This window comes from Eurosta solidaginis, chromosome 4, assembly GCF_040869045.1.
Source record: "Eurosta solidaginis isolate ZX-2024a chromosome 4, ASM4086904v1, whole genome shotgun sequence".
In the NCBI taxonomy this organism is placed as follows: domain Eukaryota; kingdom Metazoa; phylum Arthropoda; class Insecta; order Diptera; family Tephritidae; genus Eurosta; species Eurosta solidaginis.
The window spans coordinates 49549920-50626044 of NC_090322.1; the positions used below are offsets into that span (position 1 = coordinate 49549920).

The window sequence follows — 1076125 nt, forward strand, 5'->3', positions numbered from 1 at the left end:
CCAGTTGTACTCTTCCATCAAAGTGTCACTAAAAATTTCTTTTACTACTCGGGGTATGTCCTCTGAAATGCCCTTAATTTTGAACATATGAGCCTTCTAAAGTATGAAAGCGAAATTAAATTAGGGTAAAACATAACTTTTTGGGTCAAATTACCATTGCTACAGCATACTCCTCTACCTTCAATCTTTCTTCCACCCTTAGAATATCTAATACATTCTGGAGAGGCAATGCGCTGGCAACTTCATCCATCTACTTGTCTCTGACTTCCCCAGTAATTTTGCACACAGAGATTTCCACCTTCTACAGCGTCACCTTGCACTCTCGCATTAAGTGCTGTTGCGCCAAAACTTCACTCTTCGGTACCGCCTGTTTAAAATGAAGGTTTATTGTTGAAGTATATATATTAACAAAAAACGAGTTGAAAATCGGTGTTACAAAATATTATATACTCAGATGTGAGCTTTAGCAACAAAGTAGTTTGGTTGAGATATGGTCGGTACCTTTTTTCGTTATCAGCCTAATTCTCAATGTTTTTCCCGGAGAGATTTTTCCCGTTCTCCATACAAAAATGGTTGAGAATGAAAAATTTTTGTATGGAGAACGGGAGAAATCTCCCCGGGAAAAGGATTGAGAATTGGGCCGTATATTTAAGATAATAATATATCGTTGTTGGACGGCCATAACCGTTTAGACGGTTAAGCGCCAATTAAGTAAGAAGTAAGTAATCTATCGTTAGGCGAATGAATCCAATATTCTGCATAGCTAAGATTAGTATATACACAAAAAAGCCGAAGCCATTAGAGAATAATTGAAGCGAAAAGTAAAATTAATTAAATAAAAACAATACTTTCATCTTGCTTTATTTCCTCCACCATTTTCATTAGTACGCTTTGATTATAGCTGTGTGTACGTTGCTAAGTTTAAAGAATACAAAAAGTACTTTGCATGAATATTGTAAAATGCAAATATCTAGTTAAATACAATATCATTGTGAATTTTAATGCTATTTTTCCTCCGTCTCCTATTACCCTACTTCTTACATTCTGTTCAATTTGATCCATCTTATAAATAATCTCCATCAAAACTCTCAGCACATCTATAAAAAGAATAGTATACGTTTAATATCGTATACAAAACAATGAGGCGTATTCATAGTCAAAACTTAGTTAAGAATTAAAAGTTAGTTACAGCTTTTTGACATAATATTCTATTGGCTATCTGTCAAAAAAGCTTCAACTGACTTTAAGTACCAACTAAATTCCGTCTATGAATATGCCCCAATATGTAATATACAACACAGCTATCTAACCGATAGCTTTCTTGTTGGGCATTGAAAACGATAGAAGTCAGCTGATCAAGCTAATTTTGTTGCACATATCTACCTTTGGCTAAAATATTCGTGCAACTTTAAGAGACATTTAGGAATAATTAAATAACTCTAACCGATATCAAACTGGATGTGAGACAGTTCTCAAGCCCAAAAAAAGAGAACCACTTTTGTTGTAATGCAAAATATATAAATTGTGCAGTGAATTGTTAGCGAGGGGGGTTATTCTTTACTTTAGCTCACAACTGCTAAAACTCGTCCAAAAATATCAGGTGTCAAAAGACGCACTTTGGACCCAGGATAACGAATCCGAAAGCGGAAATGGTAATAGTCTAGTTGAGGGGTCGACTGCTAATACGCTACCAAAAATATCGAGAGAGGTGTCAAACGACGCGTCTTGACATCAGTATTAATAATCCGAAGGCGGAAAAATTTTAACGCGTTCAAAAGATATTAACGAAAAACCGAAAAAAGACCCGCGGGTACCTCCGAAACCGGGGGTCGGATCCATAGTATTTTTGCGCAGAACACCTTTTTGTGTTGGCGGCATTCGGCCGCGCTTATAAAAAATAACCCTGGGCTACGCCATGCCAAGTTCGGGTGTGTGGTATAACCGTGGCTACCGCCACGGTGATGCACAATTTTGTTTGTGGGTACGAACACAACAACAACCACATGGAAATCGCCAACTTCAACTGCAAATATCTCCGGACAGAGATAAAATTTTTCTTTTCCGCCATTGGATTATTGTTCTCGAGATTAATACGCGTCTTTTGACACCTCTCTCGATATTTTTGGTAGCGTATTAGCAGTCGACCCCTCAACTAGACTTTTACCTTCTTTTGCTAAACCAGAGGGCCCTTTATTCAATCCTGCGCTATTAAATTTAATTGTGATGTTACACCTGGATATTATACCCGTCTTTGTATTAAAGGGTGCATCTATACTTGTAAATGTAACTTCTGGCATGATATTACATGGAGCTTTCATCTTGGCAATCATTTCTTTGCTTGGACAATGGAAAAATATAGAAATATTACATCTGGATTATCTGTTTTCTAAAAAATAAGTCTGAAATAGGTCGGTGTGCAATCCCATTCTGCGATAGGGCAGCAATCGATGTGCAAATGTATTAGGGCGGACTGAATAAATATAAAGCTTTCTCTTTTGGTATAGTAAAAATATGGTTAAGGACATTCAAAGAGATGGTCTATCAACATTTAAGCTTTTAATTTTAAAGTTAAGTGGTGTTTATCACGATTTTTGTTTTCACCTACAAATAACATGGAGATATTTGATTTTTAACTATATCTGGGCAAATGATTTGTGTATAAACGAAAGGTAGTACTCTAGAAGGGGGGTTTAAAACAACCAAATGAAAATTTAAAAAATTTACCTCCATTGGGTCCTGCCATGTTGACTTCAATTTGGTTGGTTCCAACATTTTCAGCCTGATCTCCTTGTAGCAGTCCTTCAGCCTGATCGACTCCCATTCCTGCTGAGGAAATGGCAGCACCTTCGGCTTCAGATGTAGCCTCATTAAAACGTCTATTCGTTGCAAACACTATATTGAAAGAATTCGCTGAAAATTATTGAAAGTTAACTTATGTACAAATCATGTACAAGAGATTTTCTTACCATTATTTGTAGATTCCATAACTGCACTTCTTCTTGTAACTGGACTCTTCAAAAATTTTAGAATCAAAAGCTAAAGGATACGTTTTAATTATATTTTTAAGATTTATTTATTCGAAAGTGTGGAAAGTCTTACTTTATTGAAAGTTTATGAAACAAGGGTTAGGAAAAAGTGGCTTAATTGGAAAACTCATGGAATAGGTGGTGAAGAAGGGGTATAAGCAAAAATTTGCTTTCCTGAGGGATACAGAAGTACTTGTAATCAAGATCTTCTCTCTTTAAATCAACCAAATTTCAGCTTGGCTCACTTGCAACACCAATACCTAAACTATCGGAGGAGCTAACAGGTACATCGAAAAAATTTTGCGTTTTCCGAAAAAGAGTACATTGAACTATTTCCAATTCTCCTGACCCTATAAGTTCTACTACCTTCATAGGGCCGACTTTTTTGCTATAACAAAAACAGTCTTTATCCTTCTTTAAATCAATATCGAAAGAGCCTAGCTTGGAAGGCTTGTGAATCGATGAACTTACATCCTGCCTTTCTTTCAACCTTAAAAACAGCTGTTGCAATATTTGATTTGGTTTTCTTACTATCTTTTTTAAAAATTGCATAAAAATTTCAAACCTGTAAGCAGAAAAGGAATCTAAAGGACCAAGATCTTTGACACATTCTGACAAGTGTAATAAGCCATGAATGTTGAAAGTAACGCTTTCCTTCCCAAACATTACACTGAACTGCGTGACGAAATGCTCTAATATATCTTGGGCAACATCAGCCTCAGACCTAAACGACCCTTCACTTGTAAGAAGTCGAATGGCGGTATGTAGTAGTAGGAAAAGGAAGTACAACTCACTACTTATGCAGTCTTTTAAAACAAAAATGCCTGTGTATAGCAGGAACTGTCTGAATTCCGTTGCTTTCCACCGACTAACTTCATCTAAACTTCTCGCAGTACGACAGAATTCAGACGGAAAGTAATTCGAAATAAATTTAATATTTTCATTTATCTTTCGGATATTTGTATCGCTATTCAAATTTTTTAAAAACCTTTTTACGACACCTAAATCTACCAAATGCATACAGTCTAGTGGAAACTGAGAAACCATTTTAAAGCCGGCATCTTCTAGAACGGTTTTCTGTTGCCTGAATTGAGGACTGTGGTGAGACACATGATCTCTTTTCTCAAAACTTATATCCGTCCTGGGTATACCAGACGTTGTGGGTAAATATACTTTCCCAACCAGGTCACTCCCTATATGACACCTGGGGCATCCATGTTGGGCATTAAATGACATAACACCACTAACAAACGCCCTAGCTGGGGAGTCGCAAATGAACAACAACACTTTATTGGGACCGACAACAATACCGTTTTCTCGCAGGGATTTTGCCTCTGAAGCGAACTTAGCCATAAAATCATTAATATTTTCAGGCTTTTTAAAACCTGAGAAGCTAGCTATAACAAAAGGATCAACACTAGGAAAATGTACTAGTGCTCCAAGAATAGGCCATAAAACTCGACTTGAACTTTTAAAAAGTTTGAGACCATCTACTCCCACATCAATTAAAACCTCTTCTTGTGCCTCTAAAAATGAAAACTGTTTAGAAACTAACTGGTCTTGTATACCAAAGTACAAAAATTCACCATTTGGCATAGATTCTACACTGGCTTTTTGTCGAAAGGTGTCTAAAAGAGTTTTGGCACACAACGGCACATCCTTTATCCCACCCTTTTGGAGTGCCTGAAGAAGTCCGTCTACAATATTATGAGGAACTTTAAAATCTATTGCCCAACTTATTAGCAAGACGTTCAGATCCGTACCTGCACCCTCTTCTACATAATACCTTTGGGCACCTAAACACTCTTCTACGCTTTCATCACTATCACTTCGAACACTATCTACTGGCAAACACTGACTGCAAAATCTCACTACTCAAAGGATTAGCCTCACTTTCAAAGGATTAGCAACACTTTCCAAAGCATTAGCAACACTTTGCACTTTATCTTGAGAGGACTTCTTAAGTTCTTTAAACATTTTAACGTTATCGTCAAAGAGCTTTTTCTCTTTCGATAAGCAATTAGCAAAATGCCTTCTTTTCATATTTTTTTTTTTATTATATTAACCTTTATTTTATTTATTAATTAATTTAAAAATCCCGTCGCGCTCTGAAATTTTTAAGTCTTTTGAGTTTTAGTGTTCTGATATTCTCCAAATATCGTCCTCGTGTTCCCAAAACTGACCGAAAATAATGCAAGGGAACACAAATTGAGTTATTTATGGACAGGTACGCACAGTTTCCGGCAAACATGAAAAAAAATTAACAACACCAAGTTTGTATGTATTAGTAATCGCAATACTTTTGTGTGAATGTGTTGGTGAACACATCAGTGTTCTGCTCACGCGTCTTGTAGGGATGTGAGCTATATTTATGTTTATTTAAATAAACAGAATACTTTATTCTATAGACTCCAAAAAACGAATAATTTTGGGCGTTATATTAAACATTGCTTTATATACTCAAATTATGGAAATGAGTTCCAGGTATGTATATTATGCAGCTTGTAACCGAAAAATTGGTTTTATTAAGAAATTCCAACAACAAAAGTGGCCATACTAAATTCGTCACCTTCTTACCCATACCTGCTCAGCCGCTTATTTATACCCAAGGTTGCTTCACTTAATTTGACGTAAAAAGTGAAATCGCAGCTGGACGCAGGTGGACCTTATGAATTCAGGTACTGAATATTTAGCAAATACCTACTGTAAATTTCACGGAGACCTTTTTGGTCCTTTTTTTATTTTCCATCAAAGTTCGAAAAAGGTCCTAAAATTAGGCTTTTCGAAAAACAGGTAGATCTGAGAACTTTTATAAAAAAAAATTTATGTTTTGCTTCAACCTATATTATAATACAAGAAAGCAGTAGCAGGCCGTTTTATTTAGAGACAAAACAATTTTTAACACAACAAAAAGAACAAAAACCACAAATTTTTGTAAGTGTTGAAAATTAATCAACTTTGAGTGGCTCTACCTCCTAAAATATCATCTGTTTAATAAGAGTTATATATTCGTAATCCCTGGAAAATTCTCTATTAGATACACGTATTAGGTTTATCGAACGCTTTATTGAAATTTTTGATTTTTGTCAGGCTTTTCGGGCAGAGGCGTCATAGTGCGTCGGCAGCAATTATGGCGCATTAGGAATTTTTCAGCCCTCCAGCACAATGAAAGTTGGCGTTTGACGATATCGTATAGAAATTGGTGTGCCTAGGAGAGTGACTCCCTACTAGGATTTATTTAAATTTTTCTCATCAATGTTTCATCGACTGAGTTGAAAAGAGCTCAGCGCGGATACCGGTTAGTAAACGTCTTATCTTAGAAATTACCATTTATTAAAGTACTTACTACACTTACATAAATTTACAATATCTTGTACCGCTATCCTACAAAGGATTGCCTTACGTACCTACAAAGGAATGTGACCTTCAGATTTAACTTTAAGAAATATATAACGAAAAGCACTGCATCAAGTACGTCTCTTTTACAACAACAAGTTCATTTTGATTGCAGCCGGGTGGAGGCGTTTATATATAGATACTTGAATGTATATGTATGTAAAATGATTCAAGGACACTTACCTGCTGACGCGATTGTGATGACGTTTTTTTTAGAATAATCTTAATATGTGTTACTGATTATGGAAGGAAGGATGGATGGATATGTTGTAGTTGGTTGGTATTTTGAATTCACTTTAAATTTAAGGGTTTTCCAAAAAAATGTTATTCGTAGTACCACTTTTGTTTAATTATTTTACTTTAAGAGATACCACACAAACACATTAGCAATTTGAAGGCGCGTTATATAAAGTTGAACTATAATCACTTCCAAGAATTTCGAGTTTTATCCGGCTTTTAAACCTCACCGCTTCTCAATATTACGTTCATTTCCTTGGTACGTCCGCGCGTAACTGAGCCAACAAGCTGCGCTATCAACCACGGAGTTCTCCTGTAGATACAATTCATTGCCTGTTTTCGGCTGCTGCACGCACACACACCTCCTCATATATTTGTACGCTTCTACCAGCAGCTGTTGGCAATGATTGTAGATATATCACTTGAGGGACGAACAACTCGCAAAGCCTCTTAACTTGGCTTTAACACAGTGACAAGTATTTCCTTTTTTTCGCTTTTGTGAACAAAGTTTCTTTTTTCATGCGCTGGCTGCTCACTGCGTTACGCAAAAGCTCTTCCGTTTCTTTAGATATCTCTTCATTCTGTTTATTGTAGTTTTGTTTTGCTCTCGTCATTCGTTTGGCTACTTATAGTAGCTTTTTTTTTGCCATTTTTCACGGCCAACATAAAACCTCTGCAAAAGCGCGCATCGTGAGCTTTTTTGCTGCTTAAATGGCATGTGCAGAACGAAAGCTGATTTGCGAGCTAAAGCAACAGTGCCACTTAATTGTAGTTGGATACGCGGGATACGTCTTTAGGTTAGGTTAGGTTGAACTGACCGATCAATAAACACCTCACATAGACTGAATGTGTCCATAGTGTTACAAGAATTTATTTGATGAACGAAACGAAAACCCCCCATTAGGTACCAGAACTTATATTACGAAATAACTCCATCCTCTTGTGAAATACTAGAAATTTTCTAGAACCTAGCTTTATTGCTGTCTCTAGATTTCGCAACTCTGACGCCCCTGATAGTGCGAGCGCAAGACACGAATAGGGAACAGAGAACAGAAGCACTTCCTATAAGTGATTTTACTGACGAGGCCTAAAGCAGTGTCCAGTTAGTATGCCCAGCGTACGCCTTAAAGTTTCTCTTTTTAGAGATATGCGCAACCCTGTGCTTTCTCCCCAGTGTATTGGGACGTCTACCATAGGTAAATCGAGGGCAGCCCCTTCTTTGCTCACTAATGCGCCGTGTTACCTTCTATCCCTATTTGACCGGGAGCTCAGTTTAAAGCGTAGACTCCCCAATGTTTGTTTGCATTCCAGGACATTTCTTGATGAAGTATGTGTGAGATTATGGCCTTATTGGGCGCCTGGCTATCAATATATATATTGATGCAGCTTAAGGCTTCCTCCAGAGCTTTTGCTCTTTCTTCACGGCTACACATTCCAAGATCTCTTTCGAAGTTCAGGTATGGGGCCATGTAGTCTATATCGCCCTATATTAGATGACGCTATGCTGTTATGGCCATACGACCTGAGCTCAAGCTGTACCGAGGCCTTAAGCCTTGTTGCAGTTGTAAGCGCTGTATATTGGTCATTAGGTCTGCAGGAGGAATGTGCAGAATGGTCGCTGTCGGTGTAGTTTTTAGGGCTGCCGCTGCAGAAGGCGCAGGTAGCGGAACAAGCCGGTTTTATATCTGTCAAAAGACTGCCCACTCTCGCGAAACTCGCTTAAACCTTCTTGGTGTTTTTGCGGTTACAACAACAAAATTCGGGAACCATATTTTTCTTCTTCTTGTAGCGATAAGGTGACTGCCCGAAGGTGTTGAGGTGCTTTTTTAATGTCGATAGTCCTTTGACGGATGCACAACGTTCCGGGGAGTAACATCATTTCGGGAGCAACTTGGGATCGTAAGTGCCTTGCCTGAGGTTGAAAATTGGTTTGGCAACCCCTTGAATATGTTGCACTACACAACACCTTGAGCGCTCACACTCTTCGGGTGCGAGCTGCAGTTCTTGCAGCAGTGCTAGTTTTCATGGCAGAGCAACACGTTGTTTGACAAAATTTTAAACAGCTGTGGCAACGTACTGATATACCCAATGTATGTTCTGGAGTGTCCGTGTTCGACATAAACCCTCCAACCTACAACTTATTCGTCTAGCAGCAAATCTCAATTTGGTCCAATGGAAGAAACATTTCCGCTGAAAGAGAAAACTTGCCTAAGATCAAAAAACCTGGCCTAGGGACCGAAAATATTCGAAAATAATATAACGAATTTTTTTTTAATTTTAATATGCTCATTTATTTATTTTCTATTTTTATCAATAAAAACCATCATTATCATTTTTTAATTTTTTTCTCATATACGTTTTTTTGTTGTTTATATATATCATTTATATATGTATATATAATTATAAAATAAAAAGCAAAATAATAATTGTAATTTTAATAATTAAAACTGTTGATAATAATTCACACAATTGCTAACTAAATTAATTAATTAATTAAATCGATTTAAATTAAATTACACAAAAAATAATGAATTACTTATATTTTTTGTTTTATATAAGTTTTGCATTTAATAGCGTTTCTTTTAACATTTAATATATATTTATATATATATATATATATGTGTGTATAATTATACATTTTATAATTAATTTTTAAATATTTTTAGACGCTTGTATTTTATGTATATTTTTTACCATTTTTCACATTTTTTTAAATTTAGTTATTTAGTTTGCTTGTTTTTTTTTTTTTGTTGGAGAATTGTTTATTACTTTTGTTGTTATTATTAGACGTAATTGTAGTTGGTACAAAAAAAAAGAGAAAAATATATAAAAAAAAAACCAAAATCTACGCAGATATTCCGTTGTAATTAAATTCTAAACACTCTTTCACACATACATACACTCTACTATATATATACGTTGTATTTATACATATGTGTTTATAAAGTAATTCTTAAAGGTGTAAGTAAAAAAAATATATTTGAATTAAATTAGCGTGTAAGAGACACAACAGCAGCTGGGCATTGTATGTAGATTTTAGGGATCCGTTTGTTTTGAAATCCGTTAAAATAATGCAAATTTAGATCATGTAAAGAACTTTGTGTTATATTATGAAAAGTTATATTGTGATAGAATTTTCGAAAACAATTGGATGGAGAAGGTACTGAAATCAATTTAGAACAAAAATTCGAAAAATATTTGAAAAAAAGTTTGAATTGAGGAATTTGAAATGAAAACATTATATTAAAAATTTATATCGAAAAATTATATAGAAATTCGAAAAACATTTAAAAAAAAGTTTAAAGTAAAGAATTTGAATAAAAAATAGAATCTAAAAATCTTTTAAAAAAATTAAATCAATAAATTTTTGTTCGAATATAATACAAGAAAAAAATTTCGAAACATTTTTCAAGCCAGTTTTTAGAAAAATGTTTCGGGGAGATGTGAACTGAAAGATTTTAACATAAAAAGTTTAAAAACATATTTTAAAAAAAGTTTAATTAATTTCGCAGTGTTCAAACGAGGATTGAATTTGTTTCCAAAAAAATTTAATTGTTAAAAAATCTGTGCTGAAAAATTATAATAAAATTATACTGAACAAATTATATAAAAATTAAAAAAAAAAATTGAAAATGTTTGAATTCAAGAATTTTAATTAGAAAAAATTTGAATGAAAGGTCAATAAGAAAAATCATAAGAATAAATTTATATAATTTTTAGAAAAATGTATACGGGAGATTTGAATTTTACAATGTTAGCTAAAAATGTTTATAAACATATTAAAAATAAATTTTTTTAATTAACTTCGAAATGTTTCAATGGAAATTGAATAATTTTACAAATTTAAAAAAAAATCATTTTTGGAAAAAATGATTTAAAAATGTTTTAGCTAATTTTTGGAAAAATGCTTAAAATAATTTGAATTAAAAAAAAATATTATAGAGCAGTTGTGAAAAATGTTTTGAAATTTTTTTTAATAAGTTTCTGTTTTGATAGCTTAGACATTTAAAAAAAAATAGGGTTTTAACGTTTTCAAAAAGTTAAAATTTCTACACCAATAACATAGCAGTGAAAAGCTGTGAAGGTTTTGGATTAAATTTATAATAAACTTGATACAAAAAAGTTTAAAAACATGAACATTTTTGAAATAAGTTAGGTTAGGTTGAGTTGGTCGGTCCGTGACGGCCTCACATAGACTGAAATAACAGTTTTTCCAGAGTTTTGAATGAAAAAGAAAATGCGAGATAAAATTAGATTATTACACAATTTTTAATAAAATATAAATTGAAGGCAAAGTTAACAGCGTAATAAATTTTTAAACGATTCAAAATTTTGTTTATTTAAAAAAATAAAATTTTATTTTTGTTAAATATTTGGAAAAAACTTTTTTTGAATAAATTTTTTTTTTTTGTTTAATATTAAACAATAATTATGCAAGATAATAGCAAAATATTTGAAAACAAAATTACTGTTTAAAAAAAAAAAAATAAAAAAAAAATTGCAAAAACAAAAAAAAAACGAAACTTTAGTTTCAGAAAAATGGGTTTTGTTTTTCAAATATTCATTCCCAAATAATAACAAAACTATTTTATATCATAAATAATAACAAATACGTGCTTTTTCCGAAAAATGAAAATTTGTTTAGTACGTTAAGATTTTTTTTAATATTGCAAAATATTTTATAATAGCTATTCTTGCCAGTCAAAAACTTTTTGATTTTTTATTTATTAAAAAGTTTTTTATTGAATAAAAAGTAGCAACATATGTTAAAAATTAGCAAAAAGTAGTTTCATTAGAAAAAACCATTATTTAATATATTAATGTATTTCTTTTAAACAAAATTTATAAAATTTATTTGAGATAGGAAAAATAAGGTGTTTTTCAAAAAACAAAAACTATAATAATTTTTGTTCGCAACAGCTTAAATTTGAAAACCCAATTTTATTAAAAACAAAAAAATATTTCAAATCAAAACTCGAACAATTTTTAAAAAAATTTCAGATTTTTTTTTTGTTCAAAAATGTTTCAGGCAATCTTCACTGATTTGCAAAAGTCGCCAATAAATATTAATTAAGAGTCGTTTTTGTTTTAACGGCCTATTGATAAAGTATTGTTCTGACCTTGAGCTCGAATCAATCAATTATTTTTGGATTTAAAATTTACAGAAAAAAGTTCTTTTCAAATTGTGTGTGTGTTTGATAGCAACGAAAAAGAAACCAAACAAAAACAACACTTCGTTTTAACGCACAAACTAGAAATGCGCTAAGTAATTGAACACTTCAACATAAAGTAAACGAAAACTTAACATGTTGTGCAAAAGTTTAAATACTGTATGTAAAATCTAACAAAATTCTTTTTTTTTCAAAAAAAAAATAATAATAATAAAAAAAAAGTTTCGGGTTTGCTTTAAAATGTGAAAACGCGAGGGCGTGGCCATTATGTATGTATAAGTGCATTATTTTTTTGCATTTCTTATTTGTATTTAATGCTGTTGTTTTTTATGCAAATATGGAATTTTTAGCAGTTTTTTTTTCGTTTAAAAATTAAATAATTCATTACGCGTTTGAAATCAATGTTATGTATGGGTGTGTTGTGTATTTGTTCCTTTTGTGTTTGTGTGTATGTATGCATGTAAGGGAGGCGTGTCTCATATTTACACGCTTTTTATCAGTTTATATATTTTTATTTAATTCTTTTTTGTATTTTTGCGCTTTTTCCTTTTCTTTTACTTTATTAGTTTTACACATTTTATTTTTTTTTTATTATTTTTAATAATAATATTTATATAGCTTTACATTTATGGTTTAATAATATATATATATATACCACTTTTTGTTATTTAAATTTATTTTTAAATATATTTTTAGTACATATTTAAATTTACCCTTTTAAATAACATATTCGTGTAGCATATTTTCAATTTTTTATGTTTTTAATTTATCATTGTTTAATTTTACACGTTCGGCTAGCTTGTTTGTTTGTTTTTTTTTTTTTTTTTTTTGTATATTTATATTCAGTTTATTTTGTTGCCACAAGCTTATGTAACTAAAGGCATATAATTACAAAGTAAATATAAGTTAATTACTATATACATTTATATATTTAAGTTTATTTTTATTTTTTAATTTTTATTAATTTTTTTTCCACTTTTTTGTGGCTGATTTTCATTATTTCTTGCTTAATCGCACCGCTGCGCTGCGCATCAACAACAAATCTCCTCTGTTGTTGTTTGTTGACTTTTTACTGATTTTCTTAACTCAGCGCTCATAAATTCATCAGCATCATTGTTCACCCTGCTCTCCTTTCTCCAATCCTCCACCAGCTTATTGGCTCCTCCAAAAGCCAAAAAGCTGTTCTTTAAACAACACTATCAATATATTCAACCTTTACAGCATATAATTTGTTCTTCCTTCCTCTTAAAATTTTATGTTTTTGTAAACTAAAATTTTTTTATAAATAAAAATTTTTTACATATTCATTTTTTCCTAAATTTTATCAACTTTCAAATTCTATATTTGCATGCCTTATTTCTTGCTCACTTGCTTTTCACTACTCTCTTTTTTAAACCCCTCTCTCTCTCTTTCATCATTTCTTCTTGTTTCTATATATATATTTTTACATTTACATATCATTTATATGCAACTTTCATTTTCAATTTTCTTTAACTAAGTAGTGTATGCTGTTGTAAATATTCAAATATGTTTATTGTTTGTTTGTATGTTTTTTAGTTTTTATTTAAATTTTTTTTAATATGATTAGCAAAAACAAGCGTTTCGTCGTCTCTCTTTTTTACCACTTTATTATCAATATATATTTATACATTTGTTAATATGTAATTTTTAAATTAAATTTTTTATGTTTGTATACTTACGTTTTATTTAAATTTAATTATAGTATAGAAAAGCTGAAATGTTTTTTTTTTTTAATTAATAACTATTGAAATTTTTTCTGCGCCAAACAGCAGCTTCTTGCTTTTAGTCCAAAACTTCAGTTTTAAAATTAGATATTAAAATAAGTTTAAATATTTATAGTTGCATACTTTAAGCTTATACATAAATGTATTTACTTTTTTTATTTGTTAAATCAGCATATTTTATAAATAAAATGTTTAATATTTCTTTTCTCCATTTTTTTGTTTTTTGTTGCAATAAGTCTTAGCGTTTTTTTTTTTTTTTCTCTATAAATAATTTCCATGTACCGGTCTAGAAAATAACACACACAGTTTTTGGCTACCCCTGAAATTAGTAGGTTCTCTTCTTATTGTAAAAAAATACTAAAACATTTTTAAAAGATTTTTTTTTTTAATTAAGAAACTTTTTTTCTAAATTTAAAATTAAAAAAATTAAAAAAAAAATTATAGAAAAGCGTATTTTTAAACAAGATCGAAACTTCTATAAATAGTTTACTATACAACTTTACAAAATAAAATTTATAAGACTTCTTTATATTACAATTAAGCAAAAAAAAAACTGGACAAAAAAATAAAAACGAATAAAATAAATTTTTAATATATTTTCCGTAAGTTTTCAAAATAAAAGCAAACAAAACAAAGTTTATTGGTTTTTTTTTCAATAATGAAAATAATTTAGTAAACAATTTTTTTATGTCTTAATTTTTTTTTTCAAACATCTTTACAAAAAAATATATATAAACCTGCTTAAAAAAAAGACTTTTATTTGGTTTGATTAAATTCTTCGCATCAGGTTTAAAGGCTTTCAAATTTTTTGTGTATATCAACATATTTGCTTTTCACAACAAAAAAAATTTTAAATTTTTTATTAAAATTTTTTGCCAAAAAAAAAAATTTTTTTTCCAGCGTAGTTTTTTTTTTTTTGGTAATACAAGTTCTATTAAACACTTTGGGTGTTTTTGAAACAAATATGAAATAAAGTGTTTCTGGAAGATATTCTCAGATGGAGGCGTTGATGGTAGGCGAGATAGGTTGATATTCCACACAGCCGTCGATTTGCTGTAATATGTTGCAACCAAAACTTATCTGTATTATTTTCTGTCCATTTTTTCTCATTTTTCTTAAGTTTGGCTTATGTGCCTATATTTGTATGTGTTTGCGTTATTGATTGTTTTAATGCATTTTCACATTGTAACTGGTATTTTATTTTAATGTATTTTCGGTTTGAAAAAAACAAAAAATCGCACATCTGCTGTATTTTGTTGCCCGGATATTATTGCATGCTGGTTGTAAGGGAAATTTTCCAAATAAATTTGTTACTTTTCGATGTGCACTGTTTGAAAAAAAAAATTATAAAATAAAAATAATTTTAGGTTGATTAAAATTTAAAAAAAAATATTTTCGAAAATTTAGGAATGTTATTGAAACAAGTTTCATTTTAGCACGAAAGTCTGAATTATACGCGAAAAAGCTTTCCAAACTCATTGAAACAATGTTAGGTTTAAAAAAAAATCTTATTTTTGTGTGAAAGTTTTATTCGTGCAGATTTTTTTGCAGCACAAACTTATAGTATCGCACGACACAGTTTGTTCTCATCTGCACTTTGCGACCATTCCTGCTTTCTAAGTACCACATGATTTTTTTTATGAAAATAAGCAGGGCTAAGTAAATCATATCAACAAACATAAACTTTCTCGAAGATGGCAATTTTTCGAACACTGAGCTTTTTTTGAAAATCCTTTCTTCCAACATAAAAGATAGTGCCTGCTTCGATAACTTTGAGCAAATTTGAATATTTTAAGCTTTTTTTTTACTAATTTTATAATAAGTTCGAATATTTTTCTAAGTATAACGCTTGCTAGTGTAGTGATAGCCAAATTGTGTCAAAAAATAAGAAGCATACGAGAATCCCAACACGAAACATAAATAAAATTTCAGCTCCTTCAAGACAAAAAAAAGAGGTATAACTTCGAAAAAATATAATTTCTAAAAAATTTCGAACTTCGAAAAATTATCAAATTGCATATTTATTTATCGTTGTCTGCCAATAAAGAAAATGTTTTCACAAAAAACTTTTTGTCGAAGAAATTTTGTACACTGGAGTAGCGCATTTTACTTTAGAAATAAGTTAAAATATAAAAACTATCGAAATTCCCTTAAAAATTAACCAGCTTGCATTTTATTGCCTATATGTGGCGTTTTTGTATTGCACACGCAGTGGTACGAGTTTATTGTGTACATTGGTAAATGCCTACTATGCAGATGAATATTTTTCCATGTTTCCAATTTTTTTCGTATAATTTACCAATATTTTGTTGCTGTTTGAGTTTCGATTATTTTTATCAAAAAATGTATGCACATGTAGGTAGGTAGGTTAATGAGTGTATATCGAATGCTCTATATAGATCACAGCGCTAACTCATATTTTTGGCAAATCACAACTCGAATGTATTTTGCTGTTTATAAAATTGCATACATACGCACAAAACTTTATTGCATTACTATAGCAAACTACGATAATATAAGTTTCATATAACTTATCGCTGTTACTGTACAATTTGCATGAAATAATTTTGTGCAGCTGCCAAATTTCAAAAATATGTAATAGAGCATTTTCATATTTCGGTGACGATAATAAGGTTTAGGTGTATATTGCCAATACAAGTGGTTTATAAAGTTGTTTTTATTGTTAGGTGCTGTCAGATTTTCTTCAAATAAGCAAAAGCTGTAAGAAATTTGAAACTCAACTTAAAAACGCGCACATGACGGTTTATGTTTTGAAACATAGAGAAAAGCTTTTGCTCTTCAATAAGGTATTACAGTTATTTTCTTATATAGCTATTTAAGATAAAAATATAATTCCATTCCAATGTATGAGTGGGCTGACTATTTTGGGTGTGTGTATGTGTCTATTGATTTGTTGATATATTCAGATTTTTTGTTACTGCAGGCGTACACTGGACTATTATAAGAAATGCATACACATTTTAAGACGGCAGCTGCGCTAAGGTAATTATTAACAGCACCATTGTTTTAGAAGTAGTTATTGCTATTGTTACTACTATTGCCATTGCTATTATTGTAATTTCGATTTGCTTGCAGCTGATAATGTTGCTGTTGTTGCAACTTTTGTTGCTGTATATGCTTTTGTTGTTGTTGTTGCTGCTGGTGTTGCATACGTTCGCGCTCACAATGCCACATTTGTGGGGCCGTTTGCTGTTGCTGCATGTGATGTTGCTGCTGCTGCTGTTGCTGTGTCGGTAGCTGTTGTTGTTTTTGTGGCGTGCATCCAGACGCCTGCAGTCATAACTAATCTTCGTCACTCAATGCCTCATATTGTGCTGACAACAATGGTTTTGGCTCTACCGCAGTCGCTCCACCTGATTGTGACGCTGCCGATACTCCACCAGTCGCTGACATACTCACGCCGCCACCAACGGCGCCACCCATTGTATGACCACCAGATGCTTGTTTACCCATGTGCGAGGCAGGTGCTTGATGTGCCAACGACACCAACTGTGCCGATGTCATTTGTGATGGTGGTGGCAGACCGGCCACTGAACTGGGCACATTTAATGCGCTATAAGGATACGCATATGTCGTAGGCGCGAAAGTAGTCACAGGCGCTTGATGTTGATAGGCGCCCAATTGTGGTGGTTGTGAAGAGACTATGTTGTGGTGGTTATCGTTGTTGCTATTGCTGTTATTGCCACCACCGCTGGATGTTGCCGCAGACAGACGTCGATTATCACGCCCATCGTCATATTGATTTGGTGTTTTACGCATTGTGCTACCAATTGAACCGCTACCATCATGCATATCCTTGCCGCCGCCGCCGACCCCCACACGATGATCATTATGCGCGTGCTGATGCTGCATTTCTTCATCCTCAGTACGCATTACTTCAACAATGCGATTTTTAACATATTTCATTGTATCGAATGGATGGTTTTGTGTCACTGAGCCACTTGAAGGCATAACTACACCGCCGCTGGCACCCGCATTCCCACTGCCACCGCCTGGCATACGTTGGTCATGCGGGGATGGTATCGATGAAGATCCCGCACTGCCAGCGCTACCACTACGCGCATGCATACCTAAAGGAGGTGCACCGCTTGATGGTAGCGGTGGCCCATGCGGATGATAATAATGACTAGCAGCAACAGCTGCTGCTGCCGCAGCTGCTGCCTGATCATGTGGTGGTTGCATCATTAACTCATATTTACGTGGACTCACTGTCTGTTGCATGCGTATGATATTACGCTCATCGGCTGGTGTATTCGCACGTCCTCCACCACTACCGCCAACAGGAGCGCCACTATTTCCAGGCTGACCCGTATTGCCGCCGCCACTAGTGCTAGCATTGACGCCAGCTCCAGCATTTTGTTGTGCCTTATTACGTTCAGCTGCTGCAGATACAGCGGCTGCTTCGGCCTCCTTCTGTTGCATGCGACGATTATATTTAGTCCAATGATCGGTCATAACGATGGGTTGCTGCTCTTGTAGATAGGGCATATAGTTGACATGTGGTCGCAATTGCATCGGATTTGGACAGTAATCATTCGCTATTATCGAATCGGCTAGCTCACCAAATGTGATGTTGGTTTTAAGCATTTGCTGTTGCTTTTGCGCTTGTGAGTTTGGTGGCAGAAGTGTGCCACCAGCTTGCGTGCCAAGCCCACTTGGTGGACCGCCCTGAGAGCCAACGCGGCTACTATGCGCAACATTACTGCCACGTGAGCTCACCATACTTGGCATATTATCATGCTGATTGCTACCACCGCTTGCACGATCGTTATCCAAATCGATATTGATGACATTGGGTGAATTTGTTTTGACATTATTCTCAGCAGCAGCCAGAGAAGCAGCACTTGGATGCTGACGTGCTGATGGTGGCAATTCACGTGAGTTATACTGTAAATAAATGAATGAATACATTATTTTAACTGCATATGGCTTAACTTGCAAATACTCACATAAGGTGGTCGATTCATACTCGCTGGATTCGGCTCTGAGCTCCCCTGTATAATCGATTGTTTTATGATGGCATCGATTAAGACCTGCGCCGACAATGTACTATCCGGTGGTGCCCTGTGATAGCTGCGCGTTAATAGGAATACAAGCACGTACACAAACATATAGATAAGAAAATATGATCAACGCAAAAATGGGTGGTGATCATAACATTCATGCCGATCATGCGGTCGACGACGTACAATGACCAACGATGGTGATGTTGGTTGATGATTAATGTGTAGCGTAATATTTCATGAGTGACGTTGATTATGGTGAAGGCATTGGTCGTCGTTGGTCATATCACAGACATTGTTGTAGAATACAAAAAAAGAAAAAGAGAGACAAGAGAACATAGTTAGTATGAATGAATGTACCATGAAATGTGGTTTAGAACAAATAATACAATTGATTTCCTAAAACTAGATAAGCTGAATCCTTAGATAAATATATCTGTATGTAAAAAAAGACGTGGGAGAAATGCTGACGAGAAGGCAGAACTTTTTTAATAGTTTGGCAAAATGAGTCTCTAATAAGAAAATATTCATAACATAAAAACATATTTGTAGTTCAAAATCTCTACTGACTGTTAGTAAATTTCCACACTTCTCTAAGAAGAAACTCTTATAATCCACTTCTCTACAGTCCTATTTAAAGTAGATTTCATTTTTCGTTAGCATAAAATAAATTAAAATACCATAGCTATTACTTTTAGAAGAACCTTTCCTCATCATTTCGAACTTTACCCCCGAACCAAATCGAAAATATGTTTTAAAAATATTCCTTGTTCTCTTTGTATACGTTGGTTGATTTGTTAGTGTATTTTGTGATGTGCTATTTTATTTCATGGTTGCCGCTCTTATTATCGTTCACTTACAGATCTCTTTCCCGATCGGGTATTGCACGCGGCGGTCCTGTCTCGGGTCCACCACGCATGTAATGTTGGGCCGCTGCCACCGCACTCATACGCTCCGTCATACGTCGCCCGGCTGCATCACGCTCATTTGCCGCTATACATTCTACCATGCGTTCACGTTCACGCTCACGTTCGCGCTCCCGCTCTCGCTCACGTTCACGTTCTCTTTCGCGTTCACGTTCTCGTTCACGCTCACGTTCCCGCTCTCGTTCGCGTTCCTTCTCACGTTCACGCTCACGATCACGCTCTTGTCGCTTTTGTTGCAAATCACGATCACGTTCAATCGCGTGCATACGCCGTTGTAAATCTGCATTGGCTGCTGCACTTGCTGCAGCTTGTTGCCGATATTGATGATGCTGTTGTGCTGCAGCAGCTGCTACAGCAGCTGCTCGCTGATGTTGATGATAGTTTAATTGCATCATTTGATAGCGTATTTCAGGCGGCGGTTGTGTAGGTGGAGCGTGTTGTTGATGTGGTGGCGGTGGTGCTTCGTGTCGCAGCTGCTTCTCTTCTTTCTGCTGTGAGGGTACCGGCAGTTGTGGTTGCTGTACGGCCACATCGACGAACGATGAGAAGGCGTCATGACCGGCTAAAGGATTGAATAGAAAACAATATAATTAGTGAATTTGATCAATATTAAAATGGCTTTGTTCGAATACTGACCTGGCGGATAATTATGCTGCATGACATGTAGACGGTTTTGTGGTATCGTGGCAGGCGAAGGCGGCTTCGAACCAGTATTATGGCGCTGTATTACGCCCTGGCGTGGTGGTGGTGGTGTACGATGTGGACTTGGCGTGCTGTTGACATATGAAAAAAATAAATAAATAAATAAATGTAAGGCGCGATAACCTCCGAAGAGATCTAAGGCCGAGCTTCTCTTCCAATTTGCGTCGTGCTCCTCTTGATTTTCCCTACAAATTGGCCGGAGGGGACCTACATGTTTTATGCCGACTCCGAACGGCATCTGCAAGGCAGATGAGTTTTCACTGAGAGATTTTCATGGCAGAAATACACCCGGAGCGCTTGCCAAAACACTGCCGAGGGGCGACCCCACTTCGAAAAATTTTCTTCTAATTGAAAAACCTTATTTCTAAAATTTTGATGTTGCTTTGCCCGGAAGTTGAACCCAGGGCATACGGTGTGATAGGCGGAACACGCTACCATCACACCACGGTGGCCGCCACGAAAACGACATATGAAGCATAGTTAAAAAATAGGAAACTAATGAGTTATTCTAAAATTTTCATTTTATTCTATATTCGAATTTAAATTCGTAACTCGAAGTTCTTAAATATGTTTTTATAAACAAAGAAAATGGTTTCTTATTGACACGTACATATATGTATATCTATCGAACATGAATACTTTATCGAGCACGCATTACCGAATTCGAAGATGCAACTAAAAACATTAATTTTAGAAGAAACTCGAATTTTGTAATGTATTAGCCAGAAAAAGATTCCTTGACATATACATAAATTACAACCATTAATTCTGGACTTCGGATTTCGCAACTCCAAAACAAATTTTTTACTCTGAAAGTTTAAAATTAAAAAGTTTCTGTCCACCTGTTAGTGTGAATGTGACGTCACATGGAATCGGAACAAGGCAGTATCTCTTACATCGAATTTCGCAAATCAATACAAACAAACGGCTTTGAAAAAGTAAGTCTCGTTAAAATTTCATTATATGCTTTTTTTGCGAAATTCTCTTGAATTCGAAAACCGGAACATGGCAGTATATCTTATTTCGAAATTCGAAAATAAAGTCAATCCAAGAGCTCTGAATTACATACTGTCTGAATAAAATTTCACTATATGATTTTTTTGTCACTATATTGTTTTTTTCAGCTTACCTGTTCACATGTTCTGCGGGCGATGCTCGACTCGAGTATTCTGTTCGTCCGCGCTCCTTGTCATAAAATACCAATGCGCTAGCTGAGCCGCTAACACTATTGCGTGGCGATGGCGACTCCTTATCCGAACCGCCACCTCCGCCTCCAGTGCTATTACTACTGCCACGTGATACATTTCGCTGTTGGCCCTGCATCTGCTGTGACGTTATGTAATCGTGCAATACAATTTGACGCGTGCTCAAAACAGGCGACTGATCCACAGAATAGGGTGAACGTGCATAGGGTGAACTTGCGCCATAACCCTGTGGTGGTGGTGCTTGTGGTGAGGACTGTTGCGGTGGTGGTAAGACACCTGGATGACCGACCACTGGCATTTGTTGCTGCTGTGCTGGACTTTGACGCTGCGATGTTTTATAATATTCATATGATCGCTTGCTTTCCAAATGATGTGAAGGCAGGTGTATCGGTGTGCCCTGTGTAATGGAGCCAAGTTTGTTGCTCGCATCGCTACCGGACGGTGGAGTTTGACGTAAAAGATTATCGTATTTAGGACTCAATGTTGTGGGCGATGAGTGTACAATAATCTGTTGGGCATTATTCACAGGTGTACCATGTGTTATGGAACCTTTTGGACCCACCATCATTTGTTGTTGCTGCTGTTGTTGAGATGGTGATGCCGTTGCTGCATGTGAAGGCGCACCATGTATCAATTGTGGGCTGAGTTTAGGTGCCATTTTGGCACCACCTACTTTACTACTATTGCTCACAGCGCCCGGTGGCAATTGCATATGCGCCTGGTGTGTTGATGGTGGCGGTTGTTGCGGTGGCGGTTGTCCGCCAGCCGCTTGAGATCGTGCGCCCACACCAGATTGCGTTATGGGAATGGGTACAGCTTGCGGCATATACACAGAACCGTGAGGTCCCTTGCCAACAGTTGCTGGATGTGGATGATACATATATGTTGGATTTGAAGAACCTACTAATTCCGGCCCACGGTACATTGACGCGGCATTGCCAACATGCTTCACAGAGCCTGGAGGTGGTTGATGACGAGGGCCATTATCATTATTCGAAGAATTCGCCCCACTGGATGAGGAATGTGGCGAAGGACCATCGCGTGATGGTTTCTTGATGGAGAGGTCAAGTGTTTGTGGTTCGGGTTCATTGTTGCGCTGCTGTGACACAGCTGAGTAACGCATTGCATCCGGTGGCGGTGCAGTCGTCTTACCAGATTTTACCACTGGTGTTATAGTGGCCTTGATCTCATGCTGATGCAACATACCATGCGGTGGAAGATGCTGATGTGGCAGATGGGAATTTACAACAGATATTGTAGCCAAATTGTCGGGATGTACCACAGCGCCAGGTGGTCCTTGACTACCAGGTGGACCTTGTACAGCATTGATGGCAGATGTATTTGATTGTCGTGCACTTAAACCGATTGGCTGACCATGCGCCTGCTGCTTTACAATGGAACCGTCATTGCGGAATTCACCAACTATTGTTACATCATTATTTGAATTGTTGTTTATGCTGTTGCTGAGATCAACACGACTGCGTATCGGTTCCATGCTGCTAGATTTAACGCCATGCATAGGCGACGCATTCGGCATTTGTGTTGGCATTTTTACCGGTGGTTGGCCCTTCGTCTTAAGCGACAATTCAATTACAGAATACAGGACATCCTGCACATTTGCGCCAGTTTGTTCACGTGGTGGCATAGACATTACTTGTTGTGGTGGTCCATTTTGCTGTGCAGTATGGAGTTGTTGTTGGGCGGCATTCGTTGGTGGTGGTGCAAGACCAATGTTACCCGTTACACCAATACCACCACCACTATTCAGTATTACTTTTGGACTTTGACGATTCGCTGGTGAATTTTCGTTCTCTTCATCTGCTGTTTCAGTGGCTGACGAATCATACTCCTCTGAGGTTTTTTGTTTCTTCGGCGCTTGTCCCAGTGGTGGCAAAAGCCTTTCATCGGCTTTAATTCCAGAGGATGTTATTGTTATCGTAGTCGTATCAGCTGCATTCGTAGCCACACTTGCCACAATTGGTACTTGTGGTTTTTGTACATCCTTTGTCATTGAGTTGTGTCTTTGCGATTCGGGACTTTCCACCGAAGCAGTATCACTGCCGCCCACTTCACGTTCATCACACGATGAAGTGCTCACATCAGACTCATCGCAATCCATACGACGATCTTCATCTGTTAAGTTTATATGTGGATCAAGATCCAATTTACGTCGTATACGCATAAGGCAAGCCGAACAACAACGTGTCGCTTGCGGTGGTATTTGAAACTCTTGAAAGATCGGATCTCGTATATCGGGCGCGAGTTCAAGTAGACGTGGCGGAATGTTGTGTAGACGTTTGGCGCGATCTTTCGGATTCGGGCACGTTGGAATGGGGCAATTTGTGTAGCGATTACGTACCGATTTGCATTGGCATGAATTGCAGACGCGCGCCCCCGCCGGTATTGTGTCATCTGGAATGCCGTACTGTTGGCCGCGACCCTTTTTGAGTGGACGTGTGCGCGGGCAGGCCTCTGCTTTGCAAACGAAACATGTGGCCAGTTTATCTGAAAGAGAAGAAAAGTACAAAATTTGCTTTGAATAAATAATATTTATAAGAAATAGAAAAAAATTTTATCCTAGAAATATGAAAAGTTGATGCAGTTCTAAGCGTATGACGTTGCATTAAGCTCGCTGCAGAAATTTGCTCCCATGAGATCATTGTGTATATCGGAGATCTTTTTAGATAAAGTTATCCGGCCTATCCTCTAATTTAATATACACTATCTGCATTGGGAAGATGGGTTTAGAATCAAGATACCTATCGTGGATTGGTTAAGTTCAGGTAAGAATGAGGTTGAGTTGAATATAAGTTCAAGTTACACTCGGTTGAGTTTAAATTGAAGTAAGTAAGGGATATTGTGTAAAAAGCGCCCAACCGACGGGCGCTAATTAAGTATCTTTAGATTTTAAAGAAAATTTAGAAGAAGCCGTAGGCTGGAAACTAAGAAGACTTGAAAAATTAAAGGATAGACTACAAGCATGAGTACGTATCTGCCTTTAATATAGATTTTTCTGCTGTATATTAAATAAACGACTTGCTGTTGAGTAGATCAAGCTCTGGTAATAATGGAAGCAATTGAGTTGAGGATAAGATCAATGTTGGTTTGCGTAAAGCGTGAGATTTCATGTGGAAAGCGCCCAACTTGCGGTATTAGCAGTAGTTTTGTATGACAACTAGCGAGTAAGCCGTAAGCTGGCCACTAAGAAGAGAAGTAGAATACAAAGGTATTGTAGAAGAACAAGCACGTCTCCTAGGCATAGCTGTGATTTAAGGGGATGTGGTATTAGGAATGAAGAAAACAACCTGGATTAGGTAGGTTAAATTTAGGTAATGTTCGGTTAAGGATAAGTTCTAACAGGATATAGTTGAGGGTAAGTCTCATCAGAAGCTCGACCATCCTATGAGAGAAATTGAAATTAGAGAACCTAGGACAAACATTACTTTATGACAGTGTGTAGTTTCTTGTACAACTCATAATACAATTCAATTCAGCTTGTTAGCCTCAAAGTACACAAAACATCTTTTAAATTTCTAAAAAATTTTAATGGTATGCAAACATCAGCAATGTGAAGGAAGAAAATAAAAATGTGTAATTAAATGAAATAATAAGAGCTTTTTAGGCAGACTATACTAAGGAAATCCGTAAGCGAATATGGGAAGCACATCGCCGTTCCAAACTGGTGAGGGCAATTAAATACTCGCAAATGCACTTCAGCAGTAAACCGAAAAGAGGGGGGGCCACTTCAAGTACAAATGCGTCAATGAGCCAAATAAAGGCGGAAAAGTAAGGTATAGGAAAAACCAACAAAATAAATGAGTGTATGTGGACGAAATGTGTGTAATGGGAGTTGAAAATTCACGTAATTAAAATTTTCAAGGATATATGGAACAAAGAAATAATGAAAAAAAAAAAATAATAATAATAATAATAAGTTGCACTGAGTGTGGTTTATTTATTAACAAAAAAACAATGGGAAGAAAAAAGGAAGCAGTGTAAATTTCATTATATGCATATGAGGAAAACAAACCAAAATCACATTCACAAAAGAAAAAAGGAAAACAACAGCAATACCCTTTAGAAAAATAAACAGACAAAAAAACTTGAAAGTTTAAGTTAATTATTTATATGCAAAGTGCTTTCTTCCAGCGTTCCTTAAATAACAGAAGGGCGGCTGCTTGCAACATACTGACCCTATGCGCTTGCTATTTACCATTTTTATTTGTTTTTTTTTTTTTTTCTTCAAAGTAATTTTTAATTTTTTTATTTTTGTGTAAGGAAGGGAAGCTCGGCCTAAAATCTCTTCGGTGGTTACTTCTATTTATTTATTTTATATATTTTTTTTTTATTTAAATTTTTATTCAAATTTTTCTTTTTTATATTTCTATTATTTTTCTATTTATATTTTTCAATACATTTTTTTATTTTAATATTTTTTATTACAACTTTTTATTCAAATGTTTCCTTTTTTATTTAAATTTTTATTCAAATTTTTCCTTTTTATGTATGAATTAAGCGGGAAAACATTTATTTGAAGCAATTTTTGATTTATAATTTATTTAATAATTTGGGAAAATGATGATGTCACGTTGTTTAAATTTTTTCCTTTTTATATTATTATTTTTTCAAAATTTTCATTAACTAAATTTTTTTTATTATTTTAATATTTTTTTATTACAAGTTTTTATTCAAGTTTTTCTTTTCAATATTTTTTTATTTAAATTTTGTATTCAAATTTTTCCATTAAATATTTTTTTAAATTAAAATTTCTTTATTATAATTCTTCTTTTTGTGGTTTTTATATATATTTTTACTTAAATTCTGTATCCAAATATTACCTTTTTATATTTTTTATACATATAAGTTTTTATCTAAATTCTTCGTCAAATTGTTCTTTTTTTATTAAAAAATTTCTTTCACTGTTAATCGCTGTTAATTTTTTGTTATTCATATTTTTAATTTATGTATCAGCTTTTATTTAAATTTTTATATTGTTATAATGTTCTAAAATTAACTCTTCTCTTTTTCATTTACATAAATCAATTTTTGGTTTATACTTACAATAAAATTTGTTTTATTTCTATTTTTTACAAACAATTTTTTTAACGATACGTCAAGGTAGGTTAGGTTAGGTTGAACTGGGTGGTCCATGAGGACCTCACATAGACTGAGTAAGTCCGTAGTGTTACCAGAAGTTTGTTTTAACGACCAAACTGAAAAACCCTATCAAAAATCAGGCCCTATGTTATAAAATAACTCCGTCCTCTTGGCAAATACTAGAAGCTTACTAGGATTTAAGCCACTTGCTGCTTCTAGATCTGACAGCTGTATCATTCCTAAAGCTGGAGTCTTAGCCTGGCAAGCGCAGGGCAAGAGTACAGAACGTGCTCGATCGTTTCCTCCTCCACCCCGCACTTCCTACATATGCTATCACTGGCCAAGCCTAATTTAAAAGCATGTGACGCCAGAAGGCAGTGTCCAGTCAGAATACCCGTCATGAGTCTACAGTCCTCTCTTTTTAATGATAGAAGCAACATTGTTAGTCTAAGGTTGTAAGACCTGCACATAATCTTCGACACTTTACAGCCCCGCGCTTGAGCCGACGCCTTTCCTGCTTGGTCGATCATGTGCACCTCTCGCCTTCGCTTAATTTCGCCCAGTCTAATTGGTACGTCTACGGAGCAAGCTTCAAGGGATGCGCCCTTTTTAGCTAGTTCATCCGCTTTTTCATTCCCATCTATTCCCATATGCCCTGGGACCCAACATAGATGTATGCTTCTCCCTGTCCCGATTCTCTCCAGGGACTGCTTACACTCTAACACGTATTTAGATGCTGTGCTATACGAAATTATTGCCTTAATTGCTGCTTGACTGTCAATACAAAAATTAACACGATTGCAGCTTGGGCTATTTTCTTCAAGGGTTTCTACTGCTTTGGTTACGGCTACTATTTCCGCTTGGAAAACGCTACAGTAATCAGCCTGTACGAACTGTTTATTTCCGGATCAGCACAGTATACCGCAGACCCTACTCCTTCCGCCTCGTCCGCCATTTGAGTACCCTTGCGCCTCTATTGTGGCCTTAAGATCGCCCTTGAAGCACAGATAGGAAATCAGGTAGTCTATTCGTCTTGTGATTGATGACGCTATACTACTATGGCCGTATGGTCGGTGCTCAAGCTGTCCCGAGGCCTGAGCCTGGTTACAGTTGTTAACGCTATGTTTTTTGCTACCAGGTCTACAGGTGGAATGTGCAGAATGGCATACAGTGCAGCTGTCGGGGTTGTTTTCAGGGCTCCCGTAATGCTAAGCATTGATAGTCTGCATACCCCCTCTAATTGTTTGAGGTAGGTTGCTTTTTGGGTGGCTTTCCACCAAACAAGAACTCCATAGTATAGGATAGGGCTTACAATCGCTGTAAAAACCCAATGAGAAAAAGAGGGCGATAAGCCCCACGTACACCCCAGCATTCTTTTACATGCATAAAGTGCCGTTGAAGCCTTCTTCACCCTCTCCTCCACGTTGAGCTTCCATGACAGCTTACTGTCTAGGATGATTCCTAGATACTTTGTGCAAGGTTTCTCCTGTAGGGTCACCCCTCCTAACTTAGGTCTGATACAATTTGGGACCTTGCACCTCTTTGTAAACAAGACCATGTCACTCTTATTCGCGTTGACTTTCAACCCGACATTTGATGCCCAGGTATGAATATCCCGAAGCGCCCGATCCATCAAAGAGCTAATCGTTGGAAGGCACTTTCCACTTATGACAATTGCAACGTCATCCGCGTAAGCCGTAAGTTTTATCAAAAATTCATCATCATTCATCAAATCGCCTGAGCAGTTGGTTGATGACCAGCGTCCACAGCAGAGGTGATAGCACCCCTCCCTGCGGCGTTCCCCTGTCCACTGATTTCGTGGCCTCGTACAATCCCTATTGTGATGTAATCTTCCTACAATTTAACATGCAGCCAATCCATCTGGTTAAGGCTGGATGTACTTTGATGTAATAATCGCCCATTTAAAAATGGCTAAGAAGACTCCTAGAGCATATTCCTTATATTCCAGGGCTTTCTCTACGCTTATTACCACCCTATGCAATGCGGTGTCTACCGACATGCCTTTGGTGTACGCATGTTGTTGTGTGGAGAGCAGCTTTTCATCCACGTTGGACTTTATGTGGGATACACGTGACCGATCTTCCCCGCCTTTGGTAGGAAAGCTACACGAGCAGTTCTCCAAGAGTGCGGTACATGATTCAGTCTTATGCACCCATTGAATATTATTTTAAGCCATTCCACGACCGCCCTATTGAAACTTGTAGCATGGCCGGGAATATACATATCTGGACCCGGCGATTTAAACTTAGAAAATGTCTTCACTGCCCATTCGATCTTGGTATCGGTCACCAAGCCCGGCACTACCCGCTCCGTGATAAAAGTGTGAGTGCTGCCTGCTGGCTCTTCTAAACCATGTATCGAGAAGCACCTCAAGGGATTCCTCATTATCATTTATCATCATTCCTCGTTCTCTTTCTTTATTAGTCCCTGGACTATATTTCCTCTTGCTAGGACTCTTCTCAACCGTGCTGTTTCGCTGGAGCACTCTATGTCCGTACAGAAACTTTTGCATGAGATTCTCTTCGCCCTGGAAATTTTGCGCTTGTAGACGTACGTCAAGGTAAATCTTTACAAGATGGCAAAGCGAATTCAGCCCAATTCGCCGTGAAGAAGGAAGTCAAGTCAAAAGAAAATTAGCATCGATTTCGATTAACTGCCATTTTGTGGTACTAAGGCGTTGCTTAGAAATCATCAAGAAAAATCAATCAGCTGATGGGATAACACGACTTGCAAGGAGAATTCAGTATATATGTACATACAACGCTTTGGGACAACAAAATGTTATTTAATCGAAATCAAAACAAATTTACATACCAGGTGGTGGCAAAGGGAATTCAACCAATTCGCCGTGCAGAAGAATGTCAAGTCAAAAGAAAATTTTAATTGATTTGATTTCGATTAACTGACATATTAAAGTAGAAGGCGCTGTATGAAAAATAATCAAGGAGAAGAAAGCAGCTGTTGGGATAACAACAGCTGGTACCGTATTCGCCTTGGTTTGACTTGGCATTCTTCTTCACGGCGAATTGGGTTGAATTCGCCTTGTATAGATTTGCCTTGACCACCTGGTGCTGAATCTTCGTCCCACACGTTTTTTTTTACTTATTTATTTTTATGTTTCTTCCATTCTTCCCAAGCATCGCCTTAGTAATCGAAATCGATGATAATTTTCTTTTGACTTGACTTTCTTCTTCACGGCGAATTGGGTTGAATTCGCCTTGTATAGATTTGCTTTGGCCAACTGATGCTGAATCTTCGTCCCACACGTTTTTTTTTATTTACATATTTATTTTTATGTTTCTTTCCTTATGCGATTTTCAATTTCTTGCACATGCTAAGTAAAAATCACAAATTATACGCCCAATTAAGAATATCAAAGCAAAATAGTTATTTTTACTAGTACCAGCACATGCAGCGGTCAATCAAAGCATTATACTTAACAATAAACATCAGGGATATTTTGTTATGTTTTTTGCTTTTGCATCATAACAAATTGCTGTTTGAAGTCAACCATAATAATTATAAAGAAGACGCAAAAACACGCACTGCGAACAATGAGTTTTGAAAAATGTAAAAAATGAAACGCTTCAAAGGGTCTTGACCAAAATCGTGGGATTAAGCGATGTAGGTAAAGGTCTTCGGCTTGAGATAAACGGTTTTTGGCATTTATTTAAGCTTCAAAGGAGGACAAGTGGAAATGGCAAAAGTGTTTGGACAAAAGAAAACAAAAAAATTTGTGAGACTGAATTTTTGTTCAAAGAATAATTAGGAAGAGAGCACACTTTCAAGCCCTTTTGGGTATTTTTTTTTTTTGTGCTCTGTCAATAATTATTTCAGTTGTAGATTTCCAAGTAAGGAAAGTATTTATGTAATGACAAAGTTAGTATTTTAACTAACCAATAGTAAACAATTTTAATGATAACCCATCTACTCTGCTTTACCCTACGTACTTACTTTTTCATATCTCATACGCAGTACACCCAACACACAAACATACACTATACCCACAAAAAGCCACTTTAGCATCCTTTCCATCGTTCATTTATTATTAAAAATTCAACGCCCTCACTTACAATGAATAAACGCAATCAGCATTTCTCTTAAATGCAATTAAAATTTTCACCCTCTTCACTTGCCATCAATGGCACCAACAGCAAACAGCACACCAACGTACCGCTGCACACACCACATACCTACTTACGCTTTTCTTTACATTTCATTAAAATAATTGTACATAATTTGTGCTGTAATGTAAAATAAAAAAATAAAAACAAGGAAGCTCATAAAAAAAAGTACAAATTAAAAAAAAGTTTTAAGCAAAAACTTTTCAACACTCAACTTCGCAACAATATTGTCAGTTCATTTGTGTGCCGCTCTTTGTGTGTGTGTGTGTGGGTGCGTGCGCTGTGTAAAAGTGGACTACCCCAAAGGCTATCACTCCGTTCTTCATAAGGTTTGCTTATTAAAATTTAACCACCAAATTAGCAAATTAACTGACACTTGGGTGAATGCGCACACCCGCAAATAAACAGACATAAAGTGGTATCTGATTTTTTTCCATGCCCATACAAAGAGCTCATGAATGCAATAAGAACAGGAGTGAGTTTGTGTAAAATACATATTTTCCTTGCGTGGCGTGGGAAGTTGATCCTTTAAATGTCAGTTAAATGAGAGTTGAAGTGGGACGCACAGCGACGAATTCTCCTTTTTATGATGCGTTTGGTTTTAGATATTTTGAGTACCAACAGGTGGTTGCTTAGTTGAATTTAATAAAATAATTAGACAAGCGATGAAGAGTATAACAGACAAAAACTAGTCAAAAGTAATTATAAATTTGGAAGAAAAAAACGTAAAAACATTTAATTTCGTTTTGAAATTTGGAGGGCGTCTCGATGAGCTATCAGCAACCGATTCAGTTGTAGGACTGCCGGAAATTTTTACATCAAAATTTTCATATGGAAATGAGAACACACTTTCTAGGAAGATTTATTTAGAACAAGCGCACCCGCCAGACTTTTGTGCTGTTTGAACTTTGGTTTCATAACGCGTTCTCTCTCATTCTATTTCTCCCTCATTCTCTCTTCCAATCTACCTTTTCTCACACTAAGATTCTGGCCACATCGCGTTAGCGTGATAAAGAAGTTTCCTGAAACGTCACGTGATGCAAATTCATTTTGATAACAAGTCACAAGGCAAGAATTCCCAAGTTAAACTCATCTGAAATGTAGCACAGCCACATTACAAGGAGTTAGTTTGATACAAAGTCAATTAATGGCATCACTTCATGAGTTGATCATTTATTAAAAGTCACATATAAAGAAATTTCCTGAAACGTCATGTGATGTAAACTCCTTTTGATAAAAAGTCACATGACAAGAAGCCGTAAATTAAATTTATTTCATTAGCAGCACAGCCACATTACAAGGAGTTAGTTTGATACAGAGTCAATTAATGGCGTCACTTCATCAGTCGATCGTTTATTAAAAGTCACATGGTAAAGAAATTTCCTGTAACGTCATGTGATGCAAACACATTTTCATAAAAAGTCACATGACAAGAAGCTGCAAATTAAATTTATTTCAATTGCAGCACAGCCGCATTACAAGAAGTTAGTTTGCTACAAAGTCAATGATTATATCACTTGATCAATCGATTGTTTATTAAAAGTCACATGATAAAGTAATTTCCTCAAACGTCACGTGATGCAAACGCATTTTGATAAAAAGTCACATGACAAGAAGTCGGAAGTTAAATTCATTTGAATTAATTCAATTTATTTGTTCTTTGTAGTCAAAACGGATGGCAAACGCATTTGACGTTGTATGTATATATGACAAGCCGTATTCATGATATGATCAACTCTGTGTTCGAATTTAACTTGGAAAAGCAAGCATTAGTTGGATACAAGTTTAATTTATTCCCTCATTTGATCGCTCGGTCATTTATTAAGAGTTACAATATAAAGAAATTTCCTGCAACGTCACGTGATACAAATTCACTTACGAAAAAGTCATATGACTCGCAAAGTAAATTCATCTGAATTGTAGAGCAACCACATTACAAAAAGTTAGTTTGATTAATACGAAGTCACATAATAAATAAGTTTCCTGAAAAGTCGCGTACTTCAAATTCCACAACATTACAACGTTTTAGTTTGATACACAGTCACATCATAGTGTCCTTTGATCAAGAACGTTTGATGCAAAGTTGCACCAATGGAATTTGCTGAAGCCATTTGATTCACATTATACGCGGGGAAGTTAATTGACAAAAAGTCTATTTTATTAGATATCACAAGAAAATTCACTTCATAAGGTATAACTTCAACGAAGAAAGAAAAAGCGGCGCTCAGTACCTTATTCTTATGACTATCGTGCCACACATATATCGTTCATATCAACAGCAACTGTAGTATTGAGGGACATTTTTTTGTTTTAACTGTTTTCATTGGTATTCTTAGGGTAACGTTAATGATTTTTAGTTAACACAGCAGAGCCAGGCGGCCTCTTTGGTGTATTTCATGAACTTTTGTTTTGTTGATTTGACTAATTAAACGCTCAATACAGACTGAACAATTTATGCAAAATTGATTTAACCGCTATTTGCGATGGATAAAAATGTACAGAAATATTTATTTCAGTGTATGTACATACATATGTATATGGAAAAATTCTTGTTTATAAAAAGCCATAAATTAAATAACAAAATTTGTAATAACATTTAAATTACAGAAAGTGTGTTAGTGTTTGAGCATTTTTTATGTATTAACAAACTGCAGCATAGGCATTTTTGTGCAAATGACATGCTCGTCATATGCTTTGTAGTATTTGTTATGTTTGTTGTATTACAACATTGAAGTCTCACATACGCACCAACCATTTTCCCGCTCTCCAATTAACAACAGAAGCCATTACCGTTACCATTTACCCATCATTTACCATACACTGCACATATATCACATGCACTTCCCATACTCGCGCATAATCGCTTAATCCCATCAATCATATATATATATATAAGGCATTTGTACAATTATCATTTGAATTGTTTGCATATATTGGGCGCAACACTTTTGTATGTATGTATGAATTAAGTGCTGATATCGGCACAATTGTTTATTCGAATGAATTTACAAAAATTAACTCATGTGCAATTAATTCGTATTAATGGAAAATTGTGTTAATTAAATGATGTTAAAATGTATAAAAAAAAATATATAAAAATACTATAATGAATGTGTATACAATATCCAAATAAAACAAAAAAAAAGTTACATACAAACAATATATGTACATATATGCATTGAAAACATTATTACCACATGCATATTAAACTGAAAATAAATTGTAAAAACAACACACACGCAAAGAGCATATTAAAATGACCGAATATAGCGCTATCCTGCTCCTGCTGCTGCTCCTACGTCCTACACTTATCTCTCTGCATCATATATTCATCAATGCCGCCATCGTCACCGCATTTGCCGCGCAATTGTAATTAATTACATGATTTTATTTTAATTCATTACAATTTTCACTCAGCGGAAATTTTTCGTTTTTGGCATTTTTGTTGTTATTTTTATTTTCGATTTCATGGTATTGATATTCGATGATACTCACTTTAGCCATTAACTCTTCATCAATATTATTGGCTGTGTATGCGGAAATGTATATACACATAGTTTGTTGACAAAAATATAAGATCATTATAAATTTAGTTTTTAAAAAAATATTATTAAAATGCAAAAAAAAAATTAATAGTTCAACTCCGAAAGGTTAAGTGATTGTTTGCTCTAGTTTCTAAAACGGCAGAAACAGCTCCAGCCGGCAAACAAGTATTATTATACTCAGTTGAGCAGAGCTCACAGAGTATATTAACTTTGATTGGATAACGGTTGGTTGTACAGGTATAAAGGAATCGAGATAGATATAGACTTCCATATATCAAAATCATCAGTATCGAAAAAAAATTTGATTGAGCCATGTCCGTCCGTCCGTCCGTCTGTCCGTTAACACGATAACTTGAGTAAATTTTGAGGTATCTTGATGAAATTTGATATGTAGATTCCTGGGCACTCATCTCAGATCGCTATTTAAAATGAACGATATCGGACTATAACCACGCCCACTTTTTCGATATCGAAAATTTCGAAAAACCGAAAAAATGCGATAATTCATTGCCAAAGGCGGTTAAAGCGATGAAACTTGGTAGATGGGTTGCCGTTATGACGCAGAACAGAAAATTAGTAAGATTTTGGACAATGGGCGTGGCACCGCTCACTTTTACAAGAAGGTAATTTAAAAGTTTTCCAAGCTGTAATTTGGCAGTCGTTGAAGATATCATGATGAAATTTGGCAGGAACGTTACTACTATTACTATATATGTGCTAAATAAAAATTAGCAAAATTGGATGAAGAACACGCCCACTTTTTAAAAAAAATTTTTTTTAAATTCAAATTTTAACAAAAAATTTAATATCTTTACTGTATATAAGTAAATTAAGTCAAAATTCAACTCCAGTAATGATATGATGCAACAAAATACAAAAATAAAAGAAAATTTCAAAATGGGCGTGGCTCCGCCCATTTTCATTTAGTTTGTCTAGAATACTTTTAATGCCATAAGTCGGACAAAAATTTACCAATCCTTCTCAAATTTGGTAGGGGCATAGATTCTATGACGGTAACTGTTCTCTGTGAAAATGGGCGAAATCGGTGGAAGACACGCCCAGTTTTTATACACAGTCCACCGTCTGTCCTTCCGCTCGGCCGTTAACACAATAACTTGAGCAAAAACCGATATATCTTTACTAAACTTAGCCCACGTACTTATCTGAACTCACTTTATTTTGGTATAAAAATGGCCGAAATCCGACCATAACCACGCCCACTTTATCCATATCGAAAATTACGCAAAATGAAAAAAATGCCATAATTCTATACCAAATACGAAAAAAGGGATGAAACATTGTAACTGGATTGGTTTATTGACGCAAAATATAACTTTGGAAAAAACTTTGTAAAATGGGTGTGACACCTACCATATTAGGTAGAAGAAAATGAAAAAGTTCTACAAGGCGAAATCAACAGCCCTTGGAATCTATCTTGGCAGGAATACTGTTAGTGGTGTTGCATATATAAATAAATTAGCAGTACCCGACAGATGATTTTCTGGATCACCTGGTCCACATTTTGGTCGATATCGCGAGAACGCCTTCACATATACATCTAAGGGCCACTCGCTTTTAAAACCCTCATTAATACCTTTAATTTGATATCCATATCGTACAAACACATTCTAGAGTCACCCCTGGCCCACCCTAATGGCGATATCTCGAAAAGGCGTCCACCTATAGACCTAATGCCCACTCCCTCTTAAAATGCTCAGTAACACCTTTCGTTTGATACCCATATCGAACAAACATTCTAGAATCACCCCTGGCCCACCCTAATGGCGATATCTCGAAAAGGCGTCCACCTATAGACCTAATGTCCACTCCCTCTTAAAATGCTCAGTAACACCTTTCGTTTGATACCCATATCGTACAAACATCCTAGAGTCACCCCTGGCCCACCCTAATGGCGATATCTCGAAAGGCGTCCACCTATAGACCTAATGCCCACTCCCTCTTAAAATGCTCAGTAACACCTTTCATTTGATACCCATATCGTACAAACATTCTAGAGTCACCCCTGGCCCACCCTAATGGCGATATCTCGAAAAGGCGTCCACCTATAGACCTAATGCCCACTCCCTCTTGAAATGCTCAGTAACACCTTTCGTTTGATACCCATATCGTACAAACACATTATAGAGTCACCCCTGGCCCACCCTAATGACGATATCTCGAAAAGGCGTCCACCTATAGACCTCATGCCCACTCCCTCTTAAAATGCTCAGTAATACCTTTCGTTTGATACCCATATCGTACAAACATTCTAGAGTCACCCTTGGTCCACCTTTATGGCGATATCTCAAAAGGCGTCCACCTATAGCACTAAGGATTACTCCCTTTTAAAATACTCATTACCATCTTTCATTTGATACCCAAATCATACAAACACATTCTAGAGTCACCCCTGGCCCACCCTAATGGCGACATTTCGAAAAGGCGTCCACCTATAGACCTAATGCCCACTCCCTCTTAAAATGCTCAGTAACACTTTTCGTTTGATACCCATATCGTACAAACATTCTAGTCACCCCTGGTCTACCCTAATGGCGATATCTCGAAAAGGCGTCCACCTATAGACCTAATGCCCACTCCCTCTTAAAATGCTCAGTAACACCTTTCATTTGATTCCCATATCGTACAAACACATTCTAGAGACACCCCTGGTCCACCTTTATGGCGATATCTCGAAACGGCGTCCACCGATTGACCTAAGGCCCACTCCCTCTTAAAATGCTCAGTAACACATTTCATTTGATACCCATATCGTACGAACAAATTCTAGAGTCAGCCCTGGTCCACCTTTATGGCGATATCCCTAAATGGCGTCCATCCATAGAACTATGGCCTACTCTCTCTTAAAATACTCTTTAATACCTTCCATTTGATACACATGTCATACAACCACATTCCAGGGTTACCCTAGGTTCATTTTCTACATGGTGATTTTCCTTATTTTGTCTCCATAGCTCTCAACTGAGTATGTAATGTTCGGTTACACCCGAACTTAGCCTTCCTTACATGTTTTTTTCTGTTTTCGATCATGTCTTTTATTTTTATTGCTATAGTTCCATTTCTTCTTGTTTTTTTTTTTTTTGTTTATGTGTATATATTTTTCAATTTTGAATGATGGTTTGATTTTTGAAATTTATTTTAATTTTGGTTTTTTAATAAATCTTTTTTTATTAAGTTTTTCTATTTTAATTTTTTTTTTATTATACATTTTTTATTAAATTGTTATTGTTTGTTATTTAATTTTTTTTATTTTTAGTATATTTTAATTACTTTGTTACTTTTCATTGCTTTTTTAATTTTTTTGTTAGTTTTTTCCTTCATGTGTTTTTAGTTAAATTTTTTTTATTTTTTGTTACTTTTTTGTTATACTCACCTTCGTATGATGGTTTAAACTTTATTATTATTTTTTTTTTAATAAATCTTTTTTTTTTTATTATTTTCAAATTTTTTCTATTGTTGTTGTTGTTTTATCGGCCTTCATGGTTAATGTTTAAATAATAGTCAAGCTCTAGGACAGATCATCAAATATATATAAATTTAAACCACAAAATGATTATGTGTAAACATATATTTGTCAATTTTTATTTATGCCGATATTTCGACTTCATTCTGAAGTCATCTTCAGGACTGAAAATATTAATAATATTAAAAACAAGAAACATATAATATTTCCAAAGCACACACTTACACCGTGGAATGCACCTGGTCGACTAACTTAACAATTTAAAAAATATACATAAGTACAAAGGAAGAGTGTTTAAGGAACTAATAAACAGTAATGTAAACAAAATATTACACAAACAACAAAACGTTAATTTATAAGTAGGCGACGCCAAACATGATGAAATGTTCGAACGGACAAACTCTCACGGACCATTGTTATTGCTGCTTATTAAATTCCTGTAGGCAGAGGTGCACTTCTCTGTGTCCGCTTTAAAGCGTAGCTTAAGATTTCTGAGGATGACTTCAGACTGAATTCGAAATATTGAAAAATAAAAACAAAATAAAATACTCATCCAAGTGTTTTATTTAAGAAAACCCGGCCTTGAGCTCAACCAAAAATTTCAGTTTTTCTAAGCACTAACGGCCAATAACGAAACAACATAATTTTAAATTAAGTTTCTATCGAATTATTTTATTTATAAAAGTTAAAGCAAACTTTTTATGCGGTTTCTATAATTTTTGTTTTTAAATTTAAAATTTTAAAGTGGTACGAAAATTGTTCATATTTTATAAAAAACTTGATATTATCATAGGTTTTAGTTATTTTTTATTTGTAATTTTTTTTATACAATTTTTTGTTTTTCCTGCTCTTATTTTTATTTTAAAAGCTGTATAAAATTGAATGCTGCTTATGAGCTTAAGTCGCTTGGCGCATCAGCAGCAAAGTATAACGGGATTCCATTGTTGTCAGAAATATTTTTTGCTGCCGTCCATTCAAACATGCTCACAACAAAACGTATACAGCCAGATCGTTGCTTTTATTTTATTTTATAATCAAGCTATATTAACTGTGTGGCAGAAGTGGTGAGGATGCAGCAGCACCACCATATGAGAAATGTTAAGTCAAATTATTTTAAATTACATTGTATGTGATTTTATCACGCTCTTAACTGGCACATGAAAATCGCCAGCAGCAGCAGAGAGCAGGCTAAAGACAAAATGGCAATTGACAATGAGAATTGATTGGTTTGGTTTTGTTTGAAATATAGATTGATACAAATTGTATGGCTGTGATGTATTTTGATAAATTTTAGCTATTCATAACCAAACCCACATTTTATTTATTTATTATTTAAAGTCGACGACAAACTATGGTCGACTGCATAATATAAAAGATATATAAATATACAACTCAAAAGATAAAATTTAAGATATATCGAGATTTCAACAATGTTATATTACAAACAAAGAAATATTAATGAACATTACTATTTAATTTCAAAATATAATAATAATAAGAAATATGAGTAGAAATAAGATCTTATGCCGAAATCTTATACTGGCGGAATGCATCAGATTCCGCTCAGCATGATTTCGGAATGCAGTGGATTCCAATCTCCCTGTTGGAATGCAACAAGATTCCAATCAGCATGTCATGGGAATCCGGCAGTGCTGAGAGTAGTGTAATGAGGATACGCCATCACAAGGCGTAAAAAAGTAACATGACCTGTGTTGTTGGAATGCACCGGATTCCAATCAGCTCGATGCCTGACCCATAAGATTATACTGCCGGAATGCATACGATTCCGGTCAGTGACTCATGAAAAAGCATGTTTTTTACGTTGTTGGAATGCACCAGATTCCAATCAACACAGTACTGTCTTGTTCCTTCTTAATGATACATGTTGATAAATGTTTCTCCATCCTTAAGCGAGATAGTTCCTGTTTTTTATCGAAGGAATAAAATGCCGGCAAATTAAATTAGCTTGTATCTCTTAAATTAGATAGGCAAGTATTGCATTACGTATAGTGGCAAAAGTACATTCAAGACTGATGCAGCTATACAAGTCATTGTAGTGCGCGCACCAGGTAAGAAGAGGATTATTTTTAACAAAGTTTCGTCGACAAAGGGGTAAATAGAAAGGAACGTAGTGTGTGGATACTCTAGGGGGAACCGCAAAAAACAAGCGGCTGTGGAGGTCCTCGGAATCAATTTCTCCAATAATGAGCTTATGGATGAACAATACCCCCAGTAATATTCTCCGATTTTCCAGAGTGGGTAAGTTAATAAGAAGTCTACTTCTGTATGGAGGAAGGTGGAGACTTGAGTCCCAATTAAGGCCGCGCAATGCAAATATCAAAAATTGCTTTTGAACTGACTCAAGACGCTTTATATGCTTTTGAGAAACAGGGGACCAAACGCATGAGCAATACTCGAGTATTGGACGAACCAGCGATGTGTAAAGAACCTTAGTGAGGTACGGATCATCGAACTCTTTATCCCATCTTTTAACAAATCCAAGTAAACCCAACGCTTTGTTGGCTATAGATGAAATATGCATGTTAAAATTCAATTTCGGATCAAAAAGGACACCTAGATCATTTGCAATAGATATACGCTCCAAAGGCGTACCATCTATTACATAAGATTTCAATGCTGGCTTCACTCGGTGAATTGTCATATGTTTACATTTAGAGCAATTTAAAGCTAGTAAATTTGTTGTGCACCAACATTGGAACGAGTCCAAGTCGGCCTGAAGAAGATCCAAGGAACTCAAATCGGTAGGACAGTAAGTGTAGCAAAGTTTTACATCATCCGCATACATTATAGTATGGGAATATAATATTGTCTGTGGCAAGTCATTAATGAAAAGGGCAAAGAGCAAAGGGCCTAGATGACTTCCCTGGGGTACGCCGGAGGAAACTCCGAACGATTCCGACAGATTGCACTTGAACAGGACTTTTTGGGTCCGGTTAGAAAGATAGCTTTTCAGCCACATTAATAGGTGAAACGGAAAGCCCAGTAAATCAAGCTTATGAATAAGCAACTCATGGTTGACGGTATCAAATGCTTTGCTGAAGTCCGTGTAGATGACATCCGTTTGCTTGTTCGCTAAAAATCCTTCCATAACTATAGAGGTGAATACAAGCAAATTTGTAGTGGTTGACCTTTGACGAATAAAACCGTGTTGGCATGCAGATAAAAGACTAGAACACTGATATTGCAGTTGACTGGTGACAATCTGTTCAAAGACTTTAGGAATGACTGAAAGTTTAGCAACACCCCTGTAGTTTTCAACTTTTGACCTACTACCTTTTTTATGCAGGGGTATAATAAAAGACTGTTTCCAAAGTGCCGGGAATGACGCAGATCCCAGAGATAGCTCAAATAATTTTAAAATAGGCTCATACATGTTTTCGGCGCAGTACCTAAGCACGCAACTAGGAACACCGTCCGGTCCCGGAGAAAAGGTGGGCTTCAAAGATTGAAGACTCTGAAGAACAATATTACCATCAATAGCAGGATTCCTAATGTAATTTGAGCTATCCAAGTGATAGGGATATTGACCGGAATGAAAACCACTGGATGGATACGTGGGCTTAAAGAACTCAGATAATAGTTCAGCAACGTCGTCATCAGTGCAAGCTTTTTTACCTCCAAAGGTTAATGAGGAAGGATACCCAGAAGTTTTCCGCTTTGAATTTACGAAACTGTAAAACTTTTTTGGATTTCTAAAAAATTGGGCTTTACAACAACTCAAGTAATTTTTATAACAAAGCTGATTAAGACGGTGAAATTTAGAACGAGCTATTAGATATTTAGAGAGGTCTGCAGATGCTCCAGATTTCTTGAACCTCTTATAAAGCCTAGATTTAATGTTATTAAGTCTGATAAGTTGCCTTGAAAACCAAGGGGGCTTATTCGAACATAGGGTATAGCGAGTAGGAATGCAGGTATCAAAGAAGCCATCAAGCGTACTGTAAAATATAGAGATAGCCGAATCGACATCAGTGCAAGCATAGAGATCCGACCAATCATGGGAAGCCAACAGATCATTGAGCATAATGAAATTCGCTTTGTAGAAGCATCTAGATCGGGGACGAGACTGTACTTGAATCCTACAGAGTAGGCTGATATCAAGTGATATCTCTAGCGTAGGGTGAAGAGGGTCTTCTGGAAGGGATAAAGGAGGTATTCGCGTAAGGGCAGTACCCACCGAGCATTCCACAAATACTAAATCCAGCATTTTATTTCCACTATTTGGAACATTGTTAATCTGTAAAAGAGATGAGTCTAACAAGCAATTGAGAAACTCATGTTGAGCAGTGGGAGTTAAAAAGTTTGAATCACTTATATTAAACCAACTAACTGTTGGCAAGTTAAAGTCACCAACAACAACAAGTCGATCGTTATCTCCCAACTGCGAATGCAAATCACAGATGGCCGAGCTATGACTAGCATAAACATCCATATCCGAACGAGGTGGTATATACGAACAGCAAACAATTACGCTATAGCTACCGAATGAAAGCCTAACTGCTATGACCCTGCAAAAATCGTTGGACCATGTGGTCCACTGCAGTACTTACCATTCTACTCCACTGTAATGCAGCGATGGACCAACTCATGTTTCTACACACCTGCAAAAATCGCGAGTACTCCATGCATGCATGTATGTTGTAAGCCGATCATTCCTCGTTTTTAACGATTGTAATCACTACACAATGTTTATTGGACTGTGGGTACTCCATGGATTACTCTGATGTAATGCGGAGCTGGAGTATATGGTCCGGTCCTAGGACATCGCAATGTTAATTGGACCATATTTTTTGTATGAATTGTGGTTAATTTTGGAGCACTCGCTTGGTCCATAGTGAGTACTCCATACATGCATGCATGGAGTAATCGCGATTTTTGCAGGGGAATTCGATACGAGAGATATTGTCCAGCGAAATCAACTCAGACGATAGGTTAGATTCAACAGCAATAAGGACACCTCCCACTCTAGAGATGCGATCACGCCGATAAACAGCATATTTATTTGAAAAAACCTCAGAATTGTAATTATCAGGCTTTAGCCAGGTCTCCGTAAAAGCTACAACTTGTGCAGAAAAGTTGAAAGAATTAAGGAAGAATGGAACAAGTTTTGATCGTAAACATGAGAGGATGAAATCATATGATAGAGTATTTTATGTGATATGAGTCCAATTTTGAGACATGAGGTGGTCTTTGCAAAGCTGTATTTCATTTGGTAGAATTATATATATTGAGCATAAAATAAAGGTAAAGTGATAATAGCTCGTTAATCGATAAGATCACATGCGATAGTTGTATGGAAACTATAGTGAACATCACATGATTACCTGCTATGGTGATGTGATATTTTTATAATTTCCTACCATTGTCTTTATTCTACTATTTTCAATCTAAACACATCTATAGAGCTTATTGGTAAATCTTATTTTCTATAAATACCGTTATTATTCAATATATTTTTCATGATTACAAATATCGCTTGCATATCACCTCTAATTGATTTGTATATACGCTATGCACAAAATTAAGCCAATTTATAAAATACTTTAATTAGTGACTCAAATCGACGTTGATTGCTTTATAACATACACAACCACATATGCATGTAGGGCCAGAACAAGGTAAACACACACTAGATTGTATGATAACGAAAAAAGGGCAAATATGGGTTGTACCAACTGCTTTTTTGTTTCGCTAACAACAATAACAACAACACCAGAAACCTGCAATGTTTGATTGACTGCAGATCAGATTGATAAATATTTATATAAAATACGTACATAAACGTGAGTGCTAGCAATACAAGTTGCATATGTGTGCACTCAGCACAATTACAACCATACAAATAATTGTGTACATACAAAATATGAAATGTAAATATTATAGAACATTTTGTATCAGTTAACTATAGGTAATTCAATTTAACACGTTGCCGCATATGTTTGTATGTGTTTTAGCACCAGCATGCAATTAAACCGTACAACACCTTTAAATATACTCGATGCGTTTGTGTGTAATTTATGATGAGTGGGTCGTTCTATTGACCAAATCAAATGCGTTAAAATATTTGTTCCATTACTTTCAGGGTTATTCATACATCTCATAGGAGCACTAATGCATTTATATGAAAAAATTTAAATGAATAAAATAAAATAGTTCTAAACGAGATACTATTTGAACTCGATAGAAATGGAGTAAAGGTAGTGGCTTATGCCGACGACGTAGCTAAGCGAAACTATAAAAGATGCGCTAAGCAGGTTACACACCTTGGCTGCAGGGAACCGCCTCAATATCAACCCATGTAAGATAGAATAGAATACTCTTCAGTAACAACCAAAATACCTCATGTTCGTTGTCCTCACTTAACGGCAGTGAACTTTTCCTCCAACGGCACTGAACTTTTCCTACAAACTAGATTAAAGTACCTTGGCGTCGAAAACGATAACAAACTAAACTAAAAAGTCAATATTGATAGAAGAGTATTGAAGGCATACGTTGCATACTACTCGTGTAAGAGAATAATTGACAGGAACTGGGGCCTTAGGCCAAAGCTTATAATATGGCTCTACATACCGGTAAGAAGACGCATCCTGGCGTACGGCGCGTTAGTATGGAGGCCAGCACTGGTCAAGCAATACAACGTCAAGAAACTAAACAAGATGCAGCGGGAAGCATGCGCTCCGAAGTCAGGTTTCCCTCAAGATCGGATTGGTCAGCGACAAAGGTTACAAAGAGAGCGTAACCACACTCTACACTGACGAATCCAAAATGACCTGCGTTATTGGTGCGGTGGGTTTCTCCGAACAGGTAAAAGTCGCAGCATCCATCCGTCTTCCCAACTCAACTAGTATCTTCCAAACAGAGATACTAGGTATAGAGAGAACCTGTATTTTCCTGTTAGAGCATTGGATAAGCGACGGTGAGATGCGCACATAATCAGACAGCCAAGCATCGCTCAAAGCATTAGATTTACCATATACGTTCCCTTAGCCTGTAGAAAATTCTTAGAGTACGTTACGCGAAACAGCAAACCTTGCGTCCATCATGCTCACTTGTGTATCCGAACACAGGAACATTGACGACAATGAAAAAGCGTTTGAACTTACAAAGGACAGTGCCTTATTAGACACCTATATGGCAGTCACAATGCACCGGCCACTTTCATCAATAAAGAGTGGCATTCTTATCAATCTCAAGAGAACCTCGATTTGCAATGCAAATTTACCAAGCAAACATGGCCTATTTTCAACCAGAGAAGAACAGAGTCGTTACTGAATATGTCTAGGGCAGAGGTATTGAGATATTCAGCATCACATCCACCATTACAGGACACTGGCCAGTTGGCTCACACGCATTACCTGCGCGTGTACGAAATCGTACGATTGCTTATAAGTAGTGAGATTCAGGCGCAAAAATAAAAGCCATTTGGTATATTTCGGCTTATTTAACACTATGCCTGTAATAAATTAATGCTGCACAACTACAAGAGCAATCTAAACAGATGAGACAACAAACAGCGCACACAAGAAGAAAGCAGCTAAGAGCGTAGACGACATGACACACACGTGTAAAGAACAAAAAAAGAGCGCATACAGATGAGAGAAATATAAATAGGCGAAAAAAAGAAACTGAGAGTATAAAAGCAGCGAAATCTAAGGAATAGCCAAGCAGTGCATGGAATACTAGCGATTTTTGCAGGGTCTTGATAAAATAATCGAAATCAGTTAGAATTTAATAACTAAGACTGCCTAATGATAAGTGCGACACTTCAAATATATATGTGAGTTAATTAAAATTTTACTAACAGTTGGCCTTAAAAAACCATTAGCAAAAATATAATCATTTCACTTTCATACTTCACTTGCTCATCAAAATCGTCTATGCAGCAATCACCAACCAAATTAAATTTATGCTAATAAAATGAATAATTAATTTATGACAAGAAAATGGACACACAATTGCCCATTAGCATAAGATAGAGCCATTAAACGTTAAATAATCATCGTCCTCATTGCCCGAGAATGTATACGTAAAGCGAGAGAAACAAGAAAACCAAAAGTAACAGACCAATCAATATTTTAAAAAGAAATTTGTGATCAATATTGGCCAAAAGATGCACCCACAGTATGCCTCCTTATTTGGATTAAAATGTCATGAGCTTTATAAAAAAAAAAATAGCAAAGAAAAAAATATTGTTCGTAGCAATATTTTGATTAACTGTGATACAAAATTGAAAATAACTTCAATAGAATGATAGAGAAAGGAACTAAGATGAACTGTGGCATCATACCTGTTCTCTAACTACGCTCCACTTGCGACGACTTTTTCGCGCTGCATATTATTTATATTGACTCTGCGGTTGAAGTTATTTTCATCCATCAATTGCAATCACAAAAACTAACGCAGCCTCTTATTATTTTATTTTTTATCAATTTTATTAATAATTCAATCAGAGAAAATCATAGCATATTATGCGACAACAGTTGGCAGCAAAGAAAAACAAGAACAAAAATGATTTCTTTTACTTTTACTTTGAAATTCTTAGAAGGTGCGGTTTTCCTGCTGCACCAGCCTCCATGACTTTGACGCGCGTGCTCTTTTTTTCCTGATTAATTTTTTTGCCAGCGACGTGGCAGCAATGCATATTTACTCAAGGGAAAAAATTATATAATTCCAGTAGTGCGATTTCTTTTTCATCATCGACAAAGAGTAAATATTAAATACCTAGCGTCGCGCAAATAATCGCCCCGCTGCAGCTGCTGCTATGCATGGTATGGCAAAGCAAACCTATGGAGAATTCGAGCGCCAAAAATCATGAAAAAAAAATAGAAAAAACGATTTTTTTTTTTATCTACTTAATAAGTGATGTATAGTAGGGTGAGTCAAAACACTAAGGCATGCTTATAGCATGGGAAGTCGGTTTGTCGCTTATTAAAATATCTTAAAATAAAATTACAGAAAAATCTAAATTCTTTAAAATGTTTTTCATAAAGAAAAAATAAATTTTTGATGGCAAAAAAAGGGAAATTTAGATTCAAAATTTAATCTTGAGAAAACGTTTAGGAAAACAAAAATATTAAATTTATTGGAGATAAAGAACAACAAACAGAATTAAAAAAAAGCACTTTTTGAAAAAGCAATAAAAGCAATTATAAAAAATATAAAAACAATTTTAAAAGAAAATTTTATTAAAAATATCTCAAAAAATCACAAAGTACGAAAATAAAAAAAATATCACTTACAAACGCAATTTTAAAAAACACGAATTAAACATTTTCTTTTAAAAAAATACAGTTTTTCAATAGTCCATGAAAAAAGGTTTAAATTCATTTTAACAACATTTTAAATAAAATAATTTTTTTTATTTCCTAAAAAACGTATAACAATATAACAAATTAGGAAAATGTAAGCTTTCAAACAACGTTTTTATTTCAAATAAAAAAATTACAAAAAACAAATAAATAACTTTTTAAAAACAAGAAATAAAACATTAATTTTTGGAAAAATTATCTTTTTTATCCGTTTATTTCTTCTTGATTAAGATTTAAAAATTAGTTTAAGGGAAAATAATTTAAAGTAAATTTGAGCAAAATTTAAGAAAGGACTTTTTTAAATCTAAAAGAAAATGTATAACAATATAACATAGTAAGAGCAAGTAAGGAAATCTAAGTTCGGGTGAAACCGAATATTACATACCCAGCTGTACACTTGTTCTTTGTTTTGTGTGCTTAATAGTGTTACAAGGCTGCGAAATAATACATATGGTTCTATTCTGAACTAATTTTCGTTTAAAAGAAGCAAAAGGAATACAGAGGCTAACACCAATAACCTTGACGGGTAATGATGCAGTTTTCCTTCAGATATGGGGATTTCCCTATTGTTTACTAGTAAGTATATACAAAAAAAAGTATATAAACGGCAGGGTTATTAACGAAATTTTCCAAATTTTACTAGAAATAGCTTATTACCTGCATCTACGCACTTTTACAAAATCTTTTATATAAAAGAAGGCGATTTCACCGATTTAGTCCATTTTTACTGAAAATATTTCCTGCATACATGTGCACCAAATTTTTTGTCGAGTTATGGCTTCAGAAACGTTGGGAAGTGCATTGTAAGAAAGGGGCAGTGCCACGCCCAATTTTCAAGATTTGAATTTTTTCCCATTTCTTGTTATAATTCAATTTAGAAAGTAAAATTCTATTGATACGAAGCTCTTTTTCGCTAAGATATAGCTCATTGTTTTCGTCTACGACCCTTTTAAAAATCTTTTATATAAAATTGGGCGTGGTCTTTAACCGAACTCGTCCATTTTTTCTAGACATATTTCCTGCTATAGGGAAAATTTGTGTACCCAATTTTATTACGATCCGTTAATTTTTCTTCGAGTTATGGCTCCCGAAACATAGAAAATTTCTTTGTCATAAAAGGGGCGGTGCCACGCCCATTTTTCTAAATTTGAATTTTTTCCTACTTATTGTCATAAATCCACTTGGGCAATGAAATACCATTGATATAAAACTCTTTTTTGCAAAGATATAGCTTATTTTATTCGTCCACCCCTTTAAAAATCTTTTATATAAAAGTGGGCGTGGTCCTTAACCGATTTCGTTAATTTTTCATTTCTACAAAGCATTTCTTATAGGCAACCTCTCTGCCAAATTTTGTTACGAGAGGTTTAACGATTTTTGATTTATGATTAATAATATTTGTAAAATTGATTTTATCACAAGTGGGCGGTGCCACTTCCATTTTAAAAAATGTTTTCAAATTTTTATGAAGAGTCTCAATATCAGTCCACACGCCAAATTTCAACATTCTAGGTGTATTATTTACTAAATAATCAGGTTTTTTGTGTTTTCCAAAATATTATATATATAAAAAGTGGGTGTGGTTATCATCCAATTTCGCTCGTTTTCACTACCAATCTATTCTGGGTCCAGATTCGTGTACCAAATTTGGTGAAGATATCTCAATTATACTAAAGTTATCGTGTTAAGGGACAGACGGACGGATGGACATGGCTCAATCAAATTTTTTTTCGATACTGATGATTTTGGTATGGAAGTCTATATCTATCTCGATTCCTTTATAACTGTACAACCAACCGTTATCCAATCAAATTTATAATAGCCTGTGTACAAGTACAGCTGGGTAAAAAAATAGAATTTTTTGAACAAATTTTAACATGGACGGTTAATGATCTTGATTGAAAATTAATTATTTTTTATACCAAAACAGAGAATTTGTTTTTCAAAAATTTAAAAAACATATAGTATGGAAAAAAATCCTCAAAAGCAATCAGGAAAAAATTTTAAATTTATTTTCACAAAATTAAAAAAAAAATTCTGCAAATTTTCTAGAGTAGTAAAATGAATTAAAAGAAGTTATTTATTTCTTTTGGAACCAAAAACAAGAAAAAAAGATTCTGAAAAAGCAGTCAAGAAAAAATTTTGCATCTTTCTCCAAAATAAAAAAAATAATAATTCAAAACATTTTGCAAAGTAAATCAGATTAAGAATTAAAAAAATTGAGAACAAAATTTAAGGTAGCAAACGCATTTTAAACATTTATGAAAAAAGTTTTTTTTTTAATTTTCTCATTTTTTTTTATTAAAACTTTCCTAAAAATGGGCGTTCATGGAATGAAAAATAATTGATTCAAAATTTAAAAAAATGTTTTGGGAAAATATTTCAACCTATTAAACAAAATTTTAACGATTTTTTTATTTTAAATTCTGGATAAGCATATAACAATAAAAAAAAAAACATCCTAAAAAAGCATTTTTTATGTATTGCAACAAAGTTCAAAATAAAAAAATTCATTCTAAAAGTTCTACGAATTTTTTAAAAACAATAAAAGAAATAGAATAACAAATTTAAGAAAAAAATTGAAAAGCGAATGCAAACAAAAATTGCCAAAAAACGTTTTTGAAAATTCGTTTAAAATTCAAAATAATAAAAATTTACTAAAAAAAAATATTAAAACTTTATTAAACATTTACTTCCGTAGAATGAAGATGACATTATTGAATAAAAAGATTTTTTGATTTGTAAGATTCAAGGGAAATTTTTGCAATAGTTGTCAAATTCATAACATTTCGTTCGAATAAAAAAGTAAAAAAACAGTTAAGAAAAACTAAAGAATTTAATTATTTAATTAAAATTTTTTAAACAGTTTAAAATTAAAAAGCTTCCAAAAAAATTTAGTAAAAACTTTCTTAAAAATTTACTTTTGTAGAAATAAAAATTGGAAATTTTTTAACAAACGGTATTTCTGATTAAAAAAAAAATTAATTAATGTTAATGTCTTAAGCTGACAAAACTGTACGTTTTTTATAAGACAAAACCCTGGACTCAGAGGAAATTGTCGCTATTGTAGGCAATATTTATTTTTAATTCATAACAATTAGAGAACGACAAATGACACTGAAGATGGCACAACGCCGAAACCTGGTTGTATCCAAACCAAATTCGACAAGACATGGCGGAAAATCATTCGTATGTTATCAACAAACCAAATTGAATCATAACATTTCGTTGGATCGAAAGCGAAAAAAGCATTTTGTCTTATGGCTACTTTTGGAAGTCAATCATCAAAATGTCTTATATTTAATTTCGCTCCACCCTAATGTACACAAGAAGACATGGGGTAGGTGGAGCAGTGGCTAACAGCTTGTAGACGCTTCATTTCGTCAATGCCTATGTTTTCGTGAAATTCTGAGATCTTCATCGTTTTTTCTTTCAAGGTTCCGCGTTCACACAAGCCAGCGCAAGATACTTCCTACCAATTTTGGTACAAGTGTACAAAAAAACGTAAAAAGTTTAAAAAAATATATAAAACTACTTAAATAAAAATCAATGCAAATATTGAAGGTGAACAAATATCGTAGAATATAACGAGCGTGTGTGTGTGGAGTAGTTTGAGAAGTAAATATGGCCTCAAGGTAGAGTTGCATTGTAATGATTACTATAGGCACGAAATTATTCTCGATTACGAATTACATTACAGAGATTGTAGTTTTCAAAATGTGACTTTGGTCTATATAACAAAGGAATTGATACCGCACAATTAATTTCAGAAGCATTGTTTAATAATTGGGGAAAAGTTTTAAGAACGTGACATCAGCACGGGTAAGACAACAGGTGTTTCGATTATACTTTGTAATTCTCTTCAAAGCCTTTCCTACCGGGATTGGTATTGGAACTTGCACGCCTGCGATGGTTGAACATTCAGCCAACCCAATGCCTTTGTTGTTGTGCAGCTTTTCCCCAATTGCGTTATTTGCATAGTTTTATTCTTTGGACAGTACATACTTTTGTTGTCAAAGCTACGCTTTGTTGTTGGCGAGTTCTTTTTTATGAACTGATTTCACTAACTTTCAATTTACTTTAATTAAGCCAAATTAACTAAGCAGCACAATTTACATACATAAAAATATATAGCCATGCTTTAATATGCATGTTTATTGAATTTTTCTTTTCTTTTCAAAAGAAAAAAAAAAATAAATTACACAAACCACTGACTTTTCTTTTAACTTCATAGCCAATTAAATTTAAATTCCATAACGTTTGCATAAATAAGACTAATTAGCACCGTTGGGAATTGTTTGTCGAGTTTTTGAAAGGTGGTGTGTTGTTGTTCGTTAGCAAATGAAGACACAAGTGCCAAAGGGGACTAGGGCAAACGGAGAGTCAAATGCGGTTAAGTTTTCAAATAGCGCGTGGCAAGCATGTGTAAAAACTAAAATGCTGGTGGTATAGAGTAGTTGAAGCGCTTACAAGTAAGTGAAAGTTTGAGTTGAATTGTGCATCATTCTTGGGAGCGAATAATTTAAGACGTTTGATGAGTTCAGATATCAATGTGTTGACACTGATTGAACTAGATGTTGTATGAGACGATTGAAAAGTAAAATATTGTAACGGATGTTGGGGGATTCCTGATTATTTACACACCTTCTACTAACGTTCGAATCGCTGACCTGTCGAATAAATAACTCCAATATTTATTATTGCAAAATTGTTTTTATTTAGACTACTTTGGGAGTAGTACAATTATACTTCACAATTATACTTAACTTCACAACTAATAAGGTGTTTAAATAAAACTGATTCCTCAGCTTGCGCTGCTTTTATACTCTCTGTTGCGACGTTTTCATATTTCTCCTAAGCTCTAGACTTTTCACGAAGATGGAACCGTTCTATCGAATACTTGGTTATTTAGAATGGTTCTTGGAATATTCTTCGTTGCCTTGTACATAAGTGTGGCTGCTTGCCGTTTTTGTTGTCGTGATTCTTTACTAACAGCATAGTATTGTGAACATTCGCCACAATATTGATATTCACGTTTAAAGCTTTGAGCATAAATTTTACACCATACATTTAGGGCATTTTTCAAACTTTTTGTACTAAATTGAAAACTTCGAAATTATAAATAAAAAAATTAAATCTCGTAGCACCACTGGTTTTAAAACAAAACCGAAAAGTTTAAACTCACTCTTGAAAGCATTTTGTTATACACATTAAGTGTTGTAATCAGAGATTGCATTTAACGGTTAACCAGAAAAAAACAATGCAGTTTATCACGGATAACAATATATCAAAAAACAAAAATGGTCTTTCTCATCACTGAGATCGTAGAGTAGAATTTATTGTCTAGTGTTATTTTAAAACTGTTATTTTGCGACCGAAATAGGTTTCGGAAATAGTAAATCTCTCTTCTGCTCTCTTAAAATTAACATAATGTAAACTCAACACTAGATTATTATAAGGGTCTGGTCAGGGACCACTTCAAGAACGTACTTTACATCATTTCTGGTCTGTTTGGGTATAATTTTCGGCTCATTACAAGACTTTTTTGTAGTAAACTTGGGATCATTGCGGGACTATTTGGAGATCATTTAGAGTTTGTTTTGGATTTTTTTCAGTATCAGGTACTCTTTCGAAATGGTTATGGGAGGGCGTTTCGAAAATTTTCAGGATTATGATTAGACTATTTTGCGATCGTTATGGGATCATCTTTGAATCATTTCGGAGCCATTTCAAAATAATTTAGCTGGGTTAGAAAAAATTCATTTATGAATATGAAAAGTGTGGGGCTGTATAATAATCGGATTTTCATCGACAAATTATCGACTTGACATCGTCTTGTTATCGATAACAACTCTTATCGAAGAGTTTTCGGCATACTAATGGTCAATTATCGACGTGTTATCGGTCTACTATCAAAAAGTTATACATATTGTGGCGAATGTTGACATCACAATGCTGTTAGTAAATAATCACAACAACAATAACAGCAAGCAGCCACACTTATGAACGAGGCAACCAAGAACATCCCACACACATAACCAGTAGCTCGAAGTGAGGAGATATCCCACATACACATATGTAGTCATCAGCTAAAAAAACAAGTGGTTACTCACACATACACACGTGTATGGCTAGTAGAAACGCATAAACTACAAATGTACATGTACATATATAGCTGGTAACCAAGCATGAGATACAACTGGAATTACTAGACCTTATGACAAATGTGTGAACGAGAAAACCGAGAGTATAAAAGCAGCTGAGGAATTAGTAATCAGTTTGATTTAAACACGCTTTTGTGAATTACGTGATATTGAAGTATAATACTACTCCCAAAGTAGACTAAATAAAGACCATATTGCACTACTGAATATTGGAGTTATTTATTCGACAGTTCAGCAATACGAACGTTAGCGGATAATTATCAGAAATCCCCAGAATTCGGTACAATATGTTATCAAAAAAATCTCGGTTTTTTATCGAAAAAATATCGATGTTTTTTTCGGTAATTGCCATTTCCCTCAGTCTATGCAAAAAAAATTTAAAAACACAAGTATTCACTTATCAGAAAATATTAAAGCAGGATTCTAAAATAGATCTATGCTTGGCGAACTTAGGCCAAATCGGAGCACAGAATTTGTTCCTCATGTTTTCCAATAACTATACAAAAAAACCAAATTATAAATGTTATTTGAAGCTTATAAAAGGGCATGCGTCTTCAAGACTAATACATATATGTAGATAGTCAACAAATTGAAATTGAAAACTACTTTTACTCATACCTCATCTACTTGAAGTATTTGCCATGCAAACAAAAGCAGCTTCAATTCACTCACCTTTCTACATATTTGCAAAATAATAAAGCATCCTCCACACTTCTGTAATTATTATTCATTAAAGTTGAGGCATATTTACATTTCATCATTTCAAAAATGCTTTCTTTATTATTTTACAAATTAGCTTTATTTTGTTAGCAGCGTTAAATTTTTGATGACCCACCACCAAATGAAGATCAACAGAAAATCTAAAAATAAACTAAAAAAGGAAAAACAACGCGATGAAAAATTTGCGCCAACATAACTGACTTTTTCAACTATCAACAGTCAAAACTGCGCAAAGCACGTACGTAATTGTTATAGTTACAACGAGTTGGGGTTGTTGTTGTAAAACCCGTATTGTTTTTATTTTTATTGTTGGCATTTTTCGTAGAGCACAGCGATAATCAAAAGGGTGTGCAATTTTAATTGGCCAATTTAATTACCAGTGCAAGCAATGTGGCGCAACGAAATGCCGCTTAAACAGGCGGAGAAGGGAAGAAGTATTAGCAAAGAGAGGAGCACATAGGAGCGAAGAATAGAGGAGAATGATAGCATGAATAATAGCAAGAGAACGATATATAGTGAGAGCCACTTACAGAGGCAACAACGAACCAGCATATATTGCTGACTTCAGGGACCGTAATGGTTATAAACTTTATAAAAAAAGTCAAGCAAGAACTTTTAGAAGTGGACTTTTACTTCTCAGGTTGAAATTTAACTTACATTTTTTGCATAGCAACAAACAACTTTTTTTTCTTTTTAGTCAAATAATTGAGCAAATTTTACTTCAATGCTTCAATAGAAAAAGTTAAATTTTCAAAATTTGTAAAATCAAAATTTTATTTAAAATTGTCAAAATCAAAATTGAAAATCAGACTTTGGTTTTTTCGTTGGCAAAATATAAAATAATTTGAATGTCTTTCGTAAATACTTTAAAGTTAATGTTTCGCTTTATTTTTAAGTTAAATTTTGGCTTTGATTTTTTTTAATAAAAAATTTAATTTTAATTCAATTTTTTTAAATACAATTTTAACTGTTTTTCATAAAAAATAAAATTTTTACTTTATTTTTTAATTAAATTTTAATTTGTGTTTTTTTCTTTTATTTTTTTAAGTCAAAATTAACTTTAATCACAAAAAATTATGAAAGTGCAAATAAAACTTTTATTTTTCTTTTTTTTTCAGCTAAAAACAATATATTTGACTTGTTTTTGAACTCTAAAGTGACTCAATAGTTACAATTTTCAATTTTTCTAAACCTTCTTGTGGTCAAAAATATTACGTAACAATTTTAGTTTTATGTTTCAAGTCAAAAGTAACTTTCATAAAAAAAAAAAACAAAAATAAAAGAGTCAAACTAAATACACAAATTTTTCAGTCAAAGACAAAAAAATCCGACTTTAAATTTCAGGTCCAAATCGATTTACGTAGCTCCAAACAAACTTAAAAAATAATTCTTAAAAATCTTGTCATCGTGTTTTTTGTCGACTTGTAATCTAATCGATGGGTTATACGTGCATCATCGAATTTATATTGAAGTTTTATCGACATCTGTTTCATAATATACCGAAGATTTGTAGTTAACATATCGCTAATAGTATGATAAAAAATTGGTAGTACTTCGATAAGAAATCAATAACTTTTCGACAAGTCTATAAGTTTTCTCGTAGTTAACCGATAACCTTTTGATAACAAATCGATAATTTTGTTATAACACTCCGACAGGAAATTGGCAAAATTTTGATATCTATAACTGTTCGTTGATAAATAGATAACTTTTCGATAACAAGCCGATAACTTGTCGATTAACAATCGATTTTATTTTATTTAATGTAATTTTATTTTAATTATTTCATTAAATTTTATTTTATTTAATTTCATTATTTTTTTTCATTTCATGTGATTTTATTCAATTCATTTCACTTTATTTTATTTTTTTATTTTATTTTACTATATTTCATTTTATTTCATTTCATTTTATTTTACTTATTTTTTTTTAATAAATTTAATTTAATTTAATTTGACTTTATTTTATTCTATTTTTGTTTTTAAATTTAACTTTTTTTATTATATTTTATTATAGTTTAATTTAATTTTAATTTATTTTATTCTATTTTCGTTTTTAAATTAAATTTTTTTCTTTTATTTTATTTTAGTTTAATTTAATTTGAATTTTTATTTTATTTTTTTTAATCATAACGGATTGCCCAGTGAACCCTGTTTTTAAATAGCCTAAGCTCGCAGTTAGGGAAAGCAGCTTCCCCAGAAAGACGCACGTCACTCTATCTCTGGCTCTTTATTTCCAACAAAACAGCAATGTATACACCTCTTCGTGCACTTGCATGCATAAAAATAAGCATGTGCTCATTAGATGTGTTTGCATTGAGTCGCTGTGTGATTTCGCTTATATCAACCCTACCACGTACCTTGTTCCCACATTACGCTACAGTGTAGTGATGACACTTACGCAGTAAACTAACAACCCACACTACGTCTGCATACATATATCCCCCATATAGCACACCACTTACAAACGACTACGCTTACACTTTGCACTTTACGCTTACTTTCTAGATTCCCCCATACCGTGAGCAAAGATGTTTACACATCAAAAGTAAAAGTAAATATTTTAAAACTAAATGTTAAATTGCGTCCCTGATTGAATTGATGAGAAGTGCGCCAGAAAAATTCTACCAACTATGTATGTATTTGTTGTAGGATGCGATGCTACAGAGATGAAGGAACACAACACGTATGTGTGTTAAGTTATTTGTGGAGCAGCGATAGTAATAACATTGATGCCACAAACACTGCGTATTTTGCCAGCATTGGTAACTAAGTAAAATTTCAAATATTTTCACAAGGATTAATGGAATGAACAAACGTGCACACAATTATGCATATAAATAAACACAAACAAACAAAAGTAACGATACAGCTGCCATTTGCACCAGCGTTAAATTATGAGAGGAATATGTATGTACATATATGTATGTATGCTTAACTCACATTTATATACATACATACATACATACATACATATGTGAATATCTGAGTGTGTGTATCTGTTGTTCACTTGTTGGTTTAACTGTAATATTTTTAATTGCTTAACTTATTTGAGATTTGATTGAGCATAAGCGTAGAGTTTGTTATGCATATGCATTTTTCCTTACAAATGAGCAATACTGCAAAACACACATACATGTACATAATATACATACTTGCAATATGCAGGATTCAATTTTTAAGTAAATTGAGAGTAAAGACTAACGTTTGCTTAAGGCAAAAGTATGTTTTGTGATTTTAATTAATTTGACGAAAGTTTACTTTTCAATTGTACTAGTTTTAATGCTATTGAGAGGTGAGTAAGCCATAAGAGGCTAGCTGTAACATAATTATAGTTGAATTTACTACGAGGTTATACAGGGCGTATGTGTAACTTTTGATTTTTATACCCAGCCGTAGTTGTACACAGGGTATTAGAACTTTGATTGGATAACGGTCGGTTGTACAGGTATAAAGAAATCAAGATAGATATAGACTTCCGTATATCAAAATCATCAGTATCGAAAAAAAATTTGATTGAGCCATGTCCGTCCATCCGTCCGTCCGCCTGCCCGTTAACACGATAACTTGAGTAAATATTGAGATACACAAATTTGGTACACTAGCTTATCTGGACCCAGAATAGATTGGTATTGAAAATGAGCGAAATCGGATGATAACCACGCCCACTTTTTATATATATAACATTTTGGAAAACACAAAAAGCCTAATTATTTAGTAAATAATACACCTAGAATGTTGAAATTTGACGTGTGGACTGATATTGAGACTCTTCATAAAAATTTGAAAACATTTTTTAAAATGGGAGTGGCACCGCCCACTTGTGATAAAAGCAATTTTACAAATATTATTAATCATAAATCAAAAATCGTTAAACCTATCGTCACAAAATTCGGCAGAAAGGTTGCCTTTACTATAAGGAATGCTTTGAAGATTTTTAAAAGGGTCGTGGAAAAATAAAATAAGCTATATCTTTGCAAAAAAGAGCTGTATAACAATGTTATTTCATTTCCCAAGTGGATTTATAATAATAAATAGGAAAAACTTCACATTTTAAAAAATGGGCGTGGCACCGCCCCTTTTATGTCTAAGCAATTTTCTATGTTTCGGGAGCCATAACTCGAAGAAAAATTAGTTCAGAATCGAACCATATGTATATGTATTATTGCGCAGCCTTGTAACACTACTAAGCACACAAAACAAACAACATCAAAATTTCAAGGTTTCACCCGAACTTAGACTTCCTTGCTTGTTTAAATTAAATAAAAACGAAATTATGAATGACTAAAACTCAAGGAGCAGACAACTAGCCGACCAAACGAATGTTCTATTCTTAGCATTATTTTACATGTCTTTAATTTGAAATTTTTCTAAGAGCAAATATGTTGTTGCCATATTTATACTCAGTTGAGCAGAGCTCACAGAGTATATTAACTTTGATTGGATAACGGTTGGTTGTACAGGTATAAAGGAATCGAGATAGATATAGACTTCCATATATCAAAATCATCAGTATCGAAAAAAAATTCGATTGAGCCATGTCCGTCCGTCCGTCTGTCCGTTAACAAGATAGCTTGAGTAAATTTTGAGGTATCTTGATGAAATTTGGTACGTAGGTTCCTGGGCACTCATCTCAGATCGCTATTTAAAATGAACGATATCGGACAATAACCACGCCCACTTTTTCGATATTGAAAATTTCGAAAAATCGAAAAAGTGCGATAATTCATTACCAAATACGGATTAAGCGATGAAACTTGGTAGGTGAGTTGAACTTATGACGCAGAATAGAAAACTAGTAAAATTTTGGACAATGGGCGTGGCACCGCCCACTTTTAAAAGAAGGTAATTTAGAAGTTTTGCAAGCTGTAATTTGGCAGTTGTTGAAGATATCATGATGAAATTTGGAAGGAACGTTACTCTTATTACTATATGTCTGCTTAATAAAAATTAGCAAAATCGGAGAACGACCACGCCCACTTTTTAAAAAAAAATTTTTTTTAATTCAAATTTTAAAAGAAAAGTTAATATCTTTACAGTATATAAGTAAATTATGTCAACATTCAACTCCAGTAATGATATGTTGCAACAAAATACAAAAATAAAAGAATATTTCAAAATGGGCGTGGCTCCGCCCATTTTCATTTAGTTTGTCTACAATAATTTTAATGCCATAAGTCGAAAAAAAATTTACCAATCCTTCTCAAATTTGGTAGGGGCATAGATTCTATGACGGTAACTGTTCTCTGTAAAAATGGGCGAAATCGGTTGAATCCACGCTCAGTTTTTATACACAGTCGGCCGTCTGTCCTTCCGCTCGGCCGTTAACACGATAACTTGAGCAAAAATCGATCGATACTAAACTCAGTTCACGTACTTATCTGAACTCACTTTTTATTGGTATAAAAAATGGCCGAAATCGGACTATGACCACGCCCACTTTTTCGATAACGAAAATTACGAAAAACGAAAAAATGCCAATTCTATACCAAATACGAAAAAAAGGGATGAAACATGGTATTTGGATTAGTTTATTGACACAAAATATAACTTTAGAAAAAAACTTTGTAAAATGGGTGTGACACCTACCATATTAAGTAGAATGAAATGAAAAAGTTCTGCAGGACGAAATAAAAAACCCTTGAAATCTTGGCAGGAATACTGTTCGTGGTATTATATGTATATATAAATAAATTAGCGGTATCCAACAGATGATGTTCTGGGTCACCCTGGTCCACATTTTGGTCGATATCTGGAAAACGCCTTCACATATACAACTACCGCCACTCCCTTTTAAAAGCCTCATTAATACCTTTAATTTGATACCCATATCGTAGAAACACATTCTAGGGTCCCCCTGGTCCACCTTTATGGCGATATCTCAAAAAGGCGTCCACCTATAGAACTAAGCCCCACGCCCTTTTAAAATACTCATTAACAACTTTCGTTTGATACCCATATTGTACAAACGCATTCTAGAGTCACCCCTGGTCCACCTTTATGGCGATATCTCGAAAAGGCGACCACCTATACAACTACCACCACTCCCTTTTAAAACCTTCATTAATACCTTTAATTTGATACCCATATCGTACAAACACATTCTAGAGTCACCCCTGGTCCACCTTTATGGCGATATGTCGAAAAGGCGTCCACCTATAGAACTAAGCCCCACGCCCTTTTAAAATACTCATTAACAACTTTCGTTTGATACCCATATTGTACAAATGCATTCTAGAGTCACCCCTGGTCCACCTTTATGGCGATATCTCGAAAAGGCGTCCCCCTATAGAACTAAGGCCCACTCCCACTTAAAATGTTCATTAACCCCTTTCATTTGATACCCATATCGTACAAACAAATTCTAGAGTCAACCTTGATCCACCTTTATGGCGATATCCCTAAATGGCGTCCACCTATAGAACTATGACCCACTCCCTCTTAAAATACTCTTTAATACCTTTCATTTGATACACATGTCATACAAACACATTCCAGGGTTACCCTCGGTTCATTTTCCTACATGGTTATTTTCCCTTATGTTGCCACCATAGCTCTCAACTGAGTATGTAATGTTCGGTTACACCCGAAATTAACCTTCCTTACTTGTTTTAAATAATAAATAAATGTAAGGCGCGATAGACTCCGAAGAGATTTTAGACCGAACTTTTCTTCGAATTTGCGTCGTGCTCCTTTTAATTTTTCCTACAAATTGGCGGGACAGGACCTACTTGTTTTATGCGGACTCCGAACGGTATCTGTAAGGCAGATGAGATTTTACTGACAGCTTTCCATGGCAGAAATACACTCGGAGTGCTTGCCAAACACTGCCGGGGGTGGCCCCGCTTAGAAAAATTTTCTTCTAATTGAAAAAACTTGTCTCTAAAATTTTGATGTTACTTTTCCCGGGACTTGAACCCAGGATCTTCGGTGTGGATGGCGGATCACGCTACCATCGCACCACGGTCGCCATATTCTTAGATCTGTGTAAAAACAGTCACTAGTTCCAAGTATGTAGTCGGAGAGTTTGTCGTGAGACAGGTTATTTTAAATTAAATGGCCTTAGCACTAACGCTATAACTAAACGTAACCAAAACCGCAATAGCTCAACCGTAAGTTTAGTCCCATAACCGTACCCGTAACAGAAGGAAGTGGCATAATCCTGAGCATAATTATAACTATAACCGTTACCATAATAGCACCAGAATCGTAATTATAACTGTTAACGTGACATTAACAGTAACTGGAATACAAGCCATAACTGTATGACAAACCGTTACATAGCCGCAGCCTGAACTATAGTAATAGGAACTGTAACCATTACCGTACTCGTGAATGTGACTCTTAAGCTAAGAACACACTGAGCGGCGCTTCACTTTTTTTCTTATTTGATCAGCATTGCAGCTCATGACCGCGCCGCGCAGTGCTGCTGCCGCTTAGTGTGAATTGCTCCATAAGAATACATGCAAAGTATATTTTGCCGCGTAGTGCAGTACTGCTCAATGTGTCCATACCTTTGCTGTGAGTGTAACTGTAAAGAGAGTTAACGGCACACCAATTAATTTTCGACATCACATGCAACTCTTTGTTATTCCTTCGCCTTCTGCATCCTCATATTAACTTTCGTCGTCTTGCGTTCCTTTCTTCTTCCTCATTTTCGTTATTTTTCCGCTTTCTGTTCTTCTTCCACTTTTGCTCCTTTTTAATTCTTCTTTTTATTTTTCTTCTTATTCTTATACCTCTTCTTATTTATTTTCTTCTTATTACTGCTCCTTTTCTTCTTACTCTTGTTCCTTTTCTTAATCTTCCTCTTATTCATTTCCATCTTCTAAATGCTTTTTACTCATCTTCATTTTATTCCTCGTCTTCTTATTTCTTAATTGCTCTTCATATTTTATTCCTTTCCTTTCTAATTTTACTCCTCTTATTTTATTAAAACTTATTTTCTTCTCTTCTTATTTCTCTTTTTCTTATTCCTCTTCTTCTTAATACTTCTGCTTCTTCTTATTACTTCTCTTCTGCTTCTTCTTTTTCTTCATATTTCTGCTTCTTCTTATTTCTCTTCTTATTACTTCTCTTCTGCTTCTTTTTCTTCATATTTCTCCTCTTTTTATTTCTGCTTCTTCTTATTTCTCTTATTATCACTCCTCTTCTGCTTCTCCTTTTTCTTCATATTTCTCTTCTCCTTTTTATTTCTGCTTCTTCTTATTTCTCTTATTATCACTTCTCTTCTGCTTCTTCTTTTTCTTCATATTTCTCTTCTTTTTATTTCTGCTTCTACTTATTTCTCTTCTTATTCCTCGTCTTCTGCTTCTTCTTTTTCTTCATATTTCTCTTCTTTTTATTTCTGCTTCTTGTTATTTCTCTTATTATTACTTCTCTTCTGCTTCTTTTTCTTCATATTTCTCGCCTTTTTATTTCTGCTCTTCTTCTCTTTTCTTATTGCTGTTAGTCGTCTTCTTAATCCTCTTCTTATTTTTTTCTTTTTATTCATTTTCTTTATTTTACTCCTCTTCTGCTTTCTGCCTTTTTCTTATTTCTCTTCTTCTTAATACGTCTGCTTATTTATTAATTCTCTTCTGCTTCTTCTTTTTCTTCATATTTCCCTTCTTCTTTTTATTTCTGCTCTTCTTCTTCTATTTCTCTTCTTATTGCTGTTAGTCTTCTTCTTAATCCACTTCTTATTCATTTTCGTTTTATTCAATTTTTTTTTATTTTACTTCTTCTGATTTCTGCCTTTTCTTATTCCTCTTCTTTTTTTCTCGTCTTTTTCTTATTCCTGTTCTTTGCTATAATCGACTTTCACATTTCCGCTCTCTTTCCCTTCTCCTTACCTCTACCCATTTTCTTTTCATTACTTCTCTGCTTCATTCGATTTCATGTCCACTATCTGGGGCGCACTTTCGTGAGAGGCCCTCGCACATAGTAGAAAGTCGACTGCATAAGGTCATTGAGGGTGGAAAACATATTTGATGCTGCACGACCTCAAAATAAACTAGGCTGCTCCTCACTGTATTATGAGGGATCTTATGCGAAAGAACTAATAGAGAAGATGTGGAGCTTGTGCGCTGCCTAACCAAGATTTTCTTTAACACAAATTATTTCTAAACGTTAAAAGCATCGCGTGACAGAAAGTTGCCATCACCTTCAGCATTTTTTGCAAATTAAACGAATGAGTGCCTGCCAAAATGTGTACAAAATTTACGACTAATATTGTTGTAGTTGTTGTAATACTGTTGCTGTTTTTTTGTCATCTTATGTTGATTGTAATAGCGTATCGTATACATATATACATACGAAGCACACAAAGGACCTGTGCCACTAATCCGTTGAGTGCCTAATTTCGTTGATGTTGTTTTACAAAATGACCTTTTCCAACTCAAACGGCTGTGTATGACAACTTTTTGCGTACTAAATTTGCACGATAAAACATACTATTTTTGCCAAATTTTCAATCGGGCCCAACAACAATGGTGGAGGGTGGTGGTAGGCGATGTACCGATAACCGCATAGCAAGCGGCTGCGAAATTAGTGCGCAGTTAGCACAAATAAGCTAGAATACGCTACATGATTCTGATTATGGGTGGTAGAGCAAAGGACCATCAATATCGATAACACTCCCAAAACTTTCGGGGAGTGTCTTTGTCGTTAATACAACAACAACAATAATAGCAATCACACCTTCATACATAGCTCTCGTCACAGGAACAATTTGCTGATATACTATGAAACAATGAGAAAATTACTTGAAGTCTCAGAAAATGATACAGAGGCGGTTATGCAAACGCCCTTGCGAATAGCCGATATACACTGTTAAATCAATGGTCACAGTAACTGTAATGTTACGTACATATCTGCCGTTAGTGGGAGGCTAGCTGTTCTGTAGAATTTTACTGCGAGATCTGCTGCTACTTAGTCGCAACATAATTAGCAGGAAAATATAATGAATTGATTCCAATTTTCGTAGTATTTTCATTGACTCATTCGGCCATGGATAAAAGCTGCTGTGACGGAGAGATTACAAATTACGCTGTTCTTCACAAATTACGGTATCAGCCAACATTACTTGAAAGCTGCATTCGCATAAACTCATTTCCTTATTCGTAACAACCCTACTTTGAACGTTTGTGTGCGTCGGTGTTGCAAACAATTAACGTAATTTCAATGTTGCTAAAAATTTCATAAACCACACAACAACCAAGCCACCAAACAAACGAAATTTATACACATGAATACACATCTCTCACTCTCCCTCAGTCTCTTGCGCACTCACTCTACCTTTTTTTTCTCCTAACACAGACATATTAACATTATTTGAAATCAAAACAGGGGTATGAGAGAAAAATTTCGATTTTTGCGCCAGATATGATGATGTATCAAACGGCATAAAAGCGAAAAGATGATGTTGAAAATATAAGTATTACATTTGTGTTATCGATGTATTTGTGACTGTGTATGTGTTGAAATGCATATTTGCGCTTGCGATTAGCGATAATTCTCTGTATTGTTAGGAAAGATTTTCGGTAGTAATAGAAGCACTTTGTTTCATGACATTTGTTCAAATAAGAACAGTCCATATTTTCGTCGCTTCATAGCCGCGATTTGATGCCTAGTTTTAGCTGGCATTATGCAATCAACTTAAAATGCAATAAAGAAATTAGTTCAGCGGCAAGAATGATATATCTTTCTAAATAGAAAATTTGCCAATGACGCGAAGGTGTGTTTAAAAACATATATTCGCATTGCTTTGTGCTTCGACTTACATATGTACATACATAAAAACACTTTGTTTTGGTTAATTTGAATTGCTTGTAACGAAAGGTAAATGCAAAATCTAACAACAATGCATGGATATAAAAAAGCACAAAGTGGAAAGAGGAAACAATACTACACCACACTATGGTAATACTAATAGCACTTTTATGTTGTTGTTGTATTAGGACGAGTATTCACTGATTCTAAGAATCCAAATAGAATTTTTGAGTGGCCTAAATGGATGACATTTTCGCTCAAGCTAGGTTTTTTTTTACATCTTTTTACAATTTACATGTGCAGGTTAATGTATGTAGATTATAAGCCGATATTTCGATAATGGATTTATTTTTTTGTGAAAGTTAAAATAACAAAATAAGAAAAAAAGCAAAGTTTACAAACCGCAATTAAGTTAATCTATTAAAGTTTGCAAAAAGTGACATTTTTTTTTTTTAATAATTTGGGAAAAATTTAAACAACGTGACATCAGGACGGACAAGGCGACAGCTGTTTCGATTATACCTTGTAAATCTCTTCAAAGCCTTTTCTCCCGGGAGTGGGAGTCGAACTCGCACCCCTACGATAGTTGAAATGGTTGTAAACGCATTCAGCTACGTCATGCCTGTTGTGAAGTCACATTGTGACATTTTTTGTTTCACACACACGTTGCAAAAATACGTGCATATTAGTTAAATATATTTCATTTCTATTTCAAAGAACAAGTTTGTCATAATAACACATAAAATTTAGGGAAATAGCTGTGAATGAATGAAGTTCGAAATATCCAGACCCAATGTACCCCTCGATACCTTGTCGTGATCGAAAATTGGTTTGCCTTTTCTCTGTATACCATTCTCGTCTACTTTATCCTACGTTTTTCCTCTTACTCTTGTCCATCCCTTATTCCATTTATCTCACTCCCACTACAATTCTCAATTCTGCTCTCACCTCCACTCCAGCTCCAACTCTCACTTCCACCCAAACTTTCACTCCCACTTTCGCTTCAACTCCCACTCCAACTGTCACTACTACCACCACTCTAAGTTCCACTCCCACTTCAGCTCTCACTCCCTATTTTCATACTGGCAAAAGGGTTTTCATCATTTATCAACACCTTGTAACAAAATTTTATAACAAAACAGTCGACCTAAAATGTAACGTATACATTTATTTATACAAGTCTCTCTAATGATTTAATACGAAATTTCTCTTCTTATTTCCACTTCTATTTCAGCATGAGGAATAAGTTACTCATACGCCGTGTGTAACAAATGCATAGATTCAGACATTTTTATTTATTTTTGGTATTTTATTTCAGGTTTTATTTAATTGTAGTTCGTTGTAGCTGTTTTTATTCTTTTATCATTTTTTTTGTTAATTTCCTTTAAAAAAAATTTTTGTTTTTCAATTTAATTTTTAATTTCTTTTTTTTTTTTGTAACTTAGTTTTGTTTCATTTTATTGCTATTTTATTCATAAAGCATTCATTAACTTCACATTAGTTTCCTTTATTTTTGTTAATTTACTAGCATTAAAATTTTTTTTTTTCATTTCATTTTCTTTTATTTTACTTATTTCATAAGGCATTTACTTTTAATTTGTTTTTCATGCAACTTTTTTGTGTTATTTAATTTTTTTATATTTTATCTTTATTATTTTATCTTTAAAATTCTAATATTGGTTTATTTTATTTAAGTTCGTTTTGTTGTATTTTATTTATTTAACTTCGGTTTTTAATTTTTGTAATATATTTTTTTATAAATTTTTTTAAAATATTGTTCAATAAAATTTAATTTTGTATGAATTAAGCGGGGATTCTCCTCATTGCTTTTTTTATTTCAAATGTATGAAAACATTTATAACATATAACATATATTTATAATTTATAATTTGGGAATAATTTAAACAACGTCACACCAGGACGGACAAGCTGTTTAGATTAGAGCTGCAAAAGTATCGATATTCGTCATACTCGATATTTTCGATATTTAAGAGGGAGGGTATCGATATATCGCGATATATATAAAATTTTTTGTTATAGTGAAAAGCGATTAATCAATCTAAAAGCAATATCAAGTATATATCAGACATTTATGTAAATATAATATATACATGGATATGGGGTATTCCATCCCATTTCGACCAATTTTGAACCCGACCCCTTTAGAATTGGCCGAAAGTTTTTCTACTTTTTCTAGCTTACGAAAGACGTTTTTCAGAATTTTTTCAAATTTTTTCATCCAACTCAAAAAAAGTTATGAATTAAAAAAAAAACACCGTTTTTGTTTTCAAAATGCTATAACTTTTTCAAAAATTGACCGTTTTTTTTTTGTTTTTTCCTATTTGTTTTATCTATTTTTTCACACTTTATTTAGTTTTTATTTAATATTATTTTTAAATTTTATGTTATGCTTGATTTTATTTGTTTAGATTTTACATTACTTAATTTCTAGTTTTTTAAATTAAATTTAAACCATTTTTTTACATTTCTTTTATTTTGTTTCAAAACATTTCAATTTTTAATTTTTTTTATTTTATTCAGTTCGAAAAAAAAACATTATTATTATACCAATTTTGGTTTACTTTATTTCAGTTCGTTTAGTTGTACTTTATTTATTTAACTTCGTTTTTTTAATTTTTTTATAATACTATTCAATAAAATTTGACTTTGTTTTTTTATTTTATTTTTAATTTTATTGTTATCTTATTTCATAAGTCATTCCTTTGGTATTTTTTTTCAGGCCTTTTTTTCGGTTTTATTAAACTCTTTAGGTATACTTTGTTTTTAAGTTTCTAATTTTGTTTATTTTACTACAGTTCGTTTTATTTTAATTATTTTACGTCATTTCTAAAATTAATTTGTTTAATATTCTTTTTACAAATTTTTTTTAATCTTTTTTTTTAGTTTTTGTTTGCTTTTTATTTTTATATTTTTTCCTTTTTTTTATTTTTTTATCTATTTTCTCACACTTTATTTAGTTTTTATTTAATATTATTTTTAAATTTTATTTTATTCTTGATTCTATTGCTTAGATTTTACATTACCTAATTTCTAGTTTTTTAAATTAAATTTAAATAATTTTTTTTTAATTTCTTTAATTTTATTCAATTTAAAAAAAAAACACCAATTTATTTCGATTTAAAAAATGTTACTCATACGACCTGCTCATCATTTTACAATTTCTCGCTATATGTAGTACATACATACATGCATACATATGTACATACATACACAATTGCTGGCTCTATTTCTGTTATTAAATAAACAGTTTTCCCTTTAGTTAAGCTTACCTCATCTGACTTCCTCTCCCGCGCCCTGCTACAAATCATTCCAGAAACACTCACATACATTCGCCAAATATCATGAAAGATTATAACACTACCAATGTCCTGCAGTCTATTTAAAGTTGCATATACATTTATATTTGTTAATATATGTATATATGTATGTATATTCATGCTAAACATATGCAAATTGCATATGTGTTTTGTATGTACATATATGTAGGGATAAAAGAAAACCTCGTACACAATGTTGATTATTAATGTTGACCGTCAATTTTGTTTTAATTGTCCTAAAAGCTTTCACCCCGCTGGCATACACACATATACATACAATAATTTATAGTATGATGTTTATACAAATTTGCCACTTATATCCATTTATATGTGGATTTTACACATACGGGGGCATATAAAAACAAAAAAAGGTGCACTAATGGCAGCAGTTGGGTCCAGCATTACTTTTGTCTGCGAAAAATTCGCCTCCCTCTGGGTGCACACCCGAACTCGAATGCTGTGCCCTCCTTCTCCACCAACTACAAACGTTTGCCATTTCTGTTGAGCTTTTTTTGACATTGACAAGGGGACTTGCATTTGTGGGGCGTTGCAAGAGTATGAGTGCATGGTTTTTCTTGTAAGCGGAAAGTGCAAACAATTAAATCCAATGGGATAAACCAATTGAGTTGAGGGGTAGCCTGAAGGCTGTGTCCAAATAAGAATGTGTGGAATGTGTATATATATGTTTGTAAATATGTGTGTACGTATGGTATATTTATATGGTGTAGGAAGTTAAAACTACCATATCGCAACAAAAAAAGATAAAAGTAATAAGATTTTGCAACATTCAGCGATAAACCGAGCAGTAAAAATCAAATGCAATTTCCTACGAAACGCATAAATGAAAACATCAAAAACTGAGCATGAAAAAATAATATTCTCAGATTAGATAAAAAAATGTTGAGCTCAATTGTCCAAGACGCATGTTATTGAAGAGTAGTATCTATCCAGCATTCATGAAGGTTTAATAACTAAAAGTTGATAATTAATAGTTAACAGTTAATAGTTAATTGAAAGCAGTTGACTGGAGTACAACCGAAGCCATTATTTTTGTCTTCGCTCACAGAAATACCGTTTCATTTGTTGTGTGTTTGGTCCATTATTACTCTTATTTTTAATTTTAACACGCTTTTATTAGCTTCACTCTCTAGGCTAGGCGCTCAAATGAGAGTTAGACCCATCTAGCGGCATATATTGAAGTCGTTAAATAACTCGCTACAAAACGAGTTGTGCTTAAAGCGGAGACACGAACCTCTGTGCTACGGTGCTATCAACATCAAATCTCTAAGCGGATTGTAGATACTATAACTATATTTATATTCGAAAGCATACGATACCGTCCACCATGAGTTACTTATTCATAAGCTTGATTTACTGGGCTTTCCGTTTGACCTATTAATGTGGCTGAAAAGCTATCTTTCTAACCGGACCCAAAAAGTCCTGTTCAAGTGCAATCTCTCGGCATCGTTTGGAGTTTCCTCCGGTGTACCTCAGGGAAGTCATCTAGGCCCTTTGCTCTTTACTCTATTCATAAACGACTTGCCACAGATAATATTACATTCTCTTATTATAATGTATGCGGATGATGTAAAACTTTGCTACACTTACTGTCCTACCGATTTGAGTGCCTTGGATCTTCTTCAGACCGATTTAGACTGTTCCATTGTTGGTGCACATCAAATTTACTAGCTTTAAATGGGTCTAAATGTAAGCATGCGACATTTCACCGAATGAAACCAGTTTTGAAACCCTATGTAATATATGTTACCCCTTTGGAGCGTATATCTATTGTAAATGATCTGGTCGTTCTTTTTGATCCGAAACTGAGTTTCAACATGCATATTTCATCTATTGCCAACAAAGCGTTGGGTGTACTTGGGTTCGTTAAAAGATGGGCTAAAGAGTTCAAAGATCCGTACCTCACTAAGATTCTTTACACATCGCTGATCCGTCCAATACTCACGTATTGGTAATGCGTTTGGTGCACTGTTTCTCAAAATCATATAAAGCGTCTTGAATCAGTTCAAAGGCAATTTTTGATAAACGCATTACTTGGCCTTAACTGGGACTCAAGTCTCCACCATCCACCATACAGAAATAGACTTCTTATTAGCTTACCCACTCTGGAAAACCGGAGAATATTACTGGTGGTATTGTTCATCCATAAGTTCATTATTGGAGAAATTGATTCTGCTGACCTTCTCAGCCGATTGTTTTTGCAGTTCCTCCTAGGGTTTCCAGACACTACGTTCCTTTTTATTTACCCCTTTGTCGTCGAAACTTTGCTAAAAATAATCCTCTGCTTATCTGGTGCTCGCACTACAATGACCCGCCACTGGGGACACTTATATAAATCCTTAAATAACATTACTTTCTGTATAATAGAAATTGTAATGCCTATAATTATATACAACTTACTTCAAATTTTTAGCAGTCGACCGCTTTGTTTTTGAGTGGACTATAATTTTAAATAAATAAATATTATTTATTGACGCATTTGTGATTTTTTTATTTCTGTTCATTAAGTTTGTTATTCTTTTAATTTTATTTTTTCCATTTACTTTTTTTTGCATTTCCTTAATTCAATTACCTGGTTTAACTTTTTCTTCGTTTTACTTTTTATTTTAATTTTTAATAAATTTTTTTTTATTTGTCTTTCATTGCTTTATTTTAACGTTTCACTGTGCAATTTCATTGTTTTCATTTAAATTTATTTATTTTTCTTTACAATACTTTTACCATTATAATTGGATATTTGTTTCCTTTTATTAGTTTATTCCTTTTGTTTTGCATTCAACTATATTGGTATTGTTTTTTATTATTATTTTTTAATATCAGTCCAATTTATTTTTCGGTTTGTTTTATTCTATTAAATTTTTTTTAGTTTTATATTTCATTGAATTTTTAATTTGAAAAATTTTGTACAAAATCTCTCGACGTTACAAAATCTCTCTTTACTGCTTTAGTGAGACCTATATTGGAGTATGCATCAATCGTTTGGAACCCGCGGTATCAAATCTATCGTGACAAGCTTGAATCGGTTCAAAAACAATTCCTACTTTTTGCTTTGAGTCATTTGGCTTGGGATCCAACAAGAAAACTTCCCTCTTACCACAGTCGGTTAAAGCTTATAAACCTCCCTTCTCTCGAGAGTCGCAAGGAAATGCTTGGTGTGTTGTTTATGGTGAAATTATTGAGTGGAACGGTGAATTGCCCGTTTTTACTTAGCGAGATCAAATTTAATGTTCCCATGAGGCTATCAAAGCATTTCATCCGCTTTTTTTGAGCACATGTAGGTCGAATTTCGAAATGCACGAAGCTCTTCGTTGTTTGTGCCTGGATTTTAAAAAGCATTATAGTAATTTTGATACGTCGGACTCGCTTTTCAAAATAAAGGTGTATTTTATTTGAGTTAAATTAGTATATATGTATACATATTTCAAATAACTAACTATAACTTACTGTTACTCCATTTTATGTATATATAATATAGCAGCTCTTTCTGAGCAATTCGCGCCAGCGCCCTTCTGAGCACCTTCGTCTGCCCCTACTGGGCATACGTATACAAAACTCATACCCTCTTGTAAAGTTAAGTTATTTATTTAAATTATCGCGCATATAATTATACATGTCACCTCTTAATATCAAATATGTAACTATAACTCTTAAGATCGTTTACTTAATGTTTTACACTGCACATTCCTTTTGTATAAGACATACTATTTGTAAATGTACTGCTATTTGCTATTTAGGCTGTTTAAATTGCTCAATTTGTAGACTATTAAATAAATAAATAAATATATATATATTTCTCATTTTTGAATCCATATTTATATTGTTTTGCATTCAACTGTACTAGATTTTTTTTAATTTTGTTTCACATCAATTAAATTTATTTTTTATTTTTTTCTGTTGTTTTGTTTTTTGTTTTAATATTGCATTTTTTTAAGTTTTGCATTTTATTAAATTTTTTTACATTTAATTTTTTCAACACATATTATTTTTCATAATTATTATTATTTTTAATATTATTCATTGTTTTTAGTACCTTTTTTATTTTGCTTTTAACTTTTTTGATTTTTTATATTTAATTTTTTTGTTATTGATATTAGAGATAATTCTTTTTATTTATTTATATTTTTTACTTTTTGTATTTTTTTTTTCAATTTATTTTTTTCTCAAAATATATTTTCTTTGTTTTCATTAAATTTTTTTGTTTTGTTTTGTATTTAATTTTATTTATATTTTATTTTTTATCATATCAATTCCCTTAATTTTTTTGGCTTTTTTTAGTTTTGCATTTTACTGAATTTGAATTTTACTTTCATTTTCGATGCTTTATTATTTTATTTTACTTAAAATTTTTTAATTTTTTTGATTTAATCGTCTTCATAGACTTTTTATTTTTTTCATTTTTTTCGTTTTTGTTTTATCGGCCTATTGATGAAGGTTCGATTCGAAACAATAATATTTATGATAATTATTGTTTTTTTCAATTTTTCTTTTTAATTCGAAGCGAACCTTGGAACAATTTTTTTTTTTTTTATACTTTTTTATTGACTTTTGTCTTGGAATTTTGGCCTAGTAAAAATAATTATCACAATTGTTTTTTTATTTAATTTTTCTATAATTAAAATATAATTTTTTCTTTAATTTGGAATAGAAGAAAGAAATTTTCAGACACCTGCCATAGCTTCGTAGCTGATGCATTTGAACAACATTGGCAGTAGTTCGCTCTTGAAACGATCAATGAAATCACTTTTTTTTTTTTTTTTACAGAAAAATCATTAAGATTAATCGAGAATCTGCAATTTCTACAGAATATTCTTAACTTGAGACCAAAAGTGTTTCTTCTGTTGAAGTTACTTAACAAAATTTTTTATTGACAAAAAACTCGGTTGAATTAAACTCGGTGGGATAAATTTTACTGAATGTATGTTAATACAAAAACTAAACACCTGATTTGTTGATTGTTTGAATAAATCAATTACTACCTTTTTAGTATTTACCGCATGGAAATAATGAAAATCGGAAACTAGGTATAGAAACCATAGAGAAAGGCACAGTCTCGTTGTTTTTATAGAGTACGGAAAATTTATTTTTTATATTTTTTGGACTCGTCATAAGGTAAGTGTTCTATACATCGTGATACGCTTGTTGACGCAGTTGATTTTAGCGCAATCTTAAATGTCACATCACTAAAATGAAAGGATTAAATATGGCATACGAAGCGAAGTGACCCCTTATGCCACAATGACGGCAACACAAAAAAGTCAAAAAACAGTGGCGGCAGGGAGGCCAAAAGGTAAAGCCAAAACCATGCTGACCAAGTAGAGAAGATGTGGAAACATATGCGCTCACGCCACCGAACATTGAAACAGCAAACGTGCGATTTGCACCCAAACTCAATTCCATATGCAGGGTGTGTTCCACTCCACTCCTCTCAATGCACTAGTTGCTCTACTGGTTTTTGGTTATATGTACACATATCGATGTATGTACATATGATGGAGCATAAGCCCTCGCGAATTGTTGCACTGCAGGTGCATTGTTTTTTTTTTTTTTTGCGAATTTTGTATGAGCGCTAATTATTTATTGAAAATGGTTGTAAGCGATATAACAATAAAAAAAAAAAGGTTGGTGATGGCGCACTACAATTCACTTGAGTGCTGTGACAGCGGCAAAAAGAGACACTCACCCACTTCTTCGCCCGCCGTGAATTCAAAGGCTGCAAACGCATGGCAATTGTAAAATATTAAAATTTGTATGCAATTTATAATTTACGAATATTTGCCATTTTAATTAATTTTTACACATGATTGAAATTGAATTAAATAAAAAGACAACAGCAACAACGCACAAAAAAACATATTGGATATGCAGTCTGGCACAGCAGCGTACGAAGGACAAGCAAACAAAATACAGCAGACTAAAAACTCAAATGGATAGAGTGAAAAAAGGAAGTGAAATGTAAATAATAAAATGAATGCAGCTCTAGGTAACAGTGGAGCAGCGGCGGAGAGGAAACAATGCGAATTTAATTGGAAATCGTTTTTCCTGCGCTGCAACTTCACTGACAACTGCAATGTGGGCGACGTATTTTTTTTTTTTTTTGGTAATAAATTTTATCATTTTAATAATCGGGGATTGCCCATATAGCTTTTTTAAATGTATGAAAACATTTATTTGAAGCAAATTTTTAATTTTTATAATTTATTTAATAATTTGGGAAAAATTTAAACAACGTGACATCAGGACGGACAAGGCGACAGCTGTTTCGATTATACCTTGTAAATCTCTTCAAAACCTTTTCTCCCAGTTCGACTCCCACTCCCGGGAGAAAAGGCTTTGAAGAGATTTACAAGGTATAATCGAAACAGCTGTCGCCTTGTCCGTCCTGATGTCACGTTGTTTAAAAATTTTTCCCAAATTATTAAATAAAATAAATTTTATCATTGTAGCGTATCAAAGTGTTAATGGAATTTTGATTTTTGAGGTTTTATGCCCAGAAGCAAACTGTTGTGAATTCGCATATAACTGCACTGCATACATACATACATATGTGCATTTGTGTTTTTAAGCTGAATACTAAATTTATCTAATTACTGCGTCATAATTGCATTATTTAAGGAACAGTCTGTGTTTAAGAAGGATTTAAAAAAAAACTAAATATTGTTTGCATTTTATTATTAATCGATATAACTGAAGCCGATTGAGAATGATAAGTCATTAAAAATACACAATTGTAAAAATCAGATAAAAAGAAGCGGATTATTAATGTAAACTGATTAAATAAGTTTTAAATTAAGCGCATACACCGGTGTTCCCAAAAATAGAACCAACTAAAACTTATCACTAATTTTGTTTATTTATTTACTAGTGTATCGGCAGATTTTGTCCTGCATGAAAATTGGTTTGCCTATATTCAAAAAGTTGGCCTCGTTTCCCCTCTTTCCTCTTCATACCTCTTCTCACCAACTTTATCGTAGTTTTTTCTTATTCTTGTACATTCCTTACTCCATATAGTATCGCCCTCTCTCACTCCCACTCACACTTTCACTTCCATCTGTAGCCTCACTCCCACTCGCAGTCAAACTCTCACTCCCACTCTCACTTCCGCTCTCAGTCCTATTCGCAACCTCACTCCGACTTTCAGTCCAACTCTGACTCTCACATTCATTATCACTCCCACTCTCATTCTCACTCCCACTCAAATGTGGAATCTCCATAGTAAATTTTGGATACCTCCTTCAAACAATTGCGGGGATAAGACGAACTTAAATTTTTGCCAATAGGGGCGTGGCACAGTCCACTTTTTCTAACAATTTTTTTCAAAACCGTCATTGAACCATAACGAACAAAACAAACAAAAAATTATCGAAATCTTTAAAAAAATTAAACTTTTCACTTGAAATTTTCAAAATTTATCTAACAACAAATTGTAAAAAGAAAACTCTGTAAATCAATTTCAAACACTTTTTCGAAAAGATTATAAAATTCGGGTCATTGAAAATCTTCAAACGAATGCAAGTCTTTTACTTCGAGTTTTCAGAAATATCTTTAAGCAATTTTATAGTTCAATTAATTTTAGTCTAACAAAATACTACATTGGTTTTTGACAATTGCCTATCCGAAAGGTGTTTCATATTTTCTACGTACACAGTAAACCAAACGCAAAATTTACATATAGGCATGTCCCGGTTTTCATAATAAAATTGGAATATATTCCTCCACAACTTCCGAATGTGAAATTGACATATAAGCCTGTTGCAATGGTCTAATTAAAATCCACTACTTATGATTTATATTCGTAAACAAAAAAAAAACAAGTAAGAACGGGACTGTCTTCGGCAGTGCCGAAGACTTCATACCTTTCATGAATGGGGCTGAACAATAATCTTATCCCGTTCGTAATCTCCGAATAATCGGATGTATAAGATAAGAAATATATAGTGAACAGATTTGCATACCTTAACGATTTTTAAGATAAATATAAAATAAAAACAGGTAGGTACTTTGTGTGAGGATGCAAAGTTTCTGGTTTTTTGTGGTCTGGGTGTAAAAACTATGACTGCGAATCACGTATTTCAACAATATATGACGTAAACGTAACTATTTGATGAAATTTGATGAATTTTGAAGCTTCTAGCCGTAAAAAGGGGGGCAAAAAATTTAGTTTATATGGGGTATATAATATATATACCACCGATCTCTATGATTTTTTCAGACAACAATATATGCTATATACGTAAGCATATGGTGAAATTTGAAGCATCTAGCTGTTAAAAAGGGGCAGAAATTGCGCAAAGTTTCTTATCTGAACAATCGGTTGTATGGGATATATACTATATATACCACCGGTGTCTATGATTTTCGCAGACAACAATATATGCTATACACGTAAGCATTTAGTGAAATTTGAACATATCTAAACGATTTTTAAGATAAATATAAAATAAAAAATAGGTAGGTAATCTGTGTGAGGATGCAAAGCTTCACGTTTTTTGTGGTCTGCATGTAAAAACTATGACTACGAATCACGTATTTCAAAAATATATGACGTAAACGTAACTATTTGATGAAATTTGATGAATTTTGAAGCTTCTAGCCGTAAAAAAGGGGCAAAAATGACAGTTTATATGAAGTATATAATATATATACCACCGATCTCTATGATTTTTTCAGACAACAATATATTCTATATACGTAAGCATATGGTGAAATTTGAAGCATCTAGCTGTTAAAAAGGGGCAGAAATTGCGCAAAGTTTCTTATCTGAACAATCGGTTGTATGAGATATATACTATATATACAACCGATTTCTATGATTTTTTCAGACAACAATATATGCTATACACGTAAGCATTTGGTGAAAGTTGAAGCTTCTAGCTGTTAAAATGGGGAAGAAATTGCGCAAAGTTTCTTATCTGAACAATCGGTTGTATGGGATATATACTATATATACCACCGGTATCTATGATTTTCTCAGACAACAATATATGCTATACACGTAAGCATTTAGTGAAATTTTAACATATCTAAACGATTTTTAAGATAAATATAAAATAAAAAATAGGTAGGTAATCTGTGTGAGGATGCAAAGCTTCACGTTTTTTGTGGTCTGCATGTAAAAACTATGACTACGAATCACGTATTTCAAAAATATATGACGTAAACGAACTATTTGATGAAATTTGATGAATTTTGAAGCTTCTAGCCGTAAAAAAGGGGCAAAAATGAGAGTTTATATGAAGTATATAATATATATACCACCGATCTCTATGATTTTTTCAGACAACAATATATGCTATATACGTAAGCATTTTGTGAAATTTGAAGCTTCTAGCTGTTAAAACGGGGTAGAAATTGCGAAAAGTTTCTTATCTGAACAATCGGTTGTATGAGATATATACTATATATACAACCGATCTCTATGATTTTTTCAGACAACAATATATGCTATATGCTTAAGCATTTGGTGAAAGTTGAAGCTTCTAGCTGTTAAAATGGGGTAGAAATTGCGAAAAGTTTCTTATCTGAACAATCGGTTGTATGAGATATATACTATATATACAACCGATCTCTATGATTTTTTCAGACAACAATATATGCTATATACGTAAGCAATCGGTGAAATTTGAAGCTTATAGCTGTTAAAATGGGGTAGAAATTGCGAAAAGCTTCTTATCTGAACAATCGGTTGTATGATATATATACTATATATACAACCGATCTCTATGATTTTTTCAGACAACAATATATGCTATATACGTAAGCAATCGGTGAAATTTGAAGCTTATAGCTGTTAAAATGGGGTAGAAATTGCGAAAAGTTTCTTATCTGAACAATCGGTTGTATGAGATATATACTATATATACAACCGATCTCTATGATTTTTTCAGACAACAATATATGCTATATGCGTAAGTATTCGGTGAAATTTGAAGCTTCTAGCTGTTAAAATGGGGCCAAAATTTGCGAAAATATATATATATATATATATACTATATATATATACTATATATACCACCATATATATACTATATATACCACCGATCTTTATGATTTTTTCAGACAACAATATATGCTATATACCTAAGCATTCGTTGAAATTTGAAGCCTCTAGCTCTTAAAATGGGGCAGTAATTACGAAAAGTTCCTTATCTGAACAATCGGTTGTGGGTGATATATACTATATATACGACCGATCTCATCAATTTTTCCAGGCAACAATATGTGCAATATACGAAAGTATATGGTGAAGTTTGAAGCTTCAATCTGTTAAATTGGGTAAGATATTACAAAAATCCTCTTTTTCTGAAAAATCGGTTGTATGGAGGATATATGCTATAGTGGTCCGATCCGGTCGGTTCCGACAAATGTCTAATCGGACACCCAAATACACCCGCTCACCAAATTTTATCAAGATATCTCAAAAATTGAGGGACTAGTTTGCATACAAACAGACAGACGGACAGACGGACAGACGGACATGGCTAAATCAACTCAGCTCTTCAACCTGATTATTTCGGTATACTTAATGGTGGGTCTATCTATTTTCCTTTAAGGACTTACAATTTTCGGTTTCGTGACGAAATTAATATACCATTTCATTTTCATGAAAGGTATAAAAATAGGTAGGTAATCTGTGTGAGGATGCAAAGCTTCACGTTTTTTGTGGTCTGCATGTAAAAACTATGACTACGAATCACGTATTTCAAAAATATATGACGTAAACGTAACTATTTGATGAAATTTGATGAATTTTGAAGCTTCTAGCCGTAAAAAAGGGGCAAAAATGAGAGTTTATATGAAGTATATAATATATATACCACCGATCTCTATGATTTTTTCAGACAACAATATATGCTATATACGTAAGCATTTTGTGAAATTTGAAGCTTCTAGCTGTTAAAACGGGGCAGAAATTGCGCAAAGTTTCTTATCTGAACAATCGGTTGTATGAGATATATACTATATATACAACCGATCTCTATGATTTTTTCAGACAACAATATATGCTATATACTTAAGCATTTGGTGAAAGTTGAAGCTTCTAGCTGTTAAAATGGGGTAGAAATTGCGAAAAGTTTCTTATCTGAACAATCGGTTGTATGAGATATATACTATATATACAACCGATCTCTATGATTTTTTCAGACAACAATATATGCTATATACGTAAGCAATCGGTGAAATTTGAAGCTTATAGCTGTTAAAATGGGGTAGAAATTGCGAAAAGTTTCTTATCTGAACAATCGGTTGTATGATATATATACTATATATACAACCGATCTCTATGATTTTTTCAGACAACAATATATGCTATATACGTAAGCAATCGGTGAAATTTGAAGCTTATAGCTGTTAAAATGGGGCCAAAATTTGCGAAAATATATATATATATACTATATATATATACTATATATACCACCATATATATACTATATATACCACCGATCTTTATGATTTTTTCAGACAACAATATATGCTATATACCTAAGCATTCGTTGAAATTTGAAGCCTCTAGCTCTTAAAATGGGGCAGTAATTACGAAAAGTTCCTTATCTGAACAATCGGTTGTGGGTGATATATACTATATATACGACCGATCTCATCAATTTTTCCAGGCAACAATATGTGCAATATACGAAAGTATATGGTGAAGTTTGAAGCTTCAATCTGTTAAATTGGGTAAGATATTACAAAAATCCTCTTTTTCTGAAAAATCGGTTGTATGGAGGATATATGCTATAGTGGTCCGATCCGGTCGGTTCCGACAAATGTCTAATCGGACACCCAAATACACCCGCTCACCAAATTTTATCAAGATATCTCAAAAATTGAGGGACTAGTTTGCATACAAACAGACAGACGGACAGACGGACAGACGGACAGACGGACATGGCTAAATCAACTCAGCTCTTCAACCTGATTATTTCGGTATACTTAATGGTGGGTCTATCTATTTTCCTTTAAGGACTTACAATTTTCGGTTTCGTGACGAAATTAATATACCATTTCATTTTCATGAAAGGTATAAAAATAGGTAGGTAATCTGTGTGAGGATGCAAAGCTTCACGTTTTTTGTGGTCTGCATGTAAAAACTATGACTACGAATCGGGTATTTCAAAAATATATGACGTAAACGTAACTATTTGATGAAATTTGATGAATTTTGAAGCTTCTAGCCGTAAAAAAGGGGCAAAAATGAGAGTTTATATGAAGTATATAATATATATACCACCGATCTCTATGATTTTTTCAGACAACAATATATGCTATATACGTAAGCATTTTGTGAAATTTGAAGCTTCTAGCTGTTAAAACGGGGCAGAAATTGCGCAATGTTTCTTATCTGAACAATCGGTTGTATGAGATATATACTATATATACAACCGATCTCTATGATTTTTTCAGACAACAATATATGCTATATACTTAAGCATTTGGTGAAAGTTGAAGCTTCTAGCTGTTAAAATGGGGTAGAAATTGCGAAGTTTCTTATCTGAACAATCGGTTGTATGAGATATATACTATATACAACCGATCTCTATGATTTTTTCAGACAACAATATATGCTATATACGTAAGCAATCGGTGAAATTTGAAGCTTATAGCTGTTAAAATGGGGTAGAAATTGCGAAAAGTTTCTTATCTGAACAATCGGTTGTATGATATATATACTATATATACAACCGATCTCTATGATTTTTTCAGACAACAATATATGCTATATACGTAAGCAATCGGTGAAATTTGAAGCTTATAGCTGTTAAAATGGGGTAGAAATTGCGAAAAGTTTCTTATCTGAACAATCGGTTGTATGAGATATATACTATATATACAACCGATCTCTATGATTTTTTCAGACAACAATATATGCTATATGCGTAAGTATTCGGTGAAATTTGAAGCTTCTAGCTGTTAAAATGGGGCCAAAATTTGCGAATATATATATATATATATATACTATATATATATACTATATATACCACCATATATATACTATATATACCACCGATCTTTATGATTTTTTCAGACAACAATATATGCTATATACCTAAGCATTCGTTGAAATTTGAAGCCTCTAGCTCTTAAAATGGGGCAGTAATTACGAAAAGTTCCTTATCTGAACAATCGGTTGTGGGTGATATATACTATATATACGACCGATCTCATCAATTTTTCCAGGCAACAATATGTGCAATATACGAAAGTATATGGTGAAGTTTGAAGCTTCAATCTGTTAAATTGGGTAAGATATTACAAAAATCCTCTTTTTCTGAAAAATCGGTTGTATGGAGGATATATGCTATAGTGGTCCGATCCGGTCGGTTCCGACAAATGTCTAATCGGACACCCAAATACACCCGCTCACCAAATTTTATCAAGATATCTCACAAATTGAGGGACTAGTTTGCATACAAACAGACAGACGGACAGACGGACAGACGGACAGACGGACATGGCTAAATCAACTCAGCTCTTCAACCTGATTATTTCGGTATACTTAATGGTGGGTCTATCTATTTTCCTTTAAGGACTTACAATTTTCGGTTTTGTGACGAAATTAATATACCATTTCATTTTCATGAAAGGTATAAAAAACAATGTTAAATTTACAGTAAAGAAAATGTTAATTTTACATATAGGCCTGTAAATTTACATAACGCACTGCTAAAAATTTAATGTTACTGATCAAGTTCTGTTGAGCACGCCTGAAAATATTCCACACAATTTGGATTAAAAACATATAATATGACCCTAATTGTGTATAAAAGGAATAGCAACAGAAAAAGCAATACATAGAGGCATGCTACAAAGCGTCCAGCGGAGCATTCATATGATTGAGAGGATGGAGACATCTGCCTCAATAACAACAAAAAAAAGTTGTATAAAGCAATATAAGCATGTTTCGCTAATTAAATACATGTAAATCTTTTTCTTTAAATTGCCTTCGAGCGAAAATAGGTGTCTATATATAGAGATGGTTTGTTGACTAACAAAATAAATAAACCTAACATAATAAAGCTAAAAATAAAATTGTCAAGGATATGTAATCAAACCAAATCTACTCCTTCTTCTTGAAGTGAGTACTCCATTCTTTACAAATACGTATTTGGTTACCAATTCAAACGATCTAAGATAGCTCAAGCGATAATACTATTTGAGCTGTCAAAAAGGGCATGTAAACACACGTACTAATTTACAAAAATAGGCAAATAAAAAGTGTACGATAAAAACATACAAGTATAACCGTTATCATAATCAAGAAACCAACCATGGCTAAAGCGCAAACAAACATGAATAAGGACACATGAAGAAAAATACTAAGTACGTCATGTCCAAATGAAACCTCAAGCCACAGCAAAGAGTAATTAAAATCAACTCAAGCTGACACAAATCGATTATGAAAAGTGACAAGAAATGGGAAAGGGAAAAAGTAAAGAAAAAGTATTGAAAAAGTATAAAGAAATAAAAAAATGGAAGTTGGCTTACCAATTTTGCATATGAGACTAAAGTAGATACTATGCAAGGAACACAAAAACCTCACACAGAGCAGTTAAAGAACTAAACATATCCAAGCTAAGAAATAAATGGTAAAACACAATCCTGTAACAGAAAAGAAAAAAGTGCATAAAAGTCAACCACACAAGGCAGTCAGAAACCCCAGAAAAGAAATAAGAATTCAAAGAACAAATATATTTGACAACAAGAAAGGTTTTCGATAGCACAAACAAAATGAGCGTACAACAAATCAATTAAGGCAATTGAAAGCGAATTCTGTCCAATAACACCATCCAACAACAAAAGTCCACCAACAAATAAAGAAGATAAAATTCGAAAATCAAAGTAGCAAAAACGGCAGTAAAAATTCTTTGTAAATTTGACAACTGAACACAAAAAGTGTGCACACTCTCGCACACACACACACACACATAATAGCCAACGGATAGAGTACAGCAAAGCAGCGAAGAACAGGCAGCACGCAAAGGCAGCAAATCAAGAACACGGTTGCGCCGTTGCTACAACGTGGCATATAAGTTAAGGCGTTTAACACTAGCAATAGAAAAAAATATGATAAAAATATTGCGCGCTCATGTTAATTGGCTCATGGCTCATGTTAATATGAGGAGGGTGGTGTGATGCAAACAAACAAGACATTTGTATGTAAGAAATAACAAGCAGTAGCAAGAGCGCGTGTTCCTCGTTTGATCCCAAGAAAAAATTTTGAAAATGCGGCACGCTTAAAAAAAAGAAGAAAAAGCAACTGTTGACGCACGCGACGACCCAGGGTTTTACAAAAAAAACGTACGTATGTGTGTATATGTTAAATTTTATAAACGTAAATAGTTGAGGGTGATATTACAATTCAACACACACACACATACACTTGCAACATGCAGTAGAACGATTTGTATGCAAATTGGATTAATTTGATGCAGTTATTTAAGGCAATTAAAAGTAAACAAACTAACACTGCAGCTATTGCAGCAAATTGATGGTTTAGTGAGAAGTTTTTGTTATAACGAGTGAAAATGTAAGAGAAGAACGTGCGCCCGAGTATTTAATGTGCTCGGATGCTGGAGAAAGTGTTTGAGAGTGGAATAAACAAGAGTTAAGGTGGTGAACATTTTATTTTTTTATTTTACTTTAAAGGTTTTTATTAAACTTGCAGTTTTCATATTTTTTTTTTGCAATTTTTTCACAAATTTTTTGGGGTTTCATTTCATTTTAGTAAAATTTTTTTAATAATTTTGTATTTAAGAATTTTTATATATGGTAAGATTTTTTGAAGATCTTTGAGTAAATTATTTTAATTTTTAAATATTTTATTTATTTTTATTCTTTACTATTTTTTATACTCAGCGTGCTTTGCACACAGAGTATATTAACTTTGATTGGATAACGGTTGGTTGTACAGGTATAAAGGAATTGAGATAGATATAGACTTCCATATATCAAAATCATCAGTGTCGAAAAAAAAAATTTGATTGAGCCATGTCCGTCCGTCCGTCTGTCCGTTAACACGATAACTTGAGTAAATATTGAGATATCTTCACCAAATTTGGCACACGAGCTTATCTGGACCCAGAATAGAAAATGAGCGAAATCGGATGATAACCACGCCCACTTTTTATATATATAACATTTTGGAAAACACAAAAAACCTGATTATTTAGTAAATAATACACGTAGAATGTTGAAATCTGACGTGTGGACTGATATTGAGACTTTTGATAAAAATTTAAAAAAAATTTGTAAAATGGGCGTGACACCGCCCACTTGTGATAAAATCAATTTTACAAATATTATTAATCATAAATCAAAAATCGTTAAACCTATCGTAACAAAATTATGCAGAGAGGTTGCCTTTACTAAAAGGAATGCTTTGAAGAAAAATTAACGAAATCGGTTAAGGACCACGCCTACTTTTATATAAAATATTTTTAAAAGGGTCGTGGACGAATAAAATAAGCTATATCTTTGCAAAAAAAACGCTTTATATCAATGGTATTTCATTCCCCAAGTGGATTTATGTATAACAATAAATAGGAAAAACTTCAAATTTAAAAAATGGGCGTGGCACCGCCCCTTTTATGACTAAGCATTTTTCTATGTTTCGGGAGCCATAACTCGAAGAAAAATTAACATATCGCAATGAAATTGTGTACACAAATTTTCCCTATAGCAGAAAATATTTCTGAAAAAATGGACGGGATCGGAATAACTTAGCAAAAAATAGTTTTCAAGCAATGATATTTCACTTATCAAGTTTTATTGTAAGAGGAAATGGGGATACATTTTTTTTAAACCGGCGGTGCCACGTGTTATGTAGAAAAGTAATTTATCTGAAATGAAATGTGCAATTGAAGCTCACGCTGAGTATATAATGTTCGGTTACACCCGAACTTAGGCACCTTTACTTGTTTATATATAAAATTGGGTTTTTCGTTTTTGTTAAATTTTTGTTAGTTTTTATTGTTTTTTATCTTATATTTTTATCTTTTTCAAGGTATAGGTTTTACAAGGCCTACATAAATGTACTTTGACTGAATCCAAACTGTTTTTTCATGTTTAGCTTAAAATAATTTATTTTATTGCATTACGTTTTTTAGTTTTATTTCTTTATTAATTTATTTTTTTTTTTATTTTAACTTTTAAGTTTTTTTTAGTTTAATTTTATTTTTTTCTTTTTCTCTACAATACTATATAAATTTTCTTTGTCTGAATCCAAAAATTTCTTTAAATGCTATTTTTTATTTCTATTTCAGTGTTTTGCGATTGGTTTTAAATTATTTTGTTTATTCTTTAGCTTAGATAAATTTCTTTTTCGTTGTAGTAGGTTGTTGTTTTTTTTTTTTTTGTTTATTTATTTTTATTTCTTTGTTAATTTTTTTCTTTATTTCAACTTCTATTTTTTTTTTTTAGTTTTTTTTCATTTGGTTTATTTTTTAGGTTTCTTGGTTCGAATCTTAGGTTTAGGTTTTGCAGAATCATATGTCCATATGTGTAAATTATGTTAATAATTTTTTTATTTTCAATATTTTGAGTAAAAAAATTTTATTTATTTTTTTAATATTTTTTTCTTTAGTTCTAATTTGTTTCTTTTTTATTATTTTTTTATTCTTCAGTTTTCATAATTTTAATTTTTTTTTGCAATTTTTTTAATTTTTTTCTTTAATAAAATTGTTTCGTTTAATTTTTTTTTTTTTTACGTTTTGTTCTTTTACCTATATTTTTTTTCTCACTTAATTTGTTTTCTAATTATTCCTAATCTTTTTATTTTTACTTCAAGAGTTTTTCCATTATTTTTTCTTTTTTATATTTTGTACAAGTATTTTTTATTGATACTTATATTTTTATGGTGTTTACATTTTTGCCTGAAATTTTCTTTTTTTGTACCATATTGAGGATAGCAAATATTTTTATAATTAAAGTTTTTTTATTAATAACTTTATTTTATTTATTATTTTGTTATTTTAATATAGTTTTTATACTCAGTTGAGCAGAGCTCACAGAGTATATTAAGTTTAATTGGATAACGGTTGGTTGTACAGGTATAAAGGAATCGAGATAGATATAGACTTCCATATATCAAAATAATCAGGATCGAAAAAAAATTTGATTGAGCCATGTCCGTCCGTCCGTCCGTCCGTCCGTTAACACGATAACTTGAGTAAATTTTGAGGTAAATTGATGAAATTTGGTATGTAGGTTCCTGAGCACTCATCTCAGATCGCTATTTAAAATGAACGAAATCGGACCATAACCACGCCCACTTTTTCGATATCGAAAATTTCGAAAAACCGAAAAAGTGCGATAATTCATTACCAAAGAAAGCTAAAACGATGAAACTTGGTAGATGGGTTGAACTTATGGCACAGAATAGAAAACTAGCAAAATTTTGGACAATGGGCGTGGCACCGCCCACTTTTAAAAGAAGGTAATTTAAAACTTCTGCAAGCTGTAATTTGGCAGTCGTTGAAGATATCATGATGAAATTTGGCAGGAACGTTACTCTTATTACTATATGTACGCTTAATAAAAATTAGCAAAATCGGAGAAGGACCAAGCCCACTTTAAAAAAAATTTTTTTTTTAAGTAAAATTTTAACAAAAAATTTAATATCTTTACAGTATATAAGTAAATTATGTCAACATTCAACTCCAGTAATGATACGGTGCAACAAAATACACAAGTAAAACAAAATTTCAAAATGGGTGTGGCTCCGCCCTTTTTCATTTAATTTGTCTAGGATACTTTTAATGCCATAAGTCGAACAAAAATTAACCAATCCTTTTGAAATTTGGTAGGGGAATAGATTTTATGACGTTTCTGTGAAAATGGGCGAAATCGGTTGATGCCACGCCCATTTTTTATACACAGTCGTCCGTCTGTCCTTCCGTATGGCCGATAACATGATAACTTGAGCAAAAATCGACATATCTTTACTGAACTTAGTTCACGTACTTATCTGAACTCACTTTATCTTGGTATAAAAAATGAACGAAATCCGACTATGACCACGGCCACTTTTTCGATATCGAAAATTACGAAAAATGAAAAAAATGCCATAATTCTATACCAAATACGAAAAGAGGGATCAAACATGGTAATTGGATTGGTTTATTGACGCGAGTCACCCCTGGTCCACCTTTATGGCGATATCTCGAAAAGGCGACCACCTATACAACTACCACCACTCACTTTTAAACCCCTCATTAATACCTTAAATTTGATATCCATATCGTACAAACACATTCTAGAGTCACCCCTGGTGCACCTTTATGGCGATATTTCGAGACGGCGTCCACCTATAGAACTAAGGCCCACTCTCTTTTAAAAGACTCATATTAACACCTTTCGTTTGATACCCATATTGTACAAACAAATTCTAGGTCCACCTTTATGGAGATATCTCGAAACGGCGTCCACCTATGGAACTAAGGATTACTCCCTTTTAAAATACTCAGTAACACCTTTCATTTGATACCCATATCGTACAAACAAATTCTAGAGTCAACCCTGATCCACCTTTATGGCGATATCCCTAAATGGCGTCCACCTATAGAACTATGGCCCACTCCCTCATAAAATACTCTTTAATGCCTTTCATTTGATACACATGTCATACAAACAAATTCCACGGTTACCCTAGGTTCCTTTTACAACATGGTGATTTCCCTTACTTTGTCTCCACAGCTCTCAACTGAGTATGTAATGTTCGGTTACACCCGAACTTAGCCTTCCTTACTAGTTTTTTATTATTGTAGACTGTGTAGTTTTAGTTTAAAAAAATTGAATTTTTAGGCTTTGTTGTAATATTTGGTATATAAGTAAATGATTGTTATTTTTTTATGTTATTTTGTTTAATTTAAGCAACTTAATAATATTTTTCTTGTTAATATTTTTCTCTATTTTCTCTATTTTTTAATTTTTAATTTTCTTAGGTTTTTGCTTTTCAGATTTTCAGAGCAACTTTTTTTTCTACCAGTTTAAAGTCACATTATTTTTTCGAACAATTCTTTTGCTGTCATAATAAAAAATCACATTCTTATAGCCGAGCGAAAAGGTTTTGCTCGCTTTACTATTCTCTCTCATTGCTCACATTTCCTCTCTGTTTACATTGGAGAACATATAATATTGCTCACCTGCAAATATTAAAATCCTTTCACATACACACATAGCCAACCAAATACAGACTATAGTTAATCCTACAAATTGGTCGAAAATATGAAAATTTACACTCGACAGTTGCGACTATTGGGAATGAAATTGGGGCTGAAGTGCAGGAGGCACATACTTCTTAAATATGTGTTTGTAAACGTGTTTGTTCCTGTGTCTGTGCTCGTTTACATTGTGAAAGCCAAAAGGGACACCAATTAAAGCAGTAAAATATGCGTACACAACCAACATACACATGACGCGCGCTCATAATAGCTATGATATGAAAGGACGACAGACAGCACGAATGTCGATGGCCGAAGATGTAGCTATTGAAACGCTGCTTTTTGCCTGCTGCTGCTGTCTGATGGTAGTGATGATGTTAAACTTATACAGCAAGGCTGTACGCCTGAATGTATGCCACACTAAAGTTCTGCTATAAATAAACCCGCGCAATTATGGTCATAAATCAGTACAGAAAGAATTTCGAACGCGTGCGGTACATAGTAGAACGCATCAGAGCGAGGGTATTACGACAAAAGAGGGGCGCGTTTAACTGAAAACTAATTGGCCAATTAAAATTGCACATTGAATAAAGCGGATATTAAAGTTTAATTTGCGCATAAATGTTTTTGTGAAAATTTTCCACGCGCACTCTTTTATTGAGTTTTGATTCGAAGAATTAGCGCGCATACAAAAAGATTAGTGTGCTGATTATTACGCGTGAGGAAAAAATATGTTCACCAATTGGCTAACAGGCACCACTGGCGGTAGCGCAAGCGGAGGTGCTTCTAGCAACGGAAACTGTAATGACGTTAACTCAGGTGGTGGTAATAGCAACGGCGCTGCCACGGCGCCAAATTATACCGAATCCACAGTGATGCCGCCTACTGTGGCCGCTGCGGGGTCGGTAGCGTCCAGCGTTATGTCAACACCGCCTGATGTGGTGCTAGAAGTTGGTCCCGCAGGACCAGCTAGTGTACGTTTTGTGGCGCATAGCATTGTGCTGGGTATGCATAGTGGTTATTTGCGCTCAGCGATACGCCTGGATGATAGCGCTGCAATGATTGGCGCCGATAATGCCCTCGTGTTGTATTTGAGTAACGTGACCGCGGAACAATTTGCGCCGCTACTTACCTACATGTATACTGGCTACTTGGGTTTAAATGTTGAAAATATATTTGGAGTGCTGTTGGCGACGCATGTGCTGCATATGTCGCGTGCATTGGAAATTTGTCGGTAAGTAGAATTGTTGACGCGGCGCATTTATTTAAAAAAAAAATATTCCGCAAAACAAAATCTCCTAATAAACAGCACGCGCTTTTTTCAATTTTACGTAGGTCATTTTTGGCGCGCGCACAAACCGAAGGATATTTGGCCGGTAGTGGTCCACTTAGCGTTACAGCTAATTGCAGTACAAAAATTATACGTCCCATACCAAGCAAAGCTACAGTTCCCAATTTTGGCTTTTTACCGCTTACAGCAACGCATCAGTTACCGCTGCCACATACTGCTATTGCAACGCCGCCCAGTAATATTGACGCCTTCAAACAACTGCAGCAGGCCTACGGTGCAAGCGTCGCCTTAGTCGCGCATAACCGCTGTGGCAACGCCAGCGAAGAGCGACCACCAACCACCATTGATATCGAAATCGAACGTGCACCTTCAACAGTGCGTAATACACACGCGGCAGTTGATGAAGATGACGAGGATGTAGAAGTTTTCATCGATAACAATACAGAATCAAACGATGTAGATGGCGATTTAGACTGCGCAATTTCGGTAACTTCACATTCATCGCATCGTGATAAAGATGTTGGTGCGCGCAGCAGTAGGCAGCACCTTGAAAACAGCGCGGAGCGTGAAATACTGGTTACAGTTGCCGAGCCGCCCATGCCCTTTGAAAAAGCGCGCGCTGCGCGTGATAAAGAAATTGAACGTGCAGAGCGGCATAAGACAAAAACTGTCATAGGCGACAGAGGTAACGCTATTAATACAACAAGTAAGCGCGAACGTCGCAGGCAAACGCGAACGCAATACAAATCTGGTAGTTCACGCATTTCTGGTTTACAAATCGCGAAAGCGCCTATACCAGCTTCACAGCTAGATAATAATGAAAGCTCTAAAGTGATCATAGATGTGGCAAGTTGTGACGGTCCAGTACGTTTTAGGCGCATATTAAATACAGCATATGGTCACAAGCCAGAAGATTACGCAGTCATGCCAGAACGCACGCAACAAAGCGTTTCACTATCATTTCATCAACAAATGGCAAAAGCGATTAGTCAGCAGCGGCAGCTAGCCACAGCTAATGAAGAATCGGAAAATAGTGAATCTAGTGGTGGCGGAGGCGGTGGAGGAGGCTTGTCAGCTGGTGGCGTTGGTAAGCACAGCAAGAGCGCCAACAGTGAAATTTATGTTTGCGTTTATTGTAAGCATACTTTTAAATCACAATATTGCTATCAAAAACATGCCAAGCGTCATCTAAACCCGCTGAGTCTTAATTGTGCAGCAGCAGCGGCAATGTTGGAAGTTAATCAAGCTAGTGCAGCATCAGATGGTGATGACAAAACAGCAGGTGCAACAAGATCAGCACACAACGGTGCTACAAATAGTGGTTATAATTTAACGCGCGACAACAGCGCTAGCCTAGCGCTGCCTATTGTAACAAACAAACAGAGCGCGAACGAACTGCTGCGTCGTGAAGTGCGTCCACTAGATATGAATGTACAGTATTATCCGTGCAAAACTTGTGGCAGTAAATTCCCTAGCTATTACTTTGTGCACAAACACCGGAAAATGTGTCATGCAGACGAGGAAGCGGCTGCAGCGGCAGATGCGGCAAATAAGCGTGAAAATAGTGGTGGTGAAAGTAAGCGCGAAAAAACGTCAGAAAAGAACGTGGATTAGTGTAAGGGGAACAAAAAAAGTATAGGTTAAGAAAACGTAAAAAAAAAACAAGAGCACTGTGCAGTGCAAAGTGTTTCATAGGAGGAAACAAAGTTTTCTAAGCTCAAGTTTACAAATTCACAAAATAATGTGTTGATTTAGTTCTTAAGTATAATGGCAGTTGCTAATCTCAGAATCAATAAATTGAACCAAAAATATAACAGAGCAAAACCAGTTCTTAAAATGAAGCTAGCATACAAAGAAAGTAAGATCCAAAGAATAAACTATGCAAAGAAGACAATTGGCAGAAGTTGCATAACAACAAAGACATGGCTTTGGCTGAATGTGGTTGAGTTAATAGTTGAGCCATTACAGGAGTGCAGGTTCGAGTCCTACTCAGGGGGGAAAAGGCTTTGAAGAGATTTACAATTTCAACTAGCTGTACCCTTTGCCGTCCCAATGTCACATTGCTTAAATTTTTCCCAAATTATTAAATTAAACAAAAAATGTTGAGCAAGAAAATATTAGTGCTTGAAAATGCACGAATTTAATAGCAATTTAAATAATAAATTAAAAAACAATTGTACATAATTAAATCTAGCACTGAAGTAATAAAAAACAGAAAAGTGTAGAGAATTATAAAAAATGTGAAGTAAGCAAATTAAATAAAAATTCATATTGTGCTATAAAAGATTGCACTGAATATTTTGAACTTTCAGAGGGCAGACTTTGATTCAATGTTTGTAAGTATAAAACATGGGTCTCGAAAAATAGAAAGTGACTACCCTTTTGCTTACGCAATGGGAGCACAACTGAGCTATGAAATGAAGACCCCAGGTAAAAAAACAGAAAAACCTTTGCAAAATTGTATAAACAAATCGGAAATAAGTTGATATAACACCGCGCTGCTGTCTGTACACACAGTGGTCTGGATTTGCCCTTCAGTGGACTTAAGGAAATGAAAAAAATATTAGTAAATAACACAAAAACTTTGATGGGGATCGATTTTAAGTTTCATTACATGACGTTTTTTAATATGAGTATTTTTTCATAAAGTCTTAAACAAAAAAGTTATATCAAATAAAAAAATTTTATGTATGGGATAAATAAATCACATTTTACCGTTAACTCATTTTCCTCACATTTCCTCAAAACTTGATTAATTTATTTATATAGTTAGGGTTATATACTATGCAATGTACTCAGTTTCATGGTTCGACAAGGATCGCGTTTTTATTTTTATTTTTTTTTTTATTATTTGTTTTTTGTTTTTTTTTTTAGTATTACGAATCACTTTTTAATTTAGGGTAGAATTTAAAAACAAAAATATTTTTTTGTCTTTTGTTTTTATATTTATATTGCGAACCACTTTTTAATTCTGGGTAATATTTAAAAAAAATATTTGATAAATAATATTATACATTTAATTTTTTTGTATTGAATTTACATTTAACAATCCAAAAAAGGTTCAAATCAAAAATTTAGCTATTCCAGCTTGTTAGTTAATTTTTTTTTTTTTGTTTATATGATGCTGATCCAGCTTGTTCGTTAGTACCAAAAGAGTAATTAAAAGCAAAAATTATTCGATCGGTCAATAGTCCATGAAATCTCCAAATATACATATTATGACCAAAAAAAAACAGCAAAAAAAAACTATTTTTATTATTTTAAGTAAAGGTTGCGTTTCATATGTAGTATGTATATTCGTACCCAATTAAAATTATATCCTCTAAGATTGGGCGAGTTTTCGCGAATGTTGAACACATTTTTAAAATAAAATTGAAAGCTTCTGGGTTAGACTTTGATACATATTTTTATTGAGAAATAATAAAAATTATTTTAGTGAAGCCAAAATTGCTGGAAATTGGAAAAAACACCTAGATGTACACATATGCTCGTTAGGGTATGTCGATATGAAACCCGGTTACTATAAGTGTCATAACTTTTTTAAAAAAATATTATATAACAATAAATTATGGAAAAATATCACAGAATATGAAAATGTACATTTAAAGTCCTAAGTCCCAACTTTTCAATTTCGGTCCACTGTGCATCGGTTTGGTCGTCTACTTTAACCTCACTTTAGAGCAGTAATCACCAAAATTGATACTGTGACTATATTGGTAAGAGTATTACCATCGTAGTGGTGATAGTGTAGTCGTTGATTAGCGAGCAACAGGCAAGACATATGCACGCATATTTGTTAACTCGCAACTGAAATAAACAACAGACTCCTCCAATGTAAATGCAAGAGAACTATAACATGTTTGAAGTAAACGCGAATAATTATTTCACTAGCTGCCGACCTCTGCTTTACATATATATATATATTTGAAATTCCGTCTTCTAATAAAATAATAGTTACTTGTAGAAACCGGCTAGATCGTTACACTGAGACTTATTGAGTAAGCTAGCAACTTACCCAACATTGCAACGCTCGACACCTACCGTCGCATTATTTCTAATTCTTATGTTTACAATTTGCTTCTCAAGTAAAAAATATTCCTGTAAAATTTGGTAAACTAAGTGAAAAGTTTATGCTGTCAAACAGTTTTGTTAATAAAGTTTTGTGATAATTGGGTACATTTTACACAGTAAAATCCACCTAGACAGCAGTGCTCGGCTTTGAAGATGCCTTCAACAACGTTCAAACGAAGGCCATCTGTATGGCACTTATACTACATAAAACTCAAGACCCTATAGGTGCATATATCGATTCTATGCTCATAATTAGGGTCGCCAATGCATCTTTAGGAGATGTCTCAGTTTGTAAAATTGCTACCAGGGGTACACCTCAGGGCGGCGTGACATCACCTGTTATTTGGATACTGGTAGTTAATAAAATTTTAGAAATCTTTAGGGCGAAAGAAAAGAGGGTAGTCGCCGACAACATAGTGATTCTGATCACGGTCGAACTTCTGCCAATGATTGGCGAGCTCTTGGATACGGTACTTTGCAGTATTTCACGATGGCCAGGGCAAAACGGGTTGGGGGTAAAACTAATAAAAACGGAACTTGTCATCAAAAAAACAAAAATTCCCTTCTTTACTGAGACTAAAAGGCAGTGTTTGGCAAGCGCTCCGAATGTATTTCTGCCATGAAAAGCTCTCACTGAAAACTCATCTGCCTTGCAATGCCGTTCGGAGTCGGCATAAAACATGTAGGTCCCGTCCGGCCAATTTGTAGGAAAAATCAAGAGGAGCACGACGCAAATTGGAAGAGAAGCTCGGCCTAAAATCTCTTCGGAGGTTATCGCGCCTTACATTTTTTTTTTTTAAGGCACAACGATAAATCTCTCACCTGAAGCCAAATATCTTAGCATGATACTCGATTCCAAATTAAGCTGGAAAAGGAACCTTGAGGTGAGATCAAAGAACGCACTGGCAGCATACTACACCGGCAAAAAGGCTTTGGGGAGAAACCGGGGGCTGCCACCGCATATCATCAATGGCATGTACAACATAGTCCATTCGACTGATACCAATGTACGGAGCTCTTGTCTGGTGGGAGGCGCTAGACAAAAAGAGCAATGAACAAAGGTTTGGGAAGGTGCAAAGGCTAGCATGTCTAGGTATATGAGGCGCAGTGAGCAGCGCACTTCAGGAAGGGTTAAACGTAATTTTTCACTTGATGCCTCTGCAAGTATTCGTGCAGGGATTTGCCACAAAAGGTACTCTACGTTTAAAAGAATTCAACATGTGGTAATCAACTAAATACGGACACGCGACGATATTAGATTATATGACAAGGGGTTAATTAAACGGAATCACAACTGACTTAACGTAGGACACCGACCATATCACAGCAGTTTTTGACTTTCAGGTGTAGAACATACACAACAGATATTCTTCAAGGGAGGAATGGGAGGAAGGCCTAGCCAATGGTAGGGACATTACAATCTAGACCGAAAATCTAGACAGACACGCTCGAAAATGGAAAATCGAGCTGCAGCAGGAATATATTCAGTAGTACCGACTTTCTGACTCATGCAGTGTCTTACAAGTATTTGCGAAATAGCACCGATGCTCCGACGGTGGCATATGCCAACAAGCTCTCTCTGCAGAAACTGTCAGAATGAGGAGGAACGGGAGTTGATTCATTTTTCTCCGCCGATGTTCAGGACTGCAAACAAAAGATGACTCAGATTTCCGGGGGCACGTTTTTTCGACAGTCTGGCAGCGGTTGGGAAGGGGGATATTTCACTCCTTATTAAGTTCATCAGGGGAAGCAAGTGGTACGTTGAGGGCCATCAGGAAGTAATCTTTTTGGACGAATTTGCCGCCATCTGGCACTCACTGGGGGCACACGCAATGGATAAAAGTTTCTCAGAGTGGAAGTGCCGGAAATTCCCATGCACACACTCTTAAACTTAACCTAATCTTAAAAAAAAAATACTTGACGCGATTTACCTTCGAAGAGATTTAGGCTGAGCTTCTCTTTCAATTTGTGCCGTTCTTCTTTTCAGTTCTTCTACAAATGGACTGCACGTAGTTCCCACATATTTAATGCCGACTCCGAGCAGATGAAAGGAGATGAATTTTCACTGAGATCGTTTGCCAAACCACTGCCGAGGGGCGACTCCCCTTAGAAAATTTGTTTCTAAGTGAAAAAAACGTGTTTCTTAATTTTTGATCTTGCTTTGCCTGGGACTTGAACCCATAAACTTCCGTGTGGTATGCGAAGCACGCTACCAACACACCATTTTGTTTTGTTGATATTCCGTAGGCTTGATTATTAATATTTTTTGGAAAGATTTTCCACCAACCCTAATTAAATTTTCTTTAAAGACAAACTGTCTTCGGCGTTTTACCATCTTTCTGTAAGAACGAAAAATTACACTGAAGATGGCACAAAGCTGAAACTGGTCTGCCTCCAAACAAAATTTGACAAGGGTATACGGAAAATCGTTCCAATATACATAGAGCTTCCTCTGCTCCTGCTCTGCTAAAGTAAAACGTCTACAGGCGCCTAAAAATATGCTACACGCAAAAGCTTTTCAGATCGATTAGAAATGCACGGAAATCCCAGTTTATTCTGGGTTCATTTCATGACTTATCATCAAGTTTACAAAGAGAAGTTACTTATTAGGATTACATCTTATCAGTCCTACTTGTTATTATTAAAAATGTTTTCTACAAATCATTTATTTTTCGCACATTACTTTTTTTTCACATCTCATAGCCTCTCAGCCTAAAAATGCATATAAAGCATGGAGCGTCACTTCTTAGAATGCGTACGTTCACAACAAAAATAATATTTGAAATAATTATAGGCTTATTTGCGCCTAACAAACGTAAACAAGTGCACCGAGGAGAGTTGAAGGAGGAATGCGACAAGAAATAAAAAAACAAAATAAAAAACTAACTAAGCCACAACGGATTTGAGGACACTTCAAATATGGTGGGTGGACTAACCAAAAGTTATCCACAGGAAAATGCCACAAGTGCAGCTCAACATTTTACTATAAAATTTTAATTGAATACAGTCTAATTAACGCATACGAAGAAAAGAAGACAAAGCGACGTAAAAAGTGCCAACAAAAACCAAATTAGGGGGTTGGTTCGTAATAAATGAATATCGTGAGAAACGAAAAGGCAGGGATGGAGAAAAAGTAAAAGAGCAGAACAGGTTGAAATAGAAATAGTGGGGTGGGAGGAAGAAGGCAACGCAACTATTTGCAGTATAACAACATAATTCAAATTTAGAGGAGCTTGCTTTTGAAATTATTTAAATTTCAGAATTGCATTGCAGAAATTTAAGTTAAAAAAACAAACCGGCAAACTGTTTTAAAATTAATTTTAAATTTAGAAAACCCTGCCATACAAAGCTTTTTGCGGGAAAGCTTTTTATATAGAAGTGAAAACTCTAAGCTGAACAGATGGCGCTACGGCCAGGTTATCACTGTACATAGAAATAAAAAACATCATTGTATTATTAGGCACGCCATAAGGTAAATAAACGAATAATGCCCAAAAGCACTTCATAAAATCCATCCTTCACTGGAAAGCTGATTTATTTGTAGTCTGCACTAATTTTGCATGCGCCTAAAAGTATATTTCCGATTTTCAAATAAAAATGCAGCGCTAATATAAAATTAAAGAGGAACACACCTGCTCATTGAGCAACTGAATGTATTACAATCTTTAGATCTCCCTACAGTCCTTTACTATCCTCCAATGAGGCTAAGAGGCCAATACCGCTAATACAAAAACTGTTTCATAAATTATGGCATTTAAAAAAATATTTCCTTTCATGGAAGATAATTGAGCCGTTTAATGAAAAATGTTCCACGGAGAATTGGTTACATATCAAATTATTTGGCAATGACAAAAGCCAACCAAGGAAATCTGTATTTTTATTATACTAAGCATATGCTTATAAGCATATAGCCCTAGCAGTTATTGTTGATGAGCTTGTGTGTCAAAAATATGCTACTAAGGCTTGTAATTAATTCGATTTATGTATATAAATAAATAAATGCAAGACGCGATAATTTCCGGAGAGATTTTAAGCAGAGCTTCTCTTCCAATTTGCGCCGTGCTTTTTTAATTTTCTCTACAAATTGGCCGGCCGGGACCTACATGTTTTATATCGACTCCAAACGTCATCTGCAAGGCAGATGAATTTTCACTGAGAAGCTCTTCATGGCAGAAATACACTTTGTTTGCCAAATCACTTCCGAGGAGCGACCCGCTTAGAAAAACTTTCTTCTATTTGATTTATATACGATAGTGTAACTTAAGGAAAGTCGCACAGCTTCAAAAAGGGAGGAATCAGCTGAGAAATTGCGGATGTTATAGCTAAAAAGATGAGCAAGAAGCTTTGCGTATGGTGTTTGAATTTAAAAGTTTAACTCAGGGGTTGTCAAAATTGAAACTGTGGCTGTGTTGGTAAGAGTAAAATCATCGTAGTGGCAGTGATTAGTCGATGAATAACGAGCAACGAGGCAAGATGTATGCACGTATGTTTGCTGACACTCCAAAAATAATTTGAAACAATTAAAACATTCTGCGCATGAGCGTTTGTTTGCAAAATATGTTCTTTGAAATACGGAAATAAACAACAACCTCGATATTGCTACTCTGCTTCTTAAGCGACTACTAAAGGAAAGAGACAATAAATTCGAAGTGAGCGCGATTAATTAGTTCACCAGCTGGCGACCTCTGGCTTAATTAGAAATAGTGATAGCTCGCACTGTGGACTAATTAATTGTATGCTTTGTTCTTTGAAACATTGGTAGAAATCTAAACTGAAACAAAGAACACATATTACGTTATTTCAGCGGGTTGAGGGACTTAGAATAATCTCGCGGTAGGCATGTCTATTGTGGAAGGCGACTAAAATCCACAGATCTAAAAGGTTCAATGTAATCATATCAAGATCCCGAGATGGTTCAGCTAGTACTTTAATGGTACTCATATCACGAACGTACCATATTGATATTTTGCGAAGGATCATCGTTATGGATAATTCTCCCAAAACTTTCGGGGTGTGTCTTCGTCGCTAAAAAAAGAAAACAATTATATATTTTTCCTTGTTACTGCCTGGCGAAGCCTCATACAACGACGAGCATCTAGTTATAAATATTTTCAGAAAATAAATCTACAACGAGAGGTAATTTTGTCTGTCATAAATAAAAAATATTAATAAATGAGTTGTAGAATTTTAAGCGAAATAACAAAAGAACCAAGAACTAAATTTAAAAAAATAAACATATCTACTTAAAACGCAACTTTTTTAAATTAATTATACTTAACAACTAAGTCAACAAAAAAAACTGGTTTAAAAATTAATTAAACACACGCAAGTGAACTAATTTTATAAAAAAAACTACAGTTTACTAATTCAAAGGTGACAACAAAGCAGGCAAAAAAAACGACAATTTAGAAATATGAAATTAGAAACAAAAAAATTATAACATTTGCACTTGATGTCGCAAAAAAATGTATATATGCGCCAAAATGTTATCAAAAAGTCATTAACATCAATTAAAAAGCATTAAACGTGTAGTGTGAGAAAAAAAATTAATATTGGAAATTCAATTGAGAGGGAGTTTGTGGCAACACAAAAAACCAATCAGTGAATTATTTATGAGACGTATTGTGTAGAAGAGGGGTGCAATACGTTGATGCATACATGTACATATATGAGAATGGCATAAAAATCCGTATTTGAGTATGTTGCAAATATATGTATTTCAATGCGCCTAAAATGCGACTAACAAGCAACACTAACTGCATGTGAAAGCAGAAGCGGCAGCGCTTGAGGCCCATTTCAATGCAATTTCAACGATGCGAACAATGTGGGGCATTCTCTATAAAAAATTGAAAAATTCAAAAGCTTTTAAATATACATACAAAACTAATTTGAAATTCTTGTTTTCATTTTAAGAAGTGGCTTCGTGCGGAAAAAAATTATTCTAAATATATCGTCTACACTTTTCCAACTGTATTTGAGAAAAAGGACAAATTAATTTGAGAAAAGGGCAAATGTATTTCAGAAATATGCAAATTAAATTGAAAAGGCCAAATGTATTTTAGAAATAGGCAAATTAAATTGAACAAGGGCAAACCGTTTAATCGACATTTTCTATATGTTTAAATAATTGAAACGAAAAAATTTACGAAAAAGTTATTTTGAAATACGAAATTGATAAAAAATATAAAGCAAATATTTTTTTTCAATCTAAAGGTATTTGAAAAAATAAAAAAACTTCCTAGACAACAGCTTCAATGTAAACAAAAATTTAATTGTATTGTTAATTTCAATATTCAATCAAATCAATACTCTCAACAAACAAACTATGAAATAAAATATTCGTATAAAAATAATACAAGAAATAAGAATTAACATTTTTTGTATTCAAAATTTTCAATATAAGAATTAAAGTATAAAAATGTATGGAAAACAAATTTTATCTGCATTAACTAAAATTTTTTTGAAATTTTATTTGTAAATAAAAACATTAATTTTGATACATTTTTCTTCGACTTTTTAAACTTGAGAGTCTGCGAATGCATTTCTAACTAGTGATACGTATCGATAAATGAACGAAATCATTATTCTCATCAAACAAATTTTAAAAAATAAAAAATTTTAAAAATTAATTAAAACTTTTTAATTTGTTTTTTTTTTCATTTTAAAATTTAAATATTAAAAATAAAGCACATTTTTTAAAGCAAATTTTGCGAACATATGAACATATTTACTAAAAAAAATAAAAATTTTTAAATTTGTTTTTTTTTTAATATGCATTTGCAAAAAATAACACAAAACTTGAAAGCTAGAGGCTTTTTAAATCAATTTTTTAGTAAAATATGTAAATAGTTAACTATTTTTTTAATTTTATTTTAACACTTGCAAAACAAAAAAAGCTAATAACTTTCAAATGCAGTTGGTCTACTTAAAAAAATTAAAATCAAAAAATTTCAGATAGAACTTTTTTTTTGATTATTTTTAAATATTTTGTAAATAAAATTGTAAGTGTTTACCGAAGTTGATATTCGTGCGGAATGAAATATAACGAATAGCAAAACCGAATAAAATTAAAAACAAAAAAAATTATTCAGAAGCTTTCGTACTGAGATTTTTGAAAACTTAGAAACAGACAAATTTGAAAATTAAAAAAAGATATTTTAATTAAAAATAAATAATTGAATTTTTTGTGTCAATATTAACAAAGAAAAAGTACGCACAACCGTTATTATCAGCAAAAATGCAGGAAAAAAATTGTAAAAAATTGCTAATGCCCTTTAAATATTATAGAAATAAAGTTTTTTCTATTTAAATATTTGAAGTAATATTAATACAAAAACTGAAAATATGCGCAATCTTTACTCATTTTTGACGTACGAAAAAACACAATGAAAATAAAGCACTGCTTAGAATACTTCTCCTATTAAACATACAAAACAATCCACAAAAATATGTTAACTGCTGAACAGAATCAATATTTCAATTGTTAGCAAATTCTTCTCGACAACAAAAATAAAACAGCAGCTATGTGTGCTTGCGACAGCAATTAAATTTTACTACATAGTAAAAAATATTTGCTTTTTTTTATTTAACATTTTTTTTGCATTTTGTAGTTTATTTGTAGCACACATTTTTTTTTTTTTTTTTTGTTTTTTGTTAGATTTTTTCATTTCACTGCAGTAAAATTCAGTTAATTAAAACATTTTTGCTAGCATGCGCAATGAATTTTGTCGCTTTAAAAACGGAGCAAATAAAAATTGGTGCAGAAATTTCATTTTGAATTGCGCCAAAAAGTATGCAACGTTTCTTTCAGCTAAACTGCCGCCCACGCCAGCTGCAAGGGGATTATGTATGTATGCATTCATGAATTTTTTTATTTTATTTAAAGAGACAATTTAAATTTACCATTTCCGCTGTTGCATTTTGGCACTGCACAGCGGTAGAGCAGGACGTATGCGGGAAGCTAACGTGAGTGGGGAACGCACAGGCGCAAAGTGCAAAAAGCAACAGTCGATGCCATATTTTTTATTTTTTTGCCTCAATATTGCAGCAAATGTGGAAAGTGAGTTAATTGCTTGTTGTACCGGGCATACATACATATGCACATAGAATTTCTTGTTGCATGTGCATGGGTGTGCAAATGTTGTACCGAAGGGGGCTTGAGTTGTGCATGAGTGCATAGCACGGTAAATCGTTTCGATGTCAACTGGATTTCTTCTACCTTAACATATATTTTTTCCACATTTTTTTCGAACTTCATCTGCACACAGACACATACATGAAAACGCATACATTAAAAAAGCGCTGTACATGCATGCTAATGGAGGAAATGCATAAATGCAAGCAATTGCCGTTGGACAATTGATGCGTGGACCGAAGATTGTAGCTTGCTACAGGTGATGCATGAGAGGCATACTTATATTCACATGTTTGTAGGAAACTAAACCCAGCAGCAAATCAAACCAACTAAAAACAAAAACTTTTGTATACTTAGAATTATTGAAATCGTCATTTTCGTTCAAGCACTGTCACTCCTGCAGTTGAATTCCACCACTGAAACTGAAACTTCTAGGCTATATTATCTATCTCATTTAAAAATGCTTGAGATCAACTACAACTATAAATTTCTCAAAATGAATGAGATGTTGAAGAATAGTTGAAAAGTGATGTTGAAGATGAACTTGAAAACTTTAGCTTTCTTAAAGTTTGAAGATACGATTCTCGAATGATGGTGGATGTTACCTTGAGATCTTTAAATTCTTCAAAGGATCTGAGAAAGAATAATTTGAGAACGATGGTGGATATTAACTTTCCTGTTTCTAGTGCACTCGGAATCATTAGTAGTACGCCTTCAATGTCTTCTACATGCATTAAACGGGCGACTTTAAAATGGCGATGTCCTAGGCACTGGAAATTGTCCCCCGCTACATAATAAAATAAATGTAAGGCGCGATAACCTCCGAAGAGATTTTAGGCCGAGCTTATCTTCTCTTACAATTTGGGTCGTGCCCCTTTTAATTTTTCCTACAAATTGGCGGGACGGGACGTTCTTGTTTTAGCAAGGCAGATGAGTTTTCACTGAGAGCTTTTCATGACAGAAATACACTCGAATTGTTTGCCAAACACTGCCGAGGGACGACCCCGCTTAGAAAAATGTTCTTCTAATTGAAAAACCTTGTTTCTAAAATTTTGATGTTGCTTTGCCCGGGGCGAGAGCCCAGGATCTTCGGTGTGGTAGGCGGAGCACGATACCATCACACCACGTCGGCCGCCGAACTAAAGACAATCTAGTTACTATCGAATTAGTTCTTATTTGGAACTTTAATTCTGAACCAGAAATTTTTATCACTAGTTACTGCTTTCCCATCAGTGTTTGAACTATAAATTTCTTTGATGTTTGTTTTGAACTCTCCACTGGGCCGAAGTCCAAAAATATATGTATCGTTCGGTTGGAAACTTAACGGTTGGATGTCGAGATGAGCAGAAGATATATATATATATACTCGCGCCCATTTTCATTTTGTTTTTCGAACATGGAGAAAGGATTGTTGATCGACTAGTTATAGGAAAACACAAGATTTTCTTATTGCGAGATAATTTGCAACTAATATGTAAAAGTGTATACCTACATATTGTTCACTGAAAACGGCGGCTGGGTTTGCAGCAGCCAAACCATTTCAACAATATTCAATAATAACTGAACTCGATACAGGGTTTCGATTTTTAAAACAAAAATAAAATAAGAATTATAAACAAAAAGATAAAATGAAGAAAAACGCGCACGAAAATGTCCGCGCTTTCCGCTAGCCGTTACGTTAACAAACAAAAGAAATCGCATAAAAAATATGCAACAAAAAGAAACAATGGTTTGTGGCGACAGCGCTGCATACAAACAGGCGGAAGTGGTGCGTTATGGGTAAAAGAAAAGAAAATAAAAAAATAAATATATATATTCAGTTAAGTTATGCAATAAATGAACTCTGTGAATATATGTATCCGTAATATTTGTTATTTAAAAAAAAGCGGGAAAAAAGCGACATAACAAGCAAAAGGCAACTTAATCGTTGCATACTTTTAGGTGCAGATGAGCAAATAACAGGGTAACACTGAGAAAGATTTTTTCTAGGGAATTTTGCCTTTCATATACTATCACAGTCTTTCTTATAGAAATGTGAGCTTTTGTAATCGTAGAAGGAGCATGAGGACGTGTGAAGCATTCCAGAGATCGATCAAACACTGAACCTTGCGTTGCTCTACCTTCAATCTTTTCCTAGTACTAGTGCTTCCAGAGTGTAGTCTCTAGTGGGCGTGTAAAATGTAATTTTGAGGTTCAATACGGTCAATTAAACTACTATCAGTTCTGCTCAGATGTGCTCTTATCGGAAAACATGTTCACAATGAGACAGTTCTTGCACATATTCTACGCCTGGCGAGAGGCGCTTGCTTTAGAATGCTACCCTTAATTTTTTCTGCATACCTATCATGCGCCGTTGGCTGAAAGACGATGGGGAGCTGTAGTTTCCTTTACCGCATTACGAGCATTCTCTCTGGAGCATTTTAAGTTTTCTGCTGTTCTTCTGTGAATTTGGCCTTGAGAAACCGTGTCTCCTTCGTTCATTACTCAGAATTTGGCATCATTGGTACGTCACTATAGCGTAGAACTGCAATCAGTCTCATGCAATTACAATCTTACCGCACAGGCTTGGATGCGGGGGAAATTACATTGGAATTAAGCACTCCTGTCCAACCAGCAGTTTGTGCTGCCTTTCCTGTGAAGACCACGATATCATTATGCCTCAGAATTAGGTGTGCCTTACAATCGCTGTGGACAACTCGGGCACTATCTGTGGCTGCAGGCCTCATATTTAGTTAACTGTTAAGCATTTGCATTTTACTGATTTCGCGCATAATTCTTTTATTACAATACAATAATTTCGGTATTTCAAGTAGAAGTATGTTTTCGGGGATTCTTAACTTTTTGTGACACTCAGCTCACTAAAAACGGCAGTAAGTACGTGAATTAGTGAATTTTATTCATCAAAATGATGAATGGCACTACACGACTAACAAAAGTCAAAACCTTTTTCTAAGATGCACCCCAGCTCAAAAAAAGGGTGCATAACTGTTGTTCATCATTTCAATCGGCGAAACCAACAAAGGCCACTTGCAGGACAGAAAAATATCTTTTTAACTCATAGTTAACCTGACAAGAGGGGCTAACTCATACATGTTTGACCAATTTTTCAAATTAACTCTGAGTTAAAAGAGATAACTTGCCATTCTACAAGTTTGCCTAAGTTGCCAAAAGAAGGAGTTACCTCTGTATATTAAGGGAACCAAATTACGTTGCAAATTTTTGATTTTTAAGCTCTCGCCTACAACACTTTTAACTTGATATTTAGTGACGACCGTTTTCCATTTCTTCAGATATATTTTTGCAGATTGGTATAATAACAACTTGGCACGATATTTTTACCTCCAAGGAGTTTTGAGACGTAGTTTTAACTTGTCTTCCAATACTTTCAATACTTTGTGTGAACTACTTTCGATATTTTCCTACAAAGTAAGCCTAATTAGCAGCATGTGAGATGCGCCTTTAATTGATATCTAAACTGTAATTTGGCCATTTACGTTTCTCCTAGACATACTGTAAATACTTGTGAGGTGAGTACGTAACATTATTTTAGGCGCGGACAAACTACATATGCTGTAAGCACGCAGTCACCGGAAGTATTACAGATTCTACACGAAGGACTCAGTAAAGTTAAGGACTATCTACACAAAAACATTCAAACCTTAGTTGTTCAGAAGTACATACAGGAGCAGGGAGAATAGACGGCAAAGCAGTAAAGGAGACCAAAAAAGCCATTAGCAGCAAAAAAGTGCGGAAACAATGTGAATATGATAGCTTAAAGGTGAACGAGGTAAAAAGGGACTTATTGGTTGGTCGGCCTGCTGTCAAAAAGTGTCAATTTAATTAAAAATGTTAAGTTTGCCGCAAGAAGCAGAAATGAGCATACACTAAAGCGCACGTTAATACAGCAACTAGGAACACTGACCTTTTAGGAAGTTAAATTGTATATGTTAAATGTGGAAAATGACCTTAAAATAGTCAGAATTGCTCCGATTTTTAAGGAAATAGTGGGTTTTAAAACTTTCCTCTTGCATTTGTTGGAGCTTTTAGGCCGATTAGTAGAAGCAAAAGTAAAAGTTCTTACTTTTTCCTCCCACGCGTTTCGGTGTTATTTTCTATCTTCTTCAGGGAGTCTTCTACAATTAAAACTAAGCTAAGATTTCATGGGAAAACTGTGAAGGATCCAATAATAAATAACTCAAATAAAAGTTCTACCTTCTTTGTTTTTTTTTTTTTTTTTGACAAGTCGACTCAAATAGATTTGAAATCCTTTAGTTGGCGCCCGAGCAGAAACCGTAAATTGGTAGTAGAGTGAAATTGAATGAAACATCTAAATTAATTCAGCAACAATTCCTTCTCAGTGATTAAAAAAAAAACTATAAAATATAATTAACTCCTCTAATACACAAGAATAAGGCCCCTATTACCATTCGCGGCGTATAAAATTTGCGACTAGACTTGTCTGGTCTTCGACAAAATTTCAATTCTAAATTATGCTTTGCGACAAATTTTGTTTTCCTTTGGAGGTAAGGACGCAGATTGACAAGACTACTCGCTAGCGATAATACAAGGGTAGTAAATTTCGAATCTTTCTTAGACTATAAGGAGCAATTTCTCAGAAGATTAGCCAAAATATACATAGCGTAGAAAAATAAAGCACTTAAGCGTATAATAAATTCAAACGTCGCAGTACTTAAGCGGTTTTACTGTATGTGGACAGGCCTTTTGATAAAATCCAAAGAAAGTAAACTGCTTTGCAAATATGTGCTTTTTCCTGAATCTCTTAATGCATATTTATACAAATCTCCACTCATTGCAGTTAATCATACATAAAATGCATTATCGGCTGAAGAAATATGCTCTGGCGGTTTTTTACCCAATCAATCGTTTCACGGTATTTACCGTTGCATTTTCATTTATTAACGCCGCTCATTATAAGGTATTTTACTTTTGCAATTGTCTTCATTAAAAAAAAAAAAACAGTTGAATAAAAATTACCGCATCAACTTTTCATTAGCACAAGAAAATTAACAATTTTATCGTTGAAGCGGGAGCATAAATAAGTGATTATATTTTTGTTGTTGTTATCAATTTTAATTTTGTTCAACTTACCTTTAACATCGATAGCATTATTGCCTTCAGTCGTTGTAATTGTTGTTGGTGCTGTTGCTGTTGCTACAGCAGCTGGCGTCGCTGCACATTTTGTTGTTGATGTTGTTGTCAGCGATACACCAACATATGATGTTGCTATTGCACCTGTGGTTGTTGTTGTTGCCGGCGCCTTGCCAGCACCAATTAACATATCCATTGCGTTGCTATTGTTGTTATTGTTGCTGTTGGCAGTATTACCGCTAAGCGTATGAGGACTTATAACGGAGTTTGATAATATGGAGGAGGAAGAAGAGTTGCTGCTGTTGCTACTGTTGATTGTTGTATTTGTGTTGGAGGAGATGGAGGTGATAGCTGAAGAGAAATTTGTCGAAGAAGCATTTGAGTTTGTTGTAACGTCAAGACGCTTCCGTTTTGGATCACTGTGAAAAAGAGAGTGAATAATAAAAAATTATTATATATTTCATATAGTTTTCGGTATACGTTATTTTTTTCAATTAAAATTTTATATTTTCTAGAGCTTCAGTAATATGCTTTTTTAATTACTTTATAGTTTTTTTTTATTTATTCTTTTTATTTTTTTTTTTTAGTTATTTTTTTGTTTTGTTTTGTTTTTTTTTTTTAACACTCGAAAACCATTTCCGCAATACAAAGCGCTTTTTGATTTTTTTATTTGTTTTAAATATTTTTATATTTTTTTTTCTTTTTTTTTTATTTAAAATTTTTTTTATTTTATATAGAATTTGATGGCTTTCGAATTTATCAACCGGTATAATGTGATTTTTTTTTGTTGTAATTGACTATTCGACTTCACGGAGATGGTTCGTTCATCAGATAGTTTTTTCCTTATTCCGCTATTTGCACAAAGTGACAATAATCCGTCAGTTTTGCCCTTGTGAGTGTTGGACTATTATGTTGCTTTTGACACTTGTCATTTTTGACATTGTATTTGAAAGCCATGTAGCTAAGTTTTTCGATTATATTTTTTGTCATACTTTTTTATTATTAATACTTTTTATATATATTTTTTTAGGTTTAGTTTAGTTTTCAGTTTTTATATTTTTTATATTTATTTAATTTTATCTTTATTATTTGTTTTTTTCAATTTTTTAGTTCTATTTTTGTTTAAATTTTATTTTTTCTTTTCTTAAATTTTTATTTTATACTTATATTTAAGAATTCATGAGCTTAACACCGGCTTATAATAATTGAATTTTAATTATATGTTTTTTCTAAGAGACACTGAAAAGAAAGAAACATTTACTGGCATATTGCGATGGACCATTTCGAAAACCGCCAACGTAATCATCATCAGGCAATTTTTTAATGTTATCAAAGGTTTCACCGGGATTCGAACCGTGAATCACATGGTGAAACTGCAGTAGCTTTTAACCACAGTTTCTCTTAGAAAAAACATATAATTGAAATTCAATTATTATAAGCCGGTGTTAAGCTCATGAATTCTTAAATATAAGTATAAACTGAACACACCATTAAACAAACATACATTTTTATTTTATTTTATTTTTCTTACTTTTGTTGTTTTTTTTTCTATACTTCAGTTTTATTTTCTTATATTTTTAATTTTTATTTTATTTTATTTTTATCTTTTCTCTATACTTTTGTTTTTGTTTTATTTTTTTCTTTTTATATACGTTTGTTCTATTTTATACTTTTGTTTTATTTTGTTTTTTCTTTTTTCTATATGTAGGTACTTTGGTTTTATAATTTTTTCTTTTTTCTATACTTTTTTTTGATTTTTACTACTTTTTATTCTTATGCCATATGATTTTTCATTTTTTATCTTTTTTTTTCATGATATTTTTTTGTTTCTGACACATACATGACTCTCTATTTAATACTTTTTTATTTTGAATACTTATTTTTTATTAGTTTTAAATTTTTAATATTTTTTATTTTTATAATACATTGTATTTTTTATTAATTACTTGAGTTTTATGCGTTTTTATATTTTACATTTTTGAATACTCTCAAATTTAAATTTCTTTTTGTTAAAAACTTTTTTTTTAATATTTTCATTATTATAATTTTTTTTTTTGCTTCTAGTTTACTCCTTTGGGATTATTTCTCTATTTTAGTTTTGTTCTTTTATTGAATGTTTCTTTTGTTCTTCAATTCCCCTTTTTTTCCTTTCATTTATTGTTTTCTTTTTATAACTTTGAACCTAACTAAACTTTTCTATTTTATTACTATTTTCTTCTACTTTTTTCTTTATTTTATTTTCTTCAAATATGTGTTTTTTGACTTAAATTCGGGTTTTTATTTGATTACAATCATTTTAAGTTAAATATTTTTTTCTGTTTACTTTAAGGTTTAGTTATATCCTATATTTTTTTTATTTTTCGGTAGCTTTAAGGTAATCATTGTGAATTCATTCAAGTGGCGAATGTTTGATAAAAAACTTCACAATAGTAAACAGCCTCGATCACCTGTTCAGTCGCTGTTCGATTACTTAAATCATTTGCTCAATAATGTTTTTCAAAAAAATTGTTTAGACGACTGGTATATTGCATTATTTACATATTTTAAAATGTTTACATAACTAGCTGCTCAAATTTAATCTATTAACTTGATTTTAGAAATGAATATTAATATGTAGTCTGATTTTCTGTATACACATTTAAAAGAAAAGCAGATTTGTAACACAAATGTGGAATTCATTGCACTTCAATTTAATAACCGCGAGCAAACAACAAACCTTTCTTCCATTCTCTGGCCATTCGCGGCAGCCGTTCTCCCTGTCAGCTATTATTTGACAGGTAGGTATGGCAATGGAGGAATAGAAAGGTTTTTCACTTGTATGAATTCACAATGAAGTTTATACTCTTTTATTTTCGGTTTTTTTTTCAAATACGTAAACCTTTTTTTGGCATTTTTACATTCATAGACTTTAATGTTTTTCAAATTTTGTACTCACCTAACATCTGAGTTGCCATCATTGCCGGCGCCAATGCCTTCCACTTGCGCCGCCTTGAGCTTCTGCCCAAGAAAATTGCCAGCAGTTGTTGAGGTAGTGGGGGTGGCCACACTATTACCGCTACTCAATTTACCAGCATCTACACCGCTGCTAGTCGCATGTATCACCGCATTCATACCCGTACCAGCTGCCGCTCCTGCTGCGCCGACTTTGTCGTCTACAGCAATCATTTTCACATCTTCATTATTGGATGCTGCCACTGCAGCCACAGCCTGTGCCATTGAGGCCGCATAAATTGTTTTGATGCCGTTCGGTGTTGTGCCGGGCAAATGGTGCGTAATGCCACCTGCAGATGTGACGGCATTTGTTGTGGCGGTCGCTGGTGGAGCAGATGTGGAGGAGTTGTTATTATTGTTATTAGTACTACTACTAACGGCATTCTTTTCGTCTATTAACAGCTTCTTACTGCTATCCACATCCATCATTTCGCTATTATTCGCCACCACTGTTGTGCTTGCAAGCTTTTTACAACTTTCCTCGGCATTCGCAATCGCGACACTACTTGTTGTGGTTGTTGTACCGGCTGTTGCTTCAATTGTGCTTGTAGCATTCACTTTAGGTGCATCGTCGGTTTTCGCCTTTGCTGCAATACCACTTTGTGCGGCATCTGTCGCCGCACTTGTCGCTGTTGTTTTCTGTTCAGCAGCGGCGCCTGTGGCTGTAGAGCTTTTAGAAGTTTTATCAATTTCGTTAGCTTTTGCTGTTGGTGACACTGTGGTAGTGCTGCCAGTTGTTGTTGTGGTGGTACTGTTGTTACTATTGGACGTATTATTAGATTTCTGTGTAGCATTTGTAGACGCAGCTGCTGTAGCTTTGGCTTTGGCTGCTGCTTCAGTCGTATCTGCAGCGGTCGGTGCCGATGCTGTTGTCGCCTCTCCTGTTGCCGCCGCATTAGAATTATTCGTACCTTCTGCTTTGCTTGAGGATGTCGACTTACCGGCTTGTGCACTGGCTGCCGCTTTTGCTGCATCTGCTGCTGCACGTTCCGCCGCACGCTCTGCACGTTCAGCTCGCTCCCGTTCTGCGGCAGCCGAACGGCCACCCGTCTTCTGCTGCTGTTCACGCTGCAAACGCGTCGTCACACCTGTTGTTAGCGAATCGATAATGCATTGCGTTTGCTGTTGTTGGGCCTTCTGTGGGTTACGTGATGAGCGCGTACGTTGACGTGATTTACGCAATAGTTGCTTATAATTCTCCGTCTTCTTACTGAGGTAGTAGTAGCGTACGCAATCCTGTGCCGATTTACGATCCAAACTAGCGGCTATAGCGCCGAAGTTTTTCGGATGTTGCAAGAATTTCTCCTTAAAAATCTCTTTCTCGCCTGCCGTCCACACATTCAATGTTTGACGCTCTTTATGCACTGCCACCATATCCTCAATGTAGCCATTTTCGTTGTGATAGACGACTCGTCGTTGACGCGCATCAAACATTAGCGGCGGTATGACAGCGTATGACCGCATTTTCTTATCCTCCATAGCTTGTTCCTGCAAACCGTCCATGATTTCTTCTAAATCTGCCTCAGACTTAATGCGTGAGCCAACGCGATTAAAACGTTCTTTGTCCTCACGCTGTTTACGCAGCTCCGTAAACACTTTTTCGAAGAATTCACGATTCTTAGCTTCACGCGCCTTCCGCTTTGCACTACCCTCAGACTTTTCGACACGCTTCTGCCATTCACTCGACATTTGGGCATATGTCTCCACCAGACCTGTGTTGTGTTGCCAGCGCTCCTGCTTCAGCTTACATATATGCTCTAAAAGTGGTACGCGTACTGTCGTCTGATGTAGTTTTAACAGCATCGTCAGCTTTTCCACATCCAAGGGTTGATTGTACAGTGGTAGAATTGTGTGTCTACCGCAAGGGCTAAGAATGGAATGTTGCGCGGCGGCCGTTTCACGGTTCGCCTCATATATCTTTTGCGCCAATGTTTGCAATCGCCATGTGTGCTCCATCTTCGCAGCGTCATCATTTTCGGCATTAAGCAGTTCTTTTTCACGCTGTTTCTTGCTTGACGCCACTTTATCTTTTAAGCCTTTCTCTTCTTTACGCAGTGTTTCCATTGTGTTTTCAGCGCTTTGTATTTCTGCGTCAACTTTTTGTATTTGTGTTAGCAGATCTTCTGTGACAGCGCTGCCGCGCTCTTCAACATTATCGCTTGGCAGTGTGGGTGAGATGGCTTCGACTTGCGGATGATAACCTTCGGATGAGGATGATGATTTCGTTGGTGGCTGTGGTGGTGGTGCCACTGCAGGTGCTGCTGGACCACTTGTCAGCAAAGTGGCAGATGTATTTGCCGCTGCATTAATTACACCTACAACGCCAAGTCCAACACCAGGACCAGCACCACCCACAACGTTGTTGCTACTACTGCTGTTGCTTCCGCTACTTCCGCTACCAATTACAGAACTATTGGGCAGCCCGCGATTCGTTGGTGGTGTTGCCGACTTTTGCAATAAGGGTGATTGCGTTTCAACTTTCAATTGCGTCATAGCTACCGGCGCTGGCTGAGCGTGCACCACGTGACTACTGGACACAACAGTTAAATGCGAATGTGGTACGTTTTGTGGTAGAATTTGGGACGCACCGCTATTACGTAGACCTCCGCTATTAGCGAGCAGTTGTTGTTGATGCTGCTGCTGTTGATGGTGCTGTTGCGCGGTAGCTAGCGTAGCAGCCACTGGTGAAGGCTGACGTGGCTGTTGTTGCGCCGCATTCGCTACTTTAGGTGGCAGGTGATTAGTGTTGCTTACTGCTGAGTTCGACGTCACATCGGTCAGACGAAGCTTTTTGTATGGCTGTCCTCCGGGATCTGGTGGCGCTTGCGGCAGCTGCGTATGCTGCTGTTGCTGCTGCAGCTGTTGTTGCTGTTGCTGGTGCTGTAACTGTTGATGCTGCTGTTGTTGTTGCTGCTGATGTTGCTGGTTTCGAGCATTCGCAACAGCAACAACATTAGCATTCGTCAGATACTCACTCGGGTAGTGCGGGTGTGCTGGGAGTATTATGCGCTGACGTATTAAATTCGCATTAGTCGCCGCGGTACTCGCATTAAGAGGTGCAGGCGCCCCTCCTCCGCTGCTGCTACCTCCTGCCGCATTAGCAGTGCTATGCGCGTGCGCTGCATTAACGGCGGCATGTTGTCCGCCCGATGTTGGCTGCTGATGCGCAAAATGCAAAGCATCAAGGTGGGCTGCGCTTCCAATATTCGTGGGTGGAGGTGGTTGCAGTCCGCCGCCCGGCACTTGTACAACGCCGGCTGGTACCTGTGTGCTACCCGCACCGCCACTACTGCCGCTTGATACCGCAGCTGCTGCAGCAGCAGCCGCGGCTCGCTGAAAATCAGGGGCCATTTGAGGTATTCGCGTGTAGGGATTTTCGCGGTACTGCGGGCCAATGCCATACGTATTTTGTTGGATGTAGGGATGTGGTGCTTCGCGTACCGTATTGAGTTCTGCGTATTTGGCGTACGTATTGGCGGCGGCCACTGAGCCAGGACCGGGTCGTGGTGGAGATAAGGGACTAGCTGCCGAACGCGCGTTCTGTTGTTGTTGCTGTTGCTGTTGCTGCTGCTGTTGTTGTTGTTGCTGCTGATGATGGTGCAGATGATGTTGAGCTGCTTGTTGCTGCTGCTGTTGTTGTTGTTGTTGTTGTTGTTGTTGTTGTTGTTGTTGTTGTTGTTGCTGCTGCTGCTGATGCTGTTGTGCGGCTTGTTGCTGCGCTGCTTGTTGCTGATGTTTTTGATGCTGGTGCTGTTGTTGTTGGTGCTGCTGGTGCATTTGATGCATTTGATGATGCAGCTGTTGTTGGGCGGCGGCAGCGGCAGCAGCAGCTGCTGCGGCGGAGTGAGAAGATGGTGGTCCAAGAGCGCCGCCGCCCTTCGTGTACGTTTGGGACCCATCGATTGGCCTGTAAAATCAAAAGTGGGAGGAAAACCAACCGATTATTAGATTTGTATGTAATGAAAGTGGAATAGAGGACAAACAATTATTTATTTAAAAACAAGATATCGAATTGGAGGCGATTGGTTAACCTAAAAATAAAAAGAAAAGGTTCGCATCACCTAGGCGGCGACTAGAAGTGAAACTTTTTTGGAAAATTTACAAACAATTATACACATCTTATCCTATATACCTTTAATGTTACTACATAGATATCTTTTTTTAAAATCCTAACTAGACCCGTGCTAGAACCAAACAAGTCAGCAGTATGCTAGATATGGCGGGCTTAGGTGCTATTTTTTCTCTCACACAGGCCTAGTTAGTGATCCTAGTGGTTGTTGTATTAACAGTTCTTCGCCCCTGCAACAAGCAAAGAAATTCTCTGCCAAGAGTCCGACGAAACTGGCAGTTTGGACTATAGGAATGTTGGTGTTAGCAGCATTGATTTCACATTGGAAACACCGCATGCAGGGCATACACACATCACGTATGATTCTGGATAAGACTTTAACCTGTTACAGTACCAAGATAAAAGTTGAGTTCAGTGTGACGCGGACTCTCGGAGATGTCTTTTTTATTTTGGGCAAAAATTAGATATTTTACCATGATAACAGGGTCCGGGGCTTGATTTTAGTCTACAACCAAAGCATGGAAAGTAGGGCCGAGATATTTTAAAGCAAGTCCGATCTAATCTGAACACTGTCCCTGTAGAGTTGTACAGAAACATAGCTACAACCAGAGCAGCATTTTCACTCCATATTGTTTTGTTTGAATTCCATCATTTGAGAGGGATCTTGTTAAAACTAAACTTCTTTAGGTCCGCTGTAAGAAAGAAATTTCTTCGGATTTGAAAAGGTATGCATATTATTTGACAGCTTTCGAATCGCAATTCCTTTTGTAACTAAACTTCTTTAGGTCCCCTGTAAGAAAGAAATTTCTTCGGATTTGAAAAGGTATGCATATTATCTGACAGCTTTCGAATCGCAATTCCTTTTGTATCGAGTTACAGAATAAGGCCACAGATTCGCCTTCCACTAGCTCTGAATGGAGAAAGAAAATCCATAGTAATTTTGACTCGCGGGAAACATAACCAGAAGTTAAACTACTACTTTTCTAGGGGGAGCATGCCAATTGGCGCTTTCTGCAATACGCGAAATCTTGCCTCCAACACGTTACCACTTGAAACCATAGCACAGATGGTGGAACCGCCATCACAAGCGGAAAAGGGTGAGGCATTCGTTTCGTTCAGTGAGTGTATCCGTTTCGTTCAGCAGCTTAGACCAATTGCGGTGACAACGCTGCTCTTCTCTTCGGCCCTTTCTGTAAACGCGCCCTTCTGCTGTCAATAGTAAATAGGTCAATGGTGACCCATTTAAGACGTTTGTAGCTTCTTCTTCTTAAAGCATTGCTACACAAAATGCCACGAACGTTTTAAACAATTTTCGGGCCGATGAATGGTTGAATGTAGCCTGAAATACTTTGTTTGGTAAAACATTGGCAAGTATTTTTCCGCCAGCGTGTCTAGATATTTACATATTACCAAGAATTATTTTCTTATTTATAAAACTGTTTTATTTTTTTTTTTTATTATTTATTAAAGTTTGTTTTTAATAACTTAAGTTATAATAACGAAGGAATACAAAAATGCTCTTATAAACTATACATTTTTATATAATTACAGAAAACGCTCCAGATAAATTATTGTATCTCGATACGAAAATAAATTTGGAACAATGTATAAACATTTTTTTCTGTTTTTAGGCTTTGAGAGTAACTTTCAAATTGAATTATATATATTCAATGATCTTTCCAAATCAATCTCTTATCAACCTCACCTTCGAGCGGCGAATCCCGTTTCACTAACAGACGAGGCTCTGGCGATCCCAAGCTCCTCATGGAATTTGGGGGTGGGGAGGGAGGGATGGCATGAAGGTTTAATGTGGCCATATAAATCGTTCCCGAGATGGTCGGGCCAGCAGCTTAATGGTGCTGTGTTAACGGAGCGTATCGGATCTGTATCCGACAAAGGACCATCAGATCGATAACACTCCCCAAAGCCTTCGGGGAGTAACCTAATCGCTACAACAACAACAATAACATGGAGAACTATGCCTATTTCGGACGAAGCTTAACCGATTATTTTATTAATATCATATAACAAACAATCAATGAATTTTATTGAATGAAAATTTATTCAAAAGTTCAGCTTGTAACAAATAGACAAGTTCGATCGTTCATGCTAACTTCGTTATACAAAAAAACTATTTTCTATGTAGTAAAATGTTCACAGACCATGATTCAATAAGGAGGTTCTGCAATCAAATAGCTATACTACACTGTCATAAAGAATTGTTTTGATTCTAAATGTAATTTTCTTAAATGTAAAAATATTTATTTGAAATAGTACCTCAAAAACGTTTGAATTTCAAATGCAAAATGCAATTATGTTATATTAAAAAAAGTTTACGCCAAGAGACCACAATCAGGCAAAAGCATTGAGGTGCTGTAATTCAAAGGGTTGTTAAGTGCAATAGAAAGCGCTTATCCAACCCTGTTGTCAAGACATTAGGCAAGGTCCTTGCGTCCCAAGTTCCTCGCGTAATTATGGATGAATGGATGAGCTAGAAGTCTGAACGTGGACATTCAAAATCGTTCCCGAGATAGTCGTGCTAGTACCAGATCAATATCAAAAAATGACCATCACCTTCAGGTGACACTTCTATAAGTACCCCAACATTGTGGTGCTGTCCAATGCCTCACTGTTTTTTTTTAGATGTGAACCCTAGATTATGACGTCATCTGACATTCCATGTCAATTCGATCACTTGGCCTTAAAGGCAGAAATAGTTCGTATATTGCTAGAGCTTGGCCAAAACAGAACGCAATATATTCTCTATCAAAAAATGTATGTTCAATATTTAAAAATAAAAATTGGATTATTTTTAATAATTTCTAATTAACATTGTCAAATTGACAGAGCAGCTTAAACCCCAAAAGTGCAGGGTTAAATATTTAATTTTATAACCCTGGGTTAACTGTTAACTTGTCATTGTGCAAGGCAATAAATTTTTAACCCCTCATGTCAGGTTAACTCTCGAGTTTAAAAGATAAACTGCCCTTCTGCAAGTGGGCCTCCTAAGCCACTTAACTGGGGTAAAATGTCGTTCACACTTTAGTTTTAAGTTATACAAAATTGGTCAAAAAAATTCACTTCCTAATATTACTTTTGTCTATCAAAAGTAATAAAAGTTACTTGCCCAGATAAAATTGAAAGTATAACAATTGTTACTTATAAAATTAGTGTGTTTTGTTAATATGCATTAATTGAAGTGTAAACGCACAGCTCTTTCAGATTACAAATCCTTTCATTATTCAATCATAGTCTTAGTCATAAAATCACCAACACATCTTATAAATTTAACGTTCAAAATTTTATGAACAGCCTAGTTGGATGGTGTAATGTAAACCTCATGTCACTAAACCTTCCGAAGTGTAAGTTCATGTGTTTTAAACGGAAAACCTTTAAATCCCATCAGTATGTGATTGGAGATTATGTTATTAAGCAAGTCACCAACTTCACTGACCTAGGTCTTACAATGGACCCTAAGCTTGATTTAAGATTACATATAGAAAATTGCGTAATAGGGCTAAAGGTACTTTGGCGTTCGTGAAAAGGTGGTCTAAGGAATTTAATGATCCGTACGTTACTAAAACTCTGGTGAGACCAATATTGGAATATGCTTCGATAATCTGGAGCCCACGTTATCAGATTCACTGCGATAAGCTGGAATCGGTCCAAAACCAGTTTTTGCTTTGAAACACTTGCCACAAACACTATTACAGTTGCCTACATTACAGAGCCGTAGGGAGATGCTTAATGTCTTATTTATAGCAAAACTCTTAAGAGCGATGATAGCTAGCCCATTTCTGCTTGCGAAATTAGGTTCAATGTGCCAGGCAGACCGTTTAGATATTTTCAACTGCATATAATTACATGCAGATCGATTTTCGAAGTGCATGACTCACTTCGTGGCATTTGTCATGATTTCAATAATCACTGCAAAAACTTATATGCTTGCGACCCGATTTTCAGAATTAAAAAGTACCTGCTTACTACATTAAATATATAAGGGATTCAAGGGGTTGTGTAGCGCAATATATAGCTTCTCCAACCCAATTGTCAACCTCACCTTCGAGCGGCGAATCCCGTTTCACTAACAGACGAGGCTCTGGCGACCCCAAGCTCCTCATGGAACTTGGGGGTGGGGAGGGAGGGATGGCCTGAAGGTTTAATGTGGCCATATAAATCGTTCCCGAGATGGTCGGGCCAGCACCTTAATGGTGCTGTGTTACCGGAGCGTATCGGATCTGTATCCGACAAAGGACCATCACATCGATAACACTCCCCAAAGCCTTCGGGGAGTAACTAATCGCTTCAACAACAACAACAACATTAAATAAATAAGGTGAAACCCCCTATACCTCTGTGCCCCTTTTCGACTTTGAATTTGAATGATTTAATAACTATACAGTATATTTTTGTAATTATTATTTAAATGTATTTAAGTCGCCAAGACTTTTTGTTTGTTTTTTTTTTTTTTTACTCAACACATTGTATTGTGTAATTATTATTTTATTTTGTTTTTATGTATTGTGCCTATCTGTGGGGACTATGTCCTGCAGATATATATAAATAAATAAATAAGGACAACTAAACTTCGCTAGAGTTGTGGAGAGGGCTGACAGTGACAGGCCTTCGTGGGTTATAAATCCAATACTTTCTTCTTGTAGCGATAAGGAGACTCCCTGAAGACTTTGGAGGGTTTCTTTGACTTTGATGGCTATTTTTCGCCGGGTATTGATCCAGCACGTCCCTATTAGTACTAACCCGATAGTGCCGGGAATGATTTGATATTTTTACATAATTATTTTTTATATTATTGATATGGAATTACATAATTATTATTCCATCTAATAATTAATGCCAGTTTTGCCATATTCTTTTAGAATTCGACTGATAATAGCCTAACCAACAAAAGAAGATGGATTCAAAAGCAAAATCCACACGGACCACTACTACCGTGCAGGAGATTGGATTTGAAATCAAGCAACCTGCCATAACTGGTCAGGGATCTAGACAGAACTGAACTGCCAACTTCCGTTTAATGAAGAACAAGGAAACTCAAGGGCATATAATAGCAGGTTCTCCAAAGGCTTAAAATAAAAGAACCTAGGAATATAAGCCAGGATAATACTGTATTCTGAGCTATGATTTTTGTTGAAATATACCAAACAATACAACCCTGTTATGTCTACACTCACTTATGTAAATTATCATACATGAAATAAACTCATTCCTTTTTTTACATTCAACCGCATAACCACGTTTTTATTATAGGTTATGGGCCCAGAACGCAATAACAAATTTTAGTTAAATGAAATAAGTTGTGAACATATTCTACAATTTTAAAAGAATCATAAAGTCGTGGACTGCAATTTTTTCGCAGAATAATTTTTTCACTTAAACATGGCGACTACCTATTTGTTGAACGTGCCAAAATTAAAAGGGCGAGAAAATTATGGCGAATGGTGTTTCGCAGCAGAAAATTTCCTAATCCTTGAGGGATGAAACATTGCATCAAACCAGATTCGGTAAATGGAGTAGAAGCTGCAGACGACGAGAAGACAAAAGCGAAATTGATCATGACAATTGATCCATCATTGTTCGTCCGTGAAAGGGGTTACATCATCAAAAGAATTGTGGGAAAAGCTGAAGAATTTGTTTGACGACAGCGGATTTTCTAGAAGAATCAATTTATTGCGTAATTTGATATCGATACGTCTCGAAAATTGTAGCTCGATGACATCGTATGTAACACAAATAATTGATAATGCACAGAGGTTGAATGGAACTGGTTTCAATATCAACGAAGAATGGATTGGTTCATTATTACTAGCGGAATTACCTGAACGTTTTTCACCTATGATCATGGGGACCGAGCATTCAGGTATACAAATTACGTCAGACTCAATAAAAAGCGAATTAATAGATATGTAAACAACAAATGTACAAGGGAACGATATTGAAGGTGCATTCGCAGTACACTCAAAGGGCGACAAAATCCCCAACATCAGCGGAACAGAGCACAAGTCGAAGAAGATAATAAAATGCTATCGCTGTAAAAAAACTGGCGAGAAAATAAGTCTTGTAAAAAAAATAAAATAAATGTAAGGCGCGATAACCTCCGAAGAGATCTAAGGCCGAGCTTCTCTTCCAATTTGCGTCGTGCTCCTCTTGATTTTCCCTACAAATTGGCCGGATGGGACCTACATGATTTTATGCCGACTCCGAACGGCATCTGCAAAGCAGATGAGTTTTCACTGAGATCTTTTCATGGCAGAAATACACCCGGAGCGCTTGCCAAAAACTGCCGAGAGGCGACCCCGCTTAGAAAAATTTTCTTCTAATTGAAAAACCTTATTTCTAAAATTTTTGATGTTGCTTTACCCGGCGTTTGAACCCAGGGCATCCGGTGTGGTAGGCGGAGCACGCCACCATCACACCACGGTCTTGTGTTCAGGTAAAATACAAATAACGACAAATACAAATAAATGCAATTACGAAATAGAAGTTGAGAACGTACTTTGTGTCCCGAGTTTAACAACAAACCTTCTTTCTGTGAATCAACTTATAAAAAGGGTAAAAATGTGAAATTCACTGGCAACGGCTGTCTAGTATTTAACAAAACAGCGATTTAGTAGCAACGGCTACATTAATAAATGGGGTATACAAAATAAATTTAGCGCAGAAAATGGAGATAGCGGCTCAAGTTGTTTCGGGTGTAACATGGCATCGCAGGTTAGGTCAAGTTAATAAAGATTATCTAAATCAAACAAAAGATGCCGTATATCGTATGGACCTAAATGAGAAGATTGATGTAAGCAAGTCATCGTGCGAAGTATGCTGTGAAGGTAAGCAGTGTCGCCTACCATTCAAAAGCGCAGAACACAGAAGTGAGCAATTGCGAGACATAATTCATACAGACGTATGTGGACCTATGGAAAATGCTTCTATAGGAGGATCCAAATAGTTTTTGTTGTTTGTTGATAATCACAGTCGAATGGCTTTCGTTTACTTTATGAAGCAGAAAAGCGGAGCACTAAAATACTTTAAAGAATTTAAGGCCCAGGTAGAAAACCAAACAAAGAAATCCATTAAGGTCATAAGAAGTGACAATGGTCTCGAGTTCTGTAATCTGCAATTCGAAAATTTTCTGAAAAATCAAGGAATAGTTCACCACAAAACCACGCCTTACACACCTCAACAAAACGGATTATGCGAGAGGTTCAATCGCACCATAGTAGAAAACGCTAGATGCTTACTCTTCGATGCAAATCTAGGTAAACGTTTTTGGCGTGAAGCTACAAATACAGCAACATATTTGCAGAATCGTACTGTGGCACCGGCACTTGGCGGAAAAACGCTTTACGAAATTTGATATGGTTACAAGCCAGACCTTACTCATATAGTAAAGGTCCACATACCGAAAGAAAAAAGAAGAAAATTGGATAAAAAATCACAGAAATGTATACTTGTTGGTTACTCGGAAGTCACTAAAGGATATAGAGTTTATAACCCAGTACATAAAACTGTCTTTACTAGCCGAGACGTAATTATAATAGAACCAGATATGAAGAGTGTGTAGTTCAAATTAACAATAAATGCGAAAACAATCTCGATTTAGAATCGAAATCGGAATGCACTATTGAAGTTAAAGAAAATTTCGATTCAGTGGGGGATGCTGCTAAAGAAAACACCTTGGTAGAAGAAGAATCGTCCGAATCAGAAAACACCTTGGTAGAAGAAGAATCCTCCGAATCAGAAGTTACGTTGAATGATGACAAAATAAGCTACATTGGAGATTTTGAAGGTTTCTCAAACCTGTGCGTTAATGACGTCGCTAATCATGATGCCACTGGTTTAACACTACAAGAGGCTTTAGCCGGACCTGAAAGCCACAAATGGAAAACAGCGATTCAAGAAGAGTTGCAGAGTTTTGAGGAAAATAACGCGTGGGAGTTTACCGAAAGGCCGCCAACAGGTACTAAATGGGTATTGAAGAAAAAATACGATTGCAATAATGATGTTCGTTTCCGGGCACGATTGGTAGCCAACGGCTATTCGCAAAAACAGAAGGCATAGATTTTTTTGAAACTTTTTCGCCAGTGGTTAGGCACACTACATTAAGAATGCTTTTTCTCTGTCAGTCCAACTTGGACTTAACACGACTCATCTCGATGTAACAACTGCTTTTTTGAATGGAGAAAACAATTTACATGACAATTTCAGAAATGTTTTCTAATACTGATAAAAATAACAAGGTGTTAAAATTAAAAAAGGCAATATATGGCCTCAAGAGCTTGGCACAAAAAGGTAGATCAGTGTTTATTGGAAATTGGTTATCTAAGATCTGAATTAAAACCATGCATGTATACAAAAATAGCAGATGAATCAAAAACCATTGTTACACTTTATGTAGACGATTTTTTTGTTTTTTCAAATGATACAGTTGAAACTAAGTTGTTAACGAAAATATTATCAAGTAAGTTCAAAATTAAAGATTTAAGCGAAATCAAAAAATGTCTTGGAATGCATGTATTTACGAACAAATCTGAAAGAACAATGTCTTTATGTTAAGCAGCCTATGTTGATCAACTATTACAAAAATTTAATATGATTCGATTGTAAAACAGCAGTTATCCAATTGAGAGTAAATTATCTTTAAATCAAGAAAAATATTGTAAAACTAATTTTCCGTGTCAACAATTAATAGGAAGTCTTATGACAAGACCAGATATTGCCTACGCAGTAGGATTCCTTAGCCAATTTAACCAGTCATTCTCAAAAGAGCATTGTACATATGCTAAGCGAATTTTAAGATATTTAAATCGAACCAAAACTTATGGTATAAAATATGCATATCAAAAAGACTCAAAAATTTAAGGGTTTGTTGACGCTGACTGGGCAAGTAATACTGTAGATAGGAGATCGTATAGTGGGATATGCTTCACATTGTCCAAAGGTATAATTTCTTGGGAGACCAAGAAACAAAAAACAGTAGCTTTATCAAGTTGTGAAGCCGAATATATGGCAATATCAGATGCTTGCAAAGAGGCTTAGTATTTAAGAAATTTACAATATGAAATTACAAAGAATATGTACACGATTAGTCTATACAATGATAATCAGAGCGCACAGAAGCTAGCGGCAAATCCTATACTTCATAAAAGTAGCAAGCACATCCATATTCGATACCATTTCAGTCGAGAATCTGTAAACAATAAAATAGTTAAAATAAAGTATTTGCCTACAGCTGAAATGCCTGCTGATCTATTCATAAAAGGCTTATGAAAAATTAAACATTACAAATTTTTAAGTAAGCTGGGAGTTCAGCAAATCGAAACATTGTAAATAAATATATATTGTTTGCTATAGTGGGGGTGTTGAAATATACGAAACAATACAACCCTGTTATGTCTACACTCAATTATGTAAATTATCATACATGAAATAACTCATTCCTTTTTTACATTCAACCGCATAACCACGTTTTTATTATAATTTTGAGCTATGCCACTAACATGTCATAGCCAATAGCAATGTACCTAGGAAGTATCTGATGGACGTATGTTAAACGAGTTCCCTACGCAACGCAGACACCTCAACCAATTAATGATGCCGCCTAAGTAATGCATTTGAGCTGCTAGGTGCGTCAACTGATTTCTGGCTCAACGAACAGGACCTTAAAGTCAACGTCGTTTATTGTGTTAAGAGACTTCAAATATCTACAAATCGAATGACGCAATCATAGAGTTTGTTGTACCAGTAAAACCCACTAGCAGAACAGCGAGTTATCTTTTTAACTTGAGTTAATGTTCAACTTTGTCAAAAATTTGAAATTAACTTCACATGAGAAGCTAATTCTGAGTTAAAGAGATAATTTGCAGTTCTGCAAAATGTTTTAATGGTGTACCAAATGAAATTTTATCCTAGGCATTTTGTAAATGGGATAGAGGATTAAATTTTGACAAGTTTAAGGAATAGAGCAGTGTCAGTCGAATCGGTTGTCGTGGAAGCAATGAAGGGCAGCAAAGAAAATCAATAAGTTGGATTTTTTTCTCTTTGCAACACGCGACTCAGTAAACCTTCACACAATCTTGAAGCTACTTTCTTAAACTAATTCTTAGAAGTATGTTAAGCAACTAATTTAAACGCTGTCGTTTCGAAGCAATGGCTGTACGTTGATGTTGTGGTGTCGACGTTTGTTGAACCGCATTCTGAGCTGTAGAATTCATTGGCATAGCCTCGGCCAGCATAGCAACAGTGCGACGTAGCTCAGCCAATTCGGCTTGCATTTTATCAATGTGGTTCCTGTGTGATAAAAGTAAAAAATATGTTTTAAGAAAATGTACGTACAAAGATATAACAATGCTAAAATAAAAACTTACTTATCTCCACCAACAGGAGTTGAAACACCAACAGCTACCGACGGAGGTACAACTGGTGAACTCTGCAAATTCGCTAGTGGAACTGGCGTGATTAATGGCAACGTTGGTACTACAGGTGCTGCTATTTGAAGTGGCTGTTGTGAGGGAATTTGTGCGACAGATGACGTTGAAATATTCGTTTCCACAAGCTGACCAATTGTATCTCTACTTGCTACTGCTGTTATCTTTAAATTAGGATGCATGCGTAATGGTAATTGTATAGCTGGTGATTTTGTTGCAGATGTTGATATGCTATTACCGACGTTAGCTGTAGTAATAGCACCTGGTGTGGAGCTATTCAAACGCGCAGTTATATTTGAGGTGTTTAGCTGTGCAGCGTTTGGTGTGTTTGTAGCACTTGAGGTATTTGTAAGTGCACGTACATTTGGTGATGTTGCCGTTGATATGGTGTTCACGCCAACTGGTGTCGGTGCGTTACTACAAATTATAGGTACACTAGGGCCATGACCGGCCATTAGCTTTTTGAGCATTTGATCGGCGCTTACTTTTTGTGATTCGAGCAGCTTACGCATTGTTGCTGGATCCCCTTCATTGATTTTACGCAGCGAATCACCATCAGCATCTACGACGACATAATTTACAATGTGAGCATGCGTATTTGGAACAATGCGAAATATGGTTTTTGGTTGTACACTTGTAGCAGGATTTGGATTTTTCAAATCGCTCAACTTAGCGGAACTGCCCTCTACTTGAAAGACAGTTGTGAAGCCATTTATAAGCATGGGCTTTTCCATAACTGTTGGTTCAGTGACAAACTGTGTAATTTTACGTTTCGGCACCATCGAGACAAGCTTGATCACATTACAATCCGCGTTCTCGCAACGGCGCTCAACATTATTGCCCCCGCCCCCGGTGCCACCAGTAGCCGAGTCACCGATAGCGGGATTTGATAATGTTGCTACTGCGGACATGATTATAAATTTAATATAGCAAATGTTGTTCCCGTATTTGGTGCTGTGAAAAAGCGAATGACAAACGGAGACCCTTCTTGAATTCGAGTTTATGATCCACTAATGAGTTGATACTAGAATTAATATTTATTATTCAGTTATGAGTATATTCAAAAGTGTATGGTATCATTTTACAAGTGTGAGTAATTGGAAATTGGCGCATTAATCATGCTAGTATTAAAAAATTCTTGGTCCACTTGCAGACCTCGCCGATATTTTGGACGCTTTAGCAGTTGTAAAGTAAATAATTACCAAATAATTGTGTATTAGTACTTTGAAGGCCTTAACCCCACGACCGGTGTAAACCGCTATACGTTGAGGTTTGTAGCATTGCTTCGCCCCATCCAGAAGGAGGACTTCAGAGTGTCTTTAATTTCCTCTAACAGGAAGAAAACTTGCAGTTTCAACAGTGGTGCACCAGAGTGAGAGGGATGTTAAGAGGCATTGTGTCCACTTTGCAATTAAAGGGATGGTTGGTGTCATGTGGGGTCATGGATGATGAGCAAGCAGGACATACACTATGAAAGTCGGATTTGATTCTGAACAGGTAAGTGTTTAACCTGTTGCAGTATCCAGATCAATGTTGAGCTAGATAGGCGCGAGTTTCCCTCGGGAGAATGCGTTACTTGCATACCCCCAATAGGCTTGAGCTAGTATATTGTGCTGTTATCGCCTTTGTTGCTGGTTGACCGTCAGAAAAGTTAGTTACTTTGCCAGTTTTTCTAAGCCTCGAGTGTTTTGCAGGCCTGACAAATTGCGAGGAGCTCTGCTTGCCAATAGTTTCCATCTACCACACCTTAATAATTTTCCTGCGTTGGGAGTAGTTTAGGATGCCGTTATTAGTTAGAACCGTGTCCCTCTTCCAATCATTCCTACTTTGATGATAAAAATTAACACCGCCCTGAAAATGTTGGGCGAGCTGTCAAAACACGCTCTTTGAGCATATGATCACGAATACGGGTTGTTGTTGTAGCGACAAGGAGACAACCCGATGTCCTTGGGGAGTGTTATCGATGTTAATGGTCCTTTGCTGGATGCAGATCCGCTACGTTCCGGTAACAAGCACCATTAATGTATTAGTCCGACTATCTCGGGAATGATTTTGTACTACCACATGAAGCCTTCTAGGTCATCCCGGCCTCCCACATGAAACCTTCTAGGTCATCCCAATGGTATTTTTGTCGCCTCTTACGACAGGAATCCCTAACGACTGTATTCTAGGCCCCCTAACCCGCTGGGTGACGAATACGGGTAATTGTTTATTTTGCTCACAACTGCTAAAAACACATGCAACAATATAGCAAGAGATGTAAAAGATGCGCCTAGGACCCAGGACCACGAGTCCGAAGCGGAAACTTAAATATTTCAGTTTAGGAATTGTGAGCTAAAATAAAGTTACCGAGGTGCCACCATCTTGTAAAATAAAACCACATTTTTGTAAAATAAACAAACATATTTTAAACAATTCTCACTTACCTTCTACTACCGAAGTGAACGAGTGCTCGTTGTTAGTTTGAAACTCTCTGTAGTATTCTTATGGACGACAATTAGTTTGAAGGCAAATGTAGCTTTGTTGTAGCCCAAGAGAAAAACGTGCAGTTTTCTCAAATACACAGCCACCCTTCTTTACGAGCAATAAGAAATAAATTCTTTATTTAAATTAAAGCATACAAGACACATTTCAGATTTAAACTTTCTTTTTTCTTGAAAAAAATAAAATAATTTGAACTTTGCACCAAATTGCGGAGTTAGTTTTCTACAACCGCATTAGGGGCATCTCCTTACACAAGTGAATTGCAGTTATTTTCCACAATATTTCCAACTCCAATATGCGAAAACTGTGTCGCTTTTGTGGCACTGTCTTTCTTTATATAAGTTTTTTTATTTATTTAAATCTTTTCAGCTAAAGAAGCTTTTGCAAAGCGGCAGCACCCAATTTACGCAACCGAACTACACGCAAATTTTTTAAGAAATGCCAAATAACGCGACAAAGTAACGAATTACTCGCTACGAGCGAGTTTTCCAGTATATAGACATCTTGCTTTGATCGTGGTGAGTTTTTGCTTGTACTATTTAAATACTACTAGAGAGAGGAGCACAACTAATATTTCTGTATTATTGTGGGAATTAAAACCGTTTCGTAAAAATACATGATGGCCGCCTGGCGCGTGTGCCTGCTATTGGGGAGCGTACGCTCGAATGAGATAGCCATGTATATTCGCATATATTTGGCCCACTCAATTTCGTGTTCTACGTAAAAGCGTGTTGGTAATTTCATGATGGCCGCCAATAACTCCATGACAACGAAACGGTTTAATTATGTTTAACGAACATGTTGGCGTTGTAATCAATATGCGTGCAGCATGTTGCATGTTGCTTGTTTTTGCGCCAACATGTTGCATGTTGCAAGTGTATTTTTAGAAATGTTGCCAGCACACATGTTTGATTACTCCGGTTTATATTTTATTTATGTTTTATGAAGAAGAAAACTAACACTGCTAAGGATAACATTTATTGTTATGCCATCAACTACTTTAAAGTTTAAACATGGAATACATAGCATCCCGGCAGGTAGCCCCAAAGTGGCGGCCCTACCGCGCAAGACATCCACGTTACAGCCCATAAACCCCATATATGTAATACTCCTATATTGCTACAAAAGGCTAGGTATCGGCTTCAGAGTGCCGATATATTGCTGTTTAAACGTTTTTGTTTTTGTATTCAATAATCGAAAGTACATAAATTTGAATTTTTTCTTGTTACACTTACATATGCTGCTACAATGACAAAAATTTTATAGGCGGTCTTGATTTCGAATTCAAAACACATTGCATGGTTCAATTATATGGTTGGCTCATCTCATCAGCTGATTTTATTTATTTCATTGCATGGCCGAAGGGATTGTCAAAAGGAGATGGCAAACTCAAAATGAAACCAACACATTGGCAACATTTTCTTACACATACAAAAACTGCTAAGTTTTATGTTTCCATTCCATATAATTCGCACCAACACCAATACACAGATTTTGACAATTTGAACAGACATATTTTGTTGCTTTACAGATGAGCCAACCATATAATTGAACCATGACACAGTGCGAGCATTTTCTATTAGCAATATAGGAGTATTACATACATACATATATGATAAACCCCATATTATCTAGGAAGATGTTTGTAGTTATTAATTCGCCCGCAGTCCCCCTACAATGACTACTTTCGATGGGTATTCGAAGGATTGTGTAGCATAAACCTTTGAAGGGGTTGCAAGCGCAATTTATAGCTCCTCTAACCCAATTTTGAACCCACCTACCCGTGGCGAATTGTGTTTACTTAGCAGGCGAGGCCCTAGCGGCCCAAGTTCCTCACGGAAGTAGAAGATAAAAGACCAATAAGATTCGTTCCCGGTATGGTTTGCCTAGTAGCTTAATAGTGCTAGTTTCGGAAACCTACCGGCAAAGAACTATCAGCATCGCTACAAGAAGAAGAAGAGCCACAGATCCGAAGTTTCAAGGGGTAAGCAAAACGGAAGACGATAGTTTCGCAGGGTCCAGGATTCATATTCGGCAAAGCTTTGCAAACATCCCGAAACCTTCGGGGAGTGTTTTTGCGATTATAACAACAACGAGCAACCAGGCAACATTGACAGTTTAAACTTCGGCTGTTTTAAAATCAGTCGCCTGAAGGCATTCACTTTGTGGTCGCTTTCACGTGCAATAGCCCACTTTTAGCTCCCGTTAAAGTCCCTTCTAGTTTCAGAAGTACGGTATTGACAATTAGAGAGTACCTCTATATGCATACAGGATGATGCGCGAACCTTCCATATTTGATTTCATACTATCGTCAACGGACTGGACCAAATTTCAGAAACATTTGTAATAAAACTGCGGCAATAGAAGGAGGTAGCCACTATAGAAGAACTGGAGCAATCCAATAACATCCAATCAAAGATGCTTTCGACTGGGTACAACAGAGAATGCCCCCTAAGACGATTCAGAGGAAACGCAAAGCTGCCATAGTGGAGCAAGGCGCTGGATGTTCTTAGAGGATAGGTAGAATAAATGTTTAAGCTGGGAAAAGTCGTGGAAAGCGAAGCGTGCAGGGACGAGTCTAGGGATCCCCAGCGGGTTAGGGGGTTTAGAATATGCCCGCGGCAGGTATGACTGTCGCAAGAGGCGACTAAAAATCCAAATTTATTTAAAGAGGTTGTGTAGCGCAACCCTTGCAAGTGTTTGCCAGCGCAATATATAGCTTCTCCAGCCCAATTTTCAACCACACCTACCCGTGGTGAATCCTGTTTCTTTAACATCCGAGGCTCTGGCGACCCCAAGTCCTTCATGGAATCCAGGATAAGGAGAACAATACATCTATTGGGTCCCAGAACATATATGAATGAAAAAGCGGATAAGCTAGCTAAAAAGGACGCATCGCTCCAAGTTTGTACCGCCCCATTAATATGGGGGAGATTAAGAAAAGGGAGAGAGCTGCACATGATCGACCAAGCAGAAAAGGCGTGAACCCATGCGCGGGACTGTAAAGTGTCGAAGATCATAAGCAGGGCACTGTAGGCTCGTGGCGGGTATTCTGACTGGACACTGTTCTTCTGGCATCACATAATTTTCAAATAATGTGAAACTTTATCAAGATTGGTTTGAAGAACGCCCTCTCTCAGAATTTTATATTCGGCTAAAAAGCGGCCCATTTCAGGTTTTTTTTTGCAAAAACGCTCTCTTTCAGTATGAGCTCAATACGTTTTGCGCTGAGATAGGGCGGTAATGAAAAAAGTGAAATACGACGCGATCTTCGATCGAATTCTGGAATAGTGTTTCCGAACTTTACTAGAACGGGCCATTGTCACGAAAAGATCAATCAGTCAAGAGTCCGTTGTGTTACCAGAAGTTTCGTTTCATCCTCCAACCCGCACTTCCTACAACTGCTAGCCTACTTTGCACGAAAGGAGCTTAAAATAAATTTAATGACACCTCAAGTAACTACGTAATATGTATAAAATTAGGGAGATTTGGAGTTCTTATCAATAAAAAGAGACAAATAGATAAACAAACCAAAATATGAAAACAGAAATTAAAAGACTCTAAGACGCTCGTTTAAGTTTAATCAAATAAGCATTGACGGCCTTTCGAGATTTAATTAAACAGTTAGTTTTCGTAACCATATGTGCAAATATGTACTTACATTTATAGATATTGACATATGTACGTATATATGTATGTACATATATTGTACCAACAACCCCCAGCTCCCCACACCCGAATCAAAACGCAAAGGTCACAGCGGCAGCAAGAAAAACATGAAAAATACCAACGAGGGGTAAATTTATGGCGAAGAGCAAAAAGTCCATTAATGTTAGAAAATATAACAGTAAACAAAGATTGCAAATAAACGAAATCAAAGAGATACATACATAACTACACCATATATGTATGTACATATATACATACGTATGTAAACAGCAGGGAAAAAAAGTTGAAAACAGCTGCCAGTGTGAGCCAACCACCACCTACGCAATTCCGATAAAATACTGCACCCTTATTGATGGCAACAGCAAAGTAAATAGATACATTCTTCATGCATACATACATATATGTATATGTTCGTAACTTATATAAACCCAGAATCGCATAACTTACATTCATATATACATAAAACATGTACTATATACTACATACATAAAGACGTACGGATATATATACCGCTTCATACCTACATTCATACATACATACATCATGTGTTTGATTCAGTAAATCCGTATGGCCAACACACTCGCATACATAAATTTTTATCGATTTTCCAACTTACTGCAATCACATTGAGAAGAATAACCCATCATAATGTCTAAATTAACTACCCACTGAATAAATGAAAAATAAATTTAGAACCTACATACATACATACATTCCAATGCTAAAGCCAAGCGAGTTTCATGTGTACCCATGAGTAAGTACATCTTCATCAGCGTATCTAAGACCAGCCTTTTCATTTGAATAAGATAGAAACAGACAAAAAAAGGCTCTCCAACCTGAAAACTCCGATATCCACAAATTTACAACCTCTAAGAGAAAAGCCTATATTATGGTAGTTTCAGACCTGAGAAGATAATTCCGTAGCAGAACTTCATAAGCCGTGATGGCAGAATCTAAGAACTTATCTACAATTACCGACGTATGCTGGAGATGTTGATATTAGTGACCTTAACAAATGAGACTTGAGGAGTTCTGACTCTCCCGCATTAGATAAAGAGATAAAAAAGTGGGTCTTGCGGTAATTGAGGACAAGACGAAGTACTTGCGACGGAGTTGGCGCATTCCCACTTTGGCAGCCATGTCATCGAGTCGGCGAAGGACTTGAATAATGTTGCTGTTTGGGGTCAAGTTGTTTGACAATAACATTCTTTTAGTTTGCTTTCCTTCGTCTTCCTACGATATTTCAGGCTATCAGTTAGCCTCAGTTAATGAGTTAATGTTGATTTAGAGGTCGGTTTGACACCAAATTCTCGTTTAGCAACCACATATGTTATGTGCTTCCAAAAGCTTATAGTAATCTTGTTTTCCTTTGTAGGTACGCAAAAGAGAATCCAATATTTAGCTGTCACTCAGCAAGAATAGAAAGGGTTCAAAGAAAGTTTGCCTGCTTTGGTCTTAGCTCTCTAATTTTTATTGAACCAAATCTTTGTTACCTTGCACGGTGTAAACTTTGCCAATCTGCAAACACTCGAAACAAGTAGGGTTTTCCAGTAGCTCATGTTTGCTTATGATCTCATTGCTGGCTCTCTTGACTGTACAGCTCACGGTACAAGAATATCGTTTAATATTTCTTACAGATGCCTTCGCTTATTTTTAACTTTTTATTCCCGCGCTGTGTCAGAATTCAAAAAGCTCTCAAATAGTCTAAATATTGATTTTCCATGTCGGGAGATGTTCAGGTTGTTGTTGTAACAGTGCTTCGCCCCATCCACTGCGACTACTCACAAATTCTCATCAATATCCAACAACGGGAGTCCAAGGGAACTTGCAGTTTCAACAGGGGCGAACCAGAGAGAAACGGCTGTTAGAGCCGTTGGATCAACATTGCAATTGTAAATATGGTTGGTTTCATGTGGGGACACGTTGCAAGCAGGATTTACATTGTGTATGTATTTCAAGGTTGATTATGGATAGGTAAGAGTTTAACCTGTTACAGTATCCAGATCGAAGTTGAGCTGTAGTCATGCGCGTCTCCCTAGGCAGATTGCTTTCCTCTTCTGCGAGTTTGGGATAACCCCAGTCCCATCACTTTACAACAGTAGAAAAATGAACACTTCAGTGAAAACTCACTGTAATATAGAGTTAGCGATTAACCCAAGAACAATCCGAATAACAAGAAATTTATTACCATTAATTAAAAAAAAAATTTGCATTAACAAAATAAGAAGCATATAAATAGCGTAGTAATTAAAACGAAAAACAAATAAAAAATAAGCAAATGGCAATAAACATAAAAAATATGTTTTCAGCAAATGGTAGGTGAAATTTGGCAACATCGCATCCACTCAGTTAATGAACGACATAAATTTTTCACACAGCAATTAAACAGCCAATGCAGCAGCATTATTAACACTAACAATAGTTGCTGATATAATACAACAAGAACAATAATAATAGTTGCTACTAAAACAAAAACAACAATAGGTGCTGCTTTAATAATAAAAACAACAGCAAAAAATTTCAACAATAATAGCCAGTAGTTTGATGATGATAGACTGACAAATTAGGTATTGAAGACAAGAAGTGTAATTGCGAGTTGGAAATAATTCAAAATATGTAATATCGTTTAATTTGAATGAGTAATTGATTAGTAGGGGAAATGTACTTGCATAAAAATAGAATCTTGAGTTGCAGACGCAAGCTTGTAGGGTAATTGTAAACTGGAAGAGCGGCGAACAATAGTTAAGTCTCAAGTAATTTTAAAGGTTAAGTGGACAAATGTTAAAATTAATTTGCTATATGTGCTTAGGAATACATACATACATACATACATACATATACTACAGCAGTATACATATACATACATATACTACGTACAACCCCAGCGGGTTAGGGGATCAGAATATACCCGCGGTAGTAATGCCTGTCGTAAGAGGCGACTAAAATACGAGATTCAAGGGGCTGTGTAGCGCAACTTTTCAGGTTGCCAGCGCAATATATAGCTTCTCCAAACCCAATTGTCAACCTCACCTGTCCGCGGCGAATCCTGTTTCACTAACAGACGAGGCTCTGGCGACCCCAAGCTCCTCATGGAACTTGGGGGTAGGGAGGGAGGGAATGGCCTGGAGGTTTAACGCGGCCACATAAATCGTTCCCGAGATGGTCGGGCTAGCACCTTAAGGGTGCTATGGTACCGGAGCGTACCGGATTTGTATCCGGCAAAGGACCATCACATCGATAACACTCCCCAAAGCCTTCGGGGAGCAACCTTATCGCTACAACACCAACAACAACAGCAGTGAACATGAAAATAGCAGTTTGTATCAAATTTTGATAGTTAAATTCTTTTTTTTATTTTCGATAATTTAACTTTTCTTTTAGAATTTTCTATCTGCCTCTCCCAAGTACATACTTTCAAATGAGTAAGAATATTGACAGTTGTCAAACAAAACAAAGTCAGTAGAGGTCTCCTCCTTCATCTGCTTCCAACCTACGCTGTCCTTTCAAATACTTGCTTGGCCGGAGCCTCTTCGTCCATTTGCATAACATGATCCAGCCAGCGAACCCTTCGGGATAAAGTGCAATGAACGGCGTAAAGCGCATACATACCATAAATGTTCGCTCTCTCGAACACTTCAAGAGCCATCTCATCTTCTCTCGAAACCGTAAGTGGTTTCGATCCAACTTGAAGAACGTGATATTTATTCTTCGAGATAGGAGTTTACTTAGTCCAAAGTAGCACTAGTTGGTAAGAGTTATACAAAACAAAATAAGTCAGTTATACTACGTTTTACTTCTAAGCTGTCATAGTTTTCGTTGTTAATGCCAATTCCTAGATAGACGAAGTCATTCACAGAATCGAATTTATGTATATCTGTTAATAGTGGCGTGGATACAAGGGCGCAAATGCGCCGCTTCTTTCTTGGATGAAGTCATTTCGCACAAAACCCAATTTTTCTGTCTCTTTATCTAATCCAGAGAAGGCAGAACTCACGGCGCGTTTGTTAAGGCCAATAATATCAATATCATTAGCATACGCCAGTAATTGTACGTTCTCATAATACATTGGGCCAGCTCGGTTTGAGTAGTTCGGCTAGAATTATCTTCTTCAGCATTAAAAAAAATGGCAGTGAAGGGAGTGGCCTCGTTTGGTTTCGAACGCGTCGCAGAGGTCCTTCTCCATCCTTACGGAGCTGTTGGTTTTGCTCAACGTTATTCAGCAGAGCCTAATTTACTTTGCAGGGAACTTAAATTCAGACAAAGCAGCATACAAGCAACTACCCTTCGCGCTGTCAAAGGCTGCATTGAAGTCGAAAAAGAGATGATGATTGGCGATTCTGTTATCGTGAGTCTTATCCAGGATCTGACCGATCGTGAAGATCTGGTCGATAGTAGATTTACCAGGTCTGAAGCTGCACTGATAAGGTCCAGTCAGTTCGTTGACCATGGGCTTCAGTCTTTCGCACACTACGCAAAATAGAAGCTTAAACACCTTTCTTGTGGATTGGACAAAGCACACTTAAATTCCTATTTGGAGGCATGCCCTTAGCCCACCATATTTTGCATAGGATGCATTGCATTGCACTATTTGCCACCGTGTTTGAGCAGCTTGGCGTCTCTCTTCCTTGCGTCCTTCGGACTAAACAAAGTTAACCTGAAATAGCAGCCACCCTTGAGATACAACCCGGACCATACTGGGTCACCTTTATATGTGTCACTGGTAAATAGAATCTATCTTTGGGCAGATTGCCTCCTTCCTTTGTGTGATGGGTGACGATTGAACGTCAGTTACTAGGGCCGTTCCATTGGTTTATCGAGCTCTCGCTCTGGCTCAAATCTCATTGGAACGATCTGGATCAACTTTATGAGAGCTGGCAGCACTAATATAAAACATCTGTTTTGTTGAAAATAAGAAGAAACGTACACAAAATTTTAAGATACTGATAGAAAAACGCAAAATTAAAAAAAGAGAAAATGGAAGATCAATTCTTTAAAGTAAGTAATATCAAATATTTTAAAGGGATTACTATAATTTTTTATTTAATTATAAATTTATAGCTGATGTGTGAAACGTCATCGTCCGAATCGGCAAACACCAGCGGTGGGACGGAGGAACTTTCTAAATTCTTCTGCGAATACAATAGACACTTCTCTTTCTTTCTACAAGTTATAGAAAGTTATAGTGACCAAGAGTTCCGACGGCATTTTAGACTGAATCGCTCAACGGCACGCCTGTTAATTGGTAAATTTTACATAAAAAAGTTCTTTCGTTATTTATACAATATCTTTTTTTTATAGATCGCTATAATACAAGCTCTTTTTATACAAACAAGGAGCATGGTGGTTTGCCTAAGGTTGGCGCATCTAAAGAAATATATATGTATACTGCTATGGTATATGGCAAACACGAATACATTTCGTGAGATTGCAAATCTTTTCAATATGTCCAAATCATCCGCATGGAGAGTATTAAGGAGAGTGGTCGAGTGGTTGTTGTCGATTGGCCACGAATATATTCAATGGCCTTCTGCTTCCAAGGTACAAGATAATATGCGAAAATTTAAAGCGATGAAGAATATACCGAATGTCATGGGATGTATTGATTGCTCTCATATTAAAATCAAAGCTCCAGTTTCAAATAAAGAGGCTTATTTCAACCGAAAGTACTTTTATAGTCTGCAGATAAAATGTTTATAGATGTATTCGCCGGGGAACCTGGCTCGTTACACGATAGTCGAATTCTGAGACGTTCCAGCTTATATGAAAGAACGACGGATGATATGGAATCGACATTTCCTTTTAATTCGTTTTTGCTTGGGGACTCAGCGTATGGAAATTCCCAATGGTTAATAAGTCCCTTTCGTGATAATGGATTTTTGACACCGGCACAGAGGCAATTTAATTTTATACATTCTTCAACAAGAATTGTTGTTGAAAATGTATACGGACTGCTAAAAACAATATTCCGACAATTACTTCACTTCAACGAAATTGTAGACTTAAGTTCAGTAGTCAAAATAATTATATGCGGATGTATTCTTCACAACATTTGCTGTTTAGAGCACGACAGTATTGAAGGTGAATCGTGGATAGAAGAAGAGGTTGTGAATATTGGGCGTTCTCAAGACAATGATAATTCATCTGGAAATCGGCGGGACGTAATTTTTCAAGAGCTCATAAATTTAAATTTTATCCATTTGCACTAGCATTTCTCTTGCTTCAAATATAAACCATCTCTTTTGTTGAAAATCTTAATCCATATAAGAAAATAATAAGAATAAAGTTTTGTATGGTTCAATAAATAAATTCTCTTTGTTTTTATTTAAATAATTCAATACAACAAAAGCTTTTGACTGCGCCGCAAAGTTTGCAATAAAAATAGTACATATTTACAGTGTTAAAAATTCAACGTGAATTTGGTTTTACTAAGGGTACTTAAAATCCAAAACATAAATTTTTCTTTGGTTTGCATCAAATAAAAAAAAAAATATCTCAGAATTCAAACTTTCGTAACACTAAATAACAAAAATATCTCAGACTTCAATTTTCTTAAAACTATTATAAACACAAAATAACTCAGACTAAAAATTTCTTAAAGCTATTCTATATACACAATACAACAAAAACGATACGTCAATTATTCTTGTAAATACCTCCACTATATACAGACAAAATATCACATATTTACATTCTAAGTAGATAAAAAAAGACACTTCAATTATTCTTATAAATACCTTCATCATATATAAATAAAATATCACATTTTTACATGTTAACTAAAAAATTAATTTCTATATTAAAAAAAATAAAAAAAAAAAAATGTAAGGCGCGATAACCTCCGAAGAGATCTAAGGCCGAGCTTCTCTTCCAATTTGCGTCGTGCTCCTCTTAATTTTCCCTACAAATTGGCCGGACGGGACCTACATGTTTTATGCCGACTCCGAACGGCATCTGCAAAGCAGATGAGTTTTCACTGAGAGCTTTTCATGGCAGAAATACACCCGGAGCGCATGCCAAACACTGCCGAGGGGCGACGCCGTTTAGAAAAATTTTCTTCTAATTTAAAAACTTTATTTCTAAAATTTTGATGTTGCTTTTTCCAGGGTGCGAACCCAGGGCATACGGTGTGGCAGGCGGAGCACGCTACCATCACACCACGGTGGCCGCCGCCACAAAAAAATACATTCACCATAAACACAGTCACATCTTTCTCGAAGCCATGAAAGCTTTTAACATGGCCATTTTTTCTTCATGGCGTTTTTGCTTAAGCTGCTGCGCCTGTTCCATTTTCTCCAGCTTCTTCTTGGTGTAATCCTCCAGCAGTTTCAGTTTTTTTTCAGTAGCTGCCTTTTTCTGTTGTAACTTCATGGCCGACAATTTTTGTTAAAAATTGGGTCGGTGTCTGCTACCATTTGTTGGCTTCAAACTCGAAGAATCAACGCTTGAAGTGATTGGCATTATCTCCGAAATGGTTGACGTAGTCTGCGAAGTGCTTGGTGTTTGCTGCGAATTTCGTGGTGTTGGTTGCGAACTGCTGGAATCCGAACTTGAGGTTTCATTAGGGCTCAAAGGCTTTCCATACAAATTTATAGAGTGCTTGTTGGAAATCACAGGACTATCTCCAAATATCTCGTCCAGAAGATCCGAATATGGCGCATTGCAAGGAGTAGCGCCGGTTCTTCTATTGTTGTCACTGCTCTGTTTATACGCCTTCACCAGATTTTTAAATTTGGATACTAGCATGTCGACAGTCGTGGGTTGGCTCTGTAAAAATAGTACACAATAAAATGTTTTTATCAAATTGAACCATATTTTAAACTTACCAAAACACCTTGACTCTCCAAATCTAGCAGCACATTCTGCATTCCAAATTTCCTCTTGCGTGCATGGAGAAATTCATCTTTTCTCACTATATATGCACTTAGGAACGCTCTAGTCTCTTCCATGGTCCACATTCTCTTTTCCCTAAAAGTGAAATTTATTTTAATAACATTTATGTAGATAGTTTCGCACGTAAACAAACTATTTTCCTTACATTTTCTTTAGAAAGTAAGATAATTAATTGAGGATCGCACTGCGACCATTGGTCTATTGTGCCCTCAACTGCTTCACAGCACCTCATCCAAGCCGACTTCTCTGATGAACCCTAGCAGTTCACCTGGCTTGAGGGATTTGATGTGAGAGTGCTCTGGCCATGGTGAGCCCAAAAACTTAGCCTTACGCCTTGAGATTGCGTCACATTCCAGGAGTATATGTTCCGCCGTCTCCGCTGATCGATAACAAAATCGGCATGTGTTGTTCGATAGGATGCCCAGCTTCTGCATGTGGCTGTTCAGTCTGCAGTGTCCTGTAAGAATAGCTGTTAGGATCCTCAGGTTATCTTTCGACATTTTCTTTAAGTTGTTTACTTTTCCGTGTTGCTTTTAAATATGGCGAAATCGTTTATGTATACACATATGTACATATATTTATTTCAGTGCTACCAACTCAAAAGTGGTTAGCTGTCAAAAAATCTACTACAGAATACAAAACGAACAAAACTGCTATACGGATCAGAAATTGAACCAGATAAATATCAGGATCACAACGTTGTTGTTGCATTTGCATGTTAAATTTCTATCCGTATCTCGCTCAAGTCTCAATGGAACGCAACTACTGCATCCACCGTGCGGGAGCTGATGAGGTAGTGATACGAGTACTAGTGGATGTTTTTGAGAGCCTTGCAGTATAACGTCCAACCAAATATAGAGGGTTATATCGAGCCTTAACCGCCGAATTGGTGTAAGGGACAAAATATCGATTTTTTTTTTATTATCGAAGTCGATAGTGTTAGTCCTGATCTGTCATCTCCGAAAATTTCATAGTTCTATGTTTTACCGTTATAAAGTTATAGCAGAAACAATTTTGGTGTAAATGCGCAATACACTTTGTTTATATTTTTCCATGACCGCACATTGTTACTTACATCAAAAATATCTAGTGTGCTTTGTTGCTTGCAGCAAAAAATATTTAATTCTAATAAACTAAATGCGCTTCACGGAGATAAGTTATATATAAAATAACATAATAAATAGTTCTTTGTGCGAATAATGGAAGCTTTTGAATCAGAGGTAATTATTTTGGCTGCAAGCAATAGGAAAAATTATACCTTTCTATTTAGGGCTTAATAATAAATTAGTTTATCGTTGTTTTCTTTAGTTTGCAAAGATACATGCTCTCGTCCCCTATAATGAAAGTGAGTCCAATACTTCCATTGATGATGAAACGTGCGTTGGTAATAGGGGCTTTAAAAAGTCAAAAGTTATCCGAAAAAACCGAAAACAAGAGTCGGAAATCCACTGCCGTTAAACTGAATCCCTGTTTGAATAAAAATTGTGGAAACTCATGTGCGGACAAATTTACGGAATCAGATCGTGTGGCAATAAACGAGTAATTCTGGGGTATGGGGAATAAAATAAGGCAGCGGGACTGTATATTTCATGTACGACACGTAAGTGTATTAAAAGAAGAAAATCCGAAAATACTAAAAGGAAGTTGAGTTTTGAGTACACAATAAGTTTTAATAATATAAAACCAAAAGTATGCCAAAAGTGTTTGCTTCACACTCTTAATGTATCTCAAAACATGCTAATCTATACTAGGAATAATACACAGTGTCTACAAACAACCAAAGAAGCTAACAAAAAATTAAAACCACACAATAAGTCTGATGAAAATAAAGTAGCACTTTTGAAATCTTTTATTACCCAAATACGCTTACTACAATGAAAGCATTTATGAAAGTGTTACAAGAAATGGTTATTGCTTTTTGTGGGGCGAAAAGGACGGAAAACGGGGATGTAATGAGATATGCACAGTAATTTTTAAGTACTTCAAACTCCTTGATAAAAAAGGAACGTATACCTTTATTAGCCTTTACTGTGACAGTTGTGCAGGACAAAATCGAAACAGAGCCATGCTTGCTATGTTCGCTTTTTTTTTTTTAAATCCTGTACAAATATAAAAACCCTGAAAATAACCTTTCTGTTACCCGGCCATACCATGATGCCAGTCGACTCTATTCATAGTACGATAGAGTCGTTTACGCGCCAAAGAAATATTTGGGCTCCCAGCGAATTGTATACCGTTATTTCCAATGCGAGAACTAACCCAACAAATTACGAGTGTATAATAATGGAATATTCCGATTTCAAAGACTGGAAAAACTTTGCGCGTACTATGTTCCCTACCTCAACCAAAATAGAGTTTAACTCTCTTCGATCTGCTATGTTCCAAAAGGATTCCTCTCTTAAGACAAAAAACACAACTACGACTTATTTTAGCTACTGAAATTGATTGCGTTATGTACTTAGAGCACAACTAGGGCCGTTTACAAAATTTAGTTCAAATTTTTTTGGATATTAACAGAGATAATTAAAAAAACCTTCCCCTGTATAATTTGTTATTTGTCCCTTACACCAATTTGGCGGTAAAGGCTCGATATATATAAGTTAAGAAGACTTCAAAACCCACAAAATCATTAAAATAAAAAACGAAACCATATCCCACCGAAGCCATGTTATAATAACAAAAATATACAAAAGGCAATGAGACGCAACAGCCACAAAAAACAAAAAACAATAAAGTAAAGAATTATAGAAAATAAAACTGTGCGATGAACTGAATAAAAATCGGCAACAATAACAAATGCAACGAGTGCACTCAAGTGTAGTGGTCGCCGTAGCGCAACGAAAAAGAAACCTAGCAACAAACAAAAAAATAAATGATAACACAATCAACTGCAACAACAAACAAGCAGAAAAAGGTTATAGTAATAATAACAAAAAAATCATCGCGCGACAAAAAAAGCAAAACCAACAAAAAAACACATTAGTTAGTACATAAATGTGTATAAAGCCGGCGACCCAACACCACCGCCACCACCTTTCCTTTCACCCCACCTAGCGAACCAATTTTCCCTTGACAATCAACATTGTTATTGCTGCTGCAGTCTGCTGTTTTTAATTTCATGATGGTTTTTTCCATTTCTATATGAGTGCAGAGTACATATCTAATTGGCTACATAGGTAAGTATGTAGGTACATTAGGGTGGTTTAAAAAGCAATATTCCGAATTCGTATTCCACACGGAATGAAATATATTGTAGCTGTGGTTGTTGTTGTTGTAGCAATGCTCGCCCCACCTAATAGCCGCGACCGATCACAAATTGTCATCAATATCCTCTAACGGGAGTCCAAGGAAACTTGCCGTTTCAACAGGGGTGGACCATAAGGAAAGGGGTGTTAGAGGCGTTGGTTCTACATTACAATTAAAGAGATGGTTGGTGTCATGTGGGGACACATTGCAAGCAGGGCATACATTTTGTATGTCGGGGTTGATTCTGGATAGGTAAGAGTTTAACCTGTTACAGTATCCAGAACGAAGTTGAGCAAGAGTGACACGCGTTTCCCTGGGGAGTATGCGTTCCTCTTCTGCGAATTCTGGATATTTTTCTTCAAGTACTGGATTCACCGGGCAATTCCCGACATAAAGGTCCGACGCCTGTCTATGGAGTTCACCAAGGACCTGCTTGTGTTTTTCCGCTTGTTGTTGTTGTTGTTGTTGTAGCGATACGTTTGCTCCCCGAAGGTTTAGGGAGTGATCGATGTGATGGTCCTTTGCCGTTTACAGATCCGGTACGCTCCGGTAACACAGCATCATTAAGGTGCTGGCCCGACCATCTCGGGAACGATTTATATGGCCACATTAAACCTTCAGGCCAATCCGGTATTTTAGTCGCCTCTTACGACAGGCATACCTACCGCGGGTATATTCTAACCCCCTGACCCGCTGGGGTATGTTTTTCCGCTTCATACGGCTGGGTTCTCAGGTGCCGTATTTCCTCAAAATGCTTACGGAGATGACTCCTTAGGCCCCTAGGCGGTGCTGGTTCGTCAATCAGATGTCTGTTGGGATGCCCAGGTTTCTGGGTATTCAACAGAAACTGTTTGGTCAGCATCTCATTTCTCTCCCTGATGGGGAGTATTCTCGCCTCATTATGCACATGGTGTTCTGGGGACATAAGAAGACAGCCCGTGGCGATTCTGAGAGCAGTATTTTGGCAGGCCTGTAGTTTCTTCCAGTGGGTGGTTTTTAGGCTTGGCGACCATATGGGTGACGCGTAGCACGTAATCGGCTGGCTAATTGCTTTGTATGTGGTCAAGAGCGTTTCTTTATCTTTTCCCCAGGTACTGCCAGCAAGGGATTTGAGGATTTTATTACGGCTCTGAATTCTTGTAACAATTGCGGTTGCGTGCGCACCAAAATGTAGATCCTGATCAAACGTCACACCCAAGATTTTGGGGTGTAGGACAGTCGGTAGCGTAGTGCCATCGACGTGGATGTTCAATATGGTCGACATTTGGGGCGTCCATGTTGTAAATAAGGTCGCGGAAGATTTAGTCGGTGACAATGCCAGGTTTCGCGAGGCGAAAAAAACTGGAGAGATCAGGGAGATAGCCGTTTATTTTATTGCATAGCTCATCGATGTTTGGGCCTGGGTCTGTGGCCATTATGGTGCAGTCATCGGCGTAGAAAACGATTGTGACTACTTCCGGTGGTGAAGGTAGCTTAGATATGTAGAAATTAAACAAAAGCGGGGATAGGACACCACCCTGTGGCACCCCTTGTTTAATTCTCCTTTGTTTTGATGTTTCGTTTCTGAATTGCACCGATGCCTGCCGACCACCCAGATAGTTTGCGGTCCACCTTTTAAGACATGGGGGAAGGGTAGACCCTTCCAGGTCTTGCAGTAACGAGCCATGGTTGACCGTATCAAAAGCTTTTGATAGGTCTAACGCTACGAGTACTGTTCTATGGTGGGGATATTGATTCAAACCGCAATTTATCTGGGTGCTAATGACATTTAGCGCGGAGGTAGTGCTATGGAGTTTTCTGAAGCCATGCTGATGAGGGGCTAGCTGCAAATGTGCTTGGAAATAAGGGAGCAAAATGGCTTCAAGCGTCTTTGCCACTGGCGATAGGAGAGATATCGGACGATATGACTCACCTACGTTAGCTGGTTTCCCAGGCTTTAGTAGCGGGACCACCTTGGCCATTTTCCATTTCTCGGGTATGACAAAGGTGGAAAGAGACAGGTTGAAGACATGCGCTAAATATTTGAAACCCTCTTTCCCTAGGTTTTTAAGCATCGGCATGGCTATGCCGTCTGGGCCCACTGCTTTGGATGGTTTAGCGCGACCAATGGCGTCCTCAACCTCTCTAGCGGTGATGGTAATTGGTGACGCGTTGAGTTTGTGTTTATGTGCGTGTCTATTGGCTCTCCGTCTATCTTTGTCGACCGTAGGATGCATTATATATTGTCGGCAGAAAGCGCTCGCGCATTTTTTCGCATCCGACAGCACCTTATCGCCAAAGGATTTCGGGAATTCTCCCGGCGGGAATGAAATGTGCCGAGGCGGATTCAATGACCTTACGGAAGGCACGCTCCCCTTGGCGGGCATCAGTCGGGATAGGGAGGGCAGCAAAGCTGCTGTCTGTTGCAGATTTATATTCTTCCCACTTTCCTTTTTTGAATTTTATGAAAGTGCGTTTTTCGGTGACGATGAAGTCGGCGGTACGCTCGAACGAAATAAGTATGGGCAGGTGGTCGGATGCCAATGTTACCATCGGCTGCCAGTTGACGCAGTTTACGAGTTCTGCGCTCACGATTGAGATATCTGGCGAGCTATGACAGCTTCCTACCATACGTGTGGGGGCGTCTCCGTTTATTGTGCAGAACGTCGTTTTGTCTATTTGATCCGCCAACATCTCACCCCTACTGTCCGCCCGCAAGTTTGAATGTCATAGGTCGTGATGGGCATTGAAATCGCCTAAGATAATGCGATTGTTGCCAGTGAGTAAGGCCTCGATATTAGGGCGGTATCCACTGGGGCAACAGGTGACAGGAGGGATGTAGATGTTGATGATTTCTAGATTTGCATCGCCTGACCGGACAGATAGGCCTTGACGTTCTAAGACATTGTCCCTGCGGTCGATGCCAGGATCAAATATATGATATTGCACAAAGTGGTGTATAATAAACGCGAGGCCGCCTCCATTTCCGCTCTCGCGGTCTTTCCTGTGGACATTATAACCAGAGCAGGTCTGCAATGCAGATCTTGCTGTGAGTTTAGTCTCTTGAATCGCAGCAATGCGGATGTTGTGCCGCTTCATGAAATCGACTATCTCCGTAATCTTCCCAGTTAGTCCATTACAGTTGAACTGCAGAATTCTGAAGTGCATGAGTGGTGACGCCGCCACTCTAGGGGTAGCTGTGGTCAGTATCCACAATCAAACTTAGCGATGGAATATATCTTTTACACATACCAATAAACAAAGCAGGTCGGTGTCAAGGCTATGCGGTTACTGTTTTGTGTTATCGAAAAAGGGAAGTTCGAAAGGACTATTTGTGTGATATCGTTCAGAGACCGTCATATTTAACAAAGGAATGGTGCGCCGGGGTGAAACAAAGTATTAATTCCAGCAAGGCGGTCATCATTCTTCCTTCACCAAGAGGGGATCCCTCACGGAAATGAGAGCAATTACTAGTAGAATGCTTTTAACGTAAGTACCTGCCTTATGGCTCAACCACACGGTGTCAAAACACAACGGATCTAATTGCATGATCAGTGGCCCAACTATCGGTTCCATGTTCCCAGACCTAAACAAGTCGTCATTGAAGCCTAATCAGCTTGTAATGGGGGTGTAAAATCACAGTCTTATCTTGGTTAGATATGGAGTTATTCGCTGTTTCAGTTCTGATGCTTGTGACACCGCCAGATGCGTGATACAGCTCCACAATTTTAATACAAGTGTTAAGGGGTGTGAGCAACCTTCTCCGAACACCAGAATATCATGCATCACAATTAAGGGATGTTATACAACCGTCTCAGCACATCGAATTAAAATATCCGTTCGCTGTAGAATAACTGCTTCGACCATCTGTTCAAATCCTCTTCCACTTGACACAGCGATACGAAACAAGATACATCTTCATTAAGCACATCTACTAATGGCATTTGCTTTGATAGCCTAACGCAGTTTCAAAATATTTCAAAAAGAAGAGTGTGCACAAACCCAATTTTACAATTATCAACTGTTATCCACAAATGATAGGCATATGCTTGCAACCATTTACTTCCAGGATACTCAAAACAATTTAATTCCGCAGAAGAATCTTTGAAATATTTATGCTTAAGTTAAAATAAGTAGAGGCAGTTTATCCTTGTGGGTGGACCAAGGGAAAACTTTAGTACCAAGTTTCCTACGAAGAAGACCGCATTACTCCGTGGAGTGGACTCATCGCATTAAAGAAATAGCCAACATGCGTTATGAAACCACAGCCCCCTCGATTCATTCGAATCCTCTAGGCAGGAGATACCGCCAGTATACAAGCATCACGCGATTCATTGTGTCAGATCACAACTGGCTTGTCCTGCTCCCCGCGGTACAGTTTTTATTAACCGTGCTAGGGTCACGCGAGCGATGAACGTGCACGGATTGGTTGGCATTTTTGCTTTGATGACGAACATATTCTAATTTAACTTACAGTATAACGAATATTTTAGGGCCACAATAGTGGATGGTTGGCGCAAGGCTGCTCAAATAGCGGACGAGGCGATCCACGTACACACCGATGGTTCCGAAGAAGTGGAAGGAATGGGGTCTATTGTATAGGTACGTGCTGATCCGGAAACAAGCAGATCCTACAAGCTACCAGATTACTGTAGCGTTTTCCAGGCGGAAGTAGTAGCCGTAACCATAGCAGCAGAAACATTGGAAGAAAAAAGCTTAAACTGCAGCCGCGCCAACCCTTAGCCAAGCAGCAATTAAAGCAATAATCTAGCATAGCATAGCACAGCATATTAAAGTGTGTTAGAGTGAAAGCAATCCCTGAAAAGAATCGGGACAGGGAGAAGCATACATATATATTGGGTCCAAAGGTCCTAGAAAACCTCTAATATTTGCCAAGAGGATTGAGTTATTTTATAACAAAGGTGCTTGTTTTTGATACGGTACTTCAGTTTGGTAGTTAAACTTTTGGTAATACACGGACACATTCGGTCTATGTGAGGTCCTCATGGACCGGCCAGTTCAACCTTACATAACCTACAGTATTACGAGGAGTTAATCTGGATGGGGTACAGTTGGATACTGTGTCCAAAGTATAATACTTAGAAGTAATTTTCGTGCTATTAGCGGCAATAGAAGTACTGCTCGGGCAAGCTCATAATAATTGAACATGTTACCAAACGAACCTTAATATACAACGCAAAAGGGGGAATTGATAGGAAAAATCAAGAAGGCCCGTAGCGCAGATATGAGCATCAGTTTTGAAAAGAGGTTTAAGCAGTATTTGGAGGCAAAGCAACCTGTGAGGCCTCAAAAGTTGAAGGTTTTCATCAGAATCATGCGCTAGCTGGGTATATGGATGGCTCGAAGACTCCAAACCGGATTGGAGTGGTAATATTAGGCCCACAGTCAACAAGTCTATACCACTGTGAAGGACTCCAATCACTTTTAGGAGAATGTAGAAATTCGTGCAGAAATAAATCTGCAACAAGGATATTTCAATGAGAACATAATTATACTGGACGAAGCGCAATTCGCACTGAAGCCCATTTCCTAGAATGTGTGAAAAGCAAAGCAGTTTAGCATCACGAAAAAAACGTCCGGCTAGCCTGGTTCGAATGCCATGCGGGGGAACGGAAATAGACAAAAGGACAGTTTAGCTACAGATGCAGCAATTGGAACGCCCATAGAACGTGAGCTCTTCGTGACCATTGGGTTCCACGCCATAAAATAGGAGTTTCGAAGGAGATGAAGTGGAGCAGTGGCGCTAGACGATAAAGCTGGGCCATGCAGAAGATACATATGATAGCAGGTTGCAAGATGGAAGGCGAACATTTCCAAATCATTAATCAACATATACAAGACTAATCTTAAGTTGATATCGAAGTTCTTACAAGCCTACTTCCAACTAGACTAATGCATATACTGCAACTATATCTGATAGTAGTTCTGCACTTTTTAAGGTAAATCGGTCTGAATTAATTGCTCTGAGCAAATGAGGGAATAATAAATCCTTTAAGTCGCACAGTAGTTTAGAGTGTAGGCACTGACCAGTGCAATTTATAACTTCTCCAACCGAGTTGTGCGCCTCATCTACATGGGGCGAGTCCTGTTACAATTACCAATTAACACACCCTAATAATTATATTTATTGATGTTGTTCTGCGTTTTTATGTGTGCTACCTGCTCATGCTTGTCCATCACCCCACACCTCCTCGAATGAGTCTGCTAAAACAGCTACCAAAGAGCAACAACACAAATTCATTCGTACCTACTTACAAACTTTTTTCCCAATCTATTTTTGGCTTGTATATACATACATACATACATATTTCAAACAACATGACCAACGGCAATAATAACGAACTGACAACAACAATATTGCTCGCACACCGAATATAATAATCATAATAATAATTATAATGGCAACAACAACAAGAGTAGTGACAGCAGTAATAAACCGCATATTCAAACATATTTATAATTGAACGTGTTCGACGGGATGTACATACATGCATAAATACAATATCAATTCAAAAGAAACAAGTAAGGAAGGTTAAGTTCGGGTGTTACCGAACATTACATACTCAGTTGAGAGCTATGGTGACAACATAAGGGAAAATAACCATGTAGGAAAATGAACCGAGGGAAACCCTGGAATGTGTTTGTATGACATGCGTATCAAATGAAAGGCATTAAAGAGTATTTTATGAGGGAGTGGGCCATAGTTCTACAGGTGGACGCCATTTAGGGATATAGCCATAAAGGTGGATCAGGGTTGAGTCTAGAATGCGTTTGTACGATATGGGTATCAAATGAAAGGTGTTAATGAGTATTTTAAAAGGGAGTAATCCTTAGTTCCATAGGTGGACGCCGTTTCGAGATATCGCCATAAAGGCGGACCAGGGGTGACCCTAGAATTTGTTTGTACAATATGGGCATCAAACGAATGGTGTTAATGAGTATCTTAAAAGGGAGTGGGCCTTAGTTCTATAGGTGGATGCCGTTCCGAAATATCGCCATAAAAGTGAACCAGGGGTGATTCTAGACTTTGTTTGTGCGATATGGGTATCAAATTAAAGGTATTAATGAGGGTTTTAAAAGGGAGCGGTGGTTGTTGTATAGGTGGTCGCCTTTTCGAGATATCGCCATAAAGATGGACCAGGGGTGACTCTAGAATGCGTTTGTACGATATGGGTATCAAATGAAAAGTGTTAATGAGTATTTTAAAAGGGAGTAATCCTTAGTTCCATAGGTGGAAGCCGTTTCGAGATATCGCCATAAAGGTGGACCAGGGGTGACCCTAGAATTTGTTTGTACAATATGGGTATCAAAAGAAAGGTGTTAATGAGTATTTTAAAAGGGAGTAATCCTTAGTTCCATAGGTGGACGCCGTTTCGAGATATCGCCGTAAAGGTGGACCAGGGGTGACCCTAGAATTTGTTTGTACAATATGGGCATCAAACGAAAGGTGTTAATGAGTATTTTAAAAGGGAGTGGGCCTTAGTTCTATAGGTGGACGCCGTTTCGAAATATCGCCACAAAGGTGGACCAGGGGTAACTCTAGACTTTGTTTGTGCGATATGGGTATCAAATGAAAGGTGTTAATGAGTATTTTTAAAAGGGAGTGGGCCTTCGTTCTATAGGTGTTCGCCTTTTCGAGATATCGCCATAAAGGTGGACCAGGGGTGACTCTAGAATGAGTTTGTACGATATGGGTATCAAATTAAAGGTATTAATGAGGGTTTTAAAAGGGAGTGGTGGTAGTTGTATATGTGAAGGCGTTTTCCAGATATCGACCAAAATATGGACCAGGGTGACCCAGAACATTATCTGTTGGATACCGCTAATTTATTTATATATGTAATACCTGCCAAGATTGTAAGGGTTTTTTATTTCGCCCTGCAGAACTTTTTAATTTTCTTCTACTTAATATGGTAGGTGTCACAACCATTTTATAAAGTTTTTTCTAAAGTTATATTTCGCGTCAATAAAACAATCCAATTACCTTACCATGTTTCATCCCTTTTTTCGTATTTGGTATAGAATTATGGCATTTTTTTCATTTTTCGTAATTTTCGATATCGAAAAAGTGGGCGTGGTCATGATTTCGTCTGATTTCGTTCATTTTTCATACCAAGATAAAGGAGTTCAAGTAAGCACGTGAACTAAGTTCTTTACAGATATGTCGATTTTTGCTGAAGTTATCGTGTTAACGGCCATGCGGAAGGACAGACGAACGACTGTGTACAAAAACTGGGCATGGCATCAACCGATTCCGCCCATTTTCACAGAAAACAGTTAACGTCATAAAATCTATGCCCCTACCAAATTTCAAAAGGATTGGTTAATTTTTGTTCGACTTATGGCGTTAAAAGTATCCTAGACAAATTAAATGAAAAAGGGCGGAGCCACGCCCATTTTGAAATTTTCTTTTATTACTGGAGTTGAATGTTGACATAATTTACTTATATAATGTAAAGATATTAAATTTTTTGTTAAAATTTTACTCTAAAAAAAAATTTTTTTTAAAAGTGGGCGTGGTCCTTCTCCGATTTTGATAATTTTTATTAAGCGTACATATAGTAATATGAGTAACGTTCCTGCCAAATTTCATCATGATATCTTCAACGACTGCCAAATTACAGCTTGCAAAAGTTTTAAATTACCTTCTTTTAAAAGTGAGCGGTGCCACGCCCATTGTCCAAAATTTTACTAATTTTCTATTCTGCGTCATAAGTTCAACTCATCTACCAAGTTTCGTCGCTTTATCTGTCTTTTGTAATGAATTATCGCACTTTTTCGGTTTTTCGAAATTTTTGATATCGAAAAATTGGGCGTGGTTATAGTCCGATATCGTTCATTTTAAATAGCGATCTGAGATGAGTGCTCAGGAACCTACATACCAAATTTCATCAAGATACCTCAAAATTTACTCAAGTTATCGTGTTAACGGACGGACAGACGGACGGACGGACATGGCTCGATCAAATTTTTTTTCGATCCTGATTATTTTGATATATGGAAGTCTATATCTATCTCGATTCCTTTATATATGTACAACCAACCGTTATCCAATCAAACTTAATATACTCTGTGAGCTCTGCTCAACTGAGTATAAAAAAGTATATAATAGCGAAACATAAAACAAGTAAAGTTAAATCCCCGGCAGCTGCCATTTGCAACAAAAACAACGCATAAAGTATGCGTGAGCCAGAGTAGATATACACTGTTGTTTAACTTTATAGTCCAGCGAACATGAATTCCGGCGTTAACCCCAAAACGTGTACAATAGCTTGAAACGGCATTTTTATATCTCTTCTCAGATTTCTTCATTTTACAAGCTGGCATGACATTACCAAATCGTTCCCGACCCGGGCTTGGTACGGGATCTGCACCGGCAAAGGACCATCAACATCGATAACACTCACCCAGGCCTTCGGGGAGTGTCCTTATCGCTACAATAACAAGAACAAGAAATATTTATTTCAAAGGTATTGTAGACGAGGGCGATAGAAAGGATTCCTTAACCGAGGAACTAGCCTGGAAACGCAAGTGTGCTTGCTTCCAACCGCTTCTACCCACCGCGAAAAATACAAATCGACTGCTGTGTGGAATATCAAACTTTCTCGGATGCCGTTTTGAAAACGCCCTATCTCAGAAAATTGTTTAATGCTGCCATATTTCGGTATTGGTTTCAAAAACACAATAATTAGCTGGCGCGTTGATGAAAAATTTTTAAAACAGCTTTATTCAAACGTTTTCTAAGGCAGGGAATTTTCGAAACGGCAACCGAGGTAGTGATTTTCCACTCAGCAGTCGAAATGTAACAATGGAAATTGGGCAGAATTTCAATACAGATTCAGGTGAAGTAAAAAAAACATCTAGAATATTCTCCTTCTCTTGAAAGTATGGAGTGCAAAATCTCCCTATTTCGGCTGCTCGTTGGGAAACGCTTCATAAGGCCATATTTTTCTAAAACGCCCTATATCAAGATTTTTTCAAAAGGCTCTATGCATAATTCTTTCATAGACGCTCTATCGCACGACAAAATATAAGTTTATACTTAAAGCTAGAGCGTCTTTCAATAGAATAATTTGAAAGATATCTGGTATGGGGAGCTTTGCCAAAGTTTTTTGCGATAGAGTGTCTCGAAACGGCAGCGCAGAAATGGAATAATTTTCCATACAGCAGTGCATTTGTGAAAAAACTTTTTAAGGTATTAGCTTGAATTTTCCAAATGTTACTTTTCTCGAAAAAGCTTTACAAAAGTTAATCAAGGCTGGTAAAAACTAAACTTTGTGAGAGTTCAGATTCGGATTTGCTTGCTTCCTTCTTTTAATGTTCAATTGGTTTGTTTACGTTAGCGAAAATTTAAGGAAAAAAGTGCAAACTGTTCAAATTAAAAGCAAAATAAAGTGCGCACTTTCTTTTCAGAACAGTCCTTATAAAAATGTTTCCCCCCAGAATGATACTTTAACAAATTCACATTTTTATATACTTTGTGCTTAGGTTTAATCTGATCTGGGGCTAAACAAATGAGCGGCAGTGTAACTATGCAATAAACGAGTACAAATAAACTACATTTGTCTCATTGAATTATGCCACGAAGAGCGAGACGAAGGCAATAAGAACCACAGCTACATCGAAGGCGACGTCGAAGCCGGCAGCGAACGTGTTATTATTACAGCATTTTTGCCTGCCTGCCTCCGACGTTAGCAAACAACTTTTTGCCACCCTTCGCACACCGCACAAAAAAAAAACTTCAGTTTCTGATTATATATATGAATGTGCTGTGCGCAGATACCATGAAATATGTATGTACGTACGTTAATATAAATATATATGACTGTGCGCTGCGCAGAGGTCGTTCGTTTGTTTGTTCACTCATCCGTCTGATCGTTTGACGTTTTGTCGTTCAACCCGTCGAAGCGTCGTATAATTTTTTGTATGTTCATATTTCGCTTGTTCATTATAATTCTACGACAGCAACCGACAGCCAGCAACAACAATACTCGTTATTTCTATGTGAGTAAGTATGAAAGTGCGTTTGCCTGCTGTTATTGCTGTTGGTTGTGTATATATGTACATACATATCTTGTAAGCAAATAACAATAACAAATTCAGTAATGGGTGCACATTCATGTAAACACACACATTTACTCAGGTTTAGTAACGCGAAGAAAATTCCACATAACTGTGCGCAGCAGGAGCGCTAGCAGCGAAACACAGTACGATGCTACGTTGCCAAGTTTCATCACGTTTTTGCTTGGCGCATTTAGCTCGTAGTAGAACCAGTAATATAAAAAAAGAAAAGAGCACATCAAGTTATAAAAAAACACAAATACCCAACTGAATTGAATGGCGCAACAAAAATATAATAACAATAAAAGAAAAAATACAAAAAGCGGGAATAAAAAAAAAACAGCAATATAAACATAAAAGAAGCACACAAATCAAACAAAAATTGTTTGCATTCACTTTAAGACGCAAAAAAGTAGAAAATGTGAAACTTTTCGCTGCGAGTGCAAAATATATTTTGTTGGGTTTGATGTGCCTTTTGTTGCTTTTTACTTGTGGAACAAGTTACGTGATTCTCTTGAAGTTTCAGCAAAAAAATTATAGGTATCTACATTTCTCTTGTTTGGCTTAGTGATGTATGTAGGTAAATATGTATGTATTTAAAAATAAATCGATTTGTCTATCCCTGAGTATTCGTAATTTTACAGCTTTAATTTAATATCTTTCTTGGACGACATTTAACCTCCCATTTCATGGAGTATAACATGGCATCTCCGCTTCACAGGATGTTGAACATTTCGAAAGCGCTGTGCGCAAGGAAAATCAAGAGTTTATGATGTGGTTTCTGGATTAGTAAGAATTCATTTTGAGAATGTTAGAGAGATCGATAAGAATGGAGTCGAGAAATGTATTTAAATTGAGAGGTTGTGGTCTGTATAATAGCCGCATGTACTAGAGGTTTACGCCGATAACTATATCGGTGTTCTTACTTTATAAAGCTTGATTTTTCTACTTAAAAAATAATATTTAGGAAAGTCTTTGTTCGTATGTATTTAAGGAAATCAACGTCTTGGCCATTTCGGAAAGGTCCCGGGGTTTGCCTCAAAGTCTCGCGGATCATTCAGCTCCTTGCGGAGAGACTGTCCTGCATTCACTTACTTCAGGGAGGCTTCGAATCTAACTTGGTCTAAGGGACTGGTACTGCTGCGTAGGCCGAAAAAATTTTAAGTACTTTAAATGATCACACTTTTGTCTGTATGTCTCGTACAAAGCGTAGTTTCACCGAAGGAGATGTTCTGGTCTAACTCCTAATACTCGATATAGACACGATTTCTTTAAATTATTTGTGTCCCCTTGCTGGTCACGCACAAAGGTGGCTTACGGTTGCTATTAGCGGCGTTTTAATACTCATGGCTCTCGTGGCACCGTTTTAACGATTAACACCAACGCTGGCCTATTGTTGATCGCGGCAAAGTGCGCCTCTAGTTTTTTCGGCTGTTTTAAGAGCTATAACTCCCGATGTGCAAACAGTAGTAATCCTGTCTACCACCAGTCACTATCACGCCTTCTGGCCCTCACACCACATGCCAGCACAGAAGTTATAGGACTACGACTTCGAACTCATACCTTCGTCGACGTCACTTTCCAAGAAGCCCTAGGTGTAACACCGAAGACTTTCTAACTGATTTTTTTGTCCCGCTACGCTGCCGAGGTGGTGTGATGGCAGCGTGCTCCTCCTACCACATCGAAGATCGTGGGTTCACGAGCCGGGCAAATCAGATGCCGTTCGGAGTCGGCATAACACAAATTTGTAAGAAAAATTAAGAGGAGCACGACGCAAATTGGCCTAAAATCTCTCAGAGGTTATCGCGCCTTACATTTACTTATTTATGCTGCCGAGCACTACCAGAGAAACACCTTAAAACATTCGGCCAAGTCTGCCGCCCTCGAAATCATAAGCAGTCCAAGTGGATATTATTGCGTAACTTATAGGTGAAAACAGTATAATCCTACATAATAAATTTTACAAAGACCCTGGATAATTTTTTTTTAAATGTGTACCAAAATTTGTTAAATCAAAACGATATTTAAGAATGAAAGTCGACCGATTTTGAAGTTGAAAGATGTTAATGTTAGGCTCAGTCCAAACTGTTGTTTTCATATCCTTTTATACAAGAATTCATTGTAAATAACCGCGTAGCTTCAGTTTTCAGCCTAGTTCGACTATCCTCTACGTTAGAGTAGTAGAACACCCGGTCATTTGTTCGACTATCTTGGGAAAGCTTTTGCTTAACCAATTTGAGTGTTCCTGCGAAGGACAAAGCCTCACCTGGTTAATATGTATGTATATGTGCAAAGTGATTTTTCAAACCCTTGTCATACGTGCATATATCATCAACTTAAGTCTGGACTGAGAATCATTTCAAAGGAGTATTTAAATTCCTGGAACCAACTAAAAGATTTTGCATCCTTGATTTCGCTTATTCTTGCATCTATACCCCGATTAGATTTTTTTTAAATCTGCACCTTTTTCGGGCAACTTGTTTTTTTTTAAACTTGAGGACAATTTGAAAACATGTTCGACTTGGGTCATTTTATTTGAACTCATTGTTCTTTACTAATTTTTTGAAAAATTTATGCAAAGTGAGCATTTAAATTTTTTATATAACGTTTCTTTTAGTGCTATGTGTTAATAAATTCGTGAATTTGGTGATGCAAAGTCCGTGTTAAGCTGACATCGAAAACGACTGTTTTTTAAATAACTTTTGAATGAGTGGAAAGAGTTAAATCTCGCAATTGGATTCTTATAACTGGCAGTGATGCACATCCGTTGATACCCCTTTCGACAATATCGGACCAATTTTCGACATGAACAATAAATGGTGACAGTCTTAAACGAGTAGAAAATATAGTAACGCGCCTAACGCCGCCGCCGCGCCGATATTGTCGACAATCGGCGGCGGCGTGCGAAAAAAACGACGAAAATCGGCGGCGGCGGCGTATATCTCTAGCATGTACATATTAAAATTCAGTGGGGTTTTGGTTTGTATGGCGCCCGTGTGGTATGGCCTAACACACCGAACTTCCTGGGTTCAAGTCCCGGAAGGAATACATCCAAATATTTTTGTAGGCGAGGTCGCCACTTGGCGAACCAACCTTCGCGTGTATTTGTGCCATGAAAAGCTTTTCGGTGAAAATGCATGTGTCTTGCAGATGCCCTTCAGAGACGGCATAAAATATAACACTTACGGTCGAAAAAAAGCCGACAAAAATTGTTTCCATCTTACAGTATTTTTACGGTCCCTACTGCTCCGCAAGGAACGTTTTTAGTTCTTTTGGCCAATATTTATATAATATATAAAACTTTATCCCGTCATTTTGAAAGCGAGGTCTGAGATCTGTCAGATTTTGAGGATTCGGAAGAAATATTAGATGGTTGATTTGAGGCATTTGACAATAATGAAACTTTCATGATGGAGGAGCTTTTCGTCAAGTTCCGTATGATATAAGCATTGCAAATATCAACGGAGAATGTAATAACGAACTAGTTTTGGATGCAAATGGCTCTAGCTCAGAAGCTCGAGCTTCGGACTATCAACCAAAGCAAGTTAATGACTTTCTGTGGAAAAAGATTTTGTGAGCTCCTCCTCAAGCTGTGCTTTCTGAGTGTTATCCAAATAACGACGAAAAACTTCCAGTACAGTACGTCACTGTCGATTTTTTTTTTAAGTAGTGCAGGCCTCTCGTTTAAAAGACGGTCGATCATTTAACTTAGCAAAGGACGAATTTTTTAAGTTTCTTGGTTTGGAGGTTATGATTGGGACAATTGGTTATCCCAGATTGGATATGTACTGGACAGCACCCACTGATATTCCGGCATTTCGTCAAAATATGTAAAAAAAATAGATTTCATTCCTTGCGGAACAACTTGAAGTTCACAAGTGATACAGGCAATGACAAACTTTTCGGGATTCGTCCATTAATAAATATGTTTACTAAAAACTTGTATACTATCCCCAAAGAATAGAATCTTTGTGTTGATATGATGATACCTTTCAAAGGAAATACTTCCCTAAGACAATACATAACCCATAGCACTAGTTTTCTGCATTTTCTGCAAAAAGATTGAGTCAAAACTGCGATAAGGCAATATTTCTAACTTTCTCGATTTAAGATACAACATAATGTGCTAAGGAATTATCGATGTTAACCACTATAACTAACCTTAAATGCATGTAAATGCAAAAAAGAAAAATTACTGCTAAAAGGTCTATCTACGGATCTCAGCCAAACTTATTGATTAGGAGACAATATACAAGGACCAAATAAATTTTAAAAGGGCAATACGGTTCGAATGGTCAAACAAATCAACTGCGTGCATTTTTGTTTAAATCTAAAAACTTATAATAATTCCGATTTAAATACCATTGGTGTGACCAATTGGCGTCAGTTAACCCAACAAAGAAGTGACTGGCGCGACTTGTTGGACGGCCATAACCGTTTAAGCGGTTCAGCACCAATAATTGAGTAAGTAAGTAATAATTATGAGTCTAAAGTTTTCTGAACAAACATCTTTGTTACCAAATTCAAGACATTTAATTTGTGTGTTACTCAATCGACATCGATAACTAAACCAAAGAACATAAAAGTTGTGGAATATCAAATTTTCAGTAAGATGGGTCAGACTAGCTTATAAATTTGCATAAGAAATATGAAAGGGTTTATAAACCATTTTAGCCTCTTATTCTACTATTCCCTCGGAATTTCGTTCTAGCGGATTTTAGGCAGAACAATAATTGGGGAATAGGAATTTCGAATTTTCGAAGTCATCTGTTTTGTCAATTGAAATTTCGTTGCGCATTTCTTATTTTGTTTAAAAAATTGAAAGTTTAATTATTGTTGCGAATTTGTTTGAAATTAAAAAAAAGTATAAACAATGCACAGTATTGCATTTCATATGGTATTCACTGAAATGAGTAATGAATTGGTGCTACAGCAACATCAACAGAGGAGCATAAGAAGAAGAAGACGGCGGGATAGCGCAAATCCGCTGGAGTTGCCTGCTTCCATTCAGCAAAGCAATTTTCTGGGGGCCAAGTCGAGTTGAATTCGTCTTTCGCCATATGCCAAAATCTATTTAAGCCTTTTTAAAAAATCCTTGCGCAATTTCTGGATGGCTGCATCAAATATACCCAAAGATCTTCCGTTGTTTATGATATACTTTTCGACTTAAAATGAAGAATATTGTGGTAGAATGTACATAATTTAGCACAAATTTGTACAGATAAGTGTTCTTTCTTAAAAGAAGCAATTTACTTAAACTATTTTGATGCATTCCCTTTAATTAAACAAGTGAAAAAACTCCTAAGAAATGGCAGAGAAATCTCCCTCTCACTCACATTCATTATCAGCTCAATTCTAAACGAAAATTCCGTGCGAGTTTTTTCCCTTCTCCCATTCCTCGTATCCTAAATAAAATTCCTTGTGAGTTTTTTCACTTCTCTCTTTTCTCCTATTCTGAACAATGTTCGAAAAAGCGGAAACCGGTTATGGGAGAAAAGTAGGTATTATGAATGTGAGGGAGATTTCTCTGCCATTTCATAGGAGTTTTTTCACTTGTTTAATTAAAGGGAATGCATCAAAATAGTTAAAGGAAATTGGTTATTTTAAGAAAGAACACTTATTTGTAAATTTGTGCTAAAATATGTATTTACATCCTACCACAATATTCTCACTGTTAATACAACAACAACCACAATATTCTTTAAGTCGAGAAATATATCATAAGCAACGGAAGAGCTCTTCGCATATTTGATGCAGCCATCCAGAAATTGCGCAAGGATTTTTTAAGAAGGCTTAAATAGATTTTGGCATATGGCGAAAGACGAATTCAACTCGACTTGGCCGCCAGAAAATTGCTTTGCAGAATGAATGCCGGCAACTTCGCGGATTTGTGTTCTTCTTCTTATGCTCCTCTGTTGATGTGGCTGTAGCACCAATTCATTACTCATTTCAGTGAATACCACACGAAATGCAATAGTGCAAATAGTGTTTACACCTTATTTCTTAATTTCAAACAAATTGGCAAAAATAATTAAACTTTAAAATTTTTTAAACAAAATGAGAAATGCGCAACGAAATTTCAATTGACAAAACAGCTTACTTCGAAAATTCGAAATTCCTATACCCCAATTATTCTTCTCCCTAGGAGAAAAGAATTGGAGGAATTTTTCCGCGGGAATAAAAAATCCGCGAGAACAAAATTTCGCGAAAATATTTAGAATTGGTCTGATAACCTACTTTTCTCCCGTTAACCGGTTTCCGCTTTTTCGAACATTGTTCAGAATCGCAGGAAAGGGAGAAGTGAAAAAATTCACAAGGAATTTTTATTTAGAATACTAGGAATGGGAGAAGGGAAAAAACTGGCAAGGAATTTTGTGTTTAGAATTGAGCTGATTGCAATTTCCTACTACTTGTACACTATTTTCGAAATATATTTGAATTCGATAATATGAACATATGTACGTGTTAACATCATATTTTGATTCCGGCCCATTTCAAATATAAAATATATCCCTTGCAAATGAAAATAAAAAGGAACTTTGAAAAAACTTACAATAAATCGCTTTCAATCCAATTCGATTTCCTGTGTGAGTAGTGCATAGTGGAATATGATGACAACATTGACGAGATCACCGCGTAGGTTCATACACTCAAGTAAATAACGTGAAGTAAATGTCTTACCTGAAAAAGTTAAAGCAAAGACAAAAATTTGTAATTTAGAAAAATATAACTAAATTTATTAAGAAACTATTTTTATTCATTTTAAGGAGAACATAATAACAAAATACTAACGCTCTCAGTTAGCTGAGCAGAATGAACTGTTATCATGTTTAATTAAAAAAAATAAATAAAACAAATTTTTAGCTAAGGCCTGACAACTTTGATGTTAGTAGGCCAAATACAAACATACGATAAGCATTTAAAAATGTATATTTGTAGAGCTAATTATTGCTAGAGTAGAGTTGCTGCAACGCGCACAAACTGAATGAATGGACGGTAAACTAACAAATGTCAAAATCAATTCTGATAACATGACACGAGGAACAGACAGGCATGTTTACTTTTAACAAAGCGAAAGGGAAGAAATGAGAGAATAAAATGATTTTGTTATACTTGTTTTTTTTTTGGTAATGGGTGCATATGTTTGTACCTTTAGCAATTTAGGTACCTAATTTAAGTGGTCGCACATACATATAATATATAAATATGTATTTTTGAATACGTTCCCATAAAGTACATAGTGTGTAGTCATTAGCATACTGTCAGGGTCAAATATTAGTATTGCATTATCTACTTGAATATCTTACCTACACGTAAAAGTATTTTGACTAGACTACAAAAATCTTCAGAACCACAAAAACTTTTCATAACTTAACCAAGTCACATATCTGCGTTCGGCAGCTAAAATTGAAACTAAAATCTCTTCTAGAGTCCTTATCTTATCAATTAATGCACCGTTCTAATTTTTAAAACACTAAAAGCTCGAGAGGTTATGTAAAAATCATGTTCTATATAGACCTTTCCATGCTCTCAAAACATTCAGTAGGTACGCTTTCTGTGTCGCTCAACACAGTATATAACACGTGGTTAGAAAAAGTCTTTGGACTGACACCTATGTAGATGGCGCCACTTTGGTTAACCCTAGAAAGATAACGTCATTTTTTTACCCTAGAAAGATAACGTACGTCTGAGAGACGTGTTCAAGTTTAAGGACCCTAAAGATATGTATACAAAATCTTACATTTTTGTTTTTTTTTTTTCATCATTTATTTGATATATATTCACTTGTGTTAAATGTGTTTCAAAGAAAAATTTTGTTTTTCTAATATATTAAAAATTAATTTTGACTTGTCTTGGACTTGTCCTTTCAAAAATCAGTTTTTTTCGAAGGACCTCAGTTTATAGCAAAAAAATTAAAATAAAATACATATTTTGGTACTTCAATTGAATGAATTAACTGTTTTAAACTATACTTAAAAAAATATTAGCTAAAATTACCATTTTCGGCAAAAATTACATATAAAATTAGTCATATCACGTAGTCACTTAAAAGATAACGATACGTCTCTTTGACTTATTTTTTAAAAAACAATCGTATATATTTTAGCAAACAAAAAAGTTACTACTGAAAAACACCCCCCCTGACAAGCTGGTAATGGTAGCTGAGAAAACTGAGAATGAGAATGTTCTCTCTTTACGATTGTGAGAGACTGAGAGCAAAATTAAAACGACGTACGACGTCTCACAGACGTACGTTATCTCACTAGGGTTAAAACCATATAATTTTTTTTTTTAGAAAATATGAACCCTCAAACGACACCTGTCACAGTTTCATGTCATTTCATTCATTTGTTTACAAGTTACAGCGATTTAATCAAATGTGACCCAGCCAAAATCAAGCAATTGTTATTGGTATGCTGAATTTAAACGTAGTCGTAAATACACTGATGAAGCACCACGTTCTCAAGAAAATATATAAAAAAAGACCTGGGCCGTATCGTGTTTTACGATCCGTGATCGAAATCAATCTTTTAAACGTCAATAGGTCTAAAATGGCGATTCAGAATATAATGAGATAATTGTGCTATGCGCAATGCGTACACATTAGAGGTCCGTCAAGCTGGGCTCGATAGTTCCAAAAACGATTCGTTTTTTTGACAACTTTTAATGTTTTTTTAAAACATGTCAGTACTTGGGGAAAAGATAAAGAAACGCTCATGACTACATACAAAGCAATTAGCCAGCCGATTACGTGCTACGCGTCACCCATATGGTCAAAAATAAAAAATAAATGTAAGGCGCGATAACCTCCGAAGAGATCTAAGGCCGAGCTTCTCTTCCAATTTGCGTCGTGCTCCTCTTGATTTTTCCCTACAAATTGGCCGGACGGGACCTACATGTTTTATGCCGACTCCGAACGGCATCTGCAAGGCAGATGAGTTTTCACTGAGAGCTTTTCATGGCAGAAATACAATCGGAGCGCTTGCCAGACACTGCCGAGGGGCGACTCCGCTTAGAAAAATTTTCTTCTAATTGAAAAATCTTATTTCTAAAATTTTGATGTTGCCTTGCCCGGGAGTTGAACCCAGGGCATACGGTGTGATAGGCGGAGCACGCTACCATCACACCACGGTGGCCGCCATATGGTCGCCAAGCCTAAAAATCACCCACTGGAAGAAACTACAGGCCTGCCAAAATACTGCTCTCAGAATCGCCACGGGCTGTCGTCTTATGTCCCCAGAACGTCATCTGCATAATGAGGCGAGAATACTCCCCATCAGGGAGAGAAATGAGATGCTGACCAAACAGTTCCTGTTGAATACCCAGAAACCTGGGCATCCCAACAGACATCTGATTGATGAACCAGCACCGCCTAGGGGCTTAAGGAGTCATTTCCGTAAGCATTTTGAGGAAATACGGCACCTGAGAACCCAGCCGTATGAAGTGAAAAAACACAAGCAGGTCCTTGGTGAACTCCATAAACAGGCGTCGGACCTTTATGCCGGGAATTGCCCGGTGAATCCAGTACTTAACGAAAATTATCCAAAACTTGCGGAAGAGGAACGCATACTCCCCAGGGAAACGCGTGTCACTCTTGCTCAACTTCGTTCTGGATACTGTAACAGGTTAAACTCTTACCTATCCAGAATCAACCCTGACATACAAAATGAATGCCCCGCTTGCAATGTGTCCCCACATGACACCAACCATCTCTTCAATTGTAATGTGGAACCAACGCCTCTAACACCCCTTTCCTTATGGTCCACCCCTGTTGAAACGGCAAGTTTCCTTGGACTCCCGTTAGAGGATATTGATGACAATTTGTGATCGGTCGCGGCTATTAGGTTGGGCGAGCATTGCTACAACAACAACAACAACATCGGGCAAAATATTTGGTTCAGACAAAGAAGTCATTGACGAAACTGAAGCGTTGTTTTGAGGGCATTTAAAATCGCAACACAAATAAAAAGATGATAAAAAAATTTTAAGGATTACCTTTATATGAATGGACCAAAAAATAGAAGGCAATTTTTCCTTTAATACAGACATAGTCTTGTTGAATTTGGACTAAAAAACTTTAACAATAGCTCTTGTAAGAATTTTGGGATTTAAAACTATAAAGGTGAAGCGGAATCTTTCAATTTAAGGCAAACCATGTACTTGGGATTAACAAATTGATCAAAATTCTTTTACAAGATCTATTGTTAAAGTTTTTTAGTCAACAAGACTATGTCTGTATTAAAGGAAAAATTGCCTTCTATTTTTTGGTCCATTTATATAAAGGTAATCCTTAAAATTTTTTTATAATCTTTTTATTTTCTATTTTTTAGTACTGCCTACAAAAAGGCAATTGCAACTTTGATTAGTAATTTAAGTAATTCTCAAGTGAAAATTCTTATCTTTATTTATTTGTTCAAAATAGCAAGATTTAATAGAATTAGTGGAATTTTCGCTGACAACACTGGCGAAAACAACAGAATTCCTCCTCGCATCATAACAAGAGAATTCCACCTCGTTTGTCAGCTACTTAATTTGCACAGCTGAAAATCGTGGTGAAATTCGCATACGCCTGAAAGTCTGAAAAAATCGTGGTGAAAGTCGCGTACGCCTAAAAGTATGCAAGGACGTTCATTGAGTTCGGCCTTCAACGAAGTGGAATTATACAACGCCTGCAACACTCAGGAGGCTAACCGTGGAGGTATGGCCTAATCTTCTAAATAGTTCGACTTGTGCGCTACGTAGCTCACATTTTTTGATCAAACATTGCACTGTCACCGAATTTTAAACTATATTTCAGGTTTTAAGTCTCTAGATACCCAGGAAGTTAGTTAAAAATCGATTGCAAGATTCCCAATTTAAAATTGAGTTTTCTTAATATCTAGCCCCATCCGCCAGCTGGCGGCATTCTTTTGATCAAATGTTGCTTTGTCACCAGGTTCTGACCCACGGCCAAAGTTTCAAGTCTCTAGCTTACCGGCAAGTTACCCATAAATCGATCGCAAGATTCCCCTCGTTTTTCAGGGATTTGTAGTTATCTCAATTAGCACGCCACCTAACGGAACTTTGTTTTCTATAAATTGTATTGTCATCAGGTCTCGAACTATGTGCTAAGTAACAAGTCTCTAGGTAACCGGGAAGTTAGTTAAAAATGGATTGAAAGATTCCCAAATTAAAATAAATTTTCTTAATATCTCGATCCATGCGCCACCTACCGGAATTTTTTGATAAAGTATTGCATTGTCACCGGGTTCTGACTTACGGCTCAAGTTTCATATATCCAGCTCACCGGGAAGTTACTCAAAAATCGATTGCAAGATTCCCTGCGGTTTTTCAGAGATTTTCAGGGATTTTCGTTTATCTCGATTCGTCTGCCAGATATTGAAATGTAAGAGAAGTGTTGGACTGATTTTATCACCACTCTCAAAGGAGATAATCTTGGCTATCTTGATGAATAAATTCGAATTTAGTTAGCCACGTGTTTTAAAAAAAAATATATATACACACTTTGTGTGAAGGAAAATCCAAAACATCCTTTCGCCAAAAAAATTTCAGAAATCAGAAAGGACACATTCAGTCTATGTGAGGCCAGTTCAGCCAATGCGAATTTTGAGGGACCTATAACTTGTACTTTGTTCGCCTAAAATTGATGGGCTTTAAAACTGCTTTAAGTTAACTAGAACTCATATTATGAAGTTCGAAATTTTCGGGAGTTTTCGATTTTTTTCGAAAAATTTTTCAAGATTGCTTTGCTCAGTTTCAGTTACAAAATTCATAGAAGTTTTTCTCAAAATAACGAAAATGAAAAAACAAGAATTTAACTCACGGAATTTGATAAAACTTGCCACTGCTAGTTTTCTGTTCGCTGATGTATATTGATTGCATATGTGTAAATAATGATAGTATTGTGTAGTACATAATGTAATGATAGAAGGTGGCGGGAGATTTGACAGCTGTCATATCGAACGCCCTTAGCTCCAGTGAGCTCCAGGTTGTATTTTGGAAGTACAAGAGAATGGGGGCATAAAAGAGGGCCTCTTATGAAATAGTACTTAAATTAATACTTTTTAAATAGTGATAGAATATAGATGTAGCTTGATTTTAATGCAATTTTATGATAAAAACTATGAAATTAAGTTTGCTTTATTCATTTTTGAAACGTTTGCAGCCCGTCCATTTTGCTGGTAATACTCTATGACAGAGGCCGACTGCCAAAAGGACCGGAAAAAGGTTTCAAAAGACGTGCTTTGATATCAATAACCTCAAAGTAAAGACTTTACTAATGTCAAAAGATGTTTGCAAAAAAAAACTATTTAAATTTTATGCTGAAAGGGGTTCTGCGACAAAAGACTACGGATCGTACTCCTGGTCTTGGAGCAGTTGATGGTCATTGTTCGTATTTCAATACCGAGCCAAAAACGTGTCTTTTGAACACGCTCCTGACAGTTTTGAACGCGTATTAGCAGTCTACCACTGTCCTGTAGTATAACTTACTTAATTGGCGCTTAACCGTTTAAACGGTTATGGCCGTCCAACAAGGTGCGCCAGCCGCTTGTTCGCTCTGCCAATTATTGTATGAGAATTGTCATAAGTTTGAATGATAGAAAAGTCAACAGAAAACGGAATTTGAGTAAAAAGTGATGCCGTTGTATATTTTTTTAGAAAAAACGATTTGTAATGTTTTACATACACGTTTTCCATTGAATAAAAAAGGAGTTTTGTAAAGCGACAAAATTCTTATTTCTAAGGGCGTTCAAGATGGCGGCGTAAGAGCGAGAAACTGCTTACATCCGTCACCTTCTATAATTCCATCATGGTGTAGTAGATTTTATCAGACCAACTGAGACAATACTCCTAACTAGTACATACATATAAAATAAATTTGATAAAATCAAAAAGAAAACATTACAAATAAAATGTCATGAAGAGAAAACACAAAAATAACATTGTTAGCAGTGTAGTTTGTAATGTGAAATAAATTTAGAGACATATAAAAGCATCAAAAAGAAAATACCAGCTGACACTATAAGCCTATAAGTTGATGGGAAAGCTAGGTATTTCAGTGTCGAATGAATAAATCTTATGAATCATAAAAGCCAAAAGAATTAACCAGCACAGTGGAATGCTCGCGAAAAGTTATAGAAACTGCAATAAAGTATGACCCAAAGCTTGACGCCATAGAAGAAGTATTCAATATAAAGTACAACTCTATACGCATCAACCCTGCGCGGTGCTTTGCAGATCCGACAGCGAGCAAGTGGCGAAGCACTATGTGGTCAGGCGAGAAAATATCTCTCCCTGAAGACCTCCTCTCCCAATAACGAATAACTGCGAAAAAAGCAGAAAAAGATAATAAATATAATAGTACAGACACCTTCTTTCGTATTGTGGAATGCTTTACACTACACAAAGTTTTTGCATGAATCAGTTTTACCTTACGTAGAATGCCACAAGTTCCTAATAAGAATCTCAGAAAAGCACGTATGGGATGACGCCACAAACCTAGACCCAGAGTGCACGACCATCTTCATGTATAGCTCCAAGCTCAATGGTAACGTGGGTAGTGGAATGTATTCAGAGGATCTTTCACTTTTCCTAAGTATAGCGCTGCCAAGCCAATGTAGCGTCTTCCAGGCGGAATTAATTGCAATAATGGAGGCCGCCCATTGGCTGATATCTAAGAATCCAACATCAGTAGCAATTTACTCTGACAGTCATGCGGCAATATAAGCCCTCAAAGGCAAGAACACTTCATCGAAATTAGCAATATAATGCAGACATACCCTAAACGAACTTGCATCGCGGTGCGAGACAGTTTTTGTATGGGTCCCAGGTCACAGCGGTGTACCTGGGAACTGTGCTGCCGATGAACTAGCGAGGAAGGCTACTGAACACACCGAGCTAAGCCAGCTTAAGGACATTGCTCCCCCCCCCCCCCCCCCCCCGGCTGCGTGCAAATACTGGCTCACATAGTTTTCCTTAAGAAGGTAAAGCGACGCTGGAACCCACATGGGAGGTGTCCAAACAAACCAGTCCTCTGATAAATGAGAATCGAACTAGGTTCCTCATTAACCTCAACCGTCTCTCCTTAGGTCCTCTGATCGGGATACTAATGGGCCACTGCCTGATGGGAATACACGGCGAACGCATGGGAATTCCAACCAACGTTTTTTGTCGGAGCTGCAGGGATGAAGAGGAGATGGAAAGCGTCAAGCACTTCCTCTGTAGATGCCCTGATCTGGCCAGTATACGTATGAAATGTCTGAATAAGTATTTCACCGAATACTTAGCAGAACTTGGCTCTGCGGAAATCGAAAATATTCTACGCTACATCAGAAGGACAAATTGGTTCGAATTATTACACATCTAAAGGAGGAAGGGCTACAGGTCACACAGTAGTATGACAATGGGCTAGCCGGCCTAAGTGTGTCCCTCACATTTATGGGGGGCAGCAACTTTAACCTAACCTAAGCTAACCTACGTAGAATAATTTAAGCCATACATCAAGACACGTATGATATGCGACTTGTAGAGCGTGAACATAAAACGAGAGAGGAATTTATTTTTTAAACGGTTTTATTTAGGTTGACTTGACAGGCTGGATAGCACTTTTTTGTAATTGAAATTTAAGTAACTTCCCGATAAGCTACAAGCTTGAAACTTGGAATATAGTTCAGAACCCGATGACAATGCAATAATAAGAAAAAAAATCGCCGCTAAGTGGCGCAAGGATCGAGATATTCACAAAAATCGTATTTGTGATCCGATTTGGTTCATATTTGGAACACATAATACATACAGTCTGGTAGAAGTGACATCAAAATATTTTGGAGTTGGCGCAGAATCGAGTAAAGTCTTTGGAAGGATTATGTATTGAGGACTTAGATCGAAACAAATTGTCAGAAAAGAGTCCTTGTAATAATGAGTCAATGAGAATGAGAATGAGAAATAATAGGTAATAAAATAAAGAATAAAAACTTTGGACCCATCAAATTTCTATTGATAGTCGAAAGTAAGACCAACTAAACCTTAATCAGGTTATGCTACGCCTCACATTTTTAGAAATTTCACGCGCCCAACGCTTTTATTTAATTGTCTGATCAACGCACTAGATTGATGAGGAGTGTGATGACTTGTACCTGGACCTACCTAATTATTTTCTAGCTTTTAGTATTATTATTACTTCTTGCAAATATTGTTTTCAATAAAACCATTTACCTTAAACATTTTTTTAAAATTATTTAATTCAATTGCCTACTTAGTTCAAAGTAGCACTTGTTGGTAAGATTATTCTCCGTTGACTTCTAAGCTGAACATGTTTATTGTGTTAATGCTGGTTTCCTAATAGACGAACTTCACAGTCTCGCATTCATATCCCTCAACAGTGACGTAGCTGATAGGGCGAGAATGCGCTGATTATTTCTTGGATGACAGCAAGTACTTCATCCTGTCCTCATTTACCTCAAGAACAACTTCAGTGAGTTCTCTCCATCGCGAAGATCGGGTCGATAGTCGATTTGCCAGGTCTTAAGCTGCACTTATGAGGTCCAATCAGGTCGATGACTATGGGCTTCAGTCTTTCGCACATTACGCTCGATAGAATCATATACGCGATATTTGGCAAGCTGATTCTGCGGTAATTGGCGCGGTTTGCGGCATCGCCTTACTTGTGGATTGAGCAGAGCGCACTTGGATTATAAATACATACGTGAAAATCTCCTCAGAATTTCGAATAAAAAGTTTTGCAGTGTTGCTTCTTTGATGCGAAAGAGTACTTTAGTGCTTCCATTTCTTATATTACGTAGGAAGTTACAAATACCGAAAACCCCGAGATTACTGAAATAAAAACAGACTACCGGGATTTTCGGGACATGAAAAAACCGGGTCCTCGTGATTGGCATCCCTAGTACATACATATGTAGGTGATGGCGAGCGTGCCTATTTAACCAGGTCTAATCGGCATGGCACGCAAAAGCAGCTATCGTTAAAAGAAAAATAAAAAAAAATAAACACGCTAAGCACGCACAAATAAAAACAAAAAACATTTACACTTATATACATATTTATTAGTTATTCATACATACATACGTACATATTTGGCGCGGCAGTGTAAAAAAAAGGGCTTTGTTGCCAAATTTCACACACGCGTGCGATTAACAGCTAGACGTTAATGACGTTCACTTTGAAATTTTACAACGTTGCTATGTGGGTTTAATAATAATTATAATAAAAATAATAATAAGCTAGTGGAAGATAAAAAAACGTTTTGTATATATTAACAACTTTCGCGACTGCGCGCCGTTTCCGACCTCAAAAGTGATTTACTAACACATGAATGTAGCGGTAGATGGTTATAGACTTAATAAACTATAATGAATTATGGACGCCTTAACAAAAAAAAACTGATAATAATCGTGTTTTTTTGTAACTTGGGGCCTATGACAACATTGCATGACTTTCCATTTGGAGATACGCAGAAGATCGTGAAGATAAGTGCACATTCAAACGCAATTGAGGAGCTTATTGCTTACATATGATGATGGCAATCATTTGTGCTTGCCATACATGCCAAAGATCGTGAATATTTTCGCTAAGTGCTGGAGGTGATAAGGATCTGCTTAAGCTGTACCAAAAGCAAATTCGCAAAAGCCGAAATAATAGAAGTACTGTGGTGTCTGCGAGATTGAGAACATCCTGCAACGGCGAACAACTTCAGGACCTTATCAAAAAAAAAAAAAAAAAAAAAAGAACCCACCGAGCGGGAGCGCAATAGCTCTTATCGATAGCCACATTTTCTCACAAAATATAGGCCTGATAAACGAATGGATAGTAGATAGTAGGATGGATAGTAGGCTCCTCAACCAAGTAGCGGCATGTTGGAAGGATTTATAACGCATTCTAGCATGAAGTGGATACTAAATTTGTTGCCAAGTTTAAACTGGGTTATCTTGGAAGGCTGCAATAGGCACGTTTGGAATCAAGGAAAACCGACAGCGTAGTCTTCCTACCACAGGCAGACAAGATAATAATAAATACATGGCGCTACTTACCCCGCGGTGCAAACGGCATCTGCAAGACAGATGAAGGCAGAAATACACTCGGAGTGTTTGCCAAATCACTGCCAAGGACCGATCCCGCTTACAAAACTTGCTTTCCAATTGAAATAACTTTTTTCAAAATGTTTGATGTTACTTGAACCGGGTACCTTCGACCGAAGGCGGAGAAGAGTATGCGGAAATAAACACACCACGGGACGCTACGATACAGGACGACATCGCAGAAATGCGATTAAACGCTCCCCAAAAATGCAAGGTGATTGTCCTTTCGCATATACAATGTGACCAAAATTGTGCTACGGTCTTAACTGACTATTTTCCGGTAATTTTTGACTTCCAGGTACAGAACATAAGGTATCTTTCGTGGGAGAAATGGAGAAGGGCCTAGATAACGACAGGGACATTAAGCTCTACACAGACAAGCCAGTTAGACTTGTCAACTTCCCGACACCTGTAGTTTCTTCTAGGCGAAAGTCTATGTCATAGAGATAGCAGCGAGCATGCTCCAAAACAGTACAGCGTAAGCATCGTTGTTGGCAGTCGGGCTGTCTTAAAAGCTTCCAAATTAATAAAATTGAAGATCGTACGTAGGTGTCGAACCACACCGCCGTCCATAGGGCAACTCAATGTCTGCTTCTGCTGGGTAACACGGCACAGTTATATTGCACGGAAAGATTTTGCTGACGAGACGTCCAGGAAAAGTTTTGAAATGGATATGAATGAGCGGATAGTTTCGTACGATCGCCCTGGGCTATCTTCTTCCCCAAAATTCCGAACTACACTCAGAGGGCAAAGAACTTGCAATCTACCAAACGCGATGATTGTGATGTCGCAAGGTTCTTATTACTCTACAGCGTGAGTACATACTTCAGTCTGGCGTTGGGCGGGATTGCAGACTGGACTATTCAGATTTGTAGACGCACGGGTCTTCGAAAGTCCGGAAGCGGTAAGGAAGCTGGATCTTGGGTTTAGAAGGAAAAGCTAGTGGTTTGTTGAGGCATAATTGCGACGGTATCTGGTTGAACGAATGTGGACAGTGGCTGTCACGATGTACAAAATGTCTCCAAATGCCAGTGTGGGAAATTCACATGCATCAACCTAATTTTACTTATAAATAATGCAAACTGTGTTGAAACCTCAATGTACAGGAATGATGAAAGGGGCCTCAGTGGCCTTGCATTCTTACCAAAGAATGATGGGCTGCACTTGGCACTCAGCGCGCTGAGTATTTCGCACAATGAACTAAATAGAACCTAGCATTATATTGAGGGGAATAGTTTCCCAATAATTAATGAGCTATTATCTTCTTTGATATTCAACAACGTGAGCACCTGTGCCCTCCTACATTAACGAAATACTTTGTTTGTTTGTTACCGGGCGCCATAAGTCTTTAAACATTCTGTCAGGTATCGACAGACATTGACACGTTACAAGTAGTATCATATTGAAACTCGTGTTCCGAACAAGGCCCTATATATAGCAGCAGATGCGGCGAAACTTGCTATTGAATGCGCCATTCTATATATATCGCAAATCGGTAGATAATCGTGCAGCCCTACAGTGGGATATGTGAATGGAAAAGAGCGCTAAGTGAATGTAGATACGAACTCATCTCATTCCATAATCCGACCTGATTTGGCAAACAGGAAAGTAAACACATTACACGAAACAAGTTTGCGTACGGTCAATGGTGAGTACAAGCAAGTCTAGGAGAAGTGACATATGAAGTTGTAATTGGGTAGGTCAAGGTTCTAAACAATTTTATAGAGGCAGATATTGATGGAAAGAATGGGACAAACAAATAAAAACCGATTGTACCTACTGGCATTAACAAACCCAAATAGACGCATCCCAAAGAAGGAAAGATCTTCCTAAAAATAAGGCAAGGATAGTTTTAAGCCAGACGTACTACTGTTATGAAACACCAAATCAACACTGATGATCGAAGCCAATACATAAAACTCTTCGAAGTATTCCATTAGCCAACAAAAGAGTGGACACAACGTACGAGGATCATGAATAGTAAAATAGAGACGAAAACCAGGAAGGTTTTCACGGCAGACAAGTTTTTCATCTAAATTTCAGTGTAACTGGGAAGGCTCCTACGAAGTTGTAAAACGGATCAGCGATGACGTGTACCGCTTATGAAAAATTGGAAAACCATGAAATAGAAGAAGGGTGGTTCATTTGAAAAGGCTAGCAGCGTTTGCATCGGGAAATTTGTGTAATCGACACGGTCTACTTAGGTGGAGAATGGTGCGACGAATATTAGCATTGCCAAAATATCCCCATGCCGGTAGTAAATAAATTTTGTGAAACCAGAACAGCAATGTTAGCAGAAGGGACAACAATAGCTACGCACACATGCACACAGCAGCTAAGAGTGTAGACGACATCACACACATACATATACATAGAAGACAACAGAGATTAGGAAATGCAGAGATATGAAAGAAGCAAATAAGCAACTTATCGAGAAGGCTATACGCGAAGTCTAGACCCTGAAAGTATGTAATAGGCAATCAAAGCAACTGAGTGTATATAAGCAGCACAATCTGGGAAAATATCAATCAGTTTTGATTTTAAAGCGTTGTAAGTGAAGTAAGCGAATAATTTGAAGTTCTACTACCATAGTAGTGATGTAAATAAAGAACATTTTGTTTACGGAACATTTGAGTTTATTTATTTGACAGTACAATGGATTCGTATGATAACTGAAGGCAAAGATTTATGGAGAATTCCTAAAATTCGCTTTAATAACTTTCGCTCAATGCCATTCAATGTTTAACGAGAGTAGTAATAGATGTGCAATGTTGTTGTAAATTTTAAAGCACAAGCAAATGCAATGCATATAAGCAAGCGATCGGATGCAAAAATGGAAAATGTTATGGAAGGTTTGTTTGCTGTATTTTTTTTTTTTTTTTTACACAATTCACATTATTTTGGAGCAAATTCTAAAGCAAAGCTTTCATTTCCACACAATTGAGTATGTGTTGTTGTTGTTTTTATTGTTAATGCAGCGAACATGGCTGCATGTGTGGAATGAAAGGCAGCAGCTGTTGTTGGCGGTGCAACGGCTTGTGAAAAGCAAAGATTTGTGTGTCAGAGCAGAATAATATTAGACGAGAGATAAAGAACGCCAACGCACCGTTGAACAGGCGTTCTTTTATTGAGGTAACAATATATATGTGCGGACATAGTAGAGGGTGTTTCCTTGTGGTTACATTTTCTTCGTACCTATTTCAGAAGATGGCAATCCTACCTAGTACTTTTTACAAAAGCACTATGAGTGATGCGTCGGACTCGGGGAGGACCGAAATTTGTGGAGAATCAACGAGCTCCGCGATGGAAAGGAAGGTGTATCTAAATGGAGAAATAGATGGAGAGGAGTACAGTGCAGAGGGAGTAAAAGAGCTCTGTTGCAGTAACGTGCAGCACTAAGAATTGTTCATCGATTGGGAGCAGTAGTCGACCCAACAGACCTCGAGAGTAAGTGCTTGGAATGGGCCTGTGAGACGGTAGAAGTAGGTCGAAGGCAGTTCTGCTTGCGTTCAGCTGTGAGAAACCTTCGGAACCGCAACCGATATGGCGAGGAAGATGCTTCGAGCGCAAAATGAAGAGGCAATGTTGTCCTCCGTATTTACAAGTGAGTTATTGTTAAATTAGGTAGGCTCATTCGGCTTTATGGGATCTTGGTGTAGCGCCACTCGAATCTAAACATCCTGGTAAAGGTGTGAACGTCCAATATGATCCGTGGTAATGACGCACTCAGTACAAGGTCAAGTGGAGCTCTGATTACCATGTAAGGTCACATAAAACCAAGTCCTAAATATCTGTTTAAGGTAACTTAGAAGTGAAAACTTGCGAAGATAAGTTTTAATCTTCACTGTTAGCTAGGTTAGGCTAGTTAGATTAGAAAGTGGTAGCCACCTCGAAGAGAAAGTTTACTTTGGAAACATGAAGGTGTGTTGTTATAACGCATCAAAAGACGAAAGCTACTTAGTTAGATACGAGGCGACTCATTTCGAATAAGACACATCTCGGTTCTGGATAAGTCCTCCGTCATATTAAATCGTTCCAGAGATGGTCGGGCTTATACTTTAAAAGGCCCATCAACATCGATAAAACTCTCCAAAACCTTCGGAAGTGTCTTTATCGCAACAAAAACACGAGGAACAGCAGGCCCGAGAGCTTTAATAGCCTCTTGGTTTTCCGAGTAGAAATTGAATACTCTAACCGCAGTGGCACTTGAGAGCATACCAAACACCGTATACTTAATGGCGCAACTTTCGCTTAGAAAACGCAATTTTAACCTACAGCTTACATCGAGCTCCTGAAAGAAAGTACTTCATCCAACCTTCCTGTCCAACCAGGCAACCAGTCTACAACTTAGTCCCATTCGCCACTCCCTACTCGAGCTCCGATAGGTAGCTAAAACTAAATCATCTGACGCCTTCTCGTTTAGCCGAAATTTTAACTAGATCTCCACTACTATATGCTACATCTGGTGCCCCCCATAAATTCAGAAAACAGAAATTCAGAAACACACTTTTTCAGAAAACTTTAGTCAGAACCCTTTTTTCAGAAAGACAAAATTCTGAAGTCAAAACTCAGAAGTCCAATTTCAGAAATTATTATTCAAAAGTGAAGTTTCAGAAGTCAAAATTAAGAAGTCAAATTTCAGAAGCCAAATTTCAGAAGTCAAAATTCAGAAGTCAAAACTCAGAAAGTAATCAGAATACAGAAAAAACATTAAATTTTTCTCAAAATTCAGAAACGTTTATTTATTTGGAAGGTATTATGCATAAAGAAAAAGTAGTACAATCTAAAATTTTAAATTGTGTGCAATGGCAAGCATGTAATTAATTAAATCATTTTCGCGTTCATCTTTTTCAAATGAATTTACAATACTAAACAAACGCTTGTCAAGTCTTTGTATTTTTTCTTGCGTTTTCGATATGGCTCACCTCCAGCTGAAAATTGCTGTAGTTTTATTTCTGTTATTGCCTGTTCGTTTTTTATTTTATTTATGAAATTAAATATGTTAGGGTGTGTCCCAAATGCATTTCGAATGGCGTTGTGCCACCCTTGGATAGAATTATTTGTTTGGGCTTCACCCAAACGACTTCTTCCGACGTTGCTGTGTTCCAGGAAGTGGCAATCCAATATAAGTTACCTCGAAATAATTTAATAAGTTTTGTATTTCGGAATTGTATTCCTTTTCTTCGTTATCCACATAAAATTCCAGTTCAGATATCAATCCGAATGCATCGATCACAATTTCCTCAGGAACAAATGCAAGTGCTAATAAATATTTCAAATTCATCGCGAAAATTGAAAAAAATTTTATAACTCTTTTGCAGCCCTAATGATTGGATATGTCTCGAAATGTTTTTGGAAAAGTGGAAAAAACATCTATGAACCAATGCTTCGGGAAACGAGTTTTTTACTGAATTAATTGCCGCCTTCTCGAGATCCAACATCACATATTTAGGTTAAAATGAGTTTCTTTGTTATAATAAAGTCTTTATTATGATATTATATGTTTCTTGTTTTTTGTTACATGCTAGTACATATACCAAGGGAACTATTAAACCATTTAAATAATAGAATTTCAATAGAATCGAGAGCTGTATTCAAATATATACATATAAAGGAAATACTTGCCATGCAATGTATATAATTGGGGAAAAAAGTGGAGGAACAACAGAAAATGTGCCGTCCATATGAATCAAGGAGCAACTTGCTAAAAATTTCAAATTTTCTTCTGTGGAAAAAATGATTAACCTTTGATAATTTGGCCCACTATCATATAGCAAAAATTGTTTTCCATCTATTGTTTTGATAAACTCATTTTCAAGAACGAGTTCTTTGAGATTACTAGGATTTTTCGGAACGAAATTTAGAGCACGTGTTCGCCTGACGGTGCGCATCATTTGATCGACTGAAGGGAGAATCGGTCTAACAGCTATATTTTCATTTGATATAATCTGTCCTACAATATCTCTAGAGGTACGACGCTCTTCAGTAGCCTTTCGTTTTAAGTCTTTTGCCAATCGATAACATTCCACTTTCATAGCATCTGGTGCATGTAAATGTATGCCTGTTATCTTCATCTTGTTATTATTTTCACCTGGTTCCACGTTGTTATATCGAATTAATCTGGCACCACAATTCGATTCACTTTTTTTACTAAAACATATTCACGAAAGTGAAAAAACTTCCAATTTTGTGAATTAGAATTAAGTTCTTACTTTCTACAGAAAAAATAATCTGTTTCATTATACGACCTATCGAATTTATATTCAAATCCATCTAAGAAAATTTACAATAACACATACATTAAAAATGGATTAGTAGTTTATACTTAAAATATATCAAAACCGAAAAACCAAACATTTAAGTAGTCAGAAGGCAGAAAGATTTTATAACTTAAAATTTGGAAAATAACCAGATGGCTGAAAAAAAATTCAGAAGTCAAATTTCAGAAGTAAAAATTCAGAAAGTAATCAGACAGCAAAAAAACATTAAGTTTTGCGCAAAATTTAATGTTTTTTTGCTGTCTGATTACTTTCTGAATTTTGACTTCTGAAATTTGACTTCTGAATATTGACTTCTGAATTTTGACTTCTGAAATTTGACTTCTGAATTTTGACTTCTGAAAATTGACTTCTGCAATTTTGATTTCTGAATTTTTGTTTCTGAGTTTTGACTTCTGAATTTTTGCTTTTTGAAAAAAGACTTCTGACTAATGTTTTCTGAAAAAACGTGTTTCTGAATTTTTGTTTTCTGAATTAATGGGGGGAACCGCTACATCTACGTCTAGGTGTTGCCACTTAGAATTTTTTTAGGTTTTCGCCTATTTGAAATTTAATTTTATGTGTATTCTAGTATAAATATTCCGAAGCTGCCAACTCTCCTGCTTATATTTATGCCTTTGCAATATTTTAATAGAAATAACTCTAAATAGGGTTGCCACCTAATTTTATTACATTTATTCCTTCATGTACCCACTACTAACTCGAAACGATGCAACCAATTTTAATGAAAATTGGTTTTAATGTAATAAACATTTTAAGCTCTCTTACTGAGGTGTTGTTGCTGAGAATGTTTCTACAAGGTTGCCACTTATTTTAATATATATTTTTAAATTAAATTAAATATGCCAATATGTGTATCAAACGTAAGGTATTTTATGTAGTTTTTCAATAAAAATATTTTTGAGTAGGGTTGCCGCCTGATATTCATTTCCATTTATTTGTCGGGTAGCTACATGGTTGCTGAGGCAAATTGAATCGCATCGAATTGGGCTCGGTCGCTAATGAGTACTAACAGATGGTACTAATGTTACTTATAGGGGTAGGTCAATTCTTTCGAAAAGTGATGCAGACGTTACAAGGTTAATTTGTAGAAGATATGCAACTTGAATATACTATTTTTGGATAGAATGAACAAAGTGTGCACAGCTGCAGTTGATGTGATCGTTAGGTTTTCAGACTGCCACTCTTAACTGCGAACCCACCTTAGTGATAGGCGAATGTAGCTGGAACAAGTGGAGTTTATAGCAAAATTGTTCAATCGATATCACTTTACATGCATCACCCTGTACTAATAACAGTTTATTTATATGCGTAGAATATAAAATTTTTCTTTCAGCACAAAATGAAAAAAAAGCTATGCTAGATACGAGGACAGCCAGTCGTGCGCTAATAGCAAAAAGAAATATACGGCTACATAAAGGATTTTTAGTTGGTTAAAAGAAAAGCGAAAAAACAAAAAGAAGAAGAAGAGATAGGTAACACTTTGTGTGCAGCAAATGTATGCGCTAGGAACAACTAAATCAAGATTTCCAGCTGCAGTACAAAAGCCAGGCGCATAAATGCAGAAAAATTCCACACAAAAAGAAACGTTAAGTAAAATAAAAAAAGACGCGGCATTTAGCAGAAAAAAATTTGCTTACGTATAGCTTTAATAGTGCACGCTAGTAAATTACATCAAAATCTGCACAAAGCGTGTAAGCCACCGGTGCACCAGGGGTGTGAATGCAATCAAGCGCCCACATGCAAATATGGCGTACAATGGGACCAACGTCGGGCGCATATGCGTTTTGAGTTTAAGAAGATGCCTCATTTTGATCTTTAAAAAGTACGAGCATCGGCTTGGACTTGTCACGTTACAATGGTTGGTTGGTGTGCTGCCCGCCCGAAGAGACCAGACCCAAGTGGCACTCTAGGCGCCATTTTGATGCAACATTTTCCTGCAACCAATTGCATAATGTACCCTGAGTTTGCTCACACTATTTGGTTAGATCAATAAACCTATGATGTCCACTATGAAACCGTCCCTAGGTCCTGCAGCACAAAACTAAACATAGTTCGGAGCCTCATGTTTCTCTGGTTTGGGCACTCGCAGAGGAAATTACTGACTGTCCCCTCACAACCGTCCTAACTACAGCTCCTGCACCTGTCGTGGATTCCCATTCTCCAAAATGGCAAGTGTACCGTAAAGGTGGACAGAAGTATTCAGTATAGACTCTGTTCTTATCGTATTATAGTCAGGCCATGTTTGCTTGGTGATTCAAGTATTCGTAGAGTACCAATCGCACATATCGGGTTTCTTGAGGTTGATAAGAATGTCACTTTTTATTGATGAAAGTGGCCGGTGCACCGTGTCTGCCTCAGAGATGTCTAACGATGTACCGGCATTTGTCAGTTAAACCGCTTTTTCATTGTCGTCAATGTTCCTGTGTTAAGGTACAAGCCGGACGAATTCTGCTCTAGCATTGCTGGTGAGTCGGTTGAACCGGTTGAGTCGAATACCAACTGGTTACCATACTCCCCAATATTTATATTAAAACCAAGAAACACAGATTTTTCAACCTTCTACGAATTCTGTTCCAGCATTGAAGTCGAATCCCTTGAACCGGTTACAATACTCGCTACTGTTAATTTCAGAAATAGCACTCACATTTTTTAACTGTTGCGAATATTGTTCCAGGGTTCATATATTGACTCCCTCCAATCGGTTCAACTACATATTTTCCATATTCGCTCTTGTTTATTTCAAAAACAGTGAGCATAGCTTGCGAGTTCTGTTCCAACATTCACATAAAGAGATATATGTGGTTTCTCAAACCAACCACTTGAGTTGATCGAAACGGTTGAACCGATTTTTATACCCGCTATCGAAAACTTCAAAAAACACCCACATAACTTTTACAAGGTGTTAAGAGTTCCGTCTTAGCGTTGACATTTTTATCCAAACGGCAGCGAGCAATCGATTGAAACGGTTATTGTACTCGCGTACGTTGATCGCATCCCTAACGTTTATATCAAAGACCCAAGTGGTTTCTCAATCCAACCGGTTAAGCCCATCAAAAAGGTCGAACCGGTTGTCACACCGGCTTAAGAGTTCTCTCCCAGCAGTAAAGTGACAAATCAAATATGGTTTCTCAAAGCAACCGGTTGAGTTAATCGAAACGGTTGCACCGGTTTTCATACCCAATTTCGAAAAATCCAAAAGTATTAAATAAAATTTCAAAAAAAAAGCAAATAAACCTTATTAATGTCGTACGAATTACGTCTAGTTATCGTATCAGTATCGGTCGAACCGGTTGAACCCAGTTTTCTCAAATATTTGCGAGTTTTGCCTTAGCGTCCACAAATCGACAACACCACTGAATTTATCGAAATGGTTAAATACAACTAAATGGCTTTTTCAAATACTTTTAAATTCTATCCAAATGTTTATGAAACATCAACAGCGGTCGTTTCGAATCGGTTTAATCGGTTATCGCACACACGGGTATAGTGATTTTTTAAAACAACATACAAAGCTTTTTCAGGTTTTCAGGCGACTTCAGTTCCAGTGTGCATAGAGTTACCATATAATCATACGCCATTATGCCACCATTTTTTCCATAAATAGTTGCACATTGCATGTCAGCAGATATTATCTGGTTGGCTATGGTTGCTGCAGAAGAAAAAGTTTAAAATGACGGTAACAAGAAAACAATATGGCCAAAATCAAAAGAGAGGAATTGTAAACCAGCGTTGCTATTATAAAAATAATGAAGAGCAAAGTAGAAAAAACTCAGCGAGGAATAGTGCACATGCGCTAGCCATAGCTTGTAACCGACAATGTAGAAAAAATTGGCTAAAAATTGGTTTAGCTGTATAAAAGTGGCTCTAGTGAGCTGTAGTTGTAGTTGGATGTAGGTAAGCCAACTGTTTGGTGTTAGAGATGGGTGCGCCAAAGTAAACATGCGATAATGATCCCGTCTATTTTGAAATAAAACTTTTGGGTGTCTAGAGCAGTGAAGCACTCGAGAGCTTCGTAGAACTTCGGAAAACTATTCGGCGTTCACCTACATGTCTCGTGTGAGATCAGCGACAGAGATTCAGTAAGCAGTTTAAGCTTGTACTTCAAGCAGTACACATCTCATGCATGAATTCTATGCTGTACATGTAAACACATTCTTCTACAAATAATAAATATAGTTTAAAAAAACATGCCTTATCACAGAGGTTCGAGTATCCGCTATTAAGCACAACTCGTTTTGAGCGATTTATTTAACCACTGCCGCGAGTTTTTAATAATTGCCGCTAGATGGATCCAACTCTCATTTGCGCGCCTAGCCTAGAGAGTTACAAACAAGCATACATGGAAGTGAAGCTAATATAAGCGTGTTAAAAAAGTTGATTTTTTATTCGAAAGCTCTGCCGACGTTGTGCACCACAGATCTAGACCATCCATGGAAGTATTTAATTTAAAGTTTTCTAATCTTGTGGTACGGTACCGTGGGGAAGACGTTTCATTCCGTTTAGCAAGTAGTTTCAGTTTCTTTCTATTGAGGGAAGTACGAACTTGAACGATTTCTGCCATTCGCTAGATCAGTTTCATTGGCTTCTAGACAAAGGTAGTAAGTATGAGATACCACCAGTGGTATTACAATGGGCTCGCCAATCTAGTTAGTCTCTATACCCTTACTCTAACCTAGCAAAACTTTGTGCACCGCTCGTCCTGGCCAATCTGAAAGTTATACTGTATGTATTGCAGTTTTCTTGCCCATCTCTATTTATAAAGACTTCTTGTTTTTTAGCAGAGGCTATGAATGTTGGTATAGCAGCAACCGGAGCAGCAGCAGCAGCTGTCATTGCAGTTATTTTGCCAACATACGTTTGTTTTTGTTATTTCAAGCGCGCTTGTTGTTTTAATGACGCTTTCAAGTGAGGGAAAATTGGAAATTAAATACGAAAAAAGGTGAAATTGCCAAAAGCAGCATAACACAGCGTGCAATTTTCGTTAACCCAAACATTCTGCACGCCCACCACAACTTTTTTGCCGCCACACACAAAATCGCGCTTTTACCGGCATTTTCATGTTTGGCTTTGTTGCAAATATATATTTTTGTATGTGTAGAGTGTATGCAGTTAATTTTCAGTTGAGTTTAGTTAGTATCGTTGTTTTTGTGCTGTGGTGTTGTGTTTTGTACAAAGGGTGAACGTCATTAAATCGTTTAAATTATAAGATCGGCCTTGTCGTGTTGCAGCAGACATTCTGCTGCACGCAATCACCGTACAGCAACAAAATATAGCATGACATAAAATTACGTTGTGCCACATTGACAACATGCACAGACCGCAAATATACACGCATACCTCTAGTACATAAAAAACATGTCACCGGAATAATGGTTCGCAAAGTTACATATGTATGTAAGTATGTAACGAGATACTCGCCCACAAACCTCTGCATAAATGTATAGAAGAATTACAACTACGGACTTTTAAAGTGACAAATTCAATGAATTTTTGTTTGTTGGTTCGCATTTGAATTGAGCTAAGATTTATTAGATAAATGAGCCGTTTATTTTGAAAGTGGCATAAGTAATTTCATGTCGTCTAGGTTCAGTGGTAATTTGTTTGTATCTCTCCTCGCCTCCAGTTTTTTAGAGTCCAATATCGAAAAGATGCAATTCTTATTATTATTTTATAATTGTAAAACCATCTATATATGCATTCGTTCAAAAATAACAATGCATTTAAGACCATGAGTTGGAAATGACTTATGCCACTTTCAAAATAAACGGCTCAAATAATAGCAGTTGTAATAAAAATAGTAGTAGTAGCAAAAAGTTGTAGAAACAGTAGTGTAACATAGTTTATTGATTGATTGTAACTGTAGTTGAATTAGTAGCAGAAATGTAGTAGGAATAGTACTAAAGAGTAGCAGTAGAAATATGTAGAAATAGTAGGAGAAACGTTGTAGAAACAGTGGTGGTAACATGTAACAAGAATGAAACTGTGGGTAAAATAGTAGCATAAAAATAGTAAGAATAGTACTAAAAAGTAGCAGCAAAAAAGAAGAAATAGTAGAATAGTAGTAGAAAAATTAGCAGTAACATGCAATAGAATGAAACTGCAGTTGAAAGAGTAGCAGAAAATTAGTGGAAAATTAGCAGTAAAAAGCAGTAGAAATAGGAGAAAACTAGTAAAAACAGTACAGGTGACAAATAACAAAAATTAAGCTGTAGTTAAAATAGTATCAGAAAAAGAAAGGAAATAGTGCAGCTCTGTGAAGTTGGCACCTACTTGGTCGAATAATTAAAAATACCATATCTCATTCGTTTGTCCACCGTTTGACGTTTGACGTTTGACGTTTGACCACGTTGACCACCTTTTGTTAAAAAGTTATTTAAAAAAAAAAAAAATCGTGTGTGAAGTTGGCACCTCCATTTGCGAGTATTTAAAAAAACTAAATGCCATTCGTTTGTCCATCGTTTGTCCACGTTTGTCCAGGAAAAATTTTCGTTCGTCCACCTTTTGTTAAAAAGTTATTTCAAAAAAAAAATCCCGTGTGAAGTTGGCACCTCCATTTACGAGTAATTAAAAATACCAAATGCCATTCGTTTGTCCATCGTTTGTCCACGTTTGTCCAGGAAAAATTTTCGTTTGTCCACCTTTTGTTAAAAAGTTATAACAAAAACATTTTTTTTCGAAAAAACCCAAAAAAATTTTTGTTTCGCTTTATTGTGCTAAATCGTATGCCCGTCGTTTGCCCATCGTTTGTCCAGGAAACATTTTCGTTTGCCCACCTTTTGTTAAAAAGTTATTTCAAAAAAACAAAAATCTTGTTGAAGTTGGCACCTCCATTTACAAGTAATTAAAAAAACCAAATGCCATTCGTTTGTCCACGATTGCCCAGGAAAAATTTTCGTTTGTCGAACTTTTGTTAAAAAGTTATTTCAAAAAAACAAAAATCGTGTGTGAAGTTGGCACCTCCATTTACAAGTAATTAAAAAAACCAAATGCCATTCGTTTGTCCATCGTTTGTCCATAATTGTCCAGGAAAAATTTTCGTTTGTCCACCTTTTGTTAAAAAGTTATTTCAAAAAAACAAAAATCGTGTGTGAAGTTGGCACCTCCATTTACGAGAAATTAAAAAAACCAAATGCCATTCGTTTGTCCACGATTGTCCAGGAAAAATTTTCGTTTGTCCACCTTTTGTTAAAAAGTTATTTCAAAAAAACAAAAATCGTGTGTGAAGTTTGCACCTCCATTTACGAGTAATTAAAAAAACCAAATGCCATTCGTTTGTCCATCGTTTGTCCACGTTTGTCCATGTTTTTCCAGGAGAAATTTTCGTTTCTCTAACTTTTGTTAAAAAGTTATTTCAAAAAAACAAAAATCGTGTGTGAAGTTGGCACCTCCATTTACGAGTAATTAAAAAAAACAAATGCCATTCGTTTGTCCATCGTTTGTCCACGTTTGTCCATGTTTGCCCAGGAGAAATTTTCGTTTGTCCACCTTTTGTTAAAAAGTTATTTCAAAAAAACAAAAATCGTGTGTGAAGTTGGCACCTCCTTTTACGAGTAATTAAAAAAACCAAATGCCATTCGTTTGTCAACGTTTGTCCAGGAAAAATTTTCGTTTGTCCACCTTTTGTTAAAAAGATATTTCAAAAAACAAAAATCGTGTGTGAAGTTGGCACCTCCATTTACGAGTAATTAAAAAAACCAAATGCCATTCGTTTGTCCATCGTTTGTCAACGTTTGTCCAGGAAAAATTTTCGTTTGTCCACCTTTTGTTAAAAAGTTATAAAAAAAAACATTTTTGTTTTCGAAAAAACCCAACAAAATTTTTGTTCGCTATATTGTGCTAAATCGTATGCCCGTCGTTTGCCCATCGTTTGTCCATGTTTGTCCAGGAGAAATTTTCGTTTGTCCACCTTTTGTTAAAAAGTTATTTCAAAAAAACAAAAATCGTGTGTGAAGTTGGCACCTCCATTTACGAGTAATTAAAAAAAAACAAATGGCATTCGTTTGTCCACGTTTGTCCATGTTTGCCCAGGAGAAATTTTCGTTTGTCCACCTTTTGTTAAAAAGTTATTTCAAAAAAACAAAAATCGTGTGTGAAGTTGGCGCCTCCATTTACGAGTAATTAAAAAAACTAAATGCCATTCGTTTGTCCACGTTTGTCCAGGAAAAATTTTCGTTTGTCCACCTTTTGCTAAAAAGATATTTCAAAAAACAGAAATCGTGTGTGAAGTTGGCACCTCCATTTACGAGTAATTAAAAAAACCAAATGCCATTCGTTTGTCCATCGTTTGTCCACGTTTGTCCAGGAAAAATTTTCGTTTGTCCACCTTTTGTTAAAAAGTTATAAAAAAAAAAAACATTTTTTTTTTCGAAAAAACCCAACAAAATTTTTGTTTCCTTTATTGTGCTAAATCGTATGCCCGTCGTTTGCCCATCGTTTGTCCATGTTTGTCCAGTAGAAATTTTCGTTTGTCCACCTTTTGTTAAAAAGTTATTTCAAAAAAACAAAAGTCGTGTGTGAAGTTGGCACCTCCATTTACGAGTAATTAAAAAAACCAAATGCCATTCGTTTTTCCATCGTTTGTCCACATTTGTCCAGGAAAAATTTTCGTTTGCCCACCTTTTGTTAAAAAGTTATAACAAAGACATTTTTTTTCGAAAAAACTCAAAAAAATTTTTGTTTCGCTTTATTGTGCTAAATCGTATGTCCGTCGTTTGCCCATCGTTTGTCCATGTTTGTTCAGGCGAAATTTTCGTTTGTCCACCTTTTGTTAAAAAGTTATTTCAACAAAAACAAAAATCGTGTGTGAAGTTGGCACCTCCATTTACGAGTAATTAAAAAAACCAAATGCCATTCGTTTGTCCATCGTTTGTCCACGTTTGTCCAGGAAAAATTTTCGTTTGTCCACCTTTTGTTAAAAAGTTATAACAAAAACATTTTTTTTTCGAAAAAACTCAAAAAAATGTTTGTTTCGCTTTATTGTGCTAAATCGTATGTCCGTCGTTTGCCCATCGTTTGTCCATGTTTGTTCAGGAGAAATTTTCGTTTGTCCACCTTTTGTTCAAAAGTTATTTCAAAAAAACAAAAATCGTGTGTGAAGTTGACACCTCCATTTACGAGTAATTAAAAAAACGAAATGCCATTCGTTTGTCCATCGTTTGTCCACGATTGTCCAGGGAAAATTTTCGTTTGTCCACCTTTTGTTAAAAAGTTATAACAAAAATATGCCTATAACAAAAATATTCTTTACAGCGTTGGTAAATGCAAAACTCTAGTTCCACGAATCTTCAAATGAATTTCTCCTGGACAAACATGGACAAACGATTGGCAAACGATGGGCAAACGACGGACATACGATTTAGCACAATAAAGCGAAACAAAAATTTTTTTGGGTTTTTTCGAAAAAAAATGTTTTTGTTATAACTTTTTAACAAAAGGTGGACAAACGAAAATTTTTCTTGGACAAACGTGGACAAACGATGGACAAACGAATGGCATTTGGTTTTTTAATTACTCGTAAATGGAGGTGCCAACTTCACACACGATTTTTGTTTTTTTGAAATAACTTTTTAACAAAAGGTGGATAAACGAAAATTTTTCTTGGACAAACGATGGACAAACGACGGACATACGATTTAGCACAATAAAGCGAAACAAACATTTTTTTGAGTTTTTTCGAAAAAAAATGTTTTTGTTATAACTTTTTAACAAAAGGTGGACAAACGAAAATTTTTCCTGGACAAACGTGGAAAAACGATGGACAAACGAATGGCATTTGGTATTTTTAATTACTCGTAAATGGAGGTGCCAACTTCACACGGGATTTTTTTTTTTGAAATAACTTTTTAACAAAAGGTGGACGAACGAAAATTTTTCCTGGACAAAGGTGGACAAACGATGGACAAACGAATGGCATTTGGTTTTTTTAATTACTCGTAAATGGAGGTGCCAACTTCACACACGATTTTTGTTTTTTTGAAATAACTTTTTAACAAAAGGTGGACAAACGAAAATTTTTCTTGGACAAACGTGGACAAACGATGGACAAACGAATGGCATTTGGTTTTTTTAATTACTCGTAAATGGAGGTGCCAACTTCACACACGATTTTTGTTTTTTTGAAATAACTTTTTAACAAAAGGTGGACAAACGAAAATTTTTCCTGGACAAACATGGACAAACGGTGGACAAACGAATGAGATATGTTTTTTTTAATTATTCGATCAAGTAGGTGCCAACTTCACAGAGCTAAATAGTGCTAAAGAGTAGCAGGAAAAAGAAGTAAAAAAGTGGTGGAAAGAGTGGAAATTTAATAGTAAAAGCATCAAAAATTGTAGTACTAAAAACAAGTACTAAGAACAGAGGAGAAAAGGTTAAATAAAAAGAGAAGTAGTGGAAATTGTACAAAAATAATAGTGGAAATAAAAGTAGAAATAGTAGGAGAAAATTAATATTAGTAAAAGTAGCATAAATTGTAGTAGTAAAAGTAGTGGAAATAAAAATAAAAGTACAAGAAATGTTATAGTAAAAGATTTCTCATTTTTTTAGTAGTGAAATAAATACTAGTGAAAAGAGCTGAAGGGAGTAGAAATAGTAAAAATGGTGGCATTAGCAGTAGGGTTCATACTTAGCAGAAATTATAGCTTTTCCACTACAAATTGGAGAAAAAATTGTGTTACAAAGCATAATAAAAAAGTAGCTTAAATAATAAAAATCCAGCATTGGTAGCAGAAATAGTAAAAGGAAAAAACTTGCAAAATTATAAGAAAAAAGTAGCAGATGTCTAAAATCCGCTGCTGAACCCTAAGATTGAAAAATGTAGCAGAAATAGTATTGAAAGAGGAGTAGAAATAGAAGTCAAACTAAAAATAGTAGTAGAAAATTAAGTGAAGTTGTTAGTAAGGCGAAAATATTGATAAATTATTAATGGAAGTAAAAGAAACCGAAATTAGAAAATTTGGCAGAAGAAAAAGTAGTGATAACTGGAATCGCTAGAAATATTCAACTAACATTAGTAGAAGAAAAAAAAAAGTAATAGAAGTAGAAAAACTGCTCCAATTTTTTTCTACTGATACTGCTATTTTTATAGTAGTAGTAGTAATTAGAGATTTAGTAATGAAACACTAATATTTCTCAGTCGTCAAATATCTTTAGCAAATGCAATTACTGCTGTCCTGATCCCAGTGCTCTATGTAATCAGATATACAAATTAGATTGCGGAGCTCGAAAGTAGATAGAGAACTTGCGAAAGTTTATTATTTAATCGAAAGTAGAATAACAGAAGAGAAGAAAAGAGAAGTCCCCAATTATGCACTCAATTTAGTGTCGCACCGAACAACATAAAGTGCGCTTTGAGAAATATGAAGATGATGGGTTTTCGGCTCGAGAGACAGAAGCACAGTAGGGATCCATAGCCGCTTCCGGAGTAGGCGTACTTTATCTGTAGTAACCTTTCAATCACATAAGTCCTTGCCGTTTATGAAAAGTAGTGAAGCCTGCAGGAGCGAGTTGCAATGCTCTCTTTCTCAGCGACAGCAAACTACAGACGTCCTTCACCTCATAGATATCTCATCGCTGACAAGTCTCAAAGCTTACCTTCTCTGTGACTCCAGGATGTGAAGCTTTTTTACGCCTTGAGAGCTACTGCCGGTGAGGTCCATTTCCTATTTTGCTGTCTAAAATGTGGATCGAATTTCAAGAGTATTACTTGAAAAAATAAAATGTTTCTCAAGTCTCTTCATCCGCAAAGCTTTAAATTTTTTAGAATAAAATAACAGAAATTCTCAAAATGGGTTGGCCAAGCAACCGAAGCTCGGTCAAGCGGCAAAATTATGTGTTTGAATGCAAATGGAGAATTGCCCATAATATAACTAAAAGGTAAAAGGTGGAATGTGTAATGTCATGACCAGCTGACAAACTATGGAGCATAAAAAGTATGGAAAGGATCTAAGAGTGTATGGGTAAAAGGTTTCAGGAAGCGCAGCTAATAACCAACACAAGAACACAGAGTGTGGGTGAGTACAAATTGTATGAAAAGCGATAAAACAGAAATGAAAAACAACAAATCAAATTGTAGCAATTGCTGTCTCATGTTGCACCTTAACCGTTAACCTACGAACAAATCAAATGCAAACCAAAAAAGGATCGCCGAAAGTTAAAGGTGAACTGCGCAAGGAAAAGGACTGGCTGTGGTTGTTCAACGTAATGAAGTAAATTGTGGTAACAACATTGTAATTCAAGCAATTTCATTAAAAATAACTCGAATGTCGATTGAGGATTAAGGTTAGAGGCGAGATAATTGGAAAAAAGGCACATAGACACACACACAAACATAAAAAGTTGAGCACGAGCAAGCTTTTATTCGCATAAATAATGAAGAGAATGTAAGAAATGCGGAGTAGAGAAAAAAGTGCAAGGTTTACGCCCCAATTTTTCACAACATATAAAAAGATGGTGAGTATAAAGTTGAAAGTATGCAGGATTCAGATATGTGTATAAATTGCTGCTGCATACTTTTAGGCGCACAAACTAGCTAAGGCCGCCATTATTTGCAAATGAAAAAGGCTTGTAATCTTAGAAGAAAATAAATGCTGAGTCTTTCATTGGCAAAACGTGAGAAATGTACGAGGTCAATATTATCGATCGAAAATTGGCAACGTTGCGCATAAGAAGTAGCAACAAAAATAAGTAAGGAGCAAAATGTGCGAAGCACACGTGCCGTACAAAAAAACAAAAAACAGCAAATGCAAACAATAAATTACAGCTGAAAATATTTTAGTCAAGTAAGCACAAACGAGATAAAAGGAAGTTGATTTTTTTAAAGATAATAATAACAAAAATAATAATAGCAAACAGGTAGGGACGGGGCTGAGGCCAAGACCTCATATCTTTCATGAATGCAGCTGAGTAAGTGCCAACTTTGTCCAGGGGTATCTAAAGAATTGACGGACTTCGATAAAATTTTGAAGGGGATGGAACTGTGTATGTATATGGGAAATTCTTTGGCCATTTTGGGACTACCTCGGAGCCAATTCGAAACAATTTGAAGATCGCTTCGAGACTATTTTAGGTATAATTTCGCCTTCAACTTCAGAACTGTTTCAAAACTTTTTCGAAACCGTTTCAAGATAGAGGATTAATTCAATATCTTTTCGAGACTATTTCAGGACCAATTCGGAACAATTTCAGTATAACTTCGGTATTATTGTAGGTAACGTTCCGGGAAAACCTTAGAATATTTACGAGACAATTTCAGTATCATTTCGGTATTAATTTAGGTAACATTTCGGGAAAACATTTCGGGACTGTTTCGGCACAATTTTCGAACACTTTAAGCATTCTTTCGGCTACACTTCGGGACTATTTTTGGAATAATTTCGAAACTATTTTGGAACGGAAATATGTAAACCCGGAAGTGACCATGTAACGTTCGAAATTATTCAGTATTTGTGCCGAAATGATACGTATAAAAAACCGAAACGATTCTGTAATCGCCAAAATTGGTACCGAAATAGTCTCGAAATAATTCCGAAAATAACCCTGAAGTATCGTATAACTCTACTGAAATGGTGTCAAAATAATACTGCAGTAGTCCCAAAAATAGTCCTCAAATCAAAAAATTTAATTTCTGTAAAACCAGTTTTATGGGGGATATAAATACATAAGCTATAATGGTACGATCCGGTCAGTTGCGACAAATGTCTAATAGGCCAACAAAATAAATCCGCTCATCAAATTTCGTCAAGATATCTCAAAAAGTCAGGGACTAGTTGCGTTCAAACAGACAGACGAGCGGACAGACGACAGACGGACGTGGCTAAATCAACTCAGCTCGTCACTCTGAACATTTCGGTGTACTTATTATTGGGTGTATCCTTTCTCCTTTAAGCACTCACAATTTTAAGATTCGGACCAAACTTAATAGACCATTTTATTTTCATGAAAGGTATAAAAAAGGAGAGAAAAAAACCAAATTTATTGCAACAACAAACATTTTTAAAATGTTAAAATAAAATTCACCAAAATAAGCTTTTGAGATAAAAGGAAGTTGATATGTGGGCGACTGCAATATTAAAAAGGAATCCAAGAAATGAAAAAGGAAAGGTTAAACAAATTCGAAAACATGTGTGTACACAAACAAAAAAGACATAATTTAAATGAATGAAAAAAATAAATCACAATCACTGAAAGAAAAAGACTGGTAAAATCAACCGAAATACGGGTCAATTCAACCGAAATTTCTGTCAATTTTTATCCATCGCAACAAGATGTTGAATCAACTGCGCACAAATCGTTGATTCGTAATTTACCGTTTTAGTAGTCAAATGAACAAAAAAAGTTGTTGCGACAAGTTTGCACGAAAGTACCTATGTTGCAATATACATACATACGTAAATATATGAATACTTAAATACACATGCTTGCTACATATACATACATACATACAAGCACTTACTAACCGAACTTCAATTGGGTGTACATCAAATATGCTGGCACACATTATACACTTTATTATTTTGTTTTATTAAACGCACTTTCACCAAATTTTATGTTTTATAATTTATTTAATTTGTGGTTTTCAACTTCTCTTTGCAAATAGAAATGAAAATAGTAGTCACATAACTGATTCTCAATTCTTTCAGTTGCAGCTCAGCTCATTCTCAATTTCTTCTCTCGCATGTAGTTGCCACACTTGATTGTTTCGAACAAAACTTGTAGTATAAACGTTTGACATAACATTTTAAATAGAGAACTTGTAAGTTATAGAAAAGTAAAGAATCAAATCGCAGGAAGGTAATTCACCACTGGAGTAACTTTACATGTAATTCAGCAAGTTTAATTTTCGTAACACTTTAAGTTGAAACGATTCCAAAACAACTCAAACTTTTATGTTGTCGGAAACATCAACTGAGTGAAAATTCGTAATAGCTTGAACAAAATGTTACTAACTTTGGAAAAATGCTGTTCGTTCAAACAAAACTTTTGCAACAATAGGGCGCAATTTTGCATTTCGCGTGGAGGAGAAGTTGCAAAATTGTACCCGATAAATAGGTGTCCCGGTATCTCATAATTTTTTGCACAGTAAATTCAAAAAAGGGTTTTTTGTTTTGTATTCATAACTGAAAAACTAGTTTTTTGTTGTTTTCCCATTTTGTGTGTTTTTCGATTTGGTGGTTTTCTTATTTTGGTGTTTTTTTTTTAACAAGTGGCACCATCGTCATAAGTACAAAGTATAGAGCGCAGTGAGCGTAAAATTCTCTTTGAAATTTGCTCATGTATTGACTGTCGATCGCTGTTGAAATAACCAGTGAGATCAGTTGTCTTAACAGAAAAATCAGTTGGATTGATTAGGAATCTGTCAATTTTAAAGAATTTTGTTAACTTAAGAGCGAGAATTTCTCTTCTGTTGAAATGACTAAACTAATTTGTTCGCTTGACAAAGAACTCGGTCGAATTAACCATAATTCGGTAAATTTCACCGAATCTCCGTTAAGTCAAGAACAACAGAATCGATTTGTTGATTTTACTAGCACCATTTCTTTCAGTGATGACAAAGCTGTAAATTGTTGCTGACTAACCAAGTTTAAAGATAGCAACTTGAGTGAAATTTATGCTTTTGTGGCGTTGTCGATTTCCGGTGCAATCACCACAGTGATGCACAGCGCATCAAATCGGACAAGTCATTATAAGAGCTTCTAAGCGTGCATTGTAATATCCCAATAAACGATAAGCGGTTTTCTAGGGAAGGCAACTGTGACAACTTGACCCAAGCTCACAAAAGGCTATACACACAATATTCAACCACTTTGTAATTTATTTCAAATATATGTTATCTGCCCACCACTGCTTTAAGTGTTTTAGGACCACTCGATGAATTTTTCATGAAAAATTGTTGCGTATTGTAACAAATTTTTCATAGCTACTGAATTTTGGAAAGTCTAGGAAAGATGAAATAAGAATATTTTTTTTTTATTTTCAAAAAATTGGAAAAAAAAACTATTTTCGAAAAATAATAAATAAAATTTGTGTGCACTAAGTTTGTTTGAATCGTGTAACAAAATATACTAAAATTTTTGAAAAAATTTGAAACAAAATTTTTATTTACTGATAAATGTAGTTTTAGAAACTGATATTATTTTTAGTATTAAAACAAAAACCGGTTACTCTGTTTCTAAATAAATTAACTTGAAAAGTCATTTGAAAACATTTTGTAGTCAAAAAAAATTTATTTTAAAACCCTTTTTGTGACTTCTTTTTTTTCATAACTTTTGAAGTTTGTCGGGCATTTATTATTGAAAATAAATTATTTTTGAAAAAATTTAAGAGTCATGTGAAAGACCTTTCAGAAAATGCGTTATTTAAGATAATATATTATTTATATAAGGAAAATGAAAAAAGTAATTTTTTTAAACACGAGAATTTTGATAATAAATTTAGACTTGTATTTTTGAAAAATTATACATTTAATTTTTTAGTACAAGAAAGTTTAAAAAAATATCTTACAAAAAAAAAAAAATAAATCCACAAGTTAAAAAAATATATATATTTCTTAAATTTTTTCTCAAAGAAATGAATTGCTGAAAAAAGTTCTCTTTTGTGTTTTTAACAGATTATTCCGAAAATAACATTATTGAACATAAAAGAGATTTCTTAAAAAATTTGAAAAGAAAATTTATTTTTAAATATGAAAATAAAATTTTAAAAATTTTAAATTTCGTTTCTAAAAATAATGCATTGCACTTTTTTGCATCAAAATAATTTTAAAAAAATTATCTAAAAAAAAAATTTTATGACCTACGCTAACATGGTACTACTTTAGTTTCGAGTGCAAAATTTTATAATTTTGAAATTCAAACGTTTTTAAACTCCTTTTTCAAGCAATGAAACTAAAAACAAGATTGTTGGAAAAAAGGATTTAAAAAAATAATTATGAAAAAGAAGAAATTTGCATATTTTGTAAATGAAAAATTTTTGTAAGTCATTCGAAACATGTCTATTTTTACTTTTTTAGAAAATGGTTATTGAAAACAATATTATTGAATAAAATATATAAAAAAAGAAATATAAAAAAATCAATTTTTTAAACAAAAATTCAAAAATGTGTTGAAAAAAATGTTTTGAAAAATTGAAAAGAAAAATCTAAATTTTAAAGATACAATTACTTCGATATTTTGGTGCTGAAAATTTTTAATTTTTAGAGAAACTTTGCAAACAAATAAACTTAAACAAAATATATGGATTTTCATAGCAAAGTAGTTAAAAACACACTGTCCCTATTCGTCCGGAATTTGTTTCGTACTTTTTATTTACCTATTTTTAGTGTTTTCAATTTTAATTATTTTTTCTTTATTAAAAAAAGGTTTTCCAAGACGTACGGCACTTTGTTAAAATTAGATGGCTTCTTTTAAGTTTCCTAAGGAGCACTTTGAAAAAATCTTTTTTTTTTAATCTTAGAGAAATAAAAAAAACTATTGGAAGGTGGGTTTTAAAAAAATATTTTTTGATCAAATAAAAAAAGTATATATGTATTTGGAAAAAAAATTTATTTTGAAAACAAAAAAAAATTGATATAAAATAATATTGTCCTACAAAAAATTATACAATTTAAAGAAAACAGGAAAGAAATGTTTGTTTAAAAAAAATATATATATTAATAACAAAAAATTATTTCGTGAAAATTTTGTTAAAAAAAAAACTTAAAAAGAATTACAAAAAATTTTGTTTTTTTAATCATTTATTTTACAAAAAATTATACAATTTAAAGAAAGGAGGAAACAAATGTTTGTTTTGAAAAAATAATAATAATAATAATAAAAAATCTTGTTTAAAAAAAAACCTTAAGAATTTAAATTACAAAAAAATGTTTTTTAATTATTTAATTTTTTTTTATAGTTGGGCCAAACTCTTTCTAAACTGTTTGCTGGGTAGGAGCTGCTTCGGTGGATAGGTTGACAAAGAAAAGTAGAAGTTTTCACATTTTCCCTCTATGCATTTCGGCGCTTTCGTGTCATCAGCAAGGTCTACATTTTTATTTTCAAACAGAAACATGAAAATACAAAACCAATTATAAGAATACCAAGTTCTACAATTTAAGGAAAAGAAGAAACAAATGTTCCCAGCACTGTTTACAATAGTAACATTAAGATTCGAAAAATGTTCTTACGTGTAGTTCTCAGAACTTTTCGCACATAGAAGGAATTTAAAGCGGTTAGAAATTATTTCGGGAGCGATGATCAATAAAATGATTTAGCTTAAATGTTAAAAGCTCACGTTCTTTCAGAATCCGCTCTTGTTGCGCCTTGCACGGTACGAGTAGTTGATTCCCCCGAGAGGAAAGTATGACTAGAACAATAATAAGCAAGTTATGTACGATGTACCAGAAGACAAGTCTTGGAGATTATAACAAAGGTTTTATTACGAAATTTTACCTACGATAATCGGAATTTTTCTCGCTTGTTTCATCAAAGAACGGCCTAGGCAGCTAAAATATCCGTAACTTTAAGCCACCAATTTTGTATATTTATAAGCCCCTACTATCTCGGTGTATCCCAGTAGCTTTCATAAACCACAAGCTTTCACAAAGAAGCCCAAACAGAGCAAAAAATACATATTAGTAACAACATTTTACTTAGTTAAACAAAAATCTAAAACGCTATTACAACACACCAACTGAAACTGAAAACTTTAAGTGCATCGAAGAAATGTGAAATTCGAGATGGAGACACACAAAGTGCGCCATTAATCTTACAAAGTTTATCTTAACCTTAAGCAAAGAAGCAAAACTCTACTTTTTTTTCAAAATGGCATACAACGATTCGAAAATAAATGAAATTTATGACTTTGATTGTGGCAATAATACGAAGAATGAATGTATGTGTGATGCATTAAAGTGGTAAGATATTGGATTAAGCGCTGGGACACGCTTTTGAATTAAGTAAGGAAAGAGCGAGTGAGACTGAGTAAAATAATGGTGTGCAATTTTTTCAAATATGAATAATAGCTCAATAAATCTAACTTATAAAGAATGGGGTTTTTCAATTTTTTCTAAGGCAAATTTGAATAAGGGCATGACTTCTAAGTCTGCATAAATTTATGAGTTTAAAAGATATATCTAATTCCTAAAAAGCAAAAGTGGTGCCTGGCTCAAAAAACTGAACGATTGCTTTGAGGCACTCACAGGGAATAGGAAAAATATGGCAACTTAATATTCAACAAAGATTTCGATAATCCAAATGACTCTGAGGGACAAAACTTACTTTTAAAACTAAGGTCAGAACTAAAATTAAGACTATGATCAAAACTATGGCATATCGAAAGCCGTTGTAAAATTTACTTTAAGTTCAATCAAGATCAAACAATTAGCGACCATGACTAAGGTTATGACAAAGAATAAAATCACGGTAAACATCAAGAATCAAAAATTATCTTGGCCAAGAAATGGGCTAAGTTCAAAACCAATACAAAAACATATCTAAATTAAAACATTAGACCATAGTTGGGACCAATAACGCGACATAGCCCTTAATCAAGACCAGAACAAATCTATACTACGAGCAACACAAAGAATAAGGCAACACCATGCAAAAAAAGCAAAGTGAAGAGCAATGCGAAAACGAAGAGTAAAACAAAAATTAGACCAAGAATTCGACTTAGACCAAAAACAATAGCAAGGTCAAGATTAAACCAAGAACCCAAAGTAAATATAATGATGACAATCAAGACCAAAATCGATACCAAAACCATGTCCTAAACAAAATCAAGCGCAAGACATAGGTCAACATCAATACCAAGACCGTAAGCCAAACCAAGGCCAAAACAAGAAGCAAGATCAAGATAAACAAAAATAACTACTTGCAACAAGACAGGCCAAACTTAAAACGAGGAGTACATAGAACCAGAAAAAAATAAAAATAAATAAAAAAAGGAGAAAAAATCTGTAAAACCGAAAAGAAAATGATAAAAAAGATAAAATGCAAAGCAAATAAAAGGAAAGAACAAATAAATTGAGATGAACACAAAAGACAAAAAGAATATTAAAATGAAACAAAAGGGAAATGAAAATAATGCAATAACTAAAACTAAAATATAAAATTAAATGAAAAAAGAATTCTCTAAACAAGGCGGAAAAGCAAGAGGATTTAAAAAAAACTAAAGAATTACAAAATATAATGTGATGGAATAGGAAAAATAAAAAAAAAAAAACGAAATGAAGCAGTAATCGAAAATAATATTTATGATCAAGCTAAAAATATAAAAACAAAAAAATAAAGAACTAAGAACACCCAAAACCCAAAACAGGTTCTTTTTCTGCGGAAGTGTAGGCAACAACGTGTTGATTGACAGTCAATACGCATAAAAGCCTTATGAGGTAGAAGCTTGAGCACTTAAAGATCTACTAGTTTTAAATAGAGAGCTACTTTGCTTTAAGCCATTTTTAGAAAAAAAAAAATGATACAATGAGAACTGGCAGATGATTTGAAGCCTTGTTGTCTCAAAGTGCAATTCGTCCACAAGGTTTCACTGCATGATGAGAGTGCGCTATTTTGTTGCGGCTTACTCATACACTCATACCCAGTATTTGATTGCCCGACTGGAAAGCATGACTGGAACAATAATAAACAACTGTAAAGTATGTACGATGTAGCACTACACTCGGAGATTATAGCAAAGCAAAGAAGCGGTGCAGTGAAATAACTCCCAAATGAAATAAGTCCCAAAAAAATAAATCCCAAATCAAAATTTGAAATGGTATATTTATACTATACTAGCTTTACCAGGAGCACGTTGTAACGCCCGAGATCGAATGGATGTTGCGTTATTTTTTCTGTTTTGTTTGTTGATAATTTAATTTATTGTTCTGTAAAATTGAAATTTTCTGTTAAAACATTTTATTCTTGTACCTTATTGTATCTTATTTTATATTATTGTATTGCTTTTACCGCTGATGATTGTTGCTTTGATTACATTCCGAAGAAGTATGACTGGTGAGCCAATTTTCAAAGTTGATATATGCGCAGGCATTCCTTTTGGTTCTAAAGAGTTTAGAAATTCATTTGGATAATTCACAATTTTATCTTCATTTGCAACTGTGTCGATCGATTTATATTTCGTCACTTCACCAGGAAATTGATTTTGAAAGCGATCATTGATTTTGTTAACATGATCATTTTTGGGAGCTAAGATAGTTCTTTCGCATAGCCAAAAAACAAAAACATTTAAATTTAAAATTCATAATTCTGAAATATGAAAAAATTTCGTCTTGATCGAAGAAACCTCGAGCCATGATGATCGAAGTATAGCAAACACGTTTTCATAGGGAACACACACAGAATTTGATTTTTATAGAAGATGTAGATAGACTGAAGCTAAACAATTTTTTTAACAGCGGCAGATTACTAAACGTCCCAAAAGGAATAACAGCTAAACTCAACAATGCAGTCAAACTTTAGGAGAAAAATAACTTAAGTTTGTACGGCAGTCATAGTTTTTCCCCATTTCACATTTTACTGGAGGTTTTAGGACTTAACGTCACATAGCTCCTTACCAATTTTAATTATCCTACCATTACGACATCCAGATATCTGCAGTATAATATATTCCATTTGTATGGGAGGTGCCACGCCCCCTTTGTCCCAATTCCATATTTTCTTGGTGGTGTTAAGGATTGACCTCAAATAACTCCTTGCTGAATTTCAATGTTCTGGCATGTATACCTTCAAAGTTATGCAGTACCAAAGATTCCATTTGAATGGGAGGTTCCACGCCCCCTTTTTCCCAATTCCGCATTTTCTTGGTGGTGTTAGGGATTGACCTCATATAACTCCTCATTGAATTTCAATGTTCTGGCATGTATACCTTCAAAGGTATGCATTACTAAAGATTCCATTTGTATGGGAGGTGCCACGCCCCCTTTCTCCAAATTCCGCATTTTCTTGGTGGTGTTAGGGATTGACCTCATATAACTCCTCATTGAATTTCAATGTTCTGGCATGTATACCTTCAAAGGTATGCAGTACCAAAGATTCCATTTGTATGGGAGGTGCCACGCCCCTTTTATATATCGAAGTTATTTTTAGCCTAAAACCTTCCCGTTGATCGAAGGAACCCATAACCAAAATTTGGTGATGATTGATGTGTGGGAAATACGTTTCCATAGCGAACACACACACACACAGAATTTGATTTATATAAATATATGGCTAAACCGATTTGGGATTTCAAAATCAACTAACCATCATCTCTCCTTCCTGTATCTTTCCTAAAAATTTCATGGCAATCTTTCTATCCGTTCTCGAGTTATGGAGTGACAATCAGTTACAATGAGATTTGAAAAATAGAAAATTTGGAATAAAAAATCGCGCGATGCACAGTCATTCTGCGGTTATACCACACACCCGGACTTGGCATGGCGTAGCCCAGGGTTATTTTTTATAAGCGCGGCCGAAGGCCGCCTATGCAGAAAGGTGTTCTACGCAGAACTGATGGCGTACAGATTGATAATTGAAAAATAACTCATTGTTTTGATACAGATTTCTTTTACACCAGTTATAGAAACTGTTAGAAGAACGTCAAAGTTTGATAAAATTGTATTTTTAAGAAAATGAAATAACTCCCAATGCCTGAATTACAAACAACGAAGTAAGTCCCAATAAAAATGAAATAACTCCCAATCTCAAAAAATTATGAAATAACTCCAAAAGAAATTTTATTGGGGATTATTTCATTTGGGAGTTATTTCATTATGAAATAATTACCAGCAAAAATTATGAAATAAGTCCCAATTAATTGGGAGCTATTTCATAATGAAATAAGTCCCAATTTGGATGGAAAATATTTGGGAGGTATTTCATTTTTTTGTTGGGAGTTATTGCATTTGGGAGTTATTTCACTGCACCCAAAGAAGCACCTATTTCCGAACTTTTACTACCAACACTGGGCATTATTTTGCAGCATACTTCGATATACACAATTATTTTCGCTCGTTTCGCTACGAGAACTTTTACTACCAACACTGGGCATTATTTTGCAGCATACTTCGATATACACAATTATTTTCGCTCGTTTCGCTACGAGATTGCCTTAAGAATGTGTGTACCGACAGCAACTGCTGTTCCCAACATAGTTCGGTCCAAGCAGTGAAACGATCCGGACTTTTAAACCAACAAATTAGCAGGAACGTTACTACTATTACTATATATGTGCTATATAAAAATTAACAAAATTGGATGAAGAACACGCCCACTTTTTAAAAAAAATTTTTTTAAATTCAAATTTTAACAAAAAATTTAATATCTTTACTGTATATAAGTAAATTAAGTCAAAATTCAACTCCAGTAATGATATGATGCAACAAAATTCAAAAATAAAAGAAAATTTCAAAATGGGCGTGGCTCCGCCCATTTTCATTTAGTTTGTCTAGAATAATTTTAATGCCATAAGTCGAAAAAAATTTACCAATCCTTCTCAAATTTGGTAGGGGCATAGATTCTATGACGGTAACTGTTCTCTGTGAAAATGGGCGAAATCGGTGGAAGCCACGCCCAGTTTTTATACACAGTCCACCGTCTGTCCTTCCGCTCGGGCGTTAACACAATAACTTGAGCAAAAACCGATATATCTTTACTAAACTTAGTTCACGTACTTATCTGAACTCACTTTGTATTGGTGTAAAAATGGCCGAAATCCGACTATGACCACGCCCACTTTTTCGATATCGAAAATTACGAAAAATGAAAAAAATTCCATAATTATATACCAAATATGAAAAAAGGGATGAAACATGGTAATTTGATTGGTTTATTGACGCAAAAAATAACTTTAGAAAAAACTTTGTAAAATGGGTGTTACACCTATCATATTAAGTAGAAGAAAATGAAAAAGTTCTACAAGGCGAAATCAACAGCCCTTGGAATATTGGCAGGAATACTGTTAGTGGTATTGCATATATAAATAAATTAGCAGTACCCGACAGATGATTTTCTGGATCACCTGGTCCACATTTTGGTCGATATCGCGAGAACGCCTTCACATATACATCTAAGGGCCACTCGCTTTTAAAACCCTCATTAATACCTTTAATTTGATATCCCATTGTCCAAAATCTTACTAATTTTCTATTCTGCGTCATAACGTCAACCCATCTACCAAGTTTCATCGCTTTAACCGCCTTTGGCAATGAATTATCGCATTTTTTCGGTTTTTCGAAATTTTCGATATCGAAAAAGTGGGCGTGGTTATAGTCCGATATCGTTCATTTTAAATAGCGATCTGAGATGAGTGCCCAGGAATCTACATACCAAATTTCATCAAGATACCTCAAAATTTACTCAAGTTATCGTGTTAACGGACAGACGGACGGACACACGGACATGGCTCAATCAAATTTTTTTTCGATACTGATGATTTTGATATATGGAAGTCTATATCTATCTCGATTCCTTTATACCTGTACAACCAACCGTTATCCAATCAAAGTTAATATACTCTGTGAGCTCTGCTCAACTGAGTATAATAACATAATTTCGTAATTAAGGTCGCAATACATTAAGAGTGTTTTCAAATGATATGATTAGAAAAAAATCATAAAAACTTTTTGTAACCTGTACAAGACCTCAAAACTAGGCAAAACGGCACATAAAAGATTTTCGTAAAAAGTTGAGTAAATTCAAGTTTTGACAAAAAATAGTTGTTCCCATGTTAACGAAATGGGAAAATAAAATAAAAATATCGTACCCTGTAGAATGGAGTTATAGGACCCATCTTTGGTGAGGGTTTTTTGTTTTTAATAAAATAGAAACATTTGAGAGGATAGAAATTGAAAAGCTGTTTTTCTCGGCACACCCTAAAGCACATATGTACATACATATGTACCCGTTATCGGAAATCCTGCGCGCAAGCGGGAAAATACAAATACGAAATATGCACAAACTTTTCTCTGATTTTCGAAAGAAAGAAGACCGACATGTATTTCATAAACCGTTATAGTTGCAAACATCATCAACACAAAAACAATCAACATATTGATGCAACTAAATTTACGCATTACTTAAATCATTGTATGCGCGCTAACATGTACATTGTACATGTGTACATATGCATGTATGTACATATGTTCATACGTAATTTCGCGAAGCCTCAATCTGTATGTCAAAATGAAATGGAAACAAACAAATGGCATCTCAAAATGTAAACGTCACTTAGAACTTACATAGAAAATCAAAATTCAACAGAGTTCTAAGTCAAGTTAAGTGTTGCTAAGTTTTGAGTAATCAGTAACATGCAACTCACTGATTTTCGAAAGTTATAATTTATGTTTATTAGGGTCGGCAAAATATAAAATTTAATTTTTCCTTTGGTATAGTGAAAATATTTTTCAGGACAACGAAACATTTAGGCAATTAATAAGGTATAAATTGTTGTAGTCGTTAGGGAGCTGTACGTCGTGTTGTCACGAAGTGTCTGCTGGCTTGAGTCTTAAGCTAGCAGACACTGCCGTTTCTCGGAACCGGACGCAGCTTTAAATTTTTTTTTCGGTATTAAATTGCCAATAAATGTAATATCAATTATCCAAGTCGTTCGGAAGTCGTAGGTCGTGTTTTCATGAAGTGTCTGCTGGCTTGAGTCTTAAGCTGGCAGACATTCCCGTTTCTCGGAACCGGACGCAGCTTTAAATTTTTTTTGCGGTATTAAATTGCCAATAAATGTAATATCAATTATCCAAGTCGTTCGGAAGACGTAGGTCGTGTTTTCACGAAGTGTCTGCTGGCTTGAGTCTTAAGATAGCAGACATTCCCGTTTCTCGGAACCGGACGCAGCTTTAAATTTTTTTTGCTGTATTAAATTGCCAATAAATGTAATATCAATTATCCAAGTCGTTCGGAAGTCGTAGGTCGTGTTTTCACGAAGTGTCTGCTGGCTTGAGTCTTAAGCTAGCAGACACTCCCGTTTCTCGGAACCGGACACAGCTTTAAATTTTTTTTGCGGTATTAAATTGCCAATAAATGTAATATCAATTATCCAAGTCGTTCGGAAGTTGTAGGTCGTGTTTTCACGAAGTGCCTGCTGGCTTGAGTCTGAAGCTAGCAGACACTCCCGTTTCTCGGAACCGGACGCAGCTTTAAATTTTTTTTGCGGTATTAAATTTCCAATAAATGTAATATCAATTATCCAAGTCGTTCGGAAAACGTAGGTCGTGTTTTCACGAAGTGTCTGCTGGCTTGAGTCTTAAGCTAGCAGACACTCCCGTTTCTCGGAACCGGACGCAGCTTTAAATTTTTTTTGCGGTATTAAATTGCCAATAAATGTAATATCAATTATCCAAGTCGTTCGGAAGTTGTAGGTCGTGTTTTCACGAAGTGCATGCTGGCTTGAGTCTTAAGCTAGCAGACACTCCCGTTTCTCGGAACCGGACGCAGCTTTAAATTTTTTTTTGCGGTATTAAATTGCCAATAAATGTAATATCAATTATCCAAGTCGTAGGTCGTGTTTTCACGAAGTGTCTGCTGGCTTGAGTCTTAAGCTGGCAGACACTCCCGTTTCTCGGAACCGGACGCAGCTTTAAATTTTTTTTGCGGTATTAAATTGCCAATAAATGTAATATCAATTATCCAAGTCGTTCGGAAGACGTAGGTCTTGTTTTCCGAAGTGTCTGCTGGCTTGAGTCTTAAGCTAGCAGACACTCCCGTTTCTCGGAACCGGACGCAGCTTTAAATTTTTTTTTGCAGTATTAAATTGCCAATAAATGTAATATCAATTATCCAAGTCGTTCGGAAGACGTAGGTCGTGTTTTCACGAAGTGTCTGCTGGCTTGAGTCTTAAGCTAGCAGACACTCCCGTTTCTCGGAACCGGACGCAGCTTTAAATTTTTTTTTGCGGTATTAAATTGCCAATAAATGTAATATCAATTATCCAAGTCGTTCGGAAACGTATGTCGTGTTTTCACGAAGTGTCTGCTGGCTTGAGTCTTAAGCTAGCAGACACTCCCGTTTCTCGGAACCGGACGCAGCTTTAAATTTTTTTTGAGGTATTAAATTGCCAATAAATGAGGTATAAATTATTTAATATATAATATTGTTGTTTGCTATAGTGTGTCTGCCACCTTAATAGGACCCATTCTGCTGTCAGCCTTAAATTCTTTCGGCGTCTTTGCCTTGACTCTATTATCAATATAATTGCGTTAGCCTTCGGCTCAGTTTGCGTCTCTGTTTGCTTACTTCACCATCACTGGCTTCCTGAATAGCGCTGTCTTTTTTTCTTCTTTGTCTAGCGTAACTCCTCTGTATCAGCCTAAATCGGCAGCTTCGTACCTATGTTATTATTATCTTCTCTCAAGTCAGCGTGTCCCACTCTCTCAAAATTCGCAACAGTTCTAACAATCGGATCTACTTATGTTTGTATTATAAATGTACCATATAAAAAACCAGTTTTCCCGATAACATCTGTCTGAGTTTCAGTACTTTTATAACAGAATCAGAATATTGCTCTCTCTGGACATAATTTGAGCAGCAACTATCGCCACGGGTATGACGATAGGCAACAGGAAGATTCCTGCGAAGAGTCATGTCACAGTCGCGGATCTTTATTCCAATCAGCGATGCCCCAGAAAATCTACGATTTAAGAATCTGGAAACTGGGCCCGTATTACATGTTAAGATCCGTGATCGAAACTGATTTTTGAAATCACAATAGCTCTGAAATGGTGGATCGGATTAATGGCATACGCAAACTAGCGACAAATAGCCCCAGCGTGTTAGGGGGCTTAGAATATACCCGCGGTAGGTATGCCTGTCGTAAGAGGCGACTAAAATAACAAATTAATTCAAGGGGTTCCCAGCGCAATATATAGCTTTTCCAACCCAATTGCAAAACTCACCTACCCATGGCGAATCCTGTTTCATTAACACCCGAAGCTCTGGCGACCCCGAACTCCTGATGGATCTAGGAGGTGGAAGGGCGATGTGGCCTAGAAGGTTGCAGGTGTTTATACCAAGTCGTTCCCGAGATGGTCGGGCTAGTACCTTTATGGTGCTTTTTACCGGAACGTACCGGATTTGCATCAGGCAAAGGACCATCAAGATCGATAACACTCCCCAAGGCCTTCGGGGAGTGCCCTTATCGCTACAACAACAACGACAACAGTACTCGTTGGATCCATAACTTATTATAATTTTTAGAAATAGTTCGACAGTTGCATAGTTATCGTTTGTAGCGATAAGGGTACTCCACGCAGGTTTTGGGGAGTGTTATCGGTGTTGATGGTCCTTTGCCGGATATAGATCCTTTTCGATCCGGTAACAGGCACCTTCTAGTTCTATGAGGAACTTTGTGTCGTCAGGACCTCCCTGCTAAAAAAACAGGATTCTCCACGAGTAGGTGAGGTTTACAACCAGGCATGCTTAACCAACGAAACGATATCATTTCGTTGGTTAAGCATGCCTGTTTACAACTGATTGGGGAAGCTATAATTGCGCTAGCAACCCCTTGAATCATTTGGGTATTTTAGTCGCCTCTAATGACAGGCATACCTGCCATGGGTAAAGTTTAAGCCCCCTAATCAGCTTGGGGAATCTTACCCCCCAAACGAACCTTTTGTTTTGCTGTGCTTGCTTCTATGAGTTGAGTAAGAATTATACGACATAATCGGACTGCTGGGACGTTAGGTACCTGTGAGTAACGACGGGGAAACTGAAACCTCGAGACCTAAACAGATACGACATAACACGCGAAGAAGAACCTAGGCAGCCACTGGAAGAGAGCCGATTAAAGGAAGCTGTAACTATCGCACTTTAAAAAAAATCATTTAACAAAAAGAGGCTTTAGTCCATATCCCTTTCAGTTTCCTTTTGCGGCTAGGAGTGTTGCGCAATAAATTATTCAAATAAATATTTCTCGTAATTTCGTATGGATTATATACTGCTGCTCTATCTTCCTCAAGCGTATTAAGTATCGAATTAAAGATGCACTTGCATCACTCAATCTCAAGAGCTTTGCTGCGACAGAAATTTGAATGAAAGCTTTTCAAATATTAATACCCAGCTAGAGCTAGATGGTATCGCCTTTGGTATGCACTACACGGCAGACATTTCAGCGAAATATTTTCAGGAAGAGAACGAGCAAAATAAGCAGACAGCAACAAAATTAATTTGAAAGTTTAATGTCATTTTTTTTGTGCAAAGTTACATACGGACAACTATACGGATGAGTATTTAAGCTCTGTGTTTAGATTCATTTTATGTAGTTGGTTTCTAGAGAATTGCTAGAATGTTTCTATTTTCGTTTGTTTAGCGCTTCGCATGGCTGTTGGGGGATTTGTTTTTAACTCGTTTCGTATACTCAACGCTGAGCTGTGGAAAGTTTCATTTGTATGTAACAAAAACAACAGAGCAACAGCACCGTCAGCTACCAAGGACCTTTAATATATTTGTTCGTTTATAGTTTCTTTATCTCTTGCCATCCGGCTGCCGAGGTTGTGCGCGCTACTTACGCAAGAGCTCTTTACAATGTCCTCTAACAATCACATTTTGTACGGCAGCATCGCCTCAGAGAGTAAATGTTGAATTACGCAAGTAAATTGAAGTAAATAGCGAATGCGTAATTAATAGATGCATATGTACAGTGGTGTGCAAATATATGTATATGCGCAAAATTGTTATACCCTTCCGTAGTTTTCACTGTCTTTGAGTCATTTGCAAAACATATTTCCTCTTTACTAATATTGTAGATTTCATTTTTAACTACTGTACCCGGCAGACTTTGTCCTGCCCTAAAATTATTTCGCCTACATTCAAAAAGTGAGCCTCGCTTCCCTCCTTCTCTGTTTATACCATTTCCTCTACTTTATTCTACATTTCCCCTCTCATTATTGTCCATCCCTCATTTCATTTATATTCCTCGCACTCCAAATCTCACTCTCACTCACACACCCACTCTCGCTCCACTCGCACTCTTACTCCCACTCCAACTCTCACTCCCATTCCCATTCCATCTTTCTCGCTACAGCCTTTGGCCAAAATAGAGGATTGAGCTAATAACGGTTGAAAAAGCTCATAAAACCAGATCTTATGTCAACTGATCAAATGAGACTCAGAGAATCTGATTAGTGGGACGCGAGAAAGTTTGCTGACTATGGTATCTTAGGTTAACGCTCCAATGTGAACAAGAAGACAGCTAACATTTGCCGTTGGCGAACTTAGAGAAACAATTAAAAAAGAATTTTACACAAAAAAGGGTCTGGAGAAAAGACAGATTGCACTCACACTAAATATACGCAGCTATAATAGACTGAGGTGTCACATTTGTATAGGTCTTTGAACTCGGTATCGCTTTTTGAACTCGCTCTAGATTCAGACAAAAACTTACAAGGCCAGCCTTCTGCTTTAGAAAGGATTGAACAATATGCAGGTTATGAATCTCACTCCATATAGCTGAGATCATAATGGACTAAGGCGTGAAAGTCGGAGGTTATCTCTGAAAAACTAAATGTCTCCCGCTACATCCGTCCTCCAATTTCCAAGCAGTTCTTTGTTCGAATACTCACTAAGAGGATCTGTTCAGAAACTTGAAGCAAATGCCGTACTCAGTAGGCAATAAATATCACAACTATCATGCTCAAATTGCTGGCCTTATCGATGAAAGCTACTGAGGCTCATGCATCGTCTATTGGTACGCCACTAATACCTTTAAGAAGACTTAGCAAATATGACCGGATTACATCAGGAAGAGAACCCCATATTTGCTTAAACAGATCAAGAAAACTAATATTTCGTTAAAGGCCGTACCAATTACCCTCAACGGGTGAACATAATGGGCAAGAGAGGGTTGGAGAGCTCTAGCTCATGAGTGTTCTAGCAGCCAAATGAAACAGCTTACTTACTTACTTAGGTGGCGATTTATCGTGTTTAAACGGCTATCTTCCAGTAAAGGCGTCTCACTTCCCTTTTCAACTCCCGGTATCGTTCACACACTCTTCCTTTTGCGTTCGCTTTCAACGTAGCCCTGTTTGCAGCGTCTTTCCTTTTGGATCCACGAGGCATCTCTTATCGTGCCAATTGTTGTTCATACTTTTTTGCAAAACACTGTTTGAACCTCGTCGCTACGTCAACCGGTAATTTGTATGAGAAGTAAATAGTTGATGCGCAAATAGTTAGAGCTACTGCCGTATAAGGTGTAAAATAATACCCCCATACTAAAGCGCGTAACTCCCGCCAATCACAGCGCAATAGACGCATGAGTTGCATAAAATAAATAGTCCACAAGCAAAGTAAGAAAAACAATCGAACTACGTCGTATTTACTCGCTATGGTAGCCGGTATACATATGCTCTCCATGCGCGCATGCGAGTAATGCAAACTGCTATACGCGCTCTCTTGTCACAGGGCATGGCATCTTAGCACAAAACTTCGTATATATTTTATGAACTTTGTTGTGGTTCTGGCACTCCTTTTACCTTGACTGTCTCCCCTCTTATACGCTTACACTGTCTGTTGTTAAGCTGAGTTTTTATAAGTTTGCTGTTGTTGTTGTTGTTGATGATTTAGTTGTTCGCCTCAACGAGTCCCATTCATTTTGGGTTTTCGAAATAGTTTCGCAATTTATTGCGCATTTTGTCTTCTCTGTACCATTCTATTATCACGCGTCCGGTCCCGGTCCCGTTGCCCGCGCCTATAACGCAGATTTTCTTTACAAACACGAACACATTGGCACATTCCGTGTATGGAGCGTGGGTGATGTTCCGGAAAGAAACGAAAAAAAAAAAATACAAAGGCAAACTTTGTCCTCTCATGGCCAACCAGGCCAAGCCCAGTCAAAACGAGGCAGCAATAACATCCGTAAGTAGAATTTGCAGCAAAAACTTGTATAATTTAAATTCTCATGCAATTTAATTTTTTTGTGGTGTCTAAACGAAAACGTACAAATGCCTACTCAGTCCATGACAGAGTCATCTTCCTTCTGCCCTTTGGCCAATCAGCTAACTAAAGAACTCGCAAATCAGCCAACATACCCAGTGAGCCAACCACACCCAAGCATTTTTAAAGTGAAGGCCATACATGGCAGAGAGTATAATTAAACTTCTCATTGAATTCGTAGAAATGTGAAATTATGCGAATTTGTTTTGAGGTTAATTTGCAATTACAATTCATAAAAACAGTGATGGGCATGAATAAAATGAAAATCATAAAAAATTTGCTCGGTTTAACAACGTATGGGGGGAGGGCATTAAAGCGCACAATTGGCATTTGGCAAACTTAAAGCGCCTGAAACAGTGTAAAGACCTCGCATAGACTGAATGTGTCCATAGTGTTACCAGAATTTGTTTAACGACCAAACGGAAGAGCAATCAGGTGCCAGGACACACGTTATAGAATAACTCCGTCCTCTTGGCAAATGCTAGCAGTTTTCTAGGACCCAGCTTAATTGCTGCCTCGAGATCTGGCAACTCTGCCGCTCATAATAGCTGGAGCCTTGACTTGTCGAGCGAAGGACACGAACACAGAACGTGCTCAACCGTTTCTTCCTGCAGCTCACACTTCCTGCATTTGCTGTTACTAACGAGGCCTAACTTATAAGCATGTGACGCCAGAAGGCAGTGTCCAGTCAGTATGCCCATCGCCATGAGCCACTTTGTGAGTCTAATATCGTAGGCTTTGCACAGAAATTTTGCAGCCCCGCGCTTTTGTCCATGCCTTTCCTGCTGCTGTTTCCTTTTGATATCTCCCAAGCGGATTGGGACGTCTATCGTCGCCTCAGCGAGTGTTGCACCCTCCTTCGCCAACTCACTGAAGCAGTGTCAAAAAGTAAAAATTCTAAAGGAGTAATTTGCGGTTATATCGAGGACAGTCTTTGGAAACAAGGCCCAAAGAAAGGACGCAATTTCACTTTATACCGACGGTTCCAAAATGCACTGCGGTGTGGGAGCAGGTGTCTTCTGTGAGGATCTTAAGATTTCGCTAGCAGTCCGTCCTCCCAACTTTACTAGTATCCTCTAAGTGGACCATACTAAAACAGCAGCAATTTGTCGATAACACTCCCCATGGCCTTTGGGGAGTGTCCTTATCGCTACAACAACAACAATAATAATAATAATGAATAAAATTCGCGCCCTATGTGCTACTTGGGCTCGGGTCTTTGGTAACCGGACGGCACAGCAACCAACCAGAGCACCCATCGACATGACACAGATACTTAGTTTCAATTTTAGAGAACAAGTATTGCCCTATGTATGATGCAATTGAGAAACTCCATATACACCATCAAAGGTGTGAGCTGGATTCATATCTGGCTAAGGAATGTCACTCGGATAGCACTCCCCAAAGAATTTGTTGTCGTGTTTGGGATAAGGAATATAGGTTTTCCGAAATATGAGAGATAATGACTATGGCCATTTATTTTTCGTTCCTTTCATTGTTCTTGGGAGTGCCCATGTAATTCTGAACTGGTTCATGAAAAATTTTAAAGACATACCTTGAGTTTATTATCCCAAATCGGGGTTGGTCGTAGGAGGTTAGGTTTTACTTGGAAAGAAGAAGGGAAGCTTATATCAGAGTCCCGCGCGTGACAAAAGCAGCTAGTGCTGTGACGACGAACCCTAAGAGCAAGTAACCCAAGAAAAACAAGTAAAGGTGTCTAAATTCGGGTGTAACCGAACATTATATACTCAGCGTGAGCTTCAAATGTTCATTTCATTTCAGATAACTTACTTTTCTACATAACTCGTGGCACCGCCCGTTTAAAAAAAAACTGTCTCCCCATTTCCCCTTACAATAATAAAACTTGATGAGTGAAATATCATTGATTCAAAACTATTTTTTGCTAAGTTATAGCTTATTATTCTCATCTACGACCCTTTTAAACTTGTTTTATATCTAAGTTGCCGTGGTCTTTAACCGATCCCGTCCATTTTTACTAGAAATATTTTCTGCTATAAGGAAAATATATGTACACAATTTCATTTCGATATGTTAATTTTTCTTCGAGTTATGGCTCCCGAAACATAGAAAATTGCTTAGTCATAAAAGGGGCGGTACCACGCCCATTTTCAAAAATTTTTTGTGTTGTCCAACTTAATGTTATAATTCAATTTAGAAAGTAAAATTCTATTGATATAAAGCTTTTTTCGCCTATTATTTTCATCTACGACCATTTAAATCTTTTATATAAAAGTGGGCGTGGTCTTTAACCGATCTCGTCTATTATTATTTCCTGCTATAGGGAAAATTTGTGTACCAAAGTTTATTACGATCCGTTAATTTTTCTTCGAGTTATGGCTCCCGAAACATAGAAAATTGCTTATTCATAAAAGGGGCGGTGCCACGCCCATTTTTTAAATTTGAAGTTTTTCCTATTTATTGTTATAAATCCACTTGGGAAATGAAATCCCATTGATATAAAGCTCTTTTTAGCGAAGATATAGCTTATTTCATTCGCCCACGACCCTTTTAAAAATCTTTTATATAAAAGTGGGCGTGGTCATTAACCGATTTCGTTAATTTTTCTTCAAAGCATTCCTTATAGTAAAGGCAACCTCTCTGCCGATTTTTGATTAATAATATTTGTAAAATCGATTTTATCACAAGTGGGCGGTGCCACGCCCATTTGAAATTTTTTTTCAAATTTTTATCAAGTCTCAATATCAGTCCACACGTCAAATTTCAACATTCTAGAACATAGAATCTAGGTGTATTATTTACTAAATAATCAGGTTTTTTGCGTTTTCCAAAATGTTATATATATAAAAAGTGGGCGTGGTTATCATCCGATTTCGCTCATTTTCAATACCAATCTATTGTGGGTCCAGATAAGTTCGTGTACCAAATTTGGTGAAGATATCTCAATATTTACTCCAGTTATCGTGTTAGCGGACAGGCGGGCAGACAAGCGGACGGACAGACGAACGGACATGGCTCAATCAAATTTTTCTTCGATACTGATGATTTTAATATATGGAAGTCTATATCTAGCTCGATTCCTTTATACCTGTACACCGTTATCCAATCAAAGTTAATATACTCTGTGTGCAAAGCACGCTGAGTATAAAAAGATGCATGAGTTGATAAAATGGTAATTGGAGTTGGAATTTCACTGCTCATGGCTAGACGGGTCTATTGGTTTATCCATCATGATTAAGACGATGTCTTCTTAAGGTAGGAATATAATTTCGTGAAGCTTTAGATGGTGGCTTATCCCCAACATTTTGGGGTACGACTTTGCTTTGGCTGAAATACAATCGGATGGTCTGCAGATCACTACCGTTTTAGGAAAACTTTTCGTTAACATCATCTTTCTTGCGAGAAATCTTGAGTTGGTGATTATAGAACACTTCCCTTATTTCATTATTTTGATGAGAATTACCACATAGACTGAATGAGTCCGTACTGTTACCAGAAGTTTGTTTAACAACCAAGCTGAAAAACCCTAATACTAGAGGCTTTTGTAAGACTTAGGCCACTTACTGCTTCTGGATCGAATAGCTGCATCACTCCTAAAAGCTGGATTCGCAGCCTGGCGAGCGCAGAGCACGAGCACAAAACGTGCTCGATAGTTTTACCCTGAAACCCGAACTTCCTTCATCTGCTATCAAAAAGCATGAGGCGCAAGAAAGCAGTACCCAATATATCCGTCATGGGCCTACAGACATCTCTTTTTATGATAAGAGCAACTTTGTTAGTCTAAGGTTGTACGACCTACACATGATCTTCAACACTTTAAAGCCCCGCGCTAGGGTCCTTGTCTTTCCTGCTTGTTCGACCATGTGCAGTTCTCGCCTTCTCTTAATCTCGCCCAATCTTAATAGAACGTCTACGGCACAAGCTTCGAGGGCTGCGCCCTTGATGAGAATTACAGATGTATGAATGATGCATAAATCGAGCAATAAAATGGCTGATGAAGTTAAAAAACTTGACTTATGGTCTTTAGGGGCTTAATTCATTACATGCACAACTTCCTTCAGCTGGATGAACCAGTCTCGAAGCTAATAATAACTTTGCAGGAGCTTAGTCTTGATGAGTTTTTGGCTACATACCCACAAAGCTTTCTGCGAAATACGCAATGAAAAGGAAACTCCCAAGGATAGGAGCAACCATGCGCCTTTTGACAGCCAAAAAAATAAGTAAAAAATAAAAGTAAGCAAATATTGAGCGCACGTGTATTCTACAAACTAATTAAAAGCTTATTTATCAGGAGAAGAGCAAGGACAAACAGTACCAGCCGGCAATCAGGCTACGTGATTAAAATTAAGCCCACGCAATATTATTTATTCATAACTTTTTATAAAAACGAATGGATAGAGTTATGGCCTAACACGCAATCGAACGACAAAATAATGAAAAACAAAACTAATTGAAAGCAAATATTGAAAAGTTAGAGAAGACAAAGTATAGATGGCCTGATAAAGTTCCAAGGGCAAAAATGTGATCAAAAGTATAATTAGAAACGATATGTTATCATTAGAGGAGCGGGAGGAAAAAAATATTACACAAAAGTTTGCTTAAAAAAAAAGAAATAAAACGTTAAAGAAAAACGAAAATCAATTTGTTATAAATACAGACTCGGAAAAGAGGCGGTCACGGCCGACGCACAATGTGAATGAATCCTGTAAAGTAAAAAGTCATAAAGGAACACTCGACCGCCCATAAAGTATGTGAATAATAATAGACATGAAACCTGCTTGTATAACTCGCGACGAGCTGTTGACAAGCAGCAGACAAATAGGGGTAATTCCGTAGTAGTCGATAACACACAATACTGAAAGTTGAAGTATATAGTTTGGTATGCTATTCAAAGTAGAAATTAAAACCAGCTTTCAGGAATGGACAAATTTATATGTCACATCCGTCACAGCATAACTAAAAAAGTTATTTTTGGGAGGTAAAACATATTTGCCATGCTAAAAATGCTAAAAAATGTTACGCTTTTCAAATTTTTATAATCGAAATTGTTGAGGAACATGTAAGTCACACACGTCATATGTCACACCCGTCACAAATCAAAATCAGAAATTATTTTTACATATTTCATTTAAAATTGTGTTTACGGCTATGATAACTAAGCTCATATTTGAAGTGAATCCTGTGCCTGTCGATGAATATGAACTATATGGCTAGGTTAGGTTAACCTGGCCGGTCAATAAATACCTCGCATAGACCGAATATCTACATAGTATTACCAGAATTTGTTTGACGTCCAAACGGAAACCGCTCAATTAGGTACCAGGACTTATTTAAATCTTTCTCTCGCACTTCCTGTATAACGGTTGGTTGTACAGGTATAAAGGAATCGAGATAGATATAGACTTCCATATATCAAAATCATCAGTATCGAAAAAAAATTAGATTGAGCCATGTCCGTCCGTCCGTCTGTCCGTTAACACGATAACTTGAGTAAATTTTGAGGTATCTTGATGAAATTTGGTACGTAGGTTCCTGGGCACTCATCTCAGTTATATAAGCATGTTATATAAACATGTGATGCCAGAAGGCAGTGTCCAGTTAGTATGCCTATCGTGAGCCTTAAGTTTTCTCTACTTAAGAGATATGTGCAACTTTGAGAGTGTAATATCATAGGATTTGCACATGATCTTAAATATTTTGCAGCCTGATTGTCGGATCACACATATTTTGATTTCACCTAAGCGGATTTGAACGTCTACTATTGCTAGTATATGGCTTAATATATATAGCTTTGCCTTCTACTTATGCCGGTCACATAAACAAGCTCATGATAACTTAAATTCTCATGAAAGCAACAATACCCTGGTGTCTAAGCTTTGGGCAATTGAGGGCGAGCAGTTTAATAAGAGTTATAAATGAGTAATTTTATGTGCTTGTAAGCGTATGAGTCGTGGCACAGTGGCTGACGTACCCGACCAAACGCCCGGGGTTGCGGGTTCAACTCCCACCAAGCATTCCTTTTTTTTTAATTTATAAATTATTATTATTAATGGACTGTATTGAGTTTATGGGGTTTTTGATTCAATGTATTCCATTTATTGAGTTGGGTAGTTTTAGTGTTATTGGTGTATTTAAGTCATGGGAGGATGCATAGCATCAGTACACCTTTATTTATTTAATGTGGGGGCGAGCACTGGGGGGCTCTGAGGCTTCGCTCTACTGAGCCACCTCATCCTCTATTTGAAGAACCCTTTAAAATGTGATATGGAGGCGAGCACGGGACGGCTCTGAGGTATTGGCACCCCATTTTCTACAAGAAAAACCTCTATTTATTTAATTTGGGGCGAGCGTTGGGCACTCTGAGGTTTCGCTCTAATGAGCCACCTCATCTTCTATTTTATTATATTTTTTCTTCCTATTTGAAGAACCCCTTCAAAGTGTGAAACTATGTCTTTAGAATATTTCACTAACCAGTTGAGAATTACAAGCACACTCAATGGCTACTGAAACAAACGAACGAAAAATGTTCATAGTTTAAGTCGCTTAAACACCTGGGATACGTTTTGCCGGTACACGTATTTACGAACGTATCCGTTAACCGTTATTGATAACCGTTAATTTAAAACACGATTATTTGAACAAAAGGTTCGAGTAGTGCCAAGGACTGAAGGGCAAGTTCTATTTTGCATTTATGAAATCCGATTTTAGTTAAAAGAGTATTGGCCTTGAGGATCACACTGCGGAGCTTAGGTATATTGTACCATCTTTTCTTCACAATACTGCATATATGCCTAGATGATTGGCTAAAGATCAACGAGTACATCCGGCTGAAGAGAGTGTACATACACATGGTCATGCCCCAAAGGAGAAATGCTTACTTATTTTATGGGCGATAACATAGAACTTAATAAGAATGTATTCAGCGCATCATATGCCATATCACTGAAAAGATGAAGACTACGTGAAAGGCTTTCCAGGCCTGGCATATAGCTCTTGAGACCGCAATTGCCTATACAGATACCTGTTACAATCATATCTCGTTCTTTGAGAGACTAATGATAAAATAGTTTATCGATTTGAATCATCCAAAGAAGAGTGCGATCTTTTTCCTCAGAATCTTAAAGTGTTAAGCTCAAATACATACACACGCATACGGATTGAGGCGTGAAAAGGGCATCAGCTTACCGCACCAGGGTTTTGATAGCGCAGAAGAGAAAGATGGCTTGGCTTAGCGGTATGAGACGGACGGAGTAATGGCGAACATATGGTATCGGAGATTACCCCTGCGGGAAGGACATTAGCAGTCGTAAAACAAGTGAAGCCGACGGAGAGGTGATGTATCAGCACGCGTAGCGGGTGAACAACGGTATGGTAGCGGTTTTTGCAACGGTTGTAGTGACGGTGGGATCAACACGGTCGTGTGGTCGTTGAGGCAACGGGGGGAATCAGCCTGGGCTGAGCGGCGGTATGGTAGCGGACAGTCGTTGTAGCGAAGGTAGTGCAGCAGCAACTGAATAGCGGTTGGCAGGGCTGGTGGAAACTGTTGAATACCGGGAAGCAAACAGCGGAAGTTAGGCGATCAGCAGCGGGACTACAAAGATGCTAAGGAGTAAATATCGAAGTAAAGGCTGACAGTCTTGTTTAAATAATTGCATAAATTACAGTTATAATGAGTCAAAACTGAGTCACAAGCGTGACAGTGGAATTAGCCACATACAAAACATATAATTAAAGTTGTACTCTAAGGGAATGAAATAAAATGTAAATAAAACATGTAATAAAAGGGGAAGCCTGTCGAGCACAGCTGGTAGAAGGATAGTAAAGCAAAACTTTAATACACGAGAGCACAAGATAGAACAAAACTCGCTCGCAGGAATACAAAACAACGTAACCAATATAGGGAAGAAAAAAAACAGAAAGTTACGCAGCAATGAAAAGAGGCAACAATGCAGTAAGCATATCGCGAAATATGGGCATAACGCACACACACACAGCTGCCTTAGTGCTCAAGGGAAGGATAGTGTAGCTAAAGCAGAGGCTAAATATAAGAGCACTTCTACATTGTTCGAGCACACGTACCTAAAGTTCAGCTATAAAAAAAAATGCACTGACGTACAACAAATGGGAATAACACAGCTGAGCACATTTACTTCAACGCGCTACTAGCGTTACTCACATACATATAACGTTACCCTGCAAACTTTTTTCTGCGTCGTCTCTCCCTGTTCACCCTCTTTTGGTCGAGAGCAAGAAAAACTGAATAATGCACACAGCGCGGGTAGCTGCAATGTGTGTTACATAGATACAGTTACTAAATATTATGTGTGTGTAGGTATGTACGAAAATCCATTCAAGCAACCTGTCGCATTTGCCTTGCTGCTACGCTATGTTGCCACTTTTAATCTATATAACGGTGGTTTTTAACCTTTTACGACCCGCACAGTACAAAAAGATAAGGATAATACAAAAGAAATATGTGCGTGCCTTTAACATTTAAAAACCACCAGTGTTGCCAGGTTAGCCTTTTCGAGGCTAGATTTAGCCTTTTTTTTTTGCCTTTAGCCTCGAAATTTTGTGTTTAGCTTCGTGACTGTTTTCTAGTCTTTTTTACTCCGAATATATTTTTAAAAATTTCTAAAATAAAATAATTTCAATAGTTCCTGTGAACACCTAATACCTAATAATATGAGTTCTCTACAAAAGATTAATTCTTTTTCTGCTTAAAATTCGTTGAAAATTTCAAAGCCAGATGTATTTTCTTACTTTGAAAAAGAGAAGTATAGTTATTCTATAAGTCAAATAGCATTAATAGAGCTGCAGTGGCAAAAACTTATAACTATACAATGGAAAAATGTACACTCCACCATGGAATTTTGGTCGGAAGTCCGAGAACATAAAAATGCATTAAACGAACCTCCTTTTTGAGAACTTTTCGAATTCATATTTAGTTTTTTAGTATTACCACTCAGTAACGCGGAGGTTGAAAGAGTTTTTAGTGGCATGAAAATTCTGAAAACTAAATTAAGGAACAAACTAAAAATTAAAATGCTTAATGCGCTGCTTAATATTAGATGCTCGTTAAAACGCTTATCTAAATGTTGTAATGACTTTGAAATTACCTGTGATCTCATATCTATGGTAAATAGCCAAACTTTATACCCAGACATAAGCTCTTCTGATTATTCATAACTAGCAGACCCGGCAGACGTTGTTCTGCCCTAAATTTGGCTTATCTGCATATGTTTTAATAAGCTTTTTCCGTCTAACTCTGCCCTACCCTGCCACTTTTTCCTAATCTTTTTATTCACTCCTCCCTCCGTCTTTTTCGCTTCATCTCCATCTTCGTCTCATTCTATCTCTTTCTCAGTCTCCTTCTCTCTTTTCTCTTCTCTCCAGTTTTCCTCCTTCTTCTTCATCTCTTACTGCCAGTCCCAGAGGGTGGTATGTATTTTGTTCCAGTCCCATTCCGAGTCTCAGTCCCAGTCCCACTCCGAGTCTCAGTCTCAGTCCCAGTCCTAGTCCTAATTCCAGTCCCAGTCCGTCTCTGGTATACTTCACGGAAAAAAGCATCCTAAATACTAATATAGACAAATTTATATACAAAATTTCAGGCAAATCGAATAGGACGTATGTAAATGAGTATGTGGATATTATTAATTCTTGTCTTTATTTCGGCTTCGCATGCATTTTTATCAGTTTTGCCAGGTTGATGCGACTAAATCGAATATCACAATGTACTTTAGAGCTCTCAGAAACAGTTTTTATTTGATATCCATAAAACACACACATTCTAGGGGTATCCGGGTTCATGTTTTGGCCTATATCTCGAGACCCTAGTCACTCAGCGGTGTAAAACTTACTCTGTATTATAGCACACATCAACAGCTTCAATTTGATACCCATAATATAAAAACCATAATATAAAAACACATTCTAGGTGTATCCGGGTCCGTGTTTTGGCCTATATCTCGAGACCGTAGTCACCCAGCGGTGTAAAGCTTACTCTGTACTAAAGCATACATCAACAGTTTCCATTTGATATCCATATTGTATAAACACATTCTAGGGGTACCCTTTTCCACTCACTAAATCGAATATCACAATGTACTTTAGAGCTCTCAGAAACAGTTTTTATTTGATATCCATAAAACACACACATTCTAGGGGTATCCGGGTTCATGTTTTGGGCTATATCGCGAGACCCTAGCCTCCCAGTTTTATGAAAATTATCCTATACTATAGCACTCATCAACAGCTTTCATTTGACATCCATATTGTATAAACACATTCTAGGGGTATCCGTGCCCACGTTTTGGCCTATATCTCGAGACCCTAGTCACACAGGGGTATGAAAATTATCCTGTACTATAGCACTCATCAACAGCTTTCATTTGATATCCATATTGTATAAACACATTCTAGAGGTACCCGGGTCCACGTTTTGATCTCAAGACCCTAGACACGTAGCGAAAAAAAGGTAGACGTTGGCCGATTCTCAGACCTACCCAATATGCTCACAAAATTTCATGAGAATCGGTTCACCCGTTTCGGAGGAGTTCAGCCTCTAAAACCGTGACAGAAGAATTTTATATATTAGAAGAAGATTAGTTTGTAATATTTTTTTTTATGTATATACACATATGCAATCATTTAAAGTAATTCCATGTGCTAGTCAAAGAAAATGTGCCTGATATGTTTTGAAACAGGAAGTTATGCTTAAGTTATGTTTATAAGTTTTTTTAATAAAAACAATTTTATGAATTAACCAAAAAATTTCTGTGGTAGAGGCTTAGCTTCTAGGACGATAACTGTTTTCTGTGAAAAAGAGCGAAATCGGTTGAAGCCACGCCCAGTTTTTATACACAGTCGACCGTCTGTCCTTCCGCTCGGCCGTTAACACGATAATTTGAGCAAAAATCGATATATCTTTACTAAACTCAGTTCACGTACTTATCTGAACTCACTTTGTATTGGTGTAAAAAATGACCGAAATCCGACTATGAACACGCCCACTTTTTCGATATCGAAAATTACGAAAAATGAAAAAAATGCCATAATTATATACCAAATACGAATAAAGGGATGAAACATGGTAATTGTATTGGTCTATTGACGCAAAATATAACTTTAGAAAAAAACTTGGTAAAATGGGTGTGACACCTACCATATTAAGTAGAAGAAAATGAAAAAGTTTTGCAGGGCGAAATCAAAAGCCCTTGGAATCTTGGAAGGAATACTGTACTTGGTATTACATATATAAATAAACTAGCGGTACCCGACAGATGATGTTCTGGATCACCCTGGTCCACATTTTGGTAGATATCGCGAAAACGCCTTCACATATACAACTAAGGGCCACTGCCTTTTAAAACCCTCATTAATACCTTTAATTTGATACCCATATCGTACAAGCACATTCTAGGGTCACCTCTGGTCCACGTTTATGGCGATATCTCGAAAAGGCGTTCACATATAGAACTAAGGCCCACTCCTTTTTAAAATACTCATTAACACCTTACAAACAAATTCTAGAGTCACCCCTGGTCCACCTTTATGTCGATACCTCGAAAAGGCGTCCACCTATAGAACTAAGGCCCACGCCTTTTTTAAAATACTCATTAACACCTTTCATTTGATACCCATATCGTACACAAAAGTTCTAGAGTCACCCCTGGCCCACCTTTATGGCGATATCTCGAAAAGGCATCCACCTATAGAACTAAGGTCCACTCCCTTTTAAAATACTCATTAACACCTTTCATTTGATACCCATAACGTACAATCAAATTCTAGAGTCACCCCTGGTCCACCTTTATGTCGATATCTCGAAAAGGCATCCACCTATAGAACTAAGGCCCACGCCCTTTTAAAATACTCATTAACACCTTTCATTTGATACCCATATCGTACAAAAAAATTCTAGAGTTACCCCTGGCCCACCTTTATGGCGATATCTCGAAAAGGCATCCACCTATAGAACTAAGGCCCACTCCCTTTTAAAATACTCATTAACACCTTTCATTTGATACCCATATCGTACAATCAAATTCTAGAGTCACCCCTGGTTCACCTTTATGGCGATATCTCGAAAAGGCGTCCACCTATAGAACTAAGGCCCACACCCTTTTAAAATTCTCATTAACACCTTTCATTTGATACCCATATCGTACACAAAAGTTCTAGAGTCACCCCTGGCCCACCTTTATGGCGATATCTCGAAAAGGCATCCACCTATAGAACTAAGGTCCACTCCCTTTTAAAATACTCATTAACACCTTTCATTTGATACCCATATCGTACAATCAAATTCTAGAGTCACCCCTGGTCCACCTTTATGTCGATATCTCGAAAAGGCATCCACCTATAGAACTAAGGCCCACGCCCTTTTAAAATACTCATTAACACCTTTCATTTGATACCCATATCGTACAATCAAATTCTAGAGTCACCCCTGGTTCACCTTTATGGCGATATCTCGAAAAGGCGTCCACCTATAGAACTAAGGCCCACACCCTTTTAAAATTCTCATTAACACCTTTCATTTGATACCCATATCGTACACAAAAGTTCTAGAGTCACCCCTGGCCCACCTTTATGGCGATATCTCGAAAAGGCATCCACCTATAGAACTAAGGCCCACTCCGTTTTAAAATACTCATTAACACCTTTCATTTGATACCCATATCGTACAAACAAATTCTAGAGTCACCCCTGGTCTACCTTTATGGAGATATCTCGAAAATGCGTCCGCCTATAGAACTAAGACCCACGCCCTTTTAAAATACTCATTAACACCTTTCATTTGATACCCATATCGTACAAACAAATTCTACAGTCACCCATGGCCACCTTTATGGCGATATCTCGAAAAGGCGTCCACCTATAGAACTAAGGCCCACACCCTTTTAAAATACTCATTAGCACCTTTCATTTGATACCCATATTGTAGAAACGCATTCTAGAGTCACCCCTGGTTCACGTTTATGACGATATCCCGAAAAGGAGTCCACCCATAGAACAAAGGCCCACTCCCTTTTAAAACACTTATTACACTTTTCGTTTGACACCCATATTGTACAAACGCATTCTAGAGTCAACCCAGGTCCACTTTTATAAGGATATTCCGAAAAGGCGTCCACCTATAGAACTAAGGCCCACTCCCTTTTAAAATAGTCATTGATACCTTTCATTTGATACCCATATAGTACAAACAAATTCTAGAGTCACCCCTGGTCCACGTTTATGGCGATATCTCGAAAAGGAGTCCACATATAGAACTAAGGCCCACGCCCTCTTAAAATACTCATTAACACCTTTCATTTGATACTCATATCGTACAAACAAATTCTAGAGTCACTCCTGGTCCATCTTTATGGCGATATCTCGAAAAGGCGTCCATCTATAGAACTTAGGCCCACGCTCTTTTAAAATACTCATTAATACCTTTTATTTGATACCCATATCGTACAAAATAAATTCTAGAGTCACCCCTGGTCCACCTTTATGGCGATATCTCGAAAAGACGTCCACCTATAGAACTTAGGCCCACTCCCTTTTAAAATTATCATTAACACATTTCATTTGATACCCATATCGTACAAACCAATTCTCGAGTCAGGCCTGGTCCACCTTTATGGCGATATCCCTAAATGGCGTCCATCTATAGGTCTATGGCCCACTTCCTCTTAAAATACTCTTTAATACCTTCCATTTGATACACATGTCATAGAAACACATTCCAGGGTTACCCTAGGTTCCTTTTACAACATGGTGATTTCCCTTACTTTGTCTCCACAGCTCTCAGCTGAGTATGTAATGTTCGGTTACACCCGAACTTAGCCTTCCTTACTTGTTTTTTTCTAAATTTAGCCTTTTCTAACATTTTTTTTGCCAATCTAGCTTCTTTTTTTTGCATCACCTGGCAACACTGAAAACCACTCTAAAGGGATCTCTTATAGCAAAGAAACTTTATAGCTTTCAACGTCCTTTAAATGTCAAAAGTAATTTTCTATGCAAAATCTTATGTCCCACACAATTTGCTGGCATATCAACAGCAGACAGAGAGTGTGACAACGTCGGCATAGATAAGGACAGCTGGTGAAGGTTTTTGCTACTAAAAGTTTTTCATAGATGCAGTAGAGTTAAAAAAAATGCAGTTTGAGGAGCTTAGATGATGAAAAAAAATATTGAGCATCGCCTTCACGATGGAAAATGGAAGCGAATAGAAGACAAGTTGGTTAAACAAGTATCTGGACTAAATCAAAACGGTTCCTTGCCCCATTTCCATATCGTTATTAAATATAAAGTACGCAAAGTTTTGCCTTTTGGGTTTTGAGCGCCGTGACCCTAGACGAGTTCAAGTCATTTGAAAAGACCTTTTCCTAGACTTATGGATGTATAAGCCCTTACAATGAAATTGAAGACTGACGTCAGGCTAGTCGAAAAATGCAGGCAACGTATGTATTCTTAAAAGATCCAGTAAGTTGTTGTCAGCAAGAGACTTCGCTTAGGCCGAGCCATACATATATACTGGGTTCCCGGCCATAAAAAGATAGAAGGTAACGAAAGGCCGATGAATTGATAAAGGACGGTGCAGCACTCGATGAATCGAAGGTAGACGCCTGAGTTCGTTTGATATAATCAAAAGAAGACGGGAATTGCACATGATCTATCAACCAGGAAAGGTGTGGACAGAAACGCGGGGCACCACAATCTTCAAGATTATGTGGAAATCCTATGACGTTAAACTCACAAAGTTGGTCATATCTCTAAAGAGAGAAGACTCACGATACACATACGAACTGCACACTTCCTTCTAGCGTCACATGCTTATAAGTTAGGCTTCGTTAGTAACAGCAGATGTGAGAAGTCGAGCTGCAGGAAGAAACTGCTGAGCCTGTCCTCCGTTCTCGAGAACAAAGCTCCAGCTATTAGGGACGGAGGAGCTGCCAGATCTCGACGTAGCAAATAAGCTAGGACATATAAAACTTCTAGTATTTGCCAAGCCAATGGATTTATTCTATAACATGAGTTGTGCTATGGATCGAACTTCAAAAAATTGATACCAATGGATTGCTACCCTACTATTTTTCAGGAAGAAAAACAAGCATTAGAAGTTTGTGGTAGAGAATGTCTAAAAATAGTGTTATGCTCGATGGGGAAGTTTATTATGTCAAACAGCCAGGCAGCCTTAAGTGCCTTGCAGACTTACACATTTACTTCTAAGCTATTGCATGGATATATTGGCGTACTAAATTATCTGGAAGACAAAAAAAAAAGGTTGGTTACGATGAGTTCGCAGGCATCAGGGACATGAAGGTGCTATAACAGCATTCTTTGCTCCAGAGCCTTTATGTGGACTCACAAAGGCACACATTTTCAATCTCTTTGAGGAATACCTTTTCATAGGATTTAGTGGTCCCACTTGGGCGTTGAAAAGAGAATATGCTTGTAATAGTAATGATTTAAAAAAGCACAGCTGATGACATCTCTGTGCGTTTATTTCGCTCGACACTGTACTTTTAATTCTACATAGATTTCCTAAGTTATCAAATAACTTTATATATATACATACATTTCTTGCTCTACACTGCTGTTACTGACACGTTAATGTTTCGTTAGTTGTTTTTGTAGCATTTCCTTTTTCATCCATACTCTTCACAATATGACACCGGTGTCGGTGCGGCATTGTTGTTGCTCTGCCTGTTTGTTGTAGCTGTCTAGCGCCATATTTTGAGTGACTCCTTTGCAATACTCTCAACTCAGAGTCCTTTTTGTTCCACATTATACGTAAATATAAACACACATAAAACTGTTCGCTAAACTGAGGGTGACAACTCTAAGCATACAACAAAAAAGCAAGCAAGCAATAACAACAATACCTGTAATTAAGTTAGATTGTTGTGCAATGAACTCGCCTAGTACGCGCTGTTGCCACATTTCAGCATCAACAACAAACAGCTGATGGGAGAGATATACAAGTTTTTGTTTGTGAAAAGTTCAGCTGTTTGATTGATTACTATTTGTTATTCAAAAAGCAATCCCCAGTTTTTGAGCACTTTCGAACTTTTGTGAAAATCGGCAACAACGCCACAGCACTCTTTCTCAATTTAATTACTTAAGTTTAATTTGTATGCATTAAAATTCATTAAAATGTAAATGCAACTCTGCTTGGAATGAAATCTGTGGAATAGGCTGTGAAATTACAGAGCTGTGAGTGACACACTACACTCTCACGATAAAATCTTAAAAAGCGAAATTTTGGCTGCTAATATAAACGTCAAAGCAAAACAAAGGAAATAATCAATCAATCAGTTTGAACGCTGTGACCGACAAACATTTGCACGAGCCCAGCAGCTGAAATGAGAAGCTAAAATTTTAAGAATAATATTCGCTGATAAATAATCGCTTGTGGGTGTGCTGCTATGTTTTGTTTTTATGTTTGCAAAAGCATAACCGAAACTGACATTGAAGAAGATAAAGTTGCTTAGCGGCCAAAAATAGCAGCACGCCACAGACAAAAGGATCACAAAGGATGTGGAACGCGAACTCTTCGTGATGATGCAATTCAGATTCAGGCTGATTCCACGGGAATAAGTAACGAACAAACAGAAACCGAAGCATTTAATCAGCGCCCAAGAATCGCTTTACTTGGTACGAACTGACGATGTAAGTGAAGGCTTGAAGGCCTATCTAACACCTCTTTCAATCTTGGGATCATGGCACGCGGTTGTAATGCACACCACATTCAATTTAACAACTCTTCTGCACAGCCACCGCATCCCAATGGAGCAGGAATGAAGCAAGCTCCGCGTGTTTTCTGCTCCGTGGTACCACCTTTAAAGTCTTTGGTCATACTTTCGTAGCCGAAGTTACTTCCGGTTGAGTATCCCGGACCGGTGGCCACGCGTCATGATATGTACACATTGTACAAAATTGATGAATCATGCGATTGAGTTAGAGCTCACATCTCGGTGCGATAAGCCAATGCAAGATGTAAAAGGCAAAAAGGTAGCGAAAAAGCCGATGAATCGACGATAGGCGTTCCAATCCGCTTGGGAGAAATCAAAAGGTGATAGGAGTTGCATATGATCCATCAAGCAGAAAAGTTGCTCATATATCTCTAAACAGAGGATACTTAAGGCTCACGATGGGCACACTAACCGGACACTGCCTTCTGCCGTCACATGCTTTTAAGTTAGACCTCGTCAGTGACATCAGATATAGGAAGCGCGACTTGCAAGAAGAACGTTCTGTGTTCGTGGCAAGGCTCCACCTACTAGGGGCGGCAGTGTTGTCAGTTCTCGAAGTAGCAAATAAGCTAGGTTAGAAGAAAGCTTCTAGTATTTGCCACGAGGACGCAGTTATTCTATAACATAAGTCTGTTCCCTTTAGTCGTCAAACAAATTCTGGTAACACTATGGATACATTCAGCCTATTTAAAGTCTTTATTGACCGACCAGTTCAACCTAACCTAACACGGATTGGAAGTATGCGTGTATACAGTATAAAGGAGAAAAAGTTCCGCCAGGTTGCGCACGGATCAAGCTATGAAGAAAGTTCGTGTAATTTCCTTGTTCTATACTATAAAGTGCTAGAGGCCTCTCAGAAATGCTTCAGAACGTAATCGCAATGCGAAAATTGTCTGCTTTGGTTTAAGAATTAAGCCTAAAATATAAGTAGAAATGTCATACGCCTAACCATGGATAGAGACATATGTGTGTAGGTATGCGTCATATGAACCACTGTATTATGTATGAGGCAAACAAAGAACCACAAACAAATGTTGGCATTAAATCAAAATCACAAAGCGAACGACAACAAAACTCCATTTGTATTGAGAAAGATTAAAGAGAATTGTCCAAATGTAAGCGAAATAAATTACTTTAGTGATATATATCTGAAAATAAAACCAAAATTGCAAAAATTAGACACCTATAGATTTAAATTAGCACACCTAACATTGTCTTGAATGGGAATTGCTTTTGAAAAATGTTGCTTTCCCTCTACGTTTCGTACTTCATATTGCTCTCACGTGAAGTTGGCGTGCCACCCTCAGAAAACCACCTTACAGACCAGCCAGGAAAATAATTCTTGCACACGAATTTGCCGTAAATTTGCCGGAGATAAGTGGCATATTTCTAGGAAAATAATACTTGCACATGAATTTGCCGTAGATAAGTGGCATATTTTATAAATTCGAAAAAAAATTTGAAAATTTGTTTTATGGTGCACCGCCAACTTCACGTGAAGTTAGCGTGCCACCCTCAGAAAACCACCTTAGAGGCCAGCTAGAAAAAAAATTCTTGCACACGAATTTGCCGTAAATTTGCCGTAGATAAGTGGCATATTTTATAACTTCGAAAAAAAAATTTCAAATTTTTTTTATGGTGCACCGCCAACTTCACGTGAAGTTAGCGTGCCACCCTCAGAAAACCAGCTTAGAGGCCAGCTAGGAAAATAATACTTGCACATGAATTTGCCGTAGATAAGTGGCATATTTTATAAATTCGAAAAAAAATTTGAAAATTTGTTTTATGGTGCACCGCCAACTTCACGTGAAGTTAGCGTGCCACCCTCAGAAAACCAGCTTAGAGGCCAGCTAGGAAAATAATACTTGCACATGAATTTGCCGTAGATAAGTGGCATATTTTATAAATTCGAAAAAAAATTTGAAAATTTTTTTATGGTGCACCGCCAACTTCACGTGAAGTTAGCGTGCCACCCTCAGAAAACCACCTTAGAGGCCTGCTAGGAAAATAATAATTGCACACGAATTTGCCGTAGATAAGTGGCATAGTTTATAAATTCGAAACAAGTAAGAACGGGACTGTCTTCGGCTGTGCCGAAGACTTCATACCTTTCATGAATGGGGCTGAACAATAATCTTATCCCGTTCGTAATCTCTGAATAATCGGATGTATAAGACAAGAAATATATAGTGAACAGATCTACATACCTAAACGATTTTTAAGATAAATATAAAATAAAAAACAGGTAGGTACTTTGTGTGAGGATGCAAAGTTTCAGGCTTTTTGTGGTCTGCGTGTAAAAACTATGACTACGAATCACGTATCTCAACAATATATGACGTAAACGTAACTATTTGATGAATTTTGAAGGTTCTAGCCGCAAAAAAGGGGCACAAATTACAGTTTATATGGGGTATATAACATATATACTACCGACCTCTATGATTTTTTCAGACAACGATATATGCTATACACGTAAGCATTTGGTGAAATTTGAAGCTTCTAGCTATTAAAATGGGGAAGAAATTGCGCAAATATTCTTATATGAACAATAGGTTGTATGAGATATATACTATATATACCACCGGTCTCTATGATTTTTTCAGACAACAACATATGCTATACACGTAAGCATTTGGTGAAATTTGAACATATCTAAACGATTTTTAAGATAAATATAAAAAAAAAAATAGGTAGGTACTTTGTGTGAGGATGCAAAGCTTCACGTTTCTTGTGGTCTGCATGTAAAAACTATGACTACGAATCACGTATTTCAAAAACATATGACGTAAACGTAACTATTTGATGAAATTTGATGAATTTTGAAGCTTCTAGCCGTAAAAAAGGGGAAAAAATGAGAGTTTATATGAAGTATATAATATATATACCACCGATCTCTATGATTTTTTCAGACAACAATATATGCTATATACGTAAGCATTTAGTGAAATTTGACGGGCAGAAATTGCGCAAAGTTTCTTATCTGAACAATCGGTTGTATGAGATATATACTATATATACAACCGATCGCTATGATTTTTTCAGACAGCAGTATATGATATATATGTAAGCATTCGGTGAAATTTTAAGCTTCTAGCTGTTAAAATGGGGCTAAAATTGCGAATATATATATATATACTATATATATACTATATATATATATACTATATATATACTATATATACCACCATATATATACTATATATACCACCGATCTTTATGATTTTATCAGACGACAATATATGCTATACTAGCAGACCCGGCAGACATTGTTCTGCCCTAAATTTGGTCTATATAAATAATTTTAATAAGTTTTTCCGTCTAACTCTGCCCTCCCCCTCTTCACTTTTTCTTAATCCTTTTATTCACTCCTCCCTCCGTCGTTTTCGCTTCATCTATCTCTATCTTCGTCCCACTCTATCTCTTTCTCAGTCTCCTTCTCCTTCCCTCTTTTCTCAAGTTCTTCTCATTCTTCTTCATCATTTATTGCCAGTCCAAGAGGGTGGTATCTATTTTGTTCCAGTCTATTTCGGCTTCGTATGCATATTTATCAGTATTGCCAGGTTGATGCGACTAAATCGAATATCACAATGAAAATTACTTTAAAGCTCTCAGCAACAGTTCTTATTTGATATGCATATTACACACACATTCTAGGGGTGTACGGGTCCACGTTTTGGCCTATATATCGAGACAATAGTCACCAGTAGGTATGAAAACTACCCTGTACTAAAGCACATATCAACAGCTTCAATTTGATGCCCATACTGTAAAAACACATCCTGGTATTACCCTGATCCACGTTTTGGCATATATCTCGAGACCCTAGTCACCAATAGGTATGAAAACTACCCTGTACTAAAGCACTCTTCAACAGCTTCAATTTGATACCCATAATGTAAAAACACATCCTAGTGTTACCCTGATCCACGTTTTGGTCTATATCTCGAGACCCTAGTCACAAATAGGTATGAAAACTACCCGGTACTAAAGCACAAATCAACAGCTTTCGTTTTTTATCCATATTGTATAAACTCAGTCTAGGGGTACACGGGCCCACGTTTTGGCCTATATCTCGAGACCCTAGTAACAAATAGGTATGAAACTTACCCTCTCCTAAAGAACTCATCAAGAGCTTTCATTTTTTATCCATATTGTATAAACACATTCTAGGGATACCCGCGTCCACGTTTTCGCTTATATCTCGATACCCTAGTTACCCGCGGGTACGAAAAATACCCCGTATCAAAGTACTCATAAACATCTTCCATTTGATACCCATATTGTACAAACATATCCAAGGATTACCCAGGTTCACGTTTTGATCTCAAGACCCTAGCCAGAACGGGATAAAAATTATCCTATGTCTGTCTCCGGGTTCTAAGCTACTCCTCCACCAATTTTCAGCCAAATATGTTCATCGTTTCCTTCCTTTTCAATCACTCTTTATCAAGCGCATCAAAATCCGTTGCGTATTTTTAAAGGTATAAGCATTCAAAGGGACATACATGCCAACCTAATATAAACGCACGCAAGTCATTTTCTGTCAAAAATGTCTCATGCACATACAACTTGCATGAGAGCAACCCAAATTGAATTTGCTGTGTGAAAACCTAACTCGATTTCCAATTTTTGTTCTGCGTGACATTTAGATTTGGCGTTTGCACACATGCTTTACATTGTCGCAACGCATGCTTATTTGGGTTAGGGCAAAAACGCCGGTTGTTTGCGTGCGCTTAAAGAACGCAGTGCGGTTTTATTAGGTTGGCATGATAGGGACAGAAAAAGTGACTGTTTTATACTATGTAGTGATGTACATCCATACATACCTATAAACCTACGCCCGAAGTTAATAGCGAATGCTATATATGTACGTATGCATATGTCGCATCATGCCTCACTTAAAAGCAATTAGCGCGCACAGTTCACAGCGAACAACCACACAAACACATTTTTGGGTAAAAATGCTACTTTTGCTTAAACAATTTGGCTGATATAAGAAAGGAATCAAGTATTTTTTTTATGCAGATCGAAGGTAGATATTTAAAAGTTTTACTGAAAAGTAGAATTTTTTAAATCCATCCACCCGTTTATGAGTTATAGCTGTGTCAACAAAAATTTTATGATTTTTTACTACATTTTGGCAATTTGCCACGCCCCTGTAATATATATCTTCAAATTATAATAACTGTACCATCTCACGTAACTAAGCTTTCAAATGCAAAAAACCGTTTTAAAATCGGAGCATTCTGTGTGAAGTTATGTGCATACATGGCATTTAGCGACTTTATTTTATAAGATTTATAGATGCGTAAGCATTCGTTGAAATTTGAAGCCTCTAGCTCTTAAAATAGGGCAGTAATTAAGAAAAGTTTCTTATCTGAACAATCGGTTGTGGGGGATATATACTATATATACGACCGATCTCATCAATTTTTTCAGGCAACAATATGTGCAATATGCGAAATTATATGGTGAAGTTTGAAGCTTTAATCTGTTAAATTGAGTAAGATATGACAAAAATCCTCTTTTTCTGAAAAATCGGTTGTATGGAGGATATATGCTATAATGGTCCGATCCGGCCGGTTCCGACAAATGTCTAATCGGACACCCAAGTACACCCGCTCACCAAATTTTATCAAGATATCTCAAAAATTGAAGGACTAGTTTGCATACAAACAGACAGACGAACAGACGGACATGGCTAAATCAACTCAGCTTTTCATCCTGATTATCTCGGTATACTTAATGGTGGGTCTATCTATTTTCCTTTAAGGACTTACAATTTTGGGTTTCGTGACGCAATTAATATACCATTTCATTTTCATGAAAGGTATAAAAATAGGTAAGTACTTTGTGTGAGGATGCAAAGCTTCACGTTTTTTGTGGTCTGCATGGTAAAAACTATAGTATATACATATATATAGTATATATGTATATTTTCGCAATTTTAGCCTCATTTTAACAGCTAGAAGCTTCAAATTTCACCGAATGCTTACATATATAGCATATATTGATGTCTGAAAAAATCATAGCGATCGGTTGTATATATAGTATATATCTCATACAACCGATTGTTCAGATAAGAAACTTTGCGCAATTTCTGCCCCATTTTAACAGCTAGAAGCTTCAAATTTCACCAAATGCTTACGTGTATAGCATATATTGTTGTCAGAAAAAATCATTGAGATCGGTGGCATATATAGTATATATCTCATACAACCGATTGTTCAGATAAGAAACTTTGCGCAATTTCTGCCCCATTTTAACAGCTAGAAGCTTCAAATTTCACCAAATGCTTACGTATATAGCATATATTGTTGTCTGAAAAAATCATAGAGGTCGGTGGTATATATATTATATACCCCATATAAACTGTAATTTTTGCCCCTTTTTTACGGCTAGAAGCTTTAAATTTCATCAAATAGTTACGTTTACGTCATATATTGTTGAAATACGTGATTTGTAGTCATAGTTTTTACACGCAGACCACAAAAAGCCTGAAACTTTGCATCCTCACACAAAGTACCTACCTGTTTTTTATTTTATATTTATCTTAAAAATCGTTAAGGTATGTAGATCTGTTCACTATATATTTCTTATCTTATACATCCGATTATTCGGAGATTACGAACGGGATAAGATTATTGTTCAGCCCCATTCATGAAAGGTATGAAGTCTTCGGCACAGCCGAAGACAGTCCCGTTCTTACTTGTTTCGAATTTATAAACTATGCCACTTATCTACGGCAAATTCGTGTGCAAGAATTATTTTTCTAGCTGGCTTCTAAGGTGGTTTTCGAAAAGTGGCACGTTAACTTCACGTGAAGTTGGCGTGCCACCCTGTATTTTCTAAAACATGGCCGCGGCAAATTTTTTTGTGTCACAGATAATTCACGGCAAATTTACGTGCAAGAATTATTTTCCTAACTGGTGTCTAAGGTGGTTTTCGAAAAGTGGCACCCTAACTTCACGTGTAGTTGGCGGTGCACCATAAAAAGTTAAATTTTTTTTTTTCGAAATTATATAATATGCCACTTATCTACGGCAAATTCGTGTGCAAGAATTATTTTCCTAGCTGGTCTCTAAGGTAGTTTTCTGATGGTGGCACGCTAACTTCACGTGAAGTTGGCGTGCCACCCTGTATTTTTTAAAATATGGCCACGCAAATTTTTTTGTTTCACGGATAAATTACGGCAAATTCACGGCAATTTTCCCAATAGGTAATTCTTTTCCACGTAAAAGTTGTATTGCCAACTTCAGAGAGGTATATATATACTATATTCATAGAGAATATTAAGCCATTCCTGATATTAAGGTGGATCAAGAGATAAAAAAATGAAAAAAGACGACGAATAAAAAAATTTGATAAAATCAAAAAAATAAATAAATATGTTAAATAAAATTAAATCTAGATAAAATTGAGCACATAAAGAAAATGAACATAGATAACTGACACAAGTAAATATTGAGGGAAAGATATTTATATCTTAAGACAATGAGAAAGATAGTGATAAAGAAAGACGAGAAGCAGTATGGCCACAGCGGTGATATAGATTCGACAACAGATTTCCTTTCGCCTTCATTGAACTGACAAGAACTACAGTCGAGAACGCAGTTCTCAGCCGATATATTTGTAAGGCGGGTGTCAGCTCACTATACACTTACGGGTTCAAAATGGACTGCGGTTTTGGCACAAAGTTCTTCTACGAATAGCTAGCAGTCGCACACTCAACTCGTTTTCTAAGCCCAGCTAGTATATATCAAGCAGTGCTACTAAGAATGGAGGAGTTGCTTCCTATTTGGAAAACTCTGTAATCGGTCGAGAGTAATGCGTGTTCTCAGACAGCAAGCAGCGCTTATGGCGTTGGATGCACAACTTACGTCCTCTAAGGGGTCTCGATTACTGTAAGGAGGTGCTACGCAATGCAGCAAACTCAGCGACCATCGCACTAACATGGGTACCAGATCACAGGAATATAGACGGCAATCAAAAAACGAATGAAATGAGAAAATCGCTATTGAAAATTGGTACTCTTTGGACTCATGTAGGATCACCAAAAAAATTTGACCGGACTACAACAAACAAAAAACAAAAAAAACCACAGGATTTACTTCAATTGAATTGTCTAGGGAAGAAATATTTAGGATGAGTGCCACAATTACAGGGCACCGGCCCTTTGGCTCCCACGCAGAGAGTATGGGAATCCCTTTATGCGATATGTGCAGGAGTTGCAACCTAGACGATTGTAAGGAAACGTTGTCCATTTCCTCTACCGAATACAACGCAGTTCTGTGCTGTCCGATCTAAGAGAGGTATCAAAATGCTCCTTAAATGACAGCTGTAAGAGAAGCAAAGTAGCTATTTTGCTGACACCTGAGCGGCTCATGAAGTGCTCCTAATCGAGTGCAGTAACAAAAGGGAGTAAAAAATTCAGCCGTCTATCACAATGCGGCTTGGGGAGGAGAGCGAATTTTTGCATTGTTTAACAACAACTATTAGAGTGAAATTTTGTTCTTCGAGTTTGCAAGAACAAGAGCTCAATCCTATACATATATACATGGCTTATAGCAGTTATAAAGTACCTACAAGCATAAATAGCTCCATATACATACATTGAATAAAGTTGCCTATATAAAATTTTCCAACTACAAATACAAGCACAACAATGGAAAATTTTGCAGAGTATGTAAATGGTAAGTGTACTAAGAATTTATGCGTAAAATTTTCATATCAAATACATAGTTTCAGAACGCAAATAAGTTGCAATCTATGAGTGAAGGGCAGTGATGTACTGCTGTGAGAGAAGTATCAAAATGAGTGTGACTTGATTAATGTGAGAGGGAACGAAGTATACGAAACATTTAATTCAGTGGTCACCAAGACTGAAACTGTGGCTGTGTTGGTGAGTGTAAAATCTTCGTAGGGGTAGCGGTTTAGTCGTTGATAAACGAGCAACAGGACAAGTTTAGTTTACACATATTTGTTCACACTAAACGAATAATTCTCACGATCTTTCTAATTGGCTAACAGCCATATTGGTTTGTGTTTGGAAAAAAAGTAGCCTAGCAACTATTGCGGCTGACGTCATAGATATCAGTTTTTAGATACATGAGATACAGATTGTGCCAGGGTCTCTTGGAGTATGCTACGTTCTTTATCGAAGATAGGAGATATGCACTTTAATTCCGCACTGAGTCTGTTGATAAACCGACGGACAATACTGGTACTTTATATATTGTCCGATTGGCTCCGTCTGCTTGGTAATGTTAACTTATAAAAGTGGACCGCTAGGTTAAAAAATGTTTCCTTAAGTCTGCGTTCTCTCTAGCTCGAAGACGCGTACCTCGTTTTTCTGAGAGCGGTGTTCTGACCGGGTTTAAACTTTGTCCTTTTGGTTTTACTTGCCTCCGGAAACCTTAAACGCAACGCTCAGTTTAACATCAGCTCACCGAACGTTGTTGTTGTTCCTAACGAAGTTTCTTTGCTGAACAACGAAAAATTTAGTGTCTTCGCGTGTCTCACGCGTACACCACTGAACTAAAATTGAAGTCAGCATGAGCGAGGAGAGTGTATATTAGATTGGGTTGCTAATGCTCTAACAGACCTTAAAGCTGTAGTTATGTGGCATGCCTCGAATATGAATTGAAGTACATACTATGTTAGTATGTAGTGAATTATAATTGGATACTGCTGAATCACTTTGAATGCAATTTATTTCTCATACAAAAAATATGAATGTGCATAGCATGTGTAAAATCTTGAATAATAACTACTGAATGAGTTGGCAAATAAATATAAGAGAGAAAATAAAACTTGGGTTGTTAGAATTGTGTCTGCAGCAGCCATCATTTGCACCTGCAGCTTGAGCTTTTAAAGGATTATTATGGGGAATTTTGAGAAATTTATTAAGCCACTTGTTGACAGCAGGAAAAATTAAAATTAAATCAAATGTTTCATAGCTTTTGTCATGAAAGCCTATTATGAAAATGCATTTAAAAAGAAGTTTTTAATAATACTTGGAACTATTTTTAGTTAAGTTATTTCGATAAATTTTCAACTATTTTGATAGGCTCTTGAAATGGAGTACAAAATGACTAAAATTAAAAACTATTTTTATTAAAATTAAGATCGTTTAAAATAAAAAAAAATTATTTAAATCTCGTGAAGCCAAATAATGATTAAATATCACTGCTGTTAACTATCTTTGCAGTGATTATTTAATTTCAAAAATAATAGTATTTCATTAATCACTTCATTATTTTGAAATAAAAAGATTGCATTTTAGTTTTTATTGCGTGATTAAGTTAATTATATCATTATTTGCAATTATTTTGATTTTTTCATAACTTAATCAATGAACTAAAAGATGATTCTTAATATTTGCTTTTATCCATTTAAATTTTATTATAATCGTAAAAATACACGATAAATTGATTATTTGCTATTATTTTTGCCTTCTAAATAGCACAAAAAAAATACAATTACATTTTTATTTTGGTTCATTTTCAATTATTTTTGAATTTTGATTTACATAAATAATAATGCATTTTTTTAGTTGTATGGGTAATTGGTTATTAGCAATTATTTTTTGAGTTCCATGACTAGTATATTTTAAATATATAAATTGATTATTTGCTATTATTTTTGCCTTTTATATAGTACACAAAATACAATTACATTATTATTTTGGTTATTTTTCAATTAATTTTGAATTTCGATTTACATAAATAAGAATGAATTTTTTTGTCTAGGATTAATTGATTTTTAGCAATTAATTTTTACTTTTGAGTTGCAGTTAGTATATTTTGATTATTTTCAATGGTTCATTGCCACTAAGTCATATTTTTTTTATTAGTTCTGATTTTTTAGTCACATGATTGATGTAATGAAATGTTTTGCAATTGCGTTATTAAGATCATTTTAATTATCTGCAACTACTTCTGATTTTGAACTAATAAAATTAATTAACTATTAAATTTTTTTATTGTAATCCTGCATTTATAATTCAGAATTAACTCAGCGATAGCTTATAAGAAGTTTTGAAGTGGAGATTAATTGATTATTTGCAATTAAGGTTTGATTTCTTAATCACGTATTTAAGGTAAATGATTGTTTTCAAGTTTTAAATTAATTTTGATTTTTTTTCACTTAAATTACAAAATGAAACTATTAATTTTGATTGTTTAGATGTAGTTTTGGATTACACAAAAGTTATATACATTAATCGCTACTGGTTATTGTTAATTATTAAAATATTTTTATTAGAGCTTGTTTTCAGTATGCATAATCAATGTATGAATATGATTAAGAGGATCAAGAAAATAAACATAATGATTGAACGAAAAAAGTAAAAAAAGTCGAAAGATTCTGATGTAAAGCGCGAAAAAAAATCACGATAACAGAAATGGATTATAATTTGATTATTGATTGATAGATACTAATATTGTTGATTAGTTTTAATTATTTGATTAAATTAAATAATTCGTTTACTTTTAAATATTTTATTGTTTACAAAATGGCTGATTAGAATATACAAATATTGAATTAATTTTAATTATTTGTTGATGGTCTGATTGTTAAAAAAAAATTGGCAATTAGTTTTCGATTTTTTATTATACATATTAAAGTCAGTGATAAGCTTTATTGATTTGATCGTTAAAGAATATGTTGATTAATTTCATTTGGATTTTATTATAATTAATAGTTAAGAAATTTTGGAGATGAGTTTAAGATATTTGATTACATTTTTATCAGATATTGGTTTAATAATTTGATTGCCCAAGAATTGTTTAGTTTTACTGAGTTGATGGTTAAGAAACTTGGAATCAGTTTCAGATATTTGATTGTTTTTCAGAGATTAGTTAATTGATTTTGATTATAAAAGAATTAACTGATTAGGTCAATTATTTGATTACTTTTGATTATTTTTAATGATTTAATTGTCTGCAATCTTGATTTGTTTTTGAAAATTTTGCGTCTTTTAATGGTTTTTATTAATTAATTTATTATTATTAATAATAATTGATAAATCAATAATTGCTGTGAAAAAATAATGATTCTTAGAAACAGCTCCTTCGTCAATCGGAGCTGAAAAAGTATAAATTAGAAAAAAGGCAATTTTGCACAAATTTCTCTTATTAATAGTATGTACTTACTCTCAGCTAAATGAGTGAAGAAGCAAATCAGTGATATTTACCTGAAAAGATAAAAACAGATAATTTAATTAGTACATTTTTAAAAGTAGGGATGTGCCCTAATGAGATTAGTCGAGTAAGTTGAATAATCGATTATGCAATTAGTTCATTAATTAAAACTTTGACTAATGAAAATCTAAAATGTTTTGATTACTTAATTAATTAAAGAAAAACTGTGTAATTGAGGAAACATTATTTTTGATTAATCAAAATTTTTAATCAATTAATTGCACAATCAAAATATAACTCTTGAAGAATTGTAAAAAGAATTTTAAAAACTTGCAAAAAAATACCAGTTCATTTCTGTATTGATGACATCATTGAAAAGGCATTACAATCAAAACAAAAATCCGTTTTCAACTGGACGAAAAATTTAGATAAGTCCAGTTTGATGTCGGAGTCGATGGGGCTGGCTCTGGGTGAATTAAGTAAAAAAAAAATGCTTTGCAACAAAACTGGTCCAGCAGAAAGATTGAACTGCCCGGCCCATGAAGATCTCACATAGTTGTTAAACCATAAGCCAGAGAAGAGTGAGCATATGTGCTTCATAAGGGGTGTTCAACTGTGGCTTGTGGTATTAAACGAGCTTTTGGTGGACCACAGTCTCCATATGCGATGTACGATGTGTTGCGAGATTATCGGCCAAGGGTGTCTTATTGTGCAGAGCCATGTGGACTGCCTGTCAACCCTGAAAAAGGGAACTCACCCAGGCGCCACTGTTATGCTGAATAGCGTCGGAGTTATGTCGGTTGTTGTTTTTGTTTCCAAACAAAAAAATGACCTTCCATCGCATCGTTATTTAAATATTTATCGTTCATCGATATACACTTGCATACCATCGATTCGCACGTAAACAATTTATTAATTGCAAAATGCCTCGTTGATTCATCATGTGGTAAATATTTTTTGAAAACAAAATAACTTTTATGAAAAAAAGGCGTAAAAGTTGTTTATTGTTTAGATAAGTTGAAAGCAACCACATTTTTCGAATACATTTTGAGGAATGTAGTAGTGCTTATGTGTAGATATTGATAGAATTTATCGACTGCATGACGTCAGACAAGTCAAATTCCTTACGGATGAAAAAAAAATTCAGTTAGTGACAACTAAAAAGGTTGTGCTCTTACCCTTCCCGTTTATATTTAGGGCTTCACGTGTATAATTTTGAAAACATTCACAAATAAACATACCTATAAATATTGCGCCATTCGTTTCGCAATTTTTTCAACGTTTGTCTCAATAATAGGGCTGTGTAACGCAGCGCTGCGTTATGCTATTGCGTTGATATCATGGTTGTATTGAGTATTTGAAAGTACATCTTTTGATTGCTTCTGGTACCTATAAATCTTATAAAATAAAGTCGCTAAATGCCATTGTACGCCCATCACCTCACACAGAATGCTCCGATTTTAAAACGGTGTTTTGCATTTGAAAGCTTAGCTACGTGAGATGGACATTTTCAATATAATTTTAAGGTAGTTATATATTATAGAGGCGTGGAAGAATTGCCAAAATGTTGTAACAAATCATAAAACTTTTGTTAACACAAGCTATAACGCATAAACGTATGGATCGATTTTAATATTGTTTCATTGCAGTAAAACTGAAATATTTACCTTCGTTCTGCATCAAACTTGATTTCTTTCCACTCTCTTTATTGTGTGACACTGCTTCGACACTAGCTTGTTCCAAGCGTCTGGCCCTTGTAAATATCCCCCTCAAGCGTCCTATCCCTGCTATTTCCTTTGTCCAGCAGTAAACGGATTTTTCACGCTGCTTATTTGGTAGCATTGGCTTAAGTTTATAGCATGCCTGTCTGACGCGAGAGATGCGACGAGATTGTTTAGCGGGTATATGTCGATGGCAGTAATTAGGGCTACAATGTTTAGCTTTGTGACGTTCCATCTGCGGGTGCTTCTAATTGTGTCCACCCAGGCGCAACTTGTGGCCCTACTAGAAAAGAAATGTATTGGTGATCGCTTTCCAGTCTTCAAGCACTTTCCACTCTTGTATAGCTCCAGATATGCTTTCCAAAGCCAACGGGATAACTGGTAATGTTTCTTGGCAGCGTGGTCTCCTGAAGGTGGTCGGTGAGCCCGAGTTTATGTTAGTCCCAGCCTAGCCACCATGTGCAGTAACCATCTTCCTCGAGTGGTTAGATGGTGGGATTCACCATTCAATAGATCTTGAGTTAAAGTCACATGCTATGATTACCGCTGCTCCCATTTCTCGCGCCGTGTTCTCGATATAGTCAAGCTTTTGTTGGAACACCACTATTTTATCGAAGAATGTAAGGAAGCAGCTGATTGTTGCGGCGTGCAAGACGTAGCCATTGAAGGTGACGCTGCTGATTTCATAGTATCAGCGCATGAAAAATTTACGCCATTACTCAGCACTACGCGATAGTGCATAACAACATGTTTTTCATTCAATTTTACGCCCTCAATATTTTGCAGAGCAAAATAGCAATAAAATTGAGAGTTTCATGTGGCTGGAGATTGAAGGAATGAGGGCTGGTCCTGTTGATGTTGATTAGGGTACCTCAACCAAAGCATGCGCGCTATTATCGCATTTTTTTTTACTTTATCTATGAAGGTTTTATTATACCCTTTCAAAATCATTTTTAACATCCGCCCTTCATCGAGAATTCTTCAGTTTCATTCAGAACATACCTTTTTTTATGTTTTTCTTCACTTCGTATCTTTTTCTTTTCGTATTTTGTCTACGGCGTTGAGTTGCTGACCTTGTCAGTCATCTCATATAGAATACGAATGCACGTAATATAATTATCACAAAGGTGCTTTCAAAGGAAATGAGATAATAAAATGTTGGCGTTTTTGTAGTTTATTACTGCTAGACAAGATTATAACTTTTGCTATATTTTACGACGTTTCACATTGTTAACATTTTGACATCATTTTTGTAAATGTGTACTTATGTAAGAACATATTTGTAAGAGCAGCCTAATCGCAGTTCGAGCCATTTTGAACTTGCACAAAAAATTATAAGGAACGCAAGAATTATATTTTTTCTTGCTAAAAAAAAGTTTCTCGAAATATTAGTTAGCAAAACTGAAACTGTGGCTGTGTTGGTAAGAGTAAAATCTTAGTAGTGGTAGTGGTTGAGTTTTTGATCAACACGGCAAGATGTGTGCACGCAATTTTATCAAAACTCAAAAACAATTCATAAGCGTGTTTGCAAAATAAGTCCAAATAAAATAAGCTCTCCCGATGTTGCTTCTCTCATTTTCTTTCGGCTAATATCATATTTGCTCTCTAACTATTTCATCTTCATCACCATTTAACCCTCATAAGACAATTTTGTTTTCATCCTAATATATACCCTCTTAAGACCACTTTGTGAATGGAAACGAGGAAGCGGACGGGCTTGTGGGGAAGACAGCGCCCAAAAGACCTTTAAGGCCCGATCCCGTCATAGCGATAGAATCTCTCACAATAAGGGAAGAATTCACGCCTCAGAGAATGCCACTTGGCTTGAAATTCCAGGACTCTGGCAGCCAAAGGCACTGATAGGAGGATATAACACAAAGTTAGATACAGATTAACCTCTAAATATCCGCATGCACAAACTGGGCATATTGTCTAATAATCTCTGTCGATGAGATGGCAGAACAAGCGAATGTGATGCCTAAAAAGACTAAGAATCAACTGGCTGCCTTTCTTTCTTAACGGAACCCAAATATTCTGTGATACGACTTCAAAATTAATCGAAAGATGCAAATGAGAATCAAAATAAAATAAAAATTAAATAGAAGCAAAAAAACTATGGGAGAAATAACAAAAAATAAAAAAGCATAACAATATAGAAAAAAACAAATACTAACAAATCATTACATAAAAGCAGAAAGAAACACAACAAGTGAAAAAAGCAAAACAAGAAACACAAAACAAGTTCCAAGACACTAGATTAAACAATATACAAGTGTGAGAACAAGGAAAACAAGCAAGAAATAAGCAACCAACACAACAATCAGATCAAAACCAGCAAAACAAGATACACGAAAGCAGCAGGAAGAAACAACTAAGAAGCAAATTTAAACAAAATAAATAGGAAGCCAGAAATAAAAGCAAGAAGCTAGAAGAACATACAAAAAAACAAATAATGATAACAAATAAAAACTTAAAAACAAACAAGCAAGAAATGCATGAGAAATTAAGAAACAGAAAAGTAGGAGGAATATACACATAGAAGTAGCAAATAAAAACATAACAGTATAACAAAAATGGACAGATCAATAAATAAAAGAAGAAAGAAACAAACTACAAATATGAAAACTAACATATGAAACAAGATACAGGCCACTACAAAAATAAAATCAAGGCTCAAGAAACAATAAATAAAAGCAAGGTACGAGAAACAAACTAGAGGAACACAAAATAAGAAAGAAAATAGAGAACACTAGAGAAAAATTAAAGTGAGGTGGAGAAACTAGAAATAATATTCAAGATGTACATAAGAACAAAGAAAACAATAAGAAATAAGAAAAAATACAACAGGATGGAAGAAACCACCCAAGGATAAAGCAAAAGTACATAGATGAAAGGAACGCCAAATAAACGCAAGAAACTAAAACATCTACAAGAAGTAAAATTATTATTAGGCCCCAGTGCAAGGGATTAGGAGTCATGCCACCTATATGACAGAGTCTCTGCCTTGCCAGAGCGACACAATACCAGCGCGAATGATCAAGCAAGTAAAAAAGTGGTGAAGCCAAGCAAGGTGTCGAAGATCATGTAAAATTTAATTTTCTGTTCTAGAAGCCGCTCAGGTAACTGTTTTAACTATTTCCAAGAGGACGTATATAATTATTTCACAACCTCGGTCATGGTCCTTGACGGTTGTTTTTCAGTTTGCTCGTCGAATAAACTTTTGGTAATTCTATTTCAGTAGTCTGCATTCCATAGCAAAATTGTGCTCGCGTTGTGTGTGGGCAAATGGGAAATCACTTTTTTTTTTTAAGATCTATGCGCTATTGACACCTTTAATTGAATTCCTAAAAGACCGACCAGGTCAACCTAACCTAATTAGAGTTAATCTGGAAGCATTACTTTCACTTAAATAAAGCGTTATGAAGTAGTGAAAGATTATGACACTTCTTAAATATGAATAAATATTTATCTAACGCAAAATTGGTTTTATTCGGGGAGCCCCTTTTTTCATTTGACAAATACATATTGCAACGAATTTTGGGGGATTCCGCTTATATCGCCCTTCTGCTAGCGTCCGAATCGCCGAGCTGTCGAATAAATTACTCCAATATTCAGTATTACAAAATGATTTTTATTTAGACTAATTTGAGAGTAGTAATTCACAATAACAACTATACTTCACTAATAGCGTGTTTAAATCAAACTGGTTGATTACTCCTCAGCTTCCGATGCTTTTATACTCTCTCGTTTCTTCGTACGCATATTTCTCATGTGGTCTAGACTATTCACGAACATGACTTCTGGAACAGTTAGTTGCATCTCATACTTGGTTATTTAGCTATATGAGTGTGTATGTGTGAGTAACAACTTCTGCTTTTAGCTGATGACTACATAAAAAAATGTAAGGCGCGATAACCTCCGAAGAGATTTTAGGTCGAGCTTCTCTTCCAATTTGTGTCGTGCTACTTTTTAATTTTTCCTACAAATTGGTCTGACGGGACCTACTTGTTTTATGCCGACTCCGAACGGCATCTGCGAGGCAGATGAGTTTTCACTGAGAGCTTTTCATGGCAGAAATACACTCGGAGTGCTTGCCAAACAGTGCCGAGGGGCGACCCCGCTTAGACAATTTTTCTTCTAATTGAAAAACCTTATTTCTAAAATTTTGATGTTGCTTTGCCCGGGGTGTGAACCCAGAGCATTCGGTGTGGTAAGCGGAGCACGCTACCATCACACCACGGTGGCCGCCGACATATGTGATGTGAAATAATCTCTTGCTTCAAGCTGCTGGTTATGTGTGTGGTATATTCTTCGTTGCCTTGTATATAAGTGTGGCTGCTTGCTTTAATGTGTACATGGACATAAGTGTGGCTGCTCGCTTTTTTGTCGTTGTGATTATTTGCTAACATCATAGTGATGCTAATATTCGCCGCAACCTGTACGTAGTTTTTGAAACGTATAAATTGATATTTATTCTCTCATTTTATTTGATTTGTTATTAAAACAGGTATCAGAGGTTCGTGTCCGCTCAGTAGAGGTTTTTCATCCCATTTTATAGCAAATAACTATTTACGTCCGGCCAAGAGAGTGTCCGCCTTACGAAGGGCAATTTGTTCTAAAAATTGTACCTAAAACTTGGTGCATGCAGAAATGTCCGATCAAGGGAGATGTACACCTAATAGTGGTGTCCGTTATAAGAGGCTTATCTGTATATGCATATTTAAGATTTCACATAATGAAAAATAAGCAACACTAAGAAAATGACAACAAATAACAATTCCATTCGCTTTGCTTGCTCAGGTGCATGAGAAGGAATTATCTGTTCATCTTAAGAAATAAAAATAATGAAAAATCCTTATGACCACTTGTCACACGCAAAAACAGAAGAAAACAAGTAAGGAAGGCTAAGTTCGGGTGTAACCGAACATTACATACTCGGTTGAGAGCTGTGGAGACAAAGTAAGGGAAAATCACCATGTTGTAAAAAGAACCTAGGGTAACCCTGGCATGTGTTTGTATGACATGTGTATCAAATGGAAGGTATTAAAGAGTATTTTAAAGGAAGTGGGCCGTAGTTCTATAGATGGACGCCATTTAGGGATATCGCCATAAAGGTGGACCAGGCCTGACTCTAGAATTTGTTTGTACAATATGGGTATCAAATGAAATGTGTTAATGATAATTTTAAAAGGGAGTGGGCCTAAGTTCTTTAGGTGGCGCCTTTTCGAGATATCGCCATAAAGGTGGACCAGGGGTGACTCTAGAATTTATTTTGTACGATATGGGTATCAAACGAAAGGTGTTAATAAGTGTTTTAAAAGGGAGTGGGCCTTAGTTGTATGGGTGGACGCCTTTTCGGGATATCGCCATAAACGTGGACCAGGGGTGACTCTAGAATGCGTTTGTACAATATGGGTATCAAATGAAAGGTGTTAATGAGTATTTTAAAAGGGCATGGGCCTTAGTTCTATAGGTGGACGCCTTTTCGAGATATCGCCATAAAGGTGGACCAGGGGTGACTCTAGAATTTGTTTGTACGATATGGGTATCAAATGAAAGGTGTTAATGAGTATTTTAAAAAGGCGTGGGCCTTAGTTCTATAGGTGGACGTCTTTTCGAGATAACGCCATAAAGGTGGACCAGGGGTGACTCTAGAATTTGTTTGTACGATATGGGTATCAAATGAAAGGTGTTAATGAGTATTTTGAAAGGGAGTGGGCCTTAGTTCTATAGGTGGATGCCTTTTCGAGATATCGCCATAAAGGTGGGCCAGGGGTGACTCTAGAATTTTTTTTGTACGATATGGGTATCAAATGAAAGGTGTTAATGAGTATTTTAAATGGGAGTGGGCCTTAGTTCTATATGTGGACGCATTTTCGAGATATCGCCATAAACGTGGACCAGGGGTGACTCTAGAATGTGTTTGTACGATATGGGTATCAAATTAAAGGTATTAATGAGGGTTTTAAAAGGGAGTGGCCCTTAGTTGTATATGTGAAGGCGTTTTCGAGATATCGACCAAAATGTGGACCAGGGTGATCCAGAACATCATCTGTCGGGTACCGCTAGTTTATTTATATATGTAATACCACGAACAGTATTCCTTCCAAGATTCCAAGGGCTTTTGGTTTCGCCCTGCAAAACTTTTTCATTTTCTTCTACTTAATATGGTAGGTGTCACACCCATTTTACCAAGTTTTTTTCTAAAGTTATATTTTGCGTCAATAGACCAATACAATTACCATGTTTCATCCCTTTATTCGTATTTGGTATATAATTATGGCATTTTTTTCATTTTTCGTAATTTTCGATATCGAAAAAGTGGGTGTGTTCATAGTCGGATTTCGGTCATTTTTTACACCAATACAAAGTAAGTTCAGATAAGTACGTGAACTGAGTTTAGTAAAGATATATCGATTTTTGCTCAAGTTATCGTGTTAACGGCCGAGCGGAAGGACAGACGGTCGACTGTGTATAAAAACTGGGCGTGGCTTCAACCGATTTCGCCCTTTTTCACAGAAAACAGTTATCGTCCTAGAATCTAAGCCTCTACCAAATTTCACAAGGATTGGTAAATTTTTGTTCGACTTATGGCATTAAAATTATCCTAGACAAATTAAATGAAAAAGGGCGGAGCCACGCCCATTTTGAAATTTTCTTTTATTTTTGTATTTTGTTACAACATATCATTACTGGAGTTGAATGTTGACATAATTTACTTATATACTGTAAAGATATTAACTTTTCTTTTAAAATTTGGATGTTAAAAAAATTTGTTTAAAAAAGTGGGCGTGGTCGTTGTCCGATTTTGCTAATTTCTATTAAGCAGACATATAGTAATAAGAGTAACGTTCCTGCCAAATTTCATCATCATATCTTCAACGACTGCCAAATTACAGCTTGCAAAACTTCTAAATTACCTTCTTTTAAAAGTGGGCGGTGCCACGCCCATTGTCCAAAATTTTACTAGTTTTCTATTCTGCGTCATAAGTTCAACTCACCTACCAAGTTTCATCGTTTAATCCGTATTTGGTAATGAATTATCGCACTTTTTCGATTTTTCGAAATTTTCGATATCGAAAAAGTGGGCGTGGTTATTGTCCGATATCGTTCATTTTAAATAGCGATCTGAGATGAGTGCCCAGGAACCTACATACCATATTTCATCAAGATACCTCGAAATTTACTCAAGTTATCGTGTTAACGGACAGACGGACGGACGGACGGACATGGCTCAATCGAATTTTTTTTCGATACTGATACCTGTACAACCAACCGTTATTCAATCAAAGTTAATATACTCTGAGAGCTCTGCTCAACTGAGTATAAAAAAACCTGAAAAATAAATCACTTGAAAAATCATAAGATAAGTGCATGCTGTGAGGCAGAGAGCTCAGACAAGTATGACACGAAGAGAGGGCACGCCATATAGTACATTAAGACGCTGAATGTGACTAAATAAATGCGTGAATTCTTACTACATTGGACGCTGAGACTTGATGTTTGGTTGAGTTGTCTTCATGCTTGCACGATACTTGAGTGTTTTTTCGAGTGTTGGAATTTGCTAGCACTACACTTAAGAGGGTATCATATGTACATATGTAGTTAGGTCAATGGAGAACGACTTCGGTAAAGGTATGAGAAATGGAAAAAAAACTAGAGACTCGCACTTAAGTAGCGTTACGTAGCGACGCGTTTATTTAGGCACGATTTCATTTGAAATCCAAAAGTGGGATACAAAGAAGCGAAGGCAGCTTTAATGTATTTGTAATATTGGTGACAAGAACCTGTTAGACGACTAAGCTTAAACAAACACAACAGTACGACGAGCAATGGACCAGCGTATAAATCAACAACATCAACGGCAGCAAATGGAAATTTGTTGCGTGGTTTTCACATGTGGCATGTTGCAAGTAATGTCATAAGATAAACGGCACTGACGGACAGGCAACGGAAATCGCAGACATACAAACCAACGTACAGATAAACAGACAGACATGCAATTCATGTCGACGAAAGATGGCATGAATCACAAGTTTGTATGGTTCGCCTTCATGCAGACTTGACCAGCAATTATGTAGGCAAGCACTTTATGTGTCCATATTTCTGTATTGGATAGGATGTCAAGTTCTACCTACGCTCCAATGTTTACAAGCTTGAATACTCCTCGTACCACACGAAGCACACAGGCGTTCAACTAGATGACAACAACGCATCAACTATAGACGATAACATAGACGTAAACAACATATTAAACCAGAAACATCATCTTTGAAGTTATGTTAATAATATGAAATGTTGATGACAGTTGCAGCAATACAAAAACAGCAATAAAACAAATTTAAGATTCCCGCCACCAACCGTTCACGCTGGCTCACGTGAAAGTCTATTTTAACGCAAACAAACTCGCTCCACATACGCGCTTATCATCATGCTGCGTGTAGACTTGAGCTTCTAACGACGTTGACTACGCATATGAATGTTGAATGACGGTTTGAGGAGGAGAGGGGAACGCATAAAGACAGGAAAGCCTATGCAGTTGTGCGGTTTCATAAGAGAAGCGTAATGTAATTAAAAGAAAGAAAAGAAAAAATTTAAAAGCAATAAATTATTCAAAATTGGTTTAACTGCTACCGGATTATGGATGGATAGTGTTTTTGTTTGTAGATGGAAGCTAAACGGCATGCTCTTTAAGTTGAGACGGCAACATACATACCTGGGCATTAACAACGAGTTGAGCGCCAACGGGGAAAGACGGATATGGTTTTCCTTACTAGAAGGTATAAAGTCACGGATTGGACTAGGCCTAAGATAAAAGTGGTGACCCTGCAGGAGAAAACTTATACAAAATATCCAGGTATAATTCCAGATAGTAAGTTGTATCGTGGAAGCTCAACGTGGCGGAGAGAGTGAAGTAGGCATCGACGGCACTTTATGCATGTAAAAGAATGCTGTGGTGTACGTGGGATATATCTCAGCCCACTCTCCTTCTTGGCTATTTACAGCCATTGTATACTATATTGTGTTCGTTTGGTAGATAGCCACACACAAAAAACTACCTCAAAAATTAGAAGGGGTATGAAGGCTATCAAAGCTTAGCATAACGATTGCTCTGAAAACAGTACCGACAGCTGCACTATATTTCATTGCACACTTTCTATCTGTAGAGCTGCAGGCAGAGAATAGCGCTAAAAACTGCAACGAGACTCAGTGCCTCGGGGCAGCTTGAGGTCAGACCATATGACCATAGTAGTATAGCGTCGTCAATTACTGGATAAACATACTACCAGGTTCCGTAGCTGCGCTTTGATAGGGGCTCTTACCACAATAGAAGTGGATGGTTCGCGTAAAGATGCCCAAAGGGCAGACGAAACGATGCACGTGTACGCCGATGTTTTCAAAGTAATGGCAGTAGTAGGGTCTGCGATATATCCTACAAGTTGTCAGATCACCGTGGCTTAAACTGCAGCCGCGCCAACTTTTATATGGACAGCCAAGCAGCAATTAACCAAAAGCACAACATCTAAAAGTGAGCATTCCCTAGAAAGAGTCGGGTCCCATAACATACGAGAATAGATGGGAGTGAAGTAGAAGATGAGCTAGTTAAAATGAGCGCATCCCTCGAAGCTTGTCCCGTAAACGTCCCTATTAGATTGGGCGAGACTAAGAGAAAGCGAGAGTTTCACATTATCGATAAAGCGGGAAAGGCGTGGACCCAAGCATGGGGCTGTAGTGTCGAAGATCATGTGCAGGTCTTACAACCTTAGGTTAGGTTAGGTTGAGATGGCTGCCCGGAGGCACACCTATGTATGTCAATGACATGAGGCTCGTTGTCATACCACGAAAATACACCATTGCCTTTCCTCTTCCTATCATTTTGAGGACCTGATAAAAGCTACCAGGTCCTTAACGCCATGCTCCACAGCCTGGCTCAGATTATCTAGAAATGGAGTATCCAGAAAGCGCTGCCTTGATCTGCTTAAGGCCGGGCAGTTGCAGATGAGGTGAACCACCGTTTCCTCCTCCCCATACTCTTTAAAACTCCTGCAGCATCGACGATATGGCGCTCCTAACCGTTGTGCATGCCTAACTATAAGGCAGTACCCAGTTAGTGACGCCACAAGTGTGGAAATCGTGTCCCTACTTAGGTTGTACACGTGACGTGATCTTTTAGGATCCCATTTTGGCCAGGTTTCCTTCGATGTCCGACATCCCGGTGTTTGTAGCCATCTTTCGTCGGCTTGAGGGTGGATGTGTTCTTTTAGCATTAGCTTGCATGTGGCCAGGGGCATACCTAAGCGTTCTCGGTCGGCCAGAATATACCTGGTTCTACCCAGCCTAACGTGCCCAGCCTATCTGCAATGAAGTTTCCCTCGATGTCCCTATGTGCAGGAACCGACTTGAGGTGTACACGCTTCTGTTGGGCCATCTATTGAAGAGATCGGCGAGAGTTTAGTGCTAGTTCAGAATTGAAGAGTAGGAGCCAAGAGATTTTTTGGCAGCCTGGATGTCGCTGAAAATAAAGATTTCTTCGCCGACACTGTGTGTCCCTATCCTAACTGCGGCTTCCATGATGGCTGAAACTTCTGCCTGGAATGCGCTGCATTGGTCGGGTAGTCTGAAGGAGAGCTGGAGGTCAAGGTCCCTTGAGTATACTCCACCTCCAACTCTACGGTTTAGCTTAGAGCCGTCCGTGTATATGGAAATGTCTTACAACCTTAGACTAACAAATTTACTCTGATCATTTAAAAAAAGAGCACTGTAGACACATGACGGGTATTCTGACTGGACATGGCCTTCTGGTGTGACATACTTTTAAAATAGTCTTTATCAGTGATAGGAAACGTAAGTCAACCTAACCTAGCATTGTGAAGAGACAAAAGATTTTAACTTTATTATTCGGTCAGAAGTGGTGTGATTACTGTACTTGGCTGGACCTAGCGGTTTCGTACGTTGTGCGGTAGCAACGAACGTTTTTTTGTTTGTTTTGTTGAAGAAACTTTCACTAAAGCTTCAAGCTGATAACGATATTGTGCTTAATGAGTCCTCCGTATCTGGACATTGTTTTGAAAAACTGTCAAAGTTTTAGTAGAGTTAAGTATGTTACGACTGCAACATTGTATGTATCATACATAGTCTTCCTTATATACAGTACAAAGTATGTACAAATATTAACGGTTGTTTATTTTCATTTCAGCTTCAATATTTAATCAGCTTAGCTTGAACACGTAAAGCTTGGGAAACGCAATATGGAGCAAAGATGTTTGCTGATTAAGAACAGGAAAAAATGAACCAGAAAAACGACAAAATGTAGATAGAAAATAAGAAAAAAGCAACGAACCAAAAAGTACCAACAATATTGAGCGATAAGCCAATAAGTAATGTGAGACTACCAAGTTTGGGTCAACCAAAGTGTCCGTCATTAAACTCGTTCGTACTTGTCATTTGTTATGTAGCCATAAAAGTAGGAGTTTATCCGCAAAATACTTTCAACAAAAACGATTAGGTACTTAGTGAATATGTAAATATTAGATACTGAACAAACTCTCGGGTTTAACATGCAAAACTGAAGCGAATGTACGACTTTTAGGAGCCCAGAGTGATAACCCTTAGACCAGTGGTGCACTCGAGAGCTCCGGAAAACAATTCGGCGTTCACCCGTGTCGTGTGAGCGCAGTGAGAAATATTCAATAAAACAAGCATTCAATCAGTTTTAGCTGGTACTTAAAGCAGTAAAAATTTGACTCGTGAATTCTATGCTCGCAGCTCTGCCGGTGATGTGTCAAAATCTTTTCGTCAGCCAAGAACAATCAGTTTACAGGGAGAGGTAACAGCATTCGAACGAGGACGAGAAGACTGTGCGCAAGCAACTGGAAGATGACGACAAGCAATGCGCTGTCGAGGCTGTGAGACAGGTGTATCGCGATGACGGGTGAGCTTCAATCTGAGCAGCCAGTTACTCGGCGATTAACCGATAGTGCAATAATATGGATGAAGAAGAAGCGGTTTACAGCGGAAGGAATTGTTCCATCGGGACGAGAAAACTAAAATCAAGTCGCGGAAGGATGACGACAAGTCATGCACTTCCAAGGCTGTTGGACAGCCGAATTGCGATGACGAGCCAGCTGCGAACAGAGCAGCCACTCGGCAATAAACAGTCAACAATGAAAGCAACCGTGTAGGTCAATTCAAGTAAGGCTAAGTGATTTACCTTTTAACACCGGCTGTTGTTGTTGTTGCGATAAAAACACTCCCCGAAGGTTTTGGGGAGTGTTGTTGATGTTGATGGTCCTTTGTCTCATATAGATCTTGCACGTTCCTGCAACAAGCACCATTAAGGTACAAGCCAGACCAATTCGACACCGATTTAATATGACCACATTGAACCTTCTAGGCTATCCCGCCCCACCCCCAGCTTCTCTGAGGAACTCGGGGTAGCTAAAGCCCCGGCTGCTAAAGAAACTGGATTCGCCAGGGGTAGATGAGATTGACAATACGACACCGGCCCGGATGCGCACCAGAACTTCAGAACCGAAGTTCAACCTGCACACATCGACTTAGGACTTAAAAGTTTTTCGTGTACCTATGTGAGCCGATAGATGAGAGACAGTGCTGAATCCATAAATAGCCGATAGTTGTTGTATCCTTGCGTATTCGCAGCATTTCCCTGCACCTCGGGAAGTGAAAATCGAAATGCAGCTGCCATAAAAAAATTGAGGCAGTAGTCGAGAAGAATTACGAGTTCCTGCGTAAGACGAAGGCGAGTCAGGACACTAAACTCGATGATGTTTAAGCTGTGAGAGGTTTGAGAGATTTAAGATTCGGTGTAGAAGCCTTTAAAGAGAAAACAAAACTATACTTCGGTAGTTTTTTTCACAGAAAACGTATATTTAGGGGCAAATTATGTATAATGCAATGAGTAAGTTGTTCGCTTGTGAGCCAAAATAATTATATGTATTTAATTAGTGAGGCAGACTTACAATGCATTCCTAGAAAATCCAACGTCACTGATCAAATTTTGTTGGACGTACCTAAAAATATTCCTCACAAATTGCATTAAAAGCATGGAAGACTAGCAAGTTTCAAATTCCCATGTAAGCCTTATACGGTTCATGCTCGCGTGGAAAACTAGCACAGTTCGTTATTTGAGTGGAGGACTGGCACAGTTCACTGTGTGCGTGCAAAACAAGCACGTTTCAGTTGTTCGTGATATTTTATATCCAAATTACTCCGCAGAAGCCAAATGTTCGGTCGGAGTCTAGCAGATATACATATATGTACATACAATGTCCGTCAGGGTATTGCGAATTTAGCTGCAGCGCTCTGCGACAATCTGGTATCTGCTTTTTTCTCGTCCGTTGACGTTGATTTCTTGTCGGTCTTGCGTCGTTCGCAAAAGCAACTTGTGAAGACTATTTTTTTTAACTTTTTACTTCGTCATATGTGCGGTGAGTATTTATGCATTTTGACACACTGTTGACGGTTGACGATCTGTTCGTCAGACATATCTTTACTTTAACGAGACAAATGCAGAAAAAATAAAATGAAAAAAATTAAATGAAAAAAGAAGAACGATGAAATGATAGCAAGCGAATTGCGGAAAAAGGAATAAAAATTTATAAAACTTACAATGGAATAGTTGTAAGACACGACCAACTCACATAGGTAAAAAAAAAAAACAAATTGGATCAGCGCATTTTGCGGCAGTTACCCACCGACGTGTGCCGTACGTACGGACGTTTGTCGTACGAAGCACGTTTGACCGAACTCTCAAGCCCGTAGGAATCAATGTGTGCGGCTGTGTATATGTACATAACATATTTGTGTGTGTATTGTTTATAGATAAGCACTGTTGCCATTGACCATTTTGCATGTATGCTTATGGAAACATCAACTTTTTCCAATTTAATTTTTGATATTGTAAAAGGCCGGAATAAATATTAAATAAGTATAAATGGATTACATATTTATAATCTGCACTTTTACATAATTATTTCGAATTATTTTCACAATTTTTCAAACTTTAATTAGGTGTTTTTGCATAAAACTGCAAACAGTCAAAAATTAGCGCACAAAAGTTTACTAGGCAACTCTGTCTAGTGAGAGAGCGATCAGCTGACACGTTCTTACGGAAAAAATCTAAATTGTTTTGATTTCTATGTTCCGGGCTACGTACGTACGGGCGTTGCACGTCGGTGAGTTTTCGTTTAAATTGCACACTCATAAGACAGGTCGTGTCAGCTGACACGTTTTTCGTACGTACGTTCGTGAGTAACTGCCGCATTACACTGTCATTGTACCGTTAATCAGTAGTCCCAACTGCTATTACAACATGTTTGCAATGGTGAAGTAAAAAGCACATGAAGAAATTGAGTTGCATGGTAACAACTGATGAATGTACTGTAACTTTTCGTCGATAGAATATTTAAAACACGTGATTTTCAAACGGACTGAAAAATGCAGAGTGAAGTCAGCGATGCACCCAAGCAGGTTAAGGGGCTTAGTATATTTGCCGCGGTGGGCATGACTGTCGAACTAAAGTTCACAGATCCTAAGGTTTGAAGAGATTAAAGGAATGGATGATAGAACTTCTACTATGGTACTCGGAATACCGTCCCTCCAGACATCATCAATACAATTTTTTTTTCAACTACGAGAAATGTATTGAATGATCGAAAGCTAATCAATTCGAACTATCAATAAATCTCTACTATGGTACTCTGAATCTCGTCCATCCCGACATCATCAAAAATACAATTCTGTTTTTTTTTTTCAAACTACGACAAATTTTGTGAAGAATCGAAAGGTTATAAATTCGAACCTATCAATAAACCTCTACTATGGTACTCGGAATGGCGTTCATCCCGACATCACCAACAATACAATTCTGCATTTTTTTTTTCATCTACCTGAAATTTGCTGATGGATCGAAAACTAATAATTTCGAACCTATCAATAATCTTCTACTATGGCGCTCGGAGTCCTCTCCAACACACCAACAATACAATTCTGTTTTCTCCAACTACGAGAAATGAATGATAGATTGAAAAGAAATCATCGTCAATCATCTCAACAAACTTCTCTTGTGGTGCTCGGAATACCGTCCATCCCGACATCATCAACAACACGATTCCGTTGTCATTACGTATATAGTCGCCCCCTATCTTCTCAACATTTCGCCGAGAGCTTACAATTTCTCGAATTTATTCGAGAAGAAATTTCTGGCGAGTATCGGCTTCTTATGAGATTCTCGAATCTGGAAATGCTCATAGCGCTCGCGAGCTTTTACAAATTCCATTTATTCGCTGCTTTGACTTTACTCGATTACCTTAGCTTCGGTTTCGTTAAGATCCTTTTATGTATTTTCGTCTATTTTCCACTCTCTATGCATATGTATACCTTACTCATTCTCTGTGCCTACTCTATCTCTCTTCCAAGCTCATTGTAACCCAGTTGTTTGTGTGTACTTCGGTCTTATGCTTTCAAAAATCACAAAACAACTATGACGCTGTAAATGTCATACATGTCAAATGCCATTTAAAGCAAAAACATTTGACAACTTTGTGCCTAAAATTTGAATATTTTAAATTTAGTGACACATTTTGCAAAATATCGCCATAGAAACAAAAAAAAATCGACACTGACTGACGACGACCTCCATTAAAATGGATAATGGCGCCTTGAGTTGGCAAACCTCACGATGATGGCCTCATAAAATATGCATAACACACATAGAGAGAGCACGGACAAGAAATAAAATTAGATATACATAAAAAAAAATAAAAAAGCTTTTAAGCAAACGGAAGGAGAAAATAATGAAAAACTAAAATAAAAAATAAAATAAAATATCATGCAATGCCAATTTTGACATAACACGAAAAATGTTGTTGGCATGAGCGATGTCAGTGTTCAGTGTATTCGCATGTAGTGCAAATAGATATTAAAACAACAACAAAAAATGAAAAGTAATAAGTTGTGGCTGCAATGCCAAGTTACTGACGACCAGAAGCTTGCCAAAGATATGATGGAAAAAATATTTACAAGCAAATCGTGTAAGACATGATTGAGCACAAGGAGCAGAAGTAAAATAGCATACAAAAATGGCGAACTTATACAGTGGCGGGTGAAAAAATAGCACCAACTCAATGAGCAACAGCGCACGAGTTCTCAAATGTTGTAGAAGTTTTCAATTCTCAATTTGATTTGTTGCATTGTTTATCATCACAAACTAAATTATTTCTTAAAAATAAGGTGGAGGGCAGTGTGGCGAATATTAGCAATTCCGACATATCACTACACACACACGCCCAACCACACAGCGATGTAAGCAGATGAGATAAAATTGGCTACGCACATATGTACACAGCAGCTAAGAGCCTAGACGACGTTACACACTTGTACACAGTGTTGCCAGGTTAGGCTTTTCGAGGCTAGATTTAGCCTTTTGTTTTTGCCTTTAGCCTCGAAATTTTGGGTTTAGCTTCGTGACTTTTTTCTAGCCTTTTTTAATCCGAATGTATTTTTAATAATTTCTCAAATAAAATAATTTCAATAGTTCCTGTGAACACCTAATACCTAATAATATGAGTTCTCTACAAAAGATTAATTCGTTTTCTGCTGAAAATTCGTTGAAAGTTTCAAAGCCAGATGTATTTTCTTACTTTGAAAAAGAGAAGCATAGTTATTCTTCAAGTCAAATAGCATTAATAGAGCTGCAGTGGCGAAAACTTATAACTATACAATGGAAAAATGTACACTCCACCATGGAATTTTGGTGGAAGTCCGAGAACATAAAAATGCATTAAACGAACCACCTTTTTTAGAACTTGTCGAATTCATATTTAGTTTTTTAGTATTACCACTCAGTAACGCGGAGGTTGAAAGAATTTTTAGTGGCATGAAAATTCTGAAAACTAAATTAAGGAACAAACTAAAAATTAAAATGCTTAATGCGCTGCTTAATATTAGATGCTCGTTAAAACGCTTATCTAAATGTTGTATTGATTTTGAAATTACCGATGATCTAATATCTATGATAAATAGCCAAACTTTATACGCAGACTTAAGCTCTTCTGATTTTTCAGACGGGGAATATTTTATATAAATAATTAGTTTGTAATATTTTTTTTTTGTTTATATACACATATGCAATCATTTAAAGGAATTCCATGTGCTAGTCAAGGAAAATGTGCCTGATATGTTTTCAAACAAGAAGTTATGTTTAAGTTATGTTTATAAGTTTTTATTTACAAATGTGTAAACTAAAATATAAAAAAAAAAAATTTATGAATTAACCAAAAAAATGTCTGGCCTTTTTTTAGCTTCTTTTTTTCTGAATTTAGCTTTTTCTAACGACACGAGGGGCGCATCCGCATGACGCACGGATTTGTTTTTGTTTTTGCCGAGTTGTTGATAGGCGGAGGTTTGTTAAGCGTCGAGATCTAAAACTGCTCAGCTACAGAATAAAAATCATCAGCTGAGTATTATATACATAACAGTAGAAAATTATACATATAGTAAATTGTTAAATAAGTTAAGGATTTAGCATATACAGATTTTTATTTTTTTTAATTTTTATTTTGTTACGAGTTAAGATAGGATGGGACAGTTTTCCTTATAGTAAAAAGTGAATCCGTTATATCAAATGAATTCGAGTGAGAGTTAAAATCATAACACAACACCGGAAAGGTTCATTTAATTCGAAGTTAGTTCTACACTGCCTCAAAAGAAGAGGTTTGTAATGTCTTGACGCTCGTGATGGGACATTGAAGTTTACTTCGTTCAAAAGAAAGGGGCTAGAAATTAGTCCATTCAGTAGTTTAGCCATAAATAATACGCCTAGCATTTCTCTACGGCTAGCGAGAGTTGGAAGATTGATAAGCCTTAACCGACTAGTATAAGGTGGAAGATTATATGCAGAGTCCCAATGAAAATTCCTTAAAGAAAAAAGTAAAAATTGCTTCTGTATTGACTCAAGCCTATCTGCATGAACTTGATATCGCGGATTCCAGACTACTGATCCGTGTTCTAGTATCGGCCAAACTAATGTGGTAAAAAGGGCTTTGGTTACATAAGGGTCACTAAATTCTTTAGACCATCTCTTCACGAATGATAGAACACCTCTAGCCTTATTGGCAGTAGTCATATGCGAGAGGCGCCCTACAAAAATCGCGAGTACTCCATGCATGCATGTATGGAGTACTCGCTATGGACCAAGCGAGTGCTCCAAAATTAACCACAATTCATACCAAAAATATGGTCCAATTAACATTGCGATGTCATAGGACTGGACCATATACTCCAGCTCAGCATTACATCAAAGTAATCCATGGAGTACCCAGTATGACACAATTAACAGTGCGGCGTCCTAGGACTGGACCATATACTCCAGCTCAGCATTACATCAGATTAATCCATGGAGTACTCCAGTATGACACAAGTGGACCACATGATCCAACGATTTTTGCAGGGCATGAACTACAGATATACATGCATATAACTTATTACCAAGCAGGAGATAGAAGAATTGTAGAAGGTGAAACGTCTAGACCTTTGGAGAAATATGCGAACGAAGCTTCGGAGAGTATAAAAGCAGCGCAAGCTAAACAATCAGGAATCAGTTTGATTTAAACACGCTATCAGTTGCGAAGTAAAGTGTAGTTGTACTGCTCCCAAAGTAGTCTAATAAAGACCTTTTTACAATACAGAATATTGGAGTGATTTATCCAACAGTTTAGCGATTCCAACGATAACAGAATGTTTCAAATAACAGGAATTTCCCTAAATTCGTTACAATATATACATACATAGAAGACAACAGCGAATATGAGATGCAGAGATATGAGGAAATTAAATAAGCAACTAATAGAGAGGGCTGTTTGCGAAGTGTAGACCCTGGGATAATTAGGTGAATGAGAGTATATAAGAAGCGCAGTCTGGAAGAGAATGAATCAGTTTTGATCTACTACCATTATAGCTGTTAATAAAGAACATTCGGATATACTGACGATTTGAGTTTGTTTATTCGACAGCTTAGTGATCCGTCACAAAATAAATTTTTTTATAAAGAGCAATGTCTACAGGAGAAGGGAGCTCCAAGGTAATGTAATGAATGTCGATCGATTGTTGTACCTTTTGCTTTGAGTACGCATCACGGCAAAGTATGAGCAGTTCAATGAATGCTTAGTTTAATCACTTGTAAATATTCCTCTGGCGGGCGCCGTGGTGTGATGGTAGCGTGCTCCGCCATCTACACCAAAGATCCTGGGTTCACGCCCGGACAAAGTAACATCAAAATTTTAGACACAAGTTTTTTCAATTAGAAGAAAATTTTTCTAAGCGGATTGCCCTCGGCAGTGTTTGGCAAGCACTCCGAGTGTATTTCTGCAATGAAAAGCTCTCAGTGAAAACTCATCTGCCTTGCAGATGCCATTCGGAGTCGAAAAACAACATGTAGGTCCCGTGCCGCCAATTTGTAGGAAAAACAAGTAAAACAGGCCAAGTTCGGGTGTAACCGAACATTACATACTCAGCTGAGAGCTATGGAGACAAAATAAGGGAAAATCACCAGGTAGGAAAATGAACCTAGGGTAACCCTGGAATGTGTTTGTATGACATGTGTATCAAATGGAAGGTATTAAAGACTATTTTAAGAGGGAGTAGGCCATAGTTCTATGGGTGGATATCGCCATAAAGGTGGACCAGGGCTGACTCTAGAATTAGTTCGTACGATATGGGTATCAAATGAAAAGTGTTAATGAGTATTTTAAAAGGGAGTGGGCATTAGTTCTATAGGTGGACGCCTTTTGGAGATATCGCCATAAAGGTGGACCAGGGGTGACTCTAGAATTAGTTTGTACGATATGGGTATCAAATGAAAGGTGTTAATGAGTATTTTAAAAATGCGTGGGCCTTAGTTCTATAGGTGGACGTCTTTTCGAGATAACGCCATAAAGGTGGACCGGGGGTGACTCTAGAATTTGTTTGTACGATATGGGTATCAAATGAAATGTGTTAATGAGTATTTTAAAAGGGACTGGGCCTTTGTTCTATTAAAGTTAGGTGGACGCCTTTTCGAGATAGCGCCATAAAGGTGGACCAGCGTGACTCTGGAATTTGTTTGTACGATATGGGTATCAAATAAAAGGTGTTAATGAGTATTTTAAAAAGGCGTGGACCTTAGTTCTATAGGTGGACGTCTTTTCGAGATAACGCCATAAAGGTGGACCAGGGGTGACTCTAGAATTTGTTTGTACGATATGGGTATCAAATAAAAGGTGTTAATGAGTATTTTAAAAGGGAGTGGTGGTAGTTGTATATGTGAAAGCGTTTTCGAGATATCGGCCAAAATGTGGACCAGGGTAACCCAGAACATCATCTGTTGGGTACCGCTAATATCATTTAATAACATACCACGAACAGTATTCCTGCCAAGATTCCAAGGGCTTTTGATTTCGCCCTGCAGAGCCTTTTAATTTTCTTCTACTTAATATGGTAGGTGTCACACCCATTTTGCAAAGTTTTTTTCTAAAGTTATATTTTGCGTCAATAAACCAATCCAATTACCATGTTTCATCCTTTTTTCGTATTGGTATAGAATTATGTAATTTTTTTCATTTTTCGTAACTTTCGATATCGAAAAAGTGGGCGTGGTCATAGTCGGATTTCGGCCATTTTTTACACCAATACAAAGTGAGTTCAGATAAGTACGTGAACTGAGTTTAGTAAAGATATATCGATTTTTGCTCAAGTTATCGTGTTAACGGCCGAGCGGAAGGACAGACGGTCGACTGTGTATAAAAACTGGGCGTGGCTTCAACCGATTTCGCCCTTTTTCACAGAAAACAGTTATCGTCCTAGAATCTAAGCCCATTCCAAATTCCACAAGGATTGATAAATTTTTGTTCGACTTATGGCATTAAAAGTATCCTAGACAAATTAAATGAAAAAGGGCGGATCCACGCCCATTTTTAAATTTTCTTTTATTTTTGTATTTTGTTGCACCATATCATTACTGGAGTTGAATGTTGAAATAAGTTACTTATATGCTGTAGATATTAAATTTTTTGTTAAAATTTGACTTTAAAAAAAATTTTTTTTAAAAGTGGGCGAGGTCGTTCTCTGATATTGCTAATTTTCATTAAGCATACATATAGTAATAGTAGTAACGTTCCTGCGCCAAATTTCATCATGATATCTTCAACGACTGCCAAATTACAGCTTGCAAAACTTTTAAATTACCTTCTTTTAAAAGTGGGCGGTGCCACGCCCATTTTACTAATTTTCTATTCTGCGTGTTTAACTCACCTACCAAGTTTCATCGCTTTGTCCGTCTTTGGTAATGAATTATCGCACTTTTCGGTTTTTCGAAATTTTCGATATCGAAAAAGTGGGCGTGGTTATAGTCGGATATCGTTCATTTTAAATAGCGATCTGAGATGAGTGCCCAGGAACCTACATACCAAATTTCATCAAGATACCTCAAAACTTACTCAAGTTATCGTGTTAACGGACGGACGGACGGACATGGCTCAATCGAATTTTTTTTCGATACTGATGATTTTGATATATGGAAGTCTATATCTATCTCGATTCCTTTATACCTGTACAACCAACCGTTATCCAATCAAAGTTAATATACTCTGTGAGGTCTGCTCAACTAAGTATAATAAAGAGGAGCACGACGCAAATTGGAAGAGAAGCTCGGCCTAAAATCTCTTCGGAGGTTATCGCGCCTTACATTTATTATTATTTTTTTTTAATATTACTCTGAACAAGGAAAATAGAAATGATTTCTCGTTCTATACATTTTTTATATTTTTCCACAAAAGTTATAATTTCCCATACGAGTTCTCAACGCTAAAGTAAGATCTAAAGAAAGGAGGGCCGTTATACTTACTGCGTACGCTAGATTATTGTCAAATGGTGATGATTCCCTAATATGTAGAAACTATTATTCATGTTCAACCAGAGCCGCAGGTGATCTACCTTGAGAGTACGGTTTTGCATCAGTTCCCAAAATTGTCGCGGAATATTTCGTCATGTTACAAAAGGAAGGAATTACATTTGACGGGGCAAATAGCAACTCTGAGCATTTACCTCAGAAGGCTTTCCTGAAGCAGTCCAATCATCCAAATCAAACTCTAACCACTTATACTGTCATAACGAGGCCTATAAATTATTCGGATTCAAAAAATCTCCCGCTATTTCGAAGAAGCCTATAAAAACTATAAATTCATAAAATATAGGCACTTATCGTCTTGTTAGTGAGGATACAGCTGAAGTCAAAAGGGGTTCGATGTGACCGATCGTGGTTCACAAATTAGTGCAAATTTAATACGACGTGACTACCACGCTAAATTAGGTCATGAAAACTTCGTCTACAATTTCAAAATGCTAATTTTTCACACAACCAAAATTATTTTTCTTGTGCAATTATTATTAAAAAAAAAAAAAAAATACGCACGAAAAGGGAAGCAAAACTTTTTTTTTATGAAAAAGAAGTAAGCGAACGCTAAATTAGAGTTGGAAGCAAAATAAAACGAGGTGAAAATAATTTTTTTTCAATGCAACAAACATTTGACCTTTTTATTAGCAGAAAAACAAAAATATAAAAGGAGATCGATAGCAAAAATTTAAAAGTAGTGCCCATAAAATCAAAAATTTTAATATTTAAAACTTGTATCCTATCAAAATTCCATGTCTTGAAAATTGAGAATGTGCATATCTATCAGGTGATGGATTTGTTAAAAGTAGTGCCCATAAATAATAAAATAGTTCCAACTAAATCATTTTATTAAATAAACGTTGGGATTTTAATGTACGTAAAACTAGAATATAAATCTTAAAACTTTTCAAAAAAGTGATGCCACAAAAAAGTTCAAGTAGTGCCCATAAATAAAGAGCTAGCAAAAAGTTGAGCGTGTATGCATCTACAGATGGGTTTTTTAAAAGTAGTGCCCGTCTATAAAAAAGTGGTTCTAACCAAACCAGTTTATAAAATAAACGTTGACATTTTAATGTACGTAGAGCTAGATCATAAATCTTAAAACTTTTGAAAAACGCAGTGCCATAAAAAAATTTATGAAGTGCCCACAAAATAAAATCTTAAGAACTTGTATCCTGTACAATTTCTATGTACATATCTGAAATAGAGTTGAGCATGTATGTACGTACACATGTATCTGTTGATTTGTTTGTCTGATTGATTTGTTAAAAGTAGTGCCCAATAAAAAAATCAGTACTAACTAAGCCAATTTATAACATATATTTTGACATTTTAATGTAAAAGCTATATCATAAAGCTTAACGCTTTTGAAAAAAGTAGTGCCATAAAAAATTTAAGTAGTGCCCATAAAATAAATATAAAACAAAATCTATAAAACGTGTTTCCTTTAAAATTTCGATGTAACTAAAATAGTTAGAAAAAAGTTGAGCATGTACATATGTATGTAGTAGCCATATATGTATAAGCAACTAGCGCATAGTAAACCTATTTGCAACATTAATTGAAATTATAATGCAACAAAGCTGAATCATTACTCTTTAAATCTTCTGTGATGTAGTATTTTTATGTGTCGCATATCAACTAGGCACTACGCCAATAAGAGCAGGTCATAGTAAAAGCATTTAAGATAAAACTGCAGTAAAAAAAACTATTTGAAATTCGTTTGAAAAAAGTAGTGCCCATTAATAAAAATAAAAAGTAGTGCCATGTGAAAGTCATACCATTTTTTAGAATTTCAACACTGCGATATCAATGAAATTGGATTGCGATATAACTTACGGTTTTAAGGGAACCAGACGAGCAAACATAATTATCATAAGCAAAGAAATTCCGTTGCACGGTGTTGGGGTTAAGTGTATTCGCACAAAAATATTCAAGTATGTGAAAAATGAAAAGAAGAAAAAGTGTTACCAATAATGCCTTAAAAGGCACGACTTGTAAAATATTTAACTGAAATTACATTGAAAACGTACTGTCCATAGAGCCAAGCCAATATAAAATCAGTGAAACCTTCATCATATAAAAATATGTGAATGAAATAGTGCTAAAAGAGTAGTGTCCATAAAACAGTAGTGCCAATCAAAAACTAATATGTAGGTCATACTAAAATTATAGCAATTTCAACAACTTAAAATAAATGATATTACATTGCAAAAAAAACTACATAATAACTTAAGCAGAAATCTATAACCAAATGCAATTAACTTCAATGAAATAAAGTAATTGCGTTGAACAATGTGTAGGGTTAAAGTGTATTCGCACTTTTAAAAGTGGTGAATGCAAAAATTTGCTATGCGCGTACAAGTTGTTTCAAACTTTAAAAAAGCAAATTGCAAAAAAAATTACAAATAAATTCCAAAGAAGAAAATTACATTTTGCAGTAATTGAGGCAGCAAATAAATAGCTCTCAATACATTAATGGCATTTAATCAGTGAAGAAAAAAAAAACAAATAGTCCCATGGCATAGCTGAGTAAGTGTCACATTAAATTGTTCATTGGGATTACTTGTGTTGCAATTTATCAGTACTTCCATACAATTAATCGATAAGCGGCACAAGCACACACGCATACATTTAACGGCTAATAGAAAAAATATAACTTTTAGGGATTTGGAATTTAATCAGTTCTCTTCATTCTGCGTCGCAAAATGTTAATAAAAAAGTCAGCGCGCGATATGTTACTGAAGTTTTTTTCGCCATACAGGAAGAGGAGGAGTTCTAGTATCATTATCTGGAGTATTATCGCTAAAAACAAGCGTAATTTTTATAAATAAATTGGCATAGATATAGGTCCTACTCGTGACTCAAGTCGAACGATGTTAGCAATAGCTCGTTATTAGCAAAAAAAAAAAAAAACTTGTAATACGAGGGTGCACTCACACAATTTGTGTCATGGTTAATCAACTTACATATTTAGGTTTATTTGTTGGGCGTTAGATTAAAATTATTTGCTTATAACTGCGCATTTTGTGCTGTTGGCTATTGGAATATGCAGCGTTATCTAAGATACATTTTTTTAATTAAAAATTTAGTGTGCAAAAAAATACAAATAAAAGAAAGTTTTGTGGAATGGAGAAATGGAAAGACAATTAAGATTTTCTTGGAATTTCTGATATAAAAATTGTATAAAGCACACATCTAAAAATTAAATTAAAACTAATGTTTTTTTAGCTTTTTAAAAATTTCAGTATAATATTTTTTTTAAGTTAATTTTACTAAGTATTATAAAATTATACATTTTTTTAAATTAATTTTTTTCTTTTGAATTGGGATATTTTATAGAAAAATAATTCCTGGACCTACAAGTAAAAAAAATTTAGTTGCTATGTTTTTTTTTTATATTTACAAAACTTAAATTTAAACAAAAATATGTATTGTTTTAGTTCTAAATAATTTAAAATTTTTTCTTTGTTAATAAATTGAGCCAAAAAATAAATTATAATATTATCTACATTTCGCTCCCCATTTACGGCCAAACTATAGTTCTAAGGTTGTAGGTCTTCTCAAAAGGCAGCGCAGGCCATTAAAAAAAGTTAATTATAGCACAAAAATACTAATTTGAAAATAGCACTACTACCAATGCCAAACGCCTATTTAAATTTGACAATGTTTACACACAAACGACAAATGCAACATGTGTTTGATGTTGTTGTGTTAAGGCCTTATGCAAGCGAACTCAAATTTAATCTCGCGAGCAAATGAAGTATTTTGTTGGAAGTATAGCGAGAGAGTCAGCAAATATGAGTAAATGTGTAATTTTCTTTGCTGATATTGAAAGTGTTTACAAAAATAATTGAGAGTATTCAATTTGGAGTGTTTATTCGTTTTGTCGTTGCAACAATTTTATGTTCTACTTTGTTAGTTAATAAATTAGTTAATAAATCAAAAATTAAATAAAATAAAAGTGAAATAAGATAAAATCACATTAAAACAAGTAAGAAAGTTTAAGTTCGGGTGGAACCGAACATTACATACCCAGCTGTGCACCTGAAACACTGTTGTTGTTTGCTTTGTGTAGTTAAAAGTGTTATAAGATTGAGCAATAATACATCTATGGTGCTATTCTGAACTCATTTACGTTCAAAAGAAGTAAAAAGGATACAGAGGCTACCACTAATGAAGTTGAGAGCGTAAAAATGCAGTTTAACGTGGGTACAGCTGGACGTCCAGCTAGACCCCCCCCCCCCCCCCCCTCAAAAGCACTAGGTCAAACAAAAAAATTTAAGTGTGTGAATTATGTGCTATTTACGTGCTCAATAGTGCCAAAAAGAATTCGGTTTTTTGACAACTTTTATTTAAAACTTCTAAAGTGGGGTCCAGCTGGACGTCCAGCTAGACCCCCCACGTAAGCACTAGACCACACAAAACAATTTAAATGTGGGAATTATGTGCTATTTACGTGCTCAATAGTGCCAAAAAGAATTCGGTTTTTTGACAACTTTTCATGATTTTTTTAAAACTTCTAAAGTGGGGTCCAGCTGGACGTCCAGCTAGACCCCCCTCATAAGCACTAGGTCAAACAAAAAAATTTAAATGTGGGAATTATGTGCTATTTACGTGTTCAATAGTGCCAAAAAGAATTCGGTTTTTTGACAACTTTTAATGATTTTTTTAAAACTTCTAAAGTGGGGTCCAGCTAGACCCCCCTCGTAAGCACTAGACCAAACAAAACAATTTAAATGTGGGAATTATGTGCTATTTATGTGCTCCAACATAAGCTACGGTCTGTCCAGAAAAACAGAGGGTTGACAAGGGGGGAGCGGGGGCATATAACCCCAGACGGAAAAATTGAAAGGGGATAGGTGCAGAATTTTGTGCTATTTATGGGCTCGATAGTTCCAAAAACGATTCGTTTTTTTTTACAACTTTTAATGTTTTTTTTAAAACATCAAAAGTGGTGGGTCCAGCTGGACGTCCAGCTAGACCCCCCCTCGTAAGCACTAGGCCAAACAAAACAATTTAAATGTGGGAATTATGTGCTATTTACGTGCTCAATAGTGCCAAAAAGAATTCGGGTTTTTGACAACTTTTAATGATTTTTTTAAAACTTCAAAAGTGGGGGGTCCAGCTGGACGTCCAGCTAGACCCCCCCCCTCGTAAGCACTAGGCCAAACAAAACAATTTAAATGTGGGAATTATGTGCTCTTTACGTGCTCAATAGTGCCAAAAAGAATTCGGTTTTTTGACAACTTTTAATGATTTTTTTAAAACTTCAAAAGTGGGGGGTCCAGCTAGACCCCCCCTCGTAAGCACTAGGCCAAACAAAACAATTTAAATGTGGGAATTATGTGCTATTTACGTGCTCAATAGTGTCAAAAAGAATTCGGGTTTTTGACAACTTTTAATGATTTTTTTAAAACTTCAAAAGTGGGGGGTCCAGCTGTACGTCCAGTTAGACCCCCCTCGTAAGCACTAGGCTAAACAAAACAATTTAAATGTTGGAATTATGTGCTCTTTACGTGCTCAATAGTGCCAAAAAGAATTCGGTTTTTTGACAACTTTTAATGATTTTTTAAAACTTCAAAAGTGGGGAGTCCAGCTAGACCCCCCCCCCCCCTCGTAAGCACTAGGCCAAACAAAACAATTTAAATGTGGGAATTATGTGCTCCAACATAAGCTACGGTCTGTCCAGAAAAACAGAGGGTTGACAAGGGGGGAGCGGGGGCATATAACCCCAGACGGAAAAATCGAAACGGTATAGGTGCAGAATTTTGTGCTATGTATGGGCTCGATAGTTCCAAAAACGATTCGTTTTTTTGACAACTTTTAATGTTTTTTTTTTAAACATCAAAAGTGGTGGGTACAGCTGGACGTCCAGCTGGACCCCCCACCTTTGAAGTTTTAAAAAAATCATTAAAAGTTGTCAAAAAACCGAATTCTTTTTGGCACTATTGAGCACGTAAATAGCACATAATTCCCACATTTAAATTGTTTTGTTTGGCCTAGGGCTTACGAGGGGGGGTCTAGCTGGACGTCCAGCTGTACCCACCACTTTTGATGTTTTAAAAAAAAACATTAAAAGTTGTCAAAAAAACGAATCGTTTTTGGAACTATTGAGCCCATAAATAGCACAAAATTCTGCACCTATCCCGTTTCGATTTTCCGTCTGGGGTTATATGCCCCGCTCCCCCCTTGTCAACCCTCTGTTTTTCTGGACAGACCGTAGCTTATGTTGGAGCACATAAATAGCACATAATTCCCACACTTAAATTGTTTTGTTTGGCCTAGTGCTTACGAGGGGGGGGGTCTAGCTGGACGTCCAGCTGGACCCCCCACTTTTGATGTTTTAAAAAAAAACATTAAAAGTTGTCAAAAAAACGAATCGTTTTTGGAACTATCGAGCCCATAAATAGCACAAAATTCTGCACCTATCCCGTTTCGATTTTTCCGTCTGGGGTTATATGCCCCCGCTCCCCCTTGTCAACCCACTGTTTTTCTGGACAGACCGTAGCTTATGTTGGAGCACATAAATAGCACATAATTCCCACATTTACATTTTTTTGTTTGGTCTAGTGCTTACGAGGGGGGTCTAGCTGGACGTCCAACTGGACCCCACTTTAGAAGTTTAAAAAAAATCATTAAAAGTAGTCAAAAAACCGAATTCTTTTTGGCACTATTGAGCACGTAAATAGCACATAATTCCCACATTTAAATTTTTTTTTTGACCTAGTGCTTATGAGGGGGGGTCTAGCTGGACGTCCAGCTGTACCCACCACTTTTGATGTTTTAAAAAAAACATTAAAAGTTGTAAAAAAAACGAATCGTTTTTGGAACTATCGAGCCCATAAATAGCACAAAATTCTGCACCTATCCCGTTTCGATTTTTCCGTCTGGGGTTATATGCCCCCGCTCCCCCCTTGTCAACCCACTGTTTTTCTGGACAGACCGTAGCTTATGTTGGAGCACATAAATAGCACATAATTCCCACATTTACATTTTTTTGTTTGACCCAGTGCTTATGAGGGGGGTCTAGCTGGACGTCCAGCTGGACCCCCCATTTTGAGGTTAAAAAAAAGGTCTTAAATTTTGAGCACAAAATTTTTTATTTTGGGAACAAATTAGCACATAAATAGCACATAATACCTGGCCTACCAAATTTCGAATCCACCGTGGGGGGGGGGTCCAGCTTGACGGACCTGGTAATAAGGCAAAATTAAAATTTTTCTTTTCGCTTCTACGCGCTTCGATGCTTCCGCATCTTCTTCAATGCGGAAGTAGTGAAACGCGTAGGAGGTAAAAATAAAATTATTTTGTTTTATATTTACCGGCCTTAAAACTCCAAATTAGTATAAAAAAAAACTGACATTTTGGCGCAATAAATAGCTACTACATATGAAATTTTAGCGTTTTTTTTTTTTTTAATAAAATTTTGCTTAACCCATATCCCATATATTAGTATAAAAAAACTGACATTTTGGTGCAATAAATAGCTACAACATATGAAATTTTAGCGTTTTTTTTTTTTTTTTTTTTGATAAAATTTTGCTTAACCCATATCGGCCTGAGGTTGGTATATGGCAATGCGCGTTGTTAAATTTGAAAATTTCCATATGGCAGGGCGTTATAAAGATATTGCACGCAGGAGAAAAAATTTATTGGTGCAGTTTTTTTAGTTACACCCTAATAAAAATCTTCGCTTTTTATATAAATTATTTTTATTTTTAACAATTAAAATGTTGTTCTGCCCGGGTTTTGAAATTTGTTCATATTTGCTGACTCTCGTACTATACTTCAAACAAAAAAAAGCTATGTACACGCTCTTCGTTCATTTACTTACGAGATCAAATCTGAGCTCGTTTGCATGGGGGCTGCTGGCTTTCTCAACATACCAACATCAAACAAATGTTGTGTTCGTGGTGTGAGTGTAAGATTCTCATATAAGTTTTACTTGTTTGGTATTGTTTTTTTATGGCCTGTACTTCTCCTTGAGAAGATCTATCGACACATATACAATTGTTTATACCTTGGAATTATAGTTTGGCGATTAAGGGGGAGCGAAATGTTCATGTATTTCGAGTACAGGCTTAGTTCATTCTCAGGAACGAAAATTCTGAATGAATGAACTAAGGTGACACGCCACTCACAATAATCAGCAACTAAATTATGACCTATTTTATGACTTTTTATGTGCTAATCTTTTGTTTTTGCGTATTTTATTGCAAAAGCTAGTTTTATTATGTGCGATAAGATTTAAAATATTATAAACAGTGCTTCATTATTTTTCTTCAAATTCATATGGCTTGTATTGTATTGATAACGATATCGTATAAAATCTGATGATAACCCATTATCATAGTCAAGTGTTTAGTGTTATTTTATGAGTGTACATATTTTAAAAATAATATATAAGGAACTCTACTTGACATTGGCAATTGAGCAAATATGCGTTCTATTTCGATTTACTTTTAACGACCTTTCAACTTCGAAAGTCATTACTGTGTTTCCTTTATTAAAGTGGCAACACTGCTGCCAGTGCAACCACTAAGTTGCACGGAAGTGTAGTGATTAGATCATTGGTGCAAAAAGCCAGAAGAGCCACGAATTTAAATGTAGTAGTATGTGTGTACGAGGAGAATGGAGGGAAAAAAATTAGTATAGAATTGAAGCATAAGATGTTTACTGCTTGAAGTACGAACGAAAACGAATGCACTGCTTGCTCTGCTAAACCTGTCGCTGCGCTCACACGACATGTAGTACCAAATATTTTTGAAGAATAAAGATGTTGCACGCGCGAACTTCAGTGGAAAGTAGCGGAGCTTCACAAAATTCTAGTAGGTCACTTCCACCACACCACAAACTTTCAACACAATTTTTAACATAATTGAAGCACACAATATACACTGACTGGAGTTTTAGAGAGTAAAAATTTAAATTAGATTAGAACAGATTAACTGAATAAAAAATGTACAAATAATTGTTAAATAATAAATACAGACAGTGGTAGTTTAACACATTCTGCTGTGGAGAGTGGTGAATGTGACCTACTAGAGTTTTGTGAAGATTGCTTCACACTATTTTCCGCGCAAGCAACATCTTTATTCTTCAAAAATCTTTGGTAGTACCCGACATGCTGTACGCCGATTAGACTTCAGACGCTGTATGAAGGTCCTTAGCGAATCTCTGATAATGAAATAGCTTGAGAATGAAAAAGAGACTGTAGAATGTTGTTGTTTTACCTATGAGTTATTCTATTCTTTTTTTTAACTAACAGTTCCTTATGTCAAACGAATAAAAGCGTGAACACTTAACGCGCATAACCACAAAATTAACCGTTACTTGCATTTTAGCAATGAAAATATAAAAAAAACCATCAAAAACAACAAAACCAGTTACAAAAGCAAGCAGTAATTATTAAAATGACAAAAGCAAACGAGAAGAAACTGTACATATTTACAATCATCAATTTATATAATTCAAAGGAAATTGCTATTGGCAGCACTGTTGATTGATTGATGACCAACGCTGATGACAAGCGACAAGCAACAACGGCATGTAAGAATTGATTTTAAAAGCATTCAAATACAGAAATCAGTTAACTAGACTTTTTTGATAAAATAAAAATGCAAAGAAAAGCAATACATGCCACAGGAAAACGGGTTGCCATTAAGTTAATTGGGTAATTTTTAGTGCTGCCAAGTTTTTCTTTTTTTTTTAATTAAATTTATTACGTTTCGACGTTAGCAAAGGCCGTGGTAAAAATAATGCTTGACGCGTTTGATGAATAAGAGCTGCAGTGGGGAGTCAAGTTAAAACAGGAAATTACTTGATTTTTTATGCATATGATGATAATAATAATAATAATAAAAGATGGCACTAAACCAAAAATCTATGCGAGAAAACAATGAAAAACACTTCAACTGCTTGAATTTGCGCGATCCACACATTCAATTTAAATGCCATTTTTGTGTCACACAATCGGTCACTGTACTTACTAGACGTAGTTCTGGACAAATAGCTAAACTAAAAGGACAGCGTCATTCAGCGCCAAGTTTGGGGGCTCAGCCCATTTATACCGCGATTAAGAGAGTTGTCCAATTGGAAAAATAAAACCAAGGGACACTCTATTATATTAAACAAATACAGTTTTCTTCCTCCTAGCACGTATGGCTGTAGTGTCTTCCATGCAGAAGTCTGAGCCATCATGGAAGCCGCAGTTACGATAGGGACACACAATATCGGCAACAATATTGGTCTTTCTGACCAAGAGCGCTTAGGTATGCCCGTTGCCACATGCAAACTAATGCTAAAAGCGCGCATCCACCATCAAGCCTACGAAAGGCTACAGGCACCGTCATGTTTACATCCCAAGTAGGGATAAAATTTCCACTCTTTTAGTAGTACAGACTGGGCACTGCCTTATAGGTAGGCATGTAGAAAGGTTAAAAGCGCTTATTATCGTTTCTGCAGGAGTTGACTAGAGGATGAATAGGAGGAAATAGTGATTCACATCACCTGGAGCAGCCCGACGATAAGTGGCGCAAGACAGCACTTTATGGGAGCTCGCTTTCTGCATAATCTGCGCCAGGTCATGGAGTATGACATCAAGGACTTGGTAGCTTTTAACAGGACCTCAAAATGCTTCGAAGTAGAATGGTAATGGTGTCTTTTCGTGGTATCACAAAGGCCCTCATGTCACTGGCATCGATGTGCTCTCGGGAAGTCACTTCAACCTTACCTATGTGCAAATTTTATAATTTGCATGTTGCAAGTCCTTTTTTTTCTAATTCGATGGTCCCCGAAGTCGGTAAATCATTATTTTTTTAAATTATTTTATTCTTTTATTATCAAGCTAGATAAATATTTCAGCTCTGTCATCACTATTGCCAAGACGAAACATTCTAGTGTGTCCCTGCTAGGACGTCAGTTAAGAGGTGCAAAATAACCAAGAGCTTTTGTTTACAAGTTTGGAGTATACGAAACTTTAAGTAGCCACGCTCATGTGTACCATAGAGAAAAAATGTCGACAGACATACATAATTTCTCGCTTCTTCTTCGTTTTTGATGGTACAGTGGAGACATTACAAAAAACTAAAAATTACATAATAAAAAAAAATTGAATAATATAAAGCGCGCGACAAAAAATATCTAAAAATAAAATAAAAAACACAACAAAAAGTGCTTAATTGTTAAATTACAGTCGAATCAAGTATAATTTATTTTGAAATGTATGTTATTTAAATTTCAAGGTTAAAATACGCCACCAACGCTAACAAGGCAACAACAGCAACAATTTAGAAAAGCAGAAACTGACTCGAGTTCATAAAATATCCAACAACCGGTTCAAAGGCAAAAAACAATAAAAACAAAAAAACTAATTGCTGCATACGATTACTTAGACATGCCTATCTACATACATATGACTCGTACAACAAATCATTAATAATAACACAACAATAAGAACAAAAAAAAAGAAAAATATTCATAAAATATATTTAACCATTTATAATCTACGTACTATAGTACTTAGAGCAACAAAAACAAAAAAACGTAGAACAAGAAAAAATAACAGCTTTTCCATTGTTGTTAGTAAGTATGTAATAAAAAAATTATTAACGAATAGAAAAAAAAAAAAACCAGTAAGAAAGGCTAAGTTCGGGTGTAACCGAACATTATATACTCAGCGTGAGCTTCAATTGTACATTTCAATTCAGATAAATTACTTTTCTACATAACACCTGGCACCGCCCGTTTAAAAAAAAAAATGTCTCCCCATTTCCTCTTACAATAAAACTTGATAAGTGAAATATCATTGATTCAAAACTATTTTTTGCTAAGTTATAGCTTATTATTTCAGTATACGACCCTTTTAAACTTTCAAAAATTTTAGTTTTTTCCAATTTAATGTTATAATTCAATTTAGGAAGTAAAATTCTATTGATATAAAGCTCTTTTTCGCTAAGATATAACTTATTTTATTCGTCCACGTCCCTTTTAAAAATATTTTATGTAAAAGTGGGCGTTGCCCTGAACCGATTTCGTTGATTTTTCTGCAAAGCATTCCTTATAGCAAAGGAAACCTCTCTGCCGAATTTTGTTACGATAGGTTTAACGGAATTTGATTTATGATAAATAATATTTGTAAAATTGATTTTATCACAAGTGGGCGGTGCCACGCCCATTTAAAAAAATTTTTCAAATTTTTATCAAGAGTCTACACGTCAAATTTCAACATTCTAGGTGTATTATTTACTAAATAATCAGGTTTTTTGTGTTTTCCAAAATGTTATATATATAAAAAATGGGCGTGGTCATCATCCGATTTCGCTCATTTTCAATACCAATCTATTCTGGGTCCAGATAAGCTCGTGTATCAAATTTGGTGAAGATATGTCAATATTTACAAGTTATCGTGTTAACGGACAGACGGACGGACATGGCTCAATCAAATTTTTTTTTCGATGCTGATGATTTTGATATATGAAAGTTTATATCTATCTCGATTCCTTTATACCTGTACAACCAACCGTTATCCAATCAAAATTTATATACTCTGTGTTCAAAGCACGCTGAGTATAAAAACACAGCTCAAAGCATTAAAAGCGCATTATGAGAAATGCCTTGAAAATGGATTTTGAACCCAAAAGTAACAGTGGTGGTAGACTAAGCCGGCTAAACGTCTAACTGGCAGGTAATGCGCTAAAGTGTGTAGGACCCCCATGGTCACACGATGATTATTTAGTTGGCGGGTCATTGGATATGTAATAAATTGTACTTTTATATATATGAGCATGTAGATTTGTATAGCATTAGAGTATAAATGTAGTTATTAGATGCATACATACATACATACATAAATACAACGATAAATAAATGAAGACAAAGATTACAAGATGTTATGGAATAATCCGTTTAAGTACTAATTTTTCATTTAAGTTAAATAAATTAATGATATTTTCTTAAGAAAAAGAGCTTATAAATTTCAAAGTAAAAATAAAAGCTTAAACCTTTGAATGCAAACATTTTTTGTAAAGGTTTAAAAAGAACTTTGCTAGCATATTTTGTGCTTAAACAAAATGCAAGCTTTTAACAATTTTTATTTTATTTACTCTTAAATGCTCTTTTTTGTAAGAAAGAGAAAACAAAAAAAAAAACTGATATACTATACTTTAAAAACCCTAAGTGCCACTCAAAACCGTTCAGTTAAAATTTCTTAAAAATTTTAGTATAAGAAAGCATAAAAAGTTTTGCAATGTAAAAGCTTGCAAACAAAGTTTGGTGTGAAGTTTAAAAAAATGTTGTTTAAAACACTTTCAGGTCCATTAAGCCATACATTTTATAATAAAGATTTGTGATGTTAAAGCTTTTGTATGGAAACTTAAAACGTTTTAGTAAGAGGACCAATAACGCTTTCTATGAGAAAGCATGTTTCGAAATACTCAAACCAATTTTGTTTTACCAATTAAAGCGAACTTTTTATTAGGCTATTTTGTAAGCTTTTTATGTGAGAGTTAAAGAGATTTTGCAATGTGAAAGCTTATAAAAGCTCTAAATGTGCACCATCCAAAACAAAAAACACTTTAAAGGCGCTTTTTATGAGAAACTCTGTTATCTTACAAATTTGTTTTACAAAATAAATAAATGTAAGGCGCGATAACCCTCGAAGAGATTTTAGGTCGAGTTTCTCTTCCAATTTGCGTCGTGCTCTTTTTTTAGTTTTTCCTACAAATCAGCGGCACGGGACCTACATGTTTTATGCCGACTTTGAACGACATCTGCAAGGCAGATTAGTTTTCACTGAGAAGCTTTTCATGGCAGAAATACACTCGGTGTATTTTCCAAATCACTTCCGAGGGGCGGCCCCGCTTAGAGAGATTTTCTTCTAATTGAAAAACCCTGTTTCTAAAATTTTGATGTTACTTTGTCCGGGGCGTGGACCTAGGATCTTCGGTGTGGTAGGCGGAGCACGCTACCACCACACCACGGCGACCGTCGTACTTTAAAAAGCTTTTTTATGAAAGCTTTAAAACTGTCTAAGAAACTCTGTTGTCTTAAAAATTTGTTTTGTTAAAGCTTTAAAAAAGCTTTTTTATGAAAGCTTGAAAATAGTTTGCATGTAAGCTTTGAAAATGGTCTGGCGCAGAAAATTATTATTATTATTTCTTTCAAGCCGCTAAAAACTATTGATATACTAGCTTTCGGAATCATAGATTGAAGAAACTTGTTGTGAAAGCTTCAAACCAATTTTGTTTTACAAAGTTATGCAATTCCTTCTTAGGACTATTTGAAAGATTTTCATGTGAGAGTAAAGAATGTGTTATCTCAGAATTCTTTTGAAAACGCCCTATCTCGGCTAACAATGTTCTGAATTTACTCTGTCGCCTCCCTATTGGTGAATTTTAAAAATCAAACTGATTATGGCTTAGTAAATGTGATCCAAGCGCAAACATCAGTTAACGTTGGCTAAATAATTAAAACCAAATTTACTTAAGAACTTTGTATTGTTAATGAAAAATCGTTTGTAAATAGAAAGTAGTTGAACCACTTATAAAAAGTGGTCACTAAAACATATTAATACTTCTCAAAGAACGCATAAACAAGGTTAACCAGCAACACCGTCTTTCGGCATTTTGAAAATTTTACAAATATATAATAACATCAACCCTTAAAGTACATTAAGCTATTTTTCATAAATATTTTCTGAAGAGTTTGTTGTTTTTACATGAAGTGGCTGCAGTTCAAAACTAAACAACCTCAGCATATTTTTTACTTAGTGATATATCACCTGCTTAATGGCTAACTGACCAAAGAACCATTTTGTTTTTTGGGTAAACAATAGAATATTGTGGGTTGTTGGTAGATGCTTACCTGAAATGAAAAGAAAAAGAAAATATATTTAGTAAGCGCATTTTACGACTGCTAATGATAGTAATAATTATCTTCTATACTTATGAATAAAAGTTAGAAATAATATATTTTTTGTTTTATAAATTCTTTTTAATAATGATTTGTGAATCGTGAGCCACAATTGGATATACGTATTTTTTATCAACTTAAAATATTGTGAAAAATATATGAAAATATTTGCTAAGTTCTGTTGAGCGTGCCTAAAAATATTTTCCACATTCTCCTTGGGCTTAAAAACTTGTATAAATGGAATAGCAGCAAAAAACGCAATACTTTGAGACAAAATAAAATGCGGCCAGCGGGATATTGAAACGCCCTAACGCCAGTATGAATGTAGATGAGCTCGTGTTCAAAACTCAGCACCCGAAAAGCGAACTAATATAGAAGTGAAATTTTAAACATGTTCTAATAATTTTTCTCTAATATCAATATATGAAAGTATACAAAAATCTGAAAAGATTTAATCAAAATGTTCAAAAAAAATTTGTCTAATAAATTAATTTAAAATTTTAATTAAATTTAAATATATTTGTATAACTTTTTTTTTTACCAGAAAAACTAAAAATCTATTAAACAATTGTAAATTTATTTTTCTAAGTATACAATAAAAAAATTCCGATGTACATATGTATTTTGAAACAAAAAAATAAACTTTGATTCTTATAAATTCAAAGAATATGAAAACTAAAATAAATAAATTAAGTTTTCGAAAAAATTTGACGAAGTTAAAAAAATCAAAACTAATATCAGAAAAAAATTGTATAGAAGACCAAATCGAAGGAAGAATTGTAAACATTTTTAATAAAATTTTACCAAAATCACAAATAATCTAATATATAAAATTCTTCTGTCACGGTTTTAGAGGCTGAACTCCTCCGAAACGGCAGAACCGATTCTCATGCAATTTTGTAAGCATATTGGGTAGGTCTGAGAATCGGCCAACGTCTACCTTTTTTTTCGCTACGTGTCTAGGGTCTTGAGATCAAAACGTGGACCCAGGTACCCAGATAAGTAGAATGTGTTTATACAATATGGACATCAAATGAAAGCTGTTGATGAGTGCTATAGTACAGGATAATTTTCATACAACTGGGAGGCTAGGGTCGCGAGATATAGACCAAAACGTGGACCCGGGTACCCCTAGAATGTGTGCGTATTATGAATATCAAATGAAAGCTGTTGCTGAGAGCTCTAAAGTTCATTGTGATATTCGATTTAGTCGCATCAACCTGGCAAAACTGATAAATATGCATGCGAAGCCGAAATAAAGACAAGAATTAATAATACCCACATACCTATTTACATACGTCCTATTCGATTTGCCTGAAATTTCGTAGATATATAAATTTGCCTATATTAGTATTTACGGTGCTTTTTTCCGTGAAGTATACCACAGGCGGACTGGGACTGGGATTAGGACTGGGACTGAGACTCGGAGTTGGACTGGGACTGAGACTGGGAATGGGACTGGAACAAAATACATACCACCCTCTGGGACTGGCAATAAGAGACGAAGAAGGAGACAAACTTGAGAGAAGAGAAAAGAGAGAAGGAGACTGAGAGAGAGATAGAATGAGACGAAGACGGAGATGAAGCGAAAAAGACGTAGGGAGGAGTGAATAAAAAAAATAAGGAAAAGTGAAGGGGGGTAGGGCAGAGTTAGACGGAAAAAGCTTATTAAAATGTATGCAGATAGGCCAAATTTAGGGCAGAACAACGTCTGCCGAGTCTGCCAGTTTTTATTATAAAAATATGATAACATAATTTAAAACAAGTTTTAACAAAATAAAATAATAAGACAAATTAAAACAAAATTAAATTGAATTCAAATTCAATTTAATTTTTTCGGTTTCTATAAAGAGAACAAAGCAAACAAGTTTTAAAATGAAACGCCAACAACAAAAGCATAAGCCGGAGTGGAACCACAACAAATAAGCATTAGAACAGCACCTTCAGAATATTCTGATCGTTGGTTAACTCTTAAAGTTCACAGTAATATATTTTCCAAAACTAGCCTCACAAGATAGAGTTACGAGCTTTTCAGCCTAAGAGATAAACTGCCGAAGTAGTTTATATAGTTTCGCTTCAGTAGCAAGAATTGATCTTGTGATGAAGTTCACCGGACACGTTAGTGTAGGTAATTCATTAATCAAAATTTGAAGATAAGATATATATTTCATAATTAAGCGGCCATAAAACAAATGACAAACGATGTACGTCATTAAGAAACGCAAATAATACCGCCATTAGTTATGAATCAAAATCTATTTAAATACATTATAAATGACTAATTCAACCGATGCCAAATGCTCTGTAGGGGGTTGTGTTGCTCCAAAACAAGCTGGGTAAATATTTGCGTGTTAAACGCACTTGTCGCTATGTCATTAGAACGAACTGGTTATATAAGCTTGTGAAGAAGTAGATATACTTAAAATTTTCAAATTTATTTTTCAATTTTTTTTAATTTAATTTATTTATTTTTTTTTGCAGTTTTTGAACCTTTTTGATTTTATCCAATTAACAAATTAAAATAAAGAAATTTGTTATAACTTTTTCAATTTTTTTTTTCAAGAATTTTATTTTTTTTTTATTTATTTTTTTTTTTGCCCTATTTTCGAAACTTTTCGACTTTTTCCTACTAACAATTAAAAAGAAAAACAAAATTTGTTCTAACTACTTTGAAAATTTCAAATTTTTTTAATTAAATCTTTATTGTTTGCTTTATTTTCGAAACTTTTCGATTTTTTTTTTCAATTAACAATTATAAATAAAAAAAATGTTTCTTGATTAAAAATGGTTTTTCATATTTTTTGGTTTACATTTTCAACGAATCATATTTTAATATTTTTTTTTAAATTTCAATAATAGTAGTTGACAGTTTTCGAGATGAATTTTTTTTTTACATTTTTACCTTCTTAATTTTTGTTTACAATTTACGAATTTTTATAAACATAATTTGTTTAATTACTTTTTATATTTAAATATTAAGTATTATTTTATAAAAATAAGTTAAGCCGTTTTTTGTAAATATTTCTAATTTTTGTAATTTTTTGTCACATAGGCTTGGTTTCCTCGAAGGTTTTTATCACTTAGCTCAAGTTTCGAAATGTTTTCCTTTTATTTTTACACATTTACCAATAAATGAAGTTTAGTATTTCTTTACACCTTCCTCATTGTTAAAATTTGGTTTTGAATTTTGTTTACATTTTAAATTTTATTTAATATAATTTTGTTAAGTTTCTTGAGCTGTGTCAAACAAATATTTTTTTTAATTTTGTACACAGTTTTTCCAGTTTTTCATTTTATTAATATCTTTATTAGCTTTTTTTTTGCTTTTTCCAAATATTTGTTTTTGTTATTTTTTTCTTACATTTTTTTATTTTTTTCTTAGGTTTTTTTTTTCTTTATTATTTTTTTTTTACATATTTTCAGTTCAGTTTTTAAACCCCAATTTGTTTGTTCATTATAAATTAAATTTTATCCAGTAACCGTGCATTGCCCAGTTCTTCTGCAATTGTCGAATTTGTGTCTTTATTTATTATACTCAGTTGAGCAGAGCTCACAGAGTATATTAAGTTTGATTGGATAACGGTTGGTTGTATAGGTATAAAGGAATCGAGATAGATATAGACTTCCATATATCACAATCATCAGGATCGAAAAAAAATTTGATTGAGCCATGTCCGTCCGTCCGTCCGTTAACACGATAACTTGAGTAAATTTTGAGGTATCTTGATGAAATTTGGTATGTAGGTTCCTGAGCACTCATCCCAGATCGCTATTTAAAATGAAAGTTATCGGACTATAACCACGCCCACTTTTTCGATATCGAAAATTTCGAAAAACCGAAAAAGTGCGATAATTCATTACCAAAGACAGATAAAGCGATGAAACTTGGTAGGTGGGTTGAACTTATGACGCAGAATAGAAAACTAGTAAAATTTTTGACAATGGGCGTGGCATCGCCCACTTTTAAAAGAAGGTAATTTAAAAGTTTTACAAGCCTTAATTTGGCAGTCGTTGAAGATATCATAATGAAATTCGGCAGGAACGTTACCCCTATTACTATATGTACTCTTAATACAAATTAGCAAAATCGGAGAAGGACCACGCCCACTTTTAAAAAATTTTTTTTTTTAAAGTAAAATTTTAACAAAAAATTTAATATCTTTACAGTATATAAGTAAATTATGTCAACATTCAACTCCAGTAATGATATGGTGCAGCAAAATACAAAAATAAAAGAAAATTTCAAAATGGGCGTGGCTCCGCCCTTTTTCATTTAATTTGTCTAGGATACTTTTAATGCCATAAGTCGAACAAAAATTTACCAATACTTTTGAAATTTGGTAGGGGCATAGATTTTATGACGCTAACTATTTTCTGTGAAAATGGGCGAAATCGGTTGAAGTCACGCCCAGTTTTTATACACAGTCGTCCGTCTGTCCTTCCGCATGGCCCTTAACACGATAACATGAGCAAAAATCGACATATCTTTACTGAACTTAGTTCACGTACTTATCTGAACTCACTTTATCTTGGTATAAAAAATGAACGAAATCCGACTATGACCACGCCCACTTTTTCGATATCGAAAATTACGAAAAATGAAAAAAATGCCATAATTCTAAACCAAATACGAAAAAAGGGATGAACCATGGTAATTGGATTGGTTTATTGACGCGAAATATAACTTTAGAAAAAACTTTGTAAAATGGTTGTGACACCTACCATATTGTCACGGATATTACCATCACTAAGTTATCCCATTACTAAGGCGATGCTAAGGCCATTCCAAGTAGTATTTACGTTAATAATCAAATCAAGTATACACATATATAAGGCAGCCCAGAGAGATGTCACACACAGATGCATTTACTTATACGCCTATGTGCGCGCGAGAGACTGTAAACTACAAACATTCACATCAATAATTCAATCTTTATGTATCTACATAAACGAATATATAATTGCGTCTACACATATGTACCATCTACGAATACGAGCAGCGGAGAGTCAATGCGCAAACACATGCATATATCTGAGAAGTTTGAGGGCTCATGGACAATGCTAGTACATTCTGGAAAAATGCGAACGAGGAAACCAAAGGGTATAAAAGGCAACAGATGTAGAGGCGCTGCAATTCAGTTTGAGTTGAGCAATCAATAAGTTATTGATTAAGCACGCGATCTGGCGGCCAATAGTAGAGTTTAATTTGAGTTATCAATCAGTTTGGTTATTAAGCCAGCGAGTAGCAAAGTATAAGTGTTATTGTGAAGTACTTTAATAAAGGCCATTTTTCCATTATTCAATATTGGAGTTATTTATTCAACAGTTTAGTGATTTGAATTTAGCAGAGGATTGCAAATAAGAGGATTTGCAAGTAAATTCGTTACAATTGGTGTCAGAAGAGGAATTGTTGAATAAATTCCGAAGATTGGGAATACAACTTGGACATGGCAAAGTTCAGTGAATTGAAGATCCAGCAACTGAAAAAGGAGTTGGAGAACCGTGGATTAAATACAACCGGCAATAAGATCGAACTTCAAGCACGGCTACGAGAGGTAATGGAGTCGCAAGGAATTGATGTGGACGAGTTTGTCTTTTATCCTGATGGGGACGAAACAACAACAAAAATTGAAGAGAAAAACGAAACATCGCAGACAGTTACAAACACAGACTTGAACATGATATTGGCTGCAATATCGGCACAAATGTCCGAAATGTCATCACAAATATCCACCAACATGTCATCACAACTGGAAGAACAAAAGACAAATATAACATCCCAACTGGTAGAACAAAAGACAAATATAACATCCCAACTGGAAGAACAAAAGACAAATATAACATCCCAACTGGAAGAACAAAAGACAAATATAACATCCCAACTGGAGTCACAGAAGACATATATGGCATCCCAACTGGAATCACAGGAGGCACGTATTTCAGAAATGACGTCGCAAGTGTCATCTCAACTGGAAGACCAAAAGACATATATGGCATCTCAACTGGAAGCGCAAGAGGCACGTATATCTGAAATGTCGGCAGAAATTTTGGAACAGGTATCATCAAAACTGGAAGTGCAGGATGCAAAAATGGCTCAATTTCAGGCAGAAGTAAATGATTTAAAAGGTCGTATGGAGCAGTTACAACTAAATCGCCCAGCTGTTTCAGCGAGTAATCCAAAGGTAAAGACACCATCCTTTGACGGTTCTGTTCCTTTTCAGGACTTTAAGCTACAGTTTGAGAAGACCGCAGCAGTGAACCAATGGAATGCTGAAGATAAAGTTGCAGCTCTGTTCGTGGCACTGAAAGGGCCTGCCGCGGAAATCTTACAGACCATCCCAGAGTACGAGCGGAACCATTACGAAACATTGATGAGCGCTTTAGAGAGACGTTACGGAAGCGAGCATAGAAAACAGATATTCCAAATTGAGTTGCAAAACCGCTACCAAAAAGCAAATGAGACATTGCAGGAATTTGCTTCAGATATTGAAAGATTGGCTCATCTTGCAAATGCGGACGCACCCGTGGAATACACTGAAAGGGTAAAAATCCAGAGTTTCATAAATGGCATACGGGACGTGGAAACGAAGCGAGCTACATACGCAAACCCAAAGCTGACATTTGCTGAAACGGTATCACATGCATTGATTCAGGAAACGGCCTCACTATTGAGTAAACCAGCATACAAAGCTCATCGTGTAGAAGTGGAAAGACCAGATTGGGTAGACACTATTTTGGAAGCACTGAAGGGATCACAACAGAAAAATGCCGGAGTTATTAAATGTTTCAAGTGCGGCAACCCAGGTCATATTGCACGACATTGCAGCAGCGGTCCCAATAGCTCCAACAATGTGGGTGGTCGTAAACGCAGAGCAGAAGGTGATGAGCAAATATCCAAGACCACTCAATCGTTAAACTAAATCGAGTCAGCCGCAAGGGGCGACAGCTGGCTCCCGCAATTGAATGCCCCATAATCTCTATCTCGCAGATTGGAAGAAGATCGAGCAATCTTACTGTTGGAGGACATGTGGACGGAAAGGAACGGTTACTGACTGTAGATACAGGTGCATCTCATTCCATCATTCGAGCGGATTTAGTCAACAAAAAGATAAGACCATTGCTTGGAGCAAGATTACGTACAGCCACGGGAGAGGACACCCAGGTAATTGGAGAAGTAGAATGTGAAGTCGCAATTGGGAACGTCACGGTAGTACACAATTTTATAGTGGCAGAAATTGTTGATGAAATCATAATTGGAGTGGACTTCTTAATCGACCAGGGCATCAAGATCGACATGCAAAGCAAGACGATGCGATATAAAAACATGGATGTACCACTTAATTTCGGCTACGAGAGAGGCTACAGCAGTAAACGAGTGCTGGTGGAAGAGAGTCAGCAAATACCACCAAAATCCGAAGCAGTCATCTGGGCAAAGGTTGATGGAGATTGTGGGACAAACAAATTGTGGGTTGTCGAAGCAGCAAACAAATCAGCACTAAACATACTTGTAGGAAAAACCCTGGCTATGACAAAACAAGATGGACGTATTCCGGTAAGAGTACTCAATGAGTTCAAGTCACCACTCAAACTGACTAAAGGAGCTATTTTGGGAAGATGCCAAGAGGCTGAAGTAGTTATTAACTGTGAACAGCTCCAGGAACACGTTTCAGCTAGTAATACTGATCTTTCAAATGACATCACGGCATCGATGCAGGGGCTAGAGGAAGCATATCAGAGTAAGGCAAAACAACTGCTCCTAAAGTACGCGAACATATTTGACCAGGATGATTCTAAACCAGGCCGCACCAACGTTGTGAAACATCAAATTGACACTGGAGATGCGAGGCCGATCCGTCAAGCTCCACGTAGTGTTCCACTGGCGAAGCGGGAAGTTGTGAGTCAAATCATTCAAGAAATGAGCGACAGCGGCGTCATCGAACCATCAGCTAGTCCATGGAGCTCACCGGTAGTACTTGTAAAAAAGAAGGATGGAAAAATGAGGTTTTGCGTGGACTACCGGAAGTTGAATGACGTAACGAAAAAGGATAGCTACCCATTGCCAAGAATTGATGACACTCGGGACTCGCTATCTGGTACGAAATGGTTTTCCACGCTGGACTTGAAAAGCGGCTACTGGCAAGTGGAGTTGAAGGAGGAAGATAAAGAGAAAACAGCCTTCAGTGTCGGTGATGGTCTTTGGCAATTTACAGTGATGCCTTTTGGACTTTGTAATGCACCAGCTACGTTTGAGAGACTCATGGATCAGGTACTGAAAGGACTACATTGGAAAACATGCTTGGTGTACCTGGACGACATCATCGTATTGGGCAAGAACTTTGATGAACATCTTAAGAACTTGGAGGAAGTTTTCCAGAGAATAGCTGGCGCTGGTCTGAAGTTAAGCCCCAAAAAGTGTGCGCTGTTTAAAAAGGAAGTAAATTAATTGGGTCACAAGGTAACGACAGAAGGTATCCGTACAGCGAACGAAAAGATAGAGGCAGTAAAGGATTGGCCAAGACCACAGAACCTGCATGAATTGAGAAGTTTCCTTGGGCTGTGCACATATTACCGCCGGTTTGTACCAAATTTTTCCAGCGTAGCCCATAGCCTCCATGAGCTTACAAGAAAAAACAAAGCTTTTGAATGGAAGAAGGAGCAAGAAGTGGCTTTCCAAACATTGAAGGAGCGTTTGTGCACTGCCCCAATGTTAGGATATCCGATTCCAGGAGCAACATTTATTCTAGATACAGATGCGAGTGGATATGCTATAGGAGGCGTTTTATCACAACTGGTCGATGGACAGGAGAAGGTAGTTGCATATTACAGCCGTTCGATTGGAAAACCAGAGAGGAACTACTGTGTTACGCGGAGAGAGCTGTTGGCATTGGTAGAGTGCATTAAACATTTTCACAAATACCTCTACGGCAAGCGATTCCGTGTCAGGACAGATCACGCAGCGTTGAAATGGCTTCTGCAGTTCCGTAATCCGGAAGGACAATTGGCACGGTGGATCGAGCGACTACAAAGCTATGACTTTTCCATTGAGCATCGAAAAGGTAGTACCCATGGAAATGCTGATGCAATGTCACGAAGACCATGTAGTCTGGAATGCAAGCACTGTTCAAAAGCCGAGGCTAAAGAAGACATTATAGATGTCCGGCTAATGAATATAACATGTACAGATGAATGGGACAAGGAACAACTAAGAAAGTGTCAGCTAGAAGATGCAGATCTGTCACGTGTTATGCAAGGGCTCGAACGAAATGAAAGACCAAACAGAGAAGAGATGTCAGCAGAGAGTCCCATTACGAAGTCATATTGGGCACAGTGGAACAGTTTAGAATTGATATCCGGTTGCCTTCATCGAGTATGGGAGAGTGAGGATGGTAAATACAAGAATAAACTGATAGTTGTTCCCAGAAAGAGGATTCCTGACGTGCTCAGCGAGCTGCATAATGGTCCAAGCGGAGGTCATCTTGGAATCACGAAGACGCTCGAGAAGATTAAACAGAGATTCTATTGGGTTGGTTGCCGTCAGTCGGTCACTGAGTGGATTGCGAACTGCGAGGTTTGCAGCAGAGCGAAAGGGCCCAGAACACGAAGTCATGGCCAGATGAAGCAATATAACTCAGGTGCGCCATTTGAAAGGATCGCCATGGATGTCGCAGGTCCATTTCCTACTAGCAACCGCGGAAACAAATACGTGCTGGTGGTTTGGATTATTTCAGTAAATGGCCAGAGGTATACCCAATCCCAAACCAAGAAGCGGAAACGGTAGCAGAAGTGTTTATAAACAATTGGGTTGCAAGGTATGGTGTACCAATGGAGTTACATTCTGAACAAGGCAGGAATTTCGAATCAGCTGTGTTCCAGGAAATGTGTAAGTCATTGGGCATTCGAAAAACACGGACAACTGCATTGCATCCTCAATCCAATGGTATGGTAGAACGATTCAATAGAACATTGGAGGAGCACTTAAGGAAAGTAGTAGACAAGTGCCATAAAGAATGGGATATCCGCATACCATTATTCTTGATGGCTTTCCGATCAGCAGTGCATGAGACAACGGGCCAAACCCCTGCAAAAGTAATTTTTGGCAATGACCTTAGACTGCCAGCTGATTTGAAGTTTGGGATAGATGCCAATGCGGAGAGAAATGTCAGGAAATCCACTAGTGATTTGGAAGAAGAGCTAAGAGAAATACATGATCTGATAAGGCAACGAACAAAGATTATGAGTGACAAGATGAAAGCCAGATATGATAAAGCAATTAATTCAGAAGGTTTTCAAGAAGGAGATTTGGTGCTGTTATACAACCCACAACGTAAAAAAGGTTTGTCCCCGAAATTGCAGTGTAATTGGGAAGGCCCATACAAAGTTGTAAAACGGATCAACGATGTAGTGTACCGCATACAAACCATCGGTAAACCACGAACCAAAAGGAAAGTGGTCCATTTGGAAAGGCTGGCAACGTTTAGATCGAGAGATTTGTCTGATCGGACGATCAGACTTAGGTGGAGGGCAGTGTCACGGATATTACCATCACTAAGTTATCCCATCACTAAGGCGATGCTAAGGCCATGCCAAGCAGTATTTACGTTAATAACCAAATCAAGTATACACATATATAAGGCAGCCCAGAGAGATGTCACACACAGATGCATTTACTTATACGCCTATGTGCGCGCGAGAGACTGTAAACTACAAACATTCACATCAATAATTCAATCTTTATGTATCTACATAAACGAATAAATAATTGCGTCTACACATATGTACCATCTACGAATACGAGCAGCGGAGAGTCAATGCGCAAACAAATGCATATATCTGAGAAGTTTGAGAGCTCATGGACAATGCTAGTACATTCTGGAAAAATGCGAACGAGGAAACCAAAGGGTATAAAAGGCAACAGATGTAGAGGCGCTGCAATTCAGTTTGAGTTGAGCAATCAATCAGTTATTGATTAAGCACGCGATCTGGCGGCCAATAGTAGAGTTTAATTTGAGTTATCAATTAGTTTGGTTATTAAGCCAGCGAGTAGCAAAGTATAAGTGTTATTGTGAAGTACTTTAATAAAGGCCATTTTTCCATTATTCAATATTGGAGTTATTTATTCAACAGTTTAGTGATTCGAACTTAGCAGAGGTTTGCAAATAAGAGGATTTGCAAGTAAATTCGTTACAATATTAAGTAGAAGAAAATGAAAAAGTTCTGCAGTGCGAAATAAAAAACCATTGAAATCTTGGCAGGTATTACATATATAAATAAATTAGCGGTATCAAACAGATGATGTTCTGGGTCACCCTGGTCCACATTTTGGTCGATATCTGGAAAACGCCTTCACATATACAACTACCACCACTCCCTTTTAAAACTCTCATTAATACCTTTAATTTGATACCCATATCGTACAAACACATTCTAGAGTCACCCCTGGTCCCCTTTTATGGCGATATCTCGAAAAGGCGTCCACCTATAGAACTAAGCCCCACGCCCTTTTAAAATACTCATTAACACCTTTCATTTGATACCCATATCGTACAAACAAAGCAAGTTGCGATACCTCGAAAAGGCGTCCACCTATAGAGCTAAGGCCCACTCCCTTTTAAAATAATCATTAACACCTTTCTTTTGATACCCATATTGTACAAACGTATTCTAGAGTCACCCCTGGTCAACCTTTATGGCGATATCTCGAAAAGGCGACCACCTATACAACTACCACCACTCCGTTTAAAAACCCTCATTAATACCTTTAATTTTATACCCATATCGTACAAACACATTCTAGAGTCACCCCTGGTCCACCTTTATGGCGATGTTTCGAAACGGCTTCCACCTATAGAACTAAGGCCCACTCCCTTTTAAAATACCCATTAACACCTTTCGTTTGATACCCATATTGTACAAACGCATTCTAGAGTCACCCCTGGTCCACCTTTATGGCGATATCTCTGAAAAGGCGACCACCTATACAACTACCACCACTCCGTTTTAAAACCCTCATTAATACCTTTAATTTGATACGCATATCGTACAACCAAATTCTAGGGTCACCCCTGGTCCACCTTTATGGCGATATCTCGAAACGGCGTCCACCTATGGAACTAAGGCCCACTCCCTTTTAAAATACCCATTAACACCTTTCGTTTGATACCCATATTGTACAAACGCATTCTAGAGTCACCCCTGGTCCACCTTTATGTCGATATCTCTGAAAAGGCGACCACCTATACAACTACCACCACTCCCTTTAAAAACCCTCATTAATACCTTTAATTTTATACCCATATCGTACAAACACATTCTAGAGTCACCCCTGGTCCACCTTTATGGCGATATTTCGAAACGGCTTCCACCTATAGAACTAAGGTCCACTCCCTTTTAAAATACCCATTAACACCTTTCGTTTGATACCCATATTGTACAAACGCATTCTAGAGTCACCCCTGGTCCACCTTTATGGCGATATCTCTGAAAAGGCGACCACCTATACAACTACCACCACTCCCTTTTAAAACCCTCATTAATACCTTTAATTTGATACCCATATCGTACAAACAAATTCTAGGGTCACCCCTGGTCCACCTTTATGGCGATATTTCGAAACGGCTTCCACCTATAGAACTAAGGCCCACTCCGTTTTAAAATACCCATTAACACCTTTCGTTTGATACCAATATTGTACAAACGCATTCTAGAGTCACCCCTGGTCCACCTTTATGGCGATATCTCTGAAAAGGCGACCACCTATACAACTACCACCACTCCGTTTTAAAACCCTCATTAATACCTTTAATTTGATACGCATATCGTACAACCAAATTCTAGGGTCACCCCTGGTCCACCTTTATGGCGATATCTCGAAACGGCGTCCACCTATGGAACTAAGGCCCACTCCCTTTTAAAATACCCATTAACACCTTTCGTTTGATACCCATATTGTACAAACGCATTCTAGAGTCACCCCTGGTCCACCTTTATGACGATATCCCTAAATGGCGTCCACCTATAGAACTATGGCCCACTCCCACATAAAATACTCTTTAGTGCCTTTCATTTGATAGACATGTCATACAAACACATTCCAGGGTTTCCCTCGGTTCATTTTCCTACATGGTTATTTTGCCTTATGTTGTCACCATAGCTCTCAACTGAGTATGTAATGTTCGGTTACACCCGAACTTAACCTTCCTTACTTGTTTTTTAATATTATATTGTTTAAGCTTTTTAAATTTTCTTTCCAGTTTTCTTATTTTATCAATGTTCTCATTGGAAAGTTTTATTTCCTTGATTTTCTGTATTTTTTCATTATTTTCTTTTCTTAATTTTTTGTAAATTTGTTTTATAATTTAAATAAATAATAAATTTTTTCGTAAATTTCGCTTTTTCAAATTGTTTAAATTTTCGTTTTTGTACGGAATGAAAAAACAGCCAAACAAAACAACTAATTAGTGTCAATGAAAAAAAGTTTCTGGCCGACTTAATTTAATGGGACACTTCGGTTTCACCAACTTAGGTACTAAACTCATTTGATATACAAAAACCCTATCACCTGATTTTGTAGTAGTAGTATTTTTGGCTACGTTTTAATTGCACGCCTCCCAGTGATTTTACACAATAGCGGGGTTGCTATATTTGCATAATGAAATAAGTATCAATACTGCCATTTAATTCGACTTAAAATTTGTACTACAGCAACACTGTTGAAGTTGAGAATAAGCCAGCTGGCAGGTAGGCTAATTTGTGACTCAGCTAAGCATTGGTGGTGAAACGGAAAAATTTAAATATATAACTTAACTAAGCTAAGTCGAGTTGGTGAAATCGGCTCTTCATATTTGATTTTTTTTTTGCTTTAATGTTTTTTCAATATGAATCAAAATTTTTTAACTTATTACTTTTTTCATTCATAATTTTTTGATTTTTATTTATTATTTTTAAAAATATATAAAGTTTGTTTTTTGTACATATTGTAACAAATTTTGGGGATTTCCGCTTATTTGCAACCTTCTGCTAACGTTCGAATCGCTAAACTGTCGCTAAATCACTCTAATATTCTGTAATGCAAAATGGTCTTTATTAGACTCATTTGCGATTAGTACAATTATACTTCACTTCGCAACTGATAGCGTGTTTAAATCAAACTGAACACTGATTCCTCAGCCTGCGCTGCTTTTATACTCTCAGTTTTCTCGTTCATCTATTTCTCCTGAGGTCTAGTCATTTCTCGAAACTGTATTCCAGAACAATTGTATCCCTTGCTTGGTTATTAGCTATATATGTACATGTATTCCTATTTGTAGTTTATGTTTCTCTTATAGCCATATGCGTGTGTATGGGTGAGTAACTACTTCTGCTGATGACAGGTCCATCAAGCTGGACCCCCCTCCCCCCTCCCACGATGGATTTAAAATTTGGTAGGCCAGGTATTATGTGCTATTTATGTGCTAATTTGCTCCCAAAATAAAAAATTGTGTGCTCAAAATTTAAGTACTTTTATTTAACCTCAAAAAAAAAAGGGGGGGCTCCAGCTGGACGTTCAGCTATACCCCCCCCCCCCCCCCTCTTAAGCACTAGGTCAAACAAAAAAATTTAAATGTGGGAATTATGTGTTATTTATGTGCTCCAACATAAGCTACGGTCTGTCCAGAAAAACAAAGGGGAGGCAATGGGGAGCGGGGGGCATATAACCCCAGACGGCAAAATCGAAACGGGATAGGTGCAGAATTTTGTGCTATTTATGGGCTCAATAGTTCCATTAAAAGTTGTCAAAAAAAAGAATCGATTTTTCCTTCATAAATATTTGTCTTTATTCTAGTAGCAGTTTTAATTAGTAAACAATTGCATTGAAGCATTACGCTGAAAGCAAGCCAAAGAAAATAATAGTAAAATGGTTGAAAATATAAAAAAAAATAACAATACAAAAAACCTGAACAAATATTTAATATGCGTGCCAGTGTTGGTGTACAAAAAAAACACATGCGCCAATGCGCCAAAATGAAATGCGAAATTGGCAGCCCTGTTTGTACAGGGTTTTTCAGTTGGCACATCAATGGGAAAGTGCAAATAAGTGCAGTTTACATACACACATACAGAAAAATTTACATATTCATATATACATACCTGTGTATATACTTAAGTGAATGAGTTGCTGACTGACGATTGAGTACAATGACTCATTCATGGATTTTGTAATACGTCCACCAACAACTAAACCTGTAATTTTTCAGTGCATTTAACGGCATGCAATTGCAATGTAAATATGTATCCATTAAAGTATATATATATATGTACATATGCATACATACATATATTGATGCTTACTTTTTTTAGGTATTGCGGTATAAACGCCACTTTCCGTGTCTCTAATTACAACACATTTCACATTACATTAGATAATTAATGCAAAGTAATGACTACCGTCTAAACTCAAAAACCACAACAAACAAGTAAGGAAGGTTAAGTTCGGGTGTCACTGAACATTACATACTCAGTTGAGAGCTATGGTGACAGCATAAGGGAAAATAACCATTTAGGAAAATGAACCGAGGGAAACCCTGGAATGTGCTTGTATGACATGTGTATCAAATGAAAGGCATTAAAGAGTATTTTATGAGGGAGTGGGCCATAGTTCTATAGGTGGACGCCATTTAGGGATATAGCCATAAAGGTGGATCAGGGTTGACTCTAAAATGCGTTTGTACGATATGGGTATCAAATTAAAGGTATTAATGAGGGTTTTAAAAGGGGGTGGTGGTTGTTGTATAGGTGGTCGCCTTTTCGAGATATTGCCATAAAGGTGGACCAGGGGTGACTCTAGAATGCGTTTGTACGATATGCCGATCAAATGAAAGGTGTTAATGAGTATTTTAAAAGGGAGTAATCCTTAGTTCCATAGGTGGACGCCGTTTCGAGATATCGCCATAAAGGTGGACCAGGGGTGACCCTAGAATTTGTTTGTACAATATGGGTATCAAAAGAAAGGTGTCAATGAGCATTTTAAAAGGGAGTAATCCTTAGTTCCATAGGTGGACGCCGTTTCGAGATGTCGCCATAAAGGTGGACCAGGGGTGACCCTAGAATTTGTTTGCACAATATGGGCATCAAACGAAAGGTGTTAATGAGTATTTTAAAAGGGAGTGGGCCTTAGTTCTATAAGTGGACGCCGTTTCGAAATATCGCCATAAAGGTGGACCAGAGGTGACTCTAGAATGTGTTTGTACGATATGGGTATCAAATGAAAGGTGTTAATGAGTATTTTAAAAGGCAGTAATCCTTAGTTCCATAGGTGGACGCCGTTTCGAGATATCGCCATAAAGGTGGGCCAGGGGTAACTCTAGAATTCGTTTGTGCAATATGGGTATCAAACGAAAGGAGTTAATGGGTATTTTAAAAGGGAGTGGGCCTTAGTTCTATAGGTGGACGCCTTTTCGAGGTATCGCAATAAAGGTGGACCAGGGGTGACTCTAGACTTTGTTTGCACGATATTGGTATCAAATGAAAGGTGTTAATGAGTATTTTAAAAGGGAGTGGGCCTTAGTTCTATAGGTGGATGCCGTTTCGAAATATCGCCATAAAGGTGGACCAGGGGTGACTCTAGAATGTGTTTGTACGATATGCGTATCAAATTAAAGGTATTAATGAGGGTTTTAAAAGGGAGTGGTGGTTGTTGTATAGGTGGTCGCCTTTTCGAGATATCGCCATAAAGGTGGACCAGGGGTGACTCTAGAATGAGTTTGTACGATATGGGTATCAAATGAAAGGTGTTAATGAGTATTTTAAAAGGGAGTGGGCCTTAGTTCTATAGGTGGATGCCGTTTCGAGATATCGCCATAAAGGTGGGCCAGGGGTAACTCTAGAATTCGTTTGTGCAATATGGGTATCAAACGAAAGGAGTTAATGGGTATTTTAAAAGGGAGTGGGCCTTAGTTCTATAGGTGGACGCCTTTTCGAGGTATCGCAATAAAGGTGGACCAGGGGTGACTCTAGACTTTGTTTGCACGATATTGGTATCAAATGAAAGGTGTTAATGCGTATTTTTAAAAGGGAGTGGGCCTTAGTTCTATAGGTGGACGCCTTTTCGAGATATCGCCATAAAGGTGGACCAGGGGTGACTCTAGAATGAGTTTGTACGATATGGGTATCAAATTAAAGGTATTAATGAGAGTTTTAAAAGGGAGTGGTGGTAGTTGTATATGTGAAGGCGTTTTCCAGATATCGACCAAAATGTGGACCAGGGTGACCCAGTACATCATCTGCTGGATACCGCTAATTTATTTATATATGTAATACCTGCCAAGATTTTAAGTGTTTTTTATTTCGCCCTGCAGAACTTTTTCATTTTCTTCTACTTAATATGGTAGGTGTCACAACCATTTTATAAAGTTTTTTCTAAAGTTATATTTCGCGTCAATAAAACAATCCAATTACCTTACCATGTTTCATCCCTTTTTTCGTATTTGGTATAGAATTATGGCATTTTTTCATTTTTCGTAATTTTCGATATCGAAAAAGTGGGCGTGGTCATAGTCGGATTTCGTTCATTTTTCATACCAAGATAAAGTGAGTTCAAGTAAGCACGTGAACTAAGTTCATTAAAGATATGTCGATTTTTGCTCAAGTTATCGTGTTAACGGCCATGCGGAAGGACAGACGGACGACTGTGTATAAAAACTGGGCGTGGCATCAACCGATTTCGCCCATTTTCACAGAAAACAGTTAACGTCATAAAATCTTTGCCCCTACCAAATTTCAAAAGGATTGGTTAATTTTTGTTCGACTTATGGCGTTAAAAGTATCCTAGACAAATTAAATGAAAAAGGGCGGAGCCACGGCCATTTTGAAATTTTCTTTTATTTTTGTATTTTGTTGCACCATATCATTACTGGAGTTCAATGTTGACATAATTTACTTATATACTCTAAAGATATTAAATTTTTTGTTAAATTTTACTTAAAAAATTTTTTTTTAAAAGTGGGCGTGGTCCTTCTCCGATTTTGCTAATTTTTATTAAGCGTACATATAGTAATAGGAGTAACGTTCCTGCCAAATTTCATAATGATATCTTCAACGACTGCCAAATTACAGCTTGCAAAAGTTTTAAATTACCTTCTTTTAAAAGTGTGCGGTGCCACGCCCATTGTCCAAAATTTTACTAATTTTCTATTCTGCGTCATAAGTTCAACTCATCTACCAAGTTTCGTCGCTGTATCGGTCTTTTGTAATGAATTATCGCACTTTTTCGGTTTTTCGAAATTTTCGATATCGAAAAAGTGGGCGTGGTTATAGTCCGATATCGTTCATTTTAAATAGCGATCTGAGATGAGTGCTCAGGAACCTACATACCAAATTTCATCAAGATACCTCAAAATTTACTCAAGTTATCGTGTTAACGGACGGACGGACGGACGGACATGGCTCAATCAAATTTTTTTTCGATCCTGATTATTTTGATATATGGAAGTCTATATCTATCTCGATTCCTTTATATATGTACAACCAACCGTTATCCAATCAAACTTAATATACTCTGTGAGCTCTGCTCAACTGAGTATAAAAAAGCATTAAAGACTAAGGTGGTGATAGCAATATTAGCAACACCCAGCAAATAGGACAGTAACGGTATTAATGAAATGTGTACATTAGAGTGGCCCTTACAAATCAAATAAAAGATCTTTTGTCGTCTCATGCTTTCAGACGGTAATACCTAGCCCAAAATTATCACATATAAATTGTGGTCCCGATTGAGGTCGTTAAAATTATTCTATTATTGATACCCAAAGTCGTTTATAGGATAGTTGGCGATATCACATATAACTTTGAGTTTTAAAATTTGAGCTTTAACCACTGTGCGACACTCCTAAACCGTTTCGAATTGGGATACAAATTTATTTATATCACTCATTGTACTATTGCCGATTTTGAGTATTAGAAAACAGAAAAAAATTGCAGTTTTTGAGTCTCCATAGAGAAAAAGTAACTTTGACCACTTTGCGACAAGCCTTAATCTCTGCCAATCGATAACAAACTTTATGTCACAATTTTGGCATGGGCATTGCCGTTTGAAGGGGTGAGACTTTTTTTAAGGACCATTTTAATGTCCATATTTGCAATCAACAATTAAATATTTAAGCGCAAAAAGCAATAAGTTTGCAAAGCGGGAATATGTGGCACCAATAAATAAAAAAAACTCTTGAAATATTTGAAAAATTTCTAAAAAACAAAAAACTGTAAAACACTGAAAATAAATTTAAAAAGATATAAAAAATATTCATTTAAGATTTATTCAGGATTTAAAATTAGCACAATAAAATATTTAAATCTTTAGCACAACAACGAATTAGTATTGACAGTCGGTTTCGACATGCTTACAAATATTTGAACTTAAACTAGAAACTTAAACTAAGCCATATCAATGTGAAAACAATATGTAATTATCGTAGTATGAAAGAAAGTTACACTGTCTTAATATAATAATAAATTAAATACACAATGAATAAGTGAGAAAATAGGAATGTAGTCAAGATAAAGATATAGATAGATATTCGGATATTTTAGTGGTAAGATTAGGTTTTCAAGTAGAAAAGTAGCTAAGAAGGATTCTCCTATAGTTGTTTAAAGCAGCAGGAATGGGGTTCCAGAGACGCGCAGCGTTGACAAAGAACAGTCTTGTGGAATTAACATAGATAAATAAAGGAATAGTTAAATGAACGATTGGATTTACTAAACACAAATTTGTTATATAAACACAACGGCGTTTGTTGTTGAATTAGTCGGTAGAGAAAAATGCAACTTCTAGCCTTCTGATAATTGAATATACTACAACCTAGAAGTTTAGAATTCCAGGCCGAAATGGTCAAACTTTCTCAACCCAAACACGTAACGCGTAACATAATTAAACGCAACATCAATTTTTGTTATAAACTAGCTCAGAATAGGTTAGTATAGGTAGAATGAGTTGCATGGCTAATTTTTTCCTGATTTGAAAAGGCGTGTAGGTTGCAGACTTCCGTAAGCTACGCAAGGTACCATAAGCCTTATCCACAGCAGCATTTATGTGGTCACAGCAAGTGAGATTAGTGTTAATTATGTATCCAAGATTCTTGACTTTATTGACAGTTTTTAAAGGTGTGCTCGCAATGCATATTGGAGGAATGCTAATGTTAGAGAGATTTTTCTTAGAAATTGGCAACACATATGATTTGGCAGCTTAAGGCATAGGCCGTTGTCTCTCGCCCATCAAGATATTGACGTTAAATCACTATTAACTTTAAGACATAAATCACTCATACCACAGAAATTGCTAGACAAATACAGCTGAATATCATCAGCATATGCGTGCATACTTACAAATTTACATACATGAAACACATCATTAACAAATAAACTGAACAACAGAGGGCAAAGTATGGACCCTTGAGGAACACCTGAGGTTATACACTTTTTCTCTGACACTCTATTACCATTACAAACAAACTGAGACCTGTCTGATAGGTAACTCCCAATAATATATTAAAAAAATTTCAATTATCTTTCAAAGTTAGAAAACAACGAAAATAACTTTTTAAACAATATTCAAATGACTTTCAGTCTCTCAAAACAAAAAATAGCTTAATGAAGGCATTATAAAAAAAAAACGAAAATTCTTGAAAAAAAATTTATTTTAATAAATGAGAAAATTTCTAGTATCTGAAATTTCTTAAGAAAAACTAAAACCAACTATTTTGGAAAATATTTCAAAAACAATTCGAAAGAATTGGTATAAATATTCAAAAAGAACATTCCGATTGTTTTAAAAATTTTTACTTTAAATAAACTTTCAAGTATTTTTCAAAGTTTCAAAAAAATATAAAATTATATAAAATGGAATTTAAAATAGTAAAAAAAAATCGTTAAAAAATTAAACAATACTCAAATATCTTTCAAAATTACTAAAAACAAAAACAAAAAAATTAAACGAATGCAATATAAACAAAAAAAAAAATTTGAAAATTCTTTAAAAAAAATTTGAGTAATCAAAATTTCTTAAAAAAAGAACAAAATTAAAAAATTCAGAGAAAAAATTATTACAATAGTTGGAAATTTTTTATTTATATATAAAAAGCTTTCCAATTGTTTTAAAATTTCTAAAAACTGAGAAAAAATTTAAAGAAATTTTGAAAATATTACAAAATTTAAAAACATGTAAAAAATACTCAAATTTTAAAAGCCTTTCAAGTATCTTCCAAAGTTCCAAAACAACAAAAAAGTTAAAAAAAAAAGTTATGCACTAACAAGAAATAAACTAATAAAAATTTGAATTAAAAATTTCAAATATATAAAATAAGATTTTAAAATAGCAAAAAAAATCTTGAAATATTTTAACCACGTTCTTTCAAAGTTTCAAAAACACAAAAAAAAATTATAAACGTACTATAATAAATGAGAAACTATCGATTCGAAATTTCGAAAAAAACCAAAAATAAGAATTTAAAAAGAAAAATGTAAAAAAAAGAAATATTTTTTTTTTTGATTTTCTTAATTTCTAAAAACAAACGTTTTAAAAACATAAAAAAAGTTAAAAACAAATATAGAAAATATTCAAAAATTAAAAAGTATCTTTCAAAGTTGAAGAACAATAAAAAGACAAAAACTTTTTTAAAGAAAAATTAATATTAAATAATAAAAATAGCGGTTAAAAAACACCTAAAACAAAAAATTTTAAGAAAGCAGAAAAGTTCTTCAAATAAATAAACAACATTCAAATATTTTTCAATGTTTTTAAAAACAAAAAAAAATTTACTATAATAAATGACAAATTTCGAGTGTTCAAAATTTCTTAAAAAACAATAATTACAATTTAAGAACATTTTTTTTAAAAATAACTAGACGAATTTTCTTTAGTACAAAAAAATTAAAAATAAATATAGAAAGTATTCAAAACACAAAAAAGCGTTCGAAAAAATTTAAGTTTTAATAAAATAAATTATAAAATCTGGTTTTCATTATTTGTTTTAAGATTTTTCATCACTTAACATAATTTAATACTATATATATTGTTTATTTCCATGAATGAAATTTGTTTTTTATATAGTTCCTGTATTTAATAAGCGAGACATGCTCATATTGCTTTATACAATTGTTTTTGTTATTGATATTATAGGCAATTAAAAGGCATCTGCCTTTACACTAGTATAAAGTATGAATGTTGGAGATTTCGAGTTCAATACTCAGCTCCCGCGAAGCTAGCTGATGAAGAAGTGAAATTCAGAAACATGTCCTCGTAACCATCGCCGTTTGTAAACTTTGCAATTTTCTTTGTATAATTCCTTGAAAACGGTTACCGAGGCGTAACCGAAATATATCGGAATAAAATTAAAAACTGGTGATTTTATTAATAAACATATTGACCTCGAGCCGGCACACATAATTTTTGAGAAATTGGCTAAGTTTGTCTAAAATTGACACTTACTTAAATATGCGCGTGATTTTGTAGTGTAAATTACAAACCGAATTTTTGTATTTCATTATCTTCGTATATAATGGATATTCACCTTTAAGTGATAAAGTTTCAAAACTTCAATAATAACTAGTTAAAGTCGTGCCAAAATATAATAACCCTTTTAGCAAAAATGTAAATTGCGAAATTCTAAGGCGTGTTGAATGATTGGAATGTGTCGGCGATGTGTGAAAAATTGTTAAAACTAAAAATTAATTTGTAAACAAGTAAGGAGGGGACTGTCTTCGGCTGTGCCGAAGACTTCATACCTTTCATGAATGGGGCTGAACAATAATCTTATCCCGTTCGTAATCTCCAAATAATCGGATGTATAAGATAAGAAATATATAGTGAACAGATGTACCCAAACGATTTTTAAGATAAATATAAAATAAAAATGGCAAAAAACCCCCTTATCTGAACGAACGGTTGTATGGGATATATGTTATATGTATATAGCTCCGATCGAAATGATTTTTACAGGAAATCTTCTATGATGTATTAGAATAAATATCACCCATTTTAACGTTTTTATATTGGAAATTGAGGGAGAAATGGCTAAAAATCTTTCTATCTGAACGATCGGTTGTATGGGATATATGTTATATATAGCTCCGATCGAAATGATTTTTACAGGAAATCTTCTATGATATATTAGAATAAATATCACCCATTTTAACGTTTTTATACTCAGTTGAGCAGAGCTCACAGAGTATATTAAGTTTGATTGGATAACGGTTGGTTGTACATATATAAAGGAATCGAGATAGATATAGACTTCCATATATCAAAATAATCAGGATCGAAAAAAAATTTGATTGAGCCATGTCCGTCCGTCCGTTAACACGATAACTTGAGTAGATTTTGAGGTATCTTGATGAAATTTGGTATGTAGGTTCCTGAGCACTCATCTCAGATCGCTATTTAAAATGAACGATATCGGACTATAACCACGCCCACTTTTTCGATATCGAAAATTTCGAAAAACCGAAAAAGTGCGATAATTCATTACAAAAGACCGATAAAGCGATGAAACTTGGTAGATGAGTTGAACTTATGACGCAAAATATAAAATTAGTAAAATTTTGGACAATGGGCGTGGCACCGCCCACTTTTTAAAGAAGGTAATTTAAAACTTTTGCAAGCTGTAATTTGGCAGTCGTTGAAGATATCATGATGAAATTTGGCAGGAACGTTACTCTTATTACTGCATGTACGCTCAATAAAAATTAGCAAAATCGGAGAAGGACCACGCCTACTTTTAAAAAAAAAATTTTTTTAAAGTAAAATTTTAACAAAAAATTTAATATCTTTACAGTATATAAGTAAATTATGTCAAGATTCAACTCCAGTAATGATATGGTGCAACAAAATACAAAAATAAAAGAAAATTAAAAAATGGGCGTGGCTCCGCCCTTTTTCATTTAATTTGTCTAGGATACTTTTAATGCCATAAATCGAACAAAAATTAACCAATCCTTTTGAAATTTGGTAGGGGCATAGATTTTATGGCGTTAACTGTTTTCTGTGAAAATGGGAGAAATCGGTTGATGCCACGCCCAGTTTTTATACACAGTCGTCCGTCTGTCCTTCCGCATGGCCGTTAACACGATAACTTGAGCAAAAATCGATATATCTTTACTAAACTCAGTTCACGTACTTATCTGAAGCCACTTTACCTTGGTATGAAAAATGAACGAAATCCGACTATGACCACGCCCACTTTTTCGATATCGAAAATTGCGAAAAATGAAAAAAATGCCATAATTCTATACCAAATACGAAAAAAGGGATGAAACATGGTAAGGTAATTGGATTGTTTTATTGACGCGAAATATAACTTTAGAAAAAACTTTATAAAATGGTTGTGACACCTACCATATTAAGTAGAAGAAAATGAAAAAGTTCTGCAGGGCGAAATAAAACACCCTTAAAATCTTGCCAGGTATTACATATATAAATAAATTAGCGGTATCCAACCGATAATGTTCTGGGTCACCCTAGTCCACATTTTGGTCGATATCTGGAAAACGCCTTCACATATACAACTACCACCACTCCCTTTTAAAACTCTCATTAATACCTTTAATTTGATACCCATATCGTACAAACTCATTCTAGAGTCACCCCTGGTCCACCTTTATGGCGATATCTCGAAAAGGCGTCCACCTATAGAACTAAGCCCCACACCCTTTTAAAATACTCATTAACACCTTTCTTTTGATACCCATATTGTACAAACAAATTCTAGGGTCACCCCTGCTCCACCTTTATGGCGATATCTCGAAACGGCGTCCACCTATGGAACTAAGGAATACTCCCTTTTAAAATACTCATTATCACCTTTCTTTTGATGCCCATATTGTACAAAAAAATTCTAGGGTCACCCCTGGTCCACCTTTATGGCGATATCTCGAAAATGCGACCACCTATACAACAACCACCACTCCCTTTTAAAACCCTCATTAATACCTTTAATTTGATACCCATATCGTACAAACACATTCTAGAGTCACCCCTGGTCCACCTTTGTGGCGATATTCCGAAAAGGTGTCCACCTATACAACTAAGCCCCACACCCTTTTAAAATACTCATTAACACCTTTCTTTTGATACCCATATTGTACAAACAAATTCTAGGGTCACCCCTGGTCCACCTTTATGGCGATATCTCGAAACGGCGTCCACCTATGGAACTAAGGATTACTCCCTTTTAAAATACTCATTAACACCTTTCTTTTGATACCCATATTGTACAAACAAATTCTAGGGTCACCCCTGGTCCACCTTTATGGCGATATCTCGAAACGGCGTCCACCTATGGAACTAAGGATTACTCCCTTTTAAAATACTCATTAACACCATTCGTTTGATGCCCATATTTTACAAACAAATTCTAGGGTCACCCCTGGTCCACCTTTATGGCGATATCTCGAAACGGCGTCCACCTATGGAACTAAGGATTACTCCCTTTTAAAATACTCATTAACACCTTTCATTTGATACCCATATCGTACAAACGCATTCTAGAGTCACCCCTGGTCCATCTTTACGGCGATATCTCGAAAAGGCGTCCATCTATAGAACTTAGGTCCACGCCCTTTTAAAATACTCATTAATACCTTTCATTTGATACCCATATCGTACAAACGCATTCTAGGGTAAACCCTGATCCACCTTTATGGCTATATCCCTAAATGGCGTCCACCTATAGAACTATGGCGCACTCCCTCATAAAATACTCTTTAATGCCTTTCATTTGATACACATGTCATACAAACACATTCCAGGGTTTCCCTCGGTTCATTTTCCTACATGGTTATTTTCCCTTATGTTGTCACCATAGCTCTCAACTGAGTATGTAATGTTCGGTTACACCCGAACTTAACCTTCCTTACTTGTTATATTGGAAATTAAGGGAGAAATTGCCAAAAATCTTTCTATCTGAACGATCGGTTGTATGGGATATATACTATATATGGCTCCGATCAAAGTGATTTTTTCAGAAAATCTTCTATGATATATTAAAATATATATCACCGAGTTTCACATTTATACTTTCTAAATTAAAGGAGAAATGGCCAAAAATCTTTCTATCTGAATGATCGGTTGTATGGGATATAACTATATATAGCTCCGATGAAAGTGATTTTTTCAGGATATCTTCTATGATATATTAAAATATATATCAGCGAGTTTCACGTTTATACTTTCTAAATTAAGGGAGACATGGCCAAAAATCTTTCTATCTGAACCATCGGTTGTATGGGATATATACTATATATTGCTCCGATCAAAGTGATTTTTTCAGAAAATCTTCTATGATATATTAAAATATATATCACCGAGTTTCACGTATATACTTTCTAAATTGCGGCAGGAATGACCAAAATCATCTTATCTGAACGATCGGTTGTATGGGAGATATATGTTATAGTGGTCCGATCCTACCGGATCCAACAAATGTCTAATATAATACAAAAATACATCCTTGTGCCAAATTTCATTGAGATATCTCAAAATTTGAGGACTAGTATGCGTTCAAACAGACAGACGGACGGACATGGCTATATCAACTCAGTTCGTCGCCCTGGTCAATTCGGTATACTTAATGGTGAGTCTATCTTCTATATTTCTCAACGTTACAAACATCGGACCAAAGTTAATATACCACTTCATGCTCATGAAAGGTATAATAAAAACCGAATGCCATGTCTGGTGGAGGCGATGCCTCTTGGGGGATGGAACCCACTATGCAGTTACGCACTTAATAACACTTGAGTTAAGTTTATAGCGAAAGCATACAACCTTTTGTGTTAGAACATTTTCAACATTTAAGGTTTCATTTACGAAACAGGATTCTATTGTAACGACCATTTTCAATGACAACTTGAGGGGGGATGTAGGCCGGCGACAGCACACCCACAGTTAATAAAAAAAAATGTATATATTTGTATCATCATTAAGTGTAATTAAAGACTAAAGCTATGAATGTTGTATTAGTTTCCGGTTTATTATTTATTAGTAGAATATTTTGTAAATACATGCACATTTATAATTTATTGCTTTTTAGTTAGTATATCTGATGTTTAATGCATGCAATGGCCTTTGTTTAATCTTCCATTTGCTGCCAACATTGATAAATTTGATTAAATCCTAGAATGATGTAACACAGGTTGTAATCTTGAAAAAAATTGCCAAATGTCAAGTTTTGTGACAGCCCTGTCGCAACATATCTTCAGGATTATCGATTATGCCTTCTGTTATCGTTCGAATCAGAGAGTACTACTATGGTAGTACCTTTTATTTTATACTCAGCTGAGCAGAGCTCACAGAGTATATTAACTTTGTTAGATAACGGCATAAACTAATCGAGATAGATATAGACTTCTATATATCAAAATGATCTGGGCGAAAAAAAAAATTATTTTAGCCATGTCCGTCCGTCCGTAAACACGAATAACTTGAGTAAATTTTGAGGTATCTTGATGAAATTTGGTATGTGGGTTCCTGGGCACTCATCTCAGATCTATTTAAAATGAACGAAATCGGACTGCAACCACGCCCACTTTTTCGATATCGAAAATTTCGAAAAACAGAAAAAGTGCGATAATTCATTACCAAAGACGGATAAAGCGATGAAACTTGGTAGGTGGGTTGACCTTATGACGCAGAATAGAAAATTAGTAAAATTTTTGGGCAATGGACGTGGCCTCGCCCACTTTTAAAATAAGGTAATTTAAAGGTTTTGCAAGCTGTAATTTGGCAATCGTTGAAGATATCATGATGAAATTTGGCAGAAACGTTACTCATATTACTATTTGTGTGCTAAATAAAAATTAGCAAAATCGGATGGCGAAAACGCCCACTTTTAAAAAAAAAATTTTTTTTTAATCAAATTTTAACAAAAAAATTTGATATCTTTACAGTATATAAGTAAATTATGCCAACATTCAACTCCAGTAATGATATGGAGCAACAAAATAAAAGAAAAATCAAAATGGGGCGTGGCTCCGCCCTTTTTCATTTAATTCGTCTAGAATACTTTTAATGCAATAAGTCGAACAAAAATTTACCAATCCTTGTGAAATTTGGTAGGGGGCATAGATTCTATGACGATAACTGTTTTATGTGAAAATGGGTGAAATCGGTTGAAGCCACGCCCAGTTTTTTATACACAGTCGACCGACTGTTCTTCCGCCTTGGCCGTTAACATGATAACTTTAGCAAAAATCGATATATCTTTACTAACGTACTTATGTGAACTCACTTTATCTTGGTATAAAAAATGGCCGAAATCGGAAAATAACCACGCCCGCTTTTTCGATATCGCAAATTACGAATGTTTAGGGGGTGGCAGTAAAAATTACCTTACTCCTTTTGATGGGGCTGCTGCGGATGCGACTGCTGCGGTGATGGTGATGTAAGGAGGCGATATGGTTGACTACGCTGACGGTGGCGGCGGCAATATCCCCTATGCTGATCAACACAAATTTTAATGGATTCTGCAATGATTTCTGTGAAGCGGCGATGGCCGATTGTGATCTTTAATTGGCTAAGAAATGCAGCACACCAAGTGTGGAAAACAATGGTTCACTGATGAGATCGGCAAAGATGCATTAACACCAGGAATGTAAGGCGAAATATATATATATATGTATATATATATATATATATATATGCAAAAATCGCACGTCACTGCTGACCGTGGAAAACGAGATTCTTTTATTATTAACTATTCCGAACCGAACTATGAACTTTCGAAATAAGAAAAAGGGCACCTTTTAACTTTTATAAAGCGATTTTATATTGTACAGAGAGCTTTTCCAATTTTGTGTGTCACAACCGAGAGGATACAAAATTTCGAATAAGTAAAAAATAAAAAGAAATGTCAAAAGCAATAATATAAATGTATGTATGTACGTACATAGTCACATCTGTCAACCCATTGTTGGGGTTGCCAGAGAGGTGAAATACGCTCGCGTGTTAGCGTAAAATACAAACATTTCAAATTCTTAAGTTTAATAAATATGTACGTAATATATGATATTACGTATTTGTACGTGCAAATAATTCAGAATGCGTACTTATACGTAAAAGGTACATATATCAATAAATTCAATATAAAATTCAGGTAAATTCAGGTTTAGGTTTCCTTAAGCCTAATTTCTATTAAATAGAAGGGTTGGCTGTTGGCGACTACGACAGTCGCTCAAACATCATCCCCGCCCTAGGCGCGTTCAGCGGCTAGAGCCTCCTGTAGCTCCTTAAGGGTCCGCAATGCATCTCGAACGAGGATTTGGGACACTCTTCCTCTAGCGTTGGCGGTTTGCAGCCCTTGTGCGGTGCATCGAATGGTGCGTCGTGCGATGCTGGGTGCTGCTGAGGGAATGTTGTTTCCCGGGCGAGAACGGGGTTGCCCGGTGGCGGCAGGGGGTGCCGGTACGGCGGATCTGCCAGGCCGGGGTGCCTGGATGGCGCGCTGGGCGCTTGGGGTAGCGTCCCGCCGATGGAGTAGGGAGTGATGTCGCGCTCCACAGATCCGGCATCTGTCGTATGAGCTGCACTCGCTGGTGATGTGAGATAATGCCAAGCAATTCAGGCAAAACTCATGGGCTCGTGCAAGCATCCATCTCTGGGGTGGTTTCATTTTTTTGAATATGACGCAGTTCCGAAGAGCGTGCTGACGGGTGCATATGCGGCACCGTCGGTAATCCGTTATAAGTGTCGAGCTGCGTGATTCATTGGCGCGGTTGGGAGCAACGATCTCCGACCGCACTGGTCTTCGTGACGACGACTGATTTGCACGATCCATAGCGATCTGTAATTACAGTTGTAAAAGTATTTTAGTGGAGAGAAATACTGATACAGGGGATTTCAGCTGGCATTATGTTGCAAAATACGACATATTGGAGACGGTGATGTGGTAAGAGTGGTCAGAGGTGGTTTGAGAGTAGCTACGAATTCTCCGGGTTTGCCCGAGAGGGTGGGCTTTCAATCTGAGGGAGGAAACAGAGCTTGACAAGTGGTCGTGTGAGGGTGCCGGTTTGAGTACGAACGTCAACAACACGTATATGGCCGTCAGGTCCGGGATATACTTTTTCAATACGTCCAAGGCGCCATTCAGTCGGGGGAAGTGAGTCGTCGTGAATGCAGACACACTCACCGACCTTGGGTTGGGGTTGTGGATTTTTCCACTTCTGCCTTTTCTGGAGATCCTTTAGGTAGTCTTCCTTCCACCTTTTGCTGAATTGATGATGTAAGCTTTTTACCCTGTCCCATCGGTTTATAAGAGATAAATCCGCGTGATCCACTTCAGGGATAGCGAGGAGGGGGCTACCTCGGAGAAAGTGGCCGGGGGTCAGCGCGGTAAACTCTGTGGGATCTTGGGATAAAGGTGAGATAGGACGAGAGTTTAATACGGCTTCAATTCTTACCAAGAGGGTGGTAAATTCTTCAAATGTGAACTTGTGGGCTCCTGCAGTCCTCTTGAAGTGCAGTTTGAAACTCTTCACTGCAGACTCCCACAAGCCGCCCATGTGGGGAGCTCCGGGTGGAATGAATTTCCAATTAATGCCCTGGGGAGAGTATTTTGCGATTACTTCTTGAGAGGCAGTTTTCATGAAGTCAACGAACTCTTTTTCCGTCGCTCTTTTAGCTCCAATAAACGTTTTGCCGTTGTCACTCATCATTGTGGCAGGATATCCACGACGTCCGACGAAGCGAGCGAATGCTGCGAGAAAGGCATTTGTTGTTAGGTCCGAGCACAGCTCAAGGTGGACAGCTTTTGTCACGAAACAGACAAAAACGGCCACGTAGCCTTTCAGTAAGGTGTGAGACCTTAGCAAGGAGGCTTTTATTTGAAAAGGCCCCGCAAAGTCGACACCGGTAGTGGTGAAAGGCGGAGCATATGTGCATCGTTCCGGGGGCAAAGCCGCCATGATTTGCGATCGCATTTGCTGCTTGTGGAGGGTACAATTTTTGCACTGATGTATGCATCTCTTTATGAGGGGTTTGAGTCGTGGAATATAGAGATCCTGTCTGAGGCATTGCTGCATGAGACGTATTTCGGCATGGAGAAGAAGTTCATGGAGGTACTGTATATAGAGGACAGCGAATCTTGATTTTTCTGGGATAATAACGGGATGTTTTTCATTGTAGGTCAACGTCGAATGAACTAGTCTACCATGAACCCTGAGGAGCCCGTTTTCATCGAGGTATGGGTTGAGGGTTAGTAGAGAGCTTCTTTGATCAATGGGTTTTGCATTTTCCAAGCATGCTCTTTCGCGAGGAAAATATCGGGTTTGTGTTAACGTCACAAGTTTATTTCTCGCTTTGCGGAGATCTTCATGAGACAGAGAGGGAGTGTAAGCGGGTTTAATGCCTCGAATTCGGTCCTTGAGATTATTAATGAACCTGAAGGCATATGCCATGACCCTGAGGGCGCGAGGAAATGACGAAAATCGATCCAATACATCGGGGTCATCTTCAGCTGAGTATAGTACTTCGACTCGGCGCATTTCAGGCGGGTTGATGCTGCGGGTAGATGGGTTTGGCCAAGTTTCGGGGGGCTGGGTCAGCCACGCAGGGCCATTCCACCACAGCGAAGAATTTGCCAAGTCCATGGGTTTGCATCCTCGTGTGCCCATATCTGCTGGATTGTCGCGACTGCCTACATGCTTCCAGGAGGCGCTTCCGACGAGATCCATAATTTCAGCTGTTCGATTGGATACGAAAGTTTTCCAAGCGTGGGGAGGCTTTTCGAGCCATGCTAACACAATTTCCGAGTCAGACCACATGTAAAGATTTTTAAGAGAGAGCTCGAGATGCGATTGTACGACGGCGATTAGTCGGGCAAGGAGTAGAGCTGCACATAGTTCTAGTCTTGGAAGACTGGTAGTGCGAAGAGGGGCAACCTTGCCTTTAGCGACCAGAAGGTGGGACGAAGTGGTGGCACCGTGGGTTGTTCGCAGATATATAGTGGCGCAATATGCCTTTTCTGACGCATCGCAGAAACCATGCAGTTCAACCTGCTGGTTCGGCATGTAGTCAACCCATCGAGGTATGTTTATCTCTGAGATGTTGGGTAAATTTTTTGCGAACTGCGTCCATTTAATGAAGCGGAGGGGCTTCACTGGTTCGTCCCAGCCAGTTCCGTCTATCCATAGCTCTTGGAGTAAAATCTTGGCCTGAATCATAATCGGCGTAAGCCACCCTGCGGGGTCAAAAAGTTTTGCGACCGAGGAGAGAATTTGTCGTTTTGTATTAGCGGACGAGAGGGGTATTGAGTCCACTGTATACGAAAACGTGTCGGTCAGAGCGTTCCACTGTATGCCGAGAGTTTTGGTGTTGCTTGCTTTCTCGAATTCCAAAAGATTGGTATCTAGCAAGTCCTCTTCTTTGATGTTTTTTATTATACTGGGGTGATTGGCCGTTATTTTCCGTAATGGAAATCCTGCTGACGCTAACACTTGGATGACTTGGGAGAGAGATGTTTCAGCAGAGAGAATTTCATGGCTGCCAGAGAGAATGTCATCTACATATGTTTCTTTCGTCAAAACAGGGACGGCTTTGGGGAAAGTTTCCTTTACATCTTTGGCCAGTTGGTGAAGAGTACGTATGGCGAGGTAGGGGGCACAGTTCACACCAAATGTGACTGTTTTCAGACGATAGTCTTTTATGGGGTCGCTCGGAGATGAGCGAAAGACTATCCTCTGATAGTCTCTGTCGTCTTCATGCATTATGATTTGACGATACATTTTTTCTACGTCTCCGTTAAAAACAAATTGGTAGGTACGCCACTTGAGAATCAGAAGCATCAGATCGGGCTGGAGGGTAGGGCCGGTATACAGAACGTCGTTGAGCGCATGTCCAGATGCCGACTTCTTTGAGGCGTTAAACACGACCCGCACCTTTGATGTCTTTTTCTCGGGTTTGACAACTGCGTGATGAGGAAGATAAAATGAGAGGCATTTTCCTCCGTCAAATTTTTCATAGGAGCCGGTTTCCTCCATATGATCGAGGGTGAGGTATTCTTCTAGAACACTATCATATTGAGTCTTTAAATCCCCTTTCTTCTGCAGACTTCTCTCCATTCCAAGAAACTGGCTTAGAGCTGAAGACCGAGAGTGGGATAATGAGATTGACTCTGGGAAGCTGGGTTTAAACGGCAGCCTTACGATATAACGACCGTTATCATCGCGTGAGGTTGTGGCTGCATAGAAATTTTCGCAAAACTCGTCTTCTGGGATTATTTGGGGTTTGGTGGGAACTTCCTCCAATTCCCAGAATTTACGCAATAGCGAGTGAAGATCTTCGTTCGACACTTCTGACACTTGCATGCAGAAAGCGTTTACCAACACAGGAGCTCTACCGCTCAGAATCCATCCAAAAATGGTTTTCTGCGCTAGAAGATGGGGGGAAAGTTTCTCAACGCCATTTTGGATGATTTGCGGTATTACATCACTGCCTAGGACGAGATCTATTTGCGAGGGGGAGTGACAGTTCGAGTCTGCGAGGTTGAGGTGTGCCCATTTTGCTTGAAGCTCGCTAGTGAGCTTAAGCGAGGGGAGCATTTTTGTTAGCCGGGGTAATACTATTGCCTCTGCACTTATTCTGGTTTTGAAATCGGGGGATACCAAAGTCAGAGAGCACAATTTGTTTGAGGTCTGAACTACCTTGCCGCCCATCCCTGATATTTCAAATCTAGAGGGTTTGAATGGGAGTTTGAGTCTATCTTGGGCTCTGGTAGAGATAAAGGTTCGTTCAGATCCCTGATCCACAAGAGCTCGTAGTTTAAAAATTTCTCCTTTATGCTCTACGGGAACGATAGCCGTGGGTAAAATTATTTCACAATCGTTTTCGGAATAAAACGATTGCACTTGGCTTTTCTGCGAGCATGAAGGGCTTTCATCCAGAGCATTGGCTTGATCGGGAGTATTACCGGGTGAGACTGTGGAATTCGTGGTGGTGGCTTGTGAGGCTGTCCTTTGCAATCGTGAGGGTTGTCTTTTCGGCATTTGAGATGTGTCTTCGTGAAGAACTGAGTTGTGCCGATCTTGACATTGATTGCAAGTTTGAGTACTGGAACAGTCTTTCAATATGTGTGACTGAGAGAGGCAATTGAAACACATATTGTTTTCTCTCACAAACCTTCTGCGATCAGAGGTCGACAGCTTCTTAAATTTGAAGCAGCTTATAAGGGGGTGAGATGAGGTTTTACACATAGCGCACTTGTACATTGTTCGCTGCTCTGTCATATGAGATTGGGTGTGGGAGGTCGATCTATTTTGAAAGGGATGCGACTGTTGGGGTTTAAATGGCGGCCTAGTTTGAGGAGGAGTGAATTTACTTTTACTTGGGCGCCATTGATCAACTCTTTCTACCACTTCGTATCGCGTTGTGAGGAACTGGTCCATTTGGGACCAGTTGGGAAGTTCTCTTCTTGAGGTTAGAGATTGCTCCCACAACGTGACTGTATTTTCTGGGAGTTTAGAGGTAACCAGATAGATAAGTATGGGGTCCCAGTTATCTGTGGAGACTTGTTGCGTGGCGAGAATTTGAAGGCAATTATTTACCGACGATTGCAACCTTTGAATGTCTTCACTGTTTTCGGTAGTGATAGTTTTTAAGTTCATCAGGGCCCGTATTTGGTTATCTACGAGAACTCGTCTGTTCTCGTATCGGGCCTTTAGGGCTTCCCACGCTAAGGCAAAGTTGTCGTCAGTCAAGGGAAATTGGTTGACTATTTGAGCTGCCTTTCCTTGGGTTTTGTATCTGAGGTGATACAATTTTTGCGCTTGGGAGAGTTTCGGGTGGTTAATATAAACGGCTGTGAACATGTCACGAAATGAGGGCCATTTTTCATAACCACCATAAAATATTTCGGTATCGCAGGGAGGGATTTTTAGCGAAATACCGGAGTTGTCAGATGGAGCTGGTGTGACGGTAGGGGGAGCGGGGGCATTTGCTTGTTTAAGCAAGTGAAGCTGGTCTTCTATCTGGGCTTTTGTGTCTTCGTATGCTATGAGACAGGACCTGTATATGCTATTAGCAGATGTTGGAAAATCTTCGGGCAGGTCCTGATCTGGGGTTTCGACAATCTTATCGAAGACTGTTTGGACTCTATTCCAAAATTTGTCTATATTGGCGTTTTTTATTTTGAGTGAGGACTCCGTGTTGTCTTGGAGCGACGTCGACCTAAACCGAGCACAATATTCCAAAAAATTGTCCGTTTCGGATGTAAATTTTTTGGGGGCAGACGAGATTTTAAATTTTTTTAACTCCTTGAGTTTTGGAGCCACCTTTTTTGGTTTCATCGTCACTCATTTTTAAGCTTTGTTTTATGTCGCTTAGAGTTGAGAATTAACAAAAAATTTAACTTCAGAGAGAGAACTTTTTTTTTTTTTTTTTTTGAAGAGAGAGTATTTGCTTTTAACTATGTGAGGGAGTTACGTTTAAATATTCACGTTAAATAGCAAGAGAGAATACTTTTCAAAACCAAAAAAAGTTTTTTAGTTAAATTTATTTGAGGGGTTTGAGTATGTGTAAAACCTAATAGGGAGAGGGGGACAAATTTCCGAAGTAAAGAGGTTTTAATTAATTTGAAATTTGAGGGTATGACGATACAAAGTTGACCACTGTGCCGCGGTGCACTGTATTTAATATGTATATATGCGTGAGGGTTAAATATACGTGGGAAAAATACAAATATATATATATGTAAATATGGGTAATTATTTTTTAAGATTTTCACTATCGATATTTTTGTGGACTGTATAAATGGGGATACAGAGTGAAATACTAAATTACTCGGGAAAATTTTTTAGCTTTACACAAGAGAGATATATTTTTCAAACGCTAGTGTACGCACTGAACCACTCTTGTACCACTGTATGAGATTTTGTTTCACCGCTTATGTCGCTTTCTTGTATACGCAAATGAGGAAACCGAGAAAATTTGCTTGCGTTTTTTTTTTTTTTTTTTTTTAATTCAATGGGGATAAATCAGAAGTTAGCAGAGGTTGTGCAATATATTTAATTAACGACAAGAGATATTTTAATTTAAAATGAGGAAATTTTAAATTATTAAGAGATTTGTCGCATTAAAATATAAGGGGTGCTTTTAGCAAGTGTGCCCACTGTAGCTAACTACTGAGTTTTTCTTATTTTGCTTTGCACATATACCGTACTGAGTTTTGCAATATGGGGTTATTGCTATATGTATATATATATATATATACGAAATGGTATGTGCAATTTTAGTGGGAACTTGAGAAAATTTGGCGGGAAATGAGGATTATTGGCGGGAAATTCTAATCCTCGAAAATGAAAATTGCCTTGATTTTTCTCTTTTATGTATATTTTTCCGTGTTTAGGGTGTATTCAAATGTCATTTAATACTCACGGTTTTTTGGCAAATGGGTATTTTTTGTTTTTCCTGCGCTGGTTTCCCTAGTGGCGTCGAAGGACCACTGTTTAGGGGGTGGCAGTAAAAATTACCTTACTCCTTTTGATGGGGCTGCTGCGGATGCGACTGCTGCGGTGATGGTGATGTAAGGAGGCGATATGGTTGACTACGCTGACGGTGGCGGCGGCAATATCCCCTATGCTGATCAACACAAATTTTAATGGATTCTGCAATGATTTCTGTGAAGCGGCGATGGCCGATTGTGATCTTTAATTGGCTAAGAAATGCAGCACACCAAGTGTGGAAAACAATGGTTCACTGATGAGATCGGCAAAGATGCATTAACACCAGGAATGTAAGGCGAAATATATATATATATGTATATATATATATATATATATATGCAAAAATCGCACGTCACTGCTGACCGTGGAAAACGAGATTCTTTTATTATTAACTATTCCGAACCGAACTATGAACTTTCGAAATAAGAAAAAGGGCACCTTTTAACTTTTATAAAGCGATTTTATATTGTACAGAGAGCTTTTCCAATTTTGTGTGTCACAACCGAGAGGATACAAAATTTCGAATAAGTAAAAAATAAAAAGAAATGTCAAAAGCAATAATATAAATGTATGTATGTACGTACATAGTCACATCTGTCAACCCATTGTTGGGGTTGCCAGAGAGGTGAAATACGCTCGCGTGTTAGCGTAAAATACAAACATTTCAAATTCTTAAGTTTAATAAATATGTACGTAATATATGATATTACGTATTTGTACGTGCAAATAATTCAGAATGCGTACTTATACGTAAAAGGTACATATATCAATAAATTCAATATAAAATTCAGGTAAATTCAGGTTTAGGTTTCCTTAAGCCTAATTTCTATTAAATAGAAGGGTTGGCTGTTGGCGACTACGACAGTCGCTCAAACAACGAAAAATGAAAAAAAATGCCATAATTCTATATCAAATATGAAAAAAGGGAAATGGTAATTGGATTGGTTTAATACCGCAAAATATAACTTTAGAAAAAACTTTGTAAAATGGGTGTGACACCTACCATATGAAGTAAAAGATAATGAAAAAGTTATGCAGGGCGAAATCAAAAGCCCTTGGAATATAAATGAATTAGCGGTACCCAACAGATGATGCTCTGCGTCACCCTGGTCCACATTTTGGTCGATATCTCGAAAACGCCTTCACATATACAACTAAGGGCCACTCCCTTTTAGAACCCTCATTAATACCTTTAATTTGATACCCATAACGTACAAACACATTCTAGAGTCACCCCTGGTCCACCTTTATGGCGATATCTCGGAAAGGCGTCCACCTATAGAACTAAGGCCCACTCCCTTTTAAAATACTCATTAACACCTTTCATTTGATACCCATATCATACAAAGAGATTCTAGAGTCACCAGTGGTCCACCTTTATGGCGATATCTCGGAAAGGCGTCCACCTATAGAACTAAGGCCCACTCCCTTTTAAAATACTCATTAACACCTTTCATTTGATACCCATATCATACAAAGAGATTCTAGAGTCACCAGTGGTCCACCTTTATGGCGATATCCCGAAATGGCGTCCACTTATAGAACTATGGCCCACTCCCTTTTAAAATGCTCTTTAATACCTTCCATTTGATACCCATGTCATACAAACACATTCCAGGGTCCAAAGCTCTCAGCTGAGTATGTAATGTTCCGTTACACCCGAACTTAGCATTCCTTACTTGTTTTAATAAGAAGTCGTATAAATTGCGTTTAATTTTGTTAATTTGGTGGAAAGTGGGAATATTGCCGGGAAAATTTCTGAAATATTCACGATATGGTGCCTAAAACAATTCGAAAATGATCTCAAAACAAGTAAGGAAGGTTAAGTTCGGGTGTAACCGAACATTACATACTCAGTTGAGAGCTATGGTGACAACATAAGGGAAAATAACCATGTAGGAAAATGAACCGAGGGAAACCCTGGAATGTGTTTGTATGACATGTGTATCAAATGAAAGGCATTAAAGAGTATTTTATGAGGGAGTGGGCCATAGTTCTATAGGTGGACGCCATTTAGGGATATAGCCATAAAGGTGGATCAGGGTTGACCCTAGAATGCGTTTGTACGATATGGGTAAAAATGAAAGGTATTAATGAGTATTTTAAAAGGGCGTGGACCTAAGTTCTATAGATGGACGCCTTTTCGAGATATCGCCGTAAAGATGGACCAGGGTGACTCTAGAATGCGTTTGCACAATATGGGCATCAAACGAAAGGTGTTAATGAGTATTTTAAAAGGGAGTAGGCCTTAGTTCTATAGGTGGACGCCGTTTCGAGATATCGTCATAAAGGTGGACCAGGGGTGACTCTAGAATGCGTTTGTACGATATGGGTATCAAATGAAAGGTGTTAATGAGTATTTTAAAAGGGAGTAATCCTTAGTTCCATAGGTGGACGCCGTTTCGAGATATCGCCATAAAGGTGGACCAGGGGTGACCCTAGAATTTGTTTGTACAATATGGGCATCAAACGAATGGTGTTAATGAGTATTTTAAAAGGGAGTGGGCCTTAGTTCTATAGGTGGTCGCCTTTTCGAAATATCGCCATAAATGTGGACCAGGGGTGACTCTAGAATGCGTTTGTACGATATGGATATCAAATTAAAGGTATTAATGAGTATTTTAAAAGGGAGTAATCCTTAGTTCCATAGGTGGACGCCGTTTCGAGATATCGCCATAAAGGTGGACCAGGGGTGACCCTAGAATTTGTTTGTACGATGTGGGTATCAAAAGAAAGGTGTTAATGGGTATTTTAAAAGGGAGTAATCCTTAGTTCCATAGGTGGACGCCGTTTCGAGATATCGCCATAAAGGTGGACCAGGGGTGATCCTAGAATTTGTTTGTACAATATGGGTATCAAAAGAAAGGTGTTAATGAGTAAAAGGGTGTGGGGCTTAGTTCTATAGGTGGACACCTTTTCGGAATATCGCCACAAAGGTGGACCAGGGGTGACTCTAGGATGTGTTTGTACGATATGGGTATCAAATTAAAGGTATTAATGAGGGTTTTAAAAGGGAGTGGTGGTTGTTGTATAGGTGGTCGCATTTTCGAGATATCGCCATAAAGGTGGACCAGGGGTGACCCTAGAATTTGTTTGTACAATATGGGCATCAAAAGAAAGGTGATAATGAGTATTTTAAAAGGGAGTATTCCTTAGTTCCATAGGTGGACGCCGTTTCGAGATATCGCCATAAAGGTGGAGCAGGGGTGACCCTAGAATTTGTTTGTACAATATGGGTATCAAAAGAAAGGTGTTAATGAGTATTTTAAAAGGGTGTGGGGCTTAGTTCTATAGGTGGACGCCTTTTCGATATATCGCCATAAAGGTGGACCAGGGGTGACTCTAGAATGAGTTTGTACGATTTGGGTATCAAATTAAAGGTATTAATGAGAGTTTTAAAAGGGAGTGGTGGTAGTTGTATATGTGAAGGCGTTTTCCAGATATCGACCAAAATGTGGACTAGGGTGACCCAGAACATTATCGGTTGGATACCGCTAATTTATTTATATATGTAATACCTGGCAAGATTTTAAGGGTGTTTTATTTCGCCCTGCAGAACTTTTTCATTTTCTTCTACTTAATATGGTAGGTGTCACAACCATTTTATAAAGTTTTTTCTAAAGTTATATTTCGCGTCAATAAAACAATCCAATTACCTTACCATGTTTCATCCCATTTTTCGTATTTGGTATAGAATTATGGAATTTTTTTCATTTTTCGCAATTTTCGATATCGAAAAAGTGGGCGTGGTTATAGTCCGATATCGTTCATTTTAAATAGCGATCTGAGATGAGTGCTCAGGAACCTACATACCAAATTTCATCAAGATACCTCAAAATTTACTCAAGTTATCGTGTTAACGGACGGACGGACGGACGGACGGACGGACATGGCTCAATCAAATTTTTTTTCGATCCTGATTATTTTGATATATGGAAGTCTATATCTATCTCGATTCCTTTATATATGTACAACCAACCGTTATCCAATCAAACTTAATATACTCTGTGAGCTCTGCTCAACTGAGTATAAAAAATTACCAAATGTGAGGAGAAATTTCAGAAATTTCAAAATATTTCCTTTAAACAATCCCTATATGTTTATGAAATTTTCTTCGAGAACGAAAAAATGATCCCGGAACGTAGCTAAATGATTCCGTTTATACCAAAGCGTAATGATCCTGAAACAATCACGAAGTGCTCGCAAAATGTTCTTGCATTATTCACGACATGTAACCAAAATAGAACCTGACGTTGTCTCAAAGGACTCCCATAGGCCTGGAAGAAACCTTATTGGAGCTGTACGCTTGAGTTAACCTGCTAACACCTCAATATTTTCAAAATTATTATTGACAGGTACAGGTTAAATACATTCACAGTTTTAACGTTTTAGGAAGAACTGAAAAAGTGTTCCGAGAAAGGCGCAGACTGGATTTTTCCAGACTGTTGGCTATATGGCTACCTATGTACCCATTTTTACGTGAAATATGAATAAATTTTGCCGGATGCAATATTCTCCAAAAATGTGTTTCAAAAACTCGATAAAATACTCAGATCACTCTTCTACGAGCAACTGACTGTCGTTCTTCTAGAGTCTAGAGGCTTGATTTCCTCGAAAGCGGTACCGCTATATAGCGGCCGCTACATAAGGGTAGAGTATGTTGTCAAAAATGTTGCAGTTTAAAAGTAATTATGTGGAAACTAAGAAGACAGTGATGTTCACCGTAACGTAATATAGCAGCAGGGCATAAAATATTACGGCCGTCATGACGGTAGAAACTCGTTCATCACCGTTTTTTGCCACCGCTATTGTCAAAGCGCTGAACCTTTTGTCAAATAATTGGAATTATTTATAAAACAAAAGAACATTTTTGAATAAAAATTTGTGCTTGTACGTTTATTTAGATAAAATAATAAAAAAAAAAAACTAAAAAAACCACGAAAAATGCAAAATTAAATTTTGCGAATCCTCTGCCGTAACTATTCGTAGTTTCCAACAAAGCGGTGCCGCTGAAAACGGTGAGTATACCAGCGGCTCTTTAGCGGTCGTAGCATAGCCGGAGGAAACCAAGCCTTAACATACACAATAATTTTATTTTATTAAGCAAACACAAAATTGTTGCAACCAGCAAAACGAATAAATACTTCAATTTGCACATTTTCATTTGTTTTTGTAAACACTTCGAATATCAGCAAAGAAAATTACATATTTACTCATATTAGCTGACTCTCGCGCTATACTTCCAACAAAACAACTATGCACACACTCTTCGTTCGTTTGCTTGCTAGATCTAATATCAGTACTCAGTTCGTTTGCTTGCTAGATCTAATCTCAGTACTCAGTTCGTTTGCTTGAGGGCTGCTGGTTTTCTCTCCACAACAACATGAGTAGTGCGTGTGAACAGTCTTATAATTTAAATACTTGTTTGGCAATTGTAGTTGTGTCATCTTTAAATTGACATTTTAACGCTATATTTAACCTTTTTGCAATATTTTTAATGCCCTGCACTGCTCCTTGAAAAAAGTTATCGATACATATCTAATTTTTTATATCTCAGAATTATAGTTTGCCCGTAAAAGAGGCACACAAATTTCCACTGCCTATTTATATAAAGATAATGGGTATAGATTTCATTTCCATACACGAAATATTGTATAAATCGCATAAAAATTTAGCACAAATAAATAATTTGAAATACCTAGCGAATTTCAACCCAACTGTATTGGTAAAATCATTGAATTTCGTGCTTGGTAGGAATTTGCATATGTAAATTACTTTCTTCTAAGAAAATATAAATTATTTATTCTTAATATATTTTTTATTATTTTTTTCCGGCGCTTCCAATCAAGGTTTCTTATTTTGTTGGTTTCTTTGCTATTGGCACATGCGGTCACCCACTTCTACGGTTTACAGAGAAAACAGTATTAAAAAAACACCAAAAAAACAATACAAAATTTCTGCGCATGGCTAAATAAGGTGTGGTGTTGGCGGCGAGTTTCTGACTGGCTTTACTTCAAAAAATAAAGAAATGGCTGCCAAGTTCTTGACTTTGACGAGTCATTACTTTGCTTGATAGATGACTGATTGTAATTTGTTTGTGAGTTCTTGGAGTTGTAGATTGATGGTTTGCTGTTAAGTTTAGCATATTTGATTTGTTTGTTAACAGCTCAGATAGCTGTCAATGTTTGAAAGTTTGTTTTACAAGAAAAAAGTGTACGCTAAAATCTTGTTTTTTTTTTAATTAATTGCTCTTTTGTGCTATTTGAAAATGTTAAGCATTGTAAATTTTAATCATGTCAACAGTGACAATAATCTTTATGAAAACCGGTTAAATGTTTATGATATAACACAAAATTCAAAGGTCTGTGCAGAAACTAGGGAAAGAAATAAACGACAGTTTAGTCAGCGACATACAAGTTATAAAACATGAGCTTTGAAACTGGATGGTCCGTGAGGACCTCACATAGACTGAATGTGGCCATAGTACTACCAGAAGTTTGCTCAACGGCCAACTGAAAACCCCTATCTTAAACCAGGATCTATGTTATAAAATAACTCCGCACTCTTGGCAAATACTTCAAGATTTCTAGCACCTATGCTACTTCCTGCTTATAAATCTGATAACTGTATCACTCCTTATAGCTGGAGCCTTAGCCTGACAAGCCGTTAGCACGAGCATATTTAAAATATGGCACAGATCTCGCTTCTGTAGGTATCAAACCAAGGGCCATCATATCGCCTGACCCCACCCTTCAAAAAAAACGTCTAATAATGACGTTAGACTTCTACCTTTGAGAAAATTATAATTCTCGAGTTGATCTCTAACATAATTCATCGCCCTTGGAGAATATTTTAGAAAATTACTCCAGTTGATATCACACATTGGGTATAAAGTTGGAGTGAAGTTGAAAATAAAAATATTCTCCAAGGTGGCACCAAAATCCAACAGGTGCTTATTGTGCAGAAATAGCCCAGCAACTATTGAAAAAATATTTCTTCAATCTTCGAAACATTTTAGTTTTCAAGTTGATTTCTAGGGCATTATCTAATTATTCTTTCACTTTTGATCAAATTATAGTTTCGCGTTGATCTCTAACTTCATTTATTTGAGAAAATTTTATATATTTCTAGTTCTCAAATCTGTAGCAGAGGTGTTTTTTCGTTGCAACTCTACTCTGGAGTAGCACGTGTATAAACTGAGTCCAATTAGAGAGTCAAATTTGAGATCATCTTCTTGAAAACGACCAAATCTTTCTAAAACAGGGGTGGTAAAAAAAAATTTATTTCGTACACATTTCTTTATTAAACTTTTTATTTATTTCACAAAAACGCGTTATACAACACGCGCAATTCAATTTATTCACTTGTCAAATAACATAAAACCAAAACACCAAAGCTTAGAAACCGGGTTAACAATTATTTCTAATAGCTCCTTTTAAGTGAGTTTGTTCTTGTCATTCAGCGCAGCAAACAAAAACAAATTGTTGAAAACTCATTTGGGGGAAATACAAAATGTTCAGGTCATTTTTGTTTGACAGCTATTCAATTTACAATAAAAATAAATACAACAAAAAATTATTAATAAATAATAACAAGAATCATGCAAAGTTGAAATGACTCAACGTCGTTAAGCTGGCGCTTTTCAGTCAAACAACTGTGTAATTAAAATTTTAAAGTAAATATTAAATGAAGTATAATAAAAAAATGTTATAAAACATTATATGGCTTAAGAACCGGTTCGAGTCAACAATGTATAATAATATTCAACAAGAACGCGCACAGCAATGTCATAAATGTGGCACTGTGGTTCAAGGGCGGTAAAATTTTTAACAAAAAATTTAGGGGAACATTTTTTGTACTGAAATTTATGGTAAAAATAATAAATATTTAAAACGCAAGTTGTATTCCGAACAAAAACAAATTCTGGAAAGCAAACTTGTTAATTTATTTTATTTACAACAAATATTTCGAAAGATAGCAAAATATTAGTTTTATATATTATTTTCATTATATAATTGTTATAACAAATTGTTTACTTAATACATAATTACAATAAAATAAATCTTTCGAATAATTTATACAAAACATTAAAGAGTAGTGCCAAGCAAAGCTTTTCGAAAACTTAATTTGCATTCTGAAACAATTTTAAAGAGACGTTCCTTTTTTAGGTAAAAACTTACACACAAGGTTTTCCAACCACTACAGACGTCACTATACGTTTGCTTTCTTGCCCTTCCTTTCCTTTTCCTTCCTTGTGTTTCCTTTCCTTTCATTTTCTTTACTGTCCTGTAATTTTTTTTACTTTCGTTTACTTTTCTGTTCCTTCCTTTCTTTTTCTTTCCTTTTTCTTTAATTTAATTCCCTTTCCATTATTTGGTTTTATATTTTTTACTATATTTTTTTTTTATTTATACATTTTTTCTTTTATTTATTTTTTCTTTTGTTTAATTTAATTCTATTTATTTTATTTTGATTTATTTTGTTTTATTTAATTTTATTTTATTTTATTAACTAACAAAGTAGTACGTTAAATTTTTGAATGGAACAAAACGAAAAAATACCGCAACTTGAATATGCTCGTTTATTTTTGTAGACACTTTGAATCTCAGCAAAAAAATTACACATTTACTCTTATTTGCTGACTCTCACTCTATATTTCCAACAAAAATACTATACACACACTCATCGTTCAGTTGCTCGCGAGATCAAATCTGAGTTCGTTTGCATGAGATCCGCTGGTTTTCTTAACACAACAACTGCTAACGCATGTTGTCTTCGCAGTGTAAATTGTAAACATTCTCATAGAATTTTAGAACGCAAATGTCTAAGAGTATGCACATCACTTTATAGGAAACCACTAAGTGATCACAAACAATACTATCCCAATAGCCATCTATATAATAAAGCCAAGGTTCACAGGATAGATAATTACATAATTAACCTTATTAGAAATCACACGCAAAGATGCTTGAACTGCGATATGAATAACCTTATAAATGGGCCATTCTACACCAACGAAAATTATATAAAAGAATCTCTGCAATTGATTCACTCCGCCAGAGGCATTTATCTACCTTGACAAAAATAAGTTGGTGCAAAACGATTGCTGTACCTATATTGTACCACAGATACCGCACAGCGACAGATAAGTCGATTAAACTCTCCCAACCGGAAGAAGGCGAACTTCGATTCGAAATGAGTATACCTTCCAGAGATGTGAAAACCTCAAAAGGTACCTTAAACTTTTGGTGGCTACAGGACTAGCCTAAATATGTAGTTTTAAGTTTTTATCAGTTTTTTATATTATACAAATCATATTACAATTATATAATGTTTTTTTCTTAATTTTTTCATTATATTACGAAATTGCCAGCTAGGTTTTCATATATGTATCATTGAATAACATACAAACTCTCATAGAAATATCTGTTACCAAAAAAGTATACGAATAATATTTACCATAGATACTTCGAGCTCCTCTTGAGACATTGTATCTTATTTTTTACAACTAAATTTGTAGTCTAGTTTATTTGGATTAAGAAAACTTATGTATGAAACTTTAAAAATAAACAAACAAAAAAAATATAAAAAAAATAGTTACGTGTTTGGCATTGGTAGTGGTGCTATTTTTAAGAAATATTTTAGCCTGCATTTAATATATGGCCTGCAACTTTCCTTGAGAAGACCCATCGAAATTTTCAAATTGCCTATTTTTATATAAATCGCACGTTTTATTGTAAAAGATGAGCACTTTGACTCACTTTTCGAGATCTTAAATAACCCAAAATATAGAATACTGCAATGGACAAGCCTGACCGGTGTCCTTATCGCTGCAACAACAACAACAACCGGCATAGCTGCTCTTGAACTTGATTTTTATAATGAAGCTGTAAGAAGAAATAAAAAAATTTCTTGACGATCTCTCAAAAAATTACAATTTTGAATTACATTATAATTTACAATAAAACTTGCAAAATATATGTATTAAATCATAATCTCAGTGAAAATTTTAAAACGTTAGCACCAATAACAAGGGAGTTATGCCGCTTTTAAAAGTCCATTACTGGATCCAGTTCCAGTTCCAAGTGAAAATGTTCTTACATCTTTAAGCCCGAATTAAAGTTGACATAGTCATAACGCCTTAGTCATAACCATATTTTTGTTATCCATATAAAATTGGCATAAGTTATTGGTGCCTTAACCTAAAAATCGTGAAAATCTCATAAAAATGAAGAAAACGCAAAAAATTATAAACATATACCACAAAAAATAGGTCTCTTAGTCAAAACGTATCCCAACCAATAAATAAAATCTGCAAAAAGTTCATAAATTCTCCAACTCAAATATTTTTAGGTTATGGATATGGCGAAAAACCAAAAACCAGTTGGTTGGCTATGGTATGGTGATGGCTTTAGCGTTATGGTATGGCACCATTAATCGATTACATTGATTTCCATAAGGTTGGTTCGATCAGCTGTTTTATCTGGTTATGGTTAAGTCACCATTAACTGGCCCTTTATATTGTACTGTTCATAATAGTGTTATAGTAAAGTAAAGTACGTTAGGGTACTGTATATAAAAAGTATAGTATGGTACTGTAAAGCAAGTACAATAATCTACTACACAGTAATAATAATCTTTTTTATTTTTAAACTTTTTTGTTTCTATTTTTTTTATTAAATTTATTTTGTATAATTTTTTTATATTTTTATTTTAAAATTTTTTTATTTTATTTTAAAATTTTTTTATTTTATTTTAAAATTTTTTTATTGTATTCAAAATTTTTTTATTTAAATTTTTTTTTTTTTTTGTTTTATCTGGTAAGTGAAGTTCCTTTGGCACATTCAACTTTTCTAATTTACTTTTTTTTATTTCGCTAAAAAAATTTCCATTCACATCAAAATATATATCTATGTCTTAATCTTTTTTTCTTTAAAAGGCTCTTTTGTTTTCTGACACTTAAAAACTATAGGTCTCTTAAGCTAGCCCAACCTTTTCAGCCCAATCAAGAAACGAGACCGTACTAAATTGCACAACATTTATTACTAATTTAGTACCGATTAATTAAATTTATTACCCTTGTATTTTAAAAAATATCGAGGGTTGGGCTAGCTTAAGTTTAAGCCAGCCCAACCCATATGCACAATCAAAAAACGAGACCGTACTAAATTGCACAACATTTATTACTAATTTAGTACCGATTAATTAAATTGATTACCCTTGTATTTTAAAAAATATCGAGGGTTGGGCTAGCTTAAGTTTAAGCCAACCCAACCCATATGCACAATCAAAAAACGAGACCGTACTAAACTGCAAAACATTTATTACTAATTTAGTACCGGTTAATTAAATTTATTACCCTTGTATTTTAAAAAATATCGAGGGTTGGGCTAGCTTAAATTTAAGCCAACCCCAACCCATATGCACAATCAAAAAACGAGACCGTACTAAATTGCACAACATTTATTACTAATTTAGTACCGATTAATTAAATTTATTACCCTTGTATTTTAAAAAATATCGAGGGTCGGGCTAGCTTAAGTTTAAGCCAGCCCAACCCATATGCACAATCAAAAAACGAGACCGTACTAAATTGCACAACATTTATTACTAATTTAGTACCGATTAATTAAATTGATTACCCTTGTATTTTAAAAAATATCGAGGGTTGGGCTAGCTTAAGTTTAAGCCAACCCAACCCATATGCACAATCAAAAAACGAGACCGTACTAAACTGCAAAACATTTATTACTAATTTAGTACCGGTTAATTAAATTTATTACCCTTGTATTTTAAAAAATATCGAGGGTTGGGCTAGCTTAAGTTTAAGCCAGCCCAACCCATATGCACAATCAAAAAACGAGACCGTACTAAATTGCACAACATTTATTACTAATTTAGTACCGATTAATTAAATTGATTACCCTTGTATTTTAAAAAATATCGAGGGTTGGGCTAGCTTAAGTTTAAGCCAACCCAACCCATATGCACAATCAAAAAACGAGACCGTACTAAATTGCACAACATTTATTACTAATTTAGTACCGGTTAATTAAATATATTACCCTTGTATTTTAAAAAATATCGAGGATTGGGCTAGCTTAAATTTAAGCCAACCCAACCCATATGCACAATCAAAAAACGAGACCGTACTAAATTGCACAACATTTATTACTAATTTAGTACCGGTTAATTAAATTTATTACCCTTGTATTTTAAAAAATATAGAGGGTTGGGCCAGCTTAAGTTTAAGCCATCCCAACCCATATGCACAATCAAAAAACGAGACCGTACTAAATTGCACAACATTTATTTCTAATTTAGTACCGATTAATTAAATTTATTACCCTTGTATTTTAAAAAATATCGAGTGTTTGGCTAGCTTAAGTTTAAGCCAGCCCAACCCATATGCACAATCAAAAAACGAGACCGTACTAAACTGCAAAACATTTATTACTAATTTAGTACCGGTTAATTAAATTTATTACCCTTGTATTTTAAAAAATAAGCTTAAGTTTAAGCCAGCCAAACCCATATGCACAATCAAAAAACGAGACCGTACTAAACTGCAAAACATTTATTACTAATTTAGTACCGGTTAATTAAATTTATTACCCTTGTATTTTAAAAAATATCGAGGGTTGGGCTAGCTTAAGCCAACCCAACCCATATGCACAATCAAAAAACGAGACCGTACTAAACTGCAAAAAATTTATTACTAATTTAGTACCGGTTAATTAAATTTATTACCCTTGTATTTTAAAAAATATCGAGGGTTGGGCTAGCTTAAGTTTAAGCCAGCCCAATCCATATGCACAATCAAAAAACGAGACCGTACTAAACTGCAAAACATTTATTACTAATTTAGTACCGGTTAATTAAATTTATTACCCTTGTATTTTAAAAAATAAGCTTAAGTTTAAGCCAGCCCAACCCATATGCACAATCAAAAAACGAGACCGTACTAAACTGCAAAACATTTATTACTAATTTAGTACCGGTTAATTAAATTTATTACCCTTGTATTTTAAAAAATATCGAGGCTTGGGCTAGCTTAAGCCAACCCAACCCATATGCACAATCAAAAAACGAGACCGTACTAAACTGCAAAACATTTATTACTAATTTAGTACCGGTTAATTAAATTTATTACCCTTGTATTTTAAAAAATATCGAGGGTTGGGCTAGCTTAAGTTTAAGCCAACCCAACCCATATGCACAATCAAAAAACGAGACCGTACTAAACTGCAAAACATTTATTACTAATTTAGTACCGGTTAATTAAATTTATTACCCTTGTATTTTAAAAAATATCGAGGGTTGGGCTAGCTTAAGCCAACCCAACCCATATCCACAATCAAAAAACGAGACCGTACTAAACTGCAAAACATTTATTACTAATTTAGGACCGGTTAATTAAATTTATTACCCTTGTATTTTAAAAAATATCGAGGGTTGGGCTAGCTTAAGTTTAAGCCAACCCAACCCATATGCACAATCAAAAAACGAGACCGTACTAAACTGCAAAACATTTATTACTAATTTAGTACCGGTTAATTAAATTTATTACCTTTGTATTTTTAAAAATATCGAAGGTTGGGGATCACGTTTAATGCTAAATGCCGACCGGACAGTAATAAAGTTATAAGCAAAACTTATGTATATGATTCGATCTACGGAAAGGGGGTTTTGGTCCCTAACTCCAAATTTTGGGGATTTTTTGGAAATTATAAAAATGAACTTTTTGTATACTCGAGCAGACCTACAACTTGATGTATAGATCGCAAGAAGCATACTTAAACTTTTTTTTATTTTGTCACAGTTTTATTTATAAGTTAGAATTAAACGTGATCCCCAACCTTCGATATTTTTTAAAATACAAAGGTAATAAATTTAATTAACCGGTACTAAATTAGTAATAAATGTTCTGCAGTTTAGTACGGTCTCGTTTTTTGATTGTGCATATGGGTTGGGTTGGCTTAAAATTAAGCTAGCCCAACCCTCGATATTTTTTAAAATACAAGGGTAATCAATTTAATTAATCGGTACTAAATTAGTAATAAATGTTCTGCAGTTTAGTACGGTCTCGTTTTTTGATTGTGCATATGGGTTGGGTTGGCTTAAAATTAAGCTAGCCCAACCCTCGATAGTTTTTAAAATACAAGGGTAATCAATTTAATTAACCGGTACTAAATTAGTAATAAATGTTTTGCAGTTTAGTACGGTCTCGTTTTTTGATTGTGCATATGGGTTGGGTTGGCTTAAAATTAAGCTAGCCCAACCCTCGATATTTTTTAAAATACAAGGGTAATAAATTTAATTAACCGGTACTAAATTAGTAATAAATGTTTTGCAGTTTAGTACGGTCTCGTTTTTTGATTGTGCATATGGGTTGGGTTGGCTTAAAATTAAGCTAGCCAAACCCTCGATAGTTTTTAAAATACAAGGGTAATCAATTTAATTAACCGGTACTAAATTAGTAATAAATGTTTTGCAGTTTAGTACGGTCTCGTTTTTTGATTGTGCATATGGGTTGGGTTGGCTTAAAATTAAGCTAGCCCAACCCTCGATATTTTTTAAAATACAAGGGTAATCAATTTAATTAATCGGTACTAAATTAGTAATAAATGTTGTGCAATTTAGTACGGTCTCGTTTTTTGATTGTGCATATGGGTTGGGTTGGCTTAAAATTAAGCTAGCCCAACCCTCGATATTTTTTAAAATACAAGGGTAATCAATTTAATTAATCGGTACTAAATTAGTAATAAATGTTGTGCAATTTAGTACGGTCTCGTTTTTTGATTGTACATATGGGTTGGGCTGGCTTAAACTTAAGCTAGCCCAACCCTCGATATTTTTTAAAATAAAAGGGTAATAAATTTAATTAACCGGTACTAAATTAGTAATAAATGTTTTGCAGTTTAGTACGGTCCCGTTTTTTGATTGTGCATATGGGTTGGGTTGGCTTAAACTTAAGCTAGCCCAACCCTCGATATTTTTTAAAATACAAGGGTAATAAATTTAATTAATCGGTACTAAATTAGTAATAAATGTTGTGCAATTTAGTACGGTCTCGTTTTTTGATTGGGCTGAAAAGGTTGGGCTAGCTTAAGAGACCTAAAAACTATTAACCGTTTTTACTCCAAATAAATAAAACTCGCAGATGGAAACACTCAAAAGCCAATTAAAATCTTATTTTACTTACGAGTTCCAACCAACGCAATTTGCCATTAAAATAACCGGCGTGATCAGACCATTTATTTTGAGCGCGAAAAATACAAGGGCAACAATAAAAGTAAAAATATATAAAAGTTTAAAAAGAAAATACTTTAGGTAGTAACCCAAATTTCTGAGAAGGTTGTGCATATTGTATAGAATTAGTCAAGAAAACTACGTAAACAAAAAATAAATAAAACACGTTTCAATGGCCAAAAACAAAAAATCCAGCATTTTAGCTAAGATTGACGAAGAGCCCCAATGGCGGCAGAAGTACGGCGTGAACGACGTTGGCTTTGGAATCGTGCAACAGCAGCAGCTTTTTGCTTTTAGCCATGAACTCAACTTTTCAAAACAGCCGCGTGGTGATAATGAAAGCAAATAACATTACAACAACAATTTAACGTTTTAAGAGTTTCCAATAAAAAAGAAACATTATTGACAACAATGAAGCAAATTAAAAAAAAAAACGATATGAAATCACTGCAAGAAGTATAGTAAACTTAAGGCGTACAATAAAAAAGGAAAAAAAGTAAAATACAATAACAAATGTATGCATTGGAACGCAAAGCTCAGTAAATTGCAATTCTTGTGCAAAGTAAACACATTAAATGGCAGATTTCGAATGTCTGCTGCTGACACAGTTGGAGACCTGGCAAAAAAAAAAACAAAGAATGAAAAAACATATGGCACGTATAGAATTTGTATAATTCCACTAGGATGGATCAAAACATTTCTTTTTGGTGTAAAAAATTAAGCAAATGTTAAAAAATATACGTATATATTTAACTTGGAATCTTTCATTTTTTTTTTAATAAAATTTCATAAAACAAATATATATATATAAACGAAGAAAGTTCATTAAAAAAATTGATTTAAAGAAAATAAATTTTGTATAAGCAAAATTACAATAAGAAAAACAAGTGGCAAAAAAATATTTTTAGAAAGTATTTTTAAAAATAATTAAAATTCGAAAAATTGTCAAAATATTTGAAAAAACACAAAAAAAAGTAATGTAAGAAAATAGTTTTATCTTCAAAGCCAAAAAAACAGGTTTTAAAATGAAAATGCACAAAATTTAAGGGTTAAACAAATATTTAAAAAAATTTTGATATGGAAGAACAAGCAATAAATTGAAAATATTTTGGAAAATATGTAACTTTGAGGAAAATAATGGTTCTAAAAATATTTACAAGATCAAAAACAAAAACAAAAAATTTTCGAAACAAAGTTTAAAATAAACTTAAAATAATTTCATGTTTGTTGTTAAAAAAATTTTAAACTATTAAAATATTTCAATAAATAGCTTCCTGAGGATGACGCATGAAGCGTTGAAACGCGTTGAAGCAAATCAAACAAAAACAAATTTTGCTTATTTAGACGACCAATAAGCTCAACCCAGCAAACCAAAAAATTTTAAGATTTTAAATTTTTTTAAAACGCCAACTTTTACAAAAAAAAAAAAAATGCACAAAACTGAAATTTAAAACAAAAAAAAATTATGAAAAAATGTGCTACAGGAAATCAAAAAATAAATTGGAAAAGTTGTGGAAAAATAGTTTTTGGGAATTATGTAACTTTGTGGAAAAGAATAGTTTGATACCTACTTTTAAAAATACTTTAAATTTGAAAAAAGTATGCAAAAAATTACTTTTGACTTTTGAAATAAATATGTAATAAAATTATGAAAACAATATGGGGACCTAATTTTCAAAAACAATTTAAATTTGTAAAGTATGCGTTAAATAAATGTTGTAGAAAATAAAATTTTGAAATAAATAAGGTTTTGGCATGGTATAGCATAAAATAGAAACTCTTGACAAAAAATAATGATCTGTATTTTAATTAGCGGGTCTTGCTCATATTGCTTTATACAAAAAATTTAATGAAAAAAGCTATACATATTATTTAAAACTCTTTTCATCCAAAAAATTTAGTACACAAATTTTTAAAACTTTTTAACCTTTTCAAATAATTTCTTTTCTTGATTATGTTACAAATTAAAAAAAAATAATAATTTTTTTAAAACATTAAAAAAAATAATATTCAAATTTTGAAAAGAATCACTTTTGAAAAAACTAAGTTTTTAATCTTGTTTTTGATAAGGGAAATTACAAAAATGTTAGCTATAATACATAAAGTTTTTTTGACATTAAAGCCTTTGAAATGGTAGGAACTTTAATTAATGGAAATTTTTTAATAAAAAATTAAACAAAAATTTATATGAGTAGGAATTACATAATTTTAAGTACTTACTTACTTTAAGTTGATTAAATAAAATTAAAAAAAACTCAACTCCAGAATATTTGAAAAAAAAAAAATTTTAAAAATAGATCTTAAATTATAATAATAAAAAAATGTTGGTGTGGTGTCAAAGGTGGATTACGCTACCTCTACACCACAGAAACTTGCTGTTCACATCTGTCATTACTCAATCCAACGAGCGTTGACTCCAAAATTAGTTTCTATATCACTACGAATAGTGTAATGCTATACAATTATTCCAAGCTTTTTCACATTGCACTATTTTGGTGCTAAATTTGAAAGTACACCAAAATTAGTTTTAATATTACTCCGAAAAATGTTCACACTGCACTTTAGTTTTTTGCGTGTAGAGACATCACGAAAGTATTCATGGCTTCAATTTATAAAAATTTTTTTTTTTATTGGGCTCATCCTACTGTATATAAATATCTAAATCCGAAATTCGCTGACATTTGCAGTAAAATGTGTTAAATTAAATTTAGCAAAGAATAAAATGAAAAAAAGCTCAGAAAATTCTTTTGTTTGCCGATTTCATGCCAACAAATCACTGCGTCATCTAATTAAATTAATGCGCGCCATCGAATTTTTCCTCGCCTTATCTGCTTTTTTCTTAGGTTTTTTTAATTTACTAAAGTGCTTTTATATCACCGATTTTTTTTGCAAATTTCTGTTTTGGCAACGTAATAGCTTCGAGCTATTTGATATATCAGCAAAAAAACGATTCGATTAAAAAAAAGGCACTAAAACTAGTTTCGGCTGGGATCAAGCATTATATTCCTGATTGCATATATGTATAATTATGCAACAATGGGTAACAACCTAGCAGCTTTGAGGAACCAATAGTTTGTACTCTGAGTAACCCAGAACGACGGTGGGTCTCATAAGCCAAATCCCGAAAGACTTAAAGTGGGGCTTAGCGGTACAAACTGAATAACTAAATCAAATTTTAACTTAACGGCTATCGACTTGGGAGCGGTTTTTACAAGACTGTTGAGCGTTTATTGGTAATTGGGCACGTTATATTTGGCACCGGCTAAAGGTTCATCACCACCACTTACCGGCAACTTTTGGACTTCCTAACTATTCATCATTCATTTATAGTTTTGAGGCCCCCAACCCTCCAGCACCAGTCAACTGCCCAATATCACCGATTGGTTAGTCATCTATTCGCCAAGTAGTTGAAATTCAACCACTACAGACGGTACTACACAACTGGTTTCCTTTCCCTTCCTTCCTTCCCTTTCCATTCAATTTCTCTTCTCTTCTTTTTTTCTTATCTTTTCTTTCCTTAATTTTATTTTATTATCTAACAAAATAGTTTTGCAACCAACAAAACGATTAATTCTCCAACTCAGTGGTACACTCGAGAGCTTTGTAGAACTTCGGAACTTTTCAGCGTTCACCTACCTGCACGTATAGAGAATCAGCTAAGCAAGCAGTCAATCAGCTTGTACTTCAAGCAGTTAACATCTATTCTACGTGTTTGATATTGGTAGTGGTGCAATTTTTATACCTTTCATGAAAAGGAAATGGTATATTAATTTCGTCACCAAACCGAAAATTGTAAGTCCTTAAAGGAAAATAGATAGACCCACCATTAAGTATACCGAAATAATCAGGTTGAAGAGCTGAGTTTTTTTAGCCATGTCCGTCTGTCCGTATGTCCGTCTGTCTGTTTGTATGCAAACTAGTCCCTCAATTTTTGAGATATCGTGATAAAATTTGGTGAGCAGGTGTATTTGGGTGTCCGATTAGACATTTGTCGGAACCGACCGGATCGGACCACTATAGCATATATCCTCCATACAACCGATTTTTCAGAAAAAGAGGATTTTTGTAATATCTTACCCAATTTAACAGATTGAAGCTTCAAACTTCACCATATACTTTCGTATATTGAACATATTGTTGCCTGAAAAAATTTATGAGATCGGTCGTATATATAGTATATATCCCCCACAACCGATTGTTCAGATAAGGAACTTTTCGTAATTACTGCCCTATTTTAAGAGCTAGAGGCTTCAAATTTCAGCGAATGCTTACGTATATAGCATATATTGTTGTCTGAAAAAATCATAAAGATCGGTGGTATATATAGTATATATATGGTGGTATATATAGTATACATATATATATAGTATATATATATATATTTTCGCAAATTTTAGCCCCATTTTAACAGCTAGAAGCTTCAAATTTCACCGAATATTTACTAATATAGCATATATTGTTGTCTGAAAAAATCATAGAGATCGGTTGTATATATAGTATATATCTCATACAACCGATTGTTCAGATAAGAAACTTTTCGCAATTTCTACCCCATTTTAACAGCTATAAGCTTCAAATTTCACCGATTGCTTACGTATATAGCATATATTGTTGTCTGAAAAAATCATAGAGATCGGTTGTATATATAGTATATATCTCATACAACCGATTGTTCAGATAAGAAACTTTTCGCAATTTCTACCCCATTTCACAGCTATAAGCTTCAAATTTCACTGATTGCTTACGTATATAGCATATATTGTTGTCTGAAAAAATCATAGAGATCGGTTCTATATATAGTATATATCTCATACAACCGATTGTTCAGATAAGAAACTTTTCGCAATTTCTACCCCATTTTAACAGCTAGAAGCTTCAAATTTCACCAACTGCTTACGTGTATAGCATATATTGATGTCTGAAAAAATCATTGAGATCGGTGATATACATAGTATATATCTCATACAACCGATTGTTCAGATAAGAAACTTTGCGCAATTTCTGCCCCGTTTTAACAGTTAGAAGCTTCAAATTTCACAAAATGCTTTCTTATATAGCATATATTGTTGTCTGAAAAAATCATAGAGATCGGTGGTATTTATATTATATACTTCATATAAACTGTCATATTGACCCCTTTTTTACGGCTAGAAGCTTCAAGATTCATCAAATTTCATCAAATAGTTACGTTTACGTCATATATTTTTGAAATACGTGATTCGTAGCCATAGTTTTTACATGCAGACCACAAAAAACGTGAAGCTTTGCATCCTCACACAGATTACCTACCTATTTTTTATTTTATATTTATCTTAAAAATCGTTTAGATATGTTCAAATTTCACCAAATGCTTACGTGTATAGCATATATTGTTGTCTGAGAAAATCATAGATACCGGTGGTATATATAGTATATATCCCATACAACCGATTGTTCAGATAAGAAACTTTGCGCAATTTCTTACCCATTTTAACAGTTATAAGCTTCAAATTTCACCGATTGCTTACGTATATAGTATGTATTGTTGTGTCAAAAAATCATAGAGATCGGTGATATATATAATATATATATGATGGTATATATAGTATATATATATAGTATATATATTTTTTTTTTACGATTTCGGCCCCATTTTAACAGCTAGAAGCTTCAAATTTCACCAACTGCTTACGTGTATAGCATATATTGATGTCTGAAAAAATCATTGAGATCGGTGGTACACATAGTATATATCTCATACAACCGATTGTTCAGATAAGAAACTTTGCGCAATTTCTGCCCCATTTTAACAGTTAGAAGCTTCAAATTTCACAAAATGCTTACGTATATAGCATATATTGTTGTCTGAAAAAATCATAGAGATCGGTCGTATATATATTATATACTTCATATAAACTGTCATTTTGACCCCTTTTTTACGTCTAGAATCTTCAAAATTCATCAAATTTCATCAAATAGTTACGTTTTCGTCATATATTTTTGAAATACGTGATTCGTAGTCATAGTTTTTACACGCAGACCACAAAAAACCTGAAACTTTGCATCCTCACACAAAGTACCTACCCGTTTTTATACCTTTCATGAAAATGAAATGGTATATTAATTTCGTCACGAAACCGAAAATTGTAAGTCCTTAAAGGAAAATAGATAGACCCACCATTAAGTATACCGAAATAATCAGGTTGAAGAGCTGAGTTTTTTTAGCCATGTCCGTCTGTCCGTCTGTCTGTTTGTATGCAAACTAGTCCCTCAATTTTTGAGATATCGTGATAAAATTTGGTGAGCAGGTGTATTTGGGTGTCCGATTAGACATTTGTCGGAACCGACCGGATCGGACCACTATAGCATATATCCTCCATACAACCGATTTTTCAGAAAAAGAGGATTTTTGTAATATCTTACCCAATTTAACAGATTGAAGCTTCAAACTTCACCATATACTTTCGTATATTGAACATATTGTTGCCTGAAAAAATTTATGAGATCGGTCGTATATATAGTATATATCCCCCACAACCGATTGTTCAGATAAGGAACTTTTCGTAATTACTGCCCTATTTTAAGAGCTAGAGGCTTCAAATTTCAGCGAATGCTTACGTATATAGCATATATTGTTGTCTGAAAAAATCATAAAGATCGGTGGTATATATAGTATATATATGGTGGTATATATAGTATATATATATATATTTTCGCAAATTTTAGCCCCATTTTAACAGCTAGAAGCTTCAAATTTCACCGAATATTTACTTATATAGCATATATTGTTGTCTGAAAAAATCATAGAGATCGGTTGTATATATAGTATATATCTCATACAACCGATTGTTCAGATAAGAAACTTTTCGCAATTTCTACCCCATTTTAACAGCTATAAGCTTCAAATTTCACCGATTGCTTACGTATATAGCATATATTGTTGTCTGAAAAAATCATAGAGATCGGTTGTATATATAGTATATATCTCATACAACCGATTGTTCAGATAAGAAACTTTTCGCAATTTCTACCCCATTTCACAGCTATAAGCTTCAAATTTCACTGATTGCTTACGTATATAGCATATATTGTTGTCTGAAAAAATCATAGAGATCGGTTCTATATATAGTATATATCTCATACAACCGATTGTTCAGATAAGAAACTTTTCGCAATTTCTACCCCATTTTAACAGCTAGAAGCTTCAAATTTCACCAACTGCTTACGTGTATAGCATATATTGATGTCTGAAAAAATCATTGAGATCGGTGATATACATAGTATATATCTCATACAACCGATTGTTCAGATAAGAAACTTTGCGCAATTTCTGCCCCGTTTTAACAGTTAGAAGCTTCAAATTTCACAAAATGCTTTCGTATATAGCATATATTGTTGTCTGAAAAAATCATAGAAATCGGTGGTATATATATTATATACTTCATATAAACTGTCATATTGACCCCTTTTTTACGGCTAGAAGCTTCAAGATTCATCAAATTTCATCAAATAGGTACGTTTACGTCATATATTTTTGAAATACGTGATTCGTAGCCATAGTTTTTACATGCAGACCACAAAAAACGTGAAGCTTTGCATCCTCACACAGATTACCTACCTATTTTTTATTTTATATTTATCTTAAAAATCGTTTAGATATGTTCAAATTTCACCAAATGCTTACGTGTATAGCATATATTGTTGTCTGAGAAAATCATAGATACCGGTGGTATATATAGTATATATCCCATACAACCGATTGTTCAGATAAGAAACTTTGCGCAATTTCTTCCCCATTTTAACAGTTATAAGCTTCAAATTTCACCGATTGCTTACGTATATAGTATGTATTGTTGTGTCAAAAAATCATAGAGATCGGTGATATATATAATATATATATGATGGTATATATAGTATATATATATTTTTTTTACGATTTCGGCCCCATTTTAACAGCTAGAAGCTTCAAATTTCACAAAATGCTTACGTATATAGCATATATTGTTGTCTGAAAAAATCATAGAGATCGGTCGTATATATATTATATACTTCATATAAACTGTCATTTTGACCCCTTTTTTACGGCTAGAATCTTCAAAATTCATCAAATTTCATCAAATAGTTACGTTTTCGTCATATATTTTTGAAATACGTGATTCGTAGTCATAGTTTTTACACGCAGACCACAAAAAACCTGAAACTTTGCATCCTCACACAAAGTACCTACCCGTTTTTTATTTTATATTTATCTTAAAAATCGTTAAGGTATGTAGATCTGTTCACTATATATTTCTTATCTTATACATCCGATTATTCGGAGATTACGAACGGGATAAGATTATTGTTCAGCCCCATTCATGAAAGGTATGAAGTCTTCGGCACAGCCGAAGACAGTCCCGTTCTTACTTGTTAAATTAATATTTTAGCGCTATATTTAGCTCTTTCGAACTCTTTGAGAAGACCTATCGATGCATATAGAATTCTTTATACCTTAGAATAATAGTTTGGCCGTAAATGGGGAGCGAATGCCTATTTATTATATTTAAGGTCGGGTGAGGCTGAAGGTCACAGACATACATCTTCTCATAATGATGGTAATTCCGCTCTGATTACTGTTTTTACCGTGTGAGAGTTGACTAAAGAATTTATCATAGAAAGCAGTGTACAAGCCTGTTCGCCAGATTACAGCGAGCACCTCTCAAAAAACTACTTAGAAAAATCAACGTTGTACCGTTAAAAAGTAAGCGCGCTTTTGTTGCACTGCAGTCACTTTTATTTGGGATTTTTAAACACTTATTACCAATTCTACTGTTAGTATTTACCATGCATAGTTTTTGCTGTTCCCGTTTTTTTCTCAATTAAGAGCGCAGTTGTCTAGACGGATAGATGGTTGAATGCGCAAATTGACAGCTGCTATCATAAAAGTTTATTTACATATATAAATACTGTTGCATATGTATTGTAAGTTTGTCTACAGTCAGTCATTGACTTTTTTAATGTTTTGGTGTGATGGTAGCGTGCTCCGCCTACCACACCGAATGCCCTGGGTTCACACCCCGGGCAAAGCAACATCAAAATTTTACAAATAAGGTTTTTCAATTAGACGAAAATTTGTCTATACGGTGTCGCCCCTCGGCAGTGTTTGGCAAGCACTCCGAGTGTATTTCTGCCATGTAAAGCTCTCAGTGAAAACTCATCTGCCTCGCAGATGCCGTTCGGAGTCGGCATAAAAAAAGTAGGTCCCGTCCCGCCAATTTGTAGGAATAATTAAAAAAAGGAGCACGACGTAAATTGGAAGAGAAGCTCGGCCTAAAATCTTTTCGGAGGTTATCGCGCCTTACATTTATTTATTTATAAAAAAATCTGTAACAGTTTTGTTTTTTGCCATGAGAAGCGTGAAAAAAACGTCTAAGTACATGGCAGTGGTGCCAAATTACGACATGCATGTCAGACTTCCGTCCGCGCAGTCGAATGAAATGCAACGTTGCCAAATTTCCCTAAGTGCTAGCAGTTTCACACTTTGGTGTGATAAAATGTAAAAATAAATAAAGGCAAGAACAAAAAAAAAACTGTTGAAAGATAAGTAATTAAAAAGATAATGAAACATAATGTAAATAATAAAAAAAAATGTACGAAGATGCTTAAATAAAAAAAAGATCTATGAAAGAACAACAACAAATAAAGAAATCCAGTTTCTGTAACAAAAAATTAATAAATAAATACAAAAAAAAAAAAAAAATGCTAAGCGAACTTACATATATTGAAATTGAAATGTCAGTAAACTTGGCAGCCAATTTCGTGTGCTAGCTAATGGATTTTTATTCAGCAATTAGCTAATGTAGCAAGCAAAGCAAATTATTGTAGCGTAAAAAATACCGATTTTTCATTCTTTTTTTAGGCAATAAAAATATTAACGTTAAAACTGCATTTTCATACCTCATAAATTGGAGAACAAATTTGAATGTGGAAAATTTTAATGTGAATTTTTTTTTAAATATTTTACACAAAGAATAAATTTTATTCAAAATATAGCAATGTATGCAATTTCTAACAAAGGCAAGCACTTTCGAATAGGAATAACAGAATTAGAATATTTCTACAGAATATCAGCGCCAGAGCCAAAGCTATAAGCGACGGCTAACTAGATACTATAGCGAACAACTGAAGCATTGCTAATAATGTATTGCTAGAAAATCCAATGTTACGGATCAAGTTCTTTTGATCGAGCCTAAAAATATTCTCCACAACTTGGTTTAAAATATATAGCAACTTCCTTAGAGACAAGTTAAAAAGAGTGCAGCGGGACATTCATATGGCTGAGTGGTTAGATGCTGCCTCATTTGAGGGCAAAAATTGTTGTCTGAAAAATCGCAAAAAATCGATTACCATACAACCGAGAAGAAGCGGTAAAGATGGGTTTGATGGTGAATGAGGACAAAACGAAGTACCTGCTGTCATCGAGCAAAGAGTCAGCGCATATGCGCATTGGCAACCACGCTACTGTTGGCAGCCATAATTTCGAAATAGTAAAAGACTTCGTTTATTTGGGAACCAGCATCAACACTAGCAACAACATCAGCACTGAAATCCAGCGAAGAATCAATCTTGCCAATAAAAGCTACTTTGGACTAGGTAGGCAATTGAAAAGTAAAGTCCTCTCTCGGCGAACGAAAATCATACTCTACAAGTCACTTATCGTACCCGTCCTGCTATATGGGGCAGAAGCATGGACCATGACAACAGCAGATGAAGCGGCTTTGGAAGTGTTCGAGAGAAAAGTTCTTCGAAAGATTTATGGCATCTACGCGTTGGCGATGGCGAGTACCGAAGAAGATTTAATGATGAGCTGTACGAGCTTTACGCAGACATCAACATAGTCCAGCGAATTAAAACGCAGCGGCTGCGCTGGCTAGGCCATGTTATGCGAATGAAAGATGATGCTCCGGCCAAGAAAGTGTTGTTATCGGAACCCGCCTATGGAAACAGAGGTAGAGGGCGGCCCCCACCAGGTGGAAACCGATTTAACTCCCTTGGTGTGACCAATTGGCGCCGGTTGGCGGAGCGAAGGAGCGACTGGCGCGCCTTGTTGGACGGCCATAACCGTTTAGACGGTTAAGCGCCAATTAAGTAAGTAAGTAATACAACCGATTTCTTATTCATTATTCGCTACTTAAATGCGAAGAGAGAGAATTTGTCACTACGTATATCGACATTTTTTTGTTGGGTGCTTCGTGAACTGAGCGAATGTCGTAAAAACTGACTTGCACTCCTTTGACTGAAATTTGACTTAGTTTGTATTTTGTTGTGCATTAGCCGCGAAAAGAAAAATGTTGGCACTCTTTCTTAAATGCTTTTTAATTTGGGTGCTTCGCTAAGTAAACGTGTACTTAGCGAAGTACCCAAAATATATCACTAAAAAAATAGTAACATAGTTTTTCTTTCGTAACTTATTAGCGGCAAATACGCGGCAAAATACGAGCTAAGTCGCATTTCGATCAGTGTAGTATAAGTCAGTTTTTGAGAAGGTGCTTCGCTAACTTCACCTGAACATAGCGAATCTCCCACAAAAAACACCAAGAATAGCGCGAAGTATTTTTTCTTACCTATTATTTTTTTTGTTTCGCTAACTTCACGTTCATGGTAATTTCTTGAATTACTAATTGCATGCCACATCTTTATAACTCTAAAATAACTAATTGGATATTCATCTATTTCATATTCCCAATCGTGGTTTCTTTAAATATTTCACATAATTTTGTTTTTTTTTTTTGCTATAAATTCTTTCAACTTTGTGCCACTTTTATTTAGAAACGTTAGAAACGCGTCGAAATTCAACAACTATTGACAATGCTCTTTTTAAACTTTTTTTTGCTGGTTTTCAAACATTTTTAGCCCCGTCACCCACTACACCACCTGGCGTCCAATAAAAATGTGCTTGCTTTTGAAGTTTGTATTTATTTTTAATTAAAAAACGCAAACTCATTCAAAATCAAGCACATTTACATACACATGCACACACATGTGTGTGAGTAAATATTGTACTACATACTTCAAAAAAAAAAAAGTTAAATGCAATCTTACCGCAACATCATACACAGAGCTCCTTTGCGCTGGTTTGACTTATCTTGACTTGGTTTGGATATTGTGCTATGCGCGCTCTAAAGTGGCACGGGCGATGTGTTTGAGACCGCAAGACAACCGCTGCAACCTTAACCATCAGCCTCAACAGTCGCCGTCAGAAATGTCTCTTGAGTTAGATGCAAGTGAATGCCTCAAAACTGGAGCATTTGTAAGTGGGCTGTGTGGTTTGGTTTTTTTTTTTTTTAGTTTTTTGTACACTCACAAATGCACTTCCGCCCCACACGCATGTGTGCGCTGCGTGTCGTCGTACATATCATACATGTGTGTGGAATATGTTTTGTACATAGTTGAGTGCATGTATATGCATGTCAAAAACAGCACTCACGACAGCAGTAACATTACAACATGAATGGTTTTTGTGCACGTTGTTCCGCAAGCTCCACACGCTTTCCCGCCTTTGCTGCACACACATTTTGTAGGCGTTACAGCGCCTACATTGGCATGCCTTGTAACTAACGGTATTCTAACGATTTGAAAACTATTTTAGCTTTAGTTTCCATCAGCGCTTCCTGTCTCGAACGTCTCATGTGGTTGTAGACACAAATAGCTCGTAGCATTCTCCTTGGCTTTGTTTGTTTTCGGTTCATTTGTTTTATGCTTTTGTTCATAAAAGTTGGTCAATTTTTTTGTTTTATTTACATTTGAGCTAAGCTTCCATTAAAGTTTGTGGTATTTTAGACGATTTCGTGGTTGCAATTTTTTAGTTTTCAAACTATTTTGGTTAGTTCCTTGGTGCTCTCAGCTTAGCATGAAATGACGCCATTTTATGACTGCTTTAAGTTCATAAATACGATATCTTTAATAAAATATGTACTTGCAAAACGATAATGGGAGTATGAATGTTCATATAAGTCCTAGTGTACCCGACAGACTTTGTCCTGTCCGAAAATTTTTTTACCTACATTCACAAAGTGAGCTTCGCTTCCCATCTTCTCTCTTATACCTTTCTCGTCTACTTTATCCTTCATTATTGTTACTATTCTTGTCCAGATCTTATTTCATTTATTTCCCGCTCAATACCACTCCCACGTAAGTCTTTCGAAAACCTTTGCTCCCGTACACTTCCAGAGCCGCCTCATCTGATGTTGTGATGGCCAATGCTACTGCGCCATAAAGCAGAACGAGTACGATAAGGGAGTTGTAGAGCATGATTTTGTTGTTGCTGTAGCAATAAGGGCATTCCCCAAGCACCATTAAAGTACAAGTCCGACCATCTCGGGAGAATTGGGCCATCCCACTTCAACGCCCCTCCCCCACACCGAGTTCCAAGAGAAACTTAGGGTCGCCAGAGCATCGCCTGCGCTACACAACCCCTTGAATGATTGTGTTTTGCAGTCGCCGTTTACAACAGGCACACCTGGAGCGGGGGAGCATGATCTTCGTTTATTTTGCAATTGCCTACTCAGTCCTAAGTAGCAATTGTTGGCAAGAGTGACTATTCCAGCATTTCTAGACTGGCGTTCTTGTTAAAGGCTGGTTCCCAAATAAACGAGGTTCTTTACTATTTTGAAATTATGGCTGCCAACAGTGGCGTGGTTGGCAAGGCGCAAATACGCTGACTCTTTGCTCGATGATAGCAGGTACTTCGTTTTGTCCTCATTCGCCATCAAACCCTTTATTCCGCTTCTTTTTCTAGATTGGCGTAAGTAGAACTTACGGCGCGTGTGTTTGGCCAATGATGTCAATGTTTGAGCGTCTACGTTTTGCAGCTTGTATAATTTTCTCCAGCATTAAATTAAAGAAACGATATGGGGTCACCTTGTCTGAAACCACGTTTAGTTTCGAACGGCTCCGAGAGGTCCTTTCCAATCCTGATGAGCTGCTGTTTTTGCTCAGCGTCATTTGGCACCGCCGTAAAAGTTTTAATACGGCCCAATTAGCTGATTCACGTTAGGCTTCAATCTTTCGCACAATACGCTTGACATGACCTTATGTGCAGAAGGCTGATTCCGCGATAGTTTTTACGTGCACGATTCGACGACCTAGCATCGACTCGGATCACTATCTACTCACAGCCAAAATACGCGCCCGGCACAGCGCAGCAAAAAGCAACAGACAAAGGGAAAGCCTGCAATCGCAACAGACCAATGATTTCACAACTTGACTCTAACACCTGTTCTCTGAGAGCACAAATCAACCCGACGGAATGCAGGAGCAGTGGAAGCATATCTCTAAAGTACTTTGTACCGCCGCACAGTGTTTCGTGTAGAACAAGCTAGCTGGACAAAATTATTTTATGAGATTTTCCGTTTCATATGCAGTCATTTATTACAACTACGTCATTTTTTTCAGCCATATGTTCTTTTTTTTATTTTTTTCCAAAATTTTACTTCATATGCATACATTTGCTTATTTCATATACAGTAACTCATGTGAATAAGTGACATAGATCCAAAAAAATTTAAAGGACTTAAGAATATTACTTTATTGTACTTAAATTGAATGGACTACAAATCTCAATACTCTAAAAAATTCTAAAAATTCGGAAAGAAAAATTTAAATTTTTTATGAAAATTCGTCGAATTTTTCCATGGCTTAATTATGTACAGGTTGGCTCATCTCATCAGCTGATTTTATTTATGTCATTGCATGGTCGAAGGGATTGTCAAAAGGAGATGGCAAACTCAAAATGAAACCAACACATTGGCAACATTTTACTTACACATACAAAAACTGCTAAGTTTTATGTTTCCATTCCATACCATTCGCACCAACACCAATACACAGATTTTGACAATTTGAACAGACATATTTTGTTGCTTTGCAGATGAGCCAACCTGTATATAGTTGAACCATGAATTTTTCAAACATTTTTTAAATATAATTTAGTTTTTGTTATAGATCGTGACAAATTTTCTTATGGGAAATTAGTTAAAATAAATTTTCGAAAGCGAAAATTGTACTGAGTGACTGTACATATGTACATACATATTTTGTATTTAATTGAGTATTTATCCTGGCACTACAATTTTTACAAAATTATTTTATAGTACCAGTCAGGAATGTAAAAGTGAATTACTATAATAATAACAATGTAAATAATTAAATTAATTATGTGAAAATTACTTATTACAAAAACTTAAAAGTAAAGTATCATACAAAGTAGAAAAGACAATAGATTTAAATTAAATAAAACCTGATCCAACAAAAAGTTATAGGGTAGGTTATATTTTATAATTACCCATCAAAAAACGCGAGTACTCCATAAATAGTGTAAGGAATACTCCTTTAGGAGTATAGGAGTGTTCCAAAACTAATCTGTATTCATACAAAAAATATGCTCCAATTAACATTGCGATGTCCTAGGAGAGGAGTAGGTGGTCCCACTTTCGCTTTGTTTGTGAGTATTCCATAGAGTACATACGTGAGAGTACTTTCCAAAGTACTTTCACTGTAGTACTCCATGGAGCACCCACAGAGGATCATATGCCAAAGTACTAAAGAGGAATTGTGTCGGAAAGAATTATCGAAGTGAATTTAATTTAAAATGAAAAAAAATGAAGAGGGGCAATACAACTTTTATATTTTATACTACGAATATTCTTATGTTATTTAGCATTTGCGTGAATGAAACTAATATTTCTCTATACTATAGTATGTGTACATAAAACCAGTGCACGGACAGAGTCGCCACAGTAAAATTTTTTTATCAGTTATTTGCATGCAATATTTTACTTTTGGCAACTCTGTTCGATCGTCATCGTGTCGTGCTCACGGTCGTTAAAAAACAAGCAATGATCGGCTGATGGTGGTCCGCAAACGCATTGCAAAGGAGTATTGCTAGAGTACTCCAACATGAAGAAAATGGAACACGTAATCCAACAATTTTTGCAGGGTGTGTTATTATTCGCTATCATCACTTTCATTCGATGAGTCACTTGTGGAATAGTCATGAGCATCAGCAACACTACTGTGAAAGCTTGAAACAACTGGGGTATTTATTGACTCCTCAACAGTATCGGGGGACAGTAAATTTAAGACTTCTGAAGTCAGACTTTAAAATTTTTTTTTAGGTATCTCCCTAAAACTGTTAACTAAAGGATCCGATGTTATAAGCAACATATTCATAAGATCTCTATTCGTGGCTTCACGCGACTGCTTTTGTGTGTTATCATCCCTGAATCGTCTCAAATCTTTGTTACGGGCTTCCTGTGATTCCTCAGAAAGTTGACCAACAGGTAAAATTGCTGATTTTATAATACCAGTACTATGCACTAAGATTTTATGAACTGTAACAGGCATATTAAACCATGGATATGTATAGTTTTTTGTCTCGACCGCAAATTTTTAAATCTTTGGATATTTATATTGTACCCAGATGCTAATGCGCAAAGGAGAGTGTCGAATCTTTTGAAGAGCGTAACATCCAATCCCGTAATCGCAGCACTAGCCTCAGAATTTTCGAAAAACCTACGAGCAGTGTTGCCGTCATTGGTATTGCCGAAACCTGGTTTTGGTTTATCTACTATCAATCCAAGTTGTGCAGTATTTATATTACATTCAGGTATTGGCGTAGATGCTACCAAATGGGGTTGTTTGTGTAGCGTTCCTGTGTGGATATACCTGAATTAGGATTGCTTTGTATGTACCTGTTTTTATGCCTTGGTGACTGGTGCGGTAGGTTGTGGCAGGTTGAAGTCAGTGATCTTCGCCTTTTTGCTTTTGGTTGCTCTTGTTGACCTTGCGCGTTTATTTTTGTGTGTTTGTTCCCTGTACCTGGGAATTGGTTTTGCCGTTTGTAGATCAGCTTTAAAGGCTCAAATATCTCGTCGGAGCTGGTACGTACATACATCCTATTTTATATGTAGAGATAACTAAATCTACAACAAAAAAAAAAATTAAAAATAGATGTGCAAAGAATTCGCAATGGTTTTTTCTTTCGACTATTAGAGAATACTTGCGACTATAACATATGTAAAATTTAGCCCGGATGTCCGCGGATATATGTAAATTTTTTGTCCCTAAAGTTAAAAATATAGAGAAAAAATACCTTTTCTTCTTAATAACGGAATGTTAAATATATTGAAAATACCGTAATTGCGAAAGAATAACTATTAAAAAATTTTACTTACCATCGAGCTTAGAATCCATCAAAAAAATTATATAAAAGTGTTCACTTAAAAGAAATATGAAGCTTAATATTCAACAAGAATTTTTCTAATTAAACAATGCATTTTACGGCCACTCCTGCCTTCTTACTTCAATTACTCAATATATGAGCAAAAATATCAAAAAAAGCAAAAATTCCGTTATTTTGTTTGTTTTCTTTCATTTCTCATTACACTTTTCTTGGAATAAGAACTTTGTTTTTGTCCAGCTAGCTTGTTCTACGCGAAACACTGTGCGCCGCCGAGGAGAAAGTATGTGTAAAAGCGCAGCTGTTAACTTCCAGCTATAATGTACTTTCAGCAAACGCAAACATCAATATCAGTGCTACAGTGCAACGCAACGTAGCATTATCTGCACCTCAGAAACGAAAACAAGTGAAATAGAATAGAGAAACATTTACTTTCAATTAAATTGACAGAAATAATTCAGATTTTAATTTAAGCAATGAAAAAAAAAAACAAACAAAAAATTAATTTAGAAATAAAAATTGAGAGTAAATAAAACATTGCTTTTCTTATTTTAGCGTTCACTTTTAATACGTTACAGATGATATATGAATGTGTAAATGTATGTGCATAAAAAAACAGTTTTGTTTAATTTTTGTTAATTTTTTTTTTTTTTCTGTGCTACTTCTGGCTGCTTTTTGCTATTTGTATATATGTAAAAACGAGTATGTAGACATGTACACAAGTGTTTGAGTTTTTGTTGTTGGCGACAAGGTCACCCATTGACGTCGTTAACGTCTGCTATTTTTTCAGTATTTGTACTTAATATTACCGTTTTAAAATTTAGTTTTTCATAACCCAGTAGCAAAAGAATTCAGAACTAGAAAAGGTAAGCGAGTTGGTAATAGGTTGCGGGGTGAAGAAACAAATTTCGTTTTAAAATCGCTGTTGTTATTTTGAACAAAAGTATTTATATCAAAGTATATGAGTCGGTATGGTGATCAGCTGATCAATTCATTTAGCCAAGAATGTGAGTTTGACTGGTTAATATCCACGGGTAAGCGAGTTGTTCAGGTATGAATTTCGTAGGACATCGCTGTGTTAAAATTCAGCGATGAATTCAGCAGTAGACCCTCACTTTGGCTATTACCAACTCTTTTCCTATCTATTACCTTTTGTTACTGGGAATTTTTTTTTTATTTATTTCACTGTTTTGCTGCAGCGACTGCTGCTGCTGTTGTTGATACATTTAATCATTGTGAATTCATACAAGTGAAGAATCTTTCTATTCCTTCATTGCATACCTACCTGTCAAATAGTTGCTGATAGGGAGAACGGCTGTCGCGAATGGCCAGAGAATGGAAGAAAGGTTTGTTTTTTGCTCGCGATTACATGCCATGACCTGCCCATATGTGTTCCAAATCAGCTTTTCTTTTAATTGTGTATACAGAAAATCAGACTACATATTGATTATAATTTCTAAAATCCAGTTAATAGATTAAATTTGAGCAGCCCATTAAGCAAACATTTAAAAAAATGCAAATAATGCAATATACCAGTCGTCTACGAAAATGTTTGAAAAACACTATTGAACAAATGATTTTAGTAATCGAACAGCGATTGAACAGGTGATCGAGCGAGGCTATTTACTATTGTGGACGTTTTTATCAGACATTCGCCACTTGAATGAATTCACAATGCATTTAATTGATTCGTGTTTTTTATGGTACATAGTTGTTCATTTTATTTTAATTTATTTATATTGCTGTATTGCTCCGATGTTCAAGGGGGATGTTTATAGCAACTCTTGGTAGTTGTTCTTTTTTTTTTTTTAATTTCCTTTATATTAGGTCGGTTGAATGTTTGTCGGCATTTTCAATACAAATCTTGCAATCGGTTTTTAAGTAAATTCTCATTGAGCTACAAACGTGAAACTTCACAGATAGGTTAAGATACCGAGACAATGCAACAAAACCAGAAAAAAAATCCTTTAGGTGGCGCACGGTTTGAAATAATTCAGAGGCCGATGACAGTATAAAACATATTGGGACGAATATTAGTGACACTAAGTGATACTCACATCACTAATCTGGTACAAAGTAAATAAAGCGACAACAACAATAAAGCAAGCTGCCACACTTGTATGTACGTAAACAAATTAATCATCATGTACACACATACATACAAGCAGCAGAGAGATACTCACAAACGCATGTAATCATCAGCTACTATTTCGCTCACATATACACACGCATATGATTACATACTACAAATAAACGCGCGTATGGCTGGTGAGGATTCTAGAAGAAGAAACGTCTAGACATTTGGGCAGAGAGTATAAAAGCAGCAGAAACTGAGTAGTCCGTGATCGGTATGATTTAAGCAAGCTATTGGTTGTGAAGTATCAGTGTTATTGTGAAGTACTTTAATAAAGGCCATTTTGCATTATTGAATACTGGAGTTATTTATTCAACAGTTTAGCGATACAGAAGGTTGCAAATAGGCGGAATTTCCCTGAATTCATTACAATATTACAAAAAGTTTCGCTACGGGGCGTACGTGTTGAGATATTTCGTACGTAACGGAGGGAATCTTGCGATAAATTTTCAAGAGATTTGAGCTACAATCTTGGAACTTCATCCCCCTACTCACTTGTAGCAATTCAAGCTTGGCCTATATGAACAATTTTCAAGTAGCTTAAAAATTAAAGTAGCTTGGCGTATTTCTGTGATATGTGCTATATTGTATACATACAAGTATTGAATGCATTCATTAATGTGAATTAAAAAATGTAAGTTTTCCTACTGGTAACAAATAAGACTCTTTTCCACCTAGAACTAAAAAGAAATTATAAGAAAATAAAAAGCAATTAATTGACTTTATATTGATAAGTTAACTCCTTTTCTGCCAACTTTCCAATCCAAGTAATGTGCGCTCCACTTTTATATTTTTATTTCTCATAAATATTTTTACAATTTCTATGTCAAAATTTTAAAATCCGAGTTCAGAAAGAATATATCTTTATATAAGGACACATTTTTCGCTGATTTTTGTCCATTTATATAAAGGAAATGCTTTCAATTTTTATTTTATTATTACATTAATTGTCATCCATTCAACATTAAATTATGTATGCAAGTGTTTATTTTGTCGCATTTGTTTTGATTTTTTCATATAATGATTTGTTTTTGTTATAAATAATGTATTTGTATTTTTTCACTGCGCTATTTTAATTTATTTTTTAATAGTCATGTGAGTGTGCATGTGTATGCAGTTGTTTTTGTAGGCATGTTGTTTCTTCTTGCAATCATTTTCATTTACTCAGCTTTACAGCTGTTTTAATACCTTTTTTTGCAATTTCATTTTATTCAAATAAATATTATGAGTTGTATACTTTTATCACGTTTCGTTTTACATTTTTCTTTAATTGCTTGAATTTTGCACGCATTTGTTCAAAGGATATTTCCAAACTAAATCGACTAATCGTTTCGCTTCGAATAAATTTTCTTCAAATTTGCTGTTGTGAAAAATGATTTGAATTTCGAAGCTTTACATAAATACATGGCGGAACAAAACTTTTTTTTAATTCACTTATTTTTTTTTTTTGTAGTTTTTAAAATGTTTTTATAAAATTTTTTCTCTATTTTTTTACCTTTTTTGAAATAAAAAATAAAAGTATTTGACATAACTTAGTTTTTTTCATTAAAACTTTTTAAAATTTTTTTTATTTAGGTTTTTTCTATTTTTTTTTAAGTTTATTTACAATTCAAATTTTTTAAATTTCTTTTTTGAATTTTATTTTTTATGTTTTATTTTTTTAATTTCTGCAATTCTTTTAAAGAAATTCGGGCACTTTTCATAAAAAATTTTAGGATGTCTTATGTGTCCGCAAAATTGAGTACACAAATTATCGGATTTTTTTTATTTTAAACTTTTTTTTTGCAATTAATTTTTCAATTTTATAAATTTTTCCAAAATCAAAAAGCAAATAATAATAAAGTTTTTTTTATATCGAAATTTTTAAATTTTTTTTTTTTCGTTTAATGTTTATTTCATTTTTTTACATTTTAATGGTTATTGCCACTTACCACACGTTATTGGTAAGTTACAAAATCATAATTTTTAAGTAGAACAAAAAAACGTTTATTATGGAAAATATAGGCTTTTCTTTTTTTAAGCTTCTTTAAAAATATGATTTTGCGATCTTTTGAAGAAAAATTTTTGGGATATCCTATTTGTCCGGAAAATTTAATACAAAAAGCTGTGCTTTTTCATTTTTTATACAATTTCTTTCACAATTTTATTGACTTCTAAAATAATTTTTTTGTTTAAAGAAATTTGGACATTTTTCGAAGAAAAAAATTGGGGCATCATATTTGACCGAAAATTTTAGTACAAAGTTTCGCGGATTTGGTTTTTTTTTTATTTTTTGCAATTAATTCAATTTTATAAAATTTTCTTAAATTACAAAAAAAAAAATTTACAACAATAAAATGTTTATACTTTCCTTCAATGTTTACTTATTTCATTTTTTTATTTTTTAAGAATTTTGAGAAGTTTTGTGGAGAATTTTTAAGACATCCTACTTGTCGGGAAAATTTAGTACAAACATTTTGTGATTTTTTCGCAATTTAAATAACTTTTTTTTTTTAATTAATAATTTGTTTAAATTTATTTTTTAACTTTTGTATTTTTTTTTTTTTGAAATTACAGCATTTTTGGACAAACATTTTAGAGTGTCCCATTGTCCGGAAAATTAAGTACAAAAATTTTCGTTTTTTTTTGTGATTTTAATAACTAAAAAAAACAGCTTTACAGCTGTTTTAATACATTTTTTTGCAATCTCATTTCGAACCTTGAATCAATTTCATTTTATTCAAATAAATATTATGAGTTGTATACTTTTATCACGTTTCGGTTTACATTTTTCTTTAATTGCTTGAATATTGCATGCATTCGTTCAAAGGATATTTCCAAACTAAATCGTTTCGCTTTGAATAAACTTTCTTCAAAATTTTTCTTTCAAATTTTCTGCTGTTGTGAAAAATTAGCGGAATTTCGAAGCTTTACAAAAATACATGGCGGAACAAAACTTTTTTTTAATTCACTTATTTTTTTTTTCTTTTGTAGTTTTTAAAATATTTTTCTAAACTTTTTTCTCTATTTTATTAACTTTTTTGAAATAAAAAATAAAACTATTTAACATAACTTAGTTTTTTTCATTAAAAATTTTTAAAAGTTTTTTCATTTAAGTTTTTTTTCTATTTTTTTTTTCGTTTGTTTACAATTCAAATTTTTTAAATTTCTTTTCGAATTTTTTTTACGTTTTTTTTTTTAATTTCTGCAATTCTTTTAAAGAAATTCGGGCACTTTTCATAAAAAATTTTGGGATGTCTTATGTGTCCGCAAAATTTAGTACACAAATTATCGAATTTTTTTTTATTTTAAACGTTTTTTTTTGCAATTAATTTTTCAATTTTATAAATTTTTCCAAAATCAAAAAGAAAATAAAAATAATAGTTTTTTTTTATATCGAAATTTTTTTAATTTTTTTTTTCGTTTAATGTTTATTTAATTTTTTTACATTTGAATGGTTATTGCGAATAACGTGGTAAGTTACAAAATCATAATTTTTAAGGAGAACAAAAAAACGTTTATTATGGAAAATATAGGCTTTTCTTTTTTTAAGCTTCTTTAAAAATATGATTTTGCGATCTTTTGAAGAAAAATTTTTTTGTGATTTTAATAACTTAAAAAAAAAAATGTTTTCCATTTTAAAACAATAGCTAAGTTAAAACTGTTTAAAATTGTTTTTTTTTTTTAAGTTTTCATCTAATTTCTTTTTGAGTTTTTTTCGTTTCAAATTTGTTTTTTCATTTCTATATTTTCATTAAAAAAAAATAAATAAATGTAAGGCGCGATAACCTCCGAAGAGATCTAAGGCCGAGCTTCTCTTCCAATTTACGTCGTGCTCCTCCTGATTTTCCCTACAAATTGGCCGGACGGGACCTACATGTTTTATGCCGACTCCGAACGGCATCTGCAAAGCAGATGAGTTTTCACTGAGAGCTTTTCATGGCAGAAATACACCCGGAGTGCTTGCCAAACACTGCCGAGGGGCGACCCCGCTTAGAAAAATTTTCTTCTAATTGAAAAATCTTATTTCTAAAATTTTGATGTTGCTTTGCCCGGGAGTTGAACCCAGGGCATACGGTGTGATAGGCGGAGCACGCTACCATCACACCACGGTGGCCGCCATTCATTTAATTATGTGTTTTAATCACACATTTTTTATACTCAGTTGAGCAGAGCTCACAGAGTATATTAACTTTGATTGGATAACGGTTGGTTGTACAGGTATAAAGGAATCGAGATAGATATAGACTTCCATATATCAAAATCATCAGTATCGAAAAAAATTTGATTGAGCCATGTCCGTCCGTCCGTCTGTCCGTTAACACGATAACTTGAGTAAATTTTGAGGTATCTTGATGAAATTTGGTATGTAGATTCCTGGGCACTCATCTCAGATCGCTATTTAAAATGAACGATATCGGACTATAACCACGCCCACTTTTTCGAGATCGAAAATTTCGAAAAACCGAAAAAATGCGATAATTCATTCCCAAAGGCGGTTAAAGCGATGAAACTTGGTAGATGGGTTGACGTTATGACGCAGAATAGAAAATTAGTAAGATTTTGGACAATGGGCGTGGCACCGCCCACTTTTACAAGAAGGTAATTTAAAAGTTTTGCAAGCTGTAATTTGGCAGTCGTTGAAGATATCATGATGAAATTTGGCAGGAACGTTACTACTATTACTATATATGTGCTAAATAAAAATTAGCAAAATTGTATGAAGAACACGTCCACTTTTTAAAAAAAAAATTTTTTAATTCAAATTTTAACAAAAAATTTAATATCTTTACTGTATATAAGTAAATTAAGTCAAAATTCAACTCCAGTAATGATATGATGCAACAAAATACAAAAATAAAAGAAAATTTCAAAATGGGCGTGGCTCCGCCCATTTTCATTTAGTTTGTCTAAAATAATTTTAATGCCATAAGTCGAAAAAAAATTTACCAATCCTTCTCAAATTTGGTAAGGGCATAGATTCTATGACGGTAACTGTTCTCTGTGAAAATGGGCGAAATCGGTGGAAGCCACGCCCAGGTTTTATACACAGTCCACCGTCTGTCCTTCCTCTCGGCCGTTAACACAATAACTCGAGCAAAAACCGATATATCTTTATTAAACTTAGCCCACTTACTTATCTGAACTCACTTTATCTTGGTATAAAAAATGGTCGAAATACGACCATAACCACGCCCACTTTATCGATATCGAAAATTACGAAAAATGAAAAAAATGCCGTAATTCTATACCAAATACGAAAAAAGGGATGAAACATGGTAACTGGATTGGTTTATTGACGCAAAATATAACTTTGGAAAAAACTTTGTAAAATGGGTGTGACACCTACCATATTAAGTAGAAGAAAATGAAAAAGTTCTACAAGGCGAAATCAACAGCCCTTGGAATCTTGGCAGGAATACTGTTAGTGGTATTGCATATATAAATAAATTAGCAGTACCCGACAGATGATTTTCTGGATCACCTGGTCCACATTTTGGTCGATATCGCGAGAACGCCTTCACATATACATCTAAGTGCCACTCGCTTTTAAAACCCTCATTAATACCTTTAATTTGATATCCATATCGTACAAACACATTCTAGAGTCACCCCTGGCCCACCCTAATGGCGATATCTCGAAAAGGCGTCCACCTATAGACCTAATGCCCACTCCCTCTTAAAATGCTCAGTAACACCTTTCGTTTGATACCCATATAGTACAAACATTCTAGAGTCACCCCTGGCCCACCCTAATGGCGATATCTCGAAAAGGCGTCCACCTATAGACCTAATGTCGACTCCCTCTTAAAATGCTCAGTAACACCTTTCGTTTGATACCCATATCGTACAAACATTTTATCCTCTTCAGACCCTGGGTACACATATGTGCACTTTTAATTTCATACAACTTAATCATCTTAGTGACATCTTATGGTAAAGGTTTGTACTACAAATTATTCTAAAGCTATCAAAGTTTCCACTATTTATCACTAGGTGGCCATAAACACTTATTTTTTATGTATTTATCTAATTTGAATTTGACTGTTGAGAATTTTTGCAAGAGACGCCTACTTAGTAGCTTTGAAATTCTATAAAAAATCAATTGTTCACTTTTTTTTGATAATTCAAAGTGGATACTAAAGTTGAAGTGTTGGATTATCGTGTGAAAAGGTAAGTTTTACATTTTTCTTAATTCTACCCGCGTAACTTTTCCTTATTTTCTGTGGTGCACATATGTGTACCTCAGGACTAAACATTAGTTTTGTGTAATGTATGACCGATTTTCAGTTTCAACATGGACGAGCGAGAAATTGAGGCTTTATTGAATGATAGCGACTTGGACTTCTGTGGAGATAGCGATGATGAGTACCTACCTTCAGATTTCATGGAAACGGACAGCGAAGAAGGTGCAGATGTCATGGCAATGTGTGGCGAAGAGGGTTCATATGTCATGGAAATGGATGGCGAAGAAGATGCAGGTGTGGAACTGGTACAGAACGAGTCGAATTCAGGAGAGGAACCGCAGAATACACTGCGTTCAGCGTTGTGGCGCACTACTGAAATGACTCCTCGTGGGCCAGATATTTCAGAGGATGTACTTGTTTCGGAGGGTACTTCAGACATGAATATATTGTACTGCTTTTTTGAGTATCTGGGCCTAGAATTCTGGGAGTTAGTAGCAGAGCAGAGCAACCTATATTCGGCACAAAAGCGGGATTTAAAATCGTTGAACACGAACGCTATTGAAATGATTAAATTTGCAGGCGTGCACTTGATGATGGGCAACCTCAAATATCCTCAAGGTAAGCTTTACGTGTGCCTATTATTGCGGATACAGTGAACCGAGACAGATTTTTTGAGCTTCGAAATTATCTACACTTTGTAGATGTAAATAAGCCAAATGCCGATGACAAACTATGAAAAATAAGACCACTAATAGACCCCATTTTGAAGAAATTCCATAAGTTGCCACGGTCTAAGCATATGTCCATAGACGAACAAATGATTCCATTTTCAGGACGACGTTGAACACGAACGCTATTGAAATGATTAAATTTGCAGGCGTGCACTTGATGATGGGCAACCTCAAATATCCTCAAGGTAAGCTTTACGTGTGCCTATTATTGCGGATACAGTGAACCGAGACAGATTTTTTGAGCTTCGAAATTATCTACACTTTGTAGATGTAAATAAGCCAAATGCCGATGACAAACTATGGAAAATAAGACCACTAATAGACCCCATTTTGAAGAAATTCCATAAGTTGCCACGGTCTAAGCATATGTCCATAGACGAACAAATGATTCCATTTTCAGGACGATGTGAATTTCGCCAATATGTGCCATCTAAGCCAAATCCTCTTGGTCTTAAGAACTTTGTACTGGCTGCCCGAGATGGGCTGGTGTTGGATTTTGAGATTTATGTTGGCAAAAATACTCTACCCCAAGAGGTTGTGAAAAGTCTAGGACTAGGAGCAGGCATGGTACAAAAACTTTGTCGCACAATTGTAAACAGCTGTGTCCTGCACACCGACAGGTTTTTTACTAGTCTAAAACTGGCCGAGCTTTTGCTAGAAAAAAATGATGGCATTTTTCTGACTGGGACTGTGATGATAAATCGCATTGGCCCAGTAACAAAGAAACTGAAGGCTGATAAGGCTCTGCAAAGAGGACAGTGGGATGAAAAAGTAAGGAGTGACGAACGAGTATGTGTCGTCAAATGGATGGATACAAAGCCTGTAAAAATGCTGTCGACATGCACAGGAGGTACTCCTGCAGATACCTGTAAACGTTGGTGTAAAAAACAAAAGCGAAAAATTGATGTAGATCGGCCAGCAGCTATTAGAAATTACAACACCTGTATGGGTGGGATTGACTTATGCGACAGGCTAATTGCTTACTACCGGTGTAGTATGTGAACAAATAAATGGACAGTTAGAACTTTCTGTCATTTCCTTGACCTAATTTCCGTCAATTGTTGGATTATGTACAGGCGTTGCTGTGCTGAAGAAGACATCCAACGCAAGGACAAATTAGAACTACTCCCATACAGACTGAATCTGGGCAAAGCGATGATGAACTATGAAGGCGGAAGAGTTGAACTTCCTGGAACTAGTTCTCGTTGCAGCACCAGTGCCTCGAAAAGATCCCGTGTGAATGTTACAGACGACGAATTAGACTATGTCGATGAGCTTCCTGCAAAGAAACGCCACCAGATTATTCCACAGCCACAAACCGAAACCAGACTGGACAAGGTCGGTCATCAGCCGAGATTCTTAGAAAATAACTTCGCCTCAAAATGTCGTCATCCGAAGTGCTCTTCACGCTGCCGCACCATTTGTGTAAAATGTAATATCTACCTATGTATTTTAAAAAATAATTGTTTTGAAGACTATCACACCATGAAAAATCTCAACTCGAAATAACATAAGTAAGACCTGAAGTACACATATGTGCACCCGATTTTTCCATACTTACAAATAAAAAATTTTATATCTTTCAAAACATGTGTTTTTTTATGCCTCCACAACTACAAAAAACCAAAAAAAAACATTAAAATCATGTTTAGATCATGCTCGGGTCTGAAGAGGCTAGAGTCACCCCTGGCCCACCCTAATGGCGATATCTCGAAAAGGCGTCCACCTATAGACCTCATGCCCACTCCCTCTTAAAATGCTCAGTAACACCTTTCGTTTGATACTCATATCGTACAAACATTCTAGAGTCACCCTTGGTCCACCTTTATGGCGATATCTCGAAAAGGCGTCCCACCTATAGAACTAAGGATTACTCCCTTTTAAAATACTCATTACCACCTTTCATTCGATACCCATATCGTACAAACACATTCTAGAGTCACCCTGGCCCACCCTAATGGCGATATCTCGAAAAGGCGTCCCACCTATAGAACTAAGGATTACTCCCTTTTAAAATACTCATTACCATCTTTCATTTGATACCCATATCATACAAACACATTCTAGAGTCACCCTGGCCCACCCTAATGGCGATATCTCGAAAAGGCGTCCACCTATAGACCTCATGCCCACTCCCTCTTAAAATGCTCAGTAACACCTTTCGTTTGATACTCATATCGTACAAACATTCTAGAGTCACCCTTGGTCCACCTTTATGGCGATATCTCGAAAAGGCGTCCCACCTATAGAACTAAGGATTACTCCCTTTTAAAATACTCATTACCACCTTTCATTTGATACCCATATCGTACAAACACATTCTAGAGTCACCCTGGCCCACCCTAATGGCGATATCTCGAAAAGGCGTCCACCTATAGACCTAATGCCCACGCCCTCTTAAAATGCTCAGTAACACCTTTCGTTTGATACCCATATCGTACAAACATTCTAGAGTCACCCCTGGCCCACCCTAATGGCGATATCTCGAAAAGGCGTCCACCTATAGACCTAATGCCAACTCCCTCTTAAAATCCTCAGTAACACCTTTCGTTTGATACCCATATCGTACAAACATTCTAGAGTCACCCTTGGTCCACCTTTATGGCGATATCTCGAAAAGGCGTTCACCTATAGAACTAAGGATTACTTCCTTTTAAAATACTCATTACCACCTTTCATTTGATACCCATATCGTACAAACACATTCTAGAGTCACCCTGGCCCACCCTAATGGCGATATCTCGAAAAGGCGTCCACCTATAGACCTCATGCCCATTCCCTCTTAAAATGCTCAGTAACACCTTTCGTTTGATACTCATATCGTACAAACATTTTAGAGTCACCCTTGGTCCACCTTTATGGCGATATCTCGAAAAGGCGTCCCACCTATAGAACTAAGGATTACTCCCTTTTAAAATACTCATTACCATCTTTCATTTGATACCCATATCATACAAACACATTCTAGAGTCACCCCTGGCCCACCCTAATGGCGATATCTCGAAAAGGCGTCCACCTATAGACCTAATGCCAACTCCCTCTTAAAATGCTCAGTAACACTTTTCGGTTGATACCCATATCGTACAAACATTCTAGAGTCACCCCTGGCCCACCCTAATGGCGATATCTCGAAAAGGCGTCCACCTATAGACCTCATGCCCATTCCCTCTTAAAATGGTCAGTAACACCTTTCGTTTGATACCCATATCGTACAAACACATTCTAGAGTCACCCTGGCCCACCCTAATGGCGATATCTCGAAAAGGCGTCCACCTATAGACCTCATGCCCATTCCCTCTTAAAATGCTCAGTAACACCTTTCGTTTGATACTCATATCGTACAAACATTTTAGAGTCACCCTTGGTCCACCTTTATGGCGATATCTCGAAAAGGCGTCCCACCTATAGAACTAAGGATTACTCCCTTTTAAAATACTCATTACCATCTTTCATTTGATACCCATATCGTACAAACATTCTAGAGTCACCCCTGGCCCACCCTAATGGCGATATCTCGAAAAGGCGTCCACCTATAGACCTAATGCCAACTCCCTCTTAAAATGCTCAGTAACACTTTTCGGTTGATACCCATATCGTACAAACATTCTAGAGTCACCCCTGGCCCACCCTAATGGCGATATCTCGAAAAGGCGTCCACCTATAGACCTCATGCCCATTCCCTCTTAAAATGCTCAGTAACACCTTTCGTTTGATACTCATATCGTACAAACATTTTAGAGTCACCCTTGGTCCACCTTTATGGCGATATCTCGAAAAGGCGTCCCACCTATAGAACTAAGGATTACTCCCTTTTAAAATACTCATTACCATCTTTCATTTGATACCCATATCATACAAACACATTCTAGAGTCACCCCTGGCCCACCCTAATGGCGACATTTCGAAAAGGCGTCCACCTATAGACCTAATGCCCACTCCCTCTTAAAATGCTCAGTAACACTTTTCGGTTGATACCCATATCGTACAAACATTCTGAAGTCACCCCTGGCCCACCCTAATGGCGATATCTCGAAAAGGCGTCCACCTATAGACCTAATGCCTAATCCCTCTTAAAATGCTCAGTAACACCTTTCATTTGATTCCCATATCGTACAAACACATTCTAGAGACACCCCTGGTCCACCTTTATGGCGATATCTCGAAACGGCGTCCACCTATGGAACTAAGGATCACTCCTTTTCAAAATACTCATTAACAGCTTTCATTTGATACCCATATCGTACAAACATATTCTAGAGTCACCCCTGGTCCACCTTTATACTCTTTAATACCTTCCATTTGATACACATGTCATACAACCACATTCCAGGGTTACCCTAGGTTCATTTTCCTACATGGTGATTTTCCTTATTTTGTCTCCATAGCTCTCAACTGAGTATGTAATGTTCGGTTACACCCGAACTTAGCCTTCCTTACTTGTTTATACATATATTTGGGATTTTTGGTTTAAAAAAAATCATGATATAATAAGCGAAATAAAAAAAATTTAGAACTAAGCACTCCTATTTAGTAGTAGTATAAAATAAAAAGAAGTTTAAAAGTAAGAAACAAAATTTACTTTAAACATTTTATTTCCAAATAAATTTTTTTAACAAATTTCTATTTTTTTTTTTTAATATAAACAAACAATGTTTAACAGAAAGGGTTTAAAAGCTAAAAACAAAATTTACTTTGTATGATTTTAATAATCGGGGATTGCCCATATTGCTTTTTCAAATGTATGAAAACATTTATTTGGAGCAATTTTTTTAGTTTATAATTTATTTAATAATTTGGGAAAAATTTAAACAACGTGACATCAGGACGGACAAGGCGACAGCTGTTTCGATTATACCTTGTAAATCTCTTCAAAGCCTTTTCTCCCGGGAGTGGGAGTCGAACTCGCACTCCTACGATAGTTGAAATGGTTGTAAACGCATTCAGCTACGTCATGCCTGTTGTAAAGTTCTTCCCAATTGCCTTCTTTTTGCATATTTTAATCTTTTACACATTGCATACTTCGTATGCAATTATGTGTTAAAGCTATGCTTGGTACGGCGGTTTTCAAAGAAACTTTGGTTTTTGTTGCTTTACTTTTACTTTAAATATTATTTAAATTTTTCTGCAAACAAAGTTTTTTATTTTAATTTTTTTACAAACTTATTTTTTATATCATTGGTTTATATTATTATATTATCGCATATTGACTTTTTTATAGTCAGATGGGTAAAAGATTAATAGAAGGCATTTTCATTTCAAAATAATAAATTTTTTGAATAAAACAACGATACATTTTTTTAAGTTTTTGGGCTAAGATTAAAATTATTACTATGTTGTAAAATTTTAAAAATTACACCCCTAAACGAGATGTTATGTGATATAAGAGACTTTTTTTAAAAAGATTAATAAAACTTATATTATTTACAAAAAAACAGAAAGTTATAGCCTTTAAATTGAGTAAGGTTAAATAAATGTTTAGGATTCTTGTTTTGGTATTAAAGGGAAAAAAGATTTTTTTTGTTAATTCTAAAAAATATTTTAAAATAAAAATTTTATACTATATATTTCTAATTCAAATTGTGGGTAATATTTTTGGGCTAGTTCAACAGAACTTGATCAGTGAGTTTTCAATTCATAGAAGTAGAAAGTGCTCGTTCTCCATCATGCCTCAAACTGACATGGAATTATACATAATTTTTAACAGCGACACTTAAAAACTTTGCTTGTCATGCTTTTAATCATACATACATAGCAATATTAAAAAAAAAAAATTATTTACTCATGCGTAGATGAAATGTACATCCACAAATGCGTACTCATGCTCTAAAAATGCAACGCTGCTTTTGCTGTTATCGTGTTTATTTTTGTTGTTATTGTATTATTTTGAGGCCAGTGGAAGTTTTCTGCACTTAATTGATTTAATTCTTGAGTTCCATAATCTATTTTTCCGTCTTTACCTATTATGTTTAATCTTTTTATTAGCAAAAAAATATTTATCTTCAGCAAAACAAAAACAAAACGCATAAATTAATTTAACATTCTAATACGCAAGCATTTTATCGGGTCAAGCTAATATTGAGAGATAAATTAAATATGAATATATTTGTAAAAAGATAAAAGAATAATCGTATATTTATTTGATGCAAACAAGTCAAGCTAAAATATTGCGATAGCTTTGAAAATATATGGGAACCCTTTGCAAAACGGGGTTTCAAAGTTAATTTTTTTAAATTTCTCTGTTTTAAATCCGTTAAAAGAAAAAATTTCTTTTAAGGTTTTTTCAAAATCGGTTATTTACATAATTCAAGCTATGAAAATTGTTTTCCTTTGTTTCTTTCATTAGTCATTGAGTGCTTGTAATTCTCAACTGACTTTTGTAATATTCTACAGATATAGCTCAAGTTTTTATCCCGTATCGAATATTGCCATTCTAAATTGTTACGCACGAGTTTACAAAGCTTCTCATTTTCAACGAAAAAAGAAACTTCACAAAAACAAATCTACACAACACGCAAATTAATAGAGCCAGAATGTCTCAATTGTGTTGCTAGTGTAGAAATGAGAAAAACTTAAATAAGCATGAAAACAAATACCAGCAGGATAGCCTAGTGGTTAAGGCAACTGCAGTTTCACCGTGTGATTCGCGGTTCGAATCTCGGTGAAACCATTGTAAAGCTCTACAAGTAGGATATGTAGCAGCACGGACATACACAGCCACACTCACCTCATAAAATGCTTGTTCTTGTTCGTTTTTTTTTTTTTTTTTTTGTGGATGCTATTTGGCACTGTTGTACTTCTTAGGTCCAAGAAAAGTGTAGTAGCTGCTAACGAAAACTGCGTAAATTTTTTATTGTAAAATTACAAAAAAATATCCTTATTTACTTTCAAACGAGCACTTAATTACATCTCTTTTTAAAATCCATATGTTTTGGACAATTTTAAAACAAATTGTGATACTTTATTACCGGAGACGATTGCTAAAACACGACCAAAGCCGTCGGGGAAGGTAATAATATACGCGTTTTTGCCTCGCTTCCAATAATTCGAACACTTTTTCGCCTTTGGACTATTGATAACAGGACAAAACGCGTCTTTTCATTTCTCTTTCCACATTTTTGGACGGGTTATTCAGTCGGCCTCGGTTTCAAACTGTTTTTCGCGGAGAACTTTTGAACGGGTAGAAAAACTTAGCAGCCGTGTTTGTATTCTTAATACTGGAATAACTACGCGTCCTCAGGTACCAAAATTCAAAACTTTTGTATAATTTTCTGTAGGACCCATATAGGTGCACTACATTTTCATACTAAATTCGTTCAAAAAATTTTACCATCACAGCAACTCATATCTGATATTCCGCGCCTTTTTTTTGTTTCCCTTCGTCGGTTTTCACGACAGCAACCCCGGTAATTTTGTCAAACGCATGTTCAACGCAGGTTCCACCGAGTTCCACAATAGTTTGACACTGACCGAAATCTCAAACGGCAGTGTGTTAGAAAGAAAAAGGAATTGTTTCCTTCTCATACATATCGTAAACCTGTACTATGGGTGAAACTTTTGATAACATTACGAAATTGCCTGATGATGATTACGTTGGCGGTTTTCGAAATGGATCCATCGCAATATGCCAGTAAATGTTTCTTTCCTTCTTTTCAGTTTCTCTTAGAAAAACATAGTAATTGAATATTCAATTATTATAAGCCAGTGTTAAGCTCATATATAATAATAAGTTACCCCATTGATAGCTGTGAGTTCACCAAACAAGGGTATGGTACAGTACAACAGAAAGATAATGTATACACTGATTAACACATCTAAAAAAGACATTTTCAGAATAACAAGCCAGAATTACGGGGCATTGGCGGATAGGCCTTCGAACGGATAGTATGGATATCCCTTTAAACTAGTTATAAAAGAGCTGTGATGGATGTAAAAACTGATTTTTAATTTCTGTGAATGTACAGGGCGAAACAATATTAAGTGGAAATCTTGAACAGGATCGTACATCTAAATGAAGCAAAGAGAGGTAACAAATTCCTTGATATACGATCTCAATAGATTAATTGGCCAAATTAAATTATTTGAGCTAAACGTTGATCAAATAATTCCAGGAGAAAGAGCATAAAAATGGCGCCAGGTACGCTCATTGCGTCCGATTTTCTCAACCGGACCACACGGAAACCAAGCAATCAACTGTCATCTTTATAAATAAGTTATAAATCTTAATCTTCAGCACTGAATTTCTCATTTTTACAATGGACTGTCAATTAAGTACAATAAAGCCAATATCTTCTTTCATTTAACTATAAAAAGATTGCATAATTTAGCTGCTAAAAACGTGCCGTGATTATTGTGTTGGCGCGTGATTTTGATTTAACGTCCTCGCGGTGTGCGCAGTGGGCAAAATTTACAATAAAGCACAACCAACGCACATTCAATCTATCTTTTTTACAATGAGTTTAAATTCTAAGATTTTTTATTTTGTCGCTATATCCTTTCAGCAACATCATCAGCAGTAGCACTTTCATTGATTTTCTGTTGCTTTAGGTTTGCTCTCCAAGCTCTCCCCAGATCTCTCCCCGCCTCTCTTATGCAACGTCATCATTTTGTATGCATGTCAGTGACAGAAATTGACGCAGTACCAGTAATTCAACTTATGTATTTTTGTCAAGTTTTTCTTTAGGTTTTTAAAATCGGAAATGGATTTCGCATGTATCACACACCGTTTTACAAATCGAAAAATTGTGCAGCACTAAAGCAGCATACAGCAAGTAAGTATTACGAATATTTAATCCATTGTTGTTGGGGTTCGAGTTGTGCGATTTATGCACCTCTCTGAAGTAGGCAAGACAACTTTTACGTGGAAAAAAATTACTTATTGGGAAAATTGCTGTGAATTTGCCGTAATTTATCCGTGAAACAAAAAAAAAAATTTGCCGTGGGAAAATATTCTTGCACACAAATTTGCCGTAAATTTGCCGTAGATAAGTGGCATATTATATAATTTCGAAAAAATACAATTTAACTTTTTTTTATGGTGCACCGCCAACTTCACGTGAAGTTAGCGTGCCACTTTTCGAAAACCACCTTAGACACCAGTTAGGAAAATAATTCTTGCCGTTGCATTTGCCGTGAATTATCCGTGAAACAAAAAAATTTGCGGCCATGTTTTAGAAAATACAGGGTGGCACGCCAACTTCACGCGAAGTTAGCGTGCCACCCTCAGAAAACCACCTTAGAGGCCAGCTAGGAAAACAATTCTTGCACACGAATTTGCCGTAAATTTGCCGTAGATAAGTGGCATATTTTATAAATTCGAAAAAAAAAATTTCAAATTTTTTTTATGCTGCACCGCCAACTTCACGTGAAGTTAGCGTGCCACCCTCAGAAAACCACCTTGGAGGCCAGCTAGGAAAACAATTCTTGCACACAAATTTGCCGTAGATAAGTGACATATTTTATAAATTGGAAAAAAAAAATTCAAATTTTTTTTATGCTGCACCGCCAACTTCACGTGAAGTTAGCGTGCCACCCTCAGAAAACCACCTTAGAGGCCTGCTAGGAAAATAATTCTTGCACACGAATTTGCCGTAAATTTGCCGTAGATAAGTGGCATATTTTATAAATTCGAAAAAAAAAATTTTCAAATTTTTTTTATGGTGCACCGCCAACTTCACGTGAAGTTAGCGTGCCACCCTCAGAAAACCACCTTAGAGGCCAGCTAGGAAAATAATTCTTGCACACGAATTTGCCTCAAATTTGCCGTAGATAAGTGGCATATTTAATAAATTCGAAAAAAAAATTCATATTTTTTTATGGTGCACCGCCAACTTCACGTGAAGTTAGCGTGCCACCCTCAGAAAACCACCTTAGAGGCCAGCTAGGAAAATAATTCTTGCACACGAATTTGCCGTAGATAAGTGGCATATTTTATAAATTCGAAAAAAAAATTTTCAATTTTTTTTATGGTGCACCGCCAACTTCACGTGAAATTAGCGTGCCACCCTCAGAAAACCACCTTAGAGGCCAGCTAGGAAAACAATTCTTGCACACAAATTTGCCGTAGATAAGTGGCATATTTTATAAATTGGAAAAACAAATTTCAAATTTGTTTTATGCTGCACCGCCAACTTCACGTGAAGTTAGCGTGCTACCCTCAGAAAACCACCTTAGAGGCCAGCTAGGAAAACAATTCTTGCACACAAATTTGCCGTAAATTTGCCGTAGATAAGTGGCATATTTTATAAATTTGAAAAAAAAAATTTCAAATTTTTTTTATGCTGCACCGCCAACTTCACGTGAAGTTAGCGTGCCACCCTCAGAAAACCACCTTAGAGGCCTGCTAGGAAAATAATTCTTGAACACGAATTTGCCGTAAATTTGCCGTAGATAAGTGGCATATTTTATAAATTCGAAAAAAAAATTTTCAATTTTTTTTATGGTGCACCGCCAACTTCACGTGAAGTTAGCGTGCCACCCTTAGAGGCCAGCTAGGAAAACCATTCTTGCACACAAATTTGCCGTAAATAAGTGGCATATTTTATAAATTGGAAAAAAAAAATTTCACATTTTTTTATGCTGCACCGCCAACTTCACGTGAAGTTAGCGTGCCACCCTCAGAAAACCACCTTAGAGGCCTGCTAGGAAAATAATTCTTGCACACGAATTTGCCGTAAATTTGCCGTAGATAAGTGGCATATTTTATAAATTCGAAAAAAAAAATTTTTCAATTTTTTTTTATGGTGCACCGCCAACTTCACGTGAAGTTAGCGTGCCACCCTCAGAAAACCACCTTAGAGGCCAGCTAGGAAAATAATTCTTGCACACGAATTTGCCGCAAATTTGCCGTAGATAAGTGGCATATTTTATAAATTCGAAAAAAAAATTCATATTTTTTTATGGTGCACCGCCAACTTCACGTGAAGTTAGCGTGCCACCCTCAGAAAACCACCTTAGAGGCCAGCTAGGAAAATAATTCTTGCACACGAATTTGCCGTAAATTTGCCGTAGATAAGTGGCATATTTTATAAATTCGAAAAAAAAAAATTTCAATTTTTTTTATGGTGCACGGCCAACTTCACGTGAAGTTAGCGTGCCACCCTCAGAAAACCACATTAGAGGCCAGCTAGGAAAGCAATTCTTGCACACAAATTTGCCGTAAATTTGCCGTAGATAAGTGGCATATTTTATAAATTGGAAAAAAAAATTTCAAATTTTTTTATGCTGCACCGCCAACTTCACGTGTTAGCGTGCCACCCTCAGAAAACCACCTTAGAGGCCAGCTAGGAAAACAATTCTTGCACACAAATTTGCCGTAAATTTGCCGTAGATAAGTGGCATATTTTATAATTTGGAAAAAAAAAATTTCAAATTTTTTTGTTTCACAGATAATTCACGGCAAATTTACGGCAAATTCACGTGCAAGAATTATTTTCCTAACTGGTGTCTAAGGTGGTTTTCGAAAAGTGGCACGCTAACTTCACGTGAAGTTGGCGGTGCACCATAAAAAAAAGTTAAATTTTATTTTTTCGAAATTATATAATATGCCACTATCTACGGCAAATTTACGGCATATTCGTGTGCAAGAATTATTTTCCTACCTGGTCTCTAAGGTGGTTATTTCACGTGAAGTTAGCGTGCCACCCTGTATTTTCTAAAATATGGCCACGGCAAATTTTTTTGTTTCACGGATAAATTACGGCAAATTCACGGCAATTTTCCCAATAGGTAATTTTTTTCCACGTAAAAGTTGTCTTGCCAACTTCAGAGAGGTGATTTATGCTTTCTTTTACAATCACACAGTGATGCACTAAGCACATTCATACGCTGCTTCAAAGCAGCGGCGGCCAAAATTGAAACTGTTACTGTGTTGGAAAGAGCATTACCATCGCAGTGGTCTTGCTATACTCGTTGATTAACGAGCAATGCGGCAAGACGTATGCACGAATATTTATTATGTTTCTTCGACGATTGTTCAGGGTCTACTGAACGAAAGAGAATAATACTAAGTGTGAAGTCTGAAGGCACTTTTTACGGCATTGATAAGAGGTCGTCTGGAATATTGCCCGATTATATGGAGTCCATTCTATGAAGGAAGCTCAAATAAAATTGATAGAGTTCAAAGGATTTTCACCAAAACTGCTTTGCGTATGCTTCACTGGCCCGATGGCCTCCCATCGTATATCAGCAGGCGTAAATTGCTCGGTCTCCAGGCTTTGTATGACCGTAGAACTTGTATCTCACTCATGCTTGCCTATAACGTTATCAACGGTAATATTAACTGCTCTGATTTATCTAATTTATTCGTTCCAAACATCCCACCACGTGATCTAAGGTACACCAGAGTATTTGTTGAAGTAACTCATCGAACGAATTATGCGTTGAATGAACCCATATCCAAGGCTTTACACCTAGCAAATCGATATAGTGGTCTTCTTAACTTTAATAATAGCATTTATAAATTTAAGCTTGAACTTTTCTCTATTTTTAACTAGTCTGTAAGGCAGTCTGTACTTTTTAGACCGAAATAAATAAAAGTGAGAAGCAATAATTATTTCACTAGGTTCAATTTGATACGAAAGGCTAACGACTACATGCAGCACCAGTGTGCGCCACTGCTTTTGACTTATCGCACAATTTTTTTTTCTACTTTTACTACTGTCAATAAAAGTGATATATATACACTTAGCTTTCAATTTCATTCGTTTTTCGCATTGCTGAGTCATTAGTTTTGCGTACTATATTTCATATAAAGAGAGAGAGAAGTTAGGCCTCAGGCACACTCGCATGCAATGTGACCTGACAGTCATGCACACAGCTCCTAGTGCGGCAAGTAAATAGTGCAAGTGACAGATTTTCAGCAGCAAAGAAAAAAATATGAAAAATGAAACTACGCTATTATTTGGTTATCAAATGATCGTGCTGAAATGCGCAATTTTGCAAACGTACAACGTTAATATATAAATATATGTATACCTACTTTAATAACTGTGGTTTATATAGCAGCTCAGTTGCAATACACCATCATTTTCCCTCTGCTTTTATTCATTTTGCACAAAGTATAACTTGACTCCACATTCTCTATGACCGCATAGTATAGTATATAATGCATTATCCGTTAATCTATTCTCATGCGCCATCATTGCACTTATCTCAGTCACGTTTAATTTATCTGCTAGTGTTAAGGCATTTTAATTTGTCAATTCAAGCGACTTTTTACGCAGATGCAGAGTTAGAGTTATGAAGGTTGTAGAAGAGCGCGTGTGGGAGAAAATAAGGGGCAGATAGAACAGTGCGAGAAAGTGCGTTGTAAGGAGAAATAAAGTTAGCACGATGTACAGGCAAGAGTGAGAAAGCAGAAAATAGAGTGGAGAGGATGATAAGAATAATGAAAACTAGATGACATGATAGAGGGAGAGAGAAGCAGGGGAGATTGGGCAACATAACTATGTGGCAAGTGGGAAAGCGGATGAGCGAGAGATGGGGGGAAAGGAGCTGCGGAGAGATTGCATGAGATGGGAAGAATTAAAGAAGAGGAGAGAGATGTGGGGGAAAATGAGATAGAGAGATTGGCGAAGATAGGGCGAGAAATATAAAGAAATAAAGAGAGATGGGAGGATAGAGAGGAAAATGGAAAGAGCAAGAGAAATATAGAGGAAGTGGGAAAGAGATAAAGAGAAAGACAAAGATAGAAATAGGGAGAGTAGAGAGAAAAGGAGGAAAATAAGGAGAGGCAAATAGAGAGAGGGAGAGCAAGAGAGATAAAAAGAAAGGCGAAGTTAGAAAGAGAGGTAGATAAAAAGAAAGGGAGGAATAGAGAGGGAGAAAGAGGAAAAGATAGAGAGAGGTAGGAGAGTAAAGGAGAAGAGAAGAGAGAGAAAGAAAAATAGGATAAGAGTGGCATCGATAAGGAATATTTTGATTCTCAACCGCAAAAGTTACAAAGTCGGTAGTACCTTTAGCTCCCTGATCAAGTTTAGAACCATCAAGAGCAAAACGATGAGGTGTGGTTAAGAGATTAAAAACGCTTAGAAAAAACTTGTATATGTACCATGATTGGCATTAAAACGAAAAGTATTTTTGGAAAAGTGAAAATTAAATTTATAAACGAAGTTCCATTTCGACGTCTGAATGGAACATGATTCCAACGCGGCTGTCAATGCGAAAAAGCCCCACGTCAGAATTTGTTTGAAGAAAATCCGGGAAGAAGTGTGCTCCGCCCACAACATTGCAGGTCCTGGGATCATACGCCGGGCAAAATAACATAAAAAAAATTTGGAAAACACTCCGAGTGTATTTCTGCCATGAAAAGCTTCTCAGTGAAAATTCATCTGCATTCCAGATGCCGGAGTCGGTATAAAAAACGGACCTACAATTCCAATTCGTATGGAAAGTTAAGAGGAGCACCACGCAAATTCGAAGAGAGGCTCGGCCTAAATCTCCTCGGAGGTAAATCGCGCCAAGTATTTTCTTTTTTTATTAACCCTGTCTGAAAACTTTTTTTAAAAACGTTCTTTTTAAAAACGCTCTTTATTCAAGTCCCGGTTTATGGCAGACGACAAAATTACGCGTTTGGGATCGTTTACGTCTTCTTCAGTGAGTCTGTAGTTATTATGGGTTAAAACCCATAAAACCGAAATGTGTACAAGGGAAAAGGAAATTTAACTAAGTCCTTTATTTATCGGGCGTAAAAATCACATGCAGCAAAAAATTAATTATCTTTTTCGCACAGCAGACTGGCAATTTTGTTGGGTGTTGGTTTAAGATTTTTTTTGGCAGTGTTCTAGTGAGAGTTGCAAATGTTTTAGCTGTGAAGAATACACAGTGGAAGTGTCGCTCACAAACACACGCGCATGAGCTGTGAGAGAAACTATAAAAATAGTTATAGCTGAGAAACTTATAGCAGATAACCAACTAGTAGATTGTAGAACAGAACCGCCTAGAAATGTCACCAAGTAAACAGTATAAAAGGCGACACCAGTAGAGGCGCGAGAATCAGTTTCGATTAAGCACGCTGTCTGTCGAGCAATAGAAGTGTTATTTTGAAAGTACTTGAATAAAGGCCATTTTGCATTATTAAATATTGGAGTTATTTATTCAACATTTTAGTGATTCGAACTTAGCAGAAGATTGCAAATAAGAGGATTTGCAGTAAATTTGTTACAGTACTACTACTACAGTAGAGGTATAAATAAACGAGATATTGCAATACCGAATATTTGAGTTGTTTATTCGACAGTTCAGCGATTCGAACGATAGCAAAAAGGTGCAAAATAATCAGAATTTCTCAAAATTCGTTACAGTTTAAAAAAAAAAACATTTTCCAAGCGAGGTAAGACGGAAATAAGAAGAAAAGCTCAGCCTAAATCTCGTCGGAGGTATATCGGCGCCATGTATTCATATAATTTTTTTTTTTTCACATAATCCCGACTTACATAATACTGGAATGTAGAAACCCGAATCGCATTATCCAGACATAACTCATAGAAAGTGTGTCTGGATTGCATAGTCTGGAATTATATATCTTGACGGAATTCTGAAAATCGGCACTATGGGGTGCACTTTCAATTATTTTTTGCTGTACATACGGCCGGTGTTTCGTTGATATTTTGTACCTTCTTCAGTGCGGCCACCGTGGTGTGATGGTAGCGAGCTCCGCCTACCACACCGTACGCCCTGGGTTCACACCCCGGGCAAAGCAACATCAAAATTTTAGAAATAAGGTTTTTCAATTACAAGACAATTTTTCTAAGCGGGCTTACCCCTCGGCAGTGTTCGGCAAGCGCTCCGAGTGTATTTCTGCCATGAAAAGCTCTCAGTGAAAACTCATCTGCCTTGCAGATGCCTTTCGGAGTCGGCGTAAAACATGTAGGTCCCGACCGGCCAATTTGTAGGGAAAATCAAGAGGAGCACGACGCAAATTGGAAGAGAAGCTCGGCCTTAGATCTCTTCGGAGGTTATCGCGCCTTACATTTATTTATTTATTTATCTTCAGGGAGCCTAGTATATGTCAGTATGAAGTATATTTTTTCCTCCTACGCATTTTATTGTTAATTTGCACTTTCTCAAAAGTGTTAATGTACGTTGAAGTTTTCCTTTTCTATATTTCTCGTGTCGCTGCTATTTTACATCTTTCTTCAGGGACTCTTGTCCCTTTCTTTCCTTTTTTTTCGTTCTGCTCGTTCCGGTGTTATAGCGCACCTTCATCAGGGAGTCTAGTATACTGTAGTATGCAGGTTTTCTACTTTTTTTCTCCCAAGCTTTTAGCGGCTATTTTTAACCTTTTTCAGGGAGTTTATAGTACTTATATTTTTTTCTTCTATGCGTTTTTGCTAATTGACAGATTTGTCAGACAGTGTATTGTACTGTGGTAGGAAGTCTGTCTTTTCCTTTTTTTTTTAGAGAGTCTAGTAGAATGAAGTATTTCCTTTCTTTTTATAAGCTTTTATTTACTTTCACTTGGCTGTTGTTTGTAATCAAATCTTGCAAGTTATATTTGATACACTTCCCGGTGTCCGATTGAGCTGAAATTTTGCTAACATGTATAACTCCGATGACAATGCAATATTACTTTGCGAGAATTCGATAATCTAATCGATAACAGAGTTATCGGTAAAGATTTGTCTTCACAAGGGAATAAAAGCATAAGTCCTTTGTTTAGAGGGATGGTGAATAACCTACAGCGGCTCAAGACCGAGGTAACTTCGCTTTGTTTGTATATACAACGAACGTGGAATTTAGGCTGTTATCCCTCAATGTTGCATACTTTTCTGCGCACTTGATTTTGTTTTACAGATTTAACCCACAGAGCAGAGATCTGCAATGAGTAGTTGTAAACTGAACGCGACATAGGCAAAGTAACAATAAGATATGATTTTAAGTTAGTTAGCACTGGTTTACACAATTTTATATGTGCTCTCTGTCAAAAATGCTTCAACTAACTTAGTCACATTTTATTTCGATTATAAATATGCCCCAATATATTCGCAACATGATATAGAAAAATCGTGTAGTTACTCATACTCTTACACTTACACTTTTGGCAAACACATACGATATGTTTTCTCGAAAATCTGTATATTCATATGTACGTATGTATGTATTTAACGTTTTGTTGTTGCAAGAACACGTGAACATGTGTATGCACATATATACAAATTCATTTGAATGAGTTGAACAAAGCATAGGGCGCATTCCAAAAGCACAACTGCTGGCAAAGTTGATTAGTGATAACTTCTTGGAACGCACAGTTGCAACTTTACGACAAATTAGTGAGCATACAAATTTTCCGCTCTATTCACTCAACGTTTTTATCGATTGGTTGTTGACAGTTGGCTCAACGTATCGTTTCAAAAGCACAATTTCTTTCACTCAGCTGATTTACACTCAGACATTTACAAAACAGGAGGTCTTCCAAAAGAACTAGAAATATTTGTTGGTGCTAAAGTTATGTTGAGATCTAACCTTGACGTAGCTAAGGAACTTGTAAATGGAGCAATAGGTCACATCACTGAAATTATATGGCCATATTATAGACGTGCTCAACTATGCCATAACGATATACCATCGGTTCGCGTAGACTTTGGTAACGATGGCGTTCACATAATACAGCCTAAATCAGTTCAATTTCCTTCTAAATTTAATCACGGCACAGCTGTAAGAAGAATGCTCCCGATTGTCTTGTCGTGGGCTTCAACTGTGCACAAAATGCATGGAACTACTGTAGATCATGCTGTTATTTATCTAGGCTGCAAATTATTTGCTGCTGGTCAAGCTTATGTGGCTTTCAGCCGAGTTAGGTCTTTAGCAGGTCTTCGAATCGAAGAACTTGACTGTTCAAAGTTGACTTCGAAGAAACCTTGTAATGTTGATGCATTAAAAGAAATGGATAGGATGAGAAACGTTACAAATAACTAAGTAAAGATTACATATCTTATTTAAACAATATTTTACCCTACTAAAAATTAAAAAAAAAATGATATTTAAATAAAATTTATGAAAAACGCTTTTCTAAGAACAAGCTTTTATTACTTGTTAATAAAACGAACTAAAAAGTAAAAAATAAAATTAAAGAAAAAAAAACTTTTTAAAAATAAGCTTTTATTATTGGTTAATAAAATTAACTAAAAAGTAAAAAATAAATTGACTGTAAAGAAATATAACACTTTATAAGTTCATTGTAACATTTAACTAATTATCGTTAGCGTGTTAAATTTTGATGGTATAATTAAGAACATTTAGGACCTCCTTTTCTTGCTATTACAATGTAACACGCTTTTATTAGATCAGTTAGGACTGTGATATAAACTGTGAGATTTAATAATTTAGGTGTAAAGTTTTAATGTTAAAAATATATAATTATGTACAATATGGAATTTTTTTGTCACAGGCGAAGAAGCCTAATTATCGTTTTTTCTTTAATTTTACTTCCCACCCGTTGCGCTGCTATTTTGGTGCTTCCTCAGCGAGTCTTGTATATTGTAGTATGAATTCTTTCCTCTTTTCTCAAAAGCGCTTCACTGCTATTTTGCTCCTTCCTCAAGGAGTCTAGTATATTGCAAAATGAAGAAGGTTCTTTCTAGCACAGAAACGAGTAGGAGAAAAAGGGAACATTTTGTAGCACCAAATACATCACAGATATGGACACAATGAAATTTTATGATTTTCTGTTTTTCACTCATGTATCCCGCGCTATTGCCTTGTCTCCTTGCAATCTTTAACACCATCTATAGCTTATGCCTCAGTGTGAATTGATGAAAACCATTGATGAAAACCTTATAGTTAATATATATGGATATATATATATTTTTTTTTTATTTGGTATTACAATGTAATGAAGTTGTTTCTCCTTGTCAACCGTTTATTGTTTTTTAAATGTCAATACACAAATTGCATACGTATTAAATAATGCAATAATACAATACAATAACTTATCAAAAAAAAAAAAAACATCGTAAAAAACAACAAAGTGCAAGCAGCGAAAAATTGCATCACAATTATAGGAGGGTTGGATGTGTTCTTTATGTTTTTTTAATTTATTTTTATTTTTCGCAATTGCCAGCAATTTTGCACGACCGTTACACATTCTAATTTGTTATTGCTACATACATATATACTAAATTTTTTTGCAATTCGGTTTTATTTAATTATATTATTATTTTATTCTCAATTGTAGCAATTCACTTTTATTTGCGTGATTATTTTTGTTGGCTTTTTATATCAAATATGTTTTTTTTTCTGTTACGTTTTATTATAATTTTTTCTCTGTTTATACTTGCAATTTTTCAATTTGAATGCAGCGCGATGAGTTTTTCATATAAAGGGAATTCGCTTTGTATTGAAGGTAAACGAATTGCACGTATTGTTTATATCCTACGACAATATATGCAAAGACACAAAATTGTCACATAAAATAACAAAATACGACGAAAAAATATGAAAATAACTGCTGAATCTTTTCGGAGTGAAATGAGAGGATTAAGAGAATTACCGTTGAAGCAGGGTCGATTTTCATTTCCCAAATTGCACAGAGTGCATACACTATACCCCAAGCAGTGTGACCAAGTTGGCATTTTTGCAGCTAGATCTAGCATTTTAATTATTGATTTCGCTGCAAATTTCGTATTTGGCATTTGGCTTATTTTCTAGCATTTTTGAAAGTGTTTGTTGGCATTTTTTGGAAGTTTTTAAAACCATATCAATCATAAAAAATTACACAAATATGGCATCTTCATGTAAAGTCTTATATTCGAGGTAAAAATTTATATGATCTGGCAGCAATAATTCATGAATATGCATAAAGCTCAAACCAGCTGATTGCTTTTTCTTTCTTTGTTTTACTATTGCATCATCCATTTCACAGAAAGCAGCTAACGCGAACGTAGAAATATACAAAGAAACAAGTAAGGAAAGTTAAGTTCGGGTGTAACCGAACATTACATACTCAGCTGAGAGCTTTGGAGACAAAATAAGGGAAAATCACCATATAGGAAAATGAACCTAGGGTAACCCTGGAATGTGTTTGTATGACATGGGTATCAAATGGAAGGTATTAAAGAGTATTTTAAAAGGCAGTGGGCCATAGATCTATAGGTGGACGCCATTTAGGGATATCGCCATAAAGTTGGACCAGGGATGACTCTAGAATGTGTTTGTACGATATGGGTATCAAATGAAAGGTGGTAATGAGCATTTTAAAAGGGAGTGATCCTTAGTTCTATATGTGGACGCCTTTTCTTGATATCGCCATAAAGGTGGACCAGGGGTAACTCTAGAATACGTTTGTACGATATGGGTACCAAATTAAAGGTATTAGTGATTATTTAAAAGGGGTGGGCCTTAGTTCCATAGGTGGACGCATTTTCGAGATATCGCCATAAAGGTGGACCAGGGATGACTCTAGAATGTGTTTTTACGATATGGGTATCAAATGAAAGGTGTTAATGAGTATTTTAAAAGGCAGTGGGCCCTAGTTCTATAGGTGGACGCCTTTTCGAGATATCGCCATAAAGATGGACCAGGGGTGACTCTAGAATGTGTTTCTACGATATAGGTATCAAATGAAAGGTGTTAATGAGTATTTTAAATGGGAGTGGGCCTTAGTTCTACAGGTGGACGCCTTTTCGAGATATCGCCATAAAGGTGGACCAGGGGTGACTCTAGGTATTAAGGATTATTTCAAAAGGGAGTGGGCCTTAGTTCACTATGTGGATGCCTTTTCGAGATATCGCCAAAAAGGTGGACCAGGGGTGAGTGTAGAATGTGTTTGTACCAAGAGGGTATCAAACTAAAGGTATTAATGAAGGTTTTGAAAGGGAGTGGCCCTTAGTTGTATATGTGAAGGCGTCAATAAAGCAATCCAATCAACATGTTTCATCCCTTTTTTCGTATTTGGTATAGAATTATGACATTTTTTTCATTTTTGGAAATTTTCGATATCGAAAAAGTGGGCGTGGTCATAGTCGAATTTCGCCCATTTTTAACACCAAGATAAATTGAGTTCAGATAAGTACGTGAACTTAGTTTAGTAAAGATATATCGATTTTTGCTCAAGTTATCGTGTTAAAGGCCGAGAGGAAAGTCAGACGGTCGACTGTGTATAAAAACTGGGCGTAGCTTCAACCGATTTCGCCCATTTTCACAGAAAACTGTTATCGTCAGCTTTGCTCTTACCAAATTTCATAAGGATTGGTAAAGTTTTGTTCGAATTATGGTATTAAAAGTATTCTAGACAAATTAAATGGAAAAGGACGGAGCCATGCCCATTTTGAAATTTTCTTTTATTTTTGTATTTTGTTGCACTATATCATTACTGGAGTTGAATGTTGACATAATTTACTTATATACTGTAAAGATATTGAATTTTTTCATAAAATTTGACTTTAAAAAAATTTTTTTTTAAAAGTGGGCGTGTTCTTCATCCGATTGTGCTAATTTTTATTAGGCACACATATAGTAATAGGAGTAATCTCCCTGCCAAATTGCATCATGATATCTTCAACGACTGCCAAATTACAGCTTGCAAAACTTTGAAATTACCTTCTTTTAAAAGTGGGCGGTGCCACGCCCATTGTCCAAAATTTTACTAATTTTCTATTTTGCGTCATAAGTTCAACCCACCTACCAAGTTTCATCGCTTTATCCGACTTTGGTAATGAATTATCGCGCTTTTTCGATTTTTCGAAATTTTCGATATCGAAAAAGTGGGCGTGGTTATAGTCCGATATCGTTAATTTTAAATAGCGATCTGAGATGAGTGCCCAGGAACCTACATACCAAATTTCATCAAGATATCTCAAAATTTACTCAAGTTATCGTGTTAACGGACAGACGGATGGACATGGCTCAATCAAATTTTTTTTCGATACTGATGATTTTGATATATTATGGAAGTCTATATCTATCTCGATTCCTTTATACCTGTACAACCAACCGTTATCCAATCAAAGTTAATATACTCTGTGAGCTCTGCTCAACTGAGTATAAAAAACCATATATAAAATGGACAGGTTTGTGTAGTTAATAAAACATAAATAATGTTTTGCCAGGTGTGGAATACAAATTTTTAATAAAAGGTTTCTGAAAAGAAAAACGCTAGTCGTAGTGGAAGCAAAAGGTTAAAATTTCTATTACGTCAGGGTTTGGATTTTATTCAACGCATTTATGCTTATATTTATGTAGGAACTATGCTCAGAAAATACGTAAGGAATGGTTAAATGATCCACGAATACCAAAATGGATTAAAGCGTTGGATGAGCAACATATAAAATTCAAATACTGTCAGTGTAATATAAAACCGAAGCTAAGTATACTTTTAGTGCATGGAACAACATCGCAACATGTAACAGCAGCATCCCAATTTCTCGCAAATAACCGACAAATTATTCCATTTATGCCTGTTGTCATAAATTACAAAAGAAAAAGCCGCAGAGCTATCTGAAGCCATATATGTAGCAGTGCATAGTTCGTTTAGATCGATTGACCATTTAGTGCATGTGCAGAAAAATATTTTCAATGATAGCAAAGTTGCCGTAGAAATGAGCTTGGCCCGGACGAAATGCTCTGCTATTATCAAAAACATTTTTGGTCTCTATTTTAAGCAGATAATTGTAGATGATATTGGAAATAGTAAATATAGTCTTATTATAGACGAGTCATCGGATATTACCATAAATAAGTTTTTAGGCATAGTTATCCGATACTACAGCCAGTCCTCAAAAAAAAAATAGTTAATACGTTTTTGAAACTTCACATGCTTGAAGACGCATCAGCTTTGAGTATTGCTTCTGTTATTTATAAAGTTTTAGAAGAATTTCATTTAAGCATTTCCGACTTGGTTGGTCTCGGGACCGATAATGCTAATGTAATGATAGCAGTAAATCGTGGAGTAATTGCCAATTTAAAAGAGAAAAATGAAAATGTTATACTAGTTCCGTGTGTTTGTCACTCTATACAGTTGTCTGTATCGGCCGCTTCTAAAACATTACCAAGTGAAATTAAATACATTGTTTGGTTCTCAAAATCTTCACTGAAGCAGATTAATTATAAAAATATCTATTCTGCAATTAATGATGACTTAGAGCCACTTAAACTTGTTCGAGCTTGTGATACTAGATGGTTTTCCATAGAAACCGCACTAAAACGAATATAAAACCAGAGGCTAGAACTTAAAACGCATTTTGGAGTTAAAATATTTGACAGCAACGATGCTGATCCGACCAGGCTTTTTCATGAGCTACACTTATGTTAAGTTGTCTTTCTAAATAATCGCGTTTAGAAGATTTTTTTGCACCCACTCCGTATTTTAATTACAGTTTCGAGGAATTTTTAAAAACCAAGAAAAATGTAATAAATGCGAGTGCCGAACGAACGATCAGACTTACATGTAGAAATTTTATTACTAATCTCGTATATCAGTTAAGACAGCGCTTGCACAGTCATTTGACAACTTTGCAAAAAATTAATTTCTTTTCAGTAGAAAACAGTTTAAAGATAAACAAATCGAACTTATTTGATTTTTTTAAAGAGGAGACACAAAAATTTACGACTGGCCAGATTACAGAGTTAGATACAGTGGTAAAAACTATCTTCATACAAAGCAGAATTCTCCTATTGGTTTTTAGACAAATGTTTACGAATATAAAGACGCACTAAATGGAAGAATTTTTCAGGAGCTTGATTCTTTTGTTATGAACTTTTTAATATTGCATTTTAGTAACGCCGAAGTGGAACGCGTCTTTAGTGCCATGAATTTGTTAAAATCGAAGCTAAGATATAGAATGCATTCAAATACAGTTAATTTACTTTTATATATTCGATGTGGCCTTGAGAGACTTAATAAGTGCTGTGAAGATTTTGAGATACCAAACGATCTCATAAAAAAGTGCGATAGTCAAATGTACAGTAATAATTGTTTACCAAATTATTTACTAGATAATGATGATTTAGTCGATGCTGATATCAATCTTTCATAAGTACACACAAATATTCAGTATAGTAGTCTTTTTACTTAAAAAATGGGTTTTAAAATATCTATATAAATATGTATGTGCGCATAAATCTAATAAAATACAGTAAAATCAAAATTAAGGAATTTTATTAGCATTAAAAATAATTTTTTAGCATTTTCTGGCATTTTGAAAAATTGGTTTTAGCATTTTTTTTCACAGGATCTGGTCTAACTGATCCCAAGCTACCGCCTACCAGTCCGATGCCCAGAAACAACCCACTATAGAATCTTCAACACCAAGAGTAAGGAGACAATTTATCTATCTACCGTCTTCCGCCCTCCTGTCGATCACGTAAAGGGAGGGCACACCTTGAACGCAGGTGAGGTAAACTGTTTGTCTTCAAAATATGACCCACTTTCTCGGGGACCTTCCGTTAGTTAGGCCAGCATACTACATCGAAACGAGGCAAGCAGGTAAGGTCTGACAACAACCCTCAAGTATTAGGTAGCTTTACTCGTTGGGGTTTTTAGAATAATGTCGCAATTATTTCGATACTATTCCAAGACCACTTCGGGATTATCACCTGATAAATTCAAAATTTTTTTCGAGTAATTATTAAGGACGACTCGACTGTTTCCTTCCATTCTGAACTAGCGCCGTATCATTTGGAGATTTTTTTTCGAAACCATTTCAAGACTATTTATGGACTGTTTCGGGATTGTTTTAGAATTAAGGCTTCCTATCGGTGTTATTTCAATATTCTTACAGGACCGTTGGGGGATCGTGATCGAGAATGTTTCAGATCAGTTTCCTGCTTGTTTTCGGAATAATGTCGTAATCATTTCGACAGTATTCCGAGACCATTTCGGGATTATCTCCGGATAGTTTCGGAATTGTTTTCCAGACTATTTCGAACTGTTTCGGGATTGTTTGCGGAGCCAATTAGACGTTGCTTGAAACCTTTAACTGAAATATAAATTCGTCCAAGCAATCAGCTTTTATTGGACTCCCCTATTGGTCGGATGAAACAAATTTAATGACTAACTCATACAACCCAATAGAGAGAGGTCAAAAAACTGCAAAAAATTAACGTATCAGGCTGTGTATGGAATAGAATTAGATGCATTAAAGTTTTTGTCAAATGATGATGAAATCAGCCAACGCTGACTGAGAATTTACTATAAATTCAACACTTCAAATTAGCAGCAAGTGAATAGACCAACGTGGGAGAGGATCGGTGAATACCACAAAATAATATACAGAATGCATGCATGCGAGCTCGATAAAGCGCGGCGCACAGCTAGACTTAAAGGTAGACAACACAACACTCAGATGTGCGACGTTATCGAAGTGGTGATGTAATCTGAGCGAAATAGAACGAACGCATATAATGGGTAGGAAGCGCATGAAAACAATGAAGCTTACGTCTCGCGCTTCTCTTCTTTGTCAAATATGCGCAAAAGTCAGCTGACCCAGGTTTATGGGCGTTCATGTGAGGAGAATTGGAAATAGAGTAAGGTAGCAACAAACGCATGGAGGTCGGATTGTATGACTTCCAACACAACGGTAATGGGGAATTACTTACAAAAGTACGGTGCACTCGATTCGTTTCACAATAACTTGGATTCCCTCATTCAACATTCGTCACGGACACGGACGTAGCGAAACAAAAGACAGGAGGCAGCGCATGGGAGAGGGATTCCGCGAAGCGAGGGCAGCAGGAAAACTAATATAACAGAATTTAATTTCAGTGTATTCAAATGCATAACGAATTGCAACAACGGATGTGGAAACCATCAAAACTGTGCATTCAAAGTAGATGCAAGGGTAGGAGGAAATGGGCGCATGAAGAATGAAAGTACAAAAATTACAGCAACAAAAAAAAAGAAAAAAATGGGGGGGAAAAAATAAAATGCAAAGCTAACGTGTAGAAGGGCAAACAAAAGTAAGAAGTAAATGCAATAAAACTAGTAGAAAGCAACAACAATGCAGCAGCGAACACGAAAATAGCAGTGGTAAGTTTTAGCAAATTTCGTCATTTAAATTTTTCTTTTTATTTTCGATAATTTAAGAAAAAATTTCCATGTTTGCTTGATTCATTTTGCAGATGTCCTAGCAGTAGCTGTTGGAAACCAATAACTTCTTGAATCTGCTATGTATGTTTCTTTTTATTGATGAAGTGGATGACACATCTCGACCGCCTGCGGAGCATTCAGCAGTACCCTTTACAAATTTGTCTGTCTTTTCATTGTCCTAAATGTTAATGCTATCAGGGACCCATATAAGCGTGATGTTTGCAAAGCTACTTGCGGCATGTATCCAGCAATACCCCGGCCTTTCCAAATGCGTTTGTCTTCTCATTGTTCTCAATGCTGCTGCAATCAGGGACCCATATAAGCGTGATGTTTGCAAAGCTACTTGCGACATGAAGCGACCCATTGCAGTTGCTGTCGACCTTATATGAAGTGAGTGCTGCTTGACATTCAGAGAAGATGCATACCTAGTGCCCTCCGATTCCTTCTACAAAGCGCGTACGAAATTTCTATACGCAGAATTTACGCTTGGAAGAAGGCGAGACTTTACGAGAGGACATTCGAAACTGTGGTATTTTGTTCTTATTAGTAAACATTATCAACCCTGCCTACCTTCACTCCATTTTTATTGAGCTCTAGTAGCAGCACGATGACACACATCTATTGTTAAAGGCTCCATCTATATCACGGATCTGCATTACATGAGGAGAATTTAATTGAGGACACTTTATAAAAATTGTCACTTCTATTTTCGTGTACGCTGCTGTACCTGAGACGTCGACCGCAGGAAGGAAGTCAACAAAAAGTTGTAAAAAAAAATGTACTAAAATAAAAAAATAATAGAACTGCATAAATTAGTTTAATAAAATCGCAAACTCACTAACACAACAACAACCGCATATTGTAGTTGTCTACAACAAAAAAACAGCCACATGAGAAACAAGAAGACAAAAAACTGTTGATAGAACAATGAAAAAATTCAAATAAAAAAGTAGAAACCAAGCGCAGCTCTTCAGGAGAAGAATAGAGCGCCGTCAAGGCTGTAATGACAACAGTAACAAAAACACAACAGCAACAACAATAGCACCTATAATTATGTACTTGATAATAAGACAATACTAGAAGGACCAAAACAGACCGGTTGTTTATAATCCCACTCAATGCAAATTACATTGCGCTTCAAGGTGAGTCAACACGCCTACGCAAAGCTGTCTCAAGAAATATGTAAAATAAAGCCACGAAGAAACACATGTTACATACTCGTTACAATATGTTTAGGTTGGGTAAGGTCAGCGTTGTCTATGAAACAGGGCCTTATTACGTGTAATGAGAGTCTTCATAAAATATTCTCAGTACCAGAACATCCAAAGTAACAGAAGATTATGAGGCAAGAAACACACCAAAGTTTCTGGAGAGTTAGTAATAGTCCTTCGCTGCATGTCAATTCGGATCGTTCTAGTGCTTAAACCCGACCGCCGTATCTACGAGAACAACCTGCCGGTCAATGCACTTGAATTGGTGGACCCTGAATAAATAAAAAACTTGAAATCGTTTCGGTATAGAAAACTAAATAACAAAATTTACTTTTATTTATCTAACCTGGATTGTAGTAAAGTTAAAATATATTATAAGACAATAATTCTGTTGAAAAAATTATAACATAAGTCTAATGCAGGGCTCTTCGAAACTGTGACTGTGTTAGTAAGAGTATTATGATCGTAGTCGTTGATCAACGAGCAACATTAAAAACAAATTTCGTAATTGGGCTGTGAAAATATTATTTTAATATATACGAGTACCAAAAAATTAATATAAAATATAATGTTAACATTTAAAAGCTTAAGATTAAACGCTTGAACTTTTTTTTTACAAAATTAGTAATTTGGTATGCGTAAATAAACAAAAGTCTCCACCGATATTTCTACTCCGGTTGTTCAGGTACGCATTGAATAAACGAAATAGCAATGTGAATCAAATCTGCACAATTGTGCTATGAAATGACGACCGCTGATCCAATGTAAGCAAATCTTTTCACCTATATTAATTTGTCGATGACATGGTGAAATCGGATCGCTAGTAGAGCTGACACTTGAATGACGTAGTGCATCTATATGCTAGTTTCGTATAGGACCAAGAAAACATCCCGTCAATTTACTTGAAGTTTCTTAGGATTAACACCAGCGATCACCAAAATTTAAACTGTGCCTGTGTTGGTAAGAATATTACCATCGTAAAGGTGGTTAGTCGTTGATTAACGAGCAACAAGGCAAGACTTACGCACGTATATTTGTTAACTCTCAACACAAATAAACAGCAGCCTACTCCAAGCGAATCATAATTAGATGTAGAAACGTATGCGGAAATTCTTTTTTCGTGAGTTTAATAATTATTTTGGTTACCTCCTTGCCACGATCCTGCTTAGAACATCGTATACTTCACTTTTAGCCTAAAGTTCACAAAAATGGAAATTGTTACCGTTAGCAGAGGAAGATGGATGATGCTTCCAAATGGCATCAGTCATCGTAAAGCAGGGATACTTGTCGTGACTACCAAAGTTACGACCAAAGATTGGGATAAGCTGAGTGGACAGTAATTCCATTGGAGACACTTATATGTTCATTTTGAACGGCCTCAGTGGTAGCCGTTTACGTCACGTTCGTCTTATAGAATAATTCGTACATAATCCCTATTTAACCACATACTTTCCCATATAAACTTCAATAGGATCAAAAGATAAACTTCCCTTACCCAATACAAACTATCAAGCGTATGCGCCCGAAAATGTTTGAGTCGCTTTGTCGGCAGTCTTGAACATCAAAAAAGGCGGTGATGAATAGACTCTAAATTCTCCTCATCGGGATTTTCACTCTCAACACTTTTGGTAAATGTCAGCATTTGACCAACCAGATTACTTTCTAATGGTCGTCAACGAAACACTTGCTTTCTTATGTAGGAGTAAAGGATGCAGTTTCCCATCCTCTGCCTATCTGTCGAAAACTCGTGCGCCCACAAATCTGAGTCGTCTTTTTTGTAGTCCTGGACATCGGCAGAGAAAGTAATGAATTGACTCCTTTTCCTCCCCATCCTGACAGTTTTTGTAGAGGGGGCTTCTTGGTATGCGCCACCGTCGGAGCATTTGTGCAACAGCGCTATGATCTGTTATGATGCCAGTAAGTACTCTCACTGCAGATTTGTTTAGCTTCAGAGGGAAGCTAGTTCCTTTCCTGTCTAAAATTGGCAATAAGGGCCTTGAGACCTCGCAATCATTTCTGTTGGTCCACAGCCAGTCCGTTGCCCCAATTTCATATTCCTCGATATTCCTCAGGAGATAATCCATCGGTGGTCGTACGTCGCTGTCCTCCTCGCTTATGTCCATTTCGGAACTTTTCCTGGCCATGTCATAAGAGAATTCATTCGCTCCAATATCGCTGTACCCAAGGACTCAGCAAATGTAGACATTCAGGTGCCTTATGTACGCCAGCTTTGCTCGACATCTTCGCATGATGTACGTATTTATAACACTTGAGATTCGAGCAGTAAGATCGATTTCAACTTAAGCTCTAATGTGACTCGAGATTTCGCAAATATTTCGGTTGCTTCAAAGGAAGGTAATAGCACAGTTGTTCGCATCGCTTAAGTACCTTTCGGATATTCGCTGAACATCTCATCGAGAATCAGCAGAAATATTGGGAAGCTCTAAAGGCGCCAGTGAGGGTAGACACTTCTGTGGAATTTTTAGTTAACGCGGCCTGGTCAGTTAACGAAGATCATTTGGCACAGATTGGTAATAAGCACTCTTTAAATCGGTTCAATGGAAACCTAGAGATCTTTGGAATGAAAGAATCTCAACATTGAAAGTTTAAAGTTCATCGGTTGATTTCGAGCATTTTGCAAACGCGACAAGTGGCATTGTGTTGCATCTTTGTGAACAATCTATTGCATTAATCATACATTTTGACAGCGCACTTATGAGGCGACGGTCATATTGCTACTGTTTTAGTGTTATTAGGACTTGACGTTCGTTTCATATGACAGCCAGCCAAAAAGAGCACTAACAACACAAACAGCTATGTGCATAAAACAATGCGATAAACAGCAACGACTATTGTTGCCGACAGTGAAAACAGAGACTGCTGCGCAATCAGGTCGTTGTACAATCGTTGTAGTCGCATGAGTTGAAGGTGATTTTATAATAAGCGCTGCTGCAGCAACAACGCCCCACTCTCGCCTGTTTGCATTCTTTGTATGCACTCACTTTTCGCCGACGGCATAGTTCTGTTAAAAAAAAAAAAGTAACGAACTAATTACATACTTCTTTGTTGCATCGATGAGTTCGTGAGACTTTCCGCAGCGGCATTTTTAAAAATAGCTTAATTATGTATAATTTTTGTTTTATTATTGCATGATATATAAAAGGGTCCTATTAAGGTGGCAGACACACTATAGCAAACAACAATATTATATATTAAATAATTTATACCTCATTTATTGACAATTTAATACCGCAAAAAAAAATTTAAAGCTGCGTCCGGTTCCGAGAAACGGGAGTGTCTGCCAGCAGACACTTCGTGAAAACACGACCTACGACTTCCGAATGACTTGGATAATTGATATTACATTTATTGGCAATTTAATACCGCAAAAAAAAATTTAAAGCTGCGTCCGGTACCGAGAAACGGGAGTGTCTGCTAGCTTAAGACTCAAGCCAGCAGACACTTCGTGAAAACACGACCTACGACTTCCGAACGACTTGGATAATTGATATTACTTTTATTGGCAATTTAATACCGCAAAAAAAAATTTAAAGCTGCGTCCGGTTCCGAGAAACTGGAGTGTCTGCTAGCTTAAGACTCAAGCCAGCAGACACTTCGTGAAAACACGACCTACGACTTCCGAACGACTTGGATAATTGATATTACATTTATTGGCAATTTAATACCGCAAAAAAAAGTTTAAAGCTGCGTCCGGTTCCGAGAAACGGGAGTGTCTGCTAGCTTAAGACTCAAGCCAGCAGACACTTCGTGACAACACGGCGTACAGCTGCCTAACGACTACAATAATTTATACCTTATTGATTGCCTAAATGTTTCGCTGTCCTGAAAAATATTTTCACTATACCAAAAGGAAAAATTAAATTTTATATTTTGCCGACCCTAATAAACATAAATTATAACTTTCGAAAATCAGTGAGTTGCATGTTACTGATTACTTAGCAACACTTCACTTAGAAGTCTGTTGAATTTTGATTTTCTATGTAAGTTCTAAGTGACGTTTACATTTTGAGATGCTATTTGTTTGTTTCCATCTCATTTTGACATACAAATTGACATTTATTGATTATGATGCCAGAGTGTATGCGCTAAGTGGAGTATAATCGGTGATAAATTGCCAAGTTTACGCCAAGTCAAGTCCAGTCTATGCTAGGTATCAGTAATGGGCCCTTAAGTCTGAAGCCAGCAGACGCTTCGCGAAAACACGTATGAACATTCATACATACATATGTACACATGTACATTGTACATGTTAGCGCGCATACAATGATTTAAGTAATGCGTAAATTTAGTTGCATCAATATGTTGATTGTTTTTGTGTTGATGATGTTTGCAACTATAACGGTTTATAAAATACATGTCGGTCTTCTTTCTTTCGAAAATCAGAGAAAAGTTTGTGCATATTTCGTATTTGTATTTTCCCGCTTGCGCGCAGGATTTCTGATAACGGGTACATATGTATGTACATATGTGCTTTAGGGTGTGCCGAGAAAAACAAGTTTTCAATTTCTATCCTCTCAAATGTTTATATTTTTATATTTTATTTAAAAAAAAAACCCTCACCAAAGATGGGTCCTATAACTCCACTCTACGGGGTACGATATTTTTATTTTATTTTCCCATTTCGTTAACATGGGAAAAATTATTTTTTGTCCTAACTTGAATTTACTTAACTTTTTACGAAAATCTTTTATGTGCCGTTTTGCCTTGTTTTGAGGTTTTGTACAGGTTACAAAAAGTTTTTATGATTTTTTTTCTAATCATATCATTTGAAAACACTCCTAAGGCATTGCGACCTTAATTACGAATTTATGTTATTATTATATTGTTTTAGTTATGGCTATGTGAATTTATACTTCATCATTTCAATACACTTTTTAAGTGTGAAATAACTGTTTACACAATTTCGTCAAAGAACACAACTTCAAATGGCCATGACTTTTGGAAAAAATCGTAATTAAGATCTCAATATATTAAAGAGTGTTTATAAATGATATGATTAGAGAAAAAAATCATAAAAATTGTTTGTAACCTGTACAAGACCTTAAAACTAGGCGGGAAATCCGTTTTTCGGGTACCACTTAGGGTGGAGTAATAGGACCAAACTTTGGTGAGGGTTATATTTTTAAATCAAATAGAAACATTTCAGAGGATAGAATTTGGGCAACATTTTTTTCGAACCACCACTAATATGCACTTTTTCCTATGTACCCGTTAGCGCAGAAATCCTGCGCGCATGCCATTTGAAACATATCGAAATACAAACTTTTCTCTGATTTTCGAAAAATAGTAGACCGAGATGTATTTTAGAAACCGTTATAGTAGCAAACATATCAGTTTGTGCTAACACATACACAATCAACATATTCATGCAACTAAATTTACTCATTACTCAAATCATTTGTAGTAAGTATGCTCGCTGCCTTGAATGTATGTTCCAGCGTTGCCACTCGCGCAATTTTTTTTGTTCCAAAAGTGTATCATTCCTGAAAAAATTCATCGAAAAAAGGACCAAATCTCAAAAAAAAAGCCAAATTTTTCTTTTAGTTTATTGTTATACAAACAATTCGGCAATCTACTAGAGTGTCGTTTCGTTGTAAAATGTATTTAGGATTTTTCCTTGGTTTCCTACAAAAAATAGATACCATCAGCTGAGTTTAAATTAATAAATAGAAAAGAAATATTAAAAGTATACAAATACTACGTTAATTATTTAGGTATAACATTTCCACATTTCTAGGATAAGCCTATGTCTTTCACCAAAGTTAATGACAATGTGTTTGCCTAAGGATCCAACTCATCTCTTTTTAATGCCTCGCCTAAATTATCTCGTTGGTGAAATGTCATTGTTCTGTTACATTTTGTTGACTGAGCAATTTTTATGTTAAGAATTCCATTGAAGTAAATTGAAAATTATATGTGAGTTAACGAGTGTGTGGCAAAATTTGTGAGCAGTATTTTGAATTTTTCCCTCAGTGAAAAGGAAAGAAAAGTACCAAAATCGTGGCTACTTCCTAAAAAGGACCAAAATTGAAAAAAGGAACCAACGGGCCAAATGGGGTTGGAAGGGACCAAATTGGCAACAGTAGTGTAGCAAGTATGCGCGCTAACATGTATGTATGTACAGTTGTGAACACGAAAATAGCAGTGAAATTCTAAATGGTATGATTTTCACATTATAGCTCTGTTTTTATACATACATATGCACTCAAACATTATATGGACTGCTTAAGGTGTAATTTTATCTATTATGAAATTTTTGCGCCTAAAATTAGTACTGCTAAATTGCGGTATGCATTATACTCAGTTGCAACTGAAGTATGTCTCTCCGTTTTATCTCTGCGTCATTCTCCACTTCTATGACCGAAAAAGGGTGTGTGTCCACTATTAATTGTAACCGATTCAGCTTTAGGTTATACACTATGACCAACAGAGGCGCGTGCCTCCGCTATTCAGAACAACCCGTTTTGAAGCAAGTTATTTACCACTGCTGCGAGTCTTCAATAATTTCCGCTAGATGGACCTCCTAAACATTATCTAAGCGTTTTTTTAACCACAAATGTAGATGTATATGAAGAGTAAAGAAGAGCAAGATGTATTTCATAATTTATGTTCTTTAGGATGGGCCAGATATAAAAAGGAAAATTTTTTTCTTTTGGTATAGTAAAAATGTTGTTGAGAACAACGAAAAAGATGGTCCTTAAAAATTGCAGTTTTTAATTTTTATGTTAAGAAGTGCCTCATCGTGATTTTAGTTTCTCCATACAAAATTATATGGGAAGGTTTTGATTGTTTATTTGAAGTGTACCTGCGCTTTAACGACTGAGTCTTAAATGATGAGCAATACCCATTCGTATAAAAAATTGGACGATCTACAAAAAAGGTCTAAAGAGATTTTTCACTAAGACGAATCGTTTGTAATATATTCTGGGTTGAATGTCAACCCCAAATGCAAAGATCTGCATATTTTACCTAAACTTTGAACCATTGACTTAGGCTCTTAAGAAGAATTCTGGTTATGCAGTGTTGAAGCCAAATAAATTTGAGTAAGACAAAGTGTGAGTTTCAAGCAGCTGAGAAGCCGTTTTGATTAAAAAAAAATGTTAAGACTAACTTACGCACTTTTGCCATATATTACAGGAGAATAATAGAGTTTTCTTTTCTGCAATAAATGTTTTCCTAAGTAAATGGTAAAGCCTTAATAAAGTTACTCCTACCCCAGAAAATTTTCAATATTTATAGTGCATGCAAAGAACATAAATGGCTACCCCGTGTATTAGCTGATTTTCAAAAACGCACACAGAATTATTTCCTTCATTTCAATTTTCGTCGCTAAAAATTTGTGAAGTTATGAAAATAAAATGCCACGATCAGACCTGGTTTAGCAGGGTTGTACTGCCACACCGCCATTTTTTGCAGGGTAAAAGTGTAACGCTTTTGCGTTGCGAGCAGGCAACAATTACACAAAAGAACGAAACACCCCGTAAAGGCGTTACCTGCTTTTTAGAATAGAAAAAAATATATTTACAACTCTTGCGCCGCGTACAAAAATCATAACACTTTTGCCAGAAAATAAAACGCTATAAGACCGGATCATTAAGTAAACGTCATTAAAGCGTAGGTACACATCGAATAAAAATTCCCCATGTAATTTGTAAGAGAAAACTAGATTCGCATGATGCACCTCTTAACATTAAAATTAAAACCTGCAATTTTGACAGGCTAAATTTTTCGTTGTCCTAAACAATATTTTCTAATAGCATGAGATAGCAGGAGATCTACCCTAGTGGTACATATGAAAACAGATATGTACAATGTGCATGCCAGGGTTGCCGTTTGGATACAATTGTATACATTTGAATACATTTTTAATGAGTGGATACAAAGATACAAAAAATCTTAAATGTATACATTTTTATTCTGGAAGATTCAACCTCTGTCCCTGTCATGGAAACTACAAATTTTCAGTAAGATTTCTAAAAAATGTTGAATATGCAGTTTTATAGTAAATCAAATTTTAGAATGATATTTATTTTTTCCTTTATATCTATATTATATATAGAGATAAACCGTATTTCTTCTACATAATTATTTTGTTGGTATTAGTTTTGTTTAAAATAAGTAGTGTTTGCTAAGAAACGTATAAACAATAATTCCGTTTAAATAAACGCGTTTCGATATGTTAAATAGAAAAACCTTTATAACAGCGACATTTATTTAAAACCGAGCGCTGGTAAAATTTTATAAAATTCAGTTGTGAGATCCATTTAGCCAAAATAGTGCGGTGATGTTTTGTTTTAAATATTATTAATTTCAGAATTTTGTTTCACAAATTATATAAAATTCAGACGAAATGACTCAAAAACTATGTATCAATCTATTAAAACGAATTGATACATTTTTTCAGGAATGATACACTTTTGGAACAAAAAAAATTGCGCGAGTGGCAACGCTGGAACATACATTCAAGGCAGCGAGCATACTTACTACAAATGATTTGAGTAATGAGTAAATTTAGTTGCATGAATATGTTGATTGTGTATGTGTTAGCACAAACTGATATGTTTGCTACTATAACGGTTTCTAAAATACATCTCGGTCTACTATTTTTCGAAAATCAGAGAAAAGTTTGTATTTCGATATGTTTCAAATGGCATGCGCGCAGGATTTCTGCGCTAACGGGTACATAGGAAAAAGTGCATATTAGTGGTGGTTCGAAAAAAATGTTGCCCAAATTCTATCCTCTGAAATGTTTCTATTTGATGTAAAAATAAAACCCTCACCAAAGTTTGGTCCTATTACTCCACCCTAAGTGGTACCCGAAAAACGGATTTCCCGCCTAGTTTTAAGGTCTTGTACAGGTTACAAACAATTTTTATGATTTTTTTCTCTAATCATATCATTTATAAACATAATTGAGATCTTAATTACGATTTTTTCCAAAAGTCATGGCCATTTGAAGTTGTGTTCTTTGACGAAATTGTGTAAACAGTTATTTCACACTTAAAAAGTGTATTGAAATGATAAAGTATAAATTCACATAGCCATAACTAAAACAATATAATAATAACATAAATTCGTAATTAAGGTCTCAATGCCTTAGGAGTGTTTTCAAATGATATGATTAGAAAAAAAATCATAAAAACTTTTTGTAACCTGTACAAAACCTCAAAACAAGGCAAAACGGCACATAAAAGATTTTCGTAAAAAGTTAAGTAAATTCAAGTTAGGACAAAAAATAATTTTTCCCATGTTAACGAAATGGGAAAATAAAATAAAAATATCGTACCCCGTAGAGTGGAGTTATAGGACCCATCTTTGGTGAGGGTTTTTTTTTTTTTTAATAAAATAGAAACATTTGAGAGGATAGAAATTGAAAACTTGTTTTTCTCGGCACACCCTAAAGCACATATGTACATACATATGTACCCGTTATCAGAAATCCTGCGCGCAAGCGGGAAAATACAAATACGAAATATGCACAAACTTTTCTCTGATTTTCGAAAGAAAGAAGACCGACATGTATTTTATAAACCGTTATAGTTGCAAACATCATCAACACAAAAACAATCAACATATTGATGCAACTAAAATTACGCATTACTTAAATCATTGTATGCGCGGTAGCATGTACATTGTACATGTGTACATATGTATGTATGTATGAATGTTCATACGTGTTTTCGCGAAGCGTCTGCTGGCTTCAGACTTAAGGGCCCATTACTGATACTTAGCATAGACTGGACTTGACTTGGCGTAAACTTGGCAATTTATCACCGATTATACTCCACTTAGCGCATACACTCTGGCATCATAATCAATAAATGTCAATTTGTATGTCAAAATGAAATGGAAACAAACAAATGGCATCTCAAAATGTAAACGTCACTTAGAACTTACATAGAAAATCAAAATTCAACAGACTTCTAAGTGAAGTTAAGTGTTGCTAAGTTTTGAGTAATCAGTAACATGCAACTCACTGATTTTCGAAAGTTATAATTTATGTTTATTAGGGTCGGCAAAATATAAAATTTAATTTTTCCTTTTGGTATAGTGAAAATATTTTTCAGGACAGCGAAACATTTAGACAATCAATAAGGTATAAATTATTGTAGTCGTTAGGCAGCTGTACGCCGTGTTGTCACGACGTGTCTGCTGGCTTGAGTCTTAAGCTAGCAGACACTCCCGTTTCTCGGAACCGGACGCAGCATTAAATTTTTTTTTGCGGTATTAAATTGCCAATAAATGTAATATCAATTATCCAAGTCGTTCGGAAGTCGTAGGTCGTGTTTTCACGAAGTGTCTGCTGGCTTGAGTCTTAAGCTAGCAGACACTCCCGTTGCTCGGAACCGGACGCAGCTATAATTTTTTTTTGCGGTATTAAATTGCCAATAAATGAGGTATAAATTATTTAATATATAATATTGTTGTTTGCTGTAGTGTGTCTGCCACCTTAATAGGACCATATAAAAGTTGTAGAGTGTGAGTAGTGTAAGAGTAATTGTTTGAATGCTTGGCAACATTGCAATTCATCACCATGTACGTACAAGCACAAGCATGCGCTTTCCGGCATTTTATTAAGTACTGTTAAAACTGCAGCAATGAAGGCTCTTCTTAATTTGATAGCAAAAAAAAAAATACGAGAATTGCTTTAATATTTGCAAAGTTGGTCTTCACTCACTTCACTTATAAGGTATGAAATATTGAGTAGCAGTGGTTAAGCTCTTGCGCTTTTACGACAAAAAAACCCACAAAGCACGCAACGAACGGAACGTACTACTACAATAAACTAATAAAATTGCGAATTGATGTGGTTCTTGCGTGCAAGTGGGAAATTGTCTTTTCTGCCAATCAGCGCATGGATTTGCAAGGAATTGCAGAATGCGGATGCAATAACTGCAAATTCATAGAATGGCAAACAGCAGCTGTATCTACTAGTGGTTTTGGCAGTCTTCTCCCGCTCTCAAGAGTGAAGTGTATACAAAAAAGGAAATTTCGTGTGCTGGTGAGGAAATCTGCAGCGGTCTAGGAGATTGCAATTTGATGGTGTATGCGGTGAGCGAGAAGTTGCATAGCTTAGCAATAAAATAAAATATAATAAAAACCAGTTTTGCATAGTCGCATGCAAAAGCGCTATTAAAATACAAGAGATCAGGCGATAAATCAGAATTTAGAAGAAATGTATACTAGTTTATGTGAACAAGAGTTTGCCTAGTGATTAAAATTCAACCACTAGACCGAAAGTAACGAAGCTCGTAAAATCCACCAATCAGGTTTGGTTTTGAATTAACAAACATTTGGTAGAATTTTTTTGTCAAGAAAACAAATTTGTTTAGTTATTTCCATAGAAGAATAACTGTTGGTCTCAAGTTAACAATATTCTGTAAAAATTATCGATTCTCAACCAATCTTACTGACATTTCTGTTAAAAGAACTGATTTCATTTGTTATTCCAACAGCGAATAACTGTCAATATTTTGCAAATGCATCAGCAAATTGCAAAGACAAACTTACAAACAGTCACTGTTATTCTTACGTTGTTATTTTGGAAGTTTTCATTGGTATTCTTAGGGTGACTTTAATAATTTCTTGTTAACAGAGCAGAGCTAGACGACGACCGTGGTGCGATGGTGGCGTGCAGCGCCTACAACATCGATCCTTAAAAATGTTTTTTCAATTAGAAAAATCGCGGTTTTTGTGTTATGATACGAATGAAGCAAATGAGCGGCATACTTACATGTATAACAAACGAGCACTTTTTAAGAATTGGGTAATTTTTTTAGATCTGGGTCCTTTTCGGAACAGGGTACTTTTTCAAAACGAGTACTTTTTTAAAACCCGCTATTCCTTAGAATCCTTTTATAACCGGGTGATTTTTTAAATCTGGGCCCTTCTTGGAACAGGGTACTTTTTCAAAATGAGGATTTTTTTAAAACCCAGTATCTATATATTAATACGCTAACAAAATTTCCATACAATCAATTGATAGGCTGTTTCGCATACTTAGCATACGTAAAATCATATAAAAGTCTATGAATCGATTCGTATGGATCAGCCGCAGTGAATAGGCCTATTTTTGTTAACAAATATTACTCTATTTGTTTATAATTAATAGAAAAAGTTTTTTGTAAATTCGAACAATTCATACAAATATCGAAATTCATTTTCGTGCACAAGCGCGCCATCTTTGGGAACAATTATCTAAGTGTTCTAATGCGAATTTCAAAGACCTAAACCTTTATGTATCCCCGGTAAATTCGAAAGCACAAATGTTTCACCTACATACAAATGTGGTTTCCCATTGTTGCCACTTACCTATAATAGCCTCTACCAAAATCATAAAAAACTGTTCCAAAATAATTTGTAGCGTACCAAAAAATTTTAAATAGAATTAATTTTTGACCGGCCCATTTTTTGTGGCAAATTTCACTTACACGTAAATACATAAGTCTTTATTTAACATATTCTTTGTTTTTTATTTTAGTTGTTTTCAAAAAAACATGAAATCACAAATAATGAGTTAACTTTTGTTGAAACTAACTAACTAAATTCATTTATAACAATTAATGGCAAATTTGCCCGAAAGCGTTTTTGCATTTGTAGATTTAATCCTTATTTTAAATAAAGTACGTCTTATACTGAACAAAAAACAAAAAAGTTACAAAAATATAACATAAAATTTTTTATATTGTATTTTATGCTAATTTATTTTATTTCTTATTTTACTTTATTATATATTCTTTTATTTCAACTTAGTTTATTATTATTTAAATGCAACTTGACTGAATCGGAAAATTTCACATTGTATATTAAACGAAAAAAAAACGTCCCTTGATTTTAGGTGAAAACGGCAACCGGCATCATGGCGGCCGTATTGCATAGGCAGTATATTATCCACTATATTTATTATTAGGCTAACTTTGTTGGATTATATATCCATTAATCGGATGCTTAGATCCCATAACCCTAATTTGTTTATGTCGCTTAAAGTTATGAAATCAATTTTATTTTGGTAAATATGTTTGCGTGAATAATTTCAATGTTTTTGTTTGTTTTTCTTTTCTTTCTAATTTATTCTGCTTTGTTATATCTTAGTATTATATTGTTCACAGACGATATTTTATGGTAGATATGGTCATATATATTCATCAAATGGAGTGTTTACATATTTAGTACAAATTAATTACGTACATAGATATCAATGGGAATCCCAACATTAAATATCCGAACGTTAGAATCTTCATATTTCCACAATGACCACATTAAAACTCGGAAAAAAGTCTAAGTGCACTTATTGCGTTTTTATATGGAACTGTTTGTTCACTTCACTTAATTTTTTCGCAATTTAAGTACTTTATTTTTTTTCTTTAATTAAAAATTTTTTTTAGTAAACTCTGCCTTCTTTCTCATTACATAATTTTTTATATTTTTATTTTATTTTTTATGAAGGTATCCTCTATTCTACTCGAAATTTTTGTTTTGTGTCACACTTATATATTAGATATGTATATATACAAAATTAAACGGGTGGCGTGAAATAGGTTAAATTCCTTTAGCAAATTTCTTCGTTTTTAACTAAAAGTTCATGTTTTTTGAATTACGACACTATTGAAGTAAATGGGCGATATATGTATATGGGTGATATAGGCCTACTGGGGAACCGAGCTCCCAAAACTAACTTCGGTAGCGCGCCAACGGGGACCTTCCGGGTGGTGTGGAAAACCTATTTTTCAATTCAATTTCAAGTAATTTCACCATAATTATATGTCAATTTCATTTTATTTTACATAATTTTTATATTTTTGTTTAAGGAGCTCCATACCAAAACGTTATAATTACATGTGAAAAGTTTGTAGAAAATTTAAGAAAATACAATCAAAAAGTACAAAGTCTTAGATCAAATTCAACATTTTAAAGAAAAAGTTAAGTAAGTTAGACCAGTTTGCTATATTTCCAACACTTGATGCATAGACTGAGTTGAAAAAAATACACGTTGGTCGAATTTCCACCACAGGCGATACTGGTTCCTTATAAATGGGTTGTTGGATTCGGGTACTTTTCCGAATACCAGTACTTTTTTATATTCGGGTAATTTTTTGAAACCAAAAAATTTTTCGGATTTTGGTACTTTTTAGTACCGGGTAATTTTTTGGACCTGGGTCCTTTTTGGATCAGGGTACTTTTCCAAAACGAGTATTTTTTTAAAACCTGGTATTCCTTAGAAACGGGTTTTTGGATTCGGGTACTTTTCGGAATACCAGTACTTTTTTATAATCGGGTAATTTTTTGGAACCGAAAACTTTTTCGGATTTTGGTACATTTTAGAATCGGGCACTTTTTTGTATCTGGATGCTAATTTATTACCGGGTCCCTTTTGATTACCAGGTGCATTTTAACAGCTGCGCAATTTTTCGGAATTTCGTAATTTTTAGAACCGTATAATTTTTGGAAACTTCGTTCAAATTTCGTTTAAAAATTTAGACTATGCCGGTTTTCTTTAAACAAGAGTGCGCAGAGCTTGGTTTCAGTTTTAAACCAGAGTAGTATACGTATCTGTATAAAAAAAACGTGTCAACAAAGCACTTTATATGTTGTAAGGTGTATTTCGTCGAAGGCTGTGGTAGCATACATTCAATCCAGAATCGATAAGGAACCTATTTCATTTCTAAATTAATACTCGTTACTTTGTTGGTGGTATTTAATTCAGTACTGTACTGAATACTTGTGATACTATTGAGAGCGTCATTACAATAGGGGGATTCGCTTTGTTTTGCAAGAGGTACGGATTGTTTATATCCTACGGCAAAATATGCAAGACTGCGAGAGCACTCACTTGCAAAGTTATAGCATGATTCAGTAAGAAGCGTCAAAAAGTTGGCACATAAATTAACAAAATAAGACGAATCTTCTTGTAAGAGAAATGAGAGGAATACCGCTGAAGCACACTTCATTTTCATTTCCTACCATTCGCTGCAAAAAAATTTATATGTATTTGAGCATACTATAAATTACACGGATTGCATATAGTTTTTTTTTTTTTTTTTTTGCATATATTTCGTGGCTGTGGCTTTACAATTTGTGCACGGTTTGCAAGACAAAGCGAATACCTCTAATATATAACAAAATATTGTGAACACTTCTCACAGGACGCAGGAAGAACGGAATGTTCTTAAACATTAGAAAATTGAACCGCAACTCGAAACAATATGAAAGCAGACCGGGAGCGAGAACGCTTCAAAAATTTGGGGATGTCTTTTAGTCGAATTTTGTTCTGAAGGAGATTAACCGAAGTGCTCTAAGCCCAGTATCTGCCATTAGATCAGCGTTGCACTCAAAAGCTTCGTAAAGCGTCGGAATTTTTTTCGGTAGTCACTTACATATCGTGTGTGCGCAGCGACTGAGATTCAACAGACCAAGGAGTGAATCAGTTATCACTTGTTCTTTAAGCAGTAAAGTTCATGCGTAAATTCTATGCTCACATTTTTGCAACACTGCATTAAATCGAGGTTAAAAATTGGAAAGTATTATTTAAAAGAGATTTGTTCATACTCACGCCTAGATCAGTGGGATTTGGGAAACGGTCTGTGAAATATTTACCTGAAAAGACAAAATGAGAGGCAAAAGTTAATTATATGTTTTAAAACGAATAAAGAGGCTTTCTAATATCTATTTTATTACGGTAACTAAACTTCTTTGAAATGGTGAGGAAAGAGTTAAAGGATTGACTAAAACTGAGATGGGAATATTTTCCTAGACTGCTTTTGTTTTGAGATTTTTTGCATAGAATAACGAAGAAACTACAAAAAAAAGTCCTCATAAAACCGGCAACATATAAATAAAAATAAAACTTAAATAAGTAGCAAACAATGCTGATGCTCACGAAACAATTTCGTACTAACAAATTAAAAACTGTTGTTTGTAATTAAAATAGAAAAACTTATTTTAGTCAGCCTTCGTTAAGCCTGCAAAACTCATTACCCAGTTTAAAACTCAGACAAAGCATATGTTACCCGCAATGATTTTCAAATTTCCCCTCCCTTGTAAAAATTTAAATTTTTTCTCAACATAAAGTTACATACAGACGTGTTAAATTGTGAACAAATTCATTACTAATGCAGATAGCCTTCGATGCAAGTCAACAAATTAGGCTCTACTCATTTTCCGAATACATTTTTTATGATAGCAGAACGCTCAATCGTGCGAATAATCAGTGAATCAATAGAGAAGTGAAAATTACAAACATCAAATATTTATAAAACAAATAACAATTTTTCAGAAACGTTGGCAACCAGCAAGCCATTGGTTACAAAGTGGCAACCTTGACCTTAAGTAGTTGAGGGAGGCTAAAAGTTGTATAGCTGCGAACGAAAATAGTTATCTTAACAAGAGAGAATAAGAGAATGCAGCAGTTAGTGTAAGAGCGAGATAGCGCCTTTTTTCCGGTAGTTGAAGGGGCAGTGCTTTGACGGATATGAATCAGATACACTTTGGTAGTAGCACCTGCGACGATTTTTGATGTGTAAACATCTTTGCTCACGGTATGTTAGCGTAAGCGTAGTCCTCAGAAAAATGATGCTAAATAGGAGAGTATAGAATGTGAATGTAAGCGTAGTGTTTCATGTAGATGTAGTGTGTATTGGTATGCTGTATGGGGGAATACAGAATGTAAGCGTTACGTGTTAAGTTGAAAAGGGCAAAATCAGATAGCAAATCAATTGACGGAAAATAACGAAGACAGAAAAACAAAACGGTGATATATGTATAAAGAAGAAAGTTAAACAGCAAAGGAAAAGAAGTAAATGCAAAGAAAGAAGAGGAAAACAGGAAAGAAAAAGTAATTTTAAAAGACAACACCGAGATCAGACAGCGTGTTATCAACATGTTATCGAAATGTTAGAAGTTTGCTATCGATGAGTTAACGGTTTCTAATACATAGGTGTGTTACTGACGAGGTATACACCAGAACTAACGATATGCTATGTAAGTGTAATAAATTTGCTATCGATAGCAAAGGTTATGCATGAATAAGTGATTTTTTATCGACAAGTTATTAGAAACTTATCAATTTATCATCGATTATTTATCGATATGTTACCAAAAATTGACTGACATGTTATCGATTTCTTATAAAAAGAAATAGAAATGATAGATTAGTTATCGAAAGAGTGGTATCGATTTTTTATCGAAATGTACTGATTTCTTATTAAATAATTATCGAAAACTTTTTATTTGTTTTCAAAAAGTTATCGACTTCATATCCCAAAGTTATCGATTTTTTATCGATGACTCAGCGGTTTGCCTTACACAGATACCGATAAAACGTCAGTATAAAATCGGTGACCCATCTATAACCCCGCTACAACGAGCCGATAAGAAATCAATAAAAAGCCGATGACTCGACGATAACAAACCGATAAATCTACGTTAAAAGTTCGCTGGTGATAATAAGCCGATGAAACAATAATAACTTGTTAGTATCGGTTATTACAAATAAGAAGCCGACAAAGCTCTTCTCAAAAAGCCCGAGATTATTTGTTTCTGGCAAACTTGCCTATGTTGTGGTTTAACTTCAATTCCTGGACGACCTGTAGCTGACTTAGAAACAACAGTTTTCTAGACGTACGCCTGTATGTTAACACATTGCACAACTTCACGAGTACTCGGTACTCGTGCCATGTTTTTTATCCCTAGAACCTTTCGGCCTGTGGATTTTCATTACGTTTAGCGCGATATTAGGTAACAGGCTTTGCAATTTCTCTTAACTCCACTATCCTACTTTTTTCAATTCTGCCTATTGAAACTTAAGTTAAGGATTTACTTACTTGACTTATCTGGGAGCGTCCATTATAAGCTATTAAACTAACCTGATTCTTCAATTCTTATAAAACTATGAACTGTCACTAGGATAGTTTGCAAGTTAAAACATACCTCCACACAGAGTTGGTTCGAGCTAATCGGAGGCACAAAACCTTCTTGTAGATATAATAAAAAGGAACGGTCCCCACGTAATATCCCATCCCAACTTTGTCATAACTAGGGCAACTCCAGGCATACAGACTGCCTCTAAAGTTCTTGTTCCGGTTCCGGATATGTATCCAATTGATCTTGATATTATAAGTTAAATTTGTATTACGGTCTAAAAAATCGCACCGATGTCTCCTGCTTTTGCCACCTTGTGTTAATCGGAGATTCCAAGGGTTGTTAGATCATTATCCACTTTTTATCTTCTTCAGTCTTTTAGAAGATAAAAGATCACATCATCCATACGAAGAAACCGCCCTGCTAATCGTTCTAGTACAAGACGATGCATCACCTTCGTATTCTCACTTTGAGACACCCTTTATCAGATTTTGTATAATTAAAATCACGCGGTTTTACAAACAGGAAATTACGGTGTCTATTTAACCGCAAATCTTGTGAAAAACGAGAATGTCTCATCATTTATTTACACAAAATTTATTTACTAAAGCAATCAACAACAACACAGTACATATCATTTTCACATTCATACGAATGTAATTGGTTGTTAAAAAATTCACGAGCTTTAAACAAATAAAAATCTTTAAGTTGAATAAAAACCAATTATTTTTTCTGAGGCATTCAAGCAGCAGTAATTTGTGCCAGAAAACACCAGTACCAGTTACAGACTTGAGTCTGAGATTGAATTTTTTTCACGCCTATTACGTTAGCTTTTTTTGCGGTGAGAAAAAGTAAGCATTGTTACTCACAGTCAACCTTTAGAGCCTCCACAACAATCAGTTAATCAGCCATATTTGTATGCATACTTGTATAAATATTTGCAAAGCAAACATACATACAAATCAGTAAATAGACGTATGATCTGCGTTATGTCACTTAAAAATGTTAACTATTAGCAACACAACTGAGCAAACGACTAACTACTCAACTGCAGCTAACTTCAAGTGTGTGTAAAATTGCCAGTAGAGTGTGCCTGGCGATCGGACGTGATCTAAATTTAAAGAACTTTATATAAGTACAAAGGTACACGAATGACTTCGAAAGCCCTGTAGGCATCCATAAACTCTGTATAAGTGCTCGAGGAGCTTTCTGAATCTTCTCCAAATATTACTCTGGGAGTAGAAGGGAAAAGAGCGAGTTATTTAGTTTTTGGTCTTGTTGAAGACTTTCATGGCCCAAGATGAAGCTCAACTGTATCCTGTTAACTAAAACAACCTCCGATACTGAATACCTATTTTGACCTTAAATGGAAACTTTATTTTAGCCACTCAATGAAACAAGACAGAACTCGACGGAACATGTTTGAATCACTCGATTTTAAGACTTATATTTAACTAGCCTTTATCCGTGACTACGTCCGCACAAGTATAACAAAATATATTAAATGATTCCGTTATAGTCTTGTTATGATCCTTAAAACAGTTCTAATAAAGTAGTCCCGAAAAAATATTGAATCATTATTGAAACGATCCTGAAATAGTAACGCTAACAAAAGTGAAATAATACGGAAATAAAAACGGAGTGATTCATAGTTGATTTCAAGATGATCTCAAAAATACTAGAAATTATCCAGAAAATAGTTGCAAAATAAACTGAAAATTGTTTTGAAATTATTCCAAAATAGTCCCAAAACAATCTCTAAAATAGTTGCGAAAAGGCTCAGAAATAATAAAAAAAATTGCAGAAAATAATTCGAAATACTCCCGAGACGATACCAAAATAGTTCTGAAGATTCGAAATAGCAAAAGAATGTCAATAATCTACAGAAAATAATCAAATGTTAAGATATTATCCCGAAATTGTCTCACAATTATCCCAAAAATAATCCCGTAGTTATCCCGAAAACTGCCTGCTTTTAAAAATTTTTACGAAAATCTATGTGAAGTGTGAACTATAAATTTTAGAGTGAATGTTTGTATAACCGGATATGGGGATGTGTGGATGTAGGGAATTTGTCTTTGTGGTTCAATTGCGGCAGATCAACCAACAAAATTAGATGATATTTACATACAGACACACTTTTTTGCCATATTTTGTTGTAGGATATAAACAATGCATGCACCTTACAAGACAAAGTGAATCCCCCTATTCCGTTTTGTTGATTTTTCATAGGTCTGTAAAATTTATGCATACTGGGACGTTTCTTCGACATACCTCGTGACATTTGGTTCCGAAGATAAGGCGGTTTAGGTGTTGTGCCATCTTCAGTGCAATTTCTTTATTTGTCATTTGGTTTTGAGATTTCGGGATTGTGTTTCGTTTCTTTCAATTTGTATGTGGCTATGACGTAGAACTTGCTCGCCTTTCATTTCGGCTTCGGTTCTTCGGTCATGCAACATGAAACCTGTATTGCCTGAAGATGGAAATTCAGCGTTGATGTAACAGCTTAGATTTCGGGTATCAAAAAAGTTTTAAGGCCTACTTATTTCTGTATTCTTTGATTTCAGTGTCCACGTGCGTAAAGCTGGCAGACCCAAGTGCTCAAAAATAAGGTTAAGTTGTTTGAGAATTAAGTGCATTTTAGATGCTATTTAGGGCCACAAAAGATAATTTAGGTGCTCATTTGGTTATTCGCAAAAAAGTGTGGGTCCGCTAGGTTAACGTCAAGCTAGCAGACCCACAACTTAAATTTCATTGTATTTTAAATAAAAAATATATCAAAATTAGGAGCTATTTAGGTGCTTTTTAGGGCCACAAAAGATAATTTAAGTTTTCATTTCGTTTTCGAGATATTCGCAAAAAGGTGTGGGTCTGCTAGGTTAACGTCAAGCTAGCAGACCCAAAATTTAAATTTCATTTTTTTTAAATAAAAAGTATATCAAAATTAGGAGCTATTTAGGTGCTTTTTGCGAATATCTCGAAAACGAAATGAAAACCTAAATTATCTTTTGTGGCCCTAAAAAGCACCTAAATAGCTCCTAATTTTGATATACTTTTTATTTAAAAAAAATGAAATTTAAATTTTGGGTCTGCTAGCTTGACGTTAACCTAGCAGACCCACACCTTTTTGCGAAAATCTCGAAAACGAAATGAAAACCTAAATTATCTTTTGTGGCCCTAAAAAGCACCTAAATAGCTCCTAATTTTGATATACTTTTTATTTAAAAAAAATGAAATTTAAATTTTGGATCTGCTAGCTTGACGTTAACCTAGCAGACCCACACCTTTTTGCGAATATCTCGAAAACGAAATGAAAATCTAAATTATCTTTTGTGGCCCTAAAAAGCACCTAAATAGCTCCTCATTTTGATATACTTTTTATTTAAAAAAAATGAAATTTAAATTTTGGGTCTGCTAGCTTGACGTTAACCTAGCAGACCCACACCTTTTTGCGAATATCTCGAAAACGAAATGAAAACCTAAATTATCTTTTGTGGCCCTAAAAAGCACCTAAATAGCTCCTAATTTTGATATACTTTTTATTTAAAAAAAATGAAATTTAAATTTTGGGTCTGCTAGCTTGACGTTAACCTAGCAGACCCACACCTTTTTGCGAAAATCTCGAAAACGAAATGAAAACCTAAATTATCTTTTGTGGCCCTAAAAAGCACCTAAATAGCTCCTAATTTTGATATACTTTTTATTTAAAAAAAATGAAATTTAAATTTTGGATCTGCTAGCTTGACGTTAACCTAGCAGACCCACACCTTTTTGCGAATATCTCGAAAACGAAATGAAAATCTAAATTATCTTTTGTGGCCCTAAAAAGCACCTAAATAGCTCCTCATTTTGATATACTTTTTATTTAAAAAAAATGAAATTTAAATTTTGGGTCTGCTAGCTTGACGTTAACCTAGCAGACCCACACCTTTTTGCGAATATCTCGAAAACGAAATGAAAACCTAAATTATCTTTTGTGGCCCTAAAAAGCACCTAAATAGCTCCTAATTTTGATATATTTTTTATTTAAAATAAAATGAAATTTAAGTTGTGGGTCTGCTAGCTTGACGTTAACCTAGCAGACCCACACTTCTTTGCGAATATCTCGAAAACCAAATGAGCACCTAAATTATCTTTTGTGGCTCTAAATAGCACCTAAAATGCACTTAATTCTCAAACAACTTAAACTTATTTTTGAGCACTTGGGTCTGCCAGCTTTACGCACGTTCAGTGTCCGTTGCTCTGCTGGGTTGCAGTGCGCTGGGTTGTTTAAAAGTTTCCCAGTATCGTATGTGTTTTGCATAAATAAATATATACGAGTGTATTTACATAGGCTATGCTCTTGTTGATAATTTCTCATATTGCTGTTTATTTCTCCTCCATGCTCTGTGTGTCTGTATAAATTAAAATATTTGCAATTCAAACAAAATGCGATCTTTGCGCTTCCTCTTTGTAAACTTAACAGCCTAGCCTGCTTTACTTTTGCTGATAAATGAAACAAAAAAAAAACTAAAAATGAATTTGCTTAATTCTTTTACGACCTTCATTATCCGGCCCGCTGTCGTAGGCATGACGCAGCTAAAACGAGTAAGTCGTTAAAGAGCTTTATTTGGTGGGGTAAAATGTTTGTATTTGTACTTTTTGTTAATTTTAGCTTGCTCGTTTCAGCTCATTATCATCATGCGCTACTTTGTATGTACTTTAGCTATTTACAATGCGCCGACATTTCCACGAATTCTAACTTTTTATTTATTTATTACTAAAATGTATATTTTATACGCAAATCTCTTCCAAGAAATGTGTTTAAGCAATTTTATAGCGGCTTGGTAAATATTCGACCCAAGTATTTGACAAAGGTGTAAATTGTATGGGAGTTTTATACAAAAGGGAACCAACATGTGTGTTTAGCTTTTTTTGAATCCATGTTGAGACGATAATGATACAGCTTTGGAGCAAATAAGCTTTAAAACTCTGTAGAACGCTCTACTCGCGTTGAAGCTCTTGTAAGACATTGCAAGGTAGTGCCACAGGCTGTCTGTCGTCTGACGTCTGAACATGGCCTAGACAGTGAGACACAAATGCTCAATGTTAAAGAGCACTTTAAAATCCTTAAGAGGCAGTTTCCGCTGTGGCATTCCTCACAGAGTACACCGAGAGGCAACTGCTTGACGGACTCGACCTGGCAGAGGGATAAGGCGACACTCCTGTAAGTAGGAAGATGAGATTCGGTACCTTCACAGTGAACCTGCAACAACATCCGCAAGATGTTTGGAAATCACTTCCATCGTCAACTTCCGCCCGTTGAACATCGTGATTGGTGCTAAATCACGACACATCATAGTGAAGGAAAACTTTGTGCCCACGGAGATCCACTCATTATGCTAAAACTCCCTATTGATCTAACTCCAATATTGATGTCGTCCCAATATCTTTGAAACATCACGTTTCTTGGGATTAGATGATCTCAAGGACAGTTCTTGATTGGTATGTCTAGTTTAAGAAAAGTATAATACTGCTACAACAACAACAAAAAATATACATGGAATCCGTTCAATTGCGAAACGCCATAAACGGATATGTCAGCCTAAGAAGAGAACGGTTCTCGTGGCGCTGACTTATCGATATTGTAACAGACTGAACTCGTCTTTTGTAAGAGATACAAGATGTATCCTGCAGCATATGTACTATTACTAGCGTGGTTGCTTTTTAAGATACGCATCTCAAACACTTTCATCTCCTACAAACAGCTGATCCATGATCAAGTCCTTAGATGATAAGTCGAATGTGGCGGAGAATTGTATCAAGTTGATATATTGAGGGGGAACTGTGAAAACATCTGATAGATGGAAGGGGTGACGTAGGATGGATGAACAGCGTCCGACTGGCGGCGGAACGGATGAACGCTATTTCGCTTGACGGATGGTTGGACATGCGATTGGTGCCTTGGAAGTTAGATAGCCACGCCCGATGGAGAGGTGGATCGATTTACAAGCAAGCAGGGGTTGGTGGTTGCCGTTAGATAAGATTAGTAAATCGGCGATGAAGAGTAGGTCGATTCCCAAGCACCTGGTTGTTGGTGGAAACGATAATCGGCGAGTCGTAGATTACGAATCGGTAGATTGGTAAGGGTTCGGCGGATAGGTTTGCTGATTCGGCTTAGTGCAGATAACAAATCGGTTGATCGATTTCCATACAATCGGTGGTTGGTGAAATCGATGTACGTCGAGTCGCAGTTGGCGAATCGGTGGAATGGTAAATTTGGGAATCTACACATCCCAAATCGATTGATCGATTTCCAACCAACTGGTGATTGGTAATTTCAATATTCAGAAAGTTCCAGCAGATAATTGATATCCACGTAATTTGTATGGTGGCCTGGCACGGGTGCAATGGACGCACCTGTTTCTGGTAGAAGCAGGATGCAGGAGCTAGATTTCTTCACGCCTAATCTCCGAACAGCCCAAAAAGTAGTGGGCGACCGAAATCACCTACTGATCAAAATTGGCAGGCTTGACCAACATAAGGGACAGATGTAATTGTTCACGCAAAGTGTATGCCATACAGACGTCACTTATTGTAGTTCAAGCCTTCCATGCCATAGCAAATGCAATTGTTTCTACTTAAGTACAAGTCGTTATAAACACTTTGAGAAGTTTGCGCACTCGCGATTATGCTTGCAAGTGATAACCTGCATTTTGCCTGTGCATTCTCATACGATTGCTCATCGCTGCTACAGTGGGGCCGTGTGTAGTGCTAACTACATAAATGTAGGGTGGTGATGCTACTGAAAGCGGCATTACAAGCTTGCTTATTATCAACATTGAAAATGTCTCCTCCGAAAAGATATTTTTGCAGCTTTTAACTAATAAAATTTATCACAAAAATGAATTCGGTCCCAGAATTATTTCGTTTTATTCAAGATGTTTTAACCTCAAGAATTGGTGCAGCAAGTTCTCAATTTCCAATTAGAACAATGTCTTTCGACTATAATGAAATTAAATTTGAAAAAATAGATCCAAGAAATCGTATTTTACCAAATATATCTTATTCATTCTCATCATCATCACAGGATTATGTAAAATGGGATCTATGCACTAATGACAATGGCAACGATTCAAAAAAAACCATATGAAAAACTACAAAGTATAATGAATTTCCAGACATTCTGAAATGCCAGCAGAAAGTAGCGAGCAATTTAATAAGGTTTAAGGCAATTCAAAGAGAATATTTTAAAAGCTATGTATAATAATTAAAAAGCTATTTTTAAAAATGAACAGACAAAAAAGAAAAGACGCAAAAGGCAACTGAAATGAATGAATGCTAAATTTAGTTGCCTTATGTACTCTGTGGGGAACTGTGCAGGCTTAGAACATAATTTTAATTAAAATGTTTTATTACCGAACATTAACTTTAGGTAAAAAGCAAATATTGAGATAATGAAGACAATGAACACATTATAAGAATTTCCTGGTCAGTCAATAAAGACCTCACATGGACTGAATGTGTTTATAGTGTTACAAGAATTTGTTTGACGATCAAACGGAAAACCACCAATTAGGTACCATTCCGTCTTCTTGGCAAATACTAGAAGTTTTCTAGGACCTATCTTAATTTTCTGTCCCGAAATTTGGCAACTCTGCCGCCACTTTTAGCTGGAACATTGATCTCACGAACGCAGGACACGAACACAGAACTTGCTCAACCGTTCCTTCTTTAAGCTCGCACTTCCTACATCTGCTATTACTGACGAGGTCTAACTTATAAACATGTGATGGAAGAAGGCCGTGTCTAGTTAGTACTTATACCAATAGTTAGCCTCAATTTTTCTCTCTTTAGATATATGCAAATTGTAAAACTTTCAACGCATCTGAGCCTAGGTTGAACTGGCCGGTCCATGAGGACCTCACATAGACTGATTGAGTCCGTAGTGTTGCATCTGAGCCTAAGTGATAGTCAATCAGTTTGATATTAATACGCTATAAGTGAAGTACGTGAATACATTGAACTGTGCAGACCCACTACCGAACTAGTGCTGTTAATAAAGAGCATTTTACATACAGAACATTTGTATTTATTTATTTGACAGTTCGGTGATTCGACGGATAACAGAAGGCGCAGAGAATTCCTACGATTTACAGCAATTGGTGTTGGAAGTGGAAATGTTGAATAAATTCCGAAGATTTTAAAAACAACTAGGACAAAGCAAAGTTAAGTGAATTGAAGATTCAGCAACTCAAATGGGAGTTGGAAACATGCGGATTGAAAACTACGGGCAATAAATCCGAACTACAATTACGATTACGGGAAGCTATGGAATAGGAAGTAGTTAACATAGAAGAGTATATATGATAATGATAGGACGAGACATTAACAAAATTGGAAGAAAAGAACGAAAGTCAAAATCCATTCGCAAGCGGCAAGACTAATGCAACATTTGCTTTGCTAATTCAGATTTCGACAAAAATGGAATCGGAAAAGACACGTATTTCAGAAATGTCGTCACAACTTTCAACAAATACATACATATGTCATCTCAACTGGAAGCCTCAGAGACATGCATAACAATCAAGATAGGAGCATAATTGGAAGAAGAGAAGGCATATATGGGGGCGAAAGAGGCACGTATATCGGAAATGTTTTGGTACGAATTTCGAAATAGCTATCATCGCAGATCTTTACACAATTAGAAGAGCAGAATGCAAAAATTGCACAATTTCAGGAAAAAATAGAGGCAGAGCTGGATGCTTTAAAAGGACGAATTCACAAGTTGCAATTAAGTCGCCTAACTATCGCAACACAATATACGAAAGTTAAATCCCCAACCTTTGATAGTTCTGCTCCTTTACAGGTATTTAAGCTCTAATGTGAGAAAAGGCCAGCAGTAAACAACTGGAATACTGAAGATAAAGGTGCTGCACTGTTCGTTGCATTGAAAGAGCCCACTACTGAAATCTTACAAGATCATTCCCGATGGAGAACGTAACAATTATGAAGCACTGATGGCTGCAGTGGAAGGAAGTTATGAAAGCGAACATAGGTAGCAAATATACCAAATTGAATCGCAGAACCGCTTCCAGAAGGTTAATGAAACATTGCAGGAGTACGCGTCGGCCTTTGAAAGGTTGTCTTACCTTGAAAATAAATGGATCTATAGAATGATAAATGCAATTGAGAGGAAGAGCCTATGTTTACTAAGAAAGTAGATACATCACAGAGAGGAATACTATCGGGAAGGAGAACGTTTTAATTATCTATCTTTATCTTATATATAAAGATGAATGCGATTTTAAAAAGTTGTAACTGTGTTAGTCTCATATAGTTTCGTAGTTGTTTATAAAACGGTAAAGGCGGTTAGGTGAAGCAGGTATTCCATACTTGGTATAGAGGTTTCATATGTGAGGGAAGCGAGGTGATAGAGGTAGAGACAGTGGAAGGGGAAGTGAGAGTGGAACTAGGAATGAGAGTTTTAGTCGAAGTGGGAGTGGGTGTGGGAGTATGTATGGGAGTTCAAGTTTGAATGAGAACGATAGTTGGATCGGCAATAGATTCCGGATTTGGGGAAGATAAATGGAATAAGGGATGGATAAGAGTAAGAAGAAAAATGGACGATAATTTAGAAGAAAATGGGATAGAGAGTGAAGAGGTAAACTTTCGATGGAACATGAGTAGCAAATCACAAAAAACTAAAACTCAAAAAATACATAAAAACGTACCAAAAAAATTTTCCACATCTATAGTTTGCTAAATTTAGAATTTCGAAAACAAAACGTAATTAAAGTAACGAATGATTAATGTGGTTTCGCTTGCGACATTTGCCAAAAAACCAAAGTAACTCAACCACACAAACACACGAATCACCACAAAATTTGGGCCATATTTCTGTCACAAATTTTTATTTACTCCAAAAGGAAGTGTAACAAAGGAAATATAATATCAAACTTCAAAAACAAAAGATATGCATATAAATATCGAGAAGAAGAATTTGACAGTCCACAAAAAATATAAATTATACACAAATCCCAACAGTGAGAAAGACGAAAATGAAAACAACAATAAGAAAAAAAATTAAGAAAAGAGCGCAACATAAAAGGAAAAAGCAACCAAAAACAATAAAGAAAATAAAAATAAACCAAAATAATGACAAAAAAACATGAAAGGCGGCGGCATGCAAACTGAACTCTGAGTAAAGAAGGTAAAATGACTATGCACAAACAAGCAGACTTACATATTCAAGTCTTCCATTTGTTTTGCATGAAAAACGAGCAAAATGCAAAAAGGCAGACACAAAAAAACTATTTTTGCACAACGAACGATGAGGTCACAAAATATTATTTTCATGTAAATGTCGATTTGTTGGTGCATTTCTTTTGTTTAGCTGCAGAGTGCATGAACGCGAAACATGCGCGAAAAAAAATTATAAATTTGTATTCCTCCAAGTAAGAGCCATCCATAGTACACAAAGTGAAGTCGTGTATACATTTTCATGTTTCAGCTGCCAAAAATGGTTTTTTGAACATTACCGAACGAACGAACCAAGTTTGTGTACATTACCGCAAAGTAAAAGATGGCTGGCAAAGAGCCAAACATTTTACAAAAAAGCAAAATAAACCAATTTCATCAGGGGCGCAGAGAGCAGGGGACAATGTACAGCAGCTCTTCAAACGCAAGAAACTTAGCTTCAAAAACTGCCACAGATTCAACGCTTCACTTAAACTGATTAGATCCCTGCTATAGCAACGTAAATTATGTGGAAGTCTTCTACAAGAAACAAACAAGTTTCCAAACTCGTCTTAGATCTCTTCTTTTTTGCTCGAAAACGTTGGCAACTCTTGACTGGATATCTCGCTTAATATAACAACAAAAAACAGCATAGGCCAGTTTTACACTTCATTTTTCACCTAAAACTATTCGAATATAAGCATAGCAGACAACGACAAATATGAGGTGCAGATATATGAGAGAAGTAAAAGAGCAACTAATCGAGAAGGCTGTTCGCGAAAAGTCTAAGCACTGGAAGAAAAAATCGAAAGAGGCAACTGAGTGTATATAAGCAAGCGCAGTCTGGGAAAGAATATTTCAGTTTTGATTTTAATTGTAAGTGAAGTACGCGAATAATTTTAATTGTAAACTTCTAAGCCCATAGTAGTGCTGTAAATAAAGAGCATTTTTACATACCGAATATTTCAGCTTAGTTATTCGACAATTTAGTGATTCGAACAATAACAGAAGGCAGAAGAAGAATTTCCTAGGTTTGGCCACACTATTTTCGGTATCATTTTAGAAACATTTCGGTATTGTTTTCGTTACATTTACGATCACGTCAGTACCGTTACATTAATATTTCGAGAACATTGCGAAACAGTTAACGAATACGCTTCTTTACAAATGGGGTATCTGCAAAGACTACTTAGGTTACTTTGGAAAAAAAGCCAGGTTTTGTATGAGGGCCATTCAGGGAATATTTTCAAAATGTTTTAGGATGAATTCGGAACAGTTTAGAGATCATTTCGCAATCACGTTGAGATTTTTTTTACAACCATTTTGGAATAAATTCGATCTTATTTCGAATCATTTCGTGATTACTTTAGGTTTATTTTTCCAAAACCGAAGATAGAAAAGAAAGAAACATAAAAGGTATTTTCGGGCCCATGCAGGGACTATTTCCAAAATATTTAAGACATACTTCGGAACGGTTTAAAGGCCGTTTCGGTATCAGTTTGAATTTGTTTCTATGTAGAACCATTTTGAAATCATTTCAATCTTATTTCGAACCTTGTCGGGATCACTTTAGGACCATTTTGCCACTCTCACATCGGAACAGTGTTCTAGAACCATTTGGGGATCACTTCGGTCTTACTTTGAATCATTTCGGTATTACTATTGTATTTTCTTCCAAAACTGAAGATAAAAAAAGAACGAAACAAAGGAATTTTCTGATCCATCCAACTATTTTCAAAATGGATTAGGGAATATTTCACAACCCACTCGGTTGGAGCGTGTGACCGAGGTGAAGTACTTGGGAGTCACGTTCGACCCTAAGCTACTGTGGATCTGTGAGTGAGACCCATCATAGTGTATGGATCAGTTGCATGGGCATCAAGAGGATACACAAATAAGAGAATTGTTATACTCAGCGACAGTCAGCCCGCGCTCAAGGCATTATCTTGAGTTGAGATTAAATCATCAACTGTCTCTGAGTGCGTGAAGAGGTTGAATCAATTAGGGGCTAACAACACCATCCGCTTGGCTTCGGTAGCCGGCCAAAGAGGGGGTGGATGGAAACTAGCAAACCAAGAAGGCAACGGTCGAAAAGCCAATAGGTCCTTAGCCCATCATGGCGATAGAGTTACACACTATAAGAAAAGGGCTCAGGCAAAAGGAGGAATGCCTCAGAGAACAACACGGGCGCAAAAGTTCAGTACGGCAGCAGGCAAAGGCACTAATAGGAGGATTCAACTCAAAGCGTTATAAAGCCATGATTAAACTCCCAAAAATCAGCCTTAGAGTTTTAACAGGCATACTAGCAGGTCACTGAATACTGGGTATATGGTCTTATAGCCTCTGTCAGTTATGTGACAGCGAGGATGAGACATGTGTTCTTCGATCTTCTGATCGGTAAAATTAGAAAGCAGACACTCCCCTCTTTTCACAAGGAACTCGGTTTGGACCACACAACAATCTGTTTAAACTAAATTATAGACAGTTTCTTTGATCAAAGATATTCTTCTTTTCACAGTCTACTGCACCACATTTATTCGCATCCCTTCTACGCCCCTGAAAATTTGTACTCAACTATACACATAAACTCAAACTTTACAATCAGCATCTATCTCAAGTTAGTACTTGGTGAGTAATGCACTTCTTTTACTTTCCAATGACTGACAGAAACTTTTGAGGCTCTTACCTCACTACTCTCTAACCCTTAAGTAATGAATGCAGTCAAGTAGAAAATATTGCTGATGAAAAAAAAAGAAGCCACCAAAACATATTTACTTACAAACATATGTTGATTTCTGCATATAGGCGTCATAAAGAATGCAAATTTCGGAAGACATTTGAAAAAAAAAAAAAACCAAACCAAACCGCTACAAACAACTTTGGCGACTCACCGTTTGCTTGACAGACTGTTTTTTCGCTTCGATAGCTCTACATGGCGCACAAGACACATACATAACTGCGGAAATTAGCACTTTATGGAGCCGGTTCCAGACGCTTGCCACGTCATCTTGCACTTTCCTTCTTTTCTCACCGTTTTTTGCGCCCGCAGCATCTCCACTTAATTTTGTGTTTCGACAGCCGCATTAATTTTTGGATGTGCTTGTTTTTCGTTTAAGTATTAAATTTATATTTTCATTTCCTGAATTCGCATTCAATTATCTAAATAAATACTCAATAATATTTTGGAAGTCCCAACGTTTGCAAAAATAGTAAGTAACATGCTTTTATACCCTGTTCTATGGTTAGATTAGATTGAACTGGCCGGCCAGTGATGACTTCAAATAGTCCACAGTGCTACCAGAAATTTGCTCAATGACCAAATTGAAACCCCTACCTACTCCGTACTCCTCCGTTAAAGTGTTGATGTCTGTTTCATCAATGTATGTAGCTACAGGAAAGTTCTTCTTCATTTCTTACTTCTAAACTCGTTCAGTTCTGGGGCTATTCTTTGTCATCGGATGGAGAAGGTGCACAAAACATTAACACAGAAATAAACTAAACAGCTACACAAGCTGACGTGGTAGCGGATTCAATGACCTTGCGGAAAGCACGCTCCCCTTGGCGGACATCAATCGGGATTGGGAGTACAGCAAAGTAATTGTCTGTACAGGTTTTGTAATCTTCCCACTTTCCCTTTTTGAAGTTTATGAAAAGACGATTTTCAGATCGAAACGCTCGACCGAGAGGAGCATGGGTAGGTGGTCGGATGCCAATGTTACCATCAGCTGCCAGTTGACGCTGTTAAGAAGTACTGCGCTTACAGTGGAGATGTATGGCGAACTATGTCAGCTTCCTACCATATGTGTAGGGGGCGTCCCCCTTTATCGTGCAGAATGCCGTTTCTTCTATTTATATGTAGATGTTGATAATTTCTAAATTTGCGTCGCCTGGCCGGACAGATATGCCTTGACGTTCCTGGAATGAAATATAATATATTGCACTGAGTGGAGGGTGATAAATGCGAGTCCGCCTCTATTTCCGTTCTCGCGGTCTTTTCTATAGCCGTTGTGCCAAGAGAAAGAAAGCAGATCATGCCGTGAGTTTAGTCTCTTGGATCGCTGCAATGCGGATGTTGTGCCGATTCATAAAATCGACGATCTCAGTGATCTTCTCAGTTAACCCATTGCAGTTTAAATGCATTGTACTGAAGTGCAACGGGGAAGACGTCGTCACTCTGAGGGTAAGTGAGTAAGCGGATGACTGCGCCTAGGTTGAGGACGGCTAGGTCACAAGAGCTTTTGGGGGCCTGTGACTCGACGTCCTTGGGTGAGCTGCAGACTACGGGACGCCCTTGGGCGTGAAAGTCAAGGTGTCACGCAAGATTTGTAAAAATGACGGGGTCGGCGAATGTTGGTATCAAGCCAATAACATCCCATGCTATGTAACCATCCATTGCCCGTGACACACTGGGATGAGTGTTACTACCCTAAAAATAATCGTTTCCGGCACACGTAGCAAAACTATTTCCCTGGGCCGGGATACGGTTCTGGACCCGGATTGGGTTCAATACCTTCCCATAGCAGGAGGATGACAATTGGTGGGAAGGACACAACAAATTAAATGGGGTTACACTGAAATGACAGCCCTTGTCGGGAAAAGTTCTGAGTCGCTCCGGTAAAAGAGCGGCTGCCCTTTTAAAATTGGCATGTCAGGAGGTTGGAAAGGACGTGTTTCCAAACCGATCAGCTTCTTGGCAAGCGTAAATGCTCCAATCACATTCTTTACATAAAATACATTTTTTAAAGGTTCAATTTCATTATACTTTCGGAATGCTCTTGACTCCGATCCCTACCGCATCTAAATGGAGGGTTGGAGAGCACACGTCTTCAATCCATTTGCAATTTATATAACATTAACGACATTTTAATCCATCCGCTCGCGAGAAAGTTAGTTAACAAAACAACTCTAATAACAGCGAAAACAAAAACGCTAAAATCAAGAACTTTCCAGAACAAATTTCCATCAGATAAAATATCTAGACTAAGTATACAAAATATACATATTATATGCAAATGTGCGTAATTCTCACAGCAAATTGCTAATTGAATAAATACACTTTGTGTGTGTAAAGTGCGAAAGATGCAAAACTTTGCATTTACAATTTACCTACTCTTCGTACAAAAGTTTAATTAACAAAGATGCAGCAGAAAGCACATTACTTAGTCGTATGTAAAACTTGGAATTTCCGTTGAAAAGTTTACCTTTTATAAATACAACCTGGAATGGAATTAGACAGCTGCTATGTATGTCAAGAAAGTTTTTTAACTAACTTTGCCGTCATATGCAGTTTTAAGAGAGCAGCGAATAGAAAAATAACAGCGGCAATATTTTTGAAAAAAAAACCTCTTTGAATTTTATTGATATAAGAGCAAAACTACAAAATTTGCACATGGCGATAGTTACTAGGGCATGTTTCTGAATTTCCTTTTTCTGGTGCTGAGTTTTAAACTCGCGTTCACCTACAGTCATACTGATGTTAGTTAGGACAGATTCCTCTATCCACTCAGCAATTTTAATATCTTGCTGCACGCTTTGTGATTTCTGTTTTAGTATAACCCTTTTTGCTTTTTCGTTTATACACAATTTGGTACATATATACTACACGCGTCTAAGCAAACTGTGGGGAATATTTTTAGGCTCGTTCAACAGAACTTTATCAGTGAAGTTGGATTTATAGCAACTTGAATATCTTGCAGCACGCTTTGTGATTTCTATTTTAGTATTACCTTTTTGTTGCCATTTCGTTTATACACAATTTGGTACATATATACTATACGATTTAAAACCCAAATTGTGGGGAACATTTTTTGGCTCGTTCAACAGAACTTTATAAGTGAAGTTGGATTTATAGCAATACATTATTAGCAAATGCTTCCGCTGTTCCGATTATATCAATATTATTATTCTGTGAATTTTGATATTGTGACTATGCAAACAAATCTCGAAAACATTTTCGAAAAAAATTTAACTCGAGAAAATTAAATTTTTTTTAAATTTGAAGTTTTCTAAATATTTTTGAGTATGCAGTTTTGTACCACATCAAATTTAGTCTTACAAAGTAAAAGTGATAGGTCTTTCAATTTTAAAAACGATTTTTGAAATTTTTTTTTTCCAAAAAGTGTTTTAGATCTTGATCCATATAAAACAAATATTCACACTTTGTATGGCGGAAAATCGAAAACTCCCGTCTGAAAAAAATTTATCAAAAATCAATGCGAGTTTTGAAAGATCTATAACTTGCACTTTGTTATACTAGAATTGATTGGGCTACAAACAGTCAAGAACTGAATATAAAAAGTTCGTAATTTTCTCGACTTTACGAATTTTTTCGAAAACGTTTTTGATTTTGTTTTGTACATTTTCGTTAACAAAATTCATTGACGGTTTTTCTTCAAACATCGAAACTACTGAAGCAGAAATCAACTGACGAAATTTGATAAAAACTGCCACTGCTATATTTCTGCTCGCCGCTGTATATACCACTTATACATGTAGAAACTTATGTATGTACTTACAGGCTTTCGCAGCTTTCTACGTACAATAAACTATTATAATGCTTCCTAAGTTCTTTTATTTTGAACACTTTTGTATTCATTTTCATCATGTGCTTTATCTTGATATTATGTACATATGTATAGTATGTATGTATATATACATAGGTACATAGGAAAAACGAATAGTACAAGCACTTTCCATGTGCTCAAATAACAGACGCAATTACGTCGTAGTAGTGCTCTAATTATATTTCCTCTATGGCGCACTTGGAAACCCTCTGTTCTGCTCTCCCCTTCAATTACTTCCTTATCATTTGTTCATACATTTTTTATGTGTCAGCTCTTGACTTACTCAAGCTACATATGTATATGTACGTCATATATGCATGTAAGTATATTTCTCTCTTTTTTGTTTTTTTATACCCTTCTAAAAATGAATTGGTTCAAAGCACGAATAACACTAATTAATCCCGATAGCTACACCCAAATGGCAAACTGAATCATAAATTACTTTAAAAAAATATCTTTAATGAAAAACTAAGCAAACCATTTATTTCAAAAAGGTGGCAGCCTTGTAAAAACATCATAAGTTGCAACACCTTAAGTAAGACATGTCAGAAAGTAGCATATTACCTGTACAGATAGTTTTTTTGTCGTTTTCAAGGTATTAGCGGGCATTCAAATATATGTATATATTTTTAAAATTAGGTGGCAACTCCAAACGACCTTTTTAAGCGCAATTTATGACAGAAATAAAAATGCAAGAAATCTGAAAGTATATGCTCTAGGGAAGCGAATCTTTACAGCCTCTATGGCCTTGTTGAAGCTTTGCGAACTTTACAGATGAATTTTGGTATATCGTTTTTCATTTTTCCGCCTTGATTAAGAACTATTTTTGAAAGACAATGGTCACGTTTCCATCAATATTTACTTTTTAAAGTCATTACTAAAAAGACTACGAAGTCATGTTAACCTTCGAAGGGTATTTGGCCCAATCTGAACCATACTAGTGATTTGAAAATAGCGAATTTGACTTGATTGACGACTGAAAACTAAGCTCTGGAAAATGTGGCTGTTGTTGTACTTAGACGACACATCCATTCGTAAATGGAATATGATGCATTGTAACATAAAATAACGTTCCTTAAACTAGTACACACTTAACCATTTCTGTATTTAGAACCGGCTTTAGTGGAATGAAGCCCTGGCGCCCGTTTTATATCTGGTTTCTGTTGTTGTAGCAGTGCTCAGACTCATCCAAAAGGTGCGATCACTCACAAATTGTCATCAATATACTCTAACGGAAGTCCGAGCAAACTAGCAATATCTACAGGGTTGGAACAAAGGGATATGTGTTAGCGGGAAATATATATATATGTACATTGCATATGTCGGGGTTGATACATTATTACAGTATCCAGATCAAGGTTGTGTCAGAGTATTGCGCGTCCCCTGGGGAGATTGTTTTCCTCAGCTGCGAGTTTTGGGTATTTGGCATTCAGAACGGTGTTCACCGGGCAATTATCGGCATAAACCTGTGGCGACTCATCATGCATGAGACTGAAAGCCTATTTATACTCAACAATGGCTGAGTTCTTATGCGCTGGATTTATTTTTGCGCTTACGGATATGATTCCCTAAGTTCCGGCTCCTGGTCTAGTGGTTTAATCAAACCTGGTGCAGCAGCATATGAGGGTTTTTGGCAGAAAAGGACTAAGTTCCAGGTTTAAAATAGGGATGTGCGATTGCACAATTGACTGAAGGTGCAGATTAATTAAAACTTGATTATTTAATTAGTAAGAAACGAATAGCTTTCATTAATCAAATTGAACTCATCCATCCTTTGTGGTTGCCAGATGCGTTTGAATTTGGCCAAAATAGGTCCGTATGATTTGGCATTCTAAAAGTTTTGGGTTTCACGCGCACTCAACTAAAAGATAGATTGTTCGCTACAACTTCTAAAGTACCTTGCTGTTGGAATGATCCAAAAAATAGACAGCGCGAAGTTTATCATTTGACATTAGCCCAATTATGTTCTATTTGAAAATATAGACGACTATCATTGTACACTCAAGAAACGACTTCCTCAGAACATCGAAAATGGGATTGATTTTTCGTTAAAGAAATACTTTCCTCGAATTAATATAAGAATTATAATGAAAGAAAATTTTCTTGCATATAAAAGACCCGTTTTCCTTAGGTTAGGTTACATAGACTTACATCAGTCCATAGTATTACCAGAAGTTTGTTTAACGACCAGAAAACACTAATGAAAAACGATGACATATGTTAGAAAACAACTTCGTCCTCTTGGCAAATACCAATGTCGCTTGCTGCTACAGATCTGATAGCTGTATCACTACCAACATCTGGAGCCTAAACCTGGCGAGCGCAAAACGTGCTCGATCGTTTCATCCTCCAAACCGCACTTCTAGCTAAGCCTAATTTGAAAGCATGTGACACCAGAAGGCAGTGTCTAGTCATATTTTTAATGATAACAGTAATTTTGTTAGGCTACCGTTGTAACACCTGCACATGATCTTCGCCACTTCGCAGCCTCTCGCTTAAATCCACGCTTTCCTGCTTGGGCGATCATGTGCTACTCTCGCCTTCTTGTAAGCTCGACCAATCTTATTAGGAAACAATTTTCCTTGTTTTCTAAAATCACATCAAAATTTGTAAGAGGCATGAAATTTTCAGTACAACCAAAAACAGGTCGACTCCCACGTGCTATTCCACTATTTCGCTGTTGTACATTAACCCAACGATGAATCGATATTATTATTTTTTTTATCTCAATGGCGGTTTGTCGGCTCGGCGGCAGCTTTATAATCGCTGCCAACACAACAGCGCCACATCATGACCAACGCAAAGTTGTAGTAATTTTGTTGTATTTATTAATAGTACTGCCTAGTTGTGTTATATTCTAAACAACAACAACAACACAATGTACTCAGTCATAATTGTGCGCGTTATAAAATTTGTATGAAACTGAGCCTAGCACAACAACAATGACCCACCATACCAACGACTTCCATTTGCTATTAAGATTTGTGAAATGTGATTTAATATTCAAATTCGCCAACGAGTCTTTGTTGTTGTATTCGCATTTCTAATAGGTCTCAGTTCATCCAAAGGCCTGACGTGGCTTGGTAATAGAATGAATTATTTGTGAAATTTTAATAGTTGTCTCTCTTGTCGCTATTTCTAGGAGAAAAAAAAATATGTATATATTTTTTGCGTATTAAATTTAGTATTTGAAACAACAACAACAAATGGCACAATTTAATTTAAAATCCAAAGGTTTACACAAACTTATTTGCTCAAGTATTGACGTCTGTATACAGTGGACTCGCGATAATATATACACCCGAAAAAAGGACACCCCAAAGCTTCTACAGGATACTCTAAAATATGAGCTTTGGGCAAAAGCTCTAAAATATGAAGTTAAAAAGTGCGGTACGAACCTCAAGAGCTTGGTAATTAGAACTCCGTAGGACTGGTAAAGGCTAATTCAAGCCACTCGTGACCACACGAGACTTTAAACAAAGTATACAAGAGACAAGTTCGCCAGAAGATTTATTTCGCTTCCGTTAGTAATATTAATAATGGGCTGTATAAAGCCTCAGGTATAAGTGGACCTAATTATACTTAGAAAGTATGGCTAAGTAATGGCGTTTGGCATCAATACTTAGATAAAAAGGGATCTCGTCTTGTATGAGTAGGAACCAATAACCCTGTTGGGGTTATAACTTTTCACCGAGCCAATAGACGTCAGTTATCGCTTAAGAGGAATAGCTGGCGTGGCTTGTTACGGAACAGCTAAAAGCGCTTAGCCTTATGCTTAGTTGCCAAGTCCTTTCGATCAAGCTAAACTTGAGCATCAGATACTACAATATGGATTTAGGTCATTAATCGTTTTATCGAATTTTAAGGATTTCTTGATGATTCTGCCCTTCTGTTATCGTTCGAACCACTTAAGTCTCGAATAAATAACTCAAAAATTCAATATAGCAAAATGTTCATTATTTTTAAAAATTCCAACTGGTCGACAATTCCTTAGCTTACGCTGCTTTTACACTCCCAGTTGCCTCATTCGTCTATTTCTCCCAGGGTCTAGACTTTTCACGAACAGTTTTCTCGAATAGTTGCTTATTTATTACTCGCTTTTGTATGCAATATTGGAGTTGGTTATATACAATATGTATATCTTTGGTTTATATCAGGTCATATGCGCTCTTTATTGCTGTGTACATCTCTGCATCTCATATTCCCTGTTGCCTTTTATGTATATGTGTTTACATACATATATGCCTGAGTAATATGCGCTCTTTATTGTTGTGTATATGTATGTATGGCTGTTTTCCATTTCATCTGCTTGCATTGCTGTTGCCGTTGTTCAACATTTATTACTAGCGGCATAGTGACGTATCGAAACTGCTAATATTCGCGACAGTATCGTTCGGTTATCAACCTAGATATATACGTATATCCGGAGAGATAATAGAAAGTTTCTTACGTATCTACATTGGTCTTGATAACTGAGATCAAGCTATGCAAATTCGATGCGAGCGGCTGCATCAAAGGGAGAGGGCGGTCGCTTTTCACAGTGGACAAAAGAACAAGCAAAAGAAATTTAAATAAAAAACAACGAAATATATATCTAAATCTTTTAGTTAAATGTGAGTTTGTTTATTTGTATGAATGAACAAAAAATGTTTCACCTGTATTTAATTAGCGAGACATGCTCATATTGCTGTATACAATTGTTTTTGTTATTGATATTAGAGAAAACTGCAAAGTTTACGAACGGCGATGGTTACTAGGACATGTCTATGAATTTCACTTCTTCATCAGCTAGCTTCTGGAGCTGAGTATTGACCTCGAAATCTCAAAAATGTATACCTTATACTAGTGTAAAGGCAGATGCCCTTAACCACTCAACCATATGAATGCCCCGCTGCTCGCTTTGCAATTGGTCTCTAAATATTGCCGTTTTGTTGCTATTCCTTTATTCACCAGTTAGGTATATACTAATTCTATATGCGGCCACCTTGGTGTGATGGTAGGGTGCTCAGCCTACCACACCGAATGCCCTGGGTTCAAACCCCGGGCAAAGCAACATCAAAATCTTAGAAATAAAGTTTTTCAATTAGAAGAAAATTTTTCTAAGAGGGGTCGCCCCTCGGCAGTGTTTGGCAAGCGCTTCGGGTCTATTTCTGCCATGAAAAGCTCTCAGTGAAAACTCATCTGCCTTGCAGATGCCGTTCGGAGTCGGCATAAAACATGTAGGTCCCGTCCGTCCAATTTGTAGGGAAAATCAAGAGGAGCACGACGCAAATTGGAAGAGAAGCTCGGCCTTAGATCTCTTCGGAGGTTATCGCGCCTTACATTTTTTTTTTTTAATTCTATATGCTTTTTAATCCTAATTGTGTGGAATATTTATAGGCGCGCTTAAGAGTTTAGTAACATTGGCAGTAATTCCGCTGCTCACTATTATACCAATATTATCTGTATTTAATTAGCGAGACATGCTCATATCGCTTCATACAATTATAGCACAATAACAAAAACAATCGCAGAAATAAATAGGGCTGGTTTTAATTAGTTCGTATTAACCCGAGCTTACTGTAAATTAATCTTGAATCGTATGTTCTTTGCTTAATATAACTAACACAAACAAAGCAAAAACAAAAATTTCTAATACTTTTTTGTTGTTGTTATTTGGCATATTTAAAGGCAGCAGCGTGCACAATCAATAATCGCTTATTTACTTATTTAATAAAAAATGCAAAGCGGCCAAAAGGCAATGAACTATTTTTCCACATTCGTATACACATTCAAAGTGATTATGAATATTTAAATTATAAATGAGTACGCACACAAAGTACTAAAATCCATTATTAATAGCAAATCGTAAGAACAAAAAAACATAACATTATGAACAAGAGAAAAATACATAGCATAATAGATTTGGCCATGACAACGAATAGAGCGTATTTTAGCGGTCACTAGAAATGTAAGATGAAAGATTAGACATAATTATAGAAAAAAACATTTAACCGACGAGAAAAAGTTAATAACGTGTGGTTAACTTTTTTTTTTTAATGGGTGCACACGCAAGCTTTTTTCTGTCCGAAAATCGGGTTGTCTACTTTCAAAAAATTTGCCTCGCTTTCCCTCTTCTCCTTCTATACCGTCTTTTTCATTTTACATTTTTCTTTTTATTCTCTTCCATTTATCTCCGTTCCACTCCCTCTACACCTCCCATAACCACTCCTACTCTCACTCCCTCTCCAACTCTCACTCCTACTCCCATATGTGAAAACGCTATAATACATTTTGGATACCTTCTTCAAATAATTGCGGTAATAAAGCGAGTTAACCATCACGAAATTATCGAAATCGATCAAGCGAAACTAATGCAAAGCCAATGGAAGCAGAGGAAGAGTGCGGTCCACACTCCGCTAGAAGGACAAGGTGGAAAACGATTTAAATTCGCTTGTTGTGACCGATTGGCGCCAGTTAGCAGAGCGAAGTCGAGCGCGCCTTGTTGGGCCGTTGATATTACAAAAGCGTCCTGTCCTATAAAAATTTTCAAAAGTACCTCATCACAGGATTTGTTTGAAGAGACGTTCAACTTCAGAAATTTTCTTCAAAACCGACCTATCTGAGCAGATTTGAAATTTAGTACAAAATATAATTAAACAATCAATGGTTTCAGTTTTAAATTACAATTTCTGACCGTGTAAGAATGTCTGCCTACGGGGGAACTAAATTGTAAAGTATGCCCTATATTTTCGAGCCAAGCGGTCCCACTGTCTTTGTTATTCTTTCTCTCTAAACATCTTTTCCTTCCTCACTCGCTTCTCGATCCATTTCTGACAAAATATTCCCTGAAAATATTCTCGATATGTAACTAGTTGTGTATAAAAGGAATATCAACAAAAAGGCAATACTTTGAGACAAATCACAAATCGTGCAGCGGGGCATTCATATGGGCAGTATAAATGTGCTCTAATATCAATAACAAAAAAAATTTATAAACCATTAGGAGCCATTCCTGCTTATTAAATAGCCTAAACGAGCCTTAGAGGTTGTGCAATTTAGTACGGTCTCGTTTTTTGATTGGGCTGAAAAGGTTGGGCTAGCTTAAGAGACCTCTAAAAATATTACCAATTGGTACTTAATTGTGTATAAAATAATAGCAATACTTAAAGTAAAATTACAAAGCGTATAAAGCAATAATAATGTATATATAATGTATAAAGCAATCATAGCCGTTGTCGCTAATTAAATACATTAATGACAATCATCGGGTCCAATTGCAATACTAATATAAGCCACAACAGCATGCAATACTTTATTGTATTGTGTAATAATAATTTTAAAAAATATCAAAGTGGGTTAACGAAATCTTAAATAAAAATTTTGCTGCATTCAACAAATGCCAGAGATTACTAAATCTTTTAGAATAAGGTAGCAGCCAAAAAAAATAAATATAACACATATATAAACTTATTTAATTCTATCAGGAAGAGTGCCAAGAAATAGCGTTCTTTTTAGTGAAATGAAAAGTAAAAATGTGACAAAATTTCAACGAATTTGCGCTATTTTTAGAAAACAATAGCGAAATTCTGAGAAAACCAAAAATCTGCTTAAAAGCATACCAACGCGAGAAAAATAGACCATAAAAATAACAGACAAAACACTAAAAAGATGGACAGCAAAACAAGAATAATAAATTCGAAAAAGAAACAAAAAAATATGAGACAAGTTGCTGTTTCGTGAAGGCTTAACCTTAACAAAACAGCAGGTAGCGTGCAGACTAGCAAGCAGTAAGATTAATAAAGGATATATTGAGTTCAGGAGACAGAATCATGAATGAACAATAGACCTTACACAGCTCACACATGAAATATTAGCAAAACAAATGCGAAATAAATGCAAAATTTTTCGCAAGGAAACTAACAGTACAATAAACATTGAAGAACAAAAATCAGAAGATAACACAGAGAACTATAAATATATAAAAGTGAAGAGAAAAGAAAACACAAAACTAACTAAAAAAGAACACGACAGCTGCGAAAGTGGGACTGATAGCAATGTGATTGAATGACAAATTCCAGGTACTAACAGTACAATAAACATTGAAGAACAAAAATCAGAAGATAACACAGAGAACTATAAATATATAAAAGTGAAGAGAAAAGAAAACACAAAACTAACTAAAAAAGAACACGACAGCTGCGAAAGTGGGACTGATAGCAATGCGATTGAATGACAAATTCCAGGTGCATTTCCGATTTTATACTCTCAAGTGTTTTTCCGGCAAATTGTATGCGCTTAAATAAAACAAAATAAAGGCCTACAAGATAGACGAGCGGAAAGGAAAGCAATACAAACAGAACGAAATGCTTATTACTGTAGACAGAGCAATGCATTTAAAATGGATTAAAAGAAAACAAATAAATGCAATGAAACGATTCCATTGTAGATTGGGAAAATAAGCAGCAACGAAATTTAATAAAAGGCAAAAAACAAACTTTATAAATCGAAAAAGGTGGCAGCCGCAAAGTACTTGTACGAGGCCGTGTAGCGTGAAACGGAAAGGCCTAGGCGTTTGTGTGAATGTTGGCAGCTTGATAAATGTCTTTCTATATTTATTCATGACTACTGTGGTGTGACTTTTGTGCCGGCTTTACCTGCAAACATTTGTGTTCATACCTAAAAAAAGAAAACCAAAAAATGCAAAACCTCGCCGTTTGACGTAAAGCAATTTCCGTTACATGGTTTGATGGCTTTTCGCGAGACGACCAACGTTGGGTGCGTCAGCTGCTGTTGCTGCTCCCCATAATGTACAACCGATCGATAAAATAAATGTAATAACAGGCCAATAAACTGTGCAAACAAACTTGTGAGCTCATGTTGATGAACTTAAGTATGGTAAATGGAAAACAAATACAAAAGAAAAAATACAAATTATGATAAATTATTTATTTTATTTGATCTGTTATCAAGCGACTGCAGGAAGTTAATATATTATAGAATACTGAACGCATTATTTATAACAATTTAAAGCTTTGTAGCGCTACTTTGTAAAATGTATTTGAGCGTTGTTCTTGTGACAGCATTACGCTTTGCCTTGAGCAGTTTTAAGCAAGAAAAAACGTTATTTAGGTCATTTATTATAAGCATCACAACATTTGATGCTTAAAAGACTGTGCACAAAGGGGTGGCGTGTTTAGATGAAAAGTTTAAAGGAAGACAAGTGAAAACTTTTTTCGTATCCCGCAAAAGCTTCTTTATATGGAAAATTTTACAGAGCTCCATAAGCATGTTCCAACGGGAATCTCAAATCGAAACCGGGACGAAGCAGAAGTCCCGACCAATGTCCTTCAAAAAGAGAGTTCTCATTAAAGGAATGGTTTTGTGGTTATTGTTCTCACGAAACTTACAAAAAATTTTCCTATATCGACCCTGTCGCAACTGCCGCTCCGAAAACGGCATATTTAAAGAAAAAACTAAGTTCTGTTGAACGCGCCTACAAATATTCCACACAATTTGAATTAAAAACGCATAGTAAACATATGTATGGACCCAATTGTGTATAAAGGGAAAAGCAAGGTAAAAACGAATATATAGAGACAATTTACAGAGCGTGCAGTAGAGCATTCATATGGCTCAAAACTTAGCTCCCGGAAGGTCCGTCAAGCTGGACCCCCCCACGACGGATTCGAAATTTGGTAGGCCAGGTATTATGTGCTATTTATGTGCCAATTTGTTCCCAAAATAAAAAATTTTGTGCTCAAAATTTAAGTACTTTTTTTTTAACCTCAAAATGGGGGGTCAGCTGGATGTCCAGCTAGACCCCCCCCCCCCCCCCCCCCTCATAAGCACTAGGTCAAGCAAAAAAATTTATATGTGGGAATTATGTGCTCCAACATAAGATACGGTCTGTCCAGAAAAACAGAGGGGGATAAGGGGGGATAAAGGGGGGGGGGGGGGGGGTATGGCGGGGGCATATAACCCCAGACGGAAAAATCGAAACGGGATAGGTGCAGAATTTTGTGCTATTTATAGGCTCGATAGTTCCAAAAACGATTCGTTTTTTTGACAACGTTTAATGTTTTTTTTAAAACATCAAAAGTGGTGGGTCCAGCTGGACGTCCAGCTAGACCCCCCCCCCTCGTAAGCCCTAGGCCAAACAAAACAATTTAAATGTGGGAATTATGTGCTATTTACGTGCTCAATAGTGCCAAAAATAATTCGGTTTTTTGACAACTTTTAATGATTTTTTTAAAACTTCAAAAGGGGGGGTCCAGCTGGACGTCCAGCTAGACCCCCCCCCCTCGTAAGCACTAGGCCAAACAAAACAATTTAAATGTGGGAATTATGTGCTATTTACGTGCTCAATAGTGCCAAAAAAAATTCGGGTTTTTGACAACTTTTAATGATTTTTTTAAAACTTCAAAAGTGGGGGGTCCAGCTGGACGTCCAGCTAGACCCCCCCTCGTAAGCACTAGGTCAAACAAAAAAATTTAAATATGGGAATTATGTGCTATTTATGTGCTCCAACATAAGCTACGGTCTGTCCAGAAAAACAGAGGGTTGACAAAGGGGGAGCGGGGCATATAACCCCAGACGGAAAAATCGAAACGGGATAGGTGCAGAATTTTGTGCTATTTATGGGCTCGATAGTTCCAAAAACGATTCGTTTTTTTGACAACTTTTAATGTTTTTTTTAAAACATCAAAAGTGGTGGGTACAGCTGGACGTCCAGCTAGACCCCCCACTTTTGAAGTGTTAAAAAAATCATTAAAAGTTGTCAAAAAACCGAATTCTTTTTGGCACTATTGAGCACGTAAATAGCACACAATTCCCACATTTAAATTGTTTTGTTTGGCCTTGTGCTTACGAGGGGGGGAGGGCTCTACCTGGACCCCCCACTTTAGAAGTTTTAAAAAAATCATTAAAAGTTGTCAAAAACCCGAATTATTTTTGGCACTATTGAGCACGTAAATAGCACACAATTCCCACATTTAAATTGTTTTGTTTGACCTAATGCTTACGAGGGGGGGGGGGGGTCTAGCAGGACGTCCAGCTAGACCCCCCACTTTTGAAGTTTTAAAAGAATCATTAAAAGTTGTCAAAAAACCGAATTCTTTTTGGCACTATTGAGCACGTAAATAGCACATAATTCCCACATTTAAATTGTTTTGTTTGACCTAGTGCTTACGAGGGGGGGTCTAGCTGGACGTCCAGCTGGACCCCCCACTTTTGAAGTTTTAAAAAAATCACTAAAAGTTGTCAAAAAACCGAATTCTTGTTGGCACTATTGAGCACGTAAATAGCACATAATTCCCACATTTAAATTGTTTTGTTCGGCCTAGTGCTTACGAGGGGGGGGCTCTAGCTGGACCACCCACTGTGAAGTTTTAAAAAAATCACTAAAAGTTGTCAAAAAACCGAATTCTTGTTGGCACTATTGAGCACGTAAATAGCACATAATTCCCACATTTAAATTGTTTTGTTTGGCCTAGTGCTTACGAGGGGGGTCTAGCTGGACGTTCAGCTGGGCCCCCCACTTTTGAAGTTTTAAAAAAATCATTAAAAGTTGTCAAAAACCCGAATTCTTTTTGGCACTATTGAGCACGTAAATAGCACATAATTCCCACATTTAAATTGTTTTGTTATAGGGCTTACGAGGGGGGGTCTAGCTGGACGCCCCACTTTAGAAGTTTTAAAAAAATCATTAAAAGTTGTCAAAAACCCGAATTATTTTTGGCACTATTGAGCACGTAAAGAGCACATAATTCCCACATTTAAATTGTTTTGTTCGGCCTAGTGCTTACGAGGGGGGGGGGGGCGGCTCTAGCTGGACCCCCCACTTTGAAGTTTTAAAAAAATCATTAAAAGTTGTCAAAAACCCGAATTCTTTTTGGCACTATTGAGCACGTAAATAGCACATAATTCCCACATTTAAATTGTTTTGTTTGGCCTAGGGCTTACGAGGGGGGGTCTAGCCGGACGTCCAGCTGGACCCCCCACTTTTGAAGTTTTAAAAAAATCATTAAAAGTTGTCAAAAACCCGAATTCTTTTTGGCACTATTGATCACGTAAATAGCACATAATTCCCACATTTAAATTGTTTTGTTTGGCCTAGGGCTTACGAGGGGGGGGGGGGGGGGGTCTAGCCGGACGTCCAGCTGTACCCACCACTTTTGATGTTTTAAAAAAAAACATTAAAAGTTGTCAAAAAAACGAATCGTTTTTGGAACTATCGAGCCCATAAATAGCACAAAATTCTGCACCTATCCCGTTTCGATTTTTCCGTCTGGGGTTATATGCCCCCGCTCCCCCCTTGTAAACCCTCTGTTTTTCTGGACAGACCGTAGCTTATGTTGGAGCACATAAATAGCACATAATTCCCACATTTAAATTGTTTTGTTTGGCCTAGGGCTTACGAGGGGGGGGGGGGGGTCTAGCCGGACGTCCAGCTGTACCCACCACTTTTGATGTTTTAAAAAAAAACATTAAAAGTTGTCAAAAAAACGAATCGTTTTTGGAACTATCGAGCCCATAAATAGCACAAAATTCTGCACCTATCCCGTTTCGATTTTTCCTCTGGGTTTATATACCCCCGCTCCCCCCCCCCCCCTTGTCACCCTCTGTTTTTCTGGACAGACCGTAGCTTATGTTGGAGCACATAAATAGCACATAATTCCCACATTTAAATTTTTTTGTTTGACCTAGTGCTTATGAGGGGGGTCTAGCTGGACGTCCAGCTGGACCCCCCACTTTTGAAGTTTTAAAAAAATCACTAAAAGTTGTCAAAAAACCGAATTCTTGTGGGCACTATTGAGCACGTAAATAGCACATAATTCCCACATTTAAATTGTTTTGTTTGGCCTAGGGCTTACGAGGGGGGGGGGGGGGTCTAGCTGTACCCATCACTTTTGATGTTTTAAAAAAAAACATTAAAAGTTGTCAAAAAAACGAATCGTTTTTGGAACTATCGAGCCCATAAATAGCACAAAATTCTGCACCTATCCCGTTTCGATTTTTCCGTCTGGGGTTATATGCCCCGCTCCCCCCTTGTCAACCCTCTGTTTTTCTGGACAGACCGTAGCTTATGTTGGAGCACATAAATAGCACATAATTCCCACATTTAAATTTTTTTGTTTGACCTAGTGCTTATGAGGGGGTAGGGGTCTAGCTGGACCCCCCATTTTGAGGTTAAAAAAAAGTACTTAAATTTTAAGCACAAAATTTTTTATTTTGGGAACAAATTAGCACATAATACCTGGCCTACCAAATTTCGAATCCATCGTGGGGGGGGGTCCAGCTTGACGGACCTGTTGCCTGAAAGGTCTACCAAATACTTTAGCTATTTCGTCTTATTGCTTGGACTGTGGTAGTTACAAAATGGGAAAGATTTGTTTCGAAGGCATTTCGTAGTTCTTTTAAAGACCAACATCGGTACAGTTAACATTTTACGACCGCATTTTCTTCGTATAAATTTCTTTATTTTTTTTTCTGTAGGGTTAAACGGTTCGACTTCACAAACCTCTTTGAACGCCAAGCAAGAACTTTAAGCTACTTTTTGTTGTTGTTATTGTAGGCTGTGGCGTAGAAGGTTCACTGTGGTCAGCTGTGTGAAGTTGGCACCTACTTGGTCGAATAATTAAAAAAACCATATCTCATTCGTTTGTCCACCCTTTGTCCATGTTTGTCCAGGAAAAATTTTCGTTTGTCCACCTTTTGTTAAAAAGTTATTTAAAAAAAAAAAATCGTGTGTGAAGTTGGCACCTCCATTTGCGAGTATTTAAAAAAACTAAATGCCATTCGTTTGTCCATCGTTTGTCCACGTTTGTCCAGGAAAAATTTTCGTTTGTCCACCTTTTGTTAAAAAGTTATCTCAAAAAAAAAAATAATCCCGTGTGAAGTTGGCACCTCCATTTACGAGTAATTAAAAAAACCAAATGCCATTCGTTTGTCCATCGTTTGTCCACGTTTGTCCACGAAAAATTTTCGTTTGTCCACCTTTTGTTAAAAAGTTATAACAAAAACATTTTTTTTTTCGAAAAAACCAACAAAATGTTTGTTTCGCTTTATTGTGCTAAATCGTATGCCCGTCGTTTGCCCATCGTTTGCCAATCGTTTGTCCATGTTTGTCCAGGAAAAATTTTCGTTTGTCCACCTTTTGTTAAAAAGTTATTTCAAAAAAACAAAAATCGTGTGTGAAGTTGGCACCTCCATTTACAAGCAATTAAAAAAACCAAATGCCATTCGTTTGTCCATCGTTTGTCCACGTTTGTCCAGGAAAATTTTTCGTTTGTCCACCTTTTGTTAAAAAGTTATAACAAAAACTTTTTTTTTTCGAAAAAACCCAACAAAATTTTTGTTTCGCTTTATTGTCCTAAATCGTATGCCCGTTGTTTGCCCATCGTTTGTCCATATTTGTTCAGGAGAAATTTTCGTTTGTCCACCTTTTGTTAAAAAAAAAAACATTTTTTTTCGAAAAAACCCAAAAAATTTTTTGTTTCGCTTTATTGTGCTAAATCGTATGCTCGTCGTTTGCCCATCGTTTGCCAATCGTTTGTCCACGTTTGTCCAGGAGAAATTTTCGTTTGTCCACCTTTTCTTAAAAAGTTATTTCAAAAAAACAAATATCGTGTGTGAAGTTGGCACCTCCATTTACGAGTAATTAAAAAAACCAAATGCCAAAATGCCATTCGTTTGTCCATCGTTTGTCCACGTTTGTCCAGGAAAAATTTTCGTTTGTCCACCTTTTGTTAAAAAGTTATAACAAAAACATTTTTTTTTTTTCGAAAAAACCCAACAAAATGTTTGTTTCGCTTTATTGTGCTAAATCGTGTGCCCGTCGTTTGCCCATCGTTTGCCAATCGTTTGTTAATGTTTGTCCAGGAGAAATTTTCGTTTGTCCACCTTTTGTTAAAAAGTTATTTCAAAAAAACAAAAATCGTGTGTGTTTTTGTTATAACTTTTTAACAAAAGGTGGAAAAACGAAAATTTTTCCTGGACAAACGATGGACAAACGAAGGGCATTTGGTTTTTTTAATTACTCGTAAATGGAGGTGCCAACTTCACACACGATTTTTGTTTTTTTGAAATAACTTTTTAACAAAAGGTGGACAAACGAAAATTTCTCCTGAACAAAAATGGACAAACGATGGGCTAACTACGGACATACGATTTAGCACAATAAAGCGAAACAAAAATTTGTTTGGGTTTTTTCGAAAAAAAATGTTTTTGTTATAACTTTTTAACAAAAGGTGGATAAACGAAAATTTTTCCTGGACAAACGTGGACAAACGATGGACAAACGAATGGCATTTGGTTTTTTTAATTACTCGTAAATGAAGGTGCCAACTTCACACACGATTTTTGTTTTTTTGAAATAACTTTTTAACAAAAGGTGGACAAACGAAAATTTCTCCTGGAGAAACATGGACAAACGATTGGCAAACGATGGGCAAACGACGGGCATACGATTTAGCACAATAAAGCGAAACAAACATTTTGTTGGGTTTTTTCGAAAAAAAAAAATGTTTTTGTTATAACTTTTTAACAAAAGGTGGACAAACGAAAATTTTTCCTGGATAAACGTGGACAAACGAATGGCATTTGGTTTTTTTAATTACTCGTAAATGGAGGTGCCAACTTCACCCACGATTTTTGTTTTTTTGAAATAACTTTTTAACAAAAGGTGGACAAACGAAAATTTCTCCTGGACAAACATGGACAAACGATTGGCAAACGATGGGCAAACGACGGGCATACGATTTAGCACAATAAAGCGAAACAAACATTTTGTTGGGTTTTTTCGAAAAAAAAAATGTTTTTGTTATAACTTTTTAACAAAAGGTGGACAAACGAAAACTTTTCCCGGACAAACGTGGACAAACGATGGACAAACGAATGGCATTTGGTTTTTTTAATTACTCGTAAATGGAGGTGCCAACTTCACACGGGATTTTTTTTTTTTTTTGAAATAACTTTTTAACAAAAGGTGGACAAACGAAAATTTTTCCTGGACAAACGATGGACAAACGAATGGCATTTAGTTTTTTTACGAAAATTTTTCCTGGACAAACATGGACAAACGGTGGACAAACGAATGAGATATGTTTTTTTTAATTATTCGACCAAGTAGGTGCCAACTTCACAGAGCTACTGTGGTCATATTAAATCATTCTCGAGATGGTCGGGCTTGTATCTTAATGGTGCTTGTTACCGGATTGCACCACCTTCTGTGCCACATTTCATGCTGTAAGAACAAAAAGGGCATGTTAAGTAATCCCATTAAACTTCGAAACAAACTGTATCCTGCCTTTAAGAAAATTATAGTTCTCAAATTTATATCCAACCTCATTCTCTAAATAGTCTGCAACCTTCTTGTTCTCAACTTTATATTCAGCATCGTTCTTCAACTTTTTATAAATTTTGAGAGAAACTGGTAGTTCTCGAGTTGATCTCCAACATCATTACAACTATTCTCCAAACGCAGAGATATTTTGATATTATTATATCCAGCATAATTATCCTAATCGCTTGAGTTTCAGTTTATTTTTTGGTAAATACACCAAGGTTAGTATGTAGGAAAAATCACAAATCAAATTTGAGCGAATTATATTTTAAAAGAACAAGTAAAATTTTACATTTGATTCCAATAAGAGAATCGCGAGAATTGTCGTGTCCTTAAATAAAATGCTCTCTTTGTTGACAACCCTTTAATACTCAAGTTAAGCTTCTGTTGGGAAATAACGCTTGATACCTTTCGATTTCGCGGCATATCAGCGGTACCTGAGCTTATGTCTCCATTACAGTCGGGGCAAGGTTCTGTTACATACTTAAGGATTCTCGATTATTCTGCACCTTCTGTTATCGTACGAATTGCTAAACTATCGAATAAATCACGAAAATATTCAGTATAGCAAAATATTTCTTATTCACTACTATGGTAGTAGTACTTCACAATTAAATTGCTCGCGTACTTCACTTACAACATTTAGAATACAACAGATTCATCATCACATTGACTGCGCTGCTTCTGTTCTCTCAGTTGTTGTTCCAGCAGTGAGTACGCTTCCCAAGTCAGCCGGTTCTATGTACCGGAGCGACTTAGGATTTTCTCGACCAAGGGCTGTCATTTCAGTGTAACCCCAAACCCCATTTAATTTCTACTCTCAGTTCGCCTTGTTCACCTATTTCTCCCGGGGTCAGACCTTTCGCGAACAGCCATCTCGAACACTTGCTTATTTATTTCTCGTTTCTGTATCTCATAGCTGCTTATTTATTTCTCTGCTGTTGTCGTACAGCATTTATTGCTAGCGGAATCGAAACTGCTAATATTCGCCACAATATTTGGCCTAGTAATGTTGCTTCGGCCATTCGAGTCTAGTCTCAGCAATTAACAGCATATTTGCAATGCTGAGGAAAAGTATTTTTTAAGGATATAAATTACATTTCGAGTTTACAAAATTTATACGAAATAAAGTATGAAGAGAAAATAGCAAAAATTACTAGTTCCACAAAAACAAAACTTTAAGTTAACTTTCGCATTTAAACGCCATCTACCCAGCCACTTTGGCGACAAAGACGCTGTAGGCTAACTTCTTTTTTATTTTTAATGTTTCTTTATTTTGTTTCTACTCGAGGACAACGTCGTTACTTTTGCAACGTCAGGCTATGTTGCCAAGCTATTGTTTTTTGACTCCCTCTGTGAGCTTGCGTTTCCTGTTTTCGCCCGCGCATTTTAAGCTTTTTATTTCCTTTAGTTTTATGTTACTTATTTTTTATGCTAAAGTTTTTATATTAATATACATGCTCCTCCACGTCTCAATTCCTATATAACCAAGTGACAAAGCAACTTTTGCAACGCCTTTGGCGGCGGATAAAATAAAAAAAATAGTGCTAGTGTGAGGGTGCAACCTTCGTATGGCGAAAATACTTGTTTTCAGTTTTTTTTTTTTTACTCTTTAAAAATTTGCTACTGCAATGACGGAAGAAAACAGAATTCGTGGAAATTTTTAAAGCAATTTTTAGCCATCATGAATATGCACATGAAAAACACTCGCACACGCAACATATAGCACCGAAAAGCACTAAGAATAATGAAAATTTTGTCACGATTCGTGGAAGGTGCACAGCAAATCTGCGGCATAAAAATGAAATTTAAAATATGAATGAAAAAATTCCAGCACATGAAATGAAAAAATTTGTAGACAAGCAGCCACTTGAAGCTTGCCCGCTGAAAGAGTTGGGTGCTATCATATAGAGCTGTTCATATATTGGCTTCATGTGTACCGAAAAGTACATATATAAGCACCCATCTCGAAAGCTGCAGACAATTTTTGAAATAAATTTTTTTTTTTTGAAATTTTTAATAACAAAAAGCGCGAAAAAATATGCTCAAAATGAAAATGTCAGCGTATTTATTTTGAAGTTAAAAAAAATTGCAAAGTGTCAAAGGCTGTCTCAGTCACTGTGATTTAATGCGCTCATGTACGAAAGCAATATTTTGATTGCTCTCAAACAAAAAATCTCTAACAACTTTTAGGTAAAAATCATGATACAAAAAATGGAGGTAGTTCCATTTAGTGTGACGTTAGCCCTTGACTTTTGCGGGGACAATGACAATTTCACCAAAAACAAGCTACCAGATTGAAAAATGTTACGAATTCTTCTAATTTTGATGGATTTCATATTAGCGAATACGACTAAATTACTTTCATAGTTATTTTAAATAAAAAAGAAAAAACAATGAGCCCCATGCATTGGAAATATTTTAATACGAAATATCAGCCTAGAAAAGAAGGTTTTAATTAAGTTTTTCGAGCTCCCGAAAATTGTTTTGGTGGATGAAACGTGGATCGAAGTATGCAAAGCAAGGGAATATAATGCGTACGTTTGCTCAGGTCATTTTGACAAAACATACACGTTTGTCAAGTGCTTGCTCAAAGGAGGTCCCTATAAACCGACACCGTAATTTCTAGATAAACTACAGGTCCACATTTTTTATTTTTTTATTTATTGTATAATTCAAGCGTTGCGCTTTAGGAGGGAATTGTTAAACCATTTTTTAGGAGAACATTACCCTGTAGCTCTGCAGGTTAGCCACTAGTTATGAGTGTTTTTACCCGTTGTACCAGGGGTCACCTTGGGACAGCCCCGCCTATACACATTCTGTGCCCTTTTAGCATTGACATAGATGTGCAGACTTTGGAGGTACAAGCTGCCATAAGGATATGAGTCATTAACCAATGTATGAGTAATTATCCACTATTTTTCAATAGATATGTATGCACATAAATCATGCTAAAGCCTATTATTATTGTCTCAGATGACCGTTGCGTTTTCATCCTAAACGAAATTTCCATCTTGAAAAATCACAATTTCGCCTTAAACAGTAACGGTATGGCAACGCTTCTGGCAAAACAACAAACATTATGAAACTTCAAAAATCATCAAATACGTTAAAAAATTTTGAGTGGAAATGCCTTCTTTTTTGTATCATGGTAAAAATATTCAACATGTTCAGAAGAAGTGTGTTGTTAACAAATTGGTATTTTTGGCAGTGTTGTTGTTGAAGAATATGCGTATACAGGGATATACTATGGATGCACAGTTGTCTAGCGTTGCCTGCGTGCGTAGGACTATAAGACATCACTTAATCAAGTCATCAAAATATCAAACTCGGTAAAACACGCATAAGTAGGAAAAACATAAGATGGGATGTGGCTAGATACAAATATGAATTATTCTACTTAAAAAAAAAAATTATTAAAAACTGATAATATTTTTTAATTAAATTTTTCTAATGAAAAAATTTCTTTTATTAAAAATTTCCTTTGCTCTAACCTTTAATTATTAAAAATATTTTTTTATTAATTATTTTTTAATTCTTTTTATATGTTATACATTTTTTTAATGTTTTTATGTTTTTTTATTGTTTTTTCATTTTTTTATATTTTGGTCTAATTTTTATTTTTTATTTTATTAAATTTTTTACTTATTTTGTTTAAAGCTGGCTTCAGGTCAAATTGAGGCCCTGAAGGCGGTTACCGGAAGAGTAACCGAAATATATTGGTAGTAAAACTTAAGCATATTGTATTTTACTCAATTTGACCTGAAGCCAGCTTTAAACAAAATAAGTAATTATCTAAGAGGTCGCCAAAATCACAATTATTAAATTTTTTTTTTTTTTTTAAGATTTAATAAAAAAATGTGAATAAAAAAAATTTGTAAGTTTTTATTTTTTCTCGTTTATCTAGGTTTATTATTTTTGTTTTATAAGTTTTTTCTACTTCTCTTATTTTTATTTGGGAAGTTCTGAGTTTGTACATATTTAAAGTATTTAATCTTTTTCTTTATTGGCATTTTTACTTTTTGTTATGAATATCCAATTATTTTTATTTTTGTATGTTTAATGGGTGGTCAATTTTATTTAGTGTTTAAGAATTCCTGAGTTTAACGCTGGTTAATAATAATTGTTTTTCAATTATTAATTTTGTTATTAGGAAAAAAATTAAAAGAAACAAACATTTACTAGCTTATTGCCTTGGTACCATTTCGAATCACGTTATCAACGTAAGGCATTTCCGGAGGTTTCACCGACTTTTATTTTCTTTTCATTAATTTTTAATTTTTATCAGTTACATTTTATCTTTTTTACTTTTTTTCTATGTTATTTATGTTTGTTTAGAAGTAACTTTGTTTGTTTCAGTATATTTATTTTTTTCTCATCATTTTCTTAAACTGATTGTTTTTTTAACTTATTTTCCTTTTTATTGAAAATATTTTCTTCTGAATTTATTTTCCACCAATTTATTTTTCTTTCCTCAATTTTATTTTATTTTATTTTTTTCATTTCATAATTATTTTTTCTTCAATTTATTTATTTTTTTCCTTAAATTTATTGCGTTTTTCTTTAACTTATTTTTTAACTTCCTAATTCTTTTCTTCAAAATTTTTGTTTTTTTGTTTTTTTAATTTTCAAGGTATGTTTTTTGCTGAATTTCCTTCAATTTATTTTTTAAGTACTGCGTTTGTCCTCAATTTTTTTGTTTTCAATTTATTTTTATTTAATTTTTTTTTCTGCAATTCATACTTATTTCTTCAATATATTTTTTTTGTTTAACATTTTTTTTTTTCATTTTTTCATTTTTTTTTTTGTTTTATTTTTTTGTTTTTTTTTTTTTTTTTTTTGTTAAATTGCTGTTATTTCCTTTACTTCCTCAAACCCATTTTTTTTTTTTTCATTTTTATTTTAATCATTTTAATCTACATATTTTAAATTTTTTAAATTTCAAACGCTAAAAACACCACCCTGTTAAAGTTTTTTTATTGTTAAATTTTTTTTTATTTTTAAATTTTTTTTACTTTTCGTCTGCAAAGTTTTCTATTTAATTATTATTATTTTTTCTCATTGGTTAATGGGATTGATTTTAAAATTTTCCACTTCTAAAATTTTGGATTTTTATACATAATTTCTTTTTTATTTCCGCCTTTCCTTTTTAACTCCTTTCTTCTTAAAAATAAAAATCGTTTATTCTTTTTATTTTTATGTTTGTATGCTTAATGATATTTTTTATTTTTATTTATTTAATTTTTATTTATTTATATATTTTTTAATAGTTTTTCTATGCTTGTTAATTTTTCCCACTTTCTTGTAATATTTAGTTTTTTAAAGTTTTATTTTATTTTTAATTGTTTCATTTTTTATTTTGCGAAATGGCTAAACGTTCGAAAAATTTTTCAGTACAGCAGTTTATGGACGAATAAGCACAGCTTTAATTTTATGGGAAATATATATTATTTTTTTAATTGATATTAGAGAAAAATTGTACGTTTACAAACGGCGATGGTTACTAGGACATGTTTCTGAATTTCACTTCTTCATCAGCTAGCTTTTCGGGAGCTGAGCGTTGAACTCGAATCTCCAACATTCATATCAGTGCAAGCCTTTAGCTGCTAAGCCATATGAATGTCCCGTTGTTCGCTGTACAATTGGTCTCTAAGAGTTGCCTTTTTGTTTATATTCCTTTTGATCACCATGTAGGCACATACACTCTGTATGTAGTTTATTCCTAATGGTGTGGATATGATTTTTAGGCGCGCTTTTGAAAGCTTAGTAACATTTGTTCGGATTTTTACAGTATTTGTTTTTTTAATACTTCCGCTGTTACTATTATATCAATATGATCATATGTATTTAATTAGCGAGCTTTGCTCATATTGCTTTATACAATGGTTTTTTGTAATTGATATTAGAGAAAAATTGTACATTTACAAACGGCGATGGTTACTAGGAAATGTTTCTGAATTTCATTTCTTCATCAGCTAGCTTTTCGGGAGCTGAGCGTTGAACTCGAATCTCCAACATTCATATCAGTGCAAGCCTTTAGCTGCTAAGCCATATGAATGTCTCTAATATCAATTACAAAAAACCATTGTATAAAGCAATATGAGCAAAGCTCGCTAATTAAATACATATGATATTATTTTTTTATTTTTTTCGAATTCGGCCAACAAGCGAGTCTCGTGAACCAAGAATCCTAAAAACTTTTAACTTAGTTTCCTCAATTTCCTATGCACCCATGTACATTTGGCAACTTTTAACTCGTTCCTAGATAAGTTTGGTTCGAAATGTAGGCAACTTCTGTGAAAGTTGTATTTTTCGTCTCAGGTGTAAAAGTAATAAAAACGCTGTTCAACTCCACTGCACCCAATCTTTGCGCCTGCAAACTGAACACACAGAAAATTTTTTTTTCAGTTGCAACAAAAACTGGCTCAGCTGAGCTACCAGTTTGAGGCGGATTAAACTGGCAGCCATTAAAATATATTCAAGTTTCCATAGTGTCATATTCTCTTTTGTTTCTTTCTCTTCTCGCTTAGATACAATGAATGCGATATTTTGTACTTGTTTTTTATTATTCCTCATTGCCGTTATATCAGCAAAATTATGTCGTTGCTGAGTTTCTGCGTTGTGTTGGAAAAACAAAACAAATTTGAGATATTACCATAAGCTTCAGTCAGCATCCCAAGTACATATGTACATGTGTATATATGTATCTTCTATATCTACGCAAGCAGCAACCGCCTAATCAGAAAATATTCGTTATACAACGACACCCAACGCATCATTCATATCTACACATAGAAGTACATACGGGGGATTCTCATAAAAGTAAGACGGTGGCGTCTAATTAAAAAATTTGAAGTCATCGGCTTCACAAATGTTGCACGAGACTTCAACTACTACAAAAGACACTATACCTTTGCTTTATTTCCCTTGCTATTCCTTTCTTTCGTCTAATTTTCTTTCCTTTCCTTGTCCTTGTCTTACTTTCTTTTTCTTCCTTTGTTCTTCTTTTCATTTCTTTAAATTCCTCTCCTTCTTCTTTTCCTTTCCTTTCCCTTTTCGTTCTTTTCTCCTCCATTCCTTTCCTTCCATTTCCTCTTCCTCCTTTTCATTGTCCATTCCTGTTGCAACGAACAAAACAGGTAAATACTCCAACTTGAATATTTTCATTTGTTTTTGTAAACACTTTCAATATCAGCAAAGAAAATTACACATTTACTAATATTTGCTGAATCTCGCGCTAAGCTACACTCTTCATTCATTTGCCCACGAGTTCTAATCTAAGTTCGTTTAGGTGAGGCCTGCTCTGGTTCTAACAACACAACAACATGAAACACCACGTAGTTAGTGTGAGCGTCATAAGTCTCATAGTTTAAAATAGGTGTTTTGCATTAGCGGTGTTTTTTAACACGCGTATATCCGTTTACGCTTAAACTTTATATTGACTGCTAAGCGACAAACTATAAATACACATCTGAAATTGCTGCGCATAAATTTTGTCCTACTAAATTTCAATACGCATTATACTCAGATGTAACTGAAATATGTGTCTTTGTTTCACCCTCTACACTAATTCTATGTATTCTATGTGTGTCCACAATTCATCTCAACTGATTCAGCTATATGTTATACCCTATGGCCATCAGAGCGTTGCGTCTCCGCTTTTCGGTACACCCTGTTGCTGTAGCTAATTGTTTAACCACAGCCGCTAGATGAGTCTCCTTAGCATTATCTGAAATGACCTTCACTGCGCCTTGAGAATACCTATCGCTACATCAGTAATTATTTATAACTTGGAGCTATAGGTCGAGATCGTAAAAGAGGAGCGAAATTTTCAACTTGCTTGCATAGATTCCTGATCAGAAACTATAGTACCCGGTTCTAGCACCGTTTGTTTTCAACTAAGCGAGGTCTCAGTGGACATATTTCATTAGAGCAAAGCTCATTGTTGTTGTACGAATTTATGGTTATTGATATATGTAAGAGAAAAATAACAAAAATTTACACCGCGATATGGCTACTAGGAAATATTTCTGAAATTTTCCAGAACCTGCAGCATAGTGGTTGCCTCGGCGAACTTTCGTCAGTCCCTCTATATATATATATATATATATATGTATATGCGTGTGTGTGGATACTACATAAATGTTATGAGTTGCCTTTTCTGCGTAGTCATGACAAGCAAATTTTCAACTTTGCCATCATCATCAATTTACATAAATTTCTCGGGTTTCATATAAAAAAAAAACATAGTTGGGCTAAACTTTAACGTGGGCCTGCACTGCTGCCTCAGCTGTCTCCATGGCTAACTCTGCTGTGATGGTGGATAAAATAATAAATGGGGATGTTGCACATACATATATAAATAAAATCTTTTATATATGAATATGGATTAACTGACGTTATATATCTGCTGATGAAATATATAATAAATCCGCACACATACACATACACATACATTTCAAAAGTATGTCTAATCTCATTTTGTTATAACTCGTACGGGAAGAGGAAGTGATAGCGGCGTCACGGATTATCTTTTGTTAATTTTATTCAATAGCCCGTAGGAAGAAGAAGAAGAATAATGTAGCAGGGAAATTTGTGCTGGAATTGAAATTCTCGAAATCGTTACGATTTTATCAGAGAGAGGATTTTGTAAATACATACATATCTCAGTGAAGATTGCTACTACATATTCAAGTTTTAGTTGGTTTTCTTATTCTACGACTTTCAATGTCATATGATGGGCATAATAAAATCTTAGACTTTTGTATTATGGTCCTAGCTTTATTTGCTATTATTTTGATTTTCCTTTTTTTCTTCTTTGTTTTGTTTGCTTCACTTCGATAGACGGTCTTATTTAGATTTTCGACGTCAATGCCAAAAGTTTAGTGCAAGCAGTAGCGTTCAAAAAATGAGCTTTCTCCAAAATATTTCCATTTCTTTCTCAGCATCTAATTCCCCTTCTAACTTTTACTCTTATACATTGTGGATAAAACAAGTGTGATATCTTATCCGTCAACTGTCTGAAAGGATGTTCAAGATGGCTACTTTTTAGCGTGTTGACAGGATGTTCGGTTCCATTTGTCATTTTGATGTCTATGCAGAAGTTATCACACTTGTCTTATCCACAGTGCTCCTATTCGCCTCTCCAAAGATTTTTTCTCTCGTTTTTCTTTTAGCCTCTCCAAAGATTTTTTCTCTCTTTTTTCTTTTAGCTCTATATCTATGTGTTTTCCTTTTTCCTCTTGCTATCATATGATTATTTCCTCTCTTTCTTCTATTTTATATCTGTCACTTCACTTCTACCCAAATCTCGGTTATTCTTCTTTATCTTCTTTCCTCACTTATATTCCATATCATACTTTCCACTCCTTTCTTCCTTTATATATCTTCCTTTTTCATTCTATACATCGATCTTTTATTTGTCTCTGCTTCTAACTTTCCCTTTCTTGCTCTTATTCCGTATCTTCATATTGTTGTTGTTGTTCTAGCGATAAAGGTTTTGGGGAGTGTTATCGCTGTTGTTGGTCCTTTGTCGGATATAGATGCGGTACGTTCCGTTAAAAAAGCACCACTAAGATAAAAGCCCGACCATCTGGGGAACGATTTAATATGACCACGTTGAACTTTCTAGGCCATTCCCGCCACCACCCCCTTAGTTCCATGAGGAACTTGGGATTGCCATGGCTTCGCCTACTAAAGAAACAGGATTCACCACGGGAAGGTGAGCTTGACAATTGGGTTTGAGAAACTATAAATCTCCACAACTCCTTGTATGGGATTCCCCAACTTCCTCTTTCCCTCGTTTGATTTTCCTTATCTTTACTGTCATCTCGCATTTTGTCTGCCTTTCACTACACCTCTGTCTAACTTTCTTTCTATGTGTTTCTTCCCGCTCTTTAGCTTTATTCTATCTATATGTTTCTATTTTATCATCAGTATTGATTCCGTCATTCTCCCTATGTATTTCTTCCCACTTTTCTCTCTATATTTTTCTCTTTTGTCCCCCTCTTTTTAAGTATTTTCCTCTTTATGTAACTTGCATTTTATGTCTCTCTTTCATTCTCTCATTTTCTGTTTCTCTCTATCTATTTCTTTTTTAATTGCTTTTTTCTTGGTGTTTTCCTCTTATTGCTCCATCCTTTAATCTTCATTTTCTTCACTGTCCTCTCACATTTTTTCTATCTTTCACCACGTCTTATTCTAACATTCTCTTAAAGTCTTTCTTTTCATCCTATATATTTCTTCTCTGCTCTCTATTGAGCCATAAGAATGCAGCTATAACTCGTACGATTGTTGTACGATTCTTCTTGTCATTTGCTATAAACTTCGGAATAGTACAATGAAATTCAGAAATCGTGCGATGTACTTCAGAGTAGTCAAGTATATTTCAGAAAGTGTGATAAGTATTTCAGAATAGTCAGTAGTACTTCATTATTCTGAAGTACATTTTATTGTTTCTGAATAACATTTTATGGTTTCTGAAGTACACTTGAAAAAGGTGTTGTCATAAAAAATATACAAAAGTGAGAAGATGAATGTGCGCAATACATTCTTAATAACTAGAAAGTTTCAATACTGCAAGGCGTCAATTTAGTGATATTATGGAACAGACTACAACAAAACAACGCCATTTCTTCCATCGTTACTGTACGTACGTACACAAGATGTCATATCTTACACTTAAGTAAATAAAATTCCTTCCAAATTTTGTCGCAGGCAAATCTACTTTGATTTAAATGTAAACCTTTTTGCGGAGGGGAGGTTAATGGAACGCAATATACGCAAAACAAGCCAAAGCGTGCAGATAAAAAGCTTTAAAAAATGTTTGGTGTAGACGGCGAATGAGGCAACATGCAAAAGTATCATCAAAAAGCACCCGAAAAAACGAAAACAAAGAAATAAACGCGATTGAACCCAATTGTTTATGGGAAGGGAAGATTCAACTGATTAGTTATGAAATAAATGAAATATAGTTTGTTGCCTGAGTGCGTAAATAGATCGGCGTAAGCTGCTTCCTTTTGTTTCATTAGCTTGTTTTTGCTAAATAAAGAAAAAGAGTATAAAAGGCAATCAGCAAGATGGGATTAAATTGGCCGTATAGCTTTAGTTTTTGATTTTCAAAATAATGCGTGCGTCAATAGAGACACTAATCATTTAGAACCGAAGAGTAGAGTGGATTTTAAAGTAAGTAGATAATTACTACGAAATTAAGCGTAGTAATAAGCTTTGTTAGGCGCCGGCAAACCTTTTTTTCAATTCGATGAACTGCTGCTGAATTACTTAAGTTGGAAAAAGTACGAAATTTAGTTTACAGAGCAAAGTTTTTTTTTTTTTAATGAGGCTTAGTTAGAGCTACGCGACTAATTTCTATGTTGAGATCGTCATATACTCAGTGCTACGTAATCAACACTATACTTAAGCAATGACTGAGAGATTTCTTAATATACCTTTTTACTTACCTACGTTTTATAACGATCTCAATTTTCAACCGAAGCAACCCTTACACTCCTTCAGACACGGCCATACTATTTCTCGCAAAGCCGCTCTTGTAAAAAAACACAAGCCCCGTAAGTTTAGAGGAGTCTTATTATGATAATAGTCTTTTGTTGGATATAAATGCGGTACACTCCGTTAGTAGAACCTTATGAAACTGCCTCGGGAGCACCTTACGTGAAGAAAAGCAGAGTATTGATAGTGAAGAGTGAGTGTACTAGACTAGTATGCCTGAAGTTAGAACACAAATAAGAAAATTAAATGGAACTTAACAAGATGTACCCCTCCAACTGTACACAAGTCCAACACGTGAAAAGCAGCCAGCTATGGACAAATTACGATATTCGATGTCATGACCCAGAGATGACTTAATGGAATCAATACCACCTTAGGTTAGGCTGAATTGGCCAGTCCGATCACTTAGGCCGGAAGTGTCCAGCTATGGACAAATTACGATATTCTTTGTCATGACCCAGAGATGACTTAATGGAATCAAGACCACCTTAGGTTAGGCTGAATTGGCCAGTCCGATCACTTAGGCCGGAAGTGTCCATAGTGTTATAAAAAGTTTGTTCTATGCTCAACCCCGAAACCGCGATAAAAACACTACCCAAAGGTTTTGAGGAGTGTTATCGATACTGATGGTCCTTTGACTTCGATAATCTAATCCCTGAACCCGCTGGGGGTTCTAAAATAACTTCATCCTCTTGGGAAATACTAGAAGCTTTCTAGGCAGGACTGGCCTAACATACGGCACGGACTATAACGTTCTAGTATTTCACGTCATAACATAAATACATAATAGGGGGACTCATGTAACCGTATAAATGCCTTATAAAGTGTGTAAACGTATAAATTTATCTAGTTTACGCACGAGCTGTCAAATTTTGTATGAAAAATCATTTACACAATTTGTATAAATTTACGCGCACATTTCATTGTGTAAACGCGGTAAACTCAAAGGAATGCAACCTTGCAGACATTACAGACGGCATTTTCATCAAAAATATCCAACATCAGCAAGTAAAGGCGTTATAGTTTTGATTTTTCACTTAATCTTGGTATTTTTTAGTTTGTATAACAATCAAAAAAATTTTTTTGGAAATAATACAGCTGAAAAACAATCAAGTTTATCAAGAGTATTACTAGGTGCGTTCATATAACCGCGTGTGTAAATGGATATAATTTTACACCTTATAAGTTTATATGCTATCATGAGTCCCCCTAATACTTAGCAAGAGATGTATATGAGCCGGGCTTATGCAGTCAATGCAAGCATAGCAGTCATATCATACTTTCTGGATGCATGCAAATGTTTAACAACCATAACTCTCTTTCATGGTAGTACAGCTCCATCCACTAACGAAAGTCGTTGCCATAATAAAACTGCGAATTGTCAGAAGACTTATGCCACACTGGGGTTTTTAGAGCAGAGGTTTCCAGCTAGTGAAATTCGCGTACACTTCACGCATAATATTAGCTTCATCCTTTAGTAGTCACTAAGCAGGCGTTGTATCAATGAGGATATTGTTTATTTGCGTATTTCAGAATATATGCGTGCATATATTTTGCCTCGTTGCTCGTTAATCAATGACTAAACCAACACCACTACGATGATAGTACTCTTACCAATACATTCACAGTTTCAATTATGGTGACCATAGTTAAGAACATCACAACATTTAGCTCCGCTGAGCTATCGAGTATAACAATAACGAAGAAAACGAAGATCGCCAAAGAAATGATCAGAAAAGGCTCTCAAATAGTTATAAGTAAGTAGGACTCTGTACGACCGCTTTCAGATATTCTCCTAAGGAAAACTGAGTGATATTTCTCTTCTGACAACGAACATTCTATAAGCCAACTAAAATGAGCTTTTCTCTCAAATTAAGCAAACCTTTGTCCCGACGAAGTGTTATAGAAGCACGCGATCGAGGAAGTTGATATCTCGCTCCTACTCTCAAGTTCACAGATTAAACAAAAACTTCGCTAAAATAAATTTCCCACACTTTTTTACTGTAAATCGATGCTTTTACATTTAAACTTTCATAAGAGGCTTTAATTGCTAAAAAATGAAAATAAGTCGAGAAGTAAAAGTCCAAAGTGTTACAAAAGCAAGTACAAAATATAGGATTTCAATGTTTGTTCGTATTTCGAAATTGGCAATATGAAACCAGTGCCAGTGCAAGCATTTAGAACTGGAAAAATATTCACTGCAATTAAAAACCGGCAGCAACACCAAATATCAACACAATGTAGTATATTTATTTATTTTTTTTTAATGTAATCAAGCAACAAAATGGTGTAAACAGACTATAAGAAGAAACATAAAATACACTGGCAAAAGCGCACAGCAACAGTAAATAATAAGAAAAAAAACTAGTATAAAACCACAAAAACTATGTGAGGAAAATTAGAGCATAAAAATGTTATCGACACCTGCAACACGAAAGCCAACAAACAAGAAATAATATTTATAAATAATTTTTTGCTGCTTTGTACGTTTTGCGCAATTTAATTTTGTTGTTTTTATGTGTGTAATTAAATGGCGATATATTACTTGGATTTCCTGCAACAAATGGAAATCTATGGAGATTATTTAATTTTTTTTTTATAATAAAAGTGTAAAAAAACATAGGTTTATGGGTTGCCGCTATTCAAGCAAATTCTGTTGAATGTTTTGTGTAGTGTTGTAAAGCGTATTAGTTAATAACTAGTGTTATTAGCCCAGTGGTTGAAATTTTACTTTACTTTCCATCCATCTCCTTTTATTGCCTTTGCTTTCCTTAAATTTTCTCTACTCTCCTTTATTTTCCTTTACTTTCTTTTCAATTCGTTTAATTTCCTTTCTTTTGCTTTCCATTCCTCTCGTTCTTTTTCTTTCAGCAAAGAAAATTACTCATTTACTCATATTTGCTAAATCTCGCGCAATGCTTTCAAAAAAACAACCCTCTTCGTTCATTTTCTCACGAGATCAAATCTGAGTAGTACTCAATTCATTTGTATGATCTTCTTAATACAGCGACATGACACATTCTCTTTGACATGCTCGGAACTAGAGAATAAACTCCATATCGTTTTTGGAAACTCATTTTAAAGCAAACAGTAATTTTTTTTTAATTTTACGACAAAAGAGTGAATTTATGAAATTAAAAAAAAAATTTATTTATGATACTTTGAGTATTCGAATAATGACAGTTAGTCGATGGCATGCTATGCTGAAATCGAATAGCAGCTTATCGATTTTCAATCAATGCAAAAGTTTATACTTAACTAATAGACTAGTTGAATAATCAATTGAAAAAAGATCCCTATTCGAAGATTTTCTAAAAAAAATCTGAGCATTACAAAAGAAGTACCACAAATGAAAATAAGTCTAAAACTGTAAAATAAACTTTTAAAATAGAGCAAATATTAAATCAGATAACTAACGAAATAAAAAAACCCGAAAGAAGGTAAAGGAAAATAAAAATGCAGAAGTCTTCATTAGAAATAAGAACTACACAAATTTTTCAATAAAAAAATTTTAAAAATATATAAAAACATATAAAAAAAATAAATTAAAATTCGTAGAAAAAAAAACAAAGAAATACAAAGAAAAATTTTATTTACCTTAAAAACAAAATTTAATAAATAAATTTTATTACAAAGGTAACTGAAATAAAAAAATTTTAATTACAAAAACAAAGTAATTTCAAAAGATTGTGAAGATAATGAGAATTATAATATATGTTTATATTTAAATAAAAAAAAACAACGTTAGCTAAAAACACCAAGAAGAAAACTATAAGAGCCATTGACAGCGTAAGAAAAATATTATTAATTTAGTCAAAATAAAAAAATGTATTATATAAAAAATAAACAAATTAAAAAGTTAAATTTAAAAAAAGAGCACATAAACAAAAAATTACTAGAAGTGTTTCAATAAAAAAATTAATTAAGAAAATTAGAAAAACTCTAAGGAAGAAAAAGGAAAAATATGTAAATTCATATGTGGGAAGTAAAAGAAAGATTGAGGGAATGAAAGCAAGTTAATTAAATTTGTAACAAAACTAAAGAAAAAAAATTAATTACAAAATTTTACTGAAAAATAAATTAATAATAGAGTAAATAAAATTTAAAACTTTGCAATGTAACGTTAAGAATTACTTAATATGTATATAAAAAAAAAAAACATTTCCTTAAAAGAAGTCCAAGAAAACAGAAATATTCTTGACAGTAATACATAGAAATAAACTTGTCTATTTAACTAAAAAAACTTGAAATCAAAGCTTAAATTTAAGCCATACAAAAATATTTTTCAAATTGAAAAAAAAAATTTAACTATAAATTCTTGTAAGAAAAAAAGTTAAAATAGAGACAGTAAAAGAAAAATAGAAAAAAAATTATAATTAAAAAAAATGTAATTAATTTTAATTTAACTCCCAGGCGTATCGAAAAAAAGATGGGAACTAAATTTTAAAAACACAGTAAAGGAAAAAAATTTATTCAATTAATCAAATTATTAAAAAGTTTTTTCTAAGACGTTCTCAGCGGAAGCTTCGAATTCAGGGGCGGTTGTTTGCAATTTTTATTTTTTCAAGACAATCTAAAAAATTTCCAGCATCAGTTCTTTGAACGGTACTTGCAAGATTCAAAATATCGCATGCCAAATTTGATCCCGGTTAGAGACGGTTAAGGGTTATGGCAAAGTCGTACAGGTGTCTCCAATCAGACAGAAAATTTATTTTTTTTAATCTTGCTCTCACTGTTTATAAAGGTGAGACTAAAAAAAAGTTTATTTGATTTATAAGGAGCACCCTAATGCACATGTAATATGTGTTGATCAGCCACTTTAGAGGATAGGTACAAAAATAAAATACAACTCACCTGTGAATCTGTGATGGTCCACTTGCCATGCGCTGCTGATAGGCCGACATATTAGCCTGTTGTTGCTGCTGCTGCTGCTGTTGTTGTTGATGCTGTTGTTGCGCGTTACCATTCGCGCTGCTATTTTGCTGTTGAGCAGCCGATTGTTGTTGTGTTTGTTGCGGTGGAGGTTGGTGATGTGAATGAAGATGCGTGGATAAATTACTAAGCTGTTGATGATACTGCTGCTGTTGTTGTTGTTGTTGCTGCTGCTGATGATGCTGTTGGTGCTGTTGTTGCTGATGATGCTGCTGTTGTTGCTGCTGATGATGCTGTTGTTGCTGTTGATGATGCTGCTGCTGCTGCTGGGACGTTGGTCCATTATCATGCAAATGCGACTGTGGTTGCTGATTGCCAACGCGCTGCTGCTGTTGCTGTTGGTGCTGCTGCTGCTGTTGTTGTTGTTGTTGGTGGTGGTGGTGTTGCTGCTGCTGTAGCTGCTGCTGCTGCTGTTGACCACCCGATGTGGGTGGTGGACCACCGACCTGCACTGATGAACGTATAGCCGCTTCCATTTCATGCCGAACTATTGCTCGCGCTGCTCGTTGTCCTGCTGCCGGTGCCGATGCTGCTGCTTATGCTGCCGCAACCAAAGACACAACACATCACGGCGACTGCGACAAATTAAAGAAATTAATGGCGGCAGTTGCTAACAACAACAGCTGCTGATTTTTTTGTGCACTCAATTTTTTAATTATTAAAATTTTTGCGTTGCAACAAACACCGTTAACGCGATTTTTTGTAAAAAAAAATTTGTGTGAACAGAGAACGCTTCTTTCTCTTCGTGCTTTCAACTTCACAACGCCTGCTGGCGTGGACTAAATGCAAGCCAAAACAAAAATAGAAAAAACTAGAAGAGCGCACACTACTTACACACGCTCTAAAACACACATATACACTCACACTCACTGGACACAGCCTTAGCCTGAGCCGTAGCAGGCCTTGCGCTCTAGCCGCTGCCGCAAAGCGCGGAGGAGAAAACGAATTCTTCCACGCTTCTGTGCGCTTTTGCCGTGTTGCCGATTTTCGCAAAATATGCCAAATGCTTTGGCTCTTAGGCGCAGCGTGATTTTTTGGAAATTATAAAAATTTAAAGAACGTACATTATCAATGCCATATCGTAAGATATTTTTTCAATAAATTTCTTAACACTTTTTTTTAAATGATTTTTCTTTACAATTTGCAATTTATTATTTTTATTTTACACTTTTTCTTACAAACGGATGCTTCTGCTGCTGTAGATAATTTATAATTTTATATTTTATATTTTTTTTTTTTTTTGCAATAATTATTATTTACCTTAATAGCTTTAAGATTAGCCACAAATTTTTTATTTTTACTTTTTATTTATTGATTAATGAATATTTACATTTATTTTTTAATAATTTTTTTTTACATTAAAACACTTGAAATTTTTTATTTTTGCAAATTATAAATTTTTTTTAACAGATTACCTTTTCTGCTTACTTTTACTTAAAACGAAAAAAATATTATTACTTTATTTGTTGTAGTTTTTTTCTTTACATTTGTTAGAACACAAGTTTTCTCCAGAAATATTTGTTAAATTTTTTTAAATACATTTTTTCAGCGCGGAGAAAAACATTTTATTTCATTTTGTCACACCCTGTAACGAAAAAAAAGAAAATAAAAATCGTCAATTAAAATAATGCACATGATAATTAAAATAATCAATATTAAAATAATATACAAAATCTGTTTTTTGTACTCATTTAATTCAACGGAAACGGAAATTGAGTAGTGAACAAATGAAAATGTGGACAAATGCGTAAATTTCCAAATTTTTGGTGGCGGTTGCGTGTTTGAATAGCACATCGAAAAAGCACATAAATTATTACGTTAGCGATGCAGTTAAGCATAGTAGTACGCATTTTTATGGCTATCCCTAACGTCCAGAAAATTCAGTATAAAAACTTTCGACATGTTTTTTTTTTGTTATTTATATATTTTTTGCTGTTTTACTTTACGGCGCACACAATCAAGAATTAAAAATTGTTGCACATTGTTTTTTTTTTTTTTTTAATAAAAATACTGCCTTTAACATAACACCCTTTGTTTTCGTGATTTTTGTTTGCATAACATTTTTACCATCCGCGAAGCAATGTTAACTCTGAAAAAGAAAAGAACGAATTATTAGAAGTTTTACTTTTTCAATTTAAAATATGTTTTGTAAGAACTAACGGTACAGTATTATATATTATCCTTATACAAATGTCTTCTGGCTTAGAAGGAGAGAGGAAAGGAAAGGAACGCAAACGACAAAAAAGGAAATGAGAGCAGATGACAGGAAAGGAAAGGAAATGACAGGAGAGGAGAGGAGAGGAGAGGAGAGAGGAGAGGAGAGGAGAGGAGAGAGGAGAGGAGAGGAGAGGAGAGGAGAGGAGAGGAGAGGAGAGGAGAGGAGAGGAGAGGAGAGGAGAGGAGAGGAGAGGAGAGGAGAGGACAGAAGAGAGGGAAATGAAGGAAGGAAAAGAAATGTAAAAGTGATGAAAGGAAAGTCTTCCTAAGAAATTAATACAACAACGCTCTGTCTCAGACCTTAAAAAACAGCTGTAAGATAAACTTTTCTTCAACGATATCTGTTATAAAGGTTTCTTACTTCAAAAGTATGCTGAGTTAGAGCCGTTTCGCAGCTATGACGAGGTATTTAAGCCGATTTTACTTTCAGCTTTTGGGTTTCACACAAGAAATGAAAGGGGAGTGAGTATACCGGAAGAGAAACTTACAAATTTCCTTCATCGGAACCGAAAGTGAAATTTATATATATTTAAGAGAATGAAGATTAAAATGATACAAGCAAACCAGGTATGACTCGATATTAAAACTTTCCCGATAAAATATGTTTCCACACGAAAATAGCGCAGTGAAATCTTATCAATGAGGAATATGAAACTTGGGTTGGGCTCATAACATAGATCCCCGAATATATATTTTACAATCGGGAAGTATTCTGTTTTGCTCTAAGGAATATGGCAGAAAAAAAATCAAACGGCCGTAAGTCATTTCCCACTCCATGGTCTTAAACGCATTGTTATTTCTGAACGAACGCATATATAGATGGTTCTACAATTATATACTAATAACAAGAATTGCATCTTTTGGCTATTGGACTAACAAACATGAGGCGGGGAGAGATTCCAACAAATTACACCTGAACTTAAACGACATGAAATGACTTATACCACTTTCAAAATAAAGGGCTCATATATAACTTCGAGTTGTTTCCAGGAATAAAACACAATTGAACCGAACGATATCAGCAACAGATTTTGTGCATAAGTAACTAAAGCAAAGAAAGTTCATTGAGGATTAATGTTTGTAAATTGTATCAGCAAAGCGGTCGTTTTAAAGTTGATAATTTAAAACAACCCCGCTAAACTGTCAAAGACATTCTACTTACGTATGCGGAAAACGTGCGCAAAACAGAGCTTTCATAAATTAAAAAAAAAAAAAACGAGCTCGTATTATATAAGAAAAAACAAAATACGTCTGCAATTTAAATGTAATTTCCTTGCAAAATTTTCAATATGCGCTTGCAGACCGAAACAAATGAAGTGAAAAAAGTGATAAAGAAAAAAAAAGAATCATTACAACAACATAACTTTGAGTGCAATTGACGTATCTTACTAATGTGTTACGTGGTACTTGAACGACAATCGAACGATTGAACGTCACATTTGCATATCACCACCACCAGAGGGCAGACCAAACCAACAACAGTGAGTACGTTTTACGTTATACTCACACTCCGTTTGTTTTCATTGTTTTTTTCCCCAAACGGGATGTTTAATAGCATTTGCATAAGCGCCAAGGTTATTGGGCGGGAAAAGTTTGTACGAGAAAAAAAAATGGCAAAAACGTTGGAAATGATTGTTTATTGAAATATTGTGAAATCCACGCAAACAAGCAACAGAACACGTCCATTACAGAAAAATCAATGCCGCATATATAACAGAAACACACGAAAAAAGTCCAAAACTTAATCAATTGACGCACTTTAACCTAAAATATTTGTCAGTAATATGATACATAAGGACGTTAAATGTGAAGCTTTCGAATGGCGAAGGTGTCTTTGTTGGAACACTGCATGTGTTAGGTTAGGTTGAACTGGCCGGTTGAGAACCGCCAGTCTAGAAGTTTTCTAGGACATATGCTGCTTGCTGCTTCTAGATCTGATAGCTGTATCACTTCTAATAGCTGTAGTCTTAACCTAGCGAGCGGAAAGCATGAGCAGAAAACGTGCTCAATCGTTTTTCCTCCTCCAACCCGCACTTCCTACATCTGCTATCACTAACTAGGCCTCATTTGAAAGCATGTGACGCCAGAAGGTCCAGTGTCCAATCATACTAGCAGTCATGAGTCTACAGTCGTCTCTTTTTAATGATAAGAGTATCCAACTTTGTTAGTCTATTTGCAGCACCGCGCTTGTGTCCACACCTTTCCTGCTTGGTTGATCAAAATTTAGCGTACAAAAGTTTGACAAAATATAAAATATGTACATATGTATATAATCAAGTTTTTGTAGCCTTAATTGTTTATTCTTAATGCGCAGCTGTCCTGTTTAGAACACGTCAGTGAAGATCGAAAAATGTCGACTGTTTCGAATGAAAAAGTTAATACATATCAACTTCTTAATTTGCAATTCTTTTCATTCATTATCAAACTTGATGTATATATTTATTCACTTATTTTTTTATTTTTTTCATTAAACATTCGCTACTTTTTAATTTTTCCTACAAATTGGCCGATCTACGTGTTTTATTCCGCTTGGTAAGCTTAAGGCAGCGTTATTAATTTTTCTAAGGGCCGGAATATCTCAAAGAAGGTGATTCTACTCCTTCGCTTCGACCTTAAAGTTTCTATAGCATCTCCGGACAGGACCGCCTAGGCTTCTGCGCTAAGCCTTCAAAGAAGAGTTTCATTAATACCATGTCGACGGTATAGATGTATTTGCCTTTCAGGATGGATATGTTTCAAGAACTTTTCCAATTCCATTTCAACCATGTTTTGCTTAGTTTTCCAAAAAATCAGTGTTCAGTTACCACATTTGGAAAGGTTGGTGGGGGGGGGGGGGGGGGGGGGGCGGTCTTTTGTCAAGAGCTAAATTTAAGCCGCAAGTTTAAGTTGGCTGATCACTGCAGTGTATTCCAAGCGGAAATTGCTGCGATTAAGGATGCGGTGGATGGAATGCTATCCAGTGCTACCACGGTTAGGGAATTTAACATCTACTCTGATAGCCAAGCGGCTATCAAGGCCTTGAGCTCAACTACAGTGCGATCGAGGGTGGTCTGGGAGTGCCTGACCTCGCTTGCGATTGCATCGAATTATTTTACAATTAAGATTATCTGGGTCCCGGGCCATAGTGATATCCCGGGTAACAGTCAAGCGGATCTCTTAGCCCGCATCGGTACAACTGAACCGGATGAAGATGGCTGTAGGGATTTCGGGATCCCGCTGGCCACCTGTGGATTACTCCTCCATAGCTGGGCCTCGAATCAGCTCAGCAAACGTTGGGCGGATACCACGTCTTGCAGGGTAGCAAGATCTTTCTGGCCAAAAGTGGATGGCAGGAGGTCTGCTGAAATAATTGGGTTCACTAAGGCTCACCTATCAATGGTCATTGGGGTTTTGACAGGGCACTGTCCCATGGGTATCCATGCGGTACGTCTCAATATACTGGAAAATCCATCCTGCTGCAGCTGTATGGAGGATGATGAGGTGGAATCACCAAATCACTTTATGCTTGATTGTCCAGCTTTTGCCAGCTTATCCAAAGTTGAGATCGGTATCATTTGGAGCTTTATCGTTGCTACCCAACGATTCTCTAAGTAGCTAGGTCTAAGTCACCGTTATTTTTGGTGTATGTGGTATCACGACGGACCTTCGTGTTGTCCAAGTGAGCTATCCTTATCAGGGCAGCTACCACCTAACCTATCCTATCCTATACCACATTTGACATGTTTTTGTATTCTCCTTCGCACTACACATACCATTAAGGTAACTCTCTTAGCAACAGGGCTGCAAGTGTCACGGTCTGTCAACCAGCAAAGTTCAAGAATGAACCTCAGCGGTTCGCCAGGAACTCTGAAAAGCCCTGCATCTCTTCGCCTGACATCTTGCTTGATGCGGCGCCATGCAACAAAGCGTAAAGAGATATTTCTCATCGCTTGTTTTACGTTGTCAACTGTCCCGCTCTGGCCGTGTGAAGTCAAGTTTGAGATTAAAATCCGAGTGTGACACCATTTTCATGATGAACTATGCCACCTTAACGCGCGTCGGTACTTGACATCAGTACTTAATATTCCATGCCCCAACAAATAGTTTGTATAAGTTGTTCGTGGAATCAACAAATTTTAATCCACTTCTGAATTATTATAACTTACCTAAACGTTGATAAACACTTATTTTAATTGGGAGACCAAATTCCTTATGTTTCTATAACATATAACTAAAAAACTCTAAAACTCTAAAATCAAACATTCTTCATATGATTTTGTGGATTAAGACCTTGAATGAGCTTTCTAATTAGATTTGTTTGGGTTGCTCATGGACCGACCAGCTCAACCTAGATATGTCTGACTTAAGCCTACATAGCATAACTCGATGTGATATCTGCAAGCGGTTGAGGGATTGCTTTAGCTTTAAATGTGATGTATGCAATCGCGAACTAACGGTGCATCGACCTTGATCGGACTCTTCTATAATTTTATGAATGAAAAATCTCTACGGACACGAGGGCTAAGTCGGCTCTAAGATTTTTCTTTACAGTCAAACATTTTGCCAAGACCCGATACTATGAAACGTCTAGAACTTGTAGAAGAGAATGTCGCTTTCTTATTAGGGGCTTTTTTTCATCACACCCACATAACTAGATGTTTGCTAATTTCTTGAATAAATATTTGTAACATTTTATTGCTAATTATTAAGAAACAAGAAAAATATGTAAAAATCGTTCACAAATATTTGCACATAAATTGAGCACCCTTCCAGACTTTTCATACAAATTGTAATTTTATCTTTGTTTGATTTCAATTAGTGTACAATTTTAAGAATTATTTTTGCAGGCGTTTTTTTTATATTTACGAGTATCAATGACGGTTGAAACCAACAAACACGATTTAACCATAATTTTGGATTATTAGATGACAAAGTCACGACATTTTCGGTGTAAATTACCAATAAATTACACAAATAATTATATAATATATATAACAATAACAACGAATGTGATAATGAAAGAAATAAAACAGGAAATTTTAATATGAAAAAGATAATGCAGAAAAACTGGTATATTTCAATGATATCTATAGTAATAATAAAAACAGGTTTAACTGATAAGTTCGATTGAAGATATTGAATGTGTATTACTTAAGAAGGATTCTGATACCAACCAAAGTGATTGCAAAGGATAATAAGTTTGACAACTACCAAAGAAATTTAGAATGAAGAGCTATTAATAATTTATGTTAAAGAACGGTATTTTCTTTAGATACAATACTAAATGTTCCCCGGTTAGTTAACATCGATCCGAGCCATAGTTCGCCCATCGGCTGAAATGCAACCACTGCAGACGCACTCACCTTTCCTTTTCCTTTCTTTTTCTTTTACTTTATTAACTAACAAAGTTATACACAAAACTGTTGCCAACAACAAAACGAATAAGTGCTCCAACTTGAATATCTCGTTTGTTTTTGTAAACACTTTGAATATCAGCAAAAAAATACACATTTACCTACTCATATTTGTCGACTCTCGCGTTATACTTGCAACAAAACAACTATACACACACTCTTCGCTCATTTGCTCGCGGCATCAAACCTGAGTTGGTTTTAGTTGGTTTTCACAATACAACAAAATCAAAGATGTTGCGTTTGTAGTGTGAGTGTAAACATTGTCATAGGTAAAATACATGTCTGGCATTGTTAGTGGTGCTATTTTTAAAAAAATATTTTAGCGCTTAACGTTTTTTATATCAACGTAAAACTACATAGTCTATGAAAATTATCGATTTAACGTACATAAGCACCTGCCGTCGTCGGCCTAACCATTGTGAATTATAACAAAGTGTGATATCTTCTGCATAGACGTCAAAATTCCAAAGTGATTGGATCACCTGATTTGTAATTGACTATCGCTGTCTCATTCTGTATCTCTTTCTATCACCCGCTGAAGATAGGCATATTGAACACCCTGTCAAAACGCTAAAAAGTAGCCATATTGAACATGGCGCAACGATACAAGGTGGCAGCATGGAACAGCTGATTACAAACTTTTTTTATTTGATTTGATACATCAACTTCCTGCGCAGTACGATTTTGACATTTGTCCATCGAATTTACAAAAACAAAGTACATGGAATTTTTATTTATGTTTGTAGGTATGTCACCATGCTGCCACCTGTATCGTTCCGCTATGATATTGAACATCCTGTCAGGCAGTTGACATATAAGATAAGACACTTAGTTATCATTCACAATGGGCCTAACTTTACGATGAATCAACACACACACGCGCCAAAGAACGTTTGACCAGCACCCAAGAATCGCTTTCCTTGTTACTAATTGATGATGTGATTGGACATACCACCGTCTTAGTGGGGTTCGAGGCCTTTATAAAAACCTCTTCAAATATATGGGTCATGGCACCCTTTTGCAATGTAACTGCACATTAGAGTTAACAAACTCTTCAGCATTTGGATATCAAACACAGCCACCACGATGCTACCGAAAGGTCTTTCACAAAAATAGCATAAAAGGATTATCTACTTCTCGGGTTTTCTACTCCCCGTGGTACCAGCCACCCCGAAGCTACCGAAGGGTCTTCCACAAAAATAGAATAAAAGGATTATCTACTTCTCGGGTTTTCTACTCCCCGTGGTACCAGTAAAGTTTTTGGTCGGACTTTCATAGCCGAAGCTACTGCCGGTTAAGCATCCACCTAGGCCGGATCAGTGGCACTGAAAATAAAATTTAAATAAGAAGAAAAATTAGAGTGGGTTAGAATCACCCAAACACCCTAAACACTCTAACCACCACTTGCCAGTATCTGTCTTTTCCGACTGAACACCCCCAAAGCATACTTGCGTAATAAATCAACCGAACGACTATAGGAGAGAGCCCCGCTAACAACAAACCATTTAACCCAACTATTATTCCCCAACTACTTAAATCCCTTAAAAAAAATTTGCTAGAAAGAAGAGAGTAAAATGGCGAGGGATGACAGACGTAGCAAAATATGCGCCGATCGAATAAATTATGAGAGAGATGTTGGCAATCACGGTAACAGATTACAAAAACAGGAACCAGATATACAAATAATAATAAATAAGAAAACAAACTTGCACAACAAAGAAACAATGAAACATGTGCAATTTGCCTTTGTCACCTTGCTGGTGTCATTATCCCAACAGAGCTGATTGCTTCGTTTTGAAATTTTTCCATACAACCCCTTGTACTACAGCATGTCAGTTAATCGGAATAACAAGCACAAACAGGTCCTCAGTGATACCCACAAAAAGGCGTCGACCCTCTATGCCAGGAATTGCCCGGCGAATCCAGTACTTAAAGAAAAATATCCAGAACTAGGAGAAGAGGAACGCGCTCTCCCTAGGGAAACGCCGTCACTCTAGCTCAACTTCGATCTGGGTACTGTAACAGGTTAAACCCTTACCAATCCAGAATAAACCCCGACATACAAAATGTATGTCCTGCTTGCAATGTGTCCCCACATGACACCAATCATCTCTTCAACTGTATTGTGGAACCAACGCCTCTAACATCCCTCCCATTATGGTCCACCCCTGTAGAAACAGCAAGTTTCCTTGGTCTCCCGTTAGAGGACATTGATGACAATTTGTAATTGGTCGCTCCTATTGGATGGGGCGAAGCACTGCTACAACAAAAACAAAAGTTAATCGTTATCAATGAAAATTTTCTTTTGACTTGGCATTCTTCTGACCTCTCTGAAGTTGGCAAGACAACTTTTACGTGGAAAAAAATTACCTATTGGGAAAATTGCCGTGAATTTGCCGTAATTTAGCCGTGAAACAAAAAAATTTGCCGTGGCCATATTTTAGAAAATACAGGGTGGCACGCCAACTTCACGTGAAGTTAGCGTGCCACCCTCAGAAAACCACCTTAGAGGCCAGCTAGGAAGATAATTCTTGCACACGAATTTGCCGTAAATTTGCCGTAGATAAGTGGCATATTATATAATTTGGAAAAAAAAAATTTAACTTTTTTTTATGGTGCACCGCCAACTTCACGTGAAGTTAGCGTGCCACTTTTCGAAAACCACCTTAGACACCAGTTAGGAAAATAATTCTTGCACGTGAATTTGCCGTAAATTTGCCGTGAATTATCCGTGAAACAAAAAAATTTGCCGCGGCCATGTTTTAGAAAATACAGGGTGGCACGCCAACTTCACGTGAAGTTAGTGTGCCACCCTCAGAAAACCACCTTAGAGGCCAGCTAGGAAAATAATTCTTGCACACGAATTTGCCGTAAATTTACCGTAGATAAGTGGCATATTTTATAAATTCGAAAAAAGAAATTTCAAATTTTTTTTATAGGGCACCGCCAACTTCACGTGAAGTTAGCGTGCCACCCTCAGAAAACCATCTTAGTGGCCAGCTAGGAAAATAATTCTTGCACACAAATTTGCCGTAAATTTGCCGTAGATAAATGGCATATTTCATAAATTTGAAAAAAAAAAATTTCAAATTTTTTTTATGGTGCACCGCCAACTTCACGTGAAGTTAGCGTGCCACCCTCAGAAAACCGCCTTAGAGGCCAGCTAGGAAAATAATTCTTGCACTCGAATTTGCCGTAAATTTGCCGTAGATAAGTTGCATATTTTATAAATTCGAAAAAAAAAAATTTCAAATTTTTTTTATGGTGCACCGCCAATTTCACGTGAAGTTAGCGTGCCACCGTCGGAAAACCGCCTTAGAGGCCAGCTAGGAAAATAATTCTTGCACACGAATTTGCCGTAAATTTGCCGTAGATAAGTGGCATATTTTATAAATTCGAAAAAAGAAATTTCAAATTTTTTTTATAGTGCACCGCCAACTTCACGTGAAGTTAGCGTGCCACCCTCAGAAAACCGCCATAGAGGCCAGCTAGGAAAATAATTCTTGCACACGAATTTGCCGTAAATTTGCCGTAGATAAATGGCATATTTTATAAATTCGAAAAAAGAAATTTCAAATTTTTTTTATGGTGCACCGCCAACTTCACGTGAAGTTAGCGTGCCACCCTCAGAAAACCGCCTTAGAGGCCAGCTAGGAAAATAATTCTTACACACGAATTTGCCGTAAATTTGCCGTAGATAAGTGGCATATTTTATAAATTCGAAAAAAGAAATTTCAAATTTTTTTTATAGTGCACCGCCAACTTCACGTGAAGTTAGCGTGCCACCCTCAGAAAACCATCTTAGTGGCCAGCTAGGAAAATAATTCTTGCACACGAATTTGCCGTAAATTTGCCGTAGATAAATGGCATATTTCATAAATTCGAAAAAAAAAATTTCAAATTTTTTTTATGGTGCACCGCCAACTTCACGTGAAGTTAGCGTGCCACCCTCAGAAAACCATCTTAGTGGCCAGCTAGGAAAATAATTCTTGCACACGAATTTGCCGTAAATTTGCCGTAGATAAGCGGCATATTTTATAAATTCGAAAAAAGAAATTTCAAATTTTTTATGGTGTACCGCCAACTTCACGTGAAGTTAACGTGCCACCCTTAGAAAACCGCCTTAGAGGCCAGCTAGGAAAATAATTCTTGCACACGAATTTGCCGTAAATTTGCCGTAGATAAGTGGCATATTTTATAAATTCGAAAAAAGAAATTTCAAATTTTTTTTATAGATTTTATATTTAGCTGCAGATTTTTTGACAGATAGCTCATAGAAAATTTTATCAAAAAGCTGTAACTAAATTTAGAACCTATTTTATTTTGACTATGCGCCTATATATTTTTATAAAATATGCCACTTACCATACGGTGCACTATAAAAAAAATTTGAAATTTCTTTTTTCGAATTTATAAAATATGCCATTTATCTACGGCAAATTTACGGCAAATTCGTGTGCAAGAATTATTTTCCTAGCTGGCCACTAAGATGTTTTCTGAGGGTGGCACGCTACCTTCACGTGAAGTTGGCGGTGCACCATAAAAAAAATTTGAAATTTTTTTTTTTCGAATTTATGAAATATGCCATTTATCTACGGCAAATTTACGGCAAATTCGTGTGCAAGAATTATTTTCCTAGCTGGCCACTAAGATGGTTTTCTGAGGGTGGCACGCTAATTTCACGTGAAGTTGGCGGTGCACTATAAAAAAAATTTGAAATTTCTTTTTCGAATTTATAAAATATGCCACATATCTACGGCAAATTTACGGCAAATAACACATAATTGCATACGAAGTATGCAATGTGTAAAAGATTAAAATATGCAAAAAGAAGGCAATTGGGAAAGACTTCACAACAGGCATGACGTAGCTGAATGCGTTTACAACCATTTCAACTATCGTAGGGGTGCGAGTTCGACTCCCACTCCCGGGAGAAAAGGCTTTGAAGAGATTTACAAGGTATAATCGAAATAGCTGTCGCCTTGTCCGTCCTGATGTCACGTTGTTTAAATTTTTCCCAAATTATTAAATAAATTACGGCAAATTCGTGTGCAAGAATTATTTTCCTAGCTGGCCTCTAAGGCGGTTTTCTGAGGGTGGCACGTTAACTTCACGTGAAGTTGGCGGTACACCATAAAAAATTTGAAATTTCTTTTTTCGAATTTATAAAATATGCCGCTTATCTACGGCAAATTTACGGCAAATTCGTGTGCAAGAATTATTTTCTTAGCTGGCCTCTAAGGTGGTTTTCTGAGGGTGGCACGCTAACTTCACGTGAAGTTGGCGGTGCACCATAAAAAAAATTTGAAATTTTTTTTTTTCGAATTTATAAAATATGCAACTTATCTACGGCAAATTCGTGTGCAAGAATTATTTTCCTAGCTGGCCTCTAAGGCGGTTTTCTGAGGGTGGCACGCTAACTTCACGTGAAGTTGGCGGTGCACCATAAAAAAAATTTGAAATTTTTTTTTTCGAATTTATGAAATACGCCATTTATCTACGGCAAATTTACGGCAAATTCGTGTGCAAGAATTATTTTCCTAGCTGGCCACTAAGATGGTTTTCTGAGGGTGGCACGCTAACTTCACGTGAAGTTGGCGGTGCACTATAAAAAAAATTTGAATTTTCTTTTTTCGAATTTATAAAATATGCCACTTATCTACGGCAAATTTACGGCAAATTCGTGTGCAAGAATTATTTTCCTAGCTGGCCTCTAAGGCGGTTTTCTGAGGGTGGCACGCTAACTTCACGTGAAGTTGGCGGTGCACCATAAAAAAAATTTGAAATTTTTTTTTTCGAATTTATAAAATATGCAACTTATCTACGGCAAATTTACGGCAAATTCGAGTGCAAGAATTATTTTCCTAGCTGGCCTCTAAGGCGGTTTTCTGAGGGTGGCACGCTAACTTCACGTGAAGTTGGCGGTGCACCATAAAAAAAATTTGAAATTTTTTTTTTCGAATTTATGAAATATGCCATTTATCTACGGCAAATTTGTGTGCAAGAATTATTTTCCTAGCTGGCCTCTAAGATGGTTTTTTGAGGGTGGCACGCTAACTTCACGTGAAGTTGGCGGTGCACTATAAAAACAATTTGAAATTTCTTTTTTCGAATTTATAAAATACGCCACTTATCTACGGCAAATTTACGGCAAATTCGTGTGCAAGAATTATTTTCCTAGCTGGCCTATAAGGTGGTTTTCTGAGGGTGGCACGCTAACTTCACGTGAAGTTGGCGTGCCACCCTGTATTTTCTAAAACATGGCCGCGGCAAATTTTTTTGTTTCACGGATAATTCACGGCAAATTTACGGCAAATTCACGTGCAAGAATTATTTTCCTAACTGGTGTCTAAGGTGGTTTTCGAAAAGTGGCACGCTAACTTCACGTGAAGTTGGCGGTGCACCATAAAAAAAAGTTAATTTTTTTTTTTCGAATTTATGAAATATGCCACTTATCTACGGCAAATTTACGGCAAATTCGTGTGCAAGAATTATCTTCCTAGCTGGCCTCTAAGGTGGTTTTCTGAGGGTGGCACGCTAACTTCACGTGAAGTTAGCGTGCCACCCTGTATTTTCTAAAATATGGCCACGGCAAATTTTTTTGTTTCACGGCTAAATTACGGCAAATTCACGGCAATTTTCCCAATAGGTAATTTTTTTCCACGTAAAAGTTGTCTTGCCAACTTCAGAGAGGTATTCTTCTGCAGGGCGAATTGGTTGAATTCGCCTTGCCACCACCTGGTATGGATTCGTCTTGACTTAATCGCTTCACTAAATAAGCCATTTAAAAGACGGGAGTATGTAGAAGGGTATAAGAAATTAGAATAAGCTGAGAGGGTTGTATTCAATTGTCACACGCCCAGTTGTTGTTGTTGTAACTAAGTGTTTTCTGTTGTCACTACGCCAACGCTGCGCAGTTGTTAAGCGCTGATGGTGTTGGCTACTCGCATTACACGGCAAACCATGCAGCCAAGTCAAGCTAAGCCAGTTGATTAGAGACGAGGTTGTTAGGAAGCTTTGGTTGGCTTAATTGGGTATGGTATGCTGACAAAGAGTAATATGTAGGTAGTTAGAATGAATAAAAATACATAAATGTGTTTACATATATGTATGTACATATGTATATTTTTTTATGCAGTTTTCGCAATATTTTTTTTTTTTTTTTTTTATATATAGGTGTTTTGTTAGGGTGGGCGCCGCGCGTCTATGTGCGTCTGTCGCTGCGTCAGCAGCTTGAGGATGCATTATCAAACACTTGACAACAAAAAATTTTGAAATTACAATAACAACCACTATAGCAATCATATTCAATTCAATATGTATAGTGGTATGTTGAGCGCCAAACGCGCATTGCATTAAAACTCAACTCTCGAAGTCAACTGAGCCCAAGCTCGAGACCATGTACTGAATTGAATATGAAATTATTAAATTGGATTGGATTGAAGCGAAACTGAAACCGTAATTGTAGACGAAACGTAACGCACGCTCACAGCAACGTTGACAGTTTTCGCCCAGGCAAGAACGACAAACAAAAGATGAATAACACTGAGAAATTCTGGGGAAAATTAATTTAATTGGCAAAGTTGGTCGTTTTTTGTTCTTTTCAATTAAATTTTTTTCTTTTGCAAATATTTACGTATTTTTTCTCAGCTGTTTTCTACTTTGTTTTAAAATTTTTTTATGGCGTCTCTAATTAGTCAACGCCAAGTACCAGTCACAGTTTTTTCATCTCTTTTCCAATTCACTTGCTGATGCAAATTGAACTTGTGAACTTTTATTGGCAAACAAATTAGTGCAGAAAAAAAATGTATACAAATTAAAAAAATAGGAAAGAATGAGAAAACTGAAAGCCAATCTCGCTTAGTTCACAAAACAATGGTTGAAAAAAAGGCATCACATGCTGGTATTTTTGCAATACAAAACTAACGAGATGAATGGCTCAAAAATATTACCAACTAGCAGACCCGGTAAACGCTGTTCTGCCCTTACTTTGGTTTTCGGCATAACTTTCAAGAAGTTTTACTCTCCCTTGCCCTCTCTTCCCCTTTTCCTTATCCTTTTATTCACTCCTCCCTCTGCATTTCTCTTTCTCCCACTTCATCTTTTTCCTCACTTCTTTTCCGCTCCATTTAACCCTATCGAATATTCGTACTTCAAGGAATATTCTAAAAAAAAAAAGAATAGCGAAATCGGTCAAACCGCTCTCGAGTTTTGCGCTTAGGAACACATTCAGCGACTCGTTTTTATATAGAATAACACTAGGCATTGCAAAAATTTTTAATTTTAAAAACTGATGATCGAAACAGAACTTTTTTAGTTTTTATTAACGAATAGTGTACCTGGCAGACTTTGTCCTGGCCTGAAAACTGGTTTGCCTACATTCAGAGAGAGCCTCGCTTACCCTCTACGTTTGATTTCATGATTCAATTACTAGAGGTTTGTTATACAAGACAGAGCTTTGACACTTCCAAATTTAAAAATCTGGACGGGTTGCTTTTACGAAGTAAGGAAAACGGGGAATAATTCAATCCCCTTCAGCGAAAATTGTAGTAGAAAAGTAGTTTCAGTAGTATGATAGTAGTGATAATAAATTTGTAAAAGCCAACAGGTTATGGGGGAAATAATTCATTTTCTACTAAATATTTCGTGAACCGATAAAGAGTTATGTTGGCTTGGTCATTCACTCAGAATATGTTTGAAGAATGCCGTACCTACGTCAGAATTTTATTGAAAAATACACTATCTCAAAATTTGTTTAAAAAACTCCCTATCTGGGCATAAGTTCAATACATTTTGACATAAGAGGAAGGTAATGAAAAGCATTCTGAGATAGGGCGTTTTTGTGACAAATCCTGAAATGAGTAATTTTTGAAAAATATTTCGGGATAGGACGATTTCGAATTGGCAGCCGACATGGGGTGATACTCGCAGCCGCAATGAACTGCCAAAAAATAAAAGAAAATGACTTATTGTCTTAGATCTTTATATTCCGCCCTTGACTTTGACCGAAGAGTTACACTTTTGTGCGGTCCTGCTTCACAGGAAGAATTTACCTTATTCTGAAATATCGGAAAGCTCTTTCCCGTTAAAGTATTCATGGAAGTGTTCCGGATAAGCCGTTAATTTAGAATATTCGGAACACAGTCGTTTGATACTACCTCACGTGGTCCGAGTATTCCAAATAAATACATACATAATATTTCCAAATATAAAACGATTCCACATTAAATGGAGACGTACATATGTTCCGAACATACGGAATGAATAAGTTAATATTCCCAATGGGTACATTTCGTTATGGCATCTCCATTATTTACTACTGACATTTTTACGTGAATCAATTTACTAATCGAGTTTTTGACGTTGAACGTTGAAGTTAGAATTGGTTTGGGTTTCGTATGTTCATAGGTATACGAAAGTGCACGATTCCTTGGTGTCCGTACTTTTCATAAAAATACCTACATATAGAGTTGTGCTTTTTTGTTCCTTTCAGAGATTCGAATCTTGGGGGTGTGTATGCAGCAATGCTTTGTGTAGGTATATTTAAATGTGTTATGAATAAATAAGTTAATATATATATGTATAATTAACTTCAAAAAAAGTTACAAATTTCGGAAGATCCAGGAAATTGAAAGAGTACAGACACAAATTTTAAATATGAACTTTTCAAGTTTAATAAATGTAATAATTAGTCTCTTACAAAAGATGTTTTTCATAAATAGTCCATACATATATTGTTGTAGCAGTGCCACACACAAAGATGACCACACATATCTTTAGTGTAACTGGCATCATCGACATTCGTGCTCATTGTGAATTTCTGCGTATGTATGTATGAATTTACAATTTACTAAAAGAACACATAGAACAGAAATCGAAGATCTAGTTCACTTGTTCAGTTGAGAGACCCGTTCAATTGAACAAGTTCAGAATGAAACGACCCAGCTCTACCTACATATGTTCACCTAAACTAATAGCTCATGGGATAGTTAATAAATTCATCATAAAATTAAAAAAATCGTTCTAAGGACTTATGCAGTTCAGTACTTATCGGGTATTTTGAACTGATTGCTTTCTATTTCTAGTACTAATATTTCAATTCGACTTGGGAGCAAATTGGCTGCAATTGCCAAAATTTGTCAGCTGAGCAAACCTCTTGTGCTTGAATCATGGTTTGATTCTTTCTTATAACTTTTTAACTAAAAGAAAATGCCGAACAACTTTAATATTACCAGATGTCCGAATTATTTTTTGACACCAATTTCAGCATGCTGCATACCTACCAGAGGTGTTAAGGAATGCTATCATCCCGGAATGCAATCTAAGCATTCCCATTACTAGACTAACAATTTTGGATTGCAGTCTTTATTCCTTTTTTTGGCATAATGAACACATTTTTTTAGTAATTTTTCCTTTTCTTTTTTTAAATTAATTATTTCTTTTTGAATTCCTCATGTGGAATAACAAAATGCAAAAGTAGTCCGCCGAGTATTGCAGTAATGGGTGCAATACACGGAATAAAAAATGGAATATTTAGTCCGGAACTCGAAAAGGAATTATGACTAAAACTTTTTATTCATTATTGATTATTGTAGTAAAATCTTTAAACAAATCTACCAAAAATTATGAAATGTGTACTTCAGACAACTTAAAATTAAGAAAGTATATTATAGTATAGATATTATTTATATCTTTTTTTTTTTTTTGGGTTTCAATTAATGAAATTACAACAACTCCAAAACAAATTAATTAAATTCAATTAAATCATGATTAAAGCACACGTGAAGTGTGTCGGTCGATTAAATTGTTTAAAAAGAGACAATAATTGAAGAAGCTAAAAGCATAAAAAGGCGTAAATCACTAAAATTCAGACGTAGTAAAAAATCGACTAAATAAATAAATGATGAAAAAATCAAAACAAAACGTATGTTGCAACAAACGCTGTTGTTGTTGCTGCTGCTGACTTTGTGCGGGACAACAATTGCTGTGTAGAGCAGACGAAAAAACAGCAATTACTAGTTGCAACAACAACAAAAGCATAATACAAACAAAAACCCAATATGTGTCGACCGACCGACTAAAATTGAAATGAAGCAAACGAGCCAAAAAATAAAAATATAAAAAGAAAAAAAGCAATTGTAAATAAAAAAGGCATAATCTAAATAAAGAATAAAAAATGCGAACAAAAATTTAATTTTAAGAGAAAAAACTACAACAAACCAAAAAGACAGCATAGCAAACCGGTTGGTAAGAAATCAAAATATCAAACCCAACGTTGCCAATTTTCACTTCAGCGCACAAACACACACGAATACACAAATAGCGCGCTGGTTGAATTGTTAATATTGGCAAGGCAAGTAGGAGAGATCGAGGAACGAATGAACGTAAAACGAGAGTCGCACAATCGTGCAAACAGACATACATATGTATGGATGTACATTGTAAAAATCAGCATACACATCAACAATGTACGTGGTTGTTTATATGCATGTGTGTATGTTTCAAGCGTAAATCGACCCATGCTGGCAAGCAAAGCAGACAGACAAGCAAATGGCTATGTTGCCAGATTTCACAGCATGACTACGAACAAGAAATATGCAATCAGCAATATATACATATATATACATCAGCTCAACACAGTGAAGTAGGCGCAGCATAAAACTTTCCGAACAACGAGTATACTAGTGCGCTTAAGAACTGGCAAACAAACGGAGATATATAATAAGTATGTGTAAGTGTATCTCTTATTGTAGGTAGGTTTGTAGATAGTAGTTACCATGCGCTTATATACGGGCATTCATATATGTAGATATACATACATCATAACACATAAATTAATCCATGCAATAATCGCATGTTTTTATGCACAGTGGTGTTAAATATAATGGAATTAAGCTGCTAGCAAAGTTGACATAGTCATAACGCCATTGTAATAACCATATTTATACTTAACCATATCTATTTTCATCGATTATTGATACCATAAACTATGCCAAATACTTTGCATAGCCATTACAACACCTTCTTAGGTTCAGGGAAACGATATCGAATGCAAAGTATACATACAGTATTTATATAAAGTACGCTATACAAGTATTGTGTACCCGTATCGAATTGAAGAGACGTTACTCAAAGCGTCGGTACAAAATCGACAGGACAAGTGTGCGGTTCAATAATGCACCTTGCAATGAGGTCTCAATCAAAAAATGTTTGTGTAATTTAAAGGGAAGCAAAGATTTAGGATTTTGTAAACTTATAAAAGCGATAAGAGTAGAACTCTGACACATATTGATAATTTTAATTGTGCAGTTGTCAGCCTAAAGTACGCTCTACAAGTATTGTGTACCCGTATCGAATTGAAAAGAGACGTTACTCAAAGCGTCGATACAAAATCGACAGGACAAGTGTGCGGTTCAATAATGCACCTAGCAATGAGGTCTCAATCAAAAAATGTTTGTGTAATTTAAAGGGAAGCAAAGATTTAGGATTTTCTAAACTTATAAAAGCGATAAGAATAGAACTCTGACACATATTGATAATTTTAATTGTGCAGTTGTCAGCCTTTTCTTAACAAATAAACTGCAAGTTCTTCAGCGCAAATTTCCTTCGATTCGCGAAACAAATTAGACGGGGCAAACATATTGAGCAGCTTAATTAGTCGAATAGCGCTTTCCTTGCATATATGCCGCCATCTGTTCGAAAATTCGTACACTCGATGCCAAAAAGTATCGTCATAAAACTATCGAGTATAAAGAATCAGTATCGTATGTCAAAAATATCGTATCATAATTCGTGTCCCTACTTAGGTTTCGTGCCGATAGCTTCTATAGGACCTCTCTTAGAAAGTTGTATAATTGATATAGAAATTGTAGCATTCAATCAACAATTTGGATACTTAGGAGCAGAAGATATTGTGCACATAGTGTTAATAAAGTTCATGTTTTCTGGTTCGATATCTTAAAGGTATTTCAGTACTATTAGCAGCCAGTCTATACCTCTCTATTAAGGGATTTGCCTAACTTTGATAGTCGAATGACATAAGACTTACAGATGATTTTTGATAGATTTAATGGTTTTTTGAATACCTTTTCTACTTTTTATCTCACTCGTTCCGACTGGGAAGTTACCGTATGAACTCCTGAAAATGCTTTGATATATAAAAAAAAAATTAGAGATATGATATACATATCCGTCGTTATGTGTCTCACTTTATGCTACGTGCGTGCTTTCAGTGCAAAATGGCGTGCGTCGCGACGGTGATGGATTGTATCTGCTTAAGCCCCAACTCAAACAGAGTAAAGAGAGAGGGGCATACAAAACAATTCACACGTTAGTTGCATTTAATGCCGAAACAACCCAGATTCAGAGATAGGCAGCGATTTAGTTTAGCACCCCCCGAGTTCGGGGTTTAACTTGGTATCAAATGAAAGAGGGAGTTCTCCCGATCACAAATATATATATTTTAAAGTGCGCAAACTTATAATTTAAAAGTTATTTGTTGTTAAAGTTTGCAAATTTCTATATTTTATATGTGGATACGTATATATATTTTATGACATTACAAATCTGTGCTGCCACATCTAAAAACGGAACAAGTGCAGAATCGAAAAATAACTTCCAAAAATACCTTTCATCTGATGTATATATATCTTTAACTTTTCTAGTCTTTATTTACCAAAAATTTGAAAAAGCTCTTTTTTGCATTCGTGAACGAGCTGATATTACCTTATAACTCTTACGTTTATTGTTATGTTAGCCGATCCAACACCGACTGCGCCATGCACAGTAATTCTGCGTAGAACACCTTTCTGCTTCAACTTTTCAAAATGAGTAGTAAAAATATATATTTTCCTTTTTCTTTATTAACTGAAAGGTGGTAAGGTAATGTTTATATTTGTTTTTTTTTTTTTGTTTATGTGGCAGCACAGCTTTGTAATGTCATCAATAAAATATATATATATATATATATATATGCATATTGCTACAAAAGCGCGATTGATTTGATAAAAACATTTATAATAAGTAAAAACAATGCAAAAATTAAATGTGAAATATACAAAAATGCAATTTAAGTTTACCGTTGCTAATTTATATAGATATGTATGTGGATTAAGGTTTTGAAAGATATGTAAATTGTAATTTAAAGTGCTATAAAAATTTGCTAAATTTGCAAACTTTAACAACAAATAACTTTTAAATTATAAGTTTGCGCATTTGAAAATATATATATTTGTGATCGGGACAACTCCCTCTTTCATTTGATACCAAGTTTTACCCCGAACTCGGGGGTGCTATTCTAGAATTTTCCTCAGAGATACTTTACATATGAAACTGAAGATGTTAATATTTCTTTATGTTTTACGTCCCCTGATTCCAGCCTTTTTGCCTTTGCAACTTCAATTATTTTGTGCACAACTGTGTATATGTGTACATTATATGACGGCGGCAAACATACAATTTAATGATAGCACACAAACATAAAAAAGAAAATTGAACGACCGCAGCAGCAACAAAAACAAAAAGTAGTACATAAAACAAGCAAATAATCAACTCAAAAGAACAAATAGAAAGAAATAAAAACAAAAGAAAAAACTAAAAATGTTGTCGGGGCACATGTTTAAATAATGACATGTTGCGATGATGATAAAGTCGGTCGGTATTGATGCGGGGACAGGCCGGTACGGCATGCGATATACATATCTACTACATAAAAACACCATAAACTTGCTGGCTGCATTTTTAAAAGCGTACAGCAGACGAAGAAGGTGAAGTCAACGAGTTTTAAGGTAAAAAGCAAACTACGAAGGCAACAAACAGCAGACAAAAAGGCAAAAGGAGGAAATGGGGAAAGGAGGAAAGTAGTCCCGCACGATGATAACACAACAACTGTGACGATTCCGACCACGTCGAAAGCAACAGCAACGACTTTGAACACTGTTATGACGATGAATGCCAACGGACGGACTTTGGAGCATAAAGTGAAATGTGGCAACATTGCTACGGACACTAGATGAACGGACGACAAGAATGCAACGAGCGACAGGCAAAAAGGAATGAGTGACTGAGAATACGGGGAAACACAGACAGACAATACGCAACAACAATAGCAAATGCAGCAGGCGGCAATGTGCAGCAAGTGCATGCATAGAGATGCCATATTACTATAATCCGAACGAACAGCTCACTAGCTCAGAGGATGTGTGAATGCATGTGGTGATGCAGTGGAAACAACAACAATTACAATAATAACGAATGACTCTAAAATGAGTACAATACAAACAAAAAGAAGTAGAAGGAAACAACTCGAAAAGGTTAAAACTTAAACAAATAAATGTGAAATGCATGAAAAATAACAAACAGGCAATCAGACAGACACACACAGATGGTAAAAGCAAATGGTTGGAGTTAAAGCTGCAGAAGCATACTCATCAGAAAATAATGGGGAACTGACTGTTTGTTATACGTATGCATGTACATAGATCACTTGAATGTGCACTTTCCGACAGACGTGACCTCAATGTCCGAGAAAAGAGGCGCTCAACAAACCATAACCACACAACTAGCGAAAGAAAAAAATAAATAAAATGTGTACGCATGCACATATTCATACGAGTCAGGCCAATTTCCATATAGAATTGCATTTGTAATGTGGGCTATGATAGCTTTTGCGGAATTGTTTAAAGTTTCAGGAAAAGGCCTCCTACAAGCGTAAGGCTAAATAACACAAAACATAATGCATTGTATGTATAAAAAATGCACAAATTATTTTTCTGTGGAACAAACTATATAAATACGTAAGTGGAAAAGAAAAAAATCTTTCTCAAGAACTAATAACACTGCATACTAGTGTTGGGAACTATCGAATGAATTCAACTATCGATAGTTAGTTACTGAATGGTTTTAACTATCGAACGAATTTTTTCATTCATTAATTCATTCATTTGATTTGTTCTTTAGCTTGCCAGAAGCCAAAAGAACAATCTCTGGATTGTTTTAGTTACCCCTCGGGGTAGCTAAAGAACAAACCTATATAAGACAAAAAACGTCGTATTCCAATGAAACGTGATCCAGATACGGCTAGAGATTTAACATGCAAATGCGACAACAATGTGAACCATATGGATCAATTTGTTGTTGCATTTGTATATTAAATTTCTATCCGTATCTGGATCACGCTACATTGGAACGTAACAAAAACGTTAAATATGACTAAAATGGTGTAAATTTTGCTTCAAGTAAATAATGAAAATATTCAATTTAAATGCCTTTGTTACATGTTATGCAAAGCGCATGAATGATATGCAAATGACCTTGGTTCGCAACCCACTGAGTTTTTTGGTCTCCCCCAAACCTGTGGGGAGATTTTATGCCTCTACAACAACAACAACAGGAAAGAGGGTTACTTAAGATGGATATTTATCTGTATTATTCAAATCTGTTTCAGAGGCATTATTGATTGCCTTAACTTATACATAAGCTACTGTTTTTTTTTTTTTCAAAATTCAGGTCACGTTTAATTAATATAAAAATTGCACATTAAATTTCACTTATAAAAGAAACATAAAACAAATATTTCAAGCACTTAAATACTAAAAGTCGCTATAGTTGTTCTAGCCAAAATCGGATAGTGCATGAGGGTCTATATTAAATTTTCGCCGCAGAGATGGCAACTGATTGCGTTATTAAACCCCTAAAAAAATTGATTGTAAAGTAAATAACACAAGTATGTACATCGAGTTGACATGAAAAATACCTTCAATGTTTAAATTGCTGTTCAAAAATATTATCATATCTAGTTTATCTCCTTTAAGTCGGTTTCTCCTGTCGTTAATTATTTGCCCTGCTCTCGAGAAAACTCGGTCTGACGGAACCGATGTTGCGGGTATACATAAATATTTTTTCGAAAGCATATATAGTTCCGGAAATGTTGACTGGCTACGATTCCAATAGTCTAGGGGATTATTTGAGCGATCAACAAAATTTTGCCTTAGATATTGCTCCAACTGAATATTTGCATTGACATTGGGCGCGTTTTGACAAATTGTTTTTGCTTCAGCAACTCTTACATCGAGAAGGTCCCAGAGAGATACTTCGCTTTTATCGACCGATGCTTCTCTTGGGGTGTTGGTAGAAACACTTGTGTTTTGTTGCCGTATTAGGGAAGTTACTTCTTCCACTAGCCATTTTGTTGTATTATTTGCATAAATTTCATTACCGAACGCAATTTTTTTAAACCTAGGATCTAAGAATGTTGATTTGGCGCACATTTTGTCAGACTCCAACTGCCCTAATCGTCTCCAAACTACCTCTAACAATCTGCTCTTCAAACTTTCTCCCTCTACAGTTTTCATTTTGCGATTTCGTACTGCGTATTGAAGACCTCTGATCAGGGGCACTACCAGTGACATCGTGGGATAATTTTCTCCTGACAATTCGGTTGTCATGGCCTCTACGGGCTTGAAAAGATTAGTGTAGTCCAACAATGTTTCCCATTCTGATGAATTGAGGAAATCAGGAGAATTTGGTAAAGAAGTTATTATGGCAGAGAGTGGTTCTTTTACCAAGCATATGCGCTCCATCATTATAAGGGTGGAATTCCACCGGGTAGGGACATCTTGTTTTAACCTCAGTTCAGTAACGCCCATTTGCTTTTGCATATTTTTTATTTTTTCCGTCGCTTGAGAACTATGGTTAAAGTAAGTGACTATGGCACGACACTTGGTTATGAGCACAGTAACTTGTGGAACAGCTTTGATGGCATCAATTACACATAAATTTAATGTGTGCGCTACACATGGGTGGTGGTGCTTCTGTAGCATTTCAATTATAGCCTTTTTAATATTAGCCCCGTTATCACTTACTACAGTAACTATTTTGTCAAAAACGGACCACTCATCAAATATTAACTTCAATTCTGTAGCTATATTTTGGGAGGTATGATTTCCTAAGATTTCCTTTGTTGATAAAACTGCAGAAATCATTTTGTTATCCCGAACGAAATGACTAGTAACTGACAAAAAAGATTTTTGACTATCAGAAGTCCACATATCAGTTGTAACTGAAATATGTGTTACAATGTTGAGCAAGTAATGCAGTTTCTTTCTTACTTCATTGTATTTAAAAGGTAGCATTGTATTTGATAAAACTTTTCTGTTTGGCAAGGAATATAATGGCTGAAGCTTTTTTGTATATTCTACAAATCCTACATTGTCAACGATGGAAAGTGGCTGCAAGTCGTTTGTAATCATCTTTAAAAGAGATTCATCAATATTATTTTTTTTCTTACTCTGAGAGCTCAGAACGTGTGCTGGTAACAAATAATTTTGTTTGAACAGTCCTTCTCAAACATCTACTATTGGAAATGTCTTCGGTAGGTACTGTTAACGAACTGCGCACTGCACTCCCTGCAGTAGTTGACGAAAGAGAAGTGGAACTACGTTCCTCTTCTGCAATTACTGGCGCTATTTCTCCTGAAGTTAGATTACTATGTTCTGAGTATGGTGGAATCACCAGGTGAAGTAAATAAAAAGAGATAGAAGGTGTACGCTATCTGAAACGGTAGGGATGTATTTTCAACGGTCAGAAGAGGGTAAAATGTTTACCCGCTTTGGAAAAGTAGGAGTAGAAAAACAAATGCCTTGCTACGAAAGCCATTACAGGCTGTTTCTTTTTCAGCATATCAGTGCAACCTAATGCCAATACAAAAGGGATACACAAGACCAGTGCGAACTTATATTACTTTAGGCATCGAATAAAATTAAAAACTTAAACTGCGATGAGGAGTAAAATTCAAGAATGCGTCTAAAGTAAACTGACCTCAACTTCAACTTCAGTTGAAGCTTTTATCGAAAAACCGGACATAAGTGGGAGAGGTGTTATCCATTATATAGTTGAACTGTAGGAACTTTGCGCACTTAAATGGGTTTCGGGTTTGATGAAAAGTTTTACAGTCACACTTGGAAGTGATCGTAATACTTTTAAATGTGTTTCGATCTCTAAAAATACATTGTTCTTTCCATCTGCTCTGTTGATTTGACATTGAGAGTTGGAAGTAAAACATATGACCTTTTAATATATCATACAAACTTGATCAGAAGATCTCCCATAAGCTCTTGACAGTTAATTCATTATGTATTACTAATGGTCCCAAGTTATTATTTACTAAAATATGTCAGGGGATATAATAGGAGTCGGCCTAGAACCAGAAGGTGCTAATCCAAGCGAGCCGGATTCATATATTCTAATTTACAATCCATAACAGCAACATTCTTCTTATCATAGTGGTCTAATTTTTAGGCCAAAAGAAACATAGTGAGTAACAATTTTTCGTAATTGTATTTAGAAATCCATTGTTTTAGCGAAGTGTACATAAATAAGGTGTAATACGATAGTTTTGTAGTTCTTGCACATTTTTCGAAAGTCTTCAGTAGCGCTGCACAGGCGAAAATCCTTGTTGGATATGACGCGAATTCTAATAGTTTGTTTTAACAAAGAGCTGTTTCAAATTTTTTTGGAACAAATTAAACATACTTATATGATGGAAACATTAATAATATAAACGCAATAGTTAAGCACGACCTTACTTATGGAAGCCCACACCAAAGATACCCAAATATGAATCTCTGTAATTAAATCCGGTAAAGGTCCATCGATATTCACCTACTGGTTTAGATGAAAAAAGGACTAAAACTACCATATTTCACTCCTGAAAAATGCAAAAAAACCACATTTTTCGGGGACAACATTGGTGAAAAATTTTCAGATAGCCGAATGATAGAACAAAGAAGAATTTAGAGCGAGACAATTGACGGCTTACTTCACCTGGTTATTCCACCATGGTTCTGAGGCAGCCGGATGCTTACGGCGTAGATGGTCATTTAAATTTGATGTGTTGCCAGAAAATTTAAAATTTTTTTTGCATATATGGCATTTAACTTCATTGCCATTTTTGGTAAAAACTCCCAAACGGAAGATCTCTTCAATCCAGGCCGCATTATAAATATCTACACAAATGAAATCGTTAAAATCACTTCCTCAGTTAAAAATATTTAATAATTACCACGCTTAAAACGTTTGTCGATTAGGTTGACGTATGCTAAATTTATTTTAATATCTTTTTAACACTGATATATGCACAGCAAAAATTTAAATAGAACGAACGCTTCGAAGAAATAGTAATGAGCGAATCATTCATACCAAAAACTAGTAGTTCGATAAAATAGTAATGAACGAATCATTCATACCTAAAACTAGTAATTCGAAAAAATAGTAATGAACGAATCATTCATAACTAAAACTAGTAACTCGAAAAAATAGTAGTGAACGAATCATTCATACCTAAAACGAGTAATTCGAAAAAATAGTAATGAACGAATTTCAAATGACTATCGAATGAATGAAAATTAGTGAACTATCGAATAACTCGATAGTTTTCATTCGATAGTTCCCAACACTACTGCATACTTATTTTTTATTCATTATACTGTTATTACTGGCGAAGTGAAGGATTAAATCTTGAGTTTTCAGACTTGGCAAGCGCCCATTGAAAACCAGCGAAATTTCAGAAAACAGAAATATGGAGTAGACAGATAGTTAAGTAGAAGTCGCGTACGTAACAAACGTACTTTTGCGCTTGCACGCTTAAGCGAGAAAACGGATCACCAAAAGTCCGGTAAATGGTAAACGGTAGTACTTAACAACGGCAACAAGGCTTCGAAAAGCTTGAGTGCTGGCCTTATGGCCACAGCAGTATAGCGCCATCTAATATCGGGCAAACGGAATATATGGTCCCGTGCCTGAGCTTCGAAAGAAATCTTAGGGCCACAATTGAGCCGGAGGGTTGGTGCCGGGGTGCAGAAATGGCAGAGCATGCTATACACGTCTATACGGAAGGTTCCACATTAATGGAAGGGGTTGGGTCGGCTGTTTACTGTGTCGACCCAAAAATAAGTAGATCCTACAGGCTGCCAGATTACTGCAGCATTTTGCAAGCGGAAATTATAGCAGTGAAGAAAGCAGCAGAAATTCTGGAGGAAGCGTGCTTAAGCTACAGTCGCGTCAATATATTGATAGTCAGGCTGCGATTAGGGGGTCACCCCAGCGGGTTAGGGGGTCAGAATATTCCCGCGGTAGGTATGCCTGTCGTAAGAGGCGACTCAAATACCAGATTCAAGGGGCTGTGTAGCGCAACCCTTCAGGTTGCCAGCGCAATATATGTATAGCTTCTCCAAACCCAATTGTCAACCTCACCTAACTTGGGGGTGGGGAGGGAGGGAATGGCCTGACGGTTTAATGTGGTCACATAAATCGTTCCCGAGATGGTCGGGATAGCACCTTAATGGTGCTGTGGTACCGGATCTGTATCCGGCAAAGGACCGGAAATAGCGGGGCTGGAAAATTTTTAAAATCATGTGCAAAGCCTACGATATTAGACTCACAAAGTGGCTCATATCTCTGAAGAGAGAAGACTTAAGGCTCTCCCTGGGCATACTGACTGGACACTGCCTTCTGGGGTCACATGCTTATAAGTTAGGTCTCGTCAGTAACAGCAAGTGCAGAAAATGTGAGCTGCAGGAAGGAACGATTTAGTATGTTCTGTGTTCGTGTCCTGCGCTCGACAGGTCAAGGCTCCAGCTATTAGAGGCGGCAGAGTTGCCAGATCTCGAGGCAGCAATTAAGCTGGGTCCTGGAAAACTGCTAGTATTTGCCAAGAGGACGGAGTTAATCTATAAGATATGTTGTTGTTGTTGTTGTTGTAGCAATGCTCGCCCCACCTAATAGCCGCGACCGATCACAAATTGTCATCAATATCCTCTAACGGGAGTCCAAGGAAACTTGCCGTTTCAACAGGGGTGGACCATAAGGAAAGGGGTGTTAGAGGCGTTGGTTCCACATTACAATTAAAGAGATGGTTGGTGTCATGTGGGGACACATTGCAAGCAGGGCATACATATTGTATGTCGGGGTTGATTCTGGATAGGTAAGAGTTTAACCTGTTACAGTATCCAGAACGAAGTTGAGCAAGAGTGACACGCGTTTCCCTGGGGAGTATGCTTTCCTCTTCTGCGAGTTCTGGATATTTTTCTTCAAGTACTGGATTCACCGGGCAATTCCCGACATAAAGGTCCGACGCCTGTCTATGGAGTTCACCAAGGACCTGCTTGTGTTTTTCCGCTTCATACGGCTGGGTTCTCAGGTGCCGTATTTCCTCAAAATGCTTACGGAGATGACTCCTTAGGCCCCTAGGCGGTGCTGGTTCGTCAATCAGATGTCTGTTGGGATGCCCAGGTTTCTGGGTATTCAACAGAAATTGTTTGGTCAGCATCTCATTTCTCTCCCTGATGGGGAGTATTCTCGCCTCATTATGCAGATGGTGTTCTGGGGACATAAGAAGACAGCCCGTGGCGATTCTGAGAGCAGTATTTTGGCAGGCCTGTAGTTTCTTCCAGTGGGTGGTTTTTAGGCTTGGCGACCATATGGGTGACGCGTAGCACGTAATCGGCTGGCTAATTGCTTTGTATGTGGTCAAGAGCGTTTCTTTATCTTTTCCCCAGGTACTGCCAGCAAGGGATTTGAGGATTTTATTACGGCTCTGAATTCTTGGAACAATTGCGGTTGCGTGCGCACCAAAATGTAGATCCTGATCAAACGTCACACCCAAGATTTTGGGGTGTAGGACAGTCGGTAGCGTAGTGCCATCGACGTGGATGTTCAATATGGTCGACATTTGGGGCGTCCATGTTGTAAACAAGGTCGCGGAAGATTTAGTCGGTGACAATGCCAGGTTTCGCGAGGCGAAAAAACTGGAGAGATCAGGGAGATAGCCGTTTATTTTATTGCATAGCTCATCGATCTTTGGGCCTGGGCCTGTGGCCATTATTGTGCAGTCATCGGCGTAGGAAACGATTGTGACTCCTTCCGGTGGTGAATGTAGCTTAGATATGTAGAAATTAAACAAAAGCGGGGATAGGACACCACCCTGTGGCACCCCTTGTTTAATTCTCCTTTGTTTTGATGTTTCGTTTCTGAATTGCACCGATGCCTGCCGACCACCCAGATAATTTGCGGTCCACCTTTTAAGACATGGGGGAAGGGTGGACCCTTCCAGGTCTTGCAGTAACGAGCCATGGTTGACCGTATCAAAAGCTTTTGATAGGTCTAACGCTACGAGTACTGTTCTATGGTGGGGATATTGATTCAAACCGCAATTTATCTGGGTGCCAATGACATTTAGCGCGGAGGTAGTGCTATGGAGTTTTCTGAAGCCATGCTGATGAGGGGCTAGCTGCAAATGTGCTTGGAAATAAGGGAGCAAAATGGCTTCAAGCGTCTTTGCCACTGGCGATAGGAGAGATATCGGACGATATGACTCACCTACGTTAGCTGGTTTCCCAGGCTTTAGTAGCGGGACCACCTTGGCCATTTTCCATTTCTCGGGTATGACAAAGGTGGAAAGAGACAGGTTGAAGACATGCGCTAAATATTTGAAACCCTCTTTCCCTAGGTTTTTAAACATCGGCATGGCTATGCCGTCTGGGCCCATTGCTTTGGATGGTTTAGCGCGACCAATGGCGTCCTCAACCTCTCTAGCGGTGATGGTAATTGGTGACGCGCTGAGTTTGTGTTTATGTGCGTGTCTATTGGCTCTCCATCTATCTTTGTCGACCGTAGGATGCATTATATATTGTCGGCAGAAAGCGCTCGCGCATTTTTTCGCATCCGACAGCACCTTATCGGCAAAGGCGATGGAAACTTTGTCTTTGTGCTTAGTCGGATTCGATAGGGACTTTACGGTGGACCAAAGTTTACCTACACCGGTAGAGAGGTTACAACCTCTTAGGTGCTCTTCCCATTTCGCCCGCTTGTGTTCGTCCACAAGCAATCTGATGCGTTTGTTTATATCCCTTATTTGGGGGTCGCCTGGAACAAGCTGTCTTATAAGGTCGCGTTCCCTCGCTAAGCTCGCGGCCTCCGCCGGGAAGTGGGGCCGGATTTCGGGAATTCTCCCGGCGGGAATGAAATGTGCCGAGGCGGATTCAATGACCTTACGGAAGGCACGCTCCCCTTGGCGGGCATCAGTCGGGATAGGGAGGGCAGCAAAGCTGCTGTCTGTTGCAGATTTATATTCTTCCCACTTTCCTTTTTTGAAGTTTATGAAAGTGCGTTTTTCGGTGACGATGAAGTCGGCGGTACGCTCGAACGAAATAAGTATGGGCAGGTGGTCGGATGCCAATGTTACCATCGGCTGCCAGTTGACGCAGTTTACGAGTTCTGCGCTTACGATTGAGATATCTGGCGAGCTATGACAGCTTCCTACCATACGTGTGGGGGCGTCTCCGTTTATTGTGCAGAACGTCGTTTCGTCTATTTAATCCGCCAACATCTCACCCCTACTGTCCGCCCGCAAGTTTGAATGCCATAGGTCGTGATGAGCATTGAAATCGCCTAAGATAATGCGATTGTTGCCAGTGAGTAAGGCCTCGATATTAGGGCGGTATCCACTGGGGCAACAGGTGACAGGAGGGATGTAGATGTTGATGATTTCTAGATTTGCATCGCCTGACCGGACAGATAGGCCTTGACGTTCGTTCTAAGACATTGTCACTGCGGTCGATGCCAGGATCAAATATATGATATTGCACAGGTCTTTATTAACCGGCCAGTTCAACCTAACCTAACCAACGCAATTGTCTACGTCACCTACCCGTGGTGAATCCTGCTTCTTTAGAAATCGAGGCTCTGGCGACCCCAATTTACTCATGGATCTAGGGGGTGGGAGGGCGGTGTGACCTAGAAAGTTTCATGTGGTCATACTAAATCGTTCCCGAGATGGTCGGGCTAGTACCTTAATGGAACGTATCGGAACTACATACGGCAAAGCACCATCAACATCGACAACATTCCCCAAAACCTTCGGCTATAACAAGAATTATAGATAAATATATACAGTTAATATTTCACTTATGACCTGCCATATACATATAAGTAATTCATTTGTATTTGCTTAATTACTTCTAAGTAGACACAACCGCCTTTTTTATAAAACCAAAATAATAAACGAAAATTTAAACTCAAACCATGGGGCCGCACGCATAGACCACCATACAACGTCAGTCAATGAACATGTGCTGGATAAATCTAGAAACACCATTAACCAAGAAACAATGAACGACGCTACAATGCTGATGGTTCTTTGTTAGTAACAAAAACTATGAAGGCCGATATTAAAGGCAGATAGCTATTTCAGTGCTCTAATCATACGTTGTACGTACGTATGTATGTTTTCCACGTGAACATATGTATAAATTTTTCATGCATCATATATGCAGTTCATACATATGGATATACCAACGTAAAATTTTATCTTTTTTCGTTCAGAACCATATTGATAAAAAACGAAAAGTCACACATAAATAACTAATAACAAAATGAAAATTGGGCTGACAAATGGAAAAATATATTGACATTATGAAAATCGGCCAAACGACTGCTGATAAATGAATAAACTGAATAAACGACGTGGTATATTATACTCAGTACAAGGGGAAAAAGGTAATGGCGTAAATAGCAAATGATGAAGGACAAAATTTTAAACGACAAATATAAATGTCAGTTTTGTTGAAATGTTGGATATTGTTGCGATAAGAGATAGCTAAAACTATTTCGGGATAGAGCATAAAAAATGGATTGCAAATAAGTGAAATGTGGGTTGTAAAGGGTGGATAAAAATATTTATGCATACAAACTATGAGCTGAATGAAGAGTGCCGAACATGTTTGTGCAAAAGAGTTAGACCCCGTTCTCTAAACGTTCGTAAATTTTCTCTTTTAGTTCGTATTTACATTTAGAGATGTCATCTTAGAGATGGTTTTTGGACTAGGAACAAAAAACTGGGAATGGGAAATGTAGTTATTTAATTACCGATATGGAGTAAAGTACGGAAATGAGGATAATCTTATTATATACATATAAACTAGGTCTGAGATTGAATATCATAGGGTCCTGAATAATGAAAACTTATCCAGCTGGGGCGGTGTCTTTAAATGGGCTGTGGGTTCAAAAATCAATAACATTTTTTTTTTTTCTTTTTCAGGAATCTACGCGGCACGCACTTCTATTAACGGTTCTTCACAGAAATATAACTCGAGCTGCTGGAGTACTGTTTAAAATTTGCTTGGTATAGCTTCATTTGTCCATCTTAAGTCTACCAAAGACCGGGTTTTATCAGTTCTTTTTTTACAACAACAGTTAAGTGAAAATACGATAAATTGTTACAAAAATGGTTGATAATTAAAATTGTTCACAGACTCGACATAGAAAAACGAAAATATAGGATCTTCACTGAATTGTTAACTAGTCTGTAAGGTCTGCAACATTGAGGATAAACCAAGTGTGATATCTTATCCATCAACTGCCTGACAGGATGTTCAAGATGGCTACTTTTTGGCGTTTTGACAGGATGTTCAATGTGGCGGCGCATACGGTCGCCTATCTTCAGCGGGTGATAGAAAGAGATACAGGATGAGAGCACGATAGTCACTTCGAAAATCAGTTGATCCATTCTATTTGTAATTCTGACGTTTATGCAGAAGTTATCACACTTGTCTTATCCACAATGGTCTGTAATACGATAAACTAAATATAAATAAATTAATAAATTTCTATTGAAATTGTAAGAATTTTGAAGCATTCGTTTAACTTTTTTTTTGTATTCTTAACGGACATTTTTTTCTTTATATTAGTATTTCGTTCACATTAGCTTCACTTGTATGTTTGTATTAATGTAATTCTCTTTTATACTAAATAACAAAAAATGTTACGTGGATGCACCAGTACCCGTCTTTTCAGGTGGTACATATATGTTTGCGTGTACTTGGCGGCGGCCGTGGTGTGATGGTAACGTGCTCCGCCTACCACACCGAAGATCCTGGATTCACGCCCCGGACAAAGCAACATCAAGATTTTAGATACAAGTTGCCTTGTTTTGCCTTGAAAAGTTTCTCAGTGTAAACTCATGTCGATCGGAGTAAGCATAAAACAAGTATCCCGCCAATTTGTAGGGAAATCTAAAAGGAGCACGACGCAATTGAAAGAGAAGCTCGGCCTAAAATCGCTTCGGAGGTTATCGTTTTCACATTTCTCGTCTACATTCTTATCGGTTTTTTGAAATCTATATCGACTTTTCATTCATGTTTTCTCGTCCCCAGTCATAAAAATTCTTCTAACACTAAGATCAAAAAATTTTCGCGTTCACACCTTCAGTAACTGGCTTTCTATAAGGACTTTTACATTACTAAATTTGTGTTTTCTCAACTCGATTTTTATTGTTATACTTTTATATATTCTAAAACTTCTTATTGCCGATTTTTGAGCTTGATATTTAAATTGTCACTAATATTTTTACATTTTATCGTCTTCATACTTAGCAGTTTTCACAAATCCAGATTACGTTTTTATTCAATCATTATTTCTCATTTCCGTTTTTTCTAAAACTAATAGCATATCTTTAGAGCTCTAACTGTTAAGATTTATTAAATCTCATATTTTAACATGCACTGTCTCCACTGTAGTTTTATTTCACGTTTTATTTTTTCGTATTGAAAACCTATTTTCACAAATTCAAAATTCACCAATAGCGACTAACTGAAATCCCGATCGAGTTCGTTTTTCATGTCTTCTCGTCTCGATTCTTATAGATTTTTAGGCTTTTTTTCTGATATTTACATTTTTATTGTCACCAATAGTTTTAAATTTTCTCGTCTTCATTCTTAGCGCGCTTTTACAATTCTAGATCGAGTTTTCATTTACGTTTTCTTTTCCTCGGTCTAACCAATTCTCTTGTATTAGTACGACTTTCTCGTCTCTAATCATGCCTTTTTTTTTTTTCTAAAATCTAACCTACTCAAATACACGACGAATTTTACGTGAATATTTTTTGGTTTTTCGGTCTCTTTTTAAGTCGATTTTCTCGAAAAATTAATTATTTTTCTCATCTCCATTCAAAAAGATTCAGCGTAATATTTTCAGCAATAGTTTCAGATTTTCTCGTCTTAATTTTTAACGTTTTTTTGTACATTTCAATTCATGTTTTCTTTATCATCTACATTCCTTCAAATATAAATACACAAATTGTTTCGTTCCCATTTTTTATAGATTTTTCCTAAAATGCAGGCAAACCGTTCCGGCTGACCTTTGACATATAGAGCCACTTTTACATTATTAATTTAAGTATTCTCGTCTCCATTCTTATAGATTGAAATCATCGTTTACTCGTCACCATTCTTAGGAACTTTTTTTTTAATTTACAAAGTTCTCTCGTCTTGCTTCTTTATCACTAATTCTACGTTTCTAGTCTGACTTATTAGCATATTATGTTTTTTCTTGTTATTCTTACAATTTTTCTGCAATTTGGAGTGAAACTTAAGAAAAATTATTAGAAAATGTAGGCCACATTAAAGTGAAAATATTGTTCAACGAACGAGGTAAAGTTTAGGAATATAAGTACTCAGTAGTCTCGTACACACTTCTATATCACAACTGCCAACTGGGCAGCAACAAATACAAATCTCAAGTCAAACTTCGTTAAACGTTATTCGCGTTCTTAATTGAACTGTCAGAAGTTGGTTTAAAAGTTTGCGAAAATCTGTAAAAAGTGGGAATTCACTTATGAACGTTACATATTTTTATTATTAATATAGTAATGGAAATTCGAAATGTATTTCAACTTTTGTTATTGCGTCGATAGTGAATTAAAAATTAATGGCATTTTATGGTCTTATTTGAAAACTATGTAAATGTAAAAGAACTGTCGATCTAAAAACAAAGTATGCTGTGAGTAGTGAAATATGTACATATTTTTAAAAGTAGCAAAGGTAGGCGGTGGCCGTTAGCAATATGCTGCTTTTTAATTTTAATGGCTTTTTTATGTTCACCGCACAACGGTACTAAACTTGAGAATATCCTCAAGTCTTGCAAAATCAGCAAAGCTGAAAAGCAATAAAAAAACTGTAATGGTGTATTGCATACAAAATTACTTTCCTCAATTGGCAAAAAAAAAAACGTTCTCGTTTTACTTTTAAAACAACGACTGACAGTATGACGGTGACTGTATGTATTTATCAGACGGACGTTTGGACTTTTGGACTGAAGTGTCAAACCGCATCAAAAAACAATTCAAAAGCAACGGCTAATGATGATGCATGGCAATTGTTTTGTCTTTGTCGTCAACGCCACCGCCACGTTATTGCCTGGCCCTTACACTGCATATCATCTCTAATATATATTAATTATAATTGACGCTCTTAATGGCGGCGTCAAATTTGTATAAATGGATAAATAAATAAAAATAGAAATTGAAAGAATGCAAAGTGCATTGAAAAGAAAATCGGCTCAATGGTGTATGGTGTAAACGTAATATACTAGCGCGAAAAGTAATTAAGTATTAGTGACGATCGGATGGGTTAAGGTACTAAATACTTTAATCCGTTCTACTGTATTTTACTGTATCCAGATTGAGCACAGAAACATATTCTTTTGTAATAAAATATTGAAGTAATGAAAAAATATGAAAAAGTTTAGTTCTAAAACGAGTATCGACATATACAGACTTAAATATTCAAATTACTTAATAATTGTTAATTTTGTCATTAGTATTAATTATTTTTGAAAACGAATATAAATCCTGAACATCCCAAATTAAAATAAGTGTTTCTTATTCATTAAAATAAGAGGCACCACATATATGTTTATATAAACTTCTGTACATTAAAATAGAAAAGATCCAATATTGCGCTGCGGTCATTATTACATCCAAAAATTACTGTCATAATGGCCTCACATAGCGCAATACTTACACTGAAAGAAAAACAGCTAGTAAAATCAACTATCGCAAATAGCTGTTGAATCAAACTCGCAGAAATTGTTGATTTTGAATTAAGTGCTTCTACAGTCAAATCTACAGCTCTATTGAAAAAACGAATATTAGTGACACTAAGTGATACATCACTAATCTGATACTAAGTAAATAAAGCCACAACAACAATAAAGCAGGCAGTCACTTGTATCTACATAAACGAATCAATCATTATGTCTATACATATGTACGTACACGCAGCGGAGAGAGACGCACAAACACATGCATATATCTTATCTGAGATGCTCCCAAAGGTAGGCAATCATCTGTGGAAGTATCACTCACATATACACGCGCATGGGCTATGCTGAGAAATTTATAGCTGGTAAACGAATAGTAAATTCTAGAAATAGAAACGCCTAGAAGTATGCGAATGGGGAAATCACAGAGTATAAAGGAGGTAAAGCTGAGAATCAGTTTGAGTTTGATTTAAGCACGCTATCTTTCGAGAAGTAGAAGTGTTATTGTGAAGTACTTTAATAAAGGCCATTTTGCATTATTGAATATTGGAGTTATTTATTCAACAGTTTAGTGATTCGAACGTTAGCAGAAGGTTGCAAATAAGAGGAATTGCACTAAAAAATTCGTAACAATACATACACTACTTGCGGTGCAAACCCGAACATAAATATTTTTTTTAATTGATAAAACTTCTTTTTAAGTATTTGGTAATTCATGTTTTCGTTATCATCTACATTCCTTTAAATATAAATAAACAAATTTTTTCGTTCCTATGTATTTCTATAGATTTTTCCTAAAATGTAGACAAACCGCTCCTGCTGAGATTTTCACATACAGAACCACTTTTACATTACTAATTTAAGTTTTCTCGTCTCCATTCTTATATATTTTTTATGAAATAATCGATTACTCCTCACCATTCTTAAGAACTTTTTTTAAATTTACAGTTCTCTCGTCTCTATTCTTAGCGATTTTGCATTGCCTTGTTGTTGTTGTTGTAGCAGTGCTTCGCCAACAACAACAACAACAACATTTTGCATTGCCTATTTATCACTAATTCTACGTTTCAAGTCTGAATTCTTAGCATATATATGTATATATATTTTTTTTCTTACAGCTTTTCTGCAATTTGGAATGAAAGTGAACAAAAAATAAATAAATACAATACTTGCAGTGCAAACCCGAACAGAAATTTTTTCTAAACAAACTTTTCTTTTTAAGATTTTGGTATTGCTTGGTCTTGAACCCACGATTTTCGATGTGATAGGCGTAGCCATCATATCATCAACCATCACACCACGGCGGCGCTCTAGCTCTGCCTTAATTAACAATTATTAATGTGACCCTATAAACACACCAATGAAAATTGTTAAAATAACACATTTTCGTCAACATTAGAAAAATAATGGCTGTTAATATGACAGTGATTTCTGTGGCATGAACAAAGTAGTGAGCGTAAGTTTCTCTTTAAAATTTGCTGATGAATTTGCATAACATGTTCGCTGTTGAAACTATCAAAGAAATCAGTTCTTTTAACAGATAAATTAGTTAGATTGATTGAAATCTGTGCACTTTACAGAATACTGTTAACTTGAGACCAACAGTTTTTCTTCTAACTAAACAAATTTGCTTGCTTGACAAAAAATTCGGTTGAATTAACAATAATGCCATCAACTTTACTGAATGTAAATTAATTTAAAAACAATAAACCGGATCTGTTAATTTTAGTAGCTTAATTCCTTTCCGTGTGTGGGAATATGTCAGAGAATAGACAATTAAATGGGGATCAGAGGTGAAAATAAAAAATTATATGCAAAAAAAGTGTGAAATGTGTTAAACCTGCCTTGAATATTTATAGAACATTTGCTTTGCGGTAGAAAATTTCATTGAATATGCAATGAGTCACAAGTTTTTTTGTGTTGCAGGAAGTAGAATGAAAGAAAAAACAAATGTTATAAACAAAATTTATACATTATATTCGCCACGAAAGGGAATCCATATTTTCCTGGACTTTGTTAATAATCACAGAGACAAATTAAGTTCTGGACAAATTATATACAGCTATAAATAAAAAATAAATAAATACATGGCGGGATATACATACCTCCGAAAGGATTTTTAAATTTTTCCTACAAATTGGCCTGCGCGACTCACATGTTTTACACTGACTCCGAACGCCATCTACATGACAGATGAGTTTTCACTGAGAAACTTTTCATGACAGAAATACACACCATCACCACACCACGGCATCAAATATATTCGTCTTTTTTAAATTTTGTTAATTTAAGAATAAAATTGCATAAATTTTTCCAAAATGTTTTCGAAAAATTCCGAAACTTTGACAAGTGTGCCTTTTTCGAACGTGCAGTTTTGTAGTCCAATAAATTTCCTTACAACAAAACGCAATATATAAGACTGTCAGAATTCGCATTGATTTGCGCAACTTCTTTTCGAATGGTACTATAGATATTCTTAAATATGCAGGGCGCATAGTTTTAACTTTTTTTTTATAAGAAAGTCGGAAACACCTTTCGGAAAAAATTCGAAAATTCTTTTTATGTTGTTGTTGTTGTAGTTGCACTAGTACCATGATATCTTCTTGAAGAGCATTTCGAAGTTCAAAGAAATCGAAACAAACATAAGCAATGATTCTTGTGTGCTCAACAGATTAGAAACTCATCTGCCTTAGAAGAGAAGCTCGGCCTAAAATATCTTCGGAGGCTATCGCGCCTTACATTTATTTATTTATTAAGTTCAATACAAGTTAGAGCTACGCTGTTGATGATGTCGGGAAGGACGTGATTCCGCGGAACATTGGATAATACTTGGGTGATGAATAGGCAGCAGAAGGCCACGGAGGATTGGTGAACTCGTATAACGTTCTCCCCTTCTTTGTTATTTCTTATGCCGTTCGAAAGGATGCGATTCTAAGCAGCAGGTGTTGATGCCTTGGAGGTTGGAACAGACGTGCTTCCAAGCCACGCGTCCAAATTATGGCTTTTAATTGTTTAATATAGTGGGTATGTGCTTTTTAATTAGGAAGAGCAAGTCAGAGGTAGGTAAGGTTAGGTTGAACTGACCTCTCTGAAGTTGGCAAGACAACTTTTACGTGGAAAAAAATTACCTATTGGGAAAATTGCCGTGAATTTGCCGTAATTTATCCGTGAAACAAAAAAATTTGCCGTGGCCATATTTTAGAAAATACAGAAAAAAAACCTTAAGAGACCAGCTAGGAAAATAATTCTTGCACACGAATTTGCCGTAAATTTGCCGTAGGTAAGTGGCATATTATATAATTTCGAAAAAATAAAATTTAACTTTTTTTATAGTGCACCGCCAACTTCACGTGAAGTTAGCGTGCCACTTTTCGAAAACCACCTCAGACACCAGTTAGGAAAATAATTCTTGCACGTGAATTTGCCGTAAATTATCCGTGAAACAAAAAAATTTGCCGCGGCCATGTTTTAGAATATACAGGGTGGCACGCCAACTTCACGTGAAGTTGGCGGTGCACTATAAAAAAATTTGAAAATTTTTTTTTCGAATTTATAAAATATGCCACTTATCTACGCAAATTTACGGCAAATTCGTGTGCAAGAATTATTTTCCTAGCTGGCTTCTAAGGTGGTTTTCTGAGGGTGGCACGCTAACTTCACGTGAAGTTGGCGGTGCACTATAAAAAAATTTGAAAATTTTTTTTTCGAATTTATAAAATATGCCACTTATCTACGGCAAATTTACGGCAAATTCGTGTGCAAGAATTATTTTTCTAGCTGGCCTCTAAGGTGGTTTTCTGAGGGTGGCATGCTAACTTCACGTGAAGTTGGCGTGTCACCCTGTATATTCTAAAACATGGCCGCGGCAAATTTTTTTGTTTCACGGATAATTCACGGCAAATTTACGGCAAATTCACGTGCAAGAATTATTTACCTAACTGGTGTCTGAGGTGGTTTTCGAAAAGTGGCACGCTAACTTCACGTGAAGTTGGCGGTGCACCATAAAAAAAAGTTAAATTTTATTTTTTCGAAATTATATAATATGCCACTTACCTACGGCAAATTTACGGCAAATTCGTGTGCAAGAATTATTTTCCTAGCTGGTCTCTAAGGTGGTTTTCTGTATTTTCTAAAATATGGCCACGGAAAATTTTTTTGTTTCACGGATAAATTACGGCAAATTCACGGCTATTTTCCCAATAGGTAATTTTTTTCCACGTAAAAGTTGTCTTGCCAACTTCAGAGAGGTGTTGAACTGGCCCGTCAATACCTGAATGTGTCTATATTGTTATCAGAATTTGCTTGACGTCCAAACAACAAAAGCCCCAATTAGGTACCAGTACTTAAGATATTGAATAAATCTGTCCTCTCGGCAAATACAAGTTTTCTAGAGCCTAGCTTAATTGCTCCCTCCAGATCTGGCAGTTCTCCCGCCCTAAGTAGCTGGCGCCTTGAACTTGCGAACGAAGAACTCTATTATGTTTCAAAACGTTAAACTCGTCACCATGGAATCTGTTAATTTTTTCCCCAGTTTTTATAACTTTTGCTACTTCCTTGTTTTATTTATTAATTAACTCACAGTGCTCGTTTACTAAACTAAGCGTCTCAAATTTAAATTTTCCACGGGATTGTCATTAACGAATTTTTAAAATTATTTTCTATTATTTAATTTATATATTTATTTTTAGGAAATTTTTATTTTTCAACCTAAGGCTGATTAAATTTAAATTGCTTAGAACCAGTTTTAATTTATATCTGTTTGAAGTTTTGTATGATTAAGAGAAGTATGTGGGTATAAACGAGTAAAAAAAACTTAAAACGCCAATGATATTTATGCTAATTTGATAATTTAAAAACAATTTTTGATTATCGCCTTTTTAAAGCTGAAATGAGCAAAAAGATGCAATGCTGTTGTTGTGTGTAATATTATTTATCTTTTAAATTAATTATAAACCGTTAAACCAAACGGGTAGTTCACTCATACATATGTATGTAAGTAATCTATATAATGGTCATTAAAAAGAATCGAATTTTCAAAATATATTTAATAAACAGGCTTTTTTTTAAATTATGCACAGTTATAAAGTTTAAATTAAATTGAAACTGATGACTGCTAGCAAAAAATTTATTTCAAAATTAGCACACCGCCAATTGTTTAAGATAATCCGGTCATTAAGGCATTTATTGCTTAGGAAATTGTTCATTCAAGTAACGAAACGGTTGGAAGCTTACGTATTCAAATTTACTTCTAAATTAATCAATCAATTAAGGGATTCGTGTGACAAGCCTTGCTATTTCAATTTATACATCTCTTCAAGGTGATGGTATTACCCATATGAGGTGCTCACCTAGCCCAGCCCATATGTTAATGTCAAAATAGAGGTCCCTGACCATTCACGTAGACCCAACAATCCAAAACTTAACTGCACATAACAGGACTCTCAGGGATGAACCAGTTGAAAGCTTGAATGCTCAATTTTTTGTAATATTGCACGGGTCAGGGATGAGAGCGTTATTTTTTTTTATTATGAAGGCGACTATATACAAGCTGATAGCAAAGAGCATCCAAACCCAATTCGCCGAACAACAGAATGTAGAATCAAAAGGAAATTTGATTTATCTCATAATCAGTGATAAGTATAAGCAACAAGCAAACAGCTGCCCTACTTTCTCATTCAGTCTATGAGAGGTCCACATGGACCGGCCAGTTCAACCTAAGCATTCAGCTGATGGACAAGCAATTTCTCTAACGTTAGAAAATGTTTATGTAACCACGTTAGATAACTAGTGTAATCTCGAGTCGAGAAAATTGTAAGATAACTACACTAGTAATCGAGTCGAGAATGATCACAGAACTAAAGCAAATTCAATTCACATTAGGAACTAATTTGAGTACGTTGGGGAATTATAAATTTTATCGATTTAATAATCATGAAGATTTAATAATCATGAAGATTAATTTATGGTGGAACCTCTGATGTGCAAAAGATTTATCCCTTAATTTTAACTTGCTCCGAGATGACTTAGGCTGAGGGTTTCTTCCAACTTGCGTCGCGATTCTTTTTAAAATTTCCTGCAAATTGGTGGGCTGTTTAATGCCAAATATGAAAGGTATCTGCAAAGCAAATACACTTTCGCAGATAACATTTTGAATGCAGGAATAAATTCGGCGTTTTGCTAAATCACTGCCGAAAAGCCACTCTGTTTAGAAAAACGTTTTCTTAAGTATTTTAATGCTACTTTGGCCAAGAACCCATGCAGTGGTTGTTGCTGTTTCTGTCCACCTAGAAATTTTTCATTTCTAACATTCTTTAAGTCTATGTGAGGTCCTCACGTTCCATCCAGTTCAACCTAACCTAACATTCATGAAAGTTGTTGATGAAACTTTCCACAATGAGCAAGAGCTCGAATACGCAACGTTGTACGATTATTCGATTTCAACTAATCGAATTCTGAAAAGGGAATTTTAGATCAATCGTTTAATCGAATATCACAGGCTCCAGCTATAACCTTGTACCGAATTTGTTATGATTATTTTAATAAACTTTATTTTTTTTTTTTAATTATTATTGGCCTTTAATCTTTAAATTTATTAAATTATTTTATAAGCTCGAGGCCTAATCCAAATAAAACACAGTGTTTTACTTTGTATTTGTATTTTCGATAGTTCGACTTCAGTCTGAAACTTCAGTAAAACACTGTGTTTTATTTGGATTAGGCCTCGAGCTTATAAAATAATTTAATAAACTTTATATATTCCACAAATTTCTAAATGCTATCACTTGTTAATCATTTCATAAAAATTTCGATTTTTAATTTTACTGATATTTTAGGTATTTATTTGTTTTAAGATATTCCTTAAGTGTTACCTTTGAATTTTCCTTTTTATGTATTTTCATGCTTTAATTTTTTTTTTACATATTTATTTAAATTATTGTGAAACCTTTTTATAAGAATATTTTTTAAAATTGTATGCGCATATGTATAGTTTTAAAGGTATTTTTAAATTTCGGTTAAGATAGTATGTCAGTCCGTAAACAAGACAACTTTAGCAAAAATTTGTATGTCTTTACCTAATTAGATACACGGGTTCATCCGGGCCCGGAAATATCCAGAACACATTGGTATTGAAAATGAGCGAAATCGAATGATGAACACGCCCATTTTTTCGTTATGAAAATTTTCGAATAATGGAAAATTGATTACCTAAATCATTACCGAATATCAAATAAGCTGTCGAAACTTGATATGTGGATAGATTTTACAGTGTACGATGAAAATTTACTAAAGTTTAGAAATATGGGCGTGGTGACGTTTAAAATAAAAAAATAAATTTTGAAATTTGCTTTTTTTCATTTATTTTTTATTTTCATATTTTCTTTCTTTCATGCGAAAGTCGGATCCTAAGCGTAGAAAACAAAGCGAATTCAGTTCCAAGCGCTGTTATCCCAAGAGCTGATTGCTTCATATTGATTATTTTTCGTACAACGCCTTGTACAACAATATGTCAGTTAATCCAAATCAATACCAATTTTTTTTTTTAATTGCCATTCTTCTGCACGGCGAATTTGTATAGATTCGTCTTGACCGAAACAATCGGGATGCAAATCCAACCAAGTACTATTACTCCGGTAGTACATCTCGGATCATTTTATTAATCACATCACGGCACTTCCAATTTCCAGTAGATTTTTTAAAGGAATTTTTTTTAATAAGGTTTTTTTTTTAACACACTTTTGTAGTTGCTTTCAATACGATTGAGTAATGCTTGATAAGGATGATAAATGTATGGTGTCATAATGGCAAACCTTCAGTTTATAGCACAAATCCACTATTTTTATGAGAGTTGGGTATTTATGGCCATCGTAGCACTTTAAAATACGATAGGCCAGTTCTATCAATCAGGAAGCGAAGTTCAAGGTCTTCCGTGGGTTCTAGACAGCGAGAATACTCCTATTCACTATTAAAAAATGCATACTCTCTTTCCGGTTAGAGGTTTATTGGAGATTTAGGCCTCTGAAAATTTATTATACAAAATAAAATCTCGAAACGCAGAAGATTTATATTAAATCTTCAATCATTACAATATTTCAGGTATAGCGGTTTTCAATTTATATTTTATGTTATTTTTTATAAGAAAATATTTTAAGCTAGGCGAATCCATACCAGGTGGTGGCAAAGCGAATTCAGCCAATTCGCCGCGCAGAAGAATGTCAGGTCGAAAGAAAATTTTAATTGATTTCGGTTAACTGACATATTATAGTACAAGGCGCTGTATGGAAAATAATGATGAACAAGCAATCACCTTTTGGGATAACAACGCCTGGTACTGAATTCGCCTTGATTTTAAGGTAGGAGCAAGGCAAATTCAGTACCAGGTGGTGTTATCCCAACAGCGGATTGCTTCTTCTTGATAATTTCCAAGCAACGCCTTGGCACAGCAAGATTACAGTTAATCGAAATCAAACGAAATCTTTCTGCACGGCGAATCGTATTGAATCGCCCTCACCTTGGGTAGGCGAAATTTTTAAAATCGTGGACATACAGATAAATATCAAAAAAAATTCAAAATATTCAAGTGGGCAAGGCGAATCTATACAAAGTTATGACCAAGGCGAAACTATACTAGGTGGTGCCAAAGCGAATTCAACCAATTCGCCGTGCGGAAGAATGTCAAGTCAAAAGAAAATTTTCATTGATTTCGATTAACTGACATGTTGTAGTACAAGACGCTGTATGGAAAATTATCAAGAAGAAGCAATCAGCTGATGGGATAACACCACCTGTAATGAATTCGCTTTGGTTATGGCAAAGCGAATTCAAACCAATTCGCTTTGCAGCAGAATGTCAATTTAAAGGAAAGTTAGCACTGATTTAGTTCAACTGAGATTTCGTTGTTCAACATTTTGACAAATCATACCGTCGCAACCAAGTAACAGTCAACCTTGCCACGGGGAAATATTTTGTTGTCAGCTCCGTAAATACCCGGAGATCATTCCTCTCAAATACTCCACAGAAGACTCCAACGGGTTAAGGGGCTTAGAATATACCCGCGGCAGGTATGCCTGTCGTAAAAATACCAAATTGATATTCATGGACACCGTCCATGAATATTATCCAGCCGTCAGGGCATGTACAGCAGCTAACAGAAAAATAGCAGTGGCAATTTTTATTCAAACATCGTCAATTAATTTCTTTTGGTTTTATTTTTGATAATTTAAAAAACTCCATTGAAGTATAACTGAAACTCTTCAAGTTAGATTAGGTTGAGCTGGCGTGAGGACCCTACATAGGCTGAATGAGTCCATAGTGTTGCCAGAAGTTACCTATTAGAAACCAGAATATAATTTATAAGCTTTTAAGGACCTATGCTACTTGCTTTTTATACCCGCGGTAGGTATGCCTGTCGTAAGAGGCGACAAAAATAAGAGATTCAAGGGATTGTGTACCGCAACCTTTTCAAGTTGGCGCAATATATAGCTTCTCCAAACCCAATTGTCAACCTCACCTATCCGTGGCGAATACTTTTTCATTAACAGCCGAGGCTCTGGCGACTCCGAACTCCTCATGGATCTAGGGGGTGGGAGGACCGGATGGCCTAGAAAGTCGCATGTGGTCATAACAAATCGTCCCCGAGATGCTCGGGCTTGGTGCCGGGACGTACCGGATCTGCATCCGGAAAAGGACCATCAACTCGATAACACCCCCTAAGGCCTTCGGGGAGTGTCCTTATCGCTACAACAACAACAACTTGCTTTTTCTAGATCTGCTAGCTGTGCCACTCCAAATAGCTGGAGTCTTAGCCTGGTAGTCGCAGAGCACGAGTAGGTACAAAACGTGCTCTATCGTTTCCTCCTCCAAACCTCACTTCCAACCCCTGTTATTCCTGACCAAGGTTAATTGAATAGCATTGACCCCAGAATTCATTGTGTAGTCAAAATACCCGTCATGAGCCTACAGTGTTTTGTTTTAAATGATAAGAGTAACTTTGTTAGTCATATATTACTTTCACATTGAGCCATAAACTCGAGTTTAACGTCCATTTTGATAGTTAAAAATGACAACAATAATAATTAGAGGGAAATTTATGTAGCTCGATAGTAACAGATTAGAGAATAGAGAAATTCAAAACTAAAACGCAATAAATCACTCATAACAACAACAACAACATTGTAGCAGTTATAGGTACACATAAAGATAAGTCACATTCATCGGAATTATAAATTTGAAGTTAAAACAGATTTTGCGCACTTTCGTGTGAACAGTATTAGCTATTTGAGGAATAGAGGGCTTGATACAATTATATTAGCGACCTTGGATCATGAGGGATAATGTATCCTTTTTTGTAATATTAGTAATTCAAAAAGAACATGGCGCAGCTCTGGCTTTGATTTGGAGTAGCGCTCCCCTTATAATATTTTTGGGAATTTATGGAAATTTCTCGCCCGCAGGTGTTCCATGCAGTACTCTGAGAGTGTATTCGGAGTTGAAGTAACTCATCCTGGCCTAGGATATCACAATGTAAATTGGACAATGTTTTTCTATGTATTAGGATCAGTTGGGGAGTACTGATATACTCCTTAAATCATCTTTGAGGAGTATACATAACAGTACTCCACAACTTATTCTCATTGCGTATTGGGTAACGTCTTATAAGACGGTGCACCACTTAATTCTTATCAAAAATTATATAAGGTGGTATCAGAAGACGCTCTTCAACCTCCGTTTTTAGAATCCGAAAGCGAAAATTAAAATTTTTATTTCTGCCCAATCGTATTGTTATGGCTAGGGCGTTATGTTATGCCACCATTGACCAATTACATTGATTTCCATAAGGTTGGTGGGATCAGCTGTATTACATGGATTGGATACGTCAACTTTGGCAAAGCTTTAAAGATATTTACAAAAAAAAAACAAACAAAACAGCTTTCTACGTTGACGAGCCTGGGCGGCCATTTAAAGAAACAACGCCGGGGGGATCCAACACCGGTTTGGGGATCAAAATTAAATGCACGCATAACACCTTTCTGCATTACGCTGTTCTTTTTCTTCAGAAAGCTGTTCTGTGCAAAAAATATCGATCGGGTCATTTTATGTTTTTTTGTTAATATCTTTAAAGTCCTGGCAAATTTTAAGTATGCATATCCATATAATACAGTTGATGTGTGTGTTGCTTAGATATTTTGGCAGAAATGCCATTATTTTCGCTTTCGGATTCTACAAACGGAGTTCGAAAAGCGTCTTTTGATACCACCTTTGACAATTTATAATAAAAATAACGTCCTTGTAAAACGTCACCGCGTTTTGCACTGAAAAATATTATTCGGAATTTTACAGAATGGCTGATATTCTGTTTTTTGACTTTTCATAAAGATTATTATGTAGATTTTAGGAAATGAAGGCGAATCCCATCTATACAAGTGTGCATTTATAGCGTTTTGGGTTGGAAGTCATCAGTTGTATTCGAATTCGAGTGGGGAACAATAGTTTTCTCGATTTGGGAATCGTGTCCCATTTTTCTTTATTTCTCAATTCGTTCTCAGACTTTAAATTTTAGATTAATAAGCTACCAACTGACTATAACTATAAACTGATTCTTTCTTTATTTCCATATACAAGTTTTGTAGGTACGTCTATAGTTCAGCATCACAGTACTCCCTATATTACAATAAAAACCTATACTTACAAGATATTGGAAAATATTTAAGCTTCTAACTCACCTTTTAATGTTTGGTTGTAACGCTACGTAATTTTTAACGTTCCTAACTTTTCATTGTTTCAAAATTTCTAAACCAACACTTTACGCAAATAAAGCCATATTATATCAAAAATTTCAAGCTGTGATGGTGCCTTATTTCTTTACATTAAACTTTACGCAGACTATGAATATATATAACCTGAATTCCCAGCCAAAAGCTTGCCTTTGCACTTGGCTTCGACTTACGATTTAAAATTCTTTTTTTTTCACTTTACTTTGCAAATGCACACAACTTCACTAAGCACAAGACCAATACACATAGTAAAGGAATTATTTCTTTGCAATTTTTTCCTTTGAAAAAAAAAATACAAAACTTCTTTCTGCAGTAATTTCGCTTTAAATTTGCACATACGAGATACATTTTCTATTTTCCACCACCGACAGAGCAAGGCAAGGCCCCACACACTGGCTGTACATATAATACATATATATGTATATGTACATATGTATGGATTTATTAGAGAAAAATCTTTGGTATTTGCTTTGAAGAGTTTGAAATTTAAAATTGTAACATTCGAAAACTTTGATTACTTTTATTCCATGCAATAATTAAAAAATTTGCAGTATTAGCCGAGTTCAGTGTGGGGGGCGTGACGTAGACAACAGCGACGTTGACGAAGACGACGTAGTAGGTTATTTAGTATTTTCTTTTTTTCAGAAAAAATGCTATAAATCGTTTAAAACACGCGCCAGCCAAATGCAACCGCCACTCATTTGTTCACATTCACTTTAGATTTTTGATTTATTACCTTTTTACAATAAATTCTGCGATTTTTACGAAATTTTCGCCATTTCTTCACCCGGATTACAAAACGCACCGCCGACGAAGAAACTTGCTAAAAAATTTTATTCCACATCTTCTACGTTGCTGCTTCTTCTTCTACGATAACGTCGTTCACTCAAGTTGCCCAACAAACGTGTCGTATCGAGCCGAAGTTAACAACAGCAACAAAACCAAAATGTATCAAACGAGTATTGTGTTCGTTTAAATCGCGCATGCCTTTCACATTTCTATGGCTTTTAGATTTTATTTTTACTGTACAAATATTAAATTTAATGTAACAAATAACTCCAGAAAAATTTGCTGCTTAATTTGTCATATGCAAATGGCAAACTCAATTTCGTGCGTCAAAATCAGCCACAGAAAACAAGTGAAAATAAACGTCGGAAACTTTGGCACAAAACTGCAACAACAATTATGTTTGGACATTCATGCTCTCTGCTTTTGATCAAACATGTTTTATGCTCTTTGGTGTGACAAAGAGAATAAATAAATTATATATTCTCTCTGTTGGGATCGGGCCAAATTTCTTTACAATATTTTTCCGTGTTGTGTAAATTGTTTTTGTTTGGCAATACGTTTGCGTGCCTTTTAGGTTAGTTCACCACAGCGAGTGGTGTGTAAGAGCGCTAGGCGGCGTTGCCATTCATGCGGGTTTATACGAGTAAATTTGTTTCACATTTCATCATGGTTCAATTATGTACAGGTTGGCTCATCTCATCAGCTGATTTTATTTATGTCATTGCATCGTCGAAGGGATTGTCAAAAGGAGGAGACAAACTCAAAATGAAACCAACACATTGGCAACATTTTACTTACACATACAAAAACTACTAAGTTTTATGTTTCCATTCCATACCATTCGCACCAACACCAATACACAGATTTTGACAATTTGAACAGACATATTCAGACCAATTCTAAATATTCTCGCGGAATTTTGTTCTCGCGGATTTTTTAATTCCCGCGGAAAAATTCCTCCAATTCTGTTCTCCTAGGGAGAACAATAATTGGGGAATAGAAATTTCGAATTTTCGAAGTCAGCTGTTTTGTCAATTGAAATTTCGTTGCACATTTCTTATTTTGTTTAAAAAATTGAAAAGTTTAATTATTGTTGCAAATTTGTTGGAAATTAAGAAATAAAATATAAACAATGCACAGTATTTATTGCATTTCATGTGGTATTCACTGAAATGAGTAATTGAGTTGTAGTTGATGTTGAATTAACAGTGAGAATATTGTGGTAGAATGTTCATAGATATTTTAGCACAAATTTGTACAAATAAGTGTTTTCTTAAAAGAACCAATTTCCTTTAACTATTTTGATGCATTCCCTTTAATTTAACTAGTGAAAAAACTCCTATGAAATGGCAGAGAAATCTCCCTCTCCCTCACATTCATAATACCTACTTTTCTCCCATAACCGGTTTCCGCTTTTTCGAACATTGTTCAGAATAGGAGGAAAGGGAGAAGTGAAAAAACTCACAAGGAATTTTTATTTAGAATACGAGGAATGGGAGAAGGGAAAAAACTCGCACGGAATTTTGGTTTAGAATTGGGCTGATTTTGTTGTTTTACAGATGAGCTAACCTGTATATAGTTGAACCATGTATTTCATTTTGTTCAAGTTCTCGTTGCTTCTTATCCGATATCTTCAACTTTGCTTTGATAATTATTCCCAGCCAAGGGTTTATCATCGTTGTTGTATTTTTCCTACGACCGACTTATCTATATATATAAAAATGAATTGCTCTTCGTTAGTCTCTCTAAAACTCCAGAACGGCTGAACGGATTTATCTTATCTTGGTCTTGAATTATTCGTGGAGGTATAGGGAAGGTTTAAAAGGTGAGAAAAATTGTAATACTTGCCGGGAAAATACTCAAAACAGCATATTTCCTCGAGATATAAGCCAAAACGTGGACCCGGGTACCCCTAGAGTGTGTTTATAGAATATGGATATCATATGAAAGCTGTTGATGAGTGCTTTAGTAGAGGGTAATTTTCATACCCATGGGTGACTAGGGTCTCGAGATATAGGCCAAAACGTGGACCCGGGTACCCCTAGGGTGTGTTTATAGAATATGGATATCAAATAAAAGCTGTTGATGAGTGCTTTAGTAGAGGGTAATTTTCATACCCCTGGGTGACTAGGGTCTCGAGATATAGGCCAAAACGTGGACCCGGGTACCAATAGGGTGTGTTTATAGAATATGGATATCAAATAAAAGCTGTTGGTGAGTGCTTTAGTAGAGGGTAATTTTCATACACCTGGGTGACTAGGGTCTCGAGATATAGGCCACAACGTGGACCCGGGTACCCCTAGAATATGCATATCAAATGAAAGCTCTTGATGAGTGCTTTAGTAGAGGGTAATTTTCATACCCCTGGGTGACTCGGGTCTCGAGATATAGGCCAAAACGTGGACCTGGGTACCCCTAGAATGTGTGTATAGAATATGGCTATCAGATGAAAGCTGTTGACGAGTGCTTTAGTAGGGGGTAATTTTCATACCCCTGGGTGACTAGGGTCTCGAGCTATAGGCCAAAAAGTGGACCCGGGTACCCCTAGAATCTGTTTATAGAATATTGATATCAGATTAAAGCTGTTGATGAGTGCTTTAGTAGAGGGTAATTCTCATACCACTGGGTAACTAGGGTCTCGAGATATAGGCCAAAACATGGACCCCGGTACCCCTAGAATGTGTTTATAGAATGTGGATATCAAATGAAAGCTGTTGATGAGTGCTTTATTAGAGGGTAATTTTCATAAACCTGGGTGACTAGGGTCTCGAGATATATGCCAAAAAGTGGACCCGGGTACCCCTAGAATCTGTTTATAGAATATTGAAATCAGATTAAAGCTGTTGATGAGTGCTTTAGTAGAGGGTAATTTTCATACCCTTGGGTGACTAGGGTCTCGAGCTATATGCCAAAAAGTGGACCCGGGTACACCTAGAATGTGTTTATAGAATATTGATATCGAATGAAAGCTGTTGATGAGAGCTTTAGTAGAGGGTAATTTTCATACCCCTGGGTGACTAGGGTCTCGAGATATAGGCGAAAACGAGGACCCGGGTACCCCTAAAATGTGTTTATAAAATGTGGATATCAAATGTAAGCTGTTGATGAGTGCTTTATTAGATGGTAATTTTCATACCCCTGGGTGACTATGGTCTCGGGATATAGGCCAAAATGTGGTCAGACGGAAAAAGCTTATTAAAATGTATGCAGATTGGCCAAATTTAGGGCAGGACAACGTCTGCCGGGTCTTATAGTTATAAAATAAATGCTGATAAACATATATGGGGCCTTCCATGCGAACTCGTTTTACAAAAAAACCGGTTTCAATGTGTTTTTTTTTAATTTTTTTTCCAGACAATTGGCAAGGTGCGTTATCGATGTTGATGGTCCTGTTCCGGTAACAAGCATCATAATATGACCACATTGAAGCTTCTAGAGTTGGGTCGTTTCGTTCTGAACTTGTTCAATTGACCGGGTCTCTCAACTGAACAAGTGAACTAGATCTTCGATTTCGGTTCTTTTTGTTCTTTTAGTTCATTTGTTCTTTTAGTTCGTTTTATCTAATGTTATTCTTTCTCTCTTCTTGTTCGCGAACATTGTAAATTCATACATATATACGCAGAAATTCACAGTGAGCACGAATGTCGACGATGCCACTTACACTAAAGATATGTGTGGCCATCTTTGTGTGTGGCACTGCTAAAACAATGTATGTATGGACTATTTATGAAAAACATGTTTTGTAAAAATCTAATTATTACATTTATTAAACTTGAAAAGTTCATATTTATGTACAATTTGTGTCTGTACTCTTTCAATTTCCTGGATCTTCCGAAATTTGTAACTTTTTTTGAAGTTAATTATACACATATATATACTCTTTTATTCATTACTCATTTAAATATACGTACACAAAGCATTGCTGCATACACACCCCCATCTATACCTTGTTGGCTTTTTTCGCGGGTGCGAGCAGCAGTGATCAAATTTGCTTGAAAAAAAGGACAGATGAACAAAAAGAACAACTTGTTCGTTCATCAGAAAATGAACGAAAGATTCGAATCTCTGAAATGAACGAAAAAGCACAACTCTAGAAGCTTCTAGGCCATTCCGCTCCCCACACGCTAGTTCCATAAGGAACTTGGCGTCGCCAGAGCCTCGCCTTCTAAAGAAAGAGGATTCGATACAGGTAGGTATGTGTGGTTAACAATGGGGTGGAGAAGGTATAAATTGCGCTGTCAATCCCTTTCAAAGGGTTGCGCTATAGAAACCCTTCAATCTTTCAACAGTGTTTCGCCCCATTTGATAGGTGCCACTACTCACAAATTCTCATTATAATCCTATAATGAGAGTCCAGGAAACTAGCAGTTTTTTTCTTATCCGATATCTTCGACTTTGCTTTGATAATTATTCCCAGCCAAGGGTTTATCATCGTTGTTGTATTTTTCCTACGACCGACTTATCTATATATATAAAAATGAATTGCTCTTCGATAGTCTCTCTAAAACTCCAGAACGGCTGAACGGATTTATCTTATCTTGGTCTTGAATTATTCGTGGAGGTATAGGGAAGGTTTAAAAGGTGAGAAAAATTGTAATACTTGCCGGGAAAATACTCAAAACAGCATATTTCCTCGAGATATAAGCCAAAACGTGGACCCGGGTACCCCTATAGTGTGTTTATAGAATATGGATATCATATGAAAGCTGTTGATGAGTGCTTTAGTAGAGGGTAATTTTCATACCCATGGGTGACTAGGGTCTCGAGATATAGGCCAAAACGTGGACCCGGGTACCCCTAGGGTGTGTTTATAGAATATGGATATCAAATAAAAGCTGTTGATGAGTGCTTTAGTAGAGGGTAATTTTCATACCCCTGGGTGACTAGGGTCTCGAGATATAGGCCAAAACGTGGACCCGGGTACCAATAGGGTGTGTTTATAGAATATGGATATCAAATAAAAGCTGTTGGTGAGTGCTTTAGTAGAGGGTAATTTTCATACCCCTGGGTGACTAGGGTCCCGAGATATAGGCCAAAACGTGGACCCGGGTACCCCTAGAATCTGTTTATAGAATATTGATATCAGATTAAAGCTGTTGATGAGTGCTTTAGTAGAGGGTAATTCTCATACCACTGGGTAACTAGGGTCTCGAGATATAGGCCAAAACATGGACCCCGGTACCCCTAGAATGTGTTTATAGAATGTGGATATCAAATGAAAGCTGTTGATGAGTGCTTTATTAGAGGGTAATTTTCATATCCCTGGGTGACTAGGGTCTCGAGATATAGGCCAAAAAGTGGACCCGGGTACCCCTAGAATCTGTTTATAGAATATTGATATCAGATTAAAGCTGTTGATGAGTGCTTTAGTAGAGGGTAATTTTCATACCCTTGGGTGACTAGGGTCTCGAGCTATATGCCAAAAAGTGGACCCGGGTACACCTAGAATGTGTTTATAGAATATTGATATCGAATGAAAGCTGTTGATGAGAGCTTTAGTAGAGGGTAATTTTCATACCCCTGGGTGACTAGGGTCTCGAGATATAGGCGAAAACGAGGACCCGGGTACCCCTAAAATGTGTTTATAAAATGTGGATATCAAATGTAAGCTGTTGATGAGTGCTTTATTAGAGGGTAATTTTCATACCCCTGGGTGACTATGGTCTCGGGATATAGGCCAAAATGTGGTCAGACGGAAAAAGCTTATTAAAATGTATGCAGATTGGCCAAATTTAGGGCAGGACAACATCTGCCGGGTCTTATAGTTATAAAATAAATGCTGATAAACATATATGGGGCCTTCCATGCGAACTCGTTTTACAAAAAAACCGGTTTCAATGTGTTTTTTTTAATTTTTTTTCCAGACAATTGGCAAGGTGCGTTATCGATGTTGATGGTCCTGTTCCGGTAACAAGCATCATAATATGACCACATTGAAGCTTCTAGAGTTGGGTCGTTTCGTTCTGAACTTGTTCAATTGACCGGGTCTCTCAACTGAACAAGTGAACTAGATCTTCGATTTCGGTTCTTTTTGTTCTTTTAGATCATTTGTTCTTTTAGTTCGTTTTATCTAATGTTATTCTTTCTCTCTTCTTGTTCGCGAACATTGTAAATTCATACATATATACGCAGAAATTCACAGTGAGCACGAATGTCGACGATGCCACTTACACTAAAGATATGTGAGGCCATCTTTGTGTGTGGCACTGCTAAAACAATGTATGTATCGACTATTTATGAAAAACATGTTTTGTAAAAATCTAATTATTACATTTATTAAACTTGAAAAGTTCATATTTATGTACAATTTGTGTCTGTACTCTTTCAATTTCCTGGATCTTCCGAAATTTGTAACTTTTTTTGAAGTTAATTATACACATATATATACTCTTTTATGCATTACTCATTTAAATATACGTACACAAAGCATTGCTGCATACACACCCCCATCTATACCTTGTTGGCTTTTTTCGCGGGTGCGAGCAGCAGTGATCAAATTTGCTTGAAAAAAAGGACAGATGAACAAAAAGAACAACTTGTTCGTTCATCAGAAAATGAACGAAAGATTCGAATCTCTGAAATGAACGAAAAAGCACAACTCTAGAAGCTTCTAGGCCATTCCGCTCCCCACACGCTAGTTCCATAAGGAACTTGGCGTCGCCAGAGCCTCGCCTTCTAAAGAAAGAGGATTCGATACAGGTAGGTATGTGTGGTTAACAATGGGTTGGAGAAGGTATAAATTGCGCTGTCAATCCCTTTCAAAGGGTTGCGCTATAGAAACCCTTCAATCTTTCAACAGTGTTTCGCCCCATTTGATAGGTGCCACTACTCACAAATTCTCATTATAATCCTATAATGAGAGTCCAGGAAACTAGCAGTTTTAGAAGGGCTGGAGGCTGTGGCGTAGGTTCCACATTACAATTGAAAATATTATTGTTGTTATGTGGGAACACATGGCATACATAACATATATCGGGCTTGATTCTGTACAAGTGAGGCCCTGCTAGAGTATCCAGAAGGAAGTTGGGTCAGTGTGACTTGTGTCTGCCTTTGTGCTCTTCTTTCGGTTTCTGCAAGAGGAGGTTTAGATTGTGTATATTAGTAATGGGCTTCACCGGGCGCAATCCAGCGAAGGTGTTTACCGCCTCAGGCTACACTATTGGATGGGGCGAAGCACTGCTACAACAACAACAACCGACTCAGGCCTCCTTATGCATATCTGGATCAAACTTGTACTGGATCTCATTATAGTGCTTAGATATATGTTTCGTTATCCCTCTTGGAGGCGGGACTAGATCAAGCTGTTGTTTGCAGGGATGTCAGCAACAATAACAGAGCTTTCTGTTCAGCATTTTATGTTGAGCTGTTTTACCTCACTACGTAGATGATATTCAGGGGTCATAAGAAGACATCCCGTGGCAGGTCTGTATGTATTTTGGCAGGCTTGCAGCATTTTCCAGGAGATATTCCGTGGTAGTTCTGAGCGCAGTGTTTTATTTGAGCTGTAGCTTCCATTAGTTTGTCTCCGTTAAGAGAAATTACCTTACCGGTGACCTATATCATTTGAACAGATTTCTTCCAAAGCTCTTCCTTCTGACATTATTGTAGTTATTGGTACTTTCTTGTTCCTGCTGCTGCTGCTGCTGCTGCTGCCGATGTTCCTTTGCTCAGCGCATTAAGCTGCTTCTGCGTCTTCGCTATTCTAGTCTTCCCACCTCCCCCGTTAAATAGGACTTACGTTGGTTGTACTATAACATCCTTAATATGGCCTGAGGTGTGTTTTTTTTTTTTTTGTATTTGAAGTGCTCGAAATAAAGCAGATCTCTTTAATAATCCCGCTTTAAATTTGTAGATTTTACAAGATTTGGCACACAAGAACTTTAAATGAGTATCGGTACGAAAAACTAAGGGTAGGTCGGGGAAAACCACTAATGCAGTCAAGCAACCGCCTTGGTGTGATGGATGCTATGGCTAGCAAGTGGTTGATCTGTTGTTTCTTTGTGTTTCTGTACTGTTATGGACACATTCCGTGGAGAGATATATATCCGGGTTGTTATGGTGCTTTGACCTGGCCGTCCCCGAGACGAGTTATATTCTGTTGTTGCTGCTACAGCGTTGATATTTCTGGATTGTCTTGAGTTTCAAAGAAAATTGTCTTTGTGGTTTTAAAGAGTTGTTCATGTTGCTATTGGCTATAGATAGATCCAGTACACTACGGCACCAGACGGTACTAGCCCAACGATGTTGAATACTGAATATGTGTTCATATGCATTTACATTCCCATAATGTTATCGCACTTAGGAAATACTGCGTTAAGTCCAATTCAACTATGGCAGAACTATAGTCGTGAAGTGAGAGTTGAACTCAACTTCGGTACTGTAAAATCACGAACCATCTTACCGACTGTTTAGCCAAACAAACTGTTCTGATATCACCCACACAAGGTTTTTGAGACCTCTGCTAGAGATTTCCGAGGCGTTGTAGCTAGTCTCGACGTTTTCACTAAACATAACCAAGTACTGTTACAACAAAAGGAGGGGGTGACCGGTACTGGAATAGTTAAGACTTGCTGCGCGGAGACCCTCCCATTGCTTTACCAACTATACGTTCTATTACCTACAGCGGATGAATGTAGAGGTAGTATCCTAACGACAAGGCGTGACGTTCGGAATATTCGAGAGCTCAAAAAATCGTTCTCACGGTAGTCGGGCCAGTACAGGAGCGAACCAGATGCATATACAGCGAACAACTTCCTACATATATCCTCACCACTTCGCTAAACCTCCGTTAACTTAATAAAGACCGAGTAATTTTCCTTTAAGAGTAATTAGGATAAGAGACGCTTATGACATATTGACTTTAAGCGTAAGCAACGAAGCTTCGAATTCTTTAACTGCAAATGGAAATTGATTGTTGGGGTGTCAGGTGCAGTTCAGATGGACTTGTCACTCCACTTTAAGATGAGGTAAAGCTTATAATGTAGATAAGACGAAGTACTTTTAACTTCGCTGATTTCAATTTTTCTAACTCCAGCCAGACTAAGATTCGCTTATGCAACATTGAATTTAAACTCAAATAATTTTAAAGATTTCAACCCACTTCTTAAAAGTTACGACTTTGGCCCTATCGCCACGTTGTTAGGCGGAAGATATAATGGCACAATTTGTAACGGTATCATATTCCAATAGCAAGCGTCCACCGAACACATTCTCGAATTGGTCGCATCTTCAAGTAGGGAAAATTGATCTGACTCCTTCAGTTCCCCAAAGGGTATCTGGATGGTTGCTTGTCATTTGTGGGCCAGACGCTTGGCCAGCCATATGGTGTTACTAACAGTCAAGCTTATCAATATATTGGTAGAGTTTTGGCTCATTTGAATAGTTCTACTTGAACTCTAGCTAATGCTCGAAAGGTGCATAGGAGGGTCGAAAGGACCTCATGGCGTGTGTGCGTTTTTATGGCTATAAGATATACTCTGTCGTCTCCTATTAAGGTTTTGGCTATCTAACATAGATCTCTAATTCTCATTGACCGGTAAACTTTCCAGCTCAAGGCGCGGATGCAAAAAGTTTCTTCTATTCTCAAGAAGGCGTAATACACCATTTCTTAGCAATCGAATGCACTCTGGATTTCTGTGGTCAGTTAATAAAAAGCAATAGGTATCTGTCTTACCTTCCCGGCCGCTAGCCGTGTTGGCCGGGATGTAACAACAATCGCTGCAGGTAGGTATTAATCTTAAGTCATGATCTATCATTTTCTCTACTACTTTTCAAACAAAGTATGTTAGACTAATTGGTTGGATGGAGTTAGTCGAAGGAGCAGTTGTTGTTGTTGTTGTTGTAGCAGTGCTTCGCCCCACCTAATAGTTGCGACCGATCACAAATTGTCATCAATATCCTCTAACGGGAGTCGAAGGAAACTAGCTGTTTCAACAGGGTGGACCATAATGAAAGGGGTGTTAGAGGCGTTGGTTCCACATTACAATTAAAGAGATGGTTGGTGTCATGTGGGGACACATTGCAAGCGGGGCATGCCTTTTGTATGTCGGGGTTGATTCTGGATAGGTAAGAGTTTAACCTGTTACAGTATCCAGAACGAAGTTGAGCTAGAGTGTCTCGCGTTTCCCTGGGAAGCCTGCGTTCCTCTTCCGCAAGTTTTGGGTACTGTTCTTTGAGTACTGGATTCACCGGGCAATTCCTGGTATACAAGTCCGACGCCTGTTTGTGGAGTACACTGAGGACCTGATCAAACGTCACACCCAAGATTTTGGGGTGTAGAACAGTCGGTAGCGTAGTGCCATCGACGTGGATGTTCAAAATGGTCCATGTTGTAAATAAGGTCGCGGAGGACTTAGTCGGTGACAATGCCAAGTTTCGCGAGGCGAAAAAAATGGAGAGATCAGGGAGGTAGCTGTTTATTCTGTTGCAAAGCTCATCGATCTGTGGGCCTGGGCCTGTGGCCGTTATTGTGCAGTCAACGGCGTAGGAAACGATAGTAACTATTTCTGGTGGCGAAGGTAGCTTTGAAATTAAACAAAAGTGGGGACAGGACACCACCCTGTGGCACCCCTTGTTTAATTCTTCTTGGTTTTGATGTTTCATTTCTAAATTGCACCGATGCCTGCCGACGACCCAGATAATTTCCGGTCCACCTTTTAAGACATGGGGAAAGGGCAGACCCTTCCAGGTTTTGCTGTAACGTGCCTTGGTTGACCGTATCAAAAGCTTTTGATAGGTCTAGCGCAACAAGTACTGTTCTATGGTGCGGGTTTTGATTTAAACCGCAATTTATCTGGGTGCTAATGGCATTTATCGCGGTGGTGGTGCTATGGAGTTTTCTGAAGCCATGCTGATGACAGGCTAACTGTAAATTTGCTTTGAAGTAGGGGAGCAAAATGGCTTCAAGCATCTTGGCTACTGGCGATAGGAGAGATATTGGGCGATATGACTCTCCTATTTTAGCTGGTTTCCCAGGCTTTAGTGGGAAGCGGGTGCTTGTTGTGGCTTGCTGAGCAGCGGGGCTGCTGAAAGGTAGTGGGGGCGCTAAGGCGTAAACTACGGGACGCCCTAGGGCGTGAACAGCAAGGAGCCACAAAAGATTTATAGAAGTTACGTGGTCGTCTGGTTTTGGGATCTAGCCCAGAACAACCTGTCCCATGCAACCATCCTTTACACGAGACACACTGACAAGAGTATGGCCGTGCTAAAAAGATTCTTTTCCGGCAGATGCAGCAAAACCATTTCTCAGGACCGGGGTCAGGAGACGGACCCGGATTGGGTTCCATACCTTCCCGGAGTCGCTGGGAGGATGACAATTTGTGGAGATTGACGCAACAAATGGGGTTACACTGAAATTACAGTCCTTGGTCGGGAAAAATCCCGAGTCGCTCCGGTGCATAGAACCGACATCCTTGGGAAGCGTCGAAGGAGCAGTTGTTTTCATCTATTAGTGGGATTGGTTCCTTCTCGTGCTACAGCAAAACGTTTAAACGAGTTCCTCCAGCTTAGGCTTACTTGTAACTTTTTGGCTCATCGGCCAATGTTTTCATTTTAAATCGAACCCATACGTGACTATCAGGGGCTTTCCAGCGAAAGTTAATCAAAACAACACACATTTATATCATACCAAAATCGATATTTCTTTCAATCAATACAAACTCCCACTTGCTCCATTAAATCTTAAACCGTTAAAGAGACACCCTTTTCTATAAATTATATATACGTATATATGGATGTACATATGTAAGTATATATGTATATACATATGTTTGTCTACTTTTCGTTTTCGTTTCGTTTTATTAGGGGGACTCATGATAGCATATAAACTTATAAGGTGTAAAATTATATCCATTTACACACGCGGTTATATGAACGCACCTAGTAATACTCTTGATAAACTTGATTGTTTTTCAGCTGTATTATTTCCAAAAAAATTTTTTTGATTGTTATACAAATTAAAAAATACCAAGATTAAGTGAAAAATCAAAACTAAAACGCCTTTACTTGCTGATGTTGGAGACTTTTGATGAAAATGCCGTCTGTAATGTCTGCAAGGTTGCATTCCTTTGAGTTTACCGTGTTTACACAATGAAATGTGCGCGTAAATTTATACAAACTGTGTAAATGATTTTTCATACAAAATTTGACAGCTCGTGTGTAAACTAGATAAATTTATACGTTTACACACTTTATAAGGCATTTATACGGTTACATGAGTCCCCCTATTATTTTGAATTTGCTGCATATTTTTATTTCATTTATTTTGGCCTTTTTAATGGATGTGAAATAAATTTCGCTAATGCTGCTTTTGCAACTTATTTTCTTATTTTTCCATTCGCATTCGCTTGCCTCTCACAACCGCAACCCTACTTCGTGTGTGTTGCGTGTGCGACGTTGCCAAGTTTCACATAAGGAAAACATATGAAAATGTTTAAGTTTTACTTGCTGTAAAAGTTTGAGGAGGGTTTGAGTTCTCCTACATATGTATATACGGGAAAGGTTCACCAGATATTTGAAATATTTACTATAGCAGAAATCTATAGTCCAGAGCCCTTCTGTGAACTTACAAATCCGCACACTAGGGAAACGATAAGTAACTGGTAATTAAAGCTGGAGACATTATTATTATTATTTTATTTTTATTTATTTTTTATTGGTGCTTTATCGGTAACCTTTTAACAGCTGATTCGACCAACCTTATGAGAATCAATGCAATCGATTATTGGTGCCGCTAAGGTCGTAACCGTATCGTAGCGAACCAATTGGGTTTTGGTTTACCGTCGTAACTATAAACAGCTGATTACGTTAGGGATACGGATACAGCGATACGACATACGGCACCAATGACTCCGGCTTAAAGTGGATTGAACGCCCAGGGCAGACCAAATTCCTTACACTCCCACCAACGAGAGTATGATCCAAACTCATTTAAGTAACCAGAGAGGACCTACGAACTCTCACTGGGTACTTTACGGGGCACTGTAGTCTACGATGTCCTGTAAATCTAGCTGACACATAAATCCGTCAAGGCATCGGGGCCTAATAATGTTTCAGTCTTTAAGAGGAAATCATATAACCAAACATTTTGAAACTTTATAGTCAAAGATTTGGTCCACAATTCCAGCTTTTGCCTTTTACAACGAAAATGTTACAAGTTCTAATGAGGTAGTAAACCTGACATAAACTCTTCTCTGGGTTTCGCTTCAGTGGTAATTTCAAGTGATGTTTCTAGACAGTGATGCCATAGCAAAAAAAATAGAAATTCCACGAAATTAGTTGAATTATTCCATTCTTTCCTTTATACCAGCGATAATTCCCTCATGATAACCCATGCTGCTCAAATGTATCAATTTGACTTTAACAGCAAAACATGTCTTAACTATAACCGACTCTAAATCTAGAAAAAAGGATGTAATTTCATAAACGTACATAGTCTGATTTAACGTGTTGGAACTCCACATATTACGTATCTTCTACGATGAACCAGCAGAATTTTTTTTTTATGTTTTTATGATTCTCTGAACCTCAGCATCCCCGATTTGGCCTACTGACAGCTTAAGCCTCATGTCTTATTAAATGCTTTGAGATCATCTCCCACTGGCAGCAGCCATGGCCCAAACTCTTTCATTCAAATAAATATATTCGGAACACTTTCGTAGAGCCGTGTTCATATCCGACTTGAAAGGGCTAAATGTTTCGATTTAATTCAAGTAGCCTTGAACGAGTAAATGGGAAGTAATTAATTATTTTTGTGTGTCAACTGACCTGCGGATATCCCTTTTAGCCAATGTTTGATAAAAAAAACATCCCACAAAAGGGGCAAAATCCCCCGATTTGGTTTCACAGTTTCTAGATTAAAACGATCGAATAAGTCAGATACAGATGGCCTCTCGACTGCGTTGTTTAAAGCATGTCCGGGCTTAGTTTTGCCTCATGAGATACTTTTAAATAGTTCACTTCCCCGCGAGGTGTTTATTGATGCCTGACAACTTGCATCGATAACTCCAATTTGCAAATGTGGATATAAGAGTGATGTTTGCAAATACAGCCTATATCAAAACTCACCTGAATGCATTAAAAACGCACAAGATAGACCTTCCAGTCAAAAGCCTAATTTTCGCTAAGCAGCATGGTATTGATTGAAAACTCATCTGCCTTGCAAATGCCGTTCGGAGTCGGCATAAAACATGTAGGTTCCGTCCGGCCAATTTGTAGGGAAAATCAAGAGGAGCACGACGCAAATTGGAAGAGAAGCTCGGCCTTAGGTCTCTTCGGAGGTTATCGCGCCTTAGATTTTTTTAGCATGGTATTGTTGCGAAACGTTCCACGGTTACCAATCTATTTAGTGAAGAATTTGCCAAACAAATGCCAAGGTGCACTAGGAAACCATCTACCATACCACCGGCCCATTGTTCTTTTCACTGTACTAGCGATAAAGCACTCCCCGACGGTTTTGGGGGTTATCGATAAATATTCGGTTCGCATCCTTCGTTTATCTGGAGCGATTTGATATGACCACTTCGAACTTTTTAAGACATCAACTACGCATTTTTGTGAGTTTTTTAAGGAACTTGGAGTCACCCCAGAAATACTTCCTGAAGGTAAAGAGGATTGTTGTGGATATGGGCAGCCCTTTGCGGGATATAAATCCCTCGTTCCTTACCCCTTTTGCTACGAGCCCGACACGACATTTCAGGGCACGAGCGCACATTTCTCACTAAAACAGCAAAGTTCACTGCCAAGTGGTGAATTGTGTAAAATTTTCTAACAAAAAATTTAATTCAATTCAAGTACAAAATGAATTTCGCCTACTCGAAACAATAACAACAGGAAAAAAATACCAACAAAAAAGTAAGAAGTTAAAAAAGATGAAAGTTTGCCAACAATGAGCTAAATTGTAACGACTGTTTTCCGCTCGCTCCACGAGTTTTTAATTTTTGCCTACTAGCCCAACCAACCATGTGCTCCAGGTAGCCGAGTGGCCCACAGCTACATATTACATATTAATACTAGGTAGTGATGTCTGGTTTGGGGTAATAAGAGATCCGGTTTCGCAAATTTCGGTTCGAACCGAAACCGGGTGTTACTTAATGGAATGATATTTCTCAGAAAAAATTTGAATTCTGCTGTCATAGGTTCATAGCTCACTTTATGTCCTCCCCGAAGGAGAGTGTTGTGGATGTGGGTAGTATTTTGACTAGCACCTTTTTCTTCGTCTAACGACAGGTGTGCCTTCCGCGGAAATATTTTAGACCCCTTAACTTGCTGTGGGATTTGTTGCGTGTAAGGACAGCTGCTTCTTATCTACATAGCTAGCCAGTGTGCCTGTTCGTTTTCCTCCACGCCATTAGTACTGGGAACCACACCGGCTTACGGCTCATACTTGCGGTTGATAAATGTTCGTGTTTGAACGCATATTCAGCTAAGTTTCGATTCGGGCTTCAAGGCTACCATATATGTAAGTGTTTGGGGACTTTTTTAGTTTGGAAGAATTTCGTTCTAATCTGATTTAGGTTGTTTCTAAAAAATCATTTACTTATGTTCGGTTTTTCAGTGCGAGTAAAAAGCCAGTTAAAGTTGGCTAGAGTTTAACCTTGCCATTTTTTGGATTACATTCGATTAAACGCCCAAAAGGGCAAAGTTAAACTCTAGTCAACTTTAACTGTAGTTTAAACTCACATTGAAAAACCGAGCCTTAGTACGGTTTTTCGAATGTTTAAAGCCCCGCTGTGCACATATGATTGCTACGCGATGGACTACGGAGGTATAATACTGATAGAACAACCCTCGGAGAGATAAATGGAAAGTCACTCCTGGACCTATAACCAACTGTGTGGTAATTTGGAGGGGCCAGATCGAACACCGCCTCCAACGGACATTTTTTGAGCCTTTTAACGTATTTTTCGCTCGTTTTTTGCTAAAAGCATTCTTTGGTTGTCGATTTGCTAATCTTGCTACATACCCAATTTCAGAAACAATTTCAATTCTTGTAAAAACCATATCTGTCCAATCATTGAATACCCAACTCGGTGTGTCCGGTTCTCCGGTTTTATTCATCACTAGTTAGAAAGGAAGTACAAGTACACAGTACACGATTAAAAGTATGATGAGAGGAGCGGCGCTAAACCTGGTTAAACTAAACACAAGAAATAGTAACAACAACACCGACAACAACAAAGCAGTCGACGTAAGTGAAACTTGGCAACGTAGCGCAATTTATTTTATTCACCTCATCTGCAATTTATATCAAATACAAATAAAACCAGACGTACATACATATATTTATGCGCACAGTCGTATATACATACATATGTACGTACAAACCGGACGGCGATGATGACGATGACAACGGCTGCCAGATTATTGTATTTGCATCGCAAATGGTCCTTTTTATTTCCTGTGGTTTCAGCGGTTGCGTTTATTTTGTTACCGACACTTTTTGTTGAAGTGCTACGTGTTACTCAATTTGCGGTACATTTAATCGTTAGAGAAACGATCATAAAAACCAGGTAAAAGGTAACTACAAACACCATATGCGAAATTCGAATACTTTCTGAGCCGAATCGTGCTTATTCATTCGCATAATTCGGTCTTACAGAAAAAAGTTAGTTAAATATAAACTAGTTGCCAAGCCATGCAACTTTGCCATAGAAATAACCATCGCTCACTGTTTGTTATGCAAATTATGGCAGTAATTTATTTGAGTTGTATGATACCAATTTATGGTTAATTTATAGTTAGCTTATATTACTACAGGGAATCTAGCCAGCGTAGCCTTTGAACTTTTACTTGTTAACCTTCTTCGATACCCGCTGTCGGCATCACGAACAGGATCATAAATATTCCAGAGGATTGTGCTCTTAAACACTGCAAATACCATCCATACGTTAATCGTTTTAAGTCGTACAACATCAAAAATGAGGGACTCATAGAGCGCGACTTTTATTTATCTAGGGAGACTTTTACTTTTCAAAAGCATAATCAGTCCAAAGAAGTCCTTCGTCGTAAGAGTAACTCGGACATATCATCATACAACCAGCAGAAGTCAACAAATAGATGGTGCATGCCGATCTTTTACCGTCAGTCTTTTCTACGATCTGACATATGGTGAAGACTTAGTCGATGGTAGATTTACCAGGACTGAATCTACACTGGTAAGGTCCAATCAGTTCACTAACTTTCGACTTCAGTCTTTTCGCACAAAACCCTGGAGAACACTGTAGTAATTGAAACTACGTTTTTATTTTATAATAAAAATTTAAATTATATTTTTTAAACTCGCCTAAAAGTATGCGTCTATATGTTTTTTATTTTTTTACAATCATCAATATTTTTGAAAATTGAAAATCAATATTGAAACTTAAAATATTGATAATACATTTAAAAATTAAAAAGTTCAAAGTAACTAAAATACAAAGTTAAATAAAGATAATAAGAACCCTACATTACTCCCCCTTCAAGAAAATTTATCATTAAACAAATTGAATGTAACTCTCTTTTTATGTAAATTCTTGGTGTTGTTTGTGTCTGTTGTCTCAATTATTGCAGGTTTTAATCTATCAATAGGAATAGTTTTAATATTATTATCTATTTCAAGTTTAAAACATTTTTGGTCTTTTTCCACAATTTTGTAAGGGCCTTCATATGGTTGTTGTAATGAATGTTTATTAATGACTCGAACGAATGCAAATTTACAAGTTTGAAGATCTTTTGGAACATAAATTCCAGTATCAGCATCTTTATGATGACTTAAATTTGATCTAACATTTCGAAAATGTTCACGTAAATTACTTAAAACTTCAGTTGATGAGAAATTTTTAGCTGATGGCACAACAAGTTCCCCTGGCAAACGTAAATTCTGACCGAAAACCATTTCCGCTGGTGTAGCCGAAATATCTTCTTTGTAAATAGATCGCAAACCAAGTAATATGACAGGTAACTCGTCATACCAATTATTTGTGTCCTCTCTAGCTATTATAGTAGTCTTTAATTGTCTATGAAACCTTTCAACCATACCATTTCCTTGAGGGTGATATGCGGATGTTGTAACTTGGTGACTACCAAGTAATTTAGTTAACTCTGAAAACAATTTCGATGTAAATTGACTACCTTGATCAGTTGTTATCTTTAACGGAACTCCAAACCGAGAAATATATTCTCTAAAAAACTTATTTGCAATTGTAGTTGCTGAAATATCTTTTAATGCATATGCCTCAGGCCAGCGGGTAAATCTTTCAATAATCGTTAAAATATAGCGATGTCCTTTTGAAATAGGTAATGGTCCAACTATATCTAAATGGATGTGTTCAAATCTATTCTTGGGAATTTGAATTTTGACAACAGGGGATTTTGTATGACGATAAACATTAGACTTTTGACAATTAAGACACTCTTTTGACCAAATATTAATATCCTTATTCATATTAGGCCAATAATATTTTTTAACTATGAGCCGTCGTGTAGCTCTTGTACCCGGATGTGCTATTCCATGTAAAATATCAAATACTGTCTTTCGCAAATTACTCGGTACAAATGGCCTAGGAGTTTCTCCTGAAATTTCACACCAAATATTAAAATTTAAAATCGGAATATTAATTAACTTTAAATTTAGATATTGAGAATCAGATACAAGTTGATTTAAGTCATCATCTTTTTGTTGTTCAGTTTGTAAAATTTTAAAATTCAGTTCTGTATTATATATTGCATTAACCTCAAAAGCTCTAGATAGCGTATCTGCTACAACATTGGCTTCTCCTTTAATGTATTGTATGTCATCAGTAAATTGTGCTATAGATTCCAAGTGTCTCGTTTGTCTAGGACTTCGTTCTGTTTTTGAATTTAAAGCAGTAGTCAAAGGTTTATGGTCCGTATAAACTGTAAATTGTCGTCCTTCCAAAAGATATCTAAAATGTTTTATATTTAAATAAATCGCCAATAATTCCCTATCAAAAGCACTATACTTAATTTTAGTTGGAGAAAGTTTTTTAGAAAAGAATGCAATGGGCTCAATTTTATTATTGTAATTTTGTTGTATAACGCCCCCAGTCGCTGTGTTAGATATATCTACTGTTAAAGATAATTTAGCATCTTTGTTAAAATGATTTAACAATATCGTAGATGCTAATTTATCTTTAATGCATTCAAAAGCTTCATTCGAATTCTCATCCCATACCAAAGTTTTGTCACGTTTCTTATTTACTTTGTTAATTAGATAATAAATTTTGTTTGTAAATTCTGCTAGTTTTGGAATGTATCTATGATAATAATTTACCATACCAATAAATTTCTGTGCCTGCTTAACTGATTTTGGACGTTCGAAATTGCGAATAGCTGATACCTTTTCATCGGAAGGTCGAATACCTCTTCCAGAAATGTTATGTCCTAAAAAATCGATACTAGGTACACCAAAAGTACATTTACTTGGTTTAATGTTTAAACCGTACTCTGTAAGGCGTTGAAAAAGGATACGTAAATCTTTTAAATGTTGTTCTTCGTCTGTACTTGCAATAAGTAAGTCGTCGATGTAAGCATATACAAAATCTAAGTCACCTACTACCTCATTTATGAATCGTTGAAAGGTTTGTGCAGAATTTCTAAGTCCGAAAGGCATTCACATGAATTCAAACATACCGAAAGGAGTTGTAATAGCAGTTTTGTAAATATCTTCTTCAGCCATAGGAATTTGGTGATATGCCCTAACTAAATCTAATTTTGAAAATATATTTTTATTATGAAGGTTCATATTAAAATCTTGAATGTGAGGTAAGGGATAACGATCGGGAACAGTTACAATATTCAATCTTCTAAAATCACCACATGGACGCCAATCATTCAACTATTTTTTAGGTACAAGGTGAAGTGGTGATGCTACTGAAGAATTTGAAGGCCGACAAATGCCTGTTTTAACTAAGAAATCAAACTCCGTTTTCGCGACTTTGTATTTTACCGGATCTAAGCGCCTGGGCTTAGAAAATGGAAGACTACCTTCTGTTACAAGTCGATGTACTGTTGTACATATGTTTAACAGGTTTAGTATAATCTGGCTCTGAAATAAGTGACGGAAACTCTTTTAATAATTTTGTAAATTTATTTTCAATCACAAATAATTTGGGTAATGGAATATCACAAAAGTAAGATACTGTATTAACTGAGAAATTGGTTAATGGATCTACTAAACGTTTATGTTTAATGTCTATAAGAAGACCATATTTACAAAGAAAATCAGCGCCAATTATTGGCTTGGCTATATCCGCAATCAACAATGTAAAGGGAAATTCACGTCTTAAACCCAAATTTACGTTTAAAAGCCTTTTCCCGTAAGTGGCAATTGTTGATCCATTAGCTGCAGTGAGAATTATGTCTGAACGTTTCGTATGAGGAAATTTAGACGCGGGTAATACCGAAATTTCTGCTCCACTATCAATTAAAAAATTTTGTTTGTTTTCTCTGTCAAAAATAAATAAGCGACGCTTCGAATATTCTAAATTTCCATTGTTCGTCGCTGCAACATCGGAAGAATTTTGTTTGCTGAATCTTTGTTTTTTGTTATAACAAGTTTTTTTATACAAGGTTGTTCACAACTTCTAGCATAATTTCCAAATTTGTAGTGAAATCTACACGACCAATTTGGATTATTACGCGAGCTAGAACGACGCCTAAAAGAATTTCTAAAATAGTTCCTAGAATTGGAACGCGACCTAGATTGATTCCGATACATTTCTGTTTTAATTTCAGCTAACTCCAGAGAAAGTTTCTGAAAATTTTCACACATTAAAGAAGTGGTTTTAACCAAGTTTTCAACAACAGAATTTTGTGCTTTTGTATCCGAAAAATTATTAACCGAAAATACTTCATTTTTGTTTATCACTTCCCAAATATTATCTGCTAATTTTGTTAATTCGGTAATATTATTAGAACTCGAACTAGCCAAAATCATACTCAAATTTTTAGGAAGTTTACGCATCCAAATTTTCTTTAAAATATTTTCACTAAAATTTGATCCGGCTCATATAATTAATGAACGATAAAATTCTGATGGCTTACGATCACCCATCTCAGAATCATTTAAAATTTTATCAAGTTTCGAATTTTCGCTAAGTGAGTGTCTTTCTATCAAAACTTTTTTAAGTTCAGTAAATTTGTTATTAATGGAGGATTTTGGATAAAATCCAAAATAGTTATTATCACTTCCTGCGGAAGTGCTGTAATGATGTGTTCGTATTTAGTGTTTTCTTGTGTAATGTTTTTAGTACTAAATTGTGTTTCGGCATGAATAAACCATGCTTCCGGATAATTAGTCCAAAATTGTGGTAGTTTTACTGAAACTGCCAAAATTTCATTTTGAGTAACATTTGTATATGGATTTGTAATTTGTTGTTGAGGAGTGTCATTTGGTGTATTTATAAATGAATCATTTAGTTTATTAGAAAGTGTAGATGTTTGTGTATTATGTTGTGGTGAACGAAACATTATTGAATTAAATGAAGAGAGTTCACTAGCAAACCAGTAAAATTAACTAGTAATTCTATGAAAAGAGAGTTTACAATAATAATAATAATAATATATCTATATTTTAGTATACATACATAAAAGATGATATTTTTATTCAAATACTTGCGAATATTTAGTTTGTTGCCGTAACTGATACTTATGCAATGGCTTTTGATGGTGTTGTGTTTGCAGTTGTTCCCGTTGCTACTGCTTCTTTAAGTTATTCGAGGATAATAATTCCTTTGGTTGTTTTTTAAACGTTTGAAGGTTTTGCCTATGAATGATGATGATGTACGGTAGCAATTGTTTGAAATTGGTTTGATGATAATGTTTTGACGCCACTTGAGTACTTTTAAATTGTGTTGGCTGTTGATAATTTCACAGTGGAATTTGTTGATTTTACATTTAGCTTATTGGATCAAAGTAACTGTCAAATAAATCTTCCAACTCCTTATCTTCTGGCTTTAATTCCTCAATATCTTATCACTTCAGCTAAACAATCTCTTTATTTACTTCATATAGTATTCAAGATTTATAAATCATATTTTTGTTTTATATACTTTCAATTTAACCTCTTCTTCTTCCCTTTAAAGCTGCCATATTTTGTTCATGCGTCTCTGGATCTTCGTCTTTATGTGTAGTTGAGTGTAACCGTAGCTACGAAGCCAAACGAAAGGCTAAGGGACAAAACTTACATCTGTGTATACTATCACCCAGATGTAGACGTAAATGCGGATTGAGTGCACTTTTTTGTAATATTTGCATTTATATTGTTTTTCACCGGTATGAGTACGCATATGCTGGTTTAAGTACGCAGCATATATAAATCGCTTATCACAAAGATCACATTTATTGGCCTTTTCTCCGCTATTATATAGTTTATGTCTACTTAAAACCGACTTTGTTTTAAAAAAATTTTTTACAAATATCGCACTGGTATTGGTATTGTTCGTTCTTTTCACGTATTTTTTTGTATCTTATTGTGATTTGTTAAAATGCAAAAATTTAACTGCACTGCAATGTTTTTGTTTCACAGACTGGCTGATCGCCAATGTAGTAATTGAAACTACGTTTTTATTTTATAATAAAAATTTAAATTATATTTTTTAAACTCGCCTAAAAGTATGCGTCTATATTTTTTTTATTTTTTTACAATCATCAATATTTTTGAAAATTGAAAATCAATATTGAAACTTAAAATATTGATAATACATTTAAAAATTAAAAGGTTCAAAGTAACTAAAATACAAAGTTGAATAAAGATAATAAGAACCCTACAAACACTTAAATTCCAATCTGGAGGCATGTACAGATTTTCTAGCCGGGATGAATATGCCCTGCAGACAAATTGACAACGGCACATAGTAGCGTAGATTTTGGTTTACATTATAGTACAACTTCATCGTATTTGGCAAGATGACATACGAGAAAGAGTAACTGAACTTAATTGTTGAATTCAGAATATGTTATTTATTACAACAAATTCGACAATTTCTTATCTTTTATGGCTTAAAAGTATGATCCAACGTACTTTGGTTCTAAAAGGAGTTATAATTCCAAAAAAAAGATTTGCTTGTTATTTACGACCGTCGTCGTATCAAGAACTTTCTTTTATGTCGTTGCTGCTTTGTGATCGTGTGTTACGATTCAGCACAGTTATTTTCATGTCGAAATTTGATTTCGTACCTATTTTATAATTTTGTTCCTTTTTCACTACGAATTTCGGCATCATAATTACTGGAGTGTGGAAAGGCGAGAGCGACAACGAACAAAATGCGCGCTCATCCGTCGCAACAACTTTACAACTGACGACGACGACAACGTTGACTTGTTCCACCGGCAAAACGACCCACACATAAGTGTACAAGTCACTTCCATACATACCAGTGATGATAATCATGGTACATTTGTACTTTTTTGGTACATTTCGCTTCCCGAAAGTACGTTGGTACTACATTGACATAGTTGGTCCATTTTTGTAAAATACAGCACTACACTTCAAGAGCTTTGCAAAGTAGCTCTGAGTGTCCAAAAAAATTTAAAATTTTTCGAAAAAAATATATCCGTCTTCTTTTACCTCACAAAACTTTCCTTAATTCGTGCTATTTTTTAAAATGTACGCTAGCAAAATAGCAAGCCATGAAATACGCACATACGCTTACACATTTGTATGTGAACGAATTTATGTACATACAGATCACTTATATCCAAAAATTCTCACCAACAAGAATATGGAGACTCCAACCATGCAGCAGCGTAAGTGTATAAATATACAAACCAGTATGTCACTAATTAAGAAAACGCAATTGTTTTTGTACGTAGATAGTGTGGACGAAAGAAATTTCGGGAAGTATAAATTTCGTTTAGGCAGCAGTGGAAGGAAATGTATCCATGGTTGGAAGAGGACAAATCTATTTAGGGGAAAAAATGTATTTTGTGCAATTCTTCATTTCTAGGCGGACTTGCTCTCATCAAACGACATGCGTGCTCTGAAGCCCATATTCGAGCTGAAAATTTAGCCAAAACTACACCGAAAATTGTGGAGCACGTTGACAATAAATCAAGCAATTCAGTAAGCCAAGCCGCAAAGAGCTTTCAGGTAAAATTGTTTTGTTGTCGACCACAATATTTTTCGGTACAGAAATGATTGTTATTCTAAATTTGATAAAACAGAGTAATTTGATTCTGAATTTGGAGCTTTAGCAGAGCATGAGAGTCTTAAAAAATTCAAGAATTTAAATATAGGCAACTTTTGAGAAGAAATAAGATCAGTTAAAAAATTTTTAATGCGCCAATGTTTTCCAATATTTATAGAATAGTTCAAGGCATATTGTCGATTCCACATTCACCCGCAAACGTAGAAAGGATATTTTCTATACAAAATTTAATTAAAATGAAGTGTAGAAATAGATTTCAAATAAACACGGTTTCGAATTTAATAAAAACTAAAGACTTGATGAAATAAACTAACAGTAGTTCTCATAATATAGATACGAGGTGTTCAAAGAAGATCTGTTAATGTAGTAATTAAAACATCAGTTATTAGTATAGATATAGGCGACAATTCGTCGACTTTTATATCTGAATCTAAACCTTTTGTACCTAAAATGTTTTTATGAAATTTTTTTCGCATTGAATGCAGTTTTTATATTTTTTTTTAAATTTAATTTTATGTTCCTTAGTGGCACTCAATAAAGAAATGCATTTATATATGTACATACTTGTACGATTTAATCGATAAACTTGTTTTAATATTTTTACTGGAAAAGTATTTCTTCATAAATAATATTTCCCTGTTATACCACGTTTTATTTGTCTTAGAAAGTTTCCTGACTAAAAACAGTTTTTCGATAAAGAAGCAGAGCATAACTCTAGTTTGGTTAAAATTCACATTAGAAGACTTTTGGTACATTTTTGGATGATTTGGTACATTTTTTCCATCGTTTGGTACAAAATAAAAAAATCCATTTATCATCCCTGATACATACTGTGTTTTTGTGTGAGGTTTGTTTGCTGCCGTGCATATAAAACCCACATGCAACCAGTGGCGTCCCTAGGTTTTAATTAGAAGTTGCTAATATAATTTGTATCTTATGGCGTGTGTGGGTAAGTGGGTTGGATATTATGGTACAGTTTTATGTGAATCTTAGATGGTGCTACACGAGAATGCCAATACGAAGATGGTGTGATCAACCGCTATATTTTGAATCAGGTTTGTAGCACCTGACAATATTAATTCAAGTGAGGTTTGCTCAATTAAAAAATCCACGTTATCGCTTGTATAGCTTCAAAATCGGGAGCAAAACAAAATAATGATTCACAAGACTTATTTCTATGAAACATGGGTTTATATTAAAAAAAAGTGTTTTCAATTGTTTTTTTGTTTTTATCGGCCTATTGATAAATGATTCAAGGTTCGATTCGAGCTCAAGGCCAGTACAATAATTTTTTTCCAATGATAATTATTGTTATTTTTTAATTTTTCTAAATATGAAAAATTGTATTTTGTTTTTGGAATAGAAGTAGAAAATTTTTCAGACAACCTGCCATAGCTGCGCAGATAGATCCAAAATACGATTTTTTAAATTTAGAAAAATTTAAAAATAACAATAATTATCATTAGAAAAAAATTATTGTTCTGGCTTTGAGCTCGAATCGAACCTTGAAAAAGTGTTTTCTTAAAACAGGAATATACAGAAATTGGTTCTAGGCAAAGTTCCTTTTTTGCACCCATGTTCTTATTTGTTGAAGACAACTTAAAATACAACCAAGTTATCATTTATCACTCTCAAATGTTGAGTCAGCTGCTTTAGTTGCAACTATGGTGAAGATTTACACTCAAATGCTGGCTCGCAGTCGCTGACAATTGTTACAGAATTTCAATTATTCCTATAATCTTCAATGTTTCATTAAAAACTGAACTATAACAATTTTCAGTCACTGCAACCCAGAATATGGATGTTATGCAATTGACAACTCTTGGTATAAAATGCTTCCTAAAACTCGCATATCCAACTTTGATCCTTTGCTAAGTGGGCCTATTTAGCTTTTTAGAGGAAAAGTACATAGTGAGTTTTATTAACATACAATTCACTTATATTATCTCCTTTCGTAGAATGAACAACGTTAAGAATATATCATCATCATCATCATCATCCTCCTCAACTCCTATTGGAGCATAGGGCCTCGACCACCGACTTAAATCTTATTCTGTTAGGTGCAGTTCTTGTGATGTCATTCCACGTATATCCTGCGTCTTCGAGTTCTTTATCCACAGTTCTGCGCCAAGTTTTCGCATGTCCACCAGGTCGTCGGCTTCCTTGTGGAATCCATCGCAATGCTTGTCTGGCTATATTTACTGGAGGTCTTCTGAGAGTGTGACCAATCCACGACCATTTACGCTAAGAATATATACTGTTGTCTAAAGATTTATACCTTCGATCGGTAGAAACCCCTTCTCTTGTTGGAGCACGCATAGACAATTCAAATTTGAAAATGTTCTTATTGTTCCTTAAAAAATGACAATTTAGACTATCGTATGAGCTCACACACAAGCCAACGTAATAAAACCGCACTGCGTTTTTTTATGGCGCGCAAACAACCGGCGTTTTTTGCCCTAACCCAAATAAGCATGCGTTGCTACAATGTAAAGCATATGTGCAAACGTCAAATCTAAATGTCACGCAGCAAATTCAATTTGGATTGCTCTCATACAAGTTGTATGTGCAGGAGACATTTTTGACAGAAAATGACTTGCGTGTGTTGATATTAGGTTGGCTTGACAGTTTCGACAGATTTTTTAGCAGTGCAAGAAAGTTCTAGTGAAATAGGTAGTTTAGGTACCTAAAATTTAGGCAAACTCGCACCCAGCCTTAATAATTCAATTTTTTTTTAAAGCAATACTGATCAACTTATAACAGCACGTATTTATATAGATACCCCTGCAGTAATTTTCAGTTGGTGATTTGCTATTCAATATTGAAAAATTAACTACGGTTTTCATATTGCATATTTGCAATGACGTAGCAAATGCATAGCTGTATATTTTGTTAGTGTATTGTAAAAAATTTGCTACGCAAGTATGCAATGCAATGATGCTAGACCATTTGCAACCGGATGATAATTTTTCAGATTTGAAATATTTGCGAATTTTTTGTTTGCAATATTTAGCTACATACATTTTTCGGCTGCAAAGTTTGCAATTATTATCGCTAAGTAGTGTCAGATTAGTAAAAGAAGCTGGTAGGCAAGGGTTAACCATACAGAATACCACATAATATGTTTGCCTTTGGTTAAAAAGTTGTCCTTACCAAATATTGCTGGAACAATGTTGTAGGTTTTCACAGCTCAAGTGTGAGTAAGCATTATCCTCCGAATATCAGTCCCTTGTCGATTGCACATATTGCAGCCAAGGAGTGTTGCGTCGGGTAGAGCCAAGGACAACAAAAATCAGGGAACGGCATCCTCAAGGCAGATGTGTTTTCATTGAGAAGCTTTTTATGGTAGAAGTAGGTACACTCCAAATCACTTCCAAGCGTCGACTCCGCTTGAAAACAGTTGTTTCAAGATTTTTGATGTTGCTTTGCCCGGGACTTTAACCCAGGGTCATCGGTGAGATAGGTAAGCACGTTACCACCACACCAGAACGGCAGATCGAAATTAAGGCTTCTTTATATTGTAACGAATTTTGGGGGATTCCGATTATTTTACACCTTCTGCTAAGGTTCGCATTGCTGAGCTGTCGAATAAATAACTCTAATATTCAGTATTGCAAAATGGTATTTATTTAGACTACTTTGGGAGTAGTACTTCAGGAAAAAAAGTTCCACTACGCATACCCAAACAAATAATTTTCTAGCCTGCGAACTTTAATTTTTTCGACTTTGATTTTTACGGTTTTTTCCTGTCCTACTAAAAAAATTTTAATTTGATTGTAAAATTTTCATGTAAAAAAATATTTGTTTTTTCAAAAAACTGTTATCGCCAACGTTTTTAGCGGATATCTTTGCTTCGGACAGTGTATACATATGACAATTTTTTCAGTAGGTCATTAAAAAAACCTTAAAAATCAAAGTCGAAAAAAAGGAAAAAAAAATGAAATTTCGTAGGCTCGAAAAATCGATGGCGCGATATCGGTTAACTTTCGTACATACAAATCAAACCACCCTAATATACATGACAGCTTGCTGTTTTTGTTGTTGTGATTATTTACTAACAGCATAGTGATGCTAACATTCGCCACAATATTCTAGATCCCTCCTCTTATTTTTGTCCTCACTACGCTCGTGCATACATGCATATATACAGTAAAGCTCTTGCGTTGGGATACATACTTACATTTTATTTTCAGCAATTTCATTTAAAGCACTGCAGCATTTTGCCCTTTTTATATTTTTGGGTTTTGTTATATTTTTGCTTGTTTTGTTTTTATTTTCACTATGCTATGATGTGTAGTTTTTGTTGCTTTATGTGATATTGTTGCTATCTTTCCACTAGAGGTTTACGCCGATCACTTTATCGGCGGCGACGTGTACGGCGCGCCGGTGTTCTTACTTTAAAAAAGATTAATTTTTCTATTTAAAAAAATAATATTTAGGAAAGGTTTTGTTTTTATGTATTTAAGGAAATAAACTTGTTGGCCATTTCGAAAATATCCGGGGTTTTTGCCTCAAGATCTCGCAGACCGTTGCAAATTTTTCAAATCATTTGTGGCTCCTTGGCGCTCACACACAAAGACGACCTACGCTTGCTATTAATTGTCTATTAATACTCATGCCTCTCGTGGCACAGGGCGTCTCCAGTTTTTCGGCTGTTTTTAAGAGCTACAATTCCCGATGTGAGAACAGAAGCAATCCCGACCACCAGCCGCTACCACGCCTCCTAACCCTCACACCATATGCCAGCACAGAAGCTATAGGACTGCGACTTCGAACTCATACCTTCGTCGACGTCACTTTCCGTGAAGCTGTAGGTGTATCTCCGAAGACTTTCCAACGGATGCTTTTGTCGCGCTATGCTGCCGAGCTACACCATAGAAACACCTTCAAACGTTAGGGAGTGACTATTCGGCCAAGGATGCCGCCTTCGAATTCATAAGCAGTCTAAGTGGATGTCATTGCGTAATGGGTGAAAACCATATAATCCTCGGCGCATCTACATAATTAAAATTTTACAAGGACCTTGGATACAATTTTTAAAATGTAGACCAAAGTTTGCAGACGTTTGTGTTCACAACATTGATTTCAATAGTCTTCGTTAAATCAACACGATATTTTAGAATGAAAGTCGGCCGATTTTAAGTTGAAAGATGTTAACTGCTCTTTTCCGGCCTTATGATATAAGAGCTCATTATGGATGACCGCGTAGCTTCAATTTTCAGACTAGTTCGACTCTTCACTACGTTAGGGTAGTAGCACACACGGTCATTAGTTCGACTGTCTTGGGAAAGCTTTTGCTTCACCACTTTTAATGTTCTTGCGAAGGACAAAGCCTCACCTGGTAAATATATGAGCCCACTTATTCACATTTGTAAAAGGAGCCGTAACGTGTATGTGATATTTAAACTTGGTTGATAGGCTATAATCAATGTGATTCACTCCAAGGGACTAGTTTTGGATAGGGCCGCCAACTTTAGCAAATGTCAAAGCGGGAAACTTGGGTGTTGAAGGATGAAGTGTGTAAATCAAAACTAACATTTCAGACGCTATTGTGTAGTTTCGCAAATAAACAACAGATGTTTGAATGTAAGCCCAAGTGATTTTTCAAACCCTTCTCATGCGTACATATATCCTCAATTTAAGTATGGGGTAAGATTCATTTCAAAGGAGTGTTTATGCCCCTAGAAACTAAAAGATTTTGCATCACTGATTTGGCTTATTCTTACAGCCAATCGCAATATGAATTTTTTTAAAAATCGGCACCTTTTTTGGGTATTTGCTTTTTTTAACAACTTGAGGACCATTTGAAAACATGTTCGCCTTGGGTAATTTTTCTTTTTTTGAATTCATTGTTCATTATTATTTTTTTTTTAAATATGCAAAGTGAGCATATAAATTTATTATATAACTTTTATTTTAATAATTTGTTGAATTGGGTGATGCAAAGTCCGTGTTAAGCAACGCTTGTTTTTTAAATAACTTTTGTACAGTTAGAAAGAGTTAAATTTCGCAATTAGGCTAAGTTTACGATCGAGCGTAATCGCATCGCGCGATGCGACGAGAATCACTGTTAGCGATAAATTATATTAGTGCATATGGAGATGTTTATGACAAAGCGATTTAGCGTAAAGCGAATTGAGCGATTACAAGCGAAAAGAATATTTTGATTCAGTTGAGCGAAATTTGCGAAACAATATGGATGTTTTTATTGAAAAGGTACATATGTGACAATCAGTGTTTGTGGAATTTGCGTCATGCAGATTACCACAATCGCGATTGGATGCACTTGATATTTTTTTGTCTTATGTATACTTTTTAAATATTTTTTTTGTAACAAATAGCTATTTTCTAATAATAAAATTTTACGAGTTAATGTACACATGTTGCTTTCTCTACACTGCCACAACGTGAATAAAAAGATGTTGAGTTATATTGTTGAGCATTCCATCGCTTGCGATTTCGCTCTACTATAAACACTCAATCGCCAGCGATAACGCTAGCGAAAATGTAACAAGCGATGGGGCATTTCTCGTCGCATCGCGTGATGCGATTACGCTCGGTCATAAAGTTAGCCTTAGTTTCTTATAACTGGCAGTGCTGCGCATCCGTTGATACCACTTTCGACCATATCCGACCAATTTTCGACATGAACAATAAATGGCCTAAACAGTCTTAAACAAATAGAAAATATAGTAACGCACCGGACGCCGCCGCCGTGCCGATATTTTTGACATTCGGCGGCGGTGTGCCAAAAACGACCAAAATCGGCGGCGGTGATGGCGTTTATCGGCGGCGTATATCTCTACTTTCCACAATTCGTCGTTCCTGGGAGCCAACAACAGAGAAAATTTTAAGCAGATATAATTTTAAGATTGAGATATTGCATGCGCGAACTTCAGTGGAAAGCAGCGGAGCTTCACAAAATTCTAGGAGGTCACTTTCTCCACACAACAAACTTTAACACAATTTTTAACATAAATTAAGCACACAAAATACACACATTGTAGTTTTAGGGTGTAAAAATGTAAATTCTGAACACATTAGCTGAATAAAAAGTGTACAAATAATTCTTAAATAATAAATACAGACAGTGGTAGTTAACACATCCTGCTATTGTGAGTGGTGAATGTGACCTACTAGAGTTTTGTGAAGGTTGCTTCACACTTATATTTAAGAATCCATGAGCTTAACACCGGCTTATAATAATCGAATTTCAATTAATATGTTTTCTAAGAGAAACTGAAAAGAAAGAAACATTTACTGGCATATTGCGATGGACCATTTCGAAAACCGCCAACGTAATCATCATCAGGCAATTTTTGTAATGTTATCAAAGGTTTCACCAGGATTCGAACCGTGAATCACATGGCGAAACTGCAGTAGCCTTTAACCACTAGGCCATCCTGCTGGTATTTGTTTTCATGCTTAATTCAGTTTTTCTCATTTCTACACTAACAAAACAATTGAGACATTTTGTCTCTATATTGATTTGTGTGCCATGTAGATATGTTTTTGTAAAGTTCTTCTTCGTTGCGAAATAGAAGCTTTGTAAACTCGGGCTCAGTTGTACATATTTATGTATGTTTGTTTAATGGTGTGTTCAGTTTATACTTATATTTAAGAATTCATGAGCTTAACACCGGCTTATAATAATTGAATTTCAATTATTATATTTTCTAAGAGAAACTGAAAAGAAAGAAACATTTACTGGCATATTTCGATGGACCATTTCGAAAACCGCCAACGTAATCATCATCAGGCAATTTTTGTAATGCTATCAAAGGTTTCACCGGGATTCGAACCGTGAATCACATGGTGAAACTGCAGTAGCCTTTAACCACTAGGCCATCCTGCTGGTATTTGTTTTCATGCTTAATTCAGTTTTTCTCATTTCAACACTAACAACACAATTGAGACATTTTGTCTCTATATTGATTTATGTGCCATGTAGATTTGTTTTGTAAAGTTCTTCTTCGTTGCGAAATAGAAGCTTTGTAAACTCGGGCTCAGTTGTATATATTTATGTATGTTTGTTTAATGGTGTGTTCAGTTTATACTTATATTTAAGAATTCATGAGCTTAACACCGGCTTATAATAATTGAATTTCAATTATTATGTTTTCTAAGAGAAACTGAAAAGAAAGAAACATTTACTGGCATATTTCGATGGACCATTTCGAAAACCGCCAACGTAATCATCATCAGGCAATTTTTGTAATGCTATCAAAGGTTTCACCGGGATTCCAACCGTGAATCGAATGGTGAAACTGCAGTAGCCTTTAACCACTAGGCCATCCTGCTGGTATTTGTTTTCATGCTTGATTCAGTTTTTCTCATTTCTACACTAACAACACAATTGAGACATTTTGTCTCTATATTGATTTGTGTGCCATGTAGATTTGCTTCACACTATTTTTCGCCCCTGCAACATCTTTATCCTTTAAGGATATTTGGATTGAGTACGTAGTAGCCACAGTCGTAATCGCAGTGGACGCAGCCATTGAACTGGGACTCCAGCGTTGCCGCTCTCAACTGAATTAATTACCCAAAAAGAATTTCAAATTCCTCGTCACACTCATCAAAAACATAAAGAAAATTATTTTGGAGCATATTTAAAGTTGTTTTTTCAATTTGATAGGCTTATACTTTTATGCCATTTGAAACGAGATTCCGCACAATTCCAAGCATTCTGAATTTAGATAATTACTTTAGCTAATATACATACATACGTAGAGGCTTACGCCGATCACTTGATTTTTCTATTTAAAAAAATAATATTTAGGAAAGGTTTTGTTTGTATGTATTTAAGGAAATCAACGTTTTGGCCATTTCGGAAGGATCCTGGGTTTTTGCCCCAAAATCTCGCAGATCGATCAAAAATTTTCAGGAGTAGCTCTTTGCGGAGGGATTGTCCCTCGTTCATTTACTCCAGAGAGGCTTCGAACCTAACCCCTGTTTTTGGAATTGGTACTGCTGCGTCTGCTGAAGAGAAATAGAGATACACAAAATGGTCACACTTTTGTCTGTATATCTGGTGCAAAGCGTAGTTTCACTTGGGGTTAACTCCTAATAATCGTCGCAAACACAATTTCTTTAAATCATTTGCGGCTCCTTGGCGGTCACGCACAAAGGCAACTTACGGTTGCTATTAATGGTCTATTAATACTCATGGCTCTCGTGGCACAGGGCGCCTCCACAATTCCCGATGTGCGAACAGTAGCAATCCCGACCACCAGTCGCTACCACGCCTCCTGCCCTCACGCCATATGCCAGCACAGAAGCTATACGACTGCGACTTCGAACTCATACCTTCGTCGACGTCACTTTCCTAGAAGCTCTAGGTGTAGCTCCGAAGACTTTCTAACGGAAGTTTTTGTCCCGCTCATGGGTGAAAATGTATAATCCTCGGCGCATCTACATAATTAAAATTTTACAAGGACCCTAGATACAATTTTTAAAATGTAGACCAAAGTTTGCAGACGTTTGTGTTCACAACATTAATTTCGATAGTCTTCGTTAAATCAAAACGATATTTAAGAATGAAAGTCGACCGATTTTAAGTTGAAAGATGTTAACTGCTGTTTTCCGGCTTTATGATATAAGAGCTCATTATGGATTACCGCGTAGCTTCAGTTTTCGACTGTCCACTACGTTAGGGTAGTAGCACACACAGTCATTAATTCGACTGTCTTGGGAAAGCTTTTGTTTCACCCTTTTGAGTAATCTTGCGAAGGACAAAGCCTCACCTGGTAAATATATATATGTGCCTACGTATTCACATTTGTAAAAGGAGCCGTAGCGTGTAGGTGATATTTAAACTTGGTTGATAGGCTTTAATCAATGTGATTCACTCCAAGGGACTAGTTTTGGATAGGGATTTTGCATCACTTATTTAGCTTATTCTTTCAGCAATTCGGAATATAAAATTCTTTAAAAAATCGGCACCTTTTTTTGGGTAATTTGCTTTTTTAACAACTTGAGAACAATTTGAAAACATGTTCGCCTTACGTCATTTTATTTGAATACATTGTTCATTATTAATTTTTTGAAAAAAAATATGCAAAGTGAGCATTTACATAAATTTATTATATAACTTTTCTTTTGGTGTTTTGTTTTAATAACTTGGCGAATTGGGTGATGCAAAGGTGGTGTTAAGCTGACATCGAAAACGCCTGTTTTTTTAAATAACTTTTGAAAAGTTAGAAAGAGTTAAATTTCGCAATTAGTTTCTTATAACTGGCAGTGATGCGCATCCCTTGATACCATTTTCGACCTTATCCGACAAATTTTCGACATGAACAATAAATGGCCTAAACAGTCTTAAACGAGTAGAAAATATAATAACGCGCCGGACGCCGCCGCGCTGATATTTTTGACATTCGGGGGCGGCGTGCGAAAAGCGACCCAAATCGACGGCGGTGGCGTTTATCGGCGGCGTATATCTATAATACGTATGTAGGTCCTGGGCCCGTATTACGTGCTACGAACAGTGACTGAAAACTATTTTCAATAAAGCGATAACTATGCAACCTGTCAAAATTTTTCTAAAAAATATAATAATGTAACGAATTTAGTGAAATCCCGCTTATTTGCAACCTTCTGCTAACGTTCGAATCACTAAACTGTTGAACAAATAACTCGAATACTTGATAATGCACAATGGTTTATTAGACTACTTTCACAATAACACTTCTATTGCTCGACAGATAGCGTGCTTAAATCAAACTGATTGTCGTGCCTCTACTGTTGCCGCTTTTATACTCTTCGATTGCCTCGTTCCATACTTCTAGGCGTTTTCAGAATTAACTTAGTTACTTCTATAAAATTATAACAACAGATGCACGTGTATAGCTCCTCATATGCGCGTGTATATGTGAGTGACACTTCCACAGATAATTGCCTACTTTTGGGAGCATCTCAGATAAGATATATGCATGGGTTTGTGCGTCTGTTCTCCGCTGCGTGTACGTACATATGTGTAGACATAATGATTGATTCGTTTATGTAGATACAAGTGACTGCCTGCTTTATTGTTGTTGTGGCTTCATTTACTTAGCATCATACTAGTGATGTGAGTATCACTTAGTGTCACTAATCTTCGCCACAATAAGTTATGGATCTAACGAGTACTATTTGTCGCTAGTTCGTGTATGCCACCATTTCAGAGTTATTGTGGTTTAAAAACTGAGCTGCGATCACAGATCGTAACTCGTAATAAGCTCCCTGTTGCCATCTGTCTCAGGCATCCATATAAATATTTATTCAAAAAACCATATACATATTTGCTATTATCTAGTTTTGGTTTGACCCACCTCTTTTATTATATCCCAGCATCTACTTATGTAAGAATCCTCCGAGGTTTACCTTGAATAGTAAGAAATCCCGCTTTGCTAAAAAATGGCAGCGCTGAGTGAAATACCAAGAGCTCTGCTCACAGCTTTTCGTGCTGTTTGCCTTCTTAGGATACAACACAAGCAGCTACTACTCAATGAACCGGTTCTGAACATTCAAATATGAATACTTACGTCTGCTCCCCCTTTTCTATTATTTTTATACTCAGCGTGCGATGAAGCTTGGTAGGTGGGTTAACCTTATGACGCAGAATAGAAAATTAGTAAAATTTTGGACAATGGGCGTGGCACCGCCCACTTTTAAAAGAAGGTAATTTAAAAGTTTTACAAGCTGTAATTTGACAGTCGTTGAAGATATCATGATGAAATTTGGCAGGAACGTTACTCTTATTACTATATATGTGCTAAATAATTAGCAAAATCGGATGAAGAACACGCCCACTTTTAAAAAAAAGGTTTAAGTAAAATTTTAACAAAAAATTTAATATCTTTACAGTATATAAGTAAATTATGTCAACATTCAACTCCAGTAATGATATGGCGCAACAAAATACAAAAATAAAATAAAATTTCAAAATGGGCGTGGCTCCGCCCTTTTTCATTTAATTTGTCTAGAATACTTTTAATGCCATAAGGCGAACAAAAATTTATCAATCCTTGTGAAATTTGCTAGGGGAATAGATTCTATGATGATAACTGTTTCCTGTGAAAATGGGCGAAATCGATTGACGCCACGCCCAGTTTTTATACACTGTCGACTGTCTGTCCTTCCGCTCGGCCCTTAACACGATAACTTGAGCAAAAATCGATATATCATAACTAAACTTAGTTCACGTACTTATCTGAACTCACTTTATCTTGGTATGAAATATGGCCGAAATCCGACTATGACCACGCCCACTTTGTCGATATCGAAAATTACGAAAAATGAAAAAAAAAATTCCATAATTCTATACCAAATACGAAAAAAGGGATGAAACATGGTAATTGGATTGGTTTATTGACGTAAAATATAACTTTGTTAAATGGGTGTGACACCTACCATATTAAGTAGAAGAAAATGAAAAAGTTCTGTAGGGCGAAATCAAAAGCCCTTGGAATCTTGGCAGGAATACTGTTCGTGGTATTAAATATATAAATAAATTAGCGGTACCCTGGTCCACATTTTGGTCCATATCTCGAAAACGCCTTCACATATACAACTAAGGGCCACTCCCAAATAAAATACTCATTAACACCTTTCATTTGATTCCCATATCGTACAAACACATTCTAGAGCCACCACTGGTCCACCTTTATGGCGATATCTCGAAAATGCGTCCACCTATTGAACTAAGGCCCACTCCCTTTTAAAATACTGCTGTTGTTGTTGTTGTTGTAGCGCTAAGGTGGCTCCCTGATGGTTTTGGGGAGTGTTATCGATGTGATGGTCCTTTGCCGGATACAGATCCGGTACGCTCCGGTAACAGCACCATTAAGGTGCTAGCCCGACCATCTCGGGAACGATTTATATGGCCACATTAAACCTTCAGGCCATCCCTCCCTCCCCACCCCAAGTTCCATGAGGAGCTTGGGGTCGCCAGAGCCTCGTATGTTAGTGAAACAGGATTCGCCGCGGATAGGTGAGGTTGACAATTGGGTTTGAAGAAGCTGTATATTGCGCTGGCAACCTGAAGGGTTGCGCTACACAGCCCTTTGAATCTGGTATTTTAGTCGCCTCTTACGACAGGCATACCTACCGCGGGTATATTCTGACCCTCTAACCGGCTGGGGGCTTTTAAAATACTCATTAAGAGCTTTCATTTGATACCCATATCGTACAAACACATTCTAGAGTCACCTCTGGTCCACCTTTATGGCGATATCTCGAAAAGGCTTCCACCTATAGAACCAAGGCCCACTCCCTTTTAAAATACTTATTAATACCTTCCAATTGATACCCATGCCATACAAACACATTTCAGGGTTACCCTAGGCTCATTTTCCTACATGGTGATTTTCCCTTATTTTGTCTCCAAAGCTCTCAGCTGAGTATGTAATGTTCCGTTACACCCGAACTTAGCCTTCCTTACTTGTTATTTTAGTGGTCGATCGACAGCATCGGCCGTAGGCCATGATTGCTAAGTCATGATCTGAGAAAATTTCTGCGCTGCCTCTGCCGGCGCACCTGTTGACGTCGTCGGCAAAATGTTTTATTATTTTTACCACGCATAGTTCTCGTGCTATATTTTTTAACATGGAAATTTCATATAAAAGGAGGATCTAAAAACTGTATTTCAGATGTATTCTGAAGGTGATAGTGAAATCAGTGTTTGTAGCTATACTTATTCTCCGCAAAGAAATAAAAATGAGAAAGTGACAATGAATCGGGAACCAGTGATAATAGACGACGTATCGCCAGTGTTAAGCGAAAACGAGGAAGAAACGATAAAGGATCATACTCATCAAAAAGACGGAGAGAAAGTTCAATCTCTTCTGACAAACTCAAATGTTGGAAATAGCTGTGAACAAGGAGAAAAAGAGGAAGGGAAAAGTAGGAACCAACGAAGAAAATTAATCTGGATAGAGATGCGAAAATTCGGAAAGCTTCAATCCTGCCAGAGAATTCACAAAGTATTTCTCTTCTTTCTGTCCTTTTGGTGATTTGGACCAAGGAATTTATGCTGGATTTGAATATGATATTAGAGACTTTGATATCTCTCTCTTTGATAGAGCAACAGTACGAAGCCAAGAGATATCTCCACAATTTAGTAGAATCGAAGACTTTTGCACAAAAACAATTATTGAACCAAACAGGCAAGTGTTCAATGAAGAGTTTAGTAAATATCATATCAAACAGCGAGTGGTACACGACGTATATGGATGCCGATATGACATTAGAGACATCAAATTGGATTACGAACAAATACGCCGAAAATTTTCAGGGCCATCCTCATCATGGCATACCATGGCAACCACATCTACATCATCCACGATTGCTCATACTTAAATAATTCCTGTAGATGCTCATTCTACAATTGTATTAAACAACAATTCAAAAGAAGATTTTCTCGCCGAGTCGTTCCAAGTTGGCAGTTCACGATCCAGCACTGGATCAATTTGTCAATCTATTTTCAGAAAGATTCCCGGCAGTACCTCTATTATAACATCGCCGGGAGAAAGTGGTTACCAAGTAGTGAAGCTAGATGTATTCGGGTTTTTAAAAGATATCGAAGAAACCGAAAACGGAGTGGGGGAAGTAAGTCAATTATCGGTCGACTTTTTTGATCAATTCACCATTGCATCCGAACCACCGATGACAATGAAACTATTACTTGCAACAATGAATCAAATCTCCCAAATTCCGGGTGTAAAAAGAGAGGGAAAGGAGACAAAGTAATAGAATTTTTAAAACAGCATCCAACTGCTCCAATTTACCATATACTAAATACATCGATGTGGTTATCTTCTGAATTTAAATTTTGGAATATAGATTTTATATTAATAAAAAATTGTTTAAAAATAATTAATAATGACATTAGTAATTTAAATTTTAAAGAATTATTTATGTATTTAAAAACAATAGAACCTCAAAATTTGATATTTAGTGGTCCAATTGGAAATGTACATATATAATTATTATTATACTATATCAGAATCAATAGAAATTTTAGAACATTTATTGAGATATCAATTTAATAACAATGAAGAACAAATTGTAATTTTTCTAAGAGATATATAACATTATTGATAAAAATATACAAAAAAAAAAAATACAATGTTTATATTATCACCACCTAATGCTGGAAAATTTTTTTTAATTCATTTATATATTATTGTATAGGTTCCCTGTCCCATATAACAATATGCGTGAAGTGCTCCGCGTCCAACGATTTTTTTCAAGATTCGTTATTACGTTGGAACAAATATTGAAGATATAAGCTTTTTAAAGATTATAGTAAAAAAAATATACAAAAAAAAATTTGACGAATTTTGACGAACTTTTAGGAAGTATTTGAAAATCACCAAATTTTTTTTAAGTTTTTTTTAAGTTTACAGTTTACAAAGTTTATACAGCCACGTCCCAAATGAAAACCAGAAATAATTCACCACGTTTAAGTAATTTCCGTAGTATAAGGTATATATAAGGTTGCTCATATATGATACACGAACGTAGCGGACACGGTACAAAATTGCTAACATGAATCATATGATACATGGGACAGGGAACCTGTTGAATTTTGGTAAAGTAAGTAATTTTAATAGATATTGTTCATTTCCTCTTATGGAATGTGTAAATAAAAGAATTAATTTATGGAATGAACCACTATTAGAACCTTCAGCAACAGAAACTTTGAAAATGTTATTTCGTGGAGATACAGTTGCTGCAAAAGTAAAATATTCAAATGATGCTACAGTAATGAGAACACCAATAATTGTATTATCAAATAATGTTGTTTTTCCAAATGATTCCGCATTTAGATCTAGGATGTATATATATAAATGGAGATCTTATAAAAAAACTAAAAACTTATAAAAAAAAAACCACATCCAATGTCAAGTTATTATTTATTAAATAAATATAAAATTATAAATTGATTACAAATTTAATTTTTGTGTTTTTTTAATTACTTCATAACTTTCACTATCATCATCTTCATCATTAACTATACTAGATACTTTGCCGTTTACATCATCAGTTACACCAAATAATGTTTGTCCATCTGTATATGCTTGAACATAATTTGCACAAAAATTTGTTTCCAAAGGCTAACTAACACTAAAGTCTTTACCAAACGCAGAAGTGATATTACATTTAATATCTATAGAACATTCTACATTCCAATAACATGCCCTATTTAAACACGTTGTTGAATTATCTCCAGGCTTTAATTGAGGCGTCGCTACTATACCAACATGTAATTGAGGTTGAGTATCGTATTCAAATCCTCCTCTAATTGGATGATATGTTCTATAAGACTCAGTTGTACTTGCATATGCATCATTTATATTATTTATAACAATAGGAGTTGTTGTCACTTTTCCTAAACCAATATGACCACTTATTGGTACATTGCAGTGAGCTGCAATTATTCATCTTTTAAGGTTATTAGTGGACTAACCAAAAAATGAGTATTAGTGCGTATGCAAACAAAGAATATCAAGCACTTATATCCACTAACAGACATTTACATAGTCATGCTTCGTAAAATGAATAACCGCTCATAAGCCACGAAGCAGTTCAGTACTCAATTGACTTATTGAGCAGGGAAGTCAACTGTGTTATACGAAAACACTAATCGGTATAAGTAAGACTAATAGTGCAATAAAATGAATAAAGTCATATCAGTCTTCTGACGCTAGCAACACAACGATGTACCCTAATGGGGAATATTCTCGCCTCATTATGTAGATGGTGTTCTGGGGACATAAGAAGACAGCCCGTTTCTGTTCTGAGGGCAGTATTAGGGCGACCATATAGGGGACGCGTAGCATACAATCGGCTGGCCAATTGCTTTGTAAGTGGTAATGAGCGTTTCATTGTCTTTTCCCCAATTACTGCTCCTGATCAAACGTCACACCCAAGATTTTGGGGTGTGGGACAGTCCGCAGCGTAGTGCCATCGACGTGGATGTTCAAAATGGTCGATATTTGGGACATCCATGTTGTAAATAGGGTCGCGGAGGATTTAGTCGGTGCTAAAGCCAGGTTTTGCGAGGCGAAAAAACTGGAGAGATCTGGGAGGTAGCTGTTTATTCTGTTGCAAAGCTCATCGATCTGTGGGCCTGGGCCTTTGACCATTATTGTGCAGTCATCGGCGTAGGAAACGATAGTAACTCCTTCTGGTGGCGAAGGTAGCTTTGATATGTAGAAGTTAAACAAAAGTGGGGATAGAACACCACCCTGTGGCACCCCTCGTTTAATTCTTCTTGGTTTCGATGTTTTGTTTCTAAATTGCATCGATACCTGGCGACCACCCAGATAATTTGCGGTCCACCTTTTAAGACATGGGGGAAAGGGTAGACCCTTCCAGGTCTTGCAGTAACATGCAATGGTTGACCGTATCAAAAGCTTTTGATAGGTCTAGCGCAACGAGTACTGTTCTATGGTGGGGGTTTTGATTTAAACCGCAATTTATCTGGGTGCTGCTAATGTCATTTAGCGCGGTGGTGGTGCTATGGAGTTTTCTGAAGCCATGCTGATGACAGGCTAGCTGCAAATTTGCTTTGAAATAGGCGAGCGAAATGGCTTCAAGCGTCTTGGCTACTGGCGATAGGAGAGATATCGGGCGATATGACTCTCCTATGTTAGCTGGTTTCCCAGGCTTTAGTAGCGGGACCACTTTGGCCATTTTCCATTTTTCGGGAATGACGAAGTTGGAAAGAGACAGGTTGAAGATATGCGCTAAATATTTGAAACCCTCTTTCCCTAGGATTTTAAGCATCGGCATGGCTATGCTGTCTGGGCCCACTGCTTTGAATGCTTTAGCATGACTGATGGCATACTCAACCTTTTTGGCGGTCATGGTAATTGGAGACGCGCTGAATTTATGTTTAAGTGCATGTCTGTTGGCCCTCCGTCTATCTTTGTCGACCGTAGAATGCATTATATATTGTCGGCAGAAAGCGCTCGCGCATTTTTCGCATCCGACAGCACTTTATCATCAAAGGCGATGGAAATTTTGTCATTGCGCTTAGACGGATTCGATAGGGACATTACGGTGGACCAAAGCTTATCTACACCGGCAGAGAGGTTACAACCGCTTAGGTGCTCCTCCCATTTCTCCCGCTTGTGTACATCTACAAGCAATATGATGCATTGGTTTATATCCCTAATTTGGGGGTCGCCAGGATCGAGCTGTCTTATAAGGTCACGTTCTCTCGCTAAATTTGCGGCATCCGCGGGAAAGTGAGGCCGAATTTCGGAAATTCTACCGGCGGGAATGAAGCGAGCCGAGGCGGATTCAATGACCTTGCGGAAAGCACGCTCCCCTTGGCGAGCAAAGCGGTTATCTGTAAAGGGTTCGTATTCATCCCACTTTCCTCTTTTAAAGTTTATGAAAGTGCGTTTTTCTGTGACGATGAAGTCGGCGGTACGCTCGAACGAAATAAGTATAGGCAGGAGGTCAGATGCCAATGTTACCATCGGCTGCCAGTTGACGCAGTTTACGAGTCCTGCACTCACGATTAATATATCCGGCGAACTGTGACAGCTTCCTACCATACGTGTGGGGGCGTCTCCGTTTATTGTGCAGAATGTCGTTTCTTCTATTTGATCCGCCAACATCTCACACCTACTGTCTGCCTGCAGGTTTGAATGCCATAGATCGTGAGGGGCATTGATAATGCGATTGTTGCCAGTGAGTAAGGCGCTGATATTAGGGCGGTATACACTGGGACAACAGGTGGCAGTAGGGATGTAGATGTTGATGATTTCTAAGTTTGCGTTGCCTTACCGGACAGATAAGCCTTGTCGTTCTAAGACACTGTCCTTCGGTCGATATCGGGATGAAATATATGTTATCGCAAAGAGGGGTGTATGATAAACGCAAGGCCACCTCCATTTCCGCTCTCGCGATCTTTTCTGTGGACATTATACCCAGAACAAATCTGCAGAGCAGATCTTGCTGTGAGTTTAGTCTCTGGAATCGCAGCAATGCGGATGTTGTGCCGCTTCATGAAATCGACTATCTTCGTGATCTTCCCAGTTAATCCATTACAGTTTAACTGCAGAATTCTGAAGTGCAACGGGGGAGACGTCGCCACTCTGGGAGTAAGTGACGGGTGACTACGCCTGGGTTGTGAAAGGCTAGGACGCAACTGCTGTTGTGGCCCTGGGACTGCACGTTCTTGGGTAAGCATTGGGGCACCCGGTGTGTTTGGGTTTGCGGCCTGGCAACATGGCGCTATGAAACCCGTCGGGTTGCCGTCGCGGAGACCAGAATATCTAGGAAAGTGGCACCGTCCAAGGCAGGAGCTGCACTAAGGCGTAGACTACGGGACGCCCATGGGCGTGAACAGCAAGGAGCCACAAAAGAATTATAAAAGTTACGTGGACGTCGGGTTTTGGGATCTAGCCCAGAACCACCTGTCCGATGCAACCATCCCTTGCACGAGACACACTGACAAGAGTATGATCGTCCTAAAAAGATTCCTTTCCGACAGACGCAACAAAACCATTTCTCAGGACCGGGGTCAGGAGACGGACCCGGATTGGATTCGATACAGGGAGCTGCTGGGAGGATGAAAATTTGTGGGAGGGACGCAACAAATTAAATGGGGTTAAACTGAAATGACCGTCCTTAGTCGGGAAAAATCCCTAGTCGCTCCGGTACATAGAACCGACTGCTTGGGAATCTTTATATATAGTAGCATCTGGGTTTTGTTCTCTATTCCATTCATGTATGAAATATTGTTCAATCGGCTGAGGTACACATAAAGCATTAGAAGGAATATGTTTATAATATTTTTCATACATTTCTGTTACATTAATATCTTTTACATCTCTAACCTTCATTGGATCAGTAGTATTACATGTATATTTAACATTTTTACTATATCATTTTTTATTTAATCCTGTAGCAATTAATCCAATAGGAACATATTCAGAAGTTGCAGTGCCTGAGATTGTTGAATTAACATCAAAAGCTGTTCTAGTTCCTAACGGTGCAATCGAACATGTAACTTTTACCACTTCTGCTGTAGTGGGTAACATATTAAATTCTGCTTCACTTAAATAAAATGGAACAAAATCGACTGGAATTAAAGCCAATGGTGTGGTTTTTTGATCAATAGTAGGTGACGTTTATATATTTTCAGTACTACATATATCCATAGCTAATCAATATTTTTGTTTTTGAAAAAGTCGTATAATTATTTGAACATGGTCTACTTGGTCTTATCCATGTGATACCCTCAGAAGAGGAATCTCCACTTCTTGTTGCACCCGACCTCGCCCCGTATTCGGGTCACGACCTGAACCACTTTGTTGATTAATATTTTCTAACATATCAGTATCCATAGTAGGGTTATCATTACCAGGATGATTTGGGTTTCCAATGTATGTAGGATCTGTTTGATCAATTGAATTATCTTTTTCAATTCTTGGTTGTTTGGCGGGGGGTTCGTTATTGGCTCCGGACCTAGACGGTTCATTAATTCTTGCACGTTGTTGAGCATCAAATTCTTCTTTTATATAATGCCAATGTCGACCTGCTGTTTTCTAACTTGCATAAATTGCTTTTGCTGTTTGTGATGTCGCTTTAAAATCTTGTATGTTTGTATATCCACCTTTATTTGGTGTAAATTTGATATTATTCCTTATTTAATAATTTGGGAAAAATTTAAACAACGTGACATCAGGACGGACAAGGCGACAGCTGTTTCGATCATGCCTTGTAAATCTCTTCAATGCCTTTTCTCCCGGGAGTGGGATTCGAACCCGCACTCCTACGATAGTTTAAATGGTTACAAACGCATTCAGCTACGTAATGCCTTAGTTGTTGTAAAGTTTTTCCCAATTGCCTTCTTTTGCATATATTAATGTTCTACACATCACAGTTCGTATGTAATTATGTGTTGAAGTTATTGCATGTTTGTAAGGCGGTTTCAGAGAAACTGGTATTGTTGCTGTTTTTGTTCTATTTATAGAACTACAACGAATTAACAAAATGTTGCCTGTTTGTATGAGTTAATCGGGGATTGTTTAAATTTTTCCAAAATTATTAAATAAATTATAAAATTAAAAATTGCTTGAAATAAGTGTTTTCATAGATTTAAAGCAATACGGGCAATCCCCGATTAACTCATACAAACAGACAACATTTGATATTATTCCATTCACTAGCTCTATTGATATCATCGGCTTAAACACCCGCGCTATTAGTTCTGCTTACTCCAAACTGGAAAAAGAAGCGGTAAAGATGGGTTTGATGGTGAATGAGGACAAAACGAAGTACCTGCTGTCATCGAGCAAAGAGTCAGCGCATACGCGCTTTGCAACCACGCTACTGTTGACAGCCATAATTTCGAAATAGTAAAAGACTTCGATTATTTGGGAACCAGCATCAACACTAGCAACAACATTAGCACTGAAATCCAGCGAAGAATCAATCTTGCCAATAAATGCTACTTTGGACTAGGTAGGCAATTGAAAAGTAAAGTCCTCTCTCGGCGAACGAAAATCATGCTCTACAAGTCACTTATCGTACCCGTCCTGCTATATGGGGCAGAAGCATGGACTATGACAACAGCAGATGAAGCGGCTTTGGGAGTGTTCGAGAGAAAAGTTCTTCGAAATATTTATGGACCTCTACGCGTTGGCGATGGCGAGTACCGAAGAAGATTTAATGATGAGCTGTACGAGCTATACGCAGACATCAACATAGTCCAGCGAATTAAAACGCAGCGGCTGCGCTGGCTAGCCCATGTTATGCGAATGAAAGATGATGCTCCGGCCAAGAAAGTGTTTCTATCGGAACCCGCCTATGGAAGCAGAGGTAGAGGGCGGCCCCCACTCCGTTGGAAGGACCAGGTGGAAAACGATTTAAACTCCCATGGTGTGACCAATTGGCGCCGGTTGGCGGAGCGAAGAAGCGACTGGCGCGCCTTGTTGGACGGTTAAGCGCCAATTAAGTAAGTAAGTAAGCTCTATGTTTCTAGAATCGACTGAAAACATAGGCAGTTTTCAACTTTACTATCAAAAATTTTATACATGCAACAACAAAACACATTTGTGAAAAATTTTCTACGGTTTCTACTTTTTATATACTCAAACCCGTTTATGTTGAAACCAAGGCGAATCCATACCAGGTGGTGACAAAGCGAATTCAACCAATTCGCCGTGCAGAAGAATGTCAAGTAAAAAGAAAATTCAATTTAATTTCGATTAACTGACATATTAAAGTACAAGGTTTTGTATGGAAAATAATCAAGAAGAAGCAATCAGCTATTGGGATAACAACACCTGGTACTGAATTCGCATTGGTGGAAACTGAGATTTTAGTAAAAAAAAAAAAAAACAAGTAAGGACGGGACGTCATACCTTTCATGAGTGGGGCTGAACAATAATATTATCGCGTTCGTAATATCCAAATAATCGGCTGTATAAGATAAGAATTATATAGTGAACAGACTAGTGTACATACCTAAGCGATTTTTAAGATAAATATAAAATAAAAAAATAGGTAGGTACTTTGTGTGAGGATGCAAAGTTTCACGATTTTTGTGGTCTGCATGTAAAAACTATGACTACGAATCACTTATTTCAACAATATATGACGTAAGCGTAAGTATTTTATGAAATTTGAAGCTTTTAGCCGTGAAAAAGGGCAAAAATTACAGTTTATATGGGGTATATAATATGTATACCACCGATCTCTATGATTTTTTCAGACAACAAAATCCCGGAATATCAGATTAAAGTATTCGCACTATTGATAGTGTAAACGAAAATTCTTCGAGCTTTCTAGAGCTTTATTCGCTTTAAAGCAAGGTTTTCAGCGCGAGTTTACAGTTAAAGTTGACTAGAGTTAACCCTGGCATCTTTTGAATTTGCATAAAATTTTACTACAAATCTCAGCTTATGCGGCCAAAGTGGCAGGGCTAATCTCTAGTCAAATTTAACTGTAGTTTTAACTTGCACTGAGAAACCGGGCCTAAGTTCCTTGAGATTTTTAAGTTCTAAGCTGTTTTGAGCTTTAAATTCCTTAAGCATATTTTATGATAAACATACGGCTTCCGAGATTTCAACCAGGACCGGTTTCACTACCTTCAGTTAGTCTTTTAGCATTAAGTTAATGAAATTCTCGTTTTCTCCATATCAACTGAAGCATCGATTGTCAGTGCGATGTCAGAAAAAAATGTTACAAAAGTCAACTGTTTTGTTGAAAATGCAAAATGAAAGGAATTTTCGTGATTTGTTATAGAAAATATTCACAATTATCAATTTAACCAGTAGAATATGCCAAATGAAGCTTTGCTATATGAAGGATTGGAATTTTCCAGATACGTTCTAACTTAACTAAATATGACTAAACGACCCTAATCAAACCTCAAGCCTTTTAAACTCTGGCCTTTAAGATTTTCAAAACATTAAGCTTTTTAAAGCTGTAAGGCCCACTTGCAGAAGGGCAAGTTACTTTTTGAATTCAGAGTTAACCCGACATAAGGGTTAAACTCATACATTTTTGAAACTCAGTCTGAGCTAAAAAAATAACTTTGCCGTTCTGCAAGTGCGCCTAAGTTTGTGAAATTTCAAAGCCGTTCAAAGTTTAAAGCTGCTGAAAACGTTTAAATATTTATTGATCTTTTTTTAGAACCGAAATTTTCACGAAATTCTCAATTGTTTTTCAATTCTATGAAATACTTTAAACTTCTCAAGTGAAAAAAGCTCAAGATTAAGTTTTGGCGAAATTTTGGTTTCAAAAATTATGCAAAAACTTTAACCCAACTTGTGGTTGTGCTGCGGTGGTAGCGTACCTCGCCCACCACGCCGAAAGTGGTAGAGTTTTCTTAAACGGGGTCCCCCTCGGCAGTGATTTGACAAGTACTCCAAGTGTATTTATGCCATGAAAAGCTTCTCAGTGAACATTCATCTGCCTTGCAGATCCGTTTGGAGTCGGCATAAAACATGTACACCCAGGGAAAAAACATTGTAAAATCAATGAAAATGTGCTTAAATCAAACAAAAACGTATTTAAAAGTGGTCGAAATATGCAAATGTTTATTTTAAAAATGAGCATTATAACATTGTAAAATTAAGTAAAAACATATTTGATTTAAAAATTTTCCATTGTTATTTTAAACATTGAAAAATTTAGGATCAAAAGCTTTCATTTTTAATCTAGCAATTTTAATTTTTAATTCAAGCATACTTTTTGTTAATTTAAATAACAAATGTGTTTGAAATAAAAATTTTCATATTTAATTCAAATATGATTGGTATGAAATTAAATACCTATATTGTTGAAATAAAAATACGTTTTTATACTCAGTTGAGCAGAGCTCACAGAGTATATTAACTTTGATTGGATAACGGTTGGTTGTACAGGTATAAAGGAATCGAGATAGATATAGACTTCCATATATCAAAATCATCAGTATCGAAAAAAAATTCGATTTAGCCATGTCCGTCCGTCCACCGTCCGTCCGTCCGTCTGTCCGTTAACACGATAAGTTGAGTAAATTTTGAGGTATCTTGATGAAATTTGGTATGTAGGTTCCTGGGCACTCATCTCAGATCGCTATTTAAAATGAACGATATCGGACAATAACCACGCCCACTTTTTCGATATCGAAAATTTCGAAAAATCGAAAAAGTGCGATAATTCATTACCAAATTCGGATTAAGCGATGAAACTTGGTAGGTGAGTTGAACTTGTGACGGAGAATAGAAAAATGGTAAAATTTTGGACAATGGGCGTGGCACCGCCCACTTTTAAAAGAAGGTAATTTAGAAGTTTTGCAAGCTGTTATTTGGCAGTCGTTGAAGATATCATGATGAAATTTGGCAGGAACGTTACTCTTATTACTATATGTCTGTCTAAAAATTAGCAAAATCGGAGAACGACCACGCCCACTTTTTAAAAAAAAATTTTTTTAAATTCAAATTTTAAAAGAAAAGTTAATATCTTTACAGTATATAAGTAAATTATGCCAACATTCAACTCCAGTAACGATATGGTGCAACAAAATACAAAAATAAAAGAAAATTTCAAAATGGGCATGGCTCCGCCCTTTTTCATTTAATTTGTCTAGGATACTTTTAATGCCATAAGTCGAACAAAAATTTACCAATCCTTGTGAAATTTGGTAGAGGCTTAGATTCTAGGACGGTAACTGTTTTCTGTGAAAAAGGGCGAAATCGGTTGAAGCCGCGCCCAGTTTTTATACACAGTCGACCGTCTGTCCTTCCGCTCGGCCCTTAACACGATAACTTGAGCAAAAATCGATATATCTTTACTAAACTCAGTTCACTTACTTATCTGAACTCACTTCGTATTGGTGTAAAAAATGGCCGAAATCCGACTATAACCACGCCCAATTTTCCGATATCGAAAATTACGAAAAATGAAAAAAATGCCATAACTATATACCAAATACGAAAAAAGCGATGAAACATGGTAATTGTATTGGTCTGTTGACGCAAAATATAACTTTAGAAAAAAACTTGGTAAAATGGGTGTGACACCTACCATATTAAGTAGAAGAAAATGAAAAAGTTTTGCAGGGCGAAATCAAAAGCCCTTGGAATCTTGGAAGGAATACTGTTCGTGGTATTACATATATAAATAAATTAGCGGTACCCGACAGATGAAGTTCTGGATCACCCTGGTCCACATTTTGGTCGATATCTCGAAAACGCCTTCACATATACAACTAAGGGCCACTCCCTTTTAAAACCCTCATTAATACCTTTAATTTGATACCCATATCGTACAAACACATTCTAGAGTCACCCCTGGTCCACGTTTATGGCGATATCTCGAAAAGGCGTCCACATATAGAACTAAGACCCACTCCTTTTTAAAATACTCATTAACACCTTTCATTTGATACCCATATCGTACAAAAAAATTCTAGAGTCACCCCTGGCCCACCTTTATGGCGATATCTCGAAAAGGCATCCACCTATGGAACTAAGGCCCACTCCCTTTTAAAATACTCATTAACACCTTTCATTTGATACCCATATCGTACAAACGAATTCTAGAGTCACCCCTGACCCACCTTTATGGCGATATCTCGAAAAGGCGTCCACCTATAGAACTAAGGCCCACGCCCTTTTAAAATACTCATTAACACCTTTCATTTGATACCCATGTACAAACGCATTCTAGAGTCACCCCTGGTCCACGTTTATGGCGATATCCCGAAAAGGCGTCCACCCATAGAACTAAGGCCCACTCCCTTTTAAAACACTTATTAACACCTTTCGTTTGATACCCATATTGTACAAACGCATTCTAGAGTCAACCCTGGTCCACTTTTATAACGATATTCCGAAAAGGCGTGCACCTATAGAACTAAGGCCCACTCCTTTTAAAATACTCATTAACACCTTTCATTTGATACCCATATAGTACAAACAAATTCTAGAGTCACCCCTGGTCCACCTTTATGGCGATATCTCGAAAAGGCGGCCACATATAGAACTAAGGCCCACGCCCTCTTAAAATACTCATTAACACCTTTCATTTGATACCCATATAGTACAAACGCATTCTAGAGTCACCCCTGGTGCTCTTTATGGCGATATCACGAAACGGCGTCCACCTATGGAAATAAGGATCACTCCCTCTTAAAATACTCTTTAATACCTTTCATTTGATACACATATCATACAAACACATTCCAGGGTTACCCTCGGTTCATTTTTCTACATGGTTATTTTCCCTTATGTTGTCACCATAGCTCTCAACTGAGTATGTAATGTTCGGTTACACCCGAACTTAACCTTCCTTACTTGTTTTGTTTTAATAATGAAACATTTTATTTTTTTTATTCATCACTATTCATTTATTCACCTTTTTTAAGGTGTATAAACATTGTTAGGGCTTTTGTTATAATGTAAGCTATAGCATAAAAATTATTATAGAATATAAATTTGAGATGTAAATTTAGAAATATATATAACATTCAATACGCTTTCTTCGTTGATTGAAGTTAATCTTAAAAGAAAGCTTTCTTGCGAGTCTGCTTTTGTAGCTTTTTTCCTTAGCTTTCCGCAGGAACTTTAAAACCTTGACGAAGGAGGAAGAACTCCACTTGCAGCAATGTCAGAATGTAGTCTTGCGTATCTTTAAAAATTTAATGAAAATAGATTGATTTAGTAGTTTCCTGTTGTTGGTTTGTTACCCTTCATTTTTATTTACCTTTGTTCGTTGAAGCTTTGGCAATAGAAAAGAGCTGTTTGCAGAAATCTTTGTGGAAATTAGTTTCATAAAATCGTTGAATTTCGTTGGTGAACATTTCCCGTTTCGAATTCAACAATCTTCCTTGTCACGGTTTCTGATCTTAAAATCAAGTTTTATCTGTAATGTGTAAATGTATTTTTAGAATCTGTGTACCAAATATGTAATGTCATTGTTACCAATTCAGGAGCCGCGAATCAGAATACTTGGGCCGCGATTGGAGAAAATCAATTTTGGTCATTTCCTTTATGTAATTCTGTCGCAAGTTGAATGATTTTTGCCATTTATCTTTGATTTTATTTATCTTTGACAAAATATTAAATATTATTATCAGAATTGACAGCAGACAACAATAATGAACTCATGGTTCAATTATGTACAGGTTGGCTCATCTCATCAGCTGATTTTATTTATGTCATTGCATGGTCGAAGGGATTGTCAAAAGGAGATGGCAAACTCAAAATGAAACCAACACATTGGCAACATTTTACTTACACATACAAAAACTGCTAAGTTTTATGTTTCCATTCCATACCATTCGCACCAACACCAATACACAGATTTTGACAATTTGAACAGACATATTTTGTTGCTTTACAGATGAGCCAACCTGTATATAGTTGAACCATGAATGAACTCAACCAACTGCTTCTTCTTGCACATGTATGAGCGTTGCCACAAATTTAACTATGAGCATGTTTATATTTGAAGCAAAGTTTTCATTTTTGATTTAAGTGTGGAAAGTTGTAAGCTCAAGACATTTTTAAAATAAATACGAGCATATTGAAATTGAAAATGCAGCATTTTTAAATCAAATGTAAAACATTTTTAAATGCAAAATGCATTTTTATTTTAAAAATTCCATTTTTAATATAAAGATGTTTTGCTTTGTTTTGAAAATTTTCAGTTTTAAAACGAGAATGGCCTCGTTTAAAACGTGCCTGGGAAGAATAAAAATTTATTTTTGATTTTAAAATGCGATTTTTCTCTGAGAGCAGGTTTAAAGTAGCACAACACAAATTGGAGGAGAAGCTCGGCCTAAAAGCATTTCGGAGGTTATCGCGCCTTGTATTTATTATACTCAGTTGAGCAGAGCTCACAGAGTATATTAAGTTTGATTGGATAACGGTTGGTTGTACATATATAAAGGAATCGAGATAGATATAGACTTCCATATATCAAAATAATCAGGATCGAAACAAAATTTGATTGAGCCATGTCCGTCCGTCCGTCCGTTAACACGATAACTTGAGTAAATTTTGAGGTATCTTGATGAAATTTGGTATGTAGGTTCCTGAGCACTCATCTCAGATCGCTATTTAAAATGAACGATATCGGACTATAACCACGCCCACTTTTTCGATATCGAAAATTTCGAAAAACCGAAAAAGTGCGATAATTCATTACCAAAGACAGATAAAGCGACGAAACTTGGTAGATAAGTTGAATTTATGGCGCAGAATAGAAATTAGTAAAATTTTGGACAATGGGCGTGGCACCGCCCACTTTTAAAAGAAGGTAATTTAAAACTTTTGCAAGTTGTGATTTGTCAGTCGTTGAAGATATCATGATGAAATTTGGCAGGGACGTTACTCCTATTACTATATGTACGCCTAATAAAAATTAGCAAAATCGGAGAAGGACCACGCCCACTTTAAAAAATTTTTTTTTTTAAAGTAAAATTTTAACAAAAAATTTAATATCTTTACAGTCAACATTCAACCCCAGTAATGATATGGTGCAACAAAATACAAAAATAAAAGAAAATTTCAATATGGGCGTGTCTCCGCCCTTTTTCATTAAATTCGTCTAGAATACTTTTAAGGCCATAAGTCGAACAAAAATTTACCAATCCTTGTGAAATTTGGTAGGTGCATAGATTCTACGACGATAACTGTTTTCTGTGAAAACGGGCGAAATCGGTTGATGCCACGCCCAGTTTTTATACACAGTCGTTCGTATGTCCTTCCGCATGGCCGTTAACACGATTACTTGAGCAAAAATCGACATATCTTTAATGAACTTAGTTCACGTACTTACTTGAACTCACTTTATCTTGGTATGAAAAATGAAAGAAATCCGACAATGACCACGCCCACTTTTTCGATATCGAAAATTACGAAAAATGAAAAAATGCCATAATTCTATACCAAATACGAAAAAAGGGATGAAACATGGTGAGGTAATTGGATTGGTTTATTGACGCGAAATATAACTTTAGAAAAAACTTTATAAAATGGTTGTGACACCTACCATATTAAGTAGGAGAAAATGAAAAGTTCTGCAGGGCGAAATAAAAAACCCTTAAAATCTTGGCAGGTATTACATATATAAATAAATTAGCGGTATCCAACAGATGATGTTCTGGGTCACGCCTTCACATATACAACTACCACCACTCCCTATGAAAAACTGTCATTAATACCTTTAATTTGATACCCATATCGTACAAACACATTCTACAGTCACCCCTGGTCCACTTTTATGGCGATATTTCGAAACGGCGTCCACCTATAGAACTAAGGCCCACTCCCTTTTAAAATACTCATTAACACCTTTCGTTTGATGCCCATATTGTACAAACAAATTCTAGGGTCACCCCAGGTCCACCTTTATGGCGATATCTCGAAACGGCGTCCACCTATGGAACTAAGGATTACTCCCTTTTAAAATACTCATTAACACCTTTCTTTTGATACCCATATTGTACAAACAAATTCTAGGGTCACCCCTGGTCCACCTTTATGGCGATATCTCGAAACGGCGTCCACCTATGGAACTAAGGATTACTCGCTTTTAAAATACTCATTAACACCTTTCATTTGATACCCATATCGTACAAACGCATTCTAGAGTCCCCCCTGGTCCACCTTTATGGCGATATCTCGAAAAGGCGACTACCTATACAACAACCACCACTCCCTTTTAAACCCTCATTACTACCTTTAATTTGATACCCGTATCGTACAAACACATTCTAGAGTCACCCCTGGTCTACCTTTGTGGCGATATCTCGAAACGGCGTCCACCTATGGAACTAAGGCCCACCCCTTTTAAAATACTCATTAACACCATTCGTTTGATGCCCATATTGTACAAACAAATTCTAGGGTCACCCCTGGTCCACCTTTGTGGCGATATCTCGAAACGGCGTCCACCTATGGAACTAAGGATTACTCCCTTTTAAAATACTCATTAACACCTTTCTTTTGATACCCATATTGTACAAACAAATTCTAGGGTCACCCCTGGTCCACCTTTATGGCGATATCTCGAAACTGCGTCCACCTATGGAACTAAGGATTACTCCCTTTTAAAATACTCATTAACACCTTTCATTTGATACCCATATCGTACAAACGCATTCTAGAGTCACCCCTGGTCCACCTATATGGCGATATCTCGAAAAGGCGACCACCTGTGGAACTAAGCATCACTCGCTTTTAAAACCCTCATTAATACCTTTCTTTTGATACCCGTATTGTACAAACAAATTCTAGGGTCACACCTGGTCCACCTTTATGGCGATATCTCGAAACGGCGTCCACCTGTGGAACTAAGCATCACTCCCTTTTAAAATACTCATTAACACCTTTCTTTTGATACCCGTATTGTACAAACAAATTCTAGGGTCACCCCTAGTCCACCTTTATGGCGATATCTCGAAACGGCGTCCACCTATGGAACTAAGGATTACTCCCTTTTAAAATACTCATTAACACCTTTCATTTGATACCCATATCGTACAAACGCATTCTAGAGTCACCCCTGGTCCATCTTTATGGCGATATCTCGAAAAGGCGACCACCTATACAACTACCACCACTCCCTTTTAAAACCCTCATTAAAACCTTGAATTTGATACCCATATCGCACAAACAAATTCTAGGGTCACACCTGGTCCACGTTTATGGCGATATCTCGAAACGGCGTCCACCTGTGGAACTATGGCCCACTCCTTCATAAAATACTCTTTAATGCCTTTCATTTGATACACATGTCATACAAACACATTCCAGGGTTTCCCTCGGTTCATTTTCCTACATGGTTATTTTCCCTTATGTTGTCACCATAGCTCTCAACTGAGTATGTAATGTTCGGTTACACCCGAGCTTAACCTTCCTTACTTGTTTTTATTTAAGCTTTTCAATTAGAAGCTTTAAGCTATTAAATTTTTTATATTAGAATAGCAATTTACTTACACTGAAAACCTTTGTGAGAGTCCCAAATCTTCCGGATAAATTGCGTTGTTATTAAGGCCAATAAAAACATAAATGAAGAATATGAACAAATTAATGATTTATAAGACTGCAGATAAAAGCGAAAAAGGCTATTAACAATTTGCATAGCAAGGTGTGAGTGAGAAATACAACAACAACAAAATATCAAAACAATAAAAAATGTCATAATTAAAATGCCATAATAAATGACCAAGATTAAAGTATCTTCACTGCTAGTTAATAATTATTCTATGGCGGGGCTGCTGGAGTTCGTGGAAAGTGTCCATTGAGTCTGCGGTGAAATAAAAGTGCGCTGACGCAAAAAAAAAATTGCAAATTAACTGTAATAAAAAATATAACAGCAACAATGAAAACAACTTAAGGCACACAGACACACACACTAAAACTATAATAAAGTAATGAGTGAATGACTAATGCAATTCTCCGTCAAAGATGCAGAGGATAACGGACAAGATTGGTTGGTTTAAATTTTTGCGCTCAAGGTATTGGACTACTTCATTACTCACCTTTTGCAAAAGAGATACATACGTACTCCATACCCACGGATCTGAAACAAAGGGGGCTGTCGTATACCCACTTCTGTTCCAACATATCAAAGCTACCTTCCCACCAGAAGAAGTTAATATCATTTTCTGTGCCAACGACTATCTCCCATTTTTGTTTCTTCACTTGGCGATCTGGAACTATCATCCACGGCCACTCTGTTTACGACGTGGAACAGTGAAACCGTCATCCGAAGTACTTAGGAGCAACGTCCACAACACTCTTATCTTCAAACATGCCTTCGAAATTGTTGTTAAAGTACAAAGTGGGAACAAAATCCACAAGTCGGCAGCACTTTGGGAAAAGATAAAGAACCGCTGCTAAAAACTTACAAAGCAATCGTCGTCGTCCAGTTTGGTCACCTGGCTTAAAAAGCACACACTGTAAAAGGCCGCAGGCCTGCCAGAATATTGTACTGAGAACTGTCAAGGGATGTCTTCTTATGACCTCTGAACACCATCTGCATAGTGAAGCAAAAGAGCTTAACATAAACGGGCATAATGAAATGCTGAACAAACAGTTTTTGCTGAACTGTCAGAAACTAGGACCTCCCAGCAAGCAACTGCTTAATATAGCTCCGCCTTCATGAGGCATAAGAAATATCTCCGTAAGCACTAATTTCAGTTCGGATACCAGCCTACACAGACGTTTGATACAGATAAGCACAAGGAGGCCTTAAGCCTAATCCCGACAGAATCGGTAAACGCTTTTGCTAGATTGCACCCTATGAGTCCCGTTAACAATATACACTATTCTACCCTTGCAGAAGAAAAAAGCACACATCCTAAAGAGACACGAGTAACTCTGGCCCAAACTTGTAACAGGACAAACTCGTACTTGTTCAGAATCCAGTGATAGCAGACGTAGGAAGAGCGGGTTAAAGAAGGAAACAATCGAGCACGTTTCGTGCTCGTGCCCTGCGCTTGCCAGGCTGTTAGCAGTGATACAGCTGTCAGATCTAGAAGCAGCAAGTGGCATAGGCCCTAGAAAGCTTCTAGTGTTTGCTAAGAGAACGGAGCTTTTTTATAGCAGAGGTTGGCTGCTCTCGGTCAACTGATATCGTGGAGGTTTCCAACCTCGAAATGAGGATCATAGTTACATTTATTGATTCCACTAGATGATTGAGTAGCTGGAATAAGATTTCCTTACAGTTTGGGGCATCACAATGGGGCTTAAGTGTCGGGCTGGAATGCAACATCTCGGCGTAGTCTTTTTAGCCTTACCTAACCTAGCACTCTAAAGTATCTGCTTTTTTATACCTATTTAACTGGTTCTATTTCAGCAAATTGCAAATGCTTTAAGTTTCAGCTGCCGTTTCTCATCTTGTTTTACTTTAACGTCTTGGCATTTTTACTTCGTTTGAACCTCTGGGCACCAAAGTTACTTCAAGATTGTAAAATCGTTTCCTATAAACAGACAAAATCAAGTAGGAATGTTTATATCCCTGAGCTGCCTACATACATACATAGTGTGCTCCAGCTGGTTTTTGCCCTCCTGCACCCACCGCTAGCTTTCGTACCTACTTTCGCTCGTACCAAAGCGCCTTCATATCATATTTTTGTACATAGTTCTTTTTTGTTGTTTTTTTATGGTTCCGCTCATTGTCTTGTTATTTATTTATAAAGAATTTCTTTTTTCTATTATTTGTTTATTTATTTATTTTTTGCAATCTGAGATTCGTTTCTAAAATGAGGGGCGATCGCATAAATTAAATAATCACAGCAAAGCCTTTTGTGTGCCTGAAATGAAGAACAAAACGAAAGCAAGAAATGAAAAGAAACAAAAGAATAAAAAAGTTGCTTTAGGCGTCCAGTGGCCATAAAGAATGGATGGGATCAAGTGCAAAGTGGAGGCCGACGACCGTCTCTATTCGACATTTTTGTACAAGTTTTATTTATTATAGCTATGTATATACCATAGTACAAACATACATACATACGTATGATGTATGTATATACTATAGATGGGAGAAACACCCTGTATTCTGTCACAAGATTCAACTTTGGAGTCCCGAAACTGCTCGTCTCCGTATTAAAATTTTTTGCATTATGCAATATATTGTGGCGAATATTAGATTCACTATGCTGTTAGTAAATAATCACAACAACAAGAACAGCGAGCAGCCACACTTATGTACATGTACACATTAAAGCAAGAAGCCACACTTATGTACCAGTCAACGAAGAATATTCCATACACATAACTAGCAGCTTGAAGCAGAGAGATTACTTCACATACATATATGGTGTCGGCAGCTAAGAGCAGAAGTAAACACGCATATGGCTAGAAGAAAAACATAAACTACGAATATACATGTATGTACATATATAGCTAAATAAACAAGCATGACATACAACTGTTCTAGAAGGCATGGTCATGAAACGTCTAGACCTTACGAGAAATGGGCGAACGAGGTAACCGAGAGTATAAATGACCCGCAAGCTGAGGAATCAATAATCAATTTGATTTAAACACGCTATTAGGGAAGTATAATTGTAATTGTAAAGTACTACTTCCAAAGTAGTCTAATAAAGACCATTTTGCAATACTGAATATTGGAGTGATTTATTCGACAGTTCAGCGATTCGAACATTAGCAGAAGGTGCATAATTATCAGGAACTACCAAAATTCGTTACAATATTTATTGATTTCTATTAGGTAGTGTTCAGTTATAATCGACTTATTCGAAAACGAATGAGACATAGCGACAACTAGGTGCCCCAAAGAAAACCAATAACAGCCTGCTACACAAAACTAATGTTGACCATATTGGACATTCACGGCGATGGCATTTCGCTACCGACTCTCTTACATCAAAAACTGGGTGCGACGTTCGATCAGGACTTTGGCGAGCGTGTAGCCGCAATTGTACCTTAATAAAATCCTCAAGTATCTTGCCGGTCGCTTCCAATATGGTCGTCGAGGCTAAAATAAACACACTGGAGTAAACTGCAGGACTGTCAAAACACCCCGCTCCGAACTGCCACGGGATGTCTTCTAATGTCTCCGGAACATCTTCTACACAGTGAGGCGAGAATACTCCCTATAAAGGAGAGAGATGAAATGCTCGTTTCGGGGAGTCCTACCGGGTTAGGGGGCTTAGAATATACCCGAGGCAAGTATGCCTATCGAAAGCAGGCTACTTTACGTACGAGACGTACTTTACCAAATTGATGGAAGGGTTGTGTAGCGCAACCCTTTCAAGGGAAACCAACGCAGTTTATAGCTTCTCCAATTCAATTTCCAACCTTACCTACCCGTAGGAAATTCTGTTTCTTTAGCAGCGGATGCCCTAGCGACCCTAAATTCCACATGGAACTTGAATCGTTCCCAAGATGGTCGGGCTAATCATGCCCTTCGGGAAGTATTTTTATCGCTACATCAACAACGACAGTGCCTTTGAGGTTACTAAAATAGCTTTTTGCTGGGGGTATCTTGTCAGGAGAGAACTGATTGAATCTGTGAAGAGAGGACGAGTGCTCAGAACGATCTCTCCGAATACGATATCTGAGGGCATCAACTTCTTGACAACAATGCTGACCGCCAAAACCTTCTCATAACAGTAATAAAAATTAGGTTTTCCTTAGATTCTAATATATCCTATCTCTGGTATGGTGATCTTGAGCACTCACCACAGCACTTTTTCTTCGCCGCTTTCCGTGGGTGGTGATTTAGCCTAACAATTGCTGCGGCGACCTTCATTCATCAAGTCCCGATATTCCATGCTCATCTCCAATATGTACTTAACTCATCCAATCCTATTATGTACCTTAGCGCTTTGTCTACCCATTTCCACCCGAAGCTGTGTGCAACCAATTAAAATGTAAAAAAAAAAACACTAAACCTGAAGCACAAGAAATGGTTGGAGGCGAACCTGAAATGGAAAATAAACAAGAATGAAAGCAAAAAAGAAAAATATCATTAAAAATGGTAAGGTATTACAAAAAGTATAAACACCATAATATGTACCGAAAATAATAAAACAACTTTTTTGTTTTTGTATCGTGTCTCGTTGTTTGGGCGTTTAACGAGCGGTCTTGTGTTCTTATTACTCCTTTTTCCGCTTTTTGTTGTTATGGATTTAGATATTATAAGTTTGTATATAGGATTATGGGGCCTCATATTCGTGATGTATATATTCACATACATATGTATGTATGAGTCTACGAGGTGCGGTCAGTATGATGCTGTTTCTTTTTTAAGTTCCCCACCTAACTCTTTTAAACGTGACACAACAACGGTAAGGACTGCACCTAGGCATGCCAAGAATTGGAAATCTACTCCACCGTTGTAGAGCTCGACTTTGGGAATGGGTGAAATTCAGCCTGGCGAAGGTATTGCGAAATTATTGGTGCGATATTCAGGAGCAAAAACTGGTACAAGGTGACTTCTACGCGCACCACGCTGTAGTTAGGTTGAGAGGGAAACTTTTGACATTTATTTATATTTCATAGGGACCTTGAAACCTTTCAAGAATTTCATAAGAATTTCGGTCCATAAGAAGTTCGTTATTCCTACATTTTTCACGGGTGATAACCCAGTGGTGGTCCTTGACTTTGTTTATCCCCATTTCGAAACCTATTCGGGTCGTAGATGCAGTAAGGAGAGACATTGAGTTGTGCTATGGAATCCAGCGAGACTCGTCATCTCCGTACAATTTCTTAGTGTATAGAATTGGATTGCGATGCCTTTAAGGTAGCTCGACCTTCAACAAGGTCACTGTAACTGTACTATCCTGTATCAATGTAGCTGTTATTTCTAAAGCTTAGCATGCCGCTTGAAAGTTTTATTGATTTGCAGATACTTCGCCATTTGTGAGCTCTGTAATTTTCATGCTGTCTAAGTCCATCCACCATTTCGAGCGATACGCTTTATTATATCCAAAAAGATGGCTTGATGTCGTCCCTGTCAGACATTAGGTCAGTCTTTATGAAATATAATCGTACTCTCGCCATATCATCTAATATCGTTATGTGTCCGTAGTTGGCTTTTTTTTAAATATTGTTGCTTACTTCGGCTACGTTCCCAATTCTTCTCGAAAGCACTTTTACACGTGTAAAACGCTGTCAGATCGTTTTTGGTCTCTTTGGGCGTTCTGCTTCGCCTAAGAATTTTTGATCTGCATCTATCGGAGACCAAGGTCGGTTATAGAGCCAACAGATAATTGAGCAATTGCATCCAAGCCATACTTCGCCATCTTCACCACAGAATTTCAGGAATTTATTAAGAAGGCCAAGGCTTTCTAGTGTCTGCTCACTCGAGTTATTTGGGAAACACTAACTGATTGGAAGGTTAGACTATCGCACGTCAACGACTGTTAACAAAAAAACTCTGGGAGTTGGGTCGAGAGAATAATACTCGCTAATTAAAAGTAAAGCACAGGGCAAAACGTTGTATACTAGTCATAAAATCGGTATCGGAATATCATCTCATAGAAAGCTGCCTAGGCATAAAGAGCACAGAAATAAGCTTGCCAGACATTTTCTGTTGATTTGCCACCATCGCGGACACAGCAAACATTTACTGAGACATCTCCATTAGCTGAATCAAGAGATGCGCCAATAAAATCAGCCGCTGTACCGGTACGCTAATAATTAATTTTAGTATGTCGATAATGGTCTTTTTGGAGTTAAATCACCACCCATCGTAAAAGAAGAACGCATTGCATATCGAGAGACGGGTGATAATCTGTCCGTCTTTCCCTGCATGCGAGATGTTCCACAAATTCATCGGTAACACCACTTTTCCTCGGACCCGGTAGTGTTCGAAAAAAATTTTGGCCTTAGCTAACCGTTCCTTGCACTTTTCAGACACACATGGAGTCCTCCTCGTGTTTACGAGCTTTTATAAATTTACGTGTTTACATTTTATTTACCCAACGATATTTACCAGTTACTTGGTTGCATATTTATGTACATATGTGACCCGACTTCTGATTACAAAATTAACCCACCTATTCTTCACTCCGCTGAGAACAGCTGAGTTGAAAACAGAGTGTGCATCAGCATAATTCAATTGTATAGTATTGGACTTTACTATGCACACTACAAACACAAAATAATAAAATACATACTTGGCGATGCTCGAATGTATCAGAGCCCGGCCCTTCATTCAAATATCCTAACTTTAACCCTACAGGGATGTTCCTATTATTTACTTGGTAATTTGAAGTCGATATGTTTCCCTCATGCTGATATTCATGCTCATCTTTTTAGGCTATACTCCATCTTTCTTTCCAATTCTATATACACCCATCAGAAAGCCCTACGTGCTATTACATTTTTTGGACCACTCAAGCAATTGTAAGTTTAATTTAGGAGTAGTGGAAGCGTGCTCCGCCTACCACACTGAAGATCCTGGGTTCAACGTCCTGGAAAAGCAACATCAAAATCTTTAGAAAAAAGGTTTTTCATTACATTGGGACTTCTAAATTTTGACTTCTACCTACCCAGTCGATAGTAATCTTTAAGGTTTTCTATTTCTCTATACCAGGAAGAACTTCCTTTGACTGAAATAAACAGGGAAAGGATATGGACGTGCAATGCGGTGGGTGACCAACGAATGTGATCTGATGCACCGACTTTTTCTCGTAATCTTTCCAACATTCAGCGATAAGGAGCCATCTATAAATTAGGTGACGATGGCCTTTTCTTGCTTCCATCCGAGAAGGAGCTTGACGCTGACCTTAGGTGCGCCACGTTATTTATGGATCACCTCTAAGGAGTCGCCTTCTCTTAAACTTACTTTCTCTCCGTCATTTGTTGTTGTTGTCGCTGTTGGATCATATCAGGGTTGGTGTTAGAGCACTTAACGACATTTTGCACAGCTCTGTAAGTTTAATAATGAAAACCATTTGGATAATTAAGAGTGAATCAAGAAGAAGTAGATGAACGAAAGGAAACCGTGTTACATCCAAAATAAACAATGGGGTATAAGGCCCCTAAAAGGCGCCGTCTTTTGCCAACGTATTGTGGACATTAAAAAATGTACATATGTACATACATATGTTAAAACAAGTAAGAGACCATGTTACCAACTCCCTCCTCTCCAGTGATGGTGAAAGAAAAAAACTTCTATTGTTATTCTCCGCATTGGCATGGTAAGGTGGTGGTTCGCTGAAACTTACGAGTTTATCGGTGAATGTATTTTAACTGACCATGGAGTGGGAGATACACGTGCGTGCAGCGCCGGCAGCAGCGCAGCGCCAACACTCACAGCGCAGTCAAAAGTCGTAACAAATTATATATGTAGTTCCAATGTATAAAAGCTCCGACCAACTCAGACTACAAATAAATATGCAAAACAAAGTTATTACTACCCTGCTGCTAAATCGACTAGTTGTCAACTACCTCACAAGTAGTATGAATGATCAGTTCAAGTAGTAAGTTATCTGCATACTTTCCATGTGAGCAACTGGTACTATAAAAATAGGGTGTCTTACGAAACTAAATGGGTTGACAGAATGTTATAGGACTTGGGAAAGATAAGAAAATCGACACACCACATGTTTGTCGACTTCAAAGCAAGATAGAGTTTTGCTGGTCAATCCTGCGCACAACCGCGTAAAGACTTCATCTATGTTAAATAAAAATGAAAGGGAGAGTGTAGCCGTTTGCATCTGTGGACGATCTTCTCGCCACGAGCATGATCCAAGCAAAACTGATTATGATCTCGATCTCGTTGAAGATGCGTTAGAAGAAGAAGAGGGAAGACGTGAGTAAATACTCCTTCAATATTGTGACGAATACTGCCATCTTTAAGGTTATTAAATAAAGGCACAACAATAGAAATATTAAGCAAGCTACATAAACACATTAATCATCATTTACCCACATACATACAAGGCAACGAAGAGATAACTCACATACAGATGTAGTCATCGGTGGAAGTAGTACTCACATATACACGCGCATATGGCTATGCGAGAGGCTATAAACGTGTATCTGCAGTTTATAGCTGATAGCTTATAGCTGGTAACCAAGTAGAAAATTTTAGCAGAAGAAACGTCTAGACATTTGGGCACAGAGTATTAAAGCAGCGAAAGCTGAGTAATCTGAAATCAGTTTGATTTAAGCACGCTATCAGTTGCGAAGGGAAGTTTAATTGCGAAGTACTTTCAAACATGTCCCGAGCAAGTGGGCAGAGGTTAAGGTAGTATTCTTACCAAAGCCAGGGAAACCCGAGCAACTGCCCTCGTCGTATCGACCAATAAGCCTGAGCTCGTTTCTCCTAAAAGGTATGGAGAAAATCTTAGATCAGCATATCAGGGAGGTCAATCTAAATAAACTCCCTCTGTGTAGGAATCAGTTCGCCTACCAGTCAGGGAAATCCACGGAGACGGCTATTCATAGTCTCACGGTAAAAATCGAAAAGGCTCTAGAGTCAAAAAATATAGCCCTCTGCGCTTTTATTGATATATCAGGAGCTTTCGATAACACAACACATCAAGCTATCGAACAAGCTATGATTGACAAGGAAATAAGCCCTATAATAATACGATGGGTGCTGTCTATGTTAAAGAGTAGACAAATTCTGGAACTGGTAGGGACAACTGAATCAATTGCGGCCACAAGAGGCTGCCCACAAAGAGGTGTGCTCTCCCCTCTCCTGTGGACTCTGGTTATTGATGACCTCCCTCAGTTAATGAAAACCAAGGGATTTGACACACAAGGATATACAGATAACCTAGTTATTTGCATCACAGGGATGCACGAAGACACGATATCAGATCGCATGCAACAAGCCCTTTGCATCATAGAGACGTGGTGCGACGCCAAAGGATTGTCTATAAATCCTAACAAAACTGTTATAGTGCCTTTCACCCGGAGAAGGAAAGTATCTATCCCAGAACCATCCCTGGGTGGTACAAAAATACAATTCTCAATGGAAGCTAAATATCTAGGGGTCACACTGGATAGAACCCTCATGTGGAATGCTCATTTGGATGCTATCCTAAACAAGGCAATAAGAGCTTTCTTCGTCTGTACTCGTCTCTACGGCATGAGGTATTTGTCCAAAAATGGTATATTGGACATTTAATACTGTCGTAAGGCCAATAGTCACCTATGCTTCTCTAATTTGGTGGCAGAAGGCCACGCAAAGAAAGGCAACGGATAAAATAAGCAAACTGCAACGATCAGTTTGCGTTGGCATAACGGGTGCGATGAGAACCACCCCTGCTGACGCACTTAGTGCTTTAGCGGGAATACCTCCCTTCCCTATTCTGATAGAGAAATAGGCAACACTAGGTGCACTAAGACTTCCAAATATTTCTGAGTTGAAGGATGGAAATATGATAGGGCATATGAAAGTAATAAGAAAATTCATAGGAAATCCCGCATTACAACTGCGTGGCGTAATTTCCCCTAAGCTCGGAATCTCACGGAACTTTGAAATGTCCATTGTGGACAGGACCCACTGGGAAATAGGGAATCCTTATAACGACCCTGAGTCAGAGGACTGGTACACGGATGGATCGAAATTCGATGACGGAAGAACGGGAGCTGGCATCTATGGGCCAAACTTCAAAAAATCGATACCAATGGGATGTTACCCCACCATATTTCAGGCAGAAATTCATGCAATAGAGGTCTGTGGTAGGGAGTGTCTGCGGAGAGGCTCAACATCGAAGAGCATCTACATTATATCGGACAGCCAGGCGGCACTGCGTGCCTTGCAATCCTACATAGTTACATCTGGTGGATGAATGCATTGAAATCCTTAATGCCCTGGGAGCCAAAAACAAGGTTTTGTTGGGATGGGTTCCCGGGCATGAAGGTAATGAATATGCAGATTACCTAGCAAAGCAGGGTGCTACATCAGCAATCTATGGTCCAGGGCCCTTATGAGGACTCACAAAAGCACACACCAGGGAAACTATAAGTAACAGGGAAACTAAACAATTCCGACGTCACTGGATTGATTGCCCAGGGCAAAGGCAGGCCAAACTGGTTATACCTCCGGCAAAGAAAGTATCAGCCAAACTCATTAACCTAAGCAGGGAGGACCTAAGAACTCTTACTGGGTACTACACGGGACACTGCGGTCTACGATATCACCTAAGTAAATTAAATCTATCTAATACCCAAATTTGTCGTTTCTGTGAGCTGGATGATGAAACGCCGGTTCACATTCTCTGCGGATGCGTCGCTCTAGCTAGGCAGAGATTATCCCATCTAGGTGGTGGGACTCTTAATCCCTATGTGATATGGAGTAAAAAGCCTGAAGAGGTACTTTGATACATCAAGAGCCTCCAGATACAAAATTAGGCTGAAAGGTCTTGCACAATAGATCTGCACAAAGGTCGCAGTGCTTCCAGAACAATTAATAATAATAATAATAATAACTTTCAAACAAATTGCAACTATAGCTAGGGCACTGTTGATGTGTACATCGAACCATCTAAGCCAGCCAAGCTATGAACCAGACTCTGTGCAGCGAATAAAGTACCAAAAGTTTCGTAAATCAAAGTTTCTGGTTGTGAAGGGTATTTCAGAACTTCAAGAAGATATTAGTAAGATTAAGTTATTTACATGGATGAAAAAGTTACGACGCAGTATTCATTTTGCCTAGCCCCAACTATCGCCCCAGATGAAGGGGAATGCATGCGCTTAGTTAGAAAAAAGGAGACATCAATTGAGGTGTTCCTTCCAAGATGTCCAAAATCGTATAGATTGCAGGATGTAATTCATCATCTAGACACTCTAGTTCTTCTGATTTGTATAAGTAAATATCTTGGCATGATACTTCATTCCAAATTACCCTAGGAAGCAAATCTTGAGGGGAGATCAAAGAAAGCTGTGGCAGCATACTACACCTGCTAAAGGGCTTTCGGGAGGTACTGGGAACTGTTATCGCATATCATCCATGGCATGTACAACACAGCCATTCGACCGATACTAACGTATGGAGCCCTTGTCTGGTGGAAGGCGCTCGACAAAAAGAGAGAAATGCCTAGCATGCCTGGGTATGTCCAGGGCCGGATTAACTAGTAGGCAGAATAGGCAGTTGCCTGGGGCCTCCGATTTTAGGGGGCCCCGAAAAAAGAAAAAGACTTCTAAAATTTTCTTACAAACATAAAATTTTAGAGAGTGAAAGAAAAATATAATCAGAACTGAAAATAAATTCTACTCAAATATAAATAAATAAATAAATAAAACTCAATTTACCGCATTCAAAAGGCGACGACCGACGAACTAGACAACGTACCTAAAAAGAATATATCCGACTCATTTGACAAATTGTATGAGCGTGCAAAGAAGTGTATCGAAGTGAAAGGAGAGTATATTGAATAATAAAAAGAATTATCTCAAAATATACACTGGTTGTTTTTATTTTGAAAAATTTCGGTTATTTTTGGAACATAGGGTGTAGAAGCCTCCAAGCGGAAATTTCAACTAGAATGATTAATGAAGGAATGATTAATGGTGGATGAAAAATAAATGAATAACGAATTTGGGGATTTCCTGATATTTTGCACCTTCTGCTAACGTCCGTGTCGCTGAACTGTCGAATAAATAACTCCAATATTCAATATTGTAATATGGTCTTTATTTAGTCTACTTTGGGACTAGTACAATTATACTTCAATATGGCGTACTTCACAAAAGCGTGATTAAATCAAACTGATAACTGATTGCGCAGCTGGCGCTGCTTTTATACTCTCGTTTTTCTCGTTCACCCATCTCTCTTAAGGTCTAGTAACTTCGCGAACAGTTGTAAGTCATGCTTGGTTAGCAGCTATATACAGGTATATTTGTAGTTTATGCGTGTGTATGTGTGGTAACTGCTTCGATTGATGACTACATGTGTGTGCGTGAGATATCTCTTCACTTCGAGCTGCTGTTTATATTTGTGGAATGTTCTTCGTTGACTTGTGCATAAGTGTCGATGCTTGCTGTGTTTTGTTGTTGCGATTATTACTAACAGCTTATCCAATTAAAAAGAATCAAAGCTGCTGAAAGAGCTATAACGCGAAAAGAGCGACTCGGGATGTTAGGTATACTTTGTATTGAGTCAGATTTATTGAACAAAATAGATATTGATGATTTAATTGATGAATTTGCCGAAAACAAATGTAGAAAACGACATTTTTAAAATGTAGATAGTAGTTCTATTGATATTATTACATTGTGACAATACATTTTTTATGAAAGATATGAGTTTGTATTTTTTAATCGAATAAAGAAGGGAACGGACGTGAAAAAGGGCCCCCAAATTGATGGTTGCCTAGGGCCCCGTTAAGGATTAATCCGGCCCTGGGTATGTCCCTCGCAGTGAGCAGCGCACTTCAGAGGTGGTTAAACGTAATGCACAGCGATATTGAAGGGAATGAATTCGCAGAAGACATATCCTGAGGAAAATGGAAGAATAGGAGATTCATGCAACGGACTCGCTTTGGACCAATCGCGATGTATTCAAGGTCACTGGGTACTTATGACCATGTATGGATAGAAAGGGAGCTAGCTTCCTTCCCAAACAAAACCAATCTTCAGTGATAGTACTAACGAATGTCATCACAGGCGATTGCGCTGTTGCACTAATGCTCGGACGGTGGCACTTATCAACAAACTCACTCTGTAGAAGCAGCCAGAATGACGAGGAAGAGAAGTCGATTCATCACTTTCTTTGCAGATGTTCAGGACTGCAAACAGTATGACTCAGATTTCTTTGCCCACCATTTTTCGACTGTCTGGCAGAGGTTGAGAAGGTTGGTCTCCTACTTGGGTTCATCAGAGAAAGCTAGTAATTCGTTGAGGACCCCTAGAAATAATCTGTTTGAACGACACATGCTTTCGAAAATCCAAAGGACTATTAAAAATTGCAATTCACCCCTTTCTAAAATCTATCTGGAAATGGTGTAGTTCGGTGTTTTACTGCTGGGCGTATGTACATATGTATGTAAACAGCAGCAGCATACTCTACTAACAAAGTTAATACCAACATCGTCGGATAGCTAACACGTATTCGCAGCAGTCCTTCAGTCTGTTAGTTGCAACGTCAGTCAGCCCATACGTACGTCAGCGTTTTGACGTCGCCAACCAGCCGCAACACCGGCCGAGTTTTGAACTTTGGTAAGTGCTTTTGTTTCTTTTTTGTAGCACACCATCATCATTTGTTTTCCGCTTTTGTTGTTTTGTTGTCCATGTTTTACGGTTGACGACGACGAATGATGACTCTGCACCACTCGGCCACGGTTGTGGTGGTGGAATAAAGCCTCCCACTATATTCGCCGGTTTCATATTCAGTCTATTTTTATACGCTCGATACTTTATTGTTTGTTGTTTTTGTGGTTTGTATTTCGATTCGTTTTACTTTTTTTTTATTTGTTTGTTTGTTGTTTTACTTTGCCTGGCCGTGGATTTGGTGCCGTGTGTTTTCTTTTTACATAATAATTGGTTAGGTCGGGTACGACCCTGCAAAAATCGTTGGATCATGTGGTCCACTGGATTACTTACCATTGTACTCCACTGTAATGCAGCAATGGACCAACTCATGTTTCTACACGAACATATTGTAAGCTGATCATTGCTCGTTTTTAACGATTGTAATCACTACACGATGTTTATTGGACTGTGGGTACTCCATGGATTACTCTGATGTAATGCGGAGCTGGAGTATATGGTCCAGTCCTAGGACATCGCAATGTCAATTGGACCATATTTTTTGTATGAATTGTGGTTAATTTTGGAGCACTCGGTTGGTCCATAGCAAGTACTCCGTACATGCATTCATGGAGTACTCGCGATTTTTGCAGGGGAACTTTTTTTCTGAATACATATATATACTCGCAGGTATACATATGTATGTATGTATAAATATATATAAACACATAAATACAATAGATATCTATGTAGAAATTTTTTTGTTCATCTTCATTATTTCTGGTCCAGTAAACTTAAGTTTTGGAGAAGATGTAGAGGTGGTATCAGACTCCTACAGGAACCTAATTTCTTATTTAGATCTCATAAGTATATAGGATACATACATATGTACATAGTTCACAGGCTATTTACAATGGGCAAGTAGAAGATGGGAGTATTTTCTTCTAATGCTGTGGATAATGAACAACAAGGATGACTGGCTCCAAAAAAACCAAATCACTTGTTGCTTTCACAGTTCTTATAATTGCGGACAGTGTATGTGTGGGTCTTTATATGTGTATATTACAATCTTATCAACCTGCTTGCTTATAATACCTCGGTAATGATGTATCTATAAGGCTCTTTATTAGGCTAAATCATAATTACCTAGACAGTTGAAGGTCTAGACTGCTCTTCATTTCAATGGTCGGCAATACATGTCATAAAAAGCCTTGAAAAAGACTTCAGACCCATAAGGCTTCGCCCCATCCAATAGGCGCGATGACTCACAAGTTGTCATCAATATTCTCTAACGGGAGCCCGCGGAAGCTTGCAGTTTCAACAGGGTTCGACCACAGAGATATGGATATTTGAGGCATTGGTTCGTCATTGCAATTCAAAAGATGGTTGGGTATGTCGGTGTTGATTCTGGATAAGTAAGAGTTTAAACTATTGCAGTCTCCAGTTCGAAATTGAGCTAAAGTGATGCGCGCCTCCCTTGGGAGGTTGCTTTCCTCAACTGCGAGCTCCGGGTATTTGTCTTTAAGAGCGAGGTTCACCGGGAAATCTCTGGCATAGAAGTCCAGCGACTTCTATGTGAACGTTTCTGTAAGCATTTTTGTGGTTGTTGTTGTTGTAGCAGTGCGTCTCGGAGTGCATTTTTGTGTTCGGAGTTGACTTCTTCAGTTTCTTCTTCAATCAGATGTCTGTTGAGATGCCCAGCTTTCTGGGTATTGAGCTGAAACTGTTTGTTCAGCATTTCATTTCTCTCATTTACGAAGAGTATTCCCTCCTCACTGTGTAGATAATGTTCTGGAGAGATATAAAATACATTCCGTGGCAGTTTTGAGCGCAGCGTTTTGACAGGCCTAAAGATGCGTCGCATACATTTGGCCAATTGCTTCATAAGTGGCTATGCTGGTTTCTTTGTTTTTGTCCCACGTACTGCCAGCGAAGGACTTTTTGAGTGTAGAACAGTCGGTAGCGTAATGCCATCGAAGTGGATGTCCAACATTGCAGACATTTTCCGCGTTCACGATGTAAACAAGGTCACCGAGAATTCAGTCGGTGACGGTGCCAGATTCTCGGTAACCGTTCGCAGTATAATACCTAGATTGTGGCAGCAGCCCAACATGCCTCTCTTAGGTGATCCACAAAGTTGAGTCGTTCCTTTCAAACAAAAAGTTTATCCTGGTCACATTCTTAAGCAAAGAGAGCACATTCAATAATGCTCGATTGAAAGCAAAAGAAGATACCCGCTTTACCCTTTGCATAAAAAATTCTATGGTCAACTGGGTAGGGTGTGATGAGCGGTTCAGGATATTTAGTGCTCACCAAGAAGTTCGAAATTTTCGTTTTCACGGATGTATCAAAAATAGCCTTGCAGCAGGAGCTGGCAACTTTGCAACATTCCTGAACAAGTTGGTATCTGCGCGTACGTTGGACTCAGGCTTTGCACAACTGAGCTTCCTAGGTCACTGGGTACTTATGACCATGTATGGATAGAAAGGGAGCTAGCTTCCTTCCCAAACAAAACCAATCTGCAGTGATAGTACTAACGAATGTCATCACAGGCGATTGCGCTGTTGCACTAATGCTCGGACGGTGGCACTTATCAACAAACTCACTCTGTAGAAGCAGCCAGAATGACGAGGAAGAGAAATCGATTCATCACTTTCTTTGCAGATGTTCAGGACTGCAAACAGTATGACTCAGATTTCTTTGCCCACCATTTTTCGACTGTCTGGCAGAGGTTGAGAAGGTTGGTCTCCTACTTGGGTTCATCAGAGAAAGCTAGTAATTCGTTGAGGACCCCTAGGAAATAATCTGTTTGATCAAGGCAGTGGGTGTTGCCTTGATCTTCATCCACTGAAATCGATTCTAGAGGCTTGTTTGGCCTTAGAAAATGATGCTTTACAAGAGTTTTAGTTTTTGTATAGTGCCCACATGGCTTCGTAACCCTCACAGCTAGTCTCATAAGAAGCGTATTTAGGAATGTTATGCTAAGTTTTGCTAAGTAATACAACCCCCATAACGGCTTCAGTGCTTCCTTTGCCTTCGTAATCGGTCTGACTTTATATTAACCAGTCCTGCATTGTTGGCTGAAAGTTGTAACGAGCTAATATAAGTTGTTGAGTTTCTGCTTCCAAGTTTTTGTTAGTGGCCCCAGTTTTTCTCTCTAAAGTTTTGTATATACATACATAGACTTTGAAGATGACTCTCATGTACAAAAGCTAATAATCTTTCCTTATCCTGTGGTCTGAGAAGAAAAGCTTAATTGATACCCTCCAAGACGTAATAGTAAGAAATTTAAAGTAAAATCGGTTAAAATGTCCTTCAGAGGGATTTTGGTTTTACGAGGTGTTTTCATGTAAGTTAGGCTGGGCTGGTGGTTCGTAAATATCTTAAATATATTGTTGGGGTTGCCATAGCAAGTTGTCTTTTGGGAGGGTTTCATGTTGTCACACGAATGGCGACTTTATCTATAACTCTTTTCAGATTCTGGTTCTCAGTGAGTTTGGAGCTTCAAAGTATTCGATACCACCTTAAGGCAAATATGGCAGATATTAAGATTTTATGTATGCAAGCCGTTCTTTGTGTTAAGCTACACAAATATCTTTATAATTTCTAAAACGTTTTTTGTTGCTGTACATATTTACAACAACCACTCATATTATAGACAGTATTCAGCTCCCTTTTGTGGTGTTTTCTTTGAAAGAATATTTCTTTCACAAATTCCAATAACAAAAAATGTAAAAACCGCAAGAATGTTAAATGATACATGCTGAGAAAACACAACGATTCTTAGGTGTCACCTTGACCGGTTATTAACCCTTACCTTTTGTGGCTTGTGAAAGAAGGTGGGCTAACATTGATACGAACTTTTATGGTAAAAGACACAAATTAACTTTTGTGCGAGCTGGAATATGTACATAATAAGAATAATAATAACTTGGAGCAATGCACCTCCGAGTAGAGGTAGATCGAGGTCCTCACACTATAATAGGCACCCTGTCGATGGCGCGAGGGCTTAGCCCAAATCAATCCGTTTATGTGCCTGTGTCTAGGCCGTTCCGTATTTTGGATGATTTGCACCCTAATGGTATATTTGGCTATATTTGAACAGAGCTTTCCCGATAACAGAGCGGCTGAGGAAAGCGATAGCTTTGCATGCACGTGAGACAGTTTAAGCAGTTCGAAGGCTGTTCGCTGAGAAAGACTTTGCTACGAGTAATCCTCGTAGCGGTGGCCGTTGAGCAAAAGAATAAGCAGGCATTTATCCTGGCGTCCTGCTACATGGCCCATGCTGCGGAGGTTCCACCGATGGAGTGCAAAAGGCTAGTACAGGAGGAAGGGCGCAAAGGGCGGTTGGTCATAGGCGCAGATGCAAATGCGCACCACAATGCGTGGGGAGGAGCAGATACGAACGAGAGAGGCGAATCTCTATTTTGTTACATCCTGCAAACCAATTTGCAGATAGCCAACAGGGGAAATGTTCCTACATACATTGGTCCAACATCCAGCAATGTTCTGGATATTACATTGAGCTCCGAGCGTGATATATCAAGGTATGATTGGATGGTTCTCGATAGACCATCCTTCTCCGACCATGCGTATATAAGCTTCAGCATCCCACTAAAGAGGGTAGAGAAGGGAGGAACCTTTAGAAACCCTAGGGCAACGAATTGGACTAAATTCCAGAAACATGTAGAAACGAAACTGGGACAACCCAAAGAGGTTGCAAATGTAGAGGAACTGGAGGAGTCGAATGAATTCCTAACAAGGACGCTTATGACTGCGTATAACAAAGCTTGCCCTCTAAGAAGATTCAGAGGAAAAGCAAAGCCGCCATGGTGGAGCAATGAGCTGAGTCTTCTAAGAAGACAGGTAAAAGAAATGTTTAAACTCGCAAAGACCGCGGAAAGCGAAGCGTGTCGGGACGAGTACAGGGATTTACTGAGGATCTACAAGCGTGAAATTACCAGGGCGAAGAGAAACTCATGGAAAAGTTTCTGTACGGACATAGAGTGCTCCAGTGAAACAGCACGGTTGAAAAAAGTCCTAGCAAAGGGAAACATAGTCCAGGGACTAATAAAGAAAGAGAACGGGGAATGGTCACGTGATAGTGAGGAATCCCTTGAGGTGCTTCTCGATACACATTTCCCATCGGGAGACGGTTTAGAAGAACCAGCAGACATCACTCACACTTCGATCACGGAGCTAGTGGTGTCGGGCTTGGTGACCGATACCAAGATCGAGTGGGCAGTGAAGACGTTTTCTAAGTTTAAATCGCCGGGCCCAGATGGTATATTCCCGGCCATGCTACAAGTCTCAAGTAGGGCGGTCGTGGAATGGCTTAAAATAATATTCGATGGGTGCATAAGACTGAATCATGTACCGCACTCTTGGAGAACTGCTCGTGTAGCTTTTCTACCAAAGGCGGGGAAGATCGGTCACGTGTATCCCAAAGACTATAGACCCATTAGCTTAACATCATTTCTGCTCAAAACCTTTGAGAGGCTGATAGATGTGTACATAAAGTCCAACGTGGATGAAAAGCTGCTCTCCACAACACAGCATGCGTACACCAAAGGCAAGTCGGTAGACACCGCATTGCATAGGGTGGTAATAAGCATAGAGAAATCCCTGGAATATAAGGAGTATGCTCTAGGAGTCTTCTTGGACATTGCCGGGGCTTTCAATAATGTTGCAAAATGGGCGATTATGGATGGTCTTAATTACATTAAAGTACATCCTGCCTTAATCACATGGATCGGCTGCATGTTAAATTGCAGAAAGATTACATCACAATGGGGATTGTACGAGGCCACGAAATCAGTGGACAGGGGCACGCCGCAGGGAGGGGTGCTATCACCTCTGCTGTGGACACTGGTCATCAACCAACTGCTCAGGCAATTCGATGAGGGACCCGTAAAACTTACGGCTTACGCAGATGACGTTGCAATTGTCATAAGTGGAAAAGGCCTTCCAACGATTAGTTCTTTGATGGATCGGTCGCTTCGGGATATTCATACCTGGGCATCTAATGTCGGGCTGAAAGTCAATGCGGAGAAGACGGATATGGTCTTGTTTACAAAGAGGTACAAGGTCCCAAATTGGACCAGGCCTAAGTTAGGAGCGGTGACCTTACAGGAGAAACCATGCACAAAATATCTAGGAATCATCCTAGACAGTAAGCTGTCATGGAAGCTCAACGTGGAGGAGAGGGTCAAGAAGGCCTCAACGGCACTCTATGCATGTAAAAGAATGCTGGGGTGTACGTGGGGCCTATCGCCCTCTCTTTCTCATTGGGTTTTTACAGCGATTGTAAGCCCTATTCTATACTATGGAGTTCTTGTTTGGTGGAAAGCCACACAAAAAACAACATACCTCAAAAAATTAGAGGGGGTATGCAGACTATCGATGCTTTGCATTACGGGAGCCCTGAAAACAACCCCGACGGCTGCACTATATGCCATTCTGCACATTCCACCTGTAGACCTGGTAGCAAAGAACAAAGCGTTAACGACCGCAACCAGGCTCGATGCTTCGGGGCAGCTTGAGCGCCGACCATATGGCCATAGTAGTATAGCGTCCTCAGTCACAAGACGAACAGACTACATGATTCCCTACCTGCACTTTGAGGGAGATCTTAAGGCCACAATAGAGGTGGACGGTTGGCGCAAGGGTGCGCAAATGGCGGACGAGGCGATACATGTGTACACCGATGGTTCCAAAATAGTGGAAGGAGTAGGGTCTGCGGTATACTGCGCTGATCCGGAATTAAGCAGATCCTACAGGCTGCCGGATTACTGTAGCGTTTTGCAAGCGGAAATATTAGCCGTAACCAAAGCAGTAGAAACCCTGGAAGAGAATAGCTTAAGCTGCAACCGTGTTAATTTTTATATTGACAGTCAAGCAGCAATTAAGGCAATAATCTCGCATAGCACAGCATCTAAATGCGTGTTAGAGTGTAAGCAGTCTCTGGAGAGAATCGGGACAGGGAGAAGCATACATCTATATTGGGTCCCAGGGCATATGGGAATAGATGGGAATGAAAAAGCGGACGAATTAGCTAAAAAGGGCGCATCCCTTGAAGCTTGCTCCGTCCCAATTAGATTGGGCGAGATTAAGCGAAGGCGAGAGGTGCACATGATCGACCAAGCAGAAAAGGCGTGGGTTCAAGCGCGGGGCTGTAAAGTGTCGAAGATTATGTGTAGGTCTTACAACCTTAGACTAACACAGTTGCTTCTATCATTAAAAAGAGAGGAATGTAGACTCATGACGGGTATTCTGACTGGACACTGCCTTCTGGCGTCACAAGCCTTTAAATTAGGCTTGGTCAGTGATAGCAGGTGTAGGAAGTGCGGGTTGGAGGAGGAAACGATCGAGCACGTTCTGTGCTCGTGCCCTGCACTTGCCAGGTTAAGACTCCAGCTATTAGGAGTGATACAGCTGTCAGATCTAGAAGCAGCAAGTGGCTTAAGTCCTAGGAAGCTTCTAGTATTTGCCAAGAGGACGGAGTTATTTTATAACATAGGTCCTGGTTTTTGATAGGGTTTTTCAGTTTGGTCGTTAAAACAAACTTCTGGTAACACTACGGACTCAATCAGTCTATGTGAGGTCCTCATGGACCGGCCAGTTCAACCTACCTACCTAATCCTCGATTCTGCAACCGGTTTAAGGAAGAACGTAACGGCAAGAAGAGGCAGCGAAAGGCTGAAGATGACAAGCCGGATTTAAAAGGAGGAAGTGGGAGGCCATACTACCGTAATGATAAGGTTACCACCTGTAGATCTGCAGAACAGAGCTCAGAAAGAAGTCTTAGTATCGAAAAACCATATACCTCAAACACTGTAAGGCAGAAAGAGGAGGAAATACAGGTGGTACACAAAGAATAGACAAAGTGCTTGATAAGCTAAAGCGAGGTAAAGACGACACTCCAGTTTACTTGGAGATTTAAATTTTAGCTAACGCAGCGACCTCTGTTCCCGAGAATATAATACAAAGAGCAAAACAGTCCATGACGGTGGCACTTCGCGTATCTCGACCCATAGAGAAGGGTCAGCACTACATTTTCCAAATAAACATGGAATCGGAGGAAATGATGGGAGAATATCGTGGGGCGCGGTTGGTACTAATATGCGCCTCAGAAAGAGAAGTCCCAAAGACAACAACCATAATACGTTAAGAGCTGGGAAGGTAGAAAGAGAACTAGATGATCCGCCAAAAAACTATGGCGTAAGTGCAATTTTGGAAGTTTTGGAGGAAGTAAAACAACTCAGTGGTGCTGCGTGTCTCACATATATACTTCTAACACAGTAAAGTGGCGCTGAGTGAGCTCTTCCTGGCTCTTGCGACGTCCGGTGTGGCACTGATACAGAAACCTTGGCTCTCATCTGGAGTGGAGGTTACCGAACTTAGTGTTTGCGGATTCAGCGTTTATTATATGTATGTATGCTTTCTTACTTCAGCACTAAAGACTTAGCGGTGGTTGCAATTGAGGGGAAACAAGTAAGAATGGGGCTGAACAATAATCTTATCCCGTTCGTAATCTCCAAATAATCAGATGTATAAGATAAGAAATATATAGTGAACAGATGTACATACCTAAACGATTTTTAAGATAAATATAAAATAAAATATGGCAAAAAACCCCCTTATCTGAACGATCGGTTGTATGGGATATATATTATATATAGCTCCGATCCAAATGATTTTTACAGGAAATCTTCTAATGATATATTAGAATATATATCACCAAGTTTCACGTTTTTATATTGGAAATTAAGGGAGAAATTACCAAAAATGTTTCTATATGAATAATCGGTTGTTTGGGATATATACTATATATAGCTCCGATAAAAGTGAGTTTTTCAGGATATCTTCTATGATATATTAGAATCTATATCACCGAGTTTCACGTTTATACTTTCTAAATTGCGGCAGGAATGACCAAAATCTTCTTATCTGAACGATCGGTTGTATGGGAGATATATGTTATAGTGGTCCGATCCTACCGGATCCGACAAATGTCCAATATAATACAAAATACATCCTTGTACCAAATTTCATTGAGATATCTCAAAATTTGAGGGACTACGTTCAAACAGACAGACGGACGGACGGACGGACGGACAGACGGACATGGCTATATCAACTCAGTTCGTCGCCCTGATCAATTCAGTATACTTAATGGTGAGTCTATCTTCTATATTTCTCAACTTTACAAACATCGCACCAAAGTTAATATACCATTTCATGTTCATTAAAGGTCTAAAAATAACAATTTCTTTCTTTAGCTTTCTGCTACTTCACTCACAACGACGAAAACTTCTGACTAATGCATTAAGATGGATGCAAAGGATGGCTTGTTATAGGCGCGTATGTGAATGCGTATCACATCGTTCGAGGAGGGAGCGATATAAATAAGGTTTCCGGAAAATGTATGCCTCTTTTCGTGGTGCCAACGACTCTTAAGTATGAGCTGTGTGAGCATTGCAACGAATGAAAGCCGAAAGGATAGGTCGTACTATGCGAATGGATTAAGATGCTCCGGCGCAGAAAATACTCCTGTTCACAGCCTTGAGAGCTGGAACTCTTAGGACAATAGGCTGGAAGAAATTACATTCCATTTTTGCAAGGGCTGCCCAGCTCTGAGTAAAGCTATACCTCCCATATTGAACTCTTCCGCTTTGACTGTTTCAGAGCAGTTCCGAATCTGGTGGGGGAAAATCGTACCAATATACATTGTGCATGAAGAAAATTGCGTCCGCTATAAGCTGAGTAATGTATGTCAGAGATACTCAGTTTCAGAGTGTGTAATTAATTTGGCTGCAAAATTCGGCCACTTCTATTTGGGCTGCCTACGAGTACAACCAAATTATTATGCAAATAAGAAATCAAATATTTCATGCATGAATAGAAACTTACTTTTCCATATGCGTAAGAGTTTGTTTTCATTGTCATCGAAATAGTAAACAACTCGATACATATTTGTGACCCCATGCAGTGGCGCCATTCTTAGTTTACTTATTTACTCGAGTTTGTTATTGTTATTGTTTTCCTCTGCAGCTGGTAAAATCAAATTCGTTATGGAAATAAATTTCTGACAATGTTCTCACACACGCTTGTAATGTAGATGTTAAGGAGGAGACTCCGTCTGAAAGGAGTCGAAATCAAAGTTGTTACAACTCGTTTGATTCCACACGATTTAGGAGCGTCTCATATCCGATTCAGCGAAGGAATGGGCAGGCGCACCGAGTATGCCAAGCAGGTTTCGCTACTTAATGAAGGCAGATATAAGATCTTCTGAAATTTGCGGCTAGCACCTACTGCTTTGCAGTCAAAATTGTCGGAATATTCACCTAGTTTTTGACCTTATCTTCGGGACTGGAGGAAGGAGGGCTTAAAGTAATTGTTGACAACATTATTGAGCAGAAATTAAAATTTTTGAGCTGGTTTTGAAGTAGTTAAGGGGCCATCCGATGCCCTTAATATAGATAGGCTGTAATAGCCCATGGTCTCCCGGGCTGAGGAAGCGTGTCTCAATCCGAAATTTGCGCTGTTTGGAAGCTATGCAAGTGTTGGGGTCCTGCGCTTGCCAGGCTAAGACTCCAGCTATCAGGAGTGGTATAGAAGCAGCAAGTGGCATAGGACCTAGAAAGTTTTTACATTTGCCAAGAGGAGGGATCTATGTATTTAATAATAAAGGTTCGGGTTATTGATAGGGTTTTTCAGTTTGTTCGTTAAGAAAACCTTTGGTAACATTATGGACTCATTCACTCTATGTGAGGTCCTGAAGGACCGAGGTTCAACCTGACCTAGCCTGGGAGTCATGTAAGGCATTATTGTGTAAAAAAAGCCCAGGTAATAGCGTATCGTGGGGTAACGTGATGTTGTTGTTGTAGAGATAAGGTTGCTCCCCGAAGGCTTTGGGTTAGTGTTATCGATGTGATGGTCCTTTGCCGGACACAGATCCGGTACGCTCCGGTACCATAGCACCATTAAGGTGCTAGCCCGACCATCTCGGGAACGATTTATGTGGCCCCCTTTAAACCTTCAGGCCATTCCCTCCCTCCCCACCCCCAAGTTCCATGAGGAGCTTGGGGTCGCCAGAGCCTCGTCTGTTAGTGAAACAGGATCCGCCGTGATCGCAGACGAGGTTGGTCGATGTTTATCGGGCCTGCATGGTGCAGAAGCGGTGGAGGTTCTTGCACCCTTGTATTCTATTAAGCTTCACCAGTTTCATCGCTGGCTTAACAAAGCTATTTATGGTAAATGGCTGGTGTCATATGGGGACACATTGTATGCAAGACATTTACTGCGTGTGTCGGAGTTGATTGTATGTAGATAAGTAAGAGTTGGGCCTACTATAGTATCCAGATCGAAGTTGTGCCAGAGCGATGCGCATCTCCCTAAGGACTATGCTTTCCTGTACTGCGAGCTTCGGGTATTAAATTTTGAGAACGGGTTTCGACGGGCATTTTTTAGCTCTTCGGAGAAATTCGTAGCGCACTCTATAGAGAGGCCTGCAGCTTCCCTCAGTTGGTTTCTATAAAGTCCGACGACCATATAGGAGACGCGTAGCAAATAAGCGGCTGGCCAATTACTTTATAAGTAGCTCTCAGCGTTTCTCTGTCTTTGCCTCAAGAGTTGCTTGAGAGACAATTGCACGAAAATGTAGATCATTATTGAACATCACACCCGGTATCGTACAGTCCGTAGCGTAATGACATCGACTTGAGTAGACAATCGTGCTGATATTTGATTTGTCCACGGCGTATATAAGGTCTCCGAAGATTAAGTAAATGTTAAGTAGAAAGAACTTCTTCTATCTACTACGGCTAAGAGTTGGATAGACCGTCACTAGTTTTGACTTTCTTAGATTAAAATACTTATTACCTTGCATTGTCTGAGCTTTCTCTGTCCCAGCTTCTTGCAAATTCATCCCATAAAAAAAATTTGTTTTAAAGAGATTTCCAATACAAAGTTCGACAAGGCTCTCCAGACAATTGAGTTGTTATCCTGTTGATAGCAGTGGAGCTTTCTTTACTCATTAAGTCCCAGTCTGACTTAAAGACATCAGCAAATAGTTCCCTATCATTGATTGATTGATAAGGTACTTACCCCCGAATTTCATGCTCTCTTTAAATGCATCGCAGTCGAAAGTCCGTATCATCCCTAGTTTCTAGTAAATTGGTGTCTACAGTTTTATATGGAAAAGTCAATATGGGTCCAACAGCGTTGCTAAGTTTATAAACACAATGGGAATAATATGAACAAAATATTGCAAGAATAACAAGTTTTTAATGAACTGCCACGAAATTTCATCTTAAAGCTGTAAGAGCTCATGGTCTAACAACAGAGCTATTTGAATATAGAGAGGAAAAGCTGGTAAAGCGCATTCCTCTATTCGTACATGTATGGAGTATGGTCCGCGTCTCTGTTGATGGAAATTCAGGGAGGATTTGCCCGTCAAAGAACGACCATTTTAAACTGTGATGGGAGAGTTAGTGTCACTCTTTCAGGCTGGCCATCGATATGTGTATGCCTTGATGGAGTTATGATAGGCTGAATACGTTTTTGCAGCCGCTTGAGCCGAAACAATTAGAGGGTGGCAGCGTAGGTGATGCTAGCCGCACGGCATTGCTTCTAGCCATTGATGCGAAGTTTGTATGTGTATGGAGAAGGGGTGGAAGCTACTGACAACGAAAGTGGTGATAGGCAGCGAGATGCGAAAAAATGAATGGTGATGAGCTAAGCTGTAAAATTAAGAACGAAAGAAATCTCCATAGTGATTCCAGTTTTTTTTCGCCTAGCTCAACTTGGCATTATCACCAACCAAGTCTTCGGCGACCATATTTACGACGTGGACATGGCATATGTCGGCAATCTTGAACATCCACGTCTATGGCAGAACTTCGATCGGATACTGTAACAGAATCAACAACGACATACGCAATGTATGACCTGAATTTAATGTGTCTCCACATGACAACAACCATCCTTTAAATTGCGATGTGGAACCGACGCCTCTAATATCCATTTCACTTTGTTCCAACCCTATTGAAACTACAAGCTTCCTGGGACTTCCGTTAGAGGATATCGATGTCAATTTGTAAGTGATCGGATCTATTGGATGCAGCGAAGCACTGATATAAGAAGAAGAGGATCGGTAGGGAGAGTTATATGAGGCTTTCTGAGTAGCGTTTCTGCTGTTGGTTGGGACTACGCTACGGAGATCGTGGCTTTGTGAGGGGTTTTGACACAGTGAAGGTAAGTTCAGTAACAGAATTTCAGAAGATGTAGCAGAGAAATCTCTTTGTCCGGGATATAACAGGAAAGTAAAAAAAAGCCGTGCTTCATAGAGATGCTACAAAGGTAACACTGCAATATCATCCCTTGGTCGGGTAAAAACTTAAGTCATTTCGTAACGACGAGGAGAACATCGCGAGAATGGGCTTCAAATTTGATAAGATCTACCCCAAAATAAACGTCTATCTAACAACAAAATCATCAAATCACTTACGGCTAATAGTTGGTAACATAAAAGACAATTAGGGGTTTGATATATGTGGTCGCCGAGTCTAAAACCCATTGAAAGAAGTTCTCATAACATACCACGTTATGTCTCCTTAGGACGTCTGGGCATCATTTAGTTAGGGAATCACAAGTACTTAAAGATGCTGTGTCCATAAAGACTCGATCACAATTGCCACATATAGCAGAAGAAGAATACCCAGCAAGGCTCTTGCTGAACTTCAACTGAATATAGTAATATTTTCAACTATTACCTGTCCAGACTGAAACCAGACTTACCACTGCATGCGGACTTTTCTTTTGCATTTTCGTTTCCGAATATGAGCTATTTTAGGTTAGAAGCGTTATTGTAATTCTTTGTTAGACCCTTCTAGCCTGTTAAGCGCCAACCAAAAAGAATAATAATTACAGATAATGAGCTCCGACTCAGCTGATATTAGGAATATGAGTCGCTGATGTTAGCAGATAAGAAGGAACGCACGCTTTAGGGAAAATCTTTCCAGAAGGTTCCTGACGATAGATGGGATGATTTTCAGGGTAGTGACGCGAAACTTGAGAGCCGATCAAGTAATATTATATCTTCCACCAATCAAAACAACTTATTTTTTTTCTTGACGTTAGATGGCAAAAATAAGCCAGGAGAGACTGCCTCAAAGAATCAAGGTGGTCAATGAAATCATGCGCATGGCGGTCGGATAACCGAATAAACTGGATTAGTTTCAGACGAAGGCTTCTGCCTCCGGAAAAGAATTCCCAAAACCTGAGAATATTGAACCTGACCTTTGAAAAAACAATGACTACGTCGAAAAGAACATGAGAGAAAGAAGCTGGGCTCTGGTTAGTTTTTCTAATTGAGCTTAAGGAAGAAGAACAGTGTCACTTAATGGAGCTTAGTCAAATTTACTAAGGCGCTTAAGAAAATGTGGTTTTGATTCGAAGTAACGAAGGGGACCCACTTCAGCTTTCATATGTGGCCTCGATAAGAAAACCTTCTAAGCCGGAGCATTCCCATTCATTTGCATAACATGGATGTGATTCGTTAAGCTGTGTTTCGGTTTCTGATCTTCACTACCTCCTTTCTTGTGGATGATTAGCGTCCGCCTATCAGGTGTGCACTCGTCCGAGCATATGGTGCATAGCAATTTATGCGTGCGATCACCTCTTCGTCACATACTTGAATAGCTCCACAGGAAATCTGTTAGCTCCAGTGTTTTTTTAGTTGAGACAAAGCTTTGTTATCTCATCATAGTTGGGTGGCAAACATTAATTCCATCATCTTCGATCGTGGCCTCGGAACCTTGCGTCGTTCCCCGAATTCCTTTATAATATTGTAATGAATTTTGGGGAATTCCGCTTATTTGAAACTTTCTGCTAACGTTCGAATCGCTGACCTGTTGAATAAATCACTCCAATGTTCAGTATTGCAAACTGAGCTTTATTTAGATTAATTTGGGAGTAGTACTTCACAATTATACTTCACACCCAATAGCGTGTTTAAATCAAAACTGATGCGTTATTACTCAGCTTGCGCTGCTTTTATACTCTCGGTTTCCTCATTTCTCCTAAGGTCTAGTAATTTCGCGAACACTTCTAGCTTATGCGTGGTTACCAGCCATATATCTGTAGCCCACGCCTCTCCCATAGCTATATGCGTCTGTATGTGTGAATAACTACCCTGCAAAAATCGCGAGTACTCCATGCATGCATGTATGAAGTACTCGCTATGGACCAAGCGAGTGCTCCAAAATTAACCACAATTCATACAAAAAATATGGTCCAATTAACATTGCGATGTCCTAGTACTGGACCATATACTCCAGCTCAGCATTACATCAGCGTAATCCATGGATTACCCCATGGTCCAAGTGTAAATACCCAAATTTAAAATAGCTGGTTTTATTAGTTATCAAAAGGATATATACTCCTAACAGGTTTATTTGATTATTAATATTAATTTTGTAATTACCCTGCAAAAATCGTTGGATCATGTCTTCCACTGGAGTACTTACCATTGTAGTCCACTATAATGCAGCAATGGACCAACTCATGTTTCTACACGAACATATTGTAAGCCGACCATTGCTCGTTTTTAACGATTGTAATCACTACACGATGTTTATTGAACTGTGGGTACTCCATGGATTACTCTGATGTAATGCGGAGCTGGAGTATATGGTCCAGTCCTAGAACATCGCAATATTGATTGGACCATATTTTTTGTATGAATTGTGGTTAATTTTGGAGCACTCGGTTGGTCCATAGCGAGTACTCCATACATGCATGCATGGAGTACTCGCGATTTTTGCAGGGTAATTACTCGATCCTTCCCGCATGGCAACACAGTCCAATAAACATCGTGGAGTGATTAAAATCATTAAAAACGATCAATGATCGCCTTACAATATGTTCGTGTAGAAACATGAGTTGGTCCATTGCTGCATTACAGTGGAGTATAGTGGTAAGTACTCCAGTATGACACAAGTGGACCACATGATCCAACGATTTTTGCAGGGTACTTCAGCTGATGACTACATATTTGTGCGTGTGAGATATCTCTTCGTCGCCTTCTACCTAAGAGTGGCTGCTTCATTGTTGTTGTGCATTTATTTAGTAGCAGCTTAGTGATGCTAATGTTCGTCACAATATTTTGAGGCATATTCTCGTTGGTCGGTGGCTTAGACTCTTCTTAAGCTTCTATTGCTTTTTCTGTGTGAAAAAACATCACGTTATCTTATACGACCAGTGGATGAATGAAATATAAAATAATCGTCAAAAAATCATTCCCATGACAGTCGGGCCAGTACCAGAAGGATGGGTTAGGTTAATGATTTCAGAGTCCATAGTATTACCAGAAGTTTGCTCAACGACCAAACTGAAAAACTCTGTCAGAAATCAGGATGCATGTTAGAAAATATTTCCATCCTCGTGACAAATACTTTCACGTCGGACCTATGCTACATGCTATTTATAGATCTGATAGCTGTGCCACTCCAAATAACTGCAGTCTTAGCCTGGCGAGCGCAGGACACGAGCATAAAAAATGCTCGACCGTTTCCTCCTCCACTTCTGCCTTGCCCTAATTCAATAGGGAAGTTAAATTCAAAAGAGTAACTTTGTAAGTGTAAGGTTGTGAGAGCAGCACACAGCCCTTCGCTTAGTTCCACGCCTCTTTTGCTTGGTCGATCATGTGTAACTCTTGTCTTCTTTTATTCTCGCCCAATCTGATTGGGCCGTCTGCGGTACACGCTTCGAAGGATGCGTCCTGTTTAGCTAGCTCTTCCGCTATTTCACTTCCATCTATTCCCTTATGCCCAGTACCAGAACGTGTAAGGAACGGATTCATATCCAGTAAATGACTAACACTCGTCTAAACCTTTGGGCTTGTGTTATTGTGGTTACAACAGCAACTTCGTCACTTGTCACATCAATCGCTGGCAAAGAAAACCCCTTAAACACCAGGAGAGTGGGTAATTCGAATAAGTGAATTTCTACCGTTTTTCATTTTCTCATTTTATATATCCACATGCAACCCTACTTATTTGTACTTAATCAATTTCCTTTTATTGTGTTACCATTTTGTCACAACCGTTGCGGCACCAGTCGCTAGCTGAGACGCGCTTCCTGCACTTGACCTTGTGGGCCGTGTCACCGGCACGCATCGCATACAACAACACAGTTATATGTGTATGTATATATATAAATATCCACAGACTATCTACACTTGTACTACTTAAATTCTTGAAGCAAAAAAAAGGCGAAGAAAAACATGAAACAACGCGATGTATCAACCCAGCGCACGCATGCGGAGAACAACAAAACACAAACAACCAAACGGAAGCGGCTAAAAGTAGGAAAAATAGCAGCTGCGCTATGAATGATGACACAACAACAATAGGAACGCCATTAACAAGAATTTGTAGGTACGAAGCTACCAATTTGTAGTGCATAACAACAACACCAAAGGCAATGACAAGAAAAGTTTAGCGATAAGGCAAACAAATTATTTGGATGTTGTATTGAAAAAACAACAACAACTACCACTAAACGGCAACGGGCATTGACATTGACGACGATACGTCAATTGAAGACAAATTGGTTAACACGAACAAAAACGTCAAGTAAATGGAGTTTCAACCAGGCATGCTTAACCAACGAAACGATATCATTTCGTTACGATAATCAACGTTAATAAACGAAACGAACTCATTTCGTTTCGTTTATTAACGTTAAGATCGTCAAATTAACGAAATGATTTCGTTTCGTTTTCTGCCATATCAAAACGAAATCAAATCGTTTATGTTGAATATTAATTTCAAACTATGCTGGCAAAGCTGATTGATGGCGGAGTCATTAAAGGTGAAAGCATTAGCCAAGCTGATTGCAACTTTTCTCTTGAATTTTGACAGTACGAACATTTCTCAGAGTATTTTTGACATTACCACCAACGAATTACACAAACAAATTACATAGAGTTTGTGTGTGTATGTGCGCTCGTTGTTGCCACCTTACGGCTTCACCATGGCTGTAGCATTGCCAGCACAATTCAAACATAAAGTATCACGTTTTTGTTAACGTTTTTAATAAGCAAGTGCCGCCGGGGCAGACGAAAGAATGCAGCACCACTGTATGTTTTCATGGAAACTCTTTTTTCTGGAGCCTCTGAGAACTCAAAGATATAAAGCATGGGAGCTTATCCTACATTTAGACTTAACGAATTTTTCATTGCCTAATTCACGAGTTGGCGGCCACCGTGGTGTGATGGTAGCGTGCTCCGCCTATCACACCGTATGCCCTGGGTTCAACTCCCCGGCAAAGCAACATCAAAAAAAATTTTAGAAATAAGATTTTTCAATTAGAAGAAAATTTTTCTAAGCGGGGTCGCCCCTCGGTAGTGTCTGGAAAGCGCTCCGATTGTATTTCTGCCATGAAAAGCTCTCAGTGAAAACTCATCTGCCTTGCAGATGCCGTTCGGAGTCGGCATAAAACATGTAGGTCCCGTCCGGCCAATTTGTAGGGAAAAATCAAGAGGAGCACGACGCAAATTGGAAGAGAAGCTCGGCCTTAGATCTCTTCGGAGGTTATCGCGCCTTACATTTATTTTTTTTATTTAATTCACGAGTTGTTTACACAACGGTCCATTAGCGCCACATCACCCAACTTGCCGTCATAAACGCGCATAGGTCCATAGATCTTCCAAAGAATTTTTTTCTCGAATTCGCTCAGAAGCGTTTACATGATTTTGCAAGTCAGGTATGTAGCATCTAAGAAAGTATTTATTCTACCAAGCCTCGCCTCAAGGTGGTCAGACAGTTCTGACAAAGTCCTTTCTGAAACTTCCTCTCGCCTTCAGCTCATCACCAAAACCAGAGAATACTTGGATGCATTAAAAAGAATCGTACTGACCAGCCCCTGGAGATGGCAATCAGGAGCTTTCAGTACTTGTATGGACTTCAGACTAGGGTGCCAACTTCTTTCTCTGCGTCTTTCACTTCCTTCCTGGGTTTAAAGAACCTCAAAATTTAGAAACTAATTTTTTCCATAAAAAAATTTCTAGGTGCGGTCGCCCCTCGGCAGTGCTTTGGCAAACACTTCGGGTGTTTTTCTGCCATGCCAAGCTTCCTAGTGAAAACTCATCTGCCTTGCAGATGCTGTTCGGAATCGGCGTAAAACATGTCCGCCAATTTATAGAATAAATTCAAAGAAAAATAAGAGAAGCTCTGCCTGAATCTCTTTGAAGGTATATCGCGCCTTTTATATATGTACTTTTATTTTTATTTTTTACCTTTACCTTTATCTCTATATCAACTTACATACAGTATCCAGGTATGCACCCTCGACACGAGACGCCTCAATCCGTTTGAGAGAATTCAAAAGGAAACAGGAGTTGCATATAATCCATCAAGCAGGTAAAGCGTGAAATGAAAAATTTCTAAGATCACGTGCAAATCCTAAGACGTTAAACTCACAAAGTAGCTCATATCTCTGAAGAGAGATAGGTATACCATCTGAACAATGCATTCTAGCGTCAAATGCCTATAAATTAGCCCTCGTAGGAAGTGCGAGCTGCTGGAAAAAAGGATTGAGCACGTATCCTGCGCTCGCGAGGTCAAGCCTCTAGCTACTAGGGGTGGCAGAGTTGCCAGGTCTCTAGGCAGCAATTAAAATAAGAAAACTTCTAGTATTTGTCAAGAGAACGGAGTTGTTCAATAACATAAGTCCTGGTACCTAACTGCGGTTTTTCCGTTTAGTCGTCAAACCAATTCTGCTAACACTATGAACCCGTTATTCCATGTTCAAACTAACCTAACCTGCATACAGCCTTACCTTCACCGGTTTTCATATCCTAATTCTCATCCCCCTCGTTTCATACTAATCTTTATTTTTTCTTGATCATCCAATTCTTTCTTTGTCCCAATCTCTTTTTTGTTTACCATCTAGAACCTCCCTTTAACTGTTCAAGTTGTTTAATGTGGATCGTGGAAAAAGCAATAATTGGTATTTCCATGCAAAGCTCCCCATCATGAGACGTCAAAATAACAAATATACATAATTACCTGATTTTAAGATATTGTATCGAATTCTGGGGATTTCTGATATTTATGCACCTTCTGCTAACGTTCGAATCGCTAAACTGTTGAATAAATCACTCCAATATTCAGTATTGCAAACTGATCTTTTTTTAGATTACTTTCTGAGTAGTACTTCACAATTATACTTCACAACCAACAGTGTATTTAAATCAAAAATGATTAGTTATTACTCAGCTTGCGCTGCTTTTATACTCTCTGTTGCCTCGTCCACATATTTCTCCAAAGGTCTAGACGTTTCACCTTCTAGAACTGTTGTATCTCCTTCTGATTACTACATCTGTGTGTGTGAGATATCTCTTAGTTGCCTTGTACATAAGTGTTGCTAGCTTTAATGTGTACATGTACATAAGACTGGCTGCTTCATGTTTTTGTTGTTGCGTGATTATTTACTAAAGGCCGCGGCACAATGACATTTTTCATATAGATGCGTTTAAGACAAGCTTTTGCATTCCAAAAACATCGCCACAATCAACCAAGATGTTGCGTTTGTAAATATGAAGGAACCTCAGACTTAGCAATTGAAGTTATTACGCCTTGCCCATTCACATACAAAATTTCGCGAAGCACTGTTATAAACATTCTCCCTATACAACAAAAATATTTGGTAACATATTTTGTGTTTTATTCGATTGTTATATTTCAGTTTTTAATTGTGGCAAAAAAATAATTTCACTTGTACTTCTTATGATTTGCTTGCAACAAAATTTGGGAGTTGGCTACTTTTCAATATCAGATGGCGCCCGTGTCGCTCATTCTACCGTTCTCCATAAAAATACGTGCAATCTACTCATAATGTATAAGCTTGTCATCTATATGAAAAACTGCTAATGTATCGGGGCAATAACAGCCTAGTGATATCAACATTCACCACAATATACTATCGTGGTCTGATCCTGTGTCTCTTACTAGAGATATACGCCGCCGATAAACGGCGCCGCCGCCGCCGATTTTTGTCGTTTTTCGTACGCCGAATGTCAAAAATATCGGCGGCGGCGTCCGGCGCGTTACTATATTTTCTACTCGTTTAAGACTGTTTAGGCCATTATTGTTCATGTCGAAAATTGGTCGGATATGGTCGAAAGTGATATAAATGAATGCGCGTCACTGCCAGTTATAAGAAACTAATTGCGAAATTTAACTCTTTCTAACTGTTCAAAAGTTATTTTAAAAAACGGGGGCTTTCGATGTCACGTAAACACGGACATGGCATCACCAAATTCACCAAGTTATTAAAACAAAACACTAAAAGAAAGTTATATAATAAGTTTATATGCTCACTTTGCATATTTTTTTCAAAAAATTAATAATGAACAATGAATTGAAATAAAGTTTGAGAGGTTTGAAAAATCACTTGGGCCTAACTTCACTTGCCCACTAATCACTTGCGAAACTATACAATAGCGTCTGAAATGTAAATTTTGATTTTCACACCTCATCCTTCAACACCCAAGTCTACCGGTTTGACATTTCCTAAAGTTGGCGGCCCTATTCAAAACTAGTCCCTTGGAGTGGATCACATTGATTATAACCTATCAAGCAAGTTTAAATATCACCTACATGTTACGGCTCCTTTTACAAATGTGAATATGTAGGTACATTTTTTAACCAAGTTAGGCTTTGTCCTTCGCAAGAACACTCAAAGTGGTAAAGCAAGAGCTTTCCCAAGACAATCGAATTAATGACTGTGCGTGCTACTACCCTAACGTGGTGGTCAGTCGAAAACTGAAGCTACGCGGTCATCCATAATGAGCTCTTATTTCATAAAGCCGGAAAACAGCAGTTAACATCTTTCAACTTAAAATCGGTCAACTTTCATTCTAAACTATCGTTTTGATTTAACGAAGACTATTGAAATCAATGTTGCGAACACAAACGTCTGCAAACTTTGGTCTACATTTTAAAAATTGTATCCAGGGTCCTTAAAAAGTTTTAATTATGTAGATGCGACGAGGATTATACGATTCTCACCCATGAGTTACGCAATGACATCCATTTAGACTGCTTATGATTTCGAGTGCGGCATCCTTGGCCGCATAGTCACTCCCTAACGTTTCAAGGTGTTTATCCGGCAGCATAGCGCTACAAAACATCCGTTAGAAAGTCTTCGGAGCTACACCTAGAGCTTCAAGGAAAGTGACTTCGAAAAAGGTATGAGTTCGAAGTCGCAGTCCTATAGCTTCTGTGCTGGCATATGGTGTGAGGATCAGGAGGCGTGATAGCGACTGGTGGTCGGAATTGCTGCTGTTCGCATATCGGGAATTGTTGCTCTTAAAAACAGCCGAAAAAACTGGAGGCGCCCCACGAAAGTCATGAGTATTAATAGACCGTTAATAGCAACCGTAAGTCGCCTTTGTGCGTGACCGCCAAGGAGCCACAAATAATTTAAATAAATTGTGTTCGTGACGATTTTTAGGAGTTAACTCCAGGTGAAACTACGCTTTGCACGAGATATACAGACAAAAGCGTGACCATTTTATGTATCTCTATTTCTTTTCAGCAGACGCAGCAGTACCAATTCCAAAGACCGGGGTTAGGTGCGAAGCCTCTCTAGAGTAAGTGAACGAGGGACAATCCCTCCGCAAGGAGCTACTCCTCAAAATTTTTGAACGATCTGCTAGATTTTGAGGCAAAAACCCCGGATCTTTCCGGAATGGCCAAAACGTTGATTTCCTTAAATACATAAAAACAAAACTTTTCCTAAATATTATTTTTTTAAATAGAAAAGTTAAGCTTTTTACATATATTCTGCATAATGCAAGTTTTTAATTTTTGAGTGATTGTGCACACAAAGTTGCCATCTACTATCATTCAACCTCATTCTATGTTTTTCAAAAACATAATTATAATTGACAATATTTAACAAACAGCTATTAAGTTATTTTTAACCTCAATTTTCTTGTCAGTGTTTATAAAATTTCAATATGAATATTAGTATTTTAATATAAAAAATTTATAAAATTTTAAAATATATAGTTTTATTCTAAACCATAACTATCACACGTTGAAGAAAGCCTGACATATGCGCCGCCATATTGAACGTCCTGTCAGTTAGTTTGACGGATAAGATGTCACACTTGTGTACGTTCGCATTGTATATTTCAGTGTTGAAGTAGAAAAAAAAAAAATGTGTACTCAATTTAATCTTTTTTCGTGATATAATCCCTATAAGTAAGAATTTTATTTATGTACATACATACATACACACATCTTCACTTTCTGCTTTAAAAACCTTTCTTTTTTCATTTAGATTCGTGACAGAAATTTTTACATTTCTATAATATCTTCATTAAAAATTAACCACATAACTTCGACAGGTTTTGTTTACCACTTGGGTGTGTTTCCATCAATTCTGAATGTAGATATTTTGACGATGCTCTTTTGGCCATAACTATCCAGTGTTTCGGTGCTTATAAATTGCTTATGTTAGACACGTGAATACCTAACTGTATTAAGTCCCGAAAGTTTGGAAAAGGTTACTTTCATAGTGTAAGGTTGTAGGACCTGCACATGATCTTCGACACTTTGCAGCCCCGCGTTTGGTTCCAGGATTTTCCTGCTTGTCGATCATGTGCAGCTCTCGCCTTCTTTTAATCTCGCCCAATCGTTTTAGGACGCCTACGGTAAAAGCTACAAGGTATGCGTCCTATTTAGCCAGCTCTTCCGCTTTCTCATTTTCATCCATTCCCATATGCCCAGGGACCCAATATAGGTGTAAATTGCTCGCTATCCCCGTTCTTTCCAGGGATTGCTTACACACTTTTAGGTTTTGACGCAGCTGCAGTTTAAGCGAATTTCCTCTACTGTTTCCACTGCTTTAGTCAGTGCTACTACTTTCGTCTGAAAATCACTACAGTGATCTGGCAGCTTGTAGGATTTGTTTATTTCCGGACAGCGCAGTATACCACAGACTCTACTCCTTCCATTGCCTCGTTTGGCATTTGAGCTCCCTTATGCCTCTAAGAGACCCATCGAAGCGTAGAGACCCATCGAAGCGTAGGTAGAGAGTTAGGTAGTCTGTTCGTCCAATATTTGATGACGCTATACTACTATAGTGCTCTAGCAGGCCCGATGCATTGAGTTTACAACATCAACCACGATATCCCCTAAGTAAGTTTCACGATTCAAAAATCTGTTGCTTTTGTGAGCTGGATGATGAAACCCTGGTTAACATTCTCAGGGAATGCGACGTTTTGGCTAGGCAAAGAATCTCCCATATAGGTGGCGTGACTTGCCATTACTTCGCCAACCATAACAGTAGTAGTGTATCGTCGCGTAATAAGAATAATCTTATCCAAAAAGTGTAACAAAATGTAAAAGAAAAATACGAATGAGTACCTTCTTCTTCTTCTTGTAGCTCATCCATGCTTCTCAAGAATTTTGGTTACAGCTTGAAATGCTGGTAAGGCTTAAGTGGGACATCCCAAAAAAGACGGTTCACAGAATGGATCGCAAGGTCCTAATTATGTTGCAAAACGCTCCCCGAAAGTTATTTGGAGTGTTATCGATGTTGATGGTCCTTTGCAGGATATAGATTCGATACCTTCCAGTGTCAAGAACAATGCAGATACTACCCTCACTATCTCGGGAACGGTTTAATATGACCACGTTAAATCGTCTAAGTCATACCGCCCACCCAACCTTAAGACGGCAGAACCTCGCCGGCTAAATTTGCGTAAGAAATGTTAATATGCGTAACAAGATTCCCCTTTGGTCGGTGAGGTTGATAATGGCGGTGGTGCACCTGCCACGATATTGCTAAGTAAATCGCCAAAGTAGGATGAGATTTCATGGAACATTTTTTTCTTCTAGAGATCGTAAGGGGATATCAAGTCTGGTGAGGATGCCAGATATTTAAACTTAATTTATAATTCTTAAATTTTTTCCCTGTACTTATCATTGCTTGTTGGAGTTAATGGAGTTACGCCGCAAACTGAATGAGAAGGTGGAGGTAGCATTCTCGTCTCCGGGAAACCAAAATCAACATAGTCCAGAAAAAGTTTCTCTAAGCGGCGTCGCCCCTCGACAGTGATTTGGCAAACACCCGAATATATTTCTTACAAGAAAAGCTTCTTAGGAAAAATTCAATTGCTTGCAGACGTCGTTCGAAATCTGCAGTTCCAATGTATTTTTATCTAAGCCTCAATAAAGATTTGTTTTTTTTTTTCAAGCATTCAACTTTTTCGGGACTAGCATCACTAATGGCTACGTGTACGTAATCATATACCATTCATTTTGTTACTTGATTGATTTTCCTTTTCAGCACTTCTACAGAATAATAATTATGCAATTTCTATGCGGCAATTATTGGCAAATTCTGGCAACGTAATCAACCCCATTCCTGTTTCATTTTAGGTAATTTACAATCAAATTGTACATTAGTAATAGCGTCACTACAATTAGAGTTACCTGTATAATAGAACATTACAAAAAAATAAAAAAGTCCACCATAAGTGTACTTGCGCAAATGAAGTATTTTTGCAAGATGGTTTCGAAAAAAAAAAACCAAAACCAATACCAGTCAATACTGACTTAATTATCCCTATCTCTCTCTGTTTCTATATCTATCTCTTTCCATGCATCCATCTCATTTCTCAGTTCCTATCTCTAAACCTATAAATTTAGCGTTTTTTATCATTATCGCTCAACCTTTCCCCGGCTCTATCCCTATCCCCATCCTTTTTTCTTGGACGTTGGAGCAGTGCACTGCCCTCTAGTGACCCAATGAACCCAGGATAATTCTGCTCATGTGTCCAGAAACCGTGGAGCCGCCGTTAGGGAAAGGCGATTTAATCGCCACTGCTTCGCATACGCACAACTAGAAAGGCCATTTTGCTCACAGCAATCCTGCAATCTTTGTACCTGCATATAAAAAAAGACAAGGCGCGATTACCTTCGAAGAGACTTTAGGCCGAGCTTCTCTTCCAATTCGTGTCGTCGACCTTTTAATTTATCCTACGAATTGGCGGGACGGAATCTACGATTATTAACGGCATCTTCAAGGCAGATGCATTTTCACTGAGAAGCTATTCATAGCAGAAATACACTCGGAGTGCTTTCCAAATCACTACCGAGGGGCGACTCTATTTAGAAAAGCTTTATTCTAATTGAAACAACTTTTCTAAATTTTCGATGTTGCTTTGATCGAGAGTTGAACCCACTATCTTCGGTGTGGTAGACGAAAACCACACCACGGCGGCCGCAAGTACATTAGGGGAACTAAATTAATTATGTAAGGTTCCTGTTCATAGACTCTGTGTACAGAGTGTCTTTCGTCAAGAAAGTGATGACAATGAAAAGTACGTGTTCTGCCTTCTTGCAATTCAGTCCGATAGTGTGGACAGAAAGGATCCTCTTCTAACCTACGCGAATGTAAATACTCCTCCAAATCGCCGTGCCCACTCATTATCTGCGTGAGGACGTAGTTTAGTTCGCTGTGCTTCCACTCAAACTTCCCTCCATATTCCAAACTAATATGAAGGTCAGGCGCCCTTCATCCCACCTAACTATTGTTCGTGACCTTCAGAGGCGTCCCGAGGGCGGTGTGCGGGTGTCACCCCCCTTTTTCCTAGTCGGCATTTTGTCGGCAAACCGATGATCAAAGGTTTCAGTGATTTTTTAAAAATTTAAATTTTTTTGTGATAGATACCAAATATGTTGAAGCACTAAAAATGATTTTTAATTATTTTTACTAGTCGGAAATTTGTCGGCAAAATGATGGTCAAAAATTTGCAGTGATTCTGAAAGATTGAAAACTTTGCGTGCTACAAAACGTGATATGTTACCAGATCAGTTAACACTAACACCTGAACCATCATCGACTTCACTACTCCCATCGAAAGAAACAGACACTTGGGTTCAATTCTGCGGCAAGATTGCTGTATTTCCGACAAATTTTGAACGAATGAGTGAGGTCTTGAGTAGAATGAAAAACGAAGCTGTGCCAAATTTGACAGCATTTTTCAGCGATGTAACCGACTGTTTAAAGAATATTAACGAAGAGAGTTAAAAATTGTTAGAAATTGTGGAAATTGCAAAAGAAGAGGAAAACAAACTTGGGTGTAATAAATCTTTTCTGCATGTTGGTAGTGAAGCTATAGTAGACCATGCCCATTGAAAAAGAATGAAAATATCGACTACCAATGACCGCAAATATTTAAGTGCCCTTGGACCATATCAGCCAAATCTTGACGTTTATCCAATCAATGCCGAAATTTCGTTGAAAAAGCAATGTCGATTCAACCCTGCATGGTATTCAGAGTACTCATTATTAGAGTACAGTTCATATAAAGACGTTACATTTTGCTTTGTTTGCATTTTATTTTTGGAAGGCATTGGGAGATCGCAAGCTAGTCCAGAATGGGTATCGGTAGGTGTTCGTCAGTGGCATAAAATGAAGAGCCGAGGTCAAAATAAAAAAGAAAATTGCCTGAACATTTGACTTCAGAATCTCATCGAGCCGCTTTAAGTGATTTCTGCAATTTCATCAATGAAGGAGCCAATATCAAAATCTTAATGGACAAATCCATCAGAGAACACGCGATTCAAGAAGCACAAGAAAAAGAATACCATTTGAAAGTTTTGCAAACCTTTGTTGATGTTTCTAGAACCTTGGGAAGGCATGGCTTGGCTTTTCGTGGTCACGATGACAGTTTGGAAAACAGCGATGGAAATTTCCTACAAATTGTCAACCTAGTTTCACGCCATTGCCCTTTATTGAAGAAAATGGTTAGATGAAACTTCACGAAGACCACGTCACGTGTCGTATCTTGGTCTAGCCACACAAAATTAATTCATTGCTCTCTTAGGGACTGAAACTCAAGAAGCCGTTGTAAATGAAGTCAACCAAGCAGGTATTTTTTCTGTCATGGCTGACACTACTCCGGACCCGTCTCATCAAGATCGAATTGCTATTGAGGGCGAACTTGTTCCGGTTGAGCGGTTATTGAAAATGGACGTCGTCCAGACCAAAATGACGGTAGAAGACTTGTCCAATAAAATTGTGTCGGCTCTTCAATCACTTAAAATTTCTATTAAAAACATCGTTTTCCAATCGTACGACTATGCCAAGAACATGTCGGGCATATATATTGGCACGCAAAAGAAATTTTCGGAAGTGTGAAAAAGAAATCCCTTATATTCCATGTCTGGCTCATCGGACAAACACATTTGTGGAAACAGCGTGCAATGCCAGTGCGTTAATTACAGAGTTTTTCAATGTTTTGGAAGCATTGTACGTTTTGTTTATGGTAGCACAAAACGTTTCAAATATTTGAGACAAGAATTGGAAAAGATTGAAAACTCATTGCAGTTGAAAAATTTGTCTAAAACGCGATGGACTGCTAGAGCTGAAACGGTAAAAGCCATATGGGTTTCTTTTGAAGGTATCGTACATGTTTTAACAGATATAAAAAAATATTCGGAATTTTTCGATAGTAAAGCACGCACATCCGCTACAGCTCTGCTGAAAAAAATTTTAGATTTCGATTTCATTAGCTCCTTATTTTTTTTGTAAAAATATAATGTTCAAAGTCAAACATTTAACTGAGAGCTTGGAAGCTGAAGATTTTAATGTTATTGATGCTCTGTTTTCAATTGAAAGTACATCAGCGTCATTCCAGGAAATGAATGATGAGATTCAGATCAATGCGCTGATCAATAGCTCTGTTTGCTATGCTAAACAATTGGAAATCAGTCCAGGTGTTTTTTGAAACATCACAGAACGTGCCGTCTACCCAAAAGTACGACGAGAGACCAGAAAAAGCAATGATTTCGATTTTTTGACATTTTACCGAAAAGAATTCAGAACTGTCCTTCAAGTTTTCGAGACTGGTATTGAAAATAATATAAAGGACGCTGTTTCGCCATTTTTGCATGTTCAAAAGATTTTAAAATTCCAGTTGATAAACGCAACGTCACATTTGAATCGGTCGAATCTATTATGCAATTGGATCCAATTTTGTTTAAAGGAGAACCAGAATGTTTGCATGCTGAACTACAAATTTTTCCAGATTCATGTCAAGAAAGTGAAAACTTCAAAGATATTTCTAAAGTAGTGTTAAAGTTGAAAAATGTCATTCCCGTGGCACACAAACTCGTTCGTTTTATTTTGACTGCTCCTATAACATCAGCTTCTTGTGAACGGTAATTTATTAAATTGAAGATAGTTTTGGATTATCTGTGGGTGGGTATAAATAAATCGAGTATCGAGTATCGAATTACAGAGTTACATTAGGGGGATCGTAATCAGATGCGGAAAAGTTAGGCATCCTGCCTAAACAACCACTTTTTGTGGGTATCAATCGATGAAACGACTGACATACAAGGCCGTTTCGTATCAAAAATTTTAGGGGGAATATTACACCCAGACAAAGATGTAAGCTGCACATTTTTTTATTAAACGTCGTTTTTCTAGAACACACAAATCACTCCAAAATTGCAAGAGCATTTTGCATTTGCAATTATTGGGCCCTGAACTCTTTAAGTCAATGAACTCTTTGATGCTGCTATATTCTTCGAAGGATAAAGTGACGAAATAAATCTACGCGAGGTTGTCAAAAAATGGTCATTATTGAAATACCGCAGAATCCAGATCTGACGTAAACACAGCATTAAATGTCTCGGAGTACTTTGAGAAGTTATAAATTCTTAACATAACGGTCGTCAATTATTTGATTTTCAAACTACTGTACTTATTTTGATGTTATCTTGATATCTTATGTAACATAATTTTCCAAATATACAAATTTTGAAATTTGCTTTGTACCATAAATTGTCCCACGTTATCTTAGGTTAATCAATTCGCATATAAATTTTATGCAGTCGGAAAATTTTTCTAGTGAGTCGGCATTTTTATAGGATCACTGTTATATAATGTTCACTGCTATATATTTCAAGTAAGGCGCTGATTTTATTTGATAATCTCCTTTGGTTAAGACTAACTCGTCCACACTTCGCTTTGAGGTCATAAAAACCACTTCTGCCCGAAATTCGCCAGCATTCCTTTATTCTTCACACGGCGTCATTACATACATACAGTTTTTGGGCCAGCGCTAAGGCGGCACTATCAACTGCGTAGCTGACAATTTGGGTGCCTGCGGGAAGTAGGGTTTGTAGCACACCGTTATACATACATACATCGCATTTCCTGAGGGACACCACCGGTGATGTGCTTCCTTGCTCCCTCATCGTTATCAAAGAGGAGTACTATTATTTCCCTAAAATAGCTACCAATTATTCTGCGGAGGTAAACATGTGTGCCAAAGGCAGTGTTAAAAGCATTTCTAGTATCCACAATATTCAGTGCACAGAACTTCCTTTTACGGGCTATACTGACCACTGCTTGCATTACACCTATGGTGGATCTTGATTTTCGAAATCCAAACTGATTATTTGACAAGCTTGTGCCTGGGCTTTCAAGGTTTTGCTGTGAACGCTCACTAATAACACTGGTCGACGGTCAAAATTTACCAGAGACGTCGTTATGAAATTCGTATGTAAAACCACCTCCTACTACGTAAGTTATAAGCGATCAAATGGGATATTATGCGGATAAACGAATAACACCATAACAATGATAATACTTTTTCTTTAAATAAATCAAATAGTACTTTTAATACTCGAATTGTTTTATAGTAGGTAGAGTGGTTGCATCGAAAGGAAGAGTGGTTGGGTTCGAAACCTGCTGTAGGCATGTAGTTATATCCATGTATTTCCGTCACTTATGGGTAGGTATGAAAGACGCGAGAATTTGAGTGTAATAACGATTCAGATATGTTCTGTTTCATGTGTGGCCAATATACTATCATATTGTTAAGTTTTTACGTTGTTTGATACGCATAGCTTTTAGTCTGTAAGAAACCTGTATTTCATAGACTTGAATAAATATAAATATAAATAAATAAGGCGACGACGAGTGTTCTCAGATCATATCAAAACTTTATACTCCAAGTATTTTGGCATTGAGCCTAAAAATGCTGAAAAATCATGGACACTCAACACTTTGTGTACATCGTGTCGAGTAGAATTGATTCAGTCGGAATCAGGACAACAAATAAAATTTGATACACCAATGATATGGAGAGAACCTACTTGCCATTCAATAGAGTGTTATATTTGTCAAACAAAAGTACTTGGCGTTGGAAGATCAAGAAGAGTAACCAATGCAGCGTACCTACAGTGACATTACCAGTACTACATTCAACGGCAGTTGCGGATCCAGTTCCATTGTCAACAGTAATATCTGAGTGCAGGGAATCAAGTTGTACTGAATTTCGGGAAACGAGAGAAACGTTCTGTCACAAGCACAACTTAATGATTGGATAAGAGATTTGGAACTATCCAAGGAAAAGGCCGAGATCCACACTTCTCGTATGCAACAATTTAAATTTGTGTCATCCGATGTTAAGGTGATATATTGTAGAACTCGTGACGAACCATTTTCCAAACACTATACCAAGAATGACAGTATATGCTACTGCAACGACATTCCTGGTTTATTCAAAGAGTTTGGTCAAACATATGGTTCAAAAGAGTGGCGATTGTTCATAAACAGCAATAAACTGAGTTTGAAGGATATATTATTGCATATTGGTAACAGAAAGCCTTCTATCCCGATCGCATTCACAGTAAATACAAAGGAAACCTACGAGGAAATTCAAAAACTACTCAAATTTATCACATATGAAGAGCATAATTGGAAAATATGTTCTGATCTCAAAGCCGTTGCAATGCTATGCGGTCTACAAAGTGGCTACACCAAGCACTGCTGCATCCTCTGCAAGTGGGATAGCCGAGCTTGTAAGGACCACTACGTCAGAAAGGATTGGCCGGAAAGAGTCGAGTTTACCGTTGGTGTGGATAACATCAAATACACCCCTCTTGTCAAGAAAGAGAAAATCATACTTCCACCCTTACACATCAAGCTCGGTCTCAATAAAAACTTTGTTAAGGCTTTGGACAAAGAAGACGAAGCATTCGACTATTTGAAAACAATTTTTCCAGATACTTCTCAAGCCAAGATAAAGGAAAGTATTTTTGTTGGACCACAAATAAAGAAGTTGATCAACAATAATCAATTCAAAGGTCTACTCTCATCAGTTGAGGCAGCAGCGTGGGAATCCTTTGAAAAGGTCGTTGCTTCTTTTCTCGGTAGACACAAAAGCCCTAACTACGAGCAGATAGTGAACGACTTAATCAATAATTGTGCGAAAATGGGTAAATATTAAAGGCTTATTAAAATTTATTTCCCAAAATTCCATAACTTGTTTACCTAACTACTATTTTCTTTCCAGGCGTAAATATGTCTTTAAAAATTCACTTTCTGCAGTCACATTTGAGCTTTTTTCCGGCAAATCTTGGCGACGAAAGTGACGAAAATGGCGAAAGGTTTCATCAGCAAATGAAATTAATTGAGAATCGACATCAAGGATTATGGGACGTCGCAATGATGGGTGATTACTGCTGGTTTCTCATAAGAGAAACCGATCCTAAACTGAATAAGCGTCAAAGTAGAACACATAATTATTTCGACTACATAGTAAAATCAAATTAAGATAAAGATTGTTAGAATATAGAATAAACATAAATAAATTTAAAAAAAAGTTAAAAATATGGGTAATTTCATTTATAAATTGAACTTTTAACTAAATAGAAGCAGAGCATAGCTAGATATTTCACTCTTCTTTATACCATACATACGTTTTGAGGTATACGTTGAAATTGCGCAACCTGGGTATTTTTATTTGATCGCTTATAACTTACGTAGTTTTGTATCGATTTTCTTCGATGATAGCTTGTCTTTTTTCTAATTAAACACAGCTTTACGTAAAGAAAAAATATCTGGAAAAAAGTTGTGGTTTTGGAATGCTGCCCTCGCAAAGAGTAATTTTTTTCATATTTTTTCATAAAAAAAAAAAATTCTGAAATGATAAGTTAATATCTCGAAAACTATCTGGTTGAGCAAAAAAGAATGTATGATGCGTTTATAGAAAATTGTATCGTCTTTCCGACTCTGTAAACTTTTTTGCAATTTATTGACCCGTTCGTGAGATATACGTAATTAAAGAGAGCCATCTTTTTGGTTTTTTCGAATAACGGTAAATTGCAAATATCTCAAAAACGGTACCATAGAATCAAAAATGAACTCGATTTTTGAAATCAGGGGTGGTTTTACATACGAATTTCATAACGGCGTTTCTGGTAAAGAGAAAAAGTTGAAATTCGTGGTCCAGTGTAATACGCTAGCGAATCTTTCCTATCGAATCCAACATACAAAGCGGCATGTATGAGGATGGCTGGTCGTGCATCTTACCCTATCCCTATTCATACTTATCCTTATCCCTATTCCTATCCCTAAGTATATCATCCATACCATATATCCATATCCCCCTGCTTCTTTCGTAAAGTTTAGATGAAATAATCAGCTTTATTAGATCCCTCGTTAACCTTAGGAGCTCATGTCATATGCTATGAAAATCAATCTTAAAAAGCCTCTTCATGAATCCCATCTTGGATTTGTAAAACCCGATAGGTGGCTTTTGATTTTGACGCGTTAAGACAGTTAAACAGATGTTAGTTTTTCTAAGTCTTTTTTTTTCTTGTACATATTGTTACGAATTTACTTGCAAATCCTTTTATTTGCAACCCTCTGCTAAGTTCGTATCGCTAAACTGTTGAATAAATAACCCCAATATTGAATAATTGAAAAATGGCCTTTATTACAGTACTTCACAATAACACTTATGCTTTGCAACGAATAGTAAGCTTAATAACCAAACTGATTGATAGCTCAAATGAAACTACTATTCAAAATAATTCTGCTATAGCTCGCTAGATAGCGCTTAATCGAAATCTCAAATCAAACTGAATTACTTCTTACTCGCCTGTCCCTCTTTTATAGTTTACGCTGCATACTTCTAGGCTCTTCGATTTCCAGAACTTACTAGTTAGTTTCGGCTACAAAATTGCCAGCCACAACTACGTGCACAAATTATTGCTCTCTCTTGTGACAACTCAGATAAGATATATGCATGTGTTTGTGCATTTATTCTCCGCTGCTCGTATACGTTCATGGTACATATATGTAGACGCAGTTATTGTTTCGTTTATGTAGATACATAATGATTGAATTATTGATGTGCATTCACGTCACTGCTTAGCATCGGCTTAGAGACGATAGCATCGCTCAGTGCTGCTAACATTCGTTACAATATTTTATTTTCTTCTTTTAATCTTAATCTATTTTTAATTAACTTCGATGCCCTTTCGAGTTAAATTTCTTTAACTCTGCCCTTCATTGTACATACATACTTATTTCGTGTTTCTCCCACTGTTATACTAATTTGTTTTCATTTGTTTCAAAATGTTGCAACAATAACATAAAACAACTTCTGTTACTATTAATTGGCATTCATTCGCGCTAATTGAAGTTGGGCTCGGGGTCGGGTGATGCCACTGTCAAGACCTTTACCTGCTGTAAGAGCTGTTGCATATAAATGATTGCAAATATTAGTGATGTGTGATGCCAAGTACTTTAAATCAGGTTTTGTCGTGTATGGTGGCAAGTAAGCACGTTTATTAGAGCCTGATGGCTTAGCAAGAATATAAATAAATATATACCGAGGTAGTGTCATTCTCTTTCGCTTTAATTGTATGCCTTCTTGTGTCTTGTCCTAATGAGAACTCCTCCTATCCTTACCGATTTTATTATCTTTATAACTATATATATAAGCATGAATTTGTGTGCGTTAGTACGTTCTAAGCTGAAAACCGGCTATACCGATTTAACTAATTTTTTCTCTGTTATTTTCGATCTGATTCAGGAATCATTTACGGCAAACCTTTTTATTTAAAAAGCCTCAAATGAAAAATATTTTAGCTAATACTCAAAAACGGTTTCAATAATTGTTTCTTTCCTTTATTCAATCGGACTAAGGGTGTGTGCGAGTTTGCCTAAATTACGACCTAAATTGAGAAAAAACCTAAATCATTGGAAAATACCGATAAGGCAGTGAAAAGAAAAAATTTAGATTTTTTTTAGCATACTTTTCAACATAAACTGTTATGTCAAATATGAAAAAACAAAAATCAATTGTTTGCTTATTTAAAATAAAAACACGAATAAAATGAACCTTTGGACAAACAAAATACCGATCAGTGGATGTATCTGATGGCTAGTGAAGTGTTGATTGTGTATTAGATGATACGACGAAGATACGTTTCGCTCCAGCAAAAAAAATTTGGAGAAGACTGCGAATACAGCTGACTTGACACAAAGACCCAAAATACGCTAATGGTTATATGCCCAGTGTAAATAGTCCCCCCTATAAGTTGTACGTCCACTATCTTGTGTTGGTGGGAGCCCTCACAAATAAGCTTTTCTTCGCCCAGCCACACGATTAACTTAAGGGGCCCATTACGGATACTTAGCAGAGACTTGACTTGACTTGAGATCTGTCACTTACAGTTCTGTTAAATGAACATTGCATGTTACTGATTACTCAAAACTTAGCAACACTTAACTTGACTTAGAAGTCTGTTGAATTTTGATTTTCTATGTAAGTTCTAAGTGACGTTTACATTTTGAGATGCCATTTGTTTGTTTCCATTTCAGTTTGACATTTTGTCATACAAGTTGACATTTATTGATTATGATTCCAGATTGTATGCGCTAAGTGGAGTATAATCGTGGCTAAGTTGCCAAGTTTAATCCAAGTCAAGTCAAGTCTATGCTAAGTATCAGTAATGGCCCCTTAAGTCAGCTGCTATTTCTGCATATCCCTTTGATTACCCGTAGTGCCGCGGAAACATGCATAAATGTATCAAAATGTGAAAATATGTAATTTAATGATTTTTTTTGGTTCTTTGTTTGGCATAAATAAACAATTTAGGTTGTCAAATGAACTCGCACAGTTCTGACAAGTTTTTCCTAAATTTTGGCAGTGCTGGAAAGTTCCAGTGAAATAATAGTTTAGGTACCTAAAATTTAGGCAAACTTGGACCTAGCCTAAGTGTTCATTTATAGCAAAAGAATTTTTTTTTTTGAAAATCCTTAATTTATAAATATTTGAGAAAATAGAACTAATTAGGCTGTTATTATTCCTGCTACTGTTTTCTCCATTCGTATATGTTAAGATGTGATATAAATTTAAATTTTTCCCATGCAACCAGTGCTACCGCTCATATATTTTTCTATGTACCCAAAACGGACCAAAACGCTTTTGAGATTACCAAAATAATTGTTTCCCAGTTGTGATCGATTCGATTTTATTTGGAATCCAAATCTATAAATAAAGTTTAGGTTGTAAAGATGGAGATTCGGGCTATTAGCGAGCTTTGGGCAATTTTGGTAGTAGTGCTTTTGTTTAACTATATTTTATTAAAATAATTAGTTAAAAATAAACGATTGTGAGCACACAAATAAATCTATTTGTACTATGGCACTATTGTGAATATTTGCACTGCATTACCGACAGTTGCTATTGTCCTTTAGATGGCAGCGCAAGCTGTAATTAATAGAACCGATGATTGATAAGAGACTCTTATATTGGTTGCGCAAGATGCGCACGGGTCAGGTTCCTATATATAAATTTCTTGTCACGTTGTTTGTCCGCGATGGCCTCCTTAACTACTTAACTGATTTCAATCAAATTTGCACACCGCGTTTGATCCAACTTGAAGATAGGATAGGTTTCCTCTGAAGTTTCTTTCCGGAAAGTGGACCAGGGACCGATCTCTTTGAACAAATTATATTTACGGTTCGATTCGCCTGAAATTTGGTATATATACCATATCTATATATAGGTAGCCCTTTGCCTAGATTAGTATGTATGTCACTTTTTTGGGAACCGAAGCAGGGACCGACTGTGACTGGAACTTAGACTAGGAATGGGAGTGGCACTGAGACTGGGACTGGGACTAGGATTTGGACTGGGATTGGGATTGGAGCTGGAACTGGGACTCTGACCTTGTCTTGGTGTGGAACTGTTAAAAAGGGATGGATAAGAACTAGAAAGAAGAAAAAAAGGAGGAAGGAGAAAGAAAGAGTTAGACGAAGATAGAGAAATGGATAGATGGAGCGGAAAGGAAGTGAGGAAAAAGACGGAGAGGAAGAAACAGACGCAGAAAAAGTGAAAGGCAGAGGGAAGAGTGAATAGAAAGATAAGGAAAAGGAGGAGAGAAGGGAAGGGAGAGTAAGAGGAAAAACTACTTAAAAGTTATGCAGATAGGGCAATACAAGGGCATAGCAACTTTTTAATTCTTTTTTATATATTTTTAATTTTTTCGTATTGGTATTGTTGAAAAATTAAAATAAAACAAGTACATACAACGATAATGGAACATATTGTGACGAATACTAGTGACACTAAGTGATACTCACATCACTAAGTAAATAAAGCCACAGCAACAATTAAGCAAGCTGCTACACTTGTATGTACGTAAAAAAACTAATCATTATGGCTGCACACATACGTTCGGGGCAACAGAGAGAGATACTCACAAGCGCATGTCATCATCAGCCGCTCACATATACACACGCATATGGATACAAATTGCAAATATACATGTATATAGCTGGTAAACAAGCATCAGGTTCACGAAATTACTAGACCTTAGGAGAAATGGGTGAACGAGGAAACCGAAGAGTATAAAAGCGGCACAGGCTGATGCATCACGAATGAGTTTGTTTTAAAGTTGCGAGGTGAAGTTTTATTGTGCAGTACTCTCAAAGCAGTCTAATAAAGACCATTTTGTAATACAGAATATTGGAGTGTTTTATTCAACAGTTTAGCTATACGAACGTTAGCTGAAGGTTGCAAATTCGTTGCAATTGGTGTCAGAAGAGGAATTGTTGAATAAATTCCAGAGGACAACAAGGAAATGGCAAAGTTAAATGAATTAAGGATCCAGCAATTGAAAAAGGAGTTGGAGAACTGTGGGTTGAGTACAAGCGGCAATAAGATTGAACTTCAAGCACGGCTACGGGACGCTATGGAGTCGGAAGGAATTAATGTTGAACAGTACGTCTTTCATCTTGACAGCGACGAGACAACAACAAAAATGGAAGAGACAGTTACGCAGACAGTTACCAGCACAGATTTGAACACGATATTGGCTACAATATCTGCGCAAACATCGACAGTAAAATTAATGTCGTCATAAATTTCATCACAGCTGGAAGAACAGAAGACATATATGTCATCTCAACTGGAAGAACAGAAAATATATATGGCATCCCAACTGGAATCGCAGGAAGCACGTATAACATCCAAGATGGAATCACAGGAAACACGTATAATATCCAGGATGGAAGCACAGGAGGCACGCATTTCAGAAATGTCGTCGCATATGTCATCCCAACTGGAAGAACAGAAGGCATCACAACTGGAAGACAAGCGCAGGATGCAAAAATCGCCGAATTTCAGGCAGAAGATGATTTGAAAGGTCGTATGAAGCAGTTGCAACTAAGTCGCCAGCAGTTTCAGCGAGTAATCCAAAGGTAAAAAACCATCCTTTGACGGTTCTGTTCCTTTCCAGGTCTTTAAGCTTCAATTTGAGAAGACGACAGCAGTGAACAATTAGAATGCGGAAGATAAAGTTGCTGCACTTTTCGTAACATTGAAAGGAGCAGCTGCCGAAATCTTACAAACTATTCCAGAGTACGAACGGAATAGATATGAAGCACTGATGGCCGCTGTCGAGAGACGTTATGGAAGCAAGCATAGAAAACAGATATACCAAATTGAGTTGCAAAACCGTTACCAAAAAGCGAATCAGACTTTGCAGGAGTTTGCGTCGGATGTTGAAAGATTGGCTTATCTCGCAAATGCAGACGCACCCGTGGAATACACCGAGAGGGTTAAAATTCAGAGCTTTGTAAATGGAATACGGGATGTCGAAACGAAACGAGCTACATATGCGAACCCAAAGCCAACATTTGCTGAAACGGTCTCCCATGCACTGACTCAGGAAACAGCGTCACTTTTGAGTAAGCCCGCATACAAAGCTCATCGCGTGGAAGTGGAAAGGCCAGATTGGGTAGACACAATTTTGGAAGCACTGAAGGGGTTACAACAGAAAAAATCCAGAGTTATGAATTGTTTCAAGTGCGGTAACCCAAATCACATTGCACGTCATTGCGGCACCGGTCCTGGTAGATCCAACTTGGGTGGCCGTAAACGCAAAGCGGGAGGAGATGAGCAACAGCGTGCCAGATGTAAAAATCGAGAGGTAGCTCCAGCTGTTGAATGTCCTGTGATATCTGTCTCGCAAATTGGAAGAAAATCGAGTAGTCTTAACGTCAGAGGAAATGTGGATGGCAAAGAACGTGTACTGACTGTTGATACGGGAGTAGATTTCTTAGTTGAGTGGATTTCTTAGTTGACTATGACATCAGGATCGATATGCAGAGAAGGATTATGCAGTATAAGAACAAGGACGTGCCACTTAACTTCAGTTTTGAGCAAGGGTTCAGCAGTAAGCGAGTGCTGGTGGAGAAGACTCGAAAAAGACCACGAAAGTCAAAGGTAAAGGTTGATGGATCGAATGGGCCAAATAAAGCGAAATCAAAAGTACCTGCGAGGGAACCACTGGCATTGACAAAACCAAATGGACGCACAAAAACGAAGGAAGGAATTTCCCAGAATGAATGCTAGGGTAGTTTCAAGCCAGGGCGCACTACTTTTGTGAAACGTTGGAACGATACTGATTATGCGATGCCAATCCGTCAAGCGCAAGCTCTACGAAGTAGTTCATTGGCCAAACAACAGAATGTGAAGGAACGGTCCAGGACAATGAGTAATAGGATGAAACACAGGTACGACAAGAACAATAATTCGGAAGGGTTCTTGGAGGGAGATTTGGTACTGCTATACAACCCTCACCGGCGGAAAGGTGTTCCATCCAAATTTTGGTGCAGTTGGGAAGGCCCGTGCAGAGTTGTAAAGAGGATCAGTGATGTCATCTACCGCATAAAAACAATTGGGAAACCACGAAATAGAATGGTGGTTCATTTGGAGAGGCTAGCAGCGGTTAAATTGAGAGATTTGTCTGATCGGGACGATCAGACTTAGGTGGAGGGCAGTGTGACGAATATTAGTAACACTAAGTAATACTCACATCACTAATCTGATACTAAGTAAATAAAGCCACAACAACAATTAAGCAAGCTGCTACACTTGTATGTACGTAAACAAATTAATCATTATGTCTGCACACATACTTGCGGGGCAACAGAGAGAGATACTCACAAGCGCATGTCATCATCAGCTGCTCACATAAACAATCATCAGGTTCTCGAAATTACTAGACCCTAGGAGAAATTGGTGAACGAGGAAACCGAAGAGTATAAAAGCGGGACAGGATGAGGCATCACGAACCAGTTTGTTTTAAACACGCTATCAGTTGCGAAGTGAAGTTTTATTGTGCAGTACTGTCAAAGTAGTCTAATAAAGACCATTTTGTACTCGCCAAGGGACGGCCCCTATTTTATTCTAGAACACAACTCAATAGCCTAGTCCAATATAGCGCGCCTTAGAAGCGTGTTTTTGTATTGCATTTCGGTTAATTTATGATCATTGATCCCTATGTGGTGCTTCGGTACCTGTTAACTAAATTTTTAGTTCCGGTTCACCGGGTGCGGCTACTCGGTTCTGTCCATCACTGGCAATTATTGCTCCCATTTAAAAGTTTTCTGTCTGTATATGTGTTTGTATATACAAAAGTGCATAAATTAAAAGTGTATTCATGTTACTTGAGCCGTTAATTCTTTCTGGGCTAAACCAGCTTTATCCCATTCAATCGTGTTAAATTTTTTGCTTTGTTCATTATCACCAACACGTTTGCTAGATACCTGTTTAAGTATTTTACCTCTTATACTCAGCTGAGTAGAGCTCACAGAGTATTGTAACGATTTTACTCTAATTCCCCTTATTTGCAATCTTATGCCAACGTTCGTATCGCCAAACTGTTGAATAAATAACTCCAATATTGAATAATGGAAAAATGGCCTTTATTAAAGTACTTCACAATAACACTTATACTTTGCAACTAGCTTGCTTAACAACCAAACTGATTGATAGCTCAAATGAAACTCACTCCTCGCCTTTACTGTCGCGCCTTTTATACTTTTTGATTTCCCATTGCATACTTCTAGGCTTTTCCATTCCAGAACTTACTAGTTAGTTTCAGCTACAAAATCGCCAGCCACAACTACGTTTATAAATTCTCATTTGAGTAATACTTGCACAAATTATTGCCCTCTCTTGTGACAACTCAGATAAGATATATGTATGTGTTTGTGCATTAACCAATTGGTACTCCGCTGCTCGTATACGTACATATGTGTAGACTAGTGATGGACGATATGGCTATTTTGAGCTATCAGTGAAAATAGATATGGCTATTTTTGAATCACGGCTATTTTTTATAGCTATAGCGATCGCTTTATTTTAACAAGCGATTCTATACAGAAGATATGATGGGCGATACAGCGATTTTGAGCTATCAGTGAATATAGATATGGCTATTTTTTACAGCTAAGGCGATCGCTTTCATTTATCTTTGATAAGAGAATATGCAATTATTTGTATACTTGGATATAAAAGTTGAATGTTTAAGTTTGTTTACCGGATTAGATTGAATGTTATACATTAATTTAATTTAGTATACAGAATATATGAACCAAAATTGGAATAAAAAGACGAAAATATGTACCTTTTATAGTAAACTGATGAAATGTGAAATTCTAATATGTTCAGTCTCGTATTATACTCAATGAGATGAAACTAGCTGGAATAGATGTCTATGCATCTTTGTTTTATAAATTTTGCTAATTGAAAATGCTTTGATTTTTAAATGTAAGATGAATCAACCCGAAATAAATCTGTATATGTAACACCATAAAAACATGATTTATTGACTATATTATACTACACCGATGTATTCAGAAATACTCCGTATGAATTTATTCTGAAAGTTGTATTTGGCTGCATAATATTTGTATAGTAAAGTGAAAAAATTTTTAATGAAAAATACAGAGGAACAATATAGCAAATTCTTCAAACTATTATAAAAATATTCTTTAGCAGAAAATTAGCCACCCACTTCAGTGCCCTAGAAATTAGCCGGAGAATTCAACCATATACAAACCATATGACAAAGCTTGAATTGCATTCTCCCAAAAAACTTAAATTTTGAGTTAATCTGTTTACAATAAGACGAGTGATATATGTTTCTATAATTCTTTTATTTTTACATCAAAAACACAAATTTTATAAAACTGTTAACGGCTGCAGCCTAGAAGTATTAACTTATGAATAACACAAGCATTAGTTTCATGTCCGAATCAGTTTGAGCAAGCGTAAGATATGCTATTGTTTCTTTCTTTAGGCCAACGTCCCATCTTATTTCTATATCCTCCTGTGTTTGCGATTCTTTTAAATTTTTATCGTATTCTGTTTCTAGGCGCACAAGTGGACCAAAAACTATCTCATATTGATAACCATCTTCATAACGCAATAGCACTTGTGATGGTTCAGTGTCTATACCTGGCTTCTCTAAATCCTGAAATGTTGCATCGATATTTTCCTTCCATAATTCCTCTAATTTGTTTATTTGTGCTGCTGATATTTGTCGTGCACGCCACTGCTCTTGCTCGGTGGGCACCTTAACCAACCATGGCAAAAACGAACGATCAGTTATAAGTGGCTTCCATTGTTCTTGATCCCAATTCATATACATTACGTACGCCACACGAGTAAAATTTTAGTACTGTTTCTCGAAGTGGACCTTCAGAATGTAGGGTGACTTCCCGATGTTTAGCCCTCACCGAAAGTTTAACAATTTGGGATCCAGATATGCTTCCACGCTCATTGCAAAACCATCTTTTGCAATTATTGCACATCACTTCGTCGTCGAAATTGTTGTTTCACAAGTTTGCTTTGTTCCGTTCGCCGTTTCCACAATTTCTCTGCACAAAAAGCAAACATTTTTCGCCCTTATTTACCACTATCTGTTGACGAGAAATTTTTTTCGTTGTGCAGTTCTTAAGATAACTATCCCCATTTTTCGATAATAGCTGGCAAACTTTTGTAAAAGTATATTTTTTCCAATTTTCGAGAAAATTATTCCTTTTTGTCGCCAATAAACTTTTTTTACTCTGTCGGAAAGCAAAGCACACAGATGAGTAGTGATTAACGATATCTCACTATCGATGATTGCATCCCCGCTATCAATATTAGTATTAGAATTTCATGCTGAAGGAAAATCGCCAAACGCTATAATCGCTATTGGCGATATTCTGCCAGAGGTGATTGCCATTCAAAAGAATCGAATGAAGGAAAATCGCCAATCACTGATATTTTTGGACTGCAATAGCTATAGCTATTAGTGATTTGTCAATCGCGGCGATGTAATCACCAATAGCGAAATATCGTTCCATCACTAGTGTAGACGCAATTATTGATTCGTTTATGTAGATCAGGGCTATTCAAAACTGAAACTGCACCTGTATTAGTGACAGCGCAATTGTGCGGGTGAATTGATTTTTCATTTAGTCACTTACATAGCGGAACGATACAAGGTGGCAGCATGGTGACATACCTACAAACATAAATAAAAATTTCATGTACTTTGTTTTTGTAAATTCGATGGACAATTGTCAAAATCGTACTGCACCGTATTTTGATGTATCAAATCAAATAAAAAAAGCTAAAAATCAGCTGTCCCATGCTGCCACCTTGTATCGTTGCGCCATGGTCGCTTACTAGCAAGCAACGAGCTAACAATAAGCATATGTATCGCGCATAATTTTTCATACATATTTTGATACCGATCAGCCGATACCCACCACCGATGTTGCTACGCCAAGTGCCAAGCGACGACTAACTCATTTAACGACGACAGAGCGAATCATATGCGTGTGAATTGAGAGGGCACAATTGTGCTATGAAATGAATAGCCATGATGTGGATACATAATGATTGATCTATGGATGTGCATGATATCACTGTTTAGCATCGGCTTAAAGATGGCAGCACCCCTTAGTTTTGCTAATATTCGTAACACTGCCCTCCACCTAAGTCTGATCGTCCCGATCAAACAAACCTCCCGATCTAAACGCCGCTAGCATAAATGTACCACTCTTCTACTCCGTGGTTTCCCAGTGGTTTGTATGCGGTAGATGGTATCACTGATCTTCTTCACAACTTTGTACGGGCCTTCCCAACTGCACCGAATCTTGGAGGGAACACATTTCCGCCGGTGAGGGTTGTATAACAGTACAAAATCTCCCTCCAAGAAACCTTCCGAATTTTTGTTCTCATTGTACCAGCGTTTCATCTTACTACTCATTATTCTTGATCGTTCCCTCGCACTCTGTTGTTTGGCCAATGAACTTCTTCGCAGAGCTTGCACTTGACGGATTGACTTTGCATCATCATTATCGTCTGGATGTTTCACAACAGTAGTGCGCGCTGGCTTGAAACCACCCTTGCATTCTTTCTGGAAAAATTCTTTCAGTCGTTTTAGTGCGTCCATTAGGGTTTGTAGATGCCGGTCTTTCTCTCGGAGGTACTTTTAATTTCGCTTTATTTGGCCCATTCGATCCATCAACCTTTTCTTTTGACTTCCGTGGTCTTTGTCGAGTCTTCTCCACCATTACTCGATTACTACTGAACCCTTTCTCCAACTTGAAGTTAAGTGGTATATCCTGGTTCTCATAACGCATCACCCTTCTCTGTATATCGATATTGATGTCATGGCAAACCAAGAAGACCACTCCCAATATGACTTCTTCAATGATCTTCGCCACAATGAATTTGTGTAGAACCGTGACCTTTCCAATCAAAACTTCACATATCACTTCTCCCTGAACTTGGTTATACTCGCCAGTGACCGTACGCAACCTTGCTCCAGGTAACGGTTTTACTCTGCTGTTGACCAAGTCAGATCGGATCAATGAATGAGATGCGCCCATATATACAGTCAGTACACGCTCCTTGCCATCCAGCTTGCTTCGACGGCAAAACTGCTCGATTTTCTTCCAATTTGCGACACAGATATCACAGGACATTTAATAGCTTGTGCAAGTTTTCGTTCTTTACATCTGACACGCTCTTGCTCATCTCCTCCAGCTTTGCGTTTACGGCCACCTACATTGTTGGAACTACTAGGATCAAGATCGCAATGACGGACAATGTGACCGGGCTTCCCGCATTTGATAACTTTTTCACTCCGCTTTTATGATCCTTTCAGCGCCTCCAATATTGCGTCTACCCACTCTGGCCTTTCTACTTCCACACGGCGTGCTTTGAAAACTGGCTTACACAGAAGCGACGCTGTTTCCTGAATCACTGCTTGTGACACCGTTTCTGCGAATGTTGGCTTTGGGTTTACGTATGTAGCTCGCTTTGTTTCAACGTCCCGTATGCCATTTATAAAGCTCTGAATCTTTACCCTTTCAGTGTATTCCACAGGTGCGTCCGCATTCGCTAAATGTGCCAGCCTTTCAACATCCGACGCAAACTCTAGCAATGTCTCACCAGGCCTCTGGAAGCGGTTCAGTAACTCCATTTGGTATATTTGTCTCCTATGCTCAGTTCCGTATCGTCTCTCTAGAGCACCCATCAATGGTTCATAACAGTTCCGTTCGCCCTCTGGAATGGTTTGTAAAATCTCAGCTGCAGGCCCTTTCAATGCCATGAGCAGTGCAGCAACTTTATCTTCAGTATTCCAGTTATTCAAAGCTGCGGTCTTCTCAAACTGAATTTTAAACACCTTGAAGGAACAGAACCGTCAAAGGATGGTGTTTTTACCTTTGTTTTGCTTGCTGAAACAGCTGGGCGATATAGTTGTAACTGCTCCATACGACCTTTTAAATCATCTACTTCTGCCTGAAATTGAGCCATTTTTGCATCCTGCGCTTCCAGTTGTGATGATACCTGTTCCAAAATTTCTGCCGACATTTCAGATATACGTGCTTCTTGCGCTTCCAATTGAGATGCCATATATGTCTTTTGGTCTTCCAGTTGAGATGACACTTGCGACGTCATTTCTGAAATACGTGCCTCCTGTGATTCCAGTTGGAATGCTATATATGTCTTCTGTTCTTCCAGTTGAGTTTCCATCTTGGATGTAATCTGTGTCGACATTTCTGACATACCCGTTTCTTTTGCTTCAATCTTCGATGTTATTTCTGATGACATTTGCGAGGACATTGATGTTACTTCCGATGTTTGTGCATATATTGCAGCCAAAATCATGTTCATGTCTGTGCTCTTAACTATCTGCGATGTTTCGTTTTTCCTTCAATTTTTGTTGTTGTCTCGTCCCCATCAGGATAAAAGACATACTCGTCCACATCAATTCCTTCTGCTTCCATTGCCTCTCGTAGCCGTGCCTGAAGTTCGAGTTTAACGCCGCTTGTATTCAATGCACGGCTCTACAACTCCTTCTTCAGTTGCTGGATCTTCAATTCACTGAACTTTGCCATGTCCTTGTTGTCCTCTGGAATTTATTCAACAATTCCTCTTCTGACACCAATTGTAACGATTTTACTGTAATTCCCCTTAGTTGCAATCTTATGCCAACGTTCGTATCGCTAAACTGTTGAATAAATAACTCCAATATTGAATAATGGAAAAATGGCCTTTATTAAAGTACTTCACAATAACACTTATACTTTGCAACTAGCTTGCTTAAGCGCCAAATACACGACACGAACATTTCCACGAACATTCCCGTTATGTCATGTTTCTGCGACCTTTTCTGTCGTGTATGGTGGTGTTTGCCAGTTCGCGCAAATGTTCGCCAAAAATCAAAATATTTTAATTTTTGGCGAACATTTGCGCGAACTGTTCGTGCGTGTAACAACCAAACTGATTGAAAGCTCAAATGAAACTCACTCCTCGCCTCTACTGTCTCGCCTTTTATACTTTTTGATTTCTCATTGCATACTTCTAGGCTTTTCCATTCCAGAACTTACTAGTTAGTTTCAGCTACAAAATCGCCAGCCACAACTACGTTTATAAATTCTCATTTGAGTAATACTTGCATAAATTATTGCCCTCTCTTGTGACAACTCAGATAAGATATATGCATGTTTTTGTGCATTGGTACTCCGCTGCTCGTATACGTACATATGTGTAGACCAGTGTTGCCAGGTGATGAAAAAAAAGAAGCTAGATTGGCAAAAAAAAAAGGTTAGAAAAGGCTAAATTTAGAAAAAAAAAAAGCTAAAAAAAGGCCAGACATTTTTTTGGTTAATTCATTAAATTTTTTTTATATTTTAGTTTACACATTTGTAAATAAAAACTTATAAACATAACTTAAACATAACTTCTTGTTTCAAAACATATCAGGAATTACTTTAAATGATTGCATATGTGTATATACATAAAAAAAAATATTACAAACTAATTATTTATATAAAATTTTCCCCGTCTGAAGAATCAGAAGAGCTTAAGTCTGCGTATAAAGTTTGGCTATTTACCATAGATATGAGATCATCGGTAATTTCAAAATCATTACAACATTTAGATAAGCGTTTTAACGAGCATCTAATATTAAGCAGCGCATTAAGCATTTTAATTTTTAGTTTGTTCCTTAATTTAGTTTTCAGAATTTTCATGCCACTAAAAATGCTTTCAACCTCCGCGTTACTGAGTGGTAATACTAAAAAACTAAATATGAATTCGACAAGTTCTAAAAAAGGAGGTTCGTTTAATGCATTTTTATGTTCCCGGACTTCCGACCAAAATTTCATGGTGGAGTGTACATTTTTCCATTGTATAGTTATAAGTTTTCGCCACTGCAGCTCTATTAATGCTATTTGACTTGAAGAATAACTATACTTCTCTTTTTCAAAGTAAGAAAATACATCTGGCTTTGAAACTTTCAACGAATTCGAATTTTCAGCAGAAAAAGAATTAAACCCTTGTAGAGAACTCATATTATTAGGTATTAGGTGGGCAGCGATTTAGTTTAGCACCCCCCGAGTTCGGGGTTTAACTTGGTATCAAATGAAAGAGGGAGTTCTCCCGATCACAAATATATATATCTTAAAGTGCGCAAACTTATAATTTAAAAGTTATTTGTTGTTAAAATTTGAAAATTTAAAATTTCTATACAACTTTTATATGTGTATACGTATATATACCCTGCAAAAATTGTTGGATTACGTGTTCCATTTTCTTCATGTTGGAGTACTCTAACAATACTCCTTTGCATTGCGTTTGCGGACCACCATCAGCCGATCATTGCTCGTTTTTTAACGACAGTGATCACGACATGATGACGATCGAACAGAGTTGCGAAAAGTAAAATATTGCATGCAAATAACTAATAATAAAATTTTACTTGGGCTACTCTGATAAAATGCAACAGCGCACTGGTTTTATGTATACATACTATAGTATGTATAGAGAAATATTAGTTTCTTTATTCACGCAAATGCTAAATAACATAAGAATATTCGTAGTATAAAATATAAAAGTTATATTGCCCCTCTTCATTTACTTTCATTTTAAATTAAATTCATTTAGATAATTCTTTCCGACACAATTCCTCTTCCTTTAGTACTTTGGCATATGATCCTCTGTGGGTGCTCCATGGAGTACAACAGTGAAAGTACTTTGGAAAGTACTCTCACGTATGTACTCTATGGCATACTCACAAACAAAGCGAGAGTGGGATCACCTACTCCTCTCCTAGGACATCGCAATGTTAATTGGAGCACATTTTTTGTATGAATACAGCTTAGATTTGGAGCAGTCCTATACTCCCAAAGGAGTATTCCTTACATTATTTATAGAGTACTCGCGTTTTTTGAAGGGTATTTTATCACATTACAAATCTGTGCTGCCACATCTAAAAAACGGAACAAGTGCAGAATCGAAAAATAACTTATAAAAATACCTTCGTCTGATGTATATACATATATTAAACCTTTGTAGTCTTTATTTACCAAAAATTTGAAAAAGCTCTTTTTTGCATTCGTGAACGAGCTGATATTACCTTATATGTCTTATGTTTATTGTTATGTCAGCCGATCCAACACCGGCTGCGCCATGCACAGTAATTCTACGTAGAACACCTTTCTGCAAAGGCGGCCTTCGGCCGCGCTTATAAAAAATAACCCTGGGCTACGCCATGCCAAGTCCGGGTGTGTGGTATAACCGTGGCGGTAGCGCAGAAGGTTGTACGTCGCAGAAGGACATCACCGTGGCGGTTGCCACGGTTATACCACGCATCCGGACTTGGCATGGCGTAGCCCAGGGTTATTTTATATAAGCGCGGCCGAAGGCCGCCTACGCGGAAGGGTGTTTCAACTTCTCAAAATGAGTAGTAAAAATATATATTTTCCTTTTTCTTTATTAACTGAAAGGTGGTAAGGTAATATTTATATTTGATTTTTTTTTTGTTTATGCGGCAGCACAGCTTTGTAATGTCATCAATAAAATATATATATATATATATGTGCATGTTGCTACAAAAGCGCGATTGATTTAATAAAAATATTTATAATAAGTAAAAACAATGCAAAAATGAAATGTGAAATATACAAAAATGCAATTTAAGGTTATCGTTGCCAATTTATATATGTAGATATGTATGTGTATTAAGGTTTTGAAAGATATGTAAATTGTAATTTAAAGTGCTATAGAAATTTGGTAAATTTGCAAACTTTACCAACAAATAACATTTAAATTATAAGTTTGCGCACTTTAAAATATATATATTTGTGATCGGGAGAGCTCCCTCTTTCATTTGATACCAAGTTTTACCCCGAAATCGGGGGGTGCTATTCTAAAATTTTCCCATTAGGTGTTCACAGGAACTATTGAAATTACTTTATTTTAGAAATTATTAAAAATACGTTCGGAGTAAAAAAGGCTAGAAAAAAGTCACGAAGCTAAACCCAAAATTTCGAGGCTAAAGGCAAAAAAGAAAGGCTAAATCTAGCCTCGAAAAGGCTAACCTGGCAACACTCATAGTGTACCTATACCAAGTGTGTTCACTAAGCGATAAACGTCAAAACTACAAACAGCCTCGCTCACCTGATGGAAATCTCAGGTCTAGAGTCGCATTTTTGGTCTCAACGTCAACATTTTTGACTACCAATCGTATCGACTTTTTCAATTTTTCAATCATTCGGCGCACTCGGTAATGGTATCCATTTTGAATTCGCTGTCATTCCGAATCCAGCGAGTGCCTGTCAGAATGCTTGACAGATAAGTCAACACACTTGTACTTGTACACTATGGCAACACTGGTGTAGACGCAATTATTGATTCGTTTATGTAGATACATAATGAGTGATCTATGGATGTGCATGATATCACTGTTTAGCATCGGCTTAAAGATGGCAGCACCCCTTAGTTTTGCTAATATTCGTAACAGTATATTAACTTTGTTCGCATAACGGCAATCCGTAACGGCATAAACTAATCGAGATAGATATAGACTTCTATATATCAAAATGATCTGGGGGAAAAAAGAAATTCATTTAGCCATGTCCGTCCGTCCGTCCGTAAACACGATAACTTGAGTAAATTTTGAGGTATCTTGATGAAATTTGGTATGGATGTTTCTGGGTGCTCATCTCAGATCGCTATTTAAAATGAATGAAATCGGACTGCAACCAAGCCCACTTTTTCGATATCGAAAATTTCGAAAAACAGAAAAAGTGCGATAATTCATTACCAAAGGCGGATAAAGCGATGAAACTTGGTAGGTGGGTTGACCTTATGACGCAGAATAGAAAGTTAGTAACATTTTGGACAATGGACGTGGCACCGCCCACTTTTAAAATAAGGTAATTTAAAAGTTTTGCAAGCTGTAATTTGGCAGTCGTTGAAGATATCATGATGAAATTTGGCAGAAACGTTACTCTTATTACTATTTATGTGCTAAATAAAAACTAGCAAAATCGGATGACGAACACGCCGACTTAAAAAAAAAAAATTTTAAGTCACATTTTAACCAAAATATTTCATATCTTTACAGTATATAAGTAAATTATGCCAACATTCAACTCCAGTAATGATATGGTGCAACAAAATACAAAAATAAAAGAAAATTTCAAAATGGGCGTGGCTCCGCCCTTTTTCATTTAATTCGTCTAGAATACTTTTAATGCCATAAGTCGAACAAAAATTTATCAATCCTTGTGAAATTTGCCAGGGGAATAGATTCTATGACGATAACTGTTTTCTGTGAAAATGGGCGAAATCGATTGACGCCACGCCCAGTTTTTATACACAGTCGACCGCCTGTCCTTCCGCTTGGGCGTTAATATGATAACTTTAGCATAAATCGATATATCTTTACTTAAACTTATTTCACGTAATAATGAACTCACTTTATCTTGGTATAAAAAATGGCCGAAATCGGACTATGACCACGCCCACTTTTTCGATATAGAAAATTACGAAAAATTAAAAAAAAAAAAATGCCATAATTCTATATCAAATATGAAAAAAGGGACGAAACATGGTAATTGGATTGGTTTATTGACGCAAAATATAACTTTAGAAAAACCTTTGTAAAATGGGTGTGACACCTACCATATTAAGTAGAAGAAAATGAAAAAGTTATGCAGTGCGAAATCAAAAGGCCTTGGAGTCTTGGCAGGAATACTGTTCGTGGTATTACATATATAAATAAATTAGCGGTACCCAACAGATGATGTTCTGGGTCACCCTGGTCCACATTTTGGTCGATATCTCGAAAACGCCTTCACATAAACAACTAAGGGCCACTCCCTTTTAAAACCCTCTTTAATACCTTTAATTTGATACCCATAACGTTCAAACACATTCACCCCTGGTCCACCTTTATGGCGATATCTCGAAAAGTCGTCCACCGATAGAACTAAAGCCCACTCCCTTTTAAAATACTCATTAACACCTTTCATTTGATACCCATATCGTACAAAGAGATTCTAGAGTCACCCTTGTCCACCTTTATGGCGATATCTCGAAAAGGAGCCCACCTATAGAACTAAGGATCACTCTCTTTTAAAATACTCATTACCACCTTTCATTTGATACCCATATCGTACAAGCTCATTCTAGAGTCACCCCTGTTGTTGTTGTTTTTGTAGCGATAAGGTTGCTCCCCGAAGGCTTTGGGGAGTGTTATCGATGTAATGGTCCTTTGCCGGATACAGATCCGGTACGCTCCGGTACCACAGCACCATTAAGGTGCTAGCCCGACCATCTCGGGAACGATTTATATGGCCACATTAAACCTTCAGGCCATTCCCTCCCTCCCCACCCCAAGTTCCATGAGGAGCTTGGGGTCGCCAGAGCCTCGTCTGTTAGTGAAACAGTATTCGCCGCGGATAGGTGAGAAGCTATATATTGCGCTGGTAACCTAAAGGGTTGCGCTACACAGCCCCTTGAATCTGGTATTTTAGTCGCCTCTTACGACAGGCATCCCTACCGCGTGAATATTCTGACCCCCTAACCCGCTGGGGTTAGAGTCACCCCTGGTCCACCTTTATGGCGATATCCCGATATGGCTCCACCTATAGAACTATGGCCCACCCCCCTTTTAAAATACTCTCCAATACCTTCCATTTGATACCCATGTCATACAAACACATTCCAGGGTTACCCTAGGTTCATTTTCCTAAATGGTGGTTTTCCCTTATTTTGTCTCAGCGGAGTATGTAATGTACGGTTACACCCGAACTTAGCCTTCCTTACCTTATTTCTTTCTAATTTTATCACCTTTTATATATCGCATATTAGGGATGTAACGGAACTTGGATATCGAAACATCGAAACTTTTGGCTGATTATGTTTTTGATTGTGATAGATTTCAATCGCGGTTATAACCAACGTTTGGACCAGGCAATTTTAATATGTAGTAGACTTTGCAGAGAAATAGTGGTAGATCTGAGAAAAAGTAGTAAAATTCATTTCATTTTAAATGCTTTCAATCAATGAAAAGTATCTACTTATTTCATAAAAATGTTAAGTTTTCTCCAATCGAACTAGCCTTAAAAGCCTAATGAGCTTCGTTGCTTCGCTTTTGCACTTTGTTGGCGCCATAATCTTAGAAAGATCTTAAATTTTTGCTTCACTTAACATGCGGCCATACATACAAGATGAGTTAAATATACGGTCTAGGTGCGGTCTTGCTACATACACGTTTATATAAAGTAAAAAGTTAAGAGCTCTTATGACAAAGTAGAAGCTCTTGGTAAATCCGGCTTTATTGCAACATGTATTTTCCACATCCAAAGATATACTTAAATCTCATTTCAAGGTGCATTATTAATCCGTACACTTGTCTTGTCGATTCAGTTTCGATACTTTAAGCATCGACTCTCTTCAATTCGATACTATCGGGTACCCGATATTTGTAGAGCGATACTTGATATGAATACCGTATCTATACTTTGCATTCGATACTGTGTCCTATGTAAAAGTGTACGAGTTAATCTGTTATTCCTTCTACATAGGACTTAGGCGGTTGTTGCTTATAACCACATGGTACTAAATGTTGTATAATTTTCTGCTCACTTGATATTATTTTAGAGATTTTAGGCGATGAAGTTTTAGGAGGGCAATTTCGACTCCGGTTCCTGTAAACTCTCTCCCGCACCATCCCTACTACCTATAACTTACATACATACATATATGTACGTATATTTTGCTAAATGTGCTAAGTATTAAGATGCTAAATAATTAAAGCAGTCAAAAACCGGTAAGCCGAAATACACCTAAGACCGGTTGTGCGGTTTTTACTAGAGCTGTATGCGATATTAAATACTTCATCCCGATTTTTCACAATTTTTAGTTGCCGAATCCGATCGTCTCGAACAGTGTTTGCATTTGCTACCCCAGGAGGTACAGTAGCAACGAAGAATATGCTCTCCTATTGCTCCGGCTCTGATCATGAGGCCAGAGAATAGAGCGGAGCCCTAGCATAAAAAAGTGGTGGCATTTCATATGCTTGTTTAAGAGCGGAGCAGAATAAAATGCTATTTGCAGTGGACCGATGACACAAAAAAAAAATGATATTTACTCTGTTGGGCATTGCTATGCAGGACATTGTCAAAAAACTTAGCATCTCAAAAATTTGTCCATAAATACCGATAATAGAAGGGAAACATTTTTATAGGTAATCTAGTTATTAAATTACCGAAAAGGATTTACGTATGTAAATGAAGATAATCTCGTTGTATGTAAACTTGGTCTAAGGGTCAGAGTAACGATACTAATATGATGTCTACACGGCCTATAATTAGGGCCAAAAAAATTCACTACCTACTTCGCACAGATATATTCAAACTCAGTCGCCATTCATTTAGGCAGCAGCGAGTCTTCAGTGAAATGTGCTCCCATATATTTCCTATGTGAGGTCACGTCCTTCTTCCCTATAAATAATTTTTTTTTCCTGGTATAGCGCCGTCTATACTGGTTGAATTTCAACCATTGAGCGAACTCTAGTATAAAGATCTGGACAGCCGACATTTTCTCAAAATTAAAACAAATATGAAATATCATTAGTTATACTAAAATTTTATTTCACCAACTATTATATTTAGTTATCCAAAATATCATTTATCAGTGATAGAACTTTTGCCTTAAACAATCGCATTTGCGCATTGTTCATTACCTCGAGATCTGGTAATATTATACTTAAAAGGAAATGAGTTTTAGGACAATAATATTCATCGTCGCGATTTTCGTCGAGCTCCGTTGAGGTGGCGGTTTTTAATTTGCATCGTTTATATTCGTTTGAATAGTTGCCTCTTTCAAAGTCAGCCGATGTTCGGTGTTTTCGCTTGGTTGACGTAAGTCTATGTTGAGTCGTTTGCACTGCGTTATCTTCGGAATGATATATAGCATAACTATTTGTTTCATTTGAATTGCGTGAGTTATCTGAAATGTTAAGATAGTCGGAAATGTCTTGATCTTCATCTAATTCATATTCTGTTTTGTGATTATTCTTAGCACACAATCGTTCACTTTCCTCTAAAAGTTGCTTAGCTCGTCTCTCAGGGTCCCAAGGGCTTTGCAAATATGGCACCAAAAATTGAAGATGTTCATGCAAATAATATGGTTTGATCAGCTCACCCATGTGCATTTTTTTCAGTGTTCCAACGAATACAGAACGAAGACGTTTAAATCTAAATTTTACCACATCCGCTGCAAAAAATAAAAAGAGAGTAAAGAAGAAAATTAATTAAGCAATTCACAGTGTTTCTTGTTGTCGTTGTAGCGATAAAGACACTCCCCGAAGGTTTTTGGAGGTGTTAACGAAGTTGACAGTCCTTTGCAGGTTATATATCCGGTACGTTCCGGTAACAAGCACCATTAAGGTTCTAGCCCGACCATCTTGGGAACGATTTAATATGAGATTGAACCTTCTAGGCTAGGGTTTGAAACACGAATGGGCAATTCATGGCACTCCAATTTAATTACCGCGAGCAAAAAACAAACCTTTCGTCCATTCTCGACAGCCGTTCTTCCTGTCAGCTATTATTTGACAGGCAGATATGGCAATGGAAGAATAGAAAGATGTTTCACTTATATGAATTCACAATGCTCTGGCCCTTCGCGACAGCCGTTCTCCCTGTCAGCTTTATTTGACAGGTAGGTATGGCAATGGAAGAATAGAAATATTCTTCACTTGTATGTATTCACAATGTTCATATGTTTTCGTTTGTTTAATTGCAACAATGAAAAAAGCTAAAATAGTACCGACGGGTTTTCTGCGAATAACTTTTAAAGGAGATAAAAAATATAGTTTCTGCTTTCGGATTCTGAATCTTGGCGAAAATACGCGTCCTTTGATACCGCTATCGACATGTGCGACCCGAATTTTAGGCGCAGCACTTAAGTTGCAATGTTACTAAATTTGGAAATTTAAACGCTTATATTTCATAAACTAAGAGCTTCCTAGAGCTGCGGATTCCATTTTGGTGATTTTTAGGACCCCCTCTTCCCCTACAAATCGACAAGTTTGAAAATCGTGGCACCTTATATAAAATCCAACCCCAGTAATTTTACGTAAAAATCCAATCGTTGGGTGGATCGTAACCGCTCAACGGTGCTATCGGAAACATGTACCATTGTGAATGATAACTAAGTGTGATATCTTATCTGTCAACTGCCTGACAGGATTTTCAATATGGCTACTTTTTAGCGTTTTGACAGGGTGTTCAATATGGCGGCGCATATCTTCAGCGGGTGATAGAAGGAGATGCAGAATGAGATAGCGATAGTCAATTACAAATCAGGTGATCCAATCATTTTGGAATTTTGACGTCTATGCAGAAGATATCACACTTAGTTATCATTCACAATGCATTGTACCTTTACAATGATCAGAAATTTATCACTCAACGTCTGATAAACAGTTGTTTTTGAAAGCACCCAATATCTAAATTTTGCTACCATTGTGTGATGACTAAGTGTGATATCTTCTGCATAAACGTCAAAATTCCAAAGTGATTGGATCACCTGATTTGTAAATGACTATCGCTGTCTCATTCTGTATCTCTTTCTATTACCCGCTGAAGATACGCGCCGCCATATTGAACAGCCTGTCAAAACGCTGAAAAGTAGCCATATTGAACAGCCTGTCAGGCAGTTGACAAATAAGATAACACACTTATGGTGTTTTCATTTCTATACGGAAATGTCGCCTTCACGCCAACCCTTCAAAAAGTTGTGTTCTGTTGTAAAATCAGCTTAGCCTCAATAGAGAGCATCATTATCTTTTCTGAACAACCTACCCCTAAAAATGTCCAAAAATGCAACATTACTTGCCCGCGCTGCCATTGACGTTGCGGAAAACAGCTCTGTCAATTAGCTGATGAATCATACGAAGCTGAAGCGAATGGTATGAATCACACCAGGCATGCTTAACGAACGAAACGATATCACTTCGTTTCGTTTATTAGCGTTGATTATCGTAACGAAATGATATCGTTTCGTTCGTTAAGCATGCCTGAATCACACGAAGCTGAAGCGAATGCTATATATGTACGTATGTGTCGCATCATGCTTCACTCAAAAGCAATTTGCGATCACAGTTGACAGCGAACAACCACACGAACTGTATTTTTCTGTAAAAATTGTTAAAATTTTTGTTCTTTTCAAGTCATGCAGGGTGGCTCTGAACATTTTAAGTGGTTAGAATTTCACAGGGCGAAGTGAGAATCTTAAAAATGTTTGCCGCTGAAAGTGGCGACATTTTCATGTAGAAAAGAAATCACCATTAGTCATCATTCACAACGTTTTGCTACGCTTTACTACCACAAAACTTGTGGAACAGTGCGTACGCATACATCGAATTCTTCTGTCATTCGATGCACTACTGGGCACACTCGTATCTATGTACATGAAAAAATTAAAACAACATATACATAAATACATATGTATGTAAGCACTTACGTGTACTCCGCATCTTCGCTGCAATTTCAATCCACGCTCTTTCTTTGTATTCTTTATTATAATATGGTTTAATTCGGTTATTATATAAACACGGATACCTCTCAACACAATGTACAAGACGTACATTAACATTTTTGTTGATATCCATTCTCAAAATTCACAAAAAACATTAACTTTTGCTAGCCCCGAAATTGAATCATCTAAACATTGCTGTAATACATACAACTTGTTGTCTGTCAAATAGCAAAAATCGTCGTTGCCTGTATGAGTCGGAAGAACAGTTGTATGGCGACGTGAGCGACTGTGGATGATGTGGATCGCAACTGCAAAACCGAAACTTATAAGAAATACAGGGCTGCCATCATTACTAAATTCAATTCCAACAAAATTTATTTGGATTCCGCGTAGAACACCTCTCTGCATAAGCATGTGTTGGCAATAAAACCATACAAAATACAACAATAATAATGCACGTAGAACCCTGTAACTGTTTCTTGCAAACACCTCTTGCCTGAATTAAAATTTTTAATTTCCGGCGTCGTACTATTGGTGCATTTAAGCTGACAATTTTTTATGACAGTAATACCCTCGGCCCTTCAATGTTGGTCGTCTTGTCGTGGAGAAGGGGCTTAATTATCATGTTGGAATCTCCTCTGCGGAAGGGTCGCAACACGAGACGAACTAAGAGGAAAGCCCCATATGTCCTACAGCGTCGATGGCGTGTTCAGAGAAACGCATCACTTGTCGCTGCAGGAGATGCGAGGATTGCCGCACCAACAACACCCAAGCCAAGGTGTTGAGGTACCCGTGCCAATGGCTATGTGGTCAGCGGGTGTATATTAAAAGGCTGATCGCGAACGGTCTCCTCCGATGCCCGGGCAAGGTCGCTTTTATAAGTGCCTTACCCCCGGTATGCTAGGGACTGACTAACCATTCCATGCAAACTCGTGGGAACTGTATGCCCAAAGTAAATAAAAATAATAAAAAGGAGGGGGAGAAAGGGAGCGTTCTGGGAACGCTCTCTGAAGACGATCTTCTGACGACGCCAACAAACTCCTGGGGGAGCTCAACCTGGCGGAGCTGGGTGAGGATGGGTCGTCAATCCTCGGAAGGCGAGCAGCCGAGTCTCAACCCAATGATCAGGGTGGCTCAAATTAACCTGCAGCACTCAAAAGTCGTCTCGGATAGCCTGCTGGTCCTCCTCAAGGAGGAGGACATTGATGTCTGCCTAGTGCAGGAACCATGGGTCTTGCGGTCACAGGTGATGGGCCTAAAGACCCGAAACTATAACCTTTTTTACACACATGGAGAAGGTAAACCGAGGGCTTGTATCCTCGTTAGGAATACTATTAATGCTTTCTTTTTTCCTAATTTCAGTACTTACGACGTTACTGTGGTCAAGGTAGAGTCAAGAAGCGGCCGAAGTATGACGGTCGCCTCGGCTTATATGGCCCGCTCCTCCAGAGGAGGTAGCGCAAATGGTAGCACAAACAGCCAAGGAGACGGTCGTGATGGATTGCGACGCCAACACAAGGCACGCGGTTTGGGGGAGCAGCGAGATAAACGAACGTGGTGAGTCTCTGTTAGAATTTAATTAGCTAACAACCTTTACGTATGTAACAAGGGCAGCTCTCCCACCTTTACTTTTCCGATTACGGCGAACTACCCGGGATGGGATGAAGTCCTTAATATAACACTAACATCTGACTCCCGGGAGCTTAGGTTAGAAACTGGGAGGTGTCGAAAAAACTTTCCCTGTCGGATCACCGGTTGATCCTTTTCAACATAGACTGGGAAAAAGAAATAAGTCAGCCGCACAGAAACCCTACACGAACGTCCTGGAGCCTATTTGACAAGACAGTCAGTGATAGGCTCCATAGAAGTAGGATGCCTATTCAATCTACAGACAGTCTTGACGACCGAGTCCGGTCTCTGGAGAAAAGTTTTCAGGTGGCCTTTAAAGTCGCCTGTCCAATTTCGAGGAGCAAAAATACCTTCCCACCGTGGTGCCACAAAAATCTCAGCGACCTGAGGTCAAAGCTGAGGAGGGTCAATCAACGACTGTCACTTCAGGAACGATTTCCAGGAGTACAGGACGGCTCTGAGGGAATATAAGAAAGCCATATGGATAGCAAAATCAAGCTCCTGTCGAGAACACTGCGAGTCGATTGAGTCCACGAAGGACTCAGCCAGGCTGGGAAAGATTCTTTCCAAGAGTCATTCAAACAAGACATTTGTCAAGCGCGCCGATGGAACATGGGCAGAATAGGCGGCTGAGACTCTAAACATCCTTGTAGATGCTCACTTCCCGGATGGATCGGGGGAGGGAGTACGCGATACAGAGACGGCACATCAGGAAGTACCTGTTGGCCTCATAGACAACGTTTTAGCGGAGAAGAAAATTACATGGGCAATAGATAGCTTCTCTCCATAGAAATCACCGGGAGTGGATGGGTCGGGGGTGCTTTCACCTCTGATTTGGTTGATCACCATAAATGAAATCCTAAGAAAACTTAACGCAGGGGGGTTAAGATCGTGGCGTATGCCGACGACGTGGCGATCTTGGTCTCTGGTCCTTTCCCCTCCGTAATGAACGAAATCATGGAAAGGGCCTTGGCTAAACTCAGCAGGTGGGCACAGGGATGAAGCCTTAGATTAAATTCCTCTTCACGAGGAAGTACAAGCCACCTGCCTTCAGATTACCATTCTTAAATGGCCAGCAGCTAACCCTGTCATCCAGTACCAAGTATCTGGGACTAACAATTGACTGCAAGTTGAAATGGAAAGTATGCATCGAAGAGCGGGTACGGAAGGCCTGCATCGCCTTCTATGCCTGTAAATCAATGTTTGGTAAGAAATGGGGACTCAAGCCAAGCATGATACTTTGAATGTACGAGGCGGTGGTGCGACCGGTGCTTACCTATGGTTCCATAGTCTGGTGGGAAAGCTCTAAGTAAGAGCTACAATCTCACCAGCCTGCAAAAACTCCAGCACACTGCGTGAGTTGCTGCCACAGGGGCCGGACGCACTTGCCCCACAGCTGCTTTAGACCCCATTTTGCACCTGCTTCCGATCGACTTGCATATACTTTGTACATTGTCACAAACCGCACTGAGACTCAGGTAGTCTGGCTGTTGGAAGGATACTCAGCAAGGGCATAGTAGTATCCTAAGAAACTTCCGAATGGTACATGTAGTACCGAGACAGATAACTACCCTCGCAAACTGAAGTTTGAGTACGGTTGTAATACCGCCATTCCAAGCAGGAACGAGTGGAAGAGAAACCCGGGCATAAGGGTCAAACACATCCAAATCTACACAGACGGCTCCAAGATGGAATCGGGGGTGGGCCGGAGTCTTCTCTGAGTCCAAGCAGAAATCCTCGCGATTAGGCAAGCCTGCAAATCACTGGAGGGCTTGAATGTAGCTGGTAAAGCTTGCATCCTGTCGGATAGCCAAGCAGCGATAAAAGCGCTTTCCTCGCCACACATTAACTCAAAATTAGTATGGGCTTGTAAGCGACTCATATCCCAGTTATCCACCAATCTAGAACTACGCGTTATCTGGGTCCCGGGTCATAGGGGGAAAGAGTGTAACGAGAAGGCCGACGAGCTAGCACGCAGGGGCTCATCGGAGATGAACTAGGAAATAACCAGTGTCGAAGTAGGCATACCCTTAGCAGTAGCCAAGGACAAACAAAGTGGAATAACATCACCACCTGTGCAATATCAAAATCCATTTGGCCAAACTATCATGGAAAGAGGACGAAAAGTCTTCTGAACAAATCCAGGGCTAACACACGCAAACTGATAGCAGTCTGCACCGTTCCATTATTTACTATATAGTTTGGCAGCTTAAATTAGGGTTATGTTGCGAAGGCAGTGAAATAGGCAGTCGAATGACATATAATGAAGGAATGGTGTTCGGAGTTTTTTGAAAGTTAAAAAAAAATGATAAAAGTTTTAATATAAATAAAAACATTGTTTTAATAACAACAAAAACGCCTTAAATATTCTATATACATAAATTCGTAAGGATTATCTCACTTTAAAAATTGAGCTAAATAATCTAAAGTTTTTTTGAAACTGAGTCGAGAACTGTGCGTGTGATTGTGCAAACTTTCACCGATCAGCTGTTAGTTGCGTTACTTGGTAGGATTTACAATGCACCGGTCATTGGGCAGAAGGTACGCATGCGGAAAAGATGGGCATTCCGTATAACGACTACTCCAGAAGCTGCAAACATCCAAATTCCAGGGAGACAGTAGAACACTTTATGTGTAAATGCCCGGCTCTAGCTAGAGCCCGGCTAAGGTTCCTTGGAACCCCGTTTCTAGAAGACCTCACAGGGTTATCTGTGATAGCAATCCGAATATTCTTAATTTTACCAACAACTCTGGCTGGTTGTAATACATTGAACATTCGGTAGGTTCTTAGACGAGTTACATGGCATCAAAACGGCTTTAAATAGCTACTTGGGCGACCAGGGTCGCAGTCATTTCACCTACCTACCCTCGGAGGGGTTTTCGAACCAATGCCACTTGGCGACACGGTTTTCAGACACTTTTGTTGTTGTAGGAAAGCACACTACCGCCGTGTCCATTAACCCTAGTAAGATAACGTACGTCTGTGAGACGTACATCGTTTTAATTTTGCTCTGAGTCTCCCACAATCGTAAAGAGAGAACATTCTCATTCTCAGTTTTCTCAGCTACCATTACCAGCTTGTCAGTGGGGGGGGGGGGGGGGGGGGGGGGGGGTGTTTTTCAGTAGTAACTTTTTTGTTTGCTGAAATATATACGATTGTTTTTTAAAAAATACGTCTAATCTAATACGTACTATCTTTTACATGACTACAAATTTTATATGTAATTTTTGCCTAAAACGGTAATTTTAGCTAATCTTTTTTAAGTATAGTTTAAAACAGTTAACTTAAATGATTAAAAAAAAAAACAAAAAAATGTAAGTTTTTTATATCTTTCGGGTCCTTAAACTTGAACACGTCTCTCAGACGCACGTTATGTTTCTAGGGTAAAAAAATAACGTTATCTTTCTAGGGTTATTGAGGAAAAAACAGTACTAGTTTCCAAATATATGATCATTTTATTTTTCATGAGTGCGAATTTAAACACATCCCATTTTAATTGATACTTGGCTAAGATTTTTCATATCCCATCTTTCATTTCTTCCTAATGTAAGCTGGCACAAATTGGGAGCACGTAGGTAGATCAAGTCTCTTTCTTTCTTCGTCATAGGAATTTACTTATTAAATGTCTACTTATTCCAAAGAAGCAATTGTTGTTTATCGTTTGATTGATAGGACAGTCTTCAGATTCCCGAATTTATATCTAGATCTAGGGAAGACAGAGTTCATGACCCATTTGTTAAGGACAATGATATCAATAATATCTATACAAGGCACGATATACCTCCGAGGAGATTAAAGGTGGGCATCTCTTCCAATTTGCGTCGCGTTAATTTGTCAGAATTTGCCTACATGTTTTATGCCAACTACGTACTGGGTATGCAAATTAATGCAAACATTTAATTTGCTCAATATCTTTTTATTGCGAAGTTTCCCATCAGATGGCCTTTAAGTAACTGCTCACCTAAGTTCGGTAATTGCTCTCCACCCCCATAGTTTTTTCTGATATATATGATTTTTTTATCCTTTCTGAGTAATTATTATTTTTTTTAGGTGCCCATCCAAATTAAAAAAAAATATATATATATATTTTATGGATCTAGTTGACCCTAGTTAACATATTTCATTAATCCGATACAACATTTCGGAGCTAAGGAGCTAATGTGATTTAAAAAAAACGGCATTCAAGCACGGATCGTATGCTACTATTCGGCCACTGCATAAAAAAAAAAAATAAATGTAAGGCGCGATAACCTCCGAAGAGATCTAAGGCCGAGCTTCTCTTCCAATTTGCGTCGTGCTCCTCTTGATTTTTCCCTACAAATTGGCCGGACGGGACCTACATGTTTTATGCCGACTCCGAACGGCATCTGCAAGGCAGATGAGTTTTCACTGAGAGCTTTTCATGGCAGAAATACAATCGGAGCGCTTGCCAGACACTGCCGAGGGGCGACCCCGCTTAGAAAAATTTTCTTCTAATTGAAAAATCTTATTTCTAAAATTTTGATGTTGCTTTGCCCGGGAGTTGAACCCAGGGCATACGGTGTGATAGGCGGAGCACGCTACCATCACACCACGGTGGCCACTGCATACGCCGCCAATTATTAAGCAAAACTTCAGATAAGTTAAAAAATTTAGACCTCAAAATATAAAACCACTTTCTTCCTCAAACAACTCCAAGAGTCGATATGTATCTTTTTTTATTCTAAACAAGTTTTTTCTGCAAATGAGAAGTTAAAATATATTAATAAAGTTGTGTTGCATTATCCTTTAAAATATCATTCACTAGCACAATGACTTGGCTTTTGAAATGGCGTAATTGAGGATTGGTCATTTCATATAGATCGGGCAATAAACTTAGTAGAAACTGTTTCGTAGAATCACTCGTATCATCTAATTCATAATAAATTGAATCAGTTTCATCTTCCGTAATAATAGCGGAATTAGTTTGATATCGATTATCAATACTTTTTCCATATATAGTTTTGACGACTTTCTTCCCGCTTTTGTCCGATTTCTTTGCTGCTGCAGCATCCATTGCGCTTTTTAAAAATGGTAGTATAAATTTTAGATATGGATATAAGTAGTAATCGGTGACGACTTCGCCCGCTTCTTTTTGCTTTTCTTTTCTCGCCAATACTGTTCGAATACAATACCATTTTCTCTGCAGTGCTTGATCTAGAATGTTTAGAGAAAAATCAAAAAGAAATATAAAATAATTGTACATAGGTGAAATGTGGCACAAAAAGAAGTACCAGGGGGTCCATTTAATATAAACGAAAATTTCAAATCATGGCTCAATTATATGGTTGGCTTATCTCATCAGCTGATTTTCAATATGTTGTTGCCGTAGAGATGAGCCAACCATATAGTTGAACCATGTTTCAAATAAAGCACGCAATATAAAAGAAGAATTGCCTTAAATTGACACCCTCCCATTCCATATCAATCTCAGCCAAATTTTCTTTTTTTATATATCAAAAAGCACATATCTCATTTATTGAAAAAGTTTTATAGCACATACAATTATTTAAGGGGAAAAGCCAAAACTAGTATATAAGTTATTAAATGTATTATTACTTAAATCTATGCTGCATTGATTCCAGTAGTGGAGGTTTGCTCGGTAACGACAATCTCAGACCGTGTAGTTTTTGGCACATTTTTGTGAAAATTGTAGTGAATGGAAAAAAAAACCTCGTATATAGTGAAATAAAGTAATAAATAGTTAGAAAAATTACTTAATAGCAAAGAAATTAGAAGCATAAAAAACCGCCAACAGATGGAATAGTGGAAAACAGTAAATCATCAAGGATAGGTAATTCACCACTGGGCCAATTTTAACGCTAGAAATACCTGTTTTAATATAGTAATCACATATTGACTATTTTGTTGATCGTAAATTAACTTTTCTCTGTGGAGTTTTAAATAAAACACCGCGTTTTTATACTCAGATGAGCAGAGCTCACAGAGTATATTAACTTTGTCGGCATAAACTAATCGAGATAGATATAGACTTCTATATATCAAAATGATCTGGGCGAAAAAAGAAAATCATTTAGACATGTCCGTCCGTCTGTCCGTAAACACGATAAATTGAGTAAATTTCGAGGTATCTTAATGAAATTTTGTATGTAAGTTCCTGGGCACTCATCTCCGCTCGCTATGTAAAATGAACAATATCGTACTATAACCACGCCCACTTTTTCGATATGGAAAAATTTCAAAAACCGAAAAAGTGCGATAATTCATTACCAAAGACGGATAAAGGGAACTTGGTAGTTGGGTTGACCTTATGATGCAGAATAGAAAACCGCCCTCTTTTAAAAGAAGGTAATTTAAAAGTTTTGCAAGCTGCTATTTGGCAGCTGAGTATGTAATGTTCGGTTACACCCTTCCTTACTTGTTTTCATAATCTTTAAGATCCTGGCAAAGTTGAAATAGTCATAACCATATTTTTACTTAACCATATCTATTGGCATCGGTTGTTGGTACCTTAACAAAGAGGATAAAAATAATAAGAGCCACCAGTCTGCTACGAGTGGCGAGTACCTCGCTGGAAATTAAAAAAATTATGCCTAATGTTTTCTAAGAGGGATATTTTTAATTGTCTCGCGGTTTTCCATGCCGTGTAGGCACCTTGTGCAACTGTGATTTTTGAAAGAGAATTAATTAATTAATTAAATACAGTCGGAAAAATAAACACAAATACGCCACGAAATGTATAGAACACATTTTATGCACATCTCGCCAAAAAAAAAAAAAAAAAAAAACAGCGACTACTTCGAAGAAAACAGTTAGCAAATGGCTACAGGTAACGATTGACGCCTCTTATTATATTTATCTTCTTTGGCCTTAATTTAAATTTCATATAAAAGAAAATGTAAAAAATAGCTTACTAATTCCACAAATAATAAGTTACTTGATCAAAACGTATCCAAAACCAAAAATAAAATACCCAAAAACTGAATAAATTCACCAACTTAAATATTTATAAGTTATGGATATGACGATAAACCAAAAACAATTGGTTATGGCTAGGACATTATGGTAAGTCACCATTGACCATAAGACCACGTTAACACATGCCCTAATCTACAATAAATCAACAATAGATGATCTACGCGTTTACAAATGTTCCATTCCTAGGAACTAGATTATTTTCATAAAATTTTCACGTTTTTCTTTTATTTTGTACTTCCAATTAGAGGTTACCCTCTAAAGGTGGAACTTGTTATGTGAAACATTTTTTTAATATTTGATCGTAATAACCGATTATCGAAATAAAAATGTATATGGGAAACCCAGTTATATAATTAACGATTATGAGTTAAGTACGAACAACAACAGTTAAGTACGAAAACGAAGATAATCTCGTGATATGTAAACTAGGTCTAAGGTTGCTTGGATCAGCTGTTTTGTATGAATATGACAACTTTGCCAAGCCTTAGGCAGGTAATTGGCGATTTTCTATACTTTTACGTAGGGATGAAACGATTCTAGTAATACAAGTAGGTTTCGCTACTTTAGGTCCGATACCACCAACGAGTTTTCATACTTATCCCGAAATTTTTGGACGAGCTCAGCAGTAAACTTCTATTATACATAAATTATGTATTACAAAAAAGTACCGAAGCAAAAATCGATAATTTCGGTCCTTAGTAGGTATCGCTACTTTTTGCAATGCTACTTGCCACAAATCACACACAGAAGATTGTGCATTGACGAGTTCAAAATTGCTTCGTTCTGCGCATCTACGTCACACTTGACTTCTTGAGCGATGAAAGAAAGAGAGAAAAAAACAAGAGCTAAAGGAAAATGACGTAAAAATTACCAATAAAGAACAGCTGATCTTTTGTTCATATGCGCAATGCGCAATCTTATGTGCGTGATTTGTGAGAAGCTTGCGCCCATTGTAAATTTTACCAAGTAGCGCAACTAACAGCTGATCGGTGAAAATTCGCACATTCACACGCACAGTTCACGACTCAGTTTCAAAACAAAACTTTAGATTATTTAATTCAAATTTTAAAGTGGGATAATCCTTACAAATTTATGTATACAGAATATATATGGCGTTTTTGTTGTTATTAAAACAATAGTTTTATTTATATTAAAGCTTTTATCATTTTTTTTTTAACTTTGAAAAATCTGCGAACACCACTCCTTCATTATATGACATTCGACTGCCTAGTCCAATGCCTTCCACTCTATTCGCAACATAACCTCTACTTAAGCTGCCAAACTATATAGTAAACAATGCTTGCGCCATTGTGAATCAAACTAAGTGTGATATCTTTTGAATAGACGTCAAAATTTCAAAGTGATTGGATCATCTGATTTGTAATTGACTATCGCTGTCACATTCTGTGTTTCTTTCTATCACCCGATGAAGATAGGCGGCCCTATGCGTCGCCATATTGAACCCCCTGTCAAAACGTTCAAAAGTAGCCATATTGAACATCATGTCAGGCAGTTGACAGATAAGATATCACACTTACTTTGATTCACAATGGCTTGCGCATTGCGTGTGTAAACATTAGATCAGCTGTTTTTTATGACGTATGAATTGCCTCTTTTCCTTTAGCTCTTTTTTTTATTCGCTCAAGAGTCAACTATGCCGTACATGAGCAGAGCGAAGCAATTTTGAACTCGTGAATGTGCGATCTGGGTAGGTGATTTGTGAGTTGCAAGTACAGGTATCGACACTTTCATGGAATCGTATCATCCCATTTCTATTACGCCTCTTATAAATAGTAAGAAAAAATAGTAAACTACAAAAAATGTAGCTAAAGTATTAGAAGGAATTAAAAAATAAATAAACAAAAAAAACAATAATAAATAAATAAAAAAAATTTATAGAATATTTCCGAGATCTAATTGACTTTCTACCGGATTTGGGTAAATTTTAAAACTATTTGCATTTTAATAATTTAAAGGCACATAAGCTAATTATGATTTTTGGCACATTCATCAAAACTTTTACCAAATATTTAGTAAAAATGCACAATTAATACTGTTATTTTAATAAAAGGACTTTTTCGTTAAGAGCATCAATCACATCGCTTTCTTTTTTAATTTCTTCGTACTAGCAACCAGTGTTAATATTTGAATAAGGCAGTCTCAAACTTGTCTGTTACTCTCAACAAGACCTCTCTTGCTCTAAGATGTCCTCCACAATCAAAAGAACATTACTCTTAAAATGCCGTAATTGTGATTTTGTCATTTCATTCAGATCTGGCAATAGGCTCATTAAAAACTGTCTTTTTGGATCGCACTCTTCAACAGTTTGTAAAAGTTTTCGTTTGTAAGAATTAACGGTAGATGATGAAGCATAGTCTATAGTGGGTGTTGTAGGTCTGTTACCAAAATCATAATCTCGACTCATTTCGTTTAGTTCTCGCTCAAAGTTTACATCATCTTCTGCTACGAATTCATCTTTGTCTGAGCTTTCTGACCACTGTATCTTTGGTTTCGTATCCATCAGCATTGCATCAATATCTTCTTCGTAGTAATCGTTATTATCATCGGTTTCTTGTATAGCATTGTCATCTTCCAAACTATGATTTGAAAATGTTTCATATTTGTTTTGACCATCTTCATCATTTTTGTGTTCTTTGTTTAAATATTTTTTCGGGGATTTGTTCATGTAGTCTTTCCAATATGGGTTTTTCAAATGTGGTATTAAAAATTTTAGATATTTATATAAGTAGTACTCGTTGTTTTCGTAGTCGCCCGCATCTCTCCTTTTTAGTTTTCTCAAAAAGACTGTACGAAAATTTTGCCATTTCCTCTGCAGAATTCTTGCTAAAATATTAAAAAAAAAACAAATAGGAGATTATTTTATCGAGTAGAAAAAATATGTTAAAAGAAGCGCGCCCAACATTTTAGGCTCTTAAAATTTAAGAATTGCAAGAATTACCGTGTTTAAAAATTACTGTGTTTAGAGAAATGCATACATTTTAACAGGCAGTCGAGAAAACGGCCCAAGACTATCTTATAGCGTTTTCTTTTCTGGCAAAAGTGTTACGCTTTTTGTACGCCGCGCAAGGAATGTAAATATATTTTGTTCTGTTCTAAAAAGCAGGTAACGCCTTTACGGGGTATTCCGTTCTTTTGTGAAAATTGTTGCCTGCTCGCAACGCAAAAGCGTTACACTTTTACCCTGCATAAAATGGCGGTGTGGCAGTGCAACTCTGCTAAACTAGCTGATCGTGACAATTTATTTTCGTAACTTCACATATTTTTAGGCGAAGAAAATGCAGGCTAGCCATTTCTGTTCTTTACATGCACTATAAATGTTCAAAATTTTCTGGGGTAGGAGTAACTCTATTAAGGCTTTACCATTTACATAGGCAACAATTTGTTTCAGAAAAGAAAACGCTATTAGTATATATATTTCTTCTGTACGTGCGTTTTTGACTGAACTCCTCCTAACCGACTGGACTGAATTTGATCAAATATTGTGTGTGTGTGTGTTGAAAGGAATTTGATGATGGCATAGATTCACAAGTTGGTCCGCTTTCCTTCTTATCTTTCTGGGAAGGGATCCAGGGACCGACCTATTACAAAAAATAATAATTTAGCGGAGTGGGGCCGCCGTCTTATTCTGCTTCCATAGGCGGGTTCTGATAAAAATACTTTTTTAGCCAGAGCATCATCTTTCATTCGCATATCATGCCCTGGTCAGCGTAGCCGCTGTGTTTCAATTCGCTGCACTATGTCTTTCAAAGAACTTTTCTCTCGAACACTGCCAGGCCTCGTCCAAAGTAGCATTTATTGGCAGGAGTGATTCTTCGCTGAATTTCAAAGATGATGTTTTGACCAAGTCAATATTTGAGAAACTTTTGATTCCGAAAAGTGAACCAAGGACCAACCTATTAAAATAAAAAGGAAAAATGTTGCGATTTGCTTGAGATTTGTCTATCTATTTGATGTTTGAGACACTTTTCTTTACGGGAAGTGGAACAGTGGCCGACTTAATCCAACAAATTTCCGAATTGCTTGAAATTTGGTTACGGGGTACTTTCTTGACTAGATAAACGACAAATTTTTCTTTACGGGAAGTGGACCAGTGGCCGACCTATTCGAAAAACTTATTTGTGGTGCGATTTTCTTAAAATTTAATATAGGAGTTCCTCTTCGACAAGTTTAATATTTGGGACCCATTCTTTCCGGCCCGCCAATTTGTGGGTAAAAATTAAAAAGGAGCACGACACAAATTGGAAGAGAAGATCTGCCCTGTATTAATTTTTTTATTCTTTCCGGCTAGTGGACTAGGGTCGAAGATTTGCTGGAATTTATTAATTAGGCACGTAAATATATGAAGAAGGTAAATATTATATATAAAAACGTATGCAAAATCTGTTGGTAACTTTATAACTCAAGGTGGTAGATGTTTTGTAAGTGGATTTTATATCGATATATTAACGAATTTCTGAGATATAGACGCAAATGTAGAGCACGCTTGCCCTAGAATGTGTTTTCAAAATATGGTTACCAAATTTGATGTGTTAGTGAGGATTTCAACAATGCGATGGTTAAAAGAAAGAGCGAGAGAAAAAGTGAGTTTTACGAAAATCCATAGGTAGAGAAAAAGGAGATAGAAGTGCTTACTGGAGAGGGGGAGAAAGTTAGGGTAGAGGAAGAAAAATAGATAAGGTGAGGTAAGTAAATAAAGTGGAGGTGGGAAATGAAAATAAGAATAGAGAATAGGAAGTAAAAGAAGGGAAGTAGATGAAGAAAAATAGAGGAAGGTTGAGGAAATAAAGTGAGAGTAGAGGCCATTGTGGATAAAACAAGTGTGACAGCTTCTGCATAGACGTCAAAATTACAAATAGAATAGATCACCTGATTTTTATTTGACTATCGCTTTCTCATTCTGTATCTCTTTCTATCAACCGCTGAAGATAACTGGCCCCATGGCAGAACGATACGAGGTGGCAGCATGGTGACATACCTACAAACATAAATAAAAATGCATGTACTTTGTTTTTATAAATTCGATGGACAAATGTCAAGATCGTACTGCGCCGGAAGTTGATGTATCAAATCAAATAAAACAAGTAAGGACGGGACTGTCTTCGGCTGTGCCGAAGACTTCATACCTTTCATGAATGGGGCTGAACAATAATCTTATCCCGTTCGTAATCTCCAAATAATGGGATGTATAAGATAAGAAATATATAGTGAACAGATAGATGTACATACCTAAACGATTGTTAAGATATATATAAAATAAAAAATGGCAAAAAACCCCCTTATCTGATCAGTTGTATGGGATATATATTATATATAGCTCCCATCGAAATGATTTTTACAGGAAATCTTCTATGATATATTAGAATATATATCACCAAGTTTCACGTTTTTATATTGGAAATTAAGGGAGAAATTGCCAAAAATGTTTCTATCTGAATAATCGGTTGTTTGGGATATATACTATATATAGCTCCGATCAAAGTGAGTTTTTCAGGATATCTTCTATGATATATTAGAATCTATATCACCGAGTTTCACGTTTATACTTTCTAAATTGCGGCAGGAATGACCAAAATCTTCTTATCTGAACGATCGGTTGTATGGGATAGGTATATACTATATATATATAGCTCCGATCAAAGTGAGTTTTGCAGGAAATCGTCTATGATATATTAGAATAAATGTCACCAAGTTTAACGTTTTTATATTGGAAATTAAAGGAGAAATTGCCAAAAATCTTTCTACCTGAACGATCGGTTGTATGGGATATATCCTATATATAGCTTCGATCAAAGTGATTTTTTCAGAAAATCTTCTATGATATATTAAAATATATATCACCGAGTTTCATGTTTATACTTTCTAAATTAAGGGAGAAATGGCTAAAAATCTTTCGATCTGAGCGATCGGTTGTATGGGATATAACTATATATAGCTCCGATCAAAGTGATTTTTTCAGAAAATCTTCTATGATATATTAAAATATATATCACCGAGTTTCATGTTTATACTTTCTAAATTAAGGGAGAAATGGCTAAAAATCTTTCTATCTGAACGATCGGTTGTATGGGATATATATTATATATAGCTCCGATCGAAATGATTTGTTCATGAAATGTTCTATGATATATTAGAATATATATCACCAAGTTTCACGTTTTTATATTGGAAATTAAGGGAGAAATTGCCAAAAATCTTTCTACCTGAACGATCGGTTGTATGGGATATATACTATTTATAGCTTCGATCAAAGTGATTTTTTCAGAAAATCTTCTATGATATTGTAACGAATTTACTTGCAAATCCTCTTATTTGCAATCCTCTGCTAAGTTCGAATCACTAAATTGTTGAATAAATAACTCCACTATTCAATAATGCAAAATGGCCCTTATTAAAGTACTTCACAATAAATAACACTACTATTGCTCGCCAGATAGCGTCTTAAATTAAACTGATTGTCATGCCTCTACTGTTGCTGCCTTTTATACTCTGTGATTTCTCGCTCGCATATTTCTAGGCGCTTCTATTTCCAGAACTTACTACTTAGTTATCAGCTATAAATTTCTCAGCTATAACTACAGATGCACAATTTTTATAGCTTCTCTCATAGCCCATGCGCGTGTTTGTGTGAGTAATACTTGCACAAATATTGCATACTTTCTGGTGACAACTCAGATAAGATATATGCATGTGTTTGTGCATTGCCGCTCCGCTGCTCGTATACGTACATGGTACATATATGTAGACGCAGTTATTGTTTCGTTTATGTAGATACATAATGATTGAATTATTGATGTGCATTCACGTCACTCGTTAGCATCGGCTTAGAGACGATAGCATCGCTCAGTGCTGCTAACATTCGTTACACTGCCCTCCACCTAAGTCTGATCGTCCCGATCAGACAAATCTCTCGATCTAGACGCGGCTAGCATCGCCAAATGTACCACTCTTCTACTCCGTGGTTTCTCAATGCTTTGTATGCGGTAGATGGTATCACTGATCTTCTTCACAACCTTGTATGGGCCTTCCCAACTGCAGCGAAATTTGGATGGAACACCTTTCCGGCGGTGAGGGTTGTATAACAGTACCAAATCTCCCTCCCGGAAACCTTCCAAATTATCTTCCTTGTCGTACCTGTGTTTCATCTTAATACTCATTATCCTGGATCGTTCCCTCGCACTCTGTTGCTTGGCCAATGAACTATTTCGTAGAGCTTGCGCTTGACGGATTGGCTTCGCATAATCAGTATCGTTCCCCCGTTTCACAACAGTAGTGCGCTCCGGCTTGAACTTGCCCTCGCATTCTTTCTCGGAAATTCGTAACTTCGTTTTCCTGCGTCTTTTAGGTTTTGTCAATGCCAGTGTTTCTCTCGCAGGTACTTTTGATTTTGCTTTATTTGGCCCTTTCATTTCATCAACCTTTACCTTTGACTTTCGTGGCCTTTGTCGACTTTTCTCCACCAGTACTCGATTACAGCTGAAACCTTTTTCCAAACTGAAGTTAATTGGCACATCCTGGTTCTTATAATGCATCGCCCTTTTCTGCATATCGATCTTGATGTCATGGTCAACCAAGAAATCCACTCTCAATATAACTTCATCGACAATCTCCGCCACAAGGAATTTGTGTAAAACCATGACCTTCCCAATTAAGACTTCACATATTACTTCTCCCTGGACTTGATTATACTCGCCAGTGACCGTACGCAGCCTTGCTCCAGGTAACCGCTTTACTTTCCTGTTAACCAAATCAGATCGGATCAAGGAATGAGATGCGCCCGTATCTACAGTCAGTACACGCTCCTTGCCATCCACATTCCCTCTGACGGTAAGACTGCTTGATTTCCTTCCAATTTGCGACACAGATATCACAGGACATTCAATAGCCGGGTCTAGCTCTCTACCTCTTACTCGCTCTTGCTCATCTCCTCCAGCTTTGCGTTTATGGCCACCCACATTGTTGGAACTATTAGGACCAAGATCGCAATGACGTGCAATGTGACCTGGGTTGCCGCACTTGAAACATTTAATAACTCCGGCATTCTTCTGTTGAGATCCCTTCAGTGCTTCCAAAATTGTTTCTACCCACTCTGTCCTTTCTACTTCCACACGGCGTGCTTTGAAAACTGGCTTACACAGAAGCGACGCTGTTTCCTGAATCAGAGCTTGTGACACCGTTTCTGCGAATGTTGGCTTTGGGTTTGCGTATGTAGCTCGCTTTGTTTCGACGTCCCGTATGCCATTTATAAAGCTCTGAATCTTTACCCTTTCAGTGTATTCCACGGGTGCGTCCGCATTCGCTAAATGTGCTAGCCTTTCAATGTCCGACGCAAACTCTTGTAATGTTTCACCAGGCCTCTGGAAGCGGTTCAGCAACTCCATTTGGTATATCTGTCTCCTATGCTCAGTTCCGTAACGTCGTTCTACAGCAGCCATCAATGCTTCATAATTGTTTCGCTCTTCTTCGGGAATCGTCTGTAGGATTTCCGCTGCTGGCCCTTTCAATGCCACGAACAGTGCAGCAACTTTATCTTCCGCATTCCAGTTGTTCACTGCTGCGGTCTTCTCAAACTGTAGCTTAAATACCTGGAAAGGGACAGAACCGTCAAAGGATGGTGTTTTTACCTTTGGATTACTCGCTGAAACAGCTGGCCGGTTTAGTTGTAACTGCTCCATACGACCTTTTAACGCTTCTATTTCGGCATCAATTTTGTCCTCGAGTTGTAAAATTTTTGCATCCTGCTCTTCCAGTTTCACAAAGAGCTGCGATGATACCTGTTCCGAAATTTGTGCCGACATTTCAGATATACGTGCCTCTTGCGCTTCCAGTTGAGATGCCAAATATGTCTTCTGTTCTTCCAATTGTGATGTTATACGGGTTTCCTGCGATTCCAGTTGGGATACCATATACGTCTTCTGTTCTTCAAGTTGTGAAGAAATTTGTGTTTCCTGTGCTTCAATCTTCGATGTTATTCGTGTCTCTTGGGATTCCATCTGTGATGGCATATACGTTTTCTGTTCTTCCAATTGTGATGACATGTTGGTAGATATTTGTGATGACATTTCGGACATTTGTGCCGATATTGCAACCAATATCATGTTCAGGTCTGTGTTCGCCATTGTCTGCGGTGTTTCATTTTTCTCTTCAATTTTTGTTGTTGTCTCGTCCTCATCAGGATAAAAAACATACTCGTCCACATCAATTCCTTCTGCTTCCATTGCCTCTCGTAGCCGTGCCTGAAGTTCGAGTTTAACGCCGCTTGTATTCAATCCACGGGCTTCCAACTCCTTCTTTAGTTGCTGGATCTTCAATTCACTGAACTTTGCCATGTCCTTGTTGTCCTCTGGAATTTATTCAACAATTCCTCTTCTGACACCAATTGTAACGAATTTACTTGCAAATCCTCTTATTTGCAATCCTCTGCTAAGTTCGAATCACTAAATTGTTGAATAAATAACTCCACTATTCAATAATGCAAAATGGCCCTTATTAAAGCACTTCACAATAAATAACACTACTATTGCTCGCCATATAGCGTCTTAAATCAAACTGATTGTCGTGCCTCTACTGTTGCTGCCTTTTATACTCTGTGATTTCTCGCTCGCATATTTCTAGGCGCTTCTATTTCCAGAACTTACTACTTAGTTATCAGCTATAAATTTCTCAGCTATAACTACAGATGCACAATTTTTATAGCTTCTCTCATAGCCCATGCGCGTGTTTGTGTGAGTAATACTTGCACAAATATTGCATACTTTCTGGTGACAACTCAGATAAGATATATGCATGTGTTTGTGCATTGCCGCTCCGCTGCTCGTATACGTACATGGTACATATATGTAGACGCAGTTATTGTTTCGTTTATGTAGATACATAATGATTGAATTATTGATGTGCATTCACGTCACTGGTTAGCATCGGCTTAGAGACGATAGCATCGCTCAGTGCTGCTAACATTCGTTACAATATATTAAAATATATATCACCGAGTTTCATGTTTATAGTTTCTAAATTAAGGGATAAATGGCCAAAAATCTTTCAATCTGAACGAACGGTTGTATGGGATATAACTATATATAGCTCCGATCAAAGTGATTTTTTCAGAAAATCTTCTATGATATATTAAAATATATATCACCGAGTCTTACTTTTATACTTTCTTAATTGCGGCAGGAATGACCAAAATCGTCTTATCTGAACGATCGGTTGTATGGGAGATATCTCAAAATTTGAGGGACTAGTTTGCGTTCAAACAGACAGACGGACATGGCTATATCAACTCAGTTCGTCGCCCTGATCAATTCGGTATACTTAATGGTGAGTCTATCTTCTATATTTCTCAAGGTTACAAACATCGGACCAAAGTTAATAGGGGGACTCATGATAGCATATAAACTTATAAGGTGTAAAATTATATCCATTTACACACGCGGTTATATGAACGCACCTAGTAATACTCTTGATAAACTTGATTGTTTTTCAGCTGTATTATTTCCAAAAAAAATTTTTTGATTGTTATACAAATTAAAAAATACCAAGATTAAGTGAAAAATCAAAACTAAAACGTCTTTACTAAGATATTCTTGTAAATTACTTGCTGATGTTGGAGATTTCTGATGAAAATGCCTGCTGTAATGTCTGCAAGGTTGCATTCCTTTGAGTTTATCGCGTTTACACAATGAAATGTGCGCGTAAATTTATACAAATTGTGTAAATGATTTTTCATACAAAATTTGACAGCTCGTGCGTAAACTAGATAAATTTATACGTTTACACACTTTATAAGGCATTTATACGGTTACATGAGTCCCCCTAATATACCATTTCATGTTCATGAAAGGTATAAAAAGTGTATAATCAGCTGTCCCGTGCTGCCACCTTCTATCGTTGCCCCATGACTGGCCCTATGCGCCGCCATATTGAACACCCTGTCAAAACGCTGTCAAAATGAGAAAAAGTAGTCATATAGAACATACTGTCAGACAGTTGACGGATAAGATATTTCACTTGATTTATCCACAATCGTAGAGGCATTTGTCATATTGCAAAAGCTACAAAGACATATTACATAAGCTTCAGTATGACAAATGGCTCTGTTATCTCGTACAGTAAATACCATGGCGCAACGATACAAGGTGGCAGCACGGAACAGCTGATTATAAACCTTTTTTATTTGATTTGATACGTCAACTTCCGACGCAGTACGATTTTGACATTTGTCCATCGAATTTACAAAAACAAAGTACATGGAATTTTTATTTATGTTTGTAGGTATGTCACCATGCTGCCACCTGTATCATTCCGCTATGGTAAATACATTGCAGGCAGGAACGGCTCAATTATTTATCCATATCTTATACAAATTTTACATAGAGGGTTAATGAAATAATAAGTAAACTTTTCTACATTAAAGTCCTCATTTAGCTCAATCTTCTAAACAAATAAAATTCTAATTTATGGTGTGATTCGCTTGAAATACGATACAGGGGTACCTCTTTGAGCAAGATCATATTTATTTTCTAATTTTTTATAAAACATTAAACAACAGCCGATTTTTGATTCCATTAGGCCCTTAGAGCCTCCTGCGATTTACAATCAGATTGACTGAATTTTGTGTTGTTAGTGCAGTTGGATTGCTTCGTGACACACGTATTTGTTGTCGGCTATACGTTGATGAAAATCAAAAATTTATGATTTTTTCATTTGACGCTTGCTTATTTGATAGTCGCGGGGTATGATTGACAAAACGGCTGTGTTGTATTTAGTTTGTATCGACATTCAAAATGAACAAATGCGCGGAAGAACAGCAATTCACATTAAAATGTATTTAAAATTATCACTGTGTACAAGCTTTATGGAATGTAAAGCTTTTATTATTATATAATAAAATGTTTATTAATTTTTTTATTATTTAATAAAACTGCTGTAGTTGCAAGTAAAAGAAATCATCATCCGATGACGACATATTCGGGTCCGAACGCTACGGTTTCTCAATGCAAATCATAGTGTACCTATACCAAGTGTGTTCACTAAGCGATAAACGTCAAAACTACAAACAGCCTCGCTCACCTGATGGAAATCTCAGGTCTAGAGTCGCATTTTTAGTCTCAACGACAACATTTTTGACTACCAATCGTATGGACTTTTTCAATTTTTCAATCATTCGGAGCATTCGGTAATGGTATCCATTTTGAATTCGCTGTCATTCCGAATCCAGCGAGTGCCTGTCAGAATGCTTGACAGATAAGTCAACACACTTGTACTTGTACACTATGATGCAAATGTTGATCGATGGCTTTTTATTTGATAGTCGCGGGGCAAGCGTCAAATACCCGACACGCACACATACAAAAATTCAGTCAATCTCGTTGTAAATCACAGGATGCTCTTACCAGCAAATTTAAAATTTTACGGGGGAACCAAAAAACATTTTAATGCACATATCGTACAACTAGATAAATAGGGAGCTAACTCAAAAATCTAAAATTTCGAAGCTATGAGTATCTCTGGACTTCCCAATTTAATACTTACCGAACTCAATACTAGATTTATTATTACCTGTACTAATCAATCATTAATACCTTGGCGTATATGGGAGAGGCAGTCAGTATTATGCGATTATGAACATTGCGATTTTTTTTAGTTTATCGCTATTTTGATGCGATAAAGCCTTTTATAAGGGTATAGTTGTGTTCGAGCTGCATTGGTATTCTTTCGTCCGAAATCAAACTTTGGTGCAGTGTAAATGTGATATTACTTTTCCTTCGTTCGACAAATTTAATGTTGACAAACTATTGATCATCACAAATCACACAAGAGAAGATTGCTCATTGCGCATGTAAACATTAGATCAGCTGTGTTTTATGGGCAATTTTTACCAGGGTTGCATACCGGTTCGAACCGAACCGGTTCATGAACCAAACCGCTTTTTTTCTTAACTCCAAAAACCGAACCGATAACCACTCAAAGAAAATGGTTCGGTTCGGTTTAAAATAAAGTTTCAACAAAAATCACTTAACTTTTTTAATTCACCACTTTGCTTGAAAATACAACTCTAAGATAAAATTGCATACATTTTTTTCTCGATGATAGTAATAGCGTCTACTATTTGCGCTTGTGGTCAAAAGCTTGTGAAAAAATAAACAAATTTACATAATGAGTTGAGCTTTTTATACTCAGTTGAGCAGAGCTCACAGAGTATATTAAGTTTGATTGGATAACGGTTGGTTGTACATATATAAAGGAATCGAGATAGATATAGACTTCCATATATCAAAATAATCAGGATCGAAAAAAAATTTGATTGAGCCATGTCCGTCCGTCCGTCCGTCCGTTAACACGATAACTTGAGTAAATTTTGAGGTATCTTGATGAAATTTGGTATGTAGGTTCCTGAGCACTCATCTCAGATCGCTATTTAAAATGAACGATATCGGACTATAACCACGCCCAATTTTTCGATATCGAAAATTTCGAAAAACCGAAAAAGTGCGATAATTCATTACAGAAGACAGCTAAAGCGACGAAACTTGGTAGATGAGTTGAATTTATGACGCAGAATAGAAAATTAGTAAAATTTTGGACAATGGACGTGGCACCGCCCACTTTTAAAAGAAGGTAATTTAAAACTTTTGCAAGCTGTAATTTGGCAGTCGTTGAAGATATCATGATGAAATTTGGCAGGAACGTTACTCCTATTACTATATGTACGCTTAATAAAAATTTGCAAAATCGGAGAAGGACCACGCCCACTTTAAAAAAAAAATTTTTTTAAAGTAAAATTTTAACAAAAAATTTAATATCTTTACAGTATATAAGTAAATTATGTCAACATTCAACTCCAATAATGATATGGTGCAACAAAATACAAAAATAAAAGAAAATTTCAAAATGGGCGTGGCTCCGCCCTTTTTCATTTAATTTGTCTAGGATACTTTTAACGCCATAAGTCGAACAAAAATTAACCAATCCTTTTTAAATTTGGTAGGGGCATAGATTTTATGACGTTAACTGTTTTCTGTGAAAAGGGGCGAAATCGGTTGATGCCCCGCCCAGTTTTTATACACAGTCGTCCGTCTGTCTTTCCGCATTGCCGTTAACACGATAACTTGAGCAAAAATCGACATATCTTTAATGAACTTAGTTCACGTGCTTACTTGAACTCACTTTATCTTGGTATGAAAAATGAACGAAATCCGACTATGACCACGCCCACTTTTTCGATATCGAAAATTACGAAAAATTAAAAAAATGCCATAATTCTATACCAAATACGAAAAAAGGGATGAAACATGGTAAGGTAATTGGATTGTTTTATTGACGCGAAATATAACTTTAGAAAAAACTTTATAAAATGGTTGTGACACCTACCATATTAAGTAGAAGAAAATGAAAAAGTTCTGCAGGGCGAAATAAAAAACCCTTAAAATCTTGACAGGTATTACATATATAAATAAATTAGCGGTATCCAACAAATGATGTTCTGGGTCACCCTGGTCCACATTTTGGTCGATATCTGGAAAACGCCTTCACACCACTCCCTTTTAAAACTCTCATTAACACCTTTCATTTGATACCCATATTGTACAAACAAATTCTAGGGTCACCCCTGGTCCACCTTTATGGCGATATCTCGAAAATGCGACCACCTATACAACAACCACCACTCCCTTTTAAAACCCTCATTAATACCTTTAATTTGATACCCATATCGTACAAACACATTCTAGAGTCACCCCTGGTCCACCTATATAGCGATATTTCGAAACGGCATCCACCTATAGAACTATGGCCCACTCCCTCATAAAATACTCTTTAATGCCTTTCATTTGATACACATGTCATACAAACACATTCCAGGGTTTCCCTCGGTTCATTTTCCTACATGGTTATTTTCCCTTATGTTGTCACCAGAGCTCTCAACTGGGTATGTAATGTTCGGTTACACCCGAACTTAACCTTCCTTACTTGTTCTTTTTTCATTTATAACATAGTCAGAACTATAACACAAACCACATATGTATGATTATAAAAATATTATTATATAGTTAAATTTTATCAATTTTCGAAACTTTTTATTAACATTTTTTAGAAAATTTCTGAATGTGCAGTCTTGAAGCTCATTCAATTGTAGTTTAATAGTGTGCAAGTTTCGAGTAGATGAGAATTACTGTTAATTTTTTAAATTTTTTCCCCGAGGGTGTTGCCCATATCTTCCATAAAAAAACAAATTTTGTTCATGCGGTGTATGGAAAAAAATGCGAACACCCTCTTGAAACTTGCACATTATTACACTACATCTAGATGAGCTACAAAACTGCACACTCAGGAATTTTTTGAAAATTTTTAATAAGTCTGGAAAACTGATGAAAATTTGATTAATTGTTGGGAGCTTTGTGTAAGCTTTGAAATGTATATATACATATAGTTTATGTTATAGTTAGAACGATATTTTAAATTTGAATTATTAAAAACTAATAAATAAACATAATTTGGAAACAATGCCGTTTTAAAGGGAGGCCATATTATTTTTCACATAACCGTATATCAACATTTATAAGCTTAATGCCTAAGAAAAGCAAAGAAGACATTTACATTTTCATGAATATATTTTAGTTTGTGTGGTAATCTCACATTTAAAATTTAGTAGGTATGCTTAATATGTATATTGAAAGCAGCTAATTGAATAGTTTTTCTTGTCTTAAAAATACGACTACTTCCTTATGCGCAGAATATATGCGTTGTTAATACTCCCTATAGGTACAGTCATGCATTCTACCATTTTCGTTCCTTACATTTTATAATAATCCACAAACCGTTTTGATAAGTTTTATAAATAAATACATACATGGATTTGATCTAAATAACTGTATTTCATTTGTATGCTTAGTAGGTACATATCGATGGTTGGTTGCACACAGATCCCAAGTGACGAATTTCAAATTTTGCATACTATCAAAACTTAGTATTAAACGTTTGAAACAGTTGAACCGAACCGGTTCGGCGGTTCAGAGGTAGCCGCGAACCGGTTTAAGTTTTGCCTGAGTGGTTCGAACCACTGAACCGAACCGCTTCGATTTTCGAGGCGGTTGCAGCCCTGATTTTTACGTCATTTTCCTTTAGCTCTTGTCTTTTCTCTATTTCTTTCATTCGCTCAAGCAGTCAAGTGTGACGTAGATGCGCAGAACGAAGCAATTTTGAACTCGTGAATGCGCAATCTGGGTAGGTGATTTGTGATTGATCATCAATAGCAAAATCAAACGCAACAAAAAATTTATTCACTTTGATATTACAAACGACTTCAGTGGTATAAATTTTATTTTTTAAAACTATGTTTTAAAAGTACAACATAAACATACATATATGAGGTAAAACCTAAAACTAAATTAACAGTATGTGAGTTATGTCGAGGCATCCTTTAAAATGTCTTCAACAAGCACTATAACTTTCATTTTAAACTGTCGCATTTGTGAGTTTGTCATTTCGTCGAGATCTGGCAACAAGCTTAACAAAAAGTGTTTTTTGGGATTACTCGCATCCTCAAATTCTGAACGTTTAGTGCGCTTATGGTTAACAGCATTGTTTAGACCTGTGTCGTTCTGTACTTCGTACTCTACTTCTAAGTCATATGATCTTTTAATTTTCTGATGCGATGTATCCATCGACTTATTTAGACCCGTGTCGTTCTGTTCTTCATCCTCTTCTTCTGAGTCATATGATGTTTTAATTTTCTGATGCCATGTATCCATCGACTTATTTAGACCCGTGTCGTTCTGTTCTTCATCCCCTTCTTCTGAGTTATATGATCTTTTAGTTTTTTGAAGCGATGTATTCATCGACTTTGTATCATCATCTTCTTCATAATAAATTGGATCTTCGCTTTCTTGTGTAATGTTGTCCTCTTCCGTATAATAATTTGAATGCATTTCGTTTTCATCATCCACTGCCGCGTCTGCTAAAATGTTGTTTAAGTTGGAGCCCTTTATTGATGCAGGTGGGTCATAGTTTTTTTTCAAATATGGTATTAAAAATGTCATGTAATTAAATAAGTAGTGTTGCTGCTTTGATTCCTTCATACCATACTTCATTTCCCTTAATTTTCTCGCAAATATTGTGCGAAAATTTTTCCATTTCTTTTTCAAAGCTTTTGCTAAAAAGTTCAAGAATAAATAAACACATATTAAAATACTTATTACACAGATAAAATATGGCACATAAAGGAGCACCGAATACTTTCTCTGGCAGCACGACATCAACATTCTTCAGGGATTTATCATAAATACCTGGACTCGTGCAATTGAGGCCCACAGGACCTGTTGCAACAAGTTGTAGACAGTTTTGTATATGTGTAATAGCTGTCGCGTTTCGACAGATGTCGCGAAAAACTGTTTGCATAAAGCTTAAATATTTTCGATACGAAAATATTTCAGAAAATTAAAAAAAAAAAAAATACGCTGAGATAAGGCATTTATGAAATAAATAATCTAAAAGCGGTGTTTTTCAGCAGAAATCTCAAACTATGCGTTTGTTTACAAAATTGTGAGCTAGGGCAGTTTTAACAAACATTTTTTCAAGTAATTTTTATAATAGTTTTTTTTTTAATAGATTTCTGAGATAGTTTTTGGAGCGGCAGCTAAGATATGGAGATCTCGCACTCCGCCGGCGATACAGCATTAAAGTTGCAGAAACTCATTGAGCTTCTCTCTCTATATTATTAAAAGGTGTTCAATAAAAACACGGTTTGTTTTCAAACAATTTCAAAAGCTCATAAATTTATTTGGAAAAAGTTTTAAAAACTAAACATAATAGAGATATATATATATATATAAATGGATGTATTTATAAGCGCGGTATCAACACCGCAAGAAATGAAAAATTCCGCACAAAAAACCCGCTCAAGTAGTATGCACCTCTCAAGAAAATCCATACACCATTGTGAATGATAACTAAGTGTGGTATCTTCTGCATAGACGTCAAAATTCCAAAATGATTGGATCACCTGATTTGTATTTGACTATCGCTATCTCATTCTGTATCTCTTTCTATCACCCGCTGAAGATAGGTGCCGCCATATTGAACAGCCTGTCAAAACGCTAAAAAGTAGCCATATTGAACATCCTGTCAGGCAGTTGACAGATATCACACTTAGTCATCATTCACAATGCCATACACTTTCTGCTACCTTTTTCTAAACTTTTTTTAACAAGCGTACACACGGGAGACCTGTGTTGCCAAGAAATATATGTCGTTTCCATGGTTCAACTATATACAGGTTGGCTCATATGTAAAGCAACAAAATATGTCTGTTCAAATTGTCAAAATCTGTGTATTGGTGTTGGTGCGAATTGTATGGAATGGAAACATAAAACTTGGCAGTTTTTGTATGTGTAAGTAAAATGTTGCCAATGTGTTGGTTTCATTTTGAGTTTGCCATCTCCTTTTGACAATCCCTTCGACCATGCAATGACATAAATAAAATCAGCTGATGAGATGAGCCAACCTGTACATAATTGAACCATCTGTCGTTTCATTATTTTTGACCTATGAGCCTGTAAGAACAAAGTCCGTTAAATACATGGATAATAGTGATTGTATTTATGAGGTTTGTTTTTAATAGACAGCTATTTGAGCAAAAGTGTTCTTTGTCTCTTGTTTAATGTGGATACCACGATTTATATGAGATGAAATATTAAAACTAAATTAAGTAAAGTTTTAGTACATATTATGTCGTATTATCCTTTAAAATGTCCTCCACAAGCAAAATAACTTTGCTCTTAAAATGGCGCAATTGTGAGCTTGTCATTTCACCAAGGTCTGGTAGTAAACTTAATAAAAACTGTTTTGTAGGATTATTCGTATCAGCAACTTCTAAACGTTTCTTACGTTTGAAACGCTCAGCCGCTCCTGTTAATGTATGGCTGGATGTTATTTTAGGAAATTCACTGCTATCTCTACTATTCACACTCCTTTCATTGATTTCTTGCTTAAAATTTTTATAATTTACTTCAAATGCTTCTTCATAATTGTCGTCATCAGTTTCAAGACGTTTCGTTTTGGAAAGTGCAGCAGTGGATGATGAAGCATCGCTTGTGGTGAGTTTAGGACGTTTTCGGTTAAAATTTCGGTTAATTTGTTGTGCATTATCTTCGTTCACAGCTTCATCTTCACCTGAACTATGTGATCTTTTAATTAATTTGGGCGAACTTAACTCCAATGCCTCTTCATCTTCGTAGTAAATTGGGTTTTCATTATCCTCGGTTTCTTCTAATATATTTTCCTCCTCCACACTAAAATCTGAACATGTCTCGAATTCTAATTGAGCATTTGCTTCATCTTCAGAGCTCGTGTCGTTTGTTGAAGTTTTTCGAAATGTTACATTGTTATATGGAGTTTTCAAATATGGTATTATATATTTTATGTACGGATATAAGTAGTAGTTCCTGTTAACGGTTTCGCGGTTGTGTATTTGCTTTAGTTTTCTTACCAAAATGGTACGAAAATTTTGGAATTTTTTCTGTAGAATTTTCGCTAGAATGTTAAAAAATAAAAAAAAAGTATGTAAATAAATTTCAGCTAAAACATGGCACAAAAAGAAGCACCCTGATATATTTTCTCTTGATTTTTAGACAATTACGAAATCTACATATTAAGCGGTATCCACTTCGCAATAAATGAAAAATTCCATGCAAAAAACGCTCAAGAAAACTCGCTACAGCAACCTTTTTCTAACAATTTTTTAGCAAACGTGCACAGGAGTCCTGGTTTCGCCAAAAAATATAGGCGCGTCTCATTATTTTTTGAACAACAACCCTGTAAGAACAGTCGGTTAACAAACAGGGGTAACAGTGACTGTATTTATGAATTTTTTGAATGAAATTTGCAATTCTATGTCAGCACAGGTTTTATGTTTCTCTTGTGTAGTATATTCTCTTTTACTTAAGTGCATTTTCAATTCGAATAGGTTAATTTTAACAAATTTTCTTCTGATGCATTCCTGGAATGGTCTTGCAGGTCAGTGACGTTGCTTCATAGGAGACAGAGCGCTAAAGGAAATGTGAAAATTACTTAGCCTATACTATTTTTCACACAAGTAATAAATACGAAGTTTTTCTTGAGCGTTTTCTTGTATTGTGAATACCGCACTCTGGGGGGATATGCTTTGTCTTGCAAACTGTATTGTAAAGTCACACTGTTGCGGACAAATAACCTAATTTTAAGATTCTTCTATAAAAGCATAATTTACAATGAAATGCTGATTTTTATTCCCCTTTGTGCAACCCTGAAACTGAACGAAAAGTGGTATAGATATTTTCTAATGCATTTCCGGATAAGGCTTTCCCGTTTTGCTAATCATACGATTCTTTTGGTTTCAGGGAAGACACGAGTAAGGTGAGCCTATTAGAAAAACATGTAATGATATTGAAATTGAAACTTATATAACTTTGTGAAATATTGAATATTTCAGATATTAAAACCATCAACATTAAAATACCATACAAGCGATTTTCAATAAACCGTAGATGTTTTGGGTTCTTAATATACGCGTGCCGTAACCCTGCTGCAAATGTTATGAAACATTTGTATGTTCATACATCTGTCGATGACATTTTATTTTAATATCTTACTCCAACAATTCGATTTGGAGTAATTCGCCTTGTGAATCGATGAAGAGTCATTCATAAAATCTAAGAAATTAAAAGATGCCCGATCGCGGGAATTCCGACAACGAGGAAGACAACAGAACTGATCGGCAGCAAGAAACCGAACTGGATTAGCTACGGAAGAAGCTAGAAACCTTACAAACTTCACTAAATGCGTCCTACGAAGAAAACAACTTGCTGAAGAAAGAAATACAAACGCGCGCTAAAACTGCCAGCGCAAATGTCTACCATGCCGACGAAACAAGTAGTGCCACCTATTCCACTGCTGCCGGCGCCAACTATACCAACGTCACCTGTGCCGCCGAAAACGCGCGAACCGCCACAAGCTATGGTCCTACAATTTCGACTGCTACCAACTAAAGGTTCCATATTACTGCCGTCAATACTAGAAACGACACCACAACGGTAAGTTCTGCTCTCAATTATTTATCCAATTTTAATATAAATGCCCCGGATGTGCCGCATCGCCACGTTACCTCTGCCAACGTACCAACGCACCTAACTGCTCCTGCTGATGCATATCGGAGTTTCGAAAACGGCGGCTACAATCGTTGCATACCGAACCAAGCTTCGGTTCTAACCTCAAATTATGTGCACAACGTGCCACATTCTCAGACAAATTGAATTAGTTCTATGTGTCATAATACACCGATCTATTCGAATAGTTACTGCAAAGTTCCGCACAACATACTTACGTTAATACTCGAAAGTTGATTGATTTGCCAGAATTTCACGGCTCACCTGAAGAATGGCCCATGTTCTCTGTCGCCTTTCGCGAAACGACGAGCACGTACGGATATACAAACCTCGAAAATTTGTTACGTTTATAAAAGGCGCTTAAGGGTGCAGCTTGTCAGCGCGTGCAATCGTTACTAATACACCCAGCGAGTATTGAATCTGTAATGAACTGTCTTGAATTTATGTACGGAAGGCCAGAGCTTCTTATCCGCAGCCAGATAGCCAAAGCGCGTGCATTCCCCGCTATTCCAGCTGGAAAGCCCAGTGAAATAATGAATTTATTTGCAATGGTATCTTACCTGACTCCATTTCTCGAAAGTGCCGGCGCATATCCGCATTTGGCAAACCCAACACTGATGGACGAATTAGTGAACAAATTACCTCTTAATAAGCGGGAAGAGTGGGTACGCCATACATTTGGCATCCAGCAACCGTATCCTAGCTTACGCGAACTTTGTGCCTGGTTACAGCAAGTTTCCACATATATTTCCGTAGCTACCGACATGACTAGCGCAAAAAATGTAAACACAAACGAATCAGTTGTTCACAAACCTAAAGCCGCAAGTGTTGACAGTGGATGAAAATAAGCAGAATTGCAAAATGTGCCGAGGAAATCATAAGCTCAGTTTGTGTGAGAAATTTAAGGAATTAGAAAACACCCGAAGGTTGAACTTCGTTAAACAAAACCAGCTTTGTTTTAGTTGCCTAAACGCTGGCCATGGCACTCAAAACTGCATAAAACGTGGTGAGTGTGGAATCAATTCTTGCCGAAAACCCCATAATCGCCTCTTGCATAACATAAAATTTAAGCCTGTCGACAAATATAACACCGCGCCTAACAACCCTGTCGTCGCTACCATAAGTGGCTGCAAAACTGCAAGTGCTTGTCAAACTGTTAAGGCTGTCAAAAGCAAAACAAAACATCTGATCAATTTACTTTACTAAAATATCTGCCGGTAAAGTTGGCCGGGCCAAAGGGAACAATTGAGGTAATCGCCTTCCTTGACGAAGGAGCCAAATTATCTCTACTAGAGGAAATCACGGCAGATTTGCTTGGTTTAAGAGGAGCAACCAGCATGTTGTCTCTTAGGTGGATTAACTATAAAACTACAAAGGAGTTATCACGACACGTGCGATTTGAAATCAGTGGCGCGTTCGAGGGTGCAGAGAAGTTTTTTATAAAAGGCGTACGTACAACCAAACAACTATCGTTACCACAGCAGTCGCTCAACTTCGGCACAAATGCAAAAGAGCATAGGGAATTAGAATGCCTTCCAGTTAAGAACTACAATAATGGAACGACACAGCTGTTAATTGGTATGTCTCATACGAACTTGGTGCGACCAACACAAATGTTAAATTTTGACGACGGATTTACCGTGCATCATACAAAACTCGGTTGGGTGCTGTACGGGTCGAACGAGCCGAATTGCGAAGAAGCCACTGTTGGCCACGTAGCTACTGACAACGACATTTTGGCCGATCTGCAACAACAAATGACTGAGTATTTCGAATTGGATAATTTAAAGCCAGCACCACTGCCGCGTGTGAAGTCAAAATACGATATAAGAGCTGAAGACATTTTAGTTAAAACAACAAAGTACGTGGGCGATAGATATGAAACTGTGCTATTGTGGAAGAGCGATAATGATGTCTTGGGCGAAAGTTATAGCATGGCGCTGAGGCGATTGGAGATCGTGGAAGGGCGAATGGCGAAAGATACTAATTTGGCTAACTGGTATAAACAAAAAATTTCGGAATATATTAGTAAGTCATACGCGGTCAAATTGACGCCATTTGAGGCTGCGAAAGTAAACGAGCGTACGTGGTACTTGCCCCATTTTGTAGTACAACAAAAATAACAAAAGGCGGCTCGCTTTCGACGCGGCCGCTAAAAAAGAGGGCATTTCACTAAGCTCAGTGCTGATGAAAGGGTCTGAGGAGTATCAACCAAGATCGTTGATATCTATACTTCTTAAATTCCGTCAGGGGAGCATTGGTGTGTGCGGAGACATCAAGGAGATGTTTCACCGCGTCGATGTTCGCCCTGCTCCGCTCAGTACATTAAAAATTTGAATGCTGAAAAATTTCGGGAAAAAATATCCTCGCGCAGCAGAGGGTATTGTTAATCGACATTATGTCGATGACTACGTAGACTCCTTCGCAACAATAGATGAAGCAATTGAGGTAACAAAACAAATCAAATTTATTCTCTGCGCTGCTAATTTCGAGCTCAGGCGTTTCGTATCGAATTCCAAGGAAATATTAGATGCAGTCGTCGGTGCACCAACCGCACTTACAGAAACAACCATAAAAAATATGTTCCATGGTGAATCGAATTCAGAGAAAATTTTGGGCATGTACTGGAATGCCAAAACTGACGAATTTTGTTTTCAGCTCAGATTTTCGAATGTACCAAAGGCGGTTTTGAATGGAAATCGACGTCCAACAAAAGCGATTTAGGTAAGATAGAAGGGTTTAGAGCACTTAGGTGCTACAATCCATATTTCACTACATCTAATACACAGGTCGACTTACACGTTTTCGTCGATGCAAGCGAGATGGCATTCGCTGCAGTAGCCTTTTGGCGCATACAATACAAAAACGATGTCAGCGTACGATTCGCATTTGACAAGTCTCGATGTAGCCCAATAAAGCCTTTATCAATACCTAGACTAGAATTGCAGTCCGCCGTCCTCGCGGTGCGAATGAAGGAAACTATCGTGTCCAACCATGATACCCAACCAGAAAAGGTTGTTTTTTGGACGGATTCAAAAACTGTTATACAATGGTTGCGCTCTGACGCAAGACATTACAAACAATATGTATCGAACAGGATTTTCGAGATACTGCAGTCGACGAAACCTGATCAATAGAGGTGGGTTCCGGGAAAATTAAACCCAGCAGATGAAGGAACCAGACCGCAAACGTTCTCCACTGATAACAAATGGCTTAAAGGGCCTTCCTTTCTTAAATTAGCCGACGATAAGTGGCCGGCAATGCCGGATGACATCGCTGATAAAGAGGCAAACGAGGTTCGTACAAAGGAATTGTACACTGTGCAATACGACGAAAGTGTTATTCGTTTTAGCAAATACTCGAATTATTACCGATTTTTGAAAGTAATGTGCTGGGTTAGACTCGCAATAAAAAGGTTTCGTTCATATTGCACTAAAGAGATCCTGAAGCCATTGCAAGTGAACATTCATTTAATGAAAGAAAATGAAGTTTTCGTGTGTCGCCTTATTCAAGAAATTGAGCTTTTGAAAGATAATACTCTGGTAAACAAGTCAAGTAATTTATGGAAATTAACGCCGGTCCTGGACGAGGACGGAATATTACGTTTAGGTGGACGTTTGGACAATGCCGACTGTGTGCCAATGTGCACGCGGAGACCAATAACTCTTCCGAAGGAACACGAATTAACCCGTCTGATCGTTCAACATTACCATGAAGTATTCCGCCATCAGAACCAGGAATTAATAGTGTGCGCTATCCGATATAAATTTTGGGTACCGAATTTACGTCGTCTCGTACAATCAGCTAAACGAAGATGCCAGGTATGTGAAAACTTAAGCGCGGTTCCACGACCCCCGTTAATGGGGCAGATACCTAGTGATCGCGTGATGCCATACACTCGCCCGTTCACATATACTGGCCTAGATTTTTTTGGACCCGTTTATGTGGCAATAGGCCGACAACGTGAGAAGCGATGGGTTGTCGTTTTTACATGTCTTACGGTAAGAGCGATCCATTTAGAAGTAGCTAAGGATTTGTCGGCAGATGCTGTGGTGCTTTGTCTGAAAAACTTCGTGAATCGGCGTGGCGTACCCGTGCGAATAAGGAGCGATAGAGGCACAAACTTCATAGGTGCAAGTAAAGAACAATGGATAGAAATCGAAGGGAATATGCAAAAGGAATTTCAACGAAAAGATATCGAGTGGGTTTTTAACACTCTTCTACACCCATCAGCTGGCGGCGTTTGGGAGCGCATGGTGCAAGCAAGCTGTAAAGAATTTGCTGTCGTTTACCTTAAAGGAGAAAACACCGCAAATAGAAACGTTGCAGAGTTTGCTGATCGAGGCAGAAAATCTTATCAATTCACGACCACTTACGCACATACCAGTAGATAGTGCAGACGCAGAACCGACACCCAACCATTTCTTGCTGGGTTGTCCGAATTTTATTCAGACAGAAAAAAACCTTTTGGAAGCGGTGGATTTTGGAATACCTACCGACGTTAACCCGTAGAACAAAATGGTTTGGTAGAGTTGAACCGATCAAGATTGGCGATGTGGTAGTCATTTGTGACGACAATGAAAGCCGCGGGCAGTGCAAACGGGACATAGTGGTAGAAGTCTTCGCGGCAGCAGATGGTCAGGTGAGATCAGCAATGGTAAAGACGGTTCAAGGAAGTTTTCGACGACCGGCCTCCAAATTGGCAGTTCTAGATGTTTGTGGTGATCCTCCAGCTCCCGCTTCGAATCACGGGGGGCGGAATGTTGCGGACAAATACCTAATTTTAAGATTCTTCTATAAAAGCATCATTTACAAGGAAATACTGATTTTTATTCCCCTTTGTGCAACCCTGAAACTGAACGAAACGTTGTATAGATATTTTCCAATGCATTTCCGGATAAGGCTTTCCCGTTTTGCTAATCATATGATTCTTTTGGTTTCAGGAAACACGAGTAAGGTGAGCCTATTAGAAAAAACATGTAATGATATTGAAATTGAAACTTATATAACTTTGTGGAATATTGAACATTTCAGATATTAAAAGCATCAACATTAAAATACCATACAAACGATTTTCAGTAAACCGTATGTGTTTTGGGTTCTTAATATACGCGTGCCGTAACCCTGCTGCAAATGTTATGAAACATTTGTATGTTCATACATCTGTCGATGACACACACCATCAAAATACAAGCAAAAAATATATGCAATTTGTGAAATTTATGTTATGTCAAACCTATGTATATTTTTGTACAACGAATTGTAGTATGTATATACAAATTTAACCCTGTTTCAACGGTATCCTTGCAGAACGGTGCGAATCCCTTAATCTGTGCAATTTGCAAGACAAAACGAATCCCCATAATATATTTTAAATGGAAGGGTTCGCATATATCGCATAACTAGCTCTGATTGAATGTTAACTATTCTATTCCCAAACGCAAAGTCATTGCCGAGCTCTACAAGTGGCGACTGTTTAAAGCACAATCACAATAGTAATGATCACCTGTGAAATTCCTGGTCGATGACTTCATATAGGTTCAATAGCTCCACTGAGACATTTTTATTATCGACATATATATTGTAAATTTGTTGACTAGTTTAAAAAAAGTATTAACTTGTAGCCGGTTTTCCTAGCGACTCATTTTAAAGAAAACTAACTAAAGAAATATAAAATAATAAAAAAAAAATTTTTAAGTTAAACGGTTTTATTGAAAACAATACTTAGATTAAGTAATAATAATACTAAAAGCTGAAAAATAATTAGGTAGGTCCTAAGTACTAGTAATCACACTCCTCATCAATCTAGGACGTTGATCAGACAATTAAATAAAAGCGTTGGACGCGTCAAATTTCTATTGATAGTCATAAGTAAGACCAACTGACCCTTAATCAGGTTATGATAAGCCTCACATTTTTTTTTAATAGGTCGCTTTCTATTCATGTATGGATTATGTGTTCCAAATATGAGCCAAATCGGACCACAAATACGATTTTTTGAAATATTTCGATCCATGCACCACCTACCGGAGCTTTTTTTAAGGTTTACAATAGCGGCTTCCAGCAAACAACCGTTGATCAGTCGTTGAGTTATAACTCTCTAAAGGACCACTGATTATTTTTTATTCACTCAACGGTAAATTAATTTATAAAATTTTTTTTCCGCTACATTCACTCACATGCTCATTTTCTGTTTTTTCCAATTTGGAGCATATATTAAGCCTATGTCATTAACTGCACGTTCTTATAAAATATTAGGGGGTCATGTAACCTCATAAATGCCTTATAAAGTGTGTAAACGTATACATTTATCTAGTGCGTAAACGAGCTGTCAAATTTTGTATGAAAAATCATTTACACAATTTGTATAAATTTACGCGCACATTTCATTGTGTAAACGGTAAACTCAAAGGAATGCAACCTTGCAGACATTACAGCAGGCATTTTCATCAGAAATCTCCAACATCAGCAAGTCATTTACAAGTATATCTTAGTAAAGACGCTTTAGTTTTGATTTTTCACTTAATCTTGGAATTTTTTAATTTGTATAACAATCAAACATTTTTTTTGGCAATAATAAAGCTGATAAACAATTAAGTTTATCAAGAATATTACTAGGTGCGTTCATATAACAGCGTGTGTAAATGGATATAATTTTACACCTTATAAGTTTATATGCTTTAATTTTGCTATGTTCTGCGATTTGTATTATTTTCTTCAGCATCAAACTAAGGATATCAAGCTAGAGTGATCACCCCTTCTCAAATCTCGTTAGGAAGTTCAGGCATAACGATGTATGGGAAGCTCCTTTTTAATGTGATGTGTATAAACTCTCATTTCATGGTTTCTTATTCAAGATTTGCGCATAGTGAGATTCACCAGTAAAAGAATTCTGTAACTTTCTTCTGCACGAGTCGATATTTTCGTAGATTTTCAGACGTACAACCAAAATTGTAAGGCAACTGATATCATCGATCAGAAAATCGATGATTGTGGTATGCTGTTAGATTCATCTATCGAATTATATTACTAATGTGAAATTACATCTAATCGCAAATTTTTTAAGAGAAAAATGTATCTTGATCTAGATATTATCGTTGACAACAAATTTTAGATAATATCACCACTTGCCTGAAGCCGCACAGATAAAGTCGTCAGGTGGTTCATGGTTGGGTTCAACCTTTCGGACATTAATTTTATTAAGATCTTATCTTATCAGCTCGCATTTAGCACTTTGGACGCTTTGTCATATTTAGCCCAAAATTCGATATTTATTTTCCCATTAGCTATAAAAATTGTGATAGCAAAATGCGACTTAAAGCGCTGAATTTTAGCATTATAAATGTGGAAATCCAAATTCATCGAACAAATTCACGGAAAGGTTGGTAATGCTGATTATTATACTCAGTTGAGCAGAGCTCACAGAGTATATTAAGTTTGATTGGATAACGGTTGGTTGTACATATATAAAGAAATCGAGATAGATATAGACTTCCATATATCAAAATAATCAGGATCGAAAAAAATTTGATTGAGCCATGTCCGTCCGTCCGTCCGTCCGACCGTCCGTTAACACGATAACTTGAGTAAATTTTGAGGTATCTTGATGAAATTTGGTATGTAGGTTCCTGAGCACTCATCTCAGGTCGCTATTTAAAATGAACGATATCGGACTGTAACCACGCCCACTTTTTCGATATCGAAAATTTCGAAAAACCGAAAAATTGCGATAATTCATTACAAAAGAGAGATAAAGCGACGAAACTTGGTAGATGAGTTGAACTTATGACGCAGAATAGAAAATTAGTAAAATTTTGGACAACTTTTAAAAGAAGGTAATTTAAAACTTTTGCAAGCTGTACTTTGGCAGTCGTTGAAGATATCATGATGAAATTTGGCAGGAACGTTACTCCTATTACTATATGTACGCTTAATAAAAATTAGCAAAATCGGAGAAGGACCACGCCCACTTTTAAAAAAAAATTTTTTTTCAAGTAAAATTTTAACAAAAAATTTAATATCTTTACAGTATATAAGTAAATTATGTCAACATTCAACTCCAGTAATGATATAGTGCAACAAAATACAAAAATAAAAGAAAATTTCAAAATGGGCGTGGCTCCGACCTTTTTCATTTAATTTGTCTAGGATACTTTTAACGCCATAAGTCGAACAAAAATTAACCAATCCTTTTGAAATTTGGTAGGGGCATTGATTTTATGACGTTAACTCTTTTCTGTGAAAATGGGCGAAATCGGTTGATGCCACGCCCAGTTTTTATACACAGTCGTCCGTCTGTCCTTCCGCATGGCCGTTAACACGATAACTTGAGCAAAAATCGATATATCTTTAATGAACTTAGTTCACGTGCTTACTTGAACTCACTTTATATTGGTATGAAAAATGAACGAAATCCGACTATGACCACGCCCACTTTTTCGATATCGAAAATTACGAAAAATGAAAAAAATGCCATAATTCTATACCAAATACGAAAAAAAGGGATGAAACATGGTAAGGTAATTGGATTGTTTTATTGAAGCGAAATATAACTTTAGAAAAAACTTTATAAAATGGTTGTGACACCTACCATATTAAGTAGGAGAAAATGAAAAGTTCTGCAGGGCGAAATAAAAAAACCTTAAAATCTTGGCAGGTATTACATATATAAATAAATTAGCGGTAACCAACAGATGATGTTCTGGGTCACCCTGGTCCACATTTTGGTCGATATCTGGAAAACGCCTTCACATATACAACTACCGCCACTCCCTTTTAACACTCTCATTAATACCTTTAATTTGATACCCATATCGTACAAACTCATTCTAGAGTCACCCCTGGTCCACCTTTATGGCGATATCTCGAAAAAGCGTCCACCTTTAGAACTAAGGCCCACTCCCTTTTAAAATACTCATTAACTCCTTTCGGTTGATACCCATATTGCACAAACGAATTCTAGAGTCACCCCTGGCCCACCTTTATGGCGATATCTCGAAACGGCGTCCACCTATGGAACTGAGGATTACTCCCTTTTAAAATACTCATTAACACCTTTCTTTTGATACCCATATTGTACAAACAAATTCTAGAGTCACCCCTGGTCCACCTTTATGGCGATATTTCGAAAATGCGACCACCTATACAACAACCACCACTCCCTTTTAAAACCCTCATTAATACCTTTAATTTGATACCCATATCGTACAAACACATTCTAGAGTCACCCCTGGTCCACCGTCATGGCGATATTTCGAAACGGCGTCCACCTATAGAACTAAGGCTCACTCCCTTTTAAAATACTCATTAACACCTTTCATTTGATACCCATATCGTACAAACATATTCTAAAGTCACCCCTGGTCAACCTTTTTGGCGATATCTCGAAAAGGCGAACACCTATAGAACGAATGCCCACTCCCTTTTAAAAGTACTCATTAACACCTTTCATTTGATACCCATATCGTACTAACAAAGTCTAGAGTCACCCCTGGTCCACCTTTATTGCGATACCTCGAAAAGGCTTCCACCTATAGAACTAAGGCCCACTAACTTTTAAAATACTCATTAACTCCTTTCGTTTGATACCCATATTGCACAAACGAATTCTAGAGTCACCCCTGCCCCACCTTTATGGCGATATCTCGAAACGGCGTCCACCTATGGAACTAAGCATTACTCCCTTTTAAAATACTCATTAACACCTTTCTTTTGATACCCGTATTGTACAAACAAATTCTAGAGTCACCCCTGCTCCACCTTTATGGCGATATTTCGAAAATGCGACCACCTATACAACAACCACCACTCCCTTTTAAAACCCTCATTGATACCTTTAATTTGATACCCATATCGTACAAACACATTCTAGAGTCACCCCTGGTCCACCTTTATGGCGATATTTCGAAACGGCATCCACCTATAGAACTAAGGCCCACTCTCTTTTAAAATACTCATTAACACCATTCGTTTGATGCCCATATTGTACAAACAAATTCTAGGGTCACCCCTGTTCCACCTTTGTGGCGATATCTCGAAACGGCGTCCACTTATGGAACTAAGGATTACTCCTTTTTAAAATACTCATTAACACCTTTAATTTGATACCCATATCGTACAAACGCATTCTAGAGTCAACCCTGATCCACCTTTATGGCTATGTCCCTAAATAGCGTCCACCTATAGAACTATGGTCCACTCCCTCATAAAATACTCTTAAATGCCTTTCATTTGATGCACATGTCATACAAACACATTCCAGGGTTTCCCTCGGTTCATTTTCCTACATGGTTATTTTCCCTTATGTTGTCACCATAGCTCTCAACTGAGTATGTAATGTTCGGTTACACCCGAACTTAACCTTCCTTACTTGTTTTTCATTGCATTCACCGACTGTCATTTGTGGTGCAAATTAGCGCACGTATTTTATTGTTTAGTAAATGCAATCATTTTGTGTTTAAAATAATGAACGTTATAATTGTGGATGTATAATGTGTTATCCTGTGTAGTGAAAAAAATTGAGGTGCACGTACAGGCAAGGGCAATACATATATACGAGCCGAACCCCTGCGCATCTTGCGCAACCAATATAAAAGTATCTTATCCAATATCAACAGAAATCAGCTGTTCTATCAATCAATTAAAACGCACAGCTTGCGCCATTGTGAATGATGACAAAGTGTGATATCTTCTGCATAAACGTCAAAATTTCAAAGTGATTGGATCACCTGATTTGTAATTGACTATCGCTGTCTCATTCTGTACCTCTTTCTATCACCCGCTGAAGATAGGCGCCGCCATATTGAACAGCCTGTCAAAACGCTGAAAAGTAGCCATATTGAACAGCCTGTCAGGCAGTTGACAGATAAGATAACACACTTAGTCATCATTCACAATGGCTTGCGCTGCCATCTGGCGTGTGGTAGCAACTGCCGATAATGCAGTGCAAATATTCACAATAGTGCCATAGTACAAATAGATTTCTTAGAATGCTCAAATCGTTTACTTTTTAACAAATTATTTTAATAAAATATAACTTAAAAAAAGTTCTACGACCAAAATTACCCAAAGCTCGCTAATAGCCCGAATCTCCGTCTTTACAACCAAAATTTTATTTATAGATTTGGATTCCAAATAAGAGCGAAAAAGGGACCCTTACATAAAAACATCAATTAGAAATAATATATATGATATCAGAAGAAGCTGCTGCGTATTTCAAAAGTCTTACATTTTGGTTGCCACTTTGGTCCATTTGTATCAAAAATGGTCCTTTCCAACCCCCTTGTTCCACAATGCAGAATTGCTGCGCAGCTACATTTTAAACACACAATGCAGCGGCACATGTGCTTTGCATAGTATGAACGCACATGTGCCGCTGCATGACCTGTTCAATTAAAATTTTCTGCATAAAATCAGTGTTAGGTAACAAACAACACAAGCAAGTACAAACAGAATACCAAATAAACAAAACATTTTCCGTCATTTCAAAAAAATTCTTTTTGGAAATTTAAAATTGTTTTTGGTATTACAAATTCTAAACCTAGGGCCCTATTCTCCATTGCGAAACGAACTTTTGTTTCGCCTCACAGACGAATTGTTCTCCTCTTTGTATTATGCTAAACGATCACGACAAGGCTGCAAACCGCCTCGAAATTCGAAGCAGTTCGAACCACTCAGGCAAAACTTGAAGCGGTTCGTGAACCGGTTCGCGGCTACCTCTGAACTAAGCATACAAATAAAATACAGTTATTGAGATCAAATCAATGTACATATGTATTTATTTATAAAACTTATCAAAACGGTAGTTGATTAAATATAGACACATATTTCAGTTACATCTGAGTATAATGCGTATTTTAATTTAGTAGTACTAATTTTATGCGCAGCAATTTCAGAGGTGTATTTAAAGTTTGACGCTTAGCAGTCCATATAAAGTCTAAGCGTAAACGTTTATAGTTGTAAAAACAACACAGCTAATGTACTTTACCACAACCAGAAATTAAAGACTTTACAACGAATTCGACACATCTGTGAATTGCTGAATTGTTTGTAAACCAATTAAAGAATACAAAAATTTGGTCCATTTCTTTGAGATATGGTTCTTTTTTCGATGACTTTTGGTCCCAAATGAAAACATGGTGTGGCAACCATGCCAGCGACTACCTCATAGAAAACATAGAGCAATTGACTACTAGCAGTCTGACGTCTCGTGTTTTAGTTAATCCCCTTTGTAGTGAATGGTGAATATATCCCATAGTACAGGTCTACAAGTAGGATATGTAGCAGCACACACATACACAGCCACGCTCACCTGATAAAATGCTTGGTCTTGTTTGTTTTTTTTTGTGGATGCTATTTGGCACTGTTGTACTCCTTAGGTCCAAGAAAAGTGTAGTAGCAGCTAACGAAAACTGCGTAAAATTTTTATTGTAAAATTACAAAGAAATATCCTTATTTACTTTCAAATGAGCACTTAATTACATCTCTCTTTAAAATCCTTTGTTTTTGACAATTTTAATTAACAAATTGTGATACTTTATTACCGGGGACGATTGTTAAAACATGACCAAACCCGTTGGGGGAAGTATTAGTAGACGCGTTTTTGCCTCGCTTCCAATAATTCGAATACTTTTTCGCCTTTGGACTATTGATAACAGGATAAAATGAGTATTTACATTTCTCTTTCCACATTTTTGGACGGGTTATTGCAGTCGACCACGGTTTCAAACTGTTTTTCGCGGAGAACTTTTGAACGGGTAGAAAAACTTAGCACCCGCGTTTGTACTCTTAATACTGAAATAACTACGCGTCCTCAGATACCCCAATTCAAGACTTTTGTATAATTTTTTGTAGGACCCATATAGGTGCACTACATTTTCATACTAAATTCGTTCAAAAAATTTACCATCACAGCAACCCATATCTGATATTCCGCTCCTTTTTTGTTTCCCTGCGCGCTTTCCACGACAGCAACCCCGGTAATTTTGACACTTCATTCAGTGTCAAACGCATGTTCCACTGAGTTCCACAATAGTTTGACACTGACCGAAGTGTCAAACGGCAGTGTGTTCGAAAGAGAAAGGAATTGTTTCCTTCTCATACATATCATACTTGTAAACCTGTACTATGATATATCCAACTACAGTTTTGTGCTGCTTCGTCTCCACTATTTTTCGCGCATGTTACGTCTTTGTTTAATATCGTATTTTTGTACTACATGAAAAACTGCTGCACATGTACTTTGGTCTTTAAGTGTGAGCATAAAATAAAAAAATAAATAATTTACGTCGTGCTCCTCTTGATTTTCCCTACAAATTGGGCGGACGGGACCTACATGTTTTATGCCGACTCCGAACGGCATCTGCAAGGCAGATGAGTTTTCTCTTAGAGCTTTTCATGGCAGAAATACACCCGGAGCGCTTGCCAAACACTTCCTAGGGGCGACCCCGGTTAGAACAATTTTCTTCTAATTGAAAAACCTTATTTCAAAAAATTTTTTTGATGTTGCTTTGCACAGGGCATACGGTGTGGTGGGCGGAGCACGCTACCACCACTCCACGGTGGTCGCCAGCAGTGTTGCCAGGTGATGAAAAAACAAGAAGCTAGATTGGCAAAAAAAAAGGTTAGAAAAAGCTAAATTTAGAAAAAAAAGAAGCTAAAAAACGACCAGAAATTTTTTTGGTTAATTCATAAAATTTTTTTTTTATATTTTAGTTTACACATTTGTAAATAAAAACTTATAAACATAACTTAAACATAACTTATTGTTTCAAAACATATCAGGCACCTTTTCCTTGACTAGCACATGGGATTACTTTAAATGATTGCATATGTGTATATTAGGCCGGGTCGATTTGTGGGGAGGCAAAAAAATCGTCCATTGCTCTGTGAAAATCATATTCTAGGGATCAAAATAAGAAACTTTGCCGAAGGAACCATACCTCCAAAACGAATTCTGACGCCCCTTTGGGTCGTAGGACCAAATTTTGAAAAATCCCACTTTGAAATGCCTATGTTTTTTCTTTTTGGAGTTTATTTTTCTCTTTAGAATTTTATTTAGTCAGAACATATGTAAATGAAAAAATGAACTTAACTTAGTAATAGAAAAGAAATTTAAAAAAATGATTAGAAATTAGCGTTTTTACAACCCCCTTTTAAAACCAAGGCATCACTGTGATGCATTTGCATATCGTAAACATAGTTGTGTGGGTTTTTTATTCAACCTTTTTAAAAAGTGAAGGTATCACTGTGACACAATTGCAGATCGTAAAATTGCTTGTGTTGTTTTTTTTAAGCCACCACAAGACACAGCAGCTGGAATTGAAGTTGCCCCTACCCAAAAGTTAGATCCAAAGGGGGGGACATCAGAATTCGTTTTAGAGGCATGGTTCCTTCGGCAAAGGGTCTTATTTTGATCCCTAGAATATGATTTTCACAGAGCAATGGACGATTTTTTTGCCTCCCCACAAATCGACCCGGCTTAATATACACATATGCAATCATTTGAAGTAATTCCATGTGCTAGTCAAGGAAAATGTGCCTGATATGTTTTAAAACAAGACCCGCCCTATTGTATATACATAAAAAAATATTACAAACTAATCATTTATATAAAATATTCCCCGTCTGAAGAATCAGAAGAGCTTAAGTCTGCGTATAAAGTTTGGCTATTTACCATATGAGATCATCGGTAATTTCAAAATCCTTACAACATTTAGATAAGCGTTTTAACGAGCATCTAATATTAAGCAGCGCATTAAGCATTTTAATTTTTAGTTTGTTCCTTAATTTAGTTTTCAGATTTTCATGCCACTAAAAATTCTTTCAACCTCCGCGTTACTGAGTGGTAATACTAAAAAACTTAATATGATTTCGACAAGTTCTAAAAAAGGAGGTTCGTTTAATGCATTTTTATATTCTCGGACTTCCGACCAAAATTTCATGGTGGAGTGTACATTTTTCCATTGTATTGTTATAAGTTTTCGCCACTGCAGCTCTATTAATGCTATTTGACTTGAAGAATAACTATACTTCTCTTTTTCAAAGTAAGAAAATACATCTGGCTTTGAAACTTTCAACGAATTTTCAGCAGAAAAAGAATTAATCTTTTGTAGAGAACTCATATTATTAGGTATTAGGTGTTCACAGGAACTATTGAAAGTATTTTATTTTAGAAATTATTAAAAATACATTCGGAGTAAAAAAGGCTAGAAAAAAGTCACGAAGCTAAACCCAAAATTTCGAGGCTAAAGGCAAAAAAAAAAGCTAAATCTAGCCTCGAAAATGCTAACCTGGCAACACTGGTCGCCAGCGTAGTGAGCATAGTATAAGAAAAACAACAGCTGCCGGGCAACGCACAAATTTGCTTGATGGTTACCATAGCAACGGGTAGTTGTGTGCGTATCGGGTGATTGTCGCTTGCCCGGCCACCACACAAGCATAAAGCATCAAGCGCATTTGCATTGAAAATTCGTAGCGTGCGGACATATACCTACATGTCATCGGATGACAATTTTTTATTATAAATTTTGCGAATTTTCATGAACATATTTGAACTTTTTTCTAAGAATTTTTTCGAGTATGAAGTTTTTTAGCTTATTCAATTTTAATATAATAAGCATGATTCAATTACTAGAGGTTTGTTCTCCAATGATGACAAATCTTTGACACTCCCAAATTGAAAGATCTAGAATGGTTCCTTTTACGAAGTAATGAAAACGGGGAATAATTCAATCCCTTTCAGTGAAAATTGTAGTAGAAAAGTATCTTTTGTAGTATATTAGTAGTGATAATACATTTGTAAATGCCAAAAGTTTTTGGGGAAATAATTCATTTTCTCCTAAATATTTCATGAATTGATAAAGTTATGTTGGTTTGATCATTATTACAGAACTTGTTTGAAGAGTGCCGTACGTTTGAATTTTCTTCAAAAATGCACTATTTCAAAATTTGTTTCAAAAACTCCCTATATGAGCATAAGTTCAATGCATTTTGTCATAAGAGGGAGTTAATGAAAAGCATTCTGAGATGAAGCGTTCTTCAATCTAACTCTAATATAGGGCGGTTTTGTGACAAATTCTGAATTGGGAAATTTTTGAAAAATATTTTGAGATAGCACGATTTTGAACAGGCAGCCGACATGGGGTAATACGCTATCAGCAGCCGCAATGAACTGACAAAAATAAAAGAAAATGGCTTATTGTCTTAGAACTTTATATTCCTACCTTGACTTTGACAGAATAATTAAGTTTTGTGCGGCCCTGCTACACAGGGAGTATTCACCTTTTTATTCTGAAATTTCGGAAAGGTCTTTTCCGTTTAAATATTCACGGAAGCGTTCCGGATAAACCGTTAATTTAGAATATTCGGAATACGTTCATTTGATACTACCTCACGAGATCCGAATATATCAAATAAGTATATACAAAATATTACAAATATAAACCGATTCCCCAAATTCTTAAATGGAGACGAATGTTCCGAACATACGGAATTAATAGAACAGAAGGTCGACTTTTAATACGCGCCAAAAAATATCGAGAGAAGTGTCAAAAGACGCGTATTGACCTCGATAACAATAATTCGGAGGCGGAAATAAAAATTTTAGCTCGTTCAAAAGATATTGACGAAAAACCGAAAAATGGTCCCGGGTTGCGTTGGCGGCCTTCAGCCGAGCGTATAAAAAATTACCCTGGCCGGTCCACCAATGAGGTGGGATCAAAATTAATTGCGTACACAAAATCTTTTTCAGTGCACAAAAACATTACAATAACCACATAAAAATTGCTAGCTTCAGCTGCAAATATCTCCAGACAGAGATACAATTTTACTTTTCCGCCTTAGGATTATTGTTGTCGCGGTCACCTCTCTCGATATTTTTGGACATGTATTAGCAGTAGACTCCTGTTCTAGACTTTTACCTGAATATGTTAACATGTCCAATGAGTACATTTCGTTATGGCATCTCCATTATTTACTAATGACATTTTTACGTGATCCGATTTAATAGTCGAGGTTTTGACGTTGAACGATGAATTTTGAATTGATTTAGGTTTCGTATATTCATAGGTTTACGAAAGTGCACGATTTCTTGGTGTCCTCACTTTTCATAAAATTAACTATGTTCAATGTTCAGCCATATTAATGCATCGAGGCATAGTTAATAAATTCAATATTAAATTTAAAAAAAATTTCTAAGGAATTATCCAGTTCTGTACTTATCCGGTATTTGTAAACTGATTGCATCCCATTTCTAGTAATATTTTTCGAAAATTCGCAAAGCAACAATACAGTTAACGGATGTCAATTCGATTTGGGAGCAAAATGGCTGCAATTGTCAAAAAATGTGTCTGTCGAGCAAACCTCTTGTGATTGAATCATGTATAATAAGATGCTAATCTTAAGCCACTAAGAAAATTACCTGATTTTTGGCAATTTTTTTTTTTTTCATCCGACCTTCGCATTCGTAGGTTTCAATAAACCGCAATGAAAAATCTTTTTCTTCCGCTAAGTTGCTCATTGCACGTTCTCACAAAACTAACACATTAATGCTTGTCAACCACGTCGGCCACGATCAAAGAGACCAGCTGTCAAGCGAAAAAATCTAAAAATTTTGATTTTCATCAACGCGAAGTCGACAACAAATACGTGTGAGCACGACATCGCCCGATACGCACACAACTACCCGTTGCTAAGGTAACCATCAAGCAAATTTGTACGTTGCCCGGCAGCTTAACAAACATTCCGTCTTCTTTCGAGAAATTTATATCGATAGCTTGTCATCATCCCTAAAACTTGAATTCGCAGCAGAAAGCCAAAGAAAATCGGTTGCTACAATTTGCGCCAACGTGTGCATACACACATGCAAATATCTATGCATGCGGATATGCTAGTTCGGAAACACAGTAACAAAAGGTGTACTTACGGTCGCATTTCATTTCTTCACCAACTTCTATCCAAGCCATTTCTTTTGTATCTTTGTTTATATAGTCCTTAAGTTCAGTGTTATATATAGCTGGATATTTCTTCACTGTTTTACATAAGCGTATATTAAAGTTATGATGCATCAGTCCATCCATTTTTAAATGCACAAGAACAAACCAAAATAAACAAAATACTAACACCACTAAAGCAACAGAGCAGTTTGAAAGATACCGAGAAACTAAAATTGCTCAACGCAATCGACAGACAACTTTGTTGAAATATGACACGCGATAAGTTCCACAATGTAGGCAATCACATTGGCAATGGTTTGGTGGTGGAACTTGCGTTGCCGATGTGGGTAATTCCACAAATGTCGGGAGATGTGAATGATTATTGATGTTTGGCAATTACTTTTAAATTGTTCTTTTAGAACATTTTTGTGTTAAAATTTTGCGTTCACCTTGCGTATAAAAGCTTTTATTATTACGTTTGTTTTTTAATGATAGCGTTTTCTCCCATCACAGCATGCTGTAATCATACTCAAGCGTTTTCACTTTTGACGTTTCGGATGTGAGTTTTATGCATGGGTGCATGGAGCCTCCCTGACCCATTCCACAACATAGTAAAAGAAGACAGTGAGTAACTCATTTTCGAGATTAAGAAATAATGTTTTTCAAGAGAAATATAAACTTATTCCTTAAGTAGTTAAACAACTATTCCCATGTCGTTGGCATTGTGAGTACCTAAAACTAACGAATGTTTGAAAACGCTTCACAATAGCCAATAACTCCGATCATCTATTAAATCACTGTTCGATTACTTCAATAATTTGCTTAATAGTTTCATGCGCAACTATTTATAGGTGTTACACCTAACCTAATATATAAAAAACACATATAATTTTTTTCTGCAATTGCTGCAAAAATAAAAATTTGTATTTTACTGATAATTTTCAATTTTTTGAAAATAGTATATTTTTCAATGTCATTTGTCACATTGACAATAGAATCCGAAACACCAAGCGAACCCGACTAGAGTTACCTCTCCATTAGACATTTCATAACGCAATAAAAGATAATTAAGAATTTTAATATTGTATAGAAGATTGAGTTCAATAAGGGCTTGAATGTAGAAAACTTCTAATTATATACTTAAGCCTCTGTCTGAAATTGGCATAAAGCCGTTGCTGCTATGGCTCTATAGCTATTTTATAAATTTTAGTTTTTTTTTTTAAAGCTCTGGCCGTTCGCGATAGTCAATCTTCCTGTCAGCTTTTTTGACAGGTAGTTGTGGCAATGGAGAATTTACGGTGTTCTATGGACATTACAAATTACACAATATTAGATAGTAACATAAATTTTATTTCTTAAATTTGCACTGAATCTTGATTTTTCACAATTATAAAAAAGTATTGAAAAAGGTTTCCTTTTTCTTTACTGCCTATGGAAACATATAAGTAAGTTATAGTGTAGTAGCGATAAGGCTGCCGCAAAATTTAGGTTATGTTGATGAAAATACCTGTAGATAATTCCATGATGACATGATAGCTAACAATCTAGTTTGTAGGAATCACGGTGGAATCCATGCTATTCAACATGTTTGGCTTTTTTTCGAAAAAAATAGTTCTCCATCCTTTTATCAAATATCTAAAAATGGAACAAACTGTACTTTCCCCTACTTTTTGTGGAATGTGCCCAGAGGCATTATGCATGCCGCTTATTCAAATTCACCTCATAAACGTCAAGTGAAAAAACCTGTATATGATTACACCATGATAGGGAAGGAATGTGTAGACCATGGCGGAACCATACACGGTGGTAGCTGTTCTACATATATACATACATAAAAAAAATTAAAGATTTCATGTGCTTTGTTTTTGTATTTCGATGAACTCGTGTGAGCGCCGTAAGCTGCAGTCATAGCCATAGTGTACAGGTACAAGTGTGTTGACTTCTTTCTGACAGGCACTCGCTTAAGCATGGTTCAATTATGTACAGGTTGGCTCATCTCATCAGCTGATTTTATTTATGTCATTGCATGGTCGAAGGGATTGTCAAAAGGAGATGGCAAACTCAAAATGAAACCAACACATTGGCAACATTTTACTTACACATACAAAAACTGCTAAGTTTTATGTTTCCATTCCATACCATTCGCACCAACACCAATACACAGATTTTGACAATTTGAACAGACACATTTTGTTGCTTTACAGATGAGCCAACCTGTATATAGTTGGACCATGCGCTTAAGTGAGCATAACGGGAAAATCTGGGTTGCCATTGTTGTTTCGGTTGAAAACGGTCAACTAGGGTTCTGTGCAGAGACGTAAAGGATTGAAACAGGGTTTATGTAGTCACAAAAGTGTTGCTCCTGCTCCACAGCATTTTAATTTTATATCATGGCGAAAAGTGTTCAGTTCAGAGTTATTAATTTTCATTAAAAGTTTAATTTATTACGGAGGGTTACTCCTTTAAGTGTAAAAAGCAGAGAAAACGTAGTTTTTCAAATTGTTGTGAAAAACTTTTTAATTTGAATTTCTGTACCCAAGTTCACTATATTTGTGTAACACAAGTATCTGGAGGTCAATTCCTTAACTATGAAAAACTGAAAAATGTACACTTATTGAAACATCATTTGCACACACAATTTACACTTTGAATTTAGTTGTGTTTTTATGCACAAAATTTTGAAACTAAAAACAAAATTTTCATTTGTCAGAAAAAATAAAGAAAAAACGGCCTAATGTCAAAAAACGCTATCGAAATACAAACTGGCTTGTTTGTTTTTAATGAACTACGTTGTATTTTTCTTGTATTTCGTTAGTTTTTTTAAATATAGTTCACACACTTACATCAGTACTAAAACCTTATTGGCTCCCTCGACAAAAAATATAAGAGAAAATACATAGAAAATATGGTACGGTCATATAGGAGTTTTATTTGTTTGCTCTTACAGCACCATTTTATTTGCAGGAGACTTTCACAGCTGCAAAAATTAAGGCGGATTTATACAGACGCCTTGGTTGTTTTGCATTCATTAATTCATCTGTTGGGCGAAGTATCGAAAAATTTACATAAATGCTTTGGTTGCGTGCCTACGCTTTGAGAACGCCATACGAAAAACAATGAAACGCCGTACGTTATCTTTGCTTTGAAGCGACCAAAGCGTTTATATAATTTTGCCTTTATGCATTTGTGTAAACAGCCTTAGAAGTGAAATTTTTCCATGTTACACGTGTTGCGCTTTATATTTTGACTCTAATTTAAATAAGTTTTGCTTTCCGTATGTTTCCGCATTGTTGCTAAAAATCTTCTAGTATTCTTATTTCCGCGGAAATATATGCAACTATTTCATCTGTAAATACTACACAGCTTTATTAAACTATCAAATGCAACTCAGCTTGAAGTACTCTTACGTACCAAAAATGCAACTCTAGACCTGAGATTTGCATCAGGTGAACGAGGCTGTTTGTAGTTTTGACGTTTATCGCTTACTTGGCACGCTTGTATAGGTACACTATGTGCTATATAACTCGATTTGCAATTTTTGTTCCACATGACACGTTTTCGTGTGCACATCTGTATCACATTGTCGAAAGCATGCTTATTTCAGCATAGGCAAAAAACGTCGTCAGTAGTAATAGATCGATACGAATACTGAGTGAGTATGAATGGATCACCTGATTTTTAATTGACTATCGCTGTCTCATTCTGTATCTCTTTCCATCACCCGTTGAAGATAGCCGGCCCTATGCTCCGCCATATTGAACACCCTGTCAAAACGCTGCTAAAATGCTAAAAAGTAGCCATATTGAACATCAAGTCAGGCAGTTGACGGATAAGATGTCACACTTGTTTTATCCACAATGGTCTACATGTTTAAGATCAACAAAGTTTAGTCTATTGTAAATCTTACCAAGCAGCGCAACTAACAGCAGATCGCTGAAAATTCGCACATTCACACGCACAGTTCTCGACTCAGTTAAAAAAAAAAAACTTTAGATTACTTAGCTTAAATTTTAAAGTGAGACAATCCTTACAAATTGATGTATATATAGAATATATAAGGCCTTTTTGTTGTAATTAAAAGGATATTTTTATTTATATTAAAGTTTTTATAATTTTTTTCAACTTTATTTTAACAATTTCATGCCTTTTTAAAGCATTTTCGTGCAATTAAATACAGCCCTGTGCAAATACGTTTTGACTTTACATTTCATACACGTTCGTATTTGCCATTCTCATTGTTTCTAAATTCGTAAACAATGACTGCGGATATTCTGTGTGGCTTTTACTTGTGTTTATACTGTGTGGTTTATACTTAATCTATGGTATTGTTGTGTTCAAAAAGCTTTTATGCAACAATACTTTGCCTCACAACCAAAGATGACTTGATACGAAACTCTCATTTTTTGCGCTATCACGAGGGATTTATCTCAAATTTCCGCTGGCAACAATCACAGATAAATCCCCCGCGTCAGCTGAAGCGGGTGCTAGAACAATAAATGTGTCCGCTAAAACGAAAAACGGGCCAAAATTTTCGGTAAACTTTAGTTTGACCTACAACTGTAGAAATGCGTTCAAAAGTTATGGGAAAAAAGTTAAAAATACTTGTTTTAGTGTAAATATTATTAGTTCGACGGAGGGTAAATATTATTTCCCATTCAAAAGTTATCACTAACAAGTAAGGAAGGTTAAGTTCGGGTGTAACCGAACATTACATACTCAGTTGAGAGCTATGGTGACAACATAAGGGAAAATAACCATGTAGGAAAATGAACCGAGGGAAACCCTGGAATGTGTTTGTATGACATGTGTATCAAATGAAAGGCATTAAAGAGTATTTTATGAGGGAGTGGGCCATAGTTCTATAGGTAGACGCCATTTAGGGATATAGCCATAAAGGTGGATCAGGGTTGACTCTAGAATGCGTTTGTACGATATGGATATCAAATGAAAGATATTAATGAGTATTTTAAAAGGGCGGGGACCTAAGTTCTATAGATGGACGCCTTTTCGAGATATCGCCATAAAGATGGACCAGGGGTGACTCTAGAATGTGTTTGTACGATGTGGGTATCAAATGAAAGGTGTTAATGATTATTTTAAAAGGGAGTAATCCTTAGTTCCATAGGTGGACGCCGTTTCGAGATATCGCAATAAAGGTGGACCAGGGGTGACTCTAGACTTTGTTTGTACGATATGGGTATCAAATGAAAGGTGTTAATGAGTATTTTTAAAAGGGAGTGGGCCTTCGTTTTATAGGTGTTCGCCTTTTCGAGATATCGCCATAAAGGTGGACCAGGGGTGACTTTAGAATTTGTTTGTATGATATGGGTATCAAATGAAAGGTGTTAATGATTATTCTAAAAGGGCGTGGGGCTTAGTTCTATAGGTGGACCCCTTTTCGAGATATCGCCATAAAGGTGGACCAGGGGTGACTCTAGAATTCGTTTGTGCAATATGGGTATCAAACGAAAGGAGTTAATGAGTATTTTAAGAGGGAGTGGGCCTTTCTGGACCAGGGATGACTCTAGACTTTGTTTGTACGATATGGGTATCAAATGAAAGGTGTTAATGAGTATTTTTAAAAGGGAGTGGGCCTCCGTTCTATAGGTGGACGCCTTTTCGAGATATCGCCATAAAGATGGACCAGGTGTGACTCTAGAATGCGTTTGTACGATATGGGTATCAAATGAAAGCTGTTAATGAGTATTTTAAAAGGGAGTAATCCTTAGTTCCATAGGTGGACGCCGTTTCGAGATATCGCCATAAAGGTGGGCCAGGGGTGACTCTAGAATTCGTTTGTGCAATATGGGTATCAAACGAAAGGAGTTAATGAGTATTTTAAGAGGGAGTGGGCCTTTCTGGACCAGGGGTGACTCTAGACTTTGTTTGTACGATATGGGTATCAAATGAAAGGTGTTAATGAGTATTTTTAAAAGGGAGTGGGCCTTCGTTCTATAGGTGTTCGCCTTTTCGAAATATCGCCATAAAGGTGGACCAGGGGTGACTCTAGAATGAGTTTGTACGATATGGGTATCAAATTAAAGGTATTAATGAGAGTTTTAAAAGGGAGTGGTGGTAGTTGTATATGTGAAGGCGTTTTCCAGATATCGACCAAAATGGGGACCAGCGTGACCCAGAACATCATCTGTTGGATACCGCTAATTTATTTATATATGTAATACCTGCCAAGATTTTAAGGGTTTTTTATTTCGCCCTGCAGAACTTTTTCATTTTCTTCTACTTAATATGGTAGGTGTCACAACCATTTTATAAAGTTTTTTCTAAAGGTATATTTCGCGTCAATAAAACAATCCAATTACCTTACCATATTTCATCCCTTTTTTCGTATTTGGTATAGAATTATGGCATTTTTTTCATTTTTCGTAATTTTCGATATCGAAAAAGTGGGCGTGGTCATAGTCGGATTTCGTTCATTTTTCATACCAAGATAAAGTGAGTTCAGATAAGTACGTGAACTGAGTTTAGTAAAGATATATCGATTTTTGCTCAAGTTATCGTGTTAACGGCCATGCGGAAGGACTGACGGACGACTGTGTATAAAAACTGGGCGTGACATCAACCGATTTCGCCCATTTTCACAGAAAACAGTTAACGCCATAAAATCTATGCCCCTACCAAATTTCAAAAGGATTGGTTAATTTTTGTTCGACTTATGGCGTTAAAAGTATCCTAGACAAATTAAATGAAAAAGGGCGGAGCCACGCCCATTTTTAAATTTTCTTTTATTTTTGTATTTTGTTGCACCATATCATTACTGGAGTTGAATCTTGACATAATTTACTTATATACTGTAAAGATATTAAATTTTTTGTTAAAATTTTACTTTAAAAATTTTTTTTTTTTTAAAGTGGGCGTGGTCCTTCTCCGATTTTGCTAATTTTTATTAAGCGTACATATAGTAATAATAGTAACGTTCCTGCCAAATTTCATCATGATATCTTCAACGAATGCCAAATTACAGCTTGCAAAAGTTTTAAATTACCTTCTTTTAAAAGTGGGCGGTGCCACGCCCGTTGTCCAAAATTTTACTAATTTTCTATTTTGCGTCATAAGTTCAACTCATCTACCAAGTTGCGTCGCTTTATCGGTCTTTTGTAATGAATTATCGCACTTTTTCGGTTTTTCGAAATTTTCGATATCGAAAAAGTGGGCGTGGTTATAGTCCGATATCGTTCATTTTAAATAGCGATCTGAGATGAGTGCTCAGGAACCTACATACCAAATTTCATCAAGATACCTCAAAATTTACTCAAGTTATCGTGTTAGCGGACGGACGGACGGACGGACGGACATGGCTCAATCAAATTTTTTTTCGATCCTGATTATTTTGATATATGGAAGTCTATATCTATCTCGATTCCTTTATATATGTACAACCAACCGTTATCCAATCAAACTTAATATACTCTGTGAGCTCTGCTCAACTGAGTATAAAAACAGGTTTTGTAAATATGAAGTCCCAATGCAACCAGTCCATTTTGGTCACAGAACCTGGAACGTTAGGCATGTAATATAACGTTGGCTTAATGTGAAAATGTGCTAAGTCACTTTTTTTGAAAAATTGTATTTTAATGCAGTTTTAAAACTGCATTCAAAATACATCGATCACAAAAAAAAGTATATAAATTTTTCATTTTTACGTGCTGTGGGCAATGATGCGTAAATGTGCTAAGTCGTCAGCTGTTAACAAAAAATGTGCTAAGTCAACTTGTCAATAATATCAATCTGAATTACTAGTAATTTCTTTGTGCGCGCATTTTATTTATTTATTTAATTCATTCAGTCTAAAAGTACATGCTTTGTTGTTGTTGTTGTATTAACGATAAAGACACTCCCCGAAGGCTTTGGGAGTGTTGCCGATGTTGATGGCCCTTTGCGCTTCCCAAGGCAGTCGGTTCTATGTACCGGAGCGACTCGGGATTTTTCCCGACCAAGGACTGTCATTTCAGTGTGACCCCATTTAATTTGTTTCGTCCCTCCCACAAATTGTCATCCTCCCAGCAGCTCCTTGCAGCAGGACTGCTACGTATTCTCTTACTCCGGGAAGGTATCGAACCCAATCCGGGTCCGTCTCCTGACCCCGGTCCTGACAAATGGTTTTGCTGCATTTGCCAGAAAAGAATCTTTTTAGGACGGTCATACTCTGTTCAGTGTGTCTCGTGCAAGAGATGGTTGCATCGGACAGGTTGTTCTGGGCTTGAGCCCAAAACCCAACGTCCACGTAACTTTTATAAATCTTTTGTGGCTCCTTGCTGCTCACGCCCAAGGGCGTCCCGTAGTCTACGCCTAAGCGTCCCCCACTACCTCCAGCAGCCTCGCTGCTCAGCAAGCCACAACAAGTACCCGCTGATGCTCGCGCCCCACGGCGCCAACAACTCAAACAGCTGTAACCACTCATAACTACTACCTTCGTAGTAGAGCTGGTAGCAATGCTGAGCATCAGCCCCTGCCCCCGTCTTCTTCTCCCCCCCTCTTTTCTGGCAGCAATCATGCAGGTCAGGGAAACAGACTAGACAGAATATATAGGTTTGCGACATCCGCTCAATGCAGCTCGTGCCTTGGGTGGTGCCACTTTCCTAGATGTTCTGGTCTCCGCGACGGCAACCCCTCGACGGGTTTAATCGCGCCATGTTTCCAGGTCGCAAACCCAAATCATCCGGGTACCCCAATGCTTGCCCAAGGGCGCCCAGTCCCAAGGCCACACCAGCAATTGCGTCCTGGCCTTCCACAACCTAGGCGTAGTCACCCGTCACTTACCCCTAGAGTGGCGGCGTCACCCCTCATGCACTTCAGAATTCTGCAGTTAAACTGTAATGGACTAACTGGGAAGATTACGGAGATAGTCGATTTCATGAAGCGGCACAACATCCGCATTGCTGCGATTCAAGAGACTAAACTCACAGCAGGATCTGCATTGCAGACCTGCTCTGGGTATAATGTCCACAGGAAAGAACGCGAGAGCGGAAATGGAGGCGGCCTCGCTTTTATTATACACCACTCTGTGCAATATTATATATTTGATCCTGGCATCGACCGCAGGGACAATGTCTTAGAACATCAAGGCCTATCTGTTCGGTCAGGCGATGCAAATCTAGAAATCATCAACATCTACATCCCTCCTGTCACCTGTTGCCCCAGTGGATACTGCCCTAATATCGAGGCCTTACTCACTGGCAACAATCGCATTATCTTAGGCGATTTCAATGCCCATCACGACCTATGGCATTCAAACTTGCGGGCGGACAGTAGGGGTGAGATGTTGGCGGATCAAATAGAAGAAACGACGTTCTGCACAATGAACGGAGACGCCCCCACACGTATGGTAGGAAGCTGTCATAGCTCGCCAGATATCTCAATCGTGAGCGCAGAACTCGTAAACTGCGTCAACTGGCAGCCGATGGTAACATTGGCATCCGACCACCTGCCCATACTTATTTCGTTCGAGCGTACCGCCGACTTCATCGTCACCGAAAAACGCACTTCCATAAACTTCAAAAAAGGAAAGTGGGAAGAATATAAATCTGCAACAGACAGCAGCTTTGCTGCCCTCCCTATCCCGACTGATGCCCGCCAAGGGGAGCGTGCCTTCCGTAAGGTCATTGAATCCGCCTCGGCACATTTCATTCCCGCCGGGAGAATTCCCGAAATCCGGCCCCACTTCCCGGCGGAACCTGCGAGCTTAGCGAGGGAACGCGACCTTATAAGACAGCTTGATCCAGGCGACCCCCAAATAAGGGATATAAACCAACGCATCAGATTGCTTGTGGAGGAACACAAGCGGGCGAAATGGGAAGAGCACCTAAGAGGTTGTAACCTCTCTACCGGTGTAGGTAAACTTTAGTCCACCGTAAAGTCCCTATCGAATCCGACTAAGCACAAAGACAAAGTTTCCATCGCCTTTGGCGATAAGGTGCTGTCGGATGCGAAAAACTGCGCGAGCGCTTTCTGCCGACAATATATAATGAATCCTACGGTTGACAAAGATAGACGGAGAGCCAATAGACACGCACATAAACACAAATTCAGCGCGTCACCAGTCACCATCACCGCTAGAGAGGTTGAGGACGCCATTGGTCGCGCTAAACCATCCAAAGCAGTGGGCCCAGACGGCATAGCCATGCCGATGCTTAAAAACCTAGGGAAAGAGGGTTTCAAATATTTAGCGCATGTCTTCAACCTGTCTCTTTCCACCTTTGTCATACCCGAGAAATGGAAAATGGCCAAGGTGGTCCCGCTACTAAATCCTGGGAAACCAGCTAACATAGGTGAGTCATATCGTCCGATATCTCTCCTATCGCCAGTGGCAAAGACGCTTGAAGCCATTTTGCTCCCTTATTTCCAAGCACATTTGCAGCTAGCCCCTCATCAGCATGGCTTCAGAAAACTCCATAGCACTACCTCCGCGCTAAATGTCATTAGCACCCAGATAAATTGCGGTTTGAATCAATACCCCCACCATAGAACAGTACTCGTAGCGCTAGACCTATCAAAAGCCTTTGATACGGTCAACCATGGCTCGTTACTGCAAGACCTGGAAGGGTCTACCCTTCCCCCATGTCTTAAAAGGTGGACCGCAAATTATCTGGGTGGTCGGCAGGCATCGGTGCAATTCAGAAACGAAACATCAAAACCAAGGAGAATTAAACAGGGGGTGCCACAGGGTGGTGTCCTATCCCCACTTTTGTTTAATTTCTACATATCTAAGCTACCTTCACCACCGGAAGGAGTCACAATCGTTTCCTACGCCGATGACTGCACAATAATGGCCACAGGCCCAGGCCCAGTGATCGATGAGCTATGCCATAAAATAAACGGCTATCTCCCTGATCTCTCCAGTTTTTTCGCCTCGCGAAACCTGGCATTGTCACCGACTAAATCTTCCGCGACCTTATTTACAACATGGACGCCCCAAATGTCGACCATATTGAACATCCACGTCGATGGCACTACGCTACCGACTGTCCTACACCCCAAAATCTTGGGTGTGACGTTTGATCAGGATCTACATTATGGTGCGCACGCAACCGCAATTGTTCCGAGAATTCAGAGCCGTAATAAAATCCTCAAATCCCTTGCTGGCAGTACCTGGGGAAAAGATAAAGAAACGCTCATGACCACATACAAAGCAATTAGCCAGCCGATTACGTGCTACGCGTCACCCATATGGTCGCCAAGCCTAAAAACCACCCACTGGAAGAAACTACAGGCCTGCCAAAATTCTTATGTCCCCAGAACACCATCTGCATAATGAGGCGAGAATACTCCCCATCAGGGGAGAAATGAGATGCTGACCAAACAGTTTCTGTTGAATACCCAGAAATCTGGGCATCCCAACAGACATCTGATTGACGAACCAGCACCGCCTAGGGGCCTAAGGAGTCATCTCCGTAAGCATTTTGAGGAAATACGGCACCTGAGAACCCAGCCGTATGAAGCGAAAAAACACAAGCAGGTCCTTGGTGAACTCCATAGACAGGCGTCGGACCTTTATGTCGGGAATTGCCCGGTGAATCCAGTACTTGAAGAAAAATATCCAGAACTCGCGGAAGAGGAACGCATACTCCCCAGGGAAACGCGTGTCACTCTTGCTCAACTTCGTTCTGGATACTGTAACAGGTTAAACTCTTACCTATCCAGAATCAACCCCGACATACAAAATGTATGCCCCGCTCGCAATGTGTCCCCACATGACACCAACCATCTCTTTAATTGTAATGTGGAACCAACGCCTCTAACACCCCTTTCCTTATGGTCCACCCCTGTTGAAACGGCAAGTTTCCTTGGACTCCCGTTAGAGGATATTGATGACAATTTGTGATCGGTCGCGGCTATTAGGTGGGGCGAGCATTGCTACAACAACAACAACATGGCCCTTTGCGGGATATAGATCCGGCACGTTCCGGTAACAAAGCACTATTAAGGTACTACTAACTTGACCATCTCGGGAACGATTTGTATGACCACATTAAACCTTCTAGGCCATCCCGCCCTCCCCACGCCAGAGCCTTGGCTGTCAATGAAACAGGATTCGGCACGGTTAGGTGCGTTGACAATTGGGTCGGAGAAGCCATATATTGTGCTGGCGTCCCCTTGAGAGGGTTGCGAACACAACCCCTTGAAATTGGATTTACACAATTGAGACATGTCTTTGGTATATGATAAATGCTTTGCGCTGACTATAATCTACTTCAGTTCTTACATGTCGATAACTACATGCTTTCTTACAGACTAGTTAAAAATAGAAAACAATTCACGCTTAAACTTATATAAGATGTTATTAAAATTAATAACACTACTGAATCGATTTGCTAGATGTATAGTCCTAGTTATAACTAGGTTCATTAATAGCATAATTCGTTTTATGAGTTATTTCGATAAATAATTTATTATGCCGAAGATCACGCAGTGGAATATATGGAATGAGCAAAGTAGATAAATCAGAGCAATTCGTGCTAAAGTTTATTACATTATAACAAGCATGAGTAATATAAAAGTTCTTCTGTCATGCAAAGCCTGAAGACCAAGCAATTTGTGACTGCTTGTATATGATGGGAGGCCGTCTGGCCAGTGAAGCATACGTAAAGCAATTTTGAGAAAATGTTTGGAACTTTCTCAATTTTATAGGAGTTCGATTCATAGAAAGGATTCCATATTATTGAGCAATATTCAGGACCACTTAAAGTCACTGGTGTTTCGTCTAATGAACCAAACCAATTCAAAGGGCTTTGCAACAATGAAGTCAATATGACTGGAAAAAGAGAGTTTGAAGTTAAAAATTACACCCAAATCTTTACTCTCTTGACAACGATTAAGAGATTTAGCATTTAGTTTGTAGATAAAGTATGTGGCAGTTGTCTTTATGGAATAAGACACAACACAGCATTTGTTTGAATTTAAGTTATTGTCTGCGCACCATCCGGCAAAATAGTCCAGATCAGAACCGTTAGAAATAAAATAAATAAATAAATGTAAGGCGCGATAACCTCCGAAGAGATTTTAGGCCGAGCTTCTCTTCCAATTTACGTCGTGCTCCTTTTTTTTTAATTTTTCCTACAAATTGGCGGGACGGGACCTACTTGTTTTATGCCGACTTCGAACGGCATCTGCGAGGCAGATGAGTTTTCACTGAGAGCTTTTCATGGCAGAAATACACTCGGAGTGCTTGCCAAACACTGCCGAGGGGCGATCCCGCTTAGAAAAATTTTCTTCTAATTGAAAAACCTTATTTCTAAAATTATTATGTTGCTTTGCCCGGGGTGTGAACCCAGGCCATTCGGTGTGGTAAGCGGAGCACGCTACCATCACACCACGGTGGCCGCCAATAGTTAGAAATAGTTTGACAAATAAATAGTATTTTTTGATAAATATATAGTTTTAGTGTTATATTTCATTCATTAAAGGGGAGGAGTGATGGGGAAACATATTCAGTAAAAAGTGGAGAAAAAATTTGTTTTGAGTGAGGAAATTGTGCTAAGTCATAAAATAGCTGCTGGGTTAGCATACATGATTTTTATTTATCTTTTTCAAAACTTCTACACTCAAAAGTATTGCAACTAAGGTATCCTCATTCACAGTTTGGAAAAAAGGGGTATTTTACAAATTATTCAGTTTTTTTCGTCTCCTGTAAAATTCGTAAAAAGTGACTTAGCACATTTTCACATTAAGCTAACGATAAGTAGTCTTATCCACTAAATAACGTTAACTATTATATCCTAGGTCCGATTTACTCAAATTTCAAAAGAATATTTGGTTTTCACTGTGAGTTAAATGCGTTACAATGTTTGACTAATTAATTCAATCAAAATGTAAATTTTACTTAGATTTGTTTATATTTAACTCTAACTAGTTGTATTATTGTGGCGGCCACCGTGGTGTGATGCTAGCGTGCTCCGCCTACCACACCGAATGCCCTGTGTTCACACCTCGGGCAAAGCAACATCAAAATTTTTGAAATAAGGTTTTTCAATTAGAAGAAAATTTTTCTAAGCGGGATCGCCCCTCGGCAGTGTTTGGCAAGCACTCCGAGTGTATTTCTGCCATGAAAAGCTCTCAGTGAAAACTCATCTGCCTCGCAGATGCCGTTCGAAGTCGGCATAAAACAAGTAGGTCGCGTCCCGCCAATTTGTAGGAAAAATTAAAAAGGAGCACGACGCAAATTTGAAGAAATGTATGTCAATGGTGCTTTATCGGTAACCGTATCGGTGACCTTATAACAGCTGATTCGACCAACCTTATGAGAATCAATGCAATCGATTATTGGTGCCGCTAAGGTCGTAACCGTATCGTAGCCAACCAATTGGGTTTTGGTTTACCGTCGTAACGATAAACAGCTGATTACGTTAGGGATACGGATACAGCGATACGACATACGGCACCAATGACTTCGGCTTATGCGGCAGTTACCCACCGACGTGTGCCGTACGTAAGGACGTTTGTCGTACGAAGCACGTTTGACCGAACTTTCAAGCCCGTAGGAATCAATGTATGCGTCTGTGTACATGTACATAACATATTTGTGTGTGTATTGTTTACAGATAAGCACTGTTGCCATTGACCATTTTGCATGTATGCTTATGGAAACATCAACTTTTTCCAATTTAATTTTTGATATTGTAAAAGGCCGGAATACATATTAAATAAGTATAAATAGATTAAATATTTATAATCAGCACTTTTACATAATTATTTCGAATTATTTCCACAATTTTTCAAACTTTAATTAGGCGTTTTTGCATAAAATTGGAAACGGTCAAAAATTAGCGCACAAAAGTTTACTAGGTAACTCTGTCTAGTGAGAGAGCTATCAGCTGACACGTTCTTACGGAAAAAATCAAAATTGTTTTGGTTTCTACGTTCCGGGCTACGTACGTACGGGCGTTGCACGTCGGTGAGTTTTCGTTTACATTGCACACTCATAAGATAGGTCGTGTCAGCTGACACGTTTTTTCTACGTACGTTCGTGGGTAATGCGGCAGTTAAAGCTGGAGTCATTGGTGCCGTATGTCGTATCGCTGTATCCGTATCCCTAACGTAATCAGCTGTTTATCGTTACGACGGTTAACCAAAACCCAATTGGTTGGCTACGATACGGTTACGACCTTAGCGGCACCAATAATCGATTGCATTGATTCTCATAAGATTGGTCGAATCAGCTGTTATAAGGTTACCGATACGGTTACCGATAAAGCACCAATGTCTCCAGCTTAAAGAGTGGCAAATCCATTCATCTATGCTCACAACGGACAATTGCCGTCATCCGGTGGCAAAATCCTGAGCCAGATAAATAATTTTGCATGTAAATGCAACAACAACGATTTGACCCAGATAAATCCAGATAGAAGGCTGGTTCAATTTGTGAGCCAGATAATTTGTTAATTACTTCTTTTTAGGTTGGCAACGCGGCCTTTAATAAACCTAATTTTTCAAAAATAGATGTCGCTGCTTAGCCTTTCAACGTATGAGTTAAATGAAAAACAGCGGCGGCATCTGCCTATCACATTTCACGTGTGCGAAAATTTCACGACATCTGCTTTTCAAGTGTCTCAATGATCCAGAGCATTCCCGTGAGAAGCGAGCGTGAGCCAGAGCTGTAAAACTCACTGGAAGATGGCAAATGTATTTCGTAATGTCGAAGTACTTATATCTATATGTTTTTGATGTGGAAGCTTGCATTTGGGAACACGGTTGCTACTTCAGTCCATTTGGACCAAAAATGGTCCCTTCCAACCCTATATGCTCCGCTGGTCCCTTTTTCTCAATTTTTGTTCTTCTTCGGCACGGTTCAAAAATTGAAAACACTGCCAAAAAAATTTGCCGCAGATCTTTTACCCATATTACTTTTACCATAATTTTCAATTTACTGCAATGAAATTATTACCAAGAAAATTGCTCTATCAATAAAATGTAGCAGAACAATCACATTTCACTTTGGGGATAATTTAGGCGAGGCATTAAAAAGGAATTGTTGAATGTTCGGGCAAACACATTGTCATTAATTTTTGATGCAACAACGGACTTATCAGAAAAATACTTATTTTAGTGGTTAGATATTTCGATCGGTATTAAATTATTATATAGTTGAAACTTTTAAGACGCTTCATTTTTGAAAAAATTACCACAGACCAATTCGAATATTCTTAGAAAAAAAGTCTAGAGCAACTTAACAAAATATAAAGCGCCACACGTGTAACATGTTTCCCTCAGGAAAAATTTCACTTCTATGGCTGTTACACAAATGCATAACGGCAAAACTATATAATCACTTTGGTCGCTTCAAAGCAAAGATAACGCAAGGCGTTTCATTGTTTTTCGTAAGGCTTTGTCAAAGCGTTGGCACGCAACCAAAGCGTTTATGTAAATCTTTTGATGCTTCGCTCGACTGATACTTTAAATTTATGGCAGCTCCTATATCTTGCTAAGCAAAGCTTGTCGAATGTTAAGGGACTCAAAAGGTGAGAAATTCTCAAAGGAGGATTTACAACCCTTTCATCGCTTCAAATCGAAGAAAATGGCAAGGAGTCTCATTTTTATATTATGGGCCTGCCAAAGCGTCAGATCGATGCAATACAACCCAAGCGCCTTATGTAATAAATTAAGTTTTTAATGAAAATCAACAACTCCGAACTGAACAATTTTCACCATGATATAAAATTCACATGCTGTGGAACAGGAGCAACACTTCTGTGACTACATAAACCCTGTTTCAATCTTTTACGTCCCGCACAGAACCCTAATTGACCGTCTTCGACCGAAACGCTCGTTACCGTTATGATAACCACAAATCACGCAAACAAGATTGCGCATTGCGCATGTAAACAAAAGATCAGCTGTTTTTTATGAACAATTTTTTCTCTTCCTTTCATTCGTTCAAGCAGTCAAGTGTGACGTAGATGCGCAGAACAAAGCAATTTTGAACTTGTGAATGCGCAATCTTTTGAGTGTGATTTGTGATGATAACTTTAGCGAGTGCCTGTTAGAAAGAAGTCAACACACTTGTAGTTATCCACAATGGCTGCAGGGTGACATCATATTAAAAACATATATATCAGCTGACTTCCGGCCCTCACCTGTATGGTTTCGCAATGGTGTAGATAAACACTGGGGCCTTCATTGCAGATAAATGTACATTTAAACGTAGGCTATAGATACCACTTTATGTGAGCTTAAGGCCGCGGCACAATGACATTTTTCATATAGATGCGTTTAACACAAGCTTATGCATTCCAATAACATCGCCACAATCAACCGAGATGTTGCGTTTGTAAATATGACGGAACTTCAGACTTGGCAATTGAAGTTTATTACGCCTTGCCCATTCACATACAAAAGTTTGCGAAGCACTGTTGTAAACATTCTCCCTATACAACAAAACTACTTGCTAACATATTTTGTGTCGTATTCGATTGTTATATTGCAGTTTTTAATTGTGAAAAATGTTAGAAAATTTACCAACCAGCGAGAAAAATAATTTCACTTGCAAAGTGTGCCTACATCCTTAGCCAAAGCAAATGTCAAATTCTTCTTCTTATGATTTGCTTGGAACAAAATTGGGGAGTTGGCTACTTTTCAATATCAGATGGCCCCAGTGTCACTCATTCTACCATTCTAATCGATATGAAAAAGTGCTTATGTGTCGGAGCTATTATTCTGTTGGCTGATTATGGGATTCCTTGTAAACCCTATTTTTTGCTGGGCATGTACGTACATACATATATAATCTATATATGCGAATGTTCGCTAAAAAAATGTGTATATGCAAAAAAAAAGTACTTACGGTCGCAGGATAATTCATCTCCAATTTCTATCCAAGCTGTTTCTCTGGCTTCTCTGTTTGTATAGTCTTTATGCTCAGGGTTATATAAAATAGGAAATTTTTTTATTGTTTTCACTAAGCGCACATTAAAATTAGTGTCATGTATTCCATCCATTGCAAATTGCACAAAAACCAAAAACAAACTCAAGTAAACAATATTAAGCAACTTTACATATGCAAGAAATCCAACAAACTGGCACGCAACTTTCAACTCAGTCAAATTGTGTGGACTGTATTATCCGCTTGTCGTTTTATGTCGTTTTATGTCCAATATTTTAGTTCAACGAACATTTGTGCGACGCACAATTCCTACTAACCTTTCTAGTAAATATTCATGCTTACTTAAACTACAGCAAAAATTTTAGTGTTTGGCGAAGCAAATGCAACGTGAGAACAATATCTGATGGTTGTTATGCATCATCATGAACCGACTGGGACGATATGTCATAATTTTGTAGCAGAATTGTTTGCAATCCAACGAGGGTGAGTTTTGTTGAGTTTAGGGTTACCTGCTTCGTAAATTTTTATACAAATTTTAGATGATAAAAATGAATTAGTTTTTCGAAGTATCCCGCAAAAATTCTCCGAGCGCTCATAATTTGGGAGTTTGAAAGTCAGATACATGATAACGTAGGAGCATTTTTTACTCCGATATTATGAAATTTATGATCCGTATGCCAAGGGTATTCATTAAGCAAAGCAACTTGGGAAGAGATTTTTATATATTTACTTCAGTTTTTTCTTCTTCAAATCCAAATTAATGATCAATTTCTTTAGTTTCTTGTCTATAAGTATGAATGTCTTATTCAAGGATTTGCCTCCATATGCCTATGAAAACTACACCCACAAATTTCTCCAAAAATCGTTATAAAACAGTATTTGTTGAGTCCATAACAGCAGCATATGAGCCTTTTAAGAGGTACACGGGTGTCATATTTGGCTCACATCGGGCGACCAACGCAAGTTGGGAAATGTGTTTCTTTCGGACTTTTAAATGAGCTTATAAGAATCGTAAACGCTCCAAAGTTAAGACTCCTTTCTGCATCTCAATGTTAAACGAATGGAAGCTATTTATATTTTCATCCTGTTTGAATCCGTAGGTACACCATAAAATTATTATATGTACCTCTTGAGGTGAACCTCGTATGATCAGGAAACTAGGCCGATTTCATAAGAAAAAAATCATATAAAAGAAAAATTCCTTGTTTTATGAGTGACCTTATACGATCTCTAGATGTATAAAAACTAAAAGAAAAAAATATATATTGTTTGTTGAAAAAAAAACAAAATGTTGCCGTTCAGGGCTGACTTTTTGATAAAAAATAATCGATACGTAATTAGCTATCGAATCGTATATTCGTAAGTTGAAAATTTATGCTTTTGAGATTATTTCAGAATTTTTTTTAATGAAAATTTAAAAAAACATACACCCGTCCATCAAAGAAAATAATTTGATAGCTTCAAAAGCATTTCCGAACTCTTTGCAATAAGAAAATTATCAATTATTAAATATGACTACTAACTAAAGCACTCATATCAAGATGCAAAACACCAAAATGGTCTCTCATTATGGGAAGCCACCTCAGCACTTTAATAAATCCCGGTTAACGTAAATAGCAAGCTACATACGTCAAGTTGAACTCCCCACATATATGCTATGGAGGTTTTAAGCTGAATTAGCGCTACAAAACTATCGATGTTACTATCTATAGTTTTATTTTTTAAAAAAATAAAAACATTTATTTTTTCAGGGCGATAGTCGAAAATAAGTTTTTAATGAAAAGCACTAACTTTTCACACGACCTCAACTTCTGCATTAAGCGTCATTTAAAATCTTAAAAGCGCATATGTTTTTTAAGCTGAAGCTAGCTAACTTTTATAATACGATAGTTTTAAGCCGTTGAAAATATTACGTCACTAATAACCACGTCACTAACGACAGTTTCTCAACTCGATCGGCGATCACGGTTCGAAAACTATTTCCACTCAAGCGTGCTATTGTGATTTAAAAAACACCATTTGATCACGGATCGTATATTACGATTCGGCCCCTGAATGGCGAATCACTACATATATGACCAAACTTTTTTTTGGCTTTGAATGGATACCTTGCGAAGTTTAAAACGAAATGAACTGAAACAATTGGGTTTAAATTTTAGTCCAGAACATTTTCATTCTCCACACTTGTTGACTTAAATTTGAACCCAAATATATTAAAACTTGGCTTCATCCTCTCAGGCACACTTGCAGAACAGCAAATCATTTTTTAAAAAGTTAACTTGCCTTTCTACACGGAGCCTCATAATTTAAAATATAGATCAAAAAAGTCTAAAAAGGTGAAAAAGTGTATTTTTCAACTATCTGGACAAAAATTTAAACAAAGATATCTTAGAAATCGCTTAAAACTCATACATGGTTTTAGAAGTAGTATAAAAAAGCTTCAAATCAGCAGTACTTTGATAGGTTTAAAAAATAAACTCAAGGTTTTGACCGTGTGACGTCGCCATAGTCTGATAACCTATTATATATATGTGACCTGGAATCATCAAACGACCCTATTCTGCGAAAATACGGTTTTTCTTTTTTGAGTGATTCTTATAGGAAATTGAAATCTCTTTCCAATGGAACAAACCGTATTTCTCTATCTTTCTTAGTTTTTCCACAATCGCATCAAAGTCCAAGTGAAAATCTTTAAACGCCTTTTTCCCGAAAACTTGTTTTCGCACAATAGAGTCGTTTGATGATTCCAGGTCACATATATGATATATGTAACCAATATTAAATAATATTTAGATTGATATCATTTATTCATAACAATAATAATTATAATAAAGTACATGATTTAAAAAAAACGTTAAATTAAAATTAAATTTTGAAAAAAAAATATATATTTTTTCAGGGCGGTAGTCGAAAATACGTTTTTAATGAAAAGCACTAACTTTTCCTACTACCTCAACTTCTACATTAAGCGTCATTTAAAATCCTAAAAACACATTTTTTTAAGTTGAAGCTAGCTAACATTTGTTTTAAGCTATTGAAAATATTACGTTACTATCGACAGTTTTTCAGCTCGATCGACGATCACAGTTCGAAAACTACTTTCACTCAAGAGTGCTATTGTGATTTAAAAAACGCCATTTGATCAGGGATCGTTTATTACGATACGGCCCCTGAATAGCGAATGAGACGGTGCACGGTTGAAAATTTTGGTTTAATTCTTAAACTTTTTGGTCTACATATATGACCAAACTTTTTTTGTTTTTGAATGTAGACCTTGCGAAGTTTAAAACGAAACGAGCTGAAACAATTGGGTTTAAATTTTAGTCCAGAACATTTTACACACTTGTTGACCTAAATTTAAACCCAAATATATTAAAACTTCTGTTCATCCTCGCAGACCAACTTGCAGAACGGCAAGTTATTGAAAAAAAAAGTTAACTTGCTTTTCTGCACGGAGCCTCAAAGTTTATAATATAGATCAAAAAAGTTGGTACTGTTAAAACTTTTTGGTTTTAATTTTAAACTTTTCATCGAAAAATGTATTTTACAACTATCTGGACAAAAATTAAAACAAAGATATCTTAGAAATCGCTTAAAACTCATACATGGTTTTAGAAGTAGTATGAAAAAGCTTGGCGGCCACCGTGGTGTGATGGTAGCGTGCTCCGCCTATCACACCGTATGCCCTGGGTTCAACTCCCGGGCAAAGCAACATCAAAATTTTAGAAATAAGATTTTTCAATTAGAAGAAAATTTTTCTAAGCGGGGTCGCCCCTCGGCAGTGTCTGGCAAGCGCTCCGATTGTATTTCTGCCATGAAAAGCTCTCAGTGAAAACTCATCTGCCTTGCAGATGCCGTTCGGAGTCGGCATAAAACATGTAGGTCCCGTCCGGCCAATTTGTAGGGAAAAATCAAGAGGAGCACGACGCAAATTGGAAGAGAAGCTCGGCCTTAGATCTCTTCGGAGGTTATCGCGCCTTACATTTATTTTATTTTTTATGAAAAAGCTTCAAATCAGCAGTACTTTAATAGGTTTAAAAAATAAACTCAAGGATTTGACCGTGTGGTGTCGCCATTAGTCTGATAACCTATTATATATATGTGACCTGGAATCATCAAACGACCCTATTCTGCGAAAATACGTTTTTTCTTTTTTGGAGTGATTCTTATAGGAAATTGAAATCTCTTTCCAATAAAAAAAACGCATTTCTCTATCTTTCTTAGTTTGTCCACAATCGCATCAAAGTACAAGTGAAAATCTTTAAATGCGTTTTTCTCGAAAACTTGTTTTCGCACAATAGAGTCGTTTGATGATTTCAGGTCACATATATGATATATGTAACCAATATTAAATAATATTTAGATTGATATCATTTATTCATAACCATAATAATTATATAATAAAGTATATGAGTTAAAAAAAAACGTAAAATTAAAATTAAATAATGTTCTAATTTTTACGCATTACGTACTCCACGAGTTGCTTTATCTGCTTTCGTCAACGTAACAAAGTTATTCAATTGCTTGACGCGTAACTTAGACCAGATCATGAAGTTGGACAGACCCAATATTTGTGCTGCATGCAGAGCTGCAGCTTCTGGGTATAATACCGTAGGGCAGCCTAATCCAGATGGCATATTTAAGCTCGACCAAACATCAACTTGTAAATTTTCCGGTTTCAATGGCGGACAATTTATCACAGGATATGTAGTGCTGCCAGATAACACTGGACCCAAACCATTCGAGCGCCCTGCTACAGCTATAAATATCAAATTATTCATCACACTTTCGTATTCGCGCATAATGCGTAATGTTTCTTCGGGACCCTTATGTGCTGAGGTTACGCGCAATTCAGTGTTTACACCCAATTGCTTACAATACGTAGCAATTTTTTCACAATGTGCAGTATCGGAGGCGCTGCCCATTAGAATGACAACCAAATGATCTTTTGACGGAACGATAGTTTTGAGTTGTTCGCTGACCCAAATAAAATTACGTTTTACTGTATCCAAATCTGTGGCAGTGACTGTAGCGAGATTACGATAGACCTGCTTGTCTACCATTAGACGTTTGTCGCCCGAGGGCCAAAGGCGCCATGAATCGGAATCGATTATATCGGCGAGCACAATGTTACCTGAAAGAGGAGTAGAATGTATTTTATATCACATCATGTTATTGTATTTTAGTTCATATGATATTAAATCATATTGTTACGAATATTAGCAAAACTAAGGAGTGCTGCCAGCTCTAAGCCGATGCTAAGCAGTGACGTGAATGCACATCAATAATTCAATCATCATGTATCTACATAAACGAAACAATAACTCTACATATATGTACCATGTACGTATACGAGCAGCGGAGAGTCAATGCACAAATACATGCATATATCTGAGATACTCCTGTAAGTATGCAATGAGAAAAAACTATAAAATTGTGCAATTGTAGTTACAGCTGAGAAGTTTGAGAGCTACTGGACTAGTAGATTCTAGAAGCGCCTAGAAGATGCGAAGGTTGAAATCAAAGAGTATAAAAGGCGACAATTGTAGAGACGCTGGAATTCAGTTTGATTTGAGTTGTCAAGCAGTTACGACTAAGACGATATCTAGCGAGCAATAGCAGTATTATTTTGAAAGTCAGTTTCATTTAAGCTATCAGTTTGGTTATTAAGCTATTCGTTGCACAGTTTGAGTGTATTGTGAAGTATTTTAATAAAGGCCATTTTTCCATTATTCAATATCGGAGTTATTTATTCAACAGTTTAGCGACACGAACCTAGCAAAAGGGCAAATAAGAGGATTTGCAAGTAAAATTCGTTACAATATATATTAAGCTGGGTCGATTTATTAACCTATGTATATCGCGCCATCGATTTTTCGATAGGTTTTGGGCTCAGGAAAAAAGTTCCACTAAGCATACCCAAAAAAATAATTTTCGATCCTGCAAAATTTGAGTTTTTTGACTTTTTTTCTTTGATTTTTAAGGTTTTTTTCATCACCTACTTATACCTATATGACACTACTTTATTTTCGTGTATTTTTTCTTGTATTTTATCTTCAATTTTTTGTCGCACTCCCTCCTAATACGGCTTCAATACTGGTGTAAGTGTGTAAACTATATTTCAAAAAACTAACGAAATACAAGGAAAATACAATCTAGTTCATTAAAAACAAATGAGCCAGTTTGTATTTCGATAGGTTTTTTTGACATTCGGCCGCTTTTTCATTATTTTTTTCTGACACATGAAAATTTTGTTTTTAGTTTGAAAATTTAGTGCATAAAAACATAACTAAAATCAACTTTCTTGTGAAAAAAGTGAACCATTAGAGACCGAAATAATTTTCGCGTGTTATTTGCATTGTTTTTATTGTTAAAAGTGTTAATGTAAAAATAAAATGTAAAACATAAACAAAAACATGCCGAACTCACTAATTTTTGGGGAATAGTGGTTTCGCTTTTTCATGATAGAAATTGTTGTCGTGTTTTGAAGTTCCAATCCAAGCAAAAATAAAGTAGTGCCATATATGCTTTAAAAAATTTTCATTTGATTTTAAAATTTTCAGGTATACCCTGTCCGACTCAAAAGTGTCCGCTAAAAACTTTGGCGATAACAGTTTTTAAAAAAAAAAAAATTTTTTTGGGTTTTGAGGAGTGTTTTGGTGAAAAAATTTATTTTTTCTCCATTTGTTTTTTAAGAGTTTCTTCAGAAACGTGCAAAAGTGTTGCCGATGAAAACGAATTTGTCTCATAGTTGCTATCCCACTTAAAATTATGCGTTAAAAACGTTGGCATTAACAGTTTAAATTTTTTTTTTGTTTTTGGGACTTCTTTTGGTCGAAATCGATTTTTTTCATTTTCTAGGCTCCAATTCAGTTTTTATGTATATGTTTCCGTTAGACCCACCAATAAGTATACCAAAATGATCAGGGGACGAGCTAAGTTGATTTAGCCATGTCCGTCTGTCCGTCCGTCCGTCTGTCCGTCTGCCCGTTTATTTGAACGCATACCAGTCCCTAGTCTTTTGAGATATCTTGATGAAATTTGGTAAGCAGGCATATTTTGATAGGGGATTTGACATTTGTCGGATCCGACCGGATAGGACCACTATAGCATATACCTCCCATACAACCGATTGTTCAATAAGAGGGTTTTCGCCATTTCTGCCTAATTTTATAGCTAGCAACATCAAATTTTACCACAAGCTTACGTATTGGGCATAGATGGTTGTCTGAAAAAATCGTCAAGATCGGACATATTTTTGTCGAAATCGATTTTTAGTCCCAAGTGAATTCATGCGCTAAATACGGTAAGTGCAGTTTAAAAAAAATTTTTTTTTGTCTTATATATAATTTCATTCCTTCATATTATTTAATAGCACATCGTGGTATTCCGTATTATCACAACATTTATACCATATTAATCATTCTTTAATTTCATATTATATTATATCAGATCAGATTGCCGGCAGCCATGGTGTGATGGTAGCGTGCTCCGCCAAGCTCACCGAAGATCCTGGCTCCCTCCCCCCTCCCCCTCCGTTCACAGCAACATCAACATTTGAGAAACCAAGTTTTTTCAATTAGAGGACAATTTTTCTAAGCGGGGTTGCCCTCGGCAGTGTTAGGCAAGCACTCCGAGTGTATTTCTGCCATGAAAAGCTCTCAGTGAAAACTCATCTGCTTTGCGATGGCGTTTGGAGTCGGCATAAAACAAGTAGGTCCCTGCTGTTACCTACGCACTGCTTTCGCAGATTCGATCCGGTAAGCTCGGGCATTAACACCTTCTGTTGCTAACCCGATACCACGGGAAGTTGTTTTTTTGACATTCATATCGCATATCATATCATGGTACAGGTTACCACATCCTATGACATCACGTCGTATCATATCATTTCATTCATTCTCTCATATCACACCATACTTAGAGATAGGAAAGGGGTAAATACCCAAATATTAAATACCCGGTAAATTGGTTATATATGGAAAAAAGGGTAAATACCCAAATATTTACCCAAAAGAACGGTAGAAATAATCTTTTGGAAAATATGCGAAACAAACACATAAATTCAATCCAAAATGTACCCGATTTTTAATATATTGGTCCGTTGAATTGGTTTTAATCTGTAATCCAGCGTTTTTAATAAATTTTAACCCAGTAATGCATACCGTTACCCAAATGTTAGTTAACCTAGCAACAATTTTAAGTAAAAAATAGTCATAAAAAATATGTAAATTGGAGCGTTTAGAGTCGTTATGAGCCCAAACCAAAGTATTTCCATTCTTGCAATGGTCGTCCTATTTGAGCCTATTAACTTATATTATTTGAGCCTTAATAAGAGTCCGACATTAGTCTTAAAACCATTTAAACAACTCATATTATACTCTACTGGAACTCTTTCCGGCGTCATTTCTAATTCTAATAAACTCTTATTATAAGGCAGCTATTTGGCCTATTTTTTAGGTCTCGTCAGCGCTTATTGGGGCATATATAGTTCGACACACCAGGACAGAGCGCGGCAGATTTGCGGTCACATTAAAAAGGTCGAGAAGCGTCCATGAGCAGAAAAACGTCGATGCGTATACAAAAAAAATATAGCATAGCATGGGTACCAATACGGTACAAATGTAATTCATTTTATATTACAATTCAAAATTGTCGTAACAAAGTATCAATATTTGTTGCAAACTCGCTTTGACAAACATAAATATTTCATAAATGATAATTTTTGCATGCTAGGTTAGGTGCTTTTGAGCCGTTCAATAAAAGACAAAAATTAAATTTTCTTTTACCCTCCTACGCGTTTCGACGCTTTTCTGGTTCCTATATTGCCACATATTCCGTACTCGTTTCGGATCCTTAAAATATGAGCGTCGTGAGCATTTTTGAGGAGTAGCTTTGTTTTCGTAAATATGTGTACCCTATAAACATTCTCGAAGCGCTTACAGTTCTGGAGTTCAATATGGGTCCGAAATATGTGAAATATATCAGTCTAAAAAATGTTATCACCTAAGAGTCTTTTATGACTCTAATTTGATGAAATTATTAACAACGAGAAATATTAAGATTAGTAAACTAGGCTGCGCCGGAATAAAAACTCAGAATTTTTTCTCTGACAATTTATTTTAAATAAAGATCTAATCCAACTAATAATAATTTCATTTCTATCTTATCCTCATGTGAGTTTTTCATAACAATTTTCTCCTTATAATTTCCGAAATAGTGGGAACTCAAAATTAGCAGTATATGAGGCCTGTAAAAGACTTATGTTAGAGGCAAAATATGAGCTTATGAGGGTGCTAGAAGTCATATAGCATTCACTTCAGGCTCCTAAATGAGTTCATAACGAGTGCAAACGATCCAAAGTTTTGACTCCTTTCATTGTTTACTTCGAATGTTTGCTGGGTTGTTTGTTTAAAATTTTGTTTAATTTCAAATTATGTATAAATTTAATTTCTGAATTGTTATTCCAAGCAGCCTCGATTCAAATGACTTTTAAATATCCAAAACAAGATACAAAAGAGGAATATTGCAGGTTGTTTAAGCGACTTAAACTATGAGTTTTTTTCTTTCGTTTGTTTCATAAGCGCTGAAATTCTCATCCGGCTTATGAAATATTCTAAAGACATAGTTTTAGTTCTTAATAAAATATGGAGGTTCTTCGAGTAGAAGATGGGGTGCCAATACCTCAGAGCCCAGTGCTCGCCTCCACATCACATTTTGAAAAGGGTCTTCAAATAGAAGATGAGGTGTGTCATTAGAGCGAAACCTCAGAGTTCCATATGCTCGCCCCAAATTAAATAAATAAAGGGAGGTTCTTCGAGTAGAAGATGGGGTGCCAATACCTCAGAGCCCAGTGCTCACCTCCACATCACATTTTTAAAGGGGTCTTCAAATAGAAGATGAGGTGGCTCATTAGAGCGAAACCTCAGAGTTCCCTATGCTCGCCCCAAATTAAATAAATAAAGGTGTACCGATGCTTTGCATCGTCCCGTGCTTTAAATACACCACAAATAACATTAAAAATAACAAACTTAATAAAATACAGTCCATTAAAAAAATAAAAAAAATAAAAATAAATTTAAAAAATGTTTGGTTGCAATGGGCTTTGAAACCGCAACCCAAAACATTTGAGTCGGGTACGTCATCCACTGTGCCACGACTAACACGTTTACAAGTATATCAAATTACTCCCTTATAACTCACATTAAACTGCTCGCCCTTAACTGCCTCACGCTTAGCTACGGGTGTTTTCCTAGTATTTAATCATAAAAATAGTAAATACCCGGTATAATCCCATCTCTAACCATACTGTTTCATATCACAACATATGATATAAGATCATATCATATCATGTAAATCATTCTTCGATATCGCACATATATGTAATACTCCTAGGTACATTCCCAAACATCAGAGTGCCGATATATTGCTGTTTAAACGTTTTTGTTTTTGTATTCAATAATCGAATGTACCTAAATTCAAGTTTTTTCTTGTCACACTTATGCTGCTACAATCAGAAAAATTGTATAGGCTGCCTTGTTTTGATTTCGAATTCAAAACACATGGGAGCATTTTCTATTAGCAATATAGGAGTATTACACAAGTATATGATATCGCATAACTATATTTCATATCATATTATAGTATTACAAATCACATCATGCCATCTGATACATACGACATGAGCGTGTGATATGATATGCTGTCAACCGTAACAAAACAAGTAAAAAGAGTATAATAACAACAACAAGAAAATCATACCTTCGGTATCAATTCCGAATTCCACTTTCATATCAATAAGAGCACAATTTTTGGTGGCCCAAGCTTTTTCTAATATTTCAAATACTAGTAGGGTGATACGTTTCATGACATCCAATTCGGTTTGTCCTTTTGGGGAAAGGAATAATTTTATTTTTTAAATATTATTATGTTACGGATATTTCAGTCAAGCCACTAACCTATCAAAACTCCATTGAAATTGAATTTCGCTGAAAGTATTTGTTCATCAGACCATTGTGGATCGTGATTAGCATCATCTTTGAAAAATGTCTCCTGTTTTGGTGGTGAAAATCTGAAAGCAATGAAAAATAGGAATGCAATTATATTAATAAATTGTTGTTATTGTGCATGCTGTGCATGACTTTTTTAAATCGTCTACTGATTATGTTTACAGCAATATTTTGTTATTTTGTGGGCGCATTAGGGTCAAAATGGGGTCAGAAAAATAAGATTACGCTGACTGGGAGTTCACCGATTACATATTTATTGACGTATGTGTGCATTTAGGAAGATTTGAACAAAAAACATATTGATAGGAGTTTTTTTTTATATTAAAATATCAATTGTACAGCTGATTTGTGGTTAGCAACTAAATTCCTAGCAAGGCCTTGAACAATTCTAGTAAGACTTGGGCTGAGTGTTCAGAAACACCGCTCCAGCGAACATTCAGTCGGAGAATACAGGACATTACCCAACTATGTGCTTCGCTGCCTTTTCCCGCAGTTCGGGTCTTATACATTTCGAATACTGAGTGGTTATTACTCTATTTCGTTTGCCATTTCCTTAATTTGAGACTTTTTAACCGTTGGTTTGTTGGTTGCTATGGTGGCGGTCGGTGAGACCGGGCCCATTGAACTAGTAGACTGTTGTACTCTGTACCCTATGCTTGTTTTATTCTAACTAATTGTTTAAATCAATACATCTACTGATGTTCTTTATGGAGCATTTTGTAAGCGCCTTTAAGTCGGGCATCACAAAACAACCCAAATTCAATGTTCGCTTGGGCTGAACATTTGCAGAGGCAATGTGTGTGTTTTTCCCAAAATCCTCCTGTCTTCAGCTCCTACACCGGTCTTTGAAGGGGCTACCCATTCTTTCTGCGTGTAAGTCAATACCCTGTAACTGTGGCCGTGGCTCTAAATATGTCTTTCCTAGACCTATTTAGTAAAGTATCGGTTCTTTTGTGTTTGTAGTCCGGCCAAGTATGTTTAGTGATATTACAGGTGTCCGCAGAATGCCAATTAAAATTCAAGTTCAGAATCTCCTATTAGGTTTAGGCCCGGTTGTTCAGTAGTTAGTTAAGCTAAGCTTAAACTAAGTTTGCTTAAACTCTAGTCAAATTTATCAAGTTAAGCTACTGAGCAGTTTTTCAGTCACAGTTTAAGGCCGCCTTTGGGCTATGATTTTTGTGCGACAACATTGGTTTTTTTATTATCTAGATAATTTGTACATACGGCAACATCTGGATTTTGTTTACCTAACAAACACGGGAAAAAAATCTCCAGCGAATTATATATCTAGTTCCGGAATTGATATCCAACATAATTATTTAATTACACAGGCCGACAAGAAATTTGACCATAAACCAGACCATACTTTCCTAAAGGTTTTCGATGCGCTGAATTCAAATCTGGACGCATAATTGCTCTATCACATCAGTATTTTGAGATATCCTAACCTAAATGTGCAAAAAACACCGTTTTTGCCTATTTTTGAGGTTATATATAAACGACAGATTTTTTTTTTTAAAGCACACATAGCATCTTAAAGAAGAAGTCTTTCTCTTACGAATGGCGTTGAGTTTGCTCAAATATCTTCTTTTTTTTGCTAAGATAGAGCAATTTAAAATTTGTAAATTTGCTCAAAATCCTGACGTGATAGAGCAATTATGCGTCCAGATTTGAATTCAGCGCATCGAAAACCTTTAGGAAAGTATGGTCTGGTTTATGGTCAAAAAAATCGGTCTAATTTTGTCGGCCTGTGTTATTCTTAAACCAGATAATTCTCGCGTTGATATCCAACTTCATTCTCCAATTACTATCCAATCTTTAACAAATTTTGTAAAATTAAAAGTTTTCGAGTTATTTCCAACGTCATTCATATTTTCCAATTATTATCCTAATTTCGAGAGATTTTGAGAAATATACAGTTCTCAAATGAATATTGAACACATTCCTCCAGTTGATATTTCGTTGATATCCTACATTGCATATCGAGCTGAGGTGGAGTTGAATAAAATCTCCAAGGCACCACCAAAACAACAGCTGTTTATTGTGAGATATAAATACCTGGTTGATAGCAGTAATGAAGCGTAATTAATCAAAAATAAATTATATAGGCGGTCGCCGTGGTATGATGGTAGCGTGCTCCGCCTACTACACCGAAGATCCTGGGTTCACTCCCCGGGAAAAGCAACATAAACATTTTAGAAACAAGGTTTTTCAATTAGTAGGCAATTTTTCTAAGGGGGGTCGCCCCTCGGCAGTGTTTGGCAAGCACTCAGAGTGTATTTCTGCCATGAAAAACTCTCAGTGAGGACTCATCTACCTTGCATATGTCGTTCGGAGTCGGCATAAAACAAGTAGGTCCCGTCCCGCCAAATTGTAGGAAAAATTAAAAGGAGCGCGACGCAAATTGGAAGAGAAACTCGGCCTAAAATCTCTTCGGAGGCTATCGCGCCTCACATGTATTTATTTTTTAAATTATATATATTTCATTTTATTTTCGTGAAAATACTGTAGTATGGAATCTTACATTTAAGTGCAGTTAGAGAACCACAAGTTGTTAATTAGATTTTTTCAACTTAAGTAATAGGATTGTTTGCTATATAAAAAATTCCCTCTTCTGCTGATTACGCTATGATTCTCGAGTTGAGCCACTGTTTAGAAACAACTCTTGAGATTTTAGAAGTATGCCTAGTTATCGACATGAGCTCAGTGGTACTCAAGCCTAAATGCTTGTTGGGTATATTCGACGTCATTCACAACGAACGCAAATAACTGATAGGTAAACTAGAGTTCAACCCTGTCAGATTGGTCGCTTAAGCTCAGCTTAAACTTCAGTTAAAGTAGACTGAAAAACTGCAGAATAAGTTTAAGCATAGTTTAACTGACAAACTGAGTTGAACTTGTACTGAAAAACCGGGCCTATGTTGTAGTTTTCTAAACTTGAATTATAATATTCTGACCTTGAATTGTAATTTTCTGAACTTGAGTTGTAATTTTCTGAATTTAATTTGAAAGTTCTGAACTTGAGTTGTAGTTTTTTAAATTAAATTGGATGTTCTAAACTTGAATACCCCGTAATTTTTTGAACTTGAATTGGAAAATCTGAACTTGAATTTAAATTTTCTGAACTTAAACTGGAAAAGGTGACACTTAACTGGCACTTAAGTACAAGTCAACTTACCTGTAACCCTCAGAAACGCCCACATTACGTTTTAAGAACGAACCAGTCGCCAAACGTCTGGTAACCCACTCAATTGGTATCATATTACATTTTTTTGCGATAAAAGCGATGTCAGCGCAAGATTTCACGTACGCCGTATTTACACCTAAATTTAAACAAATTAAAATGTGAGTATTAATTATTATTGCAATAATTAATTGTGTGCCAAATTTCACGTGGCTTACCCGCTTCGTTAAGTATGCCAAAAACTAGACCATTTGTGGCATTGGAAATTTCCGCTTTGCCCTTCAGATCGTGTGCCTTCACACCATCGCCGGCTGTTATGCGATCTTTGCTGAGCAACAAACACAAACCAGGATGATCGGGTAGATCATAAACTTGTTTTGTTTTACCCTCGATAAGAATTTTCCCCAATTTGTAACCTCCAACTACATTTGAGATTTATTATATAGAATTGAATGAAATTTGTTATGTAGGTACTTTCATTCAATTAATATTCTTCATACTCACCTGTTGACATTTTTATTTATTTGTTGCAATTTGCACGTGTTTTATTAAATGTAAAAAAATCGTATGAAACTACGACAGGCTTGAGCTTTTGTATCGTACTGATCGTGGCAATTGCTTTGTATTTCTCTTTAAAGCCGGATCGTCAGTGTGATTTTATTGCAGAATAGAAGTGTAGTTGTATCTTTGCTTTTATACATGAATTTGTTTTCTGTTTACCAATACATACGTATTTTGCGTCCGCCGTGGTGTGATGGTAACGTGCTTCGCCTAACACAAGTACTCCGAGTGTATTTCTGCCATGAAAAGCTGTCAGTGAAAACTCATCTGCCTTGCAGTTGCCGTTCGGAGTCGCCATAAAACAAGTAGGTCCCGTCCCGCCAATTTGTAGGAAAAATTAAAAAAGGAGAACGACGCAAATTGGAAGAGAAGCTTGGCCTAAAATCTCTTCGGAGGTTATCGCGCCTTACATTTACTTATTTTTATTTTAATACATACGTATAAGCCTGTGCACCCGGATAACTCTCTACCGCTAAAAGGCTCTCATAATAGCTGCTAATGAAGGAGATTTAAATTACAGTCAAAAATTAATTTTAATTTTAATTTGAGTCTGCATCCGATGCCTAAAATGACATTTTTCTGCTATGTTCACTTCCCTTCTCCGTCACGAAAACTGTTTATCACATATCAGCGTATGTAATTTGGAAGTGCAACTATTTTCCTTGAAAATGGTGTTTAATTTTTTGGGAGGCTTTCTTTGCGCTTATATAGTGTTTGATAATCGTGAATAGAAAAGAAAGAAAAGTATCAAAATCGTGCATACTGCCTAGAAAGGACCAAAATTGAAAAATGGGACCAACGGACCAAACGGGGTTGGAAGGGACCATTTTTGGTCCAAATGGACCAAAGTGGCAACCGTGGCAGTGATATTAACACAATTACTCAAACGAGCTGGACAGTGTGTCGTTTGGGGATAAAATGTAGATATATTTGAGTTCAACTGCGCGATACTTTGTTTGTAGCTGAACCTGAAAAACTCGCAAGAACTCAAATTGTTGGGAGTTTCGGTAGGGGCATTCATTATTATTGAGACAAAGAGGCGCAAAACTTATAAAATCGAATACCAATTTCAAATGAAAAATGACTTTCTATATACATATAAGTAGCGGGTTCGAGGTCCCATATAGTACAAGCATCGAAGTATGCGTAGTTCAAAATTTAAAATAAGTTTTTTTGCCAGGAATGTGTTAGGGGTATGGCGAATTCGATAAGCAAACAAATTGGTCTGAACCTGTGAAGCTCAAAGCACATTTCTAGTTGTTGTAGCTGTATAGACTCTACGCGAACTTTTTGTAGAACGATGCTAGTGTGGCGGTATCCTGTCGTATAGCCCAACTGACATTGGTACGAATTAGTTTGACAGCGTGAAGTATCACGATCGTCACACGATATTTCTGATATGCGCCGCAGAGACATTTAGCGTTAGCCTATGTTAACTAAGAGAAAAGTTCCATAATCTGAGTGTGCCCTACCTACGTTCACCATGTCTCTAAAGCTGTTACAGCGCAAATTACGAAACCTTATATCGTTATCCATCCAATATCCAATATTCCGCTGAAATATTTGCGCATTCTTTTCTCATTCAGCATCATAATTTCCTCGTTAATTCCGTAACACTATCTGGCTTGGTATCATTTGTTCCATTGATGGAATGTATGTTACATCCCTCATTCATGGATCCCTCACGAGAAGCATTTGCTGAAATTTGAAGCTTCTAGCTGTTAAAATGGGGCAGAAATTGCGAAAAGTTTCTTATCTGAACAATTGGTTGTATGAGATATATACTATATATACCACCGATCTCTATCATTTTTTCAGACAACAATATATGCTACATACGTAAGCATTTTGTGAAATTTGAAGCTTCTAGCTGTTAAAATAGGGCAGAAATTGCGAAACGTTTCTTATCTGAACAATCGGATGTGGGGGATATATGCTATATATACAACCGATCTCATCCATTTTTTCAGACAAAAATATGTGCACTATTCGAAAGCATTTGGTGAAGTTTGAAGCTTCACAAGCCAACCTAATAAAACCGCACTGCGTTTTTTTAGCGCACGCAAACAACCGGCGTTTTTTGCCCTAACCCAAATAAGCATACGTTGCGACAATGTAAAGCATGTGTGCAAACGTCAAATCTAAATGTCACGCAGAACAAAAATTGGAAATCGAGTTAGGTTTTCACGCAGCAAATTCAATTTGAGTTGCTCTCATACAAGTTGTATGTGCATGAGACATTTTTGACAGAAAATGACTTGCGTGCGTTTATATTAGGTTGGCTTGCCAATCTGATAAATTGAGGAAGATATGACAAAAATTCTCTTTTCTGAAAAATCGGTTATATGGGGGATATATGCTATAGTGGTCCAATCCGGCCGGTTCCGACAAATGTCTAATCAGACACCTAAATATACTCGCTCACCAAATTTTATCAAGATATCTCAAAAATTTAGTGACTAGTTTGCACACATACAGACAGAGGGACATGGCTAAATCAACTCAACTTTTCATCCTGATTATTTTGATATACTTAATGGTGGGTCTATCTACTTTCCTTTAAGGACTTACTATTTTGAGATGCGTGACGAAGTTAATATACCATTTGATAAAAATATCACACATAAATTTTAGTCCCGATTGGAAACGATTGAGGAGTAAAAACATTAAAATTAAATTCTTTGTTTTCAAATACCCAATATCCAGAATATTATACTATGCGATATCATATATGTATATGTACATTTTAGTGCTGATTGCAATTGTGCGACACCAATTGCGCAATGGTATTTGAACATATTGAGTCTTTATAGCGTAATCTGAACTTGAACCTCTGTGGAAACGCTTTAATCGTTTCCAAACGGGACTTAAATTTATATGTGTTATCGTCAACTATAGAAGATATTGTAGATTTTGGGTATAAAAAACAAAAAGGTTAATTAAAATTTTTTGAGTCTCCATAGAGAAAGCTTAATTTTGCCCCCGTGTGCGACATCCCTTAACAGTCTCCAATCAGATATAAAATTTATATCAGATATATTTAGCCGTTTGAAGGGGACTGGTTTTTTCATTAAAATTACCACCCTAATGCACATTTATATGCATTCACATCGATACCGCTACCTACATACAGATATATAAATGCATATCAATAGTAGTACAAAATATGAAGTATATAAGTACAATATTTAATCTCTTAGATCGCAAGCTACGTAAATAAAATATATTTTACCAATATATGTATGTATCTACTTCAAAATAAATCCATTGAATAAACACAAATATTTGTGTGTAAATATTTTTGTATAGGTAATTCTATTATTATTATTTTGTATATATAACAATAGTGTACCCGGCAGACTTTGTCCTGCCCGATTATTGGCTTGCGTACTTTGAAAAAGTAAGCCTCGCTTCCGCTCCTCTCCCTGTACCATTCTCGTCTACTTTATTTTAAAATTTTCTTCTTATTCTTGTCCATCCCTTATTCCATTTATCTCCCTTCTGCTCCCATTTCAACTCTAACTATCACCCCCACTACCACTTCTACACCCACTCTCACTCTCAATCTTACACCCACTTCCACTCCAACTCCCACATCCACTGCCACTGTTACTCCCACTGTAACTTTTTTTGTACAACACTCAAAACTGTTAGGAATATCTAAACTTTACTTAAATTACCCAGCCTTTGTGTAGCAAGATATACGTGCGGCCATACCTTGAACTCATATGTCACGCGAAGCAATGCAGCAAAGCGTTCTATGTAAATCCAGCATAAGAGTTAAGCACAGTTTTAGTAACCGATATAGGTTTTATACTTAGTTATGTAAGAGTTCACTTTGTTTCACAATCTAATTGTTTTATCCGAAGTGTAGAACTTCGTTTCCAATTCAAGGGGTCGATAAGCGCATGCAAAGTTTTATTGCTTCAAAGCTTCTCCAATCCAATTGTCATCCTCACCGCATATTTATCAGGCGAGACTCTGGCAACCGCAAGCTCCTCATGGAACTAGGAAATGGGGGGCAGGGTAACCTAGAAGGTTTAATGTGGTCATATTAATCTTTTCCGAGATGCTCGGGCTAGTACTTTAATGGTGCTTTGTTACCGAAACGTACCGGATCTATATCCGGCAAACGACCATCAACATCGGTAACACTCCCCGAAACTTTATCGTTAATATAACAACAACAACAACCCAACCCATATTTCTATCAAAATATAAAAAATGCGTTACATTTGGCAACATTATAAAATGTTTGAAAATGAGCAACCAAAATTTTATAATTTGCACAAGCTCTCTTTTGAATAAATTATTCTCTTTTAAAAACTTGAAGAGACAACCCCAGTAGGTAAAAAAATTTATTTCATATAATCAAGTGGACTTAATTTTTTTTATTTTTTTACCTTTATATTAAGTCGCTTTCATGTTTGTCCCCTCATTTCCAACCGAATTTTTGACCCACGGAAAAGTCTTTTTCGGTAACTTCCCGTTGAGCTAGACACTTGATACTTAGAACATAGTTCAGATCTGATAGACATTACAATGCAAGTGATAAAAAATCCTCTAGATGGCGCACGTATCGAGCTATACAGAAAATAATTTTAAAATAGAAATTTTGCGATCGACTTTTAACTAACTTCTCGGTGATCCAGAGACTTGCAACTTAGCACATGGTTGCGAGTCGATGGCACTACAATTCGTGGAAAACAAAATGCCGCCAGGTGGCAGACGAATCGAGATAAATAAAAATCCCTAAAAAACGCAGGGAATCTTGCAAACGAATGTTGAGTAAATTCCCGGTGATATGGAACTTGAGCCGTAAGTCAGAACTCGGTGAAAATGCAATATTTTATCAAAAAAGTTCCGCTAGGTGGCGCATGGATCGAGATATTAGGAAAATTAATTTTAATTTGGGAATATTTCAATCCATTTTTAACTAACTTCCCGGTTACCTAGAGATTTGTAACTTAGTATATAGTTCGAGTCAGAATCCGGAGACAATGCAACATTTGATCAAAAAATGCCGCTAGGTGGCGCATGGATCGAGATATTAGGAAAATTAATTTTAATTTGGGAATCTTTCAATCCATTTTTAACTAACTTCCCGGTTACCTAGAGACTTGTAACTTAGCACATAGTTCGAGACCCGGTGACAATACAATTTACAGAAAAAAAATTCCGCTAGGTGGCGCACTAAGTGAAATAACTACAAATCCTTGAAAAACGAGGGGAATCTTGCAATCGATTTTTGAGTAACTTCCCGGTGAGATGGCGATATCAAACTTGAGCCGTAAATCAGAACCCGGTGACAATTCAATATTTTATGAAAAACTTCCGCTAGGTGGTGCATGGATCGAGATATTAGGAAAATTAATTTTAATTTGGGAATTTTTCAAGCCATTTTTAACTAACTTCCCGGTTACCTAGAGACTTGTAGCTTAGCACATAGTTCGAGACCCGGTGACAATACAATTTACAGAAAACAAAATTCCGCTAGGTGGCATGCTAATTGAGATAACTACAAATCCCTGAAAAACGAGGGGAATCTTGCGATCGATTTTTGAGAAACTTGCCGGTGAGCTAGAGACTTGAAACTTTGACCGTGGGACAGAATCCGGTGACAATGCAATATTTTATAAAAAGAGTTCCGCTAGGTGGCCCATGGATCGAGATATTAAGAAAATTAATTTTAATTTGGGAATCTTTCAATCCATTTTTAACTAACTTCCCGGTTACCTAGAGACTTGTAGCTTAGCAAAATTAATTTTAATTTGGGAATTTTTCAATCAATTTTTAACTAACTTCGCGGTTACCTAGAGACTTGTAACTTAGCACATAGTTCGAGACCCAGTGACAATACAATTTACAGAAAACCAAATTCCGCTAGGTAGCGCGCTAAGTAAGATAACTACAAATCCCTGAAAAACGAGGGGAATCTTGCCATCGATTTTTGAGTAACTTCCCGGTGAGCTAGAGACTTGAAACTTGGGCCGTGGGTCAGAACCCGGTGACAATGCAACACTTGATCAAAAAAAATTCGCTAGGTGGCACGCGGATCGAGATAGCAAGACAACAATCCATTTTTAACTAATTTCACGGTTACATAGAGATTTGAAGCTTGGCACTTAGTTAGATGCCTGGTGGCAATACAACTTATAGAAAACAAAGTAGAAAACAAAGTTCCGCTAGGTGGCGTGCTAGTCAAGAACCCGGTGACAATGCAATATTTTATTTAAAAAAATTCCGCTAGGTGGCGCATGGATCGAGATATTGAGAAAACTAGTTTTAAATTGGGAATCTTGCAATCGACTTTTAACTAACTTCCTGGATATCTAGAGACTTGAAACCTGAAATATAGTTTAAAACTCGGTAACAGTGCAATGTTTGATCAAAAAATTTGAGCGACGTAATGCACAAGTCGAACTATTTAGAAGATTAGGCCATACCTTCATGGCTAGCCTCCTGGGTGTTGCAGGCGTTGTAGAATTCCACCTCGTTAAAGGCCCAACTCAATGCACGTCCTTGCATACTTTTAGGAATACGGGACTTTCACCACGATTCTTTTAGACTTTCAGGCGTATGCGAATTTAGCCACGATTTTCAGCTGTGCAAATTAAGTAGCTGACAAACGAGGTGGAATTCTTTTGTTTAGATGCGAGGTGGAATTCTGTTGTTTTCGCCAGTGTTGTCAGCGAAAATTCCACTAATTCTTTTAAATCTTGCTATTTTAAACAAATAAATAAAGCTAAGAATTTTCAATTAGGAATTATTTAAATTACTAACCAAAGTTGCAATTGCCTTTTTGTAGGCAGTGCTAAAAAATTGAAAATAAAAAGATGATAAAAAAATTTTAAGGACTACCTTTATATAAATGGACCAAAAAATAGAAGGCAATTTTTCTTTTAATACAGACATAGTCTTGTTGAATTTTGACTAAAAAACTTTAACAATAGCTCTTGTAAAATAATTTTGGAATTTAAAATTATAAAGCTAGAGTGCGTGTTTAAATTTTAAATAATCAATTAGTTAATCCCAAGGACATGGTTTGCCTTAAATTGAAAGATTGCGCTCCACCTTTATAGTTTTAAATCCCAAAATTCTTTTACAAGAGCTATTGTTAAAGTTTTTTAGTCAAAATTCAACAAGAATATGTCTGTATTAAAGGAAAATTGCCTTTTATTTTTTGGTCCATTTATATAAAGGTGGTCCTTAAAATTTGTTTATCATCTTTTTTTTTCAAATTAAAATAAATTTATTTGAATTTATTTTATATTTTGGAAAAAATTGCAACAGCATGCCAGGAGGGCCCGATTTCGTGTTGCGATCCGAGATCGAAACTAATTGTTAAATGACAATAGCTTTTTATTGGATAAGTAGTACTTGTTAGAGTATGGTCGGACTTGCAGTGATTGTTAACGGAACTTACCGGATCTATGTCTGGAAAAGCACCATCAACATAGTCTGCATTGCAGCTGCCATTCACAGGCTGCATTAAAAATGTGGGGCCGCCAACTTGTATAAAAAATTAAAAATTATCTCGACGAAAATTGGAACAGAAGCTCGGTCTAAATCTCCTCGGAGGTTAATCACAGCAAGTACTTCTTTTATTTTATTAGTTTGTGCATTACTACAAAATGTTGCCAGAAACAAGCCTTTCGTAAGACAAGCCCCATCTCCCCCAGCGGGCTAGGGGGTGAGAATATACCCGCGGTAGGCATGCCTGTCGTAAGAGGCGACTAAAATACCAGATTGAAGGGGTTGTAGTGCAACCCTTTCAGGTTGCCAGCGCAATATATAACTTCTCCAAACCCAATTGTCAACCTCACCTATCCGTGGCGAATCCTGTTTCATTAACAGCCGAGGATCTGGCGACCCCGAACTCCTCATGAATCTAGGGGTGGGAGGGCGGTATGGCCAAGAAGGTCACATGAGGTCTTACCAAATCGTTCCCGATATGGTCGGGCTTGGTACCGGAACGTACCGGATCTGCATCCGGCAAAGGACCATCAACATCGATAACACTCCCCAAGGCCTTTGGGAGTGTCCTTATCGCTACAACAACAACAACAAGCCCCATCATTGAGATACACCAGAAAAGGTTGAATCACCAAGCCATTAGAGTAAGGGAGACGCCATTCCGTTCTATAATTTAACATGGGACTAAGGCGATTTTTGCTTGTGATCACAGATATTTTCACTTCGTGATGGTTGAGTTAGGTTAGATTGATCTGGCCGGTCCGCCTCACATGACCTGGATGATTCCATAGTTTTACAAACGGAAAAAACCCTACCAGAAACGACGACCTATGCTATAAAATAACCCCGTTCTCTTGACAAATTCTAGAAGCTTTCTTGGACTTTGCGTTACTTACTGTAGGGGTTTTCTTTAATAATTTATTTGTTAACACTTTTTAATTTTAAATATTTTTTTAAATTGAGATAAGACAGAAAATCAAAAGATCAATCCCCTTTGTACCCATATAGGAACATATGAAGACTACTCCCTTTTCGGTTCAATAAGGACTCAAATAGGGTCCAGACGGATTTTTCATAGCAGAAACACAATCGAAGGATTTGCCAAGCCACCAAATCCATTTTATGTAAGTTGTGCGTCCGCTTTTCAAAAAGTAATAAAAAATATTCTTAGAAAGTTTAACCTTAACTCCGGCGTGGTCGTTAAGCCCTAGTAATTTAGGTTCGGTATAGGGCTCCACGTTTTTCTTAAATAATTCGATTCAATCACCTGTAATATTTTTTATTTTATTAACTTCGTTGCAGTTGGGGGAAAAGGGCGTTCAATAAGGACTCAAATAGGGTCCAGACGGATTTTTCATAGCAGAAACACAATCGAAGGAATTGCCAAGCCACCAAATCCATTTTATGTAAGTTGTACGTCCGCTTTTCAAAAAGTAATAAAAAATATTCTTAGAAAGCTTAACCCTAACTCCGGCGTGGTCGTTAAGTCCTAGTAATTTACGTTCGGTATAGGGCTTCACGTTTTTCTTAAATAATTCGATTCAATCACCTGTAATATTTTTTATTTTGTTAACTTCGTTGCATTTGTTTTTTAATGTTTCTTACATAGATTTCAAACTGACTAATCCCAACTGTACCCGAAAGGGACTAAAAGGGATCAATTATGTCCAAATGTAGACAAAGGAGATCAATCGGAGACCAATCTCTTTAGGGATTAATTGCACGATTTCTTGCAGGGTACACACAACATTCATACAAACAACGTAACAGCATCTGATGATAACCTTAGGTCAATTGAACACGATTAAGTTGCCTCAATTTTGAGAAGAATGTCGAGAAGCATGGTTTGTTCTTGTTGAAGGACAATTTGAAATTAATAATATTCTTGGCGATAACATTAAATTTCAAAATATTTTAATTGAACTTCAACGAGACACAATAGCAAAAATTATTGATATAATTAATCCACCCCCTAATATTAATAAATCTGAAATAATTAAGAAAGCCCCTTGTGGGAGATTTTCTCTCAGTGAAGAAAAGAGACTTGAGCAAATATTTTTAATATTGTAGATAAAACAAGTGTGATATCTTATCCGTCAACTGCCTGACAGGATGTTCAATATGGCTACTTTTTAGCATTTTGGCAGCATTTTGACAGGGTGTTCAATATGGCGGCGCCTAGGGCCAGCTATGTTCAGCGGTTGATAGAAAGAGATACAGAATGAGACATCGATAGTCAATTAAAAATCAGGTGATCCATTCTATTTGTAATTTTGACGTCTATGCAGAAGTTATCACATTTGTTTTATCCACAATGAACTATTTTCTAACACGGAACTTGGTGATCGTTCACCATCGGAACTTTTTCGAAATCACTTATCGGTTCTAACTCGATAGTTAGTCGTGAACTACTTTTTAAATTGTGGATTAGGAAACTACAACAACAAATTCAAATTCATTTAACTTCTGATAATGCGAATAAAGAAGAATCTATTATTTTAGCAGATAAACTTTTCGACTTACTTAATAAACCACATTCATCTTAATCTTTTGCTATAGCAAGTGTTAAAAATATTCCATTAAAATTTAGCACAATTAACTTCGGCAATTTCACAAAATTTAAATAAAATTCAAAAGAGAGAGAAAGACCTAGATCTAGATCCAGAAATATTTCCAACAGAAGAAATTTTAATGCATCAAATAATATTTGTTGGTATCATAGGAAATTTAAAAATAATGCTTTTAAATGCATTCAACCGTGCAATTTTAATAAAAATAATAATGGTAATTTAAAAAAAAAATGTAAGTTAAAACATTTCACTATGACGGGGACGGATAATGGAAATATTCCTACACAAACTCGTCGCCTATTCATTTTCGATAAATTTAATAAATTAAATTTCCTCATTGATACCAGTGCAGTAGTATCTGTAATTCCATTTTCTATATTCAAAACTTATAAACGCAATTCAGATTTTAGACTATCAGCTGCCAACAGTTCTTCTGTCGAAACATTCGGAACTAAACTTTATTCCAATTATAAATTTAAATATTTTGTGTGATGTTTCTCAACAACCATTTAGGCCATACGTTCCGCTTTCTATGAGAAGTATTATATTTGACAAAATTCACTCAATATCTCATCCAAGCACTCGTACAACTAGAAAATTAATTCAAACAAAATATTTTTGGCTTAGTATGCATAAAGAAATTAATGAATGGACATCATCTTGTATAAATTGTCAGAAATCCAAAATTAGAAGGAATACAAAAACACCAAAAAAAATCAAATCCCTACTGTACGCTTCGAACATATTCATTAGACTGTGTCGAAAAAAAAATTGCTAAGGTCCGCCCCTAAATTTAAAGATTATGTTGAGAGGGTTTCGGAAAATTTTTTTTAAATTTTTTTTTGATCCTTCGAAATACAGACGAAACGGTTTTTTCGTTGTAACTTGGTTATTTGACGTCCGATTTTTAAAATTGATATGTCATTATTTTGGCCTTGAGAAGCTTTACATTTCCGTTTAATGTCCTTTTAAGCTATGAAGTCGTTTTCACATGATTAGGTCAGCTAACAAAATTTTTTTTTTAGGAGTCGGAAAAAGTCCTGGTCAAAAAATTGTCCTAGGTGAAAATGTTTGAGTATCCCTATAGCATTATCATGTCGAATCATGCATCCTTTTTAGTTTTCGAACTTTTTCCATAAAAGTCCGCATATAAAAGTAAAATTTGTATTTTAATTTTTTGAGTCCGATAGAACTAGTTAAACTCGGACATAAAATTTTGCTGCTCATTTCATCTTAAGCGGCCGAAGTGTCATGGTTAAACTCTAGTCAACTTTAACTGGAGTTTAAGCTCGCACTGAAAAACCCGGCCTTAAAATGTTCTTCTGCAGAGCTTGTTTACGGCCAAACACTTCGTCTACCTGGTGAATTAATAATAATGAAAATGTTTGTTAAAACGAAATTCTTCAAAAATTAAGATATAATCTTTCTTTTATTCGTACCAAAAATTATGCATCATAATAAAGAACATTGATTCAAGGTTCACAAACAAAAACAATTGTTAATAAAGAAAATTATTTTTTTTCCAAAAATTTAGATAGTTGCGATTACGTTTTTGTTGAAGTTCTTTATAAACCTAATTTAAAATCACCTTGCGAAGGACCTTTCAAAGTTATCGCAAAATAAAATAAGGCATTTAGAATACAATACGGAAACACTATTAAAACTTTTTCAGTTGATTTATTAAAACCAACTTACACTATTACTCATCCCTTTTAATTCAAATACACTACCATACAAAAAAAGAAAACAATTACATTTAATCAAGGCGAATCCATACCAGGTGGGGGCAAAGCGAATTCAACCAATTGCCGTGCTGAAGAATGTCGAGTCAAAAGAAAATTTTAATTGATTTCGATTAACTGACATATTAAAGTACAAGGGGCTGTATGGAAAATAATCAAGAAGAAGCAATCAGCTGTTGGGATAACAACACCTGGTATTGAATTCGCCTTGGTCATGATTCTGAATTTACTGATTGTGAATTAATTATTAAAATTTATTAAATAAAATAAAATTTTTATAATATTGTGACGAATATTGGTGACTCTAAGTGATACTAACATCACTAATCTGATACTAAGTAAATAAAGCCACAACAACAATAAAGCAAGCTGCCACACTTGTATGTACGTAAACAAATTAATCATTATGTCTACACATATGTACATACAAGCAGCGGAGAGAAACGCACAAACACATGCATATTTCTGAGATACTCCCAAAAGTGGGCAATCATCGGTGGAAGTATCACTCACATATACACGCGCATATGGCTATGCGAGAAGCTTTAATGGTGGATCTGTAGTTATAGCTGATGAGTTTATAGCTGGTAAACAGGTAGTAAATTCTAGAAGATAGAAACGCCTAGAAGTACGCGAACGAGACACCACAGAGTATAAAAGGAGTTACAGCTGAGTAGTCAGTAATCAATTAGATTTAAGCAAGCTATTGGTTGTGAAGTATCAGTGTTATTGTGAAGTACTTTAATAAAGGCCATTTTGCATTATTGAATATTAGAGTTATTTATTCAACAGTTTAGCGATACGAACGTTAGTAGAAGGTTGCAAATAAGCGGAATTGCACTAAATTCGTTACAATATATATAGTTAGCACTATACTTACTACTTCTAGATCTGATAGCCGTGCCACTCCTTATAGCTGGAGCCTTAGCCTAGCGAGTGCAGGACATGAACACAAAACGTACTCGATCGTTTAATCCTCCAACCAGCATTTCCTATATCTGCTATCAGTAACAAGGCCTAATTTGAAAGCATGCGACACCAGAAGGCAGTTTGCAGTAGGAATACTCATCATTAGTATACTGTAACGAATTTACTGCAAATCCTCTTATTTGCAAGTCCGAATCACTAAACTGATGAATAAATAACACCACTATTCAGTAATGCAAAATAGTGTTTATTAAAGTACTTCACAATAAATAACTCTACTATTGCTCAACACATAGCGTGCTTAATCAAAAACTGACTCTCGCGCCTCTACTGGTGTCGCTTTTATACTGTTTGGTTTACTCGTTGACATTTCTAGGCGGTTCTGTTATGCACCATTTTTATAGCTTCTCTCACAGTTCATGCGCGTGTGTTTGTGAGCGACACTTATATTGCATATCTCAGATAAGATATCTGCATGTGTTTGTGCGTTGCTTCTCCGATGCGTGTACGTACATATGTGTAGACATAATGATTGAATTATTGATGTGCATCAAGTCACTTGCTTAGCATCGGCTTAGAGATGGCAGTACCCCACAGTGTTGCTAATATTCGTAACAATACAGTTCCGTTCTTTTCTTTTGTTAGCCTAATGTTGTAAGACCTGCACATCGTCGCTGCGTTCACAAAAACAGTTATGTGTTTTTCAGTTACTTTTCAGGAGATCAAAAAAACTTATTTCTGGTGTCCATTTGCAAAATTTTGCAAATGTCGTATTTTTGAAATATTTTATGGAAAGTACGTTATTGATGTGTGAAGGAAAAAATCATGTTCTTTAACCCATTACGACGTGATAAATATTTGCGCCGTTTTATAGCACATAGCTACTTTCAAAGATGATCCAAATTTGTTTTGGCGGTAGGGAAATGCATGCAATTTTTGCCGTTATTCCCCATAATGCATATGGAGATTACCCCTTAAGCCCTTGGGAGGTGTAGCTTCATCAATCAGGTGTCTGTTGGGATGCCCAGGTTTCTGGGTATTCAACAGAAACTGGTTAGGATTTTATTTCTCTCCCTAATGGGGAGCACTCTCGCTTCATTGTGTACGTGATGTTCTGGGGACATAAGACGACGACCCGTGGCGGATCTGAGAGCAATATTTTGGCAGGCCTGTAGCTTCTTCCAGTGAGTAGTATTTAGGCTTGTCGACCGTATCGGGGACGCGTGGCATGCAATCGGCCGGCCAATTGCTTCGTAAGTAGTAATAAGCGTTTCTTTGTCTTTAACCCAAGTGCTGCCGGAAAGAGATTTGAGGATTTTATTACGGCTCTGGATTTTCGGAACAATCCAGATGTAGACTTTAGGATGTAAGACAGTCGGTAGCGTAATGCCGATGTTGGGATCAAATAGATTATAGGGTGATAAGCGCGAGACCGCCTGCATTTCCGCTCTCACTATCTTTTCTGTGCACGTTATGTCCAGAGCTGGTCTGCAGAGGAGATCTTTCTGTGTGTTTGGTATCTTGGATCGCTGCAATGCGGATGTCATGCCGCTTCATGAAATCAACTATCTCTGTGATCTTCCCAGTTAACCCATAACAGTTTAACTGCAGAATTCTGAAGTGCAAAGTGGGAGACGTCTTCACTCTGGGGGTAAGTGATAGGTGACTACGTCTGAGTTGAGGGAAGCCAGGACGCAATTGCTGTTGTGGTCCTGTGACTGGACGTCCCTGGGTAAGCATTTGGGTACTCGGTGTAGTTGGGTTTGCGGCCTGGCAGTATGGCGCGATGAAACTCGTCGGGGGTAGCCGTCGCTGAGACCAGAACATATAGGAAAGTGGCATCGTCTAAGGCAGGAGCTGCATTGGGCAGATGTTGCAAACATATATATTCTGTGCTGGCAAACGGTGCAAAAGGTGGTAGGGACCTAAGAATCTAAGATGCAGACTAAAGGACGCGTAAAACAAAAAATTTATAAAAGTTACGACGAATTCGGGCTTTGGGGTCTAGCCCAGAACATCCTGTCCGATGCAACCATCCCTTGCACGTGATACACTGACAAGAGTGGTCCTAAAAAGATTATTTTCCGGCAAAAGCAGCAATACCATTTCTCTGGACTGGGGTCAGGGACAGGTCCTGGAATGGGTTCGATACCCTCAAGGAGCAGGAGAATATAGCGCAGTCACGTTGCAAGGATCTGCTGAGAGGATGACAATTTGTGGGAGGGACGCAACAAATTAAATGGGGTTACACTGAAATGACAGCCCTTGGTCGGGAAAAATCCCGAGTCGCTCCGGTTCATAGAACCGGATGCCTTGGGAAGCGAGATGGTTTGTAGTTATTTTTTACATTGAAATCAAAGCACTTTCGCCAGCGATTAAAAAAAATTATAAGCTAGTGAGTATGTACATAACCGTTTTTCAGAGTACTTCTAGTACTGTGAGCACATAGCTGTTTCCGACCACTTCTAAACCAAAAGAGATATAAAAAAACGGCAAATGCAGAATTGTGGGCTCTATAAGTGATAATAAAATATGCAATAAAAAAATTTTGAAGAAAAACACATAACTGTTTTCGTTAGCGCAGCGACGAAATGATCTACTTTGCAGGCCAACGCTTGATTCCACGCATTTCCTGCCTCGTCGATCATGTGCAACTCTCGCCTTATTCTAATCTTGCTCAATCTGATCTGATTGTGACTTCGGTACAAGCTTTCAGCGAAGCGCCCTGTTTAACTATCACATGCGCTTTTTCATTTCCATCTATTACACTATGCGACAAAATCAACTTTTTTTCTGGGTATTGTACCAAACCCACTTTTTTGTAGAGATTGAGGCTTAAGTAGACAAAGTACTATCTCCCTTTTTCGAAGTTAGCCTCCAAAAAATAGATATCGGCTTTCGAAATTCGAAATTCTACATTTCGAAAAAATGGCTGATTTGATTTTTTTTTTTTTCAAAAATTACAATACGAGCAATTCCAGTGGAGAGTATGTGCAGACATGAAAGTAGTAGCCACTATCACGGGACTATCTCACTTTTCACCTCGTATAACAGCTGTTATACTAAATTTCTCAAATAAGGGGAAAGAGCGGCCCACGACCACATTTTTACTTTTTTAATTTGCTAAACGCGTTAACAAAAAAAGATTTCCAAATGTAAAATTTCGAACATCGAATGCCGATATCTCTTTTTTGGAGGCTAACTTCGAAAAACGGAGATAGTACTTTGTCTATTTAAGCCTCAATCTATACAAAAAAGTGGGTTTGGTCCAATACCCAGCCGGATGTTGCACAGTGTTATCGTACTCCCGGGGACCCAATATAGATGTGTATTTCTCCTTATTCCGATTCTTTGCAGAAATTGCTTACACTATAAAATATTTTTAAATGCTTTGCTATGCTAGATTATTGCTTTAATTGCTGCTTGGCTGTCAATATTAAAGTTGACGTGGCTGCAGTTTAAGCTATTTTTCTCCAGTGTTTCTATTGCTTCACTCATGGCTACTACTTTCGCCTTAAAAAGACTACAGTGATTTGGCAGCTTGTAGGATTTCCTGATCAGCGCAGTATTCCACAGGCCCTACTCTTTGTATCGCCGCGTCTGCCATTTGAGCGCCAACCGCCAATCTTCCACCACTATTGTGGCTCTAAGAGACCAATCGAAAGCATAGTGGGGAAAGTAGAAACCATAGGCAAAGTTTGCAGTAAGGAGAAGGGAAGACTTCAATACGTCGGTTATCAGGATAAAAAGCTTGGAAACAGGTTTGTATATTATCAGACAGCTATACGTCAGTAAGACAGAGCGGCAGAAGTTTCATTCTCTATACTCATATATATATGTACATATGTATATCAAAAGCTTATATGAGCGCTGAGAACGCTAAAAGCCATAAACTATATCAGGATGTGATATAAGCCCACCGAACGACCCATAATGTATGTAATTTATGCACATTTATATGGCAGCTTGTTCCAATGCGCACAGCTGATCTAGATTACTCTCGACCGATAGTTGAACAGTCCTATCAGATACGTTCAGCCGATTGTCGCTCTCACATGCCATCGGTGTCCGTTGGAAAATTATTGAATTTTTCAGTGTGGTGTGCGTAAAATGTATACAAATTAAAACAAAAAAAGCATTACCACGTAGATAATTAAAGGGTATCTACAAATTGATAAGAGCAGCTTACGCTTAACTTGCAATTAATAAATTTTGAGTTCTTGAATAGCTGAAGAAAGTGAGTGAGTGTAAATAGAATTTTCATCATTATCGGTAAATTCGATAACCTTCGAAATATGAAATAAAATTTTATAGATTTTTTTCGCAAAGAAACCTTAGAATCACAAATCAAGCAAACATTTGCTGACAAGCAAGGTTGAAAGCCGAATCAGTTGGAAAAATCAAAACTAAACAAACAAAAGTATGAAATTTAATGCTTGCAATTGGATATAACAATTTGTTTATTTATTTCGGGAATTGTAAACATTTGTCTTATTTTTCATTTGAATTTGGCATATCGTCTCTTAAAAGTGTGATAACTACGCAAACGATGAAGAGAAGTATGAACGGAAGAACGGTGTAACAAAAGTCCTACAGAGAAGTCATTTAATTCGTTGTTTTAAAGCTAAACGAATATTCTAATGGAGTGTCGGTAAAAATTGTGTTTGTTAATTTTGTAAAACTAAGCCGCGCGCTGCAAATTTCGAGTTTCAATTTTGTGTGCAAAATGACCGTTAAGCTAAACTACAGTGTCGGAAAAAACTAAAGCACCAAAAGTCATTTGCTATATGTGTGGTTGCTGGAATCTAATCCTTCATTCAATTGCATAATGCTAACCCCAGTTTCTTGATCACCTGTTGAAATTGTGTGCTGTATCGGAGCTAGTAAAAGTCTAGAGCAGGGGTGGACTGCTAATACGCGTCCAAGCATATCGGGAGAGTTGTTAAAAGACGCGTATTGACTCCGACAACAATAATCCGAAGGCAGAAAAGAAAAATTTGATCTCTGTCCGGAGATGTTTGCAGTTGAAGTTGGCGATTTTCATGTGGTTGTTGTAATGTTGTTGTGCACTGGTTTCGGAGGGCGCGGAGTAATTTTTCGGGTTTTCGTTAATATCTTTTGAACGAGTTCAAATTTTTATTTTCCGCCGAAATTCGTTCTGCGCCACGAATATAAGTTGCTTGTGCGTTCTATCAAAGCAAATGATTGCGGAATGAATTCCTTAAAGTATTGCAGGTAAAAGTCTAGTTGAGGGGTCGACTGCTAATAGGTTACCAAAAATATCGAGAGAGGTATCAAACGACGGGTCCTAACATCAGCATTAATAATCCGAAGGCGGAAAATAAAAATTTTAACTCGTTCAAAAGATATTAACGAAAAACCGAAAAATGACCCACGGGTACCTCCGAGACTGGGGGTGGTATCCATCGTATTTTTACGCAGAACACCTTTCTGCGTTGGCGGCCTTTGGCCGCGCTAATAATAAATTACCCTGGATGGGTCCAACCCCGGTTTGGAGACCCAAACTATATCCGCACAAAACACTTATGTTCACAATTTTTTTTTGTGGGTACTACAACATTACAACAACCACATGAAAATCGCAAACTTCAACTGCAAATATCTCCGCACAGAGATAAAATTCTTATTTTCCGCCTTCGGATTATTGTTCTCGAGATTAATACGTGTCTTTTAACACCACTCTCGATATTTTTTGATGCGTATTAGCAGTCGATCCCTCAACTAGACTTTGACCGTATTGAAATCCAGTGAATACAAAAAAAAAGAGAAAAATTACAAACATTTTTTTTAATTCTACCGGAATAACGTTAAAGCGTTGCATTAGTCTGGGGCTGCAATGAAAAGATATGAATAGAATAATTGAAAAGGTGTAGCTTTTTCATTTTATCTTCAGAAAGCTCCAATTCATATTCAGAAAATTACAAGTCATATTTAGAATTTCCATTTAATATTCATAAAGATTCAACTGGTATTCAGAAAGTTACAATTCACATTCAGAAAATCACAGTTCATACTCAGAATTTCTATTTCATATACCAAAAAATACATTTAGTATTCAGAAAATTACAATTAATTTTCAGAAAATTAAAATTCAGTATTAGAAAATTTCACTGTACACTTTTAAATGTTATGTTGCGTACATAGTAGAGATATACGTCGCCGATTTTTGTCGTTCTTCGCACGCCGCCGCCGAATGTCAAAAACAACGGCGCGGGGGCGGTAATGAATTATCGCACTTTTTCGGTTGTGATTCGACTTTTTTCCATTTTAATATGGTTTAATATAATTTCATTGTTCAATATCAATAACATTTTGGATTTTTAAATGAGTATAGTTTTTAACCGACTCATTTCTAACTATCGAACTTTCTTTAATCGGCAATTAAAGGTTTTTTATGAAGCTTTTATCTATATTTCGTCTGTAAATTGCACCCATATCACATCTGTGAAAAACGCAGTTTCGAAAAATGTGTTGTGAGTTAAGGTGACAATGTGGATATCAATCAATAGGTATTGAAGAAGGTATCAATACGGGAGGGTTATTATTTCAAAAACCCACTTAGATTTGGGGATGTTGGCCTAAATTTTTACCATAGAATGTGTTTTTTACAATGTAGGCGTATGACACTTATTTTTACTGAAAAATTTTCCTGTTAAACACAAAATTTTTCGTCGGGTTATGGCTCCAGAAACGTTGGGAAATGCATTGCCAAAAAGGGGCAGTGCTGCACCCATTTTTCAAGATTTGATTTGATTTCTTGTTATAATGGCACAAAATACGATTGGTACAAAACTATTTTTCGCTATGATTTAACTTATTATTTTTGCCTACGACCCTTTTTGATGTCATTTATATAAAAGTGGGCGTGGTCCTTATCCAATCTTATCCATTTTTCCTAGAAATATTTCCTGTTATAAGGAAAATGTGTGTACCCAATTTTGTTACGATATGTAAATCTTTCTTGGAGTTATGGCTCCCGAAACATTGAAAATTGCTTAGACAGAAAAAGGGCAGTGCCACACACATTTTCAAAAAATTTAGAGTTTTCCAATTTAATGTTATAATTCAATTTAGAAAGTAAAATTCTGTTGATAAAAAGCTCTTTTTCGCTAAGATATAGCTTATTATTTTCGTCCACGAACCTTTTAAAAATCTTTTATATAAAAGTGGGCGTGGTCTTTAACCGATTTCGTTAATTTTTCTTCAAAGCATTCCTTATAGTAAAGGCAACCTCTCTGCCGAATTTTGTTATGATAGGTTTAACGATTTTTGATTTATGATTAATAATATTTGTAAAATTGATTTTATAACAAGTGGGCGGTGCCACGCCCATTTTAACTTTTTTTTTTCAAATTTTGATCACGTCAAATTTCAACATTCTAGGTGTATTATTTACTAAATAATCAGGTTTTTTGTGTTTCCCAAAATGTTATATATATAAAAAGTGGGCGTGGTTATCATCCGATTTCGCTCATTTTCAATACCAATCTATTCTGGGTCCAGATAAGCTCGCGTACCAAATTTGGTGAAGATACCTCAAGATTTACTCCTGAAATTATCCTGTTAACGGACGGACGGACGGACGGACATGGCTCCATCAAATTTTTTTTTTGATACTGATGATTTTGATATATAGAAGTCTATATCTATCTCAATTCCGTTATATTTATTTATTTATTTAATTTCGTCAATGAACAAAAGTTTCTTACTGACTACGCATTAGAGATATACGCCGCCCACAAACGCCGCCGCCGCCCACAAACGCCGCCGCCGCCGCCGCCGAGTGTCAAACATATCGGCGAGGCGGCGGCGGCGGCGGCAGCGTCCGGCGCGTTACTATATTTTCTACTCGTTTAAGACTGTTTAGGCCATTTATTGTTCATGTCGAAAATTGGTCGGACATGGTCAAAAGTGGTATCAACGGATACGCATGTTGTTGTTGTTGTAGCGATAAGGATACTCCCCGAAGGCCTTGGGGAGTGTTATCGATGTTGATGGTCCTTTGCCCGATGCAGATCCGGCACGTTTCGGTACCAAGCCCAACCATCTCGGGAACGATTTGTTATAAAACCACATGCGCCCTTCTTGGCCATCCCGCCCTCCCTACCCCTAGATCCATGAGGAGTTCGGGGTTGCCAGAGCCTCGGCTGTTAATGAAACAGGATTCGCCACGGATAGGTGAGGTTGACAATTGGGCAATATAGCTTCTCCAAATATGTTGCGCAGGCAACCTGAAAGGGTTGCGCTACACAACTCCTTGAATCTGATATTTTAGTCGCCTCTTACGACAGGCATACCTACCGCGGGTATATTCTGACCCCCTAACCCGCGGGAGGATGCGCATCACTGCCAGTTATAAGAAACTAATTGCGAAATTTAACTCTTTCTAACTGTTCAAAAGTTATGTAAAAAAACCGGCGCTTTCGATGTCAGCATAACACGGACTTTGCATCACCCAAATCACTAAGTTATTAAAACAAAACACTAAAAGAAAAATTTTTTTAATAAATTTATATGTTCACTTTGCATATATATATTTTTTTAATTAAAATAAAATTACCCAAATAAATTTACCCAAGGCAAACATGTTCTCAAATTGTCCTCAAGTTGTTAAAAAAAGCAAATTATCCAAAAAACTGCAGATTTTTTAAAAAATTTACATTGCTGAAAGAATAGCGAAATCAGTGATGCAAAATCCTTTAGTAGGTTATAGGTGCATAAACACTCCTTTGAAATGATTCTTACCTCATACTTAAGTTGAAGATATATGATAAAAAGTGAAAAACCACTTGGGCTTACATTCAAAGATCTGTTGTTTATTTGCGAAACTACAATAGCGTCTGAAATTTTAATTTTGATTTTCATACTTAATCCTTCAACACCCAAGTATCCCGGTTTGACGTTTCCTAAAGTTAGCGGCCCTATCCCCAACCAGCCCTTGGAGTGACTCACATTGATTATAGTCCATCAACCAAGTTTAAATATCACCTACACGTTACGGCTCCTTTTACAAATGTGAATACGTAGGCACATATATTTACTAAGTGAGGTTCTGTCCTTCGCAAGAACACTCAAAGTGGCGAAGCAAAAGCTTTCCCAAGATAGTCGAACTAATGACCGTGTGTGCTACTATCCTAACCTAGTGAACAGTCGAACTAGTCTGAAAACTGAAGCTATGCGATCATCCATAATGACCTCTTATATCATAAGGCCGGAAAACAGCAGTTAACACCTTGCAACTTAAAATCCTTCGATTTTCATTCTAAAATATCGTTGAAATCAATGATGTGAACGCAAACGTCGTCAAACTTTGGTCTACATTTTAAAAATTTTATCCAGGGTCCTTGTAAAATTTTAATTATATAGATGCGCCGAGGATTATACGATTTTCACCCATGAGTTACGCAATGACATCCGAATAGTCACTCCCTAACGTTTCAAGGTTTTTCTCTGGTGTAGCTCGGCAGCATAGCGCGACAAAAACATCCGTTAGAAAGTGTTCAGAGCTACACCTAGAGCTTATAGGAAAGTGACATCGACGAAGGTACATATGAGTTCAAAGTCGCTGTCCTATAGCTTCTGTGCTGGCATATGGTGTGGGGGTCAGGAGGCGTGGTAGCGACTGGTGGTCGGGATTGCTACTGTTCGCACATCGGGAATTGTAGGTGGACAAAAGCTTTCCTAAATATTATTTTTTTAAATAGAAAATTCAAGCTTTTTAAAGTAAGAATACCGGCGTACGCCGGCGCGCCGCTCACGCCGCCGCCGTCGATAAACGCATATACTACGCATATACTAGTTACAGAAAATACTTATACAATTAAATAGCAGACAATTGTTTAATGTAGTTTAAGACAACATTTCTTAATACTGAACCCGGAAGTGAAAGATCCAAATCAATCATTTGGTTAATATGATTAGTTTCCCCAAGGGCTCGCCCAACTGGTGCATTCATTCATAGCATAATTCGATCTTGCAGCGGTCAAGTAAAATAAATCAGAACGCCTAAAATTTCTAAAAGGAATATTGAACGGTATTTTCCGAAGAATATCAGGACAATCTATCACGCCGGTAAGGACGTTCAGAATGAAAGAGTAAGATAAAAGTAATCTATCCACTAGTAGATCTAAGTTTAAAAGCAAACAACGTGACTCATAGGATGGCATAGGTGCGCTGAAGTTGAGAAATCTTAGTCCAAACTTAATAAATTTCTTTTGCATACGCTCAATTCTATTTATGTGGGTACTATGAAAAGGTCGCCAAATATCGCAGCATATTCAAGACGGGACATAACAAAGGCCGTATAAAGAGACTTAAGAGTCGGGAGAATCGGAGCTATTGCGGCGTGTAAAGCCCAGCATAGAGTAGGAGTTAGCAACAATGAAATTAATATGAACATTGAATGTGAGTTTAGAGTCAAAATACACTCCTAGGTCTTTAACCTGATCGACCGATTTCAGTTGATTACCAGCAATCGGGTAGGTCGAATTCACTGTAATCAACTTCCTTGAATAGACCATCTGAAAACATTTGTCAATGTTTAAGAAGAGGTGATTCCTTTCACACCAAGAGTTAACTTTCTCAAGATCAGATTGCAAAGATATAGAGTCCTCAGTTCTCGAAACAACCGAGTAAATTTTAAGATCATCAGAATAAAGCAGACATTTTGCTGAAAAACACGCAGCTTATATCATATATCATAAAAAACACGAGCTTATATCATTTATAAAAATTATAAATAAAAGCGGCCCTAGGGTGCTACCTTGAGGAACTCCTGAGCTTGCATGAAATTCCCGTTATATTACATTATCTAGCTGGACTCTACAGTACCTTCCACTTAGATACGATCTGATCTTCTGAGAAATATGGAATGAAAACCCATTAATGCTAACTTTTTTAGTAAAATTTTATGCGACACCCTATCAAATGCCTTGGAAAAATCAGTATACACTACATCAATTTGAAACCCACCAACAAAACTCTCGATGCAATCTTCTGTAAAAATAGCAAGATTAGATACAGTTGATCTACCTTTGACGAAACCATGCTGGATCGGACAAATAAGTTTTTCAATACCAAAACTAATTTTATCTCTTACAATACTTTCAAACAATTTAGCGATTGTTGACAGTTTGGCAATTGGTTTGTAGTTCGAAATATCATTTTTATTACCATTTTTGTAAATAGGCATTATGTTAGTACTTTTACAAGCAGTTATAAATACTCCAGATGAGAGAGATAAGTTAAAAATCCACAGTAAAGGATTGAATAGAGCAGAACAGTTCTTAAATAGAATGGGGCAAAGGCGATCCACATCAGACTGAGAGGATTATTTGAGACTTAAAATACCATAACTGATATCTTCCCCCGATAATGATAGAGAGCCAAAATATAAACACGAATTAGAAATAACTGGGGAAAGCTCCTCATCCATTTCATTACTAACAAAGTTTGCACTAAAAAAGTCAGCAAAAAGATTAGCAGAGTCTATAGCCGAATAAGAGTGCTTCTCATTATAATACATCGAGGTAGGAATGTTTGATTTATTTTTCTTTGACTTAATAAAAGACCGAAAGGCTTTAGGGTTAATCTTTATATTACTTTCGAATTTGCATATATAGCTTTCCCGAAGTAACTTATCAAGAGTTTTAAAATCAGCAAAGCAACATTTATATTTTTCAACGTGCAAGATATTTGCAATTTTCTATAAAACTTACTACAAATATTCTTTAAATTCTTTAGCTCTTTCATATACCTCGGTAGCTTATATCGCTTATTAGGTACAACTGGAACATGACTGAAACCTGTACAACCAACCGTTATCCAATCAAAGTTAGTATACTCTGTGTGCAAAGCACGCTGCGTATGAAAACAGTCGCTTTCGATTTTGGCTGAAGGAATAAGCGAAATCAGTGATGCAAAATCCTTTAGTAGGTTTTAGGGGCATAAATACTCCTTTGAAATATTTTTTACCTCATACCTAAGTTGAGAATATATGTACGTATGAGAAGGGTTTGAAAAATCACTTGGGCTTACATTCAAACATCTGTTGTTTATTTGCGAAACTATACAATAGCGTCTGAAATGTTAATCCTTCAACACCCAAGTCTCCCGGTTTGACACTTCCTAAAGTTGGCGGCCCTATCCGAAACTACTCCCTTGGAGTGAATCACATTGATTATAGCCTATCAACCAAGTTTAAATATCACCTACACGTTACGGCTGCTTTTACAAATGTGAATACGTAGGCACATTTTTTAACCAGGTTAGGCTTTGTCCTTCGCAAGAACACTCAAAGCGGTGAAGCAAAAGCTTTCACAAGACAGTCGAACTAATGACCGTGTGTGCTACTACCCTAATATAGTGGACAGTCGAAAATTGAAGCTACGCGGTCTCCATAATAAGCTCTTATATCATAAGGCCAGAAAACAGCAGTTAACATCTATCAACTTAAAATCGGTCGACTTGCATTCTAAAATATCGTTTTGATTCAACGAAGACTATTGAAATCAATGTTGTGAACACAAACGTCTGCAAACTTTGGTCTACATTTTAAAAATTTTATCCAGCGTCCTTGTAAAATTTTAATTATGTAGATGCGCCGAGGATTATACGATTTTCACCCATGAGTTTCGCAATGACATCCACTTAGACTGCTTATGATTTCTAGGGCGGCATCCTTGGCCGAACAATGACTCCCTAACATTTCAAGGTGTTTCTCTGGTGTAGCTCGGCAGCATAGCGCGACAAAAGCATACGTTGGAAAGATTTCGGAGCTACACCTAGAGCTTCTAGGAAAGTGACGTTGACGAAGGTATGAGTTCGAAGTCGCAGTCCTATAGCTTCTGTGCTGGCATATGGTGTGAGGGTCAGGAGGCGTGGTAGCGACTGGTGGTCGGGATTGCTACTGTTCGCACATCGAGAATTGTAGCTCTTAAAAACAGCCGAAAAACTGGAGGCGCCCTGTGCCACGAGAGTAATGAGTATTAATAGACTATTCATAGCAACCGTAAGTCGCCTTTGTGCGTGAAAGCCCAGGAGCCGGGGTTTCGAAGCCTCTCTGGAGTAAGTGAACGAAGGACAATCCCTCCGCAAGGAGCTCCTGAACATCTTTGAACGATCTGCGAGATTTTGAGGAAAAAACCCCGGATCTTTCCGAAATGGCCAAAACGTTGATTTCCTTAAATACATACAAACAAAACATTTCCTAAATATTATTTTTTTAAATTGAAAAATCAGGCTTTTTAAACTAAGAACACCGACGTATGCCGGCGCGCCGCCCATACCATCGCCGCCGGTATATAATAGAGCCTACGCCGCCGCCGCCGATAAAGTGATCGGCGTAAACCTCTAGTACATAGAAGATAAGCGGTCACTTCTGAATATGAAATGTTACTTTCTGAATATCAATTGTAGTTTCCTGAACATGAAATTGAAGTACTGAACATTAACTGGAATTTTCTGAATATGAATTGTAACTTTCTGAATATGAATTGCAATTTTCTGAATATCAATTGTAATTTTCCGAATATCAAGTGGAACTTCTGAATATGAATTGTAACTTTCTGAATATGAATTGTAATTTTCTGATAATGAATTGCGACTTTATGAATATAAACCGAAAAAGGTGTAGGTTTATGCGATGCGAAACTGATATTTTAGAACGCCTACTTATTTTATAAGAAAATTAGGTTAGGCTAGGTTAAACTGGCCGGTTAACAAAGACCTCACATAGACTGAATGTGTCCATACCCTGCAAAAATCGTTGGACCATGTGGTCCACTGGAGTACTTACCATTCTACTCCACTGTAATGCAGCGATGGACCAACTCACGTTTCTACACGAACATGTTGTAAGCCGATCATTGCTCGTTTTTAACGATTGGAATCACTACACGATGTTTATTGGATTGTGGGTACTCCATGGATTACTCTGATGTAATGCGGAGCTGGAGTATATGGTCAGGTCCTAGGACATCGCAATGTTAATTGGACCATATTTTTTGTATGAATTGTGGTTAATTTTGGAGCACTCGCTTGGTCCATAGCGAGTACTCCATACATGCATGCATGGAGTACTCGCGATTTTTGCAGGGTAGTGTTACCAGAATTTGTTTGACGACCAAACGGAAGAACCGCAATCAGGTGCTAGGACATATGTTATAGAATAACTCCGTCGTCTTGACAAATACTAGCAGTTTTCTAGGACCCAGCTTAATTGCTACCTCAAGATCTGGCAACTCTGCCGCCCCTAATAGTTGGAAGATAATTTAATTTATGTTATTTTATATTTCAGACTTGATCTCTCAACTTGATATTTCTTACTACAAAACTTCCTCTCGTACAATTTGCAAAATATAACAGAAACTGGATCGAACATCTTAAAATGTACAAAATATTCGATAATCTCTACGATTATTTACCAAATATACTCGGTTATCTTGTGTTAGGCTTGGGCTTATGCATATATTTTGCATATTATCTTTTAGTTGTTGTTAAGGTAAGTTAATGAGATGATCGGTGTTGTAATTTTTTGTTTTTTTATTATAGGTAGGCGATTTCAGCCAGACAGTTATTCACATCAAATTGCCGATAAGTCTTATTTTTAATGTTTTCTATATATTTTGAAATTTTCTTTACAGCGTCCAATGCTTATTTGTTCCGATGGCCCACTCAAAACGTTCCTATTAAATGAAATACCAGCATTAAGTATGAAGTTTTGGCCAACTATTTGGTGTTTGGACAGTCGCGTACAAACTTTTATTGCAAGTGTTTTACGTTCAACGACGCTATCGGATATAAATTATAGAAGGTAGTAACTATTAAATTAAAAAAAAACTTTTGTTATGCTATTTTACGAGGGCCTAATGATAAGTTCTTATTTTCAACCAACCTGCGCTTTGGGGGTGGGGGTGCTAACACTACTTCCCAACTTGTTACCACGTTTCCATTACAAGCTCCCACTACTTGTATCCTCTATCAACAAATAAACACTATACGCAAATGTTTTTGGCAAGAAATATGTTTCCGCCCATTTTCAATGCATGTATCAATGGCCCATATGTATCTAGGGACACGTCATGGAATATAAACTAACCTCAGCAACGTTCAAACGGAGGCCATCTGCAGGGACTTATACGACTATAATTGCGTGTATCGATTATATGATCAAAAGTAGGGTCGTTAAGGCAACTTTGGGAGCTGGCTCAGTTTGTGAAATAGCTACCAAAGACAAATCTCAGAGCGACGTAATTTGCCTCTTCTTTTGATCCTGGAAGTTAATTTAAGTTAGGTTAGGTTAGAGTGACCACCGGTGCGAGCACCACTTAGGCCCAAAAAGGTCCCATTGTGATACCACGTGGATCTCTCGCCTACTCAAACCAACAGGTCGATACAGCAAACGTCAGGAGTTTCTTAGGTTCCAACTTAGCCAGATCACAAAGATCGTCAAAGAAGGAAGATCCCAGAGATTTCTTCCTCTTGTGCCAAAGCGCAGGACAATCGTACAGAAAATGTTTGACTGTTTCTATCTCCTCTTCGCCTTTGCAGCTCCTGCAGTAATCATTATACCCAGCTGTTGTGGGTTCCTCCCGATTGCTATGTGGTCGGTTATAAGTCCAACCACCAGAGATATACCCCCCTACCAAGAAGAAGGAGACTATTTGTCCGTCTTGCGTTCCATTCAGTCCACACGAGCTTAGAGTGGTAGCATGATTCAAGATTGCTCCATCTCATACCCGCTTTCCTAAGGAAAATCCCTTTCAAAATGAGCTTACAGGTAGCGAGCGGCATGCTCAATCCCTTCCAGGACGACAGCGTAACGGATGTGTCCCTCTTGCAAGTTCGTCAGCCATCTCATTGCCCGGTATATCCGAGTGTCTTTGCTCAGCGATCTCGTTAAGAGATTTGCGGCACTTCTCTTTCTCTACTACCCTGGACTTACATATGTCCGATCCAAGTGCTTTTAGTGCAGCGTGGCTGTCAGAGTAAATACAAATTTGGTTATAGCCGTGAGCAGCCTTCCCCAGGTGATCAACGGCCTCATTTAAAGTATACATCTCCGCCTGAAAGACGCTGCAATGATCAGGTAGGTTAAATGATAGATTCCACACTAGTTAAGGTGCAAAGACACCGCTACCCACCTTATTATCCAGTTTGGAGCCGTCAGTATATATCTGCAGCCTATCGCTCAGGCCCGGTGGCTCCTTCAACCAATAATCCCTATCCGGGATAATAACCTCGTACTTCATATTCAAAAATACAGTCGGAGCGCAATAATCCGACGAAGGCGAATCCAGATACTTAAGGATGACTGCATGACCCCCCACATTGTCTATCCATCCGGATAACTCTCGTAGCCGCAGAGCAGAAAAGACCGCACATTGCTTGGCCATTAAATCTATTGGGTACTCTAGAAGTTAATAAAAATAAAGGAATCTTTATGCCAGAAGCAACGAGGGTAGTCCCAGCGGTTTAGGTGGCTTAGAATATACCCACGGGAGGTATGCCTGTCGTAAGAGGCGACTAAAATACCAAATTAATTCAAGGGGTTGTGTAGCGCAACCCTCTCAAGGGGTTGCCAACGCAATTACATATAGCTTCTCCAACGCAATTGTCCAACCTACCCGTGGCGAATCCTGTTTCATTAACAGCCGACGCTCTGGCGACCCCGAAATCTTTATGGATGTAGGGGGGTGGGAGAGCGTTATCGCCTAGATAATAACACTCCCTAACGCCTTCCTATACAAGTGTTCGTGCGTTCGTTCTCTACGACTAAGAAAATCCAACATGTGGAAATCAAAAATATTAGATGACATGACACGGGGACGTTTAAACGGAATAAAAAATGACCTAACATCCGACAGCGACCGTATAACGGTAGCTCTTGACTTCCAAGGGCAGAACTTAAGATATTCTTCAATTGAGGAATGGGAAGGTGGCCTAAGTAGTGGTAGGGGCATTACAATCTATACAGATGGCTCGAAATTGGAAAAGGGAAATAGAGCTGGAATGTACCCAAAGTACCAGCAGGTAAGTCGATTGTACCGATTTACAGACTCATGCAGCGTCTTCCAGGCGGAGTTCTATGTCATAGAGGGAGCAGCCAGACTGCTCCAGGATAGTACGGCCCCAGACATCAATGTAACAATATTTGTCGACAGCCAGGCTGCCTTAAAGGCGTTAGGATTCCACGTGATAAAGTCGGATATCGTGCGGAGGTGTCGAGCCTCGCTTGCATGAATTTGCAGATGAGATAGTTCCGAAATGGTCATAATCATGGTAGACAGCTCCGTACGACGATCACTGGGTTAACTCCTGAGGAAAATCCAGGAATATTGGTTTAGAGCAACGGACACGCTGGGGGCCAATCGGGATGATTGCGAGATCTCAAGGTCTTTATGGCCAATTTTGGATATGAAGGGTACTAGCTTTCTTCTCAAGCGAACAAATCTGCAGTAGGAGTACTTACGGCTGTCATCACAGGGCATTGCGCTATTGTACCACTGCTCCGATATTGGCGCATACCAATAAGCTCCCTGTGCAAAAGCTGTCAGGATATGGAGGAAGAGGAGTCGATTCATCACTTTCTCTGCGGATGTACCGGACTGCAAACAAGACGACTTATATTTCTGGGCGCGCGGTTTTTCGACAGTCTGGTAGAGGTTGTGAAGGTAGATATTTCACTCCTGCTTGGGTTCATCAGAGATAGCAATTGGTTTGCTGAGAACCATTAGGAAGTAGTCTGGTTAGACAAATGGGCTGCCACCCGACACTCACTGAGGGCACTCACAATGGGAAATTCCCACGCAGGCCCTCTTAACCTAACCTAAACCAACACAGCTGTATACGCTTTTCTTAAGGAAGCTTTCTTTTGCTATAAGACTTTCATTTTTGGCAAACGACCTCCTGAATCTGAATATAAACATAATTTTTAGTAAGATTTAAGCTCAGCTCCACCTGACGGGAAATGGTTTTGTAGTCTACAATCATATCACACAACTTACATAATTGAATTGAAATAAAAAAACGAATCGGCGCCGAAATTTGCTGTTCCAAGATGGAAATGGCTTTTCGGTCGCTTTTTGTATAAACCATAAAGCGAACTTATCACTCGCCCCTAGTGGAGCAATTAAAGTTATTATATGCCATGAAATTATTGTTTACTAAAACTATTGAAAATATTAATTGACGAGCTGTACGCCGTTTACAGAGATGTGAATATAGTGAAGTAGAGGAGGAGGTGGAACAGAAGACAAAATACACATTCTGAATAGGAAAAAATTGGAGGTGGGTGATTAGACCTCCTTTGTAAGATAGTCTTTGCCTACTTGTAAACTTCATCTTAAAGAACTGATTTCTCGGGTTACTTTGATGTGGTTTCGACCAGCAAATTTGAACAATTTCTTTCGTAGTCCTCGAAATTGAACTATACAATATGATCACTCCGAATCTTTCAAAGCCTCTCCTACAAAATATGTGTACGAAAACTTCATACTTATAGCAAGATTACTCTCGCGAAGCTGATGCTGTCACTTTGATTGGACAATCTTTTGAATCCATCTTCTTATGTCTCCTCCCCAAGTGACCTATGTATAGTCAAGTTTTCACCTCTTCGCAATCGCATACACCAGACTTCTATTTACTGGCTTCACAGCGATTTAAAGTCATTGATTTGTGAGTAGCACCAGCGTTGTACCTAAAGACGGTGAAAGAACATCTCCACATCTTTTGCAATTTCGTACACTGGAACTTCTCGGCTTCCTTGGTCTAGACTTTACAACCTATTATTAACTCATTAGGTGGTATATACAATCGCTTTTTCTTTGAACTACCGCCATATACTCCGTAGGTTAACAGGTATTCTATATACGTAAGTTTGTTTTACGTTTTTTTTTTTTTATTACTAACTGATCATTAATAAATTTCATTATTTACGACCACAACAGTTTTTAATTCGACCTTTACACACTTTTAATTTTTAGAGAAATTTTAACTTTGAAAGATGGTGGAGAAGTTGCATTGGATTGGCTGGATGAGAACTGCAGTTCACTCTCGCCTTGTATTCTCATTTTACCCGGGTTGATTGGTAATTCTCAAGATGATTATGTCAAGTTATTTGTGCTTGCTGCCAACAAAGCTGGAATGCGTGTTGTTGTATTCAATAATCGTGGACTGGGTGGTATAGAGGTCAAAACGCCACTCCTTTATAATGCTTGCAAAGTTGATGATTTATCCGAAGTGGTGCAGTATGTGAGAAAAGTGTTGCCTGAGCATGTTAAATTGGGAGCTACGGGCATATCGTTGGGTGGTCTCGTACTAGGTGAGTATGAAAGCTGTAGACCTATAGATGTGGTATGTAGCGAACGTACGAACATTGACTACGACGGACGCGAATGAAATTGTTGCGACCGAGAGGAACACTGAATAGAACAAAAAATGTGCAGCCTAAGTTATCTGCAATTATAGGGAATTTATATACATATAAATGAGGGAATCAAGGTGGGAGAGGTAGAGGGAATGAGTGTGGGAGTGGAGCGACAATATAGGGAGGGATAATTGAATGGCTATGAGAAAGGGATATAAGGAATAAAGAATGGACAGAAAGAGAAAGGAGAAATTAAGGCTGAAATAGCAGAAAATGGGGAAGACAGTGATGAGGACGGGAGGAAGGGTCACTTTTCAAACATAGACAACCCCATATTTGGGCAGAAAACGCTGGCTGGGTATGCTAGTCTCTTATATATAACTCTGTGGCTATTTTCCTTAAATTTGGTATGCAAGAAGCTTATTAGCTTGGGGTACCTTCTTTCCTGGAAATGAACCAGGCACCAAAATCTTTGGTAGCCTTTTGCCTGGATTATATATCTGACAAAATCCATTAATACAAAAAAATTGTACGCATAGTCAGGGGCAGAGGGGAGAGGAGAGAGAGAGAAAGACTAAGAGATATACCGAGGGAATGTGATTATCATTATTATAATTATGCCTTGATGCACTGCGACATGTATTTAGTAGATCTATTGTGCTCGAACTTTCAGCATATTACTTTATGTCGGGGCTTTTAATGTATTTAAGTACCTCTTCAGGCTTTGAACTCCATATCACGAATGAATTAAAAGTTAACCCACCGAGATTGGAGACGCTGCCTTGTCAAAACGACGCATTCGCAAAAGATGTGAACCGGCGTTCATCCTTCAGCTCACAACAGTATCGGATACATTTAACTTACTTAGGTGATATCATAGACTACAGTGTCCCTTATAGTACCCAGTGAGAGTTCGTAGATCCTTTCTGCTTAGATTAATGAGTTAGATTCTGTCGTTGCTGGAAGTCGGTCTTCGTCTTCCTTGGACTGTCTTTGCCTTGTGCATTCAATCAACTGTTGTCAGACCAGCACGTACGGCTGTCTGGATGTCTGACAAAATGAGAATACTCGTCGAGCATAAGCTTCTTCGTGGAAATTTTCTTCAGAAAACTTCTATTGCATGGATTTCTGCCTGAAAAATAGTGGGGTAGCATCCTATTGGTATAGATTTCTTGAAGTTTGGCTCATAGATGCCAGCTCCCGTTTTTATATCATCAAATTTTGATCCATCCGTGAACGGCTGACGGTCAGTATATAGATTCCTTGTTTCACGAATTTCTCTGTCCACAATGAACACCTCAAAACTCCGTTAGATGGCGAGCGTAGGGGCCATTGCATCACGTATTTGCAGTAAGAGAGTCTGAGGGTCTTAGAGAGGTGTACAGAAAGAGTTAGGAAAACGGAAAAAGAGATAGTGGGAGAAATAAGCGAATGCAAAAAGTAGGTACAATTTCAAACTAATGACCTGATTTAAGAAAATTTGTAGAGTTTTACGGAACTGTTTTTTTCCTGGCAGTCGAGCAAATCAATTTGAAGAAATTAGATCCTTTATTTTCTATGAAGGGTAAAGAGAGATAGGGAAAAAGGCAAAAGCGCTAGTAAATGTAGACAAGACGGGGAGAAAATCTAAAGAAGCAAAAACAGAGGGGAGATGAAAGGATAGAGGCAAACAAAGAGAAGCGAACAGAGAACTATGGAAAGCGGAAAAGGTACTCAGAGGTTATTTGGAGTTAAGGTGCAACAGAGGGTGAAATGCAAGAAAGAGATGTTGGATTGGTATATAGGCAGCGCTAAAAGAAATATAGCTTCTTATAAAATTTTTGTTTGCTTCAGGCAACTATTTGGCGCGCAGAAATGAGGAAGCTCGTCGTAACATAACGGCTGCCAAAATTGTTTCAGTACCTTGGCAGGTGAATAAAGGTTGGACTATATTATTAAATGCTTAAAGTAAAATTGTAATGCTTTTTTATTTTATTATTCTCAGCCATTGACAGCATGGAACAACCTTTTTTAAATAGTCTTATGGGCATGGTATTGACGCAACAAATGCAATCTACTATAAGGAAGACTGGAATATATAAGCAGGAACATGGTCTTGATGAGACGAGAATTCAAGCGGTATGCCATTTATTTATGTACTAGTTGACTTGGCATATTTTGTTTTATATATTTAAATATTTTTCTTACTTCTCTGTGCCTCGTTTTAATTTTCCATTCTTTCACATTTTTCACTTCCACTCCCTTTTCACGTACACTCCTACTTCATTTTCATCTTCCAGAGTATCACTATATCATTAACATCATTAATTGGCGCTTAGCCGCCTAAGTGATTTTGGCTGTTTCGTTACAAGTCCCTGATTCGCGTTAACTGATGCGAATTGAAAGCGCAAAGGTCAAGTCTTTCTCCACCTGCCTCCCAACTGAGTGGAGGTATCCCGTACCTCTGCTTCCAACCAGCGGTGTCGACTGAAATACTTTCTTGGCCGGAGCGTTTTTATCCATTCGCATAATATGACCTAGCCAGCGAAGGCCATGGGCTTTTATTCGCTGCACTATCGTTGTTGTAGCAATGTTTCGCCCCACCTAATAGCTGCGATCGATCACAAATTGTCATCAATATCCTCTAACGGGAGTCCAAGGAAACTTGCTGTTTCGACAGGGGTGGACCATAATGAAAGGGGTGTTAAGAGGCGTTGTTTCCACATTACAATTAAAGAGATGGTTGGTGTCATGTGGGGACACATTGCAAGCGGGGCATACATTTTGTATGTCGGGGCTGATTCTAGATATGTAAGAGTTTAACCTGTTACAGTATCTAGAACGAAGTTGAGCCAGAGTAACTCGCGTTTCCCTGGGGAGTATGCGTGCCTCTTCCGAAAGTTTTGGGTACTGTTCCACGAGTACTGGATTCACCGGGCAATTCCCGGCATAAAGGTCCGACGCCTGTTTGTGGAGTTCACCAAGGACCTGCTTGTGTGTTTTTGCTTCATACGGCTGAGTTCTCAGGTGCCGTATTTCCTCAAAATGCTTACGGAGATGACTCCATAAGTCTTTAGGCGGTGCTGGCTCATCAATCAGATGTCTGTTGGGATGCCCAGGTTTCTGGGTATTCAACAGGGACTGTTTGGTTAGCATCTCATTTCTCTCCCTGATGGGAAGTATTCTCGCCTCATTATGTAGATGGTGTTCTGGGGACATAAGAAGACAGCCCGTGGCGGTTCTGAGCGCAGTATTTTGGCAGGCCTGTAGCTTCTTCCAGTGGGTAGTTTTTAGGCTTGGCGACCATATAGGGGACGCGTAGAACCCAAACGGCTGACCAATTGCTTTGTATGTGGTAATGAGCGTTTCTTTGTCTTTTCCCCAAGTACTGCCAACAAGGGATTTGAGGATTTTATTACGGCTCTGGATTTTCGGAACAATTGCGGCTGCCTGCTCACCAAAATGTAGATCCTGATCAAACGTCACACCCAAGATTTTGGGGTGTAGAACAGTCGGTAGCGTAGTGCCATCGACGTGGATGTTCAAAATGGTCGACATTTGGGACGTCCAAGCTGTAAATAGGGTCGCGGATGATTTAGTCGGTGATAATGCCAGGTTTCGCGAGGCGAAAAAACTGGAGAGATCAGGGAGGTAGCCGTTTATTCTGTTGCAAAGCTCATCGATCTTTGGGCCCGGACCTGTAGCCATTATTGTGCAGTCATCGGCGTAAGAAACGATAGTAACTCCTTCTGGTGGCGAAGGTAGTTTTGATATGTAAAAATTAAACAAAAGTGGGGATAGGACACCACCCTGAGGCACCCCTTGTTTAATTCTTCTTGGCTTTGATATTTCGTTTCTGAATTGCACCGATGCCTGCCGACCACCCAGATAATTTGCGGTCCACCTTTTAAGACATGGGGGAAGGGTAGACCCTTCCAAGTCTTGCAGTAACGTGCAATGATTGGCCGTATCAAAAGCTTTTGATAGGTCCAGCACTACGAGTACTGTTCTATGGTGGGGCTTCTGATTTAAACCACAATTTATCTGGGTGCTAATGGCATTTAGCGCGGTGGTGGTGCTATGGAGTTTTCTAAAGCCATGCTGATGACAGGCACTATCGCCATATTCATTTACAATGAGCTCGGTAATATTTCAGATCTTATTTTTGTTGATGAAAATTTAATTTTCAAAGTTTTCGAATCTAGTTTCCCAATCTGCAAATGTGATAAGCACCATGTTCCGCTCTCTCTCTCCATCGAATTTTGTAATTTTATCTCAGGGCCGATCGGTTTGTCGAATACCTGTTTAAATTTTCGTGACGCCGCTTTTGAGTCCTTAAATGCCAGGCTTCTAGAATTGGACTGGAAGTCTATTTTATCTTCGGAAAGTGTGGCGGATTGATACGATGCTTTTATTTTAACTGTTAATGAAATTTTTGCTAATAATCTGTCTTCTCTACCCACGCGAATTCAGAAACTTCCATGGTATACGAAAAATTTAAAGAAACTTAAAAATCTTAGAAATAAGCATTACAAACTTTATAAAACCTCTAATGATGTATTCCATAAGGATAAATATATTCAATACAGCAAAAATTTTTATGTACTCGATAAGTTTGTATACAATCAATATATTTCTCGATACGAAGAAGAGTTGAAGGAAAACCCAAAGGCCTTCTGGAAATACATTCGCTCGGAAAAAGTTGTTCAAATATTCCGACCTGTATGTCGTATTGCGGTGTTGCCTCAGAATGCCCTTTGGACTGCGTCAACCTTTTCGCGGATTTCTTCAAATCAAATATTGTATCGAGTCAATCGGTCAGTAATTTCTGTGTCGACGTTGTACAAATGGTCGATTTTGGATCCATGCTGGTCACGGAACAACACATAATCAATTGCATATTTGCCCAAAAAAAATCTATGAAAAGCGATGTTGATGGGATTTCGTCATTCATTTTAAAGAAATGCAGTGTGTCTTTTTGCGAACCATTAAATCACATATTTAACCTCTCACTAGCTAAATGTGAATTTATCGATCCGTGGAAAATAGCCTCCATTTCCCCTATTCTTAAATCGGGCAATAAAAATGATGTAGCTAACAACAGACCAATTTCTAAACTTTCGACATGCTCGAAACTCTTTGAGAAAGTAGTTAAATCCAAGCTATCTTTTGCAATAAAGAAATCCATAGATGAGTGCCAACATGGCTTTTTAACTGGTCGCTCCACGGTTACCAACCTTGCCTCTTTCTCTCAATTTTGTATTTCGTCATTTAAAAAAGGCCATCAAGTAGATGTTGTTTACACTGACTTCGCAAAGGCTTTTGATACAGTTACTCACAGCATTTTATTGCGTAAGCTTGAGTTAATTGGATTCCACTGTTCTTTTCTATGCTGGATTGGATCATATCTTTCCAATAGAATCTCGTTTGTTGAAATTGAGAATGTCAAGTCATATTCATTTGTAGCCACGTCCGGAGTACCTCAGGGAAGTAAACTTGGACCAATTTTATTTCTTCTCTTTATCAATGATATAGGAACCTGCTTTAAACATGCACAATATTTGCTCTATGCAGATGACCTAAAAGTTTTTAGAACGATCGCGAGCATGTCAGATGTATCTCTTTTACAGGATGATTTCAACAGTTATCTAATTGGAGCGCTATAAACAACTTACGCCTTAATATCAAAAAATGTTTTCATATTGATGTTTTCAAAACGTCAACACATTTAAGTCTACGTATACCCTTTTTGACCATAACCTTTCTACTGTCAGTGAATTTGCTGATCTTGGGGTAATGTTTGACTCTAGTTTCTCTTTCACATATCATATCAGCTTCATTATTCCGAAGGCCTATTCCAATCTCGCTTTTTTGCGGCGATATGGCAGAGACTTCAAAGATCCATACACAAGGAAAAGCTTATATAATTCCTTAGTACGTTAAAAATTGGATAATGCATCTATAATTTGGAATCCCATTTACTCTGTCCACTCTCATAGACTGGAAAGAGTACACAAGAGTTTCATTCGATTTGCTCTCCAACCGCTTCACTTCTCTGAACCGCTGCCCTCATATGGTGCACGGTGTGCCCTCATAAGCATTAAGTCGCTTTCGTCTAGACATTGCATTCAATCTTTGATGTTTGTATATGATTTAACATGTGGCTTAGTTGACTGCCCGGAACTGCTGGCGCAAGCAGATTTCTATGTACCAAGTAGAACTCTCCGTGCGCAATATCCATTTCACGTTAATCTAATTAGAGCTATTTACCGTAATTATGATGCTATTTCTAGGGCCCTCGGTGAATTTAACAAAATTTTTCGTAGTCTTGATCTTGATTTCGCACTCCCGAGATCGTGTTTTAGTGCTAAATTAGATTCATATTATGTATAATTTAAATTTTAATATGTATCTGCACTTAAGATCCTGATTTGTACATGCTAGTCTGTAATATTATTGCAATCATAGACTTAATAAACTGAATTTAATTGAATATCTGCGTAAAACTCTCCCGAATAGTCCAAGAGCCATCTTATCTTCTTTCGGCATCGTCCATGATTCCGAGCCTAATATCAGGACAGGTAAGATAAGCGACTTGTAGAACGTGATTTTTGTTATTCCCGTTTTTGTTAGAGTTATTCTCCGTTTGATGTCTAAGCTGGCATTGCTCGTGTTGTTAATGCTGATTCCCAAATAGACGAAATCCTTCACAGTCTCGGAATTTATATCAGTCAATAGTGACGTGACTGGCAAGGCGCGAATGCGCCGATACTTGCTTGAATGACAGCAAAGTACTTCGTCTTGTCCTCACTTACCGCAATACCCACTTATATTGCTTTATCTAATCCAGAGAAGGCAGAATTCACAGCGCCAATTCAGGCCAATAATATCAATATCATCTGCATACATCAGTTATTGTACGCCTTTAAAATATATTGTTCCATCACGGTTGAAAGAAATCAAACAAAAGGGTGTCGCCTGGTCTGAAGACTCGTTTGGTTTCGAATGGCGCCAGAGGTCCTTCCCAATCCTTACGGCGCTTGTTGCATTGCTCAACGTCGTTTGGCAGCGCCTTATTAACTTAGCAGGAAACTTAAATTCAGACATATCAGCATACAAACAGCTTCTTTTCTGCTTTAAAGTTGACAAAAAGATGGTGAGTGTCGTTTCTCTTATCGTGAGTCTTTTCCAGAATCTGGCGCATCATGGAACCTGGTCGATAGTAGATTTACCAGGTCTGAAGCCGCGTTGATAAGCTCCAATCAATTTGTTGACTATGGGCTTCAGCCTTTCGCACAGTATGCGAGATATAACTTTATACGCGATATTAAGCAGGCTCAGTCAGCGGGATTGGCGCAGTTTGCGGGATCGCTTTTCTTGTGGATTTTGTAGAGTACGCTTAGGCTCCGATCTGGAGGCATGCGCTCATCCGACCATATATTTCATAGGAGTTCTTTACCAACACTTCGCCTCTGTATTTAAACAACTCGGCGCGTGTTCCGCCATTATCTAGAGCCTTGTAATTTTTTAGCCGGGATATTGCCATTCTCACTTCGTCATAGACGGATGCCGGAATACATTTTCCATCATCGGTGATTGGGGTATCGCGTTCGTCTTCTCCCTCACTAGTTTGCAATGAGGAGAAGTGTTCCCTCCACAACTTAAGCACACTCTGTCCGTTAGTTACAAGGTCGGCATTATCGTTCCTGCAGAAGCTGCCGCGATCTTGAATCCTTCCGTATGATTTTTTGGTAGAATTTTCACTATATCAAAAATTTTGATTTTGGCGACCTTTTTGTTAACTAATCACTTTTTCTAGCTGGCTTGAGGTCTGAGTTGAAATAAAAACACAAGGGTTTTTTATATATTACCAATATATTTCGATTACACACGGTAATCGTCTTCAGGGTGAACACTACAAAACATAAAAACAACAAAATAAATAAATAAATAACAAATTTCCTAACATACAAATTTAAAAAAAAATTATAACATACATTTTTTACACGTGTGTATCACTTGACGTGGAGTTTATCACTGATCGTTTGTTTGTCAACAAATATCTATAGAAGCTAGCAGAGTTATCTACGTCCGTTTTATAGTTCATTCGTTTACTGGTTGGTGTGTTAATAATGTGAAGCATTTCCAGAGTAAATCGTTTTCTGTAATGTTGTTCTTGTTGAAAACAACAACGAAATTAGCAAGAGTACCCAGATTACTCACAAAATATGTCGACGATCTATTTGCTATAATACACGAAGATGATGTAAAAAGTACGCTAGACACACTAAACTCTTTCAATAAATATATAAATTTTACAACGGAACTTGAAGAAGACGGAAAACTACCATATCTTGACTCAGTTGTTATTAGAAGCAAAAACGAATTGAAGTTAAAGTGGTATAAGAAATCAACATCAACAGGACGAATCATCAACTTTTACTCAAAGCATCCAAAGACGATGATAATGAATACAGCATTGGGCTGTATAAGAAGAATGTTAGAAATTACGGACGACACTTACCACGAGGAAATTAAAAATGAAATAAAACTTTTGTTAAGAAGAAATGATTTTCCTGAAAACATAATTAAAACACTTTTAAATAAATATCAAGAAGAAAAGAATCAAGAAAAAGAAAAAGAAAAACCGCAGAAAATATTTAAGTCAGTAGCTTATGTGCCAAAATTGTCGGAACGATTGGCCAAATCAGACTGCTACAACAAAGATGAAGTAAAAATAGCCCATAAGCCGATAAATACATTAAAAAACATATATACTCAAACAAAATCAAAAATTCCACATACAGAAAAAAGCAATATAGTTTACGAAATTCCTTGCAATGGAAAAAACAACCAACCATGCCACAGCGTATATATTGGAACAACAAAAGGCAAACTTAAAACTAGACTAGCGCAACACAAATCGGATTACAAATATTGCCAACATACTGCAAACCAAAAAACTGCACTTATGACCCACTGTACTGAAAACTCCCACTCACCAAACTTTGACAAAGCTACTATTCTTCAACAAGAACAACATTACAGAAAACGATTTACTCTGGAAATGCTTCACATTATTAAAGCTGGAGACATTGGTGCTTTATCGGTAACCGTATCGGTAACCTTTTAACAGCTGATTCGACCAACCTTATGAGAATCAATGCAATCGATTATTGGTGCCGCTAAAGTCGTAACCGTATCGTAGCCAACCAATTGGGTTTTGGTTTACCGTCGTAACGATAAACAGCTGATTATGTTAGGGATACGGATACAGCGATACGACATACGGCACCAATGACTCCAGCTTTACACACCAACCAGTAAACGAATGAACTATAAAACGGACGTAGATAACTCTGCTAGCTTCTATAGATATTTGTTGACAAACAAACGATCAGTGATAAACTCCACGTCAAGTGATACACACGTGTAAAAAATGTATGTTATAATTTTTTTTAAATTTGTATGTTAGGAAATTTGTTATTTATTTATTTATTTTGTTGTTTTTATGTTTTGTAGTGTTCACCCTGAAGACGATTACCGTGTGTAATCGAAATATATTGGTAATATATAAAAAACCCTTGTGTTTTTATTTCAACTCAGACCTCAAGCCAGCTAGAAAAAAAGTGATTATATCAAAAATTAAGAAATAGGAGATGTAGGAAATTAGGATTTTTTATTTTAGGAGGTGTAATATAGAGTAGGCGTAAACTGTGAAAAAAGATAAAAATTTGATTCGATTATATTTGTTGGAGGCATGGCACCGCCCACGTTCTCAAAATTCGATGCGGTTTGACTTGTTGCTTTCAATCAATCCCCTGGTTCAGGTAGCCGCAGGAGATAAGGTGCAAACTGCACAAAAATGTCCAGCCTTTTCATCCCCTTTGCATCTGATGCTTTACACTTACGTCATTGGCCGCTGGAGAGCACAGCGCAATGTTCGTCACCTTAGTACGAGCACTTCAGTCTTTTTTTGTACGGCAAGGCCACCTTATTCCGAGGTTACAGTGCCGCTAATTCGCATTCGATGGAACGCTTTGGTGCATGCATCTAGGAGTCTTTAAAGCAGTCCCACAATCTTCAAATCTCCCTTAATGTCCTCAAGAATGTATGAATTTATCATCCCACCTCATTGAAATTTTGTTCCAATATTTTTTTTTATTTTTTTTTTTTCAGAGTAAAACAATGAGAGAATTCGATGTACATTTTACCATAAAACATTTTGGTTATCCAACTGTCGAAGATTATTACAAGGATGCATCTTTGCCCGACAAGCTACATCATATCTCGGTACCACTACTTTGCTTAAATGCTGCCGATGATCCACTACAACCAATGGAGGGTGAATATCTAATGAGACTAAGAGAACTTTATATTTAATTAAAAACAATCTCTAATTCTTTCAGGTATTCCAATTGAGGCAACAACGGATTGCACTCATGTTGCTATTATTGTAACGTCTCGTGGTGGTCACATTGGTTTCTTGGAAGGCATGTGGCCCTCGCTCAAGAATGAATACATGAGCCGTATCTTTACAAAATACTTTAAAAAAACTTTATACGATGAGCGTGGCGAGTTCCAAAGCATTAAAGAGGATCTTCATAAGGAATATCTTCAAAAGCAAGCTGTGCAGTGTCAATGAAAACTGCAGGCATTTGTTGATGTACTTAATTATGTAGTTAGAATTTTGACCTTAGTAATATTGGAAAAAATGTAGTTTAGATTAGCTTGTCTTTAACAAATAAACTGTGTACGCAAAATATGTTTGCTCAATTCCCAACTTGCCTACGAATACGTAGAAGGTACCTAATAAAGTCATAGAAGATAGCCTTGCCGGAGTTTTATAGAGATATAATGTACATAATTGCCCATTAGGTATTGTTATGCTCAGCATGTTGTTGTTGTTTTTGGGAGTGTTAACTATATGCATGGTCCTTTGCTGGATATAGATTCGGTACGTTTCGGTAAGGGTTGCGTCACACAATCCTTTGAATCATTTGGATATTTTAGTCGCCTCTTACGACAGGCACATCTGCCACGGACATACTCTGAGCTCCCTAATCCGCTGGGGTACGATAGTTTCACAAATTACATTTTGGGAACTTCCAGTAAATCGCCAGCGGCTAATTCTGTCAATAAACGAGCTACCCATTTTTCGCTGAGTTGGTACCCGAAAGGCCACCCGGCTGGCGTCTAATCACCCAACGATTTTTCCTTAAACAAGTCCCGCCAGCTATCCCTGTTTCGTCATAGCAGACGCCATTTGTGAGCACCAAGGATTATCATGACTTTCTCCATTAGTCTCTTCCAACTCAGCAAAGGTCTTCACCTTCCTCTGCGTCCGAATACGGTATATCGGTAATATCGATACCGTCCATTATTGCGAGCGATAAATCAGAACAGGTATGATGAGAGACTTGCGGAGCGTGAATTTTGTTTGTCGAGAAAGCTCTTCACTCTGCAATTGCCAACTCTGTACAAAGTTGTATTTAATGACAAGAGGTATTATCCATTTGACTTCTAAGTTGACGTTGTTTTCGCTGTTAACGTAGTTTTCCCGATAAACGGAATCGTTGGCAGTCTCGAATTTATATCCATCAACAGTGATGAATGAGCGAATACGTCGGCAAACGCTTCATCTCATCTTTGAACAACAAGACGCACTTTCTTCGACTCTTTTCCATTTACGGCGCGTTATGGTAAATATAGTGACCTCAATATCATCAGCATACGAAGTTTTTAAAACTTTAGACGAAGATTTGGTTCTTGGGAATTTTTGCACATTTGGTTCTTTTTTCATTCTTTTTAGCTTGTTTTAGAACGACGTCCACCCTTGCACCAATTCAATTATGGAGAACCTGGTTAAGCCGACTGCAAGCACAGTCAGTACAATCCAAATAGGGTTTCTCGAAGCCGAAAAGGCAAATAATATTCGAGCTATTGCATCTATATGATGTTACACTGTCAATTACCCTTTCCTATATGAGGGGAGGCTATTACCGGTGTAAGTTTTCTGTGATTTGTACCTCCACGTCTATTCATCTTTGCTTTTAATTTTTTTCCTCATCCACTAGGATTATATTGTTCGCGCACTGATTGAATTATTGATGTGCATTCACCTCACTGCTTAGCATCGGCTTAGAGCTGGCAGCACTCCTTAGTTTTGCTAATATTCGTAACACTACCCTCCACCTAAGTCTGATCGTCCCGATCAGACAAATCTCTCGATCTAAACGCTGCTAGCATCGCCAAATGTACCACTCTTCTACTCCGTGGTTTCTCAATGCTTTGTATGTGGTAGATGGTATCACTGATCTTCTTCACAACCTTGTACGGGCCTTCCCAACTGCACCGAAATTTGGATGGAACACCTTTCCGCCGGTGAGGGTTGTATAACCGTACCAAATCTCCCGCCAAGAAACCTGGTACCTGTGTTTCATCGTACTACTCAATACCCTGGTTCGTTCCTTCACACTCTGTTGTTTGGCCGATGAACTACTTCGTAGAGCTTGCGCTGGACGGATTTGCTTTGCATAATCAGTATCGTTCCCAAGTTTCCCCAGAGTAGTGCGCTCTGGCTTGAAACTATCCTCGCATTCTTTCTCGGAAATTCGTTGCTTCGTTTTCCTGCGTCTTTTAGGTTTTGTCAATGCCAGTGTTTCTCTCACAGGTACTTTTGATTTTTATTTATTTGGCCCATTCGATCTATCAACCTATGCCTTTGACTTTCGTGGTCTTTGTCGAGTCTTTTCCACCAGTACCCGATTACTGCTGAACCCTTTTTCCAAACTAAAGTTAAGTGGTATGTCCTGGTTCTTATAGCGCATAATTTTTCTCCGCATATCGATCCTGATGTCATGGTCAACCAAGAAGTCCACTCCCAATATGACTTCATCAACGATCTCCGCCACAACGAATTTGTGTAGAACCATGACTTTTCTAATTAATACCTCACATACCACTTCGCCTTGGACTTGATTATACTCGCCCGTGACCGTACGCAACCTTGCTCCAGGTAATGACTTTACTCTCCTGTAGACCAAATCATATCGAATCAAGGAATGAGATGCCCCCGTATCTACAGTCAGTACACGCTCTTTACCATCCACATTCCCTCTGATGGTAAGACTGCTTGATTTCCTTCCAATCTGCGACACAGATATCACAGGACATTCAATAGCCGGGGCAAGTTTTCGTTCTTTACATCCGACACGCTCTTGCTCATTTCCGCCAGCTTTGCGTTTACGGCCACCCACATTGTTGGAACTATTAGGACCAAATCGCAATGACGTGCAATGTGACCTGGGTTGCCGCACTTGAAACATTTAATAACTCCGGCATTCTTCTATTGAGATCCCTTCAGTGCTTCCAATATTGCGTCTACCCACTCTGGCCTTTCTACTTCCACACGGCGTGCTTTGTAAACTGGCTTACACAGAAGCGACGCTGTTTCCTGAATCAGAGCATGCGACACCGTTTCAGCAAATGTTAGTTTTGGATTCGCATATGTAGCCCGCTTCGTTTCCACATCTCGTATGCCATTTATAAAGCTCTGAATCTTTACCCTTTCTGTGTATTCCACGGGTGCGTCCGCATTTGCAAGATGAGCCAATCTTTCAATATCTGAAGCAAACTCCTGCAATGTCTCATTTGCTTGTTGGTAGCGGTTTTGCAACTCAATTTGGAATATCTGTTTTCTATGCTCGCTTCCGTAACGTCTCTCTAAAGCGCTCATCAATGTTTCGTAGTTGTTCCGCTCGTACTCTGGGATGGTCTGTAAGTTTTCCGCAACTGGTCCTTTATCTTCAGCATTCCAGTTGTTCACTGTTGCGGTCTTCTCAAATTGTAGCTTAAAGACCTGGAAAGGAACATAACCGTCAAAGGATGGTGTTTTTACCTTTGGATTACTAGTTGAAACTGCTGGGCGATTTAGTTGCAACTGCTCGATACGTCCTCTCAAAGCATCCACCTCGGCCTCGATTTTTTCTTCAAACTGTAAAATTTGTGTATCTTGCGCCTCAAACTTCGAGGAAATACGTCCTTCTTGCTCTTCCAGTTGAGCAGAGATCTGCGATGATATCTGTGCTGAAATTTGAGCCGACATTTCGGATATCCGTGCCTCTTGTGCTTCAATCTTTGCTGTTATACGGTTCTCCTGCGATTCCAGCTGAGATGACACTTGCGACAACATTTCGGATATACGCGTTTCTTGTGCTTCAATCTTCGATGTTATTCGTGTCTCTTGGGATTCCAGCTGAGATGCCACTGTCGATGTTTGAGCAGTTATTGCAGCCAATATCATGTTCAAGTCTGTGCTCTTAACTGTCTGCGATGTTTCGTTTTTCTCTTCAATTTTTGTTGTTGTTTCGTCCCCATCAGGATAAAAGACAAACTCGTCCACATCAATTCCTTGCGACTCCATTACCTCTCGTAGCCGTGCTTGAAGTTCGATCTAATTCCGGTTGTATTTAATCCACGGTTCTCCAACTCCTTTTTCAGTTGCTGGATCTTCAATTCACTGAACTTTGCCATGTCCAAGCTGTATTCCCAATCTTCGGAATTTATTCAACAATTCCTCTTCTGACACCAATTGTAACAAATTTGCTGCAAATCCTCTTATTTGCCCTTTTTCTAGGTTCGTATCGCTAAACTGTTGAATAAATAACTCCAATATTGAATAATGGAAAAATGGCCTTTATTAAAATACTTCACAATAACACTCAAACTGTGCAACGACTAGCTTAATAACCAAACTGATAGCTTAAATGAAACTGACTTTCAAAATAATACTGCTATTGCTCGCTAGATATCGTCTTAGTCGTAACTGCTTGACAACTCAAATCAAACTGAATTCCAGCGCCTCTACATCTGTCGCCTTTATACTCTTTGAATTTAACATTCGCAGCTTCTAGGCGCTTCCAGAATCTACTAGTCCATTAGCTCTCAAACATCTCAGCTGTAACTACAATTGCACAATTTTGTAGTTTTTCTCATTGCATACTTATAGGAGTATCTCATATGCATGTATTTGTGCATTGACTCTCCGCTGCTCGTATACGTACATGGTACATATATGTAGACGCAGTTATTGTTTCGTTTATGTAGATACATGATGATTGAATTATTGATGTGCATTCACGTCATTGCTTAGCAACGGCTTAGAGCTGGCAGCACTCCTTAGTTTTGCTAATATTCGTAACAATATGTATTTCAGAATCCGACATGTGGCTTGTAGCCATGTTTTTTTTTCACTATCCTGTTAATTACGTTACGTATATAAAAAGCGTTTGGTCTTTAAATGGCACCACGTCAGATTTTAATTTTCACTGATTCCTGTTGGGAGTGCAAAAAACAGGGAAGCATTGCATCTCCCAACTCCGCCAAAACGACAGAATGGAGCACAGAAGCCAACCTTTAGGCCTATTTTAATTTTCAGCTCAACCAAAAATATTACAGTTGAACCGAGGATGACACTGCACCAAATTGAATTCGCTGCACTAAGCGGACTACCACCATTATGTAGTGTATGCACTCCATTCGCCATTACTGCAAGCACTTTAAATTGTTTTTGTTTGTCAATTCGTGTTTTGAATTATTTATTTTTTATTTCAATGTCTTCTTTTAGACCATCAATTTGCACAGATAAATCCTTGAATCTCAGCTCAAACGCAGTCAAAATAGATTCAAATCCAGATTTAAGGGAAACCGGTATATTTTCACAAGCTCTACTGAGTTTTTCATGTGCATTTAAGCACTCATTGCATATATAATTAATGTTGCGGTTTATACGAGTAAACCCACATCATACTCGGATATACTGCCTTCACAGCAGCTGCGATGAAATATTTTTTTGCAAAATCCACTGCACGGCTTATCGCATTTACCACAATAGTTATCCATTCTTGTTTTTAAAAAGTCAAAAAGGCAAAAGTCACAACAGTAAAAGATTAAAGGCAAACGTTCGTTTATAACTTATGTACATCTATTTACTGTGTTACTAAGCTTGAGAAGAGCGGCCGAGATAAATGTTAGCTCTGGTTGCAGCTGTTTCTTCCTTATTTCTATGTAGGTCAATAATCCTCATTCACTTCACAGCATAACCCAATCGTTGAAGCTTCAGCTTCAAAATTGCGAAGTTTTATTTGAGTTCATATTGATAAAAGCTCATATACTTCAGTAGTCTCAGTTAAAGTTAGAAGGTAGAGTTACTATGTAACTGCTGATTGCATGATTTGTCAAATGTGCGCGACCACAACAAACTCAAATTGAATTTGGAAATGTCTAAACCGAAGCCTGCGGGACAAGCGAAAGCAACGCGAATTGACATTTGGACTTAGGCAAGTACATAGTCTTGAGTTTGTATATGCAGGTAGGTGCGAGGGCTAATGAAAGTGCTACATGCCTGTTCTTAAAGTGTTCCGTAAATCCCTTAGTGCTGCTAAACGCCTTTTTGCATATTCACATAAGTATAGAGCCAAACATTTAGTGGATTGTTCCCGTCATAATTTGCGTTGATGTGTACACTTTCCAGAGCTTTCTTTTGTCGGATAAAGATGTATCTTGGACTGTCTGTAACTAGCGCCCTTAGGTCCCACTACCCCAGTTCCTCCCACCCCTTCTTTCTGAAGGAACTTGAAGTTGTCAGAGCCTAGCGTGATACATCTGACAAGGTGCGACACTTTGGAGATGCTATATAATGCGCTAAACATCCCATTGAGTCCTGCGGTTAGAGATCCGTGGGCTTCGAAACTCGCGTCTTGAAGCTCAACAATAATGGAAACCATTGGATATTACTTCGTGTAGCCTTCTTGCTCATCCTTCAGTCCAACTTGGAGTCGTGTTGTTATTGTTGTATTAACGACAAAGACACTCCCCGAAGGTTTTGGGGAGTTTTATCGATGTTAATGGTCTTTTACCGGTATCTCTTGAGTGGGACTGACGTACTTCAGCATGCAGCGGTTTGCCGTAAATACAGTTGAGTAGGCCTGAGATGACGATGGAAGCTCCTGAATGTTTCCGTCTACCTGCCCCATTCGCGATATGTATAATGGACATCAATACCTGATCTCAAGATCGGAACTGACGCTAAACTTTATCTCATGAACCATAGCAACTAAGATGAAATGCCTACCAATAGGCTTTTCATATCAACTCATTAGTTGGACTGCACTACTCCAATCTGCCGTGGAAAATTGGGACTCCTTAGGGTAGTCAGGTACTGATACAAATTTATCTTAGCCGTAGGAGCGTGTAGTTACTTTTATGGTTATTTTTCAGTATTTTATTTTATTATTTGTTCAGTTAGTAAAACGGGTGGGTGTGTACGCTTGAACTGGCCGGTTGATGATGACCTCTAACATATACTAATGAGTCCATAGTGTTACCAAAAGTTTGCTCAACGACCAAAATGAAAACCATTATCAGAAACCAGAGCCTATGTTATAAAATAAGTCCTTTCTCTTTCCAAATACTAGAACTGGACACCCTTACAAAGAACAGCTTGATTTAGCCCCTCCTCCATATGGAAACATCTCCGTAAGCATTATGATGAGATCCGTCACCTGCCTATACAGCTGTTTGATCTAGATAAGCAAAATCCACACAGAATCGGTAAGCACCTTTGCGTCGTTGAATCCTATTGTCAATAAGGACAGTCCTTCTGCAAAGGAGACATGAGTCACCCAGGCCCAACTTCGTTCTGGATACTGTAACAAGTTAAACTCTTAATTTGCCTTTTACCCTCCAGCGCATTTCGAAACTTCCACGTTTTCTCCAGGAGATCTGAATGCTTTAATTAAAAAAATCCTTTCAAACTTAAATATTTACTAGAAGTGTTTAAATACCAAACCACTTCCGTTATGGCTGTCCCCAGTGCACCGCTGGCAACATGGGGTCAACGTCATCAGCCCTTTGGTAATGTATTTGTGCATTCTAACTAGCTTAAGATTATGTTTACTATGAATAGTATACTTACACAGCGATTCCTCATGGGTGATTGTTTTAGTTCATTTCTACTACAATCGGTAAAGTATTTGTTTTCTTACTAGAGATGAGCACAGCAATATGATTTTAATCCCGATCCCTCCCATCACGACCTTTATTAAAGTCTCAAGTAAGTGCGACCATTCAACTACTAGCTTCAGAGGGTCAACTTCTTGGGTCCAGATCGGTTCGAAGTAAAAGAAGTCACAAACCGAAATAATAAAAGTTAACCGCAGTGACTCCACGGAATTCCGGAGGCGGTAAACCAAAACCCAATTGGTTGGCTACGATACGGTTACGACTTTAGCGGCACCAATAATCGATTGCATTGATTCTCATAAGGTTGGTCGAATCAGCTGTTATAAGGTTACCGATACGGTTACCGATAAAGCACCAATGTCTCCAGCTTAAAGGCGACAGATGTAGAGGCGCTGGAATTCAGTTTGATTTGAGTTGTCAAGCAGTTACGACTAAGACGATATCTAGCGAGCAATAGCAGTATTATTTTGAAAGTCAGTTTCATTTAAGCTATCAGTTTGGTTATTAAGCTAGTCGTTGCACAGTTTGAGTGTTATTGTGAATTATTTTAATAAAGGCCTACACGATATGGATAAATGCGAGACAATTGAAAATGTCCCTCATGGAAAATATTAGGCATCAATTTTTTTTAATTTCCAGCGAGTTACTCGCCACTCGTAGCAGACTGGTGGCTCTTATTATATTTATCCTCTTTGACATCAGGACGGACAAGGCGACAGCTGTTTCGATTATACCTTGTAAATCTCTTCAAAGCTTGGAGTGGGACTTGAACCCGCACTCCTACGATGGTGAATGCATGGTTGAAACGCATTCAACCACGTCATGCCTTAGTTGTTGTAAACCTTATCCCAATTGCCTTCTTTGCATATTTTCTTTATGCACTGGATATTCGTATGTCATCATGTGGTAAAGTTATGCGTTGGTAAGGCGGTTTCAAAGAAACTTGGTGTTGCTGCTTTTATTCTATTTATAGAACTACAATCAAAGAGGATAAATACATTTATCCTCTTTGTTACAACGAATTAACCAATGTTGTCTATTTGCATGAGTTTTAAGTGGGGATTACCCTTATTGCTTAAATGTATGAAAACATATATGAAAACATTTTTTCTTCATAAACAAATTTTAAAAGTAGTAAATATTCCGAAATTGATATTTGCCCTTATATCACGCGATTTGTCGAGATTTGAAAGAAGTTAATTAATTATTGGTGAACTGCCAGACTAGCCTCAGCTATGTACTTCAACCAACAACAAATTGCTTAGCTACGGTATGGTTATCACTAAGGCGTTATGCCATGGCGGCAATGACAGAATACATTGATTTCCATAAGGTTGATTGCATCACCTGTTTTATACAGAGTTTGCCAGGGCCATAAAGTAATTATTCCGCAATTTTGTTTTTATCTCAATTTTTATTCGTTCAAGAGGGTACTTAAAAGCTAAGAATAAAGTTTGATCTCAGAACCTGAGGCATTTATGTGTGTCACACTTTCATTGTATAGGTACAATCAAACATGTTTTTTTTTTTAAATCGCAATTATAAACATTTATTTATAGATAATACAAAAACAAATAACTTCATGTCGACTGCTGATTGAAATATAACCATATCTCAGCTACTGTTTCCAAAAAGCTCTATCTTAGCATAAATTCTATATGTTTTGGCGTGAGCTGCAGCGTTTATAAAAAAAAAGAGTTCTGAAATAGGGCCGAGTTATGGTGATTTTCCACTCAGTAGTCGATTTATAACAACACCCTGCAATTACAATTTTTGCGCTTGACCTAAAAATGCTCGAACATCTACATCACTTAAAACTATAAAAATATTCGTGTGCAAGATGTTCGAACACTGCAGATTACACGATGCCACCGCATAAACTTTTCCTTTCAAAACGCCCGGCGCCCCAGTATCTTTAACGCACACAGCATCCTTATCATGACGAGCACAAATCATGATGTTGTAAAAGTTATTCCTGCACTTCTATAAAGACTCGCACAATAATTAATTGGTAATGAAAACAAGGTAGTCGTTTGGAGGCTATTCGAAGTAGTCGCAGTTGTCCAACCCCATCCAGCAACTCGTATTTTTGTTCTCGTCTTAAATGAACCAGTGGACACTTTCATTGGTATTGTGTCTACAGCTTCATTCAGCTTAAACTCTTCACATTTTAATAAAACAATATCCATATGTTTTGTTTCGTGAATATACATAAGTGGAATACGTACATCCATCACATTTTTAACTTGTCCAAGTTCGCCTTTATGACATAAATCCTTTAAACCAGCTGCAACAATCAAAAAGTCCTTTTCTAAACCAAACACGCAACTGTAAGCTGTAAGCACGATCTCCTTAGAGACGAACCAACGCATCGATATACTTGGAGATAGTGTATGGATACCAAATATGGACTCTTCTGTATATCCGAATTCTTGGCACCTCCTGTGCGATATTGCGAACTAGTATAAGAGCAGATGAGCAAGATAAACAAGATTGCGAGATATTCCGTAAGTTCATTTTAACAATTATTTTTAGGTTAAAATTATTTCCTTCGCTTTTAAAGTATAAAATACACCAAGATCAATTTTGTGGACGCTATTTATACATAACTGGGTGGTGTGAATGAAAAACAAGTAAGGAAATCTAAGTTCGGGTGAAACCGAACATTACATACCCAGCTGTACACTTGAAATGCCGTTGTTGTTTGTTTTGTGTGCTTAATAATGTTACAAGGCTGCGCAATAATACATATACATATGGTTCTATTCTGAACTAATTTTTCTTCGAGTTATGGCCCTAGAAACATAGAAAATTGCTTAGTCATAAAAGTTACATTTGAAGTTTTTCCTATCTATTGTTATAATTCCACTTGGGAAATGAAACACCATTACGGTTGCGAGATGTACTGATTTAGGCAGGGCAGTACTGAATTTTCACTCGCTGTCCTGAATTTGCACAATTCCCAATTCAGTACGCAAATGTCCTGATTTTTTACAATTCTGTCCTGATTTGTACTGATTTTTCTATCTCGACATATTTATTCGCAAAACTTCTGAAGTTATTTCACATGATTAAACAAATTTTTAATTTTCATTATCAGAGTTGAGCGAATTTTTAGTTTAATTTTTGCAGCGTAGCGTAAAGAAAGAAATCGCCTCTTAGTTAAATCAATTGAAAGTGAACTTCAAATAAAAGTAAATTTTAAAATGAATTGCGAGGAGTTTATTAAATTTTTAAAAAGCAATGACGGCCAACAACTAATCAAAATGGCATAAAAATCCAACAAGTATTAGAATAAAAGCATATCCGTATGAATATGTAGAGAATAATTTCATTTTATTATGCATAAATGTATGCTATAAATGTTATATGTGACTCGGCCTATGAAAAGGTGGCTTATGACTCAAAAAAAAGAAGAGTTCTAACGTCCTGAAGAAATTCATTGTTTATCTTTAACAGCTGTTTCTCGCAATTTGTTTTTTGGGTCATAAGCCACCTTTTTCATGGATATTCATACGTGAATATGGTGGAACTTATTGATCTCTAAAAAGTATGAGCGTACAATTACGCCGTACATGTATAGTATGTACCTAAATATGTAAAAATTAATGTGATTTTTCTTTTTTTGCGTTTAGAAAAAGTGTACTGAATTGCCCTGATTTTTTAGCGCTGAAATAGGCGAATGTACTGAATTTCCCCAAAGGAAATCTGGCAACCCTAAACACCATTGATATAAAGCTCTTTTTTGCAAAGATATAGCTTATTTTATTCGTCCACGACCCTTTCAAATATCTTGTATATAAAAGTGGGCGTGGTCCTTAACCGATTTCGTTAATTTTTCTTCAAAGCATTCCTTATAGTAAAGGCAACCTCTCTGCCGAATTTTGTTACGATAGGTTTGACGATTTTTGATTTATGATTAATATTATTTGTAAAATTGATTTTGTCACAAGTGGGCGATGCCACGCGCATTTAAAAAAAGATTTTTTTTAATTTTTATCAGGAGTCTCAATATCAGTCCACACGTCAAATTTCAACATTCTAGATGTATTATTTACTAAATAATCAAGTTTTTGTGTTTTCCAAAATGTTATATATAAAAAGTGGGCGTGGTTATCATCCGATTTCGCTCATTTTCAATACCAATCTATTCTGGGTCCAGATAAGCTCGTGTACCAAATTTGGTGAAGATATCTCAATATTTACTCAAGTAATCGTGTTAACGGACGGACGGACATGGCTCAATCAATTTTTTTTTTTGATACTGATGATTTTGATATATGGAAGTCTATATCTATCTAGATTCCTTTATACCTGTACAATCAACCGTTATCCAATCAAAGTTATAATAACCTGTCTACAAGTACAGCTGCGTATAATAAATAAAAATAGATTCCAGGAATTTGAACAATAAAACATTTGAATGAAAGCTATTTATGGAAACATTTTTTTTCTCACTAAACCCATTTAAAAAAATAATAAATGCGATAACCTCCGAAGAGATTTTGGGCCGAGCTTCTCTTCCAATTTGCGTCGTGCTCCTTTTTAGTTTTTCCTACAAATTGGCGGGACGGGACCTACTTGTTTTATGTCGACTCTGAACGGCATGTGCAAGGCAGATGGGTTTTCACTGAGAGCAGTTCATGGCAGAAATACACTCGGAGTGCTTGCCAAACACTGCCCGGGCGACCCCGCTTAAAAAAATTTTCTTCTAATTGAAAAAGCTTGTTTCTAAAATTGAGATGTTGCTTTGGCCGGAGTGTGAACCCAGGGTCTTCCGTGTGATAGGCGGAGCACGCTATCATCACACCACGGCGCCGCCAATTTAACCATGAGTAAATTTTTGGTTAGAAGTGCCTAATTAAAATTTCAATGCCCTCAATGATGAAAAATACAAAATATTTATTCAGCTTATTAAAACGACGCTTCTATAGAAATTTCTTGTTATTATTAGCTTTATATTTTTACTGGCCTTTACCCGCGGCCCCGTCCGCAAGCAGGAAATAAAATATATGGCTTTTTTCCATAAAACAATGAGACATGCCTAACAAATAAAACACAAAAAAAAGTATATATATTTGGGTGGGTCGATTTGTATGGACGAAAGTTAACCGATATCGTGCTATCGATATTTCGATTTTTGCCCAAGAAAAAGAAGTTCCACTACGCATACCCAAAAAAATAACTTTCGAGCATTGTAAATTTTACCAAGTAGCGCAACTAACAGCTGATCGGGGAAAATTCGCACATTCACACGCACAGTTCTCGACTCAGTTTCAAAAAAAAATTTAGATTATTTAATTCAAATTTTAAAGTGAGATAATCCTTACAAAATTATGTATACAGAATATATATGGCGTTTTTGTTGTTATTAAATTAATAGTTTTATTTATTATTAACTTTTATAATTTTTTTTTTAACTTTGAAAAAACTCCGAACACCATTTCTTCATTATATGACATTCGACTGCCTAGTCCACTGCCTTCCACTCTATTCGCAACATAACCTCTACTTAAGCTGCCAAACTATATAGTAAACAATGCTTTCGAGCCTGCGAAATATCATTTTTTTGACTTTTCTTGATTGATTTGATTTTTAAGGTTTTTTCATAAACTACTAAAAAAATGTTCATATTGTAACGAATTTACTTGCAAATCCTCTTATTTGCCCTTCTGCTAAGTTCGAATCACTAAACTGTTGAATAAATAACTCCAATATTGAATAATGGAAAAATGGCCTTTATTAAAGTACTTCACACTTATACTTTGCAATTAGCTTGCTTAACAACCAAACTGATTGATATCTCAAATGAAACTCTACTATACAAAATAATACTGCTCTTGCTCGCTAGATAGCGTCTTAGTCGAAACTGCTTGACAACTCAAATCAAACTGAATTCCAGCGCCTCTAAAATTGCCGCCTTTTATACTCTTTGATTTCAACCTTCGCATCTTCTAGGCGCTTCCAGAATCTACTAGTCCAGCACCTCTCAAACTTCTCAGCTGTAACTACAATTGCACAATTTTATAGTTTTTCTCATTGCATACTTATAGGAGTATTTCAGATATATGCATGTGTTTGTGCATTGACTCTCCGCTGCTCGTATACGTACATGGTACATATGTGTAGACGCAATTATTGTTTCGTTTATGTAGATACATAATGATTGATCTATGGCTGTGAATTCACGTCACTGCTTAGCATCGGCTTAGAGATGGCAGCACTCCTTAGTTTTGCTAATATTCGTAACACTGCCCTACACCTAAGTCTGATCGTCCCGATTAGACAAATCTCCCGATCTAAACGTTGCCAGCCTTTCCAAATGGACCACTTTCATTTTGGTTCGTGGTTTACCGATGGTTTGTATGCGGTAGACTACATCGTTGATCCATTTTACAACTTTGTATGGGCCTTCCCAATTACACTGCAATTTCGGGGACAAACCTTTTTTACGTTGTGGGTTGTATAACAGCACCAAATCTCCTTCCTGAAAACCTTCTGAATTAATTGCTTTATCGTATCTGGCTTTCATTTTGTAACTCATAATCTTTGTTCGTTGCCTTATCAGATCATGTATTTCTCTTAGCTCTTCTTCGAAATCACTAGTGGATTTCTTGACATTTCTCTCCGCATTGGCATCTATCCCAAACTTCAAATCAGCTAGCAGTCTAAGGCCATTGCCAAAAATTATGCGCTGATGATCGGTAAGCCATCAAGAATAATGGTATGCGGGTATCCCACTCTTTATGGTACTTGTCTACTACTTTCCTTAAGTGTTCCTCCAATGTTCTATTGAATCGTTCTACCATACCATCGGATTGAGGATGCAATGCAGTTGTTCGTGTTTTTCGAATGCCCAATGATTTACACATTTCCTGGAACACAGCTGATTCGAAATTCCTGCCTGGGTCAGAATGTAACTCCATTGGTACACCATACCTTGCAACCCATTCGTTTTTAACCACTTCTGCTACTGTTTCTGCTTCTTGGTTTGGGATTGGGTATACAGCTGGCCATTTACTGAAATAATCCATAACCACCAGTACGTATTTGTTTCCGCGGTTGCTAGTAGGAAATGGACCTGCGACATCCATGGCGATCCTTTCAAATGGTGCACCTGAAATATACTGCTTCATCTGGCCATGACTTCGGGTTTTGGGCCCTTTCGCTCTGTTGCATACCTCGCAGTTGGCAATCCAATCGGTGACCGACAGACGGCAACCAACCCAATAGAATCTCTGCTTAATTTTCTCGAGTGTCTTCGTGATTCCAAGATGACCTCCACTTCGACCATTGTGCAGCTCGCTGAGCACGTCTGGAATCCTCTTTCTGGGAACAACTATCAGTTTCTTCTTGCATTGACCATCCTCACTCTCCCATACTCGATGCAAGCAACCGGATATCAATTATAAACTGTTCCACTGTGCCCAATATGACTTCGCAATGGGACTCTCTGCTGACATCTCCTCTCTGCTTGGTCTTTCGTTTCATTCGAGCCCTTGCATAACATGTGACAGATCTGTATCTTCTAGCTGATACTTCCTTAGTTGTTTCTTGTCCCATTCATCCGTACACATTATAGTCATTAGCCGGACATCTATAATGTCTTCTTTAGCCTCGGCCTTTGAACAGTGCTTGCATTCCAAACTACATGGTCTTCGTGACATATCATCGACATTTCCATGGGTACTACCTTTTCGATGCTCAATGGAAAAGTCATAGCTTTGTAGTGGCTCGATCCACCGTGCCAATTGTCCTTCCGGATTACGGAACTGTAGAAGCCATTTCAACGCTGCGTGATCTGTCCTGACACGGAATCGCTGGCCGTAGAGGTATTTGTGAAAATGTTTAATGCACTCTACCAATGCCAACAGCTCTCTCCGCGTAACACAGTAGTTCCTCTCTGGTTTTCCAATCGAACGGCTGTAATATGCAACTACCTTCTCCTGTCCATCGACCAGTTGTGATAAAACGCCTCCTATAGCATATCCACTCGCATCTGTATCTAGAATAAATGTTGCTCCTGGAATCGGATATGCTAACATTGGGGCAGTGCACAAACGCTCCTTCAATGTTTGGAAAGCCACTTCTTGCTCCTTCTTCCATTCAAAAGCTTTGTTTTTTCTTGTAAGCTCATGGAGGCTATGGGCTACGCTGGAAAAATTTGGTACAAATTGGCGGTAATATGTGCACAGCCCAAGGAAACTTCTCAATTCATGTAGGTTCTGTTGTCTTGGCCAATCCTTCACAGCCTCTATTTTTTCGTTCGCAGTGCAGATGCCCTCTATCGTTACCTTGTGACCAAAATAATTGACTTCCTTTTTAAACAGCGCACACTTTTTGGGACTTAACTTCAGACCAGCGCCAGCTATTCTCTGGAAAACTTCCTCCAAGTTCAGTGTGGAAAACCATTTCGTACCAGATAGCGAGTCCAGAGTGTCGTCAATTCTTGGCAATGGGTAGCTATCCTTTTTCGTAACGCCATTCAACTTCCGGTAGTCCACGCAAAACCTCATTTTTCCATCCTTCTTCTTTACAAGTACTACCGGTGAGCTCCATGGACTAGCTGATGGTTCGATGACGCCGCAGTCGCTCATTTCTTGTATGATTTGACTCACAACTTCCCGCTTCGCCAGTGGAACACTACGTGGAGCTTGACGGATCGGCCTCGCATCTGCCGTGTCAATTTGAAGTTTCACAACATTGGTGCGGCCTGGTTTGGAACCATCCTGGTCAAATATGTTCGCGTACTTTAGGAGCAGTTGTTTTGCCTTACTCTGATAGGCTTCCTCTAGCCCTGCGTCCATGCCGTGATGTCATTTGAAAGATCAGTATTACTAGATGAAACGTGTCCCCGGAGCTGTTCACAGTTAATAACTACTTCGGCCTCTTGGCATCTTCCCAAAATAGCTCCTTTGGTCAAATTGTATGGTGACTGGAACTCATTGAGTACTCTTACCGGAATACGTCCATCTTGTTTTGTCATAGCCAGGGTTTTCCTACAAGTATGTTCAGTGCTGATTTATTTGCTGCTTCGACAACCCCCAATTTGTTTGTCCCACAATCTCCATCAACCTTTGCCCAGATGACTGCTTCGGATTTGGTGGTATTTGCTGACTCTCTTCCACCAGCACTCGTTTACTGCTGTAGCCTCTCTCGTAGCCGAAATTAAGTGGCACATCCATGTTCTTATATCGCATCGTCTTGCTTTGCATATCGATCTTGATGCCTTGGTTGATTAAGTAGTCCACTCAAATTATGATTTCATCAACAATACCTGCCACTATAAAATTGTGTAGTACCGTGACGTTCCCAATTGCTACTTCCTACTTCTCCAATTACCTGGGTGTCCTCTCCCGTGGCTGTACGTAATCTTGCTCCAAGCAATGGTCTTATCTTCTTGTTGACTAAATCTGATCGAATGATGGAATGGGATGCACCCGTATCTACTGTCAGTAAACGTTCCTTTCCATCCACATGTCCTCCGACAGTAAGATTGCTTGACCTTCTTCCAATTTGCGAGATAGAGATTATGGGGCATTCAATTGAGGGAGCCAGCTGTCGCCCCTTGCGGCTGACTCTCTTTAGTTTAACGATGGAGTGGACTTGGAGATTTGCTCATCTCCTTTAGCTCTGCGTTTACGACCACCCACATTGTTGGAACTGTTAGGATTGGTACTGAAATAACGTGCAATGTGCCCTGGCTTCCCACATTTAAAGCATTTGACGGCACCCTCGTTTTTCTGCTGCGTTCCTTTTAATGCTTCCAAAATTGTGTCTACCCAGTCTGGCCTTTCCACTTCCACGCGATGAGCTTTGTATGCTGGCTTACTCAAAAGTGACGCTGTTTCCTGAGTCAGTGCGTGGGATACCGTTTCAGCAAATGTTAGTTTTGGATTCGCATATGTAGCCCGCTTCGTTTCCACATCTCGTATGCCATTTATGAAGCTCTGGATTTTTACCCTTTCAGTGTATTCCACGGGTGCGTCCGCATTTGCAAGATGAGCCCATCTTTCAATATCTGAAGCAAACTCCTGCAACGTCTCATTTGCTTTTTGGTAGCGGTTTTGCAACTCAATTTGGAATATCTGTTTTCTATGCTCGCTTCCATAACGTCGTTCTACAGCAGCCATCAATGTGTCATAACTGTTCCGTTCGTACTCTGGAGTAGTCTGTAAGATTTCGGCAGCTGGTCCTTTCAATGCTACGAAGAGTGTAGCAACTTTATCTTCCGCATTCCAGTTGTTCACTGCCGCGGTCTTCTCAAACTGTAGCTTAAAGACCTGGAAAGGAACAGAACCGTCAAAGGATGGTGTTTTTACCTTTGGATTACTCGCTGAAACAGCTGGGCGATTTAGTTGTATTTGCTCCATACGACCCTTCAAATCATCGACTTCTGCTTGAAATTGAGCGATTTTTGCATCATGCGCTTCGAGCTTTGATATTACCCTTGCTTCCTGTGCTTCTAACTGCGAAGACATTTGTGCCACCTGCAATGATAAGCGCTCCTCTTGTTCTTCCATCTTGGATGTTATACATGTCTCTTGCAATTCCAGTTGGGATGCGATACTTGTCTTCTGTTCTGCCAGTTGAGATGACATTTGTGACGACATTTCTGAAATACGCGTTTCTTGTGCTTCAATCTTCGCTGTTATTTCAGATGACATTTCTGCAATACGTGTCTCCTGTAATTCCATCTTGGATGCCATATATGTCTTCTGTTCTTCCATCTTGGACGTTATGCGTGTCTCCTGCGATTCCAGTTGAGATGCCACTGTCGATGTTTGAGCAGTTATTGCAGCCAATATCATGTTCAAGTCTGTGCTCGTAGCTGTCTGCGATGTTTCGTTTTTCTCTTAAATTTTTGTTGTTGTCTCGTCGAAATCAAGATGAAAGACACACTCTTCCACGTTAATTCCTTCTGCTTCCATTGCCTCTCGTATTCGTGCCTGAAGTTCGAGTTCAATGCCGGTTGTATTCAATCCACGGCTCTCCAACTCCTTCTTCAGTTGCTGGATCTTCAATTCACTGAACTTAGCCATGTCCTTGTTGTCCTCTGGAATTTATTCAACAATTCCTCTTCTAACACCAATTGTAACGAATTTACTTGCAAATCCTCTTATTTGCCCTTCTGTTAAGTTCGAATCACTAAACTGTTGAATAAATAACTCCAATATTGAATAATGGAAAAATGACCTTTATTAAAGTACTTCACACTTATACTTTGCAAATAGCTTGCTTAACAACCAAACTGATTAATATCTCAAATGAAACTCTACTATTCAAAATAATACTGCTCTTGCTCGCTAGATAGCGTCTTAGTCGAAACTGCTTGACAACTCAAATCAAAGTGAATTCCAGCGCCTCTACAATTGCCGCCTTTTATACTCTTTGATTTCAACCTTCGCATCTTCTAGGCGCTTCCAGAATCTACTAGTCCAGCAGCTCTCAAACTTCTCAGCTGTAACTACAATTGCACAATTTTATAGTTTTTCTCATTGCATACTTATAGGAGTATCTCAGATATAAGCATGTGTTTGTGCATTGACTCTCCGCTGCTTGTATACGTACATGGTACATATGTGTAGACGCAACTATTGTTTCGTTTATGTAGATACATAATGATTGATCTATGGATGTAAATTCACGTCACTGCTTAGCATCGGCTTAGAGATGGCAGCACTCCTTAGTTTTGCTAATATTCGTAACAATATGTATACCGTGTCCGACCCAAAAATGTCCGCTAAAAACGTTGTCGATAAAAGTTTTTCGAAAAAAAAAATATTTCGACGTTTTTAGCGGACATTTTTGTGTCGGAAAATTTTACAATCAAATGAAAATTAGTTTAGTAGGTCATGAAAAAAACCTTAAAAATCAAAGTCGAAAAAAGGTAAAAAAAAATGAAATTTCGCAGGCTCAAAAATTATTTTTTTTGGGTATGCGTAGTGGAAATTTTTTTCCTGAGCCCAAACCGTATCGAAAAATCGATGGCGCGATATCGGTTAATAAATCGACCCAGTCTAATATACATATATACTAGCAAGTATCCGGCTTACTTCGTTACGCCGCAAAAAGTAAAGCTATTGAGTGTTTGCTATTTGGGTATAGTTTAAAAAAAGAGATACACATATACGAGTATATGTCATGTATTTTTTCTGCTACGTTAGCCGTTCCAAACATTTTTATATAATTGGGCCAAATTTAATTCATTTGTGAGAATAGTCAAAATTCATAAAAAAAAGTTGTGAGTACCAAGAAATCGCGAAGTTCGGTGTTTTTAAGTTAACTAGAGCTTACCCGTAATAAGAAACAACGTAATTCCATTATCAGTTATCGATCGAAATACCAAAGAGGATAGATATATTAAGAGACGTCAATCTGCTATTTGATTCTTTTTAGAAATTTTTGATCGCTGAAAGAAATTTTACTCAATGTCAAGGCGAATTCAGTACCAGGTGATGTTATCCCAACAGCTGATTGCTTCTTCTTGATTATTTTCCATACAACGCCTTGTACAACAATATGTCAGTTAATCGAAATCTATGAAAAATTTCTTTTGTTTTAATATTCTTCTGCACGGCGAATTGATTGAATTCGCTTTGCCACCACCTGGTATAGATTCGCCTTGCTCAATGTTAAGCAAGGCCAATTCATTACCAGGTGTTGTTATCCCAACACCTGATTTCTTCTTCTTGAATATTTTCCATACAACGCCTTGTATGTTAATATGTCAGTTAATCGAAATCAATGAAAATTTTCTTTTGCCGTGACATTCTTCTGCACGGCGAATTGGTTGAATTCGCTTTGCCACCACCTGGTATAGATTCGCCTTGATGTTAAGGCAGGACATATTCGGCCAGTTGTCTTCACATCTTGTCCTCAATTCGACAGCCAGATGTGGGGAAATAAAAACTGATTCAGTGGAAGTTGAGTGTGACCTGCAACTTCTGCAAAATGTCAAAGCAGTCGTAGTGAAATATTTGTTATCATTTTAGATTGATATTTGATTGCTTTTCACAGTCATTTTATGATCATATTCATGAACATATTTCAATCGTTTTGGTTGAGAGTTTTGAATGTGATTATCATGCATTTATTCTTCATATCTCATTCAAAATAAGATACTACATATTAATCTTATTTTATCAGGGGAAGAAAGTGAACTATTGCTGAATAAAGTTCAAACTCTAAACTGAATAACAGCGTGCATAATGTACATACACACATACATTTGTACTTATATATTTTTTGCATTTAATTACATAAAAACTGCATTAAAGAATTCCTTTTGACAATAGTTTTACAGTTGACAGCGTAAACAAATTGTATTGATACGTAGGGAAATTCAAAATTGAAATCACCTAAATGTTGAGTGGGTATAAACAAACCTAGATATATATGGGGTATTCCGTCCCATTTCGACCAATTTTGAACCCGACCCCTTTAGAATTGGCTGAAAGTTTTTCTTCTTTTTCTAGCTTACGAAAGACGTTTTTCAGAAGTTTTTCAAATTTTTTCATCCAACTAAAAAAAGTTATGAATTTAAAAAAAACACCGTTTTTGTTTTCAAAATGCTATAACTTTTTCAAAAATTTACCGTACTTTTCGGAAAAAATTCAAAAAAATGGTTAAAGTTTTTTTTTGTTGTAATTTTTCAGTTTTTTGAGATTTTTCGAATTTCGCCCTTTTTTTCTTCTCATAAAAAACTTCAATCAATTCTGCAATCATCCAATATATGTTTTTAAATGTACTTTTCGGAAAAAATACAAAATCAATTAAATAAAAAAAAAAAAAAAAAATTCTCGGCCCACTCCGGGATTAGTGGGGATGATTGCAGAATTGATTGAAGTTTTTTATGAGAAAAAAGGGCGAAACTCGAAAAATCTCGAAAAACTGAAAAATTACAAAAAAAAAAAACTTTAACAATTTTTTTGAATTTTTTCCGAAAAGTACATTTAACAAATTTTTTAAAAATAAAAGATCCCAAACGGTAAATTTTTGAAAAAGTTATAGCATTTTGAAAAAAAAACGGTGTTTTTTTTTTAAATTCATAACTTTTTTTGAGTTGGATGAAAAAAATTCTAATTCTAAAAATTCTAAAGGGGTCGGGTTCAAAATTTGTCGAAATGGGATGGAATACCCCATATGTACACACATATATTCCTAATCTTAAGATCAACCAACACCCCCATTTCCCACCAACTTCATTGATACCAATATAACCATGCATAAGCATGCATAACACATGTTTGAACATCCACATGTTCAAAAACAAAACTAATTTCTTTTTAACCAACCACTATGTGTAAGTTAAGAAATATTTTTATATTCACATGTTGAAAAATAAAACAAACTTCATTTCAACCAACCAACCACACGCACGAGCATACATGCGTATGTCATATTGTCGGTCCAACGCCAAAGTCACGAATGTGCATATTTGATGTCTAGTGAAAAACGCGTTTCAAACCTTGCAGACATTGTTAAAAATAGAGATTTAATTAATAGAGATTTAATTTTGTATAATTCAACCACTATTGGAAGGTTTACTTTTGTAAACCACTAAATAATGCTAATTGAAAAATGTTAATTTAAATTTTTTTTTTTTTCAAAAAATCCACATTCGTTTTGGCTTTACAAAATTTGACATATATAATATTTTGTTTAAGCAAAAATGGCACATTTGTGACTTTGGCATTGTACCGACAATATGTAAATCACAAAATCCTGAAAACTAGCTTCCTCTTGATTTTTCATTCATAAATGCTTCTTCTTAAGTTGTCCAAATTGGTGATACAATTCGGCAACATGGCATTTGATAAAATCGTCAAAAGACAAATTTTTGTGATTTTATAAAATCCAACTTCGATGCATATTGGGGGCTTTCATTATGACGAGCATAACTACTTTCATAACTCCGCACTTTTCCTATGAAATAATACCAAATTATTTATATGACTTTATCAAAGTACTAATATGGTAGTGAAAAATGCAAATAAACATGCACAGATATTGCCTAGTAAATGTCCACTAACATATTATCAATATATGCCCCTATTACGGTATACAACTCAACTTAGTTGGGTTGTAATTAAAACAACTCAACCTTCAGACAACTCAACTCCTGTTTGGTATTACGAATTACAACTTATTTCAGTTGAACTTGAATTGGTGCTGCCAACCTAAAAAAGTGTTGATTTGACAGATAAATGAACAGCTGATCAATTTGTGGCGAAAATTTAAGCATTTGCAAAAAGTAATTTTGTTATTACGAGATATTATATGATATGAAATCTATTTTATAATGGCGAAAATGTTGGTGATTAACATTTCGCGAATGCAGAAAACATTCGCGTGATCATTCCAATCCCTTGGAACTACCAAGCACCAAGTAAGAAAATGTTTAAGTGACAAATGATGAGCTTCACATGAAGTTATTTTGCAGATTTGAAAGGAAGCATTTTACTCATTACTAAACAAAATTAAGGACCAATTCCACAAACGCTTTCGAGGGAAGGCTGAACCCCTATAATAAAATTATGCGTCACATTCATATTCCTTGCTGATGGCTGCTATCAAAAATGCTGTGGAAATGATTTTGGTGTTGGAAGATAGATTAGAAGTGGATTAAAACCCAAACAGCAAAAATTGTATTTTACTCTAAAACAGGATGCCCAGGAGTAGTGATTACTAACAATGGAACTCACGTTCGCATAATTTCACCTATTTTGGCTGCATCCCAATTGCGGCCAGCCTCGTCCAACTTCGGAATATATTCAATGTAATCCTTCGTTTAAACGTTGTTTTTTTCTATAAATGTGCACAAAATTGTGGATTATTGTTTGATTAAAAAATGTTTAAGTACCGGCTTTAAATTTTTTGTTTGTTTTTTTTTTTTTTGTAACGTGTTATGAGCCCGTGCACCATCTAACTCTCATCAAAGGTGGATCAAAAGACGCGTTTCGATCTCCGTTTTGGTAAGTCTAGTTGAGGGGTTGACTACTAATACTGCTAATATGTTTCTTTTCCGCCTTCGGATTATTCTTATCGAGGTCAATACGCGTCTTTGGACACCTCTCTCGTAATTTTTGATAGCGTATTAGCAGTCGACCCCTCAACTAGACTTTTGCCTCCGTTTTTAGGATTCGAAAGCGGAAATTAAAAATTTTATTTCTGTCGCAAAATATTTACAAAAACCCACAAAATGGCCCGAGAGGGTCCGAAATATGAGGCCCGGTCCACAGTTTTTTTGCAAAGAACATCTTTCTGCGTTGGCAGCCTTTGGCCGCGATTCGTAAAAATAATCCTGGTTGGGTCCAAGACCTTTCTGCATTGCTATATACAAAAAATCTGGCAAAATACAACAACCACATGAAATTAGATTTTATTAGAATTAATGTTTGTAGTAATTCTTTACGACAGCATGACACTGCTAATACGTGTCCAAAAATATCGAGAGAGGTATTAAACGACGCGTCTTGACATCAGTATTAATAATCCGAAGGCGGAAAATACAAATTTTAACTCGTTCAAAAGATATTAAACACAAACCGAAAAAAGACAACAACATTACAACAACCACATGAAAATCGCCAACTTCAACTGAAAATATCTCCGGACAGAGATAAAATGTTTATTTTCCGCTTTCGGATAATTGTTCTCGAGATTAATAGCGTCTTTTGGCACCTCTCTCCATATTTTTGGACACGTATTAGCAGTGTCATGCTGTCGTAAAGAATTACAATTTTTGTTTTCGGATTCTTAAATCGGAGGTCGAAACGTGTCTTTTGATACCAACTTTGAAAATTTTTGTTAAAAATTAGGTGGTGAACCGTCTTCTAAAACGTAACATTTTTTCAAAACAACTGCAAAATTGTATGAGCCAACTGCTAGTAAGCAGTTGTAAGATTTTGACGTCTTTGACAACTACACCAACAAAAGGTTGTAAACGGCAATGCCACAAAAAGTTGTAAGGCTAGACAACTCAACCGAAATTTTTTTTGACAGGTTGAGTTGTAATCTGTAATACCAAATTGCGAAATTTCAACCCAACCAGAGTTGAGTTGTAAACGGTAATAGGGGCAATAATCTAAAAATTTCCATGCATTTTTCATATAAATGTTTCGAAATAAATTTCCAGTATACTGAATTGCTTATGGCAATTTTTATTTGCTGTTTGAAAACCCTCATCACATTCTGCCGAAAAATTGTTCGCGCAGTCGCGCAGCCAAATTTGCAGCAACTGAGTTGCAGTTGCTACATAAAAGTGGTGTTTTACCCGTTTCTGGCCCGAATTCGCACTGTGGCGTCATACTGTATATGCTGACTTGTTTATCACATGTCAGTACAAAGTAAGAATTTTAATTTTGCGAAGAAATATAACATTATTTCGCAAAAGAACAATAAATTCGTTTTAGTATTAATAACAAATTCCCCTTTTAGCTATGTCTTGTTAAACGTACAAACGGCAACACTTTTAACCACCGACGACACATAATTTGGCTCGTGCCTATTGTATTTCGTCGGCTAATTGCTACATATGCATGTCCGTATACCCGGATTTACATAAATCATTTGGTAGCTTCATAAAGCTGTAGTCATTGGTGCTGTTTGTCGTATCGCTGTAGTCGTATCCCTAACGTAATCAGCTATTTATCGTTACGATGGTAAACTAAAAACCAATTGGTTGGCTACGATACGGTTAAGCCGTGGTTACTCACGAACGTACGTAGAAAAAACGTGTCAGCTGACACGACCTATCTTATGAGTGTGCAATGTAAACGAAAACTCACCGACGTGCAACGCCCGTACGTACGTAGCCTGGAACGTAGAAATCAAAACAATTTTGATTTTTTCCCTAAGAACGTGTCAGCTGATCGCTCTCTCACTAGACAGAGTTGCTTAGTAAACTTTTGTGCGCTAATTTTTGACCATTTGCAGTTTTATGCAAAAACACCTAATTAAAGTTTGAAAAATTGTGAAAATAATTCGAAATAATTATGTAAAAGTGCAGATTATAAATATATAATCTATTTATATTTATTTAATATTAGCCGTGTTTTTTAACACGCGCGTATACGTTTCGTTTGCGCGTGTTAAAAAACGCCTATCTTCGCTTAGATAATGCTTAGGAGACCCATCTAGCGGCTGTGGTTAAACAACTAGCTACACCAACAGGGTGTACCGAAAAGCGGAGACGCAACGCTCTGATGGCCATAGGGTATAACATATAGCTGAATCAGTTGCGATGAATTGTGGACACACATAGAATACATAGAATTAGTGTAGAGGGTGAAACAAAGACACATATTTCAGTTACATCTGAGTATAATGCGTATTTAAATTTAGTAGGACAAAATTTATGCGCAGCAATTTCAGAGGTGTATTTATAGTTTGTCGACTAGCAGTCAATATAAAGTTTAAGCGTAAACGGATATACGCGTGTTAAAAAACACGGCTATTAATTCCAGCCTTTTACAACATCAAAAATTTAATTGGAAAAAGTTGATGTTTCCATAAGCATGCATGCAAAATGGTCAATGGCAACAGTGCTTATCTGTAAACAATACACACACACAAATATGTTATGTACATGTACACAGACGCACACATTTGCCCCTATTACCGTTTACAACTCAACTTAGTTGGGTTGTAATTAAAACAACTCAACTTTGAGACAACTCAACTCCTGTTTGGTATTACGAATTACAACTTATTTCAGTTGAAATTGAATTGAGTTGCCAACTTCAGAAAGTGATGATTTGACAGATAAATAAACAGCTGATCAATTTGTGGCAGAAATTTAAGCATTTTCAAATGTGATTTTTTTATTAATATTATATGAAATCTATTTTATAATGACAAAAATGTTGGTGATTGACATTTCGCGAATACGGAAAACATTCGCGTGATCATTCCAATCCCTTGGAACTACCAAGCACCAAGTAAGAAAATGTTTAAGTGACAAACAAATAATGAGTTTCATATGAAGTTATTTTGCAGATTTGAAAGGAAGCATTTTACTCAGTACTAAACAAAATTAAGGACCATTTCCGCATACGCGTTCGTATTTTAAAATTATGCGCCATACTCCGATTCCTTGCTGACGGCAGCTATCAAATATGATGTGGAAATGATTTTGGTGTTGGACTGGTTTTAGATATTATTGAAGAGACTATTTGTGTGAAGTAGATTAAAACCCAAACAGAAAAAACTGTATTTTACTCAAATAGGATTCCCAGGAGTAGTGATAAGTATCAATGGGACTTGCATAATTATTTCACCTATTTTGGCTGCATCCGAACTGCGGCCAGCCTCGTCCAACTAAAGTCAAAAAGTTATTCAATGTAATTCGTTTAAACGTTGTTTTTTCTAGAAATGTGTACAAAATTGTTGATTATTGTTTGATTAAAAAAGGTTTAACTACCGGCTTTAAATGTTTTGCTTTTTTTTGGTAACGTTTTATAAGCCCGTGCACCATCTAACTCTTATCAAAGGTGGTATCAAAAGACGGGTTTCCATCTCCGTTTTTGAGATTCGAGAGCGGAAATTAAAAATTTTATTTCTTTTGAAAGATATTTACAAAGAACCACAAAATGGCCCGAGAGGGTACGAAATATGAGGCCCGTTCCACAGTTTTTTTTGCACAGAACATCGTTCTGCGTTGACGGCCTTTGGCCGCGATTCGCTAAAATAACTCTGGTTGGGTCCAACACCTTTCTGCATAGCTGTATACAAAAAATCTGGCAAAATACAACAACCACATGAAATTAGATTTTATTAGAAATAAAATTTTTAATTTTTGTGGTAATTATTTACGACAGCATGACACTGCTAATACGTGTCCAAAAATATCGAGAGAGGTATTAAACGATGCGTCTTGGCATCAGTATTAATAATCCGAAGGCGGAAAATAAAAATTTTAACTCCTTCAGAAGATATTAAACAAAAACCGAAAAAAGACAACAACATTACAACAACCACATGAAAATCGCCAACTTCAACTACAAATATCTCCGGACAAGAGATAAAATGTTTCTTTTCCGCCTTCGGATTATTGTTCTCGAGATTAATACGCGTCTCGATATTTTTGCACGCGTATTAGCAGTGCCATGCTGTCGCAAAGAATTACAATTTTTGTTTTCGGATTCTTAAATCGGAGGTCGAAACGTGTCTTTTGATATCAACTTTGAACATCTTTGTTAAAAATTAGGCGGTGAACCGTCTTCTAGAACGTAAAATTTTTTCAAAACAACTGCAAAATTGCATGAGACAACTGCTAGTAAGCAGTTGTAAGATTTTGACGTCTTTGACAACTACACCAACACAAGGTTGTAAACGGCAATGCCACAAAAAGTTGTAAGACTAGACAACTCAACCGAAATTTTTTTTGACAGGTTGAGTTGTAATCTGTAATACCAAATTGCGAAATTTCAACTCAACCAGAGTTGAGTTGTAAACGGTAATAGGGGCAATTGATTCTTACGGGCTTGAGCGTTCGGTCAAACGTGTTTCGTACGACAAAAACCGTACATACAGCACACGTCGGTGGGTAATTGCAGCTTTAAGCGCCAAATACACGACACGAACATTTCCGCGAACATTCCGCAATCTTGTTCGCAGCTTTGGCCATACACCATACGAACTTTTGGCCGAACATTAGTTCTCTTTCAGACAGCGATGAATACGGACAACAATTGTGCTGCAGAAATATTGCTCGCTGTGACAATTAAGCGTAAAAAAAAGAGAGAAGATCGCAAAAAAAGAATTTGGTGCAAAGAATGGTTCAAAAAACGAGCAGTTCTTGGACAAAGTGAGCTTATTAAAGAACTGGAATTCACGTCACAAAATGATTTTAAAAATTACGTTCGTATGAGCAAGGCAACATTTGACCAACTTTTACAAAAAATTTTGCCACTCATAACGAAACGGGATACAATAATGAGAGAAGCGATTCCCCCTCATCACCGCCTTGCTTTAACTTTGCGCTTTCTAGCTAGTGGCAATAGCTTTGAAGACTTACAATTTTACAATAATTATTAAAAATATTACAATAATCTTTGCTTTTTACTTGCCACAATGATGGCAAAGATTTATACATTTCAATAAATTCACTCAGAAATTCTTTATTGTCCATCTTACTTTTCCGCGCACGTCTGTTCCGTTCAGAAATTACTACGATTATGAGCTATTTCGCCATACACGCACGAACAGTTCGTGCAAATGTTCGCCAAAAACTAAAATATTTCTATATTTTGTTGGCCTTATTTGATATGATTAAATATATTGGTTTGATGAGCTTGAGGCCGTACAGTAAATAAAACACGTTTATTTTCTTTTTTCAAGACACAAAAAAATTTGTAAAGCCTACATCTAAAGCAGGTAGTATTTTCTTTTCCCGGCTTCGTATAAAAAGGAACCTTTCTGTCTAGGTAAGATTTGATTTTTTCAATTTTATTCTTGGTCCGAGTATAAATATGAGTTAATGCGCCTTGAAACTTCATAACATCTGCAAGGCTCGCCGAAGATAGTTCAGTTCATAAGTCAAATTTCAAAACCGTGATTTATTAAAAAAAATAAAATGAGTAAAAGGTAGCGAGAATTTGTTTGTAATAACGATCCAGATATGTTCTGTTTCATGTGTGGCCAATATACTATCATAAGGCAACGACGAGTATTCTCAGATCATATGAAAACTTTATACTCCAAGTATTTTGGCATTGAGCCTAAAAATGCTGAAAAACCATGGACACCGTACACTTTGTATACATCGTGTCGAGTAGAATTGATTCAGTCGGAATCAGGACAACAAATAAAATTTGATACACCAATGATATGGAGAGAACCTACTTGCCATTCAAGAGAGTGTTATATTTGTCAAACAAAAGTTTGAAGAAGATCAAGAAGAGTAACCTATGCCAGCGTACCTACAGTGACATTACCAGTACTACATTCAACGGCTGTTGCGAATCCAGTTCCATTGTCAACAGTAATATCTGAGTGCGGGGAATCAAGTTGTGCTGAATTTCGCATGGGGAAACGAGAGAAACGTTCTGTCACAAGCACAACTTAATGATTGGATAAGAGATTTGGAACTATCCAAGGAAAAGGCCGAGATCCACGCTTCTCGTATGCAACAATTTAAATTTGTGTCATCCGATGTTAAGGTGATATATTGTAGAACTCGTCACGAACAATTTTCCAAACACTATACCAAGAAAGACAGTGTATGCTACTGCAACGACATTCCTGGTTTATTCAAAGAGTTTGGTCAAACATATGATTCAAAAGACTGGCGATTGTTCATAGACAGCAATAAACTGAGTTTGAAGGCTGTATTATTGCATATTTGTAACAAAAAGCCTTCTATCCCGATCGTACATGCAGTAAATACAAAGGAAACGTACGAGGAAACGCAAAAACTACTCAAATTTATCAAATATGAAGAGCATGATTGGAAAATATGTTCGGATCTCAAAGTCGTTGCAATGCTATGCGGTCTACAAAGTGGCTACACCAAGCACTGCTGCTTCTTTTGCAAGTGGGATAGCCGAGCTCGTAGGGACCACTACGTCAGAAAGGATTGGCCGGAAAGAGTCGAGTTTACCGTTGGTGTGGATAACATCAAATACACCCGTCTTGTCAAGAAAGAGAAAATCATATTTCCACCCTTACACATCAAGCTCGGTCTCATTAAAAACTTGGTTAAGGCTTTGGACAAAGAAGGCGAAGCATTCGACTATATGAAAACAATTTTTCCAGATATTTCTCAAGCCAAGATAAAGGAAGGTATTTTTGTTGGAGCACAAATAAAAAAGTTGATCAACAGTTTTATTATCAAGGTGTTTTATTAAAATCTTAAGACGCTGCCACAGTATCAAAGGGACCAAAGTTTTTATGCATGTCTGCCTTTACTTGGAGTATTATTGAATATGTATGTATGTACATTTGTGCTTTTTGCTTTGGTTTGTATTTTCATACATATATCAAAGAGGATATCCTGTTTGCATTTATATTTAATGATACAATGCTCAACAGCTGATCGACAGGTACATGCTTCTTGTTTATATATGCACATCCATACATATTTAAGGGTGGAATTGATGCTGGTCAAGTGCATTTATCTTTCGACCCAGCCATTGTGAATGAAACTAAGTGTGATATCTTCTGCATAGACGTGAAAATTCCAAAGTGATTGGATCACCTGATTTGTAATTGACTATCGCTGTCTCATTCTGTATCTCTTTCTATCACCCGCTGAAGATATGCGCCGCCATATTGAAGACGCTGTCAAACGCTAAAAAGTAGCCATATTGAACATCCTGTCAGGCAGTTGACAGATAAGATATCACTTTCATTCACAATGAACCCAGCCTTTGAGTAATACTTACCCACCCATAGTCCAGATAAAAACCCAATAAATCTTTAATTTCATTGAGAGTTGGGCATATGACACAACCGAAGCCGACGCGAACGCTGCTGTTATTAACTGTGCTTATACTTCTGTTAACAATAATACTGATATTGTCAACAATTGCCGCCCTACACCCTTGGCGGTAAACAAGATTTCTTACGATAATGCAACAGTAAATGCTGCTGCTAATGATATAATAACCATTAATGACATTGCTGCTTCCAGTTCCACAAACACAGGTGGTGATTCTACTTCCGCCGCGGTGCGTTAGCCTAATGTTGACACTGCGCAACCGAGGCAGGTGACTGCCGTGCCGCCTCGCAGGACAATTTTTGTATCACGTCTTCATGCTTTGCTTATGGAAAATGATATTATTAAGTATATAGATGATGAGCTAGACCTTTCACAATCTATTAAAATAGGAACATTTCATCCTTTAAAATATCAGTGCCCGATAGAGTTCTTGAATATTCATTCTGGCCGAAACATTCAGTTGTGCATTTGTTTAAAAAAAAACACCAAACGCCGCAAGAACTTCAAAAAACTCAAAAATCTCTGCGGAAACAATGAAAAAATAACCATCACCTACCAAGTGTTCGCGGCCTAAGATCGAAATTAAGTACCTTTTTTCTGAATTTATATTTTTCTTCTCAAGTTACAGCTGTTACTGAAACCTGGTCAAAAGCTGATAATTTTAACTCTGAACTTTTCTCAAGTAAATATGTAGTTCATCGGCGTGATCGTGGAGCTAGAGCAGGTGGTGTCCTTGTAGCTGTTGACTCGACGCTTCCATCTGAGTTTCTGCTATTGGCAGGGATGCACCTTAACGTTAAGCTAATCCTTTATCAAAAAATTTCCACCGTTTCCGTTGAAACATTTCGAAATATTATCGATAAAGAAATTATAAAGATAAATAGTATCTCGTTTTTAACCGAAACAAAAAGCTTTCGTTAACGTTAAAAACGTTAACAAAAACGTGATACTTTATGTTTGAATAGTGCTGGCAATGCTATAGCCATGGTGAAGCCGTAAGGTGTAACAGCGAGCGGACATACACACAAACTCCATGTTATTTGTTTGTTCGTACTGTCAAAATTCATGAGAAAAGTTGCAATCAGTTTGGCTAATGCTTTCACTTTTAATGACTTTGCCATCAATCAGCTTTGCCAGCATAGTTTGAAATTAATAATCAACATAAACGATTTGATTTCGTTTTGATGTGGCAGAAAACGAAACAAAATCATTTCGTTAATTTGACGTTCTTAACGTTAATAAACGAAACGAAATTACTTTGTTTCGTTTATTAACGTTAATTATCGTAACGAAATGATATCGGTTCGTTGGTTAAGCATGCCTGGCTATTGGACATCACAACTGACATTGAATTCGTAGCAGTAAAGCTTGCATTGCACAATTTTAGTTTGTTTATCTGCTGCTCGTATATACCGCCACGATCGGATATACACGTTTATATATGTCATAGCACTGTTATTTGTAGTTTGTACTCGCAATTGCGAGACAAAGACCGCCTAGTAGTTTTTGGTCATTTCAATTTATCATCAGTAAATTGGATCAATACTATCAACTAAAATTTTATGACTCCCACCACTCAGCACGAGTTTTTAAATATCCTGCTAGATACATCTCTTCTCCAAATGAATAATATTTTAAATTTCAAAAGGAAAATCTTAGACTTCGTGTTTACAGATGACTCTGCGGGTATTACACCAACCCGAACTACCCCATTATCCCTACCAGAAGACTCTCTATATCCTACGCTTGAGATAGTACTGGATGTTGTTCAACCTGTGATGCTCGATGTTCCTAAACCAAATTCCCGACCCCGTTCGAGATGTTTTTCAAAAACGAATTTTAGTAAGCTCAATAAATTGATTGCTGCCCATGACTGGTCGAGTCTTTATGCGTGTACAAACGTAGAAACAGCGACATTCTTGTTTTATAGCTCTCTTGATGCTTTCTTTGAAAGCTGTGTTCCCCTTCGTTATTGCAGTACTACCACGGGCAAACCACCTTGGTTCTCAAGGCAACTATTAAGACTTAATAATATTAAATCTAGACTCTATAAGAGTTTCAAAAAAATCTGGAAAATCTATGGATTTTTCTACATATTTAGTTGCGCGCTCCAATTTTCTGCGTCTTAATCAGCAATGTTATAAAGGTTACTTATCAAGCTGCAAATTCCAATTTATTAATAACCCAAAACGTTTCTACAGATTTGTTAATTCCAAAAAGAAAACTTCTGGGTTTAGATCTACTTTTATTTATGGGTGCAAAAACCCAATTCTGATCATGAAATCGCAGATTTGCTGAATTCTTTAAATCAACCTATTCATCCCACACCCAGAAAAATAACATTGGTTAAATCTAACAATTTCCGTGGTTAATTTTACTACTATGGAAATTGCAAAAATCAATTAACAATTTTTTTCGGTTAGTGCATACCCCGTATAATTTATTGTTGTAATTTAAACAATTTTATCTTGTTATATTAACTATTAGAAAAAGTAAAATTTTTCTTTATATTTTGTTGTTTTTTTTTTTTTACCAATAAATATAGTAGAATTAACCAGTTCAAAAATTGTTGCTTTCTTCGCTTACTATTTCGTTTCTAAAATTAACCTATGTACGTAAATCGTATTTTTTTTCTAATGTTATTTTGTTAGTGTGATTTACCTGATCTTATTTGGTTAATTTTACTATGAAATTGTTCATTTCAAAAAATCGTTAAACCAACCATAAACCTTGGTTAATTATACCAGTACCACTCGGTTAAAATCAGGGATGCACCTTAACGTTAAGATAATCGTTTATCAAAAAATTCCACCGTTTCTGTTGAAACACTTCGAAATATTATTGATAGAGGAATTATCAAGATAAATTGTATCTCGTTTTTAACCGAAACGAAAAGCTTTCATTAACGTTAAAAACGTTAACAAAAACGTGATACTTTATGTTTGAATTGTGCTGGCAATGCTATAGCCATGGTAAAGCCGTAAGGCGGTAACAGCGAGCGGACATACACACAAACTCCATGCAATTTGTTTGTGTAATTCGTTGGTGGTAATGTCAAAAATACTCTGAGAAATCTTCGTACTGTCAAAATTCATGAGAAAAGTTGCAATCAGCTTGGCTAATGCTTTCACCTTTAATGACTCCGCCATCAAAATGGATAACATAGCATTGCCAGCATAGTTTGAAATTAATAATCAACATAAACGATTTGATTTCGTTTTGATATGGCAGAAAACGAAACAAAATAATTTCGTTAATTTGACGTTCTTAACGTTAATAAACGAAACGAAATGACTTTGTTTCGTTTATTAACGTTAATTATCGTAACGAAATAATAACGTCCATTAAAAAAAAAAAAAAAAAGTAACCATTGATACAGCAGTTAAAAAATAAACGATTGCAATAATAGAAGCCGACGCTCATTGCAATCAGTTCGTTGAAAACCTTGAGGAAGCCGGTCGTGTGTTAGTATTGTGTGCAAAATTACAAAAATGGAAAAGAATATTTTAGAATCTTCTGAAAAGGACGGACTAGAATCTTTATTAGAAACTTGGGGATTCAACAACATATTGCAAAATTAACACGGTAGTTTTGTAAATTAACAAATATGCTGCTGAAACTGCGTCATGCAACCATTCCGTTATTTGGCTTTGGTTCTGTTGTTGCTTTTATTGCTCACATAAAAAGTGTGGAAATAATTGCATGCATCGATTGTAGTTTGTAAAAGAAATAATTAAAACTTATTAAATGTGTAATATTTTGACGAATTGTAGACGAATCTATTACACTTAAACGGTTAAGATATTTGGAAGAGCAGGACTTGACATACTTATTCCGGGAACGTAAATTAGGAGAAAAAGTGGAGTATCGTTTCAAGCTTCAGCAATGGAAAATCGCAAATGTAAGTACACGCGTAAAATTATACTATGTTCAAACAGAAAAATAAATTGAGGAAATTTCGATTTGAATTGAGCGCTGTTCATACAACTCGATTTAGCTTACACAATAGTAATTTGATAGCTGGTTGGCTCATCGCTACAGCAAGAACATACCTTTGTTCAGACTGTCAAAATGAACACGCACATTATTAGGCGAATGAAATGGAATGAAAACATAAAACTTTGAAATTTTTGTGTGTTGTAAGAAAATGTGTTCAATGTTTTGGTTTCATTTTGATTTTGCCATCTTCTTTTGACAATCCCTACTCCAGTGAAATGAAAGACATAAAATCAGCTGATGAGATGAGCCGACCATACAGTTCAGCCATGCGTAACTGACGTTTAAGTATACTCAATAAACACACTTTACAATGTTGCATTTGCAGTTTGAAACAATTTATTACGCAATTTTTTTTAAATTGGCAATTTATTATTACAATTTATTATATGACAAATTGCGTAATAAATTGCCTAAATAGTATAAATTGCCAATTTGGTGTGTGTTTGAACCTAGTATTATAGAATTTTATTCGGTAAACAAAATAAAACTTTTTTATTTAAGGGATATGCTGATGCTAAAGCCTGCGGTACAATATCTGTAGATACGACCTTCCTGGAAGACATTGAAAATTCACCATATTTAAACTGCAGCCAATCAACAAGCAATTCTTCAAAAAGTTCCTGATTCACTACCCAAAATTTATAAAAAATGTTGGACCATTAAAAAATCTCTGGTGCTTTAAATTCGAATCTAAAACAGCGAATTAAAAACATACATGAATTCAATAACATCGAGAAAAAATACGAGCATTTCAATTGCAACTAATACTAGGTACAAACACACGCCATATTGGCAATTTATACCATTTGGGCAATTTATTACGCAATTTATCATATAATAAATTGTAATAACAAATTGCCAATTTAAAAAAAAATTGCGTAATAAATTGTTTCAAACTGTAAATACAACATTGTAAAGTGTGTTTATTGAGTAGATTTAAACGTCAGCTGCGCATGGCTCAACTATATGGTTGGCTCATCTCATCAGCTGATATTATTTTTTTCATTTCACTGGAGTAGGAATTGTCAAGAGGATGGCAAACTCAAAATGAAACCAAAACATTGAACACATTATCTTACAACACACAAAAATTTTAAAGTTTTATGTTTTCATTCCATTCCATTCACCTAATTCCAACACGCACATTTTGACATTCTGAACACAGGTATGTTGTTGCTGTAGAGATGAGCCAACTGGCCATCAAATTACTATTGTGTAAGCTAAATTGAGTTGTATGAACACCACTCAATTTGAATTGATATTGCCTCAATTTATTTTTCTGTTTGAACATAGCATAAAAATGTTTACTTAAATTCTCTAATAGAATATTGCTCGAAAAAGGTTTTAAGATAAGTATACAACAGGATTTGTTAATAACGGCACAATTTTAAGTAAGACATATTTCAGTAACGCAAGCAATGTTTCGAATATTGAATTTAAAAAAAAGAACGCTTAAAGAGATTCAGAATAGATTGTGGTTTAATCTTATTTTTGGTTTTTTTTTTTTAACTGAACGTACACATATTCATTTATGTTTAAACGTCATCTAAAAGACTGTTATGGATAACTTAAGAAAAGCGGAAAAAGCTTGAACATTGTAACTTTTTGTGAATTATTATACTCAGTTGAGCAGAGCTCACAGAGTATATTAACTTTGATTGGATAACGGTTGGTTGTACAGGTATAAAGGAATCGAGATAGATATAGACTTCCATATATCAAAATCATCAGTATTGAAAAAAAATTTGATTGAGCCATGTCCGTCCGTCCGTTAACACGATAACTTGAGTAAATTTTGAGGTATCTTGATGAAATTTGGTATGTAGATTCCTGGGCACTCATGTCAGATCGCTATTTAAAATGAACGATATCGGACTATAACTACGCCCACTTTTTCGATATCGAAAATTTCGAAAAACCGAAAAAATGCGATAATTCATTGCCAAAGGCGGTTAAAGCGATGAAACTTGGTAGATGGGTTGACGTTATGACGCAGAATATAAAATTAGTAAGATTTTGTCTAGAATACTTTTAATGCCATAAGTCGAACAAAAATTTACCAATCCTTCTCAAATTTGGTAGGGGCATAGATTCTATGACGGTAACTGTTCTCTGTGAAAATGGGCGAAATCGGTGGAAACCACGCCCAGTTTTTATACACAGTCCACCGTCTGTCCTTCCGCTCGGCCGTTAACACAATAACTTGAGCAAAAACCGATATATCTTTAACTTAGCCCACGTACTTATCTGAACTCACTTTATCTTGGTATAAAAAATGGCCGAAATTCGACCACTTTATCGATATCGAAAATTACGAAAAATGAAAAAAATGCCATAATTCTATACCAAATACGAAAAAAGGGATGAAACATGGTAACTGGATTGGTTTATTGACGCAAAATATAACTTTGGAAAAAACTTTGTAAAATGGGTGTGACACCTACCATATTAAGTAGAAGAAAATGAAAAAGTTCTACAAGGCGAAATCAACAGCCCTTGGAATCTTGGCGGGAATACTGTTAGTGGTATTGCATATATAAATAAATTAGCAGTACCCGACAGATGATTTTCTGGATCACCTGGTCCACATTTTGGTCGATATCGCAAGAACGCCTTCACATATACATCTAAGTGACACTCGCTTTTAAAACCCTCATTAATACCTTTAATTTGATATCCATATCGTACAAACACATTCTAGAGTCACCCCTGGCCCACCCTAATGGCGATATCTCGAAAAGGCGTCCACCTATAGACCTAATGCCCACTCCCTCTTAAAATGCTCAGTAACACCTTTCGTTTGATACCCATATCGTACAAACATTCTAGAGTCACCCCTGACCCACCCTAATGGCGATATCTCGAAAAGGCGTTCACGTATAGACCTAATGTCCACTCCCTCTTAAAATGCTCAGTAAAGCCTTTCGTTTGATACCCATATCGTACAAACATTCTAGAGTCACCCCTGGCCCACCCTAATGGCGATATCTCGAAAAGGCGTCCACCTATAGACCTAATGCCCACTCCCTCTTAAAATGCTCAGTAACACCTTTCATTTGATACCCATATCGTATTCTAGAGTCAGCCCTGGTCCACCTTTATGGCGATATCCCTAAATGGCGTCCATCCATAGAACTATGGCCTACTCTCTCTTAAAATACTCTTTAATACCTTCCATTTGATACACATGTCATACAACCACATTCCAGGGTTACCCTAGGTTCATTTTCCTACATGGTGATTTTCCTTATTTTGTCTCCATAGCTCTCAACTGAGTATGTAATGTTCGGTTACACCCGAACTTAGCCTTCCTTACTTGTTTTTATTATCTTTTTAAAAGAAATAAATAAGCTTTCGCGAATAAAATATAAATTTTATGTTTTAATCTTTACAACGTTGATATTTAAATTAAAGTAGATATGTAACCACAAAGATCAAAATAACATTAATGGTAGTACTAAACCATTAAAATTGTTATCACACAATTTATATTGTAGGACTACAATATAAAGAGTAGGCTACAATATAAATAGCACTATGACAATTTTTATCGTTTAGTACTATGTACCACAATTTTTGTAACAATACAATTTTTATAGTAACTTAGTAGTAAAAAAAATAGTTAATTCTACAAATTTTGTGGTTATATTACAATTTTTGCACTACTTTTTACCAACTTTTGTGGTAAGATGGAAATAACTATTAATATAAGTTAATTTTACCAATTTTTATAGGTTGGAGCCATACGAACCTACTTTTATGGTTAGGTCAACCAACTACACATGGTTAAATATCAACCGTTTCTTTTTTGGTAAAATTAACAATTTTTAACCACGACTTCAGTAAAGGTTTTTAACTATTTTCTATTGGTTGGTTTCACCCATATTTATAGGTTGGAGCCGTTTTAACATAGTTTTTCGGTTAGTTTTACCAATAAAATTTTTTGAGTGCAATGTGTGCAGTCTGTGTTTATCCATATAGCTTGGAAAGTTCTTATAATATTTTAAACCCATTTATTGATAAAGATACTGTTCTTCATAGTCTTCTTGCATTGAAATCGATATCTTCACCAGGTCAATATGGTGTTCCTAGTTGTGTACTTAAGTACTGTGCTGTCAGCTTATCTGAACGTAACTTTAAATTATTTAAACTATCTCTGGAATCCGCATCGTTCTCATCTATTTGGAAACAATCGTTTATTATACCTTTGCATAAAAAGGTAGTAGGTCTAATATTGAGAGCTACAGAGGCATAGCTAAGCTCTCAGCTATTCCTGAAACTTTTGAGCAGATAATTACATACCAGCTTCAATATCTGTGCTCTTTAATATCACCTTGTCAACATGGTTTTGTGCATCGGAGATCAACAACTACCAACTTGCTTGAATTTACGTCCTTTGTTATGGTTTTTTAGATTGCAAACACACAGATGTAATTTACACCGACTTTAGTAAAGCATTTGACTCTGTTAATCACGAGCTCTTAGTTCACAAACTTGATCTTCTGGGCTTTCCAACGCCTTTATTAAGTTGGATTTCAAGTTATCTTGAAAATAGGACTCAGCGAGTTTTCAACAACAATCTTTCAAAGTCGTTTGATGTAACTTCTGGCGTGCCCCAAGGTAGCTATTTGGGTCCATTACTTTTTACCCTATTAATTAATTACTTACTATAGGTTATCTTACATTCGAGAGTTTTTATGTACGCAGATGATGTAAAACTTTGTTACACATATCTGCCTTTAAACTTGTTCTGTTTTGGTCAGCTTCAGGCCGATCTTGACTCATTTCAAAGCTGGTGTACTACAAATTAATTTTTGAATTGCTCTAAATGTAAGCAAATGACTTTTCACCGGGTGAAGCCGGTCCAGGCGCGGATCTACGGGGTGGTTGAGGGCTGGGGGGGAGGGGGGATATAGGGGATGAAAATATCTAACATCAATACTGGGCCATTTTTTCTCAACGGAATATCATAGAGAGTAAAATTTTGCGTATGTAGTTTTCCTTGCGTGCAAAAATGTGCCCCAGAACAAATTTTTTACACGGTTTTTGCAACAATTTTAAAAATAGAAATTTATTATAAAATAAATAAAAAAATGTGCTCTTAAAGAGTTCTTAATTACAAGCAAATTGGTGTTTGAATTGTCGGTAAAAGTCTAGTTGAGGGGTCGACTGCTAACACGCTACCAAAAATATCGAGAGAGGTGTAAAAAGACGCCTATTGACCAACAACAACAATATTCCGAAGGCGGAAAAGAAAATTTTTATCTCTGCCGGGAGATATTTGCAGTTGAAGTTGGCTATTTTCATGTGGTTGTTGTAATGTTGTTGTACCCACAAAAAATATTTTAAACATAAGTGTTTTGCGCGGACATAGTTTTGGTCTCCAAACCGGTGTTGGTTCCACCCAGGGTAATTTTTATGCAGAAAGGTGTTCTGTGCAAAAATACTATGGATACCACCCCCATAAATATTACCAGGTAAAACGATTTACTCTTCTTGGCGGCCATAATGGTTTTTTGATTTAAAAAAAAATTTTAAATCACTCTCTTAAACTTTGTGGAAATGCCAAACCAAAGTAAACACAAAAAAAATTGTTGGTTTGGCATTTTAATTTTTTTAATACCAAAAAAATAAAATGCTGATGAAATAAGTGAAAAAATATTTAGAAAATTTTGAAATCGGTTTTTATGTATATGGCAAAAAAATGAGTTACCAATATAGTGGGTGCCTCAACACGTGCTATTATTGCAAAGGGAAAGAAGAACGAATGTTGGAGATCACCCCTATTGATTTTTCATTCATCCTTCTTCACTTGGTTGATATGTCTTTAAGCCGTAAATATGCTGAAACTTCACTTTATAAGAGATCACCAGTTTTAAGTGTCCTCGCTACTGCGGAAAAAATGATCTTGGAGATATTCTTTGGTTTGTTTTGGTCCTTTTCCTCGCGGTTGGAAGATACCTTTTTTTAATTGGCGCTTAACCGTTCAGGAGATGCTGGTCGTTGCGTAACAAGGGACTCCAGCTAGCCCTGTTTCGCGATAACTGACGCCAACAGGGGGCACCAAGAGAGATCAAAGTCTTCCCCCACCTGTTTCTCCGAACCCAGTGGAGATCTTCCCATAACTTGCCCACGTCAGCAAAAACGCTGTAGCTCTTCGCAGCTTAGCTTAACATCATCGTCCAGTTGGAGTATGATAGTTCGTGGAGGCTGCATTTACCGGCTGAACGGTCAAAGTCTGCCGCCGTGGTGTTGAGTTAGTGTGTTGGCCTATCCATCAAAAATATTTAAGAAAATTTGTATAAATGGTATTGATTGTCCCTCGGTATTACCCTGGCACCAAAAGTTCGTCCGAATTAGCAGATAAATTTTTGGGTCGGCACAAAACATGTATTTAGGTGAGATAGTTCGTATAAAAACGAATACACGATAAGTAGCTTTCGAATTGAATGGAAAACTAGACCTTAATCTCCTCAGATATATACACCAAATTGTTATTATTAGTAGATATGTATCTCTTCCGTAGACCTTGGCGGTAAGTCGGGCTTTTCTTCTCGTCGCGCAGACGCTGATACATTTCTAAACAATTTGTTGAAGAAAATTCCTCAGAAGAGGATCCTGGCCTGATTCTTCCTTTTGCGGGAAACCACAATACAATTCTTGAATTGAAAATTCTGGAATGCGGTTGACCGTTGAGATTTCTTATTTTTTGGTTATCTCCACCAATAAAAAATTCGGTTTTGGATAAAATATCATAATATAATTGGTAGAACGCAAAAATATATGGTAATTCTATACGACAGCATGACACCGGTAATACGCGTCCAAAAATACCGAGAGAGGTGTCAAAAGACTCGTATTGACCTCGACAACAATAATCCGAATGCGGAAATTAAATATTTTAGATCATTCAAAAGATATTAACGAAAAACCGAAAAATGACCACGGAGTGCTCCGAAACCGAGGGTGGGATCCATAGTATTTTTGCGCAGAACACCATGCTACATTGGCGGCCTTTGGCCGCGCTTTTAAAAAATTACATTGGGTGGGTTCAACACCGGTTTGGAGACCAAAACTATATCCGCGGAAAACACTTATGTTCACAATTTTTTTGTGGGCACCACATAATCATCAAAATTACAACAACCACATGAAAATTTTCAAAATTTCTTTTGCAAATATCTCTTACATACCCAAAATTTTTTACCTCCGCTTTCGGATTCGCGATCCTGGATCCAAAACGCGTCTTTTGATACTCCTCTTGATATTTTTGGACGTGTATTAAGAGTGTCATGCTGTCGTATAGAATTACCAAATATATTACAGTTTGTTATATTTTTGTTATTAAAACAACATCAAAATAAAAAAATAAAAATGTGAGAGCAGTGATAATTTGAAAATTTTTTTAAACGTCATTTCGGCTCTCACCGGGTTTACCTTGTAATATTTATACCATGGTAGGCACAAAATTTTGGCATTTCACGATACATGGCAATTTATACATGAATATCGTTTTTATAAAAATAATAAAACAAAATTTATGAACCTTTTTGATACAATTAACTAGGATTTATCAAACGTTGGGCTAAAGAGAGACCCTTATTTCACCAAGATTCTTTATACCTCGCTGGTACGTCCTATTCTCGAGTACTCATCTTCCACCATACCGGAATATGCTTCTTCTAATTAATTTGCCATCTCTAGAGAATCGTAGAGTATTACTAGGCGTTATGTTCATTCACACGCTCATCATCGGCGTGATTGACTCCCCTGACCTAATCAGTCCACTAAATTTTACTGTTCCTGCTAGGGCCTCCAGACATTTTGTGCCTTTTCATTTACCTCTATGCCGGCAAAATTTTGCCGGAAATAGGCCCTTGTGTCATTGGTGCTCGCGTTACAATGATTTGTACAACTGCATTGGCTTTGAATGTTCGTTTGCCGCTTTACATACTGCCATACTCTTAGGTTTAGCCTGATATTTTAATTTTATTTTTCTTATGCAACGCGATGTCAAATTTTTATAACATACTAAATTTTTAATTTTAAGGATGGCTATGTATTTACATATATATCTGTTCTATTACAATATTATTAGTCGACCGCTTTATGTATGCGTCGACTTTAAATAAATAAATAAATAAAATAAAATAAATAAATAAAAATATATCAATCCCGTCACCGTTATTTTATGTGGTATCACAACGGACCTTCATGCTGTCCAAGTGAGCTTCCCCTACCAGGGCAGCTACCACCTAACCCAACATCTAAAGTTTGCATTGTGTAGATGTAGGGAGAGCTTCTCTGGTTTATAGCCAGCAATTGACAGCTTTCATGTTATTTGGCGGTGCGTTGGGCGTTCTAGACAACAGAAGCCCTAGTAGTATATTCGAGTGCTGAAAATCACTGGTAACAACCGAGTTATATTTTCTTCCGTAAAAATTGTGCCCTAGTATATTTGTGTTTTTATATGGGTAAAACTTTACAATGACCGGAGAGGTTTTATATGATCTTCCTCTTGTTGTTACAATAAGGACACTAGCTAAAGATTTGGAGTTTTATTGATGTTGACGACCCCTTGCTGAATGCTGATTTCGTACGTTCCAGAAAATAACAAAATTAAGGTACTATCCCGACCTACTCAGGAACGATTGAAGTGACCACGTTGAACCTTCTAGGCCACTCTACTCCCTTGTTCACTGAAGAACTTATGATTGCAGATCATCGTCTGCTAAATAAACAGGATTTGTCAAGGGTGGGTGAGGTAAACAAATGCGCAGAAGAGCTATAAATTGCTCCGACAACGACTTGAAAGGGTTGCGCTACACAACCCCTAGTATGCTACCTTATCTGGGATTCAAGAGGATAAGCACAATACAACGCATCATAGCTTTCGCAACCCATAGCTGGTCAAACTCGCCTACACGAGGGGAATCCTGTTACAAATATGAATGTATCATATATTTAGCAGGCGAGGCGATCACAACTTCCTCATCGAACTAGGGGGTTGGGGCGGAATGGCCTAGAAGGTTTAATTTGGTCATATTAATCGTTTTCGAGTTGGTCGGGCTGGTACTTTAATGTTGTTTTTATATTAACGATAAAGACACACCCCGAAGGTATTGGGGAGTGAATGTTTTTTGTATATTGGGGTGTGTTATCGATGTTGATGGTCCTTTGATATGGATATAGATCCGGTACGTTCTTGGGAGTAATTGTGGACTTGAGTTACCACTAACTGGCGAAAATTACCCTAAGACAGTTATCGTACGATATGATTAACTCCTTGGGATTGTTGCATTTTATTCTAGACCCGCTATCTAAAATCAGCGCAAACCTGAAGTTGTAATTGTAGTGTAAAAAAAAAAAACTTAGCAAATATTTATAATTTTATTTTATACCTTAATTCAAGTTCAACAATCATTTTAGAACCACAGCCTCGAGACGCCTTCGAGCCTCACGATAGGCCAACATTATATCATCTAATGTCATGCCGCTCATGCGATTATTACATGGACTTAATAAGTCGCAATTGCGTTGCGTGAAACGTTGACAAGTAAGCTCAAGAACGCCAGTGCTCTCCATACGACAACCATAGCGGCATTGTATTGTTGTATCCACCGAATTATCGGTATAAAAACGCATAAAATCAAATTTACGACGACCACCAATCAGATAACGCGATATTGTGTCCAAAAATCCTGCAGTAGGACGCAAACATTGCAACTCAACGGTATGTGCGCCGGTAAAGAGATATGTAGAATAATGTGTATAACCCTCAGCACGCTCACGCTCCCAACTATCATTGGAAATGAGTTCAAAGTAGATGTGCAGCAAGTGTGCGGTATTGAAATTCTCTTCGCAAAGTAGCGTCAATTGAAAAGTGTAACCAAAGTAACATTTGCTATCACTGCTCTGACTTGGTGTACTCGCATGAGTACTGGCATGTAAAACGCCTTCTTCCGGCAATACATTTGCTGGCAGCTGAATGTGATAGCGTACATGAATGTTGTCATAACTGAAACCTTGCGCTGTACGCAGCTCAAATAGAAGAACGACACGTGTTGTGCGTTTTGGTGGCATGGCAAATTCGGTGCTCAAGTCACGCTCCTGCTGCCAATGTGTAGCCAATTCGGGTAATTCTAAATACAGCGTTGGGCTTGCATTGAAGCAACGCTGCGAAGCGTTATGTATCGCATAAGCGTACAAATGTCGATAATCGGTATCTATCTCGATGAAGTAAGGATTCACATTAAAATCATTGAAGTCTGGATATAAACGTAGCTGACGCAATTGTGGATGCCAGGAAAGCTTAAGCAGTTCTGTATCTGGAGTTATGGCGGCGTAAACGTACATAAGCTGTACGTCTTCTTTTGTGTTGGATTGCAGCTCCAACGTTTTTTCCATCGTACAGGGTATGAAATTATCCTCTTGCACATAAGTGAAGATCTCGCCATATTGTGGTTCTGGCGGCGTTGCAGTTTTTGCCTTACGTGACTTCTTCTTTTGTTTCTTTCTTCGTCTTCGTTTACTCCCAGTGCCCATCGACGTTGTACTGCTTGATGTTTCTGATTGTGCTGCATTAGCTTGCAACCACTGATGATACTTTTTCTGCACGTCGGTTATACAATTTCTGGAATCTTTATACAATTCAAATTCACCTGGGCTGAATAACTTTTGCTGCCAACGTATTCGGGTGATGTTGGTCACATTTTCCGGTTGTTCCACACTCTCGCCGTTCTTTGCGGCACTTTTATTCGTGGTGCGGTTTAATTGCAACTTTGGCAGTTTCAGCAAGGAGTTGATATGACGAAAATGCACTTCGATTTCCAGAAATTCAATGCTATCACGAATATTATAAACACCGGTATGCTTGGGCACGATTTGAAACATTTTAGTTGCACCAAAACTGCAGCAATTAAATAAGCAAATTTCGACAATCACAATAATTTTCGTTTGTTTATAACTTTGTCGCCTTAGTAACGCGGAAAATTAAAAAAAAAAAAAAACAATTTCTGTTGTTGTTTGTTTAATGTGTGTTCAATTTATACTTTTTATTTAAGAATTCATGAGTTTAACGCCGGCAAGGGTTGCGTGATTTTTATTTGAATGAATCACGAATCCAAAAATAAAATGTATTTTTTATTTTAAAAATGTTTCAAATCAAAGATATTTTTTATCTTTTATTTGATTCGGCATCCAAATAAAAAATATTTTTTATTTATTTGATTCTTCAGAGAAATTTACTCGGCGTCCAAATAAAAAAATCTTTTTATTTGCTATTTGGTCCATTAGGTAAATGAGAGACAATTTTTGTTTTTGATTTGGGTCGCTATCTAAATTAAAGATACCTTATACTTCTTACTTGATACGTGCTACAAATAAGTGCGTGTGTATATCAACTGATTTTGAGCTGTGTCACCTTTGTCCATCCTTAAAGGTGTGACGGACTCCGATCAAATATTGAAATGATGAAACTGTATCATATGTATATTCCTGCAGCTTTTTGGGACTACTTCGCCACCGTTTCGATACTACATCAGAACAAATTCGGAACAACTTAATGATCGGATTATTTTAGGAATTATTTCGGGACGACTTCAGAAGCATTTGGAGACTATATCGAATAATAAGTTATAAGTTTGGCCTTTACTGACGTTTTTTTTACCTCACTTTTACGGATACAAGAAATGTATTTATTTAAAGATCGATTAAAAGCAACGAAATCAAAAAAAAAAATAAATTTGGAAAATTGGATGCCCAAAATAATTGTCTACTACTTCTTCTTATGTCCCCTCGAAGCATGATACAAAAAATGGAGGTAGTTCCATTTAGTGTGACGTTAGCCACTTGACTCTTACGGGGACAATGACAATTTCATCAAAACAAGCTACCACATTAAAAAATGTTATGCATTTTTCTAATTTTGATGGATTTCATGTTAACGGATACTACTCAATTTCTTTCATAGGTATTTTAAATAGAAAAGAAAAAAATGAGCCGCATGCGTTGAAAATATTTCAATACGAAATATCAGCCTAGAAAAGAAGGTATTTAATAATAAGTTTCGAGCTCCCGAAAACTGCTGTGATGGAAGAAACATGGATCGAAGTATGCAAAGCAGCCAAGGAAATACAGCCGTAGGGCCCATACGTTTGCTCACAACATTTTGACAAAACATTTACGTTTGTCAATTGCTTTACCAAAGGATGTTTTTATAAACCAACACCTGTTTTCTAAAGAGTTTAGCATACTTAAATGCAATTTTTATGACATTAAATGGTGATAAATTGGCAATTGGAGAAGACCACATTTTTTACCTTTTTAGTAAGCTGGAGGAAGGAATTGTCAAGCCATTTTTTAGAGAACATTTCCCTGTAGTTCGGCAGGTTAGACACTATAATTGAGCTTTCTTATGCCTTTGTAGCAGGGGTCACCTTGGGGCAAGACCCGCCGATACATATTCTGTGCTATTATAGCATTGGCGTGGATGTGGAGTCCAGCAAACGTAACAAACTAAATACCTACCACACACTGCAGGCTTTGGAGGAACACTTTTTTTCAGCATGCCTTGAGAAATATCCACTAAAGAGGCATGGTAATAGGGTCATGCTAGAACAACAGGGGTTTTCCTGTATTTTTTTCTGCTTGCCGTCAAGCTGCCATATGAGTTATTAACCAATGTAGTTATCATCCACTATTTTTCAATAAAATTGCATGTTTTACTGATCGATCAATCGATATATATGCTCATAGATAGTACTAAAGCATGTTATTATTGTCTCAGATGACCATTGCCAACCTGAAAGAAATGCACATCCCGAAAAACCACAATTTCGCTTTAAAAAGTAACGGTATGACAACGCTTCTAGCAAAACAACAAACATTATGAAACTTCAAAGTCCCCAAATACGTCAAAATTTTTTGAGTGGAACTACCTTCTTTTTTATACCATGCCTCTCAGTGCTTTCAACTGACACTTTAAACATTACGATGTCTTACGAAATAGCAAGGAGTCCTTTTGCAGACCCGAATCCGAGTTCGATTTCTTTCCTCCGCTTATATCTTCACGTTACGCTCACATTAGGATTCCCCCATATAAAGCATATGCACCTATAATCTGCATTTAATAAAATAAACCTTGTTAATAGTATACTAGGGTTACTCATGTAACCGTATAAATGCCTTATAAAGTGTGTAAACGTATAAATTTATCTAGTGCGTAAACGAACTGTCAAATTTTGTATGAAAAATCATTTACCCAATTTGTATAAATTTACGCGCACATTTCATTGTGTAAACGCGGTAAACTCAAAGGAATGCAACCTTGCAGACATTACAGCAGGCATTTTCATCAGAAATCTCCAACATTAGCAAGTCATTTACAAGAATATCTTAGTACAGACGTTTTAGTTTTGATTTTTCACTTAATCTTGGCATTTTTTAATTAGTATAACAATCTAAAAAATTTTGTTAAACAATAATACATCTGATAAACAATCAAGTTTATCAAGAGTATTACTAGGTGCGTTCATATAACAGCGTGTGTAAATGGATATAATTTTACACCTTATAAGTTTATATGCTTTCATGGGTCCCCCTACTGTATTACGGTGAACAAATAACGTTTAGAATTCTTTGTAGTAAATATCCCCTACTGCGCCATATGACGAGTTATAGCATCTCGTATATGAATTGATAATTTTTTCCATAGAGTATGTGTGAAATGGGAAGTTTTCAGTTTATGTTGCTTTTCCATTAAAAAGAGTTTTACGCGACCTGTTGGAGGCACTTTGTGGTAAAGAACCAAGAGCTTTAAACTCAATCCCAAGCTATGTATAGCAGACATCCAGTCTCCCAATTTTTGGACAAATGAACAACTTCAGTCTGGATTTCTTTTAAGCTCCATTTAAAAGCAGGAGATTTTTTGCGTTGTACGAAAATGACATGTTCTTGTATTTTGAAAGCCGATAACCTCGGAAAATCTGAGGCCCAAAAGATCTGTTCCGACACAGTTATTATCGGAAAGCAATATACATATGTATACCCGTGCAAGGCTAAATGCATTGCGATCATCATCATGATTATTTCCGTATTTTTAGCGGTGGGTATATCTCTTCCCTTTTAAGGACTTACAATTTTGAGATTCGGACCAAACTTAATGTACCAGTCCATTTGCATAAAAGGTGTAAAAAGTATCTTTGATTTGGTTCAGAAACCAAATCACAAATAAAAAGTATCTTTGATTCGTCTGAAGAATCATATGACAAAAAAAAATATTTTTCATTTGGATGCCGAATCAAATAAAAATTATCTTTGATTTGAAGTTTTCAGGCTAGTTCGACTGTCTTCGGAAAGCTTTTGCTTTCATCACTTTTGCGAAGGACAAAGCCTCACCTGGTAAATATTAAATACAATTTTATTTTCGGTGGAAGCAGCAAGGAAGGCAGTCGGCATGATGTAGTGGTGCACAGTGGCTAGTTATTGTCGGCTGGGGCGGGTCCTTGCCAACCTTACTGTTCCTGCGCCATAAACAGAAAAAAAGTCATATCATGCCTATCAAAACTAACAGTTGTCAAATTCAAAAAAAAAAAAAACCGACAGAAGCGCAGAGATGACTCAAAACGCTTATAATTCAAAAGAAAACAACATCCGGCCGAACCGGATGTCACGGACAGACCGTTAACATTCAAAAATTTAAATTCAAAAAGAAAACCGCAAAAAAAAAATTTACCGAACCGGACATGGCCGATTACCAACGCTGAAAATCAAAATAATAAACATAAAACTGAAGAAATGAAGGGCCGAATATATAGAGGAGGTGCCGCGGGTGTTGTTGCGACGCCCGGCGCTTGTCCCACCCTCAAATCCATGGCCACCGACGCACCTAATCTTTCGGTGGCCCCTTACCTGTTTTACCCTATGCCTTCTAAATAAAGGGAGACGTCAGCATTCCCATTCTAATTACAATTTATTTATAATTCATTTTGTTACAATACTGAGACTTATTAGAAATAATCTAAGTAGAACCCTAAAGCATAAAAAGAAACCATCTTAAGTGGTAGGTATTACAAAATGTACGAGGATCTGGTTGAATTAGATATTCCATATAACAAGAAAAAGTTCTAGTCGTAAATTTGGCGGAAGGCCCTAGATGTATTTAAGTAGAGGGGGATGTATTTAAGAAAAAAATGGTTGTATTTTATTTAATTGTATTTTGTTTTGGCCTGTTTGGTTTTAGTGTATATTATTTTGGTTCGGTCTATTTTAGTTTATCTTGTTTTATTTTAGTTTAGTCTATTTTATTTTAGGTGATGTTATGTCAACTAAATTTTTGTTTACTTTTTTTTTATTTTTATTCTATTTTAATGTCACTTCGCTCAATATTACTTCCAGTTATAGCAATTTTCCCTTTTTATTACCCTATTCATAAGAATTTCCTTTCCGCTCAAAGTTACGCATGTAAATTATGGGCTTTTATCAGTTAGTTTAACCTCATTACAGGTATTAGATGAAAGAAATATTACAATGATAACGTGATCTGACTTCGGAGTATCAATTACTTTAAGTAGACATGCTTAATTATACGCGGGTACAGACGAATGTATTCTTACAAATCCTTCAGGTTTTGAAACACGAACTTTCTTCAAGTACTTTGATACATAAACTGATGAGAATTGAGCAATGAACCTTTGACGTTTTACGAAATTCTTCAACATCCGTACCTAAAGGTTGCGTTTATATTTAGGTATGATATAAAAAGAAATAAATACTAGGCGCGCTATACCATCTAAAATATATATTGTGTTTACTGGCTACGTTAAAACAAATAAAGAAACCTCCAATATGCTTAAGTATGTATGTGCTAATTTCCATTAAGGGCATATGAAAATAGTCAGACACCTTTTAAATAATCTATTAGCTTTTACATTTCAATTATGTGAATATAACGTACAAATTTGCATGTCTAAGCTTTTAAAACTAAATATACATACGCAATCAATGTATTTATCATGCTTGAGCGTTTGACATCAAATCTTTAATTATATTGACTTTGGTTTAAAATTTAATAATCCGAGATTTTCAAATTAGGTATACCGTAAATATTTACGCTTCTCAAAATATTTAAGTACTATTTTCAATCATAATCTACGTTTTAGCTTTATATGATGACGAATGAATTTTTGTCTGACCGGTTTCGTCAGCGTGCCAACCAAAAAAGGAGAGAAAATATTTTTTATCCCCGGAAACTCGTGGTTTCCTTCTTTTTTCGCTAGTGATCGCCGATCTTTTTCTTGTTATTTTTCGATACTTTTCCATCGCAACTTTTAGGTCCCATCACTAGTCACTAGGCGTGTTCGCACGCCGACTCTCTCAAGTAGACCGTAACTGTAGACCATAACAGTAGACCGTAACAGCCTACGTATTCCCATTTGTAAAAGGACCCGTAACGTGTAGGTTATATTTAAACTTGATTGATAGGCTATAATCAATGTGATTCACTCCAAGGGACTAGTTTCGGATAGGGCCGCCAACTTTAGGAAATGTCAAACTGGGAGACTTGGGTGTTGAAGGATGAGGTGTGAAAATCAAAATTAACATTTCAGACGCTATTGTATAGTTTCGCAAATAAACAACAGATGTTTGAATTTAAGACTAAGTGATTTTTCAAACCCTTCTCATACGTACATATATTCTCAACTTAGGTATGAGGTAAGAAACATTTCAAAGGAGTGTTTATGCTCAGACCTGTTAAATTTGAATTAGCATTAGTAATCAATTAATTAGATGCCTATTTTAATGGCAAATGATTATTTCAATTGTTTTCCGAAAAAAGCAATTACTAATTGATTACCGTTAGAAAAAATTATAAATTTTCCGATTATTAAAAAAAAAAATAATTAAAATGATTACTTTATTTGTAAGAGCTACGGATTTCCGAGCACCCTAACACAAAAATGGATCACAACAAAAATGAACAATAGCAAATATTCAAATCAGAACACAAAAGCAGATAACCAAAAGAAAATATTTACCGGCATAGCATATGTACCAGGACTAACAGACATGAAAACGTTAGGCACATACATACCCAACAACACTATAGCTTTTGCTCATCGACCACATCAAACACTTAATACAATATTTACAAAAACTAAAGACAGAATAATGCGGCAGTTATCCACGAACGTACGTAGAAAAAACGTGTCAGCTGACACGACCTATCTTATGAGTGTGCAATGTAAACGAAAACTCACCGACGTGCAACGCCCGTACGTACGTAGCCCGGAACGTAGAAATCAAAACAATTTTGATTTTTTCCGTAAGAACGTGTCAGCTGATCGCTCTCTCACTAGACAGAGTTGCCTAGTAAACTTTTGTGCGCTAATTTTTGACCGTTTGCAATTTTATGCAAAAACGCCTAATTAAAGTTTGAAAAATTGTGGAAATAATTCGAAATAATCATGTAAAAGTGCTGATTATAAATATTTAATCTATTTATACTTATTTAATATGTATTCCGGCCTTTTTCAATATCAAAAATTAAATTGGAAAAAGTTGATGTTTCCATAAGCATACATGCAAAATGGTCAATGGCAACAGTGCTTATCTGTAAACAATACACACACAAATATGTTATGTACATGTACACAGACGCACACATTGATTCCTACGGGCTTGACAGTTCGGTCAAACGTGCTTCGTACGACAAACGTCCTTACGTACGGCACACGTCGGTGGGTAACTGCCGCATAAGGCTAAGTTCGGACGTAACCGAACATTACCAAAGAGTATATATTTGTTAAGAGGCGTCACTCGATACTTTGTTGTTGCCAAAGCAACCCTGTCATGTCGAATGTGATTCTCAAGCAGGCATGCTTAACGAACGAAGCGATATCATTTCGTTACGATAATCAACGCTAATAAACGAAACGAAGTCATTTCGTTGATTATCGTAACGAAATGATATCGTTTCGTTCGTTAAGCATGCCTGTTCTCAAGGAAGTTTTGTTTAGTTTTTTTTTAATTGAATCCTATATAGTTATGCGGTAAAGTGACTTTGCATAATTACGATTTTTGGAAAGAGAATTAATTAATTAATTTAATACAATCAGTAAAATAAACACAAATACCCCACGAAAATGTATAGAAGGCGTTTTTATAAATACATCTGATAAAAAAAAACAACGACTACCTTGAGAAAACATCGAGTAATTTGCTTTGGCAACAACAAAAGTATCGAGTGACGCCTCTTGACAATATATACTCTTTGACATTACATACTCAGTTGAGAGCTATGGAGACAAAATAAGGAAAATCACCATGTAGGAAAATGAGCCTAGGGTAACCCTGGAATGTGGTTGTATGACATGTGTATCAAATGGAAGGTATTAAAGAGTATTTTAAGAGAGAGTGGGCCTTAGGTCTATCGGTGGACGCCTTTTCGAGATATCGCCATTAAGGTGGACCAGGGGTGACTCTAGAATGTGTTTGTACGATATGGGTATCAAATGAAAGGTGGTAATGAGTATTTTAAAAGGGAATGGACTTTAGTTCTATAGGTGAACGCCTTTTCGAGAAATCGCCATAAAGGTGGACCAGGGGTGACTCTAGAATATGTTTGTACGATATGGGTATCAAATGAAAGCTGTTAATGAGTATTTTGAAAAGGAGTGATCCTTAGCTCCATAGGTTGACGCCGTTTCGAGATATCGCCATAAAGGTGGACCAGGGGTGTCTCTAGAATGTGTTTGTACGATATGGGAATCAAATGAAAGGTGTTACTGAGCATTTTAAGAGGGAGTGGTCATTAGGTCTATAGGTGGACGCCTTTTCGAGATATCGCCATTAGGGTGGGCCAGGGGTGACTCTAGAATGTTTGTACGATATGGGTATCAAACGAAAAGTGTTACTGAGCATTTTAAGAGGGAGTGGGCATTAGGTCTTTTCGAAATGTCGCCATTAGGGTGGGCCAGGGGTGACTCTAGAATGTTTGTACGATATGGGTATCAAACGAAAGGTGTTACTGAGCATTTTAAGAGGGAGTGGGCATGAGGTCTATAGGTGGACGCCTTTTCGAGATATCGTCATTAGGGTGGGCCAGGGGTGACTCTAGAATGTGTTTGTATGATATGGGTATCAAACGAACGGTGTTACTGAGCATTTTAAGAGGGAGTGGTCTATAGGTGGACGCCTTTTCGAGATATCGCTTTAGGGTGGGCCAGGGGTGACTCTAGAATGTTTGTACGATATGGGTATCAAACGAAAGGTGTTACTGAGCATTTTAAGAGGGAGTGGGCATTAGGTCTATAGGTGAACGCCTTTTCGAGATATCGCCATTAGGGTGGGCCAGGGGTGACTCTAGAATGTGTTTGTACGATATGGGTATCAAATGAAAGGTGGTAATGAGTATTTTAAAAGGGAGTAATCCTTAGTTCTATAGGTGGACGCCTTTTCGAGATATCGCCATAAAGGTGGACCAAGGGTGACTCTAGAATGTTTGTACGATATGGGTATCAAACGAAAGGTGTTACTGAGCATTTTAAGAGGGAGTTGGCATTAGATCTATAGGTGGACGCCTTTTCGAGATATCGCCATTAGGGTGGGCCAGGGTGACTCTATAATGTGTTTGTACGATATGAGTATCAAATGAAAGGTGGTAATGAGTATTTTAAAAGGGAGTAATCCTTAGTTCTATAGGTGGACGCCTTTTCGAGATATCGCCATAAAGGTGGACCAAGGGTGACTCTAGAATGTTTGTACGATATGGGTATCAAACGAAAGGTGTTACTGAGCATTTTAAGAGGGAGTGGGCATTAGGTCTATAGGTGGACGCCTTTTCGAGATATCGCCATTAGGGTGGGCCAGGGGTGACTCTAGAATGTTTGTACGATATGGGTATCAAACGAAAGGTGTTACTGAGCATTTTAAGAGGGAGTGGGCATTAGGTCTATAGGTGGACACCTTTTCGAGATATCGCCATTAGGGTGGGCCAGGGGTGACTCTAGAATGTTTGTACGATATGGGTATCAAACGAAAGGTGTTACTGAGCATTTTAAGAGGGAGTGGACATTAGGTCTATACGTGGACGCCTTTTCGAGATATCGCAATTAGGGTGGGCCAGGGGTGACTCTAGAATGTTTGTACGATATGGGTATCAAACGAAAGGTGTTACTGAACATTTTAAGAGGGAGTGGGCATTAGGTCTATATGTGGACGCCTTTTCGAGATATCGCCATTAGGGTGGACCAGGGGTGACTCTAGAATGTGTTTGTACGATATGGATATCAAATTAAAGGTATTAATGAGGGTTTTAAAAGCGAGTGTCCCTTAGATGTATATGTGAAGGCGTTCTCGCGATATCGACCAAAATGTGGACCAGGTGATCCAGAAAATCATCTGTCGGGTACTGCTAATTTATTTATATATGCAATACCACTTTGTACTCTTTACTTTAATTTTTAAAATAATTTTTATTGAGTTTTCGTGTTAACTTAAAATTTTTGAATAACTTCAAAAAAAGAAAATTCTAATTAGTTTTGAAAATATCTGAACTCAAAAATAAACAAAATATAAATTTTTAAAAATAAAATAAATATTTGGTTAACCACCAAATATATTGGCGATCTTACCATTACGAACTTTAAAACCTAGCTAACGAAAGGACATACAAAACGTTAGAGTTTTATTTGATGCAGCGACGTGCATTCTGAATCCATGGCAAAACACAAAAGCCTTCGCCACTAATAAGAAACTTTAAGTGAAAGTGAATGGTTATGTTAGACAATCAGAATAGTTTGAAACGCTAACACAGGTGTCTAAGTGAACTACAGCCGAAACTAAAAACATATGAGATGCATTTAGTTTAATAGTTTAATATAAACATTAGTTGTTAGTACCAACGTTAAACGCTTTTTAAAGTAAAAAAGTGAAGTGAAATAAGCAAACTATAAACACACAGAATGTTTGTAAAGAACAAATAAATATTTTCGAAACTGTTGGAATTTCTTGCAAATCCTAAGTGAATTCTCCTTGCATACCTAAATATACCAACGACCGACTGACTTAAATAATAATATGAATAAAATAAATAGTGAATAACTTGTGCTTCATTTAACGAAACTATAGCTGTGCAATTTAATGTGCCAAAAAATCTTATAATAGCTATAACCACGTTTACAACATAATGATCTTTAAAACAACGGTTAGATCATTCACGCCACAACAACAAGAGCTACTATAACAATTTTGGCGCAATACACAAAAACGGATTTTAAATGAAGACACCACCATGAAAATGAAGATATATATAGAGAAAACAACAAAACCATTGCATAACAAAGCCATTGCATAAACAACAACAACGATGTATTTACGCAATTGATTCGCTTAAAATCTTTACAATCATCAATCAACTATTTATTAATTTTAATATTTTTTTATTAAATTTAATTTTATGTAAGTACAATTTTTATTTTAATATTAAATTAAAAATTTTGCAACTATAATATAAATTAAAATTTTATAATTTTAAACCTTTTAAATTTTCAAATTTATTTTAAGATTATTTTTATATTTTAACAATTTTATATATTTATGGTTCTGCGTTCACCAATACGAACTCGTAATTTTACAAATTGTGAAAATCAAAATAACAACCATACAAATAACATCATGACTCACTATACAACTCAAAATTCTAACATTAATACAACACAAAACAACATCTCTAATATAACACAAGATACCTTTACAAATTTTCCTTCTACTAAATCTATTAAATTACCACAATTTTGGCAAGATTGTCCTGATGCCTGGTTTTTACTTATTGAAGGACAATTTGAAATTAATAATATCACTGATGATAATTTAAAATTTCAAAATGTTCTAATTACTCTTCAACGAGATACTATTTCTAAAATTTTAGATGTTATTAACCCTCCTCCTCTTTTTAATAAATATGATACAATCAAAAAAAATTCTATGTGAAAGATTTTCTCTTAGCGAAGAAAAACGATTAGAACAATTATTTTCAAAAGCTGAACTTGGTGATCGTTCACCATCTGAATTATTCAGATTTATGAAATCACTTATGGGTTCTGACTCCATAGTTAGCCAAGAATTACTCTTTAAATTGTGGATTCGTAAATTACCACAAGAAATACAAATTCATTTGACTTCCAATAATAATCAAAACAGAGATGAAATTATTATTTTAGCTGACAAACTTTTTGATTTAATCAATAATCCTCATTTTTCCTGTAGTCTCAAGTATAAATAATAATATTTTAGAACAATGCGTTAAAAATTTAACTGAATTAACCACGGCTATTTTTCAAAATTTAAATAAAATTTCTAATGATATTAATCAATTACAAATCCGTTCAAGATCTAAAGATAGAAATAGATCTAAATCTCGAAATTTTTCAGGATCAAGAAATGTTTCAAACAATCGTAATTTTAATTCACAAACAACTATTTGTTGGTATCACAAAAAATTTAAGATTAACGCTCTCAAATGTATACCCCCATGCAATTTTAATCAAAATCATAATTCAAATTACGAACAAAATTTAAACTGAAACGATCCATTATGACGGTGACGGATAATGGAACTATTATTAAACCTACTCGTCGCCTATTCATATTTGATAAATTCAATAAACTTAATTTTCTTATCGATACCGGTGCAGTTGTATCAGTTATTCCCTTTTCTAAATTTAAAATTTATAAAAGAAATTCGGATCTTACTTTGACTGCAACAAACGGTTCTTCAATTGAAACTTTCGGTACAAAACTACTTAAAATTGATTTAGGTTTAAGAAGAGATTTTGAATTTCCATTCATTATTGCGAATATTGATACACCAATTTTAGGAGCAAACTTTTTAGAAAAATTCGGAATTATTGTCAATATTAAAAACAAAGAAATAATGGATTCTACTACAAAAATTAAAGTTGCTGGATCTTCAATTTCTGATATTTTCTCACTCAAAATTCCTATTGTCGAAAATAAGTTTTCAAAATTACTTAATGAATTTCCATCTATTACCTGTGAACCAGATTATACTAAAAAAGTTAAACACCATACGGTTCACAGGATAGAAACAAAAGGTATTTTACCATTTTCGAAACCCAGACGTCTTGATCCAATCAAACTTAAAATTGCTAAAACTGAATTTGAATTTTTAGTTAAAACTGGTATATGCAGACCCTCAAATTCTCCTATTGCATCTCCACTTCATCTCGTTCCTAAAAAAGAACCAAATGATTGGAGACCTTGTGGAGACTATCGAAGACTTAATTTTATTACTACACCAGATCGGTATCCTTTACCACATATTCACGATTTAACAATTGATTTAAAAAACAAACATTTTTTTCCGAAATTGATCTTGTGCGTGCCCACCACCAAATTCCAATAGCAGAAGAAGACATTCATAAAACTGCAATAACTACCCCTTTTGGAATGTTTGAATTCGTAAGAATGCCCTTCGGTTTACGAAACAGTGCTCAAACTTTCCAATGCTTTATTAATGAAGTATTTTCTGATTTCGATTTTGTATTTACATACATTGATGACATTCTTATTGCCAGTGATAATGAAGATCAACATATAAATCATTTAAAATCAGTTTTCAAAAGACTTGAAGAATATAATTTAAATATTAAACCTTCAAAATGTACTCTCGGTGTAAATAAATTAAATTTATTAAGTTACGAAATTTCAGGCGAAGGTATTAAACCATCTTTAGATAGAATTGAAATCATAACAAATTTTGAAAAACCAATTTCTATAAATAAATTACAAAAATTTTTAGGTATGATAAATTACTATCACAGATATATTAAAATGTTAGCAACAGAACTTAGTCCTCTTCATGAAATGTTAACACATGCAATTAAAAACAAACTCAAACAATTAAATTGGACAAATGAAACCACAACAGCTTTCGAAAATGTTAAAAAACTTTTTGCTAAAAATACTTTACTTACACATTTCGACAAAAATGGTACTTTATCATTAGCAGTAGATGCATCAAAAGTTTCTATTGGAGCAGTTCTTCAACAAACTAGCAATAATATACTAGAACCTTTAGCTTATTTTTCAAGAAAATTAACTACAACAGAAACTAAATATTCAACATTTGATCGTGAACTTTTGGCAATTTATAATTCAATTAAACATTTTAAACATTTTCTTGAAGGTAGAACTTTTACAATTTATACTGATCATAAACCTTTAATTCATGTTCTAAATTCTAAAGTAGATAGATCTCCTCGTCAACTACGTCATCTTGAATATATTGTTCAATTTACAAATGATATTCAATATATACGTGGAAAAGACAACATAGTTGCCGACACACTTTCCCGTATTCCAGAAATAAATGCAATTTCAACTCAAGATATAAATTTAGAAACTTTATATAAAGAACAACAAACTGATACATTTTTACAAAAAAACCATTTCTGATCCAAATTCTAAAAATAATTTAAAAGAAATTCATATTAGCAGTTATTAATTTAAACATATGGTGTGATGTTTCTCTACAACCTTTTCGACCTTATGTTCCACATTCTATGAGAAGAATTATATTTGACAAAATTCACTCATTATCTCATCCAAGTATAAGAACAACTAGAAAATTAATTCAAAATAAATATTATTGGCCTAACATGCGTAAAGAGATTAACGATTGGACTTCATCTTGCATCAATTGTCAAAAATCCAAAATTTCAAGACATACTAAGTCTCCTATCCAAAAAATTCAAATACCATCAGGCCGTTTTGAACATATTCATATGGATATTGTTGGACCTCTTCCAGTTTCAAATGGAAATTGTTATGTTTTAACAATTATTGACAGATTTTCACGTTGGCCTGAAGCTTATCCGCTTAAAGATATTTCAACAAATACTATAGTAAAAACTTTTATTCAAAATTATATACCACGATTTGGTATACCATTAAATATTACAGTAGATCAAGGTTCACAATTCACCTCAACATTTTTTACAGAATTAACTAAATTTTTAGGTTCTCATAAAATTCATACATCTCCTTACCATCCCCAAGCAAATGGCATGATAGAGAGATTTCATCGAACTTTAAAAGCAGCAATTATAGCATCAAACGACTCGGTTCATTGGTCTGACATTTTACCATTCATTCTACTTGGTATTAAAGAAGATTTAAAATGTTCATCTGCTGAACTTGTTTATGGCCAAACACTTAGAATACCTGGTGAATTAATTATTTCAAATAGTAATAAAGAACATGATTTTTCTAATGACGCTCTTCATAAAATAAGAGAATATTTTTCGCTTGTTCGTTCTAAAGTTTTTCATCATAACAAAGAAAATTTTTTCGTTCCTAAACAATTAGAAAATTGTGAGTATGTTTTTGTTAAAGTTCTTCGTAAATCTAATTTAGAATCACCTTATGAAGGACCTTTTAAAGTTATCTCTAAGAAACATAAAATATTTACAATTCAATACAAAAATACTATTAAAAATATTTCAATTGATTTACTTAAACCAGCAAACATACTTATTAACACTAATTTAAATACAAATACATTAAACAACAAAAAACAAAAAAAGGTTACATTTAATATTAATTAATAATTTGTTTGTTTCAAATTTTCTAGTGTTAACTACTTTGTACTCTTTACTTTAATTTTTAAAATAATTTTTATTGAGTTTTCGTGTTAACTTAAAATTTTTGAATAACTGCAAAAAAAGAAAATTCTAATTAGTTTTGAAAATATCTGAACTCAAAAATAAACAAAATATAAATTTTTAAAAATAAAATAAATATTTGGTTAACCACCAAAACCACTAACAGTATTCCTGCCAAGATTCCAAGGGCTGTTGATTTCGCCTTGTAGAACTTTTTCATTTTCTTCTACTTAATATGGTAGGTGTCACACCCATTTTACAAAGTTTTTTCCAAAGTTATATTTTGCGTCAATAAACCAATCCAGTTACCATATTTCATCCCTTTTTTCGTATTTGGTATAGAATTATGGAATTTTTTTAATTTTTCGTAATTTTCGATATCGATAAAGTGGGCGTGGTTATGGTCGGATTTCGGCCATTTTTTATACCAAGATAAAGTGAGTTCAGATAAGTACGTGGGCTAAGCTTAGTAAAGATATATCGGTTTTTGCTCAAGTTACTGTGTTAACGGCCGAGCGGAAGGACAGACGGTGGACTGTGTATAAAAACTGGGCGTGGTTTCCACCGATTTCGCCCATTTTCACAGAGAACAGTTACCGTCATAGAATCTATGCCCCTACCAAATTTGAGAAGGATTGGTAAATTTTTGTTCGACTTATGGCATTAAAAGTATTCTAGACAAACTAAATGAAAATGGGCATAGCCACGCCCATTTTGAAATTTTCTTTTATTTATGTATTTTGTTGCATCATATCATTACTGAAGTTGAATTTTGACTTAATTTACTTATATACAGTAAAGATATTAAATTTTTTGTTAAAATTTGAATTTAAAAAAATTTTTTTTTAGAAAGGGGGCGTGTTCTTCATCCAATTTTTCTAATTTTTATTTAGCACATATATAGTAATAGTAGTAACGTTCCTGCCAAATTTCATCATGATATCTTCAACGACTGCCAAATTACAGCTCGCAAAACTTTTAAATTACCTTCTTGTAAAAGTGGGCGGTGCCACGCCCATTGTCCAAAATCTTACTAATTTAAATTCTGCGTCATAACGTCAACCCATCTACCAAGTTTCATCGCTTTAACCGCCTTTGGCAATGAATTATCGCATTTTTTCGGTTTTTCGAAATTTTCGATATCGAAAAAGTGGGCGTGGTTATAGTCCGATATCGTCCATTTTAAATAGCAATCTGACATGAGTCCCCAGGAATCTACATACCAAATTTCATCAAGATACCTCAAAATTTACTCAAGTTATCGTGTTAACGGACAGACGGACGAACGGACGGACATGGCATAATCAAATTTTTTTTCGATACTGATGATTTTGATATATGGAAGTCTATATCTATCTCGATTCCTTTATACCTGTACAACCAACCGTTATCCAATCAAAGTTAATATACTCTGTGAGCTCTGCTCAACTGAGTATAAAAAGAAACAGCAACACAACGTGATTTATGAAATTAAATGTAATGGCAAAGAAGGCGAACCCTGCGACAAAATATATATAGGAACAACGAAGCGAGCTTTGCGAGTGAGAATAGGCGAACATAAAGCAGACGCAAAAAATAGAAAGATGACGACAGCCTTGGCGCAGCACATCAACAAATTCGATCACTCAGCTGATTTCGACAATACACGAATAATAGATGTGGAAAGCAAAATAAAGAAAAGATTAACGTTGGAAGGGCTTCGAATCCAACAGCAGATAAATAATGCAATGAACTACAAAGAGGATGTAGATAATATCAGCTGTGCATACAAATGTGTGATAACCAACAATTGACGAACAGCTGGGATAGAGTGTAGATGGTTTTTAAATGTAAAAATTTTGTTTATGTTAAATGTATATATTTTTGTAAAAATGTGTAGTTAATTTGCAATCTACAACTTATGTTATGGTATGTATGTACTATAATTTGGAAAAATATTTTATAATTTTCTTGTCAAAATAAATACATAGTCTCCCTGAAGAAGACACAATAACGTGTCGAAACGCGTCGGAGAAAAAAAAAAAAGAAAAACTAATGTTTTTGCTTTAAATTGAACGACCAAAAAGCTCTTACAAATAAAGAAACTCAACAATTCCCTTGGTCTAACAAAAATACAAAAATGATTACTTTTGATTATTTTTGATTTTTTCGATAATATTTGATTTTTTTTTTTATTATTTTTCCGCTTTGTTGAAAGAAAAAATTTCGTTTGTTGCATGCACGGGATAATTTCTACATACAAGTACATTTTAGGACGCAATAGTAAATCGTAAGCGCTTATCGAGGCGAATATATACATGCAACATATAGGGCGAATAGTATATGAGCGTTGATTCAAACATATTCTCCGGTAAGTATACACACATCTGCATATTTTACTACACTCATTTTATAAAATAATGTGGGATCGAAAACGGCAGTATTTCTAATTACCCAGACAATATGTAAAAAAAATGTTAGATTCATAGGTTGGTGTCCAAAATTTTTCATTTTGCAACCATCCTTTATGGTTTCATCCTTAAGTGTAGCCAATTTTGTTATATCCAAAATAAATATATCCACTATTTTGGATTACGTTATGGACATGCACTGAATATTTTGTACATACAAGTACATTGGTGGATGTAACGGTATATCGTGAGCGATTATCTAGGCATATGGGAACATACATTAGGTGGGTATGTATATGTAATTATCGTGTCTATAGATGTATCCGACGAATACCTTGCGGGGGAGTGCTTATTGTTTTAAGACAAAACAATATGTATGAGTAATACTACTTAGGTTGATAGCTTCACTTCCAACTGGAGCGATCCTCTAAGTTTTCATTCATCATCTTGATCAGTTGTCTAACCAAAAGTTGTTATATCCAAGATAAATTTCTTAACATATGTTCATGTACATTAGGTTGAAACCTGTGTTTTAATTTCTTATGATTACGTCTAGAATCTATAAAATTTTATGGTTTGCAAAGTGAGCCATATTTTTAGTACTAACAATGGAAATTCCAAACACATTTCTTGCCTATCATACATTACTTTTTTCGACATGGTTGGATATTTTCCAAGAATATATATATATATGCATTTTAAAAGTCTATAACAGCGGCTGCTTATACGTGCCCTAAAAGATTTAGCTTGACCTCATTTTTAATAATCCGATGGCGGAAAAAAAAATTTGACTTGTTCAAAAGATATTAACGAAAAAAATTTATGATAAAGGTCTCTAAATGGGACGAAGAATACTCACATAGTGGCGAAGATATGAAGCCAATATTACTAAAATAAAGCGAATAATATGATAAACTTTGATTAGAAAACAATCAGTGCATAGCCATAACTTAATCCAAAATAGCGGATATATTAATTTTGTAAACAAACAAAATTGGCTTGCCTTAAGGATGAAACCATTATTATTTTATATAATGAGTGTAGCAAATAATGCACATGTGCATATACTTACCTGAGAATATGTTTGAATTAACGCTCATATACTATTCGCCCTATATGTTGCATGTATATATTTGCCTCGATAAGCGCTTACGATTTACTATTGCATCCTAAAATGTACTTGTATTTTTCTTTGAACAAAGCGGAAAAATAATTAAAAACCATCAAAAATAATCATTACTTTTGATTATATTTAATTTTTTTCTGATTTTTGATTATTTGTGATTTTTTTGATTTTTTCCAATAATCGGAAAAAATCATGATTTTTTAAATTATTTTTTTAATCAATTGAAAAGTAATCATTAAAAGTAGAAAATAATGACAAGTAATCATTAAATGGCGTTTCAAGATAATAATCAATGGAACGGCTAATCATCACCATTATTAATCATTATTTAACAGGTCTGTTTATGCCCCTAGAACCTACCATATCATCGATAGAAGTGCAGCGAAACTATTCTGCTATGTAGCGCCAAGATTTCCAAGCTCTTGTACGCATACAAAAAAGGTTGCCATACTGAAACGCATCACTCGATTAACTCAGTGCATCGCCGTGCAGATGTTGCCTTCGCGCTTTACTAACATGCGTAAAATGCCTACATACTACACTAGCACAACACTTTGTTCGCATGATCTGGAAGTCTCCCATCCATAGTACTCCAAGGTAGGACATACATATATGTAACTATTCTAGATTGCATAGTCCAGAAGACAATTATAAACATGTAAAATAGATTTAAGTTAGGCTTAGGAAAGCCGTAATAAATAAATACATTACATTACTAAAGGATTTTGCATCAGTGATTTCGCCTATTCCTTCAGCCAATCGCAATATAAATTTTTTTAAAAAACCGTCACCTTTTTGGGTATTTTGCTTTTTTTAACAACTTGAGGAAAATTTGAAAGCATTTTCCCTTGGATCATTTTATTTGAATTCATTGTTCATTATTAATTTTTTGAAAAAATTATGCAATTAATTATTAAATTTTTTATATAACTTTTCTTTTAATGCTACTGTTTTTTTGTTATACTCAGTTGAGCAGAGCTCACAGAGTATATTAACTTTGATTGGATAACGGTTGGTTGTACAGGTATAAAGGAATCCAGATAGATATAGACTCCCATATATCAAAATCATCAGTATCGAAAAAAAATTTGAGCCATGTCCGTCCGTCCGTTAACACGATAACTTGAGTAAATTTTGAGGTATCTTCATGAAATTTGGTATGTAGTTCCTGGGCACACATCTCAGATCGCTATTTAAAATGAACGATATCGGACTATAACCACGCCCACTTTTTCGATATCGAAAATTTCGAAAAACCGAAAAAATGCGATAATTCATTGCCAAAGGCGGTTAAAGCGATGAAACTTGGTAGATGGGTTGACGTTATGACGCAGAATATAAAATTAGTAAGATTTTGTCTAGAATACTTTTAATGCCATAAGTCGAACAAAAATTTACCAATCCTTCTCAAATTTGGTAGGGGCATAGATTCTATGACGGTAACTGTTCTCTGTGAAAATGGGCGAAATCGGTGGAAACCACGCCCAGTTTTTATACACAGTCCACCGTCTGTCCTTCCGCTCGGCCGTTAACACGATAACTTGAGCAAAAATCGATATATCTTTACTAAACTCTGTTCACGTACTTATCTGAACTAACTTTGTATTGGTATATAATGGCCGAAATCCGACTATGACCGCGCCCACTTTTTCGATATCGAAAATTGAAAAAATGCCATAATTCTATATCAAATACGAAAAAAGGGATGAAACATGGTAACTGGATTGGTTTATTGACGCAAAATATAACTTTAGAAAAAAACTTTGTAAAATGGGTGTGACACCTACCATATTAAGTAGAAGAAAATGAAAAAGTTCTGCAGGGCGAAATCAAAAGTCCTTGGAATCTTGGCAGGAATACTGTTCGTGATATTACATATATAAATAGATTAGCGGTACTCCACAGATGGTATTTTGGGTCACACTGGTCCACATTTTGGTCGATATCTCGAAAAAACCTTCACATATACAACTACCACCACTCCCTTTTAAAACCCTCATTAATAACTTTAATTTGATACCCATATCGTACAAACAAATTCTAGTCAGCCCTGGTCCACCTTTATGGCGATATCCTTAAATGGCGTCCACCTATAGAACTATGCCCCACTCCCTCTTAAAATACTCTTTAATATCTTCCATTTGATACACGTGTCATACAAACACATTCCAGGGTTACCCTAGGTTCATTTTCCTACATGGTGATTTTCTCTTACTTTGTCTCCATAGCTCTCAACTGAGTATGTAATGTTCGGTTACACCCGAACTTAGCCTTCCTTACTTGTTTTTAATTACTTTTGAATGGGTTAAAAGAGATAAATTTCGCAATTGGATTCCTTTAACTGGCAGTGATGCGCGTCCGTTTATACCCCTTTTGACGATATCGGACTACTTTTTGACATGAACAATAAATGGCCTAGGCAGTCTTAAATGAGTAGAAAATATAGTAACGCGCCGGACGCCGCCGCCGCCGCCGCGCCGATATTTTTGACATTCGGCGGCGGCGTGCGAACAACGACAAAAAGCGGGGGCGTACATATATCTCTAGTTGGTTTTCAATAAATTAATGTGCACTATTGTTGTTGTTGTAGCAGTGCTTCGCCCCACCTAATAGGTGCGACCGATCACACATTTTCATTAATATCCTCTAACGGGAGTCCAAGTAAACTTGCAGTTTCAACAGCGGTGGACCATAATGAGAGTGGTATTAGACGCGTTGGTTCCACAATACAATTGAAGAGATGGTTGGTGTCATGTGGGGACACGTTACAAGCAGGACATATATTTTGTATGTCGGGGTTGATTCTGGATAGGTAAGAGTTTAACCTGTTACAGTATCCAGATCGAAGTTGAGCTAGAGTGACTCGCGTTTCCCTGGGGAGTGTGCGTTCCTCTTCTACAAGTTTTGGGTATTGTTCTTTGAGTATTGGATTCACTGGGCAATTCCTGGCATAAAGGTCCGACGCCTGTTTGTGGAGTTCACTGAGGACCTGCTTGTGTTTTTTGGCTTCATACGGCTGTGTTCTCAAGTGCCGGATTTCCTCATAATGCTTACGGAGATGACTCCTTAAGCCCCTGGGCGGTGTTAGCTCATCAATCAGATGTCTGTTGGGATACCCAGATTTCTGGGTATTCAACAGGAACTGTTTGGTTAGCATTTCATTTTTCTCCCTGATGGGGAGTATACTCGCCTCATTATGTAGATGGTGTACTGGGGACATAAGAAGACAACCCGTGGCGGTTCTGAGAGTAGTATTTTGGTAGGACTGTAGCTTCTTCCAGTGAGTAGTTTTTATGCTTGGCGACCATATAGGAGACGCGTAGCATGCAGTCGGCTGGCCAATTGCTTTGTAAGTAGTAATGAGCGTTTCTCTATCTTTTCCCCAAGTAGTACTGCCAGCAAGAGATTTGAGGATTTTATAACGGCTCTGTATTTTCGGTACAATTGCGGCTGCATGCTCACCAAAATGTAGATCCTGATCAAACGTCACACCCCAGATTTTGGGGTGTAGGACAGTCGGTAGCGTAGTGCCATCGACGTGGATGTTGAAAATGGTCGACATTTGGGACGTCCATGTTGTAAATAAGGTCGCGGATGATTTAGTCGGTGATAATGCCAGGTTTCGCCAGGCGAAAAAACTGGAGAGATTAGGGAAGTAGCCGTTTATTCTGTTGGAAAGCTCATCGGTCTGTGGGCCTGGGCCTGTGGCCATTATTGTGCAGTCATCGGCGTAGGAAACGATAGTAACTCCTTCTGGTGGCGAAGGTAGCTTTGATATGTAGAAATTAAACAAAAATGGGGATAGGACACCACCCTGTGACACCCCTCGTTTAATTCTTCTTGGTTTTGATATTGCCTTTCTAAATTGACCGATGCCTGCCGACTACCCAGATAATTTGTGATCCACCTTTTAAGACTTGCGGGAAGGGTAGACCCTTCCAGGTCTTGCAGTAATGTGCCCTGGTTGACCGTATCAAAAGCTTTTGATAGGTCTAGTGCAACGAGTACTGTTCTATGGTGGGAGTTTTGATTTAAATCGCAATTTATCTAGGTGCTAATGGCATTTGGCGCGGTGGTGGTGCTATGGAGTTTTCTGAAGCCATGCTGATGGCAGGCTAGCTGCTAATTTGCTTTGAAATAGGGGAGCAGAATGGCTTCAAGTGTCTTGGCTACTGGCGATAGGAGAGATATCGGGCGATATGAATCTCCTATGCTAGCTGGTTTCCCAGGCTTTAGTAGCGGGACCACCTTGGCCATTTTCCATTTTTCGGGACTGAAAAAGGTGGAAAGGGACAGGTTGAAGACATGTGCTTTTATGGTTTAGCATGACCGATGGCATCCTCAACCTCTTTGGCGGTGATGGTAATTAGAGGCGCGCTGAATGTATGTTTATGTGCGTGTCTGTTGGCCCTCCATCTAGCTTTGTCAAGCGTAGAATGCATTATATTGTAACGAATTTACTGAAATTCCGCTTATTTCAAATCTTCTGCTAAAGTTCGAATCACTAAACTATTGAATAAATAACTCCACCTTTCAATAATGCAAAATGGCCTTTATTAAAGTACAATAACACTACTATTGGCCGACAGATATCGTACTTAATTCAAAACTGATTGTAGCGCCTCTACTTTTGCTGCCTTTTATACTCCTTGATTTCCTCGTTGCATCTTCTAGGCGCTTCTGTTCTAGAATCTACTAGTTGGTTTCTGCTATAATTATAACTACAGATGTACGTGTATAACTCTCATATGCGCGTGTCTTTGTAGCGACACTTCCACAATTATAATTGCGTATCTCAGATAAGACATCTGCATGTGTTTGTGCGTTGCTTCTCCGGTGCTTGTTCGTACATATGTGTAGACATAATGACTGAATTATTGATGTGCATTCAGTCACTTAGCATCGGCTCACACTTCGTGTTGTAACGTCGCCGCGTCAAGTTCGTTTCCCCACAACTCAGCCGCGTGCTATAAAAGGATGGCGGATAGTGAGGGAATCGAAATGACAAAAAATTATTAAAAATAGTTGAAAAACTTAAAATTTATCGTACTTGGAGTAAACCATTAAATCTAAATATAATTCATCGTACTTGGAGTAAACCATTAAATCTAAATATATAATAACCATAATTACGCAGAAACCTACGCACATGGTTCTGGCCTTAGTGTATTACCTGTGTGTTGGTGGAGCACCTGTACAAAAATTTAAAGACATTAAAATTTTAATATATAACATGGTGTTATGGATTAACACCAACGGAGGGATAACCTGGTGTTTTATAAGCTTAAGCTTTAACCAAGAAACTAATAATCCAAAAAAAAAGCATCGGCTTAGAGATGGCAGTACCCCTTAGTGTTGCTAATATTCGTAACACTGCCCTCCACCTAAGTCTGGTCGTCCCGATCAGACAAATCTCTCGATCTAAACGCTGCCAGCCTTTTCAAATGAACCACTTTCATTTTGGTTCGTGGTTTGCCAATGGTTTCTATGCGGTAGATGGTATCACTGATCTTCTTCACAACTTTGTACGGGCCTTCCCAACTGGACCGAATCTTGGATGGAACACCTTTCCGCCGGTGAGGGTTGTATAACAGTACCAAATCTACCGCCAAGAAACCTTCCGAATTATTGTTCTCATCGTACCTGTGTTTCATCGTACTACTCTTTACCCTGGTTCGTTCCTTCACACTCTGTTGTTTGGCCAATGAACTACTTCGTAGAGCTTGTGCTTGACGGATTTGCTTTGCATAACCAGTATCGTTCCGACGCTTCACAACAGGAGTATGGCCTGGCTTGAAACCACCCTTGCATTCTCTCTGCGAAATTCTTTCCTTCGTTTTAGTGCGTCCGTTAGGGCTTTTCAATGCCAGTGTTTCTCTCACAGGTACCTTCGGTTTTGATTTGTTTGGCCCATTTGTTCCATCAACCTTTGCTCGATCTACTTTCCTTGACTTTCGTGGTCCTGTCGAATCTCCTCCACCAGCACTCGCTTACTGCTGAACCCTTTTTCCAAACTGAAGTTAAGTGGCACATCCTGGTTCTTATACTGCATAATCCTTCTCTGCATATCGATCCCGATGTCATAGTCAACCACTCCCAATATGACTTCATCAACGATCTCTACCACAACGAATTTGTGTAGAACCATGACCTCCCCAATTAAGACTTCACATACCACTTCTCCCTGGACTTGGTTATACTCGCCAGTAATCGTACGCAATCTTGCTCCAGGTAATGGCTTTACTCTCCTGTTGACCAAATCAGATCGGATCAAGGAATGAGATGCGCCCGTATCTACAGTCAGTACACGCTCCTTGCCATCAACATTTCTTTTGACGATAAGACTGCTCGATTCCCTTCCAGTTTGCGAGATAGGTATCACACGACATTCAATAGCTGGGGCAAGTTCTCGATCTTTACATTTGACTTGCTCTTGCTTATCTCCTCCAGCTTTGCGTTTACGACCAGCCAAGTTGGAACTACCATGCCCGGTGCTGCAATGACGTGCAATGTGACTTGGGTTACCGCACTTGAAACACTTCATAACTCCGGCATTGTTTTGTCGTAATCCCTTCAGTGTTTCCAAAATTGTGTCTACCCAATCTGGCCTTTCCACTTCCACGCGATGAGCTTTGTATGCGGGCTTACTCAAAAGTAACGCTGTTTCCTGAGTCAGTGCATGGTATACCGTTTCAGCAAATGTTGGCTTTGGGTTCGCGTATGTGGCTCGCTTCGTTTCGACGTCCCGTATGCCGTTAATAAAACTCTGGATTTTTACCCTCTCGGTGTATTCCACGGGTGCGTCCGCATTTGCCAAATGAGCCAACCTTTCAACATCCGAAGCAAACTCTTGCAAAGTCTCATTAGCTTTTTGGTAACGGTTTTGCAATTCTATTTGATATATCTGTTTCCTGTGTTCGCTTCCGTATCGCCGTTCTACAGCAGCCATCAATGCGACATAACTGTTCCGTTCGTACTCTGGAATAGTCTGTAAGATTTCGGCAGCTGGTCCTTTCAATGCTACGAGGAGTGCAGCAACTTTATCTTCAGTATTCCAGTTGTTCACTGTTGCGGTCTTCTCAATTGTAGCTTAAAGACCTGGAAAGGAACAGAACCGTCAAAGAATGGTGTTTTTACCTTTGGATCACTCGTTGGAACTGCTGGGCGATTTAGTTACAACTGCTCGATACTCCTCTCAAAGCATCCACCTCGGCCTCGATTTTTTCTTCAAACTGTAAAATTTTTGTATCTTGCGCCTCCAACTTCGAGGAAATACGTCCTTCTTGCTCTTCCAGTTGAGCAGAGATCTGTGATGATATCTGTGCTGAAATTTGCGCCGACATTTCGGATATTCGCGCCTCTTGTGCTTCAATCTTCGCTGTTATTTCAGATGACATTTCTGCAATACGTGTCTCCTGTGATTCCATCTTGGATGCCATGTATGTCTTCTGTTCTTCTAGCTGTGATGACATTTCTGTTATACGTACCTCTTGCGCTTCCAGTTAGGATGCCAATTGCGACGACATTGATGCTACTGTCGATGTTTGTGCAGATATTGCAGCCAATATCATGTTCAAGTCTGTGCTCGTAAGTGTCTGCGATGTTTCGTTTTTCTCTTCAATTTTTGTTGTCTCGTCGACATCAAGATGAAAGACATACTCTTCCACGTTAATTCCTTCTGCTTCCATTGCCTCTCGTAGTCGTGCCTGAAGTTCGAGTTTAATGCCGGTTGTATTCAATCCACGGCTCTCCAACTCCTTCTTCAGTTGCTGGATCTTCAATTCACTGAACTTTGCCATGTCCTTGTTTCCTCTGGAATTTATTCAACAATTCCTCTTCTGACACCAATTGTAACGAATTTACTGAAATTCCGCTTATTTCAAATCTTCTACTAAGGTTCGAATCACTAAACTGTTGAATAAATAACTCCACTTTTCAATAATGCAAAATGGCCTTTATTAAAGTACAATAACACTACTATTGCCCGACAGATAGCGTACTTAATTCAAAACTGATTGTAGCGCCTCTTTTTGTGCTGCCTTTTATACTCTTTGATTTTCTCGTTGCATCTTCTAGGCGCTTCTGTTCTAGAATCTACTAGTTGGTTATCTGCTATAATTATAAATACAGATGTACGTGTATAGCTCTCATATGCGCGTGTGTTTGTGAGCGACACTTCCACAATTGTAATTGCATATGTCAGATAAGACATCTGCATATGTTTGTGCGTTGCTTCTCCGCTGCTTGCACGTATACATATATGTGTAGACATAATGATTGAATTATTGATGTGCATTCAGTCACTGCTTAGCATCGGTTTAAAGATGGCAGCACCCCTTAGTGTTGCTAATATTCATAACAATATATTGTCGGCAGAAAGCGCTCGCGCATTTTTTTGCATCCGACAGCACTTTATCGCCAAAGGCGATGGAAATTTTGTCCCTGTGCTTGGACGTATTCGATAGGGATTTTACGGTGGACCAAAGCTTACCTACACCGGCAGAGAGGTTACAAACACTTAGGTGCTCCTCCCATTTCGCCCGCTTGTGTTCATCCACAAGCAATCTGATGCGTTGGTTTATATCCCTTATCTGGGGGTCGCCGGGGTCGAGCTGTCTTATAAGGTCACGTTCTCTCGCTAAATTTGCGGCCTCCGCCGGAGAGTGAGGCCGAATTTCGGGAATTCTAGCGGCGGAATGAAGCGAGCCGAAGCGGATTCAATGACCTTGCGGAAAGCACGATCCCCTTGGTGAGCATGAGTCGGGATAGGGCGGGCAGCAAAGCGGTTGTCTGTAAAGGATTTGTATTCGTCCCACTTTCCTTTTTTAAAGCTTATGAAAGTGCGTTTTTCTGTGAGGATGAAGTCGGCCGTACGCTCGAGCGAAATAACTATAGGCAGGTGGTCGGATGCCAATGTTACCATCGGCTGCCAGTTGACGCAGTTTACTAATCATGCGCTCACGATTGATATATCCGGTGAACTGTGACAGATTCCTACCATACGAGTGGGGGCGCCCCCGTTTATTGTGCGGAACGTCGTTTCTTCTATTTGATCCGCAAACATCTCACCCTGTTGTCCGCCTGTTTGAGAGCCATAGATCGTGATGGGCATTGAAATCGCCTAAGATAATGCGATTATTGCCAGTGAGTAAGGCGCTGATATTAGGGCGGTATCCACTGGGGCAACAGGTGGCAGGAGGGATGTAGATATTGATGATTTCTAGGTTTGCATCGCCTGACCGGACAGATAGGCCTTGACGTTCTAAGACACTGTCCCTGCGGCCGATGTCGGGATCAAGCCGTAGACTACGGGACGCCCTTGGGCGTGAACAGCAAGGAGACGTAGAATATTTATAAAAGTTACGAGGACGTCGGGTTCTGAGTATGGCCGTCCTAAAAATATTCTTTTCCGGCAGACGCATCAAAACCATTTCTCAGGACCGGGGTCAGGAGACGGACCTGGATTGGTTTCGATTCCTTCCCGGAGCAAGAGAGTATGGCGCAGTCCCGCTGCAAGGAGCTGCGGGGAGGATGGCAATTTGTGGGAGGGACGCAACATATTAAATGGGGTTACACTGAAATGACAGTCCTTGGTCGGGAAAAATCCCGAGTCGCTCCGGTACATAGAACCGACTGGCGTGAAAAAGCTAAGTACTTCGGCACATGATAAAAGATTAGAAGGTAAAACCCATTGGGGATAAGACAAGTCTGATAACTTCTGCATAGACGTCAAAATTACAAATAGAATGGATCACATGATTTTCAAAGTGACTATCGTGATGTCATCCTGTATCTCTTTCTATCACCCGCTGAAGATAGGCGACCGTATTATTGCAGTTGCCCTTGAGAACGGTTACCGATGTGCAACCAAAATATATTGCGGAAAAACTTTAAAAATTTGTGTTTTTACTCCTATTAACCTTAGCCAGCTATAAATCAATAAATATAATTCAAAGCAAAGGTCGCATATATATTAATATGATAAATTTTTTCTTAATTGAAAAAAATTTAAATTAGAATAGAAATTTTAAATATTGAACATCCTGTCAAAACGCTAAAAAGTAGCCATCATGAACATCCTGTCCGGCAGTTGATGGATAAAATATCATACTTGTTTTATCCACAATGGCCAAAACGCTTTATAGCATGATAAAACGCTTAGAAGGTAAAACCATTCTCTCTTTTCGGCGGCCATAATGGTCTTTTGATTTTAAAAAAAAGTCATTTAATTTAAAATCTTTTGTGAGTGCCAAACCAAAGGAAACATACAGAAATTTGTTACTTTTTCTAATGTCCATATTGGCGTTCAGTCGGAAAACCTGGTCTTAATGTCAAGAAGATAATATCGCTCGAATGACATCAACCTTATCATAAATCGGGTCCTTATCGGCTGCGACAGAACTTTTCCGTCCACCGAATTGTTATTGCAAAACAGCTCCGCTCAATATGCTCAAGCTTTCATTCCAGTTTTCTAATGGTTAAGGAAACTAGCAATTACAACGTGGCTTGGCCATAAGAATTGATTTTTTTATCACATCACAGGTGAATATACCCTTTACGTCATGTGGGGATAATCCGCACAGGGGCTGATCTAGTTGAGGCAAGACGACCGTCTGATTCAGGATTGCACATGGTAGTTTTCCCAACTAAAATAATTATAAAAAAGTGAGAGCGGTGAGATATTAAAAAAATTGTTAAACGTCATTTCGGCAGTCACCGGTTTTACCTTGTAATATTTGTATCATGCTTTGGCAATGGCTGAAAAGTATTCAGAGTTGTTTACTTCTGCATTACTTTTCAGCTAACTACGATTCAACTAATTTAAACCAAAAAGTAGTTAGCCTACATATTTAAATCTGTAATACATACATAACTGTTATAATAAAAATATTACCGATATTCAGTACATCATATTCAGCTGAAAGCCAACCTCAAGTGGCTTTTATTCTGGTTGCGTGAAATCAGTTCGTCAGACGTTACATTTACTTCTTTGTTTTTTTTTTGCAGATTTTTTTTTTAGAAACTGCTAGACCCCAAAACATTATCTGAAATTTGGGGTATGGTTCCGAGCCACACATCATATCATACTTTTATTCAGTTATTTATGTACATAGTTAACCTAAATTCAAAATTTTGATGTTGATAGCTATGACATAATTCATTACCACTCCGTCACCCCTTTCTCATAGCAAGAGTTCTCAACGTTCATGCAAAAGCATACAAAATTAATAGTGAATGTGTTATTAGAATCGATGATTTGTTCTTAGTTGATTATCAGTGCTGTCAGAATGGACGTGTTTCTAGCAGCTGCATTCCAACCAACTGTCCAAATTACTGTTTTCGCTAATTTAGCGCAATAAGCACGATCTTGGTGTAATGCTTGTTCTTGTTTTTCTGTACTGTGTGGCATAAGGTTTATCTGAAAGATGACGTTATGTATAAGGCTTAAAACTCATTTAAAATAAAGCTTATATAAGGAATTATTAGAAGTCATTAGTAAGACAATACCTACCTTATTAGAGGGCTTATATTAATCAATTAAAATAAGGCTTACATAAGGAGATAAGGATACCACTTTTGTGTTACGAGCTTTTATATAAGGATATAACCCACTAAAAATCAAGCTTACATAAGCCGTTATAATACGATTGAGTAAAACAATGTAATTAGAATAAATAAAGATTTCCATATATCAAAATGATGCGGGTGAAAAAGAAATTCTTCTAGCCATGTCAACCCGATAACTTGAGTAAATTTTAAGATATCTTGTTGACATTTGATATGTGGATTTTTTGGCACTCACCTCGCACAGCTATTTAAAATAAGCGACTTCAGACAATACTCACGCCCGCTTTTTATGTATTGTGACGAATTTGAGTGACACTAAGTTATACTCACATCCCTAGTCTGATGCTAAGTAAATGAAGTCACAACAACAATACAGCAGACAGTCACTTGTATCTACATAAACGAATCAATTATTATGTCTACACATATGTAGGTGCACGCAGCTGAGAAGCAAGGCACAACCACATGCATATATCTGAGATACTCCTGAAAGTATGCAATGAGAGAAGCTATAAAATCGTGCAATTGTAGTTACAGCTGAGAAATTTGAGAGCTGATGGCCAACTAGTAGATTTTGGAAATGGAAGCGCGTAGAAGATGCGAACGTTGAAATCAGAGAGTATAAAAGGCAGCAAATGTAGAGGCGCTGGAATTCAGTTTCATTAGAGCTATCAATCAGTTTGGTTATTAAGCAAGCTATTCGTTGCAAAGTTTGAGTGTTATTGTGAAGTAATTTAATAAAGGTCATTTTGTATTATTAAATATTGGAGTTATTTATTCAACAGTTTAGTGATTCGAACTTAGCAGAGGGTTGCAAATAAGAGGATTTGCAAGTAAATTCGTTACAGTATATACATTTTAAAAATAAAAAAAATAAATGTAAGGCGCGATAACCTCCGAAGAGATCTAAGGCCGAGCTTCTCTTCCAATTTGCGTCGTGCTCCTCTTGGTTTTTCCCTACAAATTGGCCGGACGGGACCTACATGTTTTTATGCCGACTCCGAACGGCATCTGCAAGGCAGATGAGTTTTCACTGAGAGCTTTTCATGGCAGAAATACAATCGGAGCGCTTGCCAGACACTGCCGAGGGGCGACCCCGCTTAGAAAAATTTTCTTCTAATTGAAAAATCTTATTTCTAAAATTTTGATGTTGCTTTGCCCGGGAGTTGAACCCAGGGCATACGGTGTGATAGGCGGAGCACGCTACCATCACACCACGGTGGCCGCCATATACATTTTAGAAAACTTAAAAAGCATGACTATTCAGTAGATGATTCAATAACCAAACTTCCCTTACCTCTAATTAAAAAAAATCACGAAAGGGGCGCAGCGCCGCATTTTTTAAACTAGTACTGGTCATAACTCAAAAACGGTTTAAGCTGCCTTTACAAAACCTGGTAAACTACTTCATTGTCTTCGGGAAGGAGTCTGGAAAAATTACCGAACTTGGTAAAGGGCCACGCTCAGTTTTATATAGAAGAGATGTAAAGAGACCGTTAAAGGATATAACAGGCTATATATCTGCAAAAAATACTTCTACAGAGTAGAAATTCAAAAAATCTTTTTTCTCCAAGCACTTTCAAACGTTTCGAGAGCCATAAGTAGAAGACCAGTTAAGTCTCTTGACAAACTCCGGTACACATATTTTCCTCATAACTAGTGAAAGAACTTTTAAAATAAAATTAAAGAAAAAAAAAAAACGTTTTTAAAAATAAGCTTTTATTATTGGTTAATAAAATTAACTAAAAAGTAAAAAATATATTGACTGTAAAGAAATATAACTCTTTATAAGTTCATTATAACCTTTAACGATAACACTGGATCACAAATTCCAATTTTTTGTCTGCACCAGAGACGCCATTACGAAATTCCTATGTAAAATCACCTCCTGATCTCGAAAATCAAGGTTATTTTTAATTCTATGGTAACGTTTTTGAGATATTTACAAATAACGGGTTTTTCCACAAAACAAAAAAAAAATAAAATTGGGTCCACTTAATAATATATATCTCAAGAACGAATTGAGCAATTCCAAAACGGTTTGAAGCTTTTAAAAGGCAATAAAATTTGCTATAAACTGTGCATACAACACTCTTTGCTAGGCAGATTCAAAGATACCGAACAATCATTACGCATTTTTTAAATTTTTTTTGTAAAAATATAAAAAAATTTGTAATTTGCGAGGAAGGATCTCGAAAACTTTTTATTTTTTTGCAGATTTTTCTCTCTAAGCTCTGTTTTATTACAAAAAATAAGCTTTCAATCAACAAAATCGATGAACTAATACAAAAGTTATAAACATTCAAGTAAATCTTACCTGCACAATAGAAGTAATGTTGTAAATATTGACGGTGTTTATTCGAAACCATTTTGGGCCACCTCTGGAGTGCCCCAGGGCAGTATTCTGGGTCCTTTACTATTTATCTTGTTCATTAATGACATTAGCTCTTGCTTCTCATCTACCAAATTTCTGCTTTATGCTGATGATCTCAAGATCTATTCTGAGATCAGTTATAATGATGTCGTTGTTCTTCAATCTGAGACTAATAAGCTTTATATCTGTTGTGTTAAGAACCGTCTTTTCCTTAATATAAGTAAGTGCCACACTGTGACGTATGGTAAACTGCTGAGGGTACTTCATACCTCCTATCATATTGCAGAAACCTTTCTTCGTACGACTCTTGAAGTTAAAGACTTGGGGGTATACTTCGACTCAAAGTTTAATTTTAACACTCACGTCAGCTTCACAATTTCTAAGGCGCTTTCAATGCTTGCTTTTGTCAGACGCCATTCCGCAAACTTCTCTGACCCTTACACACTCAAAGTTTTATATACGTCCTTTGTGCGGTCCAAACTTGAGTATGCGGCTTTCATTTGGCGGCCCTACCACGCAGTTCACATCAACCGCCTGGAGCGGGTTCAAAAAATCTTTATGCGCTTCGCGCTTATTTCATTACGTTTCTCGGAACCGATCCCGTCTTATGAGTCTCGATGCCAACTAATATCCTTACTATCCCTAAACAGTCGGAGAATTCTTTTGGCCTCGTTGTTCATTTTCGATCTTTTCACGGGCAAAATTGACTGCGCGCTGCTTCTTGAAAGACTATGCTTAAATACTCCCTGTAGAAACCTCCGCCACTTTGAAATCTTTTTCATAGGGCTGAGTAGAACTGTTTATAACTCAAAAGCGCCTATTAACAGAGCCCTATCAGAAATTAATTGCTTCTCAAGTGTTTTGGATATTGATTTCTCCGACTCAAAATACGCTTTTCAACTTAAACTAAAAAATTACTTAATATGTAATAATATAAATTCTTTTTGCTAGTGTTCTCCATAGCTTAATATAAGCTGGTCTCTGTAATTTAGTCATAAGTGTCTGTAATAAACATTTGTTACTAGACTAAATAAATAAATAAATATATCAATTTAATACTTAAGTACCCTACTGGTACATACGTGTTAGTATTCGTATATCAGTTAGTTGTTAGCAGGTAGATTTTCGAAGAATTCTTAGATACAAAAAATTGTTAGTGTCGTTTTCTCAAACCCAGTACATTTCAAGCAAGAGCATATTTTTAAGGCAGGTAGTGTTTTCTTTATAGAACTAGGGAACCTTTTTGTCTAGGTAGGCTTGAATTTTTACTTGATCTAAGTATAAATAATAACACATGCGCCTTGTTCCTTCATAATATATGCAAGGCTCGCCGGATACTGTTCAGTTTATAATTACAGTTTATAACCCGTCATTTACTTAAAAATATAATATGAATAAAGGTCGCGAAAGTTTGAGTGTACAAATGATCTAGATATATTCTGTTTCATCTGCGGTCAGTTTATCGTTAAAAGGATGCGAAGTGTGTTTCCTAATCCTTTGAAAATTACATACTATAAGTATTTTGGAATTGAGCCTAAAAACCATGAAAAACCATGGACACCGAATACTGTATGCACCACATATCGAGTCGAATTGATTTTTTCGGAAACCGGAACAAAAGGGTGCGTTGTAAAAATTAGTAATTTGCTCCCTTTTAATGCATAGCTGACTAATTTCTGAAACTATCTATTTAGGCAACATATGAAATTTATTACACCAATGAAGTGGAGGGAACCAACTTGCCATTCAACGGACTGCTATATTTGTACTACAAAAGTACTTGGGGTTGGAAAGTCAAGAAAAGTAACCTATGCGAGCGTATCTACAGTATCATTACCAGAACTAAATTCAACGGAAGAACATTGCCAGAATTAAATTTAACTTTAGTTCCGGCTCCAGTTTCATTGTCAACAGCAGTATCTGATTACGCGGCATCGTGTTGTCCTGTATTTCAAACGGATGAAAGAAACTCTTTGTCACAAGCACAACTCAATGTTGGATAAGGGATTTGGAATTGTCAAAGGAAAAGGCCGTACTACACGCCTCTCCAATGCAACTATTTAAATTTGTTTCACCCGATGTTAAGGTAACATATTATAGAACTAGTCACGAACAATTTTCCAAGTACTATACGAAGGAGGATAGTGTTTGTTACTGCAAAGGCATTGCTAGTATATACAAACAGTTTGGTGAACCATATGATTCAAAAAAGAGTGGCGATTGTTCATAGACGGCAATAAATTAAGTTTAAAGGCCGTATTATTGCATATTGGCAACCAAATGCGAAGGAAACGTATGAGATAATGCAAAAATTGCTCAAATTAATCAAATACGAACAACATGATTGGAAAATATGTGCCGATCTTAATGTCGTTGGAATGCTATGTGGTCTACAAAGTGGATACACAAAATACTGTTGCTTTCTATGCAAATGGGATAGTCGAGCTCGTCAAGACCACTACATCATAAAGGACTGGCCAGAACGAATAACATGGATAACATAAAATATTCCCCACTTATAAAGGAGGAAAATAATAATTTTACCTCCGCTCCACATCAAGCTCGGCCTTATCAAAAACTTTTTCAAGGCTTTGGACAAAGAAGGCGAAGCTTTTCATCATTTGAAGACAATCTTTCCAGAGATTTTAGAAGCAAAAATAAAGGAAGAGATTTTTGTGGGACCGCAAGTAAGGAAAATGATGACCAATAACCATTTCAAAGAACTTCTGTCACCAGTGGAGGCAGCAGCGTGGGATTCTTTTGAAAAGGTCGTTACTTCTTTTGTAGGAAAACACAAAAGTCCTAACTACGAGATGATAGTTAACGACTTAATCAAAAACTATGCGGAAATGGGTAAATAAAAAAACATATTTAAGACCGTTTTTTCAGTTAAATTTAAAACCTATCTGCCTGATAAACAAAAAATTTGTATGAAAATTTTTAAATTTACATGAGAATATATACCCTAAATCTGAATTCATCGTCCAGTTCCGAACAAACAAGAACGAGAAAAATGTAAACAAATAATTTGTTCTGAACTGAAAGATAAATCCAGCCTAAGAAAATTATATACTAATGTGTCATTTATGTATTTATCTAATATACTTTTTTATTTTATTTTTTTCAGGAGTAAATATGTCTTTAAAAATTCATTTTCAACACTCCCATTTAAATTTTTTCCCGCAAAATCTTGGCGACGAAATTGACGAGCATGGCGAAAGGTTTCACCAGAAAATGAAAATGATTGAAAGTCGATATCAAGGATTCTGGGATGTCGCTATGATGTGTGACTACTGTTGATTTCTCATAAGATAAACCGATTCTAATATAAATAAGCTTCAAAACAAGATTCATAATCAATTATAAAATAAGATCATAGAGTTAAGACAATCATATGTACATATGCTATTATTTATAAGGTACTTAAGTTTTACTATATGGTTATATTTATTTGAATGCTTATTGTATTAGTTCATCGATTTTGTTGAATGAAAGCTAATTTTTTGTAATAAAACAGAGCTTACAGAGAAAAAAATCTGCAAAAAAATAAAAAGGTTTCGAGATCCTTCCTCGCAAAGTACAATTTTTTTATATCTTTACAAAAGAAATTTAAAAATCCGCAATGATTGTTCGTTATCTTTGAGTCTGCAGGGCCCAGCAAAAAGTGTTGCAAAGCTTCAAACTGTTTTGGAATTGCTCAATTCGTTCTTGAGATATATATGATTAAGTGGACCCAATTTTTTTTTTTTTTTTTTGGAAAAAACCGTTATTTTAAATAATTGCATAGAATTAAAAATAACCTTGATTTTCGAGATCAAGAGGTTATTTTACATAGGAATTTCATAATGGCGTCTCTGGTGCATTTTGGCTGTAAACCAGTGTAATTAGGCTTTTTTCGTCTGCGACAAAAAATTCCATATTGTACATAATTATATATTTTTAACATTAAAACTTTACACCTAAATTATTAAATCTTATAATTTATATATATCACAGTCCTAATTGTTCTAATAAAAAGCATGTTAAATTTTGATGGTATAATTAAGAACTTTTAGGACCTCCTTTTCTTGATATCACAATGTAACACGCTTTTATTGCAACAATTAGGACTGTGATATAAACTGTAAGATTTAATAATTTAGGTGTAAAGTTTTAATGTTAAAAATATATAATTATGTACAATATGGAATTTTTTTGTCGCAGACGAAGAAGCCTAATTATCGTTAAAGGTTACAATGAACTTATAAAGTGTTATTTTTCTTTCAAGTCAATTTATTTTTTACTTTTTAGTTAATTTTATTAACAAGTAATAAACGCTTACATTTATAATAAAAGCTTGTCCTTAGAAAAGCTTTTTTCTTAAATTTAATTTAAATATCAATTTTTTTAAATTTTTAGTAGGGTAAAATATTGTTTAAATAAGTTATGAATTCTTTACTTAGTTATTTGTAACGTTTCTCATCCTATCCATTTCTTTTAATGCATCAGCATTACAAGGTTTCTTCGAAGTCAACTTTAAAGACCTAACTCGGCTTAAAGCCACATAAGCTTGACCAGTAGCAAATAATTTGCAGCCTAGATAAATAACAGCATGATCTACAGTAGTTTCCTGCATTTTGTGCACAGTAGAAGCCCACGACAACGTGAGGTAGATTTTTTGCCGATTGTTTTTCTTTTTTTTTTTTTTTTGATAGTCTCTAAACTTAAAAAAGTTTTCTGATTTAAGAAAGGTATGCAGCGTTGCAATTTCGTGCCCTACAATTTACGCTATGTTAATACTTTCCTTTTCAACGTTTGCTGCTTTAATTTAGCTTCTATTTCCATTAAGGCCTTCATATTTCGCTCACGCGTCTCTGGATCTTCGTCTTTGTGCGTAGTTGAGTGTAACCGTACCTCCGAAGCAAAACGAAAAGCTAAGGGACAAAACTTACATCTGTGTATATTATCACCAAGATGAATTACACGTAAATGCTTATTCAGTACATCTGTTTTAGCAAAGCACCGTTCGCAGTATTTGCATTTATATGGTTTTTCACCGGTATGAGTACGCATATGCTCGTTTCGGGGCCCAGCTTTTATAAATCTATTCAATACAAGCAGAGAGCAAAAATATAATAAATTTAGATAAATATATTAGGACGAGGAATTTTATGACAACTTGCCGCTTTTCACAAAAATCACATTTATGGGGCTTTTCGCCGCTATGAATTCGTTTATGTATATTTAATTTCCACGTTGTTTTAAAATGTTTGCCACAAATATCGCACGGATATTGTTTGTTCTTGCTAGGTATGTTTTTGTATCTGAAAAAACAAAAAAATCACACAGGTAATCAATAAATGCTACTTTGGATTAGATAGACAATTAAAAAGTAAAGTACTCTCTCGGCAAACGAAAATCATACCCTATATGTCACTTATCGTAGCCGTCCTGCTATTTGGTGCGGAAGCATGGATCATGGCAACATCAGATGAAGCGGATCTGGGAGTGTTCGAGAAAAAAATTGTTCGAAAGATTTCTGGACCTCTACACGTTGGCGAGTACCGAAGACGATCAGCTGTACGAGCGATACGCAGACATCAACATAGTCCAGCGAATTAAAACGCAGCGGCTGCGTTGGCTAGGCCATGTTATGTGAATGAAGGATGACGTTCCGGCCAAGAAAGTGTTTCTATTGGAGCCCGCCTATGGAAGCAGAGGTAGAGGGCGGCCCCCACTCCGATGGAAGGACCAGGTGGAAAACGATTTAAACCCCCTTGGTGTGATCAATTGGCGCTGGTTGGCAGAGAGAAGGAGCGACAGGCGCGCTTGTTGGACGGCCATAACCGTTTAAACGGCTAAGCGCCAATTAAGTAAGTGAGTAATCAAGACAAACAAAATATAGAAAGTGTATTTTTTGACGGTCTTAAAACTTTTTTGTATTTTTAGGCCCACTTGCAGAACGGCAAGTAGTTTTTTTAGCTCAAAGCTATTATAAAAAATTGGTCAAAAATGTTTGAGTTTAACCCTTCATTTTAAGTCTGATTTAAAAAACTTAACTTGCCGTTCTGCAAAGGAGCCTTAAAGAACATCTTCGGCTTATATCCAAACCCTCTCTCAGCAAAAACAGTTTTTCAAGATCAAAAAAACCGTTTTGAAAGCTATATTGTGAATTGCTAAAAATATGAAGTACAGCAGTGAGTGATGAAAAATCGTTTTGTGTATTAAAATAAGTTGTGTGGTTTAAAATCAGTTTAATATAGTTTATAAGATTGAGCTTTTCGTTATTCGAATTGAAGTTATTTTCTTAAAAAAATATTGTTGATAAAAGTTTTTGCAGAGCAAAGAAAATATTGTTTTTTTTTTTTTTGACGTATCGTTTATTTTCAATCATGTTTTGAACATGACGCCTTGTAAAAGTGCGTCAAGTTTCATTTCCTTTCTTCCTTTTCTTTTTCCTTCTCTTCTCCCATCATTTCTTCTCATCTCAAAATTTTTGTTTCTTTTCTTTCTTAATTTTCCCTTCCATTCCTTTCATTTCCTTTACTTTCGCTTGCTTCCGTTTTCTTTTCGTCCTTTCCATTCTTTCAGTTTTATTGACATTCATTTCCTATCCTTTCCTTTCTTTCTTTTTCATTTCGTTTTATTTTTTTTAAATTTAATAAATTTTTTTTGGTGCAGCTTCTAAGAATATTGGAATTGGTCTGTGGTAATTTTTTCAAAAATGAAGCGTCTTAAAAGTTTCAACTGTATAATAATATAATACCGATCGAAATATCTAACCAATAAAATAAGTATTTTTCTGATAAGTCCGTTGTTGCATCAAAAATTAATGACAATGTGTTTGCCCGAACATTCAACACTTCCTTTTTAATGCCTCGCCTAAATTATCCGCAAGGTGAAATGTGATTGTTCTGCTACATTTTATTGATAGAGCAATTTTCTTGATAAGAATTTCATTGTAAATTGAAAATTATATGTGGGTAATGGATTTGCGACAAATTTTTTCGGCAGTGTTTTGAATTTTGGACCGTGCCGAAGACGAACAAAAATTGAGAAAAAGGGATCAGCGGACCATGTAGGGATGGAAGGGGCCATTTTTGGTCCAAATGGACTAAAGTGGCAACCTTGTTCTCAAATGCAAGCTTCCACATCAAAAACATATACATATAAGTACTTCGACATTACGAAATATATTGTCGCGTTGTGAGGTCATCTTTGGTTGTGAGGCAAAGTATTGTTGCATAAAAGCTTTTTGAACACCATAATACCACAGATTAACAGCTGAATTCAGTAAGCCGTCTCTAGTCACTATTAGAGACTATCTGGGGTGAAAATCACTTTTGAGACAATTTGCCATTCTGTAAGCTGTCTCGCGTCTCCAGCCTCACAAAAGCAATCACTAATTTGTGAGCTGGGCCGGGGCAGATCACAAACGTGAAAATTTCAGAAAAAGTATGAAAATTATTTGCGAAAAACGCTTAAAATATATTCTTTTTATTCCTCAAATTAAAATAAGCATAGAAAAAATTTTAAAACAGAAAATACTTAAAAGAAACATCGAACATGTGGCGCCGCTGAGATTCGAACCTACACACTTCGGGATTTTCTATAAAAATTGTGAACGGCATCTTAGCAAGCTCAGTCACAATACCACCTAACGTTGTGTTGACAAAAAGCAATACTATATTATTTGTTCAATGTATGAGTAAATTGTTATTTTGGTGAATTTCGTTGATATGGTGAATTGTTTTTGTGACTTTCGTTTACTGAATACCGAAATCATCTCAAGTCACAAAAATTGTCTCTAAAGGAAAATCTCAAATTTAGAGACTTGAGATGAGACTGAATTACAGAATTCAGCCGTAAGTATAAAATTTCACAAAAATAATAAATTTTTTCGAAAAACCACACAGAATATCCGCAGTCATTGTTTACGAATTTAGAAACAATGAGAATGGCAAATACGAACGTGTATGAAATGTAATGTCAAAACGTATATGCGCAGGGCTGTATTTATATGCACGAAAATGCTTTAAAAAGGCATGAAATTGTTAAAATAAAGTTGAAAAAAATTATAAAGACTTTAATATAAATAAAAATACTATTTTAATTACAACAAAAACGCCTTATATATTCTATATATACATCAATTTGTAAGGATTATCTCACTTTAAAATTTAAGCTAAGTAATCTAGTTTTTTTTTTTTTTAAACTGAGTCGAGAACTGTGCGTGTGAATGTGCGAATTTTCAGCGATCAGCTGTTAGTTGCGCTACTTGGTAAGATTTACAAAGGACTAAACTTTGTTGATCTTAAACATGTAGACCATTGTGGATTAAACCAGTGTGATATCTTATCCGTCAACTGCCTGACTTGATGTTCAATATGGCTACTTTTTAGCATTTTAGCAGCGTTTTGACAGGGTGTTCAATATGGCGGAGCATAGGGCCGGCTATCTTCAACGGGTGACGGAAAGAGATACAGAATGAGACAGCTATAGTCAATTAAAAATCAGGTGATCCATTCATACTCACTCAGTATTCGTGTCGATCTATTACTACATGCGACGTTTTTGGCCTATGCTGAAATAAGCATTCGTTCGACAATGTGATACAGATGTGCACATGAAAACGTGTCATGTGGAACAAAAATTGGAAATCGAGTTATATAGCAGTAACATGCCAACCTAATAAAAACGCATTGCCTTTGCGTAGCGCACGCACATAACTACTTGTTTTGCCCTAACCGAAATAAGCATGCGTTGCGACAATGTAAAGCATGTTTGCAAACGTCATACTGAAATGTCACGCAGAAAAAAAAATTTGAAATCGAGTTAGGTCAGGGACGGAAAATAATAATTTTTTTTCGGAGTCGAAAAAGTCCAGGTCAAAAAACTGTCCTAGGTGAAAATGTTTGAGTTCTCAGGTATCCCTATAGCAATATCATGTCGAATCATATCCTTTTTATTTTTCGAACTTTTTCCATAAAAGTTCAGATAAAAGTAAAATCTGTATTTTTATTTTTTGAGTCCGATAGAACTCAGGTAATAAAAATCCGAATATAATTTTTATCTTGATCCAAATATATTAAAAGTCCAAAATTAATAGTTTCGAAAGGAATTACATTATAAAAGGAATAGCAGTTTCCGCCCCTGAGTTAGGTTTTCACGCAGCAAATTCAATTTCGGTCGCTCTCATACAAGTTGTATGGGCATGAGACATTTTTGAAAGAAAATTACTTGCGTGCTTTTATATTAGGTTGGCATGTAAATTCAATTTCGGTTGCTCTCATCCATGATTCAGTCACAAGAGGTTTGCTCCACAGGCACATTTTTTGACAATTGCAGCCATTTTGCTCCCAAATCGAATTGACATCCGTTAACTGTGTTGTTTCTTTGCGAACTTTCGAAAAATATTAGTTTTATAAATAGGAAGCAATCAGTTTACAAATACCCGATAAGTACTGAACTGCATAATTCCTTAGAACATTTTTTTTTAATTTTATAGTGAATTTATTAACTATGCCTCGATGCATTAATATGGCTGAACATTGAACATAGGTAATTATATGAAAAGTGAGGACACCAAGAAATCGTGGACTTTCGTAAACCTATGAATATACGAAACCAAAAACAATTCAAAATTCATCGTTCAGCGTCAAAACCTCGACTATTAAATCGATTCACGTAAAAATGTCATTAGTAAATATTGGAGATGCCATAACGAAATGTACTCATTGGGCATGTTAACTTAGGGCCTCATTCTGTATTACGAAACTAACGTTCGTATTGCCTCAGAGACAAATTGCTAATGTATTTGCCCTATGTTAAACGATGGCAGCAGATCATTTGATACTTGGTTTCGCCTTCTTGTTTGACGTAAAGTAAGAAACGTAAAGGCCGAACGAAAATGGTTGAGAATACAATTGCTGGACGAAGTCGTTTGGAGGCGAATCGTTCGTCTGAGCTATCGTTCGCAATACAGAATGAAGCCCTTATTCAGGTAAAAGTCTAGAACAGGAGTCTACTGCTAATACGCGTCTAAAAATATCGAGAGGTCTGGAGATATTTGCAGTTGGAGTTGGCAATTTTCATGTGGTTGTTGTAATGTTTTCGTGGACTGAAAAAGAGTTTGTATACAAAGGGATTTTGCACGCATTTAATTTTGCTCCCACCTCGTTGGTGGACCGGCCAGGGTAATTTTTTATAAGCTCGGCTGAAGGCCGCCAACGCAACCCGGAGTCATTTTTCGGCTTTTCGTTAATGTCTTTTGAACGAGCTAAAATTTTTATTTCCGCCTTCGAATTATTGTTATCGCGGTCAATACGCGTCTTTTGATATTCTCTGGATATTTTTGGGCGCGTATTAAAAGTCCACCTTCTGTTCTATTAATTCCGTATGTTCGGAACATTCGTCTCCATTTATGAATTTGGAGAATCGGTTTATATTTGAAATATTATGTATATACTTATTTGATATATTCGGACCTCGTAAGGTAGTATCAAATGAAGGCATCCCGAATATTCTAAATTAACGGTTTATCCGGAACGCTTCCATGAATACTTAACAGAAAAGATCTTTCCGAAATTTCATAATAAAAAGGTGAATACTCCCTGTCTAGCAGGACCGCACAAAAGCTTAACTCTTCTGTCAAAGTCAAGGTAGGAATATAAAGTTCTAAGACAATAAGCCATTTTCTTTTATTTTTGTTTTTGTCAGTTCATTTCGGCTGCTGAGTAGCGTATCACCCCATGTCGGCTGCCTGTTCAAAATCGAAATATTCACGAAATATTTAGTAGAAAATGAATTATTTCCCCAAAAACTTTTGGCATTTACAAATTTATTATCACTACTAATATACTACCAAAGATACTTTTCTACTACAATTTTTACAAAAGGTTATTGAATTATTCCCCGTTTTCCTTACTTCGTAAAAGCATCCCGTCCAGATTTTTCAACTTGGGAGTGTCAAACATATGTCATCATTGGAGAACAAACCTCTAGTAATTGAATCATGGCTCTCATCCAAGTGGTATTTGTCTGAGCCATTTTTGGGAGCATTCCATGGTTGCTACGGGACAAATCGTAAGCATTTGTTTTTTGTGTTTCTTAACTAAAGACAAACTATAACTTTCCCAGGAAAAATACTATGTGCATTACTATTGTTTGGTATATGTCTAAGTAAAAATAGAAACCTGCTCAGAAATGCTTCGATATGTGCGTAAAAACTCCAAAAAATAGGCATGCGTTTGTACGAGACAGCAAATAATTACCGATGAAAAAATCGGTAGCTATACTTATAAGTTTTCTAATTTAAGGAAGGTATGCTGCATTGCAATTTTGATAACAGTGCACTACAATTTACGCTATGTTAATACTTTCCTTTGGAATGTTTGCTGCTTTAATTTAGCTTCTATTTCCATTAAGGCCTTCAAATTTCGCTCACGGGTTTCTCGATCTTCGTCTTTATGCGTAGTTGAGTGTAACCGTAGCTCCGAAGCAAAACGAAAAGCTAAGGGACAAAACTTACATCTGTGAATATTATCGCCAAGATGAATTCCACGTAAATGCTTATTCAGTACACTTTTTGTAGCAAAGCACCGTTCACAGTATCTGCATTTATGTGGTTTTTCACCGGTATGAGTACGCATATGCTGCCTTAGGTTCGTAGCTTGTATAAATCTATTTAACACAGGCAGAAAATAAAGTTAGAAAAATTTTAGATAAATATATTAGGCCGAGGAATTTTATGATAACTTACCGCTTTTCACACAAATCACATTTATGGGGCTTTTCGCCGGTATGAATTAGTTTATGCATATTTAAGACCGATTTTGTTTTAAAATGGTTGCCACAAATATCGCATTGTTTGTTCTTGTTAGGTATGTTTTTGTATCTGAAAAAAAAAAAAAAAAAAAAACACAAGTAATGAAGACAATAAAAAAACTAGGATTTGAATTTTGTAACTAAACTAACAATTTTTGGCTACTAAGAAGTTGAGTATGTTCAAATTTAAACACGGTCTCAAAACTTTTTAGTATTTTAGACCCATTTGCAGAATGTCAAGTTGTTTTTTAGCTCAGCGCTAATTTAAAACTTTTTTCAAAAATGTTTGAGTTTAACCCTTCAGGTTAAGTCTGAGTTAAAAAACTTAACTTGACGTTCTGCAAAGGAGCCTTAAAGAACATCCTCGGTTTATGTTAGAGGTTTACGCCGATCACTTTTCGGCGGCGGCGTAGGCGGCACGTCGGCGTACGCCGGTGTTCTTACTTTAAAAAGCTTGATTTCTATATATAAAAAAATAATATTTAGGAAAGGTTTTGTTTGTATGTATTTAAGGAAATCAAAGTTTTGACCATTTCGGAAAGATCCGGGGTTTTTGCCTCAAAATCTCGCAGATCGTTAAAAAATTTTCAGGAGTAGCTCCTTGCGGGGGGATTGTTGCCCGTTCACTTACTCCAGAGAGGCTTCGAACCTAATCCCAGTCTTTGGAATTGGTACTGCTGCGTCTGCAAATAAGAAAAGAAATAGATACATAAAATGGTCACACTTTTGTCTGTATATCTAGTGCAAAGCGTAGTTTCGCCTGGGGTTAACTCCTAATAATCGTCTCGAACACAATTTCTTTAAATCATTTGTGGCTCCATGGCGGTCACGCACAAATGCGACTTACGGTTTCTATTAATGGTCTATTAATACTCATGACAGGGCGCATCCAGTTTTTTCGAGCTACAATTTCCGATGATTAAGAGCTACAATTCCCGATGTACGAACAGTAGCAATCCCGACCACCAGTCACTACCACGCCTCCTGACCCTGATACCATATGCCAACACAGAAGCTATAGGACTGCGACTTCGAACTCATACCTTCGTCGACGTCACTTTCCTAGAAGCTCTAGCTCCGAAATCTTTCCACCGGATGCTTTTGTCGCGCTATGCTGCCGAGCTACACCAGGGAAACACTTTGAAACGTTAGGGTGTGACTATTCGGCCAAGGATGCCGCCCTCGAAATCATAAGCAGTCTAAGTGGATGTCATTGTGTAACTCATGGGTGAAAATCGTATAATCCTCGGCGCATCTACATAATTATAATTTTACAAGGACGCTGGATAAAATTTTTAAAATGTAGACCAAAGTTTGCAGACGTTTGTGTTCACAACATTGATTTCAATAATCTTCGTTAAATTAAAACGATATTTTAGAATGAATGTCGACCGATTTTAAGTTGAAACAAGTAAGGAAGGCTAAGTTTGGGTGTAACCGAACACTACGTACTCAGCTGCCAAATGACAGCTTTCAAAACTTTTAAATTACCTTCTTTTAAAAGTGGGCGTTGCCACGATCATTGTCCAAAATTTTACTAATTTTCTATTCTGCGTCATAAGGTCAACCCACCTACCAAGTTTCACCGCTTTGTCCGTCTTTGGTAATGAATTATCGCAGTTTTTCGGTTTTTTCGAAATTTTCGATATCGAAAAAGTGGGCGGGGCTATAGTCGTCCATTTTAAATAGCGACCTGAGATGAGTGCCCAGGAACTTACATACCAAATTTCATTAAGATACCTCAAAATTGACTCAAGTTATCGTGGTTACGGACATGGCTAAATGAATTTCTTTTTTCGCCCAGATCATTTTGATATATAGAAGTCTATATCTATCTCGATTAGTTTATGCCGTTACGGGGTACCGTTATGCGAACAAAATTAATATACTCTGTGAGCTCTGCTCAGCTGAGTATAACATGTTAACGGCTGTTTTCCGGCGTTATGATATAAGAGCTCATTATGGATGACTGCGTAGCTTCAGTTTTCAGACTAGTTCGACTGTCCACTACGTTAGGGTAGTAGCACACGCGGTCATTAGTTCGATTGTCTTGTAAAAGCTTTTGCTTCACCACTTTGAGTGTTCTTGCGAAGGACAAAGCCTCACCTGGTAAATATATGTGCCTACATGTTCACATTTGTAAAAGGAGCCGTAACGTGTAGGTGATATTTAAACTTGGTTGATAGGCTATAATCAATGTGATTCACTCCAAGGGACTAGTTTTGGATAGGGCCGCCAACTTTAGGAAATGTCAAACCGGCGGACTTGGGTGTTGAAGGATGAAGTGTGAAAATCAAAATTAACGTCTCAAACGGTATTGTATAGTTTCGCAAATAAACAACAGATGTTTGAATGTAAGCCCAAGTGATTTTTCGAACCCCTCTCATACGTACACTATGGAGCAAAAGTGAACACTTAAGAATCAATTTTGCAGATTATGTCATACACAAAACGTAGTGTTATAATATAACAGAAATCAACCAGGTTATTAGCATTGCCATTGTTTTTGGAGCAAAAATTAATTAATAAACAAAAACAACAACAAATACATTTAACACAATTCGTCTTTAAGTAAGGATAGGTATAGTGTTCACTTTTGCACCCATTCAAATTTTTTGCACTTGGATAAAGTAGGAGCGGCGTTAAATACCGTTATTCGGTTTTTTACTAAGATAAGGGGTTGACTTGGTATTTGCTATTCCAGCTATGATCAGTTTGTCCTAGTTCGCTGTGAAAAGTGGAAATATTAACCTTTATTTACAAAATGAAGCCGCGTAACAACAAAATGATTGCGGAGGTAGAAAAGCTGCTTCAACTGGGCAAGTCTACACGGGAAGTTGCAGAGCAACCTAAACTCTACCAATCACCACAAGTGATGAAAGTGAAGAAATTTAAAAATTTGGCCACTGAGTATGACCGATCAAAGAAGATAAAGAGTAGCGAAGCGAAGCTTCTGGCACGTTTCTTAATGACCGAGAAAGCAAAAACAACAAAAAGAGGCATTGCAAAGTATTAATTGTGAAGCCAGTGTGTGGACTGTCCGGCGTGCGCTTAAAGGAGTTGGTTGTTTTCCTGCAAAAAATGCTCAAGAAGCCTAAGCTTTCAGCAAAAAACAGATAAGCTCGGATAGCGTTTGCAGCACGTCATAAGAATTGGACTATTAATGAGACGCATTCATCTGACCATAGAACGCGTATCCAGTTATTAATAGGCCTTGGGTAATTTTATTTAAATTCATTGTTCATTAATAATTAATTTTTTGAAAAAAAAAATATTCAAAGTGAGCATATAAATTTATATATAACTTTTCTTTTAGTGGTTTTTTTTTAATAACTTGGTGAATTGGGTGATGCAAAGCCCGCGTTAAGCTGACATCGAAAATGCCTGTTTTTTTTAAATAACTTTTGAACAGATAGAAAGAGTTAAATTTCGCAATTAGTTTCTTATAACTGGCAGTGATGCGCATCCGTTGATACCCCTTTCGACCATATCGGACCAATTTTCGACATGAACAATAAATGGCCTGAACAGTCTTAAACGAGTAGAAAATATACATGCCTATCATGGTATCCGCCGGATGGTTGCGGAGGGAGTTATACTCGATCCGACGGTATTCGGTATCACAATAAACGCATGATAAAGCAGTGTGCGGATCGATAATATAGTGCGCGGATCGATTAAATAAATGGCATCACCGATAACGCATTCGATCCGCGTTTCAAAAAAATTTACTGGTTTTTCATCCGTAGTTCATTGTGTTGCGGATCTTTTTAAAATAAAGATGGAGAGAAATAAAATATAAGGGAAAATATTTTTATATATCTTTTTTGAGTAATATATATTAAAAATTCCATTTTTTTAGGAAACGCACAACCAGCAGGGACCAGTTTAAATGCTTGATATCTAAAATTAAGGAGCATCCCGATATAGCCAAAAATTTTAGAAGAAATGCTCCAAACGAGGTAGAACAATTTTGGGAAGGCGTGCGTGATGATCTCAACTCTCTAGGACCTCCATCGAAAACCATTGCAGAATGGAAAAAGGTTTGTAGATGATTCAATAGTTGATTGAAAATATACTTAATTACGTATTAATTTTAGGTTTGGTCAGACTTTAAGTCTGCAGTTAAGAAAAAGTTGGCACACAATAAAATAGAAATGCAAGCAACTGGTGGAGGAGAAAATAGGCAACAACCCCTAACTAGTTTGGAAGAAGATGTTGCTGATTTAGTAGGTCTAAATGACTGTGCCGGTGACATTAGAAATGCAAAGCAGTTTGGAGTTCCTCAGAAGAAAATAACTGAGAATACCACTCCAATAAATTTAGAGCTGACGTTTGATGACATAACTCCATCTACATCGAAGAGAACTCGTGAGGGTAGCAATCTATCTACTTCACGAGATGCCATGGTGGACCATGAGTTCTTAGGAAATGAAAATGTAGAAAATCAGCGAAATATTTGCAATGCACGCAAAAAAAAAAAAGAAACCAGAGCAATTTGATTTATTAGAAAAGCAAATAGGTGTGCAGGAGAACTTATATTCAAAAATTATTGAAGGTGTTGGTGCGCAAGAACTGCATTTTAGAAATGTTAAAGATGATATAAAACGACTGACTAGATCGGTAGAAAGGCTGGGTGATTACCAGAAAAAAATAATGAAATTCTCCAAGCTTTTCTTGAAGAGACAAAAAGGCACATTATCGCTATGGAGACGAATGCTGTTGAAAATTTTAGGGTAAAAAAAGAACTTTTAAGTATTGAGCTAGGAGGGATCAACAAACAACTGACACCTAAAAAATAAGTATAAGTATTTAAATCTGACTGAATTAGTGATTTTTTTTTAACTTTAGTTTTTAAAGTGCAACATTTGCCAGGAAGGCTTTTTTATTTAATTTTAACAAATATATACATATGTTAAATGTATATATAAGTATGAGTATTTAAATCTAAACGAAACTAAGTACCTTTGTGAATAATTAAATTTTTTTAGCTTTAGTTTTTAAAGTGCAACGTTTGCCAGGAAGGCTTTTTTATTTAATTTTAACAAATATATACATATGTTAAATGCATATGGGGTATTCCATCCCATTTCGACCAATTTTGAACCCGACCCCTTTAGAATTGGCTGAAAGTTTTTCTTCTTTTTCTAGCTTACGAAAGACGTTTTTCAGAATTTTTTCAAATTTTTTCATCCAATTCAAAAAAAGCTATGAATTTTTAAAAAAACACCGTTTTTGTTTTCAAAATGCTATAACTTTTTCAAAAATTGACCGTTTGGGATCTTTTTTTTTTTAATTTGTTTTAAATGTACTTTTCGGAAAAAATACAAAAACATTTTTAAAGTTTTTTTTTCAATTAAATAAAAAAAATCGGCCCACTCCGGGATTAGTGGGGATGATTGCAGAATTGATTGAAGTTTTTTATGAGAAAAAAAATGGCGAAATTCGAAAAATCTCAAAAAACTGAAAAATTACAAAAAAAAAAAATTTAAAAATTGTTTGGTATTTTTTCCGAAAAGCACATTTAAAAACAAATTAAAAAAAAAATACAGATCCCAATCGGTCAATTTTTGAAAAAGTTATAGCATTTTGAAAACAAAAAACGGTGCTTTTTAAAAATTCATAACTTTTTTTGAGTTGGATGAAAAAATTTTAAAAAATTCTGAAAAACGTCTTTCGTAAGCTAGAAAAAGAAGAAAAACTTTCAGCCAATTCTAAAGGGGTCGGGTTCAAAATTGGTCGAAATGGGATGGAATACCCCATATATAAGTATTAGTATTTAAATCTAAACGAAACTAAGGACCTTTGTGAATAATTAAATTTTTTTGGCTTTAGTTTTTAAAGTGCAACATTTGCCAGGAAGGCTTTTTTATTTAATTTTAACAAATATATACATATGTTTAGAGAAAATAAATATATTTTCTTTCACAAAAAGTTCTGTAACATTTCATTGCGAATTTGGTTTGCTTCACTTGTATATCTTTGGTGTTGTACAGGTTCACCTATTTCATAATCATCGTTTTCATAAACCCCGTCTAAATATTCCTCTGAAATATTGTAATGGATCCGAATGTTATGAAGTGCCGTAGCAACGTTTACAATTTGAGCCACTTTTTCTGGAGAATAATGATGTTGGCGAGCGAAGAGCAGGCATCGGCACCAATTCTTCCAGACACCTATAGTGCGTTCAACAATATTGCGACCCGAGCTATGACTTTTATTGAATCGGATTTGGGGTGTATTAGCTCCAGCATTTCGAAAGGGTGTTATCAGCCAGGGTATCCAGAGTCACCTAGGGCAAGATTAAGTAAAACAAAATTACAAATGTATGGTTAATTTATTTTTTTTTTCTTAAATGCATACCCAACAATCTGGTGCTTCTGGCTCCATTTTCGTACAAGGCTTGGAAATATGTTGAAGCATCGCTATTTTCCCAAATAAAGGAATCGTGACTAGCACCTGCATATCTGCTATTCACATATCTTATTCGCAACTTATGGTCACATATCTTAAGAAAGGAAACTATTTTCGTAGTAAATTATATTGTGGAAATTAACTTACAATCATGGCATTAATACTGTAATATCCTTTCCTATTATAATAAAGGTGTGCATTGTCCCCAACAGGTTTTAAAATTTTTATATGGGTGCCATCTACACACATAACTATACCAGGAATTCTTGTTTTTCCAAAAAAATACCTTTTGGCTTCAAGCTTTTCAGCCTCCGTCATTGTCAGGCTTATCAATCTAGGGCATAGTGTTGCTTCTAAAATATTAAGAACGTCGGACAGTGCTGTGGAAACTGTGGATTGCGCCTTGCCAATATTAAAATCTTGTCCAGTACCATTTTGATAGCCCCCTTCAGCAAAAAATCTTAGACAGGATTCTAGTTTAAGCTCTGGTGATATTGACCATGAGTTGCGAGCGGGAGGCATTTCCCGCCTTAATATATCCAGAACATATTGAAAGGCTAACTTATTGAGCCGGAACTGTTTAACAAATCTAAGGAGTACACATAAATTTACAACGTCAACTGTTCTAAATATATATTCTCCGTGAACTTACACATCATCAGGTAACCGGAGTACCTCAACAGCTTTATCTCTTACTTGCTTCCGGGTTCGTCTTGCATCCTTATTTGTGTTTTCATCGAAATCTAAATAAAACGCTATTGAATACATATTACACATTGAAAAAATATTTATTTGTGTTTTGAATTTATTGCACAGCTGATAATGTTGATAATACAGTTTATGGATTGTAATGCAGTGCATCCGTCGGATTCAATGATACCATTTTAGCAAGAAAGTGAATCGAGTGCGGATCGAGTTAACTCCCGCCGCAACCCATCCGACGTTTGCCATGATAGGCATGATAGTACAAATAATTTTGACATTCGACCAAAATTGGCGGCGGCGGCGTATATCTCTAAAGTAGGCATTAAAAAGCCTTCGAAATTACCTCTACAGTGTTCGTCAATTGAGCATATTCACAGATCATCAACCTTTAACGTTTTCCGTTTCGGATAGAAATCCAAACGCCAAGCTCAAGCGTTGGAAGGCGTTCATTGACGAACATAACGCAAAATTACATTATAAGCCCGGAAAGAAGAATCATGTTGCTGATGCTTTGTCGCGCCAGCAGGTGAACGTAATAGAGGAAAGTCCAAATTCGGACTCAGCGAAAATTCATAGCGAACAATCATTAACTTATACCATAGAAGCGGTTGTAAAGCCAGTAAATTGTTTTAAAAATCAAATAATTTTCAAGGACGATAATTTCCCATCCGAAGAAACTTTTATACTTTTTGGAAATCGAACAAGACATATTATACACTTTAGTGATAAAATCACGCTCAATTCATTGCAGTTTACCCATTCTAGCACATATTTAACATGAACTAATAAAAATGTTTCCAAATATCAATTTTAAATATGCAAAAAACATGAAGGCACAATAATGTCGGAAACTGCAAAATTTCTTCAAAACCAAAGTATAATAGTATAACGAATTTCGGGGGATTCCGCTTATTTCAAACCTTCTGCTAATGTCCGTATCGCTGAACTGTTGAATAAATCATTCCAATATTCAGTATTGCAAACTGGTTTTTATTTAGATTACTTTGGGAGTAGTACCTCACAACCAATAGCGTGTTTTAAATCAAACTGATTACTAATTCCTCAGCTTGCGCTGCTTTTATACTCTCTGTTGCCTCGACCGCATACCTCTCGTAAGGTCTAGACCAGACATCGGCAAATAGTGGAACAATTGTGCACACTCAATTCACACGTATTCTATTCTCTTTGGTTTAGTAGTCGCTGAGCATTTGGCGCAGCAACATCGATCGCGTGCGCAACTCGCAATGTTGACGAATGTTGCCAATGTTTCACTATTTTCCGACCATTGTTCACAAAGGAAACAAAAATTTTGTTACTTTTTCTAAAGCGGTGCGTCCGCATATAAGCAGTAAAAATATAATTACAAATTTTCTTTAAAGCGGTGCGTCCGTGAAAAAATATGACATAATTTTTTTTTTTAAATCCCGGTGCGTCCGAGGACATTTATATTACAATTTTGGAAAGATGCGGTGCACCCGTATCTATAAAAATAAAACCATACAATTTTAATAAAAGCGGTGCGTCCGTTTCAGGCCTTATATAAAATTATTTGCCATTTTTTAATGTTTGCATTTAGATAATAAAAATTCCAAAATTATAATTTTTGCCATACATTGCAAATTCAAAAATTTTTTTCACATTCTGTACAATTAAAAATTTGTACATTTCAATAAATATATTCGTAACCAATATTCAACATCTTTTAAATTCGTTCAGTTTTACTCTCTGAAATCCCACTTGTCTTTCAATTCTGCATAACTTTTCTAATTAAGCACAATCCATTTTCGGATAATTTAATTTGAAGCATCGCTATTTTCCCAAATAAAGGAATCGTGACTAGCACCTGCATATCTGCTATTCACATATCTTATTCGCAACTTATGGTCACATATCTTAAGAAAGGAAACTATTTTCGTAGTAAATTATATTGTGGAAATTAACTTACAATCATGGCATTAATACTGTAATATCCTTTCCTATTATAATAAAGGTGTGCATTGTCCCCAACAGGTTTTAAAATTTTTATATGGGTGCCATCTACACACATAACTATACCAGGAATTCTTGTTTTTCCAAAAAAATACCTTTTGGCTTCAAGCTTTTCAGCCTCCGTCATTGTCAGGCCTATCAATCTAGGGCATAGTGTTGCTTCTAAAATATTAAGAACGTCGGACAGTGCTGTGGAAACTGTGGATTGCGCCTTGCCAATATTAAAATCTTGTCCAGTACCATTTTGATAGCCCCCTTCAGCAAAAAATCTTAGACAGGATTCTAGTTTAAGCTCTGGTGATATTGACCATGAGTTGCGAGCGGGAGGCATTTCCCGCCTTAATATATCCAGAACATATTGAAAGGCTAACTTATTGAGCCGGAACTGTTTAACAAATCTAAGGAGTACACATAAATTTACAACGTCAACTGTTCTAAATATATATTCTCCGTGAACTTACACATCATCAGGTAACCGGAGTACCTCAACAGCTTTATCTCTTACTTGCTTCCGGGTTCGTCTTGCATCCTTATTTGTGTTTTCATCGAAATCTAAATAAAACGCTATTGAATACATATTACACATTGAAAAAATATTTATTTGTGTTTTGAATTTATTGCACAGCTGATAATGTTGATAATACAGTTTATGGATTGTAATGCAGTGCATCCGTCGGATTCAATGATACCATTTTAGCAAGAAAGTGAATCGAGTGCGGATCGAGTTAACTCCCGCCGCAACCCATCCGACGTTTGCCATGATAGGCATGATAGTACAAATAATTTTGACATTCGACCAAAATTGGCGGCGGCGGCGTATATCTCTAAAGTAGGCATTAAAAAGCCTTCGAAATTACCTCTACAGTGTTCGTCAATTGAGCATATTCACAGATCATCAACCTTTAACGTTTTCCGTTTCGGATAGAAATCCAAACGCCAAGCTCAAGCGTTGGAAGGCGTTCATTGACGAACATAACGCAAAATTACATTATAAGCCCGGAAAGAAGAATCATGTTGCTGATGCTTTGTCGCGCCAGCAGGTGAACGTAATAGAGGAAAGTCCAAATTCGGACTCAGCGAAAATTCATAGCGAACAATCATTAACTTATACCATAGAAGCGGTTGTAAAGCCAGTAAATTGTTTTAAAAATCAAATAATTTTCAAGGACGATAATTTCCCATCCGAAGAAACTTTTATACTTTTTGGAAATCGAACAAGACATATTATACACTTTAGTGATAAAATCACGCTCAATTCATTGCAGTTTACCCATTCTAGCACATATTTAACATGAACTAATAAAAATGTTTCCAAATATCAATTTTAAATATGCAAAAAACATGAAGGCACAATAATGTCGGAAACTGCAAAATTTCTTCAAAACCAAAGTATAATAGTATAACGAATTTCGGGGGATTCCGCTTATTTCAAACCTTCTGCTAATGTCCGTATCGCTGAACTGTTGAATAAATCATTCCAATATTCAGTATTGCAAACTGGTTTTTATTTAGATTACTTTGGGAGTAGTACCTCACAACCAATAGCGTGTTTTAAATCAAACTGATTACTAATTCCTCAGCTTGCGCTGCTTTTATACTCTCTGTTGCCTCGACCGCATACCTCTCGTAAGGTCTAGACCAGACATCGGCAAATAGTGGAACAATTGTGCACACTCAATTCACACGTATTCTATTCTCTTTGGTTTAGTAGTCGCTGAGCATTTGGCGCAGCAACATCGATCGCGTGCGCAACTCGCAATGTTGACGAATGTTGCCAATGTTTCACTATTTTCCGACCATTGTTCACAAAGGAAACAAAAATTTTGTTACTTTTTCTAAAGCGGTGCGTCCGCATATAAGCAGTAAAAATATAATTACAAATTTTCTTTAAAGCGGTGCGTCCGTGAAAAAATATGACATAATTTTTTTTTTTAAATCCCGGTGCGTCCGAGGACATTTATATTACAATTTTGGAAAGATGCGGTGCACCCGTATCTATAAAAATAAAACCATACAATTTTAATAAAAGCGGTGCGTCCGTTTCAGGCCTTATATAAAATTATTTGCCATTTTTTAATGTTTGCATTTAGATAATAAAAATTCCAAAATTATAATTTTTGCCATACATTGCAAATTCAAAAATTTTTTTCACATTCTGTACAATTAAAAATTTGTACATTTCAATAAATATATTCGTAACCAATATTCAACATCTTTTAAATTCGTTCAGTTTTACTCTCTGAAATCCCACTTGTCTTTCAATTCTGCATAACTTTTCTAATTAAGCACAATCCATTTTCGGATAATTTACTCGTTCAAATTTAATTTCCTTTAAATTCAATTTCTATTCAATCTTCATAAACAAATTCCATATATCTTGCTCCAATAAAATCTTAATATTTCGTCTGTTCGTTTCAACACGTATGGACCTAAGAAACGGGAAGGTAGTTTCTAAAAACTCACATCCAGTTTCAAGTTCCAAAAATTCAGAGCAAGATTTAGATTTCAAAAACTCAGAGCAAGATATAGATTCCAATAATTCAGATTCTGAATCATCTTCAAGTGCATCATCAACTGATACCTTAACAAGTGAACATAATAATAAATCAGGCATGCTTAACCAACGAACCGATATCATTTCGTTACGATAATCAACGTTAATAAACGAAACAAAGTCATTTCGTTTCGTTTGTTAACGTTAAGAACGTCAATTTAACGAAATGACTTTGTTTCGTTTATTAACGTTGATTATCGTAACGAAATGATATCGGTTCGTTGGTTAAGCATGCCTGTAATAAATTATCCCCGAGTTCAGACTTTTTAGGTTTTGCTGATCAACCTGTAATTCCAAATTCTTGTACTTCTATTCTAACTCCGATTCTTAACGTTACAATCATGGCCGAAATCGAGGAGAAAAAATCGTTTATTAATACTTGTGCCTCGATTATGCGAGAAAACTACAGTGGAGACCCGTTAGCACTTGGCTCATTTATAAATAAAGTTGAATTAATGGAAGTATTCTCTAACGAAAATTTAACTCCTACTTTTATTGCATTTTTAAAATCCAAGCTCGAAGGCAAAGTTCGCGAAGCACTACCAACGCATATAGAATCAGTCAGCCAAATTAGAGAAGCGCTATGTAGTAAAATTAGGCCAGACAACTCGAAAGTTGTCGCGGGAAAAATTGCAGCCTTAAGAGTAACCAATAATAATTTTTCAGAAATTTCCAAGCAGGTAGAAGAGCTTTCTGATTCGTTAGAGCGCTGTCTAATCATTGAAGGTATGACGCAGGCAAAAGCCCATGAGATGGCGGTTGAACAAACCATTAGCGTTTGTAGATTAAATAGTAGGTCAGATATGGTGAAATCAATCCTTGCCTTAACAACCTTCAAAGATTCAAAGGACGTTGTAGCGAAAATGATTATAGAGCGAGAACAGGAAGTTAAAGAGCGGCAAGTGTTAGCGTTTCGGTCACGTCCGATAAGATATAATAATTTCCGTGGAAATTACAGAGGTAGCAGTAATTTTAGATACAAAAATAATAGTAATTTTCGATTTAACAACGCAAATAGGCAACACAATAATACAAATTTTCGAAATAACAATTATAACAGAGGCAATAATCGCAATTACAATAGAGTCAACAGCAATTCCAACAATAACAATAATAATTGGTCCGGAAATAACAGGAATTCCAATAATCAGGGTTCAAATTCTAGAAATTCAGCCAATGTTCGTTCTTTAAATGCCGAAGCCACTCAGGCGCGAACACTGAGGGAGCAGGAGCAATTCGACTAAATATTTCGCAGTCAATATATTGTTTAAATTTAAATTTTTCCGATTTCGTCGAAATCGCTTGTAGCGATTCTCATAAACTATGTTCTTTTCTAGTAGATTCACAGGCAGACATTTCACTAATAAAAATTTCCAGTTTGGCAAACGAGGTAGAAGTAGACGATCGTAACGTAATAAATATAACAGGCGTAACAACAGACACGGTAACAACACTAGGAACAGTTAATACAAGTATAATCGCATCAAATACATTTTTTCCTCTGACTCTTCACGTTGTCAATGACAACTTTAATATTCCTTCGGACGGTATAATAGGGAAAGACTTTCTAAAAACGAACAAATGCATAATCAATTATGCTAATGACACAATTACATTCGGACAAGGGACAGAAAAGGTAAATATTTCAATTTTGCATAGCACTTCGACAAATACTCTTGTAATTCCACCAAGATGCGAAGCTTTTCGTGTTTTTAGTTTGAAAAATTCGACAAGTCCAGTTTTTGTTGATTCTCAGGAACTTTGTAATGGTGTTTTCACAGCAAAATGTATCGTTGATACAAAAAACCCAATAATAAAAGTTATCAACACCACCGACGAGGTCAAGTACGTAAAAGATTTCAATATTCAAACTGAAGACATTAAAAACTTCAATGTCTATCGCATAAATGATACATCTATCGATTCAAAACGCATAGAAGAGCTTAAATCAATTTTAGCAAAACAAATGCCTTCTTATGCTAAAAAAAAATTACTTGATTTATGTTTGAAATATTCTGATATTTTTGCATTAAAAACTGACTTAATGACGCTTAATAACTTCTACGAACAAAAACTTAGATTTACTGACAAAACTCCTGTCTATATTAAAAATTACCGTTTGCCATACACACAACGCGAAGAAATAAATAAACAAGTCGAAAACCTATTACAGAATGATTTAATCGAACATAGTTTTTCAAATTATAACAGCCCTTTAATTTTGGTACCGAAAAAAGATCCAACAGACAAAAAGTCGTATCGTATGTGCGTAGATCTCAGAGCAGTCAATAAAAAGCTTATAGCCGACAATTTCCACTAGCACGCGTTGATGACATACTCGGGTTAAATATAGCACCAAACTCTTTTTCTCGTATGATGTCAATAGCATTTTCAGGCATTTCGCCAAATCAGGCTTTTATGTATATTGACGACGTTATCGTCATTGGTTGTAGTGAGACACACCACCTTAAAAATTTAGAAAAAGTTTTCCAGACCTGTAGAAAGTTTAATTTAAAGCTGAATCCAAACAAGTGCAATTTCCTTCGTTCCGAAGTAACTTTTCTAGGCCATAAATGCACGTCAAAAGGTTTGTTGCCAGATGATTCGAAAATAGACGCTATTAAAAGGTATACTAAGCCAAAAGACAAAGATGTGGTTAGGCGATTTGTCGCGTTTGCAAATTACTACAGGCGATTTATACCGAATTTTGCGTCACTGGCAACGCCTTTAAATCGTTTAAATCGGAAAAAAAATTGAATTTGTTTGGGATGAAGCGTGCGAAAACGCTTTCGAAAAACTAAAACTAGCATTAATGTCTCCTCAACTATTACAATACCCTGACTTCACAAAAGAATTTATAATTACAGTAGATGCTTCTAAGAGTGGCTGTGGTGCTATACTGAGCCAAAAGCATGGTGATAACGATTTACCAATTTGTTTCGCGTCAAAATCTTTTAATAAAGCAGAACAGAAAAAAGCAATTACCGAATTAGAACTCCTAGCAATACATTTCGCTATAAAGCATTTTCGTCCATATGTTTACGGTACAAATTTCACAGTAAAATCCGATCATAGACCACTAGTTTATCTTTTTAACATAAAAGACCCTTCGTCTAAACTTTCTAGAATTCGATTAGAACTGTCAGAATATAAATTTACGATTGAATATATAAAAGGAAAATCTAACGCTGTGGCTGATGCTCTTTCACGCATTAGTATATACGAAATAAAAGAATCTACAAAGCATGTTTTATCAGTCAAAACTCGATCACAAACCAAACAAAATGAATTACAAAATAAAGACGATAATTTTACTGATACTTTTTGCGAAACGCCTAAAGTACAAGTTTATGACAAATTTTCATTCAATTTTTCAAAAAAGATACCGCGAATAAAGTCGACTATACAATTGAATAAAAATAATGAGATCTCCAATATACAAATTTATGCGCATTTAAAACATAAAAAACTAAATTTGCTTAATTTTGTGAATGCTAACGGAAAAACAAATTTAGATGAGTTATTTTCGAGGCTTGAAAAAGCAGCCGGAAGTCACAATATTAAGCAGTTAGAATGGCCAAAACAAGATATATTTTTCAAAGAAATTTCAATTACAAATTTTAAAGTCAGCGGTAATAAAATTTTAAAATCATTACAAATAATATTAACAGACCCCGTAGAAACTGTAACAGAAACATAGCAAAAACAAAAACTTATGACAATTTATCATGAGGACCCTTTCCTAGGCGGTCATTGCGGGGAAAAACGATTATATTCCAAGTTAAGAACAAAATACTATTGGAAAAATATGACAAGAGACATTGCAAAATTTGTCAAAAATTGCAATAAATGCCTTTTAAATAAAGTAAAACCAAAAACAAAGGAAAATCTTGTGTTGACTCCAACACCCTGCAAACCCTTTGACATAGTAATTGTCGATACAATAGGTCCACTTCCGGAATCCAAATATGGTAACAAGTTCGCTGTTATTATGATTTGTGACTTTTCTAAATACCCGCAGCTGAGAAGCAAGGCACAACCATATGCAGACATCTTATTTGAGATGCTCCTAAACGTTGGCAATTATAATTGTGGAAGTGTCGCTCACACATACAATCATGGGCTATGAGAGAAGCTATAAAATCGTGCAATTTTAGTTATAGCTGAGAAGTTTGAGAGCTCATTGACAATGCTAGTAGATTCTAGAAGATGCGAACGAGGAAACCAGAAAGTATAAAAGGCCGCAGATGTAGAGGCGCTGGAATTCAGTTTGATTTGAGTTGTCAAGCAGTTACGACTAAGACGATATCTAGCGAGCAATAGCAGTATTATTTTGAATAGTCAGTTTCATTTAAGCTATCAGTTTGGTTATTAAGTTATCGTTGCACAGTTTGAGTGTTACTGTGAAGTATTTTAATAAAGGCCATTTTTCCATTATTCAATATTGGAGTTATTTATTCGACAGTTTAGCGATACGAACCTAGCAAAAGGGAAATAAGAGGATTTGCAGCAAATTCGTTACAATTGGTGTCAGAAGAGGAATTGTTGAATAAATCCCGGAGGACGAGGACATGGCAAAGTTCAGTGAATTGAAGATCCAGCAACTGAAGAAGGAGTTGGAGAGCCGTGGATTGAATACAAGCGGCGTTAAACTTGAACTTCAGGCACGGCTACGAGAAGCAATGGAAGCAGAAGGAATTGATGTGGAAGAGTATGTCTTTCATCTTGATGGCGAGGAGACAACAAAAATTGAAGAGAAAAACGAAACATCGCAGACGGTTACCAGCACAGACTTGAACATGATTTTAGCTGCAATATCTGCTCAAACATCGGCAGTGTCATCTCAACTGGAAGAGCAGAAGACATATATGGCATCACAACTAGAATCACAGAAGAACCGCATAACATCCAAGATGGAAACACAATTGGAAGAACAGAAAACACACATGGCGTCACAAATTGCAGAACAATTAAAAGAACAAGAGGCACGCATAACATTACAGCTCGAAGCACAAGAAGAGCGTATCTCAACAAAGCTGGAGGCACAGGAAACAAAATTCGCATCGCAGCTGGAGACTGTTAGTGAACGACAAAATAAAGTGGAGGCCGAGATGGATGCTTTGAAAGATCGGATTCAGGAGTTACAATTGAACCGTCCAATCACTTCAACGTCTACTCTGAAGGTAAAATCCCCAACGTTTGATGGTTCTGTTCCATTCCAGGTATTTAAGCTCCAATTTGAGAAGACGTCGACAGCGAACAACTGGAATGCTGAAGATAAAGTTGCAACTCTGTTCGTGGCATTGAAAGGGTCAGCAGCCGAAATCCTACAGACGATTCCCGAAGGAGAGCGGAACAACTATGAAGCATTGATGGCCGCTGTCGAGAGACGTTATGGAAGCGAGCATAGGAAACAGATATTCCAAATTGAGTTGCAAAACCGTCACCAAAGAGCTAATGAGACTTTGCAGGAGTTTGCCTCGGATATTGAAAGATTGGCTCATCTTGCAAATGCGGACGCACCCGTGGAATACACTGAAAGGGTAAAAATCCAGAGCTTCATAAATGGCACACGTGATGTGGAAACGAAGCGGGCTACATATGCGAATCCAAAACTAACATTTGCTGAAACGGTATCGCATGCACTGACTCAGGAAAGAGCCTCACTTTTGAGTAAGCCAGCGTACAAAGCCCATCGCGTGGAAGTAGAAAAGCCAGACTGGGTAGACGCAATTTTGGAAGCATTGAAGGGTACGCAGCAGAAGAATAATGATGCAGTCAAATGCTTTAAGTGTGGAAAGCCAGGGCATATTGCGCGTTATTGCAACACCAACCCTAACAGTTCCAACAATGTGGGTGGTCGTAAACGCAGAGCAGAACGAGATGAGCAAATCTCCAAGACAAATCAATTCGTTAAACTAAAGCGAGTCAGCAGCAAGGGGCGACAGCTGACTCCCTCAATTGAATGCCCCATAATCTCTATCTCACAAATTGGAAGAAGGTCGAGCAATCTTACTGTCGGAGGACATGTGGATGGAAAGGAACGTTTACTGACTGAAGATACGGGTGCATCTCATTCCATCATTCGAGCGGATTTAGTCAACAAGAAGATAAGACCATTGCATGGAGCAATATTGCGTACAGCCACTGGAGAAGACAGCACGGTTCTAGGAGAAGTATCATGTGAAGTCGCAATTGGGAACGTTACGGTAGTACACAATTTTATAGTGGCAGAAATTGTTGATGAAATCATAATTGGAGTGGACTTCTTAATCGACCAGGGCATCAAGATCGACATGCAAAGCAAGACGATGCGATATAAAAACATGGATGTACCACTTAATTTCGGCTACGAGAGAGGCTACAGCAGTAAACGAGTGCTGGTGGAAGAGAGTCAGCAAATACCACCAAAATCCGAAGCAGTCATCTGGGCAAAGGTTGATGGAGATTGTGGGACAAACAAATTGTGGGTTGTCGCAGCAGCAAACAAATCAGCACTAAACATACTTGTAGGAAAAACCCTGGCTATGACAAAACAAAATGGACGTATTCCGGTAAGAGTACTCAATGAGTTCAAGTCACCACTCAAACTGACTAAAGGAGCTATTTTGGGAAGACGCCAAGAGGCTGAAGTAGTTATTAACTGTGAACAGCTCCAGGAACACGTTTCAGCTAGTAATACTAATCTTTCAAATGACATCACGGCATGAACGCAGGGGCTAGAGGAAGCATATCAGAGTAAGGCAAAACAACTGCTCCTAAAGTACGCGAACATATTTGACCAGGATGGTTCTAAACCAGGCCGCACCAACGTTGTGAAACATCAAATTGACACTGGAGATGCGAGGCCGATCCGTCAAGCTCCACGTAGTGTTCCACTGGCGAAGCGGGAAGTTGTGAGTCAAATCATACAAGAAATGAGTGACAGCGGCGTCATCGAACCATCAGCTCACCGGTAGTACTTGTAAAGAAGAAGGATGGAAAAATGAGGTTTTGCGTGGACTACCGGAAGTTGAATGACGTAACGAAAAAGGATAGCTACCCATTGCCAAGAATTGACGACACTCTGGACTCGCTATCTGGTACGAAATGGTTTTCCACGCTGGACTTGAAAAGCGGCTACTGGCAAGTGGAGGTGAAGGAGGAAGATAAAGAGAAAACAGCCTTCAGTGTCGGTGATGGTCTTTGGCAATTTACAGTGATGCCTTTTGGACTTTGTAATGCACCAGCTACTTTTGAGAGACTCATGGACCAGGTACTGAAAGGACTACATTGGAAAATATGCTTGGTGTACCTGGACGACATCATCGTATTGGGCAAGAATTTTGATGAACATCTTAAGAACTTGGAGGAATTTTTCCAAAGAATAGCTGGCGCTGGTCTGAAGTTAAGTCCCAAAAAGTGTGCGCTGTTTAAAAAGGAAGTAAATTATTTGGGTCACAAGGTAAAACGACAGAGGGCATCTGCACTGCGAACGAAAAGATAGAGGCTGTAAAGGATTGGCCAATACCACAGAACCTACATGAATTAAGAAGTTTCCTTGGGCTGTGCACATATTACCGCCGATGTGTACCAAATTTTTCCAGCGTAGTCCATAGCCTCCATGAGCTTACAAGAAAAAATAAAGCTTTTGAATGGAAGAAGGAGCAAGAAGTGGCTTTCCAAACATTGAAGGAGCGTTTGTGCACTGCCCCAATGTTAGCATATCCGATTCCAGGAGCAACATTTATTCTAGATAAAGATGCGAGTGGATATGCTATAGGAGGCGTTTTATCACAACTGGTCAATGGACAGGAGAAGGTAGTTGCATATTACAGCCGTTCGATTGGAAAAGCAGAGAGGAACTACTGCGTTACACGGAGAGAGCTGTTGGCATTGGTAGAGTGCATTAAACATTTTCACAAATACCTCTACGGCCAGCGATTCCGTGTTAGGACAGATCACGCAGCTTTAAAATGGCTTCTGCAGTTCCGTAATCCGGAAGGACAATTGGCACGGTGGATTGAGCGACTACAAAGCTATGACTTTTCCATTGAGCATCGAAAAGGTAGTACCCATGGAAATGCCGATGCAGTGTCGCGAAGACCATGTAGTTTGGAATGCAAGCACTGTTCAAAAGCCGAGGCTAAAGAAGACATTATAGATGTCCGGCTAATGAATATAACATGTACAGATGAATGGGACAAGGAACAGCTAAGAAAGTGTCAGCTAGAAGATACAGATATGTCACGTGTTATGCAAGGGCTCGAACGAAACGAAAGACCAAACAGAGAAGAGATGTCAGCAAAGAGTCCCATTGCGAAGTCATATTGGGCACAGTGGAACAGTTTAGAATTGATATCCGGTTGCCTTCATCGAGTATGGGAGAGTGAGGATGGTAAATGCAAGAAGAAACTGATAGTTGTTTCCAAAAAGACGATTCCTGACGTGCTCAGCGAGCTGCATAATGGTCCAAGCGGAGGTCATCTTGGAATCACGAAGACGCTCGAGAAGATTAAACAAAGAATCTATTGGGTTGGTTGCCGTCAATCGGTCACTGAGTGGATTGCGAACTGCGAGGTTTGCAGCAGAGCGAAAGGGCCCAGAACCCGAAGTCATGGCCAGATGAAGCAGTATATTTCAGGTGCACCATTTGAAAGGATCGCCATGGATGTCGCAGGTCTATTTCCTACTAGCAACCGCGGAAACAAATACGTACTGGCGGTTATGGATTATTTCAGTAAATGGCCAGAGGTGCACCCAATCCCAAACCAAGGAGCAGAAACAGTAGCAGAAGTGGTTAAAAACGAATGGGTTGCAAGGTATGGTGTACCAATGGAACTACATTCTGATCAAGGCAGGAATTTTGAATCAGCTGTGTTCCAAGAAATGTGCAAGAAGTTGGGCATTCGAAAAACACGGACAACTGCATTGCATCCTCAGTCCGATGGTATGGTGGAATGTTTCAATAGAACATTGGAGGAGCATTTAAGGAAAGTAGTAGACAAGTACCATAAGGACTGGGATACACACATATCATTATTCTTGATGGCCTACCGATCGGCAGTACATGACACAACGGGCCAAACTCCCGCAAAGGTAATTTTTGGCAATGACCTTCGACTGCCAGCTGATTTGAAGTATGGGATAGATGCCGATGCGGAGAGGAATGTCAAGAAATCCACTGGTGTCTTGGAAGAAGAGCTGAGAGAGATACACGATCTGGTAAGGCAACGAGCAAAGATTATGAGTGACAAGATGAAAGCGAGGTACGATAAAGCAATTAATTCAGAAGGGGTTCAGGAAGGAGATTTGGTGCTGCTATACAATCCACAACGAAAAAAAGGTTTGTCCCCGAAATTGCAGTGTAACTGGGAAGGCCCATACAAAGTTGTAAAACGGATCAACGATGTAGTGTACCGCATACAAACCACTACCAAACCACGAACTAAAATGAAAGTGGTTCATTTGGAGAGATTAGCAGCGTTTAGATCGAGAGATTTGTTTGATCGGGACGATCAGACTTAGGTGGAGGGCAGTGTCACGGATATTAGCATCACTAAGCTATACCATCACTAAGGCGATGCTAAGGCCATGCTAAGCGATATTCACGTCAATAATCAAATCATGTATACACATATATAAGGCAGCCGAGAGATGTCACACACAGATGCATTTACTTATACGCCTATGTGTGCGCGAGAGACTGTAAACTACAAACATTCACATTAATAATTCAATCATTATGTCCACACATATGTAGGTACACGCAGGTGAGAAGCAAGGCACAACCATATGCAGACATCTTATTTGAGATGCTCCTAAATGTAGGCAATTATAATTGTGGAAGTGTCGCTCACACATACAATCATGGGGTATGAGAGAAGCTATAAAATCGTGCAATTTTAGTTATAGCTGAGAAGTTTGAGAGCTCATGGACAATGCTAGTAGATTCTAGAAGATGCGAACGAGGAAACCAGAAAGTATAAAAGGCCGCAGATGTAGAGGCGCTGGAATTCAGTTTGATTTGAGTTGTCAAGCAGTTACGACTAAGACGATATCTAGCGAGCAATAGCAGTATTATTTTGAATAGTCAGTTTCATTTAAGCTATCAGTTTGGTTATTAAGCTATTCGTTGCACAGTTTGAGTGTTATTGTGAAGTATTTTAATAAAGGCCATTTTTCCATTATACAATATTGGAGTTATTAATTCAACAGTTTAGCGATACGAACCTAGCAAAAGGGCAAATAAGAGGATTTGCAGCAAATTCGTTACAATATGGTACAACGAAAGCTATTAGATCCGATTTAGGAACGGAATATAAAAACGAATTATTCTCTGAATTGACAAAACTTTTGAAGATTGATCATGATTTCTCAACAGCTTACCATCACGAAAGTGTTGGTACGGTTGAAACGTATTCAGATTGGGATACATATTTAAAATACTTTACATTTTTACACAATAATACAAGTAGTTCGGTTTTTGATAATAAATTTACTCCCTTTGAATTAATATTTGGCAGAAAAACTACAATGCCAAATGAATTGCAAAAAGAGCAAATTGATACGATCTACCATGTAGAAAACTACACAAAAGAGCTTAAGTTTAGAATGCAAAAATCGCCTAAAATGGCAAAAAATTTGATTAATAAGCATAAGATTAGAAATAAAGATTTATACGATAAAAGGCTAAGCCTTTAGAAATTAAAATTAATGATAGAGTTTTAGTAGAAACAGAACCTAGAAATAAACATAAAAATATATATCAATGTCCGTACATTGTAAAAAATATTGATGGACCAAATATAACGATTAGTGATAGAAGTAATTAGAATGAAAAAATTGTACATAAAAATAGAGTACAAAAAATTAATTAAATTTAGTCTGTACTTATTCCTATAAATTTAACTAAATAATCTTTAAGACATAAATCTATTTTAGGAATACGCCAATGAAGGCTAAAGAAAACAATTTGTTTAAGGTACCAAATAAATATAAATTTAATAACGTAGATCCTACAATAAGAATAGAAAGCAAAAAACCGGTTCATTTCAAACTATAAATCAAATATTTTAAAACTAATTTTTTTACATATCTCATTTCTTTAAAAATTAAAATTTTAATTCTCTTTTAAAAAAACGTTGCACTGTTCTGAACGAACGAATCCCGGGTTAACACCGTTCATTCAAAACATTACAACAAATTACTGAAGCCCAAAGAAGAATGTGGCAAGATTAATTACTAATCTTACCAAATTCTTCTTTTCCAAAGGGGGATGATGTAGTGCCATAGTAAATTGCATTAAATTAAATTTTAGCTGGCAACTCCCTCTCTAGAAAAGTGCAAGATGCAACCATGCATTATTAGCACTTGGCATCACTAAAAATGTTAGAGTCGAGCAACGCGGAGAGTTTCTGATTGGTTGAAACTGCCGTTGCTCGACGTCATCATTGATTTCGACGCCATCATTAATTTCGTTGCTAAGCAACCTAAAGAAAAGCTGCCTAGCCACAGAGTTGCGTTAGCGGCAGTTTTAAGTGAATCGGCCGCCGCGTAAGTTGAAGAAATAAAAAGAATTAAAATAACTTAGTGTTAAAGTTAAAAATTAAATTAAAATCTTAGGGACACTAAAGAACTAATAGTTATTAAAATAAAAACAAATATATTTAAAATTAACCTAACAATTTATTTATTAAAAGAGAAAAAAATAAATAAATTAAAACAAACGTAAGTACGTGCGTGTAGCAGTGTGCGTGTGGGCGTGCAGAACATTTTTCAGAGTGCCCATAAAATGGACACCTTTCAGCCCAAAGTATAGTTAAAACCAAAGAGTATTTTCATTATATATTTAAATAAAACTAAAGACAAGTTGTGAAGGAAAAATAACTTAGGAGACTAAGGACATTCAAAAGAATAATTATAATCAGAGATTAACATAAGTAAAACTGTAAGTGTAGAAAAAGAAATTTGCTAAATAAACTGTGTGAACATAAACTGAACTAAGACTAATTGTTTGAAATAAATTAATTAGTTTGTGAGTGCGGATGTGAGCATTGGGCTACATACCCACAAATTAGCGTGAGTATAAATCGCACCAAAAATGGTTGGCGCTGAAAAGCCAACCTTTCATGGCGACCGTGACGCCAGGTCTTGCAATGCGGCCATAGTGGCGAAGAGGCAGGCCTCTCAAAAACTGAAAATGGTAAAAGAAAAACCTAAAATCATAAAAATTTAAAATCAAAAAAAATTTGGATAAATAATTTTGTAGGGCCAAGTATTTTAGTTAAACTTCTTGTTGTTTTATTTGGAGCTTTTCGGCCGGTTTATCTCAATAAAATCTACTTTTTTATTTCAATCAACGCGTTTCGACGCATATTCGCATCTTCATCAGGATTCTAATTTATTTTTTAGAAAATACGAAAAACAATGTCATTAAATACAGGCAAATTAATATGTTACATACATATCAGCCTACCCCGTAGGATTCAAGTACAGTCTCGTCCCCGATCCAGATGCTTCTACAAAGCGAATTTCATTATGCTCAATGATCTGTTGGCTTCCCATGATTGGTCGGATCTCTATGCTTGCACCGATGTCGATTCGGCTATCTCTATATTTTACAGTACGCTTGATGGCTTCTTTGATACCTGCATTCCTACTCGCTATACCCTATGTTCGAATAAGCCCCCTTGGTTTTCAAGGCAACTTATCAGACTTAGTAACATTAAATCTAGGCTTTATAAGAGGTTCAAGAAATCTGGAGCATCTGCAGACCTCTGTAAATATCTAATAGCTCGTTCTAAATTTCACCGTCTTAATCAGCTTTGTTATAAAAATTACTTGAGTTGTTGTAAAGCCCAATTTTTTAGAAATCCAAAAAAGTTTTACAGTTTCGTAAATTCAAAGCGGAAAACTTCTGGGTATCCTTCCTCATTAACCTTTGGAGGTAAAAAAGCTTGCACTGATGACGACGTTGCTGAACTATTTTCTGAGTTCTTTAAGTCCACGTATTCATCCAGTGGTTTTCATTCCGGTCAATATCCCTATCACTTAGATAGCTCAAATTACATTAGGAATCCTGCTATTGATGGTAATATTGTTCTTCAGAGTCTTCAATCTTTGAAGCCCACCTTTTCTCCGGGACCGGACGGTGTTCCTAGTTGCGTGCTTAGGTACTGCGCCGAAAACATGTATGAGCCTATTTTAAAATTATTTGAGGTATCTCTGGGATCTGCGTCATTCCCGGCACTTTGGAAACGGTCTTTTATTATACCCCTGCATAAAAAAGGTAGTAGGTCAAAAGTTGAAAACTACAGGGGTATTGCTAAACTTTCAGTCATTCCTAAAGTCTTTGAACAGATTGTCACCAGTCAACTGAAATATCAGTGTTCTAGTCTTTTATCTGCATGCTAACACGGTTTTATTCGTCAAAGGTCAACCACTACAAATTTGCTTGTATTCACCTCTATAGTTATGGAAGGATTTTTAGCGAACAAGCAAACGGATGTCATCTACACGGACTTCATCAAAGCATTTGATACCGTCAACCATGAGTTGCTTATTCATAAGCTTGATTTACTGGGCTTTCCGTTTCACCTATTAATGTGGCTGAAAAGCTATCTTTCTAACCGGACCCAAAAAGTCCTGTTCAAGTGCAATCTGTCGGAATCGTTCGGAGTTTCCTCCGGCGTACCCCAGGGAAGTCATCTAGGCCCTTTGCTCTTTGCCCTTTTCATTAATGACTTGCCACAGACAATATTATATTCCCATACTATAATGTATGCGGATGATGTAAAACTTTGCTACACTTACTGTCCTACCGATTTGAGTTCCTTGGATCTTCTTCAGGCCGACTTGGACTCGTTCCAATGTTGGTGCACAACAAATTTACTAGCTTTAAATTGCTCTAAATGTAAGCATATGACATTTCACCGAGTGAAGCCAGCATTGAAATCTTATGTAATAGATGGTACGCCTTTGGAGCGTATATCTATTGCAAATGATCTAGGTGTCCTTTTTGATCCGAAATTGAATTTTAACATGCATTTTTCATCTATAGCCAACAAAGCTTTGGGTTTACTTGGATTTGTTAAAAGATGGGCTAAAGAGTTCGATGATCCGTACCTCACTAAGGTTCTTTACACATCGCTGGTTCGTCCAATACTCGAGTATTGCTCATGCGTTTGGTCCCCTGTTTCTCAAAAGCATATAAAGCGTCTTGAGTCAGTTCAAAAGCAATTTTTGATATTTGCATTGCGCGGCCTTAATTGGGACTCAAGTCTCCACCTTCCTCCATACAGAAGTAGACTTCTTCTTATTAACTTACCCACTCTGGAAAATCGGAGAATATTACTGGAGAAATTGATTCCGCGGACCTCCTCAGCCGCTTGTTTTTTGCGGTTCCCCCTAGAGTATCCAGACACTACGTTCCTTTCTATTTACCCCTTTGTCGACGAAACTTTGCTAAAAATAATCCTCTTCCTATCTGGTGCGCGCACTACAATGACTTGTATAGCTGCATCAGTCTTGAATATACTTTTGCCACTATACGTAATGCAATACTTGCCTATCTAATTTAAGAGATACAAGCTAATTTAATTTGCCGGCGTTTTATCGATAAAAAATGGGAACTATTTCGCTTAAGGATGGAGGAACATTTATCAACATGTATCATTAAGAAGGAACAAGACAGTACTGTGTTGATTGGAATCTGGTGCATTCCAACAACGTAAAAAACATGCTTTTTCATGAGTCACTGACCGGAATCGTATGCATTCCGGCAGTATAATCTTATGGGTCAGGCATCGAGCTGATTGGAATCCGGTGCATTCCAACAACACAGGTCATGTTACTTTTTTATGCCTTGTGATGACGTATCCTCATTACACTACTCTTAGCACTGCCGGATTCCCATGACATGCTGATTGGAATCTTGTTGCATTCCAACAGGGAGATTGGAATCCACTGCATTCCGATATCATGCTGAGCGGAATCTGATGCATTCCGCCAGTATAAGATTTCGGCATAAGATCTTATTTCTACTCATATTTCTTATTATTATTATATTTTGAAATTAAATAGTAATGTTCACTAATATTTCTTTGTTTGTAATATAACATTGTTGAAATCTCGATATATCTTAAATTTTATCTTTTGAGTTGTATATTTATATATCTTTTATATTATGCAGTCGACCATAGTTTGTCGTCGACTTTAAATAATAAATAAATAAATAAAAAAATATAAAACTGATTTTACATTTCACTAAACTTACATTATTGACAACATTAAATTCGTCTAGTTGTTGAACACATATAAACATATATACACATAACATTAACAAACAGATACATTTTGTAAAAAAAATTAAACCGCACAACACGTCTTTATTCGTCAATATTTTGCATTGACTGTGATCGTTGTAGCATAAGCGCAGTTTATGTTGTCGACGTCTTCTTTGAAGTTCATCGCTGTATGTATTTGTTGCTGTATGCGCAACTCTTCTAATGTCATCCTTCTTCTGGTTCTGTTCTCCACGTCTAATACTTTTGTTTCATCAAAATTGGCTGTGTGTTTGTGATAGTGCCGTGGAGCTTTTGTTGTTTTTAGCATCTTGCTTATGCTCGTATATTCTCGTTCCTAACGATCTTTTCGTTGTTCCAATGTACACTTTATTTCTCCTTCTTTCCCATTCCACAGTGAAATGTACAATCAGTTTTATATGCAACATATTAATTTGCCTGTATTTAATAACTTTGTTTTTCGTATTTTCTAAAAAATAAATTAGAATCCTGATGAAGATGCGAATATGCGTCGATACGCGTTGATTGAAATAAAAAAGTAGATTTTATTGAGACAAACCGGCCGAAAAGCTCCAAATAAAACAACAAAAAAAAAATTATTAATTAAAAATGAATTAAACACACAAAAATTTTTCCTGAATTAAAATTTAATTTACAAAAAAAAAAAATTTTTTTAAATCAACAAAAAAAAAAAAAACCATAACATCAAATAAAAATCCAAAAAAAAAAATATAAGAATGCAAAAATTTTACAAAAAAATTAAAAACTAAAACTACGCAAAAAAACATGACCTTTAAAAAAAAAAACTATAAAATCTACAAAAAAATATACAAACATTTAAAAAACCCATCAACAAAAAAATTATAAAATTAATAAAAAAAACTAAAAAATCTACAAAAAAAATATCAAATCTATATACGATTTGGTGGTAGTTCATGGCGGTGTTTGTGCCACTGGCTAGTGCAGAAAAATTAGAAGAAATAAAAGCACTTAACAGAAAAATACAATAAAAAAGACTTAATAGAATACAGAAATAATAGGATCATGTAAAATTTAATAAAATAAAACAACGAACTAAACGGCAGCAGAAATAATATAATTGTGGAAAGAAAAACAACAAAAAATTCAAATAAATACTTTGAAGACTGTACCAAACATTTTTTTTTGTAAAACGGCACTAGCCACGCCACCAGCATAACGGCAAACCACCGTAAACCCATAAAGCAGCAGAACAGCAAGTCAACCTTTCATGGCAGAACAGCAAGCGCAGCAGCAGCAGCAAAACAGCAACCGAAGCAGCAGACCAGCAGCAGCAGCAACATAACAGCAAGCTATCAAGCGGTAACGAAGCGCAGCAGCAGTTGGTATGAAATAATTTTTGCATTATATACATAATATTAAAATAAATTTAACTTACATTTTTGTCAATTTCCATAGAATATTCATTATATTTTCTATCACAAAAAAAAAATTATTTCATATTAACCTTTTTCTGAATTTTCGACATCTACATAATAATACATTTCATATTATATTTCCAATTTTCAAAATTTACCGTAATTATCACCATACTTATTCAATTACATTAAACAAACACACAATTTCTTGAAATATACATACATATATACATGTGCAAAATGTGTAAAGGTAGGCACTGTGGGAGAGGGTCGGACAAAAACAGAAACTTTTTTAATCATCAATAATTGCTTTATTGGTTTTTGGCTTGTATAAGAGTTGCTGAAATTAAATAAATTTTTAAAAGTTTTCTAGTTTTAGTGGGCTACATCAAAAACAATACAAACAAAAAAAAAAACAAAAATTTTTTTTACTTGTCCTAAGCGGTGCGTTGCACGTTAAAAAAATAACATGATTACAATTTTTATTCAAAGCGGTGGTTCCATAATTAACCAAAAAGATTTTTTTTTTGCGTAAACGGTGGTTCCGTGAAAAACCAACGAAACTTTTTTTTTAATGCCGGTGCGTCCGAGGACATTCATATTACAAGTTTGAAAAGATGCGGTGCGCCCGTATCTATAAAAATAAAACTATACAATTTTAATAAAAACGGTGCGTCCGTAATAACACAAACACATTGAGATCTTTTTAATAAAGCAGTGCGTCTGTTATCAGCAGCCAAGTCCTTTTACCAAAATAAAATATTTTCCTTTGAAATAAAATTAGATTACTTCAATATACATTCAATTTATCAGTAAATATTCAGTCTTTCATTAAATTGTTGGATAATTCTTTCAATTTCACATCAACATTCAATTCAATTTCGGTTAAATTTTCGTAAGCAATTTCTATAAATTCGAAATCAGTTTAAATATTTCTTCTTTGCTTCCTACTACATATGTTTCTTAGAAACAAAAAAGTAGTTCCCAAAATTTCAGAGCAAGACGCAGATTCCGAAAATTCAGATTCCAATTCCAAAAATTCAGATTCCAATTCCAAAAATTTTAATTCCGAATGTTCCGATTCCGAAAATCTCGATTTTAAAAGCCCAGTTTCCGAAGGCTCAACTACAAATTCGCCCAGTACAATCAAAAACCTTGACTAGACTTACTTTGTCCGGAGAATTTCACGGATTTGAGGAATTGCCCGAAACACATATTTCAAATCCTCCTAATTCCGATACAAATATGGCAACTCCTGAGGAAAAAAGATCGTTTATCAGCATCTGCGCTGGTATTATGCGTGAAAATTATAGCGGTGAGCTCCTGGGTCTTGAATCTTTCATTAATAAAATTGAGTTAATCGAATAATTTGTCGACGAAAATTTAAATGGCACTTGTATTTCATATATTAAATCCAAACTCGGTGGTAAAGCTCGAGAAGCGATACCAACTCAAATACTTTCAGCTAATGATATAAAAATAGCACTACGTAACCGTATAAAACCCGACAACTCCAAAGTTGTGGCCGGAAAAATTTCAGCTTTGCAAGTTAATAATAATAATTACACCGATTTTGCAAAACGCGTCGAGGAATTGTCTGATTCTTTAGAGCGTTCGGTAATTATCGAAGGGATTACTCAGGCCAAAGCCCATGAAATGGCCATCGAGCAAACAGTTAACGTTTGCCGATTGAACGCAAAAACAAGTTTAGTCAAATCAATCCTCGCTTCAACCAATTTTTCTGATTCCAAGGACGAAATAGCTAAACTGATTGTAGAGCAATCAAATGAAATAAAAGAACGCCAAGTTTTAGCATTCAGGGCGCGGAACAATAACAATTTCAGAAATTTTCAAAGTAATAACCGAGGTCGAAATTCCCAAAATCAAAGTCGTAACTTTAACAATTATAGACAAAATAGACCATATTTTAGTATCAGTAACCATGGCAACAACTTCAATCCCGGCAATCAAAGGCAAAATTTCCGTTCCGGCGGCGGAAATCGGCATCAGTCTAATAATAATAATAATAGCAGCAATAGTCGTACTAGCAATAATAACGGTTCTAACACTTCCAATAATAGAGGTAGAAATGCAAGTGTCCGGACTTTAAACAGGGAAGCCCCTCAGGAGCGAACACTGACGGAGGACGAGACAAATTACTAACTGATTCAGCTCACAGTTTTTCTTCTAAAAACGTTTATTGTCTTAACTTAAATTATTCCGATTTTCTAACAAATTTTGTACATTTCTAGTCGATACACAAGCCGACATTCCGTTAATTAAAATTTCCTCTCTCAATAAAAATTTTTCAATTAATAACGATGATACAATTAATATTACTGGAGTAACTACAGATACAGTTTCTACATTAGGTACTTTTACAACTAACTTACACTTTTCAAATTTTTATATCAAACATACGTTGCACGTGGTAGACAATGACTTCAACATTCCATCAGATGGAATACTTGGTAAGGATTTCTTAAAATCAAATAAATGCGATATCAGCTATGCAACAAATTGCATTTCCTTCTGGATAGGCAATGAAAAGATCGTACTTCCCATCCTTCACGGAATGGAAATAGACTCAAAACCACTTTTCGTGGATTCTCAAGAGATTTCTCACGGTGTTTTCACAGCGAATGTATAGTTGATACCGGAAGTCCGATCATTAAAGTAATAAACACCACAATTAGCGTAAAATACGTAAATAACTGCAACATTCAAACAGAAACACTTTCTAATTATCACGTTTATAAAATCAATAACCCAGTAAAACAAAATAGTCGTATTAAAGAACTTAAAAGCATTTTAGAACAACAAATACCTAATTATGCTGAAAATAAGCTTATTAACTTATGTTTAGAATATTCCGAAATTTTTGCGCTAGACAATGATAAAATGACAATAAACAATTTTTATGAACAAAAACTAAGACTAAACGATACGACGCCAGTATACATTAAAAATTACCGCCTACCGTACTCTCAGCGCGAAGAAATAAATAAACAGGTTAATAAATTATTGGAAAACGATCTGATCGAAAATAGTTGTTCGAATTATAACAGTCCCTTGATTTTGGTACCGAAAAAAGACCTAAATGGCCAAAAATCGTATAGAATGTGCGTTGACTATAGGGCTGTAAATAAAGTTAGTTGCTGATAAATTTCCTTTGGCACGTGAAGACGATATTTTGGATAACCTTGGCCGTGCGAAATTCTTTTCTACTTTAGATCTTTTTTCGTGTTTTCACCAAATTCCACTTCACACAGATTCAAGAGACATAAATCCTTTAGTACTGACCGCGGAGCTTTTCGATGGAAGGTGCAACCATTTGGTTTAAACGTGGCTCCAAACTTATTTCCATGAATGATGTCAATTGCATTTTCTGGTATTTCACCCAACCAAGCCTTTATGTATGTAGACGATATAATAGCAATTGGATGTAGCGAAGCACATCATCTCACCAATCTAAAAAAAGTTTTCGAGACCTGTAGGAAATTCAGCTTGCGACTTAACCCAAAAAAATGTAAATTTCTTTGACCTGAAGTAACTTTCTTAGGGCATAAATGCTCAGCAAATGGGTTCCTAACAGACGATTCAAAAATTGAAGCAATTAAAAGGTATCCTAAGCCACGCGATAAAGATGCTGGCCGAAGATTCGTGGCATTTGCAAATTATTATAGGAGATTTATTCCAAATTTCGCTTCATTAGCAGCTCCATTGAACCGTTTGAGTAAAAAAAAGGTTGAATTTAATTGGGATACGGCATGTGAGTTAGCTTTCGATAAACTAAGAAAAAGTCTGATTTCTCCAAAACTATTACAATATCCAGATTTCACCAAAGAATGTTTAATTATGGCTGATGCTTCTAAGTTAGGTTGTGATGCGATACAAAATCATAATGGTAACGACTTGCCAATTTGTTTTGCTTCCAGAGCCTTTAGCAAATCGGAACAAAATAAAGGAATAATAGAATTAGAACTTTTGGCAAAATATTTTGCAATAAAGCAATTTCGTGCATATATCTATGGCACTCACTTCAAAGTTAAATCAGATCATCGTCCACTATTTTATCTATTTAATATGAAAGATCCGTCGCCGAAACTTTCCAGAATCCGTGTGGAATTGCCCGAATATAATTTTACCATAGAATATATTAAAGGAAAATCTAACGTAGGTGCAGACGCATTATCACGAATTTGAATTCAAGAACTTAAAAATTCCAATAATCAAATTTTAGCAGTACAGACGAGGTCTATGACGAAACGTCACGAACAACTACAGCAATCGGCTGAGGACATAAACGAAACAAATATTAAATTACAGGTATTCGACAAATTTTCATATAATTTTTCCAAGAAAATGCATAGGATAAAAAGCCAAATTTGTCATGACAACGATAATGATAAAATCAATTTAAAAATATATGCGCATTTAAAACATAAAAAACTCGAGTTACTTAGTATTGTGTGTACTAACAAAATAATGCAATTAGATGAATTATTAATTATTTAAATATTTTTCTATTTCAAATTTTAAAAGTACAGAGAATTCAATTTTAAAAAATTTACAAATACTATTAAAAGAGCCTGTCGAAACAGTTACGGACAACGACAAAAAACTTAAACTAATGGAAATTTACCACAATGACCCGATATCAGGTGGTCACTGCGGAAATAAAAAGCTTTACGCAAAAATACGTACAAAATATTATTGGAAAGGTATGACCCGTGATATTGCCACATACGTCAAAAATTGCAAAAAGTTCCTTTTGAATAGTCAAGCCAAAAACCAAAGAAAATTTGGTGCTTACACCAAAACCCTGCAAGCCTTTCGATGTCGTAGTTATAGATACAATAGGACCTTTGCCTGAGTCGAATAATGGAAATAGGTTCGCGGTTACCATTATGTGCGACTTAAGCAAATACCTAGTTACAATATCAATCCCTGATAAGACAGCAAAAACAATTTCAACTGCCATTTTTGAAGGCTTCATCCTCATTTATGGCATAATGAAATCAAATAAAACCGATTTAGGAACCGAATATAAAAATGAAATTTTCTCTGAATTAACTAAACTCCTAAAAATGGAACATAATTTTTCTACGGCTTACTATCAAGAAACCCTAGGTACAGTTGAAAAAAATCATCGGGTATTTAATGAATATTTACGAGCTTTTCTAAATGATAACTTCCCCGAATGGGACGTGTATTTGAAATATTTAACATTTTTGCAGAATACAACTCCTAGTACAGTTTTTGATAATGGATTTACTCCATACGAATTAGTATTCCGTAGAAATGTTACTTTACCAAATGAAGTTAAAAAGGAACAAATCGATCCAATTTACAATGTTGAAAATTATGAAAAAGAAGTAAAATATAGACTACAAAAAACACATAAAATAGCAAAAGATTTAATTAGCAAACATAAAATTAAAAATAAGGATCCATATGATAAGAGGGCGCGTCCGTTAGCTATTAATATAAACAATAAGGTAGTAGTACAAAAAGAACCTAGAAATAAACACGAAAGTATTTATCAAGGACCATATATAGTCACAAAAATTGATGGAGTTAATGTCACGGTTTTAGATGAAATGAATAAAAAGGAAAAAACCGTTCAGAAAGAACGAGTCAATAAGGTAAACTAAACATTTTTATACAAATTTACAAACTGACTTTTAACTAGTTTAAATCTTCATTACATTCACTTCATCTCAAACTAAAATCTTTATTAATAAACGAAAACAAAAAAAAAAAAAAACTTTAAAGCTAGGAATTTTAAGTTACATTACAATCGGCATGCAAATAATACCAAATATTTAATATGCATGCATTATTTGTCATAAATATATAATACATTAATTTAATGCAATAGAAATTAGAAAACAAATTACATGTAAGTAATTGAATTAATATTATAATATTAACAAAATTTCATATGTAAAAAGAAAAAAATTTTTCTGATTGAACGAATGAAAAAAAGGGGAGGAACACCCTAATATCATACATTCATTCAATCAAAACAATTTAAGTCATAGGAACAAGAAGAATATGACAAATCTGATCAACTTGTCAGATACTTCTTTTTTCTAAGGAAGTGTGGTATAACCGCACTGCGTTAAGGCTCCATTACTGATACTTAGCATAGACTTGACTTGACTTGGCGTAAACTTGGCAACTTAGCCACGATTATACTCCACTTGGCGCATAAAATCTGGCATCATAATCAGCGTTGAAATTTATTTTTAAATAAATGTCAATTTGTATGACAAAATGTCAAAATGAAATGGAAACAAACAAATGGCATCTCAAAATGTAAACGTCACTTAGAACTTACATAGAAAATCAAAATTCAACAGACTTCAAAGTCAAGTTAAGTTTTGAGTAATCAGTAACATGCAATGTTAATTTAACAGAACTGTAAGTGACAGCTCGCAAGCCAAGTCAAGTCTATGCTAAGTATCAGTAATGGAGCCTTAAAGCCCCCATTACTGATACTTAGCATAGACTTGACTTGACTTGGCGTAAACTTGGCAACTTAGCCACGATTATACTCCACTTGGCGCATAAAATCTGGCATCATAATCAGCGTTGAAATTTATTTTTAAATAAATGTCAATTTGTATGACAAAATGTCAAAATGAAATGGAAACAAACAAATGGCTTCTCAAAATGTAAACGTCACTTAGAACTTACATAGAAAATCAAAATTCAACAGACTTCTAAGTCAAGTTAAGTTTTGAGTAATCAGTAACATGCAATGTTCATTTAACAGAACTGTAAGTGACAGTTCGCAAGCCAAGTCAAGTCTATGCTAAGTATCAGTAATGGAGCCTTTATCCAGCCTTAATGCATTGAACACACCACTGAGTGTAACTGGCATCGCTGTTGCTTTCAGCAATGAAAAATGATGGCAAAAACGATTTGTTTGAAATATTTAAATTAGTGAGTGCGGGTGTGAGCATTGGGCTGCATACCCACAATTTAGCGTGAGTATAAATCACACCAAAAATGGTTGGCGCTGAAAAGCCAACCTTTCATCATTTTCCGGCGGAGGCCCCAAATTTAGCGAGAGAACGTGACCTTATATGACAGCTCGATCCCGGCGACCCCTAAATAAGGCATATAAACCAATTCATCAGATGGCTTGAGGATGAACACAAGCGGGCGAAATGGGAGAAGCATCTAAGTCGTTGTGACCTCTCTGCAGGTGTGGGTAAGCTTTGGTCCACCGTAAAGTCCCTATCGAATCCGTCCAAGCACAAAGACAAAATTTCCATCGCCTTTGGTGATAGTGTTTTCGGATACGAAAAAATGCGCGAGCGCTTTCTGCCGACAATATATAATGCATTCTACGGTTGGCAAATTTAGACGGAGGGCCAACAGACATGCTTAAAAGCCTAGGAAAAGAGGGTTTCAAATAATTAGCACATGTCTTCAACCTGTCTCTGAACAAGAAGAATTAAACAAGGGGTGCCACAGGGTGGTGTCCTATCCCCACTTTTGTTTAACTTCTACATATAAAAGCTGCTTTCGCCACCAGAAGAGTTACTATCGTTTCCTAAGCCGATGACTGCACAATAATGCCCACAATTTTCAAATAAATACATACATATATACATACAGGCCCAGGCCCACAGATCGATGAGCTTTGTAACAAAATAAATGGAGGTACCCTGATCTTTCCAGTTTTTTCACCTCACGAAACCTCCCATTATCACCAACTAAATCATCGGCGACCTTATTTACAACATGGACGTCCCAAATGTCGACCATTTTGAACATCCACGTCAATGGCACTGTCTTACACCCGTGACGTTCGAACAGGATCTACATTTTGCTGAGCATGCAGCCGCAATTGTACCGAAAATGCAGAGCCGTAAATATAAAATAAATAAATGTAAGGCGCGATAACCTCCGAAGAGATTTTAGGCCGAGCTTCTCTTCCAATTTGCGTCGTGCTCCTTTTTAATTTTTTCCCTTTAAAAAATTTTCTTCTAATTGAAAAACCTTATATCATATAAATTTTTTTAGTAGTCATGCAAAAAACCTTAAAAATCAAAGTCGAAAAGAAGTAAAAAAAATGAAATTTCGCAGGCTGGAAAATAATTCTTTTGGGTATGCGTAGTGGAACTTTTTTTCCTGAACCCAAATCCTATCGAAAAATCGATGGCGCGATATCGGTTAATAAATCGACCCAGTCTAATGTATATATGTGTCACCTTAAAGGTTGAATCTTCTTGTATTAACGATAAAGACATTCCCCGAAGGCTTTGGGGAGTGTTGTCGATGTTAATAGTGTTTTTAGTCCGAATATAAATCGACAAATTTTCCTTGGAATAAGGCTTAACGGATAAATTGCAACCACCAAAAAATTATAAACAAACACTGCTACAACAACAACAACAACAACATAAACAAACAGCCTTGTTTTGCACTTAACTCTAAGTTGTAACTTCGTTCCAATATGTCACCCATTTTATTGTAAACAGATGTATGTATGTAATTCAAAATTTTATGTTGTTGGGAACAACGCAAACAAAGTTGTTTTCATAGACTTCCATTATAGAATTGAGATTCAAATATATGTCCGCTATTTTGGTCTTTCTGAGTATTCTATAAATGTCAGCATAATTTTCTTAGTTGCTTTTGTTGGTATATCGAAAAATCTAAAAAAGTCAAAATTTTGAGTTGAATCAGTTTACAATTAAAGGTGCGGTGTAGTAGGGCTTCGATATTTGGACTATCGGTTTCTATCACAAACAGAAATTCAAACATAATATTGTATAGCCCTTTTGGCGGTTATTGCTCTATTATTAGCCGAAACTACGCGAACCAAAAAAAAGTTTTCGAAAAATTTGAATAATCGAGAAGTATCAAAATTTGCAGTAAAGGCTCAAAGTATGCAGTTTTGTAGTCCACTCAATTTTAGTCTATCAAAGTAGAAGCAATGATTCTATCTAAAAAAGGAGCGCTTTTTTCTTACATTTTCAAATACTATTTTCTACGTTGAATGCGTTCCAATTCGAGCATTTTCCGAGCCACCCTAAGATGATGCGGGCATTGCGCTGGGTATCCCAACGCAGCTCCTTATGGTATCCTATGCGGACTGGGGACAGGCTAATAGGTGCGATATATATACATGCGCTTCCCAAGGCAGTCGGTTCTATGTACCGGAGCGACTCGGGATTTTTCCCGACCAAGGACTGTCATTTCAGTGTGACCCCATCTAATTTGTTTCGTCCCTCCCACAAATTGTCATCCTCACAGCAGCTCCTTGCAGCAGGACTGCTCCATATTCTCTTACTCCGGGAAGGCATCGAATCCAATCCGGGTCCGTCTCCTGACCCCGGTCCTGAGAAATGGTTTTGCTGCATCTGCCGGAAAAGAATCTTTTTAGGACGGTTATACTCTGTTCAGAGTGTCTCGTGCAAGGGATGGTTGCATCGGACAGGTTGTTCTGGGCTTGATCCCAAAACCCGACGTCCACGTAACTTTTATAAATCTTTTGTGGTTCCTTGCTGTTCACGCCCAAGGGCGTCCCGTAGTCTACGTCTAAGCGCCCCCCTCACTACCTTCCAGCAGCCCCGCTGCTCAGCAAGCCACAACAAGTACCCGCTGCTGCTCGCGCCCCACGGCGCCAACAACTCAAACAGCTGCTACCACTCATAACTACAATCTTCGTTGTAGAGTCGGAAGCAATGCTGAGCAACAGCCCCTGCCCCCGTCTTCTCCCCCCCCCCCTCTTTTCCGGCAGCAATCGTGTAGGTCAGGGAAACAGACTCTTAGTCCCTACCTCCGTTTGCACCGTTTGCCAGCACAGTATATATATGTTTGCGACATCCGCCCAATGCAGCTCCTGCCTTGGGTGGTGCCACTTCCCTAGATGTTCTGGTCTCTGCGACGGCAACCCCCCGACGGGTTTCATCGCGCCATGTTGCCAGGTCGCAAACCCAAATCATCCGGGTACCACAATGCTTGCCCAAGGACGCCCAGTCGTAGGGCCACAACAGCAATTGCGTCCTGGCCTTCCCCAACCCAGGCGTAGTCACCCGTCACTTACCCCCAGAGTGGCGACGTCTCCCCTTATGCACTTCAGAATTCTGAAGTTAAACTGTAATGGACTAACTGGGAAGATTACGGAGATAGTCGATTTCATGAAGCGGCACAATATCCGCATTGCTGCGATTCAAGAGACTAAACTCACAGCAAGATCTGCATTGCAGACCTGCTCTGGGTATAACGTCCACAGGAAAGACCGCGAGAGCGGAAATGGAGGCGGTTTCGCGTTTATCATACACCACTCTGTGCAATATTGTATATTTGATCCTGGCATCGACCGCAGGGACAATGTCTTAGAACGTCAAGGCCTATCTGTCCGGTCAGGCGATGCAAACCTAGAAATCATCAACATCTACATCCCTCCTGCCACCTGTTGCCCCAGTGGATACCGCCCTAATATCAGGCCCTTACTCACTGGCAACAATCGCATTATCTTAGGCGATTTCAATGCCCATCATGATCTATGGCATTCAAACTTGCGGGCGGACAGTAGGGGTGAGATGTTGGCGGATCAAATAGAAGAAACGACGTTCTGCACAATAAACGGAGACGCCCCCAAACGTATGGTAGGAAGCTGTCACAGCTCGCCAGATATCTCAATCGTGAGCGCAGAACTCGTAAACTGCGTCAACTGGCAGCCGATGGTAACATTGGCATCCGACCACCTGCCCATACTTATTTCGCTTGAGCGTAACGCCGACTTCATCGTCACTGAAAAACGCACTTTCATAAACTTCAAAAAAGGAAAGTGGGAAGAATATAAATCCTTTACAGACAGCCGCCTAGCTGCCCTCCCTATCCCGACTGATGCCCGCCAAGGGGAGCGTGCCTTCCGTAAGGTCATTAAATCCGCCTCGTGACATTTCATTCCAGCCGGGAGAATTCCCGAAATCCGGCCCCACTTCCCGGCGGAGGCCGCAAACTTAGCGAGAGAACGTGACCTTATAAGACAGCTTGACCCAGGCGACCCCCAAATAAGGGGGTAGATGAACACAAGCGGGCGAAATGGGAGGAGCACCTAAGAGGTTGTAACCTCTCTACCGGTGTGGGTAAACTTTGGTCCACCGTAAAGTCCCTATCGAATCCGACCAAGCACAAAGACAAAGTTTCCATCGCCTTTGGCGACAAAGTGCTGTCGGACGCGAAAAAATGCGCGGGCGCATTCTGCCGACAATATATAATGCATCCTACGGTCGACAAAGATAACCGGAGAGCCAATAGACGCGCACATAAACACAAATTCAGCGCGTCACCAATCACCATCGCCGCTAAAGAGGTTGAGGACGCCATTGGTCGTGCTAAACCATCCAAAGCAGTGGGCCCAGACGGCATAGCCATGCCGATGCTTAAAAACCTAGGGAAAGAGGGGTTCAAATATTTAGCGCATGTCTTCAATCTGTCTCTTTCCACCTTTGTCATACCTGAGAAATGGAAAATGGCCAAGGTGGTCCCGCTACTAAAGCCTGGGAAACCAGCTAACATAGGTGAGTCGTATCGTCCGATATCTCTCCTATCGCCGGTGGCAAAGACGCTTGAAGCCATTTTGCTCCCTTATTTCCAAGCTAATTTGCAGCTAGCCCCTGTTGTTGTTGTTGTAGCAATGCTCGCCCCACCTAATAGCCGCGACCGATCACAAATTGTCATCAATATCCTCTAACGGGAGTCCAAGGAAACTTGCCGTTTCAACAGGGGTGGACCATAAGGAAAGGGGTGTTAGAGGAGTTGGTTCCACATTACAATTGAAGAGATGGTTGGTGTCATGTGGGGACACATTGCAAGCGGGGCATACATTTTGTATGTCGGGGTTGATTCTGGATAGGTAAGAGTTTAACCTGTTACAGTATCCAGAACGAAGTTGAGCAAGAGTGACACGCGTTTCCCTGGGGAGTATGCGTTCCTCTTCCGCAAGTTTTGGATAATTTTCGTTAAGTACTGGATTCACCGGGCAATTCCCGGCATAAAGGTCCGACGCCTGTTTATGGAGTTCACCAAGGACCAGCTTGTGTTTTTTCACTTCATACGGCTCGGTTCTCAGGTGCCGTATTTCCGTATTTGCAGCTAGCCCCTCATCAGCATGGCTTCAGAAAATATGGAACTACCACCGCGCTGAATGCCATTAGCACCCAGATAAATTGCAGTTTAAATCAATACCCCCCACCATAGAACAGTACTCGTAGCGCTAGACGTATCAAAAGCTTTTGATACGGTCAACCATGGCTCGTTACTGCAGGACCTGGAAGGGTCTACCCTTCCCCCATGTCTTAAAAGGTGGACCGCAAATTATCTGGGTGGTCGGCAGGCATCGGTGCAATTTAGAAACGAAACATCAAAACCAAGGAGAATTAAACAGGGGGTGCCACAGGGTGGTGTCCTATCCCCACTTTTGTTTAATTTCTACATATCTAAGCTACCTTCACCACCGGAAAGAGTCACAATCGTTTCCTACGCCGATGACTGCACAATAATGGCCACAGGCCCAGGGCCAAAGATCGATGCGCTATGCAATAAAATAAACGGCTACCTCCCTGAACTCTCCAGTTTTTTCGCCTCGCGAAACCTGGCATTATCACCGACTAAATCTTCCGCGACCTTATTTACAACATGGACGCCCCAAATGTCGACCATTTTGAACATCCACGTCGATGGCACTACGCTACCGACTGTCCGACACCCCAAAATCTTGGGTGTGACGTTTGATCAGGATCTACATTTTGGTGAGCACGCAGCCGCAATTGTTCCGAGAATTCAGAGCCGTAACAAAATCCTCAAATCCCTCGCTGGCAGTACTTGGGGAAAAGATAAAGAAACGCTCATGACTACATACAAAGCAATTAGCCAGCCGATTACGTGCTACGCGTCACCCATATGGTCGCCAAGCCTAAAAATCACCCACTGAAAGAAACTACAGGCCTGCCAAAATACTGGTCTCTGAATCGCCACGGGCTGTCTTCTTATGTCCCCAGAAAACCATCTGCATAATGAGGCGAGAATACTCCCCATCAGGGAGAGAAATGAGATGCTGGCCAAACAGTTCCTGTTGAATACCCAGAAACCTGGGCATTCCCAACAGACATCTGATTGATGAACCAGCACCGCCTAGGGGCTTAAGGAGTCATCTCCGAAAGCATTTTGAGGAAATACGGCACCTGAGAACCCAGCCGTATGAAGTGAAAAAACACAAGCAGGTCCTTGGTGAACTCCATAAACAGGCGTCGGACCTTTATGCCGGGAATTGCCCGGTGAATCCAGTGCTTAACGAAAATTATCCAAAACTTGCGGAAGGGGAACGCATACTCCGCAGGGAAACGCGTGTCACTCTTGCTCAACTTCGTTCTGGATACTGTAACAGGTTAAACTCTTACCTATCCAGAATCAACCCCGACATACAAAATGTATGCCCCGCTTACAATGTGTCCCCACATGACACCAACCATCTCTTCAATTGTAATGTGGAACCAACGCCTCTAACACCCCTTTCCTTATGGTCCACCCCTGTTGAAACGGCAAGTTTCCTTGGACTCCCGATAGAGGATATTGATGACAATTTGTGATCGGTCGCGGCTATTAGGTGGGGCGAGCATTGCTACAACAACAACATATATATACATGAAGCAAAAATCAATATAATCCTTATCCTACTTACGGCACAGTTACTTTTTGCTTTTCCGTTGTAAATTCTTCTTTGTTCAAAAAGGTTGTTGAATGGATTGTGCCGCTATATTCAGTACTTCCTTCATCATCTTCAATGGGCTCGTTTTTGATAAATTCGCTTAACTCGCCTTGCGAATTTTCACAATAATCCAGTAATTGTTCGTTTTTTAGTAAATGCTGAGCAGGACTCCATTGTGCTGATTCCGACTCAATCGCTTGCTGTCTGCCTTCAAGAGCCGTTTCTGTTTCTGGAAGTTCGTTTTGAGCAGTGCATTTGGGCTGGCAACTGCTCAACGGGTACGAATCTGTGTCACTTGGTAATACTTTATCTTCAATTGCTGCCTCCATTGACATGTTTAAACCATCCCATTTTTTAGAAACCATTTCTCGCATCTTATGGTCGGATTGCACGCACAATTTTTGGAACCGATACACACTTATCAATTGGTGCAAGCATTTACAACACATTTTTTTTGGTAGCTCGTCACTTAGCTGCACTTCCACTATTTGGGGTATTGTGCTGGATAACAAGGCAGCTACTCGTAATTCGTCGCATTCCTCAATAGTTTCAAAGATAGATTGGTGTTGTGGTTCAGTGCTGCCTTCAGGCGTGAAGGCTTCCAGTTTAATCATACACGTCCGACACAGGTAACCGATATATAGATCATTTGTATCCATTTGAGGGACTGTATCTGCTTCAGTAAAAATTATAAAAACACCATAGTAAAGCACTAGGGCGACTTAAAAATGAAACGATACTAGAAAATAAAATTTGGTATTCACACTTTAGACCCGATACCAAGAAAATTTGTAGTCGATACTTTTGCATCGAGTACTCAGTATTTTTGCATCGACTACTCAGGTATCGGACAAAAGTAGTTGTATCGACAAACACTCCAGGGTTACTATCATTGTGAATGATGACTAAAGCTCCCATTACTGATACTTAGCATTGACTTGACTTGACTTGGCGTAAACTTGGCAACTTAGCCACGATTATACCCCACTTGGCGCATAAAATCTGGCATCATAATCAGCGTTGAAATTTATTTTTAAATAAATGTCAATTTGTATGACAAAATGTCAAAATGAAATGGAAACAAATGGCATCTCAAAATATAAGCGTCACTTAGAACTTACATAGAAAATCAAAATTCAACAGACTTCTAAGTCAAGTTAAGTTTTGAGTAATCAGTAACATGCAATGTTCATTTAACAGAACTGTAAGTGACAGTTCGCAAGGCAAGTCAAGTCTATGCTAAGTATCAGTAATGGAGCCTTAAGTGTGATATCTTATCTGTCAACTGCCTGACAGGATGTTCAATATGGCTACTTTTTAGCGTTTTGACAGGGTGTTCAATATGGCGGCGCCTATCTTCAGCGGGTGATTGAGAGATGCAGAATGAGATAGCGATAGTCAATTACAAATCAGGTGATCCAATCATTTTGGAATTTTGACGTCTATGATGAAGATATCACACTTACCCTGCAAAAATTGTTGGATTACGTGTTCCATTATCTTCATGTTGGAGTACTCTAACAATACTTCTTTTCAATGCGTTTGCGGACCACCATCAGCCGATCATTGCTCGTTTTTTAACGACAGTGATCACGACACGATGACGATCGAACAGAGTTGCCAAAAGTAAAATATTGCATGTAAATAACTAAGAATAAAATTTTACTTTGGCAACTCTGATAAAATGCAACAGCGCACTTGTTTTATGTATACATACTAAAGTATGTATAGAGAAATATTAGTTTCTTTATTCACGCATATGCTAAATAACATAAGAATATTCGTATTATATAATATAAAAGTTATATTGCCCCTCTTCATTTACTTTCATTTTAAATTAAATTTACTTCGATAATTCTTTCCGACACAATTCATTTTTAGTACTGTGGGTGCTCCATGGAGTACTAGAGTGAAAGTACTTTGGAAAGTACCCTCACGTATGTACTCTATGGAATACTTACAAAACAAAGCGAGAGTGGGATCACCTACTCCTCTCCTAGGAAATCGCAATGTTAATTGGAGCACATTTTTTGTATGAATACAGATTAGATTTGGAGCAGTCCTATACTGCCAAAGGAGTATTCCTTACATTATTTATGGAGTACTCGCGTTTTTTGAAGGGAAGTTATCATTCACAATGCTTAATATATTGGAATTGTTGGCGGCCGCCATCATTGTAAATTTTACCAAGTAGCGCAACTAACAGCTGATCGCTCAAAATTTGCACACACACACACAAACATCACTAATGGGCATATTACGGATATCTTAGGGAAATTGAAGTTAAATTTTTAAACAGACATAAACTGTTATAATTTTGGAATATATAGCATCTAGGACACCTTAATTGCAGTAATTGAAAGAAAATGTTTGTTATACTCAAGTATTTAATTATTTTTTCTAAATTTATCTTTAATATTGATGCAATGATTGATCCAATGCAACTCTGGTCTTCCTACTGTTCTTCATTCCACTCCATTCGAGTGCCTATTTTCACGGCCTGCGAGTGTCTTCCACTCTATTCGCAACATAACCTCGAATTAAGCTACCAAACTATATAGTAAACAATGGCCGCCATTATGTGACGGTAGAATTAGAAGAATATTTTTCTAAGCGGGGTCGCCCCTCGGCACTGTTTTGCAAGCACTCCGAGTGTATCACTGATGACCTGTAGTGGAATTCACTAACTTATAACGATGCGATTTGTCGAGATTTTAATTAACAATTTTGTCGCTTTCCTTATCGATTGTACTATTCACTAACTTAGTTTTAACGACTCGAAATAAATGATATTTAAATTTCGTTTTAATAGTAGAAAGGTGGCAGCACAGCTTAACGAAACCTAAAAAATGAGAAAAGCACAAATGAATGCCAAAAATAAATAAACTCCATATACTGACTGCTTTTATTATGCAAGTTTTTACCTATTTTAACAAAAGGTAAGTAAATGCGGTATTAATTTATTTTTTCGGTAATTATTATTTTTGCTCACAACTGCTAAAACTCGTCCAAAAATATCGGGAGAGGTGTCAAAACGTTTTGATCCCAGGAACACGAATCCGAAAGCGGAAATTCCAAATTTTATTTCTGTCAAAAGGTATTTCCAAAAATCCGAAAAATGGCCACGAAGGGCTCCGAAATCGGAGGTGGGATCCATAGTATTTTTGCGCGGAAAACCTGTCTGCATTGGTGGCCTTCGGCCACGCTTATAAAAAATTACCCTGGGTGGGTCCAACACCGGTTTGGAGACCAAATCTATATTACAACAACCACATGAAAATTTTAAATTTTGTTTGCAAGTATCTCTGAAAAGTAATAAAATTTCCAATTTCCGCTTTCGGATTCGTGATCCTTTGTCCAAAGCACGTCTTTTGACACCTCTCCCGATAGTTTTGGATTTGTTTTAGCAGTTGTTATGGATACGCATCTTTGGTGGAAGCAGTAAGGAAGGCGGTCGGCATGATGTGGTGGTGCACAGTGGCTAGTCATTGTCGGCTGGGGCGGGTCCTTGCCAACCTTACTGTTCCTGCGCCATAATCAGAAAAAATTTCCTAACATGCCTATCAAAACTAGCTGTCAAAAAGCGCAGAGACGACTCAAAACGCTTATAAATCAAAATAAAACAACATCCGGCCGAACCGGATATCACGGACAGACCGTTAACACTCAAAAAAAATTCAAACTCAAAAAAAACTCAAAAAAATCTAACGCAAAAAAAAATTTACCGAACCGGACATGGCCGGTTACTAACTCTGAAAATCAAAAAAAAAAAAAAATACTAAAAATAAATACAAAAGGGTATAAACAAAAAGGGCCGAATATAACTAGGGAGGCGCCGCGGGTGTTGTTGCGACGCCCGGTGCTTGTACCCACCCTCAAATCCATGGCCACCGACGCACCTAATTTTCGGTGGCCCCTTACCTGGTAACCCTACGTGTCTTCTAAATAAATGGCGACGCCAGCATTCCCATATTATTTACAAGTTTATTAAAATTTCATTTTTACTAACGTATGTATGCTATAAAAGAAATATTTAAAGCTATACCTATATTTATGTCACCCCCTTTTTTCTTGACAAGGGTTATAAGCGCTAGGTGTGAAAAAAAAAATGTAAATAAATGTGCTTATGAATAGTAGATATATTACATACAAAGTAGAAATTTGGTTAAATGCCCGTTTTCGTTTCATTCACAAACCTATTCTAGGGCTATACAGTTTGGATACAAATTCCCCCCTTACAAAATTAATATGTTGTTGTAGTAGAACTTATTTTTGAGTTTAACAGAATATCAATTCGGTATAACGCGTAGTATAATGACACTAATATGTAATATGTACTAAGAAAATTTGTTATAAACGCAATTAAGATTAAATTTGGGGTAAATCATACTCCTCGAAGAAATTGTTTCACATATTCAAGTAAAACATAACTTTTAAATTTATAGGAAAATTAACGGAATCGTTTTACATGTTCAGGTAAAACGGGTACTTTTAAATTCATAGAAAAATTAACGAAATCGTTTACATGTTCAGGTAAAACGTGAACTTTTAAATTTATGGTAAAATTAATGAAATCGGTTTACATGTTCAGGTAAAACGTAAACTGTTTTGCATTTACCAGTCAGTGCTGGTATTGTTTTGTTTGTTTTTTGTTTTTTTGCTTCTAAGTTAAGTAAACCTATCTACTTAACTTTACGTTACGTCTACTTTTTTAACTTTACTACAAGTGGATGCTGCTTGATCTCTTTAACTTAGGTATATGCATGTATGTATGTATTACATGTTAAGATTCTATACTAGGGTTGTAGCCTTAAATTTGAATATGTTTGTATATTAATACTATATGTTGTTGCAGAGTCATAAAAAAAATGAAAGAACAAGGTTGAAGCTACAAATACGTATATTTAGTCAGTATCGGAACGAACTCACCGCCTTAACCGCTGATATTCGTTGTCGTAATCGGGATGGCCGCAGGCCTAGTTTCGCTGCCCTGCGGTTGTTGTTGTAGCTGGTATTGTTACGCTGGTATCGTTGTAGCCTGAATGGTCGTGGCTGAAAAGGTTGCGGCTAGTATTGTTGTAGCCGGTATGGTCGTAGCTGATAAGGTTGCGGCTAGTATTGTTGTAGCCGGTATGATCGTAGCTGATAATGTTGCGGCTAGTATTGTTGTAGCCGGTATGGTCGTAGCTGATAAGGTTGCGGCTAGTATTGTTGTCGGTGGTACCGCCTGCTGTTGGTGTTAACATTAGTGGCCGCAGGCCTATGGTCGCGGCCCCGCTACGTGCGTTGCAACTGGTGGTGGCGGTACGTCTGGTGGTTGTTGCGCCCGTGGCTTGCGCTAATGAAGGTGTTGGGGGAGGTACTACCGATGGTGATGCCCGTGGTAATAGTAGGCGCCGTTTGTGGTGGTTGGCGCTTTGGTCCGAGGTAACCGAATGACCCGGGTGGCGATAAAGCTTTGTGCTGGCCTTTACGAGCCGGATGACTTGGCCATTTTGACGTTAGTTGTATTACGCGGCAGCGTACTGCTGGCCCTGGAGGCGGAGGTGGTGTCGGACGCTTTTCCGCAGGTGGTAGTTTTCTTCGTAAACGTAGAGGAAGGGGTTTATCTCACTAGGTGTGACTGTGAACACCGACCTACATTCAACTGGATCTTGTGTCAACACAACACAACCGGTGTAAGGTTTATTACCACCCAAAAATAGACGCGTAGAAACGAGATTTGTCGGAATGAACGGTTTCGGCACTTTGCGCTATCGACTCCTTCCTAGTTTCTGGGCATTTACCTGTTTACGCGCACAGCCGGCGAGGGTGTTTTGTGATTAGTTGGATATCGTTGGGGAGGCGCAGTTGAAGTGAGCAATAAAGTTACTGAAGCAGTATATTAACTGAGCTTGACGCCTTTGCTGTTGAAGTTGGGTCCCTTCCTCCTTTTTTTCTTGCCGGAAACTCATGGCAACTTTCGCTAGTGATGGTCCGTCTGTTTTTCGATACTTTTTATCGCAACTTTCGCCCCATCACTAGGTGTGTTCGCGCGAATACGCTCCCAAGTGGATCGTAGCCGTAGACCGTAGCAGCAGACCGTAACAAACCTGCTTCGCTTTGAAGACCTGACGATGAAGCGAACAGGAAACCGGATCATCTGTGGAAGCCACTTCCAGGGATCTCCGACGACAATCATCGTGGGGCACGACTCACCCCTGAGATAAGAGTCTCAAAGTCCTGCTACGAAGCTAGCCGGGCAACATAGGTCCGTCAAAAAAAAACTAAGTCAAGTTTGGAATTAATTCTGTTTCCTAGTTTAAAAGGGCTTTGCGGCAATTAGACATTTGTTATGGAGAACTCGTCAAAACTCCGAAAGATGATTTCTAGTGGGTATTGCTCCCACAGGAAGGCAAAACAAAAAAAAGGTGTCGACATTTTGATCTGGAGAACTCGTCCAAACTCCGAAAGGCTAGTCCGACCTAAGCGTGGACTGCCAGGGGTTCACGGTCCTCGGTGAGTACGCGTGTGAACATCCTATGAGGTCAGTGCTCGGGGAGGATACTGGGCGAGATGTCCCTGACCACCAAAATGCCCAGACAAAAAAAAAAGGTCCAATTGGTAGGTATATAAAAAAAAGTCAAATTGTAATTTGGCAAAGAAACGTTCTTTCTGGTTCATTGCGGAAAAATGTCCGAAGCGTGAAAGCGACCTATCAATTTCCCGTTAAGGTCTTCGAGATCATACAGTGCATTGCCTATTTTTCGAAGCACACGACACTTCAGGTATTTTGGTAGGAATTTAGATTTAATGCCCTGTTTGAAGTTACTTAAGGCAAAGTTTCTCCGAAAAACTTCCTGACCTTACTTATAGTTGACTTATCTAGAGCGCTTGTTATAGGTGGTTACTCCCCTATCCTTGGCCTGATCTAAATTTCTACGGATCTGCTCACGAATATTAGTCAACTTGTCAGCTCGGCTTACTACCGTAACCTAGTCTTCCCGAAGGCTGCCGAGTTTCCCTAAAATGTTGTACGTTGAGGCATGTTGGACCATATTTTGGCCATATAATGCAAAGTATGGAGAACACTGAATCGCCGTATGAAAATCACTTCTCAAAACTGATAAAATCTCGGAAAATCCTAATCTTCGAAACAATTTCTCTATTAACGCGCTCGGATGCGTTTGCTTGGGGAGAATATAACCCGGCCTCACGTGCGTCACCCCATAATTTGCAAAAATTTGGTTCATTTCCTTCGAGATAAACTGTTTACCATTGTCACTGTGAATAACCTCAGGGACCCCTACAGCCGGAAAAATTTCTGAAGCGAAGTAATTTATAACGTTTACAGTGGTGGCTCTCTGCATGGGCTTTAGCCAAACGTATTTTGAGAAATGGTCTAGTACTATGAAAAGAAATTGATTTCGCCGCTTAGATCTCGGATACGGTCCTAGGAAATCGCAATATAATCGCTGAAATGGCCTCTCGGATACAAAGGTATTTTCTATAGGCGGTCTCGGCTGCTGATTAGTAGGTTTTACAGCCTTGCAGGTGTCACAACGCTGGACGTAGTCCCTGACGTCCTTAGCCTGCTGCGGCCAGAAGTACTTCTGCCTAACACGTTCTAAGGTTTTCTGCCACCCGCCATGGTAACTCCGGTTAGCGTCATGTGCTAATCTCACTGCTTCCTCAGTCAACACTTTCGGCAACCATAATCGTCACAGCGAGTCTTCTTCCCCTTCCACTCCCTTACGAAATTTAACTCATTTGAAAATTACCCCGTCCACCACTCGTAAATCCGGAAGCGATTCCTCATTTTCGGTGACGGTCCGAATTAAGTCTAAATATTCGTTGCTGCTAAATTCGGGAGAGACTAAATCTATTTCCCCGGGTGTGGTAGTGAAAGACAACTCATCGGCATCAAACCGCGACAGCGCATCTGGTACTACATTCAGGGTGCCCTTACGATGTTCCATTTTAAAGTCGTATCTTTGCAGTGAGAGCGACCACCTCGCCAACCTCCCGCTCAAGTCCCTTTGTGTCATTAACCACTTGAGACTGGAGTGGTCCGTGATGATACGAAACGGTAATCCCTCAACATAGGGTCGGAAACGCTTTACACTGATTATGGCGGCGAGACATTCCAGCTCGGTTACCGTGTAATTGCGTTGAGCATTATTCAGTTTTTCGATACAAACGCGATCGGATGTTCAGCGCCCTCGTCATCGACCTGGAACAACACTCCGCCAACACCTATTTTGGAAGCGTCGCATTGTATTACAAATTCCTTTGAAAAGTCTGGTTGGGTCAAGACAGGGGCGGAACTCAAAGCTACTTTTAGCTTTTCGAAGGCCTCTATAGCTTCAGGGGTAAGCTTGAACGGGCCTGATGACTTACGGAGACAGTCGGTCAAGGGACCTGCCAAGTCAGCAAAATTGGTAATAAACGCCCTGTACCAATTCGCCATGCCGACAAACCTACGCACTTGCCGAGGGGATTTAGGGATCGGGAAGTTTTGCATTGCTTCTATTTTTCCCGGATCCACTTTCAGACACCCGCTGCCTATCAAGTACCCCAAGTAGCGTATTTTCTTCTGACAAAATTTACTTTTCTTCACGTTTATTGTCAGCCCTGCGTCTCTCAAACATTGGGCCACTTGGGCCACTTCCGCAATTTCAGGTGGTCTTCAAAATTAGTGCTGCATACCATCAGGTCGTCCAGATAGACAAAGACGTTCTCTCGCAAACGCGAAGGGATTGCCTTGTCCATCAGCCTACTCATAGTCTGCGGTCCATTGCACAGACCAAATGGCATTACTTTGAAGTGGTACAGAGGCCTCCCCGGAACTGCGAATGCTGTTTTTTCCTTGGAGGACTCTGTCAATTTGATCTGGAAGAACGCGTCCTTCAGATCAATGCCACTAATAAAATGCATGTCCTTCAGTCTGCTCAATAACCCGTTGATATGGGGCAGGGGGTACGAGTCTTTCTTAGTCACCGCGTTGACCTTCCTAGAATCTATGCACAGCCTAACTTTACCTGGTTTCCGGACCAGTACTACAGGACTACACCACGGGGAGTTTGATTTTTCTATAACTCCTAACTCGAGTAACCTGTCTAGTTCGCTAAAAGCTTCGGCTTGCCTCGGTGGCGAAAGAGGGAAATGTTTGCTTTTTATGGGAACGGCATCACCGGTGTCAATGTGATGCTACACTAATTTAGTTTGCCCTAGGCCTAACTTCTCGTACGAAGGAAACGTCTCGATGACCTTTTGCAATTCTAATTTCCGGTCTGGTGACAATTCATGGAGGTTAGGTTCCTCTTCCTTTTCAAGTCTAATCTCTATGCACTCTACGCTTGGGAATATTTCGGGAGCTAACGCAAATGCTCTCCAAAAATCTACCCCGAAATACGCTTCTTGGAGCAATGAGGGAACAAGGTAAAAACGAATAACCTTTGTGATATTTTTGAAGGTGACTGGTAGGGATACTGAGCCTAAAATTTTTTGCTTGTTGCCGCCCGCGGTATATACGAACGCATGTAAGGGCTGATATTCGAAGCCGTTATCCTCTAGGAATTCTAATCCATTTTTCCATAAGATGGAGACGTTGGCTCTCGAGTCCAACAGCCCTACAAGAAAACTATCTTTAATTTTGGCCTTTACGAGAGGCCTTTCATCCTCTGTAAGCGTTAACGTGGTGGCTTGCAGCAGTCTTCGCTCCTGTACTCTCCTGTGGTATCTCTTCCTACACTTCAAAATATTGTCCGACACCGGGTATTGTTCGAAGATGGTATGTCTTATTTGTTTATACCTATGTTCCCTTTCTTCTAAGTTTGGCAAGCGACATCCCTATGCTGGCGTTGCAGAATTCTGGTCGGCTCTCCCATCGCTGATGAGGACGTTTGACTCTCGGATTCAGAACTATTCGAATTGTCCGTACTGTCAGGGTAGGTGATTATCACGTTTGGGTGTTCCTTTGCCAGGGTACTACTGCACATCGGAAGCTCATCACCCTCTGGTTCGGTGCACGGGACGAAACCTCGAGCACCGGCTGGTGTGGGAGCTATGAAGCCGAACGAGGTTCCCCCGCCTTCTCGCTCGGGTACTGGTTTCCCTGCCTGCGATGGTCCCTAGGGCATTTAGGAGTAAATACACCCTTATACCCACATTTAAAACAAAAAGGATTTTTAATGGGTTCCTCGCAGTATATGTAGGAGTGGCCCATTGCCTGGCAATTCCAGCATTGGATTCCCGAATAGTCTGGCCTCCTGTTGCGTCGATATTCCAGCGCCTCTATCTGTGGATCCATTTCGCCGTCCTCGCCTTCCATCCTTATGTTCGGGGCTGTCACGCGTGCTTCGTTTACATGCCGTCCTGGGTAAGTGGCTCCTAACAGCTAGCTTTCTTTCAGCACTTGTTCACCTCTGCGTGCTACATCGCGTAGATCATGAAGGGTCCTTACATCTGCGTTAAAAAGCATCAGCTTAAGGCTACTGTCGACGTTTCTTTTTATTATGTCAATCAGTAGAAGCTCCGACATGGGTTCTCTTAAGTGCGCGTTCAAGGAAATTATGTCCGTGTGGAACACGTCATAGCACTCACTTGCTTTTTGCTTTCGCATGGAAATCTCCATCATGATCTCGTGGTCAGTTTTCAAAGTGAATTGATTGCTGCGCGGATTCGAGAGCGGCGTTGAGCTGGTCCATGTTGGTTCTGATTGACCCCATCTCTCTCCGCATTTCCTCCTGCGAAGCCTGGAACAGCTGGTGTAGCACGTCCACCCACGAGCCTCCACGAGTAGCTTCGTCCTGCATTCCTAGGGTATTCGCCCGATCCCCTGCAGCTTCTCTAGAGTTTCCAACTCCTTGGTGTAATGGTAAGGCACCAGCTCCATCCGGGGCATAGGTCGACACATTGGTCATTAGCTCCGAAATATCATGCGTGTTTAATAAGGGCGCATTAAGGTTACTGGCGCTTACAGGTCTGTCCATTTTATCGCGAGGGTCATTCAGGTCCGAGCCCACGTTCATTACCGTGGGATCTCCGTATTGTCCCCCTTCTGGGGTGTGCACCACCAAGGTACGCCTGGCCTTGGAGAAAGCCGCTCTATTATTATCGCCCCGGTTCTGGTTTCCCCGCACTCCCGAACGGAGTATTCCGGCCCGGTTGCCCAAAAGACTGGTCGCGCGACATATTCAAAAAAAAGGTCAAATCGTAGATTAAAAAAAAAACTTTTGCCACGTAAGGCAGCAACCGCAATCCGAGGGGGTCTTAAGGCCCCCCTCCGAGACTGGTTGGGGCCACTAGGGTCACTCCAGGCACACACGGGTTGGTCTCAACACGCCAAGCCGCAACGCAGGGGCAGTCTCCAGGGGCTTGCCCCTGGGACTGGTTGGGGGTGTTGAGGCCTCCCGTCCATTCTTACTGGACACCCCTCCTGCCTCCGCCGCAATGGGTTGTGCGGTTTCGGAACCGCTCCCCCAGTCTGGTGGGACAGGAAGGAGTGCCACTTTGAATCTCAGCTCAACCCATCACAACGTGGGATGAGCTGGGGTCCTTACAATTCACCCACTCACTCACACAAGACAACACGAATTCGGCAGGTAAAAAGTTATAAAAATTAGACGTTACAAAAAAAACCCAATTAGCGGACAAAATTTACCAACGCCGACTACGGACAACATTCCGGCAACAAAAAAAAAACCCACTTACAAAAAAAAAATAAAGTGCGTGCAGCACTGCCTCATCGGGTGAATACAAAAATCCGAAGGACTTGACGTGTAGTCCGTGGCTCCTTCGGCCACTGCCCCCGATGACCAGCCCGGACAACCTGATCCGTCCTACCATCCCACCGCAACGTAGGTGGCAGCTCCTGCGGCTGCTCACTCGGACTGGTGTGATGGTCAACTTCCCAGGTTGACCCGACTGACCCCCGCGACCAGCGCCTCAGGCGCCACGTTGGGCGCCATCTGTTATGGATACGCATCTTTGGTGGAAGCAGTAAGGAAGGCGGTCGGCATGATGTGGTGGTGCACAGTGGTTAGTCATTGTCGGCTGGGGCGGGTCCTTGCCAACCTTACTGTTCCTGCGCCATAATCAGAAAAAAGTTCCTATCATGCCTATCAAAACTAGCTGTCAAAAAGCGCAGAGACGACTCAAAACGCTTATAATTCAAAATAAAACAACATCCGGCCGAACCGGATATCACGGACAGACCGTTAACATTCAAAAAAAATTCAAATTCAAAAAAAACTCAAAAAAATCTAACGCAAAAAAAATTTACCGAACCGGACATGGCCGGTTACTAACTCTGAAAATAAAAAAAAAAATACTAAAAATAAATACAAAAGGGTATAAACAAAAAGGGAAGAATATAACTAGGGGGCGCCGCGGGTGTTGTTGCGACGCCCGGTGCTTGTACCCACCCTCAAATCCATGGCCACCTACGCACCTAATTTTCGGTGGCCCCTTACCTGGTAACCCTACGTGCCTTCTAAATAAATGGCGACGCCAGCATTCCCATATTATTTACAAGTTTATTCAAATTTCATTTTTACTAACGTATGTATGCTATAAAAGAAATATTTAAAGCTATACCTATATTTATGTCACCCCCTTTTTTCTTGACAAGGGTTATAAGCGCTTGGTGTGAAAAAAAAAATTGTAAATAAATGTGCTTATGAATAGTAGATATATTACATACAAAGTAAAAATTTGGTTAAATGCCCGTTTTCGTTTCATTCACAAACCTATTCTAGGGCTATACAGTTTGGATACAAATTCCGATAATTGGGGCCCCCTTACAAAATTAATATGTTGTTGTAGTAGAACTTATTTTTGAGTTTAACAAAATAACAATTCGGTATAACGCATAGTATAATGACACTAATATGTAATATGTACTAAGAAAATTTGTTATAAACGCAATTAAGATTAAATTTGGGGTAAATCATACTCCTCGAAGAAATTGTTTCACATATTCAAGTAAAACATAACTTTTAAATTTATAGGAAAATTAACGGAATCGTTTTACATGTTCAGGTAAAACGGGTACTTTTAAATTCATAGAAAAATTAACGAAATCGTTTACATGTTCAGGTAAAACGTGAACTTTTAAATTTATGGTAAAATTAATGAAATCGTTTTACATGTTCAGGTTTTGCATTTACCAGTCAGTGCTGGTATTGTTTTATTTTTTTTTTTTCTTCTAAGTTAAGTAAACCTATCTACTTAACTTTACGTTACGTCTACTTTTTTAACTTTACTACAAGTGGATGCTGCTTGCTCTCTTTAACTTAGGTATATGCATGTATGTATGTATTACATGTTAAGATTCTATACTAGGGTTGTAGCCTTAAATTTGAATATGTTTGTATATTAATACTATATGTTGTTGCAGAGTCATAAAAAAAATGAAAGAACAAGGTTGAAGCTACAAATACGTATATTTAGTCAGTATCGGAACGAACTCACCGCCTTAACCGCTGATATTCGTTGTCGTAATCGGGATGGCCGCAGGCCTAGTTTCGCTGCCCTGCGGTTGTTTTTGTAGCTGGTATTGTTACGCTGGTATCGTTGTAGCCTGAATGGTCGTGGCTGATAAGGTTGCGGCTAGTATTGTTGTAGCCGGTATGGTCGTAGCTGATAAGGTTGCGGCTAGTATTGTTGTCGGTGGTACCGCCTGCTGTTGGTGTTAACATTAGTGGCCGCAGGCCTATGGTCGCGGCCCCGCTACGTGCGTTGCAACTGGTGGTGGCGGTACGTCTGGTGGTTGTTGCGCCCGTGGCTTGCGCTAATGAAGGTGTTGGGGGAGGTACTACCGATGGTGATGCCCGTGGTAATAGTAGGCGCCGTTTGTGGTGGTTGGCGCTTTGGTCCGAGGTAACCGAATGACCCGGGTGGCGATAAAGCTTCGTGCTGGCCTTTACGAGCCGGATGACTTGGCCATTTTGACGTTAGTTGTATTACGCGGTAGCGTACTGCTGGCCCTGGAGGCGGAGGTGGTGTCGGGCGCTTTTCCGCAGGTGGTAGTTTTCTTCGTAAACGTAGAGGAAGGGGTTTATCTCACTAGGTGTGACTGTGAACACCGACCTACATTCAACTGGATCTTGTGTCAACACAACACAACCGGTGTAAGGTTTATTACCACCCAAAAATAGACGCGTAGGAACGAGATTTGTCGGAATGAACGGTTTCGGCATTTTGCGCTATCGACTCCTTCCTAGTTTCTGGGCATTTACCTGTTTACGCGCACAGCCGGCGAGGGTGTTTTGTGATTAGTTGGATATCGTTGGGGAGGCGCAGTTGAAGTGAGCAATAAAGTTACTGAAGCAGTATATTAACTGAGCTTGACGCCTTTGCTGTTGAAGTTGGGTCCCTTCCTCCTTTTTTTCTTGCCGGAAACTCATGGCAATTTTCACTAGTGATGGCCCGTCTGTTTTTTTTTTCCTTGTTTTTCGATACTTTTTATCGCAACTTTCGCCCCATCACTAGGTGTGTTCGCGCGAATACGCTCCCAAGTGGATCGTAGCCGCAGACCGTAACACAGTTGTGAGCTAAAGTAAAGAATTACCCTTTTTTCTCTCTGTTCATTTCGCAGTTATTCTTGTACCCCTTAATTAAGCATCAAGTTGAGAAATAATATCATTAGCCAAGTCTGGGGTTAGTCGGTACAGCTTTCGCAACTCCATTGCATTCAAGTGGAATGGGTTATCTACTTCTCTAAGAAGGTGTCTGTCCACTGGCGATGGACTTAGTAATTCTTCATCTTATGATAAAACGTACGCTAAATACTCAAATGCCATTTGATTTATAAATAAAGCTGACTTTCGTGCTTGAAAGTATTAAATTAAGTTCCGATTTTCTTTTTTAACTAAAATTTCCAGATATATTAATTTCGTGATATTTAATGCAGCCAATTTACTTGCCGTTTATTTAACAAAACAACTGATCGTCGTTAAACAAATATCCATACAAAATAGTTACTGAATAACGAAATCGTTATAATTATCCATTCGCAAATAAAGCGATGGCAAATTTCGTTAAAAACGTTAAGTTGGAGACATTGGTGCTTTATCGGTAACCTTATAACAGCTGATTCGACCAACCTTATGAGAATCAATGCAATCGATTATTGGTTCCGCTAAGGTCGTAACCGTATCGTAGCCAACGTAGCAGACGTAACGATAAGCAGCTGATTACGTTAGGGATACGGATACAGCGATACGACATACGGCACTAATGACTCCGGCTTTAGTGAATTCCATTACTGATATGAAACTTCTCGCTCTCTGAGAGCGCGTGAAAATGTGCATTTTTGATAATATTGGCCATAGATGCCATCATGCTCAAAATCAAATTTGGGCATTTCAGAATAACTTTGGGGTATTTTACATGGTAAAGGTTTAATTTATGATTTTCACCGAAAATTTACTCAAGATTGTCAAATGGAATATCAAAAAATTCGAATTTTTGTCAGGATTACAAATCGGAAGAAAAAAAAATCTTTTTCACCCGTGGAAAATTTATCAGTGTTGCGCATGTGGATATACATATGTATGCACATAAACGTTTTGGTCGCATCAAAGTGAAACAAGGGGCTAGCCGTTCCTTGTTATCTTATGGCGGTGCCAGAGAAACAAAGCAAAACAACGCAATCGAAATATATTATTTCATATTTTTTCACTTATCTACCACAAAATATTTCTACAAGACTTTGCCTTTTTTATAAATTTTAATAAGTTTTTATCACCTTACTTGCTGATTTTTTTGAAAATAATGAAACCGAACGGATTTCTTGGAGTTTTTTTGGGTAGTTTAGGCAACTCTATAGCCATCTGATGTTCAAGACCCATTCTGGGGAACGAATGAACTTTTGTTTACAATCGAATTAACTTCAAGACCCATTCTTGGAAACGAATGAACTTTTGTTTACAATCGAATGAACTTCAAGACCCATTCCTGGAAACGAATAGAGAGAGAATAAATGTTTCGTATCAGGTCATCAGTGTATGCCGTTCGGAGTCGGCATAAAACAAGTAGGTCGTGCCCCGCCAATTTGTAGGAAAAATTAAAAGGAGCACGACGCAAATTGGAAGAGAAGCTCGGCCTAAAATCTCTTCGGAGGTTATCGCGCCTTTCATTTATTTTATTTTTATTGGAATTGTTTCACAAATCTTGATATACTCTGGAACGGATTATATCTATTTCCTTCACCTTTTTCAGTGCTTTAATATTCTTTTTCGCAAATTATTCCAGCTAAGGTGATATGATATTTTTGTAAATTAGCATCTGAAAATGCTATAAACGGATGGCGGGTTACGATTTACAGTGCGTTGCACTGCAAATTTTTTAGTTTCCGAAATTGTAGATGGTTGTTTAAAAATATGAGTTTTACGTCAATGTCAATATTCGAATGGCAGAAATAAAAAAAAAAATTATCGCGGACTGCTTTAAAACCCCGGTCGCCCTATAAAAAATCAAACACCTTTCTGAATACAATAGAACGTTTTGCTGCGTAGCTACGCCTGCCAGGTGTGTTCAATGTATGGCCGCAAATATATCTTGCTACACAAATTATTTGGGTTGTAAAGCCATCAAAGCGACCACTTCTTATCGCCATAAGACAACAATGGAATACATTTCCACTTCCTTCGCTTGAAATCGACCAACCACACTAGATTTACATAGAACTCTTGAATGATGAGAGTAATATTGTTCGTGGTATTATATATATAAATAAATTAGCGGTACCCGACAGATGATGTTCTGGGTCACCCTGGTCCACATTTTGGTCGATTTCTCGAAAACGCCTTCACATATACAACTCCTGGTCCACCTTTATGGCGATATCTAGAAAAGGCGTCCACCTATAGAACTAAGGCCCACTCCCTTTTAAAATACTCATTATCACCTTTCATTTGATACCCATGCCATACAAACACATTCCAGGGTTACCCTAGGTTCATTTTCCTACATGGGGATTTTCCCTTATTTGACAAAGGATGAAGGAAAATCATTCCAAAGAACGTCACCCTTGGTCTACAATTTGGTCGTTATTTCCCATACGTATGTGATATGGAATAAAAACCACTTATAAACCATCTACGTAACCCTACGAAACCAAAGCAGCTATAATTATACTCAGATGAGCAGAGCTCACAGAGTATATTAAGTTTGTTCCCATAACGGTATTCCGTAACGGTATAAAAAAATTGAGAAAAATTTAGACTTCATATTCTCAGCTGAGTGCGTAATGTTCGGTTACACCCGAACTTAGCCTTCCTTACTTGTTTTAATTTCTTTTGAATGGGTTAAAAGAGATAAATTTCGCAATTGGATTCCTATAACTGGCAGTGATGCGCATTCGTTGATACCCCTTTCGACCATATCGAACAAACTTTTGACATGTACAATAAATCGCCTAGACAGTCTTAAATGCGTAGAGAATATAGTAATGCGCCGATATTTGTGACACTCGGCGGCGGCGTGCGAAAAACGACAAAAATCGGCGGCGTATATCTCTTGGTGGTTTTCAATCATTGTTTACTATATAGTTTGGCAGCTTAATTCGAGGTTATGTTGCGAATAGAGTGGAAGGCACTCGCAGGCCGTGAAAATAGGCACTCGAATGGAGTGGAATGAAGAACAGTAGGAAGACTAGAGTTGCATTGGATCAATCATTGCATCAATAGTAAAGATAAATTTAGAAAAAATAATTAAATACTTGAGTATAAGCAAACATTTTCTTTCAATTACTGCAATTAAGGTGTCCTAGATGCTATATATTCCAAAATTATAACATTTTATGTCTGTTTAAAAATTTAACTTCAATTTCCCTAAGATTTCCGTAATATGGCCATTAGTGATGTTTGTGTGTGTGTGCAAATTTTGAGCGATCAGCTGTTAGTTGCGCTACTTGGTAAAGTTTACAATGTTTTCAATAAACTAACGTGCACCAAAGAGGATAAATATGATTATTTATCCTCTTTGCGTGCACTATTGTCTGTTTATTTGCTATGAAAAAGCTAAGTACTTCGGCAATTGCCGAAAAGTATTCAGAGCTGTTTACTTCTGCATTACTTTTCAGCTAAATACGATTCAACTAATTTAAACCAAAATGTAAGTTAGCCTACGTATTTCTATCTGTAATACATAACTGTTATAATAAAAATATTACCGATCTTCAGTACATCACATTCAGCTGAAAGTCAACCTCAAGTGGCTTTTATTCTGGCTGCGTGAAATGAGTTCGTTTTTTTGCAGTTTTTTTAGAAACTGCTAGACCCCAAAACATTATCTGAGATTTGGCGTCAGAAGATAAATTTTTTCTCATATTTGCCATTGCAATGCATCATCTATTAAAACCGGTTATTAGCTAACTTTCAGAAGTCAACTAAAAGTGAGTTATACTCTGGTATCCCGTAAAGTAGTCAACTATATTTAACTATTTATAATTTTTTGCTACAGGTTATGGGCATCGTTCCGAGCCACACATCATATCATACTTTTATTTAGTTATTTATGTACATAGTTAACCTAAATTCAAAATTTTGATGTTGATAGCTATGACATAATTCATTACCACTCCGTCACCCCTTTCTCATAGCAAGAGTTCTCAACGTTCATGCAAAAGCATACAAAATGAATAGTGATCAGTGCTGTCAAAATGGACGTGATGTCTAGCAGCTGCATTCCAACCAACTGTCCAAATTACTGTTTTCGATAATTTAGCGCAATAAGCACGAGCTTGGTGTAATCCTTGTTCTTGTTTTTCTGTACTGTGTGGCATAAGGTTTATCTGAAAAATAACGTTATGTATAAGGCTTAAAACCAATTTAAAATAAAACTCATATAAGGAATTATTAGAAGTCATTAGTAAGACAATAATACCTTATTAGAGGGATTATATAAATCAATTAAAATAAGGCTTACATAAGGAGATAAAGATACCTCTTTTGTATTACGAGCTTTTAGATAAGGATATAGCCCACTAAAAATCAAGCTTACATAAGCCGTTATAATACGATACTGCTAGTAATAAGTTGTAAGTGGTGAAAATGATATCGCATATTTGATTAGCTTTACCTAAATTTTGTCAGTATAAAGAGTTACCGAATTTAAATAAGAATATCAATAAAACAATAATTATTTTTGAAATTTTATAGTTAAGCGCGGTATTCAGATCATAATGCATGAAAACCGCATCTTTAACGAAATTTTGCGAAGAAAATGGTAAATAAAAAAGCAAAATTGATATTTTTAAATAAAATTATTTCAAGCCAAGAAGAAACCCGCTTTCACTCAAACAATAAATATGATTTTGTCAAGCTATTCGTAAAAATAAGAATTGTAATTAGTACACGTAGCCACTATTTAACATATTTCCTTAATCCGATTCACCATTTAAGAAATGTTGCGATTTAAAAAATTGTTTTCGATCACGGATCGTATAACACAATCTGAATGCCATTTTACCTATTTACTTTCAATTTGCCTTCTTCTTCCCTCAAAGCTGTCGTACTTCGCTGATACGTCTCTGGATCTTTTTTATGAGAAGTTAAGTGTAATCGTAACTTATATGGCTTGTCGCCGGTATGAGTGCGCATATGAAGGCATAGGTTCCAAGTTTTGGAAGTTGGAATAAATAAAAATAAGATTTGTAATATATGATTTATAATATGTGTTCCAAATATGAGCCAAATCGGACCACAAACACGATTTTTTTTAATATTTCGCTGCATGCGCCACCTATCGAAGTTTTTTTCTTATTATTGCATTGTCACCGCAACTATATTCCATGTTTCAAGCTTGTAGATTATCGGGAAATAACAAAATTCGTAACGCTCGCTACACAGAGTCAACCTAAATAAAAACGTTTAAAAATGGGTAGGTAGTTTGTGTGAGGATGCAAAGTTTCACGTTTTTTGTGCTCTGCATGAAATATCTATGACAATGAATCACTTATGTCAACAATGTATGACGAAAACGTCACTATTTGACAAAATTTGAAGTTTCTAGCTGTTCAAATGGTGCAAAAATTACGAAAAGCTTCTTATCTGAGATATATACTATATACAACACCGATCCATAACATTTTTTCAGACACCAATGAACGCTCTATACATAAGCATTCGGTGAAATTAGAAGCCTCTAGCTGTTAAAATGTGGTAGTAATTGCAAAAAACTTCTTATCTGAACAATCGTTTGCGGTGAAATTGGTGAACTTTGAAGCTTCTAGCTGATAAATTGAGGAAGATATGACAAAAATCATTTTCTGAAAAATCGGTTGTATAGGGGATATATGCTATGTGGTCCGATCACGCCGGTTTCGACAAATGTCCAATCCGACACCTAATATTTACCGATGAAGTCGGTAGAGGCTATCGAAAAAATCGGTAGATTTGTTTACCGATTGTTTTTTGGTTTTTTTTTTTTTTTTTTTGATAGTCTCTAAACATAAAAAAGTTTTGATTTAAGAAAGGTATGCGGTATTGCGCTTTCGTGCCCTACAAGTTACGCTATGTTAATACTTTCCTTTTCAACGCTTGCTGCTTTAATTTAGCTTCTATTTCCATTAAAGCCTTCAAATTTCGCTCACGGGTCTCTGGATCTTCGTCTTTGTGCGTATTTGTGTGTAACCGTAGCTCCAAAGCAAAACTAAAAGCTAAGGGACAAAACTTACATCTGTGTATATTATCGATAAGATGAATTCCACGTAAATGCTTATTCAGTACACTTTTTGTAGCAAAGCACCGTTCGCAGTATTTGCATTTATATGGTTTTTCACCGGTATGAGTACGCATATGCTGGCTTAGGGTCGTATAATGTGTAAATCTGCATATTTAACACAGGCAGAAAATAAAGTTAAAACTAATTTAGATAAATATATTAGGACGAGGAATTTTATGATAACTCACCGTTTTTCACAAAAATCACATTTATGGGGCTTTTCGCCGCTATGAATTCGTTTATGTATATTTAATTTCCATGTTGTTTTAAAATGTTTGCCACAAATATCGCACGGATATCGGTTGTTCTTGTTTCGTTTGTTTTTATATCTGAAAAAAAAAAAAAACAAAAAAAAATCACACAGGTAATCAATAAATGTTTCTTTGGACTGGGTAGGCAATTGAAAAGTAAAGTCCTCTATCGGCAAACGAAAATCCTACTCTACAAGTCACTTCTCGTACCCGTCCTGCTATATGGTACAGAAGCATGGACCATGACAACATCAGATGAAGCGGCTCTGGGAGTGTTCGACACAAAAGTTCTTCGAAAGATTTATGGACCTCTACACGTTGGCGATGGCGAGTACCGAAGAAGAGCGATACGCATACATCAACATTATATGGTTGGCTCATCTCATCAGCTGATTTTATTTATTTCATTGCATGGCCGATGGGATTATCAAAAGGAGATGGCAAACTCAAAATGAAACCAACACATTGGCAACATTTTCTTACACATACAAAAACTGCTAAGTTTTATGTTTCCATTCCATACCATTCGCACCAACACCAATACACAGATTTTGACAATTTGAACATACATATTTTGTTATTGCACAGATGAGCCAACCATATAGTTGAACCATGATCTCTTCGGAGGTTATAGCGCCTTACATTTATTTTTTTTATTTATTTTAATCAAGACAAACAAAATATAACAAGTTTAGTTTTTGACGGTCTTAAAACTTTTTCGTATTTTTAGGACCACATGCAGAACGGCAAGTAATTTTTTTAGCTCAAAGCTATTTTAATTGGTCAAAAATGTATGAGTTTAACCCCTCATGTTAGGTTAAGTCTGAGTTAAAAAACTTAACTTGCCGTTCTGTAAAAGAGCCTTAAAGAATATCTTCGGGTTATATACAAACCCTCTCTCAGCAAAAACACAGTTTTTCAAGAGCAAAAAACCCGTTTTGACAACTATATTGTAAATTGCTAAAAATATGAAGTACAGCAGTGAGTGATGAAAAATCGCTTTGTGTATTCAAATAAGTTGTGTGGTTTAAAATCAATTTAATATATTTAATAATTTGGGAAAAATTTAAACAACGTGACATCAGGACGGACAAGGCGACAGCTGTTTCGATTATATTTTGTAAATCTCTTCAAAGCTTTTTCTCCCGGGAGTGGGAGTCGAACCCGCACTCCTACGATAGTTGAAATGGTTACAAACGCATTCAGCTACGTCATGTCTTAGTTGTTGTAAAGTTTTTCCCAATTGCCTTCTTTCGCATATATTATCTTCTACACATCACATAATTCGTATGTAGTTATGTGTTGAAGTTATGCATGTTTGTAAGGCGGTTTTCAGAGAAACTTGGTATTTGTTGTTGTTTTTGTTCTATTTATAGAACTACAACGAATTAACCAAAGGTTGTCTACTTCTATGAGTTAACCGGGGATTGCCCGTATCGCTTTAAATGTATGAAAACATTTATTTCAAGCAATTTTGGAAAAATTTAAACAACGTGACGTTAGGACGGACAAGGCGGCAGCTGTTTCGATTATACCTTGTAAATCTCTTCAAAGCCTTTTCTCCCGGGAGTGGGAGTCGATCCCGCACTCCTACGATTGTTGAAATGGTTACAAACGCATTCAGCTACGTCATGCCTTAGTTGTTGTAAAGTTTTTCCCAATTGCCTTCTTTCGCATATATTATCTTCTACACATCACATAATTCGTATGTAGTTATGTGTTGAAGTTATGCATGTTTGTAAGGCGGTTTTCAGAGAAACTTAGTATTTGTTGTTGTTTGTGTTCTATTTATAGAACTACAACGAATTAACCAAATGTTGTCTACTTATATGAGTTAACCGGCGATTGCCCGTATCGCTTTAAATGTATGAAAACATTTATTTCAAGCAATTTTTGATTTTATAATTTTTTTAATAATTTGGGAAAAATTTAAACAACGTGACATCAGGACGGACAAGGCGACAGCTGTTTCGATTATACCTTGTAAATCTCTTCAAAGCCTTTTCTCCCGGGAGTGGGAGTCGAACCCGCACTCCTACGATAGTTGAAATTACAACTACAACGAATTAACCAAATAAATAAATAAATAAATTATAAAATTAAAAATTGCTTGAAATAAATGTTTTCATACATTTAAAGCGATACGGGCAATCCCCGGTTAACTCAATTAAATATAGTTTATAAGTCAGATAGAGCTTTTCGTTATTCGAATTGAAATTATTTTCTTAAAAAAATATTGTTGATGAAAGTTTTAGCAGAGCAAAGAAAATATTGTTTTTTTTTTTTGTGACGCATCGTTTGTTTTCAATCATGTTTTGAACATGACGCCTTGTAAAAGTGCGTAAAGTTTCCTTTCTTTTCTTCCTTTTCTTTTCTTTTCTCTTCTCTTCTCCTATCATTTCTTTCTTCTCAACATTTTTGTTTCTTTTCTTTCTTAATTTTCCTTCCTTTCCTTTACTTTCGCTTGCTTCCGTTTTCTTTTCGTCCTTTCCATTCTTTCAGTCTCATTGCCATTCATTTCCTATCCTTTCCTTTTATTTCTTTTTATTTTTTTAAATTAAATAATATTTTTTTTTTTTTGGTGGAGCTTCTAAGAATATTGGAATTGGTCTGTGGTAATTTTTTCTTCAAAAGTTGCTTGCTTTTGTCGTGCAACCATTTTAAGTTTTTCATACATTTTAAGTTACATTGTTTTATTTTGGTGGGAGTTTAAGGTATTTAGAATAGAGATAGAGAAAAACGTAGTTTTCCTCGGGATTCCTAAAATCCATAGCAAGACAAAAGCGCGTAAGTACGAGTTACGTGTTCCTGTTCTACCACGGGAATATTTGTTCCTTTTCCCATTTTTGAAAGTAGGCGTGGATATAATTTGATCTGGACCATTTTCAATACATAAGGCTATTAAAGCTGCTAAGTCCATTCACCAAAATTTCACAGTAGAACGAAAAAGCTCTATTGCATGGCAAGTTAAAATGTATTGAAATTTTATGGAGTTAGCAGCTTTTCATAATTTTGTTGGAGTTAGTGATTCTGGACAATAAAGACATACTTTTCTTTCACCACCATATGCAGAAATCGTCTCACATTCCAACATTATCAAAAACTCGGCGCTTCCCAAGGCCGTCGGTTCTATGTACCGGAGCGACTCGGGATTTTTCCCGACCAAGGACTGCCATTTCAGTGTAATCCCATTTAATTTGTTGCGTCCCTCCCACAAATTGTCATCCTCCCAGCAGCTCCTTGCAGCGGGACTGCTACATATTCTCTTGCTCCGGGAAGGTATCGAACCCAATCCGGGTCCGTCTCCTGACGCCGGTCCTGAGAAATGGTTTTGCTTAATCTGCCGGAAAAGAATCTTTTTAGGACGGTCATACTCTTGTCAGTGAGTCTGATGTAAAGAATGGTTGCATCGGACAGGTTGTTCTGGGCTAGACCCCAAAGCCAGACGTCCACGTAACTTCTATAACTCTTTTGTGGCTCCCCGCTGCTGCCCGCGCTCCACGGCGCCACCAACTCACACGGCTGCTCCCACTCATACCTACAATCTCCGTAGTAGAGTCGGGAGCAAGGCCGAGCATCAGCCCCTGCCCCGTCTTCTCTTCCCTTCTTTTCAGGCAGCAATTGTGTAGGTCAGGGAAACAGACTCTTAGTCCCTACCTCCCTTTGCACCGTTTACCAGCACAGAATATATACGTTTGCGACATCCGCAAAATGCAGCTCCAGCCATGGACGGTACCACTTTCCTAGATGTTCTGGTCTCCGCGACGGCAACCCCCCGACGGGTTTCATTGCGCCATGTTGCCAGGCCGCATACCCAAATACACCGGGTACCCTAATGCTTACCCAAGGACGTCTAGTCCCAGGGCCACAACAGCAGTCGCGTCCTGGCCTTCCACAACCCAGTCACCCGTCACTTACTCCCAGAGTGACGACGTCTCCCCCTATGCACTTCAGAATTCTGCAGTTAAACTGTAATGGATTAAATGGGAAGATCACGGAGATAGTCGACTTCAAGAAGCGGCACAACATCCGCATTGCTGCGATTCAAGAGACTAAACTCACAGCAAGATCTGCATTGCAGACCTGGTCTGGGTATAATGTCCACAGAAAAGATCGCGAGAGCGGAAATGGGGGCGGCCTCGCGTTTATCATACACCACACTGTGCAATATCATATATATGATCCCGACATCGACCGCAGGGACAGTGTCTTAGAACGTCAAGGATTATCTGTCCGGTCGGGCGATGCAAACGTAGAAATCATCAACATGTACATCCCTCCTGCCACCTGTTGCCCCAGTGGATACCGCCCTAATACCAGCGCCGTACTCACTGGAAACAATCGCATTATCTTAGGCGATTTCAATGCCCGTCACGATCTATGGCATTCAAACTTGCGGGTGGACAGTAGGGGTGAGATGTTGGAGGATCAAATAGAAGAAACGACGTTCTGCACAATAAACGGAAGCGCCCCCACACGTATGGTAGGAAGCTGTCACAGTTCGCCGGATATTTCAATTGTGAGCGCAGAACTCGTAAACTGCGTCAACTGGCAGCCGATGGTAACATTGGCATCCGACCACCTGCCTATACTTATATCGCTCGAGCGTTCCGCCGACTTCATCGTCGCAGAAAAACGCACTTTCATTAACTTTAAAAAAGGAAAGTGGGACGAATACAAATCCTTTACAGACAACCGCTTTGCTGCCCTCCCTATCCCAACTGATGCCCGCCAAGGGGAGCGTGCTTTCCGCAAGGTCTTTGAATCCGCCTCGGCTCGTTTCATTCCCGCCTATAGAATTCCCGAAATTCGGCCCCACTTCCCGGCAGAGGCCGCAAGTTTAGCGAGACAACGTGACCTTATAAGACAGCTCGATCCCGGCGACCCCCAAATAAGGGATATAAACCAACGCATCAGATTGCTTGTGGATGAACACAAGCGGGCGAAATGGGAGGAGCTCCTAAGCGGTTGTAACCTCTCTGTCGGTGTAGGTAAACTTTGTTCTACCGTAAAGTCCCTATCGAATCCGTCTAGGCACATTGACAAAGTTTCCATCGCCTTTGGCGAAAAAGTGCTGTCGGATGCGAAAAAATGCGCGAGCGCTTTCTGCTGACAATATATAATGCATTCTACGGTCGACAAAGATAGACGAAGGGCCAACAGACACGCACATAAACATAAATTCAGGGCGTCACCAATTACCATCACCGCCGAAGAGGTTGAGGATGCCATCGGTCATGCTAAACCATCCAAAGCAGTGGGTTCAGACTGCATAGCTATGCCGATGCTTAAAAGCCTAGGGAAAGAGGGTTTCAAATATTTAGCACATGTCTTCAACCTGTCTCTTTCCACCATTGTCATACCCGAAAAATGGGAAATGACCAAGGTGGTCCCGCTACCAAAGCCTGGGAAACCAGCTAACATAGGAGAGTCATATCGCCCGATATCTCTCCTATCGCCAGTAGCAAAGACGCTTGAAGCCATTTTGTCGCCCTACTTCAAAGCAAATTTGCAGCTAGCCTGCCATCAGCACCCAGATAAATTGCGGTTTAAATCAAAACCCCCACCATAGAACAGTACTCGTAGCGCTAGACCTATCAAAAGCTTTTGATACGGTCAACCATGGCATGTTACTGCAAGACCTGGAAGGGTCTACCCTTCCCCCATGTCTTAAACGGTGGACCGCAAATTATCTGGGTGGTCGGCAGATATCGGTGCAATTTAGAAATGAAACATTAAAATCAAGAAGAATTAAACAGGGGGTGCCACAGGGTGGTGTCCTTTCTCCACTTTTGTTTAATTTCTACATATCTAAGCTACCTTGGCCACCAGAAGGAGTTACTATCGTTTCCTACGCCGATGACTGCACAATAATGGCCACAGGCCCAGGCCCAAAGATCGATGCGCTACGTAATAAAATAAACGGCTACCTCCCTGATCTCTCCAGTTTTTTCGCCTCGCGAAACCTGGCATTATCACCGACTAAATCCTCCGTAACCTTATTTACAACATGGACGTCCCAAATTTCGACTATTTTGAACATCCACGTCGATGGCACTACGCTACCGACAATCCTACACCCCAGAATCTTGGGTGTGACGTTTGATCAGGATCTACATTTTGGTGAGCAGGCAGCCGCAATTGTACCGAAAATCCAGAGCCGTAATAAAATCCTCAAATCACTTGCTGGCAGTACTTGGGGAAAAGACGAAGAAACGCTCATTACCACTTACAAAGCAATTGGCCAGCCGATTGCATGCTACGCGTCCTCTATATGGTCGCCAAGCCTAAAAATAACCCACCGGAATAAGCTACAGGCCTGCCAAAATACTGCGCTCAGAACCGCCACGGGCTGTCTTCTTATGTCCCCAGAACAACATCTACATAATGAGGCGAGAATACTCCCCATCAGGGAGAGAAATGTGATGCTAACCAAACAGTTCCTGCTGAATACCCAGAAACCTGGGCATCCCAACAGACATCTGATTGATGAGCCAACACCGCCTAGGAACTTAAGGAGTCATCTCCGTAAGCATTTTGAGGAAATACGGCACCTGAGAAATCAGCCGTATGAAGCAAAAATACACAAGCAGGTCCTCAGTGACCTCCACAAACAGGCGTCGGACCTTTATGCCAGGAATTGCCCGGTGAAACCAGTACTCAGGGAACAGTACCCAAAACTTGCGGAAGAGGAACGCTTACTCCCCAGTGAAACGCGAGTCACTCTGGCTCAACTTCGTTCTGGATACTGTAACAGGTTAAAATCTTACATATCCAGAATCAACGCCGATATACAAAATGTATGCCCGCTTGCAATGTGTCGCCACATGACACCAACGATCTATTTAATTGTAATGTGAAACCAACGCCTCTAACACCCCTTTCATTATGGTCCACCCCTGTTGAAACAGCAAGTTTCCTTGGACTCCCGTTAGAAGATATTAATGACAATTTGTGATCGTTCGCAGCTATTAGGTGGGGCGAAACATTGCTACAACAACAACATCAAAAAGTCGGTTTCAGTTAAATGCGGAGCTTATACCACATCGTCGACGATCTCAATTTATGCTCAAGTTATGGTGTTAATGGACTAAACTTTGTTGTTCTTAAACATGTAGACCATTGTGGATAAAATAAGTGTGATATCTTATCCGTCAACTGCCTGACATGATGTTCAATATGGCTACTTTTTAGCATTTTGGCAGCGTTTTGACAGGGTGTTCAATATGGCGGAGCATAGGGCCGACTATCTTCAACGGGTGATAGAAGAGATACAGAATGAGACAGCGATAGTCAATTAAAAATCAGGTGATCCATTCATACTCACTCAGTTTTCGTATCGATCTATTACTACAGACGACGTTTTTTGCCTATGCTGAAATAAGCATGCGTTCGACAATGTGATACAGATGTGCACATAAAAGCGTGTCACGTGGAACAAAAATTGGAAATCGAGTTATATAGCAGTAAATTCAATTTCGGTTGCTTTCATACAAGTTGTATGTGTGTCAGCCATTTTAGGGAGCGTTCCATGGTTGCTACGGGACAAATCGTAAGCATTTGTTTTTTCTGTTTCTTAACTAAAGACAAACTATAACTTTTCCAGGAAAAATACTAAGTGCATTAATATTGTTTAGTATATGTCTAAGTAAAAATAGATTAATTATATATATTAATATTGTTTAGTATATGTCTAAGTAAAAATAGAAACCTGCTCAGAAATGTTTGTATATGTGTGTAAAAACTCCAAAAATAGGTAGGTTTTTTGCGTTTTTTTTTTTTTTTTTGGTTAGTCTCTACTTATAAGTTTTCTAATTTAAGGAAGGTATGCGGCATTGTAATTTTGATGACAGTGTCCTACAATTTACGCTATGTTAATACTTTCCTTTGGAATGTTTGCTGCTTTAATTTAGCTTCCATTTCCATTAAGGCCTCCATATTTCGCTCACGGGTCTCTGGATCTTCGTCTTTGTGCGTATTTGTGTGTAACCGTAGCTCCGAAGCAAAACGAAAAGCTAAGGGACAAAACTTACATCTGTGTATATTATCGCCAAGATGAATTCCACGTAAATGCTTATTCAGTATACTTTTTGTAGCAAAGCACCGTTCGCAGTATTTGCATTTATATGGTTTTTCACCGGTATGAGTACGCATATGCTGCGTTAGGGCCGTAGCTTGTGCGAATCTGCATATTTAACACAGGCAGAAAATAAAGTTAGAAAAAATTTAGATAAATATATTAGGACGGGGAATTTTATGACAACTTACCGCTTTTCACACAAATCACATTTATGGGGCTTTTCGCCGCTATGAATTAGTTTATGTATATTTAAGACCGATTTTGTTTTAAAATGTTTGCCACAAATATCGCACGGGTATTTGTATTGTTCGTTCTTGTACCGTATGTTTTTGTATCTGAAAAAAAAAAAAAAAACCACAAGTAATCAAGACAATCAAAAAAAACAACGAGGATTTGCATTTTGTAACTAAACTAACAAGTTGTGTTTTTTAGCTCAGCGCTAATTTCAAAATTTTTTCAAAAATGAATGAGTTTAACCCCTGATGTTAGGTTAAATCTGAGTTAAAAAATTTAACTTGCCGTTCTGCAAAAGAGCTTTGAAGAACATCTTCGGCTTATATCCAAACCCTCTCTCAGCAAAAACATAGTTTTTCAAGAGCAAAAAACCGTTTTGACATCTATATTGTGAATTGCTAAAAATATGAATTACAGCAGTGAGTGATGAAAAATCGCTTTGTGTGGTTTAAACGCAGTTTAATATATTTTATAAGTCAGATTGAACTTTTTGTTATTGGAATTAAAATTATTTTCTTAAAAAAATATGGTGGATAAAAGTTTTTACATAGCAAAGAAAATATTATTTTTTTGGACGTATCGTTTATTTTCAATCGTGCATTGAACATGACGCCTTGTAAAACTGCGTAAAGTTTAGTTTTCTTTCTTGTTGTTGTAGCAGTGCTTCGCCCCATCCAATAGGTGCGACCAATCACAAATTGTCATCAATGTCCTCTAACGCATGATACAAAAAATGGAGGTAGTTCCATTTAGTGTGACGTTAGCCACTTGACTTTTGCGGGGGCAGTGACAATTTTCACCAAAAACAAGCTAGCAGATTGAAAAATGTTACGAATTTTTCTAATTTTGATGGATTTCATATTAACCGATACGACTAAATTACTTTCATAGTTATTTTAAATAAAAAAGAAAAGAAAAAATTTGCCGCATGGGCCGGAAATATTTTAATACGAAATATCAGCCCAGAAAAGAAGGGTTTTAATAAGTTTTTCGAGCCCCCTAAAATTGCTTTGGTGGAAGAAACATCGTTTGAAGTATACAAAGCAAGGGAATATAGCCTTCTTAAATGTCCGTACGTTTGCTCAGAGCACGTTGACACAACCTACAAGTTAGTCAATTGATTGCCCAAAGGTGGTCTTTATAAGCTGACACCGCAATTTCTAAAGAGTTACGCATACGTAAACGCAATTTTTATGAAATTGAATGGTGATAAATTGTCGACTATAGATATCCAGTTAAGGAAGATAGATATTGATTTTATTTAATATATTTTATTACAAAAACTAGAACGTATGATTTACAACATGAAAAATTTAATAATTCTCAAACCAGAAAATTTTTGAAAAACAGAAAAATCAAAACTGAAAATTAAATAATTTTTTACATTTACAATAACAAAATCTTAAAGTAATAAATATTAAAGTAGAATAAATATAACTTAGTATAAATAATAAACGAATTGAATATAAGAACCCTACAGTACTCCCCCTTCACGAAAAATTAACATCAAACAAATTAAATGTTACTCTCTTTTTATGTGTACTATGTTATGGCTTCGCATCTTCAATGGATCAGCAAGGAAGGCAGTCGGCATGATCTGGTGGTGCACAGTGGCTAGTCATGTCGGCTAGGCTGGGTTCTTGCCAACCTTGCTGTCCTGCGCCATAAACAGAAAAAAAATCCTATCACGCCTTTTAAAAAAACTGACAAAAAGCACAGAACTAATTCAAAACGCTCAAATGGACTAAAACAACATCCGGCCGAACCGGATGTCACGGACAGACCGTTAAAACATTCAATTCAAAATTTAAAATTAAAAAAAAAATATTCAAAAAAAAATTTTACGCAAAGAAAAATTTTACCGAACCGGAAATGACCGGTTACTATTACTGAAAACCAAAAAAAAGCTGAAAAGGGGGAAAAAAGACAAAAAGGCTGAAAAATAAAAACAAAAAGAGAAAGGGCCGAATATACATGGGGGCGCCGCGGGTGTTGTTGCGACGCCCGGTGCTATTCCCACCCTCAAAAACCATGGCCACCGACGCACCTAAATTTCGGTGGCCCCTTACCTGTATACGCTATGTGCCTTCTAAATAACAATGACCATCAGCATTCCCATTTTTCTTAAAAATTTATTGAAAATTCATTTGTTTTTTCTTTTTAGTTTTAGCCTATTATTATCTCTACCCTACTCTTATTCCGACCTATCTTACTATTATTAGGTGCATAAAAAATATTTTTTGTAGTGTTTGTACGAAAAAAAAAATGGGATTCAAGTTTATCACTATTGCTAAATAATTTCCAGCAAGGAAAAACAACGATAATACAAACGCTCGACTGCCTGCCAACTATTTGTTAGATATTAGGTATTGTATAAAAAAGAAAGAAATTCGGACATATGTACATAGTACAAATACATATATAGTAAATAAAGTTTATTTAAGTAGGCTGAACAACTAAATATGTGATGTATATTGGAACGATTTTCCGTCATCCCTTGTCAAATTAGGTTTTGAGACAAACCGGTTTCGGCGTTGTGCCATCATCAGTGTCGATTTTCGTTCTCTAAATATGTATGCATACTCAGCATAATTTTTGAAAAATATTAGATAAGCTTTTGTGTATTTGCTATAATGCAATTTTGTGCAAAGCCTGCTTATATAGACTTTGTCGCGTATAAATAATAAGACATTTTTTTTTGGAGAAAGATTTCGAAAACTTAAATCCTTGCTTTTAAAATTTTCTGTCTAGCACCAAAATTGTATTTCAAAAATTTATCGATCTTTAGTTTGCCATTATTGGGATAAGACAGCCAATTTAAAAATGCAGCCGTTAAAGTGATATTTATTGTTTTTTTTCGGTACTGAATGGTAAAAATATTTTAATTGGGGTTGCAAGGTGTGCACGCTTTATATACATATGTACATACACTTTTATATATAAATGTGGGAATTTATTGTGAACATCCAGCTAAGAAAGAAGAAGATACTCAGTAAGAAGCATAAAGACGTAGAGGAAGATTAAAGACGGAGAGTAAAACGAAAGCGTGTTCATAAGATAGACGAAAAGCGAAGCTGTTAAGACGAAAATCGAAGCTAAGAAGAGTTTGAAGACGACAAGCAAGCCGTAAAGACGTTCAATTTAATTAAAATTCACTGTATACATTATCTAAACTTTGTTAAAATACAATTAATCTCATTAAATATAACTAAATCCTACATTTTTGGGGGCTCGTCCTTATATACAAAGTGAAATGGCTTGCCTCAACGATTTAATATGTGAAAATCTACGTGTGTGCAAAACACCAAGCATAATTGCGTTGCATAAATTCGTTTTTGGCTATGAAGGTGACCGAAATAATCGTCGACGGTTGCGTACTTTTGCCGGTTTTAATTTCGCGGAGCAGAGCGCAGAATACAACGAAAAAATTAAATATATTGAAGGAAATTTGACTCAGGCGGACTTGGTGTTAATTTGTAATGTTTTAGGCATAAGCCATAATAATAACGAATTGGTGGTTAGCATTTTTCGCAACCTGCAAGAAGGTAATTTATTAAAATACGACGTACCTGACGCTGACGCCAACGCCGACGAATCGAGCGACGACGAAACGTATGAAGAGTCTGGAAGCGCAAACAATTTTGCAGCAGATAATCGGTTTGTTACACCATTAAAACATGTGCAAAGCCAAGCAGCGCAACTCGGTAATGTCGGTGACGCGAACAGTGGTAACAGCGGCAGAGAAATTGTAGACGTTAATGATGGAATGATGACTGCACGCTTTGCTATCAGTTTTTGTGACGTAGAGGATAGCATTCGTAATTTTGATGGTACAAACTCAATTCCTGTGGAAATCTGGATAGAAGAATTCGAAAATCAAGCTGATTTAATGCAATGGAGTAACTTTCAGCGTTTTCTTTTTGCGAAAAAGGCATTAAGAGGTATCGCAAAATTGTTCGTTGCAAGTGAACGAAATTTGAATTCGTGGAGCGCACTGAAAGCAGCGCTGTTGTCAGAATTCAAACCAAACGTTTCTAGCAAGCAGATACACGAAGCACTCTCTCAAAGCAAACGCAATAAAAACGAATATGTATTTGAATTTTTTTACCGATTGAAAGACATTTCATCTCGCGGGCATATCGACGACGATGCACTAATTCAATATGTGATAGACGGAAAACAACAAATAAAACAATTTTATACGGTGCAAAAAATTTGAGCGAATTTAAAGAGAAGTTAAAGATGTACAAAAAGATAATTGAAAAAGAAAAATGTAGCACAGAAAACACAGTGCGCAGTGAAGAGTATGTAAAGCGAAAACCAAAGGAATTAATATGCTATAATTGTGGAGATAAAGGGCATATATCGAAGAATTGCCAAAATAAAGAAAAAGGAACAAAGTGTTTTGTTTGTAATTCATTTGGGCATATCGCAAAAAATTGTGATGTGAAGAAAAAAATTTACCCAGTAAGAAAAGTGAACACAATACGAAAGGAAAACGAAATGATGTTTAAAACCATACAAGTTGGTGAAAAGAAATGTGTAGCACTGATTGATACGGGTAGTAGCGCGAATATAATGAGTTTTGATGTTTTTAAACAATTAGACAACGTAAAATTAAACGAATGTACAGTGCAGTTGCTAGGTTTTGGCAAAACCAGTAATGTTAAGCCATTGGGTCAGATAAAGCAGACCATTACAGTAGACAATGAAGTGTTCGATATAAATTTTTTTGTTGTAAATGCCGAATATCTTGACGTTGATGTTATTATTGGTGCGGATTTTTGTTTAGTCGCAGAACTAACAATTAATTCGTCGGGAATAAAAATAAGCAAAATATCTAATGACAGTTCTAATGAAGAAATATCTGTGCTTAGTATAGACGTAGCTAGTTCGTGTGAAAACATTGACATAGGTGAAAACGCTAGTTTGTCTACCAAGCAAGAGGTGCGTGAACTTTTATCAAATTACAAACCAGTATTATCGAAAACTACAAACGTTGAAATGAAAATCTTATTAAAAGACGATTCTCCGATATTTTCCCGGCCACGTAGAATGGCGCTAACCGAGCAAATAATTGTTGATGACCAAATCGAAGAGTGGCTGCAGAAAGGTATTATTGAAGAGTCAAGCTCTGAATTTACTAGCCCTATAGTACTTTTTAAGAAGCGTGATGGTACATCGCGGCTGTGCGTTGACTTTCGCAGAATGAACAAGGTAATTGTAAAAGATCATTTTCCTTTACCCCTTATAGAGGACCAATTAGACAGGCTACAAAAAGCAAAAGTTTTTAGTACAATAGATCTTAAGAACGGCTTTTTCCATGTCTCCGTTGAGGAATCAAGCCGAAAGTATACATCGTTTGTGACGCAGAACGGTCAATATCAATTTCGTAAGGTGCCTTTTGGACTTTCCAATTCCCCTAGCGTATTCCAAGGCATGTGAATGCTGTTTTCCGTCATCTAACGCGTAAAGGCATCGCTTTGCCATACGTAATCATTCCCTAAAAAAATGAAGAAGAAGTTGTAGCAAATCTTAAAGAAGTCATCGAAACGTGTAAAGAATTTGGTTTGGAACTAAATATGAAAAAATGTTGCTTTTTGAAGACGCGTATTAATTTTCTTGGTCACATTATAGAGAACCAAAAGCTTTATCCATCGCCGGAAAAGACTGAAGCAGTCGTAAAATTTAAAATGCCGCAAAAATTAAAACAGTTAGAAAGTTTTTTGGGTTTGACCGGGTACTTCAGAAAGTTTATTCCGAACTATGCAATAATTTCGAAACCATTACCTGATTTAACTAAAAATAATGTAAAGTTTTGCATGGGTGATAAAGAAGAGGCTGCAGTTAATATTTTAAAGAAGTTACTTACAGAAAATCCGATGCTGACTATTTTCAATCAATCGTACGAAACTGAAGTGCATACAGATGCTTCTATTGACGGATTTGGTGCAGTGTTGCTGCAGAAATCACCAGACGACAACCAATTACTTACTTACTTACTTAATTGGCGCTTAACCGTCTAAACGGTTATGGCCGTCCAACAAGGCGCGCCAGTCGCTCCTTCGCTCCGCCAACCCGCCAATTGGTCACACCAAGGGAGTTTAATCGTTTTCCACCTGGTCCTTCCAACGGAGTGGGGGCCGCCCTCTACCTCTGCTTCCATAGGCGGGTTCCGATAGAAACACTTTCTTGGCCGGAGCATCATCTTTCATTCGCATAAAATGGCCTAGCCAGCGCAGCCGCTGCGTTTTAATTCGCTGGACTATGTTGATGTCTGCGTATAGCTCGTACAGCTCATCGTTAAATCTTCTTCGGTACTCGCCATCGCCAACGCGTAGAGGTCCATAAATCTTTCGAAGAACTTTTCTCTCGAACACTCCCAAAGCCGCTTCATCTGCTGTTGTCATGGTCCATGCTTCTGCCCCATATAGCAGGACGGGTACGATAAGTGACTTGTAGAGTATGATTTTCGTTCGCCGAGAGAGGACTTTACTTTTCAATTGCCTACCTAGTCCAAAGTAGCATTTATTGGCAAGATTGATTCTTCGCTGGATTTCAGTGCTGATGTTGTTGCTAATGTTGATGCTGGTTCCCAAATAAACGAAGTCTTTTACTATTTCGAAATTATGGCTGCCAATAGTAGCGTGGTTGCCAAGGCGCATATGCGCTGACTCTTTGCTCGATGACAGCAGGTACTTCGTTTTGTCCTCATTCACCATCAAACCCATCTTTACCGCTTCTTTTTCCAGCTTGGAGTAAGCAGAACTAACAGCGCGGGTGTTTAGGCCGATGATATCAATGTCATCAGCATATGCCAGTAATTGCACGCTTTTATAGTATATTGTTCCAGTGCGGTTAAGTTCTGCAGCTAGTATAATTTTCTCCAGCATCAAATTAAAGAAATCGCACGATAGGGGGTCACCCTGTCTGAAACCTCGTTTAGTTTCGAACGGCTCGGAGAGGTCCTTCCCAATTCTGACTGAGCTGATGGTGTTGCTCAACGTCATTTTGCACAGCCGTATAAGTTTTGCGGGGAAACCAAATTCAGACATAGCGGCATATAGGCAGCTCCCTTTCGTGCTGTCGAAGGCGGCTTTAAAGTCGACGAAGAGGTGATGTGTGTCGATTCTCTTTTCACGGGTTTTTTCCAAGATTTGGCGCATTGTGAAAATCTTGACGACAACCAATTACATCCTGTATATTTTATGAGTAAACAAACAAAAGAAGCGCAACGAAAATATACTAGCTACGAATTGGAAATTTTGTCAGTGATAGGAGCTCTAACGAAATTTCGTGTTTATTTACTAGGAATACATTTTAAATTAATTACCGACTGTAATGCTTTTGCAAAAACGCTAGAAAAAAAGAGTTTGTGCACCAGAGTGGCACGTTGGGTTCTTTTTCTAGAAGAATATAATTACACAGTTGAACATCGTGCTGGCACACGTATGAAGCACGTTGATGCTCTAAGCCAGATATCGGCGTTTCATACATCTTAAGATGGTGAGCAACTCACACAGATAGTCTGCGCTCTTTGTTTAGTGAATGGTTCAGTCTGCAATGAGCAATTGGCGTGTCAACATCGAGTGTTGGTATCGCTAGTTGCGCAGCGAAAAATATATGCATGTATTTACGTAAATACATTTTATTAATATGAATTAATTTAACTAATTTAATATGAAAAAATGCAACAGGATCTAATAGAGACTGTGAATTTTATTTGAAAATAATACTAAAAATTCTCGAAATTTGGCGAATTTTTATCAAAATTCTTAATTTTTTAGTGTATATATAGTTTTGTTGCCCATTTATTTCTAGAACAATCAGGTGTCAGTCTTAAATTCGTAAATATTAATAGTAATAGTAAAAAACGTATGTATTTATTAGGAAAATTATAGGGATCTATTTGTATATGCAAGTGGAATTTAAAGTAGTAAGTAAAATATAATAAAAACATTTTAAGGACTACCTTTATAAAAATTGATCAAAAAGCAGGTCTTTATGAAATTCCTATCAAGCAGCATAAAATATTCGCTTGCCATTGTGCGCATCAATAATTTATTATTTATTGTGTGCATAGGTGGGCACCACTACATATACACGATTACCAAATTGAGAATGTGTTATTATACACGAACGCGTGGCTAGCACGAATGCAAAATCAAATATTTATTTAGTTTGATTCCAGCGCTTGTACTGTGAGCACGTATCACACGCAGTCTTGGTACAGTGTTTGGTCGTACAATACGAAAGTATTGTACGTACTTATGAATTCAAAATGTTTCAGATTGAATGGGAAGTAGAGTTTTTTTTTTTTTGTTTTAAATAGCGCCAATAAGCCACAATGCTTAGTTTGCGGGAAAATTATAAACTTCATTTGCAAGCAAAGCTTAAGTCGACATTTCGTTTTACTCCACAGGAGCGTAAATACTCTTACCCCTGAGGAAAAAATGATAAAGTTCTTCGAATGTAAGCTTGCTTTTTTGGAAAGTTCAAAAATAAATGAAATGGAAGAAAATGTGTCTCAAGCAAAATTGAAAGCTTCTTTTGTGGTTAGTTTTGCTTTAGCAAAAAAAGGTAAGCCATTAGAAGATGGTACTTTTTTTAAAGATTTGGCTGTAGCCGTCCTGGAGTGCTTTGGAGAAAAAGGGCTGGAGTTAGCCAAACATGTTGGTGATATTCCCTTATCACGACGTACAATCACGCGACGGATAACTGATATTTCAAGATTTTTATATTTACAATTGAAACAAAATATATTAACCGCCAGGTCTTATTCCATTGCATTTGATGAAAGTACCGACATTAGTAACACCTGTCAACTTTTGGTATGTGTGAGGACTGTTGACGGTAACTTTAACATGAATATGTTCTGTTTGCGAGGACTCGAATTGAATGTGACGGGAAGCACAATTTATGCGTGTATTGAACGCGAATTGTTTGGATTTGCAGATAAAAGCAAACTATCGTCAGTTTGCACTGATGGTGCTCCCGTAATGATTGGTGCAAAAAACGGACTAGTAGGTCAGTTCATTCGCAATGGCCTAAACGTGCCCACATTTCATTGCATTTTGCATCAACAGCAATTAATTGCTAAAAGTTTCAAGGTGGGACAGGCTATAGAAATCACCGTCAAAATTATAAAAAAAATACGTGGTGGACATAATGCACTTATGCACCGAAAATTCCGCGCATTTCTGGAAGAAATTGAGGCAGAATACGGTGATGTCTTACTTCACACTGAAGTAAGGTGGCTAAGCCGAGCTAAATGTTTAGAGCGCCTTTTAAATTTGAGGGAAGTAGTTATATGTTTTTTCGCTGAGGATCCGCCTACTGAAACTCAAGAATTGATAGGCAAATTAAAAGATCCAAATTTTTTGCTAAGCCTTGCCATTTTGTGTGATGTGTCAATTTTATTTTCGCAATTAAATATAAGTACTCAAGGAAATAACAAATTTATTTTTGACTATATTGGAGCTCTAGAAATATTCGAAAAGCGACTTGATATTCTAGTATCCCAGCTTCGTGAAGGCATTTTAGATAATTTTAAAAATACTAGGGATGTATGTGACCGATTTCAAATGCAAGACAAGATCTCTCAATATTTACCGTCATTTGAAGATCTCAAAAATTCTCAACAATGATTTCATGATTTTAATAAAATTAAACTTTTGATACATTTATACGAAAACCCTCTGCTGTGTGCAGTAGAAGATATGGAACTGCGGCTGCAAGAAGAGATAAAATTACTTCACAATGATTTCGCCTTGCCTTTAGGAAGGGGAATTCAATTTTGGAAGGTCATAGATGAGCAGAAATACCCTTTATTGAAAGCTGAAATTTTTAAGTTGTGCTCGATGTTTGGAACAACTTATATGTGCGAATCAATGTTTTCATCTATGGCTTTTATTAAAAACTCGTACAGAAGCAAGCTCACTGATGAACACTTGGAAGATCTGCTAAGAGTTAAAGTTTCAAATTTCGTTTTAAATTACGATGATTTAATTAAATATATTTTTTTGTAGTTTTTCTATTTTATGGTTTAATGGAGTTGAGCTTTAATTTACTTTCTTATGTTTTTGTTATTCATTATTTTTTATAAAGCATTGTCTCCCTATGTTTGCTATTTTTAACAAAAATAACTTACATGGTGGAATCACCAAATGAATAACAAACTTAAACTGTTATGAGCAGTAAGATTCCATCGATATTCACCTACTGGTTAATGTGAAGATAAAATAATATTTCGATCCTGAATGAAATATGAGCCTAATCGGACCACAAATACGATTTTTTGAAATATATTATATTCCAAGTTTCAAGCTTGTACCTTATCGGAAAGTTACTTAAATTTTAATGACAAATTCGTTCACAATGGCCTGTCAAGTCAAGCTAAATAAAACAGTTTAAAAATACTAAAACTACCATATTTTACTTCTGAAAAATGCAAAAAAATTACAAACACTTTTTCGGGGACAACATTGAAAATTTTTCATTCATATATACGTATTTTTCGACCGTTCGCTGTGGTAATATCGCGTGCGACACCTCCTTATTGTACGGACGTCGAAAGCAAACTAAATGTGTTTGGTCGTTGATTTTGACGAAGTATTAATTTTTCGTTCGCTCGTTGTATACGTATATGGCCGCTTAGCAGGTGCTAAGCTCATGCCCACCCTTGATTGTGTGCTTAGCCGTTGCAGTCTAACAAGCACAGATGACATGATATGAAACTTCTCGCTCTCTGAGAGCGCGTGAAAATGTGCATTTTTTATAACATAGACCATAGATGCCATCATCCTCAAAATCAAATTTGGGCATTTCGGAATAACTTTGGGGTATTTTACATGGTAAAGGTTTAATTTATGATTTTCACCGAAAATTTTTCACAAGATTGTCAAATGGATTACAAATCCGAAGAAAAAATAACTCTTTTTCACCCGTGGAAAATTTATCAGTGACAACACCTTTCATCGAAGGGCTGCACACGAAACGGGTTTTGGTTGCAACTTTCGATTGGTGAAAGATTCAGCTTCTTAGTCTTCGCATTGATGTAAATGAAGGCCATGTTTTTGTGGAGCGTTGCGACATTCCATTTTTGACAGTTGAGATAAATTGTAGGTATACGTATAGGATAACGCAACATGTTTAATTAACAGCCTTTTGCAGACAACAACGCAGATACTTCACCAAGTGATCTAATTTCGTAATTTCTTATACATTTTTTGCGTTTTTTATTGTATGTGGATATACATATGTATGTATGTACATAAACGTTTTGGTCGCATCAAAGTGAAAAAGGGGCTATCCGTTCATTGTTATCTTATAGCGGTGCCAGATCAACAAAGCAAAGCAACGCAATCGAAATATATTATTTCATATTTTTTCACTTATCTACCATAAAATATTTCTACAAAAATTTGCCTTTTTTATAAATTTTAATAAGTCTTTATCAGCTTAATTGCTGATTTATTTGAAAATAATGAATCCGAACGCATTTCTTGGAGTTTTTTTTTTTTTTTTCTTATTTTAGGCAACTCTATAGCCAGCTGATCTTCAAGACCCATTCTTGGAAACGAATGAACTTTTGTTTACAATCGAATGAACTTCAAGACCCATTCCTGGAAACGAATTGAGAGAGAATGAATGTTTCGTATCATGTCATCAGTGCTAACAAGCGAATGATCAGTGAATCAATTGGTTCGTGCGATCAAAACGCTCTCACTAATACATCCACACAACATTTTTGCCGACACTTGCTCTAAGCAGATACCCTGTAATGAATATAGTAGTAGACAGTACCTGTATTGGTATTAAAGAAGCACAAGATCGTGACGAAAAGATTAAAGCTATAAAACAAATTTTGATCAATGGGGCAAATTACTATGAAGATTATTTCCTTAAAAGTGACATTCTTTATGAGTTAGTCAAAGACGTTGAGTTGTTGGTAATTCCCAAATCTATGCAAAGACAAATCATAGGCAACGCACATGACCGAGGTCATTTTGCAGCGAAGAAGACTAAAGAATTAATATCCAAGACGTTCTACATACCATGTTTAGATGAAAAAATACAAGATTATATAGCTTGTTGCATCCCATGTATAATGACTAATCGTAAGCGGGGAAAACAAGAGGGATTTTTGCATCCGTTACAAAAAGAAGACGTACCTTTGTATACGTACCATATCGACTTTTTAGGCCCGTTGGAGTCGACGCACAAAAACTACAAGCACATCTTGTCAGTAATAGACTCTTTCACAAAATTTTGCTGGTTATATCCAACGAAGTCTACCACATCGAATGAAGTAATACAGCGGCTTAGCAATCAAAGTACGACTTTTGGTAACCCAACATACTTCATTTCAGATAGAGGATCTGCGTTCACCTCTCAAGATTTTATCAAATATTGCGACGATGAAGGAATAAAGTTGGTTAAAACGACGACAGGCCTACCAAGGGTAAATGGCCAAGTTGAAAGGTTGAATTCTGTAATAATCTCAGTTTTCTCTAAACTCAGCATAAGCGACCCGACCAAGTGGTACAAAAAAGTTAACAAAGTAAAGCAAGCGATTAATTCGACATATTGTAGAAGCATTGATACGACACCGTTCGAACTTTTAATTGGCGCAAAGATGCGAACTAAGGAAGATTTGCAGTTGCAAGAGTGTATCAAGAAAGAATTGTTGACGACTTTTATTGACGATCGCAAAGATTTACGAACAGCAGCAAAAACTAGTATTTCAAAGATACAAAACGAAAATATTAAAACATACAATCTACGACGCAAGACGCCAAGGCAGTATAGAGTTGGCGATGTAACCTTAAACCTTGGTAGCAACCTTAAACTTAAGCCAAAGTTTTTGGGACCCTATAGAATTGTAACAGTGAAGCAAAATAACTCATATGATGTGCAAAAAATTGGAAACAACGATGGTCCAAAAAATACAACGACTTGCGTAGAATACATAAAACCATGGTCTACGTACAAAAACGACGAAGATGGCGACGAATCATTCGGGCCGAATGTTTAGTCAAAATGGCCGAATGTGGGAATTTATTGTGAACATCCAGCTAAGAAAGAAGAAGATACTCAGTGAGAAGCATAAAGACGTAGAGGAAGATTAAAGACATAGAGTAAAACGAAAGCGTGTTCATAATTAAAGAGAGAAAAGAGCGAGAAAGACGAAAAGCGAATCTGTTAAGACGAAAATCGAAGCTAAGAAGAGTTTGGAGACGACAAGCAAGCCGTAAAGACGTTCAATTTAATTAAAATTCACTGTATACATTATCTAAACTTTGTTAAAATACAATTAATCTCATTAAATATAACTAAATCCTACATAAATACTGATGTCCATAAATTGTTCTGTGTTATATTTTTTCTGTGTATCTATGCTTGCCTCCTTTTTTTGTTTTTCATACACTAATATCGAATGTAACGTAAACGTTTACTTTTTGTATACATACATAGATATATATTTACGTACAACAAGCACATAACTAATTTAAACTAATACTTATGCCACAATATGACCATTCTCTTTCGTTCAGTTCTATGTGTCATACACTTCACCTTTAATCAAGTACATCTTTGATTATTTACAGAAGAACAAATGTTATCGCGCCTAAAATTTAGTATTCAGACCGTTAAGCTGCATATTTGTATGCGCATTTATCTTCTAATCTACACTAAAATACCAATACGGCGGGCATTCGTTTTATCAAAAAAACTATATATAAAGAAGTATATATTAATAGATCCTGAGTTTTATCTTCAAAATAAGCCGTATGCATTAAGTTATAGAGATAAAGGTGACAAAGCGCTTGTTTCAAATGTAATAAGAAATAAATTCGAGAAAAATAATTGTAAATATATATGTATATAATTAAAGCGTTACAGCTATAACACGAAAGAGAACTAGCCAACGGTATTAGTTCCTTAGAATATATACAACTCCATTACAAGAATATTACTTCAACCTCTGCTAATACGTTAAAGCAGAAACTTGTTCGAATGTATGTCCAAAAAAAACGCTAATAGAGCATTCAATGCGCGCGGAAGGTCTTACAACTTAAATTATGCCATTTGTAATTTCGAAATGGTTTTAAAAAGTTGAACTTTTGAGACTAGGTTCGTACATTCAAGATATAAGCAATGGTTCAAGTAATTTTAAACTTCCTAAAATTCAAGTAATTTTAATTTAAAATTATGGTTGAAAATTCGAAATCAAGTTCGAGAAAAAAAATGTTCATTTCCTTTTTGAAGGCTTACGACCGTATTAGGTAAACTATAAAAAGAAACTACTAATAAAGGTATAATATTCCTAGCTAGTCCGTGTTACGGAACGAACTCACCATGTTTCAACCGTCGTTGTTGTTGTAGGTAGTGTTGGAGCAGGCCTATGTTTGGCGGCCCTGCTGTTGTTGTTGTTCAAGCTGGAGTTGTTGCAGCAGGCCTATGTTTAGCGGCCCTGCTGGTGCTGTTGTTCAAGTTGGTGTTGTTGCAGCAGGCCTATGTTTAGCGGCCCTGCTGTTGTTGTTGTTCAAACTGGTGTTGTTGCAGCAGGCCTATGCTTAGCTGCCCTGCTGGTGTTGTCGTTCAAGCTGGTGTTGTTGCAGCAGGCCTATGTTTAGCGGCCCTGCTGTTGTTGTTGTTGAAGCTGGTGTTGTTGCAGCAGGCCTATGTTTAGCGGCCCTGCTGCTGTTGTTGTTTAAGCTGGTATTGTTGCAGCAGGCCTATGTTTAGCGGCCCTGCTGTTGTTCTTGCGCATTTGGTTGCCGCTGACAGTGGTGGTGGCGCTCGTAGTTGGCGCTATTGGTGGTCGTTGCGCTCGAGGTATTCGCTCTATTGGTGGTCGTTATTGGCGCGATTCCGTTGGCGCCGTCTATGGTATTGGTTGCTGCGCATTTGGTGGTGCGGCGCGGTTGCTGATGATATCGCGCGGGCGGGCGTGCTTCGTTGGTGGTGGCGCACATGCATACATACAAGAATGCGCTTTATGGTATTTCTCAATTTTGTTCGCTATACAAAAGTGTGAACCCAATTATGTGATTCCACCAGGCTCAATTATACTTGCCCATATTCACGCAGACAGAAATGTGTAGCGGAATGCGAACTGCGTTTGTTTGTTACACGGGGAACGGGCTGCCACACTTGTGCGTTGCTTGTAAAAGTGTCAAATCGTTTTATGTGGTGGGACTGCGTCTAACATTTAACCCCAATGGCAGGGATCCAAAGCGGTTCTATCACTAAACACAGGTGGATGAACGGAAATTGATTTTGCTAGTTAGACACGATTGAAATTCAATAAATTTACTGCTTTTACTTTGTGCTTTGTTATATTCTTGTACAAAAATCGCATTTACATCGCACTTTTTTTGGTTTTTCTTGCTATGCTTTGCTCTGCTACTGATTTTGTTAATTTTTGCTGCTGCTCACATTTTATGTACGTACATGTGTGTAAAATCTGTATGCACTAAGCGGTATTTTTACCAAACTTTTGTAAAACTTGAATTGCAATCACTTTTATTTATAAGAGAAAATTGTTTTACAAGTGCAAAAGCATTTTTGTTTGACTTTTGCAGCAAAGAAGTACACACAAATTGGTTTGGCAAAATTTTTCGACACGCCGCTCTGCCAACCAATTCACTCGCCGTTTTTTCTTTTATACGATTGCCGAGCCACCACCTATTTCGACCCTCACGCTTGCAAGAGCAAAAACCACTGATGACATGATATGAAATTTCTCGCTCTCTGAGAGCGCGTGAAAATGTGCATTTTTTATAATATTGGCCATAGATACCATCATGCTCAAAATCAAATTTGGGCATTTCAGAATAACGTTGGGGTATTTTACATGGTAAATGTTTAATTTATAATTTTCACCGAAAACTTACTCATTGTCAAATGGGATATCAAAAAACTCGAATTTTTATCCGGATTACAAATCCGAAGAAAAAATAACTATTTTTCACCCGTGGAAAATTTATCAGCGACAACACCTTTCATCAAAGGGCTGCACACGAAACGGGTTTTGGTAGCAGCTTTCGATTGGTGAAAAAGTCAGCTTCTTAGTCTTCGCATTGATGTAAATGGATGCATAAAGGTCAGGTTTTTGTGGAGCGTTGCAACATTCCACTTTTGACAGCTGAGATAAATTGTAAGTATATGTATAGGTTAACGCAACATGTATAATTAACAGCCTTTTGCGGACGACAACGCAGATACTTCACCAAGTGATCTAATTTCGTAATTTCTTATAAATTTTTTGCGTTTTTTATTTATGTGGATATACATATGTATGTACATAACCATTTTGGTCGCATCAATGTGAAAAAGGGGCCGTTCATTGTTATCTTATGGCGGTGCCAGCGCAACAAAGCAAAGCAACGCAATCGAAATATATTATTTCATATTTTTTCACTTATCTACTACAAAATATTTCTACAAAACTTTGCCTTTTTTATAAATTTTAATAAGTTTTTATCACCTTACTTGCTGATTTTTTTGAGAATAATGAAACCGAACGGATTTCTTGGAGTTTTTTTGGGTAGTTTAGGCAACTCTATAGCCATCTGATGTTCTTGGAAACGAATGAACTTTTGTTTACAATCGAATGAACTTCAAGACCCATTCCTTGAAACGAATTGAGAGCGAATAAAAGTTTCGTATCAGGTCATCAGTGGCAGAAACTCTCTACTAAAATGACCACACACGCCATGGTATAGTCGAAAATTTTTCCATTCTATCCAGGGATGGAAAAACGCAGTTATCTAACTGTGGCGGCGATTATCGATTGGTTCATTGTTATGGTTAGCTCATCCCTACAGCATTATACATGTCGCGTTCCGGCTGTCAAACCTTTGTGTTGTGGTTAGGTGAATGGAACGTAGAGAAAGCGTAAAACTTTGCAACTTTTGTGTGTTGTGGGAACGTTGTGCGCTAAATTAGGTAAAATTTTACCACCACGACAGCGCATAATTGCTAATGCATCGGTTGCATTTTGCATTTGCCATCTCCTTTTGATAATCTCTAGACCAGTACAATGAAACGAATAAAATCAGCTAATGAGATAAGCCATCTACACAATTGAGCCCGGTTTTTATTGAAAATTCGTCAATGTCATGGGAATTTTTGATGATGCCACCCGCACGAAACTACCAAAATTTTGTTTTAACCACCCCAGGCAGACATGAGTGAGGTGAATCCTACCCTTTTCCCTATCACTAGCCAACTGGTACGTTCCAAGGGTGACTCTCCCAAGTGGACCATAACAATTATTAGTGGTATTACTTGTGTATGTTGTTTCAATAATCGCTGGTTTTAACCTATCTATAGGAATAGTTTTAATTTTATCATTAGTTTCAAGTTTAAAATATTTCTTATCCTTTTCAACAACTCTGAAAGGTCCTTCATATGGTTGTTGCAACGAATGTTTATTTAAAACGCGAACAAAAACAAATTTACAAGTTTGGAGATCTTTAGGGATGTAAATTGCGGTATCAAAATTTTTATGATGATTTAAATCAGATTTAATATTCCGAAAATGTTCACGAAAATTTCAGTTGATGAACTATTCTCAGCTGATGGAACAACAAGTTCCACGGGTAAACGTAAATTCTGACCAAAAACCAAGTAATATGACAGGTAACTCGTCATACCAATTATTTGTGTCCTCTCTAGCCGTTATAGTAGCTTTTAATTGCCTATGAAACCTTTCAACCATACCATTTCCTTGAGGGTGACTACCAAGTAATTTAGTTAACTCTAAAAATAATTTCGATGTAAATTGGCAACCTTGATCAGTTGTTATCTTTAACGGAACTCCAAACCGAGAAATATATTCTCTAATAAAATTATTTGCAATTGTAGATACTGAATGTCCTTTTGAAATAGGTAATGGTCCAACTATATCTAAATGGATGTGCTCAAATCTATTTTTAGGAATTTGAATTTTGACAACAGGGGATTTTGTAGGACGATAAACTTTAAGACTTCTGACAATTAAGACACTCTTTTGACCAAACATTAATATTGGGACGAATATTAGTGACACCAAGTGATACTCACATCACTAGTTTGATGCTAAGCAAATGAAGCCACAACAACAATAAAGCAAGCATCATTATGTCTACACATATGTACGTACGTACATACGTATACTTACATACGTACGTAGCGGAGAGTAACGCACAAACACATGCATATATCTGAGATACTCCCCAAAGTATGCAATCATTTGTGCAAGTATCACTCACATATACACGCGTATGGGCTATGAGAGAAGCTATAAAATCGTGCATCTGTAGTTATAGCTGAGAAATTTATAGTTGATAACTAACTAGTAAATTCTAGAAATAGAAGTGCCTAGAAATATGTCAACGAGGAAACCAAACAGTATAAAAATCAGCAACAGTTGAGGCACGACAATCAGTTTGATTTAAGCAAGCTATCAGTTGCGAAGTATAAATGTTATTGTGAAGTACTTTAATAAAGGCGTTAGTAGACGTTAGTAGAAGTTTGCAAATAAGAGGAATTGCACAAAATTCGTTACAATATCCTTATTCATATTACGCCAATAATATTTTTTAACTATGAGCCGTCGTGTAGCTCTTGTACCCGGATGTGCTATTCCATGTAAAATATCAAATACTGTCTTTCGCAAATTACTCGGTACAAATGGCCTAAGAGTTTCTTCTTAAATTTCACACCAAATATTAAAATTTAAAATGGGAATACTAATTAGCTTTAAATTTAGATATTGAGAATCAGATACAAGTTGATTTAAGTCATCATCTTTTTGTAGTTCAGTTTGTAAAATTTTTAAATTCAGTTCTGTATTGTATATTGCATTAATCTCAAAAGCTCTAAATAGCGTATCTGCTACAACATTGGATTCTCCTTTAATGTATTGCATGTCATCAGTAAATTGTGCTATAAATTCCAAGTGTCTTGTTTGTCTAGGACTCCGTTCTGTTTTTGAATTTAAGGCTGTGGTTAAAGGTTTATGGTACATATAAACTGTAAATTGTGGTCCTCCCAAAAGATATCGAAAATGTTTTATATTTAAATAACTTGCTAATAGTTCCCTATCAAAAGCACTGTACTTAGTTTCAGTTGAAGAAAGTTTTTTTTAAGAATGCAAGAGGTTCAGTCCTATTATTATAATTTTGTTGTACAACACCACCAACAGCTGTATTAGACGCATCTAATGTTAAAGATAATTTGGAATCTTTGTTAAAATGATTTAACAATAACGTAGATGCAAACTTATTCTTAATGCATTCATTCGATATGCTGTCGCACACTAAAATTTTGTCACGTTTTTTATTTGTTTTGTTAATTATGTCATAAATTTTGTTCGTAAATTCTGATAATTTCGGAATATATCTATGGTAATAATTTACCAAACCTATACATTTTTGTGCCTGCTTAACTGATTTTGGAAGTTCGAAATTGCGAATAGCTGCTACCTTTTCGTCAGAAGGTCGAATACCTGTCCCAGATATATTATGTCCTAAAAAATCTATACTTGTTACGCCAAAAGTACATTTACTTGGCTTAATGTTTAAACCGTACTCTGAAAGACGTTGAAAAAAGTACTTGTAAATCTTTTAAATGCTGTTCTTCATCTTTATTTGCAATAAGTAAATCATCGATATAGAAATATACAAAATCAAAGTCACTAACTACCTCATTTATGAATCGTTGAAAAGTTTGCGCATAGTTTCTAAGTCCGAAAGACATTCGCATAAACTCAAAGAGTTGCAATTGCCGTTTTATAAATGTCTTCCTCAGCCATAGGAATTCGGTGATATGCCCTTACTAAGTCTAATTTTGAAAATATATTTTTATTACGAATATTCATATTAAAATCCTGAATGTGGGATAAAGGATAACGATCAGGTACAGCTACAATATTTAATCTTCTGAAGTCGCCACAAGGACGCTATTCGTTTACTTCTTTTTTAGGTACAAGATGAAGTGGAGAGGCCACTGAAGAATTTGAAGGCCGCCAAATCCCTGTCTTAATCAATTTTTGTATTTAACCGGATCTAAGTGCCTAGGTTTAGAAAATGAAAGGCTTCCTTCTCTTAACAGGTTTTGTATAGTCTGGCTCCGCAATAAGTGACGGAAACTCTTTTAATAATTCTGTAAATTTATTGTCAACCGCAAATAAAAAAAAATAAATGTAAGGCGCGATAACCTCCGAAGAGATCTAAGGCCGAGCTTCTCTTCCAATTTGCGTCGTGCTCCTCTTGATTTTTCCCTACAAATTGGCCGGACGGGACCTACACGTTTTATGCCGACTCCGAACGGCATCTGCAAGGCAGATGAGTTTTCACTGAGAGCTTTTCATGGCAGAAATACAATCGGAGCGCTTGCCAGACACTGCCGAGGGGCGACTCCGCTTAGAAAAATTTTCTTCTAATTGAAAAATCTTATTTCTAAAATTTTGATGTTGCTTTGCCCGGGAGTTGAACCCAGGGCATACGGTGTGACAGGCGGAGCACGCTACCATCACACCAACGGTGGCCGCCGTGTCAACCGCAAATAGTTTAGGTAATTGGATATCGCAAAAATAAGATATGGTATTGACCGAAAGATTTGTTAAAGGATCTACTAAACATTTATGCTTAATATCGATCAATAGACCATATTTGCAAAGAAAATCAGCCCCAATTATCGGTTTAGCTATATCAGATATCAAAAACGTAAAAGGAAATTCACGTCATAAACCTAAATTTAGATTTAAAAGCCTTTTCCCGAAAGTAGAAATTTTTGAACCGTTAGCTGCTGTGATAATTATATCTGAACGTTTCGTATGAGGAAATTTAGAAGCGGGTGGTACCGAAATTTCTGCTCCACTATCAATCAAAAAATTTTGTTTATTATCTTTGTCAAAAATGAACATTGTGAATGCATAGAAGTGAAGAACTTTCTATTCCTCTATTGCCATACCTACCTGTCAAATAATAGCTGAGTTAAAATTCTAAATTCCCGTTGTTCGTCGCTGCTACCATAGTACAGGTTTACAAGTATGATATGTATGAGAAGGAAGCAATTCCTTTCTCTTTGTAACACATTGCAGTTTGACGCATGTTCCACGCAGGTTCCACTGAGTTCCACAATAGTTTGACACTGAACAAAGTGTCAAAATTACCAGGGTTGCTGTCGTTGGAAGCGACGCAGGGAAACAAAAAAAGGAGCGGAATATCAGATATGGGTTGCTGTGATGGTAAATTTTGTTGAGCGAATTTAGTATGAAAATGTATGCTCCTATATGGGTCCTACAGAAAATTATACAAAAGTCTTCGATTGGGGTATCTGAGGACGCGTAGTTATTCCAGTATTAAGAATACAAACACGGGTGCTAAGTTTTTCTACCCGCTCAAAACTTCTCCGCGAAAAGCAGTTTGAAACCGAGGTCGACTGCAATAAACCGTCCAAAAATGTGGAAGGAGAAATGAAACGACGCGTTTTGTCCTGTTATCAATAGTCCAAAGGCGAAAAGGTATCCGAATTATTGGAAGCGAGGCAAAAACGCGTCTATTAATACCTCCCCGACGGTTTTGGTCGCGTTTTAGCAATCGTCCCGGGTAATAAAGTATCACAATTTGTTAATTAAAATTGTCCAAAACATATGGATTTAAAGAGAGATGTAATTAAGTGCTCGTTTGAAAGTAAATAAGGATATTTCTTTGTAATATAACAATAAAAATTTTAAGCAGTTTTCGATAGAAGCTACTAAACTTTTTTTGGTCCTAAGAAGTACAACAGTGCCAAATAGCATCCACAAAAAAAACGAACAAGAACAAGCATTTTATCAGGTGAGCGTGGCTGTGTATGTGCGTGCTGCTAAATATCCTACTTGTAGACCTGTACTATGGCTGCTACAACGGTCGAATTTAGTTTGTCGAATCTTTATTTTTAATGTAAGAACAAGGTTGTTCACAGCTTCGAGCGTTATTTCCAAATTTGTTGTGGAATCTACACAACCAATTTGGATTATTACGCGAGTTAGAACGATGCCTAAAATAATTTCTAAAATTGTTTCTAGAATTAGATCGCGACCTAGACTGATTTCGATACATTTCTGTTTTAATTTCAGCTAACTCCAAAGAAAGTTTCTGAAAACTTTCACACATCAAAGAGGTGGTGTTAACTAGATTTTCAACAACCGAATTTTGAACTTTTGTATCTGAAATTGTATTTACTGAGAAAACTTCGTTTTTATTCATAGCTTCAAAAATGTTATCCGCTAATTTTGTTAATTCATTAATATTGTCAGAACTTGAGCTAGCCAAAATGGCATTTAAATTTTTGGGAAGTTTTCTCAACCAAATTCTCTTTAAAATATTTTCAATAAAATTTGAACCGGCTAACAAAATTAATGACCTATAAAACTCAGAGGGCTTGCGATCACCCATTTCAGAATCACTTAAAATTTTGTCAAACTTTGAATTTTCACTAGGAGAATGTCTTTCTATCAAAACTTTTTAAGTTCACTAAACTTGTTAGTGAGCGGAGGGTTTTGGATAAAATCTAAAATTGTTACTATTACTTCTTGTGGAAGTGCTGTTATAATGTGTTCGTATTTGGTATTCTCTTGGGTTATATTTTTGGTGCTAAATTGTTTCAGAATGTATAAACCACGCTTCTGGACAACTAGTCCAAAATTGTGGAAGTTTGACTGATGTTGCTGAAATTTCGTTTTGATTGTAATTATCATACGGATTTGTAATATTTTGTTGAAAAGTGTCATTTGGTATATTTATTAATGAATAATTTAAATTATTACAAAGTGAGGGGCTTGTGTATTCTGTTGTGGTGAACGAAACATGATATATATATTGAATTAGCCAAAGAGGGAGTTTACAATTTAAAATATTTAGCCCTAGAAATTTTACTGGGTTAAAAGAAAAGAAACAAAAATAAATAAATAAAATTATATCCAAAATTTCAATGATGTGCAAATTGAACTTTCCTATTTATGCAAGACTAAGTATCTAAGGCACAATTTCAAATGATCTATTTAAATATAGATTGGCAATTATCTCCGAAAATTCACTTAACTTTCAGACTACTGAATTTAAACCATATTTAAATGTAAATACGAATAGAACAACCCTGCCTTCTATTGGATTATCAAACCACTAAACTAACGCTAATGAACAAAATACATTATTTATGTGTGACGTCAATGGAAATATAAACGAAAAAGGACGTACGTTATGTTGCTTTAAACTTTTTTAAAATTGGATCTAATTCACTAAATATAGGTAACTAATTCGATACAAATTCCTTAGAAGGAGAAAGGAAAATAGTTCACTGCATTATAGACAAAGTTATGTTAATTTGCACAATCACTGTATATGCAATATTTAAAAAAAATTAAAATGTCTTTATGACATACTAGCAGAGTACCCGACGTCGTTCGGGTATAAATATAAAATGGGGAGATGCCACGCCCCCTTTTCGCTATCCCCAATTTTTCCCGAGGGGTAGGGATTAGTCTTATTTACCTCCTCACCCAATTTCAGTCGTCTAGCCGTAATACATTCAGATATATTGACTACGAAAAATTCCAGTTGTATGGGAGGTGCCACGCCCCCTTGTCGAAAACTCTTTTTATATAGCCTACCATAGATTGACGCACTCAGGGTATGCCATGGCAAAATTTTGTTCGATTCCATTCTGCGGTTTAGGCCGCAAGTCCAAACATACATACAGACATACTTTCACAAATATATATTAGATATGTATTTAAATAAGTTATAAAATCATCAATATATATACCAATGCATTTGGTTTACAATAAATGAATTCTCCTCGTGCTATCAAATTTATTAATATTAATCACTCACTTTTTTATTACCAGTGTTTGTATATTACCCACGAAATGTATTTGTATTTTCACTCAACATATTTCCGATTATCCTTTTGTGCTCTGGCTATACACTGGTAATTCTTTAAAAGCTGCCACAGTTCGTATGAGGCATTCAAATAAGTGTTGTTGTATTTACTGGTAGACACTTATTCATAGACTTTAGTATTAACGATATTATTTAAATTTTGAGGCTAAGTAATTGTTAACAAAATTGATTGTTGAGATAGATCAGATCTCCCTGGGATAGATAGTTGGTTTTAGTTCCGCTATTGGTGTAGTTGTTGTCCTGCCTGTTTTAATATATGTGACCCGGTCTATGAAAAGGTGGCTTATGACTCAAAAAAAAAAAAAAAGAAAACTACTAAGAAACTGAAGAAATGCATTGTTTATCTTTAACAGCTGTTTCGCGCATTCTCTTTTTTGAGTCATAAGCCACCACCTTTTCATAGATCGGGTCACATATATTTAAATCAATCCTTAGCAATAAGTGATGTTGATGGTGGTGGCGTAAGTTGTAAGACACAATTTATTTGAAACTGTAAACAGAGCTGCACACTTTTTCTTGTTTTTTTTTTTTTGTTAATTCGATTTTGATGATAGTTTATTAATATTTTGCCATCTAGTTTATTTACGCGACTTCTATGTTGTCAATTAGTGACCTTCTCTTCATTTAGCTTGATTATGTGCAATTTTGGTGTATCGGTTTTACTGCTCGTCAATCTTGTATATGTTGGCAGAGATCACCAATTATGGATATCCAGTTAAGGAAGATAGATATTGATTTTATTTAATATATTTTATTGAAAAATGTATATATTGCTACAAAGGGCTAGGTACATTGCCAAACATCAGAGTGCCGATATATTGCTGTTTAAACGTTTTTTTTTTTTGTATTCAATAATCGAATGTACCTAAATGTTAATTTTTTCTTGTCACACTTATGCTGCTACAATCACAAAAATTTTATAGGCTGTCTTGTTTTGATTTCGAATTCAAAACACATTGCGAGCATTTTCTATTAGCAATATAGGAGTATTACACACATATATGGAAAAATTTAATAATACTCAAACCAGAAAATTTTTGAAAAATAGAAAAATCAAAACTGAAAATTAAATAATTTTTTACATTTGCAATAACAAAATTTTAAAGTAATAAATATTTAAGTAGAATAAATATAACTTAGTATAAAGAATAAACGAATTGAATATAAGAACCCTACAGCGACAAGTCCACTTTATTTATTAATTGTATAATTCAAGCGTAGCTCTCGAGGAGGGAATTGTTAAACCATATTTTAGGGAGAACATTGCCCTGTAGCTCTGCAGGTTAGCCACTAGTTATCAGAGTTCTTTTGCCCGTTCTACCAGCGGTTACCTTGGGGCAAGTGCCGCCTATACACATGTGCCCCCTTTAGCATTGGCCAAAGATTTCATCAGATATGTTTGTATTTTCCAAATTAGAAATTTGTTTCTCCCCTTGCTGAGATTCGAATTCGAGTTGTCGTATTTTTAATCCCGCAGCCCAGCCATTTAATAAACAAAAATTATTACTAATGGCAGAGTTAGCGCTAATAAATCGAAAAGAGTAAATATCACATTAAACTCAAAGCAAAACCATGCCTTTGATGTTCTAAAACATTTCTTGATATCAGAAGTAAAGAGGATAAATATAATAAGAACCAACAGTCTGCTAGTGGCGAGTAACTCGCTGGAAATTAAAACAAGTAAGGACGGGGCTTCATACCTTTCATGAATGGGGATGAACAATAATCTTATCCCATTCGTAATCTCCAAATAATCGGATGTATAAGATAAGAAATATATAGTGAACAGATGTAAATATCTAAACGATTTTTAAGATAAATGTAAAATAAAAAATGGCAAGAAACCTCCTTATCTGAACGATCGGTTGTATGGGATATATATTATATATAGCTCCGATCGAAATGATTTTTACAGGAAATCTTCTATGATATATTAGAATATATATCACCAAGTTTCACGTTTTTATATTGGAAACTAAGGGAGAATTGGCAAAAAAAAAAAAATGGGGGATTCCCCCGGGCCCGGGGTTTTGCCCCCTTAGAGGTACTAAGACATTTTTTTTAATTCAGGAGAGTCTTTAGTTGTTCCATGTGCAAATTTTAAGCCGAATTTCAAACGCAACGAATATTGATAATAATTTTTTGCCTGGGCCTTCGAAGAGTGAGGGGACAATAAAAACATCAAACAAAAATGTATGTTTACATGAATCCGAGATCGTAGTTTTCGTGGTGATACTGATGAAGGTTCATCTTCAAAAAGTCTTCCAACAATACCACCAACTTTGTATCAAAGTCCAGATTATTTAAACGACTTCGATATCGGTACCGTGAATAATGAGTTTTTGCGATCTGAAGAAGTCAACGAAATAATTCGTCGAGGTCATCAAAAGTGTCCTGTTATTCTTCCACGTGATTGTCATTTCCTACCTCGTTGTTAAACAGAATCTTGCTAAATGGAGAGAAAATGGAGCGTGACTGGTTAGTGTGGAGTGCCAGTAGCAATGCTTTTTATTGCCTACCATGTCGTCTGTTAAGCACCAATACAATCGACCTGAAATTTGTTGTGCGGATATTCGAAATTCCAGGTATGGAAGAAGCTATACGATAAACTGCCATCACACAAAAATACTCAAGATCACATTAATTGTTATATTCAATGGCCATCCTTACAAAATCTAATTCAAAAGGAGGCTACAATTGATACACTTATCAATGAACAGCTAATCACTGAAACTCAAAAGTGGAAAGAAATTGTATATACACTGAAAGAAATGGTGCCAGTAAAATCAAAAAATCGGTTCTGTTGTTAACGGAGATTCGGTGAAATTGATCGAATTATGGTTAATTCGACCGAGTTCTTTGTCAAGCAAACAAATTAGTTTATTCATTTCAACAGAAGAGAAATTCTCGCTCTTAAGTTAACAAAATTCTGTAAAATTGACAGATTCCTAATCAATCTAACTGATTTTTCTCTTAACACAACTGATCACACTGGTCATTTCAACAGCGAATAACAGTCAATGCATGAGCAAATTTCAAAGAGAATTTTACGCTCACTGCGCTCTCTACTTTGTACTTATTACATTTCTATTTGAAAAGTGAAGTGACGCGCGGCGAAGTTCAAAACTATAAATTAAATAAATTATAAAAAATTAAATTTGGTGAAAGTGCGTTTAATAAAACAAAGTAATAAAGTGTATAATGTTTAATGTGTGCCAGCATATTTGATGTACGCCCAGTTGAAGTTCGGTTAGTAAGTGCATACATATGTATGTACATATGTACTTATTTGTCCGATTTTTGAAAACGGAAATATTTTATATCAAATGTGCGTACACAAATATACATAAATATAATTATAATATAACAATATGGTGAAAAGTTTTGAAGAAAAAGTTGAAATAAAGTTCTTGAAACCGACGCCAATGTGGTTTAACAAATGGTGCAGTGCCGTTATTTTCGCTAGAGCATGTAATAATGCGTGTGTGAATATGTATAGAGCAAATATGTATGTAGCGTATTTATGTATTCACATATTTACGTATATATATGACAACATACTTTCGTACAAAGCTGTCGTTGGTAATTCGGACCAACTTTTGTTTATTTGAATTCAGATTTAAGTTATTATTATTTTAATTAATATTACTAAATATGGCAATAAAATCATTACAAATGAAAATTACTTATGTGTAATTTATACAAATAAAAAAACTACGTAAGTTTAAATATTGTCACGGATATTAGCATCACTAAATTATCCCATCACTAAGGCGATGCTAAGGCCATTCCAAGCAGTATTTACGTTAATCATCAAATCAAGTATACACATATATAAGGCAGCCCAGAGAGATGTCACACACAGATGCATTTACTTATACGCCTATATGCGCGCGAGAGACTGTAAACTACAAACATTCACATCAATAATTCAATCTTTATGTATCTACATAAACGAATAAATAATTGCGTCTACACATATGTACCATGTACGAATACGAGCAGCGGAGAGTCAATGCGCAAACACATGCATATATCTGAGAAGTTTGAGAGCTAATGGACTAGTAGATTCTGGAAGCATGTATAAAATTGTGCAATTTTAGTTATAGCTGAGAAGTTTGAGAGCTCATGGACAATGCTAGTACATTCTGGAAAAATGCGAACGAGGAAACCAAAGGGTATAAAAGGCAACAGAGGAAGAGGTGCTGTAATTCAGTTTGAGTTGAGCAATCAATCAGTTATTGATTAAGCACGCGATCTGGCGGCCAATAGTAGAGTTCAATTTGAATTATCAATCAGTTTGGTTATTAAGCCAGCGAGTAGCAAAGTATAAGTGTCATTGTGAAGTACTTTAATAAAGGCCATTTTTCCATTATTCAATATTGGAGTTATTTATTCAACAGTTTAGTGATTCGAACTTAGCAGAGGATTGCAAATAAGAGGATTTGCAAGTAAATTCGTTACAATTGGTGTCAGAAGTGGGATTGTTGAATAAATTCCAAAGGACAACAAGGACATGGCAAAGTTCAGTGAATTGAAGATCCAGCAACTAAAGAAGGAGTTGGAGACCTGTGGATTGAATACAAGCGGCATTAAACTTGAACTTCAGGCACGGCTACGAGAGGAAATGGAAGCAGAAGGAATTGATGTGGAAGAGTATGTCTTTCATCTTGATGGCGAGGAGACAACAAAAATTGAAGAGAAAAACGAAACATCGCAAACGGTTACCAGCACAGACTTGAACGTGATATTGGCTGCAATATCTGCACAAACGTCGACAGTAACATCGAAAATTGAAGCACAAGAAACACGTATTTCAGAAATGTCGACACAAATTTCTTCACAACTGGAATCGCAGGAAACCCGTATAACATCCAAGATGGAAACTCAACTGGAAGAACAGAAGACATATATGGCATCGCAACTGGAAGAACAGAAGACATATATGATATCTCAGTTGGCTCAGCAGTTGAAAGCGCAAGAGGGTCGCATATCATCGCAGTTGGAGGGTTTTAGTGAACGACAAGATAAAATGGAAGCTGAGTTGGATGCTTTGAAAGATCGGATTCAGCAGTTACAATTAAATCGTCCAGCAGTTTCAGCGAGTAATCCAAAGGTAAAAACACCATCCTTTGACGGTTCTGTTCCTTTCCAGGTCTTTAAGCTACAGTTTGAGAAGACCGCAGCAGTGAACAACTGGAATGTGGAAGATAAAGTTGCCGCACTCTTCGTAGCATTGAAAGGACCAGCTGCCGAAATCTTACAGACTATTCCAGAGTACGAACGGAACAGTTATGACGCATTGATGGCTGCTGTAGAACGGCGATACGGAAGCGAACACAGGAAACAGATATTTCAAATAGAATTGCAAAACCGCTACCAAAAAGCTAACGAGACTTTGCAGGAGTTTGTTCGGACATTGAAAGATTGGCTCATCTTGCAAATGCGGATGCACCCGTGGAATACACGGAAAGAGTGAAGATTCAGAGCTTTATAAATGGCATACGGGACGTCGAAACGAAGCGAGCCACATACGCGAACCCAAAGCAAACATTTTCTGAAACGGTATCCCATGCATTGACTCAGGAAACGGCGTCATTATTGAGTAAACCAGCATACAAAGCTCATCGTGTGGAAGTAGAAAGGCCGGAGTGGGTAGATACAATTTTGGAAGCTCTGAAGGGATCACAAGAGAAAAATACCGGAGTTATGAAATGTTTCAAGTGCGGTAACCCAGGTCACATTGCACGTCATTGCAGTAGCAATTCCAATAGTTCCAACAATGTGGGTGGCCGTAAACGCAGAGCTGAAGGAGACGAGCAAATCTCCAAATCCACTCAATCGTTAAACTAAAGCGAGTCAGCCGCAAGGGGCGACAGCTGGCTCCCTCAATTGAATGCCCCATAATCTCTATCTCGCAAATTGGAAGAAGGTCAAGCAATCTTACTGTCGGAGGACATGTGGATGGAAAGGAACGTTTACTAACTGTAGATACGGGTGCATCCCATTCCATCATTCGATCAGATTTAGTCAACAAGAAGATAAGACCATTGCTTGGAGCAAGATTACGTACAGCCACGGGAGAGGACACCCAGGTAATTGGAGAAGTAGAATGTGAAGTAGCAATTGGGAACGTCACGGTACTTCACAATTTTATAGTGGCAGGTATTGTTGATGAAATCATAATTGGAGTGGACTTCTTAATCAACCAAGACATCAAGATCGATATGCAAAGCAAGACGATGCGATATAAGAACATGGATGTGCCACTTAATTTCGGCTACGAGAGAGGCTACAGCAGTAAACGAGTGCTGGTGGAAGAGAGTCAGCAAATACCACCAAAATCAGAAGCAGTCATCTGGGCAAAGGTAGATGGAGATTGTGGGACAAACAAATTGTGGGTTGTCGAAGCAGCAAATAAATCAGCACTGAACATACTTGTAGGAAAAACCCTGGCTATGACAAAACAAGATGGACGTATTCCGGTAAGAGTACTCAAAGAGTTCAAGTCACCATTTAAATTGACCAAAGGAGCTATTTTGGGAAAATGCCAAGAGGCCGAAGTAGTTATTAACTGTGAACAGCTCCAGGAATACGTTTCATCTAGTAATACAAATCTTTCAAATGATATCACGGCATGGACGCATGGGCTAGAGGAAGCCTATCAGAGTAAGGCAAAACAACTGCTCCTAAAGTACGCGAACATATTTGACCAGGATGATTCTAAACCAGGCCGCACCAACGTTGTGAAACACCAAATTGACACTGGAGATGCGAGGCCGATCCGTCAAGCTCCACGTAGTGTTCCACTGGCGAAGCGGGAAGTTGTGAGTCAAATCATTCAAGAAATGAGCGACAGCGGCGTCATCGAACCATCAGCAAGTCCGTGGAGCTCACCGGTAGTACTTGTAAAAAAGAAGGATGGAAAAATGAGGTTTTGCGTGGACTACCGGAAGTTGAATGACGTAACGAAAAAGGATAGCTACCCATTGCCAAGAATTGACGACACTCTGGACTCGCTATCTGGTACGAAATGGTTTTCCACGCTGGACTTGAAAAGCGGCTACTGGCAAGTGGAGGTGAAGGAGGAAGATAAAGAGAAAACAGCCTTCAGTGTCGGTGATGGTCTTTGGCAATTTACAGTGATGCGTTTTGGACTTTGTAATGCACCAGCTACTTTTGAGAGACTCATGGACCAGGTACTGAAAGGACTACATTGGAAAACATGCTTGGTGTACCTGGACGACATCATCGTATTGGGCAAGAACTTTGATGAACATCTTAAGAACTTGGAGGAAGTTTTCCAAAGAATAGCTGGCGCTGGTCTGAAGTTAAGTCCCAAAAAGTGTGCGCTGTTTAAAAAGGAAGTCAATTATTTGGGTCACAAGGTAACGACAGAGGGCATCTGCACTGCGAACGAAAAAATAAAGGCTGTAAAGGATTGGCCAAGACCACAGAACCTACATGAATTGAGAAGTTTTCTTGGGCCGTGCACATATTACCGCCGATTTGTACCAAATTTTTCCAGCGTAGCCCATAGCCTCCATGAGCTTACAAGAAAAAATAAAGCTTTTGAATGGAAAAAGGAGCAAGAAGTGGCTTTCCAAACATTGAAGGAGCGTTTGTGCACCGCCCCAATGTTAGCATATCCGATTCCAGGAGCAACATTTATTCTAGATACAGATGCGAGTGGATATGCTATAGGAGGCGTTTTATCACAACTGGTCGATGGACAGGAGAAGGTAGTTGCATATTACACCCGTTCGATTGGAAAACCAGAGAGGAACTACTGTGTTACGCGGAGAGAGCTGTTGGGTGCATTAAACATTTTCACAAATACCTCTACGGCCAGCGATTCCGTGTCAGGACAGATCACGCAGCGTTGAAATGGCTTCTGCAGTTCCGTAATCCGGAAGGACAATTGGCACGGTGGATCGAGCGACTACAAAGCTACGACTTTTCCATTGAGCATCGAAAAGGTAGTACCCATGGAAATGCTGATGCAATGTCACGAAGACCATGTAGTTTGGAATGCAAGCACTGTTCAAAAGCCGAGGCTAAAGAAGACATTATAGATGTCCGGCTAATGAATATAACATGTACAGATGAATGGGACAAGGAACAGCTAAGAAAGTGCCAGCTAGAAGATGCAGATCTGTCACGTGTTATGCAAGGGCTCGAACGAAATGAAAGACCAAACATAGAAGAGATGTCAGCAGAGAGTCCCATTGCGAAGTCATATTGGGCACAGTGGAACAGTTTAGAATTGATATCCGGTTGCCTTCATCGAGTATGGGAGAGTGAGGATGGTAAATACAAGAATAAACTGATAGTTGTTCCCAGAAAGAGGATTCCTGACGTGCTCAGCGAGCTGCATAATGGTCCAAGCGGAGGTCATCTTGGAATCACGAAGACGCTCGAGAAGATTAAACAGATTCTATTGGGTTGGTTGCCGTCAGTCGGTCACTGAGTGGATTGCGAACTGCGAGGTTTGCAGCAGAGCGAAAGGGCCCAGAACACGAAGTCATGGCCAGATGAAGCAATATAACTCAGGTGCGCCATTTGAAAGGATCGCCATGGATGTCGCAGGTCCATTTCCTACTAGCAACCGCGGAAACAAATACGTACTGGTGGTTATGGATTATTTCAGTAAATGGCCAGAGGTATACCCAATCCCAAACCAAGAAGCAGAAACGGTAGCAGAAGTGGTTAAAAACGAATGGGTTGCAAGGTATGGTGTACCAATGGAGTTACATTCTGACCAAGGCAGGAATTTCGAATCAGCTGTGTTCCAGGAAATGTGTAAGTCATTGGGCATTCGAAAAACACGGACAACTGCATTGCATCCTCAATCCAATGGTGTGGTAGAACGATTCAATAGAACATTGGAGGAGCACTTAAGGAAAGTAGTAGACAAGTACCATAGAATGGGATACCCGCATACCATTATTCTTGATGGCTTACCGATCAGCAGTGCATGAGACAACGGGCCAAACCCCTGCAAAAGTAATTTTTGGCAATGACCTTAGACTGCCAGCTGATTTGAAGTTTGGGATAGATGCCAATGCGGAGAGAAATGTCAGGAAATCCACTAGTGAATTGGAAGAAGAGCTAAGAGAAATACATGATCTGATAAGGCAACGAACAAAGATTATGAGTGACAAGATGAAAGCCAGATATGATAAAGCAATTAATTCAGAAGGTTTTCAGGAAGGAGATTTGGTGCTGTTATACAACCCACAACGTAAAAAAGGTTTGTCCCCGAAATTGCAGTGTAATTGGGAAGGCCCATACAAAGTTGTAAAACGGATCAACGATGTAGTGTACCGCATACAAACCATCGGTAAACCACGAACCAAAATGAAAGTGGTCCATTTGGAAAGGCTGGCAACGTTTAGATCGAGAGATTTGTCTGATCGGGACGATCAGACTTAGGTGGAGGGCAGTGTCACGGATATTAGCATCATTAAATTATCCCATCACTAAGGCGATGCTAAGGCCATGCCAAGCAGTATTTACGTTAATAATCAAATCAAGTATACACATATATAAGGCAGCCCAGAGAGATGTCACACACAGATGCATTTACTTATACGCCTATATGCGCGCGAGAGACTGTAAACTACAAACATTCACATCAATAATTCAATCTTTATGTATCTACATAAACGAATAAATAATTGCGTCTACACATATGTACCATGTACGAATACGAGCAGCGGAGAGTCAATGCGCAAACACATGCATATATCTGAGAAGTTTGAGAGCTAATGGACTAGTAGATTCTGGAAGCATGTATAAAATTGTGCAATTTTAGTTATAGCTGAGAAGTTTGAGAGCTCATGGACAATGCTAGTACATTCTGGAAAAATGCGAACGAGGAAACCAAAGGGTATAAAAGGCAACAGATGAAGAGGCGCTGTAATTCAGTTTGAGTTGAGCAATCAATCAGTTATTGATTAAGCACGCGATCTGGCGGCCAATAGTAGATTTCAATTTGAATTATCAATCAGTTTGGTTATTAAGCCAGCGAGTAGCAAAGTATAAGTGTCATTGTGAAGTACTTTAATAAAGGCCATTTTTCCATTATTCAATATTGGAGTTATTTATTCAACAGTTTAGTGATTCGAACTTAGCAGAGGATTGCAAATAAGAGGATTTGCAAGTAAATTCGTTACAATATATATTTATCCGGCTTTTATTTTTTCCACAGGTATTAATGTAAATGTAGCGTATTTATGTATTCACATATTTACGTATATATATGACAACATACTTTCGTACAAAGCTGTCGTTGGTAATTCGGACCAACTTTTGTTTATTTGAATTCAGATTTAAGTTATTATTATTTTAATTAATATTACTAAATATGGCAATAAAATCATTACAAATGAAATTTACTTATGTGTAATTTATACAAATAAAAAAACTACGTAAGTTTAAATATATATTTATCCGGCTTTTATTTTTTCCACAGGTATTAATGTCATATGAACAGAAAAATCTGTTGCTGTAAAAGTTTACACTTTTAATCTAGAAAAAACAGAAATATCTGTTATTTCAATAGATTTCACTAGTAGTGTCATTTTGTTATGTTAACGCATTTACAGTGGAAGCAGTAAGGAAGGCGGTCGGCATGATGTGGTGGTGCACAGTGGCTAGTCATTGTCGGCTGGGGCGGGTCCTTGCCAACCTTACTGTTCCTGCGCCATAAACAGAAAAAAGTTCCTATCATGCCTATCAAAACTGAAAGCTATCAAAATCAAAAACCCTGACAGAAGCGCAGAGACCGACTCAAAACGCTTATAAATTCAAACTAAAACAACATCCGGTCGAACCGGATGTCACGGACAGACCGTTAAACATTCAAAAATTTAAAATTCAAATAAAAGAAACTTCAAAAAAACTAAGCGCAAAAAAAAAAATTACCGAACCGGACATGGCGGGTTACCAACGTTGAAAATCAAACTAAAAAAAACGGCTGAAAAATAAAAATATAAATAAAAGGGCCGAATATATCTTGGGGGAGCCGCGGGTGTTGTTGCGACGCCCGGTGCATATCCCACCCTCAAAATCCATGGCCACCGACGCACCTGAATTTCGGTGGCCCCTTACCTGATTTACCTAAGTGCCTTCTAAAAGAATGTAGACGCCAGCATTCCCATTCTAATTACAATTTTATTGACAATTCATTCCTGTGAATCTTAGACTATATTTATATTTAATACATACTAGATAAACCTCTGAGGTTAAGACCAACGAACTTTTCCTTTTTTTTTTATTTCGCTAATTTTAACAACTAGTTTAATTAACGGTATACTGAAAGCTTTTAAAAATAACCAAAAAAATGTTTTCGAAAGAAATTCCAAAATTTTGCTTCTAATTCTCCGTAACGTTATTGGGCTTTATTTATCCGTGTAAAACGGTATAGACAGAAATCTATTGAAAATTCCAAAATGTTCAAGGTTCTAAAGCAGTTCTCAAGTTTTCAATTTTTTTTCGAAATCGTTGTGGACATTTTCTTTTACATAGCTTTCCTTATGTAATAACTTAGAATTTATATAGGTAAATAGAAGAAATTAAATAACTTTTAAAATTTGTTAACAATTTTTGCTGGTACTTCCACGTTCACTACAGTAGGTTCTTTTTGATGAAATGCAGAACTAAAATTATCTCTCTCTATCTATTCTTCAACTTGCAGGTGCATACAATAAACTTAAAAATTGTATCATTAAACCCATTCGGAAATTTTAGTATCCGTACGGAATCCTTTTAATATATTTCACACGTTTTGGAATGTTTTGAAATTCAAAGTTACTAGGCGTTGAACAAGATTGATATATGTATTTTTTTTCCCCGGTTTTATTTTCGTGTTAATTATTTTAGTTTATCTCATCTTATTTTATTTTATCTTAATTTAGTTTGTTTCATTTTATTTTATCTTAATTTAGTTTATTTCATTTTATTTTATTTTATCTTAATTTAGTTTACTTCGGGTTAGTTGAAGGAAAACTAGAAGTCAAAAAAAGTATTCATGGAAGTTTATTGGCAACTTCCCTGTTCGATGAACCATATGTTACTCATAATAGCGTAGTGGAATGAGTTCATGAGTCACATGTGACTCATTTCTTTATACAACTTTGATTACGCTGTCTGGGTACGAGCGTGTCGTTATATATATTTGTGAGTTCTAAGTGAGCGTATATCCAAAAGAACCGGACTTTAGGAAGTGAAAAAAAAATTTCGAAAAAAGTTCCTCCTTTTTTTTCTAATACCCTTTTCTCATTTTTTTAATTATTGATTATACTTCCAACTTCACTCAAACAAAGGGGCGTACTTATACACGCTTTTGACATTTATGTATCAATTTACTGTTATTTTGATTCGTAAACTTAAGTTATGTTTTTTTTCTATGTTCACCTGGGACTCATTGAACGTGGTAACAAGATTGGTTTTGCTACGTTCCTGAGTCACATTTGAATCACCCAGAATTGAATAGCCAAAATAAGGTAAATATATGCCAAATCATTTATAAAAATAGTATTCTATAATATGTATTCCTATTATTCAATTAAGCAATACAAAAATTAATGGGCGTACGACATTCTCAAAGCGCTTTGTCTAAAGCAGCGCATTCCTAATGCTAGTGAAATGAATTCAATGTATTTTTAAATGGTTATGCTTATGGCCATATGAAAATGTAAATGTATGTGTGTTAATTACTTTAATCCAGGGATGCACCTTAACGTTAAGCTAATCGTTTATCAAAAAATTTCCACCGTTTCCGTTGAAACACTTCGAAATGTTATCGATAAAGAAATTATCAAGATAAATTGTATCTCGTTTTTAACCGAAACGAAAAGCTTTCGTTAATGTTAAAAACGTTAACAAAAACGTGATACTTTATGTTTGAATTGTGCTGGCAATGCTATAGCCATGGTGAAGCCGTAAGGTGCTAACAGCGAGCGAACATACACACACAAACTCCATGTAATTTGTTTGTGTAATTCGTTGGTGGTAATGTCAAAAATACTCAGAGAAATGTTCGTACTGTCAAAATTCATGAGAAAAGATCCAATCAGCTTGGCTAATGCTTTCACCTTTAATGACTCCGCCATCAATCAGCTTTGCCAGCATAGTTTTAAATTAATAATCAACATAAACGATTTGATTTCGTTTTGATATGGCAGAAAACGAAACAAAATCATTTCGTTAATTTGACGTTCTTAACGTTAATAAACGAAACGAAATGACTTTGTTTCGTTTATTGACGTTAATTATCGTAACGAAATGATATCGGTTCGTTGGTTAAGCATGCCTGCTTTAATCTAGTTAGTATAGTACTTTCTATAATTTTAAATACTAAATCTTCTTTTAAGTGGTTTCCAAATTATCCTACGATCAAATTCGGTTTTGGACTCTCTCAATTTAGCAGATTATAGTGGTCCGTAGTACGGAACGAACTCACCCATTGTTTTAAACGTTGTGGTTATTGTATGTGGCGTTGCAGCAGGCTTATAGCTGGCGGCCCGGCTGTTGTTGTTGTTGGCGTTGTATCATATGCTACTGCGTATGGAGTTTGTGGTGGTTTTGGTGTACCTTCATACATACACGAATGCGCTTTAGGGTATTTCCCAATTTTGTTCGCTTAATCCCTAATTGTCAAATCCTGGACTCTGCAATTGTCCGTCTTCAATTTGTGACATCAAGTGGTATCGTGAAGACAATAAGAAAGGAAAATCACCATGCAGTCAGCACAGACAACGTCACAATAATATGTGGCCGTTGTATGTTGCCATAACGAAAAAGTGAAATTGCGGCTAGTAGTAAAGCAGCCAGAATGGCAAATGTAAGTAAATTAAACACTTTGAAATGCAGGTAAGATTTTGTGTACGATGAACAAATGTTGGTTATTAGTGGAGGATTATTTACACTGCCTTTGATAAGTCTCTTGATTCTATGGTGCTTTTAACTCGTTTCATTTGTAACTGCGGAGCTGATTGTCGCTGCATTTCTTCCAGACGCGTCAACGATTGCGATTTTAATGATATCAAATGTGGCTTGCAGAAAATTAATTCAGTTTTATGTTCGAAAAGTAGTATAAGATTGTTTTCATGTGCACAATGCTTATCGGCTTTAAAATTCAATTTAAAGTACGCTTAGCCATTAATTGGAAAATTTAAGAGAACAAATCACCACAGTTAACCAACTCAGCTAAATTTTTTTCCGGAAACTCGTGGCAATTTTCGCTAGTGATCGCAGATCTGGTTTTTCCTTGCTTTCGATACTTTTGGTATCGCCACTTTCGCCCCATCACTAGGTGTGCTCGCGCGAACACGCTCCCAAGTGGACCGTAACCGTAGACCGTAGCAGCAGACCGTAACAAACCTGCTTCGCTTTGAAGACCTGACGATGAAGCGAACAGGAAACCGGATCCGCTGTGGGAAGCCACTGCCAGAGGCCTCCGATGCCAATCAACGTGGGGCACGACTCACCCCTGAGATAAGAGTCTCAAAGTCCTACTACGAAGCTAGCCGGGCAACATAGGTCCATCAAAAAAAACTAAGTCAAGTTGGGGATTAATTCTGTTTCCTAGTTTAAAAGGGCTTTGCGGCAATTAGACATTTGTTATGGAGAACTCGTCAAAACTCCGAAAGATGATTTCTAGTGGTTATCGCTCCCACCGGAATGCAAAACAAAAAAAGGTGTAGACATTTTGATATGGAGAACTCGTCCAAACTCCGAAAGGCTAGTCCGACCTAAGCGTGGACTGCCAGGGGGTTCACGGTCCTCGGTGAGTACGCGTGTGAACATCCTATGAGGTCAGTGCTCGGGGAGGATACTGGGCGAGAAGTCCCCGACCGCCAAAACGCCCAGACAAAAAAGAGGTCCAATTGGTAGGTATATAAAAAAAAGTCAAATTGTAATTTGGCAAAGAAACGTTCTTTCTGGTTCATTGCGGACGAATGTCCGAAGCGTGAAAGCGACCTATCAATTTCCCGTTTAGGTCTTCGAGATCATACAGTGCATTGCCTATTTTTCGAAGCACACGACACTTCAGGTAATTTGGCAGGAATTTGGCGTTAATGCCCTGTTTGAAGTTACTTAAGGCAAAGTTTCTCCGAAAAACTTCCTGACCTTCCTTATATTTGACTTGCCTAGAGCGTTTGTTATAGGTGGTTACTCCCCTATCCTTGGCTTGATCTAAATTTCTACGGATCTGCTCACGAATATTAGTCAACTTGTCAGCTCGGCTTACTACCGTAACCTGGTCTTCCCGAAGACTGCCGAGTTTCCCTAAAATATTGTACGTTGAGGCATGTTGGACCATATTTTGGCCATATAATGCAAAGTATGGAGAACACTGAATCGCCGTATGAAAATCACTTCTCAAAACTGATAAAATCTCGGGTATATGCTTATCCCAATCGGTATGGTCAGGTTTATCTTTTAGGAAAATCCTAATCTTCGAAACAATTTCTCTATTAACGCGCTCGGATGCGTTCGCTTGAGGAGAATATAACCCCGTCCTCACGTGTGTCACCCCGTAATCTGCAAAAAATTGGTTCATTTCCTTTGAGACAAACTGTTTACCATTGTCACTGTGAATAACCTCAGGGACCCCTACAGTCGGAAAAATTTCTGAAGCGAAGTAATTTATAACGTTTACAGTGGTGGCTCTCTGCATGGGCTTTAGCCAAACGTATTTTGAAAAATGGTCTAGTACTATGAAAAGAAATTGATTTCGCCGCTTAGATCTCGGATACGGCCCTAGGAAATCGCAATATAACCGCTGAAATGGCCTCTCGGATGCAAAGGTATTCTCTATAGGCGGTCTCGACTGCTGATTAGTGGGTTTTACAGCCTTGCAGGTGTCACAACGCTGGACGTAGTCCCTGACGTCCTTAGCCTGCTGCGGCCAGAAGTACTTCTGCCTAACACGTTCTAAGGTTTTCTGCCACCCGCCATGGTAACTCCGGTTAGCGTCATGTGCTAGTCTCACTGCTTCCTCAGTCAACCCTTTTGGCAACAATAATCGCCACAGCGAGTCTTCTTCCCCTTCCACTCCCTTACGAAATTTAACTCGTTTGAAAATTACCCCGTCCACCACTCGTAAATCCGGAAGCGATTCCTCATTTTCGGTGACGGTCCGAATTAAGTCTAAATATTCGTTGCTGCTAAATTCGGGAGAGACTAAATCTATTTCCCCGGGTGTGGTAGTGAAAGACAACTTATCGGCATCAAACCGCGACAGCGCATCTGGTACTACATTCAGGGTGCCCTTACGATGTTCCATTTTAAAGTCGTATCTTTGCAGTAAGAGCGACCACCTCGCCAACCTCCCGCTCAAGTCCTTTTGTGTCATTAACCACTTGAGACTGGAGTGGTCCGTGATGATACGAAACGGTAATCCCTCAACATAGGGTCGGGAACGCTTCACGCTGATTATGGCGGCGAGACATTCCAGCTCGGTTACCGTGTACTTGCGTTGAGCATTATTCAGTTTTTTCGACACAAACGCGATCGGATGCTCAGCGCCCTTGTCATCGACCTGGAACAACACTCCGCCAACACCTATTTTGGAAGCGTCGCATTGTATCACGAATTCCCTTGAAAAGTCTGGTTGGGCCAAGACAGGGGCGGAACTCAAAGCTACTTTTAACTTTTCGAAGGCCTCTACAGCTTCAGAGGTAAGCTTGAACGGGCCTGCTGACTTACGGAGACAGTCGGTCAAGGGACCTGCCAAGTCAGCAAAATTGGTAATAAACGCCCTGTACCAATTCGCCATGCCCACAAACCTACGCACTTGCCGAGGGGATTTAGGGATCGGGAAGTTTTGCATGGCCTCTATTTTTCCCGGATCCACTTTCAGACACCCGCTGCCAATCAAGTACCCTAAGTAGCGTATTTCCTTCTGACAAAATTTACTTTTCTTCACGTTTATTGTCAGCCCTGCGTCTCTCAAACATTGGGCCACTTCCGCTAGCAATTTCAGGTGGTCTTCAAAATTAGTGCTGCATACCATCAGGTCGTCCAGATAGACAAAGACGTTCTCTCTCAAACGCGAGGGGATTGCCTTGTCCATCAGCCTACTCATAGTCTGCGGTCCATTGCACAGACCAAATGGCATTACTTTGAAGTGGTACAGAGGCCTCCCGGAACTGCGAATGCTGTTTTTTCCTTGGAGGACTCTGTCAATTTGATCTGGAAGAACGCGTCCTTCAGATCAATGCCACTAATAAAATGCGTATCCTTTAGTCTGCTCAATAAGCCGTTGATATGAGGAAGGGGGTAGGAGTCCTTCTTAGTCACCGCGTTGACCTTCCTCGAATCTATGCACAGCCTAACTTTACCTGGTTTCCGGACCAGTACTACAGGACTACACCACGGGGAGTTTGATTCTTCTATAACTCCTAATTCGAGAAACCTGTCTAGTTCGCTAAAAGCTTCGGCTTGCCTCGGTGGCGAAAGAGGGAAATGTTTGCTTTTTATGGGAACGGCATCACCGGTGTCAATGTGATGCTCCACTAATTTAGTTTGCCCTAGGCCTAACTTCTCGTACGAAGGAAACGTCTCGATGAACTTTTGCAATTCTAATTTCCGGTCTGGTGACAATTCATGGAGGTTAAGTTCCTCTTCCTTTTCAAGTCTAATCTCTATGCACTCTACGCTTGGGAATATTTCGGGAGCTAACGCAAATGCTCTCCAAAAATCTACCCCGAAATACGCTTCTTGGAGCAATGAGGGAACAAGGTAAAAACGAATAACCTTTGTGATATTTTTGAAGGTGACTGGTAGGGATACTGAGCCTAAAATTGTTTGCTTGTTGCCGCCCGCGGTATATACGAACGCATGTAAGGGCTGATATTCGAAGCCGTTATCCTCTAGGAATTCTAATCCATTTTTCCCTAAGATGGAGACGTTGGCTCTCGAGTCCAACAGCCCTACAAGAAAACTATCTTTAATTTTGGCCTTTACGAGAGGCCTTTCATCCTCTGTAAGCGTTAACGTGGTGGCTTGCAGCAGTCTTCGCTCCTGTACTCTCCTGTGGTATCTCTTCCTACACTTCAAAATATTGTCCGATACCGGGTATTGTTCGAAAATGGTATGTCTTATTTGTTCATACCTATGTTCCCTTTCTTCTAGGTTTGGTGGAAATTGCGTTTGGCAAGCGACATCCCTATGCTGGCGTTGCAGAATTCTGGTCGGTTCGCCCATCGCGGATGAGGACGTTTGACTCTCGGATTCAGAACTATTCGAATTGTCCGTACTGTCAGGGTAAGTTATTATCACATTTGAGGGTTCTTCTGCCAGGGTACTACTGCACTTCGGAAGCTCACCACCTCCATGCATAGATTCACCCTCTGGTTCAGTGCACGGGACGACGCCTCGAGCACTGGCTGGTGTGGGAGCTATGAAGCCGAACGAGGTTCCCCCGCCTTCTCACTCGGGTACTGGTTTCCCTGCCTGCGATGGTCCCTACACCCTTATACCCACATTTAAAACAAAAAGGATTTTTAATGGGTTCCTCAGAATATATATAGGAGTGGCCCATTGCCTGGCAATTCCAGCATTGGATTCCCGAATAGTCCGGTCTCCTGTTGCGTCGATATTCCAGCGGCTCTATTTGTGGATCCATTTCGCCGTCCTCGCCTTCCATCCTTATGTCCGGGGCTGTCACGCGTGCTTCGTTTACATGCCGTCCTGGGTAAGTGGCTCCCAACAGCTTGCTTTCCTTCAGCACTTGTTCACCTCTGCGTGCTACATCGCGTAGATCATGAAGGGTTGTTGACGTTTCTTTTTATTATGTCAATCAGTAGAAGCTCCGACATGGGTTCTCTTAAGCGTGCGTTCAAGGAGATTATGTCCGTGTGGAACACGTCATAGCACTCACTTGCTTTTTGCTTTCGCATGGAGATCTCCATCATGATCTCGTGGTCAGTTTTCAAAGTGCCAAACTCTCTTTTCAATGAGTAGCTTAAAAAGGCATAAGTCGCGTTTGGGTTTTGTTTCGTGAAAAGCCATTACCATTCTTCGGCCCGCCCGGAAAGAAACAGGTGGAAACTAGCCATTATTTGTTCGTCCGTGCATTGTGTGCGATCACACAAGGTGTCCAGCTTAAAAAGGAAATCCGCTACGCTTCCAGTGCCGTCGAACGCGATTTTCCACTCCTGCGGTTTCACTACTATGCTGCTCGGTGCAGGGTACATTGGTGGTACTACTGTTTGGAGCGGGTTACGGTCCATCCTATTTGCGTTCCGGTTCTGATTCGCTGATTGCTGCGCAAATTCGAGAGCGGCGTTGAGCTGGTCCATATTGGTTCTGATTGACCCCATCTCTCTCCGCATTTCCTCCTGCGAAGCCTGGAACAGCTGGTGTAGCACTTTCACCCACGAGCCTCCACGAGTAGCTTCGTTCTGGATCCCTGGAGTATTCGTCCGGTCACTTGCAGCTTCTCTTATATTTCCCATTCCATAATTAGGTGGTAAAGCACCAGCTCCATCTGGAGCGTAGGTCGACACATTGGTCATTAGCCCCGATTTATCATGCGCGTTTAATAGGGGCGCGTTCGGATTACTGGTGCTTCCAGGTCTGTCCAGTTTATCGCGAGGGTCATTCAGGTCCGAGCCCATATTCGTTCCCGCGGGATCTCCATATGGTCCACCTACTGGGGTGTGCACCACCAAGGGACGCCTGGCTTTGGAGAAAGCCCCCCTATTATTACCGCCACGGTTCTGGCTCCCCCGAAAGCTTCCCGCACTCCCGAACGGAGTATTTCGACCCGGTTGGCCGTACGACTGCTCGCGTGACATAGTCCGTGAAAAAAAATGTAACTTGTTATGTGGTAGTTTTGATAAAAAAAAATTTTGCCGCGTAATGCAGTTAGGGGTCAAATAAAAAGGTGAGAATTCCCCCTTCACCTTATATTTTAGACGACGATTTGTTTAATAAAAAAAAATGTATATAAGAAAAATCGCGAGAATAACTGCAGTAAATAATCGATGTTCGTATCGAAAGACAAAAAAAACAGCTGAAAGAAAATTAGTAGTTAAGTTAAATATATAGTGCAAGTAATCAATGGGAATGCTGGCATCCCCTTCCCGAAGGCACTCGGTCCACAGTTACAAAAAAAAAAATCACACAAATTCATTCATACTTGTCCCTAGTGCTCCCAACCGCAGTGCGAGGGGGTCTTAAGGCCACCTCCGAAACTGGTCGGGGCCACTAGGGTCACTACAGGCACCCACGGGTTGGTCTCAACACGCCCAGCCGCAACGCAGGGGCAGTCTCCAGGGGCTCGCCCCTGGGACTGGTTGGGGTGTTGAGGCCTCCCGTCGCAATGGGTGGAGCGGTTTCGGAGCCGCTCCCCAGTCTGGTGGGGCAGGAAGGAGTGCCACTTTGAATCCCAGCTCAATCCGTCACAATCCAGGTGGTATTCTAAACTACCACCTGGGACGTGGGATGAGCTGGGGTTCTTTCACCACATACACCCACGCACTCACACTAACAACACAAATTCGGCTAACACTAAAAAAAACTAAAAAAATGTGGTACAAAAAAACCCAATTTAGCGGACAAAATTATGTACCAAAGCCGACTAACGGACAACTTCCGGTAACATAAAAACCCCAACTACAAAAAAACAAGGTGCGTGCAGCACTGCCTCACCAGGTGAATACAAAGTCCGGATAGCTGACGTGAAGTCCCGTGGCTCCTTCGGCCATTGCACCCGATGGCCAGCCCGGACAACCTGATCCGTCCAACCATCCCACCGCAACGTAGGTGGCAGCTCCTGTGGCTGCCCACTCGGACTGGTGGGATGGTCAACTTCACAGGTTGACCCGACTGACCCTCGCGGCCAGCGCCTCGGTTGCCACGTTGGGCGCCATCTGTTATGTTAACGCATTTACAGTGGAAGCAGTAAGGAAGGCGGTCGGCATGATGTGGTGGTGCACAGTGGCTAGTCATTGTCGGCTGGGGCGGGTCCTTGCCAACCTTACTGTTCCTGCGCCATAAACAGAAAAAAGTTCCTATCATGCCTATCAAAACTGAAAGCTGTCAAAATCAAAAACCCTGACAGAAGCGCAGAGACCGACTCAAAACGCTTATAAATTCAAACTAAAACAACATCCGGTCGAACCGGATGTCACGGACAGACCGTTAAACATTCAAAAATTTAAAATTCAAAGAAAAGAAACTTCAAAAAAACTAAGCGCAAAAAAAAAAATTACCGAACCGGACATGGCCGGTTACCAACGTTGAAAATCAAACTAAAAAAAAAACGGCTGAAAAATAAAAATATAAATAAAAGGGCCGAATATATCTTGGGGGGCGCCGCGGGTGTTGTTGCGACGCCCGGTGCATATCCCACCCTCAAAATCCATGGCCACCGACGCACCTGAATTTCGGTGGCCCCTTACCTGATTTACCTAAGTGCCTTCTAAAAGAATGTAGACGCCAGCATTCCCATTCTAATTACAATTTTATTGACAATTTATTCCTGTGAAACTTAGACTATATTTATATTTAATACATACTAGATAAACCTCTGAAGTTAAGACCAACGAACTTTTCCTTTTTTTTATTTCGCTAATTTTAACAACTAGTTTAATTAACGGTATACTGAAAGCTTTTAAAAATAACTAAAAAAAAATGTTTTCGAAAGAAATTCCAAAATTTTGCTTCTAATTCTCCGTAACGTTATTGGGCTTTATTTATCCGTGTAAAACGGTATAGACAGAAATCTATTGAAAATTCCAAAATGTTCAAGGTTCTAAAGCAGTTCTCAAGTTTTCAATTTTTTTTCGAAATCGTTGTGGACATTTTCTTTTACATAGCTTTCCTTATGTAATAACTTAGAATTTATATAGGTAAATAGAAGAAATTAAATAACTTTTAAAATTTGCTAACAATTTTTGCTGGTACTTCCACGTTCACTACAGTAGGTTCTTTTTGATGAAATGCAGAACTAAAATTATCTCTCTCTATCTATTCTTCAACTTGCAGGTGCATACAATAAACTTAAAAATTTTATCATTAAACCCATTCGGAAATTTTAGTATCCGTACGGAATCCTTTTAAAATATTTCACACGTTTTGGAATGTTTTGAAATTCAAAGTTACTAGGCGTTGAACAAATTTGATATATTTTTTTCCCCGGTTTTATTTTCCTGTTAATTATTTTAGTTTATCTCATCTCATTTTATTTTATCTTAATTTAGTTTGTTTCATTTTATTTTATCTTAATTTAGTTTATTTCATTTTATTTTATTTTATCTTAATTTAGTTTACTTCGGGTTAGTTGAAGGAAAACTAGAAGTCAAAAAAAGTATTCATGGAAGTTTATTGGCAACTTCCCTGTTCGATGAACCATATGTGACTCATAATAGCGTAGTGGAATGAGTTCATGAGTCACATGTGACTCATTTCTTTATACAACTTTGATGACGCTGTCTGGGTACGAGCGTGTCATTATATATAATTGTGAGTTCTAAGTGAGCGTATATCCAAAAGAACCGCACTTTAGGAAGTGAAAAAAAAATGTCGAAACAATTTTCCTCCTTTTTTTTTTCTAATACCCTTTTCTCATTTTTTTAATTATTGATTATACTTCCAACTTCACTCAAACAAAGGGGCGTACTTATACACGCTTTTGACATTTATGTATCAATTTACTGTTATTTTGATTCGTAAACTTAAGTTATGTTTTTTTTTCTATATGTTCACCTGGGACTCATTGAACGTGGTAACAAGATTGGTTTTGCTACGTTCCTGAGTCACATTTGAATCACCCAGAATTGAATAGCCAAAATAAGGTAAATATATGCCAAATCATTTATAAAAATAATATTCTATAATATGTATTCCTATTATTCAAAAATTAATGGGCGTACGACATTCTCAAAGCGCTTTGTCTAAAGCAGCACATTCCTAATGCTAGTGAAATGAATTCAATGTATTTTTAAATGGTTATGCTTATGGCCATATGAAAATGTAAATGTATGTGTGTTAATTACTTTAATCTAGTTAGTATAGTACTTTCTATAATTTTAAATACTAAATCTTCTTTTAAGTGGTTTCCAAATTATCCTACGATCAAATTCGGTTTTGGACTCTCTCAATTTAGCAGATTATAGTGGTCCGTAGTACGGAACGAACTCACCCATTGTTTTAAACGTTGTGGTTATTGTATGTGGCCTTGCAGCAGGCTTATAGCTGGCGGCCCGGCTGTTGTTGTTGTTGGCGTTGTATCATATGCTACTGCGTATGGAGTTTGTGGTGCTTTTGGTGTACCTTCATACATACACGAATGCGCTTTAGGGTATTTCCCAATTTTGTTCGCTTAATCCCTAATTGTCAAATCCTGGACTCTGCAATTGTCCGTCTTCAAATTGTGACATCAATTGGTATCGTGAAGACAATAAGAAAGGAAAATCACCATGCAGTCAGCACAGACAAACTCACAATAATATGTGGCCGTTGTATGTTGCCATAACGAAAAAGTGAAATTGCGGCTAGTAGTAAAGCAGTTAGAATGGCAAATGTAAGTAAATTAACCACTTTGAAATGCAGGTAAGATTTTGTGTACGATGAACAAATGTTGGTTATTAGTGGAGGATTATTTACACTGCCTTTGATAAGTCTTTTGATTCTATGGTGCTTTTAACTCGTTTCATTTGTAACTGCGGAGCTGATTGTCGCTGCATTTCTTCCAGACGCGTCAACGATTGCGATTTTAATGATATCAAATGTGGCTTGCAGAAAATTAATTCAGTTTTATGTTCGAAAAGTAGTATAAGATTGCTTTCATGTGCACAATGCTTATCGGCTTAAAATTCAATTTAAAGTACGCTTAGCCCTTAATTGGAAAATTTAAGAGAACAAATCACCACAGTTAACCAACAGCTCAATTTTTTTCCGGAAACTCGTGGCAATTTTCGCTAGTGATCGCAGATCTGGTTTTTCCTTGCTTTCGATACTTTTGGTATCGCCACTTTCGCCCCATCACTAGGTGTGCTCGCGCGAACACGCTCCCAAGTGGACCGTAACCGTAGACCGTAGCAGCAGACCGTAACAATTTCGAAAATAAATTCTGTTGATTTAACAGTTTACGCTGGTTATTTCGAATGAACACAAATCTCTGTCGTTTCTATGGCTTTCGCTGTTAGTCTCATCTAACATTAAATCTGTTAATTTAACAGTTTGCACTGATAATTTCAAAAGAACAGATATCCGGTTCATTTTTACACTTTTGATTGGTATTCTTAGAGCGACAGTAATAATCGTTAATTTAACAAAACTATGGGTAAAGTATAATGAAACAACTTTTTTGTTTATTTGACTACTAAAACGGTCAATTACGAATCAACGATTTGTGCGCAGTTGATTCAACATCTTGTTGCGATGGATACAAGTTGACAGAAATTTAGGTTGAATTCGTTAGTATTTCGGTTGATTTTACTAGTCTTTTTCTTTCAGTGTAGAATTTTGGACACTATTTTATTTTTGGGTGAAAGAGGCCTAGCTTTCAAAGGCGAAAGTATATATCTTGGTGAACGAAACGATGGACATTTTTTGGGCATCTAAGATCTCATAAGCCATTATGATCCGATACTTAGAGATCATTTGGAGAAAGTTAGGATTCCACAACAGCAGCACAGACGTTTACAAGTTCACTATCTTTCCCCAGACATTCAGAACGAGTTTATAGAAATTTGTGCAAAGCATGTGAGGGAAACTATATTAGATCAAGGCAAGAAAGCCAAGTATTTTGCTATTATCATTTATGCTATGCCTGATGCTAGTCACGTTGACTACGTTCATTTTGCGCTAACTCCATTTCAATTCGAAAGCAATACATTTTACAATTCAAGAACGGTTTTTGGCTTTCGTGAATTGTAACCAAAAAAACTGGTCAGAAAATCGCTAATTTGCCATACTCCAGGTAAACATGAAATCCCATTAAAGGATTGTCGTGCACAAGGGTACGATAACGGCGCCAATATGAAAGGAGCTTACAACGGAGCACTACTTCACATTCTCGACAAAAACTCGAATGCTGATTACTGGCCTTGTGCAACCCACAGTCTCAATTTATGTGGTGTTAATGCTGCAGAATGTTGTACGGCTGCAATTACTTTCTTCGGAGTTGTACAAAAATGTTTTACTATTTTCAGCAGCACTCCACAACGATGGGACATCCTCAAAAAAATGTATCGAGCTCTCTTCATAGTCTTTCAGCCAAAAGCCAAATTTGACTGAGCAAGCATACGGCGATGTTACCGTAATTCTCAAGTACACCAACAAGTTCGAATGTATCTTGCTGTCCTCAATTTGGTTCAAAATACTGACTACCATTATTGAAAGAAATGTGGTCCCCCAAACTAGAGACTCCACCATAGATGTTAAGCTCCGACATCTAGATGCCTTATTAGCTGATATTTGAAGTTGATCAGGAACCAATGGGAAACAATTTTAAACGAATGCAAAATAGTTGCTATTCAATTGAACATCTCGCCAAAGTTTCCGGACATTCGAAAGAGAAAACCCAAAAGACGTTCTATTCGTTGATTCACTGTAACTAGTGCAGAATGTTCCTTCAGCGTCCTTTCAAGAATCAAAAACTTTCATAGATCGTGTTCATCTCAAGAGCGAGTTTCAGGACTTGTGTTGAAACCGTTTTTGCAAGACAGTTAAATTTTGATATTATTATAAAAAATTTTGCAGCGAAAAAAGCAAGAAAAGCCACTCTTTGATATCCGAACCTTGTATATTGACTAATTAAAATTTATAATCATCATTAAAAATTATCAGAAATGTATTAAAATGTTACCAAATAACTAGAAAATATTGTTACGAATATTAGCAAAACTAAGGGGTGCTGCTATCTCTAAGCCGATGCTAAGCAGTGACGGGAATTCACATCAATAATTTAATCATTATGTATCTACATAAACGAAACAATAATTGCGTCTACACATATATACCATGTACGTATACGAGCAGCGGAGAGTGAATGCACAAACACATGCATATATCTGAGATACTCCTGAAAGTATGCAATGAGAGAAGCTATAAAATCGTGCAATTGTAGTTACAGCTGAGAAGTTTGAGAGCTGATGGCAACTAGTAGATTCTGGAAGCGCCTAGAAGATGCGAACGTTGAAATCAAAGAGTATAAAAGGCAGCAAATGTAGAGGCGCTGGAATTCAGTTTTATTTGAGCTATCAAGCAGTTATTGATTAAGCACGCAATCTGGCGGGCAATAGTAGATTTGCATTTGAACTATCAATCACTTGGTTGGTAAGCAAGCTAGTTGCAAAGTATAAGTGTATTGTGAAGTACTTTAATAAAGGTCATTTTTCCCTTATTCAATATTGGAGTTATTTATTCAACAGTTTAGTGATACGAACTTAGCAAAAGGACAAATAAGAGGATTTGCAGCAAATTCGTTACAATATTATTTGAAACAATATGTGGCTGTTAAAAGAGAATTTTATTTCTACGTTAAAATAAAATTGTATAAATAGTAAATATTCTGTGTTAATTTTACTGTCAGCTCTTAGTCCAAAAATCATTTAGTTGATGTGGCAAAATTTGTTTGATGTAATCCATCAATAATGATTCATGAATGAGACGTCATTAATCCAAGTTAATAAAATGTATTAGTGGATTTTTTATAGGGGGCCCGTAAATTGTTTAGTCCGGGGCCCGGATTTTCTCTCTACGGCCCTGCTGCTGCCTCGTCCGCATATCTCTCGTAAGGTCTAGACCAGACATCGGCAAATAGTGGAACAATTGTGCACACTCAATTCACACGTATTCTCTTTCTCTTTAGTTAGGTAGTCGCTGAGCATTTCGTGCAGCAACATCGATTGTGTGCGCAGCTCGCAATGTTGCCAATTTTTCACTATTTTCCGACCATTGTTCACAAAGGATCTGCGCTTCTTGCTTGCTAATTAGCGAATGAACAACATAAAACGATGCATCAAGTGATTTGTGCCACTCTCACTAACACAGCTGCATTTTCATTTTGCCGACGTCTGGTCTAGACGTTTCACCTTCTAGAACTGTTGCATCTCCTACTTGGTAATTTAGTTATATGCGTGTGCATGTGTGAGTAAGAACTTCGGCTGATGACTACATGTGTGTGTATATGAGATATCTCTTCATGAACATAAGTTTGGCTGCTTTCTAAGCATGTGTGTAAATGATGATTGTTGTGTTCATGTACACAAGAGTGGCTGCTTCATGTTTTTGTGTTCTGATTATTAACAGCATAGTGATGCTAATATTCGCCACACTGCCTTCCATCTAAGTCTGATCGTCACGATCAGACAAATCTCTCGACCCAACCGCTGCTAGCCTCTCTAAATGAACCACCCTTCTATTTCTTGGTTTCCCAATTGTTTTTTTTTTTTTTTTAATTGTTTGTATGCGGTAGACGGCATCACTGATCCGCTTCATAACTTTGTACGGGCCTTCCCAACAGCACCGAAATTTGGATGGAACAGCTTTCCGCCGGTGAGGGTTGTATAGCAGTACCAAATCTCCCTCCCGGAAACCTTCCGCATTGTTGTTCCCGTCGTACGTGTGTTGCATCTTACTACACATTATCCTACTTCGAAGAGCTTGAGCTTGACGGATTGGATTTGATTAATCAGTATCGTTCTGACGTTTCACAACAGTAGTGCGCCCTGGCTTGAAACCACCCTTGCATTCTTTCTGGGAAATTCTTTCGTTGGTTTTAGTGCGTCCATTAGGGTTTGTCAATGCCACTGTTTTCCTCCTACGTACCATTGATTTTGATTTGTTTGGCCCATTCTTTCCATCAACCTTTTCCCGATCTACTGCCTTTGACTTTTGTGGATTTTTGTCGAATCTCCTCCACCAGCACTCGCTTACTGCTAAACCCTTTCTGAAGTTAAGTGTCACATTCTTATTCTTATAGCGCACTAGCTTTACCCGGCGTACGTTGTAATGCCCGAGATCGAATGAATGTTGCGTTATTTTTTCTGTTTTGTTTGTTGATAATTTAGTTTATTGTTCTGTAAATTTAATTGAATTTTGTACGCATATTTGGTGAAATTTTCGTTTAAAACATTTTATTATTGTATCTTATTGTAATGCATATATGTAATACTTCTATATTGCTACAAAAAGCTAAGTACATTCCCCAACATCAGAGTTCCGATATATTGATGTTTACATGTTTTTGTTTTTGTATTCAATAATCGAATGTACCAAAATTTCAGTTTTTCCTTGTCACACTTATGCTGCTACAATCACAAAAATTTTATAGACTGTCTTGCTTTGATTTCGCATTCAAAACACATTGCGAGCATTTTCTATTAGCAATGTATATTAGCAATATATATGGTGTAATGCAATATTTTTGGTTTTTTCGTTCGGTGCAAAGATAAACAAATTTTTTGGCGTTCCAACTCTAGATCAAGCAACATTTAGTTGGCCATGGGAAAAGCACGGACTCTCTAAATTTAATCTTGCAACAGTAAGCGATTGGCCTTGTGCTTTGTTGATTGTAGTTGCAAAAGCAAGGCGTACAGGGAACTGTGAGCGCTTAAAATTGAATGGCAAATTTCTAGGAATCTTTGGGATCCGTGGTATGAGCACATCTTCACCTTTGCTTTTACCGCTGATGAGTGTTGCTTCGGCATTAATTTCTCAACGCAAAATCTGGTTCCTTTGCACAATTTTGGTGGGTCTAAATTCCGAAGAAGCATGATTGTTGAGCCAATTTTCAAAGTTAATATATGCGCAGGCATTCCAAATGGTTCTAAAGAGTTTGGAAATTCAATTGGATAATTCACAATTTGATCTTCATCTGTAACTGTGTCGATCGATTTATATTTCGTCACTTCGCCAGAAATTTGGTTTTGAATGCAATCATTGATTTTGTTAACATGATCATTTTTGGAAGCTAAGAGTGCTCGTTCACATAGCCAAAAAAAAAATTTTATTTAAAATTCTTAATTCTTAAATATGAAAAACATTCGTCTTGATCGAAGGAACCTATAACCAAAATTTGGTGATGATTGAAGTGTGGGAAATCCGTTTCTATACGGAACACACACACAATTTGATTTTTATAAAAGATGTAGATAGACTGTGTTTGTGAGTTAAGGTGACAATGTGGATATCAATCAATAGGTATTGAAGAAGGTATCGATATGGGAGGGTTATTATTTCAAAAACCCACTTAGGTTTGGGGATGTTGGCCTAAATTTTTACCATAGAATCTGTTTATACAATATAGGCGTTTGACACTTATTGTATTGGCGGGGACAGAAATATAGGGTGTTATTACTTTCAACAAATCATTTTGCTTGAGCAGGGGATTTAGGATGGAACAAATCAAATTAACAAATTACAGAAAAAAGGCAGGGTTATTAACGAAATTTTCCAACTTTTACTAGAAATATCTTATTACCTGCATCTACGCACTTTTACAAAATCTTTTATATAAAAGAAGGCGATTTAACCATTTTAAGTCCATTTTTACTGAAAATATATCCTGTTAAAAGGCATACATGTGCACCAAATTTTTCGTCGAGTTATGGCTCCAGAAACGTTGGGAAATGCATTGTAAGAAAGGGGCAGTGCCACGCCCATTTTTCAAGATTTGATTTCTTGTTATAATGGCACAAAATACGATTGGTACAAAACTATTTTTCGCTAAGATTTAACTTATTATTTTTGCTTACGACCCTTTTTGGTGTCATTTATATAAAAGTGGGCGTGGAAATATTTCCTGCTATAAGGAAAATATGTGTACCGAATTTTGTTACGATATGTAAATTTTTCTTCGAGTTATGGCTCCCGAAACATTGAAAATTGCTTAGACAAAAAAGGAGCGGTGCCACACTTATTTTCAAATATTTAAGTGCTTTCCAATTTAATGTTATAATTCAATTTAGAAAGTAAAATTCTATTGCTACAAAGCTCTTTTTCGCTAAGATATAGCTGATTATTTTCGCCCGCGACCCTTTTTAAAATCTTTTATATAAAAGTGGGCGTGGTCCTTAACCGATTTCGTTAATTTTTCTTCAAAGCATTCCTTATATAAAATTGATTTTATCACAAGTGGGCGGTGCAACGCCCATTTTAAATTTTTTTTCTTCAAATTTTTATCAAGAGTCTCAATATCAGTCCACACGTCAAATTACAACATTTTAGGTGTATTAATTACTAAACTAGTAAGCCTGTAGTCGAAATTCGACCAATTTGTATTTTTTTCAATTTTCGATTCAGTCAAGTTGCATTTAAATAATAATAAACTAAGTTGAAATAAAAGAATATATAATAAAATAAAATAGCATAAAAGACAATATAAAAAATTTAATGTTATATTTTTGTAGCAAATTTATTATTTTTTGTTCAGTATGAGACGTACTTTATCTAAAATGAGGATTAAATCTGCATATGCTAAAACATTTTCGGGAAAATTTGCCATTAATTGTTATAAATAAATTTAGTTAGTTTCAACAAAAGTTAACTCAATATTTGTGATTTCATGTTTTTTTGAAAGCAACTAAAATAAAAAGCAAAGAATCTGTTAAATAAAGACCTATGTATTTACGTGTAAGTAAAATTTGTCCAAAAAATAGGCCGGTTAAGGTATTACTTCTCTTTAAAGTTTTTTTGTGCGCTAACAATTATTTTAGAACAATTTTTTAAGGATTTTGGTACAGACCAATATAGGTAAGTGGCAACAATGGGGAAACAATATCTTATTCGAACTGAAAATGAGTGAGACAGTAGTTCTCTCACCGTTTGGCGCGTACGAATATGTACATATGTAGATGAAACATTTGAGCAACGCGACAATGCAGCTTTTGGAATTTCGAATTCAGGGGGGTTTGTGAACATAATGGGCCCTACAGATGGCAATTGCGATATTTGCACAGATTTTCGAATTTACAAAAAACTTTTTCTATTAATTATAAACAAATAGAGTAATATTTGTTAACAAAAATGGGCCTATGCGCTGCGGCTGATCCATACGAATCGATTCATATAACTTTTATATGATTTTACGTACGCTAACTATGCGAAACAGCCCGTCAATTGATTGTATGGAAATTTTGTTAGCGTATTAATATATAGATAATCAATAAATTTGTGTTTTCCAAAATGTTATATATATATAAAGTGGGCGTGGTTATCATCCGATTTCGCTCATTTTCAATACCAATCCATTCTGGGACCAGATAAGCTAGTGTACCAAATTTGGTGAAGATATCTCAATATTTACTCAAGTTATCGCGTTAACGGACAGACGGACGGACGGACAGGCAGGGCTCAATCAAATTTTGTTTCGATACTGATGATTTTGATATACGGAAGGCTATATCTATCTCGATTCCTTTATACCTGTACAACCAACCGTTACACAATCAAAGTTATAATACCCTGTGTACAAGTACAGCTGGGTATAATAACAAGTTTATTTTTTGATATCAAAAGGAAGCGAGGATTTGAATTTTGTAACTACTTAAACTAACAATTTTTTGGCTACTAAAAAGTCGAGTATGATCAAATTTAAACACTGTCTTAAAACTTTTTAGTATTTTAGACCCATTTGCAGAATGGCAAGTTATTTTTTAGCTCAAAGCTATTTTAAAAAATTGGTCAAAAATGTATGAGTTTAACCCCTCATGTTACCCTAAGTCTGTTGAGTTAAAAAACTTAACTTGCCGTTCTGAAAAAAGAGCCTTAAAGAATATCTTCGGCTTATATCCAATCCCCCTCTCAGCAAAAACAGTTTTTCAAGAGCAAAAAAACCGTTTTGACAGCTATATTGTGAATTGCTAAAAATATGAAGTACAGCAGTGGGTGATGAAAAATCGCTTTGTGTATTCAAATAGGTTTTGTGGTTGCGATAGACGGACGGCATGCCTCCAGTGTTTTAGATGTGCGCACGATCCGAGGACCTAACATCGACTCGGACCATTATCTCATTGCAGCCAAAATACGCACCCGCCTCAGCGCGGCTAAAACCAAGGAACAAAAAACACAAGGAAAGCTAGACGTCGAAAAGCTTCAATCACAACAGACTGCCAATGATTTCGCAACTCGACTCTCACACCTGCTCTCTGAGAGCACAACTCATCCTGAAGGAATACAGGAGCAGTGGGAGCATATCTCCAAAGCACTTCGTACTGCCGCCGAGGAAAAAATTGGTTACCGGCGGCCAATAAAAACAACTGGTAAGATGAAGAATGCCGCGTTGCAACCGAAAGAAAAGACGCTGCCTACAGGGCTACGTTAAAAGCGAGCGCAATAAGAGGAGTGTTTGAACGCTATCGTGAGTTGAAAAGGGAAGAGAGACGCATTTTCAGGAAGAAAAAAGCAGAAGCAGAAAGGCGTGAGTGCGAGGAGCTTGAGCTGCTAGCCACCAGGAATAACGCCCGAAAATTTTACCAAAAATACGACGACAGACAGAAGGTTTTAAGACCGGGGCAAACTCCTGTAGAAACGAAAACGGCGACCTTTAACTGATTCCCAGAGAGAGTGCTCAGATTATGGAGGGAACAATTCTCTGCTCTCCTAAATGGAGGCAGCAATTCACCGCGCAGAGATGAAGAACCCGATCCCGCAATCGATGATGATGGAATATATGTCCCCCCCGCCCGATTATGACGAAGTTAGAATAGCAATAACCAGATTGAAAAACAACAAGGCCATGGGCGCTGGTGGATTGCCTGCGGAGCTATTCAAGTACGGCGCCGAGGAGTTGGTAAGGCGCATGTAGCAGCTTATTAGCAAAATATGGGCGGACGAGTGCATGCCCGACGGTTGGAATCTAAGTGTTCTTTGCCCAGTCCACAAGAAGGGGGATACTGCAAAATTCACCAACTATCGTGAAATCAGCCTTCTTAATATCGCATATAAAGTCCTTTCAAGTGTATTGTGCGAAAGATTGAAGCCCACCGTGAACCGGCTAATTGGACCTTATCAGTTTGGCTTCAGACCTGGTAAATCTACCACCGACCAGATTTTCACAATGCGCCAAATCTTGGAAAAAACCCGTGAAAAGAGAATCGACACACATCACCTCTTCGTCGACTTTAAAGCCGCCTTCGACAGCACGAAAAGGAGCTGCCTATATGCCGCTATGTCTGAATTTGGTTTCCCCGCAAAACTTATACGGCTGTGCAAAACGACGTAGAGCAACACCATCAGCTCAGTCAGAATTGGGAAGGACCTCTCCGAGCCGTTCGAAACTAAACGAGGTTTCAGACAGGGTGACCCCCTATCGAGCGATTTCTTTAATTTGATGCTGGAGAAAATTATACTAGCTAAAGAACTTAACCGCGCTGGAACAATATACTATAAAAGCGTGCAATCACTGGCATATGCTGATGACATTGATATCGTCGGCCTAAACACCCGCGCTGTTAGTTCTGCTTACTCCAAACAATGAATGAGGACAAGACGAAGTACCTGCTGTCATCGAGCAAAGAGTCAGCACATACGCGCCTTGGCAACCACGCTACTGTTGGCAGCCATAATTTCGAAATAGTAAAAGACTTCGTTTATTTGGGAACCAGCATCAACACTAGCAACAACATCAACACTGAAATCCAGCGAAGAATCACTCTTGCCAATAAATCTTCTCTCGGCGAACGAAAATCATACTCTACAAGTCACTTATCGTACCCGTCCTGCAAATGGGGCAGAAGCATGGACCATGACATCAGCAGATGAAACAGCTTTGGGAGTGTTCGAGAGAAAAGTTCTTCGAAAGATTTATGGACCTCTACGCGTTGGCGATGGCGAGTACCGAAGAAGATTTAATGATGAGCTGTACGAGCTATACGCAGACATCATGATAGTCCAGCGAATTAAAACGCAGCGGCTACGCTGGCTAGGCCATGTTATGCGAATGAAAGATGATGCTCCGGCCAAGAAAGTGTTTCTATCGGAACCCGCCTATGGAAGCAGAGGTAGAGGGCGGCCCCCACTCCGTTGAAAGGACCAGGTGGAAAACGATTTAAACTCCCTTGGTGTGACCAATTGGCGCCGGTTGGCTGAGCGAAGGAGCGACTGGCGCGCCTTGTTGGACGGCCATAACCGTATAGACGGTTAAGCGCCAATCAAGTAAGTAAGTCATATAGAGCTTCTCGTTATTCGAATTTAAATTATTATTTTTTTTTAATATCGTTGATAAAAGTTTTTGCAGAGCAAAGAAAAAATTGGTTTTTTGGACGTATCGCTTATTTTCAATCGTGTTTTGAACATGACGCTTTGTAAAAGTGCGTAAAGTTTCCTTTTCTTTCTTCCTTTTTTTTCATTTTTTCTTTTATCTTCTCTTCTCCACTCAGTTCTTATCGTCTCTCTATTCTCTTTTCATTCTTAATTTTCATTCCTTTCGTTTCCTTTTCATTCTTTCCACCTACTTTTAAAAATTTAGATCATTTTTTGCTTTGGATAGAAACTTGTATATCACATTGTAACAAAATATCTAGGAGCTTTCTTGTGTTTATTTCCTAGTAAAATTGGAATATTCATACTTGCGCATCTAAAGTCGGGTTGACAGCCAACGCAGAGAATACGGATATGGTCTTGTTTACTCAGATGTATAAGGCCCCAAATTGAACCAGGCCTAAGTTAGGAGGGGTGAGGCAGGAGAAACCTTGCACAAAATATCTAGGAATCATCCTGGACAATAAGTTGCTTAATGTGGAGGAGAGCGCAGAAGGCTTCGACGGCTCTTTATGCATGTAAAATAATGCTGGGGTGTACGGAGGGTTTATCGCCCTCTCTCTCTCGTTGGGTATTTACAGCGATTGTATACCCTATCCTATACTATGGAATCCTTGTTTGGTGAACAACCACAAGAAAAAGAACGTAACTTAAACAAATTAGAGGGGGTATGCATTTTTTGCTTAGCATTACGGGAGCCCTGAAAACAACCCGACGACTGAACTGTTTGCCGTTCTGCACATTTTACGTGTACAACCGGTAGCAAAGAACATAGCGTTAACAACTGCAACGAGGCTCAGTGCCTCAGGGCAACTTGAGCGCAGATTATGGCCATAGTCGTATAGCGTCATCAATTACAGGACGAACAGCCTACCTGATTCCCTATCTGCGTTTCGAAGGGGCTCTTAAAGCCACAATAGGTATATGGTAGGCGCAAGGGTATCCAAATGGGACGAGGCAATACATGTGTACATGTGTACACTGGTTCCAAAGTAGTGGAAGGAGAAGGGTCTGCGGTATACTGTGCTGATTCGGAAATAAACAGATCGTACAAGCTGCCAGATCACTGTAGCGTTTTGCATACGGAAGTATTAGCCATAATCAAAGCAGTAGAAAAACTGGAAGAAAATTGCTTACAACTGCAGCGGTGTCAACTTTTATAACTTTATAATTTAAAAAATTTTAAATTCTCATGTGATTGTTGTAAATTCGTTGATGGTACCCACCAAAAAAATGTATATGAAAAAGTGTTTTTCGCGTATATAGTTTTGATCTCCAAACCGGTATTGGCCTCACTCAGGGTAATTTTTTATCAGTGGGGTCGAACGCCGCCAATGCAGAATGGTGTTCTGCGCAAAAATACTATGGATCCCACCCTCCCTTTCGGCGTGATCCGGGGATCGTTTTATTTGAAAGAAATACAATTTTTAATTTCCGCTTTCGGCTTCGTGGTCTTAGCCATGGCGGAACGATACAAGGTGGCAGCATGGCGGCATACCTACAAACATAAATAAAAATTTTATGTACTTTGTTTTTGTAAATTCGATGGACAAATGTCAAAATCGTACTGCGCCGGAAGTTGATGTATCAAATCAAATAAAAAAAGTTTATAATCAGCTGTCCCATGCTGCCACCTTGTATCGTTCCGCCATGGTCTTAGCTTTCGCGTAGAAAAATGAATTTGATATGCTGATGCTCCGACAAGTTACCCCAACCCGGAAGTTGTTATTGTAAATAATGTAATGGGCTCATTTCATAGCCGTTTTTTGTGTGTGCTGAGCAATAAAACTGCGAACACGTGCCATTTTAATATTAAACGATTCAATTGATTGTCCAATTGTGATTTAAAACATTATTTACTAGTTTGGTAGCTTAAATTGAGGTTAGGTTGCGAATAGAGTGGAAGGCAGTAGAATAAAGGAATGATGTTCGGAGTTTTTTTCAGGCATGCTTAACCAACGAAACGATATCATTTCGTTACGATAATCAAATTAACGAAATGATTTCGTTTCGTTTTCTGCCATATCAAAACGAAATCAAATCGTTTATGTTGATTATTAATTTCAAACTATGCTGGCAAAGCTGATTGATTGCGGAGTCATTAAAGGTGAAAGCATTATCCAAGCTGATTGCAACTTTTCTCATGAATTTTGACAGTACGAACATTTCTCAGAGTATTTTTGACATTACCACCAACGAATTACACAAACAAATTACATAGAGTTTGTGTGTGTATGTGCGCTCGTTGTTGCCACCTTACGGCTTCACCATGGCTATAGCATTGCCAGCACAATTCAAACATAAAGTATCACGTTTTCGTTAACGTTTTTAACGTTAACGAAAGCTTTTCGTTTCGGTTAAAAACGAGATACAATTTATCTTGATAATTTCTTTATCGATAATATTTCGAAGTGTTTCAACGGAAACGGTGGAAATTTTTTGATAAACGATTAGCTTAACGTTAAGGTGCATCCCTGGTTTTTTTTCAATTAACAATGTTTTAGACCTGGGAATAGAATAGGAAGTGCCCTCGACGGGCTGCATTGCGACATGTTGTAAGGCCGCAAACCGAAATACACCGGGTACTCCAATGCTTACCCAGGGACGGCCAGTCTCAGGGCCTCAACAGCAATTGCGTCCTAGCCTTTCACAACCCAGGCGTAGTCACCCGTCACTTACTCCTAGAGTGCCGACGTCTCTCCCGCTGCACTTCACAATTCTGCAGTTAAACTGTAATGGATTAACTGGCAAGATCACGGAGATAGTCGATTTCATGAAGCGGCTTAACATCCGCATTGCTGCGATTCAAGAGACTAAACTCACAGCAAGATCTGCTCTGCAGACCTGTTCTGGGTATAAGGTCCACAGAAAAGATCGCGAGAGCGGAAATGGGGCGGTCTCGCATTTATCATACACCATTCAAGGCAATATCGTATATTTGATCCCGACATCGGCCGCAGGGACAATGTCCTAGAACGTCAAGGCTTATCTGTCCGGCCAGGCGATGTAAACCTAGAAATTATCAATATCTACATGTTGTTGTTGTAGCAGTGCTTCGCCCCACCTAACAGCCCCGACCGATCACAAAATGTCATCAATATCCTCTACTGGGAGTCCAAGGAAACTTGCTGTTTCAACAGGGGTGGACCATAAGGAAAGGGGTGTTAGAGGCGTTGGTTCCACATTACAATTAAAGATATGGTTGGTGTCATGTGGGGACACATTGCAAGCGGGGCATACATTTTGTATGTCGGGGTTGATTCTGGATAGGTAAGAGTTTAACCTGTTACAGTATCCAGAACGAAGTTGAGCGTTGACACGCGTTTCCCTGGGGAGTATGCGTTCCCCTTCCGCGAGTTTTGGATACTTTTCTTTGAGTACTGGATTCACCGGGCAATTCCCGGCATAAAGGTCCGACGCCTGTTTGTGGAGTTCACCAAGGACCTGATTGTGTTTTTTCGCTTCATACGGCTGGGTTCTCAGGTGCCGTATTTCCTCAAAGTGCTTACGGAGATGACTCCTTAAGCCCCTAGGCGGTGCTGGTTCATCAATCAGATGTCTGTTGGGATGCTCAGGTTTCTGGGTATTCAACAGGAAATGTTTGGTCAGCATCTCATTTCTCTCCCTGATGGGGAGTATTTTCGCCTCATTATGCAGATGGTGTTCTGGGAACTTAAGAAGACAGCCCGTGGCAATTCTGAGAGCAGTATTTTGGCAGGCCTGTAGCTTCTTCCAATGGGTAATTTTTAGGCTTGGCGACCATATGGGTGACGCGTAGCACGTAATCGGCTGGCTAATTGCTTTGTATGTAGTCATGAGCGTTTCTTTATCTTTTCCCCAGGTACTGCCAGCGAGGGATTTGAGGATTTTGTTACGGCTCTGAATTCTCGGAACAATTGCGGCTGCGTGCTCACCAAAATGTAGATCCTGATCAAACGTCACACCCAAGATTTTGGGGTTTAGGACAGTCGGTAGCGTAGTGCCATCGACGTGGATGTTCAAAATGGTCGACATTTGGGACGTCCATGTTGTAAATAAGGTCGCGGAAGATTTAGTCGCTGATAATGCCAGGTTTCGCGAGGCGAAAAAACTGGAGAGATCAGGGAGGTAGACGTTTATTTTATTGCATAGCTCATCGATCTGCGGCCTGGGCCTGTGGCCATTATTGTGCAGTCATCGGCGTAGGAAACGATTGTGACTCCTTCCGGTGGTGAAGGTAGCTAAGATATGTAGAAATTAAACAAAAGTGGGGATAGGACACCACCCTGTGGCACCCCTTGTTTAATTCTCCTTGGTTTTGATGTTTCGTTTCTAAATTGCACCGATGCCTGCCGACCACCCAGATAATTTGCGGTCCACCTTTTTAGACATGGGGGAAGGGTAGACCCTTCCAGGTCTTGCAGTAACGAGCCATGGTTGACCGTATCAAAAGCTTTTTATAGGCCTAGCGCTACGCGTACTGTTCTATGGTGGGGTTTTGATTTAAACCGCAATTTATCTGGGTGCTAATGGCATTTAGCGCGGTGGTAGTGCTATGGAGTTTTCTGAAGCCATGCTGAAGAGAGGCTAGCTGCAAATTTGCTTGGAAATAAGGGAGCAAAATGGCTTCAAGCGTCTTTGCTACTAGCGATAGGAGAGATATCGGACGATACGACTCTCCTATGTTAGCTGGTTTACCAGGCTTTAGTAGCGGGACCACCTTGGCCATTTTCCATTTCTCGGGTATGACAAAGGTGGAAAGAGACAGGTTGAAGACATGCGCTAAATATTTGAAACCCTCTTTCCCTAGGCTTTTAAGCCGTCTGGGCCCACTGCTTGGGATGGTTTAGCGAGACCAATGGCGCCCTCAACCTCTTTAGCGGTGATGGTGATTGGTGACGCGCTGAATTTGTGTTTATGTGCGTGTCTGTTGGCCCTCCGTCTATCTTTGCCGACCGTAGAATGCATTATATATTGTCGGCAGAAAGCGCTCGCGCATTTTTTCGCATCCGACAGCACTTTGTCGCCAAAGGCGATGGAAACTTTGTTTTTGTGCTTAGTCGGATTCGATAGGGACTTTACGGTGGACCAAAGTTTACCCACACCGGTAGAGAGGTTACAACCTCTTAAGTGCTCCTCCCATTTCGCACGCTTGTGTTCATCCACAAGCAATCTGATGCGTTGGTTTATATCCCTTATTTGGGGGTCGCCTGGATTAAGCTGTCTTATAAGGTCACGTTCTCTCGCTAAGTATGCGGCCTCCGCCGGGAAGTGGGGCCGGATTTCGGGAATTCTCCCGGCGGGAATGAAACGTGCCGAGGCGGATTCAATGACCTTGTGGAAGGCACGCTCCCCTTGGCGGGCATCAGTCGGGATAGGGAGGGCAGCAAAGCCGCTGTCTGTTGCAGATTTATATTCTTCCCACTTTCCTTTTTTGAAGTTTATGAAAGTGCGTTTTTCGGTGACGATGAAGTCGGCGGTACGCTCGAACGAAATAAGTATGGGCAGGTGGTCGGATGCCAATGTTACCATCGGCTGCCAGTTGACGCAGTTTACGAGCTCTGCGCTCACGATTGAGATATCTGGCGAGCTATGACAGCTTCCTACCATACGTGTGGGGGCGTCTCCGTTTATTGTGCAGAACGTCGTTTCTTCTATTTGATCCGCCAACATCTCACCCCTACTGTCCGCCCGCAAGTTTGAATGCCATAGGTCGTGATGGGCATTGAAATCGCCTAAGATAATGCGATTGTTGCCAGTGAGTAAGGCCTCGATTTTAGGGCGGTATCCACTGGGGCAACAGGCGACAGGAGGGATGTAGATGTTGATGATTTCTAGATTTGCATCGCCTAACCGGACAGATAGGCCTTGACGTTCTAAGACATTGTCCCTGCGGTCGATGCCAGGATCAAATATATGATATTGCACAGAGTGGTGTATAATAAACGCGAGGCCGCCTCCATTTCCGCTCTCGCGGTCCTTCCTGTGGACGTTATACCCAGAGCAGGTCTGCAATGCAGATCTCGCTGTGAGTTTCGTCTCTTGAATCACAGCAATGCGGCTGTTGTGCCGCTTCATGAAATCGACTATCTCCGTAATCTTCCCAGTTAGTCCATTAAAGTTTAACTGCAGAATTGTGAAGTGCATAGGGGGAGACGTCGCCACTCTGGGGGTAAGTGACGGGTGACTACTCCTTGGTTGAGGAAGGCCAGGACGCAATTGCTGTTGTGGCCCTGGGGACTGGGCGTCCTTGGGCAAGCAATAGGGTACCCGGATGATTTGGGTTTGCGACCTGGCAACATGGCGCGATGAAACCCGTCGGGGGGGTTGCCGTCTCGGAACTCAGAACATCTAGGACAGTGGCACCACCCAAGGCAGGAGCTGCATTGGGCGGATGTCGCAAACATATATATTCTGTGCTGGCAAACGGAGGTAGGGACTAAGAGTCTGTTTCCCTGGCCTACACGATTGCTGCCGGAAAAGAGGGGGGGGGGGGGGGGGGGGGGGAGAAGACGGGCGCAGGGGCTGATGCTCAGCATTGCTACCGACTCTACTACGAAGATAGTAGTTGTAAGTGGTAGCAGCTGTTTGAGTTGTTGGCGCCATCTACATCTATCCTGCCACTTGCTGCCCCAATGGATACCGCCTTAATTATAGCGTCTCATCCACTGGCGATAATCGCATTATGTTAGGCGATTTCAATGCCCATCACGACCATTCAAACTTGCAGGCGGACAGCAGGGGTGAGATGTTGGCGAATCAAATAGAAGAAACGACGTTCTGCACAATAAACGGAGACTCCCCCACTCGTATGGTAGGAAGCTGTCACAGTTCGCCAGTTCAATTGTGAGCTCAGGACTCGTAAACTGTGCATGGTAACATTGGCATCCAACCACCTGCCAATATTTATTTCGCTCAAGCGTACCGCCGACTTCATCGTCACCGAAGAACGCACTTTCATAAACTTTAAAAAAGGAAAGTGGGATGAATATAAATACTTTACAGAAAGCCGCTTTGCTGCCCTCCCTATCCCGACTGATGGTCCCCAAAGTCATTGAATCCGTCTCGACCCGCTTTATTCCCGCCGGAAAAATTCCCGAAACTCCGCCTCATTTTCCGGCGGAGGCCGCAAATTTAGCGCATCAGATGGCTTGTGGATGAACACAAGCGGGCGATATGGGAGGAGCATCTAAGTCGTTGTAACCTCTCTGCCGGTGTGGGTAACCTTTGGTCCACCGTAAAGTCCCTATCGAATCCGTCCAAGCACAAAGACAAAATTTCCATCGCCTTTGGTTATAGTGTTGTCGGATGCGAAAAAATGCGCGAGCGCTTTCTGCCGACAATATATAATGCATTCTACGGTTGACAAAGTTAGACGCAGGGCCAACAGACATGCTTAAAAGCCTAGGAAAAGAGGGTTTCAAATATTTAGCACATGTCTTCAACCTGTCTCTGTCCACCTTTGTCATCCCCGAAAAATGGAAAATGGCCAAGGTGGTCCCGCTACTAAAACCTGGAAAACCAGCTAACATAGGAGAGTCATATCGCCCGATAGGAGATATCCTATCGCCAGTAGCCAAGACGCTTGAAGCAATTTTACTCCCCTACTTCAAAGCAAATTTGCAGCTAGCCTGTCGTCAGCATGGCTTTAGAAAACTTCATAGCACCACCACCGCGTTAAACGCCATTAGCACCCAGACCAATGGAAAATGACCAACGTGGTTCCGCTACTAAAGCCTGGGAAACCAGCTAACATAGGTGATTCATATCGCCCGATAGCAGATATCCTATCGCCAGTAGCAAAGACGCTTGAAGCCATTTTGCTCACCTACTTCAAAGCAAATTTGCAGCTAGCCTGTCATCAGCATGGCTTTAGAAAACTTCATAGCACCACCACTGCGCTAAATGCCATTAGCACCCATATAAATTGCGGTTTAAATCAAAACCCCCACCATAGAACAGTACTCGTTGCACTAGACCTATCAAAAGCTTATGATACGGTCAACCATGGCACGTTACTGCAAGACCTTAAAGGGTCTACCCTTCCCCCATGTCTTAAAAATTGGACCGCAAATTATCTGGGTGGTTGGCAGGCATCGGTGAAATTCAGAAACGAAACATCAAAACCAAGGAGAATTAAACAAGGGGTGCCAGAGGGTGGTGTCATATCCCCACTTTTGTTTAATCTCTACATATCTAAGCTATCTTCACCACCGGAAGGAGTCACAATCGTTTCCTATGCCGATGACTGCACAATAATGGCCACAGGCCCAGGCCTAAAGATCGATGAGCTAAGCAATAAAATAAACGGCTACCTCCCTGATCTCTCCAGTTTTTTCACCTCGCGAAACCTCCCATTATAACCCGCTAAATCATCGGCGACCTTATTTACAACATGGACGCCCCAATGTCGACCATTTTGAACATCCACGTCGATGACACTACGCTACCGACTGTCCTACACCCCAAAATCTTGGGTGTGACGTTTGATATTTTGGTGAGCATGCAGCCGCAATTGTACCGAAAATACAGAGCTGTAATAAAATCCTCAAATCTCTTGCTGGCAGTACTTGGGGAAAAGATAAACGCTCATTACTACTTACAAAGCAATTGGCCACCCGATTGCATGCTACGCGTCCTCTATATGGTCGCCAAGTCTAAAAACTACTCACTGGAAGAAGCTACAAGCCTGCAAAAATACTGTTCTCAGAATCGCAAGAGGCTCTCTTCTTATGTCCCCAGAGCACCATCTACATAATGAGGCGCGAATACTCCCCGTCAGGGAGAGAAATGAGATGCCAGCCAAACAGTTCCTGTTGAATACCCAGAAAGCTGGGCATCCCAACTGGTATCTGATTGATGAGCCAACACCGCCTAGGCGCTTAAGGAGTCATCTCCGTAAGCATTATGAGGAAATACGGCACCTGAGGATTCAGCCGAATGAAGCCAAAAAAACACAAGCAGGTCCTCAGTGTACTCCACCAACAGGCGTCGAACCTTTATGCCAGGAATTTCCCGGTGAATCCAGTACTCAAAGAACAGTACCCAAAACTTGCGGAAGAGGAACGCACACTCCCCAGGGAAACACGAGTCACTCTAGCTCAACTTCGATCTGGATACTGTAGCAGGTTAAACTCTTACCTATCCAGAATCAACCACGACATACAAAATGTATGCCCCACTTGCAATGTGTCCCCACATGACACCAACCATCTCTTTAATTGTAATATGGAACCAACGCCTCTAACACCCATCTCATTATGGTCCACCCCTGTTGAAACAGCAAGTTTCCTTGGACTCCCGTTAGAGGATATTGATGACAATTTGTGATCGGCTGCACCTATTGGATGAGGCGAAGCACTGCTACAGCAACAACTATCGTTTCCTAAACCGATGACTGCACAATAATGCACACAGGCCCAGGTCCACAGATCGATGAGCTTTGTAACAAAATAAATGGCTACCTCCCTGATCTCTCCAGTTTTTTCACCTCGCGAAACCTCATTATCACCCACTAAATCATCGGCGACCTTATTTACAACATGGACGTCCCAAAAGTCGACCATTTTGAACATCCACGTCAATGGCTTTACGCTACCGACTGTCCAACACATCAAAATCTTGTGTGTGACGTTCGATCAGGATCTACATTTTGATGAGCATGCAGCCGCAATTGTACCGAAAATCCAGAGCCGTAAATATAAAATAAATAAATGTAGGGCGCGATAACCTCCGAGGAGATTTTAGGCCGAGCTTCTCTTCCAATTTGCGTCGTGCTCCTTTTTAATTTTTCCTACAAATTGGCGGGACGGGACCTACTTGTTCTATGCCGACTCCGAACAGCATCTGCAGAGATAGATAGATAATTAATTGAGGATCGCACTGCGACCATTGGTCTATTGTGCCCTCAACTGCTTCACAGCACCTCATCCAAGCCGACTTCTCTGATGAACCCTAGCAGTTCACCTGGCTTGAGGGATTTGATGTGAGAGTGCTCTGGCCATGGTGAGCCCAAAAACTTAGCCCTACGTCTTGAGATTGCGTCACATTCCAGGAGTATATGTTCCGCCGTCTCCGCTGATCGATCACAAAATCGGCATGTGTTGTTCGATAGGATGCCCAGCTTCTGCATGTGGCTGTTCAGTCTGCAGTGCCCTGTAAGAATAGCTGTTAGGATCCTCAGGTTATCTTTCGGCAGACCCATTAATGCTCTATACGAAGTGATGTGTTGTAGCCCCCCAGCAGTAACTTAGATTGCTTCAAGCCTGGCATATTGCGCCAGTGTTCTTCCCTCTTATCCCTTTCTTCTAATAGTAGATGCCCTCTGATTTCCTGCGGGCCTACTGGCAGGAACGGCTCAGGACCAATAGGTCGTGTCATTGCTGCCTCCTTTGCCAGGCTGTCCGCTTGCTCATTGCCCTCCACTCCCCGGTGGCCAGGAACCCAGGTCAACAACAGTTTGTTGTGTGCTCCTAGTCGATTTAGCTTTTCAACGCACTCAAGTACTAGTGCTGATTTTATTTCAGACGCCGAGATCGCCTTGAGGGCGGCCTGACTGTCACTGAGTATGGCAATTGTTTCCTTGGAGTATTCGCGCTGAAGGTTCAGGTCAGCACACTGGCTTATAGCGAACACTTCCGCTTGAAAAATGCTCGGGTGTGCTCCCAGAGGCGTTGATACCTTGGCTCTGGGTCCAATGACTCCAGGTCCAATCCCCTCTGGCGTCTTCGAGCCATCTGTGTACCATACTATTTTAGTTAGCTGATGAATGTACACAATTCTGCTTTCCTCCCACGTACCCTTGTCTCCCAATTCTACTTTGTACCTTCTCTCATAGACTATCTGCCTGAGGATATCATCCCTCGGGAGTTGAGAGATTGGGATCTTCTCTCTCAATTCCTCCATGTTCCGGGACGATATAACTTTACCTATGCCCGAGCCCTCCTTAGCAATATTCAGGAGGGTTCTCTTGGCTGACTGCTCTATTGATATATGCAGCGGGGTCAGATCAAGGATAGCCTCCAGCGCTGCTGTAGGGCATGTGCGCATAGCTCCCGTGATGCATACACATGCCAGTCGCTGAAGTTTTGACAGCGCTTGCCTCGTCGTCGCCCGAGTTGTTTTCGATGCCCAGGCTATCGAACCGTATGTTATCATAGGTTTTACTATCATGGTATACATCCACCTTAGCACATGCGGGCTACAGCCCCATGATTTGCCTGCTAGACGTTTGCATATCATGATGGACCTCGTGGCCTTAGCTCTCATGGAGTCGAAGTGCTGTTTCCATAGGAGCTTGGTGTCAAAAGTGACCCCCAAGTATTTCACCGCGGTTCCCTGTTCTAGTGCCACGCCATTTATTGTAATTGCTCTTAGGGCCGGTAGGGCCCTTCTTCTGGTGAAAGGGATTATGGTCGTTTTAGATGGGTTGATGTTCAGCCCCACACTGGCACACCATCCCTTCGTAATATTCAGTGCTCTCTGTATTATGTCACAGAGCGTACTCTCGAACTTACCCCTTGCAATTATGACGATGTCGTCAGCGTATCCCTGGCATCTTATGCCACTGTCAGATAGCTTTTGCAGGAGTTCGTCCACTACTAGGCTCCACAGAAGGGGTGATAGAACACCTCCTTGAGGGCACCCCCTCGTGGTATTAACCTTAACTGCGCTGTTGCCTACATGGACTTCAGCGATTCTTGTGCGGAGTAGATTGTCAATCCATCTCTGGATAGGCATCTGAATTCCTCTTCTCTGCAGTGCTATATTTACGCTTTCATGAGATGTGTTGTCAAAGGCACCCTCAATGTCCAGGAAAGCGCAAATCACTGTTTCCTCTGTTTCGAATGCCCTCTGTATTTCAGATGTTAATTGGTACAGAGCTGTGTCCGTGGACCTACCCGCTCTGTACGCATGCTGGCTATGATGTAAGGGCCAGCTCTTGAGGGCGTTCGACCTGATTTCTTGGTCCAATATCTTTTCCATTGCCTTCAAGACAAAGGAAGTTAGACTTATTGGTCTGAAGGACTTTGCCTGCGAATAGTCCTTTTTTCCTACTTTTGGTATGAAAACCACTTTTGCTCTTCTCCACATCATGGGTATGTATCCCAGTGCCAGACTATCTCTCATGATCCTGGCCAGATGTGGGATGATCTGTGTCCCTTGCTGCATTAGCACCGGGTAGATGCCATCCACCCCCGGAGATTTGTATTTCTCAAAGGATTCCACTGCCCATCTGACTCTGGCCTCACTGAAGAGGGAGTTGGCCAGTTGCCAGTCTGATGGGGTTGGTTTCACTCTGGGGAACACAGGTTCTGGTACTTGCGGAGAGGCACCCGGAAAATGCGTGTGTAGCAGGGCCCTCGCTCGCTCCTCCACCGTTCCGGTATAGGTACCGTCTGGAAGCCTAATCGCTAAGTTAATCTCCCTCTGCTCTTTGGCTAGGGCCTTGTGGAGCCTTGCCGCTGCAGGTGTGCTAGAAATTCCCTCGCAGAAATTTCTGAAACTTTCCCTCTTAGCTTTCCTTATCTCTTTATTGTACTTTGTTAGATTCTGAGTGTATTCCTCCCAGTTGCCGGTTCTTCTTGCCCCGTTAAAGAGTTTCCTGACTTTCTTCCTTAGTAGTGTCAGGTCATGCGACCACCAGGGGGTTGCCTTCTTACCCTTAACTAAGGAGACTCGGCAACTGGAGTTGTAGGCATCTATCATTATCTGATTTGCCCTATCTACCCTGCCCTCTAACTCAGTACAGTTAGTGCTTCTGCTCTTATTTCTGAGACTATCCGCGTTAGCCTCTATGATACTTTTATAGCTGCCCCAGTCTGTTTTCCTGGGATTTCTTTTAGGGCTGTATTGCCCCGATACAGCACCCAGCTCAAACCTTATGATCCTATGATCCGATAGGGAGGGTTCTTCTGAGACTCTCCATTTCGAGATCATATTCTCAGTCAGGTTGTAACAGCATCTGCAAGGCCGATGAGTTTTCACTGAGAGCTTTTCATGGCAGATATACACTCGGAGTGCTTGCCAAACACTGCCGAGGGGCGACCCCGCTTAGAAAAATGTTCTTCTAATTGAAAAACCTTATATTATATAAATTTTTTAATAGGTCATGAAAAAAAGCTTAAAAATCAAAGTCGAAAAAAGTCAGAAAATGAAATTTCGCAGGCTCGAAAATTATTTTTTTGGTAGGCGTAGTGGAACTTTTTTTTCCTGAGCCAAAATCCTATCGAAAAATCGATGGCGCGATATCGGTTAATAAATCGATACAGTGTAATGTATATATCACCTTAAAGCTTGAATCTTCTTGTATTAACGATAAAGACATTCCCCGAAGGCTTTGGGGAGTGTTATCGATGTTAATAGCCTTTTTAGTCCGAATATAAATCGACAAAGTTTCTTTTGAATAAGGCTTAACGGATAAATTGCAAGCACCAAAAAATATAAACAAACACTGCTGCAAAAACAACAACAAAATAAACAAACATCCTTGTTTCGCACTTAACTCTAAATTGTAACTTCGTTCCAATATGTTGCCCATTTTATTGTAAACAGATGTATGTAATTTAAAATTTTATTTTGTTGGGAATAACGCAAGCAAAGTTTTTTTTTTTCATAGACTTCCATTATAAAATTGAGATTCAAATATATGTCCGCTATTTTGGTCTTTCTGAGTATTCTATAAATGTCAGCATAATCTTCTTACTTAGTTGGTTTTGTTGGTATATCGAAAAATCTAAAAAAGTCAAAATTTTGAGTTGAATCAGTTTACAATTAAATGTGCGGTGTCGTACGGCTTCGATAATTGGACTGTCGGTTTCTATAACAAACAGACGCTTCCCAAGGCAGTCGGTTCTATGTACCGGAGCGACTCTGGATTTTTCACGACCAAGGACTGCCATTTCAGTGTGACCCCATTTAATTTGTTGCGTCCCTCCCACAAAATGTCATCCTCCCAGCAGCTCCTTGCAGCAGGACCGCTCCATATTCTCTTACTCCGGGAAGGCATCGAATCCAATCCGGGTCCGTCTCCTGACCCCGGTCCTGAGAAATGGTTTTGCTGCTATAGAAAATAATAATTTTCTATATATATATATATATAATATTTTAAATTTTTGATAATTAACCATAAACAGTCTTAAAATAATAAACTTTTAAATTTAACAAGGTATATTTATTATAAGTAGATAACCCTACATATACTCCCCCTCCAGTGAAACGAAAAATATATTTTTTTTATGTTAATTTACAGTGTATATTGATTACTATAAGTTGTTATTGTTGTTAGTTGTTGTTGTAGCAATGCTCGCCCACCTAATAGCCGCGACCGATCACAAATTGTCATCAATATCCTCTAACGGGAGTCCAAGGAAACTTGCCGTTTCAACAGGGGACCATAAGGAAAGGGGTGTTAGAGGCGTTGGTTCCACATTACAATTGAAGAGATGGTTGGTGTCATGTGGGGACACGTTGCAAGCGGGGCATACATTTTGTATGTCGGGGTTGATTCTGGATAGGTAAGAGTTTAACCTGTTACAGTATCCAGAACGAAGTTGAGCAAGAGTGACACGCGTTTCCCTGGGGAGTATGCGTTCCTCTTCCGCAGGTTTTGGATAATTTTCGTTAAGCACTGGATTCACCGGGCAATTCCCGGCATAAAGGTCCGACGCCTGTTTATGGAGTTCACCAAGGACCTGCTTGTGTTTTTTCACTTCATACGGCTGGGTTCTCAGGTGCCGTATTTCCTCAAAATGTTTACGGAGATTACTCCTTAAGCCCCTAGGCGGTGCTGGTTCATCAATCAGATGTCTGTTGGGATGCCCAGGTTTCTGGGTATTCAACAGGAACTGTTTGGTCAGCATCTCATTTCTTTCCCTGATGGGGAGTATTCTCGCCTCATTATGCAGATGATGTTCTGGGGACATAAGAAGACACCCCGTGGCGATTCTGAGAGCAGTATTTTGGCAGGCCTGTAGTTTCTTCCAGTGGGTGATTTTTAGGCTTGGCGACCATATGGGTGACGCGTAGCACGTAGTCGGCTGGCTAATTGCTTTGTATGTAGTCATGAGCGTTTCTTTATGTTGTTGTTGTTGTAGCAATGCTCGCCCCACCTAATAGCCGCGACCGATCACAAATTGTCATCAATATCCTCTAAAGGGAGTCCAAGGAAATTTGCCGTTTCAACAGGGGTGGACCATAAGGAAAGGGGTGTTAGAGGCGTTGGTTCCACATTACAATTGATGAGATGGTTGGTGTCATGTGGGGACACATTGCAAGCGGGGCATACATTTTGTATGTCAGGGCAAAGAGTATATATTTGTCAAGAGGCGTCACTCGATACTTTTGTTGTTGCCAAAGCAAATTACTCGATGTTTTCTCAAGGTAGTCGTTGGTTTTTTTTATCAGATGTATTTATAAAAACGCTTTCTATACATTTTCGTGGGGTATTTGTGTTTATTTTACTGATTGTATTAAATTAATTAATTAATTCTCTTTCCAAAAGTCGTAATTATGCAAAGTCACTTTACCGCATAACTATATAGGATTCAATTAAAAAAAACTAAACAAAACTTCCTTGAGAATCACATTCGACATGACAGGGTTGCTTTGGCAACAACAAAGTATCGAGTGACGCCTCTTAACAAATATATACTCTTTGGTCAGGGTTGATTCTGGATAGGTAAGAGTTTAACCTGTTACAGTATCCAGAACGAAGTTGAGCAAGAGTGACACGCGTTTCCCTGGGGAGTATGCGTTCCTCTTCCGCAAGTTTTGGATAATTTTCGTTAAGTACTGGATTCACCGGGCAATTCCCGGCATAAAGGTCCGACGCCTGTTTATGGAGTTCACCAAGGACCTGCTTGTGTTTTTTCACTTCATACGGCTGGGTTCTCAGGTGCCGTATTTCCTCAAAATGCTTACGGAGATGACTCCTTAAGCCCCTAGGCGGTGCTGGTTCATCAATCAGATGTCTGTTGGGATGCCCAGGATTCTGGGTATTCAACAGGAACTGTTTGGTCAGCATCTCATTTCTCTCCCTGATGGGGAGTATTCTCGCCTCATTATGCAGATGGTGTTCTGGGGACATAACAAGACAGCCCGTGGCGATTCTGAGAGCAGTATTTTGGCAGGCCTGTAGTTTCTTCCAGTGGGTGATTTTTAGGCTTGGCGACCATATGGGTGACGCGTAGCACGTAATCGGCTGGCTAATTGCTTTGTATGTAGTCATGAGCGTTTCTTTATCTTTTCCCAAGTACTTCCAGCGAGGGATTTGAGGATTTTGTTACGGCTCTGAATTCTCGGAACAATTGCGGCTGCGTGCTGACCAAAATGTAGATCCTGATCAAACGTCACACCCAAAATTTTGGGGTGTCGGACAGTGGGTAGCGTAGTGCCATCGACGTGGATGTTCAAAATGGTCGACATTTGGGGCGTCCATGTTGTAAACAAGGTCGCGGAAGATTTAGTCGGTGATAATGCCAGGTTTCGCGAGGCGAAAAAATTGGAGAGATCAGGGAGGTAGCCGTTTATTTTATTGCATAGCGCATCGATCTTTGGGCCTGGGCCTGTGGCCATTATTGTGCAGTCATCGGCGTAGGAAACGATTGTGACTCCTTCCGGTGGTGAAGGTAGCTTAGATATGTAGAAATTAAAGAAAAGTGGGGATAGGACACCACCCTGTGGCACCCCTTGTTAATTCTCCTTGGTTTTGATGCTTCGTTTCTAAATTGCACCGATGCCTGCCGACCACCCAGATAATTTGCGGTCCACCTTTTAAGACATGGGGGAAGGGTAGACCCTTCCAGGTCCTGCAGTAACGAGCCATGGTTGACCGTATCGAAAGCTTTTGATAGGTCTAGCGCTACGAGTACTGTTCTATGGTGGGGGTATTGATTTAAACCGCAATTTATCTGGGTGCTAATGGCATTTAGCGCGCTGGTAGTGCTATGGAGTTTTCTGAAGCCATGCTGATGAGGGGCTAGCTGCAAATTTGCTTGGAAATAAGGGAGCAAAATGGCTTCAAGCGTCTTTGCCACTGGCGATAGGAGAGATATCGGATGATACGACTCACCTATGTTAGCTGGTTTCCCAGGCTTTAGTAGCGGGACCACCTTGGCCATTTTCCATTTCTCAGGTATGACAAAGGTGGAAAGAGACAGATTGAAGACATGCGCCAAATATTTGAAACCCTCTTTCCCTAGGCTTTTAAGCATCGGCATGGCTATGCCGTCTGGGCCCACTGCTTTGGATGGTTTAGCACGACCAATGGCGTCCTCAACCTCTTTAGCGGTGATGGTGATTGGTGACGCGCTGAATTTGTGTTTATGTGCGTGTCTATTGGCTCTCCGTCTATCTTTGTCGACCGTAGGATGCATTATATATTGTCGGCAGAAAGCGCTCGCGCATTTTTTCGCGTCCGACAGCACTTTGTCGCCAAAGGCGATGGAAACTTTGTCTTTGTGCTTAGTCGGATTCGATAGGGACTTTACGGTGGACCAAAGTTTACCCACACCGGTAGAGAGGTTACAACCTCTTAGGTGCTCCTCCCATTTCGCCCGCTTGTGTTCATCCACAAGCAATCTGATGCGTTGGTTTATATCCCTTATTTGGGGGTCGCCTGGATCAAGCTGTCTTATAAGGTCACGTTCTCTCGCTAAGCTTGCGGCCTCCGCCGGGAAGTGGGGCCGGATTTCGGGAATTCTCCCGGCGGGAATGAAATGTGCCGAGGCGGATTTAATGACCTTACGGAAGGCACGCTCCCCTTGACGGGCATCAGTAGGGATAGGGAGGGCAGCAAAGCGGCTGTCTGTATAGGATTTATATTCTTCCCACTTTCCTTTTTTGAAGTTTATGAAAGTGCGTTTTTCAGTGACGATGAAGTCGGCGGTAGGCTCAAGCGAAATAAGTATGGGCAGGTGGTCGGATGCCAATGTTACCATCGGCTGCCAGTTGACGCAGTTTACGAGTTCTGCGCTCACGATTGAGATATCTGGCGAGCTGTGACATTAGGGCGGTATCCACTGGGGCAACAGGTGGCAGGAGGGATGTAGATGTTGATGATTTCTAGATTTGCATCGCCTGACCGGACAGATAGGCCTTGACGTTCTAAGACATTGTCCCTGCGGTCGATGCCAGGATCAAATATATAATATTGCACAGAGTGGTGTATGATAAACGCGAGACCGCCTCCATTTCCGCTCTCGCGGTCTTTCCTGTGGACGTTATACCCAGAGCAGGTCTGCAATGCAGATCTTGTTGTGAGTTTAGTCTCTTGAATCGCAGCAATGCGGATGTTGTGCCGCTTCATGAAATCGACTATCTCCGTAATCTTCCCAGTTAGTCCATTACAGTTTAACTGCAGGATTCTGAAGTGCATAAAGGGAGACGTCGCCACTCTGGGGGTAAGTGACGGGTGACTACGCCTGGGTTGTGGAAGGCCAGGACGCAATTGCTGTGTTGGCCCTGGGACTGGGCGTCCTTGGGCAAGCATTGGGGTACCCTGATGATTTGGGTTTGCGACCTGGCAACATGGCGCGATGAAACCCGTCGGGGGGTTGCCGTCACGGAGACCAGAACATCTGGGAAAGTGGCACCACCCAAGGCAGGAGCTGCATTGGGCGGATGTCGCAAACCTATATATTCTTTGCTGGCAGACGGTGCAAACGGAGGTAGGGCCTAAGAGTCTGTTTCACTGACCTGCACGATTGCTGTCGGAAAAGAGGGGGGGAGAAGACGGGGGCAGGGGCTGATGCTCAGCATTGCTACCAAAATCTTTAAGAGATTTTTTAAAATTGTAGAAATTTGTTTGATTTTTAAAAATCAAAGTTATTTCTTTTTTTGTAGTGGATTGTCTTATTTTCGATTTGAATATGAATTAATTTTCATTGCGGTGTTTGTATGTCTGTTATATGTGTAGGTGATATATATTCTTGAATATAAACTGGAGAAGAAGTGCATATAATTAATATAAATAATAAATTTACTATTGTTTTAAATCAATTAATATAAATTTTTAAACAATGTAACATTAGTATTCTAAATTAAATTATTTTGTTTAGATTAAATTTGATTGAAGAAACAAACTTTTTAAAATAAAATATGAGTATTAGTTGTCGAAAAATGCAAAAAATTTTGAATAATACAGCTTACGAAATGGGAAGATCATTATACTGGTACTACTAATTTATGTGTTACATTTATTTTGATATTTTTAAATTTTATATAAATTTATATAAATTAATAAATCTAATATATATTATAAATGGGAAAGTTTGGATGTTAAGATGTTTGGATGTTTGGATGTTTGTCCAGACGTTTGTCTTTGTGACTCAATAACGCAAGAACGGCTGGACCGATTTGGATGAAATTTTGCACACATATAGCCAATAGTCTAGAAGGATCTACTAGCTATATATTTTTGAAAAGGGGCGTGGTCCCCGCCCCCTAGGAACAGTTATAATTTAATTATTATATTTTTTCGTCTTTGCGACTGAATCACGCCAGAATGGCTACACGGATTTTAATGAAATTTGGGACACAGACAGTAGTCTACTAGCGAAATTTTTTTCGAACATGGAAAGAGGGGTAGGGGTCCCACGACCCCTTCGAGAAATTATTTTTCATAATTTTTACACATTATAACTTTACGTATACTGGCCTTCACCAATATCACAGACTCAAGGGGTCAAATAAGTCGAGGGCTTACAAAGTAAGCAGTGACACCCTCCGCCCGCCCCCTTTATCTCCCCCTCTGGTGTAAAATCCATAAATTGTTATAACTCAATCTAAATTTTCTCCTAAATCAATAGTTTTTGGTATCTGGTACATACAGAACGAGATCTAGACAATTTTGGAGGAACGATCAGTGGTCCTCTCCTCCACTCCCGCCATCCGCACTCCATCAATTGTTTTTATTAGCACGCTTTTATTAGCTTTACCTGTATGTTTCTATCTAACTTTTTATTCGCTCCAATGCGCCTGCTGCCTTATTAACATGGTTTTATAATTAGCTTCACCTTATTTGTAATCCCGTAAGGGTCATATCGAGACCCTTCCGGGATCATTTCTGGATGGTTTTCGGGATCGGTCCGGGATTACGCCGGGGTAATTTCGGGACTATTTCGGGATCATTTTGGAACCCTTCCGGGATCATTTCTGTATAGTTTACGGGATCCGTTCGGGATCCCGTCGGGGTTATTTTGGAACATTTTTGGGACTATTCCGGAATCATTTCGGGACTATTTCGCGATCATTTGGGGACCCTTCCGGCATCATTTCTGGATGGTTTTCGGGATCCGTGCGGGACCTCGTCTGGGTCATATGGGGACTTTTTCGGGATCATTTTGGGGCTCATCCGGCATCATTTCTGGATGGTTTTCGGGATCCGTCCGGGATCCCGTCGGGGTCATTTCGGGACTTTTTCGCGACTAATACGGGATCATTTGGGAACCCTTTCGGCATCATTTCTGGATTGTTTTCGGGATCCGTCCGGGTCATTTCGGGACTTTTTCGCGACTAATACGGGATCATTTGGGAACCCCTTCGGCATCATTTCTGGATGGTTTTCGGGATCCGTCCGGGATCCCATTAGGGTAATTTCGGGACTATTAGGGGATCATTTGGGAACCTTTCCGGCATCATTTCTGGATAATTTTTGGGATCCGTCCGGGATGCCGACGAGGTCATTTCGGGACTATTTCGGGATCCTTTGTGATACCTACCGGCATCATTTCTGGATGGTTTTTGGGATTCGTCCGGGATCCCGTCGTGGTCCTTTCGGGACTTTTTTTCGACTAATACGGGATCATTTGCGGACCCTTTCGGCATCATTTCTGGATAGTTGTCGGGATCCCGTCACAGTCATTTCGGGAATATTAGGGGATCATTTGAGGACCTTTCCGGAATCATTTCTGTATTGTTTTCGGAATACTTTCGGGATCCCGTCAGGGTCATTTTGGGACTTTTTCGGGGCTAATACGGGATCATTTGGGGATCCTCTAGGGGTCGTTTCGTGACTTTTTCTGTTTTATTTCGGGATCATTTGGGGACCCTTCCGGCATAATTTCTTGATGGTTTGCCGGATCCATCAGGGTCATTTCGGGACCATTTTGGGATCATTTGGGGACCCTTCCGAGATCATTTCTGGATCCGTCCGGGATGCCGTAGGAGCCATTCGGGATTTTTTGTTACTTTTCCTGGATCATTTCTGGATCTGTGCGGGATCCCATCTGGGTAATTTCCGGACTATTTCGGGATCATTTTGGGATCCTTCCGGAATCATTTCTGTATGGTTTTCGCGATCCGTCGTTGATTTCCTCGGAGCCATTTCGGAACCTTTTCTGGAGTATGTCGGGGTCATTTGGGGACTTTTTCGGGATCATTTGGGGGCTCTTCCGGCATCATTTCTGGATGGTTTTCGGGATCCGTCCGGGATATCGTCGGGGTCATTTGGGGACTTTTTCGGGATCATTTGGGGGCTCTTCCGGCATCATTTCTGGATGGTTTTCGGGATCCGTCCGGGATCCCATCAGGATAATTTCGGGACTATTAGGGGATCATTTGTTGACCTTTCCGGCATCATTTCTGGATAATTTTCGGTATCCGCCCGGGATGCCGACGAGGTCATTTCGGGATTATTTCGGGATCATTTGGGATACCTACCGGCATCATTTCTGGATGGTTTTTGGGATTCGTCCGGGATCCCGTCGGGGTCATTTCGGGACTTTTTCTCGACTAATACGGGATCATTTTCGGACCCTTCCGGCATAATTTCTGGATAGTTGTCGGGATCCGTTCGGGATCCCGTCACGGTCATTTCGGAACTATTAGGGGATCATTTGAGGACCTTTCCGGCATCATTTCTGGATAGTTTTTGGAATCCTTTCGGGATCCCGTCAGGGTCATTTCGGGGCTTTTTCGGTATCATTTAAGGATGGCTTTCAGGATTCGTCCGGAAACCCGTCAGGGTAATTTCTGGACTTTTCCGAGACTATTTCGGGATCATTTTGGGACCTCCCCAAGATCATTTCTGGATGTATTTCGGGATTTGTCCGGGATGCCCTCAGGGTCATTTTGGGACTATTAGTTGAGCATTTGAGGACCGTTCCGGCATCACTTCTGGATGGTTTTCGGTATCCGTTCAGATTCCCGTCGGAATTATTGCGGGACTTTTTCGGGATCATTTGGGGGCTCTTCCGGCATCATTTCTGGATGGTTTTCGGGATCCGTCCGGGATCCCATCAGGATAATTTCGGGACTATTAGGGGATCATTTGTGGACCTTTCCGGCATCATTTCTGGATAATTTTCGGTATCCGTCCGGGATGCCGACGAGGTCATTTCGGGATTATTTCGGGATCATTTGGGATACCTACCGGCATCATTTCTGGATGGTTTTTGGGATTCTTCCGGGATCCCGTCGGGGTCGTTCGGGATAATTTTGGGACCTTCCCAAGATCATTTCTGGATGGATTTTGGGATCAGTCCGGGATGCCGTCAGGGTCATTTTGCTATTAGGTGATCATTTGAGGACCTTTTCGGCATCACTTCTGGATAGTTTTCGGTATCCGATCAGGATCCCCTCGGAATCATTGCGGGACTTTTTCGGGATCATTTGGGGTCCCTCCCAAGATCATTTCTGGATGGATTTCGGGATCTGTCCGGGATCCCGCCAGGGTCATTTAGGGGTGCGTTCGAGATCCCGTCAGGGTCATTTCGGGACTATATCGGGATCATTTCTGGATGGTTTATGGGATCCGTCCATGACCCCTTAAGGGTCATTTCGGGACTATTAGGTGATCATTTGAGGACCTTGCCGGCATCACTTCTGGATGATTTTCGGTATCCTTTCGGGATCCCGTCGGAGTCAATGCGGGACTTTTACGGAATCCTTTGGGATTCCTTCCGGCATCATTTCTGGATGGTTTTCGGGATTTGTCCGGGATCCCGTCGGGGTTATTTCGGGACCTTTTCGGGGCCAATACGGGATCATTTGGGGATCCTCTAGGGGTCGTTTCGTGACTTTTTCTGTATTATTTCGGGATCATTTTGGGACCCTTTCGGCATAATTTCTTGATGGTTTGCCGGATCCATCAGGGTCATTTCGGGACCATTTTGGGATCATTTGGGGACCCTTCCGAGATCATTTCTGGATCCGTCCGGGATGCCGTAGGAGCCATTTCGGTATTTTATGTTACTTTTCCGGGATAGTTTTTGCACCCTTCCGGGATCATTTCTGGATCTGTGCGGGATCCCATCTGGGTCAATTCCGGACTATCTCGGGATCATTTTGGAATCCTTCCGGAATCATTCTGTATGGTTTTCGCGATCCATCGTGGATCCCCTCGGAGCCATTTCGGAACTTTTTCTGGAGTTAGTCGGGATAATTTAGGGACCCTTCCTGGATATTTTCTGGATGGTTTTTGAGATCCGCCCGGGAGCCCGTCAGGGTCATTTCGGAACCTTTTCGGGATCATTTTGGAACACCTTCAGGGATCATTTCTGTGTGGTTCTCTGGATACGTCTAGAATCGTGTCGCTCTCATTTCGGGTTTTTTGGGACTATTCGGGGAACTTTTGGAGACCCTTTCGGGGCATTTCTGGATGGTTTTCGGGATCCGTCCGCGATAGCGTTGGCGTCATTTCGTAGATTTTTCTGGATAATTTCGGGATCATTTGGGATCCTATCAGGTTATCAGCTCATTTAGTTCTTTTTTTTACTCAATTACAAAAATAAAATGCATTAGACAGAAAACAAAATTTTAAACAGATAATAAGCAGGCTAACGCGAATAGCCCATATATTTAAAATTTTCCTTGCGGACGGGGCCGCGGGTAAAGGCTAGTTTTATATAAATTAAAAATATATAAATAAATTGTTCTACCTTATATGACTTGTTTAGTAGATTATAAGTGTCAATTAAAAATAAATGTGGTCGTAGACTAAAATTCGTAATGTTAAACATATATATGTATATATATATATTTAGTTTTTGATTTAAATATCTATATGATTGATACGATTATCACTGGTTAATAGGATTTCAAGATTTTTGTTTTATAAAGACAGCTTTCTATGTGATCAAAACGCTTATTGCATATGTTCAACTCCCGTAACGTACTCAGCATATCAAGTTTAGTATAGCTTTTGAAAAATTGAAGCGATTTAGGCAATGTTTCGAGAAGATTTTTAGATAAATTAGCGTATGAAGCTAATATGCTCCTCAAATGCCGTTTGGAATACCTCATCAAGCATTGCTAAAAGATTTTGTATTGTCACATTAAGTGTTTGTGTATTTCTCATTTTGTATTTATCGGGAAATATTGCATTCTCATTACAGTCGTCAGTTGGACGACGTGGGCTATTCAAACCATCTGCATTCATGTTATATGAACTATTTGGTATAAATGAAATTGCCGATGATGTCGATGATAAAGAATTTGTATCACTTTGATAAAGATGTTGTTGTTTTTCGATAGAGGCACACGCACGTTCACGTAATGTTCATAGAACACGAGTAGTATTTTGATAATTAACCATAAACAGTCTTAAAATAATAAACTTTTAAATTTAACAAGGTATATTTATTATAAGTAGATAACCCTACAGCTGCATCTGCCGGAAAAGAATCTTTTTAGGACGGTCATACTCTGTTCAGTGTGTCTCGTGTAGGGGATGGTTGCATCGGACAGGTTGTTCTGGGCTTGATCCCAAAACCCGACGTCCACGTAACTTTTAAAAATCTTTTGTGGCTCCTTGCTGTTCACGCCCAAGGGCGTCCCGAAGTCTACGCCTAAGCGCCCCCCCCCCCCACTACCTTCCAGCAGCCCTGCTACTCAGCAAGCCACAAAAAGAACCCGCTGCTGCTAGCGCCCCACGGCGCCAACAACCCAAACAGCTTCTACCACTCATAACTACTACCTTCGTAGTAGGGTCGGTAGCAAAGCTGAGCATCAGCCCTTGCCCCCGTCTTCTCCCCCCCCCCCCCCTCTTTTCCGACAGAAATCGTGTAGGTCAGGGAAACAGACTCTTAGTCCCTACCTCCGCTTGCACCGTTTGCCAGCACAGAGGATATATGTTCGCGACATCCGCCCAATGCAGCTCCTGCCATGGGTGGTGCCACTTTCCTAGATGTTCTGGTCTCCGCGACGGCAACCCCCCGACGGGTTTCATCGCGCCATGTTGCCAGGTCGCAAACCCAAATCATCCGGGTACCCCAATGCTTGCCCAAGGACGCCCAGTCCCAAGGCCACAACAACAATTGCGTCCTGTCCTTCCACAACACAGGCGTAGTCACCCGTCACTTACCCCCAGAGTGGCGGCGTCTCCCCTTATGCACTTCAGAATTCTGCAGTTAAACTGTAATGGACTAACTGGGAAGATTACGGAGATAGTCGACTTCATGAAGCGGCACAACATCCGCATTGCTGCGATTCAAGAGACTAAACTCACAGCAAGGTCTGCATTGCAGACCTGCTCTGGGTATAATGTCCACAGGAAAGACCGCGAGAGCGGAAATGGAGGCGGCCTCGCGTTTATCATACACCACTCTGTGCAATATTATATATTTGATCCTGGCATCGACCGCAGGGACAATGTCTTAGAACGTCAAGGCCTATCTGTCCGGTCAGGCGATGCAAACCTAGAAACATCAACATTTACATCCCTCCTGCCACCTGTTGCCCCAGTGGATACCGCCCTAATATCAGAGCCTTACTCACTGGCAACAATCGCATTATCTTAGGCGATTTCAATGCCCATCACGATCTATGGCACTCAAACTTGCGGGCGGACAGTAGGGGTGAGATGTTGGCGGATCAAATAGAAGAAACGACGTTCTGCACAAAAAACGGAGACGCCCCCACACGTAGGAAGCTGTCACAGTTTGCCTGATATCTCAATTGTAAGCGCAGAACTCGTAAACTGCGTTAACCGGCAGCCGATGGTAACATTGGCATCCGACCACCTGCCTATACTTATTTCGCTCGAGCGTACCGCCGACTTTCATAAACTTCAAAAAAGGAAAGTGTGAAGAATATAAATCTTTTACAGACAACCTCTTTGCTGCCCTCCCTATCCCGACTGATGCCCGCCAAGGGGAGCGTGCCTTCCGTAAGGTCATTGAATCCGCCTCGGCACGTTTCATTCCCGCCGGGAGAATTCCCGAAATCCGGCCCACTTCCCGGCGGAGGCCGCAAACTTAGCGAGAGAACGTGACCTTATAAGACAGCTTGATCCAGGCGACCCCCAAATAAGGGATATAAACCAACGCATCAGATTGCTTGTGGATGAACACAAGCGGGCGAGATGGGATGAGCACCTAAGAGGTTGTAACCTCTCTACCGGTGTGGGTAAACTTTGGTCCACCGTAAAGTCCCTATCGAATCCGACTAAGCACAAAGACAAAGTTTCCATTGCCTTTGGGGACAAAGTGCTGTCGGATGCGAAAAAATGCGCAAGCGCTTTCTGCCGACAATATAAAATGCATCCTACGGTCGACAAAAATAGACGGAGAGCCAATAGACACGCACATAAACACAAATTGAGCGCGTCACCAATCACCATCACCGCTAAAGAGGTTGAGGACGCCATTGGTCGCGCTAAACCATCCAAATCAGTGGGCCCAGACGGCATAGCCATGCCTATGCTTAAAAGCCTAGGGAAAGAGGGTTTCTAATATTTAGCGCATGTCTTCAACCTGTCTCTTTCCACCTTTATAATACCCGAGAAATGGAAAATGGCCAAGGTGGTCCCGCTACTAAAGCCTGGGAAACCAGCTAACATAGGAGAGTCGTATCGTCCGATATCTCTCCTATCGCCAGTAGCAAAGACGCTTGAAGCCATTTTGCTCCCCTACTTCAAAGCAAATCTGCAGCGCATCAGCATGGCTTCAGAAAACTCCATAGCACTACCACCGCGCTAAATGCCATCAGCACCCAGAAAAATTGCGGTTTAAATCAAAACCCCCACCATAGAACAGTACTCGTAGCGCTAGACCTATCAAAAGCTTTTGATACGGTCAACCATAGCACGTTACTGCAAGACCTGAAAGGGTTTACCCTTCCCCCATGTCTTAAACGGTGGACCGCAAATTATCTGGGTGGTCGGCAGGCATCGGTGCAATTTAGAAATGAAACATCAAAATCAAGAAGAATTAAACAGGGGTGCCACAGGGTGGTGTCCTATCCCCACTTTCGTTAAATTTCTACATATCTAAGCTACCTTCGCCAGCAGAAGGAGTTAATATCGTTTCCTACGCCGATGACTGCACAATAACGGCCACAGGCCCGGGCCCAAAGATCGATGAAATTTTCAACAGAATAAACGGCTACCTCCCTGATCTCTTCAGTTTTTTCGCCTCGCGAAACCTGGCATTATCACCGACTAAATCATGTGACCCCATTTAATTTGTTTCGTCCCCCCCCATTGTCATCCTCCCAGCAGCTCCTTGCAGCAGGACTGCTACATATTCTCTTACTCCGGGAAGGTATCGAACCCAATCCGGGTCCGTCTCCTGACCCCGGTCATGAGAAATGGTTTTGCTGCATTTGCCAGAAAAGAATCTTTTTAGGACGGTCATACTCTGTTCAGTGTGTCTCGTGCAAGGGATGGTTGCATAGGACAGGTTGTTCTGGGCTTGATCCCAAAACCCGACGTCCACGTAACTTTTATAAATCTTTTGTGGCTCCTTGCTGCTCACGCCCAAGGGCGTCCTGTAGTCTACGCCTAAGCGTATCCCCACTACCTTCCAGCAGCTTCGCTGCTCAGCAAGCCACAACAAGTACCCGCTGCTGCTCGCGCCCCACGGCGCCAACAACTCAAACAGCTGATACCACTCATAACTACTACGTTCGTAGTAGAGTTGGTAGCAATGCTGAGCATCAGCCACTGCCCCCGTCATCTCCCCCCTCTTTTCCGACAGCAATCGTGCAGGTCAGGGAAACATACTCTTAGTCCCTACCTCCGTTTGCACCGTCTGCCAGCACAGAATATATAGGTTTGCGACATCCGCCCAATGCAGCTCCTGCCTTGGGTGGTGCCACTTTCCTAGATGTTCTGGTCTCCGCGACGGCAACCCCCCGACGGGTTTCATCGCGCCATGTTGCCAGGTCGCAAACCCAAATCATCCGGGTACCCCAATGCTTGCCCAAGGGCGCCCAGTCCCAAGGCCACAACAGCAATTGCGTCCTGGCCTTCCACAACCTAGGCGTAGTCACCCCTCACTTACCCCTAGAGTGGCGGCGTCACCCCTCATGCACTTCAGAATTCTGCAGTTCAACTGTAATGGACTAACTGGGAAGATTACGGAGATTGTCGATTTCATGAAGCGGCACAACATCCGCATTGCTGCGATTCAAGAGACTAAACTCACAGCAAGATCTGCATTGCAGACCTGCTCTGGTTATAATGTCCACAGGAAAGACCACGAGAGCGGAAATGGAGGCGGCCTCGCGTTTATTATACACCACTCTGTGCAATATCATATATTTGATCCTGGCATCGACCGCAGTGACAATGTCTTAGAACGTCAAGGCCTATCTGTCCGGTCAGGCGATGCAAATCTAGAAATCATCAACATCTACATCCCTCCTGTCACCTGTTGCCCCAGTGGATACCGCCCTAATATCGAGGCCTTACTCACTGGCAACAATCGCATTATCTTAGGCGATTTCAATGCCCATCACGACCTATGGCATTCAAACTTGCGGGCGGACAGTAGGGGTGAGATGTTGGCGGATCAAATAGACGAAACGACGTTCTGCACAATAAACGGAGACGCCCCCACACGTATGGTAGGAAGCTGTCATAGCTCGCCAGATATCTCAATCGTGAGCGCAGATCTCGTAAACTGCGTCAACTGGCAGCCGATGGTAACATTGGCATCCGACCACCTGCCCATACTTATTTCGTTCGAGCGTACCGCCGACTTCATCGTCACCGAAAAACGCACTTTCATAAACTTCAAAAAAGGAAAGTGGGAAGAATATAAATCTGCAACAGACAGCAGCTTTGCTGCCCTCCCTATCCCGACTGATGCCCACCAAGGGGAGCGTGCCTTCCGTAAGGTCATTGAATCCGCCTCGGCACATTTCATTCCCGCCGGGAGAATTCCCGAAATCCGGCCCCACTTCCCGGCGGAGGCCGCGAGCTTAGCGAGGGAACGCGACCTTATAAGACAGCTTGATCCAGGCGACCCCCAAATAAGGGATATAAACCAACGCATCAGATTGCTTGTGGACGAACACAAGCGGGCGAAATGGGAAGAGCACCTAAGAGGTTGTAACCTCTCTACCGGTGTAAGTAAACTTTGGTCCACCGTAAAGTCCCTATCGAATCCGACTAAGCACAAAGACAAAGTTTCCATCGCCTTTGGCGATAAGGTGCTGTCGGATGCGAAAAAATGCGCGAGCGCTTTCTGCCGACAATATATAATGCATCCTACGGTCGACAAAGATAGACGGAGAGCCAATAGACACGCACATAAACACAAACTCAGCGCGTCACCAATTACCATCACCGCTAGAGAGGTTGAGGACGCCATTGGTCGCGCTAAACCATCCAAAGCAGTGGGCCCAGACGGCATAGCCATGCCGATGCTTAAAAACCTAGGGAAAGAGGGTTTCAAATATTTAGCGCATGTCTTCAACCTGTCTCTTTCCACCTTTGTCATACCTGAGAAATGGAAAATGGCCAAGGTGGTCCCGCTACTAAAGCCTGGGAAACCAGCTAACGTATGCAATAAAATAAACGGCTACCTCCCTGATCTCTCCAGTTTTTTTCGCCTCGCGAAACCTGGCATTATCACCGACTAAATCTTCCGCGACCTTATTTACAACATGGACATCCCAAATGTCGACCATTTTGAACATTCATGTCGATGGCACTACGCTACCGACTGTCCTACACCCCAAAATCTTGGGTGTGACGTTTGATCAGGATCTACATTTTGTTGAGCACGCAGCCGCAATTGTTCCGATAATTCAGAGCCGTAACAAAATCCTCAAATCCCTCGCTGGCAGTACTTGGGGAAAGGATAAAGAAACGGTCATGACTACATACAAAGCAATTAGCCAGCTGATTACGTGCTACGCGTCACCCATATGGTCGCCAAGCCTAAAAATCACCCACTGGAAGAAACTACAGGCCTGCCAAAATACTGCTCTCAGAATCGCCACGGGCTGTCTTCTTATGTCCCAAGAACACCATCTGCATAATGAGGCGAGAATACTCCCCATCAGGGAGAGAAATGAGATGCTGACCAAACAGTTCCTGTTGAATACCCAGAAACCTGGGCATCCCAACAGACATCTGATTGATGAACCAGCACCGCCTAGGGGCTTAAGGTGTCATCTCCGTAAGCATTTTGAGGAAATACGGCAGCTGAGAACCCAGCCGTATGAAGTGGAAAAACACAAGCAGGTCCTTGGTGAACTCCATAAATAGGCGTCGTCCCTTTATGCCGGGAATTGCCCGGTGAATCCAGTACTTAACGGAAATTATCCAAAACTCGCGGAAGAGGAACGCATATTCCCCAGGGAAACGCGTGTCACTCTTGCTCAACTTCGTTCTGGATACTGTAACAGGTTAAACTCTTACCTATCCAGATTCAACCCCGACATACAAAATGTATGCCCCGCTTGCAATGTGTCCCCACATGACACCAACCATCTCTTCAATTGTAATGTGGAACCAACGCCTCTAACACCCTATTCCTTATGGTCCACCCCTGTTGAAACGGAAAGTTTCCTTGGACTCCCGTTAGAGGTTATTGATGACAATTTGTGATCGGTCGCGGCTATTAGGTGGGGCGAGCATTGCTACAACAACAACAACAATACCCAGAAACCTGAGCATCCCAACAGACATCTGATTGATGAACCAGCACCGCCTAGGGGCTTAAGGAGTCATCTCCGTAAGCATTTAGAGGAAATACGGCACCTGAGAACCCAGCCGTATGAAGCGAAAAAACACAAGCAGGTCCTTGGTGAACTCCATAAACAGGCGTCGGACCAATATGCCGGGAATTGCCCGGTGAATCCAGTACTTAAAGAAAATTATCCAAAACTCGCGGAAGAGGAACGCATACTCCCCAGGGATACGCGTGTCACTCTTGCTCAACTTCGTTCTGGATACTGTAACAGGTTAAATTCTTACCTATCCAGAATCATCCCCGACATACAAAATGTATGCCCCGCTTGCAATGTGTCCCCACATTACACCAACCATCTCTTTAATTGTAATGTGGAACCAACCCTTTCATTATGGTCCACCCCTGTTGAAACAGCAAGTTTCCTTGGACTCCCGTTAGAGGATATTGATGACAATTTGTGATCGGTCGCGGCTGTTAGGTGGGGCGAAGCATTGCTACAACAACAACATAGCAAACTGATATTCAAACATAATATTGTATAGACCTTTTGGCGGTTATTGCTCAATTATTAGCCGAAACTACGCGAACCAAGAAAAAAAGTCCACTCAATTTTGTCTATCAAAGTAGAAGTAATGATCCTCTCTAAAAAAGGAGCACTTTTTTCTTACATTTTCAAATACTATTTTCTACGTCGAATACGCTCCAATTCGAGCATTTTCCTAGCCACCCTAAGATGATGCGGGCATTGCGCTGGGTTGTTGTTGTAGCGGTAAGGTTGCTGCCCGAAGGCTTTGGGGAGTGTTATCGATGTGATGGTCCTTTGCCGGATACAGAGCCGGTACGCTCCGGTACCACAGCACCATTAAGGTGCTAGCCCGACCATCTCGGGAACGATTTATGTGGCCACATTAAACCTTCAGGCCATCCCCTCCCTCCCCACCCCCAAGTTCCATGAGGAGCTTGGGGTCGCCAGAGCCTCGTCTGTTAGGAAACACGATTCGCCGCGGATAGGTGAGGTTGACAATTAGGTTTGGAGAAGCTATATATTGCGCTGGAAACCTGAAGGGTTGCGCTACACACCCCTTGAATCTGGTATTTTAGTCGCCTCTTACGACAGGCATACCTACCGCGGGTATATTCTTACCCCCGTACCCACTGGGGGAATTGCGCTGGGTCTCCTAACGCAGCTCGTTATGGTATCCTATGTTGACTGGGGACGAGCTAATAGGTGCGATATACATACATGAAACAAAAATCAATATAATCCTTATCATACTTACGGCACAGTTACTTTTTGGTCTTCCGTTGTAAATTCTTCTTTGTTCAAAAAGGTTGTTGAATGGATTGTGCCGCTATATTCAGTATTTACTTCATCATCTTCAATGGGCTCGTTTTTGATAAATTCGCTTAACTCACCTTGCGAATTTTCACAATAATCCAGTAATTGTTCGTTTTTTATTAAATGCTCAGCTGTATTCCATTGTGCTGATTCCGACTCAATCGCTTGCTGTCTGTCTTCCAGAGCTGTTTCTGTTTCTGGAAGAAGTGAGTTTTCACCAGTGCAATTGGGCTGGCAACTGCTGAACGAGTATGAACCTTTGTCGTTTGGTAATGCTTCATCTTCAATTGCTGCCTCCATCATCGACATGTTTAAACCATCCCATTTTTTAGAAACCATTTCTCGCATCTTATGGTCGGATTGCACGCACAATTTTTGGAACCGATACACACTTATCAATTGGTGCAAGCATTTACAACACATTTTTTTTGGTAGCTCGTCACTTAGCTGCACTTCCACTATTTGGGGTATTGTGCTGGATAACAAGTCAGCTATTCGTAAATCGTCGCATTCCTCAATAGTTTGAAAGATAGATTGGTGTTGTGGTTCAGTGCTGCCTTCAGACGTGAAGGCTTCCAGTTTAATCATACAGGTCCGACACAGGTAACCGATATATAGATCACTTGTATCCATTTGAGCGACTGTATCTCCTTCACTAAAAATTATATAAACACCATAGTAAAGCACTAGGGCGACTTAGAGATGAAACGATACTAGAAAATACAATTTGGTATTCACACTTTAGACCCGATACCAAGAAAATTTGTAGTCGATACTTTTGCATCGAGTACTCAGTATTTTTGCATCGACTACTCAGGTATCGGAGAAAAGTAGTTGCATCGACAAACACTCTACACCATTGTTAATTTCAGGCATGCTTAACCAACGAAACGATATCATTTCGTTACGATAATCAACGTTAATAAACGAAACGAAGTCATTTCGTTTCGTTTATTAATGTTAAGATCGTCAAATTAACGAAATGATTTCGTTTCGTTTTCTGCCATATCAAAACGAAATCAAATCGTTTATGTTGATTATTAATTTCAAACTATGCTGGCAAAGCTGATTGATGGCGGAGTCATTAAAGGTGAAAGCATTAGCCAAGCTGATTGCAACTTTTCTCATGAATTTTGACAGTACGAACATTTCTCAGAGTATTTTTGACATTACCACCAACGAATTACACAAACAAATTACATAGTGTTTGTGTGTGTATGCGCGCTCGTTGTTACCACCTTACGGCTTCACCATGGCTATAGCATTGCCAGCACAATTCAAACATAAAGTATCACGTTTTTGTTAACGTTTTTAACGTTAACGAAAGCTTTTCGTTTCGGTTAAAAACGAGATACAATTTATCTTGATAATTTCTTTATCGATAATATTTCGAAGTGTTTCAACGGAAACGGTGGAAATTTTTTGATAAACGATTAGCTTAACGTTAAGGTGCATCCCTGGTTAATTTTACCAAGTAGCGCAACTAACAGCTGATCGGTGAAAATTCGCACATTCACACGCACAGTTCTCGACTCAGTTTCAAAAAAAAACTTTAGATTATTTAATTCAAATTTTAATGTGAGATAATCCTTACAAATGTATGTATACAGAACATATATGGCGTTTTTGTTATTATTAAAACAATAGTTTTATTTATATTAAAGCTTTTATCATTGTTTTTTTTAACTTTGAAAACTCTCCGAACACCATTCCTTCATTATATGACATTCGACTGCCTAGTCCACTGCCTTCCACTCTATTCGCAACATAACCTCTACTTAAGCTGCCAAACTATATAGTAAACAATGCTCTACACGCTCGTATCAATTAATTTGATTATTACTTACTATATTGGAATTTTTGGCGTCCGCCATGATGTGATGGTAAATTAGAAGCCAGTTTTTCTAAGCGGGGTCGTCCCTCGGCAGTGTATGGCAAGCACTCCGAGTGTATTTCTGTCTTGAAAAGCTCTAAGTGAAAACTAATCTGCCTTGCATATGCCGTTCGGAGTCTGCATAAAACAAGTAGGTCCTGCGCCGCCAATTTGTAGGAAAAATTATAAGGAGCACGACGCAAATTTGAAGAGAAGCTCGGCCTAAAATCTCGTCGGAGGTTATCGCGCCTTTCATTTTTTTATTTTTATTGGAATTGTTTCACATATCTTGATATACTCTGGAACGGATTATATCTATTTCCTTCACCTTTTTCAGTGCTTTAATATTGTTTTTCGCTAATTATTCCAGCTAAGGTGGTATGATATTTTTGTAAATTAGCATCTCAAAATGCTATAAACGGATGGCGGCTATAGTGTTAAACTTTTTTTTTATTAAAAATTTATTTCACAGTCAAATTAAATATTTTCACATTTTAAAAATTCTAAAATATCTGATTTGAAAATTTTCATTTTGAAATAACATTAAAAGTAAAATAACATAAAAATAATTTACAAAATTAAAGTATATTTTACAAAGTAGATAACCCTACATATACTCCCCCTCCAGTGAAACGAAAAATTAATTTTTTAAATGTTAATTTACAGTGTATATTGATTACTGTAAGAATTTTGTGTTGTAGTTTGAAAAATGTTTGAATTTTGTGTTGTAGATATATTGTATTTTTATTTTTAATTGTCAGAATTTTGAGAAATGTATTTTTCTGTTAATTGCGTTAAAAGTTTATGTTGGTATTGATATAAGTACTCAATCTTTTGATGATTCGATGTACTTGATAGTTTATTTTATTTTTTAATTTTCGGTAGGTGTTGTTATTGTTTACTAATTGTAATAACATTTTATGCATATTAATATTAGGTTGTGTTATTGCTATGTTGTTGAGACTAAAAATAACTTAATAGCTGTTTGTAAACTATTGTCAATTATAATTATGTTTTTGAAGAAATTAAAATGAGGTTGAATGATAGTAGATGGCAAGTTTGTGTGCACAATCATTCAAAAATTAAAATCTTGTATTATGCAGAATATATGTTCAATATATAATTGTACTCTGCATAATGTATGTCCAAGTTGTAGATAAGGAATTAAATGTTGATTCCTTTATTTGTTTCAGGTAGATATGAAATTGTCATGATTTTAATTTCAATATGAAAAAATTGATATATGTCAATAAAAATTATTTTAAGAAATCTTTTGAGATTTTTTAAAATTGATTATAGTAATTAGTTTTATTTAAAAAATTTAAAGTTATTTCTTTGCTCTTTGGTTTGTTAAATATAAATTTACTTGTATTGTGAAGTTTGTATGTCTGTTGTAGAATTTCTTAAATGTGTTAATGATATATATTTTTGATTATAAACTGGAGAAAGAGTATACATAATTGATATAAATAATGAATTGACTATTGTTTTAAACCAATTAATATAAATTTTTAAATAATGTAACATCATTATTCTAAATGCAACTAATTTTGTTTAGATTAATATTTCATTTCATTATGTAACAAAAGATTGAAGAAACAAACTTCTTTTTATGAATATAAATATTTTGTTGGGTACACCTTCCTTTAGTTAATTATACATGAATTTTCTTTTGTATATGATATATATATATTTTTAATTAGTTATTGTAAAAACTAATATTTTTAATCATATGTTTTTTTGCATTTATAGTAATATATCCTCGCTAACAAACATGTGCAGTAGAGCATGAGGGATGTGATTGTAGTCTTGATTTGTTTATTGGTTGACCCGACTGGATTAATGGTTGGTTAAGTGTCCAAAAATATATTTGTTATTTCTTTTGTTTGTATAATTAATTGGAAATGCATTTCAATCTCGATTTGTTGCATTGTTAAATGTTGCTTGCATAGCGTGTCGTTTATCATTTATAATTATATATTGCAGTTAGGAAAAAAGAAGATAGCACCCAAAACTTCAATAAAACTTGTCGAAAATAATGAATATTGTAACGCTTTAAATTTAGTTATATCGGTATCTTAGAAATTCGCAGTCCTCAAGTCAATATCTTCATTATTATATGATAAGACACTTGAATCCGTAATAACATCTATGATATTTTGATGTATAAAATTGGTAGTAAATATTTGCAAATAAATCACTAAAATAAATTTAGGTCCGTTGGTAGAATCGCCAAATTATATAGTGTTAAACTATATTTTTATTAAAAATTTATTTCACAGTCAAATTAAATACTTTCACATTTTAAAAATTCTAAAATATCTGATTTGAAAATTTTCATTTTGAAATAACATTAAAAGTAAAATAACATAAAAATAATTTACAAAATTAAAGCTATGATTTACAGTGCGGTGCACTGCAAATTTTTTAGTATCCGAAATTGTAGATGTTTTTTTAAAAAGATGAGTTCTACGTCAATATCAATATTCGAATGGCAGAAATAAAAATAAAAAAATACCGCGGACTGCTTTAAAACGCCGGTCGCGCTATAAAAAATCAAACACCTTTCTGAATACAGGTTAGAACGTTTTGCTGCGTAGCTACGCCTGCCAGGTGTGTTAAATTTATGGCCGCAAATATATCTTGCTACACAAAGTATATGGGTTGCAAAGCGATCTTTGGTCGCTTTGACACTTCTTATCGCCATAAGACAACAATGGATTACATTTCCGCTTCCTTCGCTTGAAATCAACCAACCACGCTAGATTTACTAGAACTCTAGAATGATGAGAGTAATACTGTTCGTGGTATTATGTTTGTATTTGTATTTTTATTTTATTATAAATCAGCGGTACCCGACAGATGATGTTCTGGGTCACCCTGGTCCACATTTTGGTCGATATCTCGAAAACGGATTCACATATACAACTCCTGGTCCACCTTTATGGCGATATCTAGAAAAGGCGTCCACCTATAGAACTAAGACCGCCCCGTTTAAAATACTCATATTCACCTTTCATTTGATACCCACGTCATACAAATACATCTCAGGGTTACCCTAGGTTCATTTTCCTACATGGTGATTTTCCCTTATTTTACAATGGATGAAGGAAAATCGTTCCAAAAAACGTTACCCTTGGTCTACAATTTGGTCGATATTTCCCAAACGTAAGTGATATGGAATTAAAAACCACTTATAAACAATCTACGAAACCAACGCAGCTATAATTATGCTCAGATGAGCAGAGCTCACAGAGTATATTCATTTTGTTCGCATAACGGTATTCCGTAACAGTACCCTGCAAAAATCGTGTGACCAAAAACGCACATAGCCACACGAATTTTTGACAGGGGTGACGATTTGGAATGAAAAATTGTGCAAATGAAATAGCATGCTGACAAATTTTGCTTTCCCACAATGTATCGTGCTCTCTCGCACCTATTATTTTCATAGGGATAACAAAATACGTAATTTTTGCGCCATTTCTAATTCTACAGAAAAGTGGAAAATTTTTTCAATTTGTGTGATTTACATTTTGCAGAAATTAATATACGCATTCTTTAATATTTTTTGGTCTACTAAAGTGTGTTTTAGCAAAAAAACTCATATCAATGTGTGCATGTTTATAAAGAAAGAAAGTGAAATATGTAATTGCATAGTATAAATAATCGTGAGCAATTCTAATGCAGAATAGTAAATTTTGATTTCCACATACATACAAGAAAAAAATTCTTGTTACCATAAAGATTTATTATCCAAAATTGAAAAAAAAAGATTAGAAAATTCGGTGTAAAAAAACGGCTATGTGTGCAATAAAATAGCCTCTCTTGTTGAGATACCCCTCCATGGTCTCCATTAATTATTGTGACGGAGGTGTGTTTGCAGCAGCAAAGTGAACCCAAACAGTGTAGGTCGTGGTGGTTGTTGTTCGTGGTCCGCATCAACTGGACCAGGTGGGGCAATGACGCCACATCCAGTTATACCAAGGTATATACCACAACAGCAACCGGGTAATGCAAGGCCACGATAGCAGCAGCAACAACCTCCCAAGGCTGGCTATCATCGTTGATTTATAAAAAAAAACAGTGTTGTGCATCTTTAATGCTTAAATATTTCCTCTGTTGAAACAGTTTCCACGATTCACTGTTCAACAAAAGCAGCAGCCAGCGTATGCTACCACCGAACAGCTGATAACAAAAACTTGGATGCACAGCAGTTTAAAGCCAAAATGGAAGTTGAGGAAATATCTGAAAATAAGGTAAATATATGTTTCGCGTTATTAACAAAATCGCCCTAAATTTTATGAATTAACAGATCGCTACGAACGACAAAGCACCCGACCGTGTGATCAAAGAAAGCACTACAGAAATTATTGCCGGCGGGGCCGTATTCTACAATCCAGTTCAAGAATTTAATCGTGATTTAAGTATTTCAGTACTTAATGTATACTCAAAGCGGTTGATAAGAGAGCGGGAAGCGGCGGCGCATAAAATTCCACAAAATACAAAGGAAAGCAAGCAATGCTAATGACAAGAAACACGGCTGGTGGTGTAAAATACGACGATGGACTGCGAATATTGGAAACGCTTGCTGCAACAGGTTTACGTAGCATAAGTTATGCAAAAGAAGTAGCAGGCGTGCGTGAAATTGTTGCAAATGATCTATCTAAGGTGGCAGTAGATTCCATTAGCGTAAATATGCGACAATGGAGTGGAACATTTAATTGTGCCAAGCGAAGGGGATGCAATGTAGGTTTGATATACGAATCAATAGCTAGTGATTTAACTGTAATAATCAATAATAAAATTCGCAATAGGACTCTCATGTACCTTTCAACTTCATATGAGAAGCGGTTCGATGTTATAGACCTAAATCCTTATGGTTGTCCGAATCGCTTTCTGGATGGCGCTATACAATCACTGACTAGTGGGGGTTCATTACTTGTAACTGCGAATGATATGGCTGTGCTGGCAGGCAATACGCCTGAAGCCTGCAATGCCAAATATAGTTCTGTGCCTTTGCGTATGAAATGCTGCCATGAGATGGGATTGCGTATACTATTGCATTGCATTGAAACGCACTCTAATCGTTATGGAAAATATATTGAGCCACTTTTGAGCATTTCTGCCAATTTTTATATACGCGTATTTGTGCGTATGCATAGTAGTCAAGCGAAGTGTAAATATAGCATGAGGTTGGTATACAGCATTTTGGTCTTTTACCACAATCCAATTACTTACCATATCCTTTATTATGAACACAGCAAACAATGAATGGTATTTCAATGCACTGGTTGTGATACCTATCTCTGATAAAGGCAATGCGGAAGTATAATTCGGTATACCAACTGGACCAAATGTTAATACAAATTGTGCGCATTGCGGTGATATACATCATGTAAGTTTCAACTATCCCACTTAAGTATTTAAACTCGAATAAATAAAATTATTTCCTTCTTACTTAATTGGTGCTTAACCGTTTAAACGGTTATGTCCGTTCAAAAAGGCGCGTCAGTCGCTTTTTCAGAGGGTTAACTGGCACCAATTGTTCACACCAAATTGTTTCTTATATTCCCAAATATAGATGGGCGGTCCACTTTGGTCGCATCCCATACATGATCCAACGTTTGTTGAAGAATTGCTACAAATCATAGAAGAAAAACCGCTAAGTGATTTGGACACACAACGTCGTTTAAAAGGTGTGTTATCGGCGGTATGCCTGAACTTGTATTGGGTACATGAGTTTTTATGTAAAAAATATTCATCATATCCAACATCAATACCTCGCATTCAATTGTGGACGCTGTACGCACTACATTGGGTTCACGTAACATGGACAAGCATATTGTTGATTCCAGTGGTAAGGCCACAATTTCAAATGATGGGGCAACCATTAAGAAACTATTGGATAAAATAATAACACAACGTAGCGTGCTCAAGTGGTATAAGCTTATCTGGAAAAGATATTTCGTAACGAAACCCCTGGAAGATTACCGCGCCTTGTCTGCTGTGGTTCAACAAAATATAACTTGGATGTTTGTTGCTCTTTTTCAATTTTCCTGAATACAAATGTCTGGATTGGAAAAATTTCAAGCAAATAAAGCTTGGCGTGCAAAAGTCAAGAAATTACTTGTCATGCAACGGTAAATGCTTATAAATATATCATTAAAATTGTATGCTTGTTTATGATGAGCCATTCGAGTGAGCATGGAGATGGATGTTTTAAATACTGTAGAGTAAATTGGCTTACTATATAAGAATTTGAAATGTTTCCAAATCTTTGACTAAAAAGTAGCTACTAGCTTGTAGAACTTTATTACTTTACTTTTAAAAAGATAAATCACTTTAGCATGGTAATATATACCTATTATTAAAAATTAATACAAACAATATCTTCAACATTTTTTTCTCGATTCACGAACACATTTAGAAAGGCTACAACGCCTACTAAAGAGCCGGTATCTTGCCAACGCTTTAGCTTGGATTTAGAGGAGGATCTACAAACTTTGCTAGAAGCACGCGCAGCTCCTCGTGTAGCGAATGTGGATCAACACGAAAGTAACGTTGCTGTTAGCGGAAATGCAATGAACAAAATATTTGAAATGGAGGATGAAAATAAATCCAACAATGCAAACACTATAAAGAGGATTCCTTATAATTTTTCAACTAAGGCATCTTGTGACGAAACTATATTCGAATGCCAACAGCAACGTACGTCTGATGAAAGTTGTATGGGTTTGGAAAAATTTGTGATAAAACAGCATCCGATCCTGACAGCACACTATTTAAGTACATACATAGCGAGAACAAGGATATGGTTAAAGAAGATGCTAAAAAGCGCAGCGCGATGGAAACTATATTAAAATCCCTTGTAAACAAGGTAAGTGAATATACAACATATTGAAAGTTGATAAGATTGCGTGGTATAAATTTAATAATATAATCTTAGAACTACAAGAAATAGATGAAGAAGCACAATCACTGCAATGTCTATTGCATGACTTATGTGTACAGGAGCAGCATCAATTGGATAATGAAACTCCTTTAAAAAGTATTGATGTAACACTCCTAGAAGATATTGAAGCGCCATCTAAAATGTGGGACTCCACAATAGTGGGCGATACCACTTTACAAACTTCACCTTTGAAAATGGTGAGACTTCTCAGACCATCTACTATACTAGAGGAAAATTGCGAAGATCAGTCTAATAGTTCTTTGGGTGGTGATGATGCATCATCACACATAAGCTTTCAAAAGTTGGTGTCATGTGGGGACACATTGCAAGCGGGGAATACATTTTGTATGTCGGGGTTGATTCTGGATAGGTAAGAGTTTAACCTTTTACAGTACCCAGAACGAAGTTGAGCTAGAGTGACTCGCTTTTCTCTGAGAGTATGCGTTCCTCTTCCGCGAGGTTTGGATACTTTTCTTTGAGTACTGGATTCACCGGGCAATTCCTAGCATAAAGGTCCGACGCTTGTTTATGGAGTTCACCAAGGACCTGCTTGTGTTTTTTCGCTTCATACGGCTGGGTTCTCAGGAGCCGTATTTCCTCAAAATGCTTACGGAGATGACTCCTTAGGCCCCTAGGCAGTGCTGGTTGACCAATCAGATGTCTGTTGGGATGCTCAGGTTTCTGGGTATTCAACAGGAACTGTTTGGTCAGCATCTCGTTTCTCTCCCTGATGGGGAGTATTCTCGCCTCATTATGCAGATGGTGTTCTGGGGACATAAGAAGACAGCCCGTGGCAATTCTGAAAGCAGTATTTTGGCAGGCCTGTAGCTTCTTCCAGTGGGTAATTTTTAGGCTTGGCGACCATATGGGTGACGCATAGCACTTAATCGGCTGGCTAATTGCTTTGTGTGTAGTCATGAGCGTTTCTTTATCCTTTCCCCAGGTATTGCCAGCGAGGGATTTGAGGATTTTGGTACGACTCTGAATTCTCGGAACAATTGCGGCTGCGTGCTCACCAAAATGTAGATCCTGATGAAAGTCACACCCAAAATTTTAAGGTGTAAGACAGTCGGTAGGGTAATGTCATATGGTCGACATTTGGCGCGGCCATGTTTTAAATAAGATCACCGATGATTTGGTTGGTTACAATATCAGGTTTCGCGAGGCGACAAAACTGGAGAGATAGCTGTTTATTTTATTACAAAGCTCATCGGTGTAGGAAACAATAGCATAGGTGTAGAAGCAATAGTGACTCCTTCTGGTGGTAAAGGTAGCTATTGATATGTAGAAGTTAAACAGAAACTTGATGAATATGAGTTTTTTTTTAAGTTATTGCAAAAAAGCGTTGAGGATTTTTAATATCTTACGAGGTATCTTCGTACATGTTTCTAAGAATGAATAATGAGACCTATTCAAACTTCGCTATACTTTAACATACGATACTTTACCCCATTTTAACACAACTATCATTTTTTGATTTTATTAAATTTTAAAAAATGTTTCTGCCTCCACAGTTCCATTTCCGTATTGGATGGTAAATATGGCTTTCGCATTTTCTCCATCAATAACTGTGACAAGGTGGAAAAAATCTATGCGCGTAAATCGCAACATATCTTGGTCGAGCGTTTCTTCAATAGCTCTCTAGTGGTGATGGTGACAGCAGAGAAACCCAACTGTTTACAAATGTTACAATATATCAATTGCGTCTACGGCTCAAATACCCACAGTATATGAATGAATCGAACGCACCTAATTGTCTGCCTAACGGATAGTTTACATATTCATCAAATCGAAAATATTGCATCAAACGAACTGGGTCTGAATACTGAAACAGTACACATATTCAAAATCGATGAGGAGGCTGTGATGATGGTATAGGGTGAGTTGTTGAATAACATACGAAAACCACTTTATCCCATCTATATATTTGCATTACAGCTAAAGCTTTACAAACAGCAAAAATTGCTGGCGCCAAGCAATTGGAAAAGGCAGTGAAGCATTCATCACACTGTACGGATGGTGTAAAGTTAGAAACTGCTGTTGTAACAGCTGCCACCGAAACAACGGTCATCTCTACTTCGTCGAGTAACGGCTCGTCCGACTATCTATCGAAGACAGTATAATCATATCTTTTGCCAACACAGGTTAGCGATGTGCTTGCACAGGAAAAGATTTCAATTGGAAAACAAAAACCAATTAAGAGAGTTTATTTATTATTAAAGTATTTACTTTTCTTTATATCAACAGTATTAATTTAAGTTGCAATATCACGTACATATATAATAAGGGATGTGATACAATTGCTGTCGGAATTAGATTTGAAACCAATCAATACTCCTGCTAAGGGTTGTAGAATTATTGCTTGAATAATTAGATTTAGAACAATAATAAGTCTGACTTAATTACAAGTCGTACATTTTTAAATTCATCAATTACGACAGCAACCGGATTCTACGACACCTTTGAATATTCTTGATCTGAAAAAAGAGTAAACCTAATCTGAATTTCTACTAAGCTTTAAGTTGTAGATTATTCAAATAGTTGGAGTTTTTTCTAAAGCTTAAAATTATTTTCTGCTCGCTTAGAAAAGATTTCAATTGGAAAACAAAAACCAATTAAGAGAGTTTATGTTATTATTAAAGTACTTACTTTTCTTTATATCAATTGTATTAATTTAAGTTGCAATATCACGTACATATATCATAAGGGATGTGATACGATTGCTGTCGGAATTAGATTTGAAACCAATCAATACTCCTGCTATGGGTTGCAGAATTATTGCTTGAATGATTAGATTTAGAACAATAATAAGTCTGACTCAATTACTAGTCGTACATTTTTAAGTTCATCAATTACGACAGCAATCGGATTCCACGACACCTTTGAATATTCTTGATCTGAAAAAAAAGAGTAAATCTAATCTGAATTTCTAATTAGCTTTAAGTTGTAGATTTAAATTGATTCAAATAATTGGAGTTTTTTCTAAAGCTTAAAATTATTTTCTGTTCGCTTGGAAAAGATTTCAATTGGAAAACGAAAACGAATCAAGCGAGTTTATTTATTATTAAAATACTTACTTTTCTTTATATGAACTGTATTAATTTAAGTTACAATTTCATGTGCATATATAATAAGGGATGTCGTGATATGATTGCTGTCGGAATTAGATTTGAAACCAATCAATACTCCTGCTAAGGGTTGCAGAATTATTGCTTGAATGATTAGATTTAGAACAATAATAAGTCTGACTCAATTAATAGTCGTACATTTTTAAGTTCTTCAATTACGACAGCAATCGGATCCACGACACCTTTGAATATTCTTGATCTGAATTTCTACTAAGCTAACTTAGTAGATTATTCAAATAATTGGAGTTTTTTCTAAAGCTTAATATTATTTTTTTGCTCGCTTTGAAGAGATTGGAAAACAAAAACCAATTAAGCGAGTTTATTTATTATTAAAGTTCTTCTGTTTTATATGAACTGGATTAATATAAGTTCCAATTTCATGTACATATATAATAATATTGAAAATAATAAATATTGAAAATTCAATTTTTTGGTTTATATTTTATTCATATGGCTGCTCCAGGTAAAGTAAATCTGCAGGTAAAATTCACGTTATATGGCGGTTATATAAATGGTAAAACCGCAGTAAAATTGATTGTTAAATGGCTCGAAAATGTAGAGTGAAATGACGGAAAAATGACCGCCATTTGACGAGCATTGTGACGTGTGTGAGCAGCACAGTGCTATGCTCACATCCTATAAGTGGGAGCGGAATGCACGATCACATTAATAGGAACGAAACGGAAAATTTGGTCACAAAAGTTCATCACGCCCATGCAAACGTGACTATGAATATAACCGCTGCAGATAGTCATAATGACCGTAAAATGACTAGTAAAATGACGTGGAGCGTTTTTGCAGGGTATAAACTAATCGAGAAAAATTTTTACTTCATATTTGTAATGTACCTTAACTTTGGTACAAATTACTTTTGTTAAATTTAAATAGAACTATTGAGAAGGGACGTGTTTTATTATAGGTCGAGTCTAGAACAATATTTAATAAAGTGTATATTCAAGTGTGTACAATAATAAAGTGGTTGTGCAGTAGTATGTATATATAGGAATGTGTATTGTGAATCGATTGTATGTGTGTTCCTGAACCGATGATAGGTGTGTTCCTGACATCCCTCCATTTCAGCGGTACCTTGCGGGTGTCTTAATTACACGTCCAGAGCGAGTGCGTGGTGGATGATTGAGGCTAGCTGCATCCTGTGGTGTAGCGGGCGTGGAAGGTTCAGCTTCACGAGGCATGTCATCTGGCGAACACTGTTGTGTTGTGGTTTCTGTCGGTGGCTGTGTTGGATTCGAAGAACTCTGGTTTTTTGTTCCAACAATTGGACGATCTGTGGACGAGTTAGGATCAAAGTCGAGGGATGAAGTGGCTGGCTTAAGATGCCTTGTGTTTCTTCTGTTTATGGCGCCATCCTCGGTTTATACTCTGTACGAGCGGTGTCCTTAAGCTATATATTGCGCTGGCAACCTGCAGGGTTGCGCTACATAGCCCGTGGAATCTGATATTTTAGTCCCCTCTTACGCATACGACAGGCATACGGCGATGTTACCGGCATTCTCAAGTACATCAACAAGTTCGAATGTATCTTGCTGTCCTCAATTTGGTTCAAAACCCTACCATTAATGAAAGAAGCGTGGTCCTCCAAGCGAGAGACGCCACCACAGATGTTGAGGTCCGATATCTAGATGCCTTATTAGCTGATTTGAAGTTGATCAGGAACCAATGGGAAACAATTTTAAACGAATGCAAAAAAGTTGCTATTCAATTGAACATTTCGCCAAAGTTTCCGGACATTCGAAAGAGAAAACCCAAAAGGCATTCTGAAGATAATTTAAACGAGATGATTACGGATGATTCAGAGTCTGATTTCAAAAACAATACATTCTTAGTGATCGTTGATTCGGTAATCACTGGCATTACTGAACGATTTGCAGCTATGAGAAATTTGAACGAAAAGTTTTCCTTTTTGTGGTAATTTAAGACATGGATGAAACTACGGTTCGGGCGAGCGCAGCAAAATTTGTCGAAAAATACAAGTCGGATATTTCTCAAAGCTTAGAATGTGAAATAGTTCACTTGAAACACATTTACGAAGCAAATTTTGATAAAGGTCTGTCACCATTGGAATTGCTAAATGCCGTCTATTTTCAAAATATGTATACAATTTTCCCCCAACTTTTGTATTGGTTTACGTACCTTTTGCACTTTACCTGCCACTGTATCTAGTGCAGAACGTTCATTCAGCGTCGTTTCAAGAATGAAAGACTTTCATAGATCGTGTTCATCTAAAGAGCGAGTTTTAGGACTTGCCACGCTTTGTGTTGCATCCGTTTTGGCAAGACAGTTAATTTTTGATATTATTATAAAAAATTTTGCAGCGAAAAAAGCAAGTAAAGCCACTCTTTGATATCCGAACATTCTATATTGAATAATTAAAATTTATAATCATTATTAAATTTATCAGAAATGTATGAAAATGTTACCAAATAACTAGAAAAGATTATTTGAAATAATATGTGGCTGTTAAAAGAGAATTTTATTTCTACGTTACAATAAAATAAAACAAATAGTAAATATTCTGTGTTAATTTTATTGTTAGCCCTTAGCCAAAAATCATTTAGTTGATGTGGCAAAAATTTTTTTTGATGTAATCCATCAATAAGGATTTATGAATGAAACGTCATTAATTCACGTTAATCAAATGTATTAGTGGATTTTTTATAGGGGGCCCGTACATTTTTTTAGTCCCGGGCACGGATTTTCTCTCTACGGCCCTGGTTCGAAGACGCCAGAGGGGATTGTAGCCAGAGACTCCGGACACAGAGCCAAAATATCAGTACCTCTAAAAGCACATACGAGCAGCTTTCAAGCGGAAGTATTCGCCATATGTTGGTGCGCTAAGCTGAACCTTCAGCGCTGATACTCCAATGAAACAATTTCCATACTCAGTCAGACAGTCAGGCCCCACTAAAGGCAATTGTGGCGTTCGAAATAAAGTCAGCACTGGTCCTTGGGTGCACAACGTAGTACTGTTGCACTGGGTCCCAGGCCATAGGGGAGTATAGGGTAATGAGCAGGCGGACTCTAGTGTTTAGTTTGTTGCGTCCCTCCCACAAATTATCATCCTCCCAGCAGATCCATGCAGCGGGTCTGCGCCATACTCTCCTCCTCCGGGAAGGTATCGAACCCAATCCGTGTCCTTCTCCTGACCCCGGTCATGAGAAATGGTTTTGCTGCGTTTGCCGGAAAAGAATCTTTTTAGGACGGTCATACTCTTGTCAGTGTGTCACGTGCAAGGGATGGTTGCATCGGACAGGTTGCTCTGGGCTTGATCCCAAAACCCGACGTCCTCGTAACTTTTACAAATATTTTGTGGCTTCTTGTTGTTTACGCCCTCATTACATTATGAGAAAATACGGCACCTGAGAACACATCCGTATGAAGCTGAAAAACACAAGCAGTTCCTGAGTGAACTCCACAAACAGGCGTCGGACCTCTATGCCAGGAGTTGCCCGGTGAATCCTGTACTCAAATAAAAAAACTAGCAGAGTAGGAACCCACTCTCCATAAAGAAGCGGGAGTCACTCTAGCCCAGCTTCGATCTGGATACTGTAACAGGTTAAACTCTGACCTATCCAGAATCAACCCCGAAATACAAAACATATGTCCTGCTTATAATGTGTCCCCACATGACACCAACCATCTCTTTAGCTGTATTGTGGAATCAACGCCTCTAACACTCCTCTCATTATGGTCCACCCCTGTTGAAACTTTCTGTTTCCTTGGACTCCCGGACTCAATGTCCTCTAATTGATGACAATTTGTGATCTGTCGCACCTATTGGATGGGGCGATGCACTGCTACAACAAGAGCAGGCGGACAACCCGGAAAGAGAGGCAGGAACTGCATGACCCATCGATCCCAAGCCGTTCCTGTCAGTTGGCTCACATGGGCATTTATTACGAGAAGGGGGGGGGGGGGGGGGGGAGAAGAACACTGGAGCAATACGCCAGGTTTGAGACAATCTAAGTTACTGTTAGGAAGTTATAGCACAAGTCGCTACAGGGCAATAATAGACCTATCGAAAGATAACCGAAGAACCCCAAGAGCTATTCTTACAGGGCATTATAGACTGAGCAGCCGTATGCAGAAAGTGGGCATACTATCGAATAACACATGCCGATTTTGGGATCGATCAGCAGACGGCGGACCATATCCTCCAAGAATACGAAGCAATCTCAAAACGTAGGGCTAAGTTTATGGGCTCACCATGGCCAGTGCATTCCCACATTTAATCCCTCAAGCCAAGAACTCTGCTAGGGTTCATCAAAGAAGTCGGCTACGATGAGGTGCTGTGAAGGAGATGTGCAAGTCACTGTGCAATCCTCAATAAATTATCTATCTACGTTCCGGTAACAAGCACCATGGAGGTACTAACCCGACCATCTCCGGACCTATTGATATGACTACATTGAACCTTCTAGGGATTGAATATTAATAATGACCGCAATGCGAAAGTCTGCTAAAATTTACAATTATCCATGGAATGCTACATATATAACTTCCCACGTTTTGAATCAGTAATGAAAAGAGCAAAATTTACTAAAATTTTAACTGGTTGTGGGTAAGGTGTTGATGTCCTCTCTTAACGCAATGTAACGGCAACGGCGACGCAGGGAAAATAATAAAAATCCTATAAATCTACTGATCATAATTAATTAATCCCTCCCTTTCTATGCAGTTGTATGCATACATACACATGGGTTTTGTTCTCCAAACGCTATTTAAAGAAATCAATTGGTATTTACATGAACTTCGAACTCTTTGGTATTTGCCTTCTTCAGTTGATTATCAACAAAAGCATGACAAATTACCACTAACAAATTCATACATGTTGTTAATATATTTAATATGGTAGGCAATTTACTTACCCTTTCTGGTGCGAAGATCCTGGACAATCGGGCCTGACTAGACGAGATTTACTTTGCTTTAACATAGCGTGCTTAACGTGAACCATATCATGTAGGGCACAATTTCGATTATGCAACCAATCAAAGAAATGTCGTGCTTGTAATACTGCTATGATAGCAGCAGCAGCTCCCGGTGGCGGCACATAAACAACAGTTGCATGCGGATCAGTTGCATTTTTTGCTTCGGCTACCTATTCAATTTTAATTCACATTACATTTTCTACTATTGCAATTTTTAATCAATACAAATCAATATAAATTACCGAAGCAAATACTGGCAAACCAAGATGCGTAGTTCCACCCTTTATTGGGAAAATACATCCAACCAATTTTGTACCGTATTCCAAAGCATGTTGGTTGTGGAAAGTACCTTAAAAAAATAAATAAATGTAAGGCGCGATAACCTCCGAAGAGATCTAAGGCCGAGCTTCTCTTCCAATTTGCGTCGTGCTCCTCTTGATTTTTCCCTACAAATTGGCCGGACGGGACCTACATGTTTTATGGCGACACCGAACGGCATCTGCAAGACAGATGAGTTTTCACTGAGAGCTTTTCATGGCAGAAATACAATCGGAGCGCTTGCCAGACACTGCCGAGGGGCGACCCCGCTTAGAAAAATTTTCTTCTAATTGAAAAATCTTATTTCTAAAATTTTGATGTTGCTTTGCCCGGGAGTTGAACCCAGGGCATACGGTGTGATAGGCGGAGCACGCTACCATCACACCACGGTGGCCGCGTACCTTGTTTACCGGTAAATCCTTGGCAAATGACACGTGAATCTGCATTTAATTGTAGGTTTCTTGTTGTTTTGGCATATCCTGAGCTGAATCGCTCCCCGGCAGAGATGATATATATTAGAATAATCGCTTCCCAAGGCAGTCGGTTCTATGTACCGGAGCGACTCGGGATTTTTCCCGACCAAGGACTGTCATTTCAGTGTGACCCCATTTAATTTGTTTTGTCCGTCCCACAAATTGTCATCCTCCCAGCAGCTCCTTGCAGCAGGACTGCTACATATTCTCTTACTCCGGGAAGGTATCGAACCCAATCCGGGTCCGTCTCCTGACCCCGGTCATGAGAAATGGTTTTGCTGCATTTGCCAGAAAAGAATCTTTTTAGGACGGTCATACTCTGTTCAGTGTGTCTCGTGCAAGGGATGGTTGCATAGGACAGGTTGTTCTGGGCTTGATCCCAAAACCCGACGTCCACGTAACTTTTATAAATCTTTTGTGGCTCCTTGCTGCTCACGCCCAAGGGCGTCCCGTAGTCTACGCCTAAGCGTATCCCCACTACCTTCCAGCAGCTTCGCTGCTCAGCAAGCCACAACAAGTACCCGCTGCTGCTCGCGCCCCACGGCGCCAACAACTCAAACAGCTGATACCACTCATGACTACTACCTTCGTAGTAGAGCTGGTAGCAATGCTGAGCATCAGCCCCTGCCCCCGTCTTCGTCTCCCCCCCTCTTTTCTGGCAGCAATCGTGCAGGTCAGGGAAACAGACTCTTAGTCCCTGCCTCCGTTTGCACCGTCTGCCAGCACAGAATATATAGGTTTGCGACATCCGCTCAATGCAGCTCCTGCCTTGGGTGGTGCCACTTTCCTAGATGTTCTGGTCTCCGCGACGGCAACCTCCCGACGGGTTTCATCGCGCCATGTTGCCAGGTCGCAAACCCAAATCATCCGGGTACCCCAATGCTTGCCCAAGGGCGCCCAGTCCCAAGGCCACAACAGCAATTGCGTCCTGGCCTTCCACAACCTAGGCGTAGTCACCCCTCACTTACCCCTAGAGTGGCGGCGTCACCCCTCATGCACTTCAGTATTCTGCAGTTCAACTGTAATGGACTAACTGGGAAGATTACGGAGATAGTCGATTTCATGAAGCGGCACAACATCCGCATTGCTGCGCTTCAAGAGACTAAACTCACAGCAAGATCTGCATTGCAGACCTGCTCTGGTTATAATGTCCACAGGAAAGACCGCGAGAGCGGAAATGGAGGCGGCCTCGCGTTTATTATACACCACTCTGTGCAATATCATATATTTGATCCTGACATCGACCGCAGTGACAATGTCTTAGAACGTCAAGGCCTATCTGTCCGGTCAGGCGATGCAAATCTAGAAATCATCAACATCTACATCCCTCCTGTCACCTGTTGCCCGAGTGGATACCGCCCTAATATCGTGGCCTTACTCACTGGCAACAATCGCATTATCTTAGGCGATTTCAATGCCCATCACGACCTATGGCATTCAAACTTGCGGGCGGACAGTAGGGGTGAGATGTTGGCGGATCAAATAGACGAAACGACGTTCTGCACAATAAACGGAGACGCCCCCACACGTATGGTAGGAAGCTGTCATAGCTCGCCAGATATCTCAATCGTGAGCGCAGAACTCGTAAACTGCGTCAACTGGCAGCCGATGGTAACATTGGCATCCGACCACCTGCCCATACTTATTTCGTTCGAACGTACTGCCGACTTCATCGTCACCGAAAAACGCACTTTCATAAACTTCAAAAAAGGAAAGTGGGAAGAATATAAATCTGCAACAGACAGCAGCTTTGCTGCCCTCCCTATCCCGACTGATGCCCGCCAAGGGGAGCGTGCCTTCCGTAAGGTCATTGAATCCGCCTCGGCACATTTCATTCCCGCCGGGAGAATTCCCGAAATCCGGCCCCACTTCCCGGCGGAGGCCGCGAGCTTAGCGAGGGAACGCGACCTTATAAGACAGCTTGATCCAGGCGACCCCCAAATAAGGGATATAAACCAACGCATCAGATTGCTTGTGGACGAACACAAGCGGGCGAAATGGGAAGAGCACCTAAGACGTTGTAACCTCTCTACCGGTGTAGGTAAACTTTGGTCCACCGTAAAGTCCCTATCGAATCCGACTAAGCACAAAGACAAAGTTTCCATCGCCTTTGGCGATAAGGTGGTGTCGGATGCGAAAAAATGCGCGAGCGCTTTCTGCCGACAATATATAATGCATCCTACGGTCGACAAAGATAGACGGAGAGCCAATAGACACGCACATAAACACAAACTCAGTGCGTCACCAATTACCATCACCGCTAGAGAGGTTGAGGACGCCATTGGTCGCGCTAAACCATCCAAAGCAGTGGGCCCAGACGGCATAGCCATGCCGATGCTTAAAAACCTAGGGAAAGAGGGTTTCAAATACTTAGCGCATGTCTTCAACCTGTCTCTTTCCACCTTTGTCATACCCGAGAAATGGAAAATGGCCAAGGTGGTCCCGCTACTAAAGCCTGGGAAACCAGCTAACGTAGGTGAGTCATATCGTCCGATATCTCTCCTATCGCCAGTGGCAAAGACGCTTGAAGCCATTTTGCTCCCTTATTTCCAAGCACATTTGCAGCTAGCCCCTCATCAGCATGGCTTCAGAAAACTCCATAGCACTACCTCCGCGCTAAATGTCATTAGCACCCAGATAAATTGCGGTTTGAATCAATATCCCCACCATAGAACAGTACTCGTAGCGTTAGACCTATCAAAAGCTTTTGATACGGTCAACCGTGGCTCGTTACTGCAAGACCTGGAAGGGTCCACCCTTCCCCCATGTCTTAAAAGGTGGACCGCAAATTATCTGGGTGGTCGGCAGGCATCGGTGCAATTCAGAAACGAAACATCAAAACAAAGGAGAATTAAACAAGGGGTGCCACAGGGTGGTGTCCTATCCCCGCTTTTGTTTAATTTCTACATATCTAAGCTACCTTCACCACCGGAAGGAGTCACAATCGTTTCCTACGCCGATGACTGCACAATAATGGCCACAGGCCCAGGCCCAAAGATCGATGAGCTATGCAATAAAATAAACGGCTATCTCCCTGATCTCTCCAGTTTTTTCGCCTCGCGAAACCTGGCATTGTCACCGACTAAATCTTCCGCGACCTTATTTACAACATGGACGCCCCAAATGTCGACCATATTGAACATCCACGTCGATGGCACTACGCTACCGACTGTCCTACACCCCAAAATCTTGGGTGTGACGTTTGATCAGGATCTACATTTTGGTGCGCACGCAACCGCAATTGTTCCAAGAATTCAGAGCCGTAATAAAATCCTCAAATCCCTTGCTGGCAGTACCTGGGGAAAAGATAAAGAAACGCTCTTGACCACATACAAAGCAATTAGCCAGCCGATTACGTGCTACGCGTCACCCATATGGTCGCCAAGCCTAAAACACACCCACTGGAAGAAACTACAGGCCTGCCAAAATACTGCTCTCAGAATCGCCACGGGCTGTCTTCTTATGTCCCCAGAACACCATCTGCATAATGAGGCGAGAATACTCCCCATCAGGGAGAGAAATGAGATGCTGACTAAACAGTTTCTGTTGAATACCCAGAAACCTGGGCATCCCAACAGACATCTGATTGACGAACCAGCACCGCCTAGGGGCCTAAGGAGTCATCTCCGTAAGCATTTTGAGGAAATACGGCACCTGAGAACCCAGCCGTATGAAGCGGAAAAACACAAGCAGGTCCTTGGTGAACTCCATAGACAGGCGTCGGACCTTTATGTCGGGAATTGCCCGGTGAATCCAGTACTTGAAGAAAAATATCCAGAACTCGCAGAAGAGGAACGCATACTCCCCAGGGAAACGCGTGTCACTCTTGCTCAACTTCGTTCTGGATACTGTAACAGGTTAAACTCTTACCTATCCAGAATCAACCCCGACATACAAAATGTATGCCCTGCTTGCAATGTGTCCCCACATGACACCAACCATCTCTTTAATTGTAATGTGGAACCAACGCCTCTAACACCCCTTTCCTTATGGTCCACCCCTGTTGAAACGGCAAGTTTCCTTGGACTCCCGTTAGAGGATATTGATGACAATTTGTGATCGGTCGCGCCTATTGGGTGGGGCGAGCATTGCTACAACAACAACAACAACAACAACAACAACAACAACAACAACAACAACAACAACAACAACAACAACATTAGAATAATATAACATTTTTTTTTTATTATTTAAAAATACACATACGTATGAATGAAAAGCAGAGTAAATAATGTTGCTTTGGTTGTAGCGATAAGGACACTCCCCGGGAGCGATTTAGTATGACCACCTGAAACCTTCTAGGCCATCCCGTCGATTCTATACAACTTTCAGATTATAAAAACGGATCTCGACACGCGTCTTTTGGATCCACCTTTGTTTAGGTTGTGCACTGTCTTGTGAACGTTACCTTTTTTGGTTTTGGAAATCGAATCTTCCAATTCCAATTGGTGGCAAGAGGACTTGGCTGCCTCTAGTTAATGCGCCAGGTTAATTTAGGAGTGCCTAAACAGCTAACACACGTCACACCTAAAAGCCCGTAGCACAAGCACTTTTTTAGTTTAATTACCACAATTATAGTTTTTCATCGTTTTAAAATGTTTCCCGGAATAATTAATAAATTGTCGTATTAAGATCAATGATGACATTAAGATGACGCTGTCATTTCGATGACAGCAGGAAACGTCGATGGGTTAGTGGAGAGCGAAAAAAGCTTTGAATGTGTGGGTGAACTAGTTACCACAGTCTTGTAGGGTAGTGATAGAACTTTTAAAAAAAGTATCGATACCGGTACACATTTAAAATACTCGGATAAAAGTATCGACTCTAGTGCTCATACTCAGTAAAAGGTATCGAGTATACTCGACCCAAGTGAGTACTTCGGATTTTTACCAAAAGTGAAGAAATTTTTTTCTAAAACGAGATCGTATGTTTAGAATTTAGGAAAAAAGAAGTAAAGAAGTTTAAGGTTGGGCAAAACCGAACATTATATACCCAGTTGTCTGCTCTTACATATATTTTAAGGATACGTTTAAAGGGAATCGTCACGGACGAAATGATTTAAAAGAAACTAGTTATACATACATATTCAAATTCCCCAGCGGGTTAGGGGGTCGTAAGAGGCGATTAAAATACCAGATTCAAGGGGCTGTGTAGCGCAACCCTTCAGGTTGCCAGCGCAATATATAGCTTCTCCAAACCCAATTGTCAACCTCACCTATCCGCGGCGAATCCTGTTTCACTAACAGACGAGGCTCTGGCGACCCCAATCTCCTCATGGAACTTGGTGGTGGGGAGGGAGGGATGGCCTGAAGGTTTAATGTGGCTATATAAATCGTTCCCGAGATGGTTGGGCTAGCACCTTAATGGTGCTGTGTTGTCGGAGCGTACCGGATTTGTATCCGGCAAAGAACCATCACATCGATAACACTCCCCAAAGCCTTCGGGGAGTAACCTTATCGCTACAACAACAACAACATACATATTCAAATATCATGTTCCGTAAGAGGCTATACAACATTTGGGTAATAGTCTAGTTGAGGAGTCGACTGCTAATACGCTACCAAAAAATTTTAACGCGTTCAAAAGATATTAACGAAAAACCGAAAAAATACCCGCGGGTACCTCCGAAACCGAGGGTCTCATCCATAATATTTTTGCGCAGAACACCTTTCTGCGTTGGCGGCCTTCGTCCGCGCTTATAAAAAATAACCCTGGGCTACGTAATGCCAAGTCCGGGTGTGTGGTATAACCATGGCTACCGCCACGTAGAGCCACACTTTTTTTTGTGTGTACGAACACAACAACAACCACATGGAAATCGCCAAATTCAACTGCCAATATCTCCGGACAGAGATAAAATTTTTCTTTTCCGCCTTCGGATTATTGTTCTCAAGATTAATACGCGTCTTTTGCGTAGCGTATTAGCAGTTGACCCCTCAACTAGACTATTACCCAACATTTGCTATATTTAAAAAAAATTTCCTCTGAGGTAAAACGAGTTAAGTATTTTTTTATGGCACTAAACGTGTTGTGGAGAGATAATCTAAATAGAAGGGGATCAGAACTGGTAATGTTATTACGTATCATGTATATATGTATTGCAAATTTTGTTGCGATTAAAACTGTAAGCACCTTTTTAGTAGTCGGAGTCTTTACCAGCCGCATAGGGTCGGATTATTTCGCTAGGTCATGTTCTCTTGCTAGGTTTGCAGCTTCGGCCGGGAAGTGTGGTTTGATTTCAGGTATTCCACCGGCCGGAATGAATAGTGTCGAAGCTGAACTGATGGCTTTCTTTAACAAGAACTAGCACGTGTGATATATATTATAGGCAGCTGAATTGTATTTTTAAATCCAACTGTCATATGAGAAGCAACAGCAAAGTATTCATGAGGGTTTTTAAATCATAGTACGTTCGACGAAGACGATCTTGTAAATTGCCTAAATGGTTTTTTTTTTTTCAAAATATTTAAATTATTGTGGCGGTGAAAATAAAAAAAAAAATTAAATCCAGTGCTTCTCCTCTATAATTTGTCCAACATAAAAAAATTGTCCGTAAAATAAACTTCAAATGGATGCAGTGTAGGTTAAAATTGAGATTAAATAAATCTCAACATTTAGGCCGGCTTTTTCAGTACAAGTTCAGACTCAGTTTGTCAGTTAAACTACGCTTGAACTTATTCTGCTTTTTTTCAGCCTACTTTAACTGAAGTTTCAGCGGCCGATCTAGCAGGGTTAAACTCTAGTTAACATATCATTTATTTGCGTTGTTGTTGTAGCAATGTTTCGCCCCACCTAATAACTGCGACCGATCACAAATTGTCATCAATATCCTCTAACGGAAGTCCAAGGAAACTTACTGTTTCGACAGGGGTGGACCATAATGAAAGGGGTGTTAGAGGCGTTGGTTCCACATTACAATTAAAGAGATGGTTGGTGTCATGTGGGGACACATTGCAAGCGGGCATACATTTTGTATGTCGGGGTTGATTCTGGATATGTAAGAGTTTAACCTGTTACAGTATCCAGAACGAAGTTGAGCAAGAGTGACTCGCGTTTCCCTGGGGAGTATGCGTTCCTCTTCCGCAAGTTTTGGGTACTGTTCCCCGAGTACTGGATTCACCAGGCAATTCCCGGCATAAAAATCCGACGCCTGTTTGTGGAGTTCACCAAGGACCTGCTTGTGTTTTTTTGCTTCATACGGCTGAGTTCTCAGGTGCCGTATTTCCTCAAAATGCTTACGGAGATGACTCCTTAAGTCCCTAGGCAGTGCTGGCTCATCAATCAGATGTCTGTTGGGATGCCCAGGTTTCTGGGTATTCAACAGGAACTGTTTGGTTAGCATCTCCTTTCTCTCCCTGATGAGGCGAATTCTCGCCTCATTATGTAGATGGTGTTCTGGGGACATAAGAAGATAGCCCGTGACGGTTCTGAGCGCAGTATTTTGGCAGACCTGTAGCTTCTTCCAGTGGGTAGTTTTTAGGCTTGGCGACCATATAGAGGACGCGTAGCACGCAAACGGCTGGCCAATTGCTTTGTATGTGGTAATGAGCGTTTCTTTGTCTTTTTCCCAAGTACTGCCAGCAAGGGATTTGAGGATTTGTTTACGGCTCTGGATTTTCGGAACAATTGCGGCTGCGTGCTCACCAAAATGTTGATCCTGATCAAACGTCACACCCAAGATTTTGGGGTGTAGGACAGTCGGTAGCGTAGTGCCATCGACGTGGATCTCCAAAATGGTCGACATTTGGGACGTCAAAGTTGTAAATAGGGTCGGGGATGATTTAGCCGGTGATAATGCCAGGTTTCACGAGGCGAAAAAACTGTAGAGATCAGGGAGGTAGCCGTTTATTCTGATGCAAATTTAATCGATCTTTGGGCCCGGGCCTGTGGCCGTTATTGTGCAGTCATCGGCGTAAAAAACGATAGTAACTCCTGGTGGCGAAGGTAGTTTTGATATGTAAAAATTAAACAAAAGTGAGGATAGGACACCACCCTGAGGCACCCCTTGTTTAATTCTTCTTGGCTTTGATATTTCGTTTATGAATTGCACCGATGCATGCCGACCACCCAGATAATTTCGGTCCACCTTTTAAGACATGGGGGAAGGGTAGACCCTTCCAAGTCTTGCAGTATCGTGCCATGGTTAACCGTATCAAAAGCTTTTGATATGTCTAGCGCTACGAGTACTGTTCTATGGTGGGGCTTCTGATTTAAACCACAATTTATCTGGGTGCTAATGGCATTTAGCGCGGTGGTGGTGCTATGGAGTTTTCTAAAGCCATGCTGATGACAGGCTAGCTGCAAATTTGCTTTGAAGTGGGGGAGCAAAATGGCTTCAAGCGTCTTGGCTACTGGCGATAGGAGAGATATCGGGCGATATGACTCTCCTATGTTAGCTGGTTTCCCAGGCTTTAGTAGCGGGACCACCTTGGCCATTTTCCATTTTTCGGGAATGACAAAGGTGGAAAGAGACAGGTTGAAGACATGTGCTAAATATTTGAAACCCTCTTTCCCTAGGCTTTTAAGCATCGGCATGGCTATGCCGTCTGGGCCCACTGCTTTGGATGGTTTAGCATGACCGATGGCATCCTCAACATCTTTGGCGGTGATGGTAATTGGTGACGCGCTGAACTTATGTTTACGTGCGTGTCTGTTGGTCCTCCGTCTATTTTTGTCGACCGTAGAATGCATTATGTATTGTCGGCAGAAAGCGCTCGCGCATTTTTTCGCATCCGACAGCACTTTGTAGCCAAAGGCGATGGAAAATTTGTCATTGTGCCTAGACGGATTCGATAGGGACTTTACAGTGGACCAAAGTTTACCTACACCGGCAGAGAGGTTACAACCGCTTAGGTGCTCCTCCCATTTCGCCCGCTTGTGTTCATCCACAAGCAATCTGATGCGTTGGTTTATATCCCTTATTTGGGAGTCGCCGGGATCGAGCTGTCTTATAAGGTCACGTTCTCGCTAAACTTGCGGCCTCCGCTGGGAAGTGGGCCGAATTTCGGGAATTATGCCGGCAGGAATAAAACCAGCCGAGGCGGATTCAATGACCTTCCGGAAAGCACGCTCCCCTTGGCGGACATCAGTTAGGATTGGGAGGGCAGCAAAGCGGCTGTCTGTAAAGGATTTGTATTCGTCCCACTTTCCTTTTTTAAAGTTAATGAAGTCGGCGGGACGCTCGAGCGAAATAAGTATAGGCAGGTGGTCGGATGCCAATGTTGCCATCGGCTGCAGTTGACGCAGTTTACGAGTTCTGCGCTCACGATTGAAATATCCGGCGAACTGTGACAGCTTCCTACCATACGTGTGGGGGCGTATCCGTTTATAGTGCAGAACGTCGTTTCTTCTATTTGATCCGCAGCATCTCACCCCTACTGTCCACCCGCAAGTTTGAATGCCATAGATCGTGATGGGCATTGAAATCGCCTAAGATAATGCGATTGTTTCCAGTGAGTACCCCGCTGATATCAGGGCGGTATCCACTGGGGCAACAGGTGACAGGAGGGATGTAGATGTTGATGATTTCTAGATTTGCATCGCCCGACCGGACAGATAATCCTTGACGTTCTAAGACACTGTCCCTGCGGTCGATGTCAGGATCAAATATATGATATTGCACGGTGTGGTGGTGGCGAGGCCGTCCATTTCCGCTCTCGCGATCTTTTCTGTGGACATTATACCCAGAACAGGTCTGTAATGCAGATCTTGCTGTGAGTTTAGTCTCTTGAATCGCTGCAATGCGGATGTTGTGCCGCTTCATGAAGTCGACTATCTCCGTGATCTTCCCAGTTATTCCATTACAGTTTAACTGCAGAATTCTGAAGTGCATAGGGGAAGACGTCGTCACTCTGGGAGTAAGTGACGGGTGACTACGCCTGGGTTGTGGAAGGCCAGAACGCGATTGCTGTTGAGGCCCTGGGACTAGACGTCCTTGGGTAGGCATTGGGGTACCCGGTGTATTTGGGTATGCGGCCTGGCAACATGGCGCAATGAAACCCGTCCTTGGTCGGGAAAAATCCCGAGTCGCTCCAGTCGTGTACATAGAACCGACGGCCTTGGGAAGCGTTCGTTCGAAATGGTGTCGAATATACCCAACAAGCATTTGGGCTTTAGTACCATTAGAGCTCATGTTGATAACTAGGCATACTTTTAAAATCTCAATAGTTGTTTCGAACCAGTGGCTCAACTTGAGAAACATAGCATACTCAGCAAAAGAGGAAAGTATAAAATGCTATTACTAAAGTTGAAAAATTTTAATTAACAACTTGTTCTCTAACTGAACTCAAATGTAAGATTCCATACTACAGTATTTTCATGAAAATAAAATGAAATTATATAATCTAATCTAATCTAATATCTAATATCTAATCTAATCTAATATATATTATAAATGGGAAAGTTTGGATGTTTGTCCAGACGTTTGTCTTTGTGACTCAATCACGCAGGAACGGCTGAACGGATTTGGATTAAATTTTGCACACATATAGCCAATAGTCTAGAAGGATCTACTAGCTATATATTTTTCAAAAGGGGGAGGTCCCCGGCCCCCAGGAACAGTTATAATTTAATTATTATATTTTTTCGTCTTTGTGACTGAATCACGCCAGAACGGCTACACGGATTTTGAAGAAATTTGGGACACAGACAATAGTCTACTAGCGAAATTTTTTTCGAGCATGGGAAGGGGTGTGGGGTCCCATGAACCCTTCGAGCAATTACTTTTTAATAATTTTTACACATTATAATGTAACGAATTTGCTGCAAATCCTCTTATTTACCCTTTTGCTAGGTTCGTATCGCTAAACTGTTGAATAAATAACTCCAATATTTAATAATGGAAAAATGGCCTTTATTAAAATACTTCACAATAACACTTATACTTTGCTACTCGCTGACTTAATAACCAAACTGATTGATAACTCAAATGAAACTCTACTATTGGCCGCCAGATCGCGTGCTTAATCAATAACTGATTGATTGCTCAACTCAAACTGAATTAGTTCTTACTCGCCTGCCCCGCTTTTATAGTTTACGCTGCATACTTCTAGGCTCTTCGATTTCCAGAACTTACTAGTTAATTTCGGCTACAAAATCGCCAGCCACAACTACGTGCACAAATTATTGCTCTCTCTTGTGACAACTCAGATAAGATATATGCATGTGTTTGCGCATTGCCGCTCCGCTGCTCGTATACGTACATATGTGTAGACGCAATTATTTATTCGTTTATGTAGATACATAATGATTGAATTATTGATGTGAATGTTTGTAGTTTACAGTCTCTCGCGCATACATAGGCGTATAAGTAAATGCATCTGTGTGTGACATCTTTCGGCTGCCTTATATATGTGCATACATGATTTTATTATTGACGTAAATACTGCTTGGCATGGCCTTAGCATCGCCTTAGTGATGGTATAGCTTAGTGATGCTAATATCCGTGACAATAACTTTACGTATACTGGCCTTCACCAATATCACAGACTCAATGGGTCAAATAAGTCGAGGGCTTACAAAGTGAGCAATGACACCCTCCGCCCCCCCCCCCCCTTCTGTTGTTGTTGTTGTAGCAATGCTCGCCCCACCTAATAGCCGCGACCGATCACAAATTGTCATCAATATCCTCTAACGGGAGTCCAAGGAAACTTGCCGTTTCAACAGGGGTGGACCATAAGGAAAGGGGTGTTAGAGGCGTTGGTTCCACATTACAATTAAAGAGATGGTTGGTGTCATGTGGGGACACATTGCAAGCGGGGCATACATTTTGTATGTCGGGGTTGATTCTGGATAGGTAAGAGTTTAACCTGTTACAGTATCCAGAACGAAGTTGAGCAAGAGTGACTCGCGTTTCCCTGGGGAGTATGCGTTCCACTTCCGCGAGTTCTGGATATTTTTCTTCAAGTACTGGATTCACCGGGCAATTCCCGACATAAAGGTCCGACGCCTGTCTATGTAGTTCACCAAGGACTTGGACATAAGAAGACAGCGGCGATTCTGAGAGCAGTATTTTGGCAGGCCTGTAATTTCTTCCAGTGGGTAGTTTTTAGGCTTGGCGACCATATGGGTGACGCGTAGCACGTAATCGGCTGGCTAATTGCTTTGTATGTGGTCATGAGCGTTTCTTTATCTTTTCCCCAGGTACTGCCAACAAGGGATTTGAGGATTTTATTACGGCTTTGAATTCTCGGAACAATTGCGGTTGCGTGCGCACCAAAATGTAGATCCTGATCAAACGTCACACCCAAGATTTTGGGGTGTAGGACAGTCGGTAGCGTAGTGCCATCGACGTGGATGTTCAATATGGTCGACATTTGGGGCGTCCATGTTGTAAATAAGATCACGGAAGATTTAGTCGGTGACAATGCCAGGTTTCGCGAGGCGAAAAAACTGGAGAGACCAGGGAGGTAGCCGTCGATTTGTGGGCCTGAGCCTGTGGCCATTATTGTGCAGCCATCGGCGTAGGAAACGATTGTGACTCCTTCCGGTGGTGAAGGTAGCTTAGATATGTAGAAATTAAACAAAAGTGGGGCTAGGACACCACCCTGTGGCACCCCTTGTTTAATTCTCCTTGGTTTTGATGTTTCGTTTCTGAATTGCACCGATGCCTGCCGACCACCCAGATAATTTGCGGTCCACCTTTTAAGACATGGGGGAAGGGTAGACCCTTCCAGGTCTTGCAGTAACGAGCCATGGTTGACCGTATCAAAGGCTTTTGATAGGTCTAGAGCTACGAGTACTGTTCTATGGTGGGGGTATTGATTCAAACCGCAATTTATCTGGGTGCCAATGACCCTCCCGCCATCCGCCCTCCTTCAATTGTTTTTATTAGCACGCTTTTATTAGCTTTACCTGTATGTTTCTTTGTAACTCTTCATTCGCTCCAACGCGCCTGCTGCCTTATTAAAATGGTTCTACAATTAGCTTCACCTTATTTGTAATCCCGTTGGGGTCATATCGAGACCCTTCCGGGAACATTTTTGGATGGCTTTCGGGATCCGTCCGGGATCCCGCCGGGATCATTTCGGGACTTTTTCTGGACTAATACGGGATCATTTGGGGACCTTTTCGACATCATTTCTGGATGGTTTTCGGGATCCGTCCGGGATCCAGTCCGGGTCACTTCAGGACTTTTTTCGACTAATACGGGATCATTTGGGGACTCTTTCGGCATCATTGCTGGTTGGTTTTTGGGATCCGTTCGGGATACCGCCGGGGTCATTTCGGGACTATAAGGGCATCATTTGGGGACATTTTCGGCATCATTTCTGGATAGTTTTCGGGATCCCGTCGGGGTCATTTCGGGACTATTTCGAGATCATTTGGGGTACCATCCGGCATCATTTCTAGATGGTTTTCGGTATCCGATCGGTACCTCGTCGGGGTCATTTCGGAACTTTTTTGGGGCTAATACGGGATCATTTGGGGAGCCTTTCGGCATCTTTTCTGGATGGTTTCCGGGATCCGTACGGGATCCCGTCAGTAATTTCGGGACTTTTTCGGGATCATTTAAGGATGGTTTTCAGGATTCGTCCGGGATCCCGTCAGAGGGTAATTTCTGGACTTTTCCGATACAATTTCGGGATCATTTTGGCACCCTTCCAAGATCATTCCTGGATGGATCTGTCCGTTAATACGGGATCATTTGGGAACCCTTCCGGCATCACTTCTGGATGTATTTCGGGATCTGTACGGGAACCCATCAGGGTAATTCCGCGACTATTTCGGGATCATTTGGGGACCCTTTAAGGGTAATTTCATGACTTTTTCTGTATTATTTCGAGATCATTTGGGGACCCTTCCGAGGCCATTTCTGGATCCTTCCGGGATGCCGTAGGAGTCATTTCGAGATTTTTTTGTTACTTCGGGGTAATTTCAGAACTTCTTCGAGATTATTTGGGGTCCCTTCCGGGATCATTTCTGGATGGTTTTCGGTATCAGTCCGGGATCCCGCCGGGGTCATTTCCCGACTTTTTCGGGATCATTTGGGGTCCCTTCCGGCATCATTTCTGGATGGTTTTCGAGATTCGTCCGGGACCCGTCGTGGTCATTTTAGGACTTTTTCCGGATCATTTGGGGTACCTTCCGGCATCATTTCTAGATGGTTTTCGGGATCCCGTCGGGGTCATTTTGGAACTTTTCCGGGATCATTTGGGGTATTTTTCGGCTTCATTTCTACATGGTTTTCGGGATCCCGTCGGGGTCACTTCGGGACTTTTTATCGACTGATACGGGCTCAAATGGGGACCCTTTCGGCATCATTTCTGGATAGTCTGCGGGATCCGTCCGGGATCTCGTCAGGGTCATTTCGGGACTATTAGGGGATCATTTGAGGACCTTTCCGGCATCATTTCTAGATAGTTTTCGGGATCCGTCCGGGATCCCGTCGGGATCATTTCGGGACTTTTTCTGGGCTATTTCGGGATCATTTGGGGTAATTTCCGACATCATTTCAGTATGCTTTTCAGGATCCATCCGGGATTCCGTCGGGGCCATTTCGGGATCATTTGGTGTCCCTTCCGGCATAATTTCTGGATGGTTTTCGGGATCCCTCAGGAATCCCGTCGGGGCCACTTCTGTACTTTTTCGGGACTAATACGGGATGATTTGGCGAGTCTTTCGGTATCATTTCTTCTTTAGGTCTCTTCGCAACCGGTAGTTTAGCATTAAATTATGAGCTTTTAAGGCCGTGGATTTGCTGCTAATTATTCGTAATTAAAATTGGGTATGTTTTATATTCAATATAAAACAGCTTTTTCGCTCTATAATCGTGTAAGGAACTGTTATAACAATAATTACACTTTTTGTAATATTTTAACCAACTAAATACCCGAAAAAGTAACACTATTTTCGTCTAAAAAATTCTCTTTGGTTTTAGCTAATAGTAGTTTCACTCCTTTGTTCTATGAGTAGCAATTCTTTCACCCCTTTATATCAGTTAATTGAATTTAAAAACAAAATGTATTTTTTTAATTCGAAAAAACTGTATTGTACTATTCATGAAAGCGTGCCTTTCAGCTTATCTTCTCATTTATTTCTTTTTTTTACTAAATTACAAATATAAAATACATTAGACAAAAATAATTTTTAAACAGATAACTTGATAATCAGGCTAACGTGAATAGCACATATATTTTATTTTCTCCTTGCGGACGGGGCCGCGGGTAAAGGCTAGTATATTATAAATGGGAAAGCTTGGATGTTTGTATGTTCGTATGTTTGTCCAGACCTTTGTCTTTGTGACTCAATCACGCAAGAACGGCTGGAACGATTTGGATGAAATTTTGCACACATATAGCCAATAGTCTAGAAGGATCTGCTAGCTATATTTTTTGAAAAGGGGGGAGGTCCCCGCCCCCTAGGAACAGTTATAATTTAATTATTGTATTTTTTCGTCTTTGTGACTGAATCACGCCAGAACGGCTACACGGATTTTGATGAAATTTGGGATACAGACAATAGTCTACTAGCGAAATTTTTTTCGAACATGGAAAGGGGGGTAGGGGACCCACGACCCTTCGAACAAGTACTTTTTAATAATTTTTACACATTATAACTTTACCTATATTGACGTTCACCAATATTACAAACTCAATGGGTCAAATAAGTCGAGGGCTTACAAAATGAGCAGTGACACCCTACGTTCCCCTCCCCCTTTCTCTCACCCTCTGGTGTAAAATCTATAAATTGTTATAACTCAATATAAATGTTCTCCTAAATCAATAATTTTTGGTATCTGGCTCATAGAGATCGAGATCTAAACAATTTTGGAAAAACGATCGGTGGTGCTCTCATATCTCCTCCCGCCATCCGCCCTCCATCAATTGTTTTTATTAGCACGCTTTTATTAGCTTTACCTGTATGTTTCTTTGTAACTTTTCATTCGCTCCAACGCGCCTGCTGCCTTATTAACATGGTTTTATAATTAGCTTCACCTTATTTGTAATCCCGTTAGGGTCATATCGAGACCGTTCCGGGATCATTTCTGGATGGTTTTCGTGATCCGTCCGGCATCCCGCCGGGGTAATTTCGGAACTTTTTCGGGACTATTTCGGGATCATTTGGGGACATTTTCGGCATCATTTCTGGATAGTTTTCGGGATCCCGTCGGGGTTGTTTTGGGACATTTTTGGGACTATTCCGCGATCATTTGGGGACCCTTCCGGCATCATATCTGGATGGGTTTGGGGATCCGTCCGGCATCCCGTCGAGGTATTTTCGGGATCATTTGCGTACCTTTGAGAGATAAATTCTTGATGGTTTCCGGGATCATTATGGGACTTTTTCGGGGTCATTGTGGGTCTCTTCCGGCATCATTTCTGGATGGTTTTCGGCATCCGTCCGTGATCCCGTCGGGGCTATTTTGGGATCATTTGGGGTATCTTCCGGCATCATTTCTGGATGGTTTATGGTTTTTGAGATCCGTCTAGGATCCCGTCGGAGTAATTTCGGGACTTTTTTCTACTAATACGGGATCATTTGGAGACCCTTTCGCCATCATATCTTGATGGTTTTCAGGATCCCGACAGGGTCATTTCGGGACTATCAGGGGATCATTTAAGGACCTCTCCGGCATCATTTCTGGATAGTTTTCGGGATCCGGCCGGAATCCCGTCGGAGTCATTTCGGGACTTTTTCGGGATCATTTGGGGTCCCTTCCGGCACCATTTCTGGATGGTTTTCAGAATTCGTGTGAGATTCCGTCGGGGCCATTTCGGGACTATTTCGGGATCATCTGGGGTACCTACCGGCGTCATTTCTGAATAGTTTTCGGGATTCGTCCGGGATCCGGACGGGGTAATTTCGGGACTATTTCGGGATCATTTGGGGTACCTACTGGCTTCATTTCTGGATGATTTTCTGTATCCGTCCGGAATCCCGTCGGGGTTATTTTGGAACATTTTCGGAACTATTCCGGGATCATTTCGGGACTATTTCGCGATCATTTGGGGACCCTTCCGTCATCATTTCTAGATGGGTTTCGTTAACCGTCCGGCATCCCTTCGTGGTATTTTCGGGATCATTTGCGTACCTTTGAGAGATAAATTCTTGATGGTATCCGGGATCATTATGGGACTTTTTCGGGCTCATTTTGGGCCCCTTCCGGCATCATTTCTGGATAGTTTTTGGGATCCGTCCGGGATCCCGTCAGCGTCATTTCGAGACTATTAAGGGATCATTTGTGGACCTTTCCGGTATCATTTCTGGATAGTTTTCGGGATCCGTCCGGCATCCCGAGGGGGTCATTTCGGTACTATTTCGGGATCATTTGGGGTACCTACCTGCATCATTTATGGATGGTTTTCGGGATCCGTCAGTGATCCCGTTAGCGTCATTTTGGGACTATTCGGGGATCATTTGGGGTACCTACCGGCAACATTTCTGAATGGTTTTCGGTATCCGTCCGGGGTCCCGTCGGGGTAATTTCTGGACTTTTTCGGGATCATTTGGGGTTCCTCCCAACATCATTTCTAGATGGTTTTCGGCATCCGTCCGGGATGCCGTCGGGGTAATTTCGGGACTTTTTCGCTTCTAATACGGGATCATTTGGGGACCATTTCACCTTCATTTCTGGATGGTTTTCGGTATCCCGGGATCCCGTCAGGTTCATTTCGGGACTATTTGGGGATCATTTTGGAACCTTTCCGGCATCATTTCTGGATAGTTTCCGGGATCCGTCGGGGATCCCGTCGGGGTCATTTCAGGACCTTTTCGGGATCATTTGGGGTCCCTTACAAAATCATTTCTGGATGGTTTTCGGGATTCGTCCTGGATCCCGACGGTGTCATTTCGAGACTATATCGGGATCATTTTGGGGTACCCACCGGCATCATTTCTGGATGGTTTTCGGGATCCGTCCGGTATCCCGTCGGGGTCAATTCTGGACTTTTTCTCAACTAATACGGGATCATTTGGGACCCTTTTGGCATCATTTCTGGATGGTTTTCGGGATCCGTCGGGGATCCCACCGGGGTAATTTCGGGACTTTCGGAATTATTTGGTGTCTCATCCGGCATCATTTCTGTATAGCTTTCGGGATCCGTCCGGTATCCCGTCGGGGTCAATTCTGGACTTATTCTCAACTAATACGGGATCATTTGGGATCCTTTTGGCATCATTTCTGGATGGTTTCCAGGATTCTTTGGTGTTCCATCCGGCATCATTTCTGGATGGTTTATGGGATCCGTCCGGTATCCCGTCGGGGTCAATTCTGGACTTTTTCTCAACTAATACGGAATCATTTGGGACCCTTTTGGCATCATTTCTGGATGGTTTCCGGGAACCGTCGGGGATCCCGTCGGGGTACTTTCGGGACGTTTTCGGGATTATTTGGTGTCCCACCCGGCATCATTTCTGGATGGCTTTCGGGATCCGTCTGGGATCCCGTCGGGGTTATTTCGGAACTTTTTTGGGATCATTTAGGGTACCTTCCGGCATCATTTCTGGATGGTTTTGGGGAGCAGTCCGGGATCCCTTCGGGATCATTTTGGGACTTTTTCGCGACTAATTTGGGGACCCTTTCGACATCATTTCTGGATGGTTTTCGGGATCCGTCCGGGATCCAGTCCGGGTCACTTCAAGACTTTTTTCGACTAATACGGGATCATTTGGGGACTCTTTCGGCATCATTTCTGGTTGGTTTTTGGGATCCGTTCGGGATACCGTCGGGGTCAGTTCGGGACTATAAGGGCATCATTTGGGGACATTTTCGGCATCATTTCTGGATAGTTTTCGGGATCCCGTCGGGGTCATTTCGGGACTATTTCGAGATCATTTGGGATACCATCCGGCATCATTTCTATATGGTTTTCGGTATCCGCTCGGTACCTCGTAGGGGTCATTTCGGGACTTTTTTGGGGCTAATACGGGATCATTTGGGGAGCCTTTCGGCATCTTTTCTGGATGGTTTCCGGGATCCGTACGGGATCCCGTCAGAGGATAATTTTCGATACAATTTCGGGATCATTTTGGCACCCTTCCAAGATCATTCCTGGATGGATTTCGGGATCTGTCCGGGATCCCGTCAGGGTCATTTAGGGATCCGTTAATACGGGATCATTTGGGGACCCTTCCGGCATCACTTCTGGATGTATTTCGGGATCTGTACGGGAACCCATCAGGGTAAGTCCGTGACTATTTCGGGATCATTTGGGGACCCTTTAAGGGTCATTTCATGACTTTTTCTGTATTATTTCGGGATCATTTGGGGACCCTTCCGAGGCCATTTCTGGATCCTTCCGGGATGCCGTAGGAGTAATTTCGAGATTTTTTTGTTACTTCGGGGTAATTTCAAAACTTCTTCGAGATTATTTGGGGTCCCTTCCGGCATCATTTCTGGATGGTTTTCGGTATCAGTCCGGGACCCGTCGTGGTCATTTTAGGAATTTTTCCGGATCATTTGGGGTACCTTCCGGCATCATTTCTAGAAGGTTTTCGGGATCCCGTCGGGGCCATTTTGGGACTTTTTCGGGATCATTTGGGGTATTTTTCGGCTTCATTTCTACATGGTTTTCGGGATGCGTCCGGGATCCCGTCGGGGTCACTTCGGGACTTTTTATCGACTGATACGGGCTCAAATGGGGACCCTTTCGGCATCATTTCTGGATAGTCTGCGGGATCCGTCCGGGATCCCGTCAGGGTCATTTCGGGACTATTAGGGGACCATTTGAGGACCTTTCCGGCATCATTTCTGGATAGTTTTCGGGATCCGTCCGGGATCCCGTCGGGATCATTTCGGGACTTTTTCGGGGCTATTTCGGGGTCATTTGGGGTATTTTCCGACATCATTTCAGTATGCTTTTCAGGATCCATCCGGGATTCCTTCGGGGACGTTTCGGGATCATTTGGTGTCCCTTCCGGCATAATTTCTGGATGGTTTTCGGGATCCCTCAGGAATCCCGTCGGGCCACTCCTGTACTTTTTCGGGACTAATACGGTATGATTTGGCGAGCCTTTCGGTATCATTTCTGGATGGTTTTCGGAATCTGTACGGGAACCCATAAGGGTAATTTCGGGACTTTTTCTGAATTATTTTGGGACCCCTCCTGGTTAATTTCTGGATGACTTTCGGGTTCTGTCCTGGAATTTTAGTACCATCTTGGGACCCTTCCGGGATCATTTTAGGTCTCTTCGCAACCGGTAGTTTAGCATTAAATTATGAACTTTTAAGGCCGTGGATTTGCTGCTAATTATTCGTAATTAAAATTGGGTATGTTTTATATTCAATCTAACACAGCTTTTTCGCTATATAATCGTGTAAGGAACTGTTATAACAATAATTACACTTTTTGTAATATTTTAACCAACTAAATACCCGAAAAAGTAACACTATTTTCGTCTAAAAAATTCTCTTTGGTTTTAGCTAATTGTAGTTTCACTCCTTTGTTCTATGAGTAGCAATTCTTTCACCCCTTTATATCAGTTAATTGAATTTAAAAACAAAATGTATTTTTTTAATTCGAAAAAACTGTATTGTACTATTCATGAAAGCGTGCCTTTCAGCTTAACTTCTCATTTATTTCTTTTTTTTTACTAAATTACAAATATAAAATACATTAGACAAAAATAATTTTTAAACAGATAACTTGATAATCAGGCTAACTCCTTGCGGACGGGCCCGCGGGTAAAGGCTAGTATATTATAAATGGGAAAGTTTGGATGTTTGTCTAGACGTTTGTCTTTGTGACTCAATCACGCAGGAACGGCTGAACGGATATGGATGAAATTTTGCACACATATAGCCAATAGTCTAGAAGGATCTACTAGCTATATATTTTTCAAAAGGGGTGAGGTCCCCGCCCCCTAGGAACAGTTATAATTTAATTATTATATTTTTTCGTCTTTGTGACTGAATCACGCCAGAACGGCTACACGGATTTTGAAGAAATTTGGGACACAGACAATAGTCTACTAGCGAAATTTTTTCGAGCATGGAAAGGGGTGTGGGGGTCCCATGACCCCTTCGAGCAATTACTTTTTAATAATTTTTACACATTATAACTTTACGTATACTAGCCTTCACCAATATCACAGACTCAATGGGTCAAATAAGTCGAGGGCTTACAAAGTGAGCAGTGACACCCTCCGCCCCCCCCTTCTCTCCCCTCTGGTGTAAAATCTATTAATTGTTATAACTCAATATAAATTTTCTCCTAAATCAGTAATTTCTGGTATCTGGCTCATACAGATGGAGATCTGAACAATTTTGGAAAAACGAGCAGCGGTACTTCTCCTCCCGCCATCCGCCCTCCTTCAATTGTTTTTATTAGCACGCTTTTATTAGCTTTACCTGTATGTTTCTTTGTAACTCTTCATTCGCTCCAACGCGCCTGCTGCCTTATTAAAATTGTTCTACAATTAGCTTCGCCTTATTTGTAATCCCGTTGGGGTCATATCGAGACCCTTCCGGGATCATTTTTGGATGGTTTTCGGGATCCGTCCGGGATCCCGCCGGGGTCATTTCGGGACTTTTTCTGGACTAATACGGGATTATTTGGGGACCCTTTCGGCATCATTTCTGGATGGTTTGCGGGATCCGTCCGGGATCCGCCCGGGATCATTTCGGGACTATTAGGGGATCATTTGAGGACCTTTCCGGCATTATTTCTGCATAGTTTCCGGGATCCGTCGGGGCTATCAACGAGGTCATTTCGGGACTATTTCGGGATCATTTAGAGTACCTACCGGGATCACATCTGGTTGGTTTTTGGTACCGTCCGGGGTCACGTCGCGATAATTTCGGGACTTTTTCGGGATCATTTGGGGCCCCTTCCGGCATCATTTCTGGATGGTTTACGGGATCCGTCCGGGATCCCGTTGGAGTTATTTCGGGACTTTTCCGGGATCATTTAGGGACCGTTTCGGCATCATTTCTGGATGGTTTTCGTGATCCCGTCAGGGTCAAATCGGGTCTTTTTCGGGACTATTTCGAGATCATTTGGAGACGCTTCTGGCATTATTTCGGGATGTTTTTCGGGATCCGTACGGAATCCCGTCAGCGTACTTTCGGACCTTTTTCAGGGCTATATCGCGTTCCGTCAGAAACATTTCGGGACTTTTTTGGGAGTATTTCGGGATGATTTGAAGATACTTCGGGGATAATTTCTGGATGGTTTTCGGGATCCCTCCAGGATTCCGTCGGGATCATTTTGGAACCCCTCCGGGATAATTTCTGGATCATCTTCGGGATCCCGTCGGAGTTATTTCGGGACTTTTTTCGGGATTATTTCGGGATCATTTAGTGACCCTTCCGGGATAATTTCTGTATGATTTTCGGGATCTGTCCCGGATCACGTTGGAGATTTTTCGGAACATTTTCCGGACTATTTCTGGATAATTTGCGGAACATTCAGAGATCAATTCTGGATGGTTTTCGGGATCCAGTCAGGGTCATTTCGGGACTTTTTCGGGACTATATCGGAACCATTTTGGGACCCCTCCTGGTTAATTTCTGGATGATTTTCTGGATTTGCCCAGGATCCCGTCGGCATCATTTCGTTACTATTTTGTTATCATTTTGGGACCCTTCCGGGATCATTTTAGGTCTCTTCGCAACCGGTAGTTCAGCACAAATGCCTTTTTAAATTATGAGCTTTTATGGCCATGGATTTGCTGCTAATTATTCGTAATTAAAATTCGGTATGTTCTATCTTTAATATCTAACACAGCTTTTTCGTTCTATTTTTGAGTTTTTTAAATGAATCCTCTAACGAACTGCTATAACTATAATTACACTTTTTGTAATATTTTAACCAACTAAATAATCAAAAAAGCAACACTATTTTCATCTAAAAATTCTCTTTGGTTTTAGCTAATTGTAGTTTCACTCCTTTGTTCTATGAGTAGTAATTCTTTCACCCCTGTCATATCAATTAATTTAACTTAAAACCAAATGTATTTTTTTTTTTCAGTCGAAAAATCTGTATTGTACTATTCATATAAGCGTGCTTTTCAACTTATCAGCTCATTTAGTTCTTTTTTTTACTCTATTACAAAAATAAAATACATCAGACAAAAATAATTTTTAAACAGATAACATGATAAGCAGGCTAACGTGAATAGCACATATATATTATTTTCTCCTTGCGAACGTGGCCGCGGGTAAAGGCTATCTATATCTAATCTAATATCTAATATCTAATCTAATCTAATATCTAATATATATTATAAATGGGAAAGTTTGGATGTTTGGATGTTTGTCCAGACGTTTGTCTTTGTGACTCAATCACGCAAGAACGGCTGGACGGATTTGGACGAAATTTTGCACACATATAGCCAATAGTCTAGAAGGATCTATAGGCTATATATTTTTTCAAATTGGGGAGGTCCCCGTCCCCTAGATACAGTTATAATTAAATTATTATATTTTTTCGTCTTTGTGACTGAATCACGCCAGAACGGCTACACGGATTTTGATGAAATTTGGGATACAGACAATAGTCTACTAGCGAAATTTTTTTCGAACATGGAAAGGGGGGTAGGGGACCCACGACCCTTCGAACAAGTACTTTTTAATAATTTTTACACATTATAACTTTACCTATATTGACGTTCACCAATATTACAAACTCAATGGGTCAAATAAGTCGAGGGCTTACAAAATGAGCAGTGACACCCTACGTTCCCCTCCCCCTTTCTCTCACCTTCTGGTGTAAAATCTATAAATTGTTATAACTCAATATAAATGTTCTCCTAAATCAATAATTTTTGGTATCTGGCTCATAGAGATCGAGATCTAAACAATTTTGGAAAAACGATCGGTGGTGCTCTCATATCTCCTCCCGCCATCCGCCCTCCATCAATTGTTTTTATTAGCACGCTTTTATTAGCTTTACCTGTATGTTTCTTTGTAACTTTTCATTCGCTCCAACGCGCCTGCTGCCTTTGTAACATGGTTTTATAATTAGCTTCACCTTATTTGTAATCCCGTTAGGGTCATATCGAGACTCTTCCGGGATCATTTCTGGATGGTTTTCGGGATCCGTCCGGGGTCATTTCGGGACTTTTTCGGAACTATTTCGGGATCATGTTGGCACTATTTTGCGATCATTAGGGGACCCTTCCGGCATGACTTCTAGATGGGTTTCGGGATCCGTCCGGCATCCCGTCGGGGTATTTTCGGGATCATTTGCGTACCTTTGAGATATAAATTCTTGATGGTTTCCGGGATCATTACGGGACTTTTTCGGGGTCATTTTTGGTCCCTTGCGGCATCATTTCTGGATGGTTTTCGGTATTCGTCCGGGATTCCGTCGCTGCCATTTCGGGGCTATTAGGGGATCATTGGGGTATCTTCCGCCATCATTTCTGGATGGTTTTCGAGATCCGTCCGGGATCCCGTCAGGGTAATTTCGGGGCTATTAGGGAATCATTTAAGGATCTTTCCGGCATCCTATCTGGATGGTTTTCGGTATCCGTCCGGGATCCCGTCGGGGTCATTTCGGGACTTTTTCGGGATCATCTGGAGTACCTACGGGCATCATTTCTGGATGGTTTTCGGTATCCGTCCGGGATGCCGTCGGGGTCATTTCGGGACTTTTTCGGAATTTTTGGGGTCCATTCCGGCATCATTTCTGGATGGTTTTCGGGATACCGTCTGGTAATTTCAGGACTTTTTCGAGATCATTTGGGGTCCCTTCCGGCATCATTTCTGGATGGTTTTAGGGATCCGGCCGGGATCCTGACTGGGTCATTTTGGAACTATTTTGGGATCATTTTGGGGTACCTACCGCCATCATTTCTGGATGGTTTTCGGTATCCGTCCGGCATCCCGTCGGGGTCATTTCGGGACTTTTTCGGGATCATCTGGAGTACCTACGGGCATCATTTCTGGATGGTTTTCGGGATTCGTCCGGGATCCCGTCGGGGTCATTTTGGGAATTTTTCTCGACTAATACGGGATCATTTGGGGACCCTTTTGGCATCATTTCTGGATGGTCGGGGGGTAATTTCGGGACTATTTCGGGATCATAAATATCAATCAATCTATCTATCTCTCTATCATTTGGTGCACCTTCCGGCATCGTTTATACATGGTTTTCGAGATCCGTCCGTTATCCCGTCGGGGTAATTTCGGGACTTTTTCTCGAATAATACCCGATCGTTTAGCGACCCTTCCCGCATCATTTCTGGATGGACTTCGGGATCTGTACTGGAACCCATCAGGGTAATTTCGGGACTTTTTCGGGACTATTTCGAGATCATTTGGGGACCGTTTAGGGGCCTTTTCGTGACTTTTTCTGTATTATTACGGGATCATATGGGTACCCTCTCGGTATCATTTCTGGATGGGTTTCGGGATCCGTTTGGGATCCCATCAGGGTTATTTCGCGACTTTTCGGGACTATTTCGGAATCATTTTGGGACCCCTCCTGGTTAATTTCTGGATGATTTTCGGTATCTGTCCGGTAATTTTAGTATCATCTTGGGACCCTTCCGGGATCATTTTAGGTCTCTTTGCAACCGGTAGTTCAGCACACATGCCTTTATAAATTATGAGCTTTTATGGCCGTGGATTTGCTGCTAATTATTCGTAATTAAAATTCGGTATGTTTTATCTTCAATCTAACACAGCTTTTTCGTTCTATTTTTGAGTTTTTTAAATGAATCGTGTAACGAACTGTTATAACTATGATTACACTTTTGCAGTGTTTTAACCAACTAAATACTCGAAAAAGCAACACTATTTTCATCTAAAAATTCTCTTTGGTTCTAGCTAATTGTAGTTCCACACCTTTGTTCTATGAGTAGTGATTATTTCACCCCTCTCATATCAGTTAATTTAATTTAAAAACAAAATGTATTTTTTTTTTTTAATTCGAAAAAAACTGTATTGTACTATTCATGAAAGCGTACCTTTCAGCTTATCTTCTCATTTAGTTCTTTTTTTTTTACTAAATTACAAAAATAAAATACATTAAACAAAAATTATTTTTAAACAGATAATTTATATTTTATTTTCTCCTTGCGGACGGGGCCGCGGGTAAAGGCTAGTCTATATCTAATATATATTATAAATGGCAAAGTTTGGATGTTTGTATGTTTGTCCAGACGTTTGTCTTTGTGACTCAATCACGCAAGAACGGCTGGACCGATTTGGATGCAATTTTGCACACATATAGCCAATAGTCTAGAAGGATCTGCTAGCTATATTTTTTTGAAAAGGGGGGAGGTCCCCGCCCCCTAGGAACAGTTATAATTTAATTATTGTATTTTTTCGTCTTTGTGACTGAATCACGCCAAAACGGCTACACGGATTTTGATGAAATTTGGTACACAGACAATAGTCTACAAGCGAAATTTTTTTCGAGCATGGAAAGGGGGTGGGGATGCCACGACCCCTTCGAACAATTACTTTTTAATAATTTTTAAACATTATAACTTTACGTATACTAGCCTTCACCAATATCACAGACTTAATGGGTCAAATAAGTCGAGGGCTTACAAAGTGAGCAGTGACACCCTCCGTACCCCCCTCTCCCCCTTTCTCCCCCCCCCCTCTGGTGTAAAATCTATAAATTGTTATAACTCAATATAAATTTTCTCCGAAATCAATAGTTTTTGGTATCTGGCACATACAGATCGAGATCTAAACAATTTTGGAAAAACGAGCAGCGGTCCTTCTCCTCCCGCCATCCGCCCTCCTTTATTAGTGTTACGAATATTAGCAAAACTAAGGAGTGCTGCCATTTCCAGGCCGATGCTAAGCAGTGACGTGAATTCACATCAATAATTCAATCCTTATGTATCTACATAAACGAATCAATAATTGCGTCTACACATATGTACACATTCCGACGAGCAACATTTACATACAAGGCAGCGAGAGATGAGATGTCATACACAGATAAATTTACTTATACGCTTATGTGTGTGCGGGAGACTGTAAACTACAAACTCACATATGTACATCTGAGAAGCGCTAAAGAGTAGACAATTGTAAACAAGTAGAAACTATATGAGAACTATACACACACGAATATAGTTGGTAAGTTCTGGAAGTGGAAGAGCCTAGAAGTATGCAGCGTAAACTATAAAAGCGGGGCAGGCGAGTAAGAAGGAGTTCAGTTTGAGTTGAGCTATCAATCAGTTTGATTAAGCACGCGATCTGGCGGCCAATAGTAGAGTTTCATTTGAGTTATTAATCAGTTTGGTTATTAAGCCAGCGGTAGCAAAGTATAAGTGTTATTGTGAAGTATTTAATAAAGGCCATTTTTCCATCATTCAATATTGGAGTTATTTATTCAACAGTTTAGTGATTCGAACTTAGCAGAGGATTGCAAATAAGAGAATTTGCGGCAGATTCGTTACAATTGGTGTCAGAAGAGGAATTGTTGAATAAATTCCAGAGGACAACAAGGACATGGCAAAGTTCAGTGAATTGAAGATCCAGCAACTAAAGAAGGAGTTGGAGAGCCGTGGATTGAATACAAGCGGCGTTAAACTTGAACTTCGGGCACGGCTACGAGAGGCAATGGAAGCAGAAGGAATCGATGTGGAAGAGTATGACCAAACAAGATAAGTCAGTATGACTTTCATCTTGATGGCGAGGAAATAACAAAAATGGAAGAAACACCGCAGACAATGGCGAACACAGACCTGAACATGATATTGGCTGCAATATCTGCTCAAACATCGACAATGTCATCACAGATGGAATCTCAAGAGACACGTATAACATCAAAGATGGAAGCACAAGAAACGCGTATAACATCAAAGATTGAAGCACAAGAAACGCGTATGTCAGAAATGTCGACACAGTTTACATCGAAGATGGAAGCACAAGAAACGCGTATATCCGAAATGTCGTCGCAAATGTCATCCCAGCTGGAATCGCAGGAGAACCGTATAACAGTGAAGATTGAAGCACAAGAGGCACGGATATCCGAAATGTCGGCTCAAATTTCAGCACAGATATCATCGCAGATCTCTGCTCAACTGTAAGAGCAAGAAGGACGTATTTGCTCGAAGTTGGAGGCGCAAGATACAAAAATTTTACAGTTTGAAGAAAAAATCGGGGCCGAGGTGGATGCTTTGAGAGGACGTATCGAGCAGTTGCAACTGAATCGCCCAGCAGTTTCAACTTGTAATTCAAAGGTAAAAACACCATCCTTTGACGGTTCTGTTCCTTTCCAGGTCTTTAAGCTACAGTTTGAGAAGACCGCAGCAGTGAACAACTGGAATGTGGAAGATAAAGTTGCCGCACTCTTCGTAGCATTGAAAGGACCAGCTGCCGAAATCTTACAGACTATTCCAGAGTACGAACGGAACAGTTATGACGCATTGATGGCTGCTGTAGAACGGCGATACGGAAGCGAACACAGGAAACAGATATTTCAAATAGAATTGCAAAACCGCTACCAAAAAGCTAACGAGACTTTGCAGGAGTTTGCTTCGGACATTGAAAGATTGGCTCATCTTGCAAATGCGGATGCACCCGTGGAATACACGGAAAGAGTGAAGATTCAGAGCTTTATAAATGGCATAAGGGACGTCGAAACGAAGCGAGCCACATACGCGAACCCAAAGCAAACATTTTCGGAAACGGTATCCCATGCATTGACTCAGGAAACGGCGTCATTATTGAGTAAACCAGCATACAAAGCTCATCGTGTGGAACTAGAAAGGCGAGAGTGGGTAGATACAATTTTGGAAGCTCTAAAGGGATCACAACAGAAAAATGCCGGAGTTATGAAATGTTTCAAGTGCGGTAACCCAGGTCACATTGCACGTCATTGCAGTAGCAATTCCAATAGTTCCAACAATGTGGGTGGCCGTAAACGCAGAGCTGAAGGAGACGAGCAAATCTCCAAATCCACTCAATCGTTAAACTAAAGCGAGTCAGCCGCAAGGGGCGACAGCTGGCTCCCTCAATTGAATGCCCCATAATCTCTATCTCGCAAATTGGAAGAAGGTCAAGCAATCTTACTGTCGGAGGAAATGTGGATGGAAAGGAACGTTTACTGACTGTAGATACGGGTGCATCCCATTCCTTGATTCGATCTGATTTGGTCTACAAGAGAGTAAAGTCATTACCTGGAGCGAGGTTGCGTACGGTAACAGGCGAATATAACCAAGTCCAGGGAGAAGTAATATGTGAAGTCCTAATTGGGAAGGTCATGGTTCTACACAAATTCGTTGTGGCGGAGATCGTTGATGAAGTTATATTGGGAGTGGATTTCTTGGTTGACCATGACATCAAGATCGATATGCAGAGAAGGGTGATGCATTATGAGAACCAAGATGTGCCACTTAACTTCAGTTTGGAAAAAGGGTTCAGCAGTAAGCGAGTGCTGGTGGAGGAGATTCGACAGAGACCACGAAAGTCAAGGAAAGTAGATCGAGCAAAGGTTGATGGATCGAATGTGCCAAATAAAGCGAAATTAAAAGTACCTCCGAGGAAAAGACCGGCATCAACAAACCCTAATGGACGCACTAAAATGACTGACAGAATTTTTCAGAAAGAATGCAAGGATGGTTTCAAGCCAGCGCGCACTTTTGTTGGGAAACGTCGGAACGATACTGAGTATGTGAAGCCAATCCGTCAAGAACAAGCTCTACAAAGTAGTTCTTCATTGGCCAAGCAACAGAGTGCGAGAGAACGATCCAGAATAATGAGTAGTAAGATGGAACACAGGTACGACAGGGAAAATAATTCGGAAGGTTTCCGGAATGGAGATTTGGTACTGTTAAACAACCCTCACCGGCGGAAAGGTGTTCCAGCCCAATTTCGGTGCAGTTGGGAAGGCCCGTACAAAGTTGTGAAGAATATCAGTGATACCATCTACCGCATACAAACCACTGGGAAACCACGGATTAGAAGGGTGGTACATTTGGAGATGCTAGCGGCGTTTAGATTGGGAGATTTGTCTGATCGGGACGATCAGACTTAGGTGGAGGGCAGTGTTACGAATATTAGCAAAACTAAGGAGTGCTGCCATTTCCAGGCCGATGCTAAGCAGTGACGTGAATTCACATCAATAATACAGTCATTATGTATCTACATACACGAATCAATAATTGCGTCTACACATATGTACACATTCCGACGAGCAACATTTACATACAAGGCAGCGAGAGATGAGATATCATACACAGATGAATTTACTTATACGCTTATGTGTGTGCGGGAGACTGTAAACTACAAACTCACATATGTACATCTGAGAAGCGCTAAAAAGTAGACAATTGTAAACAAGTAGAAACTATATGAGAACTATACACACACGAATATAGTTGGTAAGTTCTGGAAGTGGAAGAGCCTAGAAGTATGCAGCGTAAACTATAAAAGCGGGGCAGGCGAGTAAGAAGGAGTTCAGTTTGAGTTGAGCTATCAATCAGTTTGATTAAGCACGCGATCTGGCGGCCAATAGTAGAGTTTCATTTGAGTTATTAATCAGTTTGGTTATTAAGCCAGCGAGTAGCAAAGTATAAGTGTTATTGTGAAGTACTTAATAAAGGCCATTTTTCCATCATTCAATATTGGAGTTATTTATTCAACAGTTTAGTGATTCGAACTTAGCAGAGGATTGCAAATAAGAGGATTTGCGGCAGATTCGTTACATTAGCTTTACCTGTATGTTTCTTTGTAACTCTTCATTCGCTCCAACGCGCCTGCTGCCTTATTAAAATGGTTCTACAATTAGCTTCGCCTTATTTGTAATCCCGTTGGAGTCATATCGAGACCCTTCCGGGAACAATTTTGGATGGTTTTCGGTATCCGTCCGGGATCCCACCGAGGTCATTTCGGGACTTTTCGGTACTATTTCGGGATCATTTTGAGACCCTTCCGGGATCATTTCTGTATAGTTTTCGGCATCCGTCCGGGATCCCGTCGGGGTTATTTTGGGATATTTTCGGGACTATTCCGGGATCATTTCGGGACTATTTCGCGATCATTTAGGGACCTTTCTGGCATCATTTCTGGATAGGTTTCGGGATCCGTTCGGCATCCCGTCGAACTTTTTCGGGGTCATTTTGGGTCCATTCCGCCATCATTTCTGGATGGTTTTCGGGATCCGTCCGGGATCCCTTCCGGATAATTTCGGGATCATTTGGGGTCCTTTCCGGCATTATTTCTGGATGGTTTTCGGGATCCGTCCGGGATCCCGTCTGGTCATTTTGGGACTTTTTGTCGACTAATACGGGATCATTTGGGGGCCCTTTCGGCATCATTTCTGGATGGTTTTCGGGATCCGTCCGCGATCCCATCAGGGTCATTTCGGGACTATTTCGGGATAATTTGGGGTACCTACCGGCTTCATTTCTGGATGGTGTTCGGTATCCGTCCGGGATCCCGTCAGGGTCATTTCGGGACTTTTTCATAACCATTTGGGGTCTCTTTCGGCATCATTTCTGGATGGGTTTCGGGATCCGTCCGGCATCCCGTCGGGGTATTTTCGGGATCATTTGCGTACCTTTGAGAGATAAATTCTTTATGGTTTCCGGGATCATATCAGGACTTTTTCGAGGTCATTTTGGGACCCTTCCGTAATCATTCCTGGATGGTTTTGGGGACTTTTTCTCGACTAATACGGGATCATTTGGGGACCCTTTCGGCATCATTTCTGGATGGCTTTCGAGATCCGTCCGCGATCCCGTCAGGGTCATTTCGGGACTATTTCGGGATAATTTGGGTACCTACCGGCATCATATCTGGATGGGACCCTTTCGGCATCATTTCTGGATGGTTTACGGGATCCCGTCGGGGTCATTTCGAGACTATTAGGTGATCTTTTGAAGACCTTTCCGGCATCATTTCTGGATGGTTTTTGGTATCCGTTCGGGATCCCATCGGGGTCATTTCTGGACTTTCCCGGGATCATTTAGGGTCCCTTTCTGCATCATTTCTGGATGGTTTTCGGGATTTGTCCGGGATCCCGTCGGGGTCATTTCGATATCATTTGTGGTACCTTCCGGCGTCATTTCCAGATGGTTTTCGGGATCCGTCCGGGATCCCGTCGAGGCCATTTCGATACTTTTTAGCGACTAATGCGGGAACATTTGGGGACCCTTTCGCCATCATTTCTGGATAGTTTCCGGGGTCCGTCGGGGTTCCCTTCTGGGTCATTTCGGGACTATTTTGTGATCATTTTGGGGTGCCCACCGGCATCATTTCTGGATGGTTTTGGTATTCGTCCGGGATCCCGTCGGTGTCATTTCAGGAGTTTTTCGGGATCCGTCCGTTATCCCAACGGTTTCATTTCGGGACTATCTCGGGATCATTTGCGGTACCTACCGGCACCATTTCTGGTTGGTTTTCGGGATCCGTTCGCGATCCCACGGGGCCATTTCGGGACTTTTTCGGGAATAATACCGGATCATTTGGGAACCCTTTCGCCATCATTTCTGGATGGTTTTCGGGATGCGTCCGGAATCCCATCAGGGTCATTTCGGGACTATTTGGGGATCATTTGGGAACCTTTCCGGCATCATTTCTGGATAGTTTCCGGGATCCGTCGGGGATCCCCTCAGGGTCATTTTGGTACTAAAAGGGGACCATTTGAGGACCTTTCCGGCATCATTTTTAGATAGTTGTCGGGATCCATCCAGGATCCCGACGGGTACTTTCGGGATCATTTGGGGTACCTACCGGCATCATTTGTGGATGGTTTTCGGGATTCGTCCGGGATCCCGTCGGTGTCATTTCGGGGCTTTTTCGGGACAATTTCGGGATCATTTTGCGAACCTTCCGGGATCATTTCTGTATAGTTTTCGGGTTCCATCCGGGATCCCATCGGGTTTATTTTTTTACTTTTTTGGGAAAATATCAGGGTAATTTGGAGACTGTTCCGGGATCATTTGGGTATCCTTCCGGCATAATTTCTGGATGGATTTCGGGATCCCATCGGGGTAATATCGGGACTTTTTCACGACTATTTCGGGGTCAGTTGCTCTTAAAGATCATTTCTGGGTGGTTTTCGGGATCCTGTCAGGGTTATTTCGCGCCTTTTCGGGACTATTTCGGGATCATTTTGGGGCCCTTCTGGGATAATTTCTCTATGATTTTCGGGATCTGTTCGGGATCCCTTCGTAGTTTTTTCGCGACTTTTTCTGGGATAATTTGCGGACCCTTTAGAGATCAATTCCGGATGGTTTTCGGTATCGGTCCGAGATCCCGTCAGGGTCATTTCGGGACTTTTTCGGGACTATTTCGGAATCATTTTGGGACCCCTCCGGGATAATTTCTGGGTGATTTTCCGGATCTGTCCGAGAGAGATCAATTCTGGATGGTTTTCGGGATCCTGTCAGGGTCATTTCGGGACTATTTCGGAATCATTTTGGGACCCCTCCGGGATAATTTCTGGGTGATTTCGGGATCTGTCCGGGATCCCGTCGGAGTTTTTTCGGGACTTTTCCGGACTATTTTGGGATCATTTGCGGAACCTTCAGAGATCAATTCTGGATGGTTTGGGGACGTTTCCGGGATCATTTGGGGATCCCTTCAGGGTCATTTCTGGATGGTTTTCGGGATCCCGTCAGGGTCATTTCGGGCCTTTCTCGTGACTATTTCGGAATCATTTTGGGACCCCTCCGGGATAATTTCTGGGTGATTTTCGGGATTTGCCCGGGATCCCGTCGGGGTTTTTTCGGGAATTTTTCCGCATCATTTGCGGATTGTTCAGGAATCAATTCTGGATGGTTTTCGGGATCCGTCCGGGATCCCGTCAGGGTCATTTCGGGACTTTTCGTTACTACTTCGGGATTATTTTGGGACCCTTCCGGCATCATTTCTGGATAGTTTTCGGGACTTGTCCGGGATCCCATCGGCATCATTTCGTGACTATTTTGGTGTCATTTAGGGACCCTTCCGGGATCATTTTAGGTCTCTTCGAAACCGGTAATTCAGCACACATGGCCGTGGATTTACTGCAAATTATTCGTAATTAAAATTCGGATTGTTTTATCTTTAATATCTAACACAGCTTTTTCGTTCTATTTTTAAATGAATCCTGTAACGAACTGTTATAACTATAATTAAAATTTTTGTAATATTTTAACCAACTAAATACACGAAAAAGCAACACTACTTTCATTTAAAAAATTTTTTTTGGTTTTAGCTAATTGTAGTTTCACTCCTTTGTTTTATGAGTAGTAATTCTTTCACCCCTGTCATATCAATTAATTTAACTTAAAACAAAATCTATTTTTTTTAATTCGAAAAAAGTGTATTGTACTATTCATGTAAGCGTGCCTATCAGCTCATTTAGTTCTTTTTTTTAATGTATTAAAAAATAAAATACATTGACAGAAACAATTTTTAAACAGACAACTTGATAAGCAGGCTAACGTGAATAGCACATATATTTTATTTTCTCCTTGCGGACGGGGCCGCGGGTAAAGGCTAGTTTAAAAAATAAATAAATGTGAGGCGCGATAACCTCCGAAGAGATTTGGCGGAACTTCTCATCCAATTTGCGTCGTGCTCCTTTTAATTTTCCCTACAATTTGGCGGGACGGGACGGGACCTACTTGTTTTATTGCGACTCCACGGCATCTGCAAGGCAGATGAGTTTTCACTGATAGCTTTTCATGGCAGAAATACACTCGGAGTGCTTGCCAAACCCTGCCGAGGGGCGATCTCGCTTAAACAAATTTTCTACTGATTGAAAAACCTGCGTGAACCCGGGATCTTCCGTGTGGTAGGCAGAGCACGCTACCATCACACCACGGTGGCCGCCTATATAATTTATTTTTGATAAATTACGCTGCATTACTGCTATCAACCTCGTGTATATTTCTCACAATAAACAGCTGTTTGTTTTGGTGGTGCCACCTTGGAGATTTTTTTCCACTCCATCTCAACTCGATATGCAATGTAGGATATCAACTGGAGAAATGTGTTTAATATTCATTTGAGAACTGTACATTTCTCAAAATCTCTCGAAAGTAGGAAAATAATTGAAAAATATTAACGAAGTTGGAGATCAAATCGAAAACTTTTAATTTTACAAAATTACAAATGTTGGATATCACTTCCGAAACTAGATAAGTATATATTTCGCTGGAGAATTTTTTTCCATGTTTGTTGTGTTATCAAAATCCAGCTGTTGCAATATCTACAAATTATATAGATAATGAAAAAACCAATGTTTCCGCACAAAAAACCATACCCCAAGGGCGCCCTTAAGGGCGAATTAATGGTGACTTATAACCATAAAGCCATAACCAGATAAATCAGCTGATCGAACCTAATAAGGAATGTAATCGATTAATGGTGCCATACCATAACGCTAACGCCATAGCCAATCAATTAGTTTTTGGTTTCTCGCCATATCCATAACCTAAAAATATTTGAGTTGGTGAATTTAATAACTTTTTGTAGATTTTCTTCATTTTTTTGGATACGTTATGACTAAGAGACTTATTTTTTGTGGAATATGTTTGTAATTTTTTGCGTTTTCTTCATTTTTATGAAATTTTCACGATTTTTAGGTTAAGGCACCATTAATCGATCACATTGAGATCGTTATGGATATGGGTATGGTTACGACTATGGCGTTAGGGTTAAGGAAGTTTAATTTGGCTTTTAAACTGAGACTGAAAAACTGCTCATTAGTTTAACTGGAGTTTAAATTTGACTATAGTTTAAGCAAACTTAGTTTAACCAACTACTGAGAAACCGGGCCTTAAAGCTTGACATGGAGACATAGTGAAAATGATATCGCATATTTGATTAGCTTTAACTAAATTTTGTCAGTATAAAGAGTTAACGACTTTAAATAAGAATACAAATAGGACAATATGAAAACCGCATCTTTAACGAAATTTTGTGAAGAAAATGGTAAATAAAAAAGCAAAATTGATATTTTTAAATAAAATTATTTCAAGCCAAGGGGAAAATAAAACTTTGTTGAGCGTTTTCTTGTGATCTGGGTCCGTATGGTGTAATACGATCACGTATAGAAAAACGCTTTCACTCAAACAATAAATATGATTTTGTCAAGCTATTCGTAAAAATAAGAATTGTAATTAGCACACGTAGCCACTATTTAACATATTTCCTTAATCCGATTCACCATTTAAGAAATGTTGCGATTTAAAAAATTGTTTTCGATCACGGATCGTATAACACAATATGAATGCCATTTTACCTATTTACTTTCAATTTGCCTTCTTCTTCCCGTAAAGCTCATGCGTCACTGGATCTTCGTTTTTATGAGAAGTTAAATGTAATCGTAACTTATATGGCTTGTCGCCGGTATGAGTACGCATATGAAGGCTTAGGTTCCAAGTTTTGGAAGTTGGAGTAAATAAAAATATGATTTATAATATGTGTTCCAAATATGAGCCAAATCGCACCACAAATACGATCTTTTTAAATATTTCGCTCCATGCGCCACCTATCGGAGTTTTTTTTCCTATTATTGCATTGTCACCGCTTTCTGAACTATATTCCAAGTTTCAAGCTTGTAGATTATCGGGAAGTTACTTAAATTTCAATAACACAATTCGTAACGCTCGCACACAGAGTCAAGCTAAATAAAAACGTTTAAAAATAGGTAGGGAGTTTGTGTGAGGATGCAAAGTTTCACGTTTTTTGTGCTCTGCATCAAATAGCTATGACAATGACTCACTTATCTCAACAATGTATGACGAAAACGTCACTATTTGATGAAATTTGAAGCTTCTAGCTGTTCAAATGGTGTAGAAATTGCGAAGTTTCTTATCTGAGCAATCGGTTGTAGGGGACATATGGTATATATACAACCGATCTCTTCGAATTTTTCAGACACCATTTGCTATATAGCAAAGCATGTGGTGAAATTTGAAAGTTCTAGCTATTAAAATGGGGCAGAAATTACGAAAAGTTTCTTATCTGAACAATCTGTTGTGGGGGATATATGCTATATACACGACCGATCTATACAATTTTTTCAGAAAACAGCATGTGCAATATGGAAGGCTTTCGTGAAATTTGAAGCTTCTGGCTGTTAAAATGGGGCAGTACTTACGAAAAGCTTTTTATCTGAACAATCGGTTGTGGAAGATATAAGCTATATATATATGACAGTGGTTATAATCACTATGAATTAGAAACGATGCTGAGGATGACCCTATAAACCGTACATACCTTAGGAAGCTGCAAATATTTAGTATTGATTCTCTTTCATATCTTTGATGATTTAATTTAATGTATAACTTAAACTCTTTATGAAATTTTTATTTTTGTACACCCCACACAAAACAATATACCAAAGCTAGGACTGGCATTTAGAACTATGTTAAACTTTAATATAAAAAATGCCATATACTTTTCCTATGCTGCATAGTAATTTGAAATTATTTAATGTAATATTGTAATCTTAGGTTAATAAGTATGCATCTGGAAAATGTTTAATAAAATACAATACAAATACAATAAAATTTTTTCAAACAACATGTGCAATACATGTACATAACGTTTTCTCGGACAACAATATATGCGCTATACGTAAGCATTCGGTGAAATTTGAAGCTTCTAGCTGTTTAAATGGGGCAGTACTTACGAAAAGCTTTTTATCTGAACAATCGGCTGTAAGAGATATGCTATATATACATATATCGTCGCCCGCTTGCCAGAAGCATGAAAGTGCCAAAATGAAAATGTTGGGAAATCGAGTTTCAAAATTTATTGCTCCCTCAAAATTAGAAGAATTAGTTTCTAATGTAAAAGTGTATCTATATATTATATTCACACTATGCTCTTTCAACTGAGATAATTGCTCTGCTCGCATCCCTTCTATTTTCCGAGATTTAGCACATTCCTTTTTCTGGCACAACAAACATTTTAAAATCTGATCTAGTTTTTTGTTACATAGGTAGGTAGGTTTAAAAGTAGTCGGATCAGGTAATGCGACTCATGTTTTCTATACATTTTGATGCGCTGAATCCAAATATGCTATAAGAATTGACCCAAGTGGTCATGGTATGGCCTTAACCTCAAAACACGTAAAAAAATCACTGCACATTCATTATACCTTTCATGAAAATGAAATGGTATATTAATTTCGTCACGAAACCGAAAATTGTAAGTCCTTAAAGGAAAATAGATAGACCCACCATTAAGTATACCGAAATAATCAGGTTGAAGAGCTGAGTTGATTTAGCCATGTCCGTCTGTCCGTCTGTCTGTTTGTATGCAAACTAGTCCCTCAATTTTTGAGATATCTTGATAAAATTTGGTGAGCGGGTGTATTTGGGTGTCCGATTAGACATTTGTCGGAACCGACCGGATCGAACCACTATAGCATATATCCTCCATACAACCGATTTTTCAGAAAAAGAGGATTTTTGTAATATCTTACCCAATTTAATAGATTGAAGCTTCAAACTTCACCATATACTTTCGTATATGGCACGTATTGTTGCCTGAAAAAATTGATGAGATCGGTCGTATATATAGTATATATCCCCCACAACCGACTGTTCAGATAAGGAACTTTTCGTAATTACTGCCCTATTTTAAGAGCTAGAGGCTTCAAATTTCAACGAATGCTTACGTATATAGCATATATTGTTGTCTGAAAAATCATAAAGATCGGTGGTATATATAGTATATATATGGTGGTATATATAGTATATATATATAGGATATATATATATTCGCAAATTTTAGCCCCATTTTAACAGCTAGAAGCTTCAAATTTCACCGAATACTTACGTATATAGCATATATTGTTGTCTGAAAAAATCATAGAGATCGGTTGTATATATAATATATATCTCATACAACCGATTGTTCAGATAAGAAACTTTTCGCAATTTCTACCCCATTTTAACAGCTATAAGCTTCAAATTTCACCGATTGCTTACGTATATAGCATATATTGTTGTCTGAAAAAAGCATAGAGATCGGTTGTATATATAGTATATATCTCATACAACCGATTGTTCAGATAAGAAACTTTTCGCAATTTCTACCCCATTTTAACAGCTATAAGCTTCAAATTTCACCGATTGCTTACGTATATAGTATGTATTGTTGTGTCAAAAAATCATAGAGATCTGTGATATATATAATATATATATGATGGTATATATAGTATATATATATAGTATATATATATTTTTTTTGCGATTTCGGCCTCATTTTAACAGCTGTAAGCTTCAAATTTCACCAAATGCTTAAGTGTATAGCATATATTGATGTCTGAAAAAATCATTGAGATCGGTGCTATACATAGTATATATCTCATACAACCGATTGTTCAGATAAGAAACTTTGTGCAATTTCTGCCCCGTTTTAACAGCTAGAAGCTTCAAATTTCACAAAATGCTTACGTATATAGCATATATTGTTGTCTGAAAAAATCATAGAGATCGGTGGTATATATATTATATACTTCATATAAACTGTCATTTTTGCCCCTTTTTTACGGCTAGAAGCTTCAAAATTCATCAAATTTCATCAAATAGTTACGTTTACGTCATATATTTTTGAAAGACGTGATTCATAGTCATAGTTTTTACATGCAGACCACAAAAAACGTGAAGCTTTGCATCCTCACACAGATTACCTACCTATTTTTTATTTTATATTTATCTTAAAAATCGTTTAGATATGTTCAAATTTCACCAAATGCTTACGTGTATAGCATATATTGTTGTCTGAGAAAATCATAGATACCGGTGGTATATATAGTATATATCTCATACAACCGATTGTTCAGATAAGAAACTTTGCTCAATTTCTTCCCCATTTTAACAGCTAGAAGCTTCAAATTTCACCAAATGCTTACGTGTATAGCATATATTGTTGTCTGAAAAAATCATAGAGATCGGTGGTATATATATTATATACCCCATATAAACTCTAATTTTTGCCCCCTTTTTACGGCTAGAAGCTTCAAAATTCATCAAATTTCATCAAATAGTTAAGTTTACGTCATATGTTGTTGAAATACGTGATTCGTAGTCATAGTTTTTACACGCAGACCACAAAAAACCTGAAACTTTGCATCCTCACACAAAGTACCTACCTGTTTTTTATTTTATATTTATCTTAAAAATTGTTAAGGTATGTAGATCTGTTCACTATATATTTCTTATCTTATACATCCGATTATTCGGAGATTACTAGCGGGATAAGATTATTGTTCAGCCCCATTCATGAAAGGTATGAAGTCTTCGGCACAGCCGAAGACAGTCCCGTTTTTACTTGTTTTTAAATAATGTTAGGGCCAAGCCAAGACCTGCTAGGACAATTCTGTTGGTGGATTGGGATTCGGATCATCACAGCACTTGGGAGGGGGCCGAGGAAACGGTTACTCACTTCCTCTGTGAGTGCCCAGCCCTCGCGAATTTTCGGTCCCGTACTCTAGACAATTATGTGTTGCCAGACTTAATGGCGGTATCAAACTGCCTCATCAAGGACATCAGTAGGTATATTGTTTTAACCAAGGTACATCAGCCTAAAAATATAATTGGTTCCAGGAGAAAGTGCATCAAAATGACTTTTAGTTTTGATTCGGCAAGAGGAACGGTTTCGAATAAACTGGCTTGCCTTCAATTAACAAAAACTTTTTCTCGGATATTCAGCTATTAAAAATTCTTCATCGGTATACTTTTTTTGAGGAATACATTATACAGCTCATCTTTTGTGTATCTCAACTAGCATATAGTATATCGCATGGGTAGTTTTATAGCTTCCTGGGTAAAATAATTATAAATAAAAAAAATCGTCATACAATTGTATGTGAACCTCGAAAAGTTTTGGTGAGTTACCAGCTCCTCTAATAATTTTTGCCGAACCTTCTGGCACGTATACCGGAACATTCGAAGATACGAATGTGGCTGTTCTTACTTTTTTTTCAAAAATTGTTGAGCCTTATCAACGAATGTTTCATACAAACAGGGAAATCATTACCTTGTTGCCAGCCAGAAACATGAATGTGCTACATGATTGTGCTACATTCATTTTTCTGGCTCATCTGTTTGTGATTGAATTATACATTCATTTCCATGTGCGTAGGAAGCTCTAGATTTAAGTAGAACCTAGAGAATCTAAAGGGTAATATAACGAGGCCAATAACACAAAATCGGAAAAATTGCACATTCATGCTTCTGGTTAGTGGGCGACGATATGACCCATCTATAAAATTTGTTCAAACAACATGTGCAATATACATCACGTTTTTTCGGACAACAATATATGCTCTATACGTAAGCATTCAGTGAAATTTGAAGCTTCTAGCTGGTTAAATGGGGCAGTACTTACGAAAAGCTTCTTATCTGAACAATCGGTTGTGGGGGAAATATGCTATATATATATGAGCGATCTATAAAATTTTTTCAAACAACATGTGCAATATACATAACGTTTTTTCGGACAACAATATATGCTCTATACGTAAGCATTCGGTGAAATTTGAAGCTTCTAGCTGGTTAAATGAGGCAGTACTTCCGAAAAGCTTCTTATCTGAACAATCGGTTGTGGGGGATATATGCTATATATATATGACCGATCTATAAAATTTTTTCGAACAACATGTGCAATATACATAACGTTTTTTCGGACAACAATATATGCTCTATACGTAAGCATTCGGTGAAATTTGAAGCTTCTAGCTGGTTAAATGGGGCAGTACTTACGTAAAGCGTCTTATCTGAACAATTGGTTGTGGGAGATATATGCTATATATATATATGACCGATCTATACAATGTTTTCAAACAACATGTGCAATATACATAACGTTTTTTCGGATAACAATATATGCTCTATACGTAAGTATTCGGTGAAATTTGAAGCTTCTAGCTGGTTAAATGGGGCAGTACTTACGAAAAGCTTCTTATCTTAACAATCGGTTGTGGGAGATATATGCTATATATATATGACCGATCTATAAAATTTTTTCAAACAACATGTGCAATATACATCACGGTTTTTCGGACAACAATATATGCTCTATACGTAAGCATTCGGTGAAATTTGAAGCTTCTAGCTGTTAAAGGGGGCAGAAATTTCGAAAAGTTTCTTATCTTAACAATCGGTTGTATGAGATATCTACATATATATATAAAAATTAATGCCATTTTTCGTTGTGATTTTATAACTCAAGAACGGGCTCACCTATCCAAACCAAATTTTTAGGCTTTGTTCTGACTATTCAGCAGATGGTTTGTGTTTTGAAATTTTAAGAATCGGATACCAGGGTCTCGAGATATAGGCCAAAACGTGGACCCGGGTAACCCGAGGATATGTTTGTACAATATGGGTATCAAATGGAAGCTGTTGATAAATGCTATAGTATAGAGTATTTTTCATGCCGCTCCGTGACTAAGGTCTCGAGATATAAACCAAAACGTGGACCCGGATAACTTTAGGATGTGTTTGTACAATATGGGTAGCAACTGAGAGCTGTTGATGATTGCTATAGTATATATTATTTTTCATGCCCCTCCGTGACTAGGGTCTCGAGATATAGACCAAAACGTGGACCCGGATAACTTTAGGATGTGTTTGTACAATATGGGTAGCAAATGGGAGCTGTTGATGCACGGCCGTAGCCAGAGGCACGCTTGGGTGAGCTGAGCTCACCCAAAAATTTGTCGAGCTCACCCTAAAATTTTATTGAAATATTTCTAAATTTCCGACTAGAATCGATTTGAAAAAAATATTATTATAGTAATTACAGGTTATTTCAACATTATTCGGACAACTTATTAGGTATTTTTGTAAAACAACTGCAAACGATCCATACCCATCATACAAACGTATTTATAGGCAACACTGTCATGTATGAAAACAATCAGCTGACACGTACTACGTGATGAATTGAACACACCCTGTGTTGTTTTTGTTGTTTTTGCGCGTTCCAAAAAATCAGCTGTTACTTGCGCTACTAGTAAGGATATACAATGTCGTACGCTATACAATGTATATGTGCAATGTATACTAGATATTGTGAACTACGGTATTTTAATCATAAAAAAGGACAGAAATAATACAATAAACGTTACAAATATGAGTAAACGTAATACAAATCAATTGAATCAGCTAACAAAGCAACCAAAATTGGATTATTGTTTTGGTAAGAATATTATTGATGGAAATTTACATACGAATGCATTTCGATTTCTTAAAATGAAAGTGGTATTGGCATTTGATTTGAAGATTGCTCATGGTCCGATGGATTTGATTTTTCCAGGACCACGTGGCTCAAATTCTTCTAATGCTAACCCAGCGAATCAAAATTCAGATGTGGAACTAATAGTGCGAGCAACTGGAAATCAAAATATAGAGATCGAAACAACTCAAGTCACAGCAACAATAATATCATCGTCGTCTACGTCAACAATGGCCAACATTTCATTATCTTTGAACCGTGAGTGGCTTTCACGTAATCGATTAAGCTTAAATATCATGCGGCAGATGTAATATCATATGTTTTTTTTTTATTTAAGAAATTGCAACATCATCTGGAACTAATGTCATTCCCTCCGATATTTCACCAAAGGGATCAACAAAGCTTGAGCATCGCTTAGAAGAATACAAATTTCCAAAACAATCGGATGGCAGATCATTCCAATTCAAATGGTTGAATGCATATCAATGGCTTGATATTCCAAGCAAAAAGATGCTGCATACTGTTTACCGTCTCGTCAGTTTGCCATTACGAATTCAAGTGATGTTTTTTGTACTTACGGATATAAACTTCGGTCGAAAGCACTCGCCAAAGGACAGGGTTTCAAAAAGCATGAGACGAGCAACACACATCTTGATGCTATACTTGCTTGGAAGCTGCATTCGCAAAGAATTGCAAAAAATTAAGAAATATCAAGCCTTCTTAATGATACTGTGCTTGAAAAGAGACGGTACTATTTTAAGGAAATTGTTTCAACTGTTTTATTTTTGGCAAAGAACGAGCTGCCTTACCGTGGTAATTGGAGCAACGACGATAATGAAGAATTGGGACTATTCAACAGTTTCTTCCAACACATGCTCGAAAAAGATGATCACTTGCGAAAGTGTCAGGAATCTATGCCCAAAAATGCCATCTATACATCGCCTCAGATACAAAATGAAATTATCAACATTATTGCAATTTGTCTTCGTGAATTAATTGTCATTGAGCTAAATGAATCTTCATATTTAACACTAATGGCAGATGGTTCAACAGATAGAAATGGGAACGAGATATTTTCGATTGCATTTAGATACATTGTTGATGGAAAACCAACCGAAACACTACTTTCTTTCGAAAAAGCTGATGATATCACAACCAAAGGATTCTGCCAACTGATCATCGACCGCTTGCAAGAGCTTGCAGTGGATTGTAAAAAAGATTTTGAGCCAGTGTTTTGATGGAGCAGCGGTAATGAGTGGTCGATTGGGCGGTTTACAGGCTTTGATGCAGATATATTTTGATCGCAAAATACCATATGTACATTGAATTAATCATCGCCTTCATCCTGTCGTTGCGGAAATCGTGAAAAATAATTCTGAATCCCGACTTTTCTTTGATCAAGTCAAACAACTTCACAATTTTTTCAGTCGCTTCAAAGTTCGAAAATTGTATGAAGGAGCAAAAATTCCTCTGCTTATTGAGCAACGTTGGTCAGGACATTATAAAGCAATACTTGCAATCAAAAATAACTTCGATAAGCTACTCAATTCGTTGATAAAAATAAAGGATGGAGCAGGGCATGATCTTAGTGCAGACGATATGCTTTTAGCTGTTGGATTGCTTGATTCCATGGTGAAGGAAAAATTAATATTTTTGCTTGAATTTCTTAGCAAATTGTTAGGAATAATGGAACCAGCAAACAAAATTTTGCAAGCACGTGATGTTGGTTACCGCGAAGCAATGCCTGTAATTAAGGCGGTGAAGGAAAAAGTAAGCGCTTTACGAACTGATGAATCTTTTTCCGAATTTCTAGGCTCAGCTAAAAAAAAACTTGATGACGTTGAATATGCGCCGGTTCCGAGACCGTTAAGAATTCGACATCGATCCTATCTACTAAGCGAGTCCGTTGTATTCTCTACTCTGGGTGAGCGTGATATTGATAAACATTCTTCATTAAAGCGCATTTATATCGAAATAATTGACTCAATTATTTTGGAAATGAATGAATGATTCGAAAACAATAATGATATCCTGATTGCAGTCGAAGCTGCAAACGACTTTTTGGATGAAAATTTCGACTACAGCGCTTTAAAATCATTGGCTGAACTTCAAATAATATTGCCATCACGAGAAGAGTTTTCTGTTGTCAAAACTTTTCTCATTAATCAGAAAAATAAACCTGAATCGAATGACAAAAGTATTCTTCAAATATTGTTTCCCGTCAAAAGTGCATATCCAACAACGTATTGCCTTTTTGAGACCATCGAGATATTTGGCGGAAGTACATCAATCAACGAATCATCATTTTCTGCGCTTTCAAGAATAGATGCGATTCGGCGTTCAACAATGACCGATCAACGGCAACGAGATCTTTCATTTCTTGCTTTTGAAAAAAAGAGATTGAATTCATTAAAAATGGATGATATTTTGCGTAAATTTGCCGACAAAAATAGGAAAATACAACTTTATTAACGTTTAATATGCATTTTTGAAATAAGTTGATATGTATTCATTCGACTTACGACTTCATCAATAAAAAAAGTGCCTTCTAATATCAACTATTACGATTTTTACTATAAAAAATTTCAGCTCACTCGAAATTGGTCGAGCTCAACCAAATGTTCACTGCCGGCTACGGCCGTGTGTTGATGATTGCTATAGTATAGATTATTTTTCATGCCCCTCCGTGATTAGGGTCTCGAGATATAGACCAAAACGTGGACCCCGATAACCCTAGGATGTGTTTGAACCACATGAGTATCCATTGTAAGTTGTTGATAAATGCTAATGAAAAGAGGGCTTTTCTTTTCGCTGGGTAACTAAGGACTCGATATATAGACCAATTGGGAACTCGCCTTCAGGTCAAGAGATTGCATTCTTATGTACTACAACCAGTTAAAATGGTATATTCAATCACATAGCAATATAATCTTTTTACCTGAAGGCACTGAAAAGCGCTCAATGTATGGTGAAATTATTTTGAAAAACACACCAAAAACCCATTTGTTTGGTCAGATTCATCCCACTTAGCCAGCGGATTATACTTTTTCACATTAACATACATACATCAATAATAGTTTAATCATTTACTGAACGATTTGTTACCTACTTAGCTACGCTCTTTCGCTCTCAAAATGTATATACTTTCGTCTTAACTAGCTTACTTGTTATTCCCACCTACAAACTTACTTGCATTATTTTATGTCAACATGTATGTATGTAGCAGGCAGATCGACAAACAAAGTAGGCTTTGAAAAGACATCCAACAATATTACGGTGAATTTTTTTGCATAGAGAAATACATGATTATTTTGTATAGATAGGAAAGTAAGAAAATTCAAATTAGGAGAATAAATGACATTGGAGTGTAAACATCGCGGGAGCGTTTTCTTTGAGCTCAGCACCATTCGTTAGCAGAATAAACGAAGCAGCCCAATACGTTCAGTAGTGTCCGAAATTGCCGCGGTGCAAATTATTACATAAAAATGCAAATAGTGTTTTTGTTTAATAATTATTGAAGTTTGTGTGAATTTCTGAAAAGAAGAAATATAGCGCAAAGCGAATTTCCGAGCAAAAAAAGATAAGTTTTGAACTGTTGAAGTGAATTACACGAATGCATGTGTGTTTCCTTATTTGAAAAAACATATGGTGTACCACTATTAATGTAGACATTTTTTTAAATTTAATTTATTCTTTTTTATTTGAAAGAAAAATGCCACGACCCACACGAGGAAATATAGGTCGCCGAACGCGTCATGCAAATGCTGCGGCATTACAAAGGCGTTCACAAACTCCAGATGAACGAGCACAAGCTAATGCATCGCAGCGTGAACGTAATGCACGAAATAGATCTGTTGCACCTGAAATAATGCGTGTTGCTTTTAATTACAACAGTCAGATTGATTACAGTATGTACGGATATATTGGAATAATGGACGCAATATGTCCACATTGTGATGCGGCTAAATTTCTAGGCGAAACGCCCGGCATGTGTTGTGCTAATGGCAAAGTGAGATTGCCAGCAATAGAAATTCCACCCGAACCATTGTCTTCATTAATTTTTGGGACTTATGAAAATTCGAAGCACTTTTTGAGTCATATTCAACAATACAATTCGGCATTTCAAATAACTTCTTTTGGTGCTACTAACATTATTAGAGATAATTTTATGCCGACGTTTCAGGTAAATACTTAAACAGGATTGTCCTAATCAATCTGAATCATAAAAGTATTCTATAGTTTTAAAAATTATTATGCAACATATACCTAAAATTGCATACATGTTGCAGATTCAGGGCCAAACTTATCATCAAGCTGGTTCGTTTTTGCCATACTCCGACGCTGATTATAAATTTTTGCAAATTTATTTTATTGGTGATGAAAATCGTGAATTGGATCAACGTTGTGCAATGGCTTTGAATACAAGACGAGAAATTATTTGTGAGCTACAAAGGTTTTTCCATCAGCATAACGCGTTAGTTCAATTGTTCAAAATTGCTCTCGATCGTATGCCATCTGATAATCACAGAATCGTAATAAGGGCTGATAGAACACCTTTTGGAGATCATGAAAGGCGATTCAATGCACCGACAATTGATGAGCTTGCAATTGTTATTCTTGGTGATCAGTTTCAATCCCGTGATATTATACTTCATCGCAGAAATGAGCAATTGCAACGCGTTTCGGAACTTTATCGTAGTTACGACGCATTACAATACCCAATATTGCATTGGAAAGGTGACGATGGCTACCATATCAATATACCAATGATTGATCCACGAACAGGTAAATAATATTTTCAATGTGTTGACATTTCATCATTTGTATAAATTTCTTAAGTCACATTTTGCACTTATTTTCAGGTCTACATGTACAAAAAAAAGTTAGTGCCATGGATTTTTATTCGTATCGGTTGATGGTTGGTCCACAAGAACAAAATTATATCTTGAGATGTGGTAAACTATATCATCAGTACTTCGTTGATATGTATGCCAAAATAGAAACAGAACGTCTTAATTTTATTCGTTTCAACCAAGAAAATTAAGATCTGAACAATATATTCATTTGCAAGATGCGATAGCGAATGATGTTAATATTAATGACATCGGACGTTTAACTATATTGCCATCTTCGCATATTGGTAGCCACGGAAATAAACGAATATGCACAAGACGCAATGTGTTATGTACGAAAATTCGGTCGACCGGATCTGTTCATTACATTTACATGTAATCCGCAGTGGGATGACATCAAAAACAATTTATTTGCAGGACAGTCGACAACCGATCGTCATGACATTACTGCGCGTGTTTTTCGGCAAAAATGTAAAGCACTTATGGATTTAATTGTGTAATTATATGTATTTGGGGAGGTGCGTTGCCATATGTACTCCATCGAATGGCAGAAAAGTGGATTGCTGCACGCACATATACTAATTTGGCTGGTACATAAAATAACTCCGGATCATCCGGATCGATAACCTTATATCAGCTGAAATTCCTGATCACACTGCTGATCCTGAGTTATTTCAAGTTGTCGTTAAAAACATGATGCATGGACCGTGCGGTGAACTAAATGTGAATTCACCATGTATGATTGATGAAAAGTGTTCGAAACGATACCCAAGGCAATTTACTTCAGACACAATAACGGGCAATGACGGATATCCGTTGTATCGACGTGGATCACCTAATGATAATGGCAAAACGGCAACCATTAGAATGCATAACCAGGAAGATGAAGTTGATAATAGTTGGGTAGTTCCGTATTGTCCATTATTATCGAAAATATTCAATGCTCATATAAATGTGGAATATTGTAATTCTGTCAAATCCATTAAATATATTTGCAAGTATGTAAATAAAGGGAGCGATATGGCAATTTTCGGTGTTGCTGGTGATAATACAAATGATGAAATTACTCAGTATCAAATAGAGTTGGCAAATATCCGTGTACCTGTGATTTTGTCACAGCTACTGAAATATCACAGTACACTTCAGTGACAGCTTACAAGGAATACTCGTGACTGATTGTCTGTGACAGCATTTATTTCCCGTTACCAATCACAGACTCAAACATAGCTCTCATCAAAGGAACAAATCGCTTCTATGCTATGAACCAATACACTGAGCAAGTTACTTAAGCTGCGAATAAATAACAGTAGATGTCCCAAAAAATTTCGCAGAGTTTATTATTCGCAACACAACCCGCAGGGAAAAATATAAAACTAAGGTAATTCTATATGACAGCATGATACTGCTAATACGTGTCCATATATATCGAGAGAGGTGTCAAAAGACGCGTATTGACCTCGACAACAATAATCCGAAGGCGGAAAATGACCCCGGAGTGCTCCGAAACCGGTTTGGAGACAAATATATATCCGTGCAACACACTTATGTCACAATTTTTTTTGTGGGTGTCACAAAATCTTCAAAATTACAACAACCACATGGAAATTTTCAATTTCTTTCGCAAATATCCTTTTACAGACCCAACATTTTTATTTTCCGCCTTCGGATATTGTTTTCGAGGTCAATACGCGTCTTTTGACACCTCTCTAGATATTTTTTGGACGCGTATTAGCAGTGTCATGCTGTCGTATAGAATCACCAAAACTGTTGGCGTGGTTGTTTTTTTTTTCAGTCACAGTCACGGTTAAAAGCCGCTGTGACTGAGAGGTCACAATCACAGATAACATTGTTTCTCAGAAATCACGGGATCGGCCAACATTAGTATCAAATGGGGCGCTATATTAGTAGCAATGAAGCTGTCTGGAGGATTATGTCGTTTCCAATGCACGAAAGACATCCTGCAGTTGTTCACTTGGCTGTACATCTTGAGAATGGCCAACGTGTTTATTTTAATGTAGCAAATGTATTGGAAAGAGCAGCACAACCACCAGCAACTACGTTAACAGCTTTTTTTAAATTATGCGAAACTGATACATTTGCGATAACTTTGTTATATTCTGAAGTGCCTCAGTATTACAAATGGAATGTGTCTTCGAAAAAATTGCAAAGACGTAAACAAGGAACAGCAGTTCATGGGCCTCCTGGCATTTTCCAAACAGATGCAATTGGGAGAATATATACAGTACATCCAAACAATGTTGAGTGTTTTTATTTGAGATTGTTATTAGTTAACGTGAATAGCCCAAAATCATTTCAAGAATTGAGAACAGTCAACGGTCATTTGTGTTAAACATACCGTGAAGCATGCCAACTTTTGCATATGTTGGAGGATGATGCACATTGGGATTCAACACTTCATGATGCATCTATTTCGGCTCATCCTCAACAAATACGAATGCTATTTGCCATTATATTATCAACATGTATGCCATCAAATCCACTTGAATTATGGAACAAATATAAACATTATATTGCAGAAGATATTTTAATTCGTATGCGTCATCATGCAAGAAATCCTGTTTTGTTGATAACTTTGGAAATGTACAACGAAGCTTTGATAATAATTGAAGATATATGTCTAACGATTGCAAATAAAACATTAGTACAATTGGGTATGATAGCAGCAAATCGTGAGATGCATGATCTGTTTGATCGTGAATTGCGACGTGAGCAGGAATTCAATTCTAATGATTTGCGTTTATTTGTACAATCGAATGTAACCAAAATGAATATTCAGCAAAAACATGTATATGACACAATCATGCAAGCCATTTCCAATAATGCAGGTGGATTATATTTCTTGGATACACCTGGTGGTACAGGCAAAACGTTCGTTATATCACTGATTTTAGCGACTATTCGATCGGAACAGAAAATTGTACTGAATGTACAGGTGATTGAAACTCCAACTTGCAATATTTCAAGAAATTCTGCTATGGCAAAAGTTCTGCGATTAACGTCAATTATTTTATGGGATGAGTGTACAATGGCGAATAAAAAATTACTAGAAGCATTTAATCGCACAATGCAAGATTTACGTGGTAATCAATAGCTTTTTGGTAATGCTTTGATATTACTGTCAGGAGATTTTCGACAAACATTGACTGCCATTCCTCGATCAACTCCTGCTGATGAAATAAATGCCTGCCCTGCAAAAATTGTTGGATTATGTGTTCCATTTTCTTCATGTTGGAGTACTCTAACAATACTCCTTTGCAATGCGTTTGCGGATCACCATTAGCCGATCATTGCTCGTTTTGTAACGACCGTGATAACGACACGATGACGATCGAACAGAGTTGCCAAAAGTAAAATATTGCATACAAATAACTGATAATAAAATTTTACTATGGCGACTCTGATAAAATGCGCACTGGTTTTATGTATACATACTATAGTATAGAGAAATATTAGTTTCTTTATTCACGCAAACGCTAAATGACATAAGAATATTCGTAGTATAAAATATAAAAGTTGTATTGCCCCTCTTCATTTACTTTCATCATAGATTAAATTCACTCCGATAATTCTTTCCGACACAACTCCTCTTTAGTACTTTGGCATATGATCCTCTGTGGGTGCTCCATGTTGTTGTTGTTGTAGCAATGCTCGCCCCACCTAATAGCCGCGACCGATCACAAATTGTCATCAATATCCTCTAACGGGAGTCCAAGGAAAATTGCCGTTTCAACAGGGGTGGACCATAAGGAAAGGGGTGTTAGAGGCGTTGGTGTCATGTGGGGACACATTGCAAGCAGGGCATACATTTTGTATGTCGGGGTTGATTCTGGATAGGTAAGAGTTTAACCTGTTACAGTATCCAGAACGAAGTTCAGCAAGAGTGACACGCGTTTCCCTGGGGAGTATGCGGTCCTCTTCCGCGAGTTTTGGATAATTTTCGTTAAGTACTGGATTCACAGGGCAATTCCCGGCATAAAGGTCCGACGCCTGTTTATGGAGTTCACCAAGGACCTGCTTGTGTTTTTTCACTTCATACGGCTGGGTTCTCAGGTGCCGTATTTCCTCAAAATGCTTACGGAGATGACTCCTTAAGCCCCTAGGCGGTGCTGGTTCATCAATCAGAAGTCTGTTGGGATGCCCAGGTTTATGGGTATTCAACAGGAACTGTTTGGTCAGCATCTCATTTCTCTCCCTGATGGGGAGTATTCTCGCCTCATTATGCAGATGGTGTTCTGGGGACATAAGAAGACAGCCCTTGGCGATTCTGAGAGCAGTATTTTGGCAGGCCTGTAGTTTCTTCCATTGGTGATTTTTAGGCTTGGCGACCATATGGATGACGCGTAGCACGTAATCGGCAGGCTAATTGCTTTGTATGTAGTCATGAGCGTTTCTTTATCTTTTCCCCAAGTACTGCCAGCGAGGGATTTGAGGATTTTGTTACGGCTCTGAATTCTCGGAACAATTGCGGCTGCGTGCTCACCAAAATGTAGATCCTGATCAAACGTCACACCCAAGATTTTGGGGTGTAGGACAGTCGGTAGCGTAGTGCCATCGACGTGGATGTTCAAAATGGTCGACATTTGGGACGTCCATGTTGTAAATAAGGTCGCGGAAGATTTAGTCGGTGATAATGCCAGGTTTCGCGAGGCGAAAAAACTGGAGAGATTAGGGAGGTAGCCGTTTATTTTATTGCATAGCGCATTATTGTGCAGTCATCGGCGTAGCAAACGATTGTGACTCCTTCCGGTGGTGAAGGTAGCTTAGATATGTAGAAATTAAACAAAAGTGGGGATAGGACACCACCCTGTGGCACCCCTTGTTTAATTCTCCTTGGTTTTGATGTTTCGTTTCTAAATTGCACCGATGCCTGCCGACCACCCAGATAATTTGCGGTCCACCTTTTAAGACATGGGGGAAGGATAGACCCTTCCAGGTCTTGCAGTAACGAGCCATGTTTGGCCGTATCAAAAGCTTTTGATAGGACTAGCGCTACGAGTACTGTTCTATGGTGGGGGTATTGATTTAAACCGCAATTTATCTGGGTGCTAATGGCATTTAGCGCGGTGGTAGTGCTATGGAGTTTTCTGAAGCCATGCTGATGAGGGGCTAGCTGCAAATTTGCTTTGAAGTAGGGGAGCAAAATGGCTTCAAGCGTCTTTGCTACTGGCGATAGGAGAGATATCGGACGATACGACTCTCCTATGTTAGCTGGTTTCCCAGGCTTTAGTAGCGGGACCACCTTGGCCATTTTCCATTTCTCAGGTATGACAAAGGTGGAAAGAGACAGGTTGAAGACATGCGCTAAATATTTGAAAACCTCTTTCCCTAGGCTTTTAAGCATCGGCATGGCTATGCCGTCTGGGCCCACCGCTTTGGATGGTTTAGCACGACCAATGGCGTCCTCATCCTCTTTAGCGGTGATGGTGATTGGTGACGCGCTGAATTTGTGTTTATGTGCGTGTCTATTGGCTCTCCGTCTATCTTTGTCGACCGTAGGATGCATTATATATTGTCGTCAGAAAGCGCTCGCGCACTTTGTCGCCAAAGGCGATGGAAACTATGTCTTTGTGCTTAGTCGGATTCGATAGGGACTTTACGGTGGACCAAAGTTTACCCACACCGGTAGAGAGGTTACAACCTCTTAGGTGCTCCTCCCATTTCGCCCGCTTGTGTTCATCCACAAGCAATCTGATGCGTTGGTTTATATCCCTTATTCGGGGGTCGCCTGGATCAAGCTGTCTTATGAGGTCACGTTCTATCGCTAAGTTTGCGGCCTCCGCCGGGAAGTGGGCCGGATTTCGGGAATTCTCCCGGCGGGAATGAAATGTGCCGAGGCGGATTTAATGACCTTACGGAAGGCACGCTCGCCTTGGCGGGCATCAGTCGGGATAGGGAGGGCAGCAAAGCGGTTGTCTGTAAAGGATTTATATTCTTCCCACCTTCCTTTTTTGAAGTTTATGAAAGTGCGTTTTTCAGTGACGATGAAGTCGGCGGTACGCTCAAGCGAAATAAGTATGGGCAGGTGGTCGGATGCCAATGTTACCATCGGCTGCCAGTTGACGCAGTTTACGAGTTCTGCGCTCACGATTGAGATATCTGGCGAGCTGTGACAGCTTCCTACCATACGTGTGGGGGCGTCTCCGTTTATTGTGCAGAACGTCGTTTCTTCTATTTGATCCGCCAACATCTCACCCCTACTGTCCGCCCGCAAGTTTGAATGCCATAGATCATGATGGGCATTGAAATCGCCTAAGATAATGCGATTGTTTCCAGTGAGTAAGGCCCTGATATTAGGGCGGTATCCACTGGGGCAACAGGTGGCAGGAGGGATGTAGATGTTGATGATTTCTAGGTTTGCATCGCCTGACCGGGCAGATAGGCCTTGACGTTCTAAGACATTGTCCCTGCGGTCGATGCCAGGATCAAATATATAATATTGCACAGAGTGGTGTATGATAAACGCGAGGCCGCCTCCATTTCCGCTCTCGCGGTCTTTCCTGTGGGCATTATACCCAGAGCAGGTCTACAATGCAGACCTTGCTGTGAGTTTAGTCTCTTGAATCGCAGCAATGCGGATGTTGTGCCGCTTCATGAAGTCGACTATCTCCGTAATCTTCCCAGTTAGTCCATTACAGTTTAACTGCAGAATTCTGAAGTGCATAAGGGGAGACGCCGCCACTCTGGGGGTAAGTGACGGGTGACTACGCCTGGGTTGTGGAAGGCCAGGACGCAATTGCTGTTGTGGCCCTGGGACTGGGCGTCCTTGGGCAAGCATTGGGGTACCCAGATGATTGGGGTTTGCGACCTGGCAACATGGCGCGATGAAACCCGTCGGGGGGTTGCCGTCGCGGTGACCAGAACATCTAGGAAAGTGGCACCACCCAAGGCAGGAGCTGCATTGGGCGGATGTCGCAAACCTATATATTCTGTGCTGGCAGACGGTGCAAACGGAGGTAGGGACTAAGAGTCTGTTTCCCTGACCTGCACGATTGCTGTCGGAAAAGAGGGGGGGAGAAGACGGGGGCAGGGGCTGATGCTCAGCATTGCTACCAACTCTACTACGAAGGTAGTAGTTATGAGTGGTATCAGCTGTTTGAGTTGTTGGCGCCGTGGGGCGCGAGCAGCAGCGGGTACTTGTTGTGGCTTGCTGAGCAGCGGGGCTGCTGGAAGGTAGCGGGGAGGGGGGGGGGGGCGCGCTCAGGCGTAGACTACGGGACGCCCTTGGGCGTGAACAGCAAGGAGCCACAAAAGATTTATAAAAGTTACGTGGACGTCGGGTTTTGGGATCGAGCCCAGAACAACCTGTCCGATGCAACCATCCCTTGCACGAGACGCACTGGACAGAGTATGACCGTCCTAAAAAGATTCTTTTCCGGCAGATGCAGCAAAACCATTTCTCAGGACCGGGGTCAGGAAACGGACCCGGATTGGATTCGATGCCTTCCCGGAGTAAGAGAATATGGAGCAGTCCTGCTGCAAGGAGCTGCTGGGAGGATGACAATTTGTGGGAGGGACGAAACAAGTTAGATGGGGTCACACTGAAATAAATCCCGAGTCGCTCCGGTACATAGAACCGACTGCCTTGGGAAGCGGTGGGTAATCCATGGAGTACTACAGTGAAAGTACTTTGGAAAGTACTCTCACGTATGTACTCTATGGAATACTCACAAACAAAGCGAGAGTGGGATCACCTACTCCTCTCCTAGGACATCGCAATGTTAATTGGAGCACATTTTTTTTATGAATACAGATTAGTTTTGGAACACTCCTATACTCCCAAAGGAGTATTCCTTACATTATTTATGGAGTACTCGAGTTTTTTGAAGAGTGTTTGAAGTCATCAGTTCTATGGAGATATGTACAAAAATTGACACTAAACATTAATATGCGTATTCACCTACGAAATGATCCAGCTGCCCATGAGTTTTCAAAATATTTGTTAGAAATTGGTGATGGCAAAATACAAATCGACAGAACCAACGGATTGATCACTGTCCCGAACAATTTTTGTACAATTGCGAAACTAATAGATGAATTGATTGAATGTGTTTTTCCAAATATTCTTCAGAATTACAGAAATCATGATTGGTTGAGAGAACGCGCCATTTTAGCACCGAAGCAAAACTCCCAGGTGCTATGAATCAAGATGAGGCAATGAATTATCCAATTGAATTTTTAAATTCATTAGAACCGGCTGGTATGCCACCGCATTGTTTGAATCTGAAAGTGGGTTCTTTGATTATATTATTGCGAAATATTAATCCACCAAAACTGTGTAAGGGCACCAGATTGGCAGTGAAAAATTTATTGCCAAATTTGATTGAAGCTACGATCTTAGCTGGTTAATCAAAAGGAGAAGTTTGTTTAATACCGCGTATCCCTGTGATTCCAACTGATATGCCATTTGAATTCAAACGATTACAATATCCTGTGCGTTTATCATTTACGATGTCCATCAACAAAGCCCAAGGGCAAACACTTAACGTTTGTGGTGTGAATTTGGAGGAATCATGTTCTTCACATGGCCAACTTTATGTTGCCTGTTCCAGAGTCGGTACCCCCAGCCGGTTGTTTATTCATGCTCAAAATGGAAAAGCAGAAAATATTGCTTATCCAAATGTTTTGGATTAAGTTTTAAAGTAGCTAGCAAATAATAAAATATCTTTTTTTTTGTAATAAATGAGTTTGATTTAATATTTCACTTTATACGTAGCGAAGCACGTACCGGGCCCCTAGTATACTATATATACCAACGATCTATAACGTTTTTTCGGACAACATACATGCTCTATACGTAAGCATTCGCTGAAATTTGAAGCTTCTAGCTGGTTAAATGGGGCAGTACTTACGAAAAGCTTCTCATCTGAACAATCGGTTGTGGAGGATATATGCCATATATACGATCGATCTATGCAATATTTTATAAGGTTCATTTTATGAACCTCCGAAAAATGGACGTGCGCTTTGCACGACCCCAACTCACTCCACACCAAACACGTATTTGTTGTTAAGTTTTTGTTCTTTTATTTATTAGAGTTTTCGTATGATAAATGTTCTTCAGTTAATTGTACACTTTATTTAGTTTTAATTTTAGTTTGTTGTTATGGAAACGCATCGTCGGTGGAAGCAGTAAGGAAGGCGGTCGGCATGATGTGGTGGTGCACAGTGGCTAGTCATTGTCGGCTGGGGCGGGTCCTTGCCAACCTTACTGTTCCTGCGCCATAAACAGAAAAAAGTTCCTATCATGCCTATCAAAACGAGCAGCTGTCAAATTCAAAACAAACTGACAGAAGCGCAGAGACCGACTCAAAACGCTTATAATTCAAATCAAAACGACATCCGGTCGAACCGGATGCCACGGACAACCCGTTAACATTCCAAAATTTAAAAATTCAAAAAAAAAAATTACCGCAAAAAAATTTACCGAACCGGACATGGCCGGTTACCAACGCTGAAAATCGAAAATAAAAAAAAAGCTGAAAATTAAAATACAACAAAAGGGGGAAAAACAAAAAGGGCCGAATATATCTTGGGGCGCCGCGGGTGTTGTTGCGACGCCCGGTGCTAGACCCACCCTCAAAATCCATGGCCACCGACGCACCTATTTTCCGGTGGCCCCTTACCTGTCTTACCCTATGCCTTCCAAATGAACAAGGAAGTCAGCATTCCCATTTTAATTACAATTTATTTATCATTCATTATTAATATTTTAAAGCTTGTCTTTGAAAAATTATTGGAGCATTAGCTAAATTCCAAATATAAACTATGCTCTCTAACAACAAAGGTATTTAAATTAATTTGCTTATGTTTGGTTAACAAAAAATATATATAAAGTTCTGTTTTGGTTATTATCATAAGGAGTTGCCCTTAAAGTACATCGTTACGATAATCACTTGTTATCTGTTTTGTTATAGTAGAACTCATTTTTGAGTGTAACCTAATATCGAATCGGTATAATGCTAATGCGCATATTATAATGATAATAATATCTAATATGTACTAAAAGAGTGTTTACCAAAAGCAATAAGGATGAAATAGCGATAGCAATAGGTATTACGTGCACGTAAATCACTTTCGTCTTGTTGTTCGAAAGATATTGCCCGCAATAGGGATTCATATGTATATATATATATTGCATTTGTAAGATATAAAAAAAAGTTGAATTCAAAATCCTTTTTCCAATTCGTGCATACTCGACAATCGACGAATGGCTGCTGTCGCAAAAAAAAATTTTCATTAAATTTATGGTTAAGCTTCCAAAATGAATCGCTAAAATGTTTCGCGTGATAGCGACGGCTTATTATCAATAACATTCATAGAGCTAACTTCAAACGTTTTAAGGCGACAAAATATATTCTTAAAATGATCAAAAAAAAAAAAGACGTATGCTTTTTTTTTTGTGTAAAGCTAATGCTTAGGTAGGTATTAGGTAAATGGAATTATACTAGTAAATTGCTGAATACAATTTTAGTTATATTTAACGAGTTTTGTTTGGTATATTATATATATAAGATGCATTCACAAATAAACGGAGTATGGTGGAATTAGTGTTGAGCGTTCTAACAGGTAAATGCTGCTTGACCTGACTGAGACAAAACTGCCTGTTTATTTGTGAACAAATCTTTAAAATGTATAAATAATTTTGCATATTAAACTGTTGTTGCATTCTTTAACATCTTGTCAGGTTGCAAAACCTGAGTGTTCACATAGTAATTCTTTTGGTTAGATAACTAATACAAGCTAAACTTAAATAGTGGCAATCATTTATGTGTAACTTTTTTTTTCTATAATACGTTAAACTATCCTTTCATCTTTTATGTTGATAATTCTAAAAAAAAAATGTCGTAATTTTGCCAAAAAAGATCGATCCTTGTCGAATGGTTTACCCGGGGTATATAAAACCCTCTAAGTACCACTTGGAAGTTCCTTTAACTACCCTGCAAAAATGCTCTCGTCATTCCACGCCGTTTGACTAGTTATTATACAGTCATAGGTTATATTCTTAGTCACATTTGCATGGGCGTGGGTAAGTTTCGTGGCCAGAATTTTTTTGTAGGGTAATTAGTTTTAAGTCTATACAAGGCTGTTACTTACATGGCCGCCAGAGTACGTACCATGGGCCTCTGCCGGCGTGGTTACTGGTGATGTTGATTTTGCCGGTGAAGTCGACGCTGATGTTGGTTGTGGTGCGCGGTCTTGGGCGCGCTGTGCTGGTACTGT

The 1076125-nt window shown here is 37.3% G+C and overlaps 14 protein-coding genes and 4 long non-coding RNA genes across 41 annotated transcripts; 5 read left to right on the forward strand and 13 right to left on the reverse strand.

Moving 5' to 3' along the window:
• Positions 1-2730: 2730 nt before the first annotated feature.
• On the reverse strand, positions 2731-7464 carry LOC137247883 (uncharacterized). The gene is made up of 3 exons (XR_010951925.1): positions 6606-7464; positions 2967-3036; positions 2731-2910 (listed from the first exon to the last, which is right to left on the reverse strand). It is a non-coding gene; the product is annotated as an uncharacterized lncRNA (long non-coding RNA).
• Positions 7465-8923: 1459 nt separating this feature from the next.
• Smr (Smrter) lies at positions 8924-521258 on the reverse strand. Of its 5 annotated transcripts, XM_067781476.1 has the most exons (10): positions 497156-497936; positions 450022-450043; positions 447877-449539; positions 109720-113682; positions 106785-107203; positions 21357-23937; positions 20162-20298; positions 19460-20087; positions 18546-18669; positions 8924-18483 (listed from the first exon to the last, which is right to left on the reverse strand). In XM_067781476.1, the coding sequence occupies exons 3-10, from the start codon at positions 448428-448430 to the stop codon at positions 16879-16881; spliced, it is 10011 nt and encodes a 3336-aa protein (XP_067637577.1). In that variant the 5' UTR covers positions 448431-449539; positions 450022-450043; positions 497156-497936; the 3' UTR covers positions 8924-16878. The 5 variants fall into 5 exon arrangements, with proteins under 5 accessions (XP_067637577.1, XP_067637579.1, XP_067637581.1 ...); XM_067781478.1 differs by lacking the exons at positions 450022-450043; positions 497156-497936 and adding an exon at positions 521171-521258; XM_067781480.1 differs by lacking the exons at positions 450022-450043; positions 497156-497936 and adding an exon at positions 497943-498555 and having other exon boundaries at positions 18546-18660.
• LOC137249710 (uncharacterized) lies at positions 88659-91714 on the forward strand. Its single transcript, XM_067781481.1, has 2 exons — positions 88659-89413; positions 89515-91714. Exons 1-2 carry the CDS (start codon positions 88911-88913, stop codon positions 91082-91084), a joined length of 2073 nt encoding a protein of 690 aa, XP_067637582.1. The 5' UTR covers positions 88659-88910; the 3' UTR covers positions 91085-91714.
• Positions 115261-127211, reverse strand: Boh2 (Buddy of Hmr 2). Of its 2 annotated transcripts, none has more exons than XM_067781483.1 (3): positions 126710-127211; positions 124224-125293; positions 115261-124146 (listed from the first exon to the last, which is right to left on the reverse strand). In XM_067781483.1, the coding sequence occupies exons 2-3, from the start codon at positions 125192-125194 to the stop codon at positions 123978-123980; spliced, it is 1140 nt and encodes a 379-aa protein (XP_067637584.1). In that variant the 5' UTR covers positions 125195-125293; positions 126710-127211; the 3' UTR covers positions 115261-123977. The 2 variants fall into 2 exon arrangements, with proteins under 2 accessions (XP_067637584.1, XP_067637583.1); XM_067781482.1 differs by having other exon boundaries at positions 124224-125307.
• Positions 472059-473863, reverse strand: LOC137247884 (E3 SUMO-protein ligase ZBED1-like). The gene is made up of 2 exons (XM_067778817.1): positions 472318-473863; positions 472059-472254 (listed from the first exon to the last, which is right to left on the reverse strand). The coding sequence occupies exons 1-2, from the start codon at positions 473810-473812 to the stop codon at positions 472247-472249; spliced, it is 1503 nt and encodes a 500-aa protein (XP_067634918.1). The 5' UTR covers positions 473813-473863; the 3' UTR covers positions 472059-472246.
• Positions 521259-548990: 27732 nt separating the features above from the next.
• LOC137247885 (uncharacterized) lies at positions 548991-553761 on the reverse strand. 2 transcript variants are annotated; one of them, XR_010951927.1, is made up of 4 exons: positions 553587-553761; positions 549564-549688; positions 549346-549504; positions 548991-549270 (listed from the first exon to the last, which is right to left on the reverse strand). It is a non-coding gene; the product is annotated as an uncharacterized lncRNA (long non-coding RNA). The 2 variants fall into 2 exon arrangements; XR_010951926.1 differs by lacking the exon at positions 553587-553761 and having other exon boundaries at positions 548992-549270; positions 549564-549962.
• A 68133-nt stretch (positions 553762-621894) lies between these two features.
• LOC137247886 (uncharacterized) lies at positions 621895-625076 on the reverse strand. Its single transcript, XM_067778818.1, has 2 exons — positions 624799-625076; positions 621895-622545 (listed from the first exon to the last, which is right to left on the reverse strand). The coding sequence occupies exons 1-2, from the start codon at positions 624944-624946 to the stop codon at positions 621938-621940; spliced, it is 756 nt and encodes a 251-aa protein (XP_067634919.1). The 5' UTR covers positions 624947-625076; the 3' UTR covers positions 621895-621937.
• A 6028-nt stretch (positions 625077-631104) lies between these two features.
• LOC137249715 (transcription factor Adf-1-like) lies at positions 631105-690813 on the reverse strand. Of its 3 annotated transcripts, XR_010952491.1 has the most exons (3): positions 690283-690771; positions 632021-636244; positions 631105-631618 (listed from the first exon to the last, which is right to left on the reverse strand). XR_010952491.1 is itself a non-coding variant. In XM_067781492.1 (2 exons), the coding sequence occupies exons 1-2, from the start codon at positions 690434-690436 to the stop codon at positions 635580-635582; spliced, it is 819 nt and encodes a 272-aa protein (XP_067637593.1). In that variant the 5' UTR covers positions 690437-690771; the 3' UTR covers positions 631901-635579. The 3 variants fall into 3 exon arrangements, 2 of the variants coding, with proteins under 2 accessions (XP_067637593.1, XP_067637592.1); XM_067781492.1 differs by lacking the exon at positions 631105-631618 and having other exon boundaries at positions 631901-636244; XM_067781491.1 differs by lacking the exons at positions 631105-631618; positions 632021-636244 and adding an exon at positions 649566-650567 and having other exon boundaries at positions 690283-690813.
• Positions 651158-672706, reverse strand: LOC137249714 (uncharacterized). The gene is made up of 2 exons (XM_067781490.1): positions 672479-672706; positions 651158-652945 (listed from the first exon to the last, which is right to left on the reverse strand). Exons 1-2 carry the CDS (start codon positions 672630-672632, stop codon positions 652140-652142), a joined length of 960 nt encoding a protein of 319 aa, XP_067637591.1. The 5' UTR covers positions 672633-672706; the 3' UTR covers positions 651158-652139.
• A 3861-nt stretch (positions 690814-694674) lies between the features above and the next one.
• On the reverse strand, positions 694675-705246 carry Paics (PAICS bifunctional enzyme). Its single transcript, XM_067781484.1, has 6 exons — positions 705019-705246; positions 704733-704936; positions 704509-704653; positions 701280-701392; positions 701083-701208; positions 694675-695455 (listed from the first exon to the last, which is right to left on the reverse strand). The coding sequence occupies exons 1-6, from the start codon at positions 705026-705028 to the stop codon at positions 694779-694781; spliced, it is 1275 nt and encodes a 424-aa protein (XP_067637585.1). The 5' UTR covers positions 705029-705246; the 3' UTR covers positions 694675-694778.
• Positions 705247-721243: 15997 nt separating this feature from the next.
• Positions 721244-747986, forward strand: LOC137249713 (phospholipase ABHD3-like). Of its 4 annotated transcripts, none has more exons than XM_067781485.1 (8): positions 721244-721551; positions 732108-732311; positions 732454-732623; positions 736795-737132; positions 739011-739097; positions 739162-739295; positions 747336-747501; positions 747566-747986. In XM_067781485.1, the coding sequence occupies exons 2-8, from the start codon at positions 732198-732200 to the stop codon at positions 747799-747801; spliced, it is 1245 nt and encodes a 414-aa protein (XP_067637586.1). In that variant the 5' UTR covers positions 721244-721551; positions 732108-732197; the 3' UTR covers positions 747802-747986. The 4 variants fall into 4 exon arrangements, with proteins under 4 accessions (XP_067637586.1, XP_067637588.1, XP_067637587.1 ...); XM_067781487.1 differs by lacking the exon at positions 721244-721551 and adding an exon at positions 721807-722031; XM_067781486.1 differs by lacking the exon at positions 721244-721551 and adding an exon at positions 721807-722027.
• A 25813-nt stretch (positions 747987-773799) lies between these two features.
• On the forward strand, positions 773800-774610 carry LOC137247887 (uncharacterized). The gene is made up of 2 exons (XR_010951928.1): positions 773800-774124; positions 774183-774610. It is a non-coding gene; the product is annotated as an uncharacterized lncRNA (long non-coding RNA).
• A 17242-nt stretch (positions 774611-791852) lies between these two features.
• On the reverse strand, positions 791853-793562 carry Mks1 (Meckel syndrome, type 1). Its single transcript, XM_067778819.1, has 2 exons — positions 792027-793562; positions 791853-791962 (listed from the first exon to the last, which is right to left on the reverse strand). Exon 1 carries the CDS (start codon positions 793516-793518, stop codon positions 792046-792048), a length of 1473 nt encoding a protein of 490 aa, XP_067634920.1. The 5' UTR covers positions 793519-793562; the 3' UTR covers positions 791853-791962; positions 792027-792045.
• Positions 793563-822765: 29203 nt separating this feature from the next.
• Positions 822766-880427, reverse strand: LOC137249716 (zinc finger protein 141-like). 3 transcript variants are annotated; one of them, XM_067781495.1, is made up of 7 exons: positions 879631-880427; positions 837509-837643; positions 837130-837429; positions 830931-831071; positions 830700-830851; positions 823725-823787; positions 823204-823245 (listed from the first exon to the last, which is right to left on the reverse strand). In XM_067781495.1, exons 1-6 carry the CDS (start codon positions 880314-880316, stop codon positions 823729-823731), a joined length of 1473 nt encoding a protein of 490 aa, XP_067637596.1. In that variant the 5' UTR covers positions 880317-880427; the 3' UTR covers positions 823204-823245; positions 823725-823728. The 3 variants fall into 3 exon arrangements, with proteins under 3 accessions (XP_067637595.1, XP_067637596.1, XP_067637594.1); XM_067781494.1 differs by lacking the exon at positions 823725-823787 and having other exon boundaries at positions 822766-823245; XM_067781493.1 differs by lacking the exons at positions 823204-823245; positions 823725-823787 and having other exon boundaries at positions 823798-830851.
• LOC137249717 (uncharacterized) lies at positions 837949-849300 on the reverse strand. Its single transcript, XM_067781496.1, has 4 exons — positions 847143-849300; positions 844640-847079; positions 844274-844576; positions 837949-838256 (listed from the first exon to the last, which is right to left on the reverse strand). The coding sequence occupies exons 2-4, from the start codon at positions 844846-844848 to the stop codon at positions 838223-838225; spliced, it is 546 nt and encodes a 181-aa protein (XP_067637597.1). The 5' UTR covers positions 844849-847079; positions 847143-849300; the 3' UTR covers positions 837949-838222.
• Positions 880428-897344: 16917 nt separating the features above from the next.
• Positions 897345-898917, forward strand: LOC137249721 (uncharacterized). Its single transcript, XR_010952497.1, has 3 exons — positions 897345-897759; positions 897828-898039; positions 898108-898917. It is a non-coding gene; the product is annotated as an uncharacterized lncRNA (long non-coding RNA).
• LOC137249719 (zinc finger protein 595-like) lies at positions 898080-1021668 on the reverse strand. Of its 6 annotated transcripts, XM_067781500.1 has the most exons (7): positions 1021551-1021668; positions 1016435-1016541; positions 1016133-1016362; positions 908889-909035; positions 908506-908805; positions 900558-900698; positions 898445-900474 (listed from the first exon to the last, which is right to left on the reverse strand). In XM_067781500.1, the coding sequence occupies exons 1-7, from the start codon at positions 1021627-1021629 to the stop codon at positions 900159-900161; spliced, it is 1320 nt and encodes a 439-aa protein (XP_067637601.1). In that variant the 5' UTR covers positions 1021630-1021668; the 3' UTR covers positions 898445-900158. The 6 variants fall into 6 exon arrangements, 5 of the variants coding, with proteins under 5 accessions (XP_067637600.1, XP_067637599.1, XP_067637603.1 ...); XR_010952492.1 differs by lacking the exons at positions 1016133-1016362; positions 1016435-1016541; positions 1021551-1021668 and adding exons at positions 898080-898438; positions 999232-1000003 and having other exon boundaries at positions 899116-900474; XM_067781499.1 differs by lacking the exons at positions 1016133-1016362; positions 1016435-1016541; positions 1021551-1021668 and adding exons at positions 898080-898438; positions 999232-1000003 and having other exon boundaries at positions 900323-900474.
• Positions 1004269-1011663, forward strand: LOC137249720 (tRNA (guanine(26)-N(2))-dimethyltransferase-like). 6 transcript variants are annotated; one of them, XR_010952494.1, is made up of 8 exons: positions 1004269-1005422; positions 1005479-1005912; positions 1005981-1006358; positions 1006428-1007306; positions 1007594-1008043; positions 1008113-1008315; positions 1009633-1009997; positions 1010057-1011661. XR_010952494.1 is itself a non-coding variant. In XM_067781503.1 (6 exons), exons 4-5 carry the CDS (start codon positions 1007233-1007235, stop codon positions 1008024-1008026), a joined length of 507 nt encoding a protein of 168 aa, XP_067637604.1. In that variant the 5' UTR covers positions 1004269-1005422; positions 1005479-1005912; positions 1005981-1006358; positions 1006428-1007232; the 3' UTR covers positions 1008027-1008043; positions 1008113-1008446. The 6 variants fall into 6 exon arrangements, 2 of the variants coding, with proteins under 2 accessions (XP_067637604.1, XP_067637605.1); XR_010952495.1 differs by lacking the exon at positions 1008113-1008315 and having other exon boundaries at positions 1009633-1009990; positions 1010057-1011663; XR_010952493.1 differs by lacking the exon at positions 1008113-1008315 and having other exon boundaries at positions 1010057-1011655.
• Positions 1021669-1076125: the final 54457 nt, after the last annotated feature.

What these genes read in the sequence shown, in the direction of transcription:
- LOC137249710 (XM_067781481.1), top strand. Translation starts at nt 88,911, where the DNA reads ATGTTCACCAATTGGCTAACAGGCACCACTGGCGGTAGCGCAAGCGGA. An exon ending in CGTGCATTGGAAATTTGTCG is followed by an intron (nt 89,414 to 89,514) that starts GTAAGTAGAATT and finishes AATTTTACGTAG; the next exon opens with GTCATTTTTGGCGCGCGCAC.
- Boh2 (XM_067781483.1), bottom strand. Translation starts at nt 125,194, where the DNA reads ATGTCCGCAGTAGCAACATTATCAAATCCCGCTATCGGTGACTCGGCT. An exon ending in ACTCCTGTTGGTGGAGATAA is followed by an intron (nt 124,147 to 124,223) that starts GTAAGTTTTTAT and finishes TTTATCACACAG; the next exon opens with GAACCACATTGATAAAATGC.
- Smr (XM_067781478.1), bottom strand. Translation starts at nt 448,430, where the DNA reads ATGGAAGCGGCTATACGTTCATCAGTGCAGGTCGGTGGTCCACCACCC. An exon ending in CCCGCAGAACATGTGAACAG is followed by an intron (nt 20,299 to 21,356) that starts GTAAGCTGAAAA and finishes ATATGTCAACAG; the next exon opens with CACGCCAAGTCCACATCGTA. An exon ending in CCCGATCGGGAAAGAGATCT is followed by an intron (nt 18,670 to 19,459) that starts GTAAGTGAACGA and finishes ATTAACGCGCAG; the next exon opens with CTATCACAGGGCACCACCGG.
- LOC137247884 (XM_067778817.1), bottom strand. Translation starts at nt 473,812, where the DNA reads ATGATTACAAACGACTTGCAGCCACTTTCCATCGTTGACAATGTAGGA.
- LOC137247886 (XM_067778818.1), bottom strand. Translation starts at nt 624,946, where the DNA reads ATGGATATCAACAAAAATGTTAATGTACGTCTTGTACATTGTGTTGAG. An exon ending in AGCGAAGATGCGGAGTACAC is followed by an intron (nt 622,546 to 624,798) that starts GTAAGTGCTTAC and finishes TATTTTTTGCAG; the next exon opens with CGGATGTGGTAAAATTTAGA.
- LOC137249714 (XM_067781490.1), bottom strand. Translation starts at nt 672,632, where the DNA reads ATGGATGGACTGATGCATCATAACTTTAATATACGCTTATGTAAAACA. An exon ending in TGAAGAAATGAAATGCGACC is followed by an intron (nt 652,946 to 672,478) that starts GTAAGTACACCT and finishes TTAACATTCTAG; the next exon opens with CGAAAATTCTACAGAAAAAA.
- LOC137249715 (XM_067781491.1), bottom strand. Translation starts at nt 690,436, where the DNA reads ATGGATGGAATACATGACACTAATTTTAATGTGCGCTTAGTGAAAACA. An exon ending in AGATGAATTATCCTGCGACC is followed by an intron (nt 650,568 to 690,282) that starts GTAAGTACTTTT and finishes TGAACTTTTTAG; the next exon opens with CAAAAGCTTTGAAAAAGAAA.
- Paics (XM_067781484.1), bottom strand. An exon ending in TGGCATACTTAACGAAGCGG is followed by an intron (nt 704,654 to 704,732) that starts GTAAGCCACGTG and finishes GTTTAAATTTAG; the next exon opens with GTGTAAATACGGCGTACGTG. An exon ending in TTTCAATGGAGTTTTGATAG is followed by an intron (nt 701,209 to 701,279) that starts GTTAGTGGCTTG and finishes TTTCCCCAAAAG; the next exon opens with GACAAACCGAATTGGATGTC.
- LOC137249713 (XM_067781485.1), top strand. Translation starts at nt 732,198, where the DNA reads ATGTACAAAATATTCGATAATCTCTACGATTATTTACCAAATATACTC. An exon ending in GTTGGGTGGTCTCGTACTAG is followed by an intron (nt 737,133 to 739,010) that starts GTGAGTATGAAA and finishes TGTTTGCTTCAG; the next exon opens with GCAACTATTTGGCGCGCAGA. An exon ending in ATGAGACGAGAATTCAAGCG is followed by an intron (nt 739,296 to 747,335) that starts GTATGCCATTTA and finishes TTTTTTTTTCAG; the next exon opens with AGTAAAACAATGAGAGAATT.
- Mks1 (XM_067778819.1), bottom strand. Translation starts at nt 793,518, where the DNA reads ATGTTTCAAATCGTGCCCAAGCATACCGGTGTTTATAATATTCGTGAT.
- LOC137249717 (XM_067781496.1), bottom strand. Translation starts at nt 844,848, where the DNA reads ATGCACTGCATTACAATCCATAAACTGTATTATCAACATTATCAGCTG. An exon ending in CTCCGGTTACCTGATGATGT is followed by an intron (nt 844,577 to 844,639) that starts GTAAGTTCACGG and finishes TGTACTCCTTAG; the next exon opens with ATTTGTTAAACAGTTCCGGC. An exon ending in GAAAAGCTTGAAGCCAAAAG is followed by an intron (nt 838,257 to 844,273) that starts GTATTTTTTTGG and finishes TCTTATTTGCAG; the next exon opens with ACGCAGCAGTACCAATTCCA.
- LOC137249716 (XM_067781493.1), bottom strand. Translation starts at nt 880,316, where the DNA reads ATGGATACAAATGATCTATATATCGGTTACCTGTGTCGGACGTGTATG. An exon ending in AAGCAAAAAGTAACTGTGCC is followed by an intron (nt 837,644 to 879,630) that starts GTAAGTAGGATA and finishes TTTTTTTTTCAG; the next exon opens with ATACAAAAACATACCTAACA. An exon ending in TGTGATTTTTGTGAAAAGCG is followed by an intron (nt 830,852 to 830,930) that starts GCAAGTTGTCAT and finishes TGTATTGAATAG; the next exon opens with ATTTATAAAAGCTGGGCCCC.
- LOC137249719 (XM_067781497.1), bottom strand. Translation starts at nt 999,923, where the DNA reads ATGGATACAAGTGATCTATATATCGGTTACCTGTGTCGGACCTGTATG. An exon ending in GACCAAAAAGTAACTGTGCC is followed by an intron (nt 909,036 to 999,231) that starts GTAAGTATGATA and finishes TTTTTTTTTCAG; the next exon opens with ATACAAAAACATACGGTACA. An exon ending in TGTGATTTGTGTGAAAAGCG is followed by an intron (nt 908,806 to 908,888) that starts GTAAGTTGTCAT and finishes TTAAATATGCAG; the next exon opens with ATTCGCACAAGCTACGGCCC.
- LOC137249720 (XM_067781503.1), top strand. Translation starts at nt 1,007,233, where the DNA reads ATGTCTGGATTGGAAAAATTTCAAGCAAATAAAGCTTGGCGTGCAAAA. An exon ending in AAATTACTTGTCATGCAACG is followed by an intron (nt 1,007,307 to 1,007,593) that starts GTAAATGCTTAT and finishes GAACACATTTAG; the next exon opens with AAAGGCTACAACGCCTACTA.